The 1,153,433-nt window shown below is 37.9% G+C and overlaps 1 protein-coding gene and 1 long non-coding RNA gene across 9 annotated transcripts; both read left to right on the top strand.

The window, feature by feature from the left end:
• The first annotated feature begins 225,522 nt into the window (after positions 1 to 225,522).
• On the top strand, positions 225,523 to 923,588 carry ROBO1 (roundabout guidance receptor 1). 8 transcript variants are annotated; one of them, XM_048293694.1, is made up of 32 exons: positions 225,523 to 225,858; positions 315,319 to 315,459; positions 565,703 to 565,786; positions 670,985 to 671,311; positions 811,920 to 812,077; positions 838,363 to 838,483; positions 841,084 to 841,222; positions 842,441 to 842,568; positions 858,174 to 858,182; positions 860,874 to 860,998; positions 862,874 to 863,045; positions 865,536 to 865,741; positions 867,120 to 867,201; positions 867,370 to 867,538; positions 867,637 to 867,803; positions 870,860 to 870,981; positions 873,168 to 873,399; positions 874,657 to 874,778; positions 878,340 to 878,511; positions 885,499 to 885,696; positions 889,094 to 889,120; positions 891,793 to 891,835; positions 895,409 to 895,563; positions 898,917 to 899,252; positions 901,734 to 901,841; positions 904,486 to 904,630; positions 904,938 to 905,189; positions 908,916 to 909,325; positions 911,046 to 911,198; positions 919,541 to 919,849; positions 921,075 to 921,274; positions 921,874 to 923,588. In XM_048293694.1, exons 2-32 carry the CDS (start codon positions 315,372 to 315,374, stop codon positions 921,886 to 921,888), a joined length of 4,974 nt encoding a protein of 1,657 aa, XP_048149651.1. In that variant the 5' UTR covers positions 225,523 to 225,858; positions 315,319 to 315,371; the 3' UTR covers positions 921,889 to 923,588. The 8 variants fall into 8 exon arrangements, with proteins under 8 accessions (XP_048149651.1, XP_048149656.1, XP_048149657.1 ...); XM_048293692.1 differs by lacking the exons at positions 225,523 to 225,858; positions 315,319 to 315,459 and adding an exon at positions 426,581 to 427,131; XM_048293699.1 differs by lacking the exons at positions 225,523 to 225,858; positions 315,319 to 315,459; positions 904,938 to 905,189 and adding an exon at positions 426,577 to 427,131.
• Positions 923,589 to 1,071,537: 147,949 nt separating this feature from the next.
• Positions 1,071,538 to 1,082,065, top strand: LOC125322110. The gene is made up of 2 exons (XR_007201845.1): positions 1,071,538 to 1,071,668; positions 1,075,497 to 1,082,065. It is a non-coding gene; the product is annotated as an uncharacterized LOC125322110 (long non-coding RNA).
• Positions 1,082,066 to 1,153,433: the final 71,368 nt, after the last annotated feature.

Raw genomic sequence — 1,153,433 nt, forward strand, 5'->3', positions numbered from 1 at the left:
CACATATATATTGTCACCTGTCCAGTAAAAGCCTAATGAACTCATAGCTGGTTTTTCAGAAATGATGCTAATTGAAGTTTCTAGTACTCCTACCTGAATAACTCCAGTCCCTTAAAAAGAGGTTCAGTGGTTCTGAAATACTGAGAACTAAACCCAAATGAATAATGCTCCTTTTATTATCATCTCTAAGTAAGCCAGGGAGTTTCATTTTGAGCACCTCTAAGAGGTTATTTTGTTTGCATGTGCTTGTTTAGAGTCCATATTAAAATCAGCTACATCTTTGTTGCTCACACACACACAGAGGCACACACACTCGGAAAGGAAGAGAATGAAATTTCAGGGCACTTCAGTTGGATAGACAGGGCAAATTTCCTTGTGTATTCCTAATTAGCATTTCACTGTTAGCTGCCTGGCTTCACAGAGGAAGAGATATTATTGCTAGTCCAGACCACAGGTTTTTTAAAATATATTTCTTATGGGCAAAGCCTCATGATGTGCCCTTTTTCTGAAGCTGACATCTGGTACTGGAGTTAACAGCTAGGAGTAGGGAAATGATGGAATCTTAGCAACACACTGGCTGGAAATTGAAGTCTAGGGAAAAAAGTCAAAAGGGAAACTTTCCTCTGCTGAAGATATAGAACATATTTGACTGCTAAATGATGCCTTTCACAGTGCCCTGGCTTAACTGCACTTTGTGATATTATGCTAATGGGGGCCCTGTCAATATAAAAGCAGGATGAAGACTAACTTGAGAGAGAGGTAGAAATTTCCTCACAAAGGCTTCCCCTTAAATGAAGTTCTTAAGTCATGTGGGCTACTGCCTCTGATAGAAAATTAAAGAAATGATCAATTACAGAGAAGAAATAGATCAATTACCTTCTTCTCTTCACTTCTTCCTCCTCCTTTTATTTTGGTAAGCTCTATTTTGAAAGATGAGGTTGAAAAAGACAGCTTAATGAAATTTAATGAAATTAAAAAAAAGCCATGTCATCTCTTTTTTGACACATACAAGATCTTTTAAAAATCAGCAGTCATGGGAAAAAACCCACCAACTCTTTGCAAAACCTAAAATGAGAAATTAATAAAAGATAGGATGTTTCTGCTGAGTTGTTTATTTTTTTTTTCCTTTTCTTAGCACTACATGAATATCCATGGTAAAGTTATTTTCCCAAAGGTGTCCTGCTGACCTAACCAGTGATTGTTATGGAAGCCTTCACAGCCCAGGTCTGTGTTGCCTTTGTACGTGTGTTTTATACATGATGTTCCTTGCTTTTCCTCTACTGTGGGAGTCCTTCTTATCCCGTGGGAGCACTGGGAGTATGAGTCCTGAGTAAATGTGCACCAACTACCTCACAGACTTACACTCTGTTGGTAGATAAGAATAAATCTGGATTTACCACATCACCATCCTCTGCTGAGGTTTCTGCTGCAGTGTCAACCCTATCTTTCCTCACTAGGGTACAGCAGAAACAAAAAGAGATACAAATATATTTTGAGAGTAGTAATTTTGCCAAATGTACACCCTCCTCTCCCCAAAAAATTAGATCAATCTATTAACAATGGCTATTTCAATACAGACAGGCATGGATAGATGTGGGCCTTCTTCAGCTGTTCCTAGGAAAACAACTCCTGCCTTGAAACTCTTTGTCAATGCCTCTACTCTGAGGCTGAGCTTTGACTAATGTGCCCTAACAGATTGAAAGTGCTTTCCCATTAAATACCAAAAGATCTGTTGGAACAGGACTAACAGTTAAGTGTGTCAAATGTCTCAAAGGAATGACCTAGGTCCAATCTCACGCATCTCCTTGTGTTTCCTTTCACAAGGTCTGTTCAAGCCTTTTGCACAGACTGGAAGAGTTTCCCCCAGTGAAACAGGGAGCACACCCTGCTTGGGGGGTAGGACAGGCATCCATAATCTGGTCCCAGCTGAACCAGTTATCTGTTACTCACATAGCCTTGGTAAGGGTAATTACAATCCACTGGAAACCTCTCACATGGTCTTTCTATCATCACACCCACTGCTCTATCCAGAGAATATTCATTTGATACCCGTGGGATGATGCTACACAGCACTTCTGCTTAACATCTATCACCACTAGTTCTTTGAAAAAGAAACTAAACAGAAACAAAATTAGCATGGTCTTATCCTGTATTTTTACCAAGACAAATGCATCCCAGGACTCATGTCCTAGCCCTCTAGCCTCAATACATATGTAACAATCACCTAGCTCTACAGTATTCCAGATTTCCCTTTGCCTGTTCCTAACAAATGAGTACATATGTGTTATATTTAGCAGTGTGCTGTCTTCTACTTGTGCCCTTACACCTTATTTCTTTTAACATGTGCTCCATTTATAACATAACTTTATAGCAGATAAAAAAAAATCCAAATATTTCTAAACAATTCTAATCACTCCTGAATTCCTTTACTAAGAATTAATATCAGATTAAATCCCAGGCCATTCTGAGCTCCCTCACATCCTTTTATTTCTCTTCAGACACAGTGCCAATATTTCTATTACCTTCTTGCAAGAGCTGTGTAAATTCACTACCAGAGTCAGTACCTCTTGCACCAAGAATTTGAATTTTAATGTCACAATGTCATTAATACTGTGTCAGAAATACCCTTGCTAATGACATTGTTACACATCAGAATTAAGGCAAAAACACTTCCTGTAGGTGTATTCTTGACATGTGGTCTCTCAGAACAGTTTTTATTGGTTTTTTTTTTTCCCTTTCTTGCTTCATTTCCTCCTTCCATTGTGCTCATTTACTGAGTGACACTGCAAAGCTAACACAATTAAGACCCTCCATAGTGCTGTTCTAAAAGACCTCCAAAGCTGAGGCTTAGAAGCACTTTCCCAGTGATAATTCCATCACTGGAATTTAGAGCATATATATTCCTTTTTTGGGTTCTTGGAGTGGGGAAAGACACAGTGTTTCCAGACTGTTAAGGGCTCACAGAATTCAACTACCTCACAATGTGCAAGGAAGTCACACTTTTCCTCCTTGGCAGCCTGTTCGTGCCTTAAAAGGGACTTTTATTCTAAGGTTCATGGCTTTAAGATATCCATTTCTATTGTTCCAGTCTTTTAGCACTTCAAACTCAAACTCTCATATATCACTTACAAGGGTTTAGTTGGTTCACTCTTGCATTCAGAATGCTCTGAAATTTCTGCTGGAAGCTTTCTCTCTGCAGTCCGTCCCCTGTTTCCCTTCTAGCTTCTTCTAGTCTTCAATAACCTCTCCATGCCTTTATTCCTTTCACGAAACAAATGGAGATTTCTAGCTTGCAAATCATCTGTCATTCAATTCCTTCTGCCTTAAATTCATGCCTTCACAAAGTCCTTCCACTCTCTGTGCTAGTGTAGTAGTGTAGTCTCTTCAAATTCACTTGCTACTGATGTCTCTTTTTAAAATTGATTTTCCATGGATTTTCTTTTTTTTTCTTTTTTTTTTTTTTTTTTTTTTTTTTGGTAATTATATTTTTCTCTTCTCAATGTCACGCAGTTGTGTCTTGTATTCTTAATCACTGCACACACACACATAATCCTGTATGCACTGAGAGATTGTTAACCTCCCTTTTTTAGACTTACTTTTGAAAAGAGACAGGTATTTAAATGATTTCTTTGAGTAGTTTCCCCTTTTAGCATAGCTACTATGCACTCAGCTACATCTGTATGCAACTGCAAAGGTCTATACCAAATGGTTTTTAAGTGAGTAGTGTTTTTATCTCACTTATCTATCTTATTTGTACTACATGTATCTCACTTCTTCCATGTGATGTAGATAAAAGTGTGAAAAATGCAAGTAGTGTCAGTAATAATAAACTCGGCTCCACAGGGTAAAGTGCATCATACACCTTCACACCTGGATGATACAACAGTAGAACATTGTCTCAACTATTCATATCATTGATGTTGAAAAATGAGCTGTATTTTCCCAGTTTTCTACTTCTTTTTAAACATAATTTCTATTTTTATAATATCACTATCATTTGAACATGTATTTTTCAAAGACCAGCAGGTGAGTCAAAGCTAAAAGTATTTCTCCTTCACCATTTGTCACACATTAGCCCAGAATTTGTAATTTCACACACCTTAATCGCACACCTTAAAGCAAAAATTCCATCTTCACTGTGTCAGAGCTCATTATCTATCACTTTCTGATGGCCTCATACACTGCTGCAGTCAATACTTGCTCTTGAAACCATGTCAATTGAACAAGATCAGAAAATCCTACATTAAAATTATTATGTGCAGCTTTAAAAAAAAATATATACTTGTTTCCAAGTGAATGTTCTAACACAGGTTTCTAAGGGGCCTGCCTTGACTTATATTCATTAATGACATTTTTTTGTTATTGTCATTGTCTGCTGTTAAGAAATATATAAATAGAAATATAAGAAGAAAAATATAAAGAAAAACAAGAAATATATAAATACATTTCTGATACACTATCTAATTCCTGAGCGTAGATTACAAATACATCAACGACAGCAGCACTACAATGTACATGAGAGTCACAGAATCACAGAATATTCTGAGTTAGAAGGAACTCACAATGATCATCAAGTCCAACTCTTAAGTGAGTGGCCAACACAGGGATTGAACCCCACAACCTTGGCTTTTTTAGCACAAGGATCTGACCATCTGAGCTAAAGTGTCACTTAAGCTGCCTAAATTAAAACTGGAAGAAATAGAAGTGGAATTTGGATTACCTGAAATATATTCATATTGCTATATTATATAGAAAAGCCAAAGACAGCTACAAGAAAATTTACGCATACAATACTTAATAAAGTATTATATGATATTTCTACAGGATTATTGCAGCATTTTGTGGCTGCTTTTTCCATAGCTATCAGTATAATATCCCAAGCATCTAAGCATTTCTGGAGTGGAATTTCCACTGATTTTCTTTATAAAAATGTCACAAAGGATTTTGCAGTAAATGAAAATTTCATCATATACCCTTCACCATCTGTGCAGCACCGCATCATTACTACGGATTACAAGTCCAGAGAAAGAGAAATAAAAAATTTGGAGAAAATACAGGCTAAACTATATTTTTAGATTTATTTTGAGAGTAGTACTAACACTCCAAATGGCCATGCTGATTGCATCATGCTGATTGCTTTTCATGGCTTACCTCCCTCCCCTGGCTAGGATTTCATGGATGCAGAGCAGAATTACATTAGTTGCATTCACTCCAGCATGAGTGGATGAATCCAGGAGGAAGAATTGAGTCTGTTTTTTAGAATTTCTCTGGAATTCTATAGAATCATATAATAATTTACATTGCAGGGATTGTCTGACCACCTTGTGGTCAAACCCTCTTTCGTGGTGACAAAGCTGAGGACACGTAGACATTCCAGGCTGTGGGACTGGAATGTGAATCAGAGCAGTGAAATGCTCCAGTATCAAAGAGCTGTCCATTGGAGCTGAACTCTGAAGATATTACACTGGTAGAAAAGGCCTGCTGGAGATGAGGAGAACAGGAATGCTTTTAGCCAGCATCTTTTAGGGAAGAAAAAAAAAAAAAGAATGTGGCACTATTCATTCAATCTACACCTGGCACATGCTATTGTTCTGCTGGCTTGATTTGCCTCTACAGGCTGAAAAATTCATCAGTCATCTTACAGAGCTATCACATCAGTTTTAACTCTGATTGTGACAGCTTAATCTTAGTTTGTAAAGGTGATGAGAAGTGTCTTTTCACATTTTGCCTGATTATTTTTTCAGACTGATTTTGAATGTTTCTTTCACTAGTTAGAACAGGGAAAAGTAAAATGACTGAATTTTAAAATTTTTCTCTTCCAGGTTTGAATTTCTCCTTTGTCCAAGAATGAAAAAGATAACAATTTAAACACACATACATATATATACATACACACATATATTCTTTGACTCTTGGCTGCTCAGTGAACCTGAACTCCTCACCTACCCTTTTTTTTTCGCAATTATAGATGTTCCTCACCACTGAAGGTTTGCAGTGGATCTGTTGACTGTGAACAGCACAGGACAGTCTGTATAGATCTTTCCAGTTCATCAGATTTCCTACCCCCAAACATTTGTGCATATTAAGATCTAGGGGGAAAATATGTAGTGAGAAGATGAGGGTGTGGGACTACTGATGACCCAGAGCCTTCCACAGTTCTTTTTATGAAGTGGAAACAGGATTTATCTATATTCACCTATCTCTTCCTGATATTTGACTGACTTTCCATAGCCTCAGGGACTGGTTGCAAGCATGAGATAGTATTGGTTTTTTTGGAATAGAAAAAAAAAAGAAAAAAACCTGATTTGAAGAAATAGACTAATTCTGTTTTCTTAAACCCCTAAAGACTAGGTCTAATCTCTTGCTGCATGATTTTATTTGTTTGGTTTTCTGAACCTTAATGGAATAATGTAGCCTGATTTCAAAAGGAAGAAACAAACAGCTAAAAGAAGGGATAGTATGGAAGATGTAGCATCACAAAGAAAGGGACAAAAAATCAACCCCCAGAGCTATTATGTAGCAAAATCCTTTCTATTTGAAAGATTTTGAACTATAAATTGTATAATATTTGTTAGGAACCAGCTCAGTTAATTTCCTTTTTTTTTCCTATGCTGTTCTCCTTCTCACTGCTGTGCTGGAGAATCAGCTGGCCCTGATTTTCCCACCTCCGTGTCATGCCCTTCTAGTGAAACTGCACTAGGTTGAAACACGTTTTTGCCTTCACTTGCTATTCCTACTGGAAATCTCCTGCACCTGCAGGCAGGGGTATTCACAGGTACAAGGCAGTTCTTTCCCTGACATGTGCTGATCCTGAAGGATGTGTAATGAAAAGTGTTAATATTCTGCTTGTGACAGAGAGTCCCAGGCAGTGACCTTCAGAAGGTGCAAACATGTAACTCCCTGGTATTACACGGCTCCCCTGGGACCACGCTGCCCAGAGCAGGGAAATTGCAACAGAGCTCACAAAGCTGTTTTACCTCAAACTGCAGCCTTGCAGGATCTTAACTCTGGAGACCCACTGCCCCCTTCCCAGGAAACCTAATGGTCACTGTGCAAACCTCAGCTGAAATACCACTCTGCACCGACGTGTTGCTGTGGTACTTGCTGCTTTCCTTCTACCCCCTGAAAAATTCTGGATCACCTGAGAATGCTCAGGATCACTGAGACTCAAGCTCTTAATGCTGTGAGATCTGCAATTTTTCGTAGGGCTGGCAGGCAGAACACTTTTATGGACCAAAGGCTGACCTGGGGTCTCATACTTTGCTGAGGATCTGGCTGCATCCTGTAAACTGTATTGTGCTAATGCAAATAGAAGTCTCTGGGAAAGTTCACTCCATGTTATATGACCTATAAATTGTTACATTACAGATTCTTATCTCTCTGAAAGCCATTAAGTCTTTACCTTGTAAAATACACTTAACATTTCCCAGAGATTCCCTGGACTGGGTAGGTCAGGCGTATGAATTTGATGTGTAACATTCTACTTGTGTAACATCAATTTTTTCATTACAATAGTTGTTTTAGAGAGAGAGATTTATTCACTTTGTGTACTTTAGAGTATTTTTAGGGTAGAGTACAAATGCTTTAATCCATTTGCTTTTGGAATGCAAACTTACTGAACATAATTCATTTATTAATGAAGCTACAATTGTGCAGTTAGTGCTCGAATGAATTGAAACAGATGGAACCAGCAGATTTAATATAATTGGCAATATAAGAGTTTCTGATTCAAAATGAATTAACACATGAAGGCAAATCCTTAATTTAAGTTTCAAAAGTTTTACTTCCTGTCTTATTTAATAAAGTCTTTTTGGGGGCCATTATGATGTTGGGACAGAAGTACAAAGTCCACACATTTTGCACTTTGCAAACCTGAACAAGTAGCTTCGCACACCTGTGCAGTCCTCTGTGGGACCAGTGCTGTGCTCCATGCAATAACAGACATCTTTAGTAGAGAACAGGAGAGACAAGAGACTAATTATAACTTCAAAGGTTGAAATTTGCTTTGGAAATGTTCAGCCACACAGAATAAACTATCATCTATATCTCTATATAACTAAAATAAAGGGTGCAATAGTTCCAAGCGAGAGACAGCATGCAGCACAGCAGAAGAGCAGTTTTTCATTTAGATGTATGCACTTAAAAGACCCCGAATAAAAAGTGAGAGCCGAAATCTGAGTGGAAGAAAATTGTTCCGGGAAGCCCCAGGGTTCAAAATATGGTTCAAAATATGTCTTCTGTGGAAGACAGCCAGAGAAATCTCATTTCAAATATGTGCAGATACAGGAAAGGGGTTGGCTAGGGTGTCACTGAAAAATAGAAGAAAGAGAAAGAAAAAATCACAGAAAGAGCATTTTCAAATGCAGATTTAGGAGTTTCAGCACAGCCTATATTTTGAAGAACAAAGGAGTCACAAGGAGATTTACACAAAGGCCAGGATGTCCTTAGGGAAATTTCAGTGAAGGAAAACCATGGCACCTGGTAGTGAAGCTTATTCTGCATATTAAATGAGGTCATGAAAAAACAGTTTTGTCAGTGATCAAAGCCTCTCTGGAGAACTCAAGAAAAAGCATCAAAATGTGGGAGCAGAGCTACTGTCCAGACTAACTATAGTGCTAGTGAAAATACTTTACTCTTCCACAGCAGAGGTCAAATGTTCTGTAGGTCAAAATTAAAGAAAAGTCCTTGGACAACAGCTGACCAGTAGCAGATTCCTCTTTGTAGAAATGAATAATGACATAAAAAATTTCCAACTAACTTCATCCTTAAAGAGAGAAGATAATAGAAGTGAAAAAAACCCTAGAGTTCATTGGCATAGGTAAGGTTATATAGTCTGGAAAATAAATTTTTTTGAAAATCCAGCAACTCAGAATCTTCAATTTAGATGATGAGACAAAATATAAGTCCTGTGAATGGCACTTTTTTAGATAGACCAACTCTCTTTATTGGATATGGGTATGTTTAAAGGCATATTTATTTTTATACACATACATGTATGTCTAAGTGTATATATATAGGAAGAATTTCTTGAAAATCAAGTAAAAAATTCCACTGAACTGGTTACATAAAGACAAGTACATGCAGCCTCAAGGAGACCTGCTGCTTCTAAGCTTTGAAGTGTAGTGTACATAATCAATGTTTCAGGACAGTGGAGGCATACCATATGTAAAAAGAAAAATCAAAGTATTTAGGATAACAGTAGGAAATCAGAAAGTTATTGCAAGAATGGAGCCATGGACATACAGCAAAACTGAATCTTTTATCACTGTGGAAGCTGTTAAAGAAGTTACTGTGACAAAGTCCTAGGTAGTGTATTTAAAGTTTTCAAATATAATTAAAATTCGATAAATATTCAGCACATCCCTTAAAAAGATGAGGTAGTGACTGTTTTAGTCAACTGATGGGTTATCATTCAGAAAGTCTGTGATCATCCTGTCTATGCTCTTCCCAGTTTCTGTGCCAATTAAAGTGATTTGCAGCTGTGACAAGGTTAGACATACCTATGTTTCTGAGGATAACAAGGAATTTTTCGCATGCTAATCATAGAAAAGGAAGCTCTCTTTTTCACCTTTCACCTTAGTTTAAATAAATAAATAAATAAATTTAAATTTTTTAGTCTTCATAAGGCTTTACCTGAATAATGAAAAAAATAATGCAATTAATGAGACCATGTCTCATTAGTGGTAAGTGCACCCCTCAGGGCAAAACCCCAAAATAATTGTTGCAGCATAAAATACAGAAGCTGTAAGAAAGGTATTCGTGCATCCACTTTCTGTGGAATCATTTCCTTTTTATTTGTGAAGAAATTGAAACAGAGGATCTGCACTGTCTTTCAGAGCAGATTTCAGCAGTGAGTCAGAGGAATTCAGCTTTCTCAGGAACTTAATGCAGCACTTCTCTAGCAGTGTTCTGAACATGCTATTACAACATGATTTCTGATGAGAAAATTGGAAGACTCCTATGAAGCCAGCACTAGAAAGAAGAGAAGATAAAAAGGGAATGAAGCCATAAGGACAAGTCAGGACAGGATCGTGATGACACAGAGTGATTTGGGGCAGATTTGGCTGCCTCCCATAAAGAGTATCCTCCTGCCAGAGGTTTCCTCCCAGCTGAGCAGGGTGCCCCTGGAGCCGGAGTCACCCGAGGCAGCACGAGGGATGCAGAGTGAAGCGAATATCCAAACCCCTCCAAAATTAACCGATTCTCACTGCTTTCAGCTTGTAAAAGTGATATTCAAGATATTCTACATACTTAAGATGAACCATTGACACCGTGCTCCACATGATCTTATCATTATTAACAAGTGATATGTGCACAAAACCAGCCAATCACGGCACTACACTGGGAAAAAAGGATTTCAACAGTATTGGACCTATTTAAATTCTGACAGGCACAGGAGGCAGCTACTCCTCTTACGAGTGACCGGTTATCTCTGCCTGCATCCCACAGAGACATCCATGGTGGAAGAGCTCTTTTTTGGACAGTGTTTTGTACACTCTGACTGAGAGGAGGACACACACAGTTTTCAAATAATCCTAGCAACATGCAGCATGTGAGCTCCTTATTAGAACTGCTACAGAAGCAACACCCTTTTGGATCCCCAAAGATGTTTTATTTATGAATTGTTTGTGCTCATACAGATTGAAAGCTGGAAAAGGTTTAGGTTATAAAAACTACTTTAGTGGCATTGGATACTATTTTTAGTTGGGAAAGCATTACATCCAAAACAGTGCAAAACTATTTTTGCTTACTTCTTGCAATAAAAAATTAATTAGGAAAACATTTTTTAGTAAGGCTTGGGGTTTTTTCAATGTCTTGGACCACAGTATTACAAGAAATCTAAAAAGCTTCTCTCTCTCAAAATTTCTCTTAAATGAGCATCTATTTGGAGGAAGAGAAGCTGAGAAATTTGAACAAGTCATGACCAGCTCTGGACAGGGTACCATGTGACTGTAACTATTTGAATTATGTTTAGTTTGATGGTGTTTTCTTTCTGCTAATTTTGTCTTTGGCAAAATACCAATGATGCTAACAACCTAGTGCCCATTAACAAACACAACCCGTGAGCTCCCAGTACTGAGCAATCCCTACAAGGAAGAGTGCATAACTCTTACTACCAAAGAAGTCTAAAACAGGATAAAAAAGGATAGCCTGTCCTGGAGATATACAGTAGTTTAGCCCAGGAAAGTTAGCCTGATATCGATTTCCTGAGAAATAAGATACATTTATGTCATGGAAATTGCAGAATAAAGGGTGAGAAATTTGATGTCGTATTTACATTTTCCAGTCTGAAGATTAAATCAAGCAAGAATTTCACTACTTTCAAAATTATTTTATCTGCATCTTCGCTTGTATTCCCCATAGATAAAAAAAAAAGCAAGACCTCAATTCATGTCTTCTGCTTTCACAAGGAAAAGATCAGATGGCAAAGCTGAATGTTATGTTTTATTACATGTGAGAGACTCTTTGCTAATTCCATCTGATAATAACTGAACAAGTTATTAATTATGAAGCTTTGCCATCTTGCTGAATATACCATTGGAGCTTATCTCGAAGTTGTTGTTTTGCCCTAAATTATATTATAAATGTATTAAGTTCTTGGAGCCAGTGTTTTCTATCTGGCTTATTCTGTTCTTTCTCCAGAGCAGTGTAATTACTTGAATGGTTTAATATAATTGCATCCTAAATGCATAATATTAGGCTTCATTCATACTATTGCAGCTCCTGGCATCTTCTTAACTAATTGAATAAAAACAAGTAGAGATATTATTCTATAATAAATACCCAACACAGCAGTTTCCTAATAGTGGAGAAATCACACATTCTTTCTTAATACAATGGTTCCATTACTCCAAGGGACATCAGTTTAGACCTCTGACACACCATTTACACATTTTGACCATATGCGATTATCCAGTTAGTTCACTGTATACAAAAGATAGCAAAAAAGCACTTATATGTTTCCAACATACAAAGAGAGCATAATTTACAAAAAACCAGAGAATTCATAGCTTCAAAGTCCTACCAAAGCTGTGAGAGAATAAGTTAAAAGAGGCAGATTAAATAAACCATGCAGCTGTTGCTGTTGGACCAAGAATTCCTTTTTGTCACATGAATGGTTTTATCACAGACTCTGGAGACTTGTGGCTCTCTCTGGCTCTCCGGGAGACTTTCTACTTCATCTGACCTATTTAAATCATAAGGAAATGTTCTAATTACTAAACAAGAGAATAATTTTATACTTTTTCTATAAAAGTGTTTTATAAAAAATGGAACGACATCAAAAGGAAAGACAAAGAATGGGATTTTGCAATGCGTAACAGCCTGACCACAAAAAGACTTTGATGAGCAGTGGATTCAAGACTCATCAAATAGGGGAAGATATTGGACCAGGGTATTCCAGATCCAAGATGAGCAAATTAAATAGACTTCAGAATTCCCTTTGCCTGCATTTTATGCCAAAGTTGAAAATGACATCAAAATAGTTACTCTCAAAACCAAAAACAATCTTTGAATTTAAGCTATAGAAAAAACCTCACCATTTTAACAAAGTTAAAATCATTTGGGTGCTAATTTCCACTGTTTTTCTCTTTTATACCGTTTGGACAGCGCTCCCCAATAGACAGTTCCATAGATTTAAGTATAATCCTACAGTGTCACCCTGTGATATCCTCCATGAAGAATGAGTATCACAATAAGATAAATATTTTTACCTCTAATGTGTAAATTCTAGAATTATATTTAACTCTAAAGAATGTTAATTCAAATTTAACTGTAAAACATTAATTTTAAAGTCATACTGCTTCTATGTTTGCAATTGTTCCATTCCCATTGTCTTGCAATTCAGAGTGAAACAGCCACATTACACCTGTTCTAGAGTTGAATGTTCAATTTCTTTACTGCAGCAGCACACTATTGTAGGGGTTTTCCTAGTATGGCAAGTTAGTTTGCATATAATCATGAGCATGAGCTTGTAGATATGTATTGGTTAGCTCTGTGTGTCATTTTTATGTCAGGATAACTCACCTTGACAGTCATGGCTACTGGAAGGAGGGCACTAATAGACATGATCACAGTTCAGTTTACATTATAAAAGTTACTTTTTCACAGGTACCACCTTTGGCAAGACAAATGTTCTTGGTGCAGCCCTACTGATGACTTATTAAACAACTACAGTGAAAAGTAACTCTTCAAGCTTTAATAATGAGTATATGAAGATATGTAAATTTGTGTCTGGTCACCCTTATATAAAAACATAACTTGTTCATTTATTCTTCAGCCTTAGCTGTTGCATTTATGTATTTCTTCCATAGTTATCAATAAATGCACAAAGTCAGGATAGTCTTTGGCTTGTATCTAACCATGACATGAGTGGTGGAAGAAAAATCAGCAGGTATATCAAGGAAGGAATCAAATATTTTACGGACTAAGACCTGACATTCACATCTCCAGGAGCAGTAGTAGTGAGTCCATAACATCCTTTCAGACACAAAATGGGAGCTGCAGTTATATTCTGTTATTTCACTTCAGCTTTCAGGATATTATCCTATAAGGTTTATCACTCTTCTTGCAAACTTGTTATCTGCAAGTCAGTGCGCCTTTTTCAACAGCCTGTCCACGGCAGGAAACAAAATGATTTGCCAGCCCACTGTCGCAGGGGATGCAAATAAAAGGACATGCAAACTGTGTCTGTTTCTTCATGAGAAAAGGTCTTTGAAGCAGACAGGCAGTGAAATGAATATTATTAAAGAGTATGAATCAACAGGTTGTTGTATAGGCTGCTTACCCTCCAAAACTGTGAGTGACAATGTCCTCCTTGTCAGCAAACATTTACCATGGACTTAACACGACCCAGGCCCAGCAGACAGAGTGTGTTCAGTTGTTTCTTCTCAATAATTGTGATTAACTGTTCTAACACCTGAACAGAAACTGAAATTTTGCTGAATCTTGCTTACTTCTAGCTCAGAACTCCCTGCACTACTTCTAATTTGTTTTCTCCTGTTCTCCTTTTTTCATAATTTTTAGATAAACAATAATGTTTAGACCACTGAAGAAAGAATCTTAAAAAAATCACATCATTAAGCCTATTCAGGTATTCATGAAGTACTGAAATATGGGTAATGACTTGAACATGTCAGTAAAATGATCATCTGTCCCCAATTAATATTGATATATTGCACTTGTGAAGGCTTTTAATGATCACATTACTAGGAAATTATTGCTGCTCATATAATTTGTCCTTATAATCATGTATTTATCATAGATACAAAAGACAAGTTCCCCATGAGGACTATTAAAGCCCATATTCTGCTGATTCTTAATTGGCAGAGAAGACAGTCTTTACACTTATGTGGGAACAACTGTCTTTTTGTCAACACAAGTGTTTCTTTTTAATTACAGTCTATATATGCTACACATACTGTATGTTTTATGGGCATGGGATGTAACAGTATTTCTGAAAAATATCTGCATTGGGTGGAATAGATAACCAGTTAGGCAAGAATCAGCCTGAATAACTTTCTGAAATTGTCCTTAGAGGGAAAAGTGATGAACTAAAAATATTAATAGTTTTTTTCTCAGCCTAATTTGGTGACCAGTTCTGTATGAGGCTATTCAATCACACATTTGTTCTGTAGCTCGCAGCTGCAGTGACTGCATCCCAAAATAATGCCACAGGTATTTGAATGGTGTCTTCAATAGCTTTCAGACCACTGAATTTTATAGGCTTGGAGATTAAATGAAGACACCGTGATTAATCACTAAATCTCACTCTGCAAAATTAGTTCCCTTGTCTCATATAATTGCCTGCCTGTCTCCATAAATAGATTGCAACTGATTGTTGTATCTTCCATCTAGTTATATCTGTATACTAATCATATACCTGGCCACTTGGTATACTTTTTATTATGATTAAAAATCCTGGAGTCCTGATGTTATAGTTTGTAGGCTATGTAATTTAGAGAGTTATCCGAGGGATCCATTTCACCTGCAATTACAAAACATGTCAGACTCGAGGCCCACTAAACATGAAACTCAGTGTGTTTGCTCCTGAACTCCTAGGGAAGGCATAGCCATCAATCTCAGAGGGTATTTTGTTTACAAGGACTACAGCGTTGCACACAACCATAAACCAAGAACTTTGAGTCATGAAGCCATTGTTGCAGCAGCCCTTTTCTTTTGGATGACTGGTATAAGAAAATGTACTGATTAAATTCTGCTAAGATGGGCCCAGTGATGTTCACGGCTGCTCTAATTAGTAAACTAACATGAAGAGAATGCAGTTCTCTATTAAATTTTCTAGCTCTGAAACTCCCCTTGGACACACACTCACCATGACACACTGAGATTTTTCTTACAGAGGATGAAGCAAATTCTTTCAGTGTGAATCTGCAAAGTGGATTAAGGCTGCTGTTTGCAGAGAGATACACACATGTGAGGGAGATGCAGAGAGAAACTTGGCAGGGCTCAGCAAGGGATGCTCCTCTTTGGCACATCACAGTGGGTTAGAATCACAGTGCGTTAGCATCACAGCACTGCAGCTTGGAAAGCCAGGACGAGACAGAGCCCTCACTGCTCTGCCTGGGATTATTGGCAGGTGCCCATAGTCAGCTGTTGCCAGAAATTGGCCCCACACGAACCAGCAGTGACAAGAAGTCTCCAGTTCTGCTTTATTAGCTATGTATGACAAGCCAAATGATGGCCTCTCCCTACCCCTGATGTTATTGTCCGGGCAGTGCTGGATAATGAGGCTCTACGTACCTCGCTCCTCAAGCTCTCTCATGAAATCACCAACTCTCCCTTAACTCTCATAAAGATCATTTGGAAGATTGACTGGATCTTTTTTGCCTTGGGTTCTGTGCTTTTATTATACAATGCACAACTATCTTTTTTTTTTTTTTTAATATAGTCCTTTATTATAAAAAATACTTTTTTATTATTATGTTTTTCCTTGGGGATGTTTTTTTGTGTTTACCTCTAATTGTGTGTCTAGATTCCCTCAGGGAATGTGAGTGGGCTCTCTAATACAACATGTGTCCAGCTTTATAAACTAAGATTACAGGTCTGTTCTCTATTGCACTTCTACCCAGAATAAGTTACTTATATGCAACTTTATTCCCACATACAGAATAATTGCCAACTATCATCCTTTTCTCTCCCTCAAAGGTTGTCAGGATTATTGTTTTGTGTTTTTTGGGGCTTTTTTCCATAAAGATAAAACATACATGTCCTGACAGAAATTGCAATCATTCTTTGCAAGAGAAGCAAAAGAGCTGATAGCCCAGTAAACCCCAATGAAATCACTTAAAGTTCAGCAGAAACCTATCATTCTAAGGCAAATTATAATTTCAAGGTAAAATGCTTACACGATGCCTGAAGCTGAAGAATAGATTTCACCTTCCAAGTGGAAGTATGAAAATATTCCTACATATTTTAAAGTACATTTTGTTGAATAAAATCAGTAACTGGACTGATATATTTTTCCCTTTCTTTTTTGCCTCTTTCTCTCAAAACCAACCAACCAAGCAAACACAAATCAACCAGAACAAATGAACCAAAACTAAACAACCCCTCCAAAAAACCCAAAACCAAACTGTACTGAAAACAGTTTGACTATCTCCTTTGACTAAAAATTAAAATTTTAGTTCCCAGAAAATTTTCAATAAAATCAATAAAACAAAGAAGCAGAGTTACAAAATGGAGGAAAAACAACATGACATCATACTACTCTCCAGAGTAGGACGATCAGAATGCTTGTTCCACTAGAAGGATTCTAATTTTGGGGATCTGAAACCAAGAGCATCATTCCCAGACTTATCAAAAACATGTTCTTACCCTCTAGTCACAGCACAGCCCACGTCATCTGCTCTCAATCTTTCCTGCTGACACAATCATCCCACATAAATATTTAAACTCCCAGGTGAGGATCTCAGTTGCAAGGTTAAGGAGTCATGCTAACCTATTTGCTCATGGGCTCAATTAACACTTAGGGGTATTGTGTATTATGACCCATCTCCAGTAGGAAATGTTGCAGCTGTTTGAATACTAAATACTCTGAAGTCGGTTCCTTGTGACAGTTTTCTGAGAGCAAGAGATCTCGGGTCAAATCCTTGAACTGAATAAGGTTTTGCTTTCTCCCTTTTCATGGGCTTTTTTCAGAGACTTTGCTCCTACTACACAATCTGGGATGAAGCTTTTCTATTGCTTTTTGTTGGAGCTGGCAAAAGTGTTAAAGCAAGCATTGAGTTAGAGGGGAAGCTTGAGGATTACTTGAGTCAAACGCTGGTACACTCTCTGTACAGCATGAATCTGATCTTTGGGCAGTGGATGATTCAACTGTAAATTTCAGAAGATTTTTTTTAATGTATCAGGAGATGCAGGGCTCTGACAGCCAACAGTCACTCAGAACCTGTCTCCTCTATGGGCCTTACCACTATATTCTGCACAAATTTCTTCCAAGAGGTGAATACATAGCCCAGATGTTGTAAACACTTTCCCAATTCACCTCTGATGCAGTAAAGAAACCTTAATTCATCACAGAGAGAAGTGGAGGCAGTGTTAAGTTGGGTGTGAGGAGACAATCCTCTCCTTGGTGTCCATAATAGACTGTGGAAGGGCTACCATGTGTGGAGAGGCTGTGTCAGCTTCAAGTCACCACAGAAGAGTGCTTCAAATGCACTTAAGTGAGCTGATATTTGGGGCAGAACCATCAGGAGGAGTAGACAAAGAGGTATTCATTGTCAGCAGTGCCTGTACTTGTGACATTAATTGCAACTTTTGTGTCTTTCCTCCTTTATGGAGGCCAGGAATAAATTGGCTGGGATTATTAGCAACATTTAATGAAAACTGTGTTTCTTCCTTTTTTTTTTCTTTTATTCCTCCTGCCCTGCTCTTCTCTTGCCATGTGTTGCATCTATGTTCTCAGAGATCTATGAAAAGAATATAGCCATCTCTTTTTTCCCTGTGGCACAGCAATGCAGGGATCTAAGTTCTACTGATCTCAGCACTAAAGACATCACTGTGTTTCTTGAGTCAGGTGGCCCACTAGCTGGATTTCACATCAGAGACAGATAAATGGAGACAAAAAAACAGTAGTGAGAAATGTTTTCTCATCTGTGTAGCTGGAGACACAGCTTGACATCACTTTAACAACTGCAGAGTTGACTGGAGCTGCAAAATTTGAATTCATAACCTCAGTTTTCCTATGGTCCAGGATACACTGCATTAAAAGTTTTTCCCTTAAAAGTATTTCTCTTTGTCTTAGAACCTTTCTGTTCCCCTGAAGTGTCTGTAGTTACTAAATAGCTTTTAACTGCATTAAAAAGGCAAATGAGCTGAATGATGAAAAGATTTCATTTTTTTGTTTTAATGAAAGAAATGGGAAGATATCTCCTATAGCTGTCCCGACAGGTTGCATGCCAGTTTCAGCTAGATGTGATTTAAGGCAGACAAGTTATAAACCCTGAAAAATGGGGTTTGTAATGGAAACAACTGACCCTGAACTTCAATGTCATGTGCACAATGCTATAATAGCTGCTACTTGGCACTCACTTTCCATCTCTCACTTCAGTCAACAGATTAAAAAAAAAAAAAAAGCTGCTCATTTATTAGCTTTTAGGTTAGGCTGCCCATGCATAGGCATTCAATTTCTCTTTTTTTTCTGGCTGCTGCATAACCTGCTTCTGAGACTCAGACCAGAAAGATGTTAAGCTTGACTTTGCTTCTTCTAAAGTCAAGGTGGCTGCATGCAAGGCTGTCAATTTGCACACAGAGTTTTGTGGGCTTGGAAGACTTCCATAGGTTTGGCCAACATTAAGCAATTTGTTTCCCAGGCCTTATTCAACACTTCTTAAAAATGAAAGCACTGTGTAAAGAAATATTATAGCAATACTGCTCGATATTCCAGTGGGGTAAGAACCAAGATGCTTCAATGGGAAACAGCAATATCCCAGAAGGATTTTCCTAGCCAGAATAGCCTGGGGAAAAAAACCTGTAACTATCTGTTTGTCCTGCTTTTCCAGCTCTTGGGTTAGGGGTGGCTACCTAATAAGCACGTAATAAGAGACAATCCTCTTTCTATCACATCAGAATATTGAAACAGATGGGGGGAAAACGTCCTATTACAAAACAATATTTTTTCCTTTGAGTTGGTAAAAAAAAGGATTTGGAAGTTTTGAGATTTTATCATCTGCAAATAATTTTAAGGTGGTCTAAATTATAACAAAAAATATATTAATCGGTCCCAAGGACCACAGAAATTCAACCAGAGAAGCAGGTCAGTGAGAAATATTTGGTTTTGAAAGCTGGCTTTAAGCCAATAGTTTTTCTGCCCAAGAAATAAAATCTTTGGGACAAAGTGTCAAAAAAAACCCCAAGAAAACAAAACCCTAAAATATTTTCACTTTCAATGGGACAAATTAGAGGTGGGCTGGAAGTGCTAGCTATGTGCCAAGTTGAGCCATGCCAAGCATGTGTAATGCCAGTACCCTGTTAGGATTTTACAGAACTCAGGATTTTTTGAGAAGCAAGCAGCTTTCAGACTTCTGAGGAAGTCACAGAAGGTCACACCTATTCACTGGTGCAGTTTTACTGGCTTCATCTGGTTCAGGCCTCATAGCATCAACAGGATCCTATGAGAGCTGTATATAAGGGACACATATTGCATTTGATGATGACGTGAGGAACCAAACCACAAATGTTCTGATAAACCACCTATTTTTGACCTTATATTTTTATTAAAAAAAAGTTACTGGGCATAGGAATCCAGACAGTATTGATACTAGAGATACCAAAGGGAAGTTTGTATTAAGCCTGTTTCAGAACAGACAACACAAATAAAGCCTTAACACTGGCTTTTAAAATTTAAGAGTAATCTGTAGTTCTGTGCACTTGGAGAAGATCTGTTTTTAATCAGAGAGGCAATGCTAATTTCCAGACACTGCCTCAGAGCAGTCCTTCTCATTAGGGAGTTGACCTTTTCCCAACTGATATTAGAAAAACTCTGTTATCTCCATACATTTATATACAAATGCTGAAAATCTATTGGCCTCTATAGCTGTTAAATTCTATGTGATCTCTTCATGTCTGTGGTATCATTTTTCACATGAATTCCGTGCCTGACCCAATGACATTGAAGCTTATGTCTCATCATCAACAGCCCAACTTTAAACATTTATCTCCAGTGCACATTTGAAAAATTAAATGTTCCTTCCTGTAAAGCAGAGGAAATAATAGCAGTTATGTTTAAATGCTGCTTCTGTTGTTTAACAGGCAGTCTTTTCTAATGTCAAGTTAATGAGAATGCCAATCAAGGAGGAATACTGCGATGTTAAAGGCATGCAAATGAGACATTAGCATGCTGAAATTGCTGTCGTCTTTGCATCCTGAGACACGGCGCCAATCCGTGAGAACTTTTTCAGGAAATGGTCAGATTTCAATGGAAAAGACAAACTTAAGCAATTACTAATTCACAGCGTTTGTTGCTTCCATGACAGCTGAGGGTAGAAAGCAAAGCTAGAACATGCTCAAGCATAACTTTATTTTGTCTAATCTGCACCAAAAGCACAGTTCATGACATCTTGAACAGACTGGGATTGTTACCAAGCAATAATTAAATTGGAAAAAAAACTACCCGATGATCCCTGAAAGCCATGAATTACAGAAACAGCTCTGGTGGAGCCCTGGACTTGATGGACGTTGTGCAAACAGTTTTAACTCGAAAATTCTTTCTCCAGGCTCTGCACAGAGGTATTTATAGTACTGTCATATAATAATTAACTGTCAAAGATAAGTTTGCCCTGGTGAGCAGTAATTATGATGCCTCATCTGCATCCTGCTGCAATGAACCTATGGTATTTTTTAATGTAGAGACCTATCCTGGTTGGGTTTTTTAGGGGAATGGAAGAGGGCTCCTGGCAGGAAGGGATGGGAAGTGTGTGACTACTCTGAAGACCTCTCTGCTTTATGCTCTGTAGAAAAGTTACCTTTTGCTCCAAAAGGCCTGATGTACATCAGTTGCAAAGCTTCCTCTTCCCAAAAGTTCCACACGTGTTTAGGCTCTGGTTTACATCTTAAGGGCACCAGTATCCACAATATATCTGTGAAATATTATACAGCTATTTTTTACTTGGCCCAACATAATACCTTTCTTGGGAAAATATTTTACATTCCAGATAATTCAAATTAGTTGATGTGGGGAATTTGTCTGGGTGTTTTTTTTATTCTGGGTTGAAAACTCAGAAGTTACTCTCTTTTTCATCTGCATTTTCACCTTGAAAATCAGTTTTTGTCCCTGATCTATTTACAATTGTTTAAGGGGAATGATTTATTTTAATGCCATCTGAGTTCAGAATGATTCATGCTCTAATAATTATCAAAAGGTATCCTGATGACTGCCCTATTACTTTAAAGAGTTTCATTATTATAAAAATTATTGTTTTAGTATGGTCTCAAATGTAAGATGCCCAAGGCATATGCCATGTACACTTTGTGAGCATTTAATTCTTTGATATAAATTTTAATTTAACAGCTTTATACCATTCCTTGCCTCACCCACACAGTGTTCTCCTACAGTTCCTTTTTAATATAATGGGAATTTTAAGAGCAATTTCATTTTCCTAAATATTGATGAAGAAAGAATGCTAAATCCCTCAATGCATTCCTTTCTTTACCTGTGGAAAATTATTTTTAAAAGGCACATTTTATATTGTATGATTCTGTTTGCATTGCTGGTCTCATCAGTGTAGAAAAGGAGGTTTCTTTTGTGCTTTCAAGGAAATTTGAGTCAGTAACATGAAACGCAGAAAGAATCAGAATGGTTGCAGGGCCTCTTCTGTTAAGAGAGGGAGAGTGTCCTTGGAATTTTCTTTCTCTTGGTGCAGCAAAAATTTAGTTTATTTACAATAATGATGAATATATTTTGGTAACTTATAATATTTTTTCAGTACAACCTGAGTTAATTTAAGTTCTTCCCTCTTTCTTCATTGTACTGGGGAGGATAAGACTTTACTATGACATTTTAGTAGGATACTGTTTAGGTTTTTGTGGTTTGTTTTTCTTTTTAATATTGAAAGCAAGCAAAGCTTGGCTCAAGCCGCAACCATTCAAAAACCAATAAGGAACGTGCCAAATAAACGCACAACGGAGAGAGAGGCTGAAAGACTCAGCCAACCTCCTTGTGCTGCAGCACTGAGAAATAACTGGTAGCACTTGGCTTTCCTGCTCTCTCCTTTGCCCTTGCCCCAGTGGAGACTCTCCCCAGGCCACGGCAGCTCGTTGTCCCTACATCTGTCCGGCCCCTCGTCCCTAGCTCCCTTGGAAGTCCGATTGAGATGCATTTCCCCAACAGCGGGAATCTGACTGATTGCCTACTCTGAAAGACAAAAGCCAGTTATTCCCACTGGGCCAAACTGGCTGCAGTAAAGCTTTCTCCTCTCCTTTAAAACAATGGGACACTCTGCTGAATTAAAGAAAACCAAAGTTTAGCATCTCACCATTTAAGTGATCTGTAGGAGGTGGCACAATTCCAGTGCATACTAACAGTAAAATTACAGACCCATAGAGGTAAAAAAACCCCTTTGTTAGACCTTTTAGCTTTCACAGGAATGTCTCCCACATTATTGCCTGAATTCCCTGGGGCAGCATGGGTGATGGCTTGTGGTAGATCATTGCCCTCGTGCTTGTGGAAGTACCTGTTTAATGACCAGTGAATGAGAGAGTGGTTTTAAGTTAACCTCATTATTTATACATATATTTATACCTCATAATTAATACAGTAAGATCTTTAAAGTCATTCTCTGGTTTGTCTGCTATCCTGCTATGCTTCCTGAGCAGGCCAAACCCTGTTTCAAATCCTGTAGGCTTCTCACTGCCAGTGGGCTTCCTCCTGACCCTGAAACAGCTCGTTTCCATAAATCAATGGTGATTTGGAAAGCCACAGAAGCCATCACAGAGCTCATTTACAGCATCTTTCCTGATGTAAAATATCTATTTTATCCTGTCTATTTTGATGTTTCTTTAACATAGTGTTTATTTATTATCTTTGGGGTTTGGTTGTTTTTTGGTTTTGTTTGGGATTCTTTTGGTGCTGTTTTTTTGTTTTAACTGATGTTTCTGAGATTATTTGAGGGATGACCCTGCTTGTGCTGTGTGTATCCTTAATAGGAAACAGCTTTTTAATAGCAAAATTTTCTCTATTCTGAACTTTGCTAGAGATGTGTGGAGCTTATGGGACACAGTGGCAGTCTCTGTCTGAGTTAAAATGTTGGTTCAGCCACACCAAAACCCCAGAGAAAGATCCCAAGGAAGGACTTTAGGAGCAGGTACATATTTTGGCCTTGCAAAGTTGTTTGGTAAGGATGCACCAGACACAGATAAGCTTTGGGAAGAGAAATTCAGCATTAAGAATACAAGGAAAATTCAGATAATTATCTGGAAAATATGATGTGTTTCATCAGGAAGGGACTGCATCTGCAGAGGTAAGTTCAGAGACAGAATATATGGGAAGAAAAAGCCCTTTGAGTTGAAACAGAATGCCCCAAGCCTGACAGTTTTCAGGAGGCATTTGGACAATGTCCTTAATAACACACTTTAAGGTTTTTATCAGCTTTGAAGTGTCGAGCAGTTGGACTGGATGATCATTAGGTGACCATCATAGGTCACTTCCAGCTGAAATAGTCTTCTATTCTTTTCTATGTTGTGCTATCCTATAGCAGATGGGAGAGAGGAGTAAAGACAGTTCTACTTTTGATCCTGATGGAAGTATTGCAGGCACAATTTTCTTTCCATTACTTCATTTAGCCAAGAAAAACTCATCCTTCCTGCTTGGGAGTGGTAGGGGTAAGGACAGAACTCCAGTGTCCCAGAGAAGGTTGTGACAGCTCTTTACCAGTTCCTGCTGAGCTGAGGTGAGCTGGGGGCTACCAGCAGCAGAGCTCTCCATCCTGTAGGCTGGAAGTTCACAGGCTTTCCGAAAATAGTTGGAATGATCTGAAATTGCCATTAGCAGGGGTGGGGATATTGGCTTATGTAACACAGGAAAAAGATCACCAAAGCATTAATCCATTAATCTGTACTCTGGGAACTAAGGATAAAATTGGTCATCAGTTACTTAGCAGCTACTTCTATATACTGATCATTTATGTTTATCTATATAGATATTGGATTTTCTTAGAAATTTTTGAAGCCTTTTCAATTTTTTGTCAGGAGTTTAATATTGTTCTTGTCTTGTTCAGAAATTACTTCTTTAATAATTTGTTTAATTGATATTTTGTTGATTTCAATCATTTCTTGCCTAATGTTTCAGTTTTCAAAATAGTTTCCAGCTATTTTCAATGATCTTTAAAATAATCTGACACAGAATAAAAAAAAATTTTAAATAAAGGATTTCAGTGGTAAGAAGCCTAAAAGTGCTAGCTTTAACAGAGGGAAAAATGCTAGCATAGACTTTTTTCCTCTGATTTCCATCGCTGTGGAAAAAAAAAGAATGTTTTTGAGCCCATAGGAATTTAAATAATAAAGTGATGGTGGGCTGCTATGGGAAAAGAAAAGCATGCCTAGAATCTTGTTCTTAAGTCCAGTCTACAGTGGATACACACAGTCTGTGACGCATTAGTAAAGTAAATATATATTCTTTAAATAAGACGATGCTTCAATAAATGGAAGAAAATTTCTATAATAAAAGCTGAGGACTTGAATCTGATTCAAGCAAATGCAACCATAGCAAAGGGAAGGAGGAGAGGCTTCATTCCACTGACAGTTTTTGGAAGCTTTCCGTCTTTGGAGCACATGGGAAGACAGAAAACCTCTGCAGCATCCCCAGAACAGATGGATAGTCTCTGATTAAACCTGAAATGGATGAGTGTTAGTTTTCAGGTATTTCAGGTAATTCCTTTTTAAGTGTTTCTAGTTTTGTCTTCAGGTGGGGTGTTGGCCTGTGTTTTGTTTCACAGAGGCAATAACTGACTTTTTTTTTTCTTAACATTTTGGAGTTCTAGTTCTACCCACATCAATCCACATGAATCCAATGGAAATATTTTCTTTGCATTTTCTGGATGCAGAAGAAGAAACTGCACCTGACTGAGAAAGTACAGGACCATCTCATAATTTCCATTCGTATTTCTTTGATGTGCACAGATATAGTTTTGAGATGTAGTTTTGAGAAACACAAAATGAGAGTGAGATTTTGGCAATTAAGCTTTCCCAATGCTTCCTTCCCTGTTATCTTCTTCATTCTTTCTCCCAGCTATACTTTGGAAGGCTCTAGGAACAAAAAATCAATATAGAATTTAATGGTAACAACCCTGTCTTTGGAGCAGCTTTTCTCGTACAAAGACTAAAGTTGCTGCTCTGAGCAGCAACTATTGAGAAGTACCAAGAACTTTCACACAAAATGGTCAGATAGGTAGAGTTTATTCTCTTTATATTCCTTCATCTAATGTGAGCAGTCTGCATGCCTTCTCAATGGCAGCTATGTTTAGACATCCATAAAAACAGGAGCAGGCTGAAGAAAAGGTAAATAAACTTCAGAACTGAGAAAATATTGAAATAGATTTCAGTTTTCCAGTGCAAACTCACATTAAATCATTTTATGAGCCTTAAGAGGCAAGTTTTAGTTAGATTCCTACCTTGCATATTGTTCCTGGGGTTTCCCCATGTCTGCACACAAGATAAACCTGTGCTGGGATTGGAGGCTGTCTAGTTCCTTGCTGACAGCAGAAGAATGAGTCTTGTCTGCCATTCCAGATGCTGAAGGAAAGCATCCTACAGAGTACACATATTCTGGTTATTTAGCCTTGTCTCATATCCATCCACCCACTCTCATTGCAAGCTCTATTTTTCCTGCAGGATCTCACTCTTTAGTGTTCCATTTCTCTAATATCTCTTATGCCCCTCTCAATCAGCTGGCTGTAGTCTCAAGGTCTCAGTTATCTGCATCAGGGAGTTGCTCTCAGTGTCACAGCCAGAGCATCTCACTTTGACCTGGTCTAGATCCACACCCTGTAATCCCCTATTTCCACATAGTCTCTTACCAGATTTGTCCAGCCTCTGCTTCTTATTTTTCTATCCAGTTACTCCCCAGTCAGGGGACTTCACCCTCACAGCTGAAAAATCTCCAATACACTTTTTAATTCCTCACCCCATAAATACCAGGTCGTCACTATGCCAGTCATCCTTTACTATCCTTCTCTCACCTTCTTTTCACAAGCCCTACAGCCTTTTCCCTTCTCACTCCCAGTTAACTGCTATTTTCTTCCTTTACATGATCTACCTCCTCTCCCTTTTGTTTGTTTTTAATAATCACTCTCCATCATCCTGCAGTCACTTTCCTGCCTGCCACAAGGAAAGGATCACTCAGAGGACAGAAGATACAAATGAGAACCTAAACCTCTGCCTTCCATAGCTCACAACGCACTTGACTGGCCCAGAAAATTACAGTTTGGACAACGAATCTCTGTATGAGACAGTGGAAAATATTTGCTCTTCTGCATCACCATGCAGCACTTTTTATGGTACTAACAGCATGGAAAGGAAAACTTAGGCAATTTTTCTAGAGAGAAGGAAAAATGTGAGTGCTGAAATCCTGCTACAGCATACCTGCTGATCCATCCTGCATTTAATTTTCTTTCTATTCATGCTCTCCTTGCCAGCAGGGAAGGCTAAATAATGTCAATGTCTTCTCAGTCATCCTTATCACAAATGATCATTCTGTGTGGCCTATGTTAATCATTCTCACCCGTCTCTGTCTCTCGCTATTAGATTAATAGTTGCCAATTATGCATACTCTCCCCCACACAGCTATTGTTTACACATTCCCTAATTCTCTTCATTAGACCAGTGAGTGGGCATCATTATGGTTATAAGTTATCCAACCATTTTCTCAAGGACAGTGAGAAATGTAGTACAGCCCAAGCTTGGTTTCATGATAGCATCTAGGACTAATAAAAAAGAAACTTAGGCTTTACAGAGCCTCATCACATCCAGTGGGAACATCAATCTCGTGCTCGTGGTGTGTGTTCAGTATGCAAATTCATTGCAGTTTTAGAAATTGTAAACACAGAGAAGGAGAAGAGGTGCCTGCTGCTGCCTTGATCCTCACCACTTGCCTTTTTAATGGGGGAAAAATGTGAATGATAATAACTTTGCTTTTGAGGATGTAATAGCTAAGGCAGATAATGAGTGGTGCCAAAGTGCTCAATCTTTCTCTCACTATTTTTGAGAAAAGCTAGAGGCTAAGACACACAAGGGGAATATTGTTTATTTAGTGACATGAGCAATCTGAAAACTCAATTAGAGTTCAGCTAAAAATCTTAGTGAGTTTTAAGGAGCACTTCTTTAAAAAACGAAAGAATGACTTCTGTTTTCTTACTGGTCCTTTAAGTAAATCACTGTGGTCACCTGCTCTAAAATATGACTCTGTTAAAGGTGTCTAACTTCTTCTGCTTTTTTCTCCTGACTTAAGAAAAGAGTAAAAGATACAAGTGTGGCTTGTCAAAGATAAAGAATAAGCAAAGCTCTTTCTTCTATAAGCAAAGCTTTCAGAAGGGATCTATTCCAACACATAAAAGCCAAAAATTTTGTTCAGTATCTCATTTATTAAAAAGACAGTAACAACAAACATTTGGTTTGTATTTCTCATTAGCAGATTTTCTCAAATAAAAATAATGAGGCATATTGAACAATTAGTTAGAAGTGCAAATCTCTCCATAATTGCAATCCAAAATTCATTTACAAATAAGATGGCTTGCCCAGTCCAGGAAAAAAGGAGAAATACTTTGTAATTAATTATTTTTCATCTGAAGCTCCCATCTGACCAACATATACAATCATAATCCACTTGATAAATGAAACAGAACATAATAATCCTTCTACAAAATGGGAAGAAACTTAACTTTTCATGGTACAAAATTAGTACTTTTTAAAAGTCATCCATGTTTTATACTTAGGAAGAATATTGATCCTTTAACCCTATGATCTATTCAGTTTTTATTCCTTAAAGAGTTTCCAGTGTCTGCTCCCATTTCCTATCCAAATAACAGCAGTGGCCCATATGCTTCCCCAGAGAGCCAGCTCCTCCATGGAGCATTTGTGTGGTTTGACTCCTGGGAGGCTCTGCAGAACAGACACTAATCCTGGAGTTTTAAGTTTCTGGTAATTTTAGCAGCAACTTGTGCATGAAGTAGAAGAATTGTGGTGCAGTGGACAAAACACATGCAAACAATTGTTAGGAAACCAAAATTCCAGAGAAAATATTTTGACAGACTATAACTATCCCTCCAGACAGGGTCATACAGAGAGTGGCCAGATGTGTGCCTGAGACTTGAAATTTGCATACCTGACCAATTATTTCTTGAATTTCTGCTGTTCTAGGCTGTCTTAACCTCATTCATTGGTAGTTCAAACATTTTTTTTCTCCTGTGCCTCATTACCCTGCATATACAGACTTACAGTTTGTACTTCTGTGGCACTTTGTCTCTTAGTAAGGGTTTCCATGTTTATCTTCCATGACTGCAAATGTTGCATTTGGCACTTCTCAGTAAGTACAAAACCTTGAGTGAGTCACTGAAGCTGGACTACTTTGGGGACAAAAAAGAAATTCAAACAAAATGACAAAGGAATAAAATGGTTAGGCTACCTTCTGTGTCATCTGTCGTGATTAAAATCGAGTCTGCACAAAGTGGTTCATGACTTCTCCTGTGATCTATGGTCTAGACTTTCATTGAGACAAGATGCACAAGGGTGGATCCCCACCAAAACTCAGCCTGCAGATCACTTCTATTCATGAAGGCAAAGACAGCTGAAGGACAAAGTGAAATGTCACAACACAAAACAAGTAATCGATCTGAAACAGTAGACTACTCATGTTTTTATTGAAATGAAAGTAGAACACACAAACACATTCACACTTAGGGACTTATCTAATGCCAAACATGCTTGACATGCTTGACATAAAAGTGCTTCGTTCTGTGATCAAATAGCTTGCATTGAATCTGAGATATGTGCAAAAAGATGAGACAAAGGATTCAAAAGGCATGGAAACAAAATATCTCATAAATTACCTTCTAATTTAAGAAGCAATAAGTACTGACCAATTAAAGGTGCTGCCTGTGGTAGACTTGTGAATTAATATATATGATAATATTTTGATAAATATGCTCTAACTCTTTTCAGTTTATTTGGGTTAGAAGAAACTCAAATAGCTTGCAGCTGAATAAGGATGGCATTCAAAAAAGGAATGCTGTCTTGACAATAAATCCGGTCCTTCTGTTATGAAATGAAAAATTATGGTGTAATTGTCTTTCTTAAAAGTAACTTGTGGCCTTCTAACATTTCCCTCTGAAAGTATGCATTCCATCCCAACAATTCCAGTGGAAATCTATATCAAGATATTACTGCTACAGGCTCCCATTTAAATGTTATTTGGGGCAAAGAGATCCACAGGGTTAATTAAGAAAGCATTACATAGTCCACTACTAAGGGATGGCCTAATGACTCCAGGCCGTAGGGGACAGAACCAGTTACACAAATATAGGACCTGAGAGGATGGTTTAATGGGGGCAGCAATAAAGTGAGAGCAGAAAAATTTTACTACCCACTGATGGTCAATAGCTTTCTTAACACAACATCTGTGACAGCCTGAATGGCTGTGATTGTCAGCAGTCACCCTGAGTTCAAAAGCTGGCTAAGAGTCCCAGAAATATTTTTACTCTAAAGCAAATAAGTCACTTTGGACTTCTGTCTGGGAGAAAGTGCCTCTCTTCTCTAAAAATTGTTGAATCAAATAGTTCAAATTATTTTTTACAGAGGGGATGGGGCAAATGAAATTGTGCTGATTTCATAATCTGAGTATTTGATTTACTAATGCAACACCTGGCCTGGAAGTAGGTTTTAAGACCATTCTTAGAGCCTGAACAATTGATGTTGAGTTTCAAGAGAATCACTTAAGACCTACTTTGTTTTTTTAAATTTTATGTGGAAAGCATGAGCACTCAAATATGGAAGACTTAACTTTGATGGAAAATGAACAGGCAGTAATTTCACATAAATTCATTTTTAAAATATAAAAATACTAATCCAGGGAAACGTTGAAAATGTATTTTCATCTGAATCAGTGGCTTTTTTATTCCCATAAGAACTGAAATTTATCAGGATTATATTTCTTGCATTCAAGAAGTTAGGGGTGTTCTAGTGCTTTTCCTTACCTACTCCCTGTCCTGTGCACTTATTTGCTTCTTATGTACTACGATTAAAAAAATAAAACTGTTTTGGGGGCTGATTTATTATTTATTTTACATATACTCATCGACTTCCAGGCAGGAATCAGATGTCTGCATTATTGTTAGTGTCAAATGAGTGGGATTTCCCTCTCCAGTATCCCCCTATTAAAGTTGTGACCCTTGTGATCCCTCTGCAGCTCAGCTTTTGGGATTAGCTTGTGAAGAATGGAAAGGTTAAAGCAAACCTTTGCCTTTTACCTTTCACGTCTGCAAAGTTCAGCTAAAAGCACACAGAACTTGTCAGAAAAAAAAGTTCAAATTTTACCAGCTCTCCTGCTGAATTCCTGAGATGTGGTAAAGAGTGCAAACATTTCCACAGCATTAAAAATAACAATGAATCATTGATCTTGCTTTTAAAATGATGGAGTAAAACATTTAACAGGCCTAGAAGGGTCTAGGTGACATCTAAACTTACCATGATCTTCTATACTGATAACACTTGCTGACTGCCACAGTGACATCGGCACTGAGGCCTCCTGCAGAAGCAACTGGAGTCAAAATATTTGCCAGTATCTGGTACCTGATCTTACACCTACTGAAATTAGAAGGGATATTTTAATTTATTTTTGGAAGCTGACTATTGCTTTTGGTTAAGTCTAAAGATAGTCAAATGAGGTAGATATTCTTTATACCTATCTCCTAATGAGTGAAGCAAAAAAATTGAAAGGCGAAATGGGAAACATCAAAATAATCCTATTTCTTTCAGTTAATTCCAGTACAATATTATGCTTCCAAAGATACAAGGTTATCCACTTTATACTTGTAAATTCCCCACTTTTTTTATTTTTTGGCTTCCATGATCATCCTGTAACACATAAAGGAAATCTTAAAGATCCCTAAAGTTTCACTGCAAATATAAAGGTAATCTTTGTGCATGTTAAATAGATGGAAAATAAATTAGACAATTAACATCATCTGTATAATCACCATGGCCACTTCAGCCAACCCAGGGAGCACCTTATTGAACCATGATCAAGTCTGTATCACTGTATTTTGTATTTCACTCCATGAATTTTAGTGGTAAGGCAATATTTAATGGAAAATTCAAAGACCCAAAGACACGAAGTGAAGCTCACAGTCAGCAAGCTTAGTCTGAATCCTCTTGAAATCAGTGAAAGACCCTTTTAGAGATCACTGAGTGTGGCCACTGACATATTACCCTGTGGTCCCAAATAACAAACAGACTCATTTAAGGATTCCCTTAGCCAGAGATGTCCTTGGCTGGCTGGAAGCAGCACAGTTTCATTAGTGCAGTGCTCTATCCCAGATAAATACATCTATTTTCCCTGGTTACCTAATTCTGCCTGCTCATGCAAAGACTCAGGTAATCCTGTCTTAATGCCTTCCAGCCTTTGGGTTGGCTTATTCACAGGACACTTCAGTAGCCCTGGCTTGCATAAAAACCTTCTATTTTAACGTTTCTTTCTTGGAGCAGCAGCTCAAAAATTCTTTCACTGGCTCATTCACAACAATTCAGCATCAAAGTAACAGCAGCAAAATACAAATGTGTATATTTCCTTAGGCATCACTTAAACTCTGCAACTGAAAAGTTGATATATATAAATGTTTTGGCCTTTCTCATTCCACCCCAAATGCCAGCTTGGACATCTTATAAAGAAAACTGCAATCCCAGGGCACCACGGGAGTAGGAACAATTAATTTCTGACCCTGGCTGTATTTCTTGTCGTTATAACATTTTGGTGGGCGCAGCTGTTGAAGTTCTTGTACCAGAGGCACATTCTGCCTTTTGTACTTGTGATTTGTGCTTGTGACACAGCTGTTGGCAGACTGGCACACCCAGGGTTTGCACACAGATGATCCAGACAATATGTAAGGAATAGAGACAGAGAGAAAATATTGCATCAAGCAGAAATAACATAAACATTCAGTAGCTGTTCAGTAGCTGTACCATACCCATTCTTTGGGTTCAAGAGGGAACATCTGTAATTTTGTATATTTGTACAGCTCCTAGCAAAATGGGATGCTGTGCCATTTGGCCTCTAGATGGTACCAGAATATAAAGGTTTAATAATACATATTTTTTTGTCTCTGGAGTCAAAACTTTCTTTTTAAAATCTCTTCAAGTCCAAAATTCTACAAGTCTGTGTTTCTATTTTTTTTTCAATGTTCTCTATCCCTCATTAATTCCTATTTTTCTATCAGTATATTTCTTGCTTCAATTAGGTTTGTTGGCTTGCTTTTTACATGTGAACATATTTTGGTTGTATAAATACAGTTCCTGATAGCATCATTTATACGTAAATGAACTCAATTATCACAGTCAAAATTAACTGGACATTAACAGTTTAAATATTCTTAAACTAAGCTACATTCTTCGTTTTGTGAACTTTCTCACTGTGAGATACTCCCCAAAGCTCACACAGTAAAAACTAAATAAAGAACTGATGCAGATGTCATGTGATTCTGGGATAAATGTTTTCATTGTATCCTTATTCTTGTTTCATTTGACTCTTAAAATACCCTAAGATTTTTATATTATCATCTCTGTCACACAGAGGCCATCTTAAAATCCTCAGTACCTAGTCCAGCTCATAGCACTTCTGGTTTTGTTTCCTTTGCTTTTATCTGCCTCAGCATGAAGCCTTTGTTTCCACCAGTAGCTTTTGGCAGCCCTTTTGGGTCAGGCACGTTGCACTTCTCATATGTTGATAGAAACTGTCTTAAAGTACATCTCTGAGGCCAGAATTTGCTTCCAGAGTCCACCAGCCCATGTCAGTGTTTAAAGAGAGAGAGTGAGACTAAAGGAAAGTGAAGCAGTCAGCTGGGTGTGTTAACTTTGTTTCAATCAGATAATCATCAAATAAATACATGTTGTTTCGACTGTAATACACTGACTGTCAAATAGGGTTATTTTGTTTTAACAGAACATCATACATGTTAGGTGTTTTAATAAATTTCATTTCCTCAGGTGGGTAGTCTGATAATATTTTTCCTCAGGGACAAAAAGAAACCTGATCATCCTGGTAAATCTGAGCTGACATGCTAACTTATCCACTTACTCTGAGTAAAGTAGGAAATGAACCGGAACCAAAATGAAGTTAAAGGAAAAAATATTAAATCTCCTCAGATTTAAAGGCTTTATATTTGAACAAAAAAAAAAAAAAAATCAGGTTTTGGTGGTAAAATGTTTTTCTCTGTTGTTCAGATGTGAATCACTGGTTTTAGTGCAGTCATTCCATGTTTATACCCTTGTAAATATGAATAGCACCAAGCCTTTTGTCAAACTCTAATGACAGGTGTGGATCTCCATCTCCCTCAATGTTTTCCTACCCTGAACAGGGCAGCCTGAAAAGACTCTCATATCGAACAGGCCCATTCTGGGTCATGAAAATCTGCACTACAACACCCATGCACTTTGTAGAAGTCAACACCTTTTCTTTTTCCTTTCTTTTTCTTTGGGATGGGAAATTCATCTCACTGTTAGTCAGAACTCTTTCAAAATTCCCCATTTCAACACATCTCTGTTTGTCCTTTAGGAAATCTGAATTGAAAAGTCAAGAAATTTTCTTTAATTTGAAAGGTAGCATTTCCTTCATAAAAAGCTCTGGGATGTCATATTTATTTGAAGAAAATTGTCATTTACACAAAAATACTTAGATTTTCATATCATCTGCCTACTTTGAAGTCCAGTAGGGCTTTAAAATAATGTAACAATTTGAGATAAAACAGTTCTACATATATTATCCTGGAAAAAATACAAAAGCATAACGTGCTCAATTTGCCAGTGAACCAAAGTGCCTGTTTCTTTCCCCAGCTGTCAGATCATTTCACTGCAGCTCACAGATTAGCTGATTCTTAATTGTGGGGTGGTAAAGAAGCTGTTGGATGAAAGCTGAAGACGGCATATATCCTAGTTATCCTAAAGATGCTTTCTTGCTGTCATAAAACTAAATCCTGGTGGAAAAAACCCAAGAGAGCCTTTATATGGGATGTCACAGCCCAATTAGAGCTGTCACCATGATTGCATTGGTGGATGTTGAGCAAAGCAGGGCCTGGGGGGAGCTGGCCCTGTGCACACAATGTCCAGGCACACACAGCTGGCTGGGACACTTGGGGACGTGTCTGGCGTTGGCACTGCAGGAGCAGTGACCTGCAAGGTGTGCTGTGACTCAGCCCCTGGCACTGTGGGCACGTGCCAGCACTCTGCGCAACACTCACACCACTTTGCCTGCCCAAAATCAGGGAATTGTGGCTATCCTGACATGGAGAGCCTCGGGCAAACTGCAAACATTCAACAGTCTATGACAAAAGTTTACAAAAAAATCTGAATCTGCAATGCAGGGCTCATTTGTTGATTGTTGATTTTACTGCAGATTTACTGTTTCTCTCTGTGAGGCTCTAGGAACATAAAACAAATTAATGAAGGAATTCAGGTGCCTCAAATTGTCAATAGATAGATAGGTGTCAAATTTTTTACATCTAAATGTTTGAAAAATTATAGTCATAGCACATTGCTGTTATTACATCCTGCAACAAGTAGTACAATTTAAGGTATTATTAGCTTTGTTCCTCTGTGGAAGCAGTTTCACAATGATATTTTTATTAAACTTACCACCAGGACCAAAAAATGATTTTACTAATAACCTTTTTTTTCTCCTGTTCTTCTACCTTTTTCCCTGTGTAATTAAGCAGCTACCTTCTCACCTTTTCAGATGAAGCCCAAAGAGCATGCTTGCTAAGAATTTCAATTTCAAGAATTTCTTGCTAAGAATTTCAACACCTAAAAATGAGAAGAAATTGAAGAAAACCTTTTAAAGAAACAAAGGAACTGTACAACACTTCTGTCAGTTAGGCACAAGGAAGCATATCTGACAAATGTGGAGAGTGTACAGCATGTGCTTTATCAGTGACACTCTTTAGCACTTGCTGGTGGCTGCAGAAAGGATCTGAAACAAGAACTTTGCCATGAAAAGGCAGCAATACACAAGCAAAAACAGAGGTAGACATCATTTTGTTATTATTGTAGCATCCTTTTTTTTTTGTTGTTGTAATTTAAAGTGCTGTCTTTGGTTTCACATGTAAGATATTGATTGCACAAGAATACTGCACTGCTTTTGTCACTTAATAGTCATCCAAACACAGATACCGTGGGTTCATTTTAGTGTTACATTTATGGACTGAGTAAACTATACAATCCCTACAACAACTACTAGAAAGCCTAGGGCATTTCCTCCCTCCCCCCTCCAATGGGTAGTGTATTATGGATTTCTGAGAAAGGAACAAACAGCCCAGGCAGGAATATAATGGGGCCAAGGAAATACTCAGAGGGTGCAGAAGAGCGATCACTCAGCAGATACGTGTGACGGCCCTGATGATTGATACCATGCCTGAAATCAGGAATAGGAAACATCAGAAAAGAAAACCTTTGGGTGCTGTCATACTATAAAGAAAAGAGATACATTTTGGATTGATTGTGGATGGTTATCGAAGGTAAGAGGGAGTTACAACTTGGGAAGTGACAGAGCAGGGAGAGCAATGAGAAGCCTGTGTAGGTATAATAGGTTTAGTTAGAGGAAAGGCAGTTCAGAAAAATCCTTTTAATTGTTTCTCTATGTTCCCCTTTTTTATGATTGACTGTATGTGTGAAGTTCTTGTGCCACTTTTAACATTCAAAGGAATACTCAATATTCACTTACGATAAATTTTAAAAAATCAGATCTCAATCATACATATGACTATATTACTTCATTCAGAACATCATTTAAGTCTCTGTAAAATCAGAAACCTAAGGTGTGAAATTAAACAAGGGAAAAAGGTCTGAAATTCCACATTTATAGACAACTCTATTGTTGAGGTAGATAGCTTTGGCTTTTTATTAGGTTACTTAAGTCATTGTCAATTTATCTGAAGGTTCACTGGTCTCTTCAGGGGAAAAAAGCTCTGAAAAATAAATAACAGAAAGTTGAAGCACATCTCACTATTTACTTTTCATCTATATAAATTCATTTTATTTTCTCACTCTCTTGAAACCATGCTGTATTCTTTTCTTCTCTGATCAAACAGCTTCCAAACATAATGAATAATACCTCTCAGTTGCAAGTAACACTTCAACAGCAGATCAATATGGACACACAATAGAAGATAAAAGATTTACTTTAGAAGTTTCTAAAGGATTACTGATAAAATACATATATTAAACTCCATGAAAAACGCCATGATGCTGTCAATATATCTGGCATTATTTTCACAGCTGTTTTTTACCTTTGGACTGGTAGTAAAAGACTTTCATCTACCAATTTGCATTTAATATGGCAGTTCTGATCACTTGGGTCCCAGTCATAACAAGGCAAGTGACACAAACCCTCTGCTAGGGGCCATTACTGTCTTCCCACTCAGAAACCCCATTATTGTGGCCAGGTTGGGGTCTGTGGCTCAGAGCCAGGAAGCCGTGACAGCTCCAGAGAGAGTGTCCTGCAAGGGACAGTCTTCCAGAGGTCTGCGGCGTTCCCTCAGCCGCCAGGGTGCCTTTGCAGAACGGTGCCTGTCTCAGCAGGCTGCCAGCTCTTTAGTGATTCAGCGAGAGTGACTTCAGCTCTTGTTGTTCTTCGAGGCAAACCCCAGGCTGGACCAGGAGGAGAGAGAAGAGAGGCTCGTTTGGCAGTTCCACATGGGGCAGCTTTATTTGTCCCGCTCCCTGCGAAGGGTAGGCCAGGGACTGTGGATACAAAAATGCTGCTAGCAAGGATTTTCTTGCTATTTTCTAAGCCCGTGAGAGACTTTTCTCTCTCACAGAAGAGGTAGAGTTATGTAAACAACCAAACACCCGCAACCTTGAAAAGTCTTGTTTATAGTACAGTAGAAAAATATTTTGACAATGGATGTTTTAGGATTTTAGCCAATCACCCCAAGGGGTGGCTGATCCTTTGTCCAATTAGACTATGAAGAAAAAAATCTATAAAAGAGTTTGTAAAATAATTAAATAAATCAATCTTGCTGCACAATTCCTGCCTGCTGGGTCTTCTCTCCTCCTCCCTACGGCTGCGGGACACGGTGATATACCCTAGGGTTGCAGCATTAAGGGACAAGCTCTCTGATCTCTAAGGGGGAATAGGGTAGCTCTTATAGGCATACAAGGGTGGGTGTGAGAGGGGAGACGCCAATGGGTTACAAAGAATCTACATAGGGTCTCCCAGAGGATCATGGTTCTGTTTTCTCTCACCCTCACCAAAGTGCTGCCTTTTCCAAGGGGATCTTGCCGGGAGGTTGTGCAATCTCCTTATCTCAGCAGGCTTCCCTCCAAGGCAGGGGCTGGGCATACCCCGCACCCCATGAAGAATGCCTGAAGTGCAATCAGTCCCCAGGAGTCATTTTTTCTGGGAAATCTGTGTGTTTTAACTTAATACTAGAAATAAACCTCTCCTAACTCCTCATTTATACCAATGCAGTTTTTCACATTAACATCTTTTTTTTGTATGCTGCCTTTTAAGAACCTCAGGTTAAATGGTGGAACAGATTTTTTTCCTCTCTGTTGGACAGTAAACCATGGAAAAAAAATCATGCAATATATACATTTGTACCTGTGTTGTTAATATATGGTGCTGACAGACACGACTTAGTTGAAGTGTCTCAGCTGTTTTAAAAATATACATTCCCTCTTGAAATAAATCAAAGGAAATTAAACTACAAAACTGATATTGAAAGGTCTATCAGCATGTTATAGATGGCTGTGTGTTTTAGGACTATTTAAAATGCACTGACAGTTCCAATGATAGCACTTCTGGGCAGGAAGACACCCAGATGCCATTTTAACAGAGTTAGTATGTTTTCATCAAGTTCTGCTTCTGTTCACCTTTTGAAAATTCATGCTTAACAGTTTTATTTATGCAATATATGGTAGATTAATTGCTCTTGAGTGAAGAAAAACCTGTCTCATTAATAGCTCCTCAGGTTACTTACATGAGTGAGAATTGTGCAGATAAGAAAAATTTGAGGAGCTCGGGCCCTTAAATATAAATTAGAATCCTAAAAATTATCTTAGTCAATCCATCCTGGGTTTGATCACAGAGCAGGATTATAGCATTTTCACTTCCCAAATTAAAACCTCCTTCAGAGACCTACTCAGGATGAACACTTCACTTGCCACAGTAACCTATACAGCAACAAAAAAAATCATAAAAAATGAATGGCGGGAAAGATACAGCAATTAATAAAAATACACTTTTATTAGGCAACAAAGATGACAATATTCATGTCCAAAACAATAGGAAAAAAAATTACATTCGCATTAGTAAAACCTGAAAAATTACTAGAAAACATAAACAATTTTCCTCTTCTGTTCCTATTACTCTCATGCTGTGTGGTTAGCATGACAGGAGATGGAAAGGGGAGGAAGAAGGGTACTAATATATTTTATGTATTCCACAACGGCCAACCCCTGATTTCTGGTTTTGGAGACCTCCTTGAAAAGTGGAGTCTCCCTGACCCCTTCACTCCAGGTGAGAATGCATCTCCTTGGACTCTGATGCAGAATGACAACCAACCGTGTACATGGGAAGTAGTGAGAATAAGTCACAGAATATAATTTTTTAAATTAGTTTCTGTAAAGGAGCATGGAAATGGAGAGTATCTTTTTTTCACAGAGTCCTTATCATTGCTAAAAATTGATTTAAGACATCATGGATATTTGTACAGCCTTTACTAAGCACCAATATTAAGTTAGGACTGTGTTCAAGGTAGTAGCAGGCAAATCTCTGTTGGTCTAAGAATTATGTTGCTGAGATACATCTATTGGGCACAATTTTTTATTGGCACAAAGGGAATCCAATTTCCAGGTTCATTACCCAAAACAACACAGAAATTTGAAACAAGAAAACATTTTAGTGCTTGAACTATAGATCAAACTATAATTCATAGTCCACATTCCCTCATGGATTGTGAGGATAAGAACGGGAAGGAAAAAAGCAATTTTTCTGCCCACTTGATCGATGTTCTATTTGACCTCTGAAATGCCCTCTTGCCATAACCTTTTAAATACCATCTGCTCTTTTTGTGAAGAGTGTGATGGGAAGGAGTCACTTCCAGACAGCAATTGATTATAAAAGCATTAATCAAGCACATGGATTATCTGTAGCATGACATTGTGTGCTGTAGTTAAGCAATTTCACCTTAAATGTGATTGGAAAGGTTAATCCTGTTTCTCAAGACTAATTTAGACTTTGCATCAAACAATTCAGGACACGGTGAAAACAGCTGCAGCAAACAGGAACTGAAGAATTGTCTGCTTCCATTAGAAAGTCTTGTAAACTTTGGCTCTGAGAACAGATAAACAGTGGGTCTATAGGCATGTCCTTCACTTTTTCCAAACTGAGTGAATGTTGACAGCTTTCCCTCTCAAGTCACTGGAATTTTTCTCCCTTTTTCTGCAAGTCAAGAGAAATTTCTTTTTCACTATTTAGCATTCTCAGCTAATATTACCCACTGAGTTAGTTTCTACCACTGAAGGATTGCAAAGTCCTTTTCTGTCGTGCATTTCCCCTCGGGATGCGTAACACAAACTTCTCCCTGGGCCTAGGTGGGCAGGTTGCACTTGAGGAAAGCAGTGTCCAGAGGTGGTGGCATGCAACAACTGGAATCCAGACTCAGATCCCAGGACAGCCCTGCTTTGATTGCTCTTCTTCATTAACACTCCCCTCCACGTTTTAGGGTAATGTGAGAGGAGCTACCTCATGTAGGTATGGTACTTGCTGATAGAGAATGCTGCAATAAATACGTGTCAAGTGTATTGTAAGGTTGAGGTAATTTATTTTTATCTGGGGCTCCAAACAGGCTGATTTTGCTATGAAAAATTAGGATATTCTGTTCCTTTCTCCATATCTGTTGTCACCATCTTCAGATAGTGCAATTTGCAATTAATAAAGTGATCTGTCATTGCTATTACAGTTAAAGTAATCACTAGGGAGCTTGGCAATGGTCACTTCAGACATCTTGGGGAAGGGGGAGTGAAGGTCTGTGACAAAAGGCTTCAGCCGTGTCACACAGATTCAGGAGATCTGGATACAAGAAAAAACATGGAAACTCAAACTTCCATTAAATTCTGTATTCATATTCTGCCTGGTTTATTCCCTTTCTGGAGTGTTTTGCAATTTTCTCAGGTCCGTCTATGGAAAACCATTTTGGTTCCCCCAAAGTCATTGGGTAGAGCAGTGGTTTTCAGCCTCCTCTGACCAATGGACAATATTGAAAAATAAATGTACTGAGGGGAGTATCTTGTTTTACTCCTCACATCTGCCTCCTGTTTAATTGTTTAATTTCCTGTTTCTGCAGACAACGTCAGGGCACCACGCAGCCTGTAAATTATGAGCATGTATCACAGATGAAAGTCCTCACCTCAGAGACATAAATACCACAGATCAGAAGCAATAAAATTCAAAGAATAAATGCCAACACAGCACCAAGAGTGTCAATAACCTTTATAAGCAGAAGCCCTGTATCCCCATTACATTATCCTATATATAAACAAAAGCAATATAAAACTTCTTGTTGAGCAAGACTAAATGTTATAATGCTGCTCCCAAAGAGAAATGTGAAGCTCAGTGTCATTTACTGTTTCTGTTGATTGATTTTTTTCTAAATTGAAAGCACTCTGCTACAATAAAAACTAGAAGCTTTGTGCTCGTACACATAAAGCAGATCAGTTACTAGCACTTTGGGTTTCTCAGATGTGACAAGAAATCATGGTCCCAAAACACCCATTGCTGGAATTTCTCTGTTTCTGCTCTCTTCTTCAATTTAAAAATAATCTATGTGCATGTTCAACCAGCACAAATAAAGCACAATTTGAACATCTCATCAGTGTCACTGCAATCCTCCTCTGGAGAACAAACCCCCTGGAAGATGTAGTGATGAGACTGACATGTCTCTGCATGTCCTTGAAGTTGCCACGTAAGATGCAGTCTTCATGTCCTTTTCCTGGCACCATCGTGGAGGCAGTGCCTGCTCTTCTTCTGCAGAGCTTCCTTTGCAGCCCTGTGTTGTGTTTGGATGTAAGAGGATGTGAGAGAAGGCAAGGGCTGGTGGATGCCCAGGCTGGAAGCAGAAAGATCACCCGCTTCTGACAGCTCTCCTGTGCTCATTTGTTCCTTTCTGTCTTACATGCCTCATGCTGGGTTCTACTTAGTCAAAAAATATAGAGAGGTCCAAAATCAGGGAATGTCTCTGAAGATTTGAATTAAGCAGGTAGTTTACTCACTTTGTTGTGGTACTAATCACGACAGGGCAATAGCAGGACAACAAGTTCACCCACAGAAGTGGAAGACCCCGAAGTAATAAAGCCAAGAAGATGACAAGTGGAGTTCAATGTCTTTGTCTTCTGACTAGACCTATCTGCCAACTGAAATATGCCCCAAATTCGTCTGACTGATCTTTAGGCTTTAAATCAAGGTGCCTAAGACAGGAGTGTCATCAGTTCAAAGCTGTCTAACCTTGCAGGCCCCCTCAGGTGTGGTACACTGCTTCAGCACCCATTCATCCCACTAGAAAAATCCATCTCAATACACCTCCCAGTGTTTTGTAATCCTTGAACTGTCTCATATCCAGTACAGTTTGACCTTTCTAATTGCTTATAAAGCAGCCTAATGATGATGATTCATGACCACGGGTGGAGTAATTATTTTTTAAGGATATCAAAATGGAGGCATTAGCTGCACATCCAGATACTGTCTTCCCCATAATTCCATGTCTTTAAATGTAAATAATCAATACTTTAAATAGAAATCATACATTTACTATCACAATCATTATCTTTTAATTTAAATAGTTAAAATAATGAGTTCAATTGATATATAAAATATCATATGAACCCCTGCCTGTGATCACTGCCCGCTCACAGGTACTGGCAGAGGGCAGCAGGCAGTCTGTAAGTACATCTGTCAGCAAGTGCTAACATGGATCTGGCAACTGCAAGGGAAAGTGTGTTCGGGGTATTTTCTTGCTTTTACTCCTTTTTTTAAACCACTTTCTTATGTCTTTCAGAACTGACACAAGGAATACCACAAACCAGTGCTTTATAATAATTTTTTCCCCCTCTTCAGAATATACTCTTCCCACAGTGAATATTTGCTTCAAATCCTCAGCACAGGCCAGCTATATTGGGAAGATTTGTAATTAGATCTCAGACAATAGCAGGGAAAGAGAGCCAGCAGATCTGCAGAAATACCTCTACAAAGGAACATAATCAGAAACTTAAACTAAGGAGCAATGAACAGCTGCATGAGATAACTGCAGATTCATTCAAACAGTTTTCTACTGCTCATTTAACATCTATTACTGAAAATTGAAAGTGCAGGTCTCCGTTGCTGAAATTACCATTCTTCACTATTTAAGTTGATGACATGAGGAGCTTAAAAATGTTCTCTTACTGGCTTAGTCTACCCTCTGGAGACTGCATATGAGAGGACACAGCTAAATATCAGAGGATAGCTAACAAAGAGCTCTAAGCAAATTATTACCTCATATTTCTAGGTGTGGGTAATTTTTATCCTTTAAAGTTTGACTACTAATCTATGGTAAGGTAAAATGAGAGACTGGGAGTATTACGCCAGATTGTGATGAGGGGGAAAAAAGAGCCAAGAAATTTTGCCATCCCTTGCAAACATAACTTTAGATCTTATGCCAAAAATAATGCATTTAAATAAGTGCCTGTCAAGTAAGCAATGTTTATTCAGCCATTTGAAATTAATGACTCTCAGATGCTTGCCATAAAATATAAAGCTGGTAATATGAAAAAATACATAAAGTGGAGAAAAATGATCCTGAAATAATGTTTTACATTTACCTAACATGGGGGAGAATTTACTAAGCGAGAAAAATATTAAACCAAGACCAATAAACCCACTTCTTCTTTCACTGTAGTGTAAGTGTTAATTTCAGGGTTTCTGCCACTTTAATGGACAGGAATCTGTAGAGAATTTTGTGTCTGTGCCAAGTCTGTCGTGTGGCCAAACCAGCACTTGGGGAATAACAGGGGTGACTCTTTGGACTGAATTAATTTGGGTCAATATTTAAAAGTATTTTATAACCTTGCCATAAATCTTTTGACTGCTGATACAGTGACAACCTGCAATAATTCTCTTTTCTTATTCCACAAGAACTTTTCTAGTCCCCATACTTGGCTAGGACATTTTTGCATCATTTTGTGGCTACCTGTGGTAAGATTTTGATGGAAACCTTGCCTGGAAAAATATATTAGTAATTTACCCTAAAAACAAACTAGTGCCTTTTTGCTCATATAACATGAGCACTATGCAGTTGTTACCCAAAAGCCTAACAAGCTTTTTGCTTTCCATTTAAAATGTCCAAATACAAGCTCATACAGTGGTAAATTGAGATGCTAGTTAGCCTCACCTCTGCTGTCCAACACAATCTCATCCAGAACCCCTCCCTTAGATGAGAAGAAACATATATACAATTATCAAATGTGTACCTGTAATTTCTGGGGTTAATTTACATTCTAACATAGCAATTTCAGCTGACATGACGAGGCAGGATTGGGATGCCACCAAGCTACACTGCCCAGTGAAGCATGTGTCAGCTGGAACACCCGCTATTTAGGAGGTGAATGACAGCAAGCTTGGGAGAGGAGTGGTTATTTCACAGGCAATCACAACAAGCCAAACCTCTCCTCCCGGTTTTCAGCAGGGTTGCTACCATACTGGTACTAATATTTCGGAAGACAAGGCTTTTCTTAATCTGTATCTCAACTAAAAAGCAATACAGAGGGGGTTGTTGGGGCTTTTCTATTACTTTTCCTTTTTTTTTTTTTTTTTTTTTTCCTAACTAAAGGAGCTTTGAGATTGATACAGTGTGGGGGAAATGAAATGGAGAGCATGCCAGATAAAAATGCCAGAGGCCAAATCAAACAAATGTCTGCACTTGGCACATAGATATTACAGCAATAGAAATATTATAGATTTTTTTTCTGGCTCCAGGGACAGCTTGTACGTTTGCATTAAGTCTTTGGGTATGATACATAAGGGCACGCAGAGCACAGAAGTCCAGCTTTTCTACTTTCAGGAGAGGCTCCTGCTGGTTTTCTTTGAGTCCCTGTGATATTTGCAGTCTCTCCCATGCAGGGGTCCCCAGCTGGTACCAAGGGGATCAGAGTTTTGCCCTAATGGGTGGTGGGAGCACCCCAACTCAGCACCCCAACCCCTGCTCGCTGCCAGATGTGAGTTCACTCAGGTGATGAGATAAACAAACTAAGCAGGACTCGCACTCCTTGGTCCCCACCTCCTAACCCCAACCACTGAACCTCTGTACAGCAGATGGGTAGCATCATCATGATCAAACGTAAAGGGAAAAGACTGGGTTTGTGGGGAATTTTATTGTGTTGGGGCAGGCTAGCTGTGCTTCAGGAGAATTAGAAATGCAGCATGCTGGTTATGAGTCCCCAGATAGTTTTAGACTGCAAGGTATGTCTTTGACTGTGCACACTAAGAGAAATGCATCTGCCCAGATGTATTTTTTGGATCTAAAGTGGATTAGCATTTAGGTAAGATCTTCCTACTGGCATTTTTAAAAGCATCTAGGCTTATAAAGTTTATGCATACTGAGAGACTGTATCCCCTGAGGGCAGAGTAGACCTGAGGGTTTGGAAGTTTTAAGCTTAAAATTTCCCATTCTTGTCTATAGGCACTTATCAGGCTTAATTGCAATTCTGAGCACATTTTTCTTTCACTTACAAATCTATTCCAGTAAATTGCATTCATAGCACCTTATTAAGATTAGTACAAAAAGCCCCACATACCACACTGAAAATTAATTTTAAACAAGCCCCCACCCCAAGTGTTTTGCTAAAAAAAAAAAGAGGGGAAAAAGATTGAGGTCGTCAGCCAGAATAAAAATCAGTTGTTGGTGTAGAAAATTATATGCTCTTGTGGCTTAGTGAAATAAAAAGTTAATACATCTGAATATCTGAAAAAGAGAACTCTCAGCTTTTCCTGAGCTACCTAATAGTCAGACTTTCCTTGCTAACAATACCTTCTTTTTACAGGGACTAAAATGTTATTTAAACAATTATACGCTATTAAGTAAAAGATGAATTACAGAGAAAATTGCAACATTAGAAAAGTTTAAGTTCTTAACTTCATGTAATAAAAGATGGTAACCTTTTTATAATGGCATTTCAATTTACCATTTGTTATAAAAGTCTAATTTAAAAGGTAAAAGGAATTCTGGTTCCAGTCTTATTACTCTGGCTGTTATATTTCTATGCAAGATACAATTCATAACACAGCTCCAGAAAAATTAATGAAGAATATTTTAAAATAATGTAAGATCTTGGCTTCAGCACTGAAGTATATTAGAGATGATATCCTTGTTTAAAAAGGCAGGGAAATACATGTATACTTAAAAAATAAAGATCAATTCAGATATTTAAAATATATCAGCTATCAGTCTTTTTTTAATAGAATCCTGGAATGGTTTGGCTCCCTTGGACTTGTTCTAATAGCTCCATATTTTATGCTGGGGATCCCAGAGCTGGATGCAGCATTCCAAATGCGGTCTCAAAAGAGCAGAGTAGAAGGGCAGGATCACCTCCCTCAACCTGATGCCCACAGAGCTTTGATAAAGATGTTAAACAGCTGAAGGCCCAATACTGACTCCTGAGAAATGCCACTCATCACTGGCCTCTATTAGCCTTTCAAAACATCATAATTGTTCAGTTAATTGTTATAGTAACTGTCCACAATTTGGTTCCCTCATTCCTTCTATGAAATGCTATTTCTAGTTCATTAGGTATTGCAAGTAATCTTTTATCTTAAAGCAGAGAAAATAAACTTTAGATTAAACTTTGGAGAAAACTTAGCAAGCAGTTGTTTTTATTTCAAAATTATTTTTAATACTACCAGCTTGAAAATGACCCACAGCAAGGAGCACACCAGACTTGTCTTGCACACAGTTCTCCCTCCCTGGTTCATATTTCTTGCTTCCTTCTGTCATTAAGACAGTGCAAAGGGGGAAAAAACATCTTAAAAACTGAACTAAAATGATGACTTTTTTAGAGCTCTAGGACAGGTTATTTCTGAATCCAGTGTGTTATTGGATTTCAGTGGGCTTTCAGAAATGGGGATGCGTTTTGTAAATTGACTCACATGTCTTTATTTTCACCACTGCTGCCCAGTCTTGATGGTGCCCTTCCCCCTTCCTGCATGTTTTATAATTGCCATGTTAATAGCACTGCATTAATAAGAAGACACCATTCATTTTAAAAATAACTGAAATTTCCAAGTAAAAACCCTGAAAATCTTTCTTAGTCAAAGAGACAAGGGACAATGCCTGAAACACCCCAGTCCAACAGTTGTTTCTCCATGAAGCTGTCACTGTTAAAAAGTTAACATGAGCACACAGAGGTATCTGAGGCACTCCAGCATGTTACAGGAGCTCTGGTACTAGAGCAGGTAATGATCTTTGGTATTTCAAAGCTATTCAATGGAGGGAGAGCACACACCTACATGCTGTGCCATCTTAAAAGGCTGAATTCTTAATGCTGAAAAGTATTCCTTAGTGAAATCTCACAAAACAAGACATGGTATTTGAAAATCCAGCCAAAGAGCATTTTGGAATAAAAGACAGAAATGTGGTTTCTGTCTGCTGGGGAACCCCCTGTTTCTCACATTCTGCTTTGCTTCAGTGTTCATAGGAACTCAAAATGTAACAGAAACTAAACGTTGGTTATTTCTTTGTAATACTTTAAGCTGACAGGAGCTGAGCTCCCATCTCTCTCCTGCCCATTATTGAAGAGAGATTAGCATCTGTCTTCTCTTCTTTCCGCTTAGGTATTTACAACACCTAACAAATATAAACTTGCAATACTGTAAACAGACACCAAAAATTATTTGTGATTTTTTTTTTTTTTTTTTTTTTTTTTTTTTTTTTTTTGGTTGGCTGGTTTGGGGGTTGCAGTTTTTTGTGGTTTGGATTTTTTTGGGGGGTTGTTTTGAGAGTTTCTTTTTTTCTTAAACACCTTGGACCAGTGACTTGGGAATTACAATGTGTGCTAGGCAGGAGAATTCAGTCCACTGGTTGTACAAGTTATATGGTTAGGCAAACAGCTTTACAGGATCTCCTTTAACAACCTCTGAAATTTAAGGGGAAGGTCTTCAGCTTTGCACAATGAAAAGCAATGATCTCTGCAATCAGAGTTTATACAATCAATGGCTATATTTTAAAGAATAATTTTCCTTTTCATGAAGAGAGCAGAGTTCCTGATAATGGTGTGTCTGTGTTGAAGGGGTTTTTTACAAGAGGCATGTTCACCAGGTATCACCCTGATATTACTCTCATTTGTTTACAAGGGCAAATGAATGATGCTAGCACCACTATTTCCTTCTGAATAATCCTCAGGGGTGTTGTATTCTTGTGCAAGTTGTGATTAGAAACAACAAAACTATCTTTGTCCTCAGAGTAGCAGAAGAGATGTAAGAATGTAAAATAGAATTTGCCTCATCAATTATTTCAGACTTGTTTTTTTTGGGTGTTTTTTAATCTTTTTAATTCTGTGTTTAATGTAGGTAGGGATACTCTCAAATTTTATACACAGAGGACAGGATAGACTTCCTCACCAGTCCTTCTTAACTTTATAATTAACCAAAAATCTTTTATACAGATGTCTGTACAAGAGTCACACTCTAAAGGAAAATATTATAACAAAAATCTGACTGAAAAATATTGCTAGATTAAACCATGGCCTACATTTCATCTTTCAGTGTGTGATAAACTCCTGCGTTTTCAAGCCTTTACTTCTTTACCCACTTATAACTGCTGATAAATTGTTATTAAAAAAGCATTTGACTGCAAAGAGAGAAAGGATATTCATTCTCAAAGGATATTTTAATAATTTTATGAATTTAATATGCTTAATATTAATAGAGCTGGCAATATTAGACAGAGATAAAAGTATATTTATCTAGTCAGTTGTAACTGAACAAAGAGATTAAAAACTATTAAAGTATTTTGTAACAGCAGTGTGTCTTTAAAAAAGAAAGCAAAACCCTGTTGTACAAATATTCTGGCATACTGGAAGATAATCTGATTTCTAGCCGTTTAAGAAATACAGATTATGTAAAGAAATTAGCTACTGACTGGAGTATTTTTAGCCGTGGAACAAACACTTGTATGTATTTGTGTTCTCAGGACAGCTCACACAATGACAGGTTTGGAAAAGATTCCAGTTCCTTCACTCACTGCTGGTACCACTCTAGATTAGGAGTACAAAGTACGATGCAGTCACACTCCAGTGACCAGATGCTCTGTTGATACCAGACATCTCAGACCACCTGTTTTCACATCCCCACACACTTTAGTCTGTCATTCAAAACAGGCTGGTGCTGCAATTGGGCTTTGGAAATCACTGTTGCTCTGGCACTGAGCCAGACTAAAGCACAACACACAGTTATCTATCAGTAAAATCTAAGCAGAACCATAAAAAGCAGCTAAACCTACACTTCCATTTTTATAAGAAAATGTTTGGAGAGAGACAGAGAGAAAAAGGAGAAAAATGGTGGAAAATAAGTGAAACAGTTAAATCTCTACACAATAAATTCATGTTAACATTTTAAATTGCAAATAAGTTCCTAAACATCTCAGCCACTCTGTCTCTCATAATTCTCCAGAAGATCCACAAAACACATGCTCATCACAATGCCATGAACATGCTACAAAACTGGGACAATCCCAAGGGAGACACCAGCAATCTCACTCTTTCCAAATACACTCCCTAGAGACAAAAATATCCATTACCACCACTGCCTTCATCTTTTATACCAGATACATAGTAAGGAAAATCTTTGTAATACTCTAACTTTCTGTAATATGGTCGAAGTTTAGGGTTTTGTACTTCTATCTTTGAAAATTCAGGTAATTGGATGGATGGATTGATGGATGGATGGATGGATGGATGGATGGATGGATACAGAACACAGAAGGCAGAGGTCTTATGTCTAGGACTTCTGCATCTCAGCAGAGGGAAAATTCCTTTAATCCAGCAACTCAGCTGCAACAGGGACATGTGGCACCTAGAAATCCTGAAGTAATGAAGAAATTATTCTTTTCTGTTTCTAAGCTATCCAACTCTATACTCCTTTTAAGAAAATATAGTGCCTTAACACCGCCTTAACCCTTCCTTCAGGCAGAGCAATGGGGTTAGGTTAAAACACTGGCAAATCCAGACAAGGCCTAGTCAGTCTGGTTTTAAATTCTCTTATGAAGCTGTAGTATAAATGTCAGAGATGTGCAGAATAGTTGCACTTGCTAAAAATTCATGAGCTCCTATAAGTAGACAATTTTTAGCTGACACATCTACACCCAGAAGAGGATATATAACCTTTTACAAAACCTTATTTCTCCTGGCATCTTCTGCTCTCGTGTTTTGTGACAATAAGGTCGTTGCACAGCGTGATGTCCTTATGCTCCCGGCAGTTTCCCTCACTGGAGCTGCGTGGTGCTGGGGACGTGGTCCAGCTGGACAGCAAGCACTGTCTCCTTGACTTGCCTGAAGCTGAGGGACCTGGCTCTGCTTATCAGAGGACACCAGCACTTTCACAGAAGGAATCTCCTGAGACAAGAGAGTCAGTGGATGTGTGTGCCTGGACAAGCCCTCAGGAGAAGCAGGCACTGGGAGTGAAGGACAGTGGGTCTCCTGTATTTTGACGGGCCCCCTTTCATGCCCTGGATGTTCAATCTTTGTCTTGTGAAAACCCTTTACATGTTTTCCTCTGAGAGATGAACTCCTGAGAATTTCTGACTTTAAAATCAAGCAGCTTCCTTAGCCTAGGAGTACTGAAACCACTGCTTGTCCAAAGTACAGAATAATTTTATTTTTCTTTTTATTTGTCTTATTTTAGTTTTTTTTAAAACCCCATTGATGCCTGTTTACCCAGTAGAACAGAAAGTGGAAGAAACACCAGAAGAAAAAAGAGAATACATTAATATAGGGAATTGCCGCAATAATTGCTTTTCCCTTATTTCTTTTCATTTGTGTATTTGGTTTACCAACTGTAAACTGCAATGGGGCTGTAACCCCCATTCCCATCTCCCTGTGCTGCTGGAGGGGAGGAGGTAGAGCTGGGAAGGAATGGGAGGGGAGTGGAAGGGAAAAGTGTCTTAAAGGTCTTATTTTACTTCTCATTATCCTGCTCTGATTTTGCTAACAATAAATTCAATTAATATCTCTTAGTCGAGTCTGTTTTGCCCATGACAGTATTTGGCCAATGATGTCTCTCTGTCCTTATCTCAACCCATGAACCTTTTGTTATAATTTCTCTCCCCTGTCCACCTGTGGAGGGGAGTGATGGGGAGGCTTTGATGAGTGCCTGGCTCCCACCACAACTTGCACTGAACAGGTTTAACTGCAACATTTAATATGCCCTTTGTGGAATCTGGGAGCTTTCTGCTTCCTCTCTACACAGAAACAAAAGTTACCTTCTCTAAGGCATCATGAGTATTTTTCTCAAAAATAATTAATCATGAAATAATATGGGAAACTAAAAAACAGAAATAATTGCATAAATAATTTAATTTTGTTCAGCAAATCAAAAAACTCTGCTTACTTTTGGCAACAGTTTGCAAAATACATTAGGAAAAACATTTTACCCAGCTGACTTAAGACAGCCACTAAGGTTATTGTAGAGCTTGTTCTCATATATCCTCACTTCTCCAGCAGGAACTGGCAGTCCCCTGAGGGAATGTCACCTGGAACACAAGGCTTCAAAGCCTCCTCTGTGAATTCCTGTGAATCCTCTTACTGTGGCTTATACACAGAAATACTGAACATACTCCTTAAGTATGTTGACTCCTTGGTTGTAGGTTTGTTTGTTTTGGTTTTTTTTTCTCATAGGAATAAATTACAATTTTAACAAATACTTTTCTTTACTTTAGTCAATATTCTAGCACCTTATTAAAACCACCACTCTATGTGAAAATTTAAGATATTTTTAAATGTATAAAATGCTATGTATAGTGCTCAGGAACAAAATAGTAATAAAGTTTTGGGGTAATTTTTTCTTGCTTGGTTTTGTGAATAAGAAGAAATCTACCATCTCCCTGTTCTGTCTCCCTGTTCATCAGTTTATTATCAGGATCTAGTACATCAAATTTTGCTCAGGGACACTCTGTGTAAGATTTGCAGAGAGTTCAGTCTTTTGTTGCCTACAGCTGCCTAAGTGTACGTGCTCAAATTGTAATCCATCCACAGCTTTATGTTGGAGAAATCTCTATTAAGTTGTTTAAGCATCCAATATTTTTTGTTACTTAACATTTGCTTAGGCGACTCATGGTGCTGTTTTTATGCCTAAGCTTCAGCAAGCCTTGAAGATTTGCTTCCAAATCAATTCCCTACCAGGCCACATGGTAAAACTGAAACAAAACAAAAAGAAAAAGAAAGAGTCATTCAAGCTTAGAGCTTCAACGGACTGTTTTCATTTCTCTCTTCACTTTCCAATTAGGGGGATGGACTTGAGGCTCCTTGCAGGAGTGAGGCCAGGCAGCAGGTGTGTCTGCCAGCGCTCCTCTGTGAATCTGCTTCATTTTGTATAAAACAATTGCTATTTGCTGAGGGAAGACAGACTCTGATCTCATAGCTCTCAGCAGGCAGAAGTGAGAGATTCAGGGACCCCAGCCCTTGCTCTCATCCATATCTGTGCAACGTGCATATTGCTGAAGAATCAGATTCACCTTCTGAATGTAAATTCAGATCTGTGTTCTGAATCAAGGCCCTCCTAGACATTCACATAGTGATCAGCAGCAATGCCATTAAGCATTAGGGGCCACAGTTCCTTAATCTCCATGGTTTTCCTTAATTTCAGTCATTTATATCTTTATTCCAAACAAAAGGGAAGGGGAAGATGCTTGTACTTTTTCTCATATTTTCCTCATCTTGCCAAAAATTGTGGGAAAAAGATAATTTTAATAATATTTTTATACCACTCAACATTTTATTTTTATTGCTCTCAGTATTATAATTTCAATTTGATGATGGTTTATGTAAACTTTAGTCTTGTGTGTGAAAAAAGTTTGCTTTAAAAGACTTTTTTAAATTAATTTTTTCTTACAAACAAAGCTTTTGTGGGATTTTAGAGGTAAATTTGCAGCTTTTCTAAGAAGAACTGAGTGTTCCTGCATTCTGGCCAATGCCATTCACATTAATCAAAGTTGCATTCAATAATGAGGGAAATAGAAACACTAAAATTGGTACCACACTCCCAAGGTGAGGCAATCACAACATCAAACAGGCAACTGAGAGTCAGGCTTTTGCTGACTGCATTTTGCCAATACTCAAACAATTACAGTTGCAATCACAAGTAAATAACATTATTCAATTTCATCTTAACGCTTGTTTTGCAATTTCTCATGTTGTAATTCCCATGAAGGGGTCACAGATCATAAAACTAATAGGTGGGGAAGAAAACGTTGTGAATTGTCTAATAGGACTGGCTATCAAACTAATTATGAGTCGTTAGACAAGCTCTCTCAAGGCTTGTGCACAACGCGCTTAACTGTAATCAGGGGGTAATAAAGTTCAGAAGCATTTCTATCAAAGAAGATGGCCTTCAAAATAGAGATGTGGGAGATTCTATTGAATACTTTAAATTAGATATAGATTAGTCACAAATCACTGGGAGGGCTTAACAAGAAATCAAAATCAGCACCTTGAGTATGGAAGCTGCTTGTCAATACGCAGCTCGCTAATGTGTGACATGATCAACATTTCAATATATTCCACCCCGCTCATCCAATGATATTTTGGATGAGCTGAGGTGATAGGTTGACTCTCTGATGAAGCACTCAAACATCACTAAGTACCCCAGCAAACATCATGGTACTAGAATTATTTTTTTAATCACTTCTCTCACTCCGGACTACGACCAGTTAAAATATTTGCAGTAGGACTGTTTACATTTTCTCCTATCAGAGAAAAAAAAAATCACAAATGTGGTCTGATGTAAGGTTTATTTTAATCACCTTGAGATTTCCAATTCTCTTGAGAGAACTTTGGATGAAACTACTGTTTAATCTAAGTATACATTGTCATTTAGATGGCATCATCATTCAAAATAAATTTTCCCTTTAGTTCACCTTAGCCAAGTTTCCTATATTTCTTTTGCTCTCCAGCTGGGTGATTATTATTCAGACCTTCTAAAGATGGAACAGTTACCTCCTTTCCCTTAAACTTGCAGGACCAGGTTCATTTGTGGTCGAGTGTTTCTTTGATGATTTGAACTTATATGGAATCTTAGATCTTTTTTTGTTGTGTTGTTGTTGTTTTTTTATTCTTAATTTGGGGTGAAAAATAGAGAAACATCACATTTTATGAAATCTGAATCTCCAACGCCATATCAGATTTTTATGTCTTCAGTAGATCCTGCCTTCAGAAGAAGCAAGCAATATAGGCTATGTTTCAGCAAAGCATTTGAATACATATTGTACACAAAATAGCCAAAATGAACCATTTAGTATGGATGGAGTTAAGGTGAGCTTATTCACAAGGCTTTGTCTCATGTAATTCTAGATGCTCCACCTTCTCCTTCTGTGTAACAGATTTTCCAGGTTTTCCAGCAGCAGGTGCAGCTCTAACTGAACCCAGATTCACGGAAAGAGCAAGAGCGTTCAGTAGCAGGGTGGCACACAAGAAAGGCCACTGCTGCATCAATCACATTTGATTACGTAACAACCCTTACGGGTTTCCCAGAGCTAATGTCCACTTCTTCCTTGAACACTCACCTAAACTCTTGTGTACTGCACCCTCTACAGGATAAAGTACACAGCATGTCAGAGGGAAGGGGGGAAAAAGAGGAAATCTCATGTGGATATTAGAGATTATTTTCTGTTGTTGAAAATCTAATTGCTGATTTAGGCAGTTAATTTTCAGTGATGTGTTTTTTAAAGAATAGAGTATCCATTAGAACGGCAAATGTCAGATTGAAATATTGCTGAATGAATGGGTTTGTGCTTCATGCTGTGCAATAAGCAGGAGTCAGGCTGGCTGGGTGCTGAAGCAAAAGTGAGAGATCTTCCTCAGTATCTAATCAGTGTGCTGTCAATACATCACTAATCCAAACTGCAAAACGTTAATTAAACTTTTGCCTTACGCAGCATGCAAGTGACAAGTGTATTTTAAAAAGACTCATCTGTCTTTTTGCTCTTACTCTGACAGTTTTTAAGTGCTTCATGACTGACAGATTTCTGTAAGTGTAAAGCTGTGTATCAAAGGGGAATAGTAAGTAAAAGTAGAATTTCAAGAGAACAAAATGTTCTTAACCACCATTAGTTTAGGGAACAGAGTAACACAACCCCAGATCTGAATTTTTAGGCCTTTCTTATGCAAAATATCTTTAATCGATAAAAGCAGGCTCAATTTAAAGAACCACACAATTCAAAAATACTTCAAAATGTGACATAGACCTATATTAAGTCTACTGAAGGACTAATTTGATTATTAGCACTTTGTCTTACACTTCAGTGCAGTCTTTTCCTTTCTGTCCATTTTATTCTTCAGTGTTATTATTAAGAACAAGGCAAATTGGAACCAATTGCCTTTCTTCTACTCATTGCCAAATATTGCTCCCTGAGTTTAGCTTCTAGCTAACTTTGTGCAAGAAATGAAAAACCCTCTTATAACTTGCCCTTTCCAAGATGATGAGCAGACTATCAGAAACATAATTCAAGAATTGCATCTTTTTGGCAAAAATACTTTTCTTTTAAGTGGGATGATTAGACGACTATCTCAGCTTGCAGTGTTCATTAAACCTGTTCACTTATTACTAGAACAGGAACAGTAATTTTCACTCATTGACAGTGACATTTTGAGGAGCAGTTATTCATGAGCTCTTCAGCCAAAGGAACAACAGAATTGCTGCACAAACATAGTTTCCATTAAATGGGTGGAAACACTTCCCTAAACTAATATTTTTGTAAAGTTTTGCTTTTACTCCCTTATCTTACAGTCTGAGGGAAAGCTTACACTTTGTCTCACGAGTCAATTAGAGAGAAATGCTCAGGGCTATATTCCTTTGCATAAGATCTTATTCATAAAGGAAGTAGGTGTCAAATATTCAACTTCATCTTTGTGATTCACTTTACCTACTCAGCGACTGAAATATGTAAGTAGCAGAGCAACAAAGAGGAAAATAACTTTTATGAAAGGCATCCTTCTGTAGAGTAATGGATAAATGGAGTGGGACAATTTTTTTTTTCTAAGACAGTTCCAATAAAGTTGGATGATTTACAGCAGGGATGAATTTGGTTCACTGTCTTCCATGCACTGATGAATTCTTTCAATGAGAGCTCTTCTTAGCAACTGTAGCCAGTCTCATGGCAGTGAATTGAATCTATGATAAACTTACTGCAGAATATAGTTGTAATGAAGCATTATACCTCTCCATACTAGTGTGTTATTATGGAGGTGCTTATCTGAAATCATCATGATGAAGCAGAGAGTTTAAAAAAAACCAATCTCATTTTTGGATGAGAAGAAGAAATCAATGAGGTAGTGCTTTTCATTTCTATTTCCATTAAGAGGCATCTGACCTTACTTGCCACATCTTTAAAGGGAGAAGCTTAAAAAGGAAAATATTCACTGTACAATGTAGAAACACTTTATTGCATAATGGTATCAGTTTTTAATAATTAAAAAAATGGCAATGGCATTTCATTCTGAGAAGATACCTGCAACTTATTTATCAATAATTTCTGTGGAAAAATCAAAAAGTCGCCCAATGACATTTTTGAATAGTATCATTGATCACTGAAATTTGCATAGAAGAAAAGCTACAGCAATCATGGCCTTATCACATCCTGTCTTTGTCTTCCTATCCTATTCAGCTTTGGAATTTTTTTTTGTTTTATTTTGGTTTAAAGATCTCTCTGCGCTTCGTCTTTTGTCAATCTTAACATATTTCCTTAGAAGCTGGGATTTTCCCTCCCAATGTTGTAGTCTGTCACAATGTCCTGACAAAGTGTCATTGTGCTGAACAGCTTTGTAACCAAGTAAGGAGTGGGATAGCAGGGAAATAAAATGTCTCTGTAGTAATTGATATTGCATTCATAAAAGAACTCAAATATTTAAATATTTGAGGACATTAACAATGAACAAACATACATACACCTCTGTGTGTGTGCGTGTGTGTGTAAAAACATACAATATGAAAGAATCCAAACAGTCAAAAGGTTATTTGACTTTTCAGGGTAATACTTCAGTGGAAGGGATGAAAAATAAGGGGGGAATATTCCCACCACTATTAGCTACCTTTTCAGCTTACCCCATTAATTTTTTAGTTTCCGTAAAATCCTGATCAAGAGAGGGAAAAGAAACCCCAAACCATAATAGCATCATCTGCAAGAGAGTTCAGAGAAGGTTCGACTCTCTTTACTGAATATAGAAAGCCTGAAGAAAACTGGACAGGTATTTCACTTACCTGGTGACACAACTTAAGCATTCCCTCTGAAATGACAAAAATTCAAAATAGGTTCATTCACACATTTGAACAATTGCTCATAAGCTATGGTGATAGGCATACACTAGGATCAAACAGCAAAGCATTATTAATGCATACCAACTATTCTGAAAAAGAAACAATTCTCAAAAAGCAAAGTTAGTTAAGATCATAATGGTTCTTTCTCCACAATAACAGTTACTTGGCACCCAGCTTCATGCCTAAACCATATAAATATATGTGTGTCTGTGTGTGTATAACTGGGTATGTGAGTATATCAAGGCAGGAAGATTTGATATAACTGGAAAACAATATTGTGACTTCCTCCAGTTGTTCCAGGCATTCAGCTTTCCTGAGCTTGTCGCAAAATTTCTGATGCAAAATTCATGCCTCCTGTGATATTTAGATTATAAAAATGGACGGTGGGGGTCCAGGATGCCCTCACGCATTCTTTTCAACAAAGCAGGACAGGAACATCCTGAGCAGCTCTCAGATATAAATATCACCCAAAAGGTGCATAGATCATTTGTGTATAATGTAGGATGGCTGAATAATGGAGGACATTACCCCTTTAAGGAGCAGTATTATTATTCCAGAATTTTCTCACGTGTGAACCTTTGCCAGGGTCATGTGTGTCAATTTTCCATTTAGCAGCTCAGGTAGGTGAGCATTTGCCTGCTTTCTCATTTCGTTCCATATAAACTCAACATTTTGAACCATAAGAAAATGCAAACCTCTTTCATATTACCTGGCATTTCCCTAAAACTTGGCCCAGTTAAAAACCAAGCTCTTTGTCAAACTATCACCATTACTCATACAATTTTTGACTTTTGTCGTATCTGCCACAACAAAATGGAAAGGATGTCCAGATATTTCCAGATACTGTTTAGCATGGCAGATGTATGGGAAAGCAAAACACAACAAAATCTTTTTCTTCCTTTCCTTTCTCCCCATACCGAAATTTGGTCATCGATATTTCACATCGATGTAACATTTTTCTGTTTTATAAGAAAGGGATTTAAACCAATGGTTATCAAATTACACTCACTGACAAGTAATCTGCAGTTGATTTGGCTGTATTGTGGCTCCTACAAGAAGAATCAGATAAGGTCTAATAAAATCAAGGTTAAGGTAAAGCAAACTAGTCCTGCTGAAGCTGAGCAGGTTCTGCTTGAAGAATTTGGTGAACATTGTATCTCTTGCTACAGTGGAGTCCTTTACAACCCACATTTTGCAAAATCCCTTTCCTATGAGCTCAGATGGTCTATCAAGACAACTCAGCGCAATTTCATCAAGCCAACACACATTAATTCTCCATCCAGTTTCCCATTTGGCAAACTGGTTTTGGTCATTTTTATGCCAATGTTAGTGTTCCACAGCCACCAAATGTTTTGATTAAAAAGAAAGAAAAAGACGAAAACCCACCAACAAAGCTACCAGCAGCACCACTGAATGAAAAGCCCAACGCTGCGCTATGCATACATTTTCAATACTGAATGACATTACAAGATTAACATAACACCATATAGATGAAAATGAGCAGCCCTAATGTGATGCTGCAGAGATTGCTGTAGGGAATCCCAGCAGCGTGGACACCAACCCATGAGTACGAGGCATTGGTGAGAACCATCAAAGAGAAATAAAATAACTCTTCTTCACTACCCATGACTAAATAATGCTAAAAGGCCACTACTAAAAACAGCTGCTTGTGGAAATTGACAAGGGTGGCTTTACCTGTTGTGTAAAAATGGCAGCACAAAATGAGGTTATCTGAACTGTGTGCATTGCTCAGCAGCAGATCTGTTCTCAGGATGTTAAGTATCCAGCCCCTGTACTGTGAATTATTCCTCAATGTCTAAACAGAATTTCAGAGATATCTCTATCATTACATCTGGATTTAGGGCTCAGGTTGTTCTAGTATGATTTAGAAATAACAGTTTTAATCATTCACCTACCTCTACAGGTAAGTAGAGTGAAGAAAAGATGAGTTTCATATGAAAAGAAACTGATTGAAAGTCTTTAAAACAAATAATTTTCTGTGCTTTCAGTCTTTGAAGCAAAGGAGATTGAAAGCCTATTTTGTAAAAATATATGCCAAAATCCTTTCCCTGTTATCAGCTACAATAGTTAAGAATACCTTCTTTTTCTTTTCTTACATGAAAGTTTGAACTTACTAGTAAAAAAAATATTATTTTTTAGACTACAAACTGAAAGATAGTTTATCTGAAAGCAGAAGAAAATACTTCCTTTTTTTTTTTTTTGAGGAAAAAATAATGGGCTAAAGGGAGCAGAAAAGCAAGAGAGTACAATTTATTTTTGCACTGCATTAGCAAACTGTTCCTCACTGGTTCTGGCACCCTTTTAAAACCATGGAAAGGGTGGTCCTGTTAATGATGTTAATGGACCCCCTCCCAAAATCACAGTAATTCAAATTCTAATAGAATACCCTCCTCACTATAGAAAAATCTGGTTTGTGTATTCAAGACTAACAGTATAATACTCATGATTTACAAAGTTGGTGATATTTCTAAATTTCACTAATCTTGTAATATGAGTATTCAGTTATTTTCAATCTGTATTAGAGGACGAGTTTTAAGGAGCATAGCTTTTGTGAAGTGAAGATCAAGCACAACATTAAAAAAGAATTTTTATTAATATATTAAAGTAAGATATTGGATAAAAAAATCTCAGAATCTTTGACATGATTTTGAAAAACAATTAGGAGTTTCTCATCAACAGGACAATAAAAAAATGACAAATCAGCAGACATATGGAATTTAAATGACTCCCTGCTTTCAAACACCAGCCTTTCTCCTCTTTCACAGAAGCTTAGATTAAAAGAAAGAAATGGGACTAAGGGTCTATTGATTTAATTATTTTGGAGCAGGGGAGAAAAAGAGATTCCATCCACAAAACTCCCATTCAGTGAAAAGCCAGTAATCTCTTGTCTTCTTTAATGATGCGCTCCAGCTTCAGCTTTTGGGGCCAAAGCATTAATGAAGATGGAAATGAGGCCGTCTCTGAAACAAATAAGGCTCAAATTGTTTAGGTCCAAAAAGTTAAAGAATTAAATGTCACAAGGAAGCAAACATACCACCAAAGAAAATTTTGCAACTCTGCAAAAAATATAAACTCTTTGAGAATACGCTGACAATGTGTAGTAGCTGTTCAAAATACATTTATTTCCAGATGTGATTTTAGATCCACAAAAGAGGGAGGAGGATTTTGGGTATTCTCAGTATTACATGAAACATAAGTGTCAGAAAGCCAAACTCACGCTCTACCAACAAACTGTTGGAGCTTCTTCTACCAAAATAAAAATTAAAAAATATAAATTGCAACATCTTCTGTCTCTTTAAACCAAGCTAGCCAGTACAGCTGCACAATTTGCAAAACGTGAAGGTCTGTCCCAGCAGTTTCAAACATAGGGATGAAAAGGAATTTTAAGACTACATTGACAAATAAAATTGATGCAGTTTGAACACTGAAATGTTTGAGTTCTTCTCCAGTCCCCTCCATGTCCCCATTTCTGCAGAGCTGCATTCTAATCTTATACTGTTATTGATTATATTACAGGCTTTTTTCCTCTAGACAGTTTTAAAATATACACATCTTGATAGCTAAGATGCTTAATTTGGAAATTGGTGCAGGAGACTCTTAGCCCCTCTCCAATTATATCTTGTGAAACAGACTCTCTGGAGATTTTCAATAAAATGTTCTTTCATTATCACTCAAATTACATCTTCACGTTTATTGACAATAATTCTGAAAAGGGTGAGTTTCTGCTGTAAATCAACTTTCATCATCAGGAGCGAGGATTTCAGGAAAACAGCCATTAAAAATGTGCTGCAGAAAGTGTAGGACTCTATTTCTGCAGAATGCTATTGGGTAAATGACTGTTATATTGCACAGATCACTGCTACAATATTGGGAAAAAATAGCCTCATTTACCACGAAACAGCATTCACAAGCTGAAATGACAAGCTTGCAGATTTAATGATGGGTTATTAGCTAAGCATTGATTTAGAAATTCATTTAGGGAATGAACAAAACAAAACAAAACAAAACAAAAGCCTGATTGTGAGACAGATTCCAGCAGGTATTTCTAGTGTTTGCTGTGATGGATAAGTATTCCTGGATTTGCATTGCTTCATTGATAATATCCTGTTAAATCTGAGCACTTGGGGGAAGAGACACATAGAGACACATTCGTTTAAGTGGTTTTGTACAATGAACTTCTCATTTTCACCACCTACTTCCAAACTCAGAATACTTTTAGGGTGCGGTTGACAAGCTTCCACAATCTGCTTCATACAAATTCGCAGTAATTTGTATTTGTGAAGTTAAAAATGAGCAACTCAGCTGAAATTAAGGGGATTTTTAGTTCTCACTTGGCATTTAAGTAAAAACATTTAGCATAAGTGGCAATCTAGAAAATAGGTTTTGCAAAAAAAAAAAAAAAAGAAAGAAGAAAAAGTTAATACAGAATGCAAAATATTTTAGCTATGTAGGAAAAAAGCTGATTTGATATTTTGAAATCAAATTTGGCTAATTTTTGTATAAGAAATCTGAAAAATCTAAAGATTTTATCTAACCCAAAGTGGAAGCAGGAAAATAGATTTGATTTTTTTTTTTTAACTCAACCTAAGATTACCTTCTTTAAATTTTTGCTCCTCAACCATCACATTACATTATTACTATGGCTCTCAGTATAGTGTCATGCCTTTAAACAAGTTAATTCCACATTGCTGCAACAATTCAAGTTGGAGAAGAACTGGTCTTGAATTCAACCTATTCATTACTCATTATTATATAAAATAGCCCTATTATTTATTTTGTCTAAGGACAATTTTTTATTAAAGTGAGAATTACAAAGAAGATACATTCAGGTCTGGTCATGCCTAGTGCCTGGTATTTCCTACCACAAAATCTGGATTCTGTGAAGTTTCTCCCCCTGCTCCCAGAGCAGACCCCACATTATCTTTCAGTTTTATCAGTATTTCTATTGATCAGACCCCCACAGCAATGCCTGGTGCTCAACAAAACCACCCAGTTTAACCCAACCCAGCCATCTGCCTCCTTAACCTCCATCCTTCCTATTTTGTTCTAATTAGTTGTGTCTTCTTTAAATTGCAATTTAAACATCAGCCAGCAGGGTTGTGTCATTTTTCAAGATGGGCAGCACCAAAACACTTCTTGTATGTGGGAACAAGTGGCAGGGAGCATCTGGACCCAGCTGTAGCCCCTTCAAAAAAGGTGCAGCCTCCACAGTGCTGCTATTGCTGTTTCATCTGGCCATTTACACGTGGTGAGGAGCAGCTGCCGACGAAGGAAAGGTAAGACAGAAGAAACAGATAATATTAAGCAGCTCCCAGGGAATAACTGGAAATGTCCAAGAATGTAATTCTTCCAAAAAATGGTGCTATATAAAACACGACTAGCTTATCATTTATACAATTATGACATGTATCAACCCCACTATTTGTGTTTAAATCTCTTTGTGATTTCAGCAGATACTGTGTGTGAGTAAAGACGGAAACACTGCATGGGAAACTGTTGTGACGTCCAATATACTGGTGCATGGCAACTGGTGCTCAGTTGTGTTCTCAGTGGTCCCTTGTGGAATTTTCATTTCTACTTGGCTGACAAAAAGTTATTCAGCTCTAAATTCACCTGGTCATCTTTTTGTTTTCATTATGACTGACATGTCTTCCTCCCAATTGTATATAGAGAATAATGTAGAATCTTCTCTGATTTTACTGTGAATCTCAGAGATTTGTTTTTATACTATTCATGAAGTTTTACAAGTTCAGAGTTTGCAATGATCAAAACTCTTGAATTTTGTTTTGAGTACTTTTGTAAAAATGAGTTGGAAACATGCTAGAAGATCAGGAGTCAGAAAGAAAATTAAAAAGCAACAAAATCCATTTAATTAATAATTTAAATAATCATCAATAAATTTAATAATTTGGGCTTTCAGGGCACTCCCACTTGGCTATACTGCTCAAGTACAGAATTCCAGATTCCTGAGACTGGAAACAGAAGATTAGAAAGTTGCAACCTCTTTTTACCCTCAGGCCAGTAATAAGCAGACAATAGCTGGGAACAGGCTGCCTGTCATTTATGTTAGTTCACAAAGCACAGATGTATCCTAGGCTTTTCATAGTTTCCTGAGGTCTACCTGCATTCAACTGGCTGGAATATTTTTTAAATATAAACAAGTGTATTAAAGATGCCCGTTCCTTTTCTCTTAGCTAGATTTTCTCTAATCATAATTTGTGGTATTTTCAGCCTGATTTACAGTGGGTTTCCCTCTCTTTTATCCTTGCCATTCACAGTGGCCCATGAATCCCTGAATTTAAAAGAGAAAGAGAGGAAAGGAGGGAGAATTTATGTTAACAGGGAGGTAGGTGTTCACTTACTGTTATGAAAATTTCTCTTCTCTTATCATTACTGTTTGGCCAGGCCAGCTGTTCGGAGCTCAAATCCTCCACTCTGCTAGGAAAGAATATGTAGAAGATGTACCTTTCCAAACCCACCTGGACTGGTCATGACAATGTTTATCACAACAGAATACAGAAAATCTGTGGCCTAAACATGGATTAGTGCAACGTCCTTGGCACCTCTCTGAACACATGAAGATGAACTAGCAGGAGGAGAAGAAATATTTGGTGAGCTCCCTCATCTCATGAACATATATACTGAAAAGATGGAAGCAGCTTCAGGTAACACTTTTTCACAGTCCAACGAGGGCTATGAGGTTCCGACTCCAGGGAGAACATCTGGCCCCAGAAGGCAGAGCACTCACAAAAACTAAAATAACTTTATGTTCCATAAAATAAGTCAATGAACAGGCTAAAAGAAATAACACCCATCAGCAGGAAGATGAGGTGAAAGGCTGTTGGGAGGATTTGGAGACAAAGAATCTATGAGAGGAATCAATACTCAGGTGAAACAGTAACTTTCTGCTCCTTCCCAGTGCTGCTTGTCACTTACAGTTTTTGGATATTGAATATTGAACACCAATAGATTCTATTATTTCATCTCCACTCCTTGAAATATGGATGTGACCCAGGCCATCAGGTTTCCAAGAGGAGTTATTCAACTGTCTGAGGAAATCCGGGCTTGGGAAGTTCCTGGAGCATATTTTGAAGCATAACTTTGTCCTTCATTGGTCTTTCTTAATATTAGAGTGTCTCAGAAAGTTATGATGTCTGTGACCAAGAGAGCAGGAGCTCACAAAGTGGATATAAATTGCTTCTTTGGATTGGCCTAAAGAATCTGGTTTTGCTACAATCTGGTCTGTACAGAATAATTCTCATCTGTGCCTGAAGCCAAAAAAGATCAGTCCTCAGCAAATAGTCTTTAAGTGTCCATTCTCATTCCAAAGTAATTTCTTGCACAAAATCAGCTTACACTGACTAAAACCTAAGATGCATGCAAGTAAAAAATTGATATTCAATTTATTTCTCTTTAAAAGACTTTACTGAGGAAAAGAAAATGAGATGAAGGAGGGTAGCATTGGAGCAGCAAGATAATAAGCTTCTGACACCTCTTTTTGTTGACATAATGGGATGATGTGGTAATTACATTAGTTCAAACACATGATACCTGAGTTGTGGTGGCATAATCTGACCTCTCAGGCTGAGCTACACAAATATTGCTGACCCTCCTTCCCACACATTTCTGTACCCCTGGATATATGCTAAAAAAACCCAAAGAGAAACAAAGTTGTGCTGTGACACAGTTTCTTAATCAGATGTCATTCCACACAGAACCAGGCTGGGAAAGACATGCAATTGATAAAATAACTAGATTTTCAGCACTTTATCCTCTAGAGATTTGCAGTTGGATGTTAAAAGCACCCTGAGCTGATGAATTTATCATGGTTTGCTGGTTAGTTTCTTGATTAACTGGGTATTAAAATCCATTTTACTAGACTTGGGGGGTGAGGAGGGGAAAGGAACAAAAAATCCCCAAAACCGACTGCTCCTTGTGCAAGAAGCAAATAAGGGTCCTGAGGTAACTGAGAATGCACTCACATAATCATACACATTTATTCAATGTGATTCACAAAGTATGAAGAGAGTATATCAAAAATAGGTAAAGCGTTGGACTATGGATCTGATATTATTTAATTGGACTGTGCTAAATGCGCCGGTTGCAACATGCCTTTTTATAATGTTGTAAAATATTTCAATCTATTTTAGAGAGCTTCATTAATAAAACACCTACATGAATTCAATTGGAAAATACTGAAATACCCAGGGTTATAGTGTATGGTTCCTAGAAAATGTAATTTTAAAAGGCTTTGCATAAATTGAGCTGAATGGAGAGGTTATTGCACTACTGTGACTGCGACTAAGCAAAGTACTCTTATTTCATGTCGAGATTTAAGTGTGATTTTAATTTCATGCCCAATTTTAAGAACACATTAAATGCTTTCATATATGTACATATGGAATTGTGTAATTGTTCAGCTCCTTTTTCTACACTCTACTTGTTTTGTAACCTTGTGTGTTAGTGGACACAAACATTTATTTAGATTAGCTCTGGATAGGCTAGATTGGCTGTGTGAGGCTAGAAATAACACACAGATTTGCTAAGCCAATCAGAAAGAAACTGATCGATAATGATATATTGATCAATTTTCACTCTGTTGCAACAACATCAGGTTGAATGATTACATCAACCATTTAGTGTATCAGAAACAAAGTAGTAGTAAAAGGGAATCATTGCAGAATCAATTTTTTCCTACTTTGAGGCCACTTTTCTCAGAAAACGCTGCACTTTCCTGAAGCAAATTTCAAGATTAACATTCCAGGCTATTTCATACAAAGTTAAAGTTTTAACAGCATTAAAGTAAAGCTTCCTAAAGGTCTCCCTTAAAATAAATTTTTCATACACTTTCCACAGAAAGAACAGAATTAAATTCTATCACCTTTCATACAGAGGATGTAAAGTAGTCATATACAAGACCATTCTATAATTGAGGATGCCGAATACTGCTATTGTTTTTCCTCCTTACTCCCTTTTTGCTGCAGGTTTTTCTTTTCTTTTCTCTTCTTTTCTTTTCTCTTCTTTTCTTTTCTTTTCTTTTCCTTTTCTTTTCTTTTCTTTTCTTTTCTTTTCTTTTCTTTTCTTTTCTTTTCTTTTCTTTTCTTTTCTTTTCTTTTCTTTTCTTTTCTTTTCTTTTCTTTTCTTTTCTTTTCTTTTCTTTTCTTTTCTTTTCTTTTCCTTTCCTTTCCTTTCCTTTCCTTTCCTTTCCCTTTCCCTTTCCCTTTCCCTTTCCCTTTCCCTTTCCCTTTCCCTTTCCCTTTCCCTTTCCCTTTCCCTTTCCCCTTCCCTTTCCCTTTCCCTTTCCCTTTCCCTTTCCCTTTCCCTTTCCCTTTCCCTTTCCCTTTCCCTTTCCCTTTCCCTTTCCCTTTCCCTTTCCCTTTCCTTTTCTCTTCCTCCTGGGTGTATCAATTAAAAGCATCCACATTTTCTTGTCACAGGCTGCAAGGAATGGAGTGACTCTCTGCACTGATTGTTATCAGCACAGTCATTAAGAGGTCAGCAGGCAAGTGAATGACTAATCATGCTTTGTTTAATTCAGACTATCATTTTCAAATTTTCATCATATTCTTCAATCTGAGAATATCCCTAGTTTTATGCATCTACCTAATACAATGACATTTTAATGGCACAGCTACTCTATTACCAAAAAAATGATGACACAGCTGAGAAATGTTAAATATGGAGAACACATAGAATTACATATGGAATTACAGAGGCGCAAAGCTGAGGTGATTAGTCGAGATTGTTTCTGGAGAATGATCTTTTCTCCTTTCTCCTCTTTCTTTGTTGTGCCTCTATATAACCAACAGCTTAGTTCAATTTACTTAAAAGTCAGAGAAGGCTACCAAGCCTGAAGATCAGACTCCAGCAACCAAAATTAGTCATGAAGATGGTAACTGGCCTACAAATAAAGAATAAACGATAGTTAGAGATTTAACTGAGATTAGGTAGAATACAGTCACAAAACTTCCCTCATTTTCTCAAGATATGTTGTATGTTATACATACATATGTATATGTTATTTGTTATAACATATAACAACTAATAATATAGGTATGTTATTATTTGGTGATGGCTGATAGATAAAATGCTTTATATTGTCTAGCAAAATGGATTGTTTTTTACTTCTTTGTAAAAAACAATATAAAGCTGTGGTAAGAATCTCTCCTTGCCTTTCAGAAGTGTTCCCCAGGAAAGAGGGGGCAAGATATTTTACAGCCAAAAATGTTTTTTTGTAAAGAAAGCAGGACAAAAATCTAGAAAACTATGCAATACATGCAGTGCTCTTGTGCCATAGAGTGCTTTTATGTCCTAAGCCCAGCCTGTGATGCAACAGCCAGCAACATTTTGTGGATTTGCCTTTGACAAAAAAACCCCATGCTATCATGCTTATTCTCCAATTTAATTTTCTTCACTTTTGCCCCAGTTTTAGAATTTGTTCTGAGCTGGCTGACTCCACTGCAGTCTGTATGAAAGCAGCAATCCAGACATATGCAGAGCATCACAGAGCTGGAGCAAAACAGGGCATGGCACAACACAACACAGTGTAAAACAAAATGTGGAAGTCAATTCCTCTAAGCATCAGAACAATTGCTCTCCACATGTAAGGGCTAGAATTCAGCTATACCTGCTGAATATTAACAGATTTTTTTTTTCCTCATGTACCTCTGCTCTCTTAGATGTAATAGTTTGGTCTTTGGGGACATTATACTTGTTTAATTTCTTTGGCAGTATATGCAGAACACAATGTACTATTGTGCGAAAAATACAGATTGCACTCATGAATCATATACATTCCAATTAAAAATTAATTTTTCTACTTCTCTTCTAAAAAAACCCAGCATGAATATGTGTTCTGCCAAAAAATTTGTAGAAACAAGTGTTTTTATTCAATGCTGGTTTCTATTAATGCCCCTGAACACACCTTTCTCTCCCTTTTTGTTTAAATCTCTGCCTTTTCCTATGACAAAAAAGCAACACCTTACTCTTTGTAGCTATAGTTATGTTTTTCTTTCTTTTAATGTGTACGTTATCACTAAAAATTTGCAATGTTTTGTGACCTCTCTCAGGTGGAAGGAAAGGTGAACAAAACGTCTCTGTTACTGTTGAGTTTGATTGTGCAGTAGTTCCCAAATCCTCCCCTCAACAGTACATATAAAGCTGTAATAAATTATAATGCTTTTATTCTCAGCAATGCAACTTTGATGCCAACACACCCTTGCCCAAGTTGTAATGGAGGAATAACCAAGTACATTTTTTTGTTCTTCAAACGTCTTCTTCCTATTTAAGCATGGGAGATTAGCTAGCACTCCCTTTTGGTATTTTCTTTCTGAGATGAGCAAATAAAAGTCACTGTTGTTGTCACTTCATCCCATCCTCCCATGATGGATCAATACTCCTCTCCCAGCCTGTCAGAGGAGGACAGCAGCAATCTGGACTTATATTATAAAGCCCTCAGGAGAGAGATGTTAAATAAACCAAACTAAACCAAACCAAAACAGAAGTGCATAGAACTGCTTGTTGTGCCAGCTGTTATTTGAAAAAATATCAATCCACTCCACAACATAAGACCCTAACAATAAGGAACTGAGAAAACTCTTTTTGTGTAAGTAGGTCACAGATTCTGTTCACAGATTTGTCATGCTTTCAAAAAAACTATGGTCTACACTTGCAACATTTGTGTTTCTGCTCTAGTTGTTCAAATTGAAATCAAAATCAGCTCAAAAAATTACCTGGAAACTTCCTTGGATTTTAACTCCCTGCTCAGCTACAGATTATGAAAGTTTGAACATGTCCTGTGACAAAGCTGCACTTTGTTATTTCCCACGAGACCCCAAGTTACTTTTAGATCCCTCCCAGAGTCTAGACAGCCTTCTGCACTCATAAAATACCCAGAAGTACCCAAGGCTTTTTGTGGACTCTGGGTACTGAACAACAGCAGGAAATTTGCCAGCATCAGGTTACAGAAACAAAAGGTATATGGAAAGCATAACCTACCAACAGATTTAATGTCAGCTAAGAAATGAGCACAGCACATCCACTGAGGTGCACTTCCTTCGAAACTCAGTGTTCTCACCCATGCTCTCAACCTCCACAACAGGATGCTCTGGCTGTCTTGGAAAAGAATCCTTCTTAAAGCATAGTCTGAAAGTGACCAGATTACACTTCTTTGTCTGCACATCCTAACTATGCACTAAAATAATAGCAACAATAAAAAATTCTTTTTGAACACAAATTGTTCCTTTAATTCCTGATGCATTCCATCAATTTCTATATCTAGGGGTCTGGCTTTGAGTTTTTAGAATCTACCAATTTCAAGGAGTTAGAAGTGTTAAACACTTGTGAAAAATCCCCTATCAAAAATATATGTGTTCTCTTGTATTAAACTAAGTATGGCTTTACAAGTTAGGAAATACTCCTGGAAAAAGAAAATTCAGTAAATTTAATCTTCTCCCAGCTATAATTTATTCTTCATCTCAGGGCAATGGATATAAAACATCATAATTTTTATTAATGATATGGTTAAGCTCTTTAGGGTCTATGAGTTGTCACAGGTATCAAAAGTTCACAGAGTTTCAGATTTTTTCATGTTATATTTTACAGCTGCATTTGTTAGTGAAAAAACTCATTAAAATTCTCTGCACATCTCATGGACTGCGTGTAGACAGTGTAAAAGAGAATAAATAAATCTATGAGAATTGAATGAGACCTGAGAAAGGAAAACACTGTTATTCTGTAGTTGTAGAAAATTTATAAGTATTTCATATACAAATGTTTTCTATATTACTTAAAAAAAACCCTCAAAAAGCCATAAAGACTGGTGCTCATATTTGCTGGTAAGTCAATCTTTCTTTCAGACATCAAGAGATGACCTCTTAAGACCCAAAGATTTATCAAGTCAGCAGTTTATTCCCTTAGGCCACCATCTTCAGCCTCTTCCTCTTCCAGTCACGTCTATTGAAGGACTTTGCAAAGCCCCATGAGGAAATGGACTAATCTACTGCTTTCTAAAGGACAGGAATGATGCCTATCCTGACTGCACTTTATGGGATGAGAAAGCTAATAAAGGGAAGGAGACTACATCTATTCGTGAAAGATTCAGTGTGATGTTTGTATTATAAGAGACAGAGTTGGAGTGCTCCAGCTGTCAATCAGAAAAGGAGACTTTTTGCCCAGTTTCAACAGACACTATTCAGAAATTTTTGAGAAAATTCATTCATCTTTTTACTTTGTGGGCACAAAATATCTCTGAATTGATATAAAAAATACAGGCTTTAATCTTTCTCCTCTTTTTTCTCTTTTATCAGTTGATTCATTAACAGATACATACACATGAAAATTTACAGTGAAAAAAATAAATGGAAACCCCTGATATTTTTTTAATAAAATAACTGTTATTCATTCACATCATCGACTTGTCCATAAGCTTTTTTTTTTACTGTCTGCTTTGAAAAATTCACATATTCAGTACACGTTGTTATTTATAAATGTTTTCACTGCAAAAAGGAAATGGTAATGCAGGCACTACAATACCTTCATCAATATATATACAAAATCATTTCTTACCTAGCCAGACAACCTGGTTAGGGAATTATATGAAAGGAAAAAAGAGACTCTGCCTCTTTTAGTCAATCACTAATTTCCAATAAGCAAATCCAACTAAACTTCCTACATATTAAATAAGTGTGAAAATCTCTGTCAGTCTTTTCAGGCAGTTGCATGGGTAGGTCTGTTGGTGGCATCCCTTAAGTTCATGCAGATATCTGTCTCATAAATGCTGACTTCCTTTATTTTTTCCTTATGCCATTTTTTTAAAAAATACAAATAAAAATGAACTTCATTCCCCTTTCTCCATATTCTTCCACCTGGAGATTTTTCTTTTTTAGTCATGGCAGAGAGCATCTAATTTTCAGGTTCAGAAGTGCCCCATTATCTACTCTGCTGGCTGCTACTCTGCTGAAAAAGTGTTACCATGGGAAAGGGTAGAGATCAACCTGCAGGGCTCTGATAAGCACTCCTTTATGTTTATTTTTGAAATTTCTATGTAGTCTGTCAGTTTAGGAATCTGACATGTGAAAATACATAAATCAAACCAATTGGAATTTAAGAAAAGAAAAAGAAAATGATGGTGATATTTGTCTCGTCCAGCTCAGATTAATAAATACAGGATCAAGAAATAAATAATAGTAATAATAAAAAATAACCTACCTGATTCTCTACTGGCAAGTCTAGAAAGAAGATATGACTACGTAAGATAGTTTAAATTGAGGAGTTTTGGGATGTGTTGTAGGGAAGCTGGAGGGAGACCAGATTCCCCAGTGCCAGGAGTGAACATCTCGAGTGCAGCAATTGAAATAAAGGGGCAATGATAGCCAAAACCCAAAAATGTTGCAGAGAAATAATTTTTTAAGGGTATAGCAATACTTTAGCAACTGAATTGTGTTTCAGGAATCATAAAGGGATAAACTAGCAATGGTGCTATGTGAATATCCACATTTTCTTTCAGTTCTGGGATCTCCTGTTGTTTAAAGTCACAGGTGCTTGGTAAACTGCGTGGCAGTAAACAACCACTCCTGAAGCTTTCTATGAATCCAGGATATTTTGAAAGTCCCAGTAAAACCCAGTAGACACTTCATGGACTGCATAGCAGCCTTTTGCATCCCCTGAAAGTGCTGAGGAAATCCAAGGGCTTCACAAGCAGTGACAGCACCTTAAACACAACTGACAGAAGTCACCCTCTCTCTCTAACAACCTTGCTGCAAAATACTCAAGTTCCTGCTTCTCTGAAATTTCAGAGAACCCTGGAAAACACATTCACAGCTTTGTCAATTAAAGACAAGCATCTTAAATTAGAATGGTCAAAATGAAGTCTTACCAGACTGCTAAAAGAAATAGCTTAATATGATGAAGTAAAAATATCCGAGCAATATGAAAAGCATTCAAACAGGCTGTGTTCCAATTTCCCTACTGAAGTACTAGACATAGCAGAAGATGCCTATAAATACACAACACACATATTAAAACCATAAAATCCATCTGTAAGTGACTTTAATTAATTTGCTGTATACATAGAAAATCTGGAAATCTGAAAGAACGGATTGGGTCAGTCAAGGTAAAATTCAGGATTCTCTCACAGGCACCTGAAATAGAATTACTTGATAACAGGAATGAAAGGTTTATTTATAATGTTGCTTCGCATGCTGAGGAGATTTTTTAAGAAAATGATTGTATATTAAGTTCATTCAGTCATGAATCCTGGTCTTGTTTGCTGTCTCAGACACCAGTACAAAATGTATGTTTTAGTTTAAACATCTGACCAAAACATCTGTTACCTGTTGTTATATTTTGGACCTTGAAATCTGCCTGCTTTCCAACAGATCCCCACTATGTGTTTTACAGTCTGCAAGTACCTTAAAAGTACATAGCAGATGCTACTTAGTATTGGACTGCATGACTTCCCACTGTCCAAGACAGCAAATCTTGTTTTAATTCATCACAGAACATAAGGATGCTTCCATAATCCAGCCTTTAACACAACTAAACCTTCTAAAGAGACAGTCATGCCTTACAAATGACTTACAAAAATCCTCTTTTCTGTGTTTTGTTCCATGAGAGCAACAGTCAATAAAAGAGCTGTCTCTGCAATCCTCCTACTAAATAACTCTCCCAAGCCCATTTCTGCATATCCACTACTGACTATAATGAAATCAGCTGGATTAACATTTTGAATGCATTTTTGTCTGCATCACCTTTGTAAAACCTGTGTTTTGCTCTGGTTGGCTGTGATGTATGTTCTCAGCACAAGGGAGAATGAGAAGCTGCCATTATCATTAATAAAATTCTGCTAAAGTATGCTGATTTTGCAAAGGAAACTAAAATGTATATTCAGCTAAAGAAATCTCTGGGTCTCATTAGAAAACCAAGAAAAAGATTTCAAGTCTTACACTGTTCCAGAAAGGTTAAATTAACACTCCCATAGTCACTTTCTGGGCTTTTCAAAGGACTGACAACCATTAGCTGAGAGGTAGGAGGAAGCAGTCTCCTAAACCACATCTTAGCTGCAACTTCTTCCCATGTTCTGGTGTATTTATGTTAAAATTACTGGGTTTCAGACTCATTTCTACTCTGTATCTACCTACCATACCTACTAACATGAAGCCTTGTTTTCATGGTGACAGAGCAACAGTTGAGAACATTAAAAACCAGCTGCACCGTCCCATAAATGTATTGGAAACATTAAAAAATGTACTGGAAAACAGATCCCAAGTCACACCTGGGAGCGGGGAAGGATTTCTTCTCACCAACCAGTGTCCTCTGAGGCATCTTTCTAAGTGTCTCACTCTTGCCCCAAAGTCACACCAAGGTCTCACTCTCTCCATCAACTTCACCATGCCTTGAGAACAGAAATTTTAAATCCATCCAGGTAGCTCTGCAGAGGGTTCTGCCATTGACTCCAAAGTAGAAATTCTGTTCCAGAAGGCAAAGAAAAATAATATATGGAAGAAAGCTACAATTCTTGAGCTTCATTTGCATTACACTTCCCCACAAACATTTGACTTAAGGACTGAGCCTGGAAGGGATTTTCTTTAGCAAAAAAATACATATTACCCACTTATGAAAGAAAAGATGACAAAAGATGAAAAAAAAAAGCATGACAATCAGCCTGAATGCTAGAAATTGCTTTCAACTGCTTTTCTCTTTGTAAATTGTTCATATAATTCAGAATGAAAATTAGTTCTGACTCTTAATGTGAATATGTAGACATTCAAAGGCCTATAAGCCACTGATGATTTCTCAGAATTTCAGACTTTAAATTCTTGCTGTCAATTTCTTAACAGCTTTCTACAGTGCTTTTCAGCTAAAACAGGCCAAGATAATATATCTAATGCATCTGTCACTAAGCTAAGCAAAGCTGATTTAGTTCTAGAATTTGAAATTGAAGCCACTGCACTTCCTTCATCCATCTAAACTTGTGTCTGACCAGGTGACTTTTCCTCTGCTACTCTGTCCCCGTGTAAAATTAAATTAATAGCTGATCCTTCCAACTTAGGCAGAAGATAAAAGCACTGAAAAACTGCAAAATAGTGGCAATATGAAAGTGTTCCTGCTTCTGATGCAAGACTGGTAACTGCTGACTTTTTTCTAATGCTAAACTGGACTAAGTAGTTTAAACCACTGGTAGTTTTCACAGTAGAGGCCAGGAGGAAGAATTAAAAAAAAAAATTAATTTTGCTTGGTTGGTTGGTTTTGGTTTTGGTGTTTTGCTTGTTTTTGCTTTGTCTTGCTGGTTGATTGGTTTGTTCTTTTAATTTTACTCCTGTAAATGCAGGATCTCTTTCCAAATTCCAGTCTCTGCATCAATCTGGTTTGCTTCCACATCTCCCATACACTTCCATTTTCATCTTGCTGATTCTTGCTTTCCAGTTGCATTCAGGGTTCCTGTGTTTCTTGTGGATTAGTGATCCTCTCTACCGTGGTCTTCCTTTCCAATGAAAATATAAGATCTGTTGTTATCTTTTGCAACCTTTACAGAAGAAACTGTCTTTCTTTCCACATGTAAGTCCACATTGGAAGCAGGATTATCAGGTTTGGTTCATTCCTGGCTGCAGTCTCACAGAACAGTTTTCAGAAAGGTTTTGGAATTCCATATCTGTTGCAAGTAGCCTTAAAACTTCATCATTAGCAGTTCAGAGGTTTGAGTTTTTGTGTGGAACAGATAAGTCTCAGTGGTTGCATTCCTTACAGGTATGCACCAGCCTCCCAAAACTTTTCTGTCTTTCAACTGTATCTTGTCAGACAAATGGCTCAACATATCAGCACCAGGGTAAAGAAAAGCTAATTTCTATCCTACTTAATACCATTTTCACTTGCTTTTGTGAACATTTTCCATTGGGAGGGATCCTTTCATCCCCTCACCCCAACTCCTCCTAAGTACGGTGCATTCCAGAGAGTTTGTCCTCTATTCTGCAGGCCTTTCCTCTATGTTCTCCAGTATTTTCATTTATAAACCCTCTGCTCCTCTATAAATAGCAAGTTATCATTTCTTACTTGGTGGCTGGTCTCTATTTAACTCCGCCTAGGAAATGGAACAGTCTCTCTGTCTCAGCTGGGGGCAAGCATTCAAGAGAAACTCTTCAGCTTTGGTTGGAATGCAGCTGCACAGAAACAGCTCTTGCATAATTGGAAACACCCAAGAGATGGTTTAGGAAGTAATTTCTCCCTATTATTTGCTCTCTTTCAAGTGAGATGAATGTCTGGTCCTAAAAGTGTGGATTGACAGCATAAGTGAATACACCTATGCAGTGCGCACTCAGGGCTTGGCGAGTGCGTTTTTAAAGAGCTAAGCAGTTAAATCACATTACTGCACAAACACTGTCTTACACAAAGGACAAAAATAGTGCAAATTTTTAACAGGTTGTAAGTGATTTACAGGATTTAGAGGCTAAAAAACCCATTGTCTTTTCATATGATTTGCATTCTTTGTGGCTACACCTTTGCAGGCATTCAGGTCCCCAGTCCCCAGTAAAATCAAGACATCATTTCAAGCTTTGAAAAATACATGATTTGAAATGTTAAGTGAGTACTTATGACTAATTTTAGATTTGTTAATTTTTAATGAATATGTGTCTATATTTTCTGCAGAAATAAAGAAGGACATGATAACTTTATAAGTAAAATATCTTTTTTTATACTAACTACTCTGGTAATGCAAATTAATCACTAGTGCAATAAGAATTCCTGAAAAACCTTCTGTAAGTACAGAGGATGTTGTCACATTTCTCTGCTACCTGAAATTAGATTGTTCTGCTTTGGGAAGGCAGTTTATCAACATCTAAATCTAACTTAGAGCTGAGTTGAAATGGTTCTGAATGCTTTTCTAAGGAAAGTATTACTCCCACATCAATGTGTGTGAGTTTCAGGTTCCAATATCCTATCATAGGATCTTAGCCCTCTGACTAAAATTGCTTTTTATGAAAGCTTTTTCTTTAAATTGCAAACAGGAAGAAAATTCCTTCTATATCCAACCTTTCATTTTTATTCAGGTGGCTGATTAATTTTTCCTCTTAAAACTAACAACTTTTATGATTCAATAAAGGCAGTCAGAAATGCAAGGTCTTTAGGCATTTCTGACCATTTGCATTAGTTAACTGACAAAGCATTAAGCTTTTCTTCAGGGTTCCAAAATGCCAATAAAGATGTCCTATACCAGAAGGAGTACAGCTGAAATGGGATACAGCTGGCATTCTGGTCAGAGACAGTTTTCCTCGGGGGCCTTTTCATTGCTTTAACACTAATCTGTGACAAAAAGGCCTTGTCAGATTCTTATTGCATTTAAGAAGCTTTTGGTGAGATTTGTATTGATTTGGAATAAGGCAACTGACAACATTGCAATAAATTTTTACTACTTAGTACTGATCAATATGGATTTTTTCAACCTTTCTCAAGAAAATTGCTTTCTATTGCTTCAGATATGGCCAAGCTGCTCCTAACTTAATTATACCTCATGCAACAGGTCATGCACTTTTTCTAGTTCTAGTGCCTGACATGAAACAATTTTTAACAGTCTAGGAACATTTTTGTGTCTACAACTAAAAAACCCTGAAAACCTGCTGCCTCAAGAGGATGGTGTCAGTAGCAGTATTTCATTAATGAAGGTAACTGAGGTAAATTGGCTTTGCTGTATCAAAAAAGGGAACATTTCTACCACTACACCTCAAAATTCTAAGATTTTGAGAACAAATTGAAGACATTTTGGTCTGGATAGCAGGTGGCCTCATCTGTCCATGTTCCAGATGTTCACACAACTCTCAAATTCAAGCCATCCATTGCAAAAGTTATCTAAACAGATATTTTTCTTCTTGAATTCCACTTTAAATAAGTTAAGTTCTTTGGGGACAATTTGGGGTGTAAAAAATATGCAACCAAATTAGAAACCACTAGCAGAAGCCTTTGTAAGAAGTTCATCCAGCACAGCAAAATAAATATGACTTCTTCTCCTCATGTGTGAAGAAAATAGGAAAAAACAATTATAAACTATCTCAGGGCTTTGGTATGCTCAGCGGGAATTACCAACATTGACTCATGAGGGAAAGTTAGGCAGGCGAATATTTGTAGGAAAGCATAGGAAAACCCATTCACATTCAGCATTTCAGCAAAACTCATATTTGTCAATTAATGGAAAATGTATTTTTATTTGTCCTTCTTCAGCCACCTGTTACTATGTCTGACTAGGCTGATTTTGGAGAGTAAATTGAGCTTCTTGCCTTGTCTCATCATCAGAGAATATCTGATCAAAGAATTAATTCAATACTGGAGTTAATAAAAACACGCAGCAAGCAGTATGCCTTGTGGCTTATAGTGTTTCCTTTTTCCCAATATGGAAATGAAACTCGAGATAGTTTTAGTAAGGAGGTGCTATAAAAGTGGATCTTTATTTGGAGGCCTCCAGTTATGGGGCATGTCCACAAGAGCCCACCCACTTGGGGTGAATACAGTTTTTGTAAGTTTTAGGAAATGATCATTGTTGATAAAAAGCACCAGTTGGGAGGACAAGTAGTGATGCAATTCCCCCCCAGGTCAAGCCCCTTCTCTGGAATCCCCTCCTTGGCACTGGCTGTGCTTTGTCCATGAAACAATAGAGAGAGAAGAGTTGGTCTCAGCCTTGGTAGCCAGGAAGAACCAAGATTGGATAGGGGCCTTGTACTCCCTGGGGCTTGGAGCTCTGGAATTTGTTTTGTCTTCCTGCCTAGGGAAAGGCCGTGGAAAATTACTGGGGAAACTATCTACTACCAGAATAAGCTACAAATGTATGTGTAGTATGTGTAAAGCATACAGAGAGTATATAAGGAAATGAATGGCAAACACCAGAACGGTATCAATAGACATCTATCTATCAATTTCTATTTAGAAAAAAAATGTGACTGTTACTCCTTTAGAAAACAGTATTTTGATTGAACACATTCTTAAAATATCTCCCTTGCATAGGTAATAACTGTCAAACATACCAATTCCAATTATGAAAATTACAGTCGCTGTGGTTATGTCACTGTGTGCTTATCCTGTTTTCTGAACTATCCAGTGGCATCTAATATTATAATTTTAACTCAGATTGAAAGTGTACCCTCCAGACCCACTTTTTCATCAGACAGATGTGGATGTTTACTTTGGCATGAATGTAACCTATCCAGTTGTGATATAAATGCATTATTTATATTACTTTTGTTAGGTTTAAATATTCACGTTGGCACTTGGAGCGGGTGTAGCTCAAGCTACAGCTCAGTAACTTTTAAAGTGTCTGTCACTTGAGGAGTAGCGCATGGCAGAGTTACCAGGCTGTCACAAGGACCTCTTCTCTTGTTAAATTAGTAAAACCTATGAAACTGATTTCAGAAATCAAACAAAAATTAGTGCTTGAGATACAGTTTGTACGTGTACTCTATTATAGCTCTATTTCACTGAAGTCAAATAACCGAATTCTCAAAAGGAGTTTCATTTCAGTGGTAAATGAGATTGCAATTAAAATTGACTTTTGGGCAGTTCTTGGTGGAAAAGTGTAGCTGTTACTAAAAATCAGAAAAGACATCCGTGGTATTTTCATTTCCCTAGGCAAATAAGCTCAATTCCTGGAAAAACTTTATGATATTTTTCTTCACCTAAACGTGCTATAATACATCTTGTAGAGGTACATGTAACAGCATGCATGTCACAGTTCACACAGTTTTGATAAAAATCAATATCTATCCAAACCTGAATTCATGTGCACAACAGTTCACACAAAAGATTATACCAAAGGAAATGTGCCTACTGGACTGAAAGCATTAGTGAGTAAAGAGTGAGGATTGAATTCATTATGTTGATACTGTGTTAGACATGAATTAAAGTCAGAAATAAAGAGAAGCAGAAAAAAAAAAATATATATATATGGGAAATAGAAGATGGTAAATGAGAGTAGCTGTTTTAATCTCCCCCAGTGTCTGTATATTACTGAATAAAACAGGCAGTCAAGACAAGGTCATCACAGCGAGATGCCGTCCCTGAAATTCAGCCCTTTTGCTATGAAAGTTAAAAACCTGACTGCTTTTGCTGTAATCAGAAAAGAGCAGGAAGCTACAACTGCCTCAGCCAATAGGGATTTTTCCAAATTATTCTGATTGTTATAAATAACAACCTGGTAGATTCTGATGGCATTTACCAGCTCTAAAGAAGCGTGGATGAAGGAAAAGCAGAAAGACAATAAAAAGACCATAATCACAAGGACACAAGTTCTCAAGCACAACCATTTCTCCCTGCCAGAACAATCTCTGGTTGAATGTCTATTTCTAGTGTTTTTCTTCTTCAAAGGATACAGAAGAATTTATTTTAAAATAATTTTTAAAACTCAGTGAATATGAAAATTCATTGAGTTGAAAATAGCTTTTTCATCAATGTTTTAGTTCACTCACAGACTTCTTGGATTTGAAAAAAAGGGTTCTTTCTCTCAGAATTTTATACCAAGAAAGGTATCTTGAGTTAGCTTGCGATGCAGACCAACTCTTGTCTTGCTTTAGGGATACAACTTAGTATAACATAGACACAATTTTAAAATACTTTCAAATAACTTTTGCATGGTGGTCTAAAAAGGTCAAAAAACACTAAGAAAAGATTCTGATGTTCCTCCAAGTTTCATAAGTGTGGTGTTTTCTCTAGGAGTCTCTCAACGGTGGATATTACAGGAGATTGAGAGGTTAAGCAGGATAAACAACACTTGGAACACTATCGTCAGAAGTTGGATTTATCAAGTCTTTATAATATCATAAATCTGTGTCAGACAAAATGAGATACCATCCCAAAGATATAAATGTAAGCCTATATTTCTTCATATAAGTTGTTAAATAACTCTCTAAGACTCTAATCATAATGAAAAGAAAATATATTAACAGTCTGCCATTTTACCCACAGGCAAATCATAATGATACCCCCGCTAATTAAACCAAGACTTCATTAAAGTGTTTCTCATTATCATTTGCAATATTTTATGATAATTATCTGCGTTTTATATAACAAATTAAATTAATGTTTTTAATAACACCTTTAACCTTAGCGTAGGTAATTTTGAATGACAATGTAATGAGTACATTTTAATGCATATTTTAATTGCCCATCACATTAATTATTTTATAATGAAATAATTTGGTTAACTTATTCTCATTATTTGTTCCTTTTGCATTGCAATTAAACACTCGATATGCTTAGTGAGCAATGTTAACACAGGCTTAAATTAGTTCAGCTGCATTAGTGTATTTGTAAAATACCAGCATTGAATGATTTTGCAGTCCCACTTAGCATTTCTCTTTCCTCTTAGGCTGTTTGGATTAAATCAGTGGAGCAAAACAAAGGTTGAGTCCCATTTTACCATCGCAATGTAAACCATGACATCATCATCATCACAGGTTAATAATGGCACTGAAAACCACAAGACTTGAGCAAAAGAGAATGACCTGGTGGTGCCAAGTGATAGGACAAGAAGCAATGGGCAGAAAACAATGCACAGGAAGTTCCACTTGAACATGAGCAAGAACATTTTTACTGTGGGGGTGACCACACACTGGAACAGAGAGGGTGTGGATTCTCCCTCTTTGGAGATATAAAATATATGTCTGGACACAACCCTGAGTAACAGGCTCTGGGATGACCTTTCTGGAGCTGGGAGGCTGACCCACTGTGGTCCCTTCCAATGTGATCCTTTCTGTGATTCTGAGGTCCTTTCCTTTACAAATACCTAGCATCTCTTTGGATCACCTACAGCTGAATCATTAAATTCCAAACCTCAAAAGCTCCTGTGCCAAACTGAGGTTTGCTGAGCACACAGGTCACAAACCAGCAAAATCTGACAACAGTTTTCTCTCAGGCTCTTTGAAGTATCTTCCTCATTACCCTATCATCTGAGCACAGCAAGTTATCAAAAGCAATACACTATGGAGAATAACACACTATTAATTGGCTGATGGGGTAAATTCCTTTATTTCACCTAATAAAGTACCTACTTTCTAGTAGATGAATGAGAAATAATGCATTTTGTATAATCACATTTGTATCCTCACTTTTTAAAGAACAATTTAAGAATGTAAATGAAAGAGACACTAGAAGAAATCCCTTTCTTCCTGACAGGTAACACAGTAGCTATCGCTTTGGCAGATGTAGAATAAGGCAGGATGGCAGCTGGAAGGTGATTCATGGAGACACTGGGAGCCACATAGTGCAAGGCAGATCTAGGTTGTTTTATTGGAATTTGCATGTCACATAACAATGATTCTACTTATCAAAGGTGCATTAAATTATTTATTTCATGACCCCAGTTGAGTTGCTTAGAGCAGCAGAACCGATATTATGCTAATACGCACATTTTCCAATTGCAAATCAACGTATTTCTCACTTAAACTGACTTTAAAAAACCTGATTCTTTTACAAATTCATTTAGGTTAAGTGTCAGGTATTTCACTCACTAATTTTAGAAGTGAAAAAATCAGTACATTTCCATAGCCATATGATACATGCCAGATTTCAAATGAGTTGGGTAACTCAGATAACATTAGTTCTCATTAGACACAGCTATTTCACTTTACACTACACTAAAAGGCTTTCCCTTGCTGGGGCAACATTTTTATTGAATGGTTGTTCCACTAATATAGAAGCAGCATAGATTAAGTTTTCTTTGACTTTGCCTCCTCAATATGAGTAGGTGACAAATGGCTTCTGCTTGACAGCATTCATAACGTGCCTGCTGCAGCAAGTGTCACCAAGCTATTTCCTATTTTCTTAGCAGTTTCAAATCCCAAAATATTTGCTTCAGAATGCTCTCAAAGCTGATTTATGACACACATGACACATGATTTCACACGAAAAGAAATTTCAGAAGAGAAGGTGTGCTTGCAACTCTCTGTGGATATTGCTCAGGTGATCAAAGGACTATACTTGCTAGAGGTATAATATTTTCTCAATCATTGTAAAATGCATTTTGCAATATTTTCAGAGTCTTACACCATGGCCAAACGTTTGACTGATGTTGGTATCTAAATGTGTCTAGACATAAGCTATAAGTATCTGGATAGACTTGACCATAACATATACTGATCTTCAATTCACATAAAACTGTCAGTTTTATGGGAAAAAAAATCAAAAAACATCCCCTTGTTCATAACAAAGAACAGAGACAGAAATAGGAGAGGTCTTGCAGAGAGTCCAGATAATATACGTATGATCACTGCACAGAAAAGCAAAATGTTTTCTCTTTCGCCCTCCATGGGATTAGACAGAATGGCACAGTGATGCAACACTTCCTGAGTGAGGGAGTGCTTCACCATGATCTAGACTGAAATGGGATCTTATTTTAGACTGTTAACTGGGGTTGTGGATACCTTAGAATTCAGGGGTGTCCTGCCACCTGGAAACAGATGCAGCAGAGGTAGCTAAAATACACTTATGAGCACTGAAGTAAGATTTCTGCCTGCAGTCAGAGGCAATCCCACACTGGACAGGTTGGGAAATCAATGGGGCAGGATACTCTACAATTTGCTAACCAAAAAGGATGGGTTTTATCTCACCCGTTTTTCAGCATCTTTGTAGGACAACTCCATCCCTTTTAAAGGCAATGGAGGAAAGCAGACTGCTTTCAGACATAGTTCTTTTGGTCCACTTAAGATATTTATTCTAGTGTCAAAGATCACAAGCCTTCTGTGATCTCACCATGTTCTTTCACCTCCAATTTTACCTTCTCCTCTATATCATTAAACACGTCGGACTTGGGACTTTTTCTACTCTTTCTCTTTTGCCATAGAAAATGGGTTATGTTGCTCCCAAAGATACAAGGAGCAGGTAAAACTATCAGTATCATTTTCTTCTCTCACTTTTCGTAAGTGAAGAGTTGTGAAGGAAGATTTTGAGAGGTATAAATGCATTCAATGTCGCTTAAGCTCTTAATATGTAAAAACAACTCACTTGAAATCTTAATAATCTTTTAAAAATGTGAGAATCTTGGTGTTTCTTGAAAGAGAAAAATATGAAAATCAGCTTCAGAATTATGTTTGCTTTAGGTTAGAGCTTTGGTTAGGTATTGTTATAAATCAGTATGATATTGAGTGTGGTTTATTATTCTAAGCATTGCTGTATTATACAGAGTTGTTTTTCAGAAAGAATACATAAGGTTTTGTTTTAAATTGACACTTTCAGCTTCTAAATTCAGCAACCAGAAGAGGATATGACACATAAGAACCTTTCAGAAACATGCCATATATATCACCTGATGAGGACATCCATATCTTCATTTCAAATAAGTATTTTGTCCCAAAGAGAAATAAAAGTGAGTATATGTATTTTCATCTGTATATGTGTGCATATAGATATGTACTTAAACAGATGTCATAAATGTCAGCATTGTAATTTTTTATTAAAATCAGCAATAAAATCCGTTTACTTCATGGAGAGAAAATGAGAGTATCAACATTTTTTAACTATGACTGAAAGCATAAACTTCTGATCCTGCCATATATTGATGAATAAAAAAAATTGAATAGGTGCACGTACATCAAATGCAAAAGAGCTTTACACTAAATGTAAATGAAGTTTCAAAAATAAAGAGAAATCTAAAACCGCTATAAATATTTCCATATGTATATAGATCAAAAATAAAAAGAATAAAACAAAGCATCTTGCCTGAAAACTAATATAATATTACATGGACAGTTAAAAACTTTATCCTGAAATCACTTTTTACTGCTTGTGTTCAGATTTCAGCATTTGTCAAATGGTGTGTCATAGATACCTATACTTCAGGTTGAATAAGGTACAGATTATGTATCTTTTGCTCTTTTCAGGGTACCTCTGATGCAAGATTGTTGGATATTACCATAAAAGTAATGTATTCCCATACAAGGTGATCTGCTCATAAGTATAAAGTGCCTTGTAAACTATTCAGTGAAACCATTAAATATATACCTTTGCAAAAAGTGTGAATCCTGATTCTTAAACTTTGGGAATTGCTCACCACTACAGACAGAACATTGGGCCTGAAGGACTTTTGAGAGAATCCAGAATTATTCATCTGTTCTTAGGCATAGCCACCTCATTACCATTCACCATGCACTCCAAGGAGTGGAACCATCTAAAGGAGTAAGCCTTCCCCAGGCTAAAATTACAAAGAAAGCTGAATTTTTGGCTACCTTTTATTCAGCTTCCTATAATTTTTTCATCTATGAGATAATTAAAGTTGGATTGTTTATGAAAAATTATGAGAAAACAAAAAGAAGCTGAAGCAAAAGCTATTCAAAGCTGACTGATACACTTCCACCAAAATTTCAAACACTGTGGTGCCAAAAGGGCAGGGACAGTAGGAGATCCTGATCACTCAGATCTGAGAATCCATGTATTTTCCACAAGTCAAATCTAATATCAATGTCTCCAGCACTCTACCAGTAGGTTCCATTATAAACTGATATCTGAAAGTCACTTATAGAATGTGCCAAATTCAAACATATTGTAACACCTTGTAACATTTGCTGATAGTCAGCAACTGGTGCTCATTCAAGTGCATTGAGCAATTTATTTTTAAATCATTTCCACACACTCTGTCAGCAGAATCTGAAAAAAACCGCTTTGGATAATCTAAGTGGACTCGATTAAATCTCATAGAGGCATAATTTTAATACTGTTTTTATGGTGGTATTTGTAATAGACTGTTGTTAAATATGATGATTGAAGGAAACCTCATGTATAAAATAACTTTGAAATTTACATTTTAGCCAAAATTCTTGAAAAATTATGGTCTTCTATAAGACTAACCTATTGTCTGTGTGTTTCATCTAAAGTTACCACCAGAAGAATTGAGACATTCTTTTTGAAAACAAGTTCCATTTTGTAGATGACAAAATCAAACCAAAACAAATATAAAAACTGGGATCTCCTGTGAAAATCTTTATTATTCTGAAAATATATTCTTATTTGTCTTTCTATTGTTGCCATGATAATGACACACTTCGTGTGAACACTAAACATGAACACTAAATAAAAAGAGAAGCCTTTTCTTCCCCCTGGAATAGTTTATACTATTTAAGGGGGTTGCAAAAGGATTATAAGACTGTGAAGAGAAAGTTTTGCTGCTTATGAGAATAAATGCAAAATATTATTTATAATATATAATTAGATAATTTGTTTGTTTGCTTGTTTATTGTTGTTGTTTCCTATGACTTGTACATTCATTGAAATATGCCCAAAACTCTTAACTCTGAGGTTATGAGAATCTCCACATAAAATTATTGGGTTGCACTGACATACCTTCTTGTTTTTTGCAGTTTTTTTAAATCTCACAGGTACAGTAAGCTCTGCTACCTTTTCAGGCAATAGATCACCTCTAATCCATTGTGACATCTAACAGAAAAGCCTAATGAAGATATGCAGCTTGATAGAAGTGGTGGTATCCACGGTGTGGAAAAAGGGTAAACCCAGTACCGGACTCAAGTGGTGGAAGGAGAAAAACAATTTTGACACAGAAAGTAATCAGAGAAGGAAAGGTTTATCTGTGAATGTATTATCAGCAAGTATCATGAGAAGACATATTAGCTATATTCTGTGTAATACAATCCTTATCTACATAACAAGTGTGTTTTATGCTGCCCTGTGGGCCTCACCTTCTGAAATGTCAGGTGCAAAGTTCTTCCTTAAGGGTTTGAAGTAGGGTATTAGAAACATCCTACAAGCTGTAAGTTGTACTGCTTCTTGCATTCTGTTCCACAAAAATCTGCTCCACCTTGATTCCTTTCCCCCTTGGATTATTACTTCAAAGAACTTGAACCAGGTTTCTTTGTCTTGCATGTATGAGGTTTCCCAGGGAAATGGTGAAACTTCATTACAAAAGGCAGCTGTATGGAACACTAACAAAACATCTGTAGGGGTGCAGCATCTGAAGACCTCAAAGGTCTATTTGTTTTTCTCCTTTTGTGGGAGTCAAAACATCCACAATCCTACTCATCACTCATGCAGAAGTTTAGGAATAAAGATATATATATATATATATATATATAACTTCACTCACAGTTCACCCAGAAAAAAAAATATTTTCTTGTATCATTCTCAGAGGAAGAATGATTGCACTTTTGAACCACATCAGAATAAAAAGATTAAATCTAATTAATATTTTCCTTTAATCCTAAATCTCCTTTCCTGTGGAGATTTCATCATAAGCTATTTTTACTTCTTAGAACAGATTTATTACTTGTACTCTAGTAATATTTTCTTCTCAACTTTGTATGTTTGCACCATAAACAAAAAGCACAGAGGAATTCTTTCCCTGTGTTTCAAACACTGAGATGCCATTTGAGAGGTCTCAATATACCCATAGATTCCCATTTTCCTACCACAGGTTTTTGCTGTAATATATGCAAAAGTAATATTAGCTATGTGTTCCAAGCTCATATGGCACTGTTTTGTGACTCCTCCATTTACAAAAAACCCAACACAAAACAAAACCCCAAAAAGTCATATACAGACCTTTATGTGTCACTAGCACCATGAATAAATCCTTCTCAAAAATTCTGAATGTGGATAGTTTTCCATACTTTTGGAGTATGTTCTCTTATGAAACAGCAGTATTTTTAAACATTTCCCTAATTTATGGGGTTTCTTCAGACAGTCTCTTCCCCAGTGTCCAGATCTCCTTCTAGTCTGAATTGGTGCTCTAGTCTCAATTCTTTTATTGTCCAATCCTTCTGAAATTTTGAAACACTCCCAATAGCTCTATTTGATTATCTGTATTTAAATAGGATCCATAAAATTCAGATTGCTCAGTCTGGGGATCTTTCTAACTACACTTAAAATTCTGTGTCGGAATTACTGGGAGTTTTCTTTCTTATATTTCTTCCTTAAGTAAAATATATTTCCTGTAGGAAAAAAAAATACAAATAAAAAAATACAAATAAATCCCCCATATTTAAATGTGAAAACATCATCATTAGTTTGGATTTGAATGCTGGGGGCTCTTACTTTGAGCAGAGAGGGCTCACGATGTGATCCATGTGTATGAATATCTGATGGGGGAAGTAAAGAAAAGGCAGTCAGGCTCTCACCAGTGGTGCCCAGTGACAGGAAAACAGGCAATGGGCACAATCTGCAGCCCAAGGAACCTGACTGAAACGTTTGAAAACAATTTTCTGCTGTGAGGGTGGTCGAACACTGGAACAGAGAAGTTGTGGAATGTCCATCTCTAGAGATAGTCAAAACTCCAAGTTTTTTTCACGACTCTGAAAAATCTGCTCTGGCTGACTCCTGAGCAGGGGCTTGGACCAGATAATCTTCAGAGGTACCTTCCAAACTCTTTTATTCTGTGGTTTTGTAATTACTGCAAAATAAGGGAGGGAGGGTGAAAAAAAAGTTTGCCTCTTTCATTTTACCAAAGAAAACAGGAGCAGTCCCAGCTGGGGTGGGTGACAACTAAGTCTCTGATGAGCTAATATATGTGCTTGAAAACACTGCATTGTAGTCTCAAAATTGTTTACCCTGCAATAATTTCCGCACTCTATTTTAATTTACTTTTAAACTGAGGTTCTACAGCATGTGCATATTCAATTCAGTTGTCATGAAAATAAGTTCCACTTCTTCTTAAAAATCAAAGAATATTCTCTGATGCTGTTACTCCAGAGCTCACCACAATGAATCCTTTCTCCTGAGATGACCTGGTCAGGCTGAGAGGTAAGAAGGAAGGAACATCAGTGTGAATATACAGCATGAATACTTCTGTTCTGTGCATCATTTTCTGGTGTTGATTTATTAAAATTTCCCTGTAAACCATGAAGAGTTATGGGAGGAGGTTTTATTAGAAGCTACAAATTTCCTCTCTGTATCCTATATTATTCTGTATTCTAATCCCAACAGGAAAAAATTCAAGCTGAGTAGGGAAAAGCAGATGCAGCATCACCTTTGGTGGCTTTATACTTCAAAAATTCCTTAGGCATACTGCATTTTTCATGAAGAAAATACTTTTATTAATAACTGTAATCTTCTATTACTATTTGACGAGGCCCAATTTAAAGCACTTGTAATTTTTGACAGCAAGACTTTCAAGCAGCACCTCTACCCGCTGAAAATGACTAGCCATGCCACATATGAGAAAGAATTGTCATTAGAAGTGTCCTTTGGAGAAAGAAAAAAAAAAAAAAAAAAAAGCCTGCCTTTCATTCTCAATAACTAAATTAAATATAGCAATTAACTTGTTATCTGGCAGATCTGCAATCATCATCATCTTTTCCAAATAGGTAAACTCACCACTGTGCATTTTAAGCTTCAACATTAATGTATTCCAAGCACATGCTGAAGAATAAAGGTACTTTGTGGCTGTCTGATTTTAGGCAACCCCCCATCATCCTAAAGTGTAATCCCCTGGAGTGATTATGTGCGAATAATTTAGAAAAGTGCACAATGCCTGAGGATTACAGGCATACTGTAATCCAATATTTTTATCTGCATGTCCACAGCAGATAGACCATAATCATCTAGCTGGAGGCATGGCGGACAGTTCACGTGTATATGGACCAATTTTTCACCCCAAAACCTTGTCTTTTCTTCATAAAAACAAGGACTGCCCCATAATGTCTATCAAATTTCTTTGTTAACCTGCATAAAAAAACCAAACCAAACCAAACCAAACAAACAAAAAAAACCAAAATATAACCTAGTTTAAAAATTATGAACTGTAAAAGAGAAACTGAAAAAATCCCCACTAATAAGAAATCATACAATGTCTGAATTTCAGTGTCTGTAGCACTTAGAAACTGAAATGTCATTGACTTCTAGAAAGAGGGTTCAAGTGCTCAAGACTCTTCTGAAATGATGTGTGACCTCCTGTGTCACATAGGTGACACATTATGTATTTATTATTGCTCATTCTGAATCGAATTTTGCACAATGATGTTGTATTATCACCGTGCCACTAAAAATAGCTCAATTCTTATCCTTTCTCCCCTAGATCCCTCTTTTGTGGGACAGGATCTTTTTCCATATAAAATACATTTCCATCAGAAACATGGGACTGAGAATTTAATCTCTACAGATGCAGGAAACATTAAATTAAATCTGAGATGTTTATGGATCTGTGGGAAATTAATATTAAATGGGGACAGCAGAGTCAAAAAGAAAATTTATACTTGTAAAGTTACAATCCAGAATATCTGTGAAGACTGATATTTTTCCAGCTCTATTTAATGTCTGCATCAAATTTTCTTGATGTGAAATATTTTAAGTATTGTTAAAATAAGTCTTTTGCCAAGACTTTCTCTAAAAATAAAGCACTGTCAAAAAGCTTTACAGATGTTCAGTTGTTTTGTTTTGCTTTTCCTGTTGCTTCATTGTGCTCACTCCTCATGACATTCTCATCGTTTAGTTGAGCTGGAACGATCAATTTTTCTTATAAATCTAAAGAAAAGGAATTAAAATAAAATTCTACAATCAAGGTTAATTGCAGGTTAATTCTTCCTGAGGAAGAGGAAGAAAAAGAAATCTCTTAAAATAGCTTATAGTCCTTGTTTATCAGACACATGAAAATTACCTCCATAATGATAAAAGTGTCATTTTTTTATGGTCAGAGAGTCTGATTTCATCACATGGAAGAAGCTCTAATGAAAGCAAGGGAAATATATAAGTGTAAGCCAGATGCCACATCCATGGCCTTCGTGCGCTAAGTAAATTTAGATCTGAATCTTAACTTGTTTCTAAGTAGCACTGGCAGTTTTAGTCTAAGTTGGCTATTATTGTTAATATTTCACTGTTCATTTGTACCAGAGGATTCTGGGGTTTAGGATCACGTATCTTCCACCTTCCATATTCCAAGGTACAGCAATATTCAAAGAAATTTAATATTGACAAGATTTTACCAGGCTGGTTGGTGCTTTCTTTGCTTAACTATTTTAAAATTTTATTTATTTCTGAAGCTCCATTGTGACAACGTGTTTAAATTAACATTTTCAGTATTGTAGCATACTTTCTGCCTTCATCTTGATAAAACTTTGAAAATGTTAATAGAGGCTAATACATTTATAGATGTTCCCAAGTTGCCATTTACGTGCTAACAATGAGATATTGGCTGTGCTGGTTTATTCCTACTTATAGAGTACATATTCATCGCAGTAAAATACTAACACTATATCAAAGACATTATTTGACTTAAAATACTTCATGTTAGCATGATGCTACTGACTTGTATTGCAGCCTGCAGTGAAGTGTATTATGTACTGTTCTACTTGCCTGCTCTGAATTAGGAAAATCATTTCTTATGGTATCCCATTTCTTATGATATCACAGATGTAATTTATCAAGCCACTACAACTGTTATGGCATATTCTGTATTTTTCACCCAGTGAAAAAAAGAGTAATATCACACACAAAGAAAAAAGAAAGTAAACCTATTTTATTTAGGGAAATACACCATCATATTTCAAGTACTTATTTCAAAATAAGTAACTTTTAGCTTCATAATTTTGTATTTTATTTATTTATATTTTTATATTAATATTTTAAATTTATTTTATTCAATTTCTGTAAAAGACAAGTGCCTGAAAGAAATGAACAAAGGTGTTATTTTTGAAAAATAAATTTATTATTATGAAATACATCTCTAAGTTTTGCAATTGCACATCACCTATTTTCAAACATATTTTTTGTAATATTTAAAATCTATCTGTATTATTTATATTTTTTCTTTTTTGCTTTATTTGTCTAAGCAAACAGATGACAACATATTGCCTTTTCTCCTGCACATCAATTTAGTTTTCTCATCTCTTCCTTTGATGGCCTTAAGCCATACTCGTTTGAAAAAATAATTTTTGAACTGTCATCAACTCATTTCCCTTCTCTTCTGTTAAGAGATTTTAATCAATACATGCAATTCCTTGTGCAACAATGGCACTTGCAGTTATAAAGGGAATCTCATGCTGCATTATCTATTTTTTTGCTTTAGAATCTGACCAGGGAGGAATAATTCCCACCAAACAATGTCAGCTGCTGAAAGCTTTATGAACTTTGTGCACCATCACTCTGCTCAGGAGAGCCACCAAGTTCAATCCACCACACAGCTGAGTCTTGTGCAGCACAAAGAGAGAGAGAAGCACCTCCTTCCCCTGCCTTGGCTCAATCTCCAAAGCCCTACATCAGCTCCCAAAAGCTGCCAGCAGCCAAAACAGGCAGACCCCCAAGGTGAGGGGCTTTCATCCACAGATGCTCTCTAGCAACGAGAATGAAGGAGGGTTCTAAGAGCTGGCCCTGCACCATGAAGGCAGCTGCAGGTCAAACTGGCAATTTTCCCTGCCTTTGACATGCCAAGACACCTGTTTTTCCCAAAAGCAAAGCACACTTAGAAGAGGACAGAGCTCCAGAGATTTACCCAGGCCCATTATTTCTCAGTGACACTGAATCCAAAGCTCAGATCCCAGTCTGACCTTCTGACTATGGAGATTAGTGAGTTGCAGGTTAATGCCAGTGTGCAGTGTTGGTTGGATATGTAGGGGCTCTTTTAACATCCTGCTGTCTTCAAAAGGAAGCTGTGACCCTGAAAACCGGATCCACTGAAATGTCACTACTTTAGAAAGAAAGTAGATGTGGGATAAAAAAATGCCTTGGAATAATACTTTCAAGCCTTCTGATAAAGTTCACCCTGGAGCAGCTGTAAATGGACTGGAAAAGATTTTTAAAGACAGGAGCTGTGTATCCCAGTCCATTTGGATACAGTGCCTAAGAGTGTTCCACAATAATCACTCCTTTTTCAAAGGTATGACTAATACCAGTTTTGAGCATGGATTTATGAAAATATAGGTTGATCCTTCCCCTGAGGAATGTTTGCCTAAGAAAGCTTTTTTAAATACCATGTGGTAATACTTCAATCATTGTCTTATGCAAAGTACCTTGAGTTCAGAAAGCTAATTCCCACGTTGTTTGGGTTACTTTTTAAAGCCCCTGTTACTGTTCTAAATACAGAAGCTTGGATTCAAGCCAATTTACACCTTCTGGGCCTTGAATTACAAAACATCAACTCTAGCTTCCCTCAGAGGTCAGCTTATAACTCTGATTTTCAAGCAATGCAAAAGAGCACAGTACACTTCAGAAAGATGAAATTTTTTTAAAAGGGAAAAAAAAGGCACAAAAACCCAACAAAATAGAACACAGAAAAAAAAAACCACAACAAACAACACAATCCTTTGATTGATATCACGCAGAAACAACTTTTTAATATTTGTCCACACAACATAACATTTAGAGAATACCAGTGTATTTCAAATTTTATTTTTCTCTTGCCTCTTTTCTAAGCTGCTTTATCTGGATGTTACAGCAGCAGACAGAGAGCTCTTACAAGTGTCATCCCATCACTTGGAGGGAAGCAAAACCCTGGAAAAAAATTCTGAAAGTTTTGTTGTCTCAGATGTAGGAAACACAAATCCATTAGCTATAATGTGATTTGAGTAGCACGCAGTAGGATAACATTTCGTGTGCTTGTGGTAAGATTTGTGAATGACTGAAACATATTTCTGTGTCTGCTTGTGTGTATATATGAACACTCTGTCTCACAAATATAAGAAATGGAAAGGGAAAGCTATACATGACAAGAGCAACTCCTTTATTTATTTTTTTTTTTTTCCAGAAGGCTTTCAGCAATATCTCAAATCTGGTTAGATAAAGTAATTAATTAATGACGTTTTTAAACTTCAAAGTAAAATTGAGAATTAAATTGGTTTCAAGAGAAGTGCAGTAATTATCATTACAACCACAAGGAGTGCTAAAATGAGCACTTACTATTCTGTGCACCTACACAACTTCTTTCTTTGTACAACATATTTTATTAAATCCTTGATTCAACCTTCTGATCTTTAGCATTATAAATCTTGCAACAAGCTAGAGAAGAAACTCAGGCAGAATTTAATCAGCCAATATGTTTAAGCACAAAATACAGTAAGAGCTCAGAATGTGTAGCTTCAAACTGAAAGGATAGAACTCAGCAAAGACTGATTCTCTGTTTTCATTGCTTTTGACAGAAAGCTAGCTGGGGTCTTGTTTATTTTATTCAATGGTAACATAATATAATTCATATTAAAAAAAAAGAAAAAAGACATCTGAAATCAACAAAATATGAAGTTGTAACAAAAGAGAATTAAGGCTAGATCAGTTTGAAGACCCAGGACCAATTTATACTTTGTGTATAGAGTAAATGGGCTGGAAACACTCACACCCACACAAAGTACTTTCTTGTCTAATGAATGAACTTGGTGATTTCTCAGTGTCCAGCCCCTTCAGATATGTTCTCTGTTCTCATTCTCCCAGTATCTCATTTCTCACAGTCCAACAAGCTCAGTCCTGCACAGGGACAGGGGTCTGTCCCATCTGGGAATTGTCAGCACTGGAGCCCCACGATGTCACCTGCAGCACAGACACCCTGTCCTCCCTGGCAACCCCAGTGCCAGCCTGGGCACAGCACTGGCTTGGTGAGGAGGAAGAGCTTGGGTCACCTAACAGACCAACAGGCATAAAACCGACCTTGATACCTTTTCCCCCCTGTCCCAATTGTTTTTGTTCAAAGCTGTCTTAAATCGCATAATACAGGCCTTATTTTTTCAGAAGATGAGGGAAGTAGAAACTGGTGAGCATCATATTTACCACCCTTCCCCCACCAATAAGAAACCAGATTTTATGGTATGCTGTCTTATCAAATGACTTTTTTTCTTTTTTCTTTTTTTCTTTTTTCTTTTTCCTTTTTTCTTTTTTCTTTTTTTTCAGAGGGAGGATAAAAAACAAAAAAGAAAGAAAAAAAAATTAGAGATCATGACAATAGAAACAGAGGCAGATATAAAACCAGAATCTTTGACACACACATACTAGACCCCATGGAGCTCTGTAATAGCAATTTTCTCATTTCTGATTGTTCCCCTTTCCCTTGGTACTCAATCTGAAAGTCCAATTTGCCAGAATAATGTATCTGGTGTGAGAGACAATTTCTACGACTGAAGTAACTGTTCCTTAGCAACCAGAAATGCTCTAGGAACAGGTTTCATTTTCCCCCACACCCACTGAGATACGGAATAATTGTTGAGATAATTATTATCACATCTGTGAGGATTTCCATAGCTTTTATATAATTGTTTATAGTACTAGTCAATAAAATGAAAGGGCTAATTGACCACAGCCAGGACCCACACTTAATTTACAGATAGCCACTGAAGATCTGAATGAATTACAGTCAGCCAGGTTTACAGGTTTCAATCCCAGTAAACACATTGCTATTTTTCATTTGAATCACTGTAATAGTAAGAGATATCCCTGACTTCTGCCTCTCCCCTGCTCCCCTGAGGTCACAGTGCTGTTGTACCAGGTGCTCCAGAAGGACATCACTCCACCTGAAAACCTGTCTATCCAAATACAGAAACCATACAAAGCTCAAGAAAAGGAGAGTGTGATCCTTCTCAGCTTACAGAGGGGGAAAACCAAACAAATAGAGCTGAAGTACCAGGAATCAGGAGTTCTTGGACACAGGTTTAGCAGGTAGTTCCAGTTCTCACTGTTGAAGGCATCCCTTGCTGTATCCTCAGTCACTGGTTATAGCCAGGGTCATGCAGATGAGGCCGTGTCTCCAAGACACTGTAAGGTTCTCTTAGCCAGGCTGGAATCTCTTCCTTTGCTCCTGTGGAAAGCGTGCTCCCTCCCCATCCCTTGCAACCCTCTGGCTGCCTGGTAAACTGGTTTGGAGGTCTGATCTGGCAGGAAAATACAGCAAAAGAGAGCAAATACACTGTCAGACTGGCAAGGTGATCTAATGCACTGCAAAACGAATGCTGACACAGAGGTGACCCTGGAATGCCTCATGGGAAGGGAAGGGAAGGGAAGGGAAGGGAAGGGAAGGGAAGGGAAGGGAAGGGAAGGGAAGGGAAGGGAAGGGAAGGGAAGGGAAGGGAAGGGGAAAACCGATAGGTCCACCCCTTTACATAACATCCCAATTTCATCATTTAGGCAGGTTACGAAAGTTGTAACTTTATAAAGGAGGCCTTGCATCCCAAGTTCTGCAAAGGCAAGTATGGAAAATCTCCTGAGAAAAATCACAAGATTTCCAAGGCACGTCAACAGCCATTAGCAATAACCACAGAGAAGCTGCTATTAACAGATGAGGAAAAAATACTTTTCCCACCATTGAAACACTGAAGAGATGCATTGCATTACTAACCCACAGCAGCAGAGAGTTGTTAAAATCCAGGAGATGTATCTACACAAAGCTGTTATATTGTCAAAGCCCATAGAGTAGGATGTCCTTAGTCTGACAGGATTTGCTCCTGATGCCAATGTTTGCCATCTTTTTTAGCCTGTGCAAATCCCCAGGCTTAAACCAACATAAAGAATGCTCACCTTCATTCTGCAGGAAATTTACTTTTTCAGGTGGATGTGACAGCCTGTCATTCCACTGTCTGTGGAAGAGCAAAACCTATGACGGTGTCATTCTATCAGTATTATTTACTTAAAATTAGTTGACTTTCACATGTTGACCATTTTCGCCACCTTCTGCCTTCCGAACACTTCTGTTATGATTGGATCCTGAAACACTGCATTACTGCACGACAGCTTCCCCCTAGTCTGTGTGCCAAAATGGCCCTAGGCTCTGGTCTCCCAGGTAGCTGTAATATCCTTTTGTAAACCTCCCATGAATGATTATGGTAAATCTTGCTTGCAGCGATTTCTGTTCCCTCTAGCATTTTTTCCACCCACCTGTATGTGCTTTTATTTTTTTCTTTTCTCTGGTTTCTGATTTTCAAATCCCTATGTTACCCTATACCCTACAGCCTAACAGGCTGTCATAATACACTTCTTTTCCCCCCGCTGTCTCTTTCTCTATGTCAGTAAAATAGTGTGATTTTCAAACCTCTCAAGATAAGTAAGTTTTGTACTAAAAATACCAGCACTAAGCATCTACAAAAATCAAAACTGCATAAGTAAAATAATTTTAAACACCTTAGGTGTTGCTATTCATCTGAATTGCACTTACAAAATATAACTGTTGTTCTTCCTTTCTTTTAACTTCTAAAACAAAGCCAGTGTCTCAAATGCTGAAATAAAACTGATGCCCAAGTTAATACCAATGTTTAAAGACATCATATGCTGAGAATTTAAGTACTTTATAAGGCTATTAGTGTTAAATTAAAATTGTTTATTTCAAAGTGACAAAATCTAAATTATTTCACTTAGCACAAATACATACAAACCTAATACCGTTTTGCCAGCTGAAAACTGTCATGCAACTTCAGTTTTAAAAGGAAACATCCAAGACTTTGGAGGAAGGTCAGGGACAAACAGTGGATTTGTGTGTCTTGAGTATCTGCTAATGAAGCGTAGGGTATTTCTGAGCTCCGTGACACAAGCAGGGGTACTGATCTCACTCCTAAGAGAATTGCTGCTAAAAATTGGCCCCAAATCCTGAAATATCTCAAACTTTTAATGTTCAGGTTCAATAAAGAAATAAAGGACACTGGCTGCTTATTCAGTCACTGCCTGAATATTTTTTTCTGTATACTCAAAGCATTTTACACAAGTCATGCATGTGCTGGAATTATTTTAATTACACATGAAATCCATAATTCCTAGATTAAAATAAAACAACTCTATAACACCATGCCTGGTGTTGCTTGAAAATATTTTTCATTGCAAAAGTGAAAATTATCCTCCAGTCTAAAAAATTATATGGATTTTTTGGGTGGGTAGTGACTGGATTTTAGCTGAGAGCCCCAGATTAAACTTTGTGTTCTGAAACCACACACAAGAATGATTCTCAAACTAAAACTGAGAATTTAAGTAGTAAATAAATAAGTGATTTAGCTATTAGCTATGTATCTTAGAAATCCAAAATAATATTGACTGTGGATTTTTGTCTTTTGAAATTAGGACTTAATCTGATTTACCCTCCATTTCAAAACCTAGCTCTATAATGCATGTATGGAACTGTGACTTAAGCAGCTGGAATTGTTGCTTCTTGGGCTTCTATCTGAGGCCTATTTTAGTTAGTCAAATTGACTGCTGACTTCTCTTAATTTCCTCTGGTGACACGTACTGCATGCCGTTATTATAAACTAGGGAGCCATCACTGAAAACCTCATCTAAGCAAAACTCCACTTTAAAATAACCGTATTTTTGCTTTCTAAAATAATTTTTTCCCAATGGAACCAGTTCTGTCAACTTGCCAATTCTTCCAAAAACTGAATTGCTGAAGATTTTCCATGGTTTTTTAAAACTTGCGTGATACGGTAAGCAGATAAGTAAGTTCACTTCACTGAAAAGGTCACCCAAGTATAGACTCCAGAACTGGGTTTTGCTTTCCTCCATCAGGCGAATATCCATTTTCCTTTCAAGAAAAAAACAATTTGAATGTTGCACTATCAGTATAAACCTGTGTATTTCTCGGGCTTTCTATGGAAGTCAGAAGGGAATTATTTTAACTGCTGTTCCATCAGGGAGTAAGGTTTGTAAAACCTATTCTTGAATTTCTTGCCCCTGTGCAATCTCTGGATACATTTACTATCTTACCCACTGCATTAGAAGCAGACTGCTGAAATATCATTAGGTAAATTTTTTCCCTCAAGTTTTTACTCCAGAGGCTTGAACCTATGAATGGAAAGTAGCCCTCATCTCCTGAATATTATTAGGAAGGTGGTTTGTTTGGGTTGATTTTTCTCCCCATCCTTAGAAAGAATAGATTTTGTATGATTTCTCCCTAGCTGTACATTGTATTTTCCTTTTTATTTTTAGATTAGTAATCACAATCTATTCTTGTTCTTTAAGGGTCTTTGGGGTTTTTTTGGTTGGCCTTTGGAGGTTTTTTCTCTCCCACAGGAAGAAGCCATTCTCCTGGCTTCTGAAAGTCTCTTTGTGCCTCTGCATCCCTATATCAACAAAACTGTACTGTGGAAAGACTTATTTGCTTGTTTCGGTATTTATTTCCAGACCACAGAAAAGTTTTATCACATGAACCTAAATATTACTAAAATATGAGGCACTGGTAGGTTCAGTGTAGAATGAAACATGCCATTCAACACTGCTAGCTCACAGGCATTAAGCAGCCAACATAAAACTACTGACTTCAGTAGAAGTGAGACATTAAATGCTAATTTTCTGCTTCTTTCTAGTTTTTGGTCCAGTCTTATGAACATACAAGTTTAACCTCCCTGGAAAAAAAACAAAACCAAACAAAACAAAAAATAACCCACAAACTTAAAAATGCAAAGTCAAGTGCTCACAACATTAGTGAATAAAAATTCTCATGGTTCAGTTGGAAATGATAGTTCATAACAACAACAATTTAAACACAAGTGCTTGGTTGCTTTCCGTTCTGCTGTAAGCTTCATGATTTCTTTCAGCTTGTGCTTCCTTGTGTTTCGCTGGAATTATAGGTAGAGCTGGAAGCACACAGAAAGTAGATAGGGAAAGATATCCCAGCTGTTTCACGCTTCCTTATCAGCAACACCAGCTACAGCAGGTAGTTCTAACAAAGGGCTAGTGGAACTTACCTTGGTGAGGTGGTGTTTGGTGCTATTGCTGTATTAAAACACGATATTTCAAGAAAGCAGCCTGAAATGGAAAGCACAATATTCCTAAAGCTGAAGTAAAATTTTCTTTTCATACAGTTTATTTTTCCTAGTCTAATAAAAAGACTCTTGATCTTTAAGGCAGTTTTTTTACCTCACGACTTTATGTAAACTCCCATTTCCTTCGGTAAATGGTTCATGGTGGTAGTACATGCTCAAAAGGCTCTTTACAGAGACCCAAGTTTGTAAAGCTTAAACTGAGATAATCCTCTGTGGAGTTTGACTCCTTATGCATCTCCAAGGAAAAAATAAAGCTGCAAATTATCCACAGGTATGAAAAAATGAGCAGAGGAGCGTTACAGAAAGCTGTCATAAGATTACTCCCAGAATCAAGAAAAGACATATTTCTGAAAGGACATAATTCTGAACAGGTGCCTCATCTGCCAGAACAGCAGGAACTGAAATATGAGGTCATGAAGGGGTTAGACATGGTTACTCCAAAGAAGCTGAAAATTTCTGGTCTCTAGAGGTCAAACACTACTTGTGAGTATCAGTGATATGAAAAATAGCATGAATCTTTATTTCAATTTTTTTTTTCCTGATGAAATATACTGTATTTTTCTACCTGCTGGAAATGCCCTGAAGGAACTGTGCCCAGTGAAAAGCCCACACAAAAACAGGTTTGTCCCAAAGGGTTGCAGCCCATGGGAAGTCCAGTCCACACTGAAGCAGGGGAAAACTTTGAGGGAGAAGGAGCTGTAGAGACATGGTGTTATGGACTGATCGTGGACTCCATTATCCATCCCCTTGTGCCACTCATGGTGGGGGAGGAGAAAGAGGAACTGAGGATGAAGGAGTGAAGTTGACCCTGCAAAAAAGAGAAGTGACAGAAGGTGTAGGTTTAATCTTCCTTTGTTTCACACTATCTAATTCTCTTTTTGCTGACAATAAATTTAAGTAATATTTCCCAAGTAAAGTCTGTTTTGCCCATGACACCGATTGGTAGGTGACCTCCTTGTCTTTACCCTGACCTGAAATTCTTCTCCTTACTTTCTTCCCCTGCCTGTTCAGGGAGAGTGAAAGTCCAGCTGGATGGGCAGCTGGCAGCCAAATATGATCAACCCACCACAGCACCATAACTGTTTAGATACTTGCTTTGTGGGCCAAATTTTATTATACTTTTTAAAGTAGGCTATTTCTGTAAGCTTTCCGTCTTTCACCAGGTTAAATCACTGCCCTGGCTGTGTAAGTCAGAGCTTTATACAACTGAGTTTCCTCCTCGCTTCCACCCTGCGTGCTGTTACCATAAGCAATGTCTGGGACTTTGTGTGCCTCTTAAAAAGCATGCAGAAGATTGATGTCTAAATGAAAAGAGCAGTTCTCTGCAACTGATTATTGAATCATAAGCTGGATTTAATAAAATGACAATTTTGTTTAGTTGCAGTATTGGTTTCAAATGTTTCACTTATAAAGGCAGAAGAAAAGCCATCAATTTATGTGATGGAGACTTAATTTAACACTCCTTCTATAAAGCTGCAGTTTACAAAGTTAGCTCCAGAAATCATTAGTGCTGGAAATCTGCTGAAACATAACACTGAAAATTGTCTGTACCTTAAAAGGTCTGCATCATGTACTCCTATCCAAGGTAATACCAAATTGAATGGGATATAAATTTTTCTTCTGTGCAGTCAAACTTAAGCCTGAAAACATCAACCATTTATTCTACAGGTGCAAGCTGTTCCCAACAGTGTGCATTAAGGAAATAATTAAGGAAATGTCTCATAAGACTGGGAATCCGAAGCCAGGGGAGCAGAGTTTATGCAATAAAGGCTCAAGATAACTCAGTAGAGACAAAAAGTAAAATCTTTCAGAATACTTTCCAAGTTGCAAACTTGGCTACTCAGACTATTCCTAAACATTGGCACTTTTTAGCTATATGATTTAATGTCTACATTAATTGGTCTAAGTGCATTCTCCCCTGCCAAAGATACGCCACTTCTCTTTTACTCACAGGTTTGATTTTCCTCTGTTGCCACTCTGCCAACAGCTATCCATTTTCTATAAACATTGAGGCACTCACCAGTAAGCTGTGCCAATTTTTAGTTTTCACTCAATAATTTCCAGTGACAAAAATATTCAGTTGGACTTTCTTTCCTTCATCCCAGTGTTTGTAATGAAGTTTCTATTATTCTTTCACCCACTAATTAATAGAAAAAAAAAGAAAACCTTCACTTCTTATCTATGATAGAATATTTTTTTAAAACACAAAAGACATAATTTAATTTCATCTAATTCAATTATACTGACTATTGATATGCTATTCTAGTGCTGGTTGACTCCTTCTAAGAACTGGGACAGATGTGTGATTCATGGCTTCCCTTTACAGAAGCTGTGTTGACTCAAACAGTATTATTCACTCTTACTGGCATCTTCTCAAGATCTGAGCAGCATTGTAAAAGCTCTGACTCCTTTCTAACAAGCCCATCCACAGCCTCTCCTCTCAGCCTGGCTGCTTTCTTTCATCCCAGCTGTTTCAGTGTGCTCATTCTAGAAATGTTGCTCCTCACTGATGTTCTGGTGAGGCTGCTGCGATCAGAGTGTCCCAGGGACCAGCTCTCAGAGGTTTGTCTTCCCATCCTCCCCAAGACAGGCCTTCCAAGCTCACTGTTTGATCCAGCAGCATTAGTTCTGTAGACGCTCCCTTCCCCTTTCTAATTTACCACACAAGAGCTCAAAAATCTGTAATGATATTTAAAGCAATAACAGCAATAATGTTTTATATCAAAAATTAAAGATGACACTTGTTGCTCTGTTAGAGATATCGTGGGTGAGTGTGACACCATGTCTTGTGTCCAAGGGCTGCAAGGACCTTCAAGCAGGCTTAGAGCTCCAAGCACAAATCCCACATAGCATTCAGAAAATACTCATTCTCTGTAAAATAGTTCAAATCATATTGGATGTCACTGGATTTCTCCACTTTATAAAGACCTGCCTGATGCATGAAAAAAGGTACTCATGGAAATGAAGAAATTTAAATAAGAGAAACAGATTTTCTTTTTAAAAAACTCAAAATTATATAGGAAAATTACTGGTTTAGACCAATTCAAATAAAGCATTTGAATTATTACAAAAATGTGTTCTTAAAATTGAGACCATTTTTTTCACCTACAGGGTTCTCTGGTGTTCTGTCCTTGTTTTCTTTATAAACTAACTTTTATTATTTTAATGTCTTTGGTTAGTAAATGCCTCCTCAGAGTTGTGCTTCTTTCTCTTCTGAGGTACTCTGGTTGTCTTTTATTCATAAACATGCATAAGGATATCTGCAATTAGCAGAACTATTAGCATTGAATCTATTTTATGCCTCCGTGAATAATCAGTAGAAAATAACATTGATTTTGTTTCATAAGTACATTTGCATATAATTATCTCTATATTCCTCTTAGAATGTTCATCAATAAATATTACATATTCCACAATTGTACCATTATACGCTTCTGAAAACTGTACTCTTTGAATTTATGTCAGAGCAGAAGATATTAATTGATTCACACCACACCCTGGAAGCAGTTTGGAAGTGATGCTCGTCAGATTTCAAATGCACTACGGTTTCCAAATGTCATTAGTGGTAAGAAAGAACTCATGTGTGAAAAGTGCTCACAGAAAACTCTACATGAAACATGAAGCTATAATTATATGTGCTGCATTCTGCAACAATCTCCTGTCTATTCATACAGCACATAATGCACTAATATTTTCCAATTATTCTCGTCATTTTCTCACTACTTGCGCACCGGTTTTGCATCAGCCTAGCTGTATCTAAATGATGATGCATCAAATCTGTTCTAAGTCCCTGAGCAAATTAAGCTTATATTCTGATATCAATTCAAGGTTAGTGACTTTGCAAGAAGTAATATAAAGACCTACATTTTGTATTTTTCTCAATGGTCGTTCCAAGTTCACTGTGGTTCCTAAAGGTCAGTTGGAGAATGTAGTATAATAAAGAATAAAATTCCCATGCCTGTTGGGGTATTTTTCATCTTTCTGATCAGCACCGGGCAAGTTCACTCAAGTTTCCATAGCAAAAAGGTCTGGACTGGACTGTGAGAGACTGAGAAGGACCTCCAGACATCCTTCAGTTATCCTTAGCCTTAAAAGAAATATATAGACTTGTCAGCTGCTACTTTGATTTAGGCAAGACAATTAATTCCAGGTAGAAATAATTGGTTAGAAAGGAGAAAGAATAGGTTAGAAAATAACTAAGGCTTTGGTGTTTGTTGGCCTGTTTGTTTCAATGCAGTCCAGAAGAGGGGAGGATTACTTCTTTTCATTGTGCATGTGTTCTTAAGCATAATAACTCATATAAGCTGGGGTTTCATATTCCTGAGTGTTGCCCAGACCTAGAGCATTCATCAGAGTTCATTAACACGTATGCAACTCCAGTATCAGTAGTTTGGTGGATTAGAGTTTTTCTTTCTCCCTTGTTAGCAGCAGTGTTGTTATTCCTCTTCACTTCCTCCCATCTTTATGCAGTTATTCACAGATCCCAAGGTCACAAGGTGGCACATAATAGGCTACAATTAAATAATTCTAAATTTGCTGCTGTTATGTCACTGGAGTGGATTGCCCCTTATTCTTTATATTCCAAAAGATGTGCTATGTAGCAGATTTCTGGCTGGACCCAAAGCAGTAACATGATTTGACAATTTTTTTGAGGATTTTTCTGCTCAGCAACTGCCTTCACATTGGAAAAATGGGGCAACTTAAATAAATGAGATTACGACAGTTCTTTCCCTCGTCGTAGCCAAAACTCCAACTATGCTGATTAAATTAAGTCCATGGTTAAAAATAGACCACTCTCATTGTATTAAAAGAGGTGGCAGCCAGTCAACACATTTCTGGAGTTAACTCCATAGAATTTAGATTCAGCCTGCTGTGGAGCTGGAAAGTCCCAACACCATTGTCCCGAGGTTTAAGATATCAAGCATTTCCAATACTAGTATTGTCTGATGATTGCTTGTAGGGAGCAGCAACATTCTGAAGCTGACCTTTTTCAGAACTGTGAAGGACAACATATCTGCTTAATAAATCCCGAAGGTGGGAACCATCATTTTATGAAGTCCATCCAGGATGAGATAAAGGCCTGAGGTTATAACAAAGGCACCTTAATAGCTGTAGATGTGAATCACACAGTCCACTTGCTATGGTCATAAAGATATAATTGAAAGATGTATCACTACCATCATCCTCCTTCAAATCATAAAATGTTGTGAATTTATAATTGTTTTAAATGAGGCAGTTTAAGTATGTATAAAAAACCCCTAGCAGTCATTTAGCTGAAGAGATTTTTGGTTATGTTGCACACCACAGGTCTGATGGTGACTCTGTGTAGGAATCTGAATAGCTTGTTGCATTTGAGGTTTGTGAAATAGCAACTAATTCAGCAGCAAGTTTTTCAATCCTGGGGTCATAAATTTCTTCAATAAATGTGGGGCTGAGTTTAATATTTCTGCTCATTTTTTTGTGAATAAGATTTAGCAAAGAGCCTGCTGAAAACTTTTTTTTTGTACTGTTTAGCACTGACATAATAACACATCTGCAGTTTATGATTTATAGGAGTTATCAGGTGTAAGGTCATACTGACCTAAGAAAGACAAAATTGTGCTTCTTTCCACTGACGAAGCGACAGCAGAAATAACCTTCTGTGCTACAGGGTACTTTAAACTCTATTTGTTGACACTGGAGGAATTAGTCAGTCATGAGTGAGTAACTCTGCTGCTTCTGATGGGATTTTTATTATATCATTGACCATAGCATAGTGTTATTAGTATCAAATAAAAAAAACATTTAGGTGATAAGAGACGGCCTGATGCGTCCCCAGAACATTCTGCAATGTCTGCTCTTGTCCTCTGAGCTCCCAAGTCAGTGTCTGGAAAAACAGCTGTCATCAGCATCCATTTTCCCCCCCTCATCTCTTTTAGGCAGTTATTTTATGTTTTCCTTTTAACATCTTTGCAAACATAACAACAATTCTGCTAGTGAGGATGCTAAAGAGTAAAGTATGATTGATAAATCTCACCCTTTGTGCTGCTATCAGCACATTCCCTTATATTTTATCAATATATTCAGAGAATAAAAAACTGCAAGGAGAATTTTGAATAGTAAATTAAATCTAAAGAAGGATCACCGTGGAAAAAAGACTATACCTGAAAAATGAGTTCTTAAATGCATGGAGGACAAGCAAGATAGTGAGAAATTCAGGAGACAAACAACCTCATTTTGCTTCTGCCTTGTCTTATAACTAAATTCTCTGCCAAACTGCAATGCCTGGAAACTTCAAGAAAAGCAGTGACAATTTAATGCATAGCAGATCAGATGCAGAAGATAAGTACAAATCAGACACTACCTAAAAAGGGGGGTGGGGAAAGGCAGGGACAAAAACCCAACCAGCTTGTGTTTCAAAGTCCTAGAGAAATTTCCAAGCCAGTGTTTAAGATATTTTCTGTTACATGTTGATTATTCTCCTCATATTTTATTTTCTTGTAGCACAAGTAGGAAGAGAGGATGGGTGTGGGGGGATGAAGATATCTATTTGAATGAGTTATCTGTGGCCTCTTTCACTCCTGTTTCTGCTGCTTTCATGTGCATGACTTGTTGACTATATTGCACAAACAGTAAGTGCTGTAGAAGCATCTTGCTGCATTCTTGATCTATTTTTTAAAATATTTTAGTTGTTTTTTTCTTTTCTACACTGACATGGGATCCATCAAAAAAAGGGGATTAGGATTTGCTAATGAAGGCACAGGCAACTGAGTCAGCCACTTCAGCTTTCCTCAGCAGGTAAAAGCTGCTACTTAACGCAGGATTCCTTTCACCTCCAAGCAGGCATCAATCTTAAGATATATGGACTAAAATTGCTTTGTTTTCCCTTGAGTATGAAGAAAGCCTTACATGACTGGCCCAGGTGTAGGTGCTGCATTGTATTTTTACAAATTTGTATTTTATTTTACCTATTTTTACAAAGAAAACAATATTTTCTAGGATCAGGCCCTTCACCCTGAAAATTATTTCTCTTATTTTTTATTAGGTCATGCCTTGTATTATATATGCCACTATATCCCCTGTTATTCTCTTGGTTTTGATGGAGCTGCCATAGTTTATACACTCCATTAAGCACAGTCTTCATCCATAGGTACTCCTACAAACTTTGGAAGAATTACTCTAGAAATGCATTACTTTACAGTGTGAGAAAAATTAGCAAGACTCAGTTATAGTTAGGGAATAGATTGTTTACAGACCTCATTCAGCTGAACTTATCACTGCATGCATGTGTTTTGCAGCTGTCAATAAGAATATCCACACTAATTAAAAATTAGAAAAGTAAAGATGCAACATTTTAAAAAATTTTGATTGTTTCCTTTTTACCTTCACAGGGTTAAGAAAACATTGCACACTGGGATGACCTTCTGACTTCTAAATAAATACAATTAAGCATCTTTCTAAATATGGGGAGATATTTTTGACCTGGTGTTGTACCACTCTGCAATTACCTCCATTAAGAAAAGAATAATTAGAGCAGGAAAAAGCACAAAAACTGGAAGCCAGAATTTAACTACTAAATAATTAATGCCAACTCTTAATTTATAGTTAACGAACTAAACTGTCCCAATCCACATATTAATATTTCATATAAATTTTGAAGAAATTAAGGAAACATTGAGCATGCATAAGATGTACAACTAGATAGCAATATCAAAGCTGAGTATTTAATGCATAAATAAATCAATCTAGAAGACTGTGTACGAGGAACAGGGAAGTTCTCTTAAATATATATTTTGAATATATAATGTGTTTAGTTACTGTTCAGGGATTGATTTAATTTTAAAAATTGAAAGAGCTTTTCCATGGTGCCAACAAAGCAACAGAACAATTAATTCTTCCAGCCTCTCAGTTTTACACATAAGGGTAGGGAAGCAGGGAATGTGTTCTGTTGAGGCACATGACTAAGTTTGAAATGTCCTTTTCCAGCTTTTCCATCTACATACTGCGGCCAAACATTTCAAAACAGAGGTTTATTTGCTCTAGCTGGATATTAGTGCAGGCTTGGATTATAAAGGGTTTTCCAAAGAGGTGGATTTCAAGGTGAGTGACAGCAACAGAGATGCATTTCTGGATGGGGATGCAAGAAACAGCAGAAAACCAGCGCAAGATCTGGTTATGTGCAAATAGCACGTGTTGAGACCAAAGCAGGTGAAAAATGAGCCCACAGTGATCAGTTCCCAGAGCAGACCTGCCTGCCAAGGAGGCTGTGAGAGTGGATAGTGCTGTAATTTCTGCTTCTGCTGTGGAGCTGAGGGTGTGGGGTGTGCAAGGCGCAGGAAGGAGCCATGACAAAGGGAAGGGCACTGCAGAAGGAGTCACAACCCATTACCTATCCTGACAGCTGTCCTGGTGGCCTCTGCATGCAGCTATAATCAAGAATCCAGATGGTGTGAATATCCAAAGCAAAAGCTACATTTTCAAAACTCTTGCACTGCTCATGCACAGCTTTGAGTATTGACCCAGAATTTGGAGCAAATGAAAGGATTATGCTGATTTTTCGACCCTTAATAACTAAACCCAAAGCCAAAGAGAAAAACAGCTTTGTTTATCCATCTGTCTCCTTAATAGCTTCTGCATTTAATAGGTTGGATTTTCATTTTTGTTTCTGTTAATTATCTAAATCTTTCCAAATTGTTTGTTACCCTCCCCAAAAACATGAGCAACCTTTGCCCTACTGAAATGAACTAATACACTTTGAAGCTGAGAAATCTTATTAACCTGCCAGCTTATTTGGAGGATGCAATTTGGAGGTTTTTCTCTAAAACACCATTGAAGTAATGTTAACACGTCTGTATTCTGTTTTTACTGCGTGTTACCAACTATTATGAAATGCAAAATCTGAATTTAGTGACTTAAAAAAAAAAAGCATAAATTACAACAATATGTCAATATCAGCTAGGCTGCCAAATCATCTACACAAAGGATGAATGGCTGATATTAGAAAAGGAAATCACTTTTGTTTCTATTGGGGCATATGGAAGCCAAAAATCCTGAGCTTGGATTTTTAGGTGCCTTGTAAGAAAAGATTGAACACAAAATAATCAGACAGTTACCATAGTTACGTTATTAAAACTGAAAGATCTGACATGTAAACAGCAATATTAGCAACACAGAAGGAAGAGTAGTCATTACCACTTAGAAAACACTGGTGAGAGGTGAAGAGACCTGCTGTCCACTGCCCCTGACTGAAGATCTATCTTTCCTCCTGCACCCAGAAGATAGATGCAAAACAAACCAGGAACTCAAAGCTTTCAGATGGTTCTTAAACCCCACTCTGAAGTTTCACTGGATAATTGGTGCATTTCTCTGTCAAAGTGATCTACTGTAGAGCCAGGGGGAGTCTCAGTCTTCCTAGTGCTGTTTATACCTGGACAACATCATGGCTTGTAGGACATTTTACTCACCTTCCCTCATCTGCTCTAGGTTGATTATAAACTTAACCAGACAGAAATTCCCTTGAATTCTTGCTAAAAAGCACCAAAGTCTCAATCTTTATTGGGTAGTATGTAGAGAGCTTATGAAAGACAAAATCTGGTGACAAAAAATGGCCTACAGCCTTTCAACAAGGAATGGTCAAAGGCCCTGAAGAAGCATCTGAAAAATCAAGGCAAGAATTACTATAATTTCACTGCCACTTTTTTTCTAGGGCAACTTTACTTCTTCAGTGTCTTCAGAAAATCATGTAAACACCAGAAACAGAATGTAATCCAAAAGGCTGTGATCCATGCTATCCATCAGAAAGATCCCCTAGGAGCAAGAAAACAGTACCTGCTCCATGGACCAGTTAATGTCACTTATCTTTTGGCATCATGTCTGACTTTCAGATATATTTATATTTATATATTTATATTTATATTTATTTATATATTTTAAAAATTGTTTAACTTCCTAAAATCTGATAATACCTCACATAAATGCAAATTTCTTTGCCATTTTTATGAGGACTAGGGTCTCCAGCCATACAAAAAATATATTGGATATATACATCTGTTTGGGAAAAACATTTAAGTACATCCTCAAGTTGTGCCTTTCTTCTGAGCTCCAGCTTCCTTTCTCTTCACTTCATTTTAATTACTTTCACTTAACTTTTAATCCTTCACAAGACTAATAGTCTGCAGATCTGCCTATTCTAATATCAGTATTACAGTTCACATATCCATTATGCTTTGCCTGCCCTGGCTGACCCTCCAGGACAAAAATGAGCTGGATGCAACCCCAGCTGGTGTAGTTGTCTCTACCACAAGTTCCAGCATCACAAAGAAACACTTGGATCCAAACAGAAACCCTGGTAGACAAACCAAACCTAAATGTCATCCACTTAAAACTCTCTCTCCTGGCTGAACTGGAGTTTTTAATGCCAGTGGAAGAACTCCATGTATGGCTGCAGATCCCCTCCTCCTCCATTCAACCTTCCCTTTTCAATCCTTCTCAATGCTGTCTTTCTTGTGAGGAGCAGAAGTCATTCGGCTCTCCCAAGAGGCTCTTCTGCCACCCCACAGACAAATACATTCCAGTTGATCAGCCTCATAAGTTTTTGAAATATTTCACATTTAGTCATTTAAGTACTAACTTGAAAAAATAGATTCATTAGTAACTGCTCAGAGAAAAGGGTTTTCCAATAAAAAGTAGGAGGGAAGAACACACCCCACAAAATATTTATGCCAGTTAATTCAAAATTGTGAATGTCACATTTCAAAGAATAGTTATGGCTGCAGAGTTTGTGAATTGTGAGATACTTGTGATAATGACATTATAAAGTTAAGTTGTCTTGCATATTTTTGTGTGCTCAAATTGAGAATTCTAGTAAATTTATTCAGGCTTAAAAAAACTCAAAAAACCTTTATTTTGTCTTGCATAAAGGATGCCACTCACACAAAAGAGAACTTTTCCTTATTATGGCTCAAACAATCATAAATAAAAAGAATTCTGTAACAAATATGAACGTCATTACATGTGAGCTTTTTCATCTTTATTTGTTCCCAAGCCTAAAGTAATACGATGATTGATGGATGTGTTGAAACAATATTCCCACTACCAGTCTTGCCCTTTAGCAATCTCTCTGTACTTTTGTGCTGTTTCAAATAATCACAGACTCTGGTGAGATACTAATGAAGATGTTTACGGTAGCCTTAAACCAAATGCAATATTTTAATTTAAATCTGATACTGATCCTCAGTGCAATGGATGCATTGACAATAATTTATAGTCAATACATCTCTCCAGCCTCAGCTAATCCACAGAACCAGTTATGTCAGACTAGGGAAACTTCCAATATCTCATGTGATTCATTTTATTTTTCTTTGCCCTAAGCAGAGACCATGATGAGCTTGGAAAAACACAAAAGAGGAAGCAGACCTTTCTTTTTTCCAAGAAAAGTGGTCAGTGTCAATTACTGCTTTTTAGACTCTTCACCTGGCCATGTGAAAAGTATTTTTAAACATTTCTCTTTACTCACTTCATCTAGAAACAATGCTACACACAGGGAACCTTAACCGTAACAGCAAGACTAGTTGTACCAATGAGATAACTTGCCCTCATAAAGACAGCATCAGGTTTTGATTACCCTGTAAGGTCTATTATCAGCATCTACTGCAAAAGAAAATATCCACAATTATCTGAATTGATATTTAAAAGCCAAATCTTGTATTTCTCATTCAGCCTCATGTCAAACTGACAGGAAACAGGAGTTAAATTGCTAGTAAAAATAAAATTATTTCTTTTCAGATGAAAAGAATTAAATGTATATTGTTACTAACTTTGAAATTACCTGCCTGGTACTTTTAAAATGCAGCCAAAAAGTAGGAAGGGCTACATGTAAGTACTGATGGCTTAAAGCTTATTTTTTCCCCATAATGTACTGCATGATAAAGGTCTTTCACATATTGAAATTTTGCTGCCTGTACCACAGGAAGAAGTTAATGGCCCCTCTGTGTTACAAACCATCCTGGATTATAAAATCTTCAAAGGGAAAAGAAAATAAACTAGACAAACAGGAAAAAAAATCAATCAATCAATATTAGCAGGTCAACATCCATTTACATTTCTTGGAATGGCATCAAGGAATTGGAGAGGCAATCAGAGACTGCATGAAAGAAACATATAAAGTTTAAAGGGCAAAAGACCAAAGGATACAATATGTAACAAAGAAATAAATAAGTGTTAAACAAAACATTCTGAAGTGATATTCTTGGTTCTTCAAGCATTCTGCTTTTGTAATTTGTTCTAAATTTTGCGGGCTTTTTCTCACTTATAAATTTGAAAGTTTATAAGGAAAGGACACACTGAAAAAATACAAACAGAACTAATAAAAATATCCTGAAGGGCAAAATACACAAACAGATGGAAAGAGGCCAAGCAGATCTGCAATACTGAATGCTTTATACATTTCACCTTGGCTGAGTTCACGGTTTCCAAGTGAATTGATCCAAAGTTGTCTTCCTTAATAGTATTAGAATAAAAATATAAACCACACATAGTATATAAAACTGCTGGTCTAAAATGACTGGGACAGTTGCAAACAAAGGATGCTGTGCTGTATGTAGTACACTCCTGGTTTAGATTCTCTTACCAAATATAACATCCTATCTATTTACAAGAGGAACAGCTTACATTTTCAAGGACGGTGTGCTGGAAATCTGAAGGGTCTTCTTTCTTTTCTGTTACTCTGCTGCCAGGCAATTAGTCGTAGGAGGAGAAATGGAGAATGAGATTCTCCTTGAGTCATACCAAGATTCACACTGGCAAGAAGCAATTTCGCCGTCCTGAATTATGAACCGATCACATGGCCTTGAAGCTGCCTGAGTGAGGGGGCAGCTCCCATTAACAGTTGACAAAATGTCATCTTTGTCTCTGAGGGGCCAGATGTGAATGTTCCTTTGCAGCTAGCAGCCAAGTCATCAGAGCTGAGCAGGTCTGACTCTGCCCATGACTGCAGATGCTGACAGACACTGCAGATGTGCTGCTTGCTCAAAAACACATCCCCTGCACCTGTGAGAAGGCTTGGACACCTTCTCCTAGCAAACAAGGCTCCCAGTGTCACTGTCCCAGCATACCAAGGTGTAGGGTCAAAGCCAACCTGAACAAAATTAATAACTTCAGGTCCAGTTCCAGTGCTAGGCATGTTTGCATGGGTTTTCAAAATCAAGAGTTATATTTGAAAATGAGATTTCAACAGAGAAAAGTACTCAGTGAACAATATGAATTTTATTAAAAATAAGAGGCCTAATTCCTCAGTTCATCACTCCAGGATTACATTAATGAATTTCCATGGAGTTATATCCAGTGAAAAACTCTTCAGATTAGAACTATCATAAACCTCAAGTAATGGAGTTTGTGCCCATTATGTATGGAGTGTAAGTGTACAGTAGGACATTTTCAGTGGTGAAAGGCAAGGTTTGGGTGGGAGTAGAAGAGGGAAGTAGGCCCTTCTTTCTTGTCTTTTCCACCTTCCATTTTTTGTACATTGCAAACACCACTTTCCTCTTTACATATATATATTATGAGCACTGTGTGAAATTAATTTGCTGATCAAGTGCCTGATACTAATACAATTTTAATTAGCCTTTGGTTTAAGTTACCTACTTGAATGAATACTTTTTCCCAAAATGAGAGAAAGCAGAAACAGAGAGTGTATTAATATCTACACGTTATTATAACTGATAAGATTGACATTCATTGAAATTTTAGATCCTATGACTCAACTCTTTTAACAAGAAAATGTTAATGCAAGGCAGTTGACGGTTTCTTTTGAGGACTTAAAAAAATCACTGGCTTACAAATCAGTTGTTAATATTTGGCTTTGTGACTGAATATAACATTTTCTAGTTACAACAACTTCACTTACTGTACCAGAACACTTCCCTCTTCATCTACAATGTGGAAAGAAACATGATGTATTTGTCATCTTCAGTGGTTTTATTCTTAGCACTAAATTCAATATTTATGAAATTGAGCCATAACACACAATCCTACCACCGAGTCAGAAACAGCAGGGGACAGAGAGGAAAGGAAGCAGTAACTTCTCCTAGCAGTGGCATTACTGTCCATATGTACTTGTGAGTAGCTTTGCAGACACATTGCTTTTGCTTTTCATTATAGCACACGCCAAAAAAAATTAAACTACTCCTGGAGTTGGTCAGACCAGGAAATGAAAAATGTTTCCATTAGATGTGAGAGAAGGCAGGATTGAGATAAAAGGTTTTATCCGTTTTTGGCAGATGAAAGCATGTCAGTGAAAGTACAACTTTTATGTTGGCCTCATATATGGAGGCTTCTAAAGGCTGATCCTGGAGCTGTTATTGCATGATGCCAACAAGACACATGAATATAATGAGGTTAAGGATAAAGGAAACCCTCAGAAATGTTAGAAGTGCACTCAGGGAATTTCTCAAAAGAATGCAGTTCTTACTGTGAAACTACTGCAGGAGTCTTTCTGTTGCCTCTTTTCCATCCCTATGCAGCCAGACAGGAGCAGTTTAGGAGCAGTTAATGCCAGCTTGTGTCACTGCTGGTTCTCCTGGGAGCAGCCCCTAAGATGCTGAGAAATGTTTTGGCTCCTAATTGCTCTAGAGTTAGCCAAATAATATTCAGAAACATTTTCTTCCAGATGTACAATGATATGAACATGTAATCCCACACATGGGTTCTAAGGAGACAAAGGATCTGGGAAAGGCACACTTATGCAACAGTGATAATTCTTTAACTGGCAGGGATGGATTTTCATTCATGCTGCTGTAATCAACAGTTGATGCAAACTCAAAGATTTCATACAGGTCTTATCACTTGGGTCACCAATTCCAAAACCCTAAGAAAACATTTTTTGAGGGTTGTTTTTTCAATCTAGGCATGAAAATTTGAAGCACCTGGTTTCTCTGACACCATATGGAGAAGCAGAGTGATAGACATGAGAGACAGACATAGAAACTTATATAAACCAATATTCATTAGGGAAGTTTTAATAGATTTTAGTATTGCTCAGTTCAAATTATCTAACAGAGTCAAATCACTTCCAGTGATATTTTGGTACTGGTCTACACTCAATTTTACCAGGACTTGTGGAATAAAGAAAAGCAGCCTGAAGAAAATTTAATTAAATAAAAATTTAATAAAGAAGGGAAGGCATTCTAACCAGAAAATGGTGATAGAGAAACAATACATTTATTGTGGTGTAACCAGGAAATTAATGTTGCAAGAAACCATAAATTTCTATCAAGTTGCAAATGCTCTGAACTTTTCAGGCTTACACCACTGACAGGATGGAAATCAACACCCTGCAGAAGAAAACCACCAAGAAAAATGTCTTAAAAGATATTTTTAAAAAAGATTTAGTGACTTGACAAAGAAAGTTGTAACATGGTTTGATCTGTGCAGACAACAAAATACCACCAGTTGAAAGTAGAGTCCAGATCCTGTTGTGGTTGTGGGCTTGTGTGGATGTTGCTAAATGAGAAATGCACTGGAGGTTTAAAAAGAATTTAAAAAAATGGGCAAGCATAACATTGAGCCTCCTACTCAGTAATGAAGAGCATAAACACTTGTTTAATATTAGTAGATATAGTCAGGGCTAAGTACGAGCATTAAGAGAAAAAAGAACGTTTCCAGTGAAATCAGGGAGGTAGGAGATATTGAAAAACCTTAATACCACAAACAAACAGAATCCCAAGCATTTCTCTTTGCTAAATTTATGGGTAGCTATAAAAAAAAAAAAACCAGAACATGTTTAATTCTGCCTGTTGAAAAGGTAATTCATAATGTTTTCTTATTGAGACATAAGAGCTTAGAGGAACTGCTTGCTGGAATACTGTAAGGAAAAGAAAATAATAAGGGTCAGTAAATCATGGTAAAAACAACAAGTCCTAACCACTTTAAAACAGGTGAGGTACCGACTCTACCCAGAAATGTACAGAACAGGTTAGTTTGTATAGTCAAAGGAGAACCATGTCCAGCAGCACACCTGTGACATCCACAGAGCACTTTGTGGCCTGCTTTGAAAGCTGGGCCTTGCCAGGACCAATGGGTGACAAGAACAATCTAACCGAGATAAATGAAGAGTTCTGTTGACTTTAAGGATCCTTTACCAGAGGTTTTCCCAAATCATGCAGTACGAGAAATGAGGAGGAAAAGAGCAAACTGAAGCAAGGGTGAATATGTGTGGCTGTCTTCAGGGAACACGAGGGTGGAAACAGCGCCAGTGGGTGATCCCTAATGGAAATATCCCTGCTTTGCAAAACATATCTGAAAGCCTATGGCAGACAGGGGTCTTAGCCAAAAATAACATATAGTGAATAAAAACACACAAAATAGTGTAAAAACATCATAAGTGCAGAAAATCAGAGCTTCAGAGCAGCATTTTCTGTAACATTTTCACTTTGCTTCTGTAGCACAGTGTAGTACAGAGAATGCAGAGTTGGCTACAGAGAATAAACAATCAGGTGGATGAATAACATAGAGTGTAAAATATGACAAAGTAGAAAGCTCTTGTTACTCTAGGAGACACTAGCAAGGGCATAAATATTTCATTCCAATAAAAGCACCTAAACTGTGTTTTGACTAAAGCTGAGTGATACAGCCTTACTGTCTGTATCTTGGAGTAGCATTATCACTCTCTTTTGAATGAGGTACATAAACTTTTCCCATTAGAAGAGTATTAAAGGGAAATATTTTATTTATTGTAGTTTACAGGAACAGGATTTACTTGTAACATAAAAATCTCTTACCAACAGGTGCATACAAACCTATTTCATGATGTTTGTCTGGCCAGGCACCACTTCACGTGACAATAAGCAAGCCCCAGCTATGTTCTCCCTCCCTGTTCAATGCTTTTCAAATACCATGTGAATAAACATATGAATGTGTAATTTTCTTTGGATTTTCTGTGGAATTTAAAACTCTGATAAACATTATAAAAATCTAACAGAATTGTGGCTGAAGTTAATGACAATAAAATTGCTTATTTTTGCATTAGAATAAAAATGTGAAGTACAATCAAAGGCTGAAATAAAAGCAGTGCCTTTCAGATGTGAATGAGTTTCCTGCTTCACTTGTATAGAATGAGATATAAAACTTTCTTTTCCTGTTTACTGTACTAAATCATTGCTATTTTTTATTACTATTACTTAACAATTATCAAAATAAGTACATGAAAAATAATTCTTCTGAGTTACAAAGAACTCTATGTTCCCACAGAATAATACAGATTACTGATGCCACAGCCTTCAGAGAAACCCTCCCCAAAGTCCTATTCATCTTCAGCAGAGGTGTGTGTTTTCTGGCCCTCCATAAGGAGTGAGCACGAAGCAAAACTGCATGTCTCAATATAAATAAATGCTTATTTTTATGCAAATTTTATACCTCTATTACATAAAATTAAGAAAAAAAATGAAGTCAGAAACAGGTGTTAAGTGCTGCAAGAAGAATTTTTGGAGATTTCTCTAGGGTGAAAAAAGAATAATCCAAGAATGAGTTTTCCTATTTGCCCATGTGTCAGCAAAACCAGAACCTTTGAATGACACAAGAAAACATTTTAAGTGGATATGTTACATAATTTTGAAGAAGTCATTTCTGGTATTGCTACATGTGACGTGTTTCCATTCAGCCTGAGAAGAATCAGATACTGAGCTGGAAGGGACCCAGCAGGATCAATAAAACATTTTGATGTGTTTATGTTTGTGACAAATAATACAGATTTTTATAGGAGATGTGGGTGCAAATTCAAACTTTTTTATTATCTTTCTTATGCAACCCCTGGCAAAGCACTTCGAGGCTCTCTCTTCACTCTGTAATATAAATCTGCAAAACATTCTGCCTGGAACAAGTAAAAATTTGTTTTAAAAACAAAACAAAGTAAAACATTCAAAAGGAATAACTCTATTAAGAATTCCCCCAAATCTCCTTCCTTTATGAACAACCAATCAAAACAGAATGAAAGAGAAACATAAGCAGCAGCATTCCACTAGACCTTATCTTTAATATTTGCTTTATTTTCTCAGGGAAGGGAACAATAATGAGACAAAGCAGAAATATTCAAGCAGGACATTCAAAGACGAGGGAAACAAAAGCTTACATGAAAAAAAGGTCTGGGAAATAAAATAAATAAAATAAAATAAAGTAAAATAAAACAAAATAATTTTTAAAAAATAAAATAAAATAAAATGTTTGGTTTAAGTATAAAAAATAAACAAGAAATGTTACCATAAGTACTCATAAAAGTATATGGTGGCAAGATAAACACAAAGAGGTTATTTACCTTTTCTGCTAATATTCACAGAAGGAAAGTAAATTGAGTTAAACCAAAGGGAAGAATTTAAAACTGATAGAAACTGCCCTTTTGTACAATACATAATTAGCTTTCATTCATTACACCTCCTTCCATCTTTTCCCACAAAAATAATAAATAAATTTAAACCACAGAACAGAAAGGGTCTGAGGCATTACTATCTCTTTTAAGAATGAACATATCTCCTCTACTAGAGAAAAAAAAAATATATTTGCATGACTGAAGGGAGTTCCCACAGGGAAGAATCGTTATTGTCCACTCTGAGACTTCTGCTATTGACCTTGAAAGCCAGTGGTGTTGCTCTCTACCCATGAAAATACAGACCTGAACTGGTGTGAGCTGGCTGAAAATGTCTCCATCCTAAATGTAGGCTCGTGAAAAAGATTCTTCCCTCCCAAACCCGATAGAGACATTACCATGGAGTTTGTTTAGGGTTGAACAGGAGTTTAAATGTGGGTTTTCTTAATGGCCATGAATGTTCATTCTGGAGCTACATGAGTTTCAGAAGTAGGATGAGTCAGTAGAGTTACTTAATTGTTTTAAAGGCCAAAGCTAGGACTGTCTGGAAGTGCAACATTGAAATAAGAGTTATTTGAACAGCAAGATTAGTGAAGCTAAAGGTCAAGCTGATGAGTTAACAATTTTTTTTTTTTTTAATTAAGCTGCCTAGACACTCAAAATAATATTTTTAGTTACAATAAAACCATAACTTAGTGGCAAGACACGGAGAAGGCAGGGTGCTTGTTATTTAAATCTACAGAGAAGTTCAAAGACATAAAATGCCTGCATGGGTCCATGTGCCTTGGGTTCTGGGAGAGCTGATCCCTGTGCACATTTTGATGCAGTTGTCTGGTGCACTGCAGTCTAGCACTTGCTTTTGATGCCTGCTAAATACTGAAGCGGTTTTTGGAATACTTAGAAATTTTTAAATCCTCTGCAGCAGTGAGGGGAACAAAGAAAATATTTTGCCACTGTGAGGAGAAAGTTCCTTTTCTATAGTAATTGAAAAGAGAGTTTGGGGTGCTGAGAAGAAGGGGAGAAAAAAACCCTTTTGTTTTATGCTTTTCCTATCTATTTTCAAACAACTTATAAAGATGGTAAGGCTTTTATCTTTTTTTTTTAATATTTTATACCCTGAAATACAATTATTCTATGAGATAACAGCATGGATCTTAGTGGCTATCTTTTGGCCACTAAGTTGAATTTTTCTCTACAAAACCACTTTATGGTTCAATCATGAATCGAGTTAAAGCTTGTGGCTGTAAATGGGTTTCTTCACCATGCATACACATATGCATAGGACGAGCAAATAGAGAATATGACTTGCTGGGCAGAGCACAAAATTTAAAAAAAAAAAAAAAAAAAATTGGAAATTGAGTGTTGTGCTTCAAATTCCTGAACTGCTACTGGCATCACACAGGAATCAGATCAATCCTGTTTTCAGTGACACAGTAAACTACAATCTCAAAATCTGATAGGCACATTCTCCCCAAATTCTTACCTATCATTTCATTGTCATTCCTTCATTTTGTCTTGATCTGACCTATTCTTGGATCCAAAATACAATCTCCACTCAATTTTCCAGCTGTGATATTATATTTTATTGTTCTCTACTTCCTTTGGGACTCTTTCTTTTCTAATTATCACACTAAGTAGATCTGGCTTTCTTGCTCACAGCTTGATCACTTTTTTCATGTGTGATACCATCTGCCTAATAGGCTTTCTTATCTTGCCTGGGGGGAGGAGGGGCTGCCATTGTAGATTCTGCTGTGTATCCCCAGAGATTTTAATCCATGTTTTCTTATCATCAAAAAAAGAAGAAAAAGAAAAACCTTATTTTATAGCTGATTTCATCAACAAGTTTTTTAGCCACATGTAACAGAATATTCTTTTTCTGCAGCATGTTCATGCAAAGCTCAAGGCCAGTTATAATATTTTCTATTCAAATATTTTCATCCAAGTAGAGACAGTCATCATATGCATGCCCTGAAAGAAGCATTTTTCCTTTATTCTGTCCACTGGCAGAGTAAAAGTCTCACCTAGCACAGATCAGAATTGATCTGATTGATTTTACAGATATTAATGATGTAATCCTGATTACAAGAGCAGACCTGATAATTTTAGGATGATTGTTTCTGTTAGACAAATTAGTAATAGAAATGCTCCAAGAAATTAAATACTCAGCTGCCAGTGGGGAGCAGGGGTGCCTGGGGCTGAATTGAGATGAGCTTGAACAATTCCATATCCTTCTGGAAGAAGGATCCTGGTCTTTGTGTGCAAAGAATGCCCATGGCATAAGTGCCAGAATATCACCATCTAATTTATTTACTGTGTGATTCATTGATTAATCATTTCTTTGCATTCCATGACACACAATACTACACAGAAACACCTCCTCCCCACCAGGGTTCGGTTTGTGGATCAAGAGAGCTGTGTGAAAACTAGAGAGACAATAATAGCAGAACAAATTTGTTCTGCAAATTTTACCTTCACAAGGGATCGTCTTAGTGTTTGACTTTGTGAAGGAAGTTATAAGTGATACTCGGAGGTAAAGCACAATATAATTCAGTCCGTGACAGAAAACAGGAAAATACTGAAGCAGCACCCTCATTTGCTGACACTCACATCAAAAACTGACACTTGGAAAATGTTGTCATACTTTTTCTTGTACTTTATGAAATCCTGGCCACCTCAGATTTCATGGCAAAGTCCCTCTTGATTTCTAGAGGACTGAAAATTTATTTGAATTGAACCATTATTTGACATGTTGAAACCTTTGCATAAATGTCATTGTGCTTATATAAAATCTGTATTAAGAACTTGACTGTGACCACCTAGCTCCAAACTGAGGAGTCATCACTTTTTCCATGTGAGTGTTCTATTTATTGCTATTACACCATAAAGCCTATCAGAAAAAACACCAAATTTACATGTAACTTGATGAAATGCCAGTGTATTCACTGCATTTACCTCATCCAGAAGTTAGACCTGAATTTTTGGGACATATCAAAACACATCTTCAAGGAAATAGCACTTAGAATAATGCCAATTTATCCCATTTATGGACAAGCAGCAAAGGATTTACGGAAGCCTTCCCAGCAGGTCTGATAGATGGGATAAGGCACCCATAATTTTTCAAATATCAGCTGTGTGGCATCTGCCTCACAGGCGCTTGCTTTGATTAGGGTCATAACATAGGTTAAGATTAATTCCTTACCTTTGACTGGGTATAGAGTCATCATTTCCTGTTTCAATTGATGTTTCCACTTTGGAAGAGATTCACTCAGCACACTGAGCAGTGACTCTAAGCCAAAGTCACTTTGTTGTCATTGCTATTTAAACCCAAATCAGCCACCCCAACTGGGTATACACCTAATGACAGACAGGGTGATCTAGGAGAGCACAGGGCTGGTGCAGGGACCACCCCAGAAGTTGGTGAAGCTACTCCTTCACCTGCAGTGGAAATCCAGCTGTATTGCACTCACCTGAGTGCGCTGCTCTTTCAGCCGAAATATACTTCAGTGCACTGCACAATTATTCTGCCATCTGCACAATGCCAGTCCAGCTAACACACAGGGAACCTGGACACAGCCACAAAGGCATTGATTGTACTGGTAAACCTTTTTCACAGATCAATACTGTTCCTCTACGCTAACCTGGATGCAGTGCAACAGAAGCCAGTAAATCTCACTTATTCATTAATTCTGTCATCAGAGGTCCCGTACATAGCTCCATTTTCATTACTGTTGCTTTATTTGATATCTCTGTGGGTACTGAACAGACTCTCACGAGTATTCTGCTACACTTGGCTGAATTGTGTGACTTTTCACCCATGTTTCTTAAGAGACTACAGTCTGATACAATTCAATACCTATTACCTGTGGGTTAGCCTGAGTACATGTGAAAGACGTTCCTTCCTTTAGCTTTGACTCAGAAGAGCCAGATAATTTTGGAACTGCACTGGGAGTAGGACATCTGGTAGGATATACAACAGGTGTTCAAAGACTGGACACTCAGATTTATATAACTTTATGCTCAGGTCCACTCCATTCTTGAATTTATCCACCATCGAGCAAAAAATATTCCACTCTGTGAAAAAAAAAAAACAAACCAAAAACCAAACCCAGCATTTTTCTGTCTCATCAGGAAAAGTAGACAGGGATAAAATAAAGTTATAATGAAAGGATAAGAGAGAAAAAAAGAACACAAGTAGCTTAAAAATAATAATTAAAAAAATATATAGGCAGTGTAGAAATTAAATACAAGAGCCAGATTATCAGCATCTATAAGGACAGTATGGCTAAAATAACATTGAAATTTTTAACGAGAAAGTAACTGCAGAGCAGTTACATCAGGTTCTTAACTTGAAGGAATATCAGCAGAAAAGCTAAAGTTAGTATCCTCAGAGCCTACATTTCAGGCTATTTTTTTTAGATCCTTCTCTAACCCAGAGAAAGGTGGTCAACTTTATGATTCAGACTCAGGGAGGTGAAGAATTTGAGACAGCATTATTAAACCAACATCATCCATTCAAATATTTCTAATGATCTTAATGACGATGAATGGGAAAGGAAAAATAATCAAATACATTGTAACTTTATCATATTTCTTTAGAACATATTCAAAAATAAAAACATGTTTGATGTTTAATGCTTTGTTTTGGTAGAAGAAATTAAGTGCTGACTTACATTTTTATTTCATTTTTTGTAATTTTAATATTTATCCATGCAAATTAATGAGCTGTCCAATCTAAGAGTCCCAGAATCAGGTCTCAAACAGCACTAGCAACCAAAAAACATTATTCTCTTGCATATTGAAACAGCACACACGCTATGAGGTGCACACTCAAGCATTTTTCTAGCAGAATTATAAGAATCATCATATCTGTGCCAGGAACAGGTTGCCACACAGACCTGCAAGTTTTAAAATATGTCTTAGAGCCTGGAACCTAGACTCTGATTTTAGTACTGGCATTACTTGTGAGCAGGGTGATGGTTGGAACTGATGATTTTAGAGGTCTTTTTCAAACCTAATGATTCTCTGATAACATCACATTCCCCTTTCCAGAGGAAGTATTGCATTACATGTTAGACAGGCATTAGACAAGATTTCACCACTAAGCACAGAAGTGCTGTCATCCAAGAACTTTCCTGAGGAAAAAAAATATTATTATTTAGAGAGAATGAATATAAAATGTGTTTATTCTGTTCTTTGACCATATTTAAGCAGATTGTTTAAAAAAAAAAGACTATAAAAATGATGTTTAAATTCCATTTAGTTTATGGACTAAATGGAGGAGTGACTGCTTCAAACATTCTATGAATTACAGGTATTTTGATCTGCTAAAGGGTCCCACCTGCCAGAATCTCCATCACACCCAAATGGTAGTTGTGCAGTGTTACCATAGAAATGGGACAGCACCACAGAAAAAGACATATAATCATGTGTGTATCCTGAATGAAGGCCCACTAACTATGCATGGGAAACCAGCATGCTGGGATCACTTCTTGAAATGATGATGGGATTGCCTGGAAAATTACTGTTCATGGTATCTGCAGTGTTTACAGTGACTGACTCCAAGGCAGAGTGCAAACAGGAGACAAAAGAAAATCTTTGCTAAGACTCCCTGCAGAGGATGCAATGGATAAGGTGGGAAAAAGCAGAAATGCAAGAGCCAGATTATCATCATCTATAAAGACAATATGGCTAAAATAACACTGAAATTTCTAACAAGAAAGTAAGTGCAGAGCAGTTACCTCAAGTTCTGAGATCTACGTAAAAGAAGTAAATAACAAGTGTAGAAGAAGAAAAAAGAGACTAATTTAAAAAATGAGAAACTGAAGAAATTGTGAGTGAAGTAGAAGCAAGAACTGAAGGGAGAGTGAAGCATGAGAAACTTAACAAGAGAAAATGGAGAGAAAACAGGCTCAAACGGGAAAGAGAAAAATGAGAAGCAGTGTAGGAAGCGAACAGAAAGAGCAAAGGCAGAGATGAGGATAACAAGGAGAAAATCCCCAGGAAAAAAATGGTGGCAAATGCAGTAGTGAGAAGGAAAACAGTAGAGGAAATGCCAAAATTTAAGAGGAATTGGAGCAGCAGCTGACATTGAAGAAGCTACATATCCCATAATTGGAAGTAAAAACCCCAGATATGTTTCATATTTAAAATATTGATAACAAAGTAATATTGTATCTCACAGTATCACTTTTTTCAAAGTCCACTAATATTAATAAGGTAGTAAGGGAAGCTTGCAAAATCAAACCACGCTTTTTATTTCTGGAAGATGATCATCCATTTTTTATGTAGTATTTGCCCATGTCTCTAGATTTCATTGAGTTTGCTCATGGATGTTTCATCAGTAGGAAAAAAAAAACCCACAAGCAAAATCTAAGCCTGAGATTAAAACCCTGAACCCATGTTCATGTAGGTACCTGGCCATCTTTTCAGGTATTTGAAGGATCTTAATAGAAATTGATAACAGGAGCAGAAGTTTTGAAATTTTGTTTGCTTATTTGAATGTTCAAATAAAGCTATTTATTTCTACATGGGCTATTTAGGGTGTTTGTTACCTTTTTTCCTAAATTCAGGTTCAAACTTTATGTGGATCTTAGTGAGGATAAAAGAAAACTGAAAATTTTTGCATACATAAACAAATATACTACCTTAGCTTTTTTGTTATTAAAGTTTAACATCTTTATAACTTTTATCTTAAACGATGGCACTTATTCTTCCACTTTGGAAAATGATGAAAAAATGAGAATATATTTTAGCCTTTCTTTTAGAAGCTTCCTATCTTTTTTTTTGGGTGGGGAAAGAAAAGATTACAGTTATTATACTTTTTAGCTTGACAAGACTCAGTTCTTTTGCCAGACTAGACATTTTCTCAGTCATTTTCAGAATTTTGTACCTTTCTAAGGTGTTTAATTATCAAATAGAATGTCATAAGAAGACTTTTTTAAAGAATTCAAACAATTTGAAGTTGTAGATAGCATAAATTTACAAACACAGTAGCAAAACAAAAATCAGTAATCAATTTACTTGATTTTACTCAATCCAGCCCATTTACTTAGAAAACTAAAAAACATATGAGATTCAATAGCCATAGCTGCCCAAATAAAAATAAAAGGCCCTCTCCCTTCCATTTTTTCTGCAAAAATATATTTTGGCTCCCAGTAATGATTTATTCTTGTTTTGACACAACACAGTGTGAAAATTAAGTCCAGAATATCCAACAATGAAAAATTCAGGATTAAAGCATCGGTACCTGAAGGCCTGACAAATGATAAATTAGGAAGGGAACCAATCTGTTAACTTTTCCTACGTTCCACTCAGGGACAAACCTCTGAAGGCACTTGCAGTGTTGTCAAAGTTTCATTAAGACACAGAATCCTTCCCAGGGTTCTCCAGGTGCCACTTTGATGGATGTGCACCACGAGATCTGTTCCTGGGCTTTGCAGTGGGTTCGGTTCCTGCTGTACAGCTGTCAGGTGTTTGTTAACTTGAGCATTTAAACAACAAAGACCGTGTAAATACAGCCCAAGAATGCAGAGCTAACAAAGACATAAAGCTGTGCAAGAAAAACAACACCTGGAGAAGTCCATAAGTCTGGAGAACTAAGATTGCTGTAGGGAGAAATTAATTTTTCTGTTCTGCTTCCACTACACACTATAAGACTCCCAAAACCAGAGTTTCAGCAATGGATTTTTGTAATTTTTGCACAGTTTTCAGTAAACTGAATTTGTTTGCAGTCCAGTCTTAATATGCAAATGTATGAATTTACTATTGTTCCATTTTTATCTTGTTATAGTCTCATTAATAAAAAAAAAGAAAAAAAATTAAAATAATATGCCTAAGCAACAAGTAATTTTCCATGGGTATGAAAGTAAATTGCCAGAAGAAAAATCAGCCTAAAAATACGTAAATCTTTTTGCAATGTTAATTATCTTACTAGTAACATAACCTCTGTCAAATTCCCAAAGAGAATATAGTGATAATGAAGGTCTGACCTTCTGCTTGTATAAGCAAATATGCAATAGCAATATTCCTTTTCTCCCATAACTATCACTTTAATGCTTATAATTGAAAATGCATTTACCCATTTAAAGAATGTGGTTACATAATTAAAGGCTGAATGAAAAGCCTTATAGAAAGACAGTGCAAAAGTGATACAGTTGTCATTGCAATTCCCTGTGAATAAAATTCATTGCAAAGCATAAATTAGTTTGTAACCACTGTAATCACCAGCATTCCAATGAAATCATAAATGTAGTGGGCAGAATTAACAAGTTTGGAAGACAGCAGTTATGTTAGTAGCCTTGTTATTCAATTAACTTGCCTGCAGAAAGAAATTATATGAGTATCTAAAAAACCCTTAGTGATCTGAATTTTTACTGACAGGATATAAGAATAGGATTTACTCAAAGTTTACTTTTGAAGAACAGGTTCAAATTTTTGTTTTGAAGAATGATAATTCTACTTAAAATAACCTTTAAACTTTTAACCAACCAGTGAATATCTTGAAAATCTGCTTACAGAACCTGCTAGTGTTCCTGCAAAAAAAATACATTTATAAGTGTCACATTAACTAAGTTTTGTGTATTGATCTGTTTACATGAAAATGGTTAATGTCTACACCCTTAAACATAAACATGCATTTCAGCTTTTGGGAAGGCAAACATAGACACTTTTGCTGAAAGATGAAACACTGATTTCTGAAGTACTTACCCAAAATACTCTGATATAAGTTCAAACTGCCAAGAAAATGGGAAACAGGTTGAAATTTACCTTCTCCTGGTTTAAGGAAGCACATCAAACATTTTCTTCTACAGTCCTGTGGCAGAACTTATATTGCAACCAGTTAAATTCCCAGCACCTATATTTTCCTGTCTCGTTGCTCTGAGAATTTGAAAGCTGCTTATAATTTTCCTCATAAATTCATATATGTTGAGGTTATCCCTATTTGTCTTTTGACAAGTGTTGCTGAGAGGATTTTCCCCTGCTCCATGCTTGTCTTTTCTACATCTAAACATTGTTTTTATTTTGCTAGGCCCTTCCTTTGTCCCTATAAGCAAGGCTCCCACTTCCTCAATCACTCTTTCACTTAATCTTCCAGAACACAGGCAACAAGAATTGCACCTGGTGTTGCAAGGGACATCTCCTCTGTCTCCTGCATAAAAGAGCAAAAAGGCTCTATTTATGCTGAAAGTAGCTCACTCGGTACAACTTCCATAGCATTAATACTGGCAGGGGAAAAAACCTCCCCTTGCTGCCAGGGGCTTCAATCCAGAGACTGGGATTTCTGATGAAGGTCTCTAAACACTGGGCAAAACAATGTCAGTAACCTCAGTTTCAGGGACAAATCGCTGAATCTTGTGCTTTTTTCTTCCTCTCTGCTTTTTTTCTGTCTTCTGAAACTGTAGAGAGAAGTATTCATCTCATTCTTTTAAGTACATGGGCTTTTATTTAACCCTCTGCCCTGTCCTGCTGCTGCTGAAGCTTCCCTGAACTTGGAAAATGTCTGTGCGCTATCTTGTTCATGCCATATGTCTCATATCATGCTAATTCCTAGGATTATATGATTTCCTGTGTATTGTGCTCTCAAGAGATTCAAATTAAAGTTAGTTCCCCAAAAGTTTGCCTTGTTTTCTTATTTCTTATTTATTTCTATAGTCTGATGCCAGTCCACATCTTCCTACTGTAGTACAAAACCAATAAATCTGATGGGACGTTAGAATTATTTTCCAATTATTTTTTCTCATTTATTTTCTTCTAGTCTGGAATAATTTTTTGCAACATCTCTTCATCTTGAAAGCTTTCTGTTTTAATATGAGAAAAGTTGATGGTACCTGCAAGAACTCTGTTCTTAAAGAATTACACCAAAGAGCTCTTGTTCCTTCAAATGTCCCCACTGAATGCGGACACTTAAGAATTTTGAGCTGAACACATTGTACCATGAAATTCATATGAGATAATATAAAATGTTATGAGCTAAGGAATCCATATTTTTCTCAATTTATACACATCTGTGTATAGATCTGTAAATATACGTATAAATATGTGGAATACTTGAACCTTCACTATTTTCATTCAGAAGATTTTAAGTTTGCTATTTCTTCACAGTGATCTCAGCTAAGGGAGACCTTCCTGTTTGGCACACTGAATTTCTTTTATAATGTTTATTTATATCTTGAGAGTCAAAAAGAGTTATGCTATTAACTGCCTATGGATTCATATTTATCTCACACTAGTTAATTAAAACCTGAACCTTACCGAGCTCTTCAGAATCCACTGTAATCATTCAATAGAAAATATTTATTGGGAGAAATCATATTTCCTCCCAAGGAATCAGTATACAACACTTGTAATTGAGCTTCTGGAAGACAAAAAGATGTTTCATGGAGTGGTGATGGCGGTGGGAAAATCTCATTAATCAGAGCAAAGCAGGTGTTTTATAGCCACTGGCTTCCAAAACTCCTTCCCCCCAAGTATGCTGTGCACTGGCTGGAAATTGTGTTGGAGTTGACAGACCTCTTCCTGGCACCGAATGAAAGGGGACAGGGAATGCCCCATTCCTCCAGCCTCACTTGTCCCCTGCTGGCTGGAACAACTTTGAAATGAGAAAAAGGGCAGGGCAATTCTAGAACAGATAAAACTTTTCACTTCCTGAGCAAATACTCTAAACATTATGAAATCTGATAAAGACTACTTTACATGTATGAACTCTGTGTGTGTATAAACACAACCACCACATTTTCTTAGCCATAGCCTCATTTTAAAGGGAAATATGGCACATGGTTATAGATGTGGATGTCACATGGAGAAGGCTGGGATCAGTTTTGGCTCAGGTGTCCATGAGAGAGGGTAAACGACACAATTTTCTAAACATTTGTATTTTAGTATCTCAGTTTAGGTGGACTGTGGGGCTAGGCCATGTATGTAAACCCACACCTTTGATCATGATTAGTGACCCTGGCCAGGGATTTACACTCCCTAGCATCCTGTTTCCAGCTGTGAGCAGCAGATGTTACTGAAGGCGTCCCCTGACTGTGATGCCCAAGACCTGCAGATTAACTGATTCACCATGAATCTGCCTGGACTAGACCTCTTAGTTCCTAAATCCTCAACTTCAGGTACCTTTAAGGTCAGGTACTGCAGCACTCGGGCAGCAGATGTCTGAAGCTTTCAGTGCCTAGCTCTGGGGTGTGCATGTTGGGGGATATCTTACCTTTAACAAGTTTTCACACACAAAAATGATCTGTGCTTCATGAAATGGACTCTTTCTCATGAAAGAAAAAAAGCTGCCAGGCACAAAATGTTCTGCTTCTTTGACAACTTACAAAGAGTGGTTTTCTGCAGGTGATTATTTTTAGCTGAGTTGTGGCCACTGCATAAGCAGCAGAAACATTTCCCTAGCCAAAGCTCAGGCTTTTTACGGTATGAATCAATCTCTCTTTTGCCTTCTTTACACTTTACTGTAAATATATATATAAATGTGTTTTATCCATACCTCTAGCATTCCCCAGCATTATGATTTTTAGAGAGCCTTGTTAGATGCTGGGAAAAAAAGTGCCACACACCCCATCATACTTTAGAGGATACTTAATTTTCCTTTGTAATTTACCCTGAGAGAAGGATGGATAACAGCAGTGGTATGACAATTATGGCTCCCTATTTTTCCTAATTATTAGTGACCACAAAAAATTGCTTATAGGCTGAATCATATCTGGCCATTTCCTCCCCTATTCCCATTCCAGAGTAAGTGTAAGCATAGTGGTTCTGATATGTAAAACATCTGTGTTGTGTCATTTATCCATGCCTCTCCTAGTGTTTATTTTCAAGCTTTTGTATATTTACAGCAAAATAATAAAATTAAATACCCTAAAACCTGCTTTGAAAGACCATTCTCACAGCAGTCCGAATAAATTCTCTGAATCATATGCAGCATTTCGTGATTCAGTAAGAGATGAAAAACAGTAAAACCGATGAAAAAGCCAGGCATCCTAGGAACATTTTGTTCTATTACAGTCCATCATGGTGGAGTTTTGCACATTGATGTTACTCAGTTTTAAAGGAGTGGCATTTTTATCTAGGAATTAAGGTTCAGTCAATTTATGCCAGCAGGTTTTTCTGCCTTCTTAAACCGGGACAAAAGTTTGAATTTGAGCTGTGACTCAAGTATGTCAAACATAACACACTGCAGACTGAGTCTGCTGCAGAGCATTAGAAGATCAAAATTGTGATAAAATGGGATCAATTTCACTGGTTATAAAGAAGAAAAGTAACTTTCTGAAACAAAAATGAGAAGGAAAAGAGAGAGAGAAGAAATCACACTGAGAATTACTTCCTTTCTGAAATGATCACTAGAATCTTGGAAAAAGACAAGCAGCTCTATCCAAGCGATAGTCCATGATGGGTTTGAGTTTCACAGGCACTTTTTCTTCATGTTTTACTATACTATATACAGAAATCAAAGAGAAAGAAAAGAAAAAGAATGCAATAAAAATACAGTACAGCTGCATACATCCTAGGAAAACCATTTAGAAAGCCATGGTAAATTGCTCTGAAATGTTGTCATTACTGCTTTCTTCAGCATAAGAACAATTGTATCTTGGAGGGCATTTTAAAAAGACTATAGTTAATAGCACTGGATTTGAAAGAAAATGGGAACATGGTGTTTCCTACATTTCCCTTCACCAAGACTGATTCTCAGCATCTGTAAACTACAGTCAGTTGGCTTAAAATATGTTGCAAGTAATAACATAACTAACTCTGAATATAGGAGTGAATAAGGAGAGAATGCAATTGAAACATTAGATTAATTTTCAAACATTATTCTGCAAACCAAGAAAGTCAAGGAAACCAAAGGAAATTAGTGGCAGAAAACTGAATATTTTGGTTTGTTTTGTTATTACATTTTGCCTCAATTTTTATCTCAGACCAAACACTCCTTTAAATATGTATTTACTCAATTACAGATTTAACTCTGGACAATAGTGTATTAAAAATTTACTGGAAAAATATGCATGTTCTGGAAATGGAAATAGGATGCTAAACAGACTTATTCTGTGTTTACATTGTTGCAGCTGATGACGAATGCACATATTGAGCACACAAAAAGATTAAGGGAAAAGGGAAAATTCTTTTACATATAATACATAAATAGACTTGTAAGTACTGAAAAAAAAGTAAGTATGATAGCCAAATATGCAAATACAGAGAAATTTCTGATTCTAAGGCTTAGAGCTATTCTTGCATACCTATAAATTCATCGCTCTAATAAAGTTTGCTCACAAACTATCAAGTGTTTGAGGGCAAACACACAGGAGTGTTCATGGAGAAAATAGACTTCTAGGTCCTTTTACATACACCTGTATGCACACAGGTTATATAGAAATTTGTGTATAAATATAGATATTGCTATGGCACTCAATGGCCTGTTGAAAACAAGTCTGGTTTAAGTGTTATCTCTAGAATACTTTCTTAATATTCCTGATCCTACTGTTTGAGGTGTGAAACTTGATTTGTACTGTGGCCAGGGAAAGTGTCAGCCACTTGCTGCACTGGGAGATTGGTCCAAGCCTCACTGCTGTAACCCATGAAAACATATTCCTGATGTTTTTCCTGTATTATTACTTGTAAAAAAAAGGCATTTATAAGAGCAAGGTGGTAGATGTTAGCACTAAAACATCTGATCATTCTATAAACCTGTTAATAAATGTTAGCAATGATAAATAAAATAAAAATAAATAAAATAGAATAAACCAAAATAACAATACTAATAATGGCAGTCATACCCACTTAAAAGAACTGGTCTGGAATAGATTTCTTAAAAGTATGTTTTGGAGCTAGAAGACAGAATCTATTTATTGTATAAAAGAAAAGCATAATCTAAGAAATTTCAAAGTCTTGTTTACAGAAAAAAATATCATGACTTCTTGCAATTACCTAATGAACATCATTAAAAATGTTCTAAAAACATGAAATAATAAAGCATGGATGTTCAATAGATAAAAGAAGCAACCATTAATAGAATGCTGGTATAGGAACCCCAGGAAGCTACAGTAGGTGTCTGAAGCAGTTGATGATTTTCCAAAGAACAAAGAGAATGTGAGGGGCTGTTAATAAGTCTTTCAAGAGAGCTGGACTTGAGCCACATAGTGCTTGGTCTGCAAATACTATGCTTAAAAATCAATCCTTTGCTTCACAGGAAGCCAATGTACTTTTGTCAAAATTAGAGCAACATGAACATCTGTCCTGGAGCCTGTTAACCATCTCACTGCTTGAACCCTTCTGGTTTTCCCTTTCCTCCCATGAGCAGAGGAGAGTAAAATTACAACCATCCACAGAAACCCAAAGGTTAATACATTTGCAGCAGTATGAGGGTATCAACACATTTTAGAATTAGTGAGAAAATTCAGGCAGTCAGCAGTGCAAGACAGAACGTGAGGATACAGGGTCTCAAAGCAGAAACTGAAGCCCAAACAAAGTTACAAGCATTGAAAACTGTTGAGGATGAATAAGACAAGAGCAGCATAGGATGTCATTTCACATCTTCAAGGTTACCTTTCAAACTAATTCAAATATGCTTTTAGGAAGCACTAATTAAGAGGTGTTGATGATACCATTTAACTTGAAATCTCTGCCTCCAGTTAGAATTTTTTTTTCCCAGGCACATTTTGAGAGAAAATGTTTCATTGTTATTTTTTCTCTAGTCACAGAAACATCAATATTTTTGGGGAAAAAAATAAATATACCAGGAGGATTTTTTTACTTTCAATATATTTCTATACAGAGCCATCATTATCCAAAGGATTAAGCACCCACAGCTACAACCATTGTTCAGTGGATGACTCTTCTCTCTTTCTGGAGGAACTCATATGTAGATGCAGGCTAGTTGATCAAGTCCAGCTCTGCCTTCTCATTCTTTCCCTGGAGACCACCTGCCCAGATACTTGCATTTTATTGTAATTCCCTCCAACAGCACTGCTACTTACTTCCCCAGGGCAGGATTTCGCCTTAGCTATTTACAGAACCGTTCTGATGCCATGTAAAAAATCTCATTACAGTGTCACTTAAGAGAGAGAGAGAGATGCAAGTGAAATATTCCTACAGCAAAGCTGTCACACTTGGGACTGGAATAGACTTGAAAGGTGCTTCCTGCCTGAACCTCACTCTGTTAACAGGTCTCAAAATCCTGTAGCAAGCTGCAGATTAAATACCTCAGCCCCAGTGGAGCAGACCCATCATGGATATTGTGTAACGCTGGGCATTCAAGCAGAAGAGATGTGATGTTTCATCTTGAAAACACATCAAATTCTTGTGCAGCACTGCCTGGCACAAACTAAAGCTTGCAACAGGCACTGCCACATCTACCAAAGGCATGCTTGGTTATCCTTGCCCAAGCCTTTGTAAACCACAACCACTCATACACCTGCAATTTCAGGTTAGCAAACTGTCAGTGCAGTGTTGTGTGGCAGGTTTCATCTTGGGTTAAAAAAAGGATTGAAAGCTCTCAGGAGAAAATAAACACACCGTAAGAATAAAATCCTTGTATGAGAAAAAACCAAACCAAACAAAAACATAAAACAAGCAAAACAAAACCACAAACAAGAAAACCCAAAACGAAACAGAAAAAATGAGCGCTAAGAAATAGGAATTATAGCTACTGGCTTACTCAGCTGCCCCCCAAAGCTAGGAATAGCCAGATAAAATAAATCCATGGAGGTGCAAGCCCAAGGTTAATCTAATGGTCATTTTCAATTCCATTTCCTGTTTGCTGCTGTTAAGTAGCTGGGTTCTTGTTCCTTTTCAAGAACATGAAGAGAATAATGAAACTGAGTGTGGATTTTGGTAGTTTGCATGACACTGTGTTCTTACTGGAGGGACAGAATTGCAGTTAGAGCACTGAAAACCATCAAACCCCATTTCCTGCCATACACACCTGGTAAATAAACCTTTATAGGACACTGATCACAGGTCTTTCTCACATGGAAATCAGCTTCTGCTCTCTTTCCTGTACACCAGTTCTTTCTGAGTAACACAGAAAGCCAAAGAAACAAGGAAGGTGAAAATATAGATCCCTTGACTACTTTAACATAATTGTGTTTTCTTATGGTAAGACACAGTTTTTTCCTTTCTTCCCTGGGTGGTGGTTCATTAATCATTTTAGAGTACTTTTCCCAAGCTAAAATTCATCCTTATAACACACCTTGTGGGAGAGTCTCAGAACTCTAAATCTTGGTGCGTTAGGGGTCAATAATAAATGATATTAATTTTTCCTCTGCACCAACTAAAGGGCACTTTAATAAGCAAAGAAGGCAATAAACAAGAGTGAAAGGAATGTGATTATGAAAACTTGTCATAGAATATTAAATAATGTAGCATTGATATAATTAAGGATCAGAGGGATACATCAAAATAACTTATGCTAATTATTTCATTTGAGAGTTAAGAAATATTGCATATGTAGCTAGAACTATATTTGTGTCCTTATTTACATATTTATAGCATTTTAAATATAGTAGGACAATGGCTATTTCCATTTTGCTCCTTACAGAGCCTCCCTGCAGTGCTAATCAAATCCTGACATCTGACTCTAACACTAAGAGTTTTAAGATAATTAAGCGCTTTAACCTAATGAACTTGCATTTTAATCCACTGTATTTGTTTAGAGAAAGCCCAGGAGGCTAGTAATGAGATATGGAGTTTTACACACATTTATAGTGAACACTCAGATTAAGCTCAGCTCAGGAACAAGGCAGATCTGAAGCTTCATCATCAGTTGCAGCACAGCAAAGTGATGGCAGAGTACATCACACAAGATTAGATTTGTCTTGTTCTAATAAAATGCAGTAGATGTTTCAATACAATGCCTGCATATAGCTCCCCAAACTAAAAACTCCATTGTGATTGACTTTAACTGATGCTTGCAGCAGGCCAAATGCTGAATGGGAATGGAATTTTATGGCTGTGACTGTGCCAGAAGAGGTTGAGACATTTCCAGTTGAAGCGGGAAAGGGAAGCTTGCAGCCGCCATGGCTGCATCTGTGGCCATCAGTCCCAAAGCCTGTTTTAGCAGCACTGCATTCCTCTACACAAAACAATTGCGCCAAGAGCCAGAGGCAGGCCCCTGGCATCCTCAAATCCATGTTAGTGGGCAGTTATCAGGCAAGGAGTTCCACAGGGAAATGCATTATCTGCCTCTTCACAGCAAGCCTCACCAAGGGAACAGGATACAAGCTGGCTGTATTTCCTCAGCTTCACACAGATTTACCTCTCCAAAAGGAAAAACAGTTACAGGAAAGAGATGCCTTGCCGTCCATGCCTAGCTTTTCTTTTTATTTTTCTATTTCTCTGCATTCCACACACACAAAAAAAAAAAAAAAAAAAAAAAAAAAAAAAAAAAAAAAAAAATAAGAATTTACATATTCTTAACCACTGAAGCAAGCCAAACTGCTGAACCGAAAGGCAAGAAACTACCTGCTTTTCAAACAATTGTTGCTCTGCATGTGATTCAGAGGGAGGAGTTAAACCTTAATCTTACACCTCATGGAAACATCTCCTAGCCAAGCGGATTTGTTTAGTCCTGCATGGACACTCTGAAGATTTCCTGTTAGGAGTTTTCTAAATATTTTTTTTAAACAATAAAACACTTTTCATCATCATGGCTCTGTAGCCCCTTAACACAGCAATGCCTCAGAGACTGAGGTTTATGCCACTGCAGCTGCAGGGTGGGATGACTCCTGAGGGACAGACTGAGACTTCTACACTGCTGAACACCCACCAGCCTGACAGCTGAAGCACTTCTCTGGCTGATTTGAGTTACTGCACTCCTTCCTGTACTCCTTCCTTGATCTTTGTGGCTGCAGATGTACCCCTGATAATATGGAAACAAAGACACTGAGTTACAATGCATAGCATGGCTTTCAAACATTTAAAAATAACAAGCTGTTCCCCTCTCCTTAAGCATCATAACAGTTCTCATGTTACCTCCCTTTTTTCTGGCTTCTTTTTTTAATGATTACACACCCAAGAAGAGTGAAAGATTTTGGAATTACTGCATTTGCCAGCTAAAGCCATCAGGCAATTTCCTGTTTTTCTTTAATAGATTAAAAAAAAAAAAACAAACCAAACACTAAGAAATGTTGTAGGAGGTTTTCCCTCCAGTAGCACAATACATGGTCAAAGGTGGAAGAATAAGAGACCTTACCACCAGATAACCATGCAATAATCACCCAAAGCTATCAGGGATGGAGCTCTGCTTGCCTTCAAATCCAGCAGGCTGATGATACAATCTGATTTTCATTTCCCACAATGCGTTTTCCTACGAGAATTTTGGAGGAAAAGTTTATCACACTAGAAATGGCTTCAGCAAAATAATAGTCAGAAGAATGTACTTCATTCTGTTTGATAGATTAGAGCAAAAAATATAATGAATCCTTAAGGCAGTTCATTGTACTAATACCAAGTTAAAGTTCTGAGATGAGACTCGTAATATTTTTTGCTCTTCACTTTTCAATGTTCTTTATTTTTCTAAAAGATTAATATACACTACATGACTTTCATATATTTGTGCTCAATACTTTATATGAGAACAGTTTGATTTGTTTCTCTGTGCGTCTTCCACAGCTAAGCCTGGGCACAAGTCTGCTGTTAAACACTGCCTATTTAGGTTTTGAAAATAACAAGCAGAGACATCTACAAAATTATTCAAAAAATAACTAAAGCAGGGGCAAACCAGAAAACTAGTTATTTGTACATATAACTTAAAAAGCCAGTGTTGACTGTTTTTTTTAATTGTTAGTATGATCACTGAGGTTTTGGTAGAAGAATTGTATCCTACTGAGATCACTCCATTGAGTCAAAGCCTTCTGATAAGAGCACTTATGTGGATTATCCACTTAAACTCCAGCTCAAACAGGTTATCTGGTAGAAATATAATCAAAGAGCCCTCCAGCCTGAGTTTCTTGCAGATTTAGCTAAGCTGATTATTTCCCCCCACTTTTAAGTCCTGTTTTCTCTCGTGTAATCCTGGCATTCTGGTCTCTCCCTGGGTTGCCACCCACCATCACCATTGTCACTGTTTTGCAAGGGTACCCCAAGACTGCAATCTGATGTGCATGTGAAAAACTGATGTCAAGAATCACACAACTGTAAAGCATGCATTCATTTTAGAAAGAAATGAAATTGAAATTGCTCTGTTATATAATCCTCATGTGTTCGTAATAAAAAACATCGGGAAAAATATGTTGTTTCTTCCTGATGTTTTTTAATACAAACACAATATGATTTCAAGCTAAACATAAAAAATTACATCCAATTTAACTTATGAAAACAAATATATATTCTAGATGAAGTGGTTGTGCTGCCAGCATCTGGTATTTACATGCATACATGTGTGTATACTCACACACATTTTTTTATTTAGGAGTTTTAAAATTGCAAAAATTTGAAATACATTTCCTTATGTCATTGCTAGTCAAAATATACAGATAAACATTGTTTTTCATAAAAATTTTTAACCCTTTTTTTGCAACAGACCATTTTATTAATTAAACTATGCTACTGTATATTGAATTTTACTTTAATCATTGAATTAAGTCAGGTATACATTATCAGAATAATTTATGACATACTGTAGAGAAGGTAACATTTAAAATGCAGATGAAAATATTTAATGAACTTCTTACAGATTAATGATGTGGCAAACAGTTGTTTGTTTCTATTTGATGGTGATCCCATGAAGCCATTAGAGGTCCAGTTCCACCTATTAGTCACAATTCAGTGGCAACAGAGCTCCAGAAAAGCCAAATGCAACACATCCTTGTGACATTCTGCACTAAAGAACTGATGAAATATTAATCACTCAGGCTCCACATGCAAAATGCAGCAAAAAAAAGAAGTCAGAATAAGAAAAAATAGCACAGCAGGGGTGCTGTATATTAACATCAACAAGCCACTTTGAAAGGCTAAAGCAAAATGCTGCAACCCCGGCCCCACGTTTGTAATTTTAAAACTCTTGTCATAGCTAAGTAATAGCGTGGCCACAGCAGGATACACCAAAATTAAAGGTAAAAGCTCTCCTAAGGGGTGATGAGAAGACGTAATAGTGCCAAAACAGTCACTGGAAAAGGCATTTAGCTTTATATTTTGAGAGAGAGAGAGAGCACAAAGCAGAACTGGATTCATTACAAAGATTCATTTGGCACAATTTTCTTTTCCTTTGTGGCGTCTGAAAGCCTTTGGCTGTCATCTGCTGTTGCGGAAATTTTTTTATGGTCTAGACATGTGGTCACTCATACGAATGTCACCTCTTACCAGAGCAGCTCTGTGACTGTCACTGGTCTTCCCAGCTCAGGTCTCTTGTGAATGAAATACTTCAGGAATCTACAACAACTCACTTAAAAAAAACCAAAAAAACCCCACAGTGGTTGTGAAAATGTTTGTGTACAGGATAAATTTTGCAAGTTTTCAAGTTCCCTAATGCTTCAAAAACTTGCTCTTGTAGCAAACAAAAATGAGGGATAAAATAATACTTTGCACCTTGGATCTCTTCCCCTAATGAGCTTCTAATACAAAATACTTCAAGATCAGGGTAGCACCAATCTCACTTTGATTTCACCGATTATGTAATACAGCAACTAAACTATCTTGGATTTTCTGGAGCCTTGAATGTCAGGAAAAACCTTAAATTTTTTTCCAAATACCAGCCTTGCTGACTCATCAGTAGTAAGGATATAGTCAGTAAGTATTACCCCATTGAGGCCATTATCTTATTTCTTGTGACCACTACAATTTACTCCACAGGCCTGTTTCTCATATTGTCTGAATTTCATATTTGGATTAGATGCATGAAATTGTTCTCAAATTGTACTTATATACTTATAAGATTTCAACCATTTAACATCATCAGGTTTTCCAGTAACCAATATTACCCATTATTAAATGAATCTGCTCTCCTAACAGAAAGCTATGGTAGATTGCTCTGTATGTGATCATTAACTGGTGAATTAAATGAGCTAGTGTGTTTTTTCCAGCTACAAAGTTACGTATGAGAATATTTTTACATTCCTCCCTCACTTAAACATTAATCCCAGTTGTACAAACACCACTGAGAATTTGAAAACTACATATTTGTTATACTGTGGTCATCAGGTCTCATCTTTGTATCTTTGCATAAAGAACCAATAAGTAGAAAGAATTTCAGTCCAGGATTATTGCTGGTGCTCACTGCTGCTTGGAAGGTCTTATTGTAAAATTCCAGCTATGGTAGTCAAGCTAAAAACAGCAACACACAGACACCTTTTCACATAAAGCACAGATTCTTAATTGAACTAGTGGATTCTAAAAATTGTTACCAGGCTGCAGATCAAACCTACTCACTGCTAATGAAATTTAAAACATATACAGGTTATCATTAATGTGAGGGAGAGGAAAAGGAAACATGGGTAGCACCTTTGTTAAATTCTGCATTGGTTTAATCAAAATCCAGAAGGGAAAACCAGTAGAAAGAAATAAGAGAGTTAAATCATAGAAGTTGATATTTTTTCCACTGTGTGATTTCATATGGGCTGATAGAGTGTAATACAGGAAGGGTGAGAGAAAAGGGGCATTAGAGCTGGACAAGTAATATCTGAGGAGCATCTTGGAGTCTCCAGTTAAATTGCACACAACAGTGAAATTCACCTTCTCAGATGCCAGGCTCAATCTGTTTTGTAATAGCTGATTAGGAAGCCTTGCTGCATCTCTACTAGATTGATTTCTGTGCCAAACACATGAATGAAATGGGAACTTTCAGAGGAGGGAAAGGATAGCAGTTAGGGATCAGCAAAAAATCATTACAATTCCCTTTTTCTCTAAATTGAAACTCTTCTACAAATGGCACACCAACGGCCCCTGCCATCTGACCTCCACCGTGTCAACACTAAAAGACACATTTTAAAGCCTTCTTGTAGCCCAGTAGATGCAATGTTTTGCACTTCCTAATGAAAGAACCCAAACTTTCTATTTTATTCCCTGACAGCACAGGGCCACAGGACTTGCAAGGGCTTGTCCAGATGTGCCTGAGTTGTGGTGGCAGCACAACTGGCCCTGGCATTTGCTGAAAGCCCTTATGCTCTGTCCTGCTGAACATTTGGGGCCAGAAAGGAAGTTCAAGGGTGGTCATAGCAGCAGAAGAAAAGGGTGGGGATTAGAAAATTTTTGCATGAGAATTTAAACTTTGTTATCAAAGAGGTTTTTCTGCATTAATTAGATAATTTGGCTGCAGGCTTTAGTATGATTTCAACTGGACTAAAAGTAACCATAATGTTTTTGATCAATCTGTTCCAATTTTAATTACACTTACAATGAGTTCTTAAATCCCCATATAAAGTGTTCTCTTTTGCCAAAGCAAGATTCTCAATTTAACATCCTTTCCCACCGTTCAGCTTTATGTGGTAGGGCTACTTACCATTCTTTATTACAGTACTACTCTGCAATCCCTTTTCCTTTCGAAAATCTCAGTTCTCTTTTTTCTGCTTAGAAAACTGAGAAAACAATTCTCAATCAGCTCATACAAAATAATTGCACTGTTAGTGCTTGTGAAAATGGCAGTGGCTGGAGGTAACTTTTAAAAATAATTGTAAAAAGAAGCAGTATTATATGTTTTTATGACATGACTTTTTTCAAGTTACTTGGTTTTGATTTTATCTTTCGAAAGGGAAAATAAGGGCCCATACTGTAAAGTCCGTGTCATAAAGAAAATCATAAAGATTTAAGAGAAATTTGCTGAGAGATTCACTGCAATGTCACCTATTTTATACACAAAAAAAAAAAAAAAATAAACCACATGTGCTAATCCTGAAAACTAAAGCCTGCAGGAAAGAACTTTTTCAATTTATTTGCAATGCTTAATATGCTCACCAGCAAAAACATACAAAAAATAAACACCATCACAAATCAAAGTAACCCAATTTTAGAATTGAACCAGATTTTGACTCATTACTTTAGTGGTAGAAATTAGCAGGCTAAATCATAAATCCACTTATAAACTTATCGTAGCCCAAGTCTAGGTGGTGAACGGGATTTTGTGGTGCTTTATTCCTACAGATTATACAAATCTCTCCACGGTGAGTCTGAGTCCTCTGAAATGGAGCAAGTTCAGTGAAATTAAAGATTGGCTGTTTTCCCTTGGCAAAGATTCAAATTATTTTACCCAAACGTGTCATAAAATTGCAACTTACAAAGTTTAAAAACCCAATTCTTATAATCGAATATTACCCATACCCTTCTCCTTTTCTTAAAATGCACTAAATCAATCCATTTTGCTCCTCATACTAAAATCACATACACACCTAAGAACATCTGCAAAGAAATTATCCTTTTTATAAAGAACTCAATGGAAGAAAATAGAACATAAGCTCTTACAGGTGCTTCTTTATGCACTGATTTGCACCTTCATTTCAGTACAAGTTTCTTACAGAACCTGTACATACAATACTGTATTTCTGCCATCTAGAATTGGACATTTCAGTAGATTAAGTTGATTTTATTATGCCTATTGAGCAAAGATTATGAATCTAAGTAGCTGTTTACCAATTTATTAACCATCACGTGTTCATATCATTGGTTTCTAGGTACCAATCTTTTGATAAAGACATAAAAATGAACACAAAACCTAAAAATCCCTCAACTTATAGGGCATGGAGCCCTCTCCATTGGGAATATTGGAAATTTCATAATCAGTTTAGATTGATCAAGGTTATACTGCTGGGCAATGGTGTAATTAACCAGTAAGACAGAAGAGAGATATTACTATGAGATAACAAATGCCTCACAGGTACTGGCCAATTCTGAAGCTTGGAATAAATAAAAGAATATATCATCATTGCTACATGTCATAAATTAAGGTTTACATTACATAAAAAAACCCCCAGTAATATAGCACAGAAATTTTTTACAGCAAATACTTAGTGTTTTTCATTAGAAGAGTCCTGAAAATTTAACAAGTGATACTTTTACTACTGCCAAAATGAGCAATCAAATGAAGAGTATGCAAAGCATTGTCTTCATTTTAATGTATAAAAGCTATCAAATATTTGGTTTTGTTTAATATTTCTTTGCTAATATTTAAATATTTAGCCTGGAGTAGTTCACTGGGCTTCAGAGCAACCAAGACATGATTTTTTAGCCAGGAATTGTCACAGTGGGGAATCACAAGTAATATTTTTGAAGTCAACAGGATTTTGTTTTTACCTGATTTCTCCATAAACCAAGAATGAAATATTTTCTCTGTTTCAGTTACCCTCTACAATTGCACATTTCAGTAGATGAAATACATTTTTTATGTAAACTGAGCAAAGGGATATTCCATACCACGTGGCATCATGCTCAGCATATAAAGCTGAGTGTCTGAACAACTGTCTGCCCATGGGAACTGGTGAATAAATTCTTTCTTTTGTTTTGCTTTTGCATAGCCTTTGCTTTCCCTATTAAACTGTCTCTGTCTTTAACACAGCCTATGGGTTTCTGCACTTTTTTCCTCTTGATGTTCTCCCCCGAACCAACACGGAGCATGCGGCTGGGTGGTGCTTTGTGGTGTTTGGAGTTAAACCACAAGCAGAGGGTGTGATGACAAAAAAATCCCTTGGCCACATCAAGGTTGCATGAGTAGAAAACAGCTTAATTTGTCTCTTGGAACTCCTGTCTATACAGCGAAGAGACCGCCAGCTTGTTCTTTCCTTCTTCTTTTTTTTTTTTTTTTTGGTAATTTGCATTTTCTCTGGAATCAAAGCAGCTTCTCCTTCTCATGTCACAGTACAAAAAGGGTGATCATCTTGAGACAATATAAGTGTGAGACAGAATATATGGTTCACAAAGTGTTGTTTTAATAATTCATTCTTAGGTTATCAAAGGGAAGCCAGGCTTTAGAAGTTCCTTTTGTTGTCACTATAAAACAGGTAACACTACACAGAAGAACAGCAACCACTGGGTGGCCTCTCCTGAGTACTGAACCCAGGTCTTTTTCTTGTTTTCTTGTTTATAGCAGGAATTTACCTGCAGTCCACCAAAGTCAAGAGTTGTAACAGGTTGCCCAGGGAGTTGGTAGAGTCATTATCCTTGGAGTTTTTGGAGAAATGACTCAGCGTAGCACTTGCTGTTATGGTTTAGTCGATATGTTGGTGCTCAGAGGCTGGACTTGGTGATCTTGGAGGTCTTTTTCAACCATAATGATGCTTTGAATTCCAATCAGAACCTGATGAACAGCAGCACATCTACAAACAGACACCAGTGGCTGGTGTCTTCCCAGGGTCAAATCATAGGTCAGAGGCTGCAGCCACAGCCATAAACCTCTGGAAGGGTCTGTGCCACCACCCAGTGAGAGCCAACACCTCTCTCTCCTACCAGTCAATGAAGCAGGGCAGTCTGGGGCTCCTCAGGACCTCTTGTCTGAACAACTCCTCCATAAGAGAAGTGGAAAAAGGGCAGGCACCCTCACACAGGGATGCTGGGCCAGCTGGTGCTGCTGGCACTGGAGGCTGGAGCCACCCCAGAGAGCTTCTGGTCAGAAGAATTAATGAGAGATTATGGCCCACAATCTTCCTCACAACTGCTGCTGACATGCCACAAATGCCATAAAAGCTGCTGCTCTTGGGGCAGCAAAGGAGGAATGTACCAAAACAAAAGAGACTTTTGATGTTGGTTCCCTGGGCAGACAAGACCATTGTTGACTGTATTTGGGACATAGTTAGCATAGAAGGCAAAGGAGAAAGAAAAAAGCAGAAACAGCTGCAGCTTTTATTGCAGGAGCTCAGTCCTGCTGCATGTAGTAAATAAGGAATTTTAAAAGACTAATAAGGAGAAAGAAAATAGAACAGTCAATTGACATGGCTTCCTCTTTTGAGCCATGGCTCTATCTTGATAATAAAAAGAAACTGTAAAATAAAATAAACGTAGTCTAGAACACGCAAGATCACATTCTAAAACATTTATAGAAGTGTTTAATTTTTAAACATATAGGTCCTAGGTTACTGAAAAAAATGGCAACATTCAAAATGAGCAGATAAAGTACAAAAATGGCTATTTCAATGAATGGCTCTCTAGAAAATACTGTGTGGTGGTGGTGGTGACTAAGAGGTAGTTTTCCACATCAGTACTTTACAACTCATCAGAGAGCTTTATTATCAGTTATAAAAAAAAAAAGAAAAATTTAATTTTTTTTATGTAATGATACATTTACATAAAGTTACCAGTCAAGTCTTTATTCCCTATAAAAGTCATGCTTTTCTTATGAATATCTTATATTCCTGGGACCACTTAAAAGGCAATCAGAAATAAAAATGCTACAGACACAAGGAAATTAATCTAAGTGGCAGTGTATGTGAGAAGGTAAAACAAAAAACCAACAAAAACTCAACCTAAAAACTGTGACATCAAATTACATCGGTGCATATAAAAGGTAGGGAAAAACAGCAGACTAAAAATTAATTTGGGATGAGGGCTAAAGCATACTTAGTTCTACAGAAAGACTTCCTTTGACTTAAGTGGTCATTTATTCAAATTCTAATAGTGAAAATAGTGGGAATCGTATCCTGGACATATTATTCCAAACATATTTCACTTAATCAAAGTTGAGTAAAAGCACAAGGCATTATCAAAAAGCAAATACTAATTTGTTTAACATAGACACAGGTCTTTTGAAACTCAGTAGTGCTTTAGCCATTAAAAACATATATACTGAAAGGTACTTAATAATAAAAGACCAATTAAGCCAGCTCACCTTTTATAGGAAACAGATCATTTTCAATATCTGCAAGTACAGTTTATTCCATGTTTTTTTGCCAGCTGTGCGAGTAAAAATTCAAACTTTGACCAACTAAAGTCATTTAAGTAATTTACTGATTTTACATATTTGTTCCTGATTTTCTAGGAAACCTATGTACACAGTTGGAAGGGATTTTTTGCCTGTTTAAGGGATTGCAAGATATAAAACCACAGCCTTAAGTTTCACAGTGCATACAGATTGAACCTGAAATTGTCTGTTATTTTAAAAACATGTATTAGTGGAGAAAAAGCTGGCAATATATGTTTGACTTATTTGCAAGCCACTGAGATTTGATGAATTTTCAGGCTGAAGAGGAGGAGCAAAACCAGGCATGAATATTCATCAGGAAGCAAAATCACCCAAAATGAAGGCTTGAAGATCTGTTGTTCTTCAAGAAATACTACCTTGGCCTGTCCATCTTCAATAACTGAAGTAGAAAAGCCCCATTCAGTTGTAACAAAATACTGAACTGAAGAGACAAAAGTCTGTTATCAATTTTTACTGTTTGGAAATTTATTTATTTACACACCTAAAAGATTCCTATTCTAAATTCACTGTTAAAATTCAGATCTAAAGGCTTCTCATCAGTCACACCAAACATAAGCTCCTGAAGAGCCTGCAAGCTGGGAGTAAGAGCTTTGAAAGCCAATGTGTTGCATCCAGGTTTCCAAGGATATTGTGATACAAGACTTCACCTCCAAGGTAGATATAACACTACAATGAGTGAGATTAGATTTATGCCCAGAACTTGGGGACTTCCTCTTTAGGTAAAAATCCATTGTTCTCAAACAAATGTCCTCATGTACTGCATAATTTAAATAAATACATAAACAAGTACATCTATTTTTTGGTAATGAAAAATATTCTAAAATTAATGGTTCTTTTTTCCATTGAAATACTGACATGAACAGAGGATTAAACCTTGTAGAGGATGGAATTATGTCAGCAGTGTGGAAGTATTTTTTCTTACTAATACCAATTCACAAGGCCATAATTTGCTTCTGTGCAATCAACATCAACTTCCACAGGGATGGCAGCGCATAGTGCAAGGCCAGGCTCCTCTCTTGGTTCAATTTTCTACTTTTTGTATTGAGACTGTGTTGCCTGGAACCACTGAACTCTAAGTTGTAGAGCATGGCTCACTCATTATAAACTGTCATAACACCTAAGGAACTATAGTTTTCTTGATCTAGAATACCTATTGTGGCCTTAAAATTGTGGTAGATTGAAAATTTGCATACTATTCAAATAGTTTCAGTGCCTTTTTTTTTTATGCAAATGGATTTTGCAAAAATACATAGAACTCAATCTTCTATAAATAGGTAAAACAAATTCATAATAACAATTCTTAATTAGCAATGATGAGATGTATAAAAATAGCCTTCACAAGTTATGTATTGTGGCTTTGAGAAAAATGTGGGTTTTTTGTGGCAGCTCAGTCCCACGCAGATGCTCACTCACTTTCCCACAGAGGGATGGGGGAGAGAATTGGGTGTGTGGAAGTCAGAAAACCCATGGGTTGATATAAAGACAGTTTAATAAGTAAGGCAAAATCTGCACAGGGAAGTGAGGCAAAACAAAGAATTCGTTCCCTGCTTCCCACCAGCAAGCAGGGGTTCAGTCATCCCAGGAGAGGGGGGCTCCATCAGACGTAATAGTGACTTTTGAAAGAGAGAGGCCAATACAGACAGTGTCCCTCTTACTTCTTCTTCACCAGATTTACTGCTGAGCATGGTATGGGATATTCCTTGGCACTGTTGGGGTCAGCTGTCCTGACTGCTTCCTTCCCCCAAACTCTTTGTGCACCCCCAGTCCACTCACTGCTGAGTGGCTTAAAAGGCAGAAAAGGCCTTGACTGTGGAAGCTCTGCTCAGCAGTAAATAAAACATCCCTGTGCTATCAACACTGCTTCCAGCACAAATCTAAAACAAAGCCCCATACCAGCTACTGTGAGGAAAAGTAACTCCCAGCCAAAACCAGCATAACTTATAAAAAAAAAGAAAAATCATTCTGCTAAATAACATGTACCTTCTTAACTGTAATGAAATTTATTTTTCCCTATAACAACAACAGCAAAAAGAAGAAGTTACAGAAAAACCGACAAGGAAATTAAATTGAAAAGTTATGTTAAACATAATTAACATTGTGTCATAAACTGACGAAAGCCAGGAAATTGAAACCTAAAGCTGACACTCTATCTATAATGCTCTGTTTTTCCATGACATGACTTAAAACCAGAGTTATAGCCTTAACTTTAAATTTCCTGTCTGTTGTCTGTTTGTGTCACAGCCTACATGGGGTTTGTGAGTTTAATTGCATATTACCCTTTCAGTGAAATGAGAATCAACAGTAAAAACAGAACCTTTTGAAAATAGTTTTGGAAAAAACCCATATGAGCTTGAAGTTGTCCATGTCTTGCATTTGACCTTCACCAGATGTTTTCTTCAAATGAAAGTTAGCTGTAAATCTTAGTTTCCTATTAAACCGTGAAAGCAAACATTTTTTGTTTTCAAACACAGGTATTTCATTTATAAACTACACATGATCAAAATAAATCTCTAGGAGAAAACAGCAAAGTCTATTTTTGTTGGAGAAATTATTTAACTTTACCATAATTGTTATTTATTGTATCTGTAGATCTATCTCATATTATAATTTTATTTTTTGGTGCAAGGTAAATAGATGATAGTAACTGTCTCTGTGGAGTTTGACATATGACTGTAAATGCTGCATGGGCCTCTGTTTCTTTGTATAAATAAAATCTTAACTTTCAAGCAAAAATTATTACTGTTGCTACATTTCAAAGCTGCAGAAGTAGAAGAAATGTGTTTCTAAACATCAGCAGTTTCAAGCACTACGAAAACTCAAGAAGGTGTTTATAATATATTCTATTTCTTTCAGAGATCTAGAAAAAGCAAGACCAAATTAATTCCTAACATATATCTTAACATCCTATTTTGTTCCAAAGGCTTATGGTTTTCCCATCTCTTTGTAGATATTAGGTTAACACACAGAAACGATAATTTAAAAGATAAAGAACATAACTTTGTTGAGCTGCTCTACACACTGAATTTACAACTCTTCAGTATAGGCATATATATTTTCTAATAAAATCTTGTAAAGATTTTAAGTATACTGAGGCAACCTAATCTTTATTTACAGGGAAAATATTTACTTTCCATTTTAAAAGTAGTATAAAGTAACAAAGTAATACTATTGTCTGTGTAAGAGAATGAAATCAGCTGAAGGGATCTTATTAGTTTTAATTCAGCCAGTGAATAGATAGGAAATAGCATAGTAGATATCTCTTTTTGCAAGCCAGTGACATCGCGTATGAGGAAGCAGGATTATTTCACATATGATTAAAGGGACACATTTATTCAGCAAATTCATTGGAATTACACCAAGAATCTTCCTTTGGGAATAATTTTACCTGGTGGTGCAGATCATTCTCTGTTATAAATCCCTCAGGCTACTTTGACTTGATTTATGACCCCTAGGAATGAGGCCCATTGTTCCAAAAGAGTAAAATTTTTTGTTCCTCAAGAAGAACTGCCAAGAAAAGCAAATGAACCTTAATTGTAGCATTTGATAAATTCATATTTTCTCTAAATTTATTTATATAGTCAATCCTTCTTAAATAAACATTTTCTGAATGCCTAAAGAATGTTATATATATTTTAAACAGTGTCTTACTAAATGCAATATGGTGCAATAAATTAATGTATTTCCTGAGGAAAAAAATCTCTTTGACCTTAAGGCAAATTCATTCATATCAAATCTCTGCACATCCAAAGGACTCCTCCACACAAGGTGTGTCTAATAAGCAGGCAAGTTTAATAAGATGGTCCAGGGTTCACCTACCCAGAGCATACCTAGAGCCAAAGATGAGTCTCTCTGCAAATCACCTCATTACCCAAATGACCGTACTTGCTGTTTGGCCTGGGCTTGGCTCCGGGGTGCTGAATTCCAGGACAATTTACACTCTCTGAAGAGGATCATGAGCAGAGGAAATGAAGAAATAAATTTAGAAAGCCATGAGGTGCGCTCTCTCTCAGCTCATTTGTGTTCACAGGGTAAACTCTGCACCCTGACATACCCGTGGCCATGGGGGAAGGATGATACTGGCCTACATAAACACCGAACCTGCCTCTGGGGCCGCCTGGAGCATCAATGGGAAAATAGAAGCATTAGCAGCTCTCCTCATGCACAGAAATCATCAAAACAAGTTAGCTGGCTTACTAAAGGTGGCAGCTCATCTCTTTTGTCTTAAAGGCAGGTCAAGGTGCCAGGCTCAGATGCAGATGATACAAATCCCATCTTAGGTAACTGAAAATATACTTTTTTCTCCCCTCCAAATGTAAATAATTTAAAACCGAACATCCAGAATTTTTGACTGTTTTTCTCCTCTTGGTTTTATCTTTCAAAGTCCTGTTCTTTGATACATATCATAAGAAGACTCCAACGCTTTATCTGTTGCTCCATGGAGTTATAAGTACTACCATTGTGGAAACTGATATGGGCACAGATTAAGGAAATGGCTCATTTCAAATAGGAACTGCAGCGTGTGAGGACATGCTTTCTCCAGTCTGAAACAGAGTTACCTTTGATTTTGCATTAAGGCCATAACTGATTTATATGTAAAACCTATGCATTTTCTCCGTACAGGCTGCTGTTGGATAACCTTCTCTTTCACCATTTTTGCAAATCTTGCATGTGCAGTAAAGATTTTTTGGCAATAGTTTAAATGCTTCCTCCCCCACAATTTCTTATGAACTCCATCTGGCCAGAATGAAGGAATCTAAGTTGAACAGTACATCAAATCCCCAAGTGATATACTCCTAAATCCATTGTTTCTCATAATGTTTCAAAGAATTATGTTTGAGTAAGGAAATTGAGGGCTTAGTAATATATTGATAATTAACACAGCAGATGTTGTATAAGTGCAGGCTGAAATAGCATTTCTGTCTGAAAAGAAAATAAGTATATTAAGCAAGAATAGAAATATTTTAGTGGCACTATTTTAGGGATGGTTTAAATAGTTTAGTCTTATAAATAGCTGATTTCATGTCTGAAATGAAATATCCAGCAGTCCTCACAATCTGCTCTTTGGTTTTTTGGTTAGTCTTTTTTTCCCTGTCTTATTCCATTTAAGTTCAAAATGAATCCATATTTTCCATGATTTATTGAGTAACGCTGTAAGAAAGGCAAGACAGTAACCTCGGGCAAACCATATGTAGTGAACAGGTTCCAGAGACATTTTATTGCTTTCTACCACTGGTAGGTTAGCACTGGCAGGCTTCCTTCTGAATAGGTTACAACTGCTATCAGATACATCTGTTCAGCATTTTACTGCAAAGGGAATGTAATGCCAAAACAATGCTAAACTTGGATTGCCCGTTTCCTGAGATTACTGCTCTCAAAAAGTTCACATAAAGTCTTTGTCTCTGTAATTTTAACATCTGACAAACAAAACATGAAACAATGTTTTTATTTCATACATTAGTCGTAAACTTCTGCAGAAAATATAATTAGTGTAATCACTGTCATCTGCCAGCAGAGAAAAGAGATTCCAGAAATAATTTATGCTGGTTTATTTGCAGGATTTTTGCTGCTGTTATTTTATTTTCATGAGGAAAACCTACTTTACTACGTCCTCACCTTGCCAGTTAGATTTTTCTTGTCAATTTTTTATCCTTTTCTAATGGAGAAATCATTTCGATTTTATACAATAAATTTTTGTTATTTTCAAAAATGTTTTTACAGGGATTTTATTTTGCAACTGCCGGTCTTAATAGAGAGTTTCTACTCTGTTTCCAAAATTCAAGCCTGTGCAGGCCCATCATATACACCCCAGACAGTCCTTGGGTGCTGAGGCAACAAAAAAATATTCACAATACAGACAATCATCACATTAAAAACCAATCTCACTACATTTCTATTCCTGAATGTTAATGTTGTCTAATATCTATAGATGATCACAACAAGAGGTGTGGGGGAGGTGAAGCCTGTAATTTACCAGCGTGATAAAGGTCAGCTCTGGAACACATCCTCCCACTGCCTTTTGCTTGTTTCCTTTTTGCAGATTCAGTGGTGCAACAGAAAAGTGTTGGGTCCTGCATTCATGGCTCAAATAATTTATGTAATAATATCTAGTGTCCACATTAATATTCCCAAAATTAACTTTGAAAAACACAGGTAAATCTTTGGGTTTTGACTGTGTGGGTACTCCCTGCTGTGGTACAAGACCTCCAATCAGGTGATCAGCTGTAGTTTATAGTAAATGTGCATTCAGCAGTACTTGCTCAGCCTTGTCACTGGCCATGGCTGGGGACATGGAGTTGTGGAACTTTGTATCTACCAGGGCTTTGCTACTGGTAACGCCCTGCACGTGACAAATCATGAAACCCCTTCCTTCTCATGTGCCAGATGCACTGCTCAGCTCAGGGTCATCTGCAAACTTGCTGAGGGTGCACTGATCTCACTCTGTCATTGATAAGGACACCAAGGAACCTTGAGGGACACCACTCCTCACCAGCCTCGGCCTGGACACAGACACATTGACCACGGTCACTGGCTGCATCCATCCAGCCAGTGTGCAAAATGTTCAGAAAATGAGATACAAAACAGCTGAAGAATGATCAGAGCAGCAATCTTACTTTCATATTTCTGCCTTAATCTTATGAGCAAACAGAAGTGAACCAGTGACTGAAGTAGATGAAAAATTACTTGTAGGTAAGGCTGAGTCATTTTTCAAGGTACAATACACTTGTTTCAGCAGTGTTTTCAATGTTAAATTTAACACTGGAGGACAAGTAGCTCCACTCGTTTTTACAGAGATGAGAGAAGATTTTTATGTTCCTGTCTCCATCAGAGATTGAACATGGCACTTACATTTTTTATCTCTTGTTATTCCTTTGTACCAGGTTTTCTAGGAAGGGTGGGAAATAGCTGACCTGGTAAGGAATAACAGATTTATATATTATTGGAAATATTTCTTATTAATACCACTTTTAACAGTCAAGACTGTGAGGTTTGATGAGGACAGCTCTTATTGGGGTATCAGAGATACAAGAAGGATCATAGCTATTGTGGTTTTAAGTGCGTCTTTTATTCCTATGAAAATTTCCAGCTCACTCTGCTTTAAAGGAAATTTTTGTGATCCAAAGATTCAAGAGTTCCATAATAACTCCAATTAAACATAAACTCTTCTCAAAAATGTTCTGCTAGCCCAGATATATGTGTGATGATGTATATCTGCTGGAGCAGCTGACAGTGTTTCCATCATACTCAGAAATGAAGCCTGAAGTCTACAACAAAATATCAAAAGCCAGAGACAAGCTATTTTTCTTATGTTCTGAAACAGAAAGAGGAATTGAACAAAGCCTTCTCTTTTCTAATTTCACATATATAACTGGAAGCCAAATAATTTCCATCTGAGTTTTACACTAAGTGTACCAGTTGCCACTTTCCTCTTCTTACTATCCAAAATTTCTCAAGACTGTACCCAGAACTAATGCATAGAGAAGACTCACTTTTAAATACATTTGCCTTTGTTCTTTTCAGAAATAATAGCATTTTTGTGCTAAATAATTTTTAATTTCCATAGGCCCCTTGAGAAGCAAAATAGAAAAATGCTACATGGTATATTTAGTGGAATGTTCCAATAATAGCAATCAGTTGATTAAGCGAAGGACAGAGTCCAGAAAGTTATTAAGATTGTGGTGACAGAAGCATCAATTGTTTTCTTTATGGAAATAAATAAGCCTGAAATCAGTATGTGTTATCCTAGTCTTATGAAGTAGCTGAGATAATAATTTACATCAATCTCTATTACATGTTTAAAATATACTTTGTTTGACAATTAAAATTCTTAAAACTGATTTAGTTGTCACAACATTCGGCAGTACCACTGCAGCTGATCCATGTGAAATAAGGGGTTAAAACACATTTCTTAGAGCAGATTTCTAATGAATTACCATGTGTTGATTGATATCTGAGCAAACTCAGAGTTACTTGAATTTCTTTACCACTGTGACTATATTTAACCTCTGGTTCCACTATCCAATGTAGTCAAAGCTGGAACTATCTTTTTTCTATCAGGTATATAAATATTAGTCTCTGAATTAGAGAAATCAATACCTGTTTAATCACTGCCCCTGAAAAGTTCAAGTTCAGTCTATTTCTATTGCAGCTGAAGAAACATCCAGGAAGGAGATTGTTTTTTGCTTTCCTGCAAGAAAATATCCAGAAATTTTCCAACGCTGTAATTACTGGCAAAATCATACAAAGCAATTAACACCTTCAGCTTCTTTCTAAATCAGTGCAACTTGAAGCTGATATTGAGGGAAGTACATTAAACAGACATTTAAATCATAAAGAAATCAGTTGTGTTTAAGGATACACTTCCAAAGTTTTTCTGAATACTTGACTTCTGCATGTCTTGGCCTCAGACTTTCATTAGGTCAGGACCTGCAAATATTTCACAGTCAGTTTTGCACTGCTCAACACGGCTCCTAATCGGTGGCACTCACCTATATTCTACCAGAGCAACTCTCACTCATAAAACTGGGATGAAAACCAGACCATGCTCCACTCTGAGCTACACAATTGTTCATAAGTGAAGGGACAGTGACATTGTCCTGCAGCCACACATTAGATGGGAGTAGTAAAACAGAGAGGTTACCCTGATTCCAAACCACTCAATGCTGTAAGTAGTGACCAAAACCTAAAAGAAACTAACCCCAAAAGCCTCACAATGCAATAAAAAACAGTACTACGATGGTTGAAATTACATTAGTAACTCATGTGTTACTACACGTTGATTCATATTGAGAAGTACATGTGTTCTACCCTAGTTGCAAATTCTGAAAAAGTGCCTTTTTGGTTTGTTTGTTTTATGATAAATTTAAAAGAGGTTATATCTTCTGCATCACGAGCTGAAATGCTTTCCACTGCAGCAAAAGACTATTTGGCAATAGCACACTCTAAATTTTGCATTTAAATGCCGGATCTGTTGAAAGTTCATCTTGTGTGTTGAGGAAGGAAGTAATAAATTCTATATATGACCAGGCATGGACCTAGTATCCTATAGGGCAGTCAGATTTATTGTATATATTTTTGATTTTCTTCTTTTCATAAACAGCGATTATCCTAATGTTAAGCAGAACACTTTGTGAGTGAAACATATCAACTGACGGGAGACTGCTCTAATCTCGGCCACTGGACAAGCTGTTAATAGATGTTCAAATCTCAGTGCAGCTACATTTACTTTTCCCTGCTAAGTATAAACCTGTTTGGTATTCACTGCAGCTGGTGTTACTAGAATGATGCTAATGATAGTTTATCTGCTTCCCACTCTTGCATAGCTCAATTCCTATATTTAAATCAGCAATGCCAAAAAGAAAATTATACAATATATCCGTGATCTAAAGTTAATCTTCGGTTCTGGCATCACCCACCTGAACACAGAAAAAAATTCCACCCTTTAGCAGATGTAATTGCTGTCATAAACTCTCATATAGATGCCTTCATTATTTTTTCCATCATTGACTTTTATTCCACAAAAAAAATTTCTTCTGTTCATGCAAATAAGAGGTTGGTTTTGTTGCTTTTCTCTCTCCTCCTCTTTAATATTAAAACCAGCTTGTTGCCTTATAGAGTGTATTACTTGCAGTAATTCATCAACCCTGAACATTCTAATGAACTCCAGGACCACTACGTATTTCTTGAAAATTGCCCTCTGTTTCCTCTAGGTCAGTTTTCCTACTTTCAGTCTTCTTTCTCTTCTAAAAACCCAGAAGTTTCTCACACACCTCAATGCCCTGTCACTGACAGGGATCTTCCTGCAACAGAATCCTTCTCCAACATCTGAACCAGCTCTACACTATGAAATGACAAATTAATTTTAAAAAAAATTTTTTTTATATCAAAGTGGATTTTCATGTTAATTTTGGTGAGATACAGAATTCTTTCAATAATGTAATAATGCCATCATCACAGGATAAAGACACAGAGGGCATGAATGGAGACCTAATTTTCTAGGCTTCTGATTCTTTACAGTGCCACTCCAGGTCCAGGACGTCACAGAGCTGACCCACCCAAGTGCACTGAAGTTCTTGATGGAGGACTGGGTTTCATAACCAGAAACTTCCTCCATTCCAAATTGGGCTAAACATGGTACAGAACCCAAAATCTTCCACAAAACACCACTGCTTTGACACCCAGCTTGAACCATGAGGCCAATATCCAAATAAATAAAACAGTGAGAAAAGAGATAGGTTAATCTTCTCAATTCAAATTGTTAGACCAGGGAGATCATTGTCAATCCTTTTCTTGATTAAATCCATCCAGACCCACACCTCCTGTGCAAGCATCCATTCTGAGAGATGAGTGAATCATTAGCACTGCACCACTGATAGGACCTGGAGCTTAAATATGATCATTTAATTAATTAATGCAAAAAATGCCACGAATCTGTTATTCAAGTGCTAAAGATATTTCTCTACAATATAAACCCAGCAAGTGTTACGTGCCTTGTCATGTAGCTAAGATTTGTATTGTGACTGTAAGATTCCTAAAATTAAAAAATAAGCAAACCGAAAAAGTTTGTGCCATTTACAACTGTCATTTTTATGTAATTCTCCTGCATTCTATTTCAATTTCAATGTTGATTACATCCCCAACACACAAGTAAGCTACAGAGCTACAGCACACAATTTATTTACAAAAGAGGAGTATATGGAAATATGAATTTTTAGTATAACAGTTTAGCAAATTTTTGCTCATTCAACTTGCTGAAGTGAATAATATTTTGCAATGTAGTGGAAAAAGAATTATTAATTCACCCCCATGATTGACTACTGTGAAAAAAAGCAAACAAATAAATATTTGCATCCATTATGGTAAATTTTCATGATGACTTTGCGAGGCTGTTTATGCAGTAATATTAAAACCATTTGTAGTAAATCAATTTCCTACTCTTCTCATTAAATTAAAGTTGACTGAAGCCAAATATTTTCTTGACTTACATGTAATGACATACTGGATGACAAGGTTTTAATAATTTTTTTTATATACACTACCATGTATCTTCACTATTTACTCACAGTATGTGTTTCACTATTGCCAAAAAAATTCTATTTGCCTTCAACTGTAAAATTTGTGTTAATAAAGACAATTAAATGAGGATAATGAGCCATAGAGAGAAAAGGAAAATCCATTTTTTTGTTATGTATCTCTACTCAAGTAATCTTGAGCAAGATAGTTTTTCTAATACTAATTCCTAACTGTTCTTGCCATCTTTCTCTCAAATATCCATCTCTCTTCTCAAATATAGTATAGTACCACATGTTTAATACAAAATTGTTTGGTTTAACAATGGAGAAAGATTAATTTGTTTACACTTTAAATTTCACCTTCTGTAAGTTCTGGTACTCATTTTTGGAAAAACTTTTAAATTTAATTTGAAATATCCAATCTTGTATAACCCTAATTAAATAATTGAAGCTGAAAATGAGAAAGCTCATCGTAAGCATCAATATAAAACAAAATACAAAAAATACAAATTTATACAAGGATGTAGAGTATGAAACAGTTTATCATGAAAATGTATCCTTTGAATGACATTTGGAGTCTGGGATTTCAGCCAAAAGGAAAAGGCTTTTAGGTTATGTTGTTTCAAGATCAAAAGATCAAAAGTTTTTTTATAATTTATCAAGCAAGAGCCAACAGATTTACAGTATGTTTTTTCTTGTCCTTTCAACCTTCAAGAAAATATTAGGCCAAAAGACAGCAGGAACAGTCTGGGAAAAAAATAGTGTAATGTAATAAATATATTAGAGATATCAAAATACTTCTTTATAATATTTATTTTACTGAATAATTTTTTAGGTTATTAGGAAATAGGTAGCCCAAACACACAGTGGTGCCTTGATAATTTATTAAATTTCTATTGAGAGAGGCACTTTTAGGAGTTCTAATGCAGCTAAGTATAGGGGATAATTAATTTTATGTCGTACAACATTTTTTTCATCTTGAAAATGGCAACATGAAAAATAAAATAAGAAGTGCAGATGCATAAAACTCAGGTCTACTTTTGTGGCTTAATTGGGCTGCACTTATGTATCCTCTTTGCTTTTACACATTAGTTCACGTGGTTATGCTCAACGCAAATCGAACACAAATGGAATTTAAAGCCTCTTATTCTGTCATATGCTTCCAAGATAACCCAGAAATCCATGCTAGCAGAGGTGAATGAGGAATTTATGATTTTTTGGGGGTCTGTTTGCACACATTTGTTCCTCAGTAGACAGAGGAGTACTCTGTTCAAGGTTTATATTCCTCCACCCAACATTTATATATATGCACCTGTGCTAAGTTTAACCTTCTCTCTTGAAGGTTAGGCTTTCTTGACAGTGGAGAAATCATCAGCTACCAAGATCCAACTTGTTTTTAGACACAATAGCAAAGTCAAAATAAGTCTTGGTCTTAAGACAAAAAGTTAGTGCAGTACCACTTTTAATAATTACTAGACCTTTCAAAACAATAACTAGGCTGGAAAGGAAAAGTAACTTTCCATATCAGTACACACTACAGTAGTTTTAAAAGTCTTCTTTTGCTAGTTACCATCATTTTAATCCCTAACAGCTACAGATGAATTTGTCAGCCAAGAAATATGTTGGTTTCTTATGTACCTGATGACGAGGCTCAAGGCTAAAGCTGAGAATCAGCAATAGGAAGTGCTACAAGGGCTGGAGTTTGAACAAAGGGGAGCCTGCTGCGGGCATTTTGCCTTTTCTTGTGAGCCCAGGTAATCATGTACACTGCACAGAGCAAGGATATACCATTTCCATACAGGACTGGAGTGTTTCAGATGGACAGCTCAGGAACAAATGGTGTGATCTGACCCCAGCTGTCTTGGGGGTTGTGCAAATTTTGCACCAATGGTGAAGCAGCACAAACCACAGATTTTCTTGTGTGTTAAGGTTTCAAGCTCTCAGGTTTGAAGTGTAAATGATGGTCCACAGGAGTGACCAAGGAGATGCTGAGTCTTTCACAGGCTACTCTGTTTCTACTTTCTCTCTTTCCTGCCCAAACTCCTTTAGGATCTCAGAAGCAGGATGATGGCAATTTCTGTATTTAGAACGAGCATCAAGGCCTAATGAGCCATAATAATACATCTTTTGCATACTTTATTTGGATTTATTTTTTATGCATGCCTGTATATTTTTAAAATAAGATGCTGATCTGTAAAACAGGTTCAGAGTGAAGATAATTACAACAGGTTTTTAAACATTAATCCTATACAGGCAGGTTCAAAAAAGATTTCTCCCTGCAGTACTGTCTTTACCTAGACAGCAGGCTCTAATTCACCTGTTATTGCCACTTATGTTAATGAAATCCCTACCAGTACTTTTCTTCCTTAAATACATGTGTGCAGAAGAAAACACCAGCATACCTGGAAGTTTAATTTAGAGATACAGATTAGCCCATTTATGCCAGATGATGACATCTAACCAGCCTACTAAAAGCACAGGATTTACTTACCCTAAGTCTAGGATGTCAGAAAACATAACTCAGGTATTAGGCTACATTTATTTAAGTCCTAATTCAGTCATTTTAAAATGGCATGGCCATTTAATCATGCCTTAGGCTGGGAAAACCAAAGTTTGCAAAATTCACCTCTGTGTTAAAAGATGTGATGGGGCTATCAGAATTCAGGCCTCTGTTCTTACAATTCTGTTGGAGCAAGAGCAGTCTTTGCAAAGAAGAGGATGGCTTTGGCTGCACATTCACAGATTGGGCATCTGAGAGTGAAAGGAAATGAACTGCAGAGCTGGAGAGTAACTGAGGAGTACTAAAATACTTGGATTCTGCTCAAAGCCCCTCTGCATTCTTTTATATGTGCATGGGAGACCCCATGTCATACTAGAATACAGTGAATAAATTTCTAGTCTTGAAACTTACCTCCTGCCAAATAATAGAAAAAAAAATATGTAAGTACACATATACACACATTTATATATATGTATATACACCAGCTGATCTATTTAGCCAAGGATGAGAAACACAAAGGAAAAAAACTTCACTAAAAAGAATCACATCCTGCCTTCTCATGTTTCATTTAAACTTTGTTATCTGACACTTCTATGCTTTCGTGGAAAAAAACCCCAACAAAACAGAATTACTAAAGCCATTTTAGACCTTGTTGGGATTTTTTAAATGTCATTCTAGAGGGTAAAAGGCAAACAGGGCTATTGACTAGTGAATGTAGTGCTCTGTGCCTTTGTTGCATCACTTATAATCTTATAGTTACATTTCCTCTGGTATCTGTATTTAGTATAAACTCAGAATAAGTGACAGATACACTCACTGGACCTAAAAATAGCTACAGCCTGAATCAGAGAATCATTCTGTGCACTCTCTTTTCATGTACAAGTGGATGAATCAAACCTAGCAGTAAAATAGGCTGGTGGCAGATAGCCAGAAAAGGAACTATCTATTCTACTTCTAGATGTAGAAAATATCTACTCATGCTATTTTTTTTTAAACTGCCTTTTTAAAGAATAGTTAAGTTCCATAATGTTAAAAATAAATCAGTGTTCTTCCACAGGTAATAGTTTGTTCTTTTTTACACTTATTTTCTTATATTGGAATGTGTATTTTGAGTACTGTAGAAGAAATTTTTTTTTAAAATAAGACCAGTTGGAATTCTTTGGAATTTCCTTTCCATTTAAAAGACATTCACAGACACACAAAGAAACACACAAACAAGCAAACAAACAAAAATAGAACACGTCATGTTTGGCCTGGGAAGTCTATGAAAATAGTGAGAAGTCTGGTAGGTCTTCTAACTTTCTCTTCTGTTAAGGTAGTGTTCTACATTTTACTCCTATGTTTTGGTCCTTTTTTTCTTTCCAATGTTCAATGTATCCAAAATATTTATGGTGCCTTTGTGTGTCTGAACTTTTCAGAAGGGGACAGAGTTGGATGATGCCTTCTCTGCCATATCTGAGATATGTTTATATCTAGATCTAAAACCCCATCTAATAGGTTGTAATAGTCAGGTGTCTAAAATTCTAACAGAAATATATATATATGAAGCAGCTGTGTAGTGTTTGAGGTTAGCTGGAGACCTAATTTAATTAGAAATTTCTCCTATTAGAGCAAATTTTATAGAGAATAAACAAGCAGGCAGGATCTTTCACCAAGCTATGTTCTGACTCCATTTGTCAGGTACTTACTTACCTTTGTGAGCAAAGTGAGAAAAATATCCATAAAGGGGCTCTGAAATATCTGATCTAGCCAAAAAAATACTAGCTAGAGAGCAGGGAAACATGTGCCATGGATTACAGAGGAAGCACTTGTAGACTTTAGGTCTTAAAATATAGGTCTGACCTTAGAAAGTGAAGGCCTGTACAAAAAGCACATGAAATCTTTTATTTGTACAGATTCTGGACTTAATCCTGCTGAGCTGGCAGCTCAAAGTATGCCATTCTCCCTGCCAAAAAAGCTGCTAATTTTCTTCACTTTTCCCCTTCCTGATGAACAAGGTAGATTTCTTTCACAAAAAAAAAAAAAACAACAACAAAACAATATTGTGGAGGATGATATGGACTGAATTGACTCTGACAATTCAGCTAGGATTTTCTCAATTAGGTGAATGGAGGTAAGTCCTTAACCTCCTGCCCTAATTTTTGAATCTATAGGATGACCTGTAGCTTCTCGTGCCAGTTAGTATCACACTTCACTGGCTTCAACACCTAGGTAACAGTTTTCCAATCTATGTTTTCTTGTTTGGTTGGTTTTGTTTTGTACAGTTGCTAAAGTCTTGCCTAAAATCTTTATCAAAGGTGATAAAGAGTGAAAGGACAAGTCTTAAAATATATTTAAATAAGATCAGAGGAGATACTTACTTTGAAACATGAATATATCAAGTCATAACCATTTACTGAGATTTTTATGGTATTTTTAATCTCTACAGCCTAATAAAATTAAACCTTGCATTTCTTTTGGCACAAGATCCAGCAGTAAAAATAACACTGTACATTGAAGTGTCCTTCCTCCTTTTTGCAGGTTATGAAGGGGGAAGGGAGGGAACCCTAGTTCTTTAAAGGGAATTACAGAGTTTAAAAACCTAACTCAAACAAACCAGATCTCCAGAGCAGCAACTTCCTCTGGCTGTTTGTCAAAAACCTGAACAGCTATACAAGGTCAAAACTGTGGTAGGAAGGGATTTACTTTTTTTTGTGTATATAGTACTGGATGTTTAAGTTCAAGGTCCAGACTTTTTCATTTACATCTGCATTTGTTCTCTGGCAAAGAAAACAACGTGTTCTTTTTCACATTTTATATGACCATGCAGACACATTTCAATAAACTAGTGTTAACATGCAAGCAGTAAAATACTAAGAAAACAATGTTAATAACTGTCCAGATATCAGATTCTGTATTAAATCCTTAGTTATTACAGCTTGCTGTGGAAACACAGCAGTTTAAGTGTTGAGTATTAAGCAGTTCGTGGCGTGCTATAAATTTCAGATGCATTTATATTATATAGTACTGTGCAAATCATAATCTGAAAGTCAGCTTCATTTGTGCAGTGTGTGCTTTAGTAGAAGAAAAACAGTTCAAGCATGTGTGTCTTCTGATTTTGTAAGGATTTTAAGGGATTATTTAACTTGAATGAAAAGCAGCTTCTAATGAAATTTGAGCTCTAGCATGAAGCAAGGATCACAAGCAATAGCTGATGTGGCTAAGCACTTAGTAAAACTCTAACTTTCTCAGGTTTACGATCAATTTAAATTTATTTTTTTAACATTCCATTGAGGGGGCATAATACTAAATTGCCTTATGAAGTACATGGAGCAATGCTATTGCATAAATCAGTTAACCTGGTTCTGTGTTAAGGGATTTGAATTCTCTCAGTTCTCGACTACTGATGATTTCAATTCACAAATAATCCAGCAAGAAATATGGCCTTGTTTCCTCTGGCCTCAGGGAAGGAGCATCTTCCTGCAGTTTGCCAGCAAATGGAAACTGATATGGAATCTGGGAAGAGAAGAGAAGAGAAGAGAAGAGAAGAGAAAAGAGAAGAGAAGAGAAGAGAAGAGAAGAGAAGAGAAGAGAAGAGAAGAGAAGAGAAGAGAAGAGAAGAGAAGAGAAGAGAAGAGAAGAGAAGAGAAGAGAAGAGAAGAGAAGAGAAGAGAAGAGAAGAGAGAAGGTGCAAAGGGTAGAGAACATTTGGAAAAGCTGGCAGCCCATGGCTTGGACCGGTGCACTCTTCGCTGGGTTAAGAACTGGCTGGATGGCCAGGCCCAGAGAGTGCTGGTGAATGGTGCTGCATCCAGTTGGCAGCCAGACACTGGTGGTGTTCCTCAAGGATCTGTGCTGGGGCCAGTTTTGTGTAATATTTGTATTGATGATATGGATGAGGGTATTTGAATCTACTCATAGTAAATTTGTAGATGGCACTAAGCTGGGATTGTGTGTCGATCGCCTGAAAGGTAGGAGGGCTCTGCAACGAGACCTGGAACAGCTGGATAGATGGGCAGAAGTTTAGGATGAAGTTTAACAAGTCCAAGTGCCAAGTCTTGCATTTTGGCCGCAATAACCCCTTGCATGGCTATAGGCTGGGGGCGGTGTGACTGGACAGTGTCCAGGCAGAAAGGGACCTGGGGGTACTGGTCGACAGCCGGCTGAACATGAGCCAGCAGTGTGCCCTGGTGGCCAAGAAGGCCAATGGCATCCTGGCCTGTATCAGGAATAGTGTGGCCAGCAGGACCAGGGAAGTCGTTCTTCCCCTGCACTTGGCACTGGTGAGGCCACACCTTGAGTGCTGTGTCCAGTTCTGGGCCCCTCAGCTCAGGAAGGATGTGGAGATGCTTGAAAGCATCCAAAAGAGGGCAACAAGGCTGGTGAAGGGCTTGGAACACAAGCCCTGTGAGGAAGGACTGAGGGAGCTGGGGTTGTTTAGCTTGGAGAAAAGACTCAGAGGTGAACCTTATCACTCTACAACATCCTGAAAGGTGGCTGTAGTCAGGTGGGAGTTGGTCTCTTTTTCCAGGCAACAACTGACAGAATGAGAGGACACAGTCTTAAACTGCTCCAAGGGAAATTTAGGTTGGATGTTAGGAAAAAGTTTTTTGCTGAAAGAGTGATAAATTTCTGGAATCATCTGCCCGGGGAGGTGGTGGAGTCACCGTCCTTGGATGTGTTTAAAGAAAGATTGGATGTGGCACTCAGTGCCATGGTTTAGTTGAGGTGGTGTTAGGGCATGGGTTGGACTCTGTGATCTTGAAGGTCTCTTCCAACCTGGTGATTCTGTGTAAAGGAGCACTGACAAAGGATGTGCTTTCTGATGGACGAAGATCCTGAATATTGCCTCAGGTAGAAAATATGGCTGAAAGAAATCCTGAATAAAAGATCCTAAATAAAATATAGGCTGGCAAACTTTAAAAGTAGGCTGGTTTATTTATTTTGAAATAATATTCTGGGCTATTTACAAGAAAGAATAATACAGCACTCAGTAGAGAATTCAGCCTGACTGTTAGATCTGAAACACACCACAGAAATATTTATTTTATCCTGTAGAAGTCTGCTGACATTTTGGGATGAACAGATAAATTCTAGCAAACTGTGCCGTAGAAATTAGCATCCTCCTAGTTTTTGCCACAGATTACCAGTATTACAAGAGTATCAGGGGAAACACTCAGCCACAGGGTATTTGAGGTAAGACAGTGCATGTTTTCTCCTGCTGACATTGCTGAGAGGCAGAAAGCTTTTGGGACAGAATGCAAACCTGGAGTTAAAAACCTTAACTGCATTAACACGGTTTGACAGTGCTTGTAAAGAGCAGTAGATAAACACATTGGTTCAAGAGGCATTTTGCAATAAGGCAAAAGTATGATAAGTGCTAAATGTAAGTGAATATAAAGCACTAACTTAACAAAGAGCTGGTTCCCATGAGTGGAGAAGAATGCAACACCTTCAGATGACTTCCCATCTAGCAACACTTGAGAGACAACACAAGGGCTGACCCCTGCTTGAACCCACCCGACCAGGTTGTCAAAGAGGAAAGGCACTGAGAAAATGAGAAGGCAAAGGATTTTAAACTGGTTTGAAAAGCCAATCCTTCTCTGGACAACAAGAACCATTAAGAAATTCCTTGAGAAATTGAACTCAGATAAAGATCATTCCTACAGTTTATAAAAAACCCAACAAATTCCTAAGTTTCACAGCAAGGTGTGGACAGATCCAAGTTAAATCGCAAATGTAGATATTTTGGCTGTGCCAACGACCCTTGACAGTGTATTGTGGTCTCATCGTTTAAACAGTAGTTTGAGACACCTGTCTAGTCATCATTTTCTCCTCTAGCCATGAACTCTAAAAGAAGCAGTAAGATTTTAAACTGATCCAGGAATTTGACATAGCAAATGACTATAGGAATTACAAGTGGAATTGTACTGTCTGTCAGAATCAGTGACAAGCCAGACCTGATTCCCACTGAGGTATGATCAAAATAGAAACAAAGATAAGAGTAGCCCTGTTGCCAGAAATGCAGTCCAATTCTGTTTAGATAGTACTTCTGTTTATGAAGGATCACCTTTCATAATAATACAGCTCCTACTCTTAAATTAGCCCAGCCTATTTGAGGCTTGATTATTTATCTTATACAATTTAATTGAGAAAAAATTACATGTCAGAACAGCCTACATTATTCATGGCAAAATTCTTCTTCAGCACTCCTGAGCTTCTTTTGTCATCCTAGTAAAACATTTTCTCAAACAAGTCTGCTTTAGCCTGAAGTTCAGAGTTGGTGATGTTCCTCATACTGAAGTTAGTATTTTGTTTACTTTGGGCAATACACAAAGTATCACATATTTCCATCGTGAACTTGGCACATAAGTCTTTGAAAAGCATCTACAAAACGTAAAATGGTTCCTGTGTTCTCAAGCAGGTTTATCACTCCAGCAATGGTAGATAACATAACAAGTGGTTAAGGAGTCCGATTTTATTAAGATTCAAACTTCTAATCTGAGTTGTTTTGTCTTCTTGGCAGGCAACTCAAACCTCAAAATCTTTGTAGCAAATTCCATGGTCACAGGCCTTCTGTGGTGGTTTCTGGGATTCTTTGGGGAAAAAGCCACACAAAACAAAAAACCAAAACTCATAACAGTCAAACTAAGATTTTGGATTCAGCAATAATTTGACCAAATCCCAAGCACTATTGTCCCTATTGACCAATAAGAGATCTCACTCTTGTCTCGCTTTGAGCCTGTATTTAGCAGACATTTATTTCAGATTGGTGTTCACAGGTGAAAGAGATTTGAAAGCAGCCACTCCCTTGCAACATATTTGTTTCTGACTAAATCATGTTTTCACTTGCCTGTAATAGTAAATCCCCATTTATAACATTTATGAATAAATCCCACACCCATTTATGACACCAAGGGAGAAGTATCTAAACTGAACATTAGATACAACTGATTCTCATGTCATATAATTAAAATATACTGGCTCCATTCTTGGAGAAATTCCTCTACAGGGTAGAGGAATCTCTCCAAGAGATACTGTTTGCCTTTGTTTGAGAGTATTTCTGATAGCAACATGCTGAGACAAGCCAGGGAAATGAGGATAAAGTTAGAGGTTAAAAGTTAAACACCCTCCAAAGGTTTGGTGTTTAAAATGGCTAGGTCAGACAGCAAAAAGGCTCCTCACTAGATTACAGAAAAACAAGAACAGACTCTTGGAAATGCTTTTGTCTCTGCTCCTGTTCAAGCACAATCTGATTCCCAGAACTCTCTGTACCCAGCAGAGAACCTCAAAATCTCTTTTTCTGGGGAGCGCCTGCTTGAATGCCCATGAAATTCAGTGAAGATGTTGCCACTGACACTTTTATTTATGGTTTATGCATTCATTTAACATCATTTATGATGGGGTTTTTTATACCTATGTTGTTATAGCCATAAATATTTATACACCTAAATATATTTGGAAACCCACAAATATATAAGGACTGTATAGACATAACTTATTAAGAGGCAGCTCTGTGATACAGCTTATCATTTGAAAGCGAAGTCCTGATTGCCACTGGGCATTTGGTGGGGATGGATCTCTGGAAGTTACATCTCCTTCCTGCAGGAGGCAAGGCAGCATCAGACAGAATGACCTGGTGGCTGACTAATTTTTCTGAGTCTACAAAACCCATTTCATAGGAGGAAAAGACAGCTTTAAATGAGGAAGAAACCTCTTTTAGTTCTTTTTCTGTGATAGTTGGCCTAGTAGGAAAATGAGGAAACACCCATAACAGAGCTATAAAAATCTCCATAGTTAACACATAGAGGGTAGGTTGCAGTCATTTTTCAGTCCCATTGTTATTTTTTTTTATCTAGTGAGAGTTTCATGTAAAACACAGCAGCAATCAAAAGACAAGGGCACAGATATCCATCCCCCCTTTTCTGTTTGAATTTCTCTCTCCCTGGGACAGGACACAAAGTCCTGCACTTGGCCTAGAGTTTGGGTTATCTCATGGAAAGCAAAAAAAAAGGAAATGAAATCCGTTGAGAATGAGGAGAGCACTGAACCTGTCTTCCACTCTATAAAAGACAGATGACTGCAGTGTAATTTTTTATGACTTTGTTTTGTGAAGAACCCAGTCATAGAGACAGACATTTATTATGCTTTGAGCAGGTCTGTCAGGTAGGTCCTGTTGACAGCCTTCAGAACTGAGAAGTTTGCTTTCTGAATAATTCCCAATGCCCATATTCCCCACCTGCTGAGCAAAAAGGTCAATGGTACTGAGGAAACTCCTCAGTGTCATGAGGAAAGGAAGCGGAAAGGTTTGGCACAGGTTGGTAACAGGGCACGCAGAGTCCTGTTGCACTTCTGCCACTCATTGTAACAGTCTTTAACTTACAAATAAAAGAGTAACTCTTAATTAATAGCAGTTCATGATAGATATTGACTCAGCACTATGTTGATGGCTGTGCAGCTTTTATAAAATAAAGACTAAAATGGATGTTGTAGGCTTAGGTCTTAGGCTTGGACCTCAGCCGTATTACTAAAGTCCCACCTGTAGCAGATCAGAGTATTTTTCTAGAAAATGAAAAGAAATAAATAGAGATTCAGCCATAAATCAAACCTCACCCTTGACAATGGACCTATGGGATAAGTTTACATTTCCAATTCTTAAAACTTAAAAAACTCCTAATCTCCCTTCTCTAAAGTTTTTATCAGTTGTTAACTGCTCTATAAATAAATCTCAGGTGTTTGTACCTGGATCGTATTTTTTTTAAATCACTTGGGACTGAAGACACTGCTGATGTCGATGTTCCTGTCTCACCCCATATAAAAACAATACCAAGGGTTCTAGCAGGTCTTTTGTAGCAACTTACAGTGGTCATTAAAATATAAAAGAGAACAACTCACTAAACACAGAAGCCACTTGCTGACAGATGATAGAAATAATTTTTCAAGGAAATCTTTGAATAGTGAGTCTTGAAATATAAACTGTCGAGCCTGATTTCATTGACTGACAGTTTTTAGTATTTGAGTAGGTAAAGAGCTGTGAAAATTCTTCACTTTATAAGCATTTTGAAAGTGGTTTCTGACATATAAACTTTTGGCAGCAATTTTCAAGGGGGTCATCTAAAATGACTGATATAGTAGTTAGTGTGATGCGGGCATAGCGCATTTAACAGTCACTGAGCTTCGAATATGACACAGTGTGATACTAATTGCAGCACTGCAAGCAAGGCATAAAGGAGTTGCTCAGAGTGCTTGACATATACTTTATGACTTTGGAAAAAGAAAGAGGCTTCAACTGGTAAAATCAGGACATGGTACAATACCTCCACTTCATTTTACAGATGAGAAAATGCCATTTACTAGCATGACCAGGACCATTAAAAAAGAAAAATAAGATAAATCCCAACTTATTTTAGCTTTTTTTAGATCCCAGGTCACATTTATTCTATTCTCAAATGTTACAAAATTATTACAGCATATTGTAGTTTAGGTTTTCCGACATATTATGAAATATGGAAGCTGGAGCAGTAAGATTTGGATTCTGGGACCAGCTCCCATGCCAAAAACTCAGTGGTGTGAAGAATTGCTTCTGTTGTATGTTGTTTTATTATAGCAATGTACATGATTTATACTAGGAGAGACCTTGGCTCTATGGTTTTAATTCAGTTCCACTGACAGATTTTCACTTGAACTGCTCAATGCACATGAACTTAGGCAGTTGGTTTTGTGAGGAGTTTTGCAGCTACAAGAACGCTAATTGGATTGCAACATTAAATTCTTCCTGGAAATATTATTTCTAAAGGGAACCTGGTGAACACCTTCCTGTCAGCATTTCCATACTTTTAAAAACTCACATTGCATTTTCTGGAAAAGAATTTTTAAAAAGAAATCAAATACTTGCTCAGAGCATTTGTGCAGGTTTGGTTTTTTCCTATCTCAGTCCTAATGAATTTACTATTTAAACCTCTGAATTCTATTCTGATTTTTTCTTCAGCTTTTAGAGAAAGCAATACTTCAAATCCTAGATTTATTAATCCTTTTGAGGCCTGATGTTGATTTAGAGTCGGGCTGGCAGACCTGGAGGAAGCCATGGTGTTAGAACAAAGTAGTGACTTTGTATCTCTCTGCGTTTTTTCTTATATTTTGTTTTTATTCTTAATGCTTATATTTACATTTATTTGTTTGAGGCTTAATAAAACTGTGAGCATTGATCTTCTCTGTTTATCCTTTGATATTTTATTTTCAAACTACCCTTTCTTTCTGTGCTAAAATTACTCTTCTGTTGGCCCTAGCATTTCATGTATATAAAATACATGATTATCTTTCATGCAGAAGCACTAATGCTCGAAGCTGTGAAGCAGCAGCTCCAGCCCTTGTTCTTTCTCTCATGTGGGCACTTCTATTTGCTCTGCCCAAATTCTCAGGGGTGGTGCCTGGTGCTGGCTGTTCTCTGTGACCTGCATGTCAGTGGCACGTGTACAGCCCTGTAGTGCAGCTCCAGAGCCTGGCCTCAGGGTCAGGGAGCAAGACACTGCTCACATTGATAAAGTGGCAGCACATCACAGCAGCATTTGAGTGCTGATATGATTTCAGTTTGCTATTAGGGGATTAAAGCCTTGACCAGAGATAAGCCAAACACAGCAACAGAGCAAGGTTGAATAGGAACTGCATCAAATGGCAAAGAGCAGTGGGATAGGCAACAGAATTGATTTGAAATACATGCTGCTGGTGTTAATTTCTAAAGAATCTCTAAGGTCTTTGGAAGGAGTCATTAATTTTCTGCTTGAAAGGCACATTTAGCAGTGTCCTTATCACCCATGGTGGTATTTTTTCCTAGAATTGCATCTCTGATGTGTATAAGTGTTAGCAGACCATATTCTTACCTCTGTTCTTCCAGTCAGTCCTCCCCAGAACAAGTCTCTCTCACGTGTAATTTAGCCTGAGGGCACTTCTTCACTCCCAGGTTTGGAGAAATGCCCCTGCTGCATCCCAGGGCCTGCCAGACTAGACCCTGGGCCAGAGAGTGAAGAATCAGGACCCTAAAAACATGCCCGTGAGCTCTGGCATTCAGGTCCAGACTCAGCCTTGTTGGTCAAAATGAGCCTTCAGCCCTTTTTCTCCAGCAGAAATCAGGCAGCTGTGCACTGCCTTTGATCTGGACAGGTGACACCTGCGTCCTCTCTGGCTGACAGGGGATCTCACCAGCCACATGAGCAAGCAGGTTTTGTGTCTTAACTGAGAGCTTCCCACAAGGTGTAGGGGGTGCCAAGGCGGTGGACCTCGGGCCAGAGCAGTTCCTCAGTGCCCAGAGAGAAGCTTCAGCCCTTGCAGTCGAGGCACAAGTGAACTTTGAGATGATTTCACCTGTTAGACAAAGCAATAATATTAAAATATGCCTTATAAAGCACAGAAATTTCCATTTCATTCTTTAATACATTTAGGTATTTAATACCAAGGTCTTGGCATATATAAACCTGATTAGACTGGAATACTGCATAATAAACCATTTTTTAATGATGTTTCTGATTGCAAACTGAGCCTGTTTGTGCAACAAGAAGCACCCAGCCATGCGTGAGGAGAATGTGCAAACAAAATACAAAGAAATGTCCCCTCCCTTAAATGAAATCCCAAAGGAAGACGTGGTCAGAGGAGTAAAACCTGAGCTTTAGAGAATTATAAGTCAAACATAGTGTTTCATACTGTTTTTTCACATACATTTTAATAGTTATTTTCCAGTCTGTGGAAGATGCTAAAAAAACACTATTCTGTTCATTTTAATATAAAGACAGATTTTTTTTTTTTACACTCTAGGGTGATCTATTAGGTTAAGCTGTATTTTAATGATCTGATTTATTCAGAGTATTTGAAACACCACGAAAACTTGCCATCCATCCTATTAAGCCCAGTATCCAACATTAGTAGCAGAAGCACATGGATAAGCAAATCAAATGAAAGCTGCGAAGAAAGTTGCACAGAAGCTGCATAAATGAGATCTGTGTATCTGCAAGGCTCATGGAAAGGATAAATTATTTCAAGATTAATTTAATGCAAAGACACAAGCTGAACAAGCTGACTGATTTTTCTCATTTATCAGCTCTCTAGAACTGGTACAATGTTGACTCATTAATTTTCCTGAAGTGATAGACACACGGCGAAAAGTGAAAAAAATCAGCTAAGATGAATAAAAATTCTGGCCATTAATTCAATGCAGAGAAAGGGTAGATGGATGATATTACTCTTGCCAGTAGTAACCAAAGTTAGCAGCCTAGTCATAATATTTAAACTTAAATAATAGGAATGTTTTAGTCATTTGGGTTTCTTTTCCTTTTACGAAGAGCAAGATATAAATTTTATGGAAAGTGAGGGAGAGAAAATTAACTTTAGTAGTTCTGGAGCTGAAAACAATAAAAAAATTATACCATGGGACACATTGAACAATATGTCTATCAGTCAGTTTCTCAAACCACAACCATAAGCAAAAGTACCTGTGCTGAAATAAGCAAATGTTGAAGTAGCTGTGATTTGATAAAAGCTTGAACAGAGAGAGATGAAAGTGATGAGGACCCTTGATCCCAGGGAAGAAGACCTCTGTTCCTAGAGATGAAGATGCTCCCAGAGATAGGTGAGGAGAACCTTTTGCTTCTGAACAGCTCATCCTTACAATGGTACCCCATTAGCTCAAGATTGGACCCTCGAAAGCAGCTGTGGGGAAAGCTGCAAGTCAAGGGAAGGGACTTTCACATGCAAGCAGAGAACCAACCCGGGTGGCTGTCTTGCTGTGACATTGAAGCCACGAGAGAACTGTTTCTTGTGGAGATGTCTCCATGGCATCAGCAAGAGGGACTCCTCTCCCTAAATGAACTGAAAAAAAGATTATTATAGAGGTGGTAAACTCACTGAAAAAATGTCAAGGGTTGTCTTTTTACGTTGTCAGTGGGAGAAAGGAGAAAGGTGGGGGGAGGAAAGTGTTCTGAAGGTTTAGTCTGATTCTTACTTTTTTTTCTTTCTTCTAGTTCTGTTAATAAACTTCTTTATATTCTTTTAAGTTTTGTGCCTGCTTTGCTCTTCTCCTAATTCTTATCTCACAGAAGAAAAATAAGTAAGTGATGGACATTTCGAACCAAACCACTACAACATCTAAGTGAGATTTGCAATGTAGAGGGCTTGTAGGATTCTTCAGAAGGCAGACTGGGGAGCTGTCATTATAGATACAGAATAGAAAGACCACAACAGTGTGGCAAACAATCAAAGCTTTGGACTTATTCAGAAATTAAGCCTGAGCCTGCATGGATCACTGTGTATCTGTGCCTTGATCTTCAAGCAGCTCACCAAAAAGCCTCATGTTTCGTATACTGTAGAACAATAAAGTAATAAAACAATTAGCATTTTCAGATATTTTCCAATCCATTTTTTGGTTCTTAATAAAGGGCTGGAAAGAACAAATATCAGCCTCTTTCAGATTCTGGTAGAAGCAACAGAACTTGATGGTAATAGCAGAATCTAACACAGTTGCAGATAAAAAGAAGGGTGTTTCCAGTGCAGGTTGACTTAGTCACGATCAATTATTATTTCAGATACTCAAATGTTACACAGAAATGTCTTTAGCCTTTTTTTGGCACTTGGTATCAAAATAACTTGAGCATTAGCATCCACTTCAAATATCCAGAAAATAATCCTTGAAACTCAATACATGCATTTCACACGTATTTCTGTATGGTTTTACAATAAAATTGCTAGTTATTTCTTCTTGAGATTTTCTATGTTTTCTTCTGACCTTACTTTTTTGAGATACCATCTTTCCTGACCTTAATTGATCTCAGTCTGGGAAAACATCAGCCAGCAACCATCAAGTAATTTGTTCTGTGAAAACGTCTTTTTTTATGTCTATATTTATGCCTGTTTCCACTGATAGATATATAACTTTACTAACTGATAGTTACTCAACTGCATTTACCCAACTGAAGGCAAGTCATTGTTACAAATTTAAAGTGTTGATTTACAGATTGCAAATTAATATTTTAGGAATACTAGGAGTTTAGGAAAATATCTGAAGACATAGGTTTGAAATTTCCACCTACTCTTTTTCTTGCTGTAGCATAGTCTGTTGCAATTTTACGCCTATTGAACAAAGGAAAAATCTACTTTTAAATCACTATATCTACCATTTTTAAGAAATTGAGCGATTTAAAATATTTTCTTTAAAAATAAACTCGATGTTTTCAGTAGCTGAAGTAACCACAATTATTGCAAATTTTCCTTGGAAACAGAGATCAACAAGTCCAAGCTACCATAGTGAGTCAAAACCTAGACCTCTTCCCAGACTGGTGGCCAGAACTCCAGGCTGGTCCAGGATATGTAACCAAAGTTTTGAAAACTCTTGGCTGCCTACCCCACCATCAAGATTTCCAGGGGCAGAAGATGAGCATCTGAAGACAGACCCAAAGAGTGTTTTACCCTACTAATTATGGGCTGATGGGAGACACAGTCTCTGTAGCAAGAACTCTCTCAAAGGTCCTAATCTGAAGCTATGGCCTGAAAACCACTAGGTTCCCAAAAATAAAAAAAATCCAACAACTTTTTTTTTCCCCCATGCCCTTAGGAATAATGTATTTGCTTCTCCTTTTCAACACAAGTGCTTAACAAACCACTACCTATCTTACTTGACCAGCTAAACCTGATCCATCAAAACTGTTCTGGACAGAGGAAAGAGAAAACTGTGTAAAAAGGTCTCTGGTAATAGGGGTTTCTTTCAACTACTTAAAATAACCAAATAATTTGTTTTAAGTACTGAATATTAAGAGTTGGTCTTTAACTAGCTAATGTATCAATAAAACAAAGTTCATTTCATTGGTATCTTATTTTTTTAATAAAACTAATGACAAAGTACAGCTTTAGGATCACTTTGATTGATAGACATTGAGAAAAAGATGACATCATGAATGTCCCCTTTTTTTTTTTTTATTTTGTTTTGAGGGGAGAGAGAAGGCAGTCAGCCCATTCCCTATCTGGTTCTTTTTCTTGTTTACCTGGCAACAGATCAGTGTAAGGGCTGGTAGAACTAACTCTCTCTGTTACTGCCTAACCTGCCAAAGAAGGAAGCAATGTCACATCGCATCAATAGGTCAGTAACAATTTCTTTATGGAAAAACAGGTTTCCAATCCCACAGAATTATCCCAGGAGAATTCACCGACCAAATGTCATGACAAGAGCTGCCACAAATGCTGTGCAACAGTCCTTAATCCAAAGTATTTAATCAATTTCAAAATCAGTATTGATTTATTAGATTTCTCTTTTCATAACATAAAAATTTTCCGTAAAAGCATTTTTACTGGCTAGGAAACTAGTTTAATACTAAATTAGGATTCATATCTTTGGTGACCTGAAGTGTTTCTTTGTTTAGTTGAGTGGTTTTTTGTGAGTGTTTTATTTCTTTTTGCGTTGTGAATGCAGGCAAGTAGATACAGGCAAAGACACAAAACAATTATGTAGCATTTCATTGTGCTATTGATCTGTGCTCAAAATCTGTGCTCCTATTGATATGCAGGATCAGGCACACCTTCGCCAGATGGGATTTTTCCAGACTAACCCCTCAAAATTTCACAGTGTTGTGTGATGGCTGCACTTACCACCTTAATTGAAAAGGTTACAGTGGAATTTCATTGTAAGCTCAGATTTGTTGATCAAATCCTCAACAAGACAGTCCAGGAAAGAAAGTTCCAAGGCTCCTGTGTGCCATTACACACAATACCCTCTCCCCATGCTAACACATTTAGGAGGATTACAGAGCAGTGTCTACCCACACGACATTGGCCTGACTCACCAAAACAAAGGAATATTTTATTTTCGTGCCTATTTACTCTTTCTGCCTGTCAGCCTGTCAAACAGCAATCATCTGTGACTATAAAGAAAACCAGTCCCCTGATCAAAGCACTGAAATACAGTGAGCAGAAGAGTAGTAACATCAAAATGATGACCATGAGGGTCCCCATAATCTAACACGAACCACCTGCGAATTTTCTGGATTGAAAGGAGAGTGGGAATAGTTCAGCAGGTGCCTTTAGGCTGAGAGACTAGCATAGCTGACAAAAAATAATTGGTCCCTTTAAGATCACACGACTCCAATCTTCTGTTTACCAGTGCTGTTTTTTCCAGCGTGCTCCACTACAGGTACTGAGATGTGCCTTTTTCTAGGTTGTGTGATACTGGTCTGCTATGGTGACTGCAGTCCTGTCTCATCCTCAACACTATTTTCTACTAAATCCCAAAGATGCCGGGAAATAGGAGCTTTTTCACCTTCCTATGTGTTTCTGCTGTGTCCAGAACACGATTTTTGCTGAAACACAAGATATTGGTTTCCATACCAATGTACCAAATTACCATTCCTGGTGTATTGATATTTTTCATTAGTAACACCAGGTGAGGTATTCTGTAAATCAGCCCTGTTTACATTTCCTTCTGTAGCCTTCCTCATTGTCTTTTGAAAGTGATATCCCTTCCAGATTCCCTTTTAGAGTCCTTCACTTCCTGTCACCCATGATTGATAATGAAAAACCCAATAACTTATTTCAGTGGATTATGATAAATTTGACTGACATCCCAGTGATAACAAAGGAAAATGGACATTCCCCTGATATTCTCCAGTCCAGCAGAGAGAGAAACAGGCACTCCAGGGTGTAATTCCCTACCATACACCATCCCCTTCAGACTGCAATGCAGTTGTTTACATTGTCTGCACAGTACCAGACACAAAAACTGCAGACTCTGAACTCCTCCCTGTGCCCTGTTCTGCCCCAAGAGAACAGCCAAAACATGGGAAAACCAAACGGATGATGAGAATCCCAAGGCCAGGATCACCTTCTGCTTAGGCAGGATGAAGGATTTGACTTCTAAGGCTCAATCTCCAGCAACTCAAGTGAACCAATTCCTCCTTCCCATCACTTCCTAAGGCCCCAGCAAGAAAACAGCTTTTCATCTACCAAGGGCCTATAGGGCATCACTGCATTAATGCCATGTGTTTATTGGTGAGTGATTTCTGTGTCCATCTAATAAATAAGAATTGAAATAAAAATACCATCTGTTTAACTGTAATTTCTCAGTAGAGGATCTGAGAGTTTCTCTTCTTAATTATATTCATACCACTTTTGGCAGACCTAAAGATATTTGGGATCTGTGCAATGGAGGAGCACAAATAAAGGAGATACATGGGACGAGACCTGGGTATATAAAAAACACATGGTCCAGTGAAGACTCAAAAGCATGAATTTGGAAATGAATTTGCAGAATGGACTACAGATCTCCCAGACTCAGACAGCCCTGTACAGAAACAGTCCTGCACATTCAGCTTTGAGGATCTCTGCTTGGACACAAACTCCCTGTCTCCAGAGTAAAAATAATATTCAGTAACAGCACCTTGGTAATTGCCAAACAGTGTTTTAAGTCCTATTATTTGGCTTTTTTCTCAGCCATAACCAACGGCTCTCAAACTCACAGGACTAAGCACAACCTCATTGACACCAGCACAATGAAACCCATTCACAGCCACTAATGGTAGTCAGTTTAACAAATAAACACGAACTACCTGAATAGATACCATTATACCACTTTATACCTTATTTACTTGCATGTGTAAGCCCAACAATAACAGTTTTCTAGTTAAGTACAAGCCAACTTTTTTTTCCACACAAACAAAATCAAGCAAACTTCTGCACACATTCATACAAACACTAAATATCACTCTGAAAAGGATAATATGAGGAGCATAAACAGACACGAGGATATTTTTTTTCTGAATTAAAGAGCCTGGAAAAGCAGCATTGGCATCCTTTTCTTGAATTCTCTAAACTGCAAATTTAGACTCTCCTGTTATCCCCCTAGTTGCTTTCTAATTTTCATCTGCAGAGAGTCAGAAATATTTCCTGGTTTTTCTTTTTTTTTTCCTCTGGAACTGAGAACCTGTGTTGCAGAAATCCGTGGGATAACGATTTTGCAGAGATTGAATTGTCTTCCACATTTAAAAACTTGTTCATTCTGAAGCCAGGATTAAGGTCTCAGGCAGGACAGGATTCAAAGGATTCAGTGGTTGTGCATCACTCTGGGATGGTTTTGTGCTGCTGATCAGGTTTTAGTTTCCATTAAGACAGCAGATTTTTCCAGATGGAATTCACAACTGGAAAAGCAGAGAAGTGAATGAGGGAAATGGAACTTCTTAAATGGGATTGCTAGGTTAAAAAGAAAATTGGCTTGGTTACACCCACATGGAATTATGGATGGTGTATTTATAGTGAAAATACATTATTAATAACACATTTTTTAAAATCTTCAAGATCTTCAGTGAGGTTTTTTTTTGGGTTTTTTTAATTATCATACAAATTCTCAAAGTCAAAAATGTATTCATGTATACAAAGTGAGATACTATTTCCCTCTTGTCTAAAACATTTCCTTTCATCTTTTGAATACCTTTTTAACCAGCATGGCTCACATCTGCACTCAGCAGTGACACGGAAACAGAGGCTAAAAGCCCTGGAATAAGAAATAGCCTGGGTTAGTGAGAGGCAGTGAAACTTACATGACTGGAGAGTGCTCGAAAACCTCAAGCTCCAACATGAAAATTGTGTGCTGTGCTATTAACAGCCCAGGTCACCTCCAGCTCTGGCTCAGCTCCGAGGTGCAAACCTCACACAGCAAGGCAGACAACACCCCAAAGGCCCTGTAACACTCTGAGGTCGACTGGGCAGCACAGCCATAAAGGACCTCTACTAACTCAGGAGCTCACTGCAGTATTTTAGAAACAGGATTGAGCACCTTTTCCTCACACCTGCATTTAGGAACACGACTGCTATTGGAAAGGCAACTGAAGGCTAAAATAATCAAGGGATCACCCTAATATTCCTGAGATAATATCAGTTTCTGATGCCTCTCCTTTGAGCAAATAGAGGCATAGGAAGGGGGGTTGCATATCCAGGGTTTCTTTCCTGTACATCACATCCCTCTGGACAGGCACAGCTATGCCAGAAGAATAGATCAGCACACAAACTGCAGACTGAAAAAGGACAAAGCTGACTTTCCTGATGAGCTGCCCTGGCTGCTCCTCAGCTGAAAGCTGCAATTACAGCCATGAAGTCTAAATTCCAGTATGTAACAACATAATCTTTGTTGATTACTACTAATTAAATTTCTTTATTCTTTTTTTTCCCCCCATACTTTTTTCACTCCCATTTAAAAACACTCTCAACACACTTATCTTTTCTGAGTTTCTGGATGGTTGTGAGGCACAGGCCTGTGTCCCACTGCAGCTTCTGCAGCCTTACAAACCCTCATATGTTCTAATTCTTAAACATTATTATTCTTCTGTTGCCACATTTGTTCTATCCAGCACATGCAGGTGCAGTATTGCTCATCTTCATCTACTTCAGAAACCATTGATGAAATACTAGGGGGACTAAAAAAAAAAAAAAACCAAACCTGATTAAAAATGTAGAAATATGCTTTCTAATCAAGCACTATTTATTTAGTGGGCAACTAAAGTATGCAAGATACTGTTAGCTGTGTAAAAAAAAAAAAAGTTTATCTTAATATTTAATGTCTGTCCTCACCCCGTTCTAATTTCCAAATTACAAAGCTGAAGACTTCTGCTGCTGGTAATTAATTCTTTGCCTGTTATTAAGTCAAACACTGATGCCCCATTCATTAGGTTACATAGGTGCAACTTCAGTGGCAGTTTGTCTGCATAAATAAATAAATTCTATGTTTTGACATTACTGTGTATTTGGCCTTGATATCCACAGCTGAATGAAAGGCAGGAAAGGGCCCTGATCTCTCCCTGTCTGGAGAATACAAACAGATTGAGAAGTGCATCACCTGCACATGTTACTGCAGCAGCCTTCCCTTTGTTGTCAAACTCGACTCAGATTCATTTCAAAATATCTAAGTACAAACCTAATTTCTGGCAGGACCTACAGGATCAAATATGTCTCCTTGGCATTCATTTGCTGCCAGAAATCCTCAAAAGGACAATGAGTGACAGCCAAACTGATTATCAGTTTCAGTGAGCGAAGGTCAGTAAGTGTAACATCTGCCTGGCTGGTGCTTGCCTACATATTCATGTGCAACGTTCTGCTCATCCAGAGGTCACAAAAACTCACAGAATGAACAAGATCCCACTGGAGCCCTCTGCTTCCACAGCCATACAGGCACATCATTTTTTGGTAATTCAGTGAGTTGGGTTTTTTTTTAAATGACTGACTGAAGGAGTTACGTAGGTCAAAATTACTCTGGTTTTGGTTTTTCTTTTTACATTTTTTTCCCCTTTATTTGAAAATGCAAATATAAAGAGGAGGAGGATGGCAAGGACGGCAAGCATGGTATAGGAATATTTCTTCTATCTTTTATAACTCATGCTGATTCACTGAGACAAGAAAAATTTCAGAGTACCTTTCCTATGGGGAAAAAAAAGAAAGGCTACCCTAAGTTTTTGGATTATCATGAGATACAAACTAATGTAACTCTGTCTCAAATTAATGATGAATATACCTATCTCTTGTTTATAAAAACTAAGCTTAAAAATGACAGTTGCAAGTCATAAAATTGAATAAATAATTTCTACCAAAAAAATCTCAAATTCTGTTGGAAGTGCACTGATCCCACTGCCATGATCTAAGAGAATTTCCTAGTCCCACCATGAAGGACTTCAAAAAATCGTATTCCAAAAGCACATTGGATTTGTTCCACTTCAGTGAATCCACACCTAAATTTCACAATTTGAAAAGATAAAAGTTTTGAATTCAGAGAGACCAAACACAAATGAGCTTCAAAACACATTTTACAAAGGTCAGACTCTTATGCTCTGGAAATTTGGAAACCGGACACAATAGGCATGAAATAATTCATAACAAAAAGAAACATGAACAGAACAAGGTATTTCTTCTGCTAACATCCATTGTGGTTATGTTTTGATTATTTTGGTTTCAAAAACCATTTTCATAGTTTTGGACAATAGTCTTGAAATTATATTCCTATTATATTGTTATCCAGTGTTAATATTAGTATATATTCATATCATATTAATATTAATAACATTCCTAGAAATTAATATCCTGAAGGGATATTCCTTAATCATACCCCTTTAATAAAAGATAGAGATTCAGTGCATCAGTACATTCGACACACCTCATGCAAACTTGTTTTCATGATTCAACAGCCCAGATAAAGATTTCCACACATAAATCAGGCAGTGGAGGCCAAGTGTCTGAGTAAGAGCGGCTCTGTCCAAGGTACATTTTCCACCACAGTCCTGGGAAGTGGCTGTGCATTTCCACAACCTCCTCAGCACCCCAGCACCTGCAAGCAGCCCTTCAACACCATGAAAGGTGTGATCCCTGTGAAAAAGCAGGGAAGACTCCAGAGTTCTTACTACAGGTAGTTTTCTAATAGCATTTCTTTTCCTTGAGTTATCACCACACATTCTCATTCCATTTCATGCTTTCCCAGTATACATCAAAATTAGGGAAAATTTTGTACATCAGCGCAGGACATGAAATGCTTTAGGCTCTTGACGAAGACTCTGAAAGAGGTAAGACAACATCAGATGTTAATTAAACCCAAGTCTTTAACAGCTAGAAATTTCTCAAACTCGAATTTGACGTAGCGAAACAACAGGAGTACACCTAGGTGCAATTAGAGTATTACAAGAATAGACAGTGAAAGACATCAGCAAAAGAAAACTGGAGTAGTTGTGCAAGGTAATTCCAGTAGATAGGCTGCAGAAATCAGTTTCACAGACATGGGGGTCACGTAACTCAAGCTGTGCCTGAGGTAACAACAAAAAAAGTTAAATTCCTTTTCTCAGTCCGATTTTATATTCTTGAAAGAAGTTGATATTTTCTATTATATTAGCTAAACACAACAGAACCAAGAGACATCAAGGTGAGACATGGAGATAAGGTCTCAGCTCCATTTGCTGCAGACAAAGCACAAAAACATAGCAAGAAATATTCTTTCCATGCAGTCAGTGTGCAAATGAGAATAACTTTTCTTATTTGCTTAATGTAATTTCACATATGCACCATACAGCTTCTGAGGGCTCTGACTGAGAATTAAATGAGGAAGTTTATTCATTAAACAGCTGTAGCTTTCCACCCACAAGGTCCTTAATGCAATATGCAAAGTTTCATGAAAATTTTAATTCCAAGAGAAGATATTTTGGTTTTCATTTACAGTAAATTACATGAATGGCCTGTTTCTTTAATCTTTATCCTTCAAATAAATTAATGAGCAGCTTTAATTAATTAGTAAGTACTAAATATTTGTTATAAATGATCATTCCCTTGTCATTGTCCTGGATTATATCAACAGTTTATTAAGGCAGGAAACAATAAAAGTCATGATTAATAGCTGTGTTTGTTATGGTAAATTCTAATTAGTCTATAGATAGTGTGTCACACTGTTGTAACAGCTTATATAAACATAGCATAAGAGAAAGATGTACAACATAAATAAATAAACTGAGGAATGCAATTGCAGGAGTCATCATGGCTCCACAGTATTTCAGGAATGCTCTGTTTAGCACGGATTACCCATCTAGACGAGCAACACAAGAAGAAAGGGTGACTACATTAGGGGAAGAGAGCGGTGGGAGAAGAGAAAAATGTTCTCAAGTAGAGTGAAGAACAGTTGGGTGAAGGACAGGAAGGAGAAACATCTGTAAGAAGCAGAAGAATTTTACCCAACAGAAGCATCCTACACCTGGTGATTGCTGCTGCCTACATCCCTGCAGCTGATTAACTACTCTTCCATCTGAGGAATTCTGCTTTTTCCTGTGCCAAATATTGTGGGACTTGGGGGCTGGAAGGGAGTTTTCATTAAAAGTCCACAGGATATTTAAGAGTGGCTCATTTTGTTATTCATTTCTCAGACAGGAAAAGTTGACTTGATTCCTCCTTACCCACATTGTCGTGTGCAAAAACACATTCCAACCTAGGTGGAGAGCTAACCTGCAAGAGCCCAGAAAAGGCTTCAGCTTAATCACAGGCACAGATAGCATAGCTAGGCAGAGAGGTGGCTGAACACCTTTTACTGAAAATCTATTATACAGAAAATGGTTTCACTGCCTATTTTTACAGTGAAAAATATGGCTTTCTACAAGCCTCTGAAAAGATAATAATTTTATATCAGTGATAATCCATTGGAAAAAAGGCATTTTATCTCTTTTCATATAAATCTCCGTTTTTCAACATTGCTGAAAAAGTGTAACTTCTGTGTAACATGAGTAAAGGCATGGAAGATGTGTTCTTGAGCAATGGTCCATTGAAAAATGAAAAAGTAGATGAGTTCACCACTCTGTTAAATAAGAAAGCCCTCTCCTTCTGCCTGAGAGAAATTGAGGAGTCACAGTAATTTGCCAGCTTTCAAAAAACAGTTCTCTTCCATTATTTGAAATTAGATTATTAAGCATTTCTTTCCAGAATCATAACTTCAGGGACTAGACTCTATATATTCGAGCTTTAAGACTTTGTGCAAGAGCCACTTTTACTTTAATAAAGGCAAACTAAAAATATTTGTTTGTTCACACATTTCTAGGGCTGGAAGCTTTAATTCACAATCCTTTAAAAAAAAAAAAAATTATATACTTCTTTTTATGCTCCAACCATTACCTTTGTTCACTGAAATGCTTTGGGAATGTAGCCTCTTGCCTGGTCTAGGCAGCCAAAGAAGAAACCTTTTTGGTCCCTCCAAAGAGTTTTGGGTCAGGTTTTTCTTGGCACATATGGACAGGCACAACTCCAATTCTTATTTGAGCACAGTTTTATTCTAAAACTCAAGACTCTTGCTCACATGCTTAACCTTAAATATTTCCCAGGAGCTGGGGAGATTACTGGCAGCAGGTGCTTACCTGCTAACTCATGACCAGCATAGGAGTGAGGCCATGGATCAGATAAAGCTATGCTGTGTACTTTTAGGAAATGGGTTTGGATTTCAGTAACATTTGCAGCCACATGTGATTTTGCTCTTAAGTTAATATGTGGCAAAAACCACACTTTTACTGTCCGCTAAAAAGTATATAAGGAAAAATTACTCTAAGCTAAGCATTCTGTTAAATCTAAAAGTCTTTCATTGAGTCATTTATATGCAGTGCATTAGGTCAAACTATTTTTTTTTATGGTTAATTACAACTTTTGGAAACTAAGACCTTCATATTGTGTGTCTGCTAATAATTACCAGTAATGTGATTAAATTCATGTTTAATGCTTATCTAAATTAGCTCATTAGCTTTATGGATGTTTGAAAACCTCCAAAGACTGAAAAATATTCAGTTTTCATTATGGTGCTGATACTAATCTCACAAACTGTGGCTACCATATTCATTACTCTCTGTATACATAGTACTGTATGGAATATCACTTGTTTCAAACCAATTATTATGCAAATCCCAAGACCTTGCTTGACACTCCCTGGTGACAATGAAACCTTGTTTGGCTTAAATAATCATGTGGGAGCCATTTATACTATGAATGAATATTACAGATTTCATGTAGCAAGGAACTTCATTTTCTTTCATCAGAGAGTAACAGGAAAGAGCAAACATCAATGTGAAGAAAAATTTTAGTTCCGCTGCAAATAAACTCTGGTGCCTCAATACCTTTTTCTGGAGTACGTGTTGAAAGATGAAAATAACAGACTGCTCTAAGTTAGTCTTGTGCATTCTTCCTAGTTTTCTTATTCTGAGAAACTTCTTATGGACTGATTTCAGTGGCATTAACTTACCTCAACATTTCTGCATTCCATCCCCCTAAAAGGAGTATAAGGAAACAGTAAGAGAGAAATATTTTCTGAATCAATTGTTATAAGAAAAAAATAATTAATTGATAAAGCAACTTACATCTTGTAAAATCATGGAAGGTATATATTTACAAAACAACATTATAGAACTGTTTTTATAAGGATGTGCAATTAAATACCTATATAATTTTAAAATTATTAGTGATACACAAAACGTATTTATTTTATTTTTTCTGTTTCTTTTAATGCAACAATTTGGGGTTTATTCTGCCTGACTTTTTGAAGAAGATCTGAATTTTTTTCTCAATTGACATGTGGCCAAAGTTTAATCTGCATATGAAACCCAATCTTTAGACCAAAAACTCCTTAGAGTTTCTTTAGACAGTTGTTTAAAGCATAGATTTAGGATCATACATTATTTTTCAACATATTCATTAAAAAAAAATTATATCATGCACATTGTAACTCAATTTTTTTAGAATGTAGTGAGTACTGTTATCCAAAAAAAAAAAAAGGCAAGGCAGAAACCAACGTCATGGCATTCATTAAAGCTACAAATTAAGATATAATTAAGTAGATTCCTGCTGGCAGAGCACTGTGACAAATTAATAGAGGAAAGATTTTTGACTTCTCCATAGTCAGGAGAACATTAGCTGTATTACTAGTGCTACATTAAAATATCTAGCTGTGTAAAAGTGTCATCATTCAGAAGTGCTGACACATGAGTTTGTTATTAGGTAAGCCTCTAAACTTTTATTTGCTCATTTTCTCCCCCAGCCAATTCTACTCGTTCAATGAACAAATTTAGCAACCAGTTCTGAAACCCTTATTGAAGCAAAAAGTACTGCTAAATCTCTTCCCCTTTATTATCATTGGTTCCCATACTTCAATATTTTTTTCTTCAGAATAGATATTGTAGGTTGCATTTATTTAATAGCCTGAATCATGTCAGAGCCAAAATACAGACACAAAAAGCCTGCAGTGAAGCAGAACACACTGTTTTCTAGTAACCATGGTACTTCCAGCCATTATAATTGAAACATGATCCACAAAACCATGGGAAAACAAAAATAAATTAATCAAAATTATTCCCCTAGATGATGAAGGAAATTTGTCTTCAACATCTGTAAATTTCAAATCCAGGACCATATTCCCTCTATGACCATCCTCTTTCCCAAGTGAACATTAAACCCAAGGCTTCCTGATGTTGCTGTGTGGGTCACTAGCACCTGTAGTTGGGGATGCCTCACCTTCGGCAACCAGGAACAGCTTCTTAATCTTCTTTAAAACACTTCAATTTAGAGGCAGTGATTATTTCAAAAACTAGTGAAATTCACATCTGTATATTCTTGTGCCTCTCTGCAATATGGAATTTTATAAAATGTAAAATCTGTAATCTTGTGATGCTTCCCTAGCAAGGACAATTTCTGTCTCTAGCAAAATATTCTCAAGCAGTAAAGCATTCATGGGACCCAAACTTCTCCCCAAGGACAAGAGTGCATCTATTTTATTTCCAGGTTCAATTTTCTCTGCAAGTGGCTTGGTTTTTGCTATTTAAACAATGTAGTCATTTATAAATTAGAAATAGTGTATATATGTTTTCCTTCAAATAAATTATTCCAAGCTCTTCCATTTGTATGGTTATGCAGCCAGGAAAATACATAAATAAAAATCATGTATTCTACACAGGATGTAAAGTATATTGCTCTCGCTCAAGTCTGCATTTGTGTTTGGATGAAATCACAGAACAGTTTGGGTTGGAAGGGACCTTTAAAGGTCACCTCATCCAACACCCTGCAATGAGCAGGGACATTTCCTCAGAGCCATGACCAGCATGGCCTTGAATTTTTACAGGAACAGGGCATCCACCACCTCCCTTGGGCGACCTGTGCCAGTTGTAAAAAATTTCTTCCTTGTATCTAGTCTAAATACACCCTCTATTATTCTGAAAACATTACAACTTGTCCTATTGCAACAGGCTCTGCTAAAATACCTGTTCCCATCTTTCTTATAAACACTTTCTTTAAACATTTAAAGGCCAAAATTTTTTGTAGGTTGAAGAATAAGTTCAGCTCCAACAAGACACACATTTTTTCGTTAATCTACTATAGCATTTTTTTAGAAAAAAGTGTTTGGCTTGTCTCGGCTGAAGTACATGTATCATGGTGTCTGGGAATATTCCTTGGTCTTTGTGAGGGGAGGAAGTCGGTTATTACATATATTGGGAAATGTACCTGGATTGAGCATAGCATACAAAGATGCTCTATATATGTTCTGAAATACCAGGGAAGTACATGGAGATGGAAGTTCAATATTATAATATAGAAAACCAAAGTCTTTCAACTCATTTTACAAAGCTGACGTCAAAAAAATTGTGTATCTGTTTTAAATGTTCTATCCCAAGAACAATACTAATGAAATATCAATAGTTTTAATAAATCTTTAGATTTTCCTGAGAAATGTGAATCTTAATTTCTTGTCCTGTCTGAAAACAATGCACCTTTTGAAAAATTAGTGTCTGGAGAGATTACAATTTCACTATTCAAAAACCTCAATGACTTTTAGCTTTAAACCTAATATTTCTTCCAGAAAGATCTTAATAGCATTTTCTGAAAATTATTCATTGTATACACTAGTAATATAAGATTGGAGAGTCTGATTTATTTCCTTATTTATAAAACACTATGCTTCTATTGCCAAAACAGGATAGTAAAGGGATATGTTCTCGAGGCTGACTCCTCTAGATAGTTTTCAATTCCATCAGCATTCATGATAGGCCCATTTGTACTGAACTGCCAGAGAACACATCAAAGAGCATTTCCTGCTGCTACCAGCAAGAATATTTATCTTATCACTGTAGTGAAGCCTCAAGTTTACACACTGAATGGAATATCCTGTTCTTACCTCTAAAGCTTAGTCACCCACTATACACCTTCACTACAAAATGAGAGCTCAGGATCACATTTCAGTAATGAATATGCAGTAATTCATAGAAGTCATTTTTTTCTAACCATAGAAAAAAACATGTAAGTTCATATATACTTTGTAATAGCAGAGAAAGGTTGAAGTTATTTTTAACTATGTCTGAAAGTAACATTTTTTAATTTACAATTTTTTTTTAATCTGTCAGCACACCAATGTTAAACATCAAATAGCTTTTTATTTCTTTCCAGGAGACAATTACACGTTCTATGCAAATTAGCAGATCTGGGGAGGAAACATGACTTTTTATCTAAATCACAGGCAAGTAAATGCTAAGAGAAGGGTTGAATCATATACAGAAGAATATATAGAATCTATAAATACATATATATACATACAATTTCGAATCATTATACAGGTGTAATACCTACATTTTTCTAAACACATGAAAATTAGGAAAAACATTTCTGCCTTTAAGTAAAAAGGGTTTCAGTACAGCTGACAAAATCATTAAAGAAAAATGTTTACTGTGTTAACTGCTTTCACTTCTGCAAAAGTGATTGTAAGAGAAAACAAGGCAACTCAGAAATGTCACACTCTATCTGAATAGCTGGTGGCTATTTGGCTCTGAGCTGGTGTGCATTAACAGATCCCAAAGATGTGCAGCTATTCATTTGAAATTCAAAACGCCTGCATCATGCTCTCACTGTGTAAGAAATACAATCTGTTATAATAAAATATCATTCAATAATGACTTTGATAGTTTAGGAGTGTTGATTAATGAGCCCTCTGTCTAAAAAATAAAATCAAACTGTAATAGTTCATAATTTAAAGAAATTATAAGACTCTGTACATGTGAGTACATCATTTAGCCCTTCTTTAGCAGTAACAGGAATCAGTGCTTTCATTTATTCATCATCAAAGTAGGGCAGGCACCAGCAATTCTGATACCTCAGTACAACTCATTTGTGTATTTATATGAATAGCATCTGCACAACAAGCATATCAATAATAGATGTGCCAAGGAAAAAAAAAGAATCCAGTCTGCTATGGTAACTTTAGAAGATTCATTTCATCTGCTTTGACTCTTAGGATTTCACTCTTTTGCCAGTGTGTGCACAGGTTTTCTGTTTGATTTTCAAAATAAGTCATGGGACCTTCAGCTGGGAAAGAGCACCTGCTGGATTGCGTTGTACACTTGAGAATGTTCACAATGTATTCATGGATAAAAGACTACAGGTAAGCTCTGTCTAGCTCTGGATCTGAAGTACAGACAAGTATTTTCTTTTCCATAAAAGTACCACAATCCTGCGGTGCACTTTATGTGTTATCCTGCCACAGAGAGACAACCTGCTGGGATTAATTGGAAATGCATAGGCAAGCTGCCTCAGCATCCTAGCACTGCTGAGCCTGTCCTCCTAATGCCAGCAAATATGGAGTTACTACTGGCAATCCTCCACATTTAGGAAAAGGAAAAAAAAAAAGATATCTTTTGTATGCTGACGCACCATGATATGAAAAAGAATAGCAGAAACAAGTCACACACACCAGTTGCTTCAAACTTGTCAAGCTGTTACTTTCTTCACAAGCAATATCACTTTACCTAGCAGAAATCTTATAAATGGGATAAAAAGGAAACAATATTATGCTTACTGGGGATTTTCTTAAATTATGTGCATCTCCAAAGCATTTGAGAAATTAATATCCTAATGCAAGGGAGAATAACAGTCTCATTTAGAAAAGCTGAATTTTGCAAAATGTCCCACAGCTCTTTGGGTGATAAACAGGCAAAAATAGTTGTTGTAAACAAATAAAAAGGGGATTTGAATGGGAGCTATCAGAATAAAAATAGGTTGGTAGCTAGCATGAAAAAAATGGGAGCTAACTCAGAAAAGATCCATGGTTCTGGTAAATACAGGAAATTGGGGGGGGGGGGGGAGAAGTAGTAACTGAGAAAGCATAAGATTAGATTCATGTCTGAAGTTTGAGACTATAATTGAACAAGGCCATCGGGCCAGAAAGAAAGGGAAGTAAAAAGGAGTGCTATCAAGACAAGGAGACTTTGCAAAAATCTTGAACAAGGATTGAGATGAAGAACCTGAAAGGGATGTGTGCAAACTGAAGAGCACAAAAAAGGCACCTTCTGGTTTGTTGCTTGTGAACATGGAGCTGCAGAAGCAAAGTTACATAAAAGGGAAGAGGAGTGTAAAATTTATGAACACACCAATTTTCTATGCAATACATTTTGGCTTTATTATAGGATTTGAGATGTGCAGTCACCAGAACATCCACTTAAAATGCTTCAAAGTGATGCTTACTGTAGCATTTGCCTAAAGCTATCAGCAAATATTTATGAAATGCACCAGCTGAGTAAGTCCAGTAACTGTTTGCACATAAAAAGGGTAAGCTGCTACTCTTATTAGTTCCCCTGTTAGGTCTGGTAGCAAACATCCATAAAATGGTTTTAGCATGTTCCAGCCATTCAGGTGACCTATGAAATGTCACTTCTTGGTTTTCATTTGCTTCTTTAATAGACTCATGAAACTGAACCCTTTCCATGAAATTTAGGGTGCTTTTTTGGTAAAAAAAAAAAAAAAAAAAAAAAGGAGAAATGTTGTGGTTTGACCCCAGCACCACCCAGCTACTTGCTCACTCTCTTCATGTTGGGATGGGGGAAAGACTCAGAAGAATAAAAGTGAGAACACTCAGGGGGTTCAGGTAAAGACAGCCAAATAACAAGTCAAATAAAAGCCAGGCACACAAGCAAAGCCAAACAAGGAATTCATTCACCTCTTCCCGTGGGCAGGCAGGTGTTCAGCCAACCATAGGAAAGCAGGGCTCCATCACACCTAACTGTGACTTGGGAATACAAATATCACTCCCAACATCCTTTTCTTCCTCCTTCTCTCCCCTGCTTTATGTACTAAACATGTCATCGGGTGTGGAATATCCCTTTGGGAAATACCACCTCCTTTCCACTTGCAAATCCTTGTTCACAAGAACAATTCTAGATGTGAAATTCACTTTAAGCATAACATTCCAGTGGGAGAGGCCTCATGCAGAAATTTATTTGTGTTCATGTTTTCAGGATCAGACACTAAACATGCGGGTGCTTCTGAATAAATTCACCCTGTAATACCAGAAGAGTTGAAGGTGACAAACACAGCTGCTGCGTGAGCAGTCTAACAAAGTCTCCCTGTAGTCTGGAGAGGATGACAGTGTAGGTGAGAACACTGTCTCTATCAGTCACTCATTGCCAAGCTACCTTCATACATGCAACTGGTTAGAGATCAGTTGCCTTACCTTCTGTACAGTCAAAAGTCCAGAAATCAGAATCTGACTTTTGTGCTAAGTTGGCTTTTTTCACCATTTGTCCTTCAGTCAAGATGGTGTGCCTTTATCAAGGAATAGAGACTTGCCCCCTTGTTCTCTCTCTGATCAGCTTGCTTATTTTGATTTTCAGTTAAGAAACTTCTACTTGAATATCAACTTCCCTCCTCTTCCCTCACTGTTGGTTGCAACCAAAGTGTTCCAACCCTGATGATTTCACCAGAACACCTTCTTCAGCAATTATTTGAAATATCAATTGTCTATTTTTTTATTGTTACAGTCTGGTTTGGGGATTTTTTACTGGATATATAATTCCAAGTAGTTATGATGGGTAATAAGCAGAGCACTTGGTGTCATGTAGACTCCTTAAAAAGCACATGAACCCACAGAATCTATCAGAATTATTTAGTTGCAGAGATCTATAATCTGAAGAATTACAAAGTCTAATTTAAACAAAACAACACCCAATAGTATAAAGAAGGTACAACTGCAATAACTCATCAGAAAGGGTGATCTTCCTTATGGCTATCAACAGATATAGTCAGATGTAATAAGTAACAAAATTAACAGAGAATGAAAGCCTGTTTTTCAACAACGTTTAAGTATTACATTTTGGTTATTTGTTCTTTTGTTTTTTAATTTTAAAACCAGGATTTAAAGATGATTTACATTAGATTTAACATAAAATTATTATATCATAAGTAACCCAAATATTTGTCTCCTATAGTAATGTAATATCAACATCAAACACTTTGATATTATTGACTCATGGTATGTCAGTATAAAAATAACTTTTTTCCACTTCTCCTCTACTGACTCTTTCATGTTCTCATTGCATTTTACCTGCTTCTAATCCAGATTTAAATATTCTTCCATTTTTATTGCATGTAAGGGGCCTCCCAGGGGTAGAAACATATGCCCAGAGTTCTCTTGGATTTCAGCTATTACCAAAAAAAAAAAAAAAAAAAAATAGCACTTCACATGTAAGAACATCAATTGGCTATTTTTGGTCAATTTAAATCTACTTTCAAGCTTCCCAGCTACTGCAAATGGCATACATCAAACCAAAGACTGCATTTAATGTAAGAACAGTCACAGTTATTACTCATTAAGGTGGGCAGAATTGAAGAGCCACTGTCTAAAAAATTACTTTTATACCAGTCTAACGGTTTAAAAAAAAAAAAACAAAACAACTTAGAAGTTAAAGGTATTTACAGAGCAAATGTACATCAGAAGTACTGCACGCTCTAAGTGAGAACAAGCACTGCAGTGTTGAAGCTGAGTTCCCCAACACAAGACTAAGGTCAAAGTCAGCTCAGGAAGTGAGGTCAGATTTTTATATTCTCCAGCCTCTACAGGCCAGAGGAGACATGGGCCTTCCATCTACATGGAATAACTGGGCTGGATACACCTCTGCTTCAGGGCACTAGACACAAGTCTACTGCTACTCCTTTCTCCCTAACTCTGCAGGCAATAAATCATGTCAAAATTCTCAATTTTTAAGATACTACTTTTTAAAGTATTTTCCATAAGTTTCTATCCAACCAGCTCCATGCAAAAAGATTTTGAAATTTTTAGCCTCACCTTTTCATGTGCTTAGTATTAATGTTTTTAGGGTATAGGTTTCAAGGGACTGAGATTCAGGCAAGTGGTAGTTGAGAATAATTTATATCCTAGGGCGCATAAATAAAACCCAAACTGTTTTTCTATGCTAATCAATCTGTCTGCAAATCTTGTCCTCAGTGCAAAATTTTTGGAGCAAAAAAACTAAGTGCTTCCTATGTAACAAAACTATTTTGCGCAAAGGAGCACTCCAATTCCTTTATCTCCCATAAAATACGCTTTTAATTCTCAGTAGCACAGTCATTTAGATCAGCAAAAATTGTTTTCATATGTAGTTCCCTTTAGGTCATAAAAGTTCCTGTGTTGCATTATTTAATAATACAACAAGAAATAGGAAATATTTCACCACAAGTATAATCAATGAGATTCACTATATTATCCTACTATGAACACTTGTGACTGAAATTATTCAAAACTGCTTATTTTAAAAAGAAAGGCCAAGAGGTTTGAGGAGGAAATTGTCTAGTACAAGACAATATCACAAGTCTATAGAAACACCTCTGCCCCTGAAAATAGAGGAGATTAGGAAAAGAAAATAATTAAATCTCTTTTAACAATGCAGTTTAATGACTCAGGTTATCTATTCCAGTTTCCTCTGGGTATTCACTATTTCAAACCAGGGTTTTTTTCTATTCAAGAAGTGTTGAAGCATGACAACTTCTAGCCTTTTGTTATCATTTCATTTTGGTATAAGAAGTCAGAATGGATACTTAAAGATTCTGATCAATCTATTTGAAAAGATACACACTTCATCAAGCTGTTAGTAAAAAAAAGAAAGAGCAATAAGATAGATCTTGCTGATCACGGAAATTTGACTATGTTTTCTCTATCTACTTTTACGAAACATTTTAAAAATATATTTTTCATTAACTAATTATAAGCAATTAATTCTCTATTATTATGTATTTACTTCTTTGACAATTATTAATAAGATTTCTGAGACTATGGTTCTCCAGACACCATAAATAAATTAACCAATTTCAGAAGAATACAAAAGTTGATTTCATGTCTTAATGTCTTGAGTGTACATCTTCAAGAAAGTTACTTGGCCAAAATAAAATGAAACCTACATTTAAAAGAATTTTTTCACACTATATCTGAAAAAAATGCAATCAGAACCAGCCTTCTTTCTTACCAGTGACTGACTTTGCGCTGAATAGACTTCTAATTTCTCTGCTTTGTTAAACACAGAATATTCACTGGTGTAGAGAATTGTTTGTGTGAATAATCCTGTTTAATTCCTTATATAAGTTCCATTTTATCTTCTAACCACAAGATAAACCTTGATCCATGATCTTCACAGGTATTCAGATTAAAGAATCAAAGACTTGACTTTACTTGTAATCTACCTGGGAAGAAGAAAAACAATGCTGGTCAAGAAATTGCATTTAAAAAAAAAAGATATGTTGGTGGTGATCATAGCTGGTAAACATCACCATGTTGGAAAGAAGAATAGACATTTGAAATTTTCAAAAATTATGAACATAAATCATACACGGTCAAGAAAGACTGTGGTAAAATCAGGGATATTGTATACATAAACTTTTTTTTTTTTTAAACAAAACATTTTCATGACTGTTTCAGGTGCATTGAAAGGCAGATGCTTTCTTAAAAGAATGTTCTGTAAAAGTCAGTCTATACTGGTCAAAAAGTTTAGTCAGTGTAGTTAAAACCAGGAAACCCAAAATATTTACTTCCCATGTGTTTACAAGAGTATCCTGGCTTTACTGCATGCATGCGCCGGTGTCACTCATACAGAGCGATACTGGCACAACAAGAAGGTCCAACTCAGAAGATGACACACCACCAATCACTACTGTATTAAGACCTAAATACATTATCTTCAAAATAATAGCCCCATAAATATGAGTAGAGTAATTTAAAAGCAGTTATCCAAACATTTCTTTTTGAAAAGGTCTCTCAATGGCAAAGGTTTCATTCTCTATTATAATTCTCAGCCTACTTTATTATCCCAAGACAGAGAGACCATATAATTAAATTAACTGTGACTTTGCAACTAATTTTCAGATTTTAAAAAACCATATGGTACCTTTCATGGGACATTTAATCTGCTCATTCGTTAAAAACTTTGACCCCACAAGTATTTTCCTCAGTTCAATTAAAAATCTATTAGAATACTAGTGCACGCCTCAGTGTCGTGTAATCATCGCTACTCAACACAAGACAAACATAATGAGTGAGATCTGAATAAACCTTAGGCTTTAATTTCAATAACACGGTGTGAAGTCTTTGAAGTGAACGTTTTACACTTTTTTTTCAAATTTCAAATATTTATCATTATTTTCATTTTTCTGAGAATGCACCTGTTCCATACTTTCACTGGTGAGCACCAAAAATTCACAACCCTGTAGGAAAACACAGGAAAATATTTGGAGCTTGATATTATGCTGGACTATAGAGGAAACGTGGAATGCTCCTGTATGTGTTTACAACACCACTTTGATTTGGTCCCTGTTTTGCTCTTATCTGCCACTTTCAAACTGTCCAGAGCCTGACTACACCAAGCTTGATACTCTCTCCCTCTCTGTGCCATCTCCCATGTCTTTGCTCCATGACCACCATGCAAAAACAACACATATTTGGTCTCATGTTACAAAAAGGGACTAAAAGCGTCAACCCAAAACCCAGGAATTTTTGCCAGTTAGGTGAATATTATGCCTCACAGTGCCAGACCTGTGCAAACACAAGGCAAAGAAGATCTTTCTGTCCCCATCCTCTGGAGCCTCCAGACCAGGACAAATGAGGGCTGCACTTCCCAAAGTGCCTGCAAGGGACCAAAGAGACCAAGGCTTACAGTAGATGCAGTGTAGGAGAGTAGGAAACCTTGACCTTTTCTTTCTTTCCTCCTTCACTATCATCCTTTGAGTTATCTCCTCTCTCTTGTTGTGGCACATCATTATCAATCTGCACTGCTAATTTATGACTAGTTTTTAATAACCTTGCTTCCTCTCCTTTTTCTCCTCACTCATCATTACTACTTTTTGATACCTCCTAATTCAGGCACAGAGGAGGTTTTTTAAGATCATTACCCCCCTGATACCCTTCAAAAGAAATCCCACTGCCCTGCTGCATGCAAGTTTTAGATTCAGTATTCCCCTTTTTGCCACTTTTATTTTCACTTCAGAGGCCAAAAAGGTCTAACAGCCTTGTAGCTTCTCTTTTTGTATGCATAACCTCTCAAAACTCATCTAGAGAGCCATGGGTAAAATTTTATATAATGACAGAGTTTAAAACTTACATCTTTAATGTGTCTCAGACCCAATAACCTCCAAGTAAAATAAATTTGTAAAAAATTATTTTTGTAAAACTGCTACCCAGATTTACATGTAGACAGTGAATGCTACTCAAAGTAAACCATACCCTACTTGCTATCTGTAGTTCTAATCAAGATAACATTTGGGGTATATAAATTATTAGAGCACATGGGAACGGTTTTGAACATGTTGTGAACTTAGCAAAAAACAGTTTAAAGTGTTCCAGAAATAATTTACAGCGACCAGCCATAGCAATTTCCAGAACTAATACTGCATTGTTTTTCTGATCATTTCTAAGGAGTTAATATGAAATGCAAATTTTTTTTTAGAGTGCAGTTGTGTTACTGCTAGTTTGCACGAAACGGTTGTTTACTGCCATTTTCTGTAATAAATTTAAATAGATGCATCTGAAATAAGATGTTTCTACTGATTTAAAAGGTTTAAAGAAACATTTTTCAAAGTTAAGCGCACTGCAGTATGAGTTAACTCTCCATAATATCTACAGCAAATGTCCATTTTTAAGAGCACTGCAATGCAAGGAAGCACCAAATGTCAGACTAAACACTTACTTCCTTCCAAAATTCATAAAAGTTGTAGTTTCTATTAGCAGCCAGACTCATGGTTGGTTTTTTTTTTTTCCCCATGGGAGCAAAAAAAAAAATCTGGTTTGTATTGCCTACTAAATTCTTCTATGCTTCTTTAACTAATGCTAGTGGCAATGCTCAGCATCCTGAAAGATATCATGAGTTCTGTAAATTGAATATATATTATGCACCAAAGAATTGTCAAGAGATAAATAACATATTCTAAAAATATTATTAAAATAAACAGAATATTAGTTAGGGAAATAGCTGATAAACATTTCAGTAGAAACTTCATCACTAAATGAACTGTGATTTGAATATAAAGGAAGTGCAGCATCAAGTACAAAATACTGATATCTTACTTTCCAATCCAGTTGATGAATACTTGTTTGGCCCCAGCAATACATATTAAAGGAAAGAGTGGCGTGTCCTTGTATGTGCTTTACAAAGGGTCACGGGGTAGATGATTCTGAAATATTAGAAACAAAGGAAATATTAAAATAAAGAGAGAAACATTGGAAGGCAGGGAGGAAAAAACCACATTTAGTTCTGGCAAGTAGCAGCAGCCAGCAAGGAGCCATTGCCAGCTGGCCATCAGTTATAGATGGAAATATGTTCTAGCAACTGTTCTGGGTGGTTTCATCCTGAAACAGTGTCTTCTCTCTTCTGAAAAGGTGCCTATCTTGGGAAGAACCATATGCACACATCCACAGAAGTCTAATCATTGAGAGAAACTTACATTTTAGGGAACTGGATAAAATGAAGAGAGAGTCAGGAATTCAGGAATTAAAGGCAGCCAGTGAAAACTGTGTGCTTGCAGCAAACTTACCAGCTCTCACTTGAAAGTTTCCACAACAGTTCCAAAGTTTCTTACAGACTTTTACCAGAATAAAATTCAACATGACCAGCCAGTTTCTAAACCTAAGCAAAGATGAATGATTCCATAGATGATGTGAACGAGGTCAATGACACTGTTATTTTCAATGTGATTTCCAGCTAGGAATGTGTTCAAGAAAAGAGAAACTTACTTACCATTATCCAGTGTGGTACATCCCTAAAAAAAAAACGAGAACAAGAGTTTGTAGCTACTGAAGAAGTATATACATCAATAATTATTTGATAGATAATACTCAAGAATTGTTCATGGAATTTACCTTTAAATTGCATGTGGTACGTTCCATATAATTTATTTATTTAGGTGCTCTATGCATCTCTTAACAGTAGTATTCAGGAGCAGATTTTCAAAAGCATAGAAATGCCTATAAACATCTCATTTTCTGGAGTCCTTTGAAATTGTGTTATTTAAATCCTCCAGTGATTTTGCTATCTGGCCTTTGCTGTGGGATTTAGATATCACAAAAAGCATCTGACTTATTGATAAAGCATCTTCGAACAGTTAGTAGCCAAAGTTTTTCAACAGTGCATATTCCTTTTTGTAACTGGTTGACTTCTAACATGTAGACAAACCAAAACAGAAGATTTCCAGGGAAATCATAATTATCTCCACTTCTCAATTGTTCTCAGACTTATTAATGGGCAACCTCATTACTATTGTTCTTTACTTTCTTTAAGAAATGCTGAAAATCACCAGGCTGAACATACCAAGCTCCACTTTTTTGTGGTATTTGCAGTCATTATGCTGCTAATGCACATAAGATAAAATTGTCCTTACTTTTTGTAAGAGTCTGGGCTTGACTTTAAAGAGCACTCAACTGGTTTAACTTCAGGGAAAGCAGCTACTTGTAAACAGAATTTGCACATTGAATACTGAGCGCTTAAGAAATTCTGGCCCATTTCCAAACGTTGAACACCTTCAAACCCACATGTCAGGTTAAAAAGAAAATCTGGTATAGAAGAAAAAGCCTACCACTCCAGTTAAAGAAACCAGTTCTTTATGATTATGAACTGATCCTGTGTTCCCTGGGTCACCTCTCTTCAGTCACAGCCTCTGAAGAAGTTCTATTTCTGTCTCTTGCTCAAATCTCTCTTCTTGTCATGTAGTTTCAGAAGCACCTTTGATATGAGTCACAGGACAATCTTAAGCAATTGTTGTTTCTTTTCCATGGCACCTGTTTAAGGCTGCCCCAGCTTATTAAATTGAAAGGGGAAAACACAAGGCGGGGGGAACATTGCCTGCTTCCTTGTCCAGTTATGGAATTCCTAGAAAAGTGGAGTAATAGTTCAATAAATTTTCTCACTGCACACAAAAGTACTTGTTGCCAAATGAGATTGTTCAAATACAAAAAAAAAAAAAAAAAGGAGATTTGCAAACAAATTATCTACTTACAACTTTCTTATCATTTGCCCCAGACCTACCCAAAGGGCTGAAACAACATGCTCTATTTTGCTGCTGTACCTGTAACGCACAAAGAAGGTGAAAAACAGGTATGTTATATTTTTCTTCTATTTTTCAATTGTAGTGTTCTCCACAGGTTACACAAAATGGAGGTTCAAAGTCTTGGATTTAAGAACTGTGTAGGTATAAAATCTTGGATTTAACAGCTGTATAGTGTGTGGCTCTTCCCTACTGCAGGGAACTGCAAATGTTCTTTGTCTACTTAATAAAATCCAGTTTTTAGAAAAGGTGGAGAGCAGAATATGAAGAAGACAGATAATAAAGTTTGATCTACTGTGAAAAAAAAATGAAATATTTTGATATTTGTAAGATAGCACTCTCCTCTCACAGTGAGAGACTGAAAGAGTTTGGAGGTTGAGCTTCCATCACAGAAGATTTCAAAGCTTTGGAAAGTGATAGATACTTGGAGACAAAGCTAGCAGAAATGGCTTTCTTCTGAATTTATACTTTTAATAGGGGTGCACATGCTTGAAAAAAATCTACAAGACATGCTTCATTGCTAGAAATGCCTCTGCAGGACTAATCCTTTCTTCGTGACCTTAGTGCTGACATCTCTGCACTACAATAGTCTCTTTTAATTCCAGTTTTGCCCACCACACCCCTCAGCTGCTGACTCAGGAAGACACCACTACTTCAACTACATGCTGGAGATGTTTTCAAGTCTCATCCCTTTCCCTTCACATTGGTGAGAATAAGAAAAAGAAAGTACTTAAAATGAAAGCTAAGGTTATAATTTTTTACTGTAAGCCCAGGATGTTGGCCCTGGATGTATTTATGTTTTAAGCCTTAGTCCAGACATGCCCTTCCCTCCCCCCTCCCATGAGCTATGTATTAGTTTGCTATATGCTTCACTTGTGAGCAGGAAAGAAAATACCAATTCTGCCAGTGTGATGCTATCCAAGGCATGCAAGATATTTATTTTTTTATATAGCATTCATCCAACTTATCTCCACTTCCCAGCCAGTCCAGGACGCTATCAGCAACCTTCACAAGACTCTCATCTTAAAACAAAAATGTCTTTTTCCTCCAGTTTGTCTGGGTATTTTTAATACTTCTCCCTTGGACCATTTCCCAGGCTCATGCATTCTCTCTGCATTGCTCCAGTTAATTACTTATATTTGATGGCCACCTCTGCGAGCCCTATTACTTATTGCCACTTGTGAACTGCTGTAATGTGGGGTGTTTGTCACTTACACCAAGGTCACAGCCAGCCCTGTTATCATGTGGTTGCATTCCCTATCTGGCAATATTGATGATGGTGAGGTGTGAAGCATTTTCAGCTCAGGCTGACCCCATACAAGTGAGCACCGCACATTCACCTTAGGTTACTTCTGCTGAGTAAGCCTTTAGTTCTCAGCAGCCTCTGCTGCAAATGTTAACTGTAAGTCATCGTGGGGAGCTGGGAAGCAACATAAAAATTCAGTTGTTGCAGCTTTTGTGGCTTGAAAGGTGACATTGGTCATTTTTCCCCTCAAGCTTTTGCTGCTTACTGCTAATCTTTTCCATCCACTGGTCCTTGCAAGTGGGAGTAAAAGTAATGTGTCTCATTCTTTAATGACAAATATGACACTTTTCAATTTTTAATTTAGAAGGACATTTCTAACTTTTATATTCTAGGCATTAACTTTCTTAAATTTTCAAGATCTTGATTAAAAGTATTCCAACTTTGGTTTATCGATAATATTTGCAGACATACTAACAGTTCATAGTAAACAGTTCAGGAGATTTGGCTCCAAATGGACTTACAGACTTCCACCTGCTTTCATCCTATCCTGCTGCTGTGTTTTAGCACTCCCTTATTTACCCCTTACATGTGTTTTTTTCTACATCCATCTGTATAGCATGCTATCCCCCCACTTCCAAAATTGGCATACTCCAGATGGCTGTAAACCATCTTGCTTTTATCATACATATTCTCTTTCTCAAGAAGAATGATGAGTGTGCGAGACTGCATATTTTTATTAATCCTTGATATTACCAAGACAGCAGGCTGAATAAGATCATTAATAACTTCTCTGAACAAAGGATAAGAGGAGTCAACCCTCATTCAAGCTGCAAACAACTTTCAGCTCAAAGGCATTCTGGCCAAGCAAACACCTTGTCTTGAGTACGAGACCTCTGTCAGTGCTGTTACCAGTGACTGGCATGGCTGGTGGCAGTGGGCCAGTCACCAGGCTGGCCTCAACCTTCCCATCTGAAAATGAATAAAAACCCAACTCTGAACTCCTGCTTTGAAATTTTTCCATTGCTGCTTATGAAAAGAAACCAAACAAAAAAAACCACCAAACCAAATCACCCCCACAAACAGTTTTTGTTGCAGTGGGGATCCTGCAACACGCATATACCAAACCAGGAGTCCCGTGGAAAGGAAATATATACGGACAGACAGATTCTTGCTAGCTGTTTCAGAGAGATGTTTATTTCTCCAGCCGCATGGCCGGAGCTCTGCTGAGGAACTGTTCCAGTCACAGGACCAAGGGTCCTTCTGCCCGCGCAGGGAACACAAACCAACCAACGGGAACGAGGCTGAGCAGGGGCAGGGAAACCCCGTGTCTGTGCCCTCAGGGCCCCTCTCCCAGGGCTACACGGCAGGGGAGGGACCCCAACAAGTTTCCATACAAAGTTGCAGCACACAGCTTGTGACCTCAGACAACTACTTCTCTTTTCTCTAAGGTGTGAGAGCTTTTAATCAGGAAAAGACTTGAATTTATTTCAGGAACAATTAGTGCACTAGTAAAAAATAAAAAATTAAGAATCCACACTCCTAAGGAAAAGATTTCAGGCTATACCGATAGAAAAATGCACCTCTATCTTTAAACAAATCTACAAGAGAAATGTCAAAAACAAAGACAAATAAGAAATCAGGTTTCTGCAAATTGCAATCTTATTCACATGTAAGTGGGTTATAACTTTTATCTAAAAAATTTTGATCCGTACTCCAGAAGAGATTATGGCACAAAATGTACAAAGTGACCTCAAACTGAGGGTACACATTTTATTTAAGAAGCAGTATTGAAAAGTTCACCAGTATAAACAGCCTAAAATGACATTTAATATGTCTCTGGTGATTCAGAAAACTTCAAAATGCCTGAAGAATATTAGACAACTCTTCGAAAGTTCTACTAGAAATACATTATTAAAAGCCAGTTTAAAATTTAGCTGGTACAATGCCTTCCCTGAAATTCAATCATTGTTTAATTTAATACTCCGCTTAGTTTGAATAGAAGCTCAAAATCACAGCTACCTGTATTAGAAATATCATTTGCTCATTATTCTGATCACTACAGACAGATATTAGTAGATAATTTCATCTGCAGTAGTGAAAGGTATCCATTTGATTAAGAAGTAGGGAGAACAAAAAGACTAGAAAGGATACATTCTAGTGAGTAAAGTAAGCCCAGAAATGAATTAATACTCACCATTTAGACTTTGAGTGGTGACAGGTAGAGAGAATTTGGGATCAACCTCTGAAGGACACTGACTTAGACAGCGTGTACCCTTGTATCTATTCAGATAGAAGGGTTAGCCACTGCAGCTGAAATAGAAATTAACTTCATAATTAGCAAAGAGATAGAGGATATTGGCAGGTACAAGATATAGCCACACCTGTGCCATAAAGAAAACGGTTTTGAAAACCTTGGTCACTTAATAAAGTCAAACCCCAATCTTTTAAAGAACTTAGAAAATGTATTTAATTCTCCACTATGTTATTTCCTGCATCTATAATCAAGTAGACAAAAGGCAAAGTTTAGAATAATTCAGGCTGATTTAGAGCAGTCCTGTCTACCCAAAGTTCTAGCTCTGGCAGCACAGGGAGCAGTGTACTGAAGAAATACTGCTGCACATAAACCAGAATGCCATGTAGCCAAACTTGATAACCGGGAAGAAATTGTAATTTACATGTAAAAGGAAGAATACCAACCACAAAATAGCCAGGTTATAATTCTAAAAATTAGCTAAGTAGTGTTTCCTAATAACTACTTCTAATTAAATGTTACTTTTTTTTATTGCAGACATTAGGCAGAGAAGAGAAATAGAATGATGGAACTCAGTCCAAAAACCATATAGCACTGCATTTTTCTCCAAGGTAGAGGAGAAAGTACTGTTTACCTATTTGCCTATATTGAGACAGCAGCCCGATAAAATCTGATAACGTGCTGGATTTTCAACCCTTAATTAATCCCAGTCTTATTCAAAAAACATTCAGATTTAGCATCTCAAACACCTCAAATTATCACAAGTATATGCTGGTAAATCTCCAATACTACATTGCTTTCCTCATCATTTGTGATTTTAAAAAAGCACATTTCAGCCCACATTCCTTTTATAAGATATTAAACAGTCTATCAATATGGAAATATTAACAGTGACAAGGGTAGCCACATCACCAAAAATTTATAGAAGTTGTTGCATGTGACTATTTGAAGGTTTATTTGTTAATATCAAGGTTTTTGCCTTTGGCTTAGTTGTCTTAGTGCACTCTTGTCTTGGTTTTGAAAGACAGGTGTCTGCTAAGGAAGGCAGAGGCCCCCCTTGAAGTGGCAGATATAACCCCTTTTCCCTCCAAGTTATTATATTTTGAAATCAAGGGCCTTTAGGCAAAGATGTGGGAAATAGGAATAACAGTTCTTTACTCTATATATATATGTACATAACCAGTCAAACAAAACAACAACAACTATGGCAGTGACAGCAATCACAAACCCAGTGCCAGCCCTCTCGGCTGTCGGGCCCTTTCCCCTCGGGTGCAGTTCCGCTCGCAGCCGGCAGGGATCGCTGGCGGCTCCCGGTGAGCAGGGCAGGTGCGATGGTTCCCCCGCGGCTGCAGGGGGCGCTCCGGAGCGAGCTCGGGAAACCCGCGGCTCTGGTGCCCTGGGATCCCGGGAGGGGATGGAACAAAGGCTTCACAAACCGCTGGGCAGCTGATCCCGGGCTCTCAGGAACAGCAGGCTGAAACGGCAGGGACGAACGGCAAATCCCGGGTGGCAGACGAGATGTATCCAGATAGGAAAAACCCACGGAGGCCCAGGCAGGCAGGGCGAGCAGGGCTACAGCGTAGCGAAAGCTCGAAGCAGCAGCGGAGCAGGGCAGCCACAGCTCGGTCTCCAGCAGGGCAAGGAAAGCGGCTTTTGGGGTCCCGGCGTTGTTTCCAGCAGGAAGAAAGAACGGCCAAAAAGAAAGAAGCAGCAGCTCCTTTCTCTGCAGCTTCTCTCTCCGGACGCTCAGAGCGAACTGTCCCCACACCCAGGTGTAGACAAAAGAGTAGCCAGGCCCGCCCCACTCCCCTTTTTGTTTTTCTTAAGTACAGCTATTTGTCCCCTAGCAACATGCATATGGGAGAAAATTCCTTTAACAGGAAAAAACTAAGACTAAACTAAAACCCCAACAACTCTATTTCCTCAAGTGAGGTAAAAATGGAGGTATTCCCCCATAACTCCCAACAGTGAGTTTGAATGAATTCTAACACATTCTTGAGGTTATGCTGAACTTGCCCTCGTTGTAATTTGTTTTCCTTTCTTGTCAATTATGCATGCATTCTATCTGGATCTTCAACCACAGATAAGCTTGCTTAGTTAAATAGAATTATTATTTAATGAACTTTTTAATGTTTGCTGCTTTACTTAATGAGAAACGAGGTTATGAATTTAGTCCTTGTTATATTCCTCTTCCGAGGTGACATAAGCAGAATATAATTGATCAGATCTGGAAACAGTATAAATTAACTCCATTGAATAAAAACCAGTTTTCATCAGCTACATCAAGACTCTTAGCATGAAAGAAATTTATCTCTAGCAAGATGACACATTTAATTAGCTATACTATAGTATGTGTATTATCACAAAATTAAGATTACTGCTTACTGAAGTGAAAAAAATTCTATAGTGTTTTGCAGCATTAGATTTCACCCTATTCCTGATAAAGTAGTCACTCCTGTTGGCTAATGTGATGTATAGACTGCTTCCCAAAGACATGCACAAGTCACTGTCTGGAACTCGTCCTTCTAAAGAAAATCATCAACACTTGCAGAGAAAACCATCTCTATCAGCGTTTCCTTCCTCAAATTAAAGATAGCTTGGCAAATGCTTAGAGCTGGCTGTCAAAAGGTTTGACAGACTTAATAGAGTTACAAACTGAGTGCCAAAACAAAAATGGGTTGGAAGATTACAGCAATCTGACTAAAAAGAGTGGGACCAGACCAGTCATATATTCTAGAGATACATAAAAATCATTTTAAACAAGTAATTAGAGGTGAAACTATAAACAATATAAATTGCTATCAAAAAAAACCAACATTCCTTTTAACTCAATCTATTACTGCAGCAAAAAGAAACACATCTTTGAGTTGAACTCAACTCAACTCAACCATAAATTAGAAGAATCTAAAGTGTCTCAGAGAGGTTCTGCTTCAGGTTGTTGGGAAGATTCAAAGGCAAATAAAACACCACACAAGAAGCAGAGGTTGTTGTAAGTGGCCTAAACTACATGAAAAATAAGACTATTTTCTCTCCTGGTGGATATCTGTCCTTAACTGCTGGCTCTGCACATTAATGTCTTTGTGACCACGAGGCAAACTCTTGTCAAACTCTCCTATTCCCACCTGTTTAGTAATTATAGTGAATCCATTTCCTTTCATTTGTTCTTGTTGTTACTGTTATTTTTTTCCCCACTGCCAATAACAGAGTAGGACTTCCTATTTCTGCTGCGTAATACTATCAGCAGCAATATTTGTAGCTATATCCAGGAAAGTTAGTGTTGATGTTCATCTTGGTTTTCTTCAAGTGGTTGCTGTTCCTCCAGATGGCCTGATGTGTGCTTGCACTTACAATATAAAACTTGTTAATTCAGCATAGGGAAAAAAATTATCAAAAAGCATAATTATAGACCTTGTGGTCCTTATTCTCCTACTCTGTTTTCTGGACTTCTGCTCGGTTGTAGTGATCATGCCATCACAGCAACGTAAAGCCTGACCACACTGTAGAGAAAACAGCCTACAACCCTTTATTTTCATGATAAAGATACTCATCTCATTGAGAGTGGAAGACTCCAATTGCAAACCCACTCTGAGGACTAGTTTATGCACTTCAGCTGATATGTAATCACACAGAAAGCATACTACCAACAGTTCCTTCACTTCCATCTCTGCTGCTGCCTGAGAGGCAGATTCCCACACAAGATTTACAGAGAAGGAGCCTTTATCAGGAAAAGAAAATAGACTTTCAGGTGCACAAGCTCTTCAGATTTGAAGCAGAGGAAATTTAAAAGCTGCATACAAATTGCAAACAATTAAGTTTAACTGTAAATATTAGTCAGATCATGTGAAAGATGTTTTCTGACTAGAAAGCAGAAAGCACTGTAGAAGAGAAAAAGGTTGTTACCTTTCAGAGGGAAAATCCATAGTGTCCATAACCATCAAATAGCAATTAAATTAGCAAACAAAAGAAAAGAGGTAGTAATCATGAAATGGGAAGAATACATCAGTGAGACTGGCAAGCAGCTCTGAGATTATTCACTGCAACAAACTTTTTAAAAGTGTTATATTTCTGTCCCTTCTGTGTACCAGTGGTCTATACTCAAACTGTCATTCTAAAGACATTAAAAACACCCTGAGGAAACTGGAGAATATTGAACCTCTTTTAGGACTCTTGTCCCCTCTGAATGAAAAGATCCAGCAGAAAATAGTCAAGAGTTTTCTCAGACTAATTTGTATCTCCAACAATACAGCAATCTTTCCAACCCGATGAAAAAAGAATTCAACGCATGTATTATGTACCAAGAATTATTACTTGTTGATACTATTACTGTAAAAGTAGCAGTAGTAATTGTTCTAATCATCCATCATAAACTAATTTTAAGAATATAGATAAAAATTATAAATAATATGAAACCCTTTGAATACCACCATATCTTCTGAGGAGAACTGTTGTGATACCAGTTAGCTACCTAAACAGGTTTTTTATTTGACTAGAGCAATGTTCTTGGAAAACCTCTCCTATGGACAATTCTTTTTCACAAAAATATAACATTTGAAAACTTGCAGCCTGGAAGAATTTTCAATCTTAAAAGACATTTTCCAGAAACTCCTACCTTTCAAACAGCCCTTTTTATCATTAAACCCTCCAAATACATGGTATGCATGAAATGTGACCTGCTCACACCTAGGGAAAAAAGCACAAATCTAGACACACACAGGAGATGCCTCTCAGTGGGAAAAATCATCCCATGCCCTGTCCACACCCTCTCCAAAATGCAGGGTACACCATCCAAAACACCAACAGTGCTCCTCAGACAGCTTGCATGGAACAGCCTCACAGTGACATTGCAAAGACAGTGGGTGAAGGGCACAAGATTCCAGGGCAGGGCATTTATCCTGAGTCAGCTCTGACTCCCTTCTCCTCCCCACCAGGGAGGCTCCCCAAAAGCCTGTGAAAGGTGAACTAATTCACATGCAAACTGAAAACTGGAATTCATAACACTAGAGGATACTCACAATTAGGAACTCCATAGAAGCACTGCCTTTGTGGGACACTGCAATTTTCCTCTGTTAACCAACAACATCCCACAGGTGATATAGGGAGAGAGAGAATTTTTCTTTGTAATTCAGGAAAAAAGGCAAGGACATGGTTAACACCTCCTTATAGATGCCAATTATCTATTATCCCATGGTCTAAGTAACGCAGCTAATTAAGTTAGAATAATTGTTTTCAACTAGTATTTAGTTTTAATGATTGCTGTTTCTGTTTCAGACAAGAAGAACACATATCCCTACAAGCTGCAGATTTTCCTCCAGACTACACTGGTTGGTCGAAGATGCTACTTCCAGCCAAAATCTTGTAGAGCATAACAGCTACTGTAGTACTGCTGCTGCAACCAAATGTTACATAAATTTCAGGAACCTAATTGACCTGAAGATGTTAAACTTCAAAACACACAGCAGTAAAAGAGGCATCTGTGAAAGCAATTTTAAACCAAAAGGGAAATGAAAGTAAATATAAACTGTGAGTCATAGCTACTATGTTAGTGTGCTAGCAGACTTGGAAGAATCAGATGGAAATGGATAAGATGGAAAAAGAGAGAGCAAAACCAATTTTTTAAAGTAGAAAAGACACATCATCTAAAAGTAAACTGTTCAAGTGAAAAGCTCTATCAGAAGTTAGGGGGGAAAAAAGATAGGAAGCAATAGGAGTGAATTAAAAGATAAAACTAGAGGACACAAACAAGAGCCCATGTAACTAAGATTTCTTTCACTATGCTCCTACATTTTGTTGTATGTCTGGTATAAAACTAAAATGAAAGCTATTACCTTAACCAAGGAAAATTATTTATTAAGTTTGTCTCTTAGGCCATAGAGATTTAAAGTCCTCTAGTTTAACAAAAGAAAATTCTGTCTGGTTCCTGAAATTATGCAGCTCCCCTCAAAAAAACCTCACCAGCAATGCTACATTTGCTAAGATTACTTTTTCTGTTGCTGTCTTTGCCCCTTTAGAAACCATTACATATACTGCTAATCTTGTCAGTACCAGTTCTGCAGTATTACAAGAAAAATTCTCAAGACAGTGAGTTTCTAAGCAGGACAGATTTAGCCTAAATGAAGACAGTTCTACACTCCCCTCACTCAGACCACTAGACCCATTAAGATCTCATTAGTCAGCCAATTGCCTCATCCTACTTAAGATATTAAAGAAATGAGGGGGTCATAAAATCCTCATCACCATGCACTTGGATCAGTATATCTTTGCAATAGTACAGCTCACACCCTCGGATGAATAACAGCTCAAACTTCGCTGTGCCTGTTGAGGAGAATTTCATTAAATCAAGGTCATTTTGGTTCAAAATTATAATTTTGGTGTCTATCAGATTGGGTTATATAATATTTCTGGACCTTTCAGGTAACTGTCTGTATCCATGGAAACAAAAACGTAATAGAAGGACAAGGGCAAAATGTCTCCAAACCCCGGCAATCTACCTTTATGCATAAATAATCATAGAGCAGACTCAGGACAAGTCCCTCTACATTACTGACAATAAGAAGTGTTAAATAACTCACCTGAGCCCCCAAAACCTCAAAACTGACAAATTTAGTATGTCTTTTTGACTTCTCCTTTCCTTCTTCCCTTGTTTCTTCCTTATTTCAGGAAAATTCTAAGCTTTAAAGCCAAAAATTTCAGTCTCAAGCCAAGACCACCCTATATCTTGCACCTTGAATGCTGATCTGTTTTTATAAAGGCATATATAACCTAAAAACTTGCACACTGATAGAGCAATGACACGCTGAAAAGGGCTGAGTTTTATCTATTTCAAATAGAATCGCTGATGAAAATTAATTCTCTGCCTATGTTTTAGGCAGAGCACAAATTCACCCACTGTACCAGCCTAACCTTAGCATTAACCTACCCCAGAGGCTTCAGAGGAAGGAACAATGGAGCCCTAACACACACAGTGCATTTGCAGCACAGTGAAAAAGGCAAAGCAGAGGCAGGATGAAAACAATAAACAGCAAGATGAAACACATTGGGAAAAAATGAAAGAGAAAAAATAAAAATGGAGAGGCAGCTTTTAAAAGCAAAGATAAGTGCACTGAAATCCCTACCTTTTTTAGAACTAAAAGGTCCCTTCTGGGAGCTTCTTTATACCTTTCTGCAAGTACTTCAGAAAGCCAATTTAGCATAAAAATACACACTGCAACCAAAAGAATGAAATATTAAGACTGTTTTTTTATTCAGACTAAAACTAAAACTGCACTATTATTAATGTTCTAAAATTATTGAAAGGCATTCAATTTTTGTCTAAAAAAACCCCATACAGATTAAAATGGAAAGAGAAAGCCATAGTTACCATAATAGAAACATTCTAGCCATGGAAAACCAAGCAATGTGGGGAGTCTTTTCAGTCAACAAGGATGTTAAACAAATACCAGATCTTTCAGATCCCTTGTAAGAGTGAGACATTTTTTGTTTGTTAGCCTTCATTTTTTTTTTTTTTAGAAGCAACAAGGTCAATACAACAATAACCCTTTGGGATAAAAATATTTTAAGAACTACTCCCTAACAGTCTGAAAGTGCCACTAACATGTGATGGCTCAGCACCAAAGGGCACTAACACCTTCCAAAAGTGCCAGCAGTTGCTTCAGAGCATTCCAATCACCTGCTGTTCTGCAGGGCAAGAGGTTCAAGAACAGAAATAAACCCGGTTTTTTCCATGGAATATGGAGAAACATTCACCTTCCAGGAAAATCATGCACATCACAATTTTTTCCAGGTTTTGGCCTTCTAAAAAAAACAAATAACAAAATAAAAGCAAAAGAGTAACCTACTCAACTGCATATCCCTAACTTCAAAAATAAATAGTTCAGAATTTAAGGCCTGTTCTGTTTTCTACTTGGATAAAGTCAATTTTCTTCTTAGTGGCTGGTGCAGTGCGGAGTTTTGGATTCTGTATGAGAATAATGCTGATAGCACAGCGATGTTTTGGTTGTTGCTGAGCAGCCCTAAGTCAAGGACTGTTCAGTGTCTCATGCTCTGCCTGTGAGGAGGGGCACAAGAAGCTGGGAGGGAGCATGGACAGGACAGCTGACCTGAACTGGCCAAAGGGATATTCCATACCAGAGAACATCATGCCCAGTACACAAAGTGGGGAGAACTGGCAGTGAGGGGTATTGTGCACCACTTGTGCTTGTATTTTATCTCTCTCCTCCTCTCCTTTTTATTACTACTATTACCATTAGTATTTTTATTGACCTGTTCTTATCTCAACCCATAAATGCTTTTTGGTTTGGGCTTTTTGTTTGGTTGTTTTTTCCCCTGATTCTCTTCCTGATTCCAACAACAGGAGGGAGGAAGGAAGCAATTGGCTGTGTGGTATTTCGTTGCTGGCTGAGGTCAAACCACAACAAGGCCTTAGTTCCCTCTTCTATGATTTTAACTTTTAATTAAACAAGATTCAAAATTATAATTTAACATCAGACATTTAAAAAGTTGAGAGCATTACAGAGTTAACAAAACCCAATGGCTTTCAGCAAACAGATTTTTCTGTTAAGGGCCTGTTATGGATCTAAATTGTTTACAAAGCCTCAGCAAATAAGTTTGAGTTTACCCTTGTTCTTTTTTTTTTTTTTCGGATCAATAGCAATTCAAATGTTATCCTTCCAAGAATAAAAATGCCAAGCTTGGTTCTCTATTTATTTCATGAGATAAACAATTTTCAGTTTTAATGTGCAAAGCAATCACTTTTTTTTTTTTCAGATTTTAGAATCACACAAAGAACAGAGAGAAAAAGTGCATGCAAGAGAGAGTAAGAAGAAAGCCCTGAATGTAAACTGTGAATCCACTCAAACACAGCAAGTCAAGTCTGACCTGTTTAAAGGTATGATTTACAATTCAAAACTATTACAAAATTAATTTTTTTTTTAAAAGTTTCCACCTGCAAAATAGATCAAGCTCACTATATTAAGCATTCCCCCCCAAATTATTTTAACTGCTAGTAAAACTCTGATAAGGCAAAAGAAGAACTACAGCACTTGTAGGACATATATGTTAGAGAATACTGGATGATCCTAACTGATATCCTTTTCCTAGTGTACCTGTAAACAAGTTTATAGAAATATTTGAATTAACAGTGTAATGGGAGCTGTATCTCAGAATTTAACCTTATTTCTGATAATGCTGTCATCTAGTAAATAAAGGTCAAAGTCTCATAAACACAAGAATATCCCCAGCTCTGCCTTCAACAAACTCCAAAAAAATAATTGAATCACTTTTCCATTCAGATTCCCAGTGGAATAAGATAATACCCTTTCTATAAGTTTCTCTGAGACTTCTGGTGAAAGCCAGCCAAAAGTTGCTGATTAACGCTACACACACAAGAATGACAAGAGGTTGCATTAAATGAATTGAACCAGTATAAATTCCCATATTTTCACCTCCTTTGCACTTGCAATTGCTTATTTTTTCTAACTCAACATCTGGGGTGACTTTTATTCCAGAGCTTCTTGAAGCACGCAGGCCACAGCCAGGCAGCAGCACTGAGAGAAGATTTTTCAGAAATACCCCAAACCACTGATGATTCTGAAGCAAGGAGAGGTCATGGAAGCTTTTCAAAGCATGGGCTCACCACACCCATATCCTGGACTCCCTGAAGGTCCCTCAAGCAGGCTCCAGCATCCATGACTCCAGGGCTTGTGGTGCCAGGCTTGCCGTGAGCTCAGAGAGGAAAGGACAAGAAGTGGCCCAACACTCACATCAGAGCACACTTGTAAGTGTGCTGCTCATTTCGACTCATGGAATGGTTTGAGTTGGAAGGGGCCTTCAAGATCATCTTGTTCCAACCCCTTGCTATGGGCAGGGACACCTTCCACCAGACTAGGTTGCTCAGAGCCTCATCCAATGTGGCCTTGAGCACTTTCAGTAATGGGACATCCACCAACTGCTCAGGGAAATCTGTTCCAGTGTCCAACCACGCTCACAGAAAATGAGGGAAACCTTGTTTGCCTTCTAAGCCATCAACCAGGTTTTTTTCATCTTATCCATGACCTTTTTGTATAATTTTTTAATTTCCCTGCCTTGGAGCAACAAGGGGAAGAGATCTGGACCTCACACCTTTCTTCTTCCTACCCTCACCTTCACCTCTCACCTCCTCACAGCATCTGATTAAAAAACGACAGAGAAACCCAACACCTGCCACAACACACTCGTCTGGGTGGGCGCTGCACTCTCATACTCCTGCCATGAGGCCATGAGGATGATGCTTGGCAGTTCTGCTCTGTATTTTGCATCTTCCTCTCCAACACTTCACAGTGTCGCAGAAGTGTGAGAGAACTGTTGCCACAGGGGTGGATGGACAGAGGGATTGCAGGAGTAACACAGACTTACATCGACAGCTGAGTCAACATGACAGGCAGGCAGAAAGCGTTCTTAAAAGCACAATTTCCTCTGTTCAACAAACAGGGGATCAGAGCCACCACAAAATAATTGCCATTATCAGAATCTCACAGGGTAAAAAATGCAAATTCTTAAGATCAACTCTTCTGGTTTTGCAGGTGTTTTATGAGCAGTTTTGTCACACAGTGCTATAACTTGTTCTGTTTCAATCTTATGGGCCACATTAAAATAATATATACACATTGGTTAGAAAAGCCTAAAGCCATTACTGCAGCTGACACAGAAAAAACAAAGATATTTTTGGTGGCCCATTAGATACTCATTAAAATTTATGAGTCCTAACTTCTAAAACAGCCTAAGTACTCTTACACTGAAATATTCTTTCCTCTTTTGAGCCAAATACTTTCATATTTATGTTGTCTTATAAAAATGTAAAACTATTGTAAAAATATGTAATAATTATGATATTCAAAGTACAAGAAAATAATCAATACTCAGCTAAAACAATATATATCTCAAAATGTTCATATTAAATATTTTATATCAGCTTATTATTTTTCCTCAAGCTTCTAAACTAATTTTCTTGCAAAAAGCAATTGTATATGACTGAAATCCAATTTTCTTTTGTGTATTTACAACATTTATATATTAAGACTATTACAATATAATAACAGTGATAACACTTCAAATCAATAATTGCAATCACTGTCTTACTGATTTGTCTGTTGTCCAAAGAAGGAAACAATTCACTTCAGTCCATTTTGGCTCCTACTAAGCCCAGGTGTAATGTACATGGAAAACAATATTTCCTGAAATATTTTAACAGGTTTCACCAAGAATGCTAACATTTACAAACTTGCAGAGAGATGTCTGGATATCAAGAACTGGTGTTACCAAGGGGTTCTCAGTTCAGCTTCTATGTAAGGTAAAAAAAACTCTTGCAAGAGCTGATAAAACATTTTTCTCCAGGAAAATAAAAAAAAAACCAACAACAAAAAACCACAACAAAACAAGCAAACCCAAAAATCCTTATAAATTGGCATGTTGTCCATGCTTAAGTGTCACCTTCAAAAAGAAAAATTTATATAACCTCCAAGATGGAGCAGTGATTTATCAATCACTTTTATTTTTAAATTTTATTTCTAAGTAGAAGAGACTAAGAAACACTGAAAATATTTCCATGTAGGTCAAAAGGTTATGCAAAAACTCCCTCTGATATATTTCCAAAATAATCAGATGGTCTTTATAACAATTACCCAATATATCATGCACATTCAAAACTCTGGCTCACAAAGGATTTGTTAAGAATGATTTCTGAAGGGAGTTTATGGATGTAACATGATTCAAAGGCTCTCCTGACAGAGATGGAACCAAAAAATAAGCTTTGCTGAGGAAGAAAATTGGTCCACTGTCCCTCAATTTAAATACTAGGAAATGGAGTTCTAGAACTTTCTATAATTTCTCCACAAATCTAAGAGACAAACCAAACGCCAAATTATTGAAAAGGAAGGCCCCAACACTCAATTTTAAACCTATATTTTTCAAGAACTATTAGCCTTTATTAGAATTGGTCAAAAGGTTGTCACAAAATAAAAGCATGCAGCCCATTTTGGACTTAGAAAACATCACGGTCTTTACTAATGCCTTTTGTTGATAATTTTCTTTTCCTTTAGAAGAAAAAAACATAGGCAGGATAAGATTAGTCCAAATCTGGACCACAGTGTTGTTTTCTTATATAGGTTTACACATCATAGCTGGTAAAACCCAGGAACAGGCTGCAGATGCCCCATCCCTGGACACATTCAAGGTCAGGTTGGATAGGTTTCTGAGCAACCTGATCTAATTGAAGAAGTCCCTGCTCATTGCAGGGCCAGTTAGACTAAATGATCTTTAAAGGTCCCTTCCAACCCAAACAATTCCATGGTTTTGTGTTCCATTTTCCTGACAGTATAATCTTAAAAGTAATATTTAACTGAGAGGGGAAAGGATTTTTAAAATGGAATTGATGACACTTTCCATTTCTTAACTCTAGAAGCTCCACAACTGTTAATACTGCATTTCAGTCAGTCTTCAACATTGTTCTGGCTAAACAGGATATATTAATATTCTAGGATATATGGAAACAAAACATGGATTTCCAAACATGGATTTTCTTAACAAGATAGAGATCCTAATAACAACCAACACATTCTGTACACATCCACCTTCATTTACTGCCTGAAAAGTAATATCCCAGGTGATCTGCTTTCTCATTTATTTTCCTCTCTCCAATGAATTCAATGGATATTCCCAGTAACAGTGTCAAGCACTTACAGATATGTAGAAAAATGAGGGATCCCTGTTAAGCCTCACACACTTCTCAAAAAAATTTGGAGACACAACATGTGATACACTTAAAATAAAGGCAGCATGAAACACTTGTGATTTGCTCCAGCTGACTGAGCACAAGATCACACTTGGTGATTCACTAGAATGGCAGTTTCTATGAACTCACTGATAGTAAAACATCTGCTACCACAACACCTGGAATTTGTTCGTCTTCGCAAACAGAAAACTGATGCAGCACAGTCAATACCATGGCAGTTTTCAAAAGAATTGCACAATAAGACAGAAATTCCATACATTTGGCAGAAGTGATTAGTTCTTTCCAAGCATGTGATTAACACATAGTGAAAATAGACCCACACAAATTTTGATAGTTGTCATAAAATGCTGCACTCCAAAGCATTGCAAGACATGGTTTCCTTTTGATTATGATATCTAAAGAGTTACTCATTATTTCTTGTGAACAGCTTGTTTTACTCTCCCCTCTCTCCAAGTTTTCATAGGCACATAAGTGAAAAATATTTCATACTAGTGGAATGGATGCAGCCTTCCATTGTTCTTATTTTTCTTTCTTTCTGTTATTTCTTTGAAACAGATGTTGTTTTCCTCAACAATATAACCTCTAAGATTGAAAAAAATACCCTCTCTAATAAATCTAGTAGGGTTTTTAAAGTATAATTTAAATATTTGTCTCAAACTAGACAGCATGCTATTCATTCCTTTAAATAAGCTTATGTTGGCAATAAAAATCAAGAAAGAAACATAAATGGGGGTGTAATGCCTGAGGGAATATTGAGTTCAGTTGTGAAACAGTAAAATTTCTTTCCCTTGTGAGTCTGAGATTTAAGTCTTGTGGGTTTTGTACCATAGCCATGAGTAATACATACAAGTGACTTTTTTTTACTGCATGAGATTCTCCTCATGCACATCTCTTATTTCTTCAAGATAATTCAGACAACCAGCAAGGCAAAGACAAGAGATCACATTGTTCTTAGTGTTAAACAGATAATCAATACTCCAAGGCGATAAAATTAAATGTTTGAGCTTTATTAAACTTGGGAGACTGCTGGTGAGTAGCTGGAAAATAAAACAACATTAAAAGTCAATTAGCATAACCATTATAGCAAAATATTTGCTTTTTGTTCTGCTATAATACTGAATTATAAAATACAATAAGTGAGCCTGTAAGCTCATTGTTACGGCCATGTGAGTATTATATATCTATTTAACACCAATAAGAATAAAAATTTGTAATGCAAATGCAGACTGAGGCAATCTACATGAAAATCCAATAGAAGTTTGGTCATAACAATGAACTGAATAAAACAAAGCCCAGCTCATTATGTTGCTTTGTTTCAGTTATTCTTTCATGTTCCAGAAATTCTTAGGTGATTAGAGGTTGGTATGTGCCATGGACTCCTGCGCCACCCAAGTTATTGGGGAATGCAATAGTCCATTAATGCATATTAATTGGAGCTACTTAGCGTTCACAAATAAACTGGGTGATTAAGAATTTTAATGGAATTAAGCAAAACATTTAACACTACAGGCTTGAGTGTCAAAGCCTGCAGATCTCAGATAAACTTAGCCAATGTATCTGGGAGTTATTTTTATAGCTGTTTATTGAAAAATGTTAAAATCCCTGAAGTGAGCAAGTCATGCTAGGTTTAAGATTGAAATTCAGTTTAAATTGAATCAGCTGATGTAAAATTTTACAAAAAAAAAAAGGCAGACAAAAAAGGCTTCCCTTTATATACTTAAAGTACATATTAAAGCTTTAATAAGTTTCAGTCTTTGCAAGTTTATTTTTGGTGTCTGTATACTCAACAACTGAAGCCTGAGAGTGACAGAGATTAACCTGTTCTAAGCAAGATTAGATGGGAAGCCCTTGTACCAAATATGCTTCTGTATCTTGTTTGTAAATCTAGCTTTTCAAAATGTCTGGCTCTTCTAGGGATACTTTTATCCACATCCAGCTATTGTGCAATGCTACATAAATAATAATATATATAATCCACATCAAAAGTAGCTGTGGAGGCCTCCAAGGATCTCCCATGAAATGGTGGGTATAGAGGATGTTACACCCCAGCTGTGATTCAGCTGGCTTGACAGCAGCTCTGTTGCAGCATTTTCAGCAAGGAAAACAAATCAAGGAATCACAGAATGGGTCAAGTTGGAAGGGACCACAGTGGGTCATCTAGGCCAACCTCCCTGCTCAAACAGGGTCAAGATGCTGCTTTCACCTTCCAGATGCTATTGCTGACACGTGGGGCAAGATATTAACCTCCCCACTCAAAACTGAAGCCTTTTTTTTCCTCCTAGATCCACTAAAATTTCATTTTATTCTGTAAAATGAAGTTTTAGGTTTTAATTAGCACAAAGAAAACAAATGTTCCAAGAACCTGAGAACTGACATAAAAACAGCAAAATAGGTTTTAGCGCTGTTAGTGATGGGAGTATCAGCATTGATAACAGCAATCTCCAGTTGTACATCAGAATCGGGCAGCTATTCTTGTAAAATTCATTGTAAAACTATGAAAACCCGACTTTCCATACAGGTTTTCCCTCTTCTACCAAAGTTTCTATTCAAATGGAGATTTCAGGTTCTATTGTAGACCTTTGTTTAACAGTTACTTCAAGGATTTCCCAGATGCTTTATTCATCAATCGTTTCATCACCTCCAGCAACATTGACTCCACTTAATCTGTCTATCTGAAGCTTTTAAAATAGGCAGATATGGTTTTCATTAAAACACATTTATCTCACTGTTGAAAGCACCAGTAAAACTGAAATTATAAAAGTTTTACAAAAAAGTTTTGCTAATTATAATGTAAGAATTTGCAGTATTCCTACTATTCCTCTTTTGTAATAGTGGATGCGCCAATCATTAGATGTCTAATTTCTTTCTTTCTCATTTAAAGTGTTTTAGTTTAGCTGCCAAAACTCTTGCATCCAGGTTTAACTTCAGGCATAAGTGCTGTAATATCAAGGGCAGTATTAGTTATACATATATACCTTATTTAATTGACCTTACTTCACTGGATTTGTGCAGGTGAAGGAGGGAAGTGAGATAATAGCAACTTTTCCCAAGCTACTCACTGCATAAATAGTAAAAATCTTATTTCTACATATTTATACAAGCAGAAGCTTTAAATTCAGCAACTGTGTAAGAACTATATTTACATTAATTAAAAAATAAATTTTAACCTTATTGATCAAAATATTTCTATTAACATTTTTCTCTGAGGAGACTCTACTAATTGAAGTCGTCAGTCACGGTCCTCCTACACACAACACAGTTATTGAATACAACCTACTCATAAAGCACTGCAGTGCTGTGCTTATTCTCCATTTACTAACTTGGAGATCTGTCTCAAGACACAGAAAATTGTTACTTTTCCCCTCATATGCAAAATACTCACTGCAGAAGCCATCATTAGGATTAGTGTTTTCATCATTTGTCATATGTGTGGTTTTAAAAAGGAAACTTATTTGTACCTCAAGTCTTACCATGGGCTTGACATCATGCCCCATTTCCTTCCCTGGTTTGGACATCATCATTTCTTTCTGAGGGATTCTGCTTGTCAGTGCTCCTCACTGTTCAGTTTTCCTGCTGAAGCCCAGAGAGATCACACTTGCCTCTCACTAGTCATTATTCATCTCCTCCACCTGTGCTCTCTCTCTGCTGTAGTGTGACCTCTGTGAGCAGTCAGTCCAACAGGATCCCTTGCCCACCACAGATCTCTCTCTGCAGGCTGATGTTGGACTCTTAACTTTTTTCCATCTTTTTATTCCTTTGCCCTCCACCTATCACTCACCACTTGGGATGCCTCCATTCCTTTCCTAAAAATCAAGGGCTGTTTTTAGTCACTTTCAAAACCACCTTGAAAATCACCTCATATGCAAGCTGGAGTTTCAGTTCTTGACTTCCCAAGAGCTCCCTTCACCTTCCCAAGCAGTCAAGTCTCTCATCATCAGTACAAGTTGCCAGTGGGAAAAGCACAGGTTTTTTCAGCAGTGTCAGGGCTTAGTTCTCCTGTAAATCTTCACTGAAGGAAGAGTCGTATGTTTGTCCAGCTCATGAACAGATGGGCACATCCCTACTGCTGAAAGGTCTGCATGGGTAACAGGCATTTTACAGAAACTGAGAATGGGAGATACTTCCATAGTTACAAACTCTGCTTGGTTCCCAGTTTCAGACAAGTTTACATGATGCAGTTTTCCAGAAGCCTTCTAGGCAATATATCTCTTTGCCTTTGGATCGCTGTACTACTCTACATGATTTTTTTAAATTTAAAAAAGACTAAAAACTGCAATAAAAGAAAGACAACAGAAAATTGATATTTCACTCAGATTGAGTTTTGTCTCATTTTCATGCTATTTTTCTTCCCACTAGAAGCAAAAACATGAGGTTCAAAATGAGCAAAAGAGAGCAAAGAGAAATTTATGTTCATTTTCTAGAGACTACCATGAAAATAAGGAAGAAGACATCAGAATAAGTGACTATATGGTGGTATCATGTGGAAATAGACATTTTTTCTTTAAAATATCACTTGTTATTCATGTTCTTCCCAGCCTCAAAACCAGCCAAACAACCCTAATTATGAAGAAAAACTAGCAAAACCAATCATCATTCTTCTACAAAAAGCAACTGTTATAAATAGCTTCAAATTTTGGCAAGCTGGTAAAATATATCTTCTGTATTCGATGACTTAATCTCTTCACATAACTGGAAAACAGGGAGGATTAGCGAGCAGTATTTAATTGGACAAAGAGAAAAAAACAGCAGTAAGGGAAAAAACAGTGTAATTTAGACATACACATACACATATTTTTTAAGTCATCTTAAATCATATTTGCATGCAGAATTTTGGGGTTTGTTTCTGCTTGGTATATCACTGAAATAAATATCTTGGCTTCATGTTACTACACCCCCCAAAAATTTAGTGAAAACACAAGAAATCTTCTTTTAGACTTACCCCTAAAATTAGACAAAACTTTGAGAACACACAGTCCCTGTATAAACATGGGCTTCTCCATGTAGCTCAAATGAAGTCTGGGTTGTCTTTCCAGCAGCATTAATTATTATCTAATTAATTATTTTCTAATACAGCACCCAATAACAACATCTAATGCTTCAGCAACCCTTGTGCACCAAGTACAGCCCAAACTTTTGTACGCATTTGAGAGTATCCGTGTCAAAAGAGTAAAGAAACAGATGTGGAAAAGGGAATGTAACTTCATTTAATCCAATCAGCTGACATAGATATAGAGAGTGTTTACTGATTTCTTGTGAGTGCCTGATAACCTTAAACAAAACAAAACCAAACCAAAAAAAACCCAAAAAAGTCTGTATTCTTGAGACTGCCTTAATAAAAGTCTGATTGGTAGAAGACATAGCCAAAAACACAGTTCCAGGTTTTGAAGAAACAACATATGACTTTGTAACCACAGCACAGCAAATGTATTCCAGTGAGAAGAAAAAAAAGCAAAACAAAACCACAACAGAAAAAAAAAAAAGAAAAGCAAAAATGTCTTTCAGTGGTGCAGTGTAAGATTTTTTTTTGGGGATAAAATTTAAGGTTATGGCTTAGGAATGGTTTGGCTGATGACCAAACCATGCCAATTTGCTTTAAAAGTGCTTCAGTAAGTCCTTTTGAGAGAAAGTTTTTGTTCCCCTGTGGCACAGAACCTCAGAGCATCTTCAGAAAAATTCCAAAACACAGTTTTTCTAAATGGAAAAGAGTTAATTCCTGGTTTTAATAGTTCTTCACTGTTTTATTGAAAAGTGGATTTAAAGTTTCCTAGAAAACATTACTTTCTCCAAGGTACAAGTCAGGGATGAAAATTGAGGGAGCACTCAAAATAAATTGGAAGGCCCCTTCCAAACTATCACTTACAAAAGAAATAAAAATAAAAAAATTAAATCTAAAAACATAAATTATTGTGAAAGACAGTATTTTAGAAAAAAAAAAAAATCAGAAGTAAAGAGAAGAATTCTTAGAGTTACACAAGGTATAGCTTTCAAGTAGTCACTTTATAAAAACGTTTAAAAATATAGAATTGCTCCCTATCAAACACTTGTTAAATGATTTTTGCAGAATAATCACAAATATGTCAAAGAAACTTTTTTCAGGTGTTTAAGTTTTTTTAGTTCCTTTTTCCTCACCTAACAAGCCTAGTTCCTGGGAACCCTTCCAGATATTGTATTGCTCATTTTCATTCTTTCAAACATACTCATATTCTAGCTGACCATCTTGATTTCTTTCCTTGTGCTTTTTGTTTCCAGTTTTTATCCTTGCCTCCCACTATTTACATAGCTTTTTCATTCTTGAGAAATATCTTAGAAAATGAAATCCATTTGCCAGCATAATCAAATTCTTAACACAAACTAGATTGAACTAGTTTAGTTAAGTTAACCAGAATGAATTATTCACTTCTCCCACAAAGTAGCAAACAATTCCCTCCTCAAAGCTTACAGATTCAACAAACTCTTATATACCACAGTAACATAAATTAAAAAAGGCTCATAAACAGCCTACATTATCCACATACTTGCCGTCACATGTTCTCAGATACAACACTCCTTCTACAAACACTCTCCAACTCTACCCCTTCCCTCCCATGGGTCTCTCTTAAGGTTTCCCAAACAAAAAGGAAACACCTGCACACATTATCAGTGACTTAATCAGCATTTTCCCATCAATGATTCATCTCAGGAGGTTGGTTAAGAACAGGAAGACCCTTTACTGTCTCCTAGCTCTGGATTTATTCTTCCTATATGTCATATGGTGCAGCTAAAAATAAATTCCAGGTTTTGAAAGAAAGATAGTGTCACTTAAAGGCAGCTATGACAACCTCCCATCCACACCTGCCTTCCTATTGACTAAGATAATTTCCTCCCACATGTCACAACTCCTAAAAAAAAAAAAAAAACTACTAAAATCTTCCTCCTCTCTCATGTGTGCAGACCCTGGAGCTAATAAAAACTTATTTTCTATTCAAAAAATACTTTTCTGTGCATAAGGAATGTACAGGCCATAATGAAGCATGGCTGAGAAACTAAAACAAAAGTGATGCAGAAACATTGCAGCTGTACTAGGGAGATACAAAAGTAGTGCTTCTGGATTTAAGGATTTGGTTAACATTTTTGGCTTTTCTAGAGTTTGTGTGTTTGATAGGAAATTAATGTTTCCCTAAAATATATCTACCTTTTTGTTAGTTAGATACTCAATTCCCTCCCCAAAATATTGCCTTAGCAAAACATTATTGACCAACCGGTAAACATACATTGGTGGAGAAAGAACTGCCTTCTAAATTTAACATAGTTTTAATGAAAACCTTCCATTCTTTCACCACTTCCAAGCAATGCAGATCTGAGACAAGGTAGGACTTTATTTTATACCCAGCAGTAAACTTGCTGACATAATTACTTTGTATTCCAGCCCCTTGATATATCCACACACAAACAAAAAACCAAAGAACTTCACTAACTTTTTAAGTGTTTTATTGAGTTCCTGACAAAATCTCTCCTGCCATACACACTTAGAGGCCTTTCAAATAGGATCAAGTGTGGCTGGGGTGAGTCATCCTTTACAAATCATTGATTCACAGGGTGCACTAGTGCGAGCAGCACAACCTGCTTACCCTCTGTCAGCGAAAAGCAAGTGTAAAAATAACAGAGAGAAAAAATTTAGAGTTGCCACCCTTTTCACATCTCTTGCTGCTCCAGCAAGAGCCCAGGTTTTGCTGAAGGACCATGTTAGCAGCGACAGCAGGAGATCATACACTCCCATAGAGCACAGAGCAATTAGAATCCAGGTATCCTCTGCTCCATATACACTCCCTGCCCTCAGGAGGCACTAACCCTCAGTTCAGATGTCTGCAGTAGTTCAAAATCTTATGTACACCTGAAGCCTTGTGCTGTTATAGTGGATGTTGTATATGCTTTCTATACTGTTGTTTCAGTTTATATTGAAACCAGCATTATCTACATCGCGTAGAAAAAGATCACACTGAGTTTTCTATTTCCACTTGCTTTGGTACACTTTAAATTGGAGACAAATTGTCAAGATTTCCTCCAGTGTTGTAAGGAAGACTTGATGACTAAGCAAGTCAAGTTCATATTTCAAACAAAATGCAAGTTTTCCTGTTGCTGAAGCTGTCAAGGTCTATGGATGTGAATGAGATGTGGGTCTAGTTAAAGATATTATATCTTTCTATGTTTACTCTCTTAAAATCAAATGTGATATAATCCAGAACTGATATCTTCCATAGATCCAATCTCTTTAGGCATGCTTTTTAAACTTTTGGTTGAAGCTCCATCAAAACTCTTTTTAGAATGACTCTTTGGATTTCTTTAGCAGAAGGAAAAAGTATATAGGAAATTAAAGACACTGGTGTCTGAATCAATTTTCTTCAATATTTATTTTGTTCTTCCTTTGGTGACAGCAACAGTTACTCCCTGACACTCCACTTTCCTATGATAAACACTTTTGATTTTTTTTATTTTCTATAGTTTTTGGAATGCATTAACTCATTTAGCTTTTTCCTGACATTATCTTTTCCCTGCAGCCCTTGCTAAGTGTATATACGTAGCGTTCCTATTTTTCACATTTACTTTAAGTTCACTTTAACCTTCAGTCTTTATGCACCACTACAGCTCATGGCTTTGTCTTTGTTTTTTTATGTTTATTTGTTTGGTTTTTTTAAGTTCTGAAAAAACACTAAACATGTAGCATATAGAATGATCAGGTCTCCAATTTCACAATACATCACAATAGATAATAATACAGAACTGCAGCAGAAAACATCCAAACAGTTAATTTCTCCTCCATATTAAAAAAAAAAAAAAAAATAGGAACAGAAAGCACTCACTCTTCCAAAATGCAAGAGACCCATGGAGTTGTGATCTGCAGCCATTCCAATCTGCTGCTAACGGCTGTCAATCAGACTGAAAGTGTCTTGGGCTTTGGAATAAAAGGATTGTATGGGGGGGCTAGGTATGTGACCCTATAAGGGGATGAGGTGCTGAATGACTGTTCCTCTTCAATTATATCCTTCATGCACTGCAACAAAGACAACTGCCAGCTTGAGTTCATGAAATCAGTCCTTAGTCCTACGGTTGTCTTTCCTGCACATCTGTTGTAAGGAAGCTTGGGATTTTTATATTATTGTTTACTCTTAGCTACAGACCAATGTTTCTGTTCAATGCAGTATAGTTTTCCTATATATGTAGGTTTGGGCATGTAGTGATATGACAAGGGGAAAAGGCTTTAAGCTGAGAGTAGGCTTAGATTTGCTATAAGGGAGAAATTCTTTACTGTGAGAGTGGTGAGGCCCTGGCACAGGTTTCCCAGAGAAGCTGGGGCTGCCCCATCCCTGGAAGTGTTCAAGGCCAGGTTGGACAGGGCTTTGCACAACCTGGGATAGTGGAAGGTGTCTCTTCCATGGCTGGGATTGGAAAGAGATGATCTTTACCATCCTTTCCGATCCAAACCCTTCTCTGATTCTATCCAATTCCTTTTTGAAATCTCGTTTTAGTCATTCTGAATTTTATTTTCTCCATTCCCTTTCCTTCCATCCTACATTTTTAGGGTGTTGGCTAATACAGGCTACTTGAGAAAGGTCCAGCCCATAATTCTAGGAGAACTTTGAAGTCCAATTTCCCACTCAAATACTGTTCTTCAGAGACCATTCTACTGTTTCCCTTGCAAAATTTCCCTACACTGAATTTCTGCCTTCATCAGTAGATTTTTTCTGATAGTCAGGTGGCATCTCTTGCCTTTATGAATAGGAAAGCTGAAAGGAAGGAGTCCCCATGCTTCAAATTGCTTCATCCAGAAGTGATGAGATGGCAGTAGTGTCTCAGACTTTTCTTCAAATAAACTGCTGAATATAGACAAACAAGAATAAAAATTAACTGCAAGAACAGAAGTGAAAGGATTTAATGTAGGTGCCACCTATATTTGGGACAAAAACAGAGCACAAGGGATCTGGTGAGGTCTCTTATGGCTTTAGGGAGAGCACAAATTCTGCTCTTTCATTAGTAGACTCTAGCAATACCTACCTATTTACAGCATATACACTGCTCACTTTAAATGTGTCCATATGCCTTTTATTCTTTCTGATTACTCTTGCCCCAGGAAAGGCAAAACAAGTTTGCCAAACATGTGTAATGTTTTTGCATTAAAAAAAGCTTTAAAATGTTAAAAAGAGATCTCAGACATAACTCTGTACAACTGGATCTAGGAGCTACTTGCCATTTACTTACATTTTTATACCTGAGAAACTCACTGAAGCATCTTCTTATATATTACTCAACTTCTAACAGAATCTGTATTGTAATTAGTCAATAGCTATACTTTTTTTTTCCCCATGCTCAATAACCATTACAAAGTGTTTGTTCCCTACATATTCAAACTATATGAATACTTCTACAGAGAAATCAAGTATTATATTTGACCAGGACTTTGGGCCAAGGGGACAGGTCTGCTCATTGCCAGTGACTTTGGATCAGGTTATCACTGGGTGCTCACTGTGTACAAGTTATTCACCTTTACACCCTAGGCTTTATTTCATACAAACATACGTGTTACCACTTACCTTCCTGCACAGGAATGCACGCTTTGCTGATTACTGGATATAAAAATGTAATGCTGATATATGACAGCCACAGTTTGCTTTACTGCCTCCCCCTGCCCACATAAACTCCAGTCATTTTCCAAGGGCAAACTGGAAACCAACATGTGTCATCACATATGCTGACCTTGGAAACTATTCCAAAGGGAAACTCTTCCAAATCACCTTTGGCTGTTATGTATGTAAAACAAGAAGATACTTAGAGATCTAGAAAATAATGAAATGTTGCAGTTATCTAAACATGTGTTGGATATTTACCCACTGCATGCATTATCATGATTATGTATCATTGATGTTTACCCTTAAACTACAAAGGAATATCTAAACACAATATATACAGCCTTTTTTATGTCATGTAATGCAGTATACATGTATTAGGCATAAATGCATGTAAACAAGGACCATATAAGTGTACAGATATTACTACTATATTTCAAAGAACTTTGGTTAGCATAATGTTTTATTTATTTGCTTGTCTTCCATCAAGCTATTAGCTGGAGTGATAATTGATCAAGCAATTGCATTTTAATTGTGGTAATAGAGCAGCTTTGTGATTTATTCCTCTTTGTTTTGTTTCACTACAAAGTAATCATCGTCGCTCAGATGTTTAACCACCCACCCAATTTATCTATTAAAAGAGTTTCACAGCCATATTCCATTAATCTCTGTAGGCTCTACAATGGGCATAGTAATTTCTCTCCTTCACAGGGCAATTTCTTAATTGTGATAGTGTTGGTTATTGCGTCCTTCATCTGCACTTATACTAATCCACTCTTTTTGTTAGATTTGCCAATGATTTCACATTACTTTGTTAAATACAATAGCCCAGAGCCTGTTATCTCTTAAACTGATGTTAATCAGAAATCTCCTTGAGGTGATGATGGCAAGTGTAACAGAATTAATAAACTATGAGAGGCATATCCTGAACTCTCAGGTGAACACAGTTTGTCCCAAGTAGACCTATAGAAAAACAAAAGCAAAAAAGTGGAAGAGCATTTGGTCAAAACTGCAAACAACTACAATATCTTCCTTTACAACTTGTATTTACTAGTGCAATACACAGCTGATATCAAAGTAACCTAACTGGAACTTAAATTCCTTCTATTTAACAGGAAAAAAGTATTTATGTGTAGCTAAAGTGATAACTGAAGATGTGTATTCGTAGAAGCTGTTTATTAATTATTCTAGTATACCTCCTCTGACAACAGAAATGCTACTTGTTTGTAGCATTTATCTAAAAGATTAAATACCCCAGTCAAAGCAGCAACAGAATTCAAAGAACAGAGAGTTAGAGGCTTCTTGCAACAAGATGCAAGCTCTTAAATATTCAAGGTGTGAGGTAGATCTTAATTGCAGCACTGAAGACCTGATTTTGATCCCATACTCATCAACATTTCTCTTGTCAGAGCCTACTGATGCACAAAATGCTGATTTCCTCCTGCCCTCTTTGTTGCTCTTTTCCAAGGTGTACAGTGTACTTCACTCAAAGAGTGATTCTGAGAGTGCAAGAGTAGTTTAAACACTCGGTTTTCCTCCATGTTCTATTTGTCCTGTCTCTTTCTGTCTGTACACCTGGTGAAATAATGGGGTAGTGGCAAATAACCTTTTGCTCTATGTATGACTTGTCAATAATACTTGTAATATCTATATTAACTAGACTGTGAAGACCTTGCCATATAAACAACACCTTGCACACTGGACGTTTTGTCCCCTGGTCACTGATTCCCAGTCTTCCCCGTAGGACTAGTGGCATGTTTAGACTTTCAGCTGCATTGTGCTTTGCAATATATTGCAGGCTTTATTCCCAGATAATCTTCATACACTATTTAAAAGACTTCATTACATACAGAGTTTTAAGCCTAATAATTGTCATTATCTACGTGTATGCTTATTATATAAAGTATATTATCTACAGGCAGTAATAGAAGTTTAGCTATGTGTGATACTCCTGCATATACATAAGTGTTTACATTGCTTTCATTTCTCATTATGTTGACCTATGTTGTCATTATCTCACGTTTACCTTCCATGTAGCAGTCGATACACAAATGCTGCATTTGTTTTTTGTTCTTTTCACTGCCTGGATTTTTCAATTTTTTTTTTTTTTTTCTGTAGTCCAGTGACTCCTTGCACCCAAAAATGGACCGTAATTTAAATATTATTAATTGTCTGTCTTTGTATTCTATAATGGAGAAAACTTACCCAGATAACTGTTTTTTTTACTCTTATTCTCTTTTAATTAGGAATAAGTTGCTTAATTTTAGAGAATGTTTGTTTACCCTCTTTGCACAGAGTAGCAGATGTGCCCTTGGAAAGCCATAACTTGAGAAAGAAAAAGCATAGGGAAGTGGAATTCAATGAATAATTGATTGCTGAAGTAACTACATAATTATCAGGGAACGTGATGGATAATTTTGACAGCTCAGGAGAAGGGAGAAAAAAAAAAAGAAAAAAGAAAAGAAACAAGGCTGTAGACAAATAAAGCCCCGTTTTTAAAAATCAGACACATTTCTCATACCACGCCGCACAATAGCCCTGCAAGAGCAGTTCGGGAAGGGGAGATGGCATGACATCCGTTTAGAATGTGCCTTTCTCCCGCTCGAACATTGCGACGTGTATCACAATGGGCGAGGTAACGAATCAATTAAGCGGGACTCGCCCCCGCCGCCGTCCCCCAGCCCGTGCCCGCCCCGGAGCCGCCGCCGCCGCCGCTCGGCTTTGTCGCTGCCCGGCGCCGGGGCTGTAGGACCCGGGGGGCGCCGCCGCCGCCGAACCGCGGCCGCTGCCGGGCTCTATTTGTATGCAATGCCTCCCGCTCCGCGCCCTAAGAGTAACACGGAGAACGGGGCCGAAAGAATCCCTTTCCGGAGAAGGATTTGATTTTCCAGGGTCCTGATACTGGGAAGAATCCGGTTTCATCCCCCTTTTATTCAAAAGTCTGCTGAACAGCTTGTCGACTTCAGCGCGCTTCCTCTCTCTCTCTCTCACCCTCTCTCTCCCTCTCCATATAAATACACGGAGCTCTGTCCTCGCTCTATGCAAGGAAAGTTGGGAAGGACTGCCTGGATGATGGAACCGCTAGTTTTCTGAGAGCCGCCTGATCCCGCAGGGTGAGTCCCCCAACTCCCGAAGTAGCGGCCGGTGCCGGGGTCTGGCCGGCAGCCGCAGGGACAGGATGGCCGCTCCCCGCTCCCGGGCACCGGCACCGAGCGAGGGAGGCAACAGTTTCCCGGAGGCGCCGGGAGAGGTCACCGCGGGAGCGGGGATGCGAAAGTCGCCAGTGCGCAGGGTTAGCGGTCCAACAAGTTTCTGCGCGGGTACCGGCGGCGAGCGCGTTGTCGGGAAAAGTTGCCGGGGGCTCTGCGGGATGCATCCCCCACGCTCTCGCCGCCCGCGGGCTCGGGTGTGATTAACAAAGAAGTTTGACCGCTGCGCAGCCGGCATCCCTCGCCGTGCCCGCCGCCCGCGGGCGATCTCGGGCTGCCTCTCCGGCTGTCCCGCCGCCGCGGAGCGGGGCGGGGGAGCCGCACCGCAACTTCTGGCCGGTCGGTCCTCGCAGCCGGGGCGAGGAGCGCCGGCTTTGTTTTCGCCGCGCTTGCAGTAATCTTTTCCCTTCTGGTGGGGATGCCGCCGCTGAGGAGCAGCGCTGCGGGGGAAGCGCCGATTCCTCTACCCCCGCCGATTCCCCGCGGGGCGGAGAGCGCAATTCAGCGAGAGGGGGGAAATGTGCATATATATTTGTTCATAGGTGTATATATATATATATGTATCTGTAGGTAGGTGCATAAGTATCTTTGGGAATGGAAAGCGCAGCACGGGAGGGGGGTGTGACAGCGCGCCTGCCAGCCGTGGGCGGGGGAGCGCCTCTCTCTCTACGCTGCGGCGCTCGGAGGGGATGCGCATCCCGCGGGTGTGCGGCCGCCTCCCCGCACAATGGAGGGCCCCCGGCACGGCGGGGCGGGGGGAGGAGGAGGACGAGAAGGAGGAGGAGGAGAAGGAGGGAGGTCGTCTCCGGCTCCGCTGCAGCAGCTGCTCCTGCTGCTGCAGTGCCGCAGACCCGCGTCGCCCCCGCCCCGCGGGGCATCGCCCTCGCGGAGGATGCTCGACGCGGTGCCCGGCGCAGACGGCGGAGAGTACCGCGCCCTCGCCGCCGCTGGAGGGAACCGGACCCTGTCCCGATGCGGGGGGGAGGCACTCGGCCGGCTTCCCTCGGTCCCTGCGCCGTTCTGCCACGCGGGGAGGTGGACCAAGAACCGCTCCTTCGGTGCAAGGCTGGCAGTAGGAATGTTGCCGCACCTGAGTGAGAAGGTATTAAAAAAAAAAAAAAAAAATCAAAACAAAAAACAAAAGAAAAACCCAAAAACCCGCCATAAAAACATATGAAGAGAGAAGTGCAAAACACACACGCGAAATTCAGGATGCAATAATACAACTTTACTTATAACAAGATCAGAATCCAATTTTTTGGGGTTTTTTTTTTCCCTCGTGTTCGTTGGGATGTATTAGGGTTAATTAATGATCGATGACTCAAAAATGGATTTAAATGGAGTTAAGATGTTTTTCATTTCTATTTCACGTTTCAGTTATAAAAAGAATTGTTTGGGTTTTTTTTAAGTTGGTGGTTGTGCTGGGTAAACTGAAGACTTTTAGAGGCTTTTTTTTCTCTTTTGAGGGAAAAACGTTTTGTGTCCTACCCGTGTTTGGCAGATGTGCGGGTAGAAGGAGCAATTCTCTAATCCTAGACCATTGTGTGTAGATAAACATCGAGGTTCAACTGATAGGCAAGAGCTGGCATTTGTGAAGGTTTCTTGTTAAGCTGAAGTTCACCCTCCTCACTTAAGGAAAATAAGCCTTTGTTGGACGCACTTTGTAGACAAAACAGATTAGGAATGTCCTGCTGTATTATGGAGTAGTAAGACTAATCTTCAAACATCACATCTGACTTTTACTACGTGCTGCTTTTCTTCATTCATTTTATATTTGTCTGTATGGGTGTCTTCTACTTATATCTTGTACTGCTGTACATTCCAGGGGCATTGCACTGGCATAAAGAGGCTCTAGCAGTGTGGAAAGAGATACAGCTTTTGGTGATTAGGGACAAGGAAAGAAGGCAGAAAGCTAGTTAAATTATCCTAGTGCTTCTCAGAGTAATTTATAGCTTTTCAGTCTTCCAGCAAACACAGCCAAACTTCTGCAAATTGTACAGCAATTGTGTCCCAACCCTCTACAATACCAGATTTCTGCAAGCATTTTTGGTACCATGGCTGACACTTGCCTAGAAGCTGCACTGATTTCCATAAGAACCCTCATAAAAACAAAAGATGCCATTGTGAAAACGTGAAACAGCTTAGCTTGGTGATTGTTTATTGACTTTTTAGTCAGTGAAAGGAAATTTCAACCCTTTCCTCTTGCTTTCCCTGGTAATATTGAATCCTTGATATTGAGTATTGACCAGTTGAATATTGGAGAAATGAGGAGGACTCAACCAGTTCTACAACGAGGCATATGCAGGGCATAAACAAAAGGTTTATTAGACAGAGTCTCCCAATAGGTTTTTAAAAAGAGGGAAGGCTATTTGAGTTCTGATGCTTTTCTTTATTTCTTTTGTTTGAGGCTTTTTTTCTCTTTTCCCACTCTGTGGACTTTTCATGTTGTCTCTGATGCAATTGGGTTTGGACCACAATAAGCAACATAATCCACATGGACCTTATAAATACAAAATATTTCCTTCAAGTAGCTTTTCAAGGTCTATGTGCACAACCAAATTTCAATCTAAGAAACAGAGGCAAATATGTTATTCGCAGGAGGCTCAGATTTTATTGGTTTTTAGGAAACCATAAGAAATTTCAATGTATACCAATAAGCACATGCAATATACTTTACTCATGTGTAAAGTATTAAGTGAACTGAGAGTTGAGAAGTCTGTCTTCTTCTGTCTGGGATTCCCTGACTTGTTAGCTGTGGCATAATTTAGCAAACTTGTGTAGGTCAACAGGTAATTGTGTAAAAAAGGAGAAAGAAAGAAAAAATGATGATGGGAGAAAGGAAGGGATTTGTATTTTCTAGACCTTTTATGTGAGAGGAATTCCATGGCTGTGATGTTTCTGTGGTGGAATCAGCTGTCAAGCAAATGAGTCTTTAGGTAAAACCATGAAAATTATTAGGAAACTGTGATTTTTGTTTGCCCAGATTTTGCACTTGCCCTTTTGAGTGTGTTCTGTGTCCTCAGAACCACATAGCAATCTCATGTTGCTTTTCTTTAGAACCAGACCTGGACTCCCAGGTGGCAGGTGGCAGAAGTTTTGTGTGTGATGTGTGACTCCATCTGAGGCTACAAGCCCGTGCTTGTGAAAGAAAGAGGTGGAGATTTAGATAGTGGGCTTAAACTTGACTTTTTCTACTTGGATGTCTTTTCCAGATGCCCTTTTCTGTGTCTTAAAATGCAAATTTTTTTTAAACTTATATCGTGTATGTCCTTGTACTAATGTATTTCTGTGTGGCCTTGTTATGTTCTTAACTACTTCTTTGTTAACATACAAATCAGGAATTTTACATATTTTTATCTCTTCTGTTGAGGAAAATATTAGAGTAATTGCGTATCAATACTAAAGTTTCTGGGTAACACTATTTTCCAACACTTTATTTTAAGTTGTATTCATCAAGCCCTGTGGAAATAGTTCATCCCTTGGTTCTAGGTTCAGGAGGAGCTTATGGTCTAATGTTTCTTCCACCTCTTTCCATGTTTCATGACACGATAACTCAAGCAAGTTGAGTGGATTTGTACACATATTTGCCTGTATTATAGGGAAAAGGGTCTCCTCAAGGAAAGTTTAGACAATTTCAAATTTCTACATTCATCAAAGTGATCCACCACACAACAGAAATACAAAGAGAATCATTGTGTGTCCTCCACAACAATTACATGATAGACTTAAAAAAAAAAAAAGCTGTAGAAATGACAGGGAAAATGAATAACCCTAAAGCCCTTGAAAGAATTGTAAAGCAAGGATCTATACTTGAGCATGTAGGTTAAACAGCACCATTAGGTTTTACAAGACTCAAGTAATCCTCCCCCAGCATGTTGGGAGATACAATGAAAGGTTTCTTCCAATCTACAAGAGACTTAGTAGACATCCTATGTTTCCCCTGTAATATTCTATCTGTCTAAACTGCTCAGTCCATAAATCTTTAATTCCCTGTCCTTCTAATCATCAACCCCATCAGTTCTCTCTCACCATTGCCAATTTATAGTTTGCCAAACACATCAATCCTTTCCTTCAATTAACTCTGTCCTCCAAACTTCTCCACTGATTAATCTGTCCTTGTTCATAGTGATGTCCAAGTGTGGACCATTCTCCTATCTTCCCTGGCCATCTCTGTGTGCCTTCCATAAGGACATTTTTCTTTGTTTCTAATCCTTTATCATCCATCTTTTCTTAACCATTTCCAGATCTGTTCTCCAGGTCTGCCAAGTCGTCTTCTCGTACAGTAAATTTGTTTCCCCAAGTGTCCTCTAGATTTTTCCTTTGTCAGTAGTGAAGACATTGAGTGTATTTGTCCTCTTTCCACACTCAACTCATCTCTTGCTCCCCAGAGTAAGTTAGTTGATCTATTTACCAACAATATAAGTGTGGCAGGAGAAAATGAGCTGTCAGGCAAGAGCGGTGTGTAGTACAACTGGCTTCAGACAAATACTGTGCGGTTATAACGTTAAGATTTGATCTAAGGAGAGTAGGAGGCAGAGCCCTGAAAGCCTTGTCTTCAGACAAGTGCTTGAGCTTCTGAGCCACAAACTTTCTTACTTGGGGCTAGGGCCCCAAATGTCATCCTTTTCTCCTTGCACAATAGAGATGGAAGATGTTCCTTGTCCATCTTCCATTAACCTTCCTTGAACCATAACACTGAATAGGTTCTTAGGGCTGAGGAGGTATCAGAGACCTAAAACAGAGTCACAAGACCTGGCAAGAGCTGGAATTGAGGGCCCTCAATTCCACATGAAGCAATTCCAGCCCAATATATCACTCCTTCTTTTTCTCCTCAGTCTTTTGAAGTAAAGAAACTGCCATGGTTTATACTATAATTCAGGCTGCTTGGATCTTCACCTGGTTCAGAGCACAGGGCTTCCTTCAACCAAGGCATGGCACTGAGCTCAAAAGTCCTTTCATGCTAATTCTGCATCACTCCGCGTTGATCTAAGTTCCCTACCTGAGAAAGTTCTGCATCATCCCCATTCCTCTAGAGAAATTTTCAGGCTGAAGAAAGAAACAGCTTAAGAAGCAATTAGAATGTGGCTTTTTCTATATCTCTTTCTTCAGTTTAGGGGAAATTATTCTGCATAAATTCCATTGCATGCTCTGGATTTCCCTCTCAGCGCCTCTGTGGGAGAGAAGAAATGGAAAGGCACAAGAAATGAACTTAAGTGTGCATCTTTGTTATTCACCCATAACAATTAAGCCTGTTCTGCTCCTAAAAGTGTCATAAGAAAGAATTTGACTTACCTGTTAAAATAGGATTCAGTTGCCAACAATGGTGACTTTTCACACTAATAAGTTTGCTATAATGGTGACTATATATTCAAAACCAAACATATATGACTATATGATCTAATATATCACACTTTGATGTTTCTAGTATTATATGTGGTTGCTTGAACTCAAAAACAATTGTCAATTAAACTCTTGGTTTATTTTATTTACTTTTTTTTTAAGTTCTTCCAGCTCTTTTCTTTCTAAAAGCAACTGCAGAAAGATAATGGAAGAAATTTTGTCATTGCAAGGCACTTGCTGTGAGCGTACGTGTGTTGTATTGCTTAAATCAACTTTTTAGTGTCCTGCAGTACATTCTAAAAAAACCCCAAGGCTTAAGGAACTTTTTTCAAGTCTTCATTAAGACTTTCACACTCAAAATAAAATAGTGATAGAAAGCACCAAAAAAATCCCTAAAAATGAAAGGTAAAGTGATCCTCCAAACCAATACAGATATAAGAACAAGTTACCTAACTACAGGAGAGATTTACTGCATATGGTGCTGCCCTGGGCAAATATGGAAATCTAAGCAAATTGCAACTGTGTTTGTAACTTGTTCTTGTTCCAAGAATGCAAATACTTAAGGATTTTAATAAGAACAGCTGGACAAAAGAGCTGTAAACTCATTTTGATTCATTATAAAACTTTCCAAATTTTCAAAACTTCTTCTAACTGCAATTCCTGCCACACCCAACTTAATATGTGAAAGTCAAATGCTTTTCTTTCACTCTCCTTTATTACCAGTGGTAGTTGTGACTCACATAAATTACTCTGCAAGTTTATGTCTCAAATCCACCCTAGCTGTGTAAAGAACTTTATTAGTGATAAATGAATTTAAGGTTTTACTCTTTGAACCTGAGTTTTTATAGCTGGCAACTGAAACAAAAAATCCTTTTTGCATTAAAAATTGAACAGGAAAATTAAACAAATTGTCTGTAAGCAGACAGGACTGCAAACAGTTCTAACTGAAATATTTGAATATGATAAAGCCAACTTCAGTCCCTAGATACACCCCTGATACAGATAAGTATTTTTGGCTAACAGCCCTTCTGACTGTTTTTATAAAGAAGAAAAAAGCTGTTCTTGACAACATTGCACCCATAAGCTCTAAGGAAATTCAAAAAGTGTCACTGTTTCCCATACTAAGGTATGGTTATCAAGTTTAACTGCCCATGGCATCATAATGAGGCACTGAAGAAGCTATTTCAAATAACTTTCAGATTGGGTGTGCTGTACATGGATGAAAGCAAGGCACTCTTTTGAACTATCTCCATTCTGTTATGCAAAGATAGGAACACTTCCTCTGGGTGAAATATGAGAGGAATGAGAGAATGGAAAGTATGGCAGAAGGAATTACAGGGTCCAAATATTCTTCATCTTCCACAGAGATTTGATACTGCGAGTTAAATTTAACTCTATTTGCTGAAGTGTATTTTGGAGTAACCCACAGCCTGTGTGTATTAGTGAACCTCATATCAGAAAACAGCCACAGTAAGGAGAGGACCACCAAATAAATAACATATATCTAAATAATGATAATGACTAGATGGCAAGCAAAACCAAGAAGTAGTTTTCTTCTCTTCTAAGGGGAAAATACTACATTTTCCATAATTTTACAGCCATGGTGGAATGAAGAGCATTACATCACTTGAGTTGTGTTCAACACATTACCCAAACCAGAATTTTAATTTTCTACTTCCTCAACAATGTGTAGGATAATTGGTATTTCTCTACCTTGAAGCATTATCTTGGTTGAAAAAGATCAAAACCATACTTTAATCAAATGAACAGAGTTCTGTCCATAACAGTTCAACTCAAGAAGAACAAAGTTTTCAATCTTGAAATGTATATGTAAGATATAAGATACAAAGTTTTGGTCTTGGACATGTTCTGAGATAGTGAGGTATTTTCATCTTAAAAGTTCTGATTACAAATATTATGTAGTAAGCATGATGGCTAAGAGAAAGGATGGGCATTTTCATGCCTTGCCATACCTAAACTTGATTGCAGAGGGGTGTTGTGTTTCTATCAGTAGCTTGTGTAATTAAAGTGTTTTTGCTTGTGTTTGCATGTAGATTGCTAATGTGTTATTTCTTTCTTTTTTTTCAATTTCTCACAATATATCCATAATATGAGGAACCATCCTGACTGTGAACTTTATTTCAAATAAGAAATCAGTCTCTCAAAATCTCTGCTAGGAGAAATTTGAAGTAGGTGGTCTGAAAGATTTCTTTATCCTCTCTCAATATCATTCCTTTATTGTCATGTGTGACAGAGCCAATGTGCAATTATGCCATAGCCCATTCATACTGGCAAAATAGTTCACAACTGTATTTCTGTATAAACAAGCATTTTGAATATCGTTTATTTAAATGTTGCACCCTGTTTTTCAAGAAAGGCTATCTTAAATCTGCTAGAATAGGTTCCTACTTTCATTAGGGTAAATTTCTTGTTTATTATCTGAAGTCACAGATATTTATATGCAAGGAAAAAAAATGCCTATAGGCTTGAAGTGGCTGCCTGAATTTTTTGCTGATGGTTACCCTCCTTGGTTATTTTAGGACAATTCATAATGGTATGTATTTGCTTGGCTTGATAAATAATTTTAAGTACAAGTACAATAATTCTTTTGTTCCTCTTCCCATTGATTCGTGCCAATGAAACAATTTCACTTCATGCAACTCGCAGCAGTAGGCAGCACTTTAAAAGATGAAATGGGGTGAAACTGATCTTGACCTATACCAAGACATGCAGAATACTGCAAAGTGAAATACATCCATTTTATTGTGATACTTTTTGTAAGGCTGCATAGTTCATAATCTGCTGCTGCTAAAGTGCCCTCAGTGCCCAGCATCACCCACCTCTGACTAATGAGACACAAGTTCTGTGCTAATCAGCAGAGATCAAAAGAGGCAGTGGCCATAACTTTGCATTGATCCAGAGAGAGCCCAGCCATAGATGGAAGATATTATTCAGAATGTTTTTTTCTGACAACAGGAACCAAGTGTGAATTCTACAGCTTCTCTGCTCATCTGTTTATCATCACAGATCGAGACAGTCAGAAGGGAAATCTATATACTTTGGAAATAGAAAAATAATGCAAATTTCTTCTCACTGACCTCTGTATGACTCTGCAATGCATTCCTAATCTCGGACTACACACGTCTTCTTATCCTGATGTCAGGAATAACCTATAATAAGACAACCTCAAGATATTTCTTGCAGTTTAGTACAAGACAGTTCTGCCCTTTTCTGCTGAGGTGATCATGGGTGATTCTAAAGATCTTTCTGGTTTTATTCTGACTATAATTTAACATGTTGCTGTGCAGAATGGTTCAAACTCTCACACATCTCTGGGAAGGCAGGAAAATTTCAGCTGACCTCAGTTACTCAGACTTTCATTGATTCTTGGCTGAGCTACAGTAATGAGAAGCATGAGAGACTAAATATTTAGAAAACACTAGGCAATATAAAATCATGCAGCACATTTCCTGCTGGGGCTGCCAGAAGCATGTTGACCCTACTCTTTGCATCCCATCAAGTTCAAGGCTTCTGTCTTAATAACCAGGGAGTTTAACGTCTTTGGTCCAGGATAAACAGAATTTTTCAAGCTCTGTAGATAATGTCTCCTTCTGGCCTCATGGAATGTGCTACAGTAAAACTTCTGCAAGGAACAAGATTTTCTAGGGGTGTGTGCTAAAGCACTATGAAACCAATTCCCTGGGGACTTGAGAACCAACATTTAAGTGCACCTTCCTCTCTGAATACAGCACTCCTCTTTGCCGGAGTCTTGTCTAGATTGAATTCACAACACAGAGGGGGTTTGTTTGTTTGTGTCAAGACTGTTTCTCAGAGAGAAAGTCAAATGTGGCAGCTGCTGGTCAAACCCAACCAGAAGACAGAAACATGCTTAGTACTGTGTGTAAGTCACCTGCATGGATGGCATCACAAAATGCCCTAAAGGAAAAATTGAACATCAGTCTGAGCACTGCTTCAGGGTGGGAGGAGGTGGAGAGGAATGCATGGCTGGTTCCAGCTTTTCCATGAGTGTCCCCCTATTCTGGACAGCCATTCTCTGGCAGGTAAGATGGATAGGTTGCACTAAAGCCATGTCTCCTTGTAGCCTTGCTTGTCTGCATAAGATACAGCTGTTCCTTTGTCTCCTTATGCTGCACGGGACTTGTCCCAACCAAAGTCACTAAAAATAGTTTCTGTGGTGAGTGACCTTAATCTTTTCATGACAATGATTTGCTCTATAGTTATATGGAGGCAAACAGATAGAAGCTCTGACATGGAGGCTTTGCATTTCTTGAGTTTTCTTTGGGAAAAATTGAAATTTTGAAATCTCTAGGTCTGTTCTATCTCAATTCTATTTCAGGGAAAAAACACTAGAATTAGAAGTATTAATATCTTCATAGTTAAAAGGTATGAATGATCTATAAGTTCTTAAATATACCATACTTAAAGATACTGTCTTGTTACCAAATCTTAGCAATAAGATGAAATAAGACAGAATACAAGGAAACATCTACATGGAGCGCTTTACAAGAAAGGAGATAAGACACAAATTGCTGCTCTGCTTCAGGTAACTAGCTCTATGTCAAAGAAAAGCATGATCTAGAAATCTAAATATATTATGAAATACATGATTTATAACTAAAACAACATCCCTTTTCCAGATAAGCAGGGACAAAATAAGAAATCCAAATTACCTCAAGTGAGATTCTTCCTTTTTTGCTTTTCTTTTATTTTTGTTGCTACAAAACTTCCTATTCCAGTTTTGCCCTTTCAACACTTTCTGACAACAGACCATCCTTCATGAAGCAATAAGTCTGTTGTAGGTGGCACTGAAACATTAGTGGGAAATTCAGTTCCTGAGCCTGCTCCTCCCTCTAGTGGAACAGATAACTCTTCTCATCAGTAATTCTGGAAAAAAGTAATGGAAATACATAACCTTGACAGTGTATTTTTCTTCTTTATGACATCTTAAAATGGCTCAGAAAACTTAATGGATAAGAACTGCTTCCATAGGCATCTAAGACAACTTAAATGCTGCTCCACCTGGACCACCTGCTGGTTAGAGCCATTGCTGGAGTGCAGGAATGAGGTGCTGGTTTTGCTCTGCTTTGTTGTTTTTCCTTGGTGCTAGGGAATACTCTGTGGATGTGACAGCTAATTATGTGTCTGCCACAGAGATGCAACACCCCTCTCCAAGACTCTGCTTCAACTGCAGTAGTTTTTTAATTGATTGGTACTAATCATCTAAAGTAAAATGCCAGATAAATCCTTTCCAGTGTGCTTCCAAATTTAAAAAAAAAAAAAACCAAAGAACAATGAAACAAACAAAACAAAGAAAAACAAACAAAACCTCAAACCGAAACTACAAGCTGTGTAATTGCTTGTATAGTGCTATGTGATTAAAAAAATAGTGCCATAAATGCAATATCAAATATTACACAACCCATCTTTCTATTAATGTTATTTTTGTTCAATCATAGTATTTCTGCTTCTTTAACAATAAGCTACTGGTGAAGAATAGAGGAGATTCGCTATGAAAATGGAGATTACACACCTGATTTGGGTTAGTGGAGGGAATGTAACTTGGATTTAAAGAAACAAAACAAAGCTGGGTGTTCAGTTGCATTATTACCTACCAGCAATTTTCAATGGTTTCCATGAAAAGTGTTTGAATAATAGAAAAACCATTTGAAGAGGTAGATCTGAGGACCTATTACTTGCCTGGCTCAGCAGTAGCTGGCAAACACTTGTTTGTGACACTGAAGCCTCTTCCCACCACCTTCATGGCTTTCCTTAGACATTTAGGAAACGAACAGTTATCACAGCATTAAAGACTAGAAAATGTCTATGTATGTTAATTATTCAATGATACACTGCATTTCATTATTACCACATGGTTTTGAAATGTCTTAGTGGCTTTTCCAGCTGATTACATTTCCAGTTACAATTTTTTATTACCTTACATAGTAGCAACACAGTAAATAAACACGAGCATCATGGTTTCCACCTGTAACTAAAGCACCTAATTTTGTTTTCTCTGGGTCAATAGGAATATATTCACTAGAAACAGGTCATCAAGAAACAGCAAGGCTCTAGATTCTCTATATCAGAAATAATAGTACAAATGGGAACAAAATGTTTGAATTTTCCTGAAATTTGTCCATGTCTTGAAAGTCTGTTGAGAGCTTTTGAAATGCAAAATATTAATGCATGATTGCCCTAAGAACATATGGATAATAAATAGGAAAAATACTTCACATTACTTTGTGAATGTTTCCTTAAGTATATTTTTCTTAAAGTGGTATATGATTTATGGAGGCTGCCTGTGTGAATTGTACCTCCTACCAGTAGCTTCTCCACACAGAGAAAGAACAGCTTATTACAGCTGTCAGCTAATGAAATGACTCCTGTAGTTCAAGTAGTTGCAGCTTTGGGCTGAAAACTGTGGTTCTGACATTTTTGGCAATGTATACTGATGTCCTGTGGCAGAGGGCTTTTCTTTCACCGTGATGTACAACTACTGCAGTGAGCAAACACCATGAGGACTGGAGTATCAGAAACCATTTCATCATTAATCTGCTGTTATATTTTTTTGCTGAGCAGCAGAAAGTCTGCCAAATTTTGTGCAGAACTTATCTTTGAGGTCAACACAGTTTCAGTGTGTACAATTACTTTCTTAAGATGTAAAGCTTAAAAAAAGAATAAAAATAGTAAGGGGCAGATATTGCCTTTACAGAGGGTAATCGCATATCCGTGTTGGAGCTTTGGCTGTCTGGGCACAGGAGGAAATATCTTCCATGTGATATTAGCACATTGTTTGTAAGGCCTTTAGGTCAAGAGCTGTATCATCTTGAAGGCATCCTGCACCTATTTTTTTTTTTTTTTTTTTTTTTGAATTACCAAGTCCAAATATCATGCAAATGAATGGATAAAGCAGCTGGAAATAGTCTGATTCATTACTGTACAGTTTATGGCTGTGCATGTAACTCAAAAAGATGTGAGGCAATTCCAGCATTTATACCTTATTTCTCTGAGTGTAAATGCACCCACAGACCTCTTATTACAGTCTAACTGGAGGGCTGGTGAATAATCTCAGCATGGTTGAGCAGCAAATGTTGGAGGATAATTGGATCTGCAGGCTAAGATAGTATGAGCGTGGAAGGTCTGGTAGGGAAGATTGATAGGCAGTTATTTTATATTGTGTTTGAAATCCACTTTTTGTTTGTAATTTTATGTGGAAGATAAGTTGCCTTTAAAAGTTTAAAATTGTAAGTTTTGATTCAAATGAAAGATTGAGGTTAATGTTCCCTAAATAATGTCTCTGTAGTCATAAGCTGGTGAGCAGAGCATGCTGAAGAGTTCATTCAATAAAGCTTATAAGCCTTTAATTAAATTGTGAAGCCATTTATACAATGCTTTAAAAATGGATCTTTGAACAAAAACTTGAGACACTGGGTTGAGGATCCTCAAGCATTATATGTGAACAAAAACTTGAGACACTGGGTTGAGGATCCTCAAGCATTATATGTCCTACAGAAACAGTGCACTTGCTTACAGGATACTTTTCCCTCTCAAGTGAGACTTCTGTGAATTATTGTATATTAAAAGACAAAGTACAGCTGAAGCACTCTGGGTAAATTCCAGCCTTTGCCATCTCTTTGCAAAGCTGCTAGTGGTTTGTTGGGGCTTTTTAGCAAACCTGACTTGGACAAGTGTTGGTGCAGTAAGCCTTCAATAATATTATTACTATCCCTTTGGCCCCTGTCTGTCCATTTTGTCTCCTTTTGATAAGAAATCTGTTCTTTCATTGTTTCTCTTAGGATGCTTAACAGCTCAGGGTAGGATACATTTTGCTAGTTTCTTTGCAAAGTTATTCTATTTAATACATACTTGATAAAGCCATAGTCTTTAAGATAAAACTTGTCTGAAAAGAGGGGACCAGTCACACTGGTTCTCAAGCTGGTTTTCACAGTGGTGTTGGCCAACATAGGTGGGGGTCTTGTGCCTGAAATTGGGATGATTTTATATTGTCCCCTTCTCACATGCTTCAAACAGGAAAAGACAAAACATTTGAGCAATTACAATGACAGCCAGTCTCTGTTCATGGCTAATCTTGGAATCTGCTGCCTGACTTTGCAGTTCAGTTTGCTAGCGAGGTCTCACAGATAACTAAATTCCTACAAGTAGCCGAGGAAAAGAGAGAGACCCAAATTAAGGTCCACATGACCACAGTATTTATTTATTCTGAGTCTCACTGAGTGACTGAGCAGTGTGTACTTCTTGGCTGGCTAATGAGAAACAAGCTGCTCCAGACCAGTCCCAGATCCTTTCCTGTTTTGTCCCTCCACATGACTTGGGCATGTGCTGGTGAGAAACTGGGAAATGTGGAGCTGACCTGATGGTATGCACCATTTTCCACTGTGGCTGGAAGGAAGAGGAATTGAAACTAGCATTGTGGTAATAGAGCCAGAGAAGGGATTTAGGACCTGAATCTTTAGGAAGGGAACCTTCACAGCACAAGCTGTTTATTGCAGGCATCCACAGGGACAGCCTATGACATTGTTCCAGAAGAAGCTGAATGGCACAACTTTCAAAGGAAAAGGAAGGGGTGTTGGGGGGTAAAACAGAGAGAAAATCAGGTGTAGTTTCTATCAGTAGTAGCTCCTGAAAATGAGAGAGCAGCCCCTAGATTTACTGACAGGAAACAAATCCATAAATTGGCTGTTGCTCCATCCCTCACAAATGCAGCTACTAAATCTCTCCATTCAAATAGAAGCTATATGAGATAATCTTAGTTCTGGATTTGAGCAATTACATAAGACTTATCAAATGCAAAGTATTTAGCCTTTATGACTGCAAGAAAGGAGAATTGTTATGTCTTTACCTGTTATTGTACATGGTTAATGTCTTAAATGAGTAGTGCAAATTACATAAAGGTGATTTTTTTTTACTTTAATAGACCTATTCAATAGCTGTCTCTGAATCTTACACTGCAGCTGCAAGAAAACAGCAAAAACTTTGAGCAGTCCGATGTAGGATACTTTATTTCTTTTGCCTGCTATAGAGCTTTTTCTTTTACCAACGTTTAAAAAAAAATTATAAAGTTTGAGATGGAAGTATCTACTTCCACTTCTATAATTATGATATGTATATTTCAATTCTAACTTCTTATGACAGGAAATGTCACTATTCTTACTTTCAAGCTTCAAAATGAAAAGCTCAAACTACTTCAAACTATAGAAATTCTTAATCGTGAATAAGATTTAGAGAATATGAGAGGGAAAATAAGCTTCAGCCTGACTTTGAATTCCCAAAGCAGCAACCTGGGATTCAGTGCTTGGTTTCAGTCTCACACATTACACACTAATTGGCAGACAGGACTTTGTCCTTTCTGGGAATTGAATTAACCTTTGGCCGGAGAACTGTTGAAAAATGTATAATCCATAACTCCACACCGTTGTAGAGCATTGTCCTGGAAAAGGACCTAAGTGAGTTTGTTACTGTTTCTCAGTGTTTCACACATCTCTGCCACATTAGTAGTCAAGAGGTAATTTTAAAGGCCTGCAGTAAACTTACTTGAGTAAACAGAAAATTGGTGTGCCAGTTGGGTGTTAATTACTATTTTGCTTTCACACTTGTTTAGCAGGAACACCACCCTCACTGTCTACATTTCTAGTACTCACCAATATTTCCAGTCTCCAGCAAAAGTGACACCTGCAGGATTATGTTATCTTCAGTCTAACAAAAAGGTAATAGTTGTGGGTGATTTTTCCCTATCATTTTGTTTTGCTGTGTTGTTTGGGGGGTTTTCCTTCAAGAATAAGGAGTAATTAGACTGCACTAGAAAATAATCCTGTAGAAGTGATGTTTAAGAACCAAATTAAGCAAGAGTTTGGAGACAAATACATGTACCTAGAACTTGCAGCTAGATGGTTCAGTTCACTTACAAGCTAAACACATCAGTGTGGGAAAAATCTGACAGGTGTGGGCAACCCCCAAATAAGCATCCTGCCCATCAATCAGCATAGGTTAATTTGTCTTTTTTTTTTTCTGTGCAGCATCTTTCATGGCTTGCCTGCACTCCTCCAAAACCATGCAAACAATGTTTACTGACCCATCTTGTTCCAATTCTGTACATCCATGGCTTCAGTGAACACAAGGACAGTTGCAGATCCATTCTTTGTCTAGAGGTTGAATTGAGCACTATTATGCGGAGTTAATGCCTTTGAGCATTATCAGAAGGAAAGTAATGCTGTTACAGATTTGTAAAGGCTAAATTTTCAGGTTTTATTCATTTACAGACAAATGTTGTGAAAACTCAGTGTCACCAAAGACATAATGACAGTATCTGGCACCATGTTTACCACAAAATAAATTCCCATTCCTTGTGCAAAAGTTATGAATAACAGTGTGCTGATTTCCACTGATCTCTCTGGGAACAGAGGATCAGTAAGGATGAGCAGTTTTTGTGAAAAGAGGGTGATAAATGCAACATAGGAAACAATGGTCCTATTTATTTATCTTTTTAGGCAGTGTGGTCTTGAGAACTGACTGCTGGAGCTCACAGAAATAATTGTAGAAAATAAGACAACAGAAGAAAAAAAAAAAGAAAAAAGAAAAAGAAAAGCCCCGGCAGCCCACCTTAAAAATAACCTGCATTAAAAATCAAATTATATGGTATACCAGTCAACGCTGGACATATAGAATGAATACATTAGAGAAAATTGAATAAAAAACAAATCAGAAGCACGGCTCTTTCTGTTCTTACAAAATTACTTTGAACATATTTATCTTTGGGAATGAAAAATTCTAAAAGCTAGTATGCCAAAAATGGAAAAATCAAATTGAATTCAAGTTTATAACTATTAAAATATATAATTGCTTTCACTGTGACAAAATAATTAACATTATTTGCAATAGCAAAAACATATAATTTCTAATTTCTCAGATGGAAGAAGTCACTCCCATTATAAGCAAGTTAACAGCTGCTAATCAGAATACCGGGGTTTACACGAAGATTGTTGAAAGGCATCATAGTTATTATAATTAGTGCTGAAAGAATAGAAAATAAATAAGTAATCCCATTATCTGTATTGACAGAAATGAAAAATCTTAGACTAAATTATTCCTGTTTTCCAAGTTTGAAATGAATAAGTGTGGCAATCGATTACTTCTTTTGCATTCCCTCTGTTGTACCACTGGCCTTATTGATTGGTTTCAATTAATGTATGCCAACAAGTAAATTAACGTAGCACCTGAGGCATAATTCTCTGGTGGTTCGTGTACACTGACTTCTTAGCATTCTTGCTGTTTTAATTCCTACTGAGCATATTGCTGGGAGCTACAATATTTTTCAGTCTGGACACGGACATTACCCATGGCTCTAATGACAGGTCATTTACAGCAAGCCCATGTTTCACTGCAGAGATGTCTCTTTAAGTGACATCTTATCAATGGCAATTCAATTAGTCAACCTTAAGACTTTCAGATACATCTCACACTGTGTCACACAGCACTGGCTGTTTTGCATTTTAAATGTTAGCTTTTGTCATTGCTTTGCTTCTTTGGTATACATAAAAAATGCATTTTCAGGACAATTCTTCGTTCACAACTTCATGGAAAACATTTCCCATGTTAAATGCAACTGCCTTCATTCCCAACAATGCTGTCAGCTGAAGAGACTTGTGGACTTGTACTGTGGACAAGAGCTTTTCAAAGCTGGTGCTCACCTATCACCATATCCCACATGTCATTGACTGCTGTAAACATCAAATGATTCTGAGCATCTGAAATATCAGAGCATCAAGGTGTCTAAAATATTCTGCTACTATGGGATGGATACATAAGTATTATTGTGGAGTACACAGCCTGTACATACAGGCAGAAACACAAACTATTTTAAAGTAGCAGAGTAGCAGAGAATTTAAGGCCAGGTCCTGATTTTTCTGGGATACTTATTCAATGAAGACATCCTAATAAGATGTGGACCTACTCTGCATCAGCCAACTGAAGTCCTTAGGGATAAACAGAGTTGCTTTCTGTAAGAAGTGGTGATGTGCTGAAGAAGGTGCTTTCTGGAGTGCCTGCTGTAGCACAGTGCAATTACATTGCTCTTTTTTCAGTGTACAGTCCTGTATCTACTGAGCACACACTCTTCAGGATGCACAAATGTAAAGGAAAGGAGATGTGTTCCCAAGCTGTGCAATGTAAAACTCTGAGCAGCAGAGCACACTTAAAAATAAAACATTTTTCAGTTAGTAAGTGCTCTAGATGCTTATTGGAAACTGTCTGTTGGGAAATGAGAAATACACCTGAGTTTAAAAAAAAATCAAAATATTTGCTGGTTGTAACTGAGCAAATGGTCTTCTAAACCAACACAGAAATCTTGAATACCAGAAAAAAAAATCTTGAATTTTATATCCCTAAATTCTGTCTTCTAACTCTGCTGTAGTGTGTGTGTCAATGACAAAATACACAAGCCCTTCTTCCCCTATCCCTATAAATGAGAGTTTATGTTTGTTAGTCTTTTCAGTAGTACTTGAAGGTTCTGTGGGTCTGTACCTTCTTATTTCTAAGTATTTTCACATGTGCATCCCCGAGTTTATTGTTGTAGAATCAGACTCAAAGCTATTTTTTCCATTGTTGCTTAGAAATAAATGTCTTGTTATTTATAAAGATAAAGTTATTGCCAAGGCAATCAACTGGTGTACTTGTCAAGACTGTAAGCTAAATGTACACAGATAGCTTCCCTGACAAGCTGTGTGCTATTACAGAACACCACCTTGTTTAACATGCAACATTTGTTTTACAAGTATGTGCAACATCTAATTCAGTATTCAAAATTCCATGCTAATGAACAATTTTAACTAGTTTCGAATTACTGGATCACTATTCTGAGATCAAATTTTAATGGAGGAAAAAATTGTATGATAAGGCTCATTAAAAGATTTAAAATTTAATTAGACTGAAGTTTTAAAAAAAGTACTGGGCAAATTAATCCTGGTAGAGCCATGCTGGTTTGTAGTAAACAAAGAAAATTAACTCATAAGGAAAACAGATAAATGATATCCACTAATTTATGCTAGAAATGTTTTGTTGTTTCTGGTTTTTTTAAGCTAGTAATACATATATATTTCTATACATATGTGTGTGGGCTGAGATATGCATATGTATTTTCAAGGCACATCTTTGTTAGTGTGTTAGTTTGAATCAAGAGCATGCTTTTGAAGTGCATATTTTTCTTTCTTTCTTATTGAGCTTTGGTTCATGTCATGTGGAGCTTTTGCAGTGCCTCGACTTGATTCCTTTCAGATGAAACTAGGATTCAGATTTGGAAGATTTAGCACACTCCAGGAGTGTAACTAATGCACTCCAGCTGCAAATGGGCATTCAGTCCAGAGAGCCAGACTAGAGTTAATCTGAAATAAAAAGCCTTGAAAGGTGTACATTATGGACACGTGTTGTCAGCATCAACTGTTTCTCTCCACAGGGTTGCCACTATCCATCTATAAACCATCTGCTAATCTAGAAATGGCCTTTGAATTTTTGTAATTTATTTTACTTTATTTTATTTCAGTTTTTGTTTTATTTATGATTCTCTGTGAAGGGTTGGACATTGTTCCTACACAACCATAGCAGGCACTACTATAGTGCAGCACAAAATAAGTATTTCAATGTATTCAGTGAGACAGTCAATTAAAACACCTTCATTACTGTATAATATTAGACTGTTGCAAAACCTGCATGATCTGTATCCCTCAGCAGAAGCTCACTTCTGTGGTCTGAGCCATCTCTTGCTGCTGCCATTGTCTTTTAAAACCTTATCCCAGCACTTGAATAGATTATTATTCAAGCTGCTGTAAAATTCTACTAAGCCGGTGGATGTAGTTGGAGCATGTAGGAAGCAGCAGGCCTAAAATTCACCCATATGGAACTCAATCCCTTGCTCCGCACATTAAATTTCAACATGAATTATATTTTCTATTATCGCAGTGAGAAAGGTTACAGATTTATAAAGTCACTTATAAATGTGATATCCTGTCTGTAGTAACTTCTTTGCAGAGCCTTTCTGAGTTGGGGAAGGATTTTTACCTTCGCACAAGTTTTAAAACCCAACTGTACTTCTTCCATATCTTGCGAAAGCACTTGGTTTTGTTACCACTCTGTTCAGCAATGCTTCACTTCCATGCATTTGATTAAAACTGAATCACTGGGGAATATTAGCCCACATGACAAAATCATCACGTAATTTGGCAGAGGCATGGAACAGTTGACAGACCTTGCCTAGGGAGAGCCCCAGGACAGAGCTAGCAGAGGGAATTAAATTCACCTTTGACCAGAAGCAAAAGCAATGCCTTTTGGACTGAGAATTAAAGTCTTGCTGTAAAACATTCCATCTGCTCCAACACCCAACCTTCAAATGCCTGCCACAGGAGCATTGAAATTTGAGCTTTTAAGAAATGTATAATAAATTATAGTGTTGCTTATATCCTTAGAATGAAATTATTCAGCCTCTCTCGTATTCTGAAAAAACCTGATTGTGTGCTTAACTTGATCTGTGTAAAGGGTAACTTAGTGGGCCCCTGCAGTAGGACAAATTATTTCTCATTAGTTTGTCTGATTCCCTAATTAAAGTTGTAGGAGTACATATTCTTCCAGTTTTAGATGTCCAGTTAAAATGGAAATTACACTATATTTTCCAAAAATAAGATTTTCTAAAAGACACTGCTATTACCCAACTTTACTTTCATAAGGTTCATAGATATACTTCACTTTAATAACTTATATTTGCCATTCCGTCTCTTTTTTTAATTGGTATTTTGGGGAAATAGAATAGTAAAATGTTATTATTTTCTATGTGGAATTTGTTATGGTTTATTTTCTGAGCCAATGTATAGATATATTTTTTTAGGGTTTGGTTTTTCCTTGGTTTTCTTTTCCTGTTCCTGTTAATAAATGAAAACCAGACCAAAAGGATGAAACATTGTTAAAAAAGAATTTGGGGTAGACCAGCAATGTATTGGCAGGCAGAATCAGCAGCCAGAGGCAGCCTAATGAGAATAAACTGCTCTGATACAATGGGAGGAAAGAAATTTTTCCTGCTGTATTTTTTTAAAACCTCCCTCTCTCTTGTCCAAATCATAGATCTTAGGATGACATGAAACCAGTTTCCTTCACTACGGCTTTCTAGGATGTATTCTGCTTACAAACTTCAGTTTGTGACTTTGAATGGTTTAAATGGAGCCATGAAAACTTCTGGCTCTGTCTTCTATTAAGACCACTTAGAAAAGAAAACTTTGGCATGCCAGAATCATAAAGCTGAGTATCTGGAAGTTTCTACTGAATGAATTAACCTCAGAATAATCCCCACTTTATCTAGTCATGACCTAAGTGGATACATCTCAGGAGAAAGGTGGCTTATGAAACCAAGAACTAGATACTAGAGTATGTAGATTAAGGACATGTGTGTTGTATTTCATGTTTAACTTAATCAAGATGTTCACTGGTGGTAACACAAGATAGAAACACACTAGGTTTTGTCAGAGAAGTTTCTGGACGTGGAAGTGCATATGTCATTGTGTCTCACAATTATGTATCAACAAGTTGCTTGTTCAGTGCTTTTGGAGAAAAGTAAGTTTTCCTAAAAAAATTGTAAGTGAAATCTGATCATGATTTGTGAAAATATTTTATATCCATCCATCCATCCATCTATCCATCCATCCATCCATCCATCTATCCATCCATCCATCCATCCATCCATCCATCCATCCATCCATCCATCTATCCATCCATCCATCCATCCATCTATCCATCCATCCATCCATCCATCCATCCATCCATCCATCCATCCTTCTATCCACCAACATCAAAAGCTTAACTTGCTGGAACTACAGAGCCACTACAAGATTAAGAAAACCCAACCACATAAAAACCAATCAACCAACCAACCCAACCCAGTTGAGGTAGAAAAGTTAATTTGGCTAATTTTTTTTTTTTAAGACCACTTGTGGCCACATGTATTACAGGAATGTTTCCATAGACCGTTTTGTTTTCTAAATGTTCAGCATTCCTGTCTTGCATCAGAAACTTAAGTGTGCGTTCTTCACTTTGTGATGTTCACAAAGATTAAAAAATTGTTCTTCTATGAAAGTAATCTAAACAAATAAATTGCTGAGTAGATGTAATAAACATTCACTGCAGTTAACCCAATACATATTCCCACTGAATTTTTGAAAAAAACCACAAAATATTTTCATTTTAGACAGTAACTTCTATCAGAAAAGCAGTTAAATGTTGGACAATACTCACTTTGGGAAAGAAAAAACAAAGTCACAAACTACATCAAGAGGTATTTAAAAATGGTTTATTTGTAGAACATGAAGACCAGTGTTTCTATTCCTGAAAAAGAGAATTTTCATCTAAATAGGAAAGCTTCCTAGTAAGTATGCAACTAAGATGAAGTTGGGGAAACAATCCTTAAAAAATTCCTTCAACTTTGACTTTGCAGGTTTTTAACTCAATAGAAAATTTTTACATTACCAATAGCATCTAGCCTTCATTTTGTTTTGAAAAATGAAAATATTTTTCTTTTTTCTTCTTTTTTTCCTTATTTTTCATATTCAGCTAACTTGATAATTTGCTTAATAGAAGACATCATTTAGGACCATGCAGTATTCAGATTCTTCTGCTAACTTAGACATTTCATACAGCATTCTTCCTTTTTAGGATGTTGTTCTCTAAACCACAGTGTCTAGACAAAAAGTAAAACTTACTTAATGGAACAAATATTCTCTAGATAGGGAGTTCAATATATTGAAGACAGAAGAGACTAAATAATTATTGTTTTAAACTGAATTCTGGTTAAGATTAAAAAAATAATGATTAAAAATGTATCAACAGGGCCTGCATTTCTTGCAATTTCAGTTTTGGGGGAGGAGCATGAATCACAGTCTTGTCCTAGAGTGCTGTGTTGTGGGCTGGATAACCCACACCTCTGTGACACCACATAGTGCAGATCCTGTTTCTGGCTGGCATAAACCAGAAGCATTCTAGAGTGAATCAGTTCTCTCTTAATTTGGGCTCCAAGTGACTGCAAGAATATAAACACTGTCAAAGACAATTTGGTTGAAACGCATTGACAGTTTCACAAATGTCTTAAAGGGGGAAGCAGGGGAAGACAGGTGGCAATAAGGAAATAGAAAATGAATTTTTAAATTAAGATCGCTTTATATGTAGAACTTGTATATTTGTATAACAGTTATGCAAAATAATGTTGTTTCTCCAGAAGAATGATTTAGATCTTTAGTGGCTATAATACATAGAAAAATAATGAAACATTGGTTTTGTCATTTTAAAACTTTTTATAGATGATCTAAGTGCTTGCAGAGGAGTCATCTATGTATGAAGAAAAAGAACCCTTAATTTTGAGTCTAGATAAATATCAGTTAGTGTTGACTGAGACAACAAATGTTAGGAAATTTTCAAAGTAGATATAAAATCTGTCTATGAAATTAATTTCTTTTGCTTGATCTGGACAATAAGCAGCAAGACTGTGATACTTCTCTTTGTGATCATGAATGAACTATGAATGAAGTAAAGGGCATCATTTTATAGCAAATGAAGTGTTCTATACATTTGAAAACACAAGACAGCATCTGGTAATGGCCTCTGATCCTGATCTATATGTTTGGTAGATAAAACTAATTTTTCTTTACTGTGCTTGTGTAACTGAAAACTGTTGCTGGTTAAATGAGGACAAAAGAGGGTCCTAGAACCATAGATTTTGACTCTTTTTCATCATAAATCTGTACCAGTGTCCAGTTCTTTTCAGAGAAAAACTCAGTGAAAAAACTTTTCAAGATTAAAAAAAGGATTTTAATATTCAGAAATTGAAGCTATTTTGCATTAACAACATGAAGTTTCATCCATATTGTATAATGAAGGTTACAAGTTTATAAGCAATGTGCTTGTTGATGTCGTATTTTGCTGTTCATATGAGATCATATTTCCTACCCAAGAAGCAAAATCACATGATTCCTGTGACAGAGCAAAAGTTGTATATGTATCATGGGAATCATCCTCTCTATATAACCCCAAAACGATATGAAAAAGAATTCAAAATCGAGCCCCATCCTGTGTCCCATGAACTTTTCAGGGTTTTGCTAAATATAGGAGAAAGCTTTGTTTTCTACATGTGAAATATTGCTAGAGCCTGTGGTCAGAAAATACGCATGAAATATACTGGATTTCAACTTCTGTGTACAGATTGGGTTGGTCTGCCTTTAGTCAGGTGCTATCATATCAGATTCTTTTTTTAAAGAAAACTTGGAGTGTTTTAAACTTGAAAGGTTCTGCAAAAAGATTCAGTGTGATATTTCATTTATCTTTCTCAATACCAAGAAACAAAAAGCCCATACAACTTCCTTACCCCCCACCAAAATCTGATACTAGTATGGATAATAGTATCCCTTAAATCAGTTGTCCCCATCTCTAAATCCTTATTGAAGTCAGTTGAAAGGCTGTGTTGTCTTAGGAGCAACATTTGTGTTTTAGTGACCCCTCTCCCAAGATTAAAGGTTGCCATCATCATGAGGCTCCGATTAAGGAATAAACATGCTGTGTCTCAGTTCAGCTGGTCAAAAATCCATTACTGAATATTTATGTGGAGACATTATTTTACATCCTTAGTGTCATTCATAAAAAATGAAGTAACATGGAAAAGAGAGCAGCAGAGATATCCTTTTTGACTATGAAACTCTGGAATAGTTTCCTGTGAAATGCCCTGACATTTTCTCTCCATTACAGAATATTTACAGTGCTAATATAAATGTCTGAAGCGCGAATAGTTCCTCCTGGGTGCGTAGAATCTAAACCAGCAGAACTCTTGGAGAAAAGCCAAAGATTTGAACAGCCTATAGAAGTAGTTTTTTGTGAGCCATATAGCATTTGGATCTGGAGAGTATAAATAAAAATACAGTGAAACCAGTTTGAATGGCAATTTACCACATATTCAACTATAGTCATTGGAGCCAGCTAGTGCTGAAATTTATTTCCCCAAGAGTTGATTTATGTTAAGTATAGAGTGTTACTGTAATTTTGGAGCAGGCTCTCCCAAATGCATGCAGCTCGTATGCGCTTCTCAGATGTTGCCAGCAGGTTGGGCTCTTGGTTTCCCATTCTGATGGGATGACCCAGACCTTCAGGTGTTGCTTGATTAGCAGCTGAATGATGAAGGTAAAAAATGAAGATCTGTTTCTAGTTCTAATTAAGCTTTGCTGCTGGAAGTTTTCAACATATATATTCACACTTAATGTATTGGCTGAATTCTGTACTGAGGGAATGGTGGTTGTTCACAATGGGATCAAACACCTCAAATTTCTTATTTTGCTGTGGCTGTATTGGATAACATGGGAACAGGCATAACTGCTCTCAAAAGTTTGTGAAACAGTCTGTCTCCTGATAATACTGATGAAACATTCCTACTGTAAGGCTGATGTGGACTTTATTTTTGTTCTATTGCTTATTTTACGATGGAGTACTCGAAGATTGTTGTGTATTAAATTCTCCATGTTTGACACACCGTATATTTCATAGCTTCCTAGAGGTCTGCTGCTCTTTTAAACAAGTTCAGTTAAACATTATGCTTTTCTTTCCATCCAAACATTTGAACTGTGGAATGCAGTAAACTCCTACATCTGCACAGACACAAATTTCAGTGAAGCATGAGTGTCAGGCTTGGAGAGAAAATGAGGAAGGTATGTTTTTCTATCTGCAAAGTGGCTGTCCATAATTTCAGTCCTCTTAATTTTATCTGGCACTCCCTATGACAAAAGGGCCATCTCCAAGTTGCTTTGAGACACTTCATAAAATCCACTGCAGCAACAGATGCAGTGTCAATACAAAATGTATGAATTTGTGGATGAAATATTTCAGATGAGACTGTTCTTTCTGCTTTGTTCTTGAATTTCCTTTATCCCTTACTGCCAGTGATCTGAATGTTGAAGAGTTGCCATTATGACTATTCCACTTGTCTCCAAGGTCTCTGGCTCATGTTAGCTGAAAAAAAATCACTTTAAATTTAAAATAAATCCCTGACTTTGTTAGGCTCATTGCATTGGTGGATTTAGGCTTTGACTTAGAAGCAGTTAACAAGTAAAAAATCTAAAGCATGTACTGTGTCCATGAGGTCATCAAGGCTACAGGTATGTTGACTCTTGACCTTAACAAGAAAATGGGGAGTTTCAACATAGGCCTTCTGCTGTTTATTTTGGCGAGATCACTCCTTAATTTCAGTGAAAGAAAATGGTAATTTTATGAGTCAGACTCAGTCTTGCTAGAGTTATTTAGAAATGCATGTCTACCGACCTCTATACTTCATACATCATGGGTTTGAAGTATGATACTTCTTTTCCTTGATTTCATAAATAATTTAGATTAACAAAATCCAGATGGTTTAGAGCTCCCAGTAGCTACAAATTCAATAAATTGCTTAATCTTTGAAAGGAAGACTCTATACTTTTTCAGTCCTTTCTGCATTTTATTCAGAGCTTAACAGTTCAGGGGTAGTATTGTTTAGTTTTTTCCTTAAGAAGTCTATTTTCTTTAAAACATCTGTTAGAGGCATATTTGGAATGAGTATGTGCTTAATGAGTGTCTGAAGGCATAAACAACATGAATGTGCAGTTTTCAGTCCTTTAAGGAAATCTTCCTTTGCAAGATTTCCTGAGGAAGCCTAATCTTCTGAACATCAATTTCAGTATTTCAAAGTATTTTAGGATATATGTTATCCTTCGAAAAACAAAGAACATGTATGAACCATAAGGTGGTATTATTGATTTCTGTGAGACACATAGCAAATACTCTAGTTTTGCTCCCACATTCAGACACATATCTTTCATATTTTTTGCTGAAAAATACTCTTTAGTGAGAAAGTGAATGTTCTGGTTGATTCCTGCAAGATAATATATGGAAAAAATGTGTCCAAAGTTCTTGTGAGTTACTCCTCTCTATTTACTTGGGGGATGTTGGGGGATGCATAATAGATAAAGAACTGCTAGATGCATTATTATCAAAAAATATGTCAATACTTTTCCACAAACTGTGTTGTTTTTCCCAACATTCTTAGTTTAAAAAAATGTGACTTTACCATGGATAAATATTATGCTTTGTTCAATTTTTTATTAAGTTTATTTTAGGATCCAGTGCTACTGCTTTGGTATTTTGATTGGAATAATAGCATCTGCCTTAAGCTCAAACAATTTAACAGCTCATCTGTGCTAAGTTATCATAAGTTTGCTGGATGTGCCAGGAGTCTGAAGCAGAATTAGATTAACAGAAGCTGATTGCAACCTCTGGGTTTTAAATTAGAGCTGAAAGTTGGGAGTTTTGGCATGGTTTTTAACAATTCAGACTTTTTTGCTAGTTATAACTAATGTGCAAAACAAGTGTTTCTCTAATATAAGTTCAAGACCTAGTATGTGACACTGTTAAAACATTATTTCCATAAATAGCAAGAGTGTTATGGCAGAAAATCAGTCATGAATGTAGGTGTGGACATCTCTGGAATGCTGTGAACTCTATTTTCTCTCTGTGGCTTTATTTCTTAGGTCTTGTTTTAGGCAGGAGTCGGGATGGAGCAGCACTGCTTGCCACAGTGACTGATGAATGATTGCACAGCTCTAATGGGACAAATAGAAAGGAGAAATGAAAGGGTAGAGAGACATCCCCTCATGCCTAGTTAGAGCAGTACCCTGTACACTAATGTGATATTTTATGGTTATTTATCCCCTGGCACTATTTAACACCACCAATTTTGAAGATAAATGTAGTAAAAACATTTTTATCCTGCTGCTATGAAAATGTGCTTTTAATAGATTTAGGTTTTCTCGGGTCATAAGAAGGAAATAGAAAGATTTTGCAGCTTTCTAAAGGACTGCATTATATGTGGAGTTTAAAATGTCATAAAACAGCTTGAAACACTATAGGGAGTCTGTGCAGTAATTGGAAAAATGTTTCATACTAATGTTTGGATTGCATTAGTGTGAGCTGTTGGCATACATTTTGTGACAATAAACATGTCTTTGCTTAATTGTAATTATAGCTTACAAAAAGGTTTAAAGAAAGAAAGTGAGAAAGGTACTTTGGTGAGTATGGATAATGACATTTTAATGCACTTAAGGCACAATGCAGAACTCCTAAAGACCAGCTCTGGCTCGCATGCACTGTAGATAGACCAGCTTTACATACTTATTTAATAATATTTGGAAAGTTGGGGAGTCTGTTGGGACTTCTCTATTCTACTCCTTCTCTTCACAAATTAACAACTGGCAGGGTTGTCTGTCTGTATCTCTTCCTCTGATTAAATTCCTGTTAACAACACGTGAGCAGATTCTAATCATTATTCAGTATTATACAGGGACCTGTTACCACATTTTCACTGGTGTTCTTGTCTACAGATCACCCCTCCCACAGCAGGTTTACTCAGCACAGCAAAAGATAGAAGAGCCAGAATCACTTGCCTTTGAAAAGTCACTTGAGGAAAAAAAGAATGATTGTAAGTGTAGGATCTGTATCAGCATTTCATACCTGCACAGCAGCCCATTGCGAATGCAAAGCTGGGCTTTGTGTGCAGATTTGGACCTTGTGGAAATCCCCCAACATCTTCATACATTTGGAGTTTTCAGTTTAGAACTACTGAAATATATACACTTAAATTCTGAATCTTAAATAATCCAGAAATCTAAAATTAATTTTCCTGTCTTAACAATAAGGCAGGTCTGAATGACTGGAGCAGATAATTTAAAGAGAAAAATAACAAGGTGAAAAATGTTTACATTTAATAAGAACACTTCAAGCAGCATGGTTTTTTGCTTGGCTTGACTTTCTAAATAAAATTTAAGGCGTAACTGCTGTTTTCACCACTGTCTTTAATGACCTTAAAAAAAGTGTCTAGCAGAACAACTGATATATAGCCAAAATCCTCATGATTGTAGCATCTGTCTGTATGCCAGTTTTCACAGATAATGTGGTTCATGGCAACAATGTGATTGACTGGGCTTCAACTTGAGCTACTTACCCAGAGCCCTCATGAGTTTATCCTTGATTTCTAGTGTGCCAAACAGCCACACCTTCCTATGGGCACTTTTATTGTTAGTACTTCAAGATACATCAAGCTGGATGGATAAGTAGCACGCGTTTACCCTATATTTGGATAGCTATATTTTAAATGTTGTGCTGGGCTTGCTGCTCCCCATCCTACCCCTGCCTTTTCCTTTTCCATTTATAGATAAGATGATGCACAAATTTTGTGTTCAAAGTTTCTGCACAAACAATGGTCTCTCACTGGACATGATCTGCTTGAACACACTCCCTGTAGTGGACCCTACATTATACAAAACATTAACAACATGGACTCATTAGGACATGAAACGCAATGGTTTCATCCTACGTATATAACTTCTATATCTACTGCTTATATATCTGAATGCAGTATGAGCCATATCAGCTTTCAGGAGTTCAAACAACAGCTGGCATTCTTGATAATAGAATAAAATTTTCTAGATAAAAATCTAGAAATGTGAAAATATATTTTTAATCTGAGTTATACTATAAGTGACATAGCACAAGTAATGGAAAGTGATTTAGTGGGCAACATTAAATGATTACCAAACAGAATGATGACATATAATGCCTTATCAGTGTGAATAACAGGTAACTCAATCAAGCACAGAGCACGGGCAGTTCATCACAAATAAGGCATGATATGGTATATCTCTACATGGAATATGGTGCAGAGTTTTACAGATAAGCCAAACTAACTCTCTCAAGCAGCTTCAGAAGAGTGGATTTGCTCTGAAGCACTAAAATTTTTTGAATAAGACATGAAACTCTAGTGAAGACTTTTTGCACGGTTTTCTCTTGAGCAATTTTGGGTAAATGGTTTTCATAAATTATTCCTTTTTCAAAGCTAAAACTGTAACTGTAGGAATTTAACCAGTTAATCACATGCTATGATAGATGAGAAAATTGACCACACTCCACTACGTGAAAAACTAAAAGCTTCTGCATTCCTGGTAACAATTTATGGTAGTTATGTTAAACGCTTTAAAATGTTCTGGTTTTAATTCATTTTTTATGTGCATGGCATAAATACAGGTTTTTTTAAAAAGATCTGGCCTTCAGTGAAATGTAATCAGTCTGACTGGGTGTTTATGGATCTTTGATTTACCTGTTCTCTGTCAAATCTCTGGAGGTGGTAATGGAGAAGCATCTTTGCCAATGATTTAAGGTACTTTTCAGGGAAGAGCAGCAAAACTGGAGAAAGGAATTGTGTGCCTCTCCATGAACAGTCTTTCAGCTTCTTCTGTGGTGGTCATGGCACTGCATTTTGTTTTACTATAGCGTGTTAAGATTTTCATGATACGAAGTGTTTCTAGTCCCAGCCTCAAGTGGCATACCACACACCATGTTAAATCATTTTGGCAACTCTGTTCTCCAGAAAATACCCTGTGGGGGGCCAGGGAGATGCAGGGAATGCTCAAATACGATATGAATCCTCATCTGAGTCAGGAGGAGTCCTGGAGAACAGATCAATGAAAGATAATGGCTCCATACAGGAAGTATATCTAGCAGAGGGCTGCTGTGGATACTAGGAGCTAATCCCCATGTCAGGACACTCTGGGAGCGAGGCATTCTGGTAAGAAACTGACAAGCTCTGGAATAGCTTCTTCTTGTCCCACTTGCTGCACTAGAAAGGTTTTTGACATAGCCCCAGGGTGGTGGTATCCCTGCACTAGCAGGAATCTGCTACTCTCCTTCCAGCAGCTCATCCACACTGTGCTGTCTGACCCCATCTGAAAGAAACAGCACTCTGCAGGTGTGGTGCTCCTGTACACACCTGAAGTTCACCTTTAGTAACTTTAGGGAATTCAAGACAGTAGGAAATAAAGCTGAGAGCAGATGTGGTTAAGTGTGGTGCTGTAAATTGCATCACAAACCATCACAACCTGTCTTGTGCTACAGCCCGACATGTATTTTATGCACGTTTTGACCAAAATAAATGTTTTGGAATAACCATTTAATCCACCTGTGTGGATTTTACACCATAGAAGGTGCCACCGGTGCTGCCTTCAGAGCTCTTGAGACAGTTGTTTATAGTTGGAAGGAATAATTTGCTACCCAGTTAATTTTTTCCTCACTGAACATTAGTACTGCTTGAGACACGTGTGTTTTACTTTTTGTGTCTCTAATATTTTATGGATTATATTAGACTGAGTTTTCCAGTAATCAGTCACATAATTCCATGTTGTAACTGTTCTCCAACTTCTTTTGTAAAACTGCTGTCAGAAGCTGAACTGTATTTATCCTCTATAGGCCAAAGCATGTTGGCTCTACAGCAAATTGTTGCTGTCTGGCTGACTTTATTGAGCATCCACGTCAATTCATACTACAAAAAATGCTTTTCATGTACTACAAAGTCTTTTTAAGGCCTCTGAGACCAGAGTAAGGTCTCAGTACAACAGCAGTATTTGAGATAAACCCTTAAGAGATCATCCTCCTGACATGAGGAAATAAACCGCTTGATACGTTCTGTCTGAAAGTCTCTTGAATCGTTGGAAGTGAGTTCCCAGAAGGGAGGAGAGAATCAAGTAGTAAGATCCTGCTAAAATATCAAAAATACTGCCCTCCCAATAAAATTCTTTGTAACAGTCACATTTACATGGAAATTTATCACTTTATTTACCAACATAATAACCCAAAAAAACCCAGCTCCCAACTCCAATGACATAAAGGGAAATGTTTTACAACTTCCAAGCCTACTTTGATTATTTATGTCTAGGAAACACTGCCTTGCTAAATTATTTACCTCCAGGATTCATAGCTTGCATGTTTTTCTTAATATTCATTAGAAATGAGACAACATTGGGGTGTACAGATAGTGCTTGAATAAAAAGAGAAGTTACTCGCCTTCCATAACCCAGGACATCAGTTTGGTGTCATCTGCTCATGTACCACATTTCTGTCACAAGACAAAATGGTAAATGACTTTATTACCTGTATTAAGGGATGAATGAAACCTCTTCCATAGAAATATGGAGGAAGAACATCATGTACTGACATTTTCCAATGCCTCCAGCAAACAGAATATATGGGTTTTAGCTACATAATCTTTCCTTACCCCTGCTGGTGTGAGGGTGAACAGACTGCACTTGAATATTTAGACCTCGCCTTCTCTGAAAACTTCATTCATAGTGATTATGTGTTCTGCTTCACTGACAGCCTGTGGTAGGGCAATTCATTAAGACTAATTGAATTCTGAGGGGAGGGAAAAATAACCTTTGGATGAGCTTTTGGTGAGCGTGAATTATTGAGAGATAATGTAATGTACATGCTTATAGTTTTCAGAGTCTATAATAAAGAACATACTGATTTTTAGAACAACAAAGATAATTCTACATTTGAAACAGTAGAGTTAAAAATGAGTGTGGAATTAAAAATAGTGCCTTTTGCTTCCTCATTAGCAATCATGATTGTTTAATCGATAGTAGTCAGGAGAAGTGACACAAAAGCCTGCATCACTGCTGAAGCAGACAGGATATTGATATTTAAACAAATGCTTTAAACATACTGTGCTTACACTTCTAGTTTTAATATTAAAAGCTGGTGGGGGAGCTTGTCTTGTCTTATTTTATCATTCATATTACTATTGTGTGCTCAGCAAACTTCATGTTGTTCTTTTTTTATTGTTGTTTTCTACATGAAAGAGAATCACAACCCTGTCAAATCATCCTCTTCTTTCAGGAGTTCGGTTGAAACCTCCGTAAGATTTGGAACTTTGGAGATGTTTCCATTGATCTCAGCTGCTATGAGCATAGATAATAGCCAGAATAAAACAAAACAAACAACCTTCCAGGATTTCTTCATTCTAATAATTAATGTCTGAAACTTTTCAGCAGCCCTGTTGGTGAACCATGTGTCTGCACTGATTATTTCAGGTGTTGGGAGAGTTAAACTCAGTAGGGCTAATGAGAGCTGAGAATTATATGATGCATAATTTTAAAGTATTTTCAGGGTGGTCAATTTACAATGTAATTTGCAAATTACCGGTGTTATATTTTGTGATTCTCTGTGAATTATTGAAATATTGAGGATGCATTTCTGTGGTGAGTTCTTTGTCTTTTCTTATTTCATAAGAATCATGATTCTTTGACTAATTTTTATGCTATATTAAGATTCTGGAAAGTTCAAATCACCTTAGTGAAGGACATATTGAGAAGAAATTATGTTTTAACTATTTAATCTCCCTAAAGGCATTTGAAGAGGTGTCATACATTCATTACAGGGAGCTTTTTGGGTTTGATGCTCTGGAACCATGTGATTCATTGAGCTTTTAATCTATTTTTTTAAGATGTTGGGGATACTTTGGTCTTTGCTTTTAACATCAATTGCATTAGATCTGACTTTGACCAAGTTGACAAAACCAACTTGACAGAAGTGAAAGTGCATTTCTTGTTAATTTATGTGAGTAAACAGAATGGAAATATTTTTGAATCCCTACTGGTAAAATTGCCATGCTCAACAGACCCCAGATTTTAGTTGGGCACTAAAAAATAGCTAAACAGAAGGAAAATAAAATGAAATATTTCTAAAATTAGTTTTATCTGTCTTTTTTAGCCATCTGCCTTTTCAATGTTTCTGTGTTACCACTGTCATCACTTTTAATTCTCCTGTGAGGGCGAATTCCATCATCCCTTCCTGGCGAGGAGGTCTGGCTGGTGTGTTCACAGTCAATGTGCCCAGTTAAGTTGCAAAGTTTGCAGACAGGTATCAGTCCTCAGATTGCAATTCACTCATCTTTTTAGGATATGGGGTATGAATAGGGCCAACAATAACGAACTGAAGTCTAGATAAGAGTCTTTTGTAACAATGCTCCCTCCTTCTTTGGCACTTAACACCCAACGAGCTATAAAAGTGTCTAACATATTGGAGAGGCAAAATGGCCTTAGCCCTGGGATAGTTTACTTAATTTGTTGCCAATTAACACAAGCTTCTAATGACCAATTTGGGTATTGGGGAGGAAAAACAAAGATAAACAACTAATCCCTGAAGGAAACCCAAGCAACCAAGCCCCTCCCCTCCCTGGCCCAGCCAAAGCTGGAACCGGACCCCTTCCCTTCCCAGCCCTTCCTGTCGCGTTGGGGCTCAAGCCCACATTCTATCCCAGCCAGGGCAGCCCAGGACACCTCATCCAAGCAAGCAAGGAGAAAGAAGAGCTTTGGAGCCTTCTGGAAACTTTGCTGTCAGGGACTCAAGTCCCCCAACCAAATCCACAAGGGGGTCAAGCCTACCAAGGCGTACAGGGCAAAGCAGTCACCGTGCACAGTTAATCGCAGAAATCTCTGCGGCTGACAGCTAATAAATATTCATGGACAAGTGCTTCTGCCATCATTACATATTTTAAAGTAAAGATCTCTGTGTGAAATTGAAACCTAATATTTCATCTGGCTTGTTTGCAGCGCAGGAAAAAAAAAAGAGAGACTTTTACCTATTAAAATGATGGATTGCATCTCCTTAAAGGATGATTATAATTAGTTGAATAAACATCTAGGAAGTAATGATCTGTAAAGATACTACTGTCCCACTTTCACATACAGTAATGAACGTAATAGAAATCATTGGTGTGCTGATTTACCAACCAAAAAATGGTTGTACATGACATCCTTACTGATACAAAATGCAATAAACCTCTTATGGTTTGAAGATGCTTCTTTGTAAGTTCGTGACAAATTAGCCCAACCCATTATGAATTAAAAATTAGTTATTTTTAAATTCTTTAAACACTTTTTAAGTGTTGTCTGTGGTTCAGTATGAGTACCTTGAATATGTTTTTCTGATTGCGTCAACGTAATAGAATCTGCTCTTATGAGACCCCACCTGGAGTGCTGTGTCCAGCTCTGGGACCCCCAACATAAGAAGGACACAGAGATGTTGGAGTGAGTCCAGAGGAGGGTCACAAAGATGCTCAGAGGGTTGGAGCCCCTTCCCTATGAAGACAGGATGAGGGAGCTGGAGCTGTTCAGCCTGGAGAAGGGAAGGTTCTCTATAAGAGAACTTATAGAAGTCTTTCAGTACCTGAAGAGAGCCTACAAGAGAGCTGGAGAGTGAGTGCCCTTCTTACAAGCACATATAGTGATAGGACAACGGGCAATGGCTTCAAACTGAAAGAGACTCACTTTAAATTAAATATTAGTAAAAACTTCCTTACTGTGAGTTTGATGAGGCACTGGAACAGGTTGCCCAGAGAAGCTGTGGATGCCCCATCCCTGGAAGTGCTCAGGGCCAGGATGATAGGGCCTGGAGTAACCTGGTCTAGTCAAAAGTGCTCCTTCTCATGGCAGGGGGGTTGAGGAACACATTCTGTGCAAGGAGCTCAGGGTGCAGCTGCAGATGGACCATCTCTGGGTGGGAGCCTGAGACAAGAGGCCATGAACTGCCACCTTTGGCACAACAGAGGGCACAGGGACCTGTGGCACAGCCAGGTGAGGGACACTGAGAGGCACGGCAGGAGCCCTTGGCTCGATGGCTCAGGAGGAAGAACAGGACTTTGATGCTCTTGGACTGTGAGTGGATAAAAGCCCAGGGGTTCCTTTGTTCAGGGTCCCTCCATGGAGGCACCAGCTCAGGCTGTTCCTGTGTTACTGCTCTGTGGATAAATGGCTTTGTGGAATGAGACCTGTGATACTCTGCTTTGGGAAACCTGGGACTGAGCCAGTGAGGAAACCTGGTCTGGCTGTGAGTGGGTGTGCAGGGAGTGCAGCAGGGACCTGCTGGGTCACTGGAGCCGAACCTGGGAAGGGGCCTCAGTGCCAGCAGTGCCAGTCTGTGACATTGGGAGTGTGGCTACCAGAGAGTCTAGTGAATGGTCACATTGGGAAGTTTCCTTAGCTGGAGGCTGGAACTAGATGATCCTCAACGTCCCTTCCAATCCAAATCGTTCTATCATTCTATGAAATTTTCTCATGATAGTGTAATTGAGAATCAATGTTTATCTTTAATAGAAATCATTTTTTTTATGAGTGCTGCTCCTGGATTTAAGGATAACAATATGAGAGAATCATTTAGACTTTCTGTAGGCCCATGGGGCTTGATTTTTGTGGTGTAGCTGCTGGTGGAATAATCAGTAGTGTCCTTCCATATGGTACATGGATTATCTGTATACCATGACGACTGAGACACCATTTTAAGTATGAATGTAAAAACTATTTACACTTTACTATGAATAAATAGGTGTATTTGTTACAAGAGCTGACTGCTAGGTAAGTAAGACAAGTTTTATTTCTTCATCTAATTCTTACCTTGTGGAGGATGTTTTCTTGTGTGCTCGACAGATGGTTTGTTCAGTAGAGTTACTCAGACATTAAAAATGATACTGTTCAGAATTTACTATCCCTGTATCTCGAAAGAGTTTATAAGTTCACACATGACATATGATATGTTTTTATGCCTTAGGGAGGAATACATAAAACAGTATTGTATAAGAAATGAAAAGACGGAAAGGGAATGAAGAGCAGACAAATGGGTTTCAAGAAAGGTCTGATTCTGGCGTGAATACAGCTGTTCCTTCCATTTCAAATCAGCAATCTAAAAAGTCTAAAAAGATATTTTTCACCAATTGACCCAAACTAGATTTAAACACCAGTTTAGTTGAATGACTGAGGTGTCAGATTTTGAACAGTTACAGCCTGTGACTGTCAATTTACCAATGCAAGGTAAATCAATATGACCTTCATCTGAATGAAATTAAGAATATCAACTTGAGGCTTGTATTGTTTAACACTGTGATTGCAGATAAGATGATTAAATTTATGTAGACTAGACCATTTCTGGTTTGGATCTGTGCAGGACTGGCAGCATACTATAAGGAAAAAAAATGTTAATTGTTAATTTGGAGTTTACTTTTAAACCATCCAAAAGCTACTTGATTGGATTAGCGTTCATGTGGTATCAGGAGTGACCATCCAAGCTGTGGCTGGATGAGAGACAAATATCAGTGGCAGTACAAGCTAAAGGGTTCCCACTTACCTGCCCACTCTGTCTCAAACACAGCCATTTCTCAGGCTGCTGTGTTATAGACTTTGAGGATAATTAAACTCCTACAAAGAAGTGCCTTTCCTAAGTGGCTTTTTTTTTCAAAATAGGAAATTATTTTTAGGTATCTAGAGGTAATCAATATTAGTAAGTAAACCCAACTTTGGTCATTCCTAAAACCTAATGCTTTTTAATGTTGTACCTTTCTAGGCCTTTCTCCTGTAGTCCAGTTCTTATCTCCTCTGGGCCAAGAGGCCAGCCAGCTCTGGGATCAATTAGGGTCTTCCCTGAAACACATCCCTGTACCTCCAGCACATATCAGGGAGGTCCTGTGGGAAAGAACTGTACTCCAAAGGGGGAGTTTTCTAGCCCTTGGTTAACCCACTTCCCCTTCAGCATCCAAGTGGACCCTCCCAGTGCATCATGGCTTCCTTTTGAATTATCTGTTTAAATTTTAAACTGCTTTCTGGAGTGTTCCTCCTGGGTGTTGTAAAGAAAACTTTAATCTCATGTCTGTGCTGAGAGGCATGAAGGAGGTCCCGCGGTAGTTCCTTCTGACAGGGAAATAGATGCTGCCTCACAAAACAAGTTTGAATTTTACTCCCAAAGTCTCCAGGCAGTTCTTTCACAGCTTAGCTAACAGGCATGAAGAACACTTTGAGAAAAAAAACTACTTAAAACAAGCAAACAGAAAATATGAAAAGAGCTTAGTAGGCATTGGATTTTGTTGCTGGCAACAAACTTTTCAGAATCTTAATTTTAAATCTGCCTAATGATTTCAAACACTATTTTGGATTTCCAGATTGGAATACATTCACAAAGTAATTTAAAACCTTCTCAGTGAAAATTTACTGGGATGCCCAGGCTCTCGTGGCTTTCAATCAATAACCTCTCCTTTAATAACATAGTATCCTGTTGACAAGAAAAATAGTGGAAATGTCTTTCTGTAAATCAGTCAAAAGGGATAAGCCCAGAGAAGGAGTAGAAACTAAATTCTCCAGATCAATAGCTACTGTGTGTATCTGTCACCTCCACTGTGTTGCCGGAAGCGTGGTTGAAACTGAAATAGTTATTGATGCGTTTTCAAATTTCAAACGTTCAGTTACTTGAAGATGCTTAATGAGAGTTTTTGAAGCACCTGATTACTGGTCCTGACTTTAATGATCTTCTTTGGAAGTCAAAATCGATCTTGGAATTATTTTTTTTCCACCATATTATAGCATGTGTATATCCACAGACTGATTTTTCCAAGGGAACTGAAGTGACTTGCATAAGGTAGGGCAGGAAAGCCATAGGTGCTGTGGTTTCTAGAGCTGCAAACAAGTGCCTTGAGCACCAGTTAACCCTTCCTCTCTTCAGAGGGAAGAGCCCTGTCATTATGAAGCAGCTTGTGCTGACTCTGAAACACACCAGAGCAGGGGCAGAGGCCAGCAGTGAGGGTGAAAGAGTCTTGTTATTGTAGTTCCTCTGGTTTAGCTACCTGGGCTGGATTCTTTTTGAACCATATCTGTGATCTGTGCTGCTCTTGCACATCCAGTGTACACCCCCCTAACAGGTTTTGAGTGGTAAAATATTTAAACTACTTAAAAGCCAGGGTGGGGTGGAGGGGAAGAAAATAAAATTGGAAGATGTGGAAAACTAACTGGAGGTATTTTCTGAAAAGAAGCTGTTTCTCATCTAAAGTAAGTAGATAAAATTCACTGTCTTCCGTGGAGCTACATGGCTAAGAGGGATTGATGTCTCTGATATTTTCTCCCTCTCCCCACTCACTGGGAGTATTTGGAAAAGTTAACTAAGAAAGGTAGGAGAACAGAGTTAGAGTATACTGGTTACAGAAAGGTGAACTGCAAATCAATTTGAAGATACACGCTTAGTGCCCCTAGTAATAGCCAAGCTTTCAGCACATTATTATCCAGCCCCACCTGGACCACTGCCCTCTATTAATGGGCTACATCACATCAGCTCTGCTGGACCATGAAGCAAGCTAATAGGTAAGTGGCTTCCACTGAACTGCAAAGTTTGGTAAAGCATTCATTTTTAAATATGTTAAATATTTCTAAGAAGCTTTTTGGACAGAACTGTACTTCATAGAAAATAAAAAGGAAATAAAATCTTTTTTTTTTTCCTTCTTTGTTTCTCCCATCTTGATGAATCTAAATATGTGCCATCTCATTTTTGTGGCCTACTTGACAAGGAGATTAGTAGGAACCTTATTATTGTCACAAAAGTGACAGTCAGGAAGTTCCCTTCTTTGAGACTTGCGTGGTTTTGGGTTGCTTTAGAAAGGAAAGGGGAAGGAGCTCTGTGGGAGGAGGGTAAAAGCTTTTCAGCCTTTTCAAGATCAAATTAAACTATTCAGAATGAGCCTGAGAATCTGCTGGGGTGGGTACATATGAAAATGCATTTCCAAGGAAGTGGAATTATGCAGAGGAAAGCAGTCAGATGAGCTCAGGAACAGGATTTTGAAGTAAAGAGGGAGGTAATAGACTGTTGACTCCAGAGGTGAGAAAACTGAGAGTCATCCTATCAGTCTTTGCATATGCAGGCAGACGCAAATAAATTCTCCTCCATGACAGCGTGGAAGACTTCTCTGTATGTCTGGCAAGTCTTTGCAATGATAGAGATGGTGAAACTCTGAAATAGATTGGTTGGGGAAACTGTGGGTTATTCATGATATACAAGCCTCAAGAATAGGTTGGGAACGTATCTGTTCCCAGATGCCTTGAGGTATATCAGGGAGAAATGATATAGCAAGAAGTTTCTTTAGGAGAAATTTGCTGTGAGGGTGGTGAGGCACTGGAAGAGGTTGCCCAGAGAATTTTTGGATGCCCCATCCCTGGATATGTTCAAGGCCAGGTTGGATGGGGCTCTGAGCAACCTGGTCAAGTGGAAGGTGCCACTGCCCAAGGCAGGGGAGTTGGAACAAGATGATCTTTTAGGTATCTTCCAACACAAACCATTCTGTGATTCTATATTTGCTGCAGCCTTCTCTCAGAGGGCTACACTGAATCATTTCTTGTTGTCTTATCCTCTGCTTTTTTTTGTGTGTGACTGTGAAGGCTAAAGGCAGGTCAGAGTGGAGTGTGAAAAAGATTTGGGAAGAAGTGCATCAAAGACAAATGATAGCATTTTATTTGAAAATGCTAAATTTGGTAATTTGCATAAATTTGGTAACCACAGAGAACAAAGAAAGGATAAGTTCACAAATGCAGCTTTAGTGACTGTAAAATGTCTGTACCTAACCCTAAAGCCAATCTTTCCAAAGTGTAGCTAAATTTGTTCCCATGCAAGCATAATTGACTCTAGATGAAAAAGTACATAATATGTTAAATCATAGAAACAAGAGTTCTGAGATGTGACTCAAACGATTTTTTTTTCTTGAATATGTAGAGTCTTCATGTTCCTTTTTGCTGTTGCAAGATGAAAATGTTGTATTGTTCTAGTTATCTCTGGATCAGTGTATCTACCAAGCATTTTTTTTTTTTTAAAGGTGGATTTCAAAATTTTACTTACATTTTTGCTGTAATTTTCCATTATTAAAAATAGTAGTTTTCTGGTTACTTCAGGTAGCTGTCATAGAAATGAAATTCAAAACTGAAGCATGACCACACGTGAGCTTGAACTTCTTCCTCTTTTTCCATTTCAATCTCAAATTCACACTCCACAAACTGCAGTCGTGTGCAATACAGAATCCTTTTGATCATAAGGTAGCAGTCCTTAGAAGTCTAAAACAAATGATTACTTAAAATTTCAGCTTCCCATTTCTGGGGTAGGTCCATTAAATCATTGCAACTGAAAATATTTGATACATTAAATATTAAATTTAGGTAACCCATGACCGACTTACGGATAGGTACCTGCATAAAAAAGCAAATGGAGAAATTCTGCCTAAAATTCCTGAGACAACCTAGTGCGGGAGTCCATATGGCCTTATTACTAACCCTTATCATATATCTGCTTATGCATTAATAGAAAAAGTGAATTCTATTGGAATTTGCTGTGCCTCAAGCAAAGATTACTTCCGCCTTCTTTGAAGGTGAGTTGTCTGTCTCTCTAATCCATCAGAACAGGATGTGCTGTGCATCTGAATTACGAGCAAATGCGCTGTCAGAATTGAAGTCTTTCCTTCTTTTAATCTTAATGCAGGTAAGAACTATAATTTCATACTGTGTTGGGCATTTGCATCTATACACAAATAACAGCCACACTTTTAAAAAATTTACACTAGTCCAATAAACACTGATGAGGTGGGCATAGGCACTAGGATCAGCACTTTATGGAGAAGCAATAAATTATTCAGTATTGAAAAATGTTATTATTAATTTGGGATTTTCAATTTGGTTGCAAAGTTATATTGAAACCCCTCTGTATGGATATTGAGGTGAAAAAATGCCCATTATATGTCCTTAAATAGCAATTTGTTACATTTACATGTGCAGGGAATGATGCTTTTGTACAATTTCTGAGTTCCATACATAAAATATGAAACTATTACGAAGATTTAGTGGCCAGCTTTACAGAGTTGAATTGCCTTATAATTTTGAAATACAACAAAATGACCCAGGGTATGCTATAAAATTCTTAATTTAGGAAAATGTCTATGTGAAAGTGATTTGATAGTAAATGGCAATTATTTTCTTCCTTATTGCTATAGCCAAATTGTTGCGAGATGGATTTTGTTTTCATTCTTAGCACAAAGTGTTTAAAAAAAAAATCTCTTGTCAGCTGAAACCTTGTCTGCAGACTCCCAGCCTAAAGCAAGATTTTTACAGTCAAGTTTTAAATCCCTTGATGTATCTGTGTTTGTAATGGAAATGCTAACATAACCTTAGCTGTTACAGGGCAAACAATATTGCAATAATAAATAATGAACAAAGTGGTTTAATAATTTGAAGCAAATCATGTCATGGGCCTGGCAAGATTTTATGACTAAATTATATGGGCAGGAACCTATCAACTGACATGCTGCATAAATACCATAAATAGATGGACTATGGATGTGTGTTCATGAAGCTGAAACCACAGTTTTCATGATCTAGGGGATAAAATGCTGCAAGAGACTGTAAGAAATTGTGTGGAAGCTTTGGGCAAATCAAAAACCTGAACAAATGATCAATGTGTAAGTTTTTAATCAACGGCTATTATCTCTAGTGCTAATGAGCTGTACAGTGCCTCACTAAATCTGTTGGGTTCTGAATATGGATGTATTGGTTAATGATCCATTATGTGGCCTGTTGGTAAAACTTCTTGCCTTCTAACTGCAAAATATAGATTTCTTTTTTCTTCTTTTTCTTTTCAGTACCTTGAATAACCTGACTGAAGGTTTTCATCTTTGTAGCTTAAGGAGCAATGGGAGTTTCCCTGGCACAGTTTGGCTCTGGTTCAGCTAGGCTAGCACTTTCTTTTTGACAGTTGCTTGTACTCACAGTGTGCTTCTAAAATTATGCAACACCTCCCAAAGCAGGAAAGGGCTGATTAATTTACACCTGCCTGATCTCTGGTACCAAGAGGGACATTCTGGATTTACAGCTTGAAGAACATCAGTTTTCCTTCAAACAGTGAAGTGCTTGATCCTCGGTTAACTCTTTTCTTTGGCAATGTGGGATGAGGGCAATGACCACAGGCATGCCTAGAGTTACTTGGGTTTCAGAGTGTCTCATGACTTGGAGTTAAACAGCAGGCAGGATGGGAAACAGCCCCTGCTTGGTGCACTGTTGATACAACACCTTCTGCTCAGAGGAGAGGGGAGGATATAAAGAACCGTGAACCCATTGCAACAGCCCCATCTCAGGAAGAGCCTCTGCTTGGGCAGTTTTCCCTAAGGAATAGTTAAATAGGCAGAAAAAGAGACTCTTTATGGGGTAGTCCAGTACTAGGGAGACTGTATGTAAGTAAAACTCAGTGTTTCATACTACAGTGGCTGTGCAGCAGAGGCTACAAGAAGTGGTGATAAGGCTGAGATTTTGGAAAGATTGTACTCCTTTTAAGTTTCTCCCAAAGAGCAAATACTGAGCAAAAGCAGTATTTTAGTAGGTGGAGGTTTAAGAAGTCAAAAACTGGGTTTATTTTTGTCTGGGTGGGATTTGGTTCTAAGGGCTTACGTCGAAGCCGGCATTCACAAATGCCCTGGTAGTGCAGAGCAGGTCTTTCCAGATTCCTAGCATGATTTTCTTCTGCTTGTGACACACAGGCACAAGCAAGACATTATGCCATTGTTAATGAATTCATTTTGTAGCTCTCTGACGCTTCTGCAGATCATACCAATGGCAAAAGGATTGTCAGGCTGCTGTGCAGTCAGAACTGAGGATGGCAAGAGAATGATCCAGATCTCTAAAGCTAGGGGTGGGGCTAAGGGCTTAGACTACCTGAAGTCCATTTGTGAAACACCTTTCATCTAGGAGTCTTGCATCCAGACAGATCATTAAATGAGTCCCTCAATCTATGGATTTGTCTTTTGCTTCAATAACATCTGTCTCCAATTGCAGCCCTTCAAGTAACAAACCTCCATTTTAGTTCAGATGCTGACACAGGAAATATTGGCTGGTGATCATTTTAGTACATGTCATTTCCTGGCCAAATTAGTTTTTAGAGATTCTAGTTTACTCATTTGTGACAGAAAAGAGGCTGTATTTCCTTAATTGATAATAGGATTCATATTATTATTGTTATTTTTATTAACCTTAATTATTATTGATAATGAATATCAAAATTAGTATTCATAATAATCCATCTCCATACTTTGTATGTTCTTTGAGAGATTGCCCTTTGTCTGCTTTCAAGGCAGCCAAATTAGGGCACTCTGATTTGATACCATTTAATATTCCTCTCTTAACTCATCTACTTATGGAAAAGCATGGCAGATGTTCTTTAAACTCTAGGGAAGGCTCTGTGAGCCTCTACCAGGAAATTTGTGCTCACACCCTGTCACTTGGAAGGAAAGGGGCCTTTTTGCTGTCCTAAAGACAGCACACACAATGATAAGAGTTCTTGATATGAGAAAATATAGGGAAATAAGTAATATAAGGAATTAAGACTTTCATAAAATTTCAGGTCTTGATTTTGGGGGAGGGTGGATATGTACAATGGAATGCTAAAATTTACATGTATTCTTCAAACTCGTTACTCAGATTTAGGCATATTAAAGGCAGAAAATTATCCTCTATCAAAATTCTGTACTTTACACTGTGTATTAACACTGCGGATTCAACTAAAATTTTCTGTCGTTATAGTTTAATGAGCTTTAATGATTTGGGATCCTGTTAAATTAGAACACAGTTTCTCTCCTGTCTGGGAAGTTTAAATCTGTTAAGCCATGAATGTATGTTAGAAGGAATTAGGAATTATATAGAAGGAATGCAAGGGAAGCCTCATCTGCAAGATGATTTCAGTAACAGACCTTTGGTTTTACAACTCACTGACGAATTTGAAGACATGCATCACTTAGGCCACACTGAAGGACTGCATTGTACCTTTATAGTTCTTTGTTACTAACTGGTTGCTGTTTCTGATACCCATCTTCAGATTGCATTCCAGTGTTTGACAGATTATTTTATTATTTCTCTTTTTTTAAGCTCTCGTGTGGTTTAGAGCATGATTAATTTTGTTCTGTGCTGGAATATTACCTAAGGTTCTGTATATTAGTTGGAGATAACTTGTTCTGTGCTTTTCAGTGATGAATTCAGCAAAAGTGACTTTTACCAGGGTCCTTTGCAGGAACTGTCAATCAGATTGCAATCCTCCATCCCTAAACCTTCCAGAAACTCATCTCCCCCAAACTATTTTCAGTAAATGAGACTCTATTACACAGTAGAAAGTGTGCTGCAGTTAATATTTTTCAGAGAGAGAAGGAAAGTGATGGGGTTGCTCTAGGAGAGAAAGAAAATGGAAAGCAAATGCAGAGTTATTAAATTTTCTTTTTTTTTTTTAATATGAAATTAATTCTTCAAGGCTTCTCTAAGAGAGGAGATTTGAATATAAAAAGCACCCCAGTCCAACACCTGAAGATGCTAGGTATGTCAAACATTTGATGTTAAGGATTCTGAAAAACCCTTCTTATGTCTTTTTCTAATGCAGGACATTTACACACCCCTCTAAAGTTCAGTTCTTTGTAAAACAGACACTAGCAATTGTCCTACATGAATTAATGAAAATTAATGTTGGATATTTTATTAAATGTACTCTGAAGAGATTGCATATATTATTTTTATTTAGAATGTTGGGTTTTTGAATTTTTCTGTCTCTGAATAATACAGCAACAACAACGAGACAGAAGAGAAAAATTACTCTGTCGTAGTGGCAGAAATGTTCCCGATAGCTGAATTTGACACTTTGAAATGCTGTAATTTTTGACAGAAGAACAAAGACAGGCATTGGAAATTAGGTGTTATTTCCCTGTTCAGACAATTTCAAGTTAAAGCTTGGGAAGGGGAAGGTTGTTTGAGTGATATACCTCACAGAAACAAGCCATAAGAACTATATTGACACCAAGACATTCAACCCTCCTACTGTAACATTGTGTCTGTGCAACATATTTCCATTTAAAGTGGCAGGATAAGCTTAAGTGCTGCATAAAACAGAGTACTATCTCTTTTGCAAACTTTCAGAACAGCTTATCTGTGCTTATTGGCAACACTTGCAAACACCTGGGGATGACAGACATGGATGGAGGGGAGCAGGGTTAGGTAAGAGGTTGTAAGTGGGGAATAAGTGAGGAAGAACTGATTGCATTTGGGAGGGTGGTTGTGTCTGAAAGCCTGGTGTGATGTGGTCCATGTTCCTGGGAAGGAGAAACCCTCTTATATGCTCCATGTCCCTCTCTTCCAAGGCTGGCACCACGGATCTCCAGAAGCGCGGTTGAAGAAAAGCACTGTCCAACACCACAGTCCATAACCCTGACAACCCACAACTGCTTGTGGCTTGACCTCTCTGAGCCACTGCCCTCTCAGTTCCTCCCACACTCAGCTGCTTCCAATAGCTCTTAATTTGGATTCACACCTGTGAGATCTGACTTGTTTGATATCAGCTGGTCCTCCACTGCTGTCTCTCTATATCCTGCCGTTGCAGCTCTTCCCTTCTTACCTCTCACAGTTCACAGAAACCATTGGGGTTTTTGTTGTGCTGTTTTCCATCTTTCTTTGTCTCTAGAGGAGTGAAAGGCTGGAGTAGCAGAGATTGGAAGGTAGGTAGTGAAACAAAGGAGGAGGGAATGGAGAAGGAAATTAGAGAGTATTTTTGTCTATGAATAGTGATGCCTTAATGCTTTTTATTTATTCCTTGCACACTATTCACTGAAGAATAAATGCAAATTTCCAGATTTTATTTATCTTGGTAACACATTTGTTTCAGAAATTATTTAGGAGATACCTGTAATGAATATTACTTAATTGCCACCTGTTTGCCACAGGGAAGGATGAAGACAGAGTTACAATCAGCCAAGATTTTCTTTTAGTGTATTTTGTGTTGTGGGTTTTTTTTAGGGTAACTATTGTAGTCTTTCTTTTTACCTTGTCAATCACACATAATTAGTACTTTCTGTGCACAGAGAGTTTTCACTGTCATGCAGATTGATTGGGAAAAGGCACGTTCTCTAAGGCCTCAGTTGTTCTGATGAATTAAGTAGTCTTGCTATTCAAGTTAGTAAGAGCAGACTGTGATGTGTATTACATATGTATACTTTCTGCAGTGTTTGGAAGGCTACTTTGACTTTCATGGGATTTGGATCTGACTCGTAATGCCTGCTATCATAAACACAAGTGATCCCTTATAATAAAACATTTGGCAGTATTTACAGTCAGAAATGCCTCTTTGCAGAATCTCTGCTATTTTCTGCCTTCTGCAGGCTATCACTCTAAATTTGTATTTAATTGGCACCTATGCCCTACTGAAACTGGCGTCCCACCTTGTCTGTGGGCTAAGTGCCATGCTGACAGATGGACATCAGTGCTGGTATGCTCCAGCCAGTTTTCACATTGCACATGAGTCTGAGTGACTACATTTTCCTTTGCAGGAAGCAAATTTGAAAATCTTAAAAGGACTTCCATGTTGAAGTGGAAAGGATGCACCAGTGCTTTCCAGCTCTGTGGTCGGAGACTAGGAAAATATATTGCAGTAGCACAAAGCAGATATTTAGCTATGTTTAGCCAGGGCTGCTGTTCAGAGGGAGGATTATCTTCATCTCCACCCTCGATTAGCTCTCCACAGGGCACACTCTGACTTTTCAGTGACATTATTTCCATGGCTAAGCCAAGTTTCTTGCAGAATAGCTCTGCTGAATACAGAAATCCGATCTGTCCTGTGTCCCATATAGGAGCCTGTCTATTACTTCTGCTCAATAGAAGCTTTATAAAGACAGTTTTGCAAAAGAGCATCATTCAAATGGCTATTTAACTCCTCAGTGAAGAAGGTAAGATGTTCCAGAAAAGAAAAGAAATCAGTAATTATGCTGTCTTATTATTCTTCAGCATTTAATACGCATTTCAATACTTCCTGTTCAGCGCTTCTTTTCCTTTCTTCAGGCAATTAGCTGCCAAGACATAAACATAATAAAAGCTAAACTGTACAAGAGAGGGGTTTTCAGCCTTTTGCTAATGCAAGTACAGACTTTAAATCTCAACCTGAATGCTCTTTACAGATTGACAAGGGGCGCGTTATTCCAAGTCACTCCATATTATGTGTGAAGAGTGCCCCAGCTGTGTCACTGCTGAGGTTAAAAGGTGTTAGTGCTTCGTTCTTTTAAATGAGCATAGTAAATGAAAGTGAACAATTAAGTAAGAAATTTGGCTTGCTATCTCTGCATGCTGCGTTTTATTGTGGTGTTGCCAGCTTCTCTGAATGAAAATACAAGAGCAAATTAAACAGCTTTATGAACTCGCAGGAGGAGCAGTTGTTCTAGTGGCTTTCATACAAATGTCTAATTAATTCTTGAAGCAACCCAAATTGTTCTTTTGTGATCTGTGAATGGGAATTTGTGAGGAACCTGTGCAGATGAAACGAAGTGAAAGGAGAGCTGGGATTTAATGATTAGCTGGCAGTTTGCACTTGCTGTGTCCAGAAAATTTTAGTTATCTTTCTCATTAATATTACATTATGAAGTTAATGAAACATTTGGGTGAATATGTTATAAGTAATAAGGCATTAATGTTATTTTTCGATCAGTCGGTTATGCTAATGGGCATCTGTCATTTTTTTTTCACCAGTGTTGATTTGAATTATTTGGGCAAATGCTAAAATAAAGGTATTATGTAATTAAACCCCAAAATTTAACAAAACCCCCTCCATTTGGCTCGTAGTAGTGGACTTGAATTATTTTATTAATAGGAAGACAATCGAACTTTAGGAGAAAGTTTGGCAACTGTGTAACTCTTGTTTGCTTCTTTCAATGGTTTAGGAAGCCTCCGTTTAAAATTCTTAAAAGGTGTGGTTTTGTTTCATGCCAATCCCATAAGAAGTAACAAAAAAAATCCCTTAAACATTGATATAAAATATTAATTACTCATAGCCATACCGTCTTCAAAGCATGCCTTGAAATTATTGAATTATCAGAAATGATTAAAAAACTTCTTATTGTAGTAGTCCTATTCATTGCACCACTGTGGTGTCTTGTTCCCCTGGAGACAACTGAATTAATGTGGTGTCAAGCAACAGCACCTTCATAGGTAATATCAATCCAAACTCTCCTTTTTTTTAACCATATAAGTATAGTTGTAAGTTTTTGTATCACAGAAGTGCTGTTCTGTTAAGTATTTGAAAATCAAAACTAACAGGTTTTAGGTAACACTTGACCAGGTCTCTCTCTACGTCCTTTGGAACACAGCACTCCATGAATTGTGTGTGTACACTTTCTTTTAGCAGGACTTTTTGTAGTGGATCATGATGTCAGACTATGGGTAAATGTGAACAGCAGAAAAAAAGCTTGACCAGGGTGCATCAAAGCATCCTGTGATGTGCAGGAAGCCAGAGGTGTGAAATAACTCCTGTACACCTCCAGTAGGGACACTGAAAGGAGCTGTGCTTGGAGAAAGGAGAGTTGCTTTCTTCATCCCCTGTTAAATATATAACACCATGTGATTTCCCCCTGCTGAATTTTCATTTAAGCTTGGGAATTCTTTTTCAAGTCAGAATCCAGCCACTGTTTGCATTTGTGCCGGGTTTTACCGACTAAGCATAACTTATATGTTTGAATTTGTTCACTTTTTTCTATTTAAAGGTCTGCCTATGCTTGTCCTTGCAATAACTTCGTTGAAGATTGAATTAAGCTCATCATAGATTTAAAACAGTCTGATTTCATTTGCTGTTTTTGCAGTGGAGATACAATTTAACCCCATGTTGTGTGTCTTTTTGTTAGCTGAGAATAGGGAAACAAGTTTACATTTCCACAGATCTGCAGAGTGTTATCTGTCTGGTCCTTAAAATGGAAGTGATTTCTTGTAAAAGAAAATCTCCCCACTTTTTTGAGGTTTAAAATAAGCCCCTCAACTCCTTGATTCTTGTCATTAGCTGTAGCAAAGACCTACTTTGCATTTAAAAAACAAACAAAAACCCTGACCAACAAAACCCACTCTGGAATAATGACATAATATCCAGCCATGATGAATATAAACAAGAAGCCTTTGCAAAAAAAAAAAAAAAAAGTCTTGGAATCTTTGGGAGGTAAAACTCTTTGCTTCCACTGTCTGTGTTGCACAGGAAAAGGCCCTGATCTAGGGGAAACATCTAAATATTACCAGAATGCAGTAAAACCCCGAATGGATAAGCTAATATTGCTGTGTATGGTGATCTAAGGGAGTAATACATGGTGATTTATAGTAGTAATTATTCATGGATTGATATGGATGGTGTTGCTTGCAGAAATTATAGTACATGGGTAATGTCTTGGTTTGATCAGAAGCTGTTTTCCACTGTACCAAATTGTACTTGTCAGCTGAATTCATACCTGATACAACCCCGGATCCAAAATGTTAAGTAAAAGGTAACCTGTAACCACAGCTATAACAGTAACCCTAAAATTATTCTCTGACCCAAATGTGTGTATAGTGAGTACATTCCCAGGGTCATATGCAGATCAGGATTTCCTGTGTGTCTATGTATGATGCATGCAAACTTGCATCCCAGGGGAGCATTTTATTTAATAAGAGATTTCAAACTTAGGTAAAAGGAATATGGGCCTTAAACTGCAAAGGATTACACAAAGTAAGTTATATTTTAATACAAGAGCATTTTTTGTCTTGTTATCAAGCGATAACTGATGAGTTTTGTTGGCCACCTGCCTGTTGATAGTGCTCCTCTGAAAAAATTTGTAGGAGAAAGAACAAGTCTGTGTTTCCTGTCCTGTGATTAAAATGGATAAGAATAAGCATATTTTGTAGGTAGACTTCAAGAACTGAAGATGTTGACAGCATCAGGGACACTTGATAGATCATCATGTTGTCTAATTTACTGCATTTGACTGTATGGAAATTTTTTCAACTTACAGAGAGAGTGTCAGAAACATAAAATAGTGAAGAGCACTACTTGGCTTACTTATATGTGCTTATAAGGCATAAACTGTGGTGTAGGGATGTGCATTCACAACTCCTAGGCAGTGAATAAGGCTGGCATGTATAAGTTTCAAAAGAGAGTGTGATTCACTCTCATACACATAAATTAATAGATATGCATCTATTTTATATACACATATAATATGTATCTATATTTAATAGAGGTAATAACTCTTTGTCAGATCATCATTCTAGCAACACGTGTAAGTTTCTGAGAGGCTGGTGCAGAGCTGTATGCTTTGAAACAGTCAATATTAGATCAGTCAACCTTTGCCAAGTGTGGCCATATGTGGTATAACTAATTCTGCGTAACCCCTTCAGCTTTCTGTCACAGTTATTGCTAATGCACTATATTATTCTCCTGGACCCGTGACTTGCCTCTGTCTCCCACAGGGCTGCAAGTGACAGCTCGGTAAAGACACTTAATGCCTTCCAGAGCTGCATGTCAGCTGTAATGCACTGTTTTGCACCTTTGTTCAGTAATGGTGGTGGTGCTCCATAGCAACGTCGGCTTCCCAGCTGTGCGAAGGTCTGCCATGGGGAGGCCTTCTGGGAGCTATTAGAGCCTATGGAAAATCTCCAGGAAGGATGCAAGGTGCAGTGCACACAAAGCACGGGTGAGAGCAGCTCTGCTGCTGCCTGTGCCCGAGCACCATAATCACTGCTAAGCCCTCATGAATATGCTCGAGTGTCGCCAACAGCGTGCCTTTTGACAAAATACTCTTTCCTATTGGTTGGAAACCAAGGACAAATATTAATTTATAATGTAATCAAAGGGACAGCCCGGAGTCGCTACTGTGCATGACAACTGCGAGATTTGAAGGAAAGATTTTCTTATGTAAATGAGAGAGTGTTAATCTGCATACAAAGGGATTTTGGAGAGAATTTAGACCAACTGCTGCTGAAAATCCCTGAGAGGATGAGAATCCTACCCTTTTTTACTGCCTTTGAAATCTGCCCACTGTCCCATAGAAATATGCTACTTCTCCAATGAACAAAAGGTCAAATTAAGTGAAAATCTCAAATTTTCAATCACCCTGAAATTGCAAGGTTTTAATTAAATAAACTAACTAATATTAATCAAGTCTTAAGATACAGTCAGGCTTGTTGTTCATTACTTGCTCTTTGTGAAGCTAAATAAGACTCATTCACAAATCCATCCTTACCATTCCTGAAAATCTGAAATTACCTGAAGTGTAATAACATACTTCATAGTAATTTAAGACTTAAAAAAAGTAACTAACTCAGTTTAAGTATTTTGAGGGTTTTTTCTTACCAAATTTGGGTTAGCCCTGATTACATGCAAAATTTTCATGAGCATTGTGATGTGGTATTTTATGATTGCAAAACTCCACAGTTTGTTGGCTTGTGCTATTCATGTAATTTCCTCCTCTGCCTATCTGCCCCAAAACAAAAGATTTTGTTTTGTGTTAGCTAGCCCTGATGTCTGAGGTCATATAAAAATCAAGAAAGTGAAAACCCTGACATAGAAATAGCATCCACTTCAGAGCAGTCTGTAGCTAGCTTGTTGGTGATTATTGGACTCTGTAGATGAAGACTTGAAAGTGTCTTCTTAATTTTAAATTTACATTTATGGTTTTAATTCTGCCATTTTCTGTGCACTTTTAAAAGAAGTCCATTTCTTTATGCTGACTTTGCTATTTAATACAGAGAAGTTTAGGGTTTTTCCTCTTCTCTAATTTTATGCTCATCTCAGGTTGCAACTCATGAGGGATACTGAGAGGAGACAGATGCTGAAGGCAAAATTGCTTTTTTGTTTTTAATCTCAGTAATAATTCATCTATCTGGAAGACCATCTCTTGTGATAACAAATACAAAGAATTTTTGGCATGCCCAAGAAATTTCTGTATTTTTTGGAAGAAGCTATTTCCCACGGGAAACCCAAAAGTATCATAATCAATATCAATGCTTTCCTGCTTCCTAGTCTGCAGCTGTGGAGACAGAACAGTGCAGGGACACCTGCTTTACTGTCTCCATTTATAGATCTGAGGTGGCCTCAGTGTGAAGTGCTTCAGCCCTCCCTTTACATTGAAAGCAGCAGGAGGGAGATTGACAAAAACAGCCCACAGGTCCTGACCCACTGTCCTTTTCACTCGCGTGCTAAGGGAATACACTTAGATTTGTGTTAGAAGCAGAAGAACAAAGCATTTGAAAAGACACAAATGTAGAAGTTTCCTGCTTCTCACACAGCTTTAGAAAAAGCCAGGAATGGCATCGTGATACCTGTGGGCCCACTGAGCAGCCCTGGTGCATCCATACTGAACTCAGCAACTGGAGGGCTTTCTGTCCATAAGGAGCACCAAACTAACCAAATACTGGTTTGGTTCATGCAATCTGATGTGTCTTTTTAAACAGCATATTTATGAAATGTAAAGGAATTTCTTCTGTAGCACATGGACTGCATTGGCAAATGCTGCAATAGCCAAAATGTATTAAAATATCATTTTGAATAAGTTAAGGGGAAAAAAATCTGTACTAAATATAAGGAGTCAAGATAAAGGTTTGACTTCAAGTTTAGGAATGTCCTCAGCCAAGAACTGCTACAAGTTGGGCAGTCACACCAGAGAAGCAATTCTGTGAACCCAAACTGTTCTTGTCCTTCCTTTTCCTCATCGATGTGCTCAGTACTAAGTTAGAAAAACCTCTGATTTGAAGCATTTTAGCTGGTTTATGGTTTATATATATATATTTTTTTTTTTTTTACTTCAGCTGTTTCTTCCTTCTTATTTTGCAGTTATATAGCTGTTGGTTGACTTTGTGGACCAATGTTATTTCAAGTACTGCCATTAGTTTGCACAGGCATCAAAACAATCCCCTATAGCTCATAATTTCAGTTTCTAGTGGCTATCTCCACTGCTGTTTATTATCTAGAGGATTTAAAATTTTCATCTGAGGCAAGGGAGTTTGCTGAGTAGGGATAGTTGTAGAGCACAAGGTTAAATGCTTTGCTGAACTGGTATTCCTTTGTCTATACTCACACTCACAATTCTTCCAGGGTTATGAGGGGAGTAACTAACAGCCTTTAATACGTAACCCAATTTCAAAATTCCAGAACAGTAAATTTGCAGGATAATACTTCCTGTTCATGCAAAAGGCCTGGGACAAGGGCTTATCCTCACCTGCTTTCAGATATTCTTCATGTTCCCTGTTGACTCTGAGTTGTCATGGAAAAGTTTGCAGAGTTAGTTCCTTGGTTCAGTGTTTGGCCTGAAGTGGTTAGTGACCTTCTGCACCAGTAGTTTTGTTTTACAAGGGCTGACATGAATTTTACTTATCTTGACATGTGCAGATTAAGGTGTTCTTTGCTTCATCACCCATGAGAAGTAGCATCCTGAGAGAAGGATATTGTGTCAGCAATTTTAGGGACATCGGAGGTCTGAGTATCTACATAAATTTCACCACCATTTTGTTGGATATTTTAGAATGCTGGGGTGAGGCAGTAACATGTGACAGAGAGAGAAAGAAAACCCTTATGCTGTGAAATAGTTTACTTCAGCTGGTTTGCAGGTTTCTTTTTTTGTCAAGATATGGTTACTATAAAGAATATCTGATAGTCTATTATTTCTTTGTACAAGAATGTATGATAAAGAGAAAAAAACCTCTTCATCATATTTGACAAAGAAGCACCCTAAAGCAATCCAGAGTATTGATGTTTGAGAGCCATGAGCTTGAACACAGGCAGAATCTGAATGCAACTCTAGTTTTACACTCATGTAATTTTAGAGCGGTTATGTTTTTATCTGAGAGGGGAATTAGGGGAATTTTTTAATACAGCTGTTAAATTTTATCTTGTTTGCCTAAGCTGCTACATAGCAGGGTTTTTAAAAAAAATTATGGTTAGGATTTTGATATGACCTTATCACTCACCATACGGCAATACAGATGGAGAGTGAAGTCACAGATGAGTGACAGTGAGGAACCGACTGGGAATGAGCAAAGCCTTCGATATGCAGAGAATGGAGGAGAAAACCATCTGCTTTAACAGTTTTCTGATGGACTCCCTTGCAGGCTGCATGTCAGATGTCTTCTGGAAGTATTGAGAAGAACAGCTTTATTTCCTTCAATATTCCTTATCAATTTCCTTCCTTCCTTCCTTAAATCATACTGAAATCTCAACCAAATGTCCACAGTGGGAAGGAATCTGCCATCCCAAGTCAGTTATCTTCAGGAAAGGCTTGCTCTGTCAAACTCTTAACAACTTGACCAGAAAGTCAGTAGGGAGCAATGACTGTGTCCAGAGAGTTGGTTCCTCCTAAAACAGGTAAGGTGAGTCACATACCTGAAGGTGCCTGTATTTCTTTATTGATTATAGACACTTAAATTAAGGTTAGTTAAAAGCCACTCTTACCTGTGCTCAAAGAAAGGCAGAAGATGGAGTTTCAGGATATGTTGTCTTACCTGAAAATTTTATGCCCATGGAGTTATTTTTCCAATATATGGGAACTGATAAGCATTTGGGTTGTTTTCCTTGTTTTGCTGGATTTTTTTTTTGTTGTGTGTTTTTGTTGCTGTTTCTTTTCAAGACTAAATACAGCTGTGAAATGAATTATTGTATTTAGGAAGCGGAATCTTCTTCAAGAAAAGTACCTGTGCAATAAACATGATGCGCTATTGAGATTAAATGTTTACTGAGGATATGTATAGATTGGACTTGGATGAGAGATCTATAATACCTCAGCAATCTGAGGAGTTGAGGCTGGAGCTCACAGATTAGGACTGGGATGTGGAAGGTTCAAGAACTTGTACTTGATTTTCCTACACTCAAAGACCAGTTTTTGAGTGCTCTTGAGGGTAAGAGGATAAACTTCATCAGAAAGCAGGGTCAATTTATTTGTAACAGATGTTGGAAGCCCAAGAGCTACAGCCAAGTGAGATTGGTTTTATACCCTCATCAGCTTTTCTTACTAGCCAAGATTCTTGACATGAGAGTGCATTCTCAATGATCAATTAGCTACTTTGTATTATCTGTTAATTTGCTCCCAAATGCTATGTGCAAACTGCTTCCTTCACAGCTGCCACAATCTCCTACTTCTCTTTACCGCATTCTGTGATATATTCAATTTTGCAGCTTTGAGTGCACCGAAATGTAGATACACTGTCAAATTAATGGCAGGGAGTAATATCCAGTGGCATAACGCAAGGATTCACTACAGTTTCTTTTAGTGCAGTTTGTCAGTTAGTAAGTTGTGGTCCATTTGAAGTACCTCCTCAGCTTCAGCTTTCCAGATGTGGCCCTGTACTGCTGCAAAGCCACAGGCCAAATAATCATTTTAGGCTAAACTTTTTATTGTAGAATAAATGAGTACTGACTGTACCCAATTGCAGAAGAAGGTTGTTTTCCTTAATGTGTTGATTCTGTTCTTCATCAGCAGTTCACATGCGAATTTCTTATACTGTCTTCTTTTCCTTGTTACTCTCTTCTTTTTATACCCTTGTATTCCACATCTGAGATCTTCCTGCACGTGATGGTTGTCCCATCATTCACCCCAAATAAAAGGTAGTATCTCCAATGCTCCTAGGAAATAAAAGTAAAATCAAAATGCAGGTAATCTCCTGTTTGTTTTTTGCTTTTCCAAGGGAGTACAAATTCTATACCAGCCTTACTGCGTACGTAGGAATGCTGCAGGCAGGGGCCAGGCCTCCCAGCATTCTCCTCCCACCTGTGCCAAGGATGGACCTCAGCTGAGAAGAGGCTTTGCAGTGAACCTCACCCCCTGTGCTTTGATGTGTGGGCAGGTCAGGCTTTTATCACATGGTACAGCATTGCTGAAGCAGCCTATTAGAGGTGGTTTCATTGCAATAAAAATCAATTTATTTTTACTGCTTTAGAGCATCTTCAATTTATCTTTAATCTCTAACTTTCTTTCTACGTGCTCCACTTTAATTTTCAGATTGTTTTATTTATTGAAATAAGAAAAGGTAGCCTGAATGGTTCCAAGAGGAATTATCAAGTTCTGAAAGAGAATTGTAAATCATGCCAAAGGAGGAAAAAAAGGAAAGAAAGAGCTGAACTTGGTCCTTATTATTTCTAATATCATCATGCTGATGCTTGCATACAGTAGCTAATAGATTTAGTTCACATCGGTTCATACAATACATAGAAAATGTGAAAAAAAAAAAAAAAAATGATGGGAAATGTCACCTTAAGTTCAATAGGTCAGATTTTCAGCTGGTGTAAAATGAAGCTTTGTGGATTCCCACCTGTTTAAGGTCAGGCCTAATATATTCATAAATGTCTTTCTTATACTGCCATTTTATACAGCCATGTAACTTTCTAGTTGGCTTTTTTCTTTCTAAATTCATCCTCAATTGATGCACAGCGAAAAAGCTAATAAGATCAGCAGTGGAACAGTGTAAAAATACAGCTCTGACATTATGACTTTAAATGAATTCTTCATATCAAGTTATTAATAATTTTTGAAAAGTCAAAAAAGTACTCCCTTCTGAGCTGTGATTGTACCTTAACTTCATTCATTCAGGGAAATTTTGCATGGAACCTTTGTCTTGTAGTTCTACCTGGAAGGCCTCAGGTGTGCCATATGATCCATAGGTTTTATGGGGATGGCTCTTCCCATGTTAATTTTAAACAAATTTATGGGTCAGGCTGTTAATACTGTAGTTATTTAAATTTCTTTTTTTTTTCCCCTCGTGGGACATTATAACAATTGGAAATTTGTGATTTTTTTGACATTTAAGTGCACTTGAAATGCAAAATATAAAAAGCAGGTAATTGGCCACATTTCATTTAAAAGAATAATTAAAAGTTATTTTTAACTTGTAAGCTGCAGGGCTGTATCTGTCTCAAGTGATTACATGTGGAAATGAGAGTGCCCCTTATTTTGCTGAATAAGCTAAAGGCTATTGTTTAAATGATCTCTAATGACCTTCTAAATCTTTACTTTAGTAGCCTTCTGCTATGAATAACGACTCTGACCTTCCTGATTTTTCTCAGGGTATGAGGTGCTATCCAGTATGCCCCGGACTAGTGGGCGTCTATCCTTAAAGGAGCCCCACTGGGAGGCTTGATTTGCCCCCACATCCCTTCTTTTTGTTCTGCAGTTTAAAGTGATAACAAGCTCTTTCCTGGAGCATCACTCCTCATGAACAGTGTAGGATATTCCCAAACTGGAATACTGGAAATCCTTTTGCAGCAGATTTCTTGAACCTTTAAAGTGGTCTACAATATATGGTTCACTTCCATTAAAAATAATTGTTTAAAATGAGTTTGGTAGTTTTACCACATGCAGGTTGCTACTATATTTTCAGAAATTAGTTTGGTGAGTTGTATCCACTAATGTGGATACAAGCCACCCTTATATTTTAGGGTAGGCTTCATTATTGTTAAGTTTTATGGCCTCTGAAGCTAAAAAACTTCTCTTGTATTTCATTGCTTTTGAAATGGAATGATAAAAATTTAACATAAATTTTAGATGGGAAATGTCAGCCATTGCTCCTTGAGCTGCATGCAGAAAGAGACTTCACAAGGATCCCTTCAGAGAAACGTTCTCTAGAAAATCTTTGTCTGAGTGCTAAATTGTGGGGATTTTCTTGCTTTGGGTTTTTTTTATTTTGCTCTATACAGGTGACACTATTTGCATTCCTATTAGCAAATTCTTTGTGTAGCAGAGATCAGTCTCTGAGACTTCCATTCAAAACCCAACAGTAGATCTTCCTTTGTGTAATCTGTCTGTAGCAGGGCAGCTACAGGCACATCCTAGGCAAAGAGGTTGTTCAATAATGTCAGATGAGTCCCTGGAGCCCTGCTCTCTGTCATATTATTTTCTGCAAATGCTGACGAAAATGAAGTGAAGCATTTATTTATATTCATATGCCTATTATTATGGTAATAGAATGGCTATTGTAGAATAAATAAGACAATTTATACATATGGGGTTTAACTTCAAGTCCCTTTTCAATGATTACCTCACAATTTTTTTCCCAAAATTGAAATGGGAACTCAGATGGAGTTAAGTTATGTTAGTTTCTGCACAAGTAAGAAAGGTGACAGTTGGAAAGATGAGAATAGTTAGACCTTAGGTGAGGGGCTGTGCTGAACTGCTTCCTGCATCTATGTTAGTGAAATATATCCAGTAATATACAACAGGCTGTGTGCCTTCGAAGGATACCTTAGACTGCCAATGTGTTGTGAGGCAGAAAGAGAACACAAGTTTTCTTCATTCCCCAGAGAAAAGTGAGTATCCATTGTGAGCTACATTTATTGAAGTGCATTATTGCACTCATAAAATGCTTTTTGGTTATGGTGCAAACACAGGAGAGAGTAATTTAACCCCTAGCTTGCAGAGAAACCAACGCACTTGGAATTCCTGTTTAAATGTTGAAACAAAAAGTGGCACCTTCCCTTGTAAGAGTGTCCAGATTTAATTTTACTTGCCTGAAAAAAGATGCCTGGTTTATGTGCCTCTGGTCAGACCCTTTGCTGAATGACATAAGTTTATATTTATACATGGTGTTGTTATATATTGGTTGGGAACTTCTTTTTATACTTCTTTGTAAAATCTGCTTATACAAAATAACAGAAGCCAGTAACCACTTATTTATTTCTTTTGTTTTTGTAACAAACATTGACAACAGTGTGGTTTAGAATTTCTAGCCTACTATTGTGTTACTCTTCTACTGCTAAATCCTATATAATCTTGCACATCCATGGAACTAGCTATGCCAAGTCTTTTAAATACAGGTAACTGCTGTGACTCTTCCTTCCCTTTTTGCCATTCCACTTTCCTACTAGTCCATTATGATAAGAAGGATGAATGAAAACATAGCTGTGATTTGGGTCTACTAAATGCCTGTTATCCTTTCTATCCTTTCCTAATGATAGTTTATTTTTATGCTTCTTGCTCCTCTATGTTTGGCTGTCATCCACTCTTCATTGCTTTGAGGATTAAGTGGTTGCTATTCCTCTTTTATATTTCTCCTAGTTTTCTGCATCTCTAGTGAATAAATATATAGTCACTTTGACAGTTTTGTGTCTTTTGATAGTGGGGTTGTAGGATTTTTTTCTCTCTAGTATATCTTCCTGTGATTTTTATAGTTCTATAACATCCGTTGCCTCAGGGCATGTTCAGTAAAATCCTGCAGGAGTTTGTTGAGTCTTTAAGAGGTATCAGCTTGTTAATAATTTTACAGGACTTGGAAAGAAAGAATGTGTGATATTTATAGGACAGGTTGTTCATCCACTGTGGCATTTTGGCAGATATATTGATATATATCTTCTTTGAACTCAGTGTTTTTCCATCAGGATGAGCTCTGCTTTTCTTCGCAGTCTCAGTGCTGACAAACATGGCGTAGGCAGTGTGAGTGTGTGGATATGTACATCTGTAAAAATGCAGCATTATGCTTTACATCCTTGCCTTCATTTTGAATTTTAGTCTTCAAATTATTTACAATCTGTATCTCACCTATGTGGTGCAACGTACGTATTCTTCATTGTCTTTTACCTTTTCCATTTTAAGTCTCTAGCCAGCAGTTCTGTCCCTGGATGTCTGAAAGAGATGCACCAGTTGGAGTGATCCTACTGGATAATCAGGAAAATATATTTGACTTGGGAAAAAAAAAAAGAAAAAGAAATAAAAAAGGAAGAACTATTCAGTGGAAAGCAAAAGACTCAGGGGCCTTGTTAATGAGAGAATGAACGATCATGAGAGAGAGAATATTTCACTCCTAGGTCACCAGTTCAAATGCAGACTAGCTTAATAGTGTAAGTTGTTAGCATCTGACAGCTGTTCCATAATCCATGAGAAATGGGAAAATAGTCACAATCTAGTTTCTCTTGCTTCTAGCTATCCAAACGTTGACATCCTACAGACGATCATAATTTGCACAGGGATATTAATCATTTGTTTTACCCTTGCAGACACCAAAGGGAGGTATTACAATCCCAAATGTAAAGAACACTTGAACTTTCCCATTCTTTAGATATTACAGTATGGGACAAAGTTGAAGGATATTTGAAAGCCACTGTGAGAAAGGTATCACCTCCCCCTGCCATTTGCAGTGTTGAGTTACTTGGTAATTGAGGATAGCAAAGAGACAACATAGACCTTGGTGTAACTAAGCTTTGCTGGATGTTTTTAATGAGTAAATATAGAGTAAAAATTACATATTAACTTTGAAAAACAGATTAAAAATTTAAAAGTTTGAAAGGCAAACAAAAGTATTTCCTTTGAATTCATAGCCCTGAGGTGGTGGTGTCAGTTCAATGCCATAACTTCCAAAATTCTTAGGTTACACTATTGTGTGTACAAATTAAAGTTAAGAACAACATGCTTGAACAGCTTTAGTATTTATATAAATACTGTGATTATAACAACAAATAACTGTATTTTTACTTTGCAATGTTTCAAATAGTAAGTTAGATGTGTGTCTATATTATATGTAGCATCAATTGATCACAGAAGAACAATTACATTGGGATTTATGGACTTAGATTTTCACAATCAGAAAATTTCAGAACTGTTTGAAGGAACTAAAATTCATGGGCTTGATTCTGGAAGATTAAAAAAAAAAAAAAACAAACAACAAAATAAAAACCCTGGAAGAAAAGTCTGGGCTGTAAGTGAGAAAACATTAGAATGAGGCATAATCTTTTTTTCTTTCATTCTTCCATCCAAAAAAATCTGCAAAAATACCCAAGTCAATTGTTACACAAATGGGGCAAAGTAAACCAAGGAAATACTTACACACACATCATCAATATCACAGTTCTGGTCTATTTTCTGGTTTTTGATTGTGAAATATAAGATTAAAATTTCTTTGTGCAGGATTCTTTTTTAAAATAAAAAGTGAAAAATACTGCCATTTTTCCATGTCATTTGGGAACTTGAGTGTCTCTTCTATTCCTCAAACCACAGCAATATTAAATGGGTTAAAATTTGCTTTAAGCCTTCACATTTGTTTTAAATTAGTTTATCAGTTTCTTGCACTGCCAAGTATCTGTACATCCTGTTTACTTCAACAGGCCTTGCAAGTGTTCAGTGTTTTGTGAGGTTCAGACTGGTACTTCAGGAGGAGTAGATCCATGTAGGTTCATTTTGCTCTTTGGTGCATCTTGTAAAGGCTCTTCAGATTAACACAAGCCCAACCCAGCTGCTAGGAATAGGGAAATGTAATTTTGAAGAGGTTTTGGCTGTTACAAAACAAAAATGATGCATAGAATGGATATGTTTGTAAGCAAAAGTGACATCTCCTGTCTCAAATGGTAGAGCACATCTTAGCAGCTGCTCTTTATGTGTAATTAGAAGCCAGATATGGTAGAAACCTGGTCGTTTTACAGGAGTTAACAACAGACATTAAAAACTCACTTCTTCAAAATAAAAAATGCAGCCAATACATTATCAGAACTTGGAAATTAGTGATCATAAACTAGATTTGATTTAGCTATGATGCCTTTCATTAATCACATTTAATTGTTTATATAAACGTCAACAGTTGTAGTCTCTTGGCATTTTCTTGAACTACCATCATGAAGTGTTTATTTTGAAGTAGCATGTTGTTCTGCATATAATGAGAATTTTAGGCTTCTTTTCTGCTCCTCAAACACTTTTTAATGCGGCTTTAACACTTTTGCCATTTAGTTAATTTAATTTTTTTAGGGACATATGCTTGGAAGGATCTCCCTGTTAATGTTTTTGGCTCAAAAGACTAAAGAGTTACTTCCTTAAAAATGATTGCAGCTTTCAAACTGAATACGCAAGCCAGATTCTCAGTGTAGGCATGTAACAATTATTTTCTTACAATTTGTAAGTGACCCAAGGTTTAATTGCAAACAGGATCCAAAGTGAAAATAGCTCGTGATCATTATATAGAAGAGTTTCCTTTCCACAGACATTTCTACCTAGAGATGAGAGACAAAACAAAGAAAACCCAACACTAAGTCTGCTTTTTTAAAGTGTCTCTGATTTTACTGTTGATTAAATTTTCAAGACGAAAGCTCAGTTCTTCACTATGTGATTAGTCTTATATACAGGCACCTGAAGAAATTGATGATTTGTTGTTTACTGTAACTTGAAAACAGCACAAGTGACTGCATGCTGTACATTTTAATTTACCCTTTTGATTTTTTTGCCATCTTCATCAAAAGTGCAAATTTTCTTTTTAGTTCAAACTTGTCAAAGAAAGAAAACAGCAAAAGAATAATTTCAACTCTTAATGTGCAAAGTGAAGCAGTTTGAAGGTATATCAGTTATTTTTCATAGCTGCCAGTTGAGGATGGAAGTTGGGTTTCAGATGTTCCTTTTTCCAATTTGTCTTGCAGAAGTGAAAATGTTTTGCCATGGGCCTAATTGTTCATTTACTGAAGATTTAAATTATTTCTTCTCTTTATCAGTTATAAGCCTGACATAATTTCATTCTTCTATTTGCCTAAAAACATTATTAAGTGATTTTTACTGAATAAAGCTGGGTTTAAAATAAATTTTAAATAACTTTCCCTAGAATTATTTATTCTTTTCTTTACTGTTCTGAGTGACTTTTTTTTGCTGATGTTAATAACTAGAAACTAAGGGCAAGTCTCTTCCTCATTCTCTTTCTGAAATTACATATCCAAATGGCAAGGCTGTAACCATAAATAAGATGTAGGTTTTGTGGGAAGATATAGAGTCCTTTACACTTAATTAATTAAGCAAGGCTTAAAATGTGAAGTTGTATTTCTCCACATTTTTTTTATATAGGCAGTAATAAAATGAGCACTGCAATATGGGAAGAGGAGAAAATACTACTGCAGGCTTAATGTAAGTCAGTGATTTGTAGGTCAAATAGAGCAATGGGGTTCTTAAGTTTTTTTGGAGATGAATAACAGCTTGAAAAAATACTGGGTCAATGCTATGCAGCAAATACTTTTTTTGAATGATCTATTTTGTTCAACCCAACATCTGTCTCTACTGCTTATCTAAGGTTTTTGTGAAGTTTTATTGTAAAAAAACTTGATTACTGTAGCAATAGGTACAGATTTTGATTTGTGTCTTGTTGTGGCTTCCTTGCAGAATTAAGGATGATGGAAAAACTGAATTGCTGTTTGTCACTAGCAGAATAATATTCCTTTGAAACATTATTTGACTTTTTTGTTTGCTTGTTTTTTGCAAACATTATTTAGTCCCTTTGTTGGGAAATCAAGCATGTTCTTCCAGGCTTTTGCTTCTCCTGTCACAAGCCAATCCTGACAGCTCCACCTCTGAATGTAACCTCACCCCTCCAAAGTAGATGTTACCTGGTGGGTGCCTAGTCCCTCCTTCCCTACCTGCAGTTTTGACAGCATGAGGGAGTGCTGGCTAGCCCAGAGTCAGATGTGTTCATTAACTGGCTGGGCTGGGCCGGGCAGGGGGGATGTTTGGTGAGGAGAGAACCTGCTGCATTACCATGTGGTGGAAATGGGCACCTGAAAGCAGACATTAGTGCTCTCCTGAAGGCCACCCAGGAGCAGATTATCTATGAGACTCCACCTCTCAAACTTGGTTGCAGTTTATGAGTAGATTCAATACCTACCATGATTTTGGATTTAGAGATATGGCATATGATTGCATAAATCTTGCTTCGAAGGATGCCAGGAGGGGAAAAAGGAGTCAGGTTTATTTATTTTGGTTTAGACTGCTATTATCAGGAAAAAAATGTTATTATTCTTTATAGATTATATTCACCTATCCAGGTACATTTTTACTGCCATTTCCATGCCAATTTGGTGCTTGGTTTAAGTAGAAGTGAAAACTACATTCAGATTTATTTGTTTCCATGGGATTTGAGACAAATTCTGACTAGAAGAAGTGAATCTCCATATAGATCTATGGAAAGCAAGCTGCATAGCTAGGATGGAGGGTTCCTTAGGTAAATGCTGTGATATTTTAGAAATATGAAATCCTTTATTTTTTATTTTGCATATGAATGTATCAGCATGTTGATAAAAGAAGGCAAGTTTGAGAAGAAGGTTTGCTTAGTGCTTTGCAAAGTTGAGCAAAGCAGGCACAGTGGGATGGACTGGAAATTGAGGATTGAGTTATGCCCTCTATATAGATTGGACTCTGAACTTTTTAAAATGCACTTTTTTCTCTTTAAGAAATTGCTTAAGACCAAGCATGTCTGCGTGTGGTGCATGGTGTTGGACACCATGTGTGGGTGGCATGGTGTTGGGATGGAGCTCACCATTGCTTCAACCTGGTGGAGTCTAAATCAGGAGCTTACAAACATGAAAACAGTAAAAGAGCCTGTGGCTTACAAAGGCACAGATGGTAAGAACAATGTGAACAGAGCAGAAAACCTGAACAACTTTCATGTAAAGAGGAAACCACAGGGGTACTTCTGTTTATCAAGCCTGCCTGGGTGGCCAAAGTCCCTTTTAACAGCACAGAAAAGCCCGTGTGCTGTGTAGGTAACACATTGCACACAATATTTTAAAAGAGTGCTGTGAAAACTGTGAATAATGAAGATATATTTGACCAGAATATGTATCTATTATGTTGCATTCCAAATCTAATGGGCAAAGACAGATATTGCAGTATATGATTAACACTACTGGAAATTGAAAAGAATTTTGTACCTCGAATAGCTGAAGGAAAGGTTTGTTAAAGAGCAGAAATTGCAAGCTGAAATAAGATGGAAACAGGGAATAAATTATAGTTTTTCACCTACCTCAATCAAAGCATACAATGAATCTTGCATTTCCTGATTGAAATTCAAGCTATTCTTTTTAATAGTTTGAGGCTTAATTTAATGGAAACATTGGAAATTGTAGATTGGATAGTGCTTCTCTCAATCTCTTTTGCTGCATTCAACTTTTCTTTTGTAATTTATGTATTTGTAGATAAAACAAAGATGTGAGCTTATAGCTTGCTATTGATTCAACTCCTTTTCCAGTTGGTTTAATTAGGTCCTTTGCTCCTTGAAAACCTGATCTGAAGCTTAGATACAGATACATTGCTTCAGGCATTCAGGCTAAGGTGATGGAAGGAAGCAATGAGCCCATTGTGAGGGGCTTGGCATGGGGAGCAGTGGGGGGAGCTGGCAGCAATCAATCAGCACTGCTTTCCTTAATAGAAAACTCTCCAGTGCCAAAGTTACTACTGGGAACAGAGATATGCAAATAAAGTGTGGAGAACTGCATAAATGCAGACTGATAAAGAGGGAGATTCAGCAAGTTTTGTATGCAGTCCATACAGGTTGTGGTGTGGTTTGGAGCTTTTTTTGTGGTGATGTTCTGGTTGCTTTCTTGTTAACATGATTAAAAAGAGAAATAAGAGCAGGCTGGAAGACCTGCCTTTTACCAAGGCATGATAAATGAGCTTTATGTACACTTATTTTGAGTGGATGCAAAGACATTCCTAGGTGTGTGTGACCTATTGCCCATCTAGCAAGAGTGCAGTGCTTTAAAGCAACATCTACCAATATTGCAGTAAAAATTATTTCTGAAAGTAGTTATTTTTAGAAACATGGGAAGTGATGAGACCGCAGTTACTCTGGCTACTACTTTCTAGCATCTCAGACCCTTTCTTGAAGCTGCCTCTCTTCTCTGTTTAAGACATCCATTTTTCAGCTCACTAGTATTCTTATTCTTTCAGGGACAAATATTAAGCACTAACTCTTTTCCCATGAGGTAAGTAGCAACTACTCCACATATATACAGGATATAATCCTAGTTCTAGAACAGTAATTTATGACACTGTATTCAAACTCAATCAAAATAGGAAGACCAAAATAAGATTACCAAATTTCTTAAAATAATTTTAGCAAGTTTCTTAGGTCAACGGGTTGTGTACTTTCAACTTAACCATAAATTATTTCGGATTCCAACTATTCCTATTAAAATGTTGAAATTTATATGATTAGATTATAAGCCTACCAAGCTCAGGTAACAATTGCACATATAGTACCAAAACTTTAGGAAGGCCCGGGTAAAGCAATATGAAATTATGTAAATGGATTTACATCAGAATTATCTGTATTAATGTTGCAGTGTAGGATATCTGCTGAGGAAGATAATCTTCTTTACTTCAGACACACTGCTCAAATGCATGCATATTGTCTTCTGTTTCTCAGACAGTAGAACTTGAAAACTAAAAGCTTCTAAGTATCTTCTTTTTGGTCAGGTGACAAGCAGAGAGTAGGGATTAATGAGCTGCAACCATGAGGAAAAGGGAGATTGTTTCCCCATGTCTTTGTAGTTGGAACATATGCGCATAAGATGATGCTCAAACTTCAGTACTTGGCAGCCAGTTCAACCTCCTGCTCAAGTCAGGACTAACTTCAAAGCTCTTGACACTTTGTTCTATTTCACGGCTATTAAAATAAAGGTCTTCGCTTAATCCTGAGGCAAATTTTTAGAATTATGTAGGCAAGTGAGAAAGTTTTGCCTACTTCCTCTGCCAAGCACTGTACTAGCAAGGCTCTAATTGTTTTGCCAGAATATGCCATGCCCATGTTATAAACTGAGGGAGGCCGCAGAGGAAGGGAGAGAGAGAGTCAGACCACCTGTCTCAAACTCCTTCAGGAAAAGTATGGGAGGAATGTGCCCAAGAGTGGTAGGTGAGCCAAGTCTTTCTGTGGGGGCAGAGAGGTCCAGATGTCTATAACCATTTTTTTGGGTCTTATTTCCCTCCTGTGCTGAGCACAGTGATGCACATGCCAACACAAAACCCAGCAGAGGGAAGTGGATGGTGCTGCCTGGAAGAGGAAATGCAACCCCCTGGGCCAGGGGGTCCCCTCAGGTAGACACAACCCTGGCAGCCCTAAAATGTGGCATGGCTGGGATTGCCTGCTTGAACTTTTGACCCTTAACTATCTCAGCTCCTAACTACCTGAAAATCTTATCCCTACATGCACAAAACTCTGCACAAGTAAATAACTAATATAGGGACAAAGATATGCAAGGTGTGCTTTGGAACTTTCCCTGCAGAAATCCAATAGGTGACATTTACCAAAAAAATAGTAAGAATTTTCAGTTATTTATGATATTTTTATTTATTTATTTCCTTTTTTTCCCCCCTGAATTATGGAAAGCTAACATATAAATATGGAAATAAATAAGAGGAATTTTTTACCCATACGAGTGTGTGAGTTGCATCTTCAAAATGCTGCTTTGCTTACTCTGTTGCTAGGTGTAAAATCTTATACAATCTCTCAAGGTATTTTGGTAACTTGATTTTCATTTGCTACGCTTACCACAACATAAGTACCCAGTCTCAGTAAGGATTAACCATTTCACCAGCTGAGTATATGAACGTGGTGAGAAAAAAAAAAAAAATTGATTCCTGATGGAATTTGTGAGTAATTTAATATTGTCAGTGCTAAACATACTTGAAAAACAGGCCTACTTTTTCTAAGGAACTTTAAATAACCTTTTCCTAGAGTCAGTTGCTGTAGACTCTCCCCAGCTTGACTTGAATTTGGCCTTTTGTTATGTGGAAAACATTTAATAACTTCTGAGAAGATAAATGTTGTACGTAGGTTTTAGTTTTATTGAGTTTGTTAAAACTTAACACCTTGATTCCTTTTCAATTTAGAATGTCTAGAACAAGAATGTCTTTTAGAGGTTGATTCATTATTTGACATGCCTTTTGGAAAACAAATAGGATTTGTAAGATGGGCCAGCATATCAGTCACATTGCTTTGTTACTGTAGTTTGTGTTACACATCTGTCCAGGTCTGATAAATGGATTCAGTACATTCCTAGCTATCCCTCCTGCTTTTGTGGTTCAGGTGGCATTCCTCCTTCTTTCATTCTGGACACCTGTGCCCTGGATCATCTTCATTCCATGATGCCACATCACTCCCTGACCCCCCTGTGTGATATGGCACGGGCATCACTAGACAAAATTCAGTGGTTGTTGAGCAGTTGCAAATGTGCTAAAGATGCCAATGCCTGAAGATCCGTGCTATATGGACCAATACAGAGACTACTTGGAACTCCATGTGGTGTAACTGCAGCCATGGAGAGGTTTCACAGAGCAGTGTGGATGTGAGCCACCCCGAGCCAAATGGCAAAGGAAAGAGGGATTAAAACAGCTCAGTACATGCAGCCCACAAAAAATATGGGAAGAGTGCTGCTCTAGGAAATACTCCTGTAATACCAACCCAGGTATCACCAAAACTGAACAGTGCCATGGCTTTCCTGTTAGAAGGTGCTCCTTAGAGGCAGGGGTATGTAGTATGACTTGGGGGATGTATTTCACCACTTCTACAAAATTGGATCTTTCCCAGGCCAAATCCCCAGGCAACTGTGGTTTTTTAGATGCAGAGATTCTTTGTACATCTCCAGGGGTTCAAGTCTGGTTGTTTCCTCCCTCATCCTCTTTTAAATATGCAAGCAACTAATTGGCCACTTTTCTCAACTCGTGAGTTACACTTATTTTCATAAATTTGTTAGCACAGTATCTTTACAGGCAAGAGGATAAATGTGTTTAATTATATTGTTTTTACTTGTCTTTTTAACTTGTCTTACTTCCTTTTCCCTGGCTTTAACCCCTTCTTTCTCTTCAATAAAAATGTTTTGAATGTAGAGGCATGCTTGCATGTTCCCATTTTAATTTTGAGAGCTAGAAGATAATTAACCTTAACAAAAATGCACATCCAAGGATCATGCAGAATAGTCCATAATTTTACTCCCACAGACATGCAGCTAAAGTTTGGGACCGACTGAAAACAAGCTGGTGGTGTTACTGGCAGTATTTGTAATGCTTTTTGTCACAACACAGGACAAAGTAACCAAGTCATATGCAGGGCTGAGTATCCAGCAGCATTTGTGGGAACTACGTTCACCAAAACGTAAAGGGAGGAATGTGAAGGAAGCTTCCAAGTTTCTGGACAGATATACGAGTGCATGAAGCCTAGCATGAGGAACATCTTTGAGTGAGTTGTTAGTAGTGATACTCCCATGTGCAAAACTGTCTTGTGCTCACGGTTACTCCTTCTGCCATGAAACAGAAGGAAAACACATTCTTGGTCATATTCATTCTTGACCTGTTGGTTAAAAATGCTTTTTCATGAGAAACTTGGACATGCCTCTTAGAGGGGTTCATTTTTATATATTTTACTGTCTGGGTGTTTTGATTACAACTTTTAGCAGAAGCGGGGCCTTGACAGTTGTGGCCAAGATATACTCAGCAGAACACCTGGCAAAGCAGTTCTGGTTGTATATCATTATGACCTTAATCCTCATGTCTCTGCTCAGCTCAAATGCCCTTGCAGCTAGCAACAATTAAAGGGAGAGGAGTAGGTGCTGTTATACAAAAGATAATATCAGGTGATTAATACTTGTGCTGGCCATTTTATTCCTCTATTAAATGTGCTGAATTAACATTTCTGCCAGAAATTTCTTAGTGCTTCATCCCTAAGTGTATCTAATGTGAATCATTTTTGGCTTCAGTACTAGGCTATTGTTTGTTCAGGATTCTTAATAATACATATAGAAAAGGGCAATTCATATTTCTTTGCTAACTGGAGTTTTAGATTCAGTGGTTTGTTTTTCTTTAACTGAAGGCTGCAGGTAATGCATGATTTAATAAAATTACTTGAGCATTCCCACCTGAGCACTGATCATGGTAGAATAATACAAATGATTGATGTTCTCTTCCTTTATGGTAAGCCAAAAAACCTGATCATGGTATCATAAAAAAGGAATAGCATTTTATAGCAGCAATCAAAGTTGAATGAAAACTAATGAATTAAAGGGGGAAGTTTTAGTACCTCTTTGAAAGAAAAATTCCAAGTATTTTATGGGATGAATTTATATAGGCTTTAAGGTAGAATTCTTTCTATAAAATAGACATGATAGTTTTTGCTGTCGCATTTAGCGTTTATCAAAAACATTCTAATAGCAACAGCCATAAAAATGCAACAGCATTTACTAAATAAGAAGCGCTTATGTTTTGATTAGAATAATTAAATATTCCTTTATTTTATAGCTGTGAAATGAATATAAAAATAGAAGATCAAATGTATTTTCTGTTGTGGCTAGAAAGTAACTCTGCATTTTTTCTTAAGTAATTTAATTATGTATAAAGCTTACCTGTAAAGGCTGTTAAATACCTTTTCCATGTTGTTTTGTTGTTGTTGTTGTGCTGTGCTTTATTTGCATATGTATGCCTCAAAAATTCATCCAGAAGGTAGAGATTTGTTATTAAGGATATCTGACAAGTTAGAGTTTGATTTGGCCATGGTCTAAAGCCATGGCCATACAGTCATTTAGTTTGGCACAAATGTCAGCAGAAGGAATTCCTTCCTTCCTCTTCCACAGTCATGGCTGCCTACTCTGATTATGCCTGTCATGCTCCCTGCAGCATTTGTGAAGCTAAACCATAGACTGAGTGGAAGCCTTATCCAATGAAAAGGAAGTGTCTAGCTGGATGCTTGCAGGAATTACATCACCAGAGCTGAGCAAACAGCTTGGCGATGGCCTTTTATTACAGGGATAGGGACTTTGACCCATTGAAAACAAAGCCTAGCAAGGTGCTAGTTCAGGGCACAGGGAACAGGACAGGCCACCAAACAGGAGAAACTGCTGTTGGAATTTTGATGTCATGGGTGGTTTGTGTTTATTTGGACTCCAAGGACAAAATTTTTGACAAAACTACAAAACCACACTGTTCCTAGTGATTGAATCCTGTTGCCCTTCCAGAGTGGAAGTGGATGGATGTTGGCTGAGGGCCATGGCCCACAGATCACCAGTCCTGTCACCACTTGCCACTTCAGCACAACGCTGGGCCCGGTGTCTTTCACATCCCAGAAACATCCCTCTGTGACATTCAGCACATGTACTCAGAACAGGCTGTTGGAACATCAACAGATTCTGGTTCACTTCGTTCTTTGAGTCAGTTGAGAACCCCTGTTGTTAATCTGCTGCTGCCTCAGGGCACACTGCAGGATCCTCATGCAATTTCTCTAGCTAAAAAACATAAAAATACTTCTCTCTACTTTAACACTTTCTTTTTTTTTATTCATTTGCTCTCCAAAATTTAGATTTCTAATGGTAAATTCAGCAAAATTTTACTGTAATATATGAGAGAGGGGAGTCTCAGGCAGAAACAATCAGGAAAGAATGAAATACTGTTCATTTATACTTCTGTATGCTTGGCTTTAAAATTTTAGTGTTGAGTGTTTGATAATTTTCTATAGAGTCTCTGTGCATGAATTATTGGAAGTTATGGGTTCAATATACCCACAGATAGATGATTTATTGTTTCCAGTGAAGACTCAGTCTCATGGTACAACACAAAAATGACATGGATTAGAATGTCAAGCAGAGTGACAATATGCCATCAGATATATGTTGTTTATGTACATATACATTCTTTATTTGAATAGTTCCTTGCTTTGTTACTATTGTATCTTGAAGAGCTGGCATTAGTGAACTGCTACTTAGAGTTAGGTGTGCCATTAAGGAGGAAGTACACTGAAGATGTTTTATGCCAAAAGCATGATGTGAAATGGAATTTTAGATATTTATGGGACAAGGTGGCAAAACATTATATAAAACAGATGGCAACAGAAGAAGTATAATTTAAAATGCTGAGTGAGAAAATGAGGCAATAAAGGACAGAATTAAGAAATTATACCCCCAAAAAATGGATGTGTGATATGTAAGAAGATGGCAGAAGGATTACAAGAGTGGATGAGAGTGTAAAATTGTCCAATTTCCAAGATACTTAGGGACTTATGTGCCATTGTCAGGAGGAGAAACTTTTGTAGATGTTCATGTGTCTAATAATAATCTGCATCTTGAGCTGCATGAATGCTTGCAAAAATAACCTGTATTCATTTAGGATCCTAAATGGATTCAAGGATCTTTGTGTTTTAGACTGTTTTATGCTTTTGGAATTTTTACCCATTGTGATAAAACCTAAATGCAGATAAAACTAAAACCTGCATTTAGAATGGGCTGAGAGGGAATGGTTGATACGATGTAATGGAGCTTGAGAATAAATGAATCAAAATGAGAACCATGAGCTTAAGTGAGCATTTAGCCGTGCAGGCAAAAAGGAAGAAAGTTATCTTTAATGTGTAGGAGAAGCAGCAGTAAGATTTATTTATGATCTGGATTAGGAAGGCTAGGGAAATGTGAAACAAAAATGACATTTTTATTACAGGCTTGACTGACAGGGGGATGTTGGTGATGCAGTGCTTTGGTGGGAAGACAAAGAGGTCAATTTTGGCCATGTTAAGCTGATGGCATGCCAGCTAGGTGAGGTATCAATGAGACAGCTGAGGTACGAGATTGGGTACAGGAAAGGTCAGAAGTGGAGAGGTTAATCTGCGATTTGTCAATACAGCTGCTCGTGTATTCTGTTTAGTAAATACTTCTATTAGGCCTGTACCAGAACCGCAAAAACCCCTCAAAAGCCATTGACAGCGACAAGATATTTTTATTAAAGGGTGCATTTACTGCAGGTTTCATGACTCAGAGCTGAATCTGCTACCAGAAGTTGTTCTTGTATCTTCTATTGCTTACAACACAGGGTTTGGTTCATGTTTGAATGGAGACAGTGGTCCATTAAAATAAATTGCCAGAATGTTTGCCTAACAGATCAGACTGACCTTCCTATGTGGAATTCAGGGGTTTAGGCTCACAGTTAGACTGACAGGTTGCACTAAATGGAAGTAAAAATATAATCTGTCATTCCTGCACTGTTTTTCAACTTCCTTTCTTCTGATGTTGTATTCTGAATCTGCTGTATCACACCAAGCCTACAGTTGAATTTATTCCATTTCCATGTTCAGAGAAAATGTATGTTTTTCTATATGATATTTTCTATTTTATGGAAAACTATAACAGCAGCTTTGCCAAGTACACAGTAAATAAACTGCTTAAAGAATGTGATGATGGCGTAATTTATATGTAGATGTGAGCAATGCTATTTTAGATTATTGCAGCAAATTGCTAAAAGAGGAGTCTCATAAATATTGGCTTTTGAAGATTGGAGTCTGAATATTTTAAAAGGAAAAGTTTTTTGCAGGGAAATTTCATTTTCTGAATGTCATTTGAGAAACAGGTTGTGTTTTGGGTTTGGTGTTTTTTATTTTTTTCCTTTCTTACCAAGGAATGTTGGTTTTCAAACAACTTTTCAGGAGCTTTGGATTTCCTTATTTTTCACTGTAATCAAACCTGCTGTCATTTCTATTCATGCCCTGTATTTTTATTTGTCTTAGTCTTCCTTGCTTGCAGTAGTAGAGCAGCATCTATTGCTTTGAAGAATGTCAGCAACTTGTCAGCCATGAATTATTTTGTGTTTGGTTATGTTTTATCTGTGAGGATATCTTTTAAGGTGATTTTTCTGGAGGAGAGAAGCAGAGAGTTTTTTGTAGGCATTATTGAGTGCAAAATTTTTCCCAGTGTACTAATGAAGGTGTTTTCTTCCAAAACACACAAGTGTTTTTGATGTGTCCCTCTGTGTTGGTCCCTTCGTTGGTCCACTGGTGAGCATAACAATGTACTTTAGCATGCTCTTTCTCCTTGGCTTCAATTTAACTTTCTTATTTCATCAAAGTCAATTCTGACAAGAACTTTAAATGCCAGGAGAGGTAGTGTTCATTTTATGAAAACGAGATTTTTGATTTGTCATCTGCTGGCACTTCAGTTCTTAGCTCTGGAGCTATTTGAGTACTTTGAATAAGCTGAGCTTTTGTGGAACTGGGAGACTTCTGAGGAACTGAGAAACAGTTTTTCATGGCAGCCTTGCCTCAGCTGGGAGGGAAAAACTGAGTTATTTAAGTTGTTATTGAGGGGGAGGAACTGTTTATAAACAAAAGATATAAACTATTGTGCAAAGACTAGGATAGTTGCAGATTTTGTGCTAAAGAGCAGATCATCCCATGGAAAAGATGTCAGTAAAGCTCAGTCAGCAAAGTTTGACCAAGAGTCATGATGCTGCTACCTGTGAAAAAGGCACAAGTAAAAGTATGCACAGAGGGTGACATAAAAGAAATAGGAAGAGTACCAGGGAATAATTTAAATATTTTGGTTCAGATACAAAAATTCTTGAACTGCTTTGAAGTTAAAAGATGATTTACTGGTGTGAATTTATTAATTGTGATCATATATTGTTAGAGGTTTAAATTTTAGTGCTTGCTGTGCAAGACACAGTCTTATACTGTAAGCACATACAAAAATGATATTACATTCTAATTTTTCTGAGAAAATATTATTAGCTGTTATTTTTTTCTAGTGACAAAGTTTAAGAATACTTTTTTTCTATAGAATGTGCCTTTTGTGACATTCAACACATTAGCTTTTTGTCTGTCAATACATACTGGAGATCTCCAAGGTAGGCTGAAAACAAATTAAGTATTCATTTATCAGGAAATGAATGGAAATGAATGGTTGTGATACAAGTTGGCACAGATGAGAGCTAGGATTTAAAATAAATTTTTTTCCCTTTCACTAACAGGAAAATAACTGGAGAAAAGTAGCTCTGAATCAGTTCAATGTGTGCTAGGAATGTGACTTGGAGGCATATTATGAACCTCTTCATCAATACTGATTAGTTCATCTGACTCTATGATGAATCATATGCTCAAAACGTGAACAAATTTACACTGCAGCCATATGAACATCTAATCTACTGCCTTCTCACTGGTGGCAGCATTAGCGTGCTGCAAAGCACCCATCTACATGGGCTTACCTGAAAGGAAAGGAGGGAACGGGTGGGTGCTGGAAAGCCAAGCCAATGGAAATATTAGAACAAAATTCTGACTTTATCTAGGGGTGAATGAGGTAAAAATACCTTGAGTCATTTTTTACAGTGACTTTTGTTTGTTGAGTTAAGTTAATGTTGCCTTTCTTTGGGTCCTAGAAAAACAATATTGCCTTCCAAAAGTACCAGTAGCACAAATGAGCACATATGTAATTTTCTTTATTATCAAATTAGCGTTCTTCATTTCAGTTTCCAGTTCAGAGGTAAAGCACATGGTATTGTTCTCCTGCTTCACTGGCATCTTATTTCTAATAGCACAGGACTTGTTAGAAAATTAATGAATGTTAGAAAAAATTATTTCGGATATTTTCAAAGCTGCTTCAATGAAAGAAAATAAAGAATTTTCTAGAGCCAAAGACAATGATACATCTCGTGAATCACTCCTAGCCTTTTTAAGATTACACTCTCACAATACCTACTCCTCTAGGTGTTCAAGATCACAAAAACCATTTAAATAAAATATGCAGAAATGCAGCTGACTATTAGGTCATGAATATACAATTCCTGAGGATTCAGTCATTTTTTTCTCTACCCCTAACTAGTTATTCATCCACTAAAGGTTGGTGTCATCATTATGGTTTACTGCTAGGAAGTCAGTTGTCCACCTCTAGAAGCTTCCAATTGTTTCTGTCCGGCTTGGGAATACTTGAGTTTCAACTCTTTTAGCCTCTGAAGGTTTAGGAGCTGACATAGTTTAGTTACTTGGTCTATGTTTCCAAATTCCTGCTGATGCGACTGAATTTGGTGATTCAAGATGTTGTTGTATTTTCTTGCCCACACGAGAGTGATTATACAGCAGTTCCTCTATCAGGAAAGGTCACAGCAGTTATGTCAGGCACATCCATAACTTTTAAAATATGTTTATAGCCTGTGTCTCTTGTACTTACAGGGAGTGTGGTAGATGTGTGAGCATCTGATCATGCATCTGACAGATGTAAAACGCCTGAGGATCCATGCTAGGAACTGCAGGCCTGTCAAAATAATAGCCAGTAAATCTGAATTTTTAGTATATTATATATATATTCTGATAAAATCCCTTTTGTTTGAATGTTTTCTGGCAGAACAGTGCATTGTATTGATAGGAGAAAATATGTATGATATTTTGGGTTACTGTACTGTTTGAATAGCTGAAACTCTAGAATATGAGACATATGACTAAAAATATGCTGCAAAGGACTTTCTTAAAAGGAAAAAACTAAAGAGGAAGAGGAGTGGGGGAAGAAGGAGGACGATATTATTTTTAGGAGTGATCTTAATTTTCAAATTACTGTTTAGATTATGAAGGAAGCGTCTTTTGCATATCCTGCTCTTGATCAAATTTAGTGCATCTTTTAAATATATTTTGTCTGTGACTTCATAGACATATTAAAAATGAGTTTTCAGGTCTTGCCTCAGATTTTAACTTTCCTTCTATTTCTAAGAACAGGAAGCCCATTTCTGGGAGGAGGTTGCTGGTGATACCTTAACCTTTCATAGGCTGTTGTCAGCACATACGCTAAACAAATGCCTTTCATAAAGCATCTTCGAGGGATTATTAGGGTTTACGGAATAGCATTTTCTTGCATATGTAGTCTGTGGTCCCACTGCCAGTTGGCTCTTCTCTTCATAGGAGTTTGAAACAAAAATAGCAAGGTCTGAAGGATTCCTGGATCCACTAAACTTTCTCTTTGAAATAATCCCAGACCTCTGTTTTCATTCTCACCCATGTACTTTAGGCCCACCACTGCTCTGCATCCCTCTGCCCTGGAAATAGTGTGGGATTTTGCATGAGCCCCTTAGCCAGACAGAAAAGGTAAGGGTTACATCCTCCCTGCATTCCTCTTGGGGCTGGGAGTGGTGACATTCAGGATTTTTACATTTAACCCAAAGATTTACAGTCTCAGGAGCTGTAGATATGCAATTACTTTAAATCTTTTTGTTTCTCTGGACTCCTGATTTAACAGCCAGTGGGAACAAAATCAGTGAGATGGCCAAATCTGCTTTAAGTATGAGGCATAACAAAAAGCTACTAGCTGGTTCCAGAAACAATAGGAGGCTTTAGTACTCCTCATTTACAGGGAGAAGCTCTTTTGTCTGCTAGATATGGACAGGATGGGGCTTTCAGAGTCACAGCCCTGCAATGACAGCTCGGCTGCTGGCTGCCCTGAACTGCCACTAAATGCCACAGTCTCCTCCAAAGAAGCAAAGAGTTGCTATTAACAACCATAACGACCTTATCAGATCAGTCTCAGTTTCAAAGGGATTCTGCCACTCTTCCAATAGCTTCATGAAAGCTGGCATCTTCTTCCTTTCCCCCAAGGAGTTAGCATTTCACAGAAGTCTCTTTAACCAAGAAGCAGACAAGGTTGAAAGTCCTTGCACTGTGTAAGCTTCACCTTTACTGGTGACTCCAGAAGGATGAGTGTGCTCTAGGGAGAGCTGAATATTCTTTGAATCCTGGTGTACCTTTCTGTTTCTGAGAAAGCTTGTAGGTGACGCAGGTTGTGGAAATCCTTTCTAATTGCACTTGTTATTACTAATGGCAAAAGCCAAGCTATTTTTCTTTCCTTCTAAGTTGAATCTCAAGTGGAAAATAATTCCAGCAAGCCTTTTGCTGCAGAAGCTGCAGCTCGCAGTCCTAAAATGCTTATTGTTTCATAGCTTTGCAGTAGAAAGCAGTCCCTGTTTTGTCTAGAATTCTTTTTCTTTTTTTTTTTTTTTATTTCACAGAGTTTATTTTTTGAGAGGGCATTTAATGTCCCTGCCTGTCATGATAGATGGAAGCCTAAGAAATTTGAAAACTAGATGAACACAAAGATTTCACCATGTACTGAAGTGGAGTCTGGGTTTTTCTTTTCACTGTGATTTGCACTCAGGTCTGTTTTCTCAGTTCTAGCTGGGGGGGGGGGGAGGGAGAGAATTTATCCAAGAATTTTACTTCCATAATTTAAACAGTTTCAGAACAGTGGTTATGCCAAAGCTGTGACCTGAGGTCAAGTCTTAATTTTGAAACAAGCAAGACCCTGGGACTTTTGCTGCGGGCCCCACTGAATATGCACGCCTGACTGCTGGAACTTAAATGCTAACGGAGTGTCAGCTCTTCCCAGACAGCTTTATTTCATGTTTATGTGCAAGGTGAATAATGACACGTGCAGAAATGCTGGAACTTACTAGCTGAGAATCTAAAAGGAGCAGGTTTGAAAACTGTCACGCTGTTGATTGTGTGATCACTACTGTGATGTAGCAAAGGCAAACCAGCTTAGTTTAAATCTTTGTCAAAGAACTGTAGAATTGTTTAGACTGTAAAAGACCCCTAAGATTGAGTCCAACTCAATCTGTTAAGTCAGCACTGCCAAGGTCACCACTAAACCGTGTCTCAAAGTGCCACATCAACATGTCTTTTAAATACCTCCAGGGATGGTGACTCCAGCACTTTCCTGGGCAGCCCTGATCCCTCACATTACCCATTGACTCGCATCTCTGGTATGTAAATGCAAGATTTTTTTGTGTCCTCATTTTTAAATTATATGAGTGAGATTCACAGAATTGCATAGATCCATCCTTGTTTCGTTGCATTTTCAGAATTCCAATCAGTTTGCTCCCGTCTGGGAGCAGAGTTAGGTCAGAAATAGATACTTTTGAGATCACCACCCCAGGAATTTTCACATAAAGCCTGAGGAATATATAACTTGGTCAACTTAATATTGTAGAAGCATTATCAGTAATCTTCTCCTTCCCATCTGTGATTCTGAACTCCGTATCATTACTTTGATATTTCATGTTCTCCAATCCATTAACATTTAGGATATGTAATAGGGGCCAACACTTATACAAGTACAAGGAATTCAGCAAGATTATAGGATTGGGTTTTCCAACGCAGATTTTAAAAAGATTCACTGGAATCTGAGGTGCTACATGGTATACCTGTGGGGTTTTTTAATTGGTGAAGGTAACTTAAAAGTGAAGCAACTTGGTATTTTCAGAAAGAGTTGCTGTATTAGCAGTTTTTAAGAAGAATGAGAGAGTTCTTTAACATTGGTGAAAATTTAGAAATTCTTTCTTTTTTGACAGCTAGGACTATAATTGTTTAAGATCAGAACACTTTTCAAGTTTGCAACAAAATTGCAATATAAATTAACTGTAAAGCAATTTTCCTATTATACAAAAATATCAAGAAAGGACAAGGTTAGTCTGAGTAGTGCACAAATGCTTTCTGGAAAAAAAAATGGGTGTTTTTAAGGACTTGAATAATTACCATTGTGGATTTTGGAATGTAATTGTTCTGTAGCATGCAATTCTGTGTTATTTGAAAATATTTTGCTTCTCTGGTTAAATATTGGTTCTATTTATTATTTCAACATTTTATGAATATTTTGTTGTCTCTGGGGATTTTCTATGCATTTTATCAGCTGAATAAATGAAGTAATTCACAAACCAAATGTCTCTTGCTCTTGATGGCTTTAGGGGACCTTGTCATTCCCTGTAGCCTTTTCTCAGGCCCAGCTGTGTGGCTCTGAAATCACTTGGCTGGTAATTAGGTATTTATCAGATTGTTTCTGAAAAGGGATGAGACAGTTATCTGACACAATTATCTTTGAAAATTGAATCCCTCTTTTCTGGTGCTGCTGAGGACATTCAAAGATACTGTGAATGTTTAAAGCTTAATGCCTTTGAAAAACCCTTGCTTTTCTACATCAGGTATAGCAGAGGAGTCAAAATGCAGTTAAAGGAGTGATTTGGGGCTTTTTTTTTTAACCTTTCACATACTGGATTTTCTCTCCAACAAATGTTGTTTCTTTTCCAACGCAGCTGTACTTGGAAACACTTTTGACAACAACCACTTCTTCAAATATCCGCCACTTAATAGTGTTTGAAAAATGTTAGTATTTCTTACAAATCAAGAAACTACTAATTACATCAAGACATTACTAATTTATTTTTTCCTGTTAAAAAAGTGATGAGTGTATAGTTCTAGAAAACACACTTCCCAAACACTGTCTTGAAAGTCTTGGTAGCTGAGACATGAGTCTTTTGTTTAATTTGCTAAAGAACAAAAGGAGATAGTGCATCAACAATATAAGGTATGAGAGTTTTTGCTTTATTTAGATCAATCCTTGGTTGTGCACAAAATTTTTAAACATTTTGCCAGGTTTTAAGATTTTTCTGTTGGACAACACAGGCCTCATTACACTGTTACTGAATTTCTCATACAATTAGATTATTTTCAAAACACAATATTTCTTTCAAGAAGTTCAGACCTCCTTGAAGGAACCTGTTGAAGTTTGAACTGGAGGTACTTAATTCTTGTACCACTTATGTGCAAAAGGAGTTTGTAGAATGGAAAGGTGGAATTGACTGATATAATAGGAGTAGAGCACCATTTTCTTTCTTCCTGACATTCACAAGTAGGAGACTTCTGAACTGAGAAACTTCCAGGCTTGAGAAATTAGGAGAAAAATATTTCATATCATACACGTTGCCTTCTTCTGAGTAGGTATAAACTAGTATGTGATGCTTGGCAGTCTTGTAATTTAGGTTCAGAATAATGTTGAAGTTTTACTTCTTGGTTGTTGAATTACAGTCGGAAAAGGAAAAATCTCACTATAACAAGGCCAAGCATTTAAAAGATAGCAATCTTACAGATAATTCATTCCTTTTGTTATCATTTTTATTCTTATGACTATCTGCAATTTCTTTGCAGATACCTTGCCTCAGTTACTAACCAGCTACTAACCAAGATTTGTTGGCTTTTTCTTTGCCCTCCCTGCTTTAATTTTGTATATGGTACCACATCCAAATCCAGGTCTGAATTCCATTCACTTTCTCATAGGGCTTTCTGTAGTTCTTTTAGTTACTACAGGGTTTGTTTCCCATTTGCTCGCTCACCCATATTAATAGACAGTGCCCAATTATGCAGAAAGGGAGACCCAGGCTGATTACAGGCAATAAAATTTTGAAAAATATGAAACCGCATTAAAAAACACCCCAAACAGCTGTTTCAAAAGTCTTGTGTTTTACAGCTGCATGGAGCAAGTCAGCTGAAGCTCCTTTTGATGGTAGTTCTGCTCCTTTGGCAGGCTTATTTTAATTATAGAGAAATTCCCTGTTGTCTGAGCATGAATTATGTGAGGCTTCCTGGTCACTATTGGGACGAACAGCCCGAAGTGGCACCTTCCTCTAAGTTTGAAGCACAAGTAAATTTTATCAGATTAAAGATCTCTAAAGCTACATCACATTTTCCTCTCACACAGGCACTTGTGTGCACTCAGACTATCTTCCACTGTAAAACTCTTAGCTAAGACCTTGATGTCTTTCCCTCTCCCTCTCTTGAATAGCTTATTGAGAGTGATGACACACACATCTTCACTTCTCCCATCTCTTCCCCCAGCTTTTAGCTATATCAGCAGTTTCCACAAAAAAAAGAAAAAAGGCTAATTAGCAGAATGAAATCACTTTCTGGATTTGAGAAAAGTTTTGTTCAGTGAATTCACTGGTGACTGTTACCAATTACCTTTTGGCCTCTGATTGCTCCCCTGAGAGTGACTGAATATAAAATAGAGAACAAAATCTGCAATAGCCAGGGTCTGTGCAAAATAATAGTCTGCAAGTTAGAATTGATTTTTGCATTCCAGGGGAATAATCAACCTAAACACAACTATCACAGTGATGACAGGCCATAGCTTACAATGCTGCATAGCATATTTAAGCATTCATCTCTCTGCTTATTCTCTTTCCCTGTGGGATCATAAGGTTATTCCCCTAAAAATGTCACCACAAGCCTCCTCAAATTTCTATTTATTGACTGTGAATTGAGGACTTTTCACAGGATAAGTGATTTTTTTTGAATTCATATTATTTTTAATTTTTTTTTTTTTTCCTTTAAGCCCTAAAAGACCTCCCTGGCAAGCTATCTTCAGTCTGCCCCCACTCCAGGACCATTTGATGCTGACTGCTTTTCTAGTTACCCTGCACTACAGCTCCTGAGCATTTTGTGACCAGTTTTTAGTGAGAGGTTAGCCTTTCCTCATTCTGTGCAGGACACTTTGTAACATCCTGTTTCCCAAAACTGAATATGGATTGTTGATTTTGATTCAATGGTTCCTAAGAATGGAAGCAGGATAATCACAGATGAGGCAGGAAAGTGATAATTTAGTTGCTCTGGACTGTGTCTTGTCAGGTTTTGTATATCAGGATGGAGTCTTCATGTTTATCTGGGCTACCTATTCCACTGTGCATTCACCCTTGCAGTAGAGAAGTTTTTTTTTCTTATATTTAAGTGGAATCTTTGTGTTTCTGTGTTTCCATTTCTGCTTTTAGCCCTGTCAATGGCCACCACTGACAAGAGCTTGGTGCATTCTTTTTCATTCCATCACAGCAAGGATTTATCCACATGGCTCAGATTCCCCCGATCTTCCCTGACTGAGAAGTTCCAGCCTCTCCCCAAATGACAGATGTTCCTAACTCTTAAACATTTTTGTGCCCCTCTGCTGAATTTGCTCCACTGTCAGTCTTGTGCTGGGGAGACCAGTGCTGGACCCAACACTTCAGGTGTGGCCTCACCTCTGCTTAGGAGAGGGAGAAGGACCCCCTCCTCCTACCCGCTGTACGCACTTTCCCAGAGTAGACCAGGATACCTTTGGCCTTCTTTTCTGCAAGACACAGTGCTACTCAACTTTTTGTCCAGGAGCAGCACTGAGTCCTTCTTGGCAGAGCTGCTTTCCAGCCAGTTGCCCTCTAGGGTATACTGGTGCCTTGGATTATTCCTCACCATGTGCAGGATTTGTGATTACCCTTTGAATTTCGTGAGAAGTTCCAACCTGCAGAGGTCCCTCTGGATAGTGGTACAACCATCTTCCACTCCTCCTGGTTCTGTGTCACCTGCAGACTTGTTGAGGGTGTACTCAGACTTACTGTCCGGGTAACTGGTAGAGATGTTAAACACTGTTGGACCCAGTAGCAACCCCTGGGATGTACTGCAAGGGACTGGATGTACAGCTGGACTTTGTGATGCTGATAACAATCCTCTCTGCTGATCTAGCTTGTACCTCATTAGCTTCTTTATGAGGATCTTATGGAAGGAAGTGTCAAAGACCTTCTTATAGTCAAGATGAACAATACCCACTTGTCTTCCCTTATCTACCAAGCCAATCAACTCATCACAGCAGGCTTTCAGGTTAGTTAAACATGATTTTCTCTTTACAAAACCTCATTGATTACTGATCACCTTCTCATCCTTCCAAGCATCTGGAGATGGTCTCCAGAATGGGTTCATCCCTCACCTTCTCAGGGTTTGAGATGAGGCTAACAGGCCTGCTCTTCCCTGAATCCTTCATCCTGAAGACAGTGGCAACATTTGCCTTCTTTTAGTTCTCAGGAGTCTCTCCTGTGCATCTGTCAGGTCCCAGGAACTGGTGGGGGAGTGTGTGTGTCCAGCTGGTTTAAGTGCTTCCTAACCTGATCAGCCTCCACTGAGAGCAAATATTCCTTAGTTCAGACTTCTCTTCCAGTTCTAGGGTCCTGGGATTCCTGGAAAAGCTGGTCTTTCCAACAAAAACTGAGATAAAAGAAGGCACAAAGTACCTCAGTCTTTTTCATGTCCTTTGTCTCCAGGTCCCCCATCTCATCTCCCTGGTCTTTCTTTTGCTGTTTATGTATTTGCAAGGGTCCTTCTTGCTGCCCTTCATATACCTTGTCAGACCACCTTCCAGGTGGGCTTTGTTTTCCCTGCATGCTCAGACACTGACTATATTGCTGCTGACGGAGCAGGCAGCAAAGACAGAGAGCAGGAAGCACTTGGTAACCTAATTTGAGTCCTTGAGAGAGACCAGCACTCTGGGGGTCAGGCAGGGGCAGGAGCCTACAGAGCACTGTCACTTTTCTCAAGTGTTCTCAATTCTTTCCTGAAGACTATGGCAAAACCCCCGTGCAGCAATTTTTTCCATTTTATTCAGTCTTTACATTGAGTTGATTTTTGCTTAGTGTCAGCCAATGGGGAATGGATACCAACTCCTCTTTGCTGCTGCAGGGCAGCTGCAGTGTGAATGGCAGTGGTGGTGGGGAGAACGTGACACACGACCAGAGAATCTGGAGTCTTGGGGAATCCCTTAGAATGGATTGCTTGGGAAGTTTGGTTCTATTCTTATTCTGTTGAGTGATAAGCATCAACCCCTTTAAGGGAAGAGCCCTACCTGGCCTATTTTTTTTTTTTTTTTGGTGTCACATATGAGACACCAAATACACAAATATGTGTATTTCTGAAAAAAAAAAACAGATGAAATTGCTTCTAATGCACCTGAAGAGTCATTTTAAAAACCTAGACACAGATAATGCAATTAATGGGATAATTTTTTTTCATTCTATTTACACTCCTTAAGAGTCCACTTCATGTTCCATACCTTTCATCGCACATTTATATTACATTATAAATGTACTGCTTCCTTACACAGAAATCCTGTTCTGCTGCTCCCTGTCTCACTGATGTACTCCTCCCTGAGGAAGGCTTCTTTGTTCAAGTTGTCCTTTAAACAACATTAACCTCAGTTTGTATGGTCAGACATGAAGGAAACATTAGAGATTAGCAGAATTTCTGGTGGAGAAATTGTTTGTGAGACTGAGACTGGTGGCAGAAAAAGTGTTTCTTTTGTCATATATTTGGCTCCTTACACTGAACTTAAGTACAAGGGGATGAGCATGGACACAGCTTCCTTTTAATTTGAATCATAGTAGGTGAACTATTCCTGTGGTACTGCTTAGGTAGTAAATATACCATACAGAGATCAAGTCAGTTACAGTCTCTGAGACTGTTCTACATACAAGTTTGTCATCTGCCAGCTTAGAAATGTAAATTGAGCACATTCAATACATTACTATAATTAATAACAATAAATATTTTACTCTTGGGTTTCTCACTGCATTAAAAAAAAGACAAGTCACAGCTCAAAGTAAAGTGCAAATCTTGCGTCATAATTGTTAAAACCAATTGTTAACAATTGATTCTTAAAAAGCAAATATTTGGGAGTACTAAAAGATTAAATGAGGTGAGCTTCATGAATGTCTGCTGAAACTGTGACTGAAAGGATCATGGTTCAGATCCATAGATATATTGTACTGGTAACTACTCTGGTTTAAATAGATTTATGAGTTGCTTTGATCTTGATAGAGTAGATATACTTTATAGCAGAAAATGAGCCAGCCAGACTTTTTCCCCTAATTCATCAAATCCTAGTTATTTTTGGTCCTAAATGGACGCAGTTGAGACATTGTATGGCAGTGTTTCTTTCTCATTCTCCTGGAACTTTAAATAAATTTAGTTTAACATAGGATGTTTAAAATAGTAGAGGGAAGTTCTTCATTTCAGTGATCTATAACTGTACTGATAGTAATGCACAAAAGGAGTAAGTTCAGGAGTAGTATCAGTCTAAACAGAGATGATGAGATTATCAGAGATGATAACCATGTGTCTGACTAATGGCAAGGGGATTGGAAGTATGGGAAGGACCATGCCTTACCTGCAGGCCTAACAATGCATGACAAGCTTTAAAAAATTCCACTTCCAACAATAGTTAACCTTGCTTTAAAAGGAAGATTTTCAATACTTTTTTTCACTGTTCAGTGAAATTTTGCCAGTCTACTCCTAAATGTTCAGGTACATGGCAAATGAAAATTCTGTCTCCTTCTGTAGATAAACAATCTTCTTTAGCATAATATTTACCAAAGTGCACAGATTTTATAAAGGGAAGTTATTTTAAAAGTTAGAATCTTAATCACCTGACTTTTGTGTCTATTCTCTCTACTCAAGAGACTGTGAAAATCTAGTCTTAGTAAGCTGGTTACATAAGAGAAGCATCAATAGTTATCAAATTCTTTTAAAAACTCCGAAGATATGAAAATAAAACCAGCATTGGTTTTGATCTTGTCTGTGTCTTTGCTTCTGCACTGGCCATAGTGATAAATAGCACTAGACTCTGGAAGTGGAAGAAAATAATTGATTAGACCTTTTCTCTGCATTTGCTATAGTACTTCTTTCCCCTCTGGGCTTGTGCAGTTTAATTTGCCATTGATTCTTTAATGATTACAATGTCATAGAGAAGCCAGTGTTTATCTTCATTGTGCACTCTGGACAAGGCACTGGATCTGAATCTTTTCTTGCACATTCTGGTGTAGGTCTGTGGCCATTTCATACAGAGTGAGGTGAGGTCTCAAGCCAACTGAAGTGTCTGTGATGAGTGCCTCTTTCGCCTGTCACTGGCAACACCTAATTAGTGCCGGTTCTTATTCTGCAGTATTAGTTTTGTGGGTCAGACACTGAAAGACTAATTGCAGAGAATTTCATCTGAGTCCCTTTGACTGCAGTATATTTCTAGGTGTTTCTTCCATTTTAGTGTAGTGCAAGGATTGTGGCACTGTGGCAATAGATGATGAAAAGAAAGTCCTGTTTCTCTTTTGCAGGACTCAGTTTCTATCTGCAAACCATTCTGATGATAACTCTTTCTACTTTATCTTTCCTGTGATCAGAGCTACTCTTTCAGATGCACTGTAGCCCAAATAAAGAGAATTAGCCTCCTATTCAGGATCCTTTTCAAGGAATTTCTACAGGAATTGTTTTTAAACTGTAGGTTAAAAACCTTTATTTTCATATCAAAATGATTTGGTGTCATGAAAGGTACCCTCACTGAAATTTTCTGTAAGAATAATATTTTTAGTAACATTCAGATAATTTCAGGTGTTAGAATGAAATATATTTCAAACATAAGCTCACAGGCAGAATAAGAGGGTGGAAAAACTTTTGACTAAACAGCCAAGCATTCATGGTCAGAGATCCCTGTGGAGCCCTGTCATATACAGGGATTAAAAAGATGTCATAATCTACCAGTTAAGTAAATGCAAGAGAGAGGTATGGAAAGAGAAAGTGTTGGATTCATGCACGACATACCTTCACAGAGAAGGTGAGTGCCCTAAAGTATGTTCCTGGGATTCATCTCTCCCCCGCAATTTTACAGTTGGGGTGAGCTGACCTTGGCTAAAGAGCAAAATTTATTTCTGATTAAAATAGAGTTGGATGGTGAGAAAAAAAGACAAAAATTAAAACTCTCCCCCTCCCACTCTTCCTGTTTTTCCTAGATTCAACTCCATCCCCTCATCCTCAACTCCTCTACCTCTGCTACCCCACCTCTTTCTGGAGCGGGTCAGGGAGATGGGGGATAGGAGATTGTGGTTGGTGCATAAGAGCTCCTCTATGTCTCTCCTTCTTCCTCCTCACACTTTCCCTCTGCTCGAGAGTAGTTACTTCCCATGGGCTGCAATCCTTCATGACAAACCTGTTCCTGAATGGACTGCAGCTTTCTCCAGGGAACATTCACCTGGGGCCCCTCCATGGGATGCAGTACGTATACCTGCTCTCCAGCACAGTCCTCTCCAGGGCATGCACAGGAATCTCTTCAGGCACCTGGAGCACCTCTTCTCTCTCCTCTTGCCTTCACCTCAGTGTTGCTTTACCTCACAATATAATGAAAAAAGTAAATCTTGAAGTGAAAGTGGTTTTCTTGGCTTTTGTTTGATGAAGCAAGATCAAAGGGCTGCCTCTTCTGCTTTGTGTTAGAAGCAATTCAGTCTTGTGTTTGCAGCAGAAAGTAAAGGTGAAGAAACCATGAAAGTCTGAAACCAAAGTAGTAAATAGTTTTACAGAGTAAACCTGTATTACTGAGCAGAGAAAGAGATGTATTTTCTAAGGGCCTGAGCTTGCAAATCCTTATTTCAGTCTCGGAGTCATGAATAGCATTTAGAGCAGCATGTAACACCTTGGCCATTAATTGCTGTTAACTCTGCCATTAAGAGCTGTCAAGCTGTTTGCAACAGAAGAGCAGCCATACAAGTGATAAGGGAAATTAAAAGAATGGGAATGGAAGGAACCTGGAGTTTTTGTGTGCACTGTGGCTGAAATAAGAAAAAAAAGTAAAATATTTTGTAGGATACAGGCAACTGTAATAGGAAATGGAGTGTTATTATTTCTAGTTGCTAAGATAATAGAAGCACAGGTACAACACAAAAAAAAAAATTTAAAATGTGCCTTGTGTAAGAGATTGAATCTGTTCACATTACATTTATTTATGCATTTTTGAACATCCAAAGGTGTCAGGTGGCACTGAATGCTCCCAGTAATCACACAACTCTTCAATCTGTAGTCATTAAATATGTATTAGGTTTACAGATGAAACTCCCCTGTCCCAACAGATTGAACAAGTGACTGGTGTCACTATAGTTTTCTTCACTATTATGATTATGTCTGCTGGCATTTGGGTAATATAGGAGTCGTAATCCAAACTGGTCATCCCTGAGTATGCATTAGCGACAGGAGAGGGAAATAAGAAGTGTAGTTGTAAAGTTATCAAGGTATAACAGTTATTTATTGCTGGAGTAGATTTTGATGTGTCAATGTAAATCAGATTTACAGTTGTTTGGTGGTCTCTAGTTGTTGGTTAGGGTCAGGCAATTTAACACACCTCATAACTTGTCAGACACTTAAAATAGTGTCTCTTTTTGTCATGGGGAGCTTGATGTGAACCCTGCATACTATGGAACATATGGAATACTACATTCTCATGCATTTGGGTTTGTATTGATAGAAGGGCCCTTTAATAAACCAAAACACTCAAAAAACCTCCCCCAAAGCAAAACAGTAAATCAGATTTCAAATTGTGTTTATTTAATTATCTAGAAAACATCTTACTGTTCTTAGAAAGCTACTGAAATAATCAGAAAAATGTATTTTATTTTAGAAAGCTTTAGAGGAGAGGCCTGGAGGCCGTGGGGTCTCCCTCTCTGGGGACATTCCAAACCCACATGGATGCATTCCTCTGTAACCTGCTCCAGGTGACCCTCTTTGGCAGGGGAGTGGGACTGGATGATCTCCAGAGGTCCCTTCCAACCATAACAATTCTGTGATTTCTGGACAGTTCTATACTAAACACTAACATAGGTGAAGAATAAAAAAATTAGTAGGATGAGCAGAGATGACTATTAAGCACTGGTAGAGCTGTGAATGCTTTTTAATCTACAGGTGTGCTGGTCAGAAAAATGAGTCTGAAAGCCATATTTTTGTTACAAGTATTTTGATTTTTTTTTAATTCAATATGTTGTCTTCCTTCATAAGATTCCATTTTCTTCTCAGTCAGATGAAAATTTTCCACCCTTAAGAACATTGAAACTCACCAGAAGGTTGTCTTAATTGTTCAAGTTATTATTGGGTAAAATTATCCCTAATCCTCATTTAGCAAAACATAATTTCAAAAGAGGACTAAAGTAAAGTTTTAACCCTGCTTTCATAGTAAGTTGACTAGCTGAAATCCTTAACAGTGTTTTCAACTTATGCAAGAGTTCAAGTATTTCCTTGTACTGTGATGGATTAAACATGCACTTAATTATCTTGCTGAAGTGAGCAATTTCTTTAATAACTTAACAACATGCGGCATTTTAAAATACATGTGTGCACTATGGGGATCCTCATGTCTCCCTTTAAAACATCTGGGTTTGGGTTGTCTGCTCTGCAAGCATAGTTAATATTCTGGTTGTGGTTTTCAACTGCCTAACTGTTAGGTAATTTAACATTATTTTAATAGCTAAAGCTGTATTGAAACCAACATTCTTCATAGACAAAACCGTTTGGAAGTACCTCAATTTATCATTAATTCTTCTGCTCTTATTTCCATTGTGTATTGCAGGTGACATTTACGTTAGCACTGCCGAGCTGGTGTAATGCAAGGAGGGACACATCATGAAATGGAAACATTATCCTCTTCTGGCTGTGGTAGCTGTATTCAGCCTTTCCAGATGCCATCAGTTACTGGGTCAGCTCATTCCAGGTAAGTACCTTTTCCTTCAAAATAAATGTTCGTGGTTTTATGCTCTCCATGTGAGTGTGTGCCTGAATATACCTGACGTTCTCTCTGGGTGTTAAAACACGTGTGTATGTGTGGAGTTAAGAAAGTTGTGAGTGTATCTGCATGTGTAACACACAGAATTTGATAATTTAATTGTATTGTCTGTGCTGTAAGGGTTGGGGTTTTTTTGACTGTAAAGGAGAATGTGGAAAAGGAGTGGTGTAAAAATATAAGTATGAGAAGGTTAAGGTGGCTATTAAAGCATTCCTTTGATTAGCACTGTTGGTGGGGGGAAGATATAGAGTGCAGAAACAGGCTTCTATATCAAAGAGAATTGGAAACTATAGAGAACCTTCCTGATGAAGGAGTAAAATAACAACTGGGAAGTGCTGAGATGCGGTGTTTCAGGGAGGCCCTAGAGATCAGGGATTGTTTTGGTGCTTGTGTATGGCAATTCTTGCTAGTGCAGAGAGGAGTAGTGTGTATAAAAATGGCAACGTACTCTTCATAAAGGTGGTGGTGGTTAAATAGAGAATCTGTATCACTTCAGCAAACAGTGGATTTTTGTTCTAGTAACATGAAACCAAATGTGTTTTGTTGTATTGGGCTTTCTTTAAGAATAAATCTGTAAAAGCACCTTCCAAGTAATTCTGAATAAGTTTCAATATTTGTAAAGAAAAATCCAAACAAACTTTGATCAGTGCTGCTAATGATGTACAACCTTTCAGGAAAACTCAACAACCGTATAGAAAAAAAGTGACATGCTGGTTTTTACTGGTTGCTTTTTCTGCTTTGAATCTGAATAATAATTTAGAAGACTTTGTTGGCTGAATTTCTAGGTTGAATACATTGTGCATGAGAATTTTGTGGCTATACAATTCTTTTCCCTATGTCTCTGGGCAGCTAGCTCAAATATAGACTACTGAATGAAAAGAGAAAGGAAAAAGATTTCCTCAAGGATTTGTTCACCTCTATCTAGTGGTGGTTCACAGAAAATAAAATAAGGAACTGAACTGTTATTTTTTTCCCCTGGTTTTGTTGGTTTCAAATGCAGAAAGACTCCAGAATAAAGGAAGATGTAAGTTAAAATTATCATTTTAAAAGTTTGACCTCAGACTTCAAACATAATCTCAAAGCAATTTACCTGTCACAAAGACATCTACTGCTCACTTTAAAAGGACTGCCTGCAGATCCAAATGTATTTGCATGATAGCTACCTCCATCCACTTGCATTGGTTTCAATTTAGTCATAGTTTTGTATTCTATACTAAAAAGACTGTTTTCATTGTATTACTTTTTCCATCAAATTAGTTTCAGAATAAAGTCACAGGTGGCATTTTGATTTTTGTCCCTGCTTTGTTATTTTCATCACAGACCTCAGACTTGAACCAAGAGATTACTGTACTTGGCCAGACATCAGCATGCTGAGCCTTGCTGGCAGGGTGCCAGGAGTGTGATTATCACAAAAGATCAAATAAAGAAGGATTTTTTTTTTTTTCCTTTAAGTAGTTCATCCCATTCATTTTGCTCTTTTCATGTCTATTCCTTACACAGGCACGTCTCTTTTAATTTTTTTTTTCAATGTACAGAAAGAGAGAGAACTGTGAAAAATCTCAAACTTTTTCCTTAATTTAATAGGGGAAAAAGAAATAATGGTTCTTTAGAATTCTGATGTAGCCATAAAAAAAAAAAAAAAAAAAAAAATCAATACAGCAATAGGTAACAGTTTTCCTGAGGATTGCTAAAAGCAACTGAAATATGCCATCATAGTACTACTAAATTGTGATATTTTATTTCAATAAAAAACATGCTTTTAAAATAACAAATTAAATTTATTTATTTTTAGATCATGTTATTAGGAACCTCTAAAAAATGAAATGCTATGATTTCAAACTCTCCAATTCCATCTTACCTAGAATGAATTGAAATTGTTCCAGCCTTACTGATGACATAGTCTGTCATATGAAATTAAAGCTATCAGAAATGTGTTAGAGCTTACCCTCAGATCTGGAATGCTCAGCTTCAGTAGAATGTGATGAATTTTAATAGTGGTCTCATAACTTTGAAACATTTGTTGTAGTTTTTTTGCTGAATCGTTTCATATATTCTTGTTGAGTCTCACTCTTTTGCATATGGGGTCCACAGGGAAGCACTGTCTCCCCCCTTTATTAAAATCACGGCTGAGCCTTTCATCTCATGTCATTACATCTTACCCCTAATTCACATATAAAATACACTCACAATTCCACTATGGCTGTCTCCTGAGGCATAAAGTATCTCTGCCTTGGCACATCTTTATTTAATCAGGGATTGAACATTATCTGGGAAAGATGTGATTTTTTTTTTTTTTTCCTTGCCAGTTGCTCTGCATATTTAAAAGGTGAAAAACTTGATAGCTGATTTTAAAGTGCACTGATCTAAGAAAACATGGCATTAACTAATGCCCTGTTATGTTTAGATGCATATGTTGAGTTCTGTGTTTTCATTTAAGTCTTTAAAGTGTTTTAAAGTCACCAGTTACCAGATTGTCAAAAAAACCCAAACAAACAAAAAAACCCCTATTCATCTGACATACAGCTAAAGATGTTAATAATTTAAACTTTTTTTTTTTTTTTTTCATTTTGACATCAATAACTGCACACTTACAAATTTTTGGACTGCTAATAAGGACAATATGAACATTCCTGCTGAATTTGGCTGGGTTTGGAACCTGGTTCTTTAGCAGTGAGTGTTGTGGAAGGGCTCTCCATCTGAACTGGAGCAGTTGCCACTTATGTTGTCCCATTAATCCTGAGCTTCACAGAGATACCTGCACAAAGAAAGCCTTGTAAAAACATGACAAATTTGTCAACAATGCCAAAAATAAGGAAAAATTTGGAATGCTCCTGATAGACTACAATAGATTTTTGCAATAGAATTCTTTGTAGATCTTATGTAGAGGAGGATGAGGAAAATACCTCTTTTGAACCCAGATTTTTAGACATTTTGATAGGAGCTTCTAGACCTCTGTGATTTACAAGTACTGTGCATTGTTTCTCCAGAAAAGAGATTTCCTTTAAGAGATGCAGATATATAACAAAGCATAAGATATATATAGTATACATCACTAAATATAAATTTGGTAAATTATTCATGGGAGTAAGGGCAAAAAAATATAAAATAAACAACCCTCTTTGGCAGTCATAGAAGCTTACTGAAGAGAATCAGTTCAGGATTTGACTTTTCCTGGGGCAGAAAGTATTATTTTAAATTTCTTTTTCCTTAATACTTCCTGGCTTATTAATGAAACACTACAGGAAATAAATTCCCATCCTACCTTATTTGCCTGTTTTCAACAGGAGACGGTTGTTCATAATGAAACTCCCTTAAATTCAGACTGCTTGCACTGTAGCGTCTTAGAGGCAATGAAACAGAGGCTGTCTTTTTGGAAACTGAATACTCTTTCATTAGAACTTTTGTCAAGTCAATCATAATTCAGTAACATAAGTAACTGAGTTGTTAGGTATCATCTTTTTGGTTCTTTTAAATCACTGTTAACTTCTTAGTACTCCAAACTTTGTCATCTGGCTAGAGGAAACAAGATTTGTATTTTTGACCTACATGTAACTTTACTGAACTTGTTCTCTGAATATGATACTTGGGATTTATATGTCTGATTGATACATTTTGACAAGAAATTCTATATTCTTCTAGTTTCCCTGCAGCTTGTGAAGGTACCTTGAATAAACGGTTCCTAGCACTGGAAGATCTTAATTTGCTGCTTCATAAAGAAAATCAGGGTCTTGTAATGTGCATTCAGGCATTCTCCTGTACTTTTTTTAAGTGCCTGAATGGATTTTCAATCAAATATTCAAAATAAATCTGTCAATGACTGAACAAGGCATTGAATAGTTCAGACAAAGGATTTAGCTAGTTTTGTGGTTATGCAGGTCTTTTTCTGAGAATAATGTTTAAAAAAGGAAATGTTCAGCCAAGCTCAACCAACCCATAGTTTATCTATTGGCTGTCTTTTGGCACAGGCTGAGAGGCAAAGAGAACTGAATGCTTAAATTTCCTGATCATAAAGATGTGAAGGAAGAGGGAAGACTCACTGAGCAAAGGAAATTCAGTGATCAGTGCTCTCTTGAAACTTCTTGAAGAGTGGTGGATATGGGTTGAAATTCCTTCAGTGGGGAGGTACTTGAGGAGAGTTTTCACCTTTTCTGAGTAAGTGATCCAAGAGCTAAGCTCATATTAAAAAAAGATGGCAGGGGTTTTGTTTTTTTTTTTTTTCTTGTTATAAATTTGTGTTGTTTGAAAGTAAAGTGATGTTTGTAACTATTTTGAGATGAACCACTAAGCCTTCCAAAGCTTGATTTTTAGGTCACAGAGAAAATAAGGCAAATGACAGAAGGATTAAAAAAAAACAAACAAAAACTTAGATAAAGCTGCACCTTCTCAGGTACAGAGCTATAAACCCCAGAGTAATGTTAACTCTGAAGAAGGAAGGATACAATTTAAGAGTCAGATTTTTAAAAATAGGTCCTCAAATTCCATGCAAATTCCACATCTTTCCTTGAATCTGAGCCCAAGTGAAGATAACCTTTATCTATTTTTTATTAAATACATGCCCATAGATATGAGTGGAAGTGTGTAGCTCGGATGTAGAAACACTCATGGAATCAGGGAAGTCATTAAATTTAATGGCACATCGAAGTCATTTAGTCTGGATACACTCTTTCTTTTCCCTCCATGTGCACTCATGAATGACAACTGGAGAGAATTCATCACCCCTTGCCCTGCTGGCTGTGCTCTCACTAAAACATCCCAATATGTTGGTAGCCTTCCCTAGGTCAAGGGCACAGTGCCAGCTCAAATCCAGCTCACCAACCAGGCTCCCAGATTCATCTTGTCATGCTCTTAACTTTCCATCACATAACTTCTACTGTAGAGAGCATAATCATGGAGGATGTGTTCTGTTGACAGACTGGAGTGGCAAGAAATACTGCGTTTTGGTGCATGTTCTCTGGTAATTTTGTTTTCATAGCCTTTATGAAATGTCAATCTTGGCCATAAATTACATTTTTGTGATCCTAATTTAATATAACAGTGACAAATGCATCTGTAAGTGTTGTGTAGCAAGGGGTGATGATTTAATGTATTGCTTCCACTTGTAAGTGCCACCAAGTTTGTAGATTGTGGAAGTCAAGGTCAAATTCAGGGAGAGTAGACAGACAGTTTAGGCCTTGCTTGGGGTCAAGGAACATGTGGAAAGATGTGCTTCTATCATGCACATCCAATTAACTTGGAACAGACAGAAAATAGTTGTCAATTCAGAACTGAAAAAATAAAAAAATAAACCAAAACCCAAACACCACTCACATTTTTGCTAGACCCCCCCAAAAAGGGGTTCTGAGTAAATAAAAAGAAAATTAAGAAATTGAGAAAAACTGCAATCTCTGCTCCCGTAAAGACCATGTTTGTGTTCACATCTGCCTTTTCCATCTCTTTTATCCCTGCAACGTTCATAGGCCACCCTGAAACCTCTTGGAGGAAGAAAGAACTGCCAACTGAGATAGTTTCATTTGACCACAGCTTTTCTTGTATGTGTGTGCTATGCCTTTGTAAATATACGTAATGGCATACAATTATCAGTTAGTAACTCTTAAGACTGGAAAGTCATCTTGCTTCATGGAACATTCAGCTTTTTTTGAAGTGCAGAACAATATGTCATCCTTTTAGAATATTTTTTAAATGTCCTAATATTCATGAACTAATGCTAGACCCCATTATGTTGTGATACAATGTATTTGTTATCAAGGAAATATTATGATGTTTCCATGGTATGATATTACCATGCATAATTTCCGTTATGGCTGTTCAAATGAGATTAATTAAGAACACAAGAGATAATAATTTCTTGTTATCAGGAAATGAAAAGTGAGTAGTAAATCTCGTAGAATAATTTCAGTTAATATACCTGCACAGCACTCATGTAATTTTTCTAGTAATCCATCCCTATCGATAGAAGTAAAAGCAAATAGCTATTTTTTAAAATAATTTGGAATATTGTTACCAAATTTTAAATACTTTCTGACTCAATCAGATTATATGCCGGCTGTATTTTACAGTTTTGTCATTTATCCACCTTTTTCAAAGTATTCAGAACGTTCACGTTTGTGGGCTTTTTTTGTGTGATCTTAGGTTTTCCCTATTGGGTAGTAGGGTTAGTTTTGTCTTGTTTTTTTCATTGTTTTGGGCTTTTTGTGATTATTTTTTTCTGGCTCCTCTCCCTTTAGAAACCTTTGGACAGGAAGACAAAGGTTTCTAATACCTATTAGTAGAAATATTGTGCCTGCAAAGAGGACATATATTAAAAGGGGAAAGAAAAAAAAAAACCAGCACGTGCCCTGCCTTCCAGAGATTGTCACTGTGTACACTGAGGTCTTAATAAATAAAAAGATTGCCAGCTGTACTTCAATTCACAGCTTCTTTATTAGCCTTTAAAAAGAAATAAATAAAGCATGATGCTTTATTTAATTGTCTGAATAGATGGAGACAAACCATGAGGCACAGTCAGCTGCAAGACACTTAATGAAGAAATCCCTGTTTTTAATCTAGCTGTAGAAGACACAACTCTTGTGCTTTGATGATGTGGCCTTTGTGATGAACCTGGCTGGAAAACCACATGTGCTGCACCGTCTTCCTAATTAAGTCATCAAAATGCACTGGAGCAACCGGAGTGACTTGCGTAGACCAGTATAAGTAATTTTAGTTCCTCTATTGCTTGGTTAATAGAAAGTGGCACTGTTCTAGATTATGACTGATAGAGGTGAGATGCTACAGCTGCTGTCATTGTGCCTGTAGGTAGGTGCCTTTATGAGCTGTTTGTGTGTAAGAAGGAGCACTTTGCTTTGTTTGTCTTTCTTTTCTTTTGCTTTTCAAGGATGTAATCTCAGATGCATTTCATCCCTTTTTTTTTTTCTCAAGAAGCTGATGTCTGTGATTTTTACTCAAAATATACTGATATTCTACTTGTTTTGGATGCACTGGCAGAGCATTCACCACAACTGATGTCAAAATCAGGATTTGGGAAGGCTGCCCACTAACATAAATTTTAAGATAAACAAGAAGAAAAAAATTTCAATAACAATCATGGGGATATAAAAAAGTTTGAGTACATATAGTAAGGATGTAATCAGTTTTTCTATATGGACTTGGTTGGCCACAGCTAAGGATTTTGTAAATGTGTAGACCAGAATCTGAAGTTTGTATTGGTAAAATTTTTGGTAAATACTTATTCCTTGTTTCATGAATAGTTTTACTTGAAGCACTTAGGTTCTTGGCAACAAAAATATACTGATTATGGCAATGACATAATCAGATTTTGTATACCTTTTATATGCCTTATAAACTTAGGTTGCAAAGCTTTTCTAGTTTACACAGCTCTGTGACCCTCCTAATTTGATAGCAAGGTTACTATACAGGCATTTGCACATGAGAATTTAAGAATAATACATTTGCTTAAATTCTTTAATAAAGATTATGTTTCATATGGTTAATGGAGAAACTGGCATAAATGCTCTGTGTATATTTGGAGATAATATAAATAGAATTTTCTCAAGAAGTAGTTCTACCTGTTTTAAAATCAACAAGGATAGGTGTTTCTTTATGTAATTTTTCAATTATCCTGAGAATAATTTTCAGTTAGAAAAGTAGAGCACAAAATGGCATAGTCTCTATTGAATCTAATATTTATTTAGATGATCAATCTGTTAATGCTTCAAAGCAATTTCATGTCTTTAACATCAATTATAAAACTAATTTCAGTCATATCAGTAAAAGAATGTAACAATTTACAAGGGTGTTTTCACTTATGACTACTCAAGGGGTTACAGTAGACATATCTAGACTTGCTAATTTATTTTCAGTGCTGTGAAATAGAGTGTCTAGAGATGCTTTGTTAGATATTTTAATAAGTGTTGAACATATTTGCAGAATTCCTGCCCTGACAGAGGGTGATTTATATGCACCTGTATCTGCATATGCAGAAAAAAAATATCCTTTTGTCAGTCTGCCACCTTATTTTTGCATAAATGAAACAGGAAATTACTCCCTTTTGGCTAATCTGAATTTTAAATCAAAGTGAGATTGGTGAAAGAAACAAGTCTTATTTTAAGCTTATTTTGCAACCTTAACTGTTGAGTTAGATTGACAATAACTTTATTCTAAGTATTTATATTGTGATGGTATTATCAGTACACCATTGTGTAAATAACTATTCTGCATCTTCTGTATTCCAAACATTTTTACAGCATTTTATAAATGTTTATAAAAATCCTTTACTTTTCTCTAAAAGTAAAGGTTTAAGAATCACCACATATTATTTTTGACCCAGAAGAAAACTTGTATATGGCCCATATTCAGAGGAGTCAATACTTTACATTTGATAAATTTAGCAGTATAAGGCTGTAGCTACTGCAAGTTTCAGTGAGTTTCTTTTTTTGTTAATAGATATTAAATATTTTTCCTACATTAATTATTGTATACTAATGATTAAAATAGCATCAAATATTCTGTGTGTTAGAATATTATTGTTACAATATGTATTCTATGTATTCGCTACTACTAAGTCAGTCCCCTTTCCTCTGCTGCATGAAAACAAAGAAGCACCTATCCTTTACAAATGTGTTCTGCTCAAGGCATTGTTACAGGCTACCACAAAGATAAAAGAACCCTTAAAAGTGCTGGAAAGCACATCTGGTTAGCCATTTGCTGTTAAGTTCTCATGTTTAGACATTGCTTTAATTACATTTTGGGTGTGTTTTTTCTTTGTGTTTGGTTATTTTTTTTAATTCTCTTCCCAACGTTACCCTAAGGGTAAAATTTAATGATGTTATTTAGAACTTGGTTTTTAAATCAGATCATAAATGACTGAGGTTTTAAGCCTACTTCATTTTGACACACAGACAACCACCAAGGTCACACTTTTAATATATGAAAATATGAAAATAAGAAGGCAGTTTTTGGTAAGCAACAAAAGGATTCTTGTGCAGCTTTTTTCTTCCTTTCCCTCTGTCTTTGCAAAATGGATCAGTTATGCCCTTCAAGATCGCATTCACATACAGTACTTACAGTAAGATTAAACAATTTCCAGTTCTCCTTATATCCATCTGGCACTTAAAAACAGAGGTGAAAATTTAAATGTTCGGTTCATGTGTAATACCATTTCAGAAGACATGCTTTGTTATAGTCACTAACACTCATCAAAGGTCATGGCACTGACCTAGCACAGAGCTGATCACTTCTGCTTTTTGAAAATACTTAATATGTAAGTGTGTTGTCTTTGAATATATGGTACTTAAAATGTCTAGGACAGGTTAACACTTGAAATTTGATGCACACTTAGACCTCTTTGATTGTTTGACCTGTAGTACATAAACAAGTGTGGTGTTTTTGAAGGATGTGGTGCCCATGACCGCTTCTGTTCATTAGTTTCTATCTTCTCTTTCTGCCACCTCTCTTAAGCACATCTTTGCTCATGAGCAGGAGCTGATCAGCTGGGCTTTATCTGGCTATGAAGTCAAGACTGGGGGTTGTGCTAATTCAGAATTGGAGTTAGAAGTATGATCAGAGCCCTTGTGAATGTTCACAGCTACATCTTCCACTGAGAAAGATTGGGAAAGAGTTTAGAGATGGTTAAGACAGACCTAAATACCTCTTGGCTGCATATGTTCAGCTGTTTCTTTAATCTGATCTATCTGTAACTTCTATAGCAATTTATTCTTTTCCATTCTTATTGGTTTATTTTCTATATGTTACAATTTCATTTGCTTTTATCAGTTGTTTAAACATGCTAGAATTTTAGCTTTCAATTTTTAGATTTGTTTACAATTTACAGTCTGAAAGAGCTGTGATTTGCTTTACAGCAGACATCAGGTTTCCTTCAGGCCACTTGAAAAGTAGGTAACATGTGGTTTTAGATTTCAGCTCTTTGGTGGCCTGTTTCTGAAATAACACTCATGGAGGGTTTCTGGTTTGCAGGAGTAAAATCTTCTTAGGCAATAACTTTGTTTTAGCACTTGGGATGAAGAAGGTAGTTGGACTGCTCTCATATGTTAATTCTGGCAATCTGACACACTGTTCACAACTGCTGTGCGAATTTAATTAAAAATTTCCAAAACCTACAGACAATTCTGAATTTTAACTAAATGCATGAAACTTAGGACTGGGAAGAGGACAATGATTACTGCCTACCTGGTTTATTTTCCATCCCTTCAAAGTATTTTTTCTTTTTAATGAAATTTCGCTGTCCTTGAAAGTGCTTGCTACATGGAGAGGTCAAAATGTTAACTTAGGTTCAGCTCTTTCCAGCATTCAGACAGCTTACCCAAACTGAGCTCCCTGCTGTCATGGCTAGATTACTTCTGGGACCTGAGTGAGCTTATTTAAAGCTAGCCTGGCCCCTTGACTTTACATTGCAGTCTCTGTTCTTTCACTGTCTGCTGTCTTTATTTCATAGTGCTGCTTTTCTTGCAAGACTCCATGGTGGTTTTGTCCTATTGTAGACATTTTAGAAGTTATAATATAGTTTGTAAATGAAATTGGCTTCTAATTCCTGATTTTTTTCTCCCCCAGAAATATTCCATTATTAAGGGATTTTGTCTCCCATGGCTTTTGAAAGGCTGTGCAGAGAGGTTTTATAAACATTATAAGTTTTGTGTGCTTCAGCAGGAAAGTCTGCATCATCTACTATTTCAAAGGAGCTAGTACAATGAGAAAAATGATGGTCTGAGGTCAGTTGTAGCTTATGAAGGTACTCAGTCAGTGTCAAGCCTGGCTTTGAGCTCTAGTTCGAAATATTTAGCTTTTCTATTACTGCAGAAATTCCAATCCATCTGTGTTGCAGTCACCTTGTAAGAAATAACTGAAATCCCTTGATCAGCACTTGCAGAGCAGTCTATTTGGCTAATTCAGGAAGACTGACACGACTAGAAATAAACCAACTAGTCTATCCTCTTTTCAAAAAAAAAAAAAGGCAAAAGCATGTATGATGTATATGGCTAGAGTAATATGTTTGGAATTCATAAAAGCACATTTTCCCCATTTTTTGAATCTGAAGGAAGATCTAGAGTAAAACTATTCGATTCTGGCCAATTGTGTAAAATCCTTATTCTGATAGTTGATGACATAAGTAGTCATGTAAGTAACTAGGCATAAGCAATACTTTAATACTACTCTAACAAAGGTAAAAAATTCCCCTAAAGGGCCATAGGACACTGGCAATCACCATTAAAACTTATAAATGAACTGACTTCTTTCAGTCAGGAATTAAGTGTTCTGAGTCATCTTCAGTGGAAGCCTTTGTCTTGCCTCCTATTTTAATCTTTAATATGTCTCCATTCAGCCTCATAGAGGTACAACCTGTTTAACTTCCCAGCTCTAAAAGACTGGTTTGCTGCATTTTCCCTGCAGAATTCTTCATTCCTACCTCGTCTCCTTACATTTGCTTTATCTCACATTTGTCTACAGAAAGACTTATTTTTTTTTTCCAGCCTTGTGTAAGTAAGTAATATATGCAGGAGCAGCATGATATTTTTATCAAGTGCAAATAACTTTTAATTTTTTTTTTTCTTCCTGTTCAGTTCCAACCATACAGTAAAGTTCTCCATCACCTGGAAAGTTTATTTCAGTCTTCAGTAGTGATAAAGTAATGGACTTGACCATATAGATAGCTTCAATTATTAGGACCTATCATTTGCCTAGCTTAATAATTTAGATTGAATTTTCCATATTTCCAGGTGAACCAAATCCATATGTTTGTTTAATGTTAGAGAAGAGGCTCAGGGTTGTTGGGTTTAGTGTGGCCTTTTGTTTGTTTATTTGTTTTCCAAATAAGTTCAGAAAAAAGGACTTTTTTACCCTTACTAATAAATCCTTAACATTTTGGAGCAAGAATTTAAAACTGACCATGGGGCTTGCTTGACATCTTGTCAGTTCTTAGAAAGGTTAGTTCAAATATACTGCAGCTGTATATGCCCATGAATTCTCATGTTTAGCAGCCAATCTCGTATTTGATATATTGATGGAATTTGAAAAAAAGTCTTTCAGTGTTCTCAGATTAGAAGGGGAAAGTCTTTTCAATCCTATGATCATTACTCCTGAAGAATAAGAGCTGGACTTTGCTAAAGTGATCAGGAAGATTACCCAATCTTTTGTGTTCTTAAGGTGATGTCAAATAAATTTCCAGGAGGGAGGTGTTGAATGGAAGAGCCAATCTAGTGAAATCAGTGTGGAAAAATCACAGGATGGTTGCATTAAGGAGTAAGGAAAATAATGAGAATATGCTGTGTTAGTTGAGTACATCTGTGCTCAAAGCCTGTTTATTTCATATCATTATCCTGTTTAGTAGGACATGAGTTAGCATTACATGCTATCTGCTCTGTGTCCGTGCTATCAATACTCCTGCTGCAGGCACGTTACTGTGCACTGTGATATTCTGTGTGTGATTTAGCTTATCTGATAGTAGTATACATATGCAGGCTAATAAAGTCTGCAATTCTTCTCTTATTTTCTTTAATCCTCCTTCCTTCACTAGTCTTGCAATCTATTCACCAACTTTTTTGGATGTTACAGGAAAAGAGAATTTGAAGAGATGAGACTTTCACATGAGAATTGGGCTATGTAGAGAAGGGTGCAGACAGACTGGAGCAGAAATTAAGTCACTGCAGAAAGGATTTCAGAGAGTATTTCATAAAGAGCTGGGAATATCATGTTGGGAGAATGTAAGAGGAGAGAATGCTGTGCTTTGTTGGATTTATGGCTTATAGAACAGTATATTTTTCTACAATATCCCCCCCATCTTTGAGTGGACAGTGCTCCTGAACTGCAGTCAGGGTAATATAAAAAAAACCTGCTGGTTTTACAGTGCCTGTCTTATTTCTTGTGCAGCCATGGAGAACCGGAGACCATCCTTGCATCTGCCACAGGTTTCCCAAGTGCTGCTGCACAAGAGACTTCAAACAAACTGCCAACTCACAGGCATTAATAGTCCACATCTCATACCATGACATATCTCATTTGACTCCCATGAACACATTTTCCAGCAGGTCTGAGCATTTGCCATTAGAATTACATATAATCACATTTTTCACCACAAAATAAGATTGTTAAGGTGTGAAATATTCTTTAAAAATGAGACTTACTGTGTTGCAGTTTATCCATGCAGTATTGGTGGAAATTCTTGGTATTAGGGGTAGTAGTTCCCTGTACTTTCCATCTCTGTGTAAGGGAAGAAATAATGTTTTATGGGGGGAAAATGATGACGTTCACATAGTTTGCGAGTATAGTGTACTGTGGCAATATTAAATAATACAGTAAAAAATTCCCTTACATTGTTGTATATTTTTGCATATTCATTGTTTTGTTTTGGTTTTTTTTTTTACAGATTTTAGGGGAAAAAAAAAACAAATAGGGGTTTACCAATAATTAAGTTTCCGTACTGCTGTATGCAGAACTCTGAATGTAACTGCTCGAGAACAGCAGCCTAACAGTACTGTAACTTTTGTCTACAAACTTAACAAATACCCAAATATTTGGGAAAAAAAAAATTAACGTTTTTGAGCAATATGTTAACCAAGAAATCTCACTGTGTTTTGTAGCACAGTGCAAGGTTGCAAGAAATTGTTTGGACCCTTCAAACATGCAGGTTTTCCATCTCTGTGCTGACATTTGATGGCCCTCATCCATCTAGCCAGCACCACAGACACATACGTAATGCTGTAGATACTTGCACCTGAACTGGTTGCTTAGGCTCTAAATAATTTCTACTCAATAGTCTGAGGCAATTCAGAGTAGAGTTGAGGCATTCTAGGTGTACTGTTGCGGGTTGGCCTCTTTAGTTGTCTGTTCTCTCCCTCTACTAAACTAAAGAGTATGGGTTTACCTTTGGTCAGATAAATCCCATCTTTGGAGTCTGTTAATTCTCTTCTGATGATTGGGCTGCCTCTAGACTAAACAGTGGGTATGCTGTTGTTTATCTTGCACCTCTTTGTCCTATAATTTTCCAAATGGATGGTCAAGGCAAATTATGCTGTGGCTCTGCTGTAGTCCTGCATGTTCCTGTTTTCTTTCCAGAAAACCAAAGTGTAGGAAAAAGGCTCCTAGCTCTTGCCTGAAGCTGGGGTCAGTCTGAGGGTGTACTACTAGACCCACTAATTTTGTTGTAGCATAGAAGTCTTTAGATTTTAAATGTGAGACCAGTTTCATTGTCAAGCTGATGAGACCTAAGATGATATGTAAAAGTACCTTTTCTAACTTATTCTGACAGCAGTTCTAAATTATGCAGAAGGCTTGTAACACTAGTGCAGAGTGAAAGTAGTAGGGATTCGCTGGCATTTTCTGAAGTAAACAAGGCTTTGGGAACACATGACATATTTCCATGGCATCATTTGAACATGATGGTCTAAGAAATGAGGAAAACTTAAAGTCTTTGTGAAGTCTTCAGCATCCTCTTGGAAAGGACTCTGGAGTGAGTCTGCTGAAAAGCTTGAATTGTGAGTCACAAGCTTCAGCTGCTGGATGAGAGCGTCTCGGATCTCAGAAGAGGAAAGAGAGTTATGCCTGGAGCTTTAACTCTGGGCACGGTGCCTGAAAGTTAACCAGTCGCAGGAGACAAAAGCTCAACCATGTAAAGCTCAAGGAAATAAATTAGGGAGTTATTATGAGGGTCTGAATTAATATCAGCTTCTCTTAAGTGGGGACACCTGACTAAGGGCACCCTTGCAGCCAGGGTGGAAGTGGGCTGAATTATTCCTTGACTACCTGTGTCTCACCATTGGCTACAGAAGGAAACAGTAATGATATGGCGGCGTGTCTGATTTTGGATTAAATTTGAGTAGATTTCTCATCTAGATGGTGATGAGACTTAGTGAAAATCCAGATACACTCTCTAGGCTAACAACTGTGTTCACATTTTCTGTTGAGCTAGGAAGTGTATATGCTACATAAGAAATATCACCAACATTGTGAAGGAGCCTTGACATCACTTGCTCTAATGTAGGATATTGCAATTCTTTTCACACTCCTCACATCCCCAAGCTTTTTCAGCTGTCAGGATCTGAGGACAATTCTGCATTGCCTCATTCTATTTTTGTCTCAGAATGTGCATGTACTGAAAAAGTGTTAGATTAAATTGCAAACTATTTCTTCTTGGGACTACTTTTCTCCTCTTTCAGGAATTAAAAAAAAAAAAAATTAAAAAATTGCTTAAGGATGTAGTTTGAGATCAACATAGGAACCACTAGAAAAAGTAATTTATTACCAGGCTTTGCCTTAAATAAAATGGGTTCACAGTTTTAAAGAAGACAACAAAATGAAGTATTGCAGCTAGGTATTGTGACCAATCTTCAGCCTTTGTACTGGAAGATATATTCTACCATGTGAATAAACTTAATATATAGAAAAGAAAAGAATAAGAAGAAATTAAGGTTCTGCATAGAATTATTTTGCTGACATTTCCTAAATGTTGAATTTCACTTTTTAATTGCTCTTTAAATAAAATTTAAAAAACACCATAAACCCATGTAAAATATCTTAGTTTTGCAGAAGGCCAGTAAAATAATGTTGAGGTTGAAGTCATCTATTTTGAAAGTTACTTGGCGTTTTCTGCTATAAAATACCATTACAATAAAATTGTGAAATCTTGGCACAGGACAGGGGAACAGATCACTTGCAGAACTAAGAACCAAGGTTTCCTGTTAGACTGCATGCATTTGCCAGAGTAATAATATAGTGGGATTTTTTTCTGGATGGTAGTTAGAAAAGATGAGAATGTTTCATTTTAAAATGTCATTTTAAATTCTGTTTTATGCTGCAGTTTTTTTTAATCACTGGTGTCTTAAGATTTGTAAAACTGTACACAAAAATAGGTTTGGGCATGCCTGGTCATATCAAGACTTGATCCAGGGAAGGACTTCAAAAAAGGTATGGAAAAATGGGTTTTATAATAATTAGAACGAACATAATTATTTTAAAACTGTTTAATTGAACTAATTTAAATTTAAATTGAGAAAGAATATATAGGAAGTACTTAATCTTACATGCTGCTTGTAATTCAAATATCAATCTACTCATTTCACAAGCATGAAAGTAAACCTTCATATTCCAACTTTACAAGCACATCCCAATTCCCTAATTTATAGCACATGCAGATAGCATTTGCATAATTTTACATACAGGTATTTTAGTCCCACAACAATGTTTTGTTGCTTGATGTCTTGTTTTTTAATTTCTCCTGCACTCCAAACCACCCTTGAAAATGTTTAGAACTTCTCAATATTTCTCATGATTTCTCACATGAATTATCAAAGGCCTGTGGTATTTAGAAACCACAGACTGGCTCACTGAAGTGAAATGGAATGTAGAAATTTAATGTTTTCCATACTCGTTTTTATAAATATTTGGTGTTCTTTGGAGTCTAAAAATATTCAGGGTCTTACCTCTGGAATTGTTGTTGGACCAACAGAGATCACAGTCCTTTACAATTAATTGCTACTCATAAATTGAAGTTATCTTCTGATTAATGACTCAGCATGTTGATGTTAATGTTTTATTGTTCCTGCATTTTTACACGCTTTGTGAATTATAGATGTAGTTATCATCCAATGTTGCAAGCATAGTAAAAATAATATTATTATTGCTGTGATTTTGATCCTGTTTATTACACAGACTTCTGCATGAAAGATTTTATTTCTCTATTATTAAAAGCATCTGTAATTTGCACATACAGAAGTCATTGCCCCAGCATGGTTCAGGTGTAATTTCCATGTTAGGGCTATAATTCAGTGCAGTTGTTTGCTGTAGCAGTGAGCATCCTTACCTAAGGATAAGAAACGCCAAATTACTTAGTGATTTCTGAAAATTATATTGCACAAGTGAACCATCAAATTTTAAACTCTCATGTGAATTATGGAGCAGTGATCCCAGTTTACACACTGATAATGAAAAGGAGATGGATGGTTTTCACTACAGGCAAGCTGCCATTTTTTTAATCATTCAAGTGCTATTATTCTGTGATGGTTTTGGGCTTTGACTGTTGTTTTTGTGGTACTGAATGCTGCTTTTGCTGAGCTATTATTGATAGCTTTGTAAGACTGAAATTTTTACAGATGCATAAAATCCATCAAGTAGCATCTAATTTTTATTACGGGCTGAGTAAATTCTGAGAGAGAAGAGTTTCTGCTCTTGCTGTGTCCAAGTCTTTGACAAAGCATGTGTTGAAAGGAAGAGCAGATTCCTTTTACTGTGGAGCCCTACTCTCTGAACTCGGAGGACAAAGAGCAGAGAAAATACATGCATTTGGGGGATTACCTGTTAAGGGTGAGGGAAATTGCTAGATTAATAGCTGAGAGGTTTTTACTAAACACATCTGTGAAATGAAAGAAATGCAGTAACAGAGAGGAGAGAGAATAAAAGGTAGAAGTCCTACAAGTTGTATCCTTATAGCAATATTTGAGGCACATGCTCACTAGCTGTTAAAATTTAGAGTGAGCAGCCTGAGAACTCAAGAACGAACATGAGAATTAGAGCTGTAGCCCAAAGGCAAGAGAAAAGGAGAAAGGAGCCCCAGGAATAACACATTTACTTTCTAAGAGAAAACAGCAGTAAAAAGAACATTTGACTAAAGGATTCAGCTCTGTGTGGTGACATGACTGGTGACATGAATTAACCTCCTGTGTGCCACTCAGGGAGACTTTTTAGTGCTTACAGTGCAATTCAAACATGTCAGACAGCCACTGAGTCTTTCTCAGAAGTCACTAGAGTCACTCTATCTTTTTAATACTTTTATATCAAAACACATCAGTAGCTCAGGCAACTACTGTGCTTTCAGGTAACTGTGCAAGAAAAAGTGCTTCTAAATGGATTCCTCCAAAAATGACTTTATTATTGAGTTTATCTGAATTTATATGAATTCAGAATAATAAATTGTGTACTGTCTCAGTTATTGCAGTAACAAGGAATTGAGAAGTTTTTAAAAAACATTTTAAAAAGCTGGGGGTTAGTATTTTTACTGTTGAAGCTGTAACATTTGTGCCATGAAGATTATTTGCCTTTTCTTTTATACCCCTGTTATACCTTTTTACAACTTCTGTGTTCTTAGTGCTTTTTGCCTACTTTCTTGGACTTGTTTGTTCAGCTAGGAGACTCAACATTTTAGAAGCTTTGTAGTTAGGGGTCAGTGTGCCCCAGACCCCAAGGTCCTCTCCAGAACACATTCTGTAAACTGAGATAGACCCATCCAGGGGAAGATTCCTTGGGGAGGGGGGCTGATTCGAGCCTCTCATTGGGGAATCTTTGATAGATCTGTTAATTAGTAACACCTATAATGTTACACCAGATCTTTTGGGGTGGGCATTTTGCAGGGTGCATTTAGGTGCATTAGACCTGGACATGTGCACCTAAGGATCCTTAAAATAAATACCAAGGTAAAATCCCTTTTCCCCTTCTAACCGTGCGTGACTCTTGATTTTAAGACCAGGAAAAGGCATCAACATAAGGCCAGCTCGAGACAAAGTGAGATGATGAATGGATATTACTAAATTTTGTCCCTGCAGAAGAAGTCCTATGAGTTTTGTGCCTGAGTCTGGCGTAGAGAAACGTCTGCCATAATCAAAGGATTATTATTTAGAACAAATAGATAAACTGATTGGTTGCAAGAAAGTCAGATATAATTTCAAAATAGTTCTTTATGTTGTAATTTTTCTTTCATGTGCAGTGGTGCTACCTTTATGATCCTTTTATTTAATACCTCTTTTGTTCTTTGAGAGGCTCTTTGCCTGAACTAAATAGTATTAAAAAAATTAACACAAGATGTAGGAATAGAAAAATCTCCTGTAGGGCATACTAAAAATTATCCCTTTTTAACCACATAAAAAGTCACTTTCAGCAGAGACCACAAAGAAAACTACACATCCCTTCTTAGTACAGGTCTCAGAACTAACATAAAATGAGTTGATCAAGGGCACTGTTCAGAGATGCACAGATTCACCGTTCTGATATTCTGAGCCACTATTCTCAGGACACTGAAAGAACCACAGGGTCATAGATGTCTTGTAGTATTTTCCACATCTAGAGACTGAATTATGTTGAAATTAAAATAATTTCATGCTGTCTTTATCTTCTTAAAATCACCAATGTGGCAAGGAACTGTTGAAAATTCATAAAGGAACTCCGTGACGAATAAATATTCTCCTAGCCTTCACCTGGATATATCTTTTTAAGGAGTAGAGTCAGCAATGAGGAAGTCTTGTGGATCAGAAAATGAGTAAAAGAAGAATCCAGTGTAAGTTCAGTTATTTGATTACACAGTAATAAATGTTGAAATCCACCATCTGCAATGAAGAGCCTCACTTAATGTGAGATTTCTTCTTCCCCAGCCAAGTTTCCATCAGCTTATACCAAGACTGACTTCCAAGGTAGCTCAGATTTTACATCATGGCTCAGCAGGACATTTTCAAGAAGTTGTGTTTGAGAATTTCCTGAGCTTTTCGTATAAACCACAACTTTATAAGCTGAAATTTCCTGATAGGCTCTGAAAAAAAGAGGAAACCTCAGCAAAGAGCTCATTCTAAAAGATACTTGTTTATGGGATGAATACTCTTTGTTTCTATAGAACTCTGTAGTGAAATTAAATCAGACTGGGGAGTTGCCAGATGTAATTGCAAGCATTAATGGAGAAAGTGCTTTCTCTCCTTGTAAATGCAGTGAGGGATAAAGAAGGGTGGGGAAACAACAAAGAAAGGTCTTTTATCTGAGAGGAAACACAATGTAGTGCAAAGGTATAAAAATAAAGATTCAGAGAAGGCAGCAGTGAAGTGCCAGGTAGTAACAAAGCAATCTTGATCACTTAAGCCAAGAGCAGGAAAGACTTGGATATGGAAAAGAGAGCCATGGAAAATGTGAGAATGGACCATCAATTACTTTTATATACTTGTTCTAAATTGTCATTAGTACATATTCTATATAGTTTTAAAAATGTATTTTATTGTCAATCTGACAATTCAGAATGTGTTTCATCATGATTTCTGTTAATTAATACTACCCTGACACAGTTTTTCCACAGTCGGGTAAATGATTCCAGTCTGCAGACTAAGCTACCTAAATACTTTGGGTAAAGGTGGGAAGATTTGGCATAGTTTAAAAGCTTAAAAGTCTTATCCTTCTATTCTTTCAGTCCACTAGATCAGTGTGAAGTCACCATATGAAGGGACATCTCCTTCCAAAATATATTAATGTGTTATTCTTGTTACCTTGATATTCAAATTCCCCACCCACCCTAGAAGATATCAAAACGCAGTCAAGTGACAAGACGTTTACAGACAGTGCTTCTGTTTAAGTTAACTCCCATGTACTTGAATACATGTGTAACCTAAGTCAGAACATGGTACCCAGTACCACTAGGTGCTTGAGGAAACTCTGGTTGCATTGGGTATCATTAAAGCAGAGAGTGTGTGTAGTGTGTGTGTTTGTGTACACACCCACACAGGTGTGCCAGCATTGCTGGGCACCCAGGAGCTGGGTTGGTCTTGGTAAGGACCCAAGATTGTGCTCCAGGTGGGAGCCTGATGACATCACCAGCTCGTAGACAGAGGGAACAGTCACAGGAATGTGGAATACTTCATGTTGGAACAGGCTTGGGATGTCACTGTTCAAAAAAGGGCCAGCCACCAGGTCAGACAAGCCTTGCAGTCACTTCTTGGAAATCTCCAGACTCAGTTTGCACAACCTGCCTGGGAAACCTTCTCCAAGGCTTGACTGACTTCATGGGGGGAAAGCTTTTTCTTGTATCCAGTCCAAACATCTTTCTTTTCAGTTCATGTCTGTTAACCTCCATTTTCCTGTCACTGCAAAGTGCTTCCCTCCTTATTAATGGATCCTGAGCTATTTTAGTGCACCACCAGTAGATTGGCCAGTAATGTCAGAAAAAATGTTCTGTAGCTTTTACAAGAGCAAGAAGAATCAATTGAATACCTTTACTGATAATTCTGTATAATATTTTAATGGGAGCTTGTAACATGGCTTATCACCATATACTTAGTGGTCACACACAGCCTTTCCAATATAGGACTGTCATATAGCAGAAAGATAATGATACTTTGTTAGCAATTAACCCATATTTTTAATAAAAGAAGACATGTACAACATGTTTAGATGCCGGTCATATTGAGAAGTACTGAACTGTGTCAATTTGTCTTATTTTTTCATTAAAATTAAGAGAATGCAGAATTACTACTCAGCTACTATGACCCACTTTCTAATATTCATGCTGTGAAATTAATTGGGTGAAATACTACCTCTTTCAGTTTACCTACTGTGGCCTATCTAATGTACAGGGTGGGAAAAGGTTGATTGGATAGACTCTTTCATCTGTTCCTTTTAATTCTAGACTTTAAAGGAGATTTCAAGTGAAAGATGAATTGTATTCACTCACAGGATTGAGCCTGTGCCTGTGATTAGAAAAGAAAATTTCTTTTCTACCATTTCAGGTGCTTGTGTGCCATGTTGCAAATTTTATTGTAGTAACTTTTTAAAAAGTTAATCTTTAAATAATTGAGATTCAATGTAGCTATGTTTAATACCTATTATGTTGCTACTGGTTCTGTTTCCTGTGAGAGTTTATGAGCAGAGAAGAGACTGGATCTCCATATGAATATTTGTGTTTAATACCTGCATTATCTGTTACTTAGTGTATTTAGTGATGCAGACTCCAGCTTCATGCCTCTATATTTAGGGAGCAATGAAGGAGTGCTAGTAAAACCCATTTAAAAGATTAGTAAGAAGAGAGCTGAGACGCTGAAATGGTTTTACATATTCTTTTGGGGATGCATTCAGGTGTACAAATTACTGGTGTGGATAAATCACCCAGGAAAATTCATAAAATTGCTGGGATGCACAATTTGTGTTTTTCTCTACAAATGTGAGATGTGATATAAGATGTCATACTAGATTATTTTAAATGAACTGTCAAATGCAAGATAGCTCAGTGCTTTCTGGCTTTAATGACTTTTGAATAGCAAGTAAAGGAAACTCTAATAGTGGAATAAGGAAAACATAGAAAGCACTTCACAAATGATATTCAAAGCCTCCTCGTACACATACAAAAATAACCATGATAACTAAAAATCTCAAGTGCTCAATGAGGTGAAAAAAAAGCAATGGATTCAATGCATTTTGAAAGTATCTGTAACATTTCTTAAAAATACTTGAAAAATAGTATTCTCACTTTTATATGGAAGTGGGTTTTTCAGGGGTATTTGGTGTAGTGATTTTTCTAAAGTCACTGAACAGGGAAGGTGTGTGCCATCCTGGCCAAGGCTTATTATTTACGTCAGTGTAGGGTATGCCAAGGCTGGTGTGAGAGTTAAGATATGTGGACAGTAGGGTAGATTGTACAGGTACTGATCTCAGAGGTGAAAAAGGCAATAACACCACCGATAAAATGCACTCTTTCTTCTGATTCTTCTTGCAAGAGAGGTGAGAAGGATGGGCAAGCAAAACAAAAAAAGCATGAAGATGGGAGCAGCAGTATAGAACCTTACATCTTCGTGTGAAGCAATTTAAAACCTCCAGTACATATAAGAAAATTAAATGGACCACTTTGCAAGGAAGCAAACCCAGGTACCTTCATTTTGGTATTAGAATCCGCCTGAGCAAGGGAATAGGAAAAAGAATCTCCATTTTTATCCCAGTACTTACCGTAAGTAGATAAAATTTGAGAGTCTCATAGATATCCAAATAAAAGCTGAAGAGAGGGAAATCTATCTTGTTATACATTAATATTGTAAATGCGTTATAATGAGAGCGTCAGTCATATTATATATAAGTATTTACACACTCTTGAAAACTGCTGCAGAATGTTTCGAAATGTTTTTAATAATCAGATGTTGAAGCTGGAGTTGCCCACATTCTAAAAGGGTACAGATGAAACATGATTCACAATGAGTGTAACTCTCATAAAGAAATTGGCAAGGCATTAAAAGAGGAAAAATAAGTGGCACAATATGTGGCTCTTCACTGAGTAATTGTCCCAGTTCTTTAACATGGTGACGTTATTGCAGTTTGCACCAGTCATTTTAGGCTCATTACATCTGACAGGCAGATTTCATTTGTATGTATCTGATGGTTATAAAACATTTTGGGGATTTATGTGTGGGGTTTTTGTTGCTTACCCCCATAATAACTATCAAAAAATACACACAATAAAGGTTAGGCTTGTTACACATCCATGTGAGAACAGTTCCAATTCTGCTATCCAGAAGTTACCTATTTTAGCTGTTGTTGGTTGTGTTGTAGAAGGCATCTGGACATCAGTGTAGAATGTTATAGGATGATGTTGAAGAGATTTTAGCAAAATAATGAAAACAGGGCAAGGGAAAGGTCTGAAAAATAAAGGGCAGAATTGCAGTCTCCAGGCAGCATCAGTCAGGAAAGAGAAGATAGGAATAAAAGGTTTCTCTTGAGCGAGGAGGGAGGTCACCAGCAGAGTCACACCTGTCTGGGTTGTTCAACATTTTCATTAGTACTGAAAAAGTGGGTGTGTGTGAGCAGACAGAATTTACTGACACCAAGTTTTTCAAGGTAATAGAAACAAGGGCTGACTATGATGAAGGGAAGGATACTACCATGCAAAGTAAACTGCAGTAAAACAGCAGATGAAATGTAACCTAGATAAACATGAAGTGATGAACATGGGAAAGAAACAATTCCAATTTTGCACATGTAATGGTGGATTCCTAGCTGACTATTATCACATGGAAATGAGCAAATGAGATTTTGGAGTTACGATTGATAGTTCTGTAAAAATGTCTGTTCAGAGCTCAGTAACATCCAAGAAAAAGGCAAATGAAATGTTAGGTGTTATTAGGAAAGGAATCTAGCATAAGGCAAATGACATTGATATGCATATATAAAAATCTCTATTTTGAGTACTGTCTCAAGTTGGTTCTAGTCCTATCATCTCTAGGGTCTGTAGTGGGGCTGGAAAATGGAGAAAAACAGTGAGTGTGATTGAATAGAGGAACAGAGTGACTTATCAATTGAGAACTATTCAGCCCTTGAGAAAGACAGTTAAAGGTAGAAAGGACGGAGATTTAGAAAATATAGTTGTAACAGAGAAACTGAGTTTGGAGTGATTGCCCACTAGATTTTCTTCAAAAACTGGAAACATTCAGTATTATTTACAGGAGAAAAATTTGCAGAAAAAATAACAATAAAACCTCCATGAACAAACCACCTTGTTCTTCTTTTATGCAACATTTCTTCATTTCTGTAACAGTCAGCCTGGAGAACGCATTACCACAAGATGCCATGTCAAAAATTGACTGGAAGAATTAAGGGAGGAAAAAGTGCTCTTGCAGACTAAACACTACTTTTAGTCCATGACCTGGTAATTTCTGACTACAGGGAAAGCACATTAGGGAAGGAGCACTTTTCCTTTGCCCAGAGATGTGCTTTGATGGACATTGATCACTGTCTGCAATGGAAGCAGGAACCAAGACCTCGGTGAGCTGTTCTTATATAAGATGGGACTTCAGGCAAGTCTTGTATAAAACCACCTCCCTGTTTTTTTATGTTACAGCTATTTTTTCCACTGGCTGCACAGCTAAATGTAAAGTTCTGAGCTTAAACTTTAATAAGTGCCAGTTTTATGATAACAATTATTTTTGCTTTTCTGATGCCAGGAACTAATATGTATAAAATTTTTCAGAGACTATGTGTTAAAGTAATATCTAAAACAGCAGTTATGCAGATTGCTGAGTCTGCCTTTGCTGGTGGTATATAGTAACTGGTTACCTGAATTTTTCCCCTTTCTATCTCTGACAAATTTAATGTTTAGAAAAAAAAAAAAATGATTAAAGCAATTATTAGAAGCTCTTATGATCACCAAGGCACCAAAATAGTTTTGTTGCTCTTTTGAAACACAGCACTCTTGAATACTTCAGATTGTTCAGACTTGCTCATGAAGTTACTAAAGTTTTACCTTTTCAGGGCTCATTCTACAGATTTCTTTGAGCTTTCCCTTCCTTGTGTTCATGCAACCCCTTTCTGTGCTAGTTCTATTTTGCATTTATATTAACACATGCACTTCCATTTGATTCAGTTCAACTGAAGTCAATGGATATTTCACTTTTGATTTCAGTTGAAGCAGAAATAAGCCACAAGCAGCAAACACAACAATACCTGCCTTTCAGTGTGGGAATCAACTCTCTCCTTCAGCTGCTACATAGGATGTGATTGGTAATGTGCATTTGCAGCTCTGTAGTTTGCAACTTAATAGTTGAAGGAGTTCTCTGAGCTAGGAAAGACTGCTAATAGCAGAATTATAAAGCCAGTACATTTTTTTTTTCACATGTATTTCTGCCTGCCCAAAACTTAAGAAAAGGCAAACTTGTTAGTTAAATTAAATGTTTCTTCTCTTCTGTTTTTAATTGTACTTAATTTGTTTTAAGCAAGAGTTATTGATCAAAAAAAAAAAAAAAAAAGCCCAAAACCCATGACAAAAATGAACAAGCAAATCACCTTGTTTTTCTGTTATGTAATATTTAGTCAGCCTGAGAGACTTCTTACCACAAGATATGTCAGAAATTAACTGGAAAAACTAATGGATTAAAAAACCCCCTTCCATACTAAATGCTACTTTTAACACTGAAAGTCTATAACCTGGTAATTGCAGAATATAGGGGAAACATATTAGGGCAGGAGCACTATACCTTTTTTCAATAATTCACTCTTTACCTGGCAAGCAATGTGCTTTCAGTGTGTCTGTGTCTCAGTGGTTTTACAGTGTATGTAACAATTTGACAAGTAAATGTATGTGTTAGAATGTAGTGTCATCTTTATGGGAAAACAACAGTGAGGTTGGAAGCAGATGAACCAAAAAATTGTCCAGGAGATCGCAGGATGACAGAAATATGTTTTGTTTTCTTCATACTGTGCATGCTAAGACAAGCAGGAAAATGTGAGCAATAACATGGATTGGTGTCTTTATAACTCCTGTACAGAGTTTCTGACACCCAAAAGATGTATAGTGAGGGCCTTTTTTCCTATCCAAGATATTCATTCTGGTCATGCAGGACTAAACCATTTCTACTCAGGTCCATAGCATGGCCCAGAAGCAGCACGAGCCCACTCACTGCATGTGGTGAGGATGTATCGAAGAGTTCTTTACACAATGTTTTGCAGCATATAGTCTCTTGTAGCTATTTCACTCTTGCAATGAAGATAATAATGTACATCTTTTAACATTACTGTTTTGTTGAAAGATGTTTGTCCATTGAATCCTCTCTGCATGGGCTGAAATCACAGTAGATGGTGGTTCTGCAGGTAGCTCCTGCCCAGGTGACATTCTTCAGTCAGGCTTGAAGGAAAGGTTCTCACACAGGCTGGAGGGGTACTGATCTCTGAATAGGAAATATTATGTCATGAAACAAACCCATGTTGACCTGATCCTGTCTGAGTAGTCTTGATGAGTTGAACTGATCTTCATGGGCTTCTTGGTTAGAGGCTGCTCTGGGTGTTTTTAGAAGTGTAGTTGCAGACTCCCGAGGACTTCAAAACCAAATACATAACCAGCTTCATTTCTTCCCCTCTTGGAAGAAAAGAACACCAAATTTCAGTCACCTCAGTTCTACTTAGTATATGTCCCTAAGTTTTTTAACTGGGCTATACCTTTGACTGGCTTTTGTATCATAAAGGTAGAACTGTACAATACTTCGTGGCAGGTGTGTTGTGAAGATAAATACATAAAGCAGGAGGGAGATACTTTAGGCACAGTGCTTATCTTGGGGTATGGCTGCTCTACATTACGCTGAAGCAATTTTTGGGGAAAGTCTGGGTAGCCTCTTCTTCAGGGCAAAGGAGGAAAGACAAAAACCATTGGCTTTGTGTGGCAGCAAGAAAATGAGTCAAGGCAGATTTCTGTAAATCCTGTTGTAAAGATGCTATTTGCTTGCTGGCTTGCTGAGACAGCTTGAATTTTTTTGTGTGTATTTTTCAAGGAGTTTTTCCTTCATAGACTTCTGTATGTTGCATTTCTACTTTGGAAAAGTGCAACCTAGAACTGAAGTTAAAAATGTTCATTTTTCAAAAGCAAAGTAGCAAAAACCCCTTGGAGCAACAGGTAGACGAGATAAAACTTGATGTTTATATTCAAAAGATACATTTTCCTTCAAATCATTAAATATCAATGCACCCCAGATAAATTTCTCATCTTTGTGTCATAAAATCAGTGGGCAAGGAACATGAATCAATTTTAGAGTCAGAAAATAAGTTGTCAGGACTTCAAGAATTAGTTTATCATTATCCTCAGTGTATTTTAAAAAGAAGAGTAGTGTTTGTGACCCACAATTTTATGTCTTTTTAAAAAAGGATATCATGTCATTCAGAATGACAAACAACATTCAGAAGCAAGTTCTCAGCTGGTTTTTCATGAAAAGGAATTTTATAACATGAGCACATTTTAGGACTTTGTATGGCTTGTATTTGATTTCATTTTTTTTCATTTTTTTTAGGTTTTTCTTTATAGAAAAAGACAAAATGTCATATTACTTAGGTACACTTCTATCAGATATTAATATAATCTAATAATCACCTGGCAGCTGGCATCCAAAGTCATCTTAAGTTGTTGAAACCTGTTTTTAGGTTTTTTGTAATATTTATTTGTAATCTTTTAATCCTTTAAACTAGAAACTTAAGGGCCTTGCAGACTTAAAGTAAAATTACAGACACTCCCTACAACTCTTAGCTTATTGTTAGCATATACTACTAGCTGAATAATAGTTTCGAGAATGATATTCAGGGCTGATAAGAGAATTCTAGCTTGAGAAATCATTTAGTACATTATGTATCAATGGGAGAATGTGCTGAGTTTCTGAAAGTCAAAGCTCAGTTTAGGGTTTTACAAACTAAATATCCTGAAAAAGAGTCGTGACTGGATATTAACATTGTGCAGAGAACAGTCCCTGCAGTTGTCCATCCCTTGGAGACTGAAACAGTTTGGTAGCACAGATGGGGCTTGCACCATGTGGAAGGACCTCAGTGGAGTGTTTAATTCCCTATTGTAGGCACACAAGAATCACAAGTCCTGAAAGAATTTATAAACACTATTATAGTTATCTGTTTCTTAAAAGAAGAAATCTGAATCTCAGAAATACTTAAAGTTCATCAGGAAATCAGATAGCACCTTTTAGAGATCAGTGTTAATTTCAGCTATGGAATATCCTAAAGTGTTGAAGTGGTGTTACTAAAGGGCAGCTGGAAAGGGACCAGAGGATAGTTGGGGTGTTTCTCAGCCCTTTGTAGCCAGAATTCCCTTTCTGCATAAGATTTTTTTCTGTAGCTCTACAGTCAGGAGAAACAAGTTTTCTTAGAATAGTTGAAACAAGATTAAGAAATCCAATCTTTCCTTTTGAATGGACTGAAACCAGAAAAGATCTATACCTAAATTTATTTTATTAAGTCATTATTTTAAATTTTTCAAGAGTGGAACAATTAATTAAACATCAATTAAAATATTTATTTAGAAACAGGTTTAAAAACTGTGTTGTATTGAAGGAATGTTTTCCCTGTTCTGGGAACTTGTACTGGACACTCCCTTGATGGATAAATAATGTCTCCCAGAGGAAGTGTCAGTAAATGTTCACGGGTAAAGCCCTCAATGCTGGGTATTCTTTCCTTGGCCTTTGTGCAGCCTGCTTGTGCAGCTAAATTAAGTACATTTAATACCCCTATGTTATTTTCTGTTATTCTGTAAAGTTAGATAGTAATACTCCTGAATTATAGGTATACATGAGAAAAAAAAACAATAGTACCTGAAAAAGTCTGATACTAAAATCATTATCTATTTCTGCATAGCTAGAAAAATATCTTAAACATGTAACATGAAGAATACACTGTATTAATCTCAGGAAAATACCCAGTGGAAGACCAGTTTATATAAGTGTGACCAAATTAACTATTGATATTCTTCTTTATGCTCCCTTATTGTGACATTTTAACTTAATCTTTTTTTAGGGAAGAGAAATGGATCTGTGAATCAGACAAACTCTGATTGATAACTCTGACATATAGTGCAGTACAGGGAGTACAAAGATCAAAAGTTAGCCATATGCTGTAACTTCCAAGTCTATTACAAGTATTTATCTTTGGCCTGCAAAGAGTAAAAAGGAATTGATTTCACACTTATCAATTCACTGCTTATTTTTCAGATCAACAGGAAGCTTTTTAATGAGTGAAAGGAAATCAATTGATAGCAGTTGCCTCTCCAGTCTGTTTAGAGATTATCTAGCCATGGAAGTTAAGCCAAGAAAATATAGCTGGACCTTTCAAGTTAGGGTGGGTTGACTTCATGAATTAGTCTGACATAATAAATTCATTTCATAATAACTACATATGATCAATCATAGACTAAATTAGGCATGTTGCAAGTTCAAGTTCAAAGCCTGAAAAATATGCCATTAAATCAAACCAACAAACCTGTAGACTTCAGGAGCTGCATCAGGATGCTAGAGAAGAAAGGAAATTAATGATTCCTAGGACTTGATCAAGCTCTGAAAGGAATAGTACGAGGTTATAATCATATAATTTTTAGAGTAAGGAATTTTACAGTCTGTGGTGGCTTCTCAACATTTCTGGATTAATGTGTCATTTTGGACAAGTATGGTAATTTTTCTGTGCATAAATTTTTCTATCTATGTAATGGAGGTAAAACAGTCCCATTCATATGAACTGCTCATAGACCTTTGAAATTTTATTATTTTAAGACTATTCAAACTGAAACTAAATATGCTGGGTTTTTTCAATAACATATTTTTCAGAGGTTCAGGACTTCACTTTCCAAAACAGTTATTGGGCATAATTATTTTTCATTTTAAATAATTAGTAAGATTTTCAGTACTCTTCAATATTTGGATGATTTTCATTCTCATTATAGAGCTTCTAGTGTAACCATGATTCAAATTGCTGTTAGTCATCACACATTGTTTCTTTTCTATCTGGGTGTAAAGTCTAAATTCTCTCATTATATGAGTCTCTCTAGATGCATGTTTGCATTTTTATGAATATATGTTATATATACCATATGCCTATATGTGTAAATATATGTATGCAAAGAAGGAGTTGTCTTGTTAAACACAGGCACAAGTATACATCTATTTTAAACTTTGTTCTGTGTTATATAAGATGCTGAGGTGCCTCATTGAATGAAGCATTCAGGAATATAGTAAAGGAAAGAAAAAGATACTGGTTTAATCCAATGAGAGGTAATAATATTAATTGGTGAAGAGATGTACAAGCAGATTGTGTGGTACCTGTGTCTGAATTATTGAGCTTGAAATCTGATCAAAGATGGGAGTTATTGGAAGCCAGGGTTTTAGAAGTGGAAATTCTTCTTTGTCAAGGCAGGATGAGACTGCAATAACCTTGACTGAGACGTGGAATCAGAGTGATTAGAGCCAGTGCAAATTTCAGACCCATTCTCTGACAATAAATAAATGGAGATGTCGAGTCTCATTTCAATCACCTTCAGTAATGACCTTGAATGCATGCAAACGTGGAATTTTCTCAATGGAGACTCTGTGGCAACTCTGTGATTCAACTGTGAAATTAGAGTAGCTTGTACTTAAACTGGAATTTCACACCTGCTGAACTAGCAGTCTCTGACTTGCAACAGGAAGGAATGAAACCCTTAAAAAGCCAGGCTTCCATGTGTTTATCTCATATCATATTTTTTCTCAATTATAACTAAATAGGCTAAAAAAAATTTAAAATCCAGCTGGGGGAACCTGAGACAAAGTGAATTCTGGATTTTGTTTGAAAGTTATGCTTACTCTATTAAAAAAAAAAAAAAAAAAGTTGTTGTTGAAAAAGATATTGCAGTCTTTGTAAACGTTCTATGAGTAAGAACTTGTTGAAACAATAAAAGTGTTCTGGTTCTTAAAAGGGAAATACTTCAACATAGTGTATCTGATGCACTAAATTATAGAATTGTTAGAATTCTGCAAGTGAAGAATAATAGATATATATGCTTGATTTCATGGTGAGTTCACCCATTTATTTCTTGACATTTATTTAGAGAGAATTTTTTTTAGAGTTGAAAGAAATATGCATAAGTTGAAGAATGACAGCTTAACCCAGATGCTTTCTAAAGTAATCAATTTAATATTATCAGTGTAGACAAACAGTGATTTCACAGCCAGGGATCTCAAATAGAATTGCACATTATTAAGTGGGTTTTTGTGGGGCAGGATTGACAGTTCCTGATTATATACATCCCTGGAACTGCATCATGACAGTATTGTTTTCTGTCTTGCCACCAGCTAAAAAGAGAGAACTGTTACATCCAAGTTTCACTGACTGAACATGTTGCCTGAGTCCTACCCATGAAGCTTTTTTCAAGTTACCAAAATTATTACTCACATAAGTTGTAAATTATCAAAAATTTAGCTGAAATGTGGAATAAAATTTTTAGGATGAATGTTCATTTTTGAAGATTTAATGGTTAGCTACTTCAACTATGTCCAGTGAATTAATCTAAGTATTGTGCACAGTCTTCTTCCATATGGCTGGTGACTAACATTTTGTGTATTTTTTTTTGCACACATTTTATTGTTCCAACATTTTGATTAACTGAAATGTTTCTATATATTTTCAAATTATGGCTGTGCTATACATGATACTATGCAAAGCAAAAGAATCTCTATTATATGAAATGAACCCCTGTATGCAACGGAGTGAAAATGTTGTATTGAGTTTGAGTAGTGAGGTTTTGGTGATGGGTGGGCTCCAGGGGTGGCTTCTGTGAAAAGCTGCCAGAAGCTTCCCTTATTGTCTGATGGAGACAATGCCAGGAGACTCCAAGATGGGCCTGCCAGTGGCCAAGGCCAAACCCATCAGTGGCAGTCTAGTGCCTCTGGAATAATGCATTTAAGAAGGGGAGGACAAAACTGTGCAATATAAACTGTAGCTGGAGAGGGGCTGAGGATATGGGAGAGGAACAGCCTCAAGGTCAGTGAAGAAGGAAGGGGTGAAAGTGCTCCAGGAGCTGAGATTCCCCTGCAGCCCATGAAGACCATTGTGAGGCTCTGTGCTCCTGCAGCCCACAGAGGAGCAGGCAGATGCCCAAAGGAGTCTCTGACCCCAAGGGAGACCTGCACTGGAGCTGGCTCCTGGATAGGACCTATGGGCCCATAGAGAGAAGATACCATGCTGGAGCAAATTTGCTGGCAGGACTTGTGACCCCATAGAGAACCCATGCTGGAGCAGTCCATTCCTGAAGGACTGCACCCCATGGAGGGGCCAGTGCTGGAGCAGAAGGACAGTCCCCTGTAGGAGGGGCCCCACCCTGTGCAGGGGAAAAGTGTGAGGAGTCCTACCCTGCAGAGGAAGCAGAGGCAGAAGCAATGTGTGATGAACCCCATTCCCCTGCAACACTGGGGAGGAGGAGGTGGAGATCAGGAATAAAATTAAGCCCAGCAAGAAGAGAGGAACGGGGGAAGGTGTTTTAAGCATGCCTTTATTTCTTATTACCATAATCTAATTTGATTTGGAATCAATCCAGTTAAGTTCCTCAGGTCAGGTCTGTTTTGTCCATGATGGTAACTGGTGAGTGAGCTCTCTTTGTCCTTACCTTGGCCCACAAACCTTTGGTTTTATTTTCTCTCCTGTGTCCAGTGAGGAGGGGAGTGATAGAGCCACTTTGGTGGGCAGCTGACATCCAGCCATGGCCAACCCATCATAAATGTCTGTGCTCTGGTGTTCTTGTGACAATGTCTGCATTTTAGAAGACGCTTTTTTTCTAATCTGCTGGTTAGAATATTGTTTCCAAACTATGTGCTTTAGCCCTGCTCCTTTTTAAAAGGATTGAATTGGGAACATGTCCAGTCCATCATTAGTACTTCAGCATTAGTCCTACCATCATTAGTACTTCAAACACCTCTCACTCCCTGAGATAAGATCTCATGTGTTGAAACTGTTCAAACTGAGAAGAAATTGAAACATTTGTCAGGAATTTTCTGCTCTTGATATTGGATTTTTATAAGAAGAGAAGACAAGCAACACCACACTTCGACTCACCAGCACTTTATCAACATCCACTTTCTCCTTAGTGAATCAAATCTTGAGTCATCAAGACAGTGGGTGAAGTCAGCCCTTATTTGTTTGCCCTTTTGTAATTACCAAAGGGGGAAAAAATAATTCAAGTGAAATTTCAATGTAAAATTGTATTACATTGTCAAGTACTATCAAAACCCGCAAAAATATATTTTAATGTAGTCACAATTTTTCAGATTTTACCAATTTTTATGCCCTCAAGAAGCAATTCTAAGAAAATATGCCTGCTATTGTGCAGCTAGTCCTTCCTCTGCTCATTCTCTGATAGAGGTACCTCTTACCTAGAAAACAGTCTCTGGTATTGTTTTCCATCTTTGTCTTCAACATTCCAGAGCAATATCACAGTCTGATTTTTGAGTTTTTAGATTGCACTTTGCTCTGTATTGAGTTGACTATGATTAAACACTTGTTTACAGGTTCATTTTATATTATGTACCTGTTCTTAACAGTTAATCAACATATAATTAATCAAGTTTATTTTTAAACTACCCTGTTCTGTTTTTTTATTTTTCTTATTGAACCCATGTCTAAAAATGTGTCAGGAGCTGGTGATTCAGTGGTGAAGAGATCATCAAATTTCACATGCAGTTAGGCCTACTCCCAAGGGCACTATTTGTTCCCTAAGCCGTATCTCCAACATAATTATTAATAAGATTTGCTCCCCAATTTTCAGCAGAGCTCTCTACTGATATCCAGAGCCCATGATAGTGTTCTTATCACTATCCCAAAAGACTGTGCCTTTTGTTTAGGAGATTTCTTTCATTCTAAAAAGTTGAAGTAAATGCTAAATGCTGCCAGAGTGGCTATGCTTAAATTTCATTCAACCATCTTGGAATTTTTTTTTTCAATAGTTAAATGTGTTTCTAAGAGGCCCATATTATAAGAAAAAAAACAAAAAGAAGATTGTAAAACTCATCGTCTCTTTCTACGATTAGAGATCAGAGACCTCTTACCTTCCTGGAAAATGCTCCAGATCATGCTGTGTGTACCAGTGCTAGAAACATAATCATTTGTGTTTCACTGAAACCTGTTAGAGTATGCTTTGTTTGAACAAAGGTAGCATTTGAATTAATAGTCAAATATGTAACTATTGCCAGGCAAATATGTTGTGTTTTGGTGCAGTTGCACAGAGTCCATAGGCCCCAGTTTAGAAAGTGCCTGAAGCAGATGGTTATCTTTAGACTGATGAGGTCTGTTAACTTTGATAAAACTAAACTTAAGCTCTAAGTGGTTTGCTGGATTGGGGCCATAGACTGTAATTGAGTTGGATTTTTGTCTTTAATCTTTCACCCATTTGTTAAAATTTTTGATGAATTTTGTTCTTTTACACAGAATTATCTTTGTTTAATGCTACTGGTTTCCTAAAGTAATTATCATCCAGACTTCATTAATCATGTTTAAAGTACTTTCAGATATTCATGCATAATTTCTGCATGTTAATTTAAGTCGGTTATTGGAATTTATTTAATGTCTTTAAGTACCACAGGATACACATCTGTATGTATGTCCTGGTTAATAGACTGATCTGGTTCTCGAATGTTAAGTAGATTTTTATTTGGATGAGGCTTAGCTATAATGACCAGAGAGTCACTTTTGGCCGTGTTTCACATTGTAACTGCAGTGCACACACTTTCTTCAAGAGAGGTCTACTAAAACCTGAAGTTCACAAAGTTTCCAAATTACACATAGAAGTTGTTCTCTTTTTACTGGGGATATTAGTTTGCATGAACATCTATTTCAGCAGTGATATTAGTGCGAAACCAGTCAAAAGCAGATCAAATAGAAGCTGGAGTTTGAAAATAGAATACATTAAAGGGTAGAGAATATATTATTTATGCATATTGTTGCTTTTGTAAGGAAAAAGATTTGTTATTGAACTCTGTCTTCATTTTCCCCTTGTTTGTTTTATAATCATTCTATTGTTCCTTTCAGCTAGAATGTCAAAGTTTCCAGGCAAGGATCACATCAGATATAAGTGTGCTTACATAGTATCTATCACAATGCTTCTAGTTAAAAACTGCAATACCTGCCCTTAAACAAATAATTATAATCACATAAGGAAATGAATAATATTTACCAGTCTTAGGAGGCAAGAGCATCCTGACAATTACTGCTGCTTAAAATAGATAATAATAGGCACTGATCCCTTGCCAATAAGCAAATTAATTATTAATGGTTTTAATTATTAATTATTGAAAATTATTAATAACATTAAATTTATAGTACACGTAAAATCACTAACAACTGAAAATTCATTAAAAAGTTTGTGATAATATACCTTGAAATATATTTTCTTTATTTCATACTTTTTGAGTTGGAAATTTCCATCGTTTAAGAATATTTAAACATTTCAATTGTCAGATTTTACCTCTGTTGGTCTTGATCATAAAATATAGTTCTGTTGTTTTCCTTCTCAATTTTCATTGGCCCTTTAATTCCTCTACCAGTGTACTTGGCCATGGTCCATGTCCTTGCTGGTTCACACTACTACAGATTAATGTGATAACTGTACTTAATGATGAGTGATTAAAAACATCTTTCTAGGAACTGCAAATATGCTCCTAAATTATCCTTTCAATGCCCTTTAAACATTCATTTGTTAGATTCTGCATATTTCATGAGCTTCAGTGAGAGAGAGAGGGAGAGAAATAAGGAAAAAATTGGGCAAATGTCCTCCTTACTCATTTCCTCACATCCAAAAATATGTGAGGAGGCAAACTCGATGGCCCAGTGCTCCGTGGGCAAAGAAACCCAAGGGTGTTGTGAAATTTAAGCCTACGGATTGTGCATAGGCTTCTTGTAGTTATGAAAATTCCCTGTTCCATTACTTATCTTCAAAAAAATCCTTATTTGAATTACATCTTTTCCTGAGACGATTGAATGGGAAAACTGTGCAGCATTATGGTAGGCAAGTACTTCTACTCAGATGAGAGTATATTCATTTAATAATATTTTTGAAAATCTATTGTCAAGCATTTTAATTATAAAGGGTAGGATTTGACCCATGTTATATCTGTACATTTAGATATAAAATGCCGTAGTAGAAGAGACACTTTATTGCTGCTTATAGTTCTCTTGAGTTACGACTGTGTCTGGCTGAATGGTTCATCCCATCAAATCTGAACCTAACTAATAAAAACAAGATCGTTTTTGTTCAGCAAATATCTGTGCCTTGGTATGTATTAGATTCAGCCTTAACTCTGCTGAACTGTTCACCTCCTCTTCATCATTAATCAATTTGGTGACAGCATAAATGTATGAGCAACTTTTTCATGACACTTGTATCATGCCTTTAATAGCAGAGATGAAATGTTTCAGTGGGATGCTTTCTGGAAAATATGCTGTTCTGCATCTTCTATCTTCATTGCATTTTATGCATTTAAAGGTATATGGTCAAGCCCAAATAATAGGATATTTAACTGTCTGTCCCCATAAGTCAACATTAAAGACACTCCATGTCCAGTTTGCTGCTAGAAACTTTGCTGATGGAAGAAAGCTGTTGTTGGGTACATTGGCAGAAACTACCAGCAAATTGTATATAGTGCATAAAACCATAGAACTTCTCTTTGTGTCAGTTCGTACTGGTTTAGGGTGAGGATGTAAATGGTTGATCAAATTCACCATTAAAGATCAGCACTGTCTTAATAATTGCTGGGTGTAGGGTAGTTATTTTTATATGAACTGAGATTTAGTCCAGTTGGTTAAATACATAACCCTGCAGAGCTAAAATATGTCATTTCATTTCAAAAACGCTTAATATTTTTGCTTGCTTGATGCTAGAAGTGTTTTTTTCTTTGTGTGTACAGGCATATGCACCGGGGTGTGTGATAGGGAGAGAGAACATGGTGAGCAGAGTATTGGCTTTGGCAAAAAGTCTAAGAACTTTTTCAAAGTTTGGGTGTTATCCCCAAAAGAAAACAGGCAGGAGCATTAGATACCACCATGGTTTTGTTAAGTTTGTATTGAAATTAATATGGCTTCTGTAACCGTAAGATAAAACCAAGGAAATGGAAATGGGGAAAAATATGAGGTTTTAGGAGGAAAGGAGTAATTGATCTTTTTTTTTTAATAAAGATTATGTGAATTGGATGATACCTTGAATGTTAAAATAGGATCTCAGTTTCCAACAGAGCATATGCAGCATTCACTGTAGTGGTAGTGGGGAAATGCTGCAGCCTGGAAGTGTCTCCAAATAAAACATTAATTGTATTTAAATAAAGGTAATAACACTATCTCTTCCATATTTTAAATAGAGTAAAAACCTTTTTCATTTAGATCCTTTTCTTCCAGCCAGGCCAAGTCAAGTAGACTCAAGTAAACATTGTGTGTCAATTGCAGACATAGAAAAATTATTTCTGCAATAACCTGCATGTCTGTCTAAATTATATTGCATGTAGTGAGGTAAGTATAACAGTTAAAACTAAAAATTACTGAAACCTCTTAGGTCCTTGTCAAACAGCTCATTCAAATACTGTTCTGTTCTTTACATAGAAAACACACAACAATGCACCAGAAACATTTTGTTTGCATTTGTTCAGGCTCATCTATACAATTAATGTCTGGCATAGCCACCCATGAGTGACAATCCCAACTGCACACTCATAAAATCTGTGTGCCAGACCATGTCATCCACTACTCTTTCTGAAATGTTCACGTAAAACCAGTAGCTCTTCTAAAGGACAGAAATGGGGCAAATTTGAAGGATGATTAAAACTACTGGTAGTATTCAATATTCATGGTTTTATGGACACAGGCTGAATTCACTGCTTAGCTTTGAAAACAGCAATTAATTTTATAATGTTCTCTCCCAGTTTGCTCATTCCAAACATATCTGAGTGATTTAGAAATACCACTGAACTTACATTCAGGTGACTCCAACAAGGTAAAAGAGATGCATTATCCTGATTTGTAAATGAGGAACTGAGATGCTGAGAGGATTAGATCAGAAGTGCCTCCATTGTGTCTTCCACTTGGACCTAATTTTTGTACCTGTTGAAGAATTAAGAGCTCTGATCTCTTTGTGTTCAGTTGCAGCTGCGAGTGCAGGTGTTACATAGGTGTGTAAAACTGAGTGTGAGCAATGGGCAAGAGTATGTGCATCTTTTTGTGCAGATATACGGTGCCATCGGCCTATCCATTATTAAAAGGTGTTGTCAGAGCAGCAAAGATGCTGCAGGTTCTGAAGGTTGTCAGTGATCTCACTGAAGGTACTGACATCATTCTAAAATCTGAAATGTTAAGAAATTATTTTAACATTTATTAAAATACAGTATGCATGTGTGTAGAGAGTTATAAAAATATTATAAAATTAATAGCATTTCTCCAACAGAGGGAAAAAAGATGTTTTTCATTCTTATTCTCTGAGGGAAATGGCATCTAGTGCTGACAATAAGCTAAAAACCTGAATAGCTGAGTTCATTTCTGAGAGAGCAGGTTGTCTTTTTTCTATAAACATATACTGTTCTCATGGTTTGTCTATGAAGTGATCACTCCTGTGATGGCTTTAATTAGCATTTACTTTAATAGGATTTTGGTTAGAAAAAGGTGTGATCTATTACTTTCTCCTCCATTTTAAGTTCATAATCACAAAAGAAAAGAGGCAAAATGAAACACATTAAGCATGGTGTTGCCAAGGCAACAAGTACTTGAGCCTCCAAGGTGAAGTGTGACTGAAATGCCTATGATGCCATTGCACAGGGACATGTGGTTGTCTACACTTAGAATGAAATCAACTCCATCTGAAATTAAATTGAATTAAAAGCTCTACTCTTAATACCTGTGAGTATTAAGACAGTTTAGTCTCCAGCCAGCAGGCCATGAATTGATTTCAGGTATACTGGCAAATATTATACTCAGCTGTGGACAAATGCTTAATCTGAATTTTAAGGTAGTCTGAGAGAGATAAAGACTCTTGTGTATTGTTTTGGCTTGGGAAAACTATTTATGGGCAAATATTGATAACAACTAGGGAAAAGGAAATTTTCTCTGAACTGAGAATTCAGGAAATGTGTTTAGACCTTCTGTTCAATAATAATTAGAAGCATAGAATTATTTAGGTTGCAAAAGATCTTTAAGATCATTGAGTCCCACCATAGGCTATGAAAATATCAGAGTTCCTAGGTGAATGTTACCTTGTCTGATTTCTTTCTACAAGGTAATTTTCTGAGCACATGGTTTTATGCAGTCAATGCTGCTTCATAGCTGATTTACAGAACCATTGTTACAGTCAGTGTGGGCTATGTGAGGGTTCCCTGTCTATTCTGAAGTGTGGTTGCATCACAGTTGATACTTGGGATTTGTTGGTTTTTTTTTCCTCTTCTCTTGGAAACTGTAATAACATTTATTATTAATATAAAAAGTTAAAGCTGAAAATATCACTCACATCCAACACTGCCTACCCAAAGCTTTAAAAAATCATGAGATAGGCTGAGAAAAAATGACTTTTATTTTTCTTTCCAGCTATTTAAATTCTTTGTATTTTTTCCAATTTTTTTTCAGTCTCTTCAGACAAATTAATGAAGATTGAGAGCTTGGCAGAATCATGTGACTTCAGAACCTGAGGATTTAAAGCTCTAATGAAATGCGGGGCAGTTTCAGCTAAATTCCTAGCTTCATAGCAATGGGGCAGTTTTCTTCATGCTGTTTACTGAGATAGCTCTTGTCTGGACCCTGTTCCATCAAAAGAGATCCAGGTGTTAGTGTTCCACAAACAATGAGTAGTGGAATCAGTCTCCGAGCAAAGACCACAGAGAGCTAGACTGAATGGAACCCTGTCCAAATCTCAGGAAAAGGCCAGTGAACACATGCAAAATAGCTGACTCCCTCATTTTTAAATCGAGTTTTTTCAAATTAAAGGCATGGAGAGCTATATGTGTAAAGTGGGTTTTCTAAACTCTCTTCACACAGATCAAACCTTAAGAAGTGTTTTAGTCAAAGTTACCATGTGAAAACATAGTTACTTTTTGAAGAATTCCTTCTACAAATTGACTGAGTAATGTCTATACTATGATAGTAATTGTTGTTTTAGGATAATATTTAAAGTGGAGAATTTGAGGAAAGCAAATCTTATCTGCCACTGTATTTTACTTTCAGAGCAGTTTGCTGTTGTGCAAGAGAGTAGCTATGAGTGTAACTTCAAGTTTGTGTGTAGGTTATTTTGTATAAGAGAATTTATCTAATGTTTTTTCTACAGAAGAAGGAAAAAAGGAAAAATTCCAACAATTAGTTTATGAACCATAATTGGTAAGTAACAATCAGAACTGGCTTGGAACTGATTTTGCCATGAGAAGTCTATTTAGCCATCATTTGCTATCATCGAGAATATTAGTTTCTAAACCCTTCAGTAGCTGGGAAAGAAGAAGGGAACTTTAATGAGAAAACAGAACAGATAGAAAGGATATTCTGTTACTTACATAAAGAACTCAGAGACTAATAACCACATATTAAGTCACAGATTGTTTGCAATCAGAGACATATTATGAATAGAATTCTGATTGGCATGGCTGGGTGTGCTGAGAGGAAGTCTTCTCATCTTTTTAGACAACCAGGTTGATATTATGCTTTGGATTTTGAAAAAAACAGTGCTGAGAATTATTTGTAGGTATAAACAAATGTGTGTGTGTGTCTAATGTACTTCTATATATTGCTAGACAGAAGGTTATACAGTTTCTCTACGTACATTCAGTTTCAGTATCATCCATTCTAGAGGAGGTTGTGTTTGCTTGGGGTACTTTTTAAAGAGCTCAAATATTCCATCCCAGGTGGTTTTTATCTTAGGAAATATTGTTTGCTCTTAGTGCTTTATGGTGGAGAATATTCAGTGTGTTTGGAATGGACAAAATATCCTTTGTTGGAGCTTACATATGGCCTGCTTGTTTTGTGGAAGAAATTCTTTCTTTCATCCATGGCACTGGCTCATGGCTATGTAGATATTTGGTATAAACAATAATAGTTGCTCAAGAATTTAAAGCTCAATCTCATCAACATTGTTATAATATGTAGTAATATGAGTGTTATTCTTTCTAGGAATAAATACCTTGTTTATAATAACTAGACCAGATAGAATTTTCTGCTATAAACTGAACAGTTATTTCCTAGTGAGAACCACTTTGGCTATTCTTTGGAAAACTTTGTACAATCCTTTGAATTTTTAAACCAATCTCGGTGGTTTAACCCTAATCCACTCTTGGAAACTGAGGAGACAAAAGGAGATTAACTGCCCTGCTTTAATGGCACTCCTTCCTGCCACTGATGTGTTCCTAGTTAGCACATAGGGAACATGGGTGCTATGACCCAAGTCAGAGTTGATTGCAATAGTCAGGGAGATGCTCCTACTTTTCTTGAGGTGAAACTGCTTAAAAAGGCAGTTTTCTCCAATAATTTAACAAGTTTTATCCTATAACATAAAACTGTGTTTGAAATTTAGCTCATTATTGTACTTACCTGTTAGAATTAAAAAACAGGATACATTTTCATCTTTCTTAGTACTCATCTCTGGACATTATCCCATGAAAAGGGGAAAACTTGGTTTTTGCTTTACCACACATAATAATTCTGGCAATATGTGGTATAAATACATAAACCTCAACAGCAATCCTTTTAAATAGGTCTTCACTAGCAATTAAAAACCAAAAAGCATTCCCCAAAACCAAAAAGCACACCAAATAAATAAAGAAAAATGAAATGTGCACAGGTGGCAGTAAAGGTTCTTTCCACACTGGAGTAATTGACAATTTGTGGGGATTTTTTTTTCCTGTGTGAAGCCTTCAAGACAGGCAATTCCTTGGCGTATTGCAGGAGCATGCAGTACAGATGTAAGGGAAAGCTAGGTGTCACTCAGTAAGGGATCCTGTTGGTGTGATTGACACATAAAGCAAAATTTTTTGCCATTCTGATGTATGCTTTCTTGTGGAGGGATATCTCTGAGGCAAACTATTGGAGTAAACCCTTTCTGTTGTCATTTGGTGGGATTTTTATTTTAATGAAAGCAATCGGTCTTGTGTGCAAATACCAGCCTTTGCTGTTTGATATGCGCAGAAATCCAATCAGATGCTTAATTAGATCTTAACACCAGTTCCAAACAGCTGGCTAATTCCCTTGTTTCTGATTAAAGAGATTACAAAAATAAAATTTAACATTGCATTTACATACAGCTCTAAAAGGAAACACTTACCCATAAGTTTCAGTCATTTAGGAAATTCATGTCTGCTCAGTGTTAGGGATCAAAGATTTTAGCATGATGAATTGCAGAGTGGCAAGAGATTAAAAAAAAAAAAAAAGAAGAAGAAATGGCAAATGGAATTTGTCGAATGTTCTGCTTGTTGACTATGGCAGGATTTAACTTGAAGGTGTGAGTCCATAGATGCATGCAGGAAGTATTTGGTTTCATTCTTCGTCTTTGTGAAAACATGGAAATTAAGTTTGTTCACTAAACCATCACTTCCCATGAGCTCAGAAGATTATTTTTCAAACAGGCCTGTTCTGAGCACATGTACTAATTTGTTTAAAGTTTATTTATTAACTGCCGGAAAATAAGGTGGAATTGCATTTGTTTTCTGTCTAGTTTAGTCTTTGAGTGGTTTCTTTTTTAACAATATTAAATTCAATTTTTAATAAGAAGTATAGTTATTCTAATGTCAGAGAGTGTTTGACATTTACCTATGTCTTCAGCAGTGATGATATAAAACTCCTCTGCCACAATAACAGCTAAACTCCTTTTTAGCTGGAGTTCTTGTACCAGTGTATGCACCAGTGGCAAAGCCAATCTTGATAACTGCTAAAAGGTAGTAGAAAATGGATTCCTAATGTTGTCATTTAGAACTAATTGAGATACATTTAAACACATTAAAAGAGCTATTGTCTTACACAGAGAGTTCATATGGAAACCTTTCTATGATGTTTAAGTAAGAAATGTGTTGATTATGTAGAAATGGAAATTATGGGAGCAATGGAAAGTGGTAAGCAGCTAAATGAACTGTATGCATGACTTTCTGACCCATGGATATGAGGAAATACCTCCCTTTTCTGGCAATAAAATCTGAGAATTTGAAGAGCTTCTGGGACTATTCACACTTAAAATCAAATAGGGCAGATTCAAATCTGCTAAAAAAAGGGGAGTATAAAATGAGCAAGAGGCTATTAAAAATGTGGGTTTTTCTTATTTGGAGGAGTGACAGACATCGCATCCACATTTTACAGAGATCTGTGTTTGAGCCAAAGGATTACAGGCCCCCAAACCATGCATGTCAACCTTGTCTGTTAGGGCAAGGGAAAACCTGGGAGACAACTACATGACAATCCTAAGCAGGAAAGGCTGTGTGAAAAAGAACAACTCTCCCTTCTTGATCTGTTGAATTTTTACAAGCACATTAATAAATGAGCATATTAAGAAGATCATAACTGACATTTTGTTTAGACTCCTCCGAGACTTTGAAGAGATCTTCCAACACTTAACAAAAATATTGAATAGTCATGGGATGCAAGCTGTAAGCGTTGTGTTGTGTCATAACAAAAACTGACTTAGATACAGAAGATGAAAATTGAGAATAAATGACCAGATTTTGCTGTCAACCCTTTGCACCACCAATAAACAAAGATACTAAGTAAACAGAGAGACCTATTTTGGAGTTTCTGAACCATCCCATGCAAGAACAATGTACCAGAATAGGCTAAAGGATCAGCTTGGGTTTTTTTCTGACTAGCAGCCTAGGGAAGAAGAACTGCTGTAAGATGGTATTTCCCCTCATATGCAGATTAGGGAATTTCAGGTGAATTATTGTACTGAATAATTGTGTTTAATAGTCCTTAAAGATCCTTAGACTAAGTGATCAGACCATACCGGACTGCATTAAAATCAAGTTCGCTTCTCTCTGACCAACTTTTTTTTATATTCCCCATATGAAGGGTTTGAAATTTAAGATCAGATTTACTTATTTGGGATTATCTGATGTGATTTGGGATTTTGAGTTAGTACAGTGCTGCAGTAGTACTTGTAATCAAATATAGGTTGACCTCAGAATTGAAATGCACAGCTAAAGTAAATCCCAGTAAAATGGCTGGGTGTTCCCAGATGGGAATAGCTGGGAAGAAGAACATGGACTCAAACCATCACAGTTTAGTTGTTTGCTTTTGTAGTCTGTGTTGGACTCCTTTGTTAACTTGCACCTCACCATCTGAGGTAGCCTAAAAGCTGCTCTCCAGACCCTTCTGTGTTGAGGTCAGCTCAGTTTCATTGCATCAGGAGTGGACAATCCCTTCCCACATCCCGTCATGAGTGTCACAAGCACAAAGCCCATGTTTGTCTCCTCAGAACTGTCTTCCACTGCAGGGAATTGCAGTCACAATTTTTATTTTTGATGTTCCCAACCTTTTGTGACAAGGAGCACTGTAATTTAAACAATGAAATGAGTTTATGAAAAAGAGCTTATTTTTGTTGATTATTAGGAAATAAAGGTTGAAAGGCATAAAAATAAAAATACGCAGGAAATTATTTCAAAATAAATCAACAGCATCAAATAAATGGTCAACTCTCAGAATCAAAACCACCTGAAAAATCCTAGGCTACCTTATCCCTCCTCATGCAAACTCTGCTGTCTGTCTCCCATCAATTTTGTTGCTCTTTCCTGTATTATTTCTATTTGTGCCATACACTACCTTTGATTTGTACATAGTACCCAAGATGTGGACTCACTATGGTTTTTTACTGTGGAATAATAATGCTAAGCACTGGATCCAGATGGAGCCCAAGCCACCTGCTCTATTTTGTTCCATCACTTGTAAGAACTGAGAGAGGAAAAACCAAGAGGTATCCCCAGCAAAATGTTCTGTGCAAAATGCCTCCCTGGCTGATCCATACAGCGCTGTAAAAGCAGCAAACTGTCACTGCGCACATCTCATGATACCTTGTTCTGCTTTCTGATTCTTATGTGCATCACTTCACAGCCCAGCCAAGACCATAGAATTTAATTTCCATTTCACTGTGGCACAGTCTTTGCCCTTGCAGCTCCAACTGCTTTTAGTACCCTAAATAGAAATACTGAAGGACAGCAGAAAGTGGAGGCTTTATGGCCTTTATTTGTAAACAAGCAAACAAACAAGGTGGTACAGAAGCTGACATAACCTTCTGCTAGTAATTAGAGAAACCTGCTCCAGGTAATCATAAATTTATGTGTTTACTACATCATCAATTATTTCCTTCTTTATAGTCTAAAGAGATCATGGGCAGTGAATGTTTCCCTGGACAAAACTTGTTAAATACCTTGTCAGTGATCAATGGAAAGAGAGTTTAAGCTATTTAAAGATTTATGCAACAGAGTCAAGGTTTAGGATTACCAGTGAGAGACCAGGCTGACTGAGAGCTCTCAGTTCGGGCTCTGAGCCATGAAATGCTTCTTGAACTCTGCTGTTGGCCACCAGGCATGTTCTTGTTTCAGGATAGCATGGACTCTCTACTAGAGTAAGAGTGGGAGGGAGATATGTATCTCTCTAGAGAATCTGCAGGATGTGCACACCATGTGGTGTCTGAAAATGCTGAGAATGTTGGACTATTCTAATCACTTGCATTATCTGAAATCATATCATTTTATAAGGTTCTACTTTTTCTTTCTGTCATATTAGATATACAGCTGCACGCATGCTACAGGAATCTCCTGATTCCTGGCTGAGCCCCAAATTTTCTTTGGCTCATTCTGCTTGATTCATTCTCTTGTGACTTTGCTAATTTTTTTCCCGTTTCTCTTACCTCTTTGATTTACTCTTGCCCTTTTTCCCCACACATGTGCTATCTTTACTACTTTTTTGAAGGAGCAGCTTGTGCAAGATCAGAAAAAGAACTTTTAGAATGTATTTGGGAAGTTCACTCTTGAGCTTTGGTTCATTTAAGAATCTCTTGTAAGGTGAAGAATGAGATGTATTATTTTTATAAAATAAGTGCAGCATTTTAGGCTAACTGTAAAAATTCAGCAGAAGCATATTAGCTTAATGGAAGTGCAGTGCTTCAATAAAGTCAGTGATAATAATAATAATCTTCAATTGGTCTATTCCATAATAAAATGCTCAAAGAAGATTGTGAAGATTGTTATTGGAGTAGAGGTCAAGAATGAATGGGATTTGGGGTGGTAGTTGGACATTGCAAGAGACCAAGAGTATCAGTTGTTCAAACTCTGAAAACAAGAGTTTTTCTTATCTGTAGCCAGCTTCTGGATGCTATAATGCATCTTTAAATAGGAATGAAAAATAATTTTTGATTCATACTTGTGGTACATTTCTTCACAGTCTTAATTTAAAATTATAGTTTACTGGTGCTTATCTGTAGCAAGTGTGTTAACTGTGTTAGGACTCCAAGGTCACCAAAGAGAATTTATCTTCATTGTTTGCTGTTTTCTTTCCTAGAATATTATTTCTAGTGTGAATTTCTAAAAACTAAAAAAGCAGCACTCCAGGACCTATATACACTATGGAAGAAATATTTCCAAATGTCTTTAAAGGTGCATTTTTTGTCTTTCATTGTGGATTTAGACAACGGAGCATTGTTGGTTTGTTCTGTAGTCTTATTCCATTGGTAGGAATATCTTTTTATATGTTACTGTGTACACAAACTGCCATAGTGAATGTTAATTGTTATTAGCATCAACAGCCAACAACAGCTATGTAGTTGTCAATAGAAAACTACTTGAGGAAAAAGAAAACCGCTAGTCACAGAGAGCCCTTAATGCTTAATTAGCAGAGTCTTCAATTATATTCCTTGGGGAATGTTGGGGGGGGGGGAAGGTTTTAATCATAAAAGACATTTTCAAATGGTCAAAGAACTAGATGAGTGACAACAGCTCTGAATTCTTAAAAATCTTTCTAGAATCTCCCCCTTGTATTCATTCATCTCTTTGTTCATCCTAATGACACACCTGATGAAGGTGCTTACTCTAAGCCTGTATTTGTATAAGGAGTTAATGTGGGAAGGGTAATGGGAAATAGAACTAGAAATCAGTTTCTGTGATTTTTCAAGCTGTGTGTGTGTGGTGGGTTTCTTTTCTCAGAAATAATCAAGATCTGGAAAAAAGTTATAGCTTCACAAACATTTGATAAAAGCGTGGCTCTGCATATTTTTTATTTTAAAGCTGGACCTAAATGTGCCATCTAAAGTATCAGATAAAAATCATTAGAGTGGGGTTTCTTTTGAGGAAATACATCCAACCCCAACTGGTTCCTGTAGCACTTCCATTATGAGTCCATTTTTTGCACAATTCTTAAAAGTCAAAAAAGGACATCCTTTAATAATTATCTTACTGGAAGTAAGGCAACATTGTGCATGTATAGGGCTTGTTGGCTATTTTTCATGTTCCATTAAAACTGCATAGTTATATATTTTATATATAAAAATAGATTAAGTTTATAAGGACAATTTATTTGCTGCACTGTCAACTAAGTTAATTGCTTACATGTCTGCTCTACTAGAATTATCTTCTTTTAAAATACCTAATTTTCAGTCTTGGAGACTTAGTTTCTGTAATTGAAACAGCTTTCCAATTCTTAGGGTTTCAGAGGTGTATTCTTCATTGTAGTGCTTGCACAGTATTAAAAAATTCTTTGTTTTAAAGGAGAAAATAGCATATTTTCTTGAGTATCCGAGATTAATTAATTAAATGCGAGCTTATTCCTAATTGAGTAAATGCTTCAAAAATCACCCCAAAACCAAGTCCAAACAAAGAAATAAAATAAAAGTACTTGAATTTAGAGGTTTATAGAAATGAAATTATAGTTCCCAGTAATGCTCATTGTGAATATATGAGCAGAGGTTGTACCTTCATTCGTTTTCTGGGCAAATTGTACTGGCTTAGGGAGCACTGTTGTTGGTTCCTTTGTGATCTTCAACATTTAGGAGGTTTGAAATGGCAGCTGAATATAGCAGGAAGTAAAAGTGGGAAAACTTTCAAAACTGTTCCACATACATATGGTAACCACCCTGTAATTCTGATAGCTTAGTTTAGAATAATTTAATTGACTGTATTTTCATTTTAGAATTGCAGAAGCGTACCACAGATGCTGCATCAGGGCAGTGACACAGCCCATTATTTTATGGGCCTACATATTTACTTACTTAGTTTTTAAGACAACCTAAAATTGAAAGGATGAAAACATATGGCACATAATTATACTTAATTGTGGAATTTAGCTTGAAGTGCAAACTGCTGCATCCATAATCCTTTTCCTCTGAAGGCCATTGTTTAGGCCCCAGTCAGATAAGGGTTATGTGTAGAAGATAGGGAGGCAAATCTCATGCAACATATCATCACATCAGAGAGTTGATAAGTAGCCAAGAAGGCTGGAATGCTGCCAGCCAGGCTATATTTCATTTCTGTATCATTTATACTGCTGGCTGTGATGCATGGTACTATATTTTCATCCTATTTTCTATATTTAAATGTGTTCATTGAGGGGGGAGAAATCCTAGCGTTTCTGCTTTAGAGAGTGTGTTTTATTATTACTATGAAACATAAATTTGAAAATGCTTTTAGAAAGGACTCTTCCCTCCTCCTGCTCCAAAAGGCTCAGAGCAAGCTCACCAAAAGGCCTGGGGAGAACTGTGAAGTCTTAAGTCAGAATGAAGTCCTAAGTCTGCAGTTTTAGCAATTTTTGCTACTGCCTTCACTGAGGCCCCGAGATGCAGTCCCAGAGTATCTTTCTCCTCTCCCTCCTTTGTTATGTTTGGCCTGTGTTGTTTCTAGCTTTCCATCAGGTACCAGTTTGGCTTACAGAATCTCCAGCATCGACCTACCCAATATTAAAGTTTTTATGCTTCCATAAGAATGTATGTTTTCCTGCAATCCTTTCCTTAATTAAAAGAGTTTTAGTGCTGCTAACTTGACAGCATGTGTTTTGTGTGATTGCAGAGACTGGCATGAAATGGGAGTGGGTGAGTCTGTTTATCCAGCCCAACCTAACCTGCCTTCTAGTGATGACCCTTCTGCCTAGGGGGTCATGTAAACTCTCTTAGGCGATGTCTGTGCTGATCCTTTGTGTGTGTGCGAATTTCAATGACATTTTACATTAAGGCTAGAGTAAATACCAACAGGATGTTTTGCCAAGGGCTTGGTCAGCAGTCTTCCAAACTGACAGAATTAAATTAGAGCAAGGGAAATGTCTTGATGTGCAAGAAAGAGAAATATGAAAGATTCAGAAGAGCTGAGAAGTGTTTGTAGTATCATCACTTGGAGTACAGGTTTTAGAGAGTACAATTCAGGATTGAAAAAAACCCACCATTTTGTACAAAACATCTATTTTTGAAACTTTCTGCCTAGAAAAGATGTAAGGGAGATAAACATTATTTGTATCAGTATAAAACAGTAACATATTTGCAAATTGTGAAAATTATGAAGTATTTATCAAACTAACATTTTCATTTGGTAATATTTCAAAAATAACCAACCTTCTAAATGGAGATTAAGATGTAAGAAAACTGTATTTGATACTCTGGAAAGTACTAAATATGTTAGAAATTAAAGCAGTGCATTCAATTTAGCAATGTCCTGAAACATGATATGCACCAAGAAGTGTAACAGAGTGGTTTCAGGTAGCAAAAAAGGGCTGGAGAAAGTAACATTGTGGGCTTTGGCACTCATTGCTCTTGACTAATGAATCACTTCCCTGGATTGGGTTTCTAGTCTAGAAGGTAAAGAAAATAAACACCTCCAAGTCTGCCTTATTAGCTGATGTTTGTGAAGTAGCTGATGAATGAGGGGATGTAAATTTTAAGCGCTATTACCACAATAAGTAATCTTGTTGCGATATTTGAATTGCAGGAGAATCTAAACCTTCAGACATTTTTTGCTAATGAAATCTCAGTTAAGAATATGACATTACTGAAATAATTAGGACATCTTTAGGACTTCAGGGTCAGGAGGATTATGGACTCATTGACCCTATAGACAGAGATTAAGTATTTTCCACTCCTTTTCTCGCTAAAGACAAATGCAAAACACCTTATCACAAAGTATATATATATGTAGCAAGAGTTATCACCATTTCCATCTCCTAAACACTAATCTAGCCCCAAATCCAATCTGGTAAAGTTCGTCCCATAGATTTTTAGGATGATATTGTCATTCTTTTTCATGTTTTTATAAATGCACCATACCACCCAGACTTTTATAAAAGCATTCTACAAAGACGTGAGAAAGTTTCAAAAGCTGTAACTGAGCAGCTTGCCTGGTGCAATACAGTAAAGTAGCAGAGGTTCTGTGCCTTTTGTCTATTTTTTGCTTGCTGATCATGTGCAGGAATGAGGCAAGAGAGATTGCAAAGGTTTATTTCCTTTAATCATGAGAAAAATACCTTCCATGAAGCTTTTCCATCATGTTCAGAATTCTCTTCAGTTTTACTGTCCTGCAGGGGCATTTGGTGTCACGAGTAGTTGATGTAGTCATCAGATTGAAATGGCTTTTTTTGTCTTGTGGTCTTCTCTTTAAATATTCCAGAAGTCTGACTTGAATAGTTATTATTTCCAGATTGTTGGAAACATGGTTATACTGCTTCCTAGTGGGGAATGAAAGAATATCTTGTTCTCATTTGATGAAACTTTTCTATTATTATGCTTGTGTAGTTTTTTGCTTTGTTTTGGGTTTTTGTTGTTGTTGTTGTTGATGTTTTTGGTTGTTTTTTTTTCAATTCTTTGGTACAATACCAGAGTATTTAGAGCTTTACTCTTTTCTATTGTGTGGTTTTATATCAGTGAAAATTGACTTCAGTGAATTTGTCCTGGCTGACAGCAGTATGTGTAAGAGAATATTAAAGCAGAATGCCTTGCTGTTTTACAAGGGGTCTTTACTGCAGGCTACAGCATGCTGTTTACAATCCAAGACAATAAATCACCTAGGCTAGTGGCTGTAATCTCCCCTGGAGATGGGCAAGCAAAATATTCTTTTCCCTTACCTCTGCTGTGACTTATCTCTGTTGGGTAGCACCACACAATTCTAAAAATATGTTTTCTAGGGAGGTAGAGAAAATGTAAATAGCCAAGAATACGTGGAGAGCCATTAAAAACAGTTTGACAGAGAGAAATATCTGTCAATGAGAGAGATGATTGCTTTTTGAAGCATTCATTGGGAAAGAAGTGGCACTGTGCACTGACCTCCCCAGGAGAACAAAGCTGTGAGTACCTGCAACGCATTAGTGGTGTTTGTGTGGTGGTACAGATATTGGGCTGAGACTCAGGAGAGCTGCAGGCAGCTCTTGCTCCTGCCATCAATTTCTTGCAAACTGTGGGGAATGCACCACCCAGCACCACAGTTCAGCACTGGCAAATGGGCAGTGGGGTTTTTTTTCATCTTTCTCTGCTTTTGACTGCTTAGGGGTGGACTCAATGCCATTACTTGTGTTCAACAAGTGCTTCAATAGTCCCACTGATTTTTAGTGATATTGTGAAAGCAGTAAGTTGCTTCTGAGCGCGAGTGGTGGGGTTGCCCTTCTGAGCAGAACAGATTCATGCAGCCTGTTTAAAAAACACTTGGAGCTGGAGGTCCCAATGTCCAGGTCTGGAAACAGTACTCAATAGTTCGACAGTAAAAATTCTTCCTCATGTCCTTACAAGGAACACACTTTGTTTCTCTCTTCACATTATTTTTTTCATCTAGAATCCCAACTCAGAATCAAGGCAAGAAAAATGTTAGCAGAGTACACAATTTCATGTTTGGTTTATTTGTTTTGTTTTGTTTTTAAATAGTTCCAATTCTCTAAAACTGGTTTTCACTTTCAGCTGGTCTTCTTTCAAGTCTCCATGGCTCATGAACCTACCTACCATTGTAATGTCTCAATTTAGATGATAAAAAATAGAATTGGTACTATTTCGGAATGGCTATGATACCTTCTTATATTTGTAATAAGGGCTGAATTTGTGATTACATACCTTTCACAATCATATTTTTTGTCAGACACGTTTATTGATTGATTGTAATGAGACAGATGATAAAATACAGTATGACTAATAAAAATAGAATCTGTTCTTAGTATATGAAGATTTTCCCTACAATATGTGCTGCTGTTAATAATGGTTATGAATATGACTCCCCTGCACATTAAAATTAAAATATATCCCTTTGATGGATATTTTAAAATATATCCTCTGTTTAGACAGAGATATACACAGAAGTAGTGTTATCTAACATTTAGAATTTCATAATTGAAACTTCATTCAACCCAGGGTGCGTCTAATTTCAGCCATTTGGTTGCTAGGGTTCAGAATAACTGAGTGCATGGGCATTTGTGGGAATTTGTCGCTCAAAAGGGTCAGCAGAGGGAACCATATTCTGGTCTCCAGGTGTGCCAGCATTCCATGCGAGATGCTCTTGTCACATTCCCACCTGAGCAGCACATCCCTGCCTGCAGAGCTTTGGCTTTTCCCCTGTTCTATTTTGGTGCTTTGTGCCTGCCCCAACCCTATCCCTGCTCATGAGTTTAAGCCATTGTTTATCTAGAGCAGCACAGGAGAAAATGACCATTTAGATCCCCATGTCAGACTCTAATATACAAGGTTTTCCAGGGGGATTTGATTTTTGTTGTGTTTATTTATGGGGACTGTTCTAGAAGTTTAAGTGGGCCTAAATTTTTTTTACAAAACTGAAGACTGTAGGCAGTTTCTGTAACTAGCAGTGACAAGATGTTTCTTTTCAAAATAAAGCAGCAAAGCTCCTGTAAATGACTAGCAGGATCATTTCTTTCTTTTAAGTCAGAAACAGCTATCAGCTTTCAATAGTAAATTGCAGCTGAAGTTATTCTTTCCACGTTCAGAAAGGCAATATAAAAATAATCTGAGCTAACTCATACACTAACTGATTCTGCTATGCTTAATCAGCTTAAATAATATTTTACTGTCTAAGAGGTCTTACTTAGTTTAATGAAACTAAAAGCTGTTTCTGTTTATGTTCACTATTAGTGAGGATGACGTGTTTTTCCCCATGATTTGAGTGCTGCACTCACGAGTAATTCCATTTACTCAGGAACTTGCCCTAATCTGAATGAAAATACAAAAAAAAGGCAGGAAAGCCAAGAAAAGCTAGTGATTTTGCTTTACTGTCTGAGTAATCAGGGACAGCGTAATAAACAAGTATTATTAATGAAGTATTTTCTCTAAAATCGACAAACGTAAAATTGTGTTTCTTTAACTAAATTCAATGGTAATCATTGAAATAATTGGTATAGGTTAACATGTCACTCCTCAAAATACACTGAAGCTTTACAAGAATGTAGAAAAGGCTATCACAGGCCCCATCCCTTTTGATGCCCGAAATGCAAAATTGCCAACAGCAAATGCATGTGCAATACAAGCACAAAGAAAGCCCACCCAAAAAAACTCCAAGGGATTTCCCAGCCCAAGGTAGTGCCTTTAATAGTCTTTTGTGGGGGTGGGTGTTGTCCATTTATTTGTCTAAATGTTTTTGATATATAAACTTTTAGCATCATTTCTGTTTTATGTCAGTCAGTGCAACATCTTCTTTGCCTTTTGAGAAGAAAAGTCCTCAAAAGATATAAATCTGTCACCTGCTGTCACCTGCTTTTGCTGCTCTGTGCCTCTTGTGCTATATCTAGGGAATAGCCTTCCTATCCTTGAATAAACTCTTCATATGTATTACTATTTTTAATCCAGTCAACAGGCTAGAAAGCTGATATTTCTGACAATGAAAGAGGCTGTTGTGCTCAATAAAGTGTGAAGGCTCTTGAATATAGCAGATATATATATATATAGATATATAAGTAAAAGCTGGGGTCATCAGTGTGTTCCCAGCAGTTTTTGCATTGATGATGCATAGTCAGGGTCATGTTTTGGTTCATCTGTGTAATGCTCACACTCAAACAGAAAACCTACAAGTAGCCTTGTTATTTTTCAAATATATATAGCTATAGATATTTATATATATTATAGATACATATATTTATATATATACAATAGATATATATTTGTGCATCTTTGTGTATATGTATACTCACATATACGTATTCTTTTTCTTTTAACGCCAACAAAGTAATCCAGATACAGGAAAAAACCTGGCAACTGCTTCAAAAAGACTGGAGTCTGAGGTGAAAAATGAGTAGGTTTGTTCTCACAGGGTGAAAAAGAGCCCAAGGTCAGAAACAGCTGGGAGCAATGTGAGATGCTGTGAAATTACCTTCACCGCAGGGTTTGTGCAGTGATCTTGGATGGTAAAGAAAGGGCTGAAAGAGAGCAGTGAGATAGATTTCTGAGTATATATGTAAGGATGTTTGTACATAAGATGAGACATAGGAAAGCCGAAAAATGATACAAAAATTGAGCCATCCAAAACCTACTTAGTTATGAAGATTTTGGGTCTCCTGCCCCTTGTGGTACTTTTATGCTAGCTTGACTGATTTCAGTTGATAAACAGCTAATTAATCCCAGAGAAAAAAATGTAAGAAATTAATCTGTATTATATATTTGTATTTTGGCATTTTGCGATTTATGACTAGAGGTGAGAAAACACCTCTTGTTCTGCCTTTAAAGCATATGAAGGGGAAACTTGCACTGCCTCATTAACCTGAGCAATAACAAACTCCAGACATAAAGGCCTGTATAGCTCAGGTGTGAACAACAATGAAAGGAAATTCCTGTTAATTTACCATGGCATCCTTTTTGCTGAAATAACCTTGTGCTGTGCCAAGGCATCTGTGAGGACAAGGAAAACAACCATGTATTATTTGGGGTAGAATCATCTGATTTTCCCTTTCTTTTCTCTGCTATTTTAGAGCTTGCTTCCATTTCTGGATGTTTGAGCTGCAGGGGGGAGCTGGGTAAAGAGGGATGGCAGGAAAAACAGACCTCTGGGAATGGTGGGGTATTGCTGCTGCAGTGCCATGGGCATAGCTGCCCACGGGACAGGGGAGTCGGCAGGCCAGACATACTCTCACTTCAATCCATTTGGCCTGAAATTCCTGCTTAAAGCCAGTTAAATGCATCATTTTCAGAATGAGGCAAAACTGGAACAAAAGAGCCAGTGAGTGAGTTTTTCTCCTCACTCACTCTCTTCCTCTCCTCCTTCTCCCTCCCCTTACCTATCTTTAATCTGTAGTTTACATGCTTGTACAGTGATTCTTAGATGATAAAATTTCATCCTCCCAAAGCAGCAATCCTCAGCCTATCATTCAGCATGAAGCCTGAAATATTATATATCTGATATTACAAGCCTGAAATAATGCAATGTGGATTACATATTCGATTACAAATGGTAGCCAGGCTGTTGCCCAAGTTATTCCTGATGCACATTCAGAGGCAGCTCTGAGTTAGACAGGCAAGCTCTGAGCAGCTGCTCTGCCTTCCCTGGAGCAGCAGCTCAGCAGCCCTCCACAGCCATTTGTTGCCATAGTTAGGAACATTTCTGTGTACATTCAGAGACCTCGTGAGGGACTGCAGAGCAGAGCTCTTCCAAAATCTGGAAGACTGGAACTTCTAGAGTATAAATCTAGGAGTGGGGAGAAAAATAATGTGGCATGGAGAGGGCTGACGGTAGGGGATAATATGTGTACGCATGGCTTGTTTTGTGAAGCTGCCCAACATATCTTGGGCTGTAGTGGGTGCATTGCTGCTCATCTGCAAAGCCTTTGGCTGCCACAGCTGACTCTTCCTATGCAAGAATCAAAGGCAGAGTTGTGGTGCAGCCTCAGTGAAATTTGCTGTCCCATCTGCAACCTACTGCCAGTGCTGTTAGCAGAAAATCACATCTGACACTCCTCAAGTTCAGCTGGATGAAACTTCTCATAGAGCCAACACGTGGGTTTTTTCCACTTTATCCACTGTTACAATCCGGTTTAAACCCAGAAAAGCAAAGCAAGCTAAGTCTCTGTGCATAAACCAGAAAGAACTTAGAAGGTTCAAAATATTCCCAGAAACAAGATTAAAACCAAACGAGGTTAGATGTTGATGCCAAAAAATTTTATTTAATAGTAAAAGAGGCAAAGAGAAGGGAAGAGAAAAGAAAGAAAGAAAGAAATAGAAAAAGAAGTGGGCAGGGTAGGGGAACAGGGAGAGGTGACAGGGGTTAGGTGGAAGCAAATCACCCATCTGAGGGTCCCAATGACACCTCGTTGCTCCCCTCCATCTGCTCTGCTGGTGGTGAGGGTCCCCTGTCGCTGCTGTGGCCACGCTGCCACAGAGCACAGAATCCCGTGGATTAATACACGCTGTGGGCCAGGTGGGAACGCCCACGTGTCTCCCCTGCAGGGGCCAGCTTGACACTGTCCCCTGCAACACTGAGGGTCTGTTGCATCATCTCTGGTGCTCTGGGGCAGGGTCTGGGCACCCCTTTGAGGGGGGCCCCTGTGATGGGCCATGTCACCCCTTCTGCTGTGGATGAGCTTCCCCCCCTCCCCCGGTGAGGACCCCTCAGCTGGGCTCCTCTGCACAGGGGAGGATGGGCAGTCACTGCACCTCTGACCAGAGGCTTTTCCCAGACACCCAAAGCCTCTCCTCCCTGCACCCCTTGCTACCTCAGGTCTGTTCGAGCCTGGCAGCTGATAGCCCTGGGGCTGTGGTCTCCACCTTGGAGGTGTTAAGCCTGTGCTTTGTGAATGTCCCCGGCCCTGAGTTGTTACTTTATCTTATCTTCATCAGTGAGCGGTGTAAGGCCTCAGTCAGGACCTCATTCAGGGTGTGGTAGTCTTCTCTGCAGCTTTTGTAATACAGTTTTAAAAGTGCTTCAAGAAAATGTTTAAGTCATAAATTATAATATTTCAGTCTCTGACACCTGCTTACCCAAAATGTGAGGTGCTCCACTGAAGTGATTCAGTGGGATTTGTCATAGACACAGTGGGATACAGGAGCCTATGAGCCTGATTGTGAACACAATGATATCTTAATAATTTTCAGTGGCAATACAACTGAATTGCACCTTGCTTTTATTAATTTGTTTAGGTGCATTTGTTTGTCATATCCTTTTAAGCATGAAGGTGAATTACTTTATGTGTTAATCTCTCAATTTCATAGAATCATAGAATAGTTTGTGTTGGAAGGAACTTTAAAGATCATCTTGTTTCAACCCCCTGCCATGGGCAGGGTCACCTTCCACTAGACCAGGTTGCTCCGAGCTCCATCCAGCCTGGCCTTGAACACTTCCAGGGATGAGGCACCCACAACCTCTCTGGGCAGCCTGTTCCACTGTTTTGGCACCCTCACAGTAAAGAGTTTCCTCCTAATATTCCATCTAAATTTATTATCAGTTTGAAACCATTTGCCATTGTCCTGTCACTACATGCTCTTGTAAAAAATCTGTCTCCATCTTTCCTGTCAGCCCCCTTCAGGTACTGGAAGGCCACTCAAATTTAATTTCTGTTAAACTCTTAATTCCATTTATATTGTTTATAAAGAACAATTTCAAATTTTAAAATAAAGAGTAGAACAGCTCTTTTAAATATATCTGTTCCTGTCTTTGTTTGAATGTTTTATGTCCTTGTATTGTTTCTGTGTGCCCTACTGTTAGATTCTTTGACAAGCCTGAAAAGTAAATCCTTTTCTCTGATCTGTACTTCAGCCCAATTTCTACATTGAGTTCTTGGTCATTTTTAACTTAGGCATGCAGCCCTTCAAAGATTTGGCTTCGAGACCTGACCTTGCAGCTCTGTGGTCCTGCACAGGTCCCAGGACAGTGAGCGCTCCTGGTCTCGGGCAACCGGGCACAGGAGGGAAGTGCCAGGAGGCTGCCCTTGGCTTTTCTTTTTCAGGGAATGAAAACAGCGTGCGTATACAAAGATTATTATATATGGAGATTATTTTTATGTAGCCACAGACGAGGTTCCTTCATAGGAAGAACCAGGTGAAATAGTTCAAGTGGTACCTCTGGAAATGCAGATGAGCTTGAAGTCAAGCCTTTTCAGATGTTCAGCTCCAGCCTTGTTCTGCCATCTAGCGTTTAACGTAGTCAGTTTCACTTCAGCAAAGTGATTTTGAAGTATATTTTAGGGAACAAGAATACACTTTAAAAGAAGGTGAAAAAATAGCATTTCTTAGTGTGAAAAAAATGTAGCACAAATGGGGAAAGACTCAATACAAATGGCACTATTTTCATTCTAAATAGAATTGCTCTTGTAGAGAGTAAATTAACGGGTCCTCATCTAGGTTAACATTTTTCACTGGCAGAGATGTAAAAATTTGTATTAGTCCCACAATTTCGGATTCTCCTTTGTTTAGGTAAGAGCAAATTAATTTTAACAGTGAATCCAGCTGTTTCTTACCATGTATCTGTTGTTATAATTAGGCACCAGACACTTTGGATAATTACTGCTCAGATTTTTTATTTTTGGGGGTGGGGGTTGGTTCAGATTATTTATTTTTGACTGGTTGACATCTGAATAATTAGTTGATTATCTGGGCTCTTAATGCTATAAAATTATTAGCTCTCTTTCAGACCATACAAGATGTTCTTTATCAGACAAATTACTTCTGCCTAGGAATGGCATGGAAACCTATTAAAGTGCAAGTTATAGTACAAAACTGTGTTGATGGGATCCCTGTTAAACTCTGGAACAAAACACGTATCAATTAAGTGCATTGTTTCATTGTACTTTGTTTACAGCTAATTTCATCTTCTGGTTAGTAAAATGATTCTTAGTGACCTCTTCAAATGTTGCACAGCCACTATTTTCCACCAGTAACTTCTACTTAATTGGCTGGTTGCTTTTCTGTGTTGGTTTTCCTCGTTTGTTTGGTTTCTTTGGAGGGAGAGGGAGGGAGCTATTTGCTTGTTTACAAACTTGTGTCAAATTTTAATAGTGTTATGACTGAGGAAAAAAGAAAGCAAATAAACATTTTCAGAAATGTAAAGTATAGCAGAGAGCTCTTAAAGAGCAAGCCTGTATCATTTTGGTAAACATCTGAGGAAAGGGGGAGGATGGGAAGAAGAAGGGTGCCCTCACTTTTGCAGTAATAATACATTTGACCATGGCAAAGTGAGGGAAAGGTGTTGGCCTTGTTGGGAACCAGAGTTTGATTTGTCTGGGAAACTGAGCTGTGCTGTGCCTTTCTAGGTGTTGAATGACGATTATTTTCAGACTGTGAGTAAATCACATGCAAGGAATCATGGTTAAACTTTAGGCAACAAGAACGGAAGCAGTGGGAATACTTGGGAATAGTATTATCTCAGTGGTGCTGAGAGGCAAAGAAAATGATGGGAGGAAAAACTAGGTTTTAAAGAGATAGAGAGAGAAATTCCGGGGGAAAAATAAAAGGAATACAAAGCTATAAAAATACACAATTTCAACATTTTATGCTTAATAAGGATCAGATTCCATACTCCATTCCATATTTTCATTTCAGTGGGCTTACACTACTTTGCAATTGGCAGAAGACCATTTCTACAGCCCTAAGTAGACTCATCTCCCATTTCAAAATCTGAAATTCTCTCCATATGTTGCAGCGTTGTCCAAATTTGCTGATAAAGTAAGAATGCATAAAATAATTCCATAAAGTGCCTAAAGAATATGTAGTTTGATATGCATGATGGATGCTCCAAGGTGCCCCTAGTCTTCCTTATCCAATTTTAATACTATCTCTGATCAGTCTCTGGGCACCATCCTCTAAAAGCATAAGCAAGCTGAAAGGTGATAACGAAAACATTATTATTACCAGAGATCTGTTGATAGCTCTGACAAATATATGGATTAAAATGTCCTGTTGGCATGTTGAGCAGCACAGTATAGCACAAATCTCCATGAGAAGGATGGATCAGGAAATTGTACATCATATCTCTTCTGTGAGACCAAGATTTCACATTTCCTTTAGATCTGGATCCTTTTTGGTCTTTGTGGTAACTTGAAGAATTAGGGACATAAAAAGTTTTGAACGTCCTTCCCTTTCAAAAGGTAAAAAATATTCTCAGCACTTTTAGAATGTCAGTAGCGATACTTGAGTTTTCTGTCCTATTTTGAAGAGAAGCAAGAAAATAATGTTTGCAAACTTCTCATTGTATTTTTTAACATTTTGAATGATAAGTTCATGTTTCACACACTTTCTTTGTCCAAGCATACCTCAAGCATTCTATCTTTCTTCTCCTTTGGTACCTGGAGTGCTTATCCTCAAAAAACTTCAGCTACAGCCCCAACAGCGTTAGAGCACGCAAAAGCTCTGCAGAAGTTCACCTCTGAATTGTAATCCACAGGCTTTAAGTGGTTTGGGGTTTTTTTTCTGCTTTCTGGAAAATATGATCCTGTCTTCTGCTATTTATATGCTGTATATCTATGAAGTAAAAGAAAAAGGCTGCTTTGTTCTGTTTTCTGTCAGATGCAGCTCATAAAATTTACAGCTCATTTTATGTTTGTAGAACAGGGTCTTTGCTCCTATTTGTACCTTCAAATGTGACATTTATTTCTGTTATAAAGCATTCCATGTTCAACCTTTTCCTTATTATTTTCTGGTATGAAGTAACTTATGACCAAAAGAAAAAAAAAAACTACTACATAAAAATCAGGGACAGTATGCTCATGTTTGGTGCGCTTGCAAGTTATCTCAGAAAATTGCATTTTGCTGCTGCAGAAGGCCCTTATCCTATAACCCAGGTCTTCGTGAATGTATCGTTGCAACAAGTCAATGGATTTTATCATGGTTCAGAGGTCAAAAAAATATCCTATTCAGTCTGAATTTTGTAAGGCTCAGCATCCAGTTTTGTCTTTATTCCTTTCACAATAACTTCTCAGCATTCAGTCATATTCCTGTTCTTCACGGATAAACAGGATTATTTGGTTTTTTAAGTCAAAATCAGCACACCTATTTGGAACTGTCAAGTATGAATACATTCTTTATGCAGTAGTAAAAACTCTGATGGATAAGTTTGTTCAACTCTGTATTGAAATGGCACAACATAGCTCTGATATTTTTCTAGTTGGCCACAGACAATTTTTACATTTAATGTGGAAATTTGCATCTCAAAAAGAACTGCTCTATTTGCCATGCAGTAATCTCAAATCCCTTTTGGCTGCCGTTATGCACACCCTATTGCTTTGCCATTTTGAATCAAAATTTTCTATGTATGCATCTTAATAATTGTCCACATTCACGAAAAAAAATAAAAAATAAAAAAGATTGCATAATTTCAACTAATGGAGAAGAAGAAAAAGACGAAAAAACCTACATTTCAATTTCCATCTTACAAAAGGCTTAAAGATGTTTTGATGTCCATTTTAATAATGCTAAAATAACAGACTTTCATGCTCTTTTCCAGAGTAAGGGAATGTTTTCTCTGTGGGAGAGGGCAAGGGCCCTTCAGTGAGAGTGCTCTCCTCACCGTTCTTTGGCACAAAGAAAACACATGTGTTTGGGCAAATATACAGCCTGTATTCTGCAGAAAACTTTAAGCAAACACGATGTAACTCTAAATGGGTACAAGAAAAAAGAAGGGAGGGAATATTCTGCCTTCAGTTCAGGACAACAGAGTCATTTATCATGAAGCAGCAGATAAAAAAGGACCTATGCCAACACGCAAAGCTTGTCGGGCCCAGATTTCTTGCTACCTCCTTGCCCAACACCTGCCTTCAAGTGACTGCAGATGAGGAAGCATGTTGACTTTATTTTGCATATTTTCTCTGTCCTCATTGTCACTTTAGAGCCTCAAATTATGCTGATAATCCTGTAGGGAGAGAAGAGCAGCAACCTGAGGCAGAGGTGTCCGTGCTTATTGGGCATGGGAGTGAACATGAAAGGGATGAGGGGGAGAGCAGAGAAATACACCAGCAGAGGGTGTGGTGGGAAGGAAAATGAGAAGGGGAAAAAAAGAAAGTAAAATATGATTTCTTTTTTTTCTCTTTCTTGAGTACATATTGCTCTTCAAGAAGGGAAAAGACTGCTAAAAAATTCATATCAGTTCCTTGCGTGCTCTAGTCAGTAGTAATTGAAAAGCCTTATTTCCCCCGAGCATGTTAGTTTTTAAAAACTGTAAATCCAAAGTGCAAATAATTTTATTGTATTTTAATCCTTACAATTATTTCATCATCATATTTCAAACATATTCCACAATTTCAGGTTTACAAGCTCAGGTGCCTCTTTGGCTGATTCAGAACACTCAAATGTATTATTAATTCCAAGTTACAGTAACAAAGCTGTAAATGTTAAATAAACATAGTTCTGACTACATTGTTTGACTATTGGTAAAAATGTATTTTTAAAATCACTTTGCCATCTTTGGATTCTATTTTGCATTCTCTTGTGTGGGCAAGAAATTTTAATAAGTCTATTTTATTTACAGAATGAAACAAATACACTTTTGTATTTGATCCTCCAAGTTGTCAGCAATGCACCTACTCAGTTCTAATCTCTATTTTTTTACAGCCAAAGTTTTATCATTATCACAACATCAGTGTTACTGGCACCTTTTTCAATTGTCTGAAACATTTGTAATGTTAATTTAAAAAAAAAACACTTTGATGAAATGCAAATCTTACAGACAACACTTCCACTTAAAGAGGTGTTCTTTCTTTTAAAAGCATGAAATTAGCTAAATAATAAAAAAACCTTACAACTCGCTTTCCTGTAAAAGTTATTGCCTTCATCAGTAAGTCCATGAAGGCAAAATATGCTCCTCTTGATAGAAACAAGGGTGTTCTCCTTGTTAGCAGCATTTCTGGAATACTAGCTTAGCAGATACATGGATCAGTCAGTAAAGATAAAAATATATCTTACACTAAATTAAATATCTTAGTTTGCTGATATTCTTTTTGGTATTATTTGTTCTCTGAATCTCTCCCTCTGTCCACAGATCAGTAATCAGAAATGAGATTATTTTGATGTTCAACCTTAACACTGCTGCTAGACATTACCTACTCTGTGTGAAGGTCGGGTGAATGCTGACTCAGAGTATCTACTTGGACAGGCAGAATACAGAATGTTTCATTTTCTCCTGCTTGGGAGATTTATGTGCTGATCTCACTTTACTGTTGTTGTTTAGAGGACAGGTTTTCTTACTACTGAATTAAGGTGTAGTGTATTTCAAGATGCTTTTCTTGAAGTACTTGTGCTGTGGTCAAATACAACAAAAATAAGAAGGTTCTGTAAAGTTGTCTCTGCTCATTGTCTTTATGGGTGGGTCCCATAATGCATGTGGCCTTGTTTCCAGTTCACTTGGAGGTTCCAGCTGGGAGCCAGCTCCATACAGTCCCCCAAAAGCTGATTCCCAGTGCCCAGAAGGTGCGCAGACAGCTCTGCTACCTGGTGTAACCACTTGTTTATGACTCATTTGAAATTTCTATCTTTGAACTGAAACTAGTCCTTCATTAAAGGTTCTGGACCTATGTCACAATCTGCTAATACAAGCGGGGGTCGTGATGGTTCGTTTATAGATCTCAGAGTGTAAAAGGACACAAGGGATTTCAGTTTTAATCAGAACAGTGCACCTTTATTAAGTGACCGCAACACGGTAATGCGATAGAGGGGACAGAGAGAGATAAAGAAAAACAAAGTAAAAGTAGAGAGGAAGAAAGGGGGGGCAATAGCTACCAATACATGAGACAAAGTCCTCATGGCTTTCTGCCAATAGATTCATCTTCCTTCCGTGGGGAGATCTCGATCTCAGTTATTTCAGAAAGTCCCTTTATAGTCCTTTTCAGAAGTGAGGGGCAACTGGACAAGAGGTGGGGAAATCTACAGCCGTTGTTATGGGGCCCGTTGCTTCGGGAAAGAGGTACAGGACAGACGTACAAGACAGGTGGACAGGACAGGTGGACAACACGGGTCATTCCTTTCCGCTTCAGCGCAGTCCTTCCCACCTGGGCAGCAAGAACGGCGCAGTCCATTGCGACCTGCACTAATTTTCCTCAGGAATGCGTACCAGTTCCCAGTGGGCACACCTGCAGGCAACACTTGGCAGACATCCCACCTCAGCCAGGCCAGGACTCCTGTGTTCAGTCTCTGTCCTTGGTGAGGCAGATGAGGGATCTTCAGACTGTTTCTTACAACCTATTTTTAGGAAGAAAGAAAAGAGTGAATCAGTGCTTGACATGTTTCTGCTAACACAGGCAATCTGTTAATGGCTGATACAGATATCTGAAATTTCACAAATGACAGTTTTGGAATACTACATATTCCTTTGGAATCAGCATTCCATTGGCTTTTAGTAACTACATGTTACTCAGTAACTACTGAGGGGAGACCTCACTGCCATGTACAGCTTCCTCACGAGGGGAAGCAGAAGGGCAGGCACTGATCTCTTCTCTGTTGACTAGTGACAGGACCTGATGAAACAGCATGAAGCCATGCCAGGGAAAGTTTATGCTGGATATTAGGAAAATTTCTTCTCCCGGAGGACAGTTGGGCACTGCTACAGGCTTCCCAGGGCAGTGGTCACAGCACAAAGCCTCACAGATTTCAAGAAGGGCTTGGACAATGCTCTCAGGCACACACTGGGATTCTTGGACCAGGAGGTATGGGTTCTTGTGTGTCCCTTCCAACTTAGGATATTCTGTGAACACATAACTTAGGATAATTGAGAGATTTTGGCTACATCCTGACAATGGCTGATGCAGTTTTAGGAAAAAAGCTGAAACTTGAAGGATTGCCCCAACTCCTACCAGCTGCAGTGCCACCCCAGCGGGCTGCCTGCCAGCCAAATCTAGGAAGGCACATGCAGCAATCTGGCATCCTCTGAGCACAGATACAGCATTCCTCTGTTCCAAAGGCAAGAGGAGGTGGAGTGGGAACAGGAGTTACTTTTGTGCTACTCATAAACAAGTAATATACATAAAAATGAATAAGAAGAGTATGTAAAAGTGTGTTAGCATCTAGGTCAGTTCTTCTTGTTTGCTTGTTGATGTGGCAGAACCACTCCTGGAGATCATAGACAAAGACATTTTTATAAACCAGTGCAAGGGAAAAGTACAGAGACCAAAATGAGATCTGGAGAAATCCCCAGGCAAAGCAGAGGAAAATGTTTGTATCTGGTTTTTATGTAGCTTTTTTCTAAAATACTTTGCTGGAACAAACAATTATTTTAAACATTTCTTTAAGCTATGTCTTTCTTCTGAGATGGAAAATTTCCTCCTAAATTGAGCTCACAAAATTCTGGAGTAAACGCAGTGGTAGTTTTACCCTGACTTTCTTAGTGCTCATTTACTGTACCAGCAAGTAGATTGGTTGGCTGACCCTTCCCTGTTTCGCACTTGTACAGATGGCAGTGATGGGAAGGAAGCTCCATTCTCTTATCCAGGCTGCTGATTGTCATCAACCCTAATGGGCTGGAGCCCTGTGGTGGGTGGAGAGAATGTTAATTTGCAGGCAGCTGGAAAGAGAGGGATTACTTGATTTTCTTCCTTATTTCATAGTCAATTTTTGTGCTTTGCTGACTATTTTTAGATGGTTGTGCACGTTCCAACATCTCTAGATGGTGACAGCACTTCACATCTGATGGCGTTGTCTTGTGTAGCTCACTCCTTCCACAAGTTTGCCAGAAACAGGTGCCTCATCTAAGTGATTAAAGTGACTCTTAAAGAAAAATATTGATTTAGGGCATTTAGGAATTTGGCTCACCCTTTAAAATCCATCAGTCTTAAAACAAAGGATAGAGGTCTTGAAATGGAGGCATGGGGCTAGATACATTTATTTTGAAAATGATGATGGAGAATGTAAAACAGGAACTGGGGAGGTTGCCAAATCCAATTGGGAAAAAACACTGTGGGGAAAAGAGAAGGATATTAAAAGGCAGGGAGGGAGGCAAAGCAAAAGTCATAAATTTTTTATCATGAGGGATCATTCTAGCAGAGCTGACTCAGGGCTTCTCAACAATGTAGGCAAAAACATATTTCCCTCTCCCAGCTGCTGTGGAGTAGAGCTCTGACAGAGTGCTGGCTGAAGAGCAAAGAGAAAAAACGTAGCTTTATGCTGGCCATGCTAATAGCCAGCAAAAGGTATAAGTCTGCCCTCATCCTGTGGGTGAAAAATTGAAAATGAGAGATGCATTCTGCCAGCAGAGCCTGCTACCACCACTGGCCCTACCCTCTCCCTTTGACCAGCACCTGGACTAGTTTTCCAGGACTGTGACACAGGCTAACAACTCAGCAGCCCCACATTTGTTCTTTCCAGGGACAGGGAGGGCTGGCCTGGGCAAGCTTTTCCCATCCCTTTTAATGTTGTCTTGATATGAGTGAATAAAGTAACAGTTTCTGTAAATAATTTTGTCAATTTAAAATTTACATTTTGAGGCCTATGTAAGTAGCTGTCAAATGGTGATGGATCCTGCTATATTTTGCTCAGGACATCTTCATCATATTGTTCATGTACCTCTTAATTGGTCTGACATGGTTCCCTCAAACTGTGATTATGGCTCCTGTCACCAACTGTGTCTAGTGGACGTGGAAGAGTTAATGGGACAACATGGAAGAGCATAAAATACAGAAACTGCAGATATCTGTAAGAAATGACAGAGAATCTATAAATCCCATGATTAAAGAGATGTAACCTTTTGATACAGGGTTTTAAGTTCATTTTAATCCTTGGATGATGCTGGAGGTATTAATTCAGAACCTACTGATTTTAATGACTTTGTGGAGAGTTCAGGCCAAATGCTGATGATATTCCTTGTCCTTGTTGTATTCCTAATCAGGTTTGCTAGAAATCATTGTTCTTATGGTTCAGTTTTAAAGGAGAAACAGGATGAAATATTTTAGTAAGTTGCAGTTACTCCTTCTTCATATAGGCCTTGTATTAAGATAATTAAAATCACATTCAATATAACAAAAAGTATTAAGTGTTGCTCTGCCAAGACGTGACTGTAAAGATGAGTTTTGTGTTAACAGACTAACAAATAAAATGAGATCTGCAAGTTTTACACTGATTTTGTCTGTAAAGTTGCTATATATGTACATTCACTATGAAGTGAATTCAGCAGAAGACTGAAGTACCACATAAATCTTACACTAGCTGGGAAGCAAAAAAGAATGCAGTAGGGATAATCTTGTGGGATCTCACCCCTTCCTACCTCCCATGAAGTGTGTGAAATAAAGATATTTCATTTGAGTTCTGCATATCAAAAGTAAAAATTTGTCTATGACAGAGGAATATACATTTTGAACCTTAATTGTTGGGTTCAAATTTTGGAATATAATAACACTGTATATGGAGAAGCTAAATTAAAAAAAAAACCATATTGGGGAACAGTCCTGCTTTTAATTCATCCTTTTTAAAGTGCTATAGCTCTTGAAGGTAAAATGTTTTAAAGCATATTGATTTCTGGAGTAAAGAAAAAAAAAGGAAAAGCAATTTTAGAAGCTTTTTGAGACCTCCAGCCTTTGGAAGGTCTATTGAACAAGCAGCTTTTTTCACCCACCTTTGTAAAGGAGTATGGCTGCTAATCTAAATTTATCGGGATATGAAACATTGATCATGACCCATGAAATATTTTATTCAACTGAAAGTACTGTGTGTACACAGAGTGATTTTTATTTGTTCCTCAAAGGGACTGTTAGCAGACTTTTCTAATAGTCCTTGGGCTAAGTAATGTATTAGTAAAAGGGTCTTACAAGTAACAACTTGTGTTTCTGCATTACTCAGTGACAGATAGAAACCAGAAAGCACTTGTGCTTTCTCTGCTCAAAAACCTGATTTTCAGAATATGTAAGATGCTATGGCCATGTTGTAAGAGCAAATCAGGTAATGTTTTTATACATCTCACACAGTCATCCTTTCATCACTTAATAAATTGCTAACACAGGTATCAGTGAAAATTTCACCAGCCACACTAGTTACCACTGCACTAATTTGCAGTGGTGAAATTCAAATCTAGTATGACTGTCATCTTAATTTTTGATTGCAACAAGTTTAATCCTGACCATTGACTTGCTAAGCATGATTTTAGAATCCCATCTTTTTTTCTTTTCTTTTGCATTCAAGTGTAGATAAGCTTTGTAAGATTTATCCTTTTCTTCTCATATAACTCGTGAATTTTAGGCTTATGTGTGCACAATCTGTAGCATTTTTCACCTAAAGCTATGAGGAAACAAAGGAGAATGCAGAGATGCTCAGGTTTAGGATCCTTTCCCCACAATGATGGCAGTATTGGCTACTGCTTACATTTTTTCCTTGGAGAGTTTCACACCAAACACCTTCACCCTTAATTTTCGGAAGCTACAACTCTCTAATTCTCCTCTGCAGATGTAACCTGAAGACAAGGCAGCCCCACTGTGAAGTTCTAATTGCACTAACATTATGAAAGCTTGGACTGAACAAGCCATCAGGCTGGTCAAGACTCAAACTGCTGACGCTGATTTGCCTGTATCTGGATTGCAAAGATCCCAAAAGCTATTTTAGAAATTCCACTTAGTTTCCTGTGTATGTGCAGCTGTATATATGCTGCATATGAAGGACTCTAAGTTTTGACGTTTTTTCACATTTCTCTGGTTTGTTTTTTTTTTTTCATGGATAAAACCTTTTTTGTACTGATTATTTTCTTCTCTCTATGAATAATTTGTCAGAATCAACAGAAATATCAAGTACCTTGTCAGTGCCTTCGTGACTCTGGTAAATGGTACTTTTCCAAAATGATTTACCAGCTAAGATGAAGGTATAATTGCCTAGGTGAGAAACCAGAAGAAACAATGTTTTGCTATTTAAAATGAGAGCAGTTGCCACCCTGGCTATTACTAGTTACTGGTGCTGTATTTACATCTGCTTTTGAGCAAGAATATAAAAGCAGTCACCTTAATATATCGTTCTCATTTATCCTCGGTTTGGATGTTATGGTGAGTGCTGCTAAAGTTTCATGATCCATAACTTTCTGGTGTGGAGATGAGCTCTGCTACAGGATGCTCCTTCATGAATAAAGTCCCAGGAGCCTGTCGGAAGGGCAGGGGCTGCATCAGTGCTCCTGCTCTCTGTGAACACGTGAGCCTAATGCTTTGTGATACGTGTAGGTGGTTTGGGGTTTCAAGTCTGGGCCTTATTGACCTCAAAGTGCTAAAGCCTCAATTTACCTAGGTCATCTAGCTGTGGTGTTGCTTCACATCTCAATCAAGTCAAAGTAAATCGAGGCTGTTGGCAGAAGCAGTGGTTGTGTTTTCCCCAGTGTTCTTTGCCAGGCATCCCTTCTGCCTGCCTTGAGCCAGCACTAATGTGTGTGGAGCTGCGTGGTCAGCCAGCTCCAAGAATTGATCAGGCCAGCCCCAAAAAATGAACTCTAAAAAACAGCAAATTGCTTTCCAGATCAGTGTATTTCATATTGACATAAGCTTTATGAAATAGTTTTGTGTCTATATTAATCTTATTGAGATTATATTTTGTAATGAGTTTGAATATAGATAAGCCATAGTGCATTAAAACTTGCAGAAGCTGTTTTCCTGTAGCACACTTGTGTGAAGCAAGGGTAACTCAAGTAATTTACATCCAATAAGCATGTATGAACATATGTTAGAAGGCATATAATATCTATTTCTAAACACAAGCCTATGGATCCTAATACTGCAAAAGCACAGAACCAGGTTTAAGGGGTGTTTTAGATAAAATTCTGAGGTAAAAGTCCAAGAAATACAAGACTCTACTTAGAAAAGTGGTCTTGAAGAAATATGGGAAAATCCTTTCAGGATGTTAGCCAGTGGCTTAGGGCCTTACCAGTCAACACAGCTTCAGTTTATAGGATGCTCATTAATCATTGTTTTCCTAAAGCAGGCAGAAGCTATAGCCAAAACCTGCACATGAGAGAAAAGAGGGAGCTGCTAGGGAAAAAAAAAGCTTGAAGACTTCCATTCATCCAAATATTTATCAATGACACTGTGGCCTCAAGTCATTTGCAGTTTCTATAAATGATCCCATATATTGAAAGAATTCAAACATCTTGTAAATTTACCTTTTTTGTGTGAGACAGTCCAGGGATATCAACCAGTTAAACTTTGAAGCCACCTGCCTCCTGGATTGATTTCATCCAAGCAAATCAAATAAAATGTTTAGTTTGTGCCAGCACTAGGAAAAGGGTCACGGGACAGGGTGAGCTGAAATGTGTTAGCTAATCACAACCTCCCTTCAGCCCCTTTTTCTAAACTAAATAAAACCTCAGTGGGTGAAGAATAAAGCAATCACACCAAATCCATCAGATCCTGCAGACATATCAGTGACACTTAGCTGTCAGCAGTATCAGAGACCGCTGATAACATTAGCATGGACACCTGACCTTTGTCCACAGCTGATGGAAATCTTTGATCAAGGCTACAAGTTTGAACTAAACTGTCTCATCTCTGAAATCAAACTGAAATGGCAAAAGAAAACCCCCAAAGCCCAAACAAACAACAAAGACAACCGCTTAGAAGTACCTGAAGTTGCCCTAAATACAATGTGTGTCAAATATAACTTGTCTTCTGTCAGCAAACATTCAAAAGGAATTAAAATATTTGTATTTTTATATGAGCAGCATATCCCATGAAAAATTCAGGTACCATTCAATGTTTAACACTTAAAGTATCCTGATAGTGTGTTAAACTGCCTTTGAAGTTCTTGGTTCTTCTCTTTAGCTTCATTAAAATCTACCTCCTATTTCTCTGATATTTGTTCAAATTTTTAATTCAGGCTTAATGATTTTCTTCTTAGTTGATAAGAAATATATTTGTATCTTAAATACGTATTGATAAAATGTGAATAAATGTGTTGTTCTTTGAAAGTATTTTAATTACTCTGCATTTAAAGAATGTGAGTGATTTGATAGTGAACTATGAAGCATCCAAGGGATTCTATTTATGTCATATGTAAAGCAGGTACTCATAGGTGAGGTAAGCCTGGGTTTTTCAATAACAAACAGCTAAGAAATTCTGAAACCAATTTTGAATGGCTAGAAAAAACTTTAACTTCGACCAGGATCTAAAATTACATATTATATTTATTTTCTTTTCCTATTTTCCAAATGAAACATATGAAACATATGTTACGGCCACGCAATTTGCTGTGCACGAGCCTGATTTAGCAGATTTAATTACCTAGGTTGGCTTGTCAAGTGCAGCCACTTACGAAATATATTCAGTGCTTAACATGATAAACTACTCACATCGTGAATTTAATAAATCATTACATTCCAGGCATTAAAATATCACTGCAAAATCCTGATAAATTCAAAGGAACTTGTACTTTATCACGGCTTCCACAAGAGGGCAACATGTACCAGGCTTTTAACTACGAAGGTATTATTAAAATCCTTTCATTAGTCCAGACTTGGATGAAGTTCACTGATATTGTATTTAGCATTCTCCAGGGTGAATTTGTGCTGTTATCTAAACCTTACACATTGATAGGTGTTCACAGAAACCAATCCGATTTTATATGGTGCTGAATATGGGTGTTATGTGTGCTTATAATTAATTACAATTAAGGCTTAATCTGCATTTCGTTTATCACTTGGGCTGTCTTAACAGAAGCATTTTTGTATCGGGGATGCCTTCATGGCTAAGGGAAGCGTGTGGTGTTGGAAGGTCACACGTTAGCAGAGCATATGCTAATACTCATGTTGGAGTAGATTATGACAATGTTGGGAGAGTTCTTGACGGAAAAAACCACCCAACCACACCATTTTACACAGCTAAAGGTTGGAATCTCTGCAGACTATGTAAAAAAGCCCCAAATTGTAACGGTGGAAGTGCATTTTTTGTCTAATTAGCCAATTTGCTCACTGTGCCAGGAGCCTGAATTTCTTATACACACTAGATAGGACTTTTCTCTGCAAGTCATCACAGTAAAATCAATTACACTCTTGATAGAATCAGGGTGGTCCAACCTGATCCAAAGCAATTAAATCAGTCCTACAGGACATTGACATCTGATCAATGGCATTGGCATAAAACTCAAAGTTTTGTAGGTTTCTTCAGAGTCTCAGGGCTCACATCTAAGGGGTGAGCATATTTATTTTTCTCTTTACAATGAGTGAGCAAGTCAAACTTTTCAATTTCTAGTGTGAACATTTTTACATACATTTTTACATAACTTTTAGAGAAATAGATACATCCATATTTCAGGGTCAAAATTGGCAGTACTGTTATATATTATGGTCATAAAAAATGACCAATGCAGTAGGATGCTCAAACTCTGGAAAACAATTTCTTTAATGTATGTGAAATACTTCTTTTTCAAAGACTTGTAACTTCAGCCTGACTGTGTGATGAACATTTTCTTGGAATGTCTGACCCTTTATATCACTACTTAGGAGCAGGCACAGCCATTATTGCCTTCATAGGGCACTCAAACTGGCTTCATCCTTTTCCTAGTAGTCTCACTGAAATGGGCAAAAATTTGCTGGAAAAGTTAATGCAACCTATCCAAAGCCTCCAGGAACAGCAGACCAAGAATTCTGCTTTTTTTGTTTTATTTCACTTTGAGTAATGCTTAATAGAACAAAAATAATAAACTGTATACCATTCAATATGGGAACTCACTGCTTTAGGTCAACCATGTGATAAAAGAGTGCATGGAGAGTGAATAAACTCAGAGTACAGGAGACACAGTGCATGCCCAAGTAAGCCCACAGATATTTAAAATACAGTCACAGCAGCTATTTGTGTATGAATTGATGAGCTCTGTGCTGTCACAACAGTTTGACTACTGAAACCCAAGCCAGATAAAGACTGGCAGGTTTATCTCTCAGCTACACAGCCCTGACTGCAATGTAGACATGACTAACTCCAGCATACCTCGTTTGCTGTATTTATCATTGTTGCCTAGGAGTCTTGATGTAATTTTTTTTCTTTTTCTTTCGAAGCGTTACTTTTCCTTTGCTTTCTCCTGAAGTAGTGTCAATCAGAGAAATTAGGGTTTTCTCAAGTAGCCAATACCTGCTTTTGCAGCCTCCTGGTCCACTCAGCAGTTACCTGGGTGTTGAAACTGTGTCTCGAGCAGAAGTGAGGGTTCCTCTATCCCTAAGTCTTCCAGATGCACCTCAGCTGAATAAAAGACTCTTCTGCTTGCATGTTCTTTTCCCATGTGGACAAGTTCTTGATGTTATTTCTCATCCCACAACTTTTATTTAAAAAAATATCAATATATAACATAATTTTACTACGAATCAGAATATGGTCACCAGAGTTCAAAGTAGTCCTCTGAATCCAGCTCCCTTTCCTTGGTATCATAGCCATTTTTAGCCTTTGTTTCTGCAGCAACTGTCCTTTGTGCAGTGATGGATTAAGCAAAATGAACTTCATTTGTGTTTTCTCACTAAGTGTTCTTCCAGATTCAAAATTTGTCCTCTGCTTCTAATGAAATCAAGCTTTGTTTCCAAGCTCTCACCACTGATACCTTGATCAGTTCTAAAAAATTTCTAACAGCATATTAGAAGCTGGATGATATGGAAGAACTTTATTAGGTTTATTTTATTCCCACTTAGGAAGTTTTTGAAGCCAGTACTAGTAAAATTTGAAGCACTGATAAATTGCTTCTTTTAGTCCCTGTGAGATGAAGTTTCATCTCATTTTTCTACAAACAGTTCTTTATAGTCCAGGTGCCATCTTGAATAAGCATGGACTGAAATTAGAAACCTTCTCCCTTTGTGTGACCTTGCAAAAGCTACACACCCAGAAAGCTTCTGGTCTTCCTGGGTAAAGAATGTCTGCTGGTATCACTGATGGCACAGTTTATTCCTCATTGACAGGCTGTCACGATAGGTAGTTCATGGAGAAATATCTTGTAGTAAGTGCCTGGATGTATTTCATAACGTGCTGTAGTATTTATTTCATTCTGGGGAGGGAGGGAGGGAGAGTGGAGCTCTGGTCCTGTGTCCTGCAGTATGCACGCAGCTCTCAGTGCATCACTCTAACCCTTTCAAGGTTATGAATAGCCTGCAATATATATTGCTGCACTAGGAAAAAGATATGATCCTTTTATTTTTCTTATCTGGGAAACCTTTCCTGATGGCAGGTCAAGGCTGTCCCAAGAGTAATGCAATCTCCTCTGGAAATTTCAAAGAACGCGATGATTATCTGCAATTGACTGAGGACATCTGTGCTGGCACGCTGACACCCTACCTAATTGATTATCCCAGATTTGCACAGCCACAGTCCAGACCAGGGCCCCAGCTGAACAGATGCCATGGCTAACAGCCCCTTGCACAGCACCAAAAAGCTCCACAAGTGGTTTGTTGTCTGTCAGAGCAGAGACTGTGCCCAGATACTGATTGTATTTTATAAGCTTTCTCTTTCTGAAGTTGGGGAAATCCTTATACAACTTCAGCCAGCAACCTGGAAACATAACTAATTGGTTATTAGTAGTACCTGTGGAAAAGCTGCCCTTACCCCTGGCTATAACGTAGCGATATTAATATGCAGCTTTGTCCTGTAACTCAGAAGGTGTTGCAGGCTCTGAGGGCAGTGCCTGAAAAGATCCCTTGACTATTCCCCAAGGAGCTTGCTCTCTTCAGTTCTCTGAAAGAAACTAAGCATTCAGTAAAACCTAATACTGCATGGGGATATCTGTATTTTTCAGTGGCATGGTCACTTTGACCTGCACCACCGTAGGAGTAATTCTCCTTTCTCATCTCTGCAGCTGACCACATGCTCTGATTTTATATAATCAGTTTAAGCAAATCCACATAGCCTCTGGTCAGGCCAGTCCCCCTCTACTGCTGATAGATGTTTACCATCAGTTCTGCCAGTAGTGAAAATGCCATCAGTCCTTAATATAACATATGGGATACTTTTCAACATATTTGCCACAGCAATCTATCCAGCAGATGAAAATTAAGTGTGAGAGTATATTATAGTACATTTCTTAAAGTTTGCTCTTACATAAGTGGGAAGTCCATCATAATAAATTTTCTCTGTAATGTCAGTAGCAGGTTGAGTTTTTATGGAAAGGAATAGTACTTACTCAGTTGTAAGTTTATGAATCTTGAAGATACAGATAAGGTAGTTATGAACATTACAGAAAATGTCTGCTACAAGGAAATGAAAAACAAGAAGTGAAAATCTGCAACTGCTCTTCCCCAGCTTACATAACTCACCTTGAATTTTGGTAACTAAACAAAGGACTGAACTACTTTGGGCTTGGCTTAATACCAGTTTTTCATATGAATCTTGGCTTTAACACTTTTCAAGATACTTTCTGTGAAAACAGTTGGGTAGACATCCACAGCCCAGAAGTTCTTACTTTATACTTCACTGCAGGCTAAACTGAGTTTTACAGATGATCTTTGTATAATGTATTCTGACCTTCTGTCCTGATTATCAGAACGAGGATGTCTTCCAGGTGATACAAAGCCTTCCTCCTGGGTGAAGTCTCTAATTAAAGTGGGGGTTTACGGATTTTTTCTGTATTTTCAATCAGGTTGCTGCAGCGCAGATATGTTTGTTCATTGATCACAGCTACAGGGGGAGCCCTCTGTACTTGTTTCCACCTGTAGACTGACCGTGCCATTATTTGCCAAAATCTATTCCACTCTCTCCATTTTAGTAATGGGTAAGAACTGAAATGAATTGAAGCTTCCTTTTCTTAACTCCATGGATGTAAAATGTACTGTGAGAAAATCTCTGCTCTCTTTGCTGATAACCTTAGGTTGATCTGCTTTAAAATTAGAAATTAGTGCAAAGAAATGTCCATAAGAGCAAAAGGAGCCCCATACAACTAGCTTGAGATTTCACTGTAATGGAAATATCTGTTCCATCTAATTTTTCTTCTTTGGAACAAATTAATTTATAATTTGGCAGACATGATCTTGGGTTTTCTCATTGCTAATACCTCAAGTTAATCCCTATTGCAACATATATTGCAGAACACTTCCTATGCTGAGCAGTGCTCAGTTAATGGCTTAGTTCCACCCATTTATTTCAGTTTAGACTTTCTCATCGATTAGGAAATTTTTTATTTTCAGTAATTACGTTTGACATTGGTGTGTGCTGATATAAAAGAGCTCGGAGGAACAAGAGTGAAAGTTGCCTTCAAAAGATGGCCACCCGGGAGCTTCTGACCTTCCCCAGCTGCTTAACAAGAGAATGGGAAGGAAACTCCCACTTGTAAAACAGAAAATAAAAAGTTGGAGCATGACTTTGTGCTAAGCTACTTTGGAAAATGCAGAAAATAATCTCCTGAGTGTTTTACTGTGCAGTTTCTGGTCCAAAATGTCATCTTATCCGTTACTTACATAACTAAAATGTTGAAGTACTTTTTGCCCAGAAAACAAATAACTTTTCTGTGCTTATAGAATTAGCTAGTTGCAGCATTTCAGAATACTATAACTTTAGTTCAGCTTTGAGTTTTTTGATGTAGTCTTCCTCTAATTGAAGGTTTTACATGTTGACCATAACACTGTGGAAACACAGTTTATCAGCATCTAATGTCCCTCATCCAAAAGCACCTTGGTGTTAGCTCTCAGGTACTCTCATGATTTGTTCTGGAAGAGAAGAATAGATGCAATTAATAATTTTATTTCCTTTCCTATCTTAATGCATTGAAAGGCTTACAGAATTGGGAAATTCCCTATAAAGCTGTGGGATTTTTTCCATTAGACTTTCCATATCTGATGTCCAGGTTAGTTCAAGGAGAATAAAAATACTTCTCTTCTCACAGGTGTGTCATAAGTAGGTTGCAAAAGTGATATGGTGCTCAGATACTGTAGTGAGGGGAGTCTTGAAAGTCAGGAAAATAGATAAGTCAGATTCTAAGAATTTTAAAGGAAAGTGAAAGGAATAGTCCCAGGAATGCCTTCCATCTGCCCTTACACAGCAGTGATGGAGCTGTAACTTCCCATGCTTAGGTATGCCGCAGAGCCCAGGGTGGAGAGAGGCTGCCAGAGAATTCTCATAAATAGCCATTGTCCCCAAACACAGAAGGCAAAGCTGTGAGTACACATGCAAAATAGTCTCTGAAAGGATGAAAAAGATTGTTTTATTTGGCCAAGGCATGTGGAGGACAGAAAAGAGACAAAAGGGAGTAAGCAGGCTGTTTCATCAACAATTCTTTAGCTGCCTAGTGCAGGGGCTAGGAGACAGCTGTCATTATTCAGCCTCCCAGATGAGTTCAGCTCAGTGTAAAAGTGACAGAATGGTATATAATATCATATTTATATATAATAAGATCTAACAGGATTTTTTTTTTATTGTTATTACACAAAAAGGGAACAATTGCAACATTCATATCAGCTGTTAAAAGCATGAGCTGTTACCTGCCTTTGCTGCCTGTTCTGGGAAGGGTGGAATAGCTGAGGAGTGTGTCTGGTTTGACCCGCTCTTAAGGAATTGTGGCTCCTTTACCAACTGGAATGTAAAACCTGAGGTATCCTGCAAATGTTGTCCTCAAACTACAACATGGATGAAAGGCACTTCAGTTGCAGCCAAAATATGTGAGTTGATCTCTGCGCTTCCAGAGAAGTTGCCTTCGCTCACTTGCTGGGCAGGGAAGAGGAAGAACCACCAGAAGGAGGAGATGTTTTGTAAGGGGGGAGTGTGATGCAGAGCTGGTCAGTCACATTAAGTAGTTCTTCATCCGATGGCAAAGCTGGAGGATGTTTCACAGAATCACAGAGTGGTTTAGGTTGGAAGGGACCTTAAAGATCATCTCCAACCTGCCTGCCATGGGCAGGGACACCTTCCTCTATACCAGGTTGCTCAGAGCCCCATCCAACCTGGTCTTAGACAGGGATGGGGCATCTACAGCTTCTATGGGCAACCTGTTCCAGGGCCTCACCACCTTCACAGTAAAGAATTTATTCCTAATACCTAATCTAACCCTGCTTTCTTTCAGTGTGAAGCCATTCCTCCTTGTCCTATCACTCCAGGCCCTTGTAAATAGTCCATCTCCATCCTTCTTGTAGCTTCTTTCACACGCTGGAAGGCCACAATTTGATCACTCCAAAACCTTCTCTTTTCCAGGCTGAACAATCCCAACTCTCTCAGCCTTTCCTCATAGGTGTTCCAGACCTGTGGTCACCTTGGTGGCCTCCTCTGTACTCACTCAAAGAGGTCAATGTCCTTCCTGTACTGGGGACCCCAGGGCTGTCTATCAATTCTGCCAGTATATGATATATATGATACCAATATATATCAGATATAGATATTTACCTTGAAATTTCTAAATACAGTTCTTCCATGTACAAAAATGTGCATACATGTTTGACTGAATTTCCTTTGAATAAGGTAATAAATTGATAGTCTGGATAAAATGAATTATTTTAATGATTTTTTTAAAAAACATTAATATTCACAGAATGAAATATCTAAAGCCATTTTTTCAGTTATGTGTACTAAATGATTTTAAAAGTAAACTGTTTTAATTAATGATTGCTCACTAGTAACATCTTGAGCTTTTCTCAAACCACTGGTCAGTGAAAAAGCCACTTCAGCAATATCGAACAAAGGATTATCCCAGGGTGTACTGTAAATTGCATTAAGATATCAGAAAGAGTTCACCCAAGCAGAAAAGGTTGCTGCATCCTTGACTGTAATCAGTAGAAAGGAAGCAGAAGCTAAGATTATATTTGAATTTAGTCAGTCTGCAGAAGGAAAAATCCTGTTAGTCATGCATTGATTTGGAATATTCAAGTGCAGCCTGTGTTGGTTTGGTGGAGAAGTAATCCTGATTTAAACTTTAAGCTTCTGAGGGCTAGCTTAATTTAAAGAAGATAAACCTTGGGATTCTATAAGGTATTTACTACAAAGAACATGGACTATATTTGAGATACTGCTTAGCAGTTTAAAGAGCCCGAGGAATTTGAAGTTCTGAAGGCCATGGAGATGCTGGAGTTCAGTAACCCTTTTTTACATATTCTGCCTGTATTAATGTAAAAATGAAGAATGTCTGTTCCTTTAGACTAAGTCAGGCTGGTGTCTCTCCAGTATGTCCATCTCTGTCTCAGGCTGGGGAGTCCAGAACAAGACCCAGCAGTCCAGGTGTGGCCTTGTCAGTGGTTTTTTACCTCTGGGCAGAGGGGCAGGATCACCTCCCTGCTGTCAAAACTCCTCCTAATGCAGACCAGGATGCCACTGGCGTTCTTTTCAGCAAAGGCATGTTGCTGGCTCATGTTCAACTTGTCTACCAGGCCCACAGGTCCTTTTCTGCAAAGCTGAAAAAAGCATATTTGTAAAATTTTGAGAAGATCATTAGCTTTTATACATTAGTGGGGCTCCGTGGAATTCATGGCTAATAAACATATCAGTATATAATGATGAAGTCTGTGATTGGCTTGAAACCACTGCTGAGAAGTGAAAAATCTTACTCCTCAATTTGATTCCCTTAGGTTTAAAAATAATCACATAGAAATTAAAAACAAATATTCAAAATTCTGTAATTCGGACAAAAATCTACTCATTTTGATTTGCATGAAAAACATCATACCATCTGGTATTTTCCTGGTGTCATTACCAGGAGAATGGAATAAAAAAAGTAAGGCGCTTCTATATAGAAGGATAATATTCATGGACCATTAAGAAGCTGGTGAAAAATTAAAAGGATATTTAGGAAGTCAGGAACTTTCAAAGGGTCACAAAAAGGGCTAAATTCTGTAACCAAAACTGAAATTTTATTTATGTCAATTAAGAACTTTTCCATTTTTAGTTTGGTAGGATTATTATGTTTCTCTCTTATATCAGAGCTAATGGCTGAGCACAGTGATACTGACCTTTGTATTCCTAGTGAATTTGAAATGCATACTCCCTTTTCAAAGAAAAAAGAGATGAATGTGAGGAATGAATTATTATCTCTACAAATGAAATATCCAAGGGAGGATCATCCTTTAGCTGAGGGAGTGTTTCAAATTCTATATTCTGGATTTTCTTACAGATTCTGGATGGACACAACTGAATTTTTTTTTGAAATCCTCTTTTGTGTTATTAAAGCTGCACTTGCAATACAGCAAAACATACTCAATACATACAAAAATATAGATATAATATCTAGATTCTGAGGTGGCATCAATGTTTCTTATTGAATAGAAAGAAATGGGCAGAAAGGAGTTAAGGATTTTTTTATTTCTGCTTATATGGTTTCATATTTCATAGTCTAGTCCAGCAGACTTAATGAAATTCAGAATGCTGACTACATATCCTAGAGAAACCCTACTGGGACAGTAAAAGGAACAATAGCAAACACAAAGTCTCCTTCAGATTCCAAGTACAACACACCCATCACTTTCCATTTGCTTCTGTTATCAAGGAACACAAGGAAAATACTACACAATAATGTAATATATTAATTAATAGAAAGCTATCTAATTCTAGCACCCACTAAAAATGCATTTATATGCAGTACCTTGCATCATTCTACCTTGTCCAGCTAGGTTGTACAAAAAAAAAGGAATTAGTGCAAAAGATGTGGTATATTGTAAATCCATAATTTCATTTGATGTGTGGGAAGTTCTTGCATAGACTCAATATTTTTTGAAGGTAGGAAACTGAGCAGAAAAACAAAAGCATCTATTTTTAATCCAGGGAATATACTGACCATTCTGTGGCGCTCAAGACAACAGAACATGTTTATTTTGAGGTTAGTCAACATCCCAAACATAAAGACTGTTTTGTGCCTTATGCTTTTAAGACTCATTCCTGAATGCAGAAAATAATTAATTAAATAAATATTGAAATAATTATTTAAGCTGGTGCCAGAGTATTGTAGCACAAATTTTTAGACAGTACCTTGAACATAGCATGGTCATGAAAATGAAAATTAGAGGTAGTATTTAGAAAAATGTTTAAAGACCAAGAAGTCACAAAATCCACACTGGAAAAGTGTGATAGAAACATTGCAAACATTTCTGTGCTGTCAAAAATGAGAGAGAGGACGCAAAATTCTTAATTTTGTGTCTACTTTCCATTCAGCACACCCTTTAGTCACCTCACTCCCCACCTTGTTTTCTTTGTTCTTATTCTCTGTTCTGCTGTTATTTATTAGCTCCTTTTATTTTTTTTTTAATGCCCTAAATCACCATCTTCTCTTGCCTTTCTTTTTCTTTTCATGTTACTGCTGTGTCTGCGGTTTGATTTATAGATTACATGCTGAATTTCAGTCTCAACTTTCTGTTTCAAACTCCCAGATGGAAATTATAGCAGTTGCTTTGTGTAAAAGCCTGAAGACCTTTACCTGAGATTTCCTTTCTGCTTCCTGGCCAGAGGGGCAGCTAAAGCAGATGACTCTGTATCGGGGTCATGCTGGAGGCGTTACAGAGCAGGGGGAAAGTCTGTTTTGGTGCCAGGGATCACTGAAGTTTCATACCAAAGTCTCCATTTGAAATGTTTCCTCAAGTAGCCTAAGACTATTATTGACCATCCCATAAAGCTCTTGATTCAGTATTGCATAGAAGGTGGGAAAACCTGAAACAGTGCTGTGTAGATGTCTAAGTAAGAAAAAAGGTTGTTTCCCTTTTTTCCTCCAGAATTCAAGGGCTGGGAAAAATTTTGTCTGTGCTGTTTCCTTCCTGTTGGTCCTTTGTGTTTAAAGATACGCTAAATATATTCTATTAAAATGTTGGTGAGAGATCCTAGAATATGAAATAGAGAATAGCATTATTATTTAGATAAAGCTATAGAAGTAAACAGGCATTTGTGCCATTATTCTGTATCCCAAGGCTCACTAGCTATTGCTAATTTGGCTTGAGTCTTTGAATGAAGGTGAGTTGTTGCTTCAAAAAGAAGAAATTAACTCTTAGATATTCACTCTATGCATTAAATTGTCCAGAAAACGTCCTCACTACCGCTTTTGTGTAAAAAAAGTCCATCTTTTTAAGGATATCTAAGGAAAGGAGAAAAAATACTTACAGAAACATATGTTTAACGTGTTTTCAGAGAAAATAAAACACAGATAAGATTAAAAGGGTGTTCAGGTCCAAAGTTTTCAAGCTAAGCCTTAGGTCATACAAATATTCACTGCACATTGGTCTTCCAAGAAAGAAATTTACCACAAAGCACACTATGTAAGGAGAAGAGTTCTTGTTAACTGCAAAGGCCTTGCTAAGGAGACACATCCTTGGTGCAGTAACTAAAACATTCAGATGCCAAACAGGACAAGTGTGCTATAAAATATTAAGCTATTCTCTTTTACTTGTGTGTTTGACTAGTTTGTAAAAGTTCATCTTTTTGGTTGTGACATACTAATTGCTAAATGGTTTTTATCATTCTTTTCTCATCTTTCTCAAACTGAAGGCAATATATCTGCATTGCTTGAGATAACTGGGCTTGAACCACTCCATCTCATCCTCCCCCTAAAAGAAAAGCTCAGGTGTGAGCTGGTCCTTACCCTGTAAATGTATTTTCTTGCCAGGAGAGGCAGAAGTGAACCAATATAGGAAGGGTGAAGATAATCTGTGGGTTTGGGCTGCAGGAGAGATTGGAATCTCAAGGTAACAATACATTACAGATGCAGCTCTGCCTCGCTTCCTTTCCTCTCCATAGAGTGGAGGAAGAAAACTGGGCTCTTGCACCAGGGAAACACATACCACCTTAAAGGCAAAGGTTCATTCTGGAAGCCTAATGTGAGGAATCAATTCTAATCCATAACTGCTTTTCACAAGTAGCTCTTTCAGGCCTGAATAATAATACTGAACTCAATGAATACGCTGGAGATTGGTTTCTCCAAGACAGCTGAGCGTTATTTTTCTTTTCTGCTTTGCGATTTCTCCTCAAGATAGAGCATCATGTTGTTGAAGAACACAACTGAAATATCCTAGAAAGAATGGATAATAATGGGCGAAGCCTCTGAATATGAAATAAATAATTGCTTATATATTTATAACCTACTACAGCTCTTGAGCATCTGCATAGGTCCTGATGTTATTGCATTACTTTCATGCCTTTCCAGCATAAAAAGTTAACTGCCCTGACCAGTAAATGTGTTTTCTCATATTTCTAAGCTCCTTTGGCAATTCCAGTACTTATTTAAGGAGGACTGATTTTTATCTATGGCTTGGATTGCTTCCTTAAAAAGCATGTTCTCTCCCAAAGCCAAAAATAATATGATTGAATAGTGGTGCTCCTGCTGTCGGTCCTAAATCGGACCGTGACACGAGTGTGACTGGCAAAGCTACTGATACTGCAGTTATGAAAGTACATTTTTCAGAAATGTACACTGGCCTGCAATGTGTATTGTCATACTTCTCTGTATTAGCATTGATTTTAAGTTACAGTCATTTCTTTTATTGCAATTTTCACAGGGAAATCGTGTACCAGCTGCTAATATGTTACCTGTCTCTGGGATACTTGGGCAGCTGAACCTAATATTAGTATTTCACTGACCTTATAAATTTTACCTTTGGGTTTATTTGTGTTTTGGAATGGATTTTTTTTCCCCCAATATTTAAACTCTAAATCTTGTTTGATGCTAGAGGACAAATAACCTCTAATGAAACTGATGGGACTGTCCCTTTCAATTACAAAGACAAAGGAATCAATGGGACTCATTTCACAAGTTGAATGAGGTTGGTATTATTTAACACTACAACGAGGAACAATAATTGATGATAAATTATCAGCAAAATCCTGTTGGATTATGCATTACTTTACTCATAGTGGTGTGAAGGATTAATTAAATTGTGTAGGAAGCTGCAAAACATGACATTTTCTCAACTCTGCCTCATCTGTCAAACCATACAAAGAACATGTAAAGCATGCTTTTGCTTCTACTTCTTTGAGCAAAGAAAAATCAAATAATGCATTTTCTATTTTTCTGTGCATGCATTCAGGTGGACCATCAGCAGTCTTTAATTGTTCAGTAATGCAAAATAAAGGAGATATGCAATTAAGAGACAAGTAATAAGATAAATTTCAGATCCTGAAAAACAAAACCTCCCATTATGTAAGGCAAGGAAACATCAGTTAAACTACGTATCTTAATTTTTACTATACACAAAGATACGTGAATTTAGTTCATACTTCTTTTCAGGCACTGCAAGTAAGCACTAGTGCTCCTTTCTGCACTTAACACTGCAGTGCTTTGGCAAGAAAGAATTAATAAATGTCCATTCACATTAGTCTTGGGAAAAAAACTCTACAAATGGTGGATCCCAGCAGTATCTTTCAGCAGTAAATGCATTTCTTAAGGATCCATTTAATGCTCTCATGTTTTATTCCGACTGTTAGACCCCTTGTGTGCTCTTCTAGCTCCTCCTGGTAATCCTTGCTCTATCAAGTGAACCCAGTTTCTTCGAGCGCTGGTTACGAAGGAGCAAAGAGAGCTCTGGGGCCCAGCCTGGTCTCCGGGAAGTGCTCACTGATAGCTTGGTCAGCCAGGACTGTTGTGCCAGGGGTCTGGAGTGATGCTCAGGTGAGCATTGCTGAATCTTTAGCCAGAGGCTAAATTTTTTTATTCCAATATCCTGCTCAGTTCTTGGAGGAAGGTTCCCTGTTTCTGCCTCTGAGCTGCCTGTTCTATTTCCCTGGATATTTTCTTTGGCTGTACAAACTTCAGGGGCTGTAGAGAATCAGCCTCGTTGCTGACTGCCTGTAGCAGGATGACCTCCCATACTCACCATGCAGCCTCTACAGCTATTTTGTGATGTCCTGGCTCTTTTATACCAGGAATAGGATAATGTTCCACAGATAACAACTCTCCTGAAATACAGCACAGCAGGTTTTTCTATTGAATCTGAGTCATGCTGACCAGCATAAGGAAATGCTCTGACCAATATGGGCCAATTTAAGTATTCATTTGGACAAATTACCTGATAACATTTTTTTCTATGAAATTAATCCCAGTGGGATTACCCAAAGTGTAAAACAAAACCCGTGCACTTTTTCACCTGGGCAAATATTTTCAAGGTTTGCTATGCCGAGAGACATTAATTTTCTCTTCCCACTAAGATAAAAATAGAAAGCTAAATGTGCAACCACATGTTTCCAGGATAAAATTATGCCTTTAACTGACATTGTGAGGTATTTATAATGATGGGAAATAGTATTTCAAGGTTTTCCGCAACTTGCTTTAAGGACTGTAGTTCCTTTTTTCTTTTAATATTCCTTATGTAGGGTGACAGTACAACGAGCTGTCAGTCACAATGAGCTCATGCACATCCTCCTGTCAGGATGAGTGTGGAGCACTGTGGAGATCTAATGGAGCAAGGGAACAAAAATCAGAAGGCAAAGTCACCCCTGTGTGACTTTGAAAAGTCACTTAGCCTTTTTAAACAGGAGCTGTCACAAGTGGACCTTTTTTCGTGTCCAGTAAAAGATGTGTGCATGTTAATCAACACTTCCACCTCTTCCACTTCTGCTTCAAGCTGAAATTCCCATCAGCTCCTAGCCCATGTTAACAATACCAGAATTTTAAACCCTTTTTTAATTCTTATTTTAGAGAAGAATTTTCAACTCTCTTGTAGAGTAAGCTTTCAGAGGAATGCTTAAAAACTTCAGGACAATGCATTTTAAAGTCATAACCAGAAACCAGAAAACAAACTAGAATGCAAAATCTGAACTGTATTTTATTATTCAGGAGGTCTTTTTATTTAGGGCTATATTTTTGTGGACTAATTATAGTGAGTTGCATTTCTTTTGAATGACAAGCAAATGCATAATACAAAAATTGTAAAATTGTTTCATAAGAAACATAGAAAGAGCTTGGCTTCTGCATAATGTAAAATAATTTTTAAAACTCAGAAGTCTCTGAAATGTAAAATCAAATTCTATTATCTCACTTAAACAAGAATAAGCTTTAGAAAGGTTAATTGCACTGTTCTTTCTCCAGGCCATCTATCATCACAATGACAGAACATTTTCTTCAGTAGTGGGAACAATGATAGGGCACAGCAGTGATGATATAAATTGAATAGTCACTTTTTTATGCAGATGTGTGCACTTCCAAAAATAATGCATTGGGATTCCCAAGTTGTGACAACGTAGGAAGTTCTGATTAGAAAAAATGGTGAGAAAGGCTTTGAAATGTTTAAGTATATTTCATTGTCATGAAATGCAGAACAAATTGTATTTAATAGCCGTCTTTCTAAATTATTTCTAATTAGTGAGGCATTTTGGCAGGTGTGCTTTTCCTTTCATCTTGAATTTTTACCTTAATTCTTTTGACAGATTAGTCTCATAAAGATTGCAAAATAAAAGGCAAAGCACCTAGGTCATCTAATCTACAATTAACTCTGTTATTTTCCTGGAAGAATAAAAAGATTGATGTAAAATATTACACAGTACCTGCTTCAAGAGAATTACTGTTAAATCTAGGAGTAGTACTTCAAGACATATTTATTTTGCTGAAGGTATAACACTTTAAACCAAAGGTATTTTCTGATCATATATTAGCAGGTACAGTAAGGTGAGAAATCAAATCTATTACATGCCTTTAGCCTCTGAAAATTTAGTACAAGCAAGAGACATTTATCCTCTGATAATACAATTAAATGTGATCCAAAAAAAGATAGGTCAATTTTCTACAGGGAAGTGTTCCTCATTGTTGACGAATTCTTCTATGATGTGCTTCAACTTCAGTCATTCTGTGTTTGTAGAATCAGTTAAATGTTGTAGTGCTGGAAGCGATGGGGAGAATGTCTATCCCAAATTCTGGATTACCACCATAATTTGGAATCCACAATTACAAGTGCAAACCAAACAGCATAGAAGGAAACCATAATCATGCTAAAACTAAATGATGGCTCTGCTTTTTCTGAGTATTAGCTGCCTCTTCTCCCACATCCTTGGAAAGTTACAGAGGTAAGGGCATGGTCAGGGGGCCGCCACATTAATTTTTCATCTGCACTTTCACCAAATGAATGCAAACCACCAGAGTCCTTCTGTTCATGCTGAAATAGCTGCAGGTATTTATCACATAAAGGCACATTCCCATTTAAGCATATTCTTAGACCGTTTGAGACTTTTCTAATTAAACCCAACACATTGAATCCTCCCAGTTTATTCCTTGGCACTTCCCAAAGCACTGATGTAACACCCCAAGTGGAAATCCACTATCACCAGAAGGTCCCCAAAAGCAGCAGTGGTTTAAGTTTACCTCGATTTCAGTGTGACATTTTGCCTAACATGCTATTTATGGCAATGAAATACTCAGGCATCTAAGCCATGAGTATTTGTGTGGCTAACTATATGTTGCAGAAAAGTTGTGCAGTTTGTCAAAGACCAATCATTAGTTTTCAAAAGGTATCAAAAGGAAAACATGATTCAGCTCTGTTTTCTGTTGAAGCAGCATCAAAAATCCCTCCTGCTTTTGGCAAACCAATTAAATCTACACTGAGTGCCTCTGAAAATCCTGTTTTACATGCTTTAGCCACAATTTAACAGTTTTGTTCAAACTCACCATTATTAGCACCTGGTGTTCAAGCGTGCTTGCAGGAGTGTTGCGTTAGACACTGTAACTTAGTTTTGTGCATGTGGGTTATTTGTGTGTGATGCTGGGTTTTTTGTCTTTCTAATCTTCCTGCTCTCTGTCAGAAGAAGGAAAGGACTCCAGTTTTTCACTGCCATGTCCTCATAAATTCTTTGTGAAAGTAGCATTATGGTGTAACACTGAGGGCTTTGTCAGCCTCCAAGATCTCTTTTAAGTTGTCATCCTGTGGATATGGGAGATTGGATCTTCTAATAGGAGCAGCCAAGGCAGGCCATAAAACTTACCCTTTCCAATTATTTTCTTCATTAACCACAAACACTTTTGTCTCTACCATTTTCACACCCCAGCTCCATTTCTGTTTTCCTAAAGTATTACTTTTCTCAACTCATTTGCTTTTACACTATTCATCAATCCATTCCCTGTATTACCTTGCAAACCCAGTAAGAACCAAGCTCACCCAGAAGAAATTAATAGCATCTGTTGCGAGGTATTACTTGTCACAAGGGGGGAAAAAACACCAAACTGCCACCAATTCCTTATGCCATAACTTTGTTGGCTTACAAACACAGGGAAACACCTTTAGGAAACACCAGCTATGGGCAGATATTTGGCTGATAAACTAGGGAATGAAAGTAATCTAACTAGAAAAAAAGACACTGCAGATTTGTAAGTGTGTATTAATAAATGAAAAGAATGCAGTCATAGATAAATAGAAGTATTGTTCATATCTGAATTCTTCCCAGAGCTCTTCTAGATATTTTTTTCCTCCTAGAAAATTGTATCAAGAAAAGGAAATTTAATTTGTTTGTGCAAACACATGTTGCACAGATTTATGCAAAAAAGCATAGATTTGTTTGATGCTTCTAATTTTTTTTTTTTTTTTTCAGTATTCTTTTACATGCTTAGCCAGGACAGAGAAAGAATACCAAGCAAAACCAGCAAATATTTGAATATACAGCTGAAATTTGGACACTAAATGCCTAAAACTATTTTGTGGATGCAAGGAATTCATAAAGCAAAAAGAGGAGATGAGATGCAGATGTTGAAAAAAGGTGCAAATTAACCAGTCTCTCAAATCATCCCAACAATAATAAAAAAATCCTGTCTGAAGGTCAGGTAAAAACTATTTGCTGCTGCTTGTTCTTTTTTCATTTACTGGGCATTGCTGAATAGGGATTATGAATTCTGACCACAAATTTCAACACGCTTTTCTATTTTTCCTCCACCTCCATGTGACACATTTTTTTTATCAGTACTGGAACATATTCTAGTGAGCTTGAAGTACCCAACAGCTAGCAGGCAGGTTGAATAAATTGTTGCTGTGTGCCTAGGGGTCTACATTTCCCTGACTCCTTCTCTTTTTTTTCCCCCCAGTCCTCATTTCCCTGTCCTTCAGCTGTTGCAGAATTCCATTTTTAATATACCACGTGCAATGTGCACAAGACTCTGCAGGGGCAGGGCCTTCTTTGTAATCAGGTTTTGCCCTTCTAATAGCACACATCACAGGAGCAACAGTAATATTTTAATATTCTTAGCAAGGTATTGTGCATGTACAAGATGTGGAGGTCGTGTGCTGCCTAATACTGTGTTCTTTTAATCTCACGTTCACTTCAGTGTATGTGACATTAGAAAGCCAGGCAATTGTGCCTTGGCTTTGTTCTGGATTGTCCCTTTAATCATATCGTGCTTTATCATGAGTCTTTTTGCCAACAAATAGGAGTTGCCCCTCTGACCTTAAAGAATAATATTGTCCCTTCTCACTGCTGTAGTGACTTCTTTTTCCTACATGCCCAGAAGGATGGAGCTTAAGAACCTTATTCCTAGAAGATTATATTGACAGGCAGTAGCTATCTGCTTCATATGTTACAGTTCTGCTGGCTTATAACTGCATTATTTTTCTCTCTTGGTGAATATAATGTTGAGTTTGGGTTTCTCTTTGCTGTGGCATTATGCATTCACAACTTAAAAACATGTGGATATGGTCATTAAAACAATTTTCAGTTTATTCCTATTTATCACATGAGGACTTTCAGAATTTGTGTGGTGTGTCATGTACCTGTAACTGAGTAACTCTGGCAAAATCTTGGATTCTTAATCACTCAGAATCTCTACTCTAGTGTCGAGGTGTCCTGGCACTCAAATATTTTCAAGGTCAAAGACTTATTGTGCAGCATGGCTAAGTGCAGAGACTCAGAAGCTTTTGGTCATAAACTTTTGGTCTGTACTTGTTAGCTCTGGCAGCCCAAAGCCTGTGCAAGTGGCTTATGAAAGTTTAAGTGGGTTAGCTGGTGCTGATCTCCTTCCAGGCTCAATGTACCCAGTCTGGGGGTAGGAGGACACCTTCAAAGATGTTAAGGGAGTGTCATTCCTGATCTTTCAGTCTGTGTATGATCACGGGGATGGTAGGACAAGCAGAGCTCAGAACTTGGCTGATGGAAGCGACTGACTGAAACCGAGGAACAGAAGTGAGCTGCGGCATTTCCCATGGGTTGACATAGAAACAAAAGACATGACAATCATATGGCAAAGCATTGCTACTCTCACCTTTCTGTCCTCATGAAGCTGGATAAGCTGCATGTCAAGCGGCTACGACCTGTTTTGCAGTACCCTTTCACAGTGAAACACAGGACTCCAGACTATGACATCTGTGAGCTGATTTGGTTTTAGTTAGCCAGAAGAGATGGATGAAGCTGATAGGAAATAAACAGATAAGCTTTCCCGTGGTAACATATCTTCTCTTATAAATACAATTCTTGGGCTTTTTCTTGTCCAAGGCTGACTAATGACTCCAAAAGGGCACTTCTGCTGTCTGTGGACAGATACGAAGCAGTTCACTACATCCCTGAGCTATGTGTTGTAATGCAATTTCTGAAGACCACAAAGATTAATTTCAGTCTTAGTTACATTTCATAATGAACTCTTAGAAAATGCAGTTTTGACATCCCTGACTTCTGTGATGTATCAATTCAAAACCTCATTTGTCTTGCCTGAGTTTATTGTAAGTGGTAATTTAAGAGAGATCATCTCTCTTTTATCAATTGTGCTTTTATCAGTTTACTGTTATCTTTACCAATTTATCTTCTGTATTCTGTAAGTTATGTTGAGAACAGAAATTTTCTTCTGCAAGAAAGCTATATCCACAGGTTATTTTCAAGACTTTTCTTTCATTTTCTGTACATTAGGTCATTGTACAGTAGACACTTTGTGAGTTCTCAGGGTTTTTTTTCAGGACTGACAGTATCAATCCACCTGAAGTTTCCACTTTTAATCCACTGAGGACTGTCTGTGGCAGATGTATGTGGTTTATCCTTCATCTTGCTTCTGGAGAGATATTTTTAATTATTTACTATGGAACCTACACAAAAATTTTGTTAAGGGGCATTTTTATTTAGGTATCTGCAAGTTTTGCTGTAAGAATTAGTCCACTTAAGTCTTGCATCTAAACATCTTCACGGATAAGGGTTACATTTTAAAACTCTTAATGAACAAGAACTTAAACATCAAAGTCATTGTTTAATATAATAGGAATGTGTTTTGTCAGTATATTGTTCATTGCAAAGCCCACTAAATAAGAATTAGGAATTGCTTTAGGAACAAGGAAGACTGTAACATATTCTCCTGTATTAAATTATTTGGAGGAGGAAGATATCAGTAACAAGAACCATGGATGAGGTTTCTGTTGAAAAAAATCATTTAGAAAAAAAAATAGCAAATCGGATTGAAGTTTAAGTAAATAATACTGCTTTGAAAATTTTCTTGGTAAACAAAGACATCAGATGCATTATTGTAAATTACTTCAGTATTGACTGTAATAGTAGGTGGAACATATACAAGATTTCAGAAGGATGAGCTAGTGAAATAATCCTTAAAATTATATTCGGAAGACTGCATCTTCTTTCCTTAGCCTGCACACCGATGAAAAAAAAGCATTGTAGGACTGTCAGACTTAAAGTAAGAGAAAACTACTTCAGCAGTTTTAATAATCCCTTTTATAATTTTGCAGCTGTCTATGATTCTTGTAGAATACAGAAAATGAATTAACTCTAACAAGTATTTATTATGAAACATTAAGTTATAAATTTCGTCACACAAGCTTTAACTGCTTGAGATTCTTTTTTGAATCTTTCTAAAATAGGTAGAGATTAGATTAACCTCTCACAGTCTATATTAAAAGAAAACTGGAACAATCTAAGACTTTAAAATAAATTCTCATTTTTGTACAAGACTAAAGTTTGTCAAAGCAGGTTCATGGTCTTTTTGCTTGAGGAAAGACATACTATATTTTAGGACTTTAATCTTAATGCTTCAGCATGAGTTGGGATTTTAATTGCATGTATATTTTCTAGAATTTATAGTTTCTGAGCAAAGCTGTGCTTTTCTTCTTCCCCAGTCATCTTATTTAAAGGCCTTTCTGAGACACTGACATTGTTTTTGTCAAAGATTTGGACTAAATTCTATATGAGACAAAGGAAAAACTTCCATCGATGTCCACATGGCAAAATTATCTCTAAGCGTGAAATATTGTTTAAGGATATTTTTGAGCCTGTCAGCTACATAATTAGTTCACATGTGTGGAGCTTCTCAGCTTAGCACCATCTTTATTGTAGATCCTCTCTTTCAAAATGTTTGTGTAACACTTTTTAAGCAAGAGAAGATCAGTTGAAGCTAAACAGAATTTCATTTGACAGAAAAATATCTTGAGCCTTGTTCCATAGTAAAAGAAGTTTTATGTATTTTACTTTGGATAATTATCCTGGAAGTCCAATTTTTATTATTGTATAACTTTCATTTTCATATATTTAGAGATAATGAGGGAGGGTGAGGAAATAAATTTGGAATAGTATCCACATTTAAGATGCTTGGATTGGTTTTGACATTGCATGAGGTAGAAACAACTTACAATATTCTCTGCAAGCATTTTGTGATAATTTAGTCCTACTGCCTCATTTTAAAAAAATTCATTGGTGCTTTATTTTTTTGTCTGAGAACCACAAGATATCCTCAAATCTGCACTGCAGATCTCTGACATCTGGTTTTGGTTTCGTGTTTACGGGGCTGGGAGCAGCCCCCATGGCTAATGGGAGACTTGCTGCTGTGTTCCTGTTCTCCAGGAGGTGGATGACCCAAACTCCATTCCGTGGCTGGAGCAAAAATGAATAGTCCAATGTGATGTTATTCAGCGTAGATGGCATTCTAATAAAATTAAAATGGGAGCATAAACTACTATTAATCACTATTAGCTGCAGCAGCATACCTTGTTCAATACACACTGAGCATTAAAACCTGGAACTAATGAGAATAATGATATGTTTTATCATTCCTAACTGGAAATTATTCTATTCCATACTAAAGTCAATATTGGAAAATCAGGAATAAAAATCAATTCAATGTATTGGATTCATTTTTTTAAAAAAAATAACAACAAGCAAACTATGTGCACATTTCTCAGAACAAAAGGTACAGTGAAGTCATAGGGATGAAAAACTTTATTAGACTTCCATTGAAACTTTTGGACTGACATTTTGTGCAATACACAGTAGAGCTATTTTAAAGGCTGTAATAAATTAAATGTAGTCTTGCTCCTGTCTAGTGAGTAGTGTACACATACCTGTGCATTCTGCTTTATCTGCCAAGAGCCATGACAAAGCAGGTATGTTATGGTTTGAGCGAATAATATTGCTCTTGAAAACTTCTTGGTAAACAAAGCTACAAACATTATGTAGACTGTAGTAAATTACTTTAGTTTTATATTTGGCTTAATTATAGACTGTTATAGCCATGCAGACTGTTTAAGAAAAAAATTTTGATATAAAATGTCTAGAAGAATTTTGTTTGAAAGAATTCCTGTAAAAAGAACACTAAATAATAATTTTTTGCTTGTGGATTTCAGGCAAATTAAATGCCCTAAAATAAGAAGGTTTTGAGCAGGTATTTCAATTCAGGTATTTCACCTATAAAGAGAAAAGAATATTATTGCAGCTTTAATGTTTTTAACTTCTGTAAATTAAAAAGGGAGGTTCAGGCAGGAGTGGTGAGCACACTGCAACTGATCAGTATATTTTAGGTTTCTTGGCTCTCAAACTTCACATTTTCTTTTTTTTTTTTTTTGTCAGAGACCATTTGGAGTAGTTTATCAGCTTCACAGCTTGAGAAAAGTTCCTGACAAAAATCTGACCAAAAATAAGTCTTCTTTTTCTACTGAATTTTTTTCCTCTTTTGATTTTCACTTTGAATTAGAGCATTACAACTCTCTTCATTCTTCATTAATCCTTCTTACCATTTTATTTTCAAATTCTGCCTTACGATTTTCCTGTCTACAGTTCTCTTCTGTGTGCTTCAGAGAATAAAATGTTCTCATGATCTTTTTTTATGAGGAGCTGGAGAAATTCTTAAGATTCAAAGAAGAATAAAAGAAAATACGGATGTTCTGCTGCCAAAACCAGAAGTCTTGCATGGAGTATTATTTCAAGAAAAAAACTGGGAGGATGGTTTTGAAGGAACCTTGTGCTGGCACTGAAACACAGGGCTCCTGAAATTATTCAGATGTATTCTAGAAAATATTAAAACTGTTAACTCTCCCTTTCAAGAAGACTGAAAAGTTCTGAAATTACTGGAAAATGTTGGCTATTTCCAAGTTCATATGTTCCTATTTGACAAGCCATACCACTTGGCTATGTATAAATTAGACTTCTAATGAGTTGTGGTTTGCCAATGAAATTGAAATATGTGCTGCAATTGTAAAATGCTGACGCAGAGCTTCACAAGTTAATACAAAGCCAAATATCGAATTCATCGGTGTCTGGTGGTTCAGGTTCAGAAGCACATGCTTCTATCCTAGAGCAAATTTTATCCAGAGACCTTAATACTTTTGCAAGTACTAATTAATCAATTCTTCTGTGTTGCAGAAATAAAAAATATTCCTGTACACCAAAGGAGTATTTACAGGTCTGCTGAATACTTACCTTTGGAATTTGAGGTACCAGAGCCAAGTCAGTATTTGATAGCAAAGGATTTAGAAAGTATGCCTGAAGCCCTTCACATTTCTGTATCGTAGTCTGAAAAAATGTTTAATTTTGAGTAATAATCTTCATAATGCCTACAGTCCCCTGTCATAGCCTTCATTTAAAATGGCTGCATACTTTGGATCCAAATGTTCTTAAGTTTAATTATTTAAAACCTATACAAATGAAAATTGTTATTTCTTCCTGTTAAAATTCTGTTGTTTAAAATTAATCTGGCTCTATTGGTGTCACTTATAATTACTAGTATTGGCTTTAGCAACAGCTGATACAGTGACATCTACAATCTAAATTAAACAAAACATAAAAAGCGGTTTCAAAAATCAGTTTTCAGAACCGATCTTTTTCCAAGCTTTCTTTGAGATTATCTTTTAAAAGCCAATATGATGAGTTGGAGTTAGTCACAAAATAAAGTTCAGACATCTTCCAGTAGCTGCAAATTTATTAGATTGTTTCATTGCTCTGTTAAGTACTTTGGTTATAACTCCTGTTGAGTTCCAGAAATACTGAGTTCCATTTTCCTACTTCAGCCGGGTGTTTTGTTTGTTTGGGGTTTTCTTTTATGCCATTTTCTAAACTGTGACAGCAAGTTACAGTTCCTACTTTCTGGTTTAGGTAGCCTTGTATTGCATAATGGGCACAGTGAGCATGGTAGTCATGAAGCAGTTACACACATTTCAGAATCATGAATTTAAAATATATCTAATTCAAAACAAATCAAGCAGCATTATGGGTTACAAATATCAAGTTACTCTGGGGATTTCTGTGTGTACACTGCCCAGTTTTGCTGTGTGCTGGCACTTTAGACTCAGTAAATGGACCTCACAGAGTGAAACTGCCAACATATGTTGTAAGCAGAGAATTATGTCATGTAGTGTTAGGGCTAATAGGCTAAATTACAGATAACTGGGAATGGATCCACAGGTGGCCTTGCAATTTCTTCAATTTCTACAGAGTGTGGCAGCTAGTTAGACGAGAAGATATCACCTTACAAAACAAGATGTTAGGTATTTGTTTCAATTTTTTCTCCATCTATTTCCTTGCTATAAAAAATTAGTAAAAATATCCTAGTATATATTGCATTTATTTATATATAAAGATGTACTACGTTCCAAGAAAATGACCTGAAAGAGAGGAAAAGAGCAAATTGTTAAAGAATCCCTGCAAAGATAGTGTGAGGAGGATGGGTTTGTTAATTCAATTGAGGACAAATCTTTATGTAAAAAAATCCTCCAAATGTTTAGTCTGATAAACCAATGAACTTCATGTTAACCTAATAAATTATTTAGATAAACTGAATTGGCATATATGAAGTTCTGCCACGTGACTTGCCCTAGCTGTCCAGTTAAGTGTGTGCTGTGTGAAGAAATGTAGAGGATGGAGAGAAGGAGAAAATGAGGAAAAAAGGATGAGGGAATGAAAACAATGATGAGCAAAGGGAAGAGCTCTGTGCTGTTCTTACAGGGTTTTCTCTCCCCTCTTTCCTTTTTTCCAGATGTCATAGTGATGTGGGATTGAAATCTGCCCTGAGGTTTGTGAACCAAATGCTTTTAATTTCTGTGGAGTTTGTTTACATTAGAGTTGACTGTGGCTTCTCTTTGGGTGATTTTATTTTTTAAAACTCAAATTCATGAAGTCCCATTGCACAGCAGAACCTAATCATAGGTCTTAGAATATGGTGGGGGGAAAACACTACTTTTAGAGGCAGTTGTTCATTCCAAAGTCAGTGGAAATGTTAAAGGTGTCCTAGTACAGTGAGGCTGAGACTCATTTATGCAATGGACATTGAGTGTATATAAAGTCTGAAACTACCAAAAAACTTTTGACCCAGCCCTCTGGGTTTGTATTAGACGTTTTGAGCCAAATTGCAGCAATCCACAGTGGAGAGAAAGAAATGTGGAGTGGGAGTCAGCCAGGAATGCTTTCACTTACTTCAAGGGCCCCACAAAAAATCATATTCAGGCAGTTTCCAGTATGAGCATCCATTCCCTGCCAGTGTGTCAGGCTGGAGCCGGCACAGGTGCCCACCCTTCCCAAGGACTGCCACTCACCCTTTGCACTCACTCACCTCCTTCGTGGCACTTTTGGTCTTTATTTTTGCTAATGTTTCAGTTTGAGAAGACAAGAGGGAGGCACGGGCAGGCTGTCATACTGCAGGCTTTACAGGCTTCATTTTGTACAGATTACAGATTCCCTATTCACTGCAGTGAAAATGCACTACATGCAAGCCCAGTAGGTTTCAGAGGTTAATTTTTACTCTTTGCAAAAACTTTCCATGTTACACAGGCAAATATACTTTGATTTTATGCTAATCCTTAACAGCAATATGGTTTTTATACTTCAAAATTAGTCTTTTATCTAAAAAGCTATCAATATTTCTGTGACTGCTAATATTTTTAAAATCTGATTAAACTTTCTTTTAGTGTTTTGGTTTTGGCTTTGTTTTTTTCAGTGGAGGATTTTACAGGCTCTTTAAAATTTTAAACTATTGTCTTAGCTGTCATGTTTGAGAAAGTAGTGTTAAAAGCTTTCCGCTTTAAAATAACTCTGAATGCACCTAGGGTAGCTGTCAACAGAGCAGAGATCTGTGAAATGGAGCAGACAACTGGTCCCCATGTAAGAAATGAATGTGTTAACTTAGCTAACATGGAAAACAAAAAAATAGGGACAAAGAAAAAGGAAGAAGAGAGGAATAGACTAAACTGACTAAGTAGATTTTTTTTTTTTTTCCTGTGGGAGGCAACACCTGAAGTTGGTGAAACCATTTTAACGCATTCAGGTTGTATTTGTTTGAATAAATGGAGATTTATACTGTTAATTCTGAAAGGTGATAATCATCACTCCAATCTAATGAGAAAGTATAATAATTACTCTCTCATCTGCCCTTAATAAAGTTAGGTTCTTTTTATTTTGTTTCGATTGTTACAACTTATTTTTGTGTTATACATAATACATCCATCTTATCGGTAAAAAATTTTGTTACATAGACCTGCCTCTCAGAAATTCATCTTTTCTTTATCATGATTTATTATGTTTAATCCTGGTACTAGAGAGGAGAATTTGGTAATTACAGTCACAGTTTTTGTTAAAGCCACATCTTACACTTTAATGTACAATTTTTTATTCCCGTAACAAACTTCTACCAGTAACTTAATGGTACACTTGCATTTTATGGGTATTTCAATTTTTTTGGAAGGAAAATTATTCAGGATTAGATGTCTCCAAATTTTGGTTTTTTAATCTTTAAAATGGTCACTTTGTTGTTTCCAGTTGGTCCTTGGTTATTTAACATATTTTCAATGTTTTTTTCCAGAAAAATGTTTCTCTTTATGACAGATAAAAACAATATCAGTAATCCAAATGTTAAGCAAGCCTTACAGTGCCTTATCAAAAAAAAAAAAAAAATCAATATTGGAAGCAACTACTAAGAACTATGAGGAAAGTATTGATTTTATTACTGAGGTTATTAATTTCAAGTAGCTCATATACTTAAGAATGTTTATTTTCCTGTGTCTAAGTTATTATGACATTGCTCTAAACTCCAATATATTATGATGGTGATTTTCTAGTTTAGAAAGCATGGAACTCATTAAAAACACACACTTTTGGTTTTGGGCTGATTTCCATTAACACGTCTGTGTACAGTAGGACAACATGAAACATAAAGTAAAATGTTGCCCTGAATCAGCTAAGAATGTATTTTTTAGTTTGAAATATAAACAAAAGGCACAGTGGCCTGTGTTCCTACTATTGCTGTATCCCAACCCATAGAAAAACGTATTGGATGTGTTTGTGTTTTATTTCACTTGAATGTAGAGTTTGCATGAGGTTTTAAATGGTAATTTTACCCCATGCTCGTTATGACATATCAGTTAATGGTGACGCTTTTATTTCTGTACATCTATTAAAGATATGACATTTTTAATCCATCAGCTCAGGGCTTAAATTAGAGTTTGAGGTAAATGTTTTCATTTAGCTTATTGATTCTGTTCCAATTTAGGAGATTACCCCATAGCTCTAATTCACCCAAAGAATCTCACTGGGGAGATTTTCAAAGGCACAAATAGAAGTCAGACCACTAACTTCCACTGACTGCTGAAAATTGTATTACTGCCTTCTCTCTGGGTACAGAGAAACCCAGTTCCCATTGTTCTCTTAATAGGAAAGAGCCTCCATCTTTCTCAAGTAGGCTTTGAAAACGTTGATCAAAGCAGAGGAGGCCAGATGCTCACAGTTTGCTATAGATCCACTACAGTCAGTGAATTGTTTGCACCATTTCGGACACAAGCCATGTCATTGCTAAAATTATTATACGTTACTTAGTCTCCTAATAACAAGATTCAGCACTGGAGAATTAAGTTTTCCCTGACAAAATGGAAAACTGAAAAAGTTAAAAAAAACCCCCTGATTCATTAACACCAATGCAACTGCCTGATAAAGTTGACCTTCAACAGAAATTTTTTCTTATTAGGCTGTGAGACATTGACCTTGATTCCTATTCTGAAGGTCAGTATGGAAACACTGCAGAGGAAATGTCCTCACACGCTTGGATGAAGATATTGTAAAGTCTTCACTGCATTGCAGTTTGGGTTGGCAGGACCAGAAAAAGTGTAACCAGACTCTTGTACATGCTTTTAGGCATTTTGTCATAATTCCTCTTCTCTGCCCATCTGCCAAGATAGTTTCCCATGCTTCTGGTGCCACCCACCCTAGGAAAAATTAGCTGATTTTGTATTCCCACATCACGCCCTCTTCAGCAAGCATGTGTAGAAAGCAATTTCTTTTCTAAAATGAACAGGGTGAATACCAGGAATATTTCCATCTTCTGAGATAAACTTCATGGAGGTTTATGCACTTGGCAGGCTGGCTCCAGCTTCTAGGTTTTTGAGCTGAACTGTAGCACAGGGCCAGTTTAAAAAATACTTGTTTATCTCATGTTATGTACTCAAAATCACCTGCTGAGACAATGCCACACTCGCCTGGGTTTCTCATCATCAGTTACTCACTCTTGTTGGCACAGTTCTCAGCTCAACTACCTTTTCCTTTGCACCTCTTCCAGGCAGTTCCTCACTGCCAAACAGGGCATGGTTAACTGGAGGTACAGATAGAAGGAGATGAGGAATGATAAGCTGGAAAAAAAGGGAGTAGTACACTGAGATGGAGTATGGAGAGAGTCAGAGCTCAGTGGAAAGGAAAATAAGACTTCAGTAAAGACCCATTAGAAAAAAGGAAAGACGTTTTAGAAGCATAAATAAGAAGAAAAAATGCAACAACCTGTGTATTTGATCTCGCAATCATAAAATGTCCAGGTCTTCTCTGAATGTTTCCCTGAAACCCACTAAGATTATATTTTAAATGTGTGAGAAAAAGTAAATATAGAAATGCAAATCAGGCCTGACAGATTAGCCTAACAATCAGTTTTTTTGAAAACCAGAAGGCCGACAACAGTTTAGCAGTTTATTTTGAGAGCTGAGTAGGATGGCACATTTTTACATTAAACAATATTCACTTTAGTTTCTTGTGTTTATTTTTGTCTGAACATATCCTTATAATTCTCCACCACTCAATAAACAGTCCTGCATTTGCCTGAATTAATAGGATAAATAGTGCCAGTTTGTTAGAACAGATAATGATAAATGACTTGAATACATTAAATGTGTTTGGGATATATTTAATCCATAAGTTTGATGTTAAAATTGCCAACATTATCTTATAAAATTTTACTATCAACATGATCTGGGAAGCATTCTTGCGGTAGTCTCATACAGCTTCTCGTTTATGCTGACATAAAACACTGGCTGTGTTGAAGTATCAGCTCACATAGAACTGTGAAGAACTGTTAGTTGTGCAGTCACACATAAAAATGCTAAATAATCATTAGAAGAAGGCACGCTCTGGCTGCTGGTGTGGGATCACAGCAGTAGGAGACAGAGAGTCTTTAAAAGCCTGAAGTGCTGTGGTTGAGGGTCCTGAGAACACTTGAGATGCGCTCAGGGGTTTTGCTGATTTAGTGCCAGGGCTAAGAAGGCATATTGAGATGTGATGCTTTCATGAAAGCCGTGCTTCCTTCACTGATGGTGTATTGGGATCCAGAGTCTGCTGGTACTTTCTGCTTTTAAAGAAGAATTAGTTCTCTTGTTCAAAAGCAATTTGTGCTGTAGGGGGAGGTTGTGCAAGAAGGAGACTTGCTAGGCTGTAGTAGCATCAGCATCACTCAGGTACCCTGGGTCAGCTGGGGTTGGAGTGCCCTGCTCTTCTGGTCCTTAGCTTTTTGGCTATTTCACTTTATTTTTTTTTTCTTTTTTCCCAGTAGTGACTGTAAATGCATAAACTCTCCTGGTATGAAGGACAAGGTGCCACCTCCAGCTTGAACAGCAGCCTTTAAGAGATGTTCTCTCATTAGGCTTTATCTAGTTACAATGTCTGACTTGTCTAGCTTGTTTAGGAAGGATGATTCCTTTGCCCAAGAGCAAGCTTAGAGATATCTCGTAGGAACTCACTGTATTTTTAACAAGAAAAAAATACGTTCTTTATTATGTGTTCCTAGATCAGTTTGCCTTTTTTTTTTTTTGAATTTACTTCCTGAAGGACTTAAGTCATCTTTTACAAACAAAGAGAAAAAATAATGTGTTATGAAATAAGAAGAAAACCAAAATCTTAATTCTTGCTTTTCTCCTACTAGCTAGGCCTGTAATGGGGAATTTCTTGTAAAAGTCATAGTAGCTCCTGACTTAACTTTACAGGCTTTCTCTAGTGCCTACTCTTCTGCAGCCACATGGAAAAAATAAATCCAGGAAAATTGAAGTCTCTGAAAAAAAATAAAAATCAAAATCTGTGTTGCCTTGAAGGCGTGAGAATAGATGGCAAATTGATAAGGTACATGGGTAAGAAAAAGATACGTTTTCCCTCAAAAAAACAGATCATCTCTTGTCCTGGGGTGATGTTATGAAGCCGCTTTATTCCTTAACTGTCCGGTCAACGCCCAAGGATGCTGTGCCTTTACGATGGACCCGGGGGCGGGGCCGGAGCCACGGACCCGAGGGGGCCTTGAACGGCTCAGCCCAAGGGCTCCAGGGGCTCAGCGGGACTCGGGAGGGAGTGCGCCGGGAGCACTGTGCTGCTTTTCTGGGTCTCCTTTGTGTTCCAGCTATCTGGGAAAAGGTTCTGTTGGGGTTTTTTTTGGTTTTTTTCCCCTTCCTTCCCCTTGCCTCACTGCCTCCCTTCCCTTCTCGCTGGTCCGGGGAGCCTGCGGGGGTGGCCCTGGCAGGCCTGCGGGGTGGCCCCGGCTGGTCCGAGCCCACAGTCTGTTCCCTCTCTGTGAATTTGTTGTATTTTGAGGGTTTTTTTAAATCCTGTTCTACCCTGTTTTGTTTGTGTGTTAATAAACAGTTTGGTTTCTTTTTCCCACTTTCACTTCTTGTGACCCACTTGTCTTATTGGTGGAGGAAAAGGGGAGGCCTTTTCCTCCTGAAGTTTTGTCTCCAAAACTGAGACATAAATTTGGCACCCAACTTAAGGGGCACGTGAAAGTGGGAAAAAACCCCAACATTTTGGTTTGAAGCACTTCATATTGAGGTATAGCAGTAAGACCATGCTGTTTGATTTAATAATTCTTCTGTGGAACCTAAACATAAGTACATATCCACAGCTATGGGCAGTCGGGTCCCTGGCTTACACTTTTTATAAGTCAGGAATAAGAATCAGGACTGCCATTTTGATATGCCTGGTGCTAGTGATCTCTAGAAGTTTGGCTGACATGGTGGAAACCGTTGAGAAGGTGTATGTCATGTTGTTCTTCCATTCTGGCCTTGGTAGTTTCCTTTTGGAATGTATTAGTAATTACACCCAGTTTGTTAGGGGAAAAGCAGGGGATGATAATTCCCAGCCCGTCATCTCCTTCCCCTTCAAATCTGGCACGTCACCTTTTGAAAGTGTCCAGTTTTCCCTGGATATTTAAGATACCATTTTCTTATTATGTTATCTAGCAGGGTTTCTCTATATGGTTTCCAGCTTGTCTAAAATAAGGGCTGAGATTTCCAGAGGGGTTGCCCAGACACCTGCCCCAGTTATAGAAAATCCTAAGTGGTGTGGGGTATGGGAGGACATAGGCCAGACCCTGAAGCAGTTTTCTGATCCAGTAGCCTGGAACTTCCCCCCTGAACAAATTCAGAATCCAGCTGAGGTGGGGAAGTATCTGAAGGAAAACTGCAATAACAGTGTGGATGAAAAGAAGAAGCTCATTGCCATGTGCTGGGTCCCGGCTAATGCTTACCACACGCTGCTAGATACTGTAGGGCAGAAGATACAGCCAGAGGAGCAGGAGAACAAGCCAGCATACACCCCGATCACTCCAGCTGCAGCTAAAGCAGATGGGGAGCCTAAACCAATAACAATTGCCCCTGTCCAGAGAAAGAAACACAAAGCCAAATCCATTCGCCCAGTGGATAATGAAGGGCAGCCAGGACCTTCACAGCCAGCAGAGGAATTGGAACCCAAAATCATTACTGAGTCCCCGTCCATAGAGAGCCTTCATAACCTGAGGAAAGATTACACCCAACAGCCTGATGAAACTATATTAAGATGGTCTGAATCTGGGATGCTACAGGCAATGGTACAATTCTGGATGGCACTGAAGGGAGGCATTTGGGATCCCTGTCACGTGATTGAAATATTGACCAAGGGATGACAAGGGATCCTGAAGCTTTCAGTCTCTGGACACGGCTCTTAAAAAGTGTGAAGGAAAGATACCTGTGCTGGGAAGATCTCCAGCTGCAGCTAAACCCCTGGAACACCATGGAACAAGGGATTCAATGCCTGAGAGAACTGGCAGTGATAGAGATCATATTCTCAGATGACCAAGCAATTAGGAGCCCTGACATGGTAAAATGTACACCGGTGATGTGGCTGAAACTTGCTGAACACGCGCCACCAGAATACGCCCCTGCTTTAGCAATGATGACGTGGAATGACGGGGATGAGACAGTGAGTTCTATGGTGAGTAGGCTCCGGGCATATGCAGACGCTGTGCACGGCCCAACACAAGCAGGAATCGCAGCTGTGGAAAAGAGTCTGTCAGAGACCATACAGAAGATGGAAGATAGGATGGACAAGAGTCATCAGAAACTCGGGAAGGAGCTGAAAGAGGGCCTTCTCCAAATCGCATCAGTGCAGACCAGAGACCCTGTTACCAGAAGCAGACATCCCACGGCTAGGGAGAGAGGGTACACCCTACGAGCTGAGCTGTGGTTCTTCCTGTGTGACAGTGGGGAAGACATGAGAAGGTGGGATGGAAAACCAACTTCTGTCCTGGGAGCACAGGTGCGTGAATTGAAGGATGGTAATGCTGAGAGAGGGAGCTCCACCAGAAGGGAAGTAGCTAGAGCTTCAAATCATAACCAGGACTAGAGGGACCCTGCCTCTAGCCAGGTAGAGGCCAGGAAAAATTGCGTCTTTTGGACAGTGTGGGTTTGATGGCCTGGCACATCAGAACCACAGAAACACGAAGCCTTGGTTGACCCGGACATGCAGTTCATCTTGATTTCATCAAGACACGTGGGGGCAGGACCGGTTTCTATTTCTGGAGTGACAGGGGGATCACAGCAGTTGACACTGCTTGAAGCTGACATGAGCCTAACTGGACAAGAATGGAAGAAACATCCTATTGTGACTGGCCCAGAGGCCCCGTGTATTCTGGGCATAGACTTCTCTGTAGCAGGTATTTCAAAGACCCGAAAGGACTCAGGTGGGCCTTTGGAATAGCTGCTGTGGAGACAGAGGGCATTAGGCAATTGAACACCTTGCCTGGGCTGACCAAAAATCCTTCTGCAGTCGGGCTCCTGAAGGTGAAAGAGCGAGTGCCAATTGCCACCTCAACAGTGCATCGCCAGCAGTACCGGACAAATAGAGATGCTGTGATCCACATGATCATTCGTGAGCTGGAGAGCCAAGGGGTGGTCATCAAGGCCCACTCACCCCTCAACAGCCCCATCTGGTCTGTAGGCAAGTCTGAAGGGGAATGGAGATTGACAGTGGACTACAGTGGCTTGAATGAAGTGACTCCACCATTGAGCGCTGCTGTGCCGGACATGTTGGAACTCCAGTACAAGCTGGAGTCCAAAACAGCAAAATGGCGCACCACCGTTGACATTGCAAATGCGTTTTTCTCCATTCCTCTGGCAGCAGAGTGCAGGCCTCAGTTTGCCTTCACCTGGAGGGGTGTGCAGTACCCCTGGAACCGACTGCCCCAGGGGTGGAAGCACAGTCCCACCATCTGTCATGGACTAATCCAGACTGCACTAGAAAAGGGTGAGGCTCCAGAACATCTGCAGTACATTGATGACATCATTGTGTGGGGGAACACGGCATCAGAGGTATTTGGGAAAGGAGAGAAGATCATCCAGATTCTCCTGAAAGCTGGCTTTGCCATCAAGAACAAAGCCAAGGGACCTGCCCGAGAGATCCAGTTCCTGGGGGTGAAGTGGCAAGACAGACGATGTCAGATTCCCACTGAGGTCATCAGTAAAATCATCACGATATCTCCACTGACCAACAAAAAAGAAACACAAGCTTTCCTAGGTGCCATAGGCTTCTGGAGGATGCACATTCCTGAATATAGTCAAATTGTGAGTCCTCTCTATCTGGTTACCCATAAGAAAAACGATTTCTACTGGAGCCCTGAACAGCAGCAAGCCTTCACCCAGATCAAACAGGAAATCACTCATGTGGTAGCCCTTGGCCCAGTCAGGACAGGACCAGAGGTGAAGAACGTGCTCTACTCTGCAGCCGGGAGCAATGGTCTGTCCTGGAGCCTCTGGCAGAAGGTGCCTGGTGAGACTCGAGGTCAACCACTGGGATTCTGGAGCAGAAGCTACAGAGGGTCTGAAGCCAACTACACTCCCACAGAGAATGAAATCTTGGCCGCCTATGAAGGAATCCAAACAGCCTCAGAGGTCATTGGCAGTGAAGCACAACTCCTCCTGGCACCCCAACTACCGGTGCTGGGGTGGATGTTCAAAGCAAAGGTTCCCTCTACCACTGCCACCAATGCCACATGGAGCAAGTGGATTGCCCTCATAACACAACACACCTGTATTGGAAGCCCGAATTGCCCTGGGATCTTAGAAATAATCACTAATTGGCCTGAAGGTGGAAGCTTTGGTCTCACTGATGAAGAGGAACAAGAACAAGTGACACGCGCTGAGGAAGCTCCACCGTACAACCAACTGCCATCAGAAGACACACGCGATGCTCTTTTCACTGATGGTTCTTGTCACATCATAGGGATGAAACGAAAGTGGAAAGCAGCCGTATGGAGCCCCATACGACAGGTCACAGCAGCTACTGAAGGAGAAGGTGGATCAAGCCAACTTGCTGAACTCAAAGGCATCCAGTTGGCTCTAGACATTGCTGAGAGAGAGAAGTGGCCAAAACTCTACACCGATTTGTAGATGGTAGGCAATGCTCTGTGGGGGTGGCTGGAAGGGTGGAAAAAGGCCAACTGGCAGCGTAAGGGAAAACCAATCTGGGCTGCTGAGGAGTGGAAAGACATTGCCACTCGGGTAGAGAAGCTATCCGTGAAGGTCCGTCATGTAGATGCTCACGTCCCCAAGAGTCGGGCTGATGAGGAACACTGAAACAACAAATGGGTTGATCAGGCTGTGAAGATAGAGGTGTCCCAGATAGATTTGGATTGGCAGCACAAGGGAGAGTTGTTCCTAGCTCGATGGGCCCATGATGCCTTAGGCCATCAGGGCAGAGATGCCACCTATAAGTGGGCACGAGACCGAGGGGTGGATCTAACCATGGACAGTATCTCCCAGGTTATCCATGACTGTGAGACATGCGCTGCGATCAAGCAGGCCAAGTGGGTGAAGCCTCTGTGGTATGGCGGGCGATGGTCCAAATACAAGTATGGGGAGGCCTGGCAGATTGATTACATCACACTGCCTCAAACCCACCAAGGCAAGCGCTGTGTGCTCACAATGGTAGAAGGCACCACTGGGTGGCTGAAGACCTACCCTGTGCCTCATGCTACTGCCCGGAACACCATCCTGGGCCTTGAAAAGCAAATCCTTTGGAGGCATGGCACCCCTGAGAGAATTGAATCTGACAATGGGACTCATTTCAAGAACACCTGGGCTAGAGAACATGGCACTGAGTGGGTGTACCACATCCCTTACCATGCACCAGCTGCAGGCAAAGTGGAACAAACATATGCCCTCAGAGAAGTGATGACTTTTAAGACTTGGTCGTGCTGGACCATGAAGTCTTTAGAGGAGAGGTAATGTTAGTTTATATGATTATACAGTGCTAAGTGCACTGTTGCTGTTCTATAATTAAACAGAAAAAAATAACGGGTATGTTAGAATGGTGAATTTGGCAAGTTATTTCAATTTTATGCATTTGAAAGGTTAAAAAACCCAGTCAGATTCAGGATCTTTGTTCCATTAATATATTAATTAGATCTGTATTACAATCAGAACCACAAAAAATTTCGCCAAGCTGATCTGGGAACTTGAGTGTTTCCCCAAGACTGCAGGGGTACAATGGTGTGTGGGTCTGTTCCACACACACACTGCTGAATTATGTGTGTGTGTCCTTCACTTCACAGCGCTACAGTGTTTTCATGGCAAACATTTCTGCATCTGAGTTGATCTCCCTGGAGTTTTTAGAGTTATAAAGCTTGTAAAATAAAACTTGGGTAATGTTTAGCTTTAATGAGTTCTGTGACTGTTGTCCTGTCATGCCCCAAAGTCTCTGTATGGCTGCCTCACAGAGGCTCCCTGAGGGCACCCGGATTGAGTTTTTCTTTTAAAAGGGGAGGCTATTGCAGAAGTGCATCAAAGGCAGTGTAAGAACTGTATGTGGCAGCTATTTAAGTAGAGCTCATACTGCAGAAATAGAGACCTGCTTTGTTTTGCAAATTTGATAAAGATGCCTTAGAATCAAGGACTCGAAAGGGCAGCTCATTACCCTGCATGATAAGAAGGGGAGGGAGCAAGAGCTGCCCTTACTCACAGGTTGAGGCAGTCCTTGTGTGACTTTGAGGAGAGGATGACTCATGAGCCCACGGCATGGTGCCTAGCCAGGGTCTTCCTTGTCAGTCTGTCCTCCTTAGCCCTAAACCAGCACCTGACTTCTGTGGCAAAAAAAGCTTTCCCAGGTCATCAGTTTCCAACACAGTCAGTGGTAGGTTCTTCAGAAGCGACAGAGATGTCCCTGTGCAAGGAAGTGGCTTTGGCTTTGAGGAGTGGAGAAGAACCTCTGTGCATAAGAGGAACTGATGTTCAAAGGATAGCTGCTCTTCCAGGGAGAGAGACTGTAGCTTTGATCATATCTTTGTGAATGAATGCAGATGAAAGTTGTTTCAAACCCTTCCTGGAAGCCCATGCCAAGATGCTGTAGAGCTCTGCTACCAGTTAAAAGAAGGTGAAGTCTCTAACGAAGGGAGAGAGAACTTTAGAAAGAAAGTTCTGCCTATTATGGATAAAAAGCTCTGTGGAAGCTACTTGATCCAAGGAAAGATCTGTGCAGTAAATTGCGAGTGACTTTTATCTGTGGCACACTAAACCAGAAATTAAAAGTCTCGGACATAATGAAAGCTGAAGAGAAAAGAAATTAAATACATCTGAACATTTAATACACATCATTTGAGAGAATGATGTGTATTAAAGATAGAAGATAGATAGAACTAGCGTAACACAGACCATGAATTCATTATGTAATTTTATCTTCAGGTCCTTTTGACTGAACTGTAGCATATAAGTCAGGAAGGCATCAAGTCTTGGTGCAACATCTTCAAGTGGTCCACTGCATCTCTGAAAAATTTGTCCACATGGCTAATTCCAGAATTAATTATATTGCTTTTGAATAAGCCTTCAAATAGCTGAGGAACTCACATGAACAGAAATTATACAGCAGAAACTGAAAGTAGTTAAATGAGCTATAAAATACTGAATCATGTAGGAGCAGGCCACCTTTTATTTGGCTTCACACCTCTGAATGCTTAATTGGTTTGGTTTTACTTGCTATTACTCCAGTGGGGAAGGCAGTGGACTGGCATTTCTTTGATGGCAGTAATTGCCCACTGCCCTGCTAACCAGTGCATGAGGCGCTGTGTTAGACAGAGTGATAGAAAAGCTCTTTTGGTGATGACTTTTCCCTGTCTGCATTTCTTTGTGCGAATGAAAATGGTCACTCATGAGATACTGCTTTGGGCATCCCTTCACACTCCTCAGGGTATGGAGTAGCTTTTCTGAAGGCAGCAGCTCCTTCTGCTGTGACAGGATAAATGGCGGCAACCTGTGCAAAATTGTCCATGCAAGTGTTTGTGTCCATAAAAGTACCCTTCCATTAATCTTGTAAGATAAAAAGCCATCTGGCCTACAGTTCTGAAATTTTCCATTAACTCTGTGTAGGATTTCCCACTGTAACATAGGATTCCCTGTTAGACAAAACAACTCTGTGGCTTGAGAGCTCAGCCAACATCTGCCAAAATACAAATTTGATGCACCAGTTTACTTTTGCCCAGCACAAGGCTCAGTGAAGTTTGGATCTGGGACCAGATAAAGGATAACAAGTACTAACTACAAGGCAGGGGATTCTTCTAGGAGGCAGCTGGAATTTTTAGCTCAGATTAATTTTTTTTCGTTCTGGAATTTCATACTTTGCTTTGGCTTTTCTTTTTTCTTTGAAAAGCTTTATCCTCTGTCCTTCAAACAGTTCACTATCAACTGTGAGATTGCAAAGCCTTTCGGTTTCGGTGCTCAAAACTGCAGCTGTCCTTTGAAAAGTCAATTTTTCTGCGTTCACAATTAACTACACCATTCTGCATTACTGCTCATGTGCTCCCAAAGGGCTGCCTTATATTACCTGAGGGGTTTTTTTCCTTTGCTGTATTTTGGTGCAGTGAACAATTGGGTACATTCAGGTGTCTTACATAACCAGCAACATGGTGACTCATGTTTAGAGAGTGACTATGGACTGAACTGGCACGAGTTCACATCGTGAAAAATGTGCACTTAGAAAGTGTTTTAAAAAAACACAATCTGAACCCCCCCAACCATTTCTTTTCACACTATATGTTACCACAGGAGTTATTTTTGCTGTGGAGCAAAGGCCCAACAGCATGTATAGGAGTGATGCTCAATTGTTTTTCAGTCCATAGATGTGACTCCTGTCAAATAAAATTACCACAAAAAACCCAAAATTTTTCATTGGGAAATCCTGCTGAGACAAGGATGTGTTGACTCCCCCAGTACTGGGTCCATATGTGGAAATCACCCCCTTCTGGTCATCTCTCCAGAGGGAACAGCCACCAGTGGTGCTGGGGTCAGAGCAAAACTGAAGGCTGCTTATAATATGTAACATGCAGGAGATTTGGCAGATCACAGGTTCTTTATATCCTATGCCATAAATACTTTGCTTTTGGTATGGAATGAAGCTCGCCCAATTTGAAATAAGGGCATATCTGTCTTCCTATTTTCTCCAACTGGTCCAAAGAAAAAGAGCATCTCTTTTAAAGAGTTTGTGGATAACTACTTTAATAACCATTGAAACTTTCTTGTGATCATTTGAGGTCTACCAGCTCTCGGTGATAAAATTCTTACTGCCCTCTTTTGGAAAGTTCCTATCACTGACATGAGGATGTATAGAAATTAGTGTCTTCAGGTGGTTACCTCTTAACTGCTTGTTGTGTGGTATTTCAATTGAACTAAGCATTTTGAGTTCAAATTTCAAAAAGAACAGTGTTTATAAACATTATAAATTAATAGATGCATTATTAAAATGGAAATAACTTACTTTGTCTCCCCTTTCCTGGTAATTGAAATGGTATCTAGAAATTTACTCCAGTACTTTATTCAAAAAAAGCCCTCAATTCTGCAGCTCGGTTATATCCATACACAACAGACAACATGCAATGTGTGAGGCAGAAGATCAGCTTGGAGAATGCTATTTCATTGCTGTTCTGTGAAGAAAGTAAGTTTCACTGTATAAGTAACAATTTTAAGTATTCCTGAGTCTGATGCTTATGGTGCTAAAGAACTAGAAATTTTGCATTTACTTTTATTGGATATAAATATAGACTTTGTGCAGACTAAAGCCCTCTGTCACCATGAACGGAAAGCCCTCTGGTCTTCTTATAGTGATTTTCAGGATCTCTCAGGATGAAGCTTTTCTGGATCTTTACGAGTTGTGTGGAATGATTTCATGATTGTGGTGAAAGGGGTAGAAGATAATTTGTGTTCCAGCTTTTCCTTGAGACTGTTTCAATGTCCACGGGGAAGTTCGTGATCTGGCTCCCTGGTACTGACAGATCCAGGGTTAAATCTCTGCCAACAGCGCTGCTGCAAGCGCTGGAATCTGCTTGCACTGGGTGCTGGGTGCCTCGAGGCTGCTGGGCTGCAGGGGGAAGGTTTGTTAGATAACACAGATTCTATACACAATTTCTCAGAGCTTCTCTTACCGCCGATGAACTGCTCCATTTTTGCAGCATCTGCTGACAGAAACCTGTGTGGGAGGTGGCATTGTTTGTGTTATTTTCCCTAGAAATAGAAGATACTTGTGCTGAATAAGAGACAGAGTTACTGCACAGCTTAGAAAAAAAGTTTCTTTTTTAAGCATTTATTTTTTGTCTTGGATATGTTATTTTTTGCCTTTGCCCCCCTCTGTGGGTAAGGGGGGGAAGCTTGACAAACTGTGCCCATTGATAAACGTAATGAGATTTGAGTGTCAACATTAAAATGTTCTGTGTCATCAGCTCTGTGAAACTGCAGTGAAATATGGAAGTGAGGGAGAAAAAACTCAGTTTTCAGCCTGGCTGTGTCCCCTGCTAGGGTGCTGTGGGGAATGTTGATAAACACTGGGAAGGGCTGAGAGGTGGCAGAGGCAGGTGAGGAGCCGGTGGCTTCTGAGGGACCAGAGAAAGCTGCCACTGCATCTTCTCCTGTGTCTGAGTGCCAGAGGCTCCTAGTTAGGGGAAACCTTTACAACTCTTCTGTTTTTGCATTCCCTGGATAAAGGAAATAAGCGATGCAATGGAAATTTTTAATAAACATTTCTAGTAGGAATAGTATTTTACATCTCGCTCTGCCTCTGCTGAGTAAGTGCTGTTAGCTCCAATTGTTTATTACTAAGGAAAGTCTTCTCTAATTCATCTCTAGCAGTACTCCAGGTAGAGGTGATTTTTTTTTTTTTTGTTACCTGGCATGGCTGTGCTGTCACTGCTGCTGCTGCTTGGGCTAATAGACATAACTGCTGCCGTGGACGTCGCACCTAGAATAAAAGCGGGGTCAAGGTGGAGAGGTGAAAAGAATCGTGAGTAACCCGGGCTTTTCCTTCTCTTCTTCTCAGCTCTCTATTTGAAGAAATGTGTTAGGCCTCATTTCGCTGTATAATTCTTCCTCTCCGTGAGGTTGTTCTCTAATAGCAGCCTTAAGGCCATGTAATTTAAGTATTTAAATATGCATGTGGAAAGCACGGGCCACACCTTCAGTGTGCTCCACACATCTGCAGTACAGTCCTGTGTCTCACTGCAAGCTCTCCGATTAATCAGCCTGTGCTGATTAACTCCTCTCCTTCCAGGGACTTGGGAGATGTCCAGGCTGTACCTTTTCTATTTGTAGTCTTAGCATTTTGCATGCTATTTCAGATGTTAGCTTTGATAAAGGCAGCAAATCTCACAGGTCTGCAGTTTGTGTGAAAGAACCTTGTAACCCCAGTGATTATAGTAGATAATTTTATGGATATAAATGCATAACTGCACTTTAAAATCTGCAGATTTAGATAAGGGGATGTAAGGTAGAATTGCAGCTTGTGAAGGGTTTATCAATGCTGCACTTAAAAAGAGAAAAGAGCATTTACTATTAGAAAAGGAAAGTAGATGAGTCATCATAATATTTGGGAGTGAGACTTCCTACTGCATACACAGCTGCTTGACTGAAATAACCAGATGATTATTTCTATTTAAAGGGCAACTCAGTTCTCGCTGACATTATTCCTTATTCCTGTCCAGCTATTTATAAACAAAAATGCCCATGATGGGCAGCATAATATTATCATTATGCCTGTAAATTTTTTGCTGTGGTTTTGTTTGGGGTTTGTTTGGGGTTTTTTTTAGAAACACTTAGATTACTAAAAAAAGAGAAGGAGTATTGAAAATGGAATGAAGGTTTTCTCTTTAATTCAGCTAAATGTGATGTGGTTGCTTGGAAAACCTATGTGATGAAAGTCCTTAAAATAACCAGAACTTGGAGGGGTGGCTGTTGGTATCCTTGGAATAAGTATTATTTTGTCAGTCCTGTTATCTGGAAGCTGATCTGCAGCTTGAGCAATATTTTTTTCCTAAAGTACAAACATACATATCAATAAATCTGCTGCTTCTCTCAGTCCCCTTATCAGTAGCATTAAGGAAAGACATGATGGACTCAGTGGAACTGAGAACTGCCTTGTCCAGTTACAGGTACTTTACATCTAAAGCACACACTGCCCAAACTACCAGGGCATGAATGTGTGCATAAGTGACACACAAAAAAAGCAGCCTACAGTTTATAAATATTTGAACATATGAACTAATTATGAATAAAAGAGCGCTTTAGTTTAATGATCGTGGAAACTGAGGCACAACTGAAATATGTTGATTGAAATTTTTCAACAGTATGTTTCTGGCTCAGTAAAAAGGTCATCTAAAATTATCTGTGTGAAGTCTGCATCTTTTATGAAAAAAGCCAGTTCCCAGGGTAAAAATACTGCATATTCAGTTTTGATCAATTGGCTTTCAAATATTTGAAAATTTCCGATTCTGAGCAGTCATTCTGATGTTTTCTCTATGAAGAATTGAAATAGATGGTGGTATAGATATTAATGCCTCACAAAAGCATTAATAAAGTTAATCAGCTTGGGATAGCATTTAGCCATGATAGGTAAATTATGGAAACATTCAGAAATTTAAGACCACCCCCTGTTTGGAAATTGTTTTGTAAATAATCATGTCACCTGTATTAGCTATTAGACCTTATTGATTCCAATGACTTGCTTTCTTCTCTCAGAACAGGGTGCTCTCAAGCCAGCACATTAGCACATTGCTAATATTTGGTTAAAGGAAAAATAGGTTGCAAATTAGTTGTTATAGTGCCTTGATATTGTGTTACTTAAGTCCTTAGAGAGATCAGTTGTTGAACATGTTAAAAGTTATTAACCTGAATCAGCTCTCCTTGATTAAGATGTTTAGAGTAGACTTTAGTGTTTCTTTTATTTAAATTCTAGCAGCAGTCTCAGTAAGAACAAGAGAGATTTTACAGGAATGCCACTCGTACACTATTTGTCTTTGCTATTCATGATGTCAAAATTTCTCTAGTAGTGGGATGCAGATATCATGCAGAGCTGGATACTCTGAGCAGTAGAGAGCCCATTTCTGAGACAGAAAATGTTGTGTAATTATAGTTGATGGATTACTTGTTGATTGCTATTAATGCTGCATATTTGCCTCTTGGCTGACAAAGTACTTGAAGATGTTCTCTTGCTGGTTCATTTTTGCACATCATAGTTAAAATTCTAATGGAAAAATATTCTGAAAAGGCTTGTGATTGTGTAATATGTGTTTCTATTTAATTGGGTTGCACTTAAATTCCATAATCAAAACCAAAAAATATGACATTAAATGAAAGGGGATATTGCTGGTTTCTGCAAAAATTCAACAAATTTTCACTAAAGCATTCAGATGCAGCAGTTTAGCAATGCTTTAAAAGCATTCTGTATTTACAATATAGAGAGATTTTGAAATATTTTTGCTCCAAGCGATCTTTTAGAAGACGGAATAACTTTGCAGTTCTTTAGGTTCTCTGTCATGCTTCTTCAAAAAAGATCATGGTATATTAAGGGGCATAAGAAGTTTTCCAGAAAAACTGTCATGATCCAATTTTAGTCATTCTTCTCAAGGTCCAGCAAGGACTACAACAAAACTTCATTTTTTTGGCTGGCATTTGCTTTATCTGAGCTTACACCTCATCAGATGAAGTTTTGTTCTTTACTTTTCCATAGGGGATCTTGGGACTGGGAAATCTGTAGCCTGGTTCTGCTCCATCGCAGCTCAAATGAGTGAAGTCATGAGAATGGAAAGAAATTATGATTTCTGACAAGTAGAACTGCAACAAAAAATAGTGTAGAAGGAGAATAAGGGGATTTATTCCCATATGAATCTGTACTTTCCATTATAACAGTGTTTGGGTAGGGTTGGGGACAAGGGGGAACAGCACATATCTTGGAGGCAATATTAAACTATTTAAATATATAAAAGATAACACTGCTTAATTGCTTATTCAGTGCATTAACGTGTTTTCTGACATGTTGTTACTTTTTTTGTATTCACTTCATGTTTAAGAAATCCAACAATTATTGTTTGAATGCCTTTACTTTATGATTTACATGCCTATGATCACCGGAAATTATACAAAGAAATTTCATTGTTTGATACCAAAATGGCAATGTATTAAGACTGTCCTACTATCTCTCAGAAAACGGAATTACAGAGCAATACCTTGGTTATTATTAACTGCTATATACTGCATATAATGTTTACACTGAAGACTGTACAAGCATATTTTCTGACATTTATAACTTTGCATATTTTTGCCTGTACTATGTGTAATCTTCCTTTTTAGGAAAACTGAATCAAAATTTCTTAATCTGTGAATAAATTCTTTTTCATTTTATAGGGAATAAAATCATAAATTTCTGGGCAGGTTTTGGATGTCATATGTAAGGGTCAGACTTTAAAGTTGTCCCAGAGTGAACAGCTGCAGCAGATATGTGTCTTTCATATTTCTGGTAGAAACAGAGTTATGACATTTTTAGATTATGCAAGGCATTAGAACTATTCTTTCTATTGTTCAATTCATTTTGCATTTCAGGCAAAGAACTTAGGATCAGCATAATTGGCTTATTTACTGTAGTTGGCACTAGAAATAACAAATACTGTCATCATTGTTTAACCATTATTATTATTAGGAATGCCACGAATATATCACTGGTAAAGAAGAATGAAACCTGTTCTTGCTGATTCTTTGTCTGTTGAAATAGATATATATAGATATATATATATAGATACATACATATGTACGTGTGGGCACATAAAGATCTACTTTACTCTGTTAAAAGCTTCAGCTATGTTCTGTGTTGGTGCTAAAAGCCTGTCAGCAGCATATCAGTCATTACTCAGTGAGTCTCAGTCCTGTGTTTCCCAGGTAGACAGAATATGCTGAAATTGTTAACTTTTTTTTTTTTTGCTAAATGTGTCATACTGCTGTTCATTGATTGGTTGATAGGTTGTGAATTTCTTATGGTATTTGGTACTCATAATTTCTACCTGTCCTCTATGGAAAAAGCAACACGGTCCTAAAATTGTCATAAAGCAAAATCTAGCTGTTTCTTTCCAAGTTTCCTCAGACTCAGTGTGATTTAGACAAGTTGAAGTGCATTTGGATTAAATATTGCAAGTTATTCCATGGTTTATACTTAACTGTCAAATAAATATATCTTTCAAAAAGTTTTGGTAAAGCGGAAAAGGATTCCAACATGTGGCTTTACCTGTTTGGATCCTTTAAAACAAAAAGCAGATTTAACAGTAACGTTGCTGCCTCAAGTAAAAATGTGCTTGTAAAGAAAAGGATCAAGCCAGTACTGAAACAGATTAGGAGGTCTCAGGTGACACTGCCCAGGGACATCACTGCCTGTGTGCCCATCTCTCCACGTGCCAGTGACTGCTGGGATTCCCAGACAAATACCTGCTGGAAGCACATCACCAACAGGAGACTAATTTCTCTGCCAAGATAAATTATCTTGATTTGATGAAAAAAATTGTAAGATATATTGCTAAAAATAGGTGTTCTTTTAAGGAAACCAGCAAGTTCCTTATCTTACAGAAGAGAGTAAAACATTTGTTCTTCTTGGACAGCTAGAGTGGTCTTTGATGTTCAAATTTGCTCTTTATTACAGTATTTAACCCTATCATGTACCAAATAATTTAACTGCGTGTTTGCATATTAATATTATCATTTTGCACTAGAGGCTTCTTTGGAAGCTTTAAACAGAACAGCAAATCAAAACCACTTAGTGATCTTTGGTGTCAAAGTGTAACCAGGAAGGTTTAACCAGCCTTTCCTAACCTTGAGGCCACTTTCAAAGTCCTTTTTTTTTTCCTTTCAGGTAGTTGTATTTCTTACAAGAAATCTTGCTTCACACAACAGGGGAAAGTGTTTTACCACAGTCATTTTAATGTCAAGTAACTCAGTATCTGAAAAGAACTATGAACAAAAAAGATAGTTGCCCTTAGATACTGGAACCCTTTCTTCTCCTTAAGTAGATGTGGCTGATAAGAAACTTAAAGGAATGGTGAAAATAGACATTAAGAAAAGAAGAATAGATATTTTTAACAGGAGAAAAAGAAGAGAGAATTGGAAGCAAACAAATAGGTGACAGTTAAATAGCTGAAGGCCAAAGGAAAGTAAAGAAAAGGGAAAAGAAAGATAAGAAGGAGAAAAGAGAATCTGGAAGAGCATAAAACAAACTATTTCTGCAGTTAACATTTAACTAATTTGCAGTTTCTCATGCAAACTGCTTAGTCGGTGGTATTAACCTGAATGTCCCACTTCCATCATGCTGTCTGTAGCATCTGGGAAATGACCTCTTATGTAAAGAAATAAATTTATTTGGAACTTTAATTTATCTAAGTTATAAGGACAAAATGAACTATTTTATTTTAAAATTGCTTCAGTGAGATTTTATAGTTAAAACCGAAGTGGATGACATTGATTCATAAAAGCATAAAGATTTTGGAGTAATTAAAATTTGGAATATTTAGTGCCCCAGAACTTTTGACCTTTAATAAATTTGTCTGGGATTGAATTGAATTTCAGTGTGCAGTGTAGCATATGACAGATAGGCAGTGAAGCTGCTCTGAGATTATATCTCTGTAAGACACTCCACAATTTCAAGAGGTCCCTTGAATGATTTTGAAGTTTTTACTTGAAGAGAAGAAAACATAATTTCTCCTCTTTAGTCTATTTTTGTGCAAAGTTATTTGATTATAAATTTTTAGAAACTTTATTTTTCATTTCTTATTTCTGAATAACAGCAAAAAAGGTGTTCTTTTTATGATTTAGTTATGTTGAGAGAGAATTGCCCATTTTCCTTTGTGGACCTTTCTGTACCATTTTTGAAAGCCAGCCTGTGTATGTTCTCCTTTAAACATATTTGCTGATAATTTACTTTAAATCACTTTGTAGTTGACTCATAAAATTTTATATGTATTTCCTACCACCTACAAGAGTAACTTTATCCTTTTTTATTCTTAACACTTTATTTTAGCTGTGATCTAAGGACAATGTAAGAGTTAACACAATTCTCTACATGAACTCTACTAAAATCCTCCAGACCGCATTCCTTTCTTTAGTCTTAACTTAGATAGTCAGGTTCACCAATAATTCATCTCTCTCTGGCTCTTTGCTTGGAGATATATGGAATCATGAGGTGCAAGTATTCAAAGAGGAACTTGAGGACCACCCAGTACCTAGATAAGCAGATTATGGTGCTCCAATTCTTGGCTTTCCTGCCAAGAGCACTATTATTAACTCCAAATATCTAAAACCATGATTAAGAAGTCTTAAGAAATAGAAAAGAGAAGCTCCCTCTTTTTCCTCTTAGGGTAATCTTAAAGCCTTGTACTTGCACTCAGCACCTCCATTTTCAGGCTCTTTCCCAACTCACGCAAGATCGAAACAGTCACTGCTCACCTCCAGGGCCGAGAGCTGTAACTGGGACACCTTTTGTGTCCCACTGCTGATGAAAGCCCAGGAAGTGGCCTGCAATGGGAGTCACAGGTGCATTGCTTATGAGTAGGGGCCAAGTGTTTCAGAATCATGGCACTTTATCTTATTTCCTTTTTTTCTTCAAGGGATGCTTTCCTTTTGATGGCGTGTCCTCTCTTCATGTGAATCTGGAATCTCACTCTTAGCCTACTTTCCCACATCAAGCAAAAGGAAAGGAGCCTCTTAATTGCTCCATACCCACCAAGGGAATAGCAACTGGAACTAGAACAATGCTGTATTGTCTGGGCATGTACCTGGGAGTATCTTTATCCCTTCACCTCATGCATTAATTTCCCTTCTCCCTTTCCTTTGTGACCTCTTCTCTACCACACCATTTTCTGGTTCCCCAGCTGACATTTTTTTAAGCTTCTTCAAGCTTTTCTAATCTATTGCATCTCTTCCAGTACCTTTTGTGAGTGTTGCCAACCCATGTGGCAGAGAGCCCTGGGTCAGCCAGCATTCCCATGAAAACAAGCAACCTGGTACTGCTGTGATCAAGGTTCTGGTCTATCCTTGGAATGCTACTTCCTGTCCCTTGAAGAACTGGGGTCTTGACTGTAACATCAGGGTTACTTTATGGGGTTTTCCAAAGTACCTGTAGAATTCCAGCAAGATGGAAACTTTTGGTTAGAGGTTGAGATATTGGAAAATTTGGCTGCCACTGAAAAAAATCAAGTTAGAACATGGTGGGAGGTTAGGTTTACTTGTTTTGGCTGAGAGAGAAGTTTATCCAAAATACAATTTTTTCCTTATAATTTTGGGGTATTTTTTTACAAAAGTCTTGATTCCCATGTCATGAGTTGACCATGAGTGGGTCTATGGGGAGTTATTTTGTTTACATGGATTCTGTAGATGATGATGGTTGCCAATACCTGTCTGAAAGCTTCAAGAGTGAGGCAGGCATCAGAATACATTGGCATCTTGACAAAAAGTCCTTCCTTTTTGCTTATATTATTTATATAAGCATGTTCTTCCAGAAAACAAGTACAGATTTAGCTGCTAATTCTTTTTATTTTTATAGGTAACAAATATCTTTCTGATGTGCCACTTTGACATTCTTAAAAATGAACAGTTGCCTGATTCATCATGTCTTGCTTCAGGTCTGCCCTCCAGTGAAATTATTGCTTTATGATGACATGATGCTGGACTACTGATGTTATAAATGTGTCTCTGCTGTAACAGATGAAAGAAAAGAATTCTGTATGGCAATATAAGAATACTCATAGAACTATTTATTTTTATGTGAGGGATTAATGAAGATACCACAGTCAAGTCTAGATAATGTGTATGCATTTTTTTTTAGAAACAGAACTCAGTGTCAGCCATGAGGTATTTCTGCATTGTAAAAGTATGCACATAGGAAAAATAGTGAAACAAAATAATAAACACAAAGCTTTCTCTATATAGAGCATCTCCAGGGTAATATGTACTTTATCTTTCCTGGGCAATCTTTGGATTTTTGTGTTAGACTAAAAAATCACCAAATCAGACTCTTCCAAAAGTGGAGGTGGTTGATAACGTTGCATTTCTTTCTTTCACTATTCCAAAACTAGAGGAGAGCAAGCTCAAGGCAAACAACTTGGCGCAAATACTGAAGAAGGGTTTGTGACCTTAAGTTTATTTTCTAAATACTTGTTCAGTGGCCCCACCAGTGATGTGACTTGCTTGGTTTTCTGCAAACACCCATTTAAACTGGGGTCCTCCACAAACAATTAAGGAATGGCTGTTCTTTGTATAATTACCCATATTTGCATTCTTGTGAGTAATAAATGACAAGTATTTCAACTGTTCTCACTATATTTAAAAGCTTGCCATCCAAATAGGAACCAAAACCTGTAGTATGTGTCAGACACTGAAAATAGTTCATGCCTCAAACATTGATTTGAAGTTTTTCTCCTTATAAAGAAGCTACAACCAAAGAAGCTTCCCTGAAGAGTGGGACTTTGGACTGAAAGTCACACTGCTGATTAGATAAAGGGAAATGCATTGTTCAATCATCTCAGGCTGAGGGAAAGGTGTGCATCCACAAAAGGCCAAAGCCACCAGCTGCAACTATCCCAGGCTGAGTTTGGGGTGAGGGGAGAGCACAGCTCACAGAAGCCAGGTTTACACAGACTCTCCCCAACCAAGGACGGAGAAGGAGGTTTTGGGTGCGTGGTGCAACCTCTGGTCAGAGGCACTGAACACCCATCCTCCATTACACAAACTGGCCCAGCTGTGGAACTCCCAACCTCACAGGCCACATCCACAGGACTTCCACATGAGAGAGGCTTGGCCCCACAGGACTGCACGTGATGCAACAGACCCAGAGTCTGCTGTGAGAGACTGACCCCCCCACCCCAGGGGGACATGGCCAGACATGCCCACCCAGCCTAAGCATATAAACCCATCCAATTCTGTGCCTTCTGGGGGGACCTTCACCACCAAGCACACCAGCTGGAGAGGATCAACGAATATCGTTGGGATCCACGGAGTGGTGATATTTTCCTTATTCTGTCCCTGTCACTCTTTCTGTCCCCCGCCAACTATTTTCTACTTCTTTCTTTCTCTAATGTTTACCATCAAATAAAACCCATACCATTGTCACTGGCATATGGTCTTCTTTGCACCTTAATTCCGGCAGAGGCATTTCTAAGAACTTTAAAACTGGATCATAACAGTATATTAGTTCAGTTGCATGCTACCTAAAGAAACTCTATACAGATATGAATGAACATGGATTTTACAACACATATGCAGTCTCCAGAAGTGTATTGTCTATGTTTACAAGCAATATATTTCTAAAAATCAGGATTGCTTCTTAGATAATAAAGAGTGCATGAGATCATTTATTTGCCATCACCAGTGCTACTTGGTACATTGTATGTCATTTCTGTGATGCAAACTGACTAAGGCAAAATGCTTTTTATCTTTTGTAACATGGCTTTTGCCCTGAAGAGTCTTTGGTGAGTCAGTGTCTTTTTACTCAAGACTGAGTATCATATAAAATAAAAACAAAACTACATACTTGAGTGGAGATAGGCACTGAGCAGTCACAACATACTAAAAGTCTATATTTGAGTAATAAGTGTGAAAAATACTTGAAATACACAAATTAAATCCTGGGTATGCTGTCTAGTAAATCTTAGTGTGAAACATCTGCCTGTGATGACTTGAGCTGAAAACTGTAGCTGTTACAAATACATTTATTTGCTATTCTTTTACATGTGTTCAGACTCAATCAGTTTGCCACTGTCAATTATACTGCCTTTTATCAAGGTTTTTTTAAGTTTCAGCCTGCCCAATGGGCTGAATTGTCAAACTGGGAAGTTACCCCTGTGGAATGCTTCCTCTGACATATTGCAGTCCAGAAAACGGACCTGCTTTTCTTCCCTCCATTTTTATTTGCAATTTCTCCCTAACAGGCTTTGCTGAAAGGAGCTAGCTTGTGGAGGTCTCCCTCTCTATCTTGCCTTTGTCCCTACTCTCCCAAAACAAATCTTGACTCTCCTACAGTGCAGAGAAGTCCCTTCATGTTTTGGGGCTACTTGGGGTACGTTTGGCTGGTGCAGGTTGAGGTGATGTGGGGGATTCTTTAGAGTCAGTGAGAATGAATCGTCTCCTAACTGCTGACCCTTCTTTTTCTGTGTGAATTAGAGCTGAGGAGGCTTTGAGAATTTACCTAAATCCTTAGTTATGGAACCCTTTTTTCTCAGAGAGATTTCAGCAACAGAAACACAGCCCACTACAGAAAAAGTAGGGTATTTAATGAGAAACAGATGGGGCCTGTGTATTGTTAATGGAGAAAGACTACTGTTTTGTGTAAAGAGAAACCAACACATAACATTAGGAATAAAAACAGAGTAGGTTACAGGACATTGTAATAAGATGTTAATTTTATGCTTGTTGTTTAAGATAGTCCTTAAAATGAGTTTTTAACTTACTCTGTCCAATATAGAGTGTCTGTGTATGTCTTCCTTAAAAAAAAACAAACCTCAAAACCAAAGAAACTAATGAATATATATTCCTATTCTTTTTGCTCTTTTTAGTTCAATAACATTTTACAAATATACTTTTTTTCTTTCTTCACACCAGTTGTCCCTTTCCAACAATATCCAAAGACAATATTTTTCTCACAACCAATTTCTGGTTTAACATATGTTGGTGTGATTTGTTAATGTTCAGGTACCAATAAAGATTTTTTTTTTCCATTTGTGTGTGTGTTCAGCAACATAAGAATTTACTACTTGTTTCATTGAAAATAAACTCTCACTGACTTAGGTTTTCTTTTTTCTTGAGATCACTGGGAATATAACAGTTTTACATGCCAGCTTCTGATGGGTTTATATCCAATATTTGATTTAAAAATCACATGGCCCTGAATAGCAGCGTTTGTTTTTTTTAGCAAAGCCTGCTTAGTTTCATATAACACTACGACATTAATGTCTTCTTTTTAATGACTGTAAACATTTTAGTTTGCATTTTATATGCAGCACCTTTAAGCTTTAATTGGACATCTGATAGTCTGTGTACATAAGCACCTCCCAGATAATGTGGAAATTGTAGACTGAGAAGCAATGATGCTATTGTGCTGGGGGATGCAGACTTGAGCCTGTTTGTCAGATTGTCTCCCAGGAGTGTCTGCTGTATTTCAGAAACCCTTTTCATATGAACTGTTAGAGAAATATGAAAATGATGAGGCAGGTGCCAAAGCAAATCTTTGACATGCATTATATCCCACTCAGATTAGAAAGTTCACACCTCTTAAAATATTAAATATTAAAGTCTCGAACTGGGAGTCAGGTAAGGTTAGATCTGTGAATTTTGATGTATGTTCAATATATCATCATATTGTGTAAAATATTGTCCATCATTCTGCTGCTGTAGACGTCTTGGTCTATACCATATTTACTTTTGAGGGATTCATCCTGTATCTAGAAAACAGCAAAAGCAACTGATTTGTTTCCTGACTTATTCTTTGAGAAGTTCTCCCTCTTTCTCTCTGCAGCTGCAGCACCTTCTGCTCTGTGAAAATGTGTTCCATCAGAATGAACCAATTTTCCTTTTCTAACTCATTGTCACTACTTAATTTAACTATGGGAATCATCAATGGTCATCTAACAGTACTTCCTTGAAGGGCAATTTGAAGAGTTAGCTCATCCTGGGATTCAGCCTCCTTTTGTGATAGTATTTTATCAAAAGCATTTTGTTTCTGAAGTAGCTCCAGCCCAGGAAATATAATATAGCAACCTCACAGGAACTGTAGTGTCTAAAGACATTAATTGATCCATTTTCTTCATGTCCATGCCAGGTGCTATAAATTGGTCTGTGTTTGTTGTCTTTACTTCATGGATTAATTCAATGATAGACAAAACGTGTGTGAGAATTTGCAAAAGCCACACAGAAAATTAGTAGCCTTACAGATTCTTGTCATGAGATTCTTGCTCATGAGAACATGGTGTTGCTAAAAAAAATGATGAATTGATATGTCAGTGTAGAGTGCAAAGTCTATATATGGGTATCCCTTGTACGTGTTCTTGGCTCTCGATGTATTTTATGATGATTACTGACAGTGTTGCCATATGTTATGAGCAGCTAGGGAAATAGGGGCAATCCATAAATATCTGGGCATATGTGGGCTTTTGAGGACATGGCAGCAGAGGTAGAAAGCAAATGTAACTCTGGATTAGCTCAAGCATTTCTTTATTGATAAAACTTCTTTAACACAGTTTCTGGTGATAGTTCTACGTAACTGTGTGTATATACAGCAGCATGTTGTCTCCTACTGTGCAAGAATGCTTTTCAGTACCTAGTTCTTCTCACAATGATAGCAACTCATGAGGAACAGATAAGCAAGAAAATAAAAATTTAAGTTATAATTTCAGGACTTAAGCAGCTTTGCAAAACTACAGCAACTTTTTCACAATGGAGGAAAATGTGTTTTCTCTTGGTTACAAAAGACTCAAATGATTTAACATTTTGTTTGGAGTCCAAGAGACCAGATGTATAAGTCAATTAAGGTAGTAACTAAATAAGGGTGGTGTTTCTGTAAAGGCTGATTTTAGCCTCGCTATCCAAAGCTTCTCAGCAGAGAGTTTCCACTGCAGGAGCCAGTAAGGGGAGCCCAGGGAAATTAAGCTCATTAGGGTAAAATTTGCCTTTGGACCACTCAACGTGCAACAACATTTATTTACCTCATATCTCTTCTATGGGCCTGGGGTCCTCAATGAAACAGAAAATGTCCCAAGAGCCAAGAATGTATCTAGGAATACATAAATCCAAAGCAGCCAGGAAAAGGGTTCTCAGACACAGAGAAAATATGCAATAAAGAGTGTTTCTTAGGGAACTGAATGCTTTCAGTCAGATCAATCTCACTGACATGTGACCTTGAAGAATGCAGTTACACAATAGCATACTGAAACCACCTTAGAAATTCTGAGTCTCTGTGCTCTTATAAAAAGTCCTGGTTTGCATTTAAGTGATATTACTCACTAAGCAAGAATAAGGTATTACCAAACAATACATCAGGCTTAAGATTACACACAGCATTCTCCATCACTTATACAGAGAACTAAATGTTTTAAAAAGCAGATTCTGATGGTAAGTAGTCTGCCAAGTAGAACCTGCTCAATAGCTGAGTAATTAATTACCAAAAGAAATTAATTCTTCTGTGATAGAGCTGGAAAAACTAATTTATAGTACTTGTGAAGCATGCACAGCAGCATATATGTCTCTCTCATATACCAGAAACATTTACTCAGTACTTGGATAATTGCTACTTTCTCTAGAGAAAAGTCGTAACCTATAAACTCAGTAGGACAAAATGAGGCTCTGGAATAAAAAGCAGCAGAAAGCAGCTTCTCATTAGTTGGTTAGAAAAGATCTGAATATGTATGTTTCCAAACATGTAAGTGTTAGGATTAAACCTCTCCAGTTTAGTAGGAGTTAGAAAAATATAAATAAAGTATTAATACATCTGCATGAAATTTTAAGATGTGGTATCAGATGTGGCATGTTCATCTGTCTGCTTTTATCAGCAGCTTTCATACTATATTTGGGTTTTTTTGGTATTATTTTCAACTGAGATTCAGCAGAGAAGTGTTAAAGCTGCTTTAAGCAATAGCTTGTTAAAACGCCTTTGGTTCTACTTAGCAAAAAACACCTCCTTAAACCTCTCCAGTTTAGCCAGTCTGAGCCCAGCTTTGCCTGATGTGACCCTTAATTCTACCATTTCCTTAGAGTGAAATGTTATAGGTAGTCACTTGAGAGTTTTGATCTTGAAGACAAGTAGAGCCCAAGAGCCCAAATCCCTTATATGTATACACACAGCACCAGCCTAGCAGTGTGTTCCTGATTATTTGTTGAGCTCTTGGAAAATATGTTGTATTCTTACAGGTATGGTATTTTAAATACAAATGTCAGTGCCTTGCAGCTGAGTTACACCTCTTTCAGAAGGTTAGCATTTGGAGCAAAACTATGAATTACTAAAGAGCACAATGAAGCTGCCAAGTACATTGAATTTGATTTCATGTTCAGATACTCAAAATGCTACAAATGTAATTGTTGATGAGCACTCTCAGAAAATGCCAGAATTCAGATTAAATTCCAGCATTTGGTTTATATTTGCATTATCCAACTGCCTTTGATCATACAACTCTTTCTGCTCTGTGAATATTCATAAAGACATGTTCAAGCTCTTTGCTTGACACTGTGTGTAACTACAGTACTTCAGCACAGCAGTTATAGACACAGTCTGCAGTCCTGAAGAGGGGGAATATTCATAAAATAAGTTTTAATTAGATTTCTTTTTAAATGTACTCTTTTCTCAACCCCTTTTGTCAGTTTAAATGCCTGAAAAAAATCTCTGTGGTTCGTTCTATACAATTTCTGTGCTTTTTAAAAACTTTTTCAAACTTTTTGCACTTCTTCAATCCTTTCTCACCTTGTGCTCCAGCATCTGAAAGAAGCCTAAGGTAACTCAAGTGTTTTTACCCATTCAGAAAAACGCAAATACCTAATATTAACAGTTCACTTGTGCAGCCAAATTATCCCTGCACCCTCACACAGCACATTCTTCAGATATAATTTCCAAGTTCAGAGAAAGAATCACAGTTTCATAGAATAATAGAAATATTTAGGTTGGAAAGGACCCTGAAGATCATTGAGTCTAACTGTATTTTTTGTATTTAGTGGACAATTTCCATATTTTCAAACAGTAACAGAACCAGTAGCTTCCAGAGCTGGGTGGACACAAGTATTTGCTGAAATATATGGCCATGGGAGATTTTATCTTCCAGACTACACCTGCTCCAGTTATTCAAAGGAAACATACTTGTGTGGTTACTAGCACAGAAAAACAGTTCTTTCATTCAAAAGGAATAAAGCCATTTTGGCTTAATTAAAACTACTCACTTTCATGTGGGATGGCATCATGGTAAAATATCAAGATCTCGGTGGTGAAAGTTCTAAAAACGTTATTAGTTCTTGGCAAAAAAAAAAAAGGCACTAAAAGGGAACAGTTGTTCAATTTTGCCAGGTTGCAACTTTGGTTGTTATCAATAGTACTCATACATTTCTGACAACTAAAAAATTCATTTAAGAGTTAGAAAGTGCAGAGATGAGACTGAAAGGAGTTAAGAACTATTTAAAGAATATTTGTTAATGACTGTAAGATTGTTGAGATAATATGTTATAGAATAGAAAGGCACTTTTATTTCAATGAGATACTTTGATTACTGTGAGAAAGTTTGTTTTTATTTTTGTCCTCAGCCTCAGTAGTTTAAGTTTATAGTAAAATGCACATATAAAAGTCAAAAAAATTTTTAAATCTCAAACAGCAAGCAAGAAAACATTTTGTCTAGGACCTTAGCCATCCCAGCTACATAACTGTCAGCTGCAATTGTTATTCTGGTGAGCTGAAATCAACTTACAGGTGCACAGAAAGTTTTCTTAATTTGCCAAAAAGTGTGTGCAAAGGTTATAAGTCTGAATTTCAGAAGGATGATCAAAATGTAGAAAAGCTCCATTTGTGCATGAATTCTTTATAATGTTGTTATTCATGTGCAGTATAAAGTTACACTGTAAGTCTCACTTTGTACAGAATACTTACTTAGCTGCATTTTAACATCTGAGAGAAAAAGCCTTCCAGGTTCCTGGTGCAGGAAACAGCTCACTGTGTTCCCATCTCATGGCAATGCCAGTAGTATATTTAATAGGATGAGTATCAGAAGGTACTGATCTTAAACCAGGAATTGCCCTTTTTAAATGTGTTGTTTATGCAACAGGATTCATATGACCATTAAACCACAAAGAGAGGTGATGGGGAAAGGAATGGTTCAGGAATTTTCAGACTTTGGGGTAGTCAGCTGTCTATAAGGGTTCTGGGTTCTAAATGAGTGGAGAGTTTGTGCACACTTTATGAATGAGAATGAAAGATTGCTGTTAAAGTGGCCAAGTGTTTTGATTCACAGTTGTGAATTATCTCCAGTCCATCTATGGAGAGAAATAAGTGTAAGAATACTCTCAGTCTGAAGTAATAAACCCCTACTTGTCACATTCAAGACTTGCATCTGATTTCAATAACTATAATATATATCATCACAGATCTTTAAATTACTTTTACTGTCAAGAGTTCGACAGGCAAATGTGTTGTCAGGTGCCATTTAAAGTAAGGAGAGTGGCTGTCTATCAGAAACATAACCATTTCTGGGCTAAGGCTGCTGCATAAGAGATGACAAATGGCACAGTAGATGAAGTGTACTCCAAGCTACAGAGAAAAAAGAGGCCCCTTCTTCAGCTGGCAGGAATAAATTTAATGATGAGATTGATTTATACCAGTTGTGGAGCTGTCTCACTGTGAGAGAAGAGTGGCAGTAGAGACAACAGCTCATCAGTAGCCTGGTCTTGCAGAATTGAACACTTTAGAATGATGTAGAATCTGAAGGTAAGTGTTACAGAACTGTTTGGTAAAACAGAGGGATATCTTACTTTTCTTATGAAAATACTATGTGGTTATTTTTGGCTTGATGGCTTTCACTAATAATTTTCCAGTCTGGGATTGGTTTGGTTTTGGGCTTTTTTAAAAAATACTATAGCCCTAGTGGTGATGATTAGCTGGTGGATATTTGTCATCCAGTCTGGAGAGATTACTGTTGAACTGCACTGGGAAACAGATGAAATAATCTGAGAAGGAGGAAATCTTAGTGTGTGGCCCCTTGCAGGGACAGGGAGATGAAAACAGTGAAGTGGGAACAGGTTGCCCAGGTAGCTTTTTCTGAGGAAATAATAGCACTGTTTTAGCCTTGAGTTAGTAGTTTAAATTGCCTGGGTAGACAAAGCTAAAATAACTTCTTCTTTTATTCATTGTTGGTCTTTAATATTTTTCTCTGTGTTGTTCAAACATCTGTGGTTAAAGCTTACTTTGTGGACTGGTTTTCATTGGTTGGCTGGCTGTTTTGGGGTTTTTTTACTGCTATCTTACTTTAGTTGCAGGGCTCTAGGTGTGGTGAGGCTTAACAGAGCTCATGGCATATATCGAGTTCTGATCTTGTCAATCTAGAGCCAAAACTTTTGTTGTTACTGAGTGCAGAATATCAAAGTGAGTCTTTACAAAGCTTTCTCCACTGAGCTTTATGAAAGTAGTATCTAACAGACTTTGAGTCTTCTTGATCTCACTGAAGTGATTAAGGTAGCTGAAAAGCAAAACACCCCTTTTGATTACAAGAGATTGAGGTGCCACTTGATGGTTTTAACGTTTAACAGGTAAAACTGGGGCCCTCTCAGCTAAATAAGTTATATACCATTCAGCGAAGAGCAGTCAAAGTTGTATCTTGCCTTTAATCTTTAAGTGGGTAAATCATAATTGCATTTAACTTCATTGTCTGTAGTGTCTTCCTAATAATTTTTGCATGCTATATAAATGCTACAAATAGTTATGCTAAAAGTTCTTAAAGGATAATGCACGGTGTATTAGGTTGCTCATATTGGGAAGCTATGGGAACAGCAATCCTCGCTGTACTGGAAAATCCTCTATTTTCCTTCCTACGAAAACATTTATAAAAGTTCAAGGGGTGGTTTCACAAAACTGCTGCTTTTCCAGGTTTGCTATTTTCCAGCTGAAGGCAGCATGTTTGCAGGTAATTGGTTTGGGTGTGAAATTTTACATAAAGATATCTAAGGATCTCTTTAACAATTACCTCTTCTAACAACAATTTAGGATTACCTGCTGGTGTATTCTATTTTGTTTTCTTTACTTTGTTTTTCATGTCAAGATCTGCTGTCTCAAAAAGCATCTCCAAGTAGTCATCAGAGTTTTGTGAAGCATGAGATTGACCCTCCTACTTCTGAGGGGCACTTACTCATGACTAAGGCTTCATCCTTCGTCGCTTTCTGCTTGTGATGATAATGAATCCTCTGCAGTCTTATGTTTGGAATCTAGGTGTTTCTGCAAGGTGTGTGGCACAGTTACCACCTGGCTTACTGGTATATTTTTTTTTTTTTTGGTTTGGTTTTGTTTTGTGGTTGTTTTTTTTCTTAGTGCTGTAGTAGTCTCTTTGCATGCAATGATGGCTTTGCATTGCATGCGTTTAACTAAGGGTTTGGGCACTGGAATTCAAACTTACAGCTCTTAAATCATATTTCTTACTATCTTGCAAAGCAAATTACAGTATTCCTACAGGGAACAGTGCCCTTTAATTCTGACGTATCTTAAACACTGTCAGAACCTCTTCCCAGGCTATCCTGAGATGTTACCTATTTTATGGCTAGGGTGAAAGTATGTGAAATAGTACCTGAAATCTTTGGACATGCTTTAAGAAATGCAGTGCAGTTCAACTATAACAATACTGAGCTTAATTACCATTTTATTTGAGCAGGATTCACAGTTAAATTCTATCTATAGCTGCTGCAGAACCTGTTAAGAGAAAAAGACAGCACTTTATAAGGTAACATGATCTTTTGATGCTGCAGCTTTCTTTCACAAGACTTGATTTTTCTTTCCCTAATGCTGAATGCCAAGTGAATTCTTTGGGTGTTAAAGACTCTTTCTGTTGAGCTGTGATGAAGAGCAAGATCTCTGGTTCCTCAGTGCTCCCCTTGCACTGTCTGGTTGGTATGAGCAGTGGAAATGAAGGGTTGGGGTAGGAATGTAGGCTTGGAGGATTGTGCTTCATCTCGCCCTTTCAGTCACTCTGGCTAAGATTCACGGGTACAAGACAGGTCTGGGACACATGGTCAAGGACCTGATCCTTGCTGGGAACTCATTTGAGCAAGGAGCTGAAAGTAAGCTCTTGCATCCTGTGAGCATGAGTGTTGCATTCTTGCAGCTGTAACATAGGGGCTATTTTCTGGGAAACTGGAATAAGTCATTCATACAATAATCTTTGAAGATTTAGGTTTTAGCTGTGATACAAACAAATTATCAATTTCCTTATGCCTGGATTATAACAATAAGAATGTAATGAAGATATCAAGACAGCTTCATCTAGGCTATAGGTCTTCTTCTGCAATACATCTCTATTTTCAGCAGCTCACTGTTTCCTCTGTGATTAAACTTGACTTCAAGTGAAGCTGCAATGCTGGCAAACACTGGAAAGCTGTGGAAGTTGGGCTCCCTGCTCCTTAATGTTATTGCAGGAAACCAACCACTGGAACATGAGCTCACCACACAAAATTTCTCAGTTTTCCTTTTGTCTTTTCCAGACATCTGAGTAATTGCCTGCACTCTTAGGTGTAGAGCCTTGTGAATGATTGTCTTGTTACTTGCCTGACAGATGCTAAACCTGCTATAAATTGTCTACTTGTTTTACCAGGCGAGTAGGGTGCATTAGTCAATATTTGAGCTGAGAAATAGGGGGAATGATGTGGAATGTTCACTGGAACATGATCCAAAACCTTGGTCCTGCAAGTCTTCAGGGACATGGTTGGTTTTGATTGGGTTTTATTTGCCCCTGATGATTTTGAGTGAAAGTAGATGCAGCTCAAGCAGTAAAATCATCCCAGATTTCTCTCTGTCATTGATTACTAGATGGGAAGCCAAAGGAGCACCATGAAGGAGCTGCCTTTTTGCAGGTTCCAGCACTGCTCTTTGCTGACTCGAGGCGGGTTATAGTGCAGAGCTGCTGGCTAAGTTTGGGGACACTGGGTCAATGTACTGTTCTTTGTTAGCATGGCAGGTATTTTCTTGCATGCATGAGCCTGTCTCCTTGGCTTTGATAACATCACTGAACAGCCATGGGAGTTCCTAAGCAGAGCAGAGGCTGGATGCATCTGAATTGATGGGTTTTGACTTGCTCTTTGAAGTCTTCAAGTTACAAAACTAAAACCACTGACTAAATGCTGTGAAACTTTCTTTTACACTAATATTAGGGAGTTGAGGACTTAATATATTTGAATCACAACTATAATGTCCTGTTTGTCTACCAAACAGTTGCATTCTGCAGAAGGCATTGGTTAGACTTCATCAGGAAACTATTTTTGTACATTGGCTGTTTCCTCGAGTATGTTGATTTTTGCCAAGCGCGTCATTATCCTTTCCACAACAGAACCTTCTGGAAAGGAGCAAAAGCTTCAGGGGGGGAAAGGGAGGGCGAGCTTTTGTCATTTTAAATTTCTCACAGATAGCTCAGGGTAGCAAAACAATTAATGTTTCATTATTACCACAATAGATTAAAACATCTGCAATAAATAATGCTGATGGTTATTTGTGATGGCATGAAGTATTGTTTTTGTTCTCTTTTATAAAATTACAGCTCATTAACTGTCATAAAGCAAAGATACCATAAATAAAACAACTAGCAGTGTTTCATTTCCCAGAAATGTGAAAGCCTGCTGTTTGAGAACTTTGAAAAGTTTGTTTTCACAGCTGGAACAGTCAAGTATTGGAATATATTGGGGTCTGTCACTTTTGTGACCAGAGAAATTGTGAAAATTTGGACAATTTTTTGTCCTCTTGACAAAGTTAATACTGCTCTTATTTTCCATCTAATCATGAAGCGTTTTTTATTTAAGCCACAGGGCACCTGTATTGACCAGCAAGTCTGCGTGTGTACATATATATATTTAAATATTTATATATAATTTATATTTAAATACAGAAGAAATTATAGAGGAGTTATTTCCAAAAAAATAATCAGAAAACTTAGTCTAACTTTCCCTACGAACAAAGAGTACAAACAACAGAGTAGTTGCCCAGATATCCCCACACTGAACCCCATAACTCGTGTTTATAGTGATGTTTTAGGAAAAAGCCTAATCTTAAATGCTACTTGTTTATAATGATCCAATCGGTCCTTCATCAGAGATCACCTCATCTCACCTGAGATCACAGCAGGTTTATGTGCTCTCAGCTTTCAAGCTGTGAGAATAGAGTTGCAGAGGCTCACTTACCTCACAGGTGTGCAATGATATAACTTTCAGATTTGTTTCCAATTTATTTGCCATAGGCAGGCTTCTACAGGAAAACAAGACTGTTTGAAAAGTGGAATGATTGGAAACATACCTCATTGTCTCAAGTTTTGAATGATATTTCAAATTTCCAGACCCAGATTTTCTCCTGTTCAGCTTGGGATTTCTGACAGATACAATCATGTGGTAGTCACTAGGAGTGTTTTGTCACTGGCCAGGACATGAGCCACATTCATGCTGGAGCTGTGGACTGCACACATGCTGTGTCTTGTTGTGGGACACTTCAGCCCACAGCTGTGCTCTGCACAATAGAAAATCCTCCTCTGGATTTAACATTTCTCCGTATTAGGGCTAAATTTGTATTTTGGCTATGGCAGTCTGTATTTTGAAACACTCTTTGTTCCTGAGGCAATTTAGGATCAGATTAAAAAAACTTGTCTGGCAGTCTAAGACAAAGTGCTCAGTTGCCTGCACAGTGCAATCCTCCAGTCCAAGGTCCAGAAGACATCAGGTAACAACCAGGGCTTGTGTTGGGGTTTTGGCAGGGTAGAGCATGGTGAGAAAGAGGAGATTTTTAAATTACAATTTATTTATTTATTTAATGCCTGAAAGTATATTCTTCTGCTGCCAGAAGCAGTTGCACTGTAGAATTCCATTCCAAAGGAGAGTTTGGAGGCTGGAAACTAGCAGGAGCCCAAACAAGTTCTGAAAACAATATGTTTAGGACTGCACAGAAGGAAGGAAAGAAACAAAGCCCTGAGAACATTTAATAAAATATTACTCTGGCGAAGTAAGTATCTCTAGAGCTTATCGCCATGTATGGATACTGATAGTTCAGGCGGAGTTTCAGTTCTGTATTGAAGTGCAGAAAGTTTCCTGGACACCTGCCTGAAAAGGGGGTACTTGTCTCTTTGATCTGATTTACTGGTCAGTCCTCATTTTAATATTTACTCACCTTTTTTTGAGACCATGCCAATACAAAAAGATTTTCTAAATTAATTTGGCGTTAAATCCATCTTACTGCTAAGGTGCTCATATGGGACTGGGAAGCTATATTCTTTTTTCTTGATAAATAATAAGCCCAAAGTGCCCTAAAGAATGAGGAAGCCCAATTGATAGACGCAGACTGTCTGTACTCACTTCTGCTAATGATGGTGATAATCCCTAGAAGTTATAATTCAGGATGAGCTGTGGGAATATTGACCCCCTTTTTCCTTCCTCTGGGGTACTTCTTTGATTTGTGGAAGTGTGGGAAAACCCGTTTTATGCGCTTTTAAAAGTGAGGTTGAATTCCAGCTTCTGCCATCCAAGCAGAACTGAGCCCACACTATTGGTGACATTAAGCTTGGTAGGGTTTTCTTCTGATTTTTTTGGATAAATTAGTAGTATGGCCTATCCTTTCTATGCCTTGGATTTAAAATGCATTTCTGGATGAGGAGTTCAATGCAGCTTTCAGAAAGAAAAGATGGCAGTATGCTTTGAAGTAGGTGAATTGACTAAATATTTCACCTTTAAATTTTAGGGAGTAAAGGCTGGAATAACAGATGGTGGTCTATATTTTCAGCAACACACAGCTATGTTTCTGAAAAATGCAGTCTATTATATGAAGAAATGCATGTGGGGAATCACAAAGGAGGGTGTAACTTTTGGAGGGTTTGTGTGTAGGGATTTTTATCCTCCTTGCTCCTTTGAAGTAGTTGACTTCTTTCAGACTTGGGCACAAATTCCGACTGTGCTGACCACATCTACCAGCTGTCAATACACACAAAGAGACAGTAAAAGCACAATACACAGGAAAAAAAAAAAATCTGTGTGTTGGAAATACAAGCTGCTCCAAGTGAATGTTTATGCGTCAGTGCTGTGCAGCACAGCTTTAGGCAGCAGTCGTGGCTAAAGCCATGGAAGGAGCCTAATCCCACTGGAACTGGTCTGAGCAGGGACTTCTCAGCTACTTCTACATCCGCAGTGATTCAGCTGTTCAGCACTAGCCAAGACATTTCTGCACACAGATCAATAAGATATGGTGCAGTGCAGATGTTCTTTGCTGTATGAAACTTGGCAAGACTGTGTAGAGTAGATTTTAGTGGTCTGAAATGTCTGAACAAAAGGATCATCTCTTGCTGCAGCAGCACCACAGCATTGTTTAGAGTTTCCGATTTTACAGATTGTAAATCTGTATCCAGTTTCTTCCGTAGCTCAGCACTGGAGCCATGATCATTACATTTGCTGATTATCACTGATGAACAACTTCATATTGCCTGAAACTATCCACCAATTTGTAAACCTAAACGGTCCTTCACATTTCGTTCCAGAAAGGCTGTGAAATATGGAAGGAAAGTTCCTCCAAGTAATTTATCCTTAAATAGCTTGTCACTGCAATGCAGAACACGTGAATCCAAGGAGAATACACAACAATCCCAGTGGACCAAAACTTAATTTACACCCTGTAATGTGCTAGACAACCTGCCCAAATCTGGGAGATCCTGGCACTGAGCCTTCTACCTGTGCCTAGTCTCAACTATTCTGGATGGTTTTTTTTATCTTCTTCTATCATGACAGATAGGAAGGGAGTAATCTCCAAGGGAACACTTGCTCCTACCCAAGCAGTCTAAGTGACATCTGTGAGCATGACATGCAGACGCAGCAGTTCATGTTTGCTGCAGAATCTGAGTGCTTGTGACTAATTGCAGCTGAGGTTGACTGAGGACATTCAATAGAGAGAGAGTATTTTGCATCATAAGGCTGTCAGATTTTTCTTTTATTCATGTGGCATCTCTCAAAAACATTCTGTGTGACACTCAGGAGAAAGCTGCAGGGAAATCATGTGGGAGGCAAGAATGTGCTTTTATATCTACATATATATATATATATATAATAAAAGTACAATTCAGCACAGCAAGGATAAAATGCCTAAAGACATGGAGCTCAGAAAATATTAATGGCCTTTCCTTCTCTAGCTTACACCTTAATTATCCTGGGATGCCCTTAGAGCTGAGGCTAACAGAATAACTGTGCATCCTTGGGGTTTCTTGGGTGGGGAGTGTTGAGTGCCAAGTGACGATCAAATATCTGGAATGATTTGCAAATCAGCTCTTTGTGATGTGTACAGGATACTACTGGTGGTAGTGCTTCTAATTACTACCTACTCACAAATGCAGAGAAATGAACAAAGCGATCTGAAATGCCAGGAGGAAAGAATTTTCTCGGTGGCCTACAGATGGCAGACCAATATAACAGATGAGTGATATGCTTGAAGCCTGTTTCTCTGAATATTAGAAACATAGGACACCCTATTTATTCAGGTTTTCATGGAGAAAGAAGTTTTAACTGTGTCGCTATAAAATGCAACCACTTTTGCACTTGCGCTACTTCAGGCTGTTCAAGTTCTTTCATTTTGCGCTTTAAACCGTGTTCAAAATTCAGTCCAAAAGCTCTTAACTGGAAGTGTTTTAAGTGTTATTGGACTTACCCTCAAGATTTTGATAATTGAGTCCAAATTCTCAAAGATAAACATGCACAGGAGGACAATTAGACTTGATTTTATGTAGTCCATGTCTTCAAATTACTCCACTTTCTTAAGAATGTTGCAATTGTTTTTGCTGACATCTTATACATTTTTGTATAAATATAGATTAGCTTTTTTCCTGTACAAGACACCAGTGGATAAAACTTATTGTTGACTTTTTTGATCATTGAATAAAAAACTAAAATTTTTTCAGAAGCTTTTGGTCTGGAAGGGAGGAAGAATCATAGACACAGTAAAGCTTTTGTTTTCTCTTCCTCTTGAGCTCTGAGCTTTAGTGGATGATTTGATACTCTTCTGCATCTTTAGCTCATAAAAAAACTAATTCCAGAAGGGGAAACAAAATAGCAGCAAGCCTATTTTTTCACTTGGAGAAAAAGAAGTTATTGGGAGGGTAAAAAATATGAAAATGTGACTTTTACCAGTCTTCTTGTTCAATGAATATCTAACAGAAAAGACATCTTAAATGCTGTACTCTTTCAAATGTCTTGTACTTGTTATATAAAACATTATTAAAAAGGAGTTGGAAAAAAAAAAAAAGCTGTTGCAGGTCATACCTTTTCCATATTGTTTGTAAAATGGCTAATGGCTAGAAAATCAAACTTGCTGTACTTCACTGTTTTTGTCTTCTTTTTTTTATGACTGTAGATTGAAATAGGCATATTTAAAATATTGTGAAGTATGGAAGTGATTACAACCTGCCGCTTAAGGCACGACTCAGGAAATTGAAGAACAGGGGCTTAAAAGTAGTCCCCAAACAACGGGCTTAACAGACTTTCTCACAAAACGCTTCGACAACTTTTTTTAAACCAGAAAATACTCAGTTTCAACTGAGGGACTGGAAAATATTTTGCTATATTCTTGAACTGTTTTCTATTATGGAAATCAAACAAGCTTTCATGACGGATTACTCTTCAGGCAAGGGGAAAGGAATGCTGGTGGAGGCCGCATGCAGGTCTGTGGTCTGTGCTCTGCCCTACTGTTGCAGCTAAGCCTGTCTGAACTGTCTTCTAATCCACAAGTGTTATTCTGGCTGTTAAAAACCTAGTGAAGCAAAAACTCTTAAATCTAATTCATTTGAGCAATATATATTTAATACACAAAGTGGCTGGAGAATGGTATATGGTCTTTCTGAGCTGCCCTTGTGTTATGGAACCATGACAGAGTGGAGTCATGATCTGCCCTGGCATTCTCTGCATTATCTGTCATGCATATGTTGGAGTGGGAAAAGAATAAATTTCCCTGTATATTAACTTCAAATATATTGGGAGAGAGTCTGGTTGCATATCTGCCACAAAGATGAAATGTGGAAGTGGCTGCAAAGGTTGTTGCTTAACTTTGCCATGTATGAATGTCAGAGCCTTGCTATCTCTGTTATAACAAAGATGTTATTTGAGGAAAACTGTTTTGAAAATCTGCCTATATTGGAAATCCACATAAGAATGCTGAGGGGGTGTATGAGAACAATGATGCAGCATCCCTAATATCAGGGTGACATGTGCCTGGCTGCTGGCTGGGTTGCTTTCTGTTGGTTTCTTTTCTTTTTTCTTTTCTTTTCCCCCCCTCTTAAAAACTGGAAATTATATGCAGTTGGAAGAAAAGGGGGGGAGATAATCTTGCTTTGAAAATGGCTTCTGTCATGACACTAAGCTTTGCTGTCTCCTGAGGTTTCTCAAACACCAGAGCACCAAATGAGACTAAGTAATTAAATGCGAAAACTGATGAAATAAGTTCTGCGAGTCTTTGCTGGCTCATGGGAAGGGGCTTCTGAATCAATGCTAAGGCGATGAACTGGCATGATTCAAAGGGAACAGCATACTGAAACACTTTGTTTTAATGAGTCTGCAGTCTGTGACTTCCAGCCTCAGAACTGAGAGTTCAGGTGGCTAAAATGGGACTTGTATTCTCTAAAAGTGTGAGAGGAGACAGAGGTTCTGACCCATTTTCTTTCTTCTTCAGACTGCAGAAGCTCTGCTTTGTGTGCCGTATGCCAGCATAGAGTATCCTTATAGCAACAACTGTATAGCCAGAGTTGCTTTGAAAGGTAATACTTACAATGTGCTTTCTGTATAATGTGACCTAGCAGTTACGAAACAGGAGGTTAGTGAAGATTATAGAAACAGCTGTCTGCTTTATGCCACTCCCACGCATTCCCTGAGCCAAACTTGGAGGACCTAACAAAGTGAGGCATATTGCAGCCAAAATCTTTTCTTTGTAAGGATCCATGTATACATAAAGAAGTCAAAATAGATTCAGCAGTAGTGAATCATACTTCTTTATAGTTTGCTCTGACTAGATTACCATTACTCCAATATCCTTCGTTTGCAAGCAAAAATATGTGCTGCTGCCTTTTTCAAGCTACTCTGGGGAGACATTTCCTCAGGCATCTATCCAGAGAGAAAGAGAAATTGAACCAGCATCAGTTCTGTTATTTCTCTCCAAAAAATTCATTTATTTAGAGTGCAGGGAAAGTGTAAAGCAGTTTCTTTCTTTTCTTTTTGTGTCTTTGATTCTATTTCTGTTTTATAAGAGTAAGTATGAGCTCTGAGCCTGCAGTTTACTACATGCATATGGACAGCTGCACCTGTACAGAGCCATGCTGGCTTCAGTGAGGCACCATGTGGGCACAGCAATCTGCCCACCCGTAAGTTGTAAATCTCAGAATGAGGAATTTAACTTGTTTATGGAGTGTTCTTGGAGGAGCAAGGTATTGGAAAGCGCCTGTAGGGTGTCAGCAGGTGCCATATGTGTTTTCCCACACAATCTTACCAAGGCACAGCATTCCTGACCGGTAACCACCCTCCTTGTGCATATGGTGTGCAAGCTGATGACCATCCACGAGAGTGCTGCTTGCATGGAGATGAGGTCAAAGCAAGTCTTGCTGTGCTTACTCCAGTTTGTAGCTGGTGTTATGCTGCTACAAGGCAAAAGAATGGAAGGCAATTTCCAAATCTCATTCCATTTAAATTTAAATATATTGATATCTGTTGGTGTTTTCTTAGCTGTATTTTTCGTTATTCTTACTGAAGTTCAGATTTTGCCTGGATGTGTGGTTTGGAGGACAAGTTGTTATTTACAGCAGGATAACAATTAAAGATACTGAGCCATAAAGGCAAAGAATCACTGCTAATGCACCTTGCAAGAGGGCACGAGAAACTGCATCCACCTGTTCTAACCGGGCTTTCAGACTCATCTGTGTTTTATCCATCTTATCTAAGAGTCACAGGTCTAGCTTCCTTGGGTACCACCATCAGAGGAGGCTGCACCCAAAACAGCAAGTGTTTCTGCCTTCATTCAGGCTTCACACAGGCAGAAGAGTAGTCCTGCCTTCTGCCCCACCTCTCTCTTCCCAAGTATCAAACTTGCATCAAAATTTTTGCAATATTCTTTACTCTGTACAGTTTATCATCATTCTCCCTCCAGGCTATCATCATTCTGTCTTGACTGCAAGTCGACTAGCTCTACTTCAAAATAATTTTTCTTTTTTTCTTCTTATTATTTTCTTATTATAGAAGCATTAAAACAATGATGTGCAAATGGAACATGGGGCCAAAGAAATTGTTGAAAGTTTTTCATGTACCTGAGATGCACTATGTTTTTGTCTCAGACTTGTCTCAGATTTGTTTCACTATTTAATCAGGATTGAAAACTGCTTTCTGTTAATAATCAAGGGTATCAAAGAGGGCTGTATCAAGTTTCTGTGTTTTGAGAAGACTGCAAATCATTTTCAGGAGGTGGGTAATTAAATACATAGTCTTTTGTGTCTTTTTCAACTGAAATTTCAGAAGGGTCTGTTTATCTGAAGATGTGAAGGAGATAAAAGTATCAGTAGTCTGTATTAGACTTTGGGTTTGCAAAGGCAGAGTTCTGGTCGTGAAGGAGTTAACAACTGTGTAGAAGCCTGTGTTAGATTTTTTTTCAGTCAATCAGCCCTGAGATTGACCAAAATGCTTTCGAACGCTAACAGATCAAGTTTTATCACAACGTAAACTAGATCATTTAACCATTTAAATAACTCAAAAAAACTGGAATGTCCTTGGTGAGAAAAAATGAAAACACCAAGAGTTCAACAGCATGGTGTCCGTGCAGAATGTGCCTGTCCTTGGCTCAGCTGGGAGCTGGCCGTGCTCCCCACCCCGGTCCAGCAGGAGGGTGGACACACTGCCCACTTCCCTCAGCAGATGTCCTGCTGCTTCCTGGAGCAGCCAACTGCAAGCTGTGTTCTGTGTTTTGGTCTTGAACAGTCACTTACAACATTTAGGCACTAAATTCTACTGCATTCTCTTCACAGAGAAATTCAAAGAAACTCTGACAAGTCCCTGGTACTGTAATTTTGAAGAACAGGATGTGCATGACTATAGTTGAGCAATTCCTTTGATGCTTCCCAATTATCCTGTAATATGCCTGTGATTTAATTTCCATTAAATGTCACTAGCAGATTAATCTCTCTTAAAATGCTGAACAGGCAAACAAATTACTGCCTTATTATCAAGTAATTTTAGTGTGGGTTGAGCAGAACCTAAAGCAAGTTGATCTTGTTCTAAATCAAGGATACAACCTGATAGGCAGGTTTATATGTAAGGGGCTGAGAACTTAAATATTTGTCTTTTTTTTTTTTTTTTTGCAATTGTGCATTGTTCCTTGTCTGAATAAAAAATTATCCTCTGTATCTGATAGGAGAATAGAAGATCACACATTGTGTAAAGGGTTACCATAATGTATGCAGTAGGCATTCCTTTTTTAAACAGGCTTTTTTGGAGTCCTGTTTGACTTTTAGTTTTTCTCCAAAGCTGATTTGGATAAGCTCAATTGCACCCAGCTTGGGTGGCTGTGGATTTTTACCATGTGACCCTGAATGTCTCAATCACTCTAGAATATCCTTGTTATATCTTTTTCCATAGATTTATATGGAGTGGTGTCTGGTTTTTTTTTTTTTCATTCATGCTGCTTTTTTTAGTCAAAATGCTGAAGACTTTGTAAGAACAGCGGAATATAAGAGAATATACTGATAAATTGTCTTGATATGTATTTTCCAAAGTGCAAGAGTGCGCTCCAACAAAACCAGTTGTGACATCTTGAAGTAGCACTACTTTTATGTAACAGCTGCCATAAAAATGTGTTTTTCATGGGCATCTGTACAACAGGCTGGAGTATGCATAGTAATTTTCTTGTTTCTGTTTGGCTCTTGCTGGTTTCCATTGAGAGTTCTCTTATAGCTCTCAATTCAATTCTACTTGAACTTTGTATGATATTTCAAGGAAAATGAAGCAGTTATGATCTTTGCCTAAGTAAAATTCCTTCCTATTGTTTAAACCATACTTCTATGGTTTAGAATGTTTTGTTATAAACAGAAAATATTATAAATTCTAGAATATTCAACTTTTTACTTGATGTTATTCTTTTCGAGGGCAGTGTGCTTATCAAAGGGATGTTACTGGAGTGATAAGCAGAATAGCAGATGTAATGTTTCCTTTGTTTAAAATCAGTGCTCTGGGAAAGAGGAGAAACTGTGATATGAAAAACTGCTGAACTCCATACCCCAGAAGGAACCGAGGCCTCTTTTATCATAGAGTCAGATCACATTCAGCAGTGGCAGACTTTGATACTTAAACCACTGGAGTCTTGTTCACAGTCACCTTGCTGCACTTCAGTTAATAACATTTATACTCTAATTTCTGTACCAGATGGAGGTAGTCTATACATACATGGTAGAAAAGAGGGCAAAATGCAGTCTTGTAATGCCATCAGTCCTCACAGAAATAACTCTAACAGCAGAGATAGAATGGGATTTGGGAACCTGTCTTGGAAATCCCCATCAGTCCATGGTGACAGCTGATGTACAAAATAAAAAGTAAGGATTTTAAGGAATGGCTCTGATGGTCTTCCACATGGTGCTGGTAATGGGGATTTTGGCATGGCAGGACAGTAAATCATGTCACGTGGGATTGCATGTTACATTACTGCCTTTCCATTCAAATATTGTATAATAAAGAAGATATTTATTATATCACAGAACAGGCTTTAATGTGCCTGAATTCTTTGCTCCTAGCACAGAAAATTATTTGCAAGACTACCATAGTATATATGGGACACTGCTGCAATTTATGTTACTGTGGTAACTACAACCAGAGACCTGAGGTGCCGACTCCTCCTCATACATCACCCTTGGCTTTAATCACTGACTTCAGCCTTGCTTTTATTTTTGGTGTAGAGTTAGGAGTTTGGTATGTTCTTTATGCCCCACGTGGTGCAGGTCCCACAGCTCACAACAGGAGGCCGGGCTGCTCGAGGTTCAGGAGGTCATTCCACTCGAGGAAGTGCTCGTGCTTAATGGCCACTAAGGGCAGGATTCATCTCTTTCAAAGCAGTTGGAGGGAAGCTCTCTAGGACACGATTAGGGTTGTTTCTCTCCTGATTACTGAGGGAACCCAGGAGCACCATCTTCATAAGCTTTTGCAAAGAGCTCTGATTCATGTCCACCAAAGGAGAAAAAGCCACCTTTTTTTCAGCTTGAATCTCAAGTGAATTAGGCTTTTCTCACACGTTTGATCTGAAATCGTGTACAATGAGTGAAACACAATTTTTCCTGTACCTTGCCAAAGTTCTTCAGGGTTTTTTTAACTTTAGCTAATTGTTTCCTGCACTTATAGTTGAGAGGTGTTTGATATAGGCCTCTGGATTTAATGATGTTTACCGAACAACTCCATGCCTAATGCTTGGGTTTCTGCTTTCTTTATAGATCTTGTTTGCGCCCATTATAACAGTTCATTTTCTCTATGGAAAATAAGGGGACTCAACAACTGTAGAAAACAATAGGTTCTGCAGTGCATTTTATTGATGGTTGTTTACTGCAACCAAGCCTAGATGAGGGAAGGGTTTAAAACTAGAATTATTTTTGTGCTTTCTATTAGAAACACACTCATGGTATTTTAAGTATGTTGGCTACACCTACTAATTTTAAATAAAGCAGCCTATTCCTGCATGTATCTGTCATGTGTACAATTAGTTGCTCAAATAATCAATTAGCCCTCACAGGGGGAGGTTTTTTAATTTGAAGTTATTTGCAAGCAATATGTATGTAAGGGCTTCTCCCAGCAGGTTGTACACAAAGGGAAATTTTTGCATTAATTGTGTTTTAAACAGCAAACCAGCAAGTTTTGCTGCAAATTGTTTCTTCATTTATTAACTTATTTTCATAGAAATCTCTTAAAGGAACTAAGCAGGAAGTTAAAACAATGCTGGACTGTACTTAATGAAGCCAAGTTTGTAAGCTTAAAAAGCAGGCTTATAGCCAAGAAGAGAGGGCTTAAGACAGCTTCTGATATTCCCCTTTAGAGATGATGAGATATCAGTTCATTAAAATGTCTTGCTTTGCAGGGAAGGATCAGGAAACTTTCTTAGCTGCAGGCTGATGCCAAATGACATGGAATATAGCTGCAGAAAGTGGTTTATAATTTGGTTTAAGAAAGTGCAGGTAGCACGGAGCCTGACTTGACGTGAAAGTATGTTTTAGATTAGGCATTATGCAAAAAAAAAAAAAAAAAAAAAAAAATCTTCATTTCATTCACCCTCTGTTTTCAGTTGGTCAGAAGAGAAACCTATTAACCTGTGGGGGAATGTTGCCTGTGTTAGAAAGGGTTTATGAGGGGGGAATGGACTTTGGGACTATGACTGAGAGCAAAGTTTGGAAGAGATTCTTGGAGCATTCCAGGAGCGCATTCCCTTTGAGGAACCAAATAGGACATTGTTTTGGGTGTCTGGCCATTTTGAACACCAGGTTAGCATGTTAGCTGGCTGTAGTAATTTGCCAGGAGGAAATATCTGTAAGATACAGCTCCCCCTCTATGTATTTAAGCAATTATCTGTTGCGTCAGAGGAGATCACAGCCCTTCAACTTCCCCAGTAGCAGAGGAACTGCCAAGTTGATGTGTCTTGTACAACCTAGAGCTGTACTCTGTACAGATGAGAGTGCTCATCTCCCATAGACCTATTCCTGATTATTTTTGTCCCTTTCTGTAGGTCCTGGTACATATTTGCCTGTGCAGTTTCTGATGTGTAGACAGGCAGCAAAAATTAGTGATCATAGTAAACACCTTTATTTTGCCTTTCTTCTGCTTTTTCTGTGCTACCTTTCATGCTCTCCTCAAATTTTATGGGCATCAGTAATGAAACACCCTAGAGACTGAATATTCTTTCTGCTTGCCAAATGTAGAAATGCTCCATCCTTATCTCTGCTGGTCTGCTGCTGGTCATCACCTTCTGTCTGTGATGAAGGACATTTTAAACTTGAGAAAATTATATTGTTTAGGAACATTGGTATTGGCTTTATTTTTCTGTTTAGGAAATTGGAACATGATAAAATGTGTAAAATAATTTTGTACATCTGTAGAAAAGTGTTATTCCATGATAAAGGCTGTGTTAAATCCTAATCAATACACACCTGATTGTGGATTTGTGCTAAAGGAGACTTACAAAAAAATTCTTTGAAGAAGCCAAGTTATTACTTGATTCTTATCAGATATAGATTTTGAAGGCAAAACTATATTTTTGACTGAAACACTCTTCATTATAAAACTTTCCTGCTGATTTTTTTTTTTTTTTTTTTAGGAACAGCAGATATATTTTAAAAACTCAAAAACCAAAATGTATAAGACTTAACCAACATTAGAAATACTACATGTAGTGTATCTAAAACCATTCCTTTGTAAGGAGCATGAATAATGTTGTAGGAACAAACAGGTTACAAGAACAGTTTTTTTAAGTTTTTCTTTTAGTGAGCAAAGGATCTAGAAGGTGCACTGAGGAAAAATTAGTTTTAAATAACTTCACTCTTGGGGCTTAAAGACAGCCCTAAATAATTGTGCGCTGTTGTTTAGGTTATACTATCACTGACTTTGGAAATGCTTCCCCAAGTGCACATTTGTGGTCTGGTTTTCCCATGATACAGATGTTAGGTTCTCATGAAAACAATCAAATTAAATTATTTAATTCCCGATTTTTTTTTTTTTTTTTTTTTAAGATTACTTGACGGTTGAAGACTTAATATAGTTATTACTTATGTATTTAGTTTACATTAAATCAGCCTCTGTATGGGGTCAGGGCATTAGGAAAGAGAAAATTTTTGAGGTTTGGATGTTAATACTGTTTGGGGTGGGGTTTTTTTTTGTTTTTTTTTTTTTTGCTTTGGAAGTACTTCAGCAGATAAAGATGGAATTTCTTGAATTCAATAGTGGAAGAAGAGTAGTGAATAGAATGCAATTTTCTTGAATTCATTTGTCTATTGGGAAGTAACCTCTGAATAAAAATTACTGCTGATCATACAGTAATTTCATGTATACAAGCAGCTGTAAGATTTCTGATGTCTGTTTCTGGTTAACACACAGTTACACTATGTAACTCCTTCCACGTTTGTTATTGATTGAGGTTTCTTTCTTTCTTGAAGGGAAATTCACTCATATAAAGTATTTTTAATCTTTTAGGACCTAATGGCCAAATATTGGTCCCAGTGCTAGTAAGCAGGGTTTAGACTGGAAGAAATGTTACTCATTTTACAAAGCAGAAGATTGAAGGAGGCACCAGGAAATCAGTAATATTAAGAATCATAAATAATTAAAATACTTCAAGCCATTATTTATGGATGCTTTCAATATATCATATGGTCTATGTGCTAGAAGTAATTTTTCCATGCTCTTCTCCCCAGGTAACATGCTGAAACTTTCAGATTCTCTGTTTGCCTCAAACTTTAGACAGTTGTCCAGGAATTAAGGGGCTTAGGAAAAATTTTGTGACTAACATCTGAATAATCAACAATAGAGTTAATATTGTGCATTGAAATAATCTTTACTGTAAACACCTCTAGGAAAAACTGTTTCCAATATAGCATTTTAAATAAATATTAGTGCTAATGAGCTGTATGAAGTTAGAAACTTAAATGAAGCTGGGTGGTGGTTGTAAGGTGTGCAAAACCATGAAGGCCAAGCCTAGGATCCATCTTAACTTGTTTTCTGTTTATGCCAAGAAAGGAGTGTTGGGGAGTGACGTTCCCAACAGCCAGTGTGGTAAAAAGCTTTACATTTCAAATGCACGCATTTATTCCTGATGTATGACAGTATTTCCCTTCTCTGTGTGCCAAGGAAGGGAAAGACTCCCCACCCTGTCAGTTCTGCAATGTAAGACAGGTACATTTCTGGGAGCTGTTGCTCAAACAGAGCTCAGCCTGTACCAAAGTACTGGCCAGAACAGGTCTGTGCTGCTCAAGAGCTGCTGCAGGGCTGGAAGGCACAGACCTCCAAGTAGCTGCACCTCTGAGAAGGTCAGGTGGTTGTTGTTAATGCCATTTACTTTTTCTTTGAAGAATAAGTCTAAGCTTTCACGATGCTGTATTTTTGGGGGACAGCACAGATTGGCTTGGGCCCTGGAAACAATCTGTACCAGCAAAAGCTGAAGGCCTCTGAGAAGAACCATAAAAAGGTCAAATGGAAAGGAGAAAAAAAAAATTAAAAGAAAATACGCTGTAATACAAGATCCAGGCATCTTGCACAGCTTTTCTGTTTGTCATGCTCACCAAACTTGTTTTAGTTGACTTGTCTGGATACTTGGACCTGATGGGCATCCAGGCTTGCTGCCTTCTTCTTGAACACCTGCACCCCAGTGCTTCTCTCCAGGTGCCAGGCTGCCTTCCCCTGCTGGGACCCCAGGCCCTTCTGTCTCCCTCTGTGGTTTTTCATACAGCCTAGACTGATGTTGCTCCTACCTGACAAAGCTTTGATAGCCACTTTCAATAATGAAAACCTTACATTTTGTTTCACTTTGGTGAAATGATTGCTTTGTCCAATATTGGCATTTCCCACCCACCCTCCCCCCCCAAAAAAAGGTTTACTTTGTCATTGATAAAGGAGCTGTGAAAAGTTTCTGTTCTAAAATTTCCTGATTACAATAAATATACAAGAAGTGGTTATTCATACTGCATAAAATAGAAACCCAAAAGTCTCTAGGCATGTATTATTGATGGCATTACTGTATGCAAGTGGAATGTATAAGTGAATTTTATCAGTGCTCCTTCATTTCTTCAAAGAAATTACTTAATCTGTGACAGAAGTTGCCAAATTCATGTACAGTGTTTGCAACCGAACTCGCCGCAGTTAATCTTGAAGGCAAGTAAGAATGAACAGATTCAGTATCACTTTTTGTGTTTACTGAAATAAAAGCAATAAATAAAGACCAGCTTTCCCACATGAAGTAGTTTTAATTTGGAAATATTTAACTTTCCTATGATTATAAAGAAGCCAGGAGCACCCAAAGTAAAATACCTTGTTTTCAACAGTTCTCTTCTTCCTTGTGATTTTAGCGTTCATACAGCGGAAAGTTCTTGTTTTCTTCATCTTGAGGGGGCCAATTCAAAGAGAAATGTGTTGGCACTCTATGTTCAGGGCAAATTGACCTGCATGTGGCAAATGGCAGCATTGAGACACCTCTAATGTGATTTTGTTTTGTTTTTCCTTGCAAAAATCAGTTAGGTACCTCAAAGATCAAGGGGATGTACTTAAGTGTGCCTGCCAGAATGCACAAGCTCTAACACGATGTTTTCATGTCAGTGACAGATCATTTCTAGCTGAGAGGTCAGCAGCGAGCCTTGTGTCAGGCTGAGTGCAAGCCTGCTGGTGCATGTCCCCTGGTGAGAACACCAGAGTTTGTACTTGGAGCAAGCTGGGAGTTTGTGTGTGCTCAGGTATTACTGCTCAGCTACCAAACAATAGCTGGAGAAGCCATGGTAACTCTTTGTTGTGATCACCTCTTTGTACCTAAGTGTAGTAATTGCTCTTTGCACAAGTACCTAAAATTCTCATCCAGGTTTTTACATGCATCTCAGCTAGCACAGTGTCTTTTATTTCTTCCTTTTTTGTTGTGTATTTTTTTTTCTCAAGCTTTGAGAAATGCTGCCTTTCTCTGTTCAGGTGTGTCCATGTTGACTGAAGTAAAGATTTGGATGCCCAGTGGCGATGTAAGCAGCAACAAAAAGGAAAGGTTGAAGTGATGGCTTTGAAAATCATACTGCAGCTAAATATGAGATATGAGGGCATATAGATAGTCTATTTCATATATTGTGTCCTTAACCTCTACATATTTCAATGTTATCCTTCTGTATTCAGATGACTGATAGAAATGATTTTATAATGCTCTGTGGGTTTGTGTTTGGTTTCCTTGTGATCCCTGATCCCCCAATCCTTTTCAGACTATGGCTGAAAAGTTGCTGGTTAGTCACTTGGTTATGTTTCAACAGGAGCATCAAAATCAAGCGCCTTTGAGGTCTATAAGGGAGGAAGCTGCTGTCAAGCCCAAATGAGATTATTTCTGATTTTTCTATTCTAGCATTTGTACTCCCCACTCCCCGATTTACTTTTCTGAAATATGAAATATCTGTGTTTTTATCATGGAAACATCTATGTATGGAGGTTAAAGTAAACTCAATAACAATAAAAAAAACTCCATCAAACCCAAGCAGATGAGTGTTGGTAACCTATTAAAGCATTATATTGTTTCTAGTATTTGTATTGAAAAATATTTTAAAAGGGACTATAAATTATTATATGATAATAATTTTTGGAAACACATTGTGTACTTGAAAGCTTAGTTATACAAGAGGTAGCTAATTTTTAGAAAATCATGAAGTTGTCATTGTCTTCTGGTAGAACAACCAAAATGTCATAAAAATTGACCAAATATTTACAGCAGTCTGAGAAAGTGTAACTAATTGCACATCTTTGAATAAGTCTGATCTTCATCAATAAGCATGGGAATATTACAGGCTTTTGTCTTTTGTGATTTTTTTTTTTTTCCTTCTTTTCTTAAAACCCTGTGCTTTTTGGAATATCTTAAGACAATATATCAAAACACTTTGCTGTCTTGATTCCTAGCTTTGAAGGACTTTGCTGTTTGGAGTACGTAGTCTAGAAGCATTCAATTTTCTTGGTGTTCTGCAGAGTTAGTGAGTCACATGGAAGTCAAAGGGCTAAGCAAAAGTCCTTGGAATTAGAACTTCACTAACATTTGTCACCTCTCTTGAGGTGCATTACAGTACACTAAATGTGGTGTAGATCTATTTTTTCCTAATGTAACACAAACATATAAAAGGAGAAAACTTGCTGCCTTCTTGCACATCCTTCAACTCATGTTGTTTGCCCAGGCATTTTTATACAGGAGCCCAAAATTAAAATAAAATGGAGAGAGTCTCGCCATGAGGGAGATCCATCCCAACAGCCCATCTCTGCAAATGCTATTAGGTGGAATGTAACATCCAGATGTTGTCTCATGCATTTAGCTCATATGCAAAGCATTCCATTAGTAATATGATTCCACAAGAAACCATGAAACAAGAATAAAATAAAACCCAACAAGAGATGGTAAAAACTTGTTTGGTTTTGATTGCTGTGATAGTCCCTTCCCTTCCTATTTTCAATTCAAAATTATTTTCTTTTGCAATTCAGGTCTGCACATGTTCTTGGTGAGAAAACCCAACTAGTATGGTGGGATTTTACTTGAGTGATCTCAAATAATGGGGAGTAAACATGGGAGTCTGAGTGTCTTCCAGTTTGAAAAATACATTACTCAAATTTTTACCTTCAATTGTATGGCACTTGCTTTTGAACATACAAATTTTAGAATATTAAATGCAAAACATACTTTAGACAGTGCTGCAAGATCTCAGAGAGTAATGCATGATAATTTTAAAATCATTATTTGATCAATGACCACCTCAGTCTTGTCAATACTGAAGCCTCCATCTTTGATTTTGAGGAAATGGTGGCCCACAGTGATAAACACCTGGTAAACAACTGAGCAGTGCAGGATAGTTGTATGCCTGCATTAATTTTTGATGGTGATGCAGACAAGTACTGTATTGAACTATACTAGGCAATGTTCTGAATTAGAGATTAACTACATCTGTAACAAAATTGGTTTTGGCTTAGTTACTGAGTCTAATAGGCTCACTTTTCATGTGTACTGCGCTGCATTAGGGCTTTTGGGGGAAGATGGTTCTGAAGTATGTCTTTATTTTTTAAGGCTTCCTAGTTATGATTTGCACATCAAGTAAGGAAAAAAAAAACCAAATAAAAATGTTGGGTACTGTCTCCTAAAAGGTCTGTAATTCAACAATTACAGTTTTGTAAGGCCTTTTTTCTCCCCCACAAAACACGTATCCCTCCCTCTCATCATCTCCCCAAAAAAAGAGGAAGAGTTAAAAATGGAGTTTTCCATCTCTTCTTTTGGAGGAGTCAACTAAGTTCTGGTGATTTCACAATTTTTCAAGTTTAGAAGCTTGATATTTGACATGATTAACAGAATGCTTGTCTTAACACATTTTGTGGCATGGAAGCAAATATTCCCGTGTTTGTCTGCAGTTCTTCACCAACAGAAATGTTTGGATTTCTTTTTATAATGTGGTATTACAAATGGTTACCTAGGCCCAATGTATTTCCATTATGTAAGGTGCTGTACAAATACTGCAATAAATGACGAGAAGAAAACTCATAATGAGAAAACAAATTGAGCTTTTATGCGATTTCTGGAAAGATTTACATAGTCTTAAACCACCTTTTCCATGAAGTCAATTGTGCATAAAGTTCTCACAGAAGTCATGCCCATCCAGAAGCACGTTTGAAATGAAGTCCTATTGCCATGTAGTACAAAACACTCATGGGCCTGTAGGGGTGGGATCTGTTTGTTCAGCTTGGGAAGGCATCATTAAGAATTTACTTTTTTGTCCAACTAATTTTTACCTTGTCAGTTGAATCAGTTAGTTATTAGTATTAATAGTTAGAAAGGCAGTTAATTGTTGGCTAAATAATAAAGCAGAGCTTGAGTAATAAGATATTCCAAAAAGCACACAGTTTTAAGAAAAGAAGGAAAAAGACAAAAGCCTGTAATATTCCCATTCTTATTGATGAAGGTCAGACTTAATCAACGCAAGTAATTCCAGTCTGATATAGCAGTGTCATGTTGATACAAGTTATAATTTGGGTGGTGAACAGAAAAAAGCCATTATATAAGGATTAAATGCTGCAGAAATACTGAGCACAATGGCATATTACACGGTATTGTCAGTCAATCTCTTAGACACGTTTCTTTTCCCAAATGTTAAGAAAGAATGAAGCATAGTATATTGTATGTAAGATAAAATTGTTGTATTAATGTTAATTTCCCTATGTATTTAATCTCCCATTATATTTGGATTTACATTTTTATTGCTTTGGACAACATTATTTTTGCATGCTGTGGCATTAGTTTTTTAAATTGCAACTTTGTGCTTTCAGGCATAGCCATTTTCATTTGAAAAGGATATACTGAAAATGTTCTAAAGAGACCCAACTGTCATACAATGCTTTCCAAAGCTTTTTCCCAGGATTTAATCACCAGTCCTCTCATTTGACCTGCAGGGAAACAAGTACCTCTCTTATCTAAGCATAGATCTCCCAAGTCGGAAATATTATGTGGGAAAAGTAGTATTCTGGTTTTGCTTTCTTTAAAAATCATTGTGATTTACCTTGTACTAAAGTCACTTAAACTGTGTGGGTTTGCTAGGAAGGGTTTGCTGCACATTTTAAGTGAGCATCTGGCGCACATGCAACTGTGCCATATGCAATCCCAGCATCTTTAGAAGGTGAAAGGCCAGTGTAGTGGTAATTTTGCCCTCTTTGCACCAGATGTTAAAGCTCTGCAGTGTCCCTGAGTGACCATTAGATCACAGGCAGCTGGGATTGGAGCTTTATGTTTAATTTATTATCACACTATTAATCTGACTGTCAGAACTCTCTTTCTCATCATTTCCAGAAGTCCTTATATTTTAAGGACAATTTAATTTCCCTTATGATGGATCAGTTTTATTTTTGCTCTATATTTACATAGATGAAGCCTGACATGCATTTTGGGGGAATAACAGTGAGAGTGGCAATATATAAATCTAACAAATCCTTAACATTTAAAATACATCTGAATTTATTCGGTACACCATGTTATGGATTAAAACACATTTCTGTGATCACCTTTATGTTTAAAAAAATACCCCAAACCAACAACAACTAAACAAAAACACAAAGCAAACAACAGAAAACCCACAAAGAAAACAAATTAAAACCCCGATGTGCCACCCCTCTCCGCCCTTGTAGGTATTTTTTTAATTTACAAGTATATTTAGATTTAGCCAGTATGGTTTTTGTTCTCTTGGCTGGAGATGGCTTCTTTAGTTTTGCATTTTTGTTTTTATGTAGGCAGGGAAGAAAGAGAAAGGGAATGCTGGGGGTATGAAAGAGATGATGACAACAGTAATAAGGGAAAGGGGCTTGGCATTTCCTAATGGTAATTCTTGGAATATTTTAAATTAACAGTGGAGAGAAAGTGACAGTACTGTTCTAATTTATTTTATCATCAACATGTTTTCTTGCTTCAGTAGTTCATAGGCAATTTTAATAGCTTATTGACTCAAACACTGTGGTCTTGCCTTACCTTTAAGGGAACAAAAAGAAAAAAATTCCACATATTTGGTCCCTGCATTTCTTCCCCCACATCCCTGCCTACTTGCCTCGCCAAATATTTGTATCACTGGGGGACAAACATAGCACTTTTTATAACTAGTATTGTTTTCCATCAAATGAAACTTTTATCCAAATGGGGTGTTCATTGCACTGTCGAAAGGGATGGCAGAATCTTCAGGACTAAATTATCCTTTGCTGGTGTTCTAGTTTCTGACGTCAACCCTCCTTCCCTGGTCAGTGCCAAACCTGCAGATGAGGTATTGTAGGAATAAGTGATAGAGTGGCTGAATGCTCATCCCAGGAAGCCATACACCACCAAAAATGGATCATATTCAATAAATCTCACCCGCTTGTCTGGACATAAGACATTCATACTTCCAAATTCACTTTCTTTACTTTGGATTTAGCGTGGAGGTGTCCAGTGTGCTGCCTTCAAAGATAGTTCTGAAAGTTTTTACTGGAAAAAATCCCATGCTCTTACCTCTGACAGACTTGTGCTTTATCAGCTCAGAGGCTTGATCAGCAGCACAGAGTGCAGCTGGGGTTAGCAGTGTTCCTCAGGGGGCATTCCTGAGTCCAGTCCTCTTCTACTTATTCCTCAGTGACCTGGAATGAAGGGACAGACCTGGATAAAGGGACAGAGAGTACCTGCACCAGGCCTGCTGATGATACAAAACTGGGAGGAGTGGCTGATCCAGCAGAAAGCCACACTGCCATTGAAGAAGACCTGGATAGGCTGGACAACAGGCAGCAAGGAACTTCATGGAATTCAACAAAGGCAAAGGCAGGGTCCTGCACCTGAGGAAGAATAACCCCAGGCACCAGTACAGTTTCTGTGGAAAAGGACCTGGTGGTGCTGGTGGCTCTCTGAGCCAGCAGGGTGTCCCTGTGGTCAAGAAGTCCAATGATATCATGAGGTGCATTAGGAAGACCAGTGCCAGCAGGTCAGGGAGGTGACTTCACCCCTCTGCTCAACCCTGGTGAGGCCTCACCTGTCGTGCTGTTTCAAGTTCTGGGCTCCTCAGTATGAGAAATACAAGGAATTACTGGAGGGGGTCCAGTGAAAGGTGGTTAGGAAATGGGAGCATCTCTCTTGTGAGGAGACACTGAGGGAACTGGAGCTGTGTAGCCTGGATCTTGTCAATGCCTGCCAGTTCCTTAAAGGTGGGGATCAAGAAGAAGCAACTAAACTCTTTCAGTGATGCCCAGGGACCAGACAAGGGGCAACTGGCACAAACTGAAACACGGGGAAGTCCCTCTGAATAGAAGGAAAATCTTTTCATTGGTTTTGTTTTTTAGTTGTGGGTGACAGAGCACTAAGGCTGCCCAGAGGTGTTGTAGAGTCTCCTCTGAAGAGATTCAAAACCCATCTGGAAACTCTGCTGTGCAACCTGCTGAAAGTGAACCTGCAGGGAGGTTGGGCTAGGTCATCTTGAGAGGTCCCTTTCAACCCCCCCATTCTGTGATTGTGAGCTACTGTTTAGAGCACTAAGTGCTTGAGCATGGCACTGTCAGCTGAAATTAAGAATGCATGGAAAACAATACTACTGAAGTTCCAACAGAACCAAAAGGAATGGAGATAAATAAACTAACCAAATACAGCTAGAGTTCTGGTTTTTATTCCTTGAGTATAAACTTATGCTGTATTTTGTCAGTTAATATAAATTCAAGAAAATAATTCTCAGTGATTTATAATGATCACTTATTTACAGTTTATTGAACAAAACATACGGATCTTTCCATGTAAAAATTTATTTTTCTATGATTAATAGTAATAAGTATTGCATAAAACTTGGCAACATTCTTTCTACTTTTATGAAACTTCCTGTAGTGATGTCACAGTATCTTAAAGTAGTGAGTTATTTAACTTTTAATGTTTACAGCAATGTTTTGCAAAATTGGTGATCTCACTATTCGAAATAGATTTGTGTTAATTTATAGTAAGTTCCATGCATGGAATCTGGTAAATATTCTGTTTCTGCAAACATTATGACACTCTTAATAGAGAGCAGGCAGAACTCTACACAGATGTACAATGATTCATATTTATTCGCTGGGGTAAACATGCAAAGATTACCATGGCATTCTGTGTGTTTAATACCAAATAAATATTATGTTTGTAATTACTTGTAAAATAATTTGTATGGATTTTAATGGTGACCCCTTTAATGCAAATAAGACTAAAATGTTCCCTAAATTAGCACTTGCAACTCATCTGGGTCAGTAGCAAAACTGTAATTACTCTTTAACATGCCTGCAACCCCTGTAGTTCACATGCTTTATCTTAATTGTTTTTACGCAGATACTATGGTGGTAGTTAAATATTACTCTTCCTTACCTCCTGCTCACAAGATGGGCTTCTGGGAGCTATGAAAGCTCTGTAAATGAGGCTTTTTATACTTCCTGCAGCACCTATTGTGATGTATAGAGGATAGAAACCCCCCACCAACAGAATTGAGTAGCTTTATGAAGAAAACAGAATTAAGAAAGTCCAGACTTTTAAATTCAGACATCTGTGGCCTTGATAATGAAGCATGTGCTAGTATTTGTGGGGTTTTTAAAACAAACTGGTCTTACTCTGATTTAATCTCTTATGCTGACTTAGAGTTAGGTATTGATTAGCTCTGACTTCTGAAAAATGTCTAATTACAACTTTTATTCATTCTTAAACTTTAATTAGAACAGTAAGTTTTCTGATACTATGCTTCCACAAGTGAAGTTATTCAGATACTCCTAACTTTTATAAACTTTGGGAATTCATACTAAATTAGTTATATTTGGATAGATGCAAATTAGTCTTGCTGTGATACAGACTAAATTTAAACAATCCATTAGCACGTAGGACTTCTCCTCACTTCCTAAGAAGATGAGATGTGCAGAAAGTGAGGTTTGAAAACTACAGCTCTTGTCTGAGAATGACGCTGCTTGTCTGTAGTACAGAAAAGCCTTCTGTGAGGGGCCCGAGCTGTCTGTTTATTTAAATAAAAGTCTGTATTTTTGACAATAGTAGAAGCTCTTGGAAATGCCTTTCCTGGCCACTGCATTTGTAGGCATATTGTACACAGTGACAGCTTTGAAGTCTGTATTTATAATGCTGAGGACTTTTCAGCTTTCCACTGCAATTACAGCCAGTACAAGAGAATCACTGTGGGATTTAAGAAAGGGGGATTTGCAGTCAAAGTGGTTGGAGATGGAATAAATTTTAACAGCACAAGATTGTAGCAGGATTTTTTTTTTGTAAACTAAGTTTTTGTAATTTGCTAATTTTTCATTAGCACACTGGTCATTAAAGTTAATTGTGGAAATAGGGCTTTTGGTATAGAGTCCTAACTAATTCAGAGGAAATGCCTGTTATAATTGTTATCTCAATAAGAGGAAAAATCATACTGGTCTTTCAATATCACCCCAAAAATGTGATACAGAAGAAAAGGCAACCATTACAATTTAGAAGAGGGAAAGAGTATTAAAAGGATGTGATTTCTCTTCTTTGTATCAATTGTGTGTTGTAAAAATTCAAGATTAGATTAAGTCAGTATAGAAAACAAAGGGTTTTATAAGTGCTAAGTTTATTAAAGTATGATCAAAATATTGCAGTAGGGAAATACCACCTATGAATTTTAATGCTGGTAATTTTTATTACCTTTGATGTTAAAAACAAGCAAAAAACAGGAAAAAAAACCACAAACCAACAGCTCCCCAAAAAACAACAGAGCACCAAAACACCACACCACTTATTTGTGTACCCATAGATGATGTATGTGATCTTTTATTGTCGTTTGTCTTCAACCTCAATATATCTGAGATAATTTTTACAAAAACCCTTTTTCCCCCATATATGACTTGTTGCTACAGATTTTAAACCTTTTTATGCAGTAATTGCCCTGTGTGATAAGGTATGAAATTGCCCATAAAGCAGTTAAGGCTTTTACCTCTTTTTCCTTTACTTTCCATAATTTGCCTTATTCTGAGGGCCCAGCAAAAGTGTCCTGCTGTCTCAGGAGAGTTGGGAAGAGCCAAGCACACCCATGCAGGGTGATGGAAAAGGCTCAGCAACACCCACAGCTGCCAAACAGATGAGCAGTTCTTAACGGAGCTGAGATTCACAATGAAATCTGGGCCCAGAACTAATCAGATCTAATTAAGACAGACACGTTATGGTCCAGTACTGTTGACAAGGTCAGGGTTCCTGTAGCTCTAAATGAGGCATGTTATAATTATGATCTAATTGAAAAGCTGGGAGCGATGCAGAACCTGTGCACTGCTGGGCCTGAAAGAAAAGTTGCATTTCAGGTCCTGTTGTGTATCTTATTAGATTGTTAATGCTCAATTAGACAGCTGTGCATTTAAAGGGGGAAAAAAAAGGCATGTGACAATTGCACATGGATCAAAGAAAACCTATATGAATTTTCGATATCTTGATGGATTTGATTAATGGAGATTTGCTAAATATATAGAAATAAGCTGTTTGTTTGTTTGATGTTAGCTTTGCTTGTCACAGCTTATCTTGATATACTGCAAGGCAAGGGGCTCCTAGATTATTTTATCATGAGGCAAAAATACTGCGGATGTTTTCCAAAGTGCAGTATGTGCATGCATCAATCTGCAGTATGATATATGTAATGTGGTGGCCATATTTTCTAGCTCTCATCTATCAATATCAAGCAATCAAAGTGCAGTGGAGTGGCTTTTTCATTCTAGCGACTGTGGTACCTTCATTTCTAAGTATGACTTGACATACAGTCTTATAAATTATCATAAATTACCATGGATTGTGTCATGCCCAGTTTGCACAGTTCTGATCTCCCTTTTCCTCTGGTGCAGAATTTATGGATCTGAATTCATTAATTTCTTTTTATAATACCATCTCTGCAATGAGATTCTTTGTTGTAAAACAGGAGTTCTCACTCTACCATGAGAAGTCATTCATACAATCACGAAATGTACTGAAAATTGCTACTATTGTGGAGAGTTCTGCTTTGAACGCAGAATGTTTCTCTTGCATGTAGCATGCACATGTATGCATGAATAAGAGAGGTTCTGAGCCTAAACCTGCACTGCTTAGCATGTGTTAGTGATGGAGATTGCTGACTTTTTCCCAGTCTACAGGGAATTCCAATATTGCAACATATTTTTCATCTAGATTTTTCCACATTTTTCAAAAACATTCCTAAAGAATTCCTTTATTCTGCTCATTACCCAAGTTGAATTTGAAAAGCCTGTGTGAGATCTGTGAAGCTTTTTCACTGTGCAGAACAACATGGCCATAACATCTGTGTGGCGTTGGATTAGCCGTGACCAGCAGCCCAATGCCCACCACCTCTCCCACCACATCTCCCTATGATGAGCAGGACAGGGAGAACACAAGAGGAGAAAGACAGCAAGGTGTCTTACCAGGTACTGTCACAGGCAACATAGTCTGGCTTGGGAAAATAAATTAAATATATAATGACAATGAAAAATAGAGTTAAAGTTTGAGAAACAAAGACAAAATCCAAACCAGCCTCTCTCCATGCTGCCTCTTCTTCCCAGGCCCAGCATCAGTCCTTGGCTCCCAAATTCTCTGCCTTCAGCCCTGAGCAGCCTGCACAGGGTTGTAGGGAGGGTACAGTTAGCACAGAGATTTCCCTGAAACTTCTTCCCTTTCACAGATTTGCCCTGTACCCACGTGGGTACAACCGATGTGGATCCTCTGCTTGGGCACCATGGAACATCTCCTCCTTCACTGACTTCAGTCTGCGTTGCCTCTCCTGTTTGTCACATTTTTTCCCTCACCCCTGGGTCTGAGCTGTGTTCTGCCTTTCCTTACTCAGGCTTTCCCTGTGGGAAAAGCTGAACTGTGGGATCAGCTGTGCCCTGTGCAGGGTTGTCTGGAACCATCCATGTCTGGCATAGGGTGATCCCAGCCCTTCCTCACAGGGGCCACCTGGCAGCCTGTCCTGTGTCAGCCCCTGGGCGTCTGCACACACTACACACTTCAAAAACAGAAACACAAAATGCTGTGACTTGCTTTTGTAGCAGTAGCCAAATAAATGCAGAGCTGTACAAAATTCATGTCAATTAATTGCTGGTTTGTGAAACTATCACTGGCTGGACGTTTTTTGCCTGATGGATGGAACGACAGGTTTCTTTGTGCATACCCTCCTTGTCTCCTGACCTGTGCCTCCCTCAGGTAATCAGCAGTCATCTCAATGGCCAGCTAAGAAGTGGAACAGGAAAAACCTTCACTGTCTTAATGAAAGTCCTGGACGCTTCTGACTTCTACACATTTCAAGCAAGCAGGGCAACTCTTTGATCTACTGCCAGAAGGCTCTCACTTGCCTGTCTTCCTAGGCTTGCTCACTCAGGGGGGATTAGACAACCTGAGAGATGGCAAATAATTATGTTGAACCTCTCTTGTGCTGATTTAGCAATAGCTATAACTGCTTGGGAAATGAAAATTCAAATAAAAATGCAAAAATCCTCACCCCTGAATTGCACACAACTGCATTGATCCCATACATCTTTCTGGAGGTTTTGGTTTAAATTTCAAAATATTGAGTGGCTGAGATTTGAGTGTGTGGCCAGACAACACGAGCATGGCTATTTTTAGTTCTGGCTGTCCGACAGCAACACAGCCCTCCCCACCCATCCAGACAGCAGGAGCTGGAGCACGCTGGAAGCAGGAGGGAGTTGTGTGAGGAATGGCAGCTGTTTGGGGTTAGTCACCAGGCCCTTTGCTCTGATTTGCAGCCTTGCATGGTCCGTGCAAGTCTCTGTCAGCTGCACGGCACACACAGGAGGCCGGCAAAGGCAACCCAAGCAAGGCCAAGTTAGCCAGCGGCAGGCAGCTGTGTGTGGCTGTTCCCACACTCCCGTTTCAGTGGGAGCTGTGTCCAGACCTGCAGGACGTGCTCACTTCTATCTGCCTATAAGGCTCTGCCAGGTCTTTGTGCCAGGTCTGTGTGTGCTCTGTCCTTCTTTTTTACAAACAATCACACTCAAGGGACTCCAAGCTGAGACTTTTTTGAAGAAAGCCTAACTTGTTTATTCAGCAGGTTTGAAAAGGATCCCTGACACTCAGTTATTATCCCTTTGTGCTGATGACTCAATATATGCTGTAAATAACATTGTTTAATATAAAAGGTGCAGGCCTACTGCTTGGTTGTTGTCAAACAATGTTCAATAACTTTTATTCTTAGAAAAGATCTCTAAGAATTTGTCCTTTCCATCTCCCGTCCCTAAATTATAAATACTATACAGTGATCAAATGCATTTTGGAGAATTAACTATTCCAAGAGTCTATGGAGAAGGGAACAGATAATGATGAGAGTCAGGTCTGTGTAGTAACTGATGGAAAAGAATGGATCTTATTTGAGAACACTTATTTCTGTAAAAAAACAAGGACATTTCACAGGAAGCTATTTGTAGAGTCAACATTCCTTTTAAAAACACAGTGAAAAATACACAGGCAGATGTTTCCATGGTCTATTTAAGCAATCTCTTAAAAATTTGCATAACAGCCTTACTGCTTATTTTGTTAAGTATTGTAAAGACCATCAATTTTTTTCTATACTATGTATTTATTCAGATAATCCACTTCAGAATTAGAGAAATGAATCTCTTAACTTCTGTGCACCTCTGTACCTTCCAAAATATTCTAAATTTTTGTACTCAACAATATCAAAAATATATATTTAATATGATTTAAAACTTATTTTCTTCAGAACTTGGCATTCTAAGATTATTAGCCAGTCTATGAATCGCTCTAATTTCCTAACCCTTCTGTAAAGACAAGAGAGGTTAGATAAAGATAGAAGAGGGTAAGAAGATACTCTTTGATTCCACAGCCGAATAGTTTTTAAAAGATTTTGCCAGTCCCATATATTTTCTTAAAATTATTTCTAATTAATTTGGAGCTGGAGCCACTGAAACCTTGATCTCCATGTAAAGGCATTTGCGGTTTTGTCAGTCTTCCTGTTCTTTTTGGTATCCTGTGTGAATCAAGCCTCACTTGGAAAGAAAAACTGCTGGTGTGTGGATTTTTTCTTCTTTTATCTTTTCAATGGGAAATTCACATTGGTAACATATTTCTTTGTGACTGTGCCTGCTCAGGTTAAGGCTGCTGTGACACTGACCCTTCCTATTGACACTGTGGTCTGGTCTATTTATCACCTACAGTAATTCCTAATTACTTAGAATGTATCATGTGTCAAGTGCTGATAAACTTCAACATTATAGTTGTTTCCACATGATTTATGATCAATATTTCATGTGAGAAGGCAGGACATAATATTTTGTCTTCTGTTTTCCTTCCACTGGACTTTGTTTTTCCTCAGCAAATTACAGTGGGGAAAAAAATACTTAATATGTGTGAAGGACTTCAGCTGATGTGGCAGACTTCTGAGTGCTAGTTCTTCATTGGTATGTTTGTTTTGTGGGGTTTAGGCTTTTTTTCTCTCTTTGTTTGTTTTTAAACTAGGACTGTGTTCAAGGATGAACTCTATTCCTGTATTTTCCTGGGCATCTCCTCCATATTGAGGACGCCGAAGCCAAAGAGAATCACTCTGAAAAAAAGACAGTGAGCACAATATTGGATGTTTGCTCTCTGGCAGCAAGATTAATGTCTGTTTGAAAGGGAAAGGCTCTGAGGAAGAGCTGAGTAGCACTGTGTGCAAAAAGTACAGATCAGGTTAAGGATATACTTTATTTATAATTTCCCTTGCAAGACAGTACCTGGAATGTTGTTAGATGTACAAGCAGGAAGTTGTTTAGTAGTCTTAATCTGTGGAAAAATTGTTGGTTTTGGTCAAAACTCAAGACTCTGAGAGGCAAAGAGAAGAAGGGATGAATCCTACATGTTTCACCTCAAAAAGTTTCTTTCACCAGGGCTTGTGAAAATTATATCATTGGTCTTTCAGCTCAGTGTCCTTTTTTCCTCTCACTGCATTTCTGGACTACTTATAGCTGCATCCAAGTAGCTCTATTTGTGGGAGTAGGGTAGAAACACAAGATTATTCTGCTGGGAGCAACTGGATTATAATTGCATCATAAATGTCAGGAATTACAGCAGCCATAGTAGGATATTGGATCAAGACAAAGCAGGAATATTGATGTGTTAGTTATAGGCATGCATCTTTCCATTTCTTTTTTGCTCCAGGAGCACTTTTAAGATGTGAAAGATACAGGAAAAATATGGTTAATCATAGTTCCTTGGAAGTCTTATCAGCCCTCAAGTGAAGACTAGTAGAGATTTACAAAATTGAAATGCTAAAAAACCAAAAAAAGATGAGGATGGCTTTCTTGAAGGAAAAGTGAGACGCTGAGTGTTAGTTGCATTATTAGATGATAAAGTGGTTTCCCATGAGCTTGGGGAAGGTGCATCTCGTGGAAACAACAGTTTTCCAAGCAGAGAGGAGAGAAAGGAGGATTGTGTGTCATGCAGGTGTGTGCTTCACCACCATGGCTGCCTGTTTCATCTTAACAAATAAAACATCCCTTGTATAAGAAGGTCTCATGTAAAAGCTGTTATGTTTGTTAAAGCAAAGCAGTATACTGAAAAATTCAAGGGTCTTATCTAAGCTGAAGAAAATAAATTATTTGAAAAGAAATTAATAAAAAAAATCTTCTCAGTATTAACCATAGACTTAACTACTGAAAACAGAATACAGGAAATCTTGTCTCAAGATTTATTGGAAAGCAAGAATTAAAAGAAAAAAATCAGTCCTGTTCTTAGTAACTTATTCTCCCTGTTATGATGGAGCACTAATTGCAGTTTGAAGAAGAAAATGCTCAATATTCGACTACATTGAGTAATAATCTCTGAAAGCAAGCACAATAGAAGCACACATACCTGTCAATTTGTAATTAAAACTGTTTGCATAGTCTAATCATTAATACTTGGATAAAATTTTAAAAATTGTTTCCATCAGTATTTTCATCTTAGAATTTGCCCTCAACACTGAATAAAAAAAGGAAACACAGACTATTAACTTTCTTTTCTGGAGCATTACAGGAAATATGTCCTATATATATGGATATGAATATAAATGTCCTGAATATATTTTATATATATATATATAAAATATGTCCTACAATAATATATAATATATAATATGTCCTGAATATAAATGGAGCAAAAGAGAGGGGAACACTTTGTGCTGTTGCTGTGTAGTGTTACCCAGATAAGGGCATCACCACACCTGTTGTACAAGAAGGAATATTTAAGGGTATTTCTTTAATTTGGTCTGAATATTAGGGGTGGGGTAGTTTTTGTTTGGTGGAATTTTTGAGGGTGTTTTGGGTTTTTTTTTCTAATTCTATGGTCTGTTCAGCACCTTGATTTTTGTAAACATACTTTCAACTGTTAAATTGCAGCCCAGGAATCTGTAACCAGTTTCTGAAAGTGAATGACTTTGGATAGCATTATCTGCTAAGCACAAGGATAGCTTTCTCTGGTTCTTTTCATTTTGCTAATCCCTTCTCCTATTTAGCTACTCCAGCAGTTCAAGTAAAGCTAGAAAAACCACATGCTGCTGGTCTGCTACACTTTACCCCAGTGAATCCAGTAACAGGATTTGTCTGTATGAGTGCTCATGTAATGGCACAGCTGCATTGGCCATGAAATAAATGGAGCTGGATATTTCTACTTCTGTAGTTTAAGTCGACTTAAGGACATAAAATTTTAATGTCTCATTGTTCTCTTCTCAAAAATAACTCTTTCCCTCATATATCTGCCCTGCGAGACAACAGGGATAAGAACTGACAGAATTCTGCAGTGTAATTGTTTCTGTTGTGCCTTATCCAAAAGCTGAAGAAGTGATGTGTGAATTTCCATGAAATTTGCTTTTTGAGCATTGTTTCTGAAGAAAAAAAAGCACTAGGACACAAGAAAACAAATCTAGTCTTCACTCCTCAGATTTGTATCTATTGCATTGTCAATGAGCAAATGGACTCCAGCATCCTTAATGAAGTGCATAAGCACTAATTAGAGCATAAGCTCTAATTGCTGTACTTCTGGACTAGTTACTGAAGGGAGAATTGTTTTACTACTTACCAAAAAAAGTAGAAAACTATTAGTTTAATGGGTAATATATGTATAAAGTATCTATATTCCTTTGTTGCTGACTGGAATGCTTCATCAGCAAGAGGATGCCACGTGTGACAGTCAAGCACAAAATGTGTTCTCTCAAAATCTGTGCTGACACAAAGGCTCAAAATGAAGCTTCTGGAGGGATTTATCTCATAATTCTGTGGTTCTGAGTTCCTGAGGAATTTTTCTATGGATAAAAGCAAGGAAGCCATCTGTGCCCAGGAACAGCATCGTGATGACTGTGAGGTACTTCAACATTTATGTAGTTCTTAAGTAAATGCACACAGGAAAAGAAAGAATAAGAACTTGTACTGCTGGTCTAAGAAATATTCCTTTAAGTTTTTTTCAAAATGCAGTAGACAAAAACCCCTTTTATACAATTTTTAGAGATTGGAAAGCTGACATCATGTAGTATGAAATGTAATTTTAGGGAAACTATAAAAAGTAGTGTGTGCGTAGTGAAACAGAGGTGAATTGAATGTTTGTGTGGGTCATATGTGTCTGTTCTGCCTCCCACCTTCTCCCCTTTCTTTTGCTGGAAATTCTGAAGAGGAAAGCTTGTAAATATTAAAATAATGTTACAAATTATTATTATGCATTTCAAAATAATGTTATACCTAACTGATTCCCCCATGGTTTACATCCCGAAATAACTAAGCAGTTGTGTTACATCTTGCCATTCCTACATTTTTGAGGAAAATTGGGGCACTAAGATTTAAAATGACAGTAGATTCTTCTTCCTTTCTGTTTTGCTTTCTTTCCAGCATATATGTTCTGTTCCTTATTCTCCTCAGTCGGTGCAGTTATTGAAAAAAAATTAAAACCAAAATTAAAAATCCAAATTTCAGTTGTTAATAATATCCTCTCTTGATACTAGTTTCCCTCTGTTTATATTTTGTTTTAGTCCAATTCCCAGTCCCCGTAAGTCCTATTTCACATTAATTTACCTCCAAACCCTGAAGACTGCAGTAAAGTCTTTAATCTCCTTTAGCACGTTGAGGAGGGACACAATTGGATTGGCAATCATTAATGAAACATCTGTATGAAGTGCTGTATCTTGTTCCCTTGCCCTTGCTTCAGTCCTTTGATATTTGTAGGTTTCCTCGCTCCTTTAGCAAAGCCATCTCCTCCTCCTTTCCTTTTCAGAGCTGTTTGCAGTAATGCCATTGCAGCTGAGTCAACTAGGCTTTCAAATTATACTGTGCCAGACAACATCAAAATTTAAATTCAGGTCATCCTGTGCCTGCAACAGTCTCATCCAAAGAGCTACAGAACATGGAGGCATTCAGTCAGTCAGTCTTATATCTATTTTTTTTTTTTTTGGGGGGGGGGGGGGGCACGACTTTTTTAAGTATTACAGTATATCAGCACATTTTATGAAGGTACGACTGTTGATTGCTGCTTTTTGGCTTCAGTGGTCATTTCCATATCAGCACTTACACACCAAAACAAAATTGTCATCTGTCACTTTCAAATTTTAGACATGAAACCTAAGAACTTTTCATGGAGGTCCTGAAGTAAACAATCTGCAATTTTCATAAATGTATCATTGTAGGTTTCTTCTGTGTATCTTATACCTTTTCAAACATGAAGGTGACAAATGAAATGAAATTTTGAGGACAGCAAACCTGGGGGATGGGAAGCAGCTTTTGCCCTGATGTGGAAAACTCAAAAGGAAATGCAAACTAATGAGAGTCTGCTAGTGCTCTGTCCTTTGAAATGGCTCTACCTGTAGCTGCAAACACATTGACTGTTCCTCTTTCTTTCCCTGACCCCCTTTTCCAAGCTAGCCTAGCAAAGAACTTTGTCATGAAGAGTAGTTCCTTTAATTAAGAGTAATTTCTTGTTACGTAATCCTGCCTGCGCTCTGCTAACTCATGTAACTCAGACAGCAGGATCTCCAAAGTCAGTTAAAGGCTGTCTGTGCTCAGTAGGTGAAATTTTAAGGCTTTTTGCTAGAGGTTTTCTTGCTAGTACTTCAGAAGTAACAAATCCTGAATGATAAAAGGTCACCAAATGAAGATATCACCACTGTTACACGTGCAGCATCTCAGCTGTGCTACCATATTATCCAGTCTGCTCTCAGAGGCAACTGATTGCTTTGCTTAAACTGCTTTTTGTGAGTACACTAAATATTTGTAGGGATTATTCTTCTCATCTACAGGAAAACTCTTAAATCCTTAAGGAATCATTTCCAGTCTCCTTGGTTTTGGTCTTATGAATACCAGCTTTGATCTATGGACAATATAATGTTGTGTGGAGTAGCCCATGAGAGCCTGGTATGTTAAAAAAGCAGATTTCAAATGTTTGACCTGTCAGGCTGAGCAATCAGAACTAGATAAACTGTAATGGCTTCTAGTTTTTGGACAATATGCGCTCCTTGACAATTGGGTCACTTGAACGTATTTCCTATCCTTGCCTTTTTTCACATAAACTTCATTTCTACTCACCTCCTTCATGCCTGACAACATCAAAATATTTCTTCTTCAACCAAAACCAGCCTGATAGCTATTGCAAACTAATTCTTCAAATAATGGCAAGATAGGGACAGATAACCTTTGAATAGCTGTATATTCAAGGCTCTCTTTTTTTATGAAAACCATTAGACTGTCTACATTTCATAGCAGCAAGGTGGTAAATAGATCAGTGTGTACTGAAATAGATTATTTCATATATTTTTTTTTCACCGCTGAGAGAACTGGTACTTTATTTACAAGTGGTGTTCATTTTTCATGTCATTGTTCCCACGGGAATTAACATAAATCAGACGAGCTCAAATGTTCTAATTTCAGTGTGGGACCAGCAGCTGTTTCCCAGAAGTTCAGACACGCAGGGCTCCGTAAGTCACCAGTCAGACAGGCAAAGTCAGCTATATCCAGTTTCAGACCATGATATATCCATGCTATTTATGCCCATTGGAGATTATGATAACAAAAGGATTGTGTAGGGCTTCCAAGAAATTATGAGTTTAGGTAAACAGTTATGTAATTGTCCCCCTTGCACTCTGTAAATCACAGTGACATAAAAATGCAATCTGTGAGCACCCAGGTCTCTGGAGGAACGCAGCAGTGAGCTGGCATAAACGCAAGGTGCTGAGGAGCAGCAAGAGTTAAACCCATCTTCCTTTCAGTGTTAAACATGTCTACAGAAGCAGATAAAGGAGTGAAATGAGTGGTTTTCAGTCTATACTGTCTAAAAAAATTAAATTATTAGAGCAGCTGGGAAGAGGTAAACAGCTACTGTTTTATTCTGGTCTGTGATTGGACTGCTTTTATGGCAAAGTCCACAGAAAGGTGAAAAGCCTGCTATGGGGAAGTCTTGGGAAGGATGTATAGACTCTTTTTTGTCCCTTCTGGGGGCAGATTTTCTTGGGCAGTCTTTTCTTTGCATTAGCTCTGATTTACTGGCCATCATGTGGAAAGAAAGCAAAGGTGAGGGAAGAGGAACCTTTATTATTTATTTTACTGATCAAAGGTATTAGGTGATTTATTGGATTGTTTATTGTGCTTGTTGTGTGGGTGTGTGCTGTGTTGTGCAAAACTGTGCAGAACAGCAAATTAAAAAGGGTAGTTGTGTCTGGAGTTGAGCCTCTCAACTTAGGACTTCATGTCCAGACCTGGGCGTGAAGTCTTGATTCTTATGAATTCCATAAGATTTTGTCTCTGATCAAGGTTAATCTAGGATTTCTTTCCACCTTTGTGTTACACATATGAGAATGGAGTAGGAATATTGGAAAGAGAGTGATAATCATCTCTGTCTTCCAGTTTCACCATCACTTGATCCAGCTGGAGTCAGGTCCTAGGTTCACTTGTGGTAAAGAATGTTCATCATAGTATCTTCAAAAATCTATAGCACTTACCTACTAGAATGTGAGCATCATTTGGTTACAAATTTTGATATTTTATAATACCTTTATTTAACAAAGTTTTCAAAAATTAATTTTGCACAAAGTATTTTTTGAAAACCCTCTCTTCATCAGAGATAATTTTAGCATATTTATACAGTGTTTCACAAAGCATCAGCATGGCTGATGATTTCTGTTTTGGGGTTTTTTTGTGTTTGTTTGTTTGTTTGTTTTTGTATTATTATTCTTTTGTTTCATTTAAGGCTTCCATTTACATCAGTGACTTCTCTGCTCCTGAGTATAGAATGTTTTATTTGTCAGCGAGAGGCACTGCCAGCTTGAAAGTGGCCATCAAATGGCACCATTCCAAGGGCCAACATTATGGTACTTATTTACTGATGTGTGCATTTGTTGTTGGTTTGGTTTTGGTTTGTTTGTTTTTTTAAAGACATATTTTGAATTATGCAGTATGTATAAATGATGAATTCAGCTGTCTAAAGACCTGATTCTTGATAGCATCCAAGTCATCCAAGGTTTGTTTTTTTTTTTTTTTTTAATTTCTCTAAGTATATGCATTACTTAAAAGGAGAAAAATCATTTCCAGAATTATTACTTCAATACAAACTGGAATTTACTGGAGATTTACTACATTAGGCCTGAAGGTTCCATTTGGCTATTTCATTAATGTGACTGATCTTTCCTTTACATAAAGAAAGCATTATCCTACCTTATTTTATTGAATATTTTTCAACAGTGTAGCTACAGAGGGTCTATCTCCTTGAAGTGTATGTTTGTGTAATCATCTCTTTTTTCTTTTTTTAGCTCCTCTCTTATTTCACTTTTTTCCTAGTCCAAAAAGAAAATTAAGCAGGATGAGATTTGATTAATGTAGGAATAAGGAGGTTAGGCAGACTGCACTTCTGTTGACTTTTGACTTTGGCCTAATAGAGATATATTGGGGTATTTTAAAATGGCAAGCTGAGTCTACAGATTAATTTCCTTGTCCTGTTGCTTAAATCTCTTCTTCTGGCCACAGAGAACTAGTATAAAACATCTAGTAAACAATTTTGAATTATGCATTCATGGAAAGTAAAAGTTTAAGTAGCTATTTTCATATATGGAGAAAGAATACGCTTTAAAGCATATGCCGGGATAGAGGTGGATAATTGTTATATTGCAAACAAAATTAGAGTGAGTGTATGTTCAGAATCAGAAAAAATATTTATAGTTTAGAATCAGTTTATATTGCCAATCAGTTTAAACAAACAGAACCATAGATTTATGTAAAATACATTATTTACTCATGTCTTTTTCTTTAATACTTATAAATGGTTACTAATGATATATACAAAAAGGTGTAAAACCATTATGAAAGCAAAAAGATAACTTTGTAATGGCAAAAAAATGGAGTGTCTCTCTCCTCAGTAGGTAATGCTGTGAGTTTCTCCAGCTTTGTCAGATAAACCAGAGTTGCACTACTGGAAAAAAAAAAAAAATTCTTAATCGAAACATCATCATATACAGGATGTGGTCAGGTAATCTGAAACCTGCCTGGACTGTTTGGGACTAGTGATTGCAAGATTCACTGTTCTGCCTCAGATTCTGTATCTGTGAGGGTTCTATATCAACAGTGAGGACAGAAAGTGTGCTCTTGTTTCCTATGCATTTGTTTTCATCGTCAAGGGTGGGGGCACTGGGAAGAGTCAGCAGTCTTTTCTGGGTATTATAATTTAAATAAATAAATAGATTTTTTTCTGATTTGATGTGAATTTCTTTTAATTTCTGATTTGCATTTGCACATCTTGTTCTCAGTGGCCCATAGGAATGGGCTTCCTGTACTCACATAACAGGCTGTTCTCACTGCATTCAGTCTGATCTATGATATTAAACATGCCAAGCAGCAGTGCCCCTTTTCAGGACACACTCATGAGTGGGGCTGCAATGATTACTTGAATGTTTATGGCATGTGTAACAGATATGTTTCTGCTTGAAGAGAAAAGAGTGAGTTCCAAAAAATAAAAATATAATATAAGAACTACTGAAGTGCACTAAAAGTGCAAATGTTAATATACTTGCAACACCAACTCGGGCAGAAGGTTGAAGGTCAGGCTTGGGGGGCAGCTGTGAACTTCTAAGGGAACCAGTTCAATAAAGCAAACCACAGTGCTGGGGGGCAGGGGAGATTTATTGCCAGACCAGTGGATTCTGCATCTGTTCACTTTGGTTTCATATGGATCCAAAACCGGAGTTTTGGATTGCTTATCAGCACGTGACTTCGACTACTGAGGAGCAATTCCCATCCGAGCTTGTTCCTCTCTGTCTTTTGTAGGTACATGATTTATCTCTTTATAAGGCACAGACACAGCAAGCACTCTGGGACTGTGATTTCATCAGGTCAAATAGTGTGTGTTTGTAGCAGAAATGCTGATTTCTCTGCTAAATGGCTGATAGCATATTGAGGAATGATTCCTGATGTAGCTGTAGCTGACACTGGATTGAGGGAAGGAATATAATGCCACTGAGGAGTTCCCTGCATGTGTCATGCATCTGCCTTAGCAAATACTCAGGAAAAAAGGGAGACCTGCTTCTCCCTTCTCTGTCTAGAAACGGTCTGTAAATAGTATGCACCTGAGCACCATTTATGTATTTGGGCTCCTGGCATATTTAGTAGATTCCTCAGTGCTGATTATAAATGTAAGTACCTTTTAATTAAAAACTTCCCCAGAATAATAAATGTATGTAATTTCTAAACATAAATCTGAGTAAATAGTAGCATATTTTGTGAACTGCAGTTGTAGAAATTTCTGTGCGTTTTGAAAAGCAATTGTAAACAGAGAACTACATTCACAGTGCACTACAGATAATCAGAATTCATTAATTCTTATACACATGCCTATTAGCAAAATTAGAACCAGTGTTTAAGAAGAGCCCGCTCATTTCTCTTGTAACCACTTAAAAAGTAAGCTATTTTTTTTTACTTGGGGTTTTTTTTTTTTAATGTGCATGTCAATGGCACTGCTCAACTGTAACTTTATGTGATAGAAGCAAAAGTTACTACATTTGAGCACATCTGATACTCCAAAATATGCTTTGAATTAACTCGCCTTTTTTTTGCTCGGGGTTTTTGCTTCCTTTTCTTTTCAAAGGCACAGTGTTGCTTGAAGATTGCTAAAATTTCTTGGGAATGTGCTCTAAGGATTTTTTTTTTTTTAATTTTTTTTTTTTTAAGCATTCCCAGAAGATTGTTTTAAAGATATTTCCCTCCAGGGTTAGCAGGTGTGAGGATGAAATATCCATGCCTTTCTGCAATATCAGGTTTAGAATTTCTTAAGGGACTGAGACTGCAACCAAGATGGCTAACAGTTTGCTAAACCCTTTAAAGCCTGGAAGTTAACAGGGAAAACAGAGAAATTTCTGTATGAATTGAAGCCCATTTGGCCTTCAACTACTTTTTTCTAATTTTAAGCTTTGGAAAAGCTTGGATAGTGGCACTTTGGGCAGAAACCATGTTTGGGAAAGGCTGCTCAGTGAAGCAGTCCAAGGTTTTCTCTTCAGCCCCTGTTCCTTCACTGAGCTCTGTTCCTATAAAGCCAGTCGAGGTCTGTCCCTTTTTTCATTGCAATGGCATCTCACCACTTGGTCTCAAGGACAGTGCCATGTGGGAGTTTCCACCAAGCCCCCAGGGCTCTTCTTGTGCCTTATGGGGAGTTGAAAGTGTTGCTGTATTTATATCTTTTAGGGCATATCAGCAGTTCTTGTGCATTAGGCTGTTGCTACAAAAGGCAGCTGAAAATAATAGTGCTGATTTGTGTGCCCGTTGCAAGTGAAGTAAAAACATGACAATACACGTTTGACCTAGAGCTACTTTGTAATTTAAGCCTCTTTCTTCTTCTAACTCTTCTCAATTATCAGAAAAATGACTACATCCTCCAAAGGTACACAGCAATCTGGATTTGGACATGTAGGAGCGACATGGTGTATTTGTGTACTATAAAGAATTCTTACAATGATAGGATTACCCACCTTGAGCACAATCATGTTATGGAAAAGTTACTAAGTTAAAGGAAAACTCTGCAAATTATATATCATATTTTGACCAAATATTTCAAGTGGTTATCAGGGGTTTTGGTTGATTTTTTTTTTTCCCTATACAAAACCAAGATCCTGCTTACACTTTCAGAAAGGTTTTCTTGAACACTTAAAAATACACTCTTCTAAATTCTTCTTGGTTTTCAAACCAAACAGAGCACCAGCTAATGATTGCATTAATCATTCCAGTATACAAACTGCTTCTTTATTCACTTCTGGTATCTCAGAGATGACAGTGTGGCCAGCTGCCACTACATGTGGGGATAGTTTCTGTGATTTGGACACCTGTCAGCAAGAAACTGAAAACCACATGGAACACAAAACAGCTGCCACGTGTAATGATTTAATATTAACATACAATAAGGAGCTGGGGCATGTTTCTCATTTTGTATTGCACTACAAATAAATGATGCAGTCAAATCACTTGTGATATACTCCAGCATTTGATATCCATTGCCAAGTGTTTAATAAATAAAACTAAGACTACTTTATGGACTCCTTGTTATATTTTAAACCTCTTTTACTGTCTTGTGTTCTACAGAAGGTAGATCTTCTCTAGTCCTGCATTCTCCAAACCAACTGCCTGTGCTCCAGGCCCTGCTTTAATGAATGCCCATGTGTGTCAGGTTGGAACTGTGCCAGTGTCTCATCCATCAGCATTAAGGGACCCAGAGCTGTTCTGTGCATGTATCCGTAGACCAGAATGTTATTGCACAGCCTTTCAGATCTCCTTGTTTTTAGACAATTCTGCTGCAAATGTTCTTGGAGTAATTAAAACTGGTATTTCTAATTTGATAGTAAATCTTTACTACCCCTACTTGCTTGCAATAGTTTCATCCACAATATCATGCATTTTCTAAGCCTTAGGGCTGTATCCTAGAAGCTGTTCTGGACTGTTTTCTCTACTGGTTTATCAATTTTTATGCACAGGATTTTCACATGTTATTCAAAGATGGAAGTTGAAAATACTGCATGATGCTCAGAAATGCAATGTAACATGATAATCATCAAAATATATCTTTCAATTAAAATTAAGCAGTAATATCATTTCTCAAGATATTTTTCTGGGTGTAGTAGAGAATTTCATGTGCTTTGTTTCTTAAATTTCCCACACAGAGGGCAGGGCTTTGCAAAACTCTAGGGAAGAAATTGTATTAGTTGTTCACAGCAACACAGCTCTTACCTCCCTCACTGCTTGTCTAGTAAATTTTTGACTACATCCTTGAGGGTTAAGTCAAGGGTGGAGCATGCCAAGCTAATTCATATCTTGTTTTAAAGCTAGCTTCAACAGTTTGGCTTTGGGAACATTCCAAAATACATCCATCTGTACAGGTTGCCATAGATGATTTAGTGGTTAGGGAGGGTCATGCTTTATTTTGCTTTCTGTTTAATTTGATTTCTGGTTTTATAATTTATAGCAAAGAAATCCAAGAGGTTTGTTTAAAGCCATTTTATTTTCTTCTGTGCAAATATTGACTAAAATGATTTTAATGATAAATCTAGTATTTAGACTTGACAGAATAAGATGCGGGCTTCTAATCCCATAAAAAAGGGAAGGCCTAAAACTGGAGTTGAAAGAATGTTGTTTTCCTCTCTCCCAATGTCATATAAAGCTGGAAGTACACCTCTTCTGACCTCACAGGAATGTAAAGGCTGGTGAACTTGATGGTACATTTCATGATGTTTGTGCCATTTTGTGAAATTTTGGTAGATAATGTATATTGTAATAATCCACAAATATTTTTGTTCAGTTTCTTTGGAGCGTGAGTGATGTTCCCATAATATGCATCCAGCTACATGTTTCACTGCTTTGCTTTGTCAAGCACGTTTTGCGCTAAATCTCCTGACTGTTTGTGGATTGTTAGTCCTCCTTTTGCTGGCCACTCTCTGGAAACCAAGTATAGGAGCTATTCATCAGTGAATTTATTTTTTTTTTAATAAAAGGCTTCAATTCAAAGTCTGGTGCTGGAAAACTAACTTATAAAAGCCCTTGGGATGTTGATTTCTCTCCTTCTGGCTGGGTTATATGTTTTGCTAAAATAATGTGGGCCGTTTAAGTGGTTCTCTTGATAAACCATGCAGGCTCATTCATAAAGAAAGCTTTTATTTATCTGTTTTTAGGATTTTTGCTTGTATTCCCAGGCACGGCTCCTTAGGGAAGGAAAGTGTTGACTCCTCAGTGATGTCATTTTTCACATTGAAGGGTTATACATTTTGAAGAGGATAATAAATGTGCCCAAAATGACAGAGCTGACATCTAGAAATCTGGAAGTGTTTTTGAATAAGCTATTCACAGGGTACAGCTAGGTTTTCATTTGAATCTGTAATACATTAGTTTTAGACTGAGTCAGTTGTAATTCATTCTTATACAGATTATACCTTCCTAAGCTTAATTACTATTCTTTTCCTAATATGTCCCTGAAGAGCAGCTATTTTGCTGCAATTACTGAAAATGAAAAGGAGAATAAAACTCAGTGACAGTAAACTAGGCTCCTCAACTGTACATATTCATCTTAGCGATCTGGTTTTTGTTGGTTTTCATTTTCCTCTACTGAATGAAAGACAGGTCTTATATTATTATGAATTTAACAATCGAGATTTTAGGAGCCATAGAACAAAATTCTTTCCTGTTAATATCTTAGCAACATAATTAGCAGATGGATGATGTTGAATTAAAGTAATTTATTTTTTTTTGTAACAGTGGGCTTAAGATACTTTTCAAATACCAAACATTAAGTAAGTGTTTTTGATGTAGATGCAGTCATTGGTTGTATCTCCTATGGTGTCTCTCTTTTTTTTTTTAACAATTTCGAGTGTGATTATTAGGTGAAATCCTTAATGGTGCATTCATCAAAATAATATCTTCATTTAGTGGGAAATATCTGCATGGAATGTACATCTGGCATCTAATTAGTAAATAAGATTGGGGCTATTCTGTATGACTACTGATTTTAATCCAAATATTTATGTTATATTCTCCAAGCTCCCAAGGCAAAATCAAAGTGGCGAGATTTGAGCTCCTGACCACAGGTAATGAGAAAAGTGACAAACTTCTGGCAAAAATGGTCTTAACCTTAAGGGTGGGTCAGTCAGACCTGAGGTACCAGTAGAACACAGATGGTCCTTTAGGCTGCAAAAGAAAAATAGACTTATTTTCTTTGTTATATGTGCATCTACAACTCTAAATAGCTGTAGCAGGGAAGTGATGCTCTAGTCAGGCTCTAGCCTTGTTCTTATCCCACCCCTGACTCACAGTAAGCAGAGATTCTGAATGAGTTACATTTCTACTCCAGGGTGGTGGGGTGGGAAAGAGGTGGGGAAAAAAAAATCTAATCACACCAAACTGTGCAAACTGTCCTGTTCACTTCCAGTTCTGCAGCTTCTTTCTCCTGACACCAAACTTGAAAATAGCTGGGTCTCCATTTTTACTTCTTGGTGTCAAATAGTGGTTTTGGATAGCACCTATCTATAGTACCCCTGTAAGCAGACAGGATCTGTGGATGTTTCAGTATTTGCCTAGCAGGATTTCTGGTTAGTAGACTATTTTGCCTTCCTTAATGTTTTCATTAACTTGGAGTTGTGTCCTCAAAGGTATTTAAAATTGGTGGTTAGAATTGCTAGAATGTCCTCTTGTGAAGGTTGTAATAGGAAAATTCTCAGATAGGAGAAATCATTTGCTACAATTTAGTGTACAAAGCAGTTTTCAAAGAAAAATATTATTTTTATTCAAAACTCTTCTCTTCTGGAACATTAGATGCCCAAATCTAATTTCCTGCAATATTATTAATTAAGCTGCATTAACCTGGGTGATTTGTGAAATTATAGAAATAGCTGATAAAATTCAGTATTTTTAAAAGTCTATATTTTTTTCTTGTGAGATTTTTATTATTACCCTAGAAACACTGGATAATTTATTTAAAGCAAAATTAGGATACTCATGCCATGAAGCTTAGATTGGTAGGCACCCTGGGACACTGCTCTTTTAGTGACCAGTGGTCTTGAAGGGTTGAAGCCAAAATGCCAATGTGGTGACCCTGAGCGAGGGAACACCCACTTCCCTTGTCCAGAGACAAGGATTGTATTCTGGCATCTAAAGGAGCGGGACACAAGTCCCACTTGCCCAAGTCTGGCTTCGTAAAGGATGTGGAAATAGCTGAGTGCTTATCTTGGATGAAAGGAAGAGAGGAAAACCTGCTTACCAAAGCAGTAAGACACACTCTCGCCCTCTGGGTTTTCAGTTTGGTGCAGGTTCAGAGGGCACGGAGAAAACAATCACAAATATGCAAAGATCATATTGTTTGTTCACCCCAAAGCTGATCAGAGACATTTAAGGTAATTTCAAAGTCTCACTTTTCAATAATACCACACAGCATGCAATGAAATACAGCATTTTTTTAGTTCAGGGATTATTCTGTTTCCTCATTCCTTAATGTTAATCTAGGTTTTCATGTCCAAATTTTTAAAGAAATGTATATTGCATGTGCTGAGGGTCCAAAGTTCAAATTGCAGCAGAGAAGGCCCAGCTGATTTCAGAATCACTGGGGAGGAGTTACTGCAAAGAGTGTTGGATGAGAGTTGGTCATTCACCGATACCTCTTCCTCCTGGCTGTCTCCTTGTGTTCTGCCTTACACGCCCATTCACTTGTGAAAATCCTTAACTACAATATTATCTAATGATCTCAAAATAGAATTATTATCAGAATATTTTATGCTTTGTAACTTTCCATCCCATCTCACTTTCAATTTATGCCTGACAGAGACAACCCACAGCATTACATTTTAAAGCTGTCCAAGAGCTTAGCATTCAGAAATTTGATGTGATTTAAATGCTAGTTATTTATGTACTTTCAAAAACATATGTTATGCTCACCACAATAAAGTTGTGGTGTTAACTGCAGAATTCAAATCATCATGTCTTGGTGTTTACAGAGAGTAGGACTTGAACTCTTCATTCTTCATCACTATTAAAGTAACCAGTAATAGTGCCTACTATATTTTAAAGTATAATACTTAAGCTGTGTAAAAGAACACAGTTTGAAACTATTTACATTCGCATCAAAGCACTTATAATTTCTTTAACTTCTGCTGTTGTTTCATACAAGCAGAATGTTGGACAAAATCACTGTTTTCACGTATTAGAAGTCAATCATAATTTATTGAAGTAGACTGCCTCCAACTGTGACAGATGAATTAATGTGACATAAGCATCTTATAAAGGAAAATAAAAAAGATGAAAACAATTGTATAGTTAATAGGAATAAAAATCAATATATAATAAAGGAAGAGGTATGCAGTATAAAAAGCACAACATCAGCACAAATCAAGAAAGACTCTGAGAACTTATGGAGAGCATTAGGATGTTGAATCAGCAATTCTGTGACAGATTAGTAGCTCACATTGTGGTCATACAACTCTTACAATGAACATTTCCCAGTCTCTGTCTCAAGTTTTTGATGATTTCTCAGCAGTTTTCTACTGTGTAGCTAAAATTTGGGTCTTTTTCTGCAGTTTTTAGGACTTTCAATCCTGATTGACCTGTGAAATAACCCCCAGGTTATTTGCAGCTTTCCCTGCCGGAATAGACACCACACCAAAATCATACTAATTTAGAAAAGCGCATCTAATAAAGAATAAATAATAAATTAGAGAGTAAAATCCTGAAGAACTGCTCTAGACGGTGAAATTAACAGATGACCATATTGTGCAGATAGACAGTGTCCTGAGATGAAGGTATCTAGGGTTCCTGAAGATGAAGAAATGCAATGTGGTATCCCAACAAATGAAGGACACTACAAGAACCTCCTAAAACTGAAGTAATTTTGCATTTAAAAGAGAAAATATTCTTTCCACCTCTTTACAGTGCAGTCTCTCAACTCTGTCATGGAAGTCTCCATTTGACTAATATTGAATGTGGTTCTGTTATGATTAATAAGTTTCTATAAAGAAGTAGCCTCTATCTAAAAGTATAGGGAAAACCTAAACGGAGCCTTCTCTGTTTAACTGCAGAAACAAAAGTCCTTTTTAAAAAAACAACTTCCAAATTTGGAATGTGGAGAAAAATCTTCATTTCTGTAAATGTGTTTGCTTTTACCATTGCACTTTCATTTTCTTATTACTTGTTTATTATCTCCTGTTGCACAACTAAACCTTAAACATGCACTTTAAATCACCTGAATAATTTTAGTTGTCACACTTCAGATGAAATACAGTTAACTTTATACTGAAATCTGAAGTGTGCTGATACAAATAGAGTGGGTGTAAGAATTGATAAGCAAGTGAGACTAGAGAACTCACTCCATTTGGAACTTTGTCTTAAATTAATTTCAGAAACACCGCATGCTTCATTCTTTCCATCTCCTCTTCGAGACACATGACTTCTACTTGCAGCTTGAGTTATGACAGGGACACAATATCTTAAAGATTTCTAGACACTGTCACTCTAATGCGGTGTTGAATTCGCAATTGCTGTGCTGTTCTGTGTTGGTTTGGAGAAAGGGATATATCCATTTCAACCTACATAAAAAAGATGTTCTTTATAAAGTGATCTCCTCTTCGCCACAATGTTTCTGAAATGCAAGGGGAGGTGTCACGAATTTTAAGAAGCTTTCAGCGCTGGTTCCACAGGGCTTTTGGGATATGATTAGTCCCACTAGTTGTGCTTATCAGACCAGTGTGCAGCTGAGAGGAAACCGCACGTATGTGCCGAGGGGGTCAGAGGGAAGCCACGAAGGCAAAGTCCTATTCTGCTCCCAACCCTTGTCCTGCCCCTGAAGAACCAAGGAGGAAGCCACAGCTGTGGGTCAGGGTTTTAATGTGGTTTATGGCAAAGCAAACCAGCATTTCCATAAGTGAGAGGTACGTAAACTGTAGAGTATGAAAGCAATCTGCAGTGCACAGCAAGTCTGTGACCCTTCTGCAGCACAGCTTCGCATGTGCTCTGTGCAGTCCATCACCAAACACTCGGGTGGAATTCTATATGACACTCTCACTGTGTCTTTTTCATTATTTCCTCAGCTCACGTTTTCTGTTGTGAACCCTCATAATGAACAGTAGTGAGTTTAAACAGAAAATGCAATTTACAGGTGATTTCTCTATTCTGCTTGGAGCTAGGTGATTTGCATTTCTCTTACCTTTTAGAGCACTTGAATTATTTGCTTTATAGTAGAAACAAATTCCATTTTTCATTTACAGATTAATGGCCATAAAGGCAAAGGAATGCACATCAGGTGTTTGCATGAAGGTGGTTTTTTTTTGGTTTTGTTTTTGTTTTTTTTTTTTTTTTTTAATTGTCAGCACTCAGCAATTAACAGCATTTCAGTAATTAAGAAGACTAGCAGTTTCAGGAGCAAGCATGTCCCTAAAAATGAAGAAGCTGTGGCAAGTCAACTTGAGAAAGATAGTAAAGGGAATCATGATTAGAGGTCTATTAAAAACCCCTTCTATATAAAATAATTACTGCACTTAAATTACTTTCTGTACTAAATCTCCCTCCACAACTCGTGGATTTGCTTTAATTAAGATATGTACAGGCCTTTTCTTCCAATGGTAAAAGCTTTGCAACTGTTAACATTTTTTTCATCAAAAAGCATTTAAATAGAAATTTCAGTAACCTTTTGATTAGCAAGAATAATATTAATTTTTACTGGATTATTGAAATATAAAAGAAGATTGATATTGCACAAATTGAAAAATAATACATAAGCAGTAGAACTTCTTGTAACATTGGATGATAAGAGTCTGCTGTGTCCTGGAATTCTGAATATCATTAAGAAATGCTGAGAATGGAATTTCCAAAGTGCATTTGAAGTAATACAATATTTATGATGATAAAGAATGTACCATATAATCCCTTGAGGCTCGTTGGCTGCATAATTAACATAAGTATAAATTAGATTTCAGTAAAATTGGATGACAATTTCATTTTTTTAGTGAAAAGACAAAGATTCTACCAAAAGACAAGTATCAGAAAACTGAGAATCCATAACTGCCTCTTTTCTAGTTAAGTAAAAATGACACACTATGATGTGTCAAAGAGGCAAAAATGGCAGGGGACAAAAGCTGCTCTTGTGTGTCTGATGGCTAAGAGCAGGAGATTGCTGACTGTGTGGTAAAAAGCAATTGCTGCAGTCATTGATGAAACGGTTTGAATATTGCACTGATTGATTGTCTGCCCCTGTGAACGTGTGGCATCCCATTAAAATGCTTAATCATCAAAGTCAAAAGTCACTAACTTATATGGAATCCAACTGAAAATGTGGACTTGCCAGCTCAAGTTAATTGTGCAATAAGATTTGTGTATAGCCTTACATGTGGGCTTAAAAATTCCTTTTAGGAGTGAAATTAGAGGAACCAAGTCATCAATATGTCAAGTCATTATATATTGCCTTCTCATCTGCATGACCTGCTATCATGACACCACCATCCCATTAAAATATATTCATTCGCTGGTGCTGGCCAGAAGTGACACTGATAGAGCAGGCATTAGTTTTTAGAGGCAAAACCAGTATACTTTTGAAATTAAATACAATTATTCACTACTGGCTGCTTGAGCCTTCTGACTTTTCTCCCAATATTGCTGACAGTCATCGTCATTTCCCAAAAGAGGGACTCTGTCACAGTTGAAATCAATAGGAGATTTGGCACTGCCTTAAGAATAGTCAGGGACTCCTTTCAATGGCTGAAGCCTAAGTGGATGTAGGGAATGAGATCTTGAAAAGAAGTGTTTAGCCTAAAAATTTAAGAACAGTGTTCATTTATAAGGTCCAAGTCTATGAAACAGTTTCTCCATGAGAAGCTGTTTTGGGATGTGTCTATGGATTGTCCATATGAAATAATCTCCTTGCAACATAACAGGTATTAAATGAGGTGGTACTTGGTGGCTCATTGAGCATAAACTCAAATTTTCCATAGTGTTTAAATCAACCATGGTTGTCTAGGAAGTTTTAAGTTGTTTTTTACCTGGTGGATCTTGAGACAGATGTTTTTATAAACTTTAATGCTGCCTGATAATTGCTGTGTGTGAAATGAATAAAAATGCCAGATTATATTTTCATTTCTAACTATCATAAGCAATTATTGACTCCCCTGTCCTTGGCAGAGTGTAAAGATTTATTAGCATCAGAAATTAATATTGATCAAAACTAGGATGGTGGGTCAATGAATATTAAATGAAGGTATTTTCATCTTCCCAAGGTTAAAATAAGATTTCGCTCTGTGAATTCTGTCATCAAGGTTTTGCTTCTGGTTTCAGATATGCTGAAAATGTAATTGCAGAAGCAGGACTCTAGATATGCTTTCATTTGCAATGTTACATTACAAGCAGTTTTAAAACAGATGGAAATGATTATCAAAATCATGCAAGCTGGTAAAAAAAAAAAAAAAGGGAAGGGTGGGGGGGACTGAATCCTTACTGTACATTAAAGGCTTGCCTACACTGCTGTGTCATTTCTTAGCCCTGACTGATAGGATAGCAGATGTCCTGGTGGTGGATTATCTAATCACCTTCCATAAATACAGATTGGGTTTGTGCACCATGGCTCTACAGACCCTACTGATTCTGCATCACTTCCAGTCAGAGAAGTCTTTTGCTGAGCTGGGAGGTTGTTAAGTTGCCATTGCCTCCACAGGTCGTGGTTTCTCCTATTTGTTCTTCAGGCTGCCTCTGCCCATCTTTTTTTTATTCTTTGGCTCTAGACTATTTTCCTACAAACTATAACCAAGACTGCTACCACTGATTGTGGTCCCTGACTTAAATCCTTTACTTTAATGTAGATGAACAAAACATCCTTATGAAAGCCAATTTTTTAAAATCTATTTTTAAGATAGTGTGAAAGAAATTGTTTGAAATATTTACTGCTACAAAACACTTTCACTGGTATATCTTGACATTTTGAAATATTAGTTTGTTAGGGTAGTTCAACAAATACTTTCAAGACTTACCTCTTGCAACCTTGTGTTAGAAATTAGAAAGGTCACTGACTCCACACAGCCTTCCTGCAGTCCCTTTTTCTGCATGCCCTGAAGTCAGGAGAGGGAGGAGTCAGCTTTCACTGGCTGGAGCTCCTCGGTTATTTATCCTGGTGTTCTGGAAACTACTGAAGAAAACTGAGGACAAAAAGCAGCACATTTATTCTGCTCTGTTGCAGACTAAGTTTGTTCGAACTTGAACTTGTGTATTCCTACAAAATTAAATGGAATTTTTTTTTTTTTAATAGCCAACGGTAGTACTTCATCCTGCCTGCCAACTAGAAGATAGGAAAGTTTTACATAGCTGAGCCACTCTCCTGTTCTTGGACTGATTTTTGAAGCAATGTATTGACATGCTGGCACATGTATCAGGCTAAGTTAAAACACAATTTTGCCCCAGTAACATGCTGAATTAAGAGATGTATTTTGTTCAAAGTCACTAATTTGATGAGAATTCTCTATTTCAATGTCATGTCTAAAAATTAAAGTACCCAAACTGAGTGCAAACACATGGGTTTGAGATGACAGATTTGCCTTTAATGCTCAACTTTGTTGTGTCAAGAAAGTCCCTGATTTGCATTCATTTCTTGTTCCGTTTCTTCATTCTGCATGTGTAAAAGCTTTAAAAGTCCCTTATTCTTGCTGACTTTCTTAATTTCTCTTTGATCCTTTTTTTAGTTCATTTTTCCATTTTAACCTTTCTCTAGCTGTACATGTTGTTTAAAGCTGTTACTCTCTCCAAAAAATCCCTTTCCTTTCCTCAAGATAATTTCTGTCCTTGAATAAAACTTTCAAAGTAGCTCAAGTCCCATATTCAGAAGATATAATTACTTAAAAGCCTTTTCACTTGAAGAACCATTGAACTAAATATTAAGCTAATCACTTCAAGTTATTTATGTTCCAAACTCATTTTTGTACTCTTTAAAATCTTGCTATCTTTTAATTTTTCCGGTTGTATCTAGTTCTTTCCTGTCTCCCTTACCACTTTTTTACTACATAGTCTTCTGCTATTTTCATGTCTGTTTTCATTTGCCTCTCATATTAATTCCCAGGGTTTTTTGTATCTGTATCCTCTGTTTCATGAATTTTTCCTTTTTACCCACTGGCATACTCAGCCTTCCCTAACTTTCATCTGGTCTTTTCTTTTAAGTCTGTGCAAGAGCAATGGTGGTATCTTAACAAAGCAAGGGGAGAAAACAACACTGTAGCAGCCAAATCCAGTGTTTTATTCAGCTCCCCATATGCTGTTCACGAGACACACTTCTTCGTATCCATCTTCCAGCTCATTTTCTTGATATGCATGCTACACAAATGTCCCTTAAGAGAGAATTTGTGAACCTCAGCAAGGTAAGTTGACAGCCTCAGAAGAGAAAAATTTAATACCTTCATTAAGCATGGCTACAAGGCAAAGATATTCTTTCATTTCTAGTAAATTCCCCTAGCACCTTCTTTCCTAAGTTATGCTTTTTAAAAAACAGTATGAAATTATGAGTCTTTTTTTCATTCATGGTAGCCTTCTATGCTATAAATTACAGCCTGAGATTTTTAACCTTTTTATTCCTTCTACAGAGTCTGTCTTTAACAGCTTTTACAGTTGAAATAGTTATAAAGAATTATGTAATGAATTCTGACACTCCTTAAATTGCACTAATTTACAAAATCCATTATATGGATATCTTTTGTGGAAAAAAAAATTTGTATCTCTCCAAACCAAAGCATCACAAGGAAGTAGTAGAAATAAAAATTGGGTTAAGAGATTATTCACCCTAAATTAATAAGTGCTTTTCACTCCCAAAATAAAAGAGAATTAAGCCTATGTACCTTTTTTTTTTTTTCTGCATAGGACTATACCGTACATTATATTCATATGTTAGTATGAGATTGATTTCAATTTTAAAAAGAGTCCACATATTTTAATATGATACAGATTTATTGGTTCCAACTTGCCGTTTCCAATAGGAACACATATTTCTTAAATTAGGCCAAGACAGTTGATAGTTTTGTTAGAAAAGTGATAAAATTGACTTGATTAAGTTATGAATTGTGAAATATTCACGGGTGAAAGGTCTGCATCTGAGTCGTGTCCTGGGGAGGCTTTGAAGGTGAAGGTTTCTGTGTATTCTAGCAAAGATGTGCTCTGATGGAAAAATGTCTCCAGGTGAAGGTTGGGCATCCTGGATCCAAGCTGTGAGTCTCTCTCTGATCATCATTTATAGCAGCTGGTTAGCTGGAGAAAGCAGGAATGAAGCTTCTGGGGAATTAACTGTGAATGCAAGTATTTTTAAGGTTTGTTTCCTTATATAGAATTATAGGATAGTCTGAGTTGGGAGGGGCCTTTTAAAGGTCATCTAAACCAAAGCCCTCTGTACACATATGCCTTGCTGTAGATCTCCTCATACTTGATATTTTAAGTATAATTAATACATTTCTTAATTTCTTCTACTGTAACATATCCTGGGTGTCAAGGCTGCCAAGCTAGAGGTATCTGATGACAAATCTTAAAATCAGGGACTGGGACAATTCTTGTGTTCTGGCATTGGCAGCAAAAGGCACAAGTCAATGTTGGAAGCAGGCATCCTTCTAATGTGGTTTTGAGAGAGTTTGGAGCTGGTAAGGCAAAGCACTGGTGTGGAAAAAGACTTTCTCTAGCTCCTTGACTTGCTGCTCTTCAGCACTAAGCTGCAGAAGCAGGGACAGCTTATGGATCCTCTTTCCAAAGATGTGGCTACTAAATTGGTCTGCATTAGTCCTGAGTTACTTATTGAGGAGCTTGTTACTTATCATTTCAGATTCCATCAATTACTGAACTGATAATATGCATTTCTGTCTGTCTGTTTCATTTCTAAAGCAGGGCAGTCAGATAGGATTTTTGGTAAGCCTCTATACATCTTTATATGTATAAATTTAAAGTTGGCTTAGTAACACCTAGTGTAGTTTCAGCTGCTATAAATCCTTTGGTTTTCACTATTTTAATTTTCTTCAGAATTAAAGATGCTTATATTTTTCGTAAAAAGGAAATGATAGAAAAAAGTTTAAAAAAAAAGTTAGTGAATTTTACTCTAGATTTTTAAAATACCATTTCACTCTGTATAGGTCACATTTTTTCTATTTCTTTGTGTATAACCATAGGACAAAGGTATACTATCACGTCATAATGTCACAAAATGTTCTCTTATTTATTTCTACTTCTATAAATTTTTGAAATAATTGTGGACAGCTGCTACTAAGTAAAATATTCCCCCTTTTTTCTCCCAAGTGTCTCTTGGTCTGAAAACAAATTGGCAGAACTCTATGTTGAAATGTATATACATTTAAAATGTAAACATACCCAGCATGATCAAAAATAAATGTAAGGTAATACATTTTTAACTGTAAAAAATGACTAAAATGCAAGACCAAATTGTGAAAACCTTCATTTCCTTAAGCAAAACGTTAAAATTAAGATGTATTTACCCATGGGAATTTTCTTCAACAGTGAGCCATTTTTCTAAAAGTCTTGCTTTAAAAAAAATTCCTTCCCTTCCTTTCCCTCCTTCCCTCTCTTTCCTTCCTTCCCTCCCTTTCTTCTCTTCCTTCCCTCCCTTCCTTTCCTTTCTTCCTTTACCTCCCACAGAAGGGAAAAACTTACTACTAACTCAGCATACAAGAATACCTCTAAATCAAAGATTCCAGATGGTAATCAGAAACCTATACCCTAATGGAAAAAAAATCCCAAAAAACCAGAGACATAGTGGAACTGCATCTATATGCCACTACAGCACTAATGCCCTATGGTATAACAGGTATTGTGGTTATTTTGAACCAAAGAACATTGAACATGGTTTATCTGTGGCACAGCTTTATTCCATGTTCTACTTTAAATTCAGATGTTGCACGTCACAGCAACTGCTCCATGAACTTCTGAGTTTCCTGTACAAGCCCCAGTCCAGGTTCTCTGAGTGTGCAGCTGTTCAGTCAGTACAGAGCACTACAATTACAGTCAGTTTTACTTCTGCTGTGTTTAGTTACTAGGAAAAAATCACCACGTGTTGCCCTCTCTTGCTTCATGGGAGAACATATGTGCTTTGAAGCAATGGTTCTTTTAACATCACAGTTTTCTCATTTCTTCTGTGCTGTGCTAGTGGATGGTGGGTATTTACCATTTTTCTACCTTCCAGGCTCTTCAGGCTAATTATAGATTATATCCTAGACTCCTTATTCACATGAATAGAATATTATTAATTTCATTTCTATTTGCAAAACTTTTTTTTTTTTTTTTTTTTAGAAATAAAAGGAATAAATATTTCTAGACATTCAGTATTCAGGTTTACATTTTTGAAAAAATTAAGCTGACAGAAATTTCCTTTGTCCAATTCTGGCTCTTTTTTTAGAGCATGGAATGTCATTGGTAATCAGTGATTCATTTAAATGCTATGAGTGATTTGAGGGAAAAACTGTGGGACTTTTTGTTGTTTTTCTTGTTTGGTTGCTTGGGTTTTTTTAAGGAAAGGAACTGAGAACAAAATTCAGAAATCTTAAACTCCATGATATGGACTTATATTGACACTTTTCAAGATTATTACAGATCTGAAAGGCTTTGATTCTGCAGCTATATCTGGCAAAACAACCTTTGCCTGAATAATGAAAGCATAAAAAATTTCAAGGTGGGCCACAGGAAAAGAATCATCTGCAGCACCAGAGACCATTAGCATTGGATATGATCACCTTAACAAACTAATAGGAAAAGGAGAAAACTTTATCTTCCAAGTCTCCTAAGTGAATTCTCAGTTTGGGCAGTGATTTTCAGTGTCTCTTTTCGTGGTGAATAAGTTCTCTTTCAGCTGCTCTCAGCTTCCCACTTTGTCCTCTTGTTCCTGTGTTGTGTGAGATACAATGGGTTGAAAATCTCAGAGGTTTTACCTGTACTGTTTTTCATTATGCTGTGGCATGACATGTGACTCATTTTATTCATCTCTCTTAAAGATGATCATGGTCTTCATCCTTGGCCCTACTTCTTACTCAAAACCTTGCTGGACAGGTGTTAAGGAAAAACTTTTATCTATGTTTTCTTTTTGCTTCTCTGACAAATTGCCAATGAAACCAGTTTCACTGTACTTTAAAGCTTAAACTACAGTTGAAAAACAAAATATTCTGCAGAAGAATATCTTCTAGTATGAAGAAACACACTCCAGACACATATTTGTAGTATGAAACTGTTGTTCCAGATCACAGAACCAGAGGCAGTTGAGATTGTTAACGTGATTATAGCAGTAAGAGACAAACTCATGTGTACCATGTTGTTATAGCTCAGTTGGATACTTCAGCTGATTCTGCTGACTCCTGCATGTGATGCCTCCAGAGAGAGCTCAGGAGATGAAGAAAGTGGTTTTTGTATGGTGCACATTTCTTTTAATGATGGAAATGTAATTCAATCTAATTTCCTAGGAAGAGTTGCATTTGAAGCCTTGTTATCTTAATAAAGGAATTCGCAAAAGAAAGTTTTGTTTAAAACTGGAATTTTGCAGTCCTCTGCTTCTGGTGACTTAGTAAAATTTCAGATTATTTTTACCTCTTCTAAAAAGAGAAGCTGCTGAAAAGGAAAAAGAGTTTGGCTTTGTTGTTGTTTGTTGTTTTGATTTGGGGTTTTGTGTTTATTATTCCAAAGACAGTTATATGCATTATTTATGCCTGGTTCTCGTAGCAGCTTAAGATCAAAATAGCATCATTACTGTTTACTATTGGAAGAAAATCTAGAGTTTCATTTTGTAACTCTCACTGAGGTAAAAGGATTCGATCATATAAAGATTTCCAGCAGAACAGCATGTTCCCAAATTCAGTGTGTACTCTTCAGTCTACATATGTAGTGTTAAGAGGAGCTTATTGCTTCAGAGAACATATCTTTTCAGTTAAAAATCAGTCTTTATGCTCCATTAGTGTTTTTTCTTGCATCTGCTGTACAAATTGTGTCCTTTTTTATCGATTTTGTTCTTTTACCTTTTACTAGAGAAGCATGTCATGAGGCTTACGGAAGATCCAGGGTGGATTGTGAGCACTGTAGTAAAAAGGACTGAAAGCTTTTCTTTCCTTCCTTATGGAATTCAGTGTTGAAACCAAGGCATTTAAGTACAGTTGTTGAAAACCTTCTGTTGTGAGCAGAGCTTGAAAACAATACCATAGCGAGTCACTTGTTCTTTTATTGCCTCTCCCTGTGCAACCTGCTTTTAGCTGTTTATTTTATGCTGATTAAACAGACTCCTTTCATTAACTTCACTTCCTTAGATATTGTTTCTTCTGCAAACAAGACAAGTGCCAAAAATAGTCATCTTTTGAGCTTTGTTCAACCTGAACTTTTGCTAAGCTGTTCCCATGTGCTCTGTAAATAATAACTATAATGGGATTCTATTAGTCTAATCATTCTAGCACAGAAGGAGGATATTTAGTCAAGTCAAAAGCATGTTTGATAATACATGCTAGAGAAGTATAAGGAGCTGGTTAGTCTAAGAAAGAAAACAAAACATACTCATTTTAAACAAACCGACAGTTTTTAGACCCTTTTTCTGCTCCTCCTTTGCATTACCTTCCACCCTTTCATAAGTTTACATAATATTTTTAGGGCCTTCTTTTGAAGGAGAAAGTTTCCTGCCATTCAAGGTAATCTTATTTTTGTATGTTCCTTTATTCAAGATAATAGAATCCTATGGCATGTGCTGTGCAGTGCTGGGTAGAAGCCCAATTTCCCCAGGGAGAGTTATTTCAGGTTGACAGGGAAACTAACTAAACTTGCCATGAGCTGGGTCCTTCTGCACTTGTCAGGTTACTCAGGGTGGCACAATGTCCCCTTGGCTCTGCACTGATGCAGCACAGAACCACAGTGCCGGGTCCCCTTGTCCCCCTGGTGTGAACCTGTCCTTTGTGCCAAATTTGGCCAAGCCAGGCTCTGTCCAGCTAGTGCCAGCGGCTGAGATGGGCTGAACTGATTCAGTGTTTGGTACTGGTGCTGCCCTGCATCTGCCTGCTGCTACAAACTTGTCCTGTGAGCCTGGATTCATGTACCAGGAGAGAGTGACTGACACACAGAGCTGGAGTTGGGATGCATAAGGAAACATAGGAGGTAGGCACGGATATCATATGTCACAAGTGTGTCACTACTGGGTTAGAGCCAGCTGCCCCTCTAATCAGTAATAAGTGGTAAATTAATAAGTTATGATATATTAATTCTTGTTTAGTAATACCTTGCCTTGTGTTTTCCCACTGTGGCTGGGGAGTATAATTTAGGAAGGAAAATAGTGTTATTTAGCTCTGAATTCCTTTCAGTGCTGGCAAACGCTGAGCATGCTGACCTTGATCAAGCTGATTGTTTAAATACATGCTGCTCCAGTGGTTCCCCTTTCCTGCTTGTTAAAAGCATTGCCAAGCTCAAAATTAAAGAAAACAGTACAGTTCACTATTGCACTGTTATTTTCCTCATTTAACTGTTTAATTTGTATCACTGGCAGAAAAAACCAAACCAACAAAACACATTCTGAGCTCTTTTACTCTATATATTCTCACTCCTGTACCTCTCACTACCTGTACATCTTTCACAGTGAATTAAAGCATGGAAAGTTTTTTTTCCACACTGAATCTTAAACTGTGTTTGGATATAAAATTGGTGTGCGCTTCCTGCAATGTTTCTGCTGTTCTTATTGCAATTTAATCTCACACTTCATTACTAACTATATCTATTCTAGACAATCCCATGTATTCTAATATAGATACTAAATTTTTTTAACTAGTCTTCTGGATTAAAGGGTTCTATACTGTGCCATCTAGAGTTTATCTGATTTATTTCAAAGTGAATGGGACTAATTTTAGGCTTTTCAGGTCTAAATCTTAAAAATCCTTTATTTCTGATTAAATCAAAGTGAAACTGTCCCTTATAGTAGTACTTTTCATGTAAGAGAATTTTTTTACATGTGTTAGTTGAGCAAACCCAAAATTAGTCTCTGTATATCAATGTATTCTTGAATTCACTGAATCGCATCCAATAGAAACTCAAACATGTCTAAGAAGCATTGAACCATCATTTCTTTATTGTCCCGGCTGCAGACTACAGTAAATAAGAGGTGCTTGAGTGTTTTGTATTTCCAGTAGTTTTGAGCAAGAAATACAGGATTCTTAAAATATATATGGAAGAAACTTTCCAAGTAACAGGTGTGTGGGAGAAGCTGGCTGAAATAAATAGGTAGACTGCAGAGCTTTACTTTGTATTTAGCTATCCAATCAAACACAGAGATATAGTTTAGGAGAAATGGGATAAGAATTTGAAAAATTAATAAAAGGCTTAGTTGACTTAAATCTCCTGTCAAGGTTAGTGAGAGATTTACTTTAGCTTTTACAGAAAAAACCTTTAGGATAATCTGGAATTATTTAAAACTAATAATGCATTTTATTATCAAGCCATCTGGGGGAGAATAAATACTATTATTATTATTAAGTCATTAATGAAAATGAATAAAGAAGTTCATAAAAACTTAACTGCATATGTTTTCCTACAACCCCTTTCTTTTTATATTTTCAATAAAGGCCTTAATGGTAGAAATCCTGGCTGAGGGCAAATTAAATTTTAGAAATACCTCTTATTTTCATGAATAACAAAGTTGATTTAGAATTCGTAATCATTGAATCACCAGTACTAAGAAGTGAACTACAAGGCTCCTGCCCTCCCCTTTCACTTTCTTTCCACTCTCTGTCATCCTCATCACAGCTTTTCTCTGCCTGCTTCTGGCTTGTTGGAGAAGCTCAAGGGTGGTGGGTGTGGAACAAAGCTTGTCATTGCTGAAGTGTCACTCACAGCGGTTATCTAGGACTGGCATTATCAAAACTCATAAAAAATTATGAGTAGAGTGAGCTGCCAGCAGCAGGAAGAATAATATGAGAGCAATCCTGTGAGGAGCAGGGAGTGGAGCCACTTAGGTGTGGGAGAGTAGCAGAGGGAGGGGGTTTGTGGGTTTCTTGCATGGATTATTTTGATCCATTTGTTCAGCCTAACTATTGAGTTGCTGAAGAAGCAGGGTAAATCACTTTGTTCCTCCTCTGCAGGGTGAGGAATGACAGCATTTCTGTGATGAGTCCATGGATCTTAGGTATAAACACTGAAAGAGGCAAGCAGTATTATTTTGTCAGAATAAAATAAAAGAAAAAAATTCTGGACCAGATCTGAGGAAGGTTAACCACAAAGACCAGAATTAGGTGTAGCCTTGCTCATTCACCTCACTCTTAGCCCTGTGATACTCATAAGCTGTTCCTTAGTTCTGTACAAAAATTCTCCTATTCTTGAAGACTTAAGCTTGATGATTGCAATGAAATTCATTAAGAACAATGCTGGTATTCTGGACCGAGGTGAGCATGCTTTGCTGACACTTTCAACAAACCTGCATGGGAGATGTAGCTTGTTCCAAATTTTGGCACTCTAACGCAACCTTAGAGAACACTGAAAAATTGAAAGGAAATCTTTAGTTCTGTGATTTTGTCTTTTTCTGTAAATTCTGAAGCACTCTAATTTTCTGAGTGTAAAGCAAAATGTAGTATTTCCATTTGAAGTACCATATTTTTCTAACACCGTGCAAAAGTATATAAACAGACATACTCTTATTCTAAAAAGCTCTGAACAGACTGTTGAAGTTTCCCTCCCATTTTACTTGTCTGATTTATAGCTGGAGTTGGCAGCAATGTCTATAGCTAAAGTTTCTTAACACTTTCTGTTACCACGTCTGTTTTCAATTGCTTATAATTTTGCCAGCTTCAGCTGCTTCCCAGTGTTTTAAGACCTTTTGGCTTGGCCAGTGGTTTTGAGCTTTTATGATACTGGTGAGTTACTTCAGAAGTTTTATGGACCTCATCCTGAGCTGATCTAAATTCGTGTAACTTGAACACTGGGTTTAGCTATACTTTCCTGGATATAATGCTGCAGAAAGAAGCCCAGCTGGTTTTATTTATTTTTTAGAGAGTTGTGATGTGAATGAGAATGAGACAGACAGTAAGGAAAACTGGGAGGAAGTTGGGCTGGAAACTCTACAGTCATGACATGTAGTAACTTCTTTCTATTATTCTGCCTTTTCATGTTTCACAAGCATGTGGATTCCATTTGACTGCAGCCAGCTCTGCCCTTCATCAAGCTCAAATTTCGTGCTATTGCAAAAGCAAGCCTGAGGGGGTTATCCTAAAGGAGGAAAACTTCAATAAGTAACCTAGTGCATTTTTCACTGAATTCCTACACAGAAGAGGTGGTAGAAAAAGTTGCCTCATTTATTTAAGTAGTCCTGTACTTGTGCTCCCCAAAACTGAGCTCCCCTGTTTGCTGCAGGAGACGATCCTCTGGGATAACTGGATTCCTGCCGTTTATGTGCCATATCCCCATGTCTGTAGTAGGAGGTTCCCCTTCAGCATGGGTGCTAGAGAAGCATTTAGTGACAAATACTACAGTGGGAAGAAGTCCAGTCCAGCAGAGTGGGTTGTCCATTTCCAGTAATAAGATTGTATAGAGGAAGGGGTTCATATGTTTAGTGCCTTAATGGTTGATGTGGATTTTTTCTTAATTTCGTGAATGGAGAATGCTAATTTAATCATGAGTATTTTGAGTCCTGCAGTGGTGTTTTAGCCTAACAAAGTGTACTTAATCCATTCATCTTTCTTGTGATTTCAGCTTTTGGACTTGTTTTCTTAACATCTCTTTATCCTTTAGTGATCTTAAAACAGTCTGTTATTCTGAGTCTGTGCTTGCTCTACTGCAGGCATATATGGGTTAAAGCAGGGAAAGTCTCACTGTAGTATACTGTATTTATTTAATTCCCAGTACTTCACTGAAGGTGTCAGTATTTTCAAGGAGACTCCTGTGTTGCTGGAATTGTCAGTCTTATGTAGTCAGTGCTATGGTTAAAATACACATGCAACAAGTTAAAGAGGATACTTAATTAAATCCTTCATTAAGGTTTAGTTTACTTCTCTGAGCTCTTAGTGTATAGGGCACATGTAGTTAGTGATGCTGTAATGAAACCAAATTGTTGCAGTTTTTTCTTTTCAAAAAGGGCTGTGGGTAGAGCCTTGAACAGGGACTGAACCAGCAGCTTTTTTTCTTCCTGTTAGAAAAATCTGGTTTAGTTCGATCCACATTAGAGACATTATGTTCTGTAAAATTAAGTAACTTACTAAGAAAATTTATTCAAAGGAAGGAAGAAGACATGCACAAAACCATTTTTGGAAGCCTGAGTCCACTATCGAGTGTGGCTCTCATGGTGCCAGTACTACTGTCCTGGCCTGACCAAGGACACACCGCGTGGGAGCAGAGAAGTTTTCAGTCAGTACTGCTGCTGCCTGGCAAACAGGTTTGAAAGCAGATTTCAGGCAGAATTTCTGCCCATGAAACTCCTTTGTGAAAGGTATTGAAGGCTAGTGAGTTTGTTTGGACTGACAAATCAATACTTTGATATTATCAGTGCATTCAGCTGTTCCTGCTCTGCTCCCCAGGAGAGCCAGTAGCAGAGTGATCTTTGTAAGTGGTGTAACTTTGTACAGGGAAAATCATCAAATTACCTGGGAGAGTAGCAGAGTTGCCTCTCAGGAGGCTCACTTTTTATTGATTTATAAAATATATAATGTCTAGATCTCAGACCTCCTGAATGTGTTTGATTTTAGCTGGATTCTTGAATAGACCATGTCTTCAGCTTGGTCTTTCAAAGACTGTTGCAATTTTTCCAAACACACTACTTTTCTCACTCTTTACCATGAAGGATTATGTTTCTTTTCCATGTCCTCTGATAAATGTACTTGTTAATTGGATGCATCTTTTAGTAATATTATCAACGTCTCTTGCTATAGGTGGATGCAGAACTTCAAACTGTAGGGTTCAGAAAAGCTGAACTAGTAGAATGCAAGATGGAGCAGATTTATCATCACTTGATTTCTAGGTATTGAGGCCTGTTTTCAGACTCAATTTCAAAGTTTTGGATTGCTTGTATTAGTTTTCTTTTCCTGAAAGTTAGTTTAAAGGGAACTTCAGAGCACAGTTACTGTCTCTTGGAACACAGCTTTTCTGTCCGTGATCCATTTCCTCTGACTCTAAAGGACTCCAGCACACCTGGCAACCCCCTTTTGGAAGAGCAATCTGTAAGACTCATTCTTCTGCCTTAGAGTCATGATGAGGGTGGACTCCAGCTGGGCAATCTGATCTAGCTGAAGATGTCCCTGATCACTGTAGGGGGCTGGAACTAGATGACTTTTAAAGCTCTCTTTCAGTCTAAATGATTCTGTGAGTCTATGACTGCAGCCAGCCATGTTCTCTAGAGAGCCTTGCTTTACCAGTATATTCCATTTGCTGGTTCTCAGCTTTTGAAATTAGGTGAATTAGGATGTAACTGGAAAACAAGGGTGAAGCTGATCAAGCTGATGCTTGGTTGACCCCTCAGTAAACCAAAGCAATTCTGAGTGGAACAGAAAAGTAATAAACATTTGAGGGAACTAGTGATGAGCCATATCAGCTTGCTGTGAAGTCAGATCAGTACCACAGTCAGTGTGAGAGAGGCACAGGCACATGTCTGGTATTAAAAGAGGGATAATCAGGGGACAGTGAAGGAGTAGGTGAACTGTCACTTACAGTAGCCTTTTAGGCAGCTGAGCTGTCTTGTCTGCCATGGCTCTTAATTTTATAGCCTTCTCATGCCAACACAGACATGCAGTGAGGAGAGTGTGACCCACAATCTGGCCCATCTTGTTCCTGAGAAAAGTCTCCCAGAAGAAATAGAATTTGAGCTAGAAAGCAAAATCACTCTCTTAACAGACCGTGAAGTGCTGACAGGCTGCTTTTAAAACAAACAAAAGTCCAAACCACCCAAAACTCACACTTGATTTTGTATGTTTTTGGATTTAAACTACCCCAACACATGTAGATGCCTACAAAATATTACGCTTTAAGAATGTTTCAGGTCATCGGTCTGTTACTTGCAGGATTAAAAATCTGTCTTAAAAGACATTATGATCTGTCTGGAAGGCTGGTGAAAATGTATCCTTCTCGTAGCTGTTAATCTCCACATCTGCCCCTCTAGAATGCTTTCATGTGATCTGCCCCTGTTGTTTTTTAAGCTTATGTGACTGATGCTAGATAAAGATTATATAGATCAAATGGGAAAGAAGTATGATTATTTTACATACAATATAAAATTCAAAAAGCATGCTTTCATCTACCCACTCCTTTAAAAAAAAAGAAAAAGGTGGGGGGAGAAAGGTGTCAGACCTTATTCAGAGGATAATTATCTTCTCCTGCACAGTGAGTTATAGAAGAAACATTGAACTCATCAATATGAGAATATCCCCCCAAGTTATAATCTGGAAAAAGTAGAGGGTTGAAACTAAGAACAAAGGCTTGTCAGACTAAAATGGATACAGCTGTGTGTACAACTTTAATGCTGTTCATAAGGAATTATGCTAAGACTCCTACAAAACTAATCGTGTGATCACCAAAGTGGACATTTCTGGAATTTAGAAATACAACAATAGCAGGGGTGTGGGGGTAGGGGTTTTTCTCAGCAAATTTGAACACCTCATGCTTGTTTAAGTATGTTATACTACTGCTCCTTGCATTTTGAACACTGACAATCAGTTGGCCAATGTTATCTGTGAGCCTCATGTCTGAGACTGCAGCAGCTGTTGGGATGTTGGGAGGTGCACAGACACTGCAAGCAGCCCTGCCCTAAAACCTCAGAGAAGGGTGGTAGCTATTATTTGATGCAGTCAAGGCTTTTAGAAGAAAAACTTCTTCATCTCCAACTGTTTTTTTCTCTGTTTTGATAATATTAAGTAATAATATTATTGATAATATTTGATAATATATTGAGCTATTTCTTCTGGTAAGAATACTCAGGAATTCAAGACATGCAAAGCAAAGGAGGGATTCTGCTTGAGAAAATCACTTGCAAATTCGTGTTAATTTTGCATGCAATTAACGTGGTGTTGGCCTTTCTCAGCTCTAGTCAATATGATTGATGGATTTCTTTCAGGGTAGTCGATTTAGTTTATTGAGGACTTTTAAACAGTGACTGATAGCTCTGTAAGTCAAAGAATGAGTAGTTTAAAGGACTGTCAGAAGTAGTACTGAATATAAAATAGCATTCTTTTGAGATTGAAGTTGTACTAAAAAGTTTCATGAAAGCACTAAATCGTTGCAACTTTATGAGAAAGAATGTGTAGCCTGAAAGTTGTAAGTCTTGTTTGAAAATGCATTAGGTTGGGTGGGTTTTTCTGGTTTGTTTGTTTGATATCTGTTAGAATAAAAATAGCTTTGGTTTTTTGTATTCCTAATCCTAAATTAACATGTTGGAACAGTATTAAAAATAAAGTTAAAATCTTACTACTGGAAATAGAGTAGTACATTTACCTGTCAGGAAACAAAATGTACAATTCCTGACAATTTCTCTAATACAAGTTACTTTTTACCAGATAGAAGGTATTTTTCAGAATGAAAGTGATAGGAACCCGCAAACTTCTGTGGCTGTGGGATGTTGATTTCCATCACTTGCACAACTTCCTAAAGGTGTCTCAGTGGGGTGAATTCCACTGGCAGTCACAGAGTAGTCAAGGCAGGAAGGCACCTTTGGAGGTTATACCTGGTCCAATCTCCTGCTCAGAGCAGGATCAGCCAGAGCAGGTTGTTCAGGGCCATATCCCATCAGGTTTTGATTATGTCTGGGGATGAAGAGGACTTCTCCAGGATTTCATAATTACTTACTTAAAATAAGCTCCGTTCTTGCTACTGATTGTTGTAAATATTATTGTGAATTTAGCTCTCCCCATGTATTGTAGATTGAATTCAGGTGACAAACTTGACCAATTCTGCCTGGGAGCTACACACAGTTTCACAAAATGTACTTTTCAGAATTGTACCTGACATTTTTGTGGGGATGTGGATCTCACAAGCAGCTGGGATCTCTTTAAAGGCAGAATGGACCACTAGAGGAAATGATCCAACTCATCTTTCTTTCTACTTTGGTCTGCAAACTTGGTTCTTTCCCAGTACCACACTTAGTTCTGCTGTGTGGGCACATCTTCTGCCATATACAAAATCTGGTCCAACTAAAAAGAAACTTCTGGGTTTCTGTTTTTGTATTGTGGGGTTTTGTGTTTGTGCTAGTTTTGTGTTAAGGGACTAAGATTTAGACCTCCATGGAAGCTGTTGAAAGATTGAAGAGAAGCAGCCAAACTGTTTTTGGTGGGGTGAAGTGTCCCAAGAAATTCACCCTAAATACAAAGGCTACATAGCAGGCTTTTCATTCCTATGCCCTGCCTTTTTTCTTTTACCTGTATATTTTTGTTCTTTTTATTTGTCAGTCTTGATGTCCTTACAGTAATTGCCCCTGTGACCTCGCTGTGTCCGGCACAGGGCAGCCACAGGTTCCCCTCACAGAAGTGGCCTGGAAACGTCTCCCATGTCTGCACTGGGCACAAAATGTCAGTAGTTCCACTGAAAATGTAAAAGCATGAAAGATTGTGTGAAAAAAATTATCTTTACTTTCCCCCAGATTTTGAGGGGATGAAAATGTGGAGGTCTACTCCCCTTTTTGTGAAGATGCAATGAACATCACAAAGCAGACAGATATGTTTGTGCTCTTCAGGAAGTTTCTTTACCTTAACTAATTAAATGCACCAATCATTTTTTCTTTCTAAAAGCAGCATTAGGGTGCTGGGTTTTATGTCAAAAGACATCTGGCAGGCATGCAACAAACTAAAATGCTTTTCTTTCTTTTATTTCTTTCATAAGAAACAAAGAGTTTTCTGCTTTGTTCAAAATGTGCCACACTATTCCCTGTGGATTTTCACGGCTTATGTTTTGTGACTCTTGCAATGGGGACAGTGATGGAAGTTGTGGAATTTTAGTCATTGACCTTAAGGCAGGTAAAAAACTCATAGGAATATTTATAAGGTATTTCGTATCCACACAGGATTTCCAACTAGTAAAAGTCATCTTCTATCTTATTTGCACCTAGTTGAAATAAATGCACAAGTCTGACAGTAAACAGAATATATGTCAACTATGTTGGCATTTGTACCTGCTAGTAATAGGTTCAAGTATAGGAAGATCAAGCTATTGGATAGCTAGGAAGTAGAAAAATGTTATTACTCCCTGTTCTACAGATTTGGCTCATTTATCAGAGTTCCCGCTTGTCCTTCTTTATGTGATGTTGCATTGCTAGAAGTTGATCAGTGACCTGCACAAATCAATGGGCTGCCTTTCCAATATTTGACAGGGGGGTATGGATGGGTTGCATGCCATTAGTGGGTTTGTCTGTGCTACTGATGAATATTCTTGACCACAAGACACCAGCAATCAGAGAACAGGAGGCAGCCCAAGGCTACTTTTCTGTCTTGACTCCATCAGGCTTGTAAGCTAAAAGGAGTGGCAGTGCAGGCTGATAATTTCTGATCTCTTGTGACATCAGTAGGCCCCGTGATTAAGTATGTGTAAACAAAGAGGGGTGGAGGAGGAAAAAAAACTGGACACCATAGAAAAAGGTTTTGTTTTTAGAGGTGCTCCTTCTTTTACCTCCTTCAGATGTACTTGCGTAGAAACCTGCTTTATTTTACAGGAGCCTTCCTGCCATTTGTTGCCTGGTGCTGTTTACATGTTCCTGGTATATTTCACTGGGATCTTGATGTCTGTGAGTTTCCATGATAATTTAACTGTGAAAAGGCTGTTCTTCAGATCATCAACCTGTTAGTTTCAAAGCATTAGAGTGTGTTAAGGGCTTCAGTTTAAGAAGTAATGTATATTTATAAATCACTTTGAATTGGGTGAGAGTTTTGGCTCCAGGGACAGGGCTTGTTGGGGATTCTTAAATTCTTTATTAGACTAGGTGACACAGTTGGAAACTACAGATTCCTTGGCTGTCAGGCACCAAGGTCAGAAACAGAAAACTTTAAGCTAATCACAGAAGAGAAGAGTTGCTTCAAGCTTAACTTAATTATATTAGGGAATTAAAGAGAAAACTCTTGTTGGTAGTTTTTAGAGCAGAGGTGAATGTGAGCAAGTGGAGACTTGATAAGGTCATAGAAAATCTTTAATGCTTTGTAAATGATAAGTACTGAGAAGAGTGAAATGCTTTTAATAGCAAATCTCTTGCTGTCAGGAAGAATAGTTCTGAGACCAAAGAGCTACCAAAGGCTGGCTTCCTCAGTCTCTTAAGACATGTAGACTCCCATTCATCCCTGCAGCTTATCTCCCTGCCCAATTTCTACTACATTTTTATTAAAGTCAGTGCTATTTGCACTATCTTCATATATTCCTTAGTAAACTTTTAAGCTATCCTGAAAATTTGTTATGCTTTCACTAGCTCTTAAAAGCAACAGGTTTTGCAACAGATTGATTCTGTTTGATCAAAGAGAAATCATTTAGACTAAAATGTTAGTGTTAAAAAAAAAATATTATTGCTAGAGGCTTCTTGTGAGTGTTCTGTTATTTCTACAGTTCTAGAAATACACACATTTCTACAAAGAAAAGAAAAAACTATTTCATCACTTACCATCTAAATTATACAAAGACATGGTTATTAAAAAACAAAAAAAAAAACCCAAGAAAAAAGTGTAACCTCTTCTAAATGACTAAATGAAACAAAACACAGATGGGTCTCTGCTTTGTCTTTTAGGAGAATTAGGGAAGAGAACATCAAGCAGCCATAATTTTTTATTTGCTAAATTTAGGCATGTAAAGACATTAAGTAAAGTAGTTGTTGAAATACTCTTTCATTCATGTTATATTTATAATGAGCTTCATGCAGGTGGTATGAGCTAGGAATTTTATATGTTTATTGATGGGGAGAAAGAACTGCAATAAAACAGTATAGTCCAAAAATAATTAAAAGAAATGCTGTAAATTAAAAAACAGTTGTTGGTGACTACTCACTTTTTAAAACTAATTTGACTGAAAAACTACAGGCAATTAATAAGAACCTGACAAAGTGTTAATGTGTGTACTATAGGGCTGCCTAGAACTTCTGACATAGCTGTAGAGACTCCAAGGCAGAATTTTGATTACTAAAAACTTTATTTCCCAATAGCACAGAACCATTTTCCTAGATCTTCCCAGCTTTGTGAGTAAAGCATATCTTTAGGATGGCTTTGCTTAAATCATAGTATCATAGAATGCTTAGGTTGAAAGGGATCTTTAAAGGTTATAAAATCCAGCCCCTCCCTTCAATGAGCAGGGCCATCTTTAAGTAAACCAGGTTGCTCAAAGTCCCATCGAAACTGACCCCTTGAATATTTCCAGGGATGGGATAATTTTCTGTTCTAGTGTTTCACCACTTTCCTCGTGAAAATTTAATTGCTCTTATCTACTCTGAACTGACCCTCTTTTAGGTTAAAACCATTGCTATCTGACTCATTCTGTCACTACAGGCCCTACTAGAAAGTCTCTACTTTGTTTTTTGGGGGGAGAAGTACTCCAGCATGTTTGTAAATTAAAAGCTCAACATGGCTCGACAACGTACATTTGCAGCCCAAAGGGCAACCATAACCTCCATGTGCTGGGCTGCATCCAAAGCCCCGTGGGCAGCAGGGCAGGGAGGGGATTCTGCCCCTCTGCCCCGCTCTGCTGAGACCCCACCTGCAGTGCTGCATCCAGCTCTGGGGTCCCAGCACAGCAAGGACAGGGACCTGCTGGAGCCAGCCCAGAGGAGGCCACCAAGGTGATCAGAGGGATGGAGCAGCTCTGCCATGAAAACAGGCCAAAAGAGTAGGGGTTGTTCAGCCTGGAAAAGAGAAGGATTTTGGGAAACTTTATTGCTGCCTTCCAGTAAAGGGAGGTTACAAGAAGGCTGGAGAAGGACTTTTCACAAGGGCATTCAGTGACAGGAAAAGGGGGAACGGCTGTAAGATGGAGGGCCACAGTAAATTCTCCTTGTAGCCTTCTGCTCTCCATGGTGAAGAGCCCAAATGGTCTCAGCCTTTCCTCACAGGAGAGGTGCTTCATCCCTTTGACCATTTTTGCAGCCTCCTTTGGACCTGCCCCAACAGGTCTATGTCTGTCTTGTTCTGAGAACTCGAGCTAGACGTGGTATTCCAGGTGGAATCTTACCAGGGTGGGACAAGCCACAAAGTCCTCTAAAATTGTCCAGTAGACTAAAAAAACATCTACGTGTTTTGTGAAAATGAAAATCATAAGAGCTCAGTGAAGGAGGTCTTCTGTTTGTAAACTTACTGCATAAAGGAACAAGAAATTGGACAAGAAATTGTCATTTTCCATAAGTTTTCTCTTATGATCCTTGGCCATCATTTTATAAGCTACTATCTAAAATTATCAAAGCATATGTGCCTCCTTGTGCATACTGTAAGTTAAAAATAGATTTTCAAATGCATTGTGTGCCACTAATCCAAAGAAAACATGTTTCTGCTTCTAAGCAGATACCAGTTAAAGAAATAATTAGAAATGTGTGTGTATCTATAGGAAAAAAATGGATAAAATTCCTTTTATTTACTTATGTAGGGAGAAAAAGGCTTGTTTCTTGTTCTGACTTCCAGGCTCTAGACTGCACAGATGTCAGCATAGATTATTTTTGGTGGAGTCCAAAAGTGACCGAAACTATTTATAGAACAGAATTATTTGGGTATTTCACATCTTCCCTAATCAAGGATTTTAAAATCTTTTTTTTTCTCAGTTTATTTTTCTACCTTTATTCTCAAGGAGACAAAAATTATGGAACCTCTGTAAGAACTAGAAGTACCTCTATATTATTAGAGTTGCTTCATTTTTGCAGCAATATTAAGTTACATAAATATTTCTCTCACATCAGCAGAGCTGATGGGAGAGACTGAGGGCAATGTGAAATGCAATCCTGATTCATCGCCAGGCAACTTAAAGTGTGATTTCTTTGATTGTCTCCATGAAAACTGATAGCAGTATATTATCATACACTTATTAAAAAAAAAATGAACAGTGTGGCTCAGAAAAGGTGGGCAATTAATTAAATGAAATGCTTGTTCATCTTGCAGGTCATGCAGTTAATTGTGCCAAGATTTGCTTTGAAATCATGCATGCCTCAACTTGGACCTTTTGCCTCCCTGGAGAATTCCTGAGGTCTTAGTGTGCATCACGCTTCCTGTGGATGCTGGGCTAATGCTAGCTAATCCTGTTAGCTTGTACAATAGATACAGTGAGATCTGGAAATAGGGATCTGTGTTCAGAAATTGGGATCTGTATTCAGTAGATCTGTGCACCAGCAAATTGAAATCTTTGTGGCTCCCTGAAAAGGAGAGTAAAACATGGTTAAAATTAGTATCATGCGCTTCGATAATTCAGACTCCACAGGGTAGAGGAATAGCTGCAGCTAGGATTAAAGTTTTTTCAGGTACTTGTAATACACTTCAGCTGTAGAGTGAAACTGTGCTTAAATGAATTCTGTGCTTTTCAGCTTCTCATGTTCCTGCATGTATAGGAATCTATTTCTTTAATCCAATTTTCCTTTTGGATTTTATGTTTTCTTATATCAGACCAGTGTAATTACTCAGGGTTGGTTTGGATTTTTAATTTGTTTTAGACGGTGCAGAAATATCCATCAGTTTAAGAATGCTGAATCTTAGACTTTCAGAAAATGCCCAGACAGGTCAAAAAGCAATCCAAAATTTTATGGTATCTCCGAGAGTTTCAAATAGAATTTTAATATATAAATATTCTGTTGCAAATGTATTAAATTCCTTATTACTTGTACTGCAACATATTGCACTGCAAGCCTACATGTTATTAATGACTGTGGGGTTTTTTTCCTGAAGAACTTTGAGATTAATTCTTTTTTATATTTATATATATGTTTCCTGTGATGATTGCACAGAATGAGGATTTAGAGTTTTGTAAATACTTGTGAGTGAAGTCAGGGTTTCCTCACATTGACCAAGCCAATTGGTAAATGTGAACCATTGAGTCCCCAAAACAATGGCAAAGGGACTTGTTAACAACAAAACAACTGTATTCGGAGAAGAACACACAGGGCAAAGTATGTTCTTGGCTCCATCCGAGCTGTTAGCTTTTCCTCTCTCCCTTCAAAGCAAGAAAAAGAGGTTTTTCAATTTTCTGTTAGCATTCCTTCTTTACAAGATCAACATCACTCCAGTGTAAAAATGATGGTCATACACAAAAATCCAGCAGGATCAGGAGATCTGCTATAATGACTACAAATAATATAGTAAAATATATTAGTATAATTTATAAGAGAATAGAAGACCTTCTTCCCCTTAAGCAGGCTGTGACAGAAAAAACAATCTGTGATTTTAAATAAAATTAACCTCCTTTAAATTGAATTAACTTTGTTTTTTAATCTGGGTCACATTGCTAAAGCAATGGTTTTTATATAGTGTGAAGGCTTAAAAATAATAAATACAGATGCAGAAATGTGTGTCCCATAAGCATTACATAGGTTTCATTTTACCATGTCTGTAGAAGTGAAAACTATTTCCTTTCTCTTTGTAATGCTTTTCAACCCCCACATTCAACAAGGACGGAAAGAAGGTTGGGTTTCCAAGGATGTTCTTTAGAAAGTCACTTATTCCTGGTATCATGTCTCACCAATTATTAGCACAATACCACAAATATCTCCAAGGTTTTGTAAGCCCTTTGGTGCAGGATGTATAACAACCATTTAATAACCATTTCTATACAAAGCCTTCAGGTTGTAAAGGCATACACAGCTGAAAGGAATGGAAAAGGAAGCAACTTAACAAGAAGCTAAAATATTCCATTTGTAAATCACTGGTGTTTACCTAAAATGGCATTTGTTGAAGGTCTTTCAGGGTAATATTTTAGTGGCAGAGTTTATTTAATCCAAAGCTGGCTTGGTTCTCAAAAGTGAGAACTTTTGTTATTCTTTTATGTCTTCAAGAACAAAGGTGAAATTTACAGATTCATTTTTTTTCACAACCAGATCAATTTGTGTAAGACTACACAGCACTACCAGGGATTTCCATTTCATATAAGAGGAAGCTGCTGATGATCAGTGGGTGTTTACTTGAGGTGACTGTCAGAAAAGATACCCCACTTTTTCTAGACTTGATGTTCACTGACAAACCAGTCTTCAGGGCCTCTCAAGCCATTGACCCATTTTTCTTGGCTTCCATAAAGGGAAGTGAAGTCAATCAAAAGTCCACTGCCTTTGCGCAGTTTCTGGCCTTTAGCAATTCTCTTCTCAATTTTTTTGTTCCACTTGTCTTGTTAGTCTGGAGACTGTTCGCAGGTACCTTGAAATACATCAATATTTCTGAGATCACCTGAGGTGAGTGATGCTTATGTATTCCTTAGGAAAGACTGATGTATCTTTCATGACAAAACAGAACAGTGTCCTTGCCCCAATAATGCTTGTTCTTTTTGCTTGATATTTTCAGTAGGGCTGATTGCTCAAAAGATAGAAAGATGAATTATTCATTAAAAACTGATCTGCTCATTCAGATCTCAAGGTTTTACAGACTCTCCTGCTACAGCATATCCTGGGAATACAAACTTCCCCCTTTTGGCTCACTCATTTATTGTTGATTCAATGAATTCCAGTTGCCTGTCTGCAAGCTGCATCACTTTCTGACCCATGTGCTTCTAGCAATTGGACAAGAACAATTGTAAGTCTGAGCCATGAATAAGATGTTCTTGATAGCTGCAGTGGTGACTGATACTGTAGTGGGGCTTTTTGTTTTCTAAAAAAGTGTATCCTATGTGTAATCAAGGAACCTGAGAGGAATTCTAGCCTCCAACTGAAGAAATGATTTTAAAGTGTTTTTAAAGTTATGTGGAATACACTGCTGCCTAGAATGAAAATAATTCTAAGCTTAAAGAGTTAGCTTTACAGGGTTACTTTCCTAGATTGGGACCTTTATTTAGTCTACATTTTGAAATCCTTGCTTATTTCTCTTGTGAATACTTTGCTGTCTTAGTTGTTATGAATAGAGCTCTTTGTTTTCTGTATCTGGAATTTAGTCTAAATAATGACCTCCAATGAAGTACTTCTGTAAGGTCACAAACGCCTCTTGGAGCCAAGCTAAAGTAAACATCCTAAATAATGATATATTATTTTTTATGAACCTAATATATCACTGACAAATACTGAAAGCTCTCCAGTAAGGGAATGGTAACTCACCACCTCAGTTTCATTGATCTGCAGGCTGCTTTTCTTCTGAAGAGTTTGTTTAACTGCAAAGGATGGAAGTCTTGAATACTCCCATACAGCACATATGGCTAATTTAAAGCCAGCAAGTTTGGGTCAGGAGAAGATGGTTAAAAAAGGCTGATTCTGTACCAGTGAGTCCCTCAGCCACATAGTGTAGAAATGTTTCCTTTAGAAGCCCTTGCTTCTGATCCAGAGATCAGAAGAGATCAGAGATCATCTCCTGATGTAGTCACACATGGAGATTCCTAAACCAGACAACCTGCTTTTTCCTTTAAGGAAAAAAGATAACCCAAAATCCTGAAGAGTGTGTTATCTGATCCCTCCATTAGGGAAGTCTGCAGCTGTTCGTATTTTTTCTCCGCAGCACGTGTCACTGTGGCAAATGGAAAATATTTTCATCCTCTAGGATTACAGAGCTGCTGAAAAGCCATAAACAAAACATAACTAGAATTGTGCATGTAAGTGACAGTTAATGTGACCTCTCAGAAGGTAAGGGTAGAGAGGAAAAAAAATACCAGAGACAATTCATATTTTGATTTCCAACAGTACACTTCAGAGAGTTTCGGGGAAATACAAAAACATACACCTGGGGAAAGTATTTTTTATAAAGAGATGAATGTGCGTACTTCTGTATGTATTTAAAAGTAAAGCCCCAGTGAGTAAAGTGGGGATCCATTTGAAGTCATCCATTTCAGTAAAGTCACACTGATGTTAATGTACTTTAACAGTTTCTGTTCCCAGGGTATCTGACAGACTTTCAGGCCCTATCGATAATGAAGGAGAGTGTGTCAATACTCCCACTTTAGGACCTCATTCAGAAGAAAAGGGATTTTTTTCAAGGTCAGACAGAAAGTCTGTGTCTTAATTCTGAATTTCATCAGGCTAAGGCCCTAATCCTGACAGTTTCACTCTTTTCTTCTGAGGACAAGGGGGCCTTGGAGTTTTTCCTTAGTTGTTGCTCATCCTTTCTATATTCAAGTTTCCTGCAATTGCAGAGTGTTTGAACAGAGAAAAACAGAGGCATTTTAAAAAATGGGAAGGAGAAGGGGGAATTTAGAAACCTGCTTTTAGTTTTGGCATCTGCAGCTACCTCGCTCCAATGGTGTGCTGCCTGCCAGCTCTTTCCAAGGCAGAAGGAGCTGCACCAAATTTCCCAGTTGTGCCTACCATCCATGAAAGCACGTGTGATGTTTCTTACAAGTACAAATGATCCAAACCCCCAAAGGGCATGATTTTATGTCTTTTTACAGCAGCGATAAGGCTGTTCACTATAAGTACTCTCAAAATAGAAAGATCTTTATAGAAGTTGTTACTTGTTGGATAAATATGGTCTGCTAATTCACCTCTGTTGCTTTTGCAAGTATTCAGACCAGTGCCTAGAAATAATTCCAGACATCTAGGCACTGAAACAAGAACAACATTTTAGGATTTAAAAAGTTAATTCTGAAGACATAAACTATTTATTATTTAACAAAAAAAAGAGAAGTGACATTGTTACTACTTTAAAAATAATGTGATGAATGTGATTTGGTAACCAGCTGGGGCTGAGTGTTCACCTCCTGTTGAGAGCACACAGTAAATATAACAAAATTTTAAAAAGGATTTAAAATGCTCTTTTCCTGTTTGGGTGATAGGAAGGACACAGCCAACAGAACATTTCGCATCGTGGACATCAAAACATATGACATATTTCTAGCATCAAATCCATCTATTGCATCAGATCACATTCTTGAAAATGTACTGTTGAATTAATATTTGTGATTTAGTAAGTGTGTTTTGGTGAGAAAAAGTTTTGAAATTGATTTTTACCTTCCATCTTTTTTAATTCCACCACTTAGAAAGCAGTGTCATATGAGTAAAAGGTACTTGGACATCCTTTATGAACAGATCTGTATTCTTTTGTTTGGGATCAGCTCCTGGGAACATACTGCAAGGTGAACAGTGATTTTAGAGTGTTAATTCTAGGTATTAGAGGAGTGTAAATGTGCAGAAACAGGACAAAAAGGGACATTTGTATCTTAGAGTCTGCATGAAGTGAGGAAACAGTTTTTTATTTACAGTTGGTCCTTGGTAAAGATTCTATTTATTGAGTTTGACTATCATGTAATGTGGAATTTCACTTTCATTCAACTACAGACAAAAAAGGTCATGATCTTTGTTTACATGCTGGCACTAAAGTGCCATTGGCACACTGGCTTGAAGAGTGAGTGCCAGGACTTGGCACTCTCAGGCCCAGCAATGTTTCCAGGTCCTGTGATGCATTTGGGACTGGCTGGAAGTGCTAGATTTCACTTTTGGCCCACAGTCCCAGAAATACCACACTGCAGACAAGGATTGCCATTGCAGATACGAACTACACCTTACCCTGCTCCTTTCTCCTCCATACTTCCCCTGCCATGATGTAGATTTACTCTACATGCTGACTGTAGTTCATAGCCAGAAAATTCCCACTTAACATTACCAGGCAGTCTCTGACATTTGTTGCATATTCAGAAGGAGGCAAAACTAAATGTGTAACTTATGCAATTGACCTGTTTCAAGTGTGTTTTGCTTTTCCACTTTGGAGCACAACTTCAGCACTTTGAGAGGAATTTCAGCACTTTGAGAGGAGCCATAGGGATGCAGCTCAGCACGGAGACAGCTGAAGTGCAGATCCAAAGTGGCCTCACACTGTCTGATGGAAACAACTGGTGGTGTCTGAAGGCAGTTTGATGATGTCATTCCCTAGGGGGAAAATGCCAAAGTTCAGAGTGGTTGATCCGTCTGGAATAGCTAAGGATGAAGCTTCTTGTCTGCTGTGGCTGCGGGATGTTCTTATGGCTTCAAAGGCTGTGAGATGACCATGGAGGGTTGGGTAGAGGCTACTATAAATGTGGTTTAAAAAAATATCAACAAAATCTGTTTTTCTAATATCCTTTTGTCTCACATACCCATGTCTTGCAGTTTGAATGTTTCCATGGTACCATCTAAGAGGGATGACAACTGAATGACGTATTATTATTATTTTGAAGTGCAGGACCATTCGTGATGTTCGCAATGAAATGCTGCGTGAATGGTTGGCCAACATAATGATTTTTTCATTTAGAAGTTAAAATGGAGCTTACATCCATTTTACAAATGGAACAAATGGCTTGTAGGAGCAGGTGGCTGTTCACAGGAATTACTTCAGCAGGTCTGAGTTTATGAAGGAAGAATATCTTGTGCTCCATTTTAGTTATGCCTATACAGTTTCACTACAGATGGCAGTAGCAGTTTCCCCAGCAGGGCCTTCTAAAGACTTCACTGATTGACCATAAAACAATTGTTTTATGTCTTCCCCAAGGCACAAAAATCAGAACTGTGCCTAAGGAATTCTGGAATTCCTTTATAGTCACAGTAACACTGAGGCTGCACGGTAACATGTCTAAAACACTGTTTTCCTGTAACTCAAGCTTAATTGGAAATTATCATCTAACAATATATAGAGTGTGTATATTAAAATATATATATAAAACACACAGTGTTTAGGTGTCAAATCTGCTAAAATACAATCTTTAAATTTATGTAATTTTTGTCATAATCTTTATGACTTATTATGACAATTATTTATGTGGCTTAGTTTGGAAAGCTATTGTATTCCTTTCCTAGAGACAACAAAAAACAGGAGAAAAAAGTATTTTTAATTCCGGCAGTTGGTAAGGAAAGGAGAGATTGAAAAAAGAGCATTTTAAAAAGGAGTTTCCAATGAAAACGTTGCCTTCATAATAAATTCTTGAAACACACATTTTTTGCTTGGATTGTTTAATATTCAAGCTGCTTCTTACGTATAGTTGTATATCAAGGGGAAAATAAGGAAAAACTGAACAAGGAAGCAATTTAAAATTCACTCTAAAATGAGAAATAAATGTCAGTAAAGTTTGGTTTAGGTTCTTTTTTTAATTTTATTTCTGTTTGGTTTGGGTTTGGGTGTTTTTTGCTTTTTTTGGTTTTTATTACATGGTAGAACCTTATTGCTTCTGTGAGATTTCTCTGATTGCCCAGCAAGATGGCTGTTGGTAGAATTTGTATAAGGGGGATTGTGGCTGCTTCATGGAAATACACACACGTATAATTCTTCAGATAATTAATCACATCTATTCTGTGTCATATCTGGCACACTTACAAAACCATGACAGATCTGGCCAGATTTTGGCTCTCCCTTTGGGAAAATACAACTACTGTATGTCAAATCTTGCCAAATTAATGCATGTAAAATCCCTACTCTTGCTACAGTGGTAATAAGTCATACTCAAATACTTTTTTCCAACTGTTTTAATTTGGATATTTAGTTAATAAACTAGTTACTTTGTTATTTTAAATTGGACAGTGTCTGTGGTTATTGATGGAAAAAGGTTAATATATGCATGATAATACTCTAGACCTGTATTTCTAATGAATAAAAGTACATTTTTGGAGGCAACTGTAGCATAGTTGTAGTTATCTGAACTCAAATATTCTGGGTTTTCTTGCATGAGAATGGAGAATAAGATTGTGTAGGTCCCAAGTGATGAAATTATGTCACTTAATTTCTTTAGTCTGTGGAGTTAGAAGTCACCATCAAGATCTGAACATTAAATTAGTGAAAGGAAAAAAACCCCAAAATAATTATTTAGCTTAAAATTCAATTTTATCTTATTTATGTGACATGCAAGGAAAGAAATGCTTTGTAGTTCTGTGACATCTTGATTGTTGGTGAACTACAGCCCATCATCAGTAATAGCTCCAGCTTTGAAAGACAAATCCCTATACATGAGGAGGGATACATTGCCCTGCATCCCTCTGATACTTTCCAGAACTGAAAACTGTAGCCAACATTAAAGGCATTCTGTGGTAAAATTCTTGTAAATTTGACACCCGTGATAAAAAGCAGCCCTGCAGCACCCACAGTTAACTGCTAAACTTCAGGCACCAGTGGCATGATGTGGTTCCATGTCCATGAAATTACCCATGGCATGTATTTCCCTCTCCTTGTGTTCAGGAAAGTGGCTGCTCCCTGTCAGTACCTCAGAAAAATGCAATTGATGGAAGGTGGATGCAATGGTTAGGAACAAAACACCATATAAGAGCACTGTAGCATCCAGAAAATTGATATGCCTCTTGCAAAGTGAAAAAGAGAAGCCAATCTAACAACCATTAGAGAAGAGAGATGGGTTTAAACTGAAGCATGTGGGGGACATTTTATTCCAAGTTCTTCTTGGAATCCTTATTCTGAAATAACATGTGTAGGCAGTATGTAATTTCCTTCCTATATCTACCACCTCATTAATACAGGTTGGCAGGAGGAAAAGAAAAATGAAGAAGAATGTGCAAGGCTTGCTACATGTGTAGTAAAAGGGGCTTTTGCATTCTGTAAAAATAGGGAGGTTTTGGGTGTTTCTGAGCAAAGAAAACAGTGCTTCCATAAATATGAGGCATTAGATGGTGACACCTGAGCTGTCACAAAATGTAGCAACCAACCTGTGACTGTCTGGATTTTGTGTAAACACCAATCCTAGTTTCAAATGTTAGTGAAGCGCAAACCAAAGGGCTTTGTCCCTGTTTTAGGGGTGAAGTACATAGAGCATGTGCATGTCCTCGCATTTCATGTATAAACACAGAGTTTGGTTAGTGGGTATAACAACAGATGGTTATTGGTGGGGGAAGATTTAATAATCCTGTGCTCACACCTAATATTTCCACGCTAACAGATGTGAAGTACAGTTGTGCTTCTCTGGGCCTCGTCCCCACGAGGTGTGTGAAGAACCTCTTTTAGGGGACTGGGAATTGTCAAATGTAGGCCACAGGGAGCTTATTTGCACAGGCTCCATGGCTTGCAGCTGGAGACCTGAGGGGTTTGGTTTGTGTCAGGACATCTGCAGCAGGTTTAATTTTTATCTGCAAAGTAGCTGGCTTGGTTCACAGCTAGGGTCAGGAGTCTCAGGGGCTGCAAGGCTCACAAAGCCAGGAAGGCCATGAAGATTTGTCTTTTGCTTTGCCATTGTCGTTGCTTTGGTCTTGTTGAGCTCCCTCGTGGTTGCTCTTCTCTCCCCTGTAGCCCCACAGATGAAACACATGGATTCTCCTGAATTCAGAGCAGAAACTGAGTTCAGTATTTATCTGCTTCTTTGGTATGGACCCCAGGTTATATCCAGTATTAATCAAAATAGGCACTGTGAGAAGTGAGTAAATGATGGCCCATTCTGTGCAAAGTGGTGGTAAGGTAGCTCAAGAAGGTTACAGGAATATTACAGTGTTGTACAGAAAATTGAGTGCACCTCTTACACCTTTCCATTAATTATATTTACTTCATAGTAAACTGAAGTAAAATAGTAACCATGTAGTAAACTATAAAGTAAACTTTGCTTCGCAGCTGACTTCCCCACTTGATTTGTAAAGTGTATGCCAATGGAATATAGCTTTTTAGTTTGTAATTAGTCTTTTTTTGCAGCTTGTGTATGGAAATATTCATAATATCCCATATTTGAGCAAAGGCTTTTTGAAATTATTTTGCATTATCCATTTTTATAAAGTATGTTCTGTATTTTTAGCACATTAGAGTGACTGTAAGTTCTTCTAAGTTAATTTCAGGAGTTTAGAGTTTTAGGAGTTTAGAAGGAAAAGTGTGACACTTTCTATTTCTTTTAGGTCTTTTATGACCTAAACTGTTTTTCATCATGGAACCTCTTGCTAAAACAGTTTTTTGAAAAGAAAACAGTGTTTACAAAGTAAACATTTTTTCTGGCTGCAAGATTGTTTGCTGTCCAGGAAGCAAACACATTCTACTTCATTACATATATTTTGAGTGTTTGAAAGGAAAATAAGTTTATACATTTTAAAAGTACAGCTCACAGACTTTCCGGCTGGAACCCACTTGGGAGTCATAACACATTTCCAGGACCTCCCCTAGTGAGACTCCTCAGATATCAGAGTAGTAGTGACTCATCGACCGCAGGAGAGGCAATTGAATTAAAACTTAAATATTTATGTGTCTGACTCACTCAAATTGCAAAACAAATACAGCCCGATTGCTGGGTGAGATATCTGTGTTTCTCAATAAAAGTTGAAGCTGGTATTTCAAGAGCTGCAATGGCCTGAATTTGGCTGTTGGCCCTTGTTTTCACACCACTTTTTTTTTTTTTTTTTTTTTTTTTTTTTGAAGTGGTTTTTACAGCTTTAGAACCATAGAAGCAAGGCTATCATAGCTTAGTTATTAAATATGTTTGGAGTGCTTGACAGAACTGAAGCTCATATGAGATGGCTCAGCACGGTCTCTTGCACTCCTGACTATTGCTTTTGGATGGATTTGAGGGCACCAGGTAAAGGTGGCTGTAAATGCTAGCAAAGTTCATCCTCCCATCACTTCCCAGGAACATGAATGACTGAGATGCAGTACAACAAAAAAACTGAGAGCAAAGGAAAGGATGCTGCAGCTACTGCTGCTATGCTGTGGATTTTTCCAAGCCCAGAGATTGACAGTAACAGCCACGAGGTCAAATGTCTTCCTCTCCCCAGCGCAACATCACAATCTTTGCAAAAAAATTGAGCTTGATCCTCTGAATTTGCCTCTGAAGCTAGTCTTGCTAAGCACATACAGCACAGATGTTACTCCCCACACTGCACCACCCCTTCCCCTGCTGTCAGGTGCCAGGTCTGGGACCCTTTCCCTCCCCAGGTCAATCTGTATGGAGAAGGCTATAATATGTAATTAATTACCTTACAGCTAAGAAAAGCCTTTGCAGATCCCGCTTATAGAAAACTGAGCATGTGCTTTCTAAAGTCATAATTTGGACCTAACCATTTTATTACATATTTGCTGCTCCAAAGTCCTGATTTTTCAGCTTGCCTTTGAGCACGAAGTTCTGGCATTTTTCTGTCATTGGCAAGATGTGAGGTATTTCATGAGACCACAAATAAAGCTGTTGTTCTGCAAACACAAGTAGAGCAGGTGTTTGGTTTTGTTTAGACAGCTTTCTAAACAACACAAAAGTGTTATCTGAAAATATAAATAAATGTTCCATTCAATATACTTTATTTAAAGAACATCTGACATACTACTGCCAACAATTATCAGTTCTTCATTGCCCATGGAAAAATTGTATGTTTTGTTTCAGTCGTCCTTCCTCTTTTTTTACCCCTAATGTTCTTATTTAGCCTTTGTTCAGAAATACCTTCTGCCACTCCTATTCCCAGGTCTTAAACTTTTGGATTTGGCTTGAAAGATGGCATCAACACATACAAATTTAAATTCTACATGAGAGTATTTTCCGGATGTAACTTATAATACTGTCTCATTAAGGTATTCTTCTGATGCTGAATCACTCTGGTGTGCAATGTATTGTTTATCCTTTTCCTTCTGGTTTCAGTAGGGATGATTCCATATTTTAGATAAAATCAAATTAAGCTGGATTTTGGGCAAATCTTGGAATCTTTGAACTACTTCAGCTTCACAAATGCTTTGAATTAAATTTGACTGTTCAGTCCCATTCCTAATTGTAGTGGTAACTTCATCTTGGAATGGCAGAGTTCTTAGCAAAAATTCACATTTCAATATGATTTTGTGATTACAGGTGTGTATTTTTTTATACTTTACCAGAAATATTAGCACAGCATGGTACTAGATTTTTTTTTTCAGCACACAAAAGTATTTGGTTAACATTGAGACAGCTACTTTTTAGTACACTTGGTACTGTTTTTTCTTAAATTCTGTTGCTTTTGTTACAGGAGGGAGCTAAGTCTTTGGCTATAGCAAAAGCTAGGAAGAATTCACACAGCATTTAAAAAAAGGAAATAAATACACTGCTACCATCTCTGAAGGTCATAAAAATATTACGGATTTGAGGGGGCTTCATCAGTTTACATAAGGGATTACAAAAAGTGGTTGTCTGTAATACCAAGGGGCTGCACTTGATGACCTAAGAATTTTCTCCAGCTTTCCTTTATTAAAATCCAGTTGTAAGAGAGAAAAAAAGCCTGTGATCATTGATGTACTGCGTTCCATGCACAGTACAGAGGCTGCTGCTCAGCCACTAAATACTGAGTTCCTGGAGCAAACTGAATTGCATGAAAGAGAGTGAATGACATGGCTGAGCATCAGATGCTGTCCAAGCTGAGAAAAGCACCAACCAGTGTTTCACGATTTCCACTTGTGATTTGCACATTGTAAACAGTACATAACAGGTTATGCTGGGAAGACCTGAGCTCTAATCCATGTAAAAAGGTGAAAAAAATGCCAATTTTTCCTCTGGGGCCTCTGACATCAATGACCTGAAAGAGCATTCTGTCCAGTTGGCTAAAATTCACAGGCGAATCAACAGCGGGCTTTAGTTAAAGTATCAGAAGCTGCTTATAATGCTGATTAAAAAAAAAAAAAAAATCACTTAAAGTCAGCCTTCCCTGGGCTGTTATATTGGTGTGGTTTCAGTTCTATTTCCACATCATTTCAGCCTGTTAAAAATAAATAACAAATATTATGGTATTCAGTTGTTCATAGAGCTGCCTCATTATCACTTCTTTAACAACTCTCTACAGTCTGGCAACTATTTCACTATTTAAGCTAACAATACTGACAAATTTAACTATTTTCATTTAAAAAAATCTACCCACACTTTATTATAACCATCCACTCACAGGAAAATATTACAAGGCAGTTGGCAATATTTGTTATTTCTATGGTATTTCTATATTATATTTGTATCAAATTCATATATATCTGATGAAAGCTACATTTGTTGAAAGCAAACTAAGCATAAATGGTGTGGGGAGGTTTATGCTGTTTTCTTTAATAGCCAAGAAATTAAATTAAAATATATTTAAATAAGTATATTCTCAGTATTTTTTTCAGAAAGATATTTGTGGCTTGAGTGCTTTCAAAGTGCTTTAGTGCAGCTTCTAGAGATCACGTAAAAGCTTTAATTATATTATTTTACAGTCATTTTTAATCACATCATTATTATTCTTTAGCTGAACCAAAATCCTAATGTACGTGATGTGAATTACTATATTCAGAATTAATCTGAATAGATTTCTGGATAAGGAAAAAGGTGTGTAATGCACCATGTTTTAAAAGTAGTATAATTTATACAGAGTCAGTGAGAAAGGTAAACTTTAGGCCTTGTATTTTCTGGGATTACTTATGGCTATAATAACTTTTATCCTTTTGGCTGATTTGGCACTTTGAAAAAATATGAACTCTCCTTTTACCGAATTTAGGCAGACAAATTGAGCCAAATCTTTTGAAATGCCCTATTGATTTATGTTGGTGAAAAACAAAACCCCCTGGCTGCACCTGTGTAGAGCCTTAGCACGATTGTGTAGTTTTAGTCTTCTAAAGGTGGTGGGATTCTTGTTTTCTGTAAAACTGTTTTAAGAAGTTTTAACACAAAGTAGAATACTGTGTTCTACTGGTTTTTTTCCACAGAAATCCATTACATATAATCCACTCTTGGCAAAACTTGTGCTTGTAAAACCTGACTTAGCACAATCATTTAACTGTCATTCTTTAATTCATCTTATTTTTTTTCAGTTGACTTTTAACACATCTTGTGTGAAACCTTTGCTAAGATTTCAAATGCTACAAGTGTCTTCACAGAGAATATTTTTTCTTTGAGGATTTACAGCTATGATGAACAAAAAGATACTTGTTTTGTCAATAGATTGTTATTATTGTAAGGAAAAGGAGTTTCACAAAGGTGGGTGAATGTCAGGAAAAGGAAAAGCAGATAGTCACAGCACAGATACAAGTGGGAGCTCATGCCAAAAAAAAAAAAAAAAAAAAAATCAATTATGGCCAGTCAGAGGGATAGAAATAACTTTCCAGGGATCACCACAGACTGATCAGAGGTGATTTTATGAAAAAGTGTGTGAAACAAAGGGCAAAGGAAACATGCCACAGCAAAGAGAGTAGTGTGAATTATCTGTCACTTTTTGCATTTCTGTTCTGTCCGCGGAGCTTTCTCTCTTAAATATTGAAGGTTTTATTTGAATAAAACCTATTTTCTCGATCCTCTATACCACCCTGGTACTCAACGTAAGACAGGGTTGCAGACATATTCACCCTAAAGGCCTGTCCCATCCCACTGTGTAAGAAAAGCTCAAGTGATGGAACACCACAACTCCAAATGTATTTCTTTTTCATCTTTCCACAAAATGAAGTTGTTCGAGTTTCTATAAGACAACCTGGCCTGTCTACTCAGCAGGGGTATTAAAGTAGTTGTCCAATATTACTTGTTTCATGTGAGTTTATTTATAGATCTTATTTAGCTTGGGTTGTTAGGGAGTTGCAGTGAATTATAAGAGTGTTCAATTACCTTTGAATGCCACAGTTGATAACAAAGCACTGAACAATATTTTGGAGAAGCAATATTTTTACCCTTGTTTGCTACTTTTCTTCTTCTGCTGGTTGATAAAGAAGTTAGTATTGTTTCAAAGGTGCCAGCAAGCATCTGGGAGGTGTGAGAGCCTCTCCCTTAACAAAAGCTCTGAATTTTACAATGATTTCAGTGTTTCTTCATCTCCCTAATTCGTGTAACATTCTGTGGAAAACAGGCTAATGCCTAGGCACTCAGGTGAAAGAACTGAAGAGTTTATGAATTCAAAGGAGCTTATTTATAATGCAAGGATCCAGTGGATCACCGACCTTACCCCAGCCACAGCAGAGGCTGATCCAGCAATTCCAGGCACTGAAAGACTCCCAAGCCAGACAGCTGCCATGAGGCTGTCCACAAGAAAGGTTGTCTTTTACTGTCAGCAATCACTGCTGCTGTACCCATTTTAGCTTTTTCTTTTAAATAAGGCCAGAGCCAAGGTGAATGTGAGGTTCCAACACCCAGCTGGAATTAGCTAGGTTCCAAACTGACTGATGTTTGCAACCAACTTCCAGTCTCTGAACAAGCCCAGTGGAAAATCACTGGCAAAGCTTTTCATCAGAGGTGTAATCGGCCGCATGAGTGAGCAGGCCAGGCAACAGGAAAAGGGGCTGAACACTGAAGTGTTTTAGAGGAATGTTGTAGTTAACCTGCACAGGCTGCCTTTGTGTGAGTGCCAGAGTGCAGTAATCACACACCCCTCCTTAAACACCCTTCACAGACATCTCACTGCAGAGTCAAGACAGAGAAGGTCCTTGCAGAGGAAAAATATATTTTAGGTGTATCCATCTCATCCTTATTTTCTTGGAATATCTAATATTGGGTACAAATCTTTCAAGATTTCTCCCCACTGAAAGTATGCAGGGTTGCAGGTGCCTGGGTAGTGAGGGATGGATGTGCTGGGCTGCCTCTGACTGTGCTGGAGTCCCCGTGCCTCAGCTCAGTTTGCTCTGCAAAGCCAGGCCCTCCAGGAGGGGCAAGCTGAACACGATACCTGTGCATATATAAATATTTTTGTTATAAGTAATGGATCCTGGGGCATTTAATAGTCCCTCCAGAAACAAGAACCTCTACTATTGTGATTCTAATCATGGTGTAACTCTCACCTGTGAACAGGCTATTGTGTTTGACATCTGTGAAAGTCTGCTTCCTCCTTGGGCACACTGCCCTCGCAGCGAAGAGCACTAAATCTTCTCAGCAGGGAAAATGGCCTTAACTGATAGAGACAACCTAGGCTTGAGTCCATAAAGATTTACTGTCCTCAGTGCAACTAAGCACTGAAGTCTTTGTCTTGTGAATTAGCTGTCACATGTATATTGCTCCACTGATTCCTGAAGTCTGTGTCCAGATCCTATAAAAGTTCAAAAGTAGGAAGTGTGTGCATGGAAGCATGCAGGGAATTAAACAATTTACAGAAATGGATGTTAAATGTCAGCTGTGTTTTGAATGCTAAGTAATATAAGAGTAACACATCTTGAGAATGTACTTAGATTCACTATAGTACAGCAGAATAACACCCAATCCCAAAGTGCAGCAACTCCTGCTGCTCACAGAGGAGCCACCAAGGAGGTAGAGCAGTCAATAAGCCAGCTTCTGATCCATGAGTTGCAGCCAGGGATATCTATCACTGGAGGTTCTCTAGAGCAATTTTTCTCAAAATTGGAGATAGAAATTCTCCAGTGCCTTACATTTATGCTCTGGGCACAAAAATTTTGCATATTACTCTTCAACTTAACTACTACAGCAATCTTGCTTTTTGACTTAACATATCTGAATTCATAACCAAGATGTTTTTACAGTGAGTGAAGATGGTCATTCCATCTTGTTGTTCTGGGGTTTTTTTAAAGGTATTCTTTCATTAGTGAATCCTGCTTTGTTTTGCAGCAGCAGAGTCCTAAGAGATGGAAAGATTTGAGACTCACAGAATTTCAGAAAAAAGTCCTTGAAGGAAATTAGTAAATAGATTATACTACGTGGCAGGGAATTACCTCAGCTGTAGGCTCATGGAGGCGCCATGTTAATGTTTTATTTTGGATTTTATTTTGGATTTATTATTATTTTATAGACTTGCTTCTTACTGTCAAGACACACTTTGTTCATGACAACTTATTCTCATAAATGAAGCATTCATCTAAATATTACAGAAAATGAGCTTGTAAAGGGTTTTAAACTGTCTCACAGGGTACAGTAACATTTCCCCCTACGAGCTATTCCTATGTATAATACCTAATCTTGCTATCAAAGCAGTCCTGCAACAGAAAGAGTAACCCAAGCGTAATTACCTCCTGATTAATCATCTCATTTGCATGTTTGCCACTCCAGTGCCTGTGGCGATATTGTGCTAAACACAGATGGGTTCTTGGGTTCTCCTCACATTTAGGTTTTGGTGCAGCTGCACATGAAACCAGTGGTGGGAATAGCAACACAGATGTAGCAGCAGCCAGCCTGGAGAAACCTGAGCAGAGCAGTTGCACCTTTATTATGTGGAGCTGAAATTCCTTAGGGGTTATCTCCTTCCCCATGCATATTTAGAATATTTGTACTAATCTTGCCCTTCTGCATCACATCCTCAATACATTTAACATGTGGCAGTGATTTCCACTCCAAGTGTGTTGTTTGGGACTCCTATCAGCAACGGTTGCTGAAATGTTTGGTGTCCCTCTCATGTGCAGTGTATTTAGTTTCTTTATAACTTTTCTTTTTAGGCTTTTTTCTTAAATAAAAAAGTTAGCTCATTCTTCCAAGTGTAAATAGATTATAAGAAGTATTCTTGCATCTCTAATGCTGTCAATTAGGCATGTTTCAGCTCTCTGAACAGCCAGCACAGACACAAATCTGGGCTTGATAGAACCAGAATCAGATTTACTACGGCTGGTCCTGTATTTCATCAGTCTCTAGCCACATTATAAAAAGATGCCAGGAAATAATGTTGTGCTTCATGATTTATCACTTGCTTACGCACAGATTGACATTTGTATCCTTTTCCACTCTCTCCCTCTCTTCCGTTCCTCCTGAGATCAACTGGGTTTGTAATTTGATGGTTTAGTTCCAGTACTTGTCTGTCAGAAGCAGCCATATTCATCCAGTAGGCTGTAAAAGCAGGTGTTTAATATTATTGTCCACTATTGGAGAATAGTAGCTAGCCTTGGTACAGATATCTGCAATTTTTTTGTGGTTTGAAAAGAGGTTTTGCTAAGTAGGTGCAGAGGGGTATTCACAGGGTATTACAAATTAGGTTGTCCTTTCCCACAAAATAAACTGTTTATGGAAGGGCCATGTTGTTCAATTTTTTTTGTTGGGTGTTTTTTTTTTTTTTTTTTTTTTGAGGTTTTTCCTAAATATTCCATGTATTTTGCATTATCATTTTAAATGTATTGCAAGTACTCCTCAGCTCCTTCAAAGCATTTCTCCTATGCTATAACCAAGATACACACATATATATATATATCTATATATCTATATATATCTATATATATACTTAGGCTCTCTTTGTAGTACAAAAAGTTGTTTGGGTAAAACCGCAGCTCAGCCCCCCTGAAGAAGTTCAGTGATAAAAATATGGAAGAGATTTATTTCTTTGTCTTTGAACTAATAGAAAATGTAACTTGTGGAAGAGGTAGACAATTTGCAGAGAAGCAGCTAGGTCTTTTAAAAAGGGGCAACTTAAAAATCCAAGGATTTTCACTGAGTAAATATCTGAGGTTCTTTTAAAAATGCACATTATGAGAGCTGTTGCCTTGAAGTTAGTGGACAACTGTATTATATTAGTCATGTGACTGAGGTTCTGAAATAAACAGCATTTTATACAAATCTGAGAGAAGTTAAAAGTGAAAATGTAGCATTAAGAGGACAATGATGTGTTCAGTATGAATAATAGCATTGATAATATCACTCATTTTTCTAATTTTTTTTTTTTTTTTTTATTTGGCACCTATTAATTTTAATTCTTTTTTCCTTTTGGAGCCACTTAAATCTGTTTCAAAAACATGTCCTTTAAATTCTGATTACTTAAATAATTTAAGTTTTTAGCTGTGCTTCTAGATGGTATTAGCAGAATCCTTTGCATTATCTGCAGTGTAGGTGGTAAATAGCTGGCTTTTTTATTTTCTAAAAAACTCTGGCCAGCATGGGAAATTAAATTTAGAGAACAGCTTGATTTATGGCACCAGTGAATTTACTTCCGTGACATATTCCCCAAGGCTCTGGCCACACTAGCACCAAAAAGCTTTTACTTTGGGCTTCCTGGGAGTGAAACTAACTTGAAACTTGTAATTCATTGAAATATACCAGAAATGAACTTCCAGAATGAAAAAATCTTAAAATCAGAAAATTGCTGCTAATAATCATCTCTTTGAAAAAAATAAAAATAGTCACATGTGATCTATCATCTTCCTGCCTTTACATCCCTCCTTTTTTTCTCAACTTTCAAAAAAAATTTCTTAAAGCTTTTAATTTTTTTAAGTTTTAAAAACCCTACTAGTATAAATTAGAGCTGTATTAGAATGAAAAACTCTAATAGTGTTATCTTTGCATTGTTTTTATATTGTTATCATTACAATAGCCATCAAATACCAATACATCCTTTTTGAAATTATCATTTTCATTAATTGCTTTGGAAGAAAGAGCCTTGGTGAATACCATTCATTGAAGTGAACATTTCTGTGAAGTTAATGCATTTCCCTGGACAGCAAAAGCGATCTCTGCAGAGTTCTGGAATACGATGCCTGATTATATTGATTTTGTATATGTGTTCATGCCACATTAACAGCATCTGAAGGTAAATGGATTTTGGAACCTACAGCATAAATGATGTGCAGCCCCTGCTTTCAAATGCATACTTTCACAACACGAGTCATTGTTAGAGAGTTCAGTTTCACCATTTTCCTACAAGTGCCAGCTGTTACTCATCAGGAATTTTACAGTACCAGGATCTACTCTCGGACTATTTACCTGATTCACATGTAGTTCATGGAACAGCCTCTGCCTTGTATTGACTTTCTGTCACTATTTAACTGACAGAATTTGAACCAGTAACCTATAGGTGATAGGCAATATATTCCTTAATTCTGTGAGTATTTGGACCCTGCCACTATTCTGTTCATAATTCAAGATTCAGGAAAAATGACATTTCAGCATATTTATAGTCCACAGTTCAATATAAAGATATGTTCTCTTCCAAATTCTACTCTACTCTTTGGGGGTATTTCCCAAATTTCTCCCTCTAAAGGTCATTACATATATCTTTTAGATCATGTCTACACTTTTTCATACTAAAGGGTCAAGGTGATTTGAGTGACATTTTTCCTATTCTATGTCTGGAAAAACTTTAAAAATAAGCAAGAATTTTAAAACCTCTGTGTCTGTGCTCTACTGTGCTGACAGGTTAACATTCAAGCATTCAATTCCATAGTATACTTTTTGGAAGACTTCCAGAGCCTCGTTAGCATCAGGTGGTAGAATTGCCATGTTCCTTCTAGGCCAGCACAAGAATGAGAGTTTTTAACAGAGGCATATTCCAGGTTATTTTAGCCCTTTGAAGGAGCAGGGTTGGTTCTTCAGCATTTTCATTACAAACACCAGAGCAAGGCTTGAAGATTTCAGCCCATCTTCACTGGACATGTTTATATGTAAAGAAAACTAAAGAAAATCCGGAATGATTCCAGAAGTAAAAGACATAAACTGTAATAATTCTTGAGTAAAAACATACCCGCCTCTAAAGGTCCTTACTTTTTGTCAAGCTGGTGAAACATCAATATTTAGGACTCCACCGTGTTTGTGGCTGTTTTGGTTATTTCTTTTTTAACTTTGCAGTTTCTAAAAAAATGTACATACACCTTTATTTTAGTTCTAGAAGTGCAAAATATAGAACAATTATTTGAATTTAATTACTTTAATAATGTAGTTTCAACAAGACACAGTTCTTGTATCCTTACTAATTTTAAATATTTTGAAGGCTTTTTTCCTGCAGGTAATAAATGGTGGAACTGTAGCTTTTTTTTCCTGTGCCTATTCCTCAAGATTATAGATTGGATTAAGGTATTTTGAGTGGTTTTGCTAGTGGTTAGACAAAAAACTGAAAACAAACAGGCAAATGTAAAGGAACTGACTATGTGAAACTTTGAATCATTAACTGAGCAATCAGTCACTCAAAACTTAGAATTTGTCTTTCCTGTTCTTATCTGAAGAATAAACAGTAGGAATTACCTACAGTAGGGCATCTTGAACATGGATGTTTTTGTTGAATGGTGGTAAACATCAAGTAATATGGGTTTTAAGACCTTGTTTTCAAACCTATGAATAAAAATATTTTTCTTTGGCCCTAAAGTGAGGGCAATGAAAAATTTTCTGAGGAAGCACAGAGAAATTTTTATTAATATATTTTATCAATATGAAGTTCATTCTAGCCACAACTACTCAAGGAATGGTTCACCAAACAAAAGATCAGATAAAGCAGGGACACATCTTAGGTGCTGGCATTTTATACCCAAGGTATTGAACTTCTGGTGATTTTCGATTCAGTCAACAAGTGTCTTACTGTCTGAATAATGAAAGAGTATATTTTTGTCTCTAGAAGCCACTCAGCAATTTATTCTACTGTGGAGAAAACTCTTATGCCAGAGGAAGACAAAAAGCAGAGCTTGAGCATCTCAGTGGTTTGCCTGACACAAGCTGCTGGTGCTGTTTCAGGCCACCAAGCTTCCTACTGGACACAGGGCTGTTGAGAAAAAACAGGAAATGGAGTCTCTGATAGCAGATTGATATAAAAAGAATCAGACACAATTATATTAGGACAGTTTAAAGTGCAACTTTTTATATTACTATCCCATGTGGTAACAGCTGCCTGTTTCTGGAATAGCTCCATACAAGAACAAGAAAATCCTTATAATGATGTAAAAAGAGAAAGGATAATCTTTCTCGTGATGTACATTAATAATTAATGCATATTCCTTTTTTAATGATGAGCATAAGAAAAGCATGAAAGTGGTGTAAATCTGTGATTCTTATGCCTTTACTACTTGTATTTCTACTATGTCTGAAGAATACATTGCAAGTTTATACAAGGTGTGTGATACATTTCTATGTACAAAATTGGTAACAGACAGAACTCACGCATGTGCAGCTTCAGCATAACCGCTTGCATATCCCAGTTCTGGAAATTCCTCATGATGAGAGGGTCTCCACAACTCGTCTTTCTTTCTTCTGACACCACACAAAGTAACACAAGCCTTATTTTGAGCATGTGAAGTGAATGCTTTCTGATTATTCAGAATGTAGAGTCGGGTTTCTGCCAGGGTGATGAGTCTACATAGTGGGGAATTTCAGTTGATGGCTATCTCAGAGTTGGTTGAGCCACATAAAAGAGAGACAGGCATGGCAGACATAGATGGAAGGCTTTTGTATAAGAAACCATGATCTGGTGGTTTAATATAATATCTGTTGATTCCACAGTAAATAAATGTGGTAGTAATTTTTGTGTCTTAGCTGTTACACAAGATTAGACCTTCTAAGCTGTGTGTGGTTTGAATAAATGAGATGAGTAATATCACATTAAAATTTTGAATTGGTCTTGACGGATGCAAATACTGAACTAGAATTTGCTGTAGTTTCTTCTCTCTTGCTTACATATGAGTATGTTCTTTTATAATTTTAGTGATTCTTTAAAAAAGATGTGCTCCAGCAAGCACTTATGCTGATAGACAAGGATCCCTAGATTCTTCTCCTCTTCTTTTGTGTCACACATATCACTTTTAGCCAGCTGCATTTCGAAATTGTTTCTGGCCTCCCTTTGCAGAGTTCTGTTCTGATGGCCCCATGATTCTTCTGAACTAGATGCATAAATTATGTTTAAACAAGGAGATCTCTTTAACTTTGCCTGGTTTTCTGTCATATGTTTACCTGTGTTTTTAATGCATAATTATTTTTACAAGTATTTACAGCATGTCTGGAATGGTAGATCTATTACAGCTGTCCTGAATTCTACAGTGAATGAAATGAAATTCTGGTTAATTTGCTTTGTTGGGGTTTTTTTATGCATTTAGAGCTTATTTTCTAGAAATAAACCTGTACATGCCATTTTCAGGACTATTTTTTTCAAGGCATTCAATCTGTAAAGAGAACTGAAAATGTATAGCCATCACCATAGAAGCAAAAGTAAGATAAATGCAACCAAAACTAAAGTAACTGACGGCTGCAAAGTCAGTCACATTGTACGTGGGAGGATTAATCCTCCCTCAGTATCTCAGCATTCTCATTTTCACTATGCTTCTGTGTACACGTGTAGTTTCACACATATTTGATTTAAAAGTCTAGGTGAGTTTAAGGAAGACTTTATGTCATATTTTTTTCCTAAATTGGAATAGGAAAGGAAATCGAGTAAGACATTTTTCTGTTCCCTATAATAAAGTTTTCACAGCTGCGCTGTGATTGCTCGCAGACTAAGCATTCCCCACGGAAAAGATCCAAATCCCATCTGAGATTAGTGGAAGTCTTTGGATCCTGCTCAGAGTAATACAATAACATGTAATCTTTATCACAAAATGTAGCTGATATTTCATCCTTCAAGATAACTTCTCTGCATCAGCATGAGGGCAAACAGGAGGACAGCATAGCAGCAGGAGAGTCCAGTGGGTCAAACAGCTCCCCAGTGTCCTCTCCTTGGCTTTTCTATTTGAAAAATAGGACAAATTTTACTGTACTAGTTTGTAGAGGAGGGTTTACAACAAGTTCTAAAGTCAGATCCCTAAACTGTGATTTATTTTCCAGTCTTTCAAGGGAAAGTATTTTTATTCTGTCACTCTATTTTTTTCGTGGCTGCTTTTGAAACACCACTTAGGTGCACAAAAAAAAAAAAAAAAAAGGAAAAAAAAAAAAAGGCCAAACCATCTGATGTACTTTGCCTTCTTTGTTGAAGTTCCACTGAGTCATTCTGAGATAAATGGAATTTTCTTCTCCAATCCAAAGCTTAATTATGGTAATTAGCCTGTGCAATTTGTAAAGTTTGTCACTCAATTCAGCTCCTAATATGCATAAGCCTCTTTCTGTTACAAATTGAGTAGGTTTAATCAGTTTTAAAAAGACACTGTCTCACTATGTCTGCATGGCACATTCTTAGATTTTCAGATTGGTTGTTATTCCAAACTCTGCTACATCATTAGCAGTTTTGATATTTTTAATATTCATGAAGCTTTCGTTTTAGCATTAATCCCCAGCATCTGTGATTATGATGGGTACTTTTGGGAGCTGTCTATTGTGTGTCTACTGAGAATGAAAAGCCCAGCAGTTCCTGGCAGTAAATTAACCCTCACAATGCCAGTTGGTGCTGAACTCCTTTTGAAATGTTGCCTTCTGCTACGTTCCTTTCTATTCAGATTTCACACTAAGGTCTGATTCCCTCAGCAGACACAAGCTTCGTTTCATCCTGACAGCCATCTGTGACACTAAGAATTTTTTCCTTTTTTCATTCAAAGAATGTATCTTTCACTGTGTGCCTTTTCCCCCCCAGATTCAATATGGTAATCAAATGGGTGAAAAAGAGAGTCCAGAATGCACATTTCTACCTCAAGTGAGAAGATGAAGGCATTAAAGAATTTTATTTTTCATGCATGCAAGGAAAAGAGAAGGATGTTTTTCTTGGGAATTTTTTTCCTAATATTCATGGTAAAATTTTCTTTAGGAAGGGATTTTTTGCTGAACTTCAAAATGTGATTCTACAAAGACTTTTGGCTGTGCAAATGAAGTCTAGCGAATAGAGAACAGGCTTTGGGTACTGTTTCCCTCTCTGCTGCTAACTTGTGGAATACAGCAAATTAAGCCTCTCTGTTTTGCTTGTTTTCTGGTTTAGAGCTGTAAATATTTGGGGGCAGAAACCCTCTAGGATTATTTACAGTGCAATATCACGTCAACTGTTTTAGACATGCAATTTCAGCTGCTTATCTCTAGCTGAAAAGTACTTGAAAAATGAGGACAGGCTCTTCCATTGGTAGTTTTACTTTAGGTGCTTCAGATCACTATGGAGGGGGTAGATGGCATCCAAATTAGGATGGCAGGGATAGATAGTGTAAAATATGTACACTTCCTTTTCCTGCTGTGCAAAGCACAAAGATGTCAGCATCAGCAGGCCATAAAAGTCCAATAGAATAAAATAACACTATTTTAAAATGTTTTTTATGCACTGCCGTGCTTATGGTAAGAACACTTCAAAGCCTGTCATACTTTGTGCCAGACATGGGACTCCATTCATATCCTGAAGAAGTTTTGAGCAGTTTGGGGCAGCTTTGGGTTTCTCTGTAGGATCTGTCAAAGTCTCTCTTAACATGAATTGCCTAAAGACTGAAGTCTCTCTTGGCAAGTGTCACCTGCTCTTAATTGCCTTAGCAGGCTCCCCTCCTGAGCTCTGCTACCTGATCACACAAGTGCAGGGTTGTCAGGATTTGCTTTATCATCCATTGCTCCAAACCCTCTTTGTCTCAGGCTGCTTGGAGGCTCTGCCTGCCTGCTAGGAATGAAATTTCTGTCTTAAGTATGTGTACAAGTAGGTGACACTTAGTGAAAGGTGAAGGATTCTTTTGTCTTTATTCATCAAGCTTTTTCTCCAAGACTGCTTTGCTGTTTACTGAAGCCATATGGATTTAATTACATAGATTTGGAGAAATACAATTGTGGTTAAAGTTGCTACCCTGAAAGACAATTGGCCTGACACTGGGAGCCATGGATTGGCGTTGCTGCTAAAGCAACTGTACTGCCTGTAAAGGCACTTGCCAGCACCCACTTCCAGCACTATGGGGAGCACAGAAAGAGCCCTTTCGGCAGAAATGCAGTGAGAAATCTGGGAGTGTGCTGTAAAATTAATCACAAGCCAGAAAGGAGCTGCAGAAAAAGAATGAGACTGCGGTGTCCTGATGATAACAAGCACTTCTGGTGTCCTTATGGGACAGTCCTGGATGCCTGGACCACTAATGGGGACCAAGGTTGGGTGCACATCAGGGTGCTTAGTGGTGCACTGTGTGGCACTGCGTCAAAGCTGCTGTTGGCATACTGAAAGCTTAAAAAAAATACTCTGTGGCAGACTCTTCTGTACTTTTTCAGTGTTTCTAGGAATACTGACAGCAGGAGGATGCTGGCATTTTGGGTGCAAGAGTGTGCATCAGCAGGTGTGCAGTAGATTCTATATCCATAGTAATGTTCTTGTGGCACAGATCTTTCGATTCCATCTTCTTCTCCCTTCTTGCAGCAAAGGCGTGCAGAGGGCTGACCTTCCCTTGGCACTGCTATTATTATATTCCTCCCAGCTGTACAGCCTTTTCAGAACAGAGATCTCAGCTCAGATCTTAAAGTTTGGCATATTTTCTTAATTGTTGTGCTGTTTGTAACACCCTGGGAACAGTCTATATGTAGATGCAAGTGCAAGAAAGCTCACCTTGTTGTGTTGTGAGTACAGTTTGGTGCTTTTTGAGAAATACTGGATATTCTGCTCAGGTTCATGGACATTCCCAGGCTCCCTAGTGTCTGGGAATATTAGGAAAGCATACAGAATTTTCATTCACTGTCTGGACAACATTTTGAAACTGGTCACTTAAAAGTATGAATACTCTGCTGCTCTGACTCTTCACAAATAAAGTGCCACCTTTTTCACTCCTTTGGTGGAATACCTGTTTTTAAGTGTATTTTCTCAGTGTAGACTGAGATTCTCAGTAGATTCTCAGGTTTTCAATCTGTAGATCAGGTTCTGTAGTTATCTGATCCTAAGCACAGAAATGACGAATAATGTCAAGTACTAAGCATGGAATTTAACAGAGGTTCAGTTTTTATTAAGAAAGGAACAAGAGCTTTTCAGTGTAATAAATGAAAGAAAGGTGACGGTTGGAATTTGATTTAAGGAAGCAGGACTTTAAAACATAATTCCTTCTGTGTAATTTAATAGCCATTGAGGAAGTACTGGAATCTACAGTATGTGGTCTGTTAATCTAATTAATCTACCCTAAAGGTTAAGTCACACACCCAACAAGTATAAGTGGATTTTGATCAAGTTTTACTGGGCCTATAAAATAGTGAATATATGAGGATGTCCAGATTTACTTGTGTTTGCATTGGAAATAGCTCAGCTTTGTAAAGTCATGTACTGATGTACGGGCACACAAGGAGGAGCATTTTTATTTAACTTTCTCTTTCCAAACATAACGTGATGTGGACTTAAGAATTGATTTTTATGATGCTGAATGTCACTGAAAAAGTACGGCAAAAAAAAAGGAGAAAACTGCTGTTCTTTGTCAGTAAAAGTGGGGGTTAAAAGGAACATTGAATGCTAAAGCCCATTATTTTAAAGATGTAAAAGAGGACCCCATTTAGTCCTGTGTCACATTTGGTGCTCAGCAGGTTGCTGTCCTTGGTTTGCATGCACTCTTTCATCCTGAGAAATACTGAAAGCCAAGACCAATCTTCTGTTCTTAATTTTTCTTCAGTTGCAACCACATTTCTGTGATAATGATTCTTCATGACAAAGATCAGGCAAAATTAACCTTTCTCTCAGAGTTTCAGATGAGAGTAGCTCACCATATCTTGCTAAATCCTGGACTGACCTAAGAGAAAACCAGTTAGGATTTAACAATACCAACTCCAGGTGAACCTGAATCTGTAGAGCAGTTTGGGTGACAGAAACTTTCCCAATTCTTTAGTTTAAATCTGCCTTCTCTGTTCTATCAGACCCCAAATTCTGCTTTTCTCTCCATGGCTTTCAGTGGGTTTTGTGCCTTCCTGCAAACAAAATAAGTATGGAGCACAAATATATGTGTCAATGCAGTTCTGTTTGAAGGTTCTCATTCATTTGCTGGTACATCTGCTGCTGTCATTGTTGTAACGGTGAGAACCCCCAAAGAAACCTACACATGAAAGAGAACTTCAGAAGCAAGGGCAGACTGCTACATGCTTTTGGGGATCTCCAAGAGTTTCTGTTGCCTTCTCCTTCCCCCAAAGGTTTTTCTCATCTGCGTTTAGTAGTAAATGCTGCTGGTGAGTCAGTGCTCAAGTTTGTCACAGGGGTTAGTTGTGAGTGTGGGCACATTGGAAGATTCTTTCCATTAATTTCTGCTACTTATCATCATAGTTGTGTTCATTCCAAAATGCAAATTAATTGCTTACCATAGGAGAAAATCATGTAATGGGGCTCTAGAGAACATAAATATTTAACTGTGTTTTTAAATACATTCAAATATGTGTGTGTGCAGAGGGGAGGGTTTAGTGGAGGCAATATATTCAAATAAACATGTTCGATATTCTATTGTATAATATATCAACCCTGCAAACTCGTACTAATTAGTATTTTGAGCTCTCATAGTGTTACTAAACCATTGGCACCAGATGAATAAAATGTTTAGAAAACTTTTTTATGATCTTATTGGTGCATTCACCCTTATCAATGACCAAAATTTATCTTGCTTTAGCAAATCAACAGATTTCTTTCTTCTGCTAAATGTTTTTGGCAACGCAGACGGAGAACACAGCAGTCAGGGCCCTTCTCAAAGGCACAGATAACTGAATGGGTTACTTCCTACATTAAAACCAGCTTGTTGACTTGGCAAAGAGCCCTGGTCAAGTAATACAACCAGTGCTGCTGCCATTTGTTAATTCTGCATAATTAAACACCAATTATACATAGTATTGTTTTCTAGCAGGCTCCTCAGCTGGCTTTTCTTTATTATGATTCTGTGCCAGTTTCCTTCCTTATTACTAAAAAGGTCTTTTTATTTGTTATTATAATTAGGAGGTTTAAAAGATATCAAATTTTTCTAAAGAGAGAATAGGAAATGATTATGGAAGTTGGCATATCATTTTACATGAAAGACATTGCATATAATAGGTATTTTGATTTTTTTGCATAATCTGAGGAATCTGCACTGTACCATTATAGGACTCGCCAGAACAAGTCTATTAGTGAATATGTAATAATAAATTAATGTATTTACAAACCCTTTCCAAAGTCTGTCTTTTTTAAGACACCCGGAAATTCAAACATAGAACCAATATTAATTTCTCAGCATTTTCCTCCTCGTTTAACAAGGCTAAGGCCTATTGAAATGAACAAAATATGTGCCTAACTGCTGTTTTAAGGCACAAACCTCAATATTCTGTTGAAGTTGTAGTATTTTAAGCATCTCATCATATGACTAGATGCTAATGGAGACTGTATCAAAGGATGTTGATGACGGTCCTGGTGTTTTTAAACTGTGGTGTTGTCGGGGATGCAGCCCTATTAGTAATGATTGAGAAATTTCAAGAAAGGTTTTGCCTGTGTTGCTGGGAATAGTGGAATATGAGGAGGAGAAAGCTGGAGGCTGGTTTAATACTTTTTTAGAGTTTATCTTTCCCTCAGTTCTGAGGAAGGTATCTGTTATGTAGATTTAATACTTATTTCTAACTGCTTAAGTTCACAAAAATACTCTGGAAAAAGGTTGTTTGGGTTTTTTTACCCTTTTTTTATGATTATTTATATAACAATATTACAAAAGAGTAATACAGACAGCCAAAATAGGTATGGGAAGTCCCTAGAGACTCTAAGTGTGTATAATACAGTCCATAAATTTTCTTGTTAAAAAAAAATAGAAAGGAAAACTTTCATGCTTGATAATCATTACAATTTAAAAGCTCAGGAAGGATGTTAACTGTATCTATGACTCCTAATCCATGGATTATTCAGCTGTCACATACACATACTGAATCTCTATGCAACATCCTCATGAACTTTATTGAGAAATGCTTCTATGAGTCAGTGGCTGGAGCTCATTTCTCAGCAAATTTTTTTCTTCCCTCTTATCTCCTTGTGACTCTACTCTCTTTATCTATTATTTCCTTCCTTTGAATACACATAATTATTGGCCCTCAAATGAAAATGCAGAGTTTTGAGCCTGGCAGTTCTCAGTTCTTCGTTTACTGGATCACAGGCAAACTCAGCTATAAAGAGAAGAAGACTTAGTTGCCTGCTTAACCTGTGAAGCCAGGAGGTCAATGGGACTTCCCACAGCACATTATAAAAAGGACAAAAGACTTTGTAAGATGAGGCTTTTGGTTCATATTACAGTTTTGTCAATGGAGCCATTTTAAGTTGCAATTGTCAGTAAAATCTTTTCTTGACTCTCTTTCAGAATAGGTCAGCTGTTTTGAATCATGGCGTGTTGTGTATGAAACATATATTTCAAATTCCACAAGCTCAGTAAAACAATACTGTTTTGTCTTACTCGCTTTAAGAATCATGGTATTTTGGCATATTCTTTGGATCTTTTATTGTCATAGCTATTATTCTTCCTGTCTTAGGCATATACTTTCATTTTCATTATGGTTTAAATAGAAGGGGAAAAAAGTGTGATTCTAGGATTTTTTTTCAAATTTTTATTTAGATAGAGCTTTCCTACATCAAGTATGTCTTCATTTTACAGCTGCATCTAACACAGCAGAATTTAACTAGTGAATTTTTTTCACCATAGAAAGCTTCCTTTTAGTCTTTTATCCTGAAAGAAATCTTTTAGAGGACACCCATGCAAATCTGGAAGTGAAGAAACAGAGGGAATTACAATGAAAAAGAAGTACAAATTTTTTTTTGTTTCTCGATGCAATTTTTTTTAAACAGCTCTAGGCTCTGGGATGTAATTTATTATCGCTGTTACAATAATGCCCCAAATATGGCAGGTGTTGAATTGTTTCCCTGACATGTAGTCAAACCTGTCCCAAGTTTTGAAATGTCAGTTTGTATTCAAAAGAGCTGGGATTATACCCCAATCCAACAAAAGCTTCTGCAACATATAGATAATTTCTCTAGAAGTTTGTGTCATTGATTCTACAGTTTTATTTAAAGAACACTCCCCAGTCATGGCACCAAGATTTTGTTTGCAGCAAAGTACTCACCTAAATCTTATTTTGGATTAGAATAAGTGGGGAATACATGCATAAAAGTGGGTCACAACAGTATAATGGCTGTAGCTTGACTTATCTACCCCCTAAATGCCAATTTTTATTTATATTCACATGTATATATTTATAATATATTTATATATGCACATCCTGAGTGTATTTTGATATCCCAGTGATTAACTGTAGAATGATGTGATAAGGTACATTTATAGTGCACCTGGGACTGCTCCCCTGCAGCAGTGCTCCTGAGGCAAATCTGGTTACACCACTAATAGTCTCCTCAGGATCAAAGGTTGAAGGTCACCTGGCTAACAAATCATGAAGGTTAGAAACAGGAGCATCAAATCATGAGAAAGGATGGACCCTCAGCTCTGCTTGGGAAGATCATTAGCCTCAAGCCATGGACAGTCCCACAACACTAGGCCTTAATGAGAAGTTGTTTTTATGCCTGTAAAAGCCATTTCAGGTTTTAGCTGGAGTTTTTCAAGCTAATTTTATTTTTCTCTGCTTCTGGATTCAAAAATAATGTGACTCTCCTCCTCTCAGATTTGAAAGAAAAAGAGTGGGAAAAATGTCAATACATTATAAATAAGTAGGGAAAAAAAAATGGGAAGATAATTTGACCACACAACAATGACACATGGACCCTCCATATGGCAGTTGTAGATGCCAAGATTTTCTTGTCTGGACTTCTTTGTCTTGAGAATAACCTGGGTGTGCTACAGCTAGCCCAGCTTCATGAAATAAAAATATTTAAACCACATTATTTATTCTTTCCAAATTAGACTTTTTGCTATATTTAAAATGTCACTAACTTCTTAAAATACAAAAGAGCAAGCTGTTGTAGCTTCTTCACCTAGACATGATCCCATAAATCAGTTTGGTGGGTGACAAGGGTTGCTTTGACATAACAGAGAACAAAACACTGCTCATTTTGTAGTTAATTTCATAATTAGCAGAACCTGAGCCAAAAGTCTTAGAAGCTGCAAATGCGGGTTTGGGTGCAGTGAGACACTGGGAAGAAGAGAAATATATCTAGTGTGTATCATTTCAGGACACAGTGGTATTGCAAAACATCTTGTTTTAATTCTTCTGGGGGCTTCTGTAGTATCACAGAAATACCAGAAACCATTTTGACATTAGTTTATAGTAATGACAAAACCTAATCTGTTAAGACTTTGTGTCTTTATTTAGTAGGCAAAGTTCTATTTTGTAGCTTAGTTGTCTCATACTAAGAAAGCTGAGTTTGTCAGACTAAGTTGTTGCTAATAATTTGAGAGAATTACAGAAAAGAATTATTTTGAATGCTTAACATATTAATATTTCTCTTTTTGCTAAAGAAAATCCCTGTTGTCATTTCTAAGATGTGAATGGTGCTATGTGAGATAAATCATTATTTTATGAAATAGAGAATACTTATACAGACTCCTAAAAGCACTGGGTTTCTGGAGTAGTGGCAAGTTTAGGCTCACAGAAACTATTTCTTTTTAGACTGCAGCAGTTGATTTTTCTGAAGATGTCATCACAATGCAAATACAATGTCCTCTAAAGTATAGGAGTAGTAAGACAAGAATTGTGCTTACACAATTCTTAACCTTCTTAAGTATTGAAAGTTTCAGTTGTTAAGAAATGTCTTAGATAAATTTATGCTTCATAACTTTACAAACTTCCAGATTTTTACCAAACCATTTTGTATATTTAATTTATAGTAATAGCAAAGATATGAAGACACATTTCAATTTGCTATGCACATGCAAATTGTATAATTCATTGTTCTTTTATTTCCATTTGATAGAATGGGTAAAGAGAGGCTCAGGAATAGATCCACAGAGGTCTCTGGCATCTTAGTACCTCTCTGGATTTGAGTACTTTTGATCTGATCATGGTAACTCAGCAAGAAAGTGACAGATTAAGATATTTAATTTCAAAAGTAAGCAGCTGAGAATGTTTCCAGGCTAGTAGTCTTCCTTTCAAAACGTCTGTCAGTCCTTAAGATTTCCTCTTCTTTAAGCTGTCTTGATTCCAGGAGCCAGAGCATTCTCTAAAGTAAATTTTCCTTTGTTTTCTTCCCAAGCAATCAGTCACAAACTGTTTCCTGTAAATTAGAAGAACTTTTGTAAGCATGACCTTATTTTCTGCAGCACATAGAGAACTTTGCCTCAGCAATCAATTTTCTTTCACATGCATACTTAAAAATGGCAATAGGGTTTACATTTTGCTTTGCTGGGAGAGGGACTAGGAAGAAGAGAGAAAAATAGAAGACAGCAATCAAAGCCTGCATTTTATATTTGATTTCATGTTAGTCATATAAACATAAACCTAGATTTTTTTTTTTTTAAATTAATATAACAGTTAAATGTGTTTTGAAAAAGCAGACATTAAACTTGTGTCTTATTCAGAATATTACAGATTAACTATTACATTATGTAAATAGAATCAGTGGAAGGGAAAAATTTATTACATGCTTACTGATCCTTTAATAGGAATTGAAAATGCTCCTTTGTGTGCTCATCAGCTAGTTATTTATTGGCCTGGAAATGTTCATGAAGCCAGGAGATGTCCCCATTTAGGCTTTATAATACCTTTGGCTTGCTTGATGCCTTGGGCTACTTAGGTTAAACTTTGAAACTAGTCAACCTTGTGCAGTCAGACAGCAACTGAAAGCTCCGAAAGATCATCAGGGTTTTGAGACGTTCACCAGTGTTCTTTTTCTCCCTGTATTGGCTCCAGCACCACAGGCTTCTAAACATGGGGCTGGAAGACGTAGTTGTGGAAATCTGGAGAGTAACTTCCTTCAGATATAACTTGTCTCTAGCCACCGTGACATCTCAGATGTCCAGCTTCAAAATGCAGATGATAACACTACCTTCTCCACCTTGCAGACTTCTGAGGAAAATATGTTAGTTCACCATTGGAGAGCTTTCGGCAGTGGTGTCTGTGAATTTATTGGTTTTAAAGAAGTCTGATTCCTGATCATCAGTCAGTGTCTGTACACCTCAAACATTTTGTACTTCACTTGTTATCTAATATCTGGACTGGGAGAACATTCTGAAAGGGTCATGGAATTAATGACTAAGGGGTGTCTTGGGAAGTTATAGTAAGATCAGTCACGCAGCTTCACTTCTACAATTTCCTAAGTTTCAAGTTCATGGCTTTGTGACCATAAGAGCTTACAGGAGTTTTTTACTTGCAGAGGTTTTTGGTTGGGAGTAGGAAAGGGTGTCATATCAAAACTGTATATTAGTTGTTGCTGTTGACTAAAATAACTGTCACAAGGTTTGTTGAGGGAGCCTGTGTCTTGCTGCTCATTTCAAAGAGACTCAGGCAGCCGTCTGTACTGTTTCCAATTCTTGTTCATTACCATTTATTTCTGTTGTCTATAGATGCCCGCAAAACATAAAGACAGAGGAATCAGACTTACAAGGGATGGCTTTCATCCCCCTAAAGGGATTCCTGAGAATATTAGAGGGATGAAAGTGAAACTCTGTGTTTTCATCCCTTCAGACTTTCTGCTTTTCTGTCCCGCCAGCCTCCCCTTTCCACGCTATAATTCCATCTCCTCCCCTCCCAGCAGCAGCAGCTGTAGCTCAGCTCTAAAGGGCCCCTGGAAGCTCTCCCCGGAGGCACCTCCCTGACCCCGCTGGGGCTCCAGCCTCAGCTGCAGCAGTCAGGGGCTCTTCTCAAGCCCAGGCTTTCCCTGTGGTTGAGCACTGCATGAGACACCAGCTGGATTTCACCAAGTGTCCTTGCAACAGGAGATCTGGTTCTGTTTTCCTCAGATATCTGTTTTCACTTTTTCCAGTAATAAAAATACAAAAGAAATCAATTGTTTTCTTAAAAGGAGCCACAGGCTGGGCCAAATGTGTGCTCTCTCTGCCCCTTTTCTCTTTTCTCCAAAGAGATTAAATAAGGTAGTAAGATAAGCTTCACCTCCCACCTTGCAGCTTCCCTTGACCTTGAAGCAGCTAAGGGAAGCCTGTGTGAACACGTTTTTCACACACATGCATCGTAAACTTTGTCTTATTTTCTGCTAACAAAACTTGGAGTACTGAACAACCTGAAGCATTGAAAAAAATGCCAGGAGTCTTCAGGCTTGATGGGGGAACATGTTTGCAGTTGAGAAAGAGGTTTTTTAAATAAAGAAAATATCAAAAAGTTCCTTGCAAAGATTAAACTTCCTAAATGCACACTGAGTAAAATAATAACTGATTGAATTGGTCTAGAAATGAAGGATTGATCATTAGCTGAACTGTCAAGTTGAAAAACGAAAACCAGTTGCACGAGAATAGTTACATTTTGTAAGGAGGAGGCCAAAGAAAAAAAAATTACACTGCTTCTAGAACTTTTCAGAGACACATTGTGTTAATAGGGTAGTATTCAATTTGTTGAGTTGTATTTTGGTTGTGTACTAGTTCAGTCTGCTCTACACTTTTTCTCACAGAAAAAAAAAAATTGAAGCCATTTGCACCAAGTGCAGTCCATCCTTTCTGCCCTTGGAAGAAGATAATTTCCCTTTCTTTCATTGATCATCCTTCTTCAGAACAGCCAAACACTAGGGTGGGAGTCATATACTTTGCTCTTTACATGTCAGTGCGAGCAAAAAACAAACACCTTTTAAGTTGCCTGTGAAATCAGATGTGCGCAGAAATGGAGTATTTTTCCCTCTTCTAATCCTCAGATACTGGCAGGCCAAACAAACCATGGTCTCAGATACCTATTTTGTTTTGCCCTTTGACTGAGCAAAGGTTCACAGGCAGTCCAGTACCCCTGAGTTTTGTGTGAAAGTGGCTCTCAACATGTATCAGATCCTCAACTGATAGAATTCTGTTCAAGTCCCTTTTAGCTCCTAGCAGCACAGCACTTCCAGGGATCACCTAGTATTTATTAATGTGATATTTCCTGGTGTGATTATATCTATATGTCCTATAATTTAAGAACAGCAAATCCATTGTGTAATAATAATTCCTAAACTGCAATTTCAAACATTTATCATTGAAATATTTTTCTCTAAAATTAATATCTCATGGTTACTTTCACCTTGGTTGGATGATGTATATGAGAATGAACGCAAAAGAGAATCAATATAGCCATTAACTGACTTGCCCACAGGATATGATAAATGAGGGGCCAGTTTAAATTCCACTAAATTTTTCTTGATAGTATATCATCAGAAAAATCTTCCTGGGCCTATAGCATTTTTCATCAACTGCATTTTTTTTCTACTTATGAATGGCTTTTATTTTCAACTGTAAGAATCCAAAGAGTGGAATTAGTCATTCATGTTAAAGAAATATGAAATACGAAATTTCTATTAATGTGAAACATTCAGATTATGAAACATATATTGATGAAATAAGCTGAATGGCATGAGGAAGGGCTTGGAAGTGTTTTACTTTAGTCTAATTTTCTACAGAATAAGGTTTCTGCAATCGGAGTCAGCATCTGTTTTATCTCCTGCCCTAGTCTTTTCTGAATTCACTTGCTAATCTTAATTAACATCTTTTATAAAGATGGAAGGAGTCTCAAAGCTATACCTGAACCAGGGGATGTGAGGTGCAGTTGCATTTTGTCTGCATATTAGGACAAGATTCTGCTATACACAAACTTCTGTCTTTTGAGACAGAAGAAAGATACCTGTGGTGGGAGGCCTCAAGGAAAGTGGGAAAGGTTTTGTCTAGGACTTTGATTGGGATGACTGGGGGGGGGGAGGCAGGACCCTAAGACACTCAGCCTGAATCTAGTCAAACATAATTATGCTCAAGTTTCAAGCTGAGGAGAAAAGCTTAAATAGGAGCTTACCTAGGGAGCCTTCTTAGTCATGAATGCCAATCAATGTAAAACTAGTTAACATTTCAGTCAATGCTTATGGGAGATTTTATTTATTTATTTCAATTTTTTACCCAGTTTTCCTTTCATCATTGAACATAATTTTCTTTGTATTTTATATATCACTTTTCTGAGACTAAATGCACTTTCAAAATCAGAGCCATTAGAAAAATAAAAACTATAAGGAAAACATCTTAGATTGGTTTCAATTATATTATTTCTAACAAAAAAAAAAGTTTTTGTTTTTATTGCTTGGTGTTTTGTAGCTAAGATAAAAGTTCTGAAATGTTTAACAGTTTTAGAAGCTTTTCCTGAAGTGCATTTGAAATAGTCTTCACTTCAGGTGTGAAGTCTTTCTCACTGACTTGTTTAATGCTTCAGTTCTGTTCAGTTTCGAGCATTTATGTGCCCTTACAGCTTATTTACCTCCAGTGTTAAGCTTTCAAGATTGTATCACGTCTCTTCTGTCACTCTACAGTTGTAGAACAGCAACACAAATTTTGGTAGAGTTGAATAAACTGTACCACTTGAGTAATAGGAATGATGGGGTAAACTCAGTAGTCTCTTTTGGTTTAAAGTTTAAATTTTCTCACTATATTCTGAGAATTTTTTTCCTATTTTAAATATAAAATAATAGTGTTCTGTGTTGTTTTACTTTCTAACTGTTTTCAGTGGCAGATGGGTCTCTAGCTGGATGTGTTATTTGATCCAATGTGTTACTCTCATTTTTTCATACCCAGCACCTTCTGAAATTGCAGTGCTTTTCCAGGAATTTTCTGTAGTCTGGCCTCCTAAAAGGAAATACGATTAATTGCCTTCAATATGCTAAATATGCTTTTCTTTCTCTAAGGTTCTTATGCTTTTGTATTGTTCTCCTGTCTCCTTTTTCCGTAATTTTCATACCTATATTCCCACCAAAACAAATAAAATAAACCTGAAGCCAGTAAAAGTATTAAATGCCTTCTCATTTTGTTCTGTTTTGTAGCAGAAATTTAGTAGACTAGTTAGGATAATCTTGGATATACCTAAAAATCTTTAGTATCATAATATGCTGAAGTATCAAGGTAGCAAACCCTTAAATACAGCATGCAGTTGTTTAAATTCAGTAGCAGTAGTGGTGTGTCGCTGAGTTGTGAGCCACCTCAGAAGTTTGTGATTGATAGGTAATTTATACAGGTCTGGATCTTTGGCTCTGTGGTTATCAGTGCCTTGATCTTCTGAAATACTCTGTTAGACAGCTAAACTCTGCTCCACCTATTTAGGTTTAGGCTCTTTGTAGTGAGCTAAAGTTTTCCACTGGAGACCTAAGCAGAGTCTAAGCTTCCCCACTGACCAGACAGTAAAACTGTTGCTGAAGGACATTTTCTTGGTGTGGTGTCACATCTGCAGTGCCCTAAACCTGCTGCCCATCAGCGGCACCCAGCCAGGGTTGGGGCTGCTGCCTCCACTGTCAGTGGTGTCACAGCTGGGGCACCCCTGGGCTGAGGTCTCAGCCAGGACCAGAGAGAAGCCCCACAGGCACCAGGGCATGGAAGAGCTGGGCAGGGGCTGCTGACGGCCGCCTCAGGGCTCAGGCCCTGCGCTCATATCAGCAGCCCGTGGGAGCATGCAGTGCTCAGATTGAAGCCAGGGCATCATCTTCCCTGTTGGAATTTCAGTGCTGGGTAGCAGTCATCCTAGCCTGTAGGGATGAAGCATCTATTTCTTATTTTATCCAGTTTGACATGTTTAAATTTGTTGAGGATCTCTGCTAGAGGCGCTTGAGGGCCCCAACAATATGGAACCAATCACGCTAGAAACACATGAGATGTATAATGTTGCTTCAGAAGTATTTTTTATTTCCTGCCCGAAGCAGCTGCACCAACACATTAAATGAAGGTAGGACAAACAAACAGTTGAGGCTTGATAAAGAAATTTTTCTTTTATCAAGCTGTCACTCTTGCAGTGTTGTACTTTAGGTCAGCGATATTAAAGCTGTGACCCAGTCAGCAATTATATACTTGGGAAACTTTCTACACGTAAATCTGACACAATGAATTCTTAGTCATCTGTGCTTCCACTTTCAGTTCATTACTGGTGATAAATGAGTCCCTTATTATGAGAAGCCTAATTTCCTGGTCTCTAGCACTATGGGGGTTTTGGTTTTGCTTTTTAAGGGGGGGCATAGCTATTTCCTTCCATTTGCTATTTAGTTGTTTTTCTGTATCTCCTGATACACAAACTGAAGCTTCTGATAAGGTTATGTCTTTCTGTCTACTTATCTCAAAGGTCTGGTTGGTTTTTGAACATAGATGTGTGATTTGGTTAATCTTTACTATCTTGATAGTCTCATCCATCAAAATTTTGATGCGGCTGCTTTTGTTATTGACACTGGCATTGTTCTCATCATATTTCTGTAGTTTAAACTTATCCTTCTTCAAGGTTCATCCTTGATTGTTTTGGGCTTTGTGCTTCCAGTAATAGCTCTAATTATTTCTGTGATTCCTGTGGATCTATTGAAGGTCCCTTTTTGTTTCAAAATTACTGCCTCTAGCTAGTAATTCCTATACTCAATGTACACAGTATTACAAATTAACAATATTTAGAGAAATCTGTAGATCCTTGTAAGCCCAAGTATCCCTTGCTGTGTTGTATGATTTCTTATCTGGTATAAATTTTGCAAAGCTGAATTCTGACAAGATAGAAGAGTTATTGATTGTTCTCCTCCTCAGCTATTTCATTTCATCATTGTTCTATTTTGTCTGGAGTTTAAGTTCATAAACTTGGAGTAATTTTTGACCTTGTGCTTTCTTTTGAGGCTGACATTAATCATTCTGAGAAATGAGATTCCCAGCTGGAAGATGCTAAAGAACCATTAGGAACTATTAAATTAACTTACCACTATTTTATCTTTCCCAGTTCAGACTGAGAATTATTAAGCTTATTGGGACATATCTGTATGTTCCATTATGAGCTAGATAATAATTGCTAATTCTTTATTTGTGGCTCTTTCTCCCACTTCCCTGAAGTATTCACAGCTGTGCTAACAGAACCCTGCATACAGTCAATGGGAGCATTTTGCTGCTTTAACAAGAAAGGGCTTCAAGCCTAATATCAAATTTTCCAGGCAAATGCTTACATGCTCCATCATTTGTTTTCTTAAGGATATGATTTTGAGCAGTGAATAATCAGCTCAGGTAAACAAAGCAAGCAGGAACACCTGTTGTACAACTTCTCTCCAAGGCACAAACTCAAAAAGATTCTTTGTAAAATGCATTTCATTATGCTGCAAAAAGCAGAAATTCTTCATAAGAGCTTTACAGAGAGAATGCTTGTGATCAAATAACAAAAGGAAAAAACTTCCCTGAAGTCCTTACCTCTACTTAGTATGAATAAAAAAGAACAATTATTTTTAATCTTTGGATTAGAAAAAAAGAGTATTGTTGCAAGTGAGTTTCATTTAATACATTTAGAAGGTGAATAGAAAAGGGAATTCTGGACAGTCTTGAATGACTACGATGTTGTATGGATATGTATGTGTGGCTTGATGATGCTTGTAGCTTGATGGAAATTTATCCTTGTAGAGAAGCACTGATTGGCATGGCATGTCTTTCAACTCCATGCCTTTTTACAAGTCAGTGTGAATATCTTTTTACCTTGCAAGTCACCTTTTCATTTCACTTCAAAGTCATCCCTGTACATTACCTACCAAATACTTTCTTGATAGGCCACAGTGATTTTAATTGTCAACTACAACAGGGTTAAACCTTGATTTTTTTAAATCCTTAAATCACTCCATAGGCTATAGTATGTTTTTGCTTTGTACAGAGGATAAAGTAAATAGAATGTGACTGACTTTAAATGTGGAAGGACAGGGATCTTTACAGCCTGTCTTGTCTGCTGGCTTCTTTGTCATAGTGAAAGAACTGGGATGTGGGAGGCAAAAAGGAAGGGAAAGCAAAGAAGAGTAAAAACTGGACATATTTCCTCTAAGAAATCCATATGCTAAGGGCATCAGTAATCACAATGGGGCTGAAGTCATTGCTGGAAGGTAGAAAACGTGTGTCGGAAACAGCAAAATGGTTCAAAATGTTGCCCTTTTAAAAGGAGGGGGAGTCAAACCAAACCAGAATAGATAGGAATCTGTTCTGAAGGCGAATAACCTGTGATTCTTGTGATACCAGAGAGACTTTCTTGCTTAAGTATCTGCTTTAGTAGGCTGAGTTAATGTGCCGGTGTACTGCCCTGCTGGACAGTGTATTAGTGCAAGTATGTCTATTCTTTCTTTAAGCAACCATTGACATGCATTGATTTAATATTATTCTCCGTGCTGAGCTCTGCAGATAGACTGGCAGAATGCAAATGACACAGTTGTGTTGCAGATATATCTCTGACAACTCAGAAGACGACTTTGCATATTCAGAAAGGCAAAGGAAGGAGAAAGGATGTTCTCAGCTCTTGGATTGTGTACATCCCCTTCAATATTCATTGTTATGGTAGTTTTAATTTCAAATCATGTCACTGCAAGGCTGCTGATATGCTGAATAAGTTCCTGCATTTTTCTTGTCTGTAATTGTCATTAATGAGGGAAATTCATCACCTTCCCAAAGTTCACCACTCAGCTGAAAAAAATAAGGGGTAATTAAGCATGGTGGGTTTCTTGCTGTGTTCCAGCTCTACAGCAAAGAGCAAGTGAACCCAGTTCTCTGCTGCTATTTTGGGGCAGCTACTTGTAAAGCAGCTGCATATTTCAGCCTCAAAACATACTTGCAGGGCTGAAGCTATGGAAGAGGAGCTCCAGGGGTTAATGCCTGGAGGACTAAGTGTAGTCTCAGAGTTTAATTCAGTAGTTAGGGGATTACTGCAAGAAGTCCAGTGGAGTTGGATGATTGCATGGGAAGCTTGCATAACCAGTTCTGCAGCTGTACATGGTATTAGTTGCTATTATTTAAATGTCTTGATAGTAGTTCCCACAGCAATCAGAACTTTCTAGACAAACATGTAAGTTTACTTGGAAGAAAACAAAATAAGAGGTCTTCTAAGGGAGAGAACATTTCCTGAAGCAAGTTAAAACTCATAGTTTGCAGTAAAGAGAAGATTCAAAATACTGATGCTAAGAAATCGATGTCAAGTAGGTCTTATGCGTATGCCACATTGAACATAGTCAAGATGACTGGTGAGCACTTCACAAAAAATTGATTTATTTCTGCATTTTCTGAAGAAACATTGCTCATTACCTTGGAGTAGAAAATTCTGTTATAAATCTGGTTCTCTCTTCCTAGAAAATGGATTCTTGTCCTAATTAATCATAGTGCCTTGCATAGGCTACTGATGGGTCTCTTATCTACCTCTGCAACTAAAGCAGCTGGGGCCACCACCTGTTAACTCACTTCCAGCACCATTTAAATAGTCTCGGTGGCTGTTACCTTCGGGTTTATCTGGCAAGGAAAGAAATGGGAGCAGATGCCAAACAGGAGAGAGCGCTACAGGGGACAGCCCAAGAAATACAAGGAAAAGCCAGAAGTCAAAGAGCAAGGGCAGGTGGAGAGAGGGCAGTAGGCAGATTTGGCAGCATCAAAGTCCTGCAGTGCAAGTTTGTTGTGCTCTCTGCCAAATACCAAGTTTTGAGAATTTAGGTGTTCAGTCAGAAATGTTTCTGTGTAATTGGATTCATAGGGTGACTGATCCCACATTCAGCTTATGGTTCTGCTACTCAGTAAAATATGTTTGCTGAATCTGTGTTGCTGAACACCTAAATAAATTAATTAATTGCAAAGATACAACAAGGTCGTCTCATGCTTACGCATAATAAGTCCTCACTAATTTACTTTTTTCCTTCGTTAAAGGCTGAGTGAATTATGAAAATAAAGGGAAGGAAAGGTTTTTAAATAGCATCCACTACTGAGGTTTTGTCAGGATTTCAGTCATGCTCTGTTCTTTGAAGACAATAAAAAAAAAGATAATACTCAAACCATTAAATAAATGCTTTATTCTTCCTTGGTTTAGAAAAATCTATTTCTAAGGGGTTTCTTTTACACTACAAAGTGTTCTCTCATCAGAAGAATGTATTTTGAGCATAAGGAATATCATTTCTGTACCTGTGCATAAGTGCACATTTTATTTTTAGAATACTTATTGAATTGCTAGAACAAACTTGTACAAGCTATTAATAAAAAAGCATCCTTGTGGATTTATTTATAATTTGCTTGAGCCAGCTCCTCACATTAAGGACATTATGAGAGCAATTTCTTGCCTTTTTCCCTTATCTTGGATCTTTCTTAACTTCTCAAATGAGGCAGCTGAGCAGTGTAAATTTTTAATGAAGAAGTACTTATTACTTGTGGAGACTCTTAGCTGATGAAAGTGGTTATAACTCCCTTAGTTATCCAAAGTAAACAAGTTATCTGGCTGAATATAAAAGTCTCTAGAAAGATGCTGTATTAAGTCTTACGAAAAAGAATATTTCCTTTGAGCTATTATGAAATATTGGTAAGGATATTCATCAGATTAACCAGCCTTGTGCTATACAGGTTTCTGATACAGACATGTGAGTGGTCACCAAGCTGCGATCGTCTAAAGGTGGCTTAATTATTCCTAATTCTGCACATAGCCTGAAGTTTTTCCTTTTCGTTCCAGATCTGAAGAATAGGTCTACATTCTTGAAAGCTTGTGTGTATTTTTCTAAATAAACATATGACATTAGATAGTACTTCCCTGTACAAAAGTTGCTTCTCATGGATTTAATGATTTGACTTTAATCAGTAGTTCTCCTTTAGGTGCTATCCTTACTTACTTATATCCTGATAATACAAACTGTTTTGTCATTATGTATAACCAAGTGAAAAAATAGGAACAAATCAAATATTTCTTAAGACATATTATAGTGTATTTCTACTGTAGCTCCAAAGAAAACCTAGAATAAATCAAAATAATGCAAAAAAACTTGGCTACTAATTTAGTTCCTCATCTTAGGCTGTGGTTTGATGCAGTCCCAGTTGGGCTATTTTTCTGATGTGTCTTCCTGAGTTCATCTAGATCACTAGAAAGGAATCAATGGGAATTGATCCAATTTGTAGAACACAATTCTAATATTGATAGTAGTTTATATTCATTTGCTTCACCCTAATCTTTTATTAATGCTCATTTGCAAAATGCTGTTCATGCTGTTTCTCCCAGTTTTGTTCCACCAAGCTGATGATGATAATGAAATTTAGAGAAACATAACAAGAAATAACGAAGTCATAAATTTTGGAATTAAATATGGTAACAGTTACTGATATTATAGTCAGACATTTTTCAGTAGTCGACTTTAATTTCAGATAAACAAAGACCAGTGCAGAAAGTCAGACCCATGAGATTCTTACAGCAGTAAGAAGTTGTGTCTGTTTAGGTCTTTTCAATTTTTCTTTATGTCCACCAGGAGGCTGGGCCAGGGTATCAATACTGAATCATCTGGGGATTTTTAAGGATGCTTCATCAATAAAATGTGTCATCCAGATACATCTCCTGGTTCAAAAGAAGCAATAACTGATGGCATCACTTTCTCTTAGCAGTGGGAAAAAAAGTCACTGGTGACTTTTTTATGAAGACCAAAGCCATGGTTAAAAGCATGTTTAATATAATTTTTGAGGTTAGAATTGTAAAATGCACTTGAATGTAAGTGGCTGTGAAAATAAGTGTGTCTGTCTGGTTTGAGGTGTTCTAGGAGCTAAGAGAATGAATAACAAGAGCAAATATTTACATTTTGGATTTTCTGATAATTTTGAAGAGCTAAAGATATGTAAATTAAAGCATGAATGGTGTGGCCATCTGATAAAATGGAATAACTTGGAGATTTCAGTGGAAATTTCATTGGAAAAGTCTCCTCACATCCATGTAAATCTTCTGTGCTGTCCAACTGCCATTGGCACCTAAAATTTTTATGAACCCTGTATGATTATGCAAAATCCTCTTTATCCTTTGAAGGGGTCATGTGTGCTTGGGCTGACTAAGCCTGAAAATATTCCACCAAAAAGCTGGAGCCCTAAGTGCTAGTAAACTTAGCGCTCTCCTGCCAAGTCCAAGTAGATGTTTGTTGGGGTTTTTTTTGTTTGTTTGTTTGTTTTAAATGTCTTGCCCAGCTTAATGAATTGTGGCTCTGGAAATTTCTCTGGAAAGAGGGGATGAGATATTTTTCATCATAATGAGGGTGCTCCCCCTCTCAAATAAGGAGTGTCTCAAGTGGTCCTGTGAGAGAATAGTGTAGTGTCAATTGCAAAGCGGCGGCAGGACCCTTATTTTTTTGTTAGTCAAGGCTTTACTTTTCAACTTCCTTTTCCCAAATAAACTCATTTGGAACTACATTTAATTAAAAAAAAAAAAAAAAAAAGGAGGGGGACTTCTTTTGACTTCATCCTGAGGTTTTGTATACTTATAGGTAAAAGTATTTTTTCTGTTTAATTTTGTTTGGTGGGGGGAGGGGTGCACTGTGTTGGTTTTTTGGGCTTGTTTGGTTGTTTTTGTTGTTTGGGGGGTTTTTTATGTAATGAATTAACACAGTTCTTGTGCTCGAGGCACGAGCTCTGGTGTGGCCTCAATCAGAGCGAGTCCAGCTGCGTTCTTCTGTGCATCGCAGAAGTGACCTCAGCATCAGGAAAAGAGCTGCTGGCTGAGCTAGCTCGCTGGCTTCTTTGCAGAGGGAACACGGCAGGAGCCGATGGGATCAGCTCACGTTAGCTTGGAGACACAGGAAGAGAGAGGCTGTTCTGGTCCGACTCCTAACAGGTTTATTGTCAGAAGTTTCGCCACCCGAACAAGCTCAGAAGGGACGGAATGTGATGGGATATGATGGGAATGATGGGATTCTCCCTTGAGGCTTGTCCTCAGTTTTATAGGGAATTTGAAAACCGCAGTGAAAGGGGAAAACAACCAATGAGGTACAAGCCAGGGGGAGGATACAATGTAACAAGAGCCACTGGGGGAAACCGAGAGGCGGGAGTTATAACAGAGAACCAGTGAACAACCGAGTAACAGGGAATTTTCCCGAACCGGGGGAGGTGGCTTGTACCCGGGTACCGCTCAGGGGGGTGCAGCTTAGGCTCCTGAGCTGCCCATCGACCCACCCTCTGAGTCTGCCTCTTCGGGAAACTCGATCCAGGGGATGGGCTGGGATTGATTAGCATCACGCTGCCCCAGCCCCGCAGTGGGCTGGGTCACCGCAAAAATGAATCAACCAATGCCTAGGCGTCTTTTTAAAGCTTACATTTTATTTCAATGAAAATGGGCTCCTTTTTTTTGAGCAACTAAGAAAAAATAGAAACCTTGGTTTAAATGTTTCTTGTCTGATACAGAAATTCAACCAAGATGTCCAGCCATATTGGAGAGTATTTTAAGGGGCGTCTCTCTCTGTCACTTCTGTGAAACCTCTTAAGGACTGGTTATGACATTTCTTTGAGGGATGAGGCATGAGGTTCAGCCTCTGCTTTGACTCAGACTGAACTGTAAATTCTTCATACATCAGGTGAATTGCTCTTGGGTTTATAGTTCATTTGCTTCACATTTTTTGGCATTGTAACTGGTTCAAAAAGGGTATGTAAAATTGTTTATTATATTTAAGAGAGCCAAGTTGAAAATTCCCTGATCCTACAGCATGGTAGTCATAAGAAATACATCATGTCTTAACATTCAGGACTTTTACTAGCCATTCAACAGAGTACCTTCACAGCAGTCCTACAGTGAAATGTGTTATTTAAGTCAACAGTACTTACTTCTGTTGAGTATTTACAGGGACTCCCAAGCAAAGCTGGAACTTGTGACAGAGCTGAAATTAAATTCAGCCCAGCACAGAGGGCAACAGCCCAAAATGTAGCACTTACTGTTCAAATCGGTAGAATTCATCTTTAGTGAGTCATTTCCAGCCAGAGACCATAATTTAACATTAACTGAATATCATCTTCAATATCAGGTTGAAAAGTAGTATTTCTCAAAGAATGAGAGAGTGAACAACACCTGTATAGTTTTAGATTGTAAATAACAAGTGCATTGTCTCTAACAGATATCATGTATCAGTAGTGTCAAAAAGAGATTAATTCCCTCATTTACCTCCACTGAGTGATTGAAGCCAAGATTTGCAAGCCTAAATAGCTGTAAGTAGTTGTAGCCTGGTTTTTAAAGCTGATGCTCTCCTAGCTTGTTGGCTTTATTGAATGCACAGCATTTCTGAATTGGAGACTGATCGTGCTAAAACTCTTAAGTGAGCTTTTCTAGGGGCATTAGCATTGGTTGGTTGTGAGGTGCTGTGGGGAGGATGGCCCAACGCTTGGAATTCCATATCTGAGGGGCTATCTTGGGTAAAAATTCTGAGTCGTTGTGCAATTATATTTTCCACATGACACCAAACACTACGCTGACACACAGAACATGTCCAGTAGCTTTCGGTGCATCTTCTTCCTCCTCCATCATTTTGAATAGTGTGTGGTTAAATCTCCTAGAATGCCATCAATCTCTCAAGATGATGATCAGCAGGTTCATTGGTTAAATTTGGTCTGGGCTCTCTGTAGTCGATTATAAACCTTTGCACTAAAAAAGGCAGGCACAGCCTCTGCCACTTAAATTAATAAAAAGTCCCATCCTTCTGTCCTTTACTGCAGTAATTTAAAACTTTGACCCAATCAACCCCTGAATGCAAATGAGTGAGCAATCTGGAGAAGCAGAGTGTTGATCCAGTCAATCTACAGCCATTTTCAGAGCAGATTTTAAAGATGTACGTGACATTGGCCATTAGTGAGCCAGAAAAGATGAATGAGCCAATAAACGAACATATTTCACTTCTTTCATCTGCCAAGATGAAACATCATCTTGATATTCGGTTGCTTTTTGTTGTTTGGTCTTTTATTTTCTTAATTTGCACGACAGTATTTTGAAAGGCATGCTATCAATCCTTTAATTGACTTTTCTAAAGAAATATTTTTTTCCAATAAGTCCCCTTGAGTGGGTTGGTCTTGAGGATTTTGGTCTTCTTAAAGTCTTTCCTTTGCAACTCATTAAAAAGATTTTGATTTGTAAAGATATTGTCTATAAGACAATTTAGAAAACAAATAGAAAAAATGAATATTTGGCATTGAGTTTTAAAAATGAGAGTGACTGAGCTAGTAAAATTAACTATCCAGAAAAAAAAAAAAAATCCACTTACGTTTTTCTTTTTCCAGTTTAGTTACATACACAATTGCTTTAGGTGTTTTGTGAAAGTTCAGAGTAATTTTTAGCAATGTGTGTGGATTCTGTTGAAAATGAACAGTTACTTTCAGTCATTATAGAAGTCCAGACTATGTCTGAGAGAGCAAAACACGTCTTTGCAATAATTAATAAATTATCTGACACCTGTCAACAGAGAAAAAAGGAAATAAGCAGCCTATTGTTGTGGCAGTGTTATTTTTGCAGATGCTTCTTGCAGTTTTCTTATGAACAAAATATGAGTGTTTCTTTTTACATATTATCTGTTGGACAGTGCATTATCAAAAGTAAATTAAAATAGGATTTTAGATTAATAAACAGTTTTACACTAAGAGTAAAAAGATCTAGCAGTATTGGCGACAAATTCCTTTGGGTTATGTTGTTTTGTTTTCAGAGCAACTGGGATTTTATTTTACTTTCTTGTTTCGAATGATTTAGTTCATTATTATGAGTTTTCTTCATGGTACTTTATGGTGTTTTGATCAGCAATTTATCTTGGGGCCTTAAAACATGTGTTCATTTATGTGTTTAGCTGACCAGCTGCCTTCCCTTTTTTCCTTTTTCCAATGTGACATTAAAATGGAGTGATTCCTAGCAAGGATCTTTTAGCGGAAAATGCATCTTACTCCGTGCGATGCTAAACTGTTGCCTTTTCACAGAGGTCTCTACCCCTTTCCCCTGCCCCATCTCCCAGCAGAGGTAGAGCAGCCCCCCTCAGTGCTCACCAAGCCCCAGTCGTCCCCCCGCCTCCTCCCCACAAAGAGGTGAAGTCCCCTGAGTCTGTAATTGCCAGGAGATGAAGCGATGATGGGGAGTGATCACAGTCAATAGCTTTGATTAACAATAAGGTGGAAAATTAGCAATGCTAGCATTCAGCTCCCCTGCCTTCCCATCCCCATATGCTCCCTGCAGCCTGTGCTGGCTGGTTAGCAGGGTGGCCACTGTGCCTGGTGGGCTGCAGAGTGACACTGGGAGTGGGCAGAGGGGGAGAGCAGGCAGCTTTCTGGGGACACTGTGGACAATGCTCCCGGCCCTGTCTCTCCAGGCTCCGCCACGCAGGCGGGGGAAGGACAAGGTGTGCCGTGTGCTGGCACTGTGGCTCTTGCTGTCATTTGTGGATTTAATTGTGTCTGGACGTGTTGTGATCAAAATGGCAACTACTGTTACTCCTGTGACCCCATCAGCAGCTCTGGTGTTGTTTCCGACAGACTCCGAAGACCTAGAGAGGGGGAACGACAGCGGGACACCACTCCCCACCTCTGATAACGGCGACAATTCACTGGGCTACACAGGTAGAGTGCACCTTTCCGAAATATTCCTGACTGCCTCCTTCTGACACTTTCCACCTACATCTGCCATTGCCACCTGTACACGTTCTTTTAATCATCTTTGCTAGCTGGCTCTCTTTCACCATCACTTTTAGAAGTTCAACGTTGTTAGTACTATTGGGAAATACTATTGTGTCTTTTAACTAACCAAGATGACTGTCCCTGTGTATGTTAGTACATGTCAATGATTTAAATGTTTAAATTTGCCTTGTTGAGACAATGCACCTATTATTTTCCTTTGAACTGTATATATTAGTGCATGAGGAAATATATAATCTCAAAGAAATTTTTCCAAAGACCTAGGGGATTTTTCCACATGTTTATTTGGGGATTTTTTTTGCTTTGTTTCTATTATAAACAAAAGTAAAATACATTGCAGCAGGGAAGAAAACCCAAATGAGACTAAACTGTGATTGGAGAAGAGTATGTTTCATTCACTTCTGCTTTGCATAAACTAAAGAAATGTGTCTCTAGGCCAAATAAGAAAAGCCACAGAATAAGCAGCACCATACAGCAGTGATCCCTGAGGAACCCAATTCTGTAACTCTTCTGCAGCCTGAAATGTTACCCAGCTCCAGGAGTCACTGACCACAGCCCAGTCTCATCTGCAGTCATGGTTTTTCATGAACAGCTGGTGGTCCAGTGTGACTCAGATATTCCTAAATGAGAGAGTCTTGCAGGGTACAAGAAGAGGATAGGCAGGTATATAAGATAGAGAGTGAGAGAGAGAGCAACTTGTCTATTCAAAAAACTTCAGTTCCTGTTATATGCCACTTATAGTGATTGCAGCTTTCATCACCTACTCCTCACAATCATCTCTGCATGTGGTTTAAAACCTTGATACATAATTTTATTTCAGTTTAAAATACTTTTTATTTTTTTCTAAAAAGGTAAAAAAGCTAAAGCAATACAAATTTCCCCTCAGTCAAGATAGGTGCCTTTTTAGGAAAACATAGCATGAATCCTGCTGCATGTGGATTATTTCGACTTTTCTACCTTCTGAATATTCCTATTAATTTTGTTCTACATTCTTTCCCTTGCACTCTCCAAGTCTGTGACATGTACATTCTCTGGTGCTTGTGGGATCATCATATTGACAAAATATAGCTTAAAGAATGGATTTTTCCTTGCTGTAAGTTAGACTTTTGCTTTCAGAAAACAGGGCTGAGAACCGTGATCCCCGGGTCTTGTGTTTAAACAGCCACTAATTTACTTGGAACAGCGAGTCAGAGTCTTTTAATAAAAAATTGGCTTAGTTTTACCTGGAGATGAGCAATCGGTTCCCCTCCAGCCTCCTCACCTATCCCTGGCCCGGGGCTGGTGCTCGACAGCCTCCCACCTTCCCACGAGGTAGGAGAGGGGCCCTGTATGCGCCCTCCAAAATCCCCCTTAGGCACAAGAGCAACGGGGGTAAGAATTTAGAGGGAGACTCCATCCTTTTTCCCCCTGGAGAGGGGCTGGAGGTTTGACACAGGCCCTGCCATGACAAGTGCACTGGGTGGGTGATGGCAGGCAGAGGGTGCAAGGGCTGCAGGCAGTCCTGCTCCAGTATTTAAGGCAAATAAGGCAGCGTTTAAGACAAATCTCCTCTCTGAGCCTGGGGGCATGGGACAATGTCCCAAGCAGAGCACAGACCCTTTTGCATCTGTCCACCCCTGAGGATCCTTCTCCCATACCAAGGTGCACACGAGCAGCTGGGCATCCCAGGAAAGGCCTCTGCAGGATGTTGCAGCTGTTTAACCTGCCTCTCTGGGACTAATGGGGTCATTTGGGAGGACTGACAAAGTCAACCCCTGCTCTAGTAGCTCCCCAGAGGCTCCACTTCTTAACTCTAGGCCATATTTTAATAGGCATTTTCCAAGTAGGCACAAAAGTCAGGATCAAGTTAGAGGCAAACACAAGCTGAACAAAAATTAAAACCTAGAAGGTGACTGGTTTTGTTTAATTGGAGATTTTGTGCTTCTATTTGAATGAAAGACCAAGTTTTTCATGTTTAAAGATTTAATGATCCAGTATTTTTTCTCCACTATGTAATAGTAATCAGTAACACTATGTGTGTTTACCTTGGTCTATATGGAAAAACCCTGAGGTATTTACAAAAATTAGTCCAACAGGTTTCTGTAGTAATCAGTAAGAGATTTTAAAAATAATATTCATTGGAATGCAACCTTACAAGTAAAGTTACTTTTTTTTTTTTTCCCAATCGTGGGCTCATTCATATGGGCGTTATACGGAATTCCTGGATTTTACAGAAGTATTCTTAGATCATTTTTGTTCTCTCTTATCTTTAGAATTCTATTCTCCAAAAGGAAAGCCATTTCAGAAGCTTGTTTGTACTGAAAATTCTCTGACTCTCCTAAAATCACTTGGATTAAGTCCGGGATGCCTGGACCCAGGGGTAAAATAAAGAGCAGTTTATTTTTCAATCATGTTTCTATCTTCAGGTGGTGCCTGAATGGACAAAATGCACACAAGTTGGTAACTGTTGTCATACCATAGGACTGTACATTTTTGCTCATACTGAGAGTACTGACACATCTGCAGGGCATGTCTTCCATTCCATATAAGTTTAGCTGTGAGGTATGGAAACTAAACATTTGCTTGTATGGGAAGTTTCAGGATTAGAGATTATAACTTTTTCCTACATCTTTTTCTTTCCCTAGACGTTTCTCATGGTGAATATATGCAGCTGTTTTGTACTGTTTTTAAGCGGATGTACATGACTCATAGGGAGGGTTTCAGTGTGCTGTCCTAAAGCCCCCTTTGTCACTATTATTCATTCTCCTAAATCACTAAACCAGGAGAATTTTTGGTGTCCCATTAGTTTTGTTGTCTCCACTGTGGATGTGAGCACTTGATTTGAGAAGTAACCTCACACCAAACAGTAAACTCATCAATTTCAGGGGGGTAAGAGGACATGGAAACCCAAAATGTTTCAGATAAAGTCTGAAGTTGTTAATACATTTCAAGATTGTTACAGCAGGGAAATGGTGAACTCCTATTTGACTTTTCATGATTTCGATATGTTATAGGACTGAACTCTAGATTTTTTTTAATCATTACAGTAAAGTGACATCCAGTAGATGTTACACTTTTTATAGATCATCAGGGTTTTATAATCAAAATAATTATTAATAGTTATTAACTGTAGACACAGCTCAAGAGGCTTTATATGAATCTATGTTAAAGATGATCACTTTCAAAAAGCATTTGTAACATGCATAAGTAGGGGCTGAATAAATCACAGAATCAAGAAAAGAAGTTCAGCCACTAAGGATTGTTCCATATGCATGACACTGATATTAGACCAAAGGAGTTTATAAGAAGGTTTTTTTTCCTGCATATTTAATACCAGAGAAATACTAAAGAATAAAAAAACACATTTAAAAGCTGTTGTGACCCCATTGGCAGCATATTAAAAATGCTAGATATAGCTGGATTGATTCAGCAAATAATTTAGGGTTAAAAAGATAAGAACTTTTAACTGTAACTCTGTCAGTTTAAATAATTGAGGCAGGAAGATTACCTTGTCTGCATCTTCACAAAAGATCAGTTTTACAGTATCATGGTCAGATTGGAAAATAATTGCATACTTAAGATGCGTAACAGCAAAAATCTGAATACCTATTTAAACCATGTGGATAAAGAACAGGCCAAATCATAGTGAGATTCAATAGGATAAAAGCATATGAGTTAGATATTTTGTGTTGTATTTAATTTGTCCTAAGGAAGACACCCAAAGTAGCTTTCTAAAATGCTGCATGAGCACGCTTGTTTCTCTTCCTACAGAGCTTACGGGGACGTTAGATGACTAGCAGTGATGTAGATACTTTAAAATGATTGCAAGTAATTTCACGTCCCCAGCAGCTTGGATCCAAGTTCAGAAAGGTGAGGAAGGTTATAGGAGTGTGCACCAGAGAATATAATGAAATTTAATTTGATCACCAAAGGAAGGCAGGGGAATGGAAGATGCAGGTAGGAATTCAGTTCTTTGTCAGGTTTAGGCGGTGGAGATGTCAGACCAAGCTATTGTTTGGACAGGTACTTTAGAGGGGAAAGAAACTCTAAAGTTACCAATCGTTGCTTTTTTTTTTTTTTTTTTTTTTTTTTTTTTTTAATTTAAATCCTGGAGAAAAGAATAGGGACAAACAGAAGAGGAAAGGAATCAAGGAAAAAGATCTCGCAGAGTTGTCACTGTATATCAGAGAAAGAATATGGAAAAACATCTGAATAAGATACTGGAGGAACTCAGGGGATGGAGAATTTAGAAACAAACATCATAGAAGAAATGCTTTTAAAAACTCAGGGTTTCCAAGAGAAGGGCTTGTAGTTAGCCACCAAATGGAAGAGATGAAGTGTTGAGTGATGTCCCGTAGTTCTGGAGAAGCTTTGAGAGCCACAACTCTGCACCAGGGAGTAAGGAAACCTGACAAGCATAGGATAAAACCATCTTGACTAAAGCTACTAAACATATTTCTCTGTTTGATATTTACTGTCAGAGCAGATTTTCAAGAAAAGACTAAACTAATTAATATTTCCACATCAAATATCACATGTGGTGTGCCAGCCATAACAGTAAAGAAAATGTTTCCTCTTGGCTCACAGGCTTCTTGTTTCCTCCCCAAGATAGTGCAAAGGCAGTAGGTGTCAAGTATGAGCCTCAGTTACTTTCCACATAATCAATGGCTGCAGAGTAATCTCTGAGATTGCATTGTGCTGTGCTATTGAAGTGTGCGCATGCAGGCTATCCCAGGAAGTAGCACATTTCCTGTTAAATCAACTGTGACATAAATATCGGGGATCATTTAACAGATCACAGAGTATCGCTTGTGCTACAGCGACCAGAATGATGGCTTGTTAAATTAACACTATACAGTCAAACATTTGCAGGCAAGGATCACCACTCCTCATTAAGTAGAGTTGTGACTTTTTAAAGGGATATTTCCAAATACTTTTCTATTCCTCGTTTTTTCCAACAACTCTTCCAGTATGCAAAGAAATCCTATGGTTCCCAACGGCGACCCAAAGTTAGTCTTCAATTTTTTTCTCCCTGATTTTAATCATGAAAATATTGTGGTGATATTCTTTTGTATAACTAAAGACTCATTTTTTTCTCTCATTGCCTTTCTTCTTTACTACTATGTTGTTATGTCATCAGGAGAATTGTTCTTAGGGGATCACTGCTTGCCCCATGTCAAATAAGACAGGTTGGCCTTGGAGAGCATTTTAAGAAATGAAGGGGAACTCTATCTTCATTTCATGGCCATGTCTGAGACATTTCTTCCATTTTGTTCAGTTATTTTGCATAGGTTATGCTATGTATTAGAGGGTGCTTGTTTTGAAAAGTGGTAGTTCAGGAAACATGTTCAAGAAAACATTTCTTTGAAATCAAAGGCAGAAGTCTACACTAATAGTTACCCTGTGAGAAATGGAAGTATGTTTCACTTTTTTTTTCTGGTTTTTTTTTTTTTTTTTAAGATTAGTAGAGGTAGTAAAAGTGCATACAGATTTTGTGTCTGAGAGGAAGAGTGGAGAGGAAAAAAAGCTGTGATATGCAACAGGATGAGAAATAAAAATGTTGGAAAGAAATATCTGCTATTTGATATTCCTTCTAAATTATCATCTTTTGTTTAACTTAGAAAAAAAGATCAACATTGGGGACAAAAACCACACAGCAAAAAGCAGTTTGGCTAATGGGTTGCAAATAGTGATGGATGAAGGTGTAGGTTGCAGAGTGTGGATATTTTTTATTTGGAGGAGGCTGTAATTTTGGATGGGAAGCAGGTAGCTAGTGATGTCTGAACAAAACAAAAACCTTATTTCCATACAATTCCAAGTGAGCTATTGGCATCTCTCATGTTGCACTGCATTCATCGTGGCAACCACCTGTAGAGAAAAACAAACACTTGCACTGCTGAACCAACAGATATCTGACAGGGCTGAATGAATCACAAGATCAGATAGCAGCAACATTAATTTATTTGCAGTCACAGAATCCTTATTGCTAGTGGTAACACACAGTAGATTTCAACTTGACTTGACTTTTACATCTCAGGGATATGTAAAAAGTTTGCAGTTTTCCCAGACCTTCTCTTTTTTAAAACTTGCTAACTGAGCAAGCGTGCTCTTGAGTCACTGAGAGAATGAACATGAAGCCCCATGATACCAATTTTACAAAGTTACTTCTTAGAGTTCATCTGCAATCTAAATCCAGGGACAGATGGGTACTGTTATGCCTATTTAAAAAAAAAAAAAAGAAAGAGGAAAAAAAATCCCCTGCTCTTGTCTATCAGCAAAGCTCTCTGTTTCCCGTGTCAATCTAAACAGTCAGAAAAGTCCTTTCAGTTTTATCCTTCTTTTTGCAGGCATTCTTCTGACACAGATACTGAGGATTCGTTTTTAATATGTATTAAAATATAAACATAACACCAATCAACAGGATTGCCTGGCAATGAGAGCAGGCAACATTGATATTGAGGCAAAAATAATTTAATCAAAACACATATTAGCAATATTGGAGCACAAGTAGTCCCAGTTACATAAATCTTCCACTGCCAATTTTTATGAAGAAGTTTACAGAAAATCTCCTCCTCCAAATACTGTGTTAAACTTCAAGGCAGAGTTTTTATTAAAACAGGAAGCTATGACAATGTCTCATGCTTCTCAATCAGTGAGAGCCAAAATATTGTGTGAAGAATTTGTCTAATACTGACTTTAGCAGCAGAAAATGCCTCTATATAGTTGAGGTGTTAGGAATTTTTCTAAACAACCATATCTCAGGAAGATTAATTTGAGCTTGAGAAGGTGAAGGAAAGAGCTATTAAAATAGTTAGGGAATAGAAAGCTTATTTTGATGGAGGCCTTAATGAAAGGGAAATGTGACTGGAATTTGTTGCCAGCTTTGTGATTTTAGAGAACAAACAGAAAAAAAGCACATTGCTTATCCAACTTGGAGAAATCTAGTTATTGACAAAGAGCCTATCTTCAAACAGTACTCAAAATGTGGGCTTTTGTAATAGGGGATTCTAGGCTTTTATTCATATTACCACTTGACAAAAGATGAAGCAGCTAAAAAATGGGCTTTAGTTAATTTAGGATAGAAATTTAGGATGTGATACAGGAGCAGATTCTACAGCATTTCTCAGCCAGCAGTTTGAAATCTCCTTTCCAAATATTTAAATTTGTGATAGGCTGTGAGAGGCTGTGCATACTCGATTTGATTCTCCAGGATGAGCATTTTAATCTTGAGTTCGTGTGTTCCTAATTAATTATGAGACAAGTAATATCAAAATAAAATGCATTCACAGCGTATTATAGTTTCTCTTTTCCATTTGGGCTGTCACAGACAGGAACCCCTGGAGTTGATGAGAGGCTTTCTGCTGAGGGCCTCCTAGTAAGACCAAAGACACAGCAAATTATCCTCAGATACTGCTGTCAGTTCAGTGAATTAAGTATGCAAAGCAATTTGTGAAGATGTTCTGAAGTGCAAATTTCTGCCACTAGGTCAAAAGAGTATGAATTATCACAGGATGAGCAAGGTAAGAGGACATCATTCCCCATCTTCATCAGGGTGTTAGACAAGTTAGTCTTTGATTTTAGTCAGGCAAATTGTTTTATTTAAAGAAGCAGGAAGTTAGTAATGGACATGATTACATTAAATGAATAGCAACGAAATGCCCTGCATAGATGACATTAATTTATTGTGCCTACAATAATGTGCTTTCATGAGTAGTACAGGAAAAGAAAAACATTGAAATTAATTTTCTATAATTTAGGTATTAGCATTGTTGGTCATTTATCATAATAATAATTACTGTATAGGATCAGGGATGTACAGGCTAATTCAGGTTGGAAGCAATGACTGGAGGTCTCAAGTCCAACTTGCTGAACAAGCAGGGTCAGGTATGAGGTCAGACCAGTCTGCTCCGGGCTTCACCCAGTTAGGTCTTGAAAACTTCCAAGAAGAGAGCTGGCACAGCCTCTCTGGGCAGCCTGCTCTCCTGGCTGCCTGTCCTCATAGGGAAACAATTTCTCCTGTTCAGTCTGAACCTCTCTTGCTTTGACTTATGCCTGTTGTCTCTTGTCCTGCCACAGACCACTGTGAAGAGCAGGTCTCCATCTGCTCAGTGATCCCCCCGCCGTTAGTAGAGGCAGGGAGGCTGAGCTGTGGCTCTTCAGTCCCCCTGGAATTGCCTCTTCCGAGGCTAAACAAGCCCTGGTTCCTCGGCCTCCCAGCTCCAGCCCTGAGCATCCTACTTGGCCCTCTGTTGAACTCAGCCCAGTTTGTCAGTGATTTTACTGGGAGGCCAAAGCTTGGATGCAGTACTCCAGGTGGGTGCTGAGTAGAGGGGTATAATCCCACTCCTTGATCTACCCCTGTGCACTGCCACAGCCCAGGATGTGCTGGCCATCCCTGCTGCCAGGCCAGGCTGAACTTGCTGCTGGCCCAGAGCCTAAGGGCCCTCCCAGCAGAGCTACTCCCCAGCCTGTATGGATGCAAGGGGGTCTTTCTTCCTGCCTTCCTTCCTACAGCAGGACTTTGTATCTGTCCTTGTTAAATTTCATTAAATTGGGCCATTCCTCCAGCCTGGCTCCCTGCAGGTGGCAGCCCTGCGGTTGGACATGTGGACTGGTTCCCCCAGCTTGGTTTTGCCTGTCAGCATGAGGAAAGTGCCTTCACTCCCCTCCTCCAGGTGGCTGATAAGGACCTTAAGCAGGTCTCAGGACACACCTGGAGGTCCCTCTTTTGTTCCTGTTCTCCAGGTAGGCTGCAGCCCATCAGCCATTGACTTTTGACATGGTGTGTCGTCAAGTTTTCACTCATCTGGTGGTTCACCCATCCAGACCATAACATCCCTGCTTCGATACAGGAATTTTGTGGAAGACAGTGTTGAACCCGATACTTGGGAGTCTAAAAACACAAATAGTTTAGGATTTCCCATCAAAACTAATCTCCCCTGTTTGCAGTTTTTAACTGGAACTCTTGTCCCCGAGTTAATACATTAACATCTATCAGAAGATCAGTAGTTATTTTTGTCAGAACCCTCTGGAAGTGCTGCCAGACATTTATTTTCAGTGCTTTGTGTATGTGATTCCTGTGTATCACTTATCCATAAACCATAACAACTTGAACCATCACCTACAAGTGTTAAAACATTGTAGAGAGCTTTTCAGAAGGAACTGTATTGATTTTCAGTGACCCTTGTATAAGAAGGGAGACATTTTTGCTGTGGTACAATTTACTGGAGAACATATTATTTATAAGGCTTTTGTCTAATACTTCCTAAAAGGCAGTGAAAAAACTACTACTAAAACTCACTGCTGCTTTCTTTATTGCAGAAAATCCCAAACTATTTTTCACTCCTAAATATAAGCAGAACCCTGTTTTTTTTAACTGTGAGGACTTTGAAATAATGTCTTCCAAATCATTAGCTTTTTTATTAGATTCTCTGCCCCTGCTTATACTCTTCCTTTAATTCCCATCAGATGGTCCCTGTGAGGTAATAAGTTCCAGTTGCTTCATCCTCCTTCCCTTTTCTTTAATTTTATTTTCCTAATTTCATGGTTTGTTTCTGAATAACAATCAGAAAAGGGTTGCATTTTGGCTAAACTTGGAATAGAATAACAGCCCACTCAAACACTCCTAACTTACTCAAAAAACCACTGAAAAATCATTTTCTGTATTTATTTCTGTCTAATCTTTAGCAGAATAAATTTCTTTGTCTTTTTATAGAGTAGTGCAAAATCAAATATAAAATTTTCCTTTTTCTTTTAGCAGTAGGTACTGCCCAAGGGAGATCAAATCACTTTTCAGTAGATTTAAACTTTTGTAGCAAAGTATAATTTCTTCCATTTCAGCAAGGTGTTTTACTTGTGCTCTGGTGTGTAATGAGGCCTTTCATTATTTCATATGTAGATTACTTAATTTTTTTATTAAAAACAAGTGGATATTATTGCAGTCTTTCCATCAATGGAAATTATAAGCTTTGACAGGAATCTCAAGACGAAGGAAAAAGAAGGTGAAAGGAACACAAGCTTATTGATTACAAAGTTAGTGTTCTGGATTTTTTCCACAACCTCAAAAGGCAAATTTAACGTAAGAGTCTGGTGGGGAGGAGGATGCCTGTTGCACTTGGAAAAACTACTGTGCAGAGTTCAAGTATTACAGATAGTTTATAGACCATTTTTACTGGACAGTAAGTACATCACAGGAGGCTGAAAATGGCTTTAGGGTTATTTTTTCCTTCAAGCTTCCAGCCGTTTAATTATATCTTCCAGACCATTATTAGATAGATCAAATAGGAAGCTTATATACTGTAGAAATTTGTGGGAATACTGTGAACACTCTTGTGCAATATGCACTCAAATGATTTTCGGTTCTTCAGCACACAGTATCACCCACGCATTAACTGGATTTTTATGCAAAATTTAGATGCATACATATAAGTATTTCTATTTCTGGCTGTATTAAGAATTAATACAATTATATCTAGAACATGATCAAAAAAACCCAGATAGTATTCAAAAAGAAATTAAATAAACCTGTTGTAAAAAAAAAAAAAAAAAGAAGTTTTAAAAGAGAGCTGATACAGATATCACACCCAGCATTTGATACACACACACATGTATTTGGACGGCTTTGCAAGAATTGAAGATTTGGAGGAAGAAAATAAAGTTCTCAGTAGCACAGTGTTTTGATTCCACACAGTTCCTGATGAAAATTCTTATAAATTCAAGATCTTTTAAGGATATACAAGCCATGCAAACAGCCTAATCATCCCAAAGGGAAGACTTCATAATGAAGTGAGAAACATTCAGAGATGTTTGTTTAGGCAAAGGAGGTGTGCACTTTCTTAACAGATGAGATTACATGTAGCACACTACTAACAGCGGGGTAGTCACAATCTAGGCTTCACTTCAGCACAGCAGCACAGAGAGCCATTTTAACTTATTAAGAATAGACAGTAATGACTTAAAAGTTCACTAGTTTGTAATAATAGGTGGGCATCTTATCAATGTAGATAACTACCCAAAGAGAGGGTGAAAAGAGGACAGAGCCAGGCTCTTTTAGTGGTGCTCAGTGACAGAACCAGAGGCAATGGGCACAAACTGAAACGTAGGAGGTTCTCTGTGAACATCAGGAGATGCTTGTTCACTGTGAGGATGGCTGAACTCCGGCAGAGGCTGCCCAGAGAGGCTGTGGAATCTCCATCCTTGGAGATAATCAGTAGTCACTTGGTCACAGTCCTGGGCACCCAGCTATAGGTGGCCCTGCTTGAAAAGAGGGACTGGACAAGATCACCTTTGTAGGTCGCTACCAAGCTCAATCAGACTGTGATCCTATAATGTACAAACTTCCACAGAAAAGAAGCTTTGCAGATCTTAACCTACATGAAGATAACTATTTTTTTGGCCAAAAATGTTCCTTGAAAAACTAAAACTTATAAAATGTTAGGAACTGCAAGGTTATTTGTCTGCCCTTTAAGTCCAGAATGCAGAGGCATTTTCTTTCCAGAAAAAGATGGAAAACATCACCGAGATTGGGAGCTGTTTGCTCTGTCTTCCAGGAGCACAAGCTAGAGTTATAGAGCCCTATAACTTATTGAGAGCAATGTGCTTTTGCCTTGCAAGTGTGTTAGAATATGCTTCTCTAGTTCATGTGCTTTATAAACTAATTAATCTATATATAATTTCAATATGTTAATTATAGGCTTATTTGCCTGTATACACTGAACTGTTTCAGGATAGCTTGTCTCTGTGTTTCTGTGCTTACCAGCATGCTGAATATTGATCCAAACCAAGGCAGCTACAAATATTATCAAGAGAGTAGGGTCTTAGAGGAGAACAGAATAGAGAGGATAAATGATTTATTTCTAATTTAAACTCATGTGATGGTAAATATAATACCTAGAAAGAAAAAAAACTGTTGAGATCTCCTTCTTATCTAGGTCTATAAAAGTTCTCTGAAGAGTGAATGGATCTAGTTTTCAAATCTGAATATTAATTCTTTTGTAATACCTAGATGGCATCTTTATGAATTTTCTACTTATTTTGTTGGGAAATGGCCTTGTATTAAGGTTAAGGTCTTTTTGTAGCTGCAGATGCTCTTAAAATCTGCTGTCCAGAAGATGAACAGAGATAAAGAAAAAGCATCACGACACAGTTATTTTGGCAGCCTGATCAAAGCAGGATGGCTGTATTTAGGCAGACAAGTGTATCAAAGGGATGCAGTTTGAAAAGGCTGAGTTAGCATTCCCCAAACTGTGTCCCTGTGATATGCTCTGCAGTGCTGCTGGCAGAGCACACAGTGCTAGGAAGTGTTGTACATCCGTCAGGACACAGCTTGAACCGAATATAGTGAGAAATTATGATTCACTACAATCTCTTGCTGCTTATATTAATTTCCCTCTAGCCATAACACATCTGTTCATGGTAAGACTGATCCAATGCCCATCCAAGTACACTTGAATTATTTCAGCAAGCAGTGGATTCAGTAAATACTATCCATGGGAAGGTTTGAAAAAAAACCCTTAAAACTGAGTTAAGAGAATGAGTCCAACTAGAACAACACAGGGCTCTAAGTCCTCTAGCAGCTTCTCAAATATAGTTTCCTTCCTTTTTTACCATGATGTGGAAAGTCCTGTCCCGTGAGGTATGGAGCATTCCTTAATTAGAGTTTTTTGTTTGCTTATTTATTTGTCTTTTCTGGTAGGGATAAAGAACATTCAGGACGATACTCAACCACTCAAAAAGGACAAGAACTCAGATTATATCCAGCCTCTTGTAAAACAATCTGTAGTACAGAATAAAGTGAAATATTCCAAATAAGTGGAATCTTATATTTATTTACATCTTACAGAGAAATCAGTGAGTGAAGCAGTGACAATACCCACTGTGCCTCTTCTACTGTAATGGAGCAGCAGTGGAGAAGAGCTTGAGTGATTAGCTGGTCTTTTCTTTGCAAAAGGACTCCTTACAAATTGTTTAGTCAGCATTTCCTTCTGAGTCAGTGAGTTTGGCTTCTTAGTGCCACTACACGAATAGGAGAAAAATGAGAGTCTGGGGGTGAAACTGAAGAGGACTGGAACAGTTTGGATGTTTTCTGTACTTTTTTGTATTTTGTAGAAGTGCAAATAGAAAAGCTAGTTAAGACTCATGACAAATATTGTATGCAGTCATCTGGTTTACAGGTTTCTTTATTTATATATCTATTAATATATATATTTATATATAATTATATACTTATACTTGTATATATTAAGAATAGTGGTCTATAACAAACAGGTTGCTCATAGAAGTTGTGGATGCCCCATCCTGGGAAGTGCTCAAGGCCAGGTTGGATGGGGGTTTTGAGTATCTTAGTCTAGTGAAAGGTGTCCCTGCCTATGGCAGGGGGTTGGAACTTTATGATGATGATTTTTAAGGAGTCTTTAAACCTAAAAACTTCTATGACTCTTTGTTTCTATAAATTAAACTCATACACAAGCCATAACTTGACTTGAATTTTCTGTAACATTCAGTGACATTGCTCAAAACAAAGCCTAGAGGGAGTTCTTTTTATTTAGCCAGAGATGACTACTTCTTTCCAACATACGTAAAACCTACCAAAATTAAAATATCTTCATAGTATTTGAATATCTTTTGTTCCCAACACAATTAAATACCAATTGCATTTTAAAAAATGCTATCAATTACTATTCTCATGCCCTTTCTTTACACCATTACTAATAATATCCAACTCCGTCTACATAATTATAATTTTTTGTATTTATAAACGTCAATTTTTTTTTTTTTTTTTAAGTAAGAGAGTTAAATAGGAAATTAATCTGGTAAGTTATTTTAAAAGCTCCCAGGGTCACACCCAATGATTGTTGATTCTCTTTGGAGAGACAGCAAGGGTGTGAGTTTCCATATGAATGGTTTCTTGTCTTTTCAAGCTCTAAATAGCTTAAGGCTCACTAATTATACTGGTACTGGGACTACCTTAACAACAGCAAGCATCAGAACATATTTTAGATGGTCAGCACAGAAGAACTAGGTCAGGGATCTCCGGGGATTTCATCAAAAGGTTAGCAAACCTAGCAGCACACCTTGAGCACCAATCACTGAGGCTAATGAGACCCCATTTAAATAGTTTTTCAGGGAATTAGAAAAGATCACCTTCTTTTGGGAAATGAAATCTTACTCTAATACATCTAGTAGTAGATCTTCTCTATTTTTTTTTTTTTTTTTTACAACTATTCTCCTTTATCTGTTCAAGGATATTAGATTAATAGAAATACGTAAAATAAGCTGCCATTAGCACAACTAACTCTACTTTCCTGAGACAGAAATGGAAAAAAAAAATCTCCACAGATGATCCATTTTCTTTAGAACGGAGTCTATTAATCTATCTTATTAGCTACTAAATGAAAACAATAACACACCTTTTTTCTTTTCCAAATCAATGAATTCCTTGATTAAGAGCATTCAGAAAATAATCTGAGTGAAGACTAAGTATGTTATTTATGATGTATAAAAATATATATAAAATTTTATACATAAAAATGTATACATTTCATTATCAAACTTTTTAAGTGAAAGGGTAAAATACTATTTATAAATATATAAAAAAAATATATAAGAAAAGCATTAACTTCAATTTAGTAAATAAAATATTATTTTTTAATTGGTCTTCATTTAAAATGCAATAAATAGACCTACCACATAAATATTCTTTAAAATAGTTCCACTAAAGCTGATCCTTCAGTGTTTCAACATTGAAAGGTCTTTTAGCAAAATCTAAGGATGCAAAAAAATTAGGCCAGCATGCCTTCCATGCTTCTCTAATCTGAGAATTATTTCCTATGTGTGTTCTTTCTAATTTAAATTACCTATGGGCAGCACAAGTACCTCCTCTGGCAGAGAAAAAAAAATAGTTAAATACATAATATTCAAATAAGCCAAGAATAGTGCCACAGAATAAAAACAGTAAGCAGTAGCTCTGTGTCATTCTGAAATTGTTTTTATTTTCAATGTGTCCTTTCATGTACAGGCAAGAATCATAAGGGATTTGAAACAATTATATTTCCTTTAAAGAATGATTTTCTAAAGACAGCCTGGGAATATAATGCTAAAATAGTAGAAATTAACTGTGCTGCTACATCTAACTACATTTCACAGCTTTATGTTCCCCAAAGGTGCCTGGTGTGTGTGTTGTATTCAGTCCATTTGTGATTGATAGATACAAGTTCCTCATGGCTACCAAATCAAGCATAATACCTTTTTGTTACACGTTGTATGGCTCTCAGTGTGATAGGATGGAAAATTCTAATTCACTAAAGAGATTTTACTGTAATGCCTGATATATATCAAAAATGTCTTTCAAAAAACCCATTCAGGATACTCAGAATTTTATGTGGTAGCTCCATATCATTAATTTTTTTTAAATGATCTCCCCAGAGGTTTTCACTGTGTTCAAGTGAGTGGAGTATTGAAGGGCTGGTATTATTAGCTGCCACTTATAAAGTAAGAATACAAGGATTTCTCAGTAAAAGTCCTGGGGGTTTCTTTTTTATCAAGCAGTTGAAAAAAATAGAATGCTGAACATGAGGATATAATTTTTTTACATCTTTGGGAAATCATTATGATTTCTATGAAATGCCAGTAGATGAAGCATTATTTTGGCAAAAGTTACTACATGGCATCCAAATCTCATTAAAGACCCCCTTTGGCATGGGTAAATTTAGTTAGATTGGGCCTGTTGATCTTTACCAAGTGCTGTCTTGAATTATTCCATACTAAAATGCTGCATGTGTGTTACTAAATGCCAGGGTCCCACTTATATTGATTATTCTAACCTATAGAGTTACAAATGAATTCACAACTGTTTATGGAGCTGTGGTTCAGTTCCAAGTGGCCAGAAATTCAGGGGGTATTGCTTTTGATTACGAGTCCTTCACTCAGTACTGCTCAAACGAAGGGTTAAGTCTTACAAAGATTTATATGGATCCATGACTAAAATTCCATCTAACTATGGATCTGACCTCTGCCAAACTCCACACCCCTTCCTCAAATATATTCTATAGCAAAACTAGCAGAAATAGATCTAGATGGGTTTAAATCAATAGGAATTTTGCCACGATAGGTGTGCAAATATAAGAGTAATTAGTTGTCTGACTGAAGTGGTGAACATCTCATTTACTCTGCAGCTACCAGTTTTCTACTCCTTTAGCAACCTCTGAGAGTAGAGAGGAATGAATACCCAGCAATGTGTTCAGCTGGTAAACTGTAACGTTTTTGTCTTAGAATAAATAAGGTTTCTCCTCTTAAAATACAGGCATTGGTTATGAAAAAGAATAAAAATAAGGAAGGCAAAATAGAAAGACCTAGATAAATAACCTCTGTGCAAGGTGAATAAGGTTTTAGAGTAGTTAATTTTCACACATACACTTTATTACAAGACAGTACACATATTATTGGTCCAGAACACTAAACAAATGAAGCTGTGGACTAAACCATGTGGAATTTCACAGATGACCACATTACATAAATACATTTCCATTGATGAACAGTAAACATAAACAGAAATCAATGATGAAATTAATATTGTTTCTTTGTATGTCAGAATGAATGGATTTATATTTGCTTTGAGCATTGAAAGTGGTACAGTAGATGGAGGATGCTTGGCTATTTATATTAAAAATATTAAACATGATTTTCGTAGATAATCACATAAAATGGTAAGACAAATGCATGAAGTTTCCCAAGTAACCCTTGTTTAGAACTCAGAGAATAGAACATTTCCTGATATAGCTATACATCAGGCCGAATCAAAAGAAACCAAGAATAAGCTTCTCAAGTGGAAGAAACATCAGAAAACATCTTCTCTCCTTATTGACTTCAACAAGCTACTGGTAATCTAATAATGTTATAGGTTTTATACAGTATCACGTTCCACAGCAAGGTGTACAGTAAGGAGCTTTACATTCTGTGTCTGGAATACTCTCCCTTGGGTTTTGGTTAAATAAGAATGATCTCCACAAGCACTAAATTACAAGAGTTCATAAGAAGGTTGTGTTTCACAATTTAATTCAATTTCCATTTTTTCTTGACTTTATGATCCGTATAATTCCAATAGAATAGGAAAGAGCCTCTTATTCCTCCTTCTGAAGGAAAACCTCATTTTAAATGATGGTTGCAATTGTTGCACATTGGAGTAAAAAGAATCTAAATGAAAGGAAAATATTTATTAAAGGTACATTACATTTTGTTATATGACAGAGAGTTTGTTTAGAAAGCACAGTTATGACAATGGAATAAATGCTCAGAATCATGATATACTGGAAATCCCAAGGCCTCCCTAACACTGCTCTTCAGCCTTTTCAAGTAAATCTCTATTGAAAAGCAAAGAAAGAGTGTCAGGGGCTGCTTCTGTACAGTACGTAAACCATAATAATCAGACATTCTGGATTATTATAAAACATTATAAAATGTTTATGATGGCATGTTAAGTAGCAAAGAAAAAGTGAATATAGAGTTGCTTCAAAGGCAGAATAATACATAAAAATAAAACAAGTATTTTAGATTTAAGGCCAAATGCAGTCTTTATTTGTCTGCGTTTTTACATGAACAAAACATCTGTGATTGCAGTCTTGCTTTTCACATTTGAATGTAAACTAAATTTGACAGAGGAGGAAGATCCTGGTTTTTCTCCAGAAGGCTGATCCCACTCTGTTCGGATTGCTTGACAAAAGAACAGATCTGTAGGTGCAGACTTTCTTCAAGCACAGACTGGCTCTTGGCCAGCCAGCATCTCCAAAATGGTAAAAGCAAGACAGAGGAGGGAGCTGAATATTTTGATGCACAAGGAACACTGTGGGAGAACTGGTGAGGGTGCATTACACCGTGCACAATGTTGAGAGCACAACAACAGCAAACTCCAAATTGTGGCAACGTAAATGCTGGGAGAGGAGGCAAGAGGCAAATTCTTAGGGAACCAGACTTCATTGATCTGGTTGTGCAGGAAGCCATTTGTTCTCATGCCATGAGCTGACATGTATTATTCATGGTCAATAGCACCGGGCAATTACTACATAATTTGAAAGAAAGCTAGTTATCATCATATTAAGGAAAATAATTTATCCATTCTCGGTTTTAGGGACTTTTGTTTTTTTCCAGGAGCACTATATTACTCTCTGCTGTGAAGCAGGTAAATAGACAAAACATCAGGAATAATGCTTTCAGTATAGTATTGTTTCTTACCGGAGAATAAGCACACCTAGTTAAAATATCTCCAGTGTCTAGAACTGCTTTGCCACAGTGCAGCAGCAGTTACTCAGAAACCTCTCTCCCCTGAAAGCACTAGAGAGTCAATTGTACACATGCGATTTTCGTTCAAGCACAGGGTCTGTCACACGTTTTCCTCCCCTTCTTGACATATTTACAAACCTTGGCAGGCCTACGAAAAATTTTTGGCTTGTACCACTGGATTCTTCTAGCTGAAGGATGAAAGGTGGTGATGGGATTGTCATTGTTACCCTTCTTGCCTCTTGAGCTCTCTGCCAAGTCCAGGAATACTACAAATCTCTCTAGGAACAGGTTTTTAAAATGCATTGACTTCAGAACCGAGTTAATGGCAGTGTGGAAAATCAAGGTGAAGCAGACACTTCACTTGTCCTAAGTGGGCATCATTGCCCTGACATATTGGACACAACACACATGTTCTACCCACAACAGAAGCCATCTGTCGGGATGGCTTTGTGCCTGCACTCAACCCATAAGATCTTTGTCCCTCCAGCATGGGTGCCAACAACAATAGACTTGCTCAGGGAACCAGAGCAACCCTGTGAGTAACCTCTCATCATGCAGGAAGCCCTTCCCTCTCTTGGCATTGAAGCATTGGTACCACATGCTTCTCTTCAGTTGTTAACAGCTTCTAATTAGCAGTAGTCATATTCTGAACCTCATTTGTCAGATTGTATCTTGGCTAAGCATTCAGCACACTCAGAAATAGAACTGTTGGAAATACTGTAAAATTGTCTTTTTAAGAGAATCATATTGCATTTGGCTGAAAGTAAGGTTTGGGTCTGACTGTGATATAAATTGAACATGATTTTCTTCTCCTGTGAGAACAAACCTTTGAATATGAAGGTCAAAAACTGTGAAAAATACATTAGTAATAAAAAAATGGTCAGTTTCAATTTTTTGTGTTGCTTTAGTCTGAAAGGGAGCAAGAACCAATAAAAGAAATAAGCCTGACAGCAGGACCCTAGATTTCAAAGCTTCAGTTCCAGACAAAAGTTCAATGAAAAAAAAAAAAAAAAATCTGTTGCCCAGTGGTGAATCTTCATCCCTTACACGAAGACAGAAAATCCTATTATTGAGCACCCTTCTTCAAGTGGATGTGGAGAACTGCCAATTAACTACCTCTGCTAAGTGATAGACAACCTCCTTGATTGCTGTGAGAGCATGCCTGTCCTGATGAGTAGCAGTAATGCTGGATTTCTGTAGTAGATCTGCTCTTAGAGCCTCTTTGAAGGTCCCAGCATCCCACGCACAGACGTGATCCTCATTTGGAGTCCTATTTGCATTTCAGCACCTCACCTCACACTTCATACATCAGAGGTGAGGGCTGGATGAGCAAGGTCAAAAAAGAGGCAGACAGTCTGCAGCTTGACTTAAGCAAAAGGGCTTGTTTTACACAAAGTACACAAAGGAAATTTTCTGTCTTCTTTTGGTATAAGTGCAGAGCTCAATCACGTTCCCTGTTCTTCAGCGTCCATTTTTTTCCCATTCCTTTTTAAGTGGTCATGCTTGCATCCTACTCTCTTCTCTACTATGGTAAAGCTTATATTCTGAGGGGCTAAAATCCTTTAAATTCTTCCCAAACTCTCACTTATAGGTATATATATTTCTGGGTATGATTTATTTCTCAGCATAGTAGTGATGGCATCTGAACTGTATTTTACAGGACTTTAATAATTGTAATCACTAAAATGTTACAGAGAAGCAAATTTTGTTTGTCATTACTTACTGTTACTCATTTAGATAAAAAAATCTAGTCTAACTGCCAAATTTATCAACATCATAAAAGAGACCTAACTTGAAGAATGCATTTGAGCAATTTAAGAGCGTCTAGGCGATGTTTGTAGCTTTTCCTTGCTTGTATAACATTAGAGGTAGTAGTGAAATCAGATTTTAGCTGGGCAATCAACTTTGTTCCCAAACGCAACAGCAGGAGGAAATTAGGTATGACTTCCTAAAAAGTTCTATATATTCTTCACAGAAAGTGGTATCAGTGTCTCCCTCTTTATCTGGTTTTTCTACATAGCACAAGAGGAAAAAGGAAATAGAGCAAAAAGTAACAGATGCCAGAGACACTGAGGAAGACTGTGCTAGGATGAGGATCTTGAACCTTTTCCTCTCCTGTGCTGACATCTGGCATCTCTGCTCCAAGCTCGGATAACCAGCATGCTTTGGGGCCAAAAGATTTTTACAATTTATCATTAAACAGATAACCACGAGGAGAAGACCATTACATCGTAATCACTTTATAGCAGTGTGGAGTTTCGTTACGTGATGAAGTAGCTGTGCAAGCTTGACTCCTGTAGGATAAAGGAACTGAAATTCTGGCTTTAATGCAAAATGCATTAAATAACATTATCCCTAATGAAGGGGGAGAAATAGAGCTTATAGAGATGTTTAGTAAACTCAGGGATGTATATATCAAAACCTCTTTTTCCATATACATAAATCAATTCTAGCAAAGAAGCTAATCATTCCTTGCTGAATTAAGTTCCCTTCTGTTCAATATTGCAGATAATATGAATCAAATCGAAATTTCCTAGTTCATGTCTGGCACAGGGAGACACTTTCATTCTTACATTTAAATCATCTGTATATTCATCACACCCTTTAATAGGAAAATAGATATGGACTTGCAAAGTGGAACTAGAATCCTAGAATATTTGAGAAGCTTTTGGATGTGCAGTATAGGAATTAGAGCTCAAGTGAAACACTCCAGTCACTTACAAAAAAGGTAAGAGCTGCATAATAAATACATTTACGGCCATTTGAAAAGAAGGAATGAAATTGGTTTCCTATTTAACAGTAGACTCTCCCAAGAGCTCTGAACAGTACTCCATTACTCATTTGCAAAAGCAATGAAAACATTAATTGACCTCTTGATTAGTATTTAAATAATAAATACCACAGTGGATTAATGCACTGGCCTTTTACCTCAAAGACATAGTTTAAAACTGACTTGACAAAAAAATCAATTTAATTACATGATACTAAAATTGCAAGTGCCAATAGGTGAGAGTTTCCATGCACACAGGGCCACACATCACATAATCATGCCAAATTGGAATTTATTCAGTGCTTTCTCTCTTTTTTTCTTTTTTTTTTTAATGAATGCATGCGTGGTGTGTGTTGAAAGAAAGCAGGCTGCCACCTGCCACAGAAATATCCCACAGAGCAGCTCCCATCCTTGTGAACTAAAATATTTGGTTTAAATGCTATAAACCTGAAAACTGACACAGTTCCATTATCACATTCAGCTAATTAAAACAGATACATTCTGGAAAGAAATGTCAAATGTTTTCTGTAAAGCTTATATTTTGTGGAATCAATGCACATATATTCGTAGAAAATGAACTCAGGTTTTTGGCTTTTGGAACATCTTTACATGCACACTTGATATTAGCCTAGCCTATGGAGTCTGGAGGTTCTTGTTTATATTAAATTAGTTAATGCAAGGCTTTCCTTATGACTTTGACAGCTGGGAAATATCATAAACTGCTCTTAGTAGGCTTCTACCCTAAGGAGTGGAAATCTCATGAGGTCATTAATTCCTTTGAGTTTTCTTTTATCTTAGTCTGAAGACTCTGAAAACAGCTGGCCAAAACAGATCAGGAGAAGAGTCTGTGTCCCCAGTTTGGGTGGGTCCCAGAAGAAAAATCCTTAGGGCAGATCCTGGCATTTAACATTTCCCATGAGTACATCTAGATACGTGCTACATTCTAGGGAAATTAGATCTGAAACCCCCCAAAGTGTGATGTGATACAATTTTTGGCTTAGAATAGTTAACAAAAAGTAATTTCCCCACAATCTTTCATGAATTGTGTGGGGTAAATAATATTAGTTGTCCCGATACGAGTGTAAATGAGCTTGCTGTAGAATGTAGTAGATAACCTTAAATTTTGGAAATATAGTAGTTGGAAATTTTTTAAACTTTGATTTATCCCAAACGAGTTTATTTTCTGAACAGATGTGCTCTTCATTTATGCATATCTATTTCTGATGAGTACGGTTAGGCTCTTATTATGTCAGACTGAACTTTTCTTGCAACACTATTTTAAACAAGATAGTGTTTTCAGATTTTTTTTATAGAAACTTTCACTTGAAGGAGTCTTTGACTTCTTACTGAAAATATGGAAATTTCAGTTAAAGAAAGTGTATTTTGACTATGTTCAATCTATTTTTTCAATTGGTTCTCTACTATATGTAGTTTTTACTTGATGTGACAATGAAAGCAAATCAGTTCTAAGTGTGCAGAGACATGTAACTGTAGTAGGAAAAAAAATTAGATAACTTCAATTTGATCAACCTTTGCTAAGTGATTTCTTTGCCTTACCAGCTTTGTCTGATGAACATTCAACTTTCAGCTCTTATGAAAACCCTGTTGAAAAACATAAGATTTTCACATATTGTAACGACGTGACTCAGGCAACCAGAAATTATTGTGGCAAAGAGACGCCATGGTAATTCTGTTTGAAATAGTTTTCTCTTCCTCCACTGCTGTTCATCCTTAGTTGTCTCAAAGACTGGGAACTCTGTAGAGAAAGAATCATAACTGTAAAATATTTTGTAGACTACCTACGACAGCTTTTTACGGCTGTCATTTTATAATGTCTTCTTCACACTTTGAAAGTCTTGCTTACAATCTTGGCTGGCTGTGGACTACTAGGAAACTAAGTATTTTTTCTGTTCTCTTTCATACTATAAAAGTATGCCATAAGTCCATGGAAGAAAGTTGTTTTGTCGCGGTTTTATTTTGATTTTTTTAAATAATTTTATTTTATTGAAAAGTAAGCAACAGACGGTCTGTTTTGAAAAGATGGACCTTGTTATATTTTGTAACCTCTTTTATGCTTCATGACAAATCCTTCCTGCTGCTCTGCATGTCAGCAGTTCACTGACATATTCTTCCTTCAGTTTGACCCACAAAATATAATCTAGCTGTGAAAGCTACACCTGCTTTATAAGATTATGCTGCTCATGCAAATTACTTAGATACAATGTGTAAATTAGTGTTGAAATGCTGTATTTTCATTTTATTCAATTGACACTTCTTTGCATTAACCCTTTAGTCAAGAGGCAGATGCCCTGCAATTTGAGTGGATGTTGGGAATTCAACACTTACAAGTCCAAAAATCATAGGCACATTGTAATTGCAAGTCATGTAAGTGCATAGCTATGAGTGTCTGAATAATCTTAATTTACTCATAGGTATGCTGAAGTTCTGAAGATGTGACTAGTCAGAAAATTTAAAAGCTGAAGGTGTAGTTCATGAAAACACCAATTCTCATGTACAATTTCAGCCATACAAATAAAATCAATCCATTCATACGCTTAATTATACTGCTCATTTGGGAAGAGTTTTATGGGCTTGACTGAAAATGCGCTGTTAAATTATCTGTTGATGTCAGTCACGGTTGTCTCAAACCCACAATCTTTCAGAAAACTACAAAGTTACATCACAACACCTGCCTAGGTGCTATTTAGATTAAGCTTTCTAGATTTCATACTAACAAAAACTAACAAATAATCTTAGTCATATTTTTGACAAACTTGGTAAGCCCTTTTATGTGTTTTAGAACCTGAGAGAGAGAGAGAGAGAGAGAATTAACAATGCAAGTGCTCATTTTTCACAGTCTGTGAAGCAGAGCTCATCACCTGTAGAAATGCAATCTTCTTTGGAAGTGGTAATCAGCATGACACTTTTAAAGCAGTATAATGCGTTTTGGCAGCACATAAATGAATACCAATTGGAAACAATTGGCTGCTCTGTTTGATCTCTTGCCAAATGATTCAGTTTTGTGGCTTAAAAGTCATACAGGTGTTCTTTTTTTCTTGTTGCTGTTGTGGGAACAGGAGACCCATCATATTATTAGTGGTCTTGGATTTTCACAGCTTTATTTGAAATGTTGTGTGTAGTTAAGAGATTAAAACAGGAGTATACCATTATTAAAGAAAAATAAAATATTTGGTTCAATTGGCTTATAGGATAAAAATTGACTTGCTGGAAAAAAAAAATTGATGTATTTCTAGGCTTGGTTCAGATTGGAAAGGTATCAATTATAAACAGTCTCAACTCAGGTCAGTCTTAGCTCAGCTAATTCATGTTGGAAATTTATGTATTATCAAATCAATGTATAGGGGAAAATCTGGTAGGAATGACCAGATTTAAAGAGCTAAGAAGAGAAATGCTATGATGAATTAAATTTGCTCTAAATAAAAGCAGAGTTCGTAAGAGAATAAAATACAAAAAATTCCCAGTGCTTCAGCCTATGTAGCACCTCTGTGGCTGAAACACCTTTCCCTATTAGCAATACCTAACATTCCAGATTTTCTTTGGAAGGTCTGCAGGTAAAATGATTGGGGCTTGTACGAGCATAGTGATTTCCTTCATCGGTATTCAATGTCTACCTTTTTTGACAAATCTGTGAACATTTTTATGTAGTACAGTAAGAACACAAAAAATCCCTGAAAATAATTCATTATTTTGCTGTTAATAATTCTCTGGGACATTAGAAATGTTAACTATTTATCCCATGAAGTCAACAGGATTTTTCCATTTGTTTCAGTGAGTCTAAGATCTCACTCTTCATTCTAAACAGCACTTGTGTATTCAAACTACAGAATGATCCACCCCTTATGCTTGATTATTATAATTTTACATCAAACAATATAATTATACATCCAAAAATGCCTATCACTATAGCTGGTATATGACACACTCTCCCGCTTGCAGCTTTAGAAGGTAGATGAATGAAACAAATGTCTCCAGCCTGAAAAGGGTATTTCAAAATCTGAAACAGAGAGAAAGCCTGATAAACTGTCCTTTTGTGTCCATTCACTCTGTCTGTGATACAATTTATGTAGTTTGGGATTTTAGATGCAAACCCACAGGATTAAAGAAGTCCTATATTTTGGGGTTTTTAAATATTTGTTATCAGAAGATATTGAAAAACTTGATGCAGGAGAGCATCAGTCTGTTCTATATTTCTTACTGGAAGCCTAATAGCTGAGTTTATTTAGCTTAATTGTTAAAGTAAGATCAAGGAGAAATTTGGTCACTGTGTGTTACCATCCTCACTAAATGGCTCTTGATGTGGAATGTGGCAGCACAGAGCAGAACAGTGAATGGTGGTTAAAACCAGACATTTGATTGAGAAAGAAGCAACACATTTTAACATAATGACCAAATAAGCACTGAATTCCTCATCATTCCACATTTCAAATGCTTAAAATGTGAAGTGCAGTTCATTCTGGGATGCAGGTTATTATTAAGAGCAGGTTTCAGAAAAAAAGCATAAAATTAAATGGCTCTTTTATTTTTGTGGGGGTCGGCCTCTTCTCTCAGGCAACTAGTGACAGGACAAGATGACAACAGCCTCAAGCTGCTGTGGTTCAGTTGGACATCAGGAGGAATTTCTTCATGGAAAGGATTGTTAAACATTGGAACAGGCTGCCCAGGGAGGTCCCTGGAAGCGTTCCAGAAATGACTGGATGCGGCACTCAGTGCCATGGTCTAGCTGACAAAGTGTGATGGCTCAGAGGCTGGTCTCAAGAATATTGGAGGTCTCTTCCAACACAAATGATTCTGTGATTCTATGTTACATAATTTAGAGGGTTTCACAATCTTCGCAATTAAATAACAGCCAGTGTTGCTGTGCTCTTGCTAAGTTTTAGTGACCTAGACTGTGCCAGGATGTTCCATGGCTGCTGCTTTCCCGCAGGATGCCATGCAGACGTACTGTAGAAGAGGCAGGCATATTCATTGAGCACCTGCACCTAAATCTTTACATCAGTCTCACAGTCTACTGGTGGTGACAACTGAATCTACCTGAACTGGTTGGCCTTGCTCATACATCTTCAGCCAACACCTTTGGTTTTCCATGTCTTCATGTTTCACCTTGCTGGAAAGTATGGACGGCATGGCCCCCAGCAAGCTGCTGGCTCAGCTGCTCCTGCAAACACTCCCAAATCAATGAGTGAATGTGCAAGTCACTGCTTCAGCTCACATCATTCATTTTCACTGAACAGGTTAGGGGGCAACTGGATAGGAACCCAACTTCCAGCTGGGAAGCGTTAGGAAGTGACTCATGGATAAATCTGCTTCAGCTGACACAGCTTCAGCTGAAAGATTTGTGTGTAAGCACCTACTGCAAGCTGGATGAGAATCACTGCATAAGTGAAACTGACTTAATACTATCTCTCCTAAACCAAATTAGTGGAACTTTTACTCTTCCTGCTATATCTTGCAGTGATCTGTTGTAGACATTTTGTGCACCGTGATGTTTGTAAGCTACAGTACCACAAATAATATACATACAGTGCTATAAATAATGAGACACCTCTGTGAATGTATAGTAGTGCCAGTACTCATATCTATGGATTAATATGTTCAGGAATCAGCCAAGTGGAGTACATGCATGTTTCATGCTTCTGAAAACTGTAGTTCCCAAGGGAGAGTAAAAAAATCTATCTCCACTGGCAGGTAGCACTGCACCTTTTTTCAGCTATACTTTGGTTATTTTCCTATCAACATTCCCAACACACATGGTGGAATGAAACTGATGAATCATCTATCTGAATGTGAATGTAAATAGAAGCAAAAATGAATTTGCATTATAAATAATATAATGTGTATATGTGTGTGTATATAAAAATTGTCATTTGCATGCTAATTTTTCCAGGTTACCTCTGTCACTTTTTAGATGGGCAAATTATTTGATTCCTCTCCCTGGCATTCTTTTTAAAGCTTGCCTTTTTGCATCAGGGTTTTTTTGTATTCTTACTGTACTACATAAAAATGTTCACAGATTTGTCAAAAAAGGTAGACATTGAATACCGATGAAGGAAATCACTATGCTCATACAAGCCCCAATCATTTTACCTGCAGACCTTCCAAAGAAAATCTGGAATGTTAGGTATTGCTAATAGGGAAAGGTGTTTCAGCCACAGAGGTGCTACATGGGCTGAAGCACTGGGAATTTTTTGTATTTTATTCTCTTACGAACTCTGCTTTTATTTAGAGCAAATTTAATTCATCATAGCATTTCTCTTCTTAGCTCTTTAAATCTGGTCATTCCTACCAGATTTTCCCCTATACATTGATTTGATAATACATAAATTTCCAACATGAATTAGCTGAGCTAAGACTGACCTGAGTTGAGACTGTTTCTAATTGATACCTTTCCATTCTAAGAAGTTTCTAATTCTGAACTCATAACATAAAATTTGCAACTAAAAATGCAAAACAGGTTTCAAAATAGGTTTTTTTAAAGAAGAGCTTTCAGGAAACACAAGTTTATACTCCCAGAAATCAAGATTTAGGATACCACTTGAGCATCAACTGTCCCAGATCTAAGTAGCATAAAAATTAGCAAAATCTACTGCTAGCCATGTGTGTGCTATTGCTTGAGTGAGACAAGGAAAGACAGCCAGGCAGAGACCTCAGCTTTTGAAAAATACATCTGTTTACCAGGGAGCGAACCCAATTGATCTCACATAGCTTTGTTTAACAAAACTTTAGCCATCTGCCTTCCAGAATGCATTGTCCCTCGCGCGCTTCATTACAAACTGTGAATTTCCTCTTGCTGACTCAGTTGCTGTGCTCTTCTGAAGAACTTACAGTGAAGTGCATCCATCGCCTGTCCCACAGCTGTAGCTGCTGGGAGGCACAGTAGGAGTGGGGACACTCCTGAACGTGTCATCATGAGTGCCCTGGTGCTATTCGTGGCACTGGTGTTTGCTGCTGGGACAGGCTGGAGTCGCTGCCTGCCACAGGAGCAAGTTAGAGTCTTGTACCTATGACATTACAAGGGCAGCCACTGGGTTCCCAAGCAATTCTGAGTGGGAAGCCAATATCTCCACAGATATGTTCCCATTAACTACCTGACTGACCGTTCCTTGAGGCAATGTGCCTGCCAAAGGAGGAGTTTTACACCCTCACATTTTATACCCTCACATTTTACACCGTCATTTTCATATCCCTCATTATTATATTACTTGCTAAAAAAAGAACAGTGCCTCTACTAAGCCTATTGGAAGGAGGGGGAAAAAGGATTTGGAGATCCTGGGAAAGGTGTGGTCCAAAGTGTGGGGAAGTGAGTCCCTCATCTTTACAGAACTCACAGAAATGTGAGGAACAAAACAGTTTGCTGATTAAACCAACTGAGAGGTGCTGTGGACTCTCTTCAGGGACAAAAAGCCTTGTGGAGGGGTCCAGATAGGTTGGAGCAAGGGGCAGTGCTTAATGGGATGAAATTTAACAAGCCCAAATGCTGGGTTCTTTACCCATAATGGAGTAACATCAGGCACAAATATAAATTGGGATGGCGTGCCTGGAGAACAGCTTTGCAGAAAGGGACCACTTCCTGGGGTGCATCAAACACAGCATAACGAGCTGGTCAAGTGAGGTGATTGTCCCACTGCATTCACTATTGCTGTGGCCTCACCTGAGTGTTGGGTGCAGTTCTGAGCCCACAATTTAGGCAGGATGTGAAGGCCCTGGAATGCGTCCAGAGTACAGCAACAAAGCCGTGAAAGGGCTGGAAGGAAGGTCCTGTGAGGAGCTGCTGAGGACTTTGGGTTTGTCAGGTTTGGATAAAAGGAGCCTGAGGGACAACCTTGTTGTTCTCTACAGGTTTTTGAGGAGGGAGAGTGGGGAGGGAGGTGCTGATCTCTTCTCCCTGGGATCCAGTGATACAATGTGTGGGAGTGGTTTGAAGCTGTTCCAAGGAAGGTTCAGACTGGACGTTAGGAAGCATTTCTTTACCCAGAGGTTGGTCAAACACTGGAACTTCCTGGAGAGGTGGCCAATGCTCCCAGCCTGCCAGTGTTTAAGAGGCATTTGGGCAGTGACCTTAACAACACGGTTTAACTTTTGCTCAGCCTTGAACTGGTCAGGCAGCTGGCCTAGAGGATTGCTGGAGGTCCTTTCCAAGTGAAATAATCTGTTTTATTCCTGCAGAAACTCACATAACCATAGATAGATCTACTAGATGTCTGTATTACTTCTATTTGTGTGGTAATACAGGTACTAGAAATAAAACAGGCATTAGCATTAAGACAATAGAATTTAAAAAATAAAAAGCCTGATGTCATTTCAGTTCTGATAGAACAACTGAGGTTGGACGAAATAAAGATTAAACTAGCACAACTATATAAAAAATTCTTATTTTAGGATGGAATGTAAAAATACACAAACACCTTTAGATAATAAATTTAGAAGAAGCAGTTTCTTGAAAATATTAGACCATGTTTCCCAAGCTGAACTAACTGCCCATATTTTCTTCTGTAGCATTGAATAAATTGTCTAGTATGAAGTAACTTTAGTTTTTGTTCCCTGTTACTCATCAGTCCCAGAGACCAGCTCCCAGACTAGATAGGCTGTGTTTGATAAGAACAAAAGAGACTTTTACATTTTTAGAACATCAGAAATTATTTCCTGTTTGTGGGCAAAGGACCTAGCTTGAAACTGCCCATGAAAGAATTCTTCCTTTTTCCAGTTACTTTATCTTAAAAATTATAGCTGTTCTGGGTGCAAGCCAGGCCAGATTCAGACTATTGCCTGAAGTAGTCAGAAGTAACAGCCAACAGAGTCATTATGGTGAGGTCTGTGCCCCTACTTTTAAGAGAGGAGGTTATTCTTGCATGGATGTTAGAAAAACATGTGAATACACGCAGAGCCCCGGTACATATTCTGCTCCTAAAGGACAGCACACCAACAATGTGATTATAACTGAATGGTAGCAAGGAGTGAAAACTGTAAATTCCAGGACATTATTATACAGCATTCTCTAGTTTCCTACACCATGTCTGTGTTGTGTTGACTTTCCTTTATCAACTGTAAGATACGTAGTTATGAAGAAAAATTTCAAATTCTTATTGCTGTTTATATATTCTAAATGCTAAAAGGATTGAAGTGATTTCTTCTCCTTCAGAGAATTATCTACTTCTTTTCATAAGGAAGATAATCTAAAATAGATAAATATAGAGTATTTTACATGTTTATCTCCTGAAATCTCAAATTGAAGTATATGCCATAAAAGGTAGGGAGGTCAGAAAAAAGCAAAACATCGGTGTGATCCAGTAGCTGTATTTCTTGACTATTGATATGTATTTTTCAATTATAAGACACATACAAACCAAAATTTCCACACAAAAAGCTAAACATGAGGTCTTCATTGTAGGTATTTTACTTTCATAGTTTAGTTTCATAGAGAAGACAATTTTTAAATAACTGAAATCCATAAATTCTAGCATAAATATGAAAACACCTTTAAAAGTACATATAAGTAGATTGTAGTTACTCAAGAATGCAGAAAGAGCAACAGACCTACAACTGCCAGTTTAGGGAAAAATAGGATCATGCTGCTCTCGTTCTTTCTGAATAGAGAATGGTTTTTTCTGCTATCTACTGATCTCCCTCTAGTGGAATCCTATAAACTCTGCATGAGATGAAACTTGAATTGTTTCTCCACAGTTTTTCATGCAACAGAGCTGTAAAACATGATGCATGTGCTACAAACATCTGTTTTCAGAAACCAAGACAAATTCTGTCAGTTCCTTTAGGGAAAAGCAGTGTATGTAGTAAACACAGGGACTGGAATTACAAAGCCTTGAAGCAGGCCCATTAGAGAACAGCTAGGAATGTAATTTGTTTGCTTGCTAAACCTGTTCCTTATAGATTGCAATTTTTTTTTTTTTTTTTTAATAAGTTGTATTAATATATGGGCTAAATTGTTCCTGGTTATAACAACAGTGCAGAAGGAAAAGGGAAAAACAGAGAAACAGGTGTTTACAGAGAGTTCTTTATCCCCCATCCTTACTGGGCCAGCAGACTCTCAAGGGGACAGGAAGTACAGTATGGCCTCACCTCCCCTAATCTCCACGCCAGCCTGCACTCTGTTTTTGGTATGCAGAAGGAGTACATTGCACCCCACAAATCAATGTCATGCCAAATATGCTCGTTTCTTCACACTCCTGTTTTGTGCCTCCAGAGAAGTGGAGTTCCCTGAAGTAGAATGTCCCCCAGCTCCTGCTGCAGGGGGCTGGGACTCAGTTACCCCAGACTTTCCTTGGGAGCCAGGGAAGGGTGTGGTGAGGTGCTCTGAAAGCATCTGCTGGTGATTCACACATGTAAATAACAAAATTGCTTCTGCACATATCACATGTGGCAGCCTGAGACACACAGAAGTAAATCTGCATTACAGATACTGTAGATAAATACCTAAAAGCTGTTAATAAATACACATATGCATTCATTCATGTGTACCCTCAAATACAAATTGCCAATCATTCTAAAGAAGACAAAGTGGTTGCAAGATAACAGAAGGTTATTCTTCTGATATCAAGAGCATTAATCATATATTTCACTGTGAAGTTACCATTAAAACATAACTTTGATTAATGATAGTGTCAGTGTATTTAATCAAGTGCAAGCAACACAGCACTGTGAGTATTTCTCCCCTTGACCTCATCCAGCTGAGGAGGAATGTAAGAGAAATGTGGGCCATTCCACTGGTGCAGACCTGGCATGCAAGAAGACTCCAGGGCCTATCTTTTCCCAAATGACTTCTCAATACTCAAGAGAGAGGAAAAAGAGGAGCAAGTCTTAAGTTTGAACCCACATCAAACTTTACACTGATTAATTATAGGCAAGGAAATCATATCACTGGATCCCAAATAAAAGCAGTGTCTTCTTGTCCTAAACCTTTCACTTCCATATACTGAGGAACCATTCCAAAAAGTTGCCAGTTATTACAGACAAAGGTTAGCGTGTGCTTTAGGGTGCAAAAGAAGTTACCAATCAATCTGGACATATACTTCCCCCCCATACTCAGCATTGGTGAGGCTGCACCTCAAAACCTGTGCTCAGTTTAGGGCTCCTCAGTACAAGAACAACTTTGAGGCACTGGAGCATCCAGAGAAGGGCAATATTACAGTATCCCACAGCCATAGGGAGGAGAGGAGAAAGATCCAGCAGGCAGGAATTGTGCAGCAAGATTGATTTATTTAATTATTTTACAAACTCTTTTATAGACTTTTTTCTTCATAGTCTAATTGGACAAAGGATCAGCCACCCCTTGGGGTGATTGGCTAAAATCTTAAAAGATCCATTGTCAAAATATTTTTCTACTGTACCATAAACAAGGCTTTGCAAGGTCGCAGGCGTTCATAGTTTATAGAACTGTGCTAATATCTTCGTGAGAGAGAAAAGTATCTCACGGGCTTAGAAAGGAGCAGGAAAATTTCTTGCTAACAGCATTTTTGTATCAACAGGGCTGGGGAAGGGTCTGGAGCAAAAGTCTGATGAGAAGCAGCTGATGGAGCTGAGGGTGTTTAGCTGGAGAAAAGGAGGCTCAGGGAAGGACCTGATCACTTTCTACAACTCCCTGAAAGGAGGGTGTAGCCAGGTGGGGATTGGGCTCTTCTCCCAGGTAGCAAGTGACAGGAGAAGAGGAAATGGCCTCAAATTGCACCAGGGGAGGTTTACACTGATTATTAGGAAAACTTTCTTCACTGAAAGATGGCTAGGCATTAGAACAAGGTGCCCAGGGAAGTGGTAGAATTTCCATCCCTGGAAGTGTTCAAAAAACCATCTGGATGTGGCACTTGGGGTGAAGGTTTAGTGGTGAACATGGTGGTGCTGGGTTAACAATTGGACTCGAGGCTCTTAGAGGCCTTTTCCAACCTGAACGATTCTATGATTCTGATAGCCCTCCGGTGCAGTCCTGTGTTAGATCTGTATGGTTGAACTGTAGTTCAAACCCTTTGGCAGGGGTATGAACTCTCTTTCAGAGCTGCCTTTTTTATCAGTGTAATGGAGCCCTACAGTTTTTGGAGGGTGTGTTACTATGGGCTGCATGTAACCCCTTATGAACTGACACTGGCAGTAGAACAAAACCAAATGGAATGGCTTTTGCAAGTGAAAAAGACCAAAGTCCAAGGAGCAAATCTCTTAAGGGGGTAGAAGAAAAGGGAGAAGAAAGATCAGAATGAAATGATGGGAAGAAGGTAAAAAGATGGAGGACAGGTCAACTGCAGTACTTGCTGCATGTAAAGGAAATGGAGATGAAAATCATATACAGATCCATCTGAAAGAAAGGGGAGAAGTCTTTACATAAAGAGCTGGAAAACCATTGCAGTAGCTCCAAATATGCCTTTCCTTCCACTGTGCTCTATTTGAACTTGCTGCTTTATTGACGTTCGTGTGCTCCCAGTAATTTAGGGTGATTTTGGCTATTGCAATCAGAAAAGTTCTAGAGTTGTGGGAATGATGTTATGTCGGTGAGCAGGAAGAAACTGGAAGGATTTTACCTGTCTCTGGCAAAGATAACAAAACATCTCCTAGGGCACTTTGCCAGTGTATTTCAACTGCACCTTTAAACTGGGCAGCTTGCACTGTTCTCTGTGCCAAATAAAAATTCTCGGTTTCTTTTTAGACAGCTTTTGAATCACAGTGAAGCCTGAAAAAAGTCTCTAATAAGTGCTATTTTTTTCCACTCACCACTAACAAAAAAATGCTGAACAGATTGAATGCAGGGGGATGGGAAAGGAAGAGGGATGAGTAAGGAAGAGTTCCATTGTGCTGAGACCAATTACAGAGGTCTCAGCCCAAAAAAAGACTCTTTCAGAAAGTCACAAACAAATGAAAACAGGGTACTGTGATAAATCACGGTACAGCTTTAACTGCCATGCATCTCTTGTTCCCCTAAAAGCTGTAATAATAGGCAAATCGTAAGGGTTCATATCCCTCTGACCACTGTAAATTCAATCAGTATTTAAATACTTTGCATCTTCACTGCGTTACTAGTTTTACTAGTAATGGATTAGGGTGGTTTTTTTATTACACAAAAAAAGACTTGCAAAAAGATACCACTTTTAAAAATATTCTCATCTTTCTGATACCCTAAAATAGTATTGAGAAAACATGCTTAAAGCTTGGTGCTGGAACAAAAACATAGCATCAGCTGGAAACAGGGCTTGTTCTCTCGAATACAAATTCATCTACCTCCTTCAATGTTGGAATCTTAACAGCCTCCTACCACATTCTGGTTCTTCCTTTGTATTCTGCTGTAGATTCATGCATCTTTGTACTTTCTGAGCATTACTTCTCTTTTGCCCCCTTGAACATGTTTGTTCAATATGGGTTTTATGTGGCTTATCCCTCCCGAGTGTGTTTTCAGAAACCACTACATGGAAAACACTATAGAACCTCCACTTTTTTCAAGCATAAGAGGGAAAATAAACAGCTGATAATCATTAGGAAGTGGGAACTGAAGGCATATATGACATAAGTGTGTAAGCTAGCTTTCATTAAAAAACTGTTTAAATGGCTAACTGGAGTGGATAAATCTGTCCTGAAAACTATTTGGTGATACCTATCAGAGATGATCACAACATACAAGATACAATGTAGTGTTTTCTTGACTATATCTCAAGGCAGTTTGGAAGACAGATTATGTCACCACTCTGTTTCTGGTTGCCATTATTCATGCTTCTATTGAATTCCATCTATTTCTGTTCTCATCATTGTTCAAAAATACTGGATTGTGCCACCACAGTTGGGAATCAGTAAGGAGGAGCATGCCAGTTCTAAAAAAGGAAAGCTTTTTGCTTTCACAAAAAGACTTTGTTAATTAGTGCTACACAAGGAGGGAAATGACAAAACTCCATACTTTTCCATTAAAATGTTTGTAAAAGTGATTTTGTTTAAATTTCACTGAGTGTAGCAGGAAATGTTAAAGCTGAAAGAGACCAGACAGAACATACTGATGTTCTTTGGAGTGGGAGTGAAAGAGGGAAAGGGCCTGAGGATTTTACTTTCTTTTTTATATTCCTTCCATAGAAATCTGCAAACTTTTGAAGCTTGTAAAACAAGTATTGATTTGACAGCCCCAAAGACAGAACTCTTCTTTTCATGGAGAGAGCCAGCACAACACAAGCAGTCACAGTAACCAACCCCTGTTCACTGCTGAGATGGAGACAAAGGGAACTATTCTGGAGCCAGCCCAACACCTACACAAGATGCCTCTTTGCATACATTTGTCTCACTATGTCAGAGCACCCTCCCACCAGCATACATCTCACCTAACTTTGGGTATTTAATTTGAGGCTACCTATTTACTTACTCTCTGTGAGTAATAGCTAAGGAAAAATTCTTCTAGAGCATAAGTGATATTTCAAATGGATTCTTCACCAGCAACAGAGAAACACTGCAAGATTACACTCCTAAGTTGGATTCTTCAGTTACATGCCCAAAATTAGGTGGATGAATCTAGATCTTAGCATATCCATACAAGGACTTGGTGTTGAGTAGCAAGTATACTTTTAATTCACATGCTAGTTCACAGTGCATTCATTTCCTCATATAGACAAGATATAAATCACAAATAACAATGCTGTTTATTAGGATGAATTAGTAAGATTCTGCTGCAGATAATTTCTGGAAACTGTATTGCTCCACTATCAAATAACTTTCTGTACATAAAAATAATGGGTACAAGGCCTTAGCTTTTTTCTATGTAAGCAGAGTTGTCTTAAAATTGAGTTCACATTCGTCTAGTCCTAAGAATGCTATTTATTTATTAGTGGAAATCATAATACTTATTTTGGCAACCAACACTGATCTAATAAAACACAGATGTGTGAATGTAGCTATATTTGCATTCATGCAGGTATCTGCAATTTATAGTCACCTAGGGCTCCCTGTACCCCCAGAGAGTAACAGTCATTGGCTCCATGGAAAGCAAAGCCACAGAAGCTTTTCCGTTTGGACTTCAGCTTCAGAGAGGGAAATGTGGATATAACTTTCATATAATTAATTTCCCTTTCTCTGCCTCTTCACTTTTTTGCCTGTTTCATGAGAATCCAGACTCAATCTCTTGTGGCCAACTAACTTTTCATTTTAGGTCAGAAATTAAACTGCTAATATAAAGATTAATTTTCACTGCTGAAGCCTGGAAAACAGATTTTTCCTTTAGCCTTTGCTATCCAAAGCAGTCTCTCCTCCACCAGGTAATCAAACGTGATGACATATATCAATCCACCCACTTTATGTCCTGCCAGCCGATGGACATGACCTCGCTCCAGCCACATTCATCCTCCTTTCACCAAATATTTACTGCTGCTCTGCTACCCCAGGGCCTGTGAGTACAAGTGACATAAAACCTGCCTTAGAAACGTCATGCCCCTGATGACTCCTACACCAATCACATCTTTTGGTGCTCGTTTTCTCCAGACAGATATAAGCTAACCCAGTGGCATAATGGCACTACAAAGACACTTAACTGCATTTATAGTTCTTTGTGACTTTTTATGCCATGTGGAAGCCAAACAATAGGTGTTTCCCTCCTGTTCTGCAGGTTCATCCAACAGTTTTTACATGGATTAGATAACCTACACTTACCTGTGAAGTTTAATAATGAGTGCCATGTTTTTCATTAGTAGTTTATTGCATTAGATCATGTTTGCATGTCTCCTCTTGTCTTCAAAAACCAACACACTCTGTTTTGCTTTGTTCTGTTTTGCTTTGTTCTGTTTTGTTTAGTTTGAGGTTGTGACTAATTAAATACTGGCATCACTTAACATTATTGCTATCTTAGCTATGTATTTTGGAGTCATCCTTGAAAGTCAGTAACATTTCATAGGAACAGGTTTGGTTCAAAATACCATTAGGAAAAAGTAAATGAGAGCAACTGGCTTGTGCTTGACTTGAGACAACAATTTCTAGGGAAAGTCTAAGCTGTCAGGCTAGCTGCATAAAGACATCTTTGAATATCAACCCTGTAGAACTTGGTTTAGTTCCCTAGAAATTCTTGAGGAAAACAGTTTATCTGAGTTTCTACAACAGGACTGAGTTACTGGTTCTGTATGACCTTCTGGTTCTCAGTAAATGCTTGCTGCCAATCAAAACTCTGTTGCCTGTAAAATCTCATGCATAGTTTATCTTTTTACTAAATACCTAAATCTGTATCCCACGATTCTAGTATAAACTAGAAGGAAATTTTTACAGCTTTTTATTCATTATTTTTTTCCTTCTTAACCATATTATTTAATTGACCTCATCGACCATCTTGTGCTGTTATGTGTGAAGTGTGCAACAATTTACTAAAATAGGTTGTGAATTTGGCTCGTGACATACAGGTGTAAAGCCAGTGTCCCAGCATGAGTTCTCACCTTGCTGGTGAGCCTCAGGAGGAATCAGGATATGTTAAAGCAGGTTTGCTTCACAGCCAAGCTTTCCACATAAAAAGTTAAATGATTCTAGATAGAGAAAGCCCCAAAGTACTAAAAGTAAAGTTAATTTAATGCTTCCAGATTAACTGCCACATGCATTTCTCGTGGGTTCAATCTGATCAACCTGCTTTTGATTTGGTTATATGACCAAGTATCTGTGATTTCTCATGAGACCATAAAGTGTATTCATTCACAAAGACACAGCAGAAGCTAGTGAGCACTGAGGTGCGCAGCTGCATTTCGGGCTTTCATATGCAAGAATCCCTTGCTTACAGTCCATTTATTATTTGATATGAAGTGCTAATATACATACAAAGAACAACTGTACTTCTCTGTCTTATGTTACTGCAACAAAAAGCTACTTACTGCAGCTTTTGAACGTGTCCTTTGCCCTGGGTAGCTCATTAACACTTCAACCTTAGTTGCACTGTATCTATTTAATTTTTAATGCAAAAATTCAGAGTGAAGTAGAAAGGAAAAGGAAAGTGAAGGAGGATGAAAAGAAAACAAAAAGATATTCAGAGACCAATATGCACATGCAGGTTTCAAATGGTGTCTGGATACCTGGAGGGAAGGAGAGAGCAGTCAAACACAAATGTTCGTGTAGACTATTGCGGGTGAATGGACAAGTGCAGCCAGTAGATTGATGCAGAACCATTCACAGAGCCTAAAGTGAAAATGATTTATACTTTTTATGTCCACAGATAGGTAATGTGGTATGTAATAAAGAAAGCATTTTTGGTGGGACAGGGGAAAGCCCTTGGGTTGGTATGCTTATACATAGGACTCCTTCAATAACCTCAGGTCATTGATTCCTCTGAAAGGTGTCTCTGATATTGTTCTATAGTTTTAGGGTCTTTGTGCTTGCACTGTGCATCCATTTTAATATATGGCATCATTTTTACAATATCTTTCTCAGTCATAGCACAGTTTCATTTGTAATAGATAATAAACAGCCAAAGGCTGTTATCAATGAACCATTAATATTTTCTAAAAATAGAAATACTAGAACATGCATGAAGAAAGATTATCTGTTTATTCTATTCTGACTTCAGGAATTTCAGTGACTTCAGGAGTTTATCCTTGAATGTTTAAATATGTCAGTGATTTTGATTTGCATTTGCTACTCATCCTTCAACAAATCAATAATTTTAATTTTTTTCTTTGTTCTATCATTCAGTAAATATGCACTGTGTATCTACACCTTATAGTAAGAAGGGTGGAAAAAAGCTCTGAAAGCCCCACAGTTCATTAAAGATGCATCAGGCTTTATTATCATTCAAAAAAGAGGGAAAGAAAAAGAAAAATGGGTGAAGAGGCCATCCTCTGCAGCGTGATAGAAGCTAGGCTCGTATAAAACAAGCCAAAGAATTAGTTCCTTCACCAAGGAATGACATGAAACTCTAGCCATGGTAGCTGTAAAAACAGTTAAAGGTCTTCTTTGTGCTCATTAACACCAGTGTGCTGGTATTCTGTGTTGGCAGCTTTTGGTTCTGCCGAGGCAGTCCTAAAGAAAGTTGTTACCAGCCTATATTCTACAGTTCACAGGCTCTCAAAAAGGACACATTAAGACAGCCAGAATCCCCAGGGCAAGTGGGGAGATTAAGTAGCCCTCTCCCTCGACAGAAGCCCCCGCAGACAAAGCTTGGCATTGTGCATTCAGCACACTATCTCTTTCCAGGACTGAACTTTGCCATTGTCCTGCCGGATCCGAGTTTACAAAGTGTTTGGGGGGCTTTGCGTAACGGTTCACTGGCACCACCATTGACACGCATCTGAGTGTGGGAACTGCTCTAAGAGATGGGATGCCCCCAAAATCATTGGCCTATTCTGCTGGTCCCTAAGCCAGTGGCAGTGTTTTTAGTGTGTGTGTGTTGTGGGGGTGTTACTCTGCAGTTTTCTTGGAGTCTCATCTTTCACAAGAATACAAAATCAGGCAGGCAAAGCAAACATGGATTATTCGTTTCCCAAAGGATCAGGCCTTTTCAGAAGCTTTAGCTGTTCCACTGTCCTACAGAATCTACCATTGCAAAGACCACAAGGTGCCTTGGAATACTTGTAGAATTTGGGGGGGGGGGGGGGGGGGGGGGGGAGGATGCTAAAAACAAGTTGTTGGTTTGGGGGGAAAAAATTTTTGTGGTATCAAAGTCCTGCTGTTTAGTTACAGAAACCATGAGAATGATTCTTTATCTACCCTGTTTATTTCCATTTTCTTCTGTGCTGAAATTTTTCAGATTTATTTTTAATTAATTTGAATAAGGAACAATAAGAGATCTCATCTGGTGCTACAGCCATTCCTTTTGATATGCTGGCTTTGATAGAAGACTTAAAAAGGACCTGGTACAAGAAAAGCAAACTTCCTGGAAAGACCAAATTTGGAAAGAATACTTCAGCTGAATCTTATATTTCAGTTTCAGCTCCTTTTATATTAAAAACAGATTTAACAGATTTTTTTGCCAGACTCCACAAACGTTTACGTGGATGCCTGGAAAATGCAAGAGGCTCATTCTGAGTAAAAGTATGTTTAGAAGCAAAGTTTTGGTGAGGGGCATGAGTCTTCCCCTTCCCACAAGTGCTTTCCTCCAGCAGCTGAGGGTACAGAAACATGAGCCAAGGCAGTGAAATGTGGAAGGTGCAGAACTTGGTTCCTGGGAGGAGACATGAGCAGTAGGAATTCTGATGGAGGCAGAGGGAGTGGGCATTGGCTTGAGGTTCTCTGAGGGAGGTAAAAAAATAAAGTAGAAAGGACATGGTGACAGAAGACCAGGGACAGTGTGGAAGGTTTGGCAGGAAGCTAGAACTCAAGGTGGGAGATGTCTTTCAGTTCCCCACACTTGCCTGACACATTCAAATCTGTGCACTGGTAGTATTGGGTCTAAACTGAAGAGAAACTGTGGGTTCGCAAGGTTTGCGCTTAGAGTATGGTGGATGGAAAAAGACTGTGTGTTGACAGGGACGTGGATTTTTACTGTGAAAAACACTGTGATCATAGTCTTGCTAAATGAGATTCATATTTATGACTGAGAAAGGGAGGAGGGGAAAAGGAAAATGAGATAGGATTTTACATAACTGACGACTGTGAAGACAAATTAGGAGATGCCATATTTTTCTTTAATAACGGATTCCTTGACATGAAAGAAAAGCAGAGACTATATACCTGGACTTGGGTACATTTTTTTCTATTCAACATAAGCAAAACTTTAAGTACACTGCAGAAGACTGAAATTAGTATTAATATCAGTAAGTTGAGTAAGCAACTCAAAGGATGGTTCTGAAGGGTGAACTATAGAAATATTGAAGCTGAAGTAAAGTAACAGTGGAGTTATCTTTCAAAAATTTGCCTTTTTTCTGTCCTAGGTTGCTATTTTGCCTAACCATCCTTGTATAAGAATGTGATGTATGGCAAGACTTGGAGATATCATAAATACAGAAGAATATCAGAACAACATTTACAGAAATTTGTATTGACCACGAGGGCTACCAAAACTGAAGTGAGACTGAATACGTGATGAACGAGGTCATAAACTAGAGGCCTTACATTATCTACCACAAATTTGAGAATTCACGATTGTGAAATGATAAAGTAAAAACACCTGAGTGTACACATCAATCACAAAATGACAACTGGTAAACAGTGATGCAGAAACAAAGTTGAGGGAGAAGGTTTGTTCCCAAAAGCATACATCAGAGAAAGAGAAGGTAATGATCAAACATAAAGACAATGCTGGCACAATGCTAAGAAGGCGTAAAATGGCTAGAAATATACTTATAAATTTAAAAAATGAATCTATGCATCAGAGGAGTAGAATTCTGGCACAGCCTTCCTACAGGGATAGCTGGTGCAAAATCAAATTCTTTGGCAGGAAAGTTAACATGTGAAATGGGAATTAATGTTTAGTAAAACAATTTTTCCTTTGAAATGGTGATTTATCAAAATCAAAACATACCAGAGGAGTCAAAAAAATTCTAAAGAGAGTAAAAAGAGAAAATAAAAATACAGTGATTTAATAGGAGCAGGATTGAGTACGGTATTTAAGTCTTCCTTTTTCAAATGCTTCTCATGGAACTGATTATGTACTTCAGTAGTAAAGACAAAATTTAAAGAACGTTCTCTTCAGCCACCAAATATTTCAGGCTTTGTGCATTCTTTTTATTATTTCCCTGAACAGTAAAAAATAGAGAGTTGCAAGTTCCTTTTGAAGCCATGAGTGCAACTTCCACACACCTCTAGTAATCCTGCCCAAAGCAGCAGGTTTGTGGATGGCCATTCTGCCAGAAGCAGTCAGAGCAGGGGGACTACTCTCTGGCCTCGGTCCAGCTTACCACAGATTCCCAAATGAATAGATGCTGTGGAATTTAGGAAAAAGTAGTGCATGGCTATTAAGAGGCAGCAATGCACTGGAGAGCAGTAGTCGACTGCCTGCTCTGGGGGAGAGCTGGCTCAAAGCAGCCATTTTAAGGCAGGTGGTGTTACTGTGGACACCAGGAAAGCCCCCAAATGAATGCTTGCTGTAGTATATCCTGAATCAAAGGCTCTGTTATAGGGCTCCCCAGGGATCTAGCCATTATGTCCATGGTCTTAGCAAATTTGGAGTCTGTAACTCCTATGTAAACTCATAAACACAGGACAATAATAGAAATTCTGTAAATTATCAATAAGCTATTCTTCGGAGGTTATTATTTATTAGTATAACATAGCAGTATGAAAATTAACCTGGTCCTCTTCTGTAGATACTCTGTCTTCTCTCATACATGTTCCTGTGAGGGTGTATTTATTTATAGGCTCATAAATAGAAGCTTAAACTGGCATTAATTAGAAAATATGTCACCTCTGATCTTGAAACTAATTGGTTTGTATGGACTTTGTTTAATTTGCATAATTTCCTCAGCATGATGTCTTTAGTCTTCTTTCATTTTAAAGGGAAAATGTCTTTATAGCAGTGCCAAATGGAGAGTTTTGAAAAATAAGCTTTCTAGTGATTATAGGTCAGGTGTAGTGTTTCATCCTGTAGTAAATGGATACATTTCTGTCATGTATGTTGAGACCTGGAATTCAGTCAGAGGCAGAAAATGTTATTCATAGGCATGGATCCTTGTTAAATAAGCATTACCTTTGCTTTACCCCTTCCGCATGGGGGATGTACAGCAAAATGTAGATTCTAGTGAGTCCTTACTTCCTCATGGCAATTACCGGAGAAAACCTGACTGGAGAGCCTGTTTTATCCTACACTAACTCCCTGGCTAGGTTTCCCCACACCAGATGAGAGGAAATCTCAGCTCTCTCCTTACAGCTGCCTAAATCTTCCATACACAGCATCTAAGAAAATAACCAACCAAACTCTAACAAAATAAGCCATTGGTTGCATTTGCACTATTTCTCAGTAGCCTGCAGCTGATGCTAAATTAGTCCTTTTAAGTAATCAATAATTTCAGACCTCCTGGTTTTGGAAAGTAGTGTGACTTAGCAAATCTGGTTAACAGTGGCACTTTTCATTTGAAGTAGCTTTAGATGGATGCTAAAACCTGATGTTTAGGAAGAAAAAAATATACAGCCCCAAATTCCCTGCTGCTTTTTATCACTGGAAAGTGCATGGACATGTTCTGGCACACATGAAGGGTGTGTATTTTCTTCCTAAGACTGGCCACAAAATGGTGGCACAAATACTGAGGCCACGTAACTCTGTTCCACATGGATGCGGAGGGAAGTTATCCAATAGCACACCCATTTCCTCTCCACGGAAATGGAGTGACACGAGTGGCATTGCTTGTTAGCTCACTGAAACTTTGGGGTTAGCTCTGCTCTTAATACCAGCTGCTCTGAAGTCTATACACGAGAAAAAAGAGGTCTGGAGTTGTTGAACAGCTCTCCTGTGTCTTGTTAGCTCAAATATGAAATATTGCTCTCATTCACTGGTGGAATATAAGCAATATGACCTGTTGTCACATGGTCCTAACATGAACATGCACTGGTTTACCTGAAGGAATAAAACATGTATTAAACAGATAGTTTTGTAAGTGGACTGTTAGGCTTGTATGCAAATTGCAATTCCACTTTATATATGTAGATGCTGATGTAAAAGTTGATTGGAGTTTACCTTCTTAAACTGTGGTCTCTCAGGGCTAATCCCAGACCTTAAACCATCCTTCTTTTACCATCCAACACAATGTATTAAGCCACTAGGAAAAAATTCTTTCTACTTATACAACCTTCCTACTTCACTGAGATAATCAGAAAAGGAGATTAAGAAACTGTAGAAAATAAATAAATTAAATGAGAAATATCACCACTGAAATTTTGGAATATGAATAGAAAGTGTAAAGGATCAGTGTACCAGAAGAAGCAAACATGGCAGATTCCTCCTTTAGTTTCAGTTCCAGTTAGGTGGAGGAAAAAATGCAAATTTGGGCTATAAACAGTGCAAAGAAAGTTCTTACCCACATACCTTTGCCCAAGTATTAGAAAGGGCTTGATTAAAAATGGCCAATATGCCATGAGTTTGGAATTAAATTACATTGACGTCACCGGAAATCAGCACAATTAAAGTGAAAAGGTTATGTGGGAATACAGCCAAGCAGAAACTGGATGGACACATAAAAGTACACGTTTTGAATGTCTGCTGTTGACTACTAGGTGAACACTATTGCTCACAATGCAGGGCTCTAAGGCAAGTCCTGACTTTAGGACAGTTTTTAGAAAAGTTCTGCAATTTGGTATAAAGACAGTTCAGTTTGCTAAATCTCATGTAATCTGACCAGCATGGTGAAATTCAACAAAGCAGCAGAAAATCTCAGCATAAAGAAGCCGAAAGTGAACAAATTAAATACTCATTTTGTTCATGCATTGCCTCATGTTGTGGGTTGATGAGAAGTTAGGCTTGGCACGAATCTCCAGGGTTTTCTCCTAGAAAAGGGACAATGTAATCCAAATTTCTTGATTTTTGTTTTGCCATGGAAAAACAGAAATCATGTGACATAATAATTAACAATCTCAAAATATTATTGCATAAGACAATACACCAGAGCTGAGAAGTAGCTCTGTGATGGATTTGTCACTGCGCTAGAACACATGCATGATGCTGTGATAAACACTGGAAAAAGCACTTGTTAAAACAGCCCTTATCCCTAAGGAATTTACAGCCTGGGAGACAGAGAGATAAGATAAAATGCACCTAGTAACCAAGAAGTGATGCTATTTACATTTTTCTTTTCTGTTTGCTTTCTTTTCCCAATGTTTCACCCTGGGTTTTATAATGAGGTGCTGGACTGGTTGATGTGACACTTGTGAGTCTCTACGAAGAATTTGATTGAAGAACACTGGTGGCTGGCACTGGGCTTGGGAAATCATATTTCAGAGATAGGCAGCCAAGAAGAAAGTAAAAAGACAGCGATGATTTGAGACGATTCTTAAGGCTGAGTCCCTGTCAAACGCTGAACATTTTGACTCCTGTCAAAGAAAATAAGGAGGGGAGTATTATTTAGAAAGGGATAGGAACTCCTGAATGCTCAGAAGATGAGTTTTTTTTTCTATTCAGATATTTAATGCATAAGCCAGTCCTCCTCTCAACAGTGCAGTCTTTTGATGAACTGTAACTGTCATTAACACTGGAGTAAGAACTCAAGTGGTGCTGCTGCTAAAGATTTTCATTTACCTTGATAGCATCCAGACTAGATATGAGGCCTTGTTTAAGTTCCCAAATGTCATTAGGTTTCTCAGGGTTAATGCTATGCTGCTAGACTGAGTGAAGCTATTCTAATCCTTTCCACTTCTCATTAGAGCATGGCTGTCACTTTTTCTTGGCTTCTGCATCTGCCTGTTCCCTGGTTTCCTTCAATATATGCTAACTGAACTCTCTTTAGTATTACTTCTCCCATTTCCCCTCCCTCACTCTTCCCCTTGTCTCCTTCTGATAGCATAATACCCTCGTGTGAAATTCATGGCCAAGTTTTCTGATTCCTTTTTCCCTCTCCTACTCCCTTCTCTCAGCAAATACTTTGTATGGGCCTACCTTGCAACATCAGCCAGATCACACTGTATCTTTTCCAGTGTGTTCTTTGCCACTTGCAAAGGTTTTTTGTAGTCTCAATTTGATCATCTTTCCATTCTGAAAATAATTAAGTGGGTGATACTTAAAACAGCAGGGTTACAGCTCAGTGCAAGTACCTCACATGAACCTCTGTGTTTTGAGTCAAAAAAGGTTTGATTTTTTCACCTGAATAAATTTGATTCCTGGTGTCCTCTCCCAGTTTAAAGCTGTGTTTCCCAATGAGAAATGAAAATCATGTCTTTGGTTCTTTTGCCTCTCCTGCTAACAGCCTACTCCCACAAGTGGAAAAGTCTGAATATACAGCACAGACTACAATCTTGCAATAAGTACTTAACAACTGTAATACACGAATATTACAGCGATTTGACAGCGATTGTCAAATGGGTGAGGCTGTGGGACCCAGCTTAAAATTATTTACTGTATAGTTCAAGTGTACTCTGCACAGTCTAATAACAATATGCTTTTAGGCTTGGTTACTGCAGCACAGTAGGTGGCAATGATTATGAATCAATTCAATTCAATGAATGTTATCCAGATGCACTACAGCTGTTAGAGTATATTTATTATCGTTTTGAAAAGGTGTAATATCTATTACCAGTCTAAAAACTCTTAAACATGCCCTCAAACACGATTAGCAGTAATTTATTTGAACAGAACATGAACAGATAAGCACCTCAAATTGACATAGTTATACTCAAAGCTAGAAAGAATTTGATTAATATAAAGCACCTGTATGGTTTAAATCATTTTAAAGATGGCATCTGTTTTCTTATGAGATTAAATCTATGTAATATCAGGATTTTATCTCTAGCCGGTGTGTCTAATAATCTCAAAACTAATAAATAGAAGTGCACAAAGGAATGGATCTGAAAGAAAAAACGCGTATGTTTTCACAACATTCAGCCCTTTTACTGTTTATCTAAAGACCTTTGTAAGAATCTGTCTGTGGCTTTGAAAGCAAGACGTAAGGATTAAACACTTGTCTAGGTGTTAGCACTCAAGAGAGATCTGAAAACAGATTAAAGCAAGAATCAACTCCTTACCAACATCATCATCACCATCATCTCACTTCCTATGTACTGTACAGAATATGGCAGAACACAGGAAACTCTACTGGTTTTCATAGCCGGAAGAGACAGATAGATTCTTTCCCTTCCCTTCCTTCCCTTCCTTCCCTTCCTTCCTTCCCTTCCTTCCTTCCCTTCTTCCCTCCCTCCCTCCCTCCCTCCTTCCTTCCCTCCCTCCCTCCCTCCCTCCTTCCTTCCTCCCTTCCTTCCTCCCTTCCTTCCTCCCTTCCTTCCTTCCTTCCTTCCTTCCTTCCTTCCTTCCTTCCTTCCTCCCTCCCTCCCTCCCTCCCTTCCTCCCTCCCTTCCTCCCTCCCTTCCTCCCTCCCTTCCTCCCTTCCTCCCTCTTTCTCTCTCACCCACCTGCCCTTCCTTTCCATTTTTCTGCTTAGTGTCTAATATGTAACATGTTTGGAGAATAAGACTTGATTTTGATGCTGATATTTTACATAGATTCACTACAATTTGTCATCATTTTCATGAATTTCAAAGGAAAATGCATTTTTCAGAACAGGTACAAGAAAAAACAACATTTTCCCGATAAAGGATCTCCTGCAGTTCCAGGGTCATGGCAACAAAAAGTCATTCTAGATATTTTTACTGGAACAATGCATAATACCATCATGTGCCCTGTCTGTTTTATTAGACAGTTGATGCAATTTTTGCTCATCGATAATACAATTTCTATAAGCCAAAAAAGAGGTGCAAGTTTATAGAAAAACATGAAAAGAATTTTCCTGCTGATAGACTGTTATGGTGTTCAACATCAGGGAGCCAGCCACTGTAAAGCAAGTGTTACAGGAAACTTCAGAGTAATTAGTCCATCCCTTTTTTATACCCACTTCAGTTTCTAATTAATTGTATGCAAACAACTGTTGTAGAATTTTCTGTGAAAATAATCAAGGAAGCTGCTTGATTCAGATGATCCAATCAGATGGTCCATGATTCAGCCAAACTCCTCGAGTTCGGAGCTCTTAGTTAAAAGTTTCACTGATTTTAAAAGTTCACAGACTTTGCAGCAAAGACTGCTAACTCAAAGGCCTGTGTTAAATAAATCTAGAATGAGATATTAAAGACACCTTTCTGTGAAAACCTTTCCCGAGTCGATCAAAGTCCTTCATTCAAGTATTACACATAAAGATTGGACTTATCTTGCCTAACTTCGGGTGTATGAAACGTCTAAACCAGTCTTGCAGTGAGAGGGTAGAAACTGGCTCTTGCAGAAGATAATTCATCAGCTCTAAAACAAATGTTGAGATCATCCATTAGAAAGCCTCTGGAGTAGCCCATTTCTTGTGTTGGCTGCAGATGGAACCAGCACAGAACTTGCTTATAACAGCTGACCTCTGAAACACTGTTCCAAATCAGGTACATGAAACCCTTTGGTGAAAAAAAAAAAAAAAAAAAAGAAAATGCTCTACAAATTTCCACTGTGGCTTTAGAAAAAAACCTTTTAAAAAAAAATGTGAGTCAAACAAATTATCTTGGAATTTTGTGATAGAGGTGATGACTGGCATTTATGTTCATGGCAAGGAAATCTGAGTTAACCAGAATAGGCCCTGGGGTCCATGGAGCTGTGTTGTTGCAAATGCATCAATAAACTCTAGGACCCAGTGCTGTACTTTTACCCATCCGATAAGGTTGTAAGTTGGAAGATTATGCACAATACTGTCAATGCAGGTTTTGTGCTTAATTTATTTCTTTCCACTAGACACTAACTATACTGTTGTGGGTTTGGTCTCCAAATGAGCCATTCACTTAAGACTTGGACTTGATGATTCTTGTGGGTCTCTTCCAATTCAAAACATTGTGACCTAATACAGCATTTACACCTGCCTGTTTCTAATGCAAGGATTAGGAAAAAGAAGCACCACAGGTAGAGGGAATCAGCTCACTGAGAACAGATTTTATTTTCTAAAGATTCTGGTAATCCTCGGAAATGGTGATAGTAGTTGGAATCATGGTACCTACTCTCTTGTTTTTTTATAATTTAGGAAGCAATATATTCTAATTTTGAGAATATAGCCATTTAAAGGGAGTTCTCCCTTTTACAGCAGAAGCTACATTGTAACCTAACACCACTGAAATTTTTGGTAATGCTAAATTTAGGAGATATGGTATTGTTTCAGTTCAGACAAACATTTTCCTACTGAATGTGTTTTATGCTTTTTCCCCTACCACCAAGTCCCACATAAAACATTGAAATTTTACTTCAAATCAACAATTTGAAATAAATAATATCTCTCATTCTCATTCTTCCACTAATCTTTTCCCATTCATCTTCTCTCATGGGATAAGATGAAAAAAATGGTGTGGCCTTGATTCAATTTACAAATTCATAGCCTACTGAAAACACTCCCATGTCTGATGGTGTGGCTGTAAGTTGGAGAGCATATTCATTTTTACATATAATATTCATTATCAACACTAGTCAACAGTGTAAAACTGGGATAATGCCATAGTAATATAGATCTCTGTTAATTTAATACCTTCCAAGAAAATGACTCTTTGTATCTCAGTCTTAAAAATTCTGGAGCAGAAAGTTCATGCAATCTGACCATCATCAAACGTTATCTGATGTTACTTTATACTTTAAATAGTTCAACTTGACACCCTGTTTGGTTTACCCTTTGCTAAGATGGAGGTTTTACCCTGAAATGACCTCTTTGGCTTTGCAGTGAATTGTTTTAGTAAACAGATGGATCATTTGACTCAAAGAAAAAACCCTAAAATATTCATTTAGGTCTGCAAATCATTTCTGTGAATGAGAACAGTAAATTCTAAGTGCCTGAGGCTTCAGACCTTTCAGGAGTTGGAATTCTGCATGAAATTGGGTTGTCAGTGTTTTGCCTTTATTTTATGAGATTTATTCTTTGTACTCCATGAAGCTCCATACTAGAAAACTGTTAATTACTTATTTCATTGAAATCTTTGAGGAGTTGTATTTGTTTCACTTTATTGGCAGCTTTGCTGAGCAATGTGTGATTGTATTTAGTACAACTCTGTGCTGCGTATTTCATTAAAATATTTTTTTCCAATCTTACTTGTAATCAACTGAAGACAATACTTCAGTGAAAGATATGAAAACTCCCCTAACTTTCATAATTAGGAACGTCAATATAATCAGCTTGTGTTGTAGTCTGCAAACCACAAACTGAAGGGGTGACAAAGGAGTAATTCATTCCCATTTTGTGGGTATGGGCTGTCATGTTTTGGATCTATGTTCATTTTTGTCAATAGAATAGAAAAGAATCTTTTGCAAGCCGTGGCATGGTTATACTTACAGAGATAAATAAAACCTTTTAAATCCATTGTAATATATACATTTTTTAAAATACTCATGTTCATCTCATAAATAATATATTGTCTAGTATCAGTTGATTTGTGACATTTATGATTTTAAAAAACCCCACTTGATTAATTGTAATAAAAGACATTTAAATTTCACCCATGTAACCCCTCTACTGGGCTCCATAAGACACAGTGGTATTTGCTTAAGGCTTCCAGAAAAGCACCTTATCTTAATTTGCAGGGATCAAGAAATGAAAATTCCACTTCTTCCCTTGACTCTTCAGTACTGTGTTATTAGAGGCTGTTTGTACTAATAATTTGTTTGTAAATACCACTTCTTGAAGCTGCTGTCTGATTTTAAAGTAGAGATTTATTTCATGTCTTACTGAACTTGTTAACAGATAGGCATAAATGTGCCCAAAAAACTATTTATCTGCTGTTGTTTCTTTTTTTCCTGTGGGTACATACACATTGGTCCTGGTTTTGCAGGATATGACAGAAATAAGACTTTGACATTACCCCACAACTCATGACCTCAGGCCTCATGAGGTAGAACTGTTGTGTTCTTATTAGGACATGGCAGTGTTTCAGATGGCAAACGTCTGAAGTATGAGCAGACAGAACATAAGGATTTTGGATCTTACTGATTTTCTGGATCCAGCTTATGGCCACGGAATCTCAGATTTACGGGGTTGTCACCTGCTTAACAACAGAGCACTGAGTGGCCAATGCCTTTCTATCTTCCTCTCTGCCTGTTGCTGTTAGTGTGTGTTTGTTTGTTAGACAGGGAATATTGCTGTGCCATGAGAACAGCTGCCATCCCTGGAACAGCAAAGTTTACTCCAAGACAGATTTCTTTTATTGTTATTCAGAACTTAGACCTATGCTCTGTGTAGTGTCATGACGAGCATGGGAGCATTTGAGGAGGATGTTATAGGATTGCTACACTTTAATTATGTTGTTAAAGTTCTCCACCAATCTATGCTTGTGCAGCAAAATTCTAGAAATAATTCCTGTCCTCTCTGTATGATGGGTTTTTCATTGTGGACCTCAGTCTCTCTGCCATTTAAGTGAGAATTCAGTGTCAAATCAATAGTTTTTCCTGAATCCAGTGGGTAGTAAAAGAATAGGCTATTTCTTCAGAATATCTTGTTTTAACCACTGGACAGAATACAAACCTCTTAAGCAGGAAATGATTACATATAATAGGGACTAGGGTTACCTGTAATACAGTATTTAATAGAGTAGTGATAAGAGAAAATTCATAAATGTTACTTTTCTAGACTACATTGGGCAATGTCTTCCAGAGTAGCAATAAAGGAAATTTCTCACAGGCTAGGTAGGCATCACATTATTTCATTGATAGGAAATCTGATCACTGATGAAACTGTTTCCTGGAGTTAGTAAGTTAAGATCCAAACATAAACCCAAACAGAAGAAATCAAAGTCACTACAATCTTTATCATAATGAAGCAGATTTCAAAGAGAACTACATTATGCTATTTAAAACTTGCCTCTACTCTTGTCTTCACTGTGGCTTAAACAACATAGCTAATCAGAGATATGGCAAATCATTAAAAATGCTGGTGAAGAAGAAAACAGATAGACTCCAGCTTTTCCTACATACCTAGAAAGTGGCAGGCATGCCTCCCACACCTGCTCTCAGGCAGCGGGTTGTCACCTCAAGCAACTGCCAGCTTAGGACATGGCAGATCCAAGAACCTGAAATCCTCTAAGGATTAGGCTGAATCTACACAACAGTTTTGAGTGCAAATGTTTGCTTTCAACGTGTTTATTACCACGTTCCATGCATTCATCATTTGGATCCAATGCCAGTGTGACCCACAAAAGCAGAGCATCATTTCAACTGCCAGGTTTTGCCACCCCAAATGATGTGAAGCAACAATAAGATTTTGCCTATTGTATAATAGGAACATTTTAGGCCATTCAAAGCCATGTTTCTGTTGCACTAAAATTCTCTGGGTTCTGATTGTGAACCATACAGCGTGCTCAAACATGGAGGAGACAGGCTGATTCTGAACAAAAGCAGCAGCTCTCCAGAGAAATGCTTGTCCAAACTGTAATCAAGAAAATCCTTCATGTCTCCTGTTAATTGGTGATTCGCCCTGCATATCTGATGGGCAGATTTATGGCTTCAAGCAAAAATCTCTCTCAAGGGATTCTTAATAAAGGGTTAAGGGTGGGATTTTCAAAAATACCAGGGGGAGTTCTTTCAGTGGCAGTTGAACATCCCCTTCTGCAAAGCACTTTTGAAAATCTCATTCATGTTTCCATGAGGCCAAATTTGGGCCAGGTTTATAATTTTTACTCTGTGTTCAGAGAGAACAGGAAGACAACAAGAATACCCTAGACCTTATTTTTAGCATTATGCTATCTAATTAAGGCAATTTTAACCAAGCATACTTCAAAAGATCCGGAACTTTAAAAACACTACTTGTTTAATCTTGCTGCATATAAAGTGTTGGTGTGTTTGATATTTATTCACAGAAGGTACTAATTAACTCCTTGGGAATGGGTAGTAGCATCTCACTAAGCCCTCTGTCAGGCAGTAATAAGCTGGGCAGGAAAAAAATCTTAAGTTGATTTTTCAGTATTTTCTTTTTTCCATGTATTCATGCCATAAAAGTATTGAAGCAGGATCCTCCGGTATAGGTGTGCTTCACTGTCTGAATGGTCATTCCTATTTTTTTTTTAAAGCTATTTAAAATATCAACCAAAGTTACAATGTAAGTCCTAGGGCATATATTCAGTTCCTTGCCTAAAGAGTGGCTTCAGCCTATGGTTATTGCCATGTGTTGGATGGGTACAATATAAGCCAAGAGCTTTGAAATTCTGTTTGAAATTCTAAAATCTAACATTACCACTCTGGTAAGATTTTCAGTCTTGATTTCCTAATGCAGTATCAACTTCTTGAAGTTAAACGAATGTCAGTTGACACTCTTAATAGTTTGTTCCTTTAGTTATGAAATTTTTCATTGAATTTTGAGAATTTAGCAAATATTCTTTCTTGAGAAACCTTGAAGGTCTTGGCAACTTTGTAAAAAGTTTATGTCAAATGTGGTATTTCTTAAGATCGACTTGGCTGGTTTTACTTAAAATATGTTCTATAAGAGCCTGTAACCAGCCTAGGGTATGGGTAGAAGTTTATGATGGTTTGAGCCCATTTTTGTACCTTTTCAAATTAACTACAGAAGAAATTTAGAGTGTTTTTACCAACTCAGTACCAGCAGAGGGCATTACAGCATAGTTCACTTAAAACTGTTATATTCTGGAATCACTCCAGATAAGAACAAAGTACATTGGAGGTTTGATAAGTACTTTACTGAAAGACATGTATTTATCATCACATTGAATTGATTGAGAGGATTTCCCCATTATAATAAGAAAAATCAGGGGTTTTAAACCTTGTTTGCTTCAATAAACCAAAATGCAAATCTTGCAACACAAGTAGTATTGCATACCAAAATGTGCCCCAAAAAAGTAAGTAACTTCTTAAAAGCTGGGAAGCAAATATAAAATTTTACAATTAAATATAAAGTTGTTCATGAGAATGAACTGAATATGCTTGAATGAAATCTCTCACATTTCTACTCAGGTGAACAGTTTACTCTACCAGTTAAAAAACAGTTCCCTCTTGGTTATTAGAAACTTTCCACAGCAATATGCAAAATTTCAATATTAAAAACTCTCTTACTGGCAAGGAAATCTCCCCTGGCCAATGGTTATTACTTCTATGTGAGACTATCAGTTTTAAACATGCAAAAGCAGACTGTTTCTCAGCCTCCATCATTACGAAGCAACACCTAAAAATGCCAGTTGAAGCTAAAACCTGAAATAATTTAATAAATAAATAATGTAAAATAAGTTGGAATCATTTTCTTCATCTTTGTGTGTAGGTGTAGATTTCAAATGATGTTTTTGACACATAATGTTTTGTGTCTCACTGCTGCTCTCACTTACCTAAGAGCTACAGCTACAGGGATCATATGTGGAAGGTGTAGATCCCAGATAATATCATCTCCTATTGCAGTCTATAGGAACTTTGCCTGAAACTTAAAATAGTCTTATTATTTTTTCAGTCTATCTGATATTGCCATCTGAACTGCCACGCTGGTCCTGTGCCTGGACAGCAGTAAGATTTAAAAAGCAATTTTTCTGTTCTTGTGTTCTTTGAAGTGGGTTTTGTGAGCCCATGAAGCTCTGACTGTGCACTCCAGCTGAACAGTAGGTTGTTTGTCCAGCAGTGCAGCTGAGGGTAAAAGCAGATAAATTGTGTTTACTCAGTAACAACTAGGACAGTACAAAACTAGCCTATTTATATAAAGGAAAAGGGTGAGTTTTCAACTTTTTATTTGAAAGCAGACTGCTGTGTTTTTAAGGCCTCCTCCAGTGCTCAGTGTGTAATCTACTCTCACATTTTCTCTGTTAAGAGGTGATAGAAGAGGAAAGTGGAAGTTGTATACCTATCTGATCCTTGCCTAAGGTTGTGCTTTGTACTTGGGAAAATGCCATTGCAGTGTAGCAGGGCTGATCCTCCAACCTGCCAGAGGCAGCCAGCACTTCACACCCTTCCACTAACCCACTGGTTTTGAAATGGTCGATGTACGCCAGGGCAGTTTTTTGAGAGGAGCAGCTGCTGGCTTTAAATGCAGTGCCAGGATCTCCGGGAAGAAGAGGAGGAAGGCGCTGACGGCATGTCTCCACAGCCAGGGGCAGGTCCTTGAGCCCGCTCCTCGCGCGGGGCAGGCCCGGCACATAGAGCCAGCTGCAGAGCAGCGCAGCCGTGTTATTACACTAATGAGCCTGAGCTAATAGGGCCTGTTGAGACACAACCTGTGTTAGCTCAGGCTTGGCACCAGCACAGAATATTTACTCAGCTTCTGCACTGGAGCTGGCTCATGTCAGGCCATCTCGGAGAGTGGGAGGAATAGTTGTGTTACTGGATGCTCCTAACTATGTAGACATGATTTGTCCTTTGGGAGGTTTTAAAGAGAACACATGCAAGACCAGTTTTCTTTTAATGAAATATTTAGCTGGGGCCCAAGGCCTTCCCTCTAGTTTGTTTTCCTTTTTTTCCCCCCCTTCTGAAGGTAGTCTGACCTTCTGTGCAAAAGGAGATGTATGAGGTATGGGAGCCTGGTACTGCTGCTGGAAGGAACTGTTTTAAAATAAAATAGCCTGCTGTATGAATGGGTATACAAGGCTCATTGACAGTATTCTCTCCCTCAGCAGTAATCCTTACTTGCCCTGCAGGTTTAGTACTTTGTCAGCGTCTGCTACTGAACTCCACAATGTATATCACCTGGGCACTTCACATCAGAATCCATTAGGATCTAGACCAACAGTTTTGACAAGACAAAATACATTAAAAAGAAAACCCCCAAATAATTATATGTTCCAAAGAGTGGAGAAATGCTTCTAAGGGCCAGAAAACATTTAATATCTAGCAGAATAAGATGCTTCTGATCAACAGAACTCTGTTCTCTGTTTTGAGGGTGAGGGATTTAACTGATCTTTTTTTTCCTTTTTTCCTCCATTTCCTACCTCAAAAAGTAGAGGTAGTTTGATTTTAGTCAAACAATTGAAATACGTTTATACATTTTCCTTTTCTAATTAAATTAAGTAATGTACATTTTCACAGTTCTCTTGAAGTGTGGTTTTGAGAGCTTTTAATATGGATAAGTATTGCTGGGGTATTTTGCAAGGCATTTTAGATTGACTGTGTATTTTGTACGTGCAAAAAAGGCTAAGGATGTGCTAGCCATCATATACAGAGGAAGGTAGATCCACTTGTTCATTAAAACAGGCATATTATGCCAGGGGACCAACAGCAAAGTGTACTGCTAATGTAAGATTTTTGCTGCTGCTTCCAGTAGCATACTGCATCTGCTGACAGGTAGGATGTACTTCTGACACCAAAGAATAAGCACACCATCATGGGGCAAAGACTTTCTCCTCTTCCCATGCTGGTCACACAGCACACACTCAAAAATGTCAGGGGGTGTAATTCAAATGCACACTCTAGGCACGAAAACAGCATGTCTTTATCATCTGTAGTTCCATCCTTGCTTTCTTCCCTTCCTCCACTCAAGGGCAGAATGCAATATTAAAACTATAGTAAGCATTTTTTTTAATTAAAAGAAGTTAAATATATGGGATCAGATACGCTTTCATCATGCAATTATAAATTGTATGCTGGTTATTTTAAATTTCAACATGCAGTTGAAATGGTACTGGGTGAGCTGGCTGGGTATCTGCTTTGCATTTGACTGAGTTAATTCACTGCAGGTATTCAGTTCCTAAGTGGCATCTGCTTTAAATATGTGCAGTAATTCAATCAAAGAAATAAGATGGATAGTTTATGTAATCCTTTTCATCTCCAGATTGCTAACCTTAACTATTCATGAATTATAAATGCATACAGCAATCTCAAATTAATACATGCAAACCCCCCTTTTTTTGATGGCCTGTTGAAAACCATGGAATAGTTCCTTCTTTTAAAATATAATTGATGAAACTTACAAGCACAGTAGATCCTTTCTTCCACTTATTATTTGTAATCTTAAACAAAAATTTTGTGCAACTCATTTAAAATGGTTGTCTGTGGTAATATCAAACCTTTCCTCTGATGCAGGAACATAGGTAATTTTCTCTTCAAAATTTTGGATGCATCATTCTTACAGCCCTTTTCAGTGCCAACAGATTCTGTGGCATGAATGGGAACCCAAAGGCAGATATTACAGAACAATAACACTCTGTTGAAGCTCTCACAATTCCTGGAGTAATTAAGTAAAGGAAAAAGAAGCCTTTCTCTTTCATTTTGTTAGTTCATTCAATGCCATTTGGGTGATTTGGCTTGTGAGCTCTCTTCAGGCAGTCAGAACAATCCACTAGGTGACACCCTCATACTCCTCGTATTGAGGCAAGGAGATAGTGAGTACTGAATGGTTCATTTGTTAAACATTTAAAGCAAATACTGAGATTTCAGGGACAGGTCTCTCTTTGTTTAGCAATATCAGAGATAACACTGGTTTTGTAATAAATACTGTGTTGTTTGTATATAAATTACATATTAAGCAGATTAGCATTTTGTCGCTAACAAGAACAAAACCACAAAGCAGGAGTTGTATGCAATATTTCCTATAATTATAATATTTTTTTTAAAGCATAAAGCTAGTCTGCTGAGTAGACTGAATAGCAAATATGCCTTTAGCATTTTTTACGGGGGCAACAGAAGGAATATAGCTTCAGTGATTTTTTTTTTTTTTTTCCAGAGGGGATGGGCTATAGCATCTTTGAACAGAAATGAAAAGACCCATTCACCCCTAATATAAAGGAATATTAAAGGATAGAATTCAATGGAATTTTGCATGTTTGTGCCAGTGGTGATTTTTTCTTGAAGTTCTTTATGTTGATAATGATGCTTTATAAATCCTTTGAAGAAAGCATCTTTTATCTTGTTTTTATACACCTAGCATAATGAGGCTTGAGCTTCTTTAGGGTCTCTATCTGTGAATTCATCATAGAAAATAAAATACTGTATTTTATTGCTATTATTCCTTGCTCTGCAATGACTCGAGTACTATTCTAAATGCTGTATGTAGTGAAAGACACTGGAAGTCTGAATTCACTTGCAGTGTAATTAAGAGTAACATCAAAGAAAATAAGAATTACATCACAAAATTAATGTAAATAAAAGCAAAATCATGGTAAGGCCCTAGCAATCAAACATAAGAAAACAATGTCTTTGAACAGCATGTTTAAACAGTAACCAGACAGGTCAAGAAAGAGACAGAAATTGACTTATATGGGTATGGAAATCATAGCGTTTCTTGTTTGCTCATAATAATTATCCCAATTAATTATATGGCAACTGTAGGTTTTCAAGCTTTTGCTATACATGCACTTTTTATACTCAGCTGCCCTTTACAGTACTCCTTCTTCTAACAATTTCAGTGCTTGTTCAGATCTAACGTAGAAAAACCCAGTTTATTTACTAATGAAAATACCATTGAAATAATATACTCTTCTGCTATCAGATATGTTTATTGACTTCAGCTAGGGTTCCTACCATGGTTAAGGCCCATTATATGCTTAGAGACAAATATACAAAGCGAGATGTATATATAATTCCTCATATTTTTCCATTTAATTTCAGCTTACACTTAGAAAAAATGTAATAGTTTTTTCAGACCGTTTACTAAATAATGCAACCGATCACTTCCACGGTGCCCTAAACAGTCTGGAAGAAAGAGTTTTTGAAACTTAGTTATATCTCTATAATCCCTATGATGTCAATGGAAGCTTAGTTGTAGCCCATAGAATAAAGGTACTGATTCAGTAATCCTGGCTGCCAGGCTCGGAATGATAAACTCCATGAGTTTCTGCAGACACGAGCGTGTGTGACCGTGTAATGTACACACAGAGGTATTCCTGGCAGCCAGCGCCGCAGATAACCGGAAGGCTACACGGCACTTTGGAGATCAGGAAGGGGGAGAGTCATTTGAAGTTCAAAAAGGTTTGTGGAGAGAGAGAGTTTGCCCCCACAACACATCCAAGACGTCATGTGCATATCTCTACCCTTGGAGGGAAGTGCCTGGGATCTTCAGTACTTACAGAAGTTCAAGTTCTTCTGAATAATCTCTCAAAGAACATCATCCCTTGTATCAGAGGCAGCACTGATTTCAGTCACTTTGAGGGAAGAGTGCCATCTGCTGAATCACAACTATCAGTTCTCTAGAACCTCTCCTTTTTTGTTTGAGGTTTCATGACCAACTCCTGCGCCTCAAACTCAGGCAGCATCTTTAATCTTGTGCTTGGTGATTCTGTTCTCCCAGAAATTACATGTTTGTGTAAGTTTTAAAAATGGTATTACATATTACAGAATAAATACAGCAAGTACATCCGCTGTATAATACTCATACACGTACTGTTCCCCACATCTGAAAAGGTTAAAGCCATATTTCTCTTCCTAGAAACATTTTCTGACAGATACACATACATGTGTGTGTCTCATAGGAATGTTTGCATGTCTCAGTATCACGGACAATAAGGGTGCTTTAATAGCACACATTTTGTAAGAACATCTGCAGAATTAAAGATGATGTCAATTACTTACAAGACATTCTGATGAAATTCTGTAGGCTTACAATTTGAAGAGATTCACTCAGCTGTGCAGCTGTTATATATTATTACAATCTAAACGAATTTTAAGAAAGATAATTAGAGCAGTATACATTCACTCCTAGCAATTTTTCCGAAGAAAGCACTGACAGCTAAACATTACATTATGAAGTATCTGAGACAGTACAAATTGAACAAGCCTTTGAAGCTCTACTGTACTTTCACTATAGGTACCTAAAGTAGAATGACTCTGTTCTTCTCAAAAGATAAAAATTTCTTTATAGTGATTGAAACAGTCCTAGAGGCTCATTAAAGATGGGGTTGCTGTGGCACAAAAGCTTTAAACTGTTTTACGTAGGCTCATCTCGTGATCACATGGTAAGGTCATTCAAGCTCCAGAGCTTTAATCCACTGCTGTATGTAGAATTTCTCTGCATGTGAATTTGAAATTAGCAGCCAGCATACACAAGACTTTGACATGGCATAAAATTTTACCGGCCCTTGTTTTAAATTTACCTAAGCAAAAGTATGTGTGAATCTAGAAACCTACTATTGCACTAATGAACAGGAAACAGATTCATCTTGAGTAGAGAAAACTCTCTGGGAATTAGGAAAATGTTTTATTTACCTTCTGTACACCTTGTATATGTTTGCTGCCAGTTACAAAGTAAATGGATTAATTTATGTTGCTAGATAATACATATGCCATAGAAATGCATTAGAATTATGTTTTATAATTAGAGATTAGAGGAAAAATTATACATCCCATATAAACAGAGGAATACATAAGAATGACACAAGTAAATAAATACATGTGTACATAAAATATGTGTGTACATACATTCACAGAATAAGTGAACCCATTTATTCCCTTTAGAGTGGCCTACTGGTCGATGTGCGTATTTGCTTTTTTAAGAGATGCAATCAATTAAAATATGTAACTTAGTACAATGTGAGTCTGTCAAGTATTGATACCACAGAAGGAATAAAAAAAAAGGCCTTCAAAATGTTATTGGTGGTGCTGGTGGTGTGTTTTCCTCTGGAAGACTATTTAGTCTAGGCTTAAAAAAAAAGAAATCTGACTGTATAGGAACTGGAACAGGTTACCCAAAGATAGTATTAAATTTCAGTCATTAGAAATGGATAGTAATGGGATTACAAAATACCTGCTAGTGAGGGTCTACTTATACTTGACCCTCTCTGGGAACAGAGGTGAAATAAATGAACTCTTGCAGCTCATTTTCAGCCCTGCATGTGACTCTCGTTTATTTAATTAATTATAAAAGAACAACCCCAAATCTAATATATTGAAATCTAAAACTTCTCAATAGAATTCAAGGATTATCTCAGGCCCCTTCACTGTTTTTGCAGTGTGGTTTTAACTCCGGAGGTGCAAATACATTTTTCTTTCATGAAGTGCAGCATGATGCATGAGGTCACAACAGGAAGAGAAATGGTTGGCTAGGTACAGCTTGAAGAAATCTGCTTATATTCAAAAGTATTCACTGTTATTGATTCCACAATTATGATTGCTTTCTAAATGTGTTTGAAGTAGGACACTAATTTGTTTTTCTCTGTGAAAATTAATGTCTGATTGATGTTAAAGCACTGGATTGTTTTTCTAACTTTTGGGTGTTCTAATGTTTCATCAATTCCCATCAGTTTTAGAAGAAAATCTCACCAGTTTGGTTGCTGATGACATAGATACACTGTATTCATATAACCACGAGCTTCTTTTCCCAATGTAAACCAGTTTTGCTTTGCATTATTGAAAATTTGTCTTTACAGACCTTGTACACATAAAAGCAGACTAAAACAGATTCAGTGCAATCTGTAGGACCTTTCTGCTGTTGGAGTTTTGGTCAGTTTCCTCTGAGGGACACAAAACGGGGCAAACCCAGTGACATGCCTTGTGTTGACTGATGGTGCCTGTGAGCACCCGAACCTGTTTGGCTGAGAACAGTGTGGGGTCATAAATCCTGTGACAGGAAGTACATCAAGGGTCTTTCTCTAGAGTTTTATTATCCCACTGCAGACTTGCTTGCAATGAGGTTAATATATCCAATACACTGCTTGGAAATGAAATTTCTGATGTCTCATTCAATCCTCATAACTTAGCGAATCAAATCTAGGAATAGCTGGAACTTTGCTGTGAGGTGGTAGTGCTACTTCTTCCAAGTACACCTTCTCTCTTCCCCTGCAGTGTTCTTCCCCTTCTTCCCCCACCACTACCTCTCGTGGTGTGACATAAAGCTGACATGGCCATGCGGAGTTGTTCCTGTAGTATTTATCTGTGCACTGTGCAGGAGCGAGGACATGAGGATGCTTCTCCTGGAGATTTGGTCCACGCCTGGAGCACGGCCAGGCCACAGGCGATGCGAATCATCCAGGGAAGCGTTGTTTCCTCGCTCCGTCGGGAATGCCAGTGGAGACCCGGGCGGGGGTTTTGTGTGTTCGTTTGTTTTCGGCGGGGGTGGCCGGGGGAGATCTGAACTTCTTCTGTGCCCGAGGCTGCCCCCATCCCCTCCCCGAGTCCTGGCTGCGCCGTGCCCAGGGCACGGTCGGCTCCGGGAGCCGCCCCGCGCGTTACCTTCGGCGGGGGAAGGGGCGGGAGGCGGCGCCGGCTCCGCGCGGGGCGGGGCCGGGCGGGATGCGCCGGGCCGGGCAGCGCCGCTCGGGGCGTGCGGGGGCCGCGTAGGTGCGGCTGCTTTAAGGTGTCCCGAGGCGGCACCAGACCTGCCGCGGCGGCGGCAGCGCGGGCAGCAGGCGGAGGCGGCCGGGAGGGGGAAGGGGAAACCCGCGGCGGAGGCGAGCGGCTCGACGTGACACCAGAAAGTTCAGGCGCGGCGGGCTCGGCCCCGCCTGACTCGTGCACCCCTGCCCCGACAAGGCGAGGAGCCGCTCCTCCTCCTCCTCCCTCTCCTCCTCCCGCAGCCGCCGCACCGAGGGCGGGCGGTTGGGGTGGGTGGCTCGGGGGCGTTGGCCCGGGGAAGTTTTGCTCGCCCTCTCTCTTTCCCCTTTCTTTCTTCTTTGCTCCCATCGCCCCTCTTGTGCCCTCCTCCGGCGCTGGGGCGGGGGCGAGTGTGGGATTCCCGCGTGTCGGGGCGGGGGCGGCGGCGATGCTGGGCTGGGCTCGGGGCTGCCGCCGGGGCTCCCCTGCCCGCCGCCCCGCCTGACCGCGGCCGCGCTCCGCCGCGGCCCCCGACGCGCCCGCCTCCTTCCCCCGCCATGGGAGCGGGCGCTGCCGCCGCTCCGCCGCCGCGCTCTGCCCGCCGCTCGCCGGGCGCGCAGTGACTCGGCGGGGACACTTCGTGGAGCTCCTTGCCCGCCCCTCGCCTTCGCCGAGGGCGGCGGTGGCCGGTCCGTGCCCGTCCCGGCTGCGCTCCGTTACCGGCTCGTCCCGGGCGCCCAGAGCGGGGTCTGTGGCCGGGGCAGCAACTTGTGCTCGGGAGGCGGCGGACCTCGGCTGCGGGAACTCGAGGATCTTTTGTTTTCTCTATCGCTTTGGATAGTCCTGGGAAGTGTCAAGGCGCCGCTGAGCAAAGCCCGGGCCAGAAGGGGGGAGGCCGGCCGGAGTTGGCGTGCGGCTGGAGCCCCGCCGACCTGACAGCGCCGTGCCCGGAGGGGGCTCGCCCCGGGAGTCCGGCGGGATTAGAGAACCTCGCTTACGTTAAGCTTCTGTGGAATTACAACTGGGGGCTCTTCGTTTCTCCCCCCGCTCTTCTGGCATGAGACTGCTTGCAGGCGCCACCCGAGGACAATGATCGCGGAGTTTGCTCACTTTTACCTCTTTGGATTCATATGTGTCACCTCAGGTAACCACCGCACGCGGGCGGGTCAGATACGCGGCCGCGGCGGTGGCAGCGCTCCCGCAGCCGCTCTCCTCCTTCCCTCTTCCCACCCCCCGTTTGGCCCCTCTGCGCTTCCCGGCCCCCTCCTTTGCTCGGAAACCGAAGCTCAGCTTCCAGCCTGTGGGCGCCCGGACCGCGTTTGCCCCGGGAGCTGCCGCCGGCCGTGGGGGCTGCCCGGGGCCGGGCGCGGGGAGCCGGGTGTGGGGAGATGCGCGGCTCCGGGTCCGGTCCCGGTCCCAGGGCTCCCGCCGCCGGCTGCTCCTGAGGGTCGATTGATGTAACCACGGCTGCTGCTGAGCCGAGGGGGCGGCGGGCAGGGACCCCCTTCTCCCGCGGGAGGTGGCTGCGCCCGCCGCTCGGCGCGGCTGCCCGCGGGTACCGCGCACCCTCCGCCGGGCGGACCCTGGAGCATCGCCCCCTCCCAGCCCTCGGGCCGGGTTAAACCCCGCGCAGCCGCCACCGGGGGGGACCACGGCGGTGAGGAGGGGGAGGGAGGGCTTGGGGATGGGTTTTGCTTCACCTTGACGATTAAAGTTACCCACGTGTGTGAAGTGAAGCGCCGCCGTGCTTAAGCGGGAGTGGGGGAGATGGCCGAGGAGATAGGGAGGGATTAATGGTCATTAGGCACAGTTTGCGCGGGGTTTATGCGTGTTGGGGCATCTTACGGTGCCTGTAGGTTACAGATAGGGCGGCAGTAATAGGGCATTGTGGAGGGCAGGTTTGGCTCTGGGCGCCCCGTGGAGAGCGGCGCTGGGCTCGGGGCGGGTGCGGCGCTCCCGGCGCCCGCGGGGCGCGCATGTGGCCGCGGTGGGCGTGGGGGGCTCGGGAGCTTTTCGGGTTTGTCTCTACGCAAGGACCCTGTTTCTCACAGGAGGCCGGGTTTATCTCCCTGCAGTATTGTTTCTCGTTCTTAGGAACGCCTTGTGTCACACGCTAAGTGAGCGCAGTAAATCCTTGTGCCATAGTGAAGGTTTGGGCACTAACTTTTCTACCTTAATTGATTTTTATAAATTTGCGGAGGACCCCTTTGAGTCATTAAAGTTATGGTAGCATGAGACATCCGGTCAGTGAATGAATGAATGAAGTTTTTGAAAGACTTAAGTACACTGCCTCAAGCTTTAAGTCATAATTATGTCACTGAATGTAGTAACTTATGTCTGTTTCTAGATTATATCATAAATTTAACTATTAATTTTTTGCTCTTAGGTATTAGTTTGCTCCTTGTGGCTTTGGATGTGGAAAACTTTGCATCCCTGAGTAGCTCTCACCCTGTTCACTTTTGACCATGTCAGTCATGCCATCTTTAGTTTGATTTTTCTCTGTGTTGCCTCCTTCATGTGATGGAAGAAACAAATGGAATGGGGAAGAGCCTTTGCACCCCTTTGCTCTTTCTGAATCTTTCATGGCAATCATCCCCACCTTAGAAAAGTTGATTTCATAGATAGCTTCTGTATTGGGGTGTTTTAAGTTCCAAGTTTAGAAACAATTTTATTCAATTTATTTTTGAATTCTCTTATTTACTTATCATATAAATGCTCAACAGAGTTAAGTTGCATGCAAGTTTTTTTTTTTTCAATTTTTTTTCTTTCCCTCCAGGATGGGGATGCTCTCTCTAATAATGTTGATTCCAGCTGAGTTGGAGAGGAGAAAAAAAAAGAAGAAAGTAATGAATTTTTATGGAGGTTTTTAATTTTGTCATGTAAACAAATTCAGTAAGAGAGATAAGAGACAAGCACCAGATAATAACTCTATTCCAAATCCTTCACCAGAGGAATTTCTTTTTCCCCTCAACTACGGTGTGGTCAAGTAGTTAGTCTTGTGTCTGGAACAATGGAGATGCCAGAAACCTTTGGCAGGATGAAGTTTGAGGGCAGATGGCTGCAGTGCAGAAGGAAGGACAGGAGTCATCTACACCAGTTTTCACACTGAAATCCTTTGAGTTCTGCTGACAGCTGATCTTGCAAGTTGATTGATCCTTTCCTCCCTCTTCCCCTGAAGGTTCTCACTTCCCTCACTTACACCCACTACTGAATCAATGGTTTGTGTGGCCACACTCTAAATGGCATGTTAGAAACTTCTGCTGAGAGGTGGGAAATAATTGGGGGATGGGAAAGAGAAAAAAATTTAATAATAGAAAAGTAAGTGGGTTAGTGTTTGTTAAAACAGTAATTGGTAAACCACTTAGAATTTAAAACCCCTAATTTTTACCCTGGTGTTGTCTCTGTGGAATCCTGTGAAGTACCTTCTTTCATGTAAGCCTGTGGTTAATAAATGTTGAATAAATTTAAATTTGAATAGTGTTGAAAATTGGAATATAGCAGCTTTCCTCTCTTATTCTCCCAGTGTAATTTCAGTGCTTCTTTGCATAGAGAATAAAAATTGCTTTAAGGGATACTTCTCTGGTATCCTTGTTTTCTTGAGTATTTACCTGCATTCTGCCCTTTTTCCTTCATTCTGAGGCAGAATTTGCTTCAGAATGCATGGATTTTTCATGTCTCCACTCCCCAGTAAGCAGCATCATCAAATGAATATGTTTGGGAAAGAAAAGCTTTCACTTATCTGAAGGGCAACATGCAGAACATTTTTGCTGGGAACGAGTGTCAAGGTTCTGGTTTTCCACATGGGTGTTCACTGCTCTAGCAATTCTCAAGGCTAAATATGTCACTGTGTGATTTTTCTGTTTCCCTCCGTGGAAATCTTTATATTTTGACGAGTTATTTCATTGCCTTGCTAATTCCCATCTGCTCAACACCCACCCTTTCCACCTTTCCTGTCCATGTTATCCCTTACTAATTATTGTACTTCCAATGGGATTGGTACATTTGCTCCAGAGGTTTTTTCATGCTGTGTGGAACAGGCACTGCTGACACAGCGAGGCAGGCCTGTTTTTCAGTGATAGTTCTAGCCAGTGGAGGGCAAAATTGTCTCTTGTATTCCTTCATGGGAGAGTTGTCTTCTGATGGTTAATAGTTTAAGGGTGTCCATGGAGTGTCCCCAAAGTCCTTTCCAGCTGACTAACCTACCTATTGGAGTAAATAAATCAGCCATTACCTTGATAGATTTTGTTTGTTTGTTTCAGAAGTTTGGACTTAAAAGCTCCCTCATGAAGTGCTAGACCATTTCTGGAAATGTTTCTACTCCTTTTACGTATTTTCTGTCTAACAGTAATAAATCAGGAGAGCTTTTTTTAAAAAAATACAGGGTAATTCAAAGGATTATGAAAGTATTAAGTTCCTAATCCGTAAAAGCAAGTAAGTCACCCAGGAAAACTTAAAAACTGCATTTTTCACCTATCCCCTAATGCATTGTGTGCTGTTCTAAGTAATTCTACTGTAAGAATATTTAAGAAGGATTGAGCCAGCTGCTTAGAGCTGAAGAAGCTGGCCACGCTTGTATTGTGTTGGAAGACGAAGCTAGCAGAGAAATAACCACATGCTGTAAAATTGGTAATTCCTTACTTGTGATGAAATATTCCCCAAGTATCCAGGTGTTGGATTCAAAACCACTTATCCCTATGAGTACTGATAGTATCTGTGGAGAGCAAACTTCTTTTTTTTTCACTTTGTATAAATGCAGATTTTGTTACCTTTTACCTAGAAAGAGGCACTTTTTTTTTTTCCCCCTATTGCCTGGCACTTAAGTTAGTTTAAACCAGAAAAACACTCAAGCTGATTTTTGCTCACTGCAGTCAGTGTTGGTTGTCAGATGTTTTTTGTTGAAGTTACACAGTAACTTCATTAGCAGGGATCATCTGTAATGTTTGGGGTACTGAATTTTGAGGGAATCATGTGTACTGTCCATAAGATTTTATTAGAAAACATGAATTTATGTAAAGAATACTCCTGAGTCTACATGATAAAGGTTTTGATTGGATCTACAAAGATAGATGGGCCATTACAAATATCAGAAACCAGTGACACACAGGTAGCAGTGTTATCACATGTTAATATTAGACATTAAATGCTTGCCAAATGATGCTTTAGCATAAAATGCTTTGGAAGTGATGGCTAGAGAGATTCCATAAGGAATCAAAACCACTTTAGTTTTCATTAGAAGGTGGAAAGAGAAGAAATTTAGAAATTCAAGACGGAAAAATCTACAGTTGTACTTAAAAATCTGAGAACCTGTTCCCTCACTCTCAAATAACATTGGTTTTGGTTGGCACTTAATTTTCCTAAATAACTGGAAGAGTTTTTTTTCACAGTCCTAAACAACTGTAATATTATGTCTCATTATGGGATAGCTTTCGCTAATGAATATAATAATAATTTGCTGGGTCTAGCAAGTCCAGTCAGTTGCTGCAATTCTCAGTGTAATATTTCTGTTGTTGTTAAATGCGCTGGGTGGATAACGGTCACTTGGCTTGGTGTCCTGGTAGCTGGCTTAGATTCTTCTTCAAAATTTTCCTTTCATAATGAAGATTCCCACAGTCAATGTTTTAAGCTGTGAATTTGTTGTGAGCTTTATGTACTTGAATAGTTAGGAATGAGTCATTTTGCTGTCAATAGTTGTTAATATTTCAAGGTTACTTTGTGACCAGGAATTTAGTAGGAGCCTTGCTCTTTCCAAGCAAATGAAAGGGCACTTAAGAATTTCATATGCTGAGGTCCCGACACATTTTATTTGTGTACTCAGTTGTATAATCTCATTTGGTGGTGATAACCTTCCTTAGCTTTACGCCTGAGTGCCTCTTCATAAAATTGTAAGGTAAATAGTGAGGTAACTGAAGTAGCAACCAAGGTGTATTTTAAGTCCAATAAATTGTGTAAACAGGGGAAGTAAGAGTATTTTTCTGTTAGTGATGAGAAGCTTGACCAAAAGGTGAGAGTAGAGCAGCAAAGAGATATTTTTAAATATTGAAAGCTAGAGATGCTTTTAAGGGCAGATAGTTTGCTAGTTTGTATCTTCTTTAGGAGAAGGAAGGTGTGCATATGTATGTACACATGTATTTATGCACATACATATATATCTGTCATACACTGATGTCTCTTGGCTGACTGTGTCAGCCTTAGCATCGGCACTGAATTGCTGTGAGCAGAAGGAGATTTTATGTGAAGACAGAAAATGTCTTAGGAGCACAAATGTTTTGTATTGCCGACATAGATGCAGCCAGCTATGTTGGACTCACACAGCTGAGACTTGGTACTAAGGAAGATCTCAACAGGGGAAAAAGTGAAGCACCTGGGAAGCTAATAATGACTTCTGGTTTCAGTCAGGTGTGCAGAGCTGTGTTATTCTGTTGTTGGTCTTGAGTTCTGGTTTTTAAAGAGCTAATTCTTTTGGTATCCTAATTATTAATGTAAGCCAATACTGTGAGTTACCTTACCCTGAAGGTGATGGTAAGTTTTACTGAAGTAAGAAGGGGATGAAGTTAATTCTGGATGTCAGAAATAATTTGTTGGTTTGCTATTTATTAGGAAAAAATAGTGCATTTACCCAGATTTGTCCACAAAAATGATAGAATATGGTTCTGGAACATCATGAGGGTAGGCCTTTCCGACCACGAATGTGTATGATATAATTGGTGTTAAAACAAGAGCACACAGGGAAAGATGTGTATGTGGGATTGTCCATTTCAGGTGTAAGTAGAAGGGAAAATGGCCTACAGTTCAGTGAAACAATGAATAGAGACTTAGGGAAAGTATATTCTATTTCTTTTCGTGTCTTTTGAAAAAAAAGTGAGGAAACTATTTTTTGTTAGAAAGTGAAGGAGTATATAATCAACCAATGAAGTTAAATACTGTCAAATACTGAGAACTGTTCTCAGACTTGTAGGTATTTTCCATGCCTCTCTTGTTCTGAAGCTTAGGAAAATTTCTGACTAAGACTCATGTGTCTATGTGTGTCTGTGTATGACTGATTAAAACAAAATTGATAAATTGACAGTAATGAGATTTGTGAGTAGCGTCAGGCCAGTCTTTTTAATTAGAGCCTGCTTGCCATCTGAGCAACTGCAGCCAAGGGGAAGGTGCAGAGTGCTCTGCTCACACCCGTGAGCAGCCAAGTCATTTCACCTTTGCTGAGGACAGAACGGTTTGTGGGATGGTATGATCTTAAGGTGGCCTTACCAAAAGGAGGCAAACTATGCAGAGGAGGAGAAGAGAAAACCTTTTGCCTTTTATTTTAGTGGGAAATAATGTTAATTGTGTTTTCTGGAAGCAGAAACATGGAAAATTAGGAAGGAGAATCTACTGGTAATAGGCAGAGAATGCGCTTGTGGATTTAAATAAAAGATCAGTTTGTTTTAAGAGTTTATAATGCAATTTTGTGTCCTTGTGAAAACTGCATTTCAGGTCCTCAGGCTTACTCACAGTTTCTTTCAGCACCACTATCCAAAGACCTACACAAAACTTGAGTACTTTTCCGTCTAGGTTTTAGTGAAAAAATGTGCTGTTGGAGGAGTGAAGGTCCTCATGGTGCAACTTGGGCATGCCTTCACCTTCAGATGTAAATATTCAGTACATGGATTTTGGTAACAGCAATACCATGGATGTCATCTCCTACCTAATTTTTAACACATTTGGGCTTTATCTTAAGGGATTTTTTGTATATATAAACTCTAAACAACTAGTGTGTAAAACTTTTTCTGTTTTTAAATAAAGGCATCTTAGGTATTTATCTTCTCATTCAGAAGGCTGACATGTATAGAATTCTTGTATTAGCGTCTGTACTTTCATGTAATAGTAAATGTATTGCTGAAGATTTCTTCCTTACTTAGCATTCAAAGAAATTCCATAAAAAAGTACTGTATTCCATATCTAAACAATAGGAGAGAACCTCTATGGGTTTGTTCACTGGTGGTAGAGGTAAGTTCCACGAGGTACTCCCATTTAAATCTTGTTTTCTGCCACCAGACTTTACACCTCTGTGGGGCATAGAGCTTTTTGTACTATGTTAAATGTTTATATTTATTTACATTTAAGTAAATAACTGTAAATGAGATTAAGAGAGCGTTTCATTTTAGTACAACTTGCTATAAATTCAGCTTAGACCAAAATGAGTAGTTGAATGCATTATTATTATTGAAGTGGTATGAATATTCTTAATCAGAAAACAAGCCTGTTGTCTGGACTGTTGCATTTTTGAAATGCATATACGTTCTTTGAAGAAATGAATAGTCAGATATGCAAAATTATTCAAGCTGCCCTTTTTGGTTGGGAAGTATTTGCTCAATATGGTATTGCATTACCTTAAGTCTAATGCTAATATTGTGAATGATTAAAATAATATGAACACCCCTGACTGTAGATCAAAGATCTGTAAATCTGACAAGCCTGTGCTGAGCTCTGGATTTAAAATCTTAAACTTGATATTTTATTTTCTTCATCTTGCCCAGTGAATTAGCAGTGGAATAAGCTCAGTTGTGGAACAACCTATATTTCCAGACATGCAGTGCAGCGTATGGCAGGGATCAGTGTCTTACCAGTGCAGGCTGGAGTCATCCATGACAGCCATCTGAGAGAACTGTATAGTCTGTATTCTTTTCATGTTGCTCAATTCTGTAGTCTTTGTCTTTTGCTCCCTTGACTGTCTTGTACATAAATCAGAATTGTGATTTCTGTAGTACTGTTAAACTGTTTCATGCTAGTATTGCATTAAAACTTGCTTGGCTGGCATTTTTGTGCCTTCTGAAATTTGCATGTCCTCAGGCAAGGTATTTATTTTAGATTCTGGGTTAGTTATATTGCATCTCATCTAATTGCTTAGATGCCTTTATATTGAAGATTAGACACATAGAGCAGTCCATGGTTATAAACTCGTGTATAGAAGACTTAAATTTTACTATTTGCTTCTACAGTAACATAATAGACATGAACAGTTTTTGTCTTAGAAATTAGGTTTTGATACATGGGTAAGAATTTAATGTAGGCCTAAAGATGTGCATTGGCTCAACTTTACTTTGTTCTGGAAGTAGGTGAAAGGAGAAAGAAATGGTGTTTGATAGTGACCAGATGGACATGCTTGCAAGAATGGCTTGGATTTCAGTAGTTACTGGACCTCAGATTTTTGGATTCCAGGGCATTGTGAGTTGTTCAAGTTGGGAACCTACAGTCTAAATTTGGAGCCACTTAAAATCAGTAGTACCTGTTGAAAATCTTGATTCTAGTGTTTAAATTAAATTTCCTAAAGTGTTTGACTTTATCTTCAGTTGCAAATGTTTGTGGATCATTGTGGGTTCTTAGCCTGTCTGAAAGTTGAGATTGTAGTGAACATTGACTTAAGAGCCAATTAACTGAAAAAAGCTGTATAACTTTGAATTTGCATGGGCCTCTTTAGCTCTGTGAAGGGTGAGAAGCCAGTCAAAAATGTGTTTGAGTAGGTATTCTTTTAGAAACTTTTCAGCTTGCCACTTTTGTAGGGCATTTTACTAACACTGGTCAAAAGCAGACTTTTCAACCCAGACATCTTCTGTTGGCCAAATAAGCCCAAGCATGTAAACCCAAGATGAGGATAGCAGCCCCCAAATCTACAGTTGGGCCTGTATTTATGTGCTGAAAGCATAATACAAGGTCTCAAAATCCTATTTTTAGATCAAGTGCTCAGCAATGTCACCAAGCTTTTTCTTCTATCATCACCTTTTGGAACCTGGTATTAAGCTTGGCACCTGGCCTAGCTTTGTGCTAGGAGATCTCTTGGATGCCAGGCAGGTTCAGAACTGGAATTTGCAAATTCTGAATGCTTCTCCCCTCGCCTCCCACTCGCAAAACAACTCTGTCAGTGCAACATTTTGGGTTTGGAATATATCTAAGGCCCTAGGAGCTGCAGCTGACAGGTACTTCATAATCAAAGTGTTTAATGGTAGGAGGTGATGAAGGGGAAAAAAATTAAAAGTAGTGTGAGGAAACAAGAAGAAAAGGAAACAAAGTAAGTAGGGATAGTAACAACCTGTTTTACTCTTTGCTTCCCGATGCAGGAGTTGGCACAGGAGACGGTTGAGTTTGTGGGACTATGATGCTGTAGCAGCAGAATGTAGGAGTGAGGATGTTTATAATGAACAGGTTTGACAAAAAGGCCTGATGTAGCTGTGGAATGAAACTTGCACTATGCTAGGCATAAAAGTGATTGGCAGGAGGCCCCATGTGTGGAGTAAAATCTTGTCTTCACCAATGTGGAAAATTATGGTTTCAACTGCAAAAGGACGTGAAGCTTGGAAGGAATTAGCATATCTCTAGCACCGAGTGGCATCTGGAACTGAATGGCTGGGTTAAATCATTCAGTAGTGATTAATGAGGCTCATTGCTCAGGTTATACAGCCTTTAAAAATTAAAAGGAGAAATGTAAAAGTAGATACAAAGCAGAAAGAAGGAACCAATGCTGCTATTTACCTCTTGAATACAGAGGGTGGAATGAAGTCTTCCCTACTCTTTGATACAAGGAGAAATCTGTTAAGTGCTGCTGTTAAGCTTAGAAACTAAGAGATGAACTTCTGAGTAATTGTTTTGAGGAGAGTTTTGTGACTTTTCAAATGTGTATGTAGCAATGCAGGCCTTGAAATGGGAAGGAGTATGCAGGATGAGATTATGCTGCTGGTGAGTACTTTGCTTTTTAGAAGACTTCAGAAAATAGTGATTTCTGTTTTCTCTCCCACTCATGAATGTTAATCTCTGTTACCTGTGCAGAAAGCAAATATTGAAACATATAAAGTGAAGCAAGCTTAGGGACGTAGTGAGCACTTTAACTTTCCTTGAGCATGATTCTGGCAGTTGCTGAGCTGAATGGTGATACAGCTTGGTGTCATATCAGGAATAAATGTTCAAAATGCTCAAAGGCTGTTACTCTGTAGGAGGATTACAGTACACACACTTCTGTTTACTTTCAAGTTTTTAATAGAGCAAGTACAGAAACTACTGAAGTGTGTGTTCGAGTGTTAGATGGGGATTTTTTTCAGAATTGCGAAAAGAAACAAATAGTGGCATCGTTAATGGTACTATTGCTTAAAATGGTTGACCTTTCCACAGCAAGTTCATCTAGGTAGAAAATAAAAGGGAGCTAGAGTAAGGTATTATCCCTCTGGAGCTCAAAGAGAATTCCACTTTAATTTCTACCTGCTAGGGGATGAAGTTCCCTAAGTGCACTGCTGAAAAATCTCTGCTCACAACAGTTTTGGCTTCTGGATTGCTATTTTTTTTACTTGTTTAGTGGCTATCTTGCTTTTATTTGGGGAGGGGATGGTGGGGTGTTCCGCAGAAAATAAGAAAGTTTGGGTTTTTTTTTTTTTAATCTTTTCATTCAGACTCTAATGTGGTTCTCATGACCATAATGTGGAAGACTTTTTAATCCTCATCCACCCTCCAGTGCCTCATATCAGATGGGGATTAGTTTTTTTCCCCCTGCATTTGTTAGGACAGCCAAGGTAGGGAGGTTGACCTGGTGCTTTAATGTTGTGACCAAAAAGAGTGAGCATTATTTTCACAGGAAACTTGGGGTTGTTTGCTTGTTGGGTTTTTTTTGTTGTTTTTTTTGTTTGTTTGTTTGTTTTGTATTGTTGTTGTTGGGTTTTCTGTTCGTTGGTGGTGGTGGGGGTTTTTTGTTTGGTTTTTTTGTTGTTTGTTTTTTTAAATTGTTTTACTTTAAAGTTTATTGATAGTGTGAATGTTTGTTTGATTTTTGAATAATAACTCTGAATTTTTTTGGGGGGGAAATGACTGTTTAAATGTCTATGAAGTTGATTATTATTCCAAAAAGATTAGATTAAAGTCTGCACTGAAATTATTGTGTCTTCAGGATTGATATTTCTGTCTTTGACAGAAATTTACATTTTATTTTACATCAGTTTCCAGAAAGACACTTAGAGTTTATTTGTCTGTTATCTCATTACAGGAAGGAAAGCAGCAACCTCTCAGCTAGAAATTCACAGTGACCTACAGTCTAGTAATAATTAGAATTAAGCAGAGTTAGTAATTTCACTTGGTCATTTCGTCACAATTCCTGTAGGCATGCAGCTGATCATTTCGAATCTCATAAAATGAAATTTTATTTTACTCACCTTACTAAGGTCAAGTAAAAAGCCACATCAAGTTAATGAGTCCCTTTCTTTGCAATGAACTGAACGTGGCATTTGTTTTTGTTCTGGCAGTCATGAAATCACAGGGTGTTGGCGACAAGTCCATTATTGGCTCTGTGCAGTGTTTCTGAGGGCTTTTACTCCACCCAGTGTATTATGTGTGCAGACTTTATCGTACTTGTTAAAACTTGTTTTAAATTGAGGATTCCTTTTTTGTTTTTCTTTTTTTTAAAGCAGTAATAAAGAGAAAATAAAAATAACTCCCTCTTCTTTAGTAGCATAAATGAAAGAGAAGCAGCAACTCATTCCTTTTGTGGCCTGAGGAAATAAAATCTGGATGAGTTTTCAGCCCCTTAAAGTCGGAGGAGGTTTGACTATTGATGTCAGTTTTTATCTTACTTTGCAGAAGCTCAAGTTGTGTGTCACTTACTCTACATGATGTTACATAGAAACCTTAATAATGGGGAAAGAGATGATTACTAACTGTTCTTCTTAACTTAAAATGAGAAGCATTCTTAACTTAAAAAATGAGAAGCATTTAATGGCTTATAAAATTTTGTGATTTAGGTTCCCTTTTTTTGTTGATTGCAAGATTGGATTTCTTGTGTGTTGTTGGTGCTGTTGGTGTTTTTTATGTGGTAGTCAATCTTTCCTCTGCTTCCAGAACAGCCAAACTGGTTTCGTTTTAGCTCCTCATTTTTGTCTGGTTTTTTTTTTTTTTTTTTTGTTTTTTTGGTTTTTTTTTTTTTTTTTTTTTTTTGGTATGTTTATCTCTAATAGCTTTTTCAAAACATTTCTGGTTTGGAATTTTCCTGTGCTGTACAGTATATTTTTTTTTTTGGTAGCATTTAGGGAAGTATAATGCATAAATCCAAGAGTTTGTTTCCCATAGTTGTGATTTTTTTAGATACCAAAAATCCTCAACTGTCACTGTTGCTCAGTTTTGAAAACTAATACAATCTGGTTCCTACTAGACAGTGTTTGAAGGGAGCCATAATGTATTCTAAATTTAAAATGACAATAAGCTCATCAGCTTTTAGAACGTTATTTTCAAATCTCTACTAATTTTTTTTAATTTCCTTACAAAGTTTTAAATTACACAAAAAATAAAACCAGACCTTCCCCTGTGACTTGTCCTTTTCCCTAGAAGTACCAGGTGTCTGATCAATAGCATGTGCTGGGAAGCAAGAATTTCATCTGAGGAGACTTGAAATGCACTTATTTACAACTTCCATGAGCTACAAGTTGTATGTTTCTTTTTGTTTTGCTTTTCAACTGGTCACTGCTAGGTAGAGTTTCGTTATTTTGCTACTGATTTAAGACACAGATATGTACATAGCTTTCTTCAGGCTTTTAAGGGCTCAAGTTTAAGTGGTAGATCATTATTCTACGTATCAAAAGTGAAGGGTGATTAACTCTGTCTGGGTGCATGCAGTGTAACTTTAGAGGCTACAAATGTTGTTACAAATCAGGTTAAGGTTTAAAGGTGAAAGTTTGGCTGAATGAGTTTTACAGCTTTAAGTTAATGTATGCAAACAAAGAAAGTCTTGTTTTCTACCCATTTGTGTCTAATGAGCAAGTAGCTTGTGGTACAGAAAAGAAAACAGGAATATTGTGCAGTTTGCCATAAAGTTAAAACTACATACTTTTTACTTCAATTTAGAAGTTCCATTAAATAGGCTGAATCTAATAACTTCTCTTTGGGCTCTTCATCATCTAAATATAAAGTGAAAGGATAATGGCTTTAAAGTAAGTGATAATGATAAACTAAATGATAATGGCTTTAAACTATTGTAGCTTAACTTTTGGCATTAATGTATTTTTGTAGATTTCCTCATAATGCCATTAAATAATTCGAAGAACCTGTTGAGGTAACACATAAAACTCTCCTAGAGTGTTTAAACTTTTCTTATAGATAGTTCTAAAGTAGCATTGATACCTTGGATTTTCACTCAATTTTCTGACTAAACCATATTCCTGAAAGTGTAAGTTCAACAGCATGTGGGAAGAGAATGGCCATTTTTTGGATGACAGGGAAGTTATGCAGAAAGGCTGGAATTTTTTTTCAAGGTATCAGCCCAATTTATGATGTCAAAATTGTAACTAATGAGACAGGTAGGGCCTGTCCCTGTGCCCTGTCCAGGTATTGCCCTCACTTACCCTTAAAGATTTCTTAAATAGCCTAGCAATTGAGAAACTCTTTTGAATTTCTGTGATCAATTCTATTTACATTGGCTAAAAGTTAAATAGTGTGGATTTTTATGGGACTATATAGTAGCATAAGAAGCTGTTCAGTTCAGCTGCATCTGAAGTGATCTAATCTGATAGCAATTCTGAGTGCAAAAGCCAGGGTGTATAAATGGAATGAAACAAAAGGGAAGTGATTAACGGGAATAAAAATAAACATCTTTTAGTCTCGGTAAATGATACCTTTAAAGCACAGCAGCCTTGTCGAACATAATTAAAGTTGTAAGAACTGGGGTAGGGTGAGTGGGCTCTATTCTCTGAGGTCATGGTGGAAATACAGAGGTCAGGGTTTTGCACTTAGTCCTATGTAAACAATGTCATGCCTTGGTAAGTGTAAGAATTGATTTAACTAGGTTAAGATAATTAAAAAAAAAACCCCAAACAACAGCAACAAAACCCCTCAAAAAGATTAAAAAAAAAAAAAAAAACCAAAAAAAAACCCCAAAAACCCCAAAAGAAAACAAATCCAGAACAAGGGCGTGCTCATTTGATATCACAATTTGAGTGCAGCTTCCATATCCTCTTCTAACCAGTTGATGGGGAAAGGTGAAAAGTGTGAAGTACAGGCTTCTCTTGGGGATGCCTGTTTCTCCTGAGTGATTCTGTGGTGTTTGGCTTTGTGCAGTTAACATCTCTGTAGCTTTCCCTGAGCCTATTCCTTAAAAATTTGTGGGTAGGCAGTGTTTGGTTTTGCCTCTGGTTCAAACTGAGGCTTCTCCATAAAATTTTGTATTTCTATTTATGTCCATTGAATATTATTTTTATTTGCTGGGGAGTGTTTATATATTTCTTGCACTCATGAATCATAGAATAGTTTGAGTTGGAAGGGACCTCCTGAAGATCACTTGTCCAACTCCCCCCTCAGTGAGCAGGGACATCTTCAACTTCATCAGGTTGCTCAGAGCTCTGTCTAACCTGACCTTGAGTGTTGTGGTATATCTCCCCAAGTATAATACATCTTCATTTAGTTCCGGTGGTTGTGGGGTTTGATTGTTTTCTTCGTTAGTGGTTTGGATTATGTATTCAGACTCACATTTATGCATGGTAGAGAAGAAATTCTAGGGTATAGGGGTACAGTTCTCCCTTCTGAATGACAGGAATTTTGTTTCTTTTCCCTTTGACTCATCTCTGACTCCTTGTGAGCCTCTTTTCATTATGGTACATCAACAGTCAGGGCAAACCAGCAGCTCCAGACAGAACATGTCCCTGACTGGCTAAAGAAGGAGGGCTGGCAAAACCCATGAGACTTGAATTGGAAATGGAGTTCTGGAACTTAGTCTGGCAAGCAGAGGCACCACTCCCTCACAGAAGTTTCCAGGGCAGTTGCTCAGGCTTTCAGAGGCTTTGTGCAGCCATTTCCCAGCTGAGAGCTGGCTGGGGTTGCCCAGTTAGAAATGTCTGGTTGTATGAGCTGTCACTAAAGAGGTCTTCAGGCTCTTGCAGAAGAGGAAGATGGGTGTTCAATATAATGACTAAGTATGAGGAAGAAACACCCTGCAGTTCCTGGCTCCAACTGGCTCCAAGCAGCTCTTCCTTGGTGTGAAATGCTGCTTTAATGTAGGTCAGCTTTAACTGTTGTAAATGAGTGTAGTTCTAGTGAAGTCAATGAGCCGCTGTTAATTTACTTCACTTGAGAATCTGCCCCAAGTAGATGAGCAACTGGAAAACTCAAAGGGAAGTGCTTATCCAGCAAGAGAAGTTCAAAACCAGTGAGGTGTTTTCTATTAGTTTTCTTCTCCCTCTCTTCTGAGGAAGAAGTTAACATTCCTACATCCCAATGGTGTTTAGTGAAAGTAGAGTTTTATTCACCTAGAGAAAGCTTGTAAACTGTTGCTGTTTTGGAAATAAAGGGATAATAGGTGTTTCAGCTTCGCACTCCAGATCCTCTCTTTGCTAATAAAATGAGTGGGTATCACTTCACAGCACAAAATTGTCAGTCAGCATTCAGCATGACTGACATAATTAGCAGCTTCTAGCTGGAGGAGGCTGAAGATTGCTTTTGGCGGAGACTGCTAACTCTACCTTGCCTTGCTCACAGAACCAGAGGCATCACGGACCCCAGGGGTTTTAATATTAGTGAAAATTAAATAAACGCTGTGTTTAACCCCAAAAGCTTACATGGCTGTGTCGTAGTTAGTGTTTACTTGATGCTCTTAAATAGTAAAAGAACAGAATGTAGACTGGTTACACCTTTGATGAGCCTCATGAGGCTGTATGCTCTGTGCATTCAAAACTACTTCATCAAAGGCAGGCTTGGGTCAGCCTGGTCCTTACAGATGCAAATGTATGTCACAGGAAATTGCAAGACCGGTAACACAATTTTCTATTGTTCAAAAAATAATAACCTTACGGATCAAATGAAAACTCTGGCTGTTCTGGCAAGCTAGATGACAAATCTGGTGACTGCAAAAGCCATGTCAGAGCAACTCAGCCATTAGTTTCCTAATCTAATGTCATCAAGCAATGCTGTCTTGTAAGGCTTTTAAGAGGAGTCAGATGCTTTTAGTGACTAGATTGTGCACTACTTAAAAAAGGTACAAATAAAAAGAAAAAATGAATTCCACAGTGTACTGCATACACACCTGTTGGAAGAGTGTGCATTAAATGAGGGAACATGACGCCAAGCGACTCAGTGTTGTTGTTGTCCTTAACGATTCAGCTCTAGCCAGGGACTCTAAGACTAAACTCTTCCAACTGATGAGATGATGTGGTTACCTGGTTTTAATGTTATTTGCAGGCCTGGAAAATTTTGTTTTGTTCAGTTTGAATTGCAGCTCTTCACTGCCCAGTACTTTGGTTCCCCCTGTAAGCAGATGCATTGAAGTTTCTTACTGAGGTGCTTTGCATACCAATTGCTCTGTATTTATACTAGGTGCAACTATGCAAGATGTTTACTCTTTAGTGTGTATTTCCTGTTTTTGTGATCAAATAGGTCTGGGAATATGGCATCATTTTACTTTTTAAACATTCATAAACACATAATCAGGAGCTTTGCTACTTTCCCCCTTCCACAGGCACTTCAAATTAAATGTTTAGCCTGAATTTTTTTCTGGATAATTCAAAATGGTATCGAGAATATTATGTTGTGGGGGTTTTGTTTTTGTGTTTTGTTTGGGATTTTTTTTTTTTTGGTGGGATTTTTTTGTGAATTGCACCCTGGTTGACTGTGTAAGACTAGTTGCCATTTGTATTTGGGACTCTTTGAGTCCCAGACATTTAATCTGGTGGCTGTATGAATTCAAGGTTGTAAAGAAAGTCAAATGCAAAGAGAGTCTCCTCAATATTTCTTTTTTCCCAGCTCTGTAATGTGCTTTGTATATATAAGGAAGCTGGATTCTATGTAGTTTTGTGTTTTGGGTAACCTAAGCATGGCCTTAAATTCGCAAGGGCTGCAGTCAGAGCTAAGTCAGGTCTCTATGACATTTGTCTGTAATGAGGGCACATCCTCCAGCACAGGTACCTGTTTTGTTTGGTGTCTTCTTCGCAGCATGAGAATTCTCTTGCCTTCTGTACATCAACTGGACAGCAGCAGTGGTGGTGGTCCAAAGGTCTGCCCTGAGCTGTGTGCCTGCTGATTAGGAAGTAATTTTCTAGCTCCAGACCAGTGGGGATTTGAAGGCAGCTGGATGTCAGCAGATTGTGAAGCAGTGCTTAACACAGCAAGTGTGATGGAAGGGTGACAGAGGGTTAGAGACAGAGAGGACCTCAGCGACACGTGATCTCCGCTAATTAGTCAGAAACAAACCTTGTGTGCAGGACTTCCTCGACAGTTACTTCCTTCCTGATCTGAGGTTCCTTAGCATGGATAATGTTGTGGGAGATAACAACAGAAAAATTTCTTGGTTTGGCTTGTTGGTTGTGTGATTGCTCTGTCATTTAGTGCTTCACTTAGTTTTGTTTTTTTTCTTTTAAGCAGTCTATTCCAGACGTCTTGCTTGCCCTGCCCTACTTATTTTAATTACAGCTTGAGTTAACTTTTCTTTGAACATGTTAAGGTATGTCTCTGAAATACATATGTATTTTGTTTTGAAAGTCAGATATTATATAATGTATCTGGTATGTTTTGGAACGTACATAGTTCCCTGGCAACTGTTAAGCAAAATTATGCCTTTATGTATATTGTAGTGTAGGAAATTATTATTTTAGTCTTAAGTTACATACCAAGTTAATTATTTTTTTTTAAATATGAAGCAATACCCTTGGGGATAAAGTAGGATCAAAAGCCATTTCTATTTAAGAAGTTGGGTTAAATATTGTCGGTGTTAATACTGCTATTTTGCTAATATTTGTAGCCAGTGAAATGACTTGTCTGTCTTGAGGACTAATACCCATTTTCAGGGCAGGTGTCAAACCAAACTCCTTTCCTCCCAAACTTTGTTTTCTGTGTCATTACACACCAAGTAAGAGTATTAGAGGCCTGTTTGTTTCTGGGGTGAATTAAACTAAAGGAAGCAGTGTTCAAGGCCAGGATGGATGGGGCTCTGATCAACCTGGTCTAGTGGGAAGGTGTCCCTGCCCATGGCAGGCAACTGGAACAGGATGTTGTTGAAGGTTCCTTCAAACCCAGGCCATTCTATGAATGTTTCCACAGTTTGGGTGTGACAAGTGTCAAAAGGTGTGTGCTAGTGTGTTCACACACCTGAAAGATTGCATAGAGAGTTTCTCGGTTTCCATAGATATGATTCAGTTTCAGAGAATATGTTAGGCTTGTAAAGCATATAGACTTAAAAACCATGAAACTTTAAAAAAATTCTCCTCATCAATGAAAAGAAATTAGGGGAAAAAGGTGAAGAGTGAATTGAAGTTTATTTCTGAATTGGAACCTGATACAGGGCGTCAGAATTTTCAAATAGATTATTTTGGAAACTGTGCATTTAAACAGCTGTTGATGTCATGTATTCACCTCTTCTTGCTAGTGTGTTATGTGTGGGATGTCAACAGAGCTGTAATTCAAGGAGCGTATGTTTTAATTAGCTGCAATCTAGAAAGATTAATCATTCAGGATTTTTCTTCACTTTTGTTTTGCATTGACTGAATAAAGATGATTTTATGGGCTCTTTTGGTTTGACCTGGTGTAAATAGCCACCTGTTTAACCTAAGATTCAGGTTGCTTTTGTGTTGCTTTTTGTGGTTGTGTTGTGGTTTGGTGATTGTTGTTGTTGTTTTTGGGGGGTTTTCTTTGGGGTTACTGTGTGTGTTTGTTTTAATGGGATTAAATAATCACCAATTAGAATGCCATGAAAGCCATGGAAGAAGATCACAGCACCCAGCCATCAGAAGCAATAGTAATCTGGGAAGTATTCAACACTTGAGCTAATTAATTCCTCTGTATTAGGCCTCTCTGATACAGTGGCCACCTTTAATTATGTGCATTCCCTAAAAAGTAGGTGCTTCTCTAGCTGTATTTGGTTTTTAAGGAAATATTCCTAGCATGAAAGAACTTGATAGAGAGTCTGAAGAACAAGATTTATTAAAATAGCTACATACTGACTTCTGAAATAATTTTACCTTTTTGGGTGTAGCCCTGGAACAAGACTCCATTCAGCAACTTGAATGGAAAATTAGAGTGTAGCCAATATTATCTTGCCATCATAAGGAAGTGGTTTCAGTCTCGCAGTTGAAGGAATGTTGTGCTAGGGATAAATATTTTATATATCCTTTAACAATGAAGCACTAGTTCAGTTTGTTTTTCTGTGTATGTGTGTGCTTTTAAATATTTAAAAAGAAAAACAACAAAAAGACCCCTGAAAAACAATAAAAACGCCACAGAATTCTTTATCTATCCTCACTGCATTTATCTTCTATTAGGGATTATTGAGAAGTATTGAATATTCATTTAATCTTCCCTGCTGATTTGTATTAGAGGAAACATGACATTGGATTGTTAAAATGTTACAAGTGCTCTTCCTGTGGTAATGTTTGGATACTTTCACGTGTAGTTGGAAATATGGATTGGATTGATTTGTCCGTGATAGGAGTGCTGGCATGACGTTTGGTTTACAATAGTTAGAACAGCTTCCAACAGCAAAAATTCTAGCTTTTATGTAGTAATATTTGTTACTACCTTATCATTTTGGAATTGTGTAGGAAGTGTCACATCTGCTTGGAATGTGTTGGTATTAATCATGTAACTTTTACTACAATATTTGTGATTGAAGTCTACAAAATTACACATTTCTCAACATAATTATAAAAGAGCATTTTTCAATTTCAAGAGCAGCAAGAAGACAAGAATTCTCTAGGTTATATTTAGTAATATATTTCCTCTCACTATATTAACATACCCTCACCACAGTGATAAAATCTTAACTATTTTGATTATATTTTTTCATCTTACTTTTTCACTCTGCACAGTCTTAAGGAGTAAACCTGGTAAGCAGGAATTATATTAGTTTCTAAAGATAAGCTCTTTCTCTCCTTCCTTGCCTTCTATGAAATGAAAACAATTTGTCATGGGAATAGACTTCAAAGTTCAGTTTGTAATTTTGATAAATAAAATCATGCAAAAATCATTAAGTACTTGTTAGAACAGTCAAGTCAGAGGCTCCATATGGCAGTTTGTTTTGATGCACTCATATTTCAGTGTGTGTCAGAATTGAGAGAGAGCTGGTTTTGGGAATTGCTAACATGACTAATCTAGTATGAGTTTTCAGGTCCAAGATATTTCAGGGTAGATAGCTGAAGCTTTCTAGTATTTTTTAACAGGTACATAAATAGCCAGTTATTGGTCTATTGCCTGTTTCGAGTCCTTTGTAAGTTTCAGCTTTCCCTCTGTTATATGGATTTTTTTTGATTGGTGAATGCAGATGCTCATGACTTTGTCTTGGGCAGCTTTCTTCACCTGTTGTCTTTTATCCAAAGGCTTTTGTAGAAAGGAAATAAATTTTGCTGGTTTATTTTGGTATTTCCTGAGCATACAAATATATTGTTTGTAATACATTCAAGTAGCAGAGTTTACTATATTATAAGGAATGTTTCTTAAAGATAATAGGCAATTATATTTCTTACTTCTTTGGTGCACTAGTGTTCTAGCTGTGGAGCTAGGTTATTTATTGGATCCTTGAATCCTGAATGCAAATCCATTGTCCTGAGGTAAAAGTTTCTATATTTTACTTCCAAAATCTTTGTCTTGCTTCAAATTCTTTTCTCTGAGATAGGTGTGAGGTTGTACTTGTTCTTCCAGATCACAAACTGCCATATTTTATGTTCATGATACCCTGTTATTTAGTGTGAAATAGATTCATCCTTGCACAGCATACAAATAAGTCTGTTGTCATTCTTTTTTTTTACCCTAGCACATTTATCCTTCTCATGAATAGCCAATAGTTTTGACAATTCTCAGCAACTCCTTTTAGACAAGCCTTTAATCCTCTACTACTGCCTGTCTCCTTCATTACAAACACAGGTTTAGGCATGCTAGAGGGGGGGGAATGTTTTCTCTGAGAAAATATTCAGCCTTAAAGAAAAAAAGAAGAGTGTTATTAAAATAATGAAGCTTATGTTTATTTAGAAAAAAAAAGGTGTAGCTTGAATATGTATATTTAAACAGCTTGCTACAATTTCGGGACATTTCAGAGAGGAGAATGTTGTTTATGAAATGAAATTTCTCTTCCCTTCGAATAGAAGATGCCATTTAAAAATATATATATAATGGCAAGCACTTCATTGTCCCTCCCATCCACATTGCTAAGCATTTTTTGTTTGATTCCTTCTACATCTGTTTGAGACACTAATTGGAGCATTGCTATGGTAATGCTGCAGTTTGCTCAGGAAATGCTGCTCTTCCCCCTGCATCCACATCCTCTTCTCTTACTGCTCTACCTGGCTTGATTCTGCTGTGTGGACTTAAGGCCACGCTGCTCATATTCCTTCCCTTTCCCTAAAGGAAGTGCATGTCCAACAGCATAAAACTGAATGAATTGCAATTTAGCATAAGACTGGTTACAGAGCAGTGTTGCTTTTACCTTTAGTATAAACAGCAGGAAATGCCAGCAGCTGCCTTTTGTGTGTGTGTGTGTGTGTCTCTTTCAGGTTGTGGTTCAGTAGAAACCAAATTATTTTTCAGGTAAACATAGTTGGCTTCAAAAGACACACAAAGCCTGGAATTAAGTTTTGTAAGATGATTGATGAAAGTAGCAAGTGTAGTATTTCACAAATTGTTTATAGCGATAGTCTTAAAGTATAGAAAGTGTTTTTTACCTTTCTTGGATTAACGTCCTATGTAAATGCAAACAAATCCGGTACATGACTATATAAACCCCTTATAATTAGTTTTAATGAAAAACACTGTAAAGGTGATGATGGTTCCCCATTATCAGACTGATTCTCTAAGAATAGCCTCATGTGGGGCTTGCAGGTCGGGATCCAACTTCAAGAAAAGACCAAAGATGGACTTCAGTGACAGAGAGTGGCAGAAAGGACTTTTGGAGACCTATGTCACCGCTACTTTACATACTGTGTTTTCTCCATGAGTATCTGTTGTTTGGTCAGACTTAGATCTTACAAGCAGACTAAGGTCTTGCAGCCTTCCTTAGCCTGAGTGTGACTCTGTGCTCACCTCCAGGAGCTATGGCCTGTCTTCAAGTGTGCCCTGTGGATTCTTTCAGAGGAGCTTTCCCTTCTAGCACAGTAGCAAAGAGAGGGAAGATGTTCTTGAAGATACATTTGCCATGCTAGTGCAGGCAGAGTTAAAACCAATGAATCTTCTTTAATTAAAGCAGCAACTGCATGACTCAGATTTTGTGCTAGGCAGGTGGAATGCTTTGTTGCGGGTAATTAAATTATACTTCTTTGGCTCTTAGTTCTTGATCGTTTTCCAAGAAGTTTTCTGACCATAGGCATCACCTGTGATAAGACCAACCTTGTCTTTGTTTGACTTAGGCATTCCTTTCTACATGCCTGGCAACCGAGATTGTTGGAACTAGATGTCTGTCCTCTCTGAGGATGGGTGATGTGTGTTAAACATCTGCCTCTGCTTAAAAAAACCAAACCAGGATTCAACTACTGCTTCTCTCAGTTAAATTTCTTATTGGAGGGATAAAGTAGGGCAGTGGGATGGACTCTGACTTCCTGAATGTTCTAAATATTTCTGAGAATTAAAAATGCATCTTTGAGTTCCTTGCCACCAAAAGGACTGTTTAACATTATTGCTACAGCTTATTTTAATCAGCGAACCAACAGAGAGGAAGAGAGTAATCCTAAGAATATGTATTTTTAAAGTATATTTAATTTCTGATAGAGTAAGATATACTTGTTGAACTGAAACAGATGGATAACAATTAATAGCTAATGCATAATTCAAAGCTGAATTTGTAATACAAAGTTTAATTTGTTCCTAATGGATTTAGCTATTTTGTCAGATTTAGCTATTTTTAACCTACCATGTTACATGAAAATATTTTTATTTTTACAATAGTAATATTGTAATTCTAATTTTTTTTATTTTAATTTTTTTATTTAGGGAGTGGGTCTCTTCCCTCAGGTCACAAAAGATAGGACAAGGTGAAATGGCCTCAAACTGGGACAGAGAAGGTTTAGATTGGCTACTAGGAAAAATTTTTCACAGAAAGGGCAGAACAGGCTGTCTGGGGAGGTGGTGGACTTGTCATCCCTGGAGGTATTTAAAAGATGTGTAGATGTGGCACTTAGGGACATAGTTTAGTGGTGGACTTGGCAGTCCTAGCTGGACTCGATGTTCTTAAAGGTCTTTTTCAACTTAAATGATTCTGGGATCACATTAGTAGGAACTAAACATCCTTCACTATCAGAGGGAGAAGCACTGGCCACCATGACTTCCGATTTGAAGCGTCACATCACTGAGGAAAGAGCACTGCGTATTGTGAGTTCCTACACAAAAACAAAGGTGCAGAAGGACTTAGGAAAGCCCTCAGGTCTGAGCTTTTCATCTGGGAAGCCCAACTGCCTCACATGGGGATTTACTTTGAGTCCACATCTACCAGAGTCTGTAAAACTGCAGCAGAAACTGTGAACTGGAATGAGCAGTAGCTGGTTTTATGCGATATGTGGGAAACAATGTCTCATACTGGAAAGTTGAATTAACTTCTTCATGTACTTCTCTTTTGTTTATATGGAGTTTTTAAGTGGCTTTTTGTGAGCCCCATCACCATACTGTTGCTGCCAAAGTGACTAATAGACAGATCTATTGACACCATCTGTCTGAGGAATCCACTGCTGCTCTTTCCAACTCTGGTTTAGTTTTCAATTGAAAAGCATTCTTTATAGGAGAAACTATTTCTGTTCCTCTTTACCCTTCTGTTCCCCTTCCCCTCCCAAGGATCCTCAGTGGTGATTCACACTGGAATTTCCCTCAACTTCCCTTTCCTTTTGTACATCCAGTAAATTTCTCTGTTGATCCTCCAGTATTGTATGATATGTTGGCAAGTTATGTCACACTATAGAAGCTGTAGGGCAATCTGGACAGAAATAAAACATGAATAGCTAATTTTGCAGATAATTCTTTTAAATTGTTTTGTTCTTTTGGAAACTATTTGATGTATGTAGATAAAAGTTTTTGCAACTGACTGATGGTGCATTAACCAGATTTAATAGTGTGTCTTCTGAAATGCTTCTGTTCAGTGGCAGAAAGACCTATTTTGGCCAGTGGGAGTTGGAATATCCATTTCTTCAAAAATTATTCTAGTTGAGAGTAAGGATGTGGGAGAGGAGGAGAGCACACGTAGGTTGATATGGTTCCAGTAGTAACCAACACTGCTCAGTCTTGCCATTTGTGGCTGGCAGAAACACCTTAAAGCTCTAAGCAAATTATGTTATTAACGGTGATGATTTAGAGGGATATTTAAATACATTTTTATTAAAATGTATACTTGTGTAAAGAGGATGTGCTGAAGCATGGTGGTGCTTTTGTTTGTGGTTCACTGAGCCATTTACCAATATCTATGAAATGAAAAGTAATAGAAGATCAGTCTCCAGAGCAATAATGATCACTTCTTTTTGCTGAAACTTGAGTCAAGTCCAAGCAAAATTTGTGCTTTGCAAAGGAGGACTTGGTCAAGGTAGGAGAATAAAGACAGGAGAATAGTTCTATTGTGAATTTATCTGAGGAGTTTTATTTTAAAAAAAAAAAAAAGGGGTGGGGGGTAAAGCAGAAGAAAAGCAAGTTAGATAAAGGTCCAACCTATGGCAACTATGCCCAGTGGCAGTGAGGTGATGATGCCATTGTGAGTGCTGGAGGTTATGGGAAGGGGAGACAGCTTCTCTCAGGTAATGACTTCGGGTTTAATTGTTCATTATGAACAAGTTTCATGTGTTTGGCTGTTGTGTGATTCTTTTATAATGTTTAACTTGGGTTAATATTAGACAATCTGAGTCTTTAAGTTAGGAAGTCTGTAATAGTGATGTTGTAGGTACTTGTTCGATTGAAATGAGCCACCTGACCCATGTAATTTAATGGTAATGAGAAATCTAAGTTCATCTGCTGACAAGTTCTGCAAGACTGTACTTGTTTCTTAACAAAAATACAAGGATAACAAGTATTTATTAGTACTGTGCACAACTCTATTCCACAAGTCTGTTCTAACCCTATGAATGTTATTTGCAGTAAATTACTTGAAAATGGCTGTTGTTTGTTTCCATCGAGTTTCTTCAAGGATCACAGGCAAACAACCAAATTATAAATTCTTTCTGGGGTTCCTGTACTGATCTTCCTCATGACAATGTTACACTATCCCTGGGTTCTTGTTCTCCTGTCCCAGAGAATTGGTTGACCTGCTGTTCCTGCCGACAGTTCATGGGATTTCTTCATCCTGCTAGATTTGGAAAGCCACTGTGCTAAATTCACTCATCTATGGCACTAAAATTAGCTACTGGGCATGATGACAGGAGCAATATGAAGACATAATAGATGTCTTTGTAGCTCCATCTTACGTCTTTTCCCCTTGTTTGTTTAAGCAGACATTATATTTTGGACATTGGTATGAAAAAAATGTATGGGTCTGATCTCTCTCTGCATTTGGTTCTACAGAACTGAGAAGGTCCTATAACAATTGTTTTGGGAGTGCTTTTGGGGAGGACAAGAAAAAATGTGGGTTTTTAAAGTATAAAGCTTTGGTGTAATGAATAAAAATCTTTTTTGCAGATAAGTGAATGCAGCAATTTGTTGACCTTAAAAATAGAAATGGAAAGTGTATAAAGGAAATTTTAGGGGTTTTTTTTTAAAGGATTCCCTGTTGTGAATGTCTGTTCTTTTTTCAGCTGTGTGAAGAAATCTTTCATCCTGAAAACAATACCTAATTATAATGCCATCTATCATATTCTGATTGAAACATCAACTTAAAAACATATTTACTGGGAGGAAAAAAGCTTTACTGTCACTAGGTTATGTTTTACTTTAGTAATGTTTACCTTTTATGATTTATAGAAATCTCTTAAGTTGTATGGATTACTATTCAATAGTAGTTTCTGGTGAACATGTACAGGCTTCTTTGCAGAATTTCTTACAGAAGTTTGGTTTTGTAATACTCAGTGGAGGAAGGATACTAATTACTTCAAATTTTGAACAGGTCCTGTATTCAGTTGCTGGAATTTGTCTTTTCCTTCTCCCCCTCACATGAAATAATTCTTAGGAGTAGATTCCTTTTTCCAGGACTTAAACTTCAGTTCCTCTGGCTTATTGTCCCTAGTAGGGTACTGTCTTATCTACGCTGGAAACAATGCATTATTTGCCACTACAATTTTGTCTACCCCTGCAGGTTTTTTTTCACCAGTAGTTATTAATAGCATTATTAGCAGAGTTCTGTGTCAGTGGAGAGCCAGCATGCTGTGGGGTGAGTGACAGATATTTATAAGGAAGGGAGTCTTCCTAATGGGTGTGGGGGGGAAGGAGATTGTACATTAGCAAAGGAGAGCAGGTAAATTGTTGCAAAGAGAGGGGACTACAATGAGCAATATTAATAAGCATGCAAAGCTTTAGACATTTGCATTCCCAGCAGTGTTTTGTGGAGATGGCCTCTTAAGCATTACTTGTCTTTTTACTTGCCATCCCCTGCTAATTCATTCTTGTTATTGTGAGAGCTTTTAACATAAAAGTAATGATTTTTAGTAATTCACTGTGGGCTTTATGACAGCATTAACAGGAAAATGGTCCTTTTTTTCCTCCTGAAGTATACGAAGAAAGGCTTTTTTCAAGGTCAGGGATGATCTCTACTATGGCGTAGTGCTATGTGTTTATATGAACATTCCTTTTGCTTTTAAACATTAAAGACATTTACTTAAACTAGGATGGAAGACATTTTTGGGATCTGTTGCTTTGCTTTAAAGTAGTGATTAAGTTTGTGTTTAGTTATAAAGTTGGATTTATGGGTACATATCAATTCTACTGTCTGTGTCACCAACAAAGATTTTAAACAGCAGTCGGACCCCTGAGGAACATCACTGGTCACTACTTTCAATCTGGGCATTTAAACATTGACTGCAGCTCTTGATTGTGACCATCCAGACCATTCCTTATCCACCAAGAGGTCTATCTGTCAAATCCATGGCTCTCCAGCTCGGAGACAAGGATCTCATGTGGCACACTGTAAAATGCTTTGCACAAGTCAGGAAGATGACATCTCTTGTCCTTTCCTTGCCCATCACTGCTGTAAACCCCACTGTAGAAAGTCACCAAATTTGTCAGGAATGATTTGCCATTAGTGAAGCCATGTTGGTTGTCACCAATCACCTCCTTATTCTCCCTGTACCTTAGCATAGTTTCCAGGAGGATCTGCTCCATGATCTTGCCAGGCACTGACATGATACTGACTGGCCTGAGTTTCCCTGGTTCTCCCCTATTTCCCTTTTCAAAAACGAAGGTTGTTTCCCCTTTTCTAGTCAGTGGGAGCTTCAGTAGACTGCTGTATTGTCAAATATAGTGGCTTAGCCGCATCATCCACCAGTTCCTTTAGGACCCAAGGATGTATCTCATCAGGTCCCGTGGACTTGTGCACCTTCAGGTTTCTTTGACATTCTCAGACCTGGTCTTCTACAGTGGGTGGTACTTCATTCTCCCAGTCCCTGCTTTCACCTTCTGCAATTTAGTCACTGTGGCTGGAAAACTTGCAGGTGAAGACTGGGGAAAAAAAGGTTGTTGAGTTCCTCAGCCTTCTCCATGTCCTGGGTAGCCAGGTGTCCCATATTCCTCCTGAGGGGACTCAACATTTTTCCTAGTCTTTCTTTTATTGCTGATACACCTTAAAAGGTTTTTTTTTGTGTTACTGTTGGTGTCCTGGGCCAGATTTGCTTCTGCCAGTGCTTTAACTTTCCTAATGATCCCTGCTTCCACCCTCACTAAGCTACCTGTCTGTGTTTGTCTGGGAGCTCCTTGTTCACCATGGAGACCTCCTGGCAATCTTCCCTGACTTTCTTTGTAGGGGTGCATTGTTCTTGAGCCTGGAGGAGGCAGTCCTTGAGCGTCTTCCAGCTCTCTTGGGCCCCTCTTCCCACCAGGACTCTATCCCCTGGCACTCTGCCAAGGAGATCCTTGAAGATACCCTCTGCTCTCCTGAAGTCCAGGGTAGTGAGCACACTTCTCACCCTCCTTACTGCCCCAAGGATCTCAGACTCCACAATTTCATGGTCACTGCAGCCCAGGCTGCCTTTGAGCTTCACGTTCCCCACATGCCTGCTATTATTCTTATGGTCTTGAGGACATTCTATCCACTAGCACATTCTGTAACTGCCTCAGACCTACCAGACTGGGTTTTGTAAAAAGTCACAACTGCTTTCTTCTAAAATTGGTGTTTTGATTGCTTTGGGTAAAATTGATTAATACCCTTAGTGCAGAAATTTCTCTATTTGCTGGACTTCTGTAATGGTTGATACAAACAGCCCCCCATCACCTTTCTCAAATCCTTCTTGGGAATAAGTATTCTTGTCTGGGTTTGAAGGAAAGGGCTTAAACACCCCAAAGACACCTGAAGTCTGTGGACTGCTCATTCCAGATGGAAGGAAGTGACTAATTTACCATTACTAAAGTGGCAAGGCATGAAGAAACGAGAGATTTGATTTTGGCTTGGTTAGGCAGTTTCACACCAAGCAGGCTAATTCTGCATAATTTTCTGCTTAGAATGTTAAAAAAATATATATGTTTTATAATGAGTCATTTTGTCTTTCCTCTGCACTCTGTAGGCATTACATGTACCTAGTAGAAAATCTAAATTATTTTATTTTTATATATAGACACTTAAAAAAAACATACTGCCAAGGCCATGCACCTGGTGTTTGCATACAGTGGTTCCCCTTAGGGACATTATCATGAGAGGACATGGAGTGGCTTTTCACCACATCACTCTCGAGCTGAAAGAAGAACATGGGGTTGAGTGGCACACAATCTTTTGTGAGAGCTTTGAACTATCCTTGAAACCCAATGATAAAATACGGGATTTGGGCTGATGTATTTTAGAGACCTTTTTCTTCCCTTCTGCTAAGTCTTATGCACTGGTTTCTTCTTCATTTATTTTTTGTTAGATCATTATTTTCAAAGTTGATTAATTAACCCAGTTGCTCTCTTGATAGTGTTTCTCAGTGATCATGGTGTGCTGTGTTGGCAGATTGATGCAGTTGATGGAAATAAAGATTTCCAAGCCCTTCCCCGGTGTTTCCTACCTGATAGTCTTGATAGTGAGTGGTTTACCACTGTCCTTGTGAAGAATCAAATACTGTCTAATCTTGTGTCCTGTGTATCTTGACTACTTATAATTCACTTCTGTTTGTAAAGTCCTGCAGCTATTCCAGTGTGGTGTTCCTAATGCAGATATATCAGCTTATAAATACTTGCAGCAACCACAAAATTATAGAACAAATTAAGAGTAGAATTCCCGTGTAACACATAGAAGACTGACAATTTGCAGTACAGTCTCTCACAAAAAGATCCATTCATTTTTAATTGACTTTTTTTTTAGCACTGCTTAGCTTTTGTTTTTAATCAAAACACTAGGGGAGAATTGCCCATTTATTTAAAATAAGAATTTTAAAAGAGGGAAGATTAATTGTCATTAAAAATTCATTTAAACTGATAGATGTGCCATAATGCCTACTAATTAGTCACATAATGGTATATTAGAAAATAAAAAGATTGATATTAGGGTTTTACCTGTAGAGGAGGAACAACTGATGCCCGTTAATCAATTTAAACCCCTAACCATGTGTTTAATTCTCAGTTTTTGCAGAGGGTACTGGTGAGCAGCTGTGAGCCTCAAGGCCTAGTGGTTCTGTCTAATTAGTCCCACTGAAGACTTTCAGCTTTCAGGAAGCCTTAATTTAGGGTTTTGTTTCAAATAGCTCTTTACACAAAGTGGAAAAGTCTGTATACTGGTTGCTTTTTAACATTTGGAAACTATGCTGTAATTATAATCATGGTACAGAAAGAAAAAGTAGTTTAGCCTTGAAAACCCTGTTGCAAAAAAAAAAAAAGAATACTTAAAACCTTGGATAGTGCTTTGCAAGGATAAAAACAAACAAATCCTCTGGTTCCTTGTACCCACCTGCCCAGCCATGCTGGACAGGGCGGTAGCAGAGATGGATGTAGCTGCTTGAACAGTGTCAGTTTGTAGTGATATTTATATTACATGCTGGCAGTAAAGGTCCCAGCCAGCTTCCACCTCTCAGGAAGCACTGACCAAATCCTACATGGAGTAACTAACCATAGGGGAAAGGAGAGACAGAAGCAGGGCATGGAGGTGGTAATTAAAAGTAGTCCACTTTGCATTCTCCTCTCCAGTTTATTACAAATTTAGTGAACAGGTAGCTTCCTGCATACTAGAAGTATTACCATAATCCCAAGCAGAGATACTTGTACACAAGATAAAATTTGTTTCTTTATATGAATAAATACAAGTAGCTTTTTTTTTTTTTTAATCAGCATTTCTACATCCTTGTAAAATACAGTTTAATTTTATAGAAGGGAAACTCCAAAATATAATCATACCTTATAGTCTTGCAGAATGGAGAGTGATAGCTTTCCTCAGCTGATGGAGCATACTTAGTTGAATTCTTTTAATCTAGCTGCCTGTTTTTATAGGTGGCTGCTACTGTTTTCCCACTTGCCTCCCTGTGTGGGGATATCTTAACTAGTGAAACAAGCCTTATGCAGAGTAGTAATCTCTTCTACCAGAACTATTGATAAAGTTGAAAAAAAAAGAAAGATAACATTTCTGGGCACACAGATTCCTCTAAGGTTTATTCATTTCTGGCAATGACCTATTTTTTGCTGGTTGAACCCTCACCCCTGTCACAGGGATTGCTGCTAGAAGTAATAATAAAAGTAATTATTCTTTTCCCTTGTTTTCAAACAGCTATTCTCCTTAATAATTTTGAAGGCTTTGTCAGCATTTGCATTTATATGTGTAAACCACACAAACCTCTGCCTGCTTGCTTGTGGTGATGTTACATTATGCATTAAAATGCTCTCATATCATACAGCTCCATTCTTCTCATTTCACTTACTGGGTTTTTTTTTAATCTTTCTTGCACAGATCGACAGAACTCTTGAGGTCTGTGTCTTTTTCCATGCTTGAGTATTCCTCTGTGCTTTTGACTCAGCCTCATGGTTGTGTAGCACTATTTTTCTCTTACCGCTCCCTTCTCCTTCCTTTTTCCATTTATGACCACTGAATATTGATCTGTGTTTCTCTCTGATCCTTTCACCGGAACCCCTTATAATAGTTATTCAAAAGCTAATCGTTGAGTGAGCTATTAAAAAATAATTATAAAATAATTAAAATAATGGGAAATAGACCCCTGACTTTTTAAACTTAATCAAACAATTTAATTTTTAACTTTTTCTCCTACTGTTAATAATGTTCTTCATTTCCCTAAATCTTATCAACAACCATAAGCTACTGCCGTTTTTCAACTTTTTTTTGCATTCCATTCTGAGCTTCAGTAGACATTCAACAGCATTTTTGTTTATCTGTAGAGTTCTCACACTTAGCTTGCTATGTAAGGCATAAACATTGTCTTCATTAATGTTCTGGATATGTCAGAATTTGCTTTTAAGGGTGAAAATTGACTGAGGTGGGCTGCATTCCTCTAGGGATTTGTTACTAATCCTTTAAAAGGCCATTTCAAATATTTTGTTTTCTTTAAAGTATAAATTACTTCAGACAACTATCCCTTAAATTGTGGCTCACTACTTTGTCTTGAAAAAGTCAATAACTTGCTGAAAACTGGTGTTACTTAAATATCTTCCTTGAGTATGCTTATCATATAGAACATCTCAAAAGCTTTGCTTTACATGTTTAAATATACTAGGCTGAACACCTAGGCTATTAGCCACAAGTTTTCTGAAGAATTCACTATGAATATTCAGGAAAATAATCTGGTAATAATTCTTTTTCCCATTTCTTTCATCCAAAACAACTTGATAAATATGCATTTTTTTTGTGTGTCAATTTAATATAGAGGCCCTGTTTTCAGCCACTGTGGTGTATTCAGGTGGCTGTACAATTTTCACACAAGCAGAACTAAAATCCAGCCGGAAAGAGAAAAGGGTGGCAGAGACATTGGATGACTTTTTTGATGATTTTTCACCAGGTTTTCAGCAGTCCTGCTGTGGGGTAGGAATTCAGACTTGTAGATAGTAATGGTTCTTCATCCATCAGAGAAGAAAACTCGGTGCATGATAGTCTTCTGGGCCCATACTTTTGTACATTTAAGGAAGTCCTGGGATGTGGCTTTCTGTGTGTGATGCCATCCACCTGCAGCTGGATTCAACTGAGCATTGCAAAGTGATGCTTTATGCAAAGGTGTAAGTGGGAACAGTGGTAAAAGAAACAGCCATGTGGAAGATTTCAGGTTTGATTTTGGAACCAAAGAAACCTTTTGAAGGAACAAAAACCAAACCCAGTGGACTCCCCTTGTACTCCGCATCGGTGACGTCACACCTTGAGTGCTGTGTTCAGTTTTGGGCCTCTCAAGACAAAGAAACTGATGTGCTGGCATGAGTCCAGAGAAGGGCAGCAAAGCTTCAGGGAAGGGCCTGGAGCCCAAGTCTGATGGGGAGCAGCTGAGGGAGCTGGGGGTGTTCAGCCTGGAGAGAAGCAGATCAGGGGAGACCTTATCCATCTGTAGAACTCCCTGACAGGAGGTTGTAGCCAGGTGGGGGTCAGTCTCTTCTCCCAGGTTACAATTGATAGGACAAGAGGACAGTTTCAAGCTGCACCCACGTAGGTTCAGGCTGGACTTTAGGAGGAATTTCTTCACTGAAAGGGCTGTTAAACATTGGAATGGGCTGCCCAGGTAGGTGGTGGAGTCACCAACCCTGGAGGTCTTCAACAAAAGACTACGTGCAGTGCCGTGGTCTGGTTGACAAGGTGGAGGTCGGTCCTAAGTTGGACTTGATGATCTCAGAGGTCTTTCCCAACCCAAAAGATTCTGTGATTGTGTGATTTTCTGGCCTTTTGAGGGACAAGAAATTCAATCACAGTCAAAGGGAAAACTTCACACTTTTTCTCGGCAAAATATTATTTTGATGGTATTGATGGATAGAAGTGGTCAAATTTTGCTGTTTTGACAAATCTTTGTATTTGGGAAAAGTAGGAATAAAAAAATATCTTCAGTCATCCTTCAGTGAATATCATGTTGATTGCTATGCAGAGTAACTTGGGAGGAGGTATTTATTGCTTTTCTCTGAAAGCATGCTATCTTCCGTGCTTTTCATGCTTATTTCCTTAGCTTTATATTTGAATAAAAGTATGTATTAAAAAAAGGGTAGGGATAGACAAGTTTTCAGTAAGGGGTTATTTGATTTAAATTTTTTAAACTATGATAAAATAGTTCTAATTTATAATGATCTGTACATTTTATGTAATTGTACACAACTCATTGAAAATTTTTTTTTTAATTTGGATGTAAACTTCCATCCTTGCTTTTGCAACTCAAACATGCCAATGTTGTTACATCAGTAACAACTTGTAATTCAAAATATCTGGACTTTTTTAATTGTCCAAACTTAATGTCATGCAAAAAGTCAAATGTATTAAATAGAGTGAAAGAAAGCTGTTTTAATTCAAATTTTTAGGCCATTAAAATAATATTAAGAATAGGGAAACTGAACTGCTTAATTATAATTCTTTTTGTTTTCTCATTAATAATTTCTAAATTAATTAATCACTGAATATTTAAATTCAAACTTATTTCTCAGCTGGCATACATCTCCTGTAAATACCTAACATTAGGATTCATGAGGGCAGTTTTCATGTTTCATTCATTCATTCACCCTTGCATCTGAAACCGATTTACAATCATCTTATAAAGTGTGATTTTGGACAGGTGTTTTGAGTCATTATTTCTCTTTAAATCCAGTTTGGGAACAAGAAAAAAAAAGGCAGTATCAGTTGTATGAGATGTAGCAAAATGGGCCCAGGCACAGCCTAGGAGTGCTGCTGGCTGGGGTGTTACAATACTTGTGCTGTCTCAGAGTTGAGGAATGTTGCTGAGAAGAGAAAACCCCTGGTCCTATTGAGAATTGCTGTTTCTCTGGCTTCCCAATAGCCCTGGAGAAATGAGGATCCTTTTTCCCTTCTCTCAGCATCTCAGACATTTGAACATGCAGTTGATCAATATCAGATTCAATCTCACACTGTATCTGGAAGTGGAAATTAGTTTCGAAGGATGGTAGGAGGTGACTTTGAAAAGTCTGGAAGAATGTGGGGGCAACTCATCTGAAATACAATAAAGAGAAAGCATTGAGTTTTTGGGACTGCATGACTTTAGAAAAGAGTAACCCCCAAACCACATATATCTTTAGATCTATTTTTTTTGGATGAGTATGATCATCCAAAAGGATATTTTGTGTTTTGTTTGTCCATATAGATTAAGTTTTGGAATAAAATAGCCTAATATGCTGTAATCATGCCACAAATAGGTGAAATCTTTGACACTGATTACGGACAAACCTACAGGTGAAGTAAAAAATTTCTGCATCAGTATGTCTGAAATCTGATTTATCAACACAATGCGAAGAAAATATATACTATGTAAAACATATAACTATATTAATGTAATAATTGTTTATATAATGTATCTACATAATTTTGAGTTGTAGGCATTGTTACTCAATTGGAAGTTCGTTTGGCTCCTTCAGTGCAGCTACGAGTCCTCCTTTGGTTTGGTGCACTCTCATTGTTTTTCCTCAAGTTCTGTTTTCCTGTCCCAAATGGCAAACCAGTGACTCACAGCCAACGAGATACTCTTCTAGTCTGGGGTGGAACATGATCAAGGACAACGATTGAAGATAGAGGAGAGCCTGACTGCCTCTTCTTTGTTTCCTAATCCTCCCTCCCTCCCTGCTCAATAGAAAACCAAGCCCTGGGACTGGCAATTCTTATGTAACTCACACCAGCCTCAGTCCCTGCACTTTCCCATTTACTCTCTCGTCTCTTCCCAAGCTGCTGACAGCAGACCAGAGCTGTCAGTCCTGCCTTTGTAGGGAATGCCATCTGCCAGGGAAGGAGGAGGACAGGGTAGAAGTGATTGCTCTGAGCTGTCTCAGATCTTCCCACTGTGTCCCCCGTCCTCTGTTTAACCAGTGGTCATTTTCAGTATCTTTCTAGCTCTGTTGTCCACAGAATTATTCAATTATCATCAAATCCTATTACTTTAATATAGTTCAAGCATCTGTTTCCCTAGTGGTCTTCCAGTGTCTCTTTACTTCAGCTCTACTTAACATTTGCATCCTTTCCATAATCCTTTGCCACTTCTTTTCCCTTACGCTCGAGAGCCATTGCAGGGCCTGTGCAGCTCCCATAGTGTCATGCTCTTTGTGTACCTGCCTGACCTCACTGCCTCACTCATCCTGCAGTTTGGTGTGGTCATTGCCAGCTTGTCACATCCAAATCTCCAGAGACCAGCTTGCCTTCACATACAGCTCAGCCATTCTCAGTCTTGCTGCAATGCACTTCTCAGTGTCATCCTAGTGTGGAAAATATCTCCCAGCATCACTCCAGCCCTTTCAAAGACAAAAGGAGTAATGAAATAGGCTTTATTACCATTGTGCTTGTTTTTGTTTTTGAATATAGTGGAGTTGCTCACTGGGTCATAGTTAATTCTGCATTATTAATGAAGGTATTTCTGTAATTTCATTAACGTTTCCCTTAAGGGAAAATACTATTCCCAACTTAGCAGTTTGGTGTGGGATGTTGTTGTTTTTATTGAGGGAGTTTTAGTTTCAAAAGTCACTGCTCTAGATACTGATATCTCAGACTATTCCAGCATCCACCAAAGTCAGAAGAGATAAATACCATACCAGAAAACAGAACTGAGGGAAAGAAAAAATAAAACTGACCAGTTTCTTACCCTGGGAACATTAACTATTGCCTGGGGCTTTATGTAAATGTCAGCCTCTTACATGACGCAATATAAATATTATTATTTTAAATTTATATTCTAGTTAATTTAATGAATAACCAGGTCAGGACTTATTTATGCTAACTGCTGCACAAACCAGTAGCATGTGTTTGTGTAACAAAGATTGAGTGTAAAGCCGAGTCTCTTGAAAATAAGTGGTTTGTTCGAGAGCAATTTGGAAGAGTTGAATTTAATTTTGGATTAAGAAACTGAAGCATGACTCTTACTGTTGCCACTTCGGGCTCCTTTGTTAAAAGTGATTATTTCAGAGAGCAAGTCTCTCTTAGCATCCCCTGGGAAATATGTCTTTAGGAACTAAAATGGAGACTCAGTGTTAATATCTGAGCAATGCCGTATTTGCCAGGTTTTTTCCCCATTCCCACCAGGCACAGTATTTAAATAACTCTAAGATAATATACCTCTTTCCAGAAGACTTTTTGCCTTGACACTTACGGCTTTTTCTGACGTAATCACATATGTCCAGAATTACTGCAGAATAAGGAACAGAAACAAACCATTTACACCAATGATATATAAACTTCTTAAAAAATTATCTTTTGTCTTTGTTTATTTAGCCTATTGCTACAATACTGCAACTAGCTCCTGTTCAGTTGACCAGGTCATGAATATTGTGCAAATTGAATGTCTCTAGCTTCCAGTGTTTGGGTTACATCTCTCAGTGTAAGAGCCAGGCACGAGATCAGTCTGGATTTGAGGCATTTTTAGTACAGCTCCCGTTTAATCTCTTATTTCAAAGAGACAGACAGACGTGGCTTAAAACTCCAGGCGCTCTGTCATTACCCTGGGTTTTTTTCCAGCCAAAAGTGTACAGTAAATTATTGGTTTCTGACATCTCCTGATAGTGTGGTAGCTATGACAGAAATGCAATTGTAATTCATGGTGTCTTAACCTTGAAGTGTTTTTTGTTGCTGTCTTTTTAAGCAGGAAAAACATTTTGTGGGTGTCTACAAATTCGTTTTAAAAACCATGGCCCACATTTTGTAATCAGATTTCATATTTAAAGTACAACTTGCTTTACCCCAAAATATCCCTTAGTGGAAGAAATAATTAAAAGGAAAATATTTTAATAATTTCATCTATTATTAGGAACAGAAATTTCAGTAGCGATTAAGGGAAGGAAACAAAAGGATTCCTTGACATATTGATGTAAACTGAGATAAGAACAACTTCTTTTTCAGGGAACATGAGTGTGGTTTCCTGGTGGGAGTGATCAGGTAGTGTTCAGGGCTTTTCTTTTCAGTTACATCTTGCTCACCTCTTTTCCTCTGTGTTCTCAGCAAAAGAAATGGGGCATTTCTCTTCATTGGGAAGATGTAGGGAAATTGCAGGTTCTCCTGATCCAAAGTCAGAGCCTTGCTTGTCACATTTTATGATATCTGTTGAAAAGAGCTGGACCTATTCCCAGATCAGTATTTGGAACCATTTACCATGTCTTGAAATGCATTTCAATAATCCTGTAGTCCCGGGTAGGCATTAATCAGCTGATGCAACAGTGCTGTTACATTCCAACTATGCCTTTTCCTCCTTAGTGTGCGAATACTCTCTCACTTGCAGGTGAACATTTTTGTTTGTAAAGGTGGCATCCTTTTGAAAGAGTTTTGGAAATGTTCACAGTTATGACTGTGCAAAATAATGGCAGGATTTAGGTAAAAAGTGTAACTTTGTTTTTCTAGAATATATGTTTAATGCTCTGTTGTTAGAAATGAACAGCTGTTGTAAATAAAACTCTGTCAAAGACCTACTTCCTCAGTCCAAAATGGCACCAGTGCTATTCTCCAATCAGTGTTTCAGAAATATCAGTTAAATGCAGTTTTTACTCTTTTGCTTTATAGCAAAGTAGAATTAGACAGTGAAATTTCTCTTCCAATGCAGCTGACTACTTTGGGAAAATTCAAATAGGCCCAGCATCACTGTCTTTATTAATTACTTCATATCTTTGGTTATGAAGGTACGACTGCAACACCTGAAAAGGAAATGTCAAAATGGTTGCTTTTTGATATGTGATGTTCTTGTAGACATCAAAGCTCAGGAAATCAGGTGTTTTATTGAAGCTGCACAAGGGTAGTATACAAAGCATAGGAATATTAAAAGAATGGAGAAGTTGAGAGAAAGAAAATGAATGGGACAAAATCTCAGTGGATCTTCCTACTTCTGTTGTTTCTCCTTGAAAATTATTTGTTGTCTGTGCAACAAGGCAAACCCAGTAGGTTAGGTTAGCTGCAGGTATAGGGGTGGAAAAGCCACTTTCAGAAAAGTACTTTGATTTATCTTGTAGTTATTTTTGCCCTGTAGCATGATGTGATATTGGTTTGCAGTGTGTGCTTGAAATGGTACTCGAAGTCTGCTTGCCTCTGGAGTGTATATGGTTTGGGTTTTCCATCTTCAAAAAGGAGAAACTCAAACTAGAATTTAAGACAAGGAAAAGGGGGAGCAAATCTTATGAGGGGAAAACCAGATGAAATTAGGTTTGTGACTTTTAAGAGCAGCAACAACACAGAATCCAAGAGGATGGTAAAAAAGGAAAAGGTTGCAATTGCATGTCAAAGGCATAAAATTTCAAGAAGTTTGTGGAGAGATCTGAATTATAGGGCACTTTATAATTATAATTCAGCACAGGGAGAACGAGGTATTTACTATTTGGGGATATGTTTAACCTGAGGATTAGGCAAAGATTTCTAACCACTAGAGTGAGAGACTTATGGAACATCTCTCCAGTCAACTTACATAAAACCACAAAGATACTCCCCTCCACTTCCTGAAAAGTTTCTGAAATATGTTAAGTTAGTACAGGAAACACTGGGGAATTGGGGAAACTCTTAGGTTCTAAATAAGTATAATTGTTTGCAAGGATCACCTAACACTGCTGTTTAACTTGTGGTTTTGTTTGTTAGCATTTTACTAATAACTTTGATAGCAATTAGGCCAGTTACTCAGATCTTACATAGGGTTTCAGTAATGAGAAAAAAAGAGCAAGGTTCTCGTGCTTTGAAAATCAGTGTTAATGCTGTATTTGTGCAGTGGAAAAGAACTTGGGCCAAGACTATACTGGCCCTCAGGACTTTGGCTAAGGATGCAGTCTGTCACGCAGTATTTTATAATACTTATGATAAATTACTATTTAGATATATAGATCTTGGGAAATGAGGTTTTCCATATGCATATTAGCTCAGGTTTAGATGGACTGATGCAGTTTGTTCCAATAGCACAAAACTTTTTTGTTTTCCCCCTGAAGGAGAAAGTGTTTGTACACAAGGGGTACACAGTGTTTGAACCCCTGGTAGCAGCAGCTTTCATATTTAAATACACTCTCTGCTGTTTTTCAGTAAGTTTTGTTTGCATATGCTACCAACAAGAAGTTTTAAGGTGGGAATAAAGGCAAATCTTAGCTTCTGTGAGTTTGCTATTCATTTAATGCAAGTTGTCTTTGAACCTTCACATCTGTTTATGTCATTGTTTGAATTCTTGTAAAAAGTGTTGTGACACAGTCCAAGAAACTGGGAACATGATTTCATATAATTGTTCTTTTAAGTAGCAGCATGAAATAATTAGTATGGCATGCTTTAATTGGTGGCATCCAGTTGACTTTTTATGAAATACTTGAATTGTAATAAAAGCAGAGAACACAAGTTGGTTAGTTCCTATAACCCAGTGCTGTCATCTTTGGGGGAAAGAAAAAGCAGCTCTGTTGTATTTTTAATGGCAGATCCAGTATGTATTAGGTGCTCAGCTTCTAGAGGTGTTTTTTTTTTTTTTTTTTAATCAAATATCCTCTGGGAAGGATTTTTGACAGGAAAATTACAGGATTGGTGCCCACTCTAAGATTTATGTTGATAATTGAAGCTGCTTCTTCTCAATAAAACGTAAATGCAGCTTAAATAACTAGCTAAAAGAAAAGAAAGATTAAAAAAAGAAAAAGAAAAATGTGTAGATATGTAGAAAGATTGTAACTTGCCTGTCAAGGCCATTATACCCCTCAGGCAGTTGTCACTGAATCTGTGGTTAATGCTCACTATGTGCCAGTCAACTAATCATGCTACTTTTGTCCCTTCCCGATTTAAGCAGTTTTATGAAATTTGCTAGAGAAATGTTACTTTATAAAATGCTAAGATTAAAAAAAAAACCCAATAATTTAGTGGACATTTCTGTCATTTATCTTCTCCAGTAATATCCAGCAAAGATAAAAATATATATGAGCATTCCTGGATGATCCTGAAGGATTTTTTTTTTCCCCCCCGCTTAGGGTTTTGAATCTCAGTTTTCAAGAAAGTTTAGAGGTCAGTCTTTATGCTTTCATTCTGTACAGTACTTGAAGTACATGTACAGCCAGTTAAATGTCAGTGTGGAAAGCTTGCATACAATATGTCTGAAAATGGTATTTCATTTATTTGTGGTCTGGGCCAGGCTGGAAGAAACAATAGGAGGCTTGTACTGTATTGTGTGCTGGCTGGCTAGCATTGCCTGTGAAAATACAAACATGGTACATATGAGCATATGTCAAAACTTTGGTTTTTAAACGAATTCTTAACTGCCTTTAAACACCTTACATTGAAATTGGCTTTTTATTTTTCCAGAGTGACTTAGAGCAATTGATTTTAGCTCTGTAATCCTTTGTTTCTATGCCTTTCCTTGGGAGTTACATAGGAAGAGAGTAAAAATACAAACAAAATAAGGTTTTTAATCCCTCTCTAGGCATTTCTACCTTGGAAAGAGGGATTTGAAATTGGCGAGCCCAAATGTGAGGGCAGAAGTATTGAATGAGGGGCTTTTCACAAAAGCTGTGTAAAAGTTCAGGATGAATGGACACAAATGCAGCTTTGCAGTGACTGGGACGTGTTCTCTGGGAACACAGAAGTATATTAGAGGCTTTTTTAGCTGCTGCAAAAGGCCAGTGCTGGTAGGCACAATTTTCTTTACTTGTGCTCTTAGCTCTCCTTTCACTGGGTTTGGCCTGTGCCAAACCTCTTGGAGATGCTGCTTAAAATCTGGGTTTGGAGCGATGTGCAGACTTGGGCTGTGCAGGGGTGTGTAGCCAGCAAAAGGGTTTGGAAGCTCCTTGGCTCTGTTGTCTCTACCCAAACCTTATCTGAAGAGTAGGTTTATTGCTGTTTGAAATGTTTTGTATTTAATGATCTGTAATGTTCATGTAAAACTACCCTGTTTTACTACATACAGAATGCAAATGTATTTCAGTGTAGTCTGGCCATACTGTGAGAGATTTGAGAGTGTGTGGCAGTGCTAGCTGATTAGTTTAACATATAATTATCTTGAGATTAAGAAAATGTGAAATAAAATGAAAATTGTACATTTTAGAATATTTTCATTTCATATACATAAATATATATATGTATATATATGGGACATATTTGGCATATATTTAAAACAGAAGTCCCTTGACCACTCCTCTTCTTGTCTCCCTTCCCTGTTTCCATATCAATTTATGGTCTATTAACCTGCAGTGAATAGATCTTGTGTTTCTTTCTGGTGCTTCGCAGCTGTTCAAACTCCATGTTATTAATGTTAATAAAGAATCTTGGCATCTGAGATTTTAATAATCAGGAATTAGTGACCCAAGAGACTAATTTTTATCCATGGCAAAGTTGTGCTTAGAGAAATAAGGAAAACAGTAATTTGAATATGAGTCAACATTTTAAAACCCTGAAAGTTTTGATAGCTGTTTATTCCCAGTTTGGAATTCTTGAGTACCCAGTTGGTTGTTATGTTCATCTGTAGTATATATCTATGAAGACTGTTATTGTTTGTTGGTTGGGGTTTTGTTTTGTTTTGTTTGGCTGGTCTTTTTTGGTTGTTTTGTTCGTTTTTGGGTGGTTTTGGTTTGTTTTTTTTTTTTTTGATATGCCAGTTATCAGCTTGAATTTTGAAATAGTTTGAAATGGAATGCTTTTCTAGAAGAGCATCTTGTTTAGGAGTAGCTTGTCTGGAAGAGTATCTTCTTTGTTTGTAACTTTTCTTTTCTTCTGGATACTCTTGTCTCAGTTTTTTCTAGGTTGGAGATATCTAGAATTTTATAAAGTAAAATTTTCCTTGATGCAGGAGGCATAAGAAGCCCTCAGGCCCTCCATGCATTTACACCTCTATGCACTACGTAACAGGGAACTTCAGAGTGAAATAAAGTAGTAGTAGTAGTGAAATAAAGCAACTTTGTGGGCAGTAGAAATGTTAAGTTACTCTGTAGACGCTGCATGAATTAATGGCCTTTTTGAAAGGCTGCATGAGGTTGGCTATGGCTTTGGGTTATGGATTAGAGCAGTTCCAGTTCTGCTGGTTGAGATGGTCTGATCTCTGTGGAGTATCTGTAGGACTAGTTTTTGTAATTCTAGATATGCATATGCATGTATGTATAAATTTATGTACATGAATAGATCCATGTAAAGATTGATGTGATTTAGGAATATGGCAGTTCACTAACATAGGTCCCCTGTTGAAAAAATGCTTTTGAACATACTCACCTGGGAGAACCTTGCACACAGTGAAGTGCATTTTTCTTTTGTACACTTTGGGATGTTAATAGCTGCTCTTATCAAATGCTATGCTACGAGACCGTGACTGTACCTGGCAGTGATTCCCTAAGAAAACTTTACATTTTTACCTTGCAGGTTCCCGTCTTCGACAGGAAGATTTCCCACCTCGAATTGTGGAACACCCCTCCGATTTGATTGTTTCCAAAGGAGAACCAGCCACTCTGAACTGCAAAGCAGAGGGAAGGCCGACCCCCACCATCGAGTGGTACAAGGGGGGCGAGCGGGTGGAAACGGACAAGGATGATCCGCGCTCCCACCGGATGCTGCTGCCCAGCGGATCTTTATTTTTCCTGCGCATCGTGCACGGGCGCAAGAGCCGGCCGGACGAAGGGGTCTATGTGTGTGTGGCAAGGAATTACCTCGGGGAAGCTGTAAGTCACAATGCATCACTGGAGGTGGCAAGTAAGTACATTCCCCCCCCCCACTCTTTGGTAAGAGCCGCTTGCTTTGATGTTACTTGAAGATAAAAATAAGTGTGAGCTGCCTCTGAGGCAGTGACTTAAAAGCAATGAAGGAATTACACGGTTAATTATTATTTATACTGAGATAGGAAAATAGGAGAGTCAGAAGATGTATCATAGCACTGGAGAAGTTCAGATGATTTTGTGCTCACTACTTTTATGCTTCCATGAAATTATGATTGCTTACTGTTTGTAACATCCTGTACACTTAGTTTCAATTTATACATGTTTTTTCCTCTCCAGATAACCATGCAATTTACAGTGTGTAATAGGAGGTAGGATAGCCACGATTTGATCTAACAGGGTAATTGTTGTTGCACAAATAAACACTAGGAAGAATGGCAGATTTAGAAACAATTTTTTTTTTTTCTCTGAAGGAACTGGCCCACAAAATTATCTCTCTGGTTTTAAGTATTTGGCCAACGGAAGGAGCAGTCAAGTATGTTCGCATCACTTTGTAATGCTTATCTCTTCCTGTGTATCCTTTAAACTCTGCTTGTTTTAGAGGAAGAGAGTGTGCATTAAAGTGGTTTAAGCATTTGTATGGAGGGCCAAGTGTAGGTCAAAAAAAATCAGTTTTGGGGGTTACTGAAGTATGAGAGGAAACCTTGCAATTCAAAGTTAGGTATCTGTTTTGAAGTGGCTTTTATAGGCTTCCTTTGTAATGTGTAGCAATTCACCTGGTGTCCTGTTGAAGAGCAGCACAGAACTGGGTGAGTCACTCTGAAAACAGTGATCTCTGTTGACTGAATGATTCATGTTGTTAACTAGCTCTGAAGAGGCTCTTATCTCTTAGATAAGTTAAGTGCCACCGTTGGTGTATAATTTTGGAAGAAAGGTTAAATTTTCATAAGTCTCACCGAAGGCCAAGGAATAAACTATAAATTTGTGCATTTGCTTGAGCCCTCCATCTAGTCTTGCATATTTAAGACAATCCCAAGGACTTTAATAACTACACCAGAAGGATTTCAAGCTTCACATATAACAAAGTGGATATACATGACTAAGATCATGCTGTTTCCTCGTTAACCACTTCTAGTGATAAAAGTACTCAGTGTCTGGGTAGCTGGAAGGATGCTTATCTAGTAAAAGTGTAATCTTGTTAAGTGTAATTTTGAGTGGGCATTTAATGTCTAAGATCTTGATTTTTATCTAATTGCTATTTCATTTATAGCACTTCATGTTGGTTCTTAGAATGGGTTTTAATGTTCTGTGCTTATTTCACATTCTTTTGGTTTGTGATGTACCTTGAAGCAATGTGTGAAATGCACGTAGTGTTTCTGTGTCTTCGACAACTTTTCATCAGAACCCAGAAACGTGAGGTGGACTCTTCAATGGCTGATGCACTGTGGCATGCAGCAATTCAACTGGTACATAGTTGTTAAATGTGTTTGTCACCCCTGGCTCAAGTAATTTTCATGTGATTATACTAGAGAGTCTGACCAACAGGGTCTGAATGCAAAATGCCGATATTGTCACAAGTTTTTTGAGAGTTTCTGCCAACACTCAAGACAAAAAAGTATCTTCTTACAAGCATGTAAATGTACACCATTTAACAATAGTGTAGCAGTAAATTCTTAATCCACCTCAAAGTGGATCTCACTAGCTCTTGTATGAAGGGCTAGTATCAAAAAATAACCACCAACAGTGCTGTCAGGGAAAAAAGAAAATCACAATTAATATTTGGAAATAAAATTTGTAGGTATTATGGCGTACAGTTTTAATTGCATACCAGGACACCATAGACAAAGAATTTTAACAGTAAAGGTTATTATTTTAGTAGAAAAGGTAGTGATGTGACAGCGCAATAGCACCAAAACACTTTAAATAGCGCAGAAGAGGTGAGGAACAAGGAAAGAGTTGAAGGCTGCTGGAATAAATTTGCATTAAATTAAAAAGCTCTGCATTATAGGGGTAATGCTATCGTCATTATAAACTGGAGCTAGGTTCACAGCGGATTGCTGCAAATCAGCAAACTGCTCTGATTAGTTCTCAGCACACCTGTTCTGAGCACCAGAGCATTTACATTTGTATACCTCTAGTCATACACAGTTGCTGGTTTAGAAATCCTTATGTTACAGTTTAATTTTTGTATGTTTACAGAGTCAAATTGCCTTTATTTGGTGTCTACTTTCCACAAAGTACAGAAGATCATTGAGTACTCGTTATTTGCTTTGATGCTGCAATTTTACCCAAAAACCTTTTGTGAAACAGGAAACAGCATCATGTTTTGCAGTGTAGCTGCTAACTCTCCCTGGAAGAGGCAGCTCATGTCTGCACCAGTTTGTTTCACAACATGATAGGCAATTTATCACCCTTCTTCCATCATCTCATATAATAACATTTTCAATGGATGTTTTACATTTGACTTTAGATTCAGGTTAATATTAAAGTAAATTTTCATGCCTGCATGCCTTCCTGCAATTATTTTTTAGCTTTTTAAGCAGTTCCAATGCTCATCTTTTGAGATTTGCCCACAAAGAGAATTTGTTGCCTATTTGATTAGGTGGACATTTTCCTTAATCGCACTGTGCATAGATTCCGTAGTAGCAAAGAAGGAAATGTAGTGGGATTTCAAAGCTACAAAGATTTCAGAAGATTGCACTGTATTAAAAGCCATTTTATCTTTTTAAATACCTGTGTATTTTAAGAGCTTGCGAAACAGCATTAGATTTGATTACCACAAGGGAGTAGGGACTTAAATCATAGAACTGACGGTAGTTTTCCCTGTGCTTTGTCACTTTCTAGTCATCAACCTCTCCTTGGTGACTTGACTGACATTTGCATGTCATTTAATCCAGAGGGTGCTGCATTTTCTTCCACTGATATATATCTCAGTAATGATAGTGTTAGTCCTCAATTAATACCATTGAACATGACCTAAATACCATTTATTATCAGCAAATTGAATTAAATAAGTCTCGTATTCAGTCTCTGCCTCTTGTGGCCCTTCCAGAATGTTTGAAGATGTCGTGTGTCTACTCACAGCATTGAGGATTTGTTATATCTTCTCCATAATGCTATTTTATTTTATATAAAAGTATTTGTGCAGCTGTATTTCCTTAAGTTTCTATGGTTATTTCTTTGAAACTATGCCCCATCCCCTAAAAATCCTTAAAAAACAAGGTGATCCTCTGGCTGGCGAAGAGTGGTATCCTAAATCTACCAAACATGTTCTTTAGCCAGCCACTTGATATTTCAGGAATTAAAATCTTTCAGACACTTTAGAGAGTAGTAAAACTACTCTCTGTTACACAGCTCTGTGCAAAGAAGCTTTGTAATTTAATATTACATGACATTTTCTTTGCAATTTGGATCTGTAATATCTTCATAAATGGGAAGGAGATCAGTTGGCATAAAAAGGAACTCAACAGAAATGGGAATTGAAAGTCAGTCAAACAAGTGATGTAACTCCTTTTTAACCGGGGGATTTTTAATTTTTTTTTTTTAAGTTGACTGGTTTCATTTGTATTTGAAATCCCATTTCCAGAATTTTTTTGAAATGGAGACTGGCTGTATGTGTTCAGAGTTAATTTCCAGAAGCATGCAGTTTCTGCAGTGTAGCCCAGAAGGGGAGAGCGATGGGATAATCAGGTAACAGGCTGGAGGCATCCTCCAGACTGAGGCTCTTCCAAGTCCCATTTCCCTCCCTCTTCCTGACTTCCTGAACTCAGCCTTTTGATCACTGGAGACCTGCTTAAATTATCTCCATGTTTTGTTTTGGAGGAATGTAGCTGGTTTTGGGTTACTGCCTACCAGTGACACGTTCTCTGGTGGTGAAAGGTCCCAAAGAATGTGAAAAGGGCATGTCCCTGTCAAAATGAAGCTGGCTAATTCTCTCTATAAATGTCAGGTGGGAGAAGAAAGTGGAATCATACATCCTCAGAGTAAAGGCTGAAGACTGTTTTGGCTATCACATAAACAGCTGGAAAACAAAGTCATTTTTCAGAGTAGAGAAATACAGTTTTGAAAAAGTGCATTATCCGACTGGAAAGTGGCTGCAAGCTGCTTCATATGTTTGAATCTCTCAGGACTGTCTGGTGAATGGATCCACCTGATTAACACCAAATTCAGCTATTGGTGTGTGATAGTTTGATGCAAGTGTTTAATTTTTTTTTTCTGTAATTCCTTTTGAGGAAAATTGTACCTCTGGATCGTGCAGATATCTGTTGAGTAACAATTTTGTAGAAGCCTGCTCATGTCGAGAGTGGCAGCAATAGCTGCAAGGAGTATATTCATCTTCCTTTCCCCGCTGTAGAGATTTTCTGGGCTGTTAAGAAAAAATAAAATGCAAATGAAGCTGGTTATGTTTGCTAGTCAGGGGCTCTGCAAATCTGTTTTGCAAATCATATTTCTCTGAGACAAACATATTTCTCTTTTACCACAAAAGTTTTTTCCTCTCACCCCTTGCCTTGTCAGAGTGAGTTTTTAGAGAAGGGGTATATTTATGACCAGGGTACTTGGCATGATTCTTTCACGTGTAGCTTTGTCATCATCATAACATAATCTTCAATATATACTAGATGACTGGTTTAGTTTTAAAAATGCTTTGTTACAGTTTTAAGATTATAGAATCTGAAGATCAGTGATGACTTCCCTGTAGTTCACTTTCCTGTTAGGCAGAATATGAGCTGCTCAAATAGCTGCAAAATTCTTCCTCACTTTGCATTAATTTTAGGCAATATACAGTCTTCCTGTGTTATTGTTTGTGTTACTACCTGCAAGTTATGCAACATTGTCAAAAGTCAAACAATTAAATTTGTGTAAATGGACCTTATGTGTAATCACTGGTGTGTTAAGAGAATGGGACAAACAACAGGTGACTCCCTTCAGCTGCATGACAATGAATAAAACATTTTGGATGCGCATCAGAACTTCCATCATTTGAGGCACCCATGTGCATGGCAAACATGTGCTGTTTATGTTGCTTACAATTTTATTTGGCAAAGCCTCCCAAAAGTCAGGGCTTTGTTTCAAGTATGTGGTTAGTTCTAAGGTGTCACAAAAGGTCTTTCTTTTTGGGGTCTTTTGGCTGCACTCATGAAATAAATGGATAAAATAATAGAATTACTGGCTGTGCATGCTTTAGAGAGGGTTACAAGATTAATTTTTGCATTAAGGAATAAACTTATGTACAGATTTAAAAAAACAAAACCCTAGAGATTAAAAAAAAAACCAAAACAGAACCTAGAGAAAACCAAAGCAGTGAAGTTTGACTGGAAATGCCGTAACTTAAATGTGCTTCTAAGTTTGGTATGGCAGAACTTCATTTTACAGTTAGAACATCTAAGTCTATTATTAAAGGAAATTTCCATGTTTATTATCTAAAATGCGGCTTGTATGTATTTGGAAATTTGTAAGATTAGTTCTTAAAAGTCTTAAAAATCATGAGTTGTAAGATTCGTATTTCAGGGTTTTGGTTGTTCTGTGGGGATGTTTGGAAGCCTGTTCATACTACATCTGAAGTGCTAAGTTTCACTAGATTTTGGAAGCAGACTGTGAGGACTTTCACTGAGGATGTGCATCAACATATTTGAGCATTATAGCTAATTCTGTATCAAAAGAGTTCACAGGTGAGTGTTATTGTCAGTGGATAACAACAATACTTGAAAAATGAAAATTTGTCATGAATGCTGTTACATGAGACTTTCAACCACTGTAAAAACAGAGCACATAAATAAAAGGGTCCTATTCAATGCAATTATGCCAAGATCAGGGCAAAATAATGCACACCTTGCCTGAAAACTGTTTTTACATGTCTGTGTTTTCTCAGAAACTGCGTAGGAAATTAGGAGTAGAGTTCTTGATGGGTTGTGATACTGTGAATAAACAGATTATTCTTAAACTGATGACTAATTTAGGGTGTTATGATGGCCACGCTGGGATGGATGATTAAGCAAAATTGGATGTTTTATACTCTTGCCAGAAATTGCTGTGCTGCTCAGCAAATTCATAAATCAAACAACGTGGTGGCAGTCTTTTTGTGGAATGGCAGCTCTTATGGGTAAAAGATTATCTGAAACCTTGAACCAAAACTGGGGGATTTGGCTCTTAAAATGAGGTGAAAGCTGTGCTTTGCACATTTCGTCATCAAGTCGTTAGTTTTAGAGAAAAAAATTGAATCAGAGTTGTTCAGGTTGAAGGGCTCTACTATTTCAAGCATGAGCCTGAGACAACTATTGAGGTATTTTTCTTGACTCCAGCCAACATAGTGAATTGATACCGAAGTTCTCCTTAGTTTTGCTTTTCAGAGGCCTGTGGAAGACAATTTGGACTGCTAGCATCAAGTATAAATGCGAATAACGACAGATATCCTAATTGCATGAAGAAGGAAAAGGAGGCTTTGGTACTACAGTCTATTTTTGGTGTCTGATGCTGCTGCTTCTCCTTTCCCACAGCACTAAGTGATGTGCTGTTTAATAGGCCTCCAGCCTGTGTGCCCATGGCTGAGCCTCAAGCAGAGTTTGGAGGGAGCTCCTTGGTGCAAGTTATCAAATTCACTGGCACCACTGGCTATCTCCTCTTTTTTCCTGCTTGTGAGCTTCCTCAGGTCCAAGGGAGTCTTTATATGGTGTTTTTGTCTAATAGATGTCCAATAGATTTTCTCCCAGTTTCTGCTTTAGAGTCTTGATCTCTCTTCCCCCACCTCCACCGCTCCTCCTTCTCCCATCCCCAAGACATCGTGGTAGAACTAGACGAAGCGAAGAGCGTTCCTATTTTTACGAGTGTTTCCATTTCCTAGCTGGTGATGTAGGACGTACGCCTGGAGGAGAAGTATAAAGTCAGACAAGTAAAATGCTGACTCGTAATCCTCATGTATTGGTTGTTCTGATGCTTTCTTCCCCAGTATGACACTTTGAAAAAAGTTTTTCTGAAGTTTTGGAAGACTTGCTTCTGAGCTAGTATTTGGAGATAAATTTGCAGTGTGCCAATACATTTTGCATATGAATTGAGAATATTTGGTAAATACTCCATATTAACGAAACATTATTTTGAATTCTCATTCCCCAGGAAACAAAAGTATCTTCTGTGTTTAAAATGATGAAGAAATTCATTTTGGTTTTTCTTTTTTACTGTCATCAGGTTAAAACCTTTCTTTGAGATCATACTGCTGACAAAGACAGATTTGCATCTTTGTGTCTGTGAGCTCTTTTGGTGAGAATTGTCTGACTTGACTTATATCCTGTATGTAAATTGATTTCAGCTGATCACTTTGAATTTGAAAGAAATTTAATTTGAAAACTGCCCCTTTCCACTCCCTGAGGTAGTAGATGCTTCTCTACGTCATCTGTTAAGCAGTGCATAGTCAGCATATGTCTGTTCCTCTCCTATTTAAACTGTTTTCTCCAGAGAAAGAGAAATTCCCTTTAGACCTGGCAGACATCTGCTGACTCTGTCCTACTAGCAAAGCGACTGAAATGATATCTTTCCTGTGATTAAAAGAAATATGTCTGGAGGCGCTTAGTTTGGTTCAATTAATCAAAGATTAAACACATGTGGACTCTCTAAACTGGGCTTCTTTGTGCTTCTATGCTATCAAAATTGATTGGGGAGAGGAGCTGTGTGTTAGAACTGGCTAGACTGAAATGTAATTAGTTACCTATATATATGCTATATAATTCAGTTCCAAAATGTCACAATAAGTAGGAGGGGAAAAAACACACAAAAAACCCCTTGTTTGTTAGTTTTTAATTAATTTAAAATTTTAAAGTATTTTAGTTTAAGGGGGGGAAAAAAGGGGGAAGTGTCAAATATTTTTGTAACACTTGTTTTTAAAAGAAAAAAAAAAGTCTTAGGGTTATGTGATTGTGCTACTTTATACATAGTTGCCATTTTGGTAACCATTTCCAGATGCAAAGGCATTTTTGGTTGCTTTTGTTCCTCAGTTCCTGTTAGTAAATGCTTTTCTGGCAGAAACTATTCGTGTTAAAAGTCTGGTTTTCAACTCAATGCCTTATCCTTACTCAACAATAGTACTACTGATAGACTGTTTCATAAAAAACCTGCAGGCTTTTCTCTGATGTTAAAAGAAATTGATTACTTTCTTCACCTGCAAGTAGACAGAATATGTAGACTAAAAATTCTGCAAGAGTAAGATGGCAATAATTAAGCAGATTCCTTGAATACCATGCTGTTCTTAAATTTTTCATCAGACACTAGCAAGTCTCTCTTGTAGACATCTTTATCTGAAGAGAATTTGTATGGCTCCAGTTTTATTAGTGGAATTAGTTCTTTGGTGTATTATGTGGTGTGGTTTTAAAACAAGAAAGGCTCCACTGATAAAATGACTTAAAAAAAATCTCAGTAAAGTGGTGTCTTCTAGACTGCTCTTTGTAATACCTATGATTTTGGTTTATTAATAGGTCAAGTTTTCCTCAAAATATATGAAAACTTACAGATGTTTCTCTTTCTAAATAAACATAAAATCCAGTGTAAAGGTAATTTTCGGCAAAATACTTGATATGATGGCAAAGTTTCTTTATAAAATAAAATGTATTAGACATGTAATAATAATTATTGAAGAAGTGGACACTGAAATATTCAAAACTGCCATAATAGAATTAGCTAGTAAAATACAATAAAAATCTCCTCAATTTGTAGCTCTTTCACTCTTAATGGGCTGAACCAGTCCTTTGATATTAATAAAAGGTGTGATGGTAAGCATTGCAAATTATTTCATTTTAATGTGGTAACCGAATTAATTAGGTTTTTATACCCAAAAATAGTCACAATATTTTCCCAAAGTAAGAAAACAAAATCATAAAGGTCAGCTTACTGTAGTAAATTTTGTCTCTATATAGAAGAAAGAGGACCAAGGGATACTTCAATTCCAGCACCTTAGCATTGTTTTCCTTTTGCAAGAATACCATGAAAAGTCCTCTCTCCTCTATTTATAAGTAGGTGTTTCAAAAGAAGTTCTTAAAGGCATTTTATAATATTTAAATGTGCCCATATTTGGGAATGAAGGTGGTCTTGCTGTTTCCTAGACAGAAAAACTGAGGCAGGAAGAAATTAAATCTTGATCTCAGAGGATCACAAAAAAAATCTGTCAGCTCTGGAGAGACTGGGAGTTCTCTTGCAGTTCTGTTTGTTCCTCACAAGACTGCTTTTCATTGCTGTGTTTTAAGGACTAAGTGAAATGGTTCATAGCAATTTTTAGCACTAATTACAAATAACTTTGGAAACCCTTTGAGATGTTCCAAAAATTACCCCATTTGGGTGGTGCTGGGATAAAAAAATGAGTTCTCTAACTTGTAATTTTCCATTTTCCTGGATTTATTCCTCTAGAGCCTGTTTTTTTGTTATCTTATTTTTTTTGTTTTCTCCCTGCCAGCTGCTCATGTCTCAGATGAATATCTCAAGATGATTGAGTCTTTAACCTTCTGTTGCCCAGAGAGCAAAGGCCAAAAGAGCACAATATGTAGGTGGTGTAGGAGATGCTGGAAACAGGGACTCTTGTTTTTCTGCCTTCAGTTTACTGTGTTCCTCCTGGGCTCAGGAATGTTCCTGCAGAAGCAGATGAGAGTCACTGAGTTTAATTTCACTGATGCTCAGGGATAGCGTCTAAATTCAAATTTAGGCCCGTTGCTTTACTACATAGACTCAATGAGGCACTCAGTGCCATGGTTTAGCTATTAAGGTAATGTTAGGTCAGGTTGGATTTAATGATCTCAAAGGTCTTTTCCAACCTAGTTCATTCTGTGGTAGAGGATGCGAAGATTTTGTGCCTAGACCAGGCCTTCCAGACTATCTGCTCCAGCTGTGTGACCTCCTGTTGCAGAGATTGTAGCTCCCCTGAGGGAGTGGTGCTGCTTTCCTCCCCTGTTCTAGGGCTTCTTGGGGCACCAGTTTACTCATGCTCTTCCCTGCTTATGTAGTAGATGTGGCAAAACTATCTCTGAAAAGCTCGTCACAAAAGGTGTCTGAGCTCGAGAGCCTGGTGAGGTTGTGGTCCCTCCTCTGGCTTAGCCCAGCTAGGGGCAGATGCTCTGAAGGACCCAGCCTGCTCCAGCTCTGCCCCACTCAAGCTGCTCTCTGGACAGGCAACTTGGGAAGGTGGGAAAGTGCTGGAACTGTTGCACTTCCATTCTAGCCCCTCAGCCATCACCCACGTTCTTTTGTTCCTCCCACTCCCTACTTCTCCTCACTCCCTTCCTTTCTTTCCCTCTCTCCTGTGGGCTAAGCAAATTGTTTAGCACAGTACATGATGTGCAGTCTTTGCTCTAGGCCATCGTGGGATCCAAGTAAAACCATCTTGCAGAGCTGGATTCAGCCTTCAGGCTGTCAGTTAGTTATCCCTGTCGTAGAGGGAGAATTGCAACTCATGCATATTTCTGCTCTATGTCATGGAATAGATGCAGAGCTTCAAAGTTAGGAGGGTAGAAAATGGCAGCAGTAATTAGCAGTTACAGTCCCTGGTTTTGCTCCTTCAGTGTGCTGTCATCATTTAAATATTTTGTTGCTGGAAAGAAGAAAGTAAGCTTAATTTTTTCCTGACTTCAATTATGACAAAAAAGAAACCTGATTTAAACCAGTCTTCCTAGAGGATTAGATGAGTGTGAGGAGAGCTCGTCCGTAGAAGAGCAGTGTAAACTAACAGTAAAAATACCGATTTACTTTTCTTCAAATTATCTGACTGCTTTGCAGAAAGAGTCAAGCAGTGACCCTTTCCCCTAAAGACACACACAGACCCACTGGGTTAGTAGAGGTGGAAAGAGTACATTGACATAGCTCAAAATGCATTTACCCATAATCATCAGTCACAATTTGCAGGATTTGCACATAAGACAAGTAAGATTAACAAGATAAAGAACCCAGATAAACCAGTAGTGGTAAAGCTAAGTCCACTCTCTGTATTTGAACTGAATGGCCTGGCAAGTGTATGCTTGCATTAAAATGCCACATCATATGTCTGAATATGAAAAGTATATGTTCAGAAGTTTTGCATTATGGGACCATAATCTGTAAGGAAATGATGATGCTGAAAAGGACCTGGAATCACATTAGATAGTCTAACTAGATGTTTAGTTGAGCTGTGAAATACAAGCAGAGAGGTAAGGTACAGCTGACTCATCAGTGAGACCATTACTGGAATGTGAATCCACTCAAATGTATAAAAAAAAGGACGTTGGAACGGGCTCAGAAAAGTTGCACAGATTATTCCAGATCTGAAAAGCTTGGGATACATGAGACTTCTGCTCAACCTAGTATAGTTTTATTAAAGCAAATGTTCAGAGTTAACCTGAGGCTACAAGTCAACTCATACTGAATAGAAGTGCCAGTGGGGACTATAATTTCATGACCATAGATGCAGGGATTCTGTGTCTATTAAGCTGTATATATATATGTGTGCTACCCTGACCACAGCTACAGCTTGAAGAAGGTATAACTTCGTGTGCCTACGAAGTCAATCAGTAGGTAAAACACTGTTTACTTTGCTGTACTTAAGCTTTCATACTGCTTTGGGAATTTAAATCAGCACTGGAGTTTATTTCACTACTGTTATTTATTCTTCAATTAAGAATACAGTAAGGGAAGTCACAGGATGAGAAAAGAGGTGTACAGTTTGGTGCTCAGACTACTTAGGCTTCCTAAGAAACATTCATTTGTTGAAGAAATACATGGTTATTCTTTAGTGAATCTAAGCAAAGCAGAAGGGGCAGAAGAGAACTTGAAACACAACTTGCTGGAAAAGAGTGGTAGCTTTTAATAAGCTTTTGTTTTATGGGAGATGTTAATTCCTTAGGCCGTATCATACTGAAATGAGGAAATGTGCATTTTTAAGTCTTTGGGTTTGTTTTGTTTTTCAAACGTTTGCTTGAAGTGTTCCTGTATTGAAATGAACTGATACACAAGACTGGATGAAGCTCTGTGTGGTATCTTTAGAGTTAGAGGAGAGCAGAAAGCTTGAATTGGTCTCTGGTCTATATCCAAAGACATTAGGTATTCACCAGACTTTAGTTACTGTCTCTGTCTGTAATTCATCTTGATGGCATCTTGTAAAAGCCATAGACCACCAAAAGAGCAGGAAACAGTTGAAAGGAGCTGGTTACACACTAGTCTTGCTCAGCAGATTTTGTTTAAAAGTGTCTTGATGTGTGTGCAGCACAAAGCAGGTAAAGTTTTTTATTCCTCAGCCTGTGGGCACTCAGCTTCATCAGATCTGCCAGCTGGGATTGTGTAAGAAAACGAAGAGTCTTGCCCAGTGGCAGAAGGTGCCAGTCCCTCAGGGCTCCATGTCTCCTCACTTTTCTCACCTCTTCCCCTTTTTCTGGGGGCTCTTAAAATTTTACCTGTTTTCTGTCAGTGCTGTTTGTTTTACCTGCAGTTTCAGTCCTTAATGAGGCACCTTATGCCTTCTCTTCTGGATCTCAGGGTTTTTGGTGTTCTTTGGAGTGTAGAAATGTGACTTGGCTGCCCTGCAGTTGCAGTGGCTTAACTTGGGACAAGGGCTCCTGAAGCAGATGCTGCCCAGAGGGTTTAGGGAGAGAAGGGAAGGCTACTCAGAGGGCAGGCCTGAAAATGAGATTGTTACCTGCAAGAAACCAAGGAAACTATTTTTAATGGATCTGTCCAAGCGAGGTAAAATTTTGTGCATCTGTTATTTTCAAGGATTTGTATTTTTTGAAGCTGTGTCAACAGCCCTTCTGGAATTTGGTAACTTCTACCCCTATAAAAGTGAACAGGTTATTGTTCCTGATGATGTGTGGTGATGGCTCGAAGTTCAGCACTGGGTTGTGGCTGAGACCTAAAGCACAGGAAGGTACGTTAAGAGTAATGATCTCTTTATTCCTGACTTTTAATTATTTGAGTTTCTGTCTTTCTGTTTAAATGATTTGGAGAGAAAATAACTTCCCTTGGAGGGTATTAGTTTGGCTAAGATGATTTGTTGAGATACATAGCTTAGTGTGCCTAATGCCTGATGATTATTTGCATCTAATTGTTCCCACTGTAGATGTATTGGAGACTCTTCTGGTTGATGAGTAGAAACTGAACGTGAAATATACGTGCATAGTGGGAATAAAAAATCACAGGTAGGCTGTTCTATAAGCCTAGCAGAGTGTCAAACTTTGGAACACATGGCATTGCTTTTTTAATTACAAGGGAAGCAACTGAATGGAACATTAAGGTATGTCAGTGTTCATATAGATTCAATTGCTTGAAGTAATAAACATTGTAACTTTTTACCTTTGATCTTCTAAATTAAACATATACTAGCATTATGATTTAAATTGTTTAATTAAACATACATGTGTGCGTTATGTAAGTTTTGCGTATATCTCACTTGAAATAAAAATTCTGCAGAGATTTATTCAGGCATCTTGTTCAAAACTCTGTTAATTTAATACACAGAGAAATTCTACCTTAAAAAAATAAAACACAAAATGTATTTTCAATTACTGCATGCAATAAAGATCTTTTATGAGCCTGTGCATTTTATTTTTGTATCTTAGATTTACTGTATCACCTATAAAAGAAGTAATATGGTCACTATAAAAAGTTATGGCAGGCTTTGCAGCTTTATTTTTAAGGCACTGACTGGGAAATGGTACAGATTTCACCTTCTTGAGGAAGTTCAAGGTGTGCGTGGAAATAAGAGAGCCTCTGCAACAAGACTTGGAAAGGAGTAGTGCTACACTAGGGCTCATTAGAGGGAGAGAAGCACTCGTTATGAAAGAGGATTTTATTCAAAATATATCGGAAAGTACTGTCTGAAAGCCCTCACCCTTTTTATGGATTGAAATAAAGTTAATGCTGGCAGATGCTGTGCTTTGTTACAGTGGGGAGAAGTGGCTTTATGGTGGTGGGAAGGTAATTGTTTCTTTGTGACAGCCGTGGAATATAAGGTAGGATGATTTCTTTGGGTGGTGTAGTAAAATTTTTTCTAAATATTGTTTAGCATGCAATTTCAGTGGTGGTTGTTAGGATGGTCAAATTCCACAAATGCTTTTGGAGCATGCTTTGCCATTTTGTTTAGAAAAATAGTCATGATAATTTGGAGCTGATTCATAATAAAAGGTTCCTGGGTAGAGCATTACTGTTTCTCTTGCAGCTTTGTTCTGGGGTAAGGATTAGTGGTGGTGTGAAATAAGACTTGTTAGCCAATAAAAGTCTCTATGGGATGTACTGAGTATGTCCTGGGGAAAGTTGGCTTTATGGTGTGACTGTGGGCACCTGAACTTGTTCATTAGTGCAGCAGAGGCCAAATCCCTGCAGTTCTGCATCGAGTGTTTGTAATGCACAGGAAGATTTTGGGGGAAGTGTAATGTGGATTCTCCTTTGGCTGCCATTTCAGCATAGATGTTAGGATAAATTTAAGGAGGCAGGAAATCTTACTGTTCAGAATTCCTGGATTCTGGTTCAAGATGGGAGGAGAAAAGGCTGTAGATGAGGTCAAAACTGATTTGTGTTCAGTCATTAGGTGATACAAAGATGCTCTTCCTGTTAGTGAGGGGAGAGAAAGTTAATTTTAAATCCAGTAACTTTTCATTTATTTAATCGTTTTCTGGTAAGTAGGATAGAGAAATAGCCTGAGATTTTTTCCTCTTTAGTTGAGAAAGGGAAATTCTAATGTGAAAGATTTTAATTTATTTTAATGATGGGGAGAATATTTGGCTTTTATTCATGGAATCCTGTACCGTGCTTTTACCTCAACCTTGGGCACACTTCCAGTAAAGGAACTGTTAATCTCTATTATTACTACTATTTTTCATTTGTCTTTTGAAGACCTAGTTATCTTGAGAAACTTGTCTATCCTTAAGGTTCACTTTTATTTGCTATTTTTCTTTCTTTACATATTTTTGTTCCCCCAGCTGGGGTTTATCTCTCCATGAAGTGATCTATATTAAATTAGTCCGTATAAATAGACTGGTACGAAGTCTACAAACTATTATCTTGGTTTGATATGGAATATTTGCAAAAGAAACATAAATTACCTGAGAAGGAAGGCTGTGTCTACACCAAAGTTCAATCAAACTGCTGCACATTCATAGCCTATGTCATTACATATCGTTACAGAGGCAGTGTTGTATCAGATCTCTGGGCTGTTTGTTACTCCAGGTGGGCTGTAAACATCTCTATTAGATGGCACATTGACAGACAGTTTCCTGAAGCAGCAGATCACCTGCTGGAAGGGCAGTGCTCAGTTACTTACCTCGCTTACTTGACTTTGGAAAGCTCAGGGTAATTTTTGATCCCATCAGTCAGCATTTAGCAAGCCAAGTAATGGAGATATTTTCCATTTTAGATGGTTAGCAAAAATATCCTAGATACTTTGCAGTCTGTGTTTTCAGAGTGGTCAGCACTGGCCTGTTCTCTCATTTGTACACCATTAGTACAAATTTCAGTTTAGTTTGTTTTATATTTGAAATAAGCAAATGCTCTCACTGTGACATTTACAGAGGTTGGTTGTGCATTGTCTCTTTCTACAGACAGCTAGTGAAGGTCATTGATTCAAGTTGGTGTGATGTGGCCTTGCATGTTTCTAGCCTTTGAACATCACTGAATAATCTGTTTCCTAGTGTGCATGAAGGTCTTCGCAGCAAGGTTTGTTTATTAAGAATAGTAGTTGAAAATAAATCCAGAAGTACTTTTAGTAACGTGTTTTAAGATGTATCTTTAGTGGCCTCAGAATCACCATGGTTGAAAGGTTTCTCTGGAGAATGTGTCGTCCAGCCCCCCCTTCCTCAAAGCCTGTCAGCTTTTAATCATATGGAAAGAGTTCAAAATAATGTCAGTGCCAAACTATGCCTGAGTTTATAAGGGAAAGTAATAGCTTTCAGGTTGTCATAAATCTGATGCAATAAAGCAACTCTCTTAGCTGTTCCTCATAGCTTACTTCACTACTTTCTTTCTTAGCGGGGAAATCAAGAGATGCACTGATGAAAGTCGATATTGTTCCAGGAGGTCTTTTTAGAGTTGTACTCTCTCAGACTTTTCTTAGTGGATTTTTTTATTTGTGCACACAGTTGCTTTTGAGAAAATGAAAGTTCTGGTAAATGCAGTGTGAGATTGCCTTCCCTTTTCTGCTAATTAAATGAGATTCTTTAAAAAGATATTAAATTTTTTTTTGAAAATGTATAATGATTATTTCAAAGAAATTAAATAGACAAAAGTATAAACCACTTACAAATATATTTTTCTTCTGCCTATGTTATACTGGGCAACAGGAGAAAATACTTAATTTCCTAGGTGAAGTTTTGCAAAAATATGACATATAACCTTTCCCAGAGTTTCAAAAGTCACATATTACAAGGAAAAAATCATTGCCTTTACTCTGGTTGTAATGTCTTTTGTTGGCTTATTTATGTTTACTTGATTGTGTTCATATTATGATATCTGACAAAACTGTTAATTCTCTTCTTATCTATCTGTAAGAAAATTCTTCAGTATGAAAATATAATTTTAAGAACTGTCTTCTAATGCATTTTTGGTTTTGTTTTTAGTTTCCCTCCTAGAAGAGTATTAATTAGTATGTCAAACATGTACCACCACCCCCTCTCCTCCCCTTCAGTTCATAGGTATAGATACTGAGCAAGTCAAGAAAGCATTAAGACAACTTGCTTGGTTTTCACCCTTCTCTGTACTGACCATAGAATGAAATCTAGCATTCCCAGGATCAAAAAGAGCTTACCGCCTAGACTGGGAATGAACATGTTGAAGGAGAGGGTAAGGGAGAGTTGAATAAGCTGCAGGGAGTGGCTGTGTTGTACTTTAAAAGCGCTGTTGTAGACACTTTCCCAGGCAGAGGTACCAAGTTCCAGCCTTTGGATATTGAACTTGGGCTTTGCCCTTTAAATTCTTCCCACCAGTTTTCAGCCAATTGTGCTTCTCACCTGAAGTGAGTCCCAGACATGGTCCAGAGCTGGTTTACTGCTTGGATCTGCAGGATTTTTCAGCTCAGATGCAGACTAAACCACCCTACTGTTGCAGGTCTCGCTTTGTGTGTGGCAAGATCAGCAATTCCTTGTGCAGTTTGTGCACATGGACATTGTCATGAATGAGAAGAAGATAGAGGAGATTTAATGGGAATGATCTAAAATAAATAACCTGACTATAGTTTGGAAAGGTTTATTTTGTTATTAGTTTCATGTGAGAGAGCTCAGTGTGGATGTCTGTGCACTTTGTCAAGGCTGCAATGAATACCTACCAGTAAAGGGACTGGGTGTAGCCTCCTGCTGCTCTGGGTTGCTCTATCTCACTCACAACACATAAACCTGGTGTAATCTATATAATAGGTAATTATATATATGCACAATATAATAGGTAATTAAATATTTGAGAGTTTATATAGGCTTAAAAAAGAGCTGCAGCAGAAGCAGACTATTCTTTTTCAGATGCTTACCCTTTCTTTGTAGGTCTTCTCAAAGAATAAAAAAAACCAAAAAGGGATTTCTTACATGTAGAAATGTGCAGCCAGCACAGACTATTTTGAGTGCACAAGCAATTCTAGTACTGTGGAGTTCACTTCTCTGGATTGCAGCTGCTGAAGTATTAGGCTGCATTATCCCCGTCCTGCAGTTGCTCTTGTTACTGCGTGGCTCAGAAAGTGGGGAGTGCAGGATAACCTCATCCCTTTCCTCTGTATGTGCAGCCCCACAGAGGTGGAGAGCTGGCTGATGGGACATCAACTGGTTTTTTTGTCAAATTAGGTCAGATGTGCTCTTATGGATACAGCTTAGCCAAGTTAAGAGGTCTTGGTTCCAGCTCTTTGCCTCTGTCCTTCCCTACCATTATAACATCCCTGCTTGGAGGCAGCCTGACTGCATGTGCAGCTGCTTGTCAAGGCAACCTGTTTTGAGAAAATCTGAGTTGAATCATCCTATGTAAACTGTACAGAATTGTTTTGACACAACATAGTTAGGAAAAGGCTGTGTGCTGGCTGATACTTAGCCTGTATTTAGGCTAACGTATTTCAACAGGTATTTATCAGGGAGCAGAGCTCCTGGTAAAGGAGTGTGAATAAGAAGATGAAGGTGGGAATCTCACCTTGCTGTCGAGAGTTGCATAGAATCATAGGATATCATGAGCTGGAAGGGACCCACAAGGATCATGAAGTCCAGCTCCTGATCCTGCACGGGACACTGCAAGAATCACACCATGTGCTCTATTGAATTTAATAACTTGGGTTGTTCTCAAACAATTTTAGAAAGAAAGAACTCCATGTGCCTGAGACAACCAGAACACATTTATATATTCTCTCACTTCCCTTAGATTAATCTCTTTCCATGTAAAATTTATAAATTGGCCTCCTGTATATCTTTCTCAGATTTCAATTCCAGGCTAGGAAACACTTTACTGTTATGCTTTCTCCAAGTCAGAAGAACCATTTAATATCCAGCATTTCTCCATGACTGGAACTAGGTCATTGCCCCCTCATTCTTCTTTTGAGGAAACTGGATGAAATTCTGACTTCTGGCACAGTGACTTTTGTGGGGACTTCATTGATTTTTGAGGGTTTATTTTGCAGTACTTCTTCACATTTTGCATTTCTTCAGCATTCTTTCATAAATAAGGATACTAAGTTTGCATGCAGTATTCTTCCTTAATTACCAGTGTAATATAGGTGGTGGATTCCAGGCATTTCTCACAGAAAAATACTGCTACAAGCAGGGAGGGCTGTGGCATATTGCTGCCACACTGTAAGTATGTACTTGGTAAAGGTGTGAAAAAATAATATGCCTTCAGGCTCTGTCATCTTTTTGGTGACTTCTCTCTTTCAATGCAGTATTTATGCCTATGAGTGCATTTTCTTTTTTTGACTTTAGCCTAATGATCAACTGAACTTTTAGAATTCCACCTATTGATGTTCCTGCTATTTTCACCTGCTATATAAACCTTAAGTAATGACATTTCATAGGGACTAATGTTTTTTGGCTGGATTACACAACTGTGTTTGCTTATTTGAAACAAAAGTCTAATTAGGCTGAGGCAGTCAAATTTTCACTGTATGAAAGATTTATTCTCTCAGAGTGCCTAAACTAAAAAGAATTTGTCAATTCATAAAACCATGTGGAAAGAGAGTTTGTTAGGACCAACTGTAAAAACATTTACGGTAGTAGCTAACAGAATAAATCTGTGTTTACAGTATTTACTGTTTAGTATAATGATGTTGCATCCCACTGCAGGGGTTTAGGTCAAATTAATAGGACTCTTCTATAGGGAATAAACACTTACATATGAAACTTGTGAAATAATATAAATTTTTTAATGGTCAACCTAATTTTTCTGGACATAGAGTATAAATGAATGATGTGTCTGAAGTTCAGATATGAATACTCTTTCGGTAGATTTACAAATATTATTTAAAAATTTAATTTAAGGGTTGTATACTTCCTCTGCAAGACAGGGGAACAAATTTAAGAAGGTAAATTCATTTATATTTAAAGAAACACATCTTCAGAGCATTTGAGTCTTCATTAAAGGCAACACAGTTTTCTGTAGATCAGCACAAGAAAAGCCTTGGCTTGCTTCATCTGAGAGTAAAATAAATTTTCACCAGCTTCAGTGAAGTGGGAGCTAATTAAATGAGTAGCTGTCTTTAGACAATTCATCAATAAATTGTGCATCTCTTCAATCATGTTTAAAAATTAAAAGTTCTCTTCGTTTAATTTTATAAAAAATTTAAGTTTTCTAGCCAGTGAATTTCTAATAAGAAATCATATGTCACTGTTGAAAATCATGTTGTTCTGTAGGTTTGGGATTTTTGGGTAGGAATTCTTTAATTTTTTTTTTTTTTCCATGTTTGCTCAGCAATTTAATACCAAGTAAGTGCCAACATGGAAGGCGTTAAAATGTTTATTATGAACTAACGTGGTGAAAAATTTATTGTTTGAAAAATTGAGAACTTTGAAATACTGAAAAGATTAGTGGTGGATTTTTGATGTGTGTTGGTTTTTTAGCAAAAAAAAATGGAGATGGATATGGTGTAAAGTTTCTGCTCAACTATCACGAATTTCACGCCTGATGGAATAGAGTGAGTTGAAGGAGTGAGTGACCAGAGGAAATCTGTGATCCTTTGCTTTCAGTGTGAATCTTTCATGTCTCTGAGTCTTTCAACTTTTTCTAAAACAAAAAGCAGCATAAGTGAATACTTGATTCTGGGTCAAAACCACAGTGCATTGTCTCAGAGCCCTGCAATAACTAGCAGCCTAGACCATGATGCAAGTGCTTTATATAAAATAATTATTTCAACATTTTTAGAAAAATTTATTCAAACAAACATCTGGACAGCTGCTAGGGCAAAGTATTCACAGGCGTTGAGCAAGACTAGAGAGCTCTGCAAATCTCTGAAGCTTCAGAGGCACTCACAATTTGAGGTCCTTCATCCCACTGCTCGTTGATGTATTCCTGCCTGCTAGTCATACATCCTTGCTATTCCCTGCAAGTGATGGAGCTTTTAGCCACTGACATCTGGCTGATGGACAGCAGGCAGCTGTGTTCCATGCCAGCAATTCTGAAGTGCTTTTATTCTTGAAGGTTTTTTTCATTTGTTTGTTCGGTGAGTTTTTGGTGTCGATTTTTGGTTGGTTGGCTGGTTTTTTTGTGTGGCTTCAACACACAGAATGGCTGAAACAGAATAAAAAGAAGAGCCAGAATATTCTAATAAAGTTTGCTGCTCCTATGGGACTTGAGGATTTGGGTTGAGTCTGCTTTTTTTTTTTTTTTTGGAAGAGCTGTGATTGTGAAGGTGGCAGTGTAGATGATTCTTGTTGTTCTTTTTCTTATTTCTTTATAAACTCAAATTGTGTCATAAAGGTAATTATTCAGAGCCATGTTTCAAACATAAAAACACCCAGTTAACTTGCAAGAATCAAATGTCCAAACCAACAGAAAGTTGTTGCTGAGATTCTAGTTATTTGCTCTTTAAAAAAAAAAAGCCATTTATGCATTTGTGCCATAAATGCCTCTGTAAAACTTACTGGAACAGACATATTTTTTTTCCTAATTGTATAGATTGCGGGAAGATTTTCTTTTTTGTCCTTTTTTTCTTGTTTTGAAATCTCTAGCAGTATTTATGATTTTGTAACACCACTATTTCATGTATTGCTTAAAAGGTAAGCAGGGCTTCTCACAGTACATAAAACAAAGCTCTTTTGCCAGAATGCTGCTTAAAACAATATTTCTACAAAGTATTTTTAAAATACTAATATTCTTTTGAATTCTTTTCCCCTCTTTGTGCATGTATGTGTGTGCACAAACGTGTGCATATGTGTTTGCTTTCTGCTGTTTGCCTAAAGTGGTGATGCTAATGCAGCACACTGCACATTAAGGCTTTGGGAGCTAAAGTGTGAAGTTCAGCCTCTAGCTAAACATCACCACTGAGCTAATCTACAATTTAGACTGATCCATCACGAGTATTTACAAGTAGGGAGAGTGCAGTTCAAAATTAAACAGCATATGGGTGCAGTTATCCCTGTTAAAATGGCCAACGTGCCTTGTATTGTGTGTGGAAGATAACGGGGACAGGTGGTAATCTGTCTTCTCTGAGCAGAGACAGCTGGTATTTTTCTTGGGCGTCACTGCTGCCTTTCTGTACTGCCTTTCTGGTCTCACCTACCAGCTGATATCCCGCTTGTTAGAACAATACCAAGTGTATATTAACCCTTTGATCTACTTCTGTTTGATTTCCAAAGGGGGAAGTGTCAGACTACCTATGTGCAAGCTTGGTGATTTAATATTTCTAGTAACAGAGCTGTGTTCATCTTGGCTTTCTGACCACTGTGATGATATTTATCAGCAGATGGTAGATAAAAATCTTAAGTTTATAATTTATGTAGGTTTTTTGTTGTTGTAAATGTCTGATAAAGTTCCGTACTGAAGGAAGGTTTGAGAATCAAGCCTCTTTCATTTAGTTCAGGAGAATCTGAAAGGTCATATGAAAGAGAAATAAAACTATTTTGTAGCTTCACTTGTATTTACTTCCAGCCATATTGCTTAATATTCAGCTATGTGTAACTTCTCCTTTCTGAACACACTAATTTGGTTCCCAGCATGAGTATGATGCTTTCTTTTTTTTTTTTTTTTTTTTACTTCTTTCTAAGGAGAACTTTATTAGTCAGAGCTGTTTTTTCTCTTAAACATTTAGCAACTCTCTAGGCTGTGGGGCAAACAGGTATTGATGCTCCATGAAAGGCAGCGGACACAGCTCCCGTGAGACTCTGCCACTGCTTCTGGGCCCTGGCCAGTGGGAGCCACATTTGCCAGTCTCTACATGTGGCTGTGTTCAGTTAATTGATAAAATGATCCAGTCTTGGATTATTTCATCACACCCAATGTTGTGGTTGGAGCCCCAGATGAGCTTGGGTAATGTTGAGCTGCTGTAGTGTTACAGGAGATGGCGTGGATGGGTAAGGAGTGGGAGGAAGCTCTAGGAATTACCATCACAGAAGTGGTCTTTAAAGCCATGTCTGTGAGATCAGCTGACACCAGTCATGGTGGAAGGGAGAAGGGAGCACCTACTGAAGGATGGATGAGACAGAGGATGTGAGGGAAATGCAGCTACTGCAGAGTCTGAGGGAGGTCGGTGTTCAGACAGTTTCTTTTTTATCCCCAACTAAAAATAATTTCATGTCTTCATCTGAATGGACCACTAGTGGTAGTGCTTGTTGTTTTAGAAACCATGTTTATGCTTGGATATTGGTTTTTTTAAATTTTTTTTGACTATTAATAAAAATGAATGTAATAAACTTGAAGGAAAAAAACCCTCCCCAGATTTGAAGCAACAGCAGAAAGATTCTGTCCGGAAGAGGAGCATGAGCTTTGTGCAGTTGTAGCCTAGCAGAGTGCTGTTGAAGCTTGAGTTTCCAATGGAGAGGAGACAAGCAAAACCAGAAATTCTGCAGAAATTACGGTGTGTTAACTTTAGAACTGGAAACCTTCATATCAGTCAAGAAAGTGGCCTCAACTTTGAAGTCTTCGTGAGCTGCCACATGTAGTACCCTGCAGAAGAGTTGGAAAAGGTGTTTTGATGGCTTTGCTAGAGTGAAATGATTACCTAGAGAGTCTGTAATAGAGGAGATAAAATGAAATTGCTTTGCAAAGTTAACAAAATTTGGCAGCATTTTGTGTGGTTAATTGTAATTTGGTAAAACCTTTTTTTTCTTTTAAACTTAGGGTAGAAGAAACATCAGATAGAAGAACTGTTGCAACTAACCTTCAGAATAAAAGACCACTGTAGATATGATTTTCTTCTAAACAAGTTAAGTTAGAAAATGCCAACATTATTTTCAAGTTTAGGTATGGATTTCTGATTTTTCAAGTTAACCTTTTAAAGATATTACCAAAGACAGATTTTTTTTTTTTTTTCAATATATATCTTTATTACAAATCATCGTGGAATAAAAAGAACATCTATAAAAAATATTGTCTGATTAAATAAATAGAAATATTGGGGTTTGTGGATGGCTTTTTTTTTTAAGTTCATGTCACCAAAGAGTGATTTTTGCTTTTCAAACACGCTGAAATTAAAGTTCCAGCACAGAGTATCATCTAGGGTGGTTTTGTAGTATTACTTGAAACATTAGATTTTTGCAGGTACATATCTAGGCAGCACATGGCCACTCAGAGAGGCATGAACAGAACTTTGAGGAACTTCTGTTCTAATGGATTTCACTTGACTTTAATTGGTTCCAGCTTGTTAATCGTATGTATCCGTGGAGAATGCTTTTTTTTTCCCCCGTCTGATTACTGTTCACAGATCCACATTTAACAGGTATTTCCTAAGCAGAAGAATGTCTGTAGACATTGTAGAATGTCTACAGTAGTCTGTAGAATGTTCTGTCCGTGTGTTTTTCACCCATGCAGTGATGATCAGCTACAATGATGAAAATTCTTCTTTTTCATTTCTAAAAGTTACATGAGAAACATCTCACTTTATGTCTAGACTCCCAGGATAAACTGATTGATTTTAATGTCCAGTATTTCATGAACCACTGCACTTAGATAATGTTCAGTGCTACTTGAAAGCTGGGTTTTGGCCTTATAAGGGAGAGTATAATGAAAGCAGTGGTTCATGGATTTAGTCTTTTATGCTTTGTTAGGTGCAAAAAGTCAAGATTGGAATTTATCTGATGAAGCACAGCAAACTAGTACTAAGAATAATCATTTTAAAAATACACAATTTTAGGACCTCCAGATCTATCAGCTCTAGTTTGAGGAGTTAAAGTACATTATAAATAGAAAATTTCTGAAGTCACTTTGGTGTATGGCTTTATTTTTTACCTCTGATTTGAAATGTGTCTGGTTTTGTTGCTGTCTTGTTTTCATTTCTCATTTTAAACTAGCAGCCTTCCAAAGAAGCCTGAGCTTTGTGCCATTGCAGCTTTCTTTTCATTATGTAAAATCCACTGCACCTCAGAACTCAAGTGGCATGAAAAGTTATAATTGGAAGAACATACTGAAATCTGCAGCCTGACATTCTGGACAAGTTCACTGACAGAGTGCAAAGTGAATGTGAATATTATTTTGAAGTGGTCATGAATGAACTATCTTTTAAAAATTGTAATTATTTGTTTATTTTAAATGAATAAACAAAAATAAACATCTCTGACCCTTTCTTGTAGCAGTCCAGATGATTAGGGAGATAGTCTCTGAGGATGCGATGACATATGGCACGAGCTTTGACCGCCGAGTTACTGAATGTAAATAAAGGACACTTTCAAATATTGCTATATTTGGAAAGAATCTCTCCCTTTTTCTTGCAAAAGATGCATCTTTAGCATCTAAAACTAGACAGTTATGGTGTATGAATGCAGTGAAAAATGTCTAAAATGATGAAATTTCATGTTCTGCTTGCGCAGCTTCTCCTGTCGTGAAAGTTTTAGTGAACATGTAGCTTCATGAAAGGGCTTTGGTGTTTAAAGGAAGTTATAACCAGGATTTGTATACTGAGTCCAGGAGTGCATTTATCAAAACCCTTTGGTGTGAGTCTGGTTCTTTTCCTCTTCTGCAGTAAAATGGGAACTAAGGCACATGGCAGTAAAGTCCAGTGTGGAATTCAAACTCTTGGAAAATAAGAAGTCCTTTTGTAAATCAGGTCTTTAACTGTATGAGCGAAATGACTGTATGGTAATACTTTTCTTCTGAATGATTTAGCCATTATTCTGTCTGGGCATGAAAGAGATTTATATGCCAAAATAAAAAAAAAAGTGATTTCCCTGCAGTAGAACAAAGCTATAGACTATTCCAAATAAGTTTTATACATGGACTGATCATCTATAATACCTGGCAAATCATTAAGGCTTTCATGAGGTGTCTGCATCAGAGAAATGAAGCCATAGTCAGTGACAAGCTTTCTGCTGCTCCTATCCCTAACGAGTTGCTTAATGTATTCCATTTTAATTGTTATCTTGGAGTCAATCGTGAGCTCACACTACAGCTACTGACAGGAATCATCAGTTATGTGCGTGGTGTTTGGCAAAGTTGCAAATTCACAATACATCTCTCTTCAACGGCAGCAATGTTTAGCAGCTCATTAGCTTTTGGGTTATACCTTCTGGTCAGTAGATACTGGGAGAGACAGACAGCCTGGTTGATTTGCAGACATCTATTAGCCAAGATGAGCACTGCAGTTTAGCTGAAAGGAAACACAATAGAAGAAAATAGAATTTGGAGTAGACTTCCATTAGCTGGAAGATAATTAAAAGGGGATTAAAGAAGAAAAAAAGGTGATTTTAGGGGGTTTGTTGTTTGTTTTGCTTGGTAGTCTTGCTCAGAAAAAAATGCTTTACTATCAAGTTTGATGGTTTTGATTCTGAGTTTAAAAATGGTCCATTTCATCAATTTATATTTGAGCAAAACTAAACATACAGCTAGAAACTGTGCTGCATGCTTCTGTCTGAGTGGTGGAGTACTTCAAGGGAAAGGTAATACCAGAAATAGGTCCCATGTGTAATATACTGGAGGTACTGTGTAATATGCTGCTGGTTACAGTTTCAGAGGTTTTGTTCAGATTTGATGACTTAATAATACTTTGAAGAAAGTGGACTGGAATAGAATTGTATAGCACTGGAAAGCCACTGTAGATATTTTCCAGTATTGAACAGCTGAATGAGTGAGAAGAGGCTTCAATAATTCAGGTAAATAGTAGGGTCAGTAGGAGTTATTACTGAGAGAGTTGGAAAGTGGAGATCAGGTAGGACTGTTATCACTAAAAATGTGGGAGAGCTGTTCTATTTCAGAAGAGATTAGGCCTGCAGGCTCAGGAGGATCTTTTTTTATCCATGTTTGAATATACCTGCTGGAAAGGAATGAGTAAGAGGAAGCCAAACTCTTCTCAGTAGTGCCCAGTGACAGGAGAAGAGACAATGGCACAAACGAAAGCACACAAAATTCCGTCTGAACAGAAGAACTCACACTTCTACTGTGAGGGGGAAGCAGGATGCCTGGAGAGGTTGTGAAGTCTCTGTCTGTGGAGATACTCCAAACCTGACTGGATGTAGTTGACCTGAGCACCCTGTTCAAGCTGACCGTGCTTCATCAGGAAGGTTGGACTGGAAGATTTGAGAGGTGTCTTCCACCCTCTGTGCCTATTGGCATTGTAGAGCTGTTGACAGAATGTAAAGTGATTACAAACAAAACAAACCCACAAAACTTACTTTGAAAAAGAAAAGAGCATCTGTCCTCTCTGGTGTTTTTGTTGGCATACACAGTTATTCGGTTAAAAGTGCCAAAATAAGAGGAATCTGTCGTGGGATCTTTGAATAGTTCTGTGTCAGGTACAAGCATTTTACCTGTCCAAGTTCTGTCCTGATGTTCTTTTTGCAAAAATACACTTCTCTTTGATTTCTGTAGTACACCTCTTCATTCTCGTTCATTATTTCCCCCTTTGCATGTGAAATGTATTTTGTCATGGTCACTGTATTTAAGTAGTTCTTCAGAGATTCTCCTGTGCTTGTGACCAACTCCACAGTTGCTTCTTCACATTTTTTGGAATAATAGCACTTTCTTTCAGGATTCTGAGCCTAATGTCAAATGTGCTTGACTAGATTTCTATTAGTTTCACTAACCTATGGTTAGTTTGCAATTTGTTATATATATTATATGGGGGAATTGAATATTCACATATTTAGTTGAGAAGAATAAGGGGACACTCTCACTCCTAACATCTGTGATTTTTGCATCATTCCTTTGGCTGGATATTCATTGAGTATTTCCAATAGAGAGTAATAAATCTTCAAAAACTGCATTTATTTATAGGCAAGTTATTCTTTTGTTCTTTTGTTCTATTCCATTTGTCCATTTAAAGTAAGAAGTTGCACTCTAGCCATTGTGCCTGATTTATTGCTTCAAGGCCTGTGTGAAGTAAGTGAATATTCCCTGATTTCTGGTGCCCAGGTGTTAAAGTTGTGCATTAAGTGCTGTAGTAATTTGCATTAATTCACAACCTGTCATCAGTGAAACAGCAAATATTTAAGTAGCAATTTTGCAAAATTTTGAAGGTCATTCTTCTGTCGCTTGGAAATCAAAAAGTTTTAAGTATGTGAAACTTCTAAATAAGTAAGTATCCAGGTCTTTTGCTGAGCAGGATCAAATTGCTGAATGAGATCATGAAAACTAGCACGGAGCCATTTTGCTGAGATATTCCTCCTGTACAATTATGGTTTAGCTGGACTTCATTTTTAATTACACAGAAAAAGAATTCTTGTTCTTTGCTGGCATTGTTCTGCCTCCGTTATGGATAAATAGAACACAAAATTTCATTCAGAGTCTCATCTCTTCATATTTATTTAAAAGCAATTTTCAGTGATTTTATTCATGTAGTGCATTCGGTGATAGTCATCAAGTCTGACATGCTTTTAAAAATAGGTTGTAGCTATTGGTGATAATATCAGTTGACATTGTGTGAAATGCAATAAAATCTTGGAACTCTTGATTTACAAATGTTATTCGGAAATTTTCTTAATGACTGCCACAGCATGTCAAACTTTTTTTTTTTTTTTTTTCCAAAGGGCTACCTCTAGCTAACAAATTAAATTTTTGTTCTGTTTTGTTTTGTCTCTAACACTGATGTTAAGCAAGAACTAAACTAAAAAGTAAACTGTAATAAAACCTAGTATGAGTTTACAGATTTCAGAGATAATGAAGGTCTCTGTTTATCTTCTTATTTTTTGCAGCCTTTCACTGTCTTTTAAATAAATTCTTAAAATTAGTGTTTATAAACTAGAAATATCTTCCCATCTTTTGTCTCTTGAATACTTGTAACTGTTATTTTCCAGAGAAGAGTGAAATAGTACAGCTGACTTGGTGAAAAATCAGTTTTATAGAATGAGAATTTTGGGACACTGTGGAAAAAGTATATGTAGATGGACCTCCCCTTAAAATAGGGGCTTGATTCAGTAGAAACATAATGATAATTATGTAGATCTTTTAGAAAAACAGTACTGTAAAATCTCAGTAAAAATATTTTTGCTTCAGACTGGGTGGAGGTTTAAGGTTATCCAACAAGTACTGAAGCCAACAGGGGATAAGGAAAAGGAAACCAATTATTTGTACTAGTTTTATAAATCTCCCTTTATTGCCTAACCTTTTCAAACAAGAAATGGATTTATCCTCTGTGGAGACAGTAGTATAAATAATGTCATTCTCTGGCTAGAAATGGCTTTGAAATCCTTTGATCTGATATAGGGTTGCTTAATACTAAGTACATCCTGTTCTAGTATGTGCACTCTAACTAGATTTAAAAAAAAAAAAATCCATCTCTAAAAATTCTGGTCAATAAATAGGTTATATTTAGACCAATTTAATATTTATAGGATGGTACAGTTAATAGGTGTGTTTAATTTTTAATGATTGTTTCTCGATGTTTTGGACTTTTTCTGAAAACTTGATTTACTTTTTTTTCTTCTTGAGCTTGGTGGATCTTTACGTGAAAGATTAATTAATAGGAAAAGTGTTTAGTCTACAAAGGTTGGCCTGGTGACTAGAAAAAGAGTAAGTATTTTCTGTGTTCTGTTTTTAAAATGTTGATAAGCAAATCAAATAGCTATTCACTTTCCCTTGGACGTGGCCATCAACTATTGAATTTATTTCTTTATTTCTTTCTTTATTATTAAACCAGCACTGGGGGAGGATGATGCCGACAAGGGAAAAACTGACATAATGAGAGAAAGAAAACAAGCATGAAAATGGCCATCACAGAGGGGAAATTGGGCTATCAGAAAAGTTATTACAGGAGACACTTGATGTGGCCTAATTTACCAAAGGTACTGGTGAAGAAATGATGGCTCGTGTCTCGTACATATCAGAAGGCCAGAGCCAATTCATGCTTGTCAGGCTGACATTTTTGGGGTTTAAAGAATTTCTGTGCGAGAATGTTTTCCCCCGCCTCAACGAGAATTCTGTGTTGAGCTGGATTTTAGTTTCTAGATGCTGCTGTTCCATCGTTTTGAAAACGACTTTTCAAATTTGAGTCCTGTAACAAAAGATTTTTTTGTCTTTGCTGCAATCTTCTCAAAATTTCTTCTTTTGCAAAGTATTGTGTTTAACACGAGGCAGGGTTTTTCCCTTCTGTTCTGATAATGAATGGCATTGCAAGGCTGTACTTTAATGAAGTGGAGCTGGTTGATCAGCTCTCCATGACGTGCAGAAATGACTGTCACTTCTCATGGCCATCAAGTCCTGACACAGCTCTGGGTGTGAGCTCCTGTCACAGGGAACTTCTGAGATCCCATGCTGACTTGATGCCTCTGGCTCCTGGGGATCCTGCTGCAATATCTACACTACAATATCTGCAGTATTAGGTTTTCATATCAGCAATTAACCTAAAAGATACATCTATGATTTTACCTTAAATAATGATTTATATAGGAAGCAATTTCCACTCTAATGATATGACAATAATTGGAAGGGAGGATATTGTGAAAGAAAGAGAAAACGTAAGACAATAAAGCAAATATTTATGAAGGTCCCTATTCTTATTTATTTCTGTCTTCTTTTTGGTTAGATTACATAGAAAATACAAACATTTGTTCTGAGGTTTCAGGTAATAGATTTCTACTGTTGTTTTAATTTAATAATGTAAAATAATTTTTCCTAGATTAGCGTAATTTGGAAAAATCCTTTGCACTTGTTAAAAGTGAATAATAATGAAATAGTTTTGTCTTTGTTACACTAGGTGAATGGAATTCTCCTTTGGTCAGTCAGTCCTAGGTTTTTGGTTTGGTTGGTCTTGCAGGTCACATTTTCAAACTCAGGAACCATCTGTATAAAGTTTTTTTTGTTGTTGGTTTTTGTGTGTGTTTTTAAATTACTTTGATTTGTTTTTTGGTTTTTTAAAGCCAGCTGATAAGAGGAGGAAACATTGTCTGTCTTCTGAGATTAAAAAAAAAAAAAAAAGCATGATTATATGTGAAGTCAGGAGACATCATGAGGAATACATACCAGTACCATGGAGGATTGAGGGGGTTTCAGTAAAGTAGAGCAGTGTGCAGGAGATACAGGGGCCTACTGTTGATGTCACTTTGCATAATTATTTTGTGTATTTAGGGATGATATTTTGTCAAAGGCTTGTTAGCACAGCTGTTTTGAAGAGAAACTTGAAATAATTTTTTTTTTGGTAGCCTTTTAACAGTAAATTAAAGAAACAAGGATGTCATGTACTGGTGTTTTTCTATTCAAATACATTTGAAACATGCTCAAACCCAAAAACCCTTTCTCACTTTTTTTGTAGAAGCTGCACCCTAGCTGGACTTCTGGCACATTTAGGATTTGGACTCATGGGGGGTTTATAAGTGTTTTACAGTCACGCATATGCACTTGCTAAGCTTTGTTTACTTTTTAAAGTAGGCTTTGAAGCTGACTTAACTGAATAAGTTTAGTATCCCAGCTGAATATTTGTACTGGTTTCAAACTGCCTGTGTCAGCTTGGCTTATTTCTGTGTATTTACGGGCACGTGTTAAAATATACAAGTCAGTGGTAGAGCCATTAAAACGTGTCAACATGTGAAGTTGAACTGATTTATTAAAACAGTCCAACTCTGTATGTGGACTAGACTGCTGTTTCTTTAAGGATGTTCTTTGGACAACTTGTCTGCCTCCTCACCCTTCAAACCTTTGCTAGTAGTACCAGAACTGAGAATGAAATAATGAATTCAAATCTGTACTTTTCAACATATTTTTGTGTTAATCTTCAGGTAGGAAAATAAAAAAATCATCCATTTACTAACCAGCAAATAGATTAGTTGGTTTTTTTCTGGATACATACCTGAGTTCATTCTATGCATTTTGGAGAACTGGCTGCCTTGCCAAGAAGGGACCTTTCTTGGACTAAAATTAAATATTTATCTGTTTTATGAAGGCTTATGTGGTAATGCTGATATGATTTCAAGAGCCACAGCTATGCATAACTGGACTTTTGGAGTTCTTGTGGTTAACATTGAAACTGCCTGGTCTTCTGGTTTCTGCGTTTTCCTGGAGCTCTGATCACATTTCTGGCAATGAAAGCCTAGAAATAATAGCCTTACACTTTTGAAATTCCCACAGGCCTCTCTGCTTGCTTCCAACATGGACTGTTTTTCTTGTGAGCGGGAATTCTTTACGCTAGCAGGATATGAGGCAAGGCCAGTAGCTGCTCTTGTTCTGTTTTTGAAAGATTATTTTTTATTACTTAATTTATTTCTGTGTTTCTTACAGATAGAAATGTTATGGTAGTCTTGATTTACGGCAGGGTTAGCAGTCTTCCTGTAACTCTTACTCCTCTGAGTAGTATCAGTAAAATCATCTGAATTGTTTTGTGACTGAAGCATGTGCCTGCGGTGAGAGCTTTTGTAATGCTTCTCCCATGACAGCCCAGGTAATAAAGACTGAGTTGCAGCTTTTATGAATTACTGACGTTGTTTCAAGAACTAATAACAGTTCTGAAATTGGGAGGCTGCAATCACAGTTCTTTAAAGATTCAGAATAGTAAAGAGACTCCCATTAAAAAACCCAAAAACTAACCAAAAAAATTCGCTTACGATTTCTTCATCCATTACTGAGCTAAAACCATGCTTGTGTATATGGCACAGGAAAAAAATAATCTCATGCCCATTTGAATACATCATAGGTTTTTTTTTTTTTCTTAGTAAAGTGTTTCCTCAGATGTTATTTGTAGGTTCTACAATCCTGAACTACTTCAATGACAGATCCATGTGTTTTCCCTTCAAATGATGGGTGCATTTCTTCCAGAAAAATTAGATCAACCCAAATACAGAGTAGGCAAGACAAATAGATGAGATTAAGAGTGGGTTCCCCCACCCCATATTTCTGGGTAAGATTTAATGACATTGGAAAAACAGCACATACATTGAGCCATGTCTGAGTTTGTTTAGGGGAGGTTGTGATGGTCACTTGTCCCTACAACTTTTGCATCAGTAAATTGAACTGTAAGGGTAATGGCCAGTTATGAACCATCTGGATTTCCCAAGGACCAGTGGTCCCACTGATAATTTTAAGTTTTTAATTGAGCTGTTTAAGACACCGTGAGCTGGCTGGAAGGGCTGCACAGCCCAGCAGCTGCCTCACTGCCTTATTTCTCACTGGGCTCCGTACAGTGGGCATGGTCTGCTTGGTCTAGAACTGAACCAGACCACTCCCCTTCAAGTCTCCCTGAAACACTGATGTGCATTTAGCTGTAAAACATCTTTTTATAGTAAAACAGCAAACTGTGTGTGCATCCAAAGCTTCAGCCTTGAGTTTCCTGTCCTGCATCCTTAATTCCAGCAGGGAGCTACAGAACCAGCTAAGGCTATAGACTAACTTATCTAGTTAAGTGAGGTAAACATCTTTTTATTTGGAGAACTTAGATTGAATTACCATGATTTCTTATGGCTGGAGCTTTGATTTCGAAGCATTACAAGAGATTTAATAAATTTTATCCTCTGTTTTCATACTTCATCCTGTAATCTGGTTTTGAAAAGGACACTTGTTTTTAAATTGCTCCATGCTTAGCTAAACAATGGATTCTTGGCCTTTTATAATCCTTTTCCTTCTTGCCTTTTTCCCCCTCTCAGACTGCTGTCACTGGAGTAATTAATACATATTCTTTATGGCTGATTTCAAAGTCTGTGTACTTTATACATGATAGGCCTGAGACTTGCTCTGGTTTTCTTCCCTTTTTTTTTGTGTTTCCATCATTCAAAAACTAGATTATTTAAATAAACACCATAGTAAGTAACTCCATCCAGATTTGCATCAACTGCAAATTGACCCAAATAATACTCTCTGCATTTTGTCTCATAATGATTCCAATTTGTACACTCAGTTGTAGTAGAGGATCTTACACTTGTGTCCTTTCTCGTTTCTCTTTGAACCAAGTAAATACTATTTTAGCTAATGAATCCTCCTCTAGAATGCTTTATAATTTTACTAATGGCTGCCTGAAGCCTGTAATCCTCCTGGAATCACCACTCTTTTCTTCATGCAAGTTTTTCTTGTGAATATGCTGAACGTTTTCCAGGCTCATTCCAGTTTTCCCCCTATAGTTCATAGTTAAAGTGAATATGTTTCTTTAACCTCAATGCAGATTGTATTTCACCCACATGCTTGATTTTGTTCATACATTTCTTCAGAGCTGATGATTTTCTGCTTTTGTTCTTCAATGCTTTTATTTTCCTTGATTCCACATCATTTGCAAATATGATTACAGTCCTCCTTTCTTCCAGGGCTTTGTAAGACCTAAATTTGCTGTTCCCCAGGGAGATAATTTTTTCTAATTTCTGCAACTCATGTTTATTATTATTTTTTAAATTACTATACCTTGTTTTATGCTTCCCCTGACAAGTAGGTTAAGGTATTTAAAAGCATATGTATATATATGTGTGTGTGTATATATTAAGATTTACTGATAAATTGTGATGTAACTTTCGTAGCCAAGTCCTTGACGTACTTTTTCACTTTCTCATATTTAATTTGGGTAATTTTAGAAAAATGCCATAAAATTTAAATTGCTTTAGTCTTTAATTCTGAGTGACGTCCTTTCTTGGGGGAATATTTTAAACCTTCAGGTCAGTTGAAGTACAGTATTACTCTAACCAGCCATTGCGCTGAAACTTAGTACTTGGGTTAATGTTGTAATTGTAGGACTCTGAGTCAATAGAGTTGCAGTGCAATTTAAAAAAATTGGTGTATTATGCTTTATATACACTTGTGTCTACTTACAATGTTTTTTCAAGTAAAACTTAGAAATAAAAAGCCTAGAGAAGGTTTCAGGGTTTCGTTCCTTTTTTTTTTTTTTCTTTTGTGTAAAATATCTTGAAAGAGAATTTTGGATGAAAATTCATGAATGAGCTCTTCAGGCTAAGAAATTAATTGCTGTTGTTTTAAGAAAAGTTTTCAGATTTTTTTTCTGAAGCCATATTTATTTAGGATATAAAGTATTCCTCTAAAGCTTTGTGGAAATAAATGTATTGTGAGGACTTAACACAAAAACTCAGAGTACTTTATTGGATGAAAACATTGGATCAGATGATGTGGAATTTGGGAAGAAGAGTGCGTTCTAAAAATTTTAGATTTATTTTAAGGACACTCAGTAGACACTGAGGCAGATCCAGTTAATGTAATATTAGTAGGTTTAATGCTGTACAGCCAAGTGCTACATCTAGTTTTGCAGTGGTTTTTTTGACAGCCAGCAAAGGCACTGAAGATTCTGTGTGTGTGTTGTATTCAAAGCAGAATTATCAGAGGGGTTGTGTCCTTTAAAGTAAAATACAAGCCAGTGTGAAGACTCACTCCTTGAATAGAGATCCCACACCTGAATTTCCTAGAAATAGCAAAGTGTAATTGTCCACAGGCTGTGGTTATATTTCCTTTGAGTTTTCAGACAGATCACAAAAACATTTACATTTACATACATTGCACAGATGGCACTTTGCAGCATGCCTATTTTGGGCTGGTGTCAGAGCTTTTTTGGCACACTTTTAAACTTGTGACCTTTGGCTGCTGTCATGGTCTTTGTATTTTGAGTTGCAGTGATTTCCTTCTTCTTCCTGGAACAGCTTCTCATTGTTTCTTCTTTGAGCAATGAATGTGTGTTAAGAATTCTGCCATGTCATTTATGTTCTTTTTGTTTGCATGGTAATAATTTGTATCTTACACAAGAACACCCTAAATATGAGGTCTGCTGCAGTACTACTTTTGTTTTGAATGTATCTGTATATCTCAGCATAAAATACAAGTACTAACTGCCCTGTAATAACAATATAATAAGAAATGTACAATTGTTATTTCTAGCATTCATGAGGAAAAATAAGAAATTAGAATTTCAGAGTCATTTAGGTCAGAGTGCTCTTTGTCCCTCATCTTGAGTAATATTTAAGAGGACTGGATTTGTTGAGAAGATACTCCATTGTCATATGTGCTCTGGGGTATATGACCAGAGAAAAGGTTTCAGAGATAACCGAGATAATTTTGGTTAAAGTTTTAAATAGAAATTCCCTCATCAATGAAAGATGCTTTTGAAACTCCTCTCTCAGGGTTAAATTAAAACAGCTTATAGAATATGTCTAGAGCCACAGAAACATGGAAAACTGGTTTTATTTTCCTCTAGATAAGGACCCACAGCTCTAAAACATCCATAACGTTCAGAGGGAGGTGTGGATATTTTAATTTATAGCCTCAGTTCCAGGCACTTCTAAATGACACTGAGGACATTATGTGTATATAATGGCAGCATTCGTGACTGCACAAGCTTTAGTTTTGTGGATTCTCAGCAATTCTACAATTCTGCTAATCCAAGCGAGGCCCCGTTCCCTGGGGACGCTCTGTGAGGCGGTGGCTGATGCTGCGCTCCCCTCGTGTGGCTGTCCCACGGAGGTGCCTCGTCCCCCTTCTCCTCCCGTCTGTTGGTGGCAGCTTCCCAAGGACCAGTGTGTTTCATGTTGGCTGCATGTTGGGCCTGGCAGTAAATCACCAGTGAATAGCCAGCTCTGTACTTCTGTACTTAAAGCAGCCCTGAACATTGATTAATGCGGCTTTTTGGTGGCAGAACAATGCTCGAGGCACAGAGACACGTGAAATTGCACTCTTCTAGTGCAAGAGGTAGCTTTGTCTTGCTGCTCCCCACCCTTCCCTTTGAACCATTCCCTTTCTGGGCTGGTCTGGAGCTGGGCTAATTGATTAGCAGAACTTCAGGCAGCTCTTTGGCCTCAACCTGAAGGGCTGATGAGAGCCTTTGGGAATCTGGCTCTCTGCTCTGGAGAGCTGGTGGCACGTGTTCCAGCCGTGGTCCTCACAGCCACCAGGCCACCTGCAGCCAGGGCTCCCAAGCAGTATTTGATACATAATCTAAGTCTCATAGGTCTAAATGGATGAACAGCTTCAGCTGGCAGGTGACTACATGACTAAGACTAAATTCAGAGCGAGCTGGTTGGTTTTGGTTAGAATTTTTTTTTTTTTTTTTTTCCCCCCAATTTTCATTTTAGGTTTGGAAAAGCATGTAGAGGTAAGGAATGGGGTTATGCAAATTGGGTTATTCTCTCGCCTTGTGACGAGTTCCTGTTCCTAACTTGGGGTTATTTGTATGTTCCTGCTGCTCTGAAAGCAGCCCCTGTGACCAGCCTTGGAGAGTTGGGCCTTTCCTGCCCTTTGCAGGCACCTCAGTTCATTAGCCTCAATTAATCTTCCCAGCAATCCTGCACAATTCAGCCAATTAGTGGAGCAAAGCCAACACAGAACAGAAGAGTATTGTTACCCTTTTTAAAACCCGTCCATGCTTTCCACTACCTTATTTGTAATTGTCTTCATATAGAATTTAAGGTTGTGTAAAAATAGCTATAAAATGACAGCTCCTTCCTGAATATAAAATGATTACTACAAAGCACTGACTACTTAGTAAAATCAGCTAATCTCAAACTTAATGTTAGAGCCAGGATAGAGAAAACTGTTTTTTCAAAATGTCAAGAATGTAGTATAAAAACTTTTTACCTTACCAGCAAGCAGCTTGAATCCTTCGTTTTGCTTGACAAAAAAAATCAAGAAGTTGTCAAAAAATTGTTTCATCTGACAGAAGAAGAAATAAGGGGGTAGTATCTTAAAAAAACCCTCATATGCATAGAAATGCCTGCAGTCTAATGTGATTTTTCTATGATCAGTAACGTGCATGCTTGTTTGTATTTTGGGTGTATTTATAATGTACTTGATGCAGTATTTGTACAGTACTCAAATTGTGTTAATTACTGCATTTCCATCATATTTGTAGGCAAACATTTCTGCTGGAATTGGTAACTATAGTGGTAAATATGGTGTGTTTTCTTTCTATTTAGTCACTCATGGGACGTATATTTATATTATTGTCTTGAGTACACATGAATATTTTTTATTATCTCTGCCTTCAGAAGAATTAACAATATCAAGGTGTTTTAAATTAGAGCCCAAAGTTTCACTGGGTTCCACAGTTTTCATTGTTTCAGGAATGTGCTTTCACTATTTAATTAATTTGTTCTTCTTCAAAGCTCTAATGTTAATTTTGAATTTAGAAAAATGCAGCAGCTTCCTCTGTGTGTTTATCTTGTCCCCAAATCCGGAATTCATCAATGATTCCTTGTTTGAATAATCAGTAAAAGAGGGAAAATTATTTGTATTTCTTTGCAAAACTTTATCAGAGATAAGCCTGTTTTTACCACAATCAAGACACAGTAAAAATAATGGGATTTAATGTAATTTGTAACTCAAAATTCTGATTCCTTTTGCTCTCCTAGTCTTCAGTATTCATCTGCTTTATTGGTGACATTTTTTCCTTTGGAAACCCACATGTTTTGTAGGGCTATCTTAGCCTTGTGGGTAACATTTTGGAGTTTTTTTGCTTGTGATATCCTGACTGTGTCTTTAAATCTTCTTCAAAGTAGAGAAAAATTTAAGGTCAGACATACCAATATTTGATTGATGTGCCCATTATAAAATTCATCTTTTGTATTTATCTAGCAAAATGTTAATGTTCTAATTATGTTTTAATGTGAATTTGACATGATGGAATGCTATAATTATGAAGTTTTGAAATAACCTGGTGGTTCTGTCTGAACTTGTATCTAGTTTCAAAGTCCAAGTCCTGTTTTGTGCTTTGAAGTGCACAGGTAGTGGTTGATGCAAGAGATGTCAACGTGCTGAATACATTTTGCTTTGAGAGGCTGGGACTCCATCTTAAATCTCCTGGGTTTTGGTATTTAGTACTCCGTGTCATTTGGAATCAATGTTCCAAAGAGTGTGGATCCTCTTTCAGAGAACTGTTTTGAGGATTAAACAATCAGAGAAAGGTTGACTTAACAAAATGGTCTTTTTTTGAATGTGATAAGCTCATGGCACTTCCTAAAGAAGTACTCTGAATAGAAACATTTCAGTGTTGGAAGAGACAACAGCACTTTTCAAAAAAAAAGCCATTATAATATTTCTTTTCTAAAGAAGACAGCAAAGGGGCTGACTTGGAATACCCCAGTTCTCTTCCTGTTGAATGCATCTGAACTCCTGTTACTCCATCCTCCCATGTGCCCTCATGCACCCAGCTGATGTTGTCTCCTTGATGTGTGAGAACTGTATTGGATACGAGGTTCAGCCTTCTCTGATGAAACTCTGCCAGCATAAACCAAAGGACAACTAACAAGATCCAGTTTATATTGATGTTGACAAATGCTCATTGCAATAGTAGTGAACGGGTTGGGGTAAGGCCCCAGCATCCATCAGCTGTTTGTGGCTTTTGGGGCTTCTGCTTTAAACAAGGTCGTGTCCAGATGTTTGGCCTGAATGACCTTAGCTCCTCTCCAGGACCTTGTCCTCTGTCTTGGCTTCATCTGCAGGGAATCCAGTTCACATGCTGCAGGACTGCCCCACACCAAACTGAAATACAGTACAGAGGGGGATGTTTGGGAGTAATTTCAAAAGCAGACTGTCTAAATTGAAAAACTAACATATGCACACATTTTGAGGCGTATTGGGGTAACAAATGCCTTATTATGTAGCTGAGAGGTCCTTTTTACTGTAAAAGGTGACCTAGCCAGGGAAATCCATCCTTAGTTTGCAAAATAAATTTAAAACAAAGGAGTTTGAGTTTCATCTAGTCCTAGATTATTGTTTGTTTGTTTAATGCACCCTCTCTCCTAATAAATCCCTGATCTAATATGATATAAGGAATAAAATATTTTACTAGGGACACCTGTAGGAAGATTTTCCTATCTACGTCTCTTTCATCATTTTCCTCTGCTTTCACTGCAATCTTGTAACAAGAAAAATAGATGGGGCCTTGATGAAATCCACTTATCCAAGGGTGCAAGGATATTTTTATCCTGCATGGACTGTAATGATGCATTCAGGGAGTTTCCCTTTTACATGGATATTCTGGTAAGGGGTTTGTGTTGCAGCTCAAGCTTGGCTTGGCATTCTGTGAATAAAAGTGGCCAGTTGCACTCTGGTCAAAAATGAGCTGCAGATAAAGGAATCCCAAGGCCATGTCTGAAACTGGATTTTCTGGAAATTAGTACATTATTGTACCTCCCTCAGCTCCACATAATTAGCTCTCTACGTTTTCATATGTTCATCAATTTACATTCATTGAAGGATTTAGGAAATTGGATAAGATACAAAGTTAAAGCTTAAACTGATACTTAACAGTGAAAGCATTTTAAAAAAAAAAAAATCATGTAGACACAGTGGCAGTTACTGGTTGATGCCAAAAAAAGGATAATTTTGCTCCATTGCTGATTTCTGCACCCAGCCATAAGCTTCATGCCTCTCCTAATTAACTTCATGCTGGTGAGCAGATTGAGAATGGCTCTAGTCAGCGCTAAAAATGCCTGGAAACATGCTGGTTTACAGCCTTATGCAAAGTTGCTGAATTTTTTTTAAGTCACTGCCAAAAGCCACAAGACATAGATGCATATGTTTGATGCTAATCACAAAATAATAAGGTAATTGATATTCAACAATTTAAAACAACAAACAGAGCGCATACTCTAAATCTGGCTGACTGGTTTTAATTAATGCTGTTGCCCACTGTTTGAGTGGAACCACAAAGGAAGTGGTGGGAACTTGGTTTTTAAAGAGAAGTCTCTTCAAAAATGTTGATAAAGTTTTCAGATAACTCTTTATGTGTCCAGGAAGGCAGCTGATGAACTGTCCTCCTTTCTTTGTTGCTTGCACTAGATTTGTAAAGAAAAAGCAAGGTTCTAGGAAGGTCAAACCCTCCGAAGGGTTTTCTTTCTTTCTTTTAAATTAGCTAGTGCTTTCTAAGGAACTCACTTCAGGATTTGTCCAGTGTATGAAAATTAATTACACCTGGTCTAAGGGAGTATCTGTGAAACACATTGGTTTTGAGACTGCTACACATCTACATCACAAAGAAGCTGAGGATAGAAACAGTTATATTGTTGATGGAAAAGCAGTAAGAAAATGAATAGGATGTACTAGTAGGGAACAGGGGATAGGTCCTGGCATGGAAGAACAGGGACAGTTATTATTCCAAATTAGCTCTGGAGCTGAGGGGATTTTACAGAGGTGTTTCAGTTGTAGTAATTCTATCAGCTCTTGTAGTCGAAATTCTAGGCTACTATGAGATGAAGGATTTTTGGTAGCACTGACCCCTTGCCAGACATACTGGCAGTTAAACTGGCCAGTAATAAGTGTATAAATTTGAATGACACATCTTCAATAAAAAATTAACATTCCTATCAATTATTCAATTGAGAGAAATGAGATTTTTTTTTTAGGGAAGATGTCATCAATTTTTCTTAAACCTTTGATAAAATTTTGTTTCCTTTCCTTTGTTTCCTCTCTCTCTTCTGGAAGAAGACCACCAAAATATTTTGGATGATTCTGCTGTGTGAAGCATTAGACCATTGTGCCCCATAGCTGAGCTAGTTTTATTTGCTTATTTGTTTGGTGTGGGGTTTTTTTGTGTTTTTCTGTATATTTGCTTTTAAGGAAAGTCAGAGAGCAGCCGAGCTATGTATATGGTAGAATTATGATTAAGACCTTCTTGTCTTCACTGTCTGCTCATCCTCCCCTTTACTGGGGATTGCCTCATAAACCCTAAAATTTTAATATATGAAATGGCTGTTGCAAAGCAATGTGATGAATGATTTATTGACTGGCTACTTCCGGGTAAATTGATAAGATTCTTTTTCATTGGAATAACAACCATGGTAACATTTTTCAAAAAGCTCTATTCAAGGAGGAGCTTGTAGAATTTGCTTCTTGGAAATGCCTTGGAAAGGAAGATTTTGTTCATTTGGCCAGATTAAGCAGTTTAAGGAGCAAAAGGCTTAAGGGTCCAATATGGGTGCGGAAAGCAAAAGCACATTTTCTAAGGTTTTCCTGTGTTTTGACAACCAGCATGTGAAAATCAAGAAAAATTCCATTGCTTCTTTTGAGTTATCATTTCTAATTAGAATGTAATGTTTAAAGATTGCATGTTTTCTGAGATGACTGTCAGAAAATGGTTTTTGTGCCTATTCTCTCACTCCCATTAAATAGAGAATGATTTATCATTTTGCTTAATTGAGGCATTGTTCTGGAGAAACTCTGAAAAAAAATTGCCAGCTTAGTGAATTGGAAAATCTCAGCCTGCTTTTTTTTCTCCTTCTGGCATGATGAAATGGTGCAATATACTGGTACAAACTGTTTCCTAAAGGAAATAAATAACTGAGGAATAGGTCTGTCAATGGCTACTAAATACGTAAGTCCAGATGCAGACTCTTTCAAACCACAGTTTCTGGCTGCCAGAAGCCTAACTCTGTGTATTAGGAAAACAATAATTCTATTAAATCTGTTACTCAAGCATCTGCAGCTCACCACTGATGGGGATGCAGTACTGAGGGAAAGCAGAATTTGAGCCTAGTCCTGCAAGGGATGAAATATTTTATGTTCTGATGTTTTGTTGGGAGAGGTATTTTTCTGCAGAGGTTAATGGAGAAACAAAAAAGGAAACTTTAGTATGTGGCATTTTTTAAATATTCAGGAGAGTTCAAAAAGGGGCATAAAGAGCCTGGAGTCAAAGTGAAGTGGCTATAGAAGGTCTTTGAGGTTTCCGACCCTCCATCGCCTTGGGCTCTGTTTCATTCCTGAGCTCTCCTGCTGGGTCCACTGCTGTGCCAGTTTTCCCAAGGGTGCAGAATTTCAGGAGCCTCCATACAGCATTCTCAGCTACTGAACTAAACACAGTAGCATTTTTAAAAGAAAGTTCAGAGCTAGTGTTTCAGAAACATGATTGAAAAGAGATGGGGTATATTATTAAAATTTAGGAGTTGGTGACTTCTAGAGGCGATCTACAGGGAGAAGTGGTGAAATTCTCCCATGTTTCTGTTGTTCATGAATTTAATTTCCTGTAGCTTGATAACTTCAGCCTAACTCATCTTCCTTATACCAATTTGCCTTTGGGAGAAGGGAAAATAAGGCAACACTGTCTTGTTGCTTTGTTTTCCACTCATTCTCACTGCTCCTGCCACAAGGCTTGAGTACCAACACTTGACATTCTCATTAAACCCTGCTGAGGCCCTCTGTGGCAAACTCATGACTGTGGAACTCCAACAAACAGTGTTGGTGGAGGAAGTAGAATCTGTCAGATTTGTTTCAGCTGTAAATAGTTCATTTATCTAGCTTGAAAACTTTTTTACTGCTGTATTTCTGAGAAAATAATTATACGAAGTTGTAAATATCAGGAAGCTCGGGCTGAAAAAGATTGTAATGAGCAATTCCTTGAAGATAAGTGTAAAGCTGAGTGTGTCAGTTGAAAAGCATGCTTGGCAGGATCAGAAAAAAAAGAAATAATTAGGATCCAGCTCACCTGTAGAATATTTCTTTCTGTTGAAACTTAAGAATTTAGAAATAATGACTTCCAACAGGTTTCTGAATAAGGTGCTGGTTTGAGTTAGTGGATATTTCAAGACCGGTTAAGATGGATTTTTTTAATATAAAGTCCAAAAACTACTGACTAAAAATTTATTTATGAATAAACATTCATAATGTTTATGTTTATTTCATGTTATTTATGAATAAACATGACATTATTTTGTATCTTCAGCACTGAAGATAATTATTTAAAAGATTGAAAAGATTTGCCCTTCAGTTATCTCGCAGACAGAACTTAGAGTTCCATTTCTTCCCACATGTCAGCTCTCAGAGTGCCCTTCAGAAATTTTTGCTCTGTGAGAATATTTTTTATAAGTGGCCATGGAAAAGCTGCAAATGCAGGTCAAGGCTGAACCAAAAAAAAAACCAAAAAAACAACAACAACAAAAAAAAAAACAACAACCCAAAAAAAGTACTACTCAGGAAGCTGAAAATTTCCTGGAACCAAAAATATTGTACAAGTTCTATATTGCACTGTTGGATATTGTTCAAATACATGTTTTGTGTAGCTTGGGTGTAGAAAATCCATGTGTACATTAATAAAATAAAAGTTGAGCATAGAACTATCCTTCCTTCCTTCCATCCTTCTGTCCTTCCTTCCGTCCTTCCTTCTGCTGGAGCAGAGTAGCTTTTTAATGTTGCCTAGCCTACATTTGAGCATTTGAGTCTCACACTGGTAGTAATCCCTTTATCAGCATATGATAAATGTTGCTGGAGAGAAGTTCCTTCTCACATGCAGTACTTGCAGTTTGAAATATCAGATTTCAGCTTTCTTAATATGAGTTATTTGCAATTATGCAGAGTTTGTTGTATGTTCTTCATATTTCTTTCCTGTGTTGCTGATTCTGGCTGTCCAACTAAAAATCATATTTAAAATAATTAAGTTGTATTAGGTTAACAAGCCTCAACTTATTGCTGTGGTGGCTTTTTCAGGTGCCTGTTAGAATTTTGCTGTGGTGTAGATATGTAAGGTATTTCAACATATGCAATCTGGTAGGCAAAAGACAGGAAAGCAGCATCCAGAGCTCCATTTGTAGCAGGATTCACCAGGCAGGTAAAAGGGAAGAAGAATGAGTTTAGTAACACCAGGAGTCTGGCTTTCAGAACAGACAGGAAAACTTCGCTTTCCCAGTATAGAGCAGGGCTTTTCTTCTAGGTGAAAATGGAAGCAAAGCTGGTCTGCCTTTGTTATTTTAGATTTGATTTTATGATCATAAAAATCCAAAACAAACTCAATTTTGCAAAAGTTGAATTTGTGAGAATGGCAGTCATCTTGAAAAGAATTTCTGCTGAAAAAATGTTGTCTTCCTTCTAGTTTAGAGCTTTGGGAAAAAGGTTCCGTAGCTTGCCCTTTGTTTGATTTTATTACCCTCACTGGCTACCTCTGTGTCCTTGACTTCAATGTGTATATGCACTGTTACTAAGAATTTTCTCTGTGTAAACATTTGAAGAGCAAACAGCAGTATCTTGTAAAGGTAAGTGGATTTTCTGAGGTGAATACCCTATAGGTAATGTGGACTTGAAAGAGCATTCCAGCAGAGCTCTGGCTTTTCCAAGGCTATCTCCAGCGCTCAGTTAGCCTTAGCCTTGCTCAGAACTGTGCCATCAGTGTTTTGTTGAAACTCTTGGAGAAGCAAATAAACCTTGCCTTTGCTGGGGTTAATTTAGTGCAGCCTGAAGCGGCAGAGCCGTTCTGGCAAGCGTTCATAAGCTGAGTAAGCAGCACCCTCACATCTGTTGGCAGCGTGAGTGCCGTAAGGAATCCGGTGTCTGAGGAGACATCAGACTGTCCGGAATGGGAGCAGGAGCACCAGTCACTAACAAGTGAGAGCTCTGGATGTGGGCACTTTGAGTCAACTGCTCACATGGTAGAATATGGATATGGTATTTGTTGTCTTCTCTTTCTCCAGTACTTGTGCAATTCAGCTGGAAAACCTAAGATCATTATGCTGGGAAAAGCCTGTCTATTCTGGCTTGGCCAATTACTTAATATTTACTTGATTAAAGAATTGGGGCTTTTTGGGGGGTTTTAGTGAATTTACCGAAATTCCAATCAAAGCAAATTTTTCCAGGAAAGTTAGTAGAGCCCTGATATTTCAGAGCTACTTTAAAATCTAGCTTAAGTAATTAAATAAATAATGTTTGGGGATTTGCTTTTCCTCTGGATGGCCAGCTGGATCTTGGCAAATCACTTTAAGACATTATTCCTTGTAATCAGTCTTTGCTTTTCCACAGCAGTGCTAGACTAAACAAGAGAGCATTGAAAATCAAAATTCGGGTCAGTGATGTAATCATGTTAAATACCTCAACACTTACTGAGTTGAGTAATTTCCTTCTCCAACATAATTATTACACAACACTGATCATCTTTATTATTAAGCTGTGCTTTTAAAAGGTATTTGTGCTTTATTTGAGCAGTGGTAAAGACCTGATCCAATCTTGGCAGTACTACTGCAAGGTCCTGGAGACCTGGTGTTCCCTCCCTGCTTGGTTATCCTGCACAACGTTGCTGTATCACTTTGACTTTCCATAGGCATTCTCCTAACTCTAAGATCAGCCCAGCAGTGGGCATGACAGCTAATATTTCCACAGTCTGGAAAAATATACTGCTTCACAAAGATATTCTGATTTAGCTTCATTTTGGAAAATGTTTTGAGACTACAAATGGTAGTTGGTGATACATGAGATACGCATGTGCATTCAGTCAAAAAGCAGACTAGTTGCATAATTGTGATTCATGACCAGCCTCACATTTTGATTTTTCTTTAGTCGAGGTGGACTATCAGCAGCCACTACAGAAATGGTAAAAAAAAAAAAATAAACAAGAAAATAAAAGTATTAAATATGTTAAACAAATAGAATCCATCTGTTTGTGAGCACTTGGTGAGCCAAAGGAACAAAAAAAAAAGTTTTGAATACATTTTTCTGGGGCAGTTCATTGCTTAGGTCTACAAATTTCAGTCAAATTGTTAAATATGATATAAGCTGTTGAAACTTGTCAGAATTCATGTTCAAAATAAAAGGATCTGATTTTCCTTTAAGGGTTTTGGTTGCGTGTTGTTACTAGCATTCATAAATTGTCCTGTGATTAAGAAAAATGACATGGGAAACAAACAGTTTTAAAGTGATGGGGAAGCATGTTAGGGACTATTGTAGTAGAGCATTGCTTTGTACATTTATCACTTCTATTTCTAAAGTTGTGTGGTTCCAAATGGATCTTTGGTTTCGTGTGTAGTCAGACTTTTTATATATTCAGTACAGCCTTTACTTATGTTTATACCTCATTTATTTTGTTTAAGAACTACTTATGTGCTTTTATCATTTAGTTTTCTCTTGTTGCTGCCAAATCCTGAAAAATTGGTCCCAGTGGTATGCTGCAGCCATTAAATACCAGTTGGTTGCGGAATATCATTTGAACTTATTAAAATGTGATTCATCTGGTGCCAAGTTTATTCACAGGCCTTGTGCTGGGCCAGGCATTATACATCAAGGGAGAAAAATGCAAACTCCCGTGGGTAGAGCTGCACAACTTAATTCTGGGAGGGTAGTTAACTCCTGTCTGCACTGGAGCCAGAAGGGTGCTGCTGTCCCTTTTCTTCTCTTACATTTTTGCCTCAGTGGCCGAGGGAGCAGGAGCTGGAACACGTGAGCAAGCAGAACTTCTGTGGTCCTAATCCTCTAATTAGACTGTCTTGCACAGATGGTATTTAGATTCCTTTTTCTGTGTGAAGAAAGCATGTGGTAACAATATTCATGAATTTTTTATAAGATCAAACATGCTATGTAGGTTTTGCTTGCATATTTCTTAACCTTGTGCTTGGGCCAGACCACTGGATGGAAACAAATGTGAAATTGAACCTAAGTACACAGTGGAGTTTTTACCAAATCATTTTGCAGTATGCAATAAATCAGTAAATGCATTGCACCACTGTAGTGGTATTTGTGACAGCGCAACAAGTTTTTCATTATCTCAGTCATTGACCCCAAGTAGGAAAATTCAGTAAAGCTTGCATTGTTGCACTCGTCCCAATGGTTTATCCAAGAGTATGTATATAAAGAAGCTATGTTTTAGTTCTGTTTTGAATAATATATGCTGATAAAGACATACTGAGTTTGCAGCTTTAAAATATATGGTATTTTAAAGATAAATAATAAATAAAATTATAAAGATATAATCTCCTATAGACTAATTAAAGCATTTTGGACAAAGGGATTATATAATGTAGGTGTTAGAGGGAGATGCATTATTGTAAAGCACTTGCATTGGGAAGTCATCTGGTAATCTTATCACGTAAATGGCCTCAATTTTATGTATAAGAAAAATTACATACTTGCCTTAAAAATTACTCCACTGGTGGCAGTGTTTTTCATTTTCTTGTGCAACACCCACAGAACCAAGAGATAACAAAGAAGTGAGCCATTATAAAAGCAGAGGCTTGCTGTGTTTATATTTATATCAAACTTGCCAATTATAGTGGCAGTTCCTTGTACTGTCTGGCATTTATAGGGTGCAGTTGGAATCAAGTTGCAGCCTTTAAATTGTCCAAGATGGCCTTTGAGTAAATGAGATTGGATTTTTCCACATTGTTTTGATAAAACACTGATTTACCGAGTTTTGTTACTGTTACTAAACATACTTGAAGTGTCAGAGAGATTCTCATAAGAACTTCAAAGGAACAAATAAAAGGGAAAAAAAAGACATGCAAGGAACATCCAGAGGGCAGAAGCAGAAGAAAAGGAGAGGTAAAGACAATCCAAGAAATAACAGTTGTAACCAAATGTCCTGAATCCAGTACTAGCAGAATTTGAGAAAATTATTTAGGTTCTGGTATTTTTTAACAATAGAGTGTGGAGTTTCTGGATGAACAGAGAAGTAGTGATGCATGTTGAGAAAAAGAGTAGCATTAACAGATGTCCTGCTGCAGGTAAGAAAGATGAGTGTTATTGTACTTAACAGTGGGGCAAAAAGAGCAGTTGTAGTGTAGGGGTCAGGGCAAAAAGGATGTGGACACCAGTCTTATCACCGGTAAAATTTAGATATTGTGCCAAAAATACCAGGAAGTTGAAGGCTATAACGGTATCTCATGAGAATGTGTAACACAGTGATGTTCTAGACTTTTTGAACTGTGTAGAACTGCAATTAGAATAGGTAAAAAAATAAATAAACTGCCATTTAAATGGCCAGATTCACAAATAGAGTGTTTGTGGTTACCATTAAATCCTTTACAATCATAAGAATACATTTTAGAATCATTTCGGTTGGAAAAGACCCTTCAAGAGTTCAGTCGTTAACCCAACACTGCCAAATCCTCCACTAAACCATGTCCCTAAGTTCCACATCTACTTGTCTTTTAAGTACCTCCAGAAATGCCATATTTTTTCACCTAGCTGAAGGGTAAGCCTGGGAGAAAGTGCCAACAGGAGTTACTGTCTGTTCTGAAAGACTGGCAGTGTTGGAGACTCCACTGTTTCCCAAGTGCAGTACATTCTATTGTTTCATTATTTCATTCCCTGGCATCTCTTCTGAATTATCCTTGCTCTAATTTCAGTGCTTTACTCTTTGTCCAGTCCACTAGGGGCACTGAGAATTGTCCTCATTCTCTTTGCAGCAACGTTGGCATATTTGAAAACTGCTGTCATGGCCCTACATCACTTTTCTCCCAGCTACTGAGACATTTTGAAAGATTAATATAATTTGCATCAATCTGATTTCACAAGTCTTGTGCAGTGGTTACAATAGCAAAAGCAGGAACACATTTTTTGCATAGATAAGTAAACTTTTGAAAGCACAGCTCTGGTTTGTAATTGTGATCATCTGGGAAGATGTGAGAAACAATGGGCTTTCGGTGAGGCAAAAGAGGGATGTAGCATTCTCTTTCATAGTACTACCATTCAGTATCCCTCCAGAATATTCTGCTTGTGTGATATACCAGTACTGAAATCATTCCAGTGGAATCTGTTTTGTCAAAAAGATCCCAGTATAGTGAGTTGGTGAGTGGAACTGCAAAGGCTTTCTTAGCTCACTTTTAAGAGATAAAAAACTGTTTGGAAACAATGGAAGTGAAAAAATAGCAAAACTTATGGCACAGTAACAAGCATGGGACTATGCCAGAATTGTAGAATCATTCACTGGGGGGGTAAAATACTTGTATTATGTAATGAGCATATTGAATGAAGGTGATTTAGGACATTTGAATGTGGTCACACTGGGCGAGAGGAAGATCTCTACACTGTGTTGGATGTCACATGCTGCTGATTTGGAAGGTTGTTGACAAGGCCTTTGCTATTTAGGTGTCTGATTTTTAATCTAAGTAAAGAACTCTCAGGGCTGGATATAAGCATTATAGGAACCTTGAAACTGATGAACTTTTCAGGCAATTGTTCAGTGGTCCCAGTGGTATTGAAATGCTTATACAGTAGCCTGGGAAAAGAAGGAGACCTGGTGCAGGCTTGCTGCTGCAGACAGAGCTTCAGTCAATGGACAAAGGAATATGGACAAGCCAGAAATCAGATCTAAGAGTTCAGCTAGCCCATCTACTTCTATTTTGGTGGAAGAGAGACAGCAAAATTTGATATCTCCAGAGGGAGATAATAGTGCAAACGAGACAATAAATCCTTCTGAAAGTCACAGTTGCCTCAGTTCTCTTGAAAGGTGAATAAAATAAATCAGACACGTAAGAATAACACTCTTTGTCGAGTGGTTTATCTCTTGTAAAGGAAAGAGAACATTCAGATAGAAGAAAATGGGAAGAGGGAAGATATTTTTAATTGGGTCTGATGGTTTAATCCGATGGTTTTATGAATAATTTAATGTTTAAAGAATTTTTGAGGGAAGATGAAGTGAGAAGGGGACTATGGCCAAATATTTTAGCTCTGTGTCCTTTCTCCCACAGTACTGAAGGATATTACAGGAAAACTGAAGTAAAATTAGATAGCTAACTTATAAAATCATCTACAGAAAAAGGAAACTTTATGGCTGTTGCTGTGTAAATTAGGAAGAGGAGAAAAGTATTTTCAGCCTTATGCAACAGCAAGGAAAGCTATAAAGAAACTGGTTTTAAAAAGCAGAGTTTGAAAAGTGTACAGCATCAGCAGAAATAGTTCCTGGTAGGAAAACTTTAAAATCTACTTTAAATGTGAGAAGGAATAGTTATCCTGCACATGATTTCTGTAATTCTCTCAGTGTGCTAGACATTGAATTGAATGCATTTGATTTGCCACAGCAGAAGCTGGGACATAGTTCTACAAGTGGGAAGGCCAAGTTTGAAACCACGAAGTAGGTTGGAATTTTATGGAAAGGACGTCTTGCAATTGTAGCTTGAGAAGAGGTGATGTTACATACAAATCCTCCTCTGCTCTACAGCAGCGATAGCGTGAAAAATGTGAGGTTTATGTTCTCAAGAGTGAACCAAACCCCAAAAGGCCAGTCTGTCTTTAAATTAGTCTGTGGTTTATAGTAGTGAGCCGTTATTATGAATTGGAGTCTTTGTAAGCTGCTGGCCAGAATCTTCCTTGCAAAAGGAGAATCCAAGGTGCCTGCTTTAGTGGTGGGGCTTAAGATTGTTTTCCTCAGCATTTCTGTTACTTAGTGACAGGGAACTTCCTCTGCTGAACATGTTAACTTTTTTTTGTTGTTGTTTTTTTATTCAGTATAATGACTTCTTGGCCTCCTACCACAAAGATGTCTTTACTCTATCGGTAGTGTCTGGTGAAAACTGCTGCATTTTAGTTTAAGGGAAAGAGATTAACCCAGCATTGAAGATGTCTGAGTTACCATAACCCTTGTTTTTGGGGTTTTGTTTCAATAGTGAGTATGGCAGTGGCACTATCAAATCATACAGAGGTGGGAGGGAGAGTCGGTGTATAAGGTCTTAGGCTTTCAGTTTTGGAAATTGTTTGGGATGTTAAACAAAATTAACAGGTGGAAACTTAATCATACTTTATTACCTCTTCCTCTTAATGATGGTATATTTTAAGGAAAAGACATGTTAGTCTGTCATTAAATGCCATTTCCCCCCTAATTTTAGCTTCAGAACATTTTCAGCTTTGGTTTTACATAAGAACATGAATCTACAGATTAGGACTTCATCCAGAAGATAGGGTAAAAACAGATTAAATTCAGTATTGTCCAAAACTTGTAGCCCTGTGCTAGAATGATGAACAGAAATGTGTGCATTTAAGGGGAATAACAGATTGTCAAATACAATCAATGATCTTAGGAAGCAAAAGTGAAAAATTAGGTCTGTGAGGGTATCAAAAGATGACTGATCATCTGTTGGAAATCAGCTTAAAACGTTACTGTTAAGTAGGTAAGGACACATTTGTGCCATTGTAGAAAGACTGGGTGAGAACTCGTCTGAAATACTGTGTACAACTTTTATCTCACGTGTTCCGGAGACATGAATTGTGAATAGAACTAATACTAAGGAGAGCTACAAGAATGACTGGAAGCATGATGAATTAGGGTTGTAAGAAGATACTGTAAGAGCAGCTTTGCTTGGCCTAGTGAAATTGAGAGCTAAAAAATCTATATTGTATGACTGATGTAGAAAAGGAAGGTATTTCCTTACAGTTAAAAACCCCAGATTTTACCTAAAAACAAATGAATAGAAAACGATTCTAAATAAAACCTGACTGGAACTTCAGAATGGAGGTTTAATTATAAAAGATGTGAGCATTTTGAAGCCGATTTTTTGCCTAAAATATCGAGGACAAAAGTGTTGCTTTCTAAGACAGATCTCAATAATTATATTAGAAAGTTGGCATACTTAGTTTTGAAACTGAGATCTAGCCTCATTGATTCAGAACATCTGTACTAATTGGCTGTTGTTATGAAGTACATGATTGTAAGGATACATCCTTGAATAAAATTTAACAAGGGACCTATCTAAAAAACAATAGACTTTTTAAAACTTGCCTTATTTAACTTGCATTTAGTTAAAACATACACACTGTAAAGCAAAACCTTGTATCCTTCAAGGAGGATTTTCATGGGTAAGTGAGCACCATGTATTGGAAAGAGTAACAGTTGTCCCATGTATCTGTCTTTTTCCCTGTGTGGTCTGAACACGGATAATTACAGGTAATGGAAAGCAGCAGTGATGTACCAAGCATCCCTTTTATCTTCTGTCCGAGTGTAAAACCTGTACTTAAAGGTACAACTAAAATTCCATTGTAAGCCCAGTATTTCCTTCTTATTTTTCTTCTGCTGCCTTTAACAGGTTTGCTATTTTTTGCTTTGTCTTTTAATAGCACACTTTAAAATTTTGGGGTAGTGGTCTGTGAGACCCCACACGCACAGGTCATTTTATAATTACTCTTTTTTTAATAGAGACATTTCATTTTGAAAGAAGATGGCACTGTCTTTGGCACTGTCATATTCCTTATATGCCTGTTTTGTTGGGTAGCTCTCAGATGCTTATGGTGCATATTCAAGTAAATAAATTCAGTAATTTTTTCAATTTGTTTCTGCTTTTCGTGTATTTATCTACTCTGTATGTCTAGTCAAACTTTGGTGTCCATCCTTTAAAAAAACTCCAGAGATATGAGGGGCCCAGTATTTCTTTTGTTTCATGCTAATGGAAGTCTGGATAACTGTTTGAGTAACCTAGTCACCTCAGTCAGAAAGTTTAGTCACCTCTGTCAAATAAAGTGCAAGATAAATTCTTTCTGCATTGATGGAACTTGTAGTAAGACTGCCTTATGTACAGAGCCATCCTGCAAATTCCAGGTGCTTTTAATTTTCTGTGTTTGTAGAAAGAAAATGATCCATTAATCAAAGTATTTATTTATTCTGTCTTACCCGACTGTAAGTTTGCCGTGGATGGTTATATGTGACTCTATTGCAGATGCACGTGAGTCTTAGTTAATTGATTAACTAAGTTATTAATGTGAGTTAATGGGCTTTCTGGAAGGAGAGTTTACTTAAATGGATCCAATCCAACAAACACATATTCTAGACATTAAAACCTCAAAGAAAAATATCATATGTAGGTAAAATTTGAGCTGATTGTTCCTATTTATCGCTGAACATTAAGTATAATTTGTTTAGTACGGTTGCTGGTTTCTTTGTAATCACCATTTCATAAAGTTTCATGTAAAACTCTCTATTGAGCATTTTAATGGTTGTATCCTGATAGCTTTCCTGCATACAGCATTTTCTAGCTGAGAGGGTGGTACTCTCAAAAAAAGTAATTCTGATTCTTCTGCAGCTTTCAGTTCGTGCACAAGAACTGAAATGGAAAAAGTACCCAAGTCTTCCTATCCTGTTTCCTCCAAAGCAGGGGGAAGCACACTGCTAAATTCACAGTTGTATTCAGCTGTTCATGACAGCAAATGTAGTTCAGTTGTGATGATTTCCTTAGTTTTTTTAGAAGGGGAAGGTAACAAGTTTTTATGATAAGGATATATAAATGAGAAAGTTTCAGGCAGGCATAGGCTTGGTACTTGGGTTTTGTTTTGTTTAGCAGTTTTTGATGAAAAACCCATATGCATCAGATTTTTTTGATGGGGTTTTTTTGAGTTTTTTGGGTATTTTTAAGAACTCCCTTTCACAAATTCAGCTAAAGTTTCAGGTTAAATGTAGGGAAGCTGTTACTCTCTCTGCATATCAGGATAGTCTAGTATGACAAAGTGGTAATGATAAATAGCTTCACTTAGTGCTGAGACTGTCCCTTTGTGTTTGTATTTACACTTTTCACCTCACAAGTGCCATTCATTCCTATTTTATATTTACTGTGGGCCTTTGCTTGATTAATTATATGTCAAAATTGAAACTTTAGAAGCAGAAATAAGTGGTAGGGAACGCACTTGAGAAGAAAACTTTCTTCGAAAGTCTGTCCTTTTATTACTAATCTTGTTCCATTGAATATTTTTCAAGGTTTAATAGGGATTTTTTTAATGCAATTGTTTAATTAAAATTAAACTATTAAATCCCTTGTGTCAGCCAGTGTCATAAATGGTCATTTCTGAAGAGAAATGGCTTATATTGTTGGTTATTTAATGAATGTTCACAGTGTTTGGTGGTGTGCCTGGCTGAAACCCAGCCACTAAAATAGAATATCTTTGACCTCTAGAGATGAAAATCTGAGTAAGACAAAGTTTATAGGGAGATGTAGAAAAGAATTAGGCTGAACTTCAGTTTTCAAAAACCTGCTTTTTTCTCTACTAAAAAGAGTAGTTTATGCCTAGGAATTCACCTTGCTGAATGCCATGAGAAGGTGCTTGTTTTAGTAAGACAAGTAATTGTTAGTTGGTTTGATGAGCTGGAGTCTTGCGAGCTTGTTTCTTGAGAGCAACATAGAAGGAAACATGCAGAGTTGGAGAGGACAGCTCGTGGACAATCCCAGCAAGAATTGAACTGTTACTGAAATTGTATAAAGGAACATAATAAAGCATCATCTCAGAGCTGAAGCCTTTTTTTGTAGCACCGTGATGTGTTTAACACCAGCTCAAAGAGCAGCTTACTTGGGTTTTGTATTGCACTTGTGAAGAAAGCAAAGCCAGAGCTGACAGTAGTGCTGTAAGCTGACTTTGTCAGCTGCCTTACAAAGCAGAACAGAGTTTAAGGACAGAAAAAAAGAAATGCTGTATTTTGATCACATTAACAGGAGCACTTGGAAACTCTTCTGCAAAGAGCAAACCTAGTTAGAGAGGAAACTTAACTGCAGGATACTTCCCATCTGATTGATAAATAATGTTTAGGCTTGCACATAAACAAATCTGTTTTTCACTTGGCAGTTTGCTATAATTGCACAGCTTAATAGAGGCATTCTCAGAATAGTCCCATTGTCTGCCAGCACAGCATGGACTCGGCTGAGATGACAGGGAAAATCTCAGTTCTATGTACCACAGACAGGCTAAGTCAGATGTTTCCGTTCCTGTCTCCTGGAACCAATTTTTTGCAGATTGGGCTTTTAGCATTTTAGTAGTGGCTTCCAAAGAACTGGTATCTAATGTGGTGGCTAGGAGGGTGGTCTGGTTTAGGGGCTGCCTGATGAAATATCTGACTTCCTGACTGGTATCTTTCTAGAGGGAGGGAGAATTGTTTTGTTGAATAGCTCATTGCTGGGAGGATTATGCCGTGAGAGTTTAGAAAAGAAGAGAAATCTTCATGAGATCCAGGCCTTTTGTTACAGCTACTGATATGGATGCTAAAATCAGTGGGATATGTTTTTGAGCAGCAATTATAACAGAAGACATCTGGGAATGTTAAATGCATCCCTAAGCATCGAGGTGTGTGCTTGTTGATACATAAAACATGAAATATGTACAGGCACATGGGGTTATTTTCTTTGTAGCTAAATCAGTCACAACTGAAGGGAAAAAACAAAGCCAGAAAGTTCCTTCTCCTTCCCATCGAGGTGAAAAGGCTACAAACACTGGAATTTTTGCTTAGTTCCCTCCCTCAGTCTTTCATTATTTCCCTCCTACTTTCCCTTCTTCCCTCCCACTTTGTGTTCTCTCCTTAAAGGATGGGAGTAACATAGGTGTTCAGCCTAAAGAAGATAAAAGTTTTAAGGTAGAAAACATACTATTAAGCTTTCATATATGTGTGTATATACACACACACACACATATATAATATAAATATATTTAATAGAATATATATAAATATAAAACAATATAAAATCTTGTTTTCACTACTGCATTTCACACGTTTTGTAGGAAGTGGATTGGAAAAGTTTTCCTATGTTCTTTTCAGAATGCATGATTGGTTATTAAGAGAAGGAAGAACTTGCACAGTAAGATAATGAAAATTACAGACAGAACTTGTGTTAACATCATAGTAATTGCTTACCTAATTTAATGCATGCAGGTTACATTTGAAGGTTTTGCTCATATATCTTTCAAGTAATAACTAATTTTAGGCTGTTCACAATTTTAATATGGATAGTACTTCCATGCGCAGTAAGGTGCCATTGTTCTGTTAGACCTATTACTGTTTTGAAGTCTTCCTAAATTTAAATGTTGCAGCCTGTCTTGCCTTTTTTTTTTTTTTTTAACTTTCTCTTCCTATGTACTGCTTTTATGAACTTCTCAGAGTTTTGAGTCTGAGTACATCGCAGTACATGTGTAGATCTGTTCTCTCAGAAAAGTGGACTTGTCTTTTCAAATCTGCTCTGTAGATTTGGAGATGGTATGTCACAGGTGTGTTGGTTTTGGCCTGCAAAATTAACATGAATTTTAGACAGTTAACTTCATTGATATCAAGGATGCTATTCCCAGCATCACAAGGGAATGCCTTTGTGGACAGTACAGTTATACAGTTATACAGTTATCACTGAGGGGGAAAAAAACCACAATAAATTATAAAACTTGGATTAGCATATGCAAGGTGAAGAATCTGGAGCTTGCATGTCAGATTCCAGTTTGATTTTGCAGCTCCAGTAATTAGGTTGATTGATTGAATTGTATTTATCCCTGTAGTTGAAGCATTGTTGATAACTAAATTTCTGAAGGTGTAGTCATGGCTTTTCACAAATGCTTTACACAAAAGTGACTTGTAATGTAGAATGTTGAGATATTTAAAGACACTTAGGGACCTTCTGCTATATGTGGGTAGATGTCATGTGTGACTTCAAAAATGCCTTAGTGGGCATTTAGGTGAGTGGATAATTATCTAAGTCGGACAAAAATACTTCTAAAAGTGTGTTGCCAACTGATCAGCATTCAAGCCTATAGAAATATTCAGGTTTTTGTCAGCCTCTTCCCAGGGCTCTCAGCCAGCACCTGACTGGCACTCATCTTGGACCAAGTAGATAGGCTGTTTCTCATTATTGAAGTGTAAAAACTTGCCTAGCAAGGAATTGAATAAAGCTTGGAAGATGCTGTGGTACGAAACAATCCAGTGAGAATCAGAGGATGTCTCCTCTTCCCGGCTAATGCTGTGCATTCCAGTAGTGGATTCCAGCTTATAAGAACACGTATATGTTTGGTCCATCTCTGTCTCCCATCCTCCTCTCAACTTAATGACTTTTTCTTCTTTTTTTTTTTTTTTTTTTTTTTTGGCTGAAACCCCCACAAAGGCACTGTCAAAACCCCAAATCCAATATTTATGTAAAATAATGCAGGGAAGATGCAGCTGAATGTGCTCATTTTCCAGCATGTTCAGCATTTTTTTGTCTGCTCACTGAGCGTGAGATGGAATTTTCAACCAGCAATTTGAGGTAGACTTTCATCTTGCAGAAACTATTTTCTGGCAGTTCCAAGTGTGTGCAGTATTTGGTAGGGCAAATGTATCTGGGGACCTTGTATCTTGATGTGATGGCTTGTCACTCTGTTGGTTAGTGAGGCACCTTCTTCGAGGCTGGAGAAGAAAGGATGAACCTAATAAAGAAAAGATTTTGTGTGTGTGTGTGTGTGCCTGTGCACATGTGCATATCCTTTCAAACTGAGAATAGCCACTCTTCACCTCTGCTAAATTTATGGCTTTTAAGCTTCTCATTCTTTCTGGGTTTGTTGGCCTCATCCAAGAGGGAAATATCTTTGCCTTTGACAAGAATAAAGAAGTTACCTCAAGATTTTAATACGTTTTTAGTGCTTAGGTTTGTTATAAAAATATACAACTTACCACGAAGTGTTACTATTTATGTTAAGGATCCGTGTCTGAAGAACCTCAGGGTTGTGTTTTGAATTTTGATAATGATATTATAATAATAAAGTTGATGCTACGGTGTAAACCCTGCAGGCCCTGAAGTACATTGGTTGCAATTCCAACATGTGTGGAATTGCAACTGCAATTTCTCCTCTGCCTGACTTGTCATCATCTGCTGCAGTGAAGAGGAAAATCTCAACAGTAGCTATTCACATCTGAAGGGTTTCACTTAAGCTAAATGTCACATGAAGGCATTTCATGTTTATTTTACAGTAGGAGTAGAAAATGATAGTATGGTTTTTTAAATTGTAGTATGATTTTTTTTTTTTTTCCCAAGAAGGTTAGGACAAGATGATCCTTGAGTTCCCTTCCAACATGGTGTTCTGTTCTATGCTTCTTTGGAAATTGAAAAACTGTGAGGAAGACAAAGCACATAATAGTTCAGATCCATTTTCCAGACTCAATTATTCTGAAATATATATGGTTTTTATTTCTTACTAGAAGAATAAAGAATAATTCTACTGTGTTTGCTGCAAAATTGGAATAATGTAGAGAACACTGAACCTATCCAAATCTCTGCCATGGGCCTTTCATGAAAGTTGTCTCTAAAATGTTGAATCAGATGTTTGCAATTTCATTTAATACAGTTAAATAATTTTGTTTTAATAAAGATAAATCTTTTTTAGTGCCATAGATTACTCATTTCTTTTCTTTCCTAATTATTTTCCATGGTATTTAAATTATTTAAAGCCTATTTTAAAAGTGTTTCTGCATGGAGACAAATAAAAGTAGTATTGGTACAATTTAGCTTCTGTCTTTCATACTTATTTCAGAGAGATGGTTCATGGTAATTTGTATATCAATGAATTAATACCTTCTACTATGGATAAAGATGCAAGTCTGTTACCTAAAGGTTAACAAGGTACATCTGAACGTATTTCTGGCAGAAACTGGTATTAGCACATAAGCACTGAGAAAGCATTTTCTTTCTTTATTTCCACATCATGAGGGGTTAATCAAAAACAGCACAAAAGAAATGTGGTTCCTGTGTAGTTTATGGTATTACACATTTTATGCTTTTGAGCTAAAGGCATTGCTTCGCATGCAGTGCCAACAAGCTTTGTGGTACGTCTTATTTCAATATCAGTCTTCATGCTAAGGTAGCAAAAAGGTAATCAAAGGTCTTTGCTGAGTAGAGATGTTAAAAATGATAGGTATTATTTGTTTCTGACAGCTTTTAAATGGGAAATAAAACCAGTTTGGATATGGGATGAGATTTAATACATGGGAAAACAGGAACTTTGCTCTGGTATTCTGTCATACTGCCTTCTAGGACTTGCTGTAAGATGTTTGGCCAAGGTCACAGGTTCAACCAGTTGCTTGTGATGCTGGTACTTGCCAGACTGTCTTTTACACTCTAGCAATACTTCAGAAAACCTCTACTTGTTAGACAGAAAAGCCAAATATTTCAGGTCTGTTGCTCTGTTCTAAGCTTTGCTTCTTTCATCTAGAGGAAAAGCCATTTTTCCCCCAGGATTTGGAAAGTACATTCTTTCAAGTCCAAACGAATATTTTCTGAATTGAAATGTTTGGAGAGGCTTCAGTTTAGTCTCCTGCCAGCTGCAACGGAGTCCTACAGGCTCATCTCGAATGAGCCAGAAAAACACAGCTTCGTTTTAGCCAGAAGCTTACAAATTTGGCCTCAGTGGAGGGTGGTACTCATAGGAGAACAATTAGAGTGCCTGGACTTAGCTATTGTACTTTTCATGAGACAAGTCTTCTCTATCAGGCTTCCTTTAGGTCATTATGAGAATCGTTGCTTTTGCAGCACTAGTGAAATACATTATTTCCCTTCTTCTCAGCAGTGAACAGCAATGTTCAGGAGTATTTCACATTTGTTTTTATCAAGGCTTTACAAGAGGGATACTTTCAAATGCATAAATGGAGGCTGTACTTATCTGCCCCCTGTTTTCAGTAAAAGTTCCCCTTATACCTTAGAAAATCATCCCATGCAACTGGCAATGTTGAGTTGGGAAATCTTTCTTTTAATCAAACACTAACAATGAAAAGCAAGTTTAGATTTTGAACACAAACAATGTGAAGTGTTGAGTTAGCTGTGGAAAGCCCAATCATTTTCATGGGCTACTTTTCACATTGTTAGTTTTATTGCACTAACTGTGAATATTATTTAATTACTGTGAAGGTGTAACTGTTGTTCATAAGTAGGTCTCAAAGGACTTACTTATTTGTGCTTCCTGCTATTTTCTCACTCTATATAAATTCCAGAAATGCAGGAGATGCTACCATCATAGAAAGTACAACTTCATCTAGAGCAACTTGGGACAGCTTTAATGGTTTGAAAAGAGCTAGAAATCCATGTTTCAAAAAGGGCATTCTTCAGCTAGAGATCAAAACTTGAGTTCCCCTTCTGGCTTCTAAGAAATGGTTATTCCATGCATTAGGAAAAGAGAATATGGCTGCTGCTGCCTGTTCCTTTTCTCTGGGACCGTATTTCTACAGGGGGGGAGGTTAGGGGGAAGGAGGTTCAGCTGAGCCTGCAAACCTGTTCAATGCAAGTCATAATGTGAGGTATGAGTAGCAAATGATGTGTTGAAGGTTGTCTCCTGTAGCAGCTTTCCTTTTGGACAGATGTTGTGAGTGAATGTGGGCAGTTAGGTTTCAGCAGGACGAGACAATAAGGATAAGTCAGGCTGTGAATTTTTTATAATCATCCCAGTGTGTGCATGGAAGGGAAACAAAGCCCAAAGTTCAAGTTCATTTTTTTCCATTTTAAGCTGCATTGTTAAAACTTGAATGGACAAAACTAATTCAGTAAGAGGTTGTTCAAAAGTTAATATACTTTCCATATTAAAATGAGAGACCAATAATGTGTCTTTTTAGAGAGGATTGATGATTTATTGATAACTCAGCTTAGTGACTTTTCAAATTAGCACTTGCTTGTTCTTCTGTTGTTGCACTTCACAAAATACTGTAGTTTGTTTTCCCTCTGGCAAACTGCTAAAGCACAAGCCATTTTTGGCTTGAGAAACCAATGAAACAATCATCAAATCTGAGTTCATGAGAAGGTAAGCTACTTACTGGCACACATTGCAAATTATGTTTGCCTTCTCAATCCCTGTTTTGAATGCTGTGGCTTTATTTAATATGCACGTTCGGAAGGATTTTACTTAGTGTAGTATTTTTGCATTCAAGTAGTAGATTAACTGGAAAATGAGTCATTAAACATTATTAGCATTTAATTTCTGCTAGGTAGAGACAAGCTTGAAATAACAGGGTGCTTCCCATGACAGTAACAGTGAACTGAAGGAAGGATGATCTGCTGGGTTGTGTTTAGTATGGGGAATGGCAATTCTTACTTTTCATTGCACATTTAAGTAGCTTCCAATGAACTTTTGTTGTGATCTTTTCTAAATTCTTCCTTACAAAGCCCTTTTTATACCCTGGGTCATAAGATAAAGGAAACCTTCATAACTGAATAATTAACAAAATTTATAATGTTTGGGACCAGTTAAATTGATTGCTTTGGCTTTGGCAATTGAAGACAACAACCTAAGAAAATAATCTCTTTTACAGTCATTAGTTTTTTGTGCTGGATAATCTTTTATCATTAATTTCCACTCAGCTTTTGTTTTATTGCACTTCTATCTTTTTTTACATTTTGATAAAGTAGAGTTGGTAAATTTATAATTAAATGTCTTTATTTTTTGGAAAATGATATCACATTTGGGGCTGTACACTAAGAGTAGTGTATTTCCTTGCCAATATGATAAATGCATAGACATGGAATTGCAGTGGAAAAAAGTTTAGTATTTTCACTTCATACTTCCTGTCAGTGTAAACTTCTGAATGTAATATATCAAACGTACCTTTCAGGTATAAAGAAAAATTGCTTAAGAAATAACTGTATGTAATTCTACAGACTGAAAATTTCCATATATTTTTCATAGTGATTTATTATTTAAGTATTATTGCCATGCCTGGTCTCATTCCTGCCATTCACTTGATATTGCCAAATGATAAGGACTTAGGAAACAAAATTATTATAATTGTATGCAGAGAATAGATTGCATATAATCCACAGGAGCTGATACTTTCTGACTCTAACGCTATTTGGCTGAATATTATGAAATATTCATTGCTGGAGAATTCAAGAGTCAGCATCTGATTAGAAGGACTCCAGCCTGAAAATATATTAAAAGCCGTTGAGTGTTTGATTTGTTAGCACTTAGCAGGTCAGAGACGTTCAGGGGTCACTGCACTTCCACAGATAAAGACATCAGAGTAACCAGGGGGCTTGCATAAATTATTATTTTCTACAGTAGCCCTGCTGGAGGATTAATAGGTTGGCTTTATGGGGTTTGTTTAACAGCGTTTAGGGCAGTCAGATGACTGAACTTCTTCCACAGATCGTTTAGGGAGTTGTTTGGTGGTGGGTTTGTTTCTTTTTTCGGTACAAATGTTGTCCCAAGTTACAGTGAATGAAAGGGATGTTTTGTTCTGTAAATCCTATTATGAACCTTGCCCTTTCCTCTTTCTCCGTTTGGAAACATTTTATGACATTTAATGAGCTTGAGCACTGGATGGAAGGAGATTTAGGCTTTTTGTACACTGGCTGCTGGGTTTGCAACAGCAATGCAGGCAAAAATGAATGTATGTGATAAAGCAGTAGAGGCTTTGCCACACGTCTTGACTGGGTTTCCTCACAGCCTGTGGAGTGCGTGTGGCTTTAGAGCTTCCTGTCTGGAAGTAGTGGCAAAAATTTAAGTGTTTGTTCTATCCTAGTTGCACTCAATCACTCAGTTACATATGTAAAGCAATGACCAAGGAGTTAAATCCTTCATATATTCAGTGGTATTAGAAAAAGCAAGCTGTGTGTCATTCTTCTTTTTCATTTGAGTATTCTTTTTAACGTCCTTCTCTCTGTCTTTCCCAAAAGCAAATACCCTCTATTCAGAGCAGCAGAAATAGCCTGATGTTATTTGTATGAAATGCCAAATTAAAGAGGGAGACAAGCTATTAATAGGCTGGAACTGTTTACTGATATTTATGGGCTCTCAGATGCCATTTGTTATAGCAGAGCAATCACAGCTGAAAGATACGTGCAGGATGTACAGGGTGTAGCATGATGTTGTGCCAGTTCAGCTTCTGCACGTCTGGCAGAAAAACTGCAGTGGTCTGTTGCCAAAATGTTAACAAGGGCCTATGTGTATCATTTCCACTGAAATATTTTCTGAATCATCAGTGATCCATGTGGCAGGCGCTGATTTCAGAATGCTTTGTTCATGCAAAATCCACTAAATCACAGTCTGAATTCCAAAGTCATACACTCCATCATGCCTCACTGCTCTTTCATCATCTCAGCAAATGTAAATATTGCAGCATTTCTCTCTAACCAGTTCCTGGATAAGGGAGGAGTCCTCCAGGCAGTCATGGAGTGAGTCTTGAAATATCTGTGCACATCCGTGATGGTGTGTGATTTGACTTCAGATATTTTGTGTAAAATTGCTGATCTGTAAATGAATTGAACCTTTTAGTAGTGGGAAAAATGGTGTTTACCCATTTTGAACATCAGAGATTGGTAAGTCTTGCCTGGAGACAGAGACCCACTTCCTGCTGGTAGACCAGGGTGCTTTTGTAGCAGTTCCATTGTACTTTTGTGCAATATAAAAACACCTTTAGGTTCAGATATTTACATAATTATAAAATACTCTTGTGCAACATTATAATATTAAGAAATATGTTTTTACATAAAGTAATTACCAGTAATTAAAGCCACAGCCTAATACTTTGTAGGCACATGTGGTGCTTTGCACACAAAATTGTTACATATTATGGCAAAGTACACCCTGATGTGTCCTGCAGTAGGGATGTTGTGGAAGACTGGCTGGACGATCAGAGGGTTTTTACCACTTTTCAGTTTTTTCTTTCTTTTCAACCCAAAAAGAATGGTATCCCAGTGGGTGAAAGTTTTGCCTCATTAGTCTTTGGCAAAATTCCACAAATGAGTTGTACAACTGAGACAGCCTTCTAGGAAGGAAACATTACCCTGAGTGTCAAGCAAAATATTCACGCTCCCATTCCTCTTAGGATGTTGTGTCTTCCATCTCTCTTGCTCTCTTGTACATGCACATGGAAGAGAAATATGTTGTCAACTGTCATTTGTTTCCTGAAGTATTTTTTTGCCTGGTTTATTTTTTGCAAGTACGCTCCCTGTACTCTGCTGCTGCAATGACAACGTACTAACCCAGAGATGATGAACTGCAGGGCGACTCTTTGGCAGTTGTTGCTGTTTCTGAACCCTCATGCATTTTCTAGTTGCGGTGTCCTTTGATCCTTCACAAGGATCCTATCCTTTCTGAACTGACAGATACAGTGAATAAATTGTTACATTTTAATTAGAGATAAGAGCAGTGCTCAAGTCCTTTTGGACAATAGCCATGACACATTTTAATGAAAGTGCTACAACTTTCACTTAGCGGTCTCCTCAAATCAGTACAAGCACTTGCTCTTCTACAGATGAAAAATGTAAGCCTTACAGCTCAATTGCTATTACTCCAAGCTGCAAGGTCTAAAAAATGAGAATTTATTACTCTCATGTAGGAGAGTGCTCAAATATCTGATCTATTTTTGACTATGTTTGGTTTGATTTGGATTGGTTTTAAAATTGTACAGATTAATCACATTAGTGTGCTTTTTAGGAGGGAAGAGACATTACTTGTAATTTTTCTGTGAGTGTCTCACAGCCAAAGAAAATATTAGTATTCAGTCTTTTTATCAAGAACAGATAGCACTTCTGCACTCTTCTACCCCTGTTCTGTCCCCTTTCTCCTGGGAGGAAACAGGTGATGTTGTCATTCTGTGGTTTCTTTCCAAGTCTGTTACCTCATTTCTAAACACACTTACTGTCCTTTTCTCTGCATCTTGTTAGCGGGCATCCTGTTTCCATGGCAGAATTTACTTTCCCTCTTAGTTCCTTGCGTTCCAATGAACCACTCTCCATTTTGCCAAGTCTTCCTCTCCATTTTTACCCTTTAAATCTTTGCCCCACAGTCTACAAACCCTTTATTTAAAAACATAAAAAATAATAAAAAACACTGCTGTTGACATGTTCACAATGAGGACTTTGATTGCGCCTTCTTTTGAATATAATTTCTGCTATATGATTATTTGTAAATTATATATAATTTAAATTACATGGTTTTTTATTTTAATGCTTTACAAAATCATCTTAAATACATAAAAGCCCTTAAGTACCTCAGGCTAATGCTACACACAGTTTTTAATGAAATTAAAATTTCTTTATCCGTTTATTTCAGAAGTATGAAGCAAAGAGTGTAATACCTTTGTTAGACAATGCAGTTTCTATCTTCTTATCTGGTTGAGTTGTACAGATAATTATGAGAGATGGTCAGACTTGTTTTCCTGAAACAGTCATGTAATGTTTCTCTCTCCTTTTGGTGTTTCTTTAAGTGGTTATTCCGGTATGGTTATGTTCACCTGTCTGCACCATAGTGCTCCACAGGGCTGAACTTCAGCTGAGGTATAAAATAGAAGAAACAGCATGTCCAAATTCACATTTGTTTTCTCTTTTTCTTTTTGCGTACTAGCAAAACATTACTCGCATACTTCAAAGGAGTTTGGTTGGACTTGAACTATTATATTTTTAAATATCTATAATGGTTCTATATGAATGCTGATATTTTGTTCATTTAAACAGAATGTTTATTTTGATAACATGGTATCACTGATGTCTTATGAATGATGTAATAGACTGTACACAAATCCTAATTTACATTAGTTTATAGTATATAAAATAAATATATGTAACTTCGTATCAGTTAGTCCACAATGAACTACCATGTTTGTCTTGATAAGGACAGTGTAGTCACTTAACATGTGGCTCAATGAGATCAGGAGTCCTGGGCTATCATCAGAGAGTACCTGGAGGGAAAAAGAGCCTGCCTGTAAATAACAAAAGGGCGAATTTTGTTTCTCAAGAGCTGACTGGGAGGTGATTTCCTCCCAGGTAGGAAGAGATGGCTGCCACAGCCCTCTGAGCCAGTTGCCAGCAGTGCTCTGTCGTCTGACCAGCAACTCACCTGTCCAGGCTGGAAAGGCAACACCTACCTGATTCTTTAACTGGTCTTCTTGTTTATACTTGTTTATACAAGGTATGCTCCAGCCTGTAAATTTTAGAGCCTGCACTAAACCATTGGTCATTACTTCTCTACGTAGGCAAAAGCTGACATGGTCTCCATGTCTACGTTCTCATATCAAACCACAAAAAGGGGTAATAGACCTTTTAAATGTTTTAAACCAAGAAAACACTACAAATAGTTTACTGATTTTGCCTTAGTTTGCTTTAAAAAACTGGAACAACTCCATTATAATTTAATTATATTTTGGAGTTTTAAGTACATACTACAGACTTTAAGTACAGATCATGACTTTTTTCTAATGGAATTAAAAACCAGCACTGGAACACGTTTCTCATGAGTAAATTTTTACAGGACTGAAGTCTAAAAATATATACAAATGATGACAATGATAAATGCTTTTGAAATTGCAGGTGAGTTTTGAAACAACTGCAGGTCTACATGATTAAAATTCATTGTTGATTGAAATTAATGATAGTTTTATTATCTCTAGTGAAAGCACACGGTTTATTTATTTAGATGATGATAAACTTTTGGATGTAAATGAGTGAATAGAAAATGCTCATTTCCGGGCTTTCATCAAATAGCTGCAGTCATTGTGAGAGAATTGTTGAAAGGAGGGCAAAAAGAATGACTTAGAAGACTTTAAATATTTTTATTTTCCAGGATTGAAGTCAGGGACCTGAGCCATAGTATTGCTATTCATTTTGATGACTTTTGGATCACTTGTAGATATAATCTTCTCTCAGAATTTGTTTCCCTTGAAAACATATATAGGTTGTTTTGTTGTTAGTGTGCTAAAAATATTTACTGTATCATTTACAGTCTTAATGTTACTTTAAAAATATTAATCACGCAATAAAAACAAATGTAACAGCTAAAAAAAGGGAACATTCTGGGTGATAATCAATGTGATTTAATTGGAAATGAATCAGACAAATATATTTTGAGAGGAAAAGAGTGTTTTGATAAATGATTTTTTCAACCTTCTATAAAACATACTAAATCATTTCCATTAAATATAAATATGGCATAGTTCTAAATAAGAACCTGACATGGCTTCAAGGGTGGCTGCAAATTGGTAGAAAGCATCAAAAGGTTGGACTGCTTACCAGAAGCGTCTCCTTTGCCAGCTTCTTGCACCAGATTAAAATCCATTATTGATTTGCAGAAAGGCCATTTGAACCATAGCAACAGGCTTTAGTATCATGTAATATATATAATGCAGAACATTTGTGAGTAAGTTGTAATATTTATAAGAAATTCTTAGTTATGAAAGAAATAGACCTGTTTAATGTTACAGGTTTTTTTGAAGAACTTACTTGGGAAAAAAAAAATTAGTTACAGATGTTAACCAATGAGATTCTCATGCATTTAGTTCTTTATATGGCTTTCTTTTACAGATGACTTTTTAAAAGGTATGGTATTTCAGATTGATTCTGTGCTGCCTGGAAATGAGGCTGGGGCACTTAGAATATCTCAGTATTTTAGGCTTTTCAGAGGAGGAAAAAAGTAAATGAAGATTACTTAATGAAGAAGTTGTTCTGACTATAGTTCTACCTTTTGCCTAACGTTTGATTGACACCTTTTATTTTTCTGTCCTTCACGCACAGATTTGGAGTGTGGTTGTAAGGTCTGTGGCAGATTGGCTTATCCCATTCACTTGCTTTTGGAACCTGTTTAGAGTTAGCAGATTTTGTATGAGCGCAAGCAAAAATCTGATAAAGTCGTTCCTTTAGCATTGACTTCAGTTCAAGTTCTTCATTAGCTTGTTAAACTTCAGTCTATATCATTACAGAAACTGTTATTTTAATGAATTATCCTAGAAAAGAAACATTGGGATCATCCACTTGGAGAATGATCTGCTTGGTCTGAATAAAAAGTGTAGTTTTATGGGAAGAACTTCAAAACATGGTAGACAAAAGTCTGGGGGCCATAACCTCATGCAAAGCCCAGTGTCCTCGTGATCCCAATTGTTAGGTTTGGCATCTAGCACTGATCAGATCCTTCTTCAGTCCATCACAGGTTTGGGCTTAGCCAGTATTTGTCTTTTGACACTGAGGGTGAGATGAGAAGGAGCTTTCAACTGCTTTCCCATGGCAAAGCCTCCTGAGAACTAAAGAAGGAAGACAAAGTTCTGTCTCTGGTATTCATCTCCATCTCCCAGTACATGACTTTTTTGCCCCCAGTTTCAAGTTTTTGGTCATGAATAATACCAGAATTGAGGTCATATTTTTCCACAAATAATGGGATTTCCTGACTTTCTTAAGGTTTGGATTTATTTTCAGGCATTTGACTCAGCAGTAGTGTGGCATTGGTTTAATTAGGGAGAGTTTTTCTGCTGCCCACAAGATGCTGTAAAAGCAATCACAAAGCTTGAAGATGCATCTTAACTTCATAGAAAAAGTGCTGGCAAACTATGTGCTGTAGCTGATGGTAATGTGCAGTTTAATTATTATCATGCTGGTACTTACCAAAAGGGAAAGCAGTACAAATATTTTAAAACAATTACTTAAATTGTATTGATGATATCTGAGAGCTGAATCTACAAAATTTCACCAGAGTTTTTGTTCTTAACCCATATAAATATTTCCAGAAAAGCTCTGCCAAGTTGCTGGTAGCCCATGCTTTTATCAGCTGTCTACTTTTTTACTATAGTGGGGACTCACAACTGCTGAGCATCTGATTTTATGTCTACAGTTGCTTGGGAAATGCAAACTAAATGCTGCTGTGCTGTCTGAAAAGTCTGGTGCCTGGGATTATCTCCTTTATGTGGGATGGGTCCTAAAGCATGGCATCTTCATCAATAATGACCCTCATTTTAGAATGATAATGTCTGTAAAAGCCAATTTTCATTGGTATACTAGAATGCTTGCTCAGGAAGATCGTAAGATGTAGGAGAGATGAGTTTGAGTCTCCTGTGAATCCTAGAGAATTACTGGAAGTCTAACACTTCTCGAGCAAGCACTTCAATTGCAAAGGCCTTATTTAAGAAAAATAGCTGCATGTTTTTACTAGGAAAGTATAAAACCTTTTAAAAAAAAGCTCTGTGCTCTAGTTTACAAACTCTCAAGTAGAGCAGTGCTTTTGTTCTTAATATAAATGGTATGAGCTCTTGTCTTTTTGCTGATAGTGCTTCATGTAATATGTAATTCTGACCTAAATTCCAGTAAATGTGTAATTAATAGGATAATTTTCCTAAAATTACCTGATACTAATTGCTGAATTCTATCTTATAACAGATTAAATTAAGTGGCATAATTTTAGACTAGTTCTTTCCATTATTTCATCTAAGTTTCACAGGTAGTTTTACCAAATTTTCTGAAGTTAGGATTTTTCTGGCATGTTTGACACTCCAGTAAATCAATTTCACTATCATATACAATAACCTCATTGTTTTCAGTTATTTTAAGATTAGGAAAATTAGTTGCTTTATTTTAGAAACTTAAACTGTTGTTGCAAATAAGTGATCTAATAATAATATATTACATTAATATAAATAGATCTAAGTAAGCATTGAGAAAATAAAAGAGTATTTATTGCTATTTTATTTACCAATTCTTACATTGAAGTCGTGGGGATTTTCTTTTGGTTCTTAATTCTAAGTACTCTTACTGTTGTTGTGGTAGTAAACTGTTGGGTGTATCCCAAATGTGAGTTCTGAAGGAGGTAATGTAATTGTCTTGAAGCATTCCTAACTGAAAATAGCACATTTAATGTTCAGTAGCCAAATAGAATTACCTGCTGCTGCCACCCTTGATTTACAAGGAATATAAAATCCATGTAACAGTTATTTTTGGTAAGGCAGAATGGTAATTTTTTCAAACCTGTTCAGCCACTGCACATTTAAGGAATAGTATTTTAATGTCAGGTGTTCAAAGGAATTATTAAGGGTATGACATGTTTATGTTCTGGCCCTCTGAATTCAAATACTTTTTCTGGTATTTATTCCTCAGATAAGATTTGAAGCTGTGCCTGGATGTACAGCACAGTGTATGAGATTGAAAAAATGGTTTGGGTTTTTGGGGTTCTTTTTTTGATTTTCATTAATATCTGCTGCCATAATATTGTTCTAAGATGGGATCACTGGCTGCCCAGGAATTCAAGTGGTGAGAACTGAGTGTGACCCTTACTGAAAATTTAGGTAGAGCAGCAGTCTTCCGTAAGACTTAAGAGCTCTTGGGTGTGACTGGTCTTTTGACAGGTTTTTTGCCAGGTTTCTAACTCCCAGGGGAGCTGGAACATGAGCAGTGTGAACTGCACATGTATCCTACGGGAAATGGAACTTTTGCAGACTTCCCCAGGTTTTTTTCCCTGTCAGAGCCAGATGCTCTCTGCTCTGTAGGACCTGCCCAGCTCTTCTGTGACACTCTCTTCTTTCTGGCTGGTGCCTTGTGACCTCTGCTTAGGTATTGGCACGGTTTGTTATAGATAACAACTGAAATAAACAATATTGTACTTTTCTACAGACTGCTGGATGGGATAAATCCCCTTCTGTGGATGCTTTGTCTTTCGCAGCGAAGTACCCGCAGTGCTGCCATATTGATACAGGAAGCTTCTGAAGTCTAAAGTAAGAGAGTCCAAAATATGAGGTCTAGAGGTGAGCTTAGAAAGAAATATACTTTTGAAGGTTAGAAGGAAATTCTAGGCCCACAATAGCCAATTGTTGACTTAATTACATCCTGAATCCTACTGTAAATTAATTAATATTTACTTCCTATGCCCACTTTACTCAGGAAGGTTGTGTGTGTTTTTTTTTCCCTGACTAACTCTTAAAATTGGAGGTTGTGTATGAAAGCTCTGAAATCCATTTTCCAAATATAGGCTGATTAAAACCAACACAAAAATGAATCACTTTCCACAATGCTGAAACAAAAGCTTCAGAATTTGCACCTGCATTTGAAAGCATATAATAATTAGCACTAACTTCTTTGTGAACTTAATTTCTTGAGCATTTGCAATAAAATGTACAAAATCCTTTTGTAGACACAGAGGTTCTGCTTTATAAAAAAAAGGCATGTAATTTAGAAAAGGGGAAAAAAGGCTAATTTCTGCTTATTTTAAAGCCTGCTTTATGGAGGGAAAAAAACATGATTGGATTCGTTTCAGACAAGACAGATTACAGGATATTCAAACAAAACAGCTTAAGATTTATGTGTGTGGTACATAATTAAACATATCAGGTTTGTTTGTGTTAAAGCAGTACTTTATGCCATACCTGTTGCCTGGTGATTCTTAAATGAGGTTTACTGTGGAGAGGGACTTTTCATTTGTTTACTGTGTTAATTAATCATCATGAAGCAAGAGTGATGATTTTGTACAATTCCATTATCCATCCTGTGACGTAAAGCAACGCTGATCATATTACAGTTAACAAGCAAATTGTCAGTAAATAGTTTTGGAGCCTTGACTGTCTAAATGTGTGCTTTCCTGCATACTGACTCTCATCTCTTAGTTCCTATTGATTTCCAGCTGCCTTTGTGGTTTAGCTAACTCAATAGAACTGTAACTGCTTTGATACAAATGGTCATTTGCTTTCAGCTTTTCCACTATTGGGAAAGAGAGAATTTCTGAATAAAGTCTTGAAGGATACCTTTTCTCATAGCCACTGATGAGTATATGGAAAAAAAAAAAAAAAGGCCCTTAAAATTAATAAATTAATTAGGGGTAAGTTCAGATACAATAAAATGTTGTTAATTCAGCTGATGGCAGAGGAATCTTCAGCTTCCTAAGTATTACATGATAGACGAGATGACTGAAGAAAGAAAATACAGTTTTCTGATAGATCTGATGCAATGTCATCATATCATCCTTCAAGTACTGTTGAATTTCAGTCCTCAAGTTTTTCCAGAATTTTGGCTGGATAGTATTCTTCCAAAAAAACTTCCATACAAAAATAATTTTTAATCTCCTTTAAAAGAACAGTTTTTGTGTTAAAAAAGGACGCCACATTTGAAATACATTCTTCTTCATAAAGTTGTTTACAATACAGTATGAAATAATTCTAGCAGTATTACGTTTTTGAAGACTGTTTATTCTTTAAAGGTACTTTGTTCCTGACTGTTGTGGGTTAATCCCAGCAGGCACCCAGCAACTTGTTCATTCCCCTCAGAGGGATGTGGGAGAGATTTGGAAGGGTAAAAGTGAGAAAACTTGTGGGTTGAGATAAAGGCAGTTCAATAAGTAAAGCAAAAAGTGCGTGGGCAAGTAAAGCAAAATAAGGAATTGATTCCCCACCTGCCATGGCTGGGCAGGTGTTCAGCCATCCCCAGGAGAGCAGAGCTCCATCACGCATCACAATGACGGGGGAAGACAAACGGCATCACTCCCTATGTCCTTGTGTTCCTCCTTCTTCCCCTGGCTTGCTGTGCTGAGCACAATGCCAGATGGTCTGGGATATCCCTGGGGTCATGTGGGGTCACCTGTCCCCTCCCAAGACCTTGTGTACCCCAAGCCCACTCTTTGGTGGGCCAGGGGAGGAGCAGAAGACGCCTTGGCGTTGTGTAAGTGCAGCTCAGCTGGAATGTCCCTGTGTTATCAACACTTTTGGCCACAAATCCAAAACACAGCCCTGTACTGGCTGCAGTGAGGAAAATGAACTCTGTCCCAGCCAAAACCACTGACCAAGAACACAGCAGTACAGAAAGCAAGTTCCCAAAGATGCTCTGTTCATTTTTAAACTCCTAAATTGAACTAATATCATCATCATTATCATTTTTACTTTGTGTTCAGTGGTTTACATTGCCCTCAGTTGGGAACTAAAACCTTTTTGTAAACCAAGCCTGAAAATTTGAATTTGAGTTTCTGGCTTCTTACTTTCCTCTATGCTTTAAAAAAGATGTTTTCTGTTCCAGAATCTGGATAAATTGAGTTTAAATAGAGCTGGATACTTCAACAACAACTGTAACCACAATGCCATTTTATTTTTAAACAGGTGGTTGGTTGTTGGTAAATTCTGAAATTAGCAGTGTTGTTGAAATTATGCATCGGAAATAGGATGCTTGCATTCTCCAAAATTTGTGTATTTTCACTCTCTCATCTTCCAGCTTTCTCATGAAGTTCTCAGAGGGGATTGTAAAAATATCGCAGAATCACTGTTGATCTTTGAGATCTCCAGTCCTTTTCCTTTAGGTTATTACTGCTGGTTTTCTTTGAAAATGTGCTTCATATCACTCTTTCCTATTATTTCTGCCTTGGTCCATCTAATGGCATCATTTTTTTTTTTCCCCCTAGTATTCTGTAAAAAAACTTCTGTGATCATTTCACATATATGCTGCTGCTCAATTTCAATTAAATTCATTTGTGAGGTTAACAGTAACAAGTGACTATAATTAAAAAAAAAAAAATTAGTGCTGACTCACACCAACTGGAGCTTCATGCAGAGGGGGTAATTCTGTATGTAACAAAACCAAGCTTCCCTAAAATCAGCCCACTTCAATTTCCAGAGCTGAAAGCTTAGGGTTTGATTAATTATTTTGGAGTTTTTTTCATTCTATTTCAGGACTGGTTTTATTAATGCATTCTTCAAACTGAGACATAAAACTTTATCGCTTTCTCGATCGCTCTAGTAAGTGTTGAGATCTGAGGGGACCAGCTGGAGCAGCTGTGTTCCCCCTTGGATCTGGAAGCTAAAAAACTTTCATCTCTGTTGCTGTCTCAGCTGCCGGTCTCGGGCTGTGGCCTTCCCATAACTCAAACCAATTTCAAAGCAGTGTAAGTAACCTCGTTGGAATGCTTTTGGAAAACCGCAGGAAGGTTTTAGGGAAGATTGGTTCGTGGTTTTGGGTTTTTTTTTCATATTATTATTATTTTTTAGATAGTGTTGTCTGTTTGAAACGAATGCTTCCATTTTAAGGTAGTCTGTGCATGATGTTTGTTGTCAACTGGCAGACCCATCCTACAGCCAGGTTAGGAATTGTGTTGCTCTTTTTTAAATGAGGAAGAAAAGGCAGTGATTCCAGCAGGGCAGATGGCATGTAAAGACTGAGCTTAGGAGGTTTGTTTAAATCTTTTTGGTAGTCGCATATAAGGGTATGACCTTTGAGTCGGGTTGCACGCAGAATTGTATTTCAGACACAGTTTTGCTTTAAAGAGAAGAAAACCTTCCTTAAAGACATACAAACATTTAGAAGTTGCATTGTCAGGATGGGCAGAAATGCATTAAACAAAAGTGAAGCAGTGGGAGGAGAGCTTTTGAGACCTCATGGTAAGACCATGTGCTTTACTTGCTTCTTGATGTTTCTGACCTCAGAGGGAATCTCAGACTTTTTAACCTTTCTTGACTGACTCCAGTGAAGTGTAAAATAGTAGTAGTAGTACCAGACTTTCCAGGAAGGGATAAATTCCTGCTGCTGACCTTCATCAAAACAGAGAAAAGCATCTGTCTTTTCTTCCAATTCCTAAATCTGTGATTACCAAGCTGACGAAATACAGGAGAAAGCCTCTCCCTGCAGTGTAGTGACAAAGTGGCTTAAACTCTTGCTAATAGGAATGTGTCAGTGGGCTAGTGACTGAGTGGTAACTAATCAGGATGCTAAGCCACAAGCAAAAAATTGTTGAAATTTATCAAACTTTAATAGATCAAAAGAAATGATCAGACAAGGTGCTGCTTTTCTGAATGTATTTGCAAAGTAAACACTGGAAACCCCAGAAACAAGCATTTGTACGGATAGGAACCAGTGATGACTCTCTGAAGGTTATATAATTAAATGTTTCAGGATTTAATTTTATCTAATTATTTGCAGCACTTTATCTCAAGATGAGTCTGTTTGAAAAGATATGTGTGAATTAGCTCTATCTTTCCAGTGTAGACAATGAACATGTTTCTGTCCCACAAAGGACAGTTGGAGCCACTCTGGGTTCACTGAGACCCTTCTGTTTTCAAAATAAATTGTCTTCTAGCCCAGCCATGAACTTTCCCCTGTTTGGCTCAGAGCACTGCTTTGTGCTGGGATGATCAGGGAGGCAGTGCTATGGAAAACATGAGCTGGCTACCAGGAGGTTTGCAGTGTACAGACCCCACATCCTCCATACAGGTTCAGCCACTATTGCTTCAGTCTCTGCTTCTCCTCCTGTCATTGCAGCTGCATCCCATTGCTGGTGGCTTCTTTCAGATGCATGAAATGTCTCTGAGCACATAGCAAAAGCATGCTTGACTGACAGACTGTCACTGCTGAATTTCACTTTCTGGCTATTGACCCAATTAGTAGTCTCATGGTGAATTCCAAATTAAGTGGTATTTTACAGCGCTAGCACAGCACTCGTAGTCACTCTCTTAGGCCAGCAGGAAAAGGCATCATCCTCTTAATTTCTGGTGTCAGGGGAACTTTTGGAGTTTATGGATGATGATTTCTGTCTCTCTGCCATTTATGACTGGTAACAGAATGATTTATCGCTGATCACGTCATATTCCCATTCAACAAAGGACCAATAAAGGAAAAGTGTATTTTGGGAGCATAGAAAAATGTATGGATTTAAGCACAAGGTTTCATTACTATTCTTTGAACCTTCTAAATGATTTGACCTTTATCCATAAAGCGATCGCTGTGGTCAACAAAGGCTGGTATTGATTTACAGCACAGCTAACCTGTCAATTCTAAGCTCAGCCTTTGACCTTTTGTATTGTTGCTGGAAAAATTATGACACATGCTTGAGTCCTACTGCTTCATAGGTTTTTTTTCGATATGCAAAAGGCCAGAAGACTCATTCTAAATAAATCAGCCAGTTTAATAATCTAAGTGTCAGGAGAAAGCAAATTGTCCATAATTAAGAAGTTCAGAAAACCTGACTGCCAGAAGTGTTTCTCAGAATTGAACAATGAGTTTTTTCAGGAGACCGTAAAATGTGCATGTTTCACAATGGGTAGCTGCCTTCTGTTACCATGTGCATTTTTCTTCCTTCTTACTTGTCTTTTATCTCACATCTGTACCAAGTGGGGGGGAAAAATAAAAGGTAGACAAGATCCTGATTGCTGCGTTTTTTTCATGTTTTAAGCTTCCCTCTTTTTAATCTTGCCCACAAACAGAACACCGCTGAGAGGATCTGTTTCCTTCCCATTTCTTCTTCACAGATAAAGTAATGTTTGCCCTCTTCTCTAAAGCAAGGTAGACCACTTCACAGCAGCTTTAACCTCCAACACATGAAAGATGCGTATTTTTTTTTTGCCAGGACGTCAGCCCAGGGAGATAGTGTTTACATTGTGCAGTAATATGGCTTATATAAATTAAATGTGCTGACCGACCATTTAATTGTGCAGATGGCTTCTTTGCTTTGCTTTGTCTCTATTTGGTTTGTTTGAAATTGTTTGTAAAAGGCTGTTAATGGAACTGATGGGAATGAATTATAGTCCTTGCCCTGCTCTCTCCCCTCTCCTCTCCCCCCACAAAAGAAAAAAAAGAGTGATTTTGTACATTGAATACCAGTTGTTTGTTTCTGGAAAGTAGGTTACAGTATTATAGTTGGGGTTGTGTGGAAATGTAGCATTATGCATGTAATAATCATCAGCATCTCAAAGCTTAGTATCTTTTAGTTTATGATTTTATTCTAACATTACACATTTAGGAGTGAAAAATACTTTCATTATAATGTGGACAAAATTTCCATCATTGCTATGCATCATTTAGAGCAAAATTTAACTTTTGTATTTTGAAGGGAAGAATGTAATTTAGAGAAACAGAACCTTTAACTGGCAGACTTCTGAACTTGATCGTAGTTTCTCCTTCTGAAACAATAGATAACAGAACTATTCCATACTCCTGCCAGACACCACCCAGAGTTTTCATATGCCTCAACAGAAGTAAAAGGATTGACTGTGAGGAAAAACTCACCAGGTTTGTTTTGTTTCACTGGCTTTTTTTACATAGTTTACATGAAGAAACAAGTGTTGTCTTGTTTCCTTTAAGTTGTATGGCAAATCTTCTTATAAAGCACAGGTAACTCTCCTAGTACCTTCAGGAATACTCTTGCTATTGAAAATGACTCTGTTATTAATGCAGTTCTGAAACCTGGGCACTGCATTACCCCCACCTCAGATTGCCCATCCATAGATTCATCAATGGATGAATCCTTGCAGCTTCATTTTTACCTAGGACTCAGTCTAGGTCTGTATGATAGGGGATTAGATATGCTTGCAGGAACACACGGCTGTATCAAAGAGTTTGTCAATACTAACCTTCTTTTAATGATAATTCGTTTTGAATTCCAAATTCAAATTGATGCTTGGATCTTGTTTCCATGACTACAGTTGCAGGTCTCTGAGATTGGTAAATTTGATGCCTACTTGTGTCAGCAATTCATGTACTAGGAATATGTAGATAGGTGTAAATTAGTATCAGTTTAGATTCTCCTTTATGGAAAGACTGGAACAGACTACCATGACAATCCAATATATAACTAGCAGTCACAGTGCTAGAAGACAGTGTGAGGATATGTAGCTCTGTGCAGTATTAATATACTGGAGGAGTCATATCTAGCCTTGGCTGATTTGGTTAGGCAGGCAAACTCCCTCATCCTACTCACCCCAGGGAAAACAGATGCCAATGCAGAGGAAGAGCTTTAATAATAGCAGTAGATTTGCCATCTGTCACCTTGCTGGACAAATAATCAAGGATTAAAGATTTAACGCCTGAGAGAGGTTTTTTTTTTTTTTTTTTTTTTTTTAATTTCTGTTCTGGATTTTGTATGTAAATCCCTATGAACACTATAGCAAAGTTTATTGTACTTCCTATGGAGACCAACGTTCAACAGAGTTCTGAAATCTCACCTTTAATAAGCAGCTTTGGAACACATGTAGTTAACAAGCAGTGCATCATGGTAGAGATCTTGTTTGATTCCTTTGCAACTAGATTTGCCCCTTCTTCATTATTTCCCTGGAAGGCAAAGAAGAAGGAACTTGAATGTTCATTACTATGTGTTGCTACGGACTACAAGCTCTGAAAGCACTGAAATCAAGGAGTCTGTTATTCACTGGAGTTAGGTGCAAAGGTACACTTACAAATGAAAATCAAACACCTCTTCCTGCTCTAGTTTGGTATGACCTCCTGGTGTGATAGATTTCAGAAGTTTTACTTGCCAACAGGTTAGACAATGCAATTTGAATGTGGGTGTTAAAGATGGTTCTTGATTTTGGGAGGGGCACTTGCCCTGCTATCATTTATTAGCACTGCAATGAACAGTTGCTGTAGTTTAGTCATTTCAATTGCTAAAGAGAGAAGGAAAACAGGAGGAGAAACTTAATGCTGTGTGTGCTGTGTATGAGACCATGCAGAGTACAGGTAATGTCAGGTAGTAGTAGATGGGTAAAGAGAAAACAATCAGAGGGAATACAAGCTAATAATGAAAGAAGTAAATGGTATGTGATGATGTCAGCCCATCAGCAGCCCAGCAATTTTTGAGTTCTGTGTAAGTATTGCAACAGCACAACTTCAATAAAAGCACTTTGTGACTTTGAGCATGTTTTGTGTGAAGCATTACTTTTTATAGGGATGCTATTTAGAAGTCACAGTTAAGTTGTCTGTGGGGAAAAATAGAGTAAAGGGACTATTCATTAAGCAGAGGACAGATGGATGTGTAAGATGTTAAGGGGCCTCAAAAGTTATGACAGAGAATAACATTTGAGCTGTTGTCATAATAAAAATGCAAAAATGACACATGCACTCTTCAATTGTGTGACTAAACTCAAGAGGAGATAAAGAGGGAGAGGCTAGATTATCTGACTCCTATTGTAAAACAGGTCATGGGACAGGTTTCAGCCTCAAAGAATGATGAGGTTGAAATTGTCATTTCATATCTTCAGTCTCAGTTAAGGAGTACATTGTTTTTCTGTGCCAGAGCCATGATGATGTGCCACTGACATACGATGATGATGATACACCATCTGACAGCATTTAACTAAATTAGTGTGAAAATCTCAGAATCAGTTTTCCTATCATGTTCCGTGTTTTTATAACATGAAAACCTCCAAGTCATCTGTATAACTTTCTCACTTATTTTGGAGACATTTAGCATGGAGAAAATGTCACAGAAGAGTAAGGAAGTCGCATGTGTATAGAGCGGGAGCGGTGTCCTTCGAACTGCGAGAAAACACCTTGGTCTGCAATGCTTACAATTGACATTATGTTTTTCCCAAGAGAGACAGCCCTGGGAAATACTTGCATTTGCTTCAGGGGCCCTGGGGAGAATAGGGTTTCTTGTGTTGCCTCCAGCCTTCTCATAAGCCTGACCCTTCAGTCAATGGCTGTTCTCACTCAGCCAGGAGCTTAGACTGTTCCCTGATACACACATGATCAAATGCATTTTATTCTTTGTTATTCATTTTCCACTTTGGGTCTGGAATATCAAAATATCTTCAGAGAGAAACATTGAGCACTGTGATGGGACCAAACCCACACTTCCTACAAATCTGGTTGGTACCCTATAATCTAATACTTAAAATGAAAATGATTGAACATGCAGAGTAAGGGTTTGCAAACAAGGTGGGAAGGTGTGGCCTGCTGTAACAGGGAGGGACTGCAAAAAGGGTTTTGCTTTTCCAAACAGTGTGAAATATAAACTATGCCCAATAGAGTCCTGATCAGGTTACCTAATCTGTTCATTGACATTTCAGTACTTCAGCAAGCAGTTCAATCTCTCCAGTTCTTTGTCTGTGGAACAAAATTGTTTCTAATAAAGGGAAATGTTGTGGCCTAGTTGAAGCCATTGGTTTTGCTATTACACTATAGAAGTGAAAATTAACAGTACACGTGCAATGTTCACTTCTCCTTCTGCACTGTGAAATTTATTCCCCCAAAGGTTGATACCCTCACAGAGGACATCATCCCTCTTGCTATTATGACAAACAGACCCTTTCTTTGCTTTCAATTTATTATTTACAAAGGGATTTACACCTTCTTAAAGTTGATGGTAAATGAAGTGAACGAGTATTTTCAGTTGTGCAGTTGCATCATGAGATGAATACATTATAATTACAGTTTAATTTGAATCAGATAAAGAGTATAAAAACTAGCTATTGTACTTGTTGTTGCCCTCCCTTGATTTTATCGAATAACTTTGAGAATATTTAGTTCACAAGTGTGTAGCTGATTTTGAATTTGTCAGCATATTTCTACTTCCCTTAGAAAAGGCCAGGATTCTATTTAATAATATTATATATATAGGTGTGTGTCTTTGAAAACTGGGATTACAGGCTTCAGCTGAGATGCTCATTGAGAGGACAAGTGGAGTCCTCTGGAGCTAGTAGCCTTGTTTCACCTAGAATTTTTTAATTTTTTTTTTTTTTTTTTTTAATTACTGGGCTTTAAATTTACTGTGTGCAGAAGAATTAAGGAGTGGGATTTTCAAAAGACTCAGCAGTGGCCTCATCTGTACTCAGTGAAGTTAGTGATAAAATACTCAAAGCTGGATTTTATAGGATTAAGCCGCTTTACACCATCTGTGAATCTGGCCCCCATTAACTTCAGTGGTAGCAGATTTAACCAACATTGAGAGCTTTTGAAAACCCCATCCTAATTTGGTAGCAAATACTCTGACTGTATAAACAGTAGATGTCAAAGAGGAGTTAAAAATAACAAGGCATCAGTCTAGGTTCCCCCTGTCCTTTGTAATGACACCTTCTTTTCTATCTGAGTTCTAATATATCATGTGCATGATGATGTGTAGATTTTTTTTTTCAGTTTTCTTGATATTCTTTAATATTCTTAAATAATGTAGTATTACTTTACCCCGTCTCAAATCACAGCTTTACAATCAGGTTTTGTGTGTGTAGCCAAGTACACAAAGAATAGGTATTTGGGGGTTGTGGTGTATGTTGGTACATACAGAAATTTCTTTCTGACATAACAAGGATAATACTTGGATGTTTTATTTTTATTACAGCAGTAGGTAGGATCACAGAACCACACCAAGCTGTCTTGCTGTCATTGTCTATACATATATTTTCATGTGTCTGTTAGATATAGTTCAGGTGGTTTTAGCTATTGTCCATGTATATTTGTCTTTATCACTCTACAACAGCTGAATAAGGGAATGTATGTTACAGCAGGAATGAAATGATCTTTGGTATGGCATAAGAAATTGTGTGAAAGTAATTTTGCCTTTTGGAATCATTCTAATTGGCTTATCAGAGAATTAAGATAAAAGGCCAAATGCTTAATTTCATTGCACTGCTGTAGAAATATTTGCTAAATTGATAAGTAGTCAAGTACTGTAGTTACTGCCTATTTCAGCCTTTGTACCCAAATATTTTGGGTTTGGGGTGGTGTAAAATACATATTTTGGGTCACTTCTTAACTTGTATATATTCTCTATTAGAAGGGGTTTCCCATGTGTTTGGACCACTGCCACTACTAAAGTTTTCTATTCGAGACAGACCAGAAGCAAAAAGGACATTTCACCTTAATAATGCAATTTCAAAATGTTGTGTTCCTGTTAGAATTCCAGGGTTATAATTTATATCGAGATACTCAGCATTGACCAGAGCAGTTAAAAGCTCAAGAAAAGTACCATGGTCATTGTCCTGCTGTTTGGGTCCAAGTTGTTTGCTCCATGAAGAAGACAGTGTCTTGCTACAGACAGCCTTCAGAAGGCACACGGCATAAACGAAGCCTCCATCAACACTTCAATTCTCAAAGTGGTAATTGAGGTTTTAGCAACAAGACTCTACTTGACTGTAACCAGAGTCAAATGACTAAAACTGGTTTCAGCTCCTTGAACACTTACTCATTAAGGGACCTGGAAAATGAGCCCTGTGTTTGCTCTAATGAGTAGCATAGATCTTTTTGCACCTTGAGCAAATTCACGTCTTTTGGCTACTTACTGTGCTTTGCTTTAATCTTCATTTTTTTCTGCAAAGGCTTATCAGGCGTGGTAAAATTGAAAGTTCTTGAAACAGGCTTTTTTCGAATGCTATAGCACTAAGGTATGAAGTCATTTTACTGCTTTAATCTAACTTAATTGTGTTCCTTAATAATAGAAATTTCCAAGTCATGGCCATGGTAGAGATAGTGCATATTTAAAAGTAATTTAAAAGTTAACTAAAATATAGCACGAGATCCTGATACAGTTTTTCGCGTGTAGATAGAAAAGAAAAAAAGACAATCAGTGATACTCCAGACATATTTTTAAACTGATAGTTTTTCATGGGCTGTAAAGCAGTGGTTTAGTTCAACAGTTGAATGAAACTCTATCCGTGATCTTAAGAGGATATAAGTATTACAAGTATTAAACTTGACTGAAATAGTTTTCTCCTATTCTTATTTTCTACTATTAATGTAAATTGCTTAATTGTGGTTAAAATTAAATCTATATTAAGAAAAAACCCCTTTGAATAACATCTGTATGATGGGGCATAGTGCATCAATGGTTGTACTGTATGGCCTTAAAATAATCTGTATTCTCATGGAGAGGATAGAATTATCCTTGTGGGCACAGTGCTGCAGCTATGAGGCACACTCTTGCTTTCAAGACAAAAAGTGGCATCTCTGGTGTTTCATGCTGTGGGTTTGACAGGATCATTTGATTCAGGGATAGTTTATGAGTATCTTCCATAGTCTTTGAGAAAGATGGAGCATGACATGCTAAAAAGCAAGTAATACTTTTACTCAAATCTGCTGTTTAATTATTTCCCAGTCCTTTTTGGATAAAATGTAGCTATCTCTATCAGGCTTGTTGCTTTACATTTTGAACATAAGCAAGGTTTCGGTCCACAGGTTTTTTGTTATTGGGCTTTGGAAGGGATCTGAAATTGAACTTTGTAGCAGAAGATGCCCTTTTGAGGTCCAATTGTTAACTGATGCTGAACATGTCAAACTAGTAAGACAAAACATTCTTCTTTGGAAAATGACCCCAACAAAGCGTGGCAATTGACTGTCGTAATTTGCTGCTTTTAATTAAGAGAATTGGAAAACTGGTCTAGGTAGATGTGGACTGTTGTATGTATAATTGCATTTAAAGGTACACAAGATTTCCTTGTTGGCCTATCCTTTTCTCATTTCACATGCTCACTGAAACTCGGTACCATTTACAGCACAATAACACAAAGTAGTTAGTCCATTAAACCCAAAATGTTACTATTCTATTGGTTTGATGCTTTTGAAATGTCAGTAGTATCTTATGTTTATTTAATGTTACCTTGCATTTGCTGTAGAATCTGTTACTCTGAATGGAGCTGAGCTTCCTATAGCAGCAGAGAAAGGTGTTGGGAAGAGAGGTTAGTCAGAGGCATTTTCTGCCTCTCCTGGTGGCTGTAAAGAAGCATCACGGAAAACTTTCCAACATCAGTTTTACACTGGAATGCTCTGTCCTGGTGTCCAGAGCTCTGCTGTTAAAACCCCAAATCTACAGGCAATCACAGGCAAAAATACTGTTGAGAGGAAAACCAAATTCTGATGGTTGTTTACTGATTCTTTCTCACCGTGTGCACATGTGACTCCGCTTAAATGCTGTGTGTTCTGTGATGCCCAGGTGAGCCATGGGGCTGTTGTGATTGATATATGTGCCTGCTGGTTGCTGAGCCAACGCTCTTATTGCACTTTTCTTGCTGGAAACACTGATACAGATTTTTCTGGCTCTAGCTGCTCATTTTCACAGAACTTGAAGGAGCGTGATTATCTTGGACACCATGGCTTGATGTTAAATTTGTTTGAAAGTTACTGTATTCCACAAAGTTGTTAGAAGGAGACAGGTAAGCAGACAGGTAGGCAATCTATCCATATAAACCCTCCTGCTTTAAGAACGCTGCTTCTGTTTGAAAGCATCACTCACACAACACCAAGTCTTTGAAATCTCATTATGTCCTGCAGCTATAATAGGTAGGAAATGTGTAGGAACTTGTTCTTACAGACAGTATCCTGTAGGGTGGAAATATCCCCTGCAGCAATGGCAATATTTTAAGTCTTCATTACGGAAAGTTCTGCCTTGTGTATGTTTTTGGAGTGCCTTTACCATTGAAGTGTCTCAGAGCTTTGCATTAGGCAAAGTCACAGAGTGTGTTTCTCGTAACCCCTTACTGAAAGGATGATGTAGCAGTATCATATTTGACTTGGTTATTCTTATGAATTCCTTTTTATTGTATGTTTGCAATAAAGAGGAAAATGCCTGGTGAAAACACGTTTGGATGCAAAGGGGCCTCATAGGAATAGTACTGTACTTGGAAAAAGTTCACTTCTTCAGGTAACTTTGATTCTACCATTGACATAAATATTGTTCCTTCAGGCATATTTGTCTAGACCTGTGTTTTTCCATCATCGTATTGCTGATGTTTGAGGACTTTTTAATCACTCTCACACACATACGTGCACATGCACATGCAAATGTGAAATGTCAGTCTGCAATGACTTCTAATATGAAGAAAGTCTTTGGAATTCTCATCCCTGTCAGGTCTGTTGCATTACATATCTCTCTGCATAAAACTTGTTAAACCTTTCAATATAGTGATTTTTCAAACTATTGTGAAATGTCTGAAATTAGCATTTAACATCTGTTAACTTGCTGACATATCTTCAGGTTAATCCAGAATAAATTAAGAAATAAGTAAAAATAATAAAAATAAAAAAATCAGTCTTCTGTCTCCAGATACTGTCATGACAGGCAAAACTGAGTTTACTTGGAGTCATTGCAAAGCATTGTGGGATCCAGTTCATGGAAGTTGAGACTGACTCTATCAGTGACTTGTTTATGAAAAAAATATGGGTTTAGATTTTTTTTTTTAGTTTGTGATTCAAAATAAAGCTATGAAAAACACTTAAAGAAAATATCACAGAAGCCACATTTTCTGCATTACACAATTCAAAAGTTTAATTAATTTTATGGCAGCATTTTTGGATCATTCTTCTTATCCATACCTTCAAAAAGACCAAGCCTCAAGGGGTCATTCTGACAGAAAGTTTGAACTTGAAGAATTAAAATTAAGCAAAGGTTTTGACACTTGAGGATCCAAAATAAGTTTGGCTGTACAGTAATTTTACTCTTCACATTTTGCATGTGAGTCAGACGAGGCATGCTTTGTAATGAGATGCAGAAGGCCTAAGATAACTTGTCTTCCACCCTTCCCATTGGGTCTGCTCCTGAATCTCACTACAGATAACTGTGTCCAAGTAATACTTCTCAGCAGTGTTTAACAAACTGAAATCTCTCTGATATATTACTGAGTTACAGGAATGGAATTTTTGCATAAACAAGGGCTTACCATGTCTCCCTTTCAGTCTTACCCGTTCTTTAGAGCACTGTTGCTTCTTTTCTTCTAAAGACACATCTAGACTTCTATGTTATCCTTTTCTGCTCTCTTTTAAACTCTATATTTAGCTGATATCTTTTCTAAAGTATGATGGCAAAGCTCAATTTCCAGCTAGAACCCTGCCAGACTAATTGATTAGTGTTTAAGACGTTTCAGGAGACAACCAGAGTTTTTGAATTTATGACAAAGTTGGATGAGATATGGATATATTTACTGAATTCTTTAGTTGAGAGAACAGTATGGAGGGGAGAGATGAAAAGGACTATTGCTTTTACAAAGTTGATGGAAATTTCCTGGTTTTGTTAATCTACTTTCTGGTATTCTTTTATGAAATATTACTCTTCAAATATGTGTTGTTGGTTGGTAGGTTCCTAAATACATAGGAACATATCTAAATAATATGAATAATATCATAGCTGGCAAACACTGCCACCTACTCAAGTCAGAATTTGTGGAAAATTTATGACTAGTGGGCCATTTATACCTGGGTTCATGAACATCTGTGTAGGAAAATGTCTCCAGAAACAGGGATTGCTGAACTTTCTCCCTTTTTCTTCTTCATTTCCTCCATTGTCTAACATTGTTCTGTCCGTGATCTGGGTTCTGTGGGGCTGTCCCACAGCTCTTCTACATGTGATGTTTTCACAAAAGGACACCTGCTGATACCCAAGTCCGTTTGAGGCAGTGGGGCAGTAAAGAGAAGTTTTGTTCCTAAATCTTGTGAAACACAAATGGCTTCTTGTTGTGCCCAGGCTGATGCAGGTTTTAAGACCAGAAGAATAGTGGGAGTGAGATGGAATTTTTCGGGAGCTGGGTTTGCTCAGCAGAACTTGTCATACTTGTCATATAAGTAACTTGTCGTAAAAGTGGCAACTAACTATTACTGAGCACATCCCATTGTCTTCTGTTGCTTTCTTTTTTTCCTCTTTCTTTCCAAAAAGTAGTCAAACCAAATACCTTTTGTTTTTTAATTAGTCGGTTCTTTCTACTGCACCTGACTTCCTAATAAATACTAAAGCTTTCACAGGAGGGAATATCTTTAATGCAGTTTTAAGATCTATCACTGCACTGTTCCAAAATGTTTAATTTGACTGCCTGAGTAAATGGAAATACTGGAGATTAATACAGCATTAAAAATACAATGAAATGTGCATTTCCCAGTCGGTTACATACAGGCAACTTAGAATTCTCAAGTTGGTACAATTAATCAGTTAGGCACACTGCCTCTGTAATACTCAGCTCATATCATTTCCCAGTAGGATTTTTATGTAAAAAATTATTGCTTTATAATTTAACACTAAGTGCTCCCTGTAGAAAAATTAGAGTGTCGTCTCGTAACGTAAACAATATAGATTAGTGTTATATAGCGTTAGTTCAGTCTTCTTTGTGTTTCTGCCATATTCATAAAAATGATTGTGAAGCATATGACACTGAATCACTTTTTTTAAAGTCAGTGGACAAAATTTTCTAAACAGGAATAATGTTTTCTCTGGGAACTTTTGCTTCTGTTCACTAGAACCTGTCCACACAAAGTCATTGCTGAAGATTTAATGAAAAGTTTTTCTTTGAGTTGTTCAGAAAGGCAAAATCCTTAAAATGCATTCCCAGCTACCAAATTAACAAATGTAGATTTTAGTGAGACATATTTCCATTATTTGATTGCAGTTAAAAAAAGGCTAAAGTAGCCTTTCATAAAGAAATAAAGCTTTATACAACCTGTTTAAGTGTTTTGTATTTAGCTATAGCAACAAAAACCGTAACCCAAACTTTTGACATTCTCCTTGTTACTGATTTTATGGTATTCTTTTCCACTCCCATTAATCTGTTTGTATACCCACTTTAGTAAATATTCTACCTAGACACACTGTAAATAGAACTGCAAAGCGGATGAATGACCTCGTTTTTAATCCTCATTACAGTTTAATTTCTTTTATTGGAGATGGTTTCTGACCTTGAATTTTTTTTTTTTTTTTTTTTTTTTTTTTTTTTTTAAACCCATGTATTTAAAGCCTTCTGGCCTGGGAAACATTTAAAATATATTTTGCTTTGTTAATTTGTCATAGTGACAAGAAAAAGATCTGGGTACCTTGAACCATTGGGTCAGTATAAAACTATGTTCCTGGAAATGAAATACTGTAATTAGAATTCCTTGGAGGCAATGTTTTCTTTTTAACTTGATGTTACAAGAGAAGGACTTCAAAGACTTTGTGACTTCAGCTGATAGTGGAGCAACTCCCTAAGGCGATCTCAGTTAGACAGCTCAGGGATGGCCATTCAGTAGTAGATAAGGGAGTCTGTGAAGTTAATGAGTAATTCTGCCATTTCAAAATGCATTGCATTTTTATTTATTGGTGAAAATTACAGTTTTGACGTCTTGGTTAAAAGTTGAGTAGGAATAGGGAAACGGTGCTGGTAACGTAACAATGATCAGAGGTGATAATATCATAGCACTGGCAAGCAAGCATTTTAAAATATGATGCTTTTCCTTCCAAAGGCTCACAGAGGAGAGAGAAACTTGTTAGATCGTCCCATCACCAGTGCAGTTACTTCCCAAGGGAAAGTAATTAAATTGATGTTTAAATTCCTTAAACATCAGTGCATCTTTCACATCACTGGAGCAGCTTTCCACAGGCTGATTGCACATTATGTGAGAGTCCTCTGCCCTACCCTCAGGAGCGGGATGCTCTGCACAGCCCGTGGCTCCTGGCAGACTGGGTCCCATGGGTCCATGTGCTTGAGGGGGCTGCTGGTGCTGGGGACAGTTTGGTAGGGCTGGCCAGGGCTGGGGACAGTGTTGGCGCAGGAGTTGTTGATAAGACAGCAACTGCAGCCAGGCTTTTACTGCTGGCGTGTCCACACAGGCTGGGCCAGGGCTGAGGACTTGCATACATAGTCAACCCTAAACCTTGTTCTTTCTCTTCATTATTCTTTTGTCTGCACAGCAAATTCCCTCTCTCTGTGCTCCGGTGGATATTTCAGAAGCTGACATATCAAGAAGCAGAGGCCAGAGATGGGAAGCAGCAGGGAAAAACAAACAAGTGCTGGATGGAGGAGATGAAAAGGAGGGCTTTTGGGCCACAGTGGCTCGGAGATGAGCTACAGAGGCTGGCGAGCAGCATGGGAAGTTAACCTGGGAGAACAGGTTATCCTGAGCTGGCTGTTTCTGGAGTGCTGCTAATTACATGGGCACAGTCTCCTGCAAGACTGGTGTTGCTTATCCTGTCTCCACATCCTTCTGATAGCTGAATAGGGCTGAGCTGCCTGCAGCTGCCAGCCTGGTGCCAGCCCACAGTCAGAGGACAGGAGTGGAGGGGGAGGCCAGGATGTTGTAACCCGTGGGGCTGAGGGCAGCCATGTACACAGCACAGAGCTGAGTCAGTCCAGCCGGGATCCCCTCCGGCCTCACGGCGTCTGGGGTCTCCCTGAGCCACAGCCAGCCTTTAAGAATGGATGGGACTTCTGAGCCTCAGCCTAAAGTTCAAAGCTCAGCGTGTCTGTGGCTGTAAATAAGGCTACTGGACTCGTGCAGTCTAAGCAAACCCTCTCCTTTCTGCCCTGGACACCCAGAGAGTTTTCATGGTAGTTCCATTCCCTCTTGTCTTAGCGAAGGAAGAGGTTGGTCTGTGTGTGTGCATACTTCTGCATAAAGGTTCCTCTTAAGTCTTTAAATAGATTTTTATTGTTGCCCTCAAATTCTTATTGGTATTTATTGGGATACTTCTGAGTTATTGTGTGGAATGTTCTCTCCATAACACACTCAGCACTGTATAGAAAGAGATTATAATCCTTGTATCTTGCGTGCATTTATTAGAAATCCAGTTTAATTCTGTTTTCTGTTAATGGAGAAGAAAATGCATACCTACAAGTATTTAAAGTGGTAATCCCATGGTCTTTAAAGCAGAAATATTGCTCTAAGCTGTTCCTCAGGTTGGTAGAGTAGTTAGCTGAGATGGTGCCTGAATGACACAATGACAAATCAGATAAGTAACATATATTCCCGTTTTAAAAATGCTGCCAATGGGTTTTTCTCATGAACTAACACATTTCCTAAAGCATATGTACTACTGCTACTACAATCATAATAGTGTTGTCCTTAAAGAAGGGCAAAATGCCCTGTTCATTTAGGAGAAAGAAACTGCAGTGTGTGTGCCTGCATCCTTTCTCTCCTTCTGACCCCTGAGAACATGCATTGACTTCAGAATTCACAGAAATCAAATTAAGTGCTACTTAGTTTTAGAGTGCCTTTCATCTCAGTGGAAATGTAGACCAGAAATGGACCTCCTGAATAACACAGGCTTTAGAATGTCACTCAGTAATTTCAACATCCAACCTGCAATTTGTGGTTGAGCTAGGGCATATCTTAAAGACAGACATCCAGTCTTAATTAAAAGATTTAAAATAAGGGAGAATCTACTACATTCCTTGACTGTGGAGTGATCTCTATTTTCTGGACTGAATTCGACCAATTACAACTTTCAGCAACTGGACTTTATCTTTCTGTTTGCCAGATTATACTTTTTTGTTTGTTTAACTAGAAATATTCCTGTTTTCTGATACTTCACTAGGAAATAGTGGTTTAGGTTTGACATGCTGCAAACATAATGATGATGATGTTAAAAAAATTCAGTAAGTGCAGTATTTAACTGCATCACTGTATTTCTTTAAATTGTTAATATCTTGTGGTGCAAATTCAGTGTGTTTGCTTTTATTTTCCATACATCATAAATATATGAAAAAGAAATATATATATATTCACAAGAAAAAAGGAATATACAGAATAAGATTAATTTCAGTGTTTTAAACAATAAGGTTCATTTTAGAGCAAAAAAGGTTTTATTTTACAGGCTTTGTTGTGTTCTATTTCTTAATCGTATTTCTCCCTGAACTTTTATATGGTCTTATAAATCTGTTGTGACAATATTTCCTACTGAGTTTCAGGTAAAGGGCAGGCAATACCAATGTAAGAAACGCAGTTTAGTGCAATAGAAGGAATTAGATTTAATATAGAACAACTTTGACATATAGCATGACAGGAATCCTTCTAAATGCAATGCCTGTGCAAAATCTCATTAGCCAATCACTTCAGTACCTGAAAATTATTGTTTATCAAGTATTATGTTCCTTCCACCTCTCTTAGAAGTACTGATCAGATTTTTAAACTAATCTAATCTGTCTCTTTATTTTAATATCTGATGAAAGATTACAGGAATTTTCATGTCTGTTGCAGTTATTATAGAAAGGAAAAAAACACTCTTTTAATTAAAATAAACTCACAATAAAATCTAGTTATTGCTCTGATAAATATATTCACAGGCTGTCTTGGCAACAAGGGATGGAGATGGAGAAATATATCTCCTGACATAAATTTCTAAAAGTAATCTTTTATTATTTTTAAAGAAAACAGTGAGTTTTAGCTTTGCTTCCTATGTTCATAGGAAAAGTGTTGTATTTTTAAAATATGCAACAAAACCCCCTAGAAAATATTTAAAAATCTCCATTGTCATTGCTGTGGCTGTAGCATAATCTCTAAGGATTGCCATTTTAATGCTAATTCCAGAAGCAAATGGAGCCAGCTGACATGTGCAGTATCAAGAGAAGAAGGTCAGTGTAGCAGCTCGAGACTCAGGAAACAGCAGGAGACTGCATTACCACTCATTACATATATTACAGCAGGCCTTAGGGATTTCTGTATGGCCAGGACGTTGTTGTGCTCAATCCTGTACCAATGCAGCAAGAACAGTGCACGGCCTGTGTGATGTCAAAACAGGAGCAAGGAAAATGTTTATGGAAATTGTCCTTTTCTGGTTTAATTTTTTTTTTTTTTTCTTAATTTGTACATGTTGAACCAAACCAAACTGGCATATATTCAGTCTTTTGCTGTCCCCTGTGCCGCTGACTGTGACTCAGCTATTTTAATTTGATGAGTGTCATTAGAGGAAGCGAGGGACACGCAGTGGTTTGTGAATTCCCCCTGATGGCACACATATCTCCATGTACTCCTCTAAGTGTACAGGCAGCAAAGAGCTTCTCAAACTCCATGGGATCCATCTGGCTGCATGCTCAGGCAAATGAAATTACTTAAAGTGGAAATTATTTTATATTGCATTGATTCCCCCCCCACCTCCACCCCCCAATTCTCATTAGCCACAATTGTTGTTTTCACCTGGGGATTCATCATAATTCAGATCTGTCTGCCATGCACACAGGGTCTGGCTTTCATAATGTTTAGGACTGGAAAGGATCAATAAACCATTTAGTCTCATTGGGACCTTGCATGTCACATCTGCTAAATTTCACCCAGTGAAATTTCACCCACCTTTGCATGCTAAGACTGGCAACTTTATATAAATAAAATTATTTTTTTAAGCAGAGAGTAGAACATTAGTAGTTTTCGGGGTCTGTGCCAGGTGATGAGTTTGCTAGGATGATCTCAGCAGGTGTGCCCTCGTGCATGCTGAAAGGGGAGATGATTTGTTTCCTCCCTCCCTTCCTGTCAGTCAGACCTGTGGTATGCATCCCATCTGATTATACATGGGGGGATCACCATGACCCCCCATGGGCAAGCAGTGCACACAGGCATCTATCTAGGAACAGTATTTCTTCAGTACTTGGTGACCAATATATAAAATCATAAAGGAATTAAGGTTTTTCCTTTAATTCTTTCTTTCCACCTCCCAGAAATTAAGAAGAATAATAAAAGGTGAAAAATTTTATCAATTAGACCAGAATGTGTATGATCACTTTTACATAGATTTGCTGGGAATGAAATGGGATTTCCTTAAAGCTGTAAGTTTAGCCTGGGAAAATAGATTCTCTCTTAAGACTTTAACGTGAGGACTGCCTCTCTGTCTGGAGCTTGGAGAGCCAGAACTGGTGGGTTGTCTTCTACCATTGTGTAAAGGTGTAGCCAGTTCTTCACTTGCATTTGCAGCTTCTCTTTGTGTACAACCAGTGATTGCTGTATTGCTGCATCTTTTTTTTTTGTTCCCCTTCTTTTTTGGTCAGTTTTACATCAGAAACACATGTTATGGCAGTGGTCTCCAAGCATTGCTGCACGGCGTGTTTGTCTTGATGTGGTTCTGGAAGCAGTGTAGCTATTTGTTGGCTCAGAAGCTGGTCAAAGCCTGTGCTGCTGCTGAAGGGAACGGGCTGTTCTTGCCTCAGCCACAGCTAGACGTTCCCATTTCTCCTGCTTGCCTTGGCTCTTGCACTCTCATGGTGAATCAAGTCTGCTCATCTGACCAAATCTACCAGGGAAGAAATAAAACCGCCCTTGTCTCCATTGGACTCGCCGAGCTGATCCGAGGCCCCACGAGGAGCACTGCAGCTGCCTCCTGGCCAGAAGTGGAGAAATTTGTAACTCTTTTACAGCGGTGGTGTAATGCTGGATTAGTCTCACTTGCTGGTGACCAGATTGTCTCTCCCAGCGTTCTGTGCCAAGGTTAGTTTGGCTCTGGCTCGGAGCCACGCCACTGTGACTGGGCTTCTTCCCCGTCCAGCAGTAGTTTATTTGGGGGCTTGCAGTCTATATTGTTTTAGTTGTGCTCTGTGAAGACCTTCCAAGCTTTAGTTTTTTATTCTCTTATTACATGAGTTATATTTTAATCTCAAAGTGTTATTTTTTATTTGTCAGTATAAAGTATATTATGCTGAGTTGCAGTTGTTTAACCTGGTAGGTTATATTGTAGCAGTAGCCAAGTTGCTTTAACTCTTTAATTATTTATGTACTTACTAAGCTCTCTGTCATCTGCATGCTCTCAATAGGGATTTTATGTTTAGATCATTGTTTCCAACAAAAAAAAAAAGCCACCCAACAATGAACCCAACAAATCAAACCCACAACCAAACCAGTTGGAAATAGCAATGTACTAAGAACAGGTCGCTAGGGACCTTAAAGCACTTCTTTTTGTTCTTTGTGAGCCAAAAAGGCATAAAAAAGAAAACATATAATGCAAGTATTTAATAAAATCAAGCTCAGCTATTAAGTTGGAAATGAAAATCTAAGATATCAACACAACAGAGACCACTAACACCATCACAAAAGTATAACAGATTGGTTGCTAGTCCTGCTGGTTGACATTATTGATATTTGTAGGCCCTAAGTACTTATTCTTAGAACAATGAATATACTTTACTTGTTTATAGTTTCCAAGGTTTGAGTATTTGGGGTTTTACTGCTTAATAGTATTTTCTTGGCTTTTCTTTTTCCGGCCTTCTTTTTTTTTTTTTTTTTTTTTTACTAGTGTATGTCTTCCAATATTTTAAATTACTTTCAGCTATACAGGTAGATAGAAAAGTTAGAAATTAGGCTGGAAAATTTAAAAATCTTTATTCAGTAGCATGTCTACTGCAATTTGTCTCAGTAGCTCCATATTTTTCCTAGAGGACTGTCATTTATTTCTTAAAAAATCAAATTTTCTATTACATTTATCGCATTTCACTTCTTCTAATAATGTATATGAAAATTAAAACTCAGCATCTGTAAATATGAATTAATTATTGAAAAAAACCCTTACTTTCACTCTTGCTGTAAACAGAGTAATGCTGACAAGTATACTAGCAAATACTTCTTATCATAGATAATTTAAAATTGAGTGCGGTTTCACTCCAAGCCACAAAAGAGCATAAGCTTGATTTTGAGCTGTAGAGCACCAAGCAGGGTTGAAGTTTTCTCATCATTTTGGTCATAAAATCTGAAAGAAACAGGTCTACAGATAAAACCATTACAATTGAGAAATTCTGTTGCTTCCATTCAGGTGATGCAGTTACTAGAAAATTTAATTTAGCAGCAGCAAATTCTGTAATATATTCCAGCTGACTGACTTTGTCAGTGTAAATAGAAAATATGTTCCAGTTTTGTCTGTTTCCTGCAAAATAATCTTATTGGCTTAAAGCCAAGTCAGAGCACTCAGAGTAGGTCTTTGACATGGGTTGAGTTTTATGGAGTGGATCTGGGATTGCTGGTACCAGAAACATGAGTAAGAGATGGTGGGAGGGAGTTTTGGGTTGCTAGCAGCAAAATCTAAGGAAAAGCGAGGAAGCAGAATGGGGTCATTTGTGTAGGCACAGTCTAACACTTCGAAAAAGAATCAATGATCAGTGTATCTGGTAAAAGTGGGTTTGCACAGCTGAGGTGAGGCACTTGGAGGCTTATTATAGTATAAATCTTAGCCCCTATTCTTAGCCTGAGCAAACAGAGGGAGCTGCACTGATTTCAGTTAAGCTGTGCATATGTAAATAAGGTGAGGTTGTAGCTTTCTGGATCAAGTTAAATAGGAAGCCTCTGTCCATGCCTGTTAGACAATGTAAAATTTTGAGACTCAGTCATACATGGATCTCAATGCACAAGGTGTACTGTGCATTCATATGATGCCAGGCAGATAGAGAGACAAAACAGGTTCTTGTGCTTGAAACTTGTCATGGCTGAATATGCTAAAAACTCTGGGTGAAATTTTAGTTGGGTTTGGGTTTGTATGATCAACAGAACATGGAACTTTACCCTGTGAAAAAATCTGTTCAGTCTTGTTCCAAATAGAGTACTTAATTCAATCCTTAATAGACTAACAGATCCTTTTTGCAGTCATCACTTTTACATCTAATTTATCTTCAGATTAGGATAGTACAAAACTTACCGTAAAGTGAATTAAAATAGCACAGTGGGTACTCTCCAGACTTGGTTCTCTGTGAGTGCTGAGAAGCTCTTCTGGGGTCTCCAAAACAGAAGAGTTGGAAGGCTCATCTGATGCTTGGTTGTCCTGATTTCCCTATTCATCAACAATTTGTGTGACTGTGGACATGTTGGATCCCATGTGCTTCAGACCTCTCTGTCTGTAGAAAACATACAAAACTGTTTTCTTAGCCATAATACTATTTTGCAGCCTGCAAGTACGTGACAAGGAAGATCAGACCAATGCCCTTTTCCTATCACACACAGTGAGTTTTGCACACCCTGGATGTATGTTGTGAAAATCCTTCTTGGCTCTAAATACAGTACTCAGACATCTGTCTTCTGGAAAGCTCTAAGAACTGAATAGCACTCCTAGCATAATATTTCCCTTCCTTTCTGTTCCCATTTGTTCACTGTGAGATGAATATTTCCTTCCCATTTGTTCACCTGGAGATGAATTTGATTGTATGGTCTTGTTAAGATTTACCAGGAACTTTGGCACTTTAATTTCTAACAGGGGAGTGGAAACGTGAGAATCTGCTTAAACATAGCAACAAAAGGTGCTTGGTCTTTTCAAATATCCCTTAAATCTTTTAATAGGAAATAGGGAATCGTGGTATATTCCATTACAGCCTTCTTATATAATTCCGTACAAGTTCTCTACCTTTTAATAACTGCCTTCAACGTTATTGATGCTAGCATTTCAAAAGTTTTTTTCTCTGTCATCTTTAGGATCAGATCTAAGTGCAGTAACCTGGTTACAGTATGTCACTTACTTTGCCTTAATTCTTTGACTCATGAGAGTCGTGTTTCTAATATAGCAGTGACCTCAAGAGTCCTTTTCAGTCCAAGACAGCTTCCAGAGTTCCATATTTATTTTTTCTTCCTTTGTTTTAAATATATGAAAATATCTTTGCCATTGGAGAATGTAGAAAAGTGGAACCATTCATTGTTGCTGTTCCAAAACTACAGCTATATAAACAAATTAACTGGGCCAATAATGATCAATATGTGAAAAGGAGCTATGGCTATGCATTAGGGTCATATACCTGATTTTAAAACTCAATCCTAAAGCAACCAATTGCCATCAAAGGCAAGAATTTCGAACCACTGAAAATCAAGTCTATCTGCACACCAGTGACTGAGAGGTAATTTGTGTGCCCCCTTAAGAAACTGGTATTTAGTTTTCCCTGATGAGTTATCTTAGAATCTTTTCAGCTGTGTTCTTGTTTTGCCTGATGATCCCTTGGGACAGGGTGAGTATGGTGAATATTTGTGATGCCTAATGTGCTGCAGTTTTAAAACATACTGCTTATATCCAATGAAGTAATAGTTTGATTTGAACAGACTCCAGGTCACCTGGTTAGATAAAACCCAGAAGAGTTTAGCTGATTTCCAACCAGTATGTAGTCCTACCCATTTAAGACACAAACTGTGGTTTTTGTTTGCTAGTGGCTCTGTGAGGTGCTACATGTTTTGAATGCTGAAGAGCCATATTTATCATGATTTTCCTAATCTTCTACTGATATTGATACTGCTGAAGCAAATCTGTTCCTACCACCTGTGTCCTTAGAAGGGCATGATACTGCAGAAGGATATCTGACTTGAATCCTTAGTTTTAAAGAAACAAATATTTTCCATAGGTAAACCTTTTTTTTTCCTGTATCATTTCTATGGTTTCTGTTACTGTAAATTGTCCTTAGTTTTGAAAGTCTGACTTAGAGGGATTAATCAAAGCATAACACTTGAGGCCAGTTTACATGCAGATAATCATACACAAATATACATAGCATTTCTAAATGCCCGTGTATCTTTCAGCATAACCTCTGTGTTTATAAACACATCTGAATCAGCACTGCTGTTCATTATGTAACCAATTTTGAGCTTAATATATCGGTATTAATACCAGACATCTGGTTCTTCTGGAGCAGAATCTCAGCATGTACACAATCCAAAGGAACAGACAATGTCCCTGGGTTTTTTTATGTTGAGTTATCCTGAGGTCTGCTACTTAGGCTATTTTCAGTTTGTAGTATAGACTTTTTTATGTCTCTTACATACTGGTTGCTACTATGTTCTATTCATATGTGAACTTTCTGGAGGTATGTGATATTTCTTTGGAGTATTTCATTCCTTGGGATCGAGAGACATGGATGATCGAGGGAGGTTGTTCTTCGCAGTCAAGGATGCTCATAGATGAGTTACACAGTAGGAGCTGCCTATTCAGCCTCTATCAAAATCTGTCGCAGGCTGGGGACTTGGCTTTTTGCAGTATGTGAAAGGCAGCTATTTCTTCTCATCAAATGATTTTCTGTTCTTTGCTTTCAGAGGGATTTGCCTGTGTACTGTGGCTCATGTGGTCACACTGAGGTTACAGTTTGCAGTACGGTGCCCACAGAACGCACCATTCAGAAGCCACAGCTTGTGAAATAAGAAAATCCACATACTTGTTTTTGTCCTCAGTGCATGAGTAAATGGTGTCCCCTTTTTTGTACAGTCTGTCACATCTTCTGTTAGTGAGCTCATTAGGATAGAAAGTATCAGGATCATGCCAGTTTTGTGATCATAATTTGAGCGCAGCTTCTTTGGACTTTATTCAGCTGTCACAAGTCTGACACGAACTTGTGGCCATAGCTGGTTTGAACCAACTAACCAATGGATCTTTGATTTAGAAAGGAAAGAGACAAACATACTCCACTCCCTCTAATTAGTTAAACATCACTTTTTTTTCTTTTTTCTTTTCCAAGTAATATGGGTTAGCTTTGCATGAACTATAATTGTAATGTCCATCCTTATCCATATCCAAAATCACCTGAGTCTTTTAAAAGTGCCTGACTACTTGATTATTGCAACTTTTAAAAGATGTTCTTTAATAAAATCTTATTACTTTATTTTCTTCTATGTCTGTGTTTTTCAGACATCTTGTCAAGGCTTGCTGTTTGTTATGAGAATAGACCCTTAATGTGGAATCACAGACATAACATCTGACCTGGAAAAAAAGTAGTTCTAACAAAGGGTTGAATCTTCGGTATTGAAGACATTGAAGTGAAAAGTAGCCTGATTAAAGACAGCAGTATTGAGTTTTTGCCATTAGACTAGAAAGGCTGAATTGTTACTAAAAGCCATGAAGAGGGGGACTCTGGAATTTGTGGTGAAAGGAAATTGAAAAGAAACAGAACATTTGGATTCATGTTTCATGAAATAATGTGTGTGACAGAATAGGAAGGCAGTCTGAGGGAAAATTGACATAATTTTTTCCTACAACTGGGAGAGGCCAGATAAATATGTCAGTGTTAACAAGTGAACTATTGTATACTTAGAAAAAAAGATTCAGAACAATTTGTAAATATTAATTTGCATTGGCCTTAGAAGAATGTTTTATAATGTACAAAAATGTACTTTTCTCTGTAGCATCGTTATGAGCCCATACTAATTACAAATCTTTCTTTGGTTTTCTTTAGTTTTATAGGACCAATTCTTTATTCAGCTTCACTTATCTTAATTGTGAAGCTATAAAATCAAATATTTCCCCCTGTATTTTGTTGCAGCCATATGAGAAATAGAGAAATGCTATGGTATTAGGTTTTTCAGATAGGAAAGAAAATTAGGGAAAGAAAAACGATATTGTTAGAATCTTGAGTGTTAACTAAAAAAACCCCAAAAACAATAAAGACAGCATTGTAGAATTTTTTTTTATTTTATAACAAAAGATAAAGTAAATTCTTTAATGTTGATGTACATGTTGTAATGAAGACTGTGGGTTTCAGAAGTTAGAAGGAAAACATCATGCTTGGATAATTGAAATAGGCTCTGCAAGTAAATCATGTAGATCATGTAGTTGGAATATAAAATCATGGTGAATAAATTGGCATAGAAAAACTTCCATTGAAAGAAAAAAAGAAAGCAATTCCTTTTTAGCAGAAAACAAAAAAATTGTAAAGTGGTCACCCCACACATGTCCTGAAACTTACTTACAGAAAGTAGCAAGATCCCACAACCAAGTGTTCAGAGTAGCAGAATCAGGATTTTAAATTATTCATTTCAGTTGAACAAATGCAAATTTGTCATCATTTCAGCCACTCTGTTATTGCCCCATGGTAACACCAATGTTTTGTAATTATTTTGGGGGGAATTATCTGAACTGCTTCTGTTCCTTTGTTCAATAAAAAGTTTTCTATCATATGTGAGTAAAATTAAGCACTTTCTTAGTATACTTCAGTTCATGGCTTTTATTAAGAGTGGGTTTCAGAGAATTTCTCAGGCACAATGCTGACTTTAGGAACATTCACATCAGAAGACCTCACATGGTGAAGTTACACACATTTCAGATGCTTAGAAATTCGATTTGTATTAAAGGAAGAGTTGAAAATGTACGTATTTGTACACATGACTTACTGCATAGAGGTTCTTTAACCTAAGCCTTTCACACAGGTGAAGATCAAGTCTTTTTGACTTTTCTCTAGACCATAGGACATTATTTTTTCTTTCCAGGTATTTATTTTCATCTCATATGAAATAAAAGTGCCTGTATTCAAATAAAATAAGAACATGGAGTTGAGGAATTGTCTTAAAATAAAATGTGAAGGTATTGGAGCAAGATTTCTTGTTTGCCCGTTTTCCCTGGAAGTCAGTAGAGGCTCCCATAGACAGAAGATAGCCTGGTTCTCTTCCTCAGATTTAGACCCTGCAAAGTTTCTTGCTATAAAAGTATCTTCTCTGGCTTCTGCTGCTGTTTGTCCCAAGAAATCCTCTAGGCAAGCACTGTAAGTATTAAACCACCAGCCTCACAGGTGGTGTGGGGCAGTTGTAGAACTTGCATGACATAACATTATTCTGTAATTTTATATGTTTGGCCCTGGTGACTGTAAAGCACAAGGATAAGACGCTTGCCCACACACCTATTTTACTTTCAGATCCAAAGTCTGTTCCTGTGTGACACTTTCCTACTAGGAGAAGGGCTATTTAAATGTTGCTGCAGAGGCAGACAGAGAAGAAACAGAGGCACAGAAAATGAAAGTAAGAGCAGGGATGCATTGCAAAAGTTTTTTAATGTTATCAGTTGTTACGCAAATCCCATTGGCCAATTAATAAGCAACCTCTCTCTGAGAGCACGATGGAGTCATTGTTACTGTTCTTCTTGGAAGAATTTGTAGATACCAAAAAAACCTTTCCAGTACACCCTTGTCATCACGTACAGAGGCAACATGCCTTTTCTCAAAAAGGGAGCAGAAAGGCTTATATACTTTTTAATGAACTTTGGGAGCCCTTTATAGAACATTAACAAATGTCTGATGGCTGCTGTGTTCTTATAAACAAGATTTCTTTTTTCTTGTTCTTGTGCTTTCGTCCATAAACTGTTGATATTTCCAACCTCCAGCCAAATTAATGCTCAAGAGGATACACATTTCTGCAGTCTCCAAAGAGCTGGCTATCACCAGTTACATCCAGGAAATTCCTTTTAAAAGTGTGTTAAATTTACTAGGAATGTTTCTTGAACAACCTTAAAGATGGCTATGTTAGACTGCTTTGTTTTTTGGTTTTTGTTTTTTTTCATGCCAACATCTATTAATTTGAGTTAATACCATTACTGTGCTTTAAAACCAACTGAAAAGACATAGTTAACAACATATATATTGGCAGCTGAGAGTTTTTTCTTTCAGATTGAAGATGCAGTCATAGGTAGGATTCATGATTTTAGGTCATTGAATTGTAGAAGAATTATACATAGATTGTGAATGGCCCTTGAAGAACTAGAAATGTTAACATGAAAAGTATCTGAAAGCCTTGGGAATTTTGTCTGTTCCTTTCTTTTCTTGCTTTTTATTCTAAGCCTTAAGAGAACCGAGTGCAAACTTACTTAAGAGGAATGGCAAAAACTGTTTCTCAGATTGTCTTTAAATATATCACTGCTATTGATTCAACTTGCTGGACTGCACAACTCATCAGATCAATTTTGAGCTACCTTTTCACATATAATACTCTCTGAGTTCTGTTTCAAATTGAAAAACTCTGGTGTTTTGTTATTGAGATGACTACCAAAAATTTTGATCACAGAAAAAGCATTGTGTAACTAAAGGGTCTGTTCAGGTGTTCTCGTGTGAAAAGCTCTCTCGTGCTGAGCCACCTACATAGTGGTGTAGTAGTATGCAGGAAAGGAAAGCCTCATTGCTTTTTAGGGAATTTCATACTCTCCAGTTCACTTGGATGTAACTGGTAAATGCTCTTTCATAAAATGCAAGATACCTAAATTACATTAAGTTGACTATAGGTTAAAATAAACCTCTTTTTATACATTTTTAGGGGGTTGCATATTAAGTCAGCATTTACAGTGTTTTCATTTCTGTTTGGTTTTCTTTTCTTTGGGCTTTGGTTTTTTGTTTGTTTTTTTTTTTTTGGGGGGGGGGGGTTATTCCTTGGTTATAAATGGAATGTTGTTTTGAAAGTCTAAATTTTGAACATATTTAATAACATGTCAGAAAAATAGATTAAAAGTACCTGAGAAGTGTATAATTCCATTCCTATGTATGTAACAGTTAAAGAATCCAATCACAGAAAAACAAAAGCCTGAATAAATGCAACTTTACAGAAAATGTTTCCTCCACTCCATACTTTTACCATCACATCCATACTTTTATTGAAAATACAAGCGAAGATTTGTTCTGGAGGGAGTTCATTCAGATGCCATTTTGTAGTGGCTGCTTGCAACCACAAAATGTATTAGCATTTTAACTGAATTCTTGTGCTGTAGTTGCTTGTTCTGTATCCATCACAGATGCTAACAATTCAGACCTTCTGTGAATCATGACAAACCAAAATATAGTTTGACAGGAAATTTTTACCAAATAGTAACTATCTTCTATAAATTTAGTTGTCAGTGCTTTGTAAAATTTTAACAAGCTGAGCAGGTTTGTTTATTGTTATTTTTATTATTTATATATATTTTTATTTCATTCTGGTGTGCTTATTCTATTTATTTATTAGACCTAAGAAACCTTATCTGTCATTCATAATACGATATTTACCTTCTTCTTGCTATGTTAATACCTTTATTATCTCTTACATCATCTTTCTTCTTTCTTGCAGTTTGAAATACTTCTTCCCATTTCCTCTGCTAACCTTTACACTGGCCCCAACATTTAGCTTTGCATAGTCTACATTACTCTGCTTTCCCTTCACAGAAGAGTGAAGTGAAGAATTAAACACATTACAGGTAGTTGGAAGAGTAGAGGACATAACAGCAGACACTCCTCACTTTTGGAAATTCTTAGATTAATTTATTTTTTAAAAAGGTAGCATTTATTCTGAGGGCATTAAAGCTGTACTGTGTACTTGCATACAATTTCTGTAAGTGAAGGTTTACTCACTGCCTAATGCCCTGACTGTAGCCAAGACCAAGGAATCAAATTAGGAAAACGCTGGTTACATTTTATAGATGTTCAAAGTTGATTTCTTTTGCTCGGCTTAGTGTCACAAGAGACAGCTTCATTGCTGTGCAGTAGCTTTCCGTATTTCACCACCTTATTTTAAAATGATACTATATATCAAATCTATGATTTCAGGAGTGAATGATTTCAGACAGAATCAGGCATATACAACTTTTAAAAAAGAGAACTGAAGGAAAAGGAAGGTATTGGACATTGCTGTAAGTACAGCTGATTCTTTCTGAGAAGAGATTTTGTGAGGGAAGCCTTGACTGCGCTGAGTGAAACCAGTGTTGATTAGGCAGAAGTGGATGGTAGTTGACTGGGAGTGGACAGACTGAAAAAAAATGTCCCAAGCCAGTTTATAGCCCCAGCGACATCTGTTGCTGCTTTTTAACTGGAAATTTTCACATGAAAACCTGGTTTGCAAGCTGGAGTTTGGAATAACTTTTCTTTACATTGGACCCTGACTTTCCTGCGAAAAGCAATTAAAACCATATGTATCACTTTTTTGGATGCAGAGTTCCCTTTGTCCTACACAGACCTGGGAGCATTACGAGTAACATAAGAGCTGAATTATGAAAGTAGTTACAAAACAAAGTAACTTTTCCAATGCATTTTACAGAATAATTTTTTCACCAGATCCATTTGCTTACATAAGGTTTTTTCCTTGGGTTTTTTGGTTTGTTTTGTTTTTTGTTTTATGTCTTTAATGTCTGATTTAGAAATCTTGGTACCAAGCTTTTCCTTTGGCATTCCTAGGAGCATTTATTGCCCTTAATTGGTTTTAATGTTTTTTAAATGCCAATCCCAAATTACACATTTGGTTATTTAACGCCAACTGAGAGATTAGGCAAATGCAAACTGATTTGTGTGGCTACAAAAACCACACGAGTGGAAGCCAATCATATTGATCACTTCAGCCAATTATACTTGTACAACACGTGGTTATCCCATTTTATTCACTACTCTGCAGTGAAGCAAGCTGGCAGCTAAGAGTTGTTACATGATGAAAGCCTCTTTGCTTACTACTCTGATATCACTGCTGTGAAGGACAAGTCTTGTAACATATTTTAACAATCTTTTCAAGAATATAGCTCGAAGTTACTGAGACAAGAAAAAAAAATGTTGGCGCAATTAGGGTTGGGTTGAGAAGTAGCAGTTCCCGGCCAACTAAAATGTTTTAGATTAACTCTTGGATTCGGCAATATATTTTGAAAGGAAAACTGTTGACAAGGCTGCAAAGTATTTTGAAGGGCTGTGGTGCAACGGGCTTGATCAGGAATGGAAGTTCTGTTTGTTTCCGAGATTTCTGTTGGCTTTGAAACTCACATGTCTCTATACCTCCAAAACTAAAACCAGCCTATACAGCACTGGCTATAGCCAGATGAAGTGTGAGGGACTTACTTAGCAATATCTGGGTTTCATTTCATTCCAGTGGAGATGCAAAGTGAGGCCTTTGCTAAACAGAGCTGCAAAGGACTTCAGTCAGGATGCAGATGCAAATGCCTTTGATTGCAGACTTCACTAGAAGTGAAGCACTGCCCGAAGTCCTGGGGATTAATTCCTTTGTCCATTGTCATTTGGGCTCCCTCTTCTCTCCTGCTGCAGGATTCACCATTTTATAAATCATTCTGTGCTGCTAAGATCTTCTTTTCAGCTCATTTGAGATGCAGTGTTAGGAACAAGTACCCTCCTCCTAAAGGTCAAGCTTGTTGTTTATTGTCAGTGAAAAGGTTTTTCTGTTTTCTCGTCCTTTAGCTTCTAATACCATCCTTCTTTTCCTTGCCACCAACTAGCTTTGTTTCTTTCTGAAATGACCAGCTAGAGTACAATTAAAATTTATGTGGCTTAACCTCTTCTCTGTGAAAATGGCCAGCAAAGCTAATATTTCAGTGCCCTTTCTGCATTCTCCATTGTGGTTTAAAATAGTGTGTTTTAGTAATGCTTGCAAAAGCATGTGTAGGAGAGGGAGTGGAATCACAAGATCAGAATTTAAAAATAGAATCTCTGGAAAAGTTGATATTGAGAGTTGTTTAAAATTGTTTTAGCCTATTTTATTCTGGGCTGCAAATACCTCTGAGGGGAAGGAAAAAAAAAGAGCTTAAGATTCTCTTTTTGACATATTTTCTTGATGCTTTTGTGAATGTGGAATATATTAGGTCTACATTATCCATCATTTCTTCATTATGAAATCTCAGTTCATTAAGTCTTATCTGCAGCCTTTGAATAGAATGCAGTCTTCCGTTTTTTTTTAGCAGCAGGGCAGGTTACTCCTTATCACTCTTAGACCTTGCAGATGTTTCCCTTGTAGCCATGCATAAAATGGCTGATATGGCATGAATCTCCATATGACAAATAACCTTCAAATGCCAGAATCCAATGTTGGCTTCCACTTCAACTCCTAATCTTATACACATCTTCTTGTGATATGACAATTCAGGGTATCCGAAAAGATTGACTAATTAAAAAAATATTTTATCCGGGAAAAGGTATTTTAATAAGGAAGACATGAAAGCAGGATTGATAGGATATGAACTGTTGCACTGTAGTGCACAAAAAAGGAAAAAGCTGTGTAAGGAGCTATAAAGGAAGACTTGTTTCCATCTTCATGGTGGCACTGGTATCTTCAATATTTGAAAGCATAAAATAGCACGTTGAACTGATAACATGGGCCAGTGACACCTGTGCTCCACATTAAGATAAATGGGCTCCTTCCATTCTTGAAGTTTGGTGCGTGATGTTCCTTGTTATCTCAGGGCTTCAGCAGTGGCTTTGTGACTATTGCTGAATTCCAAAGTGAATGGATATGTGACGGCACAGGAAAATAATAGGATGTGTGGGTTTTGTTCTAAATTACACGGAAGAACTGCCTTTAAGTGGTCTTTCTTTAAGGTCTTTCTTTAAGATTTTTTCTTCTAAGAGGTCATTCTGTAACAGCAGCAAACAAAAGTATTATACATACATATTTCTGGATTTATAAGTCAGGTATCTTGTGTGTACAACAATAAATTTTCTTTTCTGCCTCCTATGAAGTTATTTTTCCTCTAGTTTCTGTATCATACTAACATCATAGGTTTCATAGAAGAATTCCTGTCTTCCTTAAATTCATTAAGGTTGAGCAGATGCAAATCAGAAGAAACCAGGTTTATACTATTGGGGCCATTAGGATACAAAATTAGATTCATTCCATGCCTACACTGAATTTTCAAGTTAAAAAAAATAGAGAGAGAAATGTGCACGTGCAGGTGAGTACTGTTTTTTGGTAGATGAAATCTAAAGCAACCTCCCATCTTTCAAGTATGCTGTGCCATATTTTCTTATCAAACTGCAAACATCTCAGCTGTTGGCTCTGCCATCTAAGTAGGCACCTACATTTAAAAACTTGCTGGAAAGGTAAAGAAAATCTCTCCGTGTTGGAGCACTACTTGAGAAGGAGGAACAAGCCTTGGAGGAATCCTGAACTCCAGACAAAAGCTGCTGCTGGGCTCTACAACTCATTTTAAAGCTTGGCCTTGTGTGAGATGCTAAGCAGAGTATTGCTTGTTAAAATAAGAGGAAGATGAGGGCAGGTGCTGTGCTGAGACTTGTGCTGCACCACAGATTGACTCATGGCTGGAAAAGAACTGAGAAAAAAACGGTGCCAGAATCAGCCCAGAAGCCATGCAAAAGGCTGAATTGTGAGAATGCTTAGGAATGTAAGAGTTTGGGAGCTTGATCCAAGAAGCAGAGCAAAGAAACAGAGAGGACTGCAGAAGGTGGGCTAGTCCAGAGACGTCTGAGCTGTCCATACAAAAAGATATCAGGACTCACAACTATTGGGAAGGCTTCCAGGAGGGAAAAACCTTTGCTAGAAACAAAGAGGGTTTTTTTAATTCCTTTTTTTTAATATATTTTTTTTTAATTATTTTTTAATTTTTTCCATCTAGTCAACTAAGCAGCCAAGCACTGGCAAGCTGCCAGAATGTGCCAATCCTGAGGCAGATGTGGGGGAAAAAAAAAAAAAAAGAAAATCAGTTTTATTTTCTTTACCTTAAGGAGTCACTTAAGGAAGCAGAACTTTTCCTTCATTTTAAGTTTTGGTTTACTTTTGCTTTTGTAAACTAGGAAAAATGTGTAGCCATTACTTCTTTAGATAGGGGCTGGACTAACATTTGTATGACCAAAAAAACCCATTTTGTGTGAGTTCTGCTGCAGAGAAATGCATACTAGGACAATTTTTAATACTTTCTGTATGCATGAGTACCCAGAATAAAGCCGACCAAAACAATTGGGGGCAGATTTTTTTTTCCTCTTCTTTCAAATAAACTGTAGGAAGTATTGCTAAACTTTTCAATGAGGTAAACAACTGCCTTGCAAGGTCAAAGTGGTGCTGCTGGCATTGTGACCTGGCTTTGTTCTCCAGTACATGCAGTTGTGTATCAGTTTGTGTGCTGCAGTGGAGGCAGCATTTCATCGCTCTGACAGCAGTCTCAAACTAAAAGCCACACCCTGATTCCAAGAATCCAGAACACATCTGGGAGGACAAAAGTCACCTGATAATATTAACATGTTTCAAGGTGTGGTGGGGATATCTTTCTAGGAAATAATGTGTTTGATGACTGTCAGATCACATTAGTCTTTCTCTTATCTTACATGATTACAGACACAAAGTATATTCTTCTAGCAAAGTAAAAAAATAGGCACATGCTTACAAAATTAGAATCTCCATTTGAAAAAAAAGTCAAGAAGATGTCATTAGAACACAATTATTATCCTGAACACTAAACAATATTGGGTACTAGTAATCTTCCTCAACAGGGAGCACTGATAACATCTCTCAAGTATGCACACTGCAGACCAAGTTCTCAGATCGACCTCCTTCCATGATTACTGGCTTCTAATTATGTTCCTGATACATCAGATAAACACTGGCAGCAAACAAGCCTTCAGAGCTACTCTGGGCACTCTACTTGTGTCTCTGCAAATTTGGTGGCCTCATTAATGATGAGTTGTGTTTTGCTGAAAATGCAATTAAAACATTAGTAGGTCATCCTAGATGGAGTTAATGTTGTTGTATACATTTCATATCTTCGTTTTCTGACTTGAACTTGCCTTTCCCTCCCCTTCCTAAGTAAAGGGAGCAGCAAGTGCTCACCTTGGAGGTGGCATGCATTTTACCAGGCAAAGCTCTTACTGCATTGTCATCTCTACTGACTCTGCTGAAGTACTTAAATCTCACATGTTGTTAAGAAATGTTTACTATTCTAATTCTTACGTGAAAGATCAAATGTGACAGAATGGGAAAAAGGAGTAAAACTGAGAATGGTGTTTCAAGAAGGGATATATGCAGGCACTTAAGAGGGTTTCACTCAGTTTCAGAGGCCTTGTCTCAACAACTGGTTTATTCATTCAAATCTGGAAAAATACTGTCTGTTCTACCAAATAGAAATTGGACCAGTAAAAGCACATGGCCCTTTTTTTCTTTTTAAAAGAGCAAAGCAGTGTTTGGAAACTTCAGAGTGAGCTGAATATATTTCAGTTTAGATAACTGATCCTAGTTAACTATGGCTGGTAATCACCCAGGTTGTTCTAAACTTAGACTATTTGTTTTCTGAGACTGAGAAGTTGTGGTATTATAGGTTATCTGTGCTTCACTGTAAATCCTAATAATGGTTGTTATTTTCAGGTTGTAGGCTGAGGAGATGTGATTGGCAGTGCACTCAATAGTGGGTGCATTTCTCTCTTCATCTCTTTTAACTTTTACCCAGATCTGCATTGCAGAGGTGATTTAAGTTTTATTTGGGTCTCACTTAGTACAAAAAGGAGATTTGGGAAAGCACCCCATAACTGAGGTAGCTGTTAAAATTCTGGTTGTTTATTTTTTAAAAATTGTTATTATTTCTAGATCCAGTTGGGAGAGGGGGGTAGGTATTTTATTCATCAAGACATCAGCCACAGAGCTAAAAGTAACAGCCCAAACCCTCTCATCTCCTATGAAACTGGTCAGTACATTGCAAAACTGAGCCCTTAGTAGTAAAGTATTTCAAAATGTAGTTGCAATTTTTCTATGTTTTCTTGCATTTGTCATAGATTAAGATAACCCTTCTTACCTCTGGAAGTGGTATAAATCCAGCAAGTGGTGCTGTTGTTAGGTGAAGCATTCAAAATTTGGAAGTTCAGTGCAGGAACTTCCTTTCCTTGAGGAACACTTGAAAAGGAAATGTAGCTCATGTGGTACTGGGACCCAATATTGTCAAACCAAGTATAAACTAATACTTGGCACAGCTTCTTGAGCATGAGATATCTTGAGGGGGGTGGTCAATTAGAGCATTGCTTTGGTTTCTTTTCCTTGATGAGAGAACTGTGGAGTATAAAAGGTGGGTGTGCTGTGGACTTCTCTGGATTAAATGTCTCATGCATAGTGAAAGAGGAGACAATAGGGCTGGATTCTGTTGCCCCTCAGGATCCCTCACAGCTTTCTGTTTTTGTGTTACCAGCATGACACATGCCCCAGTATAATTTCCAGATGGCTTTTGAAGTTGGATGTAACAAAGTATTTGCTAAATGGCTCTCAGAAGAGAGCCCAAACTGTGTTCCATTGTCACAAGCAGTGAAAAGCTCATCTCCCTAGTTAAAACCACAGGGCTGTTTTGTGGGGATACTCGTTTCCAAATGTCTCTGGGTTCTAATTAATTTTTTTACAAAGATTTTCTTACGTATTTTGTCAGTGATAGATTTTGGAATAGCTCAAATATATTCATTGCATGAAATATATATGAAAACATTCTTTGTATAAGTGCAGTCAGAGAAAGGGGAGGTATGAGCACCCCCAGATAAATTATATCAATATACTCAGAAAAAGAAATCCTGACTGTAGATCTAAAAGTCAAAGATAAAGCTTCTGTTGACTTCAGTTGGTAAGAATTTGACCCAGAGAAAATAAGAAACATGCCTTACATGAACTGATGTCAAGATGTATGCCCTCTGCCCCACAGAAAGAGGGTATTTAAAATATCTATGTAAATATTTCAAAGGCTTGCCAGTTGAGCTTTGTTAAAGGAACCTGCATGTGTGTTGACCTTATGTTTGTTTGTTTCACGGAAAGCTCATGCAGCTGCTTTTCATAACCGTGTTCACATCTGCTGTTGCTAAATCGTTTTTAGCCTGGTTTCCGAAGGAAATGAGTTTTATGTGATTACACTGTGTGTGCCTGGGTGTGCATGCACACGTGCATCCACATGAATGTGAGTGTTTCCCACAAGGACAGTTTTTAACTCACTGGCCAATTTCAGCCAAATCTGAAGACAAGGCCTAGTTGCTGAGACAATCTGTTTCTACAAATTTCCTGAAATGCAGGCACCTAGGAAAGACAGATGGAGAATGAGAGACTTTGGAGGAAGTAGTGTGCAGGAGTTCAGCCCTTGTGAGGCACCAGGGAACAGAGATGTTGGAAATTACCAAACGAATGGAAGGCTACCTTGTTGGGTGCTGGAGGAACTGGCTGTGAGAGGGAAATCTGCAAGGAATCTGACTTCATTAATTTAACTGTTCACAAAATTGTGGTTTCTAATGAATTGTCATTTTATTAAAAAAAAAACCAAACATAAAAGAAAAGGGCATTTTTTCAGTATTAATAACTGTAGTCTGTGTCTTAGGAGAAGAAATTTTAGATTTAAGAGAGGAAGAAAGCATGAAGGGTTAGTGCTAGTTTTTATTGGCAAAAGCTTTGGCTGGTATTGGGTGTGAAAGCCGTAAATTACTTCTGCAGTTCATCCTAAGGAAAGGAGAATAAAACCATTAAGTTACATCTTTTATGTTACATGAATTTGCTACGTACCAGAAAACTTGCATGAAAGAAAAATCTAGCTTCAGAAAACTCCCTTGAATTATTTCATGGTTGCATCGGTGTTATTTCTCATGTTTTCTCTCCTATGGAACAAATCCACCTGTGTGATACTAGAAAATAAAGGAAAATTGTAAGCAATAAATTGTAGAAATCTTTAAAAGTTGCCTAATCTACCTGTGATTGAGATATACAAAGAGATGTATATTAGATTGGGTTCATACTTATATCTATATATATACGTACATGGGTATAGAGAGTGAGAAAGTGAATAACAGAGTAGCAGAAGGATCTTTCCTATTGAAAAGAGAATTTGTAGCTCACTAAATGCAAAAAAGCCTTTCTTTCCAGCCCTGACAGGCTGTGAAATATTATACTTTAAACCTGTCACTATTCTGAGACTGAATCTTGCTTGTCCTGTACCTCAGGGAAATGTAATTTGGGAGTGTGTGCATGGGAGTGTTTTAGGGATAGCAATACAAGTGGGAAATCCACAGTGAAGAGAAAGAAAGGAAACATTTCCTGGTGAAGGGGGAAAGTTTCGTGTGGTTTTTTTATATATATTTTTTTTAAGTAATCGTAGATGCTGAAATGTTCAAAAGGTAGGAATGTTAGAAAAGGCCTTAGGGAAAATGCATTAATGGGAACACAAGTATGGAACACGTGAGTGGTCAACAGGACATGATGAATTAAACTTAATGTACAGTTACAGGCTTAATTAGAAGATTTTTAGATTTATTACATGAATTTGCAGAGTAATTGCCTTCAAAGCAATAAAAAATAAAAGCAGAGGTGATGCCTTATTAAGGCTTACCTTTTCTAGGATATTACTGGTTTTACCAAGCAAAAACCCTAATTGTTTTTTGTGATCAAATTTCAAGAAGTGACTGCACCCCAAAAGGAGTGTGTTTTTCCCTCAAGAATGCATATAATGCTGAGAGACAGTTTCTATGTGTGCACACAAAAGTTTCTCAGAGGAGGATTTCACACATGTAGAAATACCCAGTTTTTGTAGAAAAAGTCACTTTAAAACATGTCATAGCTTAGCTGGAATGCTTCATGATGGAAGCTCAAAATAGCTGCAGAGTATCGTTTGAATGTAATTCAAGTAATGGGAAAGAAAGAATATTAGCAGCCCTGCATCTCTCATTTATCTGAACGTCAGCAAATGGACACTTCATTTGATATCTTGACATCTCTTTGTTTTTACATATTTGGCTGGTATATATCAATGAAGACACAATGCAGTTTCTTTGAACTCTGCTGCTGAACATCTGTAAAAGTTTATTTGGCACATGGTAGTAATTTTAAGATGTGCGTATGGCAAAGATGTGTGTATGGCAAAGATGTGTATATATCTCTGTACAGAAGTTAAACTGGTGAATCTTACACATTTGTCTAAAACATTTCATTTATCCAACATCTTTTTGAATTATATATCAAGTTAAAAATGTAATATTTAAAAGGCTTCTTTGTGTTTAAGTGTACCTTTGAACATGGTTCTCAACAGAGACCTTATATTAGCTCTCATATTTTGGATGAAGAAATATATATGCACATATATAATTTACATATGCATATATTTTGTTCACCACAGACACTGAGAATAAATTTACTTTTATAAGTGTGATCTGCAACCAAACCATTTCTGGTACAAGGGAGAATGTTTGGATTGCTAGCACAGAATGGAGGACTGTGTAAATCCCGATTTTCCTCTGAAATTAAACTTTGTGACTTTTTTTTTAGTATAGCCTAATCATGATCCTTTTTCCTCCCAGGATCATATGACACACATGCTTTTAATGAAAATACACAGATATTTTCCTAAAATCTATTTCCCATTCTGTCACTGGAATAAAAGCTTTTGCTCATGGCAGATGTGTGCCTTGGCACTCAGTCACTGCTTCAGGGGACTTCACATGGAATCCCCAGACTCTGAGAAGATTCAAGGCAGTCTGTAAATTCAGGACCTTATTCCCCTCATATTTATTTTTATCTATTTAGTTTAAAATAACAGACAATAATAAATTTGAATTTCTCCAGTACTTGAGGTTACCATCCTGTAGTCACTGCCTGGAGACTGCCTCTGTGTACTCACCTGAGAAGACGCTGGAGATGACTTGAGAGCAGAAAAGGAGGCCTGTGAGAGCAGCTGATGAGAGGGAACATGGAGGTGCCCATGGGCGAGGTCAAACGTGGAGCACTGGCAGAAAGCAGGGATGGAACTCCTCTACTTAGAGGTTTCATTCAGTGTTTGCCATAAGTCAGAGTCATAGGATGGTTTGGGTTGGAAGGGACTTTAATGATAAGAATTTGACTCAGGTTGAATCTCCAGTTCTCAATTTTATGCCATAAAGATCTTTTGACTTGTTGATGAAACTGTTAGCAAATCAATTTACTCTCTTGTTTAAAACACTCATGAAAGCACTAAAATGCTTGAGGCCTGCAGGAAGGTCCTTGTATCTCAATGGCAGATCCATGAATGAATGAATACAGAGTGTACTGTGTTATGTTTCTGTGGCTGTTTACAGAAATGGATACATTTTGCTGTAATCTGATATGCATATTCATATGTCCTGTTAGAAAATCTGCAAGGACTTTACTGAAAACTTAGATATTTGTCTTTTCAATTCCATAGCAGAATCATCGAAGAATGCTGTGCTTAAACTGAGTGTAAAATGCAACTCTTTTTATACCTCATCCCTGTGAAGTGCAGGTCCTTGATGTCAGTGTACTGAGAGTCCAGTGTTTGCATTAGGAAATACTTTATATCTGCTAGTGGGAATAATTAAACTGGATTCCTGTGGTGTGAGTAGATGCCATAGCTTTTATTGTGCCCCATTTTCCATGTGTAATTGAGCAGCTTTGTAGTAAGAGAACAAAGGTTAGATGTATGCAAGTTTATCTGGATACTAGGTTTCAATTAGAGGAGAACCCAATTCCTTCTTCTTTTCCCAGGTTCTCTGAAACTTGTATGCAAAGGGCATGCTAATTACCTTCTCCAACACTTCACCAACATTGAGGGGCTTTTTATTTTTAACCAAAATTTTTTGGTCTTGGATCCTAATCTGGGAAACAGAGGGGTAACAAAAAGCATAGTTAAAGAGAACCAGGACCATCTCACAATGTATTTTAAAAAGATTCATGGCAGGTGATAATTGCTTATTTCTATGAGTATTCAAGCAAATACATGGCTCGGCTGAAAATCTCCAGGGAGCAAAGGAGCTGAGTCCTTTGCACAGAGAGGCTAAGCAGATGCACGCTTACTTTAAGGGAAATACTGTTTTTATTATTTAAGGGAAATACTTTTTTTATTATTATTATCATCATAATATTAGGCTGAGAATGTTTTTGATGTCTCTAAAGTAGTTTTTGAGCAGTTCCAGCTTCCTGTGTGGTGCTAAGGTCAGTAGAATAATGCGATCCCAGAAATGTTGTGTTCCAAATCATCTGCCTCTAATACCTGTCATTGCCAAATAGAGGGTTTGAGTTTGAGGCGTTTGGGGTTTTTTTTACTGTGGTTTTGTTTTGCTTTGTTTTAGCCAAATGTCATTGGAGCCTGCAACTTACACAAATGAAATATAAGACTAAACCTTTAAATATTGTTTTGGGAGAATTTGTCTTGTTTTCATTCTGATTTCACACCTGAAAAGTTTTACAGAAGGCTTGATTTATCTGGCTCTAGCAACACTTCTCTATTGCACTGTACATGAAATTTCTTTATTTTAAAGACAGCTGAACTGTGGAGAAAATTATGAGAGGTCAGTGGATGTTAAATTTACCAAAACTAAAATTAAAACAGAACAAATGTAAGCACACATGAAACTGTAAATCAAGTGACAACATCAGAGTGTTGTCCCTCTGCCTTGCTGTTCTTTGAGAGTTTCATGAACTTTAACTGAGTGAAAGGAGCAAAGCTTTCATCTGCAGGGTACTTCATGTTTGTTAGGTTGGGATTATTTTTCATATTTTCATTTCACGAGAGTGACAGTGCTGGTGACATTCATAAAATCCTTACAGCATTGCTTTTTGGTGGACGCAATTAGATATGATAACACCTTGAACCTTTGAGTGATATTTAGTTCATTTTTATTGAGAACGCTCATGGAGACAGAGTTTTTATTTAGGCTTTCTAGACACAGGTTTTGAGAGAGATCACTGCTTCTGTTCTGTTTGGAGACTAAGGCAGAGAGATGAGACTTGAGTTGTTGAGGGTGTCAGGAAAAGCTGAGTCAAACCAGCTGGATCCTCAGACCACCAGTCCAGCACCCCTTGGAGCAGAGCCCTTTGCCACCCCAGAACTGCTTCACTGGAAGCCAGTTTGACATGGACCACTCGAGGCCCTGAGGGATTTGCACACTAATTCTTTGTGTGACAACACTCAAATCTCAGGCTTGCAAACATGGGGGTGATGAGTGTGTTATAAGTGTTTGGGTAGATAAAAAAAAAATGAACTGTTAAAATGGCTTCATTTTTTAACTTGTAAAAAAATTCTCATCAGGGCAAGATATTACCAGTGCTAAGAACAGCTCTGAAAGGATGTCAAGATAGTGCTACTATCAACATGAGCGTTTGTGGTGATCCTTCAGAAAAAAAATAAGCTGAGAGACAATTTTTCTTCATTCTGTCCCGGGGGTCTTACTGACTAGTGATGACTTGTCTGGCTCAGCTATGTGTATTCTAATTCACTTTCTTTGCCAAGATCAGTCAACACTCATTAGAAGTAAACTTCAGCACTTAGTTCAGAATCAGTAAATAGCTTTATTAGTTTAGATGAAATGTTCTTTAAGTCTTCAGCCTTACCCAGATGACACAGTAATCTGGGTGTAACAAGGAGAGAAACTATTCATAAATCCTTGTGTTATTTCAGTGTCACTGAAATGGAGTTGAGTTTTACAAGTTACTGGTTTGGCTCTCTTTCTGTGGAGATTCCACTGTTACAAACCCAAGATTCACTCATTTTATCTAGGTATAAGCTTAATTTTAGTTCAGAAAACTATTTGATCGCTTGATTACAACCGCCTGATGCAAAACTAATGGTAGACCAGAGTCTGAGTTTTTAAAAATCCATAAGAATACGTACTAGCATAAGTAAAATGAATTAATTCATAGAATATTGGAATCATCTGTTAGTGGTGGTAAAACACTTTAGCACGAAAGTTTATTGGTTTTGTTAGAAACACATTGCACTTACTACACATAAGAATGCATTTGTCCTTGGGCTACAAGTTTGTGTAAGGAAACAGTTCTTAACCACTTCAAAATCATAACAGGCTAACCTTTTCCACCAAAGGAAACAAAAAGAACAGCTGTAAAAGAACATCTGTCTGTTTTGTGGAGGTGGTTTTATACAATGCTTTTAAATTTGGTATCGTCTCTATGAGTGTGCCCAATTATAAAATCATAGATAATTATTCTATGCAATAAACAAGGAATTACATTTCATCTTCGATTTTGAATTTGCTTTGTTGGCATAAGTTTGGTGATTGGCATTACTTATCAGTTCCTCTTTTCTTCTCCATGCCTTTCTTTAAATGAAAATCCTGCATTACAGTGTCTTGCAATCAGTTTGCAGCAGTGTTACAGAGTCACAGCCACAACCATGGGAGCAGTCATGATTTAGCTGAAAAGTGCTCTCAGGTAAATTACATAGGAGCTGGCCTGTGAATGAGGCTTTTAAAATTATTTTTATAAAATCAACAGCAAACCAGGAAAAAAAAAAAAAAAACAAACCAAAAAAACCCACAATATGCTTGCAAGCAGGTTTGCTTAGAATCAGATGCTTGTATTGGTCCTTGCGTAGTTGTTACAACCCCAAGGCTTCATCTGAAATCAGGGCACACAGCCACTGTCGAGATCTTGGGAGGTGCCAGGACTTTTGGGGGATCTCCTGATTTTTTAGGACTGCTGACAAACAAGTAGTGAGCATGTGCATATTTGTTTGTGTATAAATATGCATATATAAATATGTAATTTTTAAGTATGTGGAACTGTTGATTCTTAGTTTGGGGGTTTTGTTTGTGAGAAGGGGATGGGAGGCAATAAAATGATTTCTTCAGCTTGTGGTCGGAATTGAATAGTGGGTGCAGATTCTGAGAAGATTTAAATTTTTTGTCTTTTCACTGAAAATTATCAATATTTAGGCAATTTGAAAACATAGAAACCTATGGAAGAGTATATTGCTTGTGTGTAGTACATCTCTGTGAATATTTTGAGCTGCAGTCCTCTTTCTTCCTGTCATCTCTTGTAGCTGTTCCTTAACTTTAACAATCTGACTTGAATTCAAGCTAATGCGATTACTTAAAACTTTAAAGTCCAGCAATAATTAGAGTACACCTAATGTCAACAGGGCTTCAAGGAGCTTGTTAAAGAATGTAAATTTAATTTGAGCGCACATAAAATGGTTGCCTAGACCCAGGTATGACAGCAGCCTCATTATCCAATAAAAGTCAGTGATATGAAGTCCTTATATATTTTGCCCTAGGAATCTGACAGCCATTTTCTCTGCAGGATTTGATAGTATGAGAGCAAACCTAAAGATGAGGTTCCAATTATGGTACTTCTTATTTAAATCTGCATCTTTTATTAACCTCATGCTCACATTAGAACAGGTGAATGGAAATTATCAGATCCATATCTAAATGCTTTTTATGTTATAAACAGGCCACAGAAAAATCTTAGTTGTACAATTTCAGTATTATTTAAATCTGTTTAAGGGTTTGGTTTGAGACTTTCATTTCAGAATTTAATGTGGGTATAAAAATACAGTGGAAGTATCTTGTTAATATTTTCTCAGGTTAACATTGATAATGTGTTCAGGATGTATCTGTCTGTGGCAACCATAGGACACTAAGAACAGAAAGCTATGCATAAGTTGAATTTCTTAACATATGTGAATAGACTTGTGGCAGTATGAAGAGGATGGAAGGATTTTCATTAACATAAACCCATTTTAGTTTCTGAAGGGCTCAGTGAGCTAAATCCTCTCAGTATTTACGTCTAGATCTAGGTCATGCTCTACATCTATTTGAGGTTTTCATACAGCCTTCATGTTTCTAATGTTTTGTGACCTTTGGCTGTGTGGAAAGCCATGTGTTTATTTCAGCCAGGAAACTGGGACTAGGGAAAGCAAGGGCAGGTTTGCACAATACAGTCAATCAGTGTGGTTCTGTTCCCAGATTTGCAAATGCTGACAAGTGGTTTTGTCACTTCAGGTGCTGAGTTACAGGGCGTCACAGATTTTGGACCTGGACAATAACCCCACATGATCCATTTCTAACATTGCTGATTTTTTGCAATCTTTTAGACAAAACCATGAAACATCAGTAAATTAACCTGAATGAGTCCTAGTATTCTCATTTTGGTATGGATAATTATATACTTCTTGATTAAACTTCACTTTTATTGAAAGAACCAAATTTTTAATTCATCTTTGCATCATGAAGCATCATGTGAATACTGGTGAATTCTGTAGTGTGCACATCCAGCTGTTCCTATGAACATGGCATCAAAAATGTGATAGTTTTATTATAAGCTACAAGTACTACTTAGTAAATTAAATGCTGACATGTTTGGTAAGGGAAAGAATTTTGACAGTATCGCTGTAAAACAAGATTATTTTCAACACCATATACTTAGAGCAGCTTGAAGCCTAAATCTGCTGCAAACTAAATTACTCTGGTAGGATGCCTAACTTTTTGTGGAGAACACAACTCACAAATAAGCATAGGATGGAGCTGCCAATTTTATTGCTTACATAAACCAAATGCTTGGTGTTTGAGACATTGTTCAGAAAGACATTAAAAGCATTAAAAGTTTCTCCATGAATCACATGTAGAAATAAATTTAATTGCTGACCTCTTGGGTATGAGAGGTAACCTGTGTGTGCCACCAACATATATATTGTGGGTGCCAGTTCTAATACCCTTTCCTTCCCAGTGTTGCATGGGGGACAGTTAAAATATTATTATTATGACATTCTTGAAATTTAAACATATATTTGTTCAAGTTATTCAGTGATTCAATTCAGATCAAGAAATAGTTCACAAATAGTCCGATATCTTTTGCAGAAAAAGGTTTTTTCAGCTCTTCTCAGAGCTGTAGCCAGGGCAAGGCAACGGGAAACACACTATTCAGTGTTTAGCTCAACCAGACACAAGTGGCTAAAATCCTGCACCACAGGCTGGGATTTGGATTGGGGAAGAGGGAAAGATAATCCAAATTACTTTCTTTCATTATGAGGCAGTGAATAAGTCACTCTCTACGTTGTCCTTCTCTCTTCCTTTCTCTTGCAGCAAATATTTGAAAGTGTAAGAGGATGATAGATCCTGTAGTCATCAACTAAGTCTCTTGGTGTTAGGCTTTTACATAGAAATGAAATGGGTTTTCTGACTCTTTGTCACTTGCTGATTTGAGAGATGGTCAGCAATCTCAGGAACCTGCCCTGTGTGATGGATCCTTGACAGGCTGGTTTAGAGACAAATGTAGCCCAAAACATGCAATGCTTTTGTCTTAGTTGCCCATAAAGCTGAACTGCAAAAAGAGAGTGAGCCCAGCCTGTAATTATGGCTATGTGCTCAGTAGAGGAAACAAATGGGAACTGACTCTCCTCCCTACAGGTAACACTAGGAAGTGCTCGAAAATAGTGTATTTACACTTTCCATCTGTAACTCTCAGTAATTATTTCTTTGTTACTGTTAAAGCACTTCTCAGATGTTTTCAATTACTTTTTTCTAACTGAGGATAAATAAAACACATTCTTGAGGTTGATAGGAAGAACAGTTCCATTGCTGTTCCTGGTTAGAGATTATACAGGATATGCATACATAACAGTGCATATAATATTGCAAAATCATGTCACTTACATTAAGCAATTCTGTGGAGTTCTGGCTTCAGATAGGTGCTCTTCTAAGCTCTCCACCACCATTGCCTGGTTTCATGTCTCCTTTTTTTTGTTGTTGGGAGTCCTTATAATGTAGAAAAACCTCTATCACTCTGTATTGCCATTGGTGCAACCAGTGCAAAGAAATTGCTAGGCCTTGTTTGTTTGCTTGACTTGTATTTGAGAGGGGCAGGGCAGTTCTGGAAATAACCTAAATGTTAAAAATGCTCAGCTGTAACAGCAGTTTTGCTTAAGGATAGGCGTTGGGTACAATTTAAAACAGTTAATGGTAAGGAAAAAAAAAGCAGAACACCACCACGATTTGGTAAAACCTCACTGAACAAATACATAACAGAGAACTGCTCCCAAAGGCGTACAGAGCCAGGAGTACCTGTGGGGAGAGGAGAGCAAGATGGGAGGAGGGCAGGGGGTTGTGAGGTCTGGAAAACAGATTTCATGGGCTGTCCTTTCTGTGAGCATGGCTCTGCAGCAGTCTCTGGTGAATACAGAGGACATCACTCAGTGACCTCTCTTCATTCCCCTGAAGTGCCATTGCTGGTTTCAGCCATGGGGATCAGTAAATGCAGCAGTAATAACGGGTGCAGGCAAATCATTTTTTTCTCCTGTCAGTGATAAGGTTGCTTTTCTTTTGTCCTTGCACACAAGTGAACAAGACTGGCTCCAGTGTAACTATCCTGCTTTGAAATCCCCTTCAAGAACTTCATCTTAATAAGTATCCTAGTGTGCATTCTTGTAAGTTGCCAACATTGAACATTTGTTTTTCACATGTTGATGCTTTCTTAATACTTTCCCTTCCTTCAAACCTAATCTTTTCCTATACCATCAACAGAAGAATGTAATCTTCCATTAGAAAAATCTGTTGAAAATCCCCATTATATTTGTTTATGTGTGTGCAAATGTGTATAAACCAGTGCATTTTAAATATAATTCATTATGAAACAGGAATTCCTTGTTTTCTTTCATTTTGTTTGGTCAACTGAAAAAGAACATCTGTACCATCATCCTCACTGCAATTTTCCACCCTGGCAATTACCCACATGAGCAAAGATCATGTGCTGTTTTAGAGAGCAGGATACAATTGTGCAGGGTTTCTGTTGATCTGGGTAATTTAGTGGAAAAACTCTGATTAGACTAATCTTGCCAAAAGGTAGTAAGGGACACATTAGATGGCTTACCTGTAATTTAGATTTCTTTTAAGCCAGGTACAAATTGATGTTTTTGTGTACATAAAAAGACGTTAGAAAAAGATGTATTATTCATAGGGACTTCTTCCTAATGGCAGCTAAAACTTTTTAAATGCGTAATGCGTTTGTACTAAGGAAAATATGTCCAATATTTCTTAAATGTCAAATATATTTAAATATTTAAAAATTAGTTGAATTTGTGCTTCATTTAGCAATATATTTAAAAAATGCATTCAGCACTGAGAGTTGTTTTGAAAATGCATTATCCAGTTAGCAACTGAATAAAATATTTATCTGACATGCTGACATAAAGATGCAAAATCATTGCAGTATAATTCTTTTTATGGAGGTCTTAAAGTGAGGTCAAATTTCCATTCATTTATAGCCACTGTACAAGGTTACTAGAAGGTCACCTCTTCTGACTAAATGGAGTAGTAGTTACAGTAGAAGACAATGAAAGCTGCTCAGTTGAATCTTTAAGTGCTTAGTCTTTGTGCAAATTACAGCAACTGTTGAATCATATTATTTCGCACACTGCAAGCTGGAGTAAAGAATCTAATCTAAGTATCACTACAATCATCGTGAGGATTATTGCTTGGTAGGGCCTGATCCATCCTGTTAGGTGGTCTGTCTGCCTTTTGTTTTCCAAGAACTTTGAGAAAAATATGTCTGAATCAACAGTAGCGAATCTTATGTGTGAAGCTGGAGATACTTCTGCCATCAAAAGCTCAGAATCCACTCTCAAAAGTCTTGTAGTTTGCTGTGATGTACGTGACATTCAGTGTTGTCAACTGATTGGGGGAACGGACCCATCCTGTCTTTGAAACTTTTAAGTTCAAGGATATAAAGCCTCTGAAAAGGGTTGGAAACTTAGCCAGGTGCAGAAATCAAGCACAGGTGCAATCAGGAATAATAACTGCACAGCCAAAGAGGTACAAAAGGAGGACACAGAACACAGGCCTCTTCTTCCTCTTTGCTGGTGCACTCCTGCAGGGGATTAAAACAAATCTGATGATTGGGGGCTGTTCATTTGTCCCTTGGAATTTGCTCTTCCCCACAAATCCTCTTTTCAGGTAAGTCAAGCAAAAATGCTTCTCCCAAAAGGTAAAGGTAGCAACCAGGAAGGGCTTGAAGTGGACACCATTATTTGTTTGCTCACCCTCCAGTTGCCCTGTCCATCTGTCTTCCTTTTCATCAGCCTTCCCCTGTGCTGAATGCTGACTGTGCTCTGAATTTATCTTACCTTCTAGTGGTATTTTAAATGACAAGTTTTCTGATTTTTGGACCATGTGAGTCTTTCCCCAGTACATTATATAGTCAGACATGTACTACAGAACCTCTGACTACCTCAAGATTTTAGTATTTTACTGTTCCTTCTGTGGTCTCTGTTGCAATAAAGGACTACCAGTGAAAAAGCAGTCAGGAGTAGGGCACTGTCCCTACTTATTTAAATCATTACCTGAAAATTCTGCTGACATTACCCCATTCATAATTTCATTTAGGAAGCGTGTCTGTTGTTGACCCTGGCTTTGCGTTGGGTGTTTTTATTTTTATTTCCTTTCTTCTCCTGTACCACTATCTGTGGTTCTTAAAATGGTTAGGGACCTGATTTTCCAAGGTGCTCCTCAGCACTGATTAATAGGTCTGAAAATGAGGCTCCTTTTGGGCATTGTTGAGCACTGACCTCCTATAAAAGACATGATGATGCCATCTTGCAGAACTGCCCAAGAAGTGGATTTTGCTGAATTAGTGAACTGTTCAAAATCCAATATGATTTCTGTAATCTAAAAATGCATCGAGGTCTTGCTGAGTCATTTTATTCCTGCTGTTGTAGAGAACAGAGGTAAACCTTTTGTTTTCCCACTTTCAGGGAAAGCTTTTCTTTTATTGTTGCTGATTGTGGCACCACTGTTTCCATTGCACTCTTTCTGATGACATTTCAGTCTTTTCCCTGACTGCCGTAATTTAATTTATTGCTAGTATGTATACATGCATGAATAGTTCAGATTTCATTTCTTAGATAGTAATTTGCACTTCTGGCATTTAATTTCATTTGCTGTTGGGCTGTATGTTTTATAGTTTCTGACTGGCTTTTCCCTCAACAAAACGCTGCCAGCATGAAATAATTGGTATGGGAAAAGACTGCACACATGGATTATGTATAAAGGGACTTAATTGATTAGCTTTGCAAAAGATCCAAGCTTTGCTTGGTGTACATTTGCCCCAGTTTAGTCAATGATAACAAATTTTTATGGATGGCTCAGCACATCACAAAATTGCCTTCTTTTTTCTCATAAGGGTGGATGCCTAGTTTTCCTGGGTGCAAACCCACTACACTGCACTTTGCAATTCTTGAAATATATGGCAAAATCTCCAAGTTTTCAGAGTTTTGCCTTTGGATGGTGTTTGGTGGGGTTTTTTTCTTTTTTTTATAACTAAGGTGTTCTGTTCTTCTCTGCCTTATTACAAGACACTAAAATGCTAAATTAAATTAGAACTGCTATAGGGTTGCATAACAGTATTGCTTTATCTTTTCAATATAGTCTTTTTAATTTGTATTTGATTGTATAATACTAGAAATTCACTTTGCATTCTATGACAAAATTAGATGACAACCTAATATAAGATAGTGGTAGTTTGCCAGTAATAGAGCAGAGGAAATTAAAAAGTGTCTTGTATTGTTCATAAAAATAATCAGGTCACTTCTAAAATAATTACTTCATTTCATAAAATTACCCAAAGGAGAAGTTCTGCAGAATATTTCTGCAGAAGCTTTTTAAACCAAAGAAATATTTTTTCAGTTTAGACTTGTCAAACGATTCACAGAGTACTATATTTTTTTCCCCTTTGTGCTTTGGCCCAACACTTGAGAAGAGAATTATGAATGTAAATGAACACAAATCAATAGGAACACTGTTTTATTATTTCACTGGGAATTTCTGTAGAATTTTAGAGCAACTTGCTACAAGCTGAGCAGACGATTAAGGTTAACCTTGATCTTTAGCCAGCTAGGTTGGCTTACATTCTATCAGCAAGGGAATTAAATTTACTCGGACACATTTTAATTGGCATTTATGCAACATGTACTCACAGATGCTGAATTCATTGAGAAATACTGAGTGCCATCTGTTTAACTCTATTTCCTCTCTATTAAAGTATAATAAAATCAGACCAGGTCCTTCTGGCTTGCTAATATATTTATCTTTCAGAATACAATATTTTAATTACCACATCAATATAGTGTTATTCTCTGCTAGATAATTATTTCTGTGTATAATTAAAAGTAACCTTATTTTCTGTGCTCTTTTTCATAGTTGTTGCCTCTGAAACTTTTACATCTGACATCAGATATCTTTAAAAATACTCGATGATTGTTTCAGTGTTGGCTGAATGCAGGTGCTACTAATAGGCTCACGTGGAAAAATAATTGAAGTTACTGAGTAACATCCAGCCCGTTCCTGAAGAATCTGGCTGCATTTGAAAACATGACTGATTGTTACTGACTGATCATGTTGCCTAAAGTAAACATATATAAATTCTAGATGCATTTTATTTAGGGATAAACAACACATACACACGTTAGTACTCTACATTTATTTGGGAATGTGGGAAACAAAAGGTGTTTATCTTGATAGAGTATGTGGACAGTGTGGAAATACATAAATACATATATATATATCTCTATATATATCAGTGTGTGTGTGCAAAAAGTACTACTGTACTGATTTCCAACCTCATATGGTAAATGTAACAACAAAAATAAATATTGTGTGCTGTATTTCATAAATGGACAAAGCTGTTTTCAATCCCTGGTACCTCACGTGGGGCTGGATCCTCTTACTGCATTCTAGGCTGTGGTGAATTTAGGCTTAACTGCTGCATTCTGACTCAGGTGGTCCCTGGTGTAAAATCACAGGTGACACAAAGCAATGCTGAATGCAGGTCATGTAATTGCACCTCTCCACTCTTTGGTAAGGAAGTAATAGAGAAGATAGCTCCCGTCCTATAAAAAATACGGTTGGTAGTGTTATTTAAGGTTTTTGAGGGTTTTATTTTTCTGTTGTGTTTTGGTTTTGATGGGTTTTGGCTTGGTTTGGGTTTTCACCTGAACACTGTTCATGCACTTTTACCAGATTCAAGACCTTTTCTCTGCTTTTGGCATTTAGAGGGAGAACTGACCAACCTCTCCCTGACTGAAGAAAACTTTTAAGCATTAGCTTTAACTTATTATTGCTCCAGATTACTGGGACATGCTTAAGCACTTTTCTAACTTAGTTTTCAATATTTCTGCTTTATTTTTGCATTAATGGAACTAATGGAATATATGAATTTTCGTGATGAGGCATAGAAGGTTACTGTTCTTCTAATTTAAAAATGATAGTTGTCTCCAAATTAGTTACCTTTCCTTTGCATTCTTGCAGTAGAAGCTGTTTCATGCAGTAAAAGTTTTCCAAACTGTTTAGGTCATACTTCTACTTTTGCACATGCTACTCTTTTTTAGCACTGTTGCTTTCTGCATGAGAAATATATATTTTTTTAAATGATTAAATGCTCCTATTAGTTCCTCTGTTGGATTTCCATGTTTTTCTACTTTATTTTAAATCAGCTTTTAAATTAATTTAGATCTGTGTTATAGGAAAATGTAAAACTTGCAGAGGTTAAGGAGATTAGAACATAAAACACGGAGTATAGCAAGTTAATAAGATGAAAGAAGTATGGTAACATCTAACCGTGAAATCACATACCCTCTCTCTTTTCTTTTCTTCACTATTTTTCCTCTCCTCCCAAGGTTTTCTTTGCAGGGTAAGCTGGCTGATATTTGAAAGTAATTTTTCAGATTATACAGATAATTTGTGACATTTTCCTGTTGTGCTTGTGTTTGTGCAAGGTACTTGCCTTTGATAGTGTGTTTGTGGTGCTGTCTTTATGTAAAGCCTGTTACAACAGTGCCTCAGCTTTCATCATTTCTCTGTGGTGGGTTATATTGAAATAATAGTAATTCCCTTGCATACTATGCAATTAGCCTTGCTAGGTGATATTGGATCTACAGATTCAGTTTCAAAGGAAAGGTTAAGACACCATAAGTATCTTTTTCCTTTGAAGTACGCTGTGGAGACTTCATCTGGGGATGAAAGGGTGCTGACTTGTAGGGCAGTGGGGGTTTAAGGGAAGAATGCCCATCTCAAATACGGGCAAATGAGATTGTTTCCATCTCTCTGCAAATAGTGCCCTATAAAACAATGATGCTTCAAAGAGATGAAGAGTTAATCAGACAGATGTTGATAGATATAGCAGGTTCACTGTCCAATCAGACTGTAGGGAAAAAAAACCTCAAAACCAATCCCTTCTGGAAAAAAACCCAATCATATAAAATATACATGCATGTAATAGGATTTTCTTGATATTTATTTCTTGGTACCAGCAGTGTGAAGCTAAGACTATTCCCACTTGAAAAGTATCTTTTTAATTATCCATCTGTTTTCCTCTTACCTTTCATTATTCTGTCTGAATTGGTGGATCTGTGTGCTTCAAATGGTATGTAGATTAATTTCAGTTCTGGAAGTCTTAAATTATTTATGCTGTTTGGGAATAATGTGCATTCCCATTGTTTACAGCTCTGGTGTTTCTGATTATGTAGCATCAGTCTTCTTTTGCTGAGAGTGTCCTCTCTTGATTAATTCTCTAGATAGTTTGATAGTGGCCTATATCCAAATGATGTATATACAAATCCCAATTGTTTCCATGAACCTTGGCAGAGTTTAGTGAGGTATTTAGTACTGGCTTTTTTTAGATGAATATGTATAGAGTTACCCCTTTCCTCTTTAAATTGTTTTCCTCTGAGAGATTAGATAGTTTTGCCTGTCATACAGTTTTATATGTTGGAATAGCAAAGGCTACCGAGGCATTATGTGTACAGACATAGTGATAAGAGAAGTTTGACACGATAATGGGAATAAATGCTAGCGACACTTCTTACTTCTGATAGCTGGTGTCTTTATAACTTTTATAAACTCTTTGGTAACTCTTTTATAACTCTGTTTTTCCTTGCTTACTGTTATACTCTTAAGGGTTCCCATTTTAGACCAAGTACATCAATTCAGTGGATTTGTGGGTATATAATATTATTTCAGTGGCTTTAATAAGGACACAGCTTCTTACCCCTAAAAAATCCAAGATACACAAATAGGTTTTAACATGCAGCAGTAGTGCACATAAATTGTGGGTTTGGTACTACATAGCATTCTAAGTATTTCAGTTCTGAGACAAGTATCTCATTGCAGTGAAGCCAACAAGAAATACAGCAAAGAAGACCACTTATATATAAGTATACTTATATGCACCTTACAGTTTGTATAAACACTAGGAACGTTCACTATTTAAAAGCATTTTCTGAACGAAGTAGCTGTAGTGCCTCAGTCTGAAAGTTCAGGAAAGCTTCTTAGTGGTGACTTGTCATGGTAACCCACTGAAAGATGGCAAACAATTGCATTCAAGCACACAAACAGAAGCAAAGCACTTTCTTTAGAAAAGAGAATAAATCTTTTTTTTTTTTTTTTGCTTTAGATTCTCATATATAAATGAACAGGGTGACTTTGAAGATTCTTATTTGCTGACTTGTGTTTTCTTGTTTCCTGACAAGATAAGGCTTGCATAGCCCTCTTGCTCCTGGTGGTTTTGTAATCACTACCCAAAGTCTAAGAAATAAATGCACTGTAATGTGAACTTAAAACTTAATCTGACATTTCTGAGATTGTTACAGTGGCTATTAATAAGGAATTTTTAAGATATCAGGTATTGTTAGCTCTACTGTATATTCGTTATGTGTGCAGAAAGGAGTTTCAAGTACTCCAACCCAAAAGAGGTGTACTTATAGAGAGAAACAGTTTTCCTGAGAAGCAATGTCCACACTGTGCACATTTCAGGAAGACTCCAGTTGGGGTCTGTTGGGGGTCTGTTCATCTTCTGCTCTAGTTTCATCCATCACCCACTGGAGTTTTCATTTACTAGAAAGTCCTGTAACAACAAAAACCTGTTGTCACATTGTGTCTCAGAAAAACAAGTGTAAGGATTTTGGCAATCCAGATACTTTTTGGGGGTGGTTGTTTTGGTTTTTCTTCCCTTAACTCTGTTGTTTCTGAGTGAACTATTAGAAGATATCAGTAGCTTTATCTTGCAAGTTTAGTGGCTTCTACATATCCTCTTTACCAAAATTAATAGCAGTTAATTTACTTTTTTAAAACGGTCTTGAAAACATATGGCATTAATTTTTATGCATGTACTGGCAGTCTAGACCAAGTCTCATAATGTTTTCAACCTTACTTTTTGTGCTTAAACATACAGAAAAGAACCAGGCCACTGAACTGACTTGAGAATTAATTCAGAGTTCATGGAGAATTGAAAGGATCCTCGTCTCGCACAATACGACTTTTGCTTTTTCTCTCTATAACAATTCTGAATGGAAATCTAGGAAATTAATCTTTAGGGGCTGCTCAGCATGGGTGGGAATTTAATTAACAGAGTTGGTGGGTCTTTGTAAGAGTGAGTGCACCATGCACTCCACAGCTCAGGTTTGTAGGGGCAAGGGAAATTGAGTGTAGGTACTGCTGAGGGTACCCATACTCATATGGAATCAAGAAGAATGTTGTCTGTTGAATTTTATCCAGACTTAAGTTTCATTGTGTGTAGGTAGAAACACCAAAAACAAGGGGGAAAAAAGACAACTGTCAAATTACTAAAATTACATGTTAAAATTTCTTTACTGCCATAGTTTCCTGGGAAGTTTTTGAGGATTTGCCCTGTACTGCAGTTTCTCACAGGCTGTGAAAGAAAGGGAAATGCAGTATTTCCCCCAAATGTACTCACCACCTTGATACTTTCTGCCTTTCACAGCCCTTTCCATCACGTTGGTTTGCTTTGCCTTGGATGCATTTGCAAGTTCCCATTTCAAACAGCCTAAGCTCACCTTGCAGTCATCCACTTTCCTTTTGCTTTGGTGGTTAGTGCTGATGTGTTGTCCTGCATGCCACAAAGCCCCTGCCAGCCCACACTGCCTCAGAGCATCCCAAAGATGGGCAGTGGTGGATGCCAGCACCTCTTTTGTAGCTGTTAATTAAAGATGCTATCTTCTGCTGCAACACTGAAGTTATGCAACTTAATGTTCCCTGTGTATTAAAGTATTAAAGAAAACACAGGGTAGAAAACAATGAATGTGACCTGATATAAAAGGAAGCATTTAATCAAAATTAAAATCTTCAGTAATGAAATCTGCCTGGCTTTATGCGCGTTTGTGTTCACGCTGAGCATCGCCCTCTGTTTCCTTTTGTTAATTCTGAATCAGACTTCTGGCTGCTGTCTTACCACATGGGGTGATCCACAACTTCGTGCACTCCTTCCTGCCAGCAGTACAGCAGACTCTGCTAACAGGCAATGTTTCTCTGATTTTTCCTCAGTAGCACTTACTGCACATTAAATAGTAACATATTGATCAATTGGCACTTTGCCTTCGAATATCTCATAGGGATTGAAGCCAGCATGAGAGTCCAAATGCAGAAGTACTTTTCTGTGTGATTTTACTGTCTTTTGCCATTTATGATAGCGTATAAATCTCCAAGAGCTGTAATTCAGAGTTCCAGCTTGGTGAATTTGGTGTGTCTATTTGCTTTCAAAACCATTTTTCATTGTTGTAGCTATTAACTTTGCTACTTTTTGTAATGCTCTTTGTAGAATTTTACAATATTTGAGGCCTTCAGATGGTTTCCTAAATTATGAGATGTCACTGTAAATCATAAAGACGTCTGTCTTGAGATTTTTCAAATTCTGAACAATAAAATAATTGAGTGTGTGATATTTTGCCGTGCCTGTGTGTAGTGGGAAAGGAGAATGATTCATTTCTTAGAATATGCCTGAAATAGAACAAATGTTTGCCTGTACCATTTGGGATCTAACTGAAAGCAGTTAATTGAATTAGATGAAGACTCTATTTCTCTATGACCTCTGTGTAAGGCTGTCTGCCATTTTCCCCTGAGGTGATTCCCTGCATTGTTTTCTAAAACCAGCAAAAGTAATTTGGAAAGTACATGATATTTGGCATAAATGTAATTTTGAAATGGTTTATCCATTTCTGCTGTGGCAATCTCTTGTCAATTTACATCTCGAATGTATTAGGAGGTAAAAAACCAAGATAGCATTACCATAAGGATGACGCATTCACGCATTTGGGAATGCAGGGTATAACTGATGAAACATCTACTATCTAACTGAGGTATGTCCTGCTGTACAGCAGTCTGGAGAGCTGAACAAAGACAGTGGAGCTCTGTGGTCTGTAGATTCTGCCAAGACAATAAAATGGTATACAATAAGAGAAAAATAGAACAGAATGAAAGTGTAAGTAATAGTTCAGCAACATTTCTGAGCTGTGTGGCCTTGCTGTAGTGTGTGGCGCCAACAAATGCTGTTCTTAGCTCTGCTGTTATTTAGCACTCAGCCATATGAAGTGCCTGCATCTTGCCCCTTCTGACTGATGTTTCAGGCTTGACCTCATGTGTAATGGGGGAATATAATTTTCCGGAATATTAAAGAAGCGACTTAGCTGTTTGAGTGTGATAATGATACTGTATATTCTCTGATATTAAAGTGTCATTTTTTTCAACCACTTTAAGAGCATAATGGGGATTTTTTTCATGGAAATAAGAGTTCTTTCAAAAAAATGTTGATGGTAGTGGTATAGCTATAACACCCTAGAATTTGCATGCTAAGCAGAAGGACAGGGCTAAAATTGTTGTGTGGAGGCAGCATCTTTAGCAGAACAATAACATAGGGCATATGCAGATTTAGAACTACTGCAGAAAACTTCTTATCAAGGGCATGGAAATCTTTATTTCTTTGCAAATGTCTCCTCTGATAAGTTTTTGACTCCTTCAGAGTGAAAGGATGATTATAAGCAAATATACAAGTATGGTCAGCATTTAAGTCTTTCCCGTACTACAGGAAGTGCTGCCAGTTCCATTGGCAGGTCTCTGGAGCAGTTGCTTCTGCCATTTTAACAGCACAGATTACAACAAATGCGGTTCCTTTGGATTTGGCCAGCTGAGGGATTTTCCATCTTAGGAACTATGGGATGAGAGTAAGTTTTTCACAACACAACCCAGTGTCACTTGCTATTGGAGAGCAACACATTTTAAATCAATTGCAATCTAGCTTCATTTGCCATCTTAGCTTTAACCTTTCATTGTAAACTGGCTAAATGTTTTCTTCTGTCCTTGCTACCTGTATTCCTTTATGCTGAGTTAGATGACAGAGGCATTTCTGGGTTGGTTCTTGTACTCTTTCTTTAAAAAGAATTCTGTTCTGCTTGTGAAATAAGTTTGGTGAGTAGTTAAGGAAGACATTGGAGCTCTGGTGAAGTGTGTTCTCACCATTTCTCTTTCCTTGTCTGGTCATTATATCTCTTCTTTGATTTCAGTTATGTCTTTATGATGGAATTTGGATGGCCAAGACAGGGTCTTGCTGCAGCAAGTAATCTGGTTCTTTTTCTCCATTATAATCCAATTTGAAGGAAGGCCAGTGCAGCCAACAGTTCCTTGCAAACTAAACATCAGAATCTTACTTTGGAGTGTTGAGAGAGAAATTTTTATTTACAGAATGCCGTCAAATCCTTGGATCTAAAGATGCACACTCTTCTTTGCCTTATGAAAACTAATTTGTGATGTCTGAAAGACAGTTCTTGGCTGAGCTGTGTCTAAAACCCCTTGGTTTGTGTCCATAAATTTGGAAATGTGCTGTGTTAGTCATGCTGAAAATATTGTCTGTAATCCAGCATGATTCAAATAACCCCAATACAAAATGCAAAATGTACTACTACTACTACCAGAAAATGCCCGAAAATATTTCATATTTAGGACAAGTGAAGGGAAATAATCTCTGCAGTCTGTAGAAATTAATCTATTCTTCCAGGAGGTAAATTCTTAGTTACAGGTAGTAGATGCCTTGTCCTGGAGCATAATATGCGGAAGATGTTGAGAGGGATTACTTTTCCTACACAGTCAGTCAAATTAATAATTAGGTCCCTTCTCCTTATCTATTTTCAATTTTCAATCAAACTAAGGGATACTCTCAGAGCTGCGTGCCTGAGGCATCACAGATCCTTCAGGATTTAATTAGGTTTCCCAGTGCTGCAGCATGCTCTCTGAGGCCTGTCAGTTACCCTTTCTCCCAGGAGTTAAAATTACTCTTTATATGACTTATCAGATTTGGTCATTTAATTGATTCTCAATTCATCATCTAATCCATTTACAATTTCCTTTCCCCATGTGGAAATGCTGTTATAGGCTGACAACTATGTTGCCCAGTAAGATTCCAGGCAGTACTTAAAACCCAAATCTTAAATGAGTGAAATAAATTCAGACACTCTTGAGTGGTTTCCATAAATTTTTGTAATGGTTTTCAGTAACTTCAGCCAACGGTTTTTACAGAAGTCTTTTTTCTTTTTCTTTCCTTTTCTTTTTTTTTTTTTTGGATCCTGCTTCTTAAGCCTGCCTTTCCTTCTATTAACAATTGCAAGTTTCTTAATGGCAGTAATGAATCACAATAAATATATTTACTTTAAACTCTTTCTGTGCAGTCGTAAGTTTATTGCCAAATGCCTAAATATTTAATTGCTTTTGCAGTGTAACATACTGCTTGATTCAAGCATATGACTTGTATTTGCCATCAGCACCTTTTAAATATGTGATCCAAGTGGTGCAGCAGTCCTTGATTTCCTTCTATTTTAATGGATTAGAAGCAGGCTGGTCTTTTATTTGCTGATATGTGTTGCTGAGTGTCTTAGGGAAGGACACTTTTCCAGAGATGGTAATTATTAACCTTCAGTAGATATGAAGATCCTAATTTGATGATGCTGTGCTGAATCATCAAATGGTTTAGGTTGGAAAAGACCTTTAAGATCATTGAATCCAGCTGTTAACTCAGCACTGACAAGTTCACCACTAAACCATGTCCCAAGTGCCACATGTGCACGTCTTCTAAATCCCCCCAGGCATGGTGACTCCACCACTGCCCTGAGCAGCATATTCCAATGTCTGAACACCATTTCAGTGAAGAATCTCTCTCCCAATACTCAGCCCAAACCTCCCCTGGTGCAATTTGAGGCCATTTCCTGTTGTCCTGTCTCTTGTTACCTGGAGCAGAACCCAACCCCCACCTGGCTCCACGCTCCTGTCAGGGAGCTGTAGAGTGATAAGGTTTCCCCCCCCAGCCTCCTTTTCTCCAGGCTGAGCCCCACCAGCTCCCTCGGCTGCTCCTCATCAGACTTGTGCTCCAGACCCTTCCCCAGCTGCATTGCCCTTCTCTGGACACTCTCCAGACCCTCAATGCCCTTCTTGGAGTGAGGGGCCCAAGACTGGACACAGGATTCAAGGTGCCACGTCATCGTCATTGCCACGTACAGGGGGACAGTCACTGCCCTGATCCTGCTGGTCACTCTGTTCCTTATTCAGGCCAGATGCCATTGGCCTTCTTGGCCATCTGAGCACAAACTGGCTCAAGTTCAGCTGCTGTCAACCAGCATCCCCCAGGTCCTTCTTCGATGGGCAGAGAAAAGGCAATCAAAACCATAATTCTTTAGAGAGAATCTGTTTTACAACAACTTAAAGGTTACAGTAATGGAGACAGTACATTTTGCTAACATTTTAGAAGTGTGATCTAATTTCACTGCTGCTGTTTTGTACATCTATCACTACTATTTAACTCTATTGTCTTGGTTCTGTTTGTCAGTGCTAAAACAAAGCCATGTTTCTTTTTTGCTTTGACTGTCTGTGCTCTCTGCTGATGTCATCAGCCAGGTGGTACTAATAATGTTAGTACTAAATTATATAGGCTGGTAACACGAACTTAGTGCTGCTTTCTGACACCTTTAATCTGTTAACATCCTTGCAGTAGAATGTGGTACAAGATGCAGTAAAACCTTTAGCAGATCTGCATGTTTCATGAGTAATAGGCAATTTCCCATTGCTGGAAATTCTGTGTTACTCTGCTGGGTAGTAGGAATGCAAATTTTCTGAACTAAAACGTTCCATGTATGCCATTCACGCTTTCATTAATTCTTTAAGTAATTCTTTTTCACTCATTCAAGTTAAGTAATGCTATTCTTCAGCACTCTTTAACTCTTCCAAATTTAAATCACTGTTAAAATTTCTACATGCCTCTTGAAATGTCTACCAAAATCTTAAAAGTGGTGTAATTTCAAATTTAAAAATAAATCCTTGGCAATATGAGAATGAGCGTAATAATAAAAGGCATTTCTTAAATTGTTTCAATGTCTCGAAGAAAGGCCTTTGGAAAACTTTTCTTGCATTCATTAACCCTTCAGTATCTTCCATAGTGACATCATGGAGGAAGCATTTATGAACAAGCTGTATAAACTAAATTAGTTGATCTCAGTGGTAATAAAGTAGAAAAAACAGTTGTTTTACTGAGCAGTTTTAATGGTTGTTTCCTTTCACTAAAGGAGATCTTGAGATAGAAATATATATAATGTTGTGATGTCAATTATGTAGACCCAGGTAAAGGTCTGAACTAACTCATACATATGACTACTAAGCAAAAAGCCATTTGATTTTAAAGTGCTTTTGTTTCTTCAGACTCTGAGGGTGGTAGGGTTTGCTAATGGGCAGAGTTCAAAGCCAAGCAGGACAGCACTGTATGAATGCATGATGTTGAATGTGTTGTCATAAATGTAGAGCCGAGGCTTAAAAATAGATTTCTGCTGTGATGATGTCAAGTGGTGGTCATTGCTGTATAACCGGCCTCTTTGCCATGAGCAGCCTCCTCTGTCTGGAGACCTGTTTGATGTGGATTCTCAGACTGTGCAGTCAGAGCTGCTGTGGTTGGAGCAGTGGCCTCGTGTCCAGTGCTTCTGTAGCTTTTGAAGCTCAGAGAAGGCTGAGGGAATATTAGAGATGTGGATACTGAACTGATTGGCATCTGCTTGTCTGTAGAAGGCTTTCAGTCTGACTGAGCAAGGGGTAGCAAGAGGTCAAAGTGCTGCAAGGTAGGAGCAACATAAGAGAACTGGAAATGATGGGAAGTGAGGAGCCCTAGGCGTGCTGGCTGAGACTTCCAGCCTCTTGGAGCCTTGTAGAAGTGTAGACATCTTTTGAAACATTCCATACAGCGCTGCTGGACTCGGTCACTGCATAAAATTATTGCCTGCATTACATGAGTGGTCTTGTTAGATGATCACAACAGTAATTTCTGACTATTTATAGCCCTACTCCTTCTGTTCCATTTTAATGACTGTTTAACACCAATGTTAACCTGGTTTTAACACCTTCAGAAAGGAAAAGAAAGCATTTTTTCAGGGAATAAGTTTTTCCTTTAACTTTTTATGATTGCATGGAGACTTTTAGGGAGGTCTCTTCCAAAAAAATATTTCTCATTTGTGTAAATGATCAAGTTTTTTGGTCAAACCAGGTAACAGTTTAATGAGGTCTAAAATATTATATGGTAACACATGGGCTGACTTAAATTCGATAATGCATACCTTTTTTTGTTTCATTTTTGCTTAATTAGGTGCTCTAACACTTTCCTGTTAGTGGCACGCATGTATTAAAAATTATATCCTGACATCTGTATAAATTTCATGCCAGCAAAGTCTTTAAACAAGGTACCATAATTCTGGCTGATGCTTAAGTTAGTTGTAATTAAAATTAAGCACCTGGTTTGAAGCACTGTTCCAACTGACAACCATCTTATATTTGAATGCCAAACATGTCTGGTGCTTCTCAGTAAATTTGAAGTACATGTTCAGTAGGTAGTGGGGAAAAGGGAACATTGCTGATCCTAAATTACAGAAAGAATTCTGCTTTTGAATAACAGCTCAATCCTGACTAAGCAATAATTAGTTTCTCTTTGATTACAGCTTCATGGGATTAGATGATTTATATAACCTCCTGAATCCTATTTTTGTTTTCCTAATTTTATAGGTTTTTAAAGCAAGCTCTCATTTTTGTTGTTTTGTTCATCATATTTTATTAGTCAGATGAAGTATTAGGTGAGAACTTAGTTTGTAAATACTGCTCTTTTGTTGGGGAGGAAAAGGGAAACATGGAAATACTTTATATATATGTAAAGGAATGAAAATAATAGAATTGGTGGGTATTAAAAAAGATTTAAAATCTATTTCAGTTTTTAACAAAATTAGCCAAAAAGGCAGGGCAGCGGGCCATTAAGGTTGCATAGCTCAGCTTTAGCTTGTTTGATGTCAGGAGGGTTTTGTTTGCTGTTGGAAACTTGCTCATTAGCTGAGGTCTAGTTGTTTTTCAAAGAAATGTGATGAGTATTTCTTCTATTTATTTCACTTTCTTTTTCCACCATTTTTGAGGCACCTGCTCTTATTCAAAGAAAGATTCAAATTATCTTCATGCTGAAAGAGTGGAGCTTGTTGGGATCTCTTCTGTTAAATAATTGTTTCATACTTTGGCTCACCATCTCTCTCTAAGAAGTAGACTTGCAAAATAGTGTGTTTTGTGTGGGATGGTGCAAGAGAGTTAATGGAAAGCAAGTCTGAGTGATGCCTTTTTAAAAGAATTGAAATGGATTAAAATTGCCTTGGTCTGATTCAGAAACTTGCACCACAAGCATCATCATTTCCCTCTTCCTCTGTTCACTGAGTTGACCATGGCTATAAGATCTTGGTTGATTAGGGATCCTGGATATATTTTGCTGCAGTGCTTTGAACTGTGCATGAGGTGTCTGGACTAGAATAGACCTGTAATCAAAATTTTCAGGAAATTTTCTGATTTCCAGATCTTAAAAGATACCACCTGTTAAGGCATGATATCCACAATGTCTGATGGTAATTACCTTACAAATTCATTCTTTTCAGGTATTGACTAGAACTTTCTGGTTGGTTTATTCTATCTTGTGTTTTCTATATCCCTTTCGAATCACAGTTACTTAAAGATTACTGCAACAATAATCTTTCTGAATTATCTACAGTTTATATAGGCAAAAACAATCCTGCCTACCTTCCTCTCATTTCACCCAGTAGTGTCTCCCTACTCTTTTTCATAGAAGGCAACAAAGGAAAAAAAAGCACTGGGTGCTGCATTTTGCAAAGCAGTGTTTTGGTGCCGTCTCTACTTAGCAATAAAAATTTATCCTCAAGTGGTTGCCAGTTCCCTTATTCTCTGAGAAAGAGTCTCTGGGGAAGTTAAAACTCTTTAATGAATTGAAGAGTACACGATATGAAGTAGTTGTGTGAGAAGTTGACTTTTACATGGAGCTTTTGAACCTGATTAGTTCAGCATGTTCACACAGCAAGATGATGGAGCTGTCCCAGCTGTGCTGTGATGATGGTTACAGTCATTCTTCATTGTATTTCAGAAAATATTAGGTAAAATGCTAGAAAACCGTAACCAAGGTCTGTCAGAAATGGGGAGGAGGGTGTTACATCTATGAAGATTCTTAAAAAAAAAAAAAAAAAAAAAAGCAAATGTCCTCTTGATATATCTTTTTTTCATTCCAGCTGCATATATGTAGAAAGAGGTGAAATTTCACTGTTGGGTGACAGAAAGCATTTGCTTTAGTGGATTGCAAAGTATGCTTCTAATATAACTTAAAAAGGAAATGTTTTCTCAATTTACAGTGAGCCTTGACTGTGAAGGACAGCAAAGAAAAAATAAGGGTTTTTTCAGTAAGGGATGAAAATTTTAGATTTATAACTTCATGCAATATTGCCAGGGCCTGAGGCAAACAAAACAGAGCATGTATCTACTTTACAGCTGCGAAAATAATTGCGATGACTATCTGTGGAGTAATCTCTAATGGATTACATTTTGTTAGCATTTCATGATGTGATGTTAGAGCCAAAATAATTTATAGTAAATGGGAAAAAAAATACTTGTTTTGAAGTATCTGTGGCCTGGACCTTTGATGTCCTCCTAGGCATTCTCCTAAGAACTGGTTAATTTGTGAAAGGTCTTGGTTTGCAGGCAAGGTACTATGCTTGTAAAGCTATTATAAGACTAAGGAGTGTAGAAATTACAGAAGTAATTTGGTTTTATTATGTAAGTACTGGACTTCTTTGTTTCTTCAGGGGTGCTAAAGCCATCTGAGGTGCTATCTGATAGTCTTTTCTCTTAGATTTATGAGGTCTTTCAGACTTGAAAAGCACTTATGCTTTATTAAGATCACTTGATTTAATTTTTATTAAACTTCAGGCTGCTTCTTTTTATATGTATCTTAAATTTATCCAAATGATACAATCTTCAGCAGTAATGAGAGGCTTCTTACTCATGGTCAAAACACTTTTTTGTGTTGCAAAAGAACTATGGCGTAGCAACCTCTTCTGCACTTTCATGTGCTGTTGGCACTGGGAACTGGAGCTATGGGAGGGAGGGGTTAGTAACTTAGGGCAACTTCTGTGTCCTCTTCTTTTAATGTTCTTTAATTTGGAGAAGTGATTAAAAAAAAAATAAAAAAGAAGTAATAATATGTTCAGTGGCTCCAAGCCAGATTAAGTCTCTATGGTATTAAATAGAAAAAAATTCTTGGACTTCAGTAGAAGCAGTGTCCAGCTATCCATTTGCAGGATATGGTTTACAGTGATCCATGTGTCTGGATGTCTTGAGGGTTGCTTGGGAACACAAGAAATTGTCTCTGGCTGTTAACACCACATTCAGTGTAAGCGGAACAAGGATATTTAATGTTTTCAGTGTCTGGGAGAAGTGTTTTAACACTTCCATAACCAAAAATTAATCCGAACTATCCAATTTTCGTGCATCAATATATAGGGGGATACAGTAAGGAGGATATAAGGGAATGTGGGTTAAACTTAACAAAGTTTTGTTGAAAGCAGAGGGGAATTCAAAGGATTAGTCTTTTGACCTACCTTTCTGAATAACTTAAAATGACATCATTCCCCTTTTTAAAAACATGATGTTATAGCTGAAAATATTTTCAATTTTTTCCCAAGTTCACAGAAGGAAAATATCCATGCATTTTGCCTTTTAGAGAGAGAAATACTTTGCTCTTGATTGGAGCATGCTTTCTCAGGCTTTTGTACACTAAGCAATAGGTGCATGTTTTATTTGTTGGGTTGGGTTTTGGGTTGTTTTTTTAATAAACTCTCTGCACTAGGTTTGTTCAAGAGACCTAGTCTGTCCAAGAGAACATGTTCATTCAAGAGCACCTCGTTGTAGACTTGACCTCCAGGGGTTCCTTCCAATCTAAATTATTCCATAATTTCTTCCTTAAGTCCTATAATTCTGTTCTATTAGTATGAATTGTTAAAGTGATATAGACATGTTATCCTTGATTATACTCTTTCAGAGCAACAGTAAGTACTGCTTCCAGGGCATCCAGGAGTTTCAATAATTGAACTGAAATATTAGAAATGTGTGTGCTTCAGAATGGAAGGGGATTAGTAAATTCAAATGTTTGGTGAGATCTGTACTATATTTAAGTCTTTTTGACACACAGATGTTCTTTGTTACTTCTGGAATTTATGTCCTTTTTCTACAATAGTGGCAAAATATTCTTTATTTATTGTTTTTGATTCCGGCCTACACTTCTGTATCAATGTGGAACTTTCCCTGTCGTGTATTACGTTATAATAAAAGCAGGTGTGAGCAAGGTATATATACCTCTCTCCCAAAGCAGGTGACCCATTTGCCCTCAGACCGGCATGAAGGACCTTACAGAGAGGGATGGTTTGGTGGTAGCACTGTACCTGTAAGAACAACCACATTCCTTAACAGCTGACAATAAATCTCACCTCCCTTTGAAGCAGCATTAACAACCAAGCCCCTATTCGGTAGTGAATGTCCATGTATCTGGGGTCCATGGCTTGGGAGGTATAGATGTATTTTTTGCTGAAGCTTCTTGGCATTATTTACTGTTGACACAAGATTGTTGCAGGTAGCACGAGTGACATACAGCTCTGTAAAAATCCTGAGAGCCCTTTGGTTGTAGTGTGCTTTTCCATTAGCCTATCCTTTGTTCAGTGTGGATGGAGGAAGGGCAGTGGAGAGGACTAGAACGTTGTGTTTGTTATCATTTGTGTTATTTATTTTTAGATTAAACCTAATGCCACTTACTTGGCAAGGCTTAGGAATGCTGTTCTTCTGTTAAATGTGTCCTTGTGTAGTGGTCTTCTGGGCACAGTATGAGGTCTCTCCTCTCCTAGAAAGAAAAATAATCACACAGCTATTGATAAAATTCATAGTAGATGACTGGAGGAAACGAGGAGTTTCCTAGGCCTGGGCTGGGCCAAATGATGAGAAAGAACAAATTCTAGTAATGAAGGTGCAATAAAAACGTTTCTTGCTGTGTAAAGGTGGTAAAATTGACTTCTAAATAAAGGATGTGATCCTGGCTTAGACTAAGTGATGACTGCCAGAGATCAGGAAAGATTTTTAATATTTTTGCTTTAAAAAGACACAAGCCAAATTGCAAAGATGAGTTTGGCTAAGGCTGGGCCAATGTTTAGTGATTTGTAATGTCATCAAAGAACTGGGAAGTTTAGTTAGTTCATTAATTTTTGCCCTAAATTCAGGGATGGGTACAATTCCTATGGCCAGTGGCCAATCTTTAACCATAAACCTCTGAGTTACTGGCAGGCTGACCTTGTGTCTCAGGAAAAAAGGGACAGAGAGCAACCTCTGCAATTCTTACCCCCAAGTCACATTCTACCTGAGCAGAAGTTACTGTGCCATCTTCAACTGTGATAGGAATCACAAAATGTTTTGTTTTGGAATGGACCTTAAAGGTCATCTCGTTCCAACCCCCTGCCATAGGCAGGGACACCTTCCACGAGACCAGGTTGCTCAGAGATTCATCCAACCTTGGACACTTCCAGGGATGGGGCATCCACAGCTTCTCCGGGCAACCTGTGCCAGGGCCTCATCATCCTCACAGTAAAGAATTTCTTCCTAATATCTAATTTAAACCTGTTCTCTTTCAGTTCAAAGTGTCATTGGCAAACTTGCTGGGGGTGCCCAATCCCACCCATTGATCCCATTGTCCATATCACCAACAAAGATGTTAAAAAGTGCTGGTCCCAGTACCGACCCTGAAGAACAGGATTTGTCACCAGTCTCCACTTGGACATTGAGCCATTGACTGCAAATCTTTGAGTGCCACCATCCAGCCAATTCCTTGTATACAGAGTGGTCCATCTGTCAAATCCATGTCTCTCCAGTTTGGAGACCAGGATGTCATGTAGGCCAGTGTCAAATGCTTTGCACAAGTCCAGTAGATGACGTCCATTGCTCTCCCCTAATTCACCACTGCTGTAACCCCATTGTAGAAGGCCACCAAATTTGTCGTGTGATTTGCCCTTAGTGAAACAATGTTACCATGTCACCTCCTTATTTTCCCTGTGCCTTAGCATAGTTTCCAGGATGATCTGCTCCATGATCCTGGTGGGCACAGGGGTGAGACTGACTTCTGTGCTCACAGACTTTATGCCAAGTGCTACCAGTGAGGCAGCTCTTCTGTGGGAGCTCTCTCAGCCTCTTTTACTTGGCTTGTATGTTGGAAGTTAAATTAGGGTTGCACATGGGTTTTCTGTGTTACTGCATGGAAGTACTAGAGACCATCAACAGATGATATTAACTGATCTGTTCATTGATATAAAATACAATGACAACAGACACCATTAAAGGCCAATACAAAACACTTTGCTGTGCCATTAGTATATTGTTGAGTAATTTTTTTGCTTCATTGTCTTTATTCTTTCAGTTCTACGGGATGACTTCAGACAAAATCCATCAGATGTCATGGTAGCTGTGGGGGAACCTGCAGTGATGGAATGCCAGCCCCCTAGAGGTCACCCAGAACCCACTATATCATGGAAGAAAGATGGGACCCCTCTAGATGACAAAGATGAGAGAATTACAGTAAGTATAAAAAGTTTTTCCAAACAACATGAGAATCAACTAATCTAAAATTACTTGTGTCTTGAGCATGTGAGCATCTGGCTGTGCTGTCTTTTCTAGGATATGTCCTTTCCTTGCCTCAGAGGCAAGGGCTAGTCTGCATTTAGCTTGGAATGTAACCTCTCATCTCATAGTACTTCATTGCAGGGTATGCATGTTTGTTAAAGAGGCCTAAGCAAAGCCTGTGTTCTTCTCTTCCTCAGAAGAATTAGAAGCTTGTGGAAATGAAATTCATTATACTCATCACTGTCCTGTAATTTTCTTACCTTTTATCCACCTACAAATTTCTTCAACCTGTAATACCTGCCTTCTTTGGTTGGAAAGAGCAACTACGAGTAGTCTTGTTGAGATATTCTTTTGTAGTTCTGTTGAAAATAATACACGCAGAAAAGTTGTGCATTGTATTAGAAAGGATAAAAAGGGTTTGGGGATATAGACACATTTCTTTGGAGAGATAATGGCTTATCCTGCCATCTCAAATAAATCTGTTTTCTCATTAGAGGTGTTGTCATACTCATTTGTATCTGTAGCTTGCTGAATACAGTGCATGACTATTCAAGAGTATGGATAAAGCAGCTTCTCAAATCATAAAACTATCTTTTTCTTTTTAGTTTCTGACATGTGAAGCAATAAGCTAGTGAGCCTAATGTCTTGCAGAAATAGCAATGAAAAATTGAGTTCAAAAATCGTGTATTTGCTGCCAGCATGGAGACGCAAGAAACATGTTTCCACAGGAGAGAAACTGTATCATCTGAAAGCACATACCATCCTGTTGGTGCTAGAAAGATCACTAGTGTAAAGCAAGATCAGAGGCACATACCATTTACATGCCTCAATCACATACTGAAATGAGGGAAATGTTTAATGAAGTACTCTTAAACCCCAGCCACCTAAGTATAAAATTACCAGTTTGATTTGAGATCGAAATTGCCTGTTATTCCATTTATGTTTTACAAACAAGACAAAGCCCAGGCATTCTGCTGTTGTGGCGTACGCATACATTTCAATTTTTAAGTACCCTACCCAACCTATACTGATTGCTGGCTATTAACTCTGTTCCTCCAATCTTACTTGCTAAGAACTTGCAATTTCCTTTTCAAATCTCCTTCCAACCATGACAAGTCAATTGACCTGAGATAAAGAGAAGATTCCAGTGCTACCTGTGGGGTTTTTTTCCCCAGGAAGTGCTTTCTAAACTTGCATTTTCTATTGCTATAGTGTATTCTCTTGAAGGATTTTTCAGGTGTTGCCTATTAAGTACATTTCTTTTGTTATACATGAAAACTGTTCCAGCTGCTGGAACAAAGACATACCCAGAACAAGAGTAGCTATCACTGACTGGCAGTGTGACCTGTAGTCATTAAAGCTGCTCTTAGGATGAAATAAAGCCCGTCAGTTTGGTTTTATTTTCTGGTGTTTGTTTCAAATACTCACCCACACAGTATTCTTTCACCATGTCATCTGGCAGAGCTATCGTGTGTTATCAGCATCTCCTGCCAAAAACAAACAAATGGAAGTGAGTTTTGATGTAGGTGTAGATACACACTTGTTTCAGGTACCCAAATGAGTGCTTGTTTCCAGAGGTGTAAACAACAGAGCTGCCATAGCCCAGCTTAGCCGTGTCCATTGACATCGTATGTGCCTGGCATTGTCCTGAGCAGTGCTCTTGATACCATGGGTGCTTCCTCACACAGGCAAGAGAGAGCCTGAAGCAACATTGTGATGCAGATTTGCACCTTCTTACAGCTGTAGCAGGATCTTGCCAAGTGGATGAATCTGCATTCAGATGTACCTCTTTACAGCTTTGCAGCAACATCTGTATGATCTTGCTAGTGGCGGGGCAGGGAGGGGGAGACTGGGACCTGGAATGGACAACCTGCTAAAGGGCAGATGGGAATGAAATGCTAATTGTGAAACTTGACTTAGAATTATTCCATTTCTGTTCATTTATCTCTTTAAAGGCATTTCTATTTCAGTTTGGCAACACGAATAAAAAACCCCTACAAGAGTACAAAAGCTGAAATAAGGATGAATTTGATGGGTTTTAAGTGACAGGTTTCTTTTCTTTTTCTAATTAAGCATCTATATATAAAATGAGCACCTACCTTCATGTGGCAGCAAAATTTTGATTGACTCAGTGGCAGTACATTTCCGTAATACAAGTGTGACTTTCCTCTTTCTAAGCCATGAAATTAGCATATCAGGAAATGTCAAACTATATGTCTTGGTGTTCAATACATACGTAATACCAGTAGACCTTTAACAAATGAAAAAGCTTTGGTGGCTCCACTTCTAAAGCATTTCCAATTGTTTTCATTCTTATAGGTTTGTTGATCTTTGACTCGCAGTTTTAAGAGTTCTGTAAGTGTCAAAGGCTATTAGAAGCATTTCATATTAATGCTTTCCTTTCTGACAAGAGATTTAAAATAAACATTAAGACAGTACTTTTTCTGAATAAGGAGTGATGCTTGACATCTCTTTTTCTGTTCATATCTATATTTTCTTCAAAAAGATGATATCTTCATGAAGCAACCTTATTTTTAATATTTGGAAGCTTTTTTTCTTCTCTACTCATAGATGACAGTATCATCTATGAGACAGAAAAACTGGACTTTTCAGAATGAGCACTAAGAGTGCCAGAGAAACAGAGCTGGAAGCTCCATTCCTGGCTGAGAGTTTGAAGTAAAAGATGTAGCTAAATAGCAGATAAATAAGATCCAAGTTAAGGCATGACTTCCTCAGGAATGCAATAAAAAGAAGATATTATTTTATCCTGGGTAGAGTTAAGGAAATCAATGTGTTTATGTAGGTGAGATAATAAAAATCAGCCTTTTCATATTTTTGGTCCATTGGTAGGGCAAATAAATGCAATTTGGAGAAAAAATTTTGTATGTCTGTCAGGTTATAAACTAGTGAATGGAACAAATAGGAAATGAAAGTTAAGGGTGAGGGCAGAGCCATCTGTGAAGGGGATTATAGAAGCAGAGGTTTTATTTGAGCACAGCTCTCCCAGCAGTGCTCAGTTTCAGAGACCTGGTGTAGGCTCTTCAGTGCACAAATGTCTACTGGGTGCACCTGATGGAGAATCATCACCAAACTATTTTTTCTCTCTACTCTTGAGTGTGTTGTCTATAAATAGTTTTCTCAGTGCATTAGGGCTTATGAAAGCAAATGCTTGATCTGGCTAATCCCTCTCCCAATATTACAAACGAAGCTGGAACAGTCTTGCCTGTGAAGCAATCACTTACCTTTAGCTTAATTTATTGATTTGAAAAGCAGTTATCATGAGGACAGAGCAGAACTAGTGTGATTCTGTGCTCATCTAGTTAATTTTTCTCCTGGGATTACTGTGGAATGAAGAATCCCTCCTGTAATATATATATATATATATATATATACACATCTGAAAAGGAGAGCCTCAGCTCAATCCTGTGAATAGCTCTAACTTTTCACTGCAAACATTGTAAAGCTTAAATGTATTTTTCTAATTTCTTATATGATCCATCTGCACTAGGAGAGGCTGTGTGACACTCCTCTTGGAGCTGAGACTTGGTGGAGAAAGAAGGTGCAAGGTCTTGTCTGTGAGCAAGAGAGAAAGGGAGAGCACCAGGGTGGGGAAGTTCCTGGTTCTGTTTCCAGCTGTTCATGGTGTTTACATGTTTGGCAGTGGTGAAATTCGCAGACCCGCCCGTTGCCTGGAGCAAGGATCTAGGCCAGGGCTCCAGGCTTCCAGGCATCCTCACCAGGAACAGCCCTGCTCCCAGCCGCACCAGTCTAGCCATCCTTTCTGCATGGCAGCACAGTGTCATTAGGAGGGAGCCACGTGTGTCACCTTGGTGCCAAAAGCTGTGAGTTTGCATTCCCTGGGGCTGAGGAGGAAGTGCAATCAGCGTAGTTTCTGCTGACTGCTGTAATTCTAGGTTCGGTCTTTCCAAATGTATTTTGTCTGGATGCAGTTGGCAGAGTGTCAGTGGCTGCGAGTGCCATTAGCAATGACTTGCTCAGGCACTCGCAGTAATCACAGTGAATATTGGTTGCTTGTAGGCCTGTGAATTCAGTGTGCCTCCATTCACTTCTCACCCATTTTCCTGCTGTACTCCAGAAGCCTCCTGTTGCAGTCAGCCTCCCACTACTTTTCAAATGCTGTTTTCAGTGCCTTCCTACCACACACCACACCATGAAATTTTCACCTCGTTCCCTGACCATTTCTTCCATCTCACAACGTGTGCTCACATCTGTCCAGCCTGTCTGGCTCTGTCACCTGATTAGTGATACCTGCTTGTGTGGAGGTAACAATTTGGAAGCTCAGATAAGCAAACCCTCCTGCAGCATGCTGTGAAGTCAAGGCATTCTTCCCTGGGCTTTGCTGTTGCTGGAAATGGCTGGAGTGCTGTGATTTCTGATGTCTGTTGCGGTGTCTGCCTGTGTTAGGTTTGCTCAGAGCCTCCCTCAAGGAGCTGTGTTGCTGCTCTGTCTTCTTTGTGAATCCCAAATACAGCTGCCTCTCTGTAAGATGCTGACTCCAGTAATCTAACCAAGATGGTGGGGCCTTTGAGCGTATCTTTAGGCAAAAACTGGCAATAATTACAGACTCTCAGGAGCGCACAGTGTTCAAAGAGGATTTTTTGGCTCTGTCATCTAGACAGGGCAACCTCCATGTGCTTTTGGATCTATCAATTTGTCTTATATTTTAGCAGCAATGCCTGCATAATTGACTACGCCTCAGTGAAATCAAGATGCAGTCAGAGTGCCTGTAATTATCAGTGCTTTCCCAGTGGGAGAAAATATACATATCTTGCATAAGTTCCAGACCAAGCTGATGTTTGAGCCAGGTTTGGGGGTCAGGATTTCATAGCTGGGTCTGTTCCTGCCCCATGACCACTAGTAGCCCATGCTTCAGAAAGCTTCCTAATTGCTCACATCAAGTCATGGTATAGGTGGTAGAAGAAAAAAGCTATGCATACTGAACATTAAATTTTAATAGGTAAAATCTTTTACATATACATGAAAAAGGATGCTGGTACCTAAGAAAGAAATCCTTTGTAATTGAATACAAAAAGCAAAGCCTTTGCGTTGAAACTTCCATGCAGCAGTGTGATTGCAATTTCCCCCTCTTTCGTATTAACTCTTATCTCTCATTTATCCTGAATCATCCTCATTTGATTTTTAAAAGAAAAAGCTTGAGAAGCCATTTATCTTTCCTTGTTCAAGTTTCTTAGCTTTAAAGATCAAAGTTACAAGATGAATAATGCATACAGGTTTTCATTCCTTTTTTGTGTGGCTGTCTTGTGACATCAACAGTTTTGAATGACTTACACTCTTATTTTAGATGAGTTGCAACTTAAATTTCCAATTCCCATCTCCTTTCCTGGCCCTTAAATAGTACATCACAAATGCACAGCATTTGTTGCATCTTACACAATGCTATTTTTACATGAGTGAGTGATGAAAATGTTTTTACAAAGTGTGGAAACAAAGCCTTCTGATATTCTGTCATGACAGGAAAACCTCCTTAACAGTACCATCCACAGGAAGGTGTTTCATGTGTTTGCCCCAATTTTTCTCTTAATGAATTGTCGAAGAGAACTGTGTTCGTTTTTCTTGGTGGAGACCAGTCATAGCCTCACTGTACTTTGGCAAGTCTAAAACTACATAGGTGGATCCCAGCATCACCTTGATCATAAGAAGAAAGAAAAAAGGAAGTGGAAGAAATTGCTATGACTGTCAGTTAAAAAGGAAAAGAGAAAGTGTTGTTAGTATTGGAGGGAACAGTGGAAAGAGCTGAAATTAATTCCCTCTTTAGGAAACGGTCTTTCTTTCCAAAGTTAAATTGCAGGGAAGAATTGCAATGGGGAGATGAATCAATAGAAATGAAACAAAAACTGATTGAATTTGTTGGGGTGTTTTGTGTGGTGTAACAGTCTTAACCCATTACTGCAGCAATGTTCCTGACAGAAACCATATGGTTGCAGTGCCAATACAAATTAATTCAAGATGTTTATCCTTATTTCTTTCTTCTCCATTTCTCTTTGGGTTTTTTTTTAAGCCTCCTCTCTTTTTCATTGATTTATTGATTGCTTAACACCTTCGTTTCCCCAAATTACGTACTTTAGATACACAGCAAAAGAATGCACATTCCTGCAGAAACTGTAATTCTGATGGTAATGTTGTCTCTGCTATGGAGATCTGCATGAGAGATCATGGCCTGGGTGCCCAGCACACAAAGCAATGGGGGTGAGGGGAAGGCAGGCAGCAAGGACTTGCAGTTCAGGGTTTTATTTCATTTTAATTGTTTTTCTTTTTTGGGGCAGATTAAAGGGCAAGCAGCAATTTCCTATAGGCCCCAAGAGGGTTAGAAAGAGAAGTGTATTTTTTCTTCTGATTCCCAATATGTATTTGCTGCCCCCCAGCAATTTCCTTTCTTCCAAGTCCTTTTTCTTACTCCCTGGGAGGGTTGGCTTCCCACTCTTACCTCTCTTTTTACTTCAGATGCTGATCCCTGCAATGGTGGCTTACTCAAGGATTAAGAGTAGTTTTTTTGCTGATTTATATTTCTTCTGCTCTTAATATAGTTTCCCCGGGTGACACAGCTGGAGCTGCTGTGAGTTAACTTGGCACTCCAAGAGGGAAAAAAATGTAAAAAATTGTGAAAAATAATTTGAAACCACACAGCTGTCCCAGAGGATACTGAGAATGCCTCTAAACCCTGCTGTTTCTTTCCCTTGGTTTTTCCAAAATGTGACATTGTTGCTCTGTGTTCCCACTTAAAGCTCTGTTTCAAGGTCCCTGTTGCTCCTGCTGAAATCTCTCTGCTCTCGAGATTCCACAAATCTTTCAAAATGTGTCTTCTGGATCACCTCTCCCTTCTTTTCTTTGCCATGTGCTTGTGCTGTCTCCTGCCTTATCATGAGGACACCTTTCCCATTTTTCCCCTCAGTTCTGTGTGCATGCCTGCCTCTTCCCCTGCTGTGTCTAAATCACTCAGGTTTCCACATCTGCACAACCACTCTCTGTTAAGACAAAGGGTTCTCAGGGAATCTTCTGCTATACTGCTACTTCCCATGTAACGTTTTTTTTTTTTATTATCATAGGCATACCCAAGCTCTTTTCAGTCGTCCGTTACTCTTTGATTATCATTTGTCACATCGTTTTGTGTGTTGTATGTGGGGTTTTTGTCTGAGCCCTAAAGAACTTTACTTTCTACAGAGGACTGCGCTTACTTTGGAAGGTTGTAAAAAATCTGATTAATAGCCTGGGCTAACATGAAGTGGAGGAATATCACACAGGCTTTTATTTTTGTATCCATTTTCCTCTTTCGCTTCTTCCATCCGACTTGGAGTCTGACCATCCTCACTTCATTTTTCAGACTCAGCTCCTTGAAACAAAACTTCTCATCTCTAACACATCCACAAGCACTTTCCAGCCGTGACCACAGCTGCCAAGAGCAAGAGCTCGAATTCTACATGTCGGTGTGGATTGGAAATCCTAACCTATTACAAGATTCTCCCCTGGCAGATTGCATTTCAGGTTTGCCATTTGAAGGGGCGTAGCTGTGCAGATGTTGTCAGGCAGATGTGAGCTCTCGGCTCGCTGTGGCTCGCCCGGCAGCCATATGGCAGCGGTTAATGTGGCGCCGAGCCCGGGCTAATGAGCCCTGCTGCGAGACAGGCTCGAGCGCGCCAGCACCGCACGGGGCTAACGCGGCCACACAGCTCCTGTGGCACCAAGGGGAGAGGGGCTTGACGTCTCCATCCACGTGCCAAACCAAGGCACACGGCGTGAAAATGCCCGTGTGCATGTTCCCTTCTTCTCTGCAGCTCTTACAGTCAACAGTCCCGAATGCTTCTCTGGGGGATGAGGTGCTTTCTCCATTTGCTGTAAGAAAATGGTGAGCAAAAAGCCCATCAGTCTCAAGTGTTTGGGACATGCTCAATGCCCAGCATTGTTCTAATGTGGTTTAAATGGCTCATTATTAACCCTGAATCTTCTGTGCTGGATAGGGTAAACCATGCATAGGTTGACGCTTGATGTGATTATGTCTTCCCAGCAGACATCTCCGAAGAATAATGTTGGTCTCTGGAATTAGGGGAAAGGGAAGGAGCCTCATGACACAGGGCAAAAGGTGGCCCAACATCAAACATCTGTGGGCTGAGGAGAACACCACGGTCTGTAGGCTTGTGCTGGCTATCACAGGGACTAGATTTTGTGTTTAGGACCAAACTGACCTCCTCTGTTCCCGAGGGCATGCCTGGTAGTAGTGCAATCCACTATGTGAGGTTATCAGATTTATAGAGTGTGCTCACACTAAACAAAAGTACTGGAATTAAAACTCATCATAATTCAGTGTTAGATTAAAAGGCTCCTATGGTCGTTCATTTGCTGGCATTTTAAACCAAGTAACTGCTGATCATATTTGACCCTAGAGCTGGAAGGGTATCTGTTCCTTCTGGTTTTTCTCGCAACTTTCAAAAATGTTCTTTTGCATCAGTGATGTCCTTTGCTCCAGCTGTATTTCTCTTCTCACCACTTAAGAAGTTCAGCATTAGACATGCATAACTATCGTTTCGCAGTATTGTTTCACCCAGCAGCAGTGAAAAGTACTCCTTTAACCTGAATTAAGTGTCTTTTTCTACGGTCAGCTTTGTTTTAGACCGATTCCTACTTTCAATTGTGAAAGCAAAGGAAAGAAGAATGGGGCTCTTTTGCAGATACTCTGTGGACTTAAAAGAATTTGAAAACTTCTCATTGAGTCAAAATTCTCTATGGATTTCTTTTGTCCCTACTCATGAACTGATGACCTAGATAGTAAAAGAAAATAAATGCCTGGAGCAAATAGAGTATGTGTTAGATATCTGAGTTTTGGGACATTCACAGACCTAGATATTAGACTATCAGGATTTTCTTGTTAAAATGGCTTATTGAGAGTTTTGAACCTCTGGGACCATCTGAAATTATAGAAATGGTGTCTGGGAAGCTTCTCCCTAAAAAATAATAAAAAGCCAGGTGGTTGTTATCTCAGACTAGATTACTTGAGCTATCCAGGGTGTGTAGGACTTTATGATTTGGATGGTTAGGAGCAAAGGTGATTTATTATGCTGAGAAAGTAAATTCTTTGTTTTGTTTGGCTGACAATCTCATTGTTGGGGGTTTTTTGGATGAATAAGAAAGATGAAAAAAGGATGTGGGAGGGAAATTATTTCTTCATTCATTTTATTCTGCTAATGAAAAAGAAACATTTTTGTTTGGTTAGTTTTTTTAAGCAGTCAGGAGAGGAGCCTTTGCTTATATTACAGACAATAAAGATGAAGACTGGGCTTAGAAAGCTAATTCTTCTCTTCCCCTCCCTTCATCAGCTGCAGGGAAATCTTACATGTAGACTGTGGACATCTTCCTCTAAGTTAAAAATCCCCTGGGAAACACTGTTCTCTCCAGCCCCTTAATGACTGCTGTGTCATCTCTGATTCCTCCTCAGGAGCAAAAACAATGAGTGGCAAAGCAATACTGAAAAAAATAGGCTTTCAGAGGTTTTTAGGAGTCTGACACACCAAATATTAGGACTCACAGTGGAAGTGGGCAACCTGTGTACAGGCAGAAAAAGTGTTCGGAGTAGATTCCACTGCACATGGGACTTAGGATCCCTACAGATCAAATGTGCAGAACAGCACTACAAATTTCCTGCCTTCCAAGGTTCTTTCCTGCAGACTCCTGGACCTGTCAGCCTTTATTTTTACTGTATTGAGGTTTATTTTATACTCTTATACAGAGATATTTCCATTGGTAAAGCATGAAAGACCGTCTAATAAGCAGATATCCTGCAGAAATCAATGTATTATTTGTGGCAAGTCTGTACAGTGAAGTGAAGCAACCCAGCTCCTCACTGTGTTCACTCTTTTCCAAACACTGAAACCCTCTCCATTTTGGGGGATGGGAGAGAGAAAAAAAAAAAAAGGTACATTTTTTTTCTTGACAGTCTCTAGTGGACCTTATAAGTTTGATTGTACTTGGCATTTTTGATATTCCGAGTTGCTTGCACACCACAGCAGCCACATGTTGTCACTTAAAATCTAAATATCGGATAACTGCTAACTGAGACTTTATTGTGTATCATGCTTATTTTAGGAATTACTTTTGTAAAGTAAAAATGACACTAACTCTAAAAGCATGTTTAATAAAGCCTCAACAATCTGTGTGCTGAGTTTGCACATATTATGTTCTCATAATCAAAAGAAAAATGTAGAATAAAAATAATAGAGAAGAACAGTGCCCGTTTTTGGAGCCTTGAACAGCTGTAAGTGATTAGAGCTTCTTGTTTGGTTTGCTTTGATTTTTTGGTCTACTTTTTGAAAGTTCTGTCAACTTCACTTTTGCTTATTTCACTTTGTTTGGATAGTTTTGCCTTACTGAGTTTCCTGTGATGCTTCTGGTTATATGAAAAGTCTAGTCCAAATCACAGCACTTCAAAAATAATAATTTTTCAGTTCTTGGGTTTCCTCAACCCAACAGAGTACTTCTCTCTCTCCAGGTAATAATATACTCACAATTACTTACTGCCAAGTTCAGATATTCACCACGTGCAGCAGTGGGGGATTCACACACATATTGCAGGGTGTTATTCCAGACTCCTGTGTAATATTATGCAGGGCCAAGTCTGCCTGCTTGAGGTTGTCCTCCTTAAAAGGGAAAGGGGAAAAAAAAAGCTGCTTTTTCTCTTTATCTAGCTATAGGATAATTCTTGCTAATACTCATGTTGTACTGAGCAATTAATTGATTTTTTTTTTTTTCCTTCTGAAAAATCATTATCTAACAAGAATCTATTTGGCACATGGAGATTGTTGAAGATTGTTGCTTTGTTTAACATGGAAGTGTGGGTGGTTAGTTAAACTTGGATATATTTATACTCATCTTGATTTTTTCTAACTCAGCAGCTTTGCTTTTGCCTCTGCTGCTGTTGTCAATTGTCTGCTTGCCTCTGCTCAGCCTCCTGGTTCGGGCTGCACAGGGGAGAATAAATAACACAGAGAGAAGAAGGCCAAAAGTGAATAAGTTTAAGAGTAAATAAATCCCACAAATTTGGCAGGGGAGGAAATAATGCTGTTAAAAAAGTAAAGCATGAGCAAGTGAAAAGCTTTCCTGGTGTATATCTCAAAATATTTCTACTGCTACATGGAATATATTGAATTTTGAAACTAGCCATAGAGATAACTATGCTTAAGTAATTTGCCTTCCCTCACAAAATAAGAAATTTGGTTCCTTGAACAAAAGGATGATGAATCAAGATCTCTTAACTGTAAGTTTGGGGGAGTTTTGCATCACTGTTTTCCAGAGTGTCTATGCCATTCAGAATGTAAAGTTTTTGAAAGTGAAAGATGTTGACATGATGGTTTGGGGTTCACTCCAGCATGCCTCACATTTCAAACTCTGCACATCTTGCTCTCCCCATTCATATGAAATCATTTGTCTCTTAGGACTTCTTTGAACTCTGGCGTTCAGTTTGAGCATTTCTCTTGGAGTAAGACCTAATGAAAATCAAGAAGGAAAAAAAAAAAAAAAATTGCTCGTTCCGGGTAAAGTGTTACCACAGAAGCTGCAGGTACCTGATTGAAGCAATTTCATGGTGCATAGCAGGTATTCCAGAAATGAGTGTTTGTGCTCTCTGGCAGACCTGTACACTGGATAGAATCACAGAAGACCTGTTTTTGCCATGAGACTATACAGTCATTGCAACAAGATTTCTAGCAGTGCGCTGCAGAACATTTTCCTACGGAGAAAATTATTGTGCAGTAAATGAAAGATTGCCTGGAGGTAGAGAGTCTGCAAGCTAAGCAGAGCAGATTGCTGGGCTGCTGCAATCTTCCTGTGTGATTTTGGACAAGCCTTGAAGTTGTTCAGTTCTTCTTATTCAGCATTTCATGAGTTGTGGACCTGAATTATTTCATACATGTAAAGCAGCCTGACACTTGCAACAAAGCTGTGTTGTGCCACCTTGCAAAGTGTTATTGCATCCTAAATCATAAATAGGCTCTCTAGACACAACAGTAGCATCATATCCTCACTTTCATATTCAGGTCATGCTCCACTCCAGGTGCTTGTGATTGTGTAATACTTGCAGGATCTAGCCCAGCTACAAATACTTGGAGGTCTTCTGTGATCATAAAGAAAACATCTCTATCATTCAAGCTATATGCTGAGGTGTTGGAGTGGTTTTGAGATTATTGTCCCTTGTATTCAAGGATCTCAAGGGTTTGTAATAATTTAGGAATGTCTACAGAGCAGGTACTTTGCATGATTATAACTCCTGGGAAATTTGCATGGTTAGCATATTTCACTGAAATACTCTTTGCACACATCCTGAACTCTCAGGGTGGAATTCTGGCATTACTGAAATCAGTGGGAGTTTTACCACTGTCTTTCCTGAGACTAATACTTTCCAAGAAAATACACAGTATAATTTATAGTGAGAGAGAAGCCTCTTTTTGAAGTGCTAAAGGAATCTACGTCCTTCTCTTTTTTGTTGCTAATGTTGTTACTGCTTCACTTGTTTTTATTGACTTGTTTGTCGTTAAAGGACTTTACTTAAGGTATTCCAGCTGGAGTTTTGTGGACATACTGCATATTGATTCTCAATTTTTGTTCTAGTGAGACTGTCTGCTGAGAAAATTCCCATGTCTTGCCAGTATCTTTTGCATTGTCATTCTTGAATATTAGAAATTACGCAACTGGCGGTGACTATTGTTACTCTGCTTTTGCCATGGATAATCCAAGGCTTTGGTGTTGTAAGAGGTCATCTGTTGTATCTGTTATTCTTGAAATTGATAAAAGTAGGTAGTTGTAATGGGTTTTTCAGCAGGAGGTGAAATTTTAAATTTAGCAATCTGAACCTTTTTAAGTAGGACATGGGGAAATAACTTCTAAAATAGGCAAAATTAAGAGTAGCTGGATCAACCAGAATAAATTAAATGGCAAACCTGCTCTAATAATTATTTTCAATTCAAAAAGAGGCGTAATCTTTATAACTCTTCTCTTTTAGGATCTCATCTGGTAGCGAGCTGTGTTCTCCCTACTTTAACCATCTCAACAAAGACCATTTTTTCTACTGCTGTGAACAGCAAGTTCAAGAAAAAGGCAGTTCTTGCTCTTTGTAGCATGTACGTTTCTCAGACGGCAGTGTCAGTTTTACTGTGCTGCCCTGTCAATGAGTCTCAAATTCACCTTGAAGGATCCCCCCCAGGGATGCCAGCTGAACCTTTGACCCTTCTCTTCTGGCTGTCACCAAGGTTAACACATCATTACAGCTTGTGATGTTAGGGATACCTGTGCATTTGGAGCCTTTATCAACCTACACTCTTTCACACAACTTAAACACCAATCTCAGTCCCTCATTGCTTTCTCATAGGAATATGTCTTGTTGATTTTTGAGAGAGAATTGTATTTCTTCCTAATTTTGTGTTAAAATAGATGTGAAATTTTAAAACTTCCAGCTTTAGCTCTGCTTTTCCTTAATTATCAAAACAGCAACCGTATGACTACAAATAAAAATAAAAAGGTGAAGAAGCATTTTCTATTTAAATTTGAAAATGGGCATGTTCATACCTACTGCACAGTGCAAAAAAGTGTGTGGTGCCAGACAAAATAACAGCATTAAGTATTGGTCCTGTGGAATAAGTTCTAGTTACTGACAGGTTAAGGACCTTTTATTTGGAATTTTCTTACCAAGGTATCACACTGGGTAATAAACTGATTTTAATTAAAACAGGATTGGTTTTCCTAATCCAGAAAATGGTATCTACAAATACTTGTCTGTGGCACTGATAACTAGCCAAGGGAGCTCTTTCATAAGAGAAGCCTGTTGACACAGATTTTCCAAGTTGTATTACAATACTGTTTTAATATATTCTATGCTAACAGTTGGACTCACTGATCTTGAAGATCTTTTCCAACCTTAACAATTCTATGATTCTTAATGTGCTCATGTGCTCTTAGCAGAGTTCATTTTTTTTTTTTCTGAGATTGTCCTCTGATAAAACACGTAGGCCGTTTGATTGGCCAGACCTACTTCTGGATGCTGTTAATGGCCATCAGTTTTGTGTTCATGAAACAATGAAACCAAGAGACGCCAAAATCAATTAATTCTCTCTCTGAGCATTGTTTCAAAGGACTTCCACAAATTCTCATTGGAGAATTGATAGTACTAGTGTTGACAAGTTTTATAAGGTAAAGATGATGTATTTATTCAGGTGCTGTGGAAAATGCAAAGGGATTTTTTGTTTCTGCTCATAGAGGAGATTACTCTTAACCCCAAGCAGCCCACAGTCTAATAGTTTTTGCCTTTGTATTCTTTGCATCTTACTTGCTACAAAATGCAGTCTTGAAAATAAGTCTACAAACATTGTACCTAGGTACCAGTCTGCAGCATTCAAATGATTTACAAAGTTATCTCTGTCCACTTTACATTCAGCTGGGAGAGCTGAGATGATACTGGGACAGGGTTGTATCCTATTCTGTCCTCTCTATTAACACTTTGAACACAGTCTTTTAGGTAAAAAGCCTTAAAAAACACTCCTTTCAATTAGATTTATGTAATTTTCCTTCTCTTAGACTTGTCTGAAAACTTTGAATAGTGTAATGATTATGCTAACTCCAGTTAGGTGTGATCCAAAGGTTTTTTCCCTTGAGAAGTGTTGGAAGAGTAGTTGACAGTTCCACGAAAGAGATTTCTGAAAAGGCAAAGTATTGTTTTTTCAGCCACATGATTGTACAGAAAAAGAAACACTTGAAGCCACTCTGATATCTGTGTGCCTACCTGACTAACTTAGTATATGAAATTCCTTTCCAGTGGAATCCTGTGTGTATACCTTCTTTCTTCCAAGTCCACACTTAATGAGCTTCTGTTCTTTTGCTCCTCAAGGAAGTGTGCATCTCATTAAATCCCTCTTTCTGCTTTGGTTTTTGCCTCCTCTCATGCCTCAGGGACAGAGTTGCTGCTTGGGCTGCAAGTATGTCAGGCCCAGTCCTCTGCCTCAAGGTGAATTTCTTTTAAGCATTTGTTGAAAAGTTCATAAACTAATCATAAACTAAAGGATCATAAAGTAATACCTTTGTGGTAAATTTCCAGGCAATCTCACTATGAAATTAGTTTGCACAGTGAGCCAAGATCCAAATCTAACACATTATTAAAGGCTCTAAATACAGCAAATATTTTAATATTCCATGCATAGAATGGCCTGCATATCAGATTGTTCTTGGCATGCATGTTTGAAAGTGCCAGTAATAATATCTGTAATACAGCATTTATGCATTAGTTCTGCCAGATCTCAAACAAAATTTTGAATCTAGTAGGATTGTCCAGAATTCCTGTTTTCAGAAACTTTCAGAATATTTAAGCATTCTTCTGAAATACAGTAAAAATATTCATGATATATTCTACTAAACATTGTTTGCCAAACTTTAGATCTGGGAAAACATGCAGTATTTCATTGCAATCCACTGAAAGTGAATCTCATCAAAGGACAAAACTATTTAAGATTTTATGGCACTTTGGTCAAATGTGCAATAACACATGGAACTACTTGAAAGGAGAAGAGAATCATCAGAACACTTCTTTTACCCTCTTCATCAAATGTTCTCTGAAATTATTACTTTTCTGGTTATGATTAACTTCCATTTTCAGTAGAACTTGGCTTTCTTTTGTCTTCCAAAGTCATCAGTATGGCTGTCTTAGAAAAAGTCTGATTGAAACTCATGAAGGATAGTCACTAATAGTGCAATGCAATATACTATGCCTACTTGATTATTTCTTAGATTAGCTGAATATTTCTTAGATCAGATCTTTTCCTTTTAATTCTGAATGTTTATTCAAAGTTGAAAACCATATTGTGCGTCTTCCATTAAAAATTAATTGGCAGGAGTAGCAAATATCAATTATTTATCTTTTCTAGATATAAATAAATGAAAACAGTGGATCTGTATCCTCTAAGATAAACAAGGGTGATCTTTATTGTCAACAAACTTTTCTCTAAGCTTATACCTTGGTGCAGACATCAGGGTATTGATGTGACATACTGTAATTGCAATAGGGGTCGATCCTGTTAGTACTTGTGTTGGAAAAGGAGACAAGAAGACTAAGGAAGTTTATTGATAAGGTCTTTTGTTTGCATGGATGTTATCAAGACAGTCCTTTAGAAACTGTCTTCCTTGCCTGTTCACATGGGTCAACTTTCCCTGGCACTCTTTAGTGTGGTTTTTTGCGTCATTTTTCTTACAACACAAAGAAATGCTGCTCTAAAATATTTTCCCTGTAAATATTTGTACATATTTGGGACACTGATTGGAGTCAGAGAGTGTCTCAGGAGTGGTGAGTTCAGACTTTCTGCGGAGGGCAGCTCCCAGTTGTCCCATTTGTAAATGGTCTCCATGGGTCACAGTGGCACTCAGTGCATTGCATGCCAAGGGCTACAGGCAGCATGTTTTTGGTGATCAACATTCAGGACCAGGTTTGGAAAGTGGAATTGCAAATTCAACTACCTAGACATATCAGTGTGTCCATCTGACAGGCAGAAATGCTGTCTACCCCACACCTTCTGCAGCAGCCATGGACTCCTAAATTTTGCCATCTTCTTTTGAAAAATTCAGCCAGAATGTGATGTAGATGAGTCTTTTAAGTGCAAAAGTATAACTTTTTTTTTTTTTTTTTTCTGTTTGTCATGCTAAGTAGCTGGTAAAGAAGCAGTAATGTCTTTAAAAGTTAAGTGTTTACTTCAGTCTCAATATTTGTGTTTGTATGTTTTGGAAGCATAGTGTGGGCTCTTTCTGTGTTTTTGGGGGAAGAAAGTATACTGTGGGAGTGCATATTGCAGTTTTTAACTTCCTGTCACTGTCATAAAAAAGGTAATTTGTACCAAGTGAACTGAAATCTGATCAAGTAACACTTTTAGTTTTCTGTAAAGATTGCTTCTTATTCATGATGTTCTTTTTACGCTGCTCACACAGAAGACATCAAAGCTTCTCATTTATGTTAGGATAGTACTAATTCTAAAAAAGGCACGCACATAGACACAAGATAAAACAGGAAAATAAAGTGCAGAGTAATTTAAATTTCTCTGCCATTTTTACAAGCCTGTTCCAATAATAGCAAACATCAGCAAACAGGAGACTGATTTCCATACAGAACCTGCCTGGCTAGATTGTAGTTCACTTTACTTTGCAAATACAAATGTGAAAAGTCAAGCAGCTAGTATTTTCAGTGTCCAGAACACTTTCTCCCCCCCTTCCAGCCACATTTCTGTCTCAGCCTTTTCCACTGGTTCAGTTTACAATACCCTTTTAACAACAACAAGAACTGTGCCAGGAGTTTAAACCCACTGTGGCATCTGAGAAGAATAGCCAGGAACTGCTGCAAAGGAAGCAATTATCCCAGCCGGGCTCCAAAGCCCCTCTGAATAGCTCGGGCAGCCCCCAGCCGCGAGCAGACAAGGCAAGGCAAGAGGCTTTGCTTTTCAGGCTTCAGTCTCTTCATTCTCGGCTTTTTCATAAGGTAACCACTTCCATTTATACACTGAGCAGTAAGGGTTTGCAGCTCCAAAGGCAAGGGCTGAGTGAGAAGAGCCTGACTGGATGGCAGCCTGTTCCTGCTGCCACTGGAGCGTGTTCCTCAGTGTCCAGCCCGGCAGCAGCCCACGAACAGCAGCGCTCACGGGGTATCACAGTCGAAGGACAGCAGCGGGACGCGCGCGAGCATCAGGGAGCGCTGCTCCCAGTGCAGATAGAGAATGGGAACAGTGTGTGCTTTGTTCTGCTTGACTGCAACCTGTGCTGCCTTATTTTATGAGTCAGAGAAACTCCGAGTAGCTCCTGGCTTCGCTGTGTGTTGCTGAAGATCAGCCTGTGTTGTAAAGTCTGTGGCAACAGAGGGCTGAATGTTTGTGAGCAGACCAAGAGCGGCCGGTCATTCCCTGCCTGTGGAGTCTCTCTGGAGGATCTGAAGTTGAGCATAAAAATAATGGTTCTGGGCTGCTCTGTGAGCTGGGGAAATTGGGGGATTTGCTCTTTGCTTCTCTGTGCATACATTCTCCTCCTTGTTCTTTGTAAGTTTAAATTTTAGCATCTTCCAAGCAGAGAGGCCTTTCTGTATCACTAGTGTCTAGCCCAGGGGTTTTTCAGTGCTCCTTCAATAGAAATGAAAGTTACACTCAAGATTTGCTTGTGGTTGCCTATGACTGCAGGTTTTCACCTCAGTCCTGTAACACGAGGCTTGTGTGCAGACCACAAAAAACACAAGGAAATCTGTGATTTATGATTTGCATGTGCTGCAGTCACGAGAGCTGTAGTGAACGGTGATGGAAGAGTGAAATGTGGCAGATTAATATATGACTTTCGTGTTTAACTGTTCATGAAAAATCAGCATTGTGGTGCGCATGCTCCTCTTTTTGACAGTGCTCCACAAATGATGGGAAAGGTTTAATGTTTTCACAACTTTGTGTGTCCAGCATTTACTATAAAAGAGTTCTACTAAGCTTAGGCTCAGTCAGAGATAAATGCAATAGAAACTTAACGTGGGTTAACCACATTATCTAATATGCTCCTTTTGAAGTGTGGTCTCATTTCCATGGCACGTCATCTTGGTCAAAAGACAGAGAATCACTAGGTTTTTAGTTACATTAGAAAACATTTTATATTTTTTTCAAGGTTAGTTTTGCAAAATACTTGTTTATTTGTAGTGTTTAGTTGGCAGGGCCAAAACTTCTTTGTAAGTTACCTTGATCATAAAGTTTTGAAAGAAAATATTTTGAATGAGAAGTCAAGTCTGTCTCAAAATTTAAAACTGTTAAAATATAAACTTGGACATGTATGAAAGAATCCACTGCATTTTAGTCACCTGTGACTAATTTTATTTGCTTAGTTTGGTTCTCAGTTCATGTTCTCTGCCATAAAGAGCTCAGGTTTAGCCCCAGAGGAACTCAGAAAATCCTTCTTCCCTTGGGAAGCTGCTGTGCCAGCTCCAGGGAGGAAAGCTTTCACAGGCAATTTAGTGCAGGAAGTGCAGCGGTCACGGGAAGGATCCGGGAGCCTGAGATTTGCATCCTTTGAGTGAGGAGCCAGCAGTGGGCAGCCAGGCTGAGAGGGGATGTGCCTTCTCTTCGAGACAAGTGGGAGTCTGAGCCAAAGCTGCTGCATCTCAGAAGGTCACTGAGTGAATGAAGCCACAGCTGAAAATAATGACCTGCTGCACAGACCAGCCAGGAAAAAAATGTGAATAATTCATTTCTATTCCCTCCTCTCAAACTGTGAGGATGTTGTTGTTGCTTCACAATTGTACTTGTAAGTCTAGGAGAACCTTGGTTTTGCATCTTGAAGGATTTTCATTTTCTTGTGGGAGCTCATGGTTAAAGAAGACCTATGAACTTCTGCTTCAAATCTCTTGATAACTTGAGTCCTGTCAGAAAAGTTCCCTTCAGAAAACTCTGTATAAGGACCCTGAACAATCCCATATTTTAGCACAGTGGCTGTGAGAGATCTCTGAGAAATGTCTTTCATCAGATTACAAGTCTTGGTGAAGTTTCACCTACCCATCCTTCTAAAGTTTGAAATTGAAAGTTAGGGTTCTGCTGTTGAAGACTCATGCTCTGCACAGCTGCTCTTTTTTTAGGGGAAAGTAGGAAATTTCCTATTGATGAAATACACCCCACGATATACAGTTGTCTAAAATCCATCCATGTTTTCACCCTGCCAACATTAGCTCCAGACTCAGAAAAGTAAGACAATATTGTCAATATCTGCAATGACAGTTAGGAAATGAAATCCCCTTGGAATCAGCAGCAGAATCTGGACCCCTTTGGAAAGTCATGGTGGTTGTACTCTCCTCACTCCACCCCTGGTGCTGTCTGCAGGGTTTAGGCGTGATCTGCCACATGCAGAGTCAGGTCTGGTCATGTAGGTGGGCCCTTGGCTTCATCCTTGGTGACTTTAACACAGCCCCTCAGAGTGACCTTAGTCTGTCTTTTACAGTGTGGGCGCTCTCAGTGGGAAACAGGCTGCTAAATTCCCCTGGAGATTTGGGTTATGTAGTTTCTTTTATGGTTACCAGGTAGGATTTTTAAATATGTTTTTAAATTTGTGGATTGTTAGTATTATTATTATGTTAGTATTATTCCTTATTGCATTTGTGATTCTTTAGGTAACGTAATTAAAAACTGAGAGATTTTGTATGGCAAATTAACCCTGGCTAGTCTGAGATTTTATCCTTGGAAGTGTGTGAATAGCACAGTAGTGGGGATGCTTAAAAGAAAATTCATGTGTAACTGATACTTCAAATCATCTGACTTGCTTAAGGGGAGAGAAATGAAGACATACCAGACATGGAGTTCAGTTCAAGTTCACTTTTATTTCTGATTTCAATCACTGATTGTAGTGAAAGCTACATATGCAGCAGTGCATCCAGGGGAGATTTATGCATGGGGTTAAATTTACAGTTTTACAGAAATTTCACAGTTGTCATTGTAAACACATCATTCCCATGCTGGGCCTTTGGATGTTGCAGAAAGATTGCTAGTTCCAGATATAATTTAAGTGACCCATAGAATGTTCCTATGTGTTGACCATTAGTTAAGTTTAGTGTGTTTTCTGTACTTAGTAAATAACGATGTAAAAAACACTTTATGAAGCCTTTGCTTCTTTTTTGTCTTTTTTTTGTGATCCTTGTAGAACAGATTCAAGACCATGAAGATAGTTGTAACATGCTTTTGTCGTAAGATTTTAATCTTGGTTTATAATAAGAAAGGAAGTATTGCATAGAAAATGTTTTGTACTGTAGCTGTGAAAGCATTTCAGGGAAGTATTTTACTGGTTCAAATATTGTCATATAAACATAGCTGTCTGTTCAGAAATGAGTTTTGACTAATGTGAGCCAATACGGATTACTAGGAATTAAATCTTCCTTTGTAATTAACAAAAGCCAAATGTTTGTAGAAAGTTAATTTGGAATTGTTACAGTTTTAAACTTCTGAAAATTGCATATGCTGAGGCATGGATTTTTCTTTTCTGAATTTCATTTATGACATTCTGCATGTATCTTGGCCGTTTCTACAGTTTCAATGGGCGAAGTATCAAATACATATGGTAATTCTGATATTTGGTGACTTGTGATTAATGCCAAGGGCTGAATAACTCTCAGCTGCCTCTGAATTCACCAAGCAATTCAGGACACAGATAACCCTTATGCCTTTGTAGATATCCATCTTCTTGTAGTTACAGCCATTAATAATGAGGCCAGAAAAGTGAGAAAAGGAGTCTTATGAACGGACTTGAATCTGATTCTGCCTCTGATGTATCCTAGCTGGATTGGCAGGGGTGCCAGAGGCAGCAGCTTGAATCTATTGTCATTTTATCTCCCTTAAGTACTTTCTTTTTACGTAAAGCCACCTTCCTATGCATTTTGCACCTTCCTTTAGGCTACCTTCAGGCCTGTCTGTATTGCAAAGCTGTTTTGTTGGTCTGTATGGTAGGGGGGAACAATTGGCTTGCACTTTGTCATGACAGATTTACAGCACAGGAAGACCACTTGAAAGAATGTTTCAGACTACTTTCAAATATAATTTTTCATGTGTTTGATCTGGAGGAGGCAGCATGTACCTTCCTGGGGGTCCCAGAGAATGGAACAGAAAGCAGGACAGACTCCTCTGTCTGAACTTTGAAGTTAAACAAGAACAAACTTTAATCATTGTCGAAGACCTGCTCCAAACACATTTTGATGTCTAGTGTCTGATATTTAAGCTTGCTATAATAGGTAGGGAAGAATACATGGGATTCACAAGGCTTGGAACAAGATATGAATTTTTAAATAGAAATTTGAGATAGATAGTCATTTGTACTCTTTTTTGTTCAACTTTGTTCAAACTGCAAAGCTGCCTTCTATTGCTGACGTTCCATGCCTCAGAGCCTCTGTCGCAGTGGTGAGTTGTCATATGGATATTTTGGGATGCTAGACCCAGACAGAGGGAAATGAACAAACTCTCTTGTTTCTTAACTAAGAAATAAAAGCTGGATATACCAGCTGGTGACACTATTAATTGCAATTGCCTGAACTCACCTCGTAGTTCGACTGTTATATTGTTATTTGTAATTAAATGGTACACTTTTAAAGCAGCAGGTTAATATCACATGCCCACCACTTTCAAATTAAAGAAAATGAGTTGTTGTGTATGCTGTACTCTAGAAGACTGAAATATATGAAATTTGTGATATCACATATGCAGAAACCCTGGCTATACAACCAAAAGTCAGTATTTCATTCTGCAGTCTAAATTTGATTTTCCTATGAATCTGTTTGCTTTAGAATTATTTTGCAACAGAGCAGATTTCATTTATTAAATAGAATTAAACTAGGAACTGAAAGAAAGTTTAAAAAAAATGTCATTCACATTTATATTTGGACTTCCCAAGCATTTCTCTTATGGCTTCATTCTGTCTCATATTTCATACCACATTTCTGTGAAAAGCAAATGAATCACCCACATATATAAAAATATTTCATAACACAGACAGATGGGCATGGATTTATACATACAGAAATTTACACACATATACACAACGCACATAGGTATATAAAATATGGTCTTAGAATAAGAATATATGCGTGTACAGCTATACTGAATTCTTGGTGGTATGTTGTAGAACCCTTGGGTAAGTTTTTATGGATTTGATTTATTGGCTGAGTTGATTCATGATTTGTATATGATTTTTTGCTGCTGGGTGGCCATAATTTACAATTCTGGACCTAGTTAACTCTGTGGGTGCCTAGAGTTTTCTGTATGAACATCTCCAACTATTGTTTAAAGAAATAAATGAAGTGGACTTGCTTGAATGAACAATTTACTGATGAGGAGCAAAATATGGTCAGGCAGGCAGGTCATAGAAAACAGCTTTCAATAAGTCTTTGTAAGTCACCATACCATCATATATTTTGTTTGCATACATACAATAATCCATACATGTTACAGGCAGCTGAAGATCATCTGTGAAATGCTGATCACAATCTTTTTCTCTTATTAGAATTCAGTGCTATTCTTGTATTATCCTACTTGCAAAGCCCTGATAGATTTGCTGGTAGGCGCAGAACAAAATCCTGAAGAGGCATGAAAAGTCAAAAAGTGCCTTGTCTTCATTTTGGTATAAATGAAACATGACACTTAGTTTCAGAATTAGACTTTAAGCTCTGGCAGTTAGCAAAGCCATTCTTTTCCCACGACACAACCATATCTACTAGAGTGGTGGAACAAAACTGTTTTCTGTATCTTGCTTACTAGGAAGAAAGGACTTCTCTTGGTATTCAGCATGGTCACAACTCTTCAAGAGGTTTGGGGTATAATGGTACACTGCCTGTCACTTTTGCAAACCATTATATCATTTGCTGCTATAAAGTCCAGCTGGTGTATTCTGGAGCAGGGGCAAAAATGTGAGAAGAGCCAGAGCACTCAAATTAAAATGCTTTCATTAACTGTTAAGTATACACAGACTATGAATAGTTCTAATTTGCAAGATTTCATATATTGTCTCCAAAGGTGATTTGACTGCTTACATCTCTAAATACTGGATGTGAACTGGACTTACTGGGTATGAACTTAGTAAGACAAACTCAGCAGAGTTTCTTTATGTGTTCCTACCAAATTTCACATGGATGTCTTTCATTGTGTACTTTTTTTACTTAAAGCCATTGGTCTACAGTCCATGGGTATTTCTGGGATTGCCTATTGAGAAGAAATATTGCACATAGACAGCATAAGTTTTTCACAGCTGCATAGTTTTCATTTGCAGTTTTCATTTGCAATGTCATGTTAATAAACTGAAGGTACTGACGAGTCTTATTGAAATGGTGAGTACCTAATTGTTTAAAATGCAATGAAGAATTTTGGTAGTTACCCACCTGGGGATGTTCACTTCCTTGTAGCCATCTGTGACTGCTCCAGTTGCAGACATGTGTAATTCCATATCTAGTGGTAGCACATTTTATTGTAGCTGTGTAATTCATCAGAATTCCACGTGGAATAGCCATCATTGTAGCTAAAGTTCTAAACCCTTCTCATGTTTTAAGAAAACCAACCAAGCAAACAAAAGAAACCCCTTTGTAAATGCATTCAGAATTCTATCTTGTACGCACAGCTTCCTTCAGCATGCATGTCACATCTTAGGAAGTCTGCCTCAACATCCATGAGGGAATGTTTCCTCTGTGTCTCCTTTATCTAAATCTCAAATAACTTGCAAGAAAAGCAGCTTTCAATGACTTTTTAGTTTTTCTATGTTTCTGCTTTAATGCTTCTCTCCATCTATGCTTTGAAGAGAGTCTTGTAGCGATTCTTGCAAGAAATTCCTAGGATTGTTCCTGCTTAAGGTTACAATTTGTGCAAGATACGCAGTTGTGTCGTATTGTGGTGGATTTGAATGGGATTTTCTAAAGTGATAAAATAACAGAGGAGCACAAATGCTACTGGATGTCTTTAGGATTTAGGCTCTGAAGACATGCACGAACATCACTGATTTCAGTTTACATGGGTTTTTAAGTTGGCAAATTCTTGTGATACATAAATACATTTCTTTGTTATAGCCAGTGTGGTCAGTATTTATACACATAAAACGTATATATTTCTGCATATGTATCTGGATATACAACAATCCCAAAATGCAAGTGGAAGTCATTCAAAAATTGTGGGATTTTTAAATCCTTTGCATACATTATTTGGAAAATAAATTGCTTTATGTGATTTAGGGAGATGTAAAACAGCAATATAGATAGACTTCTAGTTATATTTTGCATTCCCTTTTCCTGCTTACCAGTTCAGGCAGTCAGCAATCTTAAAATGCACATAGATTCTTGAAAAATGTGTGTTTGCAGGTCACCTTTATTTTTTCATTCCTCATGCCTCAAATCTCCATTGAAATTTCAGCATTACCAGCTTTCTGAATGATAAAGGACATATCTCTTGTGCTCTCAAGCAATGAGTGCCAAAGGCAACAGAATGAAATTTGTATGCAACACTATCTATGTTCCACGTGTGTGTCCATTTATCTCAATAACTGACTGTCATCTTTGTGCCTGTACATCCTACAATGACAATCAGAGCCCAACGCTGCTCAAGATGTCAAATTTCCAGGGACAGATTTCTAGCTGCAGGCAACTCAAGCTAAATACCTCATATTGAGAACACTCTCCTCCTTGTCACTGACCACATTAGACCCTTTCCTGTAGCTTCATATGTGGCTTTTATTTATTGTCCACTTCCGCTCCTGCCTTGAACAGCAGTGGTTTTCATAAGTGATTTGGCCCATAAGCATATGTGCACTTCAAAATGTAGTTTATGTAATTAAGAAACTTTCTTTGTATGTCAAAGTAAACATGGTACTTACTCAGCTGCCTACGCAAATTTTGCTGCATTTGGTGAACTGAAACTTGTTCGACCATTTGGTCAATAAAACAGGAGAATAAATCCTTTTAAAGGAAGATCAGATACTTTCATAAGCATTTAATGTATATTTTTATATAACATAATAAGATTCAGAATCACAAAGGTAAGTGTGTTTTGTGATTTGGGGATCATTGGAATTCCATTATCTCCCAAAAGCTGAATTCAAAATTAAGAGCAGAATGTTATTCATTTCCCTGTAAGAATTTAATTGCTTCCGCTCATCTGCTTATCAGCCTTAAAAGTTACTTATTTAAAGGTGAGAAGAACTAAAGAATAAATAATTTCCTTCACTTCCTTTAGAAAAGAAAGCCAAAACAAACACAAAATGCATGAATAATAATGAGCACGACAGCAGCAGGATAGCGTGCACATATTTCTTGTCAAGAAAAAGTAATTGCAGCACTTGACGTAAAAATGAGATTTATGTCTCGTGCTAATTTTACTCTCCACCTGATTGTATCAGTACATGGGAAGGAGTTGTAGTCCTTCTGGCTAACAGGCATTAAACAGACTGGTGAACACCCAGCATTACATTACACAGAATGAAGAAAAAACTAACAAGGGTCCAAATCTCAGAGATTTTAAAATACTGATGTGGAACTAAAACACGAGGTTTTTGCATAAGAGAAGGAAATTAAGCTAAAATTATTTTTTTTCCACTTTTTTATGTGATATGGAGAATTACTGATGGCTTGTTCTGTTTCATTATCTGTAACAAAATATTTTTCAAGTTGTTATTATTATTAAATTGATAATTCATATTAAAGTGTTTTTGTTATCCTTGACTTGTCCTAGATCAGAGGAGGAAAGCTTATGATCACATACACAAGAAAGAATGACGCTGGCAAATATGTTTGTGTTGGAACAAATATGGTGGGAGAACGTGAAAGCGAAGTTGCGGAGCTCACTGTTTTAGGTAAGAACTCCTTTAAAATGAAAATGTTGGTGAAATTTTCCAACTTTTGTTTTTCCTAGTAAGCTTTTTTTTTAAGAGATCATTCTTATCCATTTCCTTTTCTGTGTTGAAAATGTTTTTCTCGTGGTTGTGTTCTAGCAAATTAAGAGGAAGTTAATGGCTCTGCAGCCCAGCTGGGACAATTTTCCTATCAGAAGATGCTTTTGTACTTAATTCTCAAACTGAAAATAATTCCAGTGTCCATGGCTGGATCACTGTTCAGAGTTTCATGTGAAGCAGGGGTTTCCTTAATGAAACAAGCTTTTACACCATCTTAAAATTGTTCAAACTGAGTATCCAGGAAGAAAGTAGTGCGTAACCCTTTAGAAACTGAGGAAGACTTTCTGATCCCCTGTAGTGTTTTATTTTGGTTTTGTATAAACACTTTTGAAACTCTAGGGGAGGGAGTTTATTGTCAAATAGACTTTCAGAACTTTCAAGCAAAATCTAAACTTGAAAGTCATGAGTAAAGTCCTGCAGCACCAGGCTCCTAATTAACTGTACCAGTTAATAGCTCATCACGAGTCTGCTGCCAGCCAAGGAATCATGGGCTGGACCGTTTGGTGATTTAGGCTGAAAAAACACCACTCCTGCTAAACACCTGTAAGAGGGATGCATTGCAGGCAGAGCTCTGTCTGGCTTTTTCCTCATCTCTTGTTCCTTTCAGACATATTTCAGATTTTCAGCCTGGGGAGACTAGTGAGGTTTTGTTTTCAAATGGGGCAGTAAAGCTTTGAATGTCTTACTAGTCTATGTCTAGAAATCTTTAATATACCTAATTCTTTCAACTCAGACTTGGATATGCGTGAAAAAGCACGAGAAATATGCTGACTTCATATATTAAAATTTTTCTACATTAATCTTCTATTTATGAAGTTTGGTTATTTAGAAGTTGAACTTTTGCTTTTAGGTCTCTGCTTTAGATCAGAGGGAGGATTGCGTGCCAGAAACTGTAATATTAGAAAGTTTCAAAGTGATCCTTGCTAAGCTTTCCTTGTATGTACCAAATAATTGTGTGACAAAGATAGATCCTTAAATCAGTGCTGATTTCCCTTATCCGTTTCTGCATTTGAATAAGAGTGTTATGAATGGGCAGACAAAAACTCCTGGAAGTCCATTACTCTTCCTTTAGGAAACTGATCTGGAGAACAATGCACCTCTTGTGGGTTTTGCAGTTGCGCAGCAGTCCTGGGCTTACCAGATCAGTCCTTTTTCTCTTGCATAGTTAAGTTAAATATTCTTCCCCAAACTGCTCCTACCCTGACGTTTAATCTGGAACGTTCTTTTCTTACATTCAGGTTTCGTTTTTTCGGCATCTACAAGAAAGGGACTAGGACAGGGGATGGTCTATATTTGTATCTTTTTAATGCCCAGTTAGATTTATGCCTGTAGATCTGTTTTATTTCTCACTTCTTGTATATGAACCCAGGCTAGAACTGACAGCTTAAAGATCATCTTGCTGTTTCATTTAACATTGTTTCCTGGCATTGCCAGCAAAGTTAAGTTTTCTACCACACAAGTGTTCAGCTGGTCTGGACATCCTTGAGAATAAAGGGTTTTTTTAATGAGGTTTTGTTCAGTTCACATTTCTTTTTTGAACCATTAACTTTTTGCAATACTGAGTCTCTATATCTGCAAAGCCTGAGTAATATTTAGAACTGCTTTTTTCAAACACAAATCTGAGACATGAAGAGCATGGGATTTTCTCTTTATCCTTCTGTCTGGTCGTTTTGTACTCCTGTGAGAAATTTGTGGTGTATTTTTGGGTATTCACGCTTCCTGATAGTGCCAATGGCTTCAGACTCTTCCAGTTCCAGGGGGATGATATTTATATCTTTAATACATACAAGTCAAAACATGCAACTGCCTTCTCAACTCCCTCAGAGCTTTCACAGGTTTATAGACAAAAAGTTCATCTGCCTTAGGCAAAGGAACCTGCCAAACACTCTCCTGTTAAACATTCCCAGTTCTTTTATGGACATGCTGTTGTCATCTAGTGCTGCTCTTCTAGATGGGTCATTCCTGGAATATTCCAGAAATTGTTTAAAACCGCTTTTTTCCTTGGGAGTGTGCAAACCTCACTATACTGCAGCCTGGTGTAGAACTATGAACGTATCAATAGTCCAGCAACCTACAGCTTTGAACCTGTTACAGGTATGAAAGTGTATCAATACCTTTCCTGAAATTTGCAGGGTTTGCCAAAATGACACAGCCTGTACTGAGATCCCCTTTTGTTCCAGAAAGTCTGATCATAAGTATGCAGCAATTAATCTGACTCTGGTGAGCCAGGACTTGGATCATCCATGTCCTGCAAATTAAGCCAGGGATAGCAGCAGTTTTTATAAACAAAAACTACAAAGAGGACATTCTGGGGCTTTTTTGACTTGTTTTACTTCATGTGTGCTGGTGAAAGAAAATGTTGCCTTTCTAATGCAGCACTGGAAATTATTGCATGGAACACTTGCTCCTGCTGACACCTGCGAGCAGCCTCACAGAGATCCTGTGCAACTCAGACACAGAGCTGCTGGATTAATCCTTGTTTTCCTTTCCTTTCCCTTTAGAGAGGCCATCTTTTGTGAAGAGACCAAGCAATTTGGCGGTAACTGTGGATGACAGTGCGGAGTTCAAGTGTGAGGCAAGAGGTGACCCAGTCCCTACAGTGAGATGGAGAAAAGATGATGGGGAGCTACCAAAAGCAAGGTGCAGTACTTGGAGTTACCCTTTTTATGACATCTAGTTTGGTATATGATGGGGCCATTCAGTGATTGACAGCTAGCATTTCTTTGTCTTGAATACAAAAGGCCTGGCTTGATCCAGTAAGACATTTCTAATTACCATTGTGCTCTAGTTGAAGCTACAATTTATTTTAAAACTTAAGAACATCCTGGTCTCAAGTTTTTTGTTGTAACAACACATGGCAAATATAACATAAAATAACCAAGTTCAGTCAGTAATATCAGATACAGATTAATTCTTCACCTGAAGAGTCTCTTGTGATTACTAAAAGTTTTGGAGAATGTGTAATAGTAAAAGACATTTCAACACCAAGAGGTATGTATTGGAATTGCAATGGATATAAAATGTAGTCTGGTAATGTAAAGAGCTGCCTTGGTTATACATGTATTTGTTACTAGGTTTGCAATTAACTTATTTTTTTGTCATTGCTGTAATTAAGGCCAAAAAGTAAAACATCTTATTAAAAATAAATACATCCTGTGATAGATAGATATAGAGATAGATTAAATAGTTATTTACTTACCTTGAAATGCTAATTATCAGTTTAAAAACTTTCAGGGGAATGGATTGAAAGAAGAAACCCTTTAACAGTTGGCTTCAGCCAACCAATCCAACTTCTTGATAGTTTAGTCTATAGCTTTAATGAAAACTACCGTTTTTAGGAGAAAAATCGACTTACCATAAACAGAAACACAGTGACTGCATTATACAAAAAAGAGAGAAAGGTGATGAAGGGAGAGAAATTGGTAAAAGGCCACTTTGTTCTTTAGGAAGAACAAAAAAGAATGAATTGTGATTTATCTTGACTTTCAAGCAATTCTGATCTTCTTGGGAACAGTATTTTCTTGTCAACCATATTAATAAAAATCTTTCATTCAGTTGAGGAGTAATAGCTATTATTATATTTACTTGTTAAAAGAATTCTAACAAGATGTTCTGCATTAGGGCTTTGTGATTGTGTGCATATAATATCAGAATAAGGTTTTCAAATGCTTGGATATATTTTGTTTTTAAAACTTTATTTTACATTATCAGTTAATAAGTATTTATACTTTTTTTTCCTTATGGGAAATACAGAAATAAGAATATTTGAGAGCAAATCCCCCATATTTTTACCCTTTGCAGAAATTGTACAAAGTTCTGTTATTCCTATTCATTGTTAACTGCTATCTATATTTAAAGATACGAAATCCGTGATGATCATACCTTGAAAATCAAGAAAGTTATGGCAGGAGACATGGGATCGTATACTTGTGTTGCAGAAAATATGGTTGGAAAAGCTGAGGCGTCAGCAACTTTAACAGTTCAAGGTAAGAATGTTTCTTTGTAAAGAATAAAGTTGAATAAAGTTGTACAAGAATAAAGTTGAATAAAGTTGTACTAGAATAAAGTTGATTTTTTTTTTTTTTTTTTTTTTTTGTACAACAACTGTAGAGATAAAAAATGTGAAAATACAAATTTGGCTTGGGTTGTATTCCGAGGAAATGGAAACACTTCACGTGTAAGATTTTTTTAAGCAGTCTTTACAATACTGGGATGGGGAACTGAGTATGTTTTGAATTTCAGTTCTTCAAGTTCAGAATCATGTCATTTGCAATCTTTGTATCTGAAAAGCTAACAGAAAGAAGAAGGTCAGTGTTATAAGATGCATTGTTTTAATTCAAGGAGTTGCGAGTTCAAGTATCTGCCAAGTTTTTTCAATTAAATATAGTGGAGAAGCAGTGAATGATAAATCTGTTTGTGTGTCTTTTAATACACTAACCCAGACCACTGGAATTCCTGTTGCTTTTTCATTATAGAAGCGTATCGTAGCACTACTGTTTCTTTGTAAGATAAAAATTCAGTAGAGCTCAGTGAACTAATATGTATAAAAATCCTTCGCTGCCTTTGTATACACAATCCAGATGTTCACTATTCAGATAATCCCTCTCTTCCTTTCCTGGCTAGCAGACAGGCAATGATGTCATCCTGGTGCTTTTTTCTAGTCACTGATGGTCCCTCTGTCCTTTTCTCTGTTCAGTGGGAATTAGTGATTATGGAGTTCTGGGGAAGTATAGGCTTAAAAGTATTTTATTTGGTAACAGGCCTCTATTTTGACACATTTACTGTAACAGGAAAGGTCTTGTCCTTACCCTGCTCTCCTTTATTCCACCAGAAACATTTGGTGTCCCTCTGTTAGGAAAGTATTGAATTCTTTTGTTGAGGCTCTCATAAAACCAAGAATTTTGAGATGTTCTGTTTTGTTCGTCACCATGATGTTTATACATCAAAACTGATACCTTATGTTTGTAAAATAACCAGCTCTCATGCTCAGTGTTGTAGAATAAAAGATAAACTTGTGAGCAGTAAGCACAGTTCATTCAAAGGAAGAAGGCTGAATTATTTTTTTAAATGGTGATTCGTTCTGAAGATCGTGTCTTAAATTAACTTAATCCTGTAAAATGTTACTATTAAGAAAATTTGCTTTAATGACTGGTTGTGCAGTTACATTTCTGGAAATAAGCTCTTGGTAGCCCTAATCTTTCATAGTCTATTCAAAATAATAAACAAAAAGATACTTGAAATCCCATTTAGGTTAATGGTGCTAATAGATATAAAATGACATAAGTATGCAGATGTTAGAAATCGAGTGAGATCTCTTTGATAATAAACTGGTATTTTTAAGGTATTTTTAAGATCATAGCCTAAGTCCTGATTCATCAAGATTTTTTAAGTGCTTGTATTACACAGTAGATATTTACATTGTGGCAGCTTTGCTCTGAGGATATTGTTATGGGATGATTTGTTTCCCAGTGTGAATGGATTGCCTCCTGAGCCATTTGTCTGCACTAATGTCTTCGTAGGAGGGATTGATGTGAGAAACTGTAATGTATAAGGACAATTTGTAGTTGGTAATGAAATAAATTATGATCAAAATCCATTTATTAGCGTATCTGAGAGACCGAGTTTTATGGGAGGAAAAAATACTCCTCTAGAAAATGCATTTTCCATTCAGATTTTTCACATTTTTCCTCCTTTTTTTGCCTTCTCCTCTTTTTCCCTCCTCTCCTCTTCCCTTGTTATAACTTTTTTTTTTTTTCCTAAAGGGCCAGCTTTTTGACTATGCTCCATCTAGAAAAGTAGACTGATCTTGTTTCAATACCAAAATAACATTGTCCTGACTGTGCACACACGGGTCTTTGAATTTTTGGTTAGTTGTTTGTTTTTTATAATTTTATGATTTTTTGGGGTTGTGATTTAAGGAATGGAAATGACAAGTCTTTTCTGCATTTCTGGTTATCATCACATGATCTGTTGACTGTAGAGTTTAGTAAATGTGTGTTTTGCTGTGCCAAATTGAGTTATTTTTGTTACATATTTGTAAACAGAGGGCTGCATTAGAAATCGCAGCCTCAGACATTTGAGCTGCCACTGTGCAGGCATGTTAGATTAAGCAAAGGGCAAGGAGGGGTCTTGGCATGGGTTTGAATGGGTTAGGGTTATTTGTGGAGCTTTGGTTTGGGTTTTTTCCTCTTCAGTATCTCAGCAACAAGCTGTGGTGTTTCTGTGCCAGAGAAGGAATATAAGAGCTGTCAGTGGTGACCCCAGATGTGTGTCCGTGGCAGGAAAGAGACCGTCCCCATCTGTCAAGTGTCTGCACTGTAGGGCTGTGGCAGAGAGTGAAACGTGGCACCCCAGCAGACAGGGCTGTGAGCAGTGCTCTTCAGATCCTCAGGGTTGGCAGCACTGCTAAGAAAAGGATTAATCTTCTTCCCTACTCATCATTTCCACTCACACTGTGACTGACCCGTGTGTGCTTTCTCCTGTGGGGGGTTATCTGGGGTTCTAAAAGGCGCAGCGTGCAGCACCAGGGCAATTGAGATACGCAGCTGTCAGAGAGGTGTGGATGGGATGTGGTAAACAGCTAGCCTGGGGTCTCACAGGGAGCTGCCCTGGCTCCAGCAGGACCCCTTCCTCCTGCTCAGCTCTGCCTCTGCTCCGTGGAGCAGACCCTCCATGGTCCATGCATGGTTCTCTGTCTCGGGAATGCTCTTGGGAATGCTGCACAGCCACGGCGCTGCCTCTGAGCTGGGAGCTGGTCCAGGCCATGTCCCTGGACTAGGAACTGTCAGCTCAGATAGCTCAATTCTCCCTCTTTCTCTATAATAAACTGTTAACTGTAGAAAATACAGGAGAGGGGTGGGAATATCAGTTCCTTTTTATTGTTCTTCCTGCTCATGGCACTGGTGTCACAGATGCTGGTTGCTGGAATTACTGTTTTCTTCTATACAGGCTCCTAACTTTGGGGATCATAAGTGTTTCCTATATGCAGATGTTTTATTTTTATTGTGACTTCAGCCATATCCATAAGCCAGATTTGGAGTTCTGTATTGCCATAGTGAAGGTTGAACCCTTCATTTAGTGTTCTAGTCCTGCAGCTAGGAAGCATTTCCATCCCTAAAACTGTCAAGTTATCTTATTGTCTCCTCGGAAAATTAAATAGTTAAGGAAATGTAATCCTGATGTTGTTTCCATATACTTAAAATTGGAGAGTTGAGCCCTCTGTTTTCGTTTTGCAGCAATGTGTACTGCATCTGTAAGGCATCCAGAGACATTGCTAAATACATGTGGAAACGTTTCGTTCAGGAGATGATTAATTATTAAATAAATACCTCAGTCAATACATAATGCCAGGAAGCAGCCCGGAGTACAATACATTATATTTTGCCAACACATTATATTTTACCAAGTAGCTGATGTGCTTCAGAAAAGGAAAAAAATGCCAGAAAAATGGCATTACTGGAACCAGTGGACTTCTCTCTTGCTCTAGCACTAAGCAAACTGGGTATATTTGTTGTATTTATATTGTATTGTATTTGATGCATATGCTTTTCATGTTTTGTATAGGTTTCTATTATGTGACTTGCTTAGTTTTATGCCTCAAAGCAGGACTGTAGGAAGTATAATATTATATATTTCATTATTACATATATAATTGAAAACAATGTTCCTAAGACACACAAAATTACCAAAAATGCAGACTTCAGAACTTCAGTACTAAAAGAGAATTAGTTTTACCATTAATGCAAATAGAATTAGGGCTTCTTCAAGAATCTGCAAATTTCACATTTAACCATGAAAATGCTTTCAAGCAAATCTAAGAACCAAAGGTTTTACATATTTTCACCTACTTCCATTTGCTTTGCTCCCATTTGCAGTACTTAATTGGGCTTTTTTGACATCTAATTTTATAATAAGTTTATAATTTCTGGTGAAACAAGCTGTTCTCTCTGAAACAAGTGTAAGTTATGGCTCCAGTGGCAGCCCTACTCTGCAGCTGGCCAGGAACCATTATTGCAGTGACAGTGTAGATAAGACTCAGCAGGAGTTGGGAGAAACAGCTTGAGTGGGTCAGTTGACTTCAGGACTTCACAAGAGTGACACCAAAACCATGGCTGTAGGTGACTGTGGTCAGTCAGCAGCAGACTGGTAGTGAGCAGTAATCTTTGAGGTCTTCTTAGCTCTCCTTCCTCGAGTAGAGGCTCTGGAGGAGCGTGCAATACTTGGTACAGGGCCCTGCCTAATACACAGCTATAGCTGCAGCAGCAGCAACTGAACTGTAAAATGTAAATTTTGCCATTCAAAGGAACTAAACACATTTGGTGTTATCAGTTTGGCAGGAAAAAAGAAGAATTCCTATGGAAATTATACCGGCCAGTTCATATTTTACAGTGGCAGTCTCTGATACCAAGCCTTTTTAGATTATGATGTCTTTAATTTTAGGGTCAACAGAGCTTGTCTGCAAGGTAGATAGTGAGTGGAACTTTTGATAAGTGATTCCCAGCTGTGATTTTGCTGTAGGAGTCAAATCACAAGGAATTTTAATCTGAAAAGGTGGCACATGCTTCACATCTGGAATTTCCTCCTCTTTCCACCTCCTCTTTGTGCAAAGTAGCTTCAAGGCACACAGTAAAAGACATCTATTTGATAAGGCTATTGGGAAGGGCTGAGAATACCACCTGGAATGAAAAGGAATAGGGTTTGCTATTTCATCTGTCTGATAGCATATAAATGTTTCCACTGTGTCAGGCTGCTGCTACACATTATAAGTCGGCTGTAAATGTAATTACATTAAACATTAAAACAACAAGGACAAAATTCAGAATTTTATGGGATTACAGAAATGCTGTTGAGGTGTACAGCAATTATTATGTATTGTAGTGAACCCCTCACAGTATCAGGGGTGAATTTAACCAGTGGAATTTTAAAACTAGGATTTGGATTTAAATCTGAACTCGTCTACGTGTTCTCTTTTTAAATCAATGTTTCTTCCTTTGAAAGAACTGATTTGATGCCATATTCTGTCTTCAGTCCTGTGAAAAAGGAAGGAAGAATAATGATTGTCCAATGAACTTCAGGATTTTTTTAATTAGTAAACTTTTGGTAGGATGAATGGAGGAGACCATCTCCTGTGATTGCTATAGCTTAAAGAGCCCATTTCCCCCTTAATGACTGCTGTAAACCCTGATAGCATGTCAGATTTCCATCAAGGATCTGAGGAGTTTGACTGGCACCAATTTCTGGTGAAAGAATAGAAATCTTAAAAGTTAATTAGGAGGAAATGAGAGAACTGTCTGAAGAAGAGATTAGAACCCTGAAGGTTCTTGTATTACTGGTGCAAGTGATGAATACTAAGATTCCTGAAGCATTTCTAAAATAGGGATAAAAGGAGGAATCTGTAAATATTTTAATAAATAACTGCATCTATGTTTTTTATGTTTTAAATGGATGTTGGCTTTTTTTATTTGGTTTGGTTTGGTTTTTTTACGTAGAGTCATGCAACAGTGATAACAATATCATACAGGAATATAACACATAAAAACTTTTGAGATTCATTCCTGCAGTTTGGTACTTTGAAACAAGGACTTGAGACAGATGTTTCTGAAAAAGTAGAACAGAAGGACTCCAAATAATTTGGAGAAATGTTACTACAGAAATAAGTTGAAGCTAGAGGCTATTTCCTGCTGGAAGGGGTTTATTTACTGTATAGTTCTCAAAATTTGTGCATTTTAATCACTCAGTGAAGAGAATTGAAGCAAGTAGGTTTGTGTAGCATACTTCAGCACTCAATTAAAAAAAAAGTAGCAACAAAAATCTGAAGGCTTTTTTCTAGTGTCTGAAATTTCCTAAATCCCATGGCTATGGAAAAAGCAATTGTTTTTGTATCAGGTTTCACTGCTGCAGACTTTACTTTCTGACTGCTGTTCACAGTCACGTTTCAATAATTCTGTCTTTGGAATAGACAAAGTAGAATTTTACTACAAGTTGTTGAGTTTAAAGATTTTTGATTTTATGAATAAAATTAAATAGAATGCAAGGAATAATAACTTAAATTGGTTGTTCAGTAAACAGTACTTCTGCCATACGTTCATTCTGAAGTAAACATCGGCTTTATTAAATTGTGCTGAACATCCATAAAAAGGTAATACACACTTTATTTTTGCCTTGGTCATAGCCTGTGAGTAATACAGTGATTGCAGTACATTCCCTTACTTTTGTTAGTTTACATGCATCAGTGAAGTCAGTCATCTCTAAACTGGTTTTAAGAAAAAAAATTAAAAATGCTGAATGACAGTGCATTCAAACATTATTTTAATAAGCTGTTTTGAGTGCCATTTGTTAGTATAAGTTGTGTTTTGTTTGAACACTAAAATGCTTTGTTGCTAGGTGCTGAATAACACTCAAGAACTGGTAGTAAAGAATTTTGCTGTCTTTATATGTGGAGTTGATTGCCGCGTATGCTCAGTATCAGAATCTTCCAATGTAAGAAAAGAAATTCCTTGGTCAGGCTAAATTTTTAAATATAAATTATCATTTTCTGCAGCATGTATTTGCATGCTCTTCTTGTCCCTATGACCACACACTAATTCCCAAAGTTTGGGATGACTGTTTTTTAAAATCCTTTTAAGTATGAAATAGGGTGACAGGACAGAGAAACAGAAAAACAAAACTGTCTGGATGGACCAGATTGCTTGTTTTGTTCTCATAAATGCTCTGTGCTGTCTAAACACAGCACTGAAGGGGATCCTGTTCTCTTTTCATCGTTCTCCGGCCTGTGAGAGCCCACTTAGGATTTGCACCTCCTCAAATTAGACAGCTGCTCTCTTTTGACACAGTTAAGGTCACACATTGGGTCTCAGTACAGAGAAGGAAGTCACCTGAGAGTTCTGGTTTTGTCCAGCTGTCCACCAGCAAGGTCTGATGGCCCTTTCTATACCTCTTCTTCCAGAGTTCTTCACTGCTAAGAACTTGCCAGATATTTTCTTTGAAGCATATAACCTAACTAAAGTCTAAAGTGCAGAATATCTTTGCTAGTGTCTCTGGACCATCATAGCTGCAGCAACACTTTTGTTTCAGACTACCAGCAACTTTGGATAGCATTGTCATCTTTTGACAGAGAGCTGTATGAAAATCAGGCTAACTGTCCCTGGATTTTTTAGTTTTACTTTGTTTTTGCTGATCATCCTTATTTCCTAAAGCATCTTCCCATTTCCCATTTCTGCCTCTATGACAGTAAAACTTCCTGGTATGTGGTGGGTAGTCTGGCTTGCATAGAATTCTTGTATGTGGTAATTTTTGCTACCTATAATTAAAATTTGTTAATATGTCACAGTTACCTTCCTGTTAACATTATTGAAAAGTAAGTTGGGCTGTTAGTGTAGACTTGGGTTGTTTCTATGTGGGGGGTATGGCATCCCCATGAGAAGAAATCCAGATTTATTTTGAAATAATATGTTTCAGTTGACGGTATTCCTCACTGAGTATTGCATGCCCAAAACAACATTTTTTAATGATCACAAGTTAGTGCACTGCAGAGATTTATTGTCCTTCCATTTTTAGTGTGTGTTGGTATCCGTTGATCATGGGCCTTGGCCACTTTTCACAAATAGCTTTAACTTGTTATAAGACGGTTGCTATGGATTTCAAGTTCTCCTTTCCAAGAAGTACTCTGTGCTATCATAAACAGCTGGGGAAAAAATCCTACTCAGTTTCCTTTTCAGCTCTACTATCTTTAACTATAAGTCAAAAAAATGCAGTAGGAAGCTCCTAAGAATTCTTCAAATAGTATCTATCTATCATAATCTCTTTGTACTTCTACACAGTTTATTTAAAATTCATCTTTTTTCACTCTTTTAAAAGGCTTTAGTATAAATATTTGTAGTCACGACTACTTAGATTGCAGCAGTGCCTAAAATTACCTCAGTTCATTTAGAACTCGGGGGAAGACAACTGAAAAGAGAAGCCTGGGAAACAGGACTTCACAGTTTACCACATTACTCTAGTTTTTAAATAGATAGAATCAGACTCCTCATAAGAGTGCTCTCTAAGTTATACTTGGTTTACAGTGTGCTTTAGGAGGATCCAGAGCAAGGAAGGGGGAAGGTAGACTAAGAGAAGAACTTCTGGAAAATCTTAAATCCCCCTCTCTCCCTCTCTTTCTTCTACCCTCTGTGTTTCGGATTTCCATTTGTCACGTCAAGGCAATGACTGCAGGATTTATACACGTTTTAAATTGTGTACTACATGTATTAACCTGAGAAGTGCTGCCTGTAGGCTGCATTTCAAAGCCTATTTCCACTTTTTTGGTTTTTATCATAGAAATCTTCACTGAATCTTGCAGGAGGACAGATTATGATCCGTCTTATTTTTTTGCTAGTATCAGTTGCAAAGCAAAAAGTCTCATATGAGTACATTTCACACACTGTTATCTTCATACAAATTTTTCTCTGAAGGTTCCTCTCACACATGTGTGGACAAACAGGCACACTTGTGTAGCCCTTTTCATTGTGATTTTTTAAAGGGAAAATTTATTACCCTGCTGTGAATCAGATTTTAAGATAATACAGTTACATGATTGATACACAGCTGAAATAGAGCCAGATTTTACTGTCCAGCCCCTTGAATCAGAGTTGAAGAAGGAAACACCTCTCAGCTTAAATTAAGTCTCAGAATGGCCAGAAATCCATAACGAGTCAATGCCATTTGATTGCTCTTGAAATGAGAATAGCACCCAAGAAGGAGGTTTGATTAATGCACAGATCTTGTGGTGTTTATTAGCAGAGGGTGGGGTTTAAACCACCAAAGAGAGAAGAGGAGCTTTGAGACAATTTAATGTCAATAGGGAAAACTAAAAGCTCTTGAAAAAAATTGCTTTTTGCTTCTGCTGCAAAGCTGGGAGCAGGCACAGGAGAGAGAATCACTGATTTTGGATCCATGGTGCTTGAAGCTCATCTCTCAAATTGTTTCTGGAGTTGATGATGTTGAGCCACCAGGCTGCATGTGTTACGTTGTCCATGTTTAGGGATGTTTCAAAGCCTTAGCCTGGTCTGTCTCTCTCTGTGGTATGTGCAGCAGCTCCAGAAGCACTTATATTTCCAAGGCTCTGTCTGTCCTGTCAGCACCAAGGAGCGACACTTGCCTTTTTTCCTGGTCAGACCACTTTCCCCTGGAGCACACCAGCTCTCCTGAGTGCACACAGGCGCCGGCTCTTTTCCTTTGGGTTTCAAGTCCAGAGGCGCAGACTAAATCCAGGCATGTGCCATGTGCTGAGAAGGAGACTGTGTATTCTGTCCACATGGTCAGAGGCAGTGTCAGGATGATGATGTGACTAGCAAGTTTCCAGACTGCAGCTGCCTTGAGGCTTCTGGAGGAAGTGCACAGTGACAAGTGCAGCTGGCAGCCCCCCAGTACCCTGAGAGTGGCACTTTCAGTGCAGGGCATAAACTCGACCCAGTCTGTCTCTGTGTTACTGCCCAGCACAAGTGTTGTGGTTTAACCCAGCTGACAACAAAGTACCACACAACTCCTCAATGCCCCTCCACCAAGTGGGATGGGGAGGGGAATCAGAAAAAAACATATCAAGCAAGCAAACAAAACCCAGAAATTCGTGAGTTAAGAACACTTTAATAATTGAAACAAAGTAAAATATGCTAATAATACTAATGATAACAAAACCAATAATAGCAATGAAGAGAGAGAAAAAAATAAAATCCAAGAGAAACAAGTGATGCACAATACAATTGCTCACCATCTGCTGACTGATGACCAACTTCCCCCTGAACAGCAGTCAGCAGCTCCCACCCAGTTGTCACCAGTTTAAATACTGGGCATCATGTTCTATATCATACAGCATCCCTTTGGCCAGTTCAGGTCAGCTGTCCTGTCCATGCTCCCTCCCAGCTTCTTGTGCCCCTCCTCACAGGCAGAGCATGAGACACTGAGAAGCCCTTGACTTGGGATAAGCACTGCTCAGCAACAACCAAAACATCGCTGTGTTATCAGCAGTACTCTCATACAGAATCCAAAACTCCGCACTGCACCAGCCACTAAGAAGAAAATTAACTCAATCCCAGCCGGAACCAGGACAACCTGACTGGTCTTCAGTGTTCAGACAGAAGAGGAAATGTGGATCAATTGTAAACAAAAATAAATAAATACAAATTTAAAAAAACCCTACAAAACTCCTGGGAAGTATGTTGAGGAAAGCAGCACCTAATTGATACTGATATTTTCCCTGTGTTAACTTTTCTGTCTAAACCTGAAACATTTTTATAGGTTTCTAGATTTAATTCTAAAGGTGACCTTAATATCAGAATTATTTTTCCAACTGATAAGTCACCTGTTTCTCTCTTAATTTCATTCTTCACATTACAATTACAGAAGACAATTAATCTCTTTTTGTTCCGATCAGATTTTTATCTTCTTGGGTTTGGTAAATTTGAAGTTGCTGTAGTCACTTATTCCTTTAAACTTAAGAAGTGCTTATTTGACAAATCAGCAATCTAAAGTAGAATTTTTCCACTCATCATAAATAGAATAAACCACGATCACTCCCTTGCTGGGGCTTTGGAGTTACATGTCATCACTTTTGATTTGAGACGTCAAAAATCTCATGTAAACATTTTGCCTCAGCTCTGTGGCTGTGGCATGCTTGGCGCCAGACTGTGAGACGACCTTTCCTCAGAAGTTTGTGCTGCACTGTGTCAGACTTGATGCTCTGGGACCATGCACTGTGAAAGCATTCATGGTGAGTAAGGGTGGCCCAGGCTGTCTTACATGAACGTGAACTTTAGCAGAAAATCTGGGAAAATATGAATTGTGTGTATATGTATGTACACCTCAAGAAGTGACAGCTGAAAATAGAGAGTCCAGTTAGGATGAAAAGTGATACACCCCGATTCTTGTGTACTGTACCTGGTGTTACTTTCCTGTATTTTTCACAGGCTGAAGCCAGGAGGCAGCTGAATGGCAGCATTTATATCTTTTTTCAGGACAAGAGATTCAGGCCTTTGTTTATTTCTCTGTAGAAAGTGATACTTCCCACAAATGACTGCAGAGAGATGTGCATATCAAGGATATTGAGAGTTTCAGATTGCTTTGATAAGAACAAATAGCCTACAAATCACCAGATAGGAAATGGAACATGGCACATTGTCTTAAACTATCTCCCTTAATAATAGTTTTTGCAAAACACCAACATAAATATCTGTTAGTCATGTTGCAGGGAGGCACTCAACGGTCCTCATTCAGATACTTGAACATAAAAAGTATTTCATTAGATTTCAGAGTTTAGCAGGATTAGCAATTAAACTTATTTTTGAATATAAGATGTTGGCAGCTTTTTTTGCTGAGTTTTTGTTCGGAATTGTTCAGAATTTTTTGTTTGTTGGTTTTTTAAGGGGTGAAAAGTCAGTTTGACCAGTTTGCTGAACATACTCAGACTCTCACATTTCCTCTACATGTGACTCTAGTACCCAAATTTTCTGTACCCACACATTTCAGACAGAGGTCATAAACTGTGGGTTTCTCAGATGTTTATTTCATATGACGATGACAGACAGCTGAGTTTCAGCTCCCTGACAGATAACACAGCAATCTCGGTGCTATCTCTGTTTCTAGCTCTGCAGTTTCTCCCCTCTCACTGTCTGGTCTGTACCCAGCCAATCCCATTGGAAATTCCAGCTCCTCATTCCCCTGTGTACTCCAGCACATCTGCTCATGCTCCTCTTCCATCTCCTACCACTTTGTTTCTACAGCACATTCAATCTCTGCTATATTTCACTTGAACTGGGATTAATGTATCACAAAATTACTTGAAAGGAATCTGAATTTCATTGTGACTGCCAGTTCCTAGATTAGTCACAATGGCCAAGGATTGATACATAAGCTAATGATTTGGTATGATTGTTGTAGGTCATTACTGGCCTGAAAATGTAAAATGTTTAGTTTCTCTGGTGCACAGTTATACTTCCTTGCTTCTTTTATAATAACCTCTATGAGTGTCCAGCAGTCCTTGAAGACATGAAGATTTTTTTTTAATAATCAGAAGTGAAACACATGGATCTTAAATCAAAAGTATTCAGCTTGTGTCAGTTAAATAACAGGGTATCTCCTGAGCACCTGGAAGGTATTTGTAAATAGTAATAGTGAGAACAGTAATTAATGAGTATTTAACATGCTGAACAAAATACTCTTTAGTGGTTAAGTACCACCTTGGATCTTAAGATCTCAAAAGTATCTTATTAGTATACAGAAATGAAAATTCCTGTAATTTTACTCCTTTTGAGACAGATAATTGCTGCCACAGCTATCAAATATGGGGTACTTGAGGTTTCTAGCTTGCCTAATGTCAGACTAAGAAATGGACGCAACGCTGTAATGTTTTGTTCTAAATATGAGGAAACCAGTGAGTTCTTGAGAAACACTAGACCAACATTTGCATTCACCTCTGTCAGGAGAGCTACAAAACGTGTCTTTTTGAGATGTAGGCATTGCACACAGCATGTTGAGGTCTCATATGAGAGACACCCAGGGTGAGACAGACCCAGGCTCATCCCAGCAATGCGTGGAGGGAGCACAAGAGACAATGGATTTAAGTTGAAACAAGGCAGATTGAGGCTGCATATGAGAAGGCATTTCTTCACTGGCTGGACAGCCAAGCAGCAGAGTGGGTTGCCAGAGTCTGTGCATTGTTATTCCTTGAAATTTTTCAGGCCCTGACTGGATCAATCCCTGACTCACCCTGTATCTGACCCTCTTGAGCAGGAGGTTGGAATGGAGACCTCTGAGGTTGCTTCCAACCTGATTATCATAGGAACCTGCAAAGCTACATCTGTCAAATTTAATAGTTGCTCCATTAACATCTGGCAACTGTACTAGGCTATAGTTTAAGTCCTAAAACTGCAAATCCCTACTCCTGTGAGCGGATTTAATGATACCAATAGTCCCAGTGAGGTTGATGGGATTGCTGGAAAGAATAAGGCATTAAAAGATCACGTCACTAGTCTGGAAACCACTTTTCTTTTGGTTTTTGTTCAGTGACTGGACACGTCTTCCCTGAAAAGCCTTGCATGTCAAGGAAATTATATGAAAGGCCAAAAATACTATTCCTTTGGTAGTTGTGGTTTCACATGCTGACTTCCTGTCTTTACAAACAGGTTGTTCCACCTAATTGCCATGTGAAAAGCCATGATTAACACAGGGAAAATTAATTTACTTTGTAATTGAAAGTGGTGTCAAATAAAATATGCTATAATAGAAGAAAAAGCTATTCGTTTCTCAGTTTTAGTAACCTTAGATATCAATAGCCTGCAAATCAAACTAAGAATGTGGTCTTTGTTGTAGATGTTGCTATTATTGTTGTTCTTTTAAACCACATGATATCCCTCTGACAGAATTGTTTAAATTTTTCTATGAAACTTCACCCTTTCCACAGATTTGCAACCAATGTGATTCCCTGTTTCTACAGGGATTTACTTTCATGTATCAGTATCCCCTCTGTTTTCACAGGTGGGCAAAAAAACATATTTGCTTGACAGGGTTATTTTTGGCCTATAGTAAGAAATGTCTAATAAAAAGAAAAGGGGAAATTCAGCACTTCAAAGTTAATTTAATTTGTAGAAATATAATTGAGCACCCAAGAAAGGTTTCTCTCTGTTAGGCCTTTTCCAGTGAGTTTTCAGTAGAGGACTTGAGCAGCTCTGCATTTCTACTGAGGAGGCTGAACTTTTCTTGGCACTACTCAACTAATGGAAACCAGATAATTCAGAGTTGTTTCCTCTGTGGAAGAATTGCATTCCATTAAGTCTCTTATCAGGCTATTTCATGTACAATGAGTTGTGTTTTATGGAGAATCATTTCTAATTCCAGAGTACGTCAGATTGCAATTGCAAGTTTAGCAAAGAGTTTTTCAGTTAAAAAGTAATGATTACTGGGAAATAGAGTTACACAAGAACAAGAGCACCTGGGAGCTGAACCTTGGGAAGAGCAGATTTCTCTCAGGAATTCGTGTGTAGTATTTCTTGGCCATTGCTCTTAGGAATTGCAGACTTGCAGATAATCCAAGCAGAGTAATGCATGCTGATTTTCTTTTTGAGAAATACCACTTAAGGCTAGTGCACATCCAGAACAATTCTTTAAAACTCAAATCTTTGGAAAATGGTAATTTCATCTTCCTCTATTTCAGATTATTTCCCTAAAAAAAAAGTCTCTTATGATATAAAACTCAAATATATTTGATCTGGGTTTGGCATATGCAGTTGCAGCTTCTTGTGTTCAGCATGTTCCAAATTCCAATATTATATCTGATTCTCTTTCTGCTTCATTTTCATAATACAGCTGGAGCCCTCTGTATTTATCAGAGCAGGAGGCCAGGATTCCTCATGCCTGATGAATGTTGGCAAAGTGGATGTTACTGATTTTCTGCATGTGTTTATCAGGGGATGGTGATTTGAGGGTGCTTAGCTACTCAATGCGAAAGTGTGCCCTTGCTGAACAAGAGTGGGTTTACTCTCAGCATAAAATGATAAGACCAAAGTGAAGCATGCTTTTAAAAACTATATATTTTTTGACCTTTACTGCAACTATCACCAATTAACCTTATTTTATTTACTTTTTTTTTTTTTTTGGTTGGTGTATGTTTTCAAAATGCATTGCTTCTTGCTTTTGATTTTCTATCTGTTCTTTCTGTCACTAAGATGAAGTTGGAATACTTTCTAACAGGCCTTTCTTTTATAAGCAAAGTTACCTTACCAGGATCTGAGCCATTGCAAAGTTTATGAAAATTTTGAACTATGGTTGAAGAATAATTTAACATTTTATAATTTACCAGTGACGATTTCCATTGAAAAATCTAGTATTTTGCAGTAAACGTTTGGTTTTGAATATTTTAATGAAATTCAGGTTTTGGGGACAAAAAAAGGGGTTAACAATCTTTTCAAACTAGTTTTAATTGTGGTTTACTTTGCATTTACAATTTAATAGTGAGCCTTATGACTGTGACACAGCAATCCTATACTAAAGAGATTCATGTGTGGCCTAAATGCCTTAGCATATTATTAATTTTTTTAATAAACTTTCTTTTTTAATAGATATTAACCTCAGAAAAATATATTCCATTTGTAAATGTTTGGATGCTTAAGAAAGGCTGTAAATGTTACTGTTCCATTTCAGCAATGTCGCAGATTGATATTTACTGGAGATTTTAAGTTAATTTTACTGTAGAAAGATCTTGGTGCAGAGAAATAATGATAATGTGGAAAAAAAGATACTCCAGGTACACATCAGTTCATTAGAAAGGCTTGGAGTAGAACCCAGACTGACTGACGAGTATTTCAGTCCCCCATTTTCCTCTACTACCTACTTTCAGTATTTGATAGAGACTGCTGCTTAAAAATCAAATTGAAAATATGTTGTTCAACATTTTAAACCTATTTTTCATATATCAGAATATATGTTTGCTTTCTAAGGTCCTTACCAAGGATCCATTTTTTTTATTTTTTTTTTTTTTCAAATTTTGCTTTATTCTTTGCTTTGTTTCATGTCTGTTCAATTTTATTTATTCCATGTTTTCTTTTTGTTTTGTTTTTGTTTTTAGTTGTGTCTGGTAAGTTGAAATTTTATTGGCCATCTTCTAGTCATCGTATCACTGTGACGGGAACTTCTCCTCCCCTTCCCATCCATCCCCCTCCATGTCCTCCAACCAGTCAGCTCCCATCCTTTACTTGTTATTGGCAAGACACATCGAACAGAATAAATTCTGCATGAAGTATGGGTAACTTAATGGCAAAGAGAAAGGTAATGGGTTGCAAACTTTCTGTCTGTTTTTATATGATGTAATGAGTCAAATACTAATGCCTCCTGTCTTCAGTGACTGCACGGGTTGAGCTTCAGAGTGTGCTAAAAAAATCGCATTTGGTTAAAAGTTTTCTGGGATAAAAGTTGTTCTTTTCTTATAGAGATTAATTTCTTGGCATCTTTTAAAGTCTCATCATTGCATACCACATGTATGTGACCCAAGGTGTGAAATCAGACTGATATTAAAAACAAAAGGCAATGAAAAAGTTTCCAGTACAGTTAACATAGAATGGAATTTAATAATAGTTTCACTTAACCCTGTTTAATTCTTCTAACATTGAAGCTAGTAAGATTTTTATTATTTACCTTAATGGCAATAGATTTAGAATAATACACATATGGGCAATATGCATATATATTTAGAGTAGTATCCATACAAAATATGTATTTAAAATAATACCTAGAGAAAGATGTACCTACTTACATTTCATAAATTCTACCATGGCTGCCTATGAGACTAAATTCCCCCTTCTTTTTTGTGTTAAGTAGTCCCTGAATGGTCATCTTGAGGTACTGTAACCACAACCATTCAACTATTTCTCCAGTGGTCAGAACCATTTCAATCTCTTTATAGTTGCACCTGTCCTGAAGTTCAATGAAATCTGAAACCTCATCAATCCTCTGCACTAGCACAGGATTTAGAAACCCTCGGTTCCATATTGTGTGGCATTGTGTCACAGACTAGTGCAGAACCAGCCAAGCCCTAAATTTAACTATATGCTAAATTTATTCTTGTTATTAGAATCTAGCAGCATAACAAAGGTGCTTCACCCTCATCTCCATTTCCCCCCTCATGCCTCACAACCCTGTGGCAAACCCCCAGCCAGTTCTCCCTCCCTTCCAAATGAAACGTGCTGTCATGTCAAAGCCTTCCCACATCTTCTTCCAAGGTACTGGTTGAATGTCTCGGAGCTAAATGTTTTGAAGTCTGCTAATTACAGTAGGTCAATCTTGGCTTCACTTGGCAAACATGCATAGTTTCTTATCTAAGGAAATGCTAGGAAAGGTAGCATTTGCATCCAAATGTAGACAGCAGTTTTATGCTTCAAAAATTCCTCTCAAAGCAGGAGTGTCGTAGGAAGAATATATTCTGATATGAACTCGCCAGGAAGCAGAAACAAGGCATGGGGAACAGATAACTGCAAAAATTGGCCCACAGAAACACTGAAAGAGATTTTTTTTTTTTTAAAGACTTAAGTGTTATTGAATCTATTCTAGATAAAGCTACTACTGCTGGGTGTTTATAAAACACATCTTTGCATTACATATGTTATGTTGTTTTTAAGGGAAAATCTTGTGGAAACATCATTGTTCACAAGGGAAAAAAAGGAATTAAACAAAAATCGCTTGATTTCTTAAAGTCAGATACAAAACATGCCCTTTATTCTCAATCCAGAGAAGAGGGAGAGCATAATTAGTTTCAGACAGATGATCAGAAGGAATTGGAAATTAATAAATAAATGGGCTTTCATTTAATGCACATTTTTTCAAGAAGCAGGAGTTAACAGCCTATAGAACACGCTAGATTTTTTCCTCTGCTAGCATCACCAAGCTATCTAATATCATCTATGCTGATTTTTTTTTTTTTTCATGTGACTGACACGATTTTTTGACATTCTCTTTACTACTGGATGAAGGGGTTGTTGAAGTCAGTATAAATCAAACAATGCTGGCAGTATTTATAATGTTAGGCTGAGCAGATGTTTCAAATTTGCCTTCATTTGCATTTATATTTTGTTTGAACATGCTCTTACCTATGTAAATGAGGAAGACATTTAGCTCTGCTGTTCCTTTAAATTCAGTCCTTCTCAGTGTGTTTGAACTGGAGATTTTTAAGTGGTTATAATTTGAATAGTATTTCTTGGGCTTTTGACTTCAAGTTTTTTTGAGACTATGACTACATCAAAAGTCTGTTATATAAGCACTTAAGGGCTTTTTCTCTCCTCAACTTTCCTAAGCCAGAGATGATGAGTTTTGTGTGTGTAAGCCTGAATTCATAGTTACTCAGCAGTGTGTCTTGCAGCCCTTAACAAAGTATGGCCCCTGGGCCAGTTGTCTCTCAAAGATTTCTCCATTCTGGCTTGCAGCCCTATTCTTCCTTTAAGAACCAAATTGTAACAGATTTGTTTGTATTGGTGACTGTTGCTCTGCAAGTTGTCTCATCAAGCTGGTGGGACTTATTTCCGGGTACCCCGGGTCAGCACTAAAAGCACATGTTGCACAGTCAGAGTTTTAACTGGGAGGTCCAGACACAGAAAAGATGATCTGACTGGTGCTGAAGCTGTGGCTGTTAGAGACTGGTGGTGTCTTTGTGCTGCCGCTCCTTGTTAAAGAGACTTCACTGTTCTGGTTTATACCATTTAAAGTCAGGAGGAAAATTGTTCTTTCAAATGAGCTGATGGCAGTATGATTTATTTCTTTTTTGGTGTTTTCCTTTCAGAGCCTCCACAGTTTGTTGTAAAGCCTCGAGACCAGGTAGCTGCACTGGGGAGAACAGTGACTTTCCAGTGTGAAGCAACTGGAAACCCTCAGCCAGCCATCTTCTGGCGGAGAGAAGGGAGTCAGGTAAAAAAGCCCTTCTGTCCTCCTTCCTGGCAGTTTCTTGAAGAGATGATTTCACATGAGAGAAGAGTATTTTAATTATTGTTTTAAAGATGTGGAAAACAAGCTTAGAGCTTGGAGATGCTGGATACTTATTCTTTACTTCTAAGTCACATGCATGCTAAGTGATGTCAGCCTTAGTGGAAAGGTTATCTATGTTTTGCTGTCTCCCATTTTCTCCATGAATGTAAAAATAAATCTGTGAATCAACTGGAAACATTCCATGTTTCACTACTCCGATAATGTCTTTCACCTAACAGGGAGAACTTCTAAGAAATGGAGAGATGACTTATGCTGAAATTGGTTGAACCCCCAAACACTGCCAGATTTTCAGAAAGTTTGGCTTTGGGTTTATGGTGCAGCTGTTAGTTTGACACATGTTTTTGAGTTTCTGGCAAACTAAACCATTTGCTGCATTGATCTCCATCACTGCGTGGGTAGGACTCTAGTTCTGGGCTGAGGAGAACTACTTTCCCACTCTATCAGTTGACTGACAGACCATACCTGAATAGGTCACTTTTTCTCCCAGGTTCCTTATTTGAATGGGAGGGAAAATTATTTTCATCTTCTTTGTAAAGGATCTTGAAAGCCAGTGGATGAAACACAATACAGCACAGAAAGAGAATTGCAGTTTTCTTTCAAAGTCATCTTTTGAAGGAGGGATGTGACACAAAGTATTCTTTATTGGAAGGAAAGAAGGAATATGGGATTCTGGTTCTCCTGTGAATGAAGGAATGAATGGTGCAAGAGTATATGACAGGGTTCTTTGTGTTACGAAACAATAGGGCAGAGAAATTGAGAACACTTGGAAATGGGCTTCTTTACTCCATTTGCAACATTTCTGTCTGAATACCTAAGTACAACTAGACTGCTAACTAAATTTAGATGGTAATCTTCAGTGGTGTATTTATAGCAGTATATTATGCTTCTATTCCATTTATTTATTTATTTATTTAGCCATATGTTGTCTAGTACATCTTTGTTTGGTTTTGGTTTTTTTTTCTCATTTTTGACTCTGCTGAGTGGTGACCACTTGTGATGATTGAGAGAAATGAAAGAGGAGGTCAATGAATAGGGTTTGCTGATATGGAGAATATTGTGTCCAATTCTTTTGGACAGTTTTTGAAAATGCAAAATTTAGTTAGCCAAGAAAAAGAGATAAATATAACCTCTGTGATCCTGAAGTATTCTCGTTCACAAGTTGTTCAGCCAGAGGTAGGAATTCAACCCTCAACTGATTTTTGGTAAATACTACGTACTTTATACACAAACTATCTAAATAGGCATAGGATTTAATTCTGTGTTATAAGACTTCTCATAAAACACAAGCACTCTGTTCAGAGAGACCTACAGAACATCTCTTTTTTAAAAACTGCTCCATTGGTAGGAAGGCAAATGTTAAAATACAGATAAATAAACCACCATCTGCATTTAAATGAAAGAAAACGAATGCCTTGGAGCAAGTTCTAAAAAGAACATTAAAGCAAATGACTGAGGTTCACCACACTTGCTTGCACCATTGCGGTATCTGTACATTTCACATCTTCACTAGACTCTGTTATACTTTGTGCAAAGTCCAGTATTGATCCTAGAGAGTGTTATTGCAATCCAAGAAGTCTTACACAATTCTATGTGCATATCTGCACCTATTTTATCATAAAAAAATCCTACAGCAGCTATTCCCATTGTGGTATAGACATGCTTAAGACATGAAGAGCAGAATGTTTTCTGTATAATGTGAAAAGATTCATTTGTTTAGTTATATTAAAGTTATGCTTATTGATGTTTGAACTTATTTAACTTGTTTTTTCCCCTCTTTCTTTCCTGTACATCTTTCAGAATCTGCTTTTCTCATACCAGCCCCCTCAGTCATCCAGCCGATTTTCAGTTTCCCAGACAGGAGACCTCACCATCACCAATGTCCAGAGATCTGATGTTGGGTACTACATCTGCCAGACTTTAAATGTTGCAGGAAGTATCATAACAAAAGCCTACTTGGAAGTTACAGATGGTAATCATAGATTCATTTTATCATTTCCAAGTTTTTTATTTTTATTTGAAGACAGCAGTGCGGTTATGTGACACTACTTTGAAATCTGTTTTGCATAAATGTGGATTTCATGTTTCTTTGAACATAAAAATCCTGTTTTAGCCACCTCTGTCAGGGGTTTAAAATTCTGGATAATGTGTAACACTATATTTCCGTTTTATATTGGTAAGTATATTCAGTTTATGGATTTTGGTCGGATCTGTTAATTTTTATCTGACTCCTTTTTAGCTTCCCCCACTGGATTTAATTTACTTTCAGATTGCTTACTGCCTGGTTCTTTATCCCTTTTATTGTGTGGCCATTTGCATAGCATTTCCATTTACCTGTTTTTTTCCTTGTTTCTTAATATTATGTTTTAGCAAGGAAAAAATATCAACCTGTATGGAGATCAGCAGAAAAACATAGAAATTGTACATCCTTTTTAAGGAGTGGTTGGGAAAAAATATAAGATGAAAAAGCTACAGGGAGCATGTCTACAAGCGGTAATATGTGCTGATGTGAGGCCAGTTTGCCAATTATCAGAAATACTTCTTATTTTTAACAGCAGAGTATATACACAGGGAAAATACTAATCTTAGCATTTACAGAGAAGGAGGGTAAGAGCAGAGAATTTGAGCAGAGGGAAGCTGTTGTCTGAGAAGAGTTTCCATAAAGTAGCCCTTCGCCCTATAGAAAACAAAACTAGTAAAATTCTAGAAACATGCAGTGAGCCTGTAGGATTAAATTGTTTATTTATCTCCCCCTCCCCCTGGATTGAGATTGGAGGAATAGGACTACATCCCTTCTGCTTCCTCACAAGTTGTAAGCCACATTTCCTAATCCTCTTCTTTCCATTTTTTCAATGGGGAGAAGGCCATGGGAAGGTGAGAAATAAATTTAAAATAGAAAATTAAGGATGTTAAAATGGTTTTCTGCTAATGACTTACGCCATCTGAACTTGGAAATAATCAATTTAAATGCATTTTTTTTACTATATGCTCTGGATTGATCTGGTGAGTAGTTGTTTTTTCTAGTGTCTTGGGACAGTTTCTGGTACTTCTATAAAAGTGAAGGCAGAATATGCTGAATATTCCTAAAGGTATTAGAATACCTTTATGAATGGTTTTCCTAAAGGTAGGAGGAGTTGTCGTCAGCTTCAGTGGCACTAAAACTAGCCATGAATTTCAGTGTCATTAGATTTCTTCTATAAAGTACAGATCAATCAACTCCTTACCTTTGCCAGCTGCAAAGCTCTTGACAAACTTGTCAAAGTCAAGTACAAATTATAAGTGGGCTTATTTTGACTGTCTCTACAGAGAAAAGTCGTAATGGCCTCAAAGTGTGTACCAACAGGCTGGGACAAGAACTAATGGATAAATAAAGCAGTTGAAAACAGAGTGTTGTTTGAACATGCAAATGAAATTATGGGAGTTGGAATTTAGCCAAAAAAAGCAGTGCTAACATCCTGTCTGTTGTTATGAAAAGTAATTGAGAAATATCTGATGTTCACAAGTTATCAGAACTTCAGGTTTCTATTTCAGCCACCAAACCAGTTTTTAAGTTACGTGAGCCCCATGCCACTGCTGAGCAGATTTATGACATTTAAAATTATGGCTATTTTCAGATCATCAATCCATGTCATCTTGGATGGTACAGGTAGAGCAGATCCCCAAAACACAAGATAACTTTTACCTCTTTTTTTTGGATAATGGAAGACAGTCATTCTTTTTTCTGTGAATGCTGAGACCGGTTTATGTTTTTCTGTGCAGTAGAATTAAATAGCCTATCAATAGCATTTAATTTCCATTGTGTGAAAGATGCATTATAATTGACACTGTGGGATTTTCTTTGTGGCTTTGAAGTCATCATAAAAGTCAGAAACTACTGGAAAAATCTTTTGTAGATGAGATTTTTCCAATACGGTTCTATCCATTTGTGTTTGCTTTACCCTACTGCTTGGCATCTCACGATTAAGGAACAGCACCAAGATGAGTTGGTGCCACATAAAAAATGGTTATTTAAGCAGTAGGTATTTGTCAGGTTTTCCCCTGCTTGCCTACCTCCTTTTTCTCTGTCTTTAAATGCTGGAAGTATGAGCTGTGTTATACAGGCCTGCCAGTGGTAAAAGGTGGAAAAGGTGAAGTCTGTGCCTTGCCAAAGAATCTGGGAAGTCCTTTCTTTTCCCATTATCGCTTCATAAAGACACTGGGCTTGGAGAATGCCTGGAGGATGCCAGTGTATAATATGCAATACTTCTCTGTTCTGAAAATACCGTGTTGTGTATCATTTTAAACTTCCGTAGCTGCGCATCATTATAATGCACCCTGCCCTGAATAATGCATGCCTCCCACTTTAATTACTTGTTTAATTATTTTTAGTTTGTTTCAAAGCCTCGAGCAACTGCTGTTGCTTAGATGATTAGAAAATTGCTTCCAGTTTCAGAAATGTCTTTCCTGTTGTTCCTCCTGGCAGTGATTGCAGACCGGCCTCCCCCTGTCATTCGGCAGGGTCCTGTGAATCAGACTGTAGCTGTAGATGGTACTTTAGTACTGAACTGTGTGGCCACAGGCACTTTAATGCCCACTATCCTCTGGAAGAAGGATGGGATCCTCATTTCCACCCAAGACTCTCGCATCAAGCAGCTGGAGACAGGAGCACTGCAGATCCGATATGCCAAGGTAGCCTGAACTGGCAAATGGGTTTTCTGGTTGGTTGTTTCAGTTTGTGCCTTCACCTCCAGGCATTTCTGATGTAGTAAACCCTACATTTAGAATTAATGAAATGTTACATAAATGTACTAAAATATTTGATACTTCATGTTTTCAGATAGTATATTCTTTATGCGTAACACCTGCCTAGGGCACATTATTTCTGATTTCATAAGGAAAAATGCTCTTTAGAGGTATTAATTAAGGGAATTACTTGGTACTTAAAACATGAAGGGGAATATTTCAGTAAGACAAATCATTACATTATTTGGGCTTTAGCACTAATAGATTAAAATGATGTAGTTAATTCAAATGTTGTTAAAGAAAACCTTTGTTTAGCATATGTAGTAATAGAGCCCTGTACACAGCTTTTTCAGAGGAGTTTTCAGTGTTTAAACATGCTCACTAATACAGTGTAACAAAGCTTAAAATGGTTAACCACCTGTCAAATACCTGGCTTACTCAGGGAGTTATAGTACCTGGCCAGTATTGCTGCTAGTCATGCATTGCACGGTCTAAAATGTTCTAAAATGTGAAGTTGTAGCATCCTGGCTGTTCTCTGCTATCTTATCTGTGGTTTGAAATGTAGTAAGTTTGTTTTAAATTAGGCTGAATACATCACTTTACCACATTCCCTTGAGTTGTCCTGCTGCCAATTACAAGTTAGACTGGCTTAGAACCTCTGATTTTTGATCACTTCCATTCAGTTTGTCTGCTGAGGCTGGGACCTGAGGAGGATAGCATTTCTTTTTTGGGAGCAAAAAAAGAAACTCTTTTGAAATGTGATTAAGTCACATATGGACAAATAATCAAACATTCAGAACTGCATGAGGATAGCATATGGAGATTCTTTTTCGGGTCTGCTGCAGAGTGAAATTTATACTAACACAGGGAGCCCCATATGTACCCTCTGCAATATTTAAGCTTTGCTTTAAGGATGACATGTTCTCCGGTGCTCCAGTCCCGATAAATCCCCTGGCATTATTTATGTAGAAGGTTGACAGTTGCATGAGGTCTTGTCATCTGAGTTCCTTCTCAATTTATTTGTTAGGACCTCTGCAGAGTAAGGAATAAATGCTACAGGAAATGGCCTTCAGTTTGCTCATCACAGATTAGTTAATATTAAATTAGAATCTGCAGCATTTATTTTGTGACTGCTCAGAAATAAATACCCATTTTTGTTTTGTCAAAATCGTAACTTCTAATGGAAGAAGTTTCTGGTGCGAAGTTTTTGCGGGCTAATACATTTATCCATATTCATGGGGGAACACAAAGAGCCATAATTACTTCTCTAGCACCCTGAGTGCCTGATTGTTGCAAATATTTATTCTTCTCCTCTCCCGTTCAGCTGGGCGACACCGGCCGGTACACCTGCATTGCTTCAACCCCGAGTGGCGAAGCGACATGGAGTGCATACATAGAGGTTCAAGGTAAATCCATTAGGGTTCCTCTCTGTGGAGAAAGTACATGAAGAAAAAACAGCAATTGAAATGCAGAAGTTATCTGACTCTGTCATAAATTGCCGGTGCAGATATGAGCAGCATTTAGCTGACAGCTGCTTCCTGTCCATACTCAGCATTTCTCTCTCCTTTTGTTAGAGTTTGGAGTCCCAGTGCAGCCACCAAGACCCACTGACCCAAACTTGATTCCTAGTGCTCCATCAAAGCCCGAGGTTACAGATGTCAGCAGAAATACAGTAACGTTGTCATGGCAACCTAATTTGAATTCAGGTGCAACACCAACCTCTTACATAATTGAGGCCTTCAGGTATATGAGTCTTGTGTGATCTTGCTGTCTGTATCTTTACGTGTAATGCGTTGCTAAAGAACCACATGCTAACCTGCTGTTGTGTGTTTTATCTCTAGCCATGCATCAGGGAGCAGCTGGCAAACTGTAGCTGAAAATGTGAAAACGGAGAGTTTTGCAGTTAAAGGGCTAAAACCAAATGCAATTTATCTCTTCCTTGTGAGAGCAGCCAATGCGTACGGGCTGAGCGACCCAAGCCAAATATCTGATCCAGTGAAAACTCAAGGTAACTTCTTGATACTGAACATTTTGGGTGTCCACAGCAGCTGTCACAAGTTGGCTAAGCAATACCAGATGCAGGAATTCTGGTAGCTTTGGACTGTCTGCCTAGCCTGGCTATAATATATACTACATAAAATACAGAGTTTAAACTTGTATTTCTCTATAACACAGACTCTGACAGCATGTTGCATTGCCTAAGGGAACTCTAGTATCTCTTATCCAAAGATAGTTCCAACTTGCAGAATAGCTCTTGCTAGCAACCAAGGTAATCCCTGGTTTTTTTGAGTTCCCACACAAATCCTCAGATTCCATGGAAATGTTATTACTATGTCCAGTGAATCAAATAAGGCTTAAGACTGAGACAGGGGGAGAAACAGCATGTAAACTAAGTTGATTTCTGCTGTATGAGGAAAGAGAAAAGTTGAAAATTTGAAGAAATTTGGCATCATGAACCTGTAAAGATGTTTTGGCAGTATGTTAGACATATTTCCATAGTACAACTGTTGGAAGTAAAACAGGGTAGAAAGCAGTGCTTACACACAGCCAAGTGGGAGAAAAGTCTGGGTAGAAGTGAATGAAGGAGTCATCCACTGACTCCAGCTGTGACTGAAGTCCAGCTATGGGCTGAGTCCAGCTACGTAAAATTAAAGCTATCTTTGTGTTCACTCTAGCCAATAAATGATACTTAGGGTGATGTACAGGGAATAATTCATTGCAGCTCTGAAGCCTGCATTTTTCCAGTAGAAAAGCTTAGATTCTTAAGAAGGGGAAAACTAGACACACTCTTTTTCAAAGAAAAGTGATAGAGATCGTATTTTTTTTTGTTTGTTTGTTTTTCTGATCTTCCTACTTACTGGAGAAATTGACCCACTGGCTTATTAAGAGTGTCTGTGTTGTATGTTTGTTTCTTTGTTTGCACAAGTAAGAACATGTTGGTTTTTGAAAGGAAGTTGTCTAAAGGAAACAAAGCGTTTTTCTTTGGTGACTTCTCATGTTTTGTGTAGTTGGTCTGAAAGCAAGTCTGTCTTATCTCCCCTGGGGGGTGACCAGTTTCACATTGCTGTCTTTTGGTATTATGCATTTCTCCTGATGGGTGACAATTTCAGTGGATATGTATAGACAGCAGAGTCACAGCCCCATGGAAAATCAGGATTGTGCAGGTTCCCAAGTCTGCTACCAAGGAAAGATTTAGTAACCTTTTAGTGATTCCTGATTTCTGGGAATAGAACTGCACGAGCCTGTTTCTCATGTAGTGTAGTTTCATTTTTGGAGATGAGAAGAGGTATTGTGTCTGTCCCAAACTAACTGATTACTGAGCTGATTCTGAGAAACAGCAAATGTTCTGTTCACTCAACTGAATGGTTTATAATGACGTGGAAAAGCTTCACTGTTCTCTGGGCACCTAGTAGAGCTGAAAACCCAGGAGCCACATAATACATCAGTGACAATAACAACTAACACATAAAATTTTCTCCAATCGTAGGAAATGTAATCAAGTGTCAAGTTCTTTAAAGCAGTTCTACTCCTCTTCCAATACCATTTCATTTTTGTTTAAGTTGTGGTCTCTCTAAGCAACAATTTCCCAGTTCACTTTTGTCTAGAGGGTGGTGTAGTCCTAAATGCATGTTCAGTCCACGAACGAAGAGGAATGTAGGTTACTACCTTCAGTGCCTTCATCCCTTCAGTACTGCCTTCCTACTGCCTTCATCTTTGCACTTTACAAACATTAACAACCATATTCTTAGGTGTTTTCACTGACAGTCCCTGTCTTGGAAGCTTGGAGCTTAAACAAGAGAGCACAAGTATCATTGTATAGCACAGATGTACAAGTGGCTGAGCCTGGGAATAGTTTGATTTTTTTTTTGTGGATGACTCATCTTTTTTGACTAGCAAAGCTAGAACTAAGTATTCCACTGGCTTTCCTGTTACTGTTCCCTGTTCTGAGCAGGGTGATATTTAGGCAATGCTCCCAAACAGAAGCTTTTATCTTTAATGCTTTCAAACTTTGGGAGGAAGGAAATACTGTGACTGTGGACTGTTTGCAGAACATACTGCATGAGGATATAGCAGGGACACAGTAGAGGCTTTTTTTTTGGTTTTGTTTTTACTGATGTTGCTTGCTAAGAATCCAGATTTGTCACTCACTGACTACACATTAACCTCAGCAGAAATCACTACAAGTACTTTTCATGAATTTCCAGTCATAGCATTTTAGCCATAGTCAGCATGGTATTTGTTTAAAATGAAGTGATCAAGGAGTTGAGATGTGAACTCAAAACAGAAACTATGTTACTCTGCTTTCCACAGTACATGTTTTAGATGCCCTCTTAGTGATTACCCTGTAAATTTTACACATCTGACAGTCATTCAATTTCAGTTAAATGCTTTCCAAGGGCTCAATATGCAAAAACTATGTGTTTTCATTGTACCATTGCGTGTGTTGAGAGGAATTTGTCCCTTCATGCATATGAATAATCCTTCCAGCTATAGGATAGACCAAATATCAGACAATCCAGACAGCCCTCAGCTGTGCTCTGCCTCCCGTTTACAGAAGCCTCTTGCCATTAGAGAAGCTGCAGCCATATGACTAATTTTTCTTTTCTCTAGTTGTTAACATTATTTTGTAGTAACTCCAAGTAAGTTTGTCATGAATTTATCTAAAGATACAGCTTCTGCTTTTCCTGTTCTGTATAGGTTTCCTGGTCTCTTGGAATGGGCAGTGGGCAACGGAACATTTTCTCTTCCCAGCAGGAAAGAATAAAGAGATGCTGCTGTAGCTCTTTACCAAATCCATGAATGTGGTGTGTCTTTTTGTGCTCATTACCCTCATGTTTCTCTCTGTCAAAGGAAGTGCAGTGGCTTGAGTTGGTATTACCTAAGCATTGGTGATTTGCTCAAGAAAATACTTCATGTGGTTTTTTCTTACATGATTAGGAAGTACTTGGGGTAAACTTTATTAGTGATAGCATCACATACTTTCTGACATACCCATTTGTATTTACATGTACTTATTTCACCAATCGTGTGTACTTGTGAGAATGGAATCTTAAATTGTTGCAGATGTTCCGCCAACAAGTCAAGGTGTGGATCACAAGCAGGTCCAGAGAGAGCTGGGTGACGTGGTGCTACATCTGCACAACCCTACTATCCTTTCTTCCTCCTCAATTGAAGTTCATTGGACTGTGAGTATAAATCTGTGTGCTGCTGGGATGTACTGCTTTGGCTGCAGTGGGGACACACTTTAAGAAGCTGTGTAGTTTGTATGATTGCAAATGGTTTTCTCCGGGAAGAGTGCTGCTTGTGCTCTGCTTTTCTACTTCATTAAATTTTGTCCCATTTTCTCCATCTTTGTCTCCATAGAGAGTGCTGTTTACAATATGGTGAGGGTTTCAGAGTCCTCCTCTGGAAGCTAAAGGAGTGATCAAAGCCCTCCTAAGTCATATCATTTGAAGCCTTTGCACTGTTTTCAGTAGGACGTGTATCAGTCCCTTAATGAGATAACATGGGCAATTCCCTGTCTGTCAGTCACCTGCAGAGAGAAATACTGCATAATTCTGTTTGAAAGTGTTACCTCCAGCCTGCAGACACACTGACAAACACACCCAAATCAGATAGCCTCATCTGAACCTATCCTTTCCTACCGTGCGCTGAGTACACGTGGTGCAGGGAGAAGAGATGTAAAAGGCAATGTGATATTGATGTTGCTCTGGCAGCAGGAAAGCAGGAATTTGGCCACGTGGAGGATATAGCAGAGGAAATGAGGGATTGAGGAATGTAACTCAAAGATCAGTTTTAAAATGGAATGCAGAATTAAGAAAAAGTTGGGGATATAATTATGCCACGTACAGAAATAAAGCCATAAGGAGTGAGCTTTGAGGTCTTTGTGTGACTTCCATCTGAACATTCCAGTATATTGGCAGGGATAGTGTGGGACAGCATGGGCTGTAGCTCCTGCCATGCCATGGCAGAATATTTTGAACAAGAACAAAAGGCATTTTGACTTTGTAGAAGAGCCGTAGCCCAAAGCAGTCCTGATCCACAACCAGGGCTCCTCAATGCTGCAAGAACACCAATAATATCTGCTGTGTTGCACAGTAATTACACTCCCACCTGCAGTATGGCCACCTGCAGCAGGCAATCTCCTGTTTTAACTAATACATTAAAACATCTTTGAGGTTCCTTGCTAATTCTTTTTGACCTTTACTTACAGAACAACCTTTTCAGACAGGCAGCTTTTGTCAGTCTCTTGGGTGGCCTGTGGCTTCTCTGCAATTTCAAAAATAAGCATTACCTCAGTTTCAGCTAACACATGCATTCTTTATGTGATTATTAAAAATGAAATGTGTTGCTCTTTGGAGTAAAATTGCAACCACATGGTTTTACTACACCACTGTATGAGATTTTTGAAAACAGGGAAAATCTGATGCATTTTAAAAGCTTTATTGTGGTTGTTATTGGGCTTCCTTATTCATCAGAAATTGAAACCAGTAGTTAAAAAGATAGTGAATGCTCCATAACAGATCACTTGTATAAGGTAGCTTTCTATTTCAGCTATAGGCAAACATATTGGATCTGCCCTTGTTTCCATTCAGATCTCTTTCTCCATATATTTGGTATAAAATTGCCTTAGTTTGAACAAAGGGCTCCGGACCATTGAGCCATCAGCTTGATCCACTTTTCCAAGTCTCATCCATGTTGCTGTACTGAGTTTTATGTTCCCTCCTGGAACCTGGCCCTTTCTTTCCAGCAGAGAGCCTCCCACTGAGTGGGAGAAGTCTTTGGAGAGATCTGCCCTCTGACAGAGCCCAGCCACAGCAATGGAGACAGTGCCAGCTGGCCACCCTCTCAATTTGCTTTCTCCAAAAAGAAGCAGGCAGGAAGCAGTGCTCATTTCACGGGTTTTGGGAAGCTTCCACACATCAGGAGAGTTGACAGGCTCTCTCTTTGATCTCCATATTCATCACCCTGAGCTGTGGCACTATAAATCTCCCTTTCCCCATGTGCCCCCAGCCCTGCTGTGCAGATTCAGGTGGGCAGCAGTCTGACCTGTGCTGAGCTCTTTTGCTCCATGGATACAAAGACTGTTCATTTCATGGAGCTGGGGCATATTATACAACTCTGTTATCCCCCTTTAATGCCTTCCTAAATTCAGGGAAACCAGCACAGTTCTACCAGCATCAAAGAGATTAATGCACTTGTGAATCAGGCCTGTAATTTGTTGTAATGCAAGGAGCCTTTATCTGCTTTGGCAGTGATGTTTACTTTGAATAACATGAGTGATAGTCCAGGAGCCGTGCACGGTGTCACGGGCATCATCCCTGGTTCCTGTCTGTTTATGGATGTGTTCTGTGTTCTGCTGTCTTGCCAGGTGGATCAGCAATCCCAGTATATTCAAGGATATAAAATTCTGTACCGGCCTACACCAGCATCTTATGGAGAATCAGAGTGGTTAATCTTTGAAGTGAGGACTCCAACCAAAAACAGTGTTATCATTCCGGAGCTGAAGAAAGGTGTAAACTACGAAATCAAGGCCCGCCCTTTCTTTAATGAGTTTCAGGGAGCAGATAGTGAAGTGAAATTTGCAAAGACCCTGGAAGAAGGCAAGTAGGAGCTAGACTGTCTTCATCTTTCCTTTTTGAAGTAGCAGCCTGGCCAGCTTCCCTCTGATATGTTCATTATTTGATCTTGTTTGAAGTGCATGCTGTTTGAGAGCAGCAATCTGTGGCAGAGGAGGCTGTGTTGGACTGATCATTATGTGAATTGTTTGGTGACACAGAAGTAAATATTCTGAGCCAGGCATGAGAGACAGAGAGAGAAGGATGTGCAAAAAATCCCTCCAACACACAATGGGAAATCCGCTTTTTTATCTTCCCTGCAGTGTGTGCACTCCTCCCTGCTGAGTTCATGGGCTGGTCACAAGTGACTTCTGTCAGATTCAAGCACTTGCTAATCACTATCTTGAGTAGATAGCAGACAGTACAGAAATCATCAAAGCAGTGTAGCTGGGGAATGGAGACCATGGTTTTTAGAAGGCTTTTATATCTGGATCAATCAGCGAGACCAAATGGAAAGATGAATGAGGGCAACAGATATAGTGGCCTAAATTATGTATTTCCATCTCATACATGTGCTAAAAAGACAAGGTTCATAAAGCTCTTCCTTTTGTTGCTGCACAGGCAAGTATGCAAGGTGGCCACTGCCTCTGAATAGGGATTTTGGTGCTTCTGCTAGGATGAGCAACCTTCCCCTTTCTATCTTCCTTCTCCATTAGAAGTGCTGTGCAGCTCCAGTTTATTGATGCAAGTGGTTCAAAAGGTGTGCATAGCTGCATTCATCCTAAGCATCAGCTAAGCATCCACTTTTTAGAAGGACTATTTCAAATGCAAAACATAAATTATTATTATAAATATGTTAATACTAACACATTTCGCCCTGACTTTAAAAATTTTTGTATTACTCATTATTTTTTACACATTAGAGGAACTAGATCAGGGGACTATTTATAGGATTTATTTTTCAAAACTGTTGATCCTAGGTGAGATGATTTGAGAGCAGTGAGGAACTCAGTGCTTGGGACTGTGACATGCAGGTAATGGGTGTCTGAGCTTGGAAAGTGTAATTTGGAGTGTTACTTTTCCTGGCCTGCACAGCAAGACTACAGCAGAACTCAGAGCCTGGTTGTTGGTTTATACATTTTCCTTCTGTATCATTTTATCTTGTGGGCACAAACTGCCCTCGGTGAAGGGTGAGGCATAAAAGATTGCATTTGTAGAGCCCAGAAACCATCTTCCACTTAAACAAACTCTCTTGTGGGTGTGGCAAGCATAACCATTCAGTCTTTCTTTCTGAACAAACAGCTCCTAGCGCTCCACCTCAGAGTGTTTCAGTAACTAAGAACGATGGGAACGGGACAGCAATCGTGGTCACCTGGCAGCCACCCCCCGAGGACAACCAGAACGGGATGGTTCAAGAATATAAGGTACTGCTGCCATGGCTTGGTCCCCTGGCAGAGGGAGCGTGGCCAGGTAGTGAGGAGATGGGCTGTTCGTGGATGCTTGGCTCCATCTTCTGGTTACTCAGAGAAAATGGGAGAGAAAAATCACTGCTTGGAATCAAACTCCGTATTTAGTGATTCTGCCTAGGTGGTGGAAGGCAATTAAAATAGCCTCCATAAATCAAAGCAAGGGGTCAACACTTAATTAAAACAGCTCCCTCCTTGCCTTCTTTATAACTTGGGAAATGCACACACAAGGAGAGAGGGAACCATACCTGTTGGAGAACCATTTTGTGACTCTTAAGACATTGGCCAAGGTAGGTAGTAAATATAAACAGGCTTAATGAGTTGAAAAGCTCAGGGATAATAATTAACAGTGTTAAGATCTGAGTAAATTACGTGTAACTGGGTAGTTAAAACAAATGGAAAACTTTCAAGGCAAGAATGTGCTTCTATGATAATAAATCTATTAGTGCATAGAAATTTTTCTTTTCTTCCAAACACAGTTCTCATTATGTTGTTTAATTTTTAACAAATTGAAAGTACATTAAAAATATTTATTGTTTGCTATTCATTTATGAACATAGACTGTTTGCAGTTCAAATTTTTTGGTGATAATTTACATAGCAAAGTAAATGACGTTTATTTTCTTAAGCAAGCTAGAGATGTTTTAAATGTTTAGTTGTGGATATCAAGTAAGCTTTGTAGCCATGGAGAGGCAGGAACTTTGGTTTCAGCCCCTGTGCTGAAACCAAAAATGCACATTTTTGACAAAATCTTCTAAATGAGAATATCTTGGCTATTTTTCAGGTTTAAACACGGTGCTATAAACATATTCCTAGCCATCAAAACTCATTCTAATTTTTTTTCTCCTCTCAGTAAAAATGGGAAAGGGAAGAGATTGCTAAGTTTCAAGGTCAATTTAGAATAATAAAACCCTTTTCAGAACCTGGTCAACTGGTAAAAAAAATCTGTTTATGGCCTAGTTTCAGGTATATAATATAATGTAATCGGAAAAAAATACTTGGGAAGTTTTTCCATTTAAAGACAGACCTTGAGCTGGAGAGATGGAATTATTTCCAGTAAGAAACTGAATCAGAGGAATGTTACAGTTGCAAGGACACAACGATAAAAGTCAGGAAATTTACATTTCTGAGTGGATATAATCCCTACCCCACCTCCGAGGATTTTGAGGTGACAGCTACCAGGTGCTGGAGCAAGCACCTTGTAGTGCTTGTGTAGCAGCAGATGGCACACTGCCACTTTTTGCATCTATATTTGTTGCACTGATGCCCTTATTTTCCTTTGTGCTTTTCACCATGGACAGAAAAGAGACATAAAAAATATATATGTGAAAATATATATTCCATTCCTACTCACGTTGCTATATGTAATTACTGGTTTTGTCAAGAAAACGAAATAAATGCAGAACTACTGATTTGAGATTAAAAACTAATACCAAGAAAAAAATTCAAATGGAAGTCTTGTGAAATTTTCTCTTTTTTCTTTCATTTTTGTTTTTCTATCTTCTGTTTTCTCTTAGAAAATAAAGAATAAAAAGATATGCATATGTGGGGCAGTTCATTATTTTCTCAGCACCCCAGATCAAAGGCAAGAGTGTACCTACTTTAAAGGATAAAATAAATAGGAAGAAGGGTACTGTCTTAATTGAAGAAGTGTCAGTAGCACACGCAAACCCCCAGAAATTCAAATGCATAGCATATAAGTAATTTTCTCTTGCCCTAACACAAAGTTAGAAACTCGTTATACTAATTCTTCCTTATGTGCCTGTTATAATGTGAATTCATTCTTCTTTTATAATTTTCCAAATGTTCATTTTCACTTGCCTATTTATATATGCAATGAAATGTAGGAGGGCAAGTGCTGAACAACTTGATGTTTAACCTGACAGTCTCATTTCAGGCACTTCCCCATGCACTTGAGTGCCTAAGAACAAAAACTTTTTTTCTGAATTAGTAATTCATGATTACAAGTACAAAACAAATGGTTTTCATTGTTTGCACATGCAGCATTTTACAAGGTGGCAGTATTAATTTCTGTGAAAATTACCTAAATCGAAATGGAGATTTAAGTCTTTTGTTCCTCACTTAATCGAGTTCTTATTTACATAAGAGCATTTTCATGACCATCTTTTAGGATACAAGAGCAGAATTAGTAATAGTTTTACTCCTAGATTGAAACAGTCTCTGTACAGTATCAGAATACAAAGAGGAGTTTCTCTTCATTTGCTCTGACCTGCTCTGCAGCAGCATTTACGTGTATCCTGTGTTGGGATTCGATTTTAAAGGAACTTAAAATACATTTCACATCCTCACAGTGTCCCACTAGCCTAGCTTCAGTCTGGCATCCAGAGAAGGAAAGAGGGTCTTTACAATGTCCTGAAGGTGAGATAAAATTTCCAGTGTCCAGGCAGAAAGGGCTGCACAGAAAGGCCTGTAGCAATTGTTCTACATGTGAAAGTCTATCCCCCTCACCTGGCAATCTCCACAGCAGCAGAACTGCACAAGGGATTTAAAGCAGCTATCTGGGTACTAAATCTTTTAGGAGCTCCATATGTTGAAAGCAAAATCTTCCCTCCTGTGTACAATCAGCCCAGGTTCAGATACGCTGTTGTTCTCAGCTAAGTTTGCTTCTTTACAGATAAAGTATTGAATTTAACTCATTTAACTTTCTGGATAAATGTTCTTTGTAGAGGAATACTCTTGTGAAAAGGGGACAAAAAGGAAATAATAAAGCTTCATGGGTTTTTTTAGCAGATGTAGATTAGCTGCTACCTCGCCTTAAATAGCAGTTGGGAGTTCAACCATCCTCCTAAAAGCATTTGCCACATCAATGCTTCAGGCCTAAAGAGATAAAGATATCTCATCATATTGTTTCCCCCAGCCATTTAATGTCACTGATGTAATATATAATGTAGTGATTTGAAGTCACTAGACCTGTATGTTGGACTCAACCAAAAACTGAGATCTGATGTCATGCTGTTGTCTCAATTAGAAGACAGCATACCATTCCATATTTGCCTCTTGCTGCCATCTAAAAAAAAAAAAAAGAAAAACCAAAACCTTTTGGATTCCAGCGTGACATCAGTTCTCTTAGGGTGTCACGTGATGAAAGACTTGCTTGTGCACTTGAGTGACACACAATTCCTGAAGAAGAGAATTGCAAATTCATTTAACTGAATGCTCTTACTTTGTTGTTTATGTGAATAGTTCTTGGCTGTGGGGCTTCCCTCATTTCTTCTCTGGTATGAATGCTTGTAGTTTCGTTAGCACTTGTTGAACTCTAAATGAATTGTGATAAACTCATCAATAATGGTAGTAGTTGGAGCTGCTCTTTGGAACAAGAAGTACCTTGTCAGTATTCATAGAGTGCCTAGGACAGAAGTCCACGGCTGCAGATGTTAGAACAGTGACAAAGTGTAAATTTCTTTATCCAGGAGAAAAGAATGTGCCAACTGTCCTTCTTCTCATCCTTCAGCACTGAATTTTGAACATTTACATGTACCATGCATTTACTTCCCTGCAGGTCTGGTGCCTTGGCAATGAAAGTCGATACCATATAAACAAGACAGTGGATGGAACCACCTTCTCCGTAGTCATCCCCTCCCTCGTTCCTGGTATCCGGTACAGTGTGGAAGTGGCAGCAAGCACTGGGGCAGGACCTGGAGTGAAAAGCGATCCCCAGTTTATCCAGTTAGGTAAGCTTCCTGGTAATCCTGCCTATTGGTTTGGGTGATTTCTGTTTACGTTCATCTTTTATGGCACCAGAAATACTCTCAAGGCAAGTGAAATAGATAGTGTTACTTGATCTCTGGAATAGCAGGATTTGGCATTTCTGGTTTTAAACTTGCCTTAGAACTGCATTCTAAAGATGGGATTAAAACAACACAGGTTTTTTTTTCAATCTCCCAGTTCAGCAGTGCTTTTCATTTGTTGACTTTTCAAAGTGAATTTTCACCCTTAAGACTGGTGAAATAAAACTTGGAGGGGAGTATGAATCACTAGGTGTTGATTCACTTTAGGGATGTAATTTGTCTTGATCAGATTTTATCGTTATTGATGCAAAAAACAAGTGTCCTAAAATTAGGCACAATAAATATCAACTATGTGTGAAAGCTAGTAAATAATCTGAGTACAGGAAAAAAGATGTACACAAATGATTTACTATAATTCAACCTTCTAATCTCATTTACACCAAACATCTCTGTCATAAATGCTGACCAGGGACATTGCTCCTGAATATTTCTAGGAAAAATGTGTCTTTGCTGTTGGCTAGTTGAAGATTATTTAAAGTAGCTTTAAGTATAGTCATATGCTGCTTTACTAGTATGCCTGGAGCAAAATACCTTATCATTACAGTATATAATTATGAAAGCAAGCTCAGCATGTTGCTTTGGACTTCATGTCCTGTTATCTCTGTATCATTAGTAGATCTACCTTCTTATTTCACTTGTTGTATTTAAAAATCTATAATTGAGAGCATGTGGAAACAAGACAGAGCAACTAACGTGGAAAATTACATGTACATTTCCTTAGGTGTTAAGACAAAGGCCATCTTTATCTTACTTAAATTTGACAGGTATATGATTCCCAATTACAGTGATGGAGATTTTACAATAAAATTGCACACAGCTTGTATGATATTCCTTTAATATGGAATTATTACTGGAAAACCCTGTAGTTATTTGTTAGATTGTTCCTCCCACCATCCACAGCTTTCTATAACTGGTCAAAATCAAGTTTATTCTGTATAACTTAGCTTTTGAAAATGCTGCATTACTGAGGTTTATGAGGATAATTTCAAATGTTCAAAGCCAGAGGCCCTATAACCACTCTTTTTTTTCCCCCTTTTGTCTGATGATAACAACTTCAAGGTTTTGTTAAGTGAAAAGAGAAGCAAATGAGACTGTCAGGGTAAGGGTTTTGCCCACTTCTGTGTTCCTGGCCTTTATTGGCATTATATTATAAAAACGAGAAGTGATCCCACACCTTGAAAGGTGTTCAGATGTGCAAGTCTGGTAGAATACACGTATTTCCTCATGGCTGGAGTTTGCTTTCACCGCTTGCCTCTAAGTAAGTGGAATGGCCAAATCTGTGTGTACTGTAGTAAATCCCGTAATTTGGTTGTTACATGGCAAAGATGTGGAGACAGGAGTCCTGTGGAGATCCATGCCACAAGAAACTGAACAAAGAAGTATCTAGATGGTGTTGCAACCCTTTCAGCAACTGCAGGAGGCTGCTGAAAATTAGTGCTTAAATTTAACAGGTAGCACTCTTTGGTAGTACAGATCAACCTAAAATCATCCAGGTAGAAAAATGGCTGCAGATTATCCAGCTCTGCTCTGTGATGCAAGTTCTCCTCCAGCCCCCTCAAGGAATTAGATTCTTAGATCTTAGAAGTGCTCCCAGCATGGGGGTGGAGCAGAGTTTTCTGGGTAGCTTTCTGAGGAAAGAAAATTAATTTGTTGATGTCATCAATTGGCACTTTTCACCAGCAATAGATTACATTGTTACAGAGGGAGGGAAGGGAGGCCAGGGAGGGGGAGGAAAGAGGACTGTGGATGCTCCTTGTAGAAGGTTTGAAACAGTCCTGACACCCGGTACGTGTGTGCTCTAAGAACTGTGTGACAGCTTCCAGCTACAGCATTTCTGACACAGCATATACAGTGTGATTCTGAGGTTCCCTTTTTTAACAAGTACTTTTCAGTACAATCCCACATCTATCTCCTTATAATGTGTTTTTCATACGAGAACATGCGACTGGCTGGCTCTGGGTCTCCTCTGTGAGGATGCTCGCAGGTTTGTGGCTACGGGACATGCCTGGGCAGAGTCTCAGCCGGGTGTGTGACAGGAGGAAGCTTCACCTTTCGGGGGCCGCCTTCCAGAGCGAGAGGGGAGGACAGGAGACTTTGGATTCCCTGGGAGCTGAGGCATGCAATCGCAGTCCCACGCATCAGCTGAGCTGTGATAAATGACCCTGTGCACACACTTAACCTGTTACAAAGACAGGTACAAACTGTAATCTCGAAGCTCTTTCATTTTCCACGTCTCTGCTGACACGAAGCAGCTCAGTGAGCTGTGGTACCCCAGACTTCCCGTGCCACCAGGGACAAGCCAACGAAATAATTTGCTTGTTATTCATAAAATCATGAGATCAACTGAAAAATTATGTGTCTTCTTAAAACACCCTGCATGAAGCTTCTGAATTTGCCTCTTGGCTTTTTGAATGACCTTTTAAAGCTTTCTGTGGAATACCAAGGACTGAAAAAATGTATGTATGTTTGTTTGTTTGTTTGTTTTAAAAGAAAAGATGATGTTTTACATAAAGGAAGACTGCAAAAGCTTTGGTGTTAAGGAAAAAAACTTTGTGAGACCTAACCAAAGCTCATTACATTATGCCTACAACAATGTGCTGTGGAGAAACAAAATCATACAATTTCAATAGAACTTTTTTTTTCTTGTAACAACATGTAACTTAAAGACATTGTTTACAAAAATTCTGTGTACAGAAAGATGAGAATTAGCAAGCAATTTTTTCACTGATCTCTAGCCTAGCTTTTGTAGAGTGATGGGACACTACCTGTGATAGCTTGGCAGTATTACCTATGCTTGTTGACAAATAAGGAGTGACACTGGAACAGGTTGTGACGTACTTTGTTTCCAGTACCAGCTCTGAGAAGTCCCACAACTGCAGCTAATGTTACTCTTAAACACATAATTTGTGTGAATATATGGTATGCAGTTACTTATTAGGAGATGTCTGCACAATTACTGTGAATGTTGAGTGTATTATTCAACCAGTGGATGTCTCAAGTGTACAAAACACAAGAAAGTCTCATTGAATCTTTATTATTCTAATTGCTTCATTTAGGAGATGTGATTTGTGAACTAGCTAGCATGCCTGCAGGATATTACTCTGTCAGCCCTTAAGGTACTGTGAGTGTGATAGTTGTATGGGTTTTTTTGTTGATATTTTTGTTTGTGGCCTGCAAACAACTTGAAGAAAGTAATCTTTATTTTTCACCCTCACGGCAAACCCTTCCAAATCAGTTTGGTGCTGTCTCCTCAAGCTGTATAAGATTGAAGTGCACAAAAGGTATTTTATCAGTTTGGGAAACATACATCTAGAAAGTAGACAAAATAGCATATCCTTACCTTGCTAATATCTTACCAAATAATTTTCATAGTGCATCATGCACATATATTTGAGAACACACTCAGACAACATGTTACAGGTTACAGGTGTTTTTCAAGTTTTTAATTGCCCAAATTAGCAATGTCACCACCATTTAGATATTCCTACTCACTGTTTGTACAGTTTGTATACTGAATGAGGCACGCATATGGAAAAGTACCATTCCATAGGCTCTTGTACGTGCACAAAGCAAAGTTAAGGTTGCTTGCACACCTGTGAACCTGGAATTTCCTGTCTATTTTGAATCTTTGTCATTCCAATCTTAAATGGATATTAATCTTTTATTTATCATTTAGCAACTTAAATGTTGGCTATCACATTATTATTATTATTTATATGAATATTTAATATTGGAGGATTAGAGGTTCCAGTCCTTCTCTATATAAATTCTAATTAGTTTTCATTGAAGTTTGAAACTTGGAGCTTCAAGACATTCAAATCAAGTTGCTTGTGAGCAACTGCCATAGCAACATTATCTGTGATTAAAAAGAAAGCTCTTATCTTGGGGTAGAAGAAGGGATGAGTCACTGTGATAATATGCTGGTTTCAGGGAGTTGTGGGATCAGCCTGCTCCAACAACTCCTGGGGCATTTTCAAGTACATTAAATGCTGCGGCTGCTGCTCTGGCAGTAGGATGCACTTTGCCATAGAATGTTTATGTTCGCTTATTATTTTGGCACATCTTCCTGAAGAGAACAAGCAGGAACAGGAATGTTCATTATGAGCCATTTATAAATCAAAGTTCCAGAAATTTCCTGGGATGAAGAAAAAGTAGGGGTTTGGGTTTTGTTTTTTTTTTTTTTTTTAAGTTCAAGAGTTGTTTTCATGACTGATCATTCAGGATCTCACAGGGCTAATAGGGAGAGGGAAGATGCCCTTCTCAAAGAAAGGCTTCCAAGATAATGTTCCTGGAAGTTTTTAGTGATGAAGATGTCACTAAATTTCATTCTCTTTATATGTAGCTTACTTCCTATTTTTGAATTATAAGCGGAGTAGGATGTAGTCAAATGTGACCTCTTGAAAGCCCTTCCATCTCCTCTTCTCTGATGCTGTTTGTCTGACTGTATGTGAACATAGATGCATTTTTCTCTTTCCCATGTGCATAGATATATACCAGCTTATGAAATGGCTCTAACAGTCCACCCATATTCTATGCACCATGAGCCTGATTTCCTAAAAACAACTATATTATTATGCTGTTCAAACGCTTGCAATGGCAAGTAAAACCACAGCATGAAATTAATGTTAATTAAAAATCAGAATAATAAACATTTGAAGAGATTCTTCAGGATTTTATAATATTCAGACACATGTTGACTGATCAATGCAAAATGTGTATAAAAGTATTGTCTTTCTGTATAGATAAATTGCTGGCATGTTTAGAACACATTCTTATTTGCTTTTTGAGTTTGTGATTATTTTTTCTCCTGGGTTTATTGTTTTAAAATATATATTTTAAGGATGAGACAAAAAATATTTATCACTCTTATTTATTCAGGACCAGAGGCTCTCCATAAATGTTTTATTCTATTCCATTAAGCTGTATAAGGGACTGTAGCTGTTTAAAAACACAGAAATTACTCATTTTGAAAAGGAGACTGATGATGCAAGTTTTCATATCTTAATATGGTCTCAGCTGCACAGAGACAAAAGATGAGATGACAGCTTTAATTCATTGGTCACAGTATACTTTATACATTTAAGCCCATCTGGCCACTTGTGTGGAACTTCACTTGGCTGTCTCCATAAAATCTGAAGCAACCCATCTTAACCTTGCACAAATAGGCATGAAATTCATAAACCCAGCAGACACAAAGAGTGTATTAGTAAGAAAAGAATGAGTCTGCCTGGTGAACTTTCAGACTAGGCAGTGCACTTAGGATCACAGAAGATAGAGAGAGCTGAAATATGAAATAAAATTTCCAATAAGGTAGCAGTCAAAGGCGGGGGTGATTTCTCGGCAAAATAGATATTTGACTTCAAGGTCACAAAAACTGGAATTTGGAATCCTTCACTGGAAAAAGCTGTTATTAATTTAACTATTTCCATTCAAAAAGGCATCCTTTTCCAGAGGAGGTTTGTTATTTGTATCATTTGTTGTGATTCCATCTCTTGTTTGTATTGCAATTTCTTGTATTTTATTTATGCATATTTTGGCATAATGCAAGATGTCATCATCAAAAAAAAAATTCTATTCACTGCTTAGTTCATAGAGAAAAGATACTGGTTTTAAGCAAATAGGTTTTCATTTCTTATGTAGTTCATATTAATTAGATTGATAACAGCGCCTTTCTCCTTAAAACACTGATCTCTCATTCTGAATTTGATGTCACTACTGTCAATAGTATAAAGCAACTATCTCTTGGATCTATGCAGGAGTAAAAGTGGGTATTTCAAGACCAGGGTGTGGAATGTGTAAAGCAATATTTGCTCTGAGTAAAAGTTTTGAATTCTTGCCCTTGCCCTGTGCAGTAATGAAATTTCCAGTGAGCACTCTCTGTGGTGGTACAGCATCAGGAAGGCAGTATTTTGGCTTTGAGTTGCTTCACTTCAGTTAGAAAGCTTGGTCACTAACTGGATCTTCGTACTGCTGTTCCTAGAAGGTTCCTGCAAAAGTTCAGTACAGAAAGAGCAGAAAAGACCAGTTCTTAAAGGTGCTGTCTCATTAAAAAAAAATAAATTAATAATCTGTGGAAAAACACCTGTTCTTTATTTTGATGTGGGATATTTAAGGCTAAACTGCTTTGAAAAGCACTGCTTGTTCATTACTAATGAGACTCCTTGGCCCTTTTTAGCAATTCATGAATAATTTTTTAGTTATCCTTTTGGTTTTTCATCCGTATTTAAGGGGGAAGGATTGGTTATTTTGTAGTTTTACTTTTCTACATACTTTTAAATATTCAGTCTTTTTTAAATTGAGGTCAAAGTGAGAGACTGAGAGACTGCAAGCAGTACATTAAACTGTGTAATACATGATTTAAGTAATCTGTCAGGAACTAAAATATCTCCCTCAATATGAACCTCATGTGAATGTAGTTTAAATTTGTAACTGTGACTGTCAGTTCTGAGAGCAGATGTTTGGGGAGCTGACTTGTACCCATTCACATTACTCATGTTTCATACTACAGCTTTCTTTTACTTGGTGTGTTCTTTGCAGATTTTTTGAATAATTTTCTGAAGCTGATGTTCCTTTGCTAAAATGAAGGAAAAATGAAAAAGCAGCAGTCCACAAGTGTGTAGTGTATGAGCCTTTCTATTTGTGTACCTGATTTTAGCAGCTTTTGTAAGCAAACAAAAGTCAGTGATATCAGAGGTACCTGTCTTGTATGGAAAACCATTTCTGTTTAGGCCTGTAAATAAGAGAATTTGAAGAGCAGTCTTAAGGATTTTACCTTGAGAAACTGGACTGCAGTTATGTCAGCTCTTTTCGGGCTGCCTTTTACAGCTGTCCATTCAAATTAATTGGCTGTTACGGGTGTCTCTGTTCCAGATTCTCGTGGAAACCCTGTGTCTTCAGAAGATCAAGTCAGTTTAGCCCAGCAGATTTCTGATGTAGTAAAGCAGCCTGCCTTTATTGCTGGAATTGGTGCAGCCTGTTGGATTATCCTCATGGTCTTCAGCATCTGGTTGTATCGCCACAGGAAGAAGAGGAACGGGCTCACGAGTACTTACGCTGGTATCAGAAAAGGTGCCCTGTTATCTATTTCAGTCTGCTGGCTGCTGAATGCCTGTTTGCTGCCTATTTAGTTTGTTATCAGTCTCTTGTTCTCCTAAGGCTTGAATAAGGAATTATGAGCTTACTTCAGCACTTTCATGAAGTGGGGGTTGGGAGCCAGTGCAGAGAGCAGCAATATTTACATGATGTGCTAAGTCTGGCTTTAGAGCCTAAGTCTTAAACTGAATGCCTGGAGTAGCTTTTAATAAAGATGCCCCTACAAATGAGAAATGTAAAGATGGGTTTAAGGCTGGGAGCTTCCAATAGGTCCTTGCTCTCTGACACTCTGCCATCTGAAGAGGAGCGAGGTGGATGGTAGCTCCTTGTCCCCCTGTTCAGTGCTTTGCCTGCTGCTGGGAGTGCTAACAGTGGTGTACATTGCAGTAACACTTTGGGTGCGTGTACTTGAATTTCTTCTGTTCCGGGGGAGTGTGGCTGTTTGCAAAAGCACAACAGTCAGTCTGCTTTCCAAGACTCCTGTCATAAATGCTGTTGTGAGACCCTTGGCTGGGACTGAGTTCTGGGGCTATCACATCCTGCGTCTGCATTTGGTTAGAATGGCAGCAGTGGGGCTAATTTAAAGCACTCCTTATTTTCCTGCTATTTCACGTTATTGATACTTCTTATATATCACATTGTCAGTGGTCAAGCAGTGCTTTGCAGTATACTCTCTGACAAGCAAAACTAGAATCTCTACCTGGAAAATCTTCTGGAACAAACTTGACTCCTCCAGATTAAATAATTTCCAGGTTAATCCTGGAAATGAAAGCTGAATTCATTGAGCCTACAGTTCATTACATCTCAAAGCAGTCCCTCATAGGCACTCGTAGAGTGAGAACTGTAAATTTTGGAATTAATCAGAAAATGGGAGATCCTTCTTTTGAAGAACTAGAGGGATTATATTTGACATTTAGCAGTCAGGAGTTAGGCCTAGGTTTAAAAGGTGGACACATCTTCATGTATGAACGGCATCATGAGATTACATTCTTTAGTCCCTTCAAGAATGAATGTGTTATGGGCAAGACAGGCAAATCAAACACAAATGGTTTTAAACAGCAGCAATGTGTTGCCATGTAAAAGAAGCAGTGCTAAAAATAGCAAATGAGTGAGTGAAAACATGGAACTGAGTCCAGAGTGTTGCAGAGTTGAGATGTCCTCCGTGCTGCTAAAGTACCAATGCTCACTATAGACTCCAGGCACAGTGGTTGTAGTGGAGTTGCAGCCAAGGAAATGGGGAAGGAATTCCACCCTTGATTCTGTTCTGCTGGGATTTCTTAGGTAGGACAGCCCCCCACGTAGTGCTGCACTGGCCTGTGCTGTTTTGTTTTACTAATAGCATGCTGCCACACTGCCTTTCTACAGCTCTACCACACTAACATCACTGTGCTTTCACCACTACCTATGATTAAGCAAAAGGCATACAATTTGTCCTTAAAACCGGTTACTTCAGTGACATCAGCTATTGTTCAAAACAGCTGTGTTTTTCAATATCTGTAAAAATATCTTTTGTGTAATTTGGGGGGAATTTAAATGAAAGTATACAAAAAAGTAGGGTCTGTATCTCCGGTATCAAGTATTCTTCAAAGACAAAACCTATCTTTAGTGAAATACGAATTGCAAAGTAGTTTGCCACTCTGCAGTTCATCAAGTCATCACTGCAAGCCCAAACTTTCTTCAGGCTTGCATTTATTTATTTTTATATTTAGCTTCAGTCCTGTCATCTGTTAAAATACTTCACTACTCCCACACATACGTACTCTACTAGCAGTCTTACACACTCGGAAGAGTTTATTAATAGAAGCTCTAAGAATTAAGTCATTCTTTCATATGGTAGCAGTAAGATTTCTTTTAGTTGAACCTCTGTTCCTCAGTTCCTTAAGAAACTAAACTAGGTTTAGGACTTAGCTCACAGAAGAGTAATGAGGCAGTAGTTTAGGATTTTTCATGTCCCTGTGATTGCAAATTAATTTTGAGATTCTTGATCCTCTTTTGAATAGCTCAGGTTTAAATGCCCGTTCTATTTTAATGAAAGCTTGTTGCTATGGTTCTATATTTTGAATGTAACTAAATTAAATTTGACTATGTGAAAAGGCCTAACTCAAAGAAAATACAATGATATTCCCAAGATAAAGAGCTTTGCTGCAAATGCAGCCTGAAGTGGGCAAATGCTCCATTTTTCTTTCTTTGCATAGTGTCATATCCCTGGAAATAAATTGGCTTGGTAAAAAGGGGGCAAATCTACCACATATCCTAAATTACAACAAGACACACTGCACTCCCCGCAAACTTTAGAGTTATTAAAAAAATAAGATTAAGAAGTTGTTCTCTTTGCCAGAATCTTTTCTGTCTGTGCTGGCTTTGCTGATCAACTCCTCTCTCCAGGCTGTTTTAGTGAATATTTGATTGTTTCTCTTACCTTTTGCTGTCATTAGATCAGAAAGGGCGATGTTAGCCTTGTTCTGCCATCAGTGAGAGGAAAACGATACTGTCTTGTCAACAGGAGGGGGAGCATGTGCTAATAGGAAGAGCAGATGCTGGTGCTCTGTATTTGGATTAGATACCCTATTGATCCAAAGAGGATTTATAGTAGCTGTGAGAGAGAAGATTGTCAAGCAGTGTCATTGTTCTGTTGTTAACCTTTCTCTCTTAAAGCCAAGGGTTGAAAGGTAGAAACGTGTTATGTCTAGGGAGATTTTTTTTTTTTTTTGGTGATTATTTAAGAAAGAAAGATAATAACTCTGTTTAACAGTCTCATCTCTGAAAACAAAAATTAATTGCTGCAGTAGATTTTAGGGCCTTTATTACAGTGAGAGTTGGTGCCATTCTTGATTCAGAGGCAGTAAAACAGCAGTTCTCTTTGTTCCTTTTTATGATTATTATTTCCTTACTGAATACTTAAGTGTGCCTATTAGTTCAGTGTAATGAGCATTTACTTAGTGAACTGCAGATAAGATTCAATAGGACCTTGATAAGGCTTTGTTAAGGAATTTGTCATTCTGCATTCTAGAATGATTAAGTGTGGGGGTTTTGTTTGTGCTAGGATTTTCAGAAAAAACTTAAAATACCAAACTGAAAGATATTTGAAAGGCTACACCACAGTCTCATCCCCTCAGGAGCACAATAGAATATCAAGCTTTTGCCTTTTTTTGCCTTTTTTTTTTTTTTTTTTCCCAGACTAGTACCTGCAGAGAAAATCTTCTTTCTGAATTGTAATTTTAGTTTTATTTTTATATCAGCGTGACTGAACTAGTGGATTAGTTATATGTATTTGTTTTATGTTCAGCTGTCTGCTAGATTTATACTAATGTGGTATGTTTCCCTTTCTCTCTTCAGCTTAATAACCAGTTTGTATTTTGTTTTGATTTTTCAGTCCCGTCTTTTACCTTCACACCAACAGGTATATATTTGCACTTTTCCCCCCTTCTTTGTTACTTAAGCATGTGTTTGTGGTACTTTTTCTCTTCCTCTGACATAACCAACCAGCCCAGCTGTTCTGAAGGGCTTTTTTTAAACAATGTCATTAATGACAGGTATCATTATTTGTTCTCTAAGTAGTGTGCATTTGCTTTGTGGCTGACAATGTTTTCTATTTGTGTGTACCATTTCATAGCACACCATTCCACGCCAGCATGCCATTTTGTAGCATGACCCTGTCAGTTTGTACAACCTGGGCTCTCTTCCTGCATATTCCAATGGAGTAGTGTGACCTCCAACATCTAGTGATGCAAAAGGTGCTTCTGATGGAGGAGGAATAACTTAGCAGAGCTCAGATGCTGACTTGAAAGGGATTCAGTGGGATTATAGTTGGTGAAATATTTGCTCCTTTTCTTTCCTCTGAATCTGCATTAATCCAGTGACCTCGGAGTTGTCTGCTTTAGAAGATACAGAAAATCAAAGTGTTAGAGCAGTTAGATTTCTTTGCTTGCTGCCTTAAATGGTATTTTGCTATGAAATTTTAAAGTAATTACCCTGTTCAGCTTAAACAGAGGTGCATTTCAAATTCAGTGTGAGTTTAAAATCACCTTCTGGTTTGTTTTGTTTGGAAATTTGCAAAATATGACATAATCTGAACCATAGCCCACCAGTGCCCATGAGAGCCTTTCCATCCTGTAGAGCTGACCTTCAGTGGGTCCTACAGTCTGGCAGCTGAGAAGCTCATCCGCTACAGTAGATAAAATCCAACACATTCTGTACCCACCAGTATTGTGCATTTCTTTTAGCTACAGCCTGAGTGAACAGACAGGTTGTTTCTTCCTCCTTTGTTCTAAGTCCTGCGTTTTCACAAGAGGGCTGTGAGATTTGCAGGACATGTATATCCAGACAGGGTAGAAACCACCCACCCCCTCCTCTGCACACGCAGTTTCCCAGGGAATATTAGCTCGTAATCATGTACTGTACTGATTTGGCCTCTGTGCAGCAGCTGAGTTGCATCCTTCAGGCTGGACCACAGGGGAGGCAAACCCTGTGTGCCTGCACTCGTCCACACACACCAGGCTGGGCTGGGTTAGAGTCTCAGCCACGTGCTTTTAATCAAACTGAGGAGTGCCTGCTCTCAGAAGTCATCCTGTTCTGTTCACTGGAGTTGCTTCCTGTTCAGCATGAGCCAGAGTGGCCCTCATTCAGTTTCTGAAGGCCTTTGAGTGCCTCAGTGGAGAATAATTCAAACTCTTATTATTTTGCTGTTACTTTAATTGGCTAAACAGAGGGCTCTATTGTAATCTCCACTGTAGCACGCCACTGAAATTCTGCAGAGGTTGGAAGCTAACATCTATTCTCTCCGTTGGATTCTTAACATTAAAAGAAATTATCAGGGTTTCTTCAGATATGTCAGAGCTGCAAAATAAATAGTCCTGAGATTTTTAAAGAAGAAATTGGGAAAAACATAAAGCATGTAAAACACTTAAAGGAAAAAAATCCTTTTTTTTCAATCCAGAATCTCAGTCATACTTTGACTTTAAATGGAACCAGGCCCTCCTCTTTAGCATTACCTACAGTAAAAGACTTACCTGTAGGAATGCATCCTACATTTTAATCCTGTTATTGTAATCACTGCCAGCATTTATCTCTCTCTTGCAGGCTCCCAGTTTGGAGTTCTTCTAAAGAGCAGAATTTGGCTGCTTGTTTTCAGCACATTCCTAGCTGGGAAGTGTAGAATCCATCAGCATTTGCGGGAGGCAGTCTCCTTAACCCTTTGCCAAACCCAATGCAAATGTGCAAAATTTATAGCACTGTTTCTTCTTGGATGTTTGCATCCGAAAAGCTAACTTCTCAAACATCTTCCTTCCTGTGAAGGATGTGCAAGCCAAACAAATGCGTGTGGACATCCACTGTGTTAATGTAGAGTAATTCTGAAATGCTAGAAAGACTATTCCTTCTAGTTTAGAAAGTATTCTTTCTGCTTGACTGTTTTTAAACCAAGATTTATATATTTAAAATTTTAGATTATTTAGTATAATTTATAAATCCAGTTGTATAATGTTATAAAATGTGGAGCTTCTGCAAACTTCTAGAGTGTGCTTGTTCCCTGAGTGTACTGCACTAACATTCAGAAAGAGCATTTGTTTTTGCAGTAGCTTCAGCTGTAATGAGCCATTATTTACATTGGAAGTAAGGTCTGTTATAGAATCATGCTACCTCTTTAACCTTGCCAAAATAGTAAGGTACAGCAAAGCTGTAACATCCAGCCATTCATGAAATAAATATATGACCTAAATTCTTCCACAGAGTAACTCCACTGAAGTCAGCAGAGTTATGTTAAGAATAAGTTCAACCTGATGTATGGCTTCCTGCTTTCCTAAGCGATACATGTGTGCGTGTGTGTGTTCAGGACAGAACTGAAATATAAAACCCTGTTGGGGCTAGGACTAGCAGTTATCAAGCAACACAAGTATTGTGTCTAAACTTGGATTTGAAGCAATAGCTTGCAGAATGAGACTCAGGATTAACGTATAAGCAATGCACAACTATCGTCTTAGCTAAAGTGAAACAAAGGCAAAATAAATACTGTTATTGAAGGAGTCTTGTATGATTTTTAAATTTTTTCCTTCTTTTTATCTTTAACTATTTCAGTAACATATCAGAGAGGAGGAGAGGCCGTAAGCAGTGGAGGCAGGTAATTATGTGCTTTATTCTTATAGGTATAAATTGTGTGCAAATAAATTCAAGGATTCCAGGAGTTCAGTTGTCCTTGTAAGTGATGGCAGAATAATCGCCTGCAAAGATATGTTGTTTTAGTTCATATATTAATTTATACATTTTGGCCATATATTTTCTGTTTAGAAGGAGGGTATATGGTTCAAATGTTTAGGTTGATTTCCAAAACATTTTTTGAAATACTTTCAGCTTTGTTAACCTGTAAAAACTGCATCTCAAAAAATGAGCAGCAGAGGGAGTGCTTTAACTTCAGAATAAAGACCTGGCTTACCACCTGATTAAGGGAGTAAAAGTAATTAAGTCGTGGCATTTATGAAGATTAAGAAATATAGCTGCTTCACAAATACTACAAAGAAAGAAAATGTTTATTGGAAAATATTGTTGAAGACAAAAACGGCTTATAAGGTGACATCTTAAGAAAAAAAATCTTTCTGTGAATGCAAAACAGTTAAAGTATTGCTTAAAATAGATGAGGCACTGAAGGAGAGGGAAACAGGTTTTAAATTTACAGCCCCCCACTCTGAGAACCGAGCCCATTCCACATTGAGGATTTAACTAAGGCGTGTTCACTGGGTTTATGTTATTACTTAATGAATGGCCATGGAGAAAACAGTAATTTACATTTCCTCTGTAGAGGTGAAGTTTTCTTCAGGAAGAAAAATTGTGGTTTAGCAAAAAAGACAGGTCAGGGCAGTGGTGCTTTAGTAGCACACCATTTTTTTTCTAGGTCACGTTCAAAGATTCAGCATGATGCTGAAATAAAAGCTAAGATCTCAGAGACCAGCTGGGCAACAAAGTCCTGTAACAACGCCTGCTCACAAGTGGCATCTTGTGATTCCTAATTTGCAACACTGTGCAAAAATTTGGTAATTGTGAAGATTAGTCATAAAATAAAGCATTCCCAGTCTACCTGAGTGCTGTGCAGAGGTGAGGCTATTCAGCTCCTGCTGCACCTGGACCTGGTATATTATGAGCAATGGCAGATATCTCTCCCAGCACGGTGTGCTGCTGTGCTGTCATGGCCATTGAAGCATGGAGGGAAGCCTCTAGAACAGCCACTATGTGATTTTTGAGTGGACAAATCTGTAAATCGCTGGGTTGCTGCCCTTACTCCAGGATAGTGAGAAAATAAGAGAGGAGAGAGATGAACCCTCTCTTTCCCTGAGAGTTGTTCAGAAAGATACTCAGCTAACATCCTTTGTGTTGTTTGTGCCACTGTGCTTTCTCACTCGTCCCATAGCACGGGCTAGATGGAGCACACTCACACAGAGGACAGAAATGAACCCACAAATGTCTACATCGTACACAGTAATTTCGGTACTTCTAGAAAATCAACTTCAATTTTGCTGTCCTAGTTGTCAGCAGCAGTGCCAGAATCTAACAATGTAATTGATTCAAGGTGCAAACATCTATGCTGCTTTTGTTCATTTGCATATATAGCATTGACAGCATGTGTGATGTAACTTATTTTGTAGGATATGAAACATAGTTCTGCAGAGTTAAAAAAAAAAGTTATTTTTGCATATGAAACCATTCTTTGATATCCAAACCTAAGGTTTTCACTTCCTTACTTTATATTTGCAGTGTTTTGGAAAGGTTTAGCATTTTTGCCAAGTGCAGTTATGTGAGCATGTTAAAGCATTTTTCAGATTTCAAAATGTCACAGTGATATATTTCAGCATAATCCCCACTTGTGTGGTGCTGAAAAAATACCCATTTCTGTGGCAATCCCTTTTCTAGACAGGATTTGAGTAATGGTAATTGTGTTGGATTGACTCCAGCCAGCACCCCCACAGCCACTTGCTCTGTCCACCCCTGCCTCAGACCCAGTCCAGAAATTCAGGGACTCAAGAAATTTGCTGCCAAGGTTAGAGATCTTTGGAAATTATGATCTCAAATCATCACCAGGCTATGGAGCTGTAATGCAAGCATCTCTTGCCTACACTTCCACATAAATGGCTCCAATTAGTAGAATTCTCATCTGCTTATATACCTCACACCACATTTCTTACATGACAGCAGGTGTGAATGCAAAGTACATTTTAGAAACAAAGGATCTTTAGCTCCCTATGCAAAAATCGAGTACACAGGTCTTTAAAGTGCTGAAACATTCTGGAATGCTTTGTCTCCTCCAAATGCCTTCAGGTGTAGGTTTATTGTAAGAGTAGAGTGTAGGGAAAAAAACAGGGAATTTCAAATCAGCTGGCCTGCTCACAGGCCTACACAGCTGTATATTTATTTCAGATTTAAAAAAAAAAAAAAAAAACTTCTTTACTGAATGCATATTGGCTGGTTTGTAAGCCTGACAGCAAGTCAAGCCTCATCACCTCCTATGTTAAATTGGCAGATGACATATGCAGTACAGAAATATATATACACACATATATGTATAGATCTTTTAAATGTCATTCTAAGTCTATGACTTAAGCCTGCAGCACTGCCAGACTCTACCCCCCCCAAAAAAACTGCATGCAGCTTGTATTTTCAACTTGCAGTTAAGGAGGATTAGCATATTTTATTTTTGAAGATCATCACATCTAATATTATGGAAAATAGTTTCTGCACTTTTTCAAATGGAAAGTTGCCTGTTAAATCCCATGAGGAGGGGACTGTATATATGACAGTAGCTAAAATTATCTATTTTTTTAAAGGACCTTAGGTATCAAAGGCAATTTTAAATTGTGAGGGACTGTAACATGCCACTGCATTGTTAGCGTGGAAACTGAAGAACCACCAAAAATTCTACAGAACATTCATCAACACTCACTACAAAAATTCAGCAGCTTGGAAAACAGGGAACCCTGTTCCTTTCTGCTGATGGCAGGAATACACTTTATTCCAAATGCAGCATTCATATCTGGATATTTTTCAGGTGGTCAGTATTCCCAATTACCTTAAAGTCTCTTAGGAGCTGAGTGGCTTACTCATGAAGAAGTGTGTGTCACCTACTCAGCATGGTTGGTGAAATCCAAATGCTCCCGAGCCACAGAGGTTTCTGTTACCCTGCTGTTCCCTTTGATGCACCACAGTAGTACTGTCTGATGGGGAGGAGAACTTGCTCCATAAATAACCAAGAATTTGAGAGTATTCATATTTAAATTTGGCTCTTATGCACATCCATCCTGCTTCCATGTGTGAGTTTTTTTGTTTATTTGACTTTCCAATTTCCTCTTTTTTACCTTGCATTCTTTAAGAAAGGGTGAAGAGGCAGAAAAATAAAAGTGTAACCTCTTAAGGAAAAACAAATTAAAAAATGAAAACCAAAGTGTCAGGTAAATGTTGCACACCAGCATACAGCATAGTCCAGCAAAATGAACTGCCCTTGACTGTTCACTCCTGAGTGTTTTATCAAGGAAGAAGTTAGACAGGAGACTAGAGAAGTCTAAATAATTGAATCAAGCTGTGTTTTCAGTGCTCAAGCCTTTCGATATGTGGTATTATTTTGTAATATCTCACCGTTTGAGAAGAGTGTAACTGCAATGTGAAAATGCTTTTGTTTGATTTTTGAAATGACCAAGCTTTGTTTTTAAAGGCCTGGACTCCTAAACATCAGTGAACCAGCCACTCAGCCATGGTTAGCAGATACTTGGCCTAACACAGGGAACAATCACAATGACTGCTCCATCAACTGCTGCACCTCTGGCAATGGCAACAGTGATGGCAACCTTACAACGTACAGTCGACCAGGTTAGATATGTTTCTACCTTGCTAAGGAATCTTCTTTACAGAGTGTGTGCTTCTAAATACCTGAGAGAGCGTACAGGTTTGTTTGGGTTTTTATTTCCAGTGGTTTTAGACTTAATGTAATGTCTCCTCTATGTCATGATTATGCTTGTGGTCCCTTTCTGGATCCTTTCTCGGTCCCCTTTGGATAGTTGTAGCAGGCTTAAGGAGCCCCTGCACAGTTCGATGCTGCCCAAAGTCACACTGAACTGATATGTTTCAGCTTCTGAATAGAGCAGATAAGGTCATTTTTAGGTTGTTCTGTACATCCTTGTTGCTTGGATGGAGGAGAAATACCAAAATAATGCTAATGAGATTTTCCTTCTGGTTTGGATGCGATGGGAAGCAAGAAATAAAAGATTGCTACAGTGCTTGCAACAAGTCAGTCTGTTTTGGCACACTCAGAACTTCCCTTTCAGTGCCATTCTGTACAAAATTGGATAGCTGGTGTTCTGTGTAGGGTGTGTGAATAAAGAAGTTAGCTTCATACACTTAAAGCAATTACAAAATGTTAGGTTAAATAGTAGTTCCTGGGAGCTTGAGTAGGACTCAGAGAGCTCTGAAAGAAAACCTCATGAGTTCCATGGTAACACATCTGTGAAATATATATCAGAGTTCTAATTGTTGCACATTTTGCTTTAAACAGCCCTTAGGCTCCTTTTGGTTTAACCCAGTTTGCATTACTGGTGAGGAATGAAATGAAGCTTTTCCACTACAAGCACCTCTGGCTGGTTTTGGTAATAGTATGTCCCAGCATTTCACAGAGGGAGTATGTAAAGTTGCATAAGTGCCAAGCAGCATTACCTCCTGTAATTTGTGTGAAGCCAGCTCTAATGGCTGGTAATTCATGAGTGGTGGTAATGGCAATTCATCTGCTGCAGTAATGCTGTCTGACAATGAGCACTGCCAGGTGCTTCGGAGCAAGGTGAGAGATTTTGGCGTTAGAGACTTGTATCTCACTCTGGCTGAGGATATCACGTCCACCAGTACCTGTATAAAAAAGGTTTGTGATTCAGGGATGGCTTACAAGAACAGACATAGCAAGTTCTGGTAAGTGAAACTTAACAAATTCAGAAAAGGAAGAGAATGCATGTTTTTGATGGTTGCAGCCTATTATAACATCTTGTATTGAACTGCAGTGGATTCTCCCTCATTTTAGCTTTCAGATTAAGCTTGGTTCTGTTGCAAAGTGTTTCTTTCCTTTCAAGTAGAACTCTGAAGTTTGTGGGCCAGACAGTATGTTCAGAGTGGTGTCTTCTTTCCTGGAAATTCTGCCAAATATTCTTAATTCTGTCATCGTGGGCTGGTTAATGCTGTGAAGCAGCAGCGATGGATATCCCCTCAGTAGTTGTGAAAATGCAAAGTAGCTGCATTTTTAATTTTAAGTATAGCACTGTCTTCCAAGTCTACAGAATGGGAATGTATTGTTCCAAAAGTAGATGCCATAAAAAAAGATCTAACAGGATAAATCTTCTGTTATGTAGGTAAACCAGTTTTAAGTACTTGTTGTGAGGAATTCTAATGTGTCTATGTAAAAAATGTACCTACTGCATATACTGTATTGATTATATTGCCTTACACACAAATCAGAGGTAGCTGCAAATGAAAGGAGGTAAAAATATATGTTACAAGTGACTCTGCAAGGATATTGTAGCAAAGCATGAGGTATCAGGAGTGAAGAATATACTGTGTATATAATTGCCCAGTATGATACAATAGACTTAGAAAGGAGGAAAGACTAGTATGGTTTCAGTAGGTGAGAGAAATGAAAAAATTTAAACACTAGAAATCAAGAAGTTGAAGACTGTGAAGCAATAAATATCAGAGGCAATAAATAACACCTCACATAAGAAAGAAAAATATATCAAACAGTAAAACCTTCAAAAAAACCACAGGCTGGGGGGCATGAAATGTGCAGTGATAAGTTCTATGTGGCATGTTCTGATACTGTTTGTTAGTCACTGAAAATGTGCATCGGTGGTTTTCTTACACAAGCATTATTTTATTCCCCTTTCTCAGGTAATATATCTCTAAAAATATGTATGTGTTAGGGAATATTTTTGTAATTGAACATCCTGTATGTTTGCTAGTTATTTCATTTAGAGAATGGTGAAATCTTGAATTCTGTATGCAGTTTTACTTGGCATCCTCTCCAGTAAATTCGTTGTAGACACAGGTAACGGACTTCAGGTTTTGAATCAAATTCATTAGCGTAAATACAACATCTTTTAAAAGAGGAAAACTGTATTCCTAGTGAGTGTTATGTAATTATTGATGCATTAATCAACTAGAAAATTAAAGTTTCTGCTTAAGGATCATTGAATGCTAGTTCCACTGAGCCTTCTAACTGCTGACCCACAGACTATTTTACTTCATTCAGTATCTCCCAGTGGACTGGATGTGGAGAAGAAAAAATGTGTGGGCTTGCTGTCACACAGTGGCAAGAGATCGGGGCAAGGCAGGGACATTGCAGCAGTGGCCCGAGCATCAGCACATGTTTTTTTCCTGTCTGCAATAAGTGGTGATCTCAGGATGCAGTCAATGTCAGAAGAATGAATTCATGCTGTCTATGCGATATATCTTTAGCGTGCAGGAAAATGGTATTACTGTGGTATTATGTATTTTGCAATATCCAAAGCAAATGAGAATCAGCAAAAGTTCCAGCTTGCTTTTCTGTCTTTTTGTTTCAAGTTAAAATATAAGATTGTACAAGGAAACAATGATCAAATAAAGACTTGCTACTGGGTACTGAGTTACCTTTTTACATTGTGCTGTTTTTCTTTAATTCTCTTATATGTAATCATTTCTCAGTCTGTTTCATAAAAACCTGTTGTACATCTATTTCTTATGACAAATACAAGAGTGTCTAGATACTGTTTAGGTGACATGAAATGACCTGTCTTCTTTAGTTACTCCTGCTATTAAGTTTTGGTTGAATTTTCCTTGCAATTCAAATGATTTTAATCAAAATTATGAATTGAATATCTATACTGCTATAAGAATAATGTCCAAAAATACAAATGTTTATATGGCCACTACGGAAGAGCCCAGCAAGGTAAGTCATTGTAAATACAATTCAGAAGGTCTGAATTTACAGTGAATCAGAACAGTGAACCCTACTTTTGGAGAAGTAGTTTATAAGGTAAATAATATTCTGTAAATTCTATAGTTAATGGCAGTATCTCTGCCTCAGTGTGTCTGCTACATGGATTCAAGCCATGTAGTTATGCAGTAAGGAAATGTTAGAGGGGGTTTCATGGAAAGTCTGGTGTGAGCGAACAGAATGACCTTTTCTCTTTTCTCTCCTCTGTGGTTAGCCGATTGTATAGCAAATTACAACAATCAGCTGGACAACAAGCAGACAAACCTGATGTTGCCTGAGTCAACTGTGTATGGGGACGTGGACCTCAGCAACAAAATCAATGAGATGAAAACCTTCAATAGTCCAAATCTAAAGGATGGAAGATTTGTCAGCCAGCCTGGGCAGCCCACTCCTTATGCCACCACTCAGCTCATCCAGTCCAATATCAGCAATAATGTTAACAATGGCAGCGGGGACACGAATGAGAAACACTGGAAACCCTCTGTTCAGCAAAAGCAAGAGGTTCCACCCATACAGTACAACATTATGGAGCAAAACAAATTAAACAAAGGTGAAGAGCTTTTAGCTTGTTTCTCCTCTTTAGGCATCAGAGGAGTTTTGACCTTCTGGTTCCAGGAGTCTAAAGCTTTCGGGTTCAGCAATTACAGGCTTCTGTGGTGCTTTTAGACTTCTGCCTCTTTAGATATAGAAATACATGGTTAGCAGTGTCAGAAAGTTAATTAGCACCACAATAACCTTTCAGATACTGAATTTATTGTAAAAAATAACAAGCTGTATCTTTAGAAAAGAGTTAAATAAAATACATTTCCTATGGATATGAGATTAATTTAAATTTAATAGTAGTTAAGGGATTGGTTAGGACAGAGGCCAGATATTTTATTCATAAGCCAGATGCATGGTAGTCACATTATACTCTACCTTAAATTTTAAGTAGGTCAACCCACTCTTCCCAGTCGTGGATGGAGACTCATTAAATCTACATGTTCGTGTAAACGAATGAAATTTTGCATATCAAACTCTGTAAAATTGTATTGTGTTGTACACTGGGGACACAAATGGAGTGATCCAATTCATTTTAGACTTGTTCCTAGCAAGCCTTCAATTCTCATATTGAGAGGCAATGCTACTGCACATAATTTGGGAAACTAAATTCCTGTGTTACCCTGACTGAAGTCTGTGGATCCAGAAGCTAAAAATAAATTGATTTCAGTGTTAACGGGAAGCATCAGAATGTGCTTTTGAGGCCTTGAAGGCATGTTTCTTTAATATACTGTGTGGGAGCTGAAAGAAATAGGTATGTGATTTCTTCTTTCTAGTCCTCCAGGCTACCATGCAACCTCTTTTAATAACCTGATTTGCAAAACAGCGTCCCTAGGAGCTGGACCCATTCTAACTTGGAACTTTTTGCATTGATTGTTGTAACTCAAGTGATCACACAGTGATAAGTGATCCAGTAAAAAGAAACATTTCATTGCAGGAATGTTGATTTCTCTACCGGACCCATCTACTCACAGAGGAGTTCAAAGGGCAGTTTAAAATGTCACACCTTCCCTTGACATAAACATGCCAAAAGAAAATTCAAGGGGTTTGACTCCTTACTAGAGGGTGAAAGCTGTATTTTTTTGTAATTGTTCTCTTCCATGAACTGTGTATTACGTACATCTTTGGGAATTAAAACATGTTTGGTTTTTATGTGCTGGGAGATACTGCATCTTTCAAAGTGTGTATATTACAGCTGCATATTCTCTAGCATATTGTAGTGTGGAAAGGCCCCCTTAAAGCCTTGTCTGCTGACAGTCATATATACATATTTCAGAGTGCTGATTTACTGTTTATCCTCTGTGTAAACATATGTGGTATGTAGGGCTTCAGCGTGGTCTGTGGAATGCAACTAGGCTGAGAAACTATTACAGAATACACTCTGGTGTGGAATCTATCATTTTGCTCTTTTTCCCATGCTTACATTATCACAAGCATTTCTGCAGCAGATGGGGACTGAATTCTTAGTTTTGTTTATTTTTGTTTTGATTTGCTATTTTATGAGTCGATATTCTGATCTTGGTTTTCTCATTTCCTAAGTCAAAGCCATCTTGCTGCTGATTATACCTCTAGCTTTTGTGATGGAGAGTAACCATTTTGATGAGTTACATGCTGTGCTTCACTGTCACTACCTTACGTCCAGTGGTTCTGTTTATGACACAGTTTTATTTGCTGTATGAAGAGTAACTTGCCTCCTTTCTGTTCTCTGTAAATTGCAATTGCTTTTTAGCACGAGAGTATTGTTCTGCCAGATGAATATTTTACTTCCTGATGAAGTTTTACAGATCTGGTTGCCAAATCTAGATTTAAAAGTACTAAGTGTATGTACCAAGTGCTTTAGAACTGGAGAGGAAAGTTATGGTGACAGCCATCAGCAAAAAAGACTTTGCCTGTAGAACCTGTATGATCCAGTGTAAATAAAAATATTCTTGGAGCCAGCAGACCTGAAACAAAGACCTCTTCTGCTGTAAACCAAATTCAGCTGGAGCTGCATTGTTACTCCAGCAGATCATGCAGCCCTTGTTATATAGGGCTGACTCCTATGTGGGTTTGTCACCTTTGAAAGACCAAAAGTAGCTACCGCAGTCCATTGGTTGCCCTGCGTGCCTAAATGAGGCAGAGACCATGGAAAATCAATCAAGGTGACAGTATTTGTATGCAAAATGCTCACACAGGTCATATATATATATATATATATACATAAATATATTTGTTGAGACTTGATCATTGCAGAGGCTTTGTGAAAACCCTGTGCATAGAATTCCATTTTACTGCATTTTAGCTGTGCAGCTACTAAGTTCCCATGATTTCCCCTAATTTTTCAATTAGAGACAAGCTAAAATTAAAACATGATTGCAGGATGGTTTTTCTTCCAAAAAATGAATTTGTTTCTTCCTCACTATTTTCAGATCTTACTCTGTGTTACAAAGCAAGTATATAAAAGTAGTTGTGTTCCTGAAGGGCAGCATTAACCATACCATTAAACTTGCAGATTACCGAGTAAATGACAACATTGCTCCAACTATTCCCTACAACCAGTCATATGACCAGAATACAGGTGGATCCTACAACAGCTCAGACAGAGGCAGTAGTACGTCTGGTGAGTACCTGCAGGGTTTTCCAAGCCTTAGGCTTTGTGGTGTTTGGATGCTGTAGCTGTAATTGGCAATATTTACTGGGCTTAGAGAAGGAGTGATGGGGAGAAATCCACTGACAGTAGACGTTGAACAGCACAAAAACTGTCCTCCCAATAGGTGCCTATATTTCTGTTGCATCCTCGTGATTGCTTAATGTCATCTAAATGTCAGTTAGTGACTGATTTTCCAAAGTTGTGAAAGTCATGAACTCGGATAGAGGTTGGATTTCCAAATGCTAATGGCCTCCTGGTTAATGTTATATTTTCCAGATGAGCAAGTCATAGAAATTTCTTCTCAACTGTCACCAAAAAAAAAAAAAAAGGATTTTAATTTATGTGTTACCTTCCTGGTACTTCAGTGTTGTTTTTTCCCATCTCTTGTGTCTACTTACCCAGTTCATGAACCAGCTGAAGATACCACAGCAGCTGAGTGATAACCCAACAGAGCTGCTTTAAGAAGTTTTTCACTTTTTAAATTAAACCCATGTATTTTATTGAGTAAAAAAGCATTCAGGCATACATAAAATTTTTATAGGTTTCAGTCCCTTTATGTCAAATTTATTCTTGTACATTGTTTAGATATAGACAGTAGACAAATTTTGTTTCTCTTTGGCATCTCCTCTACAAATGATGTAAAAAATCCTTTGTAAAAATCTTGAAACAAAACAGCTTTTTGTGTTGACCAGAGCACTGAAATTGCACTCTGTACTTTGGGACCACTGAATATGTTTTAATTCAAAAGTTATGCTTTATCATTGTGGCATTACCTGTTCACTTCCAGGTTTGATTTCTGGTTGGGGTATATGAGCTAAACTAGAAACTACACATGAGCTTGGTTTGGGGCTTTACTGTAAGTCTGGTAGTTAGGCTGTGTTTATTTACATCAAACCAGTTACAGGGTGAGTTACAGCCATGAGTGCCCTGAACTTTACATCTACTAATCAAGATGAGGAGTTCTCCCATTCTGTTCTGCTGTTGCCTTTGATAGTCCAGTTGCCTTAAGCCCAGCCTATGCTTTGTCCTGACCAGTTCTGACCAAGGCACGGTAGACATAAATATGTTGATGAGCCCTGCTGTGCTTCTGGATGATCTGAGTTCTCAGTGGCTGGGGTGAGATAAGCACAGCTCACAATTCGCCCAGCTGCTCAGTGGTTTTGTTCTGGGAGACAGCCTTTTGCCCATTCCCAGGTCTACAAGATCAGAATGTGGTTCTGAGCCTATGCTCTAAGATGTTAAGACTTGAAATCCAGCATGAAACATCTCAGGGGTATGAACCCACTCAAATTAAAAATGAGAGGGTGGTGTTCTCCATGCTGACGCTTATTAGGGTTATTCATAACTAACAATTTATAGTCCTGTGCTAAGAACTCCAGGAGGAATGAAGCAAGGTGACCAAAGGAATAAATAAATTGTGTTGAACTGTGTATATATCATGGTGCTCAGGGTACAGAATGCAGGTCGCCTTGGGGTAGTTAGGGTCTTGCTTGACATACTGAGATAGCGGAAGAATAATTTTACGTCGCTAAAACGTGTATCTGGCACCTAGTGTGGGACAATAATAAACAGAACTGCTGTCTGTAAGAGTGGAAAACCTGAGACAGCAGAAGTTGAAAAAACAAGCTTCCTAAATCTCACTGCAGCATATTTAATCATGTGCATAAGGCTTTACTGTGATAATATAAAATCATGCCTCAGTTTAAGAGAGAAATGTGAAGGAGTCTAAACCATACTCGAAACTACAGCAGCTTTATCTACAATAAAGGAGTTACAATAGCAAAGAATTAAAATGTATATATACTAAGGAACAATTGTTGAGCCAGTTCTCATCATAGCCATGTCCAAACTTAAAATTTGAGACCACCTGAATAATTGGTCTTATTCAAAATTATTGGAACTGTTAAAGTGCATTGCTCTATTATGAGCTGTAATTTTCCAGTAAAGTAGTTGAAAATATTTGTGAAATACTTCATTGATCTTTATTTTTTTTTTCTGTTATTTTAGTTCTTCCAGTAATTATTTTCAACTGCACCTGCCATTTAGACTAAAAGTAGTCATTTCATTGTGCCTAAAATGTTTCAGTGGACAAGTACAAATTACCTATATTCAGCGACTTAATGCAACAGTAGAACTTTAATAGATCATATCTGTATCATATTGTATTTTAGGTTCTGGCAATTAAGTAGGATAAAGGCACTTCAGAAAATATGTCTACAGCTCATTTGTTTTAGATGATAATCTTTAATGTAATTAACAGAAGTAGGAAGCTCACTCTTAATGACATTGCTTGTAAAATTCATTTACGGTTTTATCGCATTTTGACTGTTTATTTTAAAAATCAAAGTTTTGTATCCCATGTGGTTTTTTCCGTGCTATGTAAAGTTTCTGGCTAAATTCAACCGCTTAAAATGTAGATAAATTCTACGAAGAAGCTACAAGTACAAACTGGTGTAAAAAGGAGGAATGCCTGTTTGCTCCAAACTGAGCAAAACAGTAAATTCTCAAAGGATGCAAGAGCATCTGGGAGGGACTACAGTTATTTCAGTTTTCATAGCTGGTGCTGAGGAGAGACTTAAAAGCATTACACATGTGTGCTGCTTTTTATTCACAGGGAGTCAAGGGCACAAGAAGGGTGCTCGGACCCCAAAGGCTCCCAAGCAAGCGGGCATGAACTGGGCAGATCTTCTCCCACCCCCTCCAGCACATCCACCTCCTCACAGCAACAGTGAAGATTACAGTCTTTCAGTGGATGAAAGGTAAGAAAGATGAAGACATCCTCCATCTCCTGCTTTAATCACTAGTTAATTGAACTGTAATTTGCCCTACAAACTGGCAGTGAGACCTTCCTCCAGCACTGTTCTGGTGCTGCTCGTTGAGCTGTAGCGTGGCAATTTGGAGAGCACTTACTGACAGTGGTGTGCGTCCACTCAGCACATCCTCACTGAGCTGTTCTCAAGAGCACAGAGAACAATGGTTTGTTTCTGGGCTATTAATACATGTATCAGATATGCTAATTACACAGTACAAATTTAAGTCCTTATTTTCTTAAAAAATTAATTTTAGCTATGACCAAGAAATTCCTTGTCCTGTGCCACCTGCAAGGATGTATCTGCAGCAGGATGAGCTAGAGGAAGAGGAAGAAGATGAGCGAGGTCCTACTCCACCTGTCCGAGGAGCAGCTTCCTCTCCAGCCGCTGTCTCCTATAGCCATCAGTCAACTGCCACTCTCACCCCCTCTCCCCAGGAAGAACTCCAGCCCATGTTACAGGACTGTCAGGAGGATCTGGGACACACACAACACCAACCTGACCGGAGGTGTGTGAATGCAAATGTAGCGAGAGAGATGTGACAAGAGTCGTCTGAGCCCCACTGAAAACTCCTGTTGAATTTAGTGAGGCCAACAATTTCCCCATTATTCTGTTACTATTTAACTTCTAATTCAGGATGCTAGAACTATTTTAACCTAAGAAATAGGTAATTAAGTTGCTTTATTACTGTACCATGGGAAGGAATGCAGTATATCACTTTAGGGTACGTACGATGCTGACATAAGTTAAATTCACAGTCATCAGGTTATTAAAGTGGTATCGTTAACACAGCTTACCATATAATTACAGTTCCATTGTTTCCAATAGATTTACTGCATTATTACCATAAAATAGCATGCATTATTTCACAGTAACTGTGCAATTAACTTGTCACCAATATGTATGAATATATATAAATATACAATTTATATAACCTATAGATTTTCCTCCTCTCATAAATCCTAATACAGGAAATTACTGCTTGCAAAATTTTCTTAACATTTCCATCTAACCTTATTTAAAGGAATCACCAACATTAATAAAGATAGATATTTGCTACAGGGAAATCTTGTTTCTTCTCTGAGTTGCTTTTACAACTGTTTTGCATATAAACTCTCACAGCTTCTCTCCCATAAAACAGTGAATTCTGAATGAGCCCTTTTATGTATGGTGCTTACTTCTCTTGGCTTTTGTTAAGAAGGTACAGCTTTTCCATCCCAAATTATGAGCTTTTATTATTTTCTTCTGCCAGTGGTTTGCACATATTGTTTATTGTCACAAATATATACACTTACCTGCAGTATTCTGTGTACAATTTCTATTTTTAGTAAAATGCATGCCTATTACAATGAAATTTATATGATTTTTCTGAGTAGACTGTAGAGCTCTGATTTTATCAACATATCTTACTGGATATTTATGGATGTATTTTCCAGAATGTTTTTTAAAATTTAGCTCATCTTTATGGCTCCCATTTTTTAAGTAGGCAGTAGTTATGCATCTTTTTTTTAAGGAGCCTATATCTGCTTTTACTTTAGCTCCCCACTACTTGATCTGCCTTGGTTTGTTTCCTTTGCTGTTTATGGTAACACTTGTACCGTGCATCTTTTCCTCTATCTTCCTGTGTCTTTAAAATCACTCTGTTTACTAGTGGATGGCTGATTTCCTCTAGTTTCCATTGGCCCTGGTATGCTGGTCCACAGAAGTGTTCATTTTAATCACTTACATTTTCTGGGATATTAAAGAGGTTAAAGTAGCTGGACACAAATGGAAAAGGGAGAAGCTAAGTGACCGATAGTCATGAGTGACTTTCCAGAATCTCTGTGATTTTCTGGAGATTAGGATATGTGTCCTGACATACAGAATGGAGTAGACAAAAAGCAGATGTATACAAACATGCATAACCAGTCAGCAGCTGCCTGGAAAGTAGAAAGTTTGCTCAACACAAATACTCATGGCTGGTCACCATCAATGCCATCAAAAAGTAGTGGCATAAGGAGCTGGAAGGATGCTCCAATTTAAGCTCCTAGGACGTACAACTTACTCTCTTTGTGGACTGAAAAAATAAAATGTATATTTATTTTGTCCCTCCTACAATGGTTAAGTCTAGCTTTGCTGAAAGTCTTAGAATTTGTTAGTGACTAAATTTGTCTTTTCCACTTTACTTTTTCAAACGTTGTTTCTTTCCTTTTTGCCACATCCATCTCATCAGTTTAAAAAGAGTCATATAATTCTATTTATTTGATTTGTAAGGCTTTCCTGACTACCTGTTCCATCTACTGGTGTTGATATGACCGAGAGCTGCTGTTGAGGAATTGGGTGTACTGTGCTCAACAGCTGTAACCCGTTCTAGTAGGGGTGGGGTTCTGTTTCAAATGTGGTGTGGCAATACCTTCAAACTAAAAATACATTCCAAGTGGTGCCTTCCCATACTGATTTGGGGTGTCTTGTAAATGGTGGGTTTATAGTGAAAATAATGCCTGAAATACTGTTTGTCATACTTTTTATTAGGTTTACTCGTAGTTCTGGTGGGTATTATTTCGTTTGCTGGTCAGAACCAGGCATCTAGAATAGGATTCTGGTGGTGATGGTGTACTGTAATATTTCTCTGTCTGGTGAGCTTGCTAGAAATATAGCAAACTGAAATAGAAACCTGTGCTCTGGAAGAGTCAACAAGGAGAGCAAGAAACTAAAGATTTATTGGGATAGCAGGTGATACCAGTGTTAAAGCCAGAGCTGAGATAGGAGACAATGTCACTGTTAAAGCGAGAACCTGCATCAGATAAAGGGGAAGAAGTATTGTTAATTCTCTATACCCGTGAACTAGCTGCTCTCAATTAACCTATCCTTAAAGGCTGGCAGCCAAACTACATTTTCAAGAACCCTAACATATTTTGTAACCAGTTGCCTGTCTTCTAATACCAAAACCTACAGAATAGGCAAATATATCACAAGGACATTTGTCACAAGAGCTTTAAATTAAGACAGTAAAACTTTATTGGGCAAGGTCTCTAGTCAAAGCAAGTACAGATTCCAGGCAGCAACAAATTCTGGGATTTGGGGGTGCTTTTATAAATTGATTATTGGATATTCTTCATTCTGTTCAGTACTTAATACAGCAAGTGAAAAACAGTGGCTAGATTATGTAGTCCAGGCAAGATCCAATTTTCTCTTGCTATACAGTATTAGGTTTTTCCTTGCTAACATTTCTTTCCAGAATTAATATGTATTCCCATTTATTAAAATTTAAAGAAAACCAAAATTGCAAAATTGCCCTCACAAAAGAGACGATTTAACTATGAGAGTCACCATTTCTCAATGAGATCATAAGAGGGCAAAGTTGACAAAGGAAAATTACTTTGAAATTTTTTTCAAAGCAGACTGAAGTAGAAATTCCTGGTGAGCACAGCCAACAGGAGAACCATTACTGCAGAAAGTGTGTTTTCCTGCCAGACAAATGGCAATCAAAGAGCGTGTCTGTGGCCCCATGTCGACAATGTTGCTACCTGGAACTTCTGAGTGAAATATTAACCAATCTTGAACATTGATCTGATATCTTATACTTTGCTTCCTTAAGCTGGAGATACCATTACTGACAAATAAAGATCAAAATAAGTTAACCTATAGATCTATATGCATGTTGGTACCCCTAAGGCCTAGAACTAACGTTGCAGTAGAAAATTCTTCTATTTCACCACCTAGATCAATTTAAAAAATAATGAAATTGCAGTCTCTCTTTTCATATCTTTCTGAATCACCAGGATGGGTGGAGGGAAGATAATGTTAATGGAGCAATCTGTTTGGGTAGATGCATCTCTTGGCATCGATAGTTTCAAGCTATATGTTTACAATTATTTCTCTTGCTTATACTCTCAAGGGTGCACAAATAGTTTTTTTAATAGTCACATGACCTGCAAACAGCTCTTTGCTTAGCTCTACATGTGTTATTTAGGGAAAATGAACAGCTTTATCATTAAAGTCAGTGATAAAGGAACCGTATTTAAAAAATCAGCTTTCTTTGTGATAGATTTCAAAGTACATAGCTGTCAGTTCTGATTTACAGCAAAAATATAAACTAAAAAAACAAACCCGAGCATTTCAGATATAAATTAGATTGATTTAAAAAGGCAGGTCAAGCTTGCTGGGAAATAAAGGAAGTATTTTCATCAATCTACTATTTCCTCTGACTTCATTATGTGATTTCAATTCTTCTCGCCCTTGTATTTTTATGCAGACGTCAACCTGTGAGTCCTCCACCCCCTCCAAGGCCCATCTCCCCACCTCATACCTACGGATACATCTCAGGGCCCTTGGTCTCTGACATGGATACGGATGCCCCAGAAGAGGAGGAGGATGAGGCAGACATCGAGGTTGCCAAGATGCAGAACAGGAGGCTCCTTTTGCGTGGCCTGGAGCAGACCCCTGCCTCCAGCGTGGGGGATCTGGAGAGCTCCGTGACGGGGTCCATGATCAATGGCTGGGGTTCAGCCTCTGAAGAAGACAACATCTCCAGCGGGCGCTCCAGCGTGAGCTCCTCTGACGGATCGTTTTTCACCGACGCCGATTTTGCACAGGCTGTGGCAGCAGCTGCGGAGTACGCAGGGCTCAAAGTAGCCAGACGGCAAATGCACGAGGCAGCAGGAGGTGAGTGGTCCTCTGCTCGATGGGAGAATTGAAAAAGTGGCCATTGTGAAATGAATCTGTCCACAGACGCGTTCTGAACTGCTGTTCTTAGGGTGTTTATAAGTCAGGAAGAGCCAGAAAAGGAGTTTTGGTGAAATAGTTCAAATAAATTGCTGCTCTGCATTGTTTTTCATAAGTAGTTCCTAGTTCTTTGGTCTCATTGATCGTGGACAAACATCCATCCTGCTGGTTGATTTACACTCAGAACTGAAGGAAAGGGAAAAGAAAAAGGATTACAGAATTCTATCTTTTCCCAGTATAAGGCTCCCAGTGTTTTCAGTCACTCTACAAGAGAAGATTTAATCCCTGTCTATTGAAGTGTCCAAATAAATAGTAAACCTTTAGAGTTCTATTTTCGCTGGATTGGAATTTTTTTTTCTTTTGAGGAATTCTGTTCAGGCTTTTACTGTTGTACTATTGGGATGAACTGGCTTTGTGTTGGTTTCATATTTTGACAGCTGTTATGAGTAGCATTTTAGATTGTAGGTTGTGCGTATGCAGCAGAGCCTTATGCATATGTTTGGTTTTTTCCTTTTTCCTTTCTCCTGAATCACCACTGAACATATAAGACATGATATTTGAAATATTTCATTTTTACAACATGCTGGATACTAGTAGCACTGGCTATATACATGTAATCAGTAACCTGACTAGGCCAAATGGATATTTTTATAGTTCAACTAAGAAATAAGAACACAGCAGGCTGGGATGCAAGTTACAGGCAGATCCATGAATGTTTTGACAATCAATCCTATTAAACTGCCAGGCCTGGAGAAGAGGTACTCTGTCACAACTGTGTCCACCCTGACTCCACAGATTTTCAACCTTCCTGCCATCTCTGACATCCTCTCCCGGTTAACAGTCCTTTGTTTCATTTCAACACAGCTGTTCATCATGAAGAGTGAGAGGGGAGGTAATTTAGTAATTCTGGATTAAATCCTGACCAGTTGAAGTAGGTGGCAAAACTCCCATTTGTACCCACGGGGCCAGGATTTTAATCCATTTTGTACACAGAAATTCCTATAAATATGTGTAGAGACTTACATATTTAGAAAAGGTCTTTTTACATCTGGTTGCTGATATTTTTGCAACAGTTAAGCTCATACTATGCAGCAGTTTGTATACATTGGTATTACATGTGCCTGACTGCATATCCTTAAAATGTGACCCTTCTTACTGCAAATAATCTATGATAAAATGCCAGTCATCCAGGCTCAATGCATTCCTGAAAATTCACTCAAAGTGGCAGCAGGGACTTCAGTACCTGAGACCTGCTGGTGACTTGCTCTGCTTTTGACAGGGAATGACCTCATGTGGCCTGAGCTAGGGAAGGGGAAACCTGTCTTGAAAGGGAAACATTCTGCTCTTTCCAGAAACTGGCAGGGTAGGAGTCCTGCTCGTGCTTGCCTGCTGATGGATTTCGTGCTCCTGGGGCAGGAACTACCAGCTACCAAGCAGCTGGATAATTTCTGTTCAACCAAGCCAGCCTGCCTAATGATAGGATAGCAAATGCTTCGATTTAGTTACAGCTCATTCTAAAACTGGATGAGCTTTACTGTTGTTTCAACAGTGTATTTTTAGGTTTTGTACAGCTACAGCATTCTGATGTGAAAAGAGAAAGTATGAAAGGTTTTATTTTAGGTAAGAAAAATAACTTCTATTGTCCTATAACCACTTGCAGGCCGTAGACATTTTCATGCATCACACTGTCCCAGACCCACCAGCCCTGTATCCACCGACAGCAACATGAGTGCTGTTGTCATACAGAAGGTCCGACCTGCCAAAAAGCAAAAACACCAGCCAGGACATCTGCGCAGAGAAGTCTACACAGATGGTGAGTCCACTGATATGGGTGAGAGCCTCAGTGAACCTTTCTAAATATCCATTCAGTGCGTGTGTGTGAAATTTTTCCACAGAGATAACGCTGTGTTTCAGAATTCAGTGATTTGTGTTTCCTGTTGCTAAACACACTGAACAGTTTAATCATTTTAAATGCCAGAGTTCCTTAATACTGTACATTGATGCTTCCACTCCAGAGCCTTGCACCTGTTTTCTATAGTGTCCTAATCGGCTAATTACCGCCATTATTTAAGAGCCCAGATAGCTTAAATAGTACAGTCATTGAGAATAATGTGTGGTTAGGATTAAAATCTTCATTCATGTGACTGACTATTAAAACCTTCAGTATGTGTCTTTTCCTGAAAAAAAACCAAATCACCATTCAAATGGTGGACAACACAAGTCAGCGAATTGTAATCCTGACCACAGCATTGTTGCAAGCAGTTACTTTGTGAGTGAAAGCAAAATCTAATCATCTTCTCTCGTGCCTTCACACACAATATCAACTCTTGCTGAAAAGGCAGTGCTTGTATTCTCTTGGGGGTGTAGGATGATAATGCAAACATTGTGATGTTGTCTAGAGAGAGCCTTTAATGAAAATGCCTCAGGTGGTGCAGCTTTTATTAAAGCGCTGCCTTCCAGTTGTATAAAACAATCCGTGGGCTTTGTTGGAAATTCATGTAAGATAAATTCCCCAAGACTTAACCCATCTTGTCAAGTTTGCTGAATTTGCTAACAGGAGGGAGATGTGGGGGAAGGGGAGGGGAGGGAAGGGAAAAGGAAAGAAGGGCAGAGCTCCCCACCTCCTGCTTCTCTGCAACAACAATCTGATTAGGACTTTCATTACCAGTCTGAAATTTTTCAAAGAGGGGCATCATTTGCCATTATCATATGAAAGCCTAATATTATAGATCCTTATCCAGGGTTACAAGAAGGGAGTTTTGAAACCACTTCTCCCTGTGATTCCTGCCACTTGACGAAAAAATTTAATACAAAGCTCAAAGCACGATGAGCAGAAGTAATTTAGCAATGAGTGGTTGTCCGTGCCATTATCTGTACTTTATTCCGAGTATTTTCTCTCAGTAGCATCTATCTGATATTAGACTGCGTTAAATGCTGGCATGACACAGTGCACCTGGGCCTCTTGGCTTGTGCCCAGGCCCCTTCTGTCAGCGAAACTGAGCTGTTGGAATATTATCTGATTTCAAGGGGTTATTACAGTGGTTTTGTGCATGTTTGCTTCTGTGAAAGGACAACACAAGGTGTAAATCCCAAAACTGTACCAGAAACGTTACGTTTATGAGACTCTCGTAATGGCGTTTCACAGGATTTTATTGACATTTTATCAGCTTTTATTCTCTTGAAGAGAATGCTCTTAACTGAGTAATTGGCAAAGCATCAAGCCTCAATACAAACACAATAGCTAGGACATCAGAAATAAATAAATAAAGGTGTTTTATGTGGCCATTTGCTTCTAACACAGGGATAAATGAGAGATGGACCTGTATTTGATGACAGGTTTTTGTCAAAGTAGTTATACAAAGCTAAATCATAGAGCCATTGTTATTAGATATTGCAATATAGATTTGACAATCATGATCAATATTTGTTTTGTGTTATGTAGCACCTGCTTACTTCAGCATATTTTCTAATTAGGTAAGAATTTCCACTAACCTCTTTTTAGTGAAATACGGTGTGGTCATTCAGGGAAGAGCAAATTATGGCTTTAATTCCTGCAGATCTAATAAGATCCAGTTCAAAGGTTGAAGGATTTTTTTGGTTTAGATTTTTTCTTTTTAATTATTATTTTTTCCCCTCAGTCTGTTTGCCTAAGCATATTTGGAACCTTACTGTTGATTCTAACCATTCACTTTAATAGCCACATCTAGAATATTGTGACCCTTCAGAATTAGTTATAAAATAACATCTACTAATTGTTTTCCTTAGGTGGAGAAAAGTCATATGGATGCATGAATGAAACATTTCAGCACAATTGACCTTTCTGAGATATACTTAGGTTTTTATACTGGATTGATGTTACACTATTATTTATCTTTTTTATAAAGGAGTGCCTCATACAGAGTTGCTTTTTTTTCCTCATAATGAGTGAACATGCATGTTTTTGCAGTACTAGGGGGAAAAAAGCAGAAGCATTCAAGAAATACTAAAAACACAAAAATACATTCCTTCTTTACCTTCTCAGCCTTTAAAATGGAATTTTAAAGAATTGTATATAAAGAATTTTCTACTGTTCCCAAATTACCTGAATTATTACTTGCTAACACTTCTATGAAATACGGGTGTAATGAAGAATTTAAACGATTAGTTGACAGGGAGGATATATAAATAAATTAAAGATTTTCATGAATGGTTGAAAATGCTAGGAGTATTATCAATAGCAATATATATGTCTTAAAAAATTCTCTATTTTATTTTCTTCATACAGAAAAATTTGTGAAAGAGGTTGGTCTTTCTGAAGGTGTGTGTTTCTTAATAACATAGCAATAAAAGACCTACTACTACCTATTTTTAAATAAAGGAGGGTGCTCTATGATCTACTCTGCATTGTCCAAGTAGTAAAAATTATGTATTTTCTGTGAGCACTGGTTCAAGTCAGTTGCTCCTTCATGTGGGATGGGATTTCAGCTCACTTGTTTTGTTCCTTGACAGTCATCCAGGCAGTGAAATGTTCTTCATATTTGTTGCTAAAAATCTTTGCTCAGTAGGTGGTAAGGATTAAAATGTATGCATTTTTAATTGCTCTTCATCTAGCCTTTTAAGACAGTTTACTAAGAATGCATTACAAGAACCAACTAGCAGATGTACCCTCCTTCTCAACCTTGTCTGACCTACTTACATATTTAATTTAGAAAACCAAACTTTAAAAAATACGTTTGTTTTTTCTAAATATATATATATGAGAGTCTCTTCTGAACTGTCTTGAATTGATTTATCAGTTGTTACAAGCCCTCAGAATTGTAAGTGTTTAGATAAAAAGGATAAAAGTACTTTGCCATTGTTCTGATTCAGTAGGTCTTTCAATAGAAATTATGCCATTCACAGTTCACATGAGATTTTAAATCCTGATGCTTCTTTAAATCTCTGAGTGACAAAAAATACTAACCAGTTTTGCAGCTAACTGGCTGAGACTGTAACTGATTTATTTAGCTGTGTTATCAATCACATGATGTGAGGGCAGCTGAATTTCTCACAAAAGGCAATTGAACATCTGCCAGATATTCCTCGAATATTCACTTGGAAATGTTAAGCCTTTATGCATGCCAACACCATTTGTACTTTTGTCTCCCTCTGCCTGTGCAGTACAAAAAAATCTACTCTGTATGAAGCAAATTTTAGCAAGGTAGAAAATAAGGAGGAATGCATTTCTTACCTCTGCTAAAAATCAGCTTGTTATTGAATTTTAATAATTTTCAGATGCTTGCCCTCTTCTCAGTCCTTACTTCTGAGTGCATTATGAGATATTTTGTAAATACTGATTTTGTTACTTGAGCGAGGTTTTTTGGAGTGAAAATTGTTTTGATAATTATGCAAATGTACTTAAAAGAAAAAAAAAAAAGCAACAGCCCTCAGCTTTTATGCATCACTTTGGGTTTTGCTGTATTGATTTGTTCATCCAATTATTCTGTACAGTGTGAGCCATATTTCTTGAGAGACAAAGCATGAAAACAACTTCAGTACATGAATAATAGCTCAGATTATGACGTGTCTGGGAATCTTAAATGCTGTCTAAGTTTTTTTAAAGTCAGGAACAATCTTGAGTTTTGCACACCGGCATGAATGTGCAATAGGCAAAAAAGTCACTTTGTATCTTAGAGAATGATAGAATGGCCTAGGTTAGAAAGAACCTCAAAGGTTATCTGCTTCCAACCCCCCTGCCGTGGGCAGGGACAGCTCCCACTAGACCAGGTTGCTCAGAGCCCCATCCAGCCTGGCCTTGAAAACTTCCAGGGATCGTCTTCAGTATTGCATCAAATCTGTAGCTGCTGTTTTCTTCAGGGTGTGACTCTGAAAATCTGCAGGCTGATAGAGTTTAAAAGAGAGAGTTGTCTTATGAAGCCTAATTCCCTCATTGGTCACTACTTAACAATTTTTTTGTGCGTATTTGTGGCTTCTCCACTTTAGTATCAAACTAATTTAGCAGATTATTTTTCCTCAATACTGTTTTGCTTATCCCGTGGTTCCTGTATGTGTTCTCATTTAGAAAATTATGGTCTCTCCTTTCAAAAGACACACATGGAAGGTTTCTGCTGTAGGCTGTGCTACAAAATGGCATCCATTAATTGTTTGAGTTATGTGGGAAGCAGGGTAACTGCAATACATAGACATGAATGAAACATGTGAGCACAGCTGACCTTTAACAAATACTTCTGAGTTCTTTGTATTGGTTTGATGTTGCTTTGTGATTTATTTTTTATTCCTTACAATGGAAGCTTCCATTTTGCTTTTAATAAGAAGTGTGCCAGTTTGTACTCGAGGAGGCAGATTGAATCTGGATTTTCTCTGTGATCTGAGCTGTTAAAATAAATACCACAGGGGTGTAATAGTGTTGACCTCTGAAAGGGATTTTTTTGTCCTCTGTAAAGGATTCTTCTCTGTCAGAAGTACTGTGTTATAATGAAGATTTTTATAGTTTCCCTGCAGGTTGCAAAAATGTTCTTGAAAGAGAATATCAATTTTCTTTAGTTATTACTGTACCATAGAGCTGCTGCCAGTTTATGAAACTTTTTATATCAATGCATCTTCCCTTTCCATAGTCAAGATTCAACACCACTTTGTTCATTGTCCTGTGTAGCCAGATAGGATTCTTGAACAGAGTAGTTTGTTCCAAGCTGTATTTTATAGGCTACAGGAATGTTCCTTCCCTTTGGTATTCATTTATCCAGTGCACCGCCAAGCCACATCTGCTGGACACTGGCTCTTAGGGTGGCTGAAAAGGCTGATGTTGGATATCTACGCTCCCTTTACATCAGCAGGCTCAAGAGAAGGGCTATTCAGTGCTTTATTACAGAGAAAGTTAGCGGAGCATGTTGAGACACATGATATTGCATTGCTGGGGTAGAGTTAATTTCTTCTCAGCAGCTGTTAAGGTGCTTTGTTTTGGATTTAGAATGAGAATGGTGGTGATGATGGTTTTTTGCCAAGTTGTGTTTATCCTAAGTCAAAGCCTTTTTTTTTTCCTTGTCTCATGCTCTGCCAGTGAGGAGGTGCACAGAAGAAACTGGGAGGGAGCATAGCTCAGACAGGTGGCCCGAACTGACCCAAGGGATATTCCACACCATAGAACATCATGTCCAGTATAGAAACTGGGGATTTACCCAGAGGGGCCCATCTGGGTTCAGGAAGGGGGTCTGGCATTGGTCAGTGGGTGGTGACCAATTGGGTGACCAGTGGGTGGTGAGCAATTGCATTGTGTATCACCTGTTTTTTCCCTTATTATTATCATTATTATTATTGTTTACCATTATTATATTATTTTACTTTTATTTTCAATTATTAAACTATTCTTATCTCAACATACGAGTTTTACTTTGATTCTCCTCCCCATTCCACTGGGGTGGGAGAAGAGAGGTGGGAGGTCGAGTGAGCAGCTGAGAGGAGATTCATCTCCAGCTGGGTTTAAAACCATGACAGTAGTTTTTAGTGCCCAACATGCACCCCAAAGGGTTGAGATAAGGACAAATCCAACAAGAGTATGTTTAAAGAAAAGCATCTGTGGTTCCAGAAGCCTACACTTCTGAGTTTGAGTATCTTCATCCACTTCTAAATCAGTGTGTCCTCTTCGGAGGGAAGACATGCTGTGAGAAGGAAATTTTCCTCAAGAACGAAAGTATTGTTGGAATCTCCACAGGCTAATTCAGAATTTGTGTTATCTTTTAAGCCTTGTCCAAGTTCTGTAATCACTACCAGTGTTCTGTGAGAGATGAGGTCCATCTCCAGCCTTGCTTTTGCAGAACAGTTCTTGTGCTCAATAAGCTTTAGTCTGGATTGACATGGTCTTACGCACTGGGCTTTCAAGGAGCATACTACACACAGCTCTGAGACCTTAGGCAGACTTCACGTGAATTTTCATGTGATTGCTGAATTGTAAGAGGTTATATACTTCTTCAGACCAACACTTTTTGCAGTAGATATTGACACTTAAGATCATCTGGCTGTGGGTCTTTGTGATCCAGAAATTCAAATTTGCATCTACAGGGCTGGGCAGCCCAGTGGAAGTAGTTTGGTTTGCTCTTTGGTGGCAGGACCTCACAGGCCATTTTTAGAAGAGGTAGCCTGAGTGCTACTCTGATGGCTGGAATTACAGACTTTCACTGCTGAGGCTGTGTACTGAGCAGAGGTTGCCTCTCTAAACCATGTTTAACAGTTACAGATAACAAAGGAATGCGACATAACTGATCCCGTGCTTTCTTGACAAGTATGTTGTAAGTCTTGGTGCTGTGACCACTTACTTCCCTGTGAGCCTGTTCCAGTGCCCAACCACTCTCTGGGTAAAGAGCATTTCCAGTCTAAACCTCCCCTTCATTTTGATTCAGCCACTTAGTTTATCCAAGCTTACATTATGCCTTCTTAGGTTTTGAAAATGACAGTCCTTTTTCTTAAAATATATCTGCAAATAGTGAGTGTTAAGTAGATACTTAAAATTAAGTCTCAGTATTTCAATTGTTTACCTTTAGCTGCTCTCCAAGACTGATGTTCCCCTAACTGCTCAAGTTCAACAAACAAACTACCCTGATGGGATTTTTTGTTTGGTTGTGGGTTTTTTTCCACCAACACAGTGGAGTTATTGCAGCAGGATATCATTTCCCTGAAGTATGTCCAACCTTATGAACCATACCTTTTGATATCTTTCTTCCTCATCATTCCAATCCAGCCAATTGATAAAATTTCCTGTCTTGTTTAAAACAGGTCAAGGATAATTCCAAGATATGTCACCAGGTGAACGTGGTTGATGGTTCCTAGTAAGCTTGCAGAGCACTGAATTCTGCATTGCTTCACCTTTCCAAAGGGCAGATTCAAGTCACTCATGCTTTGTGTCACTGGAAAACCTCTCAAAAATGTCTGGCATGTGCCATATCTGAACTTATATGTATATATTAGAGACTTGTTTTGTCTTACTCAGGAGTGTTACCTTTATTTTTGACCCATTTTATGTAAATGTCAGTTGAAATATTCTCTGGAATAGACTGAGAATTAACTGTATATATAGTGATTGTGTTTGAAAAACACAGCTGCTTCCAGATTTTTGTGGAAATAGAAATGCACACTATTACAAAATGCTGAAGTTACAATTTTTAATAGTGAAGGGGTTTTTTTCTAGTAATTTCAGTTGAGAATATTAACCTCATCTCACTTTTTTTAACCTGTTGTTCTCTTATATCCCTGTGAATTGTGCCTACAGCTTTATTGTGAACTGCTTTTGTATTACCACTTCTTGCTTGGCTCCTATATTTTTTTCTTCACATTTTACATTCCACAGAGCACTGTTGTATCCTGATGAACATTTTACATATTCTAGTTTTATGTCCTAATGCAAGAATAGAAAAATATAACTAAGTAAATTATATGTGTGTTTTATAAATAGTATTTTAAAATATACAGAATTTTAGAACCCCTTAAGTTGTGCTAATTTACAGAGCCAAATTCAAAGTCTTTGTGTGTCTTTTCTTCTTTTTTTTGTTTTTTTCTGAGAGCTTATTACTTCATTGACTGACTGTGGTTTTTTCTTTAGTATGTCATGACATACCCTCAGACACCAAGGATATGTGTGTTAGTTTAACCTATTGTTTTAAAAGAAGAGTGCAATACCACATATAGTTTATCCTTGCATATGTCAGCAATGCATCTGATACACATTCTTACATCCCAGCCTGTTTGCTTTAATGCTCACTACACTGAAGACCTTGAGCACCTGCAGCACAAGCTGCTGTATTCTTGAATGGACTTAGCAAAAAATGATAAATATCAGGAAGGATATGTTATTATCCTTAACTCTTTGTTGATACCCATAACTGGTGTTGTTAATATCCAAGTGCCTAAAGTTTATTGCAGTTTTTAGTAATGGTTTTTAAGAAAATATTGTGATTTGAAAAGGCAGTTAGAGGTCTTCCTTTGTGTTTTTAAAGCTCAAGCTTTTGAAAAAATACCCATCAGCAGTTTTAACAGTAGCATAATACTTTTTGGGGTGGAGAGAGAAGGGCAGAGAGAGGGCTGAAAATAACCAAGAGCATCTGTTTCTTCAGTTCAAGTTAAATATTATTTCTTCATTTCACTGGTGCGTGATGTCACCGCAATGACTCTTCTCTCTCACCTTCCTAGACTTGCCACCTCCTCCTGTGCCACCTCCAGCCATAAAATCCCCGACGGCCCAGTCCAAGGCGCAGCTGGAGGTGCGGCCGGTCGTGCTGCCCAAGCTCGCTGCCATGGACGCGAGGACAGACAGGTCGGCCGAGAGGAAAGGAGCGAGCTACAAGGGGAGGGACGGGGCGGAGGGCAGGCAGCATCCCGACGGGCGCACGCACTCGGGGGAGCGCAGGGAAGCCCAGGAGCAGCCCGGCGACGGCAAACTGCGAGCAAGCAAAGCACCAAAACGAGACGGCACACCAGCAAAAACGCATCTTCTTCAAGGTCATTCTGCCCGCTCGGGGTTATCTGGGGTGCTGGGTGTTGGTCACTGGGAACTTGGCAGGCTGCTGAAGAGAAGTTAGAGCTGCTGAATTGCCACTAGTGTTAATGTGGGTCACACGGCAGGTTCTTGTTAGGGGAGAACAGAAATACAAGCTCATTACAAGCTTACAAAACATTCTTTTTCTATCTTGCTGCCCTCAGACCCATCATGTATTAAAGCTAATGCTGGGGAAAGCAGAAAGAAATATTCCTTAAGAGTTGTAAGGATCAGTGTCCCTGCTCCTACCACACACTTGTAGTCTAGTTATATTTAATGTTTCTCATTATGATCTGCTTTATAAGGGAACTGAGTGAAGTCAGACCGTAGATCTGTAAGAAAGAAACTTAACTTTTCTACAAAAGGATTAGCACTTAGCCCATTTTGCCAATTTGTAGAGGACAAAAGGGCCAGAATGATGCCTGGTCCTGTTTCAAAAGTAAGAAAGCCCTAGTGGTTGTGGATTAATTATAAATACTAACTGGCATGGCATTATACGAGCCAGCCCTGAGCAAAGTAATCTCTTATATATGGAAAGTGGTAAGTTTACTCATTAATGGAACGTGCCAAGTGTTCACTAAGAGCACAGATTGATACAAATGACTGGTCCTTTCTACCTACAGGTATTTAGGGATAATATCAGGGGAATTTGGTTAGTAAGTTGGTTAAATGGGTGCATGAATAGAAGTTTGATTACAGTGGATTGCTACAGAGAAAAGTTATTAGAATGCTACCACAGAGGATGGTGGTAAAATTTTAAAGCATGGTGACTAATTGTGTCTCAAATTCAGCCTGAGAAATGCAGGGTCCAGTATTTAGATGGATTGAGTTCCTTGTATCATATGTGTATTCTCATTTCCTCTTACTCTGTCACATTGAATATATACTGCAGGGAGTGGGGTTCTTTTCATTTTCCTGTAGAACACAGACCAGGGATCCTAAATTGAAATGAAATGGACACTGATCATGAATTAGTTTTTCTGTGGTGAATGTTACCATGTAAAGACTATAAATTTCCTTGAGAAAGCTTCTGTAATGCTGTTATGGAAGCAGCATATTTCATGTTCTTGTCAGGCATCACTTCCAACCTCCTGAGAATCATAAAAAGTAAATCAGCTGCATGCAGAAATTTTAGGTTCACTATCTCTGGGCTTGTAAACATAACAATGTGTGCATTTAATTATACAGAGGACATCCTGCCATATTCTAGACCAACGTTTCCAACATCAAATAATCCGAGAGATCCCAGCTCCTCCAGCTCCATGTCATCGAGAGGGTCAGGAGGCAGACAGAGGGATCAAGCAAATCTAGCCCGAAGGAATGTTGCAGAAATGCAAGTACTGGGAGCCTATGAACAAGGAGAAGAGGAAGAAGAAGAAGAGATGGAGGTAACTGCAGTTTTAATACTGAAGATGACTACAATAAGGCTGGTTTTGTTTTTAGACAGATGCCAGGAAAAAACACTTTAGAAGCAGAAATATTTCTGTTCAGGAAAATAAGTGCATTTAGCTGTCCATTAATGTTGTGCCCAATCCAAGTAAATAAACTTCAAGAATGTGCCAAAACCATAAAAACCAAGTAATACATAGTATAATGTAATTGTCACCACGCTAAAACTTATGGAACAGAACTTGCAGAAATACAGTATTTTGAAGAGCACATTATCCAGATTCTTTCAAAACTGAAAATATAGAACTAGAGCATCTAAGAATACCATGACATTGCTTTTCACATCTTTTGACAGTTTATCATTGTAGATTTTATTAGATATTGAGACATGAACTTTTTTCTTTTTCTGCCTAATGATATTGATTCAATTTAAATACTGGTTGTAGATAGGGTGGCCAACATACAGTCACACTGCTGTGCATAATTAAAATTAGTAATTATCATTTAAAGGTAGCAAATCTCTAAGAAGTATGTAAACCAAATTTTAAATAATAAAGTTTAACATGTAGTAATTTTTGTCCTCTTTTTTTTAATACAGGAAACAGAAAGCTGAAGACAACAACATGTACTGTAACAGGCTTTTAAAATCTAATCAGAAAAAAAATAAATCACTTAAGATGCCTCAAGTCTGATGATGTTTGACGCCAGAAATAATGTTCAGTGCAATCAGAGTGTACAATTTTTCCTTTTTCCTCATGCCATCAGAATGCTAGTTTTTGTTTTATTCTTTCTTTGTAAACCCTCCTCACTAGGAAGGGCCCTCGCCTATTCCGTAACCATGAGCGCATCACCTTTGCTGCCCGAGCAGGCAGGGAAGCTGCTCTTCGAGGTGCTTGGGCCAGCTGCTGCTTCAGGATTAGAACAGAAGGGAATGCCAGGGCCTGGCACTCCAAGGTTTCTCCCCAGCGAGGTGGTGCTCAGTGCACTGCCTGCTCACCAGTGAGCCAGTCGGTAACAGCGCAAGTGACACGGCAGCGATCAGAGAGGTCCCCAGAGTGAACGTGCTGCAGAACATTCTGTGGTTCTCGGGGTTTCACTGTAGTCTGCAGCCAGTGCAAATGGTATCTTGCAGTTTTAATACAGACTGTGTGTCTTGTTTTCTGCCAGTCTCTTGCTAACCTTTTGCAGATGATACAGTTTGACAAATGAAAGTAAAATTAATTTGGGACAAGGTGGCTCTTATTGTAAATATGTACTCATTTTAAACCCCTGTGGTACTTTGATTTGTCTTTCCATTTTCATCATTAAATACATTCTTATTAAAAATGTCCTTTGGGATAGGTAGGAGGTAAGCCAGTGTGATTGCTATTTGCCTAATCATAGCATGAGCAAGTTTATCTGAAACTTTTTTCTAATTTTCAGCCTCAACAATGCTTATGAAAAGAAAACCAATGGACATTTTTAATAATGATTAGGTAATATCATCAACTGTTACTGGCCCAAATCTCAGACCTCTACTTGTGTCAATTCACCTTAAAGAAGAAGTGCCACTTAAAGAAGTTTTGTTTGATCTTGGCAATGAATTTTTTTGTAATGCACTGCTTATCTTTTTTTTTTTTTTGGTTTTAAAAGCACAATCACTAAACTTTGTTTGTAAACCATTGTAACTATTAATCTTTTTTTTTGTCTTATTGAAAATGTTAAGCATTTGTTTTGGGATATTTTTCATCTTTTTGTTAATGCTCTATGTTTGTATTTGGAATATTTGAATGATGACAGATGGTAAAGTAACAAACGTAAATGTGGGCCATAATCAAAACACTTCTCACTTTTCCTGGACTTACAGAAAATTACCAATTTTTCTGTGTCCTCTCTCAACATTGGATTATCATTAAAGCTGAAATAGAGGCATTAGTTGCATTGAATTTGCCAAATGATGTCCTCTGTCTGTAGATTTTTCTGATCTTTTTTGTAATTATAAAATTTCTTTGTCATTGGTGCTAATGGAAAAATGTGTGTTTGTTTATTGACAGCTATCAGGACTAGCCCCAATGAAAAAAAAAAAAAAAGAAAAAAAAAGAAAAAAAGTGTTTTGGTGTTTACCGAGGACTGAAATTTTTCATTTAGCTAATTTTTAAAGAAAGGTTCCATAGAAAGGGTGTGCAGTACTAAAGGAAAAATCCATGTGATTAATGTTTTCATTATGTTCATGTAAGAAACCTCTTATTTTAGCCATAATTTTGCATACTGAGGATCCAATAATCAGAAAAGTAATTTTTGTCACATTATTTATTAAAAATGTTCTCAAATACATTATCTTTCCTGCGTAATTTCTTGTGTTCCCTGAAGCATAATTTTGGGGGCAACTCTAATCTTGTTTCTATTGGCAAGAGCCAGGATCTGTTCCACTGTAATCATGCAGCTACAGTAGCATGAGCAAGGTGGGAGAGCTGGATGCAGCCTAAGATTTTGCATAATTACAATTGATTGCCTTAAAGATCTGATTTCTGGGTACTTCATGAACTGTGATAATGAAAACTTCTCTCAGCCTGCCAATTTCCAGAGAGAGCTGATGAAGAAAATCTGTACCAACAAAAGTGTTCACCTCAGGGGTGAGACACGTTGTCTTCAAAGGGAGTAAGTTCCAAGTAACTGAAGAGAATGAATGGTACAAGTCATATGTTTGTTGGGACCTGCACAAATCCCAAGTTTCCTGACCTGCCTGCTGGCCTGTGCTGTAGCCATTCTGTGGCTGGCAGAGCCCTGCTGTGGATCATGGTGAAGGAGGTGATGGCCCCTTTTCCACTCTTCTGTTTTCATAAGCCTGCATACTGATCACCCTTTCCTTATCCTCTACCCATCTCCCCAGTTAAAAATTGCTGATTTTGACTGACACACTTCTCTGCTGTCTAGCCACAGAACACTGCTAGAGCCTTACCAGGCATGAGCCTCAGGTACAGATTTTTTCATAACTGCAGCTTTGAAGCACATAGGAAGATTAGGTAGAATTGTTAAATGTGTAACCTTTCTGTGTTGACTTTTTTCGGATGTCTTCAGTCCTCGTACCTCAGAGCAGCATGTGTTAGAGCCCACATTATCCAGGCTGGAGCCCACAGATAGGAGATACCTATGTGGCCTGCCTGCACCTTTCCTTTGGAGGAGGCAGGAGAGGTGGGTTTCATGGGCACAGCTGAATGTCTTTCCTGGCACCAGAAACAGCCTTTTGGTTTGAGGTGAGCCATTCTCACAGCAGGGTGAAGGGGGCAAGGTGGAGCTCGAAGAAGTGTCCCTGAGTGTGTCAGCCCCTTGGCACAAAACCTTAACCTGCTGCCAAAGGTGTTCTGTTGCATCTCAATACTGGGACCTGTGCAGACCTCTCTAAGGTGTATCTGCCCAGAAACCCTGGTGCTGCATGAGTGAAATAACAAGTACTCACTTCACTCTCTGCTGGCACGGTGACAAAATGGAAATCCCATGCTGGATCCCCAGCCATATCCATGTCCATCTGCGTAGTTTCACTGGAAGTTCTGACCTCAGCCAGCAGTAAGTGGGAAATGTTGCCCTATGAGGTTTTATATGAAGTTGTTATAAATTTGTTGGTGGGTGTTCCCTAAGAGGTTTTTTGGGTTGTTTTTTGATTGCATTCACTTGTAGCTGGCAGTGTCTTGAACAGTGTGTCACAGAGCTGTCAAGGGTTCTTGCACCCACACTGGGTTCTCGGTGCACTCTGGTCTTTCCAAAACCAATGTCATTAAGGAAAATATTTACAAGCTTGATCTTGAAATTATGACTCCTGCTAGTCAATATTGAGACACACCTGGTTTAGTCTTTGCCATTGAGGTACAGTAAAATGAGGTCATTTGCACATAGCTACATTTCCCAAAGAATTATGAAGTGATTGGAAAGCCAACACAACCAAAGTAGTGTTCAGAGGTTTTGATTATGCTCTATACCTGAAAAAGCAAGTATTCTAGTGGAAAATCCATAGCTTCTGTGTGCTGAGTTAATATCATGGTTGTAGATGTTTTATTTTCCTGTAGTTTTTCCTTTGAAATCCTGTATGAGTTCCTGTTAAATTGGACTTTACTTGGAGTACAATAATACTATTATACTATGAAAGAGGTCTAAAACAACATTCATAAAATTGTATCAAATGCCTTGCATGTATTTTAGCATTTTTTTATCCAGTGAGTTTATTTTCCAATGAGTAATTATTCTGATGTATAAATGACAAAGTGCTTTTATTTTAAGATAATGCAAATATGCCCTAGATCTGTATTTGCAAAAATTGTACAGGAGGAGTAGGTTAGCTGCAACTGGTCATGAAACCTAAGCAATGTAATTTGCTTCAATTCTTGTAAATATATTTGAAGTATATACCACCTCACTTCTTGTATTCCAGAACCAGCTATTTGTTAAAATAACAACCTGGTTAATTTATAGCTTTAGTTAGCATGTAAATTTTACACAATGTTTTGTTTTTAACTACTTTATTTTTCTTTAATCTATTATCTTCCTTCAAAACTTAATGAAGAAAGAGCTTCCATGGGAAAACTGGAGGGTCTGCCGAACATAGCATCTGTTCTGCAATATGGTTTTTGAAAGCTAACATCCCACCTCTGTATTCGTAGCTCCTAAAAGATTTTCTGTCAGCAAGAGAACTACCTATTAAAAATTTAAAATGCTATATCCCCTCTGCGAGGTTTACAAATTAACTAAAGCATCTACTTTCAAGTGGAGAAAATTATTTTATACAGTGTTTTTGCTTATGTTACAGATGAAAATTCTTAGCAAATGGAAGTCCTACTGCTTATGTATATTATAATATGTTTAGTGTGTACACAGGGAGATACTGATGTTTGCAAATGCAGATTTTTATGTGTATGGAGTTTTTTATTTGCTGAGATTAAGATTGGGAACTGAGAGTCTTCCAAACACTCAGATGAAAGGCAAACTTGTTTATGGGTGTTTGAGATTTGCCCACACGTGAGTAACTCCCAGTATTGCCATGGACATCATCCTCACTGGACATGCCCTTCAACAGCTTCGTTTTGTATTGGGCTGACTGAAAAGTTGAGAATTTAGGTCACACAATGGATCTTTAAACTTGGCAACAACTTGGATCTCAGTGTGAACTGTTTACGCAGATTTGATTTCCTTTAGTTTTTTTTTTTTTCCTTGTCTATGATGATTTTCCTGTTGCCTATAAATATGTTCTTCATAAAAGTCAGTGCTGTCTGTGGCAGTGAAACATTTGAAGATTAAGGTTATTATTTTTTTAAACTGCTCCTTTCTTTTTATCAAGCCACTGAATTTTGGATCACAGAAACATTCAAAGATTTTGAGATGACACCATGGAAATGAGTATCCTTTTACATTTGCTGTCCATATTGAGGATGTGAAAAAATTCCATCCTATTCAGAAAAGGAAGAGGAATTGATGAAACTGGAATCCAGTCTCTATGAAAGCTAAAAAGCAGGAAGGCAGGCTGGAGAAGATGAATCAAGGGACATAAAGAGAAAAAAAAATTGAGGCACCGAAGAACTCAGATGTCATTGAGACTAATGGCCAAAGTACTGTTGAATTGAACTGTTCTGGAAGTGAATTACCTTCTTACAGAATGGCAAAGAATAGCCATCACAGTGCAATGAGCACTGGAAGAAGAGTGAAATCCTTGCTGCATGCTTATTTTTTTCAGAGTCCTTGCTAAATATGCACCAAATGGCCTCATTTTAAGCTACTAGAAGAAACAGTGAGGTTTTAATTCACCATGGTTTTCAGTTTGTCACGTGAGATGAAGAGGATGGGACCTACTCAGTTCTAGTCTCTGGCATAAAGTGGAGCCAATTGCTTTTCAGATTTTTCTTGGAGCATGACAATCGAAGCCATGAGGATAAAAAAGGTGTTTATTGATTTTTTTTTTTAAGCCTAAGATATTTTTAGCAAAAGCAACATCAGGAAATGTAGAATAAAACTACTTAGTATCGACTTTTATTCTGTGGCTTCCCACCAGTTTTAAAGCACAGATGTGGTTCAAAGTCAGCAGCAAGGGATAACAGGAAAGGAGCCCTTAGGGGCTTTGATCCATAGAAGGACAAAAGCAAAATAAATAAAAATTTAAAAGAAAAACCCTCCACCCCTTTTTTCAGCAAATGGTAGCTAATAGGATATTTCTAAAGCATTCGGATAGCATGAAAATAATGGCCAAAAACCTTTATTTCTGCTATGTTAATTGTCGTAATATCAAAGATTTCATTATATCCCTGAAAATGATGTTTGTACAAGAAATTGCGTTCTACTGAGCTGAGTACAGAGCAGTGCAGTTCCTCATACCTCATAAAAGCCTGAAAAAAGTGAAGCTGACCACAATGTTGTCAGCAGCATGCCAAGTCTTTATCCCGCTGACCGCTCACCTTACTAATTAAAATAGAAACAAAGCGTTAGTTCCCATAGCCTTTGTTAATCATGTTACAAAGGTGGCAGCATTTGATGGCTTAGGCAGTTTAAAATTTACAACCCATCATAGTCCCAAAGTTTGTATTTCTTGGGTACTAATACCTGGAATAGTGTAACAATGCAAGGTGCCAGTGGACTCCAGTCTTACAGGAAGCAAAATCAATTTAGGGACACGTAAACAATTCATAAGTGCCAAATGGCTACAGAGATAGATTTATCTGTCAGTTCCTGGAGATAATTTCATTCTTACATGATTCCTTTAGGAGGGACGTGCATATTTTTATGCTTCTGCTGCTGTAGGTTAAATTCTTTGGCAGGACTTTACAAGAATCATCATCAGCTTTATGTGCACAAGGTGTAAAGGAAAAGAACGTACATTTGTTCATCAACCTAAATTTTCCTGCCCTTCTATGCTTGCATTTTGACATTCTTCACTCACACTATATCTTTTTTCCTACAAAACCTGAGTCACAGGGTGTGACTGTCTGGTTTGCTAAAACCCTTTATGTTTGTTGAGCACCTGTTTGATTTTGGTGAGTATTTTTCAAATGCTTCTCTTTAGGGGAAATATTTAATTTTTCCATTGAAAGTCTGCATAGTCCTGTGAAACTAAAACCATATCTTCACTGGGAACCTAATCCTTGTGAGCTCACTTTGGCTGGCTAACATGAAGGCAGGCAGTAAATCCAGAGCACACGCTACAGACACTCTGTCCTGCCTATGTCGCACTTCAGAGAATTTATCAAAATCACAAAGGCTAGCAGAAGGCTGATGCTCAGTTTCTGAAGGACTGCAACGTTTTCCTTTTTTCCACATTAATAAATGCCACAAGTACAAGCTCAGTCCACTGATGCTCTGGGAATGCAGCACCCGCTACACTTCTTTATTCCATCCACGTGGGCATTTGTAAATCTTTGGCTGTCACAGGGCTTTGCCCACTGTGCTCTGAGGAGGAGGTTAGGTAGGACAGCAATGTGAAGCTCAATTTAAGGTGACAGGGGCTGAATAAACTTACTTCCATAATATTAGTCTTGGACCATGAGAAAAATTGGGTTGTCAAACCCAAAAATGTTTGGTCCTCCTGCAGTAAGGTGATTGAGTGTGCAAGAGCTTGGAAAGGAGTTGGTCAGAAATGTTACATGTACTGAACCTGGAGTCTGAAGTTGAACAAGGGAAGTGAAAAGGGGGGGTTAAAACTGCGCTGACATGTGTTTTGTGGTTTGTTTTGGTGGATTTTTTTTTTCCCCTGGAAGAAGAACAAGTAAAGGCTGTTACGTTCCTACTTTATCATACATGAAAGCTCAGGAGTAACATAAAAACCAAGTAACTGGTGAGATTGCCATTTTTGGCTACCACAGTAACCATCATAAAACTCTCAAATGAGACATTTCAGCCACATCCATTTTTTACAGAGCTAACAGATTAAAGAGGCTGTGCTGACAAGATACCAACGAGCACCTCTGAGCCCCATTTTAAAATGTAGGCAGGAAAAGAACCTTGGAGGAATATTCTCACTGAAATAACAAATGAGCTTAACTGTATTTCCTGCAGTAGGAGGGTGCTACAGACACTTAGCTTCTGCAGCAGATATGCCTCAGAACAGTCTGAATCCCTGTGGCAATTAGAATTAAGATACAGTGGGATTAATTTAATGTCTGTCAAGCACTCTGAATATGAACGTTTCTGTGTAAGCCGTAAGTAGTAGGAGCACTTCTGTCAGTTTTGCTTTGCAATCAGTCAGGCTGTTTTCTCTATAGCTTTTGGAGAGCTTTTATTGAGTTAGTTAACCAGTCCACTGAAGTGCAATAAATCTGCACTACAGAAAAAAAAAAAGAAAACAAAAAATAGATTTTATGTGGATTCTCTTTTTTTGTTCCATGCTCACTGCTTGTAGGCTTGCTTTCTTGGATGCATGCACACTGTCACTATGTTTTGACATCATGCCCACACTGGGGAAATGCAGATTCCAAGTGCCAGGAAAACACATATGTACTAATTTCAGTTGCTTTATACTTCTTGTTGACAGCAAACTATGGAGGATGTTAGTCCAGCTTATAATGGGAAAACTTTGCTGCTATCAGTGATACACTGACCAAATTCTTAACAGAGTCTGTGATTCAATTAATCAATTTTTAAAATAAATAATCTCTATATTGCCATCAATTTATAGAAAAGATAAGAAAATAACTGAGATGAAAAATATAAATTGAACTTTCCCTTAAGTATATGCTGGTAGAAATACTTCAGCAATTGGAAGAAAACAGTTCTTCATGGATTTCTGATTACTGTCATCAAACCAATTTTGTGTTGGTGAAAGATGGCATGTTAGATTTTTTTCCCAGAAAAACTGAAACTAATGTTAAAAACTGTTTCTATTAAATGGTTAAGAATCTCATTCAAGACATCCAGAGAAGCCTTGTGTGACAGATTTGTGAAGAACATAAAGGAAATATTCTGAATATTTTTTCAAGCATTATAATTGGCAGCAAAGTGTCTTTATCACTTTCTCTTTTCTAATCAGCTGCTTTGAAGCTTCAATATCCTATTAACTTTAGATCATCATTTCTGCAGTTCAGTAAGATACGGCAGGGTATTTTCCCACTCCTTTAGTCTGCAAGTGGCAAAAATCAAAATTTTAAACAATTTGATATTATTAGATAATCTTCATTACAGCTACCATAACATTGTCTGGGTCCTGGCCTCCCATAGCAGTAGGATGCTGCTTCCAGCCTGGCTCCACTTGTCTGGCCAGTTCAGGTGGTTGGCTCCTTTGGACAGGGGCTCTCTCCCATGAGTCCGTACAGGAGCAGCGCTACAGGAGCATTGCTGCCCTGATGCAAATACTACAATATAATTAGTATTAAAATGTAAGGCCTAATGATATTTGGAGACTATCAGTGGAGCCCCTTGAGGATCAATTTTGGGGCAGTCTTATTTAATATTTTCATTAGAGTACTTAGCTCAAAAGTAGGAGTCCGATAATGAAATGTGCTGATCACAGAAGTTGTGAGCAATTGTCGTTATGGGGGAGCAATGGGTCACCTTGAGGGCTGGAGGATCAAAAAAGTAGGAAATTAGGCAGTTCACTATGCAAAGTCATGCTCTTAGGGATTAATACAAATGTCCATTATATGCTGGAAATTCATCAGTTGTAAACAACAGTGAGGAAGAAAAAAGCCTGACTTGTATTTGTTGATCACTGAAAATTCTAGAAGCTCCCATTGAGATTATGCCAATAAAAACAAAGCAAAATAAATGTAAACCTGAGATATCCAATAAAATATAGTTCCAGTAGAAAGAGAGAAATGCAGATGTCATTGTCTCAGCCCTTATAAAAACACAAATGGGATGCTCTGCCCAAATCTAGATGTTTGTGGAGCTGATGCTGCGGGGAAATTATAGAAAATTGCAAGTATCTGTGATCTATAATTAGATCTGCTCCTTGTAAACAGAAAGATTGTAGTGGAGTGACTTTCATCCATAGCATGGTGAAACTTTTTAGTAGGAGCTATTATAAACACATGGAAAAACCAGCTCTTTGATGTGTTTATGTGTGAAAAATCCAGAATGATTCCTCTTTGGTTTCAGTGTAATTGGTCTAAAATTTCAGTGAAAGCTCACTCTTCAGTAGCAATCTGTTGATAGCTGGACTCATCAGGAAAGTCATGAAAGCACAGGATGCAGCTTTTCCCCTGACATCTGAAACTCTGCTTCTGAAACTGGCTGAAGTGATTATCACGTTCACTTTCAGAGCAAGGCATTAAGGTTAATACTTGAGTCAGGCTTTTCCATCTAAACCTTAAAGACAGAGAAATCTGAACAGTTTTAGAAAAATGGCAGAGTACCAATATCTTGAGATAAACTATGGTGGTCAACCTGGTTTCACTATTCAGACAATTGAATGGATAGATAGAAAATAATGAACTTCATTCCTGTAGTAACCGATACTTTGGAGATGGATCCAAAGTGGAATGTTTCACCCTAAATTGAATGTAAACTAGAGGTATTTTAATCTGTTTGCAAAGGTGACAGCTGTGACCAATTTGAATATCTGAGATAGCTCAGAGAAAAAATGTAAGTGAAAATGAGAATATGAGAAGGGAGAAAAATAAGTCCTCCAAAAGTAAAGCTGAAAGAACACCACTCAGTGGCATGGTCCAGAAGACCAAAAGAAGACAACTCTGAGATTATGGAAGTCCCCAGGAATCTGGGGAGAGTAAATACTGTGAAAGTAACTGCCATACACAAACTGGAGGGTTTAAACTTGTTAGTTTAATGCAGATAATCAAGGCACCTGGGCTCCACCTGCAATTTTGTACTCTGCTGGGGTTTTTTTGCGTGGTGTTATATATTGCTTTGATTCCTTTCTGTGAGACTGCTGAAGTGATTCAGTGTCTGAGAGCACATCTTTTTCACCCGAGGTGTTAAGTGTGAAAAGAAATAATTTTCAAATATATTTGAATTCTTTAGAAGCCTAGGATTTAGCCCCTGAGCACACTATGCTGCATTCAAATATTTTAGGCCCCTTCACATGATGGTTGTGCAATTTACTATCTCAATGTAGTTCGAGATAACCTCCTCTCCAAGTATTTCAATGTAGCAATGTCACTACCTGCGCAGCTGAATGTCACATAGAAATGGGAAGAAGACTTACAATAATTTATAATAGTTTTATTGATATTGGAGTACCGTACAGTGGCATGATGCTTAAATGCCTGTGCAATTGTAATCACAGTAATTTATAAAGCAGTTCATAAACCAGTCTGAATTAAATATTCACTCTGTGACAAAAAAAAAAAAAAAATTTAAAAAGTGTATTTTGCATTTAAGTCTTTTTGAAAATTGTGCTCACTACCAAAATATGTATTTTCTTGACTGTCACGATCTCTCACCTGGCTTTAGCCAGCGATGTTATGCACCAGAACACGAAAGCTGTAGCAGGATTTTTCAGACAGAGTCTACCTATGAACTCATCCAGGCATCCCCCTGACAGACATTGCTTCTCTTTCTCCACCTCTTGAAATTGGCTTTCGTATCCAGCTTGTAGCATTGAAAGGGAATTACACCCCAAGGGCTCTGGAGCAGATCTTTGGAAAAAGTACTTTTCCTGGCAAGTCTTGGAGTAATTGCCTCTCAGCAGCCTGAGCACAGTGTCTGGTTTGGCAGTCTGACCTTAAACTCTAACCTCTAGTTTTTTATTATCATTATTGTCATATCTGCTTCTCTGTCATTAAGAGACTTTCCAGTTTCACTTTATTCATCTGGGAGCTTTAAACCCTCTGGCCCATAATTTCCTTTTCTTTTTTTGGCATTTCTTTTTCTCAGTCCTTTCATGAAACTTGTCTGCTGAGTGACATGCCCTCAGTAAAACACAAACCATAATTACTCCAGGATTTCTCATACTTGGCATAAATACTGTACTTGCTAGTATGCGGCTTATAGCAATACATGTCACATTTAATTAAATTGCAAAGCTACATCTTATGTTGTCCTTCAGGAGAAAGAAAAAAGCAAAGGAGAAGGCAAACTTGTCTAAAAGAGTTTTTTCATTCCAGCTGCTGTGTTGAGGCAATAACCTCACGTAAACTGGGCATTTCCATGCATGGGTGACACATACCTTTTTTAACTGCCAGGATTAAATCCATGCTCAACGAGTAGGACAGCCATACCTTCCTCTTTCTTTTCTTGTTGTCATCTATACCCCATGGATCAGAGTCTTCTGACATGAGCACAGCAGTCTGCACCTGAACTGGGACCAGGTTCTGCCTCCCAGTATGGGAGAGAAAATGTCCCCTTCCTGGTATGATCCATTTCATCCTAAGATCCATATCCAAAGTATGCTCTGACTCTGTGTTTTCCTCTTGACTGATGGTCTATGCCAGGAGCCCAGGAGAACCAGCTCAAATTTTACTATCTGCACTCCTGATGACTGAACTTCGATGTTCCTCTCATCTTTACTTAAAAAAAGTTCCAGTGTTGAGATACAAACTTTCTTTTTAACCCTGCACTTCAAAACACTCACATTTGAGCATCTCAAGTAGTTCCTTCAAAAGAACTTTGATTTTACTTTATTTTTTGAAGCTGCTTATTTTGCCTTCATTCTTCTTAGGATAATGAGAATTGCTATTCTAAAAAAAAACGCAACAGAAGCATTAGTTTACTGAGAGGTGAAAGTTTTATGGAGCTGTGTTTCAAGACAATTTTTCTTGGAAAATGCTGAAATGAGTTATTTAGAATTTCTCATTTGTATCAATTCTGGTTTGTCACTACATGTTAACATAGCAAAAATGAAACACTATTGGTTTGAAAGATTCCAACATTCTCTGGGCTATTAGTGGGTTTTCTCAAATCCTGTCAGCGGAAAATTTGTGAACTAACCCTTGGTTCTTGCAGGGAACCAAAATAAACTCAAAAAGAATTCTGTTTCCTGTCTAGCTGTGGATTTCTTGAGACACTGAAGCTTAAAAATGCTGGCTTAGGAAAGCCTACAATATCAGCCGAACCCTTCTGGCTTTATACAAATGCAAATACTACTGAAAGCTTGATCTTAGTTGGCGGCCTCTAAGCAGAGTTTTCATTCAAAATCTATGTCTGCGTGGCTCCCAGACTCTCAAGATGTGAAGGCTGCTTGGATCCATGTCTCTGTCTTTTAGGCTACCCTTCAAACTGAACTGAATCATAATCTGTAATAAGGCATCAAGGACAACAGGGAGACAGACGTTTCTAACAGCAAATCTGTACAAATTCGGTAGGTTTATTTCTGAAGAAAAACACTATAGCAGGTAATGTTTTTGTCTCTTAAGCAAGAGTTCAGATTTTAACATAATTTTTATTTCCTTGTGCAAATACTTCAGTATGACTTTGTTAAAAGTCAGCGTGAACTTGGCAATTATAAGACACACATTTATCAATTATGCATAGCACTTAGTGACATAGACCATAACTTTTAAAACGTTTTTTAAGTGCTCAGAATATGTTTTCACTTAGAGCTGGAAAATGAGATCCTAATGTTACTAAATTTGAATCATGTTCATAAATAATTTTGTCCCAGTTCTTAGTATCACATCAAACTGATTATGAGAGGCTAGTTCATGAGGAGGTCATCAAAGTTACAGAAAAACTAGAGCAGACCCTTTACTTTCAGGACACTGCAAACACTCTGGTATTTTAAGCTCAAATTTCTCTCATTTCTTCATTATTACCAATCTGTTAAAAATTTTTTGCTCTTCTGTTCTAAAAAGTTCTGTTCAGTGGCTGAAATTCTATAAACCCTATAAATACCTACAGATCTGGTACACAATTAAAATGCTATCCATAACAGTTTAGTCCTTACTATCTTTAAGCAATCCCAACCTTCATTACAAATCAGATTTTTCAAGTGTTTTCTTTCTGGGGCTGTTTTCCTGGGTTTTGAGTCCTGCAATTCACATCTCACTAATTCCCTCTCATACCTGGCAGTTGAAGGATTAGTGGCTGCTTTTTTTTTTGGTGCAATTTTAATATAGCTCATTTAAAGAGGCGTTTGACATGGAATATGGAAAGAACTATTTCACTGTTCGGCAGAACACGTTTGCCTTACAGCTGCACCTGGCTGTGATAGTTGACCTTTACATGAATGTAAAAATTAATGCTTAGTCTAAACTAAAGCACAGATGATTTCCCTCCAAATTACCAGTAGAGGTCCTTGATAGAGAGTCACAGTGCTTGAACACAAAATGGCTTTGAACATCATGACAATAGGAAAGCAAAATATTTGTTAATATATTTCAATAGCATGTAGGCATTTCATTTGTTGGCTGTGGTGTGTGGGCTTACTACAAAATAGTAATTCAGTGATATTTACAGACCTGCCAGCATTCATTAGTCACTTTTACAGAGGTTTTCTTTATTTATTTTTAATACATTTCCTGTCATGAGAATGTCTGCTAAATGCTTGACATAACATCTGTAGCTGAAAGCTGCACAAGCAAGAAAGCAGTCGATCTGAAGAAAAATCTTTATATATATATATACACACACACTCACACACACGTATACATATATGTCAGGTATGTATATATATATATATATATATATATACCTGACAGCACTTCATAGGTTCTCTATGCTCCCTGGATATTTATTGTACCTTTATTCCACAAATATTCTGCTTTTCTGGTTTTGAGAATTTGATTTTTTTCTGCCTTTGATTGTTTTCTAGGTTGGTTATTTTCTTATTGATATAGTCCCTGCTCATCATTGTGGATATTTAATTTATTGTTTACATTTCTTCTAAGAGGTACAGAGATTATTATCTTTTATAGCAGGCAGTGAGTGTTGCTTTGGTGTTTTCTGCTCTGGGCAGAAAGCTCACATTTTCTGTTTCTCACTCTACCCCACGATTTTTGTATCACAACTGGGTTCAATAACTGGGTGGCAGTCCCTAGTTGTGTGCATCTTCTGTTAATAATTTCCTATGTTCAGGCCATAAAAACTAATGGATAAAAAAACCTGTTTACCAGTAGAATAATTCTGACTGAACAGATCTCAATTTGGATTCCAAGTAGTGCAAAGCAGTACTCTTCTCCCCTCATGCCTTTGTAATAATAGTTGCCATTGCAATCACGGCAAGAATTTACAATGACAAGTTCTCTTTGACAGAAACAAGCCATAGAACTGGCATTAGGAGAGCAAGATACACTCTGTAGTCCCCAATTCCAGTCACAGCATGGCAAACACTCAGCCTGTGTGAACCAAGCAATACTGATATCAGTATTAAAATAATCCTTTTGAGTCAGCTACATAGCTAAATGACAAGTAATCTCTTGCTGCTAAGCTCACTCAGAATCATTCAGATTTATACCTAGTGATGAATAAATATTGTGTATTAATGTCAAGTTGTGCAAGCAGGACAAGCCTGTAGCTTCTCTACCACTCTTTGATCTCAGATATTTTTTTGGTCTTGTCTAGGTCTGTCTCTGCCTACAAATCTCTTGGGGTCAGAGACTCTGCTGCTCAGATATTGTCTATCTGCTTTGGTATGGGATCACCTTGAGCTCAAGTTACTGGAGCTAATAGCATTATCACATAGTTCAGGAAAAATGTTTCCCCCACAAATAATTTTAAATTATTGGACCTGTTATCCCATGTACTTCCTCACTTGTATTAGTCACCTAGCAGGGACAGCAAAGCAGTCTTAGAAGACAATCCTCTACTTAGTTTCAGAAGAACTTGAGCTCCTGTGGATTATCATTGATTACTGGTGATGGTGATTACTGTTACATTTGACATTTTGGTATTTTGACTTTTTTTCTTTTTTTTTTTAATTTTTTTTTTTTAATTTAGTGATCATGGAAACAAAGTTATTTCATCCCTAGTGAATGCTTGAAGAATATCTATGTTGCTTTTACTTTCTAGGCTTATGGCATTTCTGTATTAGCATAGGCAGATTTTTGTGGCCTATACACTGTTTTGAAGCTAAAATAGAGTCTAATAAACACCAATAAAGCTTGTTTAAAAAGAAATGGATTTGTGCGTTTTAAAATACAGAATTATTTCTAACTTTTCTGTGAAGGCCTGATACCCTCAATAATACACAGAAAATAACACAGAAGTAATATTGAAGTAAAATGCATCTTTATAAGTCTGGGGAATTTGAGCCAAATTCGTCTCTGGTGAGGTAGGAGGTTCCAGGTGGAAACCTGGTGGTGGAGGGTTAGTTGCACAACGTAAGGAAAATCAGAACATTATTTACTGGATTTTTGGTGAAAGTTCTATTTAATGGACCGTTGCATGATTATAAAAAGGTCATGAGCTCCTGTATCATCTGTGTCATCTGTGACAGACTGGAAGCCTTGAGCAAACCATCCATGAGCTACCAGCACCATCCACGTCCCTGAACTTGCCTGGAGATAATGGGGCTGAGCACAGCTACAGCCTAGAACATCAGTGCTCAGGTAGCTCTGTAAATGTTCCCAGCTTTCATTTTCCAACAGCAACAGCGTGCAGGAGTACAAGATTTGTGTATTGGTGCCCTGAACCTGGTTGTGCTGGAGGGACTTGGCTTCCATTGTGAGGTGCACGGGATAGGCAGGAATGAAGGCAGCAGAGCAACCCACTGCTTAATTATCATATCAGAAATATGGGGGTAGCTGCATGGGGGGATTTAGCTGTGTGGGGTCCCATTAATGTCGGCATCATGTGGCTGAATCCCATCTATATTATTTCAAAAATTTACCATGCAGCAAGCAATTGAGTCTGATGATATGGTTGTACTGACCTGTGCTCGCTCATGCTTGCTGTCTGGTGGTGCAGTTCTATGGGGTTTTGTGCCACAGTATTATTTTAAGTGGTTGAAATTACTATATTATTAGCAGAACAATGGCACTGTTATAATTTTCTTTATGGATTCTGCCTTTCAAGTTTCATAACCAAGCTGTAAAAATTTGCTCCAGGCACAGGTTTGGTGTATTGTACGAATTAACGATCAAGTAATAGTTTTATTTGTTCTCCAAAAAAGTTGAACTGGGAATTTTCCATAGTTGGATAAACATTCATCTAGTGGGTGGTGATGAAGACAGAGGAGGTTTGTATGTCTTCTTACTTTTTCCAGCTTACCTGGAACTTAGGCACAACTGTGAGATAAGCCACTGCAAGCGAATTTCCAGAACACTGAATGAACTGCAGGGATCTCCACTGCATTTTTTACCCCAGTTGCTTTTACTCCTGCTAGGGAAAAGAGCTGCTACAGACTTAGCAAAATGTTTCTGTGCCCTTGAACATCTTAGCAGCAGCATCAAAGAATCTTTTTGCACTCACGGCGGTGATTTCTTCTCTGTTGAAAGGGGGACATGTGAATATATCCCACACCAAGCTAAAAAAAGAAGAGAAGGGGACAGAAAGAGAATCAGGATATGAAAGAGAAAGGATGAGAAAGGGAGAAGGGAAGACAGCAGGGAAAGAGGAAAAGTGTGAGCAGAAGAGCAAGAGCAAGGGAAAGGAAGAAACTTCTCTATCCATAAGGTGTAAAGACATCACTGCAATGTACTGGAGGAAGCAAGGTCTAACCCAGTTAGCAGAGACCCTGTCGCTTCTGGATTCTTCATTTAAGAGGCAATTACAGAAAATGTCCCAAAGGGTTGGTCTGCCTCGTGCACCTCCATGGCCTCACTGCCCTTCAGCCATGCTCCCTCAGGTCCCCTGAAGGGAAGATTGAAGCAACCCTGGTACTGCAGCAGCAAATTGTAGGGGCAATTTTCACTGTCTCTTCTTCTCCTGAGCTAAGAGGGAAGCTATGCTTGCTACTTCCAAAGGGAGGAGGAGGCGGAGGGCAAAAAACGATTTCTGCTCTTTCTCTTGAGGGGAAGAGTTTTCTTTTGCTTCTTATGTGCAGACTAATGCAGGGTGTAACTAACTGATAATCACTGCAGTCTGAGATGAGCTGGTGAACATGTAGCACAGGAACAAGAGAATAGGGCTGAAGATCTGTTTAAGACTTTGTTTATGTTAAAGATCCTATCCTTTATCCTGGCAATTGCATTTTAAGGTGCATCTTATGGAACAAATGAGGACTGGACAGACTGAAAACCGTGAAACAAAGCTTGCAGAAGGGCCCTGGGTTTTTTACTTTAAAACATCTGTTTGTATGGCTTTAAAAGCAGGCCAGTTTTCCCTGTGTTTCTAAAAGTCACATATTACTCAGTCAATTAAGCCACTGTAAGTATATGTATGAGCATGTTTTTGTCACGGCTTTTAATTTGTTTACTCTTATTTATCAGAACTTTTCACTGTCTTAATGTCATTTCTAGCAGCATATTAACACTAACTGCCTTGTAGCTGAATTTTTCAGCTTCCACGCTGAGCAGAATCAGTTCTGCTTTCAGGCAAAGCTTTTCCATGGTGATTGACAGGAATGGATGGCAAGCAAAGTTCCAATTGAGAGCTGTTGGAGCCATTAAAATGGTCATGCTGATTGTTATTCTGAATTACTAATAATGCAAAGATTTGTGTTTCATTGCTGCACTGATGGGTGGGCTTTGGGGAGCTATCACAATACTGAAATCCCTTAGTGGTACTGCCCTGCATCTAGAGCTGAAAGATGTTTCCTTCTTCTGAGGGACAGAAAAGATAAGGGAGTTGAAAATGTTTATGTGACTCTTATCCAAAAGAGAAATTAATGTTTCGTAAAGCTAAAAATTTCCCTGTAAGAACTGTAAGCTTAGTGCACATTTGTGTAGCATGGAAAACTTAAGGAGATTTGCCTCTTTGGGTTTTCAAGACTGATGAGCTAAACACTTTGAATCCCAAATAGTGAGCTGGGGTTTTTTTCCCATATTTGCATAAGTCATAGAGGATACAGTCATACCACAAGAATACAGTGGTATGAGGGCACAAACCTCGACAAACTAGACTAGTACAGCATGAGATATGCACTGTGATTCTGAAGTGATAAAGACATGAGAAGAAATCTCTCTTCCCAAGTGATATGAATCAAAATTTTAATTATTTAAAATTTAATACACTAAATCATGCATTTGGCTGTGCAGTACTTAGAAGTGAGGTGATGATGGACAAGAGTCTATCACATTTAGATATACCTAATTAAAAAAAAAAAAAAAAAAAAAAAAGAGAAAGCTGTTTTACCCTGAAAGGTCAAAATCTTTAGAAGTTCCCAACCATGAGCATCTGTAGTTTTTGCTTAGATCAAGAAACAGCTTTGTTGGTAGAGGTACTACTTGAATAAAAGTTACTGTCAATAATACATTATTGACCTGCAGGGAAAGGGTCAGTTCTGCTGTTCCACCCTTTCTTAGATTAACCTAAGTAAAACATACTCACACAGTACCACGTGATGCTGAAGAAAACATCTGAGCTCTACTTTAGCTATCTATCTATATTTGTAACACAGTACTTGTGCTTGAGGAATGAGCTCTGGCGTGCCCCAGGTCAGAGAGAGCCCAACTGCGTTACTTCTGTGCATCGCAGAAGTGACCTCAGCATCAGGAAAAGAGCTGCTGGCTGAGCTAGCTCGCTGGCTTCTGTGCAGAGGGAACACGGCAGGAGCCGATGCTATCTGCTCACGTTAGCTGGGAGACACAGGAAGAGAGAGGCTGTTCTGGTCCGACTCCTAACAGGTTTATTGTCAGAAGTTTTGCAACCCGAACAAGCTCAGAAGGGATGGAATGCGATGGGATGCTCCCCCAAGGCTTGTCCTCAGTTTTATAGGGAATTTGAAAACCGCAGTGAAAGGGGAAAACAACCAATGAGGTACAAGCCAGGGGGAGGATACAATGTAACAAGAGCCACTGGGGGAAACCGAGAGGCGGGAGTTATAACAGAGAACCAGTGAACAACCGAGTAACAGGGAATTTTCCCGAACCGGGGGAGGCGGCTTGTACCCGGGCACTGCCCGGGGGAGTGCAGCTTAGGCTTCTGAGCCGCCCCTCGACCCACCCTCTGAGTCTGCCTCTTCGGGAAACTCAATCCAAGGGATGGGCTGGGATTGATTGGCATCACGCTGCCCCAGCCCCGCAGTGGGCTGGGTCACTGCAACATACTTGGGTCAGGAATATTTTACACTTCTTTCTTCACAGAGAAAACATAGAAAGAAACAAACAAACAATTGATCTGACAAATACAAAATCTAATTTTCCTGTGACCACAAACATTCTAAAAATTACACTCAGATGATATTGCCCCCTTCAGAGAACAGAGATACTGTTGGCTTAATGACCCATAACCGTACACTTATTTCACAGCTATGTAATTTATAGCACTCTGTTTGGCTGGAGAGATCTCATCTGAATAATGACTGCACAGTCATTTCTACCAAACCACAGTACTTCTGCATCTCTCCTCGTTCTGGTTTTCCCACATGAGTAGGCTCCCACCAGTACTGGCTGCTCGCTGATGCGCCCACCCCACCATTGCTCCTCCATGCTCTGATGCATCCATCATCGTGCCTGTCCACTTCTTTTGCAGATATTTAATTATGGAAGAGTAGTATTACGCTGGAGCTCTATAATGGAACAGGAGCGCACTTAACCTGTCCCCACAAAAAAAATATGGTAGAGTGATGTATTGAATAAAAAGGCACCAGGAAATTGTCAGAGCAGAAATGAGGTTAAAAATCCTGAAACAGAGGTTTGTTGCCAGGATATGGCTGGGGAATTTTGATCGTGGTAGAAAGTCAGAGCCACATAAATATTCAGTAAGCAATGCAGAGATGAAAGAAAGAATAATGTTTTCGGTAGCTACTTATAGGTTTGGCTCTTAGTAAGTTTTCAGTCCAAAATGCAGCCCTCCCCAGTAGGCAGAGTGGGATGCTGAGTAGTTGCTCAGATGCAGTTTGGGGAATATAAAAATAAGGAGGGTTGGAGTTGCCATCCCTTTTACCTACCCCGGAGCTTCCAGTACTGTCTTTGTGTCACAAAAGCATGTTGCTCTTCTCCTAAAGAAACAGACTTCCTTTGTAACACAAAGCTTGCAAAGATGTCCCTGTTATGAAAGGGAGAAGTTATTTTATGTTCTGTCTGGGAAAAGCCTTTCCTGAGCTCTGACATTGTGGCAGCTCTCTGTCTTGGAGCTGGTATTTTAACTTTATTTCTTCCATTAATCGAGCAACAGCTACCCACAAATTTGTTTCACCTTTGGGTTGCACTTGTTTATCAGCTATTTATTTCCCTGACTTTTTGTCCTCCCTCTGCTTTCTCTCCCCTTTGCACTGCAGTTTGCTCCTGTTGGCTCCTGGGCCAGAGGAAATATTTGTGTCAAAAGAGTAAATTGGTAGTCTCAGCTACTACTCTGAGTTCCACTTAAGAAGATGATGTAGGATTCCTTGGTCCATGAACTGAAATGAACCTAGAGCAGAGGAGATATGTTGCCAGAAGAAAAATAAAGAAGTGCACATAAATGAGCAGAGTAACAATGAAAGATGAAATAATAGCTGTAAGGCTGGGAACCTAACCAGCCTCCGGAGAATATTGGATTTTTAGTCATCACCACATTGCTAACAACAACTTTCAATGGGGGTTGCTAAGAAAAAGGGTTTTGGGATGCTGTATGAGTATGTTGTAGCTGGCATAAGGAAACCCCGCTAGAAGACATTTTAAAAGAAAACTGGAATGATTCTTTTCCCTCTGCCATCCTCACTCTTTTACATATTTCACTTTTTCCATTTTCTTTTCCGTTATACTGTGCTCTTTCTCCTTACTTTCCTTGCCAATCCTCATTACAGTCCAATGTTTTGTCTTTATAATAAGACTAGTAAATCCTTTTCACACATAAAATCATACTTAATACAAATTGTTCTGAATCAGAGAAGCAGCTACTGTGCTTTTATAAATCATTTAAATCCCAGACCTGCCAGGTGCCAACCACCCTTTTCTCTTAGTTATCTTGGTAGAGATGGGGTTGCTTAACAGCCCACAGAATTAATACTAGCTGAGCTTATAGACCAAAGAGCATGCAAGGAGCTATTTTCACTCCAGAGCTAAATATTTTCTTGTCTGTACCTGCACTGTCAACACAATAAGCTATGCAAGCATGTATCTGTATCGGCCACCACTTATATATACACGTATAAAGAAACAGAAAACTGCAGCACAACAAGAGGTAAGCCTCCAGATTGGAATGGTATCCTTGTACTGTTGTTGAGCAGCAATATTGTCCTGCCTGTGAAAAGAATGATTTGTGTCTTGGACCCTGTCCCAGCAGATCAGCACATCCATGGTAAATCCTGGTACACCCTCTGGCGCATTTGCAGGATCATGGGCTTTCCCACTGCGCCAGGCTGGCCATCATTGCATGACAAATCATGAAACTCCAGCTGTGAAAATTATGGACTTAGTCAAACTGTCAATCCAGCCCTGAAAGACACCTGCTGGTAGAAGTAACCTTGACAAATATTTGTTCTAAATGTGGTAATGTTTGCAGTCTGCAGTAGATGGATTCCCGTGGCAAGATGCTCGCTAAGCCTCTCCTACTGACACAATACACTGCTCCTATTTGTGCTTGGAAAACACCCATACTCAGAAGACACTGTGTGAGATGTGATGCTCACATTTCTCAGCAATTCTTGACTTTTGAGTTCAAAAACCCTTCAGTGTGGGGTAGAATGAACACTGCTATTATGCTGAACTGAATGTACCATTTTCGTAATTGAAGCTCTGCAAGAGTCCATGTTCTGTTTGAAATCCAACTTCAATTAACATAACATGGTTAATTTTCATGCTCTGTGAAGTTCTTAGTATTATTTTTTCCGTTCTTACAGCTAAATTCGTTTTAAATATATTCCAGATTTACCAGGACTTCATTTTTAATAAATGCATAAATTTTTAAGAATGCAAAAGTGCAATTGTTTGCATATGCTTTTCTACTAATAGGAATATAGATGAAGAACCATTTTTTAAACAAAGAAATGGAATTGGAATAGCTACAGCATAACAATGTACAACCTAAAGGAAGGTTTTGGACATTCTAATGCCTGGAGTCTCCTTTTAAAATATCAGTGAGAAACACCAGGTTCAAGATTTTACATTCAGTTCACTTAGCTAGCCAATTTTTTTTAACCAAAAGTTACTTTTATTTTTTCAAGAAAATTCAACAAAGCTTTTAATATCTTTAATTTGATGGGTTTGTGTAAGACTAAACCAAAAAAGGGTAATTTAATCTTCTGCTTTATGCTTTCTTGATTTCTCTTTTAAAATCCATTTCTTTTTTATCCATAGCAATAGACATAAGAAAGCGAAAGACAAAGCAATCAAATATATATGTTTCAATATTATAATGGAAATTTTATACCTATTTAAAGCATTTTCAGAGGTCATGATTTTTATGCCTGCTTATGTTCTTGACGCATCCTTCTTCCAGGCTTATGATCCACATCGATTGCAGTTTTGTCATTTCAGACATGGCTTACCGTGCTTACTGCATGCTCAGATTTTTATTTCTTTTTCTTTTTTTTTTCCTAATTCTAAGAGGTGTTGATATATTATCATGATTCTATCAAGTATATGAAAGGTTTTCACAGCAGTTTGAAGAAATTAAAATTTGTTCTGAATAGGAGAATGGACAATGAAACGGATACCATTATTGTCAGATTATTACACCTTGTAAGGAAGAAAATAACACAGGTGTCTCTAGCTACACTGCCGTACTTTCTTGACATATGTCAGGGCTGGATGGAGAGAGTAAAGAGAGATTCGAAATACAAAACTTTGAAATCAAACTTCAGCCCTCACTCATAAATTCTTTCAGAGCAAAGAAAAAGAGGGCATCAAATTGCATTATCATATGAAATTATTACATGAATTTATTATTACAATATATCATAAAGTATCTCATTAGATAAACTGGTGGTGGATGAACAACATAGGCCAATTGACTTGAGAATTTTCAAGGGCTCAGACCTGCATGACAAGAAAAAGAATACAGCTTGTCACAGATGAGGAGTATGTAGGAATGGGTGAAGGCTAATACCATAGCACTGTTTGGAAGCTATGTGAAAATTATCCAGTCCATGGAGAGCTCATAGCAAGTAGCCTCACTGCTAAGCCATTCTGAAGTTTTATGCTATGGTTTCACTGATAAAACCACATCAAAATATTATGGCCTTGAACTACCTTTTTAACACCGTGGAAGCATTGTCTGTGTAGGAACCACTCCTACATTTTGTCAGGCCCTCATAGGTGGAATGGGACAACTGGGACCATACCTAGTCCATGTGTAATCTGCAATTATTACCTCAAATCTTTAGTCCATCTGGCAGGTTTTATTTTTTATGCAGGAGATGGGTTTAATTAGGAATGCATATGAATAAAAAGGCCAAACAAAGGCTTGCAGAATCTTTGTTGACTACGCTGTATTTTCACTGAAGGTAATTGTTTGGTTAGATTTTGTCCTAGGTATTTAAAATGTTATGATTATGGAAATATCCCTCTGTATTGCAATGTTTTAATTTTATAATGGGTTTTATAACCTTTTCATTCTCAAAACAGAAGTTGCTGCAATAAAGTAAAATCAGGTACTAGTCTACTAGAAATGAAACTGCCACCCACAGTATTTGTCATTTCAGAAAGCATTCTTTGTTAGCAATGGAGCTGTGAGGGAAAAGAGAAGAAAAGAAAGAGCTGAACACAGGAATAGAAGGTCTTAACATCCCCTTAGTTATTACTCTGCACTGAGCATGTCTATTTTAACATTGCTGTTGTCCAGCATTTATAAGTGCATGATTGTAAATGAAATTGGTAACAGAAAATGAAGAGGACAGTCCCCAGATTGTGACAGAGGTTTTGGGGTTGTGATGATTCACCCAATAATAACTGGAATCTGGCAGTGCTGTGGGAGCTGATGCAGGTTTGACATCTGATTCTTGCTTGGTGTGAGGAGTGTTTCTGCAGTTCTGCAGTGATGACAGCTGCAGAGGCAAATGTTGAAAGTAAGCACGAGTCACTGGGATCTTTTAATTCCTCTCTCACAACCATGCAAATCATTTTCTGGCCTTGATTATTTTAACTCATTGATCTCTGACAAGGAAATAGCAGAGACCATCCCCTTGGGCTATCCCTGTGGTTGTGTAACAGTGGGGGACACCATTTGAATACATGCATAAGTCCAGCTTTGGGGTCTATGTCACACTTGACTCTGGGACCAGTTTCAAGCTCTCTCATAAAGCCAGGCATCTCCTCCTGTAATTTTTTCCAATAATGGGCCAATGCTGGTGGCAGCAGGCAGTGAGCAGTAGTCCCGAATAACACAGATGGTGGTACATCTGACAGTGTGTTATTCTACAATAAAAAAACGGTTGTCATTTTTATGCTTGCTATTATGAAGCCACCTGTATTCAGTCTGCTCTTGGGCAATAGGAAGTCATGGGAAACATGAGTATGTTGTGCTGACTGTTGCAAATGTGTGCTCTCTGTGTGTATGTGTACAGAGTTATGTACATGGACACGTAAATCAGTGTGTGTAGACAGGCATGTTCAGAGGTGCATGATGAAAAGGTGAAGTGCTCTGTTCCCATGAACAGCAAAATATTTTCAATTTAGCAGTATGTGGAAGCATTTGATCATATTTATTTGTTCTTAAGACAGTATCATTTATAAAACACTGTGTTATTTCCCAGAAAAAGAATTCTTTCACTTTGCTGTTGGGGGTTGTATTCTTATTTAATACTTACGGTTTAAAAAAAAAAAAAAAAAGGAATTCTTCAGTATCCCACAGGATAAGAGAGATGCAAAGCAACTTGCAGCCATCATGTTTGAATCCACTTTCCAGGCTATTTCTGGTAGACAGAACTAACATAAGAAACAAAAGGCCTATGCTTGGTGTACTCAGTCTTGTCACTGACAGTGGTCTCCTACCCTCACCCAGGTCTATCCTCTATGAGGGATTCCCGAGAACAGCAGGTTGCTTTCTCTGAGTGTTTCTGTTAAGGACGATTTTAACCCTGTGGACTTAGATAATTTTGCATCACATTCTTCTGTTCAAAAGGACTGGAGTCCAGTGATGTGTGTGATGTAATACTAAGACAACAGTCACAATTCCAAAGAAATGGTTCTTTTTTGGTCATAAAATAGTAGTAAGTAGGTACTATTTCCTTAATTAAGGGGAAAACATAAAAATGTTGAACAATCCAGAAAGAAAAAAACACCACAAATGAAAATCCAGTCCTTTGGCTCAGCTGCTTCTATAGATGGACAACATTTAAAAGGCAAATACAATGTAGGCCTGCCAATCCCTCTTCAAGAAAAAAATATTTTCATATCATGGGAATTTTGACCATCAAAACCAAAGCTTTTCTGGAGGACAACCTAAAATTTTTGCATTTTACACAGGATCTGCAGGACAAGGTCTCACCCATTGTGCCCTTGCAAAGAAGGCCATCTTTGTTCTCAGTTCAGAAAGGTTTCCTAGACTTCTTCAGTACAGAAAACCTCCACATCTGGGAGGTTAACATCTGGGTTCTCTGCTGTCTTTTAAAGGTCTGGATGTGTACCTGCTGTTGATACTTCTTGAATATTCCTCAGTCTCTGTTCCACAGCAGGGTCCCTTCAGGGGATGCACCTCCTTTCTCCTCCCTACCAGCACACATGGAGGAGAAAGGAATTCTTGGAGCTGCACAGATGCCACATGCACACACAGGTAAGGATCCATCCAGGGGTCAGTGTACACAACCCCAGCCTGCCTTTTGGCCAAACACATGCTACCCTCCCATGGAGGTACCAGCAACAAATAAAGGTGATGCTTCTCCCACTACAGCTAGGACACTGGAGAGTGATGACCCCAGTGAAAACTGGAGTTTGGAGACACTGGTTTGTCCTTTTTATACTAGCAAACAGCTTTCATATCCTAGGCAGGGTAACAAGACTGTAGAGCTTCTTTTCTCAGACCTTCATCTGTTTCCCTGAAAAGAACATCTCTGACCAAAATGCTATTAAAAGAACCCTGAAAATCAAATTAAGGTCAAAAACATTTTAGTTTACAATCATTTCTTAAGATTATGAGGCTTTCACTGTGTCATGGTTTCATTTTTAACCATTTATCTGCCTGAGTATAAAATGACAGCTACAGGCTTCTCTTAATTCACATGTTTCTGAAAATTCAATAACAAGAAATCAATAGAGAGAAACAAGTACATGAATTAAGATTCAGCATACAAGCCTTTACTTGTGTATTGAACTCAGAGAGGTGATAGTCACCTGAGGGATTAGTAGTTCTGTAGAACAACACAACAGTTTCTTTCACCTTCACCCCAGTACCTAGAAGCCCCCAAAAGGAAATGCCTTTTACACCATAAGAAATCTACCCTTAATATTTCAGTAAGTTGCAAAACTGTCTGGACTGCAGTTGCAATGGTGCAGACACAAAGTAACATGAAGGATAAACTTTCCACCCTAGAAATAATAATGAACAATGAAGATCTCTGTGGTCAGGAGATCATGGACAAGTTACTAAACTGTCTAATGACAGGCAGGATAATCAGAGGGCTTGGCTTATTCACTGTAGGTTTTATAAAACTATTTTTACTAGCTTAGGCCATTGGCATGATTGTGTGAGGTCTTCATTTGAAAGTCTTGTTAAAGGAATCAAAAGTGATGGACACTGAGAAGAATTTGCAGTATTTTTTTCAATAGTGATTCTGTGTCTAGAAGAAGAGGTTTGAGTAGATATCAGTAAATAATTTGAAAGCTCCCAGAAGACCTGTTCAGACACTGTTAAAAGCAATAGGACTCCTTCTTTTACTCTTTCAAATGTGAAACTTTGATTTGATTCTGAAATATTTGTCTCGGGCATGGTTTGATGTATTTGAAATCTGTCATAGTATATGTGGGCATGACCAAACCTCATTAGAAAGCTAATGCTGGTCTGATGTAGACTCTAGATAACTAGACAGAATTAGAGTTCTCTGCTAAGTTTATTTAATGAGTAAAGAAAAATTTCAAGCAGTATTTAAAGACTTGTCACAACTGTATTTAGTATTTCCTTTTCCCTGGACACAGAATTACAGAGTAGAGTTATTTTACAATAAGAGTTTAAATTCTCATGTCTGAGTTGGACTCATTTCCCTGAAGTGACTATTATTTCCTTTTATTGAAATTATTTTACTTATATGATGATGATACACATTGGGACTACAATGGGACGTAGCTTTGTGTGTACAAACTCTATTGTTGTCAAAAGTGTAAGTTCAACTTATCTGGATATGAAGATATATCTAACCTTGGAACTGGTCTAAATTAGTTTGAGTGTCAGTATGTTAACTGTAGTAAGCCAGAGAGCAGGACGGGCTACCCTTCCTCTAGTTTGCCTGGTCTGTGCACTTATTTCCACATTTTATCTCTAGCCATAACCTTACCCAAGCTAGTTAGCTTAAAAGTAACTTGGAGATTGCTGAAAAAATTCCTACTGCATCTTTATTTGTTATATAGTATTTCTCTTTTCAATATAAACCTACGAAAAGTCTCCTATTCAAAATAGTATTTCAGTGACCGTTGTGTCTTCAGATACGGGCCTGTGTCTCTTTTCTCACACCAAATAGATTCAAAACTGTTGGGCTAATCCAGTCAAAACTGAACACAATTCATAAATTTGAAAGTTGTTAATGCTTCAGAGCTGTTTGGAAACACGAGTCTGAGGCATGTGGAAAAGAGAAACTCTGTAATATCCTTGATTGAAAAAAAATACTAGAGCATGAGCTCATACCGCACCAGACACCAGAGAATCCACACAGGAGATGTTCATTTAAGCAGTTCCACTCCCAGTGAAAAGCTTGTATTGGAGTTTACATCATCCTAGACGTGAAAGTCGATAAAACTTAATCCAAGGAAACCAAGCCTCATTAGTTCTACTTTTTTTTCCAGAACAGCAATCTTAGGTCAGATTTTCTGGCTATATTATTCTGTGAAAAGAGTGGTTAATAATGTATGAGATGGTAAAATAATAATTGAAGTAACATTAGTACCACAATTACAATAAACTAAAATTGTTCGGTGATTTTTTTCCACATGTTTTTTGGGATAGGTTTGATACAACCCTGTGTCGCAAGGCCATATCTAGCTTATGTTTAAATTTAAAGCTTTAATCCTGTCTGTGTTTAGCTTTAAAACATCACAGTCTAAATCTCCAAATCTTCTTATCTTCAAAATTATGTCAGCAGCTATGACAAAATGACATCTGTTCAGAGGCTGTGACAAGAATATGCGTTACTTGACACTCGGTGCAGTCCCGTGGCAGAGCAATGTCTGCCTCCCACACACAAATACAGCACGTCCTCTGCTGAATAGATGTGGTTGAGCCAGCAACCATACTGAGTAATGCTTAATAATTACTATCTGCTGCTTCTGTCCCAGTGAAAAATGTCAGTGTTCCGTGGGTTTGCGTTGGTCAGAGGAATGTGAGGCCTTTTTCCAGAAACAGGGTGCGGCAACACTTGGTATTTCCATTTCCAGAACTTGGAGGTTGGAGAACTGTATGGCAAAAGCGCCTGCTATCTCTGCTTGCCATTCATTGTGTGCATTTAGTGTGTCAGAAACGCTCTGCTGCTGCAGTTAATGCTGAGCAGAGATTGATTGCGGGCTGTTGTTCCACAAGACATGGCTGAGGCAAATTAATAGCTCCTTGCTGCTGAAAGGGGGTGGGGGCCTCATTCCCACCTTTCCTACTCCCCCTGGTAATCCTGGGCCTGGGTTCCCGCTCCTTAACTTGTCTGGAGAATTAACCCCATGGTTTCCTCAGAAACCCCCACCCACATATCTTTCTTAAGGGATAAGGGATGGCTAGCAATTCCCACAAAACCCTGGATGGATCCCTGGGGAAGGGGAGGAGCCCTTGGGCCCTTCCCCTCATGGGAGCAATGTGCTTTGGATGAGCTAAGCTGTCCCCGGAGCTGCAGCCCGCTTGCTAATGGCACATCTGGCCAATAGTCCCTCTGAACCAGAGGATGGGATGCCTTTGCTTCATGCAGAGTCTGCCTGCTGGCTCCGGTGTAATCCTACACTCCAAACAGCACAATAGCTCCAGCAGTTCAGCTCCAGTGGTCCAGCTCCAGCAGTGGCTTTCTACAGGTGCAGCTTCCCACTCCTGCTTTCTGCAGGCAAACACACTGATGGTAACTAGCAACAGCCAACAGGAGGCTGGGATTTCACAGACGCGTTCCCCCCCATAAACCAGGAACGTTCTCGCAGCCTCTGAAGTGCCACATGTTGCTCTACAGACATTTCTGTTTCTCTATGAACTCCAGCAGTGTTATTTTTCTGGTCTCTCCAAGCCCTGAGGGCAAGCAGTGTCTGTTTGTTGTGCTGGACAGAATGGCAGGAACATCACTGCTGGTCTTTCCCCCCTGTCCCCCTGTGGAAAGGGATATTTGATTGTTCCAGGAGTGCCTGTGAGACTGGAACAGCAATCCGTGGGCCTCTGGTGCTAATTCCCAGGTGTCTCTGCTGTCCATGGCCTTAGAACTACTCACTGTCTTTTTCTAGGAATTAATGAAAGTTTCCTCACCTCCAAATCACAGTGAGAGTTTTGTCTTGTGCATCTGGAAGTCTCTAGTACTTCTCACATAAGAGCAGACATTCTTGTTTTATGACTTCTGTCAAACCAGATGTTATCAGCTTGCAACCTATATTTCACCAGTCCCAAACTGTAATCTAGCACTGCTAAATATGGAGAAAAGTCTGGCTTTAGAGTGGTTTTCCAAGTTTCGTATTTAGATTTTCAGTAGCTTGTGTCAGAACATGCAATTTGCTGAAAATTGCATAGTCATACCCACTATTTCAGGGACAGTTGGTAGCAAAAATAACTGTTGAATTGAAGTATTGTCTAGTAAGGCTGACTAAAAGAAGCGAGTCTAAGTAGTCTTGGACAAGGACATACTCTCTTACAATTGACATAAAAATGTCAAACACTACCTTCTATTTTTCTTGTAAAAAAAAGACCTCCATTCATGATTCATTTTTTGCTGTAAAATATCTCTTGTATGTTTGAAATGAACACAGAACCTTGTAGCCTTCTTTTCATAGTTTTGTTTTGTTTCAGTCCCTAATAGATTTCACAATTTCTTTTAGACGTCTTTATTTCCAATGCCTTAGAATCCTCCAACTTATCCTCTTCATGAGAATTCATTTCATATTTCAGCATCTCATCCTTTGTGCTTCCTAGGTCATTCCTGACGCTCAAGGTGTCAGGAAAAAAATCAGTTTCAGGTATCTGCTTTTGACTATTTATCAATGTATATAATTTTTTATATATGTGTTTTATACTTTTTTAATCTTCCCACAATTTAGTGATCATGGAGGGTACTGAGTGTCTTGATCCTTGTCTTTATTTTCTGTTTCTTGAAGCCACAAGAAAAAGGAGGACTTGCCCATTGACTTTAGCACTTAATTCTTCACATCCCTCCAATAATTTGTGGAGATGATTTCTATGCCTTTCTGATAATTTCTCCAGTGACTTTATTGTACCTTGAAGATTCTAGTGGACCAAGGACTGGCTTGTTCTTAACCCACAAAAGCACGTTTTCTCCTTTGAGATTATTCTGAGTTTTATCTTTTCTTATTCCTTTTCAGGAATGTCATGCATAATCTGCTTTAATGGTCATGAACTCTGCCCTTGGTACATTTAACAAATTCCTGCTGTGTTGAAAAAATTTATACAGCTCTTTCTTTTAACTAAGGGATATTGCCTTGGCATTTTCCTTTTGCAGCAGCATGTGCAATCTTTTACAGACTCCAGCTTTGCACAGCATATGAGATTCTTTTCATCAGATGCCTCATCTTGTAGTATTTTGGATGAATTATTTGATTTCTGAGCTCTTTCTATCAACTGCTGTTCCTGGTTAATTCACTCTGAAAGACTTCCTGCTTTTTCAAGTTGGGTCTTTTCTTTGGATGAAATCATAGTTCCAGATTCAGTACAGTTTCTCACTTCTTCTTTATTTTTTCCCCAGTTCTGAAATGATTTTTCAGATATTCAGACATTCAAGTGCTTTTAAATAGAGAAACAACATGGTGGGGAAAAACAAGTCAAAACACAACCCACTTTGCTTCATACTAAGTCTCTATTTTGTTGTTTTGGTTTTTTTAAGTGATTTTCATTCTTACTCTCTTTCACCTGCATTAACTAGAAAACTTTTAAGAAAATTCAAGTATATCAGGAATGTCATAGCTGTTACCAGAAATAATATCAGTCATTCCTCAAATAAAAGACAGTGCAACTTGAACAAAATCCTGCTAACAGCAAGGCTGTACAGACTTTTTGTGGCTAGAGGATTTTCAGAAAGATAAAGAATAAGACACTGCAGGGATAAAACACAGCAAATGGTTAGAAAAGATATTTTAGTAGCCAGTTGCTCGAGAGTCTATGGTGTGGACACTGTCAATCATTACAGAGTTGAGAGCAGCTGGTGAAAGTCTTTTCCAGGAAAATGCCACCACTGAGAGTGAGTCTTTGCTGCCCTGCAACAAAGTGTGAGTCACCCAATCTTCCAAAGTATTATGGCATCATTTTGCAAACTTTATAATTAACCTGCATTATAAAGGGAAAAACGTGCATTGAAATGATTTTTGTATGTAAGTACAAAGTTTAATATTATGCTTTACAGATGCCTGAATATTTTCTTTATGCATAACATACACTCTCTCTTGCTACCAGTTGCTTGCAAAATAAATGTCATTATTTTCCAAATATTGTGATTATCTAGGTATTAATATGCCACTAATCAAAATACACCATGCAGTTTTCATAACTCAGATTTAGTGTCCTGTAACTGCAGCAGTGTTTCTTACTAATTTTGTATCTGCTAGTATGTACAACACATCGTTTCTCTTTCCTTCTGGACTGCAGCACATTGATTCACGCAAAACAGAAGCTCAGGAGGAAAAGCTCTGCCTAAATTAAGGGTATAAAGGGAGGATTCCACACAAATAGTTGTTTTTATTGAGGGTATTCTGTTTCCTTGAATAGCCTATTAATTCTGAAGGCCATTTGGGTTAGAATTCTTAATCGGAATTATGTTGTTATTCATGGCCTCATTTTGTGTCTTTTCATCATCTTCTTTGTCTGATGGCTATTTTAAAGAGGGTTTTTAAGAACGGGATGGATGGCAACAAAAGAATGTGTTTACTTTATCCATCACTGTGGCCTGATTCCACTATACTTACCCCCACTGAGGCATGCATTAGACTTCAAGTGTCCCATTCTTCCCAGTGAAACTAATTGCAGAGCAAAATAGGCCAAATGTGAATGAGGATTCAAGGAATCCAGTTTGCAGTGATTATTGAAGCAAATAAATACATTTTGTTTTGATGACTTCTCCTTTAGTGCATAATGGCTGGATGTGAGTCCCATGTAGAGTCACTGGGCTCTTGAACAAGAAGGGCTGTATGCCAGAAAATATGTGATTTGGCAAAAAAACCTGAGCTGATCAGAGAGGATGAGACCTTATGACACTGGAGTTGAAATTCCTTCATGTGCTAAATACAGCCTAGTGTATTGTCTCTGTTCAGTAACAGAAAACATTTACAGAGTGGAAATATTTAAAATAGTATTTATTTTGCTTTTCATGAAGGTATATATGTATGGAAAAACCGGATAAATTGAAAGTTTCCCCTCCAGAAATTCTTGATGAGCTTAGTTTTCTGCCCTGTAAGTTTTTAGTCAGAGACAGATAACATCTTCTACTAACACTGGTGGTACACAGAAAAGGATTGTTCATACCCTCCAGAACTTAAAGAGATTTGTACAAATGCAAGTGAGCATGAGGCTGGGAAAATTTTTAAACTAACAACTGTATGAGCTATGAAATTTTCAGTAGATTTACAAAAACTTTAGTTTCCAAGTCCATGTCTGGAAACGTTTTACACATTCCTCCTGAGATCATGGCTGGGCGTTCACTGAGAGAGTGGTTGCTCTGCGGAAAATACTCTCATTTGAGTCACTTGGGCTCTCTGTACTTTAATAATCTCCCAGGAGTTAATTTTAGTGTGTTACTGTCTTGGTGAAGACTTTTGGTGCAGAGGGAAATGCAGTTGTCAGACCCTGGGTTCCTGATGTCTCTGTTTGGGGGATATTTATTATGATTATTTTAAAGGTGTGTCAGCAAGTTTTCCAAAATTTATGGTCTGGAATTATTCAGCACATGTCAGATTGTGACATCCTCCTCCTATACATAAACATGGTCAGACCCATGAAGAGCTTGCAGTCTAAACAGCTGAGGCAGGCACAAGACTGCACTAGTATAACTCAGTTTCCTTCTTCTCTCCTGAGTAGAATACAGCCTGTGCAGTGTAAAACCAGGCAAAGAAACAAAAGCTGGCTCTGAGCAAGGCAGCAGGTTGGTGTGGAGTGCTTTCTGTGCTGTGCAGATGAAAACCAGCCACTCTGTAGTGGAGTAATTACTCAAGGGTGGCCCTACACGATGTGGCCGTGCTGCATCCAGAATTTCAGGCAAACTCTCTTTAGTCCCTGGGTATCCCTGAGTAGTCTCCCTGTGCCTCATTTACCTTGTTGCACTCACTCTGCACCTCCTGCAAGGGAGCTCTTTGTCTGGATAGGACTGACGGCAACTTTTCAATTAGATGCTTGAGCAAGAAGCTCTTCTAAAGAGAAGTAATCAGCACAAGAGAAAGTCATAGCCACATCTGATGTAAAATGGATTATCTCCATCTGGTTCAGCCTCTCCCCTGGTACTTTGTGTCTGACTTCTATTATCTGTGTCTGATTTAGGGGATAAACACCCTAGGGCAGTGTTTGCACAGTACCACATGCCATGACAGCACTCAATAAATTATAGTAGAAGGTGGTCACACAGGATTGTTCCCAGTTTCCCATCCCTGAATCCCACTATTCACAGATCCCAGGCAGTGCAGGAGAATTGTGTTTTCTGAGTGGCACTGTTCTACACTTGAACAGATTTCTCCTAGAATGAATATTTTTATGCTAAGGAGGGTTAAAACATATTCCTCTATAATTTAATGAGGGTTTGTTTTGCTAGTTATTAATGCTTAATAATTCAAATCTTTTCCAGACATGAGGACACCTAGGAGTGTTGTAGGCAGTCAAACAATTAGAAAAAATAACAAACCTTAAGCAATTCCCTTATCTTTCCTCAAAACCAAATGACTTCAAAATTACTTTTTTTCTCCCTCTTCATGTCTTTTTTCTCCCTCCACTTACCACCCTCCTTTTTTTCATTGCATTTCCTTTTCTGTGCTGGTTCCCCACAAACCCAAGCTTCTCATGCAGTTTCTCTTCTTCTTGAGTGACACAGAAGTATAGCCACAAATATCCATAAACATCTCCTTCAATATTTGAAAATGCTTAGGCATGACTGTAACACAAAAGAAACCCTTAACTGGCTAGGTTATTCTCTTAATTTTAGCTCATTCAAGCTCTCTTGCAGAAGACTGATTTTTACACTTTCTGCATTTTTATTGTTCTTCCTCAGGCATTAATGAAATACAAAATAATGTTGACTCGGAAGGCAGTGTTTACATTTAAAGGACAGAATGCACAAGGTCAATGAAGACTCTGTCCCATACAGTTATTTTAACCTTTTTTTCCTAGTGGCCCCTTGGGTTTTATGGTATCCTGTGTTGTTTTCTTCCATTTCCCTAACAAGCATAAAATAAATACAGCAAGAAAAGCTGATTTTTCTCACTACCCTTCCCCCTTCTAAAAGAAAACAACAAAACTAATCTATCTGTATGGATATGTTAAATGCTTGCAAATTATTAGGCATGATGTCTAATAGGTATGCTTCCTGTCTTAAATGTGTAGATTCCTTTAAATCACAAGTTAAACTCTCAGCATGACTGAAATACTCATCCTCTGGCTTTCAGAGAGACTGGGATTGAATGCCTTTCTCCTTACTCTGCAGTTCCCTTTAATGTTAACAGGCATATTTCTTTTTGCTTCCATTGGAGTCGGCTTGATACACATGTGGGATCCTTTGATAACCTCTTAAAAAGACACCCTTCTGCTTTACATGCACTTTAGAGCTTTAATGAGCTCACGGTGCTTCTTTGTGTCTCTGTGGCCAAAATGTTATCTAATACTTCTTGTAAATAATACAAGATAGCTTTTTACTCTGTAAGTGACCTCTGTAGCATGTGCTAACAGTCTATTTGAATATATTTGCCCACAGGGTCTTTTGCTGGAGTCAGGGGAAACCATTAGGAAAGCAAAGAAGTACAGCCATTCCCTTGCTTTTCCACAGCCCAGAAACAACTGTTTCTATTCAACTACTGGGCCAGACAAAACCTGGGAGAAGGAAAGGTGAAAGAAGGAGGAGCCAGTACCCTTATCTTTGCTTTCCAGTTCATCGGTGCAAAGCCATGTAGGAGAAAGTCATTTCTCCTGGGGAGCCTCTGAGCAATTCCTATTGCAATGGAGATTTTTTATGTCTGCTTCAAAGGCCACTGTAAACACAAAATGGTGAATTGTAATGTCTCTGCATGTATATTTTGTCCTACTTCTATTTATAGATACAGCGTTTAAACCTTGGAGCCCTTAGCTCACATCATATACTAACAGGTTTTTGGGTAAATTTTCCATAAAAAGCATGAAATCAGAGCTTTGAATTCCTTTTTCTTGCTATGTTTTAGATGCATAGGAAGTGTTAAACAGCTGTTGAAATACAGCCTTATGTGAACAGCTTTCTGATCTAAAGGTATTCAAAGGAGTGGGTTGTAAGGCTTTACAGTCCCAGTACGCAAATGCACATCACACACTTCAGAATGGCTTTCCCTGTGAACGTTAGGAGTTCTGCCATCTGTGGATCACTTGAGCAGGATGGCTTTAGCAGTGGGTCATGGGGTGGGCTCATCTGTTCACCCTCTGGCTTTGGCCCCCACCCCTCTGCCCCCTCAGGAGCACTTGGAGAGCAGCCCTGTGCCCTTGGCTTTGGCCATAAGGGAGCAGCTCTGCATGGCAGCACAAACCACAGGAGAGACAAAATAAAGGGAAGAAAAGCCTCCCTTCCCTCCCTGAAGGCCTGAAAGCACATCCCTGTGGTGGGATCCAGGTGGGAGAGGTCACTCATCCTCCCTTTACACTCCTGACCCTTCTTCCACTCCCAGGACCTGCCTTTGGCTGATGGCAGTGGTGGTCAAGCTGCAGGGTATGCTGAGTAACTATGGATACTCTGCTCTGTATCGTGGCACTGGTGGCTGTTTCACAACTGCCAGCACTGGAACAGATTGCTTGGTAAATTAAATAAACCAGGAGGGTGATGGGCATAACTCAGATCCAGGTTCAGATGGAAGAGACTAGAAAGGGTGATGCCTGCCGTGCACCCCTTTGCATGAATCTCACGGGAAGAGCACTAAACACATGCACGTGCCTTTGGATTCCTGCAGTTCTCAGGCTTTGTTTGATGTCAGTAGGAAGTGTGAAAATCTAAAGTAACTGATCATCTGCATGTGTAACATCAGAAAGCAGAGGAGCAAGCTTCCCTCCAGTCCTCCAAATATAGATTCTGTTCTGTTCCTTCTCACTACAGCTGGCCAGATAATTTGCATCTATCTTTTTTCGACTTTCTGTGCTTCTGGGAGTGTCCTTGAAAGACTTGAGCGGACTGAATGCTGAGGTTACAGACTCACAGCCTCACTCAGTTCTTGCTTTCTCTCTCTAACCTGTACAAAGCTACTGTAACTATTATTGCATTTAGGACAGATAAGATTATTAAAAATCTGTTCACCATTTCTGATACTTACAGCAATCCCAGTAAGAACTATGTTTTAATAGTTGTCAAATTTTGAGGTTTTGGTGGGGCTTTTTTGATAGATATTGGCATACTTAGGCACTATGTTACAATGAATATTAATTTTGGTTGCATTGCACTTCCGCATCAATGACAAGAAGAGATTAACTAAAACAATATTTTATTTCCTACTTTAATGGTGAGTACATAGCATTAATTATATTATTAATCCAACTAGAAACTCTTGTACAAAGCTATTTCAAGCCATTAGTTGCCCTGTTGTAATTGATGGATTACTGCATTACCATTTAATTTAGTATTGTTTTCAAGGCATTACATTCAGTTTCATTTAAGTTAATTGTATGGCCAAATAAGGAAAGAACTTGCTTTGTGAGCATGAGAGATGCAAGCATGGATTCTTCCCGATTTCAGAGGTATAATGGGATGTGATCCATATAGCAATTCTGTACAAGGCCCTCCAGTTAGCATTACCTTGCAATTTATGGAAACAAGAAATGAGGGAATGGACCAGAAGATTGCATGGCATTTGGATTCAACATTGTGATAGTCATCTCTGCAAATGGAAATTAACATCAATTATTCAAATCTAGTTATGCTTTCAACCCTCTTAATTGCAAAGTGTTTTCCATTCAGTGATCAAGACCAATTCCCTAAACATAATAGCAATTATAACTGTGCATCCAGAGGAAAATATACTCTCTTTGGCCCAATTTTCAGCTCTGATATGACCTCTTTATGCTGCTTCTTACACAGAGGGGTTGTTAAGATGGAGAAATTGTTCTTTTTTTACATAGAACATATCCCAAGGCTGTCGAGGAGCATGGACTATAATCTTCTTTACTGACCCAGCATAAAAACAGGGAAAATGTAATGAGTGGGATTCACCAATTGATGTCGGAATACAGTCCCAAAAAAATACAACAAAACTGGACATAAGTGTGTAGAGTGTTTCAGATAGAAGCCCTTAGAAACCTGAGACGCCTTCACAAGGGCAGAGAATGTGGTATAAGACTGGGGAAGATCCATGGCAGCTGGAGGCGAGGCTGGAGGTAATACTCAAGGGTATCTAAGATAGTGAGTGCCTGAGTTACCCTGATTTTTCCTGGCAACTGGGACAGCTCTTCTGGGCTATGAAAGGCTAAATGTAAATTATATTATTCTTGGAGCTGAAAATTGCTCCCTGCAATGACTTGTATAAGGGCATGATGAAGCTTCTTTCTCCTCAGTGCAATTCTATTTTTTATTAGAATAAATTGAGGCCACTCTTGTCCATCTTCTAGCTTATTGGTTTTTTCGTTTGGTTTGGAGGTTTTTTGGGTTCTTTTGTGGCAGAAATGATGATTCTGTTGCACTGTTTGCATGTTTAGACCATAACTGTTAGTGCGAGTAAACAGCAATGCAAGATGTGTGTCTTGAACCACAGTCAGATCTTTACTGAATGGACAATAAACAACAAGGCTGAATATAAAGTTCCAGACCTCTGGTTAACCACAATAAGATCTTGGTCCAAATGTGTCATGTCACCTTCCCAAGTGCCTTTCCTGATTATTTGTCTGTAGCATGAGAGTAGAAAGACCAGGCAGCAGCCTGTGATATGTTTGGCACGGAGAAGGTGTCTTGTCTGATACTTGGGGACATGGCAGTCTTTATCTCTTTTCCTTTGTCTTTAGTAGACAGTTGCATGACACATCAAAAATCAATGACATGTCTACTGGCAGGGAAGAAAACTAACTCTTTTAAACCAAATATGTTCTCTGTATTATATTCATTAGAGATGGAAGTGCTTGATGGACTTAGTCCATTCTCTGCTGTGTCCTCCTTTGATAAAAAGAAAAAAAAAGGAAAAAAAAAAGAGAGAGACACAAGTTTTCTGTGTTCTTTAGGATTCAAATCTATGTTTCATTCTCCTTGCTTACAGTACCTTGTTTCCTACAAGTATCTAATCTAGAGGTTTCATTCTCTAGGTTTTACCACTTGTGTTCTTGAGAAACAGATTATTTTCTTGCTGCCTTTTCCACTTCCTGATGTGATGTTTTGGATTCTTCTGACAACAAAAACAAACAAACTCATTCACTCATGACTAATTAAATTTCAGCCACTATTGGCTGGCCTGCATTTGGGCAGTGACTCCTGCTTCAGCTCTCTCTGGCAGAGAAACTTGGTTTATATATTTGTTCTGAACAACGGTGTGCTGCTTTTTCAACCATCTTCAAGTAAATTTTAAGTTCCTAGTAGAACAGTGCAATGAGATGAATAGTCAATACCAGGGATGGGCTTCAATCAGAAAAGGTGGGATCCTTTCTTTGAAACTCCTGGGTGGTGTGTGTTGGATAGAAGATTTTATAGGCTACATGCTCCCCCTCTAACACAGAAAGATGACTCTTAAATGTATCAGAGGTTGGAACAAGGATCTGTCTTACCTCCAAAAACAATCTGTAGAGATTGGGGAAGCTGCCATGGTTGGTGTCACTTTTTCCTTGTGTTCAAAGACAGCCCTTCACTTCCAGAAGATAAGCCCAAGATCTGTGAAACCTCTCTTGTGATGTAAGCTTCATATGGAGCGATCAGGGAGGATTTGACTCGTGCCCGGAGGATTTATGTTTTGTTTCTCTGCAGAGGCGTGATTTTCGAGCTTTGAAAGAACTGGAAATGCCACTTGCCGGAAGGAAGCCTGAATACCATGCTAACACTTGTGCAGAATCCACTCCTTTCACAAAGGACTGCTGTCCATGTGTGCTGAAAGCTTTGGTTTGTATTACTCTACAGATGCATATGATGGGCTGTTCTGTTTGTTATCATTTGAGCCTAGATGTAATGATAGACATAGTGAGATTGTAGTTTATCTCATAACATGCCACAGGGTGTATATGTATTTCTGGTGGAGCATATTACTTGTATCTGGACACTGTTCCATGAGAAATGAGATGCATCAACTGCACTAATCAGATTGTTGTCCCAAAACTCATTCAGTACATTATGATCTGTTTTAATAGATGCCTCTTGTACTTATTATTACTTTAGAATGAATGCCTCATTCAAGGAAAAAAGAAAATAAGGGAAAAAAACTGAAACAGAGAAATTACTCTAGTGGCAGTAACACTCAGAAACATTTGCCGTGGGCACTGATTGGAGTAGTTGTCATATATTTATGTCATGATATAATGACACACTGTAGGCTATTCTTATACGCATTCTCATTCCGAGCTCATTTGTCACTTGTCTCTGTAAATTCAACATCTTCCTCATCTGGGGGAGTTTATATATCTCCTTGCAGTTGACTGTAAACAAATTGCAAGTGCTGCTTGGCAGCTGACAGATAGATCCAGCTGGTTAGGTGAGGCTGCTGCAGTCTCAGAGCAAGATGAAAAATTTACACATTTCAGAAATTCCAGGCTGCTGTTTTCTACAGTAAAATTTTGGGTATGACAGCAGATGTCAGATTCAAAAAGGAGAAGAATGAGATTCTGTGGGGGACTGAAGTAGCTCGTTTCATTCTTACGAAGAAGAAGCACAGACACTTAGCTGCCTTGCTGCTGTAACTGGTTGCTTTATGCACACCGTGTGAAGTGAGCTCCTGTGTGGGGACTGTGCTGCTCCACTTTGCTAAAGCACAGGTTGGTTTCTGATTTCCAGCGTGTCACAGCCCCTAAGCCTTTACAAGCCAAGGTCTCCATCAGGAATGTCTGGATCGGGGTGCTCAGACCCCTCCCAGCTTCAACGAGTCTGCGAACACATTCTGCATAGAGCTCACTGCAGCCCTGAGGCCTCAGCCTATCTCTGTCCTGGATGATGGAAAACTTTAATAACACGTACAAAATTAATTTGGACCTTCTCCTAACACAAGTCTTTGAAGTCAGTGGGAAGCACTGAGGGGTTTTGGCATGGCAGTCTTTATTTCTGTGCGTTCAGCTACTGCACCGGCTGACTTCGGTGGGTGCGAGCCACTGTTGTTTCCATAAGCACCTCTTTTAATATGTAAAAGCCCTATGTATTTGTTTCTTCTTGTTGAGCAACCTCTCACCTCTCAGTTGTGGTGAAAGGTGCTGTACGAAAAGAATAAATTGGTAGTGTAGCTCTTTGTGCCTTGCTAAGATAAGACACCAGCCATATGGCTGAGTGCTGGGCACGGAGAAAGCAGCTGAGAGCCGGGAGGTTCGCTGTTTCTTTGGTTGATTTGTTTTTATTAGGCAATTCTTTTAATGATTCCTTTTTTTATTTTTTCCTATGGCCACTTAGAGATGAGACCTTGTGGTTCTGTATGTAATTGTGTTAGCCTTTATTCAGGAGAAACCATATGGTGGTCTCTAAGAGCATAGGAAAGACTCCTGGGGTTGTCAGGGGCAGACACAGCCTGCATTGTGCTATCTAATGACATTCACAGGTTTGCTGAATTCCCTTTCCTGTTAGACTCCTTGTGCTGCCTCTTACTTCTACTAGAAATTTGCTTTAAAACTTCTCTCCTCTGGAATTCCCCTCATTTTCAGAGCAAGCTTATTCCTGACCATGCTTTCCTCCTCTTTGTTCATGTGCCAAAGACTAGACTGTCTTTTAGTGTAAATAGCTTTTCTTTTGAATATTTGTTCTTCTCTGCCCCTAACACACACACACGCACACGCACACCCACACCCACCCACTGGCAAAATATACATATCTACTTACTTGAACAGTAATTGTGTTCTCTAAACAGAAGAAAGATCTTTTAGTCCTCCTATAAACCTAGACATCCTTCTTTCTATTCCAGTATGAAGCTGTCTCCCTTGCATGTACGTGACTGGAACTATGCAAAGTATCACTACAATATTCTACATAAATTGCTGTCAAAACCTTATAAGATAGGCTTAATATTGCATCTCCCTATGGAAATATTTGGTTTACATTGTTATGTGATCATATTAGCCTTTTTAAAATAGGAAATGCCCTGATCGTTCATGGTCATTCCACTTGTACATTTAATCAATTCATTCAGCTTATGTAGCTAGTATACCCATATTTTCTCCTTCATCATTCAGAAACACTAACTGTGCACAGTAAGTTATAAAGCAATGTAGATGAACAATAGAAAAATATGTAATCCAGCACACAGCATATAGAGTTGGAGACTCTAGCACCCGGCCCCAGCAATTCTTTTCCCTAAAAGACAAAGCATGTAGAAAATGTCTCTTCCAGCTGCTTTTTTGAAAATGCAAATTATAATTCAGGTTAACAGGTTAACCATTTTGAATACTATTGTATAGTTGACAGGAAGCAACCTAATTCTTCATTAGTTGGAAAAAGAGTTAATAACTGCACTGTATATAATTTTGAAATACTGTGCAGGTCAAAACAAAGGGCATTTTCATCAGTGATCACTCTGTGTCAGCATTTCAGTGCACATGTTCAAGAATACTTGTACTACAGATGAAACAGTGTAAGAGATTTACTTATAAATGATGTTTTTGTAGCAGAATCCATCTATTCTTACTAATATCATCTGTTCAACTCAATAATGTGGGTAATTGTCATTTTTGTAAGAATTACTTGCATCTTGAATTTATTTTCCTTTATTAACCTTTACCAAATATTATTCATAAATTCAAAGGTGTACAGCTCTTTGGTGCAATAGTCACACCGATCTCTGTATTAATTTTGCCCCCTTTGCTTGTATCAAATCTGTTAAAATAGAGTTTCATTATGATTTTGAATTACCATACATATGCTTTGAACAGATCCTTTATAACCTCCCCTATTTGCATATCATTCAGCAATGCATTCTTAGCATGAAAAAACCCACACAGACAAAAAATCCCTGTAATATCCTCAATCCCTTCTTTTCATTCTCTTCTTGTAAGTTTGAAACCTCTGCAAATCAGCATTGTTTAATGTGCTGACCATTTCTCTTGGTGAGAAAAGTGCATATCTGGGTGCATATATCCAGATAAATAAGGGAGCTACCCAAAGGTACAGACTGGCTGTAGATAAATTATTTATTATGAGGTACGGATAATCTTATAGTTCATGAGTGACAGAGCAAAACAGAATGACGAGTTGGCATGAAAGCTCATCAATAACTTGAGGTAATAAATAATGTATTTGTCTTCTGCCAATTGAATATATTTTTCATGCTCTATTAGCAGTTTTCCACGTGTTTAATAATTATTTTGGAATGAGATAGGGAATTGCATCATCCAGATTCAAGGAAGTATTTCCATAAAATCTCATTTTATTCTGTGGCACACTTTTGTTTTTGTTTAAATTATACAGATGCATACTAGGGATATGCAACTAGTCTCGATGAATAATTTATTTGAATTTAACCTCCTTTTCTACTGCTGGAATATTCAAACAATAGGCCACAACTTATTCGGATTCATATGTTATTAAAATTTTATTTGACAGATGTCTTTTTGAGTTTTTATTTTATGTCTTGACAGTGACTATTTGAAAATGCAGCTATGTACTGTAATTCTGCTGGAATAAATGGGATGCTTTTTATCTGATCCTTGATTAGCTGCAATTGGCCTCATGAATCCCATGGTACTTTGTGCCCTGCCTGCATGAGAATACAAGCAATTCTTAAGTGAGCATTTTATGTACAGGCATAAAAGTTGGTTTCTGCCAATTAAGTGTATAACTTTGAAGTTACTTCCAAAGAATATATTGGTCAGCTGTGAAAAGCTGCTGCAGGTACAGAATGAAATAACTTTCTCTAAAATTTCAAACTTACATTCTTTTCAGGTTTTTAACTAAGTTCGCCTTGGATGCTTCACGTTTTGCATAGTTTTCCCTACTCTTTATGCTGTGATCTGCTTTGTCCTCGTGTTCACATTCCTGGTCCTGAGATGATTATCTTCCAGTAGCTGCTTCTTCACTGTGGAGTGAAGGTGAAACTAAAGGTCACCGGTGAACCACAAAAAACAATTAGGTGCTGCAATACTTCATCTGTTCTTGTTCTTCACGTGTTTTCTATAAAGATAGATCATTAACATATACAAGTTATGTAGTCCACAAGTTATATTGAATAGAAGGTACTGACCACCTAATTCCAGACACCTAACCGAGAATTTTACATGAGCCTCAAGAGGTAAGCCTCACTCTCAAAATGTTTATTTCATGATAACAGCCAGTTTTTGTTCTCTTTTCAGTCAGTACAAAGAGAGACAAGAACCACACAGGGAGAATTCGGATTACAAGTACTCTGGGTTATTCTTTAGATCTCCTTGCTTGCTCTCATTGCTTACTGCAGGTGAAGACCAGGAGGCCAAATCCACAATTTCTCTAATTGAAATGTAGAGGATCCAGTGAAATGGGCATTTCTAGACAATGCTCTTTTTTATCCTGAAGCAGTGCAATGCTAAGGTGGCCAGCTCAAGGGGAAATTTCTACATTGCCGATATCTGAATTTAGGTTAAATGAATAAATGCAATAAGTTAAACTACATCACAGTCTTTTTTATATGCAGAGTATGTGAGTTTGGATAGTAACAAAAAGGACCCAATTCTGCCTGGAGAAGCAAAATTTATGTTGCCTCACTGGGTCAGCTCTGCTACTTACCTCACTGCTGCTTATGAGAGTTTTAATTGAACTTGCAGGTAAGATAAATTCCTGGTCTCAAGTCCAGGCCGAATTTCTGATTTGTTTTTAACTAAAAACCTCCTAAAATGACCCCATGCTGCCTCTCTGATCCAGGGTGTATCCTCTTGGTACTTGACAGTTCCCAGGCTCTCTTAATATGCCCCTGCTGCATGGGGGCATTTGTTCACAATTAATACAAAGTAATACAAATGAGCTCATAAAATTAATTTGGAGTTACTCCCCCTTTGCACAGACTCCCACAAATGGTTTGAGAAGACATATTTTTGGTAATGTTGGTAACAAGCATCCTGGTAATGTCATTTTATTTTGTGACAGAAGAGCATTTGTGGAATCTCAGAGGCAGACTCCTAGCTAGCATAATTTGCCATCCCTCCCTTGGATTGCCACTGTTTTATTGCAGCTCAAGAATCTGGCCCATGACTCTTGTTCCACTCTGACTTTTGTGATTCCTGTGTGCCCCATATATCCCTATTTTATGAAACCATACTGAGAAGGAGGGGTAGCTTTCCTTTGTGCCACTCCAGAAATACAAAACAACTTAATTGGCCAGAGCAGGCAGGTTTACAGCTGCTTTATGTTGACAAAAAGGCACAAAGGAGCCAGACAGTACTACTGAAACGAGGTCTGTAGCTCATAGTGGCATGATGTATAAAGCAGTGTATGAATTGTAAATACATTTAGATTTGACAGTAAGTCTTCTCATGGCTCTTTCCTAGAGCTAGATGCTCGTGTTCACTGGAATTTAAAAAAACCCCACATTTATTTGGGGAAAAGTTCTGTTCTGAATTGACACAGAGCTCTGCTCTCTGCTGTGTGATGCAGATTGATCCCACTCCATCCCTAAAGGAGCTGGGAAGTCAGAGAGTCCGTAGTAAAACTCTGGTCAGTGTATTTTTCAGTTTTCTAGTTTGATGGTCAGTCCCCACAGCAGTTTGAGGCAGCTGTGTGATGCTGTTCTGAAGAGCCTAAACCACTTAAAGACACTAAGAGCTCCTACCAGAAGTCCTGCTGCCTTTAAGGACCTTTTTCTTGGAGGAAGTCCTTTAATTAGGCTTTGCTCCAGTTCTCAGATGTTACATTTCAGAATACTAAATATAAATGTTCTGACAATCAGAAGTGCATATACCACTTCAATATTTTCTTTATTCACGGAAGTGCTGAAACCCAAACAACAATAATAATAATAAAGATAGCAGCAAATAAACTAGTTGTATTATGGGAAGAACTTTCTGATCACTCATAATTTATTTTTCATGACACTATTTTATGATATACCCTCCCTCCACTCCCCCCACCTAACCCTTGAAGGAAAAGGGGAGAAAGAGGGAGGATGAGAAGGAGTTCATAAGCAAATGAACCTCTGTATCTTCAAAAGACTGCAGTTACTGAGGTTAAAAATCACATTAGCCCCCAACAACAAGGAGGATGCATATGCCATCAGCAGCAGTGGGGTTAATAAAAATGTGTTCTTCTGCATCTAGCTTATTTTATAGATATCTGTGCTTTTTCAGAATTTCTGTAATGAGCATGTTGTGCCTGTCAGGGGTAGGTTTCCTCAGTGAAACCTTCACAGACACTTTCATCCCCAAAGTCTCAAACTTCTTGTCAAAACCTATAATTACCTCCCAGAGTCAAACCTGCCATTAATCATCTCAGAAAGACCTTTGCTAAGCCTTAGCACTGAGAGTGCTGAAAATGAGTAGGGACCTCCTGTATCTGTGCCACTTCTCTGGACTCTGTTGTCCTGTCCTGGCAAAACTGACAATTAACTAAAATAAGCTTTGCTGAAATAACAAGGCTTTCCAACAATAATACTGTAAAATGTGAAGGCAATCCAGATGTCTTTCTTCCCTTTTTACTCCTTCCTTTTTTTCATCAAAGGAAGACAAGTGCTTTGCTATAATATAGCTATAAAAATTAGAGGAGGCAAAATGTGGGAAATACTTTTCCCAGCATCTATATTTTGCAGAAAATACTTAGTCAAAAGGCTAAAAAGACAATTTTTTTCCCTGCTGGATTATAAAAAAAAAAAAATCAAATAAAAGCTGTTATAACTGTCAGGTAGCCTGAACAGTAACATAAAAATAAATGCAGTAATTTAAATGAATTCGTCCTGTATTCTCAACCCCAGTGTATACACTGAATTAAAATCACAGTGAAAATGAGAATTTCAAAGACAGCTAGATTTTGGTTTTATAAGTATTCATCCACTCGATGTGGATAATTTGCTAGCATAGATAAAAGAACAATGTGGACAATTAATGTAATTTTCAGGGCATTTGCAGACTGGGAGCTCCATGGTCATGTCTACACCATGATCATGATGTGAACAAAGGCCAGTGATAAAAACCAAAAAGGATTCTTGATGACTCTCCCTTGCCACCCAGCATTTGTTTTTAGCACCTAGTAAATGTAGTCGATTTAACTAGATCAGAGTAAAGGCAAGGTTTCGTGGTTTTATTTTTGTCAGTATATGAGTCTTTGGGGGTGGTTTTTGGTGTTTCTTTGGTGTTTGTTTTTTTTTTTTAATTTTATTTTCTGGAAGAAGGGAACTAAGCTCCATGGAAGATGTTTATATTTGAGACATTTATCAAGATCTTTTTTTTCCAGTGTGTTTGAAACTACCATCAGCATTCAGGTTGGTAAAATCATAATAAAGTGAAGAGGTGTCATGGAGGAGCAGTGGCAGATCATGGAGGATCAAGCTCCAGAAAAGCAAAAAAAGGTTGCCTGTCCCAAGTAGGGGATTCCCAATGCTGAAATTCTCCAAGTGTATTTCTAAGATGTTCTTATCCCGTTAAAGTCATGGGATTTTTAAAGATTTAAAATGTGATCAGTTTGGAACATCTGTATCTGAATGAAAATGATCTGATATTTCCCTGAAATTCAGAACTCATCTGAAGCTTTATTTCCAAATCCATCTCTATCGCTGGACTCTGAGACACTGGTTAGCAAAGTGATGCAAAAAGCTTCATTGTCCAAGTGGCTGAAGAGTTTGTAGCCATTTGTGAGTAACTCAGAGGAAGGGAATGCATGCAGTGAAGGAAGAAAAGGTTGGAATTATGTCATGAGCCAAGATGGGCACTGTGGAAGTTCTGCCAGAACAGAGTTAACTGATTAGTGTATGGATAGCCAATTAAGAAAGAAAGAAAGAAGAAAGAAAAAAGCCTAATTGGAAGATGATTATTCAGCACAGGCCAAATACTAGTGAAGATAATGAGAAGGTTGATTAGTGAGTTGAAAGAAACAAGAAGAATGAACCTGCAGCCCATTTTGATTCCTGAAATGAGCAGTACAGGGAAAATATGCAACTAAAATTACTTTAGAAATTCCTATTTGCTGATGGTAGGTAAAGCAAAAGAAGAAAATGGCATTAATGTAGGGAAGAATCACGAGTATGGTCAGGGACCACAGGGTACACAACTTCAAGCATTTTTATCAACCTCTGAAATTTGGCTCATTTTGCACTGAATCTTGCAAAAACCCCCATGATTTTATGCAAGCTTTTCATCCTACCCAGACAGGTAACTTCCCTCCAATTCCAGCTGTCTTCGCACTCTTCCACTGCCTGAGACAGCTCTCAGCTCTGCCCTACTTCAGTGATTGGGATATTTTTCTCTCTCCATACCCTGACTCCCTCACTGATGCATTGCACCCTGAGAGATGCACCCCCATTTTTCAATGACTCTGCGATCTAAAATCTAATTAAACTGTCTTCTGATCTCTGTTTCTCTGTCTGTCTGATCTATCAACACCCATTTTCCACTTGAAAGGGTAAACAGATATCCATCTCTACCAACAGTGAGGAAGAATCATAAGTCTGTAACTGCAAACCCTGTAATTCAACTAAGGAAGTCAGGGAGACTTTAGCATGGCTATCAAATTAAACTCTGAAGCTGTTATTCAGATTCTTTTCTGTTGTGTGTGCACATCTTGCCAATATTTTTCTGTGCACTTATGCTTTTATGTTTTGTATACTTTATATACATATATACAATTTTATAAGTAAGATACATTTTAAAATAATTTTACAAAGAAATATCTTATAACATTAAGAATACAGAACCTGCCAAAGGGTTAAATAAATTGAAGCAGTAGGTAGGTGAACTGGTTAGGTAGAAGATTGATTTGTGAAAAGAAATATTATGGCTGACATAGAAATCTGTATAGAAATTAGAGCCATGAAATGGTAAGTTGATTCTAGGATGCTACAGAGAGAGTTTACATCTCTAGGGTAGTTAAAATAAAATAACACAGAATCAGCAAATGTCTTTATACATTGGAGATTTCTATAACAAGGCAGGATGCTTGATCCTGGCAGAGTTTTAATTACTCAGATGTTGACTTGGATGCCACTCAATAAAAAAAATGAAGAGGAGGAACACATTTTAAGAGGCATTTCAGGATTGCTTTCTTCCACAGCTTATTGAAGCATTCAGATGGTTAGAGGCTATTTTGGACCAAGTCCTAGGATATATACCAAGTATGATTAATAGGACTGAAGCAAGGAAACACCCAGACATTACAGTATCATTAGTTCAAATTATTCTTGGGAGCTGGTGGAAGCCAAGTGAACATTCTGGACCACAAGAAAGTTAACTTTGAGAAAACATGAACTGCCCCAGCAGGTTTTGGTTATTATTTTGTTGGTCAAGATTTTATTTTGCAGAGGGAGTCTAGTGGAGACTCTAAGAAGAGTTTTAGAAACAGTTGGTGATGCAATTAAAATCCATCCTGGTTTAGTCTAGAGGGAAAAAAGGCAACAGATGCAAGTTTGTTCAAGTGGCAATGTAAAAATAATTATAAACAGAAGGCTTCTTTAAAAATATATGCAAAAAGTAGTGAGAGGTGGATTGGGAAATCTCTAAAAATAAGCATAAGTAAGTCAAGAACATAATTAGCAGTACTGAATGTTGAATTGTAAAGGGTATTTCAACTAACAAAGAATTCTGCTGTTGTATTTACAGTAAATGAAAAAGAAAATGGGAAAGTGATTTACTTAAAACGGAGATTGGAGAACCAAAAATAAAAAAATAACAGGTTTTGAGAAGAGACAGGAGATGGCAAGCTGCTCAGAGTCAGGATTACATTTCCTAATTAAAGCAATTATGAACACTTAACGTCACATTGAATAAATTCTCCATTTCTTACAAATCTTTCCACACTGGCAGACAGCTTTCACAGCCACAGTGGTGCCAGCCATTGGGCAGGTTCCCACCTAATGGTAGTACTTTGCAGGAAGTGGATGTCGGGTTCCTGTAGGAATCAGGAACACGTGAAATAGTTTGGGATATCTGAGGAGGTGACAACCTGGTCATACTCACTAGGGGAGAGCCAATGCATGTGCAGGTGTCGTACAGAGCCCAACCTGTGTGTCTGAGCTGCAAGCAGGGTTCCATCTATCCTTCCTTTTGTTCTTCCACCCTCCTTTCTGTGTTCCTACCACCAGCTGACTTGTACAGTCCAGGAGAAAAAATTCAGACCATGGTTTGTAAAACACATGTATCACTTAAAATTTTAATTCTTTCCTGTGAATTTTTCTGGCAGTATCAAAAAGGCAACTCATCTTCTTCAATTTGAGAACAAGTTGGTGTTCTTAAATGATTCAGGGTCGTAGTCGTTGTGATATAAACCTGATCATAAAGGAAAATTCCTAGTATCTTGAGAAAGATAATTACTAGAATGCAAATAATTCACAGTTATGAGAGTTCAAGAAAATTAAGATAGAAACAGATGAAGTCTTTTGGAAATTACTTTCCAAGTTCCTTGATGAGAGCACTAGAAACTTGCAAACATAATGTCATTAGTCTGAGATAGGTCTGTGACATCAATTATGGAAAAATATTAGCAAAAATGTGTAGGGTCAGTGATGGAGCATGCTGTGGTACTTAATTTCTTTAGAGACGTAACATAAATTTATGAGGGTTTGATATGGCTTAATTCAATTGTCATTTCCCCCCCATTTTTTATTATGTAGCCTTGTCTGCATTCGGTATAGAAAGAATTGACATAATTTTATTTTTTAATGTATACCATTTTTACCTTGACAGTGATTAATTTCACACAGGAATTATCTTGCTGAAGAAAGCAAAGATATTCTTATCCTCTTCCTTTGAAGACTGAGCATGTTCCCATTCGATGAGGTGAAGCTTCCAGATGTATGAGCTGAAGCAGGCTCTCCCCCTGCAGCCCATGGGGACTAACACTGGAGACTGCAATTACTGTAGCAGGAACCCCTTGTTGCAGCCAGGCTGGGAGAAAGGGAAAGGGTTAATTGCAATATATAACACTTGGCCCAAAAGGACCAGGAGTGGAGATTGCAATGGGTATGGCTTTGAATTGTCGTAACACGTGATTTGAGTTGCGTGTTACAGGAATTGCTGTAGCAGGAGCCGCCTGAACCAGTGGAGAACAAGCCTCACAAGAAGCAGCGAAAGTGCAGCAGTGACCCAGCCTGAGCTGGTTTTGGTGCTCCACGTAAAACACACCTCTCCTGTGGTGGTCCTGAGTGACCACCGGAACAGAGGGAGCCCAAAGTCATGGACTAAATGAATTCTATGGACATTCTATGGACACTTTGCAGGGGTGCTCCATAGACTAAGGGGAATGACATGTATGATATGAAGGGATGGGAAGTGGGGATGTGGTTAATGAGGTTGCATTGAAACGTGTGAGACCTAAGTGTGATGTAAGTTGTATGAAATAAAGGAGGGGATAATGTGCTGGTTTTGGCTGGGGTAGAGTTGTTTCTCCCATGCAGTGTCTCTAAGCTGAACTCCACCCAGAAACATCTCTGGGTTCTGTTAGTATGGACTAACTCTTCTTGCATGTGACTGATGAACACTGGCCAGTTGCAACGCTGGTTATTCTAGCACAGTTTACTACTGGTAGCAAATCTATGAACAAAGCAAATTTTAAGGAATGGTTAGCAATAGGATCAGAAGATATCATATTACTGGTCCAAACAGATGAAAACATTATCTAACTTATTTAGTTAGAACACCAAAAATACTATTTTTAATTTTTGTCTTCAGAAAACTTCAGAAAACTTTTGTCTTCAGACATTTTTGTCTTCAGAAAACTTCATAATGGTGAATATGGCCTTGATATCCCCTGTTTCTGAAGCTGCCCCAAGTAGGCTAAAGTGCTTGCTTGTGTGTGAGAGGAAATGGATGACAAATAATAACAGCTATAGGAAACTGAAGGGAAAAGAGCAAATAAGGAGTTTTATTGTCTAACAGTCCTTGAATTTCTGACTGCATGGAATGGCACTGGAAAAGATAAGCAAGCTATAGAGGTGTCTCCATCAGCATACTGGAATTGAAATGCTATTGTTTGGAATACAGGCTCCTGGCTAGGCTTCAGTTTGCTCACCGTATTTGGTTTCAGTGTCTTTTTCTAACAAAGAGTAGTGCCCTGCTGAAGGTACAGAGCATGACATCAAGTATAATTCAAAGTGATAGGAAGAAGATGTTCTTTATGGTATATAATAAATAACAGGACTATGCCTGGCTGTATCGTGCATAGTTATATTTATGATCCAGTAGATGTCCCTGACATGTATGTTTGTGGGGTATTTTTTAGGAAGAAGCTATTTTTTACCTAAATGGAAATTACCCTTACTGGAAAAGACTGAAGGAAAAATATAAATGAAGTTTCCTTTTTTATTCTTCATTAGATAAAGCATCTTATAGCTGATTACTGATCAACTCCAAAAAGAGATTCATAAGGTTTTAAGTTCCTGAGGAAAGTTATTAAATACATCATTTAACATGAAGCATGTGAGTTGCATTTTGAATTCTGTACGTTTACCTGAAGTTGTATATTTATTTAAGTGCATGTCTGGACTGGGACCAAAGCTCTGTGGGGAAGGATTTGTAACTTTCTGTTGATTTTACTGCTGTGCAAATAGTGAGTAGTAGTAATTATTGTGCCATTTCACAGTCATTATCAAAATAAAACTTTATGTAGCTTGTTGACTCCTTTGGTTAGAAACCATCTTTTTGGTACTTTAGGTTATATAGATTTGCCTGGTTCTTTCAAGGCTCTGAAACAATGTTAATAAACTATTTCCTGCAATTTTTCTCTTTTGGTCTTAATGAGCATCTTGCAAGTAGCAATTAGCAGGACAACTAAAAGGGAAGAGATCAAGCAGTAAAAATTAACAATGGTAAATATAAACAAAGGGATTTAAAAATAACTGTTAACCTCAAAAGTTAAGATCTGATAGGACTGGGCTTTCCCCCATCCCTGTAAATGGCATTACCTCACATAACACATCTCATGTATACAGAACTGTATGTCGGCATGAAATGTCCAACTAAAGCTTGTTATCCAATGCTTGAAATTAAAAAAAATAAACACCAACTAAAAATCTATTAAGTAAAAGGCTCTCTGATTTTTGTCTCAGTTTTTTAACCCAGAAAGGGTGTTCACAAAACATATGACACATTAGAAGTGTTTCTCATTTCCAGGACTGACTAGCCATGCAGTGCCTACTCCACATAATTGATCCAACACAGACAGATTCACCTACAAGAAGTCCACTCCAGGACCCCCTAATCACATCTGTGGCTCATATTCATGCAGTCTGCGTCAGTTCAGAGCTGCACTCACAGTGGGACTTCTGCATTTCAGAGCCACTTCACACATGTATGACAACTCCTTGCCTAGGATCTAGTGTGACCTACCATCTTTTAAAGAAATTAATTTAAAAATGACTAGCCAAAGGGGCTAATCATTTACCATAGAATGGCAAAATCTACAAGTTAACTCACAGTGTTTTCATAGTAAGCCCATTACAGCCATGTCCTGCAATTACTTACCAACAGTTCAGTGCTTATTTTGTTTCTATGGGGAACAGCTTAGTGTAAAAAGCAGCAATATATTTGACAATAACTAATTATTGTCAATTAATAGAACAATTGGCAATTAAAACCAACATGGTAACAATTTTGCATGGCTGATCCTTCATAAGCAAGTGTGATGCAAGCAGGCATTCCATCTTATGTGCCCCCGTGGGTGAGAGAGGCAATTATAACAGCAGATATTTTTTGGAAAGGGAAATTTTATTTGATTGGATGAAAATTTGGAGTATGTACTTATCTAAATATAACACAAAGGAATGCACTCCAAGTAGCTTGCATATGGAAGGCAAGCAAATTTTTTGTCAGGATTGTGCACCTGGAAAAAATATGGAGGTGAGAACCATGGGCTAAAATTGTGAGCTGCTGACAGCCTTAAAAATTGCCCTAATTGAGAATGAGACTGTAAGGCACATCTAACTGTTGCTAGGACCTTGAAAGGACTGGCACTCAATCTTCTAATTCCATACTATGGAGAGAAACCTGCAGTGTTTGTGACCTTGCAAAATCAGTTTGAGCCTAGCTGACTTTTAAAGCCTTAAATCAAGATCCTGCCAGAATGAGATGATTCTTGTAAGAATGATAACCCACAGATAAGACAAACTGAAATCTAGCTGGCTCTCGAAATGACTTGGACAAACTCTGGCAATGGAAATGTCAATCACATGGCTTCTTGCCAAGGTTAAACCTCAACTTCCCTGTGATTGAACAGTCTGGACACTTTGGCAATTGTTTCCAACAGAAATACTATAGAAAAGCAAGAAATTTCTGTCAGCAGCTGGTGTGAGGTGCCTTGAAATAGGCTTTTTAGCTTTACTTGGGAAGTGTTAGAGAAAAGGGAGAAAGTGATTGTCTTGGACAGCAACTGGTCTCCAGATGGATGGGCCCAAAATGCTTCTCTGTTTGCTTATATATTTGAAATGTAGAGCCAAGTCAGAGAGCTGCATCCCCCAGCCAGAGCTGAGGGACTGACAAACACCTTAAAGAGAATCTGTTCATTCAGGATTCCAGGTAAATTCTCTTTTTCAAATTCTTATCATAAATTCCAAATACCACCTTTTCTCACTGACATTTTCTGCCATAATTCCTCATTGCTCATAAATTAGACTTGCCAATTTTTAAAATGTGAAAACACAAGAACTTCTGCTGAATTACAAGGAGAGTATATTAACAGACTGCCATTGCTGCTCACCCCAAGTCACAGAATTGCAGAATGGGTCAGGTTGGAAGGGACCACAGTGAGTCATCTGGTCCAATCTTCCTGCTCAAGCAGGTGTCCTAGTGACATATATCCCTTCTAAGTGTCAGTCTTCTGTTTTCTTCCTTGTGTTCCTGGCCATAGCTGCAAAGCTATAACTAGAAGCACCTCTCTCTTAAATTAAATGAAATTACAGCACAGAAAAAGTTTCTGGCTGGACTCCAAGCTTAATCTTATTGAAACATGGAGTTGTCTTTCATTACATGTAAAAGCAGAGAGGAACGTAGGACTCATTTCCAATCCATGGCACCTAGCTTCAAATCACTTATTTATCTTTATGAAATATGAAGGGTGGGTAACAGAAGTAAGAAATATGTTTACTGAGAACTTTTAAATTCCTGTTTCAGAGGTGGATTTGGTACTAGATATGCTTCAACACTTAGTGGGGGATAAATTTCCCATGGTGAGGAAAATTGTCAACACAGGTGGTCCAGGTTTATGTTATCTTCCCTAGCAGAGCTTCACAGAACTAGTTACATGTACCTTAATATCCTGTAATTCCTAAGTGCAGAGAGGTTCATTACTTCCTAACAAGGGTTTTTGCTTTCACCAGCCAGGCTGCTCTCACCACTACAGATCCAGGTTCCCCACCATGCCCCACTCTTTTGTCTCTTCCCTTCCACTTCTACCACTTCTGTACCATATACCCTTTAATCTTTACAATACTCACACAAATGGATTGCTTAATTATTTGAGCCTTCTTGGGTAAAGACTGGCCAGTGTGAATCTTTATTGTTCCCTCCCACACCTCAGCCATCCATGCCATAGAGGAAACACCTTCCTAAAAATGTGTCTCTCTCCCATTTCCTTCCTCCCCTGTAATTTCATGCTGCTGCCCTGTAGAGTGTATTTCCCAGGGAATGCTTTTAAACCTTTCACTGTTTTTCTTCCACTTCTTTCTAAATCTGTTCTAAGCAGATCAAATCTGATAGATAGCTGATGTTACAGAAAGAACTCTGCTGGAGTTTTCTGAGAGGCAGAATGTAGTGCAGATCTGTACAAAAATAGAAAATTTTGTAAGGCAGTTCTGCTCGGTTCAAAATCATTTTATCTGTAAAGTCTTTTTGAGTATCTGTACAAAGAATTCTGGTGGGTCATTTGATCTGGGATGAGAAGTACCAGAGACTGTATGGATCAGTGAATTTTTTCCCTTTAGGAATGCTTGATTGAGAACTTTTCTCAAAACTGTGTGTTTTGTTTCTCTGGGTACCTATACACTGTTGTGTTTGATATTTCCCTGTAATCACAGCAAAAGGTGAATTTTTAATTTGTTTTCCAGGATTTGAAATATGTGCCATGTGTTCTGGAATAAAGAGCAAGCTGCAAAAAATTATTGATATGCCTCAAAACTGAGCCTTTCAGTTTTGAGAAGAATACTTCCACTACTCTCATGAAATCAGAGTGATATCTACTTTCTCAGGTTAATTCTTTGTTTCACAGCAGTCATGTAACCCCTTATTCTGGTTGGGTTTATATTTGAAAAAGCCACCAAGTGTGCAAAAAAATGAAGGGGAAGAAAATAAAAATAAATAAAAATAAAAAGACTCTCCATATTCAAGAGTACATTACAGACAGGAAAAAGTACTCAAAATCCTTTAAAGATGGGGGAATCCTAGAAAAAAAACCACCCTAGGTTTTATGAAAACAGACCATCCAATATCCTTCTCCTCCTTGGATATCTACATGGTTTTATCTGTGCTAGTAAACTGGATATGAACAGGAGGGCTGCTGGGCATGGATGCCATGTATATAAACATATATATATATATAAAATTTTCCCTCTGGTTCCAAATAGCAAAGAAAGTCAACACAGTTCTTCACTGACCACTGAAACATCAGAACTCCTCTCTTTACAGGGGAGAGCATTTTCTTCATTAAAACAGGAAATTTAGTAATTTTCTGTATCTAAAGATAAATAAACTGCCCATAAGATGAGGATGCATTAACATCTTGCCAAAAGTCTTCATATAAATTATACAAGGTTGGAATGCACCTCACCAAGGTTTTATAGAGGAAAAAAACAGGTTTCAAAGCAGTATTTCAGTGTTTGCTTCCTTATATGTTGTCGGACATTCTGTGCAATATGTGTGCTAATTTATGCTGGTTGTGTTATTTCCTGCTTTAGGTGCTGGTGCTGAGTTAGATCAGGATGGCCAACTTGCAGCTTCTGAGTTTTTTTTGTTTTTAGTACGAAGGTCATGTGGCTAGAAGAGCTGTCTGTCTCTGATTGGGTCATAAGTTGTCTTGGTAAGGAGAACAGGTACACAAAAACATTTTCGTCTTTCCCTTGCACGACATTATGAGATAGAGACACGATGGCTGTCATTGTACATTGTCCCTGCCTCTCCCTTCAGGGAATAAAATATTGAGAACAGCATAGGAGATGCAGAGAGCAGGCATGATCTCCAAGGCATTGCTTAACTTCATTCTAAATGTAGATGTTCTACATTTTCATGTGTTGGGTTTTCTGGTTGAAAAAAGTCACTTTCAAAACTACGGAATTAAAATCTTAATATTAAATTTTGACTGACAATTTTGTGTGCCCTTTCTGAATTAATTCTGATCTGCTTAGTGAAAATACGATTGCAATATATATGATTGTTATTGAAATATATCATTTTTCAAACACTAGCTATTTCAGTAAATTAAAAATATTGATCATACGTCAGTTTCCAAAACGAAGAACAAAAAAGAAAAATGAACATGACTTTAATTTCAAATGCTTTGAACTAAAAAGAAAAATAATATTTTTTCTTTAGCATCAGTTCTAAATACTCAAAGCAATGAAACACTTATCAACACCCCTGGGAATATTCCCTGTAGCTGAATCAATCTTATTCTCAAGTGCTTTCCTGAGATTCAGTGTAAATTATCCTTTTTTTAATATCGTTTCATGCCTCCCACATGTCTTTAATCTGCTTTTGAAGTGTTTATCATGAAACTTTAGATACAGCCATTAGTAGGGTCTCTTTTTCAATGATAGAAAACATCTTCCATGTAAATCCAATCTTCCATTAGACCTGTCTTAATGTTGGATCTGTTTGCTCTGGATTAGACTTTAAAAGACAAATTGTGGATTGAGTGAGTAGAAACAATGAGTGAAATTCCGTACAAAAAATTTATTCCTCATTTTTGTTCCTGAAAATTTGGAGAGAAATTTTTTTTTAAGCTCCTGGGTCAGTGTTCTCAGATAAAGCTCTAACTCCTGCTCCAGCTGGGGATGATAGCAAAATTCTGTGAACACCTATCAATCACATTCACAGGGTTTTATTAAAACCCAGGTAAATCTCTGTTTTGATGGAGTCTTAAATCTAAGTAATGTTTAAAGCTCAAAATACTTAACATCCAGGATGGAACTAATCCAATATCAGGTCTCATAATGACAAAGAATCTTTTATCTTGGAGTGTTGAAAACATCTTTAAAAAAAAAGTCTCCTAGACTTACAAATTCAGGAAACTAAGTATCTGTGCCAATGAAAATGAGCTCCCAGATGAAATTATAGCCAAAAAATGGGATGGTTTAGAGCAGAAACATGGGGAACAGATGAAGATTATGATTGTTTTCTGACCAAGAATAGACATTTCTGGAATGATCAAGTTTACGGTCCACTCCTGAAGGAAACAGTTAAATTCTGGAAAAGGTTCAGATAAGAATAAAGAAAATGGCTTGTTCTGAGAGATTCTATATGGTCCATTTCGTTTAGCAAATAGACATTTAATCTCATCTCCCTTTTTTTTGGTGGGATTTGTTAAAGAACAAGATCCCATGACTGAAAGCCATAAAAAGAACCAACTGGACATTCAATTTGACTATGGATGTCATTTTTTCCCTTGGAATACCACATATTGTTTGAGATTTCATAATAATTTACATGTTAAATTTAAGGGGCATAACATTGTTCACACTGACTATTCAGGTGAAAGTAGAAATTGAGACAGTTCTCTGTATTGATTCACAAACAGGTGTGATTCCAGATCTTTAATTAGAAAGCTTTAAAGATGTAATATGAAACAGAGTTTTTGTGGTTGCTGTATTTTAAAATAACAGCAAAGTAGAAAATAGAATGGAAAATAGAAAGTCAATGTTCTTCCCTATCCAGCTTTTTTTAATGTGATATTTGTCACAGCAGGGACGTTTTTTACCTTTCAACTTTCCATAGGAGTGGGTTGTATTTTTAAAACTTTCTCTCTCTCTGTCTCTATCCATCCCCCTCTTCCTCTTTATTCTCCTATTCGAAGCCACAAAAAAAAAAAAAAATCACTGCTTATTTGTGCTCTGCACTCTCAGCAGAAAAATATGCCTTTAGCATTTTGCAGAATGATTGCAACTAAAGTCTTCAAAGGAATGTGAGTAAATAATAGTTCACAGGGATAAGTGAGGCTACATTTAAGATTCAAACACTGGAGTGTATCATTCTGATATCAAAGATATGTAGAAATATTTATATATAGATATAAAGAGATGTACTGTGATGCACTCACAGTTTGTTTTCAGATGTAGCTCAGCTACTTCAGGAAATCAAAATGTAGTGGTTGCTCAAAAGAAGAGTGAAAAGTCTCTATACCATTCATATTACATATGAAGCAAATGCCATTATGAAAACTTCATTAATATGTAAATTACAACATTTTGATTAGCACTTGCAGACCCCTTTTGTTAAGAAAAGAGATGGAAGGAGCTAACCAGATTGCAATAATTTGCATAATAACTCAGTGGTGGCAATGCCACCAAGAAGAGAACCTAAGAAAGGCTATTATGACTTTTTTTTTAAACAGCTTAACACAGTATTAAAACCAATTGTACTAAAGGAAAGACAATATTTTTCTTTAAACTGACAAACTCTTTCATGGAGTAGTGAGATATATTAAAGATTGGCTGGATTTTATATTAAAATAATAGGATATGCATTTGCTAAACAAAGGAATACAAAAATTGTGTGTCATTGCAGAGTGGTCTGAAGCCAAATGAAGAGTAGCTTTTGTAACTTGTTTCTCTAAGGTTGTTTCTGCAGTGTGTTAGAGCCTAGTTAACTTTATACTTTATCCTTTTGGAAAGCAATGGAAATTTGTCCATTGACTTCAACAGCCTTAGGATTTATTTCTGCACTTTTAGTTTTCAGCCTGGAATATGTCAGTAGGACATGTGAATCTCTCATTCAAATGATCAAATCATAGCATCATAACTGTACAATATGGCATTTAAATTTCTAAATTCAGACAATGCATCCAAAGATGCCCTTCTCTGGCAACATTTATGAGTGGGTTTTATAGGTCCACTGGACTTCAAGCTGCTTGAGCAATATCAGGAATCTAATACATTATGGCTTTGCTTATTCCCTATCCTTTAAATATTCAGAGCAATAAGTTAATGAAGCCTCTCTTTAAGTAAAATATTTTGCTTTTTCTATTGCTGGTCTTTTGAAGGATGTTTCTATATTTGCACACCTTAAAGGGAGCTCAGTTGCAGTTATATTTGCTCAGCTCTTTGGGTCACTGATTGTCAAGAGACAGTAGAGCACTTATAGCTGGCTTACAACAGCGTGACTTTCTTTCGTGGTAACCCAGAAAATGGTGTGTAGCAGAAAAAACAGAGAGAAAATCATGGGGATTCTGAGGACTTTCATATGCTTGCCAAAGTTCAGAAGTTCAGGGCAAAACAGGAAAAAGAAAAGAAAAGAAGAGTGTTGAAAAGCAAAGTTCAACAGCTCTATTTGGTGCTACTTGAAAGTATATTACAGGCATCATACTAGATTTATCAGAAAAAATAACTGCGATCTTTTAAAATTAGTGAGCTAGGTGGCACATTCTGTTTGTTACAGTTCCATGGGGAATTTTTTTGCCCCAGATGACTTCTATAGAAAGGGTTTCATTATGATGTAACTAAAGCAAATATTGGCCCAAGAGTTAAGAATAACAATACAGCTTTTTGCATTAAAAGGATACTCGGTGACACTGGGAAAAGAATTTCTATGAAGCAGGGTGCCCACAGAGAACTTCAGAATAGGAACGGATCAACCTGTGGAGATTTTTTTTTTTATTTGTCTTTGTTAAATCTTTAAAACATTTATAGAGATTTTAAATGTTTTACAATCCATTGTAAAAAGCACGAAACTTTTGTCAAACTTTGTAAAGGTATTCAGGATACAGCTAAAAAAATATTACCCAAAATACCTGGTCACCCTTATAGGAAGGATTGGGCTTTCAGCTGGTGATAATCAGCCTTGCTCTATTGAATTCAGCAACCTTACACTGGCTGGCTGGTGTTGCAGGCATCAGCAGGCCTATCTCCAGCTAATGGCAGGCTCTTTTGAGTTGATGGGAGAGGGCTCATTTACAACAGAGAAGTATCTTAGTAAGTATCTAGATAAGGCATATAGGATGCATGTGAAACAGTACACAGGAAGAAATGACCTAAAAAATTCCTAAATGGAATTACTAGGTATTATTGACTCTTTAAGACCAGCAAATTTTGACTTGTTTTTTTAATCATTAGTGTTTATGACATGAACTCCTAACCGGATGAATCTTTTCAATGGATAACACTATGGCCTTTTGGTTTTTAAATACGTTAACAAATGTGTAGCATTTTGGGGGACATTTTTAGCCCCCTTAATAATTATAAGCTGTTGCATAGTAACCAAGTCAATAACTGGCCTTAGATCAATTTGTTTACAGAAAAATCAGCAGCAAATTCCCCACAGTGCCTCCTTGAAAACAAGAGTTCCTAAACAGATTAACACTTTAGTGGAGGGCAAGCAGTGGTTGGTGACACAGCATGCCTGATACCTTGCCTTGCCTTCCTAGGTGGGAGGTGACCAGACTTTTTAAATGTCTGGCCCAGGTTCTCTGTTTTGCCTGAACTGTGCTTTGGGCAGGCTCAAAAGGGAAAATGTGACATTTCTGTTATCTTTCTGCTTCTTCTTTCGGGGCCTGCCAGGTGCCAGTTAAATCTTTGCCATAAAATGTTTATCCTCAAGCTTGTCTGTCTTATGACTAACAACCCATAGCTGCTGAGGCCATTCCAGTATCAAGAGACCAGGAACTCCAACATGTAGGAGAGCAAACAACATCTCCTTTTCAGCTGCATTCATGTTGGCAAAGTGGATGTTTTAGGAGCTATTGTGTTACTGTATATGCAAAGAGGTAAGACTCTAATTAGGTACTGGGATGAATCAGACTTGCTAATCAGGTCTGCTGTCCACGTTGCCAGAGCTGCTGCTTCGTGATAGCATAAACATTTTCCCCAGCCATTTTTGTTCAAGATCCTCTTCCTGCTTTAACTGCTTCATCTTTATATGTTGAACTCTTTTTGTATTCTACCATTGTTTTAAAGAATTGTAGCTTTCTTCTTGCTCACTGAGAGAAGGAAATGGCAACAGACCTCCTTGTATTCTCACGGAAGTGTTTCAGAAACATACTTCAGTGACACTGACAGCTTGTGCCCTAAAGGGCCAAAACTTTTCCTGACACCAGAATAGCATATTTCATTGTTAATCTGAGCCTTCCACTGATCTTATGACTGCAATCACATACACAATGACAAAGTGATACATTACATTCAAGATGATGAAGTCCCTTTTATTGAAGACGTGGCACAAGTGTGCCTCTTTTAGAGAGACCTGTCTAATGCCGGAGGATGGCACATGGAATGATCCCAGGCTCACACCTATCACACAGCTTTCTGTACTTCACTCATAGGCTCCTGTAGCCTGTCATATAATCTGTGTATAAAACTTGCCTGTTCCATCCTTTTCATATATCCATACTAATTTTCAGGATGTACCTTCAAGTGGGATGCCTATAGTTTTTCAGATTTCAGTGGCCTATTCTAAAATTCTCAGCAATAAGCTGAGCTGATACATCCTCCCCTAAGTGGCCACGAGGGCTCTTGTGTTTATGAATGCCTCTTCCTCCTGCCCAGTTCTGGGGTGTTTTGAGGCAGGAGTCTCATGACCCTGCAAAAGCATTCTCTGATCCTGAGATGTTTTAGCTGTTTTAAGGAATTTTAATACTTTATACTTCTTTCAATAGGGCAGAGATGACAGCCTTTTGCATTTGTGCTCTGATAAGGTGACACTTCAGGCTGTGCCTGTGGCAGGACATGACAAGAAAATTCATGGGGGTACAGGACTTGGTAGAGGCATAGGACAGCTTTCTGCAGCAGGAGAAAAACCTGCTGCAGACCTGTCTGTGTGTCTGAGCAGTGCCTAGGCTGATCCAGCCATGGCGACATGCCTGGATTTTTCTGGTCAGAGGAATTTACCTGTTTTTCTCCAGAAGGGATCCCACAGACTCGCAGAGTGGTTGGTCACAGCAAGAAGACACTGAAATGAAACAAAGAGGCATCTGAATTGAGAGTGGAAATTCCACTGATGTGTCCACTAGATGCGATCCAGAGGGATTTATTAGAGACATGCAGATGGTGCAACTGGAGTGAGAATAAGAGTAAATTAAACATGCTTAGTTAACTCTTAATCTCTAATTTCATGTTACTCTATGTCATTATTTTCACTAAGAAAATTCATTGTAATCTCAGCAATGAAAGTCCTGAATTTCAGGCAACTTTATTTTCCATTACTGAAACATTCAATTAAAAAACTTTTTAAAATTCTTGGTTTTTTAATTTTAAAACTCTTCACCCCACAGCACTGATACAGCAAACCATATACAATGAGATGCTCTTAAATATGTCTCTGTCAGTGTAGGAAATTAACTTTGATTCTCTACTTTTATTGTGAAACTTGAAAAAACCTATCTGAATTAATTGTATGGTCATTCCATACCCTAATATAATGCTAATTATGCTGTTGCAGTGTTATTTTCAACATCTCAAACAGCCGTTGTACCTTTCAGTCTTTTCAAACAGAGAGTGGTGCTCATGTGAAGACAAATTGTGGTGAACAACACTCAAAAAAACATTAATGTGTGTGAAGCAACTTAAAGCAATAACTGTGGCCTTGGACACACAGGCAATCATTCACTCAGACTACAAAGCAATCATTGTGTCCAAGAAGAGAGAAAAATAGTTTGGAGCAACAATTTGTTCCTAAAAAAATTGGAATCAGTTAATCAATTTGCAGTAACTATCTGATTTATTTGTGTAATAACATGACTGACAATTTACAGCCTTTTCCAATAAATTTCAAAGCCATGATTTGCTGCAGCCATAAGCCATTTGTTTTGTAAAGATGACCTTTAATCTCTCAGATGATTGATTAATCAGTATATCATAAATAAAGCCATGAGAGGTGAAGAAAGATTTGCTTGATGATGACCAATCTTCCATTCCTAAAGAGCTCTGCAGGTGTATCCAGCACACAGAGAGCTTCATTAAAGACAGCAGAGGAGCACTAAGAAAACAACAGTATTTCTTAATATTTGTTCATTAAAAAAACCACAATGATAAAAATAATCCTCCACTTGTAAAGAGTTGCCTGTTGTTTTACAACACGTCCTAAATAAAACGGAGATGGGTAATTAACCCCTGGGCAGAGGAGAGAATGGACTGTGACTGTGTCTGTGATTTCAATATTCTCTTAACCTTCACCGCTCTGGGGTGCTGAGTAAGTGTTTTATCGCATTTGGTAAACACTGTTTTCAGCTGTTCTACCTAAGGACTAGAGAGAGAGAGAGAGAGAGATTACCAGAGCTTCTCCCACTTGTCTTTTCCTCCTCTTCTGCTTCCTAGCCTTGCACTGGGAAGAGTGAATAGCAGGTAAGTATTTCTTATCCTCCGGACTGTTTAGCTAAATCTGCAGGATTATCCCCCAGTCTCTGGAGATGTGTTTTCATGACATGTCTCCGTGTAATGTAATTGATTGTGATCTCTGAAAAGGGGTTCCTCCCTTCCTCACATCCACCTCTTCCCTGTCAGGCTCATGCTCCTGCTGTTTTTCTTTAGCATGGTGGAGGAATCAGGAGAACGTGCAGTAACTTCCTAAAAGAGAGGGAAATACTCAACAACTCATGTACCTCGAGATTGGGTGAGCGTCAGATCCAGTAGAAGGGAGGTGTGGTGTGGGTGGGTGTACGAGCCCTTTCCATGGAGGTGAGCACTCGGTTGGTTCTGTTCCAAGTCTGAAACTAAACCTACTGAGCCTCTAAACTGCTGTAACTGTGGATCCCTTTGTCCTTGGTTGCAGTCCCCTTGCCCCTTTTGTGCCTGTGGTCACACAATCAGCTGTGTCATCATGATGACATGGGTGCCCATGGTTAGCCCTTGTCCTAATACAGAGAAGAAGACAGGAAGGACCAATAGGCTCTGGAGAGGTGTGTGATTGCTTTATAGATTTAGTTTATAGATTATATAGTTTAGATTATAGCTTTAATTTAAAAAAATGGGTGGTTTTGGTTGTTTTGGTCAAAATTACTTCCAATCATTATAGTATAGGTTTGTTCATAAAGCACCACTAAAATTAAATAAAAATATCTGCCACTGGGTTTTCACTCAATTTGTAGAGCTGCGCATAACTGTACCAGAAGAGATAAAGTGAGGAACTAGGACCTTAGCATACTAAAGTGCTACTAATGAGTGATAGCTGAGGAAAGGACGGCAATAGATGGGGAGTAGGTCTATGAAATTATTCCAGGCACTCGCCCATTCCTGGACTGCAATTTATTTATTTTATGAATCATTCAAGTGGCAGATTTGATAATTCTTCCACCCCTTATCACTGTCTGTACATGGATAGTCTCTTAGAAACAGCAGAGTAGTAAGTCCTTCTAGAAAGGAAGGAGAAGGAATGAAAGCTGCTGAGCTGGGAAAGGGCCAGTTGGAGTAAGGGCTCATTCCCCAAGGGAAAGCTGGGCACAGAAGGATAGTAAAATGCAAACCATGACCTGACCCATGCTCTCCTATCTTTCAAAAATCCCAGCAGGCCACTTAGATCTCTGCAATACCAGCAGTAAGTCTGTAGGGTGGCTGATCATTTTTGTTCAAATCTTGTGCTTCTGATACTCAGTCTTCCTAGAGGTTATGTTAATTTTAATGGCACAATCTTCCCAGATTCTTCTGAGTCTTCAGAGACCTATTTAGTAGTATTTGAGTCTTTGGTGAATGGCTCTCCACAGTGTTGTGCATGCATATGCCAGTGAGCAGTTCTACTTAGTCATTCACTGGCTTCTCTGTTAGAAGCTAGATGAAATGACACTATCCTGTTTCTGCTCATTATTTTCACAGAAATTTCAAATTTGTTTATTTCACTAGTATATATTGCCCAGGGGAATCATAAATATCTCTCACAGGGTTTTGGATTAAAAAGAAATGCAAAACTTTGGTTAAAAGTCACAGATGGTTTGATTGTTATGAATGGTAATGTTGTTATTTTTATTTTCCAGAAACATCCTCTACAATAGCTGTGTGCTATGTTGCAATTCACATGGGCTAGAAGACTGAATTTGATCTGAAAAAAACCTGAATCTCAAGCTTTGGATTGACAAAGTTCAGTATCTGAAACCCAGAATGCAAGCAGGGCTGGCCTGAAATACAGTGATTTTTGCAACTCCACCTCCTCTCCAGCAGAGTGTATGTTTCCAACATATAATTAACTCTGGATTTCGCCTCATTAAGCCTTTATTTTTAGTGAAAAGAAATAATATTATTGTCAGTCCCATCAAACAGACACTGCCATAGGCTCAACAATGCCATGGAGCAAAGCATTAGGAGACGAAACTATTGTTTTATTTTGAATCTTAGGAGGAGGAGGAAATCATCAAGTCATTGGGATTTTTTAATGCATACATTAAGTTGGCTGGCAGAACATTTCAACAGGAATGCCAAGCCAGGCAAAAGGCTGAGCCTATAACCTCTAATCTTATGGAGCTGAACTCTATTATTTGCCATAAAAATTAGATGTTACCGAGTTCTAACAGATGTCTTCAGCAGACGCACTTTTATTATTGCAGAAGTTTAGGTAAATGGAAACTGAGCCCCAAATTTGATTTTGTAGATTATGGGACTGCTGTGCTTTGTGGTTGAGGCTGGCATTTTAAACATGAGTTATAAAAGCTTTTAGAAACCACACTAATTGATGTCTCAGCAGTTCTACTGAATCACAATAAGAACACAGGCTGCCATGACAAAAAAAATGGTTGCAATAACCAGTTACCCAACAAACAGGCTCATTTTTTGCACAATGACTGACACTAGTTGGTGGGTCCATGTCGTGCATCTCCATGGAAGTATTTTAATTAACTGTTCTGAGGAAGCAAGGAAGGGGGTAAGAGGAAAATCTTCCCAAAGACCTTTAATAAAAACCATCTGGAAGATGCATGATGGGATAAGAAGCATCTTTATGAATATGGCCCAGCACAGGTGTTTGAATAAAAACAAGACGGATTAAGACAATCCCTGTATTTGTGTTTTTGTTCAACCAAAATAAAGGTCAGAAACCAGAGGAAACCTTTTTTTGACAAAGCCATTTAAGCTAGGATGTTGCATTAGTGTGAAACTGCCCTCTTCAGTTTGAAATGTCTAATATAAATCTGAATATATCTATCTTCTGCAGCATGTGGGTACAGTTCCCTGTGCCTCTAGCACTGGATTAGAGACTCTGACTTCAAGACCGCAGTGACATTCTTTTTCCAATTTGACAATACTATTCAAAGGCACTAGACAGTAAAATGAACTTAATAATTTCAATAATATTCCTCTCTCCCTGAAGGTACAAGGGGAATAGAGTCTTAGATATATGGATCATGTTTGCTTTATGAACTTTTCAGGAAAGAGTTTGCTGTTTCTTCCTACAGTGCCTCAGGGTGTGCTATTCAATGATGGGAGAGGTAAAGGCATAATTAAAGAAAGGAGGGTCTTTTTGGTGTTCTGCTTTCTGAGTGTGCTTCAGTGCCATAGCTGCGGGAGTGAGATATCTGGACTTCACGAGACCTGAATGGTACTGTGATTGTTGTTGAAAATCAGCTTTTTCATTCTTTTAGGATTATTTCTGTTACATTCATAAGCAATTTTAAATTACAAGACAGACTGTAAAATATGATGCTCTATATGGCACTTCTCTCAGTAGTGTTTAAAAATAGAATAAAATAATAAAATAATTCCATAACAAGAAAAGACATCCTGGTTTTACTTTCAAAAACCTGCTACTAGGGAGGTCAATAAAATAAGTTACTGAGGTTATTTGTGAAGTAAATCAACCTGAATGAGGTGGAGAACATTGCCCTAGGGAAGCAATCCTATCTTTTCCTCTGTAGTAGACCAATCAAGGGAGTAGTCACTGCATGTGAGGCTCTCATGTTACTCTGGTAGTGTAATTAAAATCATCATTTTGCACCTTGACACAATTAATTGTTGTTTTTAATTGCTATTGTAGATAGAACAGAAAAATAATGTATTTTCTATCCTCAATTATCTCCACTAAGCAAGCACTTTATGCAGAAGGATATGCCACTTCTGGACTGCTTTAGAAAACTGTACCTCCTATTTTTGAATTGAAAAGCATTTCTGACTTGGAAGAAGTTGTAAATGATGTGTTTGTCAGGGAGCATATTTCAGCATGCTTGAAATGGCTTTAGGAAACATTTATTCTCTGAACAGTTTATGAGCAATGGCTTTGTAAATACATAGTAGATCTAATCTGCCTCACTTCTCTGTGCCTTGTACATGGTACCATACACTCATTGTTGGTGTTTTTAAATATCTTGACCCATAAATCCATGACCCAAAGAAATTGTGGTGTGTAGAATGTACTCCTGAAAGCTTCCATGTTTTGGTTTTTTTCCCCAGCTTTGTTATCCTCATGAAAGATTTTGTCCCTCCTTTTGAAATGGCCCATTCCTTAAAGGATGAGGTTTGACTTATGGGAGCACTGCATTATTTTTTCCCACAGAGAAAAGAACTTTGCAAAACTTAGGTGTGTTTGCCAAGTACACAAATTTTGTGGCGAGGTAGAAAGCAGAACAAGGCAAATGCATTGTGCTAACTTTGAGATACAAGGGGAAATACAGACTGTGTCTTTCCTTTGCCATCTGGAGCATGACAGAAGGGAACCAGGAGCACTGCTACTCTTGTGGAGAGTAGCATTTAGAAACTTGCGCTCTCTTGACTACAAACTTCTTAATTACTCTGGGAGCTGTCCACTGAAGTGTATCTGCATAAGGAAATTGAAGTTGGCTCACACTGAATGAGGGAGACCTGTGTCAAAGCCTTTGACTATGAGCAATCGATGATTTTGTCTTCAGAAAAAGGATGTCTCTCCCTGTTGGCAGTCAAAGTCCTTGCCTTGGCTTTCCTGAACTTGTCGTCCAAGGGAGACAATGCAAAGGAGATCTATCAGCTCAGCTCCCTCCAGAGGGAGCATTCCCTTTCCTCTGCTGCTGCCCCTTCCTTTGTCTTTCAGTAGGAGTGATGAAGAAAGAGCAGGACAGAGAATAAAAAGTAACAGATTTAGAGGTGTTGCTCAGCACTGGAGTTAGAGTGATCTGGTGTCCAGAGAACAGAACTGTGATCGGAGACAGTGGGGAAACTGAGGCTGTGAAAGAGGACAGGTGGGTGACTACAGCAAGGAGCTTGGGGGTGGTAGAGACTTATCAGGGCTGTGGGGGAGGGTATACAAACACTGGTGGACAAGTACTGTGTTCAATGAGATATTTTAAGCCCCTGTTTTAATTAATTGTTTGAAATTAAATAACACCAGTCCTTTTTGCCATCAGCTGAAGTATGGTCTTTACATACAATTATTTCTGCAGTCATATAATAAGTAGTTCAACAGTGCAGATATACAAAGAGGAAGAGTTAAAATTGAACATGCAGCCCTGGATTTGTCATTTTCTGACTTTTCAGTCCTTGACTTAGTAACCTGAATGCTCATCTTTTAAGGTGAGTTTCATGGGGAATATGCTTAAATTTTCTGTTTCATGACCTAGTTCCTTTGTTCTGAAGATTCAGTGCCAAGGTAAACTGTCAGAGCCCTGACAGCTGGCACCACAACAGAAACACTGGTGTTTTTTTAAGCTTTTCTCATAGATTAACTCCTCAAAGAGCTTTCACACTTGAGTGGCAAACCCTTCCAGATTACACTTCATCATAGTCAACACTTTGACTTTTTCTGAGGAGAGATTGCTCAGGATTCATTTGTTCTCTGCTGCATTTTTAATGCATAGAGCTGAATTTCAAGCCAGTTTTTTCTGGAAATGTGTTTTTCCTGGATAGAAATTGAAAGAATTGTAGCCCTGGCCAGTGTGGCTCCCTGGGTAACAACTGTAGCAGGGCAGCTGAAGATTTCAGTAGCTCTGAAGCCTGCTTCTGTAGGTTTAACTTGAATTGCTTTAAGATGATTGATGAATTGTTTTTCCATACCAGGGCTAGGGAGAAGGAAGCAAAATTTTAGCTGTGCAGTATTTGTATGTATGCATGTAATTATTACACCCCATCCTCAACTGCTGCATGTTGTCCTATGGCAGCATTTCTACCTGCCTCTCAAACTGAGCAATTTGGGTGTGATTAGGTGCAAAAATGCAGAATGAATGATGTAATCCCAAAAACTGGACAATGTAATCCTAAAAAAAGAACAATAGGAGTTCCTACCTCAGAAAAGGTTGGGTGCCACAGTAAATGTGCATTTCAGTGTAACACACCGGTAGTGGCTTTTTGGAACCATAGAAGTTACCTTATTACTGAACTACAGAAATAGCTCTTTGATCTTTTTACTTTTTAATTTTCCCTTTGTCCACAAGCTTTTCTCTCACCCTTTCAACCCAGCTAATGCTCTAGCCAGGAATGAATACATTACTCTGCTGAAATTTGAACAGAAGGCTAATTCCTAATCAAAATAGGCACTAATTTCTTTCAGTGCAAATTATCATCATTCATTGCAAATTTGCTCTCCTTGAACTATGCCAACATGTTGTACAAATTTCAACACTTGGAGCCAGCTTCTTATATACATCAAATCAAATAATATACTATTGGCTTTTTATTATTTCTGTTGCATATTTGCATGAAAAAAAATAGTGTCAAAGACAACGAGTAAATATTGTTACTGCTACTGTTATGATGAAAAGAAATATTTAAACTTTTACTGGGTTTTTATACCAATAAAGATTATTCAATTTTTTTTTTTTAAAGGAAATCCACTTGAAAATGCTGAGAAACTAAATAACATGACACATTGTTTATCTCTTTGCTGCTGAAACAGATCATCCATAGGGAATATAGAGGTTTCAGGAAAAAGATACTGCTGAAGTACCAGTAGAGATCTTTATTCCAAAACCCAGTGGGTATTATTTTACAAGCACTGCAAAGATGGCATTTGATATTATGAAAAAGACACACTGATCAGCCATGCTGGGAAACTGGGCCTCCCAGTTGGTGTACTTATCTGTTTTACATAGCTTTTGTGGTTTTCTAGGTGTCATCACATGTATGCCTACACATATACTATGTCTTCAAACACCTCTTCCCAGATACAATAGTGTTTTATAGCACCATCTGTTCAAAGGATGGATTTAATAGATTTATAATAATGCCATCAGGCAAATAGCTCTGCAAATTGCAAATATGGTTAAAATATACACAAAAGATACAAACATTAAACACAGCAATTATGGTTTTCTTTTTGGTCTTGAAACGTGTGTGTGTCTGGGTACAATTCCTTTCCTCTGGTGCTGAATTATAGTGCATATCTCTATGCAAACAGGATTTGGAACATTTTGTTAATAACGGTTTTTGTTCTTTTGTTTGCTGTTTTTTTCTTTCAAGATAGAAATCTCTAGTCTAATATAGTGTTCCTTACATGAGAAAAACATTGATTATAGTGTAAATGAAATAATTGAAAATATAAAATGTGTGAAATCTAATTACCTGCTGCTGAAGTGTCTGCTCCAAGTAGTCTAGCACCGGGGCTGTTTTATTCATGGAACTTACTTTTTAGGAGGAAAAAATGGGGAACAATATTTTCCAGAAATTAAAAACATCTTGGAATGAGATACCTGAAACTGAACTTCTGCCCTACTTCTTTTACCGTATTTTAAGCTTAGTAAAATATTTTCCAGTAGGAAGTTTGTACAAGGCCTTTGATTTATTTGCTTTTTAGTCCTGGCTTTAGATAGCTCCCAAAGTGTTTAACATGTATACAAGTTACCTGAAAATGTGGGAGATGATCTTTACTGTTAAAGAAGTAGGTGATGGGATATTTCCTAAATCCTAGGCAAACCACAAAAAGACAAGGCTGCATTTCACTTGACAATAAGATGATCTTAAATGCTATAATTAAAAACAAGAGAGTTACTTTCATTAAATAGTGAACCCCCATTGTGCCGATTATCCTCATAATGTTTTGCATAATGCTTGTGAATCTATAATGCTTAAAGATACAAGATGAAACACACTGTAAAGACAGTGAGGAAAAAAGCCACCACCTATCCCTAAACCATTAACTGAGTTTTTCTTTTTGTTGTGTTACAAGCTTTCTAGATAACTGATAGGAAATTTCTACTCACCTATAGTAAGGGTGAGTATTTACTCTCTGAGGAGAATGAATGGTTTTCACAAACAATTTTTTTAGCCACAGAGAAATTTCACAGGAAGGGGGAATCAGATTTATTGAATTTATTTTTTTCTGGTGTGGTAATGCTTTTTTGTTGGGATTTCTTTGGGTTTGGTTTGTTTGGTTTTTTTTCCCAGGTTGGGCGACCCCTGTAGCCTCTCTACTGTCACAGCCTTGTCCTGCAATCCCAGTACAACAATTAGATTAGAGATTAGGAAGGTACCAGCAGAGGTGAGCTCTTGGCACCGTACAATGGTTTCACTGGTGTGGCCGTGCCTGAAGGGGCCTAGAGATGTCTCATCTACTATGTTGTGCTGTACCTTGCTCAGCACTACAACAGCCAAGGCACAGATGACCATAGCTAGAACTTGTTCAGAAAACAGTCAGCAAGAAGAGGAGTCTTAAGGTCAGGCAAGAGAAACAGTGCTGTGAAACTGTGCAGAAGTAGTATTTAGGTGCTAAAGCCATTTCCAGTAGTGCCCACTGTAACAAACACCGTGGCAGCATCGATCGCTGTGGCACCCAGAGAGCTGCATTTTCCTCCTATCACAAAGGAGAGGCAGAGTGGAGGTCCTGGGGCAGGAGAGGGGAAGCTGTAACCTGAGTCACAGCTGTCACGTTTGGGTCCACAGCTGTCAGCACGCTGTCTGCTCTCATGTCTGATAAGACATGCTCCCTTCCCTTGGCTTGGCTTCTGCTGCTTGTAGGCCCATGGCCAGCTTGTCTTCCAGTAAGTTGCAGGATAGATCTTCCCATCATCCCTGCCATTGCCTTGCACTCTCCAGTCATTTCTTATTTTTAGGCATATGCGCTTTTGGCCAATCTGTGCTGCCTGAGGCATGAGCCCTTTGTGTTCCTTTTCACTGTAATCAAAAAGAGCCCGAGCGCAGAAGATGCCAAAACACATCAGTTTCCCTTGTAGGCAGCATAAACTGAGTGTGTTCATTGACTCCAAAGATGTTTAACACACTTCTGGAGATGAAGCCCTGAATACTTATTTATCCAAACCCAGTGCCTGTAGTGCAAAAAGCTGCATTTCATTCTTATTGAGGATTAATACTATATTTAAAAATTAGTTTTCTCCAGCAGCAGTGAATTTTAAGGCTGCAAGGAATACACTTTGTCCTAGAATCAAGATCACTATGTTGACTAGTCCAGATGAGCTCCGCAGAACTGCAGGCAGCCTAAATCAGTCTCATCAACAGAATTTATTCCTTAAGAAAACTTAAGGAAACAATTATAGGAGTCCTTTTGTTTTCACTCCTGGATTTTGTTATTTGAGGTTTTTTTTAGTAGCATCTTCCACACATTCTTTCCCTCCTCTTTGATTTTTGCTGGACAACATCAGCAGTGCTAACCCGTAGTTGTCAATGTTTTGGGGCATACCAATGTTTAAATTCATTTCAGAGGAAAGAAAGGTAATTTAATAATTTGTATTTAGTGGCTACTGTCTGTGTACACAGCTATGAGAGCAGAGGTGTTTGTATGTGTCCATCTATATATGAGTGCATGATGAAGCTCATAAATAATAGCAGCTTCTTTCTTGTACAGAATATTTTACATGTGAGTGTGTTTGTAGAAATGTCTGTATGTATTCCTCCTTGTGATGAGATAATAAGAACTTGAGAATAGCAGCAATGCAACTTCTGGGTATTGGAATGCGGTACCATGCTGGATTATCTGTGTTGCAAGTACACAAAGGCAGCGTTGCAGCATGCCAAAATATCCTTCTCAAGGAATCTCTCTTTACTTCTCTGAGTATCTACATAAATTATGAAAAATATAAAATACAATTCATGAAATACATAAGAGAAGTGCCTACAAAGCATGGCAGATCTCAAGGAAATGTTGATGTTTTTAGTTCTGTCATCCATCACCATAATGAGTGCCAAAACTCCTTTGAAAATTAGCTGTCTGTGATTAGGCAGGTTTCGGAGTGCAGGTTGTTTCTGTATCTGATTCTGAAATATATTAATATGAATGTTATGCTAATTTGTCTACTTTTGACCTAGGGCTTATCTCAAAGATTCAAGAGGATATTGCCTCATTAAGTATCTCACTTGCAAAGTAAAACTACCTTCACCTTCTCACTTCATTAGATGGAATCGTTACTTTTTTTCTTTTGGGGAAGACTGAATAAACAAGAGTCCTTCAAGATGCATTGCTTATTTCTACCTCAAGTATAGTTATCTTGTGCATACATAATAGAGGTATTAAAATTAGTATTCAGCTCTAATTCTCTCCAGTCTAACTGATAGTGTTTTGATGAGTTTTGGAGTTTCTGTTCTGTCTGGGAATTTGGTGATGAGGTAAGGGAGACAGACGGCAGCTTGGTTTTCATAAGCTGAGTTGACCTTGCAGGACACAGAGGCATGAAATGTTTATTGTGATACTGAATAAATGTTCCTAACAGGCAATGAGTATGCATAAAGGAAAACAAAAACACAGACACCTTTATAAATATCCCAGACTGACCAGGAATTCATATTATTGCATTTCTCTAGGACAAAATCATCCCTCTCAAAATGTATGAGTCACATTTGTTTTTAATATTGTAATTTTGATTTCTGCCTTTTCTTGACATTGCAGAGAGGATATTTCCCCCAGCTCCCCCAATCAGTTTAGCTAGATTGTTATCCCTCCCTAAATCTTCCCTCCCTCCTACCTGCCCTCACCTACAATTTGGAGAGGGTTGAAAAGTAGAATTTGCATCCATACAATGATCTAAATTGCACAAAATTAGATTATGTTGAAACCAGTGATTTGACTTTGAACCTTGCAATTTTTTATTTAAAACCTAAATTAAATACTAGAGGAATACAAAATACTTTACATATCCTCATTGTCTGTTTTTAACTCTTCTCTGAGTCTTATGTTTGAATGTAAATTTGATTTTTAAAAAAATGACACAAAAGCTCTTTCATCATTTTACCACTATCACTAAAATTAAAGAGTACAAACAACCTCTCTAAATATTTCTTTGTCTTTTCAGCCCCATTGCAGGTCTGTTCAACTCTTGCAGAAACAGACTGACTCCTCTCTTTGACTTCCAACATCCAAAGTAATCCCCCAGTCTTTCTCAAGGAAACTCTCTCTAGCACTGGGGATGCCCCCTAATTTTGATTTACTTCTGGCAACAGCTGCAGAAATCCAGGGACTTAAAGTGCAGCCCTGTTCCCTAAACTCTGTAATGATTGCTTATATCCTTTGATTTAGCCCAGTGAACCACCCAAAGAAGATTAAAATGCTTCCTTCTGCCGAGATGAGATATACTGCTTTGCTGAAATATGTCCCTGACCTCTTCTGCTGATCTCTTATATGGAGGCTAATAACCCTTGTAAGTGTTATCCTACCTAGTGGGACTGCAAAGGCTGTACTTCTTCATATGTTCCAAGTGGTTTGGTGTGCCTTTTTTTTTTTCCCTTCCTTTTAATCTCAGTAAAACACCTTCATGCAGTCTCCTGAGGGTAACATCACATCTCTCTGTTCAAATCCCAGCACGTATGGCTTTATCTTTCCCTTCTTACAGAGGTGCAGCTGACACAAGTCATTTCAGTAGGAGTGACTCACAGACCTGCCTTCAGCCAGGTGACGTCCTCAAGTGACAGAAATGTCCTACTGCTACCCAAGGAGAGGTGGGACCTTCCTGCAAGCCAGCTCATCCTTCTGGGACAGTTCCAGAGAGCTTCAGGAGCAAACCACTGTGCAAGGGTTTAAAATGCACTTGGATATGCCCATATATATTCATCTGAACCAGAATGAATACTTGCTGTTTCCAGTCCTGCAGTACTCAAACACCCTGGGGATGTGTGCCTCATTCCCAGAGTAACACAAATTTCCAATCAGTACTTTAAAGACAGTATTTAGTCCTGTGGTTACTAAAGAAACATTTGGTCTCTGAGTGGATGCATCCAAGTGAAAGTGTGTTGTCCTGCTTTACCCTAAGGGCAAATGTGGACCTCTGTAAAGCTACTGAAGAGAAAGACTAATATTTTCTAATTTTGTAAAACTTGGCCTTTATTCTAGGAAGGAGCCAAGGTAGTGTAGCAAAGCAAATGGTTGAAGGTCATTGAATGAATGATAAATATCATGCCATATAGAGAGCAGCATAACCCCCTGAAGGAGTTGGAGCAGTGCTTATCTATGCACACTGCAACGATGCTGTTTATTTTTGGGATAAATATTAAATTACTAGTATATCCTCGTGGCTATCCCTTCCTTCATACCCTCCCATATTTCTCATGGCTTTTATGGCACAGAACAACAATGCTGAGAGATAAGAGTATATAAATCTTATTTGGGCCACTGGAGAGCATTTGCATGCTTTTTTAATTTTTCTTAGTTACTATGTGTTGAGATAAAGTAAAGCAGAAATGCAAATACTTTCACGAATTATTAATTTTTGAAGAAAAACAACCAACCAACAAACAAAACCAGAGCAAAACACAGCAAGTAGCAATATAAAAGCCAAGGCTCAGTCCTGGCTTGGCAGCAGTCAGTTAGTGTTTCAGTCTCAGACATTCCAGTGGAATCTGCCAGTGCAGCCAGGGGTAATATTTGCTAAGAAGTCAGTCAGATGTCAGCTTCAGCTTCTTAAAATTACTCTATGTGCTGCTGAGAATGATGGCAAAATCCTATTCTCTCTTTCATTATTTACAGTTCACAAATATTTCTGCTGTTATAATGATCTGTCCTCTATATAATATTTGTGTTGCCATATTGTGGAATTTTTGAATGATACATCAATTAATTAGATGCTAATTTCAGGAGATCGGGAGGGACAGAGGTGGTGATTGATGGAGGGAGTCACTAGTGTTTCTCTTAACAAAGTGACAATGCCTGGTACTTGTTATCCTCCTATTTCTTATTGCTTCTTTGCAATATGTTCTTAGGAGCAGACGTTATTTACTATAGAAACTTAAATGTCTTTATTGACAAATAGCAGGAGACAGACCCTCAGGAAGAGTGGCTTCATTAGCATGCAGCTTATACTATTTTCAAGAATATGTTTGAGCCTTTACACTTTTTTTTGAACACTAAAATGCTGATAGTAAATGACAGTGGGAATAAGTGCAGCTGGCAGGATAAAACCAATGGTTTAAAAAGCCCCAATCTGTTTTCCTGATCTGTTTTCACCATGTGTGATACAGTCTTAAAAGCTATACATTTTTTAAATGATGGATGCAGTATTTATAGTAGTGATTTTTATATTTCCTTTTGCCAAGGAAGGGCAAAGAACTTAATTTTATATCACACAATTTACAAGCAAGGTATCACAAAGTTCTTTTCCAAAGAAATGCTACTGGGTGAGGACAGAAGCTGTGGGAACGTGACTGTAATAGTAACTGCTTCATTTTAAATCCTCAGCTTCATTTTTAAGAGCCTCATTTTGTGCAGACTTTTTATCGACACAAAATGTCAGAAGGGAAAGAGAATGCAAAGAGTGCCTGAAGGGTTTTCTTCCACCTGTGTGAGCAGTTATCACCCCTGTGCTCACTAAGGAGCAGGAATTCCTTCTCCCTTTTCCCCTGGGAGGATTCCCACTGGCCATGGACAGCAGAGGCATTCCCAGGGGAGCACAGCTCCTCTGTGGCACACTCTTCCCAGGTGGAATCCATCCCCTGCGTCAGAGTGCTGACAGGGTTACAGCAGAGGGGCTGGGCTCACAGGCCATGGCTAACTGTATAGGACTGCATTCACCTATCTAACACAGCATTTATTTTCCTCTTCATATCCTTGAGGACCTCTTGACCTCTCTCTCCCCCCTATCAAGGAGAGATGATGAATAAGCAGAAGTTGCTGGTAGGGCTCTTTCTGGCTGTGTAAAACCACACTGAGAAGTGAAAAAATCCGGTTTTCATTAGGAACTCATAATCCTCCATTAGTGGGACCTGTGGGCTACTACCGGTGAGCAGCTACTTGAACATCTTCCAGACCAGTTCCTCTTCCTCACACTGACATCCAAGTGAAAGCAAAATCCTCCTTTCAGTCTCTTCTGATGGGTTTGTACTAAATGAGAGAAGATATCTTCCCCAGCACATGGAAACAAATCACCTTGTCTCTCCTTATTGGTTCCCAACCTAGTTTACTTCATTCTGGGGGCCGCTTAGTACCCTCTCGCTCCTTCTTTCCTTATGTTCTCAGAGCTGCTTGCCTTGCTCTCCTGAATCTGTAATTCTCCTAAACGCATTACAATAATAGCCATTTACATCAAAATTGGCATCTAATCCCTGTCCTAATCTAAGTATTAAGCAGTGCAAGAGATGAAAAGTGGGTAACACTGATGTAGTTTTGGAACTCGGTTACATATTTATTTCTAAAAGAAGCATATGATACATGATTTGTGCCTATCTACACATGGGGGAAAAAGATTTCTGAACTACACCGTCATGTAGTGACTTTGTTCAGTACCTTAGCTTGAAAAGATGATCATAAAACAGAAAAACACAAGACTGCTGTTTCAAAACCAAATGTTGTAAGTATTAAGAATAATGAGAAGTGATTGAAATGAAAAAGAGGTGAATCAAGGCAGTGCAATAAAGATTAGTGTACAGCTCTTTTAGAGGAAAAGGGTATTAGGCAGTAGTCTCAGTTTTCTGAACATCTCGAGCAAACAACATTGAGGGCAATTTGGAAGGAAGACAGTGAGTACTTTCAAGGATGATCGTTTCACACTGGAGATAAACTGGAGTAATAACCGAGAGACCATGGCCTGCTTACAGGGGCTTTTTTTGGTTGATTAACTTAAGGTTTAGTGGTAAATGTTGAACAATTGAAAAAAAACCTCTTTCATTCACACCTTTGAAAGCATCTGCTGAAGAGAATTGCTTAGTTTTTCACAAAATAAGGACAATGTTCTTGCTTGCAATTGTACATTCAGGCCACTCACAGCTATGATTGTAAAGATAAGCTTAAAATGCCCTCTGTGAGTTTAACCATATTCACATTTGGTTTACAGAGGAATAGAAAATATGACACACAGCTTCAGTTGCATAAAATGGTAAATTAATTTATATTATTAGGACAGGAAAGTGTAACAGGATTTTCTTTTGGTATCAGGAGGATGACAGTAAAAAAGACAGGATCCTATTTACTCATTTTATGTTTCTAGGTTATGAGATAAAATGTTTTCGTATATGGTGTTTACATCATCAGAGGTCTGACATACTGCCTGTTAAAATTAATGACAGATTGGCCACTGAGCTTTGGACTGTCTATTAAATCTGTGGGAATTATGCCATTACTGCTAATACCAAAGTTGACAATTTTGAAAGCAAGTAACCTGATATTTTAGCATAATTTATTAAAATTATGGCAAACTATATAACAAGACCTGTAAATACATCTATAGTCAAGAAAAAGTCAAGGCTGCTTGGCATGCAACCTTAGTATGGAATTAAATAGGTGGTATTGAAGTCTGTAGCATTTATTTATTTATTTATTTATCTTTTCAATTTTTTTCTTTTTTTTTTTTAATATATATAATCCTAGGAAAAGTCAGTGAATTGTGAGAAGGTTTCAACTCAATTACAGGTTTATAGTTACAAGAGAGGATGGTTACAGTGATGGTTTAGTCACTGATATTTTATCAATTTGATATATTAAAGCTGGGACACAATTACTTATTGATGTTGTAACAGTAAGATGTATCAGCTGTATTAATATATTTGGCTTCACACTTACTCTTATTGATGTTATGTCAGCATAATGAAATAACAGAAAAAGTGATTATTTCTTAATTTTGAGATTTCCAGAGGACAGTGATTCTGTTCTATCTTGAACTGGTACCTGAGCTGTGAAATGTTTTTATAGTTTCATACAGAATTTAGCATTTTTTCCATTTGGGAGAAATACAAAACTGTACTGAAATGTCCTTTTAATGTGAAGAAAAACAAACTCCCTTAGTTTGGATGCCATTTTTGGCACATAGTTTGTCCACTCCTGTGTGAACACACTTGCCTTTTCTTTGATAATGACAGGAAATTTGTTACCCAAAACAGTGCTTCCTCAAAACAACAACAACGAATAACAACTTATGTAAAAAAGAAAATATAAATTTGTGTCTGGTTTCAAACTAATGGTTTTTTCCTACTTCTCTGATAATGGCTAAATATGTTCCTCTACTTTCTGTTCTACTTTAATTCAGCCTACCAATTGTCCAGTAATTCAGAATTCCTGTTTTCTTCTTTATAGTCTCTGACTTAAAAAAACAAGTAATCAAGGCCCTTACTGCAGAGTGTCACTTTCTGGCTGTGTATACATTTGTGTCAGGTAGGCACAAATGGTATTTCTTACACACTCAGGTCTTCACAAGGCAGGCAGGTAGATGACAGAATTTTTCCTGACAGCCCAGAGCAAACTGATATAATATAAATGAGTTCATTTAGAAGTTATCATCCTCTTCTGTTACTGATTTGTGATGTTCCATCTGCTAATAATGTATTTGTTTAGAGCAAGTTTTTCCATTCAGCTTTAGCCTATTAGTGGGTTTTGAGAATTTTTGGCATGTGGTCAGTTAATCCAGAGGTCTCATGGCAACAACTGGAATACAGGAAAATCTGTGCAGCCTAGAGATGGTTTCCAGACATTTCATTTCTGTCTAATATATTGAAGTGGAAAAAAAATCTTTCTTTGTGGTCAGTCATGAGAATATTTTCAACATCCACTACTTTGTGAGTATGCAAGGACACAGTAAAGTGGAAAATGATGAATACTAACTGTTTTCCAAAGACTGGCACTCTGCCTCATGAACACACTTGCCAAGATCAGGCTTTTTAATATTAAGAAAAAACCAACCTATTTACAGAGTACAGAGATCTTGGGCTTTCTGAGAGCAGATCTTGCCATTCTGAGAGGAACAAACACAAACAAACAGAGAGCACTGCAAACACAGAACTGTTGTGGGTACATTACATCTTGGATCCTCATGGGATTTGATGCAGCTATTCAAATTGGTGCAAATGGGAGAAGACCCTTTGTGTTTGGAGTTCTACCCTGTCCTTAGGGCATAAATTCTGCATTTTTTCTTTCACTGTTTGACTGAAAGAAGTTCTGAATTTCCTACATTCAGTCATCAGTGCAGCACAGATGATTCTGCTATCCAAAAGTCTGTTTTTTCGAAACGGAAATCCACAGTTTATTAGTCTCAGTTTAAACTGAATTCACTCGTGATCACCCCATGCAAGGTTATTTTCTGCAATTAGCTTTCCTTTTCTGTCCTTGCCACTTACCAAAACCTCATCTAAAAATACCACAGAATCATCTCTTGCTGACTCAGGAGGTATTTGGTGGTCTGTTTACAACTGCATCCTGAAATACGTGCACTTTATAACTGTACTTAGCATTAATTAGTCAGTCTGTACTACTTGCCCTGTTTCTGTTACTTCCACATTTTACTTTCTAGTGCATATAAACTTTGACAATTGTGTTATAATTAAGCTTTTTAGGATTAAACTTTGTATTTTTTCTTTAAAATTATGTCTAAAACCAAGGTTTGATGGCTGATGCTTATTAGTGACTGTAATTTTAGTTTTAGCAGTTTTAGCCTTTCTTTCCTTGGGCAGGTTTGTAGACTCAGAACTTTCTCTCTAGAAGTCCACAGTTGGTGCTGTATTGTCCAGAAATTATAATCACAAAATAGGTATCCTAGAAACTCAGAAACAGCCAAGCCCAGGAGAAATCCAGTGTTTAATCATGCTAACCAATTAAAAAGAAATCCTGCAATGCTTGATTATAGTTCTGGGTTTTTTTGTTACCCGCTCTTCCACCTTACAATAGTATTTCATTTTTCTGTTTCATTTACACCATACACAAACAGCTCAGACGTTTCTTACTCTCCAACCACCTTCTGTCTTCCAGCTCATTGATTATTCTTTGCTGAATTTCTGTTTACCTGTTATTTTTATTTCACGTACTAAAGACAGATGGAGATTTGCCTGACTTTTTTTCCTGACCTTCTCCAACTACTACTGTTTTTCTTTTAGTCATCTAAGCCTCATTAAATGCTATTTAGATGGCTAATTTCTTTTCGTATTTGTCACTCGGCATTTGTGCCAAGGTGTGTTTGTTGGCATTTCATATGGAGACCTGGACTCTTGGGACACACATTTTTTAATGAGCAGCCTGTACGGTTAGATGGTAAACACATGTGAAAATCAATCACTTAAATGCATTTATAACTCTTATTAATCTTATTATTATATATAATAATATATATATAATCTTATTATATATATAATATATATAATGATTATATATATTATATACATATAATATATATAATCTTATTAATTACTCTTAATCTTATTAAGAGTATTTTTTATTTGCTCCAGGCACATTCACTTTTTATTTCCGGTTCCAACCGATTCCAACCAGCTCCAACCAGTTCAATCCAGTTCTAATCGTATCTCACTGGTTCAAAGGGGATAAAACCAGTTTGAAGAGGTTCAAACTGGCTCAGACACAATATAACCAGATCCTACCAGTTCACACCTGATCTAACAGGTTCAAACTTGATCCAGTCAGTTCCAAACTAGTTAAAACTGAATCCAATTGTGTCAAACAAGATTAAACCTATCAAACCAGTTCCAGCTGGTTCAAACTGGATTTGACTGATTCATCTGGTTCAAACTGGTTTGAAGGCTGAAATCCTTATTTTTAGAGCCCAAATTGGGGGGTGGGGAGGAAATGGGGTGAATTTGAGGGGACTGAGGCAAATTTTGGTGATTTTAGGGTATTTGGGTGTTTTTTCATGAGATTTTGAGATATTTGGGGGAAATTTGGGGAGTTAGTTGAAATTTTCATGACTTGGGGAATTATATGCAGATTTGTGGTAAATTTGGGGGCATTTTAGGTGAACTTGGGGAGATTTTTTGGGAATTTTCACATATTATAAATGAATTTTCAGATATTTGTGGTGAACCTGGGGAAATTTTATATGGATTTTGCTGATTTTAGGTGGATTTGGTGGTATTTTGAGCAGATGTTGGTGGAATTTGGGGATTTTGTAGGATTTTGGAGTGAACTGGGAATATTTTATGTGAATTTGGAAATGTTTAAGATAGATTTGGGGGAATTTGTGTGATTTTTAAAGTACTTTTTGTACATTTGGGGTGACTTAGGGGCATTTTGGTGAGAATTTGATGGGATTTTGAATGGAATTTGGTGGATTTTTATGGGAGTCTTGGGATATTTTGGGATATGTTTATGAAAGTTTATGTGAATTCGTGTGGATGTTGGGACATTTTGGATGGGGATTTTTGTCTATTTGGGGGCATTTTGATGGGAAGTTGGGGTATTTTGGTTGAATTTTGTTAAATTTGATGGAATGTTGGGGAATTTGGAGATATTTTAGGATGTTTTGGTGTGGATTTATGTGTATTTGGTGTCATTTCTGCTGATTTTTGAGCTATTTTGATGGGATTTTGAGGAGTTTTTGGCTATTTTCATGGGATTTTGGGATCATTCTGACAGAATTTTGGGCTATTTTGATGGAATTTTGTAGAATTTTGTGAACTGTAGCCCTCACTGATGCATACCCAGCCCATACCATTACAGCTGCTCCTATGATTTGTCACTTTACCTCCAATTTACGATAGAAAATGGCTAAAGCTGCAATTAGAAAGTGAAGCAGAAGCAAGTTGTGCTTTTCTCAGATTAAGCTGGGGCTTTCAGAAGATGTTCCCCCACTCTCTTGGAACTGAAGAGCAAGAAAGCCCTGTAGTGGTCCCTGTTCAACACCTTTGAAAACCCCAGCCTTTCACCTGGGCTTGAGTTAGAAGCACAAGGAATGCCAAAGGATGATTTTCCTGCCCAGGCCGACAGCCATAGTCCTGGCTTATCCATTCTCCTGCCATAGTTACAGTTCCTGGTTTGTGCCTGGTGGGAGGAAATGTAATAAAATCCAGATCCTTGTTAGCAATATAGAAAAATCACCCAGGCAGGCCTGCTGGCTGAAGAGGTGGCTTTCTGGCCACTGAGCACGTGTTGCTCAGAGATGTACCCCACACTGGGAAGAGGGAGTAGGTTTGGAAATGTGGGAAGAGCAAACCTGCCTTTACAGATCCTATCACAGGGTAGAGAGCAAGGCAAGCTGGAATGCTGAGCTGACCTTTTCAAACCTGATTTTTATCCCCCATCTCCTGCTCTCCAATCCCAGCTACAGCCAGAGAGGGACATTCATCAATATTTACCATCAATACTGCAGGAGGGGAAGCAGAAGGCACTCCTGGTCCCATCTCCACTACCATTTGTCTTGACAGAAATAATAAGAAAGCAGAGCTGGCCATAACAATTTAACCTCTTCCAAAATATATGCATCGCTGGCAGTGACTTTATAGCTCCTGGTTCGAAGGCAAGATAGCATGGCTGCTTTCCTGAGCTTCCTGAGAAAATGTCATGTAAATCTATGGATGGGACATGCCACAGGGCATCCTCACCCTGCAGCACAGAGCCCACTGTGGCACCTGTGGAGAGGGATCCCCCCCGGACCCTCGCTGGGGGCTGCTGGAGAGTGCAGCAATGAGCATCTGTTTCCCTGGATGGGGGAGGTTAATTACTGTGATCAAAAATATCCAGAGGGGAAAACATTACACCAGATATTACCAATTAACCCATGAATCTAAACATGACAATTGCTGCAATTAATACAATCCTACACTCACACTAATTACCAGTCTGTGGGAGGAGGCTGGGATGGAGGGAGGAGGGAGCTTGCAGTCCTGCTGGAGCAGCAGATCTCAGGCCCAGCTGGGGTTGCTACAGAGGGTCCCACCTAGAGTTGTGCCAACATGAAAGTGTCAGAGGTGACCAGAGGGTTTGAGGAGGTCTCTCGCTTTCAAACCAGGCCAGGGCATTCAGGCCCTTCCACAAAACTTGTTAAACCTTCAGCAAACCAAACCTGCTCACGGTGGCATCGTGGTGTGTCCCCAGCTCAGTGTGAATGTACTGCTCTTCAGCACTGCCATCACACAGGATTGAGACTGGGAGAGGAGCTGATCCTGTTCCCAGACTCATCCTCCTCAGTTCAGGGGGTTGCAGACCCCACCACAACCATACCAAGGGTGGTGGGGGAGGATACAAAGAGAAAAATGATTGAGGAATTTAAATTGCAAAGGTTTGTTGGTAGTTGTAGCTGAGCTTGTTCAAAGCAATACAGTCAGATGTAGTAAGTGAGCAGTGTGTCCAGACAGAACATTCAAACAACAAGGCTGAATATTTACTCTGTGCTCCGTGTTAAGGATAAATGAGTTCTCTGCTGTCAGTCCGACTTGTGTTGTGAAATCAAATCACTGCCCAGTACTCCCAACATGCCTAAATACAGAAAGATTTTCAAACACTCTCACACAGAGAGATTTTATTCTTTACTTTTCTGCTTCTATTATTAGTTTATTAATCTAGGACAGGAGATTACAAAACAGTAATGGGACATACAGCCTAGTAAAAATGGGCTTAATCCATAAACAGACCTTTGTCCTGGAACTCTTGATTTAAAGGTATGTATGCGCATGTGTTTTTACTGTAGGTAAGCTAGGCTCATGTGGCTTCATTCTATAACTTTCTGTAAATATAAATGTATTAAAAACATAACTATGTAGAATCTTTTCTCCTCTGATCTCCTTCTACAACAGGGTGACCCAATTAGTGCAAGATAGAAAGGCTGTGGATGGTTTCTACCTGAACCTTAGTAAAGCCTTTGACACTGTTTCCCATGGATTTTTCCTGTTCACCTGTGCACAACTTTACCACAGCTTTTTGTTTTGAGAGATAGTACCATGCTTCCAGTCCTGCGAAATTAGACCCAGGATCTTCTACCAGTTATCATGGATAAAATATCCCAAATCAACAAACAAACAAAAAAATCCCACAAAAAGGACCATATAGATATAGCTTGAATTGTTCCTCTATAAACCTGTTGGCTTCCTTCACCTTAAATTCTGGAGCATCTTTCCAAAACAGTTTTGTGAACCCATATGTTCTGATAAAGACTGTCACACCAGCTCAACTGCCTTATCAGACACCAGATTCTACAGTGGAAGTGTGAATGCCCCACTGAAAAAGGAAAAACAACTGACAGATTGGGAAAATTCAAAAATAAAACAAGAAGACACAGGAAGGTGAGTTTCTTAAATTTTACTACTCACAAAACTACATATTTTTCTTGCTTGCAGATTTAAAGACACATGACTGAGCTGTCACAGTGGCACGGAGGAGACATAATGAACCATGAATTGTGCTGTCTGACTTAGTCAAGTGTCTCAGCTCTCCAGTGCTTCCCAGCAACCAAAGCCTCCAAACAAAACAAGTTGCTTTTGTTCTTTTGGTTTTGATTTAGCTCAGAAAATGTGACTTTATGTTCAGTTGTACCAAAAAAAATAAAGGACAGCACACTTCTCTGTTTTAAAACTTCAAAATATGCTCCTGAAATGAGACTTGCTTACAGTATTATTCTAAAGACAAGAATATTTAAAGTCATATTATATTGGATTTGGACCTGTGTCTTCTAAAGCCCACTTGAAACAGGTTGATTTGACCTCTGTGTAGGAAATCTCCAGAAGTTTAATTTAATACTTCAGCACACTATTTTGCAGTATGTGGTTGAGACTTCCAAAACTGGTGAAATATTTTCCTATATTTAATAGCCCTCAACCACTATGTCTTCTATGAATTTATTCAGTTGTCCTTTGAATTCAAATGAACCTTAAGCACCCATAGCACCTTGGAACAACATACTGCAATTCTTGCCCACATTGTATGAGCAGCATCTTCCTTGTCACAGTTTTAAATCTGTTACTTCCCAAGTTTCTTTGTGGTTTCTGCATTCGTGTGCTATGAGGGACAGTAAGAAATCAGTTTTTATTAATCCAGCCCATGGAGCCACTGTGGTAATGCTCTGTTCCTACTGACTTTTTAAAAATATTTCCATTCTATTTTGTAGCATGCAACACTGTTCATGCTAATATACTGGTTTTTTTCTCTCTCCTCACCTCCATTAGTAAACCCTGCTCTGAGCAAGGTTATATGACACAGAAAAATGGGTTGGCTTCTAAACACTTTTGGTGCTATGTTTTGAGTGATAGTTCACTTTTTCTAGGTTAAAAGTAGCCAGTATTTTATCGTGTGTTGGTATTAGAGACATGCTTGCATATATATACACATATGTAAAAAAGTTTTTCTGTAGGGACTGTGTCCACAAAAGGTTAAATAGGTTGTGCCTCCATCAGGTTTTTTGAGAGGTTGTAACAGCAGTGGGGTTTTAAAACAAATACTGTGATTATTTCCTTATGCTGCATTTTGGTTCACTTTTCAGAAAGTTTTCACATACCTTTTTATAAGCATTTAATCAAGATCCTTGGTAATTATGTTCTTTTAAATAATATGATTTTTTTTACTGCTTATTTGAAACTATAATGTATTTTTACTTATCCCATATAGGTAGTGACATAATAAGTTTTCCATTGTCTGTTTTGCTCCAAATGTTATTTCTCCCAGTCACAGAACACTGAAATTTCACTGCTTTGATGATTATTAGGTTATTTTTCAGAAAAGAGTATCTGTTTTAGAAAAAAAAAATTACTACAGAAAGCTAAATTAATGGATTATAATGTTATAAATTAATGGATTATAATGTTATCAGTGAAGAAATATTAACAAGATCTAACTAGAATACATAGAAATCTCAGAGGAATAAATGATACACCTTTTATTGATTCTTTTACTGTACCTCTCTGTTATTTCTGGAAGTGTAAATGGCTAACCATTTAAAAATAAAGTACAAACTTGAGGTAAAGGACATATACATAGAACTTAGACCTTAGATATAAAGGCCAAATCTTTCATTGATTAGCTCTCTAGTCATGCTTTGTTAAAAAATTATTTTGCCAGTGAATAGTGTCATAGGTCACTGATTTGTTCCTACAAGTGATCTTTGCTGTGACAATGTACAAGTACATAACTTAATTAATTTCTGGACTCATAGGCCTGAAGTATTCCAAGGCTCTCACAGAAATGTCTGTAGGAAGTTTGTTATTAGTGACCACTTTAAAGTGGCCATGTTCGTTACAGCTGGACTTTGTGTGACTTTTGGTTCTGAGAACTGTTTGGCACAGGAATTCTCTGAGTCCCTTTGGAAGTTGTTCCAATGTGTTCTGCTGTTTTGCAGGTCTCCCTCATTTGCAAGTATGCTCAAGATACAATGTAGGTTCAAGGACTGTTCATTCATTAACCTCTGTTTAGTTTCAGGAGATAAATTCATGTGGATTCTTCTAGAGCTGATTACAGATTTCTGCTGATGCTTTTGTTTACAATAATCCTTAGGCTAACTGCAGCTAAGGAGAATAATTACTGTATTGTAGTTTATAAAAATAACAAAATGAAAAAATAAAAAACACCAACTTTTGAGGGTTTTGGAAAGTAAGTTCAATTTCCTGTGGGTTTCCAGGTTGGAGATTCATCTACACTGTATGTGTTCATATATAATACATAGTTCCCACTATGGGAAATAAGCAGAAAATATTATTGCTTTTGATTTTTTAAATCTTTTTTTTTCCCCCCGGTAACAATTTGCAATTTTGGCACTTGTGCAATTTAATTATTTTCTTCTGTGCTTGACATTTTGTCCCTCTAGTATGTTCAGTTATTCCTGATTTTGTATAAGCACAACATAAATCTATCATAAATCAATGCATTTACACAGAAAATAAATAATAGCATTTTATCCCTCATGAAAGGTGAGGACAATACGAAGTAACAATAGTTGAAGATGAGTGTTCTTTAAACACATTCTTTGTTGCAACTTCATTAAATGCAGTCAAGTATCAAAAGTAAAATAGCATGAACTTTTTATCAAGAGCTTTGACAAAATCCTCAGAAGACATGAAACAACAAATGATGAAACTGAAATCCAATAAGTGAGCATTTGACTTACGAATTAGTTATTCCAAGATGAAAGGCTAAACACATTAAGTAAGAACTATTCTTGTCGGGAATATAAAATACCAGAAGGAGTCTTAGGCACCCGACAGTTTAGAGTATGAGCCGTAAGTATTTACAAGTCTTTACATTCACTCCATGTGATGGACAAACTCTAGGCCCAGAGCCTGTTCCCATTCTCTGTGTGTTCTTGGGGAGTGAGATTACTGGGATTTTTGCTGAAATTCACAGTGATTTCTTAAGTACTCTCTTTGCCACTGAAATGGCCATTCCACTCCCAACTCATGCACTCATGCACTTCTCCATGGATTTTCCCAACCTCCCACTCCTGCCTTGATGCTTTTAGGCCAGCACCCTGCTCACTCACAGAAAAGCATGATGGAACTTGTCAGGAATCAGCGGAAACCACAGCTTTTTCTATTTTATGATGCATGTTTCAGCTGCTACCATCATAGTACTTTATCGGCACTTTTTTGAGTCAGATTCAAGTTTCAGTTCAAAACTGAGCCTTAGATAGTTCCAAGAACATGACTCAATTCCTTTCCAGGACTGGTCAAGAATAAAGATGTGGGAGATGAATACGAGTATAGGAGTGGGGAGGGAAAAAGAGGAAATCGGAGGTTTGTATAGGAGAGGGAAGATGAGTGGATGTAACCTCCCGCTTCAGTAAACACTCTGGCTCTGCCCTGGGGTTGAATTTGAGAATGAGGTTTAAAATTTAGGATCTGTTAAAGCATTTTAGAGCAAATGAATGAATGAGATCAAATTTATAATCCATCCTTTCTCCTGGAATAACCTTATGCATTTTTGATTTCTTGCAGCTGAAGAAGAAAGTCCTAAGGGTAAAAATTTAGGCTTCAGAAATATGCAGGGTTTAATAGTTGCAATAATAGGGCTTTTTCCTGAAGGATCTGAAATAGATGCATTTAACTTACTAGAAAGTAATTGCAGCCTTCAATTATGTAATAAACACCCTTTTTATTTAGTTCATGCAGTATTTTTGCTTGACTTTTTAAGTATTAATAGCTACACAGTGGAAAGGATTTGTAGAAAATGCAGTTTGTTTTTAAAAACTTGAGGCATAGCAAATGGTCTATTATTGGAGCAACTTCTCCTGTGCTGAAAAAATAGGAAAAATATCAAAAATATTTACTAGCAGAATAAATTGTTCCCTTTTTTCAAGATTTTTAGCTTTCTCTTAGAAGATTAGGCTTCTTCTATATTTAATACTTTGGCTTTGTTTGAGAAGGGTGGAAAAGTTTATTATGTATTTGCTGTCTCCTGTTCTTCTGTTTGCAATAAAGCTTCACTAATGAGCAACAATGTTCTCCATCCAGACCTGCTAATGAGTCTTTGAATGTGTAGTGACTGCAAGTATGTCCTTCAGAAGCACAGCTCATAAAGTGTTACTAGGAGCAGGACTATACCCAAAGGGAAAGTAAATAAGTGTCTGTGTTTTATCTTAAACCTCGAAACGTAGCAGTGTTTGATTAATGCATGTGGTAAAACTGAGACTGAAACTAAGGCAATGGCTTAGTGAAGGTCAATAGTGAAACAAAAGTGGGGTTTGATGAACTGAAGGTATTACTCCAAGCTACCAAGAGTTTTGTAGCATAGGAGGTTGGCTTGCAACAAAATGGGAAAGGATAATTGGGATTATACTTTTAGTCTCTACACCTGGACTAGTTTAATCTTCTAATACCCTTATTTTCAGTGCAAAAGTATCTACTCCTGATTTTAAAAAGTATTATCACCTTTTCTTTGTTGCCTGACAAAAGTATTTGGCCTTAATTATGATCTAGAAAATTTAAACAAACAGAAGACCTTGCTACTTTTATTTTTGTTTGTAGCCCTATAGGCTGCATATGCAGCAAATAAGTCAAAAGCTCTGCACATAAACTACACATTTTAAAGTGAGATTTAATATTCTATCCTAAAAAAATGTCATGTTACTTAGTTGGGTGGTTCTGTATGTCCTGTGGTTCTTAAAAAAGGAGATTAATCAGATTGTTTCCTGTGTTGAATATATTCTTAACTGGTTGCTATGACAATTGTCTTCCATTTTCTTCCTTCCTTGTAGGCTTTTCTCTTTCTGATTCTATACAGGGAGTTTGTCAAGGTAACAATTAAGAAGTTTCTCCTTTTTTTCTTTTCCTTAATTCAAGGACTTTGTATTTGGAAAAAAAAAAAAAGCCTTACATTTCCAGTGTCTGTTCTGATTCTGCCTTTTCAGCTTTAATGAAATATACAGGATTTTAGTCTTTACAAAAGATATATGCAATAATTCTTCACTTAATAGAAACTAAATGTTTTTGTTGTCATCAATCAAACCTCTAATGACTATGAAAATTATTTTTTTCTATTAATTTGATGTAGAAAATGACACATATACAGAGCCCACAGTGCCTGTGCAGGATAGTTTAAGTGACTATCTTATGCAGCTGCCCAGCAGGATTTTCAGTGATGTGATTATGCAGAGAATCTTGCAGAAATCTATTTTTAAAAAGTGTTTGACAAAAAGAACATTGCAGCTGGAAGGAAAAATAAAGCCTGGATTTGCTAAGCCGGATTTACTTGTTTCTAGTCCTCAAATGTTGAAAGTGTGAATACATTAAAATTTGAAGTTTTAATTTGATTTCTCTGAAAGCTCTTGAAACAATTTACCTCAATAATTTTGTAGGCATCTTCTTGAAGCTTTTAAGAGAAGGGTAAAAGAAAGAAGAGGTTTAGTCTGTCCTTTCTTATGTAAGTAGTTTCAGATTCACAATTCTAAAGAATGATAAAAAACGGGGTTTTTTTAACAATTCCTTCACCCTTTCTGTTTATAAATCTCAGCTGTGCATTTGTATATTTCGTCTATTCTTACATTTCACGTGGTCTTTTAAACTCAGAATAAGCTAGCTGTTCTGGAAATCTTCTTTGCTGCTTTTCTTTGTGATCTTTACCTGACCTTCCTTAGCATCTTCACCTCCAGATTCAACTTCTTCCTGCTAAGAAATATTGAAAAAAGAAGTAAATAAATGTCATTAAACATCCAATACAAATTATTTGGGAAGTATGTCTAGTAAACTAAAATAGTCTTACACTTACAATTACATTTATCTTACATGTTTCATTTCAGCTCTGTAATCTCTGGTTAATTTGTTACCCTTTCTTGGATTCATTTTCCTCATTTGCCTGAGAAATTTTTAGGATAAGGACGTAAGAATAGTCATACTGTGTAATACTTCAGCTCAATGAGGTAGCATTTGACACTGGCCATGATATGTGAATTGAAGGGTGTAGTAATTCTACATTAAATGCAGAATTTCTTTTCAAACTCTAAAAGTTTGTGGCTGAAGGACTACCTATGTCAGAGGCTATTTCTTTTCATATAAGGAATTTCTTTCTCTCAAGAATTTAACCTGTAGGAGGCATCTGAATTTTCACCATTCACATCATCCTGTTTCATTAGGTCCCACACCTTAATGGGGAGAGGATCCTTTGTTTTGTGTTTTTCACTCAATATTTACTTTCCTATTTCTTATGTAGGAAGTTATGATAATTTCTTCATAATTCTATTTATGCCACTCATGATTTTATTGATTGTATCTTCTATTGTTTTCAATTTTTCAGACTCAGGAGTCCTAGATGATTAAATCCCTTTGTAGAAACAATTTCACACATTTCACATTCCTTTTTGTCCCTGCCTGAATCTTTATATCTTCCAGGTTATTCTTTACAGGATACAGAAGATCAGACCTGTACATAATTCCTAATGGAATGTGTATTACAGATTTATGCAGGTTTGCTCTCTTTTCTATTTGTTTGGGTTTTTTTTTTTTTTTTTTTTTTTCCCACAGACTGGCAAGCATTCAGTTAAACACTGCTATCCCTCCAACTTCTCATTCCTGAACAGTAGAGGCATCTTAGAACTGAACATTTCGTATATCAAGCTAGAATTACTATTGTGCAAGGCTTTGCATTTACCTGTCTTGAATTTCAACTGCCATTGTTATTAGTTAGTGTCTCATTTGGTTCACTCAGACTTAATCTGTATGACCATCCTTAATAATTTGGTATCATCAGCAAATTTTGTCATGGCCTTTTTCCAGATCACTTATGAATATGCTGGAAAGCAAAAGGATAGAACCCTGTGGACTTTTAATTTGCTATGAAAACTTCCCATTTACTCTTACCTTTTTCCTTTCTTTTGAATGATTATTTATCTATGGAAGAACCTTTTCTCTTATTTCATGATTTTATATTTTCCTTAAGAGCCTATGGTGAGAACTTTTCTGGGAGCCATGAAGATTAACATTAACAAGACCTCTTTTATCCATATGCTTTTCACTCCTCCAAAAAAATCTAACAATCTGTGAGTCTGGACTTCCCCTTCAAAGGGTGTGTTGATTTTTCTTTTCCTGTGTGTGCAGCAGTCCGTCTGCTCCTTGGTAATGCTTCTACTCATTTTCCTGGTAGGTTTATCAATTTGAAGTTTTCATGGATGTCAGATCCTCAAATCCTTTTGATATTTGGCTACATCCCAGTAATCCAATGGAAATGCAAAGAAATGATACAACACTATTAGTTTTAGCAAAGGTATTTTATTATTAAAATTCCAGTTAAATTGCTGTCTAAATATCATAAGAACCTGACAATTTGCTGCTGTTCATTTAATCTATTCTATCTGCACTTTGATTTGATTCAGGTCTTCTGCTGATAAAGACTACAGTGAGATCGAAATTCCGAAATTTGTAATAAAAAACAAAATACAGAAAAAATCATTTAATCTTTCTGCTCTCACTTTACATTTTTCCAGTTCTGCCCCTCAGATGTTCTTCACAGATTTCTGCTTTGATATATTTTAGGAAAGGATCTATTTTTTTTGGTGATGATATGAAGGAACCAATGATCTAGGTGCTCTTAAGGTAGCATAGGTTTAATATCTCTTTCTCAATTCAATAAGGAGCCTTTTAATAGCAGTTTGTCTGACAAAAAAAAAGTTATGGCTTGCAGATACGTGGGTGATCATACACATTAGTATAAAACCAAAAAGGAATGTTTGTCTATGTTCATATAGTTATTCTACTAGTTAATCTATTTGTGAATGAATCGGGAGTGTCAACAATGTTGTGGGTCTCTTTCTCAGATATGAACTCAAGTTGCATCACAGATATTCATTTTGTGTTTATCTTGTTCTTCACATTGCGTTTTTCAGACCAGGAAGTTGTTCTCAGATGTTTGGTAAACCCAAAAGAAACTTGGATCCCCTCCTCTCAGTGGAGAAGAATAAATTAAGTTTATTTTCAGCATAGCTTGGGGCACCTTTTGAGTTACAAGTCCTGCAAGTCCTATAACGGTGTCTTGCCAATTTTCCTATGAAACCATGACCTGCAGAGGCCCTGTGGACTTTACCATTTGTTCACATGGTGGGTGGTTCTTCTCCTACGTTCCCAGGCTGGGAAGACCCATGAGGGAGCTCCTGTTTGGCACCAGAGCAAATAAATCAATGAGTTGTGCGTGTTTCTATGAACAGAGGTCATTTTTCCATGCTAGAAACTATAGCATAGATTCACAGAATCATGACTTAGGTTGGAAAAGACTTTTAAAGATTATCTAGTCCAACCCTGGTGTCTTGAGAGTTCAGGTTAAGGAAGAATAGATTTGAATTCTTTTATTGACATTTTAATACATAAGCAAAGGAATATATTTTAGGAATACAGTTTCTTGCCTATATCATACAGTTGTCCTGTTTTTCGGCTTCAAAGAAAGGCGAGATTTTCTCACAGCTGCTTTCTGTAATTGAAAGGCTCAAATTTTAGAGGACTGTTTTATTTTTCCTTTGCTGTAGTTAAATTACTTAAATTGACACCTTTCAGAATCTATTTCTCCTATTTAAGTGTCCTGTGGTAGTTCTTTGTTTCGTGTGTGAGCATTAGCCCAGATTTACTGTAGACATTTTAACAAAGAGTAGGCAGCTGTAGCTGTGCCTTTCTAATGTCAAACAATCTCAGTCAGCATGCCTGTTCTTCCTGTATAGATTATTTTAGTTTGTGTTTGGTTTTTCTGTGGAGCCACAAGGGATACAACACTATCCCACCTGCAATGTCTAAACCCTTACACTGTCGAGTTTCTCAATGTGCCTGTAGAAATCCTAAACATGCAAATCCCGTATTGGAAGGCTAGCACAAATAAGGCTGGTTTCCGCAGCACAGCTTTGAACAATTCTAAGTATTCCTGTCATGTTGCATTTTACATAACATTGCCATTATACACGGAATTCATTCAGACATCTCAGAGGTGAACATAATGGGTGTCATGATGAGGAATTAGAAACCATTAGGAATGCTTGCTGGCCCTAGTGAGATCAGAAATACAAAGAATCAATTAATAGCTCTGCCAGTCAGTCTATCGTGCAGATCCCAGTGAGGGAGATAAAGCATTTTTGTCCAGGTAACAATCACATCTTCTGTTTATATGTTTCTTCTTAAATGAACTGTATGTTTCACATGCTTGCTTTCTCATTACTTTACTAATTAAACTAAAAAAAAACCCCAACTACTAAAAAAAAGGCGAAATCACACACAGCACCTCCCGCCCCCTCCCCCCCCCCCCAAGACAACCAAATTTGCTTCTAAAGCAAGGTTTCCCCAGCCCACACATGGCTCCTGGTGAGTTGGTGGGTTTATGCCTTTGCTGAGGCCCAGGCTTCTCTTGAGACCTGAAGGAAAGTGGGAAGAAGGGGCAGGACTTGTTTTTCTATAATTTGCTCTGCTAAATCTGGAGTTCTCATGATTTGTGAATCATGGCTCTGTAAATAGATGGAAATTATACTTGCAGGAGCTGTAGCAGTTCCTGCTCCTGCTCCACTTGCAGGCGAATGGGATCATAGAGCTGGGAGAAAGTTTCCCGCAGATCCAAGTCAGCAGCCAGAAGGTATCAGGAGCCTGTTTTTCTGGGGAAAATGGAATTCTAGCCCCTGCAGGGAACAGGACATTTAGCTGAGTGCTGAGGTCAGCAGGAGCTGAAAAACAGAAGCTGGTACTTTTTAGAGGGATGAGAGACTGCAATCACAGGTGACTCCCAGGAGAGGCCCTTCCAAGGCACCTGTAGGATGGCACCTACAGCACTATTCCCCAGTCGAGTGGCGGTGGCACCATGAAGTTAAAAACCCTGATTCACATCCTAGAAATGGTAGTACCCACATACTGGCTTCCTGAAAACACCTTGTGCTCTATATGCTGCTTCTTGCTTAAAATGAAAGGCAAGTCAATGATAAACCTTGAAAAAGAAGTTGAGATATGAGACTTCTACATTTCCAAAGTAAATGGTGACTTTTTTTATGCACGTAGGAACCTCCTCAAAGTATTCCATACAGGTTTTCAAAGAAGTTAGGTCTGTATGTAGATATTGAAGAGACTCCCTCTCTTCCTTTGGCCATGCATAAGTATTTCCACAGCTGAAAAGCATCTTGAAGGGATATCCAGAAGCTTGACCCCTGCGATAATCTCTGCTCTGATTCAGGTAGGTAGTTCTTCCAAATCAGAGCTTCTCAGCAAGGTGAGATGGTTCTGTGAATCTTCCCATAGTATTGAAAGTTGTAAGTACTAAAAGCTGAGCTGTCAAGCAGAGATTTTACAGAATAGATGTTTTACATTTTTTGTTTAATTTGGTATGCTGAATGGAATGGAACAGAATGGCACCCTTATGGATCATACCAAGGCACCAGTTCCCCCAGCTGCTGGCAGGCAACACCTAATGCTGGTCCCTTCCTGATGCTGCAGGAACTCTGCCCAGTGACGTTCACATCACTGGTAAGTAGTTTTGTGCAATAGAATGTCATCTTGGAATTAAGCGGGAAGGTAAATTTAGCTTTAAGCTGGAAAAAAAATTGTATTGCCTTGAGTGTATAATTTTTTTTTTAGAGCGGAATTTAAAAAAAGTAGGTCAGTATGCTTTGCAAATATTGGTGCAGTTCCTCTATAGAACCTTTCATAGCAGTCTTTTTAAAGGAACTTCATCAATTTTTTTTACACTGGATGGTAATTTTCATCGTTATCACTTAGAAGAGTTCATAAACATTCATGGCAATAGGAAAATTTATTTCAATTCCAACTCTTTGGTAAATGGTCACTTGCTAGTGAAGGAAAGGGAAATATTTATTTTATTCTTGTTTGTTGACTTTCAAATAATCACCCTGGTAATGTTTGAAGGTGACTTTCAAATCTTTATATAATATTAGCAGTGGACTTTGTATGTGGTTAGTCTTGTGGATCTATATGAAAGCATCAATAGCTATTCTTCAGCCTTTTACTGAAAACTTTTTTCCTCCTTTTTACTGTAGGTAAGAAAGATTGACCTAAATAACTCTTTCACGGGAAACTGTAGAATGTGGGACATGCAGTGCCCATTGCAGCATTTCTTAGGTATTCTGAATTGAATCAAATAAGCCTCAAAGAGCAAAATAACCAGAGATGCTCTCCGAACAAATAATGAAATGAAAATGAACTCTAATAACACGATCAAATTTCTTGCCAAAACCATCATAGTAAGAAATACTTTTGCTTTGAATTACATATTTTACTCTAAAATACTTTCACTTAGAATATTCCACTGGTGAGTATCCTAGATTCCACCTTAAAGCTTTCGTTTTATCTTTCTCTATGTAGGTTATAGAGTGAACAGCACTTGGATCAGAAATCTCATTGTGCATATTAATCTGAGGGGGATATTTTCACTGCTCATACGTGGGTTTTGAGACAATGATTTAAAAAGGGATGGGATTTTTCCTTTGTCCTCTATGGATAGTTACTATAATTGCCATGAATTTGGCCAGGTGTAGCTAAATAATATTTCAGGCAAAGAACTAAGAGCAAAGCTTTTTGCACAATAATTTTCTGGGTGAGGTTCAACAAAATGAAAACTCATCAGAAATCCTGCTGGGATTCCATCAGCAAGCTTTTATTTGCAGTTGCTGGTACACCTGCTTACACAGTAACAGTACACCAGTGAGTTAAGTCACTATGCCAATGTAAATTAGCTTTATTCTGAATCAAACACTAAATTTTAAAACATATGATGAAATTAAAAAAACCTTTCTTTAATACTACTAGATGCATGCAGGAGACTGATGGGACTCAAAAAACCCCTAAAACCTGCACATTTATCCTGGTCTTTTCTATTGCTGCTGTTTTGAATGCTGAAATATCCCATAAGAGTACCTAGTCTATTTATAGGATGTATTTGGAATGTATGTTTTCCTCCTTTGCTATAACTAGATTTTCTTTAGCCGGAGCCTTTCCATCTGTGATTTTTTTTTTTTTTTTTTCCCCAAACTTAGTCCTGCATTTTAGTCTGGGGAAAAACTGTTGAAAGTGGCCTTTTCTGTTTATTTAATACTATCTCTCCTTACCCTCAAATGGACTGTGATTTTCATAAGAGCAGTATGTCCTGTGTGTGCTTGCGTGTCTGGTGATGCAATTGTTAATTTTAGAAAGGGATTTAACATCAAAATTAATTTCTCGGTGCCATGGACTGATTTCTGCTGCTAGAACCCTAACAACATTAAAAAAAAAAAATCAGAATAAAATAAGAACTAATTAAAAAAATAATAAAAATTTATTTTGTGTACTGGCATTATCAAGGTATTGTGGGAGAATCAGCTGCACAAATCTCACTGAAACTCGTCCTTCCTTACAGTCCTTTGAAAATCTCAGCCTGTGCCAACAAGCACTCAGTGATCACAAAGAGGTGGGGGATTTTCAACCTGAATAGAGTAGCAAGAATTCAGATGTCAAGCTATGCAACAACAATAGAGATCTAAATTTTATCCTGTATTTCAGTCTTCAGCACGTTTCAAATTTATTCAAACATTCTTTTCCCTTAAGTGCTTTTCCTTTGTTTCCAGGAACTAAGCACAGATCTACCCTGGATTCTGCCAGCACAGCTATTTCAGTCAGGAGTGTGAAGGCAAAGCTGTGGTGACAGAAGAGCAAGTAAGACACTTGTTCTGGCACTGAGGCCCCTGGCATCTTGTGTGAGCACACACGGAGGGTAACAAATGCTCAGGAAGCATCAAGCTCACACAGAGCTCAGTCAGAGTGAGAAAAGCCCTTTTTGCAGACGGAGATGGGTGGTGGTGCATCAGCAGGACCCTGTCGTGCATCCCCATGAGTCTGTGGGGTAAAATCCTGGAGCACTGACAACAGTCACCCCTGGATTTTGAAGCCCATGTTGTCTGTTCCACTGGTTCATTCCAGGACTGCTCTTGAAGGAATCCAGGTTTGTTCTCGTGACAGGCTGAATCACTCTTCATGAGCACTTTTTTTTAGATAATACAGATGAAGCTGTGGGGTTTTACCCACTCTTCTCAAGCTTCCAGTACCATCCTTGCAGATTCTATGCTCAGATATTCCATTTTTTCTCATGAAAGCATCCTGCGTTACTTGTTTAAACAAAACCAAAGCACACACACACAAAAATCCCTAAGACAATGAAAAATCCCAAGCTGATCTTGCTTTAGCAAGGGTTTGAACTAGCTGATTTCAAAAGGTCCCTTCCAGCCTCAACTATTCTTCAATTCTGTGCCATGCTCTCTCTACCCACATATAAAGGTGTTTCTATCAGGACAGTAATACCAAAACTGCTATTCTATCCACTCTGGAATATTTTTTCTATTGATGGCAGGACTAGTGTAGGGTTAGGCACAGTGTGGATTCATAGGCAACATAAGCACTGGATGCAGCATGGTATCAGCTCTCTGACTTCAGGAGAAGTGCAGAGACATTCACCTCCCATTTTCCTTTGTGGTGCTCCTCAAGCTGTGACAGCTTGTCACTATAAATTTCTGCTCCTTAAAGGTAAAGCTTTCAGATGCTAAGGATGTTGGTTGTGTACTGCTCTTTTAGTTCTACTAGGAAACTGCAATTTGCCTCAGTGCTGATTACTCACATCAAAGAATGCCAGATCTGGACTTCAATTCATATTCAAAATCTGCCCACAGGAAAATAATTTGTCCAGAGCTAAGTAAATAGAAGGGTTTGCAGTGTATGTGCAGACAGATTTTTTTGTGGCACGGGGCTGCCTATTTCATCAGGAAACCAAGCGAACCACAGGACAACTTGTGTTTTGAGCCAGTTTCATTTCATGCTGCTGTCAGAGAGTTCTGGATTCCATGGGAAAACAGTTATCATTGCCTGATGGCAATGATGCGCTGGAACAGCTTCTTCTTGCTGGGGTTATAAGCTTCCCTTTTTTGGCAGACTGTGGTACAGTTTCCCCCCTGTACACCAAGATACTGAATACCAAGTACTGCCCCAGTGTAGCATCACTTGTAGTCAGCAGGCTGGATCCCATGTTAAAGCTGGCAAGCCAAAATAATAATTTTTAAGAAACTGGAAATCCTTTGGTTGGGTCAAGTTCTTCCAGGAAGCAGCATGCTTGGTTTTCATCCTGCCTTTCCCCCAAGTGCATTGCACATGCAACAGGAATATTTTTAGCTTAGGAGATACACGATCATAAACATTTTGACAATGAGAAGCAAACCTTGTTCAAAAATGTCTTTGACTGTATTGGTGGTCTCCAGATTAATTTTTCCAGGCTGTTTTGTTTCCCACGGAAGGTATGCATGCACCATAGAGAATGTATCCATAAAAGGTGAGCTCCTGAGGGTGATTGTGGCTCCTTTGTGCTGCCTCAGGAGACCTTTTTGGTAAAACCCTTGTACGATTTCTTTCCTTGTTCTTGCCTTTTATTGTACACATTTTCAATATTCACTAAAACTCTATTGCCATAACTGGTAAACAGCTGTTTTAAGTAAAACATTTATATTCAGCTCATTAAAATAGATTAGTTTGACAATATAGTAAATTCATCAGCTTTCATTGTATTTGGGGATGTGAGCTATAGAAAAACACCAGCACTCACATGCTGCTTTTCCACTAATGAATGGACCTAAGGACAAGGTAGTTGGTGAGATTGGCAGCTGGATCTAAGCTTTTTGGAGGTTGTCACCAGCTGTTATAAAATAGCCAGGTTGGTGAAAAGCAAAACAAAACAAAACAATCTTTTTCATTGTTCAAATATGAGTGGAACAGTTCATCCCAGCATTGTTTGCAAAGAGTAGGAGTGACAGAAAAATTACTACGCAGCTGGAAAGCCAAAGACAGAATGGACAAAGGTTGAGTGAGTCCCTCCCAAGTAAGAAGCAAAGAGAAAATCTGCATAGAAATCCTGCATCTCCACTGACTAGAGATATATTTTGCTGTAGATGATGAGCTGAGCTGATTCTGTTTACAGTTAAATCTTTTACACAAACCTGGTAATATTAACAAGGAAATTTACAGGTATGTTTAGGTTAAGATTGGTTATATTTGTGACAGCTGTGCTTGCTATCAAACAAGTGTGAGGTCCCTGCTTAATGTAAAACACTTGGCTAGAATCAAGGCTTGACAAACAAAACAATGACAAAAGAATTACAAACAAACAAAACAACAAATCCCCTGCCCCAATTCTGCCCAAAAATAGATAGAACTACCTGTGAGTGTGTCAGTTTGGTTTTTTTCATGCATTGTTATACCTGTATGGCCAGCATTTAAGATGTAGAGTAAAATCAAGCCAGGATCGTTGTCATCTGGATGAATGGGAAAAAACTCTTCTCTCACTGAATCCCTACACTCATCCTAGTGTGGGGACTTGTTGACTGACAGATTGCCAGTTGCAAAAATGAGAATTATGTGAAGGATTACAGTTGTGTGTTCATGAGGTGAAGGGCTTCAAGGAGTCAGAGAGCAGTAACCAATGTAAACTCCTGTTTTACAACTACAGGGAAACTAAAAATAAGCTCATCCTGATCTAAAAATCAGGTACACTTTGTTATTAGGATCTGTAGGGTTGTGGCCACATTAAGGAGCCAGACACAAAGCATCTCTAATCCAAAAGAAGTATTTTCATGCTTCTGAGCCAGATTTTGGCAATAAGATTTTAGGAATAGGATTTAGTTCTAGATTTGAATGAAAAAACTCTGCATATTTGAAACACTAAGTGTTTTTTCTTCATGCTTTCTCTATTTAATGCTCTTTCAAAGAAATTTAATGGTTGTATCTGCTCAGTAAATTGCTTGTCTGAAAGAGAATCCAAGGTGTGTATTTTAATGTGTTGAACAGAGCACGTGACAGTCTGGTGCGGCCACCTGAAAAGGAGAGTGCATCAACTACAGCAACATTGAGTGTTTCAATTAGCTCATGAGATAGATGAACCTAATAGTTCATTTTTAGAATCTTACAGGCAATGAAATAATAATAATAATAATTAAAAGGCCAAGTATTGTACAGCTTTACTGCACGTGTTCTGCTGATAAATGACCTTTACATATGGTACTTCCAAATGATTTAGCGACAATATAGCTCCTGCTACATTTTACCCTCCTGAAAAAGTTTTCTTTCCTTCACAAAAGATTATTTAGCTTTAGACAAGAAATAAACAATTGAAATAATTCCTTTGTTCCTGTGTGTGAAAGTGCAACAGTAAAAGTGGCAAATTATCAACAGGATGACACAAAATAGCTGACATTCAAACATTTTTTTTGTGAGATGTAGCAGTCTATTCAAAGCAAGAATATTGGAAACATATATTTAGAGTGAATAAATTTAATGTTACTATCTAGAGAAAAATAACCCCTTGGTGATCTGATTTTTATACAATACATAAATAGTTTCTGAGAATTAGTTGTAGAAACAATATGTCTTGTTCCTCTGTTTCCCTTATGTAATAACATTGTGGTCCTGAGGGATGACAAGAAAAAATAGTTTCATTTACTAGGGCTTGAATTTTAGTGGTTTTAATTTTGTGACTATTTTCTATTTGCAATTTTTGTCCAAGGCAACAAGAAAAAGTTTAGTAGCTTTGTTGATTCTATACATCTTTCCATGATTGCTCGTGTTTTGTTATTTATTCTCAATATTTCCTTCCATAAATAATTGATACTGTAACATCTACATATTGAAATCTGTAGTAATCACTGAGCAAGTGATCAAGTCTATAAATAAAAAGAATAAATACCTCTGAGTGTATATGTTAACAGTGGCTGGAGACACAAGTCTCCTCACCCCTTACAAAGACTACAAAACAACTAATCCTGCATAAAGACCTTACAAGACAGACATTTTCTGCAGGAAACATGGTGATTTAGTTCTTATTTTCTTCAAAGACGCAGGATCAGGTTCTGGGAAGTAATAATCTGAACATTCACCACCATCTCTGCATATACCTATTGTACATCCAAATCCAATGTTTAGATGTTGCAGAACATGTTTAATGTGCTAGTGCTGTTAATCTTATTTCATGAGCCACGGAACTATTTAGCCTGGGAAGAAGGGAAAGGTGTTTTTAAAGCCATTTATTCATCATATGATGTTTGATGGATGTTAGCTTGTACTTACTGAGGAAATTGCATCTACAAAGGGAAATGATACCATGCTTGGGAACTTTGAAATAAGAACAGGAATAGAAATTTAAATGAACTGTTCTGCAACAGCTTTAATTTTTGAATTTTTGAATTTCCCATTGTATTTTACTGTTTAAAAATCCTTTTGTGTTGCACACTACTCAGACACTGAAAAATAGACAGATAATGTTTCAAAGAAATCAAAATATGTAGCTCATATTCCATTATTATTTTGTTTTGTGTCAGATAACCAGATACTATTTTTTCAGAGCTTTAGTAAGCATTCAATATATCCCTGTATGGAGAATATTGTATTGTTTATAGCTATAATGCTGTTAGATTTTAGTGAAATATTAGCTATGAGTAAGGAGTGGAGGGAACCTCATTTAATATATATGTCCCAGGAATCACTTTTTATGGTTTTATATATAAAGAATCCAAGAGAACCTCAGCATAACCTCCACAAAGAAAACTCTTATTGTTATGTTTCATCATTGAGAAATGTTTATGAGTCCCATAAGATTTAACTCACATGTTTAAATAATTTGTGTAACCTTTTGGCCATGTAATTTATTTGATTTATCTGAAGTGACTGTAGACAAGAAATTTCACCAGCTCTGCTTTGTTTGAGAGTCTTTTCATAAAGCAGTGGAAAGAAAATAGTTATCAAATAATATTAGGCTTAAAATTATTGTAAGCAGCCCCCACAAAAGCTAGGCAAATTATGGGGTTTTCTCCTAATTTCAGACATATTGCATATTTGGCCTAAATGTTTGGTATTTGATATGAAGAGACAGAGTGAGGATTTGCTGGCAATAAAGCATGTCTTTCTAAAGTGAAGGAAATTTGCAACAGCACCTGCATGAATCCACCAGGGGATCACGGGGACACTCCTTTGGGAGTCCCCACGTCATGGACAGGCACAGATGCATCCATGTGCTCTCTCAACTATGAGGACTGCAGTCTGTTTCTCAACATGTTTTTTTACATTCAGAGTTCCCAGGTAAACCTTTTCCCTTTATGTTAATATTAAATGCTTCAGCATTAATATCCAGCCCTGTTACAGTTTGATTTATATCAATAGTACCCTATACATGTACTAATCAAGCATAAATATAGTTAGCCAGCTCTTGTATGCAGCCCAGGATACAGTCTGAAAAGTTCCCTTTCTCTGTGCTGACACTTGAGGTGCCTGGGTGTATTTTGGGTATGGCATTGGCTGCAGTACCTCCTACAGAGACATCTTTTTCTCTTCAGGTGCATGTGCACAAAGCAGCAAAGCAGAGAAGTTATGCAGGCATGTAACTGCAGAGCTGGCAAAAGCCGGTCCTCTCTATCCTCAACCAGCTTCTCAGATGAGTTTTTTACTTACTTACATGAGAAGTAAGTGACAGAAGTCACTGATTAAAAGATTGCTTAGTACTAATGAAAGGCCTTAAGTTAGAGAGACATCTTCCAAAAAGCACGCCTAAATTATACCCCTTCTTGTCAAGCCATGGAGTGTTTGCACAGCATATAACTTAGCTTTTCAGCTCAAAGGAGCACACACATACCAAGGGTGGTCCCAGTCAGAGTTCCTTCAGGATTTCATAAAATGTGTAAGAAGGATGAGGACATTGTTGAAATAAAAGAATTTGGATGTGATAATTTTCAAAACCTGGTACAAAGCAGCAGCAATCTCAGCGAAGTCAGAGGAGTTATTTTGATATAAAAGTGCAAAGAGGACTGAAGGCAGAACTGTCAAATTAGTTCTCTTTAGTCTCATAGTGATAAAAGCTCATGACTACTTATTATCCTTTGAAGAAAGATATTCCTAGTGAATTTATTAGTGAAAAGAAGGTGCTTTGATTTGTGATCTTTCCTAGACAAACATTTTTTGCTATAATTCCTGGAGGACTCACAACTGAAAGGATTCATCCTCGTAATAATGTGCTAATGTACCTGGCAGTAATGATCATTTTAGACTACTAAGAGTTTATGAGGATTAACAGGACAAATGCTTCAAAAGAAGCAAGAACAGTTCAGCTATGGCAAACAAAATCTTTTGCCTCTTTCAAGATGAATTATTACAAATAAGAGAATATTAGGTGGTAGTACTAAACTTGGATGTTACTTTTTGTTGTCTCACTCATAAGCACATTTTTTACCTAGAAAACCTATCCAACTGTGTGTTTTTGTACTGTTTGCATTTCCTCCCCATCTTTAGCACAGTCTTTCCTTGGTGGCTCTGCACATAACAGAGAGTTCCTACTCTGAGGTAGGGCACAGAAGCGGTGAAAACTCTCCTACATAAAGAATATTTAAATTCTGCACTGGTGCTGTAGGAGGGAATAACTCATGGGGCCATGAACAGCTAATAAAAATAGAGCAAATCTTGGTATCCTCTCCTTGTGATTGGCCAGGGCAAAACAGCATACAGTCTCAGTATACAGGAGAGAAAGAACTTTACTTAAGCTGTACTTAGAGGACAGCAGGTCTCTGTTCTTTGGTCTGCTCAGCTTTATCTGCTCATCTGAATTGTGTCTAAACAGGTCTACATAGATCTGTTGAGAGTCAAGCCTGGTAACTAAAGTATGAGTTCAAACTTGATTCGTCTTTGGTGCATCTGTTTTGTGGTAAGTGTTTTGATGAGTGGGAACAGGAAATGTTAACACCTTGTAGGATGATTTGCTATGTGAGAAAACTCCATTTCACAGCAAAATAAATAGCAACCCATCCAACTTTGCAACTGCCAAAGAAGTCTCCCAATAGCCCGCAGAGCAGAGAGGGTAGGTTGAACTCCAGTGTGCCTAAAAATAATGCAGGAGAGCTGATGATTTGTCATAATTCCTATGGATTACCAAAAGTTTCATTCGTGGCCAAAAAGCCTTCGAGACTGAAGTGGTTATAGTTATCTCTTAGAAGTACCTGTCAAAGACACTGAAGTCTATTTATCTTTTACTACATTTTAGGAACATCTTGAATTGTCATACTCCACCTGTTCTCACAACCATAATGTTTTTCACTAATCAAAAACCATCAGATTTGTAGCCTCAAGGCACGATCAAGGTGTCAAACAGAATTTGATTTTTACCACTTTATATTCCTATGAAGTGCAGATGACTCTGTCTTGGCAGCAATATTCCATACAGAAGCAAATTCTCAGGGCTTCCAGGTACAATAAATGGTCCTCATCAGAGAGTTTGTGCAATACATCTGGACGTAACATTGAGGAAGTAAGCCAGAAGGATTGCGCTTTGCAATCCCAATGTGTGTTTGATGTGAGAAGGCAAGGAGATACAAAGAATATTTAATATAACCAAGGACAGTTACATTCGGAACAAAATAGCATTTATTAACGTTGTTGTGTTTTTATAATCAAGTATGTCCTTAAAGTAGTACAGGTCATACTCTTGTTCAGCTGTCTGTAAATTTTATTTTGAAAATTCAGTAAAGCCTCAGCCTCAGTGAAGTCAATAAGCCACCTGACAAAGAGCCAAGAGTTTTTTGACTTTGACTGTTGGAAGAGAGAGGGGATCCCTTCTGACAGTCTGTAGAAAATACTTAGGCTATGACACAGGACACAGTCTTTAATTTCTAAGAGTCTTGAAGAAACCAAAGACAAGGTATTGCCTCCAAATTCATTGACTACAGCTATTTCAAAGTAATTAGACATGCACAAAATTTTCTGCTTTTAAGGTTTTTGACTACTTCCATTATTAAACACAATTTTGATGAAAATGACTGTTGTTGAATCTTTTGTGTTTCCCACCTACTTCATAGCTCTCATAAAACCTGCAAACTGAAATTTTGAAAATCCCCTGCGCTTCTCTATCACCGGTATGTTTGCAAAAAGTAATTTCTGATAACAATGTATTTACTGTAGTTGATCTTACCACTGCCTGTATTACAATTCATTAATTATTCCTTTTTCTTGACACCTAATTTCCAGAGGTTAAAATTTCATAGGAAGTATTATCATCAGCATATTGCATTTGTTCTCCTGTTTGATATTTGTTGGTGCCATTTTCTGCCTCTTTTACGAGAAATACCGGAGGTGGTATTTTGCTTCAGTTACTTGTTCATTTTTGAGCTACCTAAATGTTTAATCTTTACAGAAGGAAAATAAATGTCTTCAAATAGCTTAATAGCTATTTGAAGGACCCGTATTCCTTTCCCTAGCATTTTGCCTGAATTTGTATTTTTGGCTATGTGAAGCAATTGAATTCCTGCTTTCATCAGAGTTTTCCAGTACGAAGTGTCTAGATGTTAATGATAGAGCACTACAGGAATCTTTCTTCCAGAAGGTATAGCCCTCGAACAGCTTTGAATCATACATTTTAATCTTTCTGGGTTCAGGTGGTCAGCAGGCTATCTATTTCAGCCCCCATGCTTCATTATCTGAACATTAGAGTAGTGCTGGAAAAAGGTAGACCCCCAATGAATCTTATGAAAATATTGCGGTGTTCAAATGCATTATACTATTGGTATTAATAAGATGAAAAATTAGACAGTACAAAGCATGCAATGACATTTTTCAGTTCACAAAAAGAAGCTTTCTTCAGAATATATCTGAAGGAAAATATGACAGCAGGGAAATAGATCTAAAAACGTTTTTTTTTAAGCTTGTGAACCAAAGAATGATGGTAAAGAATGTAGAGTTAAAATACATAGGTGAAATAGCTGCATATTTCACAAAACAGAAGAAAAGTCTGCATCGAGGTTGCTAAATGATATGTTTTTATACAGAGATGGTCTGCTAAATGAAATTCCAGCATGTTACAGAGGTGCAAAAGAATCAAAGAATAATTGAAGTATTTCTATTTATGAAAGTACCTAGAATTTCATCCTCTTTAAAAAAGTCTGAAGCCTTCTTTACTGGGAGGGATCATATTGCAACAAAGAAAAAAAATTGCCAGAGAACTCAAGTCAGAAGATGGGACTACATATTATAAAAAGAAATGGATTCAGTTTAGCACAGTGCATATAATGCAAAGCTGAGGAAAATATGTATGGTTAATATGGTTTAATATGGTTTAAATAATGATTTTCTGGATATTTGTGTTAAGTAGCAGTACTGGGGAAGGTGGTGTATAATTTCTTTCTGCTGGTGAAGGCAGAGTGTCTCTGCCCCCCTGTATTGGGAACAGGGTCACTGCTTAAGCTATGAGACCTTCCCCATCCAGGGAAAAGGGCCAGTTCTTTAGTATGTGATTTGTCTTTTTAAATCCTACTGTTAAAGGCAACTCATGGAACACAAAGGCAAAATCTGTAGCATATTAGCAAAACAGCCACTGTTTCAATGGCAATAGGCAATAGCACCAAGTCCCATGTGACCAGCTCTCTTGAATTCTTCTGTATGACCAAGGGTGATGAAAATGTTTTCTTATGGATTGCTCTAACACAGAAAGATTTGTGGTTTGATCACTTAAACAAGTATTTCTTCCCAGTGCTTCTCTAGCAGTGAAAGCCTTCACGCTGAAGCCACTGGGGCATTTTTGAGAAACGTTTTCATGCCTGACTTAAAGCAATGAGGTGACTTCAACTAACCAGCATTTGTCCTTATACCAAAAATCTCTTAACCCTTAAACCACTTAGGAGGCAAAAGGCTAGCATAATTATGGAATTATTGGTATAATATGGTTGGCTTGCAGTCAGATTACATGGGGTGGAAAAGGTATGCATGAGACACCTGTATCCACAATGTCAAACTTCAAAGCAGTTTAGCCATAATTAAAAATAATATCTTTTCAGCTATATGGTTTGGTATTAAAACTCTACTGTTTCTATCTGAAAAAAAACACCAGCACTGCAGAAAAGCCAGTAGTCTCCAATTATATGTAAGGATAATACTTTTACTTTTTGTAATCCATTCTCATTTCAATCTCTTGTCTGTCTTTTCTGCTCCATGTCCTAGGAGAAAAAGAAAAGACAAACATAAAGAGCACAGAAGTTACGGAAAGAACCTTAAACAAAGCTCAGGTCTCTAATTTTACTGTTCATATGTACGTTCTCTTTTCTTGAATGGTGCAATGAAGAAAATAATGCATGTGAAAAGTCAGGGAATATTTTATGATATGCTAATATGACTGATTCAGATAAAGAATTGCACCAAATGGTACAGTTGCTCATATTTTAATATCCTTGGGGAGAGTTTTACCAAAACAACTTAGTCCACAGAGTTACTACAAAATCAGATCAGCAGGTGAGGCCATGCAAATAAGTTATCACAAGTCCTTTACACTTCACAGTCTACAGCAAATACACACACTCCTACATGCCAACCACTGACTGGGTTAGAGACTGGACAAAAAAAAATCACTATTGACATTAGAAATTGAAAACATTTTTTTTTCTGGCTACTTGTTGAGTGGTTGCATGGGAGCAGCTACTAATCCCACCGCTGTGCTGAATTGGGAGTAAAATGGGAATGGCTTTGATGAACATAAGTAATATTTTGCTGTACGTTATACACCACAATACAGAAGTAGAGAGTCAGAAGACAAGGAGATAAATCTGCCCTGTTCATGGGTTGGAGAGAAAATTCTCATATAAAAGAGATTGTTGTTATTGCTGGAGAAAGAGGGCTATTCTCGAACACAGAAGCTGTTAAGAAACAGGCTTGGAAATGGTTTGGAAGGAAAATGATTTTTTTCCTTCTTGCCATCTAGTTCTGGGGAAATAATTCTTTATGTGAATTTTTTTTTAAATGGCTAAGCTAAATACATTTCACCTAAGAAATAACGAACTGTCATTATATGTAATTCTTCCCAGCAGTTAAGCTACTGTGTCACAGACTTTTTTATTAAATTGAAATATGGTGTTAAAGCATGGCTTAACAAAGTTTAATGGTGTTATTACCATTATTGTATTGCACAATCATTTGAACAAGACAAAAATCAAAATTAGAAAAAGACAAAATCATACTGCACTACAATACAAGGTTATCAAGTATATTGGTCCCTTACCAAAGACTTGCTGTTGGTAGAAGGTCTCTCTGCTTCAAGGAGAACCTTGAGAGGTGTCCCAGCTCAAGGGGAGATCACTGGTGCAGCCAGGCTACTTAGCGGGGAGAACTCAGACTCACTTAGACTGTCATAATTATGGAATAAAGTGGTTGGCTTGTAGTCAAATTACATGGGGTGGAAAAGGTATGCATCAGACTCCTTGCATCCACAAGTTTCTTTGTTCCTTGATCAATGAGTCTGGGAAAAGCCACCCGCTATTTATGTGCTGATCGCGTGATCCTGTTCCAAGCCCATCTGCATTGATGCTCACTGTGTCACTCTGCTCCTGAGAGGGTTTTCAGACAACAGATTGGAACTGGAGATGTTCTTGGCCTGGTTACAGCTCAGCCCTTTGCCTCCTTTGGAGCTTGTTGTTCTGCTCCTAGTTTGGTTAAGGAGTTGAGTGTATCCACCAGAGAAGATAATATTTAACTGGTTGAGCCAAAAGACAGAAGTACCAGCAGGATGGGGCAAAATTTTCTTTCTCAATAACATATTCAAACCCAAAAGGTACGACATGAAGTACTATAAACACAAAGGAAGCTGGTCAAAAGCTAGAACACATTGGGCTTTGTTGTCCCTTCTGAAATGTGGTAACTGAAGCAGGGGATAAAAGAGTTTGAACACTGATAGTATATAAAATAAATGATCTATATGTCAAGTATAAAGTTGTAACAAAAAATGTTTAGATTTCAGTGACTTGGTAAAAAATCTTTATTTTGATTTATTCCCAGACAGTTTTCAATCTGTCTGTGAACAATGAACCCACAGTATTAATAGGACACTACACAATGTGTTTTCTTCTTTATAACAGTGTAAAAGAATACAGAAGCATTTGGGGGGAAAAAATGAACTTAAGCTTTGAGTGTTTTATCTGGCTCCATTCCAAAACAAATGGAGCTCATGGAGGGCAGTTACTCTGGGGTGCTGAGAATATCTGTCAGGCTTAGAGTACTGAATGGTCTTTGTTCACCTCTTGGAAGAAATAGTGCAGAGAGATTACAAGGGTATGTAGGGTATATTTGTATGTTATGTGTGTATATTCATTGCTGGTTGTTCTGGGAGCACATTAAAAAGTGAGAAAAGCAGAAGGTGACATTATCTTATTTTCCCCTGAATGTTTCTAAATTAAGTCAGCATTTCCTGGGGTACAAATTGGTGGTGATACATTTTTGAAGTTCCTACCTGTTCCAATTCTGTCTGAAGCTGATTGTGAAGCTGTTGCACACAAAACCACAAACATCTGTGGCTTGTAGGGTGGAAGAAGAAAAATTTCTGTATTAGCCTAATATTCATGTTTACTGTATCACAGAAGTTAAAATTTCTGTGTTATGGATTCTGAGGCAGACCAGGTTAGTGGGCTTTAAATGGAGATTATCTACAAGGAGAATGGGACATTGTTCCTGACAGATCTACGCCTCTTACTTCTTTCCATGATTTTTCTATTTACCTGCAGAGATCCCACAATAAGACCCATGGCTGGTCTTCTGCTGCAGGCCAGAGTCTAACACCCTGATTTTTTTTCTTTTGCTTTATTTTTGTTTTTCACGTCAGTGTTGTTGGACAAAGGTAATACGCTGAAGCCAGTAAAATGGAGTTGTGCTAGTATAGCAACCTGTGTGTCACATACTGCTATTTCTGCTCAATGAAATGCATGTGTTTTGCTCTCTGTTTCAATGGCTTGTCCACTAGAATGGCCTTAATATTCTTCATGGGTCTTATTTGAGATAGTTTTAAAAATCTAACTACGAGGAAATGTATTCCCTCCTTGATCTGCTTTAATAGAAGTTGTGCCTAGGGATGAGAGGACGATAGATCTTCCTGTGTCTGAGTGAGATTGCTTCTTTGGAGATTCAGAAAGGTAATTTGTCTTTAAAATTATGTTGTTTAAAACTGCTTTGTTTATTTCTTAAATGCAATAAACCACAGCTGCCAGCAACAAAGAAGTAACCAGAATCTTAGAAAAATACTCAGGTACTTGGAAATTATTTCTAGGAATCTTGGAATATGGGATTTACAGGCTTATGGCATGTGCAAAAAAGAAAATCTTAGAGCTGTAAAGTAAGCCAGGCACAAACAGCTTCTGTCTACTTTCAAGTGTTTATTTCCTGTGTCCTTCTAACATCTGGCAGTGAAATAAATTCTTAAGATTGAAATGCAGCACCAGGGCTTAATTTTTCAGAGTGAATGTAGTTTAAGTGAGTTGCTGTAAATTCATTGGAATGAACAGCAGGAAAACATAAAAATTAAGTAACTACTTACTAGGATGGATCTGCTCCCATGCTCTCTCTGCAATAAAGTACCAAGCTTAGAAACTGTCTTTTAGTGTGGTAGCTTATGTATTCCTAGGAGGATTCAATGTGTTTTGTTGTTTGGGCTTTTTTAATGTCTTTGAGGCATTCAGAGGCGTTCAGGCCTCCCTTTTTGTTGTTTATTCTATGCTTATTTGTCCCCTGTATTGGGCACTGGTGATGCAGCACCTTGAATCCTGTGTTTTGTTCTGGGCTCCTCACTACAGGAAAGACATTGAGGTGAGGGGCATGGAGGTCCAGAGGAGGGAAATGGAGCTGGGGAAGGGTCTGGAGCACAAATCCTGTGAGAAGCATCTGAGGGAGCTGGGGGGACTCAGCCTGGAGAAAAGGAGATTCAGGGGGAACCTTATCACTCTCTACAACTCCCTGGAAGGAGGGTGGAGCCAGGTGGGGGTTGGTCTCATCTCCTGGTAATAGGACAAGAGGGAATCACTTCAAGTTGTGCCCGGGGAGATTTAGGTCAGATTTTATGGAAAATTTCTTTGTAGAAAGGGTTGCCAAGCATTGGAAGAGTCTGCCCAGGGAAGCGGTAGAGTTGCCGTCCTTGGAGGTATCTAAAAGAGGTGTAGATATAGCACTGGGGGACAAGGTTTAGTGTTGGACTTGGCACTGCCAGACTTATAGCTGGACTCAATGATCTTACAGGGTATTTCCAACCTAAATGATTCCATGATTCCATACCTAACAAACACTCATTTTTTAGAGGATTGCCTGACTGCATCCCTGAATATTGAGCTTTGTGTCCTGTCAGGGGTACTCAAAGGAGATGGTAAGATTTCTGAAATACTGATTCAGTTAAAATACTGATTCTCAAACTCTCAGTTGTCACTGCCACCTGCTCTGAGAAGGAAGTAACTGTTGTTTAGTGATAGAAATGCAGTTGGCTACAGCACTCAGTATTATGGGGCACACACCAGTAGATGTCCTGGATAAGATGTGGCACAGATGCATCAAAGAGCAGACCAAATGTTACTGTTAAAGAGGTAAAATATTTCCTGTGGTGAAAGAACAAGTCCCATGTCAGTAAAACACTGAGTAAAACATATGAGCTTTGGTGGCCTTCCTTATAAGATATTCTGTGCTAAACAAATTATTTTTTCATCAAAGATAATGTAATAACCAAAATGGAAAACTATTTACTTCACTAGCCACCTGCTTCCATAACAGTTTAGTATAGTTCCCTCACAATACAGGATGGTTGTACACATTTTTTCTACCTAAAGTGTTAAGTTTCAATTTCAGTTCTGTTGGCCTCTCCAATTCTCAATGATTATTTTTTTATATATTATTGTTTTTCTATAATCTGTAGGGTGCAGTTAGTTTTATTCTCCAGGTACCTTATCTCTAATAATTCTCTACATAAACCTTTTTTTCAGACCATTTTCCCTGAAATGTAAAAATATTGTTTATAAAAAGAGCAGGAGGAGAACATAAGGTCTATCATTGCATAAATCATTTCAGTCATGACATGGGAAATATTTTTAAAAGGAAGACATATCAGTAACTGAATAGATTTTGGGGGGAAAAAAGTGTTTCTAATAGGAAGCTTTTAAAGCCTTAAGGCTGAAGTTGAGGGGGAAATGTTCCTGGAGCCCCATTTAGTATAGAATAGGTCTCATTTCACATGCATGAAATCTACTGTTTATTCACCACATAATCACTTTGCTGGATGGAAAAGTCAGGATGCAGCTCCCAGCCTCCCTGAAATAAGAGTCACAGAGCTCTCTCTGCGTGTGTACGTCTTGCCTCCGTAAACCTGGCCAGAGCTCGTGCAGGCACAGCTCTTGTAGCTACAAACTGAGACATCAGATGGAACCTGACATTTTCCTCTCACAGAAGTCTGTGCAAATGCTAAGGCCCATGGCACAGCACTTCCCAAGCAGGTGGTACAAGGATGCCAGTAGGAGCACATCCCAAAGGCATTTCTGCAGCATGGAATAACTCACTCAACCTGCTGGAGGTTTCTAAATGAAAGATGAAGATATTCTGTTTTGGACAGCTGTTGCTACAGATTCCTATTTTTGGGTTTGTTCCATTCCATTTTAACCGTTTATCAATATGGTCTGTATCATTTACATAGCTGATGGCTTTGGAAAAAAAAAGAAAAACCCAAACTAAATTCTTCCAGTCAGCATCATTTTTCTACTAAAAAAGAATGCTCAGAGAATGATAAATTACACCTCTTTTTCTTCTACTTCTTAGTCTCCTTTGAGAACAGCAAGTGATTGCTATATCACGGAGTTCTAGTTTTAAAGTCAGAGTGTCAAAGTGCTCCCGCTAATTCACATGTTTTTTCCCAGCTACAGTTATTTCAGGTCTGTAGGTAGCTCTGTTTACCAACTGTAATGCCATCCAGTGAAACATTATGCTGTACTAAACTAAACTTTTCTTGTCAAAAGCCTATTTACTAATAAAACTTCACTATGAACTACATTTACAGCTGAGCATGGTAGCCGTTTTCCACGGATTAACAAAAATTTACTACCTATTTTTTTTTAATTTGGTAGTGTTTTATCATCTCCAGTAGAAGAATTACAAATCTAGCCAGTTAAGTCATATTTTTTCCAAGTTAATACTGGTACCCTTTTTCCTGAAGGATACTTAATAGCTTTAATTATGCCCATTGTTTACTAAGGAAACAGCAGCATGACACTTAAAAAGCCCCTTTGCCTTATAGTTACAGGACAAAGTTCATGCAGTTGATGAAGGAGTCTCTGCATGCAGGTGTGAAACTTCAGTGCAGCTATTGCTCTGTTTTTACAGCTGTTGATCTTTCACACCTCTCAAGCAGACCATGCTGTGCAGGAATTGATACGTAGAAAATAGCTGGGCACCGTGATCAAGTATCGCTACCCTCATAATTCTTCTGCAGCTTTTCAGGATGGTATGTAAGTTTTCTTTCCACTTGTTGTAGATTAGGTACAAAAGGAATGAAATTGGTCTGATTATTTCAGGTGAAAAAGAGTCTTAGTTCCTGCTCTATATGCAGTTGTGGTTTGGTTGTTGCTTTGTTGCTTGGGTTTTTTTCTCCTTTTAATTTTGCTTATTATTATTCCAGTTGTGTAATTTTTGTTTCTAAGAAGATGAAATTCAGGTAATGATCTAAGAATATTTTACTCAAACCTTGATGAAGACACTTGAAAATTCCAGAAGCAAAACCTCTTTGAAATAATTAATTCCAAATCTTTACATAGTCCTGATGAATATTGTGACAATGCTAAGAAAGAGATATTAGCAGCTCTGTTGCCTATTTGGTAGAGACTTTTCTCATTAAAATGACTCATTGCATCATTTTGGGGTGGTGCTAAAGCCAAATATAGAGTCTTCAAGACAGCAAAGGATATTTTCATAAGAAATAGTGATGTCTGATGAGTAAAAAGGGACTAGAAAAAAAAACAAGTGTGGAACCAGATAATTTTTAAATACGGCATTGCTTAGAAGGAATAAAAGCCAGGAGCAGGGTTCCAAACCAGACTGAAAGTGGTACTACAGGAAGGGGAGGATGGCCCAAAAGTGACCATGAAGGTTACAGCCTCTGCAGTCTCTTGGGGAGAATAGGCCAGCAGCTGGCCCAGACCCAGTGAGGTGACTTCCATCACCTGGTTTAAGACCTGAGCTGAATCTTAGTCCTGGAATCAAAGCTGTTTTTCCAGAAACTCAGGCTCCTTTCTACTGGCTCTAGACATTCAAAATCATTGCAGAAATGAGGAAAGGGTTTATTTTCTGTACTATATTACCAATAAGCTGCAGTTCATAAGAAAGCATAGTAGCCTCTCTGGTGTAAATTATTATCAGGCATCGGGGTGCATTCTAAAATTAGACCCTAATGCTGCAAGATCTGATCTCTCTCTCTGGCTTTGGGATGTTACAAACATAATTCATAGATGTTGTAATTTTCACAGAGGGAAATAGGACACAGCTGTACATCATCACCCTGAACTCTCCAGAACATTTAAGCATATACATCCCATTAAAAACACATTTTTCAGAGAATCACTAGGAAAATATTCCCTGAACCTACCTTTCTCTTATAAAATTGAATCAAATTAATAATGTAAGTAGTTCTCATGTTATTCATTGTCCATTTTATTTTAAGGAGTGCATCAATTTTTCTTAATATATCCTTAAAGAAAGAAAGAAAACTACTATCAGAGAAAGGATGGAATTTACCTATTCTTTCCAACAACAAGAAGTCTGGGTTTGATGCTTTCATTGTAATTCATGCTGTAACATTTTATGTGGCTTTCTAAACTATGCAATCTTGGATATGGAAGTATCTCTACCCTAGGGCTGGTGGGGGGGTAGCTGAGGTTGAAATAAAACTTAAATATTTTTCTCTTTCCGTAATGCACACTATTCATGCTTCATGAAACTGTGCTGTTTGACACCTCTCCAGATAAATGCAGTGTCCTGATGATGTGTCATGCTTCATTATGTTAGGAAGTTCTCTTCCTTAGAGTTAATCAAAAGGCCAGCAGAATTTTCTCACATCATTTTATGCAAGGTTCTTTGCTGAAGGAAGATATTTTATGTCCCTCTGAAATTGCCTTTAAGAGCAATTCTATAAGTGATGAAGAGTGTGATAAGGTCAGAAGTGTGGGATGCAGCAAGAAGGTGGCCTTGTTCTCCAGTTGTTTACACAGGTGCTCTGCTAATGTGATCCTGTTGTCCTTGGGGGCCTTGTGTCTGCCTTGGGACGAGGCTGGTTTTCAGTTATGCCACCAAAGGAGACCTCCCCAGCTGACCTCTGCAACTGTGGCCCATGTAGAAGGATTGCATGAATGCAGTTCCAGAGCAGAAGTAGTAGAACACAGTAGCAAAAAAGGACCAAGTAGTACAATTATGCATGTGCTGGTAGAGGAATACTATTTTATAGCTTTAGGACCATAAGAATGTACTCAAATATCAAGCTGGTTGTTATTTTGGTGCCTTAGAACTTTACAAGTTCCCAGGGAGGAAGCTGGGGTTATATGTGTCACTGATATTTATGCACGTACTTTCCTTATTCTACTTTGTATTTACAATGAATATTTTCCCTTGAGTTATTGATGGAACCAAAACCCATCTTTAATCAGATATAAAAAAACTACTGGTACAATTTTAATGTGAGGAAGGTTAGCTTCTGTTCTTCTGAAAGTTAAGAGGTGCTTCCTTCAGTATAAATCAAATCTATCTCATCTCAGAAGTCCCATCGGACTTCTGATCTCTTTTCATTTTTTACCAAAAAGACTAATGAGGTCACCCTCTACTCTGACATCACTCTTTCCTCTTCCTGCAGGAGCTACAGCAGAAGCATCACTGCTGTGTGAGAGGAATTATCCCTCAAGGTAGTACATGTGGATGCTGTGAAGGACAGAAAAAACTTTCTTTGCACCAAAGCCAGAACACCAGAGAATCACAGAATGACTTGGGTTGGCAGGGACCTTAAAGACCATTTAGTTCTCACTGCCATGGACTAAACTGTGTTCAGGCCCCCATCCAGCCTGGTCTTGAACACTTTAACCTATCTCAAACTCATTTGTATTTTCCTGTAAACCCAATGAGTACAAATTTCATTTTTATGAAAACACTATTTTATTTATTTATCTTTCAAATTATTTTTAATAGGAAGTCTTTTTTATTTGCCTTCTCTGAGCATCTGAGTTAAATCCTCAATTCTACTTGACTAATAAGTCTAGCTGAGGCCTAATAAATCATTAGCTTAGACTGAGATTGAAAACCTTAATAACAACAAGTATTTGGAGAGAATTTGCCAATTCAATTTGCCACTCAGTCTCACAGCCTTGCCCCAAGCATCGGCCAGAAAGGGATTTTTAAAAGGTCCCTTGTAGTTCAACAAACATTAGAAATTATTTTTCTATCAATCTCAAAAAGAGAAATGGTCTTTTCTTCTAAAAGGGAGCTAAAATACATTTTGCCTTTCTAGTTCACTTGTTTAATAACGACAAAACCAGCTACATACAAAACCATGCTGAAAGTCTGAGTTTGATGTTTCTGCTTCTTCATCACTGAATTTTGTCAAATATCAGAGCTCTGGATATAGCATTTGTCAGCTACCTGCTGCTCCAGAACAGCAGAGGGAGCACAGAACACTTTGTTTTCTTCTAATTTCTTGGTAATTGTGAGATTAACTTAAAAATGACAGTCACAAAGGTTGATAGAACCCATAGGGCTTCATCAAGTTATATATTTTTTTAGCTGTCTGATCAGAACTGTTGCTGATGGTATCTTTCATCTCCCAGAAAATCACACACAACTTGCAGGTACTGCTTGTTTTCGTCAGGAAATCTGTCTAATCTCTTTGTATTGGGCTTGAATTTTATTTTTCAGCTGAACTCTAGATACCACATCTTTTCATCACTAGCCAAAGGTCCAAATAAGTGGCAAAATAGAACTATGTGCAATTTTCTACTTCAAAATAGGCTACCTTGGCTGATGTAATTCAGGAGCAAATTAGCATCACAATCTTGTCAATTCAATTTGTATATCTTTTCTTTGCTATACAGCTATGTGTGTGTTCTGCAGCTCTTGAAATATCTTCTTCCAGCTTCACTGCCTGAGGCCACAAGTGAGCAGAGCAGTTCTGTCTCCCAAAGAATGTCAAACATAATGAAAAAATGAACTTGCAAAAGAGCTGATTTCTGTATGCCTTCCTGCCTGATTCTTCTGCCTGCTCTTTTTGCTTTCCCCTGTTCTCCTAGGTTTTATTTTCTGCTCTTGGAACTGTATCCAAAGCTTCCTCAGAATGAATTGCTTTTAAAAAGCTTCCTCATAATGAGGATTGTCACACAAATGAATGGAGCATTGCCGAGCTCTCACAATGTGGCACAGGCTGACTCAACCTTTTGATGCTCGCTCTCAGAATTAGCATTCTTGCCTAACAATGGTTTTCATCCCTTCTCTTTCTGCTGCTGAAGATTGTGACCTGATATATTCAAGAAATCACACTCACAAAAATGAATGGAAAGTATGAGGATTAAAGTAGAGGTTAACCTCACAGAATAGGAGGACTTTCGAGTTGGGCTGTCTTCCTTATCCATTGGACCTGAGTATTATAGGAGAAGCAGGAGAGTGAATGATCTTGCATTCGGTGCCAAAGGTGAAGGCAGCTTTCCTCACAATGGGCAAAGCCTGTGTGCTTTAAGAGTAACTTCAATGAAACTGCTTCGTGGCTGAGGCAAATGGGGTTGGGCCACAGCTGCACATGCTTCACCACCGAGAGCAGAAGTGCTCAGCATTGGCTGAGCTATTTCTGCCCCTTTAGACCTCTGAGCACCCAAATACTGAAAGAAGAAAGGTGTGAGACACCTGAACTGGTGGATGCTGGGAGAATATAGGCTAGGCTTGAAAGCCTTTCTGCCAATACTTTGAAGACATGAGAAGTAAATAGAATAAAAGAGAGCAGCTTCACTCTTGGAGTTCTGAGAACTGAACAGTTCTCGCTGGAGCTCAGACCCAAACTACTGGTGCTGAGAAGCCCTAAGAGTTGTGTCTGCCCCAGAATGCAGCGAATCTTACAGGTTCTGGAGAGTTTTTGAGGGCAGTCTTCTTCCCAAAGGGGACACAGTGAAGAAAAAAAAAGAGTGAGATTTTTATCTGAAATCCTGGATTTCCATTTTACACGTAATTTTAACATTGTAAAAAAAGGAAAGAGAGACAAAGGGAGGAGGGGAATGGAAAGGGAAAAGGGAAAGGTTATCAAGACTCCAGCTTAACATTGCTACTGAAATATGTCCAGTAGAATGGAAATTTAGAATTTCTTTTTTTAAATTGCAATAACTTTTCTGTTTAAACCTTTAGAAATGATATGTTACTCCCCATGCTGATCTGGCAAACTTGCTTTTAGCTTTCAGCCAGCTATCTCAAGTGCTGGAAAAGCCTAGTAGCCCCACCTCAGCTAGGAGTCTCTGATGTGTTATATAGTATGCATGACGTCCTCTGCTGTCAGTGTAAAACTCTGATGGTTACACAAGCTCTTTTCATGTCTTGGCTTCTTCTGCTTAATATTTTGCAAAAGCAAGCAGTCTAGAGGCACTGTGTATGGCAGACAACATCATATTTCTTCTATGAAGTTTTAATCCCAGTTTGCACTGGTGACCTTGCACAATCTTTGAAAACCTCCATTGCTTCACTGATTAAGCTGATGGACTGATGGTTTTCTGCTTTCTATGCAAAAAATGCATAACACCTTGCTTGATTAGACATACAATTGCACAGAATTATTAGCATTATGGAGTAGAAATTATGAAAGCGCAATTTATGATCATCTGGCTCCCAGACTACTGCACTTTATTACAGCAAGAGAATATTTTGGGGAAGAAAAATAGGATGCAGGAGCAGAGTAGCTGATGATCTCATATTCAGTTCCACTTTAGGCAAAAACAAAGCATGCAAAATTTCGCCCAAAATGATTCACATTCCTGGGGTTATAAACTATACTGAAAACCAAATGCTATGAAGGAAATTATTAGACAACCTTAATTAAAAACATCACTACCATCTCTCCACATAATAAACACACTTGATCTCAGCAAGAGAAAATGAAGTTAATGGTGAATAAGCATTTGAAATAAAAGGAAGATTTTACAACCTAGTGCTGGGGGAGGTCTTCATCCCTCCCCTCCCCCTAGTCCCTGCAGCCCTATTTCAGCCAGTGGTGGTGGAAATCATGAAACCACTGAATTTGGGAAAGATATACATACCCACCCTGTCACACAGAGGAAAAATTAAAGCAGAAATGCCCATTATCCCTAAGTTAGATGAGGAAGGAGAGGGACAGAAGATGCAGAAAGGCTGGATTCCCTGCCAGCTGGAGGAGGCAGCTGAGAGGCCAGGCAGGGAGGGGAGCTGACCGGGCACCCCTGTTTGGGAGGGAGCCAAGCCTGGCTGCAGCGGTGAGCAGGACCCTGACAGGGAGCACCGGGCACGTGTAGCCTTAGACAGGTCCAGGCTGGCTGAAGTAGAGGTCAGCCTGAACAAATTTGATTAACTTCTCCTAAGAAGGGACAATGACAGCTGACAGGAGTGCCACAGCAGACATAATCTCCTTGGACTTCAAGAAGCCTCTTGCCGTGTCATGGCTTCGAAGGCTGGGTTTTAAAACTGGTATTGCTGGCCAGATTTTACTAGTTAAATCAGTGTCAGAGTGAAGCAGGGATGTTGAAAGCTCATTTAGATTTCATGCTAATCACCTTGGCAGTGACCCTTTAAAATCAAAAATTGTTTTAAAATAGACTTTACACTGCTTGCAGCTGTTAAGTATTGCCTATACTTACCCAAGCACAGGAGGTTGACTTTAGTCAGAAAGATAAGCTTGATAGCTTTAATTAATTTTTAGTAAAAGAAAAAGAAAACAGATGAAAGCAGCCAGCTCAAGAACTTAGAAGAAGCAAGTCAAGAATTTCATACTTATGGTCTGGGTCTTGTAAGCACAAGCATCAGAGTAAATTTATTTCCATGCGTGAAAATCAATGATCTTTGTCTTTGTAATTAAAACTGTACTTAAACGTATGACTAGTTTCATTGGGGGATGTTTTGCCTGCTAGTTTCAGTAAGAGTTATACCACCCCTGGCAGACAGGGAAAGTCTCAGGCTGCACATAGATTATAAAGGCACAGTGGCACTCTTCTCTTATCAAGGTTTAGGCTGCCCAAGCACATCCTGTGTCAGGATAGCATCTTTCAGCTGTTTTCATAGAATCATCAAATCATCAAAACACCACTGGGAAGTGAGCATTGAAGGTGTTTTTGTCAAAATCCCAGCACAAATCAGGACTGTAGCCACTGTGGGATCAGATCAGCTCTTCCTTAGCCTAGCTGGGTTGTGAAAAACTAATTTGCAGATTTGACAGCCTCCCTGTGCAATGTGCTCCCGTGCTGCACAACTCACACAGCTTTGCTGTTATTGTTTTGGTTTGGATGGTTTTTTTTTAATTATTCACCTATAGTGCCTGATATCCAGGGATCCCTGAAAATTAATTCAAAGGAGGGAAACCTTTATAAAAAACCAGACCCATCTTCTTCTATTGTTTCCTACCTCGGTAGTATGTTAAAGCTGGATTGTCAGCACTGAATAGAATTTGTTGCTTTTTGTTGATTTCATCCAGCCTATTAATATTGTTGGTGGGGTTTTCTTGGCTGTTTTTTTTTTTTTTTTAATGTTGTTCCTGCTTAATTAATACAGTGCATTGTCTTGGGGCTATTTGGGGATGAAAAACAAGACTTCAATGATAAAATACAGGAAAAAAAAGACAGGTTACTCTTGTCAGTGTCAGCAAATAAATAGAATTAATCTGTCTTCATTACTGCCATGCATAGTGTAACACAAGAGTTCAGCAGGTGGGAAGAGGCATAATATCTTTTAACCATTCTACAAGTGCTAAGAATTAAGCTGAAACTTAAACTGTAAACTTTTCTTTGATCAGCAAAGAATTATGACAGTCATTTTGTCTTCAGAAGCTTTCTGACAGCTTTCCATTAGGATACAGGAGGAGTGTAGAATGTCTGACCCGACCTGTTGTCACCTGTTCTCAATGTGAGGTGCCTTACTGCCATTTGTACCTTTGGAAACTCTGCCTTGTCTGCGCTGTGGAGTGGGATGCTCATTCCAGCTGGAGTTATATCTTTTCCCTGCTATATTATTTAAAATTATGAAATTTTAATTAGCAATAGTTATGTTTTAGAGTGCTTCAGAATATGTCATATCCTTAACGGCTTTCAGCGAACGGATGTGAGGTTCCCCCCTCCCCACCTCGAGAATCAGTTATCCAAGCAATCTGTGCCAAGTGGTTTTGAGAATAAAGGTTGAACACACACAACTAGATTACGTGGCAGTGTAAATCAGAACTGTGCAATTCATTTCAGTGATTTACATTATCTGAAGATCCAGACTATTAATTATTGGAAGCCTACCTTTTTAAAAGCAGTTTTTTAGTCACTGTGACATCCAACCATCTGGCTCCAGTTTCCCTCGGTATGTACTTTCAGGCATGAATACTAGGAAGCTTTGTTAAATATGCAGATTACCCAGGCAGCGTGCAGGGGATGGTGATAGACAAAGCTTTGTTTGCACAGCTTATTTCTTGGCAAAGTTGTCTCTGTTAAACTTCATATACCAATCAGTAATGGATTTGATTTGCCGGTGTCTTTGCTATGGCTTTTACTACTGTTGAAGGTTTTGACTGACGGGAAAAGGAAAAGAATATCCTGGCTGTTGTGATCATCTGCCACAGTAGCCAGTCTCACTGTGGAGGCAACAGGAGAGATTGTTTAGGGAGTGCCTATGAGCTTGACCCCTTTTGGCAGTCTATTGCTCTGGCACGTCTCTGTAACACATAGATGTGATCTGTTTTGGGAAGAATAATGGCTATTAAAGCACTAGCCCAACAAAGTGCATATCATGGCCTATTTGGAACTCTTTCATTGGAGGGTGCAGGTGTTGGTGTTGCCTCTCTCAGGCTGTGTGTGCTCACAGATCACATCTCTGGCACAGCTGGGCATCTCATTTCCAGAGCCGATGCCCTGGCCTCCACGGCTGCCATTGCTCCACCTGACAAGGAGGTTGAATCAGCATCCTCACCCTGCAGAGCTGATATTCCAGAGTATTATCACCAAGTCAAAGCAGCAGCTCTGAACCCACAGAGATCTCAGTTACCTCCAACAGCCTGCTTGCCAGGGTCAGCAGAGCTCCTCAGCCCCTGCCTGAGACTCATAACATGCTCTTTCAAAGAGCTCCTACACAGGGACTGTAATTTTCTTTTCTGCCACAGAACTGCCTCATTTATAAAGTAAGATCTAGTGTCTGAACACAGAGTTCTGTTCTCCCAAGGATATGATTTTGCCCAGCACAATATTTCCTGAAGCAACAAAGTTATTGACTGCAATACTTTATGTTGCTGCAGAAAGGAAGCCTCTGTAAAGTAACCTTTAATTGTCACCCTGGTTTGTCATTTTTGTATCTTGCATTTAGAAGGGGCTAGGATACAGGAGAACCTCGAGGAGCTTTGCACCAGTCCACCACTTTTTCCTTTGTTCCTGCTGAGATTTCTCCATTCATCAGATGTGGAGACAGTCTGTGATCCTGGAAAGGGATATGTTCTTGTTTATGTCTACAGTCCCAAGACACTGTCTCCCCCACTAAAGCAGGACTCTTGCCATCAGATGTCCCCTGTAGCAGAAAATGCCCTATAGTGTCTCTGCTATCTCACCTGTGAGGATGTCACCACTCTTGTTGATAAAGCCTGAAGTCAACTCATTTAACTTGATTAGGAATTGAGGGATGATTTTTAAATGTTGCTAATTAAAACAAAAATGTGTCTGCAAAGTTTTTTCTATAACCTCAGTTTTTTAATGTCTGTTATATCCAGTTAGACTTAACTATCTCATCAAGGCTAATGGTATATAAATGGCTAATTTTAAGTTCCTTAAGACTGTTCTTAGAAAATGTATTTCCTATTGCCACCGTAATTTTTTCTCTCACTCCAGTGTAAAACAGTTACTGAGTTTCAGTAGCTAAGATTCCTACATATGTGTTACTAATTCAGCGAGAGAGATGTGTCTTTGTGTGAAGAAAAATACCTTAGGTCCTGTTAAGACCCTCTTCACCTCAAAACCTGTGACAGTGTTGAAAAATCTCTGGTCTTGATGTGTGCAGCTGAATTTCTCAACTCAGCATGTGCATTTAACAAAACCCATCATCAGCCAATTGGAAGTCTGATTTTTGAGGACCATTGAACACTGAACATTTCAGGGAGCTGCAATTACAGAAACAATTGTGTTAAATAACTTTGGACTGATGGTGTGTGAACATCATGCCTCCCAACTTCCCCTTTCTTATTTTGGTTGGAATCTGACTGTGCACAGGGTAATGTTAGGAATACTTTAGGGAGTGTTGACATGCTTCAGAAATTCTGGCATTTCTTCATATATCTGTGATTTATGTCTGTGTTTTATGACTCCATAGGCTAAATAGCCTCCTATTTGGAGTTCTATTTGATGTTGATGAGAAAAAGGGCAGGGTATGTTTTAATGGAGGTGAAGCATCTGAAACTCCCCTCACATAATTCCAATTCCACTTTCAGTCACAGCAGTGCAAGTCAGGAGGCACGGCATGTTTCACATTTCTGTAGTGCTGGACATATGTCAAAGATAAGAAGCAGTTTACCTAAGACAAATAACAGCCTGTATCAGAAAATCTGCCTTTGTTTATTAACCATGTGAGCTGTTTATTTTGCATTTTTATTTGGTACGGTGGAAAGCAATAACATTTGTATTAAAGCGAGACCAAAGGTTTCAAACCCTCCTTAGGAGTCCTGTAAAGCATGTGAACAACATTAAGTTTTTGGTCTGAATCTGATCAGTTGATGCCTGATGCCAGTGCATGGGCTGGGCTCTCATGTGTTGTGTTGACCACTGTCACAGGAGAGCCCAAGATCACCTCACCCAGTTATTTTGAATTTCAACACAAGCTGGGGGATGAGCGGATCGAGAGCAGACACCGAGAAAGTCTTGAGGATGCTGGTGGGTGAGAGGCTGGACATGAGCATACAATGTGCTCTGGGAGCCCAGAAACCCCCGTGTGCTGGGCTGCATCCAAAGCCCCGTGGGCAGCAGGGCAGGGAGGGGATTCTGCCCCTCTGCCCCGCTCTGCTGAGACCCCACCTGCAGTGCTGCATCCAGCTCTGGGGTCCCAGCACAGCAAGGACAGGGACCTGCTGGAGCCAGCCCAGAGGAGGCACCAAGGTGATCAGGGGGCTGGAGCAGCTCTGCCATGAGGAAAGGCTGAGAGAACTGGGATTGTTCTGGCTGGAAAAGAGAAGGCTTTGTGGTGACCTTATTGCAGCCTTTTCAGTACCTGAAGGGAACCCACGAGAAAGACGGAGAGAGACTATTTATGAGTGTGACAGGACAAGGGGGAATGTCTGCAAACTGAAAGAGGGCAGGTCTAGACTGGATATAAGAAAGAAATTCTTTACTGTGACAGTGGTGAGGCCCTGGCACAGGGTGCCCAGAGAAGCTGTGTCTGCCCCATCCCTGGGAGTGTCCAAGGCCAGGTTGGATGGGGCTCTGAGCAACCTGGTCTAGTGAAAGGTGTCCCTGTCCATGGAAGGTGAATTGGAATTAGATGATCTTTAAGGTCCCTTCCAACCTAAAATATTCCATGATTCTGTGATATTTTATACAGGTTGTCTCTGCTAGCACTCTGCTAGGATCAAATTCCACACACTGATCCTGGTGTAAGTTTATAACACATGATGACTCTTCAAATTCCTGTGAAGGGACTCAGTGATCTCCCTTAAATTCACAGATGAGCCTATACATGGTACAGCTGAGTGCATCTGAGTGAGGCCAAAAAGGCTGCCAGAGGCTTGGTCGTTTCTCCATACTTACAGGTAACCCATCCCAGCTGTCTACCCAAGGGAAAATACAATGCAAACATTGCCTAACCCCTGCAGGCAGCCAGGTGATCCCTGTTTTAGAACTGCAAACTTGCTACCTGCAGTGAGCACAGAAGAGGCTTGAAATATTTGCTATGTAATATGAATATTAAATGTGATGATTAAAACCAGCTATGTAAACATAAGGTAATACAGTAGCTTTAACAGGCACTTCTCCAATCCTGCTCAAGCACAGGTGGAAACGCAGACTAAATTGTGCAAACCAAACCTCCACAAAATAATGCATAAATGGTGATGTATTGTGACAAGGTAGTTAACAAAGTGGAAAGACGAACACCTGTCTCCTGCATATGGATTGGCAGGTACAGTGAAGACTTGGAGTACATGGGGGTTTATGGAGAAGTTTGCAAATATATTCACTGTGTAAAACCTCTCCCCAGTCCTATTTCTAAAACTGGACCTTTTCCCACTGCTATTCTAAAAGGATGAACTGATTGAGGAGAACAAGGTAGTTTCTTGTATGCCTACTTGGCAGTACAGAGAATTTATATTCTGATCACAGAGTGGAAATTATTATGATTTAAAGTTAAGATGTCTAGAAGTGAGAATTGGAAGGCCCACAGGGAAAACAGTGAAGGAATGTGAAAAGAGAGGCCGTCATTCTAACAAGAAATGTGTAGCTAATAAATAAATAAATAAAGTCTATTACATTTGGATGTGTTCTATCATCAATTATTAGAAGACCTAAAACTAATGTGTGATAAAAGAGGTGCTCTATGTTGGTTTATTTGAATTTTTCCATCTCTGATACTTCAGAAATAAATGCTTATTTAAAAGAGGGAGAGAGAGATATTTTAAGAAATTGCTCTCAAATTTGTTTGTAGTTATATCCAGACACTTGAATAGAAAACAGAAAACAAAATCTTTCTCCCTTTTTGACAACGTTAACATGTCTTTCACATGTGCATACAGTAGAAGCGAGCTACTGGTGAGTCAAAGACTACATTTAAAATTAGGAGTACCACTTGGAGGCCTTTGGAAGAACAGATAGCTTAATAAAATGGTAATTTGTTGGGCTGAATTTCTGTTCTCATGCTTGAATATTATTGCATCCTTTGAAAAACTCACATGAGAAAGATTTGAAATTAGAGAACTTCTAAGCCCCGCACAAATAATTTAAATAGTGTTCACAACAGATAATAACTTAGTCACACTTCTGCTGACCCTTTTCTCTTAACCTAAGAGAAGGGAGGAGATTTTCTTAGCAACAGGAACACCAGAAAATTCTCTCTGGCAATACCAGCACTTCTGCTTTAGTTCGTCTTCAGTTCACGCTAGAACAACACCAAGGTGAGCTTGGGGGAAAACTTTCTGCTTCTGCTCACTATAAATAAGGTTTCAAAGGTTTGTTGTTCTTAAAGGGATGGGATAAAAGTAGTTGAGTGCACTGGTAACAAAATCGAAAACTTTTCTATCTATAAGTAGCTTAAGTTACTGAAATTCATCAGCCATTTCAACCCTTCCTTTCTTCTCCCCAGTACAGAATTAGATGCATGGCCAAATTAAGCGGCATGTGACTGTGCACAGGATTTCCAGTGCTAGGCTATAGGTCAAGCCACGTGCATATTGCTGTTTGGTAAAACCACTGGAATATTTCCAGCGTAAGATTACCCCTGATTCTGAGTGAAAGTAGATGCCTGCAAAGAACAATGGGGCTTTGAGCAGTACAAACCTATTTGTTTTCAAGTAGGTCATAGATGGATTTTTTTTTTTTCCATGGTAGAAGAGCACAGGAATATGGACCATCTAGGTGTTAGTTGCTACGGTAACCATAAAATCACATCCTCCAAAACCTTTCTATTTAATTATATACATCACTGACTAGCTAGTGGAGTAAATTTCTTTTTTTTTTTTTTTCCTTCAAAACTCCAGATTGAAAAGGGAAAAAGGCATGTTCATTTCAGTTTACCTTTTCTTTGTCACTGATATTTTTGGGAAGAGAATTTTTTTCTTTCTTACAGGCATTTTTAGCTGATATTCCATCCAGTTTTATTGATACCATAAATTATTGTATTGGGCTGTAGTGCTACACAGTTAAGGGTTAGAGGTTTGTCATTGTTTCTGTGTATTTATAGCCTAATTCTTCAGACTTCTCCTTGATATACATGATTTGTTTCCAACCTCATGCTATTGGGGCTATATTTCACCTGTGGAAATACCTCCATTGTGCTGAAATCCGTATCTGCTTGAAGACTGTATGAAAAACACCACCTGTGTACAGAAAACTTTACATTTTGCCAATCAAAACAAAGCCAAGATACTGAAATCGAAAGTAAGATTGTGCAATGGCTCAGATGGACTTTCTGAACTGCCTTTGTGCACCAGGATGAATGGGCATTAAAAGCCTGTAAACAATTCATTCACATACCTCTTCTGTTCCTAGGGTACTTTCTTTATAAAACAGCAATAATTATAGCTAACTTTAATACCTAGGGGAAAAAATGATAAATTTTTAATTTATTTCATTTCCCTACTTTCATAGATTTTATGACATATCCCTTTAAATTTTAGCAGAAGATATACATATTTCACTATCTTGGATACAAAAACCATAGGGTTTTTTTTTCTTTTTACAGTATATGTAATGTGTAGATTTAATTTTTCTTTTCCCTCTTTCAATATTTTTCTTTAAAATACGTTGATTAAAAAAAGTAATGAGGAGTGATCTCCACATAGGTATTAGAAAGTCGTTTAATTCATATAATTCTTTGTTCATTATTCTGATACTGCATTGCCACACCTAAACAAAAGGAATCTTTCCATATAAGTATGAATATTTTCATATTAAAAAAAATCAGGTCCCACACAAATTTGTTTCATGAAGTCAAACTGCTCGTACTTTTGGGGGTTTTCCAGGCGAGAGGTCACATGCAAATAATTATGTCTATTAGCTATACTAGTTTCACCAATGCAACCAAAATTGCACATTGCAAGTCATTATTACCATTTTGATAAATAAGTGATAGAATTGGAAGGTTTGTTAGAATGAATTAAAAAGGCAAACTCTCTGAAATCCATATACAGGACCCCTAAACAGCAGGCACCTTTAGTCAGGTAATGAATAAATACAGTGTGGGAGCTTTACAGAGTGACTTACACCCAACCTGAATAATATCTTTAAGCCTAATTCTTGATATTTTTTCTATTGGACAAAATAATTCAGTATAAGTATAATGAAAAAAAAAAAATCAGGTCAGGAAGTTTAAAGCTGCACTGTTAGTAATGTAACAAAAGAAATTTATCAAAATTAGTACCAATGAGTTTATTTTCTGCCAGAAATCAGCCTGTTGCTGTGATTAAATGTTTTACTTTCTAAATAAAAATAATTTATATTAAAAAATGATAAGTGTTCTGAAATGTATGCTTGTACAATTTGGCAAGAATTTTATGAATATATGAATTTGTGACAGACAGATGGATGGTTCTAAGCACTCCTCAGTCCAGCATCATGCTTTGAGCTGCAGATGCCAAAGGCAGCAGTTGCACATCTATTAAGAAATTTGGACAACCTTCAGTTTTGTTCTTCATTATTATCCTACTTCCAAATCAAGGGATTCTTGGGTAATTTGAGATGATGCCTTCTCTCTATGTATGGATTTTATATTATTTTTATCTCCTAAAATGGCTGTTCTGGTTTGGCCAAATTTAGAAATATATCCTCTGAGAGAAGGCAGGTTACAACCATCCCTCCCCTGCCAGGTTCGGGAAGAATAAATTTTCCTCGAAGGAAAGTGAAAGAGATAAAAGCTATTTATTTAACAAACACACAGGAAAAGGATAATGATGCTAAATAATAATAAAACTACTCTCTGTGGAGAGAAAAACCTGGGAAAATTTCAGAGTCCTTCCGTAGATCTCTCTCTCCCCCTCCTTGGAGCTGGGTCGTGGTGGGCCCACCTCCAGGGCCAAGGCCTCGGTGGAAATTCCTCCAGATGTATTCTGATGTTGAAACCATCTAGCAGAGGAAAAAATAAAGGAAAAAATGTAAGTCCCAGGAAAAGAAAAGTTCAACTCTCCGTCTCCCTCCAGAGAAAGAAAAAGGAGCTGAGAAACTGGCCGAAAGCAAGCAGGGTGCCTTCCCCACTCTCGCTCTGCTGCCGCAGCTGAACACAGAGCCGTCGCTGTCTCTGTGTCCTTGAAAACATGAAAACAAACTGCTTAGAAAGTTCCCTCGGTTTTGTCTCTCCCCCCTCTCAGGCTCAGCTTAAAGACACAGAAAGGCACAAAATTATTTTCAGGGCATGGGGCAGTGATAAGGGATATACATCACAAAGTCACTCCAAGACAATGGCTAAACAACTTGGCGGATATGAGTCTTTTCACCTTTTTGGAACGCCTGCTTTAGTCCACATACAATTGTATTGACACTTATGGTTCAAATTGCAGTTAAGGTTGGTATACATAAACAGTCTGGTATCTCCTCATTTCTCGTGGATTACTGTCATCCTTCCACCGTGTTTCTGGGTCCTAAGGTTGAAGCATTGGTTCAGGGCAGGAGAGAAGGACTACAGAGAGAAGAATCAGTATCACAGTCCCCTTTTTGGGAAGACTATCAATGTAGGTTTCCTTCCTCCTCACATTTGAGTCTGGATGGAGAAATTTTATATGTTTTATACGATCTTTGCCCTGCTGATTCTTCACTGGTTCACATTTCCACATTACTTTGTGCGTAGTACATTTAACTTTTATGTTAGAGACACGGTCATTATCCTCTTTGTTATCCTTAAAACTATCTTTACCCTGCTCCCATGGCTGCATTCCTTTAATTAGGGTTAACTGACCACTGGTGACATGTTTATAGCCCTGTGGCCCCTGGTGTCATCCTGTGCCCATAGTTTCAACACCCCTGCAATCAGCCCCTGTCAGTACTCCTTTTCTTTGTTTTATTCTAAAGTCATAAACAGCTCATTCTACACTGAGTACCTGCTTGATATTACCCCATACAGCTGTTCACAAGCTAAAACAAAGTAAATAATAGTCTCCAGATTAGCAGACAATTGTTGTTCTTACTAAACAAGACTAAATATGGCTCCAGCTAGGCCAAAAGAAGTCCAGACAGAGCCTGAGTTTTGTTATTATCCTAGCTCAAAGCCTGTTAAAAACAACACTGTACAGGACAACACAGCTACCGACTGTCCTAACTCCAAAGGCCTCACTTTAAGGATCTGTGCAAGTCTGAATGAAGTACCTACTTGTTGGCTAGCAGAGCAACATCTATAATACAGAGCACAGAGTCAAGTATCCTGTTTACTTACAGTTTTGAAATGTGGAATAGAGTTATAAATAGGATAACAAAAGACATTGCTATGGCCACACTTACCAAGAATTATCTTAAATACTCCAGTTTCTCAGGCTCTTTTGTTAGTTTCTGTTGGCTGTCCCCAGTCTGGCACACTAGAGAGAGCTCTTAGATCTGAATGTTTTCTACTTGAGCAGCTAATGTTGGTTAGAGAGGCCATTTGGAACAGTTTCTTCTTTGGCCCACAATCAAAGGACCTGGGTTTTTTTCTCTCTTGTTTACCTACTCATCATTTTCCTGTGTGAGAGCACTGAGGCATTATACAGTGCCAAGAGGATTATGTAATCGCTTTCCCCCATCCTCCCTAAGTTTACTTGATTAACATTTTTATTGCATATCTTAATTAGTAGATTCCTAGCTTTAGGCTTCGGGCTGCTTTCCTCTCTGTACAGCCTCTGTCAAATGCATTGATTTAATTTTAAAACTTCTGTAACATGAGAAATTTAAATGGTTTTAAATATTTGGTTTGTTACAACTTTGCATATAGAGTGCTATAATAGCCCATTGAAAATTATTTGAGAATTTGCTTCTGAGAAGGAACAGCTTCTTCCTTTACATTCCATTAAATTTCAGGAAACTCATTTATATGGACCAAAAAAAAAAAAAAAAAAATCTGATAGCCTTAATGTGAGGGATTTAGAAACAGCTTTTGTCATTGGGACATTAGAGACATATTCTTTCAAGTATAAAAGGAAAGAGAGGCCAAGACTGAACCCTTTCTAGCTAGAGAATTGCAAATGTAGATGCATCTTTGTGTGGACCACTTGAGGAATTGATCTGGTAAGCAGTGCCCAAAAAATTCCAAATCGGCAGAAAACAAACCTGAGATGAGCAGGGTTTCTTCTTTTTACCCAAAAGTTCAATGATTATAGAACTTATCTGTAAAATTATATTGCAGTTACTTCAGCTCATTTTTTCTACACTGGATTGCGTTTTCTGATCACCATATTGCAGCATATTCTGATTCAAGGCTCTTGCAATCTGTCTTGTTGAATCCTTTGTACATTTTATAAAAAACTTAACTATCTTTGATGGGGCAGAAATTTGAATTCTACCATGACGACAGCATTATTAATATATTAATTGTCATTCTTGCATTGTCTCCTTCTTTGTCTCTCAAATATTTCATGATTTGGGGGACAGAAAAACTTCAGAAGGATTGTATTTTCCTGGTTCCTTTTTAAACGTACAGAAAATGTACAGAATTCTTCACACTTGTACTGTTTTGTGAACTTAAAATTTCTTTTGCATGTGTTTTCCTTTTCTTAATATAACTGAGGAAGCATCTTTTGCTTCCTATGAAGGTATGGAGCAAAATTATGTGTTGAGATCTGTAGGTGTGTGTGAGAGAAACCCCTTGTGTCTCTTGTTTCTTTCTACACTACAAATCAGGCAGCCACAAAAATATTTATCCCCAAATCACTTTTGGAGTAACTTCTCATATTGTTAGGCCTTTAAAGGAACTCTGGGACTCTGCAAATCTTTCATCCTAGGAACTACTTCTCCTTTGCAAAGCCTTCTGGCTTGTTTCACATGTAAATGATCCCATAGGATGGAATGAGACCAAATGTTGCACTGGCCAAAATATGAGGTGATGAGTATAATTGGGGCTTTATTTATTATGTGGCTTGGCAGTATGATTTCTGAATCATCTACACGGGCCTATACAAGCCATACAAGAAAATGAGCCTGCTAGCTGGATTTTGTGCCTGGAATTCATATTCCATGTATTGATTCTCCCCTCCCCTCCCCTCCCCTCCCCTCCCCTCCCCTCCCCTCCCCTCCCCTCCCCTCCCCTCCCCTCCCCTCCCCTCCCCTCTCCCCTCCCCTCCCCTCCCCTCTCCCCTCCCCTCCCCTCCCCTCCCCTCCCCTCCCCTCCCCTCCCCTCCCCTCCCCTCCCCTCCCCTCCCCTCTCCCCTCCCCTCTCCCCTCCCCTCCCCTCCCCTCCCCTCCCCTCCCCTCCCCTCCCCTCCCCCCTCCCCTCCCCTCCCCTCCCCTCTCCCCTCCCCTCCCCTCCCCTCTCCCCTCCCCTCCCCTCCCCTCTCCTCTCCCCTCCCCTCCCCTCCCCTCCCCTCCCCTCCCCTCCCCTCCCCTCTCCCCTCCCCTCCCCTCCCCTCTCCCCTCCCCTCCCCTCCCCTCCCCTCCCCTCCCCTCCCCTCCCCTCCCCTCCCCTCCCCTCCCCTCCCCTCTCCCCTCCCCTCTCCTCTCCCCTCCCCTCCCCTCCTCTCCTCCCCTCTCCTCCCCTCCCCTCCCCTCCCCTCCCCTCTCCTCTCCCCTCCCCTCTCCTCTCCCCTCCCCTCCCCTCCCCTCCCCTCCCCTCCCCTCCCCTCTCCTCTCCTCTCCTCTCCTCTCCTCTCCTCTCCTCTCCTCTCCTCTCCTCTCCTCTCCTCTCCTCTCCTCTCCTCTCCTCTCCTCTCCTCTCCTCTCCTCTCCTCTCCTCTCCTCTCCTCTCCTCTCCTCTCTCCAACCCTCACCCTCTGTGCAAGGAAGCTGTAACACCAAGACATCTCTCCAGAGCCTAATTCCTGTGTGATGCAGCAGAATGGGCAAGGAATGGGCATGCAAATCCCTAAAGGTTGCATTTTTCAGTTAAATTTTTGGATCTATTTGGTAAAGGCCAGTAGTTCTACATTTCTCTTTGGGATATGGTGAGCCCAGTAGCCTATCAGGTCATTTGGTTTGTAGGTTTATTGTCCTAGGATTTCAGAATTAGGATTCTGGTCCCACAGTTCACATTTTGAATTGAACTGTTTCCACTTCTTTGAATTCACCGTTGCTGGCCTGTCTATATACCTTCAACATGTGGCATTGGAAATATAATTCTATGTAGAACCTAAGGGAAGAATGTAATGATTGCAAATAATTACAAAAGAAACATTTCCATAAGTTGTCAGCTAATTCCACATATCATGGTAGTTTCAGGAGAGAAATATCTGAAGTCTCGTGTATGTGGATGACTGGGAATCAAAAACATTGCTTTTTACACTGATTTTGGATCATGAAAAGTACAAAATTCCTTTGTGTATGTATTTTTTTTTGCATGAGCTCAGAAACACGTATTCAACAGATTCTGCAGAAGTGTTATGTTGGGAAGTAATATATTCACAGGATTAATAATATCAAATATTAGTTCTGTGTAAAAAAACCCCCTGCAATAAATTATTCAATGAAATCTCTTTTCTCTGAGCATAGTTTGCGAGAACTCTGACTTGCAAAAACCGTTTGGCTATTCAGAGTAAATCTGGCTTTTCAGAGTGCTTAAATATTCAGTATCCACCTGTATCAGCTACTTCTTCTGAATTCCTTGGTTTAACAAATGTCATTTATGAACCTTCTTTGTAATAATAATATTGTACACACTAAAACTGATATAATTATGCTGGCAAAAGTGGCAATACAGTTACAATTCTATGAAAATGCCAGGTTTTTCTATTAAATCCTGAAATGTGTATTAAAATGTAAAGGATCTCTTAGATTTACTAAATTAGAAAGGAAACTACTGGAAATCTATCCCATACCGACTTAGATTCTACTGCAGCCTCTGCAGACAGCCACAGAACTTGAGGCTGAGAGAAGCTTTCTAATGCACTGCACAATTTTAGTCCCAACAGAGAGTCTAAAAATAAAACTGTCGAATTATCTTAGTGCCTCCCACAAAGTGTTGCAGATATTTTAGTAGCAGGACTCAGGGTAAAGGCATTCAGGCCTGATCCCTAACCCAGTGATGACAACGAGATTTCACATGTTACTTTGATTACACTTTATGTTTGAAAGCATGTGGAAATACCAGTACAGCTCATCAGCATTTCTACTGGAAAAGGACAAGGAAGACAAAGAAGGAAGTGAGATAGGGAGGGAGAACTACAATTATTGTCTTTGAACAAAGAATTCTGAAACTGCCTGTAAAAAATCATGGCTGGAAGACTGAGTAAAATGATGAATTTTCAAAGCAGAGAACAATGACTATGTTTTATCTTCTCTTATTTCAGATGGATAAAATATAAAGCTTAAAAGTCCATTTAAGGTCATGTGAAATTGAACCAACTATGACATTTCAAATTTTTTATTATTAAAATTATATGGAAAGAGACATCAGTCAGCAGTACTCTGGACTCCTAGAAATCTGGATAAGAGGTTTTTAGGCACAGATCAGTGAGAACTGGGAATTCATTTCTCCTACAACAATATATAATGGAATTATTTGGCAAAAGAACTCAGGTTGTTTTGAACCTTGAAAGCAAAGAAAGGGGGTGAAGGAGAAAAACTTGAATTTGATATCCAGATTAATAATATAAATATTTAGTGCATAAATTCATGAGGGGTACTGAGACTGAGGTCTGATCATCTCATGGTTACTTTGTGAGAACTGGATCCAAGAAAAGTGTGTACATACTTTAAAGTTCATTCCTTCAGGAAGAAAGGCAGATCACTTCCTCCTTTTTATTTTAGATTTGCTCTTGCATAAGTGAAAAATTCTTTGGTTAAGAGAAAGAAGAGAAAACAACTCTAGTTTTACTCGAGCAAGCAAACAGCAAGAGGAACCTTCTGTGTTTAACTTAACAGTATTCATAAGGGTGAAGGGGAACACCCCTTCTCTTTGTCCTTTAGCCCAGCAGGATTATCCATCAGGCAGTATGTGACCACCTGTCCACAGGTATATCTAAGAACACTTCAGGGAATCCATTCAGCCAGGTCTGAAAAAGAAAATAAATAACTGACAGAATGACAAATGCTGGTAATTCTTGGCATTTTGAATGGTACGCTTAAAAGCAAATTGTCATCTTCTTATTTGGTAACAGTGGTAGAATATTAGGTGTTACTACATCTGATAAAAAGCATCACAGTATGCCTCCAGTCCTTAGTGAGATATATTAGAAAAATAGTCATGGTAAGGACTTCAGAAATTAGAGCATGTCTGTCCCGACAAACATAATTTTCCTTAGGGTAGACTGGCAACCCTCTCTGGATTCATTGATCTTACCAGTTAAAAAATTATAGTAACAGTCTGAATGTCTGTATCCCACTATTTAAACTTATTATTAATTGAGCTTTTTCCAAGCATTTTGCTCATATAAGCCAGTACTTCTTCCACTTTCAAACTTTAACTGAAAGAGAAAGCTCTCCACATAAATTACATCATCTGGAATCTGTCTTCTAATATTCAGCCTTTGCTGCAGTATTTCCCTGAAAAGGGTTGTCACCTACACTGTAAATCCTTTTTAAGCCAAATCACTAAGTTCACTGAATGCACATAACTCCAATTAACTGCAGCCTGCTGGCTCAAAAGCAATTTGGTCTTTCATTAATTACTCAGGTAAACATAGAAAAAGCTCTTTTAGCTTGCCTGAATTCACAGAACAAACAACCTCCCCCACTCCATCTTTGATGATCCAAGACAATCTTGTCTTTTGATGCTTATCACTTGGTTGTTCAATAAAATGTAATTAAAAACAAAAGCGACATCCCCCTATCACCAACCCTGAGCTGCAGTTAATTGTCAGGCTTTCCAACTTACTCTCACAGTGTAAAGCTTATTGCACTTTAGGTCACAAGACTATTTGTGTAATCTCTTTCCTCGTGGATTGACTCTTCTGAGTCTCACAATGGGATTTCTGCAGGTGAAATTCAGTTACCGCTGCCAGGTTTTTTTCTCTCGGTCTTGCTCTGAACATATGCAAAATTGAAAAGATTATGCGTGTTTTTATTCGAAGGCTTAAGGCAAACCTTCTAGGATTCCAGAACTATTTATGATGCTTAGCAAGCCATTTGATTGATTCATTCTGCCTTTCAAGAAAAAAAAAAGAAAAAACATAAATTGTTACTTTTATCTTAGTTTAAGGCTGTTCAAATTTCCCATAGAAGAAGAAGAGGGGTGGAGGATTATCAAGTATAAATATATAAAAATCCAAGCAAATCCAATCTACTAACCAGTGCAAGAGAACTCAAGTATCCAGTGTGATCATGCCAAGAAGTAAATCTGAAGCTACCAAGGGCTTCAGAAACTAAATTGAGCAATGATATGGGCATGCAAGAAGCAATTATAAAAATTAACGGACTGTTATTCATCTAGGGGCTTTTTTTAATGTTAATGAAGAAATTAGTCTTGCATGTGAGTGTAGCACATCTGTTTGTGCCTACATACAGAGAAACACATCCACATGTCATGCAAGCTGGCTTGATTGCACTTTGCAGGACATATTTGTATACATTTTATCACCGTTTCTGTAAACAGCAGTTTCTTTCAGTATGTTCCATGCTCTCTGCCTAGGTCTTAATGGAAGTGTTAATTAGGAGCGCAGTAGGGAAACAATTTATGCTTCTAAACATGTCTTGTGTATGGAGTTTGAGTAATGAGAAAAAACAGGCCAGAACATTTGTATGAACAGATACTAATTACTGATTCTGAGTGTAACATGCTCACTGCTATTGCCAAGAGCACAGCACAGAATTGTGAAAAAGACAGACGATAAGAGATTTTAAATAATCAAAAAAGGGGCCAGAGTCACAAATTTTCACAAAAGTCATTTTACACGTTTAACTGAAAGTAGAATGATAGATTGCTTTCATGAAACCTCATTCTGCAGTGTCTTTAATTTGCTTCATGTTCAGTATCTACTGAAGTCTCTGCAGACTCACCATTATGAAATTCTGAGGTATCAGTGGCAGGATTTTACCTGAATGCAACTATTGTGCCTCATATGTGGTTTGCATGTAACCAAATGCATCCTTCCACTGCCAAAAATCAGATTCAGAAGTGCTCAGCAAAAATTCCTGCCCTGTCCTGTACTCCTGGAAATAACTATTTGGTTAACAGGACAGACTTTCATGTGATTAGCTACAGAACTCACATTGACAAGTTTGTAGTGACGGATAATTAACTTTATAAACCAAAGCAATTTTAAACATGAAAGTAAATTTGGTGAATAACAATGTCAGAATCCCAGAAGGGGGAGAAAAAAAGGAACGATATGGAAAATGCAAGGGAAAATATTAGTAATACAAATGGCAAAAAATAAAGGGCAGTAGAAAATGAAAGGCACTAACACTGCATGTGGCTTCTTAATGCTTTCACAATGGCAGAATAAATACCAAGGCTAATGAAGAGTATAGTTTGATTATTTACCACCTGGTTTCATTTCTTTTTTTACTGGAGCTCATTGTACTTCATATATTGCACACAGTTGGAGTGGAACAGTAAGTATATAATTTTCTGCTGCTTAAGTACAGTCTTCACTATAAATTGAAAACTTTCAGCTTGCTTTAACTTTCTGTACAGCCAGACAAAGTGATCAACTGTTCAGTCATCCAGGAGTACAGTGAGTTCCTTCAGAATTATATTTTCTTATTAGTTGTCTGGTGCCTGTAAACTGCTTTTATGGAGTGGGATGATACAGGTGTAGCTCTTTTTCCTCAGAGCTGTTGTCAAATACATGATTATTTACAGCTAGAAATAATATAGTTTACCTTTAATTTTTGTTATGATTACTTTTGTAGGGTATAGTGAGAAGCATCAGAAACCTCTAGCTAAAAGTAAAATGAAATTTAAGAGGTAGATGCAGTATTTGCATATTTAAATGCGCACATACATATGCATATATAATGAATGAACACTATACTATTGTTAATAACTCCACACATTATTCTTTTCTGCTTAGGTTCATCAGTTGTATTTTTCTAATTTGCTTGCTGTCCTCTTAACATGGAAGTCAGTGAAATCACTGGCCAGATTTGGACCAATTAAAAGATATTCTAAGGGCCCATTAAGGACGTTTTTTTCTTGCTTGCAAGGAAGCTAGATGAATTTAAAACTTAAAATATTGCATATGGAATTCACAGGAGGCCTTTGAAGGGCAAGACACGAATAAAATGAGGTTGAGATTCCTGGAATACTTGATTTGAGTACTTCAAAGGGAGGTCTGGGTCCCGAAAATAAATTGAAAAATGGAGGGCAATGAAAGTAGAATTTCAGGGTTAAAGTCTGAAAAAACAGCAATCCTTGCTTGGAGCCACATCTAATGTAAGCTCCTGCTGAGGATACAGTTTGCCAGTTTGGGAGAATTCCCATATCCTACCATGCATAAGTGCTCATGGTCTTTAAAGTGTTCCCTTTCGTTCTCCAATGGTGATGAAAGACAGCCAGCAGATGACAGAAGCAGGTGGACACTGTCAACAGTAGATCCTAAGGCTGTGTGGTTTGAAAAAAGAGACAGAGAAGATGGATGGATAAAAAGGAAGATAAGAGCATTAAATGAAAGAAAAGAGAAAAACCAAGGACAAACACAGGAGAATAAGTAGATCATGAAGTGTTGAATGCCAGGGTAAGCAAAAAGAATTTATTTCCTCTCCATTGGTCCATCTTCCCAGCTTCTGGACCCAGGTTTTAGGGCTTTCATACCAAAATTTTAGTTTTTTGCGAATGATTAAAATATAGAAATTCATCTCACCCACTGATGACATTGATAAGGTGGAAGGCTACACCAGCACTAGTCACCTGTTTCCCCCCTAGTCAGTGAAGAGAAATGGGTATTTTTAAGGCATGATTCATCTGAGCTATTTTAGGCATTTACAACAGCAGGAGACAAATTGTGGCATGGAAGTGCCTGCTTTTCTCCATTGCCTGGACCTTTCTCACATTACTGCTTCATGCACAAGCAGCTACAATAGATCAGATTACTTAGCTCTTTAGTACCTTTGCATTTAAACTGTTTGGTGGCTTGTAATAGTTGACTGTGAGTAGCTGAGGGTTTTGGCTCACTGTCAGCATTTTTCAGAGTTGGTAGAGGCCCAAGCTATTTTTTTGATCTTCCATTCTCTGGGCAAAATGAAGCACTAACAATAAAGGTAAGTTTCAGGTACACCTCTGGTTTTAACTTTTAACACCTCTTAAAAACATTAATATGGCAGATCTAAAATATATAAAAAATCAAATCTTTTGAAAATTGAGGAGACATTCTACTGTCTTTTGAAATGTCTTCTTTGCTCTTTGAAACTGTTTTTGACTTAATTTTGGCTGGGCTTAAAAAGTATTCTTGGCTAGTAAAAGATTTGGAGAGGAAAAAAATGACCAGCTCTAATGGCCAGATTAATCACGCCTTTTTTTTTTCCAAGCTTGATCCTTTTTTTGCAAAGCTCTCAGTTGTATGTCTGTGAAATGATCGCTTGCTCTTGCTGTGAGCCGTGGCCAAGTGCTGTGCACCAATTCGCCTGTGCAGGAGCTGGCAGCCAGGCTGGCTGCAGAATGTCTGTGTGGAGGAGCCCAGAGCCCTGCTAGGCAGGGTGCTAATTGCAGGCTGGCAGAGGGCAGGAGAGCTGGGAGAAGGACGGGGGTGTTCAGCGCCTGGAAAAAGCAGATTCAGTGAGTTAATTTGAAGTAGCAGTGGACCATCCCCTTGTCTCCTGTACTTTCAGTACGGTTTGGATTGTTGCTGGGATGTGTGACACCTGTAGCTGATGCTCAGAAGGAAAGCCTACAAATCCTTCCCTTAGACGAGAGTAAACGCTGTGCTGGGGCAATGGCAGTGGGTTGGGAACAGGAGGAAGCTGTGGGAGTGCAGTGGGTATCCCAGACTGTGGTCCAAGCACGCAGCAAGGAGGGAACACATTTGGTGTTAAACCAGGCAGAAAGATACACCAGTGTAGAGCCACACGACAAAGTTTAGACAAAGAAAAATACATAGAAGTGATTTGCCTCCATTAGCAGCTGCCTGCTCTAAAAAACTAAGCATCTTTATTTCCCAAATGCTGGCATGACAATGTGGGATATTTATTTCTATTGATTTTGATCCTAATATTCTTCAGGAAGTCACCTCTATTTCTATTTGTGCCTTTGCAAACAGGACTGAAACGTCATTCTTTTGCCCATATTTTCACCTCTAACTGTATCTGCCAGGTAAATACCATAATGACTCATTCTTTGTGTTGAATCTGGGGCTTCCCCAGTTTTGCTGGCACTCAAGTGTTATTAGCATAATGTATTTTTAGTGAACTCTGTCAGCAGAGCACTGTATGGCAATCAAGCACTCATTGGGGATAAATGGTAGACTTAATATTCTTATCAGGCTACTGGGGCTTAGAAGTTACCGACCCTTGTTCCACTTATATCAAAGCCACTTACAATACTACTAGCTTGTAGCAAATTCATTTTCTGTTCATTTCTGATTGCCTATGATGGTGCCTAGGAACAGAAAATGGGAAATGAAAAGGAATGAAGGCCCCTGTTGCCTGAGGCCTTAATGCGATTGCAAGATATTGATCACATTGGATACTTCAGCCTAATCTTCACAGTTTTACAGGCTTTGCAAAAAATGTTTCTCATAAGCACATTCACAATTACATTTCAACCTTACTGATTCAGAAACACATTCTTTAAAATGATCTATTTAATAACAGTAGCAGCTGCCAATTAAACTAGGGATTTTATTAATTTTCTCAAGTATCTAATCTTGTCTGCTGTTCTTGTGAAAGCTGGATAGTCTAGGTCAAGGTTATGTCATGGATCAAACCCAGGAACTGCTTCCCTCTGGTGCTCTGCCTTTTCCCTAGGAAAGATCAGAACTGATTGCAAGGGCAGTGACATCAGCCCAAGCACTGAAATTCTCCCTGTGGTGCCTGCTGTGTCCTGCTACATTTTCCCATTTCTGTGAGTTTCCCCAGTCCTGCCACAGTTTCCCCATTTCTGCCATTTCTGCTGTAGCTCTGGCTGGACTCCTGGGCCCAGCAGCACAGCAGAAGGGCTCCTGCAGCCCCTCCTTATCAGTGTCACTGGCCACATCACCTTTACTGATCTGTGTGTTGGGCAATAGATTTGGCATGAGATTCAGTTTTCCTCTGAAAAGCGAAACCACAGCCAAAGGCAAAGTAAGTAATTCTTTTCCATACTAAAATAAAGGCTACTAAAGGAAGGAGCTGTGCAGGCTGACACAAGTACAGAGATCACAAAAAAAAAAAAAAGAAATCACTTGGGACAGCCACTAGAGATAGTATAAAAATGGGAAAAACGAGTGCCCCACTTGTTCTGTAATTTTGCTTTTATTTCTGGTTCTTTTTCTTGTTTGTTTGTTTTGGATTGGTTGGTTGAATTTTTTTTCTTTTGTGGTGTTTTTTTTTTTACTTATTGGGACACAAAAGGAACCATGGTTTTCTATGGATTTTAGGCCTATTGGATGCTGTTCAGAATTCTCCTGTGGCAGATCCAGAACCTCTGCTGCCTTTCTGGATGGGGTATGTGTTTGTGCATCTGTGTGCATGAGTCTCTGTGCATTTTTGGCCATGCAGATGTGTGCAATGTGTGCATGTGCCTTCACATAGGTCTGTATCTATGACTCTGTGTGTCTGCCCAGGTTTGTGCACATTCTCTGCATGTTTTTGGAAACCTGGGCTCTGTCCTCGCAGCTACTTGTGCTGGATAACAGCAGCTGACATTGATAACCTCTGCTAATGTCTTGCCACCTAACCACCACAATATGATTTTGCTGTGTTCCAAAGCCAATCTTTAAGTTTATCTGAGCTTCAGTGATATTTAAACCCATAAATTCTGCAGAGAAAATGGTTCTAGGAGCAAATATTTCAGATGTATCATGATGAGGATTTTTTCATGAGACCTTTCTGAAATCGGTTAATTGGTCACCAGTGACTTAAGGTAGTTAACAGACTTCTTAAAGGCTAGAGGACACTACACACATTTCTGCTGCAGGCTCTGGGTGTTTCTGCCTTGTCCTTAGCAAATCTAATATTAAAAAGACTGGCAAATTTTCAAATATTGATTGTGTTGCTGGTGAATATAAATTTGACTCTCCTAAAGACAAGTCATTCCTTTGAAGGATGGGAGAAGCGCAGCAGTTATTGTCCAGTTAGCTTTTATCCAGCACTATTTGCTGCTGTTAGTTATACAGTAATCAAATAAATGTCTCAGTGCTCTGAAGGTAAGGATAGTTTAGGAGAAACCATAAAGATTTCTGAGAATTAAAGAGACAAAAGTATACACTTGTAAAGTGTTTTGTTTTAGGATTATTCCTTCATCTGATCTTTGTCTCGGTTTATGTAAGTGAAACAATTTCTATATAGCTTTTAATCTGATCTTTTCTTGGAAGTGAAAAAAATTAAATTCAACTTAGTTAAAATGAATATTTTCAGTTAGCTGTGAATACTTAGTGAGATTTATCAAAGCCACAGTAAAGGTATTTAATTTCTTTAGATCAATTTTTTTGAGTGATCTCCACCAGACAAACTAGCAAAACTGTTCCAAACTACTCTAAGTCACCACAGGATAAACAAGTTACAGATCAGTGACTTTGAAATAACTCTGTGCATGCTACTATCCGAACAAGTCAGGTAACTTACTCGTCACATTTTTTGTAGGCTAAACATTTGCAAGCTGAAAACTTGAGAAATTTCAATGGAGTAGCCAACACACCGTGAATGCCTAATCTAGTTTACTGCACAGTAACTAGAGTCTGTGACTAATCAGAAAGTTTCATTTTTTTAACACTCGTTGGTTTTCCAAGTACTGCAGTCAGTACAAAATGTTATGTTTTGATGGAAGGAATTAATCTCTTCTCTTCTCTTCTCTTCTCTTCTCTTCTCTTCTCTTCTGTTTTCTCTCTTCTTTTTCCCTTCCCCTTGAGTCTGTACTGCTGATATGCATAAGAAAATGTATTCATAGTATAGGTTCAAGAATCATGATCTCAGGAAGTTAAAACATATTTAGAACAGCTAGGGTCTTGTTTGGCTATTCTCTTTAATCAGTGTTGATCTTTTAGAAGCAGTAATATTTCTCACAGAAAGTTTTCCCTTCCTGATTATGTGACATTTGGGGAACAAAGATAATAATTTCTAACAATTGTATCATGCCTTCCATCCAAAAGACTCCTTAGCTTTTCACCAGTTTTATGCAGCATGGTGGTACAAACATCTACAGAAACAGTTGCCTAAGGTAAAGGCCAGAAATAAACTCAGGCATTTATATTTCCTTTTCAAAAGACTACAGCTTTGCATTTGTTGTTGAAGCACCTGTGGCTCCTGTTGACTGTGAGGGCAGCAGCTACCCCCCTGGGGAAAGGAGTAAAGTTTTACATACATATAAAACCACTGCTCTGCAGTCCTGACTGAAATCCTTTGGCTGCTTAAAAGAGTCACGAAGGACTCATTAAATATATTGAAAAAAAGACTTTTAGTATTTTGGAATTTGTAGTGCATTTGCCTAGAAGTGGGTGTTGGCTGCCAGTTGCCCTTGCAGGAGGTTGCTGGTCACTGCCTATGGAGGGGAATTCCATTTCAGAGCCTGGTACCAGCAGGACCAGCCTCCACCCACTCTGCACACTTTGGCACGAGACACTGTTCCCCCTCCACATCTTGGGCTGCAAGTCCCCCCCAGGGATCAACTGTACCTGCAACTATGATGGGATTTCCTATCTTCAAAGCACCTCAATATCCTAAATTTATTTCTAGAGGCAAACCCTTTCGCTTAGTCACATCTTCCCAAGCATATTTGCCAGAGGTTTATTGCTCCCTTTCATGGCAGGTGAAGCATTCAGAACATAGCTAGAAGTAATTATCTTTCATCTTTCAAGCATTCGTTATAAGTCTGTTTCCAAATCATTCTTACCTTTCTTCCTAAAGTGTGTTGCGTTAAATTTTTTACCCACTCTTTCCCCTCAGATAGTATTAAAAACAAATTAAAAATATTTCCTGATATTTCAAATGCAAAATACATAAAATGTGAAGCAACAGGGTTTAGTTTATAACTTTTGGTGCGCCACAGCTTTTCTATAAAGACTGCATATGATGATTTAAGAGTTCAGTTCACAGATTGGGGAAATGGCTGCTTGGGCTGGAGCCTTTCTTCATTTTCAGGGACTTCTATTTGTTTGTCATTAGCATGTATCCCTTCAGGAAGATATCTTGCAATTCCCATGCAAGGAGAAATATGTCATTTCTTCATAAGCGTGAGAAAATGGGACAACATAGCCACCTGAACACATGCATTAAGTCTTTCATTGTCATCCCCTAAGCAGTAGTTTTCAGGAAAATGATGTTTTACAGATTGTACACAAAGAAATACATTTCAAAATGGTTGTCATCTTCCATTTTCAACAATACTAGTGATGTTACCAACTTGCTTTCAGGAGGTTATTGTAGGAGGACAGGAAATTTTGCTATTTTCCTTAGACCTGTTGGAGACAGCCTTTGTGACAGTCTCCTGGAGAAGAGATTATGCAACCACTCCTGCTGATTGGCTGATTAACTATTAAAAATGATGGCAAAAATTATTGTTTCAGTAAGGGTCACACTCAGGAAGACAGAAGGATTTGGATTGAAATATTTTCCAGTGAGGTAATGTGACCACTAAGAGGAGAGGGTTTGGGTATGTGTGCGCTCAAACATGCGAAGTGGAAAGAGCAGGGTGAAAGCAACAGGAAGGTTAAAGCAGACAAGAAAATAGAAGACAAGATTTGGGAATTTATATTTGTTCATGCCTTCCACCTCTGGAAAAGAGGTCGGGGTGTTTTTGTGGTTTTTAATAGGGCCACTTTAAGAAATTTGGCATTTCTTTATTGTTAATGTTAAATTTTATGAATAATAAAATGACACGAGCATTGCAAGCTTGCCCTGTAATTTGAGCCATACTAAATCTTTGGTGTAGAGTATGTGACAATTTTTGGTTTCGAGAACAGATTTTAATGAACACATTTACCTGTAAATCCTCCAACAAAAATTGTTCTTCATTCAAAAGGAGTGGGAAGTTGGTAGGAGAGATTTTGTATGTCTTGTGTATGATAAAAGGATTGAATTCCAACTTTAGCTTGCACATAAAGCTTCAACTGGCACCTCCACAATGCATGTCCTAAATTCTGTTTGATGTGTATATCAATGTCCTTCAAATACCACAAGCTAAGAAAACCACTGCAAGCTGCCAGGTTTTAAAATTGCCTAGTGCTGGCTGACTGATTAAAGCCACCTTGTCTCTCTGCTGCTATCATTTATGCTATTTAAAACTTAGTCCCTTTTTCACTCACTGTTTTCAGTGCTATTATCCATCTATCCTGTTTGACTGGGAAATAATCAACATGAGAAATTCCTTTCATGGCAGATGGGTGGTTTCTTTTTTCAACTCTTGCTGTGAGTATCAAGAAGATTTGGCAGTGGATTTTATTTGTGCTTGAAAGGATGATGTATACAGCCCTATTCTTATGTTGGCATATGTCAATTCTTGCTGTTATTAGCCAGACTTTATGTTCTGTAAATGGGAAATTTAAATAGCAACAAAACATTTAAACAGAAAACAAAGGATTATAAAGAACCAAGTTGTAATGAAATGGAATATTAGGCAGAATGTAAGGCCAGTTGCACAACTGTAACTGATGTAAAATATTCTTTCCTGTATGGAAAGAAAAGGTCATAAATAAACACTTAGATATATATATTTAAGTATAAAATAGGGTAATATTGCATATGAAGCTTTTCATTTAATAGGAAATTTGAGATTTTGACACTTATCATGTTGTGGGAGGTTGAAATGTGCATTTGTCACAAATATTGCCCCCTTCTCAAACCAGACTAGGCTTCACATGTGGCCACATCTCACATCTCTTAGGAGCCATCCCTCCAATTACAGCCTTGCTAACTTAGTAAAACATGACAAGTAGGCAGCCTGGTTAACACATGTGAAATAATGTCACAGTGCACATGAAATATCACAGAGAGAAACATAGAGTCACATGGGCAAATTCTCCATGGAAGTCTGTGTTTGTGGTCTTTAAGGGTGAACTTCAGCAGACCAAGGGAGTTGTTCATGTTAGGTTTTAGCTGCTGGAAGTCTTTGATAAGATTAAATGCTCTTACTATTTAAGTTACCAAAGAGAAAATATTCTTACATAACACATCTGTTAGAGGTAAAGGGTAGGAAGGCCAATTCTTTAACTGTTTAATAATGTTGAAATAATATTTTGGAATATTTTGATGAGCTAACATAAGTGCATTCCTTAAGATTCACGATTCATATTGAGTACTTTACTGGTATTTTTAGAGAAGAATTTAACCCAGCACATATTTTCAACTCCAGTGTCTTGTAGCATTCATTGCAAACAACAATGCTGTGCGTACATGGTTGATTTTTTGAGGTTTTTTTTGGGGGGGGGTTGGTTCTGGGGTTTTTTGGTTGGTTGGTGTTTTTTTGTTTGGTGTTTTTTTGGCATTTTTTATTGTGGTTTTTTTTGTTTTATAAAGTCGCCATCAACAATATATCAACCAGAGATCCCAGATGTTTGGGTCTTAGAAAAAAAAGTCTTTTTAACCTTACTTACATAAAGTATTACAGATCAAAACCAATGATGAAGATCATTATGAAAAAACAGTGAGCCTCCAAAGAGTCATTACTATATGGAATTAATTGCAAACTCCACAACAACCCTTCACTGAAGGAAGTTCATTTTAAACTTACCTTCTGCGAACTTTTCATGTACTCAAACAGGCGAACTTGTGAAGGAAAAGGCGTGAGATGAAGTTAACAGAGAGGGAGTGAAAGTAGTCCATGAATGGGCCTGTATGTTAGAAGTTTACTCACAATACAGCAAACGTTAGAAAGCTGTCTAAAGTCCAAAGAAATGTTTCTTTTGCTCTGTGCAACTGATGAAAAAGACACTAAAGCCGCAAACTTGATATGCAGCAACAGTAGAATGCATCTCTAAATATATGAAAGGCACTGGGCTGAAACTGGACAAAGCCTTTCACAAGTCTCACCTTTCAGTTTATTCCCAAGGGGATTGCTGATTCAGAAACTGAAAGATACTTTTCCACATTAAAAAGCCTTTTTTTAACTAGCGTCTAAGTTTATTGTTGACTCATTCAAGTGGCACCCAATAGAGCAACTGAATTTTATTTGGAAACTCACTTAGGGCTTAACAGTTTTGGCAGTATAACTTCCCTCTGGCTTTGGGAGATTTTTCTACAGCTTTTTGCCATGTAAATGTGCCCACTGAGTGATTCTGTGAGAAATTTCCATGAGAATGCACCCTGACAGCAAGAGCCATAGCTATGCTCCAGCATAGACTTTCACACATGATGGGCTGAAAACCTTTCTGGGAATCCCTAAGCATGCAAACTGATTATTTAAACCTTTTTTCTTTCTGCATTAGATTTTCAAGGTGAGCATTTGTTTCTAAATATACCTTGTGGGTTTTAGCCACTGGAGGTTTGAAGCCATTTTCCCCCTGATACTGTCTTGATTGATACACACTTAGGGCTTTTCCCTCATAGAACTTCAATGACATTTTCTCTACTGCTCATGATTGTCATACTTTGTTCTTAAACAGTAGGAAGTCTGTGGTTTTATTTCCTCCAAGATCGCAGCCTTTTTATCGTTTCTGTGTAGGTCTGAAAAGTTTCTTTTACACTGCCTGGTAGTTAATAGAGACCTGTTTCTTCTAGTTGAATAATTTTGCCATGCTTTTAAGAAGCTAAATGCTCTTTAAATCTTACGTCGTTTGAGAGTATATGTATTTTTAGAGTTAGCTGCAGTTTCACTTCCTTCTAGATGCCTGGTATCCTAGTTTTATCTTGCTGCAAAAAACTACTTACATGAGTAAAGTTTTCATAGGTGGGAGTTTTGGATGCTGACTCCTTTGGGAACAAGTGGCCTTGGATATAATTGTGTGAGGAGGGAAGGGGAGCTGGAAGAACTGACAAACTGAACTGGCTGAGAACTACTGAATGCTGGGGACAGAACTGAACATTTTATTTGGGGTCAGAATGGGTTGTCTGGAATGTGATAGAAAAATTCGTTATGAAACCAACTGATTAAGAAAAGGAGAATTGGTTTTGTTAAGGATCCTTTAATTAGTAAGTTTGGCTTTTGGGTAGCAGAGTGGGAGAGAATAACAGCCTTATTTAGCGTTTCATAATTAGGAGGAAATAAGTAACATTGACTGGATAGAAATTTGTTTGCTATGGTATATAAACTTACAAGGAAACAAATTTTTTGTTTGTTTTGCATGGGAATGGTTTGCCAGCTGGAAACAATAAGCATAAACTCAAGAGCCAGGTATTCCAGGTAGTCTTCAGGTGAAGTTAAATAAGGCAAAGAAATATATATACTATTTTTACTGACTGCAGAATAATTCATTTTGCTATTTGTTCTTGTAGAAAGCTGTACTTTTTCTGCCACTCCGGATAGTTTTCCTGCTGTTTTATTCCCTGTCAGAACTACTTAGCCAAACCTGTATCAAGGTGTGTGGCCTGTATTTTATGTAACATGGTTACTGACGTAATTCTATGCTTGTATATGTGTTAAAAACACTTCAAATGCAAACAATATGTTAAAAACACATGCCTAACCTACTTGAGACTGAGAAGGTAACAGTAACACTTTGTCAAAGAGCATTCTGCAATATGAGAAGGAGGGGACATTCTACAGAATATTCCTTTCAATACCAGTCAGGCATAACCCGAAGGTGTCTGTCTATTCTCAGGAGATCAGGATTTAGATATATTTGGTTCAAGTATTTCTCTTCTCAACCATTTTTGCACATCATTCATGTAAATCTTAGAAGGTTTTCAGCCAAGCATGAATGTTCTCTTAGTTATTGTTGCTGAAATCACTGCAGCAATGTTCAACAAAGTAATGCCTGTCTGAAAGTCACTTGAAGTGTTTTCACTTAACCTTGTAGGAATGACAGTTTAAATCCTATAGGCATGAATTTAAAATCTGAGCTCCAAGGTCTGAGTATACTCACTTTGAATGCTTCTTCAGTCCTTTATAGTAGTGGAGTTAGTATTTGGATTCAAGTACAGAAATTAAACTCCATGTGCAGTTCAGACTTGTTTAGATCCTTTGTTTTTTGTTTGGTTAATGTCCACTTCTTGCTGCACTGACTTCCAATTCTAATTTGTTGCCTAACTTGATTTCAAGAAATTGTTTCCACAAACATAATTATTAGATGAGTGACACATTTACACTGATCAAAGTATCTGTCAAAATATGTTGTCGTGATGACAGTAAGGCCAGAGAGCTTTGTGACACAAAATTAGATATTTTATGGTGTTTTTGAGAGAGGTCACAAAGGCATCCTGTGACATTGTATATTTGCTTTGTGGGGGCTTTTTTTGGTTGGTTGGTTGGTTTGGTTTGGCTTTTTTTTGAGGGGAAGTAAAACCCTCCTGCGCTTTCAGGCATAAAACACAGACTGGAGGAAGCTTTGTCTAAGGCAAGTCATTCTGTTTCTGAGCTTTAGCCTCAGAAAGTGGCCAGTGCTAGAGAGGGGTTCCCTGGGACCCAGTCCAAGAGGAGCCATTGATTTGTCAGTTAATTTCTTATTCTGAGTATTAGTTGTACAGCTAAGGAGAAAGACCCTCATTTATGTTTGCTTCTAATACCAAAAAAAAAAAAAAAAAAAAAAAAAAAAAAAGTGATACGTTCTGGAGAACTTTTTTATAATAGTTGTTGCCAAACCACACAACTAATAAATAAACAAAGGAAAAGAAACATCCTGTTAATGAAAAGCTGTGCTACAAAATGTCACCAAAATGATGCCTCAGCAATGATGAATTTTGTAGTACTATGTCTAAAGACATAAATTTTGCTTTCCATATTTGCAGATTATTTGGAAGCTCTCATTTCCATTGTGACTTTAGTATTCTGACTGTTGTCACTTCTGTTTGACTGTTGCTGTTTTGTTAAAAAAAAAAGTCTTTAAAATGGGCTTTATTTCAACTGTGTTTCACTGTAAGTAGAACACTCTTCTCTTGTGAGCATACTGACAATGAACCATTTTCTTGGTTTTTTAATAAAGCTTGATTTCTGTGCATTGACAGAACAGTAGGATGTTGAGAGTATTACTATGGAAGGACAGATTAAAAGATTAAGAAGAATTTAATGAAACCTTAAACAGAAAAAGATTGTCAGCTGGGTTTTAAAGTTTGGTTCTTCTGCCCTTCCTGGATTTTTCAGTAATTTCCTTTGCAACATTTATTTTGTTCAATACTGTCCCATGGTGGTTAATCAGCTCACCTTCCTGCCCTCTGCATTCTCTTCCAGTGAACACTGGATTTACAACAATGCTCATCTCCAAAATTACCCAATTTTGTGCATGTGCCATGGGGTACCTTTTTTTTTTTCCCTTTTGTTCAGTGACCCCCCAAAGAAGAAAATTTAGTTCCTTCTCTCACTGATGCCTGTGGTAGTACATTCCTGCCCCTCTGATTTTCAGTCCAGGAAGTGAAGCCTAGTTTGATGCTTTTCTCTGTAACACCAAGCTGTTTAGCAGAAATTGATATTTATGATTTTCTCTTGCTCCAACCAGAAGTACTTGCATAATCAAAATTTACTTTGGGTAGATGTTATAATAATAAATTCAAAATGTCTTTTTTTTTCCTAATTTGAAGGGGTAATAATTTTTTAATACCACATGTAAAGTTTAAAAGGAATAATAGTGTAAATTGTAAGAGATAATTTTGTAATCACTATTAAATTCATAGTTACTCAACGGTTTGTAAGAATTTATAGGCCATTTGTAAATTCATTACATAAATCTACTAGGTTAATAAGTCATAAACCTAAGTGTAATTCTTAGAGGTATTTCATTGTGTTGCTATCTCAGAATCACAGAATGGGTCAGGATGGAAGGCACAACAATTGGTCATCAGGTCCCATCTCTCTGCTCAAGCAGGGTCACCCCAGAGCACATGGAAAAGGATTGCATCCAGATGGTTCTGGAATATCTCCAGTGAGGGAGACTCCACACCCTCTCTGGATAAACTGTTCCAGTGCTTGGTCACTGTACAGGGAAGAAGTTCTTCCTCATGTTCAGGTGGAACTTCCTGTGCATCTGTTTCTGCCCAGGGCCTCTCGTCTTTTTAATTGGCACATATAGTTTTCCTCTATGAAAAATAAAATACTACAATTAAATAATCTCTGCTGAGAGTATTTTGTGAAACCTTGACATGCTAAAGACTACTTTATGTTCTTTATTTTGCAGTTTGAGTATTGTTTCCGGAGTATGGTGGATCTGCCGTGGCAAATTCATTGTACAGAAGGGTGGATGAGGAAGAAGGTTTGGGTAGCTTGGTATGTGCATGAATGAAGTTGGTTGCCCCTAAGGATCAAATCCACAATAGAGGTCAAAGAGAGTTTTCTTGTGGGGAAGAAAGCAAAGAGAACATTTGGAAGAGAACAGAGTTATGTTCAGATCCCTCAGACCATATCCCACTTCAGGGAAGTAGCAGGTGGACCTTCTTACCTACTTTGTGTATGCCCTTTCCCTCCTTTGTGTAGTTTCCACTTCAGCAGCATCTGAAGACCTTCAGATTAAGTAGCAGCCACACTCTGATAGCTCTTGAAGAGCCACTGAACAACTTTTTCTCATAAACCTTGGCCCTGTAAAGCAGAGTGTTTGCCCAGACTCCTTGAAGATGCAAACCTCAGTGATTTTAATGGAGCGGCTGGCCTAGAGAAACAGACTTCAGGCATTGTATGTGGGATCTGAAAGGTGGAGAGAAAGGACTGGGGATGAAGAACAGCAGAGGAAAGGCAAAACACCACCCCTACATAATGCAGGGTATGTCTTCACAGCTGTCTAAAAATAACAGCTGAAGTAATTACAAAAGTAACAACGACTCATACAGACAAACCTGAACTATCTTCAAGCTAGAAATCTTGGACAGTGATTACTTTGCCTCTGTTTCCCTCATAGTCCTTTAAAATAAGACCAAGGCAACACTCCTTGGCTGCTCATAATGGGAAGTCTTGTACCATCTGATGGCTATTATGGGATTCAAATAATATTGCATTGTCTGGGGCAGCAATTGGAGGAGATCATTGTATATTCGAGTTTAACTTTATATGACCTCAAACAGCTTTCAGCAAAAGCAGCAGAATCTGTAAAGACAGATTCCACACCAGAAGGAGAGTAAACAAACAAAACAGTACAAGAACACAGTGGTTCATATAACCATGGCATCTTGTTGCATCTTCATCAAAACTAAAAGAGCTACAGAGGAAAAAAGCCAAGGAAAGCCAACCCTTATGAAAAATAAGAGCAGCAATAAGAAAGCAGACTGAAAAAAAGAAGCATTTTTTAAAATAAACTGCAGCACAGATATACATACAGTGGGTAGAAGAGATGTGACACACAGGCTTTTAAGAAATAGAGAAGGAATAACAAATGTGCAGTGTTTTGCCCTCAACAAATTAATTTGTCAGGAGCTTGAAGAGTTCTCATGTTTGGTGGGGTTTTTTTTGTTGTTTTTGGGTTTGGTGGTTTTTTTTGGAAAGAAGGGTGTTTTCACAGAATACACTATGTGTGCATAACAAGTCATTTAAATCAATGTTGTACATTGTCTTTAGGCAATTATTTTCTCTGCTATTTGTCAAAGGTAAGAAGTAAATTCCAAGCAGTTTTGAACTGCTATTTTGTTGTAATTATCTTTCCCTTTTAAAAAGATACTGTGATTTATGATGCAAAATGAGTGCTTCAGGGTTACTTTCTGGCATTCATTATGTCAAAGAAAGAAACAATCCAGGTACATAAGAGAGTGGTAGATGCAAGAGTGTGCAATGCTGCCTGAAATTAATTTGAAAACTGAAGATTTATTAAATGCACTTTGTGTACTTGATAGCAGCATTAGATCTATTGGCTGCCATCTGAGTACAATGCCTGCCTCTGGTAAAAATTTTAAACTTTGCTCACATTGTTTGAACGGTCTTGTAAGAGTGTGTGTGCCTGTGAAAGGTGTCTGTGTGTACACGTGCATGTATGTGTGCTCTGGTCTCCACCAGGGAGCCAGGGATCAGATTCCTAGGATACAAGAAGGTTAATGGTGCTCCACTAAGTGTGGCTCAGGGGCAACAGCATTAATATTGTTGTCCAGAGATGTGAAAAATGCACAGCAATAAGAGATATCTTAAAAGTAGTAATTTAATCCGCTCTTAGGGTTATGTTTTCTGAATTTCTCTGGAAGGATCCAGCTGTGTGATTTCCATTAGTATCCTGTAAGAATTTTTACAGCTTCTGGACTACTGCTACCCTAAATCCCACTGGAAATGCTTAACTGTACCTGTCATCAGCATCTTAGCCTATAGTATCCATACTAATTTGTTTTCCCCACTTGATGTATCTTCTCTGGAATTCCTGGTACATGGAACCACTGTACAGTGCAGTCTTACAAAAAGTTAAGGAGGCCACAAACTTCCCTTCATTGCCTTTACTTAAATATTAAAATATTCTCCCATTTGGAGTTTGGGGGCATGAAATTAGTAATGAACCTACAATATTAAAAAAAAAAAATCAGAATAAGATTTTTTGTGGATTTTTTGTTTGCTTGTTTGTTTTTGTTAAAAGATGAGAAAAAATTAATAGTTTGAAAACTACTTTTTTTCTGAAATCCTCGACATATTAGGAACATGAGGAGATATTCACAAAGATTAGCTTTAGTCATTAAGAGACTAAACTCTAATTTGCAAAAGACCTTCTTGGAACAGGTGGAAATAAATAAAAGGAAGCCCTATTTTGACTGAAAGGAGGATCCTCTCTCTCTTTTGCACTCCCACTCTTTTCCTTGCCACTGAATACAGAGTTATTTTAGGAAGCTCTCTTCTCCAAAAATGCAATTAATTATTTCTTGAAGATGACCTTGCCTGAAGTGGAGGAGCAGGACTCTATGACTTCTGAATCTGACTGAATTATTCCATTATTCTGTTTTGATCTAACTTCACTGAGAGTATGGGTTGTGATGTTCTTACTGATGATGGTCTCCACTCTGCATTATACCTTAGCTTTCCAAACTTCTGTTATTTAGGAGAGAAACTTATTGTTTGAATATGCCAGTCAAAAATAGCACAATACTTTTCTGCTGGCAAGTATCCTGAAGATGTTTTGGATAATTTGGAAAGCAGTCAAAAGAAAGTACATGTGCATTTCAGACATCATCATGATTCCCTTCTCCACACAAGTCATCACTCAAATAATTTTGTGCACTTCTGTACATCTTATCATTAATTTTCGATGGGTAGAGTTGGATCCATTACTAATCAGTGTATATTCACCGATTATACAAGTTGCTTTTCATAAACTCCAGGACAGCTTGGAGAGCTGATGACATCAAAAATGAAGCAAAGCATTTCCTTTTGATGTCAGCTGTCCTGCCACAGCTTATTGGATTGGTGTTCTGTGCTTGTCTACTCTGGGCTTCTTTTTGTGCAAGTTTTAGTGTTCTCTGATTTCCTTTATTTAAAAGGATATCAGCAGTAGAGTGATGCCAGAAGTCACACTGGTCCACAATACACTCCATATTCTAAGCTCAAACAAGGATATGACTTTATTAATTCTAATAAATTTGGGTCAGATTTTTGTCTTACCTTGTCAGCATGTTGGATACAAGAAAAAGACTGTTAAATTCAATTATATCAGACATCCATATTGCTGATATACAGTTTGTATCTGCTTTTAAAGCACTGACTGCAGGCAAAATAACTCTCATCCTTCTCCTCAATTAATATTTGATTGATTGATTCCCTCATTCTGATATTTGGTTAAGGGATCCTATGTTTCATGTAGATAGAGTTGCATAGTGAAGAGATTATTTTCATTGTAATTCAGGTCAGCAATGTGTTGGTTTGGGGTTTTTTTTTTGCGTTATGTGACCAAGAATCTGAAGAGAGTAGACCGCCATCCATAAGGCAGCAGAGCTTTTCTTTCTATTGTTGGAACTTTCCACATACAATTTATGTGTTTGATATTAATGTTTGCAATAAATCTCAACCAAAATGCACGAGGCAACATACCAGGAAGAAGCATTTTGACATTATATCAATTCCAAATCTTTATCTCTTCCTATGCTATTTAAGCATAAATGACCAAGCTCCCTTTATAAATATTTTGTTGAGCACATTCTGAATGGGAATATCAGCCATGCTGCTGGGTGACATACAGACAGTTAGTGAGCCCTATTGCTCTCTTCTCTGTTCTTATAATTTTCTTGGGTTTTGTTCCACATTTTTCAGTGATCTTCCAATATTTGCAGTCCCTATGGGATGTGTCCAGGTGAGTGTACTAATTCTACTTTTGCTCATACTCCTCTCTTGCCTCGACTCTGAGTAACAGAGCACCACTTCAAGCACCACTTCATCCTTGTGCATATCTGTCTGCAACTCAGCCAACACTTCAGAAATCCTTTATCTTTCCAGATTTTTCCCTGACTAAAGATAGATTTTGTTCTATGTTGCTCCACCTTGGTCTTTTCATAGCCTATTACACCTAGACTTTAGCTTGAGGCTTTGTCTTTCTCCTGGGGTCTTATGCCATGGATCATAAATGTCCATCTTGATATAGGCACCAACCAGATTGAGAATGGCTTCCTACAGATTTGAATCTCTTTATTCAATGTATGGGCCAAGAAAACAATATGAACAAATACTCTTAATTCTATTTTCTTTGGTAAGACGTGCACCTCTTCTTTCATGAACTTAATTGAATCTAAACTATACCATCTCACAACACTAGAAAATTTCAGAGGCAGATAGTCTCTGGGGTTCCCTCCTAATAGAAATTTCTTTCAAATAGAGACTTATCAAAGTTCAGAGAATATGAAACTATGGAAGCCCCTAGCACAGAAAGACAGAATTTGTTTTTAATAATGTGGAAATAATTTTAATTTTTTATGGTTGGAGATATAGATGATAATTCAAGTAGAAAATGGAAGTTGAAATCTGTCCATGTTTATGCAACAATGAAAACTGAGCTTGGGTGTTATTTTTCAGTGGTGGAACCTGTCTAGACAAATGAGATTTCCCTCTCAGGTTGTGTCTGTATGAGTCTCAAATGAACACTTTTCCCTCACTTAACAGATAAGCAGTTCTAGTACAGGCTGGTAACATTTTATTGCATATCAAAAATGGGAACTGGGAAAAAAAAGGTGAATACCATTCACTGAGATAATATTTACTTTGTCAGTCTGAATAACAACTGCACTTGCTGCTACAGTCTTTCTACCAGTATTTGACCTCCATTTCCTCTCCTGTCTCTACTGATTATGAGTTATTATTTAAGCTCTAAACACAAAAGTCGATTACTGGTTTTGACCTTGGTCATTCATGTATCTTCTATATCAAGGTCTTGCACTTACCTGTCCTCTCATAAATTAAACTGGATTTCATATTTATCAGGCAGTCAGAAATACAGCTACAGCACAACTGGCTCTTGACTTCTGACAGACATTAAATAATCCATAATGAAAAAGGCAAAGTATTTACAGAAAAGACAATATGAAATATGTTCAATTATAGGAGGTCTCTGGTTTTCCGCACTTACCCTCTGGATACCTTCCTATGAATTTGATGCAGGCTCTCTTGAACCAAGAAAATGTGTCACTTTCACAGAAGCAACATTCTAGTGAAAATACACTAACAGCCAGCCAATCCTCAAAATTCAGGATCAGGTCTATGCTGTCAGAAGTAGATTTTCCTGCTGTTGTTATTTCTGGACATGGAAGTACATTTCCAAAAAGCAGACATCAGCCTTAGAGCTATGATAAAAACTGTAGCTGTTGTACCAACTGGAATAGTTATGGAGCTGTATGGCAGGAGGGCACATGGAAAGAGGGAATAGCTCTGGGAAGTTTTCTAAACTTCTCTTTGAGGATGAAGTGCATGAAAATTTTGAAGTATTCACCCTCAAAGAGAGGATGAAGTCTTCTTGATAAAATGGAGGAAGATGACTGTGGCTATGGGAGAGGCATCTGAAGAAAGACAGGCACATAAACCCAGACATTTTCAGACAGGTCTGTACTCCACGTGTTTGCACTGTCCCCTCCAGGTATCCAGTGTTTGGTTACCAGTCTGGCCCCTGGTTTTAGCTCACCCAGCCAGAGGAAACTGGGAGTCTAAGTCATCTCTCATTCTGTTGCAGAGCGCTGAGAGGCCCCAGGAACAAAACTCCTTCCCCTCCTGTTCTTCCCAGACTCCCAGCTCCTGAAGTGGGAGAGAAACATCTAAGCAATATTAAGTAATGAGACTTGAAAATCGGCATTAGTTTTTCAAACAAAATTTTTGTATCAGCTTTATAGAAGTAGCTTCACTCCTTGATATATGAAGGAAATTTGTACAGTTGGTGGTTTCTTAGGACAGGAGATAGCTGTTGTGCTCTACTTGCAATGTGCAAGTAATGTACTCATTAAGGTTTATCCTGCAAAATTGCCCACCCTCTTTTTGAAGTTTCATACAACGGGCTTGTAACATTCATGTGAATGATTGAAAGCCATCTTTTGAGCATGCTAATGTCATTTCATACATTAAATTGTCTCTTAATAGCAGTAAAACCGTGTTTTCTCTCATGCAGGGTTTATACATTTGCCTTAATAATTATAAGAGCAGGCCATTTCCTAGATAATTGCAAACATTCACAATTCACGTTTAAGTTTATGCATAAGGATGTTATAGGTACTGTAAATTTCATGCTTTATGAAAGGTTCAATCTGATATGTATCTTTTATGCACAGCCACTGATTGATGTGCCAGAGACTAATAAATTTTGTCTGAAGACTTTCACTGCAATCTGATTCCCATTCATTTGCATATGACTTCATTTTCTGAGCAGTGTGAGAGTGCAACTATTTCTCAGTAGCATTAAACTGACCTAAATCTGACATGGAGAGATTACTCCTGGGAGGTGACAGAGCAGAGATATATAAGCACCACTGACAGTACTGAGAGGACTCAGGCATAGCTGTGTGTGGTACAACTGATTTTGTAGATAATATACCACCACCCAAAAAATAAGGTAAAATTTGGCTATTCTAAAATTAGAGAATATTTTTATTTTGATCTCTGAATTCTGATGCTATTTCCAGCTGTAAAAATCGGTTGTGGTATGGTTTATGAAGTATTCAGATGCTAAACTAAAGATCAGATCAAAGAAACTACACAGGGCAATTAATATTTCTGATTTCAAAAAAGGATTTTTCAGAGTACAGTGAATAAATCCTAGAGACATATATTGGGCAATAACGACTAAAGACATCTTGAATAATTGCTGATTATGTGACTGCTGCAGCAAACAACTCATAGAGGAAAAAGGAAAATACGACCACGCAATTTAGACATGTCATATAATTTATGTCAAAATACAAGAAATTTTCACCAGAATTTTGTATTATTACTTTCTAGACTTTAAATGCTTTATGCTAGGACTTAAATAATGTGTTAAATTCATTTTTATTGCAATTATTTATTGGGGGGGAAAATTGACAAAAACATCTTTCAGACACCTAGTTTTAGGTCAGTTTGACAAGGCTGACTCCTGCAATCAACAAAGAGATAGAGGTAACAAATGAGAGAATCCTCCAAAAGTTATTTCACCACATTTATATTAGGCCTAGGGTACTTTAGCAGGTAAAATCTCACATAACTCTACTGAATGTGCTCAGACAGTGCATTTAGAGAAACTATTCATTTTAGTAGATTTTCTCTTCACTGGAAACAGCCCAGAGATATCTGCCATGGTCCAAAATACTTGTTAGTACAGAAAAGCTCCAGGGAGGATAGCAACAATAATGTAAGAACTCAGTTTATTAATATAATAATATGTAAATTATTATCTGGGTTGTTAGAAAGAAGTTAAAAGTTGGTATAAAAAGTGATGGAAACTAAATTACTTTAATAAGAAGCTCCTTATAACTTACTTATGACTCATTCTGCAAACAGTACCTTTGATAAATACATGAAGAACAACAAATGATTAAACTGTCATTTAAATACAAGCATTCTTTAGGGTAGGCCCATATCTTTGCAGAGAAGCTACTTTCTAACTACTGGCAAATATCTATTCCTTACTGTTATTTGTTGAGGTTTACTTCTTTCTTTTTCCTCCCAATCCTTACATATAACATTCTTAATATTTGGATAATTCAGTTGTCAAATTTAAGTGAGAAAGTTAAAAAAAAGGCCTCTGTTCATCTTTATTGAATGTTATCAGGCTAGAACTGGGCAGGTTTTGGGCAACTACTGTAATTTCAGTGTGAAGATCAATTCACCTTTGTCCATTGTCATGATGAACAGGAGGTTAGTTAATCTTAATGTTGTAGTTTTATTAAAGGAAACTATCTTTAATTATCTGAAATATTCATGTCTACCCCACTGCGGTTTGATTTGTAACATCACTTGGTTCTGTTCACACAACTGCTGAAACTGTAGCTCATTTTCTTTGCTAGTTTAATTTTTATCTGTAACAAGCAGCCACCCTTCACCTTGCTAGACTGTGCACTAATTTATGTGCTCCTGCCCCTCCAGTTCTGAATGAGAACTAGCAATGTTTTTTAGCACAGAAAATTCTTCCTGTCTTGTCCTTCCTAAAAACATTGTAGCCAGTATTTTTGGGTGGTTTTTTCACTTTACAACCATACAACTGTTCTCACTGGCTTTCAGCACAGCAAGTTAGAACAGATCACCTCTCTACAAGGAGAATTTCCAGTTCTTTGTGCTTATTACCTTGATGTTTAGAACCAATGAACAAGCAATTAATTTCCTTGTTCTTTTCCACCCATGTATCACCTGGATTCTGACACATATTTGTCTTCTCTCCCACTAACATTGTTAGCAGGTGATGTTTGAGAATAAAACCAGGAAATGTGGGACAGAAACCAACTTACGAAGCATGAATTGTGGCAAGAACGGACCGTGTGATTACTGCAATGAATCTGAAGGACAAACCTATGAGAATAAATCCTCTTCCTGTGCTTTTTTCCCAGGGCCACATTTTCCTTGCAGGCTGAAAAACAGGGAAGAAATATGGTGGTGGTCTATTTACCATTTTCATCAGAGGAGGTATTACAGCTCTGGTTCCTCGGGCTCTCAGATGCCCTGAGTTTCAGTGGTACATGAGCAGTGACACTGTGGTCACTATAAATGCACTACACAGCAACTCACATAGTAAAATCTGGCCCAAGGTTCATAAACCACTGATATATTCTGTTCCTTGTTGGAGGAATATGTTATGGGCACGATTTCATGTAATTTGTTTAGAGTCTGCCCCTGCTTTCCTGCATTGGAAAGAAATTGTGACTACAGTAAAGAAATAGGCAAGGAGGCAGCACCTCCTCCGGTGCCAGGTGAAAAAGGACCTGGAGATCCAGGGAAACATCAGGAATACATGGAGGAACTCAGAACGATAAAAACAAAACAAACAAAAAGCTGGTATCATTTTCTAGAGCAGAAAAGGCTTCATTTAACACACTGCTTATAAAGAGAACATTACTGTATGGCAAAAATACCTGCTTGAAAGCTGAGTAGGAAAGTATTGTCTCCAATTTACACCTAGGCCAGGGAAAGTTGATGATAGTTGTCAGAGATCACAGTGTGTGTGACGGGAGGAGCCTTGCTGTCCTTTGATAGACTATCCTAAGCTGTTAAGAAAAGCAAACCCCAGGAATTCAGTCATCTGATGGAAAAGGATACCAGGAATCCTTACTTTAGACCAGATAACACAGCTCAAATGTCACACATGGAAGCCTTGCAGTGAAGTGCTCTGAAATGAGATGCAGGCCGGGATTGTTAATAGGAACTATTCAACAAGTGTATTTATGAGAATCATAAATAACTCACAAACAGGGAGGAGGGAGTGAAATTAACCCAATCAGCAATACATTATGAATTATTTGCTCACTCTTAAAGGAGAATAACAAGGACCAGGGTCTCTTCCAGTCTCTAAAGCAGGGTGAGGTGCAGTCAGTCAGCATCGTAGACAGCCTGGGGAATAGGAGCTGTAACAAGAGCAGACTCTGTCAGGGACCTTTTCCAGCCTGGTTTCCTTGTGTAGGACATATAGAAATACCCAGAAAAATGGGGAAGAAAGGAAGCAAAAAGGGAAAGGTGAGAACAAGCAAACCATCAAGTAAAATCCAAAGTCAGACCAAAGTGCCCATGAAATTATTTTCAAATATTAAGGGGTTTTCTTTTATGAATTTTTCCTCTGATATTTTAGTTTAATGTCCTTTAACTTCATGAACTCCATTAGGGAATGCTCAGTCTAAATATCATTTTGCCTCTTGCTTTTTGGACAGCTGGGGAAAATTCCTCCAAAATAAATGTTGGAGTGGGAGATGTCATTTGCTGCATATCTTACAACAAGTTCTATAAATGTGGTGACAAACTTTTGCTGATATCCATTTACGTACAAATCCTTGTCTTACCCAGTTTATTCTGCAGAGCTAAATTCAAGTTTGTAGCCAGATGATTTGGATGTTGACCCTCAGCACTGTCTATTCACTAGAGGCCTATGATCCTGAGGTTCAAGCAAGCTACTAAGCTGATTTTAAAAAATCCAACAAACTAAAATACTGGAAGTTGATGAAGACCTTATTTTTTTTCTATTTTCCTCCTTGTATTAACATAATTAAAAATTAAATATTTTCTTCAGTTACAGCCAGCTTCAGAAGGAGATTGATATAAAATCACCAGGAGATAGAGTGTTCACCATTTTCACTGCTAATTTTCATTAATTTTTACCTTTCCTGCTAAAAATATATATTGTATTTTTTTATTTTCAGTTTCAGCTTTCAGTCATCAACGCCTTCTACATTTCTTTTTTTCCTCCAGTAGATCGAAGAATCCTTTATTCCCCGGTGTTTTTTTCCCTATGCATATGGTTATAAACCATTATCAAATCACCTTTCAATCTTTCTTTTTATAAGCTTAACAAAATGAGTGCTTTAAATTTCTCACTGTAAGTCATTACATCTCCAGCCATTAAATACTTTTTATGGCTCTTTTTAACACCCTCGCCAACATCCTTTAAAAATACAGAGACCAGAGCAGCAGAGAGTGTTAGAATAACAACCACACAGAGGTAAGTTCACCTCCCTCTCCTCCTGTGTTTATACACCCATGGATGGCATTAACCCTTTTCCAACAGCTCTGCAAATAGTATTTTGGAGTCATATATCTACTGTGACCCCTAAATTCCTTTTAGAGTCACTGTTTTCTGAGGCAAACTGCTCCATTCTCTAGGCTTAACTTGTACTTCTCAGTCTGTTATCTGACATTTGGTGAGACAGAATGAAACACGTTTTGATTGAAGGGTACCCATTTGCCAAGTAAAGTAGCTCCCGCAGTCATTTTTTTTTCCATGCCATCAGTCCTCACCTCTTCTGCAAGATTATCAGAAGTGATTTTTTATTCACTTCCATGTAGTTGCTGTAAATGTTTTCAAAGTTTGCTGCTAAATTCCTTCTCAAATCTCAGGCAATACGAGCAGGGAGAGGTTGGCACCACAGGCTGAGTGAGCTTTGTTTCAGTCATGTGCAAGTTATCTACTTACAAATGCCTCCCAACACATTCCCCAAATGCATCTCTGCTTTCCACACAGCTGAATGAAGGCAGAAAGAACAAAGTTGGTGGAGGAAAAGAGGTGTAGAGAAGTCAGTGGGCTTGCTCACAATTATGCTCAAAAGTGAGGAATGGAATTCCCACTTCTGTGTCATATAGTTTGTACTTCTTGCCTAACAAGCCATAACCTGTCTAGAATCTTTGCGTCTTTCTCTGTGTGTTTTCCCTTCTCCTCAGACAAGGGGAAAAAAAAAAAAAAAGAAAAGAAAAGAAAGAAAAGAAAATTGCCATCAGTTGGTTCCATCTGTCTGGCTTTCTAAAGGGAATATGTTACCTGAAAAAGAATTTACAGTAAGTAGCTGTTGTACTCTTAAATTCTGGAAGTTACTTTAACTAGATTACAGTTACTCCTTCTACCTTTAAAAGAACATTTTTGTTTGTTTGTTTTTAAGGAGAATTTGGATGTATTTATTAGTTGTCATTTTCTGATAGTTGTGGGGATTTTTGTGTGGTCCACAGCAAAATAGACTGAATATAAATATAAACATAATATATTTTTTGAATATAAAGCCACCAGGAGTTGTGTGGATGTCCAAGCATTGCCTGTGTCAGTGTCAGCAGTGTTTTCACAAGTAAAGAGAATGAAATGAGTGTAAAAGTTGTGAGATGGAACATCTGACTTGGAGCCAGGTCTGCTGGGAGATTCATGGACAAAAAGTAGAAAAATTCTGGGGAGGATGAATCATTCAAGGCCAGGAAAGAGGTAGGTCAACCTCTAAGAGGAGGTCCTAGGGGAAGAAAGGCAGATCTGGCTAAATGATGGTGAGATATCCCAATGGGATTAGAGTGCCAGGCTCAGAAACAAAGAAGCTAAGATTAGATTTGGTGCTTGTGGTCTCCCCTCCAGTCTTGAGTTCATTAAAGCTGCAGGAACTGATTCAGTGTGTGGATGTTACCTGACCTCGAGGTCACACAATAAGCTTGTTTCATAAGGCATACACAGTTTCCATCTCTGCTTTCTCATTCGCTTTCTCTCTTGCTCTCCCTTTCTCCATGCTCTTTGTAGCCTCCAGTCCCAGACTTTCCCTTTGGGACCTTTATCACATCTCACTGTTCGTGTGTCTCAGGCTTTGTCCCACCATCAGTAACCTTGCAGGCGCACACCCTTCTCCCATTGCTCCCTAAGAACCACAGTCCTTTCCACACAGGACTGCCATTTACATCACTGTCTCTCCCTGTTTGACCCTGGGATCTTTCCTCTCATCCTACTGCTCAATTTTATGATCCCTGTATTTGGATCTGGGAGGTTTCCTTCTGCATCCCCCCTGAGTCCTTATCAGGATGTCACTGAGAGAACCAGAACAGACTCTCAGATTTCAGGCATCGGCTGCACCAGGTATGACCTGAAGTGTCTCAGAAGATGATCCAAAGTCATTCTTATCCCCAGCAGGAGCATTGCTAGTGTAGATGGTCACTTTTGGGAATATGTAACTAATATTTAACAAATCCCTGCCAAGAATGCACAGTGATTTCCCAAAAATGTAGCAAGTTTGAGAAGTCTTTAACAGGTAAAGCAAATTTCTGATAAAGGCCAGTCTATCTCTCGATCTAGCTTCCAAGTGATGAGAATGCTACAGTTTTAAAATAATATATTTTCCTTTTATAAAAGAACCTCTGTGGCTTTAGAACATCTTGGCTCTTCTTTGTGCAGAAAAGGTAAGAAAAAGTTTTCTTAAAAGAGTGATAAGATCAGTTTGCCTAACTTGATCTGACTTTGCAATAACAATTTTGAAACAAGGCAGAAAAAAGTCAATATTTCAGGGTAAAATGAGTCACATCTTTTATTCTATATAGCCTTCAATGTAACTAGCGGTTTGAAATTATGCAGGAAAACAGAATTAACACACTTGACTGCTGAAGAAAAAATAAACCCAGCACACAAATCAATAGTATTTTCAATAACATCTGTGAATGCTGACAAATCACAGCTCCATGGTATACTCCCTAGCCCAGTGTTGCAACTTTGTTCCAGTGATGTCTCAGAGGGTCAGTGACTCAAATTTCCTGCAGCAAATTGGCTTTTCTTAGAGCTCTTCTACCTAAACATTGGCAGGTCCAAGGCCTGTTTAGTTCTTGATACATGATTGTAACTTCCAAATCTTTATCTATCTCATGTAGCACTTCCCCATTTAATGGAGACTGGGTTTTGTCCTCCTGGATTTATCATTGTTCTGTAACACTGTTTTAACTGCATTTCTAATCCGTTAAATCATATCTTGCAAATACAATTTATATTGATCTAGAATTCAATTTTTCTTAATTTGGTTTCTGATAGTATTGTATGAAAACATTGCACGAGCAATTTAGTATGTATTACAAAAGGATGAGGTATCAAGTCTGATATTTTTTTTGTTGAATAGATAAATATCTATTTTATTCTCTTAAATTATCCTAACAATTAAAAAAAAAATCTGTATTACAAAGGAGCTTTAGTGGATACCATTCTTCATGCAGTTATTTAAAGAATTAGTTGTGGATACCATCCTATCTGCTGTAGTTATGCCATTGCTTCCATCTCAATCTAGTTATTTAGAGTATTTACAAATAGGTTTAATTTTAAATGTTTAGAGGCTTGATTTACCTGTTCTGATTTTTTACTCTGAACATGTTATGGAGTGACACCTAAACTGCATTGTATGGCAAGTGACACAACACATAAACCCTAACAAATCCCAATCCTACATCTTTGCATCAGACTACCCATGGAATAGGCAGTAAATTCATAATAAACACATTGATTTCAAAGTGTGTGTTTTGGGCTGGAAGACTTACATGAAAAAACAGTGTTTGGCCTATTGATTTCTGCCAAGTATTTGTATTTGCCTATGTGTGATCATTACACCAAACCTGTAGTTTAAAATAAAGTTTCCCAAGGTTGAGTCCACAGCTGTTATAAAGCATTAGAGTCTAGGAGGTCTTCCAAGTAGTAAGAGTACATTAAACTCACCATTTGAGAAATGCTAGACATGAAAATTAGAGAAATCGGGAGCATTTTCTAAAGTTCACTTAGATAACCAAACATCCTGAGAGCAAAAGGAAACATCAAAGGTGTAGCTTGGTCTGTGGTGTGGTCTATCAAAGATCTATGGTAGCCCACTAATCTAATGTTTTAAAAATAGGCTGTGTCCATGGATGTGAAGCAAGAGATTGCCAGGGTAAAGGCAATCTCCAAAAGGTCCCCCAACCTGTCACCTTGGAGAGCAGTTCGAAAACTGATCCGCTTCTTGTGTTGTTTGCCAAAACAAAATTTAAGTCAAATATAACCTTATAAATACCATAGATTTTCCCTTATCACTAACAAGTGCTTAAACAGATACATTTTCTGTAAACTAGTTTAACTCTGAACAGTCAGCAAGCAGAATATATGTAGACTGCATATCTTTTCAAAAATGTGTCTTTTTTCAAAACTCTGTGACAAAGTTTTTCTGAGGGTTCAAATTCTCAGTATTCAGTTACAATTTTTATCTTCCTTCAACTTCAGCATATATGCAACATAGCCCCCCACTATTTTATTTTTATGAGCACAAACCCAGTGCAATGTGTATGACCGGAAATGTGTTTTGTCAATCAAAGTTTGGAAAGTAACAAAAAGGCAATCTAAAAAAGGAGTACCAATTACTGTATCTTCTAACCAAACTTCCATGGTTCAGAATTTCAGAGGTTTATTCCAGTAAATCAACAAGGGTTTCTAAAATATTTTTGTTCTGAGATTTAATTGCATCATGTTTCCTCCATGGCTAGAGAAGTCTCGTGTCTGAAGGCCAGCTGATTTTTCACCACTCTTACAGTTACCAGAAACTGAAGCCATCAAAACTTGTGAGTAAAGTGACCTACTACCACTGTTTCCTGACAAAATGTAAGATGCACCTGGCTGCCCTTGGCCCATGGGACCATTCTAGCTTTTAGGGATCATTGGAACAACACAGTTCCTTATGCTCATAACATTTTCCTGGGGTTTTTCAGTTAAATATTAAGGGCCAGAATTCTCACCATCTCTATGGCAACTTAGGACACCCTATAGACAAAATTAACTGCCAGGTTTCCTGTCAAGTTTGACTCTTCAGCAACTGTGCAGCTGGGATGGTGAGAAGTTGCCAGATTGCAGGAAATAATTATAGTAAAATTTCACAAAAATGCAAATATGTAAACCAAAGCTAATTAAAATAGAGAAACGATCATAGTAATTGACCTTTACAGAACTCATACAGCATGGACTTCAAATGGGGAAAATAAGTGCAACCAGGTGATGGTGATGGAACAGTAAACATAATTCCCTGCTAACCCTCCCTCTTTCTGCATCTCATTTTAATTCTTCCTAAACACATAACAGACTGTGCTTCAGGAGCCCTCACAGAGAATAAAAGCACAAAATCCTTGTTGAAGGTTTTTTTGTCATCTTGGGGTTTTTTGGTAGGGTTTTTGTATGAGGGTTTTTTGGGGGGGTGGGGGGGTCAGGAGGTATGTGATTGTTTTGGGGGTTTTTTAAGCAGATTAAGGAGTAAATTAGTACCTAAATTCTTTCACAAACAATTGTGAAAGATCCCAGGCTGATGTGAGCTTGCTTCAACTCCATTTTTTTCCCTTCACCTATCCATTAAACAATCCCTGCCCCTGCCCGGGTTGCTGTGCTTCATTCCTTGGAGTTCACAAACGCAGCAGAAATCAATCCACATCCTGTTCCCGTTGTTTAGTGAGTTAAAGTGACTCACACAGTGGTCTGTAAGTGGCAAAAGTTGACTGGCAGGACTCTACAGCCTCAGGGGGTGGTGGAAAAGTATCTGGCAGCAAACCACGAGATCACATCTGCTCAATCACAAGGGTTTGCACAAAGAGCCTTTTTTGACAAACTGACTGCAGAAAGAACTCCACAGCCAGCACTTTTGCTTTTCAGCTAAAAGTTGTGTGGTCTTTTTAGGAAGAATATAGCAGTGCTCCAGAAACAAGCTGGGCCTAACAATGGAGCTATCCAGGTTTTGACCCCTGGAGATCCCTGTATTGTGTCCTGAAAATTAAGTGGGTCATGTAAGAATTTGCAAGGCTTAACAGCAAAGTGATCCTGCTCATCCTACAGTGGGAGCAGAAAAAGAGCAAAATATTAAGTTTCAGGATGTGGCACTTCAACACAAGATGACTGTTTCTCATATCTCTACCTCTTAATACATGAGGGTAGTGAAAACAGTGTGCTGTGAAGAACTTATCCGGTAAAGGAGTGAAAGGTTTCAGTGAGAAACAGAGTTAAATGATACATTCTCTAGCTAGCAGTGTTATTTAGTAAGGATCAAAAAAATGAAGAAAAGCAAAAGCCAAAAAAAGAAAGATAAATGTTGTGACTTTGCAAAAAAATCCATACTGAATGAACTTTTTTTTTAGTTCATCTGTCTTTTAAAGTGATATTTGGTAGTTAAGTGAATGGTGAAAGACACAAGGTCTACGAGGAAAGACTTAGAAAATAAAGAAAGAGGGAACAGAGCTGCTAAAATTCCACTAAGTTACAGATTAAGATTTATTTGCAGCAGCAAATGGGGTCTGCCCTAAGCAATGCTTCCAAAATATGGCCACAAAGCTTAAAACCTTAAATGAGCTAACAGGTGGGGAGGGAGCATACCTTTTGTTATTACTTTAATGTGGGGGAAATAAATTCGTATCTTTAAATGTTAGAATTGCATAGCTGAGTCAATGCCTTGGAATGACCTGCATTGTAAAGATTTCGTGGATTAACACAATTTATTAGTCTTAAACACAATTTCTGAAGTCTTGGCTGGATTCACATATTTTTTTAAAGTCATAATCAGGTGAGTTTGTTCTGAATCATCTATTTACCCATGCAGTCTCTGGACTCCTGACTTTTGTAGAAAAAAACCCACCATAATTTAAAACACACCTTCTTTGCTTTTTACCTCTTTGCTTAAAGGATTAGACTAATAGAAAGTTTATTTTATTTAAATGAACAAGCTTTTGTACATTATTGTAATCAGAGCAGTTGTTAAGGCATTACAATAAGTTTCTGCAGCCTGATTTCTTACATTGAGAATTCATGTTTATTTAATTGCAGAGAAAAGAATGTTTTGCCATTTTTCTCTAGGAAAGCAAGAACCAACACAGAAATGCGACAGGCTGTAAATTTGATAAGATGTCTTGTACTGCAATTTTTTATTTATCCTCATGGGACTCTTTGAGCTTTCCCAGATCTACCTTTTACCACAGAATTGCCTGATGTTCTTCATCAGCTTTTAAAACCAGAATTGTTACAAATGAGAGCTTACAGTGGCAGCCCTGGTTTATTTTATGCAATGCCACCACATAATAATTGTATTACATAAGTTTGGCAGCATTTCACAGCTGCACTAAGTCATGCTAACGGGAGGTATCCAGTTCCTAATGTTGAAAACTGCTTCTACACAGAAGCTGATTGAATAGGTTTGCTCACTAGCCAAGGCTCACTCATTTATTTCATTTTTTAAAGGGAGGCCTGACATTATCCAATTTGTATGTCTGATGAAAAGTTTCATTAAAGGGAAGATAAAGTGGTGTGGAATGAAATCTGAGTGTTCACAAAGCAAAAAAAAAAAATCCAAATGAAATTTTCTTTAAACATTATTTTTTCTAACCAAGAGACCAGAAAGAAGAGCCTTCTTAAGTTACAAATTTAAAGTACTTTCAGGTTTATCTGATACCTCTGAGACTCTACCAAATTTCCTTAATCACACAAGCCTGTCGCCAAGCGGTTATGTGAAGCTCAGCTGGGGCCAGAGCGGTTAAGATGAGCTTTAAGGAAGAGCTCAGACTGTTCAGGATGGAGGTTGTACAGTTCAGTAAACCAACAGTTTATAAGGTCCAGGGTGGTCCAACTCACATCTGGTGCCAAGTGTGCCCCTGGGACTCCTTCCTACTGCTGCCTGCAGAGCAGCCCCTGCCTCACCTCCCTGCCAGCGCCTCTTCTCCCCTCCATTCCCACAAGGATGCCTGATCCTTCCCCTGTTCATAGAAATGCAGACACCTACCTGCCTGTGTGGGGCAAACAGCTGCTCCTCCTGGCCCCCTGGACACCTTCAAACATCTGTCTAGGCAGGGGATCCCCATCCCTGCACTGTGATAGCAAGATGCCTCACCTCTCTTTTCCATCAGCCACTATCTGGTTTGCTTGTCCTTGTGCCAGCAGATGCTCCTGGTCCCCAGCTGCACCCAGTGTGGATCCTGCCTGTATGTGCATTGGGAGTGAGCACGGGGAAAGCTCTGGACGTGTTTTTCTTCCTGTCTCAGAGAAGGCAGTGGCCATGTGGAGCAATTTATAAACCATTTTCGAACTATGTGTGTCTTTTTTATTCTTCACTAGCAGGTAGTGATGACATCACCACCATTTCAAACCCTAAGTGATTCAGTTTGTGACATGCTGAGCAGGCTCCAGATGTGAACCTGGCACTGCCTCCTCAGGAAACACAGTGTTACTGCTAAATTCTGCCTGGGCTCACCAAGTAGCTCCAGTGAGTTGCAGGCATCTGCATCTGTGCCTGAAGATGAGGGAATCTCAGGCATTGAGACACTTTCAAGCTTATAAAATCCATAATCTGTGCATGTGGATAGCTCTGGAAGAATGTGGCAGACACAGAAGACTTAAGCACTGGATTAAACATACTGTGTACAAATCTCATCATAATGGTTCAGTTTATTTCATGGGAACTGATCACCTGATATTAGTACAAGGAAAAGCCAGCAGATCTGAGACAACCTTAAGTGTTTAAAATAATAATAAAAAGACATATTCAAGGTTATTAATCTATTATAAACCTAGTAATGTTAAGTGCTTACCTTCTGTTTTCACTTTCCCAAAGCTGTGCCTTTCTAAACTGAAAGACCCAGGAAGAGTCTGTTGCATTTCCAGGTCTGGAACCCACTTATGTTTCAGAGCATCCTTCACAGTAGATTATAGACAAGTCTGGGAGGGCCTAACTTGTGACACAGAAACTTTGCCAGCTTTCATGGTTTTTTGTCAAACACAGCTCATGTACTGTGGGTCAGACAAGAGGAGAACAGTGGGCACAGTACTGCTTCCTGGAAAAGCTTCTCCTTGCTCCTTAGGGAGCATGAGTCTTCAGCCAAGGGATCAGGGCACTGAAAGATGAAACACGGGGTACAGTCTTTGCCTGAAGCAGTAACTATGAATATTATTAGATAAAAGAAGTCCTTGGAATAGGAATGAAAATCCAAGCTTTCACTCTTTTCATGAAAATATTTAAACCTTCATGATGGATTGGAATTTAAAATCATCCTTGAACTCAGTGACCACTTCCTAGCATACTTTAGCACACAGTATTTTGTAGCTCCTATTTCAAGAAGAAAAGTCATTTGCCTGAGAACCACTTTTGAAATGCTCAGCTTTATGTTGCCATAGCTTCTTTGCAAAATTGCCTGTAGTGGTAACAAGTCTATGCAAGGTCCCATGCATCAGTCAATCTTACAACATTTTATTGACAGTACAGGAGAGACACAAGACTAATTTCAAAAGGCATTTACTGTTTTAATAAAATAAAATATCCAAGTATGGTAAGTGCTATATGAAAGAGACAGCATCTTCCAGCTACACAGTAAGATGAAAATGAAATCTATGTAACCATGATCAAAGGAAAAATACAATTCACTTATAAAGTAAAAAGAATAAAAAGTGCTTTCTAGGTTATGGTCTTCAGACCAGGACCAGGTTGAGAGAGGGAAGCTCATATGTCCAACACCTTTTTTAAATAAATAAAGACTACACAAAAATAAGAACTTTTAACACACCAGAATATTCTCAAGGTTGAATTAAAATACGGTTTCACCTTTCAGTACAAAAGACACTGTTAAAATAAATGGTGCTAATTTAGTGTGAGGATAAAATGACCTGATTGACAGCTGTGGGGAATTTTGTTCAGAAAACAGTACTAGAAAGGCAAATTTCCCTACGTTGTCATCATCAATTCACTTTACCTAGAAAGAGCTATCACAGAGGTAATTACTGCGTCAAACCTACTCGTATTTTTTATCTTTTTTTGGTCACAGGGCTTCTGCCTCACTGGATTTTAGATTGATACTGTTGAGCTCTTTGCATTTAGTCCAGCAAGCAGGCAACATATCACACTGGCCAGAATGCTTTGGGGAGTTGACAGATCCCAGACCAAACCCTGGCATGCTTGTTGCCCTCAGTGCATCTATGCATGGCCAGGGGTGCAGCACAGCAGCAAAGCTGTGGACAGACATCCTGTGTCCATGCCGTGCCCATGCCGTGCCCATGTCCATGACTGTGTCCATGCTCATGCCCTGCCTGTGTCCTGGTCGTGCATGCAGCTGCTCAGACCAGCTGAGCCCTGCTCCAGGGCTGTGCTGAGGCTGGGCCTGGGCCAGGGATACCCTGGGCTGTCCCTTGAGGATGAGGCGCTGCTGCAAAGGAACCTGGATTGGGTACTCTGAGCCTGCACTACAGTGTGAGCCATGGCACAGTACATTGGGGTGATCCCTAAATTAGCCTCCTAAAAGACATGCTGCTGGTGCAAGCTGGAAGGCTGAGTGTCCTGGCTCCTCCACACCCCTTCAGCTACAGATCCTGTTGGCTGGAATTAACTGCAGGTGCAAAAACACCATAGGAGCCAAATCTTGAAGAACTGCTGGAGCAGTAAGGTTTGATTTAAATATTTCCTTTGAATTTGTACTGAGTGCAGGTGTCAAGGATGAGTCTCTGTGAGTACTGGCTGGAGCTGTCCGTGCCCAACACAGCTGATTCCAGACAACTCCAACTGACCCAGTGTGGCAGCCACATAGAAGGGGCTGAAAGGGACAAATGGAGGCGGAGAACAAAGAGTCAGAAACAGAAGAGGCAAGGGCAGAGGAGCAGCAGGAGGAGGAAGAAGAGAAGTTTCTACCTGGCACCAGACAAGGCACCCACTTCAGCCTGTGCAAATGGCCATTCCCAAAGGATCTGCCTCCATGGAAAACCCAAGCTGGAGCAGGGGAAAGATGTGAGAAGGAGAAAACCTCAGAGAGGAACAGCCGTGCTTTTTCTGTGACCCCCCTGGCCTGTCTGCACTGCTCACGTGGTGGAGTCTGGGGAGAACATGTGAAGCTGACCCTGGGAAAAGCAGGGGAAGTGTTGTTTTCAAGTTTGTATATATATATATATATATATTTTTTTTTTTTTTACCAGTACCTACATCAGCAATTAAATATTTATTTTAATTGACAATAAATTACGCAGTTTGTGTCTGTCCACAAAGGTAATTGATGTCCCTGTCCCTATCTGAACACAGGAGCTGTCTTATTCTTGTTCTTTCTGTTTTCTTCCCCTCAACCTACTGAGTGAGCTAACTGAGCTGCTGGGTGGGATTTTGGCTGTCAGCCAAGGCTAACCCACCACAGATTTTTTTTAATATGAAAATTACTCTAAAATACCTACTTTGGGGTTTTTTTTTTGTTGTTGTTTTTACTCTGTGGCATTTGCAAATATTCAAATAATTCCAGCTAAAAGAAGACTACTCTTAGCTTGGGATGTTTTGCATTTGAATAAAAGCATTCCCAAAAAATTGACCCTGATGGATAAAAGAGAAAGTTCTTCAAAGACATCAAGTGAAATTAAGTTACTGAAAATGTTTTGTTAAGCTTTGGATAAGCCCCTTGGGGGAATTTCTAAGCAGAGCTTCTGATGCCTCCATGTTCTCTACAGGTTAAAAGAAAATTTAGAATTGAAGTTAATGGTCCTTGAACCTAAAATCAATACAAACTCAGAATAACACAGCAGTGAAAAAGTGATTTTAATTCAAAACAGAAAGCAGAATGCATCCCTGGTCATTTTAGATTTAGAAAAATTAATTAACTTTGACACAAGTACAAGTGAGCTGGCTCATTGCATGTCTTTCGAAGTCCAAGACAATCTTCTTAACAATCTGCTGAGTATAATTGGAGTAAATGGAGAAATACATTTGAAAATGTCAGAATTGCAATCGATGTAATTGACCAGAAAGGGGTAACAGCTTTGTTACTCCCTTATACAGCCAATGAAACGCTCTATTTTAATGAGACTATCCCAGAGAGATTTAAATTTAAAATTATAAAAAATACATGCAGAAGATGAGATGGAATCCCATTCAGTTCCTGGAGTTCTCAATGCAGACAGAAGTTTTGATGATAGACTTTGAAAAAAATAAGGTTCTTGTCCCAGTGAGACATTAACTGATCTCAATTGCCTTAGAGCTAATCAGTGTTAAGGATGCTGAAAGTTAATAGTTTTTGCTGGAGTACCATGGCTTATCTACAATTCCTTGATACTTGAAAAAAAGTTTTTTGCATGTTCTTTGTACTGAAGATTAACCTTGTAAATATTCATGCTTAGATGAGGAATGGAAATACAGGATGTGAAGACACATGAAGAGCTCTGACTGTCATGTAGTGAGTTTGAATATAGATTAGAAGAAAACTGTTTCAAAGTGAAAACTAAAGTTTAAAAATCCACAATTCCATCATATAATTTTTTTACCAGAGTTTGCTTTTATTTTGAATAGCTTACATTAATAATTTCAGTTTCGGAAGCAACCCTTCTGCTCCAAGTAAAATTTCTACTATTAACTCTTAAGGTGGACTTCTTAATGTCATCTTTGTCATAAAGTGCATTGGCTTCTTCAGCTGAAAATGTGCTACTTTTTTGATACTGAATGAGCTAAAAACTCAAAATGAAAATGAAATTGCCCAGTACCACAGAAACAAAAATGTCTGTAATATGAAAATCCTTTGGTTCTTTCCATATTAGCTGTTTGTCAACATTTGGTGGTGTTCTAGTTGCTGCTGTTCCTGTTAGAAGGCAATATTAATTACAATAATCATATTTATTTTACAAAAAACACAGTAAACCCCAATCTTTCTTAAACACAGAAATCTCACCAGAGCTGACTTTGTTAGGTTTGTCTTTGTTAGGCTGGGTGGTTTTGGGGTTCTTTAGGGGTAGGTTTTCAGCAGCGCGATATCCAGAAAGATATTTTTTTTCCCCTTGGGTTTATTCTGCAAGTGATCCTCAACTGTTTCTAGCTGCCTATATCTGCTGTGTCTGTGCACTCAGAGATGATCACTGGAAAGAGAATTGCTTCATATGTGTATCACAGTTGGAGGAAAGTCTGTATGTTCACAACCTCAGTGAGATTTTTTCCGACTGTCAGGCCGACAGGGAAAACACTGAGAAGTGGAACAAAATTAATTTCAATGTCTATTTTGCCTGTATGGAGAATATGATTGAACGCAAATATAGTTCTCCCCAAAAGCCCAGATATTAATGAAATTAGGACACAGTTTATGAGTAAAGACAATGAAATAGGTACACTGATCAGATACTGAGGCATTTGAGTGTTTTCCTTCTGTAATAGATATGGGGACAAATTTTGAAGGCTTTTTTCAACACGGAGTTGAAACAGTGAAAGCCATGAACTGCTTCTCTGGAAAGGAAGCAAAGCAAAACCCTCAAAAGCCTCTATACAAGGATGTGCCCTCACACCAGTTTGCACAGCTGGCAACGTACAGGTGTTTAGGTGTGCACAGAAGCAAAAAGATGGGTTGGGTAGAGAACACCTTTGTGGAGACATTACACCTTGCACTGAAATTTCTTAGAACTGAAAACAAAGATGCGTTAATTTTCTCCCCCTCCTGCCTTCTTGTACTTCCATAGCTATCTTCATACTGAAAGATAACAGTGGGATACCTTCCCTTCCCTTCCCTTCCCTTCCCTTCCCTTCCCTTCCCTTCCCTTCCCTTCCCTTCCCTTCCCTTCCCTTCCCTTCCCTTCCCTTCCCTTCCCTTCCCTTCCCTTCCCTTCCCTTCCCTTCCCTTCCCTTCCCTTCCCTTCCCTTCCCTTCCCTTTTAAAAACTTTTCAGAATTTTGAAACATTTTCAGTTTCAATGTCATCCACCTCTTCTTTTATCCCACAAGATCACTTTATCAGTCTCACTGTTTAATCCTTTTCCCCAAGTCTGTGTCAGTATCAGAGACTTTCCTGAACTTTGTACAAATTTAGAAAGCTCTTCAAGACTGTAAAGGTATGAAAAACTAAAAAGGTATGGATACAAGGAATTAAAGTTTAAAATAGGATTTCTGAAGTGGAGGTCTGCTAAATTAGTGGTCTTTGATCAGTTATTAACCTGAGTTCAGGAAGAAAATTCATAAAGTTTTGAAATACCAAGAAATGAATGTTTGAAATAGACTTAGCTGCTGAAACTTTTAAAAGTATAATCCACAGAATAATTTAGAGCATGCCCAATGTCCCTAGTGGCAGTGATGACATTTTAATCTTTGGCAAAATTAAGGAAGTACGCAGGCAAACTTTTGGGATATTTGACTGACTGCCTGACAGCTATTAATCTAACATTTCACAATGCCAACTGAAATTGAATGAAATAATGCTATAGATCTTTTTCCCCAAGAAATTTTAGAGAGATAGACATAGAAAAATAACAGAAAAGAGAACCACAAAGAAGCTCAACATTTGTATTGCAAAATTTCTTTCCATACAGCCCAACATTCTGTGAAAAAAGTACCTTAACACCACTTCTCATCTGATGAGCTGAGGTGGAGCCTCCTTATCCTAAGCCAGGAAAATCACCAAAGTGTGATTTCCTTTTTTAAATCTGTCTCCTCACGTACCTTACCCCTCAGCTGAACCTGCTAGAGGCTTCTATTCATGATCACTTATATGTTTTACCAGACTTTTTCCCACTGGCTGCAGGATATAAATTACTGTCTGCCTCCTGGTTGAGTCTAAGTAAAATATCATGTGTGAACAGCGATGGTTAATGATGACCAGATGTCAAGATTGCAAACTCTGACATCTTTCTTAAGAAAATGTTTGAATACTGACTGACTCTAACATCATTTCCCTCTGTAACTTCAGGCAAACCACTTGTGACAGAAACCCCACCATAAAACCCAAACAAACAAACAAAACTCCCCTGTGCATTAATTTTATCTGTCCAGTTTAGACAATCTAGAGTTTGAATTTTCAAAACTTCTAAAGTCCTCATGGAGGACAGAGGAAAAAGTAAACCTTCTGTACATTTTATAATCATGCCATAAATACTTGAATTTGGTAACTGGCCATCCTAGGTGGAAAAATGAATTGTTGAAGAGCAACACAGGAAGGCAGCCAAGTAGTTTGCAAAGAAAATTGTGCTCAAACAATCCAGATACATATTTTATACTGATTTTGTTCCCTTCTTACAGAAAAAAAATGGAGGAAGTGGGCAGAAGGAAACTGGGCATATGAGCAAAGGGCAGCTCAGGCTTCTCCAAGATAAGGATTGTTCAGATGAACAGACTTAAGACCCTACAGAAGTGTTCACTTCAACAGGCAAACACAGAGCTGCTCACCTGAAGGAATCAGCCAGACTTGAGAGTTAATATTTTCCTGTAACCTGTTTGAAGTGATTCTCTTTGGAAATAGTTCCCAGGAAAAGAAAACAGTTCATTCATCTAGAGAAAAAATTTCCCCCGAGGAAGGGACCATCCCTCAGTTTTCAAACAAAAAAGTGTATTTGGGCTGCACAGAGAGAACTAGATAAGCCAATCTTACCACTGTGCCAACTTCAAAACAGACATTTCACAAAAGAAAGCAGGCCCGCCTACAGCCTGAGACAGTCTGTCCTGCAGAGAGAGGTAACAAAGTGTATTTAGGTGTGACTCTGTATGCTAGATGTTCATGGTGGATAGTGTGTGCCACTAAAATCGGTACGGTATTTCCACGACTTCTATCCATTTCCTTTTCACCTCTGCATTTTTAAATGAAGACAAACATCTCTGAATGCATAGGTGAACTTAAGAATTGTTTGCCACGTAACAAAAGTTCTATGAAATCTCCTGAGCCTGAGCCTCTGATCTTGATTTCAAGCAATAAGTGGCATCATTATTGTGTACTGTCACTCATCATAAGCCGTGAGAATGCTTTTAGCTGAAAATAGTAGCTTGTCTTTTTTTGCATAGTGAAGGACCACCAGTATTTCTTATTTGTTTTGTATTGATTTACACATACAAAGTCCTTCCATATCCTTAATAGAAGCAATTATATCCTATCAAGATATTTTAGTCCTGGAACCAAAATGTTACCAGTTCAAATCATTTATACTAAATGCTATATAACTGCTCTGAGGTTTTTTATTTTCTAAAAGTCTAATTTTGTCCCTCTCAATATGTGTTGACACTATTATTTATAGTTAAATTAAAATTCCTAATAATCAAAAGCCAGTGATCATAGCAAAGCTTGCTGTTAAAATTGCCTAGCCTGCTAGAATTGTGGTCTATTATGTTCGTCATGCAATGGAATAATATCATCGTTAGGAAGCTCTTTCCCATATAATTCATTAATTTTTTAAGCACTATGGGATTGTTATTGAAGACCTTTTATAGTGCTATGTGTAACATAAAGATACTACTATTAAAATAATTTAAGTGAAAAGTAACTCTCAGCCTGAAACCAATTTTTCTAGAGGATTTAGTAAATAAAAGATTATTCAGGAACAAAAAGTCCATTTAGAGTTGCTCAGGTTTGGCTATTCTGCCCAAACACTAAGTCTCGTTTGCAAAGACATATATTTATCATCAGCCAGTGAAATCTGTAATAAAGAAAGTTAGAAGAATCAACAAGACAAAAAAGCAAAACCTTAAAAATAAGCCATCCCATTTCTTTCCAGAAGATTCAGAAAACTAAGCTGTTGTCCTCTCAGATGTCTGAAACATAGGGAATATTTGTTGTAAGGCATTAAACATCCTCTGCACTGAAAGCCACAGACTGGAAGGAATCCTCAAAACTGAAAGGAAGAGACTGCCATTAGGCAAAGAGTAGAGGTTTGATAGATTGATAATTCCAGAATAATATCTATGGTTTCCTCTGCTGAAAGAAACAATTCCTTTTTGAAGAATATCACAAAGTTATGTACCATTCAGTTAAAGCAGTACAGAAAGTACCAAAATATGTGATAAAATACCTAAGAAGGGAGGCAGTCATCAGAACACAATCAACTTCCAATATTGCACTTTTGTTGTGCTTTTGATCCCATAAATATCACACATGCATTGTGAATGATCCAAAAGAAAGGGTGTGACTTGAAGTTCACCATGGACTTGAGGCCAAAATAATGGAAAGTTTTGTAAGCAGTGGCTGGACAGTCAACGCTTTGACTGGGAGTTTCTGGTCAATAATAGTCTAATCGACAACCTGATTAACACTGCAGTTAATTAAGAGAGCTAAATTCATTAGATTTATAATATTTCAGTTTTTTATTCCAATACCTTCTTCACATAGAAAAAATGAATAGATTTTGGGGGAAACATAATACAACTGCATTTGTGCCAAAGGACATGATAGAGAATAAATGGATCCCTTTGGGTGGAGACTTAAAAGTAGTTCCTGAAAGAAATATACTCCAACCAACTCTAAATATAGAATTGTAGCTCTGACCTTTAGATGTGAATTTCTATGCTTTTATTTTATACTTAACATCCTTGGAAGGGTACAGAAGGTTGGATATGTTTCAGGGGTAAAAATAAGAAAAAAAGCTGGTATCTGGCAATCAAAAAGAGAAGCCAATCAATCCAACAAAAAGTTAAAAATAAATAATGATGACCAGAAAACATACAGTATTATAGCCAAGGGATATGTGTGCATGATGTGATCAGGGGATGGTAGATAGCCCAGGATAATAGGTTTATGTCTTGCCAGCAAGTGGCTTTCAGGTTATATGAAATTCCCATATGATTCTGATGGAAGTATTGTCCCACCTGATTTATCTCTCCTGGATGAGATAAAGGTAAAACTATACTCTGTGGAGAAGGAATAAAAAACTGATAATCATTGTTCACTATGATTTTTACTATGCTGGTGTTTTCTCTTAAGCAGGAGAAGCTAAAATTAGGGTTATTGATACTGAGGTCATAGGCCTCTCATTTGAAATCTATCTTGTTACAGGCCTTATAGTAATAACCCATGGACAAAAAAAATCCCAGTTTCATGGGAAATTGAGTAATTGTAAATTGTAAAATTAGTTTTTTTAAAGAGCTTTTACTATCATTTACATAGGAGCTCTACATAGAGCCACTATTTTATAAATGGCTCTATGCAAGAAAATGCACATGCAGCTGACTGGGAGCAGATGTAAGGATTAATTTTATTTGAATTACAGAACTGAGGGAAAAAAGCTCCTAATTCTCACAGCTGCCTCTTCTCACACTATTTTAAAAGATAAGTTGAAATAGAGTTACAAGAAGTGTTTCCATGAAGTCAAATAAAAAGCTACTCAGGCTTTCATCCAGTGTGGAGACTTCATGAGCAAAATTTAAAAAAAACAAACTAGTAGTTTTAACCATGTCAAGTGATTACTTGTTTTCGTAGAGGTTTTACAGACTTCACAGGAGGTGCAGATTTTCTCTAGTGCTGCTTTTTCTTTCAGAGTGAAGGAATTTCAGACTAATCTCTTAATATAGAACCTCACTAGAAATTGCTTTATATCAGTTTTGTTCCCCTTGTCTGTTAAGTGCAAACAAATACCCAGATCTGTTAATCTCCTGTGATTTCAGTTGTGTTCTTTGAAATGACATGCCAACACTGTGAGTGACATATCCATCCTCTGGTAATTTGTCATTGATAGATTATTCTTTAATTAAAGTTTCAAGATGGATTTTCTTGTACTCGGGAAAAGCAGCTTTGCAGTTTTTATGGAGGCATAAGGTAACAGTGCAGATCTGTAAGTAGATGTCATTTAACAGAAAGATATATAATACCTATTCTTATATATTGCATTCACATAAATACTTGTAATACTTTTATCTTTGTTTAATACATAAAGAGTAATTTTAACCTCCAAATTTAAACACTTTCCTAGACTAAAAACACTGATGCAAATCAATATATGTTTCAGTAGACTGTTGGTGCATATCTGTTCAACCTACTGCTATCTGATCCCATGACTTGTAACGTTAATAACAAAATCAATCAAGTGCCACAAAAGTGAATTGAAAGACTGCTACAGCCAAATTTGAAAATAGAATTAAGAACCACAAAACTGATTAACACTGCATAACCTTGAGACCACTTGAGCTCCACAAAGGCTGTAATCTTTTATTTAGAAAGAGACTCATCAAAGTATTTTTAGAATATGACAGGGTCAATCTCATCACAAAATAAGGTGGAAAACACACTTGTTTAAAAGATGGATGCAGTAAGAGGTATAAGGACATGATTTACATCTGCCTAACACAAAAGAATTTGAACTCATGTCTCTATAAGCAAGCAAGCAAACAAGCAAGCCTCCAAAACTCCCAAACAAGTAAATAAAAAAATAGTAAAACAAAGGGAGGGGTACAGCTATTTTTCAAAATAAGGGGCTAGGTGACCTAAGAACCGAGAACATGTTGACTCCTTTGAGTCCTGCATTTCCCCAGCCATCCCAGCCAAGCACTTCTTAACAAAGGAACATTTTTCCAGTGAATTCATTTCTAAGTAGCAGCTAGTTTTCTTTCTGGCTTTTTTTTTCCTTGCCTGTCGCAAGGTGATGAGTTGGGAGTGAAAGAACTGGCAGATTTTCTCTTCACAGACAGGTGTGATTTAGGGGTATTATTTCTATTTTCAGTATACTGTGAATCACAGAGATTTGGAGTGCAAGGTTTGCACAAAATGTAATGAGTCAAAGCCTTAATAAATATTTACATCTCTAGTGCAAAACTAAATAAACTATAGGTCCAGAATACTGTAACCTTTCATTAAAAAAAATGTAAACTAGCCCCCACAGGACATGTCAGCTTCTCATACATCATGTGAAATCCAACATAAACATCAGGAGCAGTAGTATGCTTTGCAGCATTTATTAAAATTGCTCCTTTATCCTCCCTCCTTATGGTTCTTCTAATAATGTATTATGTGGCAAAAGATTATTGGGTTTGTGTTGGTTTTTAACGAAAAAGTCACAAAATATGTGCCATGGAGACATGAGAAAATTACATAGTTGTTAGGAGAGAGTATGGAACCTATAATGCAACACAACGTAATTGGTGTGCAAGTTACCTTCTTTACTGATTTCTGTCAAAATCCTATTTCATATCTTGTTTCTTTCCAGCTTCCTTCGGCAATTTCATACTGCATAGAAAATGTTGCATTTGTCAAAAGTTAATAAATAATTAGTGGTTAAGAAATGCTATAGTTATAGCATGATTGTAGTCATCAATAAGTGATTATTTAACATTTAATAATGAACTATTTATTAAAGCATATGTTCATCTTTTCCTAACATTTTAATTAAAGTCTGATTTAGAAATAATCCCCAAGAAATTACCTATTCCCATTTATGAGGTAGCCTTAACTCTCTAAGGTGTTTATGATTTCCAGAATGCTGCAACCTTGCTCACTCTGTTTTGGATATCAAAAATATATTAAATCCATATTCTTTTGTATTTTTTGCCCGGTTTCCTTTGTCTGCTCGCACTCCTCTTTTTCACCATCCTTTTCTGAACCTTCATTGTGCTTCTTCAGCCAAGGACTCCGGTTTAATTTATACAGGCCACCTTATCCACAAGTCATTCCATTCTGGTGAGACAATATCTTTTTGCTCTCTTTCTGGAGACAGAAAGAAAACATTAAAAGGGGGGTGGGGGTGGGGGTGGGGATGGGGTAAATGAAGAAAATTAAAAATGTGTTTTATATTATTGGACTGTTGCCAGCAGCACAAAATAGCTCATAACCTGGCTTGGTAGCAGTCTGAGAAGGGTAAGTAAGCTTCAAGCACAGTTTTAACATTAGAAAGAGACATGAAGACAAATTTATATTCATAAAACACACAAGATCATGCTCAAGATGTTTTAAATCTTCTTCTTTAACCAGGGAGCAGCAATGCTTAAGTTACCCTTTTCTTCATGAAACGTATAATGGTGCTCTTTTAAGACATGCTGCATTGTAATTACTGCTTTGCTGCTGCAGTGTACTTCAGGGAATTGTAACTCACTGAACAAAGGTATCTTGCTTTTAGTTGCTGAACAGGCAATTAGCTTTCCCCAAAATGGCATTTTCATATCCCAGCAGCCCCATGAAGCAAGAAAAAAAGTCTATACATCATATCTTGAGCTCTCTCCTGTTTCATAGACTCTGAGGTTCCTTTCACACATGCTGCTGATCTGCGTTTGTCAGTGATAAATCAGAATAACAAAGCAACATTTCACTCCCTCTTGTCACTTGTCATACCTTTCCACCAAAGAAAATTTGCACTGATCAGCTGTAGAAATTTGGGAGTATTCAGCACAGAGGCTGCCCCCCTTTCCTATCTTTTACAAGGAAGATCCTGGGTTGTGTGTGCCTGGAGAGAATTTATCCTAGCATTTGATCCTGTAGGTCCTCAAACTTTCATAGTTTTGAGGGAACCTTCCTCCATAAGAATTGCTCCTACAAGGGTTTCCTTGGAAACCAGTGGAGTTTTAGCCCCAAGAAAAAAGAACATTTTAGATTTGTGACCCCCGAATAAAGCTGAAACTTAGAAAGATTTATTCTTACAAAGTAATGGTTAAATCTAGGGGAAAATATTACAAAAACAAAAATACTGCAAAAAAAATCCACAAACCCCATCATCAACCACCTTTCCTTGCTGTCTCCTAAGATTTCTTGGTGGTATGTCTTAAGAGGGAAAAAAGTCCTCCTCACCTGACTCCTAGCATTTAAAGCTGACCTCTAAAATGAATGTAGGGAGCTGGTGGCATAGCCTTCTTCACCCCATCTGCTTTGCTTCAGGAGCATCTAAGTATTCCTTTCCTTTCCTCTGTGGTAAAACTTCCCCTCCTATCCTTTCTTTCTGAGCATCCTTTTCTTCACTTTCTCATGAGATGGCGGTTTTAGATTTATTCTAGATATGTAAAAGTACTAATCATCCTTCCTTGTTCTTCAGGATTGGTATCCAAGACACATAATGCAGTTGCAGCAAAGAGGAGCCCTCATTTTTCTGAAGGGTTTACAGTCCCATGGCATTCCTCAGTCTCACATCCTTCATATTTATAGTGACATACTGAGTTCAGTCTCTTCCAAACCTCTCACTATGGAAGGAATAGTATCATCCCCTATACGTGACCTCAGGATTGTCCTGACTTTCCTGCACTGTGGACAAAGATTCCTAGGAATTTAGGGTCAACTTTGGCTCATTGACTTTAAGCTGCAGCCTTTTGATAGGAAAAAAAAAGCAAAGCTTTGTACTGTGGAACATTTCAGAGATTTTAAATAAGTTTTCTTCCTGTTGTAAGAGAGTATTTTTTTAGTGAGAATTATCATTCACTCCAGCAACCTCCCCAGGGACGTGGTGGACTACCCATCACTGGAGGTCCTCAAGCTGTGGTTGGACAGGACTGAATAATCTGAGCTAGGCTCCCTTTCCTATGAAAGATTGGACAAGAGGATCTTTCAAGGTCCTTCCCAACCAGGGTTTTTCTATGATTCCATGATTCCATAGGATTCTGTGAGTAGCAGGTCTCTATGAGGTTGCAAAGGGAGAGGTCTTAAGGATTTTGCTTTCCAGTTTGGAAGATCTACAGCTGTGCATTAGGAGAGGAAATATATAACAGCTATCATATTGGCTGAATTGTCCAAACAGAATATTAAAGTGCTCATCCTCACAGAATAGACATCTCGACCATGTTTATATTCAAAAATTAATTTTTTTAGTCCCTCAGATAAACTTTTTCAGTTCAACAGGTGACCTAGTCCCCTTTTAATATACTAATGCCTGTTAACTTTTTTCATTTTCAATCTTTCATATTCCCTATGGGACATTCTTGCACACATGCCTGTATTTTAAATCCAATGTAATCCATTAGGCCTCATATTTATTCAATTAGTTTCCACCTTGATACATCAGAATACCTGTTATTCCCCCTCTCTACAAAGCCAGATGTGTATGACAGATCATTCCCCATCAGAGACACAGACCCAACTGAAGCAATTCCTACAACTGCCCCACAAATTCATACCAGCATAATTACTCAAGGCAAATGAAGAAGTATTTTTTGAGATCAGCTTCCTGAATTAAAGAAAGATTTTTATTTATTTATTTTTTTTAATATGGATTATTCCAGGGAATATTTCAGGGGGAAATTTTGATCCTGTCTAACAAAAATAATCATGCCACATTGACAGAAATTTAATGTGTGTGGCTATTCCAGTGTGCTGCCCCAGATTTCCAGGAGGCTTGGATGACAGCAGGCAATTGCCATCAAGTAAGCAGCAACTCCTCTTAGACTCTCTTCAAAGTGCTGATGTGTCCACAGACTTGGTGAACAAACAACTTGCTTTCTGTACAGCTCAAGGAAGCTGTGTCAACAAGACAGAATTTGAATTATCACATGCTGCTGTTACATCTATAGAAGCAGAAGAAGGGAGTAGATGATTATGGCACAGAGCTTGTGGTTAGGGAGGGAGTAATAGTAGCTCTTCAGCATTAGTTGTTGATGGAAAACATCTGCTTCCTTTCCCATCCCCATGAAACAGGCACTTGGGAAAAGTTGCCGGATGGTATCTCTCTGATCTGGGTCATTCTTCTGCTTGGAAGTCTTATGCAACATTTGGATCCAGTGAGAAATCATTAAATATCAGAATGGAAAGCAGATAAGGGATCTGCTGCCTGCATTCCTGCATCATGTCTGACGTGTGGCATATGTCCTCTGAGTGGATGAAAAGCAACGCCAGCCCCAGCAGGCAGCAGCACAAGAGGCCCTTTATTCTTCCCTGGGGCAGGAGTGGGGCAAATCCGGATTCCCGGACTGGTTCTGTCAGAACTCACCACAGCCCAAGCTGATACTGTTCATCTTCAGCAGCAGCACACTGGGCTCAGAGGTTAACTAGACCTACATCATGAGTGGGAGGGGAATGTTACACATGTTGCTGGGCAGGGGCTTTAGTTTGCACTGTTTACAAATGTCCCTTTTTTTTCCCAAGCACTTGCTTTCTTTTCAGGACTGAAGTTCATTCATGTTCTTCAAGGTAAACCACACAATGTATCACCGTGAAGAAAATGTAAGGAATGTGATGCAAAGGAGTGATGGTTTTGCTTAGCCACCATTTTTTCAAATTTTGTTACCAGCACATTTAATCCACCATACAAAAAAATAAATGACTGAAAGAGAATAAGGATATTAGAGGAGAGGCAATTTTTCATTTTGAATCAAAATTTAACCAAAAGGGTGGCAGGATTGATTTCATGGTCTCATGAAGCAGCACCTACAAAGGAAGAAATGGGGGCTTTCCATATAAAGAATTTCTGATTGCAGAAAGTGTGAATACAGAACGGTTCCCCAGCCAGTGTATTAATCATTCAGAGTCTGAAGGGAGCTATATTTGTATATATAAACTATACATGAACATACACATATATAGAGAGTATATACTCTTACAGATAGGAACATTACTGAGCCTTATAGATAAGCATGAAGGAAGATAACAAGCCTTTCTTTTATATTCCTTAATGATACACATACAGGAATCTTTTTTTTTTTTTTGTATTGTGTGAGTTTATATGTAATTAGTAGATAAGTGAGGTGAGGGAGATAAGAGTTTTATTTCAAGGTGCCTTTATTTTATGTGTGTAGAATGTATCAGTGTTAAAATGCCTGTATATAATTAAGCATTTTATTCACATTGTGTGTATGTCAGATTGGTTACTATAATTGTGTTCAAGTCTCAGAGCAACTTGGTTTAGAACCTATAAGGATAGTAGTAAAATAAAGCAGGAAAGCAAGTCTTAAAAAGTTTCCCCACATATTGGCAGACTATGATGAAGCATCTCTTCACAGCTAAAGCATCCAACCGTTATGCTTCATAAATCCAAATTTGTATTACTCACATTTATTTACAATATTTTGGGAGAAACCTGGCACCCTACCAGAAATACAGTTTAAAAAGCAATAAATGTCAGAGAAAAAAATCCCTTCTGTCATCATGTGATAAAAGAAGGAGTTGGCTAAATATATGGTGATGAATTAAAATATTACTAGTAAGACAGAGCCTATACATAATCTTGGAAGAGAAATTCTGGAGATGAAGAGATACTGTAGTACAAGCTAGCTGTTCTGTAAATAACAAAATAAAGTACTACAATGAGCCATCTGCTTGCTCTTAAATGGGACAGTTGGAAATTCTAATACTGCATTTATTTATTTACTTTAAAAGGGCATGATTTCTTTCATTTATCTTTAAGCATTTAGGAATATTAATTAAAATGTCTAGGGAAGGTATCAGAGGGAGATGGATTTGAAGTAGCAGGTTCTGAGTCTTATTCTGTTCCTTGGTCTGTGACAAATCAATTTAAAAGCACTGATTTGGCTTCCCTAACACACCGGATGGGATACAAAGCCAAGAAATTGTTCCCCTAAATACAGGGTCATCTCTCTTGATTCAGCGGGACTGTTGCTCACTTCTATTGTTCACTAAAGTCTAAATCCTCAACAGTGCCTTGGGGGCAAAACCCCAAGAAAACTACAAAGCTCAAAGCTGGGATTTCAAAAATTCCTAAACCCTATTCCTGAAGTATTGCTAGTGGAAAAGCAACTAAGAGCAGAACTGCACTGACTGCTTGCATCCCACCATAAAGAGGTTTGATGATATGTGGAAGGGAATGCTTTTGCCCAACAGCATAGCAACAGAGCATTTATCTGTGTTCTAGGACATTTGGATTAAGTGTTCTCTACCCACCTATTTGAATACTTTTCCACCATTTAAATATGTTTTTCCTCCGTGACACAAAGGTGTCAGCATGCCATTACTCAAATTATAGTTACCCACCGTTTTTGAATACATAAACCCCAGGCCCTGTACCTTGTCTTTGAAAGCTAAGGGACAAAATCAGAAAGATGTGTGTAACTACAGTCAGCAGCCAGTCACAAGACCTCCTCCTGAACATGCAGGCAACCTCAAGCAACACTGCTGTCAGATTTTACAAGCCCTGTTTTGATGTGGCCTGGCTCAGGAAATTGCATGTGAGGCACTTCCACTGCTGAAATTTTTCAGTGTGCATGAAATAATTGAGTCCTCACAAGACAGAATAAAAGATCATTAGAAAAGTGTAGAGAAATTGTAAAGAAGTAGTCAAGACTGATATTCCAGTGTGTACTAAAACAGAGTAGCAAACAATTGAAGGAATGTTTTATTGCCCAATAGATTAGACTGGGCATGTGACGATCCTGAAACATGTGTTCCTGTATTTCCTGCATTCAGAACAAATGTTTTCATTGTTAGATTGACAGGGAAATCCATCTCTTCATCTGTGTTTTATCAGAAAGGGTTGGATTTAAACACTCAGTACTGAGGCCATTGATGAACATTTCATTTTCTAAGCTTCAGCTTTGTGCCATATACAAGGTAAATGAAGGACTTATGCAGGACAAAGGGTTGTTAATTTGTTAGCCTAAGATGGCAGGAGTATGAACTCTTACAGGGGCATGCCCGATATTATTGCTTCCAATGAATAAAAGGATGTACTGCCCTAAGTACCTACAAAATCATGAACATTTTCCAATTCTTTTCTTATGTAAACAGTTTCTACTCCCATCACAGAGATATTATTGGTGGACAAAGGAAAAAAATCTGTGTGGTAATGAATGTCAAGCTGGCTTTCATAAACTATCACACTCCATTAAGATGAAGGATATGCTGAAAAAATACACACCTCCACGAGGTAATAGAAATGCCCACAGCCAACAGGATCAAAAATTTGGCAGCTTTTACACTGATATTTCTGATACCACAGACAAGGCTGCTTTGACAGGCATTGCCAAAGCCCTGTCTCATGGCAAGGGCAATAGGATAAGGAACTGGGACTTTTTTCAGACATGAAAAAGTCATTTCACTTCCCTGGAGGTGTTGCAGAAAGCGGTTAGAGAACACTGGTTGCTTTATCACAATGGAGCCCTGAAGGATAGTCCAAAAAGCAGACAGGGATTTGGAAAAATATCCTAGATTGCTTAATTTCATCAAGGTAACCATCAGAGAGCTACATGAAAAGTCAAAATGGAAAATTATGGCTTTTACCTTATGAAGTGATTCAACATCTCTAGTGTTGATAAGAACAGGGTTGGGTGGACAGAGGAAGTTATAAAAGTCAAGCTTAATTATATATGTAAATCTTTAAAAGAAAATATTATATAAAAATTTGGGTAGAAAAACATTACTGTTAGAGAAGTTTTCCCAGCATCTTAATGCCAAAAAAATTGTAGCCCTTTTTTTAACAAGGAAGTAACATTCAAATAGTAGAAAAAAAATATTTGGATTTATGACTGTTGATGTTTATTCTTCTTTTCTTCTAACAGATCATTAACTTATAACACAACACTTTTCTGAGTCTGCCTTGGTCTACAAAGATACAAAGCCCATGGGAATATTTAAAAAGAACTCTTTCAAACTCTGATGGGCTATTGTCTTTGCTTTCTTCATTTCCTTTAATCCTCCAAAAAACTGTGGCATTATTGCCCCTTTTTTCCCAGCAGTATAAGACAGAGTCCAGTCAGAAGTGAATGTGAGGGAAAGGGCTTGTGACACCAAGTTCAGTGAGTCCCTATGCCTTCGAATGAGAGCGTCACACAGTCGGATATCAGAGCACTCTAAATATTAAATTAGCACCACTGAAAGACAGCTATGCATTGCTAGGGATGCTTTTAAAGGGAAAAACACTTTTCTCATCCCTCCTTTTTCATCTGTATAGCAAAACTTCCATTAGGAAGAATTCTTTCATTTTATTGTGCTTCACTATGCAATGTTCAAATATAAAAAGTTTTTATGGGTTTATCAAAAATCTTCAGGTTATACTCCAAGTAGAAAAAAAACACCAAAACCAACAGAACCAAAAAACCCCACACACCTCTCTTTAAAGTACATAAACATAAATACATATAGATGCTGGTGTATACTGAAGGCCTTCCAGTCACAGAAGTGGAGCTGAGATGATTATTTTTTTAACTCCATTTACTTGGCATCAGTTATGTATACTTTCAATGTTGTCTTCACAGAGGAAGATTTGGGTTTGTTTGCTTCTTTAAATTGAAAAATCCATTTCTATTTTCCTTCTGGGAAAGAGCGCTGGAGAGCATGAATCTTTGAGCAGAGATAAATTATAGGAGAAGTAATAAAAACAAACAAAATAGTAAATTGCATGGAGTATACATCAAGACTTCTTTTCACCTTTTCTCCTTACATAGAGAAGGCACAGCTAGTGAAAATGGGATTGAAATAGTGAAATTATTGGTATGGTTAGAAAAGATGACTAAGCCATTTTCCTATACAGCCTCTTATTTCAGATTTTCTTGCTCCATTCTATGAAGCAATTGCTTCTGGACACTTTGCCATACTGGATATCACGCTCCATAAACCTGTTGGTTTGCACCAACTTCTGTTTTCTGTTGGTCTGCTCTAAATAAGTTGGTTTAAGATGTAAGTTTTGCTCCTGTGAGGTCACACGTACAAAATTTTCTCCTGAATTTACCTAAATTTTCCTCTGCTCCCCGTGAGGAGGCCTATATTCTTTTAGGCAGCTCTATGGCTCAGTTAATGTCATACACTGGGATCATTTTAAGTGTTCAGATAAAGTCACACTTACGTATTATCAGAGACTCATTGCATTTTGTCATATCTTTGGCAGAACTTGAAAAAATACTAAATTACTATGAGAAAGCTTTTGCTTTATGTGGTCTGAAGATCGATAGCAAATTTAAAAAAAGACAGATTATGCCTGTGCTGGAGTTGAAATTTAATGTATTGCTAACATCTGCTTCCTTTGCATGACTAGGCACACTCACACTTTTATTTGTTCTCTATCACCAAAATTTTCAGTTCTTTTTATGAACTATGTGTTACTGTCACATTTAATATAGAAATCCTGCATGAAAGAGCTCTCACACATGTAAGTTTAATGCTCCCAGCTTCAATTCCTTCCTCTGAAGGGCCATGAACCCACTTCTCTCGCCTTGCAGATAAAGGTTTGAATCAGTATATGACAGGCTTATGTGAGAGCAGATGCTCTCATGCCCTCTTATTGTGATTGCTCCATTTTAATATTAAATATAATATTAATATTCCATATTCAGTAGAGCAGAAGGAGAGGGTGAAAAAGCACCTGAACAGAAACATGACCCAATATGTTCGCTCTTAGGGTCTAGAAAAAAAAGGGCATGCTGTTACTCTTCCTGCTACAATCCATACTTAAAACTCTTAAACTTGTGCTGGCATTTCAACAGGGACCTAGACTTCTTAGCAAACACTGTCATAACAATGTACAAGGTGTGCTTACAGCTCTCCAGCTGTGGTCCACACCACATAGAACTGTTTCAGCAGGAAGGATGAAGACTGAAGAGTACCATAAAGACCAGGGTTTAAGTCTTATGTGGAGTAATTAATTAAAAAGGAAAGAAGAAGAAAGGAAAGATTCAAGTGTCAAAACCTGTTACTGTTGGAAGCATACGTGGCTAATCCACAAAGGAAATGAGGGTCAGAATATGAGGAGATTTATTTTTTCTTGCTTTGCACAAACAGAATATAGAAGTATCTTCTAAGGAAGAGTCTCAACCAGTGAGAGAAGTGAGGACAACTCAGAGTTTCAACGTCAGTGGGCTTTAAATTGGGCTAAGCAGTCAGAGAGTTACATGTCTCAGAGCCCTTAAGTAGAACCCCATGGCAATTAGTGACCTCCTGCTGCTAAGGATGCAGCTGAGTGGGGGTCACCTGACTATCTAAACTTCACATTAAATCATGATAGGTCTAAGCACTTAAGATGAGCAGGGGCCTGCTGCCAAAGACACACAAAGCCATGCTTGTGTCACCATGCTTCCAGCTGGGCCAGCACAACGCTCTGGGCTCTCATCTGCAGCCCTCCAGGCTGGTCCCACTGCCCACAGGGTGATTGAGTGCCAGCTGTTTTCCAACAGCACAGATATGCAATTCCCAGCTTGGTGTCAGCTCCAGCGCCATCTCAGCAGACTTCAGAAGGCCTGGAGAGGTTTTAAGGATCTGGTCCAAGCCACAGGAAAATGGAGATTGGTCATGATACTTGTCTGAAATTGCAGGTGAGAAAAAAAAAGCAACTTTGCCATCCCAAAAGCTCAAAAGTTGTTGAAAATCTTAACAGAAACTGTGAGTTAAAATCACAGAAATAATTGTGTAAAATAAAAAAAAGACACAAACCCTGTGTTCTCCCACAGTTGCTCTCTTTGTCAGTTTGTGACTAAGCTTTCCAGCATCAAAAATGCAGGCTGTACCCTGCAGATGAGCCAGTTGATTTGGAGGTCAACATTAAGTCAACCATCAGCCTTTCAAAGGCTTCTTCACTAACCTCTTTAGACTGTCTACAGCCTTAACTTGTGTACAAAACAAGTGATCAGCATAGCAACAAATCCTTAAAGTAAATGGAGAAGTAGCACTGTACATTTAATATATGTCTAGACAATAGCCATAGTGTTAGTTTCTGAATTACAGCATAACAAACAGGGGCATATACAGGTTAATTAGTAATAAAGTTGAACTATTAAAGTGGATCTCAGTTAATTCATTGGTTTTCAAAGTATTTCAGGCTAGATGGATTCTAGCCAAGGCTCCAAGCTTATGAAACAGTGATTCATGGCTAATAAGGGCAAATGCCCTAGAGATACGAATATTTGTTACCCCAACACACTGACCTTTTCCCAAAGAGGCAGAAATTTAATTATCTCCTTTGAAAAGCACAATTATAGAAAAAGTCAAAACCTGATTTATATTCAGTTTCTGCATTTTTCACAGATAAATAAGCAGGGAGAAAGAGAAACTGAAGGAACATTTGAAAATAGCCAGAACCAAAATTAGTATATGTATGTGAGTGTGTTTTGGGGGACTGAAGAAGATTTCTTCTGCTGCCAGTTTTGTCAGGTCTTTCAATTTTGGCTCACTTTAAGTCATAAGCCATATGACACAAACCTTTCTTTACAGCAAAGTCAAAACTCAGAAAACTGCATAGTCTGTCTCTCTGTGTCTCAGCTCTGGTTGGGTTTATTGGCTTCACTGGGAAGGTAAGTAACTGGTCAAAGGGTCAGTGGCAGATCCCCAGTGGCAGGGACAAGCATGCAGCTGCCAGTCCTAGATTCACCACCAGAAGATTCCAGCACATTCCCACACTGGCATGCCTTGCAGGGGCTGCTGCTTCAACTCTGAGTGCCAATGCCAAATAAAAAGGGGCTATGGTCAAAATATTAAATTCCGTGAAGCTTTACTCAAAGATGGAATTTTGATCTGTTTTACTGTATGGGGAATTATCTGCATTAATTTTGTTCCTTGTACCAAGACTCCTCCAACAGCTAAAACCATGATGCTGTGAAAATGGGTGGATTAAGTCAGCAGTTGTCCACGGTTAAGCCATCTACATTAAAACATAACAAAAAAGCCTTCTTAATTATAAATGGCGAACAAGCTGAATGCAGATTAGCTGATACACTTTCATCAAGTATGATTCTTTTACAGTGGTCTGAGCTCTGATCCACTGTACTCACACAGGATCTCTGGGGAATCTATCTCCTGTAAGATCATATCTTAATTTGCTCGGGTAATATTTTTAGCAATTTGATGTCTTCCTACCCCCTTTCCCACCAATGAAATAAATCATATTGTGGTCATTAAGTAAACCCATTCATCCAGTTCCATTTGCTATAATTCTGCCTGCTACTGTGTAGCCTGGGGCTATTGATCAAGCATAGCATTCCCATCCAAGAGTGTGTATGTGAGCATGTGTTTAATTAGAAACTTAATTTATTGCAATGACAGCATGGAAACTTTTAAACACAGGAATTTTCAGCCCTATTTCCAGCTCTTAAAAACATGCATGCCTTTTTTGATTGCAGACAGCTTATTTCATTTATACAAAAAAATATTTCCATGATTAAAATTAATTATGAAAATATTTCATTCATTTATTTTTCATACATTCCCTTTAAGAGTTAATAAGGCTCCCAAAGGCAGAAACAAAAGTTATTTGAACCAGTGTATGTCTTTGCTATATTACAGAACCACAGAACTACAGGGACGGGAAGGCACCTCCAAATCCCTGCTTGGAGCAGGGTCACCTACAGGGGTTGCTGAGGACCATGTCAAGTTGGCTTCTTAATATGTCCAAGGATGGAGATTCCATAGCCTTTGTGGGCAACTTGTGACACAGCCCAGCCACCACTTTCACAAAATAAAGTGTTTTCTTATGGCTGCATGGGATTTGCTGTATCTCAGCTGGTGCCTGTTGCCTCTTGACCTGTTAGTAAGAGACACCAAGAAAAGTCTGACTCTGCCTTCTTTACTTCCTCAACCAGGTTTTTATATACATTTTATATAGATATATATAATCAATACGCACTGATAAAAGCCCTGCTGAAGTCAAGGTAAACAACAAACACCCACTGCTCGCCCTTGTTCACTGAGTCCATCACTTCATCATGAAAGGTTCTCAGGTTGGTCAGGCATGATTTGCCCTTCATGAATCCACACTGGCTACTCCAAAGCACCTTGTTTGGAAATGATTTCTGAAAGACTGAATTGAAGTCTGCATCCTCCTTGAAGAAAGAGGTGATATTTGTTTTCTTCCCATTCTTAGAAGTCTTAATCATTGGCACAACCTTTCACAACTAATGGACAGAGAACTGGCAGTGATATGGGACAGCTCCCTCAGCACCTCCTGGCTGTATCCCATCAGGTTCCAGGGACTTGTGTACATCCAGGTTGTTTAGGTGTTCCTTTACCAGGTGCTCCTCAACAAGAGTAAGTCTGCTTGCCCCAGACTTTTTCTCAGGTCTCAGGGGCCTGGGATTCCAGTGAGCAAAACTTACCAGTGAAGATCAAGGTGAAGAAGGCACTGAGAACCTCACTGTTTTCCATGTGTCCTGTCAGCAGGTCCCCTGTGCCATTTTTGCAACAGATCCACATTTTCATGTTGAATTATCTATAGACACCCTTTCTGTGGCCATTCAAATCCCTTATCAGGTCCAGCTCCTGGTGAGCTTTGGCTATCCCAGCCCTGTCTCTGCACACCTAGGCAGTGTCTCTATATTCACCCCGGGTCATCTGCCCCTGCTTCCATGCCTCACACATCTTTTATGTTTGAGTTAAGTCCTCTATCCAGGATTCCTGCCACCTTTGCAAGGCATGAAGGGCTCTAAAGGAGCAGTGTGCCTAGCTGACAGCACAATTTCAGAGCAGCAGCATGTTGCCATTTTCTGCCTGAAGCAGTGAAGGCTGTCACAGCCATTTATTTGGGGCACTGCAAGCCACGTAACTATTATTTTTCCCCACAGGAATCCACCTCCTGGTGACTGTGAAGCCCAGCACTCGGCACGCCTGCTGTGGGGACCTCTCCTCTGAGGATACATGGCTGCAGGGTCCCTGCTCTCTGATGGAGATCACCATCCATCCCTCGTGGCCACGGCCCCGCTGGCCGCAGGCTGTGCTGCAGGGAAGGCTCCAGCCTGGGAGGGGGATGGAGCCAGGGCAGGCTCGGGTCGCTGCCTGCTGATCACCTGCAGCACAGACATGAGCTGAATGACAGAGTGAGCAAAAGCACCAGTGAAGCAGACAAATGTGATAAAAGATGCCGTGAGGGCAGCTTGAATAATTCTGTGAAGAGCAGTGGCTTGTCATCGGGGTACTAAAACCTTGGAAAATTCACATTCGAGATATGCAAAATTTTCCTCGTTTCTTGGTCATAACAGCAATCTCAAGGTCTATTGCACAGCTAAAACTTAGATTACAACAGGCAAATTGAGATTTCATAATTTTCATCTGGAATATCAGAATTAAATTCTCACAAAACACCTCCCTCACACCCTTTAAAATGAGAACTTTTTCTGGCTCTTCTTCATTCCTTCCAATTGTAAAAACCTTACTCATTGCCTAAATTTCCCAGTTATTTCCTTCTAAAACCACATTTTTTTCCCTAATATTTTTGTATTAAATATGACCATGCTTACTGCCAGAACAGAAACAGCTCACTCCTCTTACAAGGCTGCAGCTGAAGCTTCTCCTAAGATTAAAGGAAAATCCCTCCTAGGTATGATTTGATTTGAGCATTAGCAAGACATCTGCCAAGATATTAGCACAATTATCCAATACAGTACACACTCTTTAACTTGCTACTTTATTTATTTTATTTCCAATACAGGCCATGTTTCATTAATTAATACTTCATTTCCAGTAACCATAAGGTGCTGTCCAAGAAGCTGGCTAAGAAAAAAGCAGAGATAACCTCAAGATTCATTATCTCCCCAACTAACACACTCCTGGTCACAGAACCTGGAGAACAGGGAGGAAGAGCTTGTGCTCCTATCAGGAATACCCTTCAAGACTATTTTGGAAATAAATAGGAATTTTACCAATTCCTCCACATCCAGCTTTTGTCTCCAGACATTGAATCTTATTATAATGCATGCTGCTTCAAAAAAGAAAAAAAAAATCAAAAATGAGAATGGCAAAAAACTTTTATGTTGTGTTCCACTTTACGCCCAGCACTAGTAAACCAATTTAGATGTGGCAAAAAAATGAGAAGTACCTGTGTTCTCTGCTAGAGTTTGACAACTTTATTTGTCATCTTAGAACCCTGGAAAATCCATTTTGTTATAGATGTTTAACATCGTCTTTTTTAATCATAGGAAAGATACAAAAAGACACATGCAAAACTTTGTCAAGCACTAAAGAGATTATGTCCAATGTCTTTTCAGTAGTTTGATATTCAGTATTTCCCTAAATGCATTTCAACTGCTGAGTGGGGTTGGGTTTTTTTAAGAACATATTGGAAAATACATAGCCCTCTAATGTTTCCTCTCTTGTGTTTGTTCCCAGCAATAATTGGATCAACTTCTCCTCCTCTTTTAGGGAAGAAAGCTATCTTTACCACACGAAACATTGTTTTCTGGTTTTCATCTCCAGATGTCTAAGAACCTCAACTCAAAGAGTTGCCTAGAGGTGCACATCCCTGACTGGGACAGACACAGAAATGTTGTGATGCTTTAAAGAATCAGTCTTTCCCTATGGTGGTTTGTAGTTTTATAAGGAAGACAGTGACTCAAAAGCAATGTTGTAACCAAGGACCCTAGGTTATGGAAAAGGTTAAATTTCTCTTGCATTTTCTATTTTATTACTCATTTTAATTCTTTTTCTTGCTTCATCCTCCACTCACTGAAGGCAGCTCAATCACAGGGATATTTCACCCCCTGGTCATCTCTCCAGGGCAGGCAACAGAAACTCATTTTTCTATCTCATTCTGCAAATGCTCTTTTCTACACTTCCTCTGTCCCTTCTAACAACATTATATCTATACCAAAGTTTTTGACTCTGTGAGGTTTTCTACTTCTCTGTTATTACTTGCAATTAGCTTAACAACTTATCACTCATCCACAGAGGCTTTAAATAATTTATATTTCAGGTTTTGCTTCACAGTATTTCCTCCCAAGCCTTTTGCAAATTATTCTCTTTTTTTTTGTCCTCAAGAGTTCTTTGCTCATAAACACTGCCAATCTATTTTACTTAATACATTTCTGATTGTATTAAATTGGAACATTTACATGTTAATACACCTGTATTTGTATCCAAAATCCATCCCTAATGATCATGGTACTTACCATATCCATTTTACTTAATAAAATTCAGTCTGAAGTTTTTCCTTGCTGAGTTGCCTGTAACACATACTGATATAAAAATGAGTTCTACATGAAACTCTAGTCCTCCTTATTAATGACTGAATAAATTATACAAATTAAAATTCCCTAGATATCACTGCAGTCACTAATCTAATGCTCTCAGCCATCTCTGAGTGTGCTTCCCTACCCTGAACCACAGGTGGTAAACATTTTTCCTTCCCCCTCAATACTTCAATTTAAACCGAGTCCAAATTTCAACATTCCCCTTCATTTTTAATAATCGTTGACAAAAGCTGAGAGGAGTTATTAACTCACAGTGCCACCTTTCCCAATTTTCCTTAGGAAATATTCTGATGCAGAGGGTGTCTTCTGAATTCCTAATTTAGTCCTGACAGCACACACTACACAAATAAGAATGACCAGGCATTACCCTAAGTTTTGTAAACAGTATTAGTAAAATAAAAATAAATATTTACAACCATTGTCAATAGAAAGACTATTGAGACCTTGTATAGACTTTATGTGCCTGTATGTTTCTTTTACGAACTGATTTAAAATCAACATTTTAAAGTTGTTTTTGTTTTAATAAAAAACATGACAACGAAACTAATTTTTTTCCAGAACCAACAGGGCAAAGATCTTGGGCATCAGAAGAGGAGCTTCTTCTAAAACCCTGTTTAAAACCCCCAATCTCTGTAGAAGATTCAGTTCTATATACATGATAAAGGGAATATAAAATTGAATAAAAACACTGGTAAGCTGCTGCTGTGTTGGAGATTGATTCCCTTTATATTTGCACACTGTCATGAAAATTGCTTTTGCTGCTTCTCCTCTCTCTTCCTTGTCCCTCTCCTTTTCCATATCCTTGTGAGGGTGGACTGGGTGAATGTGGAGCAACACACTGCTGATTACATTCATACACACATATGGACAGACAGACAAGTTATCCAAAGTTTTCCTGGGTTAGAAGTACTTATTTGAGTACCTCTCCCCCAACAGTTGTCAGTTATCATGAACTTGTAGAATTGAAATAATCTTGGAAAGCTCTGCCTTTCCGTTTAGTTAAAACTGACCCATGGGTTCAGATGTTAATGGAAAACAGAAGGAGAGCAGAGACACAGGACAGCATGCAAAAACAAACTTCCTCTTTTAGCAGCCCAGGCTAAAAAGTAGGAAAGTGAATTATTTCTGTCCAATCTACATTTTATTTTGTCCCTTAGAGGGTACACCATGCCCAGGAAGCCAGTTTTTCACATTCCTTCTCTAAATTTAGTAGTGTTAAAGAAAATCATGGGTGTGTTCTGGTGACTTGGCTGCCAGTGAGAAGCACTTCCTCACTGCTTCCCTCATGTGCCATAGGCCAGAAATTTCTATTTCTTAGTACTACAAACTTAACTATACAACCAGTCCTCATGCACCACACCCATACTAGTGGGCCTTAAAAGATAGATAATGAAAAATAAGTATCAAAATCAGGCAATTCTTCTCCTCATTCATGAAAAGTGAATTTCCTTTCCCTGTAAAATATCAGAACAATATTCTGGACAGTGAATTTTAAAAAGAAGTTTTCTGCCTGTCCAAGGATGGCTTGAAACTTCAGGATGCACAAATGAGAAATTAATATCTGGAGAGCATCACTTCTCGGACCTATGCCTGCATATCAGTGAGAAAGGCACTTGAATGCCTGGAAAAAAACAGAAGTTTGCCTCAGTCTAATATTGCACTGAGTGGCATAAGAATGTGATTCTTCCTCTCAGTCTACCCTTCCTCTCTTATTCTACTAAACGGGGAAATGCACAGAGTAAAGGTACCTTGCATTTCTTCCCAGAAAAATTTAAAACAATTTTTTTCTCTTTCCTGTACCAGACTAGATACTTGACAAAAAGCCTCCCAACTATTTCTTCCTTTCCCTCAGGCTACTTCACCATTTCTTTCAAGGTTTTATTTGGGATATTAGTGAGTCTTCTGCTTTATTTTAAGGATGGTAAAGATCAGAAATATGGTCAGAGTAATGGATTGGGACAAGAATACAAAGACTTTCTGTACCCTGTGTTCATTATCAGTCCCTGGCTGGCATGTATTTTTTTCCATGTCCTTAACTCTTCGGCATCTTTTCAGATTGCTTTCTTCTGGATCTTCTTCTTTGGCTGACTTACAATACACCAGAGTTTTAAAATGATAAATAAAATTATTTTTATTCTCTTTTCCTCTCTAAAATTCATTTGACTGTTGTACACTCAAAATTTTGTAATAATTTCTGAACTTCATTTACTTTACTCTCATTCCATTTTAAAGCCAGAAGGATCTTATTTTGAAGTGCTTCCTGCTGCTACAGGACTTCAAATCTCTCTTTTCTCTATAAAATAAATGCTGACATTTTATTATAATCATAGGCCTTCAGCTAATTAGGACTTTAGGAGAAACAAAACTGTTGCAAAACTTGTGGTAGAATAGAGTGAGCAGCACAGCGGTTCCTGGTGTCCATCTTCAATATGCTAAAAGGGAGACAAGAAAAAAAAGGAAACAAACACACCAGAAAACCACAGCTTGAAGAAATGGGCCAAATAATTCCCATTCTCTTGGACTGGTGTGTTAGAAGCATCCCTCCTGTGAACAACTGTCAAACAGGCACATGGTCCTTGGCTGACAGCACATTTTCCTTCTCAAGGAAGATTGATTTGGATTAATATATTCATTGTATATTTTGTGTCTATGCTCAGAACAAATGCACACCCACATATTTATGTGCTATCGTTTTTTCACTGTGTGAGAAACATATTGTTTGAACTTACTGGAATGACCAGTGGTAATAAATCACGTCACTTCTGTCAGTAAGCCATGGCAGAAAGGGGAAAAAAAAAGCCTCATGCATATGTTTTAGGGACATTTTGTTCTTGTTTCTCATTGTCTCACTTTTCCTGACTCCAGTCAGAAACTCGGCAAATGAGGACTGACTTGTTTAGCACCCTCCAAATGTGTTGAAATGAGTTTAGTCACAGCCCACACAGATTGCTATTTCTGTTTACTGAAGTCCAAATCTGCTCTACAACTCGGGATCGTGGATCAAAGATCAGCCAGCAGGCAATAGATATTTCATTTCCATATCTTACATGCAGAAGAAGACCAAAAATTTGTCATTTACCAGGCTTTCCACAAAATAGGTATAAGCATCATGCAGGTGGGTTTTATATAAAATACATATAAGGATCATAAAATGGGCTCAATCAACAGTAGAATATATTAATCATAAAAGTGCGACAGGAGATTTTGAAAGCAAAGTGATTGTCCAGCTCTCATAAGGCTTATTTTGTTGAATATTGTTTCAATTCAAGTCCACATTAACTGTTTTCTTTTAGATTACACCATTAAAAATAGTATTTCCCTTAAATAGGCTATCTAAAATGCTTTTATGATGTGTTTATGACATCTCTGATGATATAATAAAGTTCCTTTAGCTCCTATAAATATTCTTAAAGGGGTGTTTTCTGCAGGTCGTTCTTCCACACCAGGCCATGCAGTGATATATGATGCCATTAGGAGGCCATCTTAAGCCCAGTTTCCCCACCAGATATATATATTTTTAATTATTCTTTCTTTGTCAGGATGAGTGACATTTTACTGGTTGCTATACTGAAAGTGGCAGGCAGTTGATGAAGTGCTCCATGGACCTGTCCTTCCACTCATCAATTTCTTGCAGGTGTACAGTTTTGCTTTTAAACATTATAATTCTATGTCAGATGAGTTGTGTGCAAGCTTAGGGGGTCTGTTCAATAAGCCATAAATTCTGTGGGTGGTTCTTCATATTACTCTAAGTTGGGGTGCCTTTGCTCCTTTCAGCTCAACATAGCTCTTCATTATTTTCACATTCATCCAGAAGCTCATAGTCATAATAAAAAGGGAAGGAAAGGGAAAGGGAAAGGGAAAGGGAAAGGGAAAGGGAAAGGGAAAGGGAAAGGGAAAGGGAAAGGGAAAGGGAAAGGGAAAGGGAAAGGGAAAGGGAAAGGGAAAGGGAAGGAAAGGAAAGGAAAGGAAAGGAAAGGAAAGGAAAGGAAAGGAAAGGAAAGGAAAGGAAAGGAAAGGAAAGGAAAGGAAAGGAAAGGAAAGGAAAGGAAAGGAAAGGAAAGGAAAGGAAAGGAAAGGAAAGGAAAGGAAAGGAAAGGAAAGGAAAGGAAAGGAAAGGAAAGGAAAGGAAAGGAAAGGAAAGGAAAGGAAAGGAAAGGAAAGGAAAGGAAAGGAAAGGAAAGGAAAGGAAAGGAAAGGCTCAGAAGCACAGGCTTTATTTATTTCTTTGCAATAAAATTAGTATTATTCTCTCGAATTCTATGCATGCACAACTCCTATGTAGGATGGCAACCTTTCTGCCCCATTTACTTTCTCTCTCTTTATCCTGATTGGGTCAGAATAAATGTTATATTACTCTTTGAATGCCAGAGAGGAAAGTATTCTTAAGGCAAAAAAATAAGGAGTTGGAAAGGAGAATGATGAAAAAAAAGACCAAATGGAGTTTTCCTGGATCCTAGGGAACTTGCCCAATTTGACAACAGACAGGCTTGGAACAACTTTTAAATTCTTCAAAAAAAAAAAGTCCAAGCTCATCATCAAGTACTAGTTAATATCTTTTTGTGATAGCCCTATATCTATACTTCCTCTTCATGCACCTGGTATTATAATGATGAGATCAGCTGGAAGGTGCTAAGGACTACAGTTTGGGAACAGCAAGAAATGTACACACCCATTTCAAGTTCAGCTGCCTGTCTTGAAAGATGACTTCATATATTTGCTCTCCAGGCTGGATTCTCTCTCAAACATATGACTATGGCTCAAAACTAATTTCATTATTGGTTTGGATCCATTTCTGTACTGCCCAACAGACAGTGAAACAGCTGTCACAGAGGTGGCATAGCTGTGCTAATGCAGAGCTCTGCTGAGGTGAATGCCTTTAAGCCACGTGGTACTTTCATATGGACTAAAATAAAGACAACAGAAATGGAAAACCTATCACTTACATATGGGATTTATTATGCATATTAATCACCTTTGCATCAAACTTCTGTGACTTCTCATGCTAATCCATGCAACTATAGCTTGCACATATGGCTCTTTTCCATTTTACCTATTACAGAGGACTTAGTACCTGTAGGCATTTTTCCACTGGAAGAGATTATCAATATAATCAGGGCAATCTCTCAAACTCCTTTCCCACAAATTAAAGTTGTTTTCTATGTTTCAAAATACACAGCACTTTTTTACTCAGTGTTTAGCTTTATTTCCTCTCCTTTCTCTGTGTCTTCTCTAGCTTTTTAATGTCTTGCTCTTGTTGGAACAAACCTATGGTAGATAAACAATATTTTTTCAGAGGTAAAGCTCAGTCCTCCAAAGCAATATTTTAGCACTATCGAATACATCTTAAAAACATTGAGGTGAAATAAAAATCTTTTTGATTGAGCTAATGCACTGATTTATTTTATGCAAATTTCCTCTACCAGTAAAACATGTTAATACATGTAATAGACATTTAAAGGGGCAAGGCAAATTTAAAAGAGAGAATGGACTAGAGTCTCTATACAGACCTAGTCATTTATAGGTCCTGATGTTTTTCAGTAATGTCACTGCTAAGATATTTTGAGGCTAAAACAGAATCATATCAGGTAAAACATAAATGAAATTTTAGTGTAGGAGCTGAATTTTACAATAGCCCAAATTCAGGAAATGTGTCCTCCAGTAGCAAACTAAAGCACCTAAATTAGAAGGGCCCTTGTTCTGCTTATGGAGAAACAGACTTCTCAAGAAATTCAGCCCACCTAAAATCCCAGTTTGTACCTGGCATTTCCTGTGACTAAACTCATACTATGGAAAGCACTCACTTCGCTGCAAAATTCTTGGTGCCCATTCACAGAGAGACCCCTGACTACCCAGGATGGACCGTGTCCCTCTCAGGTAAAAGGTCCATGTCCACACTGAACGAGATTATTATCCCTTCTAGGGTTTAGCTAAAACTCTTTGGGTGCAGCATCAAGTTATGAATGAGTTGATAAGAACATAGAGACTGCAGGAATCATGCTGGAGGTGTGCAGAGAGCTGAAGGAGTCCAAGCTACTGCAGTTGCATCCATATGATAGAGGGGTGGTTCTAGGACCATTTCCCAGAGCTGCAACATGTTTTCCTCCCAAAAGGAATGAGGTGATTTGCTGTGAAAGACAGCCTTGCATTGTGCATGATAAGGAGACAGGGCTGCATCAGGGTCTCAGTCATCTGATGGTGTAGATTTAAAGGTTTAATCCTCTAGGGATCCTATGGAATATCTAATGTGCTTTAAAAATAAATCAAAACCTAAACCAAAATCCCCAAAACAATAACAAAAAAACCCCCAACAACTAATCAGAACCAAAGAAAAACAAAAGCCCCTTTCTTCCTCCCTGCACCAAAAAACAAATCCAAACCCAAAAAACCCAAAAAGGATTAAAGAGTAAACCTGAACCTGATCTCACCACTCTTCATAATTTTCTCACTCCCTTAGTTTGTTTCAACACTCACCATCAAACTGCCTAGATCACACTTGCCATATTCTTCATTATTTTAGACCATTTTTAATTTTCAGACATAGGCTTGGTCTCTGGGCTTTTTTTAAATTTAGCAGGTTACTTATTTGATTTAGTCTTGGTGAATTCAAGCCTATGGATTTTATGGTGATAATAAAATTGCTCCAGTTCTTCAAGTGATATTTACTATGGACCATAGGTGCACACAAAAAAAGTTTTGCTTTCTTTTGTTGTACAGGTTTTTGCAGTGAAGCAGCAATTAATGAAAAAACAATGAAATTTTTCTCCTCAATCATTTTATAGAGTGAATTGTTGCATTTACAACCACAGTAGATGACTATATTATTTGTAAACTTTTTCAGTGGATGTGATGTCTCAGCATACAGGTAAAAGTATATACACACCTTTTTCTTCGGCATAAAGTCACAAAGAGGTCTTGCTGCCAGTAAAGGCCAATTTATTGCAGAATGTGGGTAAACATATTGCAATCAAATATTTATCAGTGAAGAATTTACCTTCCCTTAGCTTAGTCCTGATATGTCAAATGCCATACTGGGACGGAAAGGTGAATTACACCCTATGCATTTTTTAACTCTCTTAAAATACCTCTGCTTGCTTTTTCTCTTGGAAAAAGTAGATAACCTCAACTGGCATGGCAGAAACATGAAATCTGTATGGACTAGGCTCTCTATTAACCTTGAAAAATCAATTGAAATAGAGCAGTTAAACATAACTAAAGGATTTTTCAGACCGACAACCAAGCTTCAGTGAAAACCACTGATGTTTAGGCTTCTAAGATCCTAAATAATTTTTGAAAAATTACCTTAAGTTTTTAAAAATCAAAGAGTAGTTTTGGAAATTATAGCCAAAAGAAGTATTCTCATGTTCTCTAATGACTTTTCAAAAAGTGCAGCAGGAGACACCAGCATATTCTTTCTGATATATTACAAAATAAGAAGATTTAGCAAAGCAAAGGTACAAACCATAGCCATATCTGTTGAAATGCACATGAAGCATGAAGCATTTATACAGTGTGGTGAGATACTTGTATTATCTATTTAATTGTTTAACACAGGAATACACTGCACCCATTAAACACAGAAATTGTGTGATGATAATAATCCAGTAGGGAGAGCTAGAGCGTAATACTTTTGCCAAGCACTTAATGCCAAGGATTCAGACTGCATAATCAATTAGAGAAGACATTGCTATTATGATATGCATTTCTGAAGGACCTCTCCAAAATGCCTAAGCTCTCTTATTTACATTTTGGCTTGTGTTGGTTGCCTCAAGGAAAGAAACCAATCCTTCCTTCCTCCCTCCAATATGAGGGAGCTTTACAGCTTTTCAGAGACACACAGCTGTGTCCTTCCATAGCTTGTTGTCCATTCTGCACTGAAATAATTTGCCACAATCCAAAGGCTGTGACACTCTGAATTCAACACTATGTCCAGAACAGTGACAACAAGCTGTCAGCTGAGTCAGTACCCCCTGCTATGTAGACCCATTTTTCTAACATTGAACTTCACAATAAAAATTGAATTTGGTCCAACTACTGTGCATCCATTGCTTGGATATTGTTGTAAATCAGTCTTAATCATTATGTTCCCACAGGAGGTTATGTCAGGAGAGTTGTATAGATTTGCATCTTCCAATAAACTGAACGTTATCTGAAACTTAATGAAACCTAGCTGTATTGTATAAAAATATTCTAGTTCTTTACTTGCCCTTATTTGGATGAATTTTATGCCCCTCTGCATTTAATATAGCTATAAAGATTACAACTCTACATGAGATAGATAGATAGATAGATAGATAGATAGATAGATATAGACACCTGTACAATGGATAAGACTGTACAGGCCAATATTCTCCAACCCAGGGAGGTGTTATTCCCCTTCCTGTTTCTTCCCTACCCATGTGATTGAACACCACATGTCTGCAGCGTGTTAACAGATCTCCCAAATATTTTCAGCTCTTCTTGCACACTCATCTAAGAAATAAGGCTCAGTTATAACTAAAAGTCCTGTTTCATGAAGCAAATTGGTTTCCCTGAGTTCTTGGAAATGCCAGTTGGAACCAGTTATGGTGCAGAGCAGAAATCCATGTGCAGAACTGTGTTACAGAGCACGAGGCAGGACACAGACACTACACAAAGGAAATGTCCTACAAATGTCTTGGCTCCAAGTGGCTGCTGAGCAGCCTGCACTCATAACAGCAGGAAAATTACTGAGTAGAGAGTGAAGCAATTAAAAACTGCACTGGGTCTGGCACATTCCTGAGACACAGAGGGCAACTGAACAAATTTAATAATGCTGCACTCTACATTTGTCAACTCTAAAAATATCCACTCAGAAAAGTTATTTCTGTCCAATATTAGTCAGTCCTAAGGCACAGAGTTACTATCAGATTTTTGCGCATAAAATCGTTGTATAGACATTTGGGCAGTTATGAACATCATGTAATAGTTGCTCAGAAGGTAGAGTGATGTTTATCCAGAAAGTGTATTTATCTAGGGAGATACCCAGAAGGTAAAGAGAGAACACAGTGGTCTGCTAACATTTGTAGAAAATGATCAATGGTCAGAGATCAAATCTTGCAAAGCTGAGTTGTGTTTGACAAGGGTTGTAATGTGATGGAAGGAAAATATTAAAGGGTAATTTGAAAAATGAGGATTATAATTAAACATGCCCTTTATCTGAAATATTTTCACTATAAAAACTCCACTGTTCACAGGTACCACCAGTCTGTCACATTATTTTCTGTCTACCAAAAATATGAACAAACCCCCTTTTAACTTTAAAAAAAAAATTGTGAAAGCCAAGTAAAAACAAAATTTTGAAACAGGATTTTTATTACAGATGTAATTTGTCCAGGCAGAAATAAATGCAATGTATGGTGATGTACAGATGACACTGAGCACCATTACTGTTGATGCCAGGATAGAAATGGTGTTCAAGTGAAAAAGCACTTGTCGAATAGATACATGAGATTGGATACCAGTTCATATTTTTCACTAGAAAGTAACAAAACAGAGCCAGTATAACAGGCGCTGTCCCCTGCTAGCCCCTTGCTCAAGAGAAAACAGTAAAAAGGACATCTGCCCCATTAGAAACTGATGCCAGAGTGATTTGGGGCTAACTAACAACAGCAGACAGAGATGAACACAGAGATGAAACACTGTAATCCGTGATTCTGAGAGCTGCTGTTACTTGGGGAAGGCTGAGCTCTCGTGTGCGAAGGGGAGAGATGGCAACTGCAGCTGTGCTGTCATAACAAGGTTAACCCACAGTCAGGGGAAGTTGTCAATCTTAATGGAGACATATTGTGGAGGGACCAGGCTCAGCTTTCCCGGCCTTCCCGAGGGAGGGATACCACAGGAGCTGAGTCACTCCTCCAGCCCAAGGAGTCCTTAGTGAGACAATTGCCTCCTTGGCTGAGCCAAGTGGAGGAGCTCGTGTCCATTTGGGCTGATAAAATTGCAACTAATGGGTTTATCCTTTTGCAGCAGCAGCAGCAGCAGCGCTGCTGAAATTTTAGAGGATAGCAACAGATTATCACAAGAGGATTATGCTTGTTAATTGATATTTCTGGTACATTTGACTGGAAAATGAAGGCATCAGGATGTGGATGCTGAGCTGTCTCTGTAAACAGAGGGTTGAAATTGGGGCTTTTGCTATGGCACAGCCGCTCATGGGTGAGAAGTTTCTCAGCCTTATGTAAAACAAACTACTTGGGGGTGAAGAACACCAAAACAGCCAAAGTTCCTTAGTCCCCCTAGAATTCTGACTGGGAAGGAGTTTGGTAGCCCCCACCTGTCTCCTACCCCTTCCTCCACACCTCCAGTCCTGCTGGTAACACCCAAGTGCAAGTAAAGGTGATACACATCGCTCTCTCTCTCCCTCTGATATTTGCCTTAGCAGCTTTCATCCAAAATGAATAATAGACCTCTGCTGATGTTTCTTTGGAAATTATGTAGCTTCAAGAGATCACATAGGAAATCAGACCAGCTTTAACTTGTAATGAAAACTGGTTAAAATTTATGCTGTTCTTCACTTTTATTATTTATTACATCCTTGCCCGAGTATATTGATTTTGTGCCATCCTCTGTTCTTGTCACAGTTTTTGTCACACAAATGAGGTTCCAGAAATGTAATGCCTATATTTTATGAAATACAGTCCTATGCCATTTCAGGATGACCTTTTCAGTATTCTGTATTCTGATGGGTTGACTGTTTCTGAGGCAGGGGCCTACTTCCATCTACACCTTATCCCCTCAACACTTACATTTTAAAAGTAATTTAAACAGAGGTTGCTGTATCAATTTATTTTATTTGTATTGGCATGCAGAGTTGATAATCTCCTTTCTGAAAAATTGGTGAACTCTGGACAGCTGGCTTTTCATTGTACATGCCTCCATGCAGTCTCCGTGTAGGAATGAAGTTTTAACTACAGCATTAATTTTGGTATTAGGATATGTTAGACCAGTGGGACTGTTTTGCTTTTGCCTTCAAGCTCTGCTAAATGTACATCTGAAACAGCATTATGAAGCACGCTAGTGAAACAACAGTTTACACAAAGGAGTATCCCTCAGCTATAAGGGACTGACCAAGAAGGAGCAGACACCCCAAAAACAGACATACAGACTTACAGAGTCATCACAGTGTCACCATAGAGTGGTGGAGCGGAGAGGAACCTAAGTGACTTGCCCTGCAGTGGCAGGGTGAGTCCTTTTAGTGTCTCCATCTGTAGGCAGAAGGGATATCATAAATAGCTGTTTATGGTCATTCCTTATTGACTTTTCTGGAACTAGCATAAGAAAAAGGCACAGCAAAACTTTCTTTAAAAAGTACACCCGGTTCTCAGCTCTTTCCCTTTTTGTTCAGCATCGTAAAAGTTCCTTGCAAGATTCCCGAAGGCATCTGTTCCAGTTAATCACCCCCTATCCCACAGATCACAGGAGCTGCTGACTCTTGATTTCTCTTATGACATCCTTACCACGTGATATTTTCCCCAGTACATAATAATTACTTTTGCACCAAGTATTTTAGAACACACAACAAAAGACTGTGATATTATGTATCTTCACAAGACAATCCAGTGGGTAAGCTATTTAATCAGAATTTGGGAAGCTAAGAATTTTTGTTAGTCCCTATTATGGCTCTGGTAGTCCTCTGAGTCTCTGAGCCCACGCTCTGAGCCTCTGCTGCCGTGGCAGCACTTTCCATTCATCTATTTCGGCCAGCGGTTCCCAGAAGCACGAGCTTAGAGGGAGCTGACAGCCAGCCAGATCTCAACACAGCAGTGCAAGTGTAGTGACAATGGCTCATCTGTGACAGATCATCTAGTTCCTGTGTGCTGTGGAGACAATTTGTGTATGCACAGGAAATTCAGGCTGTCCACGATGTTTTTGCCTTGCTACACACGCTTTTGTTACCTGCGTAGCTTGTGCAGAGGTCCTGACACATCCTGAGCACTTCAGATTCCCAGTGTATGTGTACTTTTTGGGCGCATTTATTTCTGCCTGGAAAATACGAGCTGGGAGACTCTCAAGGATGTGCAATGGAAAAGCAATCCTAACAGATTTTTGCCAGCTGAAGTCTCTGCTGTGTGTACAGAGGGCAGGCAACTTGGGCACAGTGGGGTATTGCTTCAAAACAGGGACTCCTGAAAGCTTAAAAAGAAACATTTTATCTGGGGGAAGGGGCAGGGGTGGGTATGGGATTGGGGCTTTTTTCCTACCGTCATTCAGATGGAAAGCTGAGCAGTGCTGATACAGAGCGATGTGGGGCTGCATCACTCACCAGCAGTCACAAATCAGCGCAGCACTCTTCACTGCTCAGGTGGGTGCCCTTTGTGCAGCACCGTGCCATGCCACCACCACTTTGTTTTGAACATCAGCATCCTGGGGAGCCTCTGCCTCTCATCAAGGCAAGCAGAGACCCCCCACAGAAATATTCCAGGCGCTGCAAAGCAGGCCAGCTTGAGCTGATCTGCACTATCTTGCTGGAACTAGAAGTTTCTCTGGGCTGCGAGTTCATCTCACTGCTCCTTTTACAGGATAGGGTGTTACAGATCAGCCTATTCATAGTTTTCAGAAAAAAAAAAATACTTTGGATAACATATTTTGGGCATAAAATTGCAGACAGAGCAGTCAAACCAATAAAGCATTTACACCTCACCTATTCTCGTGCCGAAATTATTAAAAAGCCTAAACTGCAGTTCAGTCAGGGAAAGGCCTTCCTGCCTGCACAGCTACTTGAAAGAATTAATTAATTCAGAGGGGAAAAAAGCACTCTTCTCTAGCAAACAATCAAACTTTTAAATAACATGTACTTTAGTCCCCGAATATGTAGTTAGACCTCTCAACAGTTAGTTATTTTCACACATTTCAAAGCCATTACTGTGAAAAATTCAAGGAAACATGAGCGAAAAAATGAAAGTGTAAATACATGTGAGGCAAACCCTTTCCTGCAGAGAACAAGAACCCAGAAAAGCTTATAGATCAAACAGTTTAAGGAAATACATAACCATTTTGGGTTTGTAAGGGTTTTCTTAGGAGGATTAAACACCTTATTTAGAGAAAGTTCATCTTAGAAGCTGTCACTTCTCATCCACAATGCCCTGTAGGTCTAGTAGAGGTCCAGACAGCATTGCAAGTCAGAATTTTATTCAGCATTTCCAAGTCAGTCTCATAAAACTCAGGCAAGCCTAAATGACTGTTTCGGAAAGACAAGTTTTGTTGAAAAACATTCCTGAGCTGTATAAATAACGACAGCCAAACAGCAGGAGCAGGGAGTGGGACATGGAAAGGCTGTAACAAATGCAAGCAAGACACTTTGTGAGTAACAAGGCACAGCTATGCTGTGATTACCACCATGGGTTCTACCTAGAACAAATACTTTCAGAAAGGGGTTATGTTGTAGCTATGTTGAAACAGTAACATTTCATTGATGTAAACACATCAATGCTGATCTATCCCAGATGAGCACCTGGCTCTTGAGCCCTCTTCAGATCTGCCATTGTAGGCAAAATAACAGCCAGCCAGAGCTGGACGTCACACCGGGCACAAACAAATAGAAATTACAGTCTGTAAACTGCACAACACGCTGTAACTACATGAGCCAATTGAACTCTTTCCCAGTGAGGACAATGAGGCACGGGCTTAGAAACCTGGTAAGGCATGGTCTGAGCTCAGCTGCAGCCCCAAGGGGTCCCAGGGCCACCAGCCAATACACCAGAGTCCTGTTGCCCACTTCAGCTTGGGAAGTAGAAGCTGTGGCACCGTCCAGAGGGTGAAAGGAGCCAGGTCAGGCAGAGCTCACCAAAGCTGGGAGGTGCATGTGTGAGACAAAAGGTGCCACATAGCCAAGATTTCCAAACCCTGGTGCAGTGAACTGGCTGATGGCACCCTGTCTCAGTTGTTTTCTCGTGCCAAATCACATTAAAAAGAGCTAAAAGACATTAAAGATCTCCTAATATGAAGTTGCCTTGAACAATGGCTGGAGTTGTCCCAGAGATGCTGTGTGAATATGGGAATTGCTCCATGTGGTCCTGATGCATCCACAAAACAATTTCCCTACGAAACTGTTCAAGCCAGCTGTGTGAAAGGCAAAACAGGCAATGCTTAAGCCAGTAAAACTACTCTGGAAAAGCGCAACGTGCACTGCCCTGTCACCCAGAGCTGGGTGGGTAGCAGCAGCTGAAGGACAGAGGATCCATGCTTCCAGGGAGGAACCCATTGCAGCAGCTGGATCACTGCCTCCAGGGTTCTTCCCTAGTCCCACATCAGTGACACAGCAGCAAGACTCAGTCTCTGAGCCCCTCTCCTCCCTGCATGTTCCTCTCTTCATCCCAGATCAGCTTTCCCCGGACTTTTGTCCAGCAGCCTAGTGTCTATCTGTGACTTATAAGAAAAGTCAGTTTCTGTTCACTCTTGAGAATTTTTGGGAGCTGTAAACTACTGCTGAAATTGTTGCTGTTCATATTGAAGACAGCTGCTGGATGGAGAGAGGCAAACGAAAGGTGTGTCCCTAGTGCTATACCATTCATTCGTTCTGTTTGTATTTAAGACAAAATAATCTAAGCCGGGATTCTTCCCTCCAGGCTGTTCTTTTTTGTTTCTGGGAATCAAGGATGTTAAAATCCAACCTCAGCTCCCCATATTTAAAAGGATTAAAGAAGTGCCATCCTTGCTGGGGGAAGGAGGAGTGAAATGGAGACATTTGAAGTTGGAAGCGTTAAAGTTTATGAGGCACCAGAAGCTAAAACAGTGAGGTTTCTGTAGGCAGCAGAGATCAAAAGAAGGGTCTGCATGGTCTAAACACACCTATATGCTTTAGGAGAGAAAAAAAAAAGACATAAAAAATATCTAGTGGTATGTTCTCCCTGTCTAGACATTAAATGCAACAGAGAAGCACAAGGTATTCATTTACCTGAACACTTCCTCATAAAAACCATTCTACTCCCTCACTTCTTCCAGCTGAGCATTATCAGAGTGCTTTTCTTCTATTTATGGCTTAAAATGTTGATTTTATTCTGTATTCAGAAAAAAAGGTGCAAACAAGAAATTCTAGTCAATACCAAAATACATCTGTCACAAAGGAGTCTTGTCAGAATTTCATATAAGCAAAATATGAAAATTTGAACTGGTGGCAGATCTAAAATAAAAATAGAAATAATAATAAAGAATAGTTGACATATATAATAAATATATCTCTTTTTTCTTTTTCCACACACTGGCAAGATTATCCCTTTACCTGGCTTCCCCTTGGCCCAAATTCCAGACAGGGTATGTGAACACAACTTAAGTTACTCACACCATAAAAATGTCTTTTTAGATGTGGATAAAAAGATTATTTTCCCGAATTCTTGCAGGAGCTTCCAGCTGAGCCAACAGAAGTTCACTCAAGAGGGTACCTCAAGTTCCCCAGTCCTCCTCTGTGTTTATGGCCACACCTGAAATCAGAAATGGCATAATAACCCCTTTATTTTGGTACTGATGATGATGATGACAACTTCTACCATTCATGGGCAAAAGAGACATGCAGTAGATGACAAGAGAGATGCCAGGTTTTAAAAATTTTAAGGTACTCATAGGTCCCCAAATTATGGTTTGGGTCTTAAAATCTGAAAATGTTGAGTTTGAGTCCTGGGAGCATGAAACTTCACCATTTTAAAGCTTTTTAGAACAACCTGGGAGAGATGATAAAGTTGCTTTAAAAAGAGGAAAGGAAAAAAAAAGGAAAATAAAGGGAAAAAAAAGTTTCATGCATTTGTGTGTTTCACACAATAACCTGACCCCAGGAGCTGACACTTTAAGGGGAAAATGAGTGTCACAGGACAATTTACTGTAAAGCACATAAGAACATAGAAAACATAAATCCAAACCAGAAAGAGTAATAATTGAGTACTGATTATGGAACTGGAACATTGTGGGAACAATGGCTGAAAACCAGTGTGAAAACAAAGAAATAAAGCTAAATAGCTCTTGTTTCTCCTTATCCTTTTGTTCTCTCAAGCAAAATGATTTCCAGAAGAAAAAGACTAACTATGATGATGTTCCCTCTGTTTTGAAAGTGATTATCCTATAGGGATCAGTATTTTACTCTTCCTTATACTTTTAAAACTTTTTCCTTCTTCATGTGGATTTCAAATGAAGCACATCAGAATTCCTTACTTAGCTAAGAATATGTCAGGTCAATTCAGAAACAGAATGAGTCCAAGAACAGCAGAGCTGGAACAGAAAGAGATGTAATTATTCTGTTTTCAGTAAAAAGTATATTTGCAAGATTCTGCAAAGAAATGAATATTCAAAACAAACACATTGTCAGGAAAAAAACACGCAAAAACCAAAACAAAACCAAAGAAACCAACAAAAACCAAACCACTCTTATTAAGTAAAAAAAAGAAATATGGGCCCAACAATCAGTGTAAAACAACAAATTTCATTTCTGACATCAAGGAACAAGGTGAGGAAATGGAAATATTGGCCTTTGACAACTGAAGAGGAAATGTGATGACTAGTGAATCCAGTGAATGACATGAACTGTGTTTCATGGCAGCTTTTACCACCAAATCTAGCCCAGAATATCAGCAAAACAGTCTGATGACTGTTCAGTGGGGAGTGTGAAATGACTTCAGGGATTTCTCTCTGGAAATTACACCCATGAATTGACGTTAACAAAAATAAATTCTAAGTAATTTAGTTTAGAGTAAATATTTTTGGCTTAATATGAGAAATTAACTGACGGCATATAGTTTGGTCTACTATATACATGTGGGTAATTAACACACATTGATGGCCACTGTGTGAAATTCTCCATCACTTTTCATTATAACCCCACAGGTAACTGCCACCTCTCCAATGGTAGGCATACTGCATCTAGACTAGAACTTGTACACATTGAAGAGGCACAATCTCATTTTACCAGCTTCTCTTTCAGGAATCAGCAACAGGCATGACACCCATCACAGAAGTAGATGTACTTGGTTTTATTCCTTGAAGCAATACTCTATCCTTAGACATGGCCTTGGAGCTACGTACAACTTCACAGAGGTACTAGGTCACATTCTGTGGGTCTGAGTATATCTGTAGCATTCCTTGGCTGGAGCAAACATGGCTCATTATGTTCTGTCAACCAGAGTGAATTTGAGTAAAAAGTGTAAAATATCACAGCTGGGAAAAAAGGTTTTACCCACCTAAAGATCTTAGTTTTATAGGAGAATTAAAAAAAACCTCTTGACATCATGCACATAGTTTTTACTCATACTCTAGCAAAGAAGAAACTAATGCCAATTTCATGGTACTGTTCATTTTATAAGCTGTACAAAGCCCCAGAGAAATGTACTTCCTTCCACAAAGAAGAAAGTAAATTCTCAGGTAAATATGCCAGCACTTGGTGTGCAACCAGATGCACAGATGATTCCTCACACGTTATGCCAAAGCTTCAGTATGGAGGCGTGATTGCCTCATGGCCCACCAGCACCCAGTTCCTCAGCCTCATCCCACAACAAAACAGACTTTAAGGCACAGAGAAGGTGATTTTCTAGTCAAATTTTTCCCAGATGGACCTAAGCTTAAATCACCTGTGATAGCAGGGCAGCTCCTTGTACAGTCTCTCCTGAAAGGTTTAGATGAAAGCTGATGGACTTACAAGAAACTCCTCTGAGCATATTTTGAAACAGATATTCTAACTAAGTTTACCAAATGCAGAGCAAATTCATTTTACTTTGAAACACTAGAAAGGATATTTCATTGTTCTCTGAATAGACGATGACATTAAGACTTGTCAGTTAATTATCAAAGAGATTATAGGAGCATCTTTGATTGTTTCATTAAGTATACTAACAAAGCTTGCTCAAATTTATTTTTACACAATTTCCATGAAAAGGCTATGAAAAACAAGGTGCTTCTATCATTAAACTGCAGTTTCGTTATTCCTTTGTTCCATCATTTCAGACGTACTTGAACATCAAGAGCCAATCTGAAGAGTAACTGGGATATCAAACCTAGTGTGGCCTTGCTAGAAGTAAAAATCCTCACTTCAATACCCAGACCTTACAGTGCTCTATGTAGCTCTGTCCCTTGGATCCTTATAAGCAATTTAATTGGTATAAACTTGAAGCTTAATTCAAATTGGAAAAATCCCTTTAAGGCATTGAAAAATTTCGAAGGGTAAGAAGTACTTTTCATTTCTCCTGTCAGGGAGATGACAAGGTGGAGAGAGGGATGTGAAGCCAGAAGTTTGAAGTGAAAGGCCAGAGATATTGTAAGGCTGCAAAAGGAAGAGACACTCGGGAATACTCAGGAATAGGAGTGAAAATTAGGCCTAATCATCTCCTTTGTTTTCAGTGGTCCTAGTTAGCTAGGATATACTGCTGAGATTTTGGGCTCTGGTTTAGTTTATGAGTTAGATTTAAGACTTAATTTTAAGTGCCAAGATATGACTTAGATTGAGGGCAAAGTTTCAGGTTTCAATAATTTGTAGCCTTTAAAATTAAAACCAGGACCCTCTCTTGGATTTTATTTTATCTGAATGGGAAGAGGAGCTTGCTTGTAACAGCAAATTGGACTCAACACCTATACAGCATTATTTTATGGTTTACTGGGCATTTATTTTAGTGAAGTCTGCATCTGCATTACATTAAAGTTGAAAGGAAAGACACAAATGAAACTCAAATTCAGGCCCAAGCAACAGTCAAGTCAGCTGTGGAGCTGCTAACTGCATTTGTATTGATTAAATTTACATTCTGGAAATAATGAAACTACTTCTGCTGCATTTACCTTATCATGATCCTAAGCAAGGCAGAATTATAACGTAAAAGGAAACAGTAATACAAAAAAGCAGGTTCAGGGAGAGAAAATAAACAAAACAAAACCCACAGCCCAAACACAAAAAAACTCTTGCTCTTTTCCTCTCTCCCTCCCCAAAGCTACATAATTTACTCCCAGTCCATAAGGTCCTTAGTTCCAGTGATTGGGATGATGGATGGCTCTACTTCAGCTGCAGCAAGAGAAGATACAGCAATGCATCACTCTGCAGGAAAAAACAATAGAGCGAACAAAGCAGCAGGATAATGTGGTGGGCAGGAAAGCCAGGGGAATTCTCTGCTGGTGGAAAACCAGACAGCCCTACACTGGAGAGTGTAAAACACAGTGTGGGGGGTTTGCACTCATTGTGGCCATGCTTGTTGAAACCTGATTGAGAGGGGTGACCAACAACTGCAGGAGGGGAAGATCTTTTCTGCTTGAGTCCTGGTGTTTTTACAGGAGTAAAGGCTATAGTAGGTGTGCCATATTTATGCCCATGTTTGTAATTTGAAATGTTTGGAAGTGAGTTGAGTTAGTTCATGGTTAATTTCTGTGAAAGTTAGATGACTCTGAAATTTACCTGTGAAATTCTAGAGCAATTGATTAAAACACTTCTGTTTTAATGTAAGTCAGTGTTCAAATTCAAATCCAATAAATCAACAACTCCTGTGCTAAAGCTCTCATAGTTTCTAACATAAAACTCAGCAACAAATGTAGTAAAAAAAAGAATACTACTATTAAATATTACATTTTCTTGGCAAGAAGCAAAAGCACAAGTGATGGCCTGAGGAAATTCTGAAGGCTTGGGTGAAATGCTTAAAACAAACAAGACACATCCAAAATATATTCATTATTTATGTATGTTTTCAGCACATAATGCAGTAATAGTGAATTAATTACAGCTTGTAATTTAGATGATTCAGACAGAATATAAGGACATAAATATAACCATAAGCAAATAAATTTACATAATACACAACACAAAAATTCAAGGGCACATTCTAACGCCTGGAGGGGGTAGAAAATACGGAAGCTCTTTGTTTGAATTAAATGCTGCAATAGGACACTTTTCACAGGAAATCAAGTTCGTCATCCAGAGAAAGTCACACAGAACTCCAATGACTTTTCATTGCTAAGCATGTTAATACTGCTCACTGCTCAAGCTTTTTCTCATTTTCCATGGTAATACCTGTTGAGTAGCATGTAATTTTGCTGAACTTTAACCAACGAAATTGAGTTTTTCCCATTCTAGTTGAATTCTCATAGAAAAGATCTCTACCATTTCTACAGCAAGATACATAATACTTCACCCAGCTGAAAAACTTGGTGAAGGTTCTTTGAACACCAATGATATCTGCAGTTTTTTAGAGCAGTTTTATGATAGCTAGAAAGGGGTTTACTGATTACTGGATTTCAATTTTACTGGATATCTCTTTTGCTTTTCCTCTGCAATTCAACAGCAATTTACACAAATATATAACTTTTGTAAATGCAAGTGTGACTTCACTTAACTAAAATACGTTGAATGTTGAGCCTTGCAGAGCAGAAACAAAGTTCTCAGAGGACAACTCCTGTTCTGGGAGTGCATCAACAACTTTTCTATAAGCCTTTTGCCAGGGAGACAAAGTGAATTTCATGTTCAGGGTGGAGAGAAATGCCCTGTCCAGGATGTGCATGCCCTGCCTGCATGCCCTAGGCAAGCAGCTGACCAGGATTAGCTGGACATTTCTTCTTGGAGATGGAACTGAGCCCTACAGTTGCAGCTGAATCCACATTTTTCTTGCTTTAACACCCAAAATAGCATTAAGCACTCTCAAAAGCCAGTTATAAATGTGAAGTTTAACCCCAAAGTGAGAGTACACTTTAAACTTTTATCTCTGTGAGCCAGCTCCCAACATCCCTCAGTGACTGCACAGGCAAGATACATTCATTAATGTGTCTAAAACACTAAAACATTAGAATGGTGATAGGAGAGAAAAGCTCTTCAGGAATTAATAATTTTTGCTTTGGAGCAGAGTTTTAATGGACTGCAGTTAAGTAAAGCCTATGACCTTGTATTGACGATGGAAGATGAAACAAAATATTGAATCAGTAAGGGAGTGCTGTTAATTTTGTACACTGAATAAAGAAAGGATCCTATGGACATAATTTACATGTTCATGCAATTACAGATTAGTATATTACTAAATATATAGGAGAGGGACCAAGTCACAATCTTGGCTTTTTTGTTTCCTGACTTCTGAATAGTGGATTTGACAAGTTTATCATACTTTTGTATGTATTCAAGATAAATGTTCATATTCAACATGAATCTTCAGAATTTCAGAGAAATTAAATTTCTGCAGAATTGAAATTTGTCTTCCAGTTGGAACTTACTCATCTTACATTTTTTTTTTAACCCCCAAATTCAGAATATTTACTTTTGTTGAATTGATCTGAAATAGTGCTTTTAAAATCTGATCATTAAGCCTCTTATTACACTTCTCTTCTGGTGAATCATCACATTTTGTAAAAGTCACAACTCCTTCTGGTATGAAAATAGGTGTTAGAACATTATTACTAAGGTTGTAAAATCAAGCAATCATAACAAAAAACTGAAGGATTTGTCTTCAGCTGATGCCTCGTCCCCTCCTGCTATCATCTATTTGCCATAGTCAAATCAGGATAATAGTCTGAGAACATATTTTCTACAATGGATTGGACTCCCTTGTAAAACTGCACCTCTTCTAGCAAAGACTGTCCATGTTCTGACTGGCATGTGCAAACCTGGTCATGCCATTTCAAAATCTACATTTTAGTGCAAGACCAGGTACAGGGAAGGGGCAGAAAGAATGGCTATCATGCTTTCTTTTCTATAGGGGAACTGAGGTCAACTATAACCCTACAGTTTAGAAATGAGATAAATGAAAGAACATGCATGAGATAATATAATATAAACTAAAACAACTATAATACAATAATAAAATACAATCAAACAGCCGCAAAATCATGAATGGCTTGGATAAAGTAAAGAAGAAAACATTCATGTTTGTAATATGAGATTGAGAGGGAAGTCAGTGAAAGAAAGTACTGCTCATGCTATAATTAGATGATGTTACTCATTGCAGTAGCATTTTTTAAATCTGCTTAGAATGTGAATGAGTAAAAAAGAAATGAGATCAAATAAAAGAAAGCTCCATGAATACCTATAAAATGCAGTGATGTAATTGAACTTCTGGTTCATCAAATCACAAACTACAGTTTACTTGCAAATGAATGACCAATTACAGAATTTGGAGACTATATTGGAGAAAAAATTACCCCATGTTTTCCGTTTCTTAAGACCTTTCCCAAAGCACTCCTAATTTGACCCTGTTAGAGGCCAGATACTGGGTTGGAAGCACCTTTAGTCTGCTCCTAACTGCTGTATTTACTGTCATAATCCTGGAAAAAGGTTTTAATTTTAGTACGCTATCAGCTGAGCTGGCTCCTTAATGAGACAAAGAGGACATTCACTTGAATGTTATAACAACGTTTTCCCTAACTGAGGAAAAATATCTGCTGTATTCATGAACACCTCAGGATGTTTTTATTGGTTGCACGGTTGTTGGTTGCTTTTTATTTCAATAAGCAGTATTTCCATTTCATACATGAAAGACCATAGATATTTCTTCATCACTAAAAATTCTCACTTGTGATATGAAAGGTCTAGCAGCTACAGGGTTGACTGAAACTCTTTGAATACAAGTCATGTATACTTTACTAGGTGATTGAAGGGGGTCAGCTTGGCTCCAGCCAGCCTTTCTTTTACTTTCCAACTTGTTTATGGGTTTTCATGAAATAATTTTGATCACGTGTTGTGGAACCAAGTGTGATCAGAGATTTCTCAGAGTCAGAAGTCCTGACTCCTGCTCTCTCCTGCTCCCCTTGCTGTCAGGCACCTGCCGTGTCTGACGGCTGCGTGCAGACGCTGAGCTGCCAAAGCCCTTGGGAAGAAATCAGTCAGGCTCTCTTCCTCTCTTTTTCTAACTTTTATTTTAATTCCACCAAAGAATTAATGTGTGATATTAATTCAAACAACTCCTCTGCCAGAGAGTTCTGACATTGGGCAGCACTCTGCACGCTCTCGAATCCTACATTAGGTTTAATGTGCTCTGAGAGGTGGTGGGCATCTGACACAGCTCCAGAAGAGGAGGGAAGGAAAGAGCGAATTGGAGTCATTAGCAGGATTCTGAACCCAGCAGAAACGAAAGCCTCACACACTCCAACTGTTCTCTGCTGTTACTGTGATTATTAACTTCATGATAACAATAAGTTTGTAAGCAAATTTGTAGCTCAGCTGGGGAAAAGATTGAAATAGACTACATTTTTTTTCTCTCTCATTAAACACTTCAAATACAACTGAGAGGAATTTTAATATTTAAAAACAGAGATTCAAAAGCTATTTACTTCTGGGCAGCTTATTCTAAAACCACCTCAGCTTATTTTTGCTCCCATGCATCTCTAATAAGCAAATATATGCTCACAGCTAAGTCTAGAAATGGAAATAATTTAAGTCTCTAAAGTGTTTCCACTTAAAGGTTCTCTCCTCTACCCTGGCCTTGTTGTTCTTCTCATTTCAACATTGTTAAGATAAGCAGGCAAAGTTCTTTACTGATATTCATAATAAAAATACAGGATTTCCCCCTTTCCAGAAGACATGCCACTGCTAATTTGGCCAAAAACCATCACCACGTGTCAGGCTATTCAACTCAACAGAAGCCTACTGCTGCTGCAGGTCATCTTGTTGTTTTACTGTGTATGGCTTTTGTTTCAGCTGCACCACAGAAATCCTCCATTTTTCCAGCACGAGCAGCCAGCTTTGTGAGCTGAGAGAGGAAAAGACAGCAGGAAGCAGCACTTCAAGAATGAACCTTATCCCTGGTCTGTGCAAGGATACTGGATGAGGGTACCAATGAGACTAAAAGGTTGATGTAAGCAAGAAAGAAGAGTTCAGGGGGTAGGGGCTTCCTAGAATTAACAAAGCCCCTCAGTATTTTGAGGCAACTTATACAGGGAAGTGGTGAAAAGACATAAATGTGTAACAGTAGCAAAACTATTAGTTTAACTCTACAGCTTGTTTTTGACTGAATGAAATTCTTTTCTTTATTAAGGATAAAAGTATTTCCACTAAAGTCTCATTGAGCTTACTAAGCATATTTTCGTTTATTTTGCTTCTTTCAACACAAAAACAAGGGAAGGAAAGAAGAAACATTCCTACTACCTTTACTATGGCCAAGATTATACTCAGAAAAGTCCCTTAATTATCCTTACCTAGTATAGTCACTATTTAAAAACCCCACTCAATAGTTAAGGAAGAAATCTCTTTACTAATTAAACACTAATAGCAGATAAAGTTTACTGGAAGAGTACTATGCCATTTTCAACTGTATTTCCTCCTTGAATATCATACATATTTTCTCCAACATTTGGCTAGGCAGGTGGCCAGCAGGCACTGTCAAGATAATTTATGTCTCTTGTTTATTTGAATAATTAAAGTAACAACAGCACTGGAACCCTGCAATTTTTGCACAACCCCAGCTTACACAACAATTTCCCATTCCTTCTACTCTTGTCCTCTTCTCCCACGAAAGAAATCCCATGCATGAGAAGGAGGCTCATAACGAATCAGTAAGGTCCAAGGAAGTAGATCTTTGCGAAAGGAACAAATTTCTGTGCAGTTAACCAACAAGAGAAGAAAACTCCACTAGCGACTTACAAATCAGCCTCCTGTCCCGTGTACAAAACCTCTCACACCCACCTCAGTTGTGTCCTTCTCCAGGGATCTCTGTGGACATCCAGCTTCACCCAGCCCTGCTGCTCGTGTGCTGCAGGCAGCATTTGGTGACTAACTGTGACTGCAGGCTTGCTATGTGTGAGCAGCTCCAATTCTCCTGTTTCAGAAGGACAGAGGGGTTAGCGCATAAACTGTAATCTTGAATTTTTACCAAGAAGTGGAAACCAGTATCAAGGGGCTCTGAATCTCCTTTCAACTGTCACCCCATCATGCCTTCTTCGTGGCTGCACCTGCTCACATGGAAGTGAAGGAGCAACTGATTGTGATCTGGATTGATTCCTGTGAACAGCTAAATCTGAAGTATTCCACTAAATTTGGTCAAAAAACTTGGTCAGGCTAAGAGACACATCACTGACCACAGGACAGCCAGAGTCACTCACAACAGGACTACACTCTTGACAGGTCTCTACATATTTTCTTTGTTGTTACCTTTCTTTTCTAGAGAACCCACATTTTCCCCACGTTTCAGGAGATTTTTCTGAGATTCGTGTGGTACGTGGATGTCTCCCTGTGCTATAGCAACTTGGCTGGCCTTGCAATGCAACACTGCTGCATTTGATGGCTGTTTTTATAGCCCTCCTATACCTTTTCAAAACGGTCAGGTGGTCATAAAAAATGAGAAAACAAAGTGATCTAACAGAAAGCTTTTTTTTTAATGTCTTTAAAATAATTAGGAGCCCCAACTCCTGTACTCACAAGCCAGGGGCAAAGTCTGAAGCAACATAAATTATATAAATTGCTTTGCAGATGAGCACATTAGCTAAAAGAGGTCTGTTTTTTCCTGCTAGGCAGAATTATTTTGCACCAGTATGGGGGAACCAAACCTTTGCCTTACTAATCCTCAATACTGGTGGGTGGCATTATAATCCTGGTATTATTGTTTGTGTTCTCTCATGAGTAATGTCCAGAACGCCGAGCGGTAAGGGAGCAAGTTCCTTTAGTTAGTAAAAGATTTTAGATTTTCATGTTCACAGAGTGGTCCTTCTGTTATGTTTTTTACCTCCATACACTTATCTTGCTATGAGTTAAAAAAAAAAACCCAAGCCCAAAAAAACCCGACCAATCAATAGATAGTAGTTAATGTGGTACTTGTAACATGACAACTTGTTCACTTCCTCCAGTAAAAAATAAAGGATGTGCAGAGCAGGGTTACAATTTATGGAGTATTACCAGTCAGTCACTCAGTTTCAAGAGGCAGAATATTCTGCCTGTGTTATCTGCTGATTCATCGCATGACTGAATATTTTTCTCTTTTTAAAAGGCAATATTTTGAGACCATACATCTATTTCTTTGGGGAAGTCCAGAGCAAAAGCAGATGTCAGACATACATAAATGAGATGCTAAAATATGGTAAGCATATCTGACAGTTCAAAATACATTATTTCTTTGCTGTCTGTCTCAGTGAATTTCTGAAAGAGAAAATAATATTACCTCCTCTATTGCAAATTGTATTATGAGACAGAATAGTTTTGTTCTATAGGCCTGGTAATCTTGTATTTCTACCACTAGAGAAATTGGTTTTAGTCTGGGACATTTCTTGACTTGAATTCTACTTCTTTCGACATATCAGTCCAGCAACAAAAAGCTTTTATTTTGGTAAGCTTGTGGTTTTGGAAGAATGTTTGCTGCCATGTTGAAAATCCTGACACCATGTCTCTAATTTTACAGATGAGTATAACGGTGCTAAACTGACCTTTGCTTTAAGAAAATATATTTATTAAACTTCTCAGCTAGATTTTCTTCTGAAAAAAAAAAAAAAACAACCCAATAACCCACCAAACAAAAAATGAAAGGATTTAAAAGCACTCTGTTCAGACAATTGGAATGACATTTCTGTATATATTTCTGGTTTTGGTATTCTGCTTATTTTCTTATTCAGCTTCTTATTCTTCTGCTTTCTTATTCTGCTTTATTGTTTCTTAGGTTTTGGTATTCTGCTTATAGCTCTATAAAACCTATTCTTTTCAAAGTGCTGTTCATTATCAACTGTTATTTTGAAAAAATTACAAGGCCACTTATTCCCTTGCTGAGCTGCTACAATTCAAAGTTGTTTACATACACATGAATGTTCATGCTCATATTTATTGATAAATATATATAAATTCCTAGAGGAAAAAAGTCTCCAATTTCAGTGGAGGAGGAATTTAAAAATACATATGATTGCAAAAGGAATGATTACAAGAGGAATTTAGAAATACATATGATTGCAAAAATACCCGCTTAAAATTAATATTTAATTTTTTAAATCAAGTCCTTTAAAACTGAGATTCTGCCATGGTAATCTATTTGATTCAAATAAGGAATTTATCTCAAATGCAAGCTGTCTTATAGTTTTGTCAGAGGCAGGCCAAGCACCCTGTGTGAGTTCAGGACCCGGTGTGGTGATTTCCTTTTAGCAAGCAGCAATTACAAGGATTAGGGGCCGGGGCTCAGCTCGGTGGAGATGAGGGGTATTTAGCCATTTCCCTGGTGTCGCTTTGGGGCACACAGACAGGTTCCCATGGGCCCTGAGAAATGGAGCCTCTTCCACCAGCAGGCACCAGAGCAGGTCCCTTTTGCTGCTGCTGCAGCTCCAAATGCCACATACCACAGGTGATGCTCGTTACGGGAGCTACGGGGATATAAAGGAGAGCACGGATTATTGCTGATGGTGGAGTGCCAAAGGTTAGTGAAAAGCTGGATTGTCTGCTGGACCAGAGTAGATAAGAACACAAAAGGGCACAGAAATGGATTTGAATACAGCCACTTATCAGTGTGCCTTTTAAACTACATTATGCTGCATATAATGGTGTGCTGTTAGCACTAAAATTGGGAGTCCCCTTTTATGAGCGTACTAATTTATTAACATCAATTTGTGTCACCATTTTAGCATTTCCTCTACTTCCCTGAGCCAAGGAGTAAGGCACCAAGTCAGCTAAATTCAGAGAGAATTCAAGTGGCTCTAGTTCTTTTCAAACAACTATTGCTTTCTACTGATGTAGCTCTCTGTTGGCTGCTGTATTGTTTTCTCCACAATAAAAACAAAGAAACACATATAAAAAAAAGATGTTTATGATTTGGAATAAATTGTAGCTTTACTATTCTTTATTACTGGAAACCATCCAATTATTATGCAAAAGAATAAAAAAAAAAGGATCATTTATATACCATACTGTTAAATTTTATATCGAGTGATATGATAAAATAGCCAGCTGGGACAATGGGTGGGGAATGGGAGGAATGCCAGATTTTATTTATGTCATGTTTATAGTTAGCAATGTTTATCCTTTTTTGTCAGTTAAAGGAACATTAAATAGAATTATCTTGGATTTATGGTAAGTAATAAAGCAGATCTTTTTTTCCATGAATGCTCAATTAGATTAAAGTATACAGTCACAAGAGCAAATATGCACCTATTTATGATTCCTTTCCTGAGGCCATCCTCATGTTCCTCTCCCGAGACTGCAAGAATCTGGAAGACTTTGGACAAAACACTGCATGTGTTTACTGTAGCACATATGTAAGCATAATGCAAGACTGATGAGACTGAAACATAGAGTTCAGGGATCATGAAAGAGAATGGAAAGGATACAGAAAAAATGTTAGCACCAGACTTAAAGAAACACCAAGTGGAGATTTCTGGAGAAAATTATCACTGGCATAGACTCTGACATTGTTCTCAGGAAGGGATCTGTCATCCGAAGTCCAGGGACAGATTTACATTTCTTCTCCTGGAACATGATATCCCTCTAAATTCTTTTAAAATGTGATGATGCCATTTCAAACCACACCTGGTATCCTTTTTTCTTACTTTAAGGTTGTGTCCTATGTAAGAGAACACCTTTGTCAAACAAGGGAAAGGTAAGCAGCATCAAGTTTCGTGTTTTTCAACAAGGTTAAACCAGTAGTTCAAGTTCGGGGATTTAGTATTTGCTGTTGTGTATGCTCATATACAAGATAAAGGAAAAAAAAGACCAGTTGTTTGAATCAATTAATCTCAAAACATTCTGTGAGGCTTAAATTCCGGCTCAGTCTATTGAATGCCATTTTTTTTATCTGATAAAACGTCTGGCCATTGCTGTCATAAAAAAAGAGAAAAAAATCCACTTCATTAAGATCATTTTGTGCTGCCTCACATGCTGCCTTCAGCATAATTTTACACCGAGCTTAACTTGTTGCACAAGGACTTTGTCACACATCAGGCAGGTAGCACAGTGATGCTTCTCAGCTCCAACACAGAGATGTTGCCTAAAAGGAGTTATAGCTGGGAAAATGCCAGACCTCCTGGGACCTAAGCAAGACAGGTAATTGATGGTGCCATGGCCAGCAGCTCTGAAACCTGCTGTTTCTCCTCATTTCTCTTTAATCCACAGCATAACATCATTCATGCTGTACTAATAACAAGGATTATATTATCACATGCTGTACTTCCAAACAGACTCTTCTCACTGACAAACAAGTGCAGACTTTTAGGATTCTGCTTCAGTTTCATGCCAACAAATTGTAAAGGTGCAAACTTCTGTGCTCTTTTATTCCTGAATTTTCCATGCCTCTTTTGACCTTCCTATGCATCTTACAGGGATATGCAATCAAGGAGCTATTGTTCGAAATTTTATCCTTCATACACAGAATAACTGAAACACTAGGGCAAGTTTTAAAATTCATCTCGCTTGCTCACTTTGTTGAAAGTTATCTGACAATCCCTATTGCTTCAGATTTTCTCAGTTCATATTTATTATTAACATGTTCTTTTATGATGGCCTAAGATGTAAGTCATTGCGGGAAAATCAGTTTTATTTACCTAGCACAGAAAGGTAATATTTATTACATACACAAATGGTACACATTTCTATTATTCATTAGAGTGGCATAACTCTATGTGCTTTCATTTTTTATCAGTGCAGAAATACCTTTGATGTTTGAGAGAAAAGGAGGACTGTGGTCTTCCCGTACCATCCAGAGCCAAGGTGACTGATAGAAGTCTACATACACAGCAATCAAGTGCAAAATTCTGAGACCCCCCAGCACCAGAAACCGGTCTGTGTTACACAGCAAAAATTTGTTCCACAGGTTTTGTGTGTTGAAGGTACATAATCCTCCAGTGTCTTCCTCCAATGTACACACAGAATCACAGAATCATTTTGTTAGAAAAGAGCTCCAAGATCATTGAGTCTAACCTTTGACTGATCACCTTGTCAACCAGGCCAAGGCACTGAGTGCCATGTCCAGTCATTTCTTGAACACCTTTAGGGATGGTGACTCCACCACCTCCTTGGGGAGCATGTTCCAGTGGTTTTCAACCCTTCCTTTGAAGAAATTATTCCTGATGTCTGACCTGAACCTCCCCTGGCACAACTTGAGGCCAATTCCTAGCCCTATCATTTGTTTCCTGGTAGAAGAGACCCTCCTTTGAGCGAGTTGCAGAGAGTCATAAGGTCCTCCTTTTCTCCAGGCTAAGCACCCCCAGCTCCCTCAGCTGCTCTTGACTTGTGCTCCAGACCCTTCCCCAGCTCTGTCGCCCTTCTCTGGACATGCTCCAGCCCCTCAACCTCTTTCTTGTAGTGAGGGGCCCACAGCTGGACACAGGATTTGAAGTTTGGCCTCACCAGTGCCCAGCACAGGGGGACAATCACTGCCCTGGTCCTGCTGCCACATTATTGCTGATACAGGTGCCATTGGGCCCTCTTGGCCACCTGGGCACTGTTGGCTCGTGTTCAGCTGCTGTTGACCAGCACCCCCAGCTCCTTTTCCACTAGGCAGATTTCCAGCTAGTCTTCTCCAAGCCTGTAGTGCTGCCTGGGTTGTTGTGACTCAAGTGTGGGACCCAGCACTTGACCTTGCTGAACTTTACACTGTTGGCCTTGGTCCATCAATCCAGCATGTCCAGATCCCTCTGCAGAGTCTTCCTACCCTACAGCAGATCAACATTCTCACCTAACTTAGTGTTGTCTGTGAACTTATTGAAGGGTACATTCAATCCCCTCATCCAGATCATCAATAAAGGCATTGAACAGGACTGGCCCTGACACTCTTAGCCTTGGGGACCCTTAGCTTATCCCACAAACTACTGAAAAAGAAATAGAGAATCAAAGAGAAAATGTAAGCTGTAACTCACCAATATCCCTTTGTATCTGAAGTACTCACCTCTGCTCTGTGTGCTCCCTCAGCACACAGGGCTGTCACCCCAGCAGTGCTGTCACCCCAGCAAGGCTGTCTCCCTCCCTGCCAGGATGAGGAGCTGTGCCATTCAGGGGCAGAGAGATTCCTGCTGAAGCAGCCAGCTTTGCTACAGGGCTCGTGCACGGCACAGCACAGGCCTGTTCAAAGCATCTCCACGGGGTTTTGCTCTTCCCTGCTGCTTCTCTAAACCAGAAGTTGTGATGCTGGGGGTTACACCAGGCTGGTTCAGGCTCCTGTATTGTTTGGCTGAGAAACAAACACCTCTCCAACAGCAACTGTTAATAAAACACAGAGCAAACACATAGGAAACCTTGTTTCATGACCCTGATGATTCCTGTGAATTGTGTAAAGGATATGCCCCAAATAGCTTAATTCCTGGTGCAAGATGCCCTCCTTCCCTGGAGTGACAGAACCTGATGGTTTCCCAGATCTTACTTGTTTGGCCACTGAGAAAAGAACGAGTTAAACAGTCAGAAAAAGGTGGAAAAGTTAGTCAGCAAGGAGCATTGTGGCCAGCCAGTAAACAAACCCTCTCTCCCTCAGCAGTGATTAGTCTGTCTGCCACAAAGGCTTACAGTAACGGTGCTTTAGCTAAAGAACAATAACCTCCATAAAACTTATTTGTAGCTCAGGCAGTTTAACTAGAAATTTAAGCCATCGGTAAAGCCTCTTTTAAGTTTTAATTTAATTTAATCTTCTCCTCAGGGCATGGAGTATGCACAGGAAGAAACTGTTATTATATTTTTCATGAGAGAGGAAAAAAAAGTAAAAAAAATTTGGTGAGACTGATGGGGATGTGGAGCAGTGCTGAGGTGGGGGCTGGGGGGAGCTGAGTAGTTCAAACGCCTTCAGGTGAACCCTGGAGAGAAAGTGACTTTTCGGCTGATGGCACCAGAGATTGTGGATGAATGGAGGCAGATCATGAAAGTCAGATATCAAAAGAGAGATCAGAGCAAGCTATTAAAATGTACATTTATATTGCTAAATATTTTTAGGATTGCTGAGTTGCGACAGCTAGCAAACAGCACATCATGGAGAACATTGATTGAAAAGCTCACTGGGTTGGGAAAGAATTTTTCAT

This window comes from Corvus hawaiiensis, chromosome 2 (genome assembly GCF_020740725.1).
Source record: "Corvus hawaiiensis isolate bCorHaw1 chromosome 2, bCorHaw1.pri.cur, whole genome shotgun sequence".
In the NCBI taxonomy this organism is placed as follows: Eukaryota; Metazoa; Chordata; class Aves; order Passeriformes; family Corvidae; genus Corvus; species Corvus hawaiiensis.

Coding starts and splice junctions, on each gene's coding strand:
- ROBO1 (XM_048293692.1), top strand. CDS start 427,023: ATGGCTGTGCTGTCACTGCTGCTGCTGCTTGGGCTAATAGACATAACT. Junction 873,400..874,656: donor TGCAAAGACCCTGGAAGAAG/GCAAGTAGGAGC, acceptor CTGAACAAACAG/CTCCTAGCGCTCCACCTCAG. Junction 889,121..891,792: donor TTTTACCTTCACACCAACAG/GTATATATTTGC, acceptor TAACTATTTCAG/TAACATATCAGAGAGGAGGA.